A 939,142-nucleotide genomic window follows, 5' to 3' on the forward strand; every position below is an offset into this window, starting at 1 on the left:
CAACTTCGGGGGTGGGTATTATACATGGGTGCGCATTGTACACGAGAAATTACGGTAGTTGATTTTCAAAGGGAAATTCAGTGGTCCATGGCTTTACCGTTACTGATCAAATTATATGAAAATGACCCTCATACATTTAATCAATTAATTTGAACACTACATATTTACAAGGATTTAAAAAAATGACAGAGCATGTCCTCATCAGCAGCCATCTTTCAGTTCATTTGAGGCCTTCCCCCCCCCCCCCCCCCTCCCCTCCAGTTTCTCTCTCTTCAGGTCCGCCGAGTTCGGCCTCGCCGCACTGCTCACCGACGCCAGTACTGTACACACAAGGAAAAAAGCACATTGTTCTTGACAGGGGAATGAACAGACAAGCTTGATTTGGTCTAAGTTGTCACGCTGGACATTTGGAGAAAATCTTTGTACTGTTAAAAACCATCTTCGGATGCATGACACATATACTTATTTTGGATTGTACGTGAAGTATTTAAACCACCCCCAAGCCCCTGACCTCAACCCTATTGAGAACCCATGGAGCATCACTTACTTGAGCAAACTTGTGTATCTGTTCGACCACGGCGGCGAACAGGGCACCAACGCTCTCGTCGATCAGACTCTGCATGTAATGGACGGCCTCCTCGTCCGACAGGTCCAGCCGGAACTTGTCTTGCACCTTCTTGACCGTCTTGTCCGGCTCCAAGGCGATGTCGGGAATATTGGCGTCCACCATGAGGGAGAAGAGATTGAGGATCAGGTTGGAGTACCTGCGCAGGTGCAGGAAGGCTGTGTAGCACTGCTTTCGGAATTCCTGGTACTGCTCGCTCTGCATGCCTCCCATGCCCTCCACCATCTCCTTGCTCAGCTTCATAGGCGGCGGAAGCGGCTTGGGATCGCGGCCCAGGATGTAGCCGAAGTCGATATGGAAGAGTTTCCCTGGAGGAGAAGGAAGTTGGATACAGTATTATTGGAAGGGGGGGGGGAAACACACTTTTTAAACAATTTGAACACACACATAAAAAATGTAAGCACAAAATGTAAAGAAAATACTGTATGTATTGTACTACCCATGTGTGGGACATATGCCTTTAAGAGGCGGGGCCTGGTGGGGCGGCTGTAAGCAGCTAATATATGAAACATTTAGACATTCAACATAACAGTACTCACAGTCGTATATTTGTTATCCTCTGAGAGGTGCTGAGAGGAGGCGAGAGTTCTACATAATACCGACATCCATGTACGTTATATTGGTCTGTCTGTCTTATACTGGCCAAGGTGGGCAAAAGCACAATGGCCATTCAGTTGATACAAAGTGTGACAAAAAAAAATGTTGAATTACTTTTAATTCTATTTAATTATGTAATTCTCCAATATGCCAAAAGTGGGTGGAGGGCACCGTCTTTACCGTACCCGTCTTGGTCAGGAGCAGATTGTCCAGATGTCGGTCTCCTACACCCAGGATGTACGTGATGACGCAGTAACCGGCTGGAATGCATCAGAACAAGCAATGAGACCCGCCGTGTCGCCGCTCCCTAGAGACTCGAAAAGACTCACCGCAGCTCTTCACGTAGGTGTCCATCACTTCGGAGCTGATGCCGTACGGCCCCTTTTCGCTCGGCGCGTGCTTCCTGAAGAAGCTCTAAGCCACACGACACAAAGTGGGATTCGCAGTTTGTGACCAATCCCAGCCGCCTGGCTACACAGCGGCTGGGAAACACTGATTTCGACGGTTACCGAACGCGAGTGGCCCAGACCTGAATGTTGCCTTCGGTCGCCAGAACTTCGGCAACAGGAACCGACTGGACAAACTGCATGAAACCTGAAAAACAAAAACAAAAACTCAAACATGAAATAATCCACCTATGAGCCTCCCCTTTGACCTACGTTGCCGTAGTTACCATGCTTGGTGCTGGTGGCTAACACTTTGTAAGGTGTCAGCTTCAGGTCCAGGTTCTCTTTCCTTAACAACTGAAAAATATTTAGAGTGCTTAAACAAACGTAAATATTAACACTTCATTCAACAGTTTGTAGAAACTCAAATATAATATTATAAATATACACATATATATATATATATATATTTATAATTTAATAAATTACTTGAAAAAATGATTATTTATGATTATCCATGCTTTGATACAGATATATATATATATATATTTTTTTTTTGTAAACAAATAGCTAGCTAAAACTTGGACAAAAATCACCCTGTTGGGTATACTTAATTCATTAATTATTCATTACTAAGACTGATCATCTTTTTTAGGTGCTTGAGCTCTACCAATAAAGATCCTGAGGGTTAAAGCTGAAGTTAAAAACCTCAAAGTTATCACATGACGCAAATATGACACGTACTTTGTCCATGAGCGAGATGATCTGGAGGATGAGCTGATCCTGTCTCAGGTCGTCGCCGTGTTTGAAGATGACCGGATAGGTGGCGCCGTCCTCCGTTTTGAAGATCAGCTTGGCGGGCATCAGCGCGCTCTGACGAGAGAGTCGAACACACACGGACGTCGTCGTCGTCGTGGGGGAGGAGGAGTCGGTAAGCGAGCGCTTTCTCGAACCTTGAAGAGCGTCGCCGTCTCGGGGACGATGCCTCGGATCCGGATCTGAGGCTCCAGCGGCAGCGGGATGGGCTCGATCTCCGAGAGGTACACCTTCTCGTTGTCGGCCAGGAGCGCCTGCAGCCGCTCGGTCTGAACACACACGCAAACGCACAAACACGCACACGTCAATTTACAAATCTTATGAAGATGTGAAACAGTTGAGATGCGTCACTTCATCGTCGGGCTTACATGATTCCTTAAATGATGAAAATGACGATCAATATACAAACTTTCCCATTTACAAACCCCATTCAAGAACCACTTAAGTTTGTAAATCGAGGTTCCACTGTATACGATTTTTGAGATGTGTCCCCAATATTCCCACACCTTCTTCTTGCGATTGCCGCTCTCCCTCTGCACAGCCTTCATCAACTGCACGAGGCGGTCCACGAACGTCTGCTGGGTGGCGAGGAGCGAGCGCATCACCCTCACACTCTTATCGCCCTGGAGACGAAAGACAGTCAGCAAAAGGAAGGGCAGCGGCGATTCGGGGAGTGGAGGGTGGTTACTTGGGGCGCACCTTAAGCAGAGCCTGGCTGAACCTCCTCATGACGTTCAGGTACATCGCGTGGGTCTTGGGGTCCCTCTGCTGTGTGTCCTGGTCCTCGCACTCCACGATGACGTACCTAAGGAGGCACGGAGGGGGAATGCCGAGAGTCTCGGCCGAATTGAGGCGGCGGGCACGTGCACAATCACACACACGTACCAGTACAAGTAGTTGGCCAGTGTCGAGTTCTTGCAAGCGCGTGAGATGAGAAATGTGCAAAGGTCTTGCTGCAGATAAAAATGTTGTTTTGGATGAAGGCCGTGTGAAAACAATTGACAGATTAATCACTTATTAAAATAATTGTTAGTTGCAGCTCTAGTTATTATTATTACGCTATGTTTTCGTAATGTACACTATTATACAGTTGCTATTTTCTTTATTTCAAAGCATTTTACCTCGAGACTCTCGCCGTCTGCCGCTTCTTTGCCTTTCTGCGCGGCGGCGAGGGCTCCAGATCCGGCCGCCAGGATCTGCGAGCTGCACGGACAACAAACGCAGCGTCAAAAGGCGGGGCAACGGCCAGGCCGTACGATTCTGGCCGCTGATCTCGCCAAATCCAAACACGCAAGCGGCTCGTATTTGTGTGCGAAAGAAAAATAATCATAGCCACCGCCCGGGCAGCGCTTCGGAGTTAAATTTAGACGAAGAGATGATTCCCAGCCACAAATGCAGCGAAAAGCATCGCGGCATCCAACATCCAACAGCGCTGACCTGTCCAGTGTGGAGTCATCTGAAAGTCCCTGGCTGTCTCTCTTGCTGCCTGGCTCCAGGCCTCCTTGGATATCGCCAAAGTTCTCATACTTGAGCGCCTGGACCAGCTGGAGAAGATACATGAGCAGGTCCTATAGAGGGGAAACAAAGTGTGTAAGACAGATTCCATTTTAAAAGATTAAAGCAGTGTTCTCCAAACTTGAATGAGTCAAGGACTGTTCTTCTTGAGTAGCTACCTCGTCGTCCGCCTGCTGCAGCCGCGCCACAGCGTAGCGTCGCACCGTGGGGTTGGCGAACTGCGAGGACAGGAGCTCCAGGGAGTCCTCCACATCCATGGGCCTCCACTTACCCAGAAGCTCCAGGGCTTGCTTGGCCTCCTGGGGCAGATCCCAGTTGACGCACTTGAGGAACTTCGTCAGCGCCTGCGGCAGAAGAACACGGAGAGCTCTAACTGCGAAGAACGCACGCCGGGACGGAAGAGTCGGCGCCCACTTTTTCCTGAGTGGTGAGGTAGTATCGGAACTTCCACACCAGGTCCTGCTCTTCCGAGCTCAGCAGCTTGGTCGGAGGGTAGCTCACGATGATCTGTTGACACACGCAGACGCACAATCATTTCGCTCCTGAGCACAAACACGACAATCCGCGTCAAACAACTAAAAAGTGACTGAATATTTCATTTTCAGTTTTTACACCAGATACCACCTAAAAAAATGCTTCTCTCCAAGTACCACCATTGTGACCCACATTAAAATATAGTAGTCTAGTAACACTGCGCTTAAATAAAAAGAAGTAAAAAAAAAAATAAAAAAATAAACTGTACTTAAATAATGATTAAATTCTAATTCATTTCACATAGAGGTAAGTAAAAACAATTGTACCGAAATAAATACAAAACGTACAAATGTATTGTACTTAAAAGTTAAATACAACTGAACTGAACTGTAATTAAAAATAAATCAATAAATGAAATTAAAAAATGTTGATTTTGAAAATATTTGTAACCTAACTTACATTGAGCTGGTCCCGTGTCGCCGCGTTGGGCTTCAGGTCGTGGTCGGACGGCCCGCTGCGGAGGCTACGGGCCAGTTTGTGATGCTTACTCTCCACCAGGTTCTCCTGCGGACGGTAAATGGTGAACACAATTACGATGGACCACGTTTTTCTTACGCCAAAGAAAGTGTGTGTGTGTATGCGCTGCTCACCATGCCCATCTGTGGGTCAGGAACTTTGACGATTTCACAGCTGGTGAGCACGGGCGCCGCATCATCTCCATCCTGAAACAAACAATTCTTCAGTCCGCCACCCGCGCAATGAATGTTTCTCATACTCCAGACGTATTATGGAAAATATCATTTTTATTTGCTTGTCCAGACTCCAGCAATTCCCCCCAGAATTGAAAAAACCCCCACCAGTAATTGATGCCATCCAAATGTTTACAATGGCCTATATTAATAGTTCAAACTATAAATATACCACAAACTATGATCCCAAAACAGTTTGATATTGTTTCATTTTTCAAATTCCCTAACCCCCGAAGCCCAGGTTAAATTTAGCTCCTTCCTGACATCCAAAGCTTGTCCCTCAGTCGAGATGTATCACTTCAAGCGAGTTCCTTGACGCCAGTGTAGCTCACCTTTTCATAGTAGACGATGCTGTATTCCTTGTCATTCATTTTCACTCGGGGAAACTCCACCATTAGGTACATGAAATTTGAGCTGCGCTTCTCGCTCTGGTAAAACGAAAAACACCCCCCCCGCCCCCCCCCCGAAAAAAAAATAAACAGAAGCGCTTATCACACACACAAGACGTGCCGATTAAATGTCATGTTCCCCAGCGGAACTGTGGTCAAAACTTGATCGACAATTCACCTCGTTGATCATCTCGATCTCCCTGAAGGTCAAGCGGTCCAGCCAGTCCACCTTCACCATGTGGCCCTGCCGATGGGCCTTGGTCAGCTGTGTGGGGAAGAGAGTGAGCTGAGGGCAGAGGTCAAGGCCAAGCGACAACAACTACACGGTGCACAATATTTGTTAGCAAGCGTACACACTGCAAAAATCGGGGTAAAGAAAAAACAAAAACAAAACCCGAAAACAAGGAAAAAAGTCATCTTAAAACTAGTTTATTTAGACGAGCTGCACCTATAGAATTATGGTATTTTTTAAACTTACTAATAAGTAGTGCTGCAGTTATCAAATAATTTTAGAATCAAATCGACTAATTTTCCCATCAATTATTTGGACACAAAATTACCAGACATTATCAGACAAATAATATGTGCATGTGAGGTTCGAATATTCTTTTTGTCCACTTGGGGTTGCCATCCTCACATTCTCGTGTGGTATCTGTGACTTTGAGTGTGTATGGCTTTAAAAGGCGGGGCCGGACCTGGTGGGTGGCGTGGGCGTCAACGAATGACAGTGTCAAAAAATGAGTGTGGAAAAATGATCAGTGCGAAACTTTGCGGTAGAAATTTTTGCTTCCACCTTTTTTTGTAATTTAATTATTCTAGTTATTCGATTAATTGTTGCAACTCGAAGTCTCATAACCGGTAATTAAATCTCAATAACAACTATCCATCCATCCATCCATCCATTTTCTGAGCCGCTTCTCCTCACTAGGGTCATCGGGCAGGAGGCGGGGTACACCCTGAAGTGGTTGCCAGCCAATCGCAGGGCACATACAAACAAATAACCATTCGCACTCACAGTCGTGCCTACGGGCAATTTAGAGTCTCCAATTAATGCATGTTTTTGGGATGGAAACCGGAGTGCCCGGAGAAAACCCACGCAGGCACGGGGAGAACATGCAAACCCCACACAGGCGGGGCCGGGGATTGAACCCGGGTCCTCAGAACTGTGAGGCTGACGCTCTAACCAGTCGTCCACCGTGCCGCCCAATAACAACTATATGATATCTAATAATTAAAAAAAAATGTGTGACGCAAGTGAAACGCTTTTAACAAAAAAACTGTCTCGAAGAAGAAATATCTTGGCAGACAAAAACAGGAGTATTTTGCCTTTGGTTTGAATCACAATTTTTAATTGTGATTAGATTTTAGTTTTTGCAGTGTTATGAGGTTTTTCCACTCCCGTAGGGTTGGGCAATGCAGCCTTTAAAATAAAATCCCCATCCATTTCTCCTTCTTTGCTTAAAGAAAAAGCAAACGACAATAACAATATTTAGAAGAGTCTGCTTTTTTTTATGTCCCTGATGTTGTTAGTGCAAGCGGCGCACTAAGCGGGAATGCACGGGAAGCTGCTTTCCAAAAAATAATTTCTGAGCAATAAACTCTTCTTAGATTAATAGCCCAGCCTTACACTCCCGAAACCCTTTATTCCTAACAAAACTGTATTTTGTCATGCGCGCATCCACATGGTAACGAAGTCCATTTCAGTCAGAATTCACTGTGCACATCCATGAACCCCGACTCCATGGTCACACACACACGCACGACTAACTGCCCCACTCGTACTCACATCACCAAGTACCTCCAGGTCGGGGCCCTAGAACAATATGGTGCTTTAGAGCGAAGGCCTCGTGTCAGATACGTACGGTTCTTCGTCTGGCTAAAGAAAATACCTTGGCGAGTCTGCCCATCTGGTCCTCGGTCAGACTGTTGCTGGTGCGTCCCGGCGTGGCGGTGGCCTCTGCGCCGTCGCCCTCCACACCGGGCCAAACCTTCAGGTCGTGCATCCCTTGTCTGAACATTCTGCGGCGAGACGGGTCATTTTTTCACGCGTCCGTCCAACCATTTACTCGAAAACTTATTCTCATCAGGGTCGTGTATTTATTTCAAGTTTTACGTCTCATCGTGCCTTTGCAACTTTGAAGGTAAGCTGGCAGATATATTTTCTCCCACTATATTTAGGTTCCCTATTAAGAGCCAACATTCAATTGAGTAAATTCCTGGTTTCTTCCCGTGGAAAGTTTTGCTCCCCTGTTTTTACAGTGCACAGCATCCACAACTCACCCGTATTTGCCAAACAGGGTGACCGTGGTGCCCCCGACGGGGACGGCCCGACCGGGCCCGTAGATGTCCCACACAGTGAGGGCCACCTGGGCGCTTTGGGGCAGGTCTGGGTACTTGACCGGCAGTCGCAGCCACTCATTCCAACTGTAAGAGAGTACGTGGTCATTTTTGGAACGATTGCGGTCGCCGACCGACACGTCTCGGGACTCACTTCCAGCGGGTGCTGAAGGCCTTGTAGGAGGTGCGAACCGGCAGGGCCAGAGGCTTCCCTTCGGCAAACACTTGGCAGGTGACGTAGAGGTCTGAACAGTGCTCCTGGTAGAGGCCCGAAAAGCGCAGCATGGGGTCCTCCAGCAGGGCTTTGTAGCTCTTCTGCTCTCGCTTGCCTTCCAAACTGCCTCTGATGGCGCGCGCGCACACAGTGTTGAAAGTGTTTTTCTTACAAAATTCAAACTTAAACTTAATTATGAATTTACTACTGTGTTAGCGTAGGTTAGTGCTTCAGACCCCATAAAAACTTCGTCAAGCCCCCCCCAAAAAAATATGTGGTAGTATGTGTTCATGGCGAAGTTTTATTGTCCCAGCCCCCCTAAACAAAAATTGTTGTCCACAAATTCTAAAACATAAATTAAAATAATTTGCCATCACCTCCTACTACCACCCCCACCCCCAACGTCACAACCTAGCGACGCCCCTGGGTCATATGTTTTCAAAATGACACATATTTGGCATCGATGGAAAGAAACTTTAATCCTCGTCATGCGACACAAGAACACTTTACTTCCTGGTTTCAAAAAACAATGTATGACCTAGAAGTGTTTTTACCGCAGTTATGACTTTCTTACGGCACTAGCGTTGGATAAAGACAGACAACGGCGAGCCCCGACTTACGCACACCATCGTTACGTCGTTCGCCGACATAGGAACGAAACTCCGAAGTAAATCGAGAACCACTTCACATTGGCGCTTATATAAATAATGCCCTTGTTTTTTGTTTTTTTTACTAACAAGAAATAACTCTTAATATGACAAATCAGATGAATGACGAGCAGGTCACAAGATACCAATTATCCTCCGCCCTGTGACAATTATGTAAATTTGGAAGACACGACTTACATTTTAAGATGAACATTGATGTCCAAGTCGCAGCTGTAAACGTAATTAAACTTATCCGTGTCCATTTTCCGGCGGAGAAAAGCCAGAATTGGATCAAAAAGCTGTTCATAAATCACACTCACTGGCTGAGTAAGACTTTGACAGCGGTGGTTTGTTTTGCTACAAGGCCTCGGATCGGCACAAAAGCACTTGTACGCGGACTCGAGATGCTCTTAGTCTACACAAATTCAACTATTACATCCGAATAGTGTATTAAAAGCAAATATGTTATTTTGGGAGCCTTTTCCGGGGCTTATTTATGTTTTTTTACGGCTACACGGCGCCCCGGCAGAGAGCGATAGCTGCTGTCAGACAAAAGCAGGAGATTACCGATGCGACTCGGTACAGAACATCTAACAGAGGGACGATCGATGGGGTTGTGGCTTGATTAGAATCCCTGGCGGGGAGAACTGCTGGAAGTCGGGAAAGGGGCGGGGTTTGAGGCTTAAACTAAACGGTGCTTGAATTTAAAGGGCAATACGGACCAATAAATGAAAATGTTTTGAAAACCTTTCGTATTTTGTTTCTTTGTTTGCGTCAAATGCCTTCAAAATACAGGGTGAACCAAACCCAGGGACATACTTTTTAAAGTGACTTATTTTGTCAAGGATGGGCCGAAAGGATGCAAGGAATGGAGGGAGGAAGAAAGACTGAAGGAAACGAGAGAGGAAGGTAACAAGGACGGTATTGAAGGAGGGAAGGTGGGATGGAAGGGAGGATAGAAGGAAGAAAACAACAGGTAGCAAGGATGGAAAGGGAAGAAGATGGATGGAAAGTATTATGAAATGAAGGAAAGAAGAAAGGATGGAAGCATTGATGAGGGAAGAAAGGAAAAGGGTGAATGAAAGAAGGAAGGAAGAAAGAATGGAAGGAAACAAGGATGTATGAAAGGAAGGAAGAAGGGAGGGAGGAGAAAGCATAGATGGTAGGAAGGTAGATAACAGGGATGTGAATGGAGGGAAGGAAGGATGATAGGAGGAAGAAAGGAAGAAAAGAAGGAAGGTATGAAAGGAAGGAAGGAAGCATGGAAGGAAGGAGGGAAAGACTCAAGGAGGGTATGAAAGGAAGGACAGAAGGAAGGTAGGATAATGGGAAAACAAGGATGGTAGAAAATAAAGTAGGGAGCATTGCGGAAGGATGGAAGGAAGAAAGGAAAAATCCAATGTTGCCTTAAAAGGATGGATGGAAGGAAAGATGCAAATAATGCTATGCAGGAAGGATAGAGGGAAGGAGGCAAGGAAACTAGTATGAAATGAAAGGAAGGACAGAAGGATGGGAGGAAGGAATTTGGTCAACATACACGAACCCACACACGGACTTGAAACCCTAACACCGGCCTTGAAATGAACTACAAACCCTAACGCAGCCTGGAAACCTTAATATGATTGTAACTTTTTGGGACAAATATTGACTGTAATTCTAACTTCACTCCTGTGTGTCATGTTGTTTTTCCTTTGATTGTATAAGGTGAAAGTTCAGAGAGAAGACTCCTCACCCATGTGACACGTGAAGAAAGGCGGGTGAGTCCCCCCTTTTCTATCAACAATGACTCAACTCGCTCTTTTTAAGAGGGTGATGTCATCCTCGTGGGGGGGAGGGAGGGGGGGGGGGGGGTCAGACCAGCTCTGGCGGAACTTATGGAGAAACATCTGCCATCCAAACATCGATCGCTGTCGTCATCAGCGGAGGGTGAAAAAGGTTCCGAGCCTATTTGGACAAAGTAGAAAGTGCCAGAGGTGGGGGACTCGGGTCATGTGATTTGACCCGAGTCCGACTTAATTTTAGGACTTGGGACTTCTTATCAGCAAACTGATTTTTTTTCCCCCCAGTTTGTAAATACTTGTTTGTAGCTTAAATACTTGTTTGGTTTGAAGGTATAGTGTTAAATCGTTTTTTCCCCCCTAAAGTACAATATTATAGATTGCTATTTTCATTATTAAAGACATTTTCAAATTGTTTTCTTGTTTTGTTTGTGTGTGGGGCTGGGGGTGGGGGGTGCCTACCAATATACATCACTGGCACAGCTAGATGAACAAAGATTTATATTTTGAAGTAAATCAATAATAACTGGCCTCTGTGCTGACCAAGCTCCAGAGTCAGGGAGCTATAGGAAGACATGCACTGCGCTCCAAGTTACTGAAATGGAGACTGAAGTTATGGTAAATAATACGACAATACAGAATCCACTTTCAATCACACTTTTAATTAGGATGTATTAACATATAATGTTCATTGTGAGGTAAGCAATCAGCATTTAGACCAGAAAAAGTTGCTTTAGAATGGCTCATCTTGGTTCACAGTCAAATGTTTATGCTGTTGGTGCCCGTGAACTGCGACTCGTAGGAGGCCAAGGCCGGGTTGGTGGGCAGGATCTTGATGGGCAGGTCCCAGCTGAAGGTGTCGACCTCGACGTGCTCGGCGCCGGCCCACACCGTCGCCTTGGACTCGTTCTGGAGCACGACGGGCGGCTCGGCGGGCTCTCGAGCGGTGACGAATTCAAAGTGCAGGCGCCACCTCAGGGTCACTGGAACGTTACGTAAGGCAGGATTTTCCGTAAGTTAATTTTAGGCTCAGATCCAAAATACGATTCGATTACCAGTTGGAAATGGTTCGCTTCGGTCGTCGACTCACCGATGTCCGTGCCGAAGCCCGGCGTGACGTTGAGGGGCACGGGGAGGGAGAAGTGGCTCGACGCCGTGTGCAGGCACGATTCCAGATGACGTCCGTGTCCGGTCACGCTGAAAGGCTGGCCGGGACGCCGCTGGTACTCCTGCCGTATCTCCTCTTCGCTCTGGAGGCTCACGGAATACTGGCAAAAGAGAGAAACGGACAACAGCTGTTTTCATGGTTGTTTATTCATTAAGGTAATAGACAGAATACCCATCAGCCAAAATTATTGTTCTGTGAAAGTACCTGTAAGCAGGGAATGTCACCCTCGGAGAAGTTGAACGAGCCGATGATGTCCTCCCCGAGTCTGTACAGAGTCTTGAAGATGCAGAACTTTGCCACTTTCCCTCGCACGTTGGTGATGTTGAACATGTCTGGAGAGGGTCAAATTGAGACATGACTATTTGTTTACTTGTAGCGCTGCACAGCAGCCAGGACAACTCACGCGGGCAGCGTCTCGACGTGGAGACCATGAGCATGTCGAGCGCTCTCTCCAAAGGCCGCGCATCCCTCCGACTCGCTTCCTCTTCCTCCAGGAACGGGTTCGAGGGGGAAACTTCCTCATCCTGGGTAAATGGGGGTTCTGGCATGCCTGGAGATCAGAACAGAGTGTATAGCGGTTACACATTGTGGGATAGAGCACATCACCAAACAAAACGTCACAAAAAGTGTCATATTTAAGTAATTAAGTGCAAGAGGAGGCAGTGAAGGTCCCCTACTAAGTTTCAGTAATATTCGATCCCACAGAGCAGAGAGAATATATGTGAGTATTTCTGTATGCTCTGTTTGTATGTGTTGCTAGTACGTGTGTTTTCAATTAGCAGTTGTTTGAGGTTTATAATTACGCTAATTTATGTGAGCCGTCTATGCCGGTTTTGCATTAGACTTAGCTGAAATCTTATGGTTTGGTTGAACATTTTGGTGTTTAACTACACAATGTTTTGCTCTTTCGTTTTACAGCAAACTTCAACTGGGGAGTGACAAATAAACAGCTTGAAGCAAGCACGCTTCGCCTCTTATTTGGAGAAACCTTGTGAGTGAGTCTTCTTTTTGCTTGCATAAAGTGATGTTATACGACTGTCTCCCATTTCTGCCCAAAAATACTTAATGAGTTCAAATGTGTGTTTTTTTTAAATTTTTTATATATTCTCTCTATAGCACGGATTGTCACCTATCACGGGGTGGGTCTGGAACATGTTCCCCTGCGAAAAATGGGTTCTTTGTATAATAAATTAATGAGGATGATCTTTCAATTTACTCACAAATTAACTTGTGAAATCTGTGCCTGTTGAGTTGAACACAACTAACTCAACTCAAAAAACGGTCTCACCCTGCAGAACTAAAACTCGGAAGGGAACTCTGAGAAGTTTGATGGGAGAGTTGACCCTCTGACAGCCGATGGTCAGTTTGTAGACGTACTTCACGGCCTGGCCGCGGAAACTGGGAGGGCCGTCGGCAGGTACGACCTCGCTGTACGAATCTGCGGCAAAAAAACAAGATCGGATCATAAAAAATGAAAAAAAACAGTTAGTCTTGTTTTAATTGCACGTTGACTGACAGGTTTTGCTCTCTCCTGGATCCAGACACAGGTCACAGAACAGGATCTTGGGTGGCGTGTCCAGAACACATTGGCCTCGCTCTCCTGGTGAAAGACGGACGGGAAGATCCGGAGTTAGATTTCAGCGTGATACAGAAAGACACCTTTGTGTCTTCACTCACTGACCTCTGCTCGGAATGAGGACTGTGTCGCTGTCGGCCTGGACGTCCTGCTTGCTGCCCCGGCTTGGCAAACTCACTCTGCTCTCGCTGGCGTGAAACTGGCAGTGGATCTGGGCACTGGCCCACGCCAACATCTCACTGGGACACAATACAAGAAAACAAATTGGAAAATGACAAAAAAATCCAACATCCTAATACACGCACTGGAAGCAATGCAGCCGAGATAAACACTGCAAAATGAAAATAATAGACTGTTGTGAATACATTAATACAAGTTCATGGAACAAATATTATAAACATTTGTGACGGGATTCCAATTTACCTGCTCGCAGAGGTGGAGAAGTGGGTCATGGGGTTCCTGAAAGTGATGAGACACTCCATTAGCTCCCCGGCCAGAAACACAGGGCCCCGAGCCATGGAGGCCACCACCTCGATCATCTGGATGGAGGAACACGACAGATAAATCCCAATGAAACCACAGAGGACAAGCTAACAGAATCCTACACTGCAGCCTGTACACACAAGTATGCTAAGCTAAGCTAAGATAAGCTAATATAACAGCTGTGGAAATGAAACGCACACCTTGTCCCACGGAGAGTCTTCGTTAGGTTCCCTTTGTCCGAGTTACAAAGTTAAAACGGGATGTCCTCTTAATATATCCGCGTAGTTTCTACGCAAAAACGATTTCCATCCGGACCTAGCATCGTTTACCTCCGTTGCTAGCAGTGGGTAAACAAAACAAGTGTGTCCGTGTGGACGACAAAAACCGAACCGTGGGATGAAAAAAAACCAAAACAAACAAAAAAAAACTTGACGGTGAAAGGAAAGAATACAATATAGTTTATGAATTTAAAAAAATATTTTTTTAACTTCGCAATAGTAACTCTATCCCACTTCAACTAATTTAGAGAAACAGAACACGGATGGAATTACAGCAACTGTTTCTGGTTGGGCATAAAAAAAAAAAAACATGGCGTGGCAGAGGCCACGCACACTACAGGCGGTATGTTGCTATGGTAACTTTATGGGGTGTCAGCTTATGCCTCATTTGTTCCCGTTAACCTCGGGGCTTTAAACGTTTTCAAACTTCATTGGTGGGACACAGTCGCTGATAGAAAACGATAACTAGTATGAATAGAAGCTCCTACACCCCCCCTTATTGACTACAAATGGTTTCGCCACGAGTGGTGGTCTCGGTTTCTCGCTTGTTGTCAGACACCGTCGTGACTTCCTGCCTTTTGGCCGAGCTCACCCCGTCGAGTTCCACTCGGAATTGAACGCTTCCGCTGCTATTTCAAGATAGTTCGTACAAATTCGCCGGCTGCTGAGAGGCACGGAGCTTCGAGGCCAGTGTTGGTCAATGGAGACGTGACAGAAGCGTGTTTGTATTGGATTTTAGGTGTCCCCCATCCATCCGGCATCGAGGCTGCCCCAAGAAGGACGGTCGCTAATGCGCGTTTGAAAAACTCTAGAATGGCACTGGGGCCTCCAACTTAAAGGCGCTTTCATCAGCTTTTCGCCCCTGACCCAGAAACGAGTGGAAACCGGTTGGTGTATCAGAGGAATCACGCTGATTCCGTGATAAACAAACTTCAGTGACAGCTTCAATTCGTAGCTACACGCTGATTCCTGCTCGAAGCAAGAAAAAAAAAAACAGCAGCAGCAGCAACAACAAAATACTTGAAAATGACTGAAGATTGGGGGGAGAGATCCACAGCGGAGCTCATGAGCAGGTACCTGCCCAAGGAAATGGGGCATGGGGTACCCACGGCCGGGTGGCGTATCTGTTTGGCCCATGAGTTCAAGGAGAAGAGGAGGCCTTTTCAAGCAAAGGACGTGTCCCTGGCTAACATTGTGGAGCACACTGGCCTTGGAATCAGGTGATTTCATGTCTTTAAAGTATGGCTGGGCGAATGAAATCTCGGAATTATATATTTTTTTCTAATTCAAACTGCATGGCTCACTGGTCTGTAATGCTACTCCGTCTCGCTCACGGTCTTTTCTCAAGTGACCTCCAAATATTTGCAGCTTACACATCAGCACATACCTCTGGTCAAAAGTTTCCAACGCCTCAGTAAATCACCGTTGCCGTCTACCAGGCCCTTTTTTTGGGGGGGTTTTATGTCCCGTGGAAAACAACAACAACAACAACAAGAAATGTTCCCCCTCGGGTAAAAATCGCCAGTCGCTTTTATTGAAAAATAGTCGCAAGAGGGGTCTGAAAAGTCCTAGCTCCTCTTTGTTTACAGCCATGATGTTAGTGGATGTCACCGAGGATGCGCTTTGAACTACGAAAGCCGCTAAAAAATTGTTAAAAGAGAAAAATCATTCTGACCAGTAAGTTAAAAATAATCAACAGCCAATTATTCACCTAGCCCGACTAAAGTATTGACTAGGACTGACATTAACGATTATTTTGATAATTGATTCATCGATGAATCTAACAGACGTGTGCTAGCCTAATGCTAATGTTGTCGTTTCAGTATCGGTATCGAGTTGCTTTATGCAGGTATAGTATCGAACAACAACAACAAAAACACTGGGCAATGATCACGCAGATATATTTCCATGCGTCCTGCAAAATACACAGGGAGCTGCCCCCAAGCTGGTTCAACGGCAGGCGTGTGTATACTGTGTGTATGTTGCAATCTCGAGGACAAACTTAAAAGACTCCCTTGTCCACAGGGCGTGGCGGCTTTAGTTGCCAAGGCAACATTTGTTAATTATTGCTCCAGCGGCCGGTTGTGTGAAGAGGCAGACTTTATGCACTGCGCCCATGGGAGATCACGGCAGACAGTCCTGTTAATATCGTGAATAGACATCAACGATGTGGGAATAATAACTTCTGTAATCCCACTATTTCAGAACCCCCCTGTGATAGGCGAAAAATCTTGATATAAAGAGACCATGTCACAATAACAATTTTTAAAGTAGTTTTTCCCCACTCGTGCCAAGTTTTGCCACTCCACCACTGTTTAAACAGATCCATTTTCTACATATTGAAACAGGCTTTTAAAGTCTTCCTGAGTAGGAGCTTCAAGCTGTTTATTTGTCATTCTCTGTTGAAGGTTACTGTATACTGACATAAAACAAAAGAGAATTAAATGGACATTTAAAGACCAAAATGTTCAGCCATGCTATGCTAATGCTAACATACCATGAGAAACACCGTAGACGGCGGCTAATGGAAATTAGCAGAGATGTTACAGTAATTTCACCCTTAACACATGAAAGAGAATGGAACAAAAATTCAAACCCCAAAATGTTCCATCAAAAGCATTACGCGTGCTCTGCTCAGTGGTGGACCGTCTCTACCAATTCTTCTTTTCTCTCAAAATTTAGACCTGCCGGTATACTGTATAAATCCATAAAAGACATCGCTTAAACATCTGCTCTTTAACTCGGGCGTGGTTAGTATATATAAGTTTGTATTCCTCAGTTTCCCTGTATGTTCGCGCTGAGGTTTGCTTTTCAGATGCTCTGCTCGAGGAGAGAGCATAGGAGGGTGGATTCAGGTCAGCGTTTGTGGCTTGCCGTCCTAGATCCAGATCGGGATGACAATCGTTGTCCCTGTCCGTGGCCCCGGCCGACCGACCCTGCGGAATAACAGGCGGCCTCGCGTGAAACGTCCCGACTGATCCCTTGGCACGTGGGTGGGCTGTTATTGCATCTCTGGCCATCACTCGCAGGATAATTGATTCAAATTCACAATCCCGTGTCTAATTGACTCCAACCTGTCGCCCCCCCCCCCCCCCCCCCCCCTACCCCCTCGGCCTTTGGAGTCATCTACATCAGTGATTCCCAAACATTGTGAGAGGTCATCAGGCGTGTCGCGGAAATCATTCCATTTCACTTAATTGGTCCGAAAATAATTTATCTGCGATTGGCCGGCGACCAGCCCAGGCTGTACCCCGCCTGTCGCCCCAATTCAGCAGCGATACGCTTCAGCTTCTACTAGATAAGCAACAGATAAGTAGATACAGCAGAAGTGGACTTTTATTGTACGATTATTTCTCATGCATTTGTGCTCATCCAGGTATCTAAAATGGTGGTACAAGAAGACACAGGTGGAAAGGAAGGCGCCGTTCATCGACATGTTTCGTGCACAGCCTTTGCGGCAGATATATGGTGGGTTCGTGCCGTCTCTATCGTCGAACCGGTTTAAATGATTTTCTCGTATTTTTTTGCATGCATTTTTCTCCGCTCAACTCGAGTTCCTCGCCGATTCGGCAGGTGCCCCGCTCGGCGGTATCGGAGGAGGGACTATCACCAGAGGTTGGAGGGGCGAGTTCTGTCGGTGGCAGCTCACCCCCGGCATGTATCACTACAAGACTGTCGCGGCTGATCAGGTACACTGGAAAAGAACATTTAACATAAATCCACCCTGCACATTTCAATGAGAGATCTAGTGATGAGAATAAACTGCACCGCATCTCAGCAAAATTGGGAATCACTCATCTACATTGCAAGTAATAACCAAATGCCGTTATTTTTGTCTCTCTCAGTTTACTGTGTGCTTGCGTCGCGGGGGACAAACGGTTTACCAACAGGTGCTCTCCGTAGAGCGCCCCCCGACGCTGCAAGGCTGGAACTGGGGCTACTGCGGCGAGTACGCCTTCTACCACGCCCTGTACCCCCGCGCCTGGACCGTCTACCACCTGCCGGGGCAAAACGTCACGCTCACCTGCAGACAGGTTTCCCCCGTCATTCCTCACGACTACCAGGTCAGTGTTCCTAATCTATTTAATTAATAAAAAAATAGAGTGGAATTATTCATAATTCATCCATCCATTTTCAATACTGCTTGTCCAGGTAAGGGTGCAACTAACGATTATTTTAATTTTAATGTCAATTATTCTTTTGATTAATTCATGAATCGGATATTTTTGAATTCCCATCCCTTTGTTCGAAAACAGGACATTATTTACAATTAACTGAATAATCCTGTTTTAGTCAATTTAGTGCAAGATGCTGCAGGGGTTCGGTCACAGGGCACATATAGAAAAACAACTCACATTAACATCCATTCACAGTCTTCATTTTAATGTAATCATAACTAACCCAATTATTTACAAAATGTATTTAAAAATGTTACATGTACACATTTCAGTTTTATTGATAATAAATCCATTAACAAATTATTTAATGACAGAAATGAATATAAAACAAATAAGTACATTTTAATGAAACAATTTGACGGGGGGGGGGGGGGGGGAAATGGCAAACGATAATGTAACAAATATGACAGCATTCTTGACAATGTAAACGTGAAGTAAGATCTGCTTTCTGGCAGGACTCCTGTTTGCCAGTGGTGGTGTTCGTTTGGGATGTGGAGAACAAGAATGACTTCGCGCTGGATGTCACCATCATGTTCACGATGGTCAATGGGTCCGGGCACAAGGACGACAAAGGTGGGGGCCACTGGAATGAACCATTTCATCTTGAAAAGGAGGGGGAGGCTGTGTCTGGAGTGTTGCTGCATCATTCCACAACAGTGAACCCTTACACTTTATGCATCGGAGCTCCAGAGCAGGTTTGATATTTATCTGAAGTGGATTTTTGCACTTGCAAAATCCAAGTTAAGTTTTATTTTTTTTAATTTATTTTTTTATTTTTTTTAAGCCAAACAGGGAAGTCAGCCATCAGACTGCGTTCAGTCCAAAGGGAACTTGCTGTGGCCTGTGGAGTGACCTAATCGCTGATGGACGCCTGGACTCTCCCACGGGTCAGCGTCACAAATCGAGCGCAAGAGTAACACTCTTTTGGTGGAGAATCACCAACCCAAAGATGCGTCTTTTCCGTCCGCCCCTGCAGGCTCCAGCCCGCCGACGCCCAAAGGAGAGAAGGTGGCAGCGGCGCTGGCAGTTGGCTGCTCTGTGTCGCCTCAGAGCCGAAACACCCTGGAGTTCTGTCTGGCGTGGGACATGCCCAAAATCACCTTTGGGTCTCGAGAGAGGCAGCACCACAGGTATAGGAGACACTACTAACATACAATATGTCTCCTTGCTGCCGTTGTCAAATACAAGACATCTGATTTCACTTCCAGGCGGTACACTCGTTACTTCGGGAGCGAAGGGGACGCGTCGCCCTCGCTCAGTCACTACGCCCTGACGCGCTACAAAGTGTGGGAGAAGAAGATTGAGGAGTGGCAAGCCACCATTCTGCAGGACAGGTACGTCACATGACGTTGCCCCTCCACATCATTTGGCTGATTCACCTGTTTTGTAATCGAGAAAAATAGCAAATACATGTTTTTAGCCATGACAGTACTTGTGGATTAATGCAAAATGAATGAAAGTCTTCTTGCTTAAAGCTAACGCACAATGCAAAACGCCATAGACGAGCAAATGAAACTAGCAAATGAAATGTCGCAATATTTTATATATTTTTTTCATTTCTATTTAATTGTCTTTTCTACTGTAGTGTTATTTTTCTTAATAAGATCATGTTACATTTTTCCCCCCCCTTGTGTTTTATGGGGGTTGGAACAGCTTCATGGCATTTCAATACGGAAAGAAGGTTTTAGATACCAGTTAAGGCCCCGTTGTACTCAAGTAAAGTACGGATAGCTGAAAAATCTGTTTAATTACAGCAACAATGTCTTGCTGTATATAGCCCACCACTGCCAGTTTAAATGTCTGTAATATGGCGGCGCATTTGGCAAATTAAGCCAATAAACATTTGTAATATATTGTACCTGTAGTTCCCTCCCCTCCTGGTACAAGTCGGCTTTGTTCAACGAGCTGTACTTTGTGGCCGACGGGGGGACGGTATGGACGGAGCTGCAGGAGGACGCCGACGTCAGCGGCGGCGTGCGCAGCGAAGACGGCGGCCTGCCCGCTCAGCCGGCCATCATCAAAGAGTACGGCCGCTTCGCCTACCTCGAAGGTAAACGTAACGTAATGAATGCACTTTCATTCACTAAAGCCACTTCCGTGTGCGCTAAATGTGTCATGCGCTCGTTTTGTCTCTCAGGTCAAGAGTACAGAATGTACAACACGTACGACGTGCACTTCTATGCTTCTTTTGCACTTATCATGCTTTGGCCCAAACTTGCCTTGAGTGTGCAATATGACATTGGTATGATTTTTCTTTTTTCTTTTGTGTGTGGGAGGTGGTGGGGGTAAAATTTGACTCAATTTCCCTAATTTGAATCTCCCCTCAGCTGGCAGTGTAGTTCAGCAGGATTTAACTGAGAGGTCGCATCTGATGAGCGGCAAGTGCGCTGCGGTCAAGACCAAAAATGTGGTGCCTCACGACATCGGAGATCCAGGTACACTGAAGGAGGGCTGTGCGATCACTTAAAGTAGTGTTTCGCAAACGTTCTGTACAGAGTACCAACATTAAAATACACTAGCGTAGTAGGCCACCGTGAACACTGTGCTGAACTATAAAAACTGTGCTTAAATAATTAGGCAATTAAAATGCATTGCACATAAGGTGAATAAAAAATGTACACAAATAAATGTTTGAAAACAAACAGGTCTAAAAGATTAAAACTTAAGACAACTGAACTGTATTCTACTGGATAAAAAAAAAAAAAAATCATTTTGGTCAATTCACAAAAAATTTTGATTTCTGCTTTTGCATTTGAACCCTTCACTTTTTGTGTATTTTTTTGTTGTGTGCCGTGGGATTTTTCTAATGTAAAAGAAAGGTTGGCCGTCACTTGCATTGCTGTCTTTTTTTTTTGTAGAAGAAGAGCCGTGGCAAAGAGTGAACGCCTATCTCATTCACGACACCGCCTACTGGAAGGACTTGAACCTGAAGTTTGTCCTGCAGGTCTACAGGGACTATCACCTGACGCAGGACGGGCAGTATCTGCGGGACATGTGGCCCATCTGCCAGGTACAACTGACCTTATTTTATTTTATTTTTATTTTTTTAAACCACTGTGAAGACTGCTGGCTGAGGGGCTGGTTAGTATTCCCTGTGCTTGGTCTGCTAGGCAGTGATGGAGTCGGAGCTGAAGTTTGACCTGGATGGAGACGGCCTGATCGAGAACTCTGGCTTCGCTGACCAGACTTATGACGGCTGGACAGTAACTGGACCAAGGTCAGAGGAGACTTCTTAAATGGTTAACTTGAAGTTTTAAGTGAATTTTAATAGTGTATTCCAGACCCTTTCGCTATAGGGTGAAAGAGAGACCATATATATATATTTTAAACCGAACTTATGTGGAAACAATATTTTGGCAAGCATAAAATGTTTGGAAAATGGTGTACATATTGTAGTGTCTGTGTGTTAGATATGTACCTTTTAAGAGCCCGCCCCTGGTGTTTTCACTTGCTCGCACAGTTCTCCAAATAAGATACACAGCGTGCTTGCTTCAAGCTATTGTCACTCCCAGGACAATTTATTGTCTAACTGACATAAAACAAAAGAGAATGAAAAGTTGTATATTTAAACACTATTGAAGCTACGCTACGCATCTAAATCCCTCTGAAGAAACCCTGTTAGTTTAATGCTAACACATAATGCAAAATGCCATAGCCGTGCTATAGGAAATTAGCATAGCTGTTATGGTAATAAGAAACCTCAAACAACTGCTACTTTCACACACAAGGCATATATTATCTCTGGTCTGTGGGAACAATTAATAACTTAAAACAATCGCTGTAAACCGCAGATTTCGGCGACGTGGCAGGAATTTCCAAAACAGACGGATAGCGATGTTCCACAAGAAATCTGCGATACATAGTAGCGGGGGCACGGAGGATGAAGCGTGATTATAGGGGAACACTTTTATATTCTTTGGCTTGGTGTCCGCACTGGACAGCTGGGAGGAGGGATGAAGGGAAGGAAACCATGATAGGAAAAGCATGACTCCTGACAAAAACAGGAACTTGGGGATTTTCCAGCTTGGACTGAGACTCAAACTTAATTTGAGATTCGTTGTATGTCGCCTGCGTGGTTTGTTTGTACCCTCACTGTCCCATTCTACGTTGCAGTGCGTACTGTGGCGGGCTGTGGCTGGCGTCATTGTGCGTCATGTGCAAAATGGCCAGCCTGGTCGACAACGAGGAGGCGCAGCAGCACTACAGAGACATCTTAGACAGAGGCAGCGTCGCTTTTGATAAACTACTGTGGAACGGTAAAACCCAACATCCAGCGAACCCTCGCTATTCCCAGGGATTTAGGGAATAATCCCCGGTGGTCGCCTGCCCTAAAAGTATTTATAAGTGCCTGTAATAATACTTTAAACCCTAAATATACCCCAAACTGATCCCAACACACTGTTATAATGCCAAATTCATCTTACATTATCCTAAAATCTATTTATGTTTTGTATGGACATGTTTTTGTATTGGGCCAGCTGTTTACATCTCGATTAAGGCGACTTTTTTGTGACCAGCCCTTAAATGATGCGTGCACTTTGCCCATTACATTTAGGAAGGTATTACAACTACGACAGCAGTGGGAGAGACCTTTCGAACAGTGTCATGTCCGACCAGTGCGCCGGCCAATGGTTCCTGAGAGCGTCTGGCCTCGGAGAAGGAGACTTCCAGGTAACTAACTTTACGCGAGACATCAAATGAGACTTTTTTTTTTCTTTTTCCCATGATTAAAACAGTTCCCAGATGTAATAAACTTTGTCAGGCCTTGTTGTTGTTTGAAATGGTGGAAAACAGTTGATCACTATATCGCCACGTTTGAGGACTTAGATGGTACTCAGTGTTTGCACATTTTGAGCAGTTAAATTCAAAAGTACAGTTGTGCCTGAAGATACGAGTAACCCAATGTTTTTTTTTTTTTTTTTTGCTTTTACTCGAACAGACTTGAGATGCGAGCGCTGTGTGGTTACACGATGCAGCAGTTTGGCCAATAGTGAGCAATTCCTCAAAAAAAAACAAAAATGGCTTTGTGCTGTTTAATGGCACTCCATGTTGAAGTTTACTGTCTAATTTAACATAAAACAAAGAGAATTACACTTTGTGTATTTAAAACAAGCAGATAGCCTTTCAGCCTGCGAACTTCGTGCTAATGCTAATTGATGTCTGCTTAACCCTTTAATCAACACATTGAACACAAATGGTGCCGCAACATGTAGACAGACAATAAAACAGTACTCAGTCATATTCTTTATCCTCTTCGTAGAACGGCTAATATTTGTGCCGTACGGATGAGATGAGAGAGGAGTTTGAGATCTCAATGAAGTGGTAATATGAATCCCACATGACTTCTAGGCAGGACACACCCCGCTGCAATCAGACAGGACTGCCGAGGACTCAAGTGGGATTCTAATGACGCCTCACTGCTGCCCCTAGGTGGCCAAGGCAGGCACATCAGAAGGAACCACGTTATGTTCTCAATACCACTGAAAGCCATTGGACCCAAATGGTATAATGAATAGTTTTCATGGGTTTCAATTTGCCAAAAGTGACCATGATAGAGCCAAAAAGTCAAATTGGATATAAGCATTATATCATTATTTATAGATTTGAAGAGCCGAAGTTGAAAAATGACAACATCAAAATGTCCAATTTAATGATGTCATGCGAGATCTTGCCATCCAGGTTTTTCCCAAAGAAAACATCCGGGCCGCACTCCAAACGGTTTTCGACTTGAATGTGATGAGCTTCGGCGGCGGTCAGATGGGCGCCGTCAACGGCATGCGGCCCGAGGGCGTGGCCGACCGCTCCAGCGTCCAGTCCGACGAGGTTTGGATCGGCGTAGTTTACGGACTGGCCGCCACCATGATCCACGAGGTAAAAAGTACAAATACTGCACTTAGTTGCTGTACTTTAGTTGAATTTTAGTTGAGGTTCAAGACTCCCTTGTTTGGTTTAGCGTTGAACTGATTTCCTAATTGACTTGATCTGATGTGTGTAGGAGATTTTAGCCAGGCTTGAATGTTTTCCTTTGTAAGACATGTTTTCCATCTTGCCGCCCAGAAATATGAAGCAGATGGGAGATTATTGTCACATGTTCTAAACAGCCAGGACTTATCTTGCGGCCTCCCTAACCAGTTTTCTTCTCATCAACATGATCTCGGTTGTTTTTATTTACTTCCCCTGTTGAAAACCTTTCCGATATTTTTTGTTTTTCTCCCCCCGCCCCCCTTCAGGGTATGTTGTCTGAAGGCATGCGCACGGCAGAGGGCTGCTACCGCACGGTGTGGGAGAGGCTGGGCATGGCCTTCCAGACGCCCGAAGCTTACTGCGAGAAGGCCATCTACCGCTCTCTGGCGTACATGAGGCCGCTCAGCATCTGGGCCATGCAGCTGGCTCTTAACCGGTCGCGCGATGGTCGCCACACGGGGAGCGGAGAAGGTGCACGTCAATGAGCTCCGCCGAGGTCCCTTTGGAAATCCCAACTTTGATCCGTTAGGTTTGTCTGCAGCCTGCAGGTCATAGCGTTACTTGAATTCTGTTTTTCCTTCCATCTTTGCGATGCCGGGTGGTGTCAAATCGTAACCAGTGTGTTCCGACACCTTGTCAATTTTCACACGTCATTTATCTTTTTCTTATTACAGGTGCTTGTAAATTGAGCAGTTACCGAAACACGTTCTCCATTTTTTATTTTTTTTTGTAATACAGAATTTGCGGCCTTATTGCACGTTAGCTTATATCAACGTAGCTGCAGTCCTAAATGTTTTCGTACACGCACACTTATGACAATCATCCTGAATAAATGACTGTCAAGGAGTATATATGCCTGTTTTGTGTTTGACACGTCTTTCATCACAAGCCATTAGTTTTTTCACGATTGTAATACGAGCATGCGTGCAGCAGAGGGCGACAAGCGCTCATATTCTCCTTAGCATTTCTATAACGTGCTCAAAATTTTCACACCATGTACCATGGCCAGCATTAACATATTGTTGTCGTGTAGCAGTCATCAAAAATACAGCAGTGGTTTTCACTGAATTAAAAGTACAAATTTGCTACAAGATGGAGTCTATGTATCACACTTTGCGAATCACTGACGTAGTGTTTCCCAACCTTTATTGAGCCTAGGCTCATATTTTACGCAAAGAATGTCACAAAAGCGGAAACACAGGTTAATCGTGTACTTTCTGCCATCTAGTGGAAAACCTTTTAATTGTTTTGCCTGTCACTATATGTTGATTGCATAGATAGATGAACAAAGATATGTTATTTGTGGTAAATAAATCATTTTTGGACCAATTAAGTGAAATTGGATCTTTTTACTGCGGCACGTTTGATGAGCTTTCAGAGCACATTGGTGGTATTGGGATGATCCAACAAAAGCAAAATATGTTATCGGTGGGTTTGATCAAACATCAGCTCTCCTATTCATCCCAAACAAACCGCACACGAACATGCAGACACTTCATTTCCCCTCTTGTCTTTTTTTGAATGCCATTATGCCACATCCTGTCATTGTGAACATTTTGCATTGCATCCACCTTTTTTTTTCTTCCTTTCTTTCAATGAGTTTAGACATCTAAATGCAGAAAAATAGGTTTCAGCGAAGAAAAGAAGGCTGTAAGGACTCATGAATACAAAGTGGGTGTGAGGAAAGGAAGGAGGGTGGAATGGATGGAAGGGTAGAAAAGGAGGTTTAAGTCGAGCAAGTAAGGATGCATGAATCTAAAGTGGGTCTGCGGGAAGGAAGGCGGCCACAGGGAGGAAAAGATACCAAGAATAAATCTGCAGGTGTAACAAGCTTATTAATTCTTTTTTCAATGTATGCTTGCTTTTGGCCTACTCAGAATGGAGAGGGATGGGGACTGTGGCCGATGGGCTTCCCGGAAGGAGCCGAGGAAAGCCGAACTCGCTCGCTCTCTCTCTCCCTCCCTCCCTCCCTCCGGTTGTGTCTCGGTGGTGGTGCAAGCAGCCATGTTGCCGCGAGCTTGTTCCGGTATGAGGGCTGGCTGCTGCGTTTAGACCGCATTCGGTCGCAGCTCGTCGCCTGGCTACCCCCGACTCGTCCCTGGAATCGACAGTCCCATCGATGATGGATCGTACAACCTGATTTCAAAATCCAGGCAGTCGGCCAAGCTGCTGGTGGACCATCGTCATCATCGTCGGGGACTGGGGCTTGGTAGATATCGGCCACACCGCAGTGCAGTGCGGTACTGGTGAACGACTTTATTATTCCTATGAACGCGAGAGACGCCAGGGCGCCGCTGGCTTTGGTGGATTTTTGGACTTTGGTGGCTCGCTTGTGTGGCACCGGGGTCTTTTCCTCCTCCTCCTCCTCCTCCTCCGCCGCCGCCTGTGGCCGCTGGAGCGCTAGCGGCTAAGCGAACTAGCCTAGTTAGCTCCGCCTTGAAGGCAAGTCGGGCTAGCTCGATGGGCTAAAAAACCAACCCCAAAACAACAAAAAAACATCCGAACAAATAATTCTCAACTGGGCCATGTTATGGTTTTCCACAGTGGCGCTTTTATTCGTCGGATACCCCACCCTGGATATCTCGCCGGGGACGATTGTTTCGTGTGAGTTGGCAAGGTCGGGACAGGGACCTCGCTGGGAATAACTTCGGCCTGAAAGTTTGTTTTCCCCGACCTGCTTTTTTTTTCTCCCCCCACACCAAGGAAGGAACTGTCTGAAAAAAACCCACAGCAAATAAAAACACAAGCCCTGATGACAATCTTAGTTTTGAGGATTGTCGTCTATTCGCTCGGCGTTGTACTGGCTTTAGCATGCTAGTCACCTAGTTGAAACTTGTCTTGTTAATGCAGCCCCATTAGCCATTTTTGTTCTTCCTTCGTCGCCACCGACTTTTTGAAATGGTAAAAATCAACCCGAAGTCTCCATTGTGACATTCTTTATTTTTATTGTTGACAAACATGGGACGTGCGGTTGACAAGCTAGCGGGCTAAGTGTGCTAGCCGCCGATGTGGGATCCAACTTGTTGATTCACGGGCTATTTGACGTGCTGCTAGCACCGGGGCTCTTTTTCTAATTTTTATTTTGGGGCGAGATTTGTACCCACATCGAGCTTAAATGTACAAAAGCCACTGAATATAGTTTTTTTGGGGGGGAGGTGGGGGTCACTGCTCCTCTGAGCCTTTTTTGCAACAAACAACCCTCGTCAAGTCAATCCAAAATGTCAACAAGGACCCCACTGGTGCAAGTCATTGAAAATTCCTCTGGGCAGGTAAGATCACATCAACTTTTGTACAAAATATTGATATAGTCAAACATCCCAAGTGCACACAATTTCACTTAAATTGGTACTGATCTTTCATTTCTAGGAAAGTGACTCATCAATACTTTGTCATTTTTGGAATATGCAACATCAATTGGTTTGAATTCTTTTTAGGAATTGAAGGAGCCAGACTGTAACAGTTTGACCAGTCTGGTGGCATTTGTTATTTGAAAGTCACTTTAAATGCAGCTGGAGGTTTCATTTGCACAGTGCTAGTTTTCTTTCAAACTGCTTGGATATCCAATTGAGTTTTGACGTCGTGCCAAAAGTATATCGGAAGGGAAAGCGTCCGTAGCCAGAGGCTGAGCTGCACTGTTTGTGTTTATGGTGTAGCCATGTGTGAAGGTGTCAAAATTAAACCATTAGCCTAATCAACAACTAATCGATCATCAAATTAACGGACAGCTATTCTGACCAACGAATAATTTGGAGATTGTATCCAAATCATCTGATTTCAGCCTCTCAAATATAAATATTCTCTCTTTTCTATAGTCCTTCATGAAGAAGAATAGAAGAAGAATCATCTTTTATTGTCATGAACATGCATGCGTGCGCACGAAATTTGTTCTCTGCATTTAACCCATCACAGCGAACACATACACATGTTAGTGGAACACACTGGAGCAGGGGGCAGCTGAAGCACCCGGGGAGCATTTCGGGGTATCGGTGTCTTGCTCAAGGACACCACAGTCGTGAGTCCGGGGGATGTTGGCGGATGGTCCAGTCGGGGTTTTGAACCTATGTCCCCCACGGTGGCAGGCGATGATCTTAACCATTGGGCCACGGCTGCCCTTCATGAATCTTCATGAAAGCAGATTACTTTTATTTTGTGTTTAATCAGAATGAGACATTTGCAATTTACATCTGCTTTTTCTTTGGAAAACAATGATCAACATTTGTTACAGACCAAGCCAGCAACTGAATCATAATCACTTTTATGGAAAACGTAATAGTAGGTTTACAATAGTAGTGGTTTATATGATGAGCCCATTTGTTAGTATTTTTTATTTAAGCCCTGTTTCTGGTCATCTGCTTGCTCTAATTCTGTATTATTGCCACACAAACTAGTAAAAGTACGTGTAACAACCTCTTATAAAGGTCATGTATAGAGAGGCGTCAGCGCTGTTTATTTATTAATTTTTTTTGTGATGTAACTTGAACCCGGAAAGATGTCTCCATAAATGCGGATATTTTTAACTCGAGTGTTATGAGAGTCCAGGCTTTTTTCGTTTGCATTGGTCTTACATTAACTCTCTGTTATATTGTAACAAATGATCCCCTTTTCCATTGTAATTTCAAAATATCATCATCGGTTATCAATTATATATAGCGACCAAGCCCACCTTTTCAAAGCATACACACTTAGAAAGTCACAGATACTACAGTAGAGCATTAGAATGGCAACCACGAGTGGAGAAAAATAATACCTGGCTCTCACATGCAGATGTTATTGTGTTGAATAATGCAAAGTCAATTTTTAATCGATTCATTGATGGGATAATCAGTAGAGTACTTGATTCTAAAAATGTTCAACAGCTGTGGGCCTCGTGACCATAATACATTTCAAGCGAGGGGGAAGCATTTCGGTTCACCATTGTCCTGCTAGCTGCCAGCGCTAAAGACAAGCTACAGCATACGAAGCGAAATCTCTTTTTCCCACAAAAATCTCAATTTCATCTATTATTCCCCCTTTGCGTAGATAAATCATAGAGGGGGCACAAAATAAAACTTGGAAACACTGACTGTTTCCAACAACTCTGTTCGCAGCCAGGTTGTTAGTGCGAGCAGTGCACATCTGGGGGGATGTTCTTTGAACTACAGAATTGTCCTGACAGATAATTTAGAAGTTTTAAAGTTGCGCCAGATGCGATGAGCGTAGACAAGTTTTAAAGTTACGTGACTTACTCGCAGCTCTGGTAAACTGTTTGAGAATATGAGAGCAGAAGGCGTTGGTGCTTGAATTTTACAATGTTGCAAGGTCTGAAACACAAAATGCACAGCCTTGGATCCAAATGTCCTGTATGTAATATAAATGTGTTGAAAATGTATTCTGATACAGAACATGAGCCAAGGCCAAGGAGTCTGAAAAATATATTCTTTGTATTCATTTCTGAGACAAATGACTTCTGGTGTCAACTTGATCATTGAACGTTTCCTTGACAAATGTGTTTTAAGAGAATTCCAGGTTTTGGACCAATCAGAATGTAAACAAGGCAGAGTTTTGCTGTGGCTTTAACTGGTAGTGCTTCAAAAATTCTTTTGATTCATGGGCGACAAAGGTACGTACAGAGCTTGCAAATCCATCCAATGATGAGGAAGTCCCAGATACCAAATCAAAGAATGGCCAAACACAGGAAGGAGCAATTTGGGTGATCCTCGGAGATTACGGCGCAACTGGGATGGGATATTTTACCACACTTAGGTGTAGGTGTCAATAAAACATTTTCGGTACCGGTACCAATACCGATAGCTTCACTTCCTGAACAATACTTTTTCAGATACCAATTTTATTTTAATTCTAACAAAAAAAATGACATTACACATTCCAGTACTAATCTTGAGTTTTGTTGTCCACCTTTGATATTTTTCCAGTCCAAGCAGTTTTCTTGCATAAGAATAATGAACTACAAATAATTGCCAGTGCTGAAGTCAGTGTCTAATTCTCACTGCTGTACTGTGGACCTTCTCACTCAGCAAATTTTCCTTTAAAAAAAAAAAAAAAGTCTGCTTTTTCAGGACACAGACAAGCGCCCTACTGGGTAATGGTGTACGCAGTAGTAGGGGAAAAAAACACTGAAGGTGGGGAGGATGCTTGCATAGCGAGATACCTGGTTGCCAAGTTTGATAGCATTGGCAGAGTGTGCCTCACGTTCCACCCCCAGGTCACTGAATTCACTGCGCTTTGGGTAGTTGGCAGACCTCTGTACTGCTGTTTCACTACCTGAACCTTCTCTGTGGTGCTAAGCGTCTTCTTCTCTCGTCTTATTTCAACTGCCATATCCTCATCAGCAAGTAACTCAACTCAATGGCGGGGAGCTTTGGCTTTTGGTTGAATTATGACCACTGATGCCAATTTTGCCCATCCATCTAAAAGTTTGTCTTAGGCCTGGATAAGCAGGTCTTGGATTTTATTGGATAATGCGTTAGTCAATGGTTGTTCTGTTTTATTTTCCCTGTTTTTGTCCATTGTGATCATGCAACAAGTACCGGTTTGTACTAGCTAGTTTCTCAAACTCCATTCACCACAAATTCTTCGAGTTCCAGACATATATACTGTCCAAACAATATTTGTGGTCCTCGTGTTTAGAACAAAGCAAAATCAATTCTAAATTAGACACGTCTGTGTAAAACTCACAATAATGTTTTCATCGTTGACGTAACATATTCACACTATTTTACGATGACCAATGTTCAGGTTGACATTTTTCTTTAATTAACGATAATTACAATACAAAAGGGTAATACTGACCATTTGAAATATTTTCACGGTCTAACGATAGACCATTCACTGACTGGCTCCCTACAAAGAATCGGGTACCGAAAGGGGTGTGTATTTATTTTCTCAACAGCACATAGGGGTAGGTGTCTATTGGGCATTTTTGGAATAATATGTAACAATTTTAGTGGTATATTAAAATGTATTCTCGCCACATAAGGTAAGATCATATATAATACCGTGTAGAGACTGTTTGTATGGTTTGGTGCTGCTGTTTTGGTGAGCAATGCAGTTGGCAGCCAAGTTCAAATGAGCTCAGCAGTTCACTATTTAGTGTCCGTGTTTGAGGAAATACGGTATTTCCTGTTCGACAATGTTCTCCCGTGTCTTCTGAAAGAGACAAATGGAGCTCGAAATACAGGTCTGCACCTGACGTCATCGTTCATCTCAGCGTTTGGGGAAGTCGCACGCTAGCCTGGCACGCTGGCGGCATGGCTTGAACTAGTCGTTTCTTTATTTGAGAGGTCCTCGTCGGCAATGTTGTCCCAAAAGGAACAGCCGTGTAGAACTAAGCGCTAAATGGCCAATCTGAGCTGGAGTTTCTGACGCCACTCACATGGCCACGGCTCTTAAAGGTACACATCAACACTTGAATACTAGTGTTTGTGACTTTCGGCTTGATTACACTTGATAAAACCTTTCTTTTCTCTTTTATTATTATTTTTTTTAATTCTACAGTATAGTGGTATTATTCTAGTTTTAAAACATTTTGTTTTTTGGGGGTACTGGAGCGGATTAATGGCATTTGAAATAATTTCAATGGGGAAAATTGATTTGATAGTTCTGAGCCTGGTCACGGATCGAATAAAACTCGTAAAACAAGCTACTGAACAGATTACGGCAAAAGTTCAAACTGTTTAAGACACTGAGGCATTTGCCTCAGTTTTTTTTTCCTTTTTTTTTTGCGGCGCTCCTCATTCATGCTCCCGTCGAATGAGTCATCGCGCGAGCGTGACGATCCGTAGCGAACCCGTCGCCGATCCGCCCAGGAAACCGTAAATTCCGCCTCTCTCCTTTAGCAGCGCAGTCGCTAGGCAGAAGAGCAGAGAGGGAGACAGACAGCTAGCTGGGGTCCTAGCAACAGAGAACCTACCTCTCACACACATGCGCACATGTGAGAACATTCATACTTGTTCTCACCAGCGCACACAGTAGCCCTCCTTCAGATACACACTCAGTTTGTGTTTCACTTGACTGGAACGACATTTTAATTGAATGAGCTGCGTCAGCAGCCCTGTTAATCGCTGCATGAACAGGTGCTTCAGTGTGGCACTGTGCCTGTGGTGTGTTTGTGTATGTATTTGTGTGTGTGTATAGGATTGTCTAAAAGAGTGCAGAGTAAAACAAGCCTTTCCAGTTGAGTGGAGTGGTAGGTGTGGCAGCACACTGTTGACCTGCCTTTAGAGGAGCGGAGACTTCCCTCTCCGCCACGACGCCTTTGTGTCTCGTGGGTTGCCATGGAAAAGAACTTGAAGTGGATCAATGTTATTGTTGTTAGCATGATTGGCCAGCTAAATAGTTATGCCAGCTGGGGCTGGGCGATACGGCCTAAAGTTCATATCACTGTATAACTTGAATCCTGTCACAGTAACGGTATGTTTTGCAATACAAATGTAACTGTAAAAATGAAAAAGTGTCTCTGAATGGGTTATATAGTGCCTTAGCAAAGCTAAATTGATCAAAATCGGATAAAACATATAATTTAGATTTGAGAAATGTCTTGGAACCAGCTGCGTACCAAAGAAAGAGACCATGTCTTTCTTTGAATAAGTGTTTGGCTTTTGTAATGTCAGTCCAATCCTTACTCTTTTTTTTATCATGGGGAGTACTTTGCAAAAAAAGCTTGCGCAATTTAGTGGCCGTTTGAGTCAAGCGCATTTGACTGTTAAAATTCTGGACCGAGTCCAAATCACTGACGCTTTTTAACCGGGGCCTCCTGCTCCGTGGTCTTTGTGCGTGAAGTCATTGTCACTCTGCCTGAGGCAGATAAAATGACGTCATCAACACCTGTTATCGCGATTGGCCGGTAGAGTTCAAATCTATACCGTAGGTCGAATGTATCCTTTATACCGTCAGGATATAGAAGCAAGCGCTGCTCTGTGCTGAATGCTCCATATGCATTCTTGCATCTTGGGGTAATCCAGCCCATTCACACCAAACCGACACCCAGTGTGACACCACCATGCTAAAGTTAACTGCCTGTGTATACTGTATGAGTAATGGAGTGCCTGTGCAGCCTCGATTGGAATATTGTAAACAAGAAGGACCTGGAATTTCTATTAGGCTGAAGTTACACTACAGGTCCAACGGCCCAGTTCTGATTTAAACATTTAAAAAAAAATCAGATACAGGCATTAAAGTGTCTATTTCCATGTAAATTTCAAGTGACGCATTTCCAAAATGCCTTCGTTCAATTACATTGAGGGGATTTGTTATTTTAATTTTTTTTAAACTCCCAAATTTTTGAATAATTGGGTTTAAAATGTCAATAAGCGATTGCATCCCCCTCAAAAAACGGAATGAGAATGCTGAAAAAAACCATCTGCAAATAGGTGAATCCGCGGGTGCCGAAGCGCGCGTATGTGAGGGTCCTCTGTAATCCAAATATTAAATTTTGAGTTAGCCTGGGCTGACACCCAGGACGTCTAACTAAAACGTATAAAAGGTTCGACTTGATATTCACGGGACTCGACTTGACACGGACCTGATTCTGATCTGACGATAGCCGATTCCATACTTTTTTTTTTAGTTTGTTTTGTTTTGTTTTTTTGCGCTGCCATGACACGAGTGAAAAGTCGGAATTCTGTCACTTAAAACCATAAAATGTAAATCCAGCCCCCAGGTGACGGCACAAAATGCAGGTTTGTATTTTGTTTACGAGTGTGTGTGTGTGTGTGTGTGTGTGTGTGCGCGCGCGCTGCGGGTGGTGGTTGGGGGTTATGACTTGCTTGCAGCTGCCCAAAAATGAAGGAAGAATCAGTATACAAAAATAGTCCCGACTTGAAACATGGCTAAAGAGTTGTGGAATGTAGTACTTAGCGCTGTATCCTACCTACCCGTCCCACCCTTTACTGAAAAAAATGAATTCTTCTCTGGAAAAGTGCCACAATGTGTGCTGTCATTTTCTCACATGACGTTTAGTGAATGGATTCAGAAAGTGTGACACGGGGATATTGGGCAGGTTAGCACGCAGTTGACAGCCTGCAGATGCATTTCGACGCGGTCACAATACTCGCTGCGTGTGTGAAGTGAACGGCGCCTAAATGGATGACGAATTTCTTTCAGCGGCGAGAATATACTTGGTTCACGCATCACTATGGTATAGTCTCTCCTTTCATGCAGCTGTTGTCAGTCTGCTGTGGTAAATGTAGCACTGAGATTACTATAGTGGTATCTTGATTTACAAGTTTCCCAATTTATGTTTTTAAAATTACCAGTCATCGCTGGGTTGAGTTTTTTTTTTTGTTTTCTTTCAGCTGTTGTGACTTCCGGCTTGTCCCAATGTACACTATTGAGTTATAAAACCAGTTTATTTCGTTGTCTTCTGCTGTTTTCCTTTGTTAAAACACTTAAGCCCTCCCCCCCAAAAATATATTTATTTTATTTTTTTAGGGCTAGAACAGATGAATTTCAGAAGTGAATATTGCACGATTGATTTGAGCTTGGTCACCGAACGAATGAAACTTGTAATTCGAGGTACCGCCATATTTTCTTGAGAAAAGAAGACCTACTTCGTGTGACCCTGGTATTTACTGTGCAGTCCCGACAATTTTTGGAACGAGCATAAAAACAAACAAACAGGGAGTCCCCATTGTGTGTCTTTGTGTCCCAGTTGTGTCCATGATGACATTGTCTGTCTCCCACTCCTTTGCCCTCACGGTCCAAAAATAAAAATCCTTTGCTCCACCCTCACACAAGACCGCATAAGGATCTCCGCTCAGCTCCCGGATTGATGCAAGCGACCAAGATGAAGCACCCCCATTCCACTTTGTTGTGCGCAGTCAGCATGGGGATGGAGGCTTTTAGACGGGAGACCTTCCATTTGGAGCGGGGGAACACAATGGAGTAATCGTGCTTCTCCCAGGGCCCCGAAAGTGCGGTAACCCTGGGAGGAAGATGTCGCTTGCGGTCTGCGGCTTATCCGAAACACCGAGCGAGCCTCTAATTTGTCCCCGGATGATTGCAAATAAAATCACGAGTGGGTGTGGAAAGGGGCGGTCAGGAGAGTTCCAACAGTGCCATTGAAAACTCTCTGAGGGGATGCGTGTGGTTTGTGCCACTCTCCGTGCCCTCCCGTGTGCTTGTCGGTGCATGCGTGCCTTTGTGCGCATGGGATGTGTGTAGACTTGCGTCGCTGTGCGCTTGCGTCTGTGCGTGTCGTCACCCCGGAGCCAGTTTGACCCTGATCCCTCTTTACCTGTCCGCTCAGATCTCTCTCAGACACAAACACACAATTAACCTTTCCTGGATTTGGAACATTGTTGCCAGTCGTGCTAAAACCTGCCAGCACGACAGGATTTTGTTTCCCTCTTTTTTGTCACTTCTCACCTGGAGCGGTGCTAAGGAAACGCAAACAATATGATGTGTTCCGTCAAATCCCGGGATTAATGGCTCATCACAGGTTGTAAATTGTGTGTTAAACGTTAACCACGGGAAAACACGGCAACAGGAAACCCGAGACTTGGCCTGCGATATTTGCACCCGTTGAGCTGCATTTCCCTGTTACCTTTTGGCAACACTGACTTAGTGGAATACAGCTTTACATGAGTTTCTATAGACTTTCACTTACAGTAAAATAATGGAGTAATGAAAGAGATGCAATACAGCGGCACCTTGACTTACAAGTGCCCTTGTGTTGTGTGCATTGTGGCTGTTTTTGTTTTATTCTGTATGTCATGTTTGTTTGAATGTCGTTATCTTTGTCACAGTAAATGTGACATTTTCTATTATCGCCCAGTATGTATGACACTTCTTTTCCCATTTCTTCCGACTCGTTAGGACTCCAAGTCTTTGTCCAGCCGCTCCAGCATGCCGCGATGTCGGAACTCCATCACGACGACCACGTCGGACGACCAGCCGCACATCGGCAACTATCGGTTGCTGAAAACCATCGGCAAAGGCAACTTCGCCAAGGTCAAACTGGCTCGCCACATCCTCACTGGAAAGGAGGTAGTTGTCTGTGCTTCACGCACCCCACACTCAACGACTGATAATTGAGAGTGAAAGATTTAAAAAAAAAAAAAATCCTGAGTTGAAAGTAAAGTTACTGATTGTGAGAACGTTGAAGGAGACATAAATGTTTTTCCCCCTTGTCTTCATTAAGGTTTTCTGACATTTATCCTTCAAAAAACACAAATGATAAAGACTTACAGGACACTTTTAAACTCTGGTTGGGATACTCTGGTTGAAATCTCGCTCTTTGGGAGGGCGCTTGTGTCTCAATGCAGACTACTCAAAAAAGCAATGGGCAAGAAATCTCGCAACTTTTTGCAGTGTTATCGAAGAGATGATTAATCGTCTGTGTCCAGACTGCAAATGCGTGGCGTGTGTGTGAAACCACCTCCCGTCCCCATAAAGCGAGCATCCATGCAGATTCCATGTTGTTTTCAGCTTTTTTTCCCCCCATTTATTTCATTTAAAAAATTTTTTTTATGGCTTTTTGTGTTGTCAATTGTCCACTGTTTGTCACCTTTAAAGTGGCTTCCTCGTGGCAGACGGAAGGCGTTTATGTGTTGACGTTGCCATAGTTTTGTGAAGAGCCACAGCTCATATGGGGCTTGGAAGACCATACATCCCCTTGCAGATAAGCTCGCCATTGTTTACCCCATCGGAGAAGCCTTAACGTCTCCGGCTTACACCAGCGTTGTGTCGCTTTAAGGGGAGAGCGGTAAGGCCATGCCGGCGCTCCTCCTTTGGACCAAGTCAACACGTTGGTTCGGCGGGACGTGGGTGGGCTCTGTCAATGTGTGACAGCTCTCTGCCTGACACCCTGATAACGCTCCATGTGACTCGCTGGCGCAGACACACGTGCACGCACGCAAACAGTTGAAAAACAAGGGAGAGTCAGAGGGTACGAAAGAGTCAAATGAGCACCGCTAGAAAGATGAGAGGAAAAAAGCGGTTGCCTTCAGTCCTTTGTTCTCCTGCTCGTTCTCACCAAGCTCTCTTGGAACTCCCCCCATCTCTGTCGCACTTCACACTTCTTTGTATCCCTCCCATCTGCCTCTCTATTTTTGTTTCGGTTTCATTGCTGCCTCTCTCTTTTTGTACGGTGCCGTCGACCCTTGCGCGTGTCCGTATTCTGCCCCCATTATGCAACCGATGCCTGCTGCCTTCGTGTTGCCATCAAATTCGTGCACCTCAATAAAGGGGTGCTCGTCCTCTGAGGCGCACCCGTATATCTGATCTGCTTCTTGGGTGATAGATGAATACGATTCATGTTGTTGTTGTTTTTTTTGCCTCCTAGGTGGCTGTTAAAATCATTGATAAGACACAACTCAACTCCTCCAGTTTGCAGAAGGTGGGTGTCTCACTCCCGCTCACACTCTTTCTCCCACACATGTTCATATTGTTTAAGGAAAAAAACCAGTCCCCATTCACTCTCTTGTCACTCTCACCCTGCTTTTCTGAAGAGGCCCAGTTTTTCAGTGAGTTTTAATTACAGGAAATAAGCTGCAATTACTTCCTTTGATCGTGGCTGGGTGGGGTCTATCCACTTGCATGAACACACACACACGCGCGGTCTTGCCATGTGTGTTTGCGTCAAGGCAAATAGAAATGCAGAACCACTGCCTGGCTTGCCACATAACTGCCACTGCTTACATCCCCCATGTATATTAGCACAAAAGGGTAAGTATACCGGTTCTCCAAAAAGTCATCTTACCACTTGATTCTTGTAGAATTTTGCCCCAACAATGACAATAAAGACAATTCTTATTTCTATTTTACTCCACAACACAAATGTTCGGCGGGCATAGCCCTCCCCCGTCCTCCAGTCCACATGTGTAGCGTATCCATGGACACGCAGACTTTCTAATGGCAGGCACATGCAGACCCCCAAATGGTGTTTACTTAGTCAGGAGCGCCGCCTGTGTCCGATGAGTGTTTGACACAGCTGTGTGTGGCTTGTTTGGCAGCTCTTCCGGGAGGTGAGGATCATGAAGATGTTGAACCACCCCAACATCGGTGAGTCAAAAGGAGAGCCGCGTTTCAAATGGAATGGCTACAAATAACGGCCACTCACTGTTCTTTTTGTTTTGTTGTTTTGTTTCCCCGCCACCATTAGTTAAGCTCTTTGAGGTGATTGAGACCGAAAAGACTTTGTACTTGGTAATGGAGTACGCGAGTGGAGGTAAATGTGTGATATTTTGAGCTTTTTCTTGAAATGAAGGATTGAGCCGTAATTGTGTGCTTCTCTTGTAGGCGAGGTGTTTGATTACTTGGTGGCTCATGGCAGGATGAAGGAGAAAGAAGCCCGTGCCAAATTCCGACAGGTATGTTTGTGTGCATTACAAACTACATGATTCACTTTAGCTTAGTGTGGGCGATGTGGCTTTCAAACAAAAACTTAGATTTTTCTTCACAAAAATCTCATTTATCAAATTTTGCTTTTTTTTTTTTTTCCCCCCCCCCCTGAGATTTGCTTTATTTCTCCTGATACTAAACACGGTTTGAAAAAGTTTCCCAGCATTCACTTGTATCAAAAACGTTCTTCCTCTCGGAAGAAAGACCTGTTTCGTCGAAATGTATGAAAACATGGTCCTTAATACAATAGAAACAATCAACAATTTATCATTATGGTGCTTGTCTTTTGTCAAAGAGAAACGTCGCACCCTCGCTAGCTGTCTCGTTTTTTTTTTTTCCCCCCTCATGTAGAGTTGTACAGGTGAAGCAGAGTGACCTGTAAAAAATATTTGTGGCTTGGAAGCACATACCTCGGGTCAGAAGTTTCCCACATGGTGATAAATCACTGCTTTTTATAATGTGTAAATGGGCATCGTGTTTTTTTGGCAATGTTCAGAGCGTTTGACTGTAAAGTGACCATATAGCTACATTGGCACCGGTGAATTCTGTAAAGTAGCTTCTCTGTTCGTAGCCATGTTGTTAGTGAAAGCAGTGCGTGTGAGCGGAAGCGACAATAAAAAAAAACAAAAAACAAAAACAGTCATCCAGGTCTACGTTACCATTGCAGTTGCTTCCTAATTGTGTTTTTCTTGCATAATACAACCAGTCTTTCTCTGCTCTCTGTCCCATGCTCACTTTCTCACTCCCCAGATTGTGTCAGCAGTGCAGTATTGCCATCAGAAGTGTATAGTACACAGAGACCTCAAGGTGACAACACACGCGCGCACACACATGCACGATGATGAGCTGGTAGTGACCGAGCCTCTTTTGTCTATCACGTAATGCACAAACTGCATTACCACTGGCAGTATTTTCTTATCAAGTCCAGAAAGGTTTCTGGAGGGCAGACACAACTCATCGTAGTGATGTGTTCCATCCTGCACTAAACCCACTGATCGGCGGGTCGTAATGAAAAGGACGTCATATGCTTAACACCTGTGGAGATGTATTTTTTGGAATCAGCCTGAATTGCACAGTGAAGTGTCGCTGCTCGTGCCGTAATTAAAAATGCGATGTAGCTTTCCTAAGGGTTTTTACCACTTCATTGATCATTGTCTACACCGTCGCCATGTAAGCGCTCCCAAGCCTTGAGATCATACACGTAGAAGGTACAGAATATTTAGAGCATGTGAAAAGGAGAGTGCACCTGTTGCTAGGCAACCAGGGCCTACTTGCTCAATAGCTCACTTCAAGCTTCGGGAAGCGTCATCGCTGATTTTGCCCATTGCGTGCTACCTGCTATTTCAAGCAATGTTTCAGACACTCAAGTTGGAAGATTAAAGTATAAAATCAAATCCAAAATTGACTAAATCCTCCAACTCCATTTAAATCCCCTCCTTTTTGTCTGTCCGCAGGCCGAGAACCTCCTCCTGGACGCAGACATGAACATCAAGATAGCGGACTTTGGCTTTAGCAACGAGTTCACGCTGGGGAACAAGCTGGACACGTTCTGCGGTTCCCCGCCGTACGCCGCGCCTGAGCTGTTCCAGGGCAAGAAGTACGACGGGCCCGAGGTGGACGTGTGGAGCCTGGGAGTGATCCTCTACACGCTCGTCAGCGGCTCCCTGCCTTTCGATGGACAGAATCTCAAGGTTTGGACCGGCGGCCAAGGCCATACGTGTGTGGATCCAGGGCTTATATAAGCGGCTGCCGGTTTCGTGTGGGTGGTTGTAGTCTTTGCCTTTCTGACTTCCGTTCCTTCTACCCAGCAGATTGGACCGGTTTGAGCAAGAGCCACTGTGTAGTTATTGATTTGGATCGTATTTTGATGAGAAGTGGTCAAGCCTCGCTTCTTTGCACAAACTGCATTTCTTAACGCCACCTACCATGCTGTGCATTCAGGCAGCACCCGCATGACACATCCTGAAAGCGCAGACACATTTTGGGTGGGCGATCTGATACCAAATGTGATGCTGATATTAACATTCCTGTGAAGTATCTAGGTTTAGCAAGTTTGCCTTTTCACTGCGTCACGCTGTGTATGGTTTTGTTAAACACCGACATCACTTGTCTTCCTATTTATTTAACAAACGGGCTGTTAATGTAAAGTAGTACAATTAAGGAATGAATTAGTTCTGTGACCAAGCTCATAATTTATTATGCTGATTTATCATATCAATTTTGCCAATTGAAATGCCATTAATCCATTCCAGTCCTTCCAAAACACGCCACTATTTTTGTTACTTTTTAAATAAAGAAAAATAGCACTTGTGTTGTAAAATAGAAATTTAAAAAACGTACTACAACAAAGAATTTTTTTTTTTTTAAGTTTCCTAAAGTGTGCTGTAACTAAACGTGCGAATGTCACGCACTGCCTTACACTGTGTGTTCATGTGCTCGTTTTTGCTCATCGCTTGACTTGGCCTTTTCCCACGTGGTTTGTTCAGTATCAGCATCTGAGCCGTGCTCCTTGCGAGTGTTTTTTGTTTTGTATTTGTGCGTTTGACTGTCTTTTGCGACGTATCGGAAACTCGCTCGTAACACAAAGCAATTAAAAACGACGTCTCGTAGGTTGGCGCACTCGGAAGGTACCCCTGTAATTGCGCACTGAAATAAAATAACCCAAAAATGACTTTGCACTGCCCTGTCCATCTCCAGGAGCTTAGAGAGCGCGTTCTGCGTGGCAAATACAGGATTCCGTTCTACATGTCCACCGATTGTGAGAACTTGCTGAAGAAGTTCCTCATCCTCAACCCCTCCAAAAGAGGCAGCCTTGAGGTACACGCATGCACAAGCACGTCCCAGTTCACATCGCGACACGACAGCTCTCTCCAAACCCCTTAAAAAAGAGGGTCGCCCTCGCCAATGTGTCCGTTGCTAACGTGTGTTTTTGTGCTTTTCTCCCAGCAGCAGATAATGAGGGACCGATGGATGAATGTAGGACACGAGGAAGAGGAACTCAAACCCTACATTGAACCCCAACCAGATTATAAGGACCCCAGGAGGACAGGTACATACGTACAGACACGCATCATACACACAAATGGTGACTTATATCATTTGTTCAGAAGTCTAATGGGTATGCTGCTTGTGTGCAGACATTATGCTGCAGATGGGATTCTCTCAGGAGGAGATCCAGGACTCACTGGTGAATCAGAAGTACAATGACGTGATGGCTACCTACCTGCTACTGGACTATAGGAACTCTGAGGTGCGCACTCTTCCCCAAACGTGCCCACGATGCTCTCATGTCATCAGCGGTAAAAGAGTGTTCCCCTTGCTACATGGTGGTTCAACTACTGCAGTTTTTGCGTGAAACGTTTCTACGGTACTTGTATTGGGGACATTTTCACACTTTTAAATGTATTAAAATGCTGTCGAAACTATTTGAAAAAATTATATGGTGTCTGTATATTGGAGATTTTTAACCTATTAGGGGTATATCTGGAACGTAACCCTGGTGATGAACAGGGGTTCACTGTACTTCTCACCGACACATCAGCATTGTGGCTGTCGTTAAATATCTCGGTTAATTTTCTGTCTTTTGTTCATCAGCTGGATGAGGGTGGTATCAAGCCCCGGCCCGGAAGTGATGTAAGCAACATAAATGCCCCCTCCCCGCCACACAAGGTACAATGTGAACTATGACTAACTAATAGCCTCTGTATTGTGGCCAGTGGTTGCCAAAGATGACGACGGACTCATAATCACCATTTCCGCAAACGTTTTACCTGCACGCTCGAGTGCTAGGCTGAATCCTCTAACTGCCTCAATGGTCCTTCCCATCTTTCTCAGGTACAGCGCAGCGTGTCGTCCAATCAGAAGCCTCAAAACCGCAGAGCTACTGACCAGGGTGAGACTGGCGTGTGACATAGTGGAGGCCAGAGAACTTGGAAAAAGCTGGGATGCTGGGATTACATTCAAATAGGGCCATTGCCAGGATCTGAGGATTTTGGTCTGTAGAGATGTTGACTGCAATGCCTCGTCTCCTCTCCAGGCTCCTCCTACTCAAAGAGAGGGGGGCAAGCAGACAACCGGACCGCTGGAGAGGATTCTGGAAGGAAAGGCTTGTCAGGTAGCTCCACTACCAAGGTGGCCGCCAGCCCCTTGGCCTCCTCTGACCGCAAGAAGAGCGCCACGCCCTCCACCGTGAGCTCCAGTGCATTTCTTATTTCAAAATCCCACAACTTTGCAGTATTACCGATTCACTTGCTCCCTTTGCTTCACTGACAATAAAGGGACAATCTGGAAATGCAGGCGTTGTATTTGATCTGATGATCTGGTCCAAAGATCGAAACGGAAGCTAGTCACTAATTAACCTGATTAATGGCCATGTGACTATAACACGGCCGAACATTAACTTCTTGCTGAATGTTGAACATTTGTTTTAGTTGTTTTATTTTTTCTGATATAAGAACACCATTCTTTAGAGCACGGCCACTTCTGTCGTTTCCAGTTCAGTCCAGTGCGGTTGATTGACAAATCATTCCAGATTGTTTATTTATTCCTAATGGTTATTCGTCCTATTTATCCTTTCAGAATAGCATCCTGTCAACTGGCACTGGTCGCAGTCGGAATTCTCCTCTGACTGAGAGAGCCACGCTGGGTCAGGGCATCCAGAATGGCAAGGACAGGTAATATGGCAATAACACGCAAAATTGCCAAAGAGCCATCTTCGGGTACACAAGCGGAAACAACATGCAAACATGCACAGTTTTACGTAGCACAAGCTGCCTCACTCTGCTTTGTGAATGAAGCAATCTCACAGCTGTCTGTGGCTCAGTCCCAGACCTTGGCTGGTACTCTCCTGAGCTCAGCCAGCTGGCTCAGGGCGCCCTCCCGCCGAACCCCAGATTTGACCCCACCCCACCCTGCTGGACAAGGAAATCAGGCTTTCCGGAGAATTTAGGCCAAACCTCCAGTAGATTACAGATTACCCCAAGTGGGTTCGATGGATGCCGGCCAGTCGGAAGTAAGGCGGGATTTGGTGGACACGCATACACAGGCACCCCTTTTCCTTGGGATATGTATTTAATCACCACTCGAAATCATACAATAGCGCACAGATCTCAAATGCCCTTGATCATCAGGATTTGTACTTGTGCTAAACACACCTTGCACACGTCCACACATGCAGCATAAATACGTACACGCCGCTCACGCTTAACCCGACCGGTGCTTTGTGTTACTTCCCTTTCACGTTCAACATGAAACCCTCGGTCCCCACTGACTCAGCGCTCAATTGTCATTACCGCTTCATGACTTGTTTTGCTCATCATCAGTCTCAAATGACCCGCTACCAAAGCCTAAGTGATTCAGTTAAATCTGTTTTTATTTATTTATCCTCCAGTGGTCATTTGAGACAGCACGGCTTTTTCTGCTGTGGGTTGGAGTTTTGTCATTAATGCATTTATACAGTACATGTTACACCCCGACCCCCTTACCGACTCCTATTGGTGCTCTTTTCCTCTTAAAATGTTCCTCCTTTCCCTTTTCCCACCTTTATTTTCCCCTTTCTTGTCTTTGTGTTCCCCCACACCTCTCTCTTAAGGAGATTAAAATGACTTGTGATGGAATATTAACTCTTAGCGGCATGACGTGGTCCCGCTTAATAGGCTTACACAGAAAATGGCCACGCCTGCACAAACACACACACACAGGTAGTGTTGCGGCCATAGTATACAAATTCACTGTGCGGCTCACAAACACGGTTGACGCGTGTAGTCAAGTAATATACAGTAAATCCCTCCTATTTGCGGAATCTGTATATTTTTGGTGTCATTCTGTAATGCTCTTGGATGCCACAAGATGGCACCAAAGCTCTGACCTTTAGTAAAGTCGTAATTGATGTCAAGGAAGTATGTTGAAGTGATACGTCCTATGATCTTTGTATGTTGATGAGGAGCTAAGTTTAGCCTGCGTCTGAGAGTCTTTGCCACTTGTATTTTTTTCTTGGCTGAGTCCCTATTATAAAAGGGAAAAAATAATTAATTAAATTAAATCTGTAAACAATTGATTTTTAAGGGTAAAGTTGTAAGATTAATTTTGAAGCATAGTTGAACTTAATATATATTCCTAGTATATTTATGGTTTATACTAGGAATATAAGGGGCATCAATAACGCTTGTTTTTTGGGGGTTTAATGTAGTACAGTCTTTAAGGAAGCCAATAAAATATACTTTTATTACTGCACAATTATTGCCGCAAGGTGCAAGGCCACAACTCAATTATTTACTCTGCTAATCATGATTTTTTTTTAAATCATGACAATGCAGTTTTAGCAGTTAGCCTCTTGTTTATGTCTGTCTTTACGCACTACTGTGGCAAGCTGTTGGAGCATTGCTGTAATATTCGTCATTTTTATAATTCTCTTTGATGTTTACTTTAACAGTAAACTTCAACTGTGAATGCCTCAATTTTACGCTGGCAAGTCAAAGCAAAAAAAAAAATATCTCGAAAGTAAGTCGGGTCACTCTTATCTCAAGGCATCACTGTAGTTTTACGATTGAAGCGCTAGATGTAAACTAGCAGCATTTTATGTACGCAGTTGTCTACTAATGTTCAGTTTGGCCTCCCTAGTAAAAGTGCGCAGTGTTCTAGTGCGCAGTAATGTCATACAGTAGTGGACAAAATGTCACTATTCTGACATACAGGTACATCTCAATAAATTTGTGCCAAAGCATGAATTTAGTTAGGTAGGTCAATTCAAAAAGTGAAACTCATAGCGAAATGTTTTATGATTTTTTTATTTTTTATTTTTTTAAATTGGATAATTTTGATTCTAGTTTACTGTAACCCCCAAAAAAACCAACAATCACCATCTCTACAAACTAGAATATTACATAACTAACAATCAACAAACAATACAAATATTTTTTAATGGCGAAATTAGGCAGGAGTTTGCTCCCTGAAAAATATTTCCCAAGTGTTTAATGAGTCTGTATAATGTACGAATACTGAAATAAATGTTCTACCGTCGTCTCATTTATTTAGAAATACTTGTAGTCGATCTCTCAGTGTGCTGAATTGTTTTACAAGTGAAGCGTACTAGTACATGGATATTTCAGCACACTAGCAAGATATAGAATTCATGCTCAAGCGGCTTGCCATACATTTCCTCTGTCCCTCCTTCCTGTGTTCTTGAGTTTCTACCTCCACCCCTCCCCACCCCCCATTTAGTGTGTTTTAATATGCGCTGCCTCTAACCATGCTCCACCCCACCGCCCTGCCCACCCACACACAACCGTGTCTGTGTGTGTATTTGTGTGTGTGTGTGTGTGTCTTCAACTCGTCCCACCCAGCTTAAACACTCCGGGTTCCCGCGCCTCCACTGCCTCAGCCGCCGCCGTCCTCTCCTCCTCCTCCTCCTCCTCCTCGCGTCCCCGCCACCACAAGTCCTTGTCCTCCTCCAATCATCCATGCCCCTCTGACCTGCATGCATCACGACCCAGGCAAGTCTCTCACACGTTCGTAGCTGGCTCGTGTTTTCACTCACGAATGCAGTGTCCAGAGAAAAATGTTATTTGTCGACTTCAGTCCTGTAGTGCGCCTACTAAAATGGATTTTAGATTTACTAGTGGGTGTTGACTCAAGGAGAATGGTGAGAATCTTGAACCTGTGTGTGCCATAAATGTGTGTATTTTTTGTGAGACACAGTCCTTGGAACTGCCTGTGTAACCACCACATTTCCACTGCTCCCCGCAGAAACATGCACCTTGTTGGTTTTTGGAGAGGGTCCAAAATATAATATGCGAAGAATATTGGAACGGTAACAGAGGGGGACAGTGGGGATGTAAAAACAGCATAAGAACAGCATAAGAATGGTCATACATACTAAACATAAAGGACAGATGTCATACAAAGGTCAGTGTGTGCCTAGGTGTGAGATTGGCACCTACAAAAACAAGTCATATGTACGTGATGTTCTTATCCCAAAATGGGCGGTGTAAAACAAAAATACACTTTCCCTTTTCTCTGCAAAATTCAGGATTAATCATCCATTTATTAATGACGGACAAGATCTGTAGTTCAGGATTTGACGTAGACAATTATTATGAGGATCTTACTGGCCTGGGTCAAAATTGATCTCGACGCATGGAAAATGAGAGCGTGTAAAGTGACGCCAGTGTCGTGGAGCGAACAATCGGTGCGTCGAAGTAAGAGTTTTTCGCTGGCAGGGCTGGAGGTGTTTCTCCCTAGAATTGAAATACATGGTTATCTTTGAGCTGAGTCTGCAGCCAAAGGCTTACCTTCGATAGCTTGGGAATCACCTGTCTCCATCTCATGGCAGCAAACCGTACTGCAGAATGTCTCATTAACAAACCAATCCTGCGTTTGGTGTGCGAGCTTTGCTGTTGCATTTTTGTGGGCTTGCTTGCTTTAGTCTGATTGTCGGCCACTTTGATGTTTTCTGGGAAGTAGCTGGGCCTGTTCAGCAAAAAACAGCGACATGCTGAGCAAATGTCAAGGTGGCCCCGCAGCTCTTTGTGGCTTTTGTCTGCTTCATTTTGAAGTCTCTTTATGTTGCATGCGTCCTTCAGCAATGAGCTCGGGCTCTTCAGAACCTGGTTGGGAACGCTGGACAGAAGATATAGGCTCCCTTTCCCCCCCCTAACACGCTGTCCTCAAGCGCTTCGATCTTCTCAAAAAGTTACATTTTCCTCATGGTGTCGTCGCTACATGCATACAGAAACAGAAACATATCCACTAGATCGCCCACCTCTTATCACATTACATGTTAAACCCAATTAGACTCCTCTACAGTTTGTTTTGTTCCCCCCCCCCCCCCCCTTTTCTCTCAACTTTTTTTTTTTGACTCTGTGTCTGTACCTTTGGTTTGCGCTTGTGCACTTCTCTGTTGTTGACTGCTGAGAATGAGCTTATGCGCTAGGCTATGTCGATGTACGCCCGACGCGATGCGGCGTGCGAGTGAGAAGTTTTTGCGATGATGTCAATGTGAAGTCTGGCTGGATGAGTTTGTTTTACCTGAGCTCAAGTCAGCGTGCTGACTGACTTGTAGGGATGACACGTCAGAAAGACCCAACAGATGGATTTTTTTTTTTACTGTATTACCTCTCACGCAGGTAAGTGCTCCAAACAAGTTAAAGGAGACAAATTAGGCAAGTCAGAGCTAAGAGTGTTGATGAAAAAAACAAAAGTAAGTGTCTTTAAAGATAATAACAGGATTTTATCTCGCAGAGCACTACTTTGTCTATGTGGCGCAAGGACACATCACCAAACGTACATATACCTCCACCACACATTTGCAGAGCTTGGCAGATCAGATCATTACACACTTTCGAGGACGGACCCAGCCCTGACGCGAATAGCGGAAAACCTGAAGTAATTGACACCATAAATATACCAGAAACTCATATATGACCCAAAAATGGTTAAATATAATGGAAAACTCATCTTACGTTTATAGTTACAATTCAATAGCTTTACAGATGATTTGAATTTGAAATGCATATGGAGTAAAGATTCTCCGTAACTTCTACTAACAACCCAGACTAAATGTAGCTCCCCCCGACATACACAGCTTGTCTCTTGATCGAGATGTGTCACTTGAACATACTTCCGTGACACAATTTACTGTATCACTTAGGAATCTGTAAATAGAGACTTGCGATCGATCGGGTCACTCGTCTTTCGAAAATACAACTATGTCCCGTTTAATGATGGCGGTCTTTCTGTTCTTCGTGTTTCTCTTGCAGTCTTTTATTATTTTACCCATTCCTCTCTCCACTCTGTCCTTCAGCGCCCCACCTCAGCGGGCGCCCGGCGCCTCACCGTCGGCCCACAACATCAGCAGCGCCGCGGTGACGGACCGCACCAACTTTTCCCGAGGGGTGGGCATCCGCAGCACGTTCCACGCGGGCCAGCAACGGGGGGCCCGGGACCAGCAGGGCTCGGCCTACCCCGGGGGGCCCGCGTCCCCGTCGCTGTCGCACGGCAACAGCCAGGCCCGAAGGACGCACGGCGCCACCGGGATTTTCAGCAAGTTCACGTCAAAGTTTGTACGCAGGTGAGTGATGCAAAAGAGAAGCTTAGTAAAATGAAAAAGGGGAGGTTGAAATGGTAGGAAGTGAGGATTGTACAAGGGAGACAAGGCAGCAGAAGAGGAGTGGACGTGGCAAAAGACAGCAGGAGATCCAAATTCTCCTCGTGTGGATGAGCGTGACAGAAATAAACCTCGCTGCGAGTGGAAAGCCGTCGCGATAGCAGCCGCTTCCTTGAAGCTTGAGCCTTTTTTGGCCCTTTGAGGTTTCAGACTGAGCAGAAAATAACTAGGTTTATGTTACATGTCATTTAATGTGCTCATTTCCTCCGAGGAACCACCTACTGTACGTCTATGTCATCGCTTTCGAGTGCTTTTTGAAAGGGGCTGCTCTCCTCTCTCGCCCGTCACTGCGCTTCTGCTGATGTGTTGGAAGGGAGAGCGATCCCAGCAGCTGGGTCTCCTCTATAATTTGGCTGCACACAGCGGTGACCGAGGAGTCATTGTGGGTTTGCGTCTGAGCCTTGCGCAGTTCGACTCTTGACTTCTGGTGCAGGCCGGCGCTCTCGGAGTCCGATCGAGGTTAAGTCTGAGGCCCCACGTCGGCGCTAATTAAGGAATCAACCCGATAGGCTAGGTGGAATTTGACCGCCGTATCTAATGTCGATGTTCTTTTGGATCGCTCCACCACTGACGCAGAAAGATCGCATCGTGCAGGTGTTAGAGCACGGGTCGGCAAAGTTTTGTGTTCAACGGCCACTTCGTTGGTCATTTGTAGATGAGGTAAAATAGTTTGTTTGAATAATTGATTGATTATGATTGTGTGGTTATTGATAGTGATTATTTCTTCATGAACACGTGAATTTTTTTTCCGTTTGTGTACTATAAATCAATTAACAATTTAAGTGAATTTTAATTGGGCAACAAAAGCTCAAACGATGCAACCTTGCAGGGCTTAAATGTAAATGTCTACGTAAAACTGCTTACTTTGCTCATGTTTTTATTTTGTTTACAATAAATCAAATTATATAATGACATGGATCGAAAATAAATCACAATTAAATTCAACTCATTTTATTCAACCCATTTTAGAAACACATAATAAATATATATATGCATTAGAAGATGCAGCGAGGAAGAAGAGCAACAGCGAGCCCGGCGACCCTGTTGTCATTATCTAAGATGGAGGAGAGGACGGAACAGGAAGCGCAAGTTTAAATCAAAGGAAGTCCTTGAGCCATGAAATCACTGTGGCAATGGAACGGTCCAATGCCCCGTGTGCGGGGGTGCAAGGCACAGCCACGCAGGCGCTCTCGAGGCCTCCCACTCGAAGCTACAGTAGCGCCGTGGCGACAGTATCCATGGTTACAGCGGGGATCACTTTTCCCGCAACTATAAATACTGCAGGCGGGGACACCTTGACACACGTGATAACTTGTCACAATGGAAGGAAGTCGAAATGCACAATTTCATGTGACCGCGTCCTGTGCTTTTTATGCACATATATTACTCACAAAAAAAGTTAGCTATATTGATAATCAATTCATCGTTTCGAGAGCTTGTTTAACTTAAAACTGTCCAAATACTGAAATGTTATCAACCAAACCAATAGCGGAATGATAGTCAATTTATGTTTATGCATTTTCTGCGCTGTCAATTTGAAATAATGTCCTGTTTTTGATTAAAGGGATTGAAGTTAAAATGTTATTTTTTTATATATATATAAATCTGATTCATCGATTAATCAAATATATTTGACAAATAAATCGCTTATTAAAATAATAGTTGGTTGCAGCCGTAGATATTGGGCTTTGGGTGACATTTCGGGATGAACCTTATAACCAATAGTATGGATTTGTGAAAAAATATGAAATTGACCAAATTTGGACATTAAACGTTCCTGCCCGACAGCAAAGATGTTTTACATCACGGATTGGAGCTGATTCTTTAAACACACGCGGTCGTTTGTTTTCCATGTGTGTGTACTCAGCTTGTTGTTTTGTTCTCTGTGGTAAGTGCGCGTGTTTTTTTATTTTGTATTTTTTTTTTTTAATCAACATCCTTCCTGTATTCACGTGGCGTTTGCTTTCTCAGGATCACCTCGACCAGTGTGACCACTGTGTGACACGCAAGCCAATGAAAGCCAGCGCATGTGTCCTGTTGTGCGTCTGATAATGTCTGATTAGACGTGAACAGTATTACAGTAACGCAATCCGAAGGCCACGATTTAGTTCTTCTCCATGTCTTTCCGATCCTTTGAGTGCAAATTTGCTATTGAGAAGGCAGCGTGTCGTTAATACACACGTTTATACATACGTTTCTTTCTCTTTCTTTCTTATCCCTCTTTTGTTTTTGTAGAAATCTCTCGTTCAGGTTTCCAAGAAGGTAGGCAAACATCCCCAACGTTAACTATAAAGGCTTGATATATCGTATATTCTCCTCTTCATATTTATTTTACATATCAGTATTTCCTCCCTTTTTGGTGTTTTGTGCAGCTCTTTGTTGAAATCTTCCCCTGTGCCTTGAGCCTTATCCTTTCTCCTATTTATTAATTTCCTGTTTTACAAGCAATGGTTTTGAGTTGAGCTGTGTTTGGCCCATTTTTTTTTTTGGGGTGGGGGGCTGGGGGGTTATTCATGCCACTAATGTCCCTCCGCACCCGCCCACGCACCTAACTCACTCACGCGCCTGCTCGCTCTCATCACGACCACCATCACGCGACACAATAACACCTCAGCCCTCTTTCTCTTCGCCCCCACCAGCACCCAACGCATCCCCCCCACCCCACGAACATTTAATTGCCAGCTTCTGTAAGCGAGAACAGCCAAAACGGCTTCCTACCTTTTTCTCTTAGCAGCAGAAGCAACTTGTAGTGTTCTTCCCCTTGGATAGAGGCCTACACGAATGACTAATGTCACCAGTTTATTAATAATTGTACACAATTAGAATCGAATTTATCATGATCAGTCATAAGATCACATGCTGCTAACTGTTAACACTTGTGAATTTTGGTTTTGTTTGTACATCCCCACCCAAAAAGCGAGTTTAGTGATTTGTAGCTCAAATGTCCCACTAGTGCAGTTTTCCCCAACTTTCATTGAGCAAAGGCAACATATGTTACATCAGAAAACTCTCATGGCACGACTGGAAGAGCATTTGCCTGTCACCAAATGTGAGTAGCATAGATGAACAAAGCTATAGGAATTGTCATACGTAAATGATCATTTGGATCATTTGCCGCGGCACGGTTGGGAATCACTGCACTAGCGGGCCAGCGGCAATGGTGGATTTGGGGGACTGGATGGAGGTGGAAAGGAGGAGCGGATACCGGAGGGATGGGGCTTTATTTTCCCAAGGCTGCACTCTGTCACTGTGTTTCCTCTCACTGGCTCTCTTTTAACAGTGGCAGCAACAGAACTGGCTGGCTTGGAACTTTGACCTCTGGTTGGACATTAATGCTGTCAACACACACACTCTCGATGTTTATTTGCATGATGCAAGTCATTTTACATTTCCAGGGGGAAAAATGTCATCCGACTTGCTGCTTTGAAAAAACATTTTTGTCATTCATTTTTATACAAGTTGTGTCGCTGGACCATTGTGCCACCTGATGGTCAGAACATGTAATGAACACTGCCAATTGAATTGCCCACATTTCCATATGATGAGCTGAGGTACATTTAGACGTACAGTGGTGCTTTGACATACAACTTTGATTCATTCTGTGACCACGCTTGTGACTCAAATCAGCCGACCTCTAATCATCTTTTCCCATTGAAATGAATGGAAATCCCATTAATCTGTTACTGCCCCCTCCCAAAAAAAAACAGCGTAATAACATTTAAAGAATTAAACAATTTGTGCATCAGGATTTTATGCTGCAATGCAGCTCATTGTGTTGCTCCTTCTGGCATGCCCGCCTTGGCCACCAGGAGGCAGTACACAATTCTACAGTTATGCAGACACAAACGAAGAAGAATAGTACTACTTGTACTGCTACTGTAAGTGACTCAGAAAGATACTGTAATATTAGTCATTTTGCGTCGAGGATACAGAATAATATGCCTGTGAGTGTTGTTATATTATCTGTCAATGTGTTTGTGTTCAGACATCTGTTGCTTCTAAAACCACGCCTATTGACGCTAACTGTTCGCATGTCAATGGCGTTTGCCTTGTTTGTTGGCATTAGGCTTTTTTAAAATGCATTGTTTTAATGTTAAGCTTGACAGTAAGCTTCAACTGGGAGTGCCATTAAACAGCTTGAAGCCTCTTTTTTTGAAGAATTGTTCACCATTTGCCAAACTGCTGCTTATTGTTACCGCGCTCGGATCTCAAGTTTGCGCTTGCCAAGTCAAGGCAAAAAAAAAAAAAAAAAGAAGGTCCAAACGGCGGCTCTTACCTCGAACAACTTGCAAGTCGGGTCACTCGGCTCTCAAGGCACCACTGTATCTTGTATCGATGTTTTGTTCCCTCTGGATGCCACAAAGCCGTTTTGCATCCCATGATGTCGCAATGAGCATGCAAAATGGAGCACCAGATTTCCCATTGAGCCTGTTTTTCTTGAAGCCATCTTCCTTTTGGCAAGAAACAACAATAATTGTTTTTGTATGTTTTCTTGTCTTGTCTTGGTGTGTGTCATATGTATATTGTGATCCTAACATATTTATCCCAAGCATTTCAATCATGACCAACCAAACTATTCAAGCCCATCGCTCGCTCATTTCACATCAGCCGTCTTTGCGGAGTGTGCTGGCAAAGCATTGTGGGCCATGTATAGTCCTCAACTGGATCTTGGCATAATTGGAAGTCTTCCTTAAGGCCGGAGTGGAATTTGATATGTGGTTGGGTTCTGCCGGACCGTACGCGACCAGCTGGTTTACTGTTTACCCCCCCCAGCTGGCTATGGCCCAAAAAGACTAAACTTGTGTTGATTTTTCCCGAGGAGTCCGTATGAGGGAGAGGGTCGGGAAGAGGGCAGCAGGTGAGCTCCAGAACAGAACGACCCGCCTACCAGCTAATCAGTAGACTGAAGCCAAACGCAGTAGATGATCTCTGAGCTGGGATTTAATCGGGTGGTGACGGTGCTAACGGCTCGGCCAATCAGGATGGGAGATTAGTGGTGCGAGTGATGGTGTGGAGGTGATCCTGCATGGTTATGTGGGTGCGTGTGAGTGAGGGGGAAATTATAGCCTTCCTGTACCCAAATGCGTGTTTGTGTTTGCCACAGTCAACACACAACCGAGTCGTGAGAGGCCCACGCAAACACACACAGGGGTACTTAACTGTTTTTTGTCGTCGTCCATTCATTGTCCTCATCGTCTCACTCTTCCTCTTTATTCTCGCTCCGCTTTTCAAATAATTATTTCCCGCCTCTTCCAACCCTCCCCCCGCACCGCCCCCCTCCTTCAGGTCCATGCTGAGCAGCACCGTGGACAAGTCCGAGAAGACGTCCGGCGGCGTTCTCTCCTCCTCTTCCAACAATGACGAGAACAATTCCTCACCAGGATCCGGGAACACTGGTATGTATAGGTGCATCTCAACAAAATAGAATATCGTGGAAAAATTTAATTCATAGATTCACTACACACAATCGTCGATGCCAATAACATCCAGTCCCTACCCTCTGCTCATAGTTTCAAGTTTAAAATAGTTTGTTCAACTTGTTTTTAAAAGAAGGGTTTGGTAACAACAACAACAATATGCTGCAGTATCTCAGCATTATTAAAAGTAAATAAAATGTGTAATTATGAAACAAATTTGAGTAAGAAACATGACGTAGACAAACATGATTTGCTTTAGCGGGCCAAGTAAAGTAATCCGGATCTGACCCCCGGGGCCTTGATTTTGACACGTGTGGACTCGTGGATTCAACCACTGTTTTCCACGGTATTCTCGCGACCTGTTCGTCTGCCATCTTCTCTTATCGTTGCCCTCTTTGTTCATCGCCCCTCCAGGCGGCACGGGCACGCCTCCCGCCATCGCCGGCCAGAAGGACTCGGCCAAGCCGCGCTCGCTGCGCTTCACCTGGTCCATGAAGACCACGTCGTCCATGGAGCCCACGGAGATGATGCGCGAGATCCGCAAGGTGCTCGACTCCAACAGCTGCGAGTACGAGCTGCGCGAGCGCTACATGCTGCTGTGCGTGTCGGGCAACCCGGCGCGCGACGACTTCGTCCAGTGGGAGATGGAAGTGTGCAAGCTGCCGCGGCTCTCCCTCAACGGCGTGCGCTTCAAGCGGATCTCGGGCACGTCCATCGCCTTCAAGAACATTGCGTCGAAGATCGCCAACGAGCTCAAGCTGTGAGCGGCGAGGAGAGCGGAGATCGAAGGGCGGATGCAGGAGGAGGTTTTGAGCAGGCTGGGGTCCATTTTACATAACAGCAGTGGTTTGCAGCAGGGCTATCCGTTCTCACCTTACTGTCTCGAGGTTTTGGTTCCAAGGCAGTCGGTTCTTCTTTGTTTTTGTTGAGTTTTTTTTTTTTCGTCCCCCGTCATCACTCTTCTGCATGTCGGGTCTGCTCCTGAGCACTCCTCTCACTTCCTTACTATTTATTCTGCGCACAGCCCCTTTTTTAGTAGAACGGTTCTGGCCGGGGATCTCGGTGCGGCACATTCTCTATGAAGGATCAGCTGAAACTTTGTGACGGAATGCGGAGCCTTGGCGTTTCCCCCCCGAAGTGTTCATATTCTCCTGTTGGACTCCCAACTGAGCCAGGACTGTTGGCTCTCATGTCCACACATACGCACGCACGCACGCCCACACAAGATGGTTTTGGATGGCTTCTTCATGCCCCTGCCCGAACGAGACCTTCCTCCTCCCAAACCTTCCGCACCCTACATCCATTTCCCCCTTTCCTCCCCGCCTCTTTGATTTCTGTCAGGTCAGCCCAGGCCATTTAGACATGACGTTAATACCCAAAACAAAATGTGTATTCTCCTTCTTTTATGGCTTTTTTTTTTTTTTTCTCAACACAGTTGTGCACTGGAAAAGAGAGGTATATGTCTAACCCACCTTCCCCCCGCAATTGATTCCCCCACCACCACAAACACACTTTACCGCCTCATTTGACTGGTCCCAAAGAGTGAAATGCACAACCAGCGCATACGTGTCGGAAAGATCTCCAAAAACGACGGCAAATGGTGCATTACTCTCTCATACTTTTGATTTGATAATATATTTTGGTGTTGTTATACTAATTTGGGATTTGTAAAATGTGTGCAGTTTTTCTGTTTGTTTTTCTTTCGGTGGGGTCGTGTCCAGTTCATATCATTGCTGCCTTTTTTGTTTGTTTTGTTTTTCTGTTGGTGTCGTGCACCTTTTGGACACATTTATCATCCAGGTTCAGCACCAAACCCCCAAATTGAGGATTTCTCAAATGTATGGTATTAATGGTGGTGATGACCACACCTTTTTGTTTTTTGCTTTTTTTTTTTATTTTATTTTTTTTAATTATTATTTTTTAAATCCCCCCCCTTTTTTTATTCTAACAGCCACAACGCAGAGGGAAATGTTCCAATGCCCCAACCTGCATCAATTTCTTTGTCCATGCTCGCCTCCAGTTTGTTGAAGCAGCATAAGCACACACACACACACACACGCACGCGCACACACACACGGGATGGAAACGGGATGTGGTGGGACAAGGATTGGTCACATTCTAACATGATGACACTGTCCTTTATTTTATTTCCTTTAAAGTCAGTTTTTCTTTCAAACTTGATCATTTGTATTAAGGTGCTGGGTATCGTATTCTAATGATTATTCTGGCTGTTGCTGTTATATTATCTCTTTCAGGGTTTTTTGATTTTATCTCGCATTATTTTTTTGTTTTAACATTGCTGTAATTTACGTTGATTTTTAAATGTTTTTGAGCAAACTGTAACTGTAGTGGTGGGTTTGGGGGAGGGGGGTAAGGGAGGGGGGGTGGTCTTCAGCTCATGTAATGTATGTTTTTTTTGTGCAAAGATTCAACGATGAAAACTTAACAATGATAGTAATAAAACAATGATATAATGATAGTGTGGCCCTGAAATCCATCGTATTCCATTTATATATTTTTTTGTCACAGATTTCCCCCTCACGAGCGAATGCTATTCTTTTGAAAGTAACCGGAAGTGCGCTCTTATTTTTCACCGACACTTCCTGTCCCGCCCATGGAGGGTTGAATGCGGAAATATTGACGAAGCCACCTGCGCAGTGTGGGACATCATCCAAAAAGTATGTTTTCATATTTTAATTCCTAAATGACGTGGGTAATATTCGGAACTGAACGAGCACTTAACCCACCGCAGAAAACGAGCATTCATATTTTGCACGCCAAGCCCACGCGGTTATCACAGGGTAATAATTGCGTATGCTAGCTAATGATAGTGTTGTCACTTTTACAAAACTAATGTTAAGAAGAAAAATATGTATTGAGTCTTCTTGCTATTTTTAGCCAACGAAAATTGTATACATTTCCATTGATACTATTCCTGAATATCTTCATGAAATTCTAACTGATGTCATGGATCCAAATCACATCCTATCCACTTTTAGGGTCATTCCAGAATTGGAGGGTCACCATTTGAAGAAAAGGGAAAAAAAGACCTTTTAGGTTTTTTCATGTTAAAAAAACAACAACAACAACTAAAGAAAGCATGTTATAAATATTTGATTCATCTAGCTCAAGCATCAACTCGACTCTTATCATGTACTGTACTGTATTTTATTTGTCATATGTTTTGATATTGTTTTTTGGCGCTCACCTGCCACAGATACTCAGACACTAAAAAAAACATTTAGAAAATATTGTTGATCAAATCCTAACCAGTTACATTGTGAATCGTATCGAATTTAAATTTTGCTATTAACAGTAACAGGGTTCCAAGTCAATGCTAATATTCGAGTGTTAGCTGCTGGGCTAAACGGTTAAGAACAAACTTAGCTGTGTGATATGTTTTTAAAACGTGAAAAACTGTCTTTCTAATAAAGTCACAGTTTTGTGTCGGTTTGAGCGGCACGGACCCGCTGACACAAAATATAACGAAGGACTGCTGAGTCATGTTTGTCACTTTTTTTCCTCTTCCTCTCGATGGCTTAAAGAGTTGAGTAACCGGCTCGAGCCAGTTTCAGCGCATGATTAAAATATGGCCGCGATAAAACAAAACGTTTTAACAAGTACGAGGAAGACGTCAAGAAAATCACACAAAAAGAAGCTAATTGAGGCTTCTTGATAGTGTTAGCCAACAAAAATCCTCCATTTTCCATTTGTACTAGTCTTGAATATTCTTTCAAGTTGCTTGTGCCGTTTATCCCCTCTTGTTTTGGTAGAGCCATGAAACCCCGACTGCACTTGGTGGTGGACCCCGCGGGCTGGCTGTGCGTCAGCGTCGTCTTCGGGATCTGGCTCTACAATTCCGTCTTCGTTCCCAAGCTGGTTCTGCTGCCGCACTACAGAGAAGGCCACGTTCCCTGGGCTATCGTCATTTGTAAGGACTGCACAATCCCCCCCAAAAGGAATCAAACACACACAAAAAAAGTTTCACGTTTCAATTTTTAACTCCGATCCAAAATACAAAATGGCAGTGGTGGGAAGTACAAATACTTCAGTGGATTTTTCAGTTAGTGGCCAGATATAACTCATTGCAGCCAATTACTGTACAATAACGCCTCAAACATGATTCTACTTTGCGAAACTTTCCAAGGTACACTGTACTTGCATGAAATCTGGTGGTTTTAGTCCGGATTATGCGAAGATATATTTTCCCCACATATATTTAAGTTCCTTATTCACCAACCAAAAGTATTAAGATTAAATTCAGACCTGTGGCCCATTTTGACATTTTGTATTTTTGGATCTAAGTTTAAAATTGAAATGTGGAAAAACAAATGAAATAAAAGCATTGAGTGCCTCTCATCTTTTTTGCGAATTGAAAATGGCGGGGATGATTCCCTGCTGCCCCTCCACTGCACGGTGTTTTTCCCAGGTTATTACGCCACGTCAGCGCTCTGCTTTGTGGCCCTGCTCAGGGCATCCACGGCGGATCCCGGCCACCTTCCGACGAACCCGCATATACCTCATTCCGGTACGTAAACGGACACGACACGGGGGCGTTGGAGTCCGACACCTGGTTGCTGACTTTGTGTTTCAGAGCGAGAGCACTGGGAACTGTGCAACAAGTGCAACCTCATGCGACCCAAAAGGACCCATCACTGCAGTCGTTGTGGTCACTGTGTACGCAGGATGGACCACCACTGTCCCTGGTAACTGGTAACCGAAATGCGCAATATCATTTCAAACGCATCTTACATCTCTCCCTTAAAAAGAATAAATAGTGTTTAGATTGTTTGGATAAAAAAAAAAAAAAGAATAATAATGCAACAGAAATGTGCATGTATATGCACATACAGCGAATATGCTCTGTAATTTCCACTGACAACCCAGGCTAATCTTAGCTCCTCCCTGACGTCTTCGAGATGTATCACCGCAACAATTCTTCCTTGAGAACAATTCCTACTTCCTTGTTGGCCTGGGCTTTGGCGTCATCATGTGGCATCTTAGTGTGTTACAGAACGAGCACAAAGTTACATGATTCGGTGACTTTTTGAATTTTGAACCGCGATTGTGCGGGGGATTATTGTTTTTGTGAATAAGGTAAATATGGGCGACAAGACTTTTAGCTGACTAGAAATTCTGCTCTGCTCTGAGTTTGGAGGCCGGGCCAACTCTGATACAGTTAGTTATTCGAGTGTTTTGGGCTCCTAGTTTGTTGAATATTCTCAGTTTCAACTATTAACATTGGCCATTCTAAACGTGACTGCACTTTCCTTCCAGGATCAATAACTGCGTGGGGGAAGACAATCACTGGCTCTTCCTGCAGCTCTGCTTCTACACACAGGTCCTTAGTGGCTTCACGGTGGCGCTGGACTTCTGCCAGTACTATTACTTCCAGCCCCTCGCGCACCTGGACCAGGTACTGGGCTTTCTGCCGTCACACGCCAACGCTTTTCCCCGCCGCTTCTTTCCCCACTTGTTTTTTTTCCGCCGCCAGGAGAAGTTCACGACGCGGCACGAGCTGGCTCTGCTGCGGGCTTCGGCGATCACGGGCGTGGTCATGTTCGGCGGCATTTCGGCCTTGTTTTATTCCCAGCTGGTCGGCGTCCTCTCGGTGAGCGCTTCGGGTGCATTTTTTTCAATATCAAATCATCTGTAAAACATTTATTTTGAGGGGAAATTTGTAAGGTGAGTTTTGAATGATATTGGAGGTATTGGATATGGAATCCAGCTGTTGGCCACACGTTTTAAGGATCGCCATCATCGTTTAGAGAGATCCGATAATTGCCTATTTGCGGTCGTTGATCAGACAGAAGGAAATTGCTCAAATTTGAACGGAATTTAGAACAAATACCGAATGTATGTCTTGATACTTGACAGGATACCACCACTATCGAGAAGATGACTCAGTTCTCGAGTGAAATGTAAGCTCGCAGCTTCTTCTTCTGATTCGTCGTCGATTGCCGATTCTGATTCCGATTCCGATCCCCTCTCCTGACTTTTGTGGTTTTGCCCTCCGCAGACACGGCCTGAAGCAATCGTGGCAGCGGGCGCTGGCCGAGGTGTGCGGCACCCACCGGAAGGCGCTGTGGTTCGTGCCGCTCCGAAGCAGGCGGGCGCTCCAAGCCGGGAGCCGCTTCGGAGCCCACGTGTAGCCCCCCCCCCCCCCCCCCCCCCCTCAACGCTATTGTTGGCAGTCATGCCATGGAAACAGCCGGTAAAAGCAAAACCCTCTCAGGTTGGTTTGATTATTATGATGTCGTATGACACAAACACTCCAGTTTAAAAGTTTTACTGCAGTTGTATTTTTTTCCCACAATATTACGCACCGACCATCAATGGTACTCTTGAAGACACGCTTTCCAACTGTATTTCTCCAGATCGCATCTGTGGCGACAATTTTGAAGATGGATGTTTTTTTTAAATTCTATTTAAAATAATATGTTTATGCTGCTGTTTGGTTGGGTTTGAAGTATTTTATGTTTTCTCGTGTGTCTTTTTAAAAAAAAAAAATTTAAATGCTATTTTTTTGGAGAATTGGGTGACGTTTGTGGCTTTGTTATTGTTCACATAACACTGGATCTTTTTTGTAAAATGAATGTAAATATAATTTTTTATCAATTCTTAATATTTTTTAAAATCTTTTTGTTTTTCTTTCCTCCTTTTTTTTCTTTTATTCTTCTTTTCCCCCTTTTGTCTTCTATTGTTATCTTTTTCCGGTGTTGTATTTATTATTTTTTTCCAAAAATGTGTGGCCAATTACGAATTGTCTATTGATCACACTCGACAGCTTACGAATGTCGTTATGATATTATTATGATTGAATGTGATTCCACTATGCCACTGCTTATGTTGCTTACAGTGTGTTTCAAATTATGAAGCAAGTGCTCTTTTTGTTCATTTTTCTAAATAGTCAATGTGGTTTGCAGGCTTTCTCATAATGGGGATTTTATTGAACAAAACCACCACGGCAATAAGCTTATTTTCTCCGAAATTTGGAACACAGTGTATTTATTGTGGCGTTCATGGGGTTTCTTTGTTTACTACAAAAACAGCAACGTTGTTATTTAAAAGTGTTCTGTTAATTTGCACTTGTTTGAGTTTTTTGTCCAAATAGAAGGGGAATAAATCACTATGCATTAAGTACTTTGGACTCCACCGCCCATGATGTATGCATGCTCTGGAAATAATAAGAATTGGATCTGTTTAAGAGCCCGAGTGGCGGTTCCATTGTCCTGAAAAGTTCTCTCGTCTTAGTGAGGCGTGCGTAACGCGTGCACAGCCGTGAACATAATCGACGTGTGTTGTCTAAAAACGCACACACGGCGTTTTGTGCTCGCCAACCCGGGATAACTGGGCAAACAAATTGAACTGTCAACAATCCTGTGCGAGATCCAGGTCAAGATAACCTCCGCGGAAGCCAAAAAAAACCCAAACAAAGCAAAATAAACGAGACTTTATCGTCGCACATCCTGCTCAGTTTCAAAATTAAGGACACACACAAACGGCATCAGCAAATAAGGTCAACCTGAACGAGACCGGATCAACGTTTAATTTGCTAAAGGAGTCCCTTACTCGATAGCGGCCGTCGAGAGAAGCTCTTAATCTCTCGTAATGGTTGCTGGAGTGGACTAATTCAATAAGTGGCCACCTGCCACTTGGTCTGTCCGTGACATCTGGCTGAACAAAAGAAATAATAATCAACAAAATAATCACATCAACTTTGTGCTGCGGGACGTCCCGAGGCGGCGTGTACCTGCCTCGGCTTGGCGTTGGGAGACACGGATTAAGCGGAAAGATGCGTTTGCCCCAGGTCGCTAATATCGCGTCAAGGTTCGAGTTTCCACTTGCGGCGTTCGGACTTCTGAAGTCTCCCGGATCCGTTTGGCGCCAATTTGGCCACGTCCGCGCTTGCTGTCAAGATAAACTTGTTTTCTGTAACGCACAACTAAATTGTCATTCGTATTTTAAGGGACATTTCCCGTGTGTTTCGTTCGCCCAGCGGGGTCTGCCAGTGAATTTCCATTGACGACTTCCTTTACACGCAGGTTATTGATTGGCCTATTGATTTTCAAATAAGCTCTCATTGTAGAAAGTAGAAATCCAATTAAAAGTTGAACGAGAAACGCTTAATCCCATCAAGACGATGAAACGTATCGATTTTTTGGGGGGCCTGCGAAGATTTTTTTCGTATAATCGCATGACTTCTTCCAGACTGATGGCTACTTTTTGTCTTTGAATGCGACCTGTTGCCATTTAAATATTTACCACCCTGAGAGTCTTGTTGTCGCTGAATTGCGACCTCAACGACAAAAAACCCCTGCGGGTGTTCCTCTGTTTTTCGCTGAACAACTCACTTACGCAATTAAAGTAGTGCTTTGGCGCCATCTTATGGCATCTCATTGCCAAGGAACTATGTCGATGTGAGTCGAGGAGCTTTATTTAGTCATTGAGATGTGTTGAATATACAATGAATATTCACTTTTATTAATAAATGGCAATAAAACATTATTGCGGTCCAATCATGCATCAAAATACTTTTGTCTCAATGAAGTGCCTCAACGCACTTCAACTGAGTTATTTGGCACCAAGATGGCGGCAAAGTACTACGTTTGTCTAAATGAAGCTCCTCAACGCACTTTGACAGAATTCCTTTGCACCAAGGTGCTGCAAGATGGCGGTAAAGTACTACATTTGACCAAGTGGAACTCCTCAACACACTTCATTACTGTTTCTTGGCACCCAAATGCCACAGATGGCAGTAAAGCACGACTTTTTGTCTCAATCAGACTTTTGTCTAAAATTTTGCTACTTGTGGCGGGGGGATTCTTTCTTTTTTCTTTTTTTTTTTTTTACTTATTTTTCTTTTCACATTATCTGTAAAAAAACACAACAAAAAAAACAACAAAACAAAAGATAGATTTCTGAAAAAGTTAATGCTCGCAAAACTCATTTTGAATTTATTTATGTTTTCTGTAAGTAAAAAAAAGAAAAAGATTTGATGTTCGGCCATATTTCGAGTGTAAATGCTGTAGGAATAATGTTGCAATGTTGTCTGCGGTGGAGATTATTGCACAAAGTGACTTTAATCTCAAACGTAGCTCACAAAACATGAATTCACATATGATTGGCAGTTGTTGCCATGTTGTCATTAATCCACATTCAGGGGCGGGGGGTGTCTCTATGAGGAGGGGTGGCGGGGAGGGCACCCGCGGGGTCACGACCGGCGGAGTCTCCGCATTCGGGTCCGAGCCGGCGGTCGAGCCGCTGCCGACGCGCTTTCTCGGGCTCCGTGGTCCCGTCCCGTCCCGCGCGATGGCTGCCAACGTGTGCGAGAGGCCCGTCAGATGGCAGCTGTGTTACGATGTGGCAGCCAGGACTTGGTGGATGGTGAGTGGACACCTCTGACCAATTTGGACCTCTTTGTTCAAGCGGTGGTGGGACGTACAAATACTTCATCAGTGTACTTAAACGGATCAATCGGGTAGCTGGACTCGAGTCGTCATTTTTGACGACATTTTACTCTTTCAGCGTGAAAAACTGCAGGACTTTTTTTGGTCCTTTCTTTTCTGTACAGCGTGCGAGTATATTTGCCACCTCTGGATTCAGGAACTATTTTCTGCCTAAGATCTTCTGATGACATTTGTGGTTTGAGTAATGTCAACACATTCTTATATGAATAATGATTGATTTGGACAAAAGCTCCTTGTCCAGCCCGCGGCTTTCCCACGACGACGAGGCCTGCCGCGTTGAATATGTATTTACTTGACGCACAGCAGGGCTATTGTCTGCGTTTGGCGTCTTTTGTTTGCGACTTGCAATTAATAACTTTATTAATAACCGATTATTAATCGGAAAAACTCCCTTATTCAGTTTTTGCGTTCAGGCCAAAGTAATGCAAGCACAGTGGACCCCTGCTATTCGTGAGCCCAACTGCAAATTGCAAAAGTCTGAATAATTGATGCCCGTTATAATTGCATAGAATTTGTTTACAATATGCTTACCTTGGTGCCAATAAACTATGTTGAAGTGATTTGAGGAGCATCACTAAGACAACATTAGAGCTCTGCTGCTATCTGGTGGCGTATAAAAGCAATTCTGACCTTTTTCAGGCGTGCGTGAATCGCTTGGGAGAACTTGAAATCGGGTTTTCAAACTTTTTGGAATCCAGCAAACCCCTTCCAGTGGACACATTTTACCCATATAAAACTCAGACAGCATAAAGTCATTGCTAAATTAGAAACAAAAACTGAAATGACCATAATTAATCGGATGATATGAAAATGACCCCTATTGTTTTTGCGCATTTTGACTGATATTTAAATTGTCAAATGATTGCCCCCCCCCCCCTTCGTACAACACCAATTCCAATGAAGCTGGGACCTTGTGTTAAACATAAATACAAAGAGAATACAATGATTTGCAAATCATGTTCAACCTATATTTAATTGAATACACTACAAAGACAAGATATTTAATGTTCAAACTGATAAACTTGATTGTTTTTAGCAAATAATCATTAACTTAGAACTTTATGGCTGCAACATGCTCCAAAAAAGCTGGGACAGGGTCATGTTTACCCCTTTGTTACATCACCTTTTCTTTGAACAACATTCAATAAACTGAGGACACTAATTGTTGAAGCTTTGTAGGTGGAATTCTTTCCCATTCTTGCTCGATGTACAGCTTAAGCTGTTCAACAGTCCGGGGTCTCCCTTGTCGTATTTTACGCTTCATAATGCGCCACACATTTTCAATGAGAGTCTAGTACCCGCACTCTTTTACTACGAAGCCACGCTGTTGTAACACGTGCAGAATGTGGTTTGCTGTGGTTTGTCTTGCTGAAATAAGCAGTGAAAAAGACCTTGCTTGGATGGCAGCATATGTTTCTCCAAAACCTGTATGTACCTTTCAGCATTAATGGTGCCTTCACAGATGTGTAAGTTACCCATGCCGTTGGCACTAACACAGCCCAATACCATCATAGATGCTGGCTTTTGAACTTTGCGTCCATAACAGTCCAGATGGTTCTTTTCCTCTTTGGCCCGGAGGACACGACGTCCAGAATTTCCAAAAACAATTTGAAATGTGGACTCGTCAGACCACAGAACACTATTCCACTTTGCGTCAGTCCATCTTAGCTGACCTCGGGCCCAGAGAAGCCGGCGGCGTTTCTGGGTGTTGTTGATAAATGGCTTTTGATTTGCATTGTAGAGTTTCAAGTTGCACTTACGGATGTAGCGCCGAATTGTATTTACTGATATTAGTTTTCTGAAGTGATCCTGAGCCCACGTGGTGATATCCTTTACACACTGATGTCGGTTTTTGATGCAGTGCCGCCTGAGGGATCGAAGGTCACGGCCATACAATGTTGGTTTTCGGCCTTGCCGCTTACATGCAGTGATTTCTCCAGATTCTCTGAACCTTTTGATGATATTATGGACCGTAGGTGAAGAAATCCTAAATTCCTTGCAATTGTATGTTGAGGAACGTTGTCCTTAAAGTGTTTGACTATTTTCTCACACACTTGTTCACAAAGAGGTGAACCTCGCCCCCACTTAGCTTGTGAATGACTGAGCAATTCAGGGAAGCTCCTTTTCTACCCAATCATGGCACCCACCTGTTCCCAATGAGCTTGTACACCTGTGGGATGTTCCAAACAGGTGTTTGATGAGCATTCCTCAATTTTCTCACTCTTTCCTGCCACCTGTCCCACCTTTTTTGGAACGTGTTGCAGCCATAAAATTCTAAGTTAATGATTATTTGGTAAAAACAATCAAGTTTATCAGTTGGAACATGAAATATCTTGTCTCTGTAGTGTCTTCAATTAAATATAGGTTGAACATGATTTGCAAATCAATGTATTCTGTTTTTATTTATGTTTAACACAACATCCCAACTTCATTGGAATTGGGGTTGTACAAAAAAAAAAATACATTTGGTTTTAGGTGTTGAGAGCTGCTGGTTAATGCCGGGCGCTCTTGCGAAAGCTCCACAGGACGTGTGGGGCAATTGGTTGACAATCAGCACGAGTACAACGCACGAAGAATGACATCAAGGTCCGATTTTGCAAATGTGGCGCAACACAACAACAATCTGGAATAGAAAATGGATCCCCGTTTTACATGACAGATGTTATTATTAGTACTTCTTTAATCACTCCTTTATTTATTTAATTACACATTTATTTTGATTGGGGAAGCGGCTTCTAGCAGTTATGATTGTAGCCACCCGAGGGCGCCATCACCATATTTACTTGGGTTCACCATGCTGACGTCAGACGACCGGAAGTAAGATCCCAGGTGGGGCCGGTCGGGGTGTCCCGCTTCTGGCCAATCAGGGCCCGGAATGCCAACCCTTGAGGGGAAACGTATCCGCGTCAAGCTTACGTAGTACATCAGTACAGGAAGTTGTCTTTCAAAATAAGAGTCAAAAAAAGCTTTTGTTATTGTGCCATTTTATGATGAGTACAGCTTGAAATGCAATTCGAAGTGTATTAAATTGAACGCTCCATGTAAAGAATAGTTTTCGGTTCGTGCGTGGACGAGTTTGCGAAAGAGCCGAAATGTTACGTTGAAGGCGCTTCTGAAGCGGAAAGTCTGGACGACGTTTTTTTTTTTTCTTTTTCTTTTTTTTTTTTTTTTTTCCTCTCTTTTCCCAGCGAAGCGCTGCGAGGCTGGCGGTCAGGCTGGCCGCCAGTGAAAGTGAAGGCGGGGACGACAAGCCGAGCCGGCCTCCCCTTTTGGATCAACTTCACTGGACTTTGGAAAAAAGAAAAAAAAAACTTGGAAGAGGAAGGAAGACGAGCATAAAAAAAGTAGGGGAGGGATACGCGACGTGCTCCCGACTTTTTCCACTTTTTTCACCCCCCCACCCCTGAAAAAGTTGAGAAATGTGTGCCTCAACCGGGCAGTCAACCTTCAGTTAAATCCAATGCAGTACAGTGCAATGGTACGTGACATTCCCCATTATTATTATTGTTACTATTATTGGTATTAATAGAATTGCAAAGTGAAAGCACATTTTGGTGGGTGTAATCAATAGTTGCGTTGTTCATTAACCCACTTTTTCTGGTCCAAAGTGCAAGAAGCGCCCTTTTTATTTAAAAAATTTTTTTTTAAAGGAGTGATTCTGCAGACAAGGTGCTCTGTGGATGGCTGCAAGAGGAGGAGTGAGAGAGTGAGGGAGGGAGGGAGGGAGGGAGGAGGAGGAGGAGGAGGAGGGGTGTGAGCGTGTAATTACGTTGGTTAGGAAAAAAAAAAAAGTTGGTCTGATTTGCTGGAATCGCGCATGCAGGAGCGAAGGTGCGCCGCATATGAGGCAGTTGAGCTCAGGGCGCAACATCACACGCGCGCACACACACACGCAAACACACGCGCGCGTGCAGGAAAACACGCTGCAGCTTTTTTACTTTGACGCCCGCTGCAATTGTTTTTTTGTTTTGTTTTTTGTGTGTTTTTTTCCCCACCTTTTCCCCCACCGCCCGTTTCGACAATCTTTCGGACCGCGAAAGTTGATGGATTTTCTCGGAGGATTTCTTCTTCTTCTCGCTCGCCGCGGATGAGTTGGGCTCGCTGTGCAGGAATGGCACGATAAAAGTCAGCACCAACTCCTTTCCCCCTCTTCTTCTTCTTCTTCTTCTTCTTCTTCTCCTTCTCCTCCTCCTCCTCCGACTCGTCATGTATTCTCCAATTTGTCTCACTCAGGTATTTATGGACTTTTTTTTTCCCTACAATTGAATCAACGCAATCATTTAAAAAAAAAAAAAAAAAAAAAAAAAAAAAAAAGGTCTTCTGGCCCTTTAAGAGTTTAAAAAAATGCTGTCCTCTAATAACCTGGCCAGCTTCAAGTGTTTCAAAATGTATATTTTTATTGAAGGAACCCCCTCCCTCCTTGTGCGTGTGCGTGTGTGTGTGTGTGTGTGTGTGTGTGTGTGTGTGTGTGGAGATAAAGCCACTTTCACCGAGGAGATGAGGCTCACAATAAGGTCCAAGCAGACTGACTTTGACTGTTTATATTTTACTTGGCATTAAGTAAGTGATTGACTGAGATGTGGTTTAGTTTGCGCTTAAGAGGATTGTGCTTTTTATGGCCCCGGCTGAAGTACAGGGCAGCCCCGCCCCCCCGCCACCCTCCCACCGGCCAAGCTATTTATCTTAACAGGATTTGGATTTGTTTAAAAAAAATAAATAAAATAAAAACATCAAAAATAGAAGGTGTTTAAGAAATGGTGCAATTTAACAATTTTGCTTTGCTAAAAGAGCAAAACAGTCACTTTGCATTTTAGAACCAAGGAGTAAAAAAAAAAAATAATAAAAAAAAAAATGGCTTGTATGATTTTTCTAAATTGATCTGAGCAGTTTAATGCTTTTTTGGAATAGCAAAATGAATAAATAAAATAAAGTCATTTACATTTACCGCTTTTCAAGTGAGCTATTTTGCGATTTGTAATTTTTTTCCCAAAGTGATCCGAGCTTTGCAAGAAGTCAGCAGGCGCTGCGTGTGTCGGAGCCTACACACGAATTTTGTGCTCTTAAATCACCGTCCGCCACATCGCCGCACTTCAGGCATCATTTGGAGGATTATTATTATTATACAATAATAATAATTAAAAAAAAAAAAAAAAAACAGAGGGTCCCAAAACATTTTGAGTTGCTTTACATATTTGCATCACTTTTTTAACAATTTCAAATGTGCATGTAATTGTGGGTGTTGTAATGTGGTCTCAAATTTCGGATAATTGGCTAAAACAAAAAGGTGATATGATTCAAATGTCTTTTGTCGCTAGCGACCCCGTGAGCTACGCGCAGCGTCCGTTCTTTTTTCCTGATGCCTTTTTTCGCAACTATTTCTTTTTCCAAAAGAGCAACTCAGCGACTTGAATTCCCCCTGAAGCAAAAGACAACACGAGCGGAATCATTTGATCGTTGTTTGGCGCTTGTCAAGAAAGGCGATCACGGTGCCCGTTCATTTATATGACATGTTGGAAATTATGGACCCGAGGTATGTGCGTCCCAAAATGTGGGCGAGGTCGCCTCGCCTGACCTGTACAACTCCACGAGGAAAAAAACAAAAACCAACCCAAAAACATGAGAGCAACTGAGTTTTACAGTTTGACAACTTCCTTTTGCTTTACAGTGGAACTTTTGAAATGTTGAATTTATTTCAGAGCGTGTTTACAAACAGTTTTGGACAAAAGGGACACTTATTTCCAAAGAATATATATATTTTTGATTTTCTGTTTTTTGCTGTGGAAGTTTATACAAGTTAATGCTTGGATTGATGATTATTATTTTTTTAAAGCTCTAAAGGTATCAGGAAAAATAAAGCCACTTGCAGAAAGGAAATATTTTGACAAAAAGAGCGATTTTTCAAAGAGGAAGCGTGTATTTTGAAGTTATCTGCAAGGAAAAAACGTAATATTTCTGGGGAAGTTGATGGAAGTTTATGCAGTTCTTACCAAATCTTGTTTGGTGTCAGGTGCAATGACACAAATCCCCAAATGCATTTTTTTGGGGTATGTTTCTCTCATTTTTGCTGTCCAAGTAGTTGATTTCATGTCCCGTCCTCCCCAGGATGAGTTCCATCCCTTCATCGAGGCCCTCCTCCCGCACGTCCGCGCCATCGCCTACACGTGGTTCAACCTCCAGGCGCGGAAGCGCAAGTACTTCAAGAAGCACGAGAAGCGGATGTCCAAGGACGAGGAGCGCGCCGTCAAAGACGAGCTCCTGAGCGAGAAGGCCGAGGTCAAGCAGAAGTGGGCCTCGCGGCTCCTGGCCAAGCTGCGCAAGGACATCCGGCAGGAGTACCGGGAGGACTTTGTCCTGAGCGTGACGGGCAAGAAGCACCCGTGCTGCGTGCTGTCCAACCCGGACCAGAAGGGCAAGATCCGCCGCATCGACTGCTTGCGGCAGGCCGACAAAGTGTGGCGCCTGGACCTGGTCATGGTCATCCTCTTCAAAGGCATCCCTCTGGAAAGTACGGACGGCGAGCGCCTGGTCAAGTCGCCGCACTGCACCAACCCCGCACTTTGCGTCCAGCCGCACCACATCACCGTCTCGGTCAAGGAGCTGGACTTGTTCCTGGCCTACTACGTCCAGGACCAAGGTGAGCCCCGCCTACCTCAGAACGGCCTCGACTCGGCCCGTGACGTCTGCTTTTTCTTTTTTTTACAAAAAATCGGCCCCGATTTCCGAGAACGTGATCAAATCGGGACGACTCTAATCGGGGCCGATTTTGGGGAAATTGAAAAGCGTGACAACTATATATATATTTTAAAATTCCTTATTTACTAGAATCACACAATTATTATTATTATTATTATAATTTTTAAAGGATCATCACTGTCATGTAATATTCTTTGTTCCCGAAAGAGGTGTTCAATGTCTTACTGCACGCCAACGGAGCAAATGAATGATGCGATATGGATTTGAAGACGTGGAGAAAGTCTCGGCTTGCTGTCCGAAGACCAAAAACAAAAAAAACAAAAAAAAAAAGTCATCTCCAGAATTTAGAAACAAATCATTTCGGTCTTCAAACTGGAATTTGAAGGGTTTCAAAAAAAGACATCTGAATGGATATTTTCTGCTCCTCCATCCATTTTCTAAAAGACCAAAATGAAATAAGGGTTATATTTTGCTTGATGACTGAATACGCATTGAAAAAAATGGCACCAATGATTTATATTCTTCGACATTCTGATTTTGTTTTGAAGGAGTGTTCGTTCGAAGGTGTCAAGAGCCTTTGATCTTATTATTCACAACCCTGATGTGAACGTTTGATGTCTTTATTTGTTCTCTTTTTTTTTTTTTTTGAGCGATGGCTCGGGCAACAATACTTTCGGTTTTGGGGACGGGAAAAAAACAAAAAACAAAAAAAACGGTCACAGCGCTCGCACATTGTGACCGAAGCCCGGGCGCCATTTTGTGTTTTGATGCGTACCAGGGAAAGCAGAAGGCACAGTGCGCCCCCAAGAATGGTTGCCACTGGCACCGGGGTTGGCATCGGAGCCTCTTTTGTGTCTTTTGTGGGACGATGCCAGCGCTTTCTCTTTTGCGCTTTGCATCTGCTGTACGCCTAACCGGGCAACACCAAACTTGAATAGGCCTTCCTCTTTTTTTTTGGGGGGGAAACTCGAGAACGTCATTTCAACCAAAATGACGAAAGCTTGACACTGAACTGAATGAAATGCTGTAGAATTGATTGCATTGTTGAAATGCGAGAATGTGAGTGAACAATGTGGGGGGGGGGGGGGGGGATTTTTCTTCCAGTGCCAAATTTGTGTATTTGTGAATTCTTGAAATGTGGCAAATAGATTTGAAGATGAAAATGTTGAAGTTGGAATGGTTTGAAACGGTAAGGAAAATGTGTAAAATGTCTAATTTGGGGACTTTTATTTCTAAAATTTGGGAATGTGGGAACTCGCGGAATGTACAAAGATTGAATTTGGAGTGGGAACCTTTTTTGTTGAAAGTCTCATCGACTTGAATGTTTGTCCCATTCCCCAAATTCCCCAATTTTCCGAATCCAGTAAGACATTATTTGCCATATTTACCTCAGCCTTCCGCATTTCTTGGTGGGTGTAAAATGTGAAAATGTGGGAAAACTGGGACTTTTGGGAATGTGAAAAATAGTTGCCATGTGTCCCGAATCAGGGAAATGTGTTGAAATTGGAAAGTTTTGAATTGGTGGAGAAATGTTTTGGTGTGGCATAACGTGTGAATTCACACAATAAACAAGATTTGTCACATTACAGCAATTATTGATTAGCTCCGCTTGCTGGAAATGTATCTTTAGGGCCCGACTCCAGACAATGCGGCCATGTTGTGTGTGTTAGTGTGCGGCGAGGCGCCATTTTGTTTCGCGCCGTGCCAAGAAGGCAGGCGGGCAGCCCACCAAGCCGGCGGTGGGCCGTTGGAGGTTTTTGGAGGTTGGCATCGAACCCTCTTTGTCTCCCTGCAGCATGCCTTTGATTCGTCGCTTGGCATCCGCAATGCAGCCGGCGCGATTTTTTTTTTTTTTTTTTTTTTTTCTTCCTCTTTCCATAGCCATCGCCGCCGCCATTTGCGTCAACGCAAATGCGCCACCTCCATCCAGGGGCACAATGTGCGCGGTTTATTATTTTCAATAACAAAAATGGAGAGCGGTTGTGGGGCTGGCAGAGAGGGGGTACACGGGCGTGTTTGGCACCCCTGTGCATGGGCAGATGAATGCCTGCTGGGGAGTGAGTTTGGGTGGGGGGCTGTTGTGATTTGTTGTGTGCCATTCATTGTGCCAACTGGCAGGTTGAGTATAAGCTTCTCTCTCTCTCTCTCTCTCTCTCACACACGCAGACGGTTCTATCCGCATTCATTCATAACACAATTTTCATATACATAATAAATATCTTCCATTCCCACCCGTGCGAGTTGAAAATCTGCGACATAGTGACCCTAATGAAGCAGTTTTTTTTTTTTTGTTCTACCAGTCCCACAGGCTTTAAATGCACTTAAACTTCCTAAAACCCGCTTTAAAAAAAATACATATATGTTCCTGAACACCTGTTTTCACTCACATGAGCACAGTTATCCAATGAAGAGGCACAGTGTGCTTGCTTCAAGCTGTTTGTAACGCCATTGACGTTGACTGCAAAACAGACACAACGAAAGACAAACATTGGCTATTCGAACAACAAAATGTCCAACCGCGCTGTATATTAACAAAAGTCTGCTAGCTTACCAGTAATGCTAACGTATAAAGAAAAATGCCATAAACAGGCTAACGTAAGTTAGCTTAGATGTCATGGTAGTTATAAAGCTTGAAAGAACTGCTACTTTAACACATATGGAGCAGTAACACATACAAACAGGCCATACAACAACCGGCGTATATTACACAAAGCATTTTCAGCAGCTTAGTAGGGGACCTTCTCTGCCTCTTTTTCCTGCCCTTGTGTGTGAGAGCGCTCGAAAGAGACACTTGGACGAGCCATGCAGCTCATTATATGATGTTGAATATTACAAATTATTACAAATTGTTTGATTGTTTCCATACAGGCGGCGTGGTCGACCGGTTATCACATCTGCCTCACAGTTCTGAGGACCGGGGTTCAAATCCCGGCCTCGCCTGTGTGGAGTTTGCATGTCCTCCCCGTGCCTGGGTGGGTTTTCTCCTCCCACATCCCAAAAACACGCGCGCTAGGTTGATTGAAGACTCTAAATTGCCCGTAGGTGTGAATGTGAGTGCCAGTGGTTGTTGGTTTCTATGTGCCCTGCGATTGGCTGGCGACCGGTTCAGGGGATGTTTCTATCCATATTTTGACAAAAGGGACATGCAAGAAAAAAGTATTTATATTATTCCTGTGCAAATTGATGCAAGTTAATGCAATGTTTCTTAAAGCAAATCCCAAATGATTAAAGACATCATCATTAGCATTTTCCCATGCTAGCGTAACGTTAAATGAATTTGACCCCAAGTAGCAGTCGACCCACGGAGGGGGCGTTTGACTGCCTCTTGCGAATGTCAGCAGATTGCTGGGGGAAGTGACAGCAAACAAGTCCAGAGGACTCTGCTGCCAAACGTTAACACGGCCGTATAACATCATTACCATTTTTTTTTTTTTTTTCCTTTTTTCCCCAGGATAGTTTGTGGAAATGGATGGATTGCTGGCACGCACACGGCTGCCGTGTTAATGGAGAGCGTGTTTAACGAGCCCCAGGCTTAACCTTTGGCCCCCGGGGGCCGTGACCCTTGCGAAGAGATGTGGCGGGGTGTCCTGTGAAGTTTAATTGAGCACAACAGACCGGTTCAGAAAAAAGTAGTCCTCGTAAGCCTGCCTCGTTGACCTTTCAGATGATGGGGTCAAACTGCACGGTGAACCAGTGGTTTTGCACAAATGCCTTACAGTTTTAAGGCCTTCCTTTGGAGTTAGCGTATTCGCCCCGTGCTTACTTGGCTTTTCTTCCATTTTCCAGAAACATGCTAAGGTCACTGGGGACTGTCAATTGTCCATAGATTCTAATGGTTTGTCTATACTGTATATAACCTGTGACTGGCCGGCGGCCAGTCCAGGCTGGACCCGCCTCTCGTTCCAAGTTGCAGACGGTCGCAGGTCTAAACGCGTTGCAGAGGGTAGTGTCGCGGGCTTAGGCGTTTGTAGGACTCTTACTCAAACAGAGTATCCAAAAACAGTCAGTGGCGGTTTCTCGGATTTTCTGTAGGTTGTCCGCCTGAATGGGTTGCAGGTGCTAGCGTTAGGGGTCCTTAACCAGTTGGCGGCCTGAAAAGGTTGCAACGGGTCCAAACAGCAACAGAAAAACTCATAGCCAACATCATCCTCTGAACTCAACCCTACGGAGAACCTGTGGAGCATCCTTGAAAGGGAGATCCACAAATTTGGACGGCAGTATACACCCAAACGGCAACAGAAAAACTTCTGGTCTGGCCACCATCATCCCCTGACCTCTACTCTATTGAGAATCCGTGAAGTGTCCTTAACAGGAAGATCTGGGAGGTTTGGCGGCAGTAATACAAATTCGGACTTCATCCCGAAAGATAAACCGTACGCCGTCCTAAATCTTGCCGCTCGCCGAGCGAAGCAACCGACTCGTGGACTGTAGTGCCAATGTGTACTCAAACAGCGTAATGAAAAACCCCACGTAGGTGGAAAGATCTCATTGTTGTCCACTTCCTGTTTCTCTTCCATCACGGCGCGGCACCTCTCCCTGTCCGAGGCGCCGGGCCAGATTGAGGCCTCCCGGGCTACTGCCGGGAGTGTGAAACCAAACTGGCTGCATTAAGCGCACTTCCCAATTTTGGCTTTCGTGTTCTCTTTAGCGAAATGGATGTTTGGGAGTTGTGAGCATTCCGAACGCAACGAGCGAAACATGAAAGTAGGAAGCCCGCGGGGGGGGGGGGGTTGCGGAACTTGAGCTGTACAGAAAAGCTTTTCAGAGTGAACTGTGCAACCCTGCGCTTAGCTTCCACTGTGGCTTCCTTATTAGTATGCAATAGAGCCTGCGGTGTCTGGCCACCTCTATCTGAGAGCCATAACCTATCGAACACATTCCCTCAATCTAATCCACTTAGAACGCCTTCCCAGCTTCACCGCTTGCCTTATTGATTTCCGCTTCCCACTCAATGTCTTCCCAATCTCTTTTCCTCTTAACCCAGGAGCTATTTTGGTTTTGGTTTCCCTCGCTCATCTCGCCCGTCTTTCATTGCCGGATGCTTGTGATCTTCTGCTCTTTTGTCAAACGCCATCCCGGGTTGCAGGGCGGCTCAGTGTGGGGCTTTGTGTTATTAGCAGCGGGGTTTTGCTGGAGCAAATACCGCAAGGCTTAAATGGGCCCTGTTACCTCCTTAGCCCTTTCTTTTGGTGAGCCATGTGTACATAAACCTCCATGGAAACAAGGCAACTCTGAGCAGAGGCCGGCGAGAAATGTGGGTGCCTTTTTTTTTTTTCCTCCCTCGCCGGAAAATTTACAACTTCTTCTTTTCCTCGACAACTGTGTGTTTAATTTGCCTGTGTAACACACACACACACGAGCGTTCGTGGCTTTTCTTTGGAAAAAAAAGCGCGGACATTGTGCTGAAAAGGCTTTTCTTGTCTCGTTCAGCTGGAGACTTCACTCGTTTTGCTTTCGGCGGCTCCACTTGGTTAAGGACTGCAGATTGTGTCATTAGTCCACGGTTAAGATCTCAGCTTCCCCGCACTTTCCCAGGCTTTTGGGGAGGACCCCGAATGCATTTCAAATCCCCCCGAGGCCACTTGACTGGAGGGCCGGCACCTCCCACTCCTCCCGGATAGATTCCCCCCCAACCCCCAGCCTGTCTGCCGGTCCTCCCAAATGAAGACAAATGGCCACGTTCACCCCTAACCCGGGCATTACGCTGTACTTCACTGTCCTGCGCACAAAAGCTTTCCCTGCGTCCCCTCGCCATGATCTCGCCCAAGCACAAGTGCCGCAAGTACTCACACGCCGTACTTTAGTAGACGTAGCGATACGAAGGATTTTGCTACTTCTCACCACTGGACTTGACTTGCTTTACCCGAGTCATGACTTCCGACTCGAGTCGACTTGCTCGAACTTGAAACTTGAAGGTTTTCCACGAGCCGCAAGGTAACAAGAAAAGGAATAAAATGTTTTTTTTTTTTTTTTTTTTTTTTGGGGGGGGTGGGAGCTGGGACAAAACCAAAAAAACCTCCAGCAGCAGACGTCCTCGCAAAAGCCAGCCGCTTTTCGCCTTTCGGACAACCAATGAAGGGAAGAAAAATGGGAAGGGGTAGTGGAGTAGGTGGGGCGCGATGGGGAACTTTAGGCAGGGGCAGACAAGCAGAGTGGTTGCCCGGGAGACCCTGACTTCTCTGTGCGGCCCCCCCACTCTGCTTTGTCCCATCAAAGTCCTTTCAGTGCAGACAGGGTCGATCATTGGCCCAGAGTGATGGTTGTCTCGTCCTTTGTAAGGCCCTACAGTACGGCCCGTCACTGTGACGGCTCGACAACTCCCGAGTGGGACAGAATAAGAAAGTCCCACCGTCGCCGCCAAATGTACTTTTGGGTGGCCACGTTTCCGCCTATTCGAGGCCAGGTTTTTGCGCGCCAGGGTGAATGGGGGTGGGGGGGGGTACGCGAGTTCTCCGGCACATATGTCAGCGTCAGTCCTCGTAAAACAGGGGGAAAACAAATAAAAAAGCTCCCAAAATCGACTTGAAATCCTCCGCATGTGTTTTTTTTTTTGCTGGGCCGCAAATGTGAAAGTGTGAGCGCATTAAAAGCGTGTTCCGCATTTAACCAGTCAGCTTTGTAATTAGGCCTCCGACATGTGCTCAGCCCGGCAACCAACAATTACTGCTGCGGATTTGTAGAAAAAAACTAAGCAAAAAAACCCCCTGCTCCTTGCCAGTTTTAGCATACTTCCTTGACACCAATTCCTGTACTTCTTTGCTATTTAGACAGGGCTGTGGCAGGATTTTAGTTTTTCAGCAAATAATACCAATAGAGTGGACCCCAGCTACACTTTTTATTTTATTTTATTTTTTTAAACTCCACAAATCCTTCAATAAGTGAGGGGAAACTGCCAATTTTCAGGATTGCCCCCCCCCCCTCCCAAAAAAAAAGAAAAAATGGGAAAAGAAAAAGGTGCGAATAGGCGAATCTGCGGGTGCCGAACCGCGAGTATGCGAGGGTCCACTGTCATGACCGATTTCCAGCCCATAATAGTTGCTCCCCCCCTACTGTTGTCTTTTGGCATCCACCCGCTCGGCTCGTCGCGATTACGAGCGGAGTCCGCCTACTCGCGGTCCGACGAGGAGCGCCATTGTCCGTCGTCCGTTGGGCGTGCGTCGCAGCTCGACGTTTTCCCTCCAAAAACTCTGGCTGCAACTCGGCCTGACCATGTGTGTCTTGTTAAGGGCAGTTATGACAAATGGCAGCAGCTGTACAAACTAATCCCTCTGTAGCTTTCACACATGGCGCCCAATTAACAATGGACCACTGTGGGGCCCTAATCCACGGCGCAGCCATCCTCTGGTGCTCCTCTTGGGTCCGCGTGCAATTCAGATGCACGGCTTGGCGCGGGACCCCTTGGATGTCGGGAGCAGGGGTTGGCAAACTTTTTGGGGCCGGGGGAAACATTTTGCCAAGGGCCTCCTTCGCAATCCGAGCGCCACTTACACCACCACGTACTGTAGCAGTTAACACAAAAGTTGCTTGTTTTCGAAAATAAAAAGTCTCAAAGTGACTTTTGCAAATTCATTTTTTTTTTTTAGCACAGTGGTTCTCAAACTTTTTCTAAAATGTAGCATCGAATCGTGACCAACATTAAAATACAGCTGAACTGATTCTTACACGTGCAACTTTAGGACGGGAAACAAAAGCTGTCATGTTAAGAGACTGCGGCTCTGCTTTCCCACCTGCGAGGGCATTTCCTACACCTCCAATCCCCCCTCAATGATTGGACTGGAGTTTTGGCTTTTGCCAAAAATAAGAGTGTGAGACGCAAGCAGAGGGTGCCGAAGTGCGGACGGGCCATCGGGCAGAATGCTGGGTCGCCCCCCTTGCCAAATCTGCGGCGTGAATCAAACAAAATGCATAACGGGGAGGGGTGAAAATGGTCCGGTCGTGTGATCTCTGGCAGACGGCGTGAATGCATTGCCAACTATTATGAGTCGGAAGCTTTGGCTGAGTTCATTTACAAAGAAGGAAAGAAGGAAAAAAAAAAAGGTACAGTTAAGTGTTGATGGCTGAGGAAGCTTGGGGACACTTGATGAACATCACAGCCAAGATGCAAACATAGCCTGAAGAAAAAGGCAAATGCGTTATGCAAAGAAGATGAACCTCTTTTTGTTCTTATTCAGTATGTCCTCATACAGTACGCCGTGGACATTATAATGGATGAAGGGGGACAAGTCAATGGTGAAGCTATTGATCGGCTGCAGGCAGACGCACTTTTCTTAATGTATTCGGCGGGGCGGGCTGGCTGATTAGATGGAAGGCGGCGGCATAGGGGCCAGATGAATGCGTCCAGTGCCGTATGTACTGTATAGGACCCGACAAGGGCACCGAGCAGGACGGCGTGCAGAGGCGTCGGGTGTCACGCATACTGCCGGCTGTGTTTTGCGTTGATGCAGTACGTCCCCGCCAAAGGTCTGCACATATTTTTCCCCAACAGCGAATCCACGTTTTCTTTAAGCGGTTTGTTCGTCACTTGCAGTTTGTTTACTGTAAAACCGACACATAAAACAAAATAGAATTAAACGGCGGCACGGCGGACGACTGGTTAGCACATCTGCCTCGCAGTTCTGAGGACCGGGGTTGAAATCCCGGCCCCGCCTGTGTGGAGTTTGCATGTTCTCCCCTGTGGCTGCGTGGGTTTGCGCCGGGCGCTCCGGTTTCCTCCCACATCCCAAAAACATGCGTGCTAGGTTGATCGAAGACTCTAACTTGTGAATGTGCGCGCGAATGGTTGTTTGTTGCTATGTGCCCTGCGATTGGCTGGCGACCAGTTCGGGGGGTGTACCCCGCCTCTCCCCCGAAGATAGCTGGGATCGGCTCCAGCGCGCCCGCGACCCGCGACCCGCGTGAGGATAAAGCGGTACAGACGATGGATATTTCAACACCAAAAGCTTCGACCGAACCATATAATAAGAGAAGGCCGCTAGCTTAATGCTAACATCATAATGCGAAACGCCATTGACTGGCTAACACAAATTAGCATTGATGTTACTGTAATTATAAACAACTGCCACTTTAACACACGCGGAGCAGCAACGCATACAAATGGGTTCCTGGCATAGATAAATGAGCAGGCATATATTATTTGCAGTATTGTAATTTGTGTCGGCACACCTGATGATCTCTCGCAGCGCAGTTGTCGGGAATGACTTCGTTAATGAATAGCGCGCGTGTTTATTCTAATCGTGGAGAACGGGAACATTGTTTGCCTTCCACGGTTGAACTTTCCCCTTCGACGGCATCTTGCATGCCACGAACACAACCCGGGGGCGTACAAAGCTGGCGCTGTCCGGGAGGCGAGGTGGGGGGGGGGGACACAAAACAAAAACAGCGCTTTCCCCTTATTATGGCAATCAAAGCAATTTTATCAGCGATCAACAAATTCTCACCCTGAGACGGCGTGGAGAAGAATGCCCCATTGACTGATACTGCCGCCCCCTTTCTGCCCGTCTTATGTACGTCTCAATACTTTGAGGAACTGGGAGAGGGGGGCGGGGGGGTGCGTGTATTGTTGGAGTGCCGACTGTGCGCTCCCATGCCCGGCGCTGTAAGGGTGGCGGGGGTGAAAAGACAGAGCCGTCACCTGCCAGACTGCTGGAATGTTAATGCCGGGGCTCTGATAATTGGATTTTGTGCACACCGTCTATGAGGAACGTCCAGCCACTTTCCGCGGCCCCCCTCCCCCATATTGTTCACCTCGGCCCCCGGACTCTCAATAGGGCTCGTCTATGTTTATACAAGCACTCATGTCTCAATAAAGACTGTTTACTCTGTGTGTGTGTGTGTGTGTGTGTGTGTGTTGAACTCAACTGTCTCTTTATGCGTGTGTGTGTGTGTGGTGCATATATATGTGGAACCCAAGTGTGTGTGTGTGTGTGTGTGTGTGTAACCCAAGTATGTGTGTTTGAAGCACAAGTCTGTGTGTGATAGGATAAGGAGGATAGGTGTGTTTGTGTGTTTTGAACCACAGCGACTGATCGTGACGTTTGTCATCGTTGGAGCGTGTGCGAGGGGCACACGATGTGGGATCATTAGAGGACTTCTGGCTCTTGTTTGCGTGCGTGTGCGTGTGCGTGCGCGAGGAGGGGCGAAGGTCTGGAATCAGGCCGGGAGCCGTGACGCGGGAGCCGTTTCCCCCCCGACGCTGGCCTCCTGAGCTATTTCCACCCGGGCCGCAGCGAGCGGCTCCAGCGCAGTTCAACGTCTCCGTGACCTAAATTCTCGCGATTCACCTCAGAAGACCCTCGCCTTAGTTTAGTCAATCCAAATGTTGTTTTTGTTTTTCCCCTCTCGCCTATGCCGCAAGCATATGCTTTGTTTGCGTTGGAGTGTATAAACTCCGGAGCTCTGTAAAACACCAGCAAAGGAAAGCAGCTGTAATCCTGCTGAGCCTCCCAGCCAGGAACAATGACAGAGGTTTTTTTTTTTTTTTTTTTTTTTTGGCTTTTGGCACACCGACTTGCTGTGGTTAGATAAACGAGCTGTAATTGCATTTAATCTGCGTTCAAAGTTACACATTTGGAAGAATCACTTCAGTTGTTTACCGAACAGCTGTTGTGTGGCTCCAGACTCAAACGTGTACTGGACTCGCATTTTTCATGCACATTTGACTATTTGGTGTACACATTTCACTTTTTGATTGAACAAAACACTTTAGTTAGAACTAAATAATCATAAAATAAAATAAAAAAATTAAAAAAGGGAATGGTTTCATGATGCAAAATTGTTTCACGTACAATTTAAGTTTTGGTTTTTCTTCTTTCAACAATTCAATCACAGTATAATGAAATTAATTGTAAATGATGAAAAAAAAAAATTATTGAGTTATTATAAAAAGTACTGACTTTACATACATATTTAAAGTTATAAAAACATTTGACAATCACTTATGTTTTTATTTTATTAAAATGATAAAATAATTAGTAATAGTAACGTAAATAATAAGTGAAATATTTCCATATTAAAATGAACAATGTTACCTATCTCGCTTTGACATTTTAATTTTAAAAGTGTAATAAAACATTTTACATATTTACAATTTTAAGTTTGTATTTATAAATGATACAATAAAAAATCAAATGAATTATTTGAAGTAAAATAAAGAAGTCTACATATACTCATTTTTTTTCTTTAACTTTTTGTTTCATGAAGTCAAATGTTTGCCTGTTACTGGGAAGATGTATTTATTTTTCAAAATGTATCCCTTGGGCTCTTTTGACAGTTGCAATAGTTTACTAAATGCAAAGATGTCCTAAATGCAAAGATGTCCTGAAAAAAAAAAAAGTTTTCACTGTCAATGCAAACAACCCTCAACAGCAACACGTTGACGTGAAAACTGTGCCAGGGGAGGAAAGTGCCGCAAAAGAAGCGGAATATTCATGACAACGTGCGGCGAGACGCACGCTCCGTGCGCGGCGGACTCGACTCGCCCACCACCTGTACAAACAAGCGCGCTATTGCGAAACGAGAACACCCCCCACCCCCCCACACGCCCCCCTTCCTGGCCCCTGGCCTTGTTGTCAGAATGAGGTCAGCGAATTCTATTTAGTGGCTCGAGGCCTCTCCGAGCGTCGGTTTTGGTGGACGGGTATTGGCGGAAGGTGGACACAATGACGCAATCGCAACACCTTTCGGCTATCGGTCCATCCCGTTGCGTGTTGATTTTAGTTGATGACATCATTTCACCCTCTTGCTGTTTGTTTCGGGAAAAACTAAACTTGGGGCTTGTTCTCATTCTCTCACTGTCAAGAAATGTGAGAACATCATATAACATCACTTTGAAGGAACGAAAAGAAGACTCGCTCCAACAGTTCTCCAAATAAGAAGCACAGTGTGCTTTCTTCAAGCTGTGAAGTTGTCACTGCCAGTCAAAGCTCACTGTAAATGGAAGACATAAACATGGTGGTACCGGGACTTAAGAGTGCGATCCATTGCCATAATGATTTTGTATTTTTTGCTTTTTGTTGCATGTCCAAATTTGGACATTGGAAAAAAAAAAAAAAAAAAAAAAAAGTACAATTCACCTTGACGCTCACTATAGTTGTTGAAATCAGCAGGAGCCCTGCACTTGTTTCTCTGCATCGAGTCAGTCCCATTTAGGGGTCATGGGAGACAGTGACACCCAAACTTGAATGACTTAAGTTGACTCTACTTCCAGCTTCACAAATGTTGGGTCATGGAAGCAAGGTATTTCAGTACCTGAAGCTGTTTTCTAAATCTGAGCAATACAATATGGTTCGTGGTTTGGGAGACCACGACGGCCCCGGCAGAGCCCAAATCTCATGGTAGTCCTAATAAAGGCCCCTCTCCCCCCCCCCCCCCCCCCCCCCCCCCCGTCTAGCGAATCGCCGCACACACCGTATGTGTCGGCAGACCACAAAACGCTGAAGCCATTACTCGGGCCCGCTTTCGTTAAATTGAAAGCAGGAGCCAGGAACAGCAGCGGCGGTGGCGGTGGTGGCGGAGAGCTCATTTTGGCTGCGTGTATGTGGCTGGCGTTTGGGGGTGTGAGGCTTTTTTTTGGGGGGGGGGCTTCCCAGTCAGATGGTAGCGCACATGCTGGCTCGTAGACGGCGGTGTTCTGCGGACTGCTGATGTCTTGTTGTCTCGATGTTGACACTGTGCGGTCTTGTCTGCTTGGGAACCAACTGCAGTCGAGCCTCGTTATTCACGCGGGGGGTTAGGGACCAAGACCCGACCCGCTCCCGACCCCCAAATGTTTACAGCGGTCCCTTGATTAACGAGTGCCCCCACTTCCGAGTTTTCCAAAAGCCACGACCGCCGATGCACTTTTCAGCTGTCGCTACTAACGGTCACGCGCACAAAACCAAGATGAGAACACTCATAAGAAGCAAGAGTAGGCCGAAAGCCACGTCCAGACCCTCACGCCTCGAAGCAGCCCGAGTAAAGAAAGGCAGATTGATTAGGATCTTACATTTTAAAACCGATACAAGTGATTAAAATCAAAAGGGCTCGCATGACGACGTCCCTTCCTCGCGGTGTTTACATATTGCATACACCGCGCAGTGTCAGAGATAAACCTCGGCTGATGCTTATCCCCTGGCCGCAATGTGGAAAGCGCTCCGATGTAATGTAAACCGAACGCCGCGGCTGCCCTTTCATGTCTCAAGTGCCAGTCCCGCAGCTTGCTTCCAGGGCTTCCCATTAAGAATCAAACCGTCGGGGTCGGTTCTTCTTCTTTCTTTTCTTTCGCCCCGCTGGGACACGAACGAGGCACTGGAGCTCACGCGTTCGCAATGCGTCCGAAAGCACCGCTTTGCCTGAAGAACGCCCTCGCTAGCTTGAATGCTAACACATAATGGAAACCAGCAACAATATTATAAAGTGCCATTTGTCCTTAAAAAAACACAAGAAAATGTTTGGGCCGTTGTCAATCACTCGCTGTTTGAATGATTGCACCCTGCTAACTTTAGCGCTGGAATCCCATCTGCAGGTGTTCACACAGCATCTGTGCCACGCCCAAGCTTTTCTGAAGCCCGAGGTGCCGCTTGAACTGGCGATAAAGACGCACGCTTACACTTGGATCCCGTACAGTTGCCGGGGTTAACTTAGGCAAATGCGTCTGTCAGGTTATGCTGGTTTGCACCCAGCCCCAGATCCTTCTCGATAAATGCGCTTGATTCCTTGACATCTTCCCCCGCCCCCCCCCCCCCCCCTTTCTGGCACTCACGGGCTGCTATAAATCAGAAACTAATCCGCCAAGTGCACCCCTCTTCATTAATTTGCCAGCTTTACATCGGCGACAGTGCCTCGAGTGACAGCCAAGCCGCAACGTGACGTCGAAGGCTGTCTTTCATACCGTTTTGTTTACTGCAACATCTTAGCGGCCGCCAAGCAACTGGCATTAATTTGCTTTTAGGGAATATCAGTTGGCTTGCGCGTTGAAGCCCTTTATCCCTTTTGCCGGACTGTTTGTATGAAAGCAGCTCAAATCTGTTGTAAAGCAGAGAAGTGGCTCTTTTATGAGCTGTTAACGGTCTGCTAATTCTTGAGGAAAGGCAAAGTGACCGGTTCGTTCAGCCAGAGTGTTGACTACCCGTTGCCCTTTGACCTCTTTTCCGCCGGGGTGAAGCCGGTCGAATGCACTCCATCGTTTACTTTCCCTTCCGACATGCTGATTTGAACTCGCGCTGGGGACGCAATGTACGAAAAAGTCTCAGGACAGGACACGCCTCTTTATGAATTGATCAGTCAGGGCGCAGGTGGGCCGGATCCAGCAATCCCCCGTGAAAGCTTGCCACCATTTTTTCGATAGAAAAAAACAAATAAACAAACTATGTATGTCTGAAAAATGTTAAGAGTCAAATGAAGGGTAAATTCTGGAATCAAATCGGCGCTTTTTAGGGTTCCTACGCGTCAATGTATCAGGTTAAGGCACATGAAGTGTATCTGCCTTATGCCTACTCTGTAAACAAACACAGTGTTGCTCATCCTCTGGTTAGCAAGGCTAGCGGCAGGACATCAAACTCATTGACCCATTTAAAATGGCGTCACACGGACGTGACTATCAGCCTGGTGTGGAGGAAAAAACCCTCACGTGATACAGACGGAACTCGCGAAAGCTAATACACTTTCCTAAATACGACAAACGATTGACGTTGCCATTTCCTAAAAAGAAGGAACTATTTTGCAGCTTCCTAAATACGACAAACGATTGATGTTGCGCATTCCTAAAGAGAAAATATTTAAGCTGTTGACATTTGTGGCGTACTGTTCCACCCCTAAGGGATTATTCATCTATGTCGTTTCACCGTTCTAACTGCCCCCCTGAGGGTAACTATAACGACGCTGTGGCCTGTGATGAAAACAAGTTTGGCTCCGTCGGGCTCAGTTGAGGGGTTGGATGTTTTCGCGCCATTCTGCGCTCCCGTGGTTGGATGGGTTTGCTGCGGAATCATTTGAGAGTAACCTCTGACCCGTGCGTTTCTACATAGCCTGAAAAGCAGAAGCGTGCGTTCCATTAGCTCTTCACAAGGCGCTGTTGTGTCGACGCTAAAACGCGTGCAAACGGCGGAGGATAAAACGCGAGGTGATTTAGCGGCCTTCGTCACAATGCGCCCCGCTTCCTACCTTTGTGTGGGCCGAGGGGGCGGCGGGGGCTCGGGGGGAGGGGGCGGGGGGCGGCTAGCGGATACGCGTCTCGGATTCTGGCAGGCTCCGACGAGGGAAGGAAGCCGAGTGTCAAAGGCGATTGCTCGCCGCTTCTGTTATCTGAGCAACAGACACTCGCAGTCAGGCGCGGAGAGAGGCAGACAAATAAATGCCGTACGCCGCGGGGTGAACGCGAACGGCTTGGGTTTTTTTCCAGATTTTTATTTATTTTTATGGGGGGGGGGGGGATCGAAACAGAAGGAGAAGGAGGGGCGGGCTCCGGCGTAAAAGGTGTTGCGTGTGGAGCGCCGATGCATGGCTTCTTTCTCCTGCTCCTCTCTGCACAGGCCTCTCCTGTAACCTTCAGAGAAGCCCACGCAGGCCCCAAGTTCATCGAGTGCACGAGGCATATTTTCGCTGAGCATGCTTGGACCGCCCCCTGCTAAACCCCTCGACCCCCCCCCCCCCCCCCCCCCCACACACACACACACGCACACACACTCCCACCCCTCCCTCCTTTCCATACATACAGTTTTTTTTTTTTTTTTTAATCTTCCCCTCCGCCTAAAGAGGACTCCCTGTAGGCTTCACCTTTCACAGTGCCTGCAAAGGAAATACATTATGTGTAAAAAGAATTCCATATGGTGTCATATGATCTGTGTAATTCGCGCTCGATTGATGAAAAAAAAAAGAAAAAGTCACCTTGTGCGCACAAGTCTGCCCATTGTAAGAGGACTGTACTCTTTGCACTCATTTTCCCTTCCAAACATTTGCACAGGAAATGTAACAATGTCCATTTTCCGTTTAAAAATGACACCCAACTTCAGGACGCCGGTCAGTTAATAACTCTTTCAAGCCGGACATTAGGCAGAGGCTCGCCCTAACCCAAACTCATCTTACAACATTACCTCTAAAAATAAACAGCCTACAGATGGTTTTATTTTGGAAAAAAATTAAAAATAATAATAAATGCATCGGAAGTGCGCATGTACTTGCACATGCAGTGAAAACTCCCTCCTAACTTCTTCCGTGAACAACCCAAAATACAAAGCTAGTATTAAAAAAAAAAAAAAAAAAACACCAAAAAATTGTAGTGCTTAGCACACTATGTCAAACTTTATAAAAACATACAGTAATTAAATAAAGTGACAGATATAGTGGCCATTGAGACGTGTCAACTCCTCCAGCTCATCAGTACAGCACTAATTAATTGTGTCGTTCTTCGCAGAAGATAAAGAACATACGACTGTGAGCGCTCTTATCTCGTGTCTGCATTGTTTGTGTTCAATCCATTGCTTAAAGGGTTAGCATCACAACATAGATGCTAGTCAGTGTTAGCATTAAGCTGGTAGACTGAATGGCTATGCTATGTGCTTGTTTTAAATATGCATTGTTTTTGTTTAGTTCGACAGTTACCTTCAACTGGCGACGCCAATAAACTGCTTGTAGGATCTTTTTTTCGAAGTGTTTCAGAAAGCATGCCGCGTTGTTTTTCAGCAAATGGTGTCGTATAGTGTCCACAAAGAAAACAAACAAACAAAAACAACACGAAGAGGTGAATTTATGACTAGTTAGCTGAAAGTTGTATTTTTCGAGGTGCGGCTGACTCAGCTGCTAAGAAGCCAGAGAGGGAAGTCGATCGCCGTGCCTCGTCGCAGCCGTCTCCGTGCGGGGAGGCCCTGCCAAGCTCAAGCGGCTTGGATCGCGCCCCTCTACCGCGCCCGCAAACAGGAAGCCTGCGAGCGGCTCCGCCGACTCGTCGCGGTTTCGGCTCGGCTTTGAGAGGCGGGTAATTGTAGGGATTGCCAGTGTGGCTTACGTGGAAAGAGGTGTGCAGGTAAAACTGGCCGACATTGCTGCTGGTGTGTTAGGCAGAGCTTGAAGTGCATAACAGCGGACACTTTTGATGTTGTTCCACATCTGAAGACGACAGCCCGTGCTTGTGCTTGCTTCATTTGTTTTTTTTTTTGCCTTTCGGGTCAGAGTAACGCGGCGTGAAGGCCCCCGTGGTGCAGCAGGACGAATCCTGGAAGGAGTGCCGGGAGGCGGGCTGGTGGGAGGTGAGCGGGCCGCAGAAGGGAGCTGAAGGGGCGTGGGCAAGGCCGGGGGTAAAGGTGACGGGGGGGGGGGGGGGGGAAATTCCTGTTGTGGAGCTTAAAAGCGAAGGGAAAAACCGAGCGCTCCATCTCCCGCACGCCGCTCCGGCGCTGCCGTCATCCGTGCAAATATTTCCCCAGATTATTGCCGCGGAGCCTCGTGGGAACGTCGCGGCGTCTCGGTGCTCGTAAGCCTCGCTCCTCAACATTGTCGAAAAATGAGCGAAAATCACATCCGCAAACTCAAAGTCTTTTAGCGTTCCTGAAAGCACAACACAAACCTGCCAGGTGGAGCACGATGACATGTGTCTTTTGTTCTGTGTCATCCTGGCATTTTGGCAACTGCCCAGAAATAATATTGAAACAAAGGCCCTTTGCCGTCTCGGCCTAAAATAGCGGAGGAGGGCTGCCGAGCGCTCACCTTTGTGTCACAAGCGGCTTGTTGCAAAATCAGATCTGCGGCTCTTTAGATCTGGAAAAAGCCCCCCCCCCCCCCCCCCGGAAAAATAAATAAATAAAACTAAGACTGCAGTCAGTCAAGTTGCGTAAAGGCCAGATGAAATACTTTTTTAATAATACCAAGCTCACATGCCTGAAACACATTTCAACTTATTAAAACACACTTCTTAACAAATCGTGACCGTATTTCCAAGACACAAACAATTTTATGCATAGAAAAGGTATAGAAAAATATGTCAAAATAAAGAAGAAATTAATGCATTTGTTTTGTAGTGTAAGCCTGCAAATATTGCTTTCTACTGTAATCACATTGAACATTTTTTATTTCAGCACAAAAGGTGGATACCACAATGACAAAGACGTTCTCATATTCTTGTGCGTGAAACAGAGTGGACGTGTAAGTCAAGAGTGTGTGTGTGCGTCTCCGTGTGTGTGTGTGTGTGTGAGATGAACCCAACTGTGTGCACGTTTGCGTCCCCCAACCCAACTCGACTTCACTCTCGCCATCTCCGGCTTTTTGATTCGAGCGTGCGGCTCATTGACAGGGAATGGAAGTGTGAGGGAAGGGGAGGGGGAGGGGGCGGGGGCGCTTGCGCAGGAGTTGCGAGTTGAAACGCTCGGCACTTGGACTCATTACGGTGAGGCTGTTAAGACGAGCCCCTGTCGCCCGACTGGTCGTTTCGACAGGGGCTCGTGTAATATGGATTTTTTTTTTTTTTTAGCTTAATTCCAATATTTGGCTCGCGCGGGTTTTCTCCGGGTGCGCTAGCTCCCACCGCTGTTCAACACACACAGAGCAGCGTCGCATACAACAAAAGAGAATTCAACATTGCATTTTGAAACGGCTCTGAGAAGAGTGAGGGTTCACTCGAAATACATTTGAAGGCTTTTTATATAAATATATTTACTGCAGCCTGACCGCTTTTTTTCTTTACACATTACAACATAAAACAAAGACAAGGATATTCTAACAAAACAAAAGCAAAAATCGGCGGGAAAAAAAATGGTCCCTGTTGTAAAGTTAAACAAGTGCTAATGCACAAAGTATTGTAAAACAGCAAACGTTCACATCTTAATTGTTGTAAGGTTGAAGTGACCCAAAAAGACGTTCTCTATTCAATCTTTTTGAAATGGAATTGGCTATCGGAATAATATCGCAATGGGCAAAAATGCCCGTGGGTCGGGCCTCCATATTAACCCCGCCTCATCGCCGCCATGCGTGTGGGAAGAACAGCTTGCGAAACGCTGGAGCGGCAAGACGCGATCCTGAAGAGGAAACCTCCACGGGGTGTTTTGTTTGCACCTGCAGCTTCTTTCCCTTCCCTCAGAGTAATGGCAGAAATACATCTGTTGGCAATGTCGCTAGTCTGTTTTTATGCCCGTAATGACACATTAAACTCTGCGGTTGAGCTTTCCCCGCTTTCCAGCCGATGTCCCGTTTCCAGGGAAGCCGTGCCAGCAGAATCATCTGACTGAGTGCGCGCTTTGTTTTCTTTGTCTGTTTCGGGCCAAGTTGCGCTCTCGGATGCGGTGGCACGTACCGATCTCGTCGCTCTTTTCCCCTCCGAGGTGCGCGTTTGTGCGCGATCGCCACCCCCGAGCCCGAAGCCGGGGAGGGCGACGTGCGGGCGAAGGCGCGGCGGGCATCCGGTCGCGGTGGCCTCTCGCCCAGCTGGAGGACGGCCATTCTTCCGCCGCGCCCGGGATCCTCGGCTGCCGCTCTGCCAGCGGGAAACTCGTCTTGGCGCCGGCGATCGCTGACACATCACAGTGAGCCTTAAAATAAAATCTCCAATTAGTTTTGCCACAAAAATCCCATTTCCAATTTTTTCCTCCTCCCTTCATTGTATGATTTTATTTCTGAAACCAAACAAACAAAAAAAAATTCTATTATCTATTTTAATCGCAGTTTTAAAAAACAAACGAAAAAAAAACTAATTGCATTATTTAAAACAAGTTTTCCTGTTTTTTTCTTTCTCTCCTGGGATTCGCTTTGGTTTTCTTTATACAAAACAAGCATTCAAACCAGTTTTTTTTTCCTCAATAGAAGCTTGTATGTACTTCCACAGAAATGCTGTCATAGAAATAAATTTTTTAAGGACCATTACAACAGATAATAGATATTCTAACAGATATAAAGTCCATTTTTTCCCCAGAATATAATAAATAAAGTGTTCAAATATGACTTTCCTCCCTTGTTAAATCTTTCCTCCTTCACTACGATCATTTTACTAGTTCAAACGTACTTTATTCTCGTAAATACATCGTTGTTCTTGCAAAGATAACTATTTCTTGAAGGAAAATATGAATTTTGAATTGTTACATTGCTACTTTTTTTTTTTTTTTTTACACACGGTGTTAGGATTGAGTGCTTTAAAAAAAAAACTGTTAAAGTTTGAAATGATTCAAGAGGAAAACAGCAATGCTTCTTTGTTGATGAACTCGATATTAGAATTTTCTGCTCTTCTTATGCATATTTTCACTTTCCCATTTTGAGCGTGTCACGCGGAGGGCCTGTGAGAACGCGAGAACGTCACATCTGTGCTATAAACAATGAGCGCCTCAATGGCGGAGCTCCACAAACAATTAGCTTTGTCGCGGTGTAATTGACTGGCAGGGGCTGGCTGGCATTTACATTGGCCCGCTGTTGCCACCCTGCCATTCAGTCGGCGGGGCGGGAGGCGACAAAGAATGGGTCCATACAGGGTCGGGAGCTCGGCCACGTCTCGAAGACGCTCGCTTTCTTTCCGTGGTGGCAAACCTCCAAGAAGGAGGAAGGAGAGAAGTGAGCAGACTTTGGATTGAATTATGCATGCGTGTATTCTCATTCATTGTAGTGCTGGGAAGGGGATGGAGGAAGGTGGGGGTTAAAGGGGGTGTGCGATGGGAGGCCTGGGGCGAGACAGACCGGTGACCAATGGCATTCCGTGGTCGTATCCCTCCTCCTTCCACGCGAGGAGCAGTCTGGGAGCGAGCCGCCATAGGCTAATGAGGTGACACTCAGCGTCTGGAGACTAGCCAAAACAGTCCATTAACTCCTAGCCAGTAGTTAAGAGGAGAGGAAGGAGAGAGGTGGCCGCGAGGAGGAGAAAAGACGAGAGGCGGGTGACGAGGGGCCGAGGTGGGCAGAGCGTACGAGTGAAGTGAAGGGCTCTGAAGTCTTTCAGGGTGGACGGGTGAGGGCTGTTCTTGCACTTTTGTGCTTGCGAATGAAGCAGCGGGGCAGTCGTCGCAAAAAGTAGATACAGTAACCCCCCACCGTTATTTCATTTCCGAATGTATTTCTTCTTCTTCAGAGCCTGATCTCTCGCTGTCAAGAAATGCCAGACTGTAGCATAACATCACTTGAAGGGAATAAAAAGAAGACTCTTACAGTCGCTTCAAGGTGGTTATTTGCCCCCCCCCCCCCCCCCCCCAGTTGAAGTTTACTGTACAACTGACACGAAAAACACAGAATTAAAAGTATGTCTTAGCAACAAAATTTTCAACCGAACGGACTAATTTTGTCTAACGAAAAACTACAATCTTAATGCTAACACAATGTGAAACACCACACACACGGCGCAGCAACACATAGAAAGCGACATTCCACCCATATTTGCTGGCAAATATTTTTTCTCTGGAAACAACAGCAACTATCTCGGATTGGACGATATTTAAAACTTGATGCACATTTTGTGATCGGCTGTAATGTCTTAATTCGCCGATCCGGTCAAGGACATCACTGATTCGGCCAATTAAAACATTGCAGTCGACACAATCTCGTGTACTCCAGGGACGTAATAGCATAAATGTGTTTCTGTCCTCAACACACGTGCGCAGTAATGGTAGTGGTAAGCCGGTTCAACGTAAACAACAGCTCATGTGATTTCCCGATTTAAGCATTGGCACTGTTGCTCAATGTAGTCAGCTAAAAGCATTATGGGAGCCCAGAATTCATTACAGTGATGTTTTTAATGACAGTAGTGTAGTTGTAGAAAATCAAGTGTAACGTTGCTCTTTACTTGCATTTGTTCCTTTCGGTATCGTTATGAGTTTGTGCACTCGCTATTCATCAGGCTAAGGTTGGTATTTGTGAATTTATGTCATTGAATTCCGTGTGTGGCTTGTGTTTTTAACAGTGACTTTCCTTCCTGTCATGTTCTTTGTATCCTCGAGCAACTTGGTAACTTACCAAATGTATGAGTCGAGATGACTCAGTAAGGTTCCCTTTTCGGCTGACCTGATGTGAATCATTGCCGCCGCATTAAAATCATATCATCAATAAAGTTAACCGTATCAGAGGTGTGCAGGTGAGTAACTGCACTACACTGACCTATTTAAAAAAAAAAAAAAAAAAAAAAAAAAGCTGCTATGCACTGAATCCGCAATAGTTGAACCGCGATATAACGTGACATGACTGTATTTGTGATACGTTTATTGCGCTCGAGCCACATCCAGTATTTTACGTTGGAAATATCTCACCCAAAAATGCCACAATAAAAAGTATATAGAGTGGGGTGGGCAGAGCATGGGCGATGGAGGGCGGGGGGGAAGTCTTGGGGTCTGAAGTCTTTCAGGATGTAAGGGTGGGGGGTATTTCTGCAGTTTTGTAGTTGTGAATGAAGCAGCGGGGCGGCCGGTCGCGAGGGGGGCTTAGATGAGGGGGCGGCCTGTGCACGAGCGCTCGCTGTCGGCGATTATGCTCAGTGGAGGCATTCCTTTAGGGAGGCCGCCGCCATGAAGAGGGGCTGCGCCGGGCGGGCCGTGGATGAGCGCAAGGGAAGAGGACAAGGCAGATAGATGCAGAGAAAAGCCCCCCCAGTCGGGCAGACAGACCTTTGACAGAGGAGCTCTGTGAGTCGCCGCTTTCATCTCCACAACCCCCCCATACAGTCGGATAATTATGAGACAAATGCGGCGGACCCCCGCTGCTTGAGTGGCAATGGGCATGGGAGGGCGGCAACGCAGAGCGGGTTCAAAACCCGCACGTCTCGACGGGTCCGCGGGGAGGGCGGCGTTGGGAGCGGGGCCCTGTGCTGCGTTTAGGGGGTGTGGGGAAATTCCCCAACTCTGCTCAGAAAGAGAGCGATACGGTCAACGGCGCGAGCGAGGCTTAATAACTGGATTTCGACTCGAAATCGGTCACGGTTGTTTGTCCGTTCGGGCCCCGCAATGGCGGCGTGCCTCTCGCCCAAAGTCCGCCGGGGAAGGTGTCGGGGAAAAAAACTAAACAAGGAAAAATAGCGCTCCCGAATATTCTACGTTACAGAATCACATTTAAATGCAATGTAAAGCATTGAACAGTTTGTACGTGATGATTTAAGGCCGCAGTTCAATTCGTCGCGTCGCTGCTTTTGATGTGCCCGCTGTGGCCACCAGGAGGCAGTACAGTGGAACCCCCCCGCCCCTCCCGCCCCGCATACTCGCGGCTGTTTGTTTGGTGGCACTCGAATGTGCACGTTCATCCAAAAAGTATCATTTTCCTTTTCTACTTTTTTATTTTGGTGAAAAATATGAAGCGGCAAATGATGATTGCCTCCCCCACATCCATTTCGCTTCCCTTTCAAGCCTGCCGGTGAATGCCACACATGGGTTTACGTAGGGGAGGGGTTGGCACTCAGATGTCTGACGACTCAGAGGGGGGGCGGGCATCGCCAGTTGGCAGGCCTGGCACACAATGGCTGGCACGATACGTCGTGGTTCGAAGGTTCCTTCGCCGGATCCTTTTGTTCCCCTCGTCGGGGCTTGCGGCTCGTCCCGATAAAGGCCCCGCTTTGTTTAGACAACAAAGCGGCAGGGAAGGCCAGACGTCGACACAAAGCGATAAAGAGAGGGGAGAGGGCATTTTTTTTAAAAAAAGGAGTTTATTTTTTTTAATTGTTGACTCACAAGATAAAAGCAGCAGAACAAAAACATCCACAAACCCAAATGACTTCATTCCAAGCATACTGCGAACACAAAACAAAAACCTTCACCCAATTACGATTGGTGTCTTCGTTATTCGTCTTGACCTTATTTGCAACCATACAGAAGGCGTGAAAGTTATCATATAGTTGTTGTTTTTTTTTGTCAAGTTTGCTGTGTGAGCGGGGATGGCGAATACAACGTAAGTGCAAACGCTTACTTTCTTTTTTTTTTTTTTTTTAAATGAAGCGTTTGATCGGTAGATCGAGTGGTGGTTTCGGCTGGTGTCGTGAAGATCGAGAGGAACAGGAACAGGAAGTCTGGCGGGGGAAAAACGTGAGATGGTTGACAAAGCGGCGAGTGTTGGAGAGCAGGAGCACGGGAGGACACGTGCGCCCAACGTATGCGGAACGCACGAGCGTTTCCAGGTGAGGCCCCCGCTGCCCGACAAAGTGTGCCGGGGCCGCATCAAATATTTACCCGGGAGCAGCTGTATTGTCGAAACATTACACGTCCGAGCGGCGTAATTAGCCCGATCCTTTCTGGCCCTCTCACTGGTTCCCGGCTTCTGTTGGGAAGTCCAGCCCTCTCCTCCCCCTCCTCGCTGCTGAAATGCGTCTTGGCTCGGGACCCGGGCCTCTGGCAGCCGCAGCGCTATACATGTGCGCAGAACCCCGCTCAGCGTAAAATGGCCGCCAGGCAGCCTTCTCCTGAAATGTCGACAGCGGTATGCATCTGCGCGTCTGCGCCTTCCAAACGTGGACCGCTGCTGAAATAAAGTTCCCCAAGCCAGTCTTTCCTAACCTTTATTGAGCCAAGGCACATTTTACATTAAACATTTTGGGGAATAAAATAAAAAAGTCCTGAAAAAAGGAATCATTTTAAAAGTAAAAAAAAAAACTTTACGGTAATCCTGGTTGGTATATCATGGTTGATCTATTTCTTTCTACTTTTTGGGGGGGGATAAAATACTTTTACAATGTTTAAAAGACCTCAAAAAATGAATAACAAATAAAAAGTCTCGCCACGCAGCCCCTCTCCAAAAATGTAACAATCCCCCGCTATAAATTCTTCATGTTCAACATGTTTCTTTTTTGTGTGTTGAAACACATTTCGAATGCGTTCAAAAAGTGTTTCAGTGTGGGAAGAGTTTTTTATTTTTTTATTTTTAGTTTTGTTTGTTGGGAAGAGCAAATTTCGCAACCCTCAAAAGTGCCAATTCAGATTGATTGATATAAAGCGTTACATTGTATTGTTTTAATCATCTTCTACTTGTATGGATATGGTCCCTTGTAATTACAAAATAAAATTGTCAAATAATAAGCAGTCATAAAAATGATATTTACACACATTGGCATATCACTGCTAATCAACATTGACAAAAAAAATGTCTGCAGTGTGCGTGTGTTTAAAAATTTGTATTCCACTATTATTGCATATTTTCTACACATTTTATGCTTGCAAATTCTGCGTGTGTGTTCAAATGTTTACACTGTCTAGACAGTGTGTTTGAATAAGTTTATGTTTCTGCCCGTCACTTTATGTCACTTGCATATGTGAACAAAGACACTCCATTTGTCGTAAAGAAATGGATTTTTTTATTGTTTTGTTTTGTTTTTTTGTTTTTTTTGGGACCAATTGAGTGAAATTGGATCATTTCCCGACACAGTGGTTGGGAATCACAGCCCTAAACCATCCGTCTAATTTGATCCACATCGTGTGTGTGTGCGCACTTTAATGGAAACGGAATGGAGATGATGGCAAAAAAAACAACAACAAAACAAACAAACAAAAAAACGGCAGTCAGGGGGAGTGTGTCTGTAAGTGTGTGTGTGTGTGTTTTATAAGCGGTTATAAAATCCAGGCGAGTGACACACTTGGGCGTGGAGGAACCGCACAAGCGCACAGAAACTTTCTTGCCGAGCCAGATTTCTGTTGCCATTAGCCTTAATTGCCCTAATCATTACTGTGCTATGATAAGTATCCCACTGGACAAGAAGGTGTAAGAACTCCCATTCAAAATACCCACAAGCCTTTTTTTTTTTTTTCTTTTTTTCTTTTTTCTTGCAGCGCAACAGGAGATAATGGCATTGATACTGGATTTTCACTTCCTTCACGTTTGCTTATTTAAACAAGTGGCAAGAGCGACGGGTGCCAAGAAATGTTGTTTCTGGAACAGGGCCGTGTGTGTGTGTGTGTGTGTGTGTGTGTGTGTGTGTGTGTGTGTGTGTGTGTGCGTGCGTGCGCGCGTTGTGATCGAGCCCTGCCAAGCTCTCAGGGCAAAGCCCAACCCTCTCGACCGCAACTGTTTATTTACAGGTTAGCCTACTGTTTATTTGAAGACTATCGGATTGGAGGGGCTTGTGCACAGGACGTGTTTTCCGACACATTTCCCCCCACGCCTGCGTTATGGCGCGCTGCTGTTAAAAAGGAAAAAAAAAGGAAAAAAAAAAAAGACAAAACTCAAACCCCGTCGTCGAAGAGTGTCAAGTGTAGGCATGGGCCGATATCACATGATGACCTTGAGCAGAAATATTGCGCTATCGCAGAAGTGCGATTACAGCTCAGAAATCGATTCTTTTCCAATGTTTTTGTAGACAACGTTTTTCCACTCTATGCAATTACTTTATTTTCAAGCATACATCATATTTGGTACATGAGTCGACGCAATTTCTCATAAAATTCGTAGCTACTTTGCTGCGGTTTGTGAAGTGATGTCAGAGTGGAAACGAGCTGACGTTAGCCATGCTAGTTAGCCATGTATTCTGCCTTTGTGAGCGCAAAAACAACACAAACGATTGAATTTGTCGAAATCAAATAAAAATGTAGTGCAACTGCAAAAGTACCCATTTCTCAGAAAATCAATAGCTACATTACTCTTCTCTGCTTTGTGAAGTAACGACACAGCAAAAACGAGCTGATGTTAGCCACGCTCGTTTGCCGTGTTCCCTGCTTCAGTAGATGTGAAAACAAAATAAACAATGTAGTACAACTGGAAAAGTACTTATTTATCAGAAAATGAGTAGCTTCTTCTCTGCGCGTTTTTAAGTATCGGAAACGACGGAAACGAGCTGATGTTAGCCGTGCTGGTAAGCCACGTTATCTGCCTCGATAGCGAGTCTATCGTATCAATTCTGCCAATTTTAGACTTGCTAACTCTCGTAGCTGGATCATTTCAAGACAGCATTTTCATTAAAAAGTGAACGTTACTTTGAATTTGTTGAATAGCGATGGGTGGCGCTCTTGTAAATGTCTCGTAAATCCGTCCTCTACCCGGAAAATTCCCGAAAGAGACGACCTTTTTCGACAAAGGGCAAAGTCGTAATGCTCACTGACCACCAGCGGGAGGGAGAGGGCTTTGGAAAATGGATGGATGGATGGATGGTTGGACAAAAAAAAAAAAAATGTTCAAATATACGGCACCTGTGTAAGGGAGAAGAGGTGAAAGGTCGAAATGTAAGGCGATAGAGGCGGTGTTTCCGGGCCTGGCAGATGCGCCATATGTTTGCATCCCACCTTGAGTCATCCAGGTGGCGTCGCCCGGTGCCGCAGTGGGGCCTCCTGCTGGAAGACGCTGCCTGGGTTCTCTAATTGCCGCCGCCATCTGCTCTTTCTTTTTTTCTTTTTTTTTTTTTTTTTTCTTTTCACGCAGTGGCCCCACCCATCCTGCACCAAAAAGGCTCCACGGGCCAATCGGCTCGAACCTCCGCCAAATGACAAAAGCCGTTTGTAACAACAACAACAACAACAACAACAACAAGCCAGATCGTGTATGCTTGGTAGCCCCTCAATTTGCCGTAAACAGAAATAAAATGAGACACGCTCGGCTTTTGGTTTCATATTTTCAGCCAATAGATTTTATAGACCAGGGGTGGGCAAATCCAGTTTTGCACTCACTGGATTTTTCAATTGGACAAATCGGCCAGGCCAGGTCATTCGACGATGAAAATCAATGAACAATATATTATCTGAATATGCAGATATTTAGGTTGAAATATATGTTATGTAATAAAGTTATTAATTATTTGAATACATCGATTCATTCATTCATTTTAATGAATGTATAATTTAAGTAAAATCAATTATTCCATGAAATGCATTTAAAAAAACTAAAATGTATGTAAAATGTATTTTATTTTATTTTACTTATTTTTATACTTATTTTTATTTTAACATTATTTGAGGTACATTAATATAAAAATGAAAAAAATGAAGTTAACGTATCATACGAAGTAGAATATTTTAATTTTGAATAGTAATTCCTTGTCTTTATTTGATTTACAGTCCAATCCAATTCAAATTAATCAAATGCATATTTAATTTAAAAGAAATTGTTGGATATATTTTATTACGGATCATAGCAATTAAACAATGAGACGAATGAATTTGAAAATTACTAAATACAGTTTAATATAATACTAAATATAATATAATACTAAATACAGTTTAATATAATGTAAATGTAATATACAAATAGTAAAAATAATTGTTTCATTCACTCAATGAACCAGTAATGCCAAATGTGTATGTGAAATTGTTTATCTCGTTGAGTTCTTAACAATAAATCAATAAACCAATTGTTTAATGAGATGAATTAATACAAATAATGAATTTCAGGGGGGAAAAAACCCCCCAAAAACAATAAATATAACCGTACTCTTGAAAATGCTCTGTGTGCCAGATTAAAGAATTTTCCACATTTTCCATACATTCCGATTCCTCCCCCTCCCAAACATTGTCGTTGTTGAGCTCCAGCCAAGAACATTCTGTTTTCGTTTGTCTTAACGGTCACGTTTGAAGCGAGCGAGGACAGATGGAGAACATGAGAATGGTGAAATTGCCTCAAAGGCGGCCCGAAGAGTTTGATTTTGAGCTACGGGGCCTCACGGGGTCGCCTCACTTGGTTTTGGGGCGAGGAAGGGGGTTGCATTTATTTGGGGGGGGAATCCTGTACCCAAGGGCCACGTTTAAGTTTTTTACGACAGATGATATAAAGGGAAAAATGTTTCTGTTGAATAATCTTAAATACTGAATTCTATATATAAATAAATTATACTATATATATATATATATATATATCAAATGTCTCTCTCTCTAGCTAACCTTCTCGCGCTATTTCTCACTATCTCTGTATTTCTATCCCTCTCTGTCCCATAGCTCTCTATATCGCTCTATCCCTCTTTTTCTATCTCTACCTCTCTTTCTATTTCCCTTTATCGCTCTATTTCTCTGTTTATCTTTCTGTCTCTCTCTCTCGCTCGCTCTCTATCGCTCGCTCTCATATTGCGGGACTGTTGATAACGTAAAGGCGTACTTTGTCTAACGGAAAGCTGATAGGTGTTCGTGAAAAATGAAGAGAAATTCCCCTCTCATCGAGTCTTTGAGGTAAAAAACAAAAGCTCGCTGGAAAGAATTCCACCTATGTCGCATCGTATTTCCCCGGCCCCTCCTCCGGCTCGGACCTCGGCGCAATCCAGCAACCTCCAACGGCGGTTTTTGGGAACACTGTTCCCCAAATGTCAGCGAGCTGCTTTCACGATTGCACAAATCTATCTTGGTTCTTTTCTCTTCGTGACGTGTTACATCCTCGGGGGTGGGGGGTGGGGGGGACAACAATTCTATGATGCAAATTTCTGCTGCTTTAGATGAATACTAGAGATTTAAGGGAATGATAGCAGTCTTGCTTCATGTACAATCAAGCTTTTGTTTTTGCTCTCCTAAACCCTTGTTGTCCTCCTTTTCAATGTGCTTGCAGACTCCCAGCAGTCAGGAAGTCCAAGTAACAATGAGCCAGGCAAGAACCCTCTTCCAGGTATGTCGAGTACCAGTCATCCTTCCTCCACTCCATTGGGCCATTGTTCTTCCACCATTAATTCACTGCACACACACGACATGTGCCCCCCCCCCCCTCCCCCCAACCTTCCATTTACTGACTTCAAAAACATGCCTGACAAGCATGTAAAAACATTTTTGTAACGAACAAAAAGCGTCGCATCGATAGCAACTACATAGTCAAAGAGACACATCTGGTGTCAAGGTAATTGCAACTTAAAATCATTGCTGAGGGCGGCGTTTTTAAAATGGCGTGGCCTGTGCGGGGATAAAATTTGATTGGTAATAACAAATTAATTAAATTGGCAGCACGGTGAATGAGTGGAAAGCACGCTTGCCTCGCACTTATGAAGTCTGGGGTTCGAATGTCCGCTCTGGCCTTCCTGTGTGGAGTTAGCACGCTCTCCTCGCGCTTGCGTGGCTTTTCTGCGGGTACTCCGGCTTCCTCCCGCATTCCAAAAACACGTTAGGTCGGTTGAAGTCTCCAAATTGTCCATAGGTGTGAATATTAGCGTGAATCCTTGTTGCCCTGGGATTGGCTGGTGACCAGTCCAGGGTCATGCTACGATGCTACGAGAACAACAACCAGCAGAGCCACGGCTAGATTGTTGGATTGCTAACTTAAAACGCTAACATTTTTTGTTAAGGTGTTCAAGTAGCTTTATGTTAATGGGATTGAAAAGTTGGCGAAAGACGACCTCGGCCCAGGCGGAATTCTTTGTTTCACATTTTTTGTTTGGTAGCGCAAACTTGGAAGTAGCATGCTAACTTAGGATGTAGCACGCTAACAAACTGTATGACCTGATCGCGCATTTGTGACATCTGACGTTAGCCGGGAACCAGGAAGTAGTATGCTGACTGAAGTCGGCTCGGCGAGGCTCCAGCTCAGCCGCGCCCCAAATGAGCACAAGCGATATATGAAAATGGATGCAAAACATGAAATGTCGTCATTCAGGACATGAGAGAGCAAAACCCAAAATATTCCCCGATGGTACTGTTATGTTTAATTGAAGACTCTAAATTGCCCGTAGGTGCGAATGTGAGCGCGGATGGTAGTTTGTTTGTATGCGCCCTGCCATTGGCTGGCAACCAGTTGAGGGTGTACCCCGCCTCCTGCCCGATGATAGCTGGGATAGGCTCCAGCGCGCCCGCGACCCGCGTGAGGAGAAGCGGCTCAGAAAGTGGATGGGACTGTTATTTCCTGGTCATAGTGCTGGAATGCAGATAGTTTTGGCAAGTATACTTGGCTACCTCAAGAGCAGGTTCTGCCGAGATGAGCGCCAAGGCAAACATGCCACCCAGCCAGCACTCCTGGCTCGGGAGGCCGTGGGCTCACCCACCGCACCGGGAGCACCCGTAGGTGCCAACTGAGTCGCCGCCTATCTCCCTGGCACGTGCCAAAGTCGAGCCATGCTGGTTTTTGACTCACTTGAGTGTTAATAACCTTCCAGTCGTCTTCCGGGAGGCCTGACGACCGGGCCAGGACAAATTGACACCTTCGAAACAACTGAGCTTGTGATTTTTGTGATTCTTGTGAGCGAACACATTTGGATTCCTCAATAACGTCAACATTATGTCGTTAGTTCGACTTCACACAACAAGCAGTGGTTCTCAAACTGAAATCCGCGGGCTGGAGCTTGGGGCGCCGCAAAATAATATCATTTAAAAGAGTGCATACATATAAGGACCGGCGCGCCAATAAAACAAACATAATTAACCTATTACTCCTCCCTGCCTGAGCTTTGGGCCAATTAAAAGCTTTGATATGATTGTGACATCTGACTTAAAATTTGACAGTCCTACATGAATTAAGTATTTTTTTCAAGACTATAGTCTTTTTTTTTATTATTGTTGTTGTTTTTTTAGCGACAAAGGCGCCTTTTCCAGAACAAAATATGTAATCTTACAAGAACAAAGTAATATTTTTGAAATTTGCTTAATATATGAATTTCTCTCTTCGTTTAACTTTGACTTTCATATCATAATATTATGGATGGATGATTATCTTGGAATAATTTCTCGTAAAATTACGACTTTTCATCACAAACAAATATGTCTTGGTTATTGTAATGATTACAGATTTTCTTTTCTTGAAAAATACAACTTTATTCTCATAACATTAAGACTTCTCTCCAAAAAAAAAGAATCAGAATCTGTTACCTTTGGCTGTTCACGAGTCGGCGGTCACTCGGATTGGCATTTGAAAAAAATGAACGGCGCATATAAGAATTTTTGGATTCGAATCGCAACGACTCAAAGAACATACATACATGCTACTTAATTTCTTCTGACAAGAGCTGCAACTGCTGCCATGGCGCATTTGCTTAAAAAAAAACAAAAACAATAAAAATATTTCACCATTTGTAGCCTTCGCTGCGCCTGTGCGCATTTGGCCTCGGTGACCGCAGTGGGGATGGCGACGAAGCCCCCCACCGAGACGATGACCTCCGCGGGATTCGGCATGTGATGGCCAACCGAAGCCGCCAAGGAAACATTGCCGGAAGGGGACGGCTAGCTAGAAGGAAGCAGCGAGGATTTACAGCACCGGCAGTCACAAACCAAACCTGGGTTCGACCTTTGGCCACGATACAGCGAGGGATCCTGGTTAAAGAAAGCCATTAGAGTTAGAAGCGGCAGCCAAACTGCGCCAGCGTACTCTTTCCAGTTCAGATAGTTTTCAAATGAGATTTTTCATTTATTGGACTATGACGTCTTTATATGGGAATAGTGCAAGGAGTAACGATTACATCCAGATTCGGAAGTCATTCGCTACTGTCAACACGAATTAGGAATATTTTTTGGTGCCTAAAATTGGAGAACCACTGTCTTGATGGGCTTTAGGGGTACACAGGGTCTCTAAAAATTGAAAGATCATTCTGGATCCTCTTGTCACTTTTTCACCTTCACATTAAACCAATGAACATCATTTACTGACACTATTATTGAGAAAAATGATGAAAGGAATATCTCCTTGTGCTTCTATTGACAGTCTATTTGGAAGACAGCTTCATCAAATCGGGAGTGTTCAGCGTTGCGGAACTGGTGCGAGTATCCAGAAGTAAGTGTCGGGCGGGCGGGCCGGTTTGGCATTGAAATAAAACCAAATGACAATGATTTTATTTAAAACAAGTTTTGCCTTTTGACGCGTAACACTGGACTTCCTTCACTCTAACATTAGATGTAACGTTCGAAGCTAACTTTAGAGGGCATTCATTCATATACATCCTGAAGAAAGCAGGGTGGTAAACTTGTCAAGATGATGCGGAGAAAGGTCCGACTCGCAGTATGTGCCAAACTTTAGGTAGACACGTTTGCGATATGTTTTTAAAGAATGGGAGAATCTAAATGCGTGTAGCCTATCGCTGAGTCAAAAAATGTCATAAAATGGCGACTGAAGTCGTAACGATTTACCTGCCTTTACAGGTAGAACAATGCCAGAGATGTGTCAGTCAGTGTCGAGCTACACACGCACGCACACGGTGGTAACTGCAAATTAAATGCTCAGGAATGTCGGCCACCTGTGATTCTTGGATTTGTCAGACTACGAACGCGCGTTACCTGGAATTACGCTGAGGCTTCTGTCATTTGCGATCACGTATTTAGGGCATTGCAGTCCATCCAGTCGGGCCAGTCTGCTTCGCAAAAGCGGGAACACGTCCGTAAAGAAGCGCTGCGTATGTGTATCGACACGTCCGCCTTTGACGCTCGCTCCTCCAGGAATCCTGGGCCTCCTTCAGAGCAGGAGGCGTTTACCTGCTCTTCTTTTCTTTTTTTTTCTTCTTTTTTTTAAGCTCAGGCTTGTTACTATGCCAGTGGAACAAAGTGTACTGAAGAGGAAACGAACAAGCAAACAAGCAAAGTAGCCATGAAAATACAATCAGACAGAATGTGTTTTTTTGTGTGTGTGTAGCTTTTAATTTGCTGCTCCGTCCTGTAATATTAAGAAGGTCGACGGAAGCACGGGGATTTACCCCTAAACTCTCCGGTGAGACGTTTATGCAGCCGGTTGTCCATCATCGCTCTGCTGAGACATTCTTAGAGGTGCATGAGTGAGATTTCAAGGCTGACGCTCCCTTTTAAAATGTTGCTGTATAATAGAGCCAGGCAAGAGGGTCTTAAAAAGAAAACCAGATCGCTATTATTATTATTATTATTTTTTTTTTTACAAAAATATATTATTATATATTATAGAAGTAATTCTTTTGTTATTTTTTCCATTAAGCTCCTTGTTAATGAACAGCAAGTTGTGCAAAAATCAATATTATATAGTTTGACGTGGATTCAAATGTTAAGAGCTGAAATTCAGCTCGCCTTTTTCGGGTTCATCCTGAAATTTCATCTGGGAGCTGCAGAGCCTTAACTTTTTCCAAAAACAAATCTATTTAAAGTCCTTGTCCAGATTTGTTTTTTCTTTTAGTTTCATCTCTTCCATATACTTTAAACACATTTAAAATGATTAATCCAAAGTTTTCTTTTAAGCATTCCGCAGCGTCTCTTTCCACTCAGTCAATGCGAATCCATCGTATAACATCACTTTGAGGACTTGAAAGATTTGAAGACTCTCTCGAACACACACACTTCTCCTAATAAGAGGCAAAGCGTGCGTGCTTCAAGCTGTTTAGTTGTCACTCCTGGTTGAAGTGTAGTATAGAACTGACACACAAAACAAAAGAGTATTCAACATTATATATTTAAACATGTTCATTCCATCTAACAAAAGTATGCGAGCTTAATGCTAAAATATGATGTGAAATTCAATAGATGGGCTAATGGGAATTCGAATTGGCGTTTTGGTCATTTTAACCCATCAAACAACTGCTACTTTAACACACAGGGAGCAGCAACACATACAAACAAAGCATAGAACAACACGCACAGGCGTACAGTATAATCTTTCCGCTCTGCGGGAACAACAACAATGGCCGCGCATCCAGCGTCCGCAGGACCTCCGCAGACGTCTCGGCGTGGGTAGCGGTGGGTGGTGGGCCCCCGCCAGGCCCGCAGTGGGTTGCCAGAGCGGCGGACGGCGGTGGGACGGTGCCAGTGGCGAACCTCAGACCACAACAGAAGGCGCCACACGCTCCATCCTCTGGTCGGCCCCAAACCCGAGCGACCGCTCGAGCCGGAGGCCGCGCACCAACGAACGAGAGAGAGCGAGAGGAGGCGGGGGTGAGATGCGCTCCTTTTGTTCACTTCGTTCTGGCCCGTCCCTCACCTTCACCGCAGTGCTGGAAAAACCTCGTCCGCTGTAAATCATGTTGCGGGGGAACCGACGAAACCACCGCAACTAATAATAACAAGGAGCGTCTATTTGGCTTGCTATTGTGCAGAAACGATTGAGCTGCTTCTTGCCCGCAATGTGTGGGAAGCGGTGACTTTTTAATCACAGGGCTCAGCAGAAACGCTGCAATGGTCAAACAGGAGCGTTTAATTTGATGCGCAGGGCCTCTAAAGCGTCAATAATGACCACTCATGCAATTCTACAATTAATTGCGTGTCTCCTGTTGCAAGAAAAGACAATCTGCTGCTCGTTGGCTTTCCGGCTCACCACCTCGACTTTTTCATCCGCAGTGCCCATTACCCACGGTGCGCCGGTGAACTTCTCCATGGCGGACATGCCCGGCCAGCCCTACTATCACGACCTGAACTCTAGCGTGGGGATGCATCGCTCCCTGTCCTCCCCACCCGGCAGGTCAGCAACCACATGACTCAAGCGCTTGTTTTCTTGTGTGTACTAAGTGACAAGTCTATCCGGGAAGTTATTCCTGACTTTCATTTTACCACATTTTATGATTCCAAAATGGATGAAATTCATCATACACCTCAAAATTCCACACACAACACACCATCAGGACGACATGAAAAAGCATGCTTTTTTTTTTTTTTTTTCCTTCCACATTTCTCCCCCGGTTCCAACAATTCCAACTTCCCAAAAAAATAAAAAACCACACAATGCAGAACATCTGAGATATTACCTTCCACATTAAAAAAATTTTTTTTTTTTTTTTTTTTACACATTTTCCACCCAAATAAACTCAAGTGAATAAGACATTTTCCCATCTTTCCCATTCCAAATTCAAATTATTCAGCTGAGTACATCTTGAACTATTTTCCACATTCCAGCAATTCCCACATTCTCAAACTTCCACACTTTCACGGTAAAATTCCTAAATGTTCACAAATAAAATTCCCAAATTTGAGAGATTTTGACATTTTTACCACCACACCAAATTCACCAAAACATTTTTCATGCTGTCATTATTGTTATTATTGTTTAGAATTTTGAGGGGCGAAAAAAATGAATGTAAACATAAACTGTGTTGAAAGTGAAGGTACACGAATACTTTCCGGATACCCTGTATATATTTTACTGAAGTCACTCGGGCTAAATGAGTTTCAGTCTTTGGCCTTTTCTCTCATTTCAAAGTTCAACATGTATTGCTCAAGCCTGCCCCTTGTGACTCCATTCCGCAGCAAAAGGCCCAAAACCGTCAACATGGAGGAGAACATGGACACCAGCCCGACCGGTCCCGACTTCTACTCGTCGCCGAGCTCGCCGGCCAGCAGTCGGGCAAACTGGCATGACCGAGATGGAGGTGATTTGCGCAGCCGGAGGATCTCCAGCGTCCGCGGCGAATTCGCATGAATTCAAACATTTTTTTGAACTCGAGGGCCACCGCAGGGGTCGTAAATTACCGCATTTCAAAGCCGACACGTTTGTCTTTAAGCGCGCCTGCTCTTCCGGCAGCGTGAACCTGTTCAACCCTCTCAAAATACATACCGTGACAGAGATAGCAGCGGGGGCGCTCTCAGGGTCGCCTGTAGGCCCGTTTGAACTGCTGCCTGTCTGAATGCGAGTCCCAGCGCTCGCGCACCTGTTGCCCGCGTTACAGGAAACGGCCGATTCCGCGGGGCAGAGTATCCTCGACCAGAACAAAGTGTTCCAGCTGTAGTTCGTGACACAGTATTTACTGTGCATTTGGACTGAACAACTTTGAACTGACAGATCAAAATCGCTCGAGGGGAGCGTCTGCAAATTGTGTTCTACAGTTTACCTGATGTTGTGTACATTTGTATTTATCTTAGTTAAAAAAAAAGAGTGAATCTTAAAGAGCTAATCAAACCTTTTTGTTGGTTTTGCTCCTACCACACGCTTTGAAATGTAAAAATAGTTTTAAGTGGAAAGTGATTCTTAGCACCTTTTCTCACTGTGTCCCTCACACAATTCTTCAAATAAGAGACAAAGCGTGCTTGCTTCAAGCTGTTTATTGGCCACGGCCATTTGATTTTACTGTAAAACTGACAAAAAAGAACTCAAACACACCCAAATGTTCAACGAACATGTATGTAAATATGTCTAGCTAAAGTTAGCGAGCTTAATGCTAACATATAATGCAAAACGCCATAAACGGGCTAACAGCATAGCTGTCACAGTAATTATAAACCTTCAAACAACTGCTACTTGAACACATAGAGAGGAGAAATATGTGCACGGTACGACATTTAAAGGCAAACAACTCTGAACTCTGAAAAATCCGCGATACAGTGAGGGTGCAAACGATGAAGCACGATATATCGGGTGGGAGGCTATATAGTCATCACCTCAGCCGTCCTCGCACTTCTAGGGCTTTTTTTCTCGAAATCAAATGTACCGTATGTTTATTTTGTTCCCCAAAGCTTGTCTAGTCTGCTGTAATGCAGGAAACATCCGATACACAAGACAAACCGCAAGTGGGACTCAAACCACAAGCCCGGTGTGGCCGCATGAAATTTCAGACGCTCCCTTGGCGCCTGGCCTTCAGAGCGCCGCTCTCGACGCGGACTGAAGCAAACCCTCCCAAGACGGCCGTTATTACGCTGTCAGGAGGAGCTGGGATGAGCGGCGAGAGTCGCAAACGAGTGACGGAATGTCGAAGATGTCACATGGCGGAAGACGCCATGTGCGTGTACGTGCAGTTTGGCGTCTCGTCAATAATTACAACCAAAATGGCTGCCTTCCTCCTTTTATGACAGGCGTATCCACTCAATTTTGTGACAATCGGTGAAAGTGGTGATTGGGAACTGATTTGTCTTCTAACTTTCCAGGCCCCTTTTTTGTTTTTTTTTCATGGACTCTTGCCCAAAAATGGCTGCTTAAGACCAAAATGGACAACTTCCTGTTCAGTTTCGGGCAGTGACACGTCACCCCATCATTTAACTACGCATTGTAGAAGATATCAAATGGTGGAAGGAATGCGTGCACTTTTCTGGCCGGCGGTGTGTGTGCGTGTGCGTGTGTGCGTTTGGTTTCTCGTAATTAATTTTGCATTTCCCGAGGCACTCCCCTCACCTCTCTGAAGGATTCCATTAGGTGAAGAGAGGAAAAAGCTCGAAGCGCCACGGAAATATGAAGCCCTTATCCTCTCACAACCTCTTAGTGGGAATTCCCCCCTCCCCTCCCCCCCCCCCCCCCCCCCCCCCCCCCCACACACACACACACGCAAATTCCAACAACCTTTACCGCTCTCTTCTTTGGAAACAAGCAATTCTTCCTGTCACAGGGCCGATTCTTCCCTCTTGTGGGTAAAGGGAGTGTACTGACAACATATTTTATGGGGGGTGGGTGTAAAAGTTATACACTCACAGAGAATCAGTGACAAAGAACTTTAGGAATGTCCCGAGAAAACATAAGCCGTCCTGTCTCGGGTCTGTTCTGTTATCCGGTTCCCCTCAGAAGCCCCGAGTCCGAGCGTGGAAAATTGAAAGGCACACAGTTGTGACGGCGGCTCACGAGAGTGTGTGAGCGTCTTTGCTTATTCTTCCACTTTCTTAACAAATTTCATGTCTCCTAAAAAGCTCGGGGATTATCCACGGCGGATTATGGAAGCTTGTCAGACGGCGTGCGAGGGGCGAGCCGAGCAGATGTCAGCCGCCGATTTTTGTATTCATGATCCCTCGAACGGCCGGGATCTGATCTGACGTCCTCGGACATGACACAAAAAGAGTTTTCACAGGGCTCCTTTTTCTCCGGAATGTCTTTTTCCCCCCCTAAACCGCACGTGTACAATTTGCAAAGTCAACTTTTCCACCTGCCCCGCCGAGGATCCTAATCCACGTAAATCCCATTCTCACGACAACAGGGACGTGTTTCAATCAATTTTTGGCAGGACGAACCCGACTTTTTGTAATCTTTCCAAACATGTTCCGAACCAGCCTGTTTGCTTTGATTTGGATAATGAGAATGAAAATGTGCTGAGCGTGTGCACGTGTGTTTTGATATCCAGCAGACATGTCCTCGCCTAGCATGAAGAAGCCAGAAAAGCCGATGTTCAGCCCCACCTCCCCGCAGGAGTCCTCGCCACGAATCAGCACTTTTCCTCAGCCTCATCACCCGGGCTTGGCGGGCGTAGGACACAGCGGTGAGTTCCCTCGGCGGTTCCGTGGACCCGTCCCTGATCCTGAACGCCTTTTCTTGTCCGCCCCGCAGTTATATCGACGAGGAGTCCGCCGCCGCACTCGCCGCTGCAGTTCTCTGCCTCGGCCATCCTGCCCCCCGCGCCGTCGTCCTACTTCCCGCACACCACCATCCGCTACCCGCCCCACCTCAACCCGGCCGACCCCCTCAAGAGCTACGTGCCCTCGTACGACCCGTCCAGCCCGCAGAGCAGCCAGGTGGGTCCCCCTGTGTTAAATGAGTTTGCTTTGCGTTTTAGGTATAATATTTCACAATATGGATTTGTACATTTTCACGAAGAGGTGTATTCACTTTTGTTGCCATTGGTTTTCGGTATTTGAAGTGGGCCAGTGAATTTACACTGTTATACAAGCTGTACAGTGTAGCAAAGTGTTATTTCTTCAGTGTTGCCATCTCTCGGGAGAGTCCCGGCGGCGAGGAGAATGGCATCTCGTTCAGCTGATACCGCCGCGCCGATTGTTCTCAACGGCCGCTTTAATCGCTGCCATTTTGAAATGCGGAAAAAGCAAAGTTTGAAGGAAGCACGCTGTGGCCGGAGTGTTGTTTTTGGAGGAGAAGGGGGCCGGCGTCTCAATTGAAGAGTCCCGCGTGACATTTATGAGTTTTATATCCCGGTGCTTCACACTGTAAACAATGAGCTCCATCTCCAGAGTGCGGCGGAGGCGCCGGGTTTAAGAGAGTTGGTACAGGCGGCGCTGTGCCCCTTTTTTTTTTTTTTAAGGGTGTCTGTTACTCCAGAGAAAAACCATGGGGAATGATAAAGGTTGTAAATATTTGCCGTTGCCGGGCCCCGGCTCTTGTGCAGAATTAACTGGCCCTCTGCTAGTCGGGAGGGTAGCGAGCAGTGGGGGTGGGGCCCCAACAAATAACGCGGTGCTTATAAGCCCGTGGACGAGTGCCAAAATGTTTTTATGCTTGCTTTAACGCAGATTATATTACACTCTAATTAAACATTCTATTCACATCCAAGGGAACCCTCTGGACACAATTCTTTTCGAGAAAGGCCTGTTTGAGTTTTGAACTTAGGGCGGTCCTGAAATGAACGGCGCAGACAGTCTCCAGCCGTCCAAAAGAGTCGCCCCCTTTCTTTCTTTCTTTCTTTCTATATAGTCTCTCTGTGCTGGCGCATTCATGCCATTGTGACCGCTCGCTCGGCCCGTCTTTTCACGCCCCGGATCCCAGTGAATTCCATTTATGAGCGCTATTAAAATCATTGTGTAAAATCATGTAGGAAATCCATACTCATTGACTGAGCGTCCCCCTTCAGAGTCACAGTAATAATAGTGACCACTCAAATCTGTTCTTTTAATGTGGAACCGGGCTGGTTAAGAGACAATTGTGTGCTTTATTGAGATTAGCAGAAAATAATAATAATCAGAGCTGCAAGCGACGATGAATAGGCCCTCGCACCCCCTTTTTCGTGGCAAATCCTCAATTATAATCAAACTTCGGCGCCATGCTCCACCCACATCAGACGGCCTAGTCAGAAAAGCTTCTCGCGTACTTGCTTAAGTTCAGGTCCGATTGGGGCAAATTCCCGAGCAGGAGTTAATCGCAGGACGAGCCTCGGAATTCAACAAAAATGGCTGCTTCAAACCAAAATGGCTGCCTTCCTGTTTAACGTCGGGCCTGACGTCTTGAGACTTTTTCGTGTGTCGTTTTATGATAGACATGTCCACCCGAATTTGTGTCGATCGGTCAAACTGGACCAGTAGCAGAACTTTCAAATCTATTCTAAAACTGACTGCGAGCCAGTGTAAAGACTTTAGAAGTGGAGCTGTTTAATGCTCTTTTTAGGGAGTCCAGTCAGAAGACCATTACAATAGTCAAGTCTACTTGAGATAAAAGCATGGATGAGCTTCTCCTGCTTGACACATGCCACCCTTCAATCTGGATATGTTCTTCAGGTGGTAGAAGGCAGTTTTAGTAATTGATTTGATATGACTGTTGAAAGTCAGGTCGGACTCTATCAGAACACCAAGGTTTCGAACTTGGTCTTTGTTTTTTAAAGAGAGTGACTCCAGGTATTTACTAACAGCAATTCTCTTTTCTTTATTGCCAAAAACAATGACCTGTTTTGTTGTGGTTTAATTGAAGGAAAAATTGCCTCATCCAGATATTTATCTGTTTTAGAAAGTGACACAACACCTGCTAGATATAACTGTGTGCCATCTGCATAGCTATGATAGTCAAGATTAAAGTTGACACCTTTCCCGAGTCAGTATTCAACCTTACATCATTTCGCACTTTGATAAGAGCAGAGTTCGGAACCCTGATTGAAATTTGTCAAAAAGTCCATTTAAGTTGAAGAAATTGCTGAGTTGATTAAAAATAACTTTCTCAACAATCTTCTAAAATGGAAAATGTTCCGTTCAGTTTCAGGCATGGGTCCATTAAGACACATCTACCCAATTTTGTGGTTTCTATTTTCTTTGCAGGGGGCGCTACTGAGTGTGTTTTCCAATAAATACTACAACTACGACTACTGCACTGCAAAAAATGCTAAATCTTACATGGTGAATTTATCTTATAATTAAAAACATTTGAGTGTACTTATTTTTAGACAGTTTTGACTTGAATTTTCAGCAAGAGGTCCTTTTCTTCCAGTGTATTACACTTAATAATAATAACCTTTGTGACTAATGAGGATGAGCGGTACGGAAAATGGATGGATGGAATACAATAACTTTTGCTCCCCCTGCAGCCCAACAGCAGCGGCCAGGTAGTGGGCAAAGTCCCGGGCCACTTCACACCCGTCCTGGCTCCCTCCCCGCACCACGGCGCCGTGCGACCCGTCTCGCTGTCCATGCCCGACACCAAGCCCATCACCACGTCAACGGAAGGTGAGTCCTGCTCTCGGGGACACAAAATGCTTTGTAGGCATTTTCATGGTACGCTGGCTCGTAAAAACGCTTTAGTAATGCTGGAACAGGCTACACCCCCACCCCCCCCCGGTAACCTCTCTTTGCAGACGTTGGTTGCTCTCCTGTTTTACTGTTAAAACATTTAAGGGGGATTTACGTCATGCTTGCAGGTTTATTACCCGCTAATTAAAGTGGGCCCAAAATCTGACCTTGTGGTGCCCCACTTGTCACTATTGGACGCTTGCCATGCTGATAACTGAGCCGGAATTTATAGAGCACTTCCAATCAGTGGCTTTATAGACGAGAGCGACATGTTACACCATACCCGTTTTTGATGTCGGCCGCTGTGTGTCGCCCAGGCTACTCGGCTCCCGGCACCCCGACGGCGAACCGCTTCGTTGGCCTGAGCCCCAGAGATCCCGCCTTCCTCCACCAGCAACAGGTGAACCCCCTCCAGCACCTTACTCCATTTTCCTCTTCCCCATCGCCCCGCACATCACACAAGACATCCCTCCCCTCTCCTTTGGTTACAGTTACAGTGCATCCAGAACATACTCACGGTGCTTCACTTTTTCCACACACTGTTATGTTAGAGCCTGATTACGAAATGGAGTCAATTCATTTTTTTCCTCTCAAAATTCTACACACAACAATCCATAATAACAGCATAAAAAAGAAATTTGAAATATATTTTTAAAAATCTATTGAAACAAAATACATAAATTACATGTACTTTAGTATTGATAGCCTTTGTTGACAACTCTTGGCAGCAATTCCGGCCTCTAGTCCTTTTGACTGTGATGCCACAAGCTTGGCACGCCTACTGTGTCTTTGGCCAGTGTGGCTCATTCCTCTTTGCAGCACCTCTTGAAGCTCCATCAGAGGAATGCTGGAGCTCTGAGCTCTCTGAGGGTCCATGCTCTTGGTCACCTCCCGAAAGCTCACTGTAGCCAGGTGGCCAGCTTTGGAAGAGTCCCGATGATTCCGAACTTCTTCCATTTACGGATGATGAAGTCCACAAGCCCTTCAAAGCAGCAGAAATGTTCCTGAATTTAATCCGTTTTGGAATAAGGCTGTAACATAAAATCCCGACGCGCTGTGACTACTTTCGGGATGCACTGTCCAGCTCTTCCAACCCGCTCTTGCCGTCCTCGAATGCACTTTTGTCGCCATCTGAGTGAATCCCCGTGACAACAGTTCCATATCGAGTTGAAACGCGTTCTGTTTCGGAGTTGCAAAGGCTCGCATCGCACTGTGGCCGCTGTCGGGCGTCATTATCAGTATTACTGGCCGCCATTTCTCAGGATAGGTGAGGTGTGTCCGTGTGCGTGCGTGCGTGCGTGCGTGCGCAAGTTTAGAAGAGGACACACTGGAGAGTGTGTTCCCCCCCTCCTCAACCTTTTTAAGTGCTGGTTTGAGGCCAAGGCTTTTCCAACCACAACTAATTGAATGCATCTGTACGCCACCATATAACCATCACTCCACAACTACACCCCCAACCTCTTTTTTTTTTATTTATTTATTTTTTTTTTTTATAAATGTTCAGTAATAATGATAAAGCTCCATTTGGCTCCTCTCTCATTCTCTCTCTCTTTTCTCTGCCACCCTGTGCCAAGACAAGACAAAACGATTCATTCTCACTCAGCCACAATTTTAAAATACTATTTTGATCCAGATTTTCAGTGTTGTTCAAATAAATACCAGTCTCGGGATCAAGTAATCAATTTAAATGGCACTGATTGTGATTGCATGAAAACAGTATTTTTGAAAATGCATGGATGTCAAAAATACAATTTGGGTTAAAGAGCTTCTACATGCCGGTTTATGGAACAGAAACATTCAAAAAAAAAACAACAAAAACATTTCGGTAATTACCAATGCTGTGAATTTAAACCCACTGTGGCATAAAGCGGAGATTGGATGCAGTATACATTTTTTGAACACCGAATGTGGATGATGTAAAGATGGAGGGGAGGGGGGGAGGGGTTTCCCACAGCCACACTTTTATTCTGACTTAATTTTTCCAGAATTCCAAGAAATCTACTGTGCAATCCTTTATTGGCCCTGGTGAAATAGCACAGCGAGAAAGAGTCGGCTTCAAAACAGAAAACACACACACGCACGCACACACCTGCTCCACGATTCCCAGGCAGCGAATGTGTGAGAAGCCTCCATTCATCTCTCGCCTTGGTTAACCCCTCCAGGGAATCACCACCATCCAGCATTCCGCTGGGAGAGATCGGTGATCAGATGTCATTTGGCATTATCTAAGCAAGGATCCTAATCCGCAATCTGCCCGCATCTGTTAGTGCCCACTCCCCGCCCCTCCTCGCTCACTCCCGCCCGTGCCACTCTGATGTGGCGGTGTCAGCGGGCAGATGGCGATCCCCCTCAAGGAGAAGCCGCCACCGCGTTTGTGGTGGACGCGCGACGCCTCGTTTATCCCGCTCGGCCTCCGAATGCTCACGATGCATTTTCTTGACCGCTGCCGATGAATATTCAGCGCGATCTGATGAAATGGCTTTTAAGAGGCGGCGAGAACGGAGAGTGCCGACGGTGCGCTTTTCCGTCCCGCCGCTTTGCCAAATGAATGCGGGGCAAGGTTAGCCCGACGTCGGCCTCTCAGCTGGATTGCAGGCACGTGCGCTGGCATAATGCGCGCTCGCCCGTTTGCTCTGCGTATGCGAGGTTGCCTTTTAAGAGGTCCGTGTAAGTGTGCGCGCATTGGAAGTGTGAGCCCTCATCCATCCAGACCACGCGTGCCGACCTCGCCGAGTTGTAATCAAACTGAATTTCAACCACGAAAAAAATCTTGCAGCACAGATGTTCATATACCCGTAAGGATTTGCGATGGCAAATATTGGACAGGTTTCGCTATCGGAGCTGCAGTACTCTGGTGTGCTCTCCCCTTGTAAACAATGTTTCAATCTCGATTGAAGATTTATTTCAACAATCTTGAATTTGCAACTTGTCTCTTGTCCTGCCTCAACCCCAGACATTTGGATTTTGGCCTGTTTTATTGCCACTTCTCCATTTTTGTTTGGTGGTGTGCCATGAGATTTTTCTGGTGTAAAATATGTGCCTTGGCTTAATCAAGGTTGGGAAACACTGGTTTATACAATCCATAAATGTACTATGCTCCAGTAGGAGGTGCTTTAACTTGATTTGGACTTGACAAGCCGAGAGTCACCGCCTAATCTTTACCTTCAACTCAAAACCTGTGCTGATTTAAAAATCCAAAGCAAAGCGGCGGCGCCATCCGCAAGGATCTGTTTGTCTTAACAGTGCTTTACCAAACGGAATTTTCCTCTTCCACGGCGAGCCATTGAAAAGCGTACTTGACGAATGTTTGTGGCAGTAAACGGTCGGATTCCACTTGACGAATAAACGGGGAATTCGATGGGGTCCGATAGTCGCCATGTGTGTGTACCCCCCGCTTAAATGTGTCGATGTGTTCGTTAGAGGACTGCCCTCGCAGCATGAACAAAAACAAGTCACTCACCTTGTGCAACTAACTAACTCCATCTTTTGTTTTCTTACTTCCAGGTTAGCCGTGATTGCATGTTTTCCATTCCCTTTTAAGCACCCCCACCCTTTTTTTTTTTTTTTTTTTTGCCCATAACACTCTCTCCTGCATGATGCTTGTTCTCTGTCCACTGTTGACTTGTTGTCTGATGGCCCAAGTGATCTGACCGCGAGCATTTCAATTGACAGCTGAAGAAGTGTGACTGGAGCGTGACTCAAAACGGCAGGCATTATGGCCCCAGTGCCGTCGACGACACTTTGGGGATTGCTTGGCAAAGGTAACCCTTTTTTCACTCTTTCACGCTCACCTCTCGTTTTTTTTGTTTGTTTTTTTTGCGCACACACTCAATCACCGTCCATCGCTTCATTACTCACGCTCCTTCTTTTCATGTGTCCTTCATGTACGGTATGTTGCTCAGTTTGTTAGCTTGCCTTTTGACCATGGCATCATTTTGTCTTGGTATGCATGGTTGGAGATGGCCACAGTGTATCCTTCGCTCCCATGTGGATTAAAATAAAATTATAGTGTATAGCAGTTGCGGTATGGATTTAAAATAAAATCAGATTTTTACGTCAATCATTAAAAAAAAAAAAAAAATGGAAAAAGCAAGAAACAATAACATTCATGTTATTGTTTGTGAAATGTTGCTAAATGCAGCAAGTCGGCAACACCGATTACTTTTTGTAAACTAGCTGCTCTCTGTTCGCAGCCCTGTTGTTAGTGTAAGCACACCAAAAAAAACATCTATTTCAAGAAAAACTAAAATCGTCCTGGCATTATCTTTCAATGGGCAACATTTGGTAAGCAAAATGCTCTTTCCCTTGAGTGTTTCAAATTAAGAAGGGCCGACGAAGTCCGAGCAGAGGCGGCCTCACGCACATTGAACTTTCCTTATTCCAACAAGCCGGGTTTTGTTTGCCTCCACGCTGAAGTCATGCTTCTTCAACTAAAACCTACCAAAAGAAACGCCCCCCGCCCCTACCCCACCTCCCCCCTACACACACACACACACTCACACACACCACCACCCCAGCTTCCTCTCCAGGGGGAACAAAGCCTCCACCGTTATGCCAGCGAGCAAGCATGAACTCAGGCCTGTTTTCCCCGGTTCCGTCTCCCTTTTCCACTTTTCCCTGGTACTGGGCGTGCACGTGCGTGTGCGTGCGTGTGCGTGTGTGTGTGTGTGTGTGTGCGCGCGTGCATGTGTATATGTGATCGTGTTAATTAAGGTCTTTCCGAATACATGCACACACGAAGAACCCCCTTCAACGGGCCTCCTAAATCGGCCAGAGGAGGAGGAAATGTCCTCACGCGCCACTTTACGCACCGTCAAATCAAATAGGTCCCAAAAACATTTTTGGGGGGTTTTCAACCGTTGAGAATACGTCTTGTATCGTTGCCCTTCATGTCGAAGCTGAAATGGAATTTTTCATGCTCCAATAGCTGTGAATTTTCAAGTGTATTCTGAAAAAAATGGAGTAAAACTGCATTTTTAAACATTTGTATTAAAATGTCTAATTATAGTTTATATAGTCTAATTAGATTTTTATAATCAGATCTAAAAACATAAAATCAAATAAAGATGAGCTAAAGATTTTTGGTGTAAAATCATTTTCTTTCATAAATAAAATAATCATTTACTCTCATTTTTAAATTGTGTTATTCGTAATGTAATTATTATTAATTAAACAATTAAGAAAAAGAAGTGTTCAGCGTATATGTAACTGTTTTAGCAAGTTTCTATTTGATTTACAATAAATCAATTCGGCAGTTATTTAATGAAATAAGAAACATACAAAATACGTTTAAAAAATACATTTTCATTTGATAATTTTAGGGGAAAAACTGTGAAATGAATGCAAGAAATATTACAGTGTAATGTTCAATGTAGATGTAAGCTAGTTTATATGACTGATATATTTATATGACATATTGTATGTATGTATTGTATATATGTTATATTGACTATGTTGTTTTAGTGGTTGAATATGGAAGGTTTGATTTGTGGTGATCCAAATTGGGTCTAAAAAGATGAATTCAGTGGGAAATTCAATGTTCAAAAACGGTCAAACGCACGCCGGCAGCCGTACCAGTATTTTTCCACTTCTGTATGACATTTCTGTGCACTAGTAGAATGACTGGGGCTTACTAGTTGAACAACTACAAGTTACTAGTGAGGCAAACTGACATCTGTCTCTCCTTGTGAAGTGCTAGATGTTACTAGTAGAATTTTGTTACTGGTAGTACTATTTCCATGATGCCAACTAGTGCTCAGTTTGGCCTCACTATTGTTCTTCTTAGTGCGCCCTTGTCAGTCTACTAGTATGCAGTAATGTCATACAGTAGTGGGAGACAGCAGTGGAAAATACGTTACGAGTAAGACAGTCGTTCTAATACTGTAGTGCACTACTTGTCCTTCCACTAGTGCACCATAGTTGTCCTACAAGTGTGCAGTGATGTCATCCACGAGTGGTTAAACATTACTAGTGTGGCATAGTCACCTTACTAGTGCATGCTAGTCATTCTACTAGAGTGCAGTAATGTCATACGGTAGTGAAAGCCAGCGGTGTAAAAAAAACTCGCTCTGCTTGTTCAACTCGTGCGCTGAATTGTCCCACTAGTGAGCACAAAGAGCGTACTAGTACATAGACGTTAAGATGGATATCGGATAATGCTCAACAGCTTGCTATCAGGGGCGAATGTGCAAAATTGTGCCCGACTCGCATGTTGCCATCGTGCAGGCAATCCATTAAGATGCCAGTCGATAATCTCATTTGGCCAGCTAATCCTCAAACGTGTAGCGCCTTCGCGTAGCGGCCCGTGTGCGCGGAGGCCGCGGGCGGGGTTTCCCCTCCGTCCCGCAAGGCCCCGTTCTAGCCCTGAAACATTTAAGAACATCTTTGTTGCCGTCCTAAGCTCATTAGGCACTCTGAACTTTTGTTGTTGTCGTCCACACTCGCCGCCCACTTCCAAGCAAAGCGTCCATTAGCGGTGACGGGATGAGCCGAACCGCGGCTTCTTTTTAAGCCCGAGACGCAGATCGAATCTGACAGCCATCAATTTGAACTCGATTCAAAGGGATGTGGCGGCTCCCTACAAAGTGCGCTTTTGTAGCTGTGTGGTCCCCGCGATGTTTCATTACCTGAGATGGAAGACAGAGCGAGGGATAAAGAACGGGAGCAAACAGGAAAAGAGAGCCACTCTTGGCCGCTCTGTGCGCTCTTTGTTCAGCAAGGTAGGAAAAACTTAATCCCCACGCGGCACCGCCGCTGCCCCCGTTTCCTGCCCGGTGAATTTTGGCAGGAGGACGAGGAGGGAGGGGAGAAGGAAAAGAGAACTTGAGGACGAGTCGGACAGGAAAAGAAGTGCAGGAGAGGATTATCCTCTCTTTTTCGCCTGTTCGAAAGCCTTCGAGTGCGATCTGGTGACGTCTTTCTCGGACGAAGTACCGTTGACTGTTACTTCCTTTGGGACACTGTTCCAAATAAAGGATCATTTTCGGGGCTTTCCAATACTCAACCCCCCCCCCCCAAAACCTGGGATGATTCGAAAATGGACCAAAACAACCCTTAAAGGGAAACTTGTCGCAGGTTTGGGTTTGAACCCTCATGTCATCAACCCGGGGAGTCCGCCACCTGTTTTCCGGGTTTGGTCACATGACATTCACAGCACAACCGGGAGAGCACTTGTGACATTCATTTCGCTCGATAGCAGAGGGCCACGTTGTCAAACATGGCGGCCGCCGAGATGGGTGAAAATTGATGAATGAATCACTTTCATTCGTATTCTGCAGATGCGATATTAACCAGAATACCGTGTTTAGAATAGCGGGGGCACATACGATGTATTCTTGCAAAAAAAAAAAAAAAGAAACAAAATGGAGATTTTGCAGTTTTTAGGCTTCAGCTCGTACTTTTTTCAATGTAACAGTGAGGCGCAGGTATCCACCTAGCGCTGGGAGAGCTGAGATAAGTGCCCACTGCGGCTGAGGGGCTCTCGTGGGGGAAGGGGGTGGGCAGCAACGTGAGGGTAAGGGGGGCTAGCGGGTGGGGGGGCTAATTATCTGACATGTACGTAACGCGGTACCCCTCGGGAACAACGCGCCGCTTGTTCCTGCTCGCGTTTTCAGTTAGCACCGTTGCTCCCCAGGAACAATCCCAGTGTTGTTTTGCCATTAGCGTGATATGAATAGGGATGGGGCGGCTTTGTGGAAGGACCCCCGCCAACACACACACGCACGCACGCACACACAGACACGCACACACCCTTCATAGAGGAGGCACAAGCTCTCACACAACCTTTTAGACTGCATCAGAATAAAACAACACAACACAAAAAAAAGGACTTAGACGAATGTGCGCCTAGCCCCTAAATACAGTGTTCCCCACTATATATAATATTTCATGAATAGAATGTTCCTTTTTATTAAAAAACTCTCTCAAAACATAAAACCAGTCGGTGACATCGAATCACTCCTGCAGCGCCTCGGCTGTCTTGAGACCAAACTGACCAAACCACACAACTTTGCCTTCCGCTAGCTTCATGCTAACACCGAAAGCAAAACGCCATGCACGGGGTAATGAATCGCAAAGATTGTCGTGGTGTTATAACCCTAAAAGCAACAGATATTTCAACACAAACACATAGACACACAATGTAACTATGGCATATATTCTTTATCCTCTGCGAAGAACGACTCATATTCGTACACTTTACTGAGTCACTCACAGTAATGGTGAGTTATTTTCGTTTGTCTTCATGAATATATTATATATATATATATATAGGCTGGAACAGATCAACATGAATTTTGAATGGGGAAAGATGATTTGAGGGTTTTGAGGTAAATTCTTATCTCCAGACTCCACTATTAGTTTATGTTATTTAAAATCCTTTCTGCACGTGTCTCTTTTTGTCCACACAGTCCTGGTACCTGGGCGAGCTTAGTTCCATTCCAAGTGTCGAACGGGACGCCGATTCTGCCAACAAATGTCCACCAGAACTACAGCATAAGCATCATTGGTGAGCCGCTGGTCCCCGCTGAGACTGGGAACTGAGCCCAGAGGGTGGATGAGTGTTTCTGAGAAGGTGCGCTTGGGGGGTGGGGGGGGGGGCGCAGAAACCAGCAAATGCAGCAGCAGCTGTACAATCTCAACACTCTTCCCAAACTGTCCCAACCCCCTCGCCTGCTTTTCCCTGGGCTGTGATGGACGCTGGAGTAAGGAAGGAAGCTTCAGGTGTGCCCTCCCACCCCTCCTCCTCCCCCTTTACACACACATAACCACCCACCCAACACACACACACACACACACACATACACACACGTACACACATACAGTATACATACACCAGCCAGTTGTTGTTTGCAGGACTTTCCAATGCATTCAAATACTGTGATGTATAGATGCCTTAATGTTCTACTGCATGACACTCAAATCTGTGCTTCTAATGCTAAACGCGCGGGGGGGTGGGGGGTGGGGGGGGGGGTGGGGTCAAACAAAGTCACTGTGTACACCGTCGAAAAACATTCAGCGTTCTTCTTCGTCGACTGTGATGCCGGGAGAAACAAAATGTTTATTCTTTTTTGTTTTGTTTTTGGGATACTTCCAACAATTAAGAGAGTTAACTTGAGATTGGACCCCTCACTAAAAGATTTGTGACCCCCTTTAAAAAAGGTTTTGGTTAAAGAAGAGCAATTTCCATGGAGGCAAGTGCAATTGAATTATTTTGAAGGGAAGCTATCAGTCTGTCAGCCCTCAGACTCTAAAGGAAAGGGGGATAAACATGGAATGGTTTTATGGGTAAATGTTTTTTTTTTTTTTTAAATACAATTTGATTTCAGTCCCAATCCCAGCAGCAACACCAGCACTTGTTTTTCTTTAGTGCCCTTCCTCAATTGTACAGGGACATATTGTTTATTCTTTTCTTATTTATTTCTCGGAAAAAGGTGGGAAAATAACCCCTTAGAGAAAGAAATGAACACATGGTGTGTGCAAAAAAAAAAAATAAAAAAGGCATTTCTCTTTTTTTTTTTTTTTTCAAAAAATAAGATCAAGAGCATTTTGGCCGTTGGCTTTGAAAGCGTATGTTTACAAGAGGAAGAAACAAGTGTTAATTGATGGAAATGTACAGTGAAATTGTCAATCAGTCAGGCGGTGGCAAAAAAAAAAAAAAAAAAAAATTCAAACTGACAGCCATCAGTCCCTGCAGTCTCTCCACTTCATTTGCACGACGATACATGACGTCCACATGACGTGCCTTTCTGCATATCTTCGCACGCACGCACACATGCACACACACACACACACACACACACACACACCCCACATTCATTTTGATCTTTTTCATCATTGTAGAAACATGCAGAGTTAACATTTTTAAGGTTTTTGTACTCTGAAAATGAACTGTTTAACTTCACATACTATTTTCTGTGTCACTGTTCCATCGCGTATCCGGGCTGTGTATAGTCAAGTTTGTAATCGGTTTGTTTGTTTATTCTCCCTCCAGTATTTTTCCCTGCGGCTTTTCTAATAACCTATCATCTTTTCCCTCCCTTTCCGCACTCATCCTTGAATTCAGAATTATAAAAATTATGCAATACCGAGTTTTGCCTATATAGGTAGTGCTTATAGACGACGTCAAATATTAGAGGCTAGTTTGGAGATAGACACTATTGTAATGCATTTATTTTGTTGATGTTGTTGTTGATGTTGTTGTTGTGGGTGTTTTTTTTTTCCTCCTTTTTTTTATTTGACCAAAGTGGGGGCTGCTGTCTATTCAGTCTCAGACAAGGTCTTCTCTTCCCGCTTAGGTCTAGTCTAGTCTAACATTTGTAACGTTTTTTTTTTTTTTTTCTCTCCCTAAAAATACATCCATGTTGGTTGTACGGCTGCAAAGTCACCACTCGGTCTACTGTGACCTTTTTTTTTTTTCTTTCGCCTCCGGAGAGACGGCTCGACTTGAGGCCGGGACAATCACGCAAAGACATCGCACACGCACACACACACGCACGCACGCACGCACGCGAACACACGTCATTTGGATGCAATTCCCGAGTAGATGCCTTAACAGCAACCAGTGGCCTGTCATCTGTGCAACAATCACACACAGCGACCAATCCTGGCGAGGGCCCGTCCAAATCGGTGTGTCGACTCCCAACCGCTGCGAAATGACCCAATTTCACTGAATTGCTCTGAAAATGATTGATGACAAATATCTCATCTGGTCATCTATCCGTGCCAGCGACGTATAGTGACAGGCAGAAAAAATTAAATGTTCGTGCATTAGATGGCAGAAGGTACAACGCCTAATAAGTCATGGCACCCGTACACTGAGTAAATGTGTAAATACAGCAAACCCGTTCATCGCATACAAATGAAAAGCCGCAATATACAGAGACCATATAAAAACAATTTTTAAACTAGTTTTGCACTTTCCACACGCTTTAAACACATTTAAACGTATTCATTTGACATTAAAAACGATGACTGTAGCGGCTGTTTTCGTATTTGAACACAAAACAATTTGCGAGCATAAAAGGTACAGGAAAATACTGCACGTATTTGATAATGCATAACGTACATAATGGTGCGCAACGGCCGCATAATTCCGTCCTTCCCGAAAACATATCCGGGAGTTTTGTCTTCTCCCGAATTGTCGAAGCCTTCGGGGGCGGGGCATAAAAAAAAGCAAGGAAGTCTTTTATCTGAGAATGGTGATGTTACAAATAGCCAATTGGAGCCTACGAAAAAAATCTCAATCTCACAATACTGCTTAAATGTTCATTATTTGATATATGCATTTAGTGTTTACTTTTGGGGATATTTTGTGCCGTGAGATTAGTTTCTAATGTAAAATAGATGCCTTGGCTCAATCAAATTTCAATCAACACCACATATATATATTCCCATAGTCGATTTTGCAATTCTCTTCACCCCCCCCCCCCCCCCCCCCCCCCCCACCCGCCTTAGAAGGAATACATAGCACTTAAATCGCAGCTAGGCAATCCCTCCTCTGTTTTCAAGCAAAACCTCTCAGGCGCATCACAGGGGCATTATGCATGTCAATCAGTGCAACACGTGTTGACACCTTTTTGCACTCGTTCGCCCTCCCGTTTGGCCAAAGCAGGACGACAAATCCTCAAGTCCAGCGGCATCTCGCCGACCTTTTCAATTTATTTTGGTCCTTTTTTTTTCTGGAGTGCTTTGCAGCCTGCGACCAGAGACCCCATTGAAGTGCATTGTCCCCAAGACTGTGTGTGTGTGTGTGTTTATTGGATTGGGAGACATGATAGTGTCAATGACGGTTGTGTGTGTGTGCGTGCGAAGATAAAGGTCTTCTTATGGACGAAAAAAAAACAAGTTTGTACACTGTAATAAACCTTCCTGAGAGTTTAACGCCCTTATATGTAAATCTTCTGATTCGCGGGGGGGGGGAGTGTCAATTCCATTTTAGGAAAGAAAACAAGTGTTTTGGAGGCTGGTTTGGAGTCAGAACTCCTCATCCCCTGGATGAATAGAATCTGTCGTTGTTGTCTTCCTGTATGTAATCTAAGGGTTGATTTTCCGCGAGTGTATACAGTGAACCCCCGAGCCCTGCCCTGAATAGCAGAAATCTGCAAATAAATTGACACCCCCTTAAAAAAATGTTTTTAGAATTTCTTATAGATGCCACAAGATGGTGGCAAAGCACTATTTTTGTCAAAATGAAACTACTCAAATCACGTCAACATAGTTCTTTGCCACCAAGATGCCACAAAATGGCGGGAAAGCGCTTTTTATCAAATGGAACGCCTCAATTCACGTCACCATAGTTCCTCGGCCCCCGAGATGCCACAAGATGGCGGCAAAGCACGACCGTTGTCTAAATGAAGCTCCTCAATTCATCTCAACGTAGTTCGAAATCGTGAATAAGCGGGGGCTTCACTGTACGAGATGACAACAAAAAAATGAAGGCTTATTTGTTGAATTATTATGATTTCTCCGAACTTGCTTAGCGCTCGTAGATATTTCAATTTGGAAATTGTTAATTCCTTAGTGTGGCCATAGCACGTGTGTTTGTTTGTTTGGTTGGGTTTTTTTTCATGGAAAAAAAAAAGATGCGATTTCTTGTCCAACAAGACGGCGGTGTGAGTTTTTTTTTTTTTTTGTAGCAGCTGGGTCGAGACCCACTCCCCCCACCCCCACGCCCCACCTTACCCCTAAGATTATATGAGAAAAGCAGGGTTTAAAAAAAACAAAAACAAAAAATGTCCTACTATCAGATAGTTGTCGATGTTTTTTTTTTTGTGCTATTTCCCAATTGACGCTCGTAAAATATTCCTTTTCGGGGGGGAAAAAAACCCCAACAACAAAAAAAAAAAAACGCTCGCAAAGCCCCTCCCATTATGCACTTTTTGTGAAATGGAAAGCATTGATGGCGAGCGCTTGACCACGAGGTACCGTACCTTCCAGTCCATTCGAGTTGCCGGCCAGGGTTTGAATGTAGAATCAGTGTTCCACCCCTTCAAGTATTATTGCATTGATGACTTATTTTATGCAAAACACGTGCAATTTCCCACTGACGCCACCGTGAGGGCTCGTACCTGCAGGAAGTCTTTTTCTCTCTCTTTCTCTCTCATCAACCAGCAATCCCCCCCCCCCCCCCCCCCGCCCAACCCCCCACCAAAACAAGACGAGCAATGCAGTGCCTGTTCCAAGCTGTTCAACTTGTACATACATGTAAAATGTGACATAGACTTACTTTTTCGGTGGGGCTTATTCATGTCCGAGCATGTCGGCACACATGAAGCTTGCTTTTAGCAGAAAAAAAAAACAAAACAAAAAACACACACAAAAAAAAGAACCTCTTTGTTTGTTTATTTGTTTGTTTTTGGGGCAGCGCTACACATGGAGTGCAGTCTTTTTTTGAAATGCAGGGCAGGTCTTGTGGCACTTTTACTTCCCCGTGTGCGCACGCAACAACAACACCACCAACGAGACGTTATGTATACAGTACGTACTGTATGCAAAGCAGCAGTGATGATAGTTCCGCTGCGAGTGTGTGCAAGAGGTCTTTGTATCTGAATGTACGTTTTAGAGGACTTTGGTTTTTCTTCTTCTCACTTTTCAATCTTATTTTAGGAGCCACAAGGTGTCCATTGTGAACTGTACAGGCCTCCTTTTGCTTATTTTATCAGTGTTTTTTGTTGTTGTTGTTTTTTTTCTTTGTTTTTTGTTTTTAAGTGACGCCTTCCAGTCGGTTACATTTGGTGCAGGGGTTAAAATTGCCACAAGATTAAAATCAGTGTAAATAAAGGCTCAACTTTTTTTTCTTTTTTTTTTTTTTTTTTTTGTGATTGTTACTGTTATATCCAGCCTATACTGCTAGCAGCTGTTCTTACTGCAGTCAATTACTGGAAGTGGATATATTTCCTATGCAAAAACTGTTTAAACAATAAAATGAGCTATGCTACAACAAAAACAAAAATGTCTGTGTGGTATCTTCCTCGAGTGCATTTATTTCGAAACCTGTTCACTGACTGTTGAACCTTTTTTGTTTTGTTTTAAATAGTTTACATCAATAATAAAACAAGCATGCATTGCAATAATACTGAATTAAATTATAATTATTTAATAAAACGCGAATATAGGCAAAATGTATTTTTTTTCATATGCAAAATGTATTCTTTTTCAAAACATTTTTTTAATTATTTTCTTTTCATTCATATTCTTTATTCTACTAGTTATAAAATATAAATCAACCCATCATTCAATGATATTGAATGAGAAGTATGTTTTATTTAACCAGTTTGAGGGGGGAAAAAACTGAAATCGTGCAACAAATATTACATTACAGTAAACAAAAAAACATTGAAATGTGTATGTAAAAGTTTCTTTTCATAAAACAATGTATTCTCATTTTTTTATTATTCATACGTCATTTAATTAGGATTTAACAAAGTCATTTCCCAGGTTTTTTCATGTATCTGTAAGCGTTTATTTTACTGGTACTTTACATTTTAATTATTTACATTAATTTAATTCATTTATTAAGACAAATTAATTGAAAAAAAAATATTAATTATTAATGAATTACTAACATTTTAATTAACCAGTTTGAGGGGGAAATGTCATTTTTTGTAATCTGTTGCAACCAGAAAAAAAACAAAAAGAAGCACGAAAAAATGCCATTTTTCAAGATGCCTTCACTGATGACGTATCGCACTAATTGGATTTCATTCATTCTCCGAAGTGTTTTTATTTTTCTGTTTATTTATTTTGATCGTCCCCTGTTAATCCTTCAATCCCGGAGAGCTGGGAGACGTTTTTTTGGGAGCGCATCGTGTCCCTCGGGTCACTGGAGGTAAAGTCCATGTGTGTCTTAGTGTCAAGTCCAGCCAGTTCTGATCTAGTAAGCCTTTTCTAATGGGATGGAGGCAGCAAAAGTCTGTCTAAAGCTCCAATTACGCGTCATTGCCAGCTTACGCGATGGCCTCAGATGCACCAGCGGCGACCCCCCGTCCCGCCCGTCCCGCTCGCCGGCCAACGGGCACGCTGAAGTAAAACGAGCCGATCTTTAATGGCAATCATTGCGCCGTTTACCCAAATTGGCCATTGGGAGTCCGCATCTGGCTTCAATAGGAGTCGGTGAAGGTCTTGGCACTCGCTTGTCTCTTCCATAATTTCCACTGTGCTTTATCAGTGATTTGCGGGGGCCAAATAAATGATGATTTGGCCCTATTATGTTTCGCAAAAAGGATTTGTTGATTGCCCTTCTCTCCTCGGATGGATCCGCGAGAGGTTCCCATACTTCCCGAGCTGTGTGCGTACGGGTGCGCGCTACTCTCACACGCACTTGTGAGCGCAGAGGTTGGACTGGACCCGGGCCAGCGCCGGCACAAAGAACTCTGTCACATCCCTGAGCTGCTTCTTTGCGGCAAGAGTGCGGATCCTGGTGAAATTGTACGCAGCGGCGCCTGGAAAGTTTGGAGAAAAAAAACAACAACATTTGCCCTCTGTCACCAGTTTCGCAGATTGAAACTAAATTATCTCTCGGAACAGGATTCTGAAAAAGTCTCAAGGTTAAAGTTAGAGCAAATTTCACCAATTGACACGAAATTGGGTGGCACGAAAAAGTCTCAAGGACCTATGCCCGAAATTGCGCGTGAAGGCCGAAATCCTTGCAAAAGGGGCGTGGGAACTGAGAGAAAAATCACTTTTCCACCAATTGACATCAAATTGAGCGGATGTGTTGATAATAACAGGACGCAGAGAAAAGTCTCACAGACCCTTGCCCTGTGATTGAACCATTTTTTGGTTGAAAGCAGCCACGAGTTCCAAAGGCCGGACTTTGAACTCCTACACAAGACATTTGTTGGCATCCATTTTGCGTAGAACCTTGCTGCTCGGGCCGCGGTTTATGAAACCAAGATTTGAAAAGGGACACAACAACCTATTTTGCAACTGAAGAGGACTTGGGGGGGGGCTGGCGGGGGGGGGGAGATGAATGCCTTAAATAGTGTTCTCATCACCGCGTATTCCCACACACATTTGCATAAATTTCATAGTCTTAAATCGTGGATTGGGGATCGGAGCGTGTTATTAGCGCGTGTTTAGGTACTCGTACGAGCCCGTCGCACTGAGGCTCCTCGTTATCTCGCTGAAAGCACGAGCCGGGTCTTAAGATCGTGGGATTTGTTCCCATATTAAAGCGGCGGGACGGGCTCGGAAAAAGAAACAGGTGTTGGGTGTTTGTGCGTCCGTAGGTTGCAAAAAACACGCTGTTCATCTGTTGTGTTTGTGAGTGTGTGTGTGTGTGTGTCTGTGTGTATACATGTGACAGAGGGGCTTCAGTGGGGGAGGGAGGGGGGGCTTTATTGAAAAGTGCGCCTCTCCTCCCCTGTTCAACATGCTGGATTAGCACCAGCAGTTTCCCATGGAGCAGCCCAACACACACACACACACACACACACACACACACACACACACACCCTCTTCTCGCCCCCCTTCACATTTGCATAAGGCGCAGACAGGCGGAGATGTGACAAACAAACCACACACACACACACAGCGTGCCAACCGGCTGCCTCCTATACATGAACCCAAATAGGAGAACTCTCCCCAAACGGTCACCTTACAACATATTTGACTCCACGGCTCGGCTCTCTGCGCCGCTGTCCGGCCGCCAAGTTCCCATCAGGCGCCTGATTTATGGCGCTCCGCGCATTCCTCGGGCCGCCCGAGCTGAAATACGAGACGAGATGCAGAGAGGATACTCGCTCCGCGACGAGAACATTCGACAGAGGCCGCGCGGACGTAGCGTCGCAGAGCCCCCCGTGCGTTCATGTTCGGTTCCAAAATGGCTGCTTTGAACTTCCTGTTCAAATGTATCTATGTCGTATAGGGGCACGACACGTGACTGCCCAAAGCTCGCTCGCCACCACCCGCTGAAAGGTTTGAAAATTCCCCTGATCACAGTTTATACTCAGGACAGAACTTGGGTAAAGTTTCGAGCTAAACAGACGCGTAAATTACACACACACAAAAAACATTCTTTGTCATAATGAAAAATTTAATCAATTATCATCAAACCACCTAGTAGAATGAATGTGTTTTCAGAAAATACACAAAAAAAAATACATTTTGGCCCTTCCATGTAATTTTTTTTTTTTTTTGGGGGGGGGGCTTTGTAATAAAAAAAATGATTAAAAAATATATAAAACATACTAAAATAATTATAGTGTAAATAAAAAAAAATTGTATTTTGAAAAGCACTATATAAATAAAATGCATTTCTATTGTTGATAATAATAAATCACCCCAAAACAGAATTTGAATCATCATTGGCCAATATTTGATAAAGGAGGGAAAGTCAAAGTAATGATTGCATATTTTCATTTCCATGTTACTGTCATTTGTTTCATTTTCTGCTGTTTTGCTCATCTACCTGCACGTCAAAAACACTGCCCAGTGGATGCCCGTCTGATAGCATCAATCAACCAATCAGACGTTTGTGGGCGTGGCCACCCCGCTCACCATCACCCCCTCCGCACACACACCTGCTCCCAATCTGCTCAACTACTCTCAGGTAAACGCTGCTTGTCTTCGTTTCAAATGATTCATGTGCAAAATGCAGAAACGTTCACTTGATTGGTCAGTATTATTTTCAATGTCTGTTATTTCTTGAGGACCCCCTAAATTGTCTTTTTTATTGTTTTCTTGAAAACAGAAAACTGTAAAAGTAAATGGTCGGTTTTCAGAACTGTACCGCCTAAATTGTCTTCCGAACGAGCTGCTTGAAATAGCGTTTGAGGTCAAATGTGTGACGAAATCATTGTGGTGCAATTTGTTGGCTAAAATGTCGTCTCCGTGTGACATTTTTGGAGGAATACGACCGCGCGTGTTGTTTTACGGCATCCACACCGATGCGAACGCGTCGGGCGGCCGCTCGTTTTCCCGCCCGGGTTCTCCTACGCTCTCGGCTCCCGACCTGCACGAGCCCGAGTAGCGCTCGTGGTACAGCACCGCATTCTTTCCCGGGAAGGAGAGCAGGCAAGCCATGCAAGTGAGTCCTGTCTCTGTTAAATTAGCACTTGTTTGACAGTTTATAACCTCCATGCTAAGTTCCCTTAGCCTGCCTGTGGTGTTTTGCATTATATGTTAGCGTTAAGCTAGCGGCCGTGCAATAGATGAAATGATGCGGTCCGGTTTGGCGTTTGTTTAATGTGTCCGTTTAACAGTAAACTTCAATTGGGAGCGACGATTAGCACCGGCGGTTTCCCACGGGGCAAGCGCGCTGGGCCTCTGCGTGAGTGACCGTGTTCATTTCCTCAAAGTGATGTTATACTCAAATCTAGCGAGAGAGCGAGACCGGACGTGAGGGAATACTGCACAAGCAGTCCAACATTTCCCATAATATGTCCACGTTAAATGTAATCGGTCATGTCACTTCCTCGCGGGATGCCGCAGCAGCACGGTGAAATTCCCCAAAGAATTCCACCTGGTTTCCCGAAAGCACAACGCGGAGGCTTGGCGCACATCTGCGAGCGTGTGCGCCCATTTGAGGGCTTTTTTTTATTTTTTATTTATTTATTTTTTTTCGGCTGTGGCACTTTGGCACCTGCGTACCATTAAAAAGCTAAAGGCCTCGATAATAAGCTGCAGGTGCACCCCTGGCAAAGGGTGGGGGTGGTGGCACTTGAGTGTGTGTGTTGTCACTTTGCATTCTGTATTAATACTCGTCTGTATGGCACATTTGCTCTCGGGGGGGGGGGGAACAAAAGAGACACTTGTGTCCATCACGGCCGCCCATCTGTGGCAGCGTCGATACATATTGATGTCAATCACCATGGCGATTTTTTTTTTTTTTTTTTTTTTCCATTTTTGAATTTTTTTTTTGCACGGTCGCTGCGTTGGCATACGTGCAAAACCAACGCCCTCGCCATTGACGGCAACGAGTGGAAGTGACAGCCAATAAGGAGGCAATCAACTTCCTGAAAATGTAATTACGCGACGAATGCGGCGATGTAAAGACCCCGGCACCGTAATATCGCCACACGACAGCCTGCGAAAACGCATGCCGGAAAAAATTGTTTGTTTTGCATGTGCTGTTTTGACACCGCATTCGAGTAGCTTTCCACAAACAGAATCCTACAAAACCTCCTGACTGAGCATGTTTTTCTTATTTCATCCCAACCCCCCCCCACCCCCCCACCCTTGAGTTTCTGACTTCCAGCTGCTTTCTACAGAAGATTGATGATAGAAATTCGCGTCATTAAAGTGCTGGAATCCCTCACCTGCTTAGCATTTACAGTACTTTGGACGCAGGGCCCACATGTTCTTCTCGCTTTTAAGCGCTTCCAGATTTCACCAGTGACGGGTTGTGCCTCTCTCCTGTTTGAAACGGACTCAATTTTGGTCCGTGTGTTCATGTTGTGTAGCGCAGCGCTCTATATGCTACTTTAAAAGGCTGTTTTACTTCATTTAATATAGCTCAGGCCTTGCGCACGCGTAAGGATTTTTTGCTCGTGGTGCGCGCCGATAATCTCAACGCAATGTAGCACAGCGCACGCATGAAGATTATGTTCCACCACCGATCTGGAATCTAGTCCTCAAAGACACACAACGGTCTGAAGTGCGTTGAGTGAATTTGTATCTTAAATACTAAACGGGTTCAATATTTACGACCCAAAATCTCGTCTCGACGACTCCCGAGTCACGGAAGAAAAACTGTCGTCATTTGTACGCGTGTGTTCACCAGATGGCAAGAAGTATTTTCCAAAAGCTGATGACATCACCACGCGACCGCCCTCAAGTTGTTTGTTGCCATATAAGCCATTTGCAAGATGTAATTAAAAGACAAACTACGCGAGTTGGTTTAAGCAAATCGCGTGCAAGTAAAAAACGCATCCTCGTCTCGCAAAAGCCGGAGACGTCGCAAGGCAAATGCGCAGGGATGAACATATGGATCGCGTGCTCAAACCTGGCAAAGAGCGCAAGATTAATAATGATTTGTGCGAAATGAAAGGGACCACCCGCAACCTCTCCCTCTCCCCTCCTCCCAAAAAGAGTGTGCAAGTATAACCTTCACTTTCATGTGCCCATGGGAGTGAGGAAGACAAATGGGGGGGATTTTATTTTATTTTTTTAATTCCTTCCGCTGTGTTTGCAGGGCGCCGCAACTGCATCACACGCACGTTCCCCCATATGGCGGATGGATCGGGGATGCAAGGATGCGGCGGCTAAGAAGAAAAAGAAGTCCCATATGCGTGTCTGTTTCTCTTCATTAGCTGACGGCCGGAACAGAAGTAGCTCCTCATCTGCTTGACTGAAATGAAAGACGGTAAACTCGTTTCGACGAGGACTCGCCGCCGCCGACATCTGACATTCCCTTGAGGGCAGCGTTTGCTTTTCATACGTTTGAAACTGCAGGCTAGTAAAAGATGATGATTGCCGTTTTGGTTTCTTTTTATCCCAGAGACGGAGTTGCAACCGTTCACGCTTCAGCGGCTTCCATTGTGTGGAGACCAAGCCGTTTTTCAGCCACACCCCCTTTTAATCGCATCATGTTGCGAGTTATTTTTCACAATTTAGAAAGCGTTTCCAGGTGTTTTAATAACATTTCCTCGACAGGGTTGAGGTCAGGGTGCGTACGTGCCGCACGGACTCATCGCCGCCACCAGGTGGACAACTTCGGCCGATGCGAACCTGCTCATCCAACAGCGCTCAATGCAGCTCTGCTTACCTTTTGCCTGTTAGGCCAGAGAAGCAAATATTTGTATGAAGGCAATTAAAACATCAATTTTCCCTATCATGTCCCCTCTAAGCTTAAGAATTGCTAACATGCCAGCACACGCTTTTATTTTTTTCTCCCAAGCAGAAAGCGAAGGGCCCCTACCCCCCCCCCCCCCCCCCTCCTCAACTCCTCCTTGGGCCACGAGGCGAGGAATAAACTGATCCCGTGTCAGACATTCCCTGGATAGTACAGCGTGGCCCGCGGCGCTATTAAGGTTAAAGAGCATTCTGGAGCGCTTCGAGAGGCGGCGGTGTGGGGAGGGAGGTGGGGGACCTGGATGTTGTAGCTGTGAGGAAGCGATGCCGGCAGAAGGGTGCGTCGGGGTGGGGGGGTGGCGGTGCGAGCGGAGCGCCCCTGTTCGCCCCTAGCCACCCTCCTCCGACTGCCATCTGATGTGAGGTAACATGTGAGGGCGAGCATCCATCTGTCCGCGGTATACGCGAGCAGAAGGTGCAGCTAATGAGGCTTGATTTGCCGCTGCACCTGCCTCCAATCTGGGGGGTGATGGTTGCGCATGTGTGCATGTGTGCCAGGGATGCTCCATCTCGCCAGCCGCCCCTCAACCCACACAAACCTCCATCTACACCCCCACCCTCGTCCCTCCTCCCTCCAGGTGGAATCCTTGCTGAGCTTGAATGGGAGCGCCTGCAGGTGGAAGGATCCTGGGAATTCATTAGGAAGTAGGTGAGACCCTGGGTTGAAAGCGCCTTTTGACCCGCCTCCCAAACACCGTTGCGTTACAAAAGCAGGAGATTTCCGGAAAGGAAGAAGCAGCGCCGAAGCAAAGTTCTCCGTTGTAAGAATGTGTCCGGTCCAGCGGTGGCAAAAGTATTCACACTTACAGATGCTTGTTTAAAAAAAAAAAAAAAAAAAGTACTGATTCAAATGCATATGAGGAAAAAAGTACAGACTCTAAAATGTACAAAAGTTTGTTAGCTATTTTGATAAGTTGGCAGTTTTCCTCTTAACTTTCATATTAAGAAAATACTTGGCTCGATTTGAATGCAATGGAAAAACATTCCTATGACTTTGCTAACTAACAAACAAATTCTGAATTAGATGACACTGGGGGGGGGGGAAATGCTGTATGTTTTTACAGATTAAACGGAAACGTGGGTTTTCAGGCCAGCACAAGTCAAAACACGTTTGCCACAAATCATTCTTGAAGCCAACAACATGACAAAAAAAAAAAAGCCATGGATGAGAAATATCTAACTCCTTGGTTCACGTTCCTCCGTGGTGAAGTTATAAGATCTCATTCGCTCTTTTTTTACATCAAACGGCAGCTGAAAAACGGAGCGATTAAGGCAACCTTGAAAATACAGATCTGTTTTCAAATGTAAATTTCAAGTCATCCAAAAACAAAATAGTCAAGTACAGCACAGGCACCGCTCCAGTGACACAACATTTGTACTTGGTTACTTTGCACCGCTGGTCCTGCCCACATGTTAAATGCACGGTGAATTATGCTCACCGCCGCCCTTCTCTGCTCCCTGTCACAGATCCCGTCTGACACGAGAGCTCTTCGGGGGCCGGTTATTCCAGGCCATTGAATCCAGATCAAAACCAGCCCATTGGTGTTCCCTGCCTGCTTCTGTCTGGAAACCAAAACCCGGCGTGTGGCATCCACCGCAAGCCGCAAATATGAGCTAAGTTATTGGTGTTACAACGTCTGCGCCGAGAAGCACTTAGAGGAGGAGATGAAATGTAAATCAAGGCCGCAGACAGAAGAACGGATTGGCGGGAGATTTGACACCATGGCGACTGTTACTTATTTACAGTTGAGCAGCCTCGTGTGAGGAAAAACAGAATTCTGTCCAAATGTCGAAATTTCAATTGAGTGGCTCACTATATGGCATCCCTGCAGCCGTTTCCTGGGTTCTGTTTGTCGAGAGGGGAAAATGAATTGCAGCGTCATCTTCAAATAAATCCAGCAACGGCCAATAAATCCCAGCCTCGTGTTGAAACCACGAGGCGGTTCCATGGGAGACGGAAGGGGCGGCGGTGGGGAGGAGAATGCCGATTGTCTGACGGGAGTCAGACTCATCTGTTTACTTACAGATTCTCCCCACAAACTCCAGGTGTGGCCATCTTGATTGCCTGACCTGTGGCGTGTCCTCAATCTACGCAAGTGCAGAAAACCCCAGTTTGTCGTGGGAAGTTTGTTCCAGACAACCGTGATACGTGAAAATAGTTACACTTGAAACATATTTCAATGTATGAACACTTGGAGACTTGTATAACATCACTTTGAGGAAATGAAGACTGGCAGAACTGCATCCCATTGCGTATATGTGCAGGTGCATTATGAGTTGCAAAATACCCCAACAGAGACATCAGACTGTTGAGCAACTCAAGTTCTACATCAAGCATGAATGGGAAAGAGTTTAACTTACAAATCTACATGTCCTCAGTTCCCAAATGCTTATTGATGTTGGTTACTTATGTAACACATTGGTAAACATGCCCCTGTGCCAGCGGTTTTCTGTGTTGCACGCAAGTTTATCAGTTTGAACCTTAAATATCTCGTCTTTGCAGTGTATTTAATTGAGTATAGGTTGAAAATCCTTGTTGTTTTTGTTTTGCAGAATGTCCCAACTACATTGGTATTGGAGTTTGTATATCTGAGAACCTTTTGTGCCGCTTTCTCTTAATGAGGCTGCATCTCTTCCAGTGGAGCTCAGTGCTGCCTGGCATGTTCTGGCATGCACAACATGGTACAACACTGACGGTGAGAAAATCTAAACTTGGATTTATTTGTAAACTAAAACCCATACAAAAAAAAGAAATAAAAATGAAGCACTGTGAAGCGTGCTGACCAATGGTTGATATGTGAGGGTGGACTTTTAGCCTTCTGCAAATGGGATGCAGGCAGAAAGTAACCGTGGACTTGCATGTTAAATGAATGAGAGAGCTGTTCAGGGGGATATCAAAGAAGTTTACTTTCCAATTATTGTGGCTTTGGAATTGGAGCAGTATGTTGGTGCTTGTCACTTGAGACTGCACACTGCCCTCTTCTGGTGTCAGACTCTTACTGTGACTCACGCAGCGTGATGGCCACTTTTCCCTCTACCGTTGTAATGATGTGATATCTTCCCCCCCCCCCCCCCCCCCATAAATGGTGGAATAAATGCAACATTCGCAATTGTTTGCAAGCGCAATGTCCCCGTCAAGTCTCTTAACGACCGCTGTAAATCGTATATTGGAGCAATGTGTAAATGCCATATGCTCGGGACTACCTCTCTCTTGTGCTAACGGTGCTCCATCGTCGCTGCTGACGTGGGTCAGATCTCCGGGCAGGTGGCCGGGAAATGGAGGCAGATGGGCCCAGTGGGCCCGCCTGCCCGCTACCGCCGCCGAATCTGTGAACTTTTCTCGCTCTCTTCCCTTTCTCTCTCTCTCTCTTCAGTTTCAAGCGGCACTGATGGGCCCTTGAATTATTACCGGGCCCCCCATTCATAATTACTCCGGGCCTGGTGGGGACCAAAGCCCCACTAATGACGCCTTTGTTGCCGCTGATCAACGGAGCACAATCAACAAGAGAGGACGTATGACTGAGAGAAGCATTGAGCAATAACGTGCCTTTAGGGCAGCCTCTCGAAAACAATCACGCATGCTTTCTCTTGGCTCCCCTCGTTAAAGACGGCTGTTCACAGGGAGCGTGAGACTCGGTGCGTGCGCGTGCTCTGCTACGTCGCTTCCCACAGGCTTCACCGCATCTAACACATTGGATGTATTTTAGACGGCAAACTACAGCGCTGCTTTGAGATGCAACTAACCCCCGACTTAAAGCGCAAAATTGCGGACCAAGCCGCCATCTTGACTCCCCGGCCAGCTCGCCGTCACTTCTATTGAGGTCACTTTGTTTGGCTCCAATAAATTAATCATAACTCACTTAATTCTTTACTGTGGGTAATTTAGAACAATGGTACAAAGATGGCTTATGGTTGCACACTGCTTAAAGGTCTCTACTGTTAGTTGGGCTATCCATGAGGTAATTGGCACTCAGGGGGGGGGGGGGGGGGCATATCAAAAAGACACAATATGGTATTATTGATAACTACCATTTCATATTAGTTGTATCCGCATTTCTGAAAATCCGACTGTGCCACATTTCAAAACTAACGTCACTACGTTTACAAAGCGGCAGCACACGTCAAAAGACTGATCAAACGGTGCTATTTCTGGAATGTTGGTGCCATGTAATGGTGTCGTTTGAAAGTGGAATTTAAATCAAACTTTTCTCAAATTACCAAAAAAGTACACTACAGCACAGTGTAGCATATATTTTACTGTGCTATATTGTACTTTTTGTATTTTCATTTACTGCCATTGACGTCTTTTGAAGTCAAATGTTAACTGGGAGAGCTTTATACCACAGTACCTTCTTCTTTTATTTTTTATTTTTTAAGATACTGGAAATTAGGTATTTGCAGTTTTATCGACATTGGTGTTTCTCCTTTCTAGGTGTCTAGACGAGATGAAGCTTTACAATCGGATGGGAACTTTTCGGTCCCGACGGAGCTCAGATTGAAAAGGATTAAAGTTTTCAAGTTGGCAAAGCAGAGTTGAACTGAGGGTAATGTTTTTATTTTTCAATATTAGAAATAAACCGCAATGCCTCAATATACGACAAAACAAATCTCGATTTTCAAGTCCATTTGATTGCTCATTTTCTCACATGTGGGAATAAGTTGGCACTTGAAAGGGACAAGGAATGAAATGCACCTGCTGTCCTCTCTTTATATTTGATGCCAAAGGTGCCAGGGTGCCATCAGCGATAGCAATCATGTCCACGTTAATATCCCGCTCTTCGCTTTTGAGGAGACTCTCTTGAACGTCCTGCCAGCCTCTGAGGGATCCTTTTGGCAGATTATCCGTCATCTTGGCTGGCAACATGGCGCCGCAAAAGCATCTGTTTTTCGCTCGGCATGATCCAGAAAAGGAGGGAGAGGATTTATTGAGTCGTTTGGTGGAACCTACAGAATGTTCCTCGCGTATCAAGCGTCTGGCTCCAGAAAGACTTGACGGTTAGCTAGCTGCAGAATGTGTGGGCGGACATCGATCTGAGATGGGTGGCTCCTCGAGTTGAGAACTTGGCTGCTTTTCAAATGAAAAGTGAATGGGCGCATTTTGATTTGGTCGCTTTGATGGCTTCACTCCTCCGCCCGCCTGCTAAGTCATGTGTGCGGGGACCACTACCTACCGCTTTCCTGTCCCGTTTAAAGTCTCCAACTATTGGGGTTATGGCCCAATTGGGATTGTACCATCCCACACTACGGCGAGAAGGAAAAAAATAAATAAAAATAACTGCCATGATTGTAAAGATGAGCAAAAGTCTCATTGTGGCCATTTCATCCCCTGACCTCAACCCTATTGAGAACCTGCAGAATTTAATAGGAATTTTCTTTTTTAAGATCCTTGTGTATTGCCCCAAAATGTTTTTGGGCAAACTTTGTTTTGAGTAACAATACTATCATAGTGATTGTTTTCTTCAATAAAATGGCAACTATTATAGAAGTTATTGAAGTTGATCAAATTTTTATTTTCACTGCAATTATGATTTCAATTTGGAAATAAGTTTTTTTTTTTTTTTTCCAGAAATTTCATTCACCCCACATTATTTCTTGATTTATTCTCTGAATTGTGCAATTTTGGAGTAACCTTTTTCCTTTTCACTCATGTCCAATGAAAAGCATGTAGTTACGATTGGGTTTTATCCTGCAAAATCTGTAACATTGCTTGCATTGATTATTTGAATGAACGGCATATGCCTCATTTGGAAAGCTGTGTAAGTCTCAACTATTGTTCATATTTTGCATTGATATATAATTTGGTTGAACATTTTGGGGCTGTTTGTTCAATTGGCTTTTGTTTTACCTTTCAAAGTCGACTGAGTCACAATATCAGCTGGGATTTTCATTTTATTTTTTTAATAAATTACATTTCTGGCACTTGTGTTCCAGAGGCGGTCAAACGAATGCCGTCCCCTGAAACTAACCACAGTGAAGAGGCCAAAGTGAGTCAAGTGTGGTGAGAGAGTTTCATGCTCACTGGCACGCTGGAGGAGATCGTTGGCAGCCAATTGTTCATGAGGGGTTGGATGCAGTGAACCCGTTAAATGAGGACCAAGGAGGTAAGGGTTCAAACTCCTGAATGGGGTTTTAAGTTGTTTGCAGAGTACGGCTTTTGTTACCATGACTACCCTTGGGGGGGCGGGGCGGAGCTATGGGGTATAACCGTCCCATGAAGGCCAAAATAAAAGCAGCGTTTGTATTTTCGCTCACGGGGGCACCACTTCATCACCAAGGCGCCGTCAGTTTGTGGAGTTGTGCAAGGTCAAACCCAAATGCGCTGCTAAGTCACTTGCAAAATGCAGGATCTTAACCCAGCCTACCTTCCAGGTCATGGGTGGTTACGGTTGCACAGGGCTTAGAGTGGGGGCGGTTATTACGTAAATTAGCTGCACTGTTATGTCACATTGCAGCAAGATTTAGAACGACTCGCTTGCCGACACATTTTCCAAATTAGGCCGCGAACAAAAGATGTACTTGCTTAGTTCACACTGTTTTCGTATATGAAGAATTTTAAAATATTTTTGTCCCTTTTAATGCAGCTTGGGGGGGGGGGGGAATAAAATTCAAAGTGCAATTTCCTCTTCCCAACAGGACATTCAGGGTAGACCAGCGCTACTGAAATTATTCATCCTTTTCCCAGTTCTGGGAATGCTGCCATGTTGGTCCCCCGGTGCAGCAGTGGAACCCACCCAAAATTCGGGTGAGGAAAAAGGTTTCCGTCGTAGCCTAGCAACGGTGAGTAGAAATACACACACACACACGCGCGCGTGCGCACAGGAGATGGGTGGCCTTGTGGTGCCAGAGGCGGTGATGGGGGCGCCTGGCTGCAGCCCAGTGGCAGATGACACGGGGCGAAACCTGCCGTTGTGAGATTAGAGGATCAGATCCTCGCTGCTCTTCGTCACGCAAAATGTGAAGAACGGGTGCCAGGAGGATCGCACACAGACGCAAAACGTCGCAGTTTGCTTTGCGCCGAGATTCTTATCTGTGACGCCGACGTTGCAAATATGCCCTTTTGTCCGTGTATCCCACCAGGCGTCCTCCAGCATCGGTAGCATTCAGCTCCATCGTCGTTTTTTTAAGTGTTTGAGTTTCCTATTATGTGTCAGCTTTAGCATGAAGCTAGCGGAATAAAGGTAGCTATCTGGTTATGCGCAAAGTGTAATTCTCCAAGTTTTAGTTCCACAGTAAACTTCAACTTGTGGTGGCATTAAACAGCTTGAAGCTTCTTTTTCTTTTTTTTTTCAAGATTTGTTGAATGTTTGTCTGCAATTAGCTGAGGATAGGTTCCACAGAAGAAAAAAAAAAAAAAAAAAAAAAAACTCTAGGGTGAGCTCAAAACCGGTCCGTGGAGCAAAACGGGTTGGGGACCGCCGCTTTAGACCATTTAAAGGTTCCCCACGACGTGAGGTGGCGAGAAGCCCCAGGAAATGTCCTTCATCTTAAAAAGTATCGAACGCTTCCGCCCTCACGAGGCGTATTACAGTGGGAAAGGGCAGCTGGGATCACTTGGGGAGCAGAGCCCCTTCCACCCGAGCGGGGATGACGCACAGAGAGAAGGGAGGCGGCATAGTTCGGATTCCCAATATGTGTCCGGGGAATCCGTGGCGAGGCCAGATGGCACGGGCCTGCCGGTCTTTGGGAACGGCGGCATACGGCGGAGAGACTCGCGGCAGAAGGTAGCGGGAAACGGCGGCGGGGTCAGCGCTTGATGTCGGACGCTCCCCGGAGCGTTTCCTACCATCCCTTTGAACGAGAAGCAGCGTCTCCAACCCGCAACTGTGCCGATTCCCGGCTTAGCACGGCGGTTGACTTCAAACGTCGGCCCCCTATTCCCTGCTGCCCGAAGCCTCCCGAGTTCCGAACATATGTTAGCAGACTCGACCGTGCCAATAACATGCCAGCGAAGCGCGCACGTGGACATATTGTGTTCTCTTTTCGACTTTCATCTCGCACAATTCCGGTCGACTCGCGAAGCGCGACGCGACGGCGGCCAATTATATCGCCCGGCGCTCGGAGACAGATGTCCAATGTAACCTGGTTAGCGCTAATAGGCGGGTTTTTGAAACCGGAGTAATTATTCATCATTCCCGCAGAGCTAAGATATCTGATGCTGAGTGCGCGTGACAGGTGTTAGCGGCAATTGCCCGCCCAATAACGACGGGGATGGCGGCCATTTGTGTTGTTAGAGAAAGAACCTCGACAATCTTCCTCCATTTTGGTCCGAATCGCAGCTTTTTTTTAAAGGTGCCGTGTAGACAAAGACCCCTCGTTATTCTCATTAATCCTCCATCTGTCTTCTTGGCAGAAGCCCACCGTTACTGAGCTCGGCATGATCAACATTTCATCTATAATGTCCTGATGAAAGCACGAGTAATCACTGAGTTGGTCAATTGTCTTTCATAAAAAGGTTGCCGTAAAACAGTCGTTTTTGATTTGGATTATTTTTTTATTTTTTTTTTTAAAGTTGATGCTACTGACTTTTGATAGCGTATTCATTGAACGTGTCAAATTTGTGGTTATCTGTTGGAGAAGCTGAAACAATCGTGGCAACAGTAACCATTCGGTACCTTTTTAAAAATGAAAGCGCTTTACCCTTTTGATAACTTGTAAATTGAATCAACAACATCACGTATATATCAGTTCAAATGTATTATTTGAAATTTAGATTCAAAATTATTACTTTTGGGTGAGGGTTAAATATTTATTTAGCAGGTGCAGCAAGTCTACATGCACAATTTAATAATTTTAAATATTTAAAAGGTATGTAATGTAAAAATACATTTATAGTATTTACAATGAATACATTACTTTCAATGCTTAATCAGAAATTATACCTACTAGCTTTTGAAAAGTTAAAATGACTTAATTGCGTTCATGTCAATAAATTGTGGACGCAGATTTAGTTTTGGACAGCTATGCCACATTTGCCTATGAAAAGGTTGTTTATATATATTTTTTTAAATGACAAGGACATGTATTTTTTTTATTTTTTATAATCATCCAAAGCCACGTTATTTACGTTTTCCCATTCCCCCCCCCCCCCCCCCAAAAAAACAATTCAATAAAAAAAAAATCCATCCATTCAATTCCCTTTCCATACCAAATTTTTGCAAGCACACAAAAACGCTTAATATAGCACACTTGTCGCTATGTTTAAAAAAAATAAAATAAAATATGCAAGCAGGAGCCAGAGCAGAATACATCCATCTTACGCAAATCAATGAATGGACTTCCATTTGCATTTGATCACTCAGCTTGCTGGTGATCTTACAATTTGTCTTGACCACAGACTGGGCCCATTGATTTCCTTTGCGCAAATAAAGTGCAACGGAAATCAAAGATAATTAAGATGTGAATAAAGGCTGCGCTGCTCGCCAAGGAGCATGAGTCAGCCAAAGCACGGATATTATGCACCGGAAGGGAGATTGAGTTTTTATTTATTTATTTTTTTAATATAAACAACGCCCTGTGAATCAATCGAGAGAGCCATCTGATTAATAGCCAAATGTAAAATACCTTGAGTGCGGAAAAAAAGTCTCACAACTGCGGACAAAAAAAATATCTTCTGAAATCATGATGTTGCAATTTTACTCCCAAATGTACTTATTCCGTGTCAAATCTGGGCCTGTTGAGTTGTAAACCAAGTTCGGATGTGTGAATGGCAACTGGTGGATACGCAGGTTAATTCCCAAACTTTTTACACCACGTACTTAATTGGTCCCAAATTATTCACTTTATATAAATAAACTAAAATAAACTACAGTGCTGCCTTGATATACGAGCACGGTACGGTGGACGTGAACGCAGTGCAGCACTCTTCACAATAAGCAGCAGTTGGGCGGATTTTTGTCAAGTCGTCAAAAATGAGGCTTCAAGCTGTGCCAACATGAACGTGAGGGCATGTCAGATAGGCAGGATTATTTTTTTTATGGGGTGTTGGGATTGACCATTTCTATCAATCAAATCAGAAAAAAAAAAAAAAATATTCTTCGTTTGTCTGTTATATTGCCACCCGGTGGCCAAGGCGGGCACTTCAGAAGGAGCAGCACAATCAATTGGACAATGCACAAATTTAGTTCTTGACATTCTACTGAATGTTCTTATTACAAAATGTTTTTAATAACCTATGATATAAAGTGCAATTTTCCCCTCAGTAAATTTGAGATGCAAGCGTGGTCGTGGAATAAATTAAACTCAAGGCACCACTGTATGATTTATCATCATACGAATTTTATATTGCGACAAAAAAATAATTCTACATTAATGAAGTCCTTTAAGGAAAAAAAGCACATGTATTCTCGATTAGGTGTCTTTATCTGAATAAGTATATAAATATCGAATCTGTGGTAAAATTACAAGAATTAAGTTAATTTTTCAAATTCATGTTAAAATATAACTTTCTTCCCTATGACTATATTATAAAACCCCGATTCCAATGAAGTTGGGACGTTGTGTTAAACATAAATACAAAGAGAATACAACGATTTGCAAATCATGTTCGACCTATATTTAATTGAATACACTACAAAGACAAGATATTTAATGTTCAAACTGATAAACTTGATTTTTAGCAAATAATCATTAACTTAGAACTTTATGGCTGCAACATGCTCCAAAAAAGCTGGGACAGGGTCATGTTTACCACTGTGTTACATCACCTTTTCTTTGAACAACATTCAATAAATGTTTGGGAACTGAGGACACTAATTGTTGAAGCTTTGTAGGTGGAATTCTTTCCCATTCTTGCTCGATGTACAGCTTAAGCTGTTCAACAGTCCGGGGTCTCCCTTGTCGTATTTTACGCTTCATAATGCACCACACATTTTCAATGGGAGTCTAGTACCCGCACTCTTTTACTACGAAGCCATGCTGTTGTAACGTGCAGAATGTGGTTTGGCATCGCTGAAATAAGCAGGGGAGTCCATGAAAAAGACGTTGCTTGGATGGCAGCATATGTTTCTCCAAAACCTGTATGTACCTTTCAGCATTAATGGTGCCTTCACAGATGTGTAAGTTAACCATGCCATTGGCACCAACACAGCCCCATACCATCACAGATGCTGGCTTTTGAACTTTGTGTCCATAAAAGTCCGGCTGGTTCTTTTCCTCTTTCGCCCGGAGGACACGACGTCCAGAATTTCTAAAAACAATTTGAAATGTGGACTTGTCGGACCACAGAAGACTTTTCCACTTTGCGTCAGTCCATCTTGGAGGGTTTTCGGGCTCAGAGAAGCCGGCGGCGTTTCTGGGTGTTGTTGATAAATGGCTTTTGCTTTGCATAGTAGAGTTTCAAGTTGCACTTACGGATGTAGCGCCGAACTGTATTTACTGACATTGGTTTTCTGAAGTGATCCTGAGCCCATGCGGTGATATCCTTTACACATTATCGGTTTTTGATGCAGTGCCGCCTGAGGGATCGAAGGTTAAGGTCATTCAATGTTGGTTTTCGGCCTTGCCGCTTACATGCAGTGATTTCTCCAGATTCTCTGAACCTTTTGATGATGATATGGACCGTAGGTGAAGAAATCCTAAATTCCTTGCAATTGTACGTTGAGGAACATTGTCCTTAAACTGTTGGACTGTTTTCTCACGCACTTGTTCACAAAGAGGTGAACCTCGCCCCATCTTTGCTTGTGAATGACTGAGCAATTCATGGAAGCTCCTTTTCTACCCAATCATGGCACCCACCTGTTCCCAATGAGCCTGTTCACCCGTGAGATGTTCCAAACAGGTGTTTGATGAGCATTCCTCAATTTTCTCACTCTTCTTTGCCACCTGTCCCACCTTTTTTGGAACGTGTTGCAGCTATAAAATTCTACGTTCATGATTTGCTTAAAACAATCAATTATTAAACATGAAATATCTTGTCTTTGTAGTGTATTCAATTAAATACACGAACATTATTTCCAAATCATTGTAGTTTTTATTTAACACAACGTCCCAACTTCATTGGAATTGGGGTTGTATAAGAGTGGAATATTAGTCTACAGTAGGCTTGTAAAACTTTTTATTGTGGCAAAATACATCTTTCATTGTTTCGAAGTAAAGATTACAACTTTTATTTTGAAAAAATAGGACTTTATTCTAGCAACTCTATAGGAATTGGTTTATATTAACTTTTTTCTCGCAAAAAAAAAGAGGCAGCTTTTAAATTCCAACTTCATTTACGGATATATGCGGAACATCACGTCGACAACAGGTTTGCAGACTTCCTGTTAGACGTCTAACGTTCTACCGGTGCGGTGTCCCAGTCCCATTCCGCCTTTACGGAAGTAAATTGCGCATATACTCTTTAGGATTATAAAATTGTCCCTTGTCAGGGTTCCCTGGACTCAAAAAGTACTTTGAGAACTTAAAACGGAGTGCAGAAAAACTGGAGTATGACATACAATCTGGTACCTGGGAAGTGTTTATAATTGGGTACATATTGTAATATAGTTCCCTTTAATAATGCTCAACTGATCAGAAACCCTCCACAGTTGAACTTTGACTTGTGTGTTATGCAATCGGCCCCCCTCCCCCCCCCCCCAAACACTCGCGCGCCGCTCGACTCTTATCTGGCAACTCAGACCACACATAAAAGCAAACCATGCTACACAATATCAGCATGTGCGACGCAGCACAGCGCCTTAATTGATTTGTTCCAAATCTGCTCTATATGCCCTGAGATAAGTGTATTTTATTTCATTTTTTTTTTTTTTTTTTTTACTTTGAAGAGAATCCAGCGATTCTGTTCGGTATCTGCGGACGAACGCCATTGTTCACGGAATTTGGGGTCTGAGCCAGAGTCCCTCACGGATGATTTATGTGTTCAGCTGGGATGGGGGCGGTGGGCGCAAAGCGGGCGAATATCATCTGGCTGGAGAAAGCCGCAGCCCAGCAGGCCTCGAGGAGGCTTAAACAGAAGCAGGACGGGTGCCAGGTCCTCTCCTCGACCATTGTGCTTTAATTAACCTATATAGGAGCTGACTGGTTAAATGTGCAGTGATAGATAAGGCCCCCTCGCATGATTGATTAATTTACCGCGCACCCTCGAGGATTTCCATAACATTACGGCCATATGAGTCACGAAAGCCATGAAAAGTCAGTCTGTACGGCCTCGCAAGCGGAATAGCCTAGCCTTTCGCTCTGCTAGCTAAATGCTAAATACTATCCATGTTGCGGATTGAGCACAAACTGTACGGCAACGTGGATATAATATAATAGTACTCTGTCATGTATTCTTTATCCTCTGTGAAGAGCAACTCCTATTAGTGCCGTACTGATGAGCAGATAGGGAGTTGATGTCGCGTTAAACGGCAGCTCCATCCAGATGTCTGTCTTGTACTGCTTATTTATTGCTTGTGTTGTGACCGTCGCTTGCGGAGTACTTTTCAAGATGCATTGTGGGATACATTGAGGCCATTACCGGGAGTGATTGAGAGCACTCGCATCAAAATAGACAAAGATGTTTTATTTTTTTACTTCTTGCTTTATTTTTTTAAAGCAGGCCTTATTGTTTCACGCGCCCCATTTGCGCAGCCGGCGACATCATCATCATCATCCTTGCATATTGGCAGTTGCCATGGCGATGCTGGAAGCGCTCTCCAAAAATGGGCGGGGGGCTTTAGGCTGTAAATCTTTTTCTTCTTTTTAATTTAGGAAATTGGCACCAAGAAAAAGTGCGGCAAATGAATCCGTGTTAATAATAATTCACATATGGGACGAAACTCAATTAGGTGGCTGTTTTGGCTACAGGCAAAGAGCAGGTGACACAATATGATCTCATCTCATCAAAGTGTGTGGAAATGGCGTCACGACAAACGTGACGGATGGAGACGTCCACCACGTTGCGACGGCGCGGCCCTTTTGCCGCTCACGGCGTCCGATTCCGTCTCCTCAGACCACAAATGTTCACGTTTGCTATTCCGGGCTGAGGTTGAGCTCACCTCCGTTTTCTGTTATTTTTCCATAAAGTGTCGAACGGAGGCGAGCGGCCCAGCTCTCCCGTTGCTTTTAATAACCCGGTGGCCGGCATCCAGTTTCTGGCGAGCGCTGGGATTGGCTGATCCCTTCACACTCTGGCACCTGGAGCTATGTGTGTGTGTGTGTGTGTGTGTGTGTGTGTGTGTGTGTGTGTGTCTGTGTGTATACTGGTGAAGAGGGCCCGCTATTGGTTGCTGCACCACTGGAGGCGTGACGCGGCAAGAATCAAAGGCTCTCACCTGCAACCGAGCGAGAAGCAAAAATCCTTCCGTGGCTGCCGGCCAAGCAGCCCTTGCCATACGTTTATTAAAAAACTTATTTTATGTGATAAAACACTCAAAAGAGAGACCTAAAATCCCGCAAGATGGCGCCCCCCCCCCCCCCGCCCTCCCCCTTTTTACCCCCAAGCCTGTTTGCGTATGATTAGCACCCGCCGCTGGAAAACGGCTGCGCAAATACGATATGCGTGTTTGCACGCGCGTTGTCGTACATTTCGGCATTAATCCATAATCTAAACGAAGACGGACGCGCGTTTGATTGCTCAGCTGCGGTTGTAGGAGTCGGCGGGGTGTTAATAGTAAAGTGTTGGGTCAAAATATTAGCATCAATTAAAACGGGCCCAGGTCGTTGTGCCAAAGGAACGGTTTTGCCCAACAATGTTGCATTGTGGGGTCGGATGCCGAAGAGCAGAGGTGTCAAATTGTTCGCGTTGTAGTTAAGCGAATGGCCCCGGCCTTCAGTTATGCTGGTGGAACCAAATAAATGTATAATTGCTCGGGAAGGTTATGCCAAAAATCACCATTCGGTAACAACCTTGACTTGACCTTGACGGTTTGGTTCACACGGAACAAAAACGGCCTGTTTTGTGTGAAGAGGAACAGATTTGATGACATCTACAATGAAACCGCTTGAATCTTTTTAGGAAACTGGAACATCAATCGTTCATCTTCTTTTTCGGACAGTATAATGTCTTCTTTTCAACCAAGCATATCCATTTTTGGATATTTGTCCTTTTATCGGGTTTGTGCGATCATCTGGCTTGAGAGTGCCCTTTTTCAAGCTGTTCTCGTCTATCTTTTCCACCTGGCATTTGAAACCCGGACGGTAAATCAGTTTTGATCCGATCGGATCAAAGCTGATATTTCTCCTGTAAATATGGGGAAAACGCCGTCGCTCCGATCGGTCCTTCGCGACAACTCGGCGACGCCAAGCTTGCATAGCGACGTCGCGTGATGCCCTTGAACGGCGATCCTCTAAAGGCTCCATCACGTTTATTAAACCGTAAAGAGTTTTTGGCCTCTGATCAAAAGAGGGACGGGTGTACTTGTGCCCTTTAGCAGATGCCAGCCTGAGGTGTCTGACATCAGCTTAACGCAAATGGACCGCCATCAGCCGGTGCCTGTTCAGCACCTCAAATGACTTTATGGATTTTATTTTATTTATTTTTTTAACAGTACCACACGTCATAAAAGATGTGCTAAATGCAAAAATCTGCAATGTACTGTACAGAGACCGTACATAGAAAAATGACACGCACGCAGAGCACAAACTAAGTAAACGTTTGAAAGTGTTCCTTCGGGCCAGCGTTTGGTAACGCCGTCGACGAGTGACAGCAGAGTGAGCTCGATGTGAGCTCGCCGGCCGGGGAGCGGCGCGATGACGGAAGGCCGCCGACTGTGAAATTGATTTGGAGCGGGATGTCGGTCGCGGCCAGGTTGAAGCGCGCTAATCCGGTCCACCCGGTTCGGGCTCGCTGCTTCACGTTTCAATGACGAGAGAAGCCCTTACTAGTTGTGAGCCGTGTCCTCATAATTTTGCTAAGGCGGTGACTGTATAATCTGACCTCACCACCGTTTGACTAGTTTAATCTCAGTTACCCTTAACCTGTTGACCTGTGTGTGTGCGTAGCCAGCCACATTATGGCAAAATGAGGCAAAAAAAACAAAAAACAACTTTGTTTGCTTTAGAAAAGTGTTTGTGAGCATCTGCCATGCAAATAATGAAAAACATCCATTGAGTGACTGGATTTGCAACAACTGCCGTGTATTCTGCACTTGTGAAAACTCATCAGTTGCTGTGATTTACAGAACCATCAACAGCCACTGGGCCTCTCGCGCGCACAGAGAGCAGCTTGTTGGTGCGCTTCAGCCCACTGCCCGAGCGCGTGAATGGGAAGTACGCGGCTGAAGCCGAGCCGGGTCTCCAAAGGCGGTCAGGGACCGACGCCGTGTGCCAATAAAGCAGCTGGGTAACATTTTTGTGTTTCATCGTGCTCTTTGTGAATATGCATTAACGACGTCCCTGCTTAGACCTGCCAGTTAGCCTTTGGAGATGATCCGGCTTCAGGACCCCATGGCATTTGGAGGCATATGCTTGCCTGTCACCTGCTGAGTAGATTCCGCCGACTGAAGCGAGGCCCTCTGTCCGTGGTCTATGCAAATACGCCAACTACGCAGGGCATCAAAGATTCGCCGCTTTTCAAAGCGCAACACAATACTCGTACGCTATTGTGATCCGGTGACCGATATGTAAATGAAGCAACAAATTAAACACTGGAGATTGGTCGGACAACTATCGTGTGAATGCCAAAACCGCAGCTTCAGTTTTCTCACATTTTGGACCAAATGGTTTGATAGCATCGCTTCACCTTTTAATACCCTCGGCATGAAACTAGAATACTCTCTCGTCACCTGTCACTCGCATATTGGAGTTGTACAGTGAACCTACTATACTGTATCGCCGACAGTGGTGCCTTGAGATACAAGTGGCCCGACCGAGTTTTTCGAGATGCAAACCCGGGATACGAGCGCTGTGTGGCGACAGGCATCTCCACTCACTTGGCAACAAGCAGCCTGTTAGCAGATATAATTTGCAAATATTCTTAAAAAAAAAAAAAAAAGAGAGGCTTCAAGATGTTTGACACACTCAACTCAAGGTTGCTGTCAAACTAAACAAAAGGATGAGAATCTCACGCATTTATTTCAAGGAAGTACATAGCCTACGCTAGCTTAACGCTGACACACGTTTGGAAACAACACGGCCGAACACTTAGCATCTATGTAGCATTGTTGTCCTTTAAACAACAGATATCTGAACACACAGACTGCAGCAACACATTTTAGACCAAAAACAACAATCACGCGCATATAATTCTTTAACCTCTGTAAAGAACGACTAATATTACTGCCGTACTGAGAAGTTACGACGGGAGGCGAGTCGCCACCCGTACAGAAGACAGTGGACCTCTACATACTTCAGCACCTGTGAATTCACATTCAGATTTTACATTTTTTAAATTGTTTTTAGGGAACCAACCATAAAAAACTTGGTGCTTTATCCCAACTTAAAGAGTTTTTCTTTTCTTCAATACAATTATAATTGGTATCATTATGCCCAATCCCCCACGAGTAGCAGGGATCTCTTGTCTCTTATGAGTCAAAGTTGGCTGTAACAAGTTTTGCTCTTCCCAACCAATCAGGACAGAAAAATGCGGACTCGATGGCCTTATCGACATCCAGCTGATCCTGATGGTTTTCAGGCTACCACTGGCCTTAAATCCTACAAAATGTTTAGTGAGAAAAGTAGTTATTTTTGTCTCTATTCATTATTTTACATAGTTATTTATTCTGAAAATCAATTTTAAATACTACGTACGCCAATTTTTTTTTTTTAAGAGTACATTTCTCTATAATATACAAGGTGGGTATTCACACAAAAATATATTTTTAGTTTAGCTTTATTTTTCTGCCACTTTCCTATCCGACTTGCTGTTATTTTATTCAGGCTTTGTAAACCGCTGTTGTTGTCATACAGTACGATGGCGCCGCCCGCTGGATGCAAGGAGCAGCACAGCGAAACTGACTTCCGGGTTGAGCACCGTGGCGGGAAAGTTGGCCGTAACCCGCTGCAAATACGTCATCATAGGTTGCCGGAAATAAGTCTTTGGGTCTAATAATAATAAAATGTTCTTTTAACTTGATTATTCAAAGTCTAGCATTACAATTTGAAAAAATATTTGTCAGGTAAACCTTTAAATAAAATTTAAAAAAGAACAGTACATAATTAAAAAAATGGTCTCGGGTTGGCTTTCCTTTGCGGCCATTGCGTTGTAAGGTGTGGCACTAATTGGAGACAGGTGTGCACCAGGGCGCTACGACGCGCAGGCAGGCGCACTAATGGCCACCAGCAGCAAAATGGCGAGCGACAAAGCTGCGTTTTCTCACGCCAGCAAGCAAATGTTTGATGTTTGTAACAGTGGCAATGTGCTTTTTGCAGGCTTTTGACAGGCAGAGGCGCAGCAGCGTGGAAGGAAAGGTTTGTGCATGGGTTTGCTTGAGCACATTCACACTTCACTTCAGGCTTAGCACGTTTTAGTTTTGTTTGTTTTGACATTTTTTTTTATTTATTTTTTTTTTTATGCTGGCCAGCTCATTTGTGTATTTTTTTTTTTTTTAAATTGTTCTAAATGACGTGTGATGGTTTTGTCACTGTGACTAAATGTTTGGTTTTAATTAAGTGTTCATGTGCTGTGATTATTTTGTTCTATTTTCTTTACGGTGGTAAATTGTACAACTTAATTTTTTTTTTTTTTTTTTTTTTTGTAGTTCTAGGGGGTCTTTTGAAGTTTGCTGTCCGGGTTATAAAAATAAAAAATCTCTCTCCCCCCCCCCCCCCCAAAAAAAAAACCAACTGGTATTGTAATACGTTGTACTTTGTTTTTTATTCTCCATCTTACTCATGTGGGAGTGTTAAATATTGTAATTTATTTTCAATGCATTCATGTACATGTTTAAATTTTTGGTTTGTCTTAAGTTTGGGGTCAGGGTCATGTCTGGTGTATGTGTGTGTATGCATGTATATATTTGTATGTATGTATGTATATATAATCCATAGTATTGGTCAACACACACACACACACACACGTTTGTCCTCTGTTTTCAGGGTGGAGGAGATGGCGGATCGGGCGACGCACCAGGATAATCGGTTTTTGCAGACAAATTAGAATCGTCTCTTTGCCAAGTATGTCAACAACACAAGGAATTTGTCTCTGGTAGTTGGAGCCGCTCTGGTACGACAACGCAGTCAATTGACATACGTTTGAGACATTAAAAAAGTGACAGCAATAAAAGGTTACCAGTCATGTGGTAATGCCGGTACATTATTTTTTTTGACAATTGTGCAAAAAGATAGTGTCCTCTAAGCAATTAGAGCAGTTTGACATGATGAATAGAGTGCAGCGTGATGAGATGACTACAGTGAGTGCACGAGTGAAGTATAATTGGTCTGTTGGCTTGTTGTACTTTGCATTGTTCAGTAGCGCCTACCTGAGGGAAGGAGCTGGAAGAGAAGGTGTTCAGGATGTGGAGGCTCCAAGAGGATTTTGCATGCTCTGAGTTCTGGCAGCGTGCAAGTCGTCAAGGGTGGGTAGAGGCGTACCGACAATCTTTTCAGCGGTTTTGGTTGTCTGTTGGAGTCGGATTTCTTTTTCTTCCAGCAGAACACAGGACTGATTCGATGCAGTGTAGAACTGCCTCAGCAGCTCCTGTGGCAGGCCGTGCTTCCTCAGAAGCCGCAGGAAGTACATCCTCTGCTGGGCCTTTTTGAGGCTGGAGATGTTGATCTCCCCCTTCAGGTCCTGAGAGACTAATTCCCAGGAAGTTGAAGGTCTCCCCCTTCAGGTCCTGAGAGACTAATTCCCAGGAAGTTGAAGGTCTCGACAGTTGGGCAGCTGTGGGGAAGGATGCCTCCTGAAGTCCACGATCATCTCTCCAGTCTTGAGCTTGTTCAGCTCCAGGTTGTAGGCTGCAGCACCGCTCTGGCCGCTCCACGTCGTCGATCCGCAGACTCGTCAACGTCTTTGAGGCCGATGGATCGACGGGAACGCCAATCTGCATCCTCTTGCGGAGCGTCACTTGGATGCCGGTGCGCTTCCCCCTTCTTTGCCTCCATGCACCACAGATCGCAGCTGCCCTCCCAGTGAGTCACTGAGGAGAAAAATGAGCGGATTTGCGAAAGTTGGATGAACTCTCGGGAAGACTCCGTTTAGCAAGTCTTCCCTTGTGTAAGTGAGTCTTGTCATCTCTCCAAAGACAAATGAAATATGCTATTGATTTTGGTTGGTGATGCATGAAATAGCCCAGTTTTGGGGAGATAAGTATATGAAGTTAATTTTGTTTTAAGTCTTTGTACTTTCTTCCAGCCTGGTCTGTGTTGAAGAACGGGTTGTGGTGCACTATGGGAAACGAGGAACCAAGATCCACGAGGACGAGGGTAATAAGTACACACAAAATAAAGTGAGCAGCGCACACTGAAATTGTATCGAATGCGTTTTGCAGGTTTGGAGATGAGCCGGATGAAGGCCGGGCAAGGGAAGATAACAAAGTTGACACACCAATGGAACAGGCAAGTGGCTCCAGTTTGTATTACAGGTTGGTGGAGGAGACATTTGTGAATAAAGGCAACGAGACCAGGGTAGTAAGTGCTACTGCTATTTTGTATTTTTTTTTCAGGGTGAAGAACAACAAATGGCTGACCACAAGATGAACAGGTTCTTTTCCCTTGAGGCGACTGTACAATTATACACATTAACATCATGACATGTTCAGGTGTCTTTTTCTCCTTTCTACAGCAATCCAGAAAAAGTAGAAATGCTGCCCCGCTTCAAGAGCTAAGCACCGATACAGGGAGAGTATGTCTTTGTTCCACTTAATTTGTGATCACTAACTGTACAACTGCGCAAAATCTATCAAATTGACCTTCTCCAGAGTAACTGTGTGCATTAAAGTGCTTGTTTTGTAGAGCGGAAGAAAAAAGGAACAAGTGGTCTTGTCTGTAATCTGTCTGCGAGGCGCATGTTAAATGGTGAGCAGGAGGGGGCAGAGTACTGAGCTTTGTGGTTTTCCTCGGTTGACTGTAGTTGTTTGGTGGTAGGTCTGATTGTAGTGAGGGCAGGGACGGAAAGTGTTGATAGAGCTGGTTGTTGGACCTGTAGGGTTGGTTCGGTGGTCTTTGTGAAGGAAAGTTAGGGATGGGCCGCTGGTTGTTTGGCTTGTCTGGGTTGGGAGCAGCGCTGTTTTGAGTTGACGTGTAATTTCCAGGTCTGAGGAAGCCATCATATTAATCAGGAGCAAACTGAATATTTATTATTGTTTCAGGGTGTAGCAAATGGGAGACCACAAGATGAACAGCTTCTTCTCCCTTGAGGTGAGTGTACAATTATTGCACATTAACATCATGACATGTTCAGGTGTCTTTTTCTCCTTTCTACAGCAATCCAGAAAAAGTAGAAATGCTGCCCCGCTTCAAGAGCTAAGCACTGATACAGGGAGAGTATGTCTTTGTTCCACTTAATTTGTGATCACTAACTGTACAACTGCGCAAAATCTATCAAATTGACCTTCTCCAGAGTAACTGTGTGCATTAAAGTGCTTGTTTTGTAGAGTGGAAGAAAAAAGGAACAAGTGGTCTTGTCTGTAATCTGTCTGCGAGGCGCATGTTAAATGGTGAGCAGGAGGGGGCAGAGTACTGAGCTTTGTGGTTTTCCTCGGTTGACTGTAGTTGTTTGGTGGTAGGTCTGATTGTAGTGAGGGCAGGGACGGAAAGTGTTGATAGAGCTGGTTGTTGGACCTGTAGGGTTGGTTCGGTGGTCTTTGTGAAGGAAAGTTAGGGATGGGCCGCTGGTTGTTTGGCTTGTCTGGGTTGGGAGCAGCGCTGTTTTGAGTTGACGTGTAAGTTCCAGGTCTGAGGAAGCCATCATATTAATCAGCAGCAAACTGAATATTTAATATTGTTTCAGGGTGAAGACCAGCAAATGGGAGACCACAAGATGAACAGCTCTTCTCCCTTGAGGTGAGTGTACCATTATTGCACATTAACATCTATACAACATATGTTCAGGTGTCTTCCCCCACCTTTTTATTAAAACTTTTTTTGCTTGCAGCAATCCAGAACAAAGGTAGCCCTACTTCAAGAGCCAAGCAGCGATGATCTAGAGAGGGTATGTTGTGGTTCCACTTAAGTTTATGTCCACTAACTCACTGGGTGTGCACCAACTAACACTGACAATTATTTTTTTTTTGGGGGGAGGGGGGTTCAGAGATGTGCATTGATTCAAGGCAACAATGCTGAAACTTGTTGATCAGTAAAATATACTCTGAAATGTGCTTTCAATGTTTGTATTTTTGGGAGGGAAGGGTCAAAGTTGAGTGTCTTGACAATGTGCTTTTACTACTTGAATTCAAATTGTAAAAATGTAAGTGGGATGTTATCCACATATACAATGTCGTGCTCTTTTTCAGAACAATGTATTCCCCCATCTGTTCCCCCCCCCCCCCCCCCCCCCCAAGTGATTGTATTTCAGACAAGCAGGCTAGTGTTTCAGTGTAATTTAATTTGTGTTGACAAAATAAAAAAATTTGTGGGGTGTTGTCTGACTTATCTTTTATCATCCAGTAGTTATGTCCATGAGTCAACTACTTTGGTGTAGCATCCTTGAGATGTCCATAGAGTTGTGCATCATAAAGTTGGTCTTATACACTCAAGTACATGGTCTGTTTTATCGTAAGCACAAGCAGACAGTCTCGTAGGCAGTGTGTCAGCAATTTGTGTATGAACAGCACCCCTGGGTTGCTGGCAGGAAAACCGTGATGGTGCAGGGACAGACGAGCATGAAAGATGCGCAGATAAGCAAAAGTCTTCTGCGACCTCGTTGGGCTCAGCTGCGTACAAAAGGTTCAACCTGGAGTTGTCGGAGACCAGACGACGCCAAGGGTTCCCGGTTCTCTTCTGGCGCGATGGCTGCGAGCGCAGCAACTCAACGTGTGGACTTTGCTTCGATTCCAGCCTCAACCCCAGACTGAGCAAAATAAAGCAACAGTTTTGAAATGTGCAGCCTGTGTCATGTGATTGTTGCTGCATGATCTTGGTTGTTTTTAAACAAATTTGTGTTAAAAAAAAATGAAATAATGCTTCAAAGATTGAATTAGTTTAGTACATAAGTGTGATGTAATGAAGACTAGTACATTCGATTGGGATTTGCATTTTTTCATTTGGTTACGATTAGTACATAGCACAGTGACATAGAGCATTTCAAACATTCATTTTCATTGCATTTTAGAGATGGACAGGGCATTGGTTTATGAACCTCACAACCCTGGTTCAAAACTGGCTGTGTTATGTGATTGTTGCTGCATGATCTTGTTTTTTTTTTTTTTAAATTGGTGTTAAATAAAATTAAATAATGCTTCAAAGATTGAATTAGTACAGCTACATTAATCTGATGTAATGAAGACTAGTACATTCCATTGGTAATTGCATTTTGGTTAGGGTTAGTACATCACATTGGTTAGGATTAGTACAGCACATTGGTTAGGATTAGTACATCACATTGGTTAGGGTTAGTACATAGCACAGTTATATACAGCATTTCAAACATTCATTTACATTGCATTTTAGAGACCATTGCTATCCACCGCTGGGCTTGAACCTACAATCTCAGGTTCACAAACCCACATCACAATTCCCTCAGCCAGCGGTGAGCTGACGGTGACGGCTTCTCCTCGTCCGTATATCTTTAACTTTTCTACAACCCTGGCAAGGAACCTGGCACTGATGTTATACATGTTATGTAGATGACACTTCCAAGCTCTGTGGTGGCCTGATGGATGAAGCATTGGTTTTTGAACCAAAAAACCCCAGGTTCAAAACTGACTGCAGCATGTTGCTGTTGCTTCGAAGTAAACTTATTTTATAGCTTGTTTGGTTGGTTGTTTTATTGAAACATATAAGAGCTAGCTGCAAAAAAATAAATGCCCCCCCTCCCAGCCCCCCTAGTATCATTCTAGGATACCTCTCTAGAATGATGGTAGGTCGCCCCCCCCTTCCTCGCTTCGCCCCCCCCCCCCTCCTCTCTAGAATGATCCTGGGGGGGGGGGGGGGCTTCCTAGTATCATCCTCCCTACCATCATTCTAGAGAGGGGGGGCTTCGCCCCCCCTCTCTAGAATGATCCTGGGGGGGGGGGGGGCTTCGCCCCCCCCCCCTAGAATCATACTAGGAAGGCTGGGAGGGGGGGCTTCGCCCCCCCTCCCAGCCCTCCTAGTATCATCCCCCCCCCCCCAGGATCATTCTAGAGAGGGGGGGCTTCGCCCCCCCTCTCTAGAATGATCCTGGGGGGGGGGGGCGAAGCCCCCCCTCTCTAGAATGATCCTGGGGGGGGGGGCGAAGCCCCCCCCCCCCTAGAATGATACTAGGAAGGCTGGGAGGGGGGGCTTCGCCCCCCCCTCCCAGCCCTCCTAGTATCATCCTCCCTACCATCATTCTAGAGAGGGGGGGCTTCGCCCCCCCTCTCTAGAATGATCCTGGGGGGGGGGGGGCTTCGCCCCCCCCCCTAGAATGATACTAGGAAGGCTGGGAGGGGGGGCTTCGCCCCCCCTCCCAGCCCTCCTAGTATCATCCTCCCTACCATCATTCTAGAGAGGGGGGGCTTCGCCCCCCCCCTCTCTAGAATGATCCTGGGGGGGGGGGGGGGGCTTCGCCCCCCCCCCCCCCTAGAATGATACTAGGAAGGCTGGGAGGGGGGGCTTCGCCCCCCCTCCCAGCCCTCCTAGTATCATCCTCCCTACCATCATTCTAGAGAGGGGGGGCTTCGCCCCCCCTCTCTAGAATGATCCTGGGGGGGGGGGGCGAAGCCCCCCCTCTCTAGAATGATCCTGGGGGGGGGGGCGAAGCCCCCCCCCCCCTAGAATGATACTAGGAAGGCTGGGAGGGGGGGCTTCGCCCCCCCTCCCAGCCCTCCTAGTATCATCCTCCCTACCATCATTCTAGAGAGGGGGGGCTTCGCCCCCCCTCTCTAGAATGATCCTGGGGGGGGGGGGGGGGCTTCGCCCCCCCCCCTAGAATGATACTAGGAAGGCTGGGAGGGGGGGCTTCGCCCCCCCTCCCAGCCCTCCTAGTATCATCCTCCCTACCATCATTCTAGAGAGGGGGGGCTTCGCCCCCCCTCTCTAGAATGATCCTGGGGGGGGGGGGGGGGGCTTCGCCCCCCCCCTAGAATGATACTAGGAAGGCTGGGAGGGGGGGCTTCGCCCCCCCTCCCAGCCCTCCTAGTATCATCCTCCCTACCATCATTCTAGAGAGGGGGGGCTTCGCCCCCCCTCTCTAGAATGATCCTGGGGGGGGGGGGGGAAGCCCCCCCCCCCCCTAGAATGATACTAGGAAGGCTGGGAGGGGGGGCTTCGCCCCCCCCCCCCCCCTAGAATGATACTAGGAAGGCTGGGAGGGGGGGCTTCGCCCCCCCTCCCAGCCCTCCTAGTATCATCCTCCCTACCATCATTCTAGAGAGGGGCTTCGCCCCCCCTCCCAGCCCTCCTAGTATCATCCTCCCTACCATCCCTACCATCATTCTAGAGAGGGGGGGCTTCGCCCCCCCTCTCTAGAATGATCCTGGGGGGGGGGGGGGGCTTCGCCCCCCCCCCCCCTAGAATGATACTAGGAAGGCTGGGAGGGGGGGCTTCGCCCCCCCTCCCAGCCCTCCTAGTATCATCCTCCCTACCATCATTCTAGAGAGGGGGGGCTTCGCCCCCCCTCTCTAGAATGATCCTGGGGGGATGATACTAGGAAGGCTGGGAGGGGGGGCTTCGCCCCCCCTCCCAGCCCTCCTAGTATCATCCTCCCTACCATCATTCTAGAGAGGGGGGGCTTCGCCCCCCCTCTCTAGAATGATCCTGGGGGGATGATACTAGGAAGGCTGGGAGGGGGGGCTTCGCCCCCCCTCCCAGCCCTCCTAGTATCATCCTCCCTACCATCATTCTAGAGAGGGGGGGCTTCGCCCCCCCTCTCTAGAATGATCCTGGGGGGGGGGGGGGGGGCTTCGCCCCCCCCCCCCCTAGAATGATACTAGGAAGGCTGGGAGGGGGGGCTTCGCCCCCCCTCCCAGCCCTCCTAGTATCATCCTCCCTACCATCATTCTAGAGAGGGGGGGCTTCGCCCCCCCTCTCTAGAATGATCCTGGGGGGGGGGGGGGGGCTTCGCCCCCCCCCCCCCCTAGAATGATACTAGGAAGGCTGGGAGGGGGGGCTTCGCCCCCCCTCCCAGCCCTCCTAGTATCATCCTCCCTACCATCATTCTAGAGAGGGGGGGCTTCGCCCCCCCTCTCTAGAATGATCCTGGGGGGGGGGGGGGGCTTCGCCCCCCCCCCCCCTAGAATGATACTAGGAAGGCTGGGAGGGGGGGCTTCGCCCCCCCTCCCAGCCCTCCTAGTATCATCCTCCCTACCATCATTCTTCGCTTCGCCCCCCCCCCTAGAATGATACTAGGAGGGCTGGGAGGGGGGGGCTTCGCGAAGCCCCCCCCAGGATCATTCTAGAGAGGGAGGATGATACTAGGAGGGCTGGGAGGGGGGGCATTTATTTTTTTGCAGCTAGCTCATATATGTTTCAATAAAACAACCAACCAAACAAGCTATAAAATAAGTTTACTTCGAAGCAACAGCATTCTAGAGAGGAGGGGGGGGGGGGCGAAGCGAGGAAGGGGGGGGCGACCTACCATCATTCTAGAGAGGTATCCTAGAATGATACTAGGGGGGCTGGGAGGCGGGGCATTTATTTTTTTGCAGCTAGCTCATATATGTTTCAATAAAACAACCAACCAAACAAGCTATAAAATAAGTTTACTTCGAAGCAACAGCAACATGCTGCAGGCAGTTTTGAACCTGGGGTTTTTTGGTTCAAAAACCAACGCTTCATCCATCAGGCCACCACAGAGCTTGGAAGTGTCATCTACATAACATGTATAACATCAGTGCCAGGTTCCTTGCCAGGGTTGTAGAAAAGTTAAAGATATACGGACGAGGAGAAGCCGTCACCGTCAGCTCACCGCTGGCTGAGGGAATTGTGATGTGGGTTTGTGAACCTGAGATTGTAGGTTCAAGCCCAGCGGTGGATAGCAATGGTCTCTAAAATGCAATGTAAATGAATGTTTGAAATGCTGTATATAACTGTGCTATGTACTAACCCTAACCAATGTGATGTACTAATCCTAACCAATGTGCTGTACTAATCCTAACCAATGTGATGTACTAACCCTAACCAAAATGCAATTACCAATGGAATGTACTAGTCTTCATTACATCAGACTAATGTAATGAACGAATTCAATCTTTGAAGCACTATTTCATTTTTTTTAACACCAATTTGTTTAAAAACAACCAAGATCATGCAGCAACAATCAGATGACACACTCAGTTTTGAACCAGGGTTGTGACTAATGCCCTGTCCATCAGCCCCCTGCAGACTGCAGAAGTTGGGTCTACGCATCATGTATAAAAACAGTACTAGGGTCTTTGCCCGGATTGTAGAAAGGTTAAAGATATACGGACGAGGAGAACCTGTCACCGTCAGCTCATTGCTGGCTGAGGGGATTGTGACATGGGTCTGTGAACGCGAGGTTGCCAGTTCAAGCCCAGCGGTGGGCAGCTTGAGAAAAGGCAATGTTTATAACACTGTTCAATGTATATGATGCTTTGCAATGTACAGTACCTGATTCAATTGAATGTGCTTGTAACACTAGTGTACATAAATCAATCCAAACGCAAGAACTCACAGCCCAGCTGAGGGATGCAAAAACAGTGAGGTTGCTTTACAATGCATGTTTCCATGAAGTGCTTAATAAATATGCCACATCTACAAGTGCATACTGTTAATGTAAAGTTGCAAAATGTAACATTGGCAGACTATTTACAACTTAAGTGACAAATAGTGCTAAGCTTGAAGCATACACGTCAAGGAGTCAGTTTTTAAATGCAGTCACAGGTACCCTCACCAAGATGATTTTTACCTGCCAGGCTGCACATTTCAAAACTGTTGCTTTATTTCGCTCAGTCTGGGGTTGAGGCTGGAATCGAAGCAAAGTCCACACGTTGAGTTGCTGCGCTCGCAGCCATCGCGCCAGAAGAGAACCGGGAACCCTTGGCGTCGTCTGGTCTCCGACAACTCCAGGTTGAACCTTTTGTACGCAGCTGAGCCCAACGAGGTCGCAGAAGACTTTTGCTTATCTGCGCATCTTTCATGCTCGTCTGTCCCTGCACCATCACGGTTTTCCTGCCAGCAACCCAGGGGTGCTGTTCATACACAAATTGCTGACACACTGCCTACGAGACTGTCTGCTTGTGCTTACGATAAAACAGACCATGTACTTGAGTGTATAAGACCAACTTTATGATGCACAACTCTATGGACATCTCAAGGATGCTACACCAAAGTAGTTGACTCATGGACATAACTACTGGATGATAAAAGATAAGTCAGACAACACCCCACAAATTTTTTTATTTTGTCAACACAAATTAAATTACACTGAAACACTAGCCTGCTTGTCTGAAATACAATCACTTAAAAAAAACATCAAACTTACATGGGGGGAATACATTGTTTTGAAAAAGAGCACAACAGTGTGTATGTGGATAACATCCCACTTACATTGTTACAATTTGAATTCGAGTAGTAAAAGCACATTGTCAAGACACTCAACTTTGACCCTTCCCTCCCAAAAATACAAACATTGAAAGCACATTTCAGAGTATATTTTACTGATCAACAAGTTTCAGCATTGTTGCCTTGAATCAATGCACATCTCTGAACCCCCCCCCCCCCCCCCCAAAAAAAAAAAAAATTGTCAGTGTTAGTTGGTGCACACCCAGTGAGTTAGTGGACATAAACTTAAATGGAACCACAACATACCCTCTCTAGATCATCGCTGCTTGGCTCTTGAAGTAGGGCTACCTTTGTTCTGGATTGCTGCAAGCAAAAAAAGTTTTAATAAAAAGGTGGGGGAAGACACCTGAACATATGTTGTATAGATGTTAATGTGCAATAATGGTACACTCACCTCAAGGGAGAAGAGCTGTTCATCTTGTGGTCTCCCATTTGCTGGTCTTCACCCTGAAACAATATTAAATATTCAGTTTGCTGCTGATTAATATGATGGCTTCCTCAGACCTGGAACTTACACGTCAACTCAAAACAGCGCTGCTCCCAACCCAGACAAGCCAAACAACCAGCAGCCCATCCCTAACTTTCCTTCACAAAGACCACTGAACCAACCCTACATGTCCAACAACCAGCTCTATCAACACTTTCCGTCCCTGCCCTCACTACAATCAGACCTACCACCAAACAACTCCCTTCCATTGCTACAGTCAACCGAGGAAAACCACAAAGCTCAGTACTCTGCCCCCTCCTGCTCACCATTTAACATACGCCTCGCAGACAGATTACAGACAAAACCACTTGTTCCTTTTTTCTTCCGCTCTACAAAACAAGCACTGTAATGCACACAGTTACTCTGGAGAAGGTCAATTTGATAGATTTTGCGCAGTTGTACAGTTAGTGATCACAAATTAAGTGGAACAAAGACATACTCTCCCTGTATCGGTGCTTAGCTCTTGAAGCGGGGCAGCATTTCTACTTTTTCTGGATTGCTGTAGAAAGGAGAAAAAGACACCTGAACATGTCATGATGTTAATGTGCAATAATTGTACACTCACCTCAAGGGAGAAGAAGCTGTTCATCTTGTGGTCTCCCATTTGCTTCACCCTGAAACAATAATAAATATTCAGTTTGCTCCTGATTAATATGATGGCTTCCTCAGACCTGGAACTTACACGTCAACTCAAAACAGCGCTGCTCCCAACCCAGACAAGCCAAACAACCAGCAGCCCATCCCTAACTTTCCTTCACAAAGACCACTGAACCAACCCTACATGTCCAACAACCAGCTCTATCAACACTTTCCGTCCCTGCCCTCACTACAATCAGACCTACCACCAAACAACTCCCTTCCATTGCTACAGTCAACCGAGGAAAACCACAAAGCTCAGTACTCTGCCCCCTCCTGCTCACCATTTAACATACGCCTCGCAGACAGATTACAGACAAAACCACTTGTTCCTTTTTTCTTCCGCTCTACAAAACAAGCACTGTAATGCACACAGTTACTCTGGAGAAGGTCAATTTGATAGATTTTGCGCAGTTGTACAGTTAGTGATCACAAATTAAGTGGAACAAAGACATACTCTCCCTGTATCGGTGCTTAGCTCTTGAAGCGGGGCAGCATTTCTACTTTTTCTGGATTGCTGTAGAAAGGAGAAAAAGACACCTGAACATGTCATGATGTTTATGTGTATAATTGTACAGTCGCCTCAAGGGAAAAGAACCTGTTCATCTTGTGGTCTGGCATTTGTTGTTCTTCACCCTGAAAAAAAAAATTACAAAATAGCAGTAGCACTTACTACCCTGGTCTCGTTGCCTTTTTTCGCAAATGTCTCCTCCACCAACCTGTAATACAAACTGGAGCCACTTGCCTGTTCCATTGGTGTGTCAACTTTATCTTCCCTTGCCCGGCCTTCATCCGGCTCATCTCCAAACCTGCAAAACGCATATGATACAATTCAGTGTGCGCTGCTCACTTTATTTTGTGTGTACTTATTACCCTCGTCCTCGTGGATCTTGGTTCCTCGTTTCCCATAGTGCACCACAACCCGTTCTTCAACACGGACCAGGCTGGAAGAAAGTACAACAAAGACTTAAAAACAAAATTAACTTCATGTACTTGTAATGTCCCCAAAACTGGGCTATTTCATGCATCACCAACCAAAAGCAATAGCATATTTCGTTTGTCTTTGGAGAGAGGACAAGACTCACTTACACAAGGGAAGACTTGCTAAACGGAGTCTTCCCGAGAGTTCATCCAACTTTCGCAAATCCGCTCATTTTTCTCCTCAGTGACTCACTGGGAGGGCAGCTGCGATCTGTGGTGCATGGAGGCAAAGAAGGGGGAAGCGCACCGGCATCCAAGTGACGCTCCGCAAGAGGATGCAGATTGGCGTTCCCGTCGATCCATCGGCCTCAAAGACGTTGACGAGTCTGCGGATCGACGACGTGGAGCGGCCAGAGCGGTGCTGCAGCCTACAACCTGGAGCTGAACAAGCTCAAGACTGGAGAGATGATCGTGGACTTCAGGAGGCATCCTTCCCCACAGCTGCCCAACTGTCGAGACCTTCAACTTCCTGGGAATTAGTCTCTCAGGACCTGAAGGGGGAGACCTTCAACTTCCTGGGAATTAGTCTCTCGGGACCTGAAGGGGGAGATCAACATCTCCAGCCTCAAAAAGGCCCAGCAGAGGATGTACTTCCTGCGGTTTCTGAGGAAGCACGGCCTGCCACGGGAGCTGCTGAGGCAGTTCTACACTGCATCGAAATCAGTCCTGAGTTCTGCTAGAAGAAAAAGAAACTCCGACTGCAACAGACAACCAAAACCGTTGAAAAGATTGTCGGTACCCCTCTACCCACCCTTGAGGACTTGCACGCTGCCAGAACTAAGAGCATGCAAAATCCTCTTGGAGCCTCCACATCCTGGCCACCACCTGGTTCTGCTTGTTGCCTTTTTTCGCCAATGTCTCCTCCACCAACCTGCAATAACAAAGAAGATGGAGCCTCGTGGAATTGTCAGTCTGTTGCCTGTTCCATTGGTGTGTCAACTTTGTTACCAACCCTTTATCCGGCTCATCTCCAAACCTGCAAAACGGATATGATACACGCTGATCACTTTATTTTGTGTGTGCTTATTACCCTCATCCAGTGGATGTTGGTGCCTCGTTTCCCATGCTGCACCCCAACCCGCTCATCAACACAGGGACCAGGTTGGAAGAAAGAAGTCCATCAAGACTCGAATTAACTTCATAGATTTGTAATGTCCCAAAAATCAACCAGCTTTGGACTTTTGGGCATATTTCATAGCACGACACATGCAGACTTTAGTTACCTGGGTTTTTGTGCCATCCGACTCATCCGTGGCAGAAAACATACAAACAAACAAAAAAAAAAACACAAGGGCTATTATTTATGTGTTGATCATTTCTTTGATTTGTCTGTGCATGTACCGATTACCCTGGTGCAGTTCCTCTTGGTGCGTCGCCCGATCCGCCATCTCCACCACCCTGAAAACACGGGCCAAATTTTTTTTGTGTCTTGACCAATACTATGGACTCCAGGTAAGCTCTGTCACAAAGTACTCTGCCCCCTCCTGCTCACTATTATAACGCATGCCTCGGACAAATTATACACCGACAAAATCGTTTGTGCACCGCTTGATTGCGGAATTATCCCTTTCCCTCATCCCACCTGGCAGGCTCCTCCTTTTGCAACCTGCAAAAGCACAAAGGGAGAGTTGGAAACTTTTCATTCATTTGTGCGTTTGTACATATTAGCCCCGTCTGATCCAGTGCGACTTCTGCCCTGCAATAAAAAAGATTGCAAGTTAAAAATAATAATAATTACATTACCCTGACAGCAAACTTCATAAGACAATTTAAACAAGTCCAAATGGACATTAAGAGTGCCTTCCTAAGGAAACCAAAAATTTAACACTCTCGCATAAGATTGAGAATAAAAAAAATAAAAAATAAAGTACAACGTATTAGTACACACCTTTTGAGGGGAAATCTTTTTTGACCCACCCAGACAAACTTCATAAGAACCCATAAAGCTACAAAAAAATAAAAAATAAAAAAGTGCCACATTCAAATAAAACATCTCAAACAGGTAGTAAAATAAAAACAAATTACAATATAAAACACTCCACATTTACATTGGGAAAAAAAAGTCCAATGTATTACAACACCAGATTTCGAAATAAAATACATGAACCTTTTTAAGTTTACAGACATGCAACTCGATAAGACCATCCATTTAGTCATAGTGACAAGAACATCCCGAGTCATTTACAACAATTTAAAAATACAATATAAAAAAAAAAGAAATACACAAATGAGCTGGCCAGCATTAAAAAAAAAATGTAAAAAGAAACAAAAGAAAAGAAGTGTGAACGTGCTGTGCTCAAGCAAACCTTTCCTTCGACGTTGCTGCGCCTCCGTCAGTGCAAAGCCTGCAACAAGCACATTGCCACCGTTACAAACATCAAACATTTGCTTGCTGGCGTGAGAAAACGCAGAAAACGCAGCTTCGTCGCTCGCCCTGGTGCACACCTGTCTCCAATTAGCGCCACGCGTAACCCGGAAGTTATTGAAGTCGGCTGGCGCCGCCTTGTGGCCACAGATAGATCTGTGACAATACGTGTTTAAAAAGGCCTTGGAAAATGTTTATTTTTTTTTTAAAGCCTTGATACGGTCCCTTATAAAAATACTTAAAAAAAAAAAAAAAGTCTGACTATACGTGGTCTTTTTGAAGTCTTTCAGTTCATGGATTATTTTTTATTTTTTAAAAAGTCTTACTAAACAGGATCTTTTTTTAAGCCTTAAATGTACATAAGTCTCTATTTTAAAAATCCTTACAACACATAGTCTTTTTTCTTGGAAAAACATGTTGATCATTTCCTTCTGCATGATTTTTTTTTTTTTTTGATGGGGACAATAAAAATCATCGAAATCCGTGAAAAAACAACACGTTTTAAATTGGAAAAGGCCTTGCACTTTCAAGGAAACCCTGTTTTATTTTATTTTTAATTCTTTATGTAATAAATGCAATTACAGTCATTTAACCAGAACACTGTGGCTGAATGTAGGAGGACACTTGATGTAAAAAGGATTGATGTGCACGAACGTCTTCCACAATCGTGTTTGCTTGTTTTTTTTTTTTTTTTTTCCAAAAGTTTTGTTTTGCTTTGAAAATTTGACATAATATATCGGTATATTTCCAAGTCGCGGTTATTTCTGGAGATGGCTGCAAAAAGGAAAAAGAACAGCACCATCTGCTGGATGTGGCTTAAAGTGCTTTCACGGCACAACATATATATGCACGTCCACAGATGTACTGTATGATATATTCACTCCGTCCCCAGATATGTGACCTCTTATTCACCGCAGTTGTTTTCATGCCGGTTACATTTGATTGTGTGTTTTGCGCACTGTGGTCGCGCAGGAACCCAAGCTCCGCCCCCCCCCTCCCACCGGCAGCCAATCGCGTCGTGCCATGTTGGGACGACGCAGCCAATCGGGAGATAAGACGACGACGAATGACGGACCTCCGTAGCAGCTGAGCCGCGTGCGAGTGGGCCAGTGACGCAGCTTCCAAACACACACACACAGACGAACACACACACACACTCACACAGAGTACTGTTCCCCCCCCCCGCTCATTTCTCGAGACTTCCGCCCCTGCTCGACGCGCGCGCCCTCCCGCGAGCGTGCGCGCGTCCGGCGTCAACGATGGCATGCGCATCCCCTCGCCGCACCGGACCTCTCGAAGCGGACCCGCGGAGCAAATAGGAAGGAGGGAGGGGGGCAGAAGCAGTAGCCATGTGGTTCCTTCAGAACCGGAGGAGGAAGTGTTTTTTTCCCTTTGCATTTTTTTAAGCAGGCGGCTTTCTGGTGACGAGGACGCTGATCCGGATCTGTGTTTACACTACACGTACTGTACGTGGAAGTCGGGCGCTACTTGGCAACAACTCGCGCAGCCTGGCGTGGGAATTTGACACTCGATTCCACGGATCGGACGTTATTTTTTTTTTACATTTTTTTTTTAGGGGCTTTGGGATCCCTGCACCCAAGCTACCCCCACCAATCCTCCCTCTCCCCCCTCCCAGATGCGTGATTTAGTTGACAGTTCAGTATCATGGGGGAGCCTGCAGCGCGCAGCCCCTCTCAAAGTACCTGTGGAGGGTCTTAGTTTCACACGTGGGACGTTTTAGAACCCCCGCTTGCACATAAATAGCTTCAGAATAGACTGGTTTGGCCCATGACCCCGACGTCCGAACCCGCCGTCTGATCTTCTGCCACCCACACGTCCACGATGTGCCCCATCCCCGCGGTGCTGATCGTGTTGCTGCGTGGACTCGTCGTCTCTGCGCTGCTGGGCTCCCACTCGGCGGATACTGGAGATGGGGCCACCCCAGGTAAGCATGTGGAATACAAGACCCCCACTCGTCTCGCACCTCATTTACCCCCTGGTAACCCAGTTGGTCGTCACAGGGTATGCCTCCGGGTTTTCAAGGGTTCAGGATCCCCCTGCCACCCCCATCTACAATCGCTATGTACCCCAAAACCACCCTTGACACCTGCGCAGCCGTGGTACATACAAATACCGGTTTGGGCCTAAGACACAATCAAAGAAAGATACAAATTGCATGCATACAAACTCATCTCCTGGTACGAAGACACAAAGGTGAAAGAATGTGGCTGTTTTTGTGACCAGAAGGTATCGAGTCAAGAGGCAGACGACGGGAACTCAAGCTAGACTTCTCATGTAAGCGATCAGAATGGAACTTTCTGGCGTGGGAGTTGGGTTAAAACATGCTCGATGGGTAATAACAGACATGTTAACGCGCCTTCAAGCGTTGGCCTGAGAGTACGTGAAGGAATCCGGGGACACGGCGACGGACGGTCGAAGTCAGCCCAAGTCTGCGGGACCACACGTCAAACTGACATTCATTGACGACACCTCATGGCAAAGCTCCAGAAAATCTCCCCAGGGGTGAAGGACACCCATCGGGCTTCCTCAAGGAAAGTCAAACTGGGCGTGACGCAAATATTGGAAGTCGAAGGTACAGCTTCCCGTCACCTGTACCTGACATTTAAAACGCTAATTTTGAAGTGTTAGATTAAGTAACGGCTCGCACCTCAGGCTGTTGGACGTGTTGAACATCCAACATTGACACCTGAAAACCGGAGAAACCGGACACCCAACCCTTTGAGTTGCGGCTTTTTTTGCGCGCGGATGAAGCACTTTAGAAAAATTGCAGTTGAAGGAGCGGTTAGTAGGTAACATATGAAGTTGTCTAGTAGCCTACATCTACAGCTCAGACACCAAATAATGATTTAGTAAATCATTATTGATAACAGAATGAATGGCACATTGGAATTTACTGTGGCACCTCGACTCTCGACTGACGAGTTTTTCAAGATACGAGCTGTCGTTCAGCCTATATTTGGTCCCGATGTTGCAGGAAACGTCACAAAAAGAAGCAGTCGGATTGTGAACAATTTGAAAATAGAGGCTCTTTATTGGCACTCCCGATTAAACGTTTGCTATAAAACAAAGAGGTACACTTATTTAATCCAACCACATAACTTTTTATTCGCGAAGTCTGCTAGCGCAATGCTAACACACAATGCAAAACACCATAGATGGCATAATGAAACTAACGTCTTTGTTGCAGTAACTATAAACCTTTAAACAACTTGGATTTGAACAACAATGCTCATGTGCGTATCTTCTTGATCCTCTGCACACAAAAAAAATGACTCGTGATTGCAGCTTGGTTGCAACAGTCTTCTGTGTTTCATCATCAACTCAAACAAGTTTTGGTGGCCATGGCGCACGCACTAGGTGCGGCACAATGGCCAATGAATTATGACGCACAGGCAGTTTAATTGGTTATCAGTCTCACTCATTCCGTGTCCACACTCGTGAGACGTTCCAGCGGTGCCAGCCTGTACAGTACTTTCACACCAAAAACTGCTTGGATTGGTGGAACTTGCGGAAAGCGTCAATGATTGGTGCAAGTCGCTGAAAAGTTGCGGCGATTGGATGAATCGTAAATTTGTGCCTAATCTTGGATGAATTGACGTGAATTGTTGCAAATAGGAATTCCTGGAGGAACTGACAAGGATTGGTTCAGCAGGCAACCGAGCGCTTGCCCTTCTCTCAGTGTGAGACGGGCAAAGTGCTGATCTCTGCCCAGTGGGCCCATGGACAATGATGCGTCAGTAACGGCCCGCCCGCCAGCACTCTCGTTGCGTCACCTCCCCTTGCGCAGCCGGAGAGGAGAAAGTGAGTCCTTGTGTGCCCCCGGCGGACGTCATATGGGTTTTCCAAATGGAAGAAGGAAGATTAAAATGTCATATTCCAGTGGCGCTTAAGAACGATACGTTTTTGGCCGTAAGATTGGTCCGAGGTCTTCGGGTAAAAAAAGCAACAGTGCCCCCTTGTGCCCCCTGTTCGGTGGAAACATGAACTGGTCTCAAATGTTTTCTAATTGCTTGTTGCGAAGGTCAATGTTGTGCTCAGTACAACTGAGGCCGCCGACTTGCCTGTTCCGCGTCCCCCGAAGGTGGACAGCTGCTGCCCCAGTCTCAGTCCTCAGGCTCCAGAGTTAATTCAACCTAATGAGACCCGAGAGCAGACCCCTCCGAGAGTATTTATAAAGTTACCGCTGAAGTTTTCCCTGCTCATTTTCTACCGGGCAGCTGACTAATGCCGATTTCCTACACGGTAATTCTGTTGTTCTCAGGTTCCGGGTAGTGATAGATAGTAAGTCAGCGCGAGCAGACAACGCCGGCTGACATCAGCGTAGAGGCATCGGACGGCTTGGCGTCTCGACACAGTAGCTCACCACCCTGTTGTCGGCCACACATAAAAGGTGTTTATCCCCCAGTTGGCAGTGGAAGTGACCTCCACCGTCAGGCCGTGGCCAAAACTGTCGAGTACATTCCAAGACAAGAAAGTTTGATTCTTGTTGGGACCGGACAAAATATACCTGTGATGCCTCTTTGGGCTGCAAAATTTCAGGACATTTCAAAGTTGGGTTAAACTCCAGCTGCCTCTGAACAGCATAAGACTTAGAGAAAATGGATGAATGGTTGTATCTCACAATGCCAAATGGAGAAGCGCTCTAGTGCATTTGTCATTGGTTTTATGAAATCCGACATTGTAATAGCACCTGTTCGTTGGGTCCCGGAATCAGCTCTTGCAATGCCGTGTGTGGCATTGCTAAGTCCTGTCACCCTAACACAGGAAGAATCCTAAGCTGCGCCCTTCACAGACACCTGAGACTGTCCTCGTGGCTGCTCTCTTTTAGCGTGGAACTTCCGCTCCCGTGTGCAACGTCAGTTGCAACCTAGTCTTAGATACTTTGTGCGAGGGTTCAGTCGGCTCCCGTGTGTCAGGGACTTTCCCGCTGTGTCGGCCGTGTGACGCGGAAGCTGTTGGATTTCTTCTGCATGCCGTAAGCTGCCGTTAATGGTCTGACCCGTGCTCGTAGCAAAGCGGGTCAACAAGCACAGAAGTGAAAGCCGGGCCTGCTCCTGGCAGCCTATATTTGAATATTAAACACTAGCTAGAGCCATGACGCGCTAACTACGCTTGATTACCATCTCAATATTTGTAAGGGCACTCTTAAGTTCAACGGCCCAACTCCCATCTGTGTTCTGGCTCTAACTTGCTGTGGTGAGACGAGTCCTGATCTTCACTTCTTCGGATCGCCATCTTCATTACGGGCCCTCCCTTGAACTGTTCCAAAATGGACCAGGCATATACTGCACTACACACTGTACCGAAATGACTGCACTCTTTTGCAGCAACTGGGCCAATAGAATGGACAAGGTTTTCTTCTTGGCATGACGGAAGTTTCCCAGAGCGCCTCGTTCCCAGAAAGACGAGACTTGACTTGACCGATCTGCTGCGTGTTTGATAACTTCATCACTGGTGTGCGGAGATCGCCGTCCTTTCTAAGCCGTCATCAGTTGCGGTCACGCATTCATTCGCCGGTCGTCCAATTGCGAAAAGCATCACAACAAAGAAGCAAACTGTTCTCTGTATTCCTGGTGACTTCACGCCTCGGCTCACTGCGGCATTCCAACAATGTAATCCAACTGGATTTGTACACGGACATGTCAAATCTAATGAAGAATGATGCCTCTCCCTTCACTTGCCACCATTTTAGCGCTTCATTCAGTTCTTCAGTCTTAACCCTAAGCCGTCTACATGGAGTCTCGCTCACTCCGTCCTGTAACGCTTATAGCCAAAAGAGCGTGTCAGAGACTATGTGAAGGAATTAGAGAGGTTTTTAACCTCGCCTCGACTTCCCATTCATCCCGCAGGCTTGCCCGGGCCGATGCGGATATGGTAAAGCTCGTGTTCGTGGGGCCGTTATTCAAATGTTCCGCAGAATCCTGGCCGCAAAAGAGTGTCTCCTTTTCTGGAAGTTTTTGGCCAAGACCTGACCCTCGAGTTAAACCCCCTCTGCCTTTTCATTTTTTCCCTTTTAAAAGGCCAAGAAAGGATTAGTGATTATTTAACAGAGGTTCTAAGCACTCATAGCTCCCAGGGGGAAAGCAGGTGTTTATGCCGATCAATGGGACACGAAGCACTCACCAAATTGCTTTCCTGGTCAAAGCCACCTGTAAATTACAGATCATGTCGCATCGGGTTTGGGTTCAGACAAGCTTAGGTTTCCACTTGAGTTTGCGCGGACCACGCCTTTCGCAACCAGTCAGGGCAACAAAAACGTAAACACGCGATGCCTTCTTCCGGTCTGCTTCTCTTAGTTGAGTATCTGCCATACTCCCCCTCCCTCCTGCCGGAATGCTTCCCCATCATACAAACACCACCAGTAACGTGACTCTAAGAAGGAACATTATAACCTGGGCGTAGAAAACTCATTTTATGTCCCCTTGTGCTGTGGTACTGTAGCATACGCTGAACTGAAAGTGTCCGGCTAAGGACAGATCACTTGAAGGTTTGATAGAACACGATGTAATGTGGAAGTTACCTAAAACTTCCCAGAGAGACTTTAAAAATAATAATATTTTTTTTTAAACAAAACAAAAAAACCAACAGAAACAACGTTATTATTGACACGTGTCTTACAAGGAGGCTGACAGCACTTTTGTTACCGGATTCTTTTGAAGCACTTTTGTGACAGCTTGCTAAGTGAATTACTGCCTACCGCATTGTGCGCCTAACATCTGCTTGTGTGTAAGCAAGGGAGACCTCTGCCATTGTTGAGTTCCTACATCCTGACAAAAGGGAGGCCGGCGCGTTAAAAATAACCCAGTGCTTTCCAATTTTGCAGTCTTTTGGGACTGGCTGTTTTGATTTTTGCGCATGCCGCCTCCCCCTCCCACCTCTCCCGAAATGCTAAGGGTCACTCGCAGTGACTTCCTGTCATATACTTCCTCATAACCATCCCACAGCACACAAAAGAGAGAGGACACCTGTGAAGGGAAGGCTCGCGCTGTCACTGTAAATGACGTTTTTTTTTTTTTTTAAATATATCTCGGGATTATCTTTATTCTTCAGCTTCAGAAGATATTTTCCCAAGAGTTTAGCGCAGAACAGAACTAGGCCAACAATAAAAAGTAACAGTCGTGAAATATACTAAACCGAATATGAAAAAAAGTCTAAAAGACTTCTTTTTTTTTTTTTTTTTTTTTATATATATATAAATTTAAAAACAGTTCCCAGGTGTCTATTAAAACGTCTCTGACATTCTTTGGACAAAATACAGAAAGGATAAAGAATTACAGCACACACTTGTCTAGGGCACATGAGCCTTTGTTACCACGACGACCAGGGGCGGAGCGGCATGGCGCTGAGGCGTTTGCTGATTCGCAAACAGCCAAGAGTCTGAAGAGAAGACAGGCATTTTCAGTCATGGATGCAGCACTTCATGTGGCGCATGCAGTGGACAAATCACAACGCACAAATACCCGCACCCCGACATTGACACCGTCACCAAACATTCGCGAGTGTGGCATCGATAACGCTGTTGGCTAATTGTAGCTATTGCACTGACTCTGCAGCTCTGCTTATCTTGAAACCTTTGACATGTTTGTGCCTTGGTGTCGCCAGCTGCACTCGTTCGGCAGATCAGTTGTCAGGTCACGGGCGGAGAAACTCGGTGTTGGGGCGGTATTATCTACCAGAACAGATTTTCTGACTTTCGATGTGTAGGCTCTTTAGATGCCCAACTGTTTGTATATCATTCAAACTCGACAGAGTTCATGTCCTGACAAACAGTAACTAGGATGAGGCTGCGTGTAACCAACCCCTAAAGTTGCGTGCCTGTCTGGCTAGCAAAGCAAATACAGCATTACATATTATGTAACGCTAATGTTCAGTGCAGGCGGCCTGATATCATGTGAAGGAGCCTCATTGTGTAACAGCTCCCGCTGCTGTCGGGCTAACTATTTGGTCGTGCCGCCGCGGTTTCGGTATCAGCCGTTTTAGCTCGACCGCGGACATTCCGCTGATGCCACCCTCGTTCAAACTGAGCCGGGGCACGCGTCCCGGCACACATCTCCTCTTGCTTCTCAAGCCGATTCCCGACGTGCACAAAATGCCACGGTCTGGTGTACGCTAAAGCCAGAAGACTTTAGCCTAGCTTTGACGCGACGAATGACACCAACTATATGAGTGCAGGCTCGCCGGATGCAAGTCAGCGTGTGTTGCTTTACACAGTTTGGAAGCTCGTCTTGGAAGATATTTTGTGTCTCAGATTTTTTGGGCACAGCGATACGATTTTAAGCGATTTTTTTCCCCCTCTGCAACCACTAATCTAAAAATAATATTCTGATTAATATTATAATATTCTCAGGGGGCTGTTGGAAACACCAACCTGAGCTTCTTGTGTTTCTCCCCGTCTAGACCCCTGCCTCACGGTCATCCCACCGTGTGTGAGCGATGCCGACCGCTTCAGCCTGGTGGCCTTGCGCCACATCCATAAAGAGCTGGACGACGACAACGACGGCGGCATCGAGGTCAACGAGAGCGTGGAGGCGAGTCTCGCAAGTATACGTTTCGGATTTGGCGAGTGCGGTCAACGCCCGAGGAGACCAAGCTGATTTGAATCTTTCCGCAGGTCAAAGCCAGCGACTGCATGGGCTACGATAGTGCTTCTCAAAATTTTTACACACAGTACTAATTAAAAAAAACTACCTCTCCAAATGCCACTATAAAGACCGATATGAAAATACGCTAGCGTACGAGGCCCAAGCGTTTATCAGGCAAAGCTTTTATTCCTAAAAGGTATATTTTCTAATATTATATGCTTGTGCCGGTATCCACTTCCATCAATCAAAAAGTTGGTCTTCAGTGTTGACAAGAATATTTAGTTAGCAATGCTCACAGCGAGCGTGTGTCGCCTCAAATGTTGTGCGTTGCATGTGCGTTTCTTTGGGCTAGCGGAATGGCCGACATCCGAGAGCTCGCTGACCCCACGTGGGCCTCTGGTATTTTAGTATTCGACGTGCTCTTAAGGACCGCGGTCGCATCGCATGTTTGCGTTGGCGCCGCTCTTTCTTCTACTGGCTGACAAGATCTTACTCGTGACTCGAGTGATGCAGGAATGAAATGCCGAATGGGCTCAAGACTTGACACGAATGGCCAACCCCCCCCCCCCACCCCCCTAAAAAAAAAAAAAGTTTAAACCCTAACTATATCCCAAATTATAATCCCAAAACATTTCAAACTCATTTCCGTTAAAAACGGCTTTCAGAAGACTACTCATTTTTTTTTCTCCCCAATCTCTAGTTGGCCACTTACGTTGAGCAACTAGCTTTTGCTAGCTGCTGACCGCTACCAATCGTGATCAGAACCTCTCTCTTTGTATCATCTTGTGAAGTTTACCACCTTGTTTTCCCAGACGTCAACCTCAGAAGGACTCTCGCTTCCCTGTCGGACCTCGACTGGAATTTTCCCATCATCAAGCCAATGTTAGCTGCTCCTTCGCTAACAGAAGGAGCAGGAGGTGTTTGGGTGACGTTACGTGACATTGTGTTATTGTCAATGTTTGGGAGAACTATTTGGTTCAGGTATCAGAGCATTACTGTGCGCTGTAAGCCATTTCTTTTTTAAGGATAATGTTGTAAAATGATATTAAACCGTTTTGGGATCACAGTTTGTGGTATATATATACCGTAAGGTTTCAACTTATGAACAAAGGCAATTGTTTTTTGGTTTTTTTGCGCAAGTCGTCGTTTTTGCAATCATTGACTGATCCTGGTACTCAGGAATTCAGCATTTTGGGTCATTTAGCAACATTTCACCGAATAACGTGGTCCTCCGCAGTGCCGCATGCATTTCAAGTTGAGTTTATTCGCGGACTTGCAAAGCAAACTCCCCAAAGACCCGTTTCGCCAACCTGAAGCTTTGATCAAACTCTTACCGCCTGTCTCATCAGCCTGAAGCAACACCAACTGCAACCTCTTGATGATTATTTATAGTCTCGGAATTGTGCCACTTATTTAGTGCAATGTGGCTACTAGTTCCATCCAGTAGGTCTTCTTCGAGATGCGACTTTTTGTTTGCTGTTCACCTCTCCTGGCATTTAGTCATCCCAGTGACGTCGCCTGAAACCACTAGCGAATTTAGATTTGCACCAGCTAGTTGCTGTTGTTTTTTTTTATGTTTGTTCCGAGACACTAAATACGGTATTAACGAGAATTACAATATAAAACGGTATGTTTAGCCGTTTGAAAATAGATCATGTTTGATTGTTAAAGCGTTTCATTCCTGCAATGGTACAATTAAGGGCAAAAAAGATATCCTGGCATTTCTTTTGTTGTGGCTCAGTCTTCTCTTGATGGCCGTGAAGTGCCGAGCGGAGACTTAACGCGTACGCAGGTGGAAGTGGAGCTCTTGCTCGCTTTTCAAAGTCCCTAAAAGGAAAAAAAAGCCGAGAAATGAAAAAGTGTGTGCGTGCGCGAGAGGGAGCGATCGGCCAGACAGCTCTGTAGAATTGCCTCTCTTAAACGCACACACACACACACACGATAGTTGAGAATAAACGTGTACTGTCAGGAAACAACCCTCCCCGAAAAAAAACAGATGCTGAATGTATCATCTCTTTTTCTCAGTTTATTATAGAAGACATGAAGCAGCATCAGACCAACAAGCACAGCAACTTGCACCGCGAGGACCAACACATCACAGTGGAGGAGCTTTGGAAGGGCTGGAAGACTTCAGAAGGCAAATACACAGCAAAATGTGTCTCACAATGTACAGAAGCAACTGTAGAAGACACTAAACATAAAATCTCCTTGTAGTTTTCTCAAGCTTCTGTCATACAAGCGAAATAATGACATGGCTTTTTTGTGCCCGTCAGTCCACAACTGGACGGTGGAAGACACGGTTCAGTGGTTGAAGGAGTCGGTGGAGCTGCCCCAGTATGAAAAAAACTTCCGGGACTTCCGCGTCACCGGCAACACACTGCCACGGTTGGTAGTCCCTTTTGCTTTTGCCACTAATCCTCTTGCGTTTGCTTTGCTGTGCACGAACGCATCTTCGTCTTACGAGACGATGCTGCCCTCTGATGTTTGCAAAAGGGCTACACAGAGGGAAGACATGGGCCTCGCAGATTTCTTTGAGGCCACCTCAGATCACGTTTCAGCCTGAAAATGCTGGTCCGAAAATAGGGCAAGGTCTTGAACCGAGAAATGTGAACTACGAACACGTCGCTCTGCTCGTCCCAGTGTGTGTGCGTGGTCCCGGGCGGGGATGTTGAAGGCTTTGGTGTCCCGTCACCGGGCCGACCAGCTTCTCTGCCGGGGCTGTACGCACCGGTGACCGTCTCGCTCTTGTGTCGCAGCATCGCCGCAAACGAGCCGTCGTTCCTGTCCGTGCAGCTCAAGGTGTCAGACCAGCGACACAAACAAAAACTCAACCTGAAGGCGCTCGACGCGGTCCTTTTCGGCCCCCCGCTGCGTAAGCCCGCGCCTTCTGTCGACTTTGCCGCACGTGGCCCGCGAATGCTTCATTTTGCACCACTCCCGTCGTCCCTCCTTTCCCTTAGGGCCGCAACACAACTGGACGAAAGACTTCGTCCTCACGATCTCCATAGTGATCGGCGTGGGCGGCTGCTGGTTTGCTTACGTGCAGAACAAGTCCAGCAAGGTGCACATCTCCCAGATGATGAAGGATCTGGAGAGCCTGCAAAACGCTGAGCAAAGCCTCCTCGACCTGCAGAGTCGGTTAGCGAGAGAAATGCAAAAGAATACCCAAAACAACACGGAGGTTTCAAACAGTAGCAGATATTCAAATGGGTTTCCTCCTCCTCAGTTTGGAAAAGGCTCAGGAAGAAAACCGGACGGTCATTGTGGAGAAGCAGAATCTCGAGCAGAAGATGAGGGACGAGATCACCGGCGCCAAGAAGGAAGCCCACAGACTTCGGGACCTGCGAGAGGGCGCCGAATGCGAGCTCAGCCGGCTCAAATACGCGGAAGAGGAGCTTGTGCAGGTGAAGCCTTACGTGCGGCAAATAGACGATCGAGGCACCTTTCTGAACCAAAATCCATACCCGCCGCGTAGGTCCGAAAGGCCCTGAAGCGAGCCGAGAAGGAGATTCAGTCCGAGTGGTCGCTGCCCGAAGCTCTGCAGAAGTGGCTCCAGCTCACGCACGAGGTGGAGGTTCAGTACTACAACATCAAGAAGCAGAGTGCCGAGCTACAGCTCTGCATCGCCAAGGACGAGGTAACCGAGACCGAGCGACCGCTGGGCTTTTCTTTCTTAGCGACAATTTCCAAACCTTTCCCTTTTGGACTGCAGGCGGAGAAAATCAAAAAGAAGAGAAGTTCTGTGTTTGGAACGCTTCACGTCGCGCACAGTTCATCACTGGATGAGGTGGACCACAAGATACTCGAAGCCAAGTAAGTCCGCAAAAATCTTCCAAAATCAATAGCGCGTTTTATAGTAAAAGCTAATTATTTCACAGTGAAATAAGGTATATGTTTTAGAACAGCCATAAATTAGTTTTTATGGTGCAGTGTACTAAGGTGTGTCACAATATTAAATACATTATTAAAGAACAAGTAAACCTCAGTGTTAATCATATTACTGATCAGAATTGATTAGAAAAACCAATTTAAAGATAGAAAGATAGAAAGTCATGGGTGTGCATTATACATGAAGAAGAAGAAGAAGGGTTTTCCAATTTTGGGGGTGCGGATTATACACGAGAAATTACGTGAATTTGCAATGCATTATTAGTTAGGTCATACAGTTTAAAAAAGTGCGTACGTACACATGGGATTGTAAAGTATCAAATAAAAGTAATTTTTAACTCCCTCACACATTTTTTCTCGTGTCGAGTTGTCATGAGGTAAAGAAAATACGGCAAAATATTTGCAGCTTGGAGGCACAAACATCTCATAAATCTGCAAGTAATTGACGCGAAAAGCATTTGTATTCACCTATGTATGCCACAAGAAGGCAGCAAATGATTACTTTTGTCGAAATGAAACTCCTCAAATCACTTCAACGGTTCCGTGGCAAAAAAGATGCCACCACATGCCAGCAAAGCATGTAATGGCTTTGAGAACCCCTGCCTCTGCAAGAAGTTAGCTAGCATATGGATGGAGCTGTTTTTTTCCGTTGTTTTTTTCTTGAGGAAATCCTTGTCTGAGGTGACGGCGTGCCTGAGGGAGCGCTTGCACCGCTGGCAGCAGATCGAGAGGCTCTGCGGCTTCCCCGTCGTCAACAACTCCGGGCTGCCGAGTCTGACGGCCAGCCTCTACTCTGACCACAGCTGGGTGGTGATGCCGCGCGTCTCCGTCTCGCCGTACCCCATCGCCGGCGGCGTGGACGACCTGGACGAGGACACGCCTCCCATCGTTCCGCAATTCACAGGTGGGGCGTTGTGAATAGGGCTTGGGAACGTTTTGCATTGTGGGATGTGGCGGCCACATTAGGAGCTAGCGGTATCCATTCCAAACGTAAACAAGGCTATGTAGTCACCGTTTAAAATGCAAAGGAAGGGGAATTACAGAGGAAAATGAAAACAAAAAGCCAGAGGCCGATAAATGGCAAAAATTATTTTGAATGGATCGCACAGTTGACATTTTTTTTGGGGGAAAATGTCATTTTTCTAACCATCTAAGAAAGTGAGTGCCGAGAAGTGGATTATGTAAATTCTGCCCTCCCTAAGTGTGTCGTGTACGCCGTATGTTTGGCAGGTTGCGAACACTTCTTTTTCTTCATAAAAAAAAAAAAAAAAAAAAATCTCTCGTGTGCTTGCTCCAAGCGGTTTAATGCCCCCCCCCCAAAAAAAGTGAATCACACATTGTGTATTTCATCAGACCACAAGACTTTGCCTTCCAAAAGTGTGGTAGCCTAATGCTAACACAATGCGAAAAGCCATAGATGGGCTAACGAAGCTAGCATCAATATCCCAGTAGTTTTAAGTCTAAAAAAAGGGATATTTGAACACAAACAGACCATTCTTTACGCTATGCGAAAAAACGACTCATATTACTGCAGCTTAGGAGTGATGGTCTTCGTGTTTCATCAACAACTCCACGTGTATTATATTAATGTGCGCACACCAGAGGGAGCAGCACAATTAGAAACATTACGTTCACAATAAATACCGGGATACCTCAAAGTGGCCAATACGCGATCCCGAGTCCTTTTTAATCTTTCTTTTTTTTTTAAGCAACGTTGATGCGGCCCCCGCTGACGCGCAACAGCAGCGCGTGCCGCTCCCGCCGGAGCCTCATGGGCTCGTCCGCCATGATGTCCCCGGACCCCGACCTGCTGTCCATGGCCGGCTCGCCCCTCTCCTTTCACCTCGAGGCGGACGACGAATACGTCATGTTCAGCTCGGAGCGGAGGGGGTATGTCGCGGATGTGTTTCATCCAGACATTCGCGATGGCGCTTGGCAATGGTGATGCATGGATGAAGAGCCAAGGCCAAACGATCCTAATTTTGATCAGCACCAATTTGTACACCCTTGTAGATAACCAGCTTCTGTCTTGCCTGAATTTTCTCACATTTACAGCAGATGATGTCAAACCTCTTGGGTCCAAGGACCTCTTAAAGGGGAGACATTTTTTTCCAAGGACCCCCTCACAATCCAAACGCCAATTAAATCGAACTACCATGTGCACGCAGATTATTTAAACCGAATCCAATTGAATTCAATTCAATATTTAATCATCGTCGTTAGCAGATCTGCACTGCTACCATTAATTGATTCATATAGTGTGGTCTGTAACAGCACAAAGAATAACCAGCAACGCATCAACACCATGCATACAGCATGCACGCAATCATGAACCCATGTTACATAAACAAGTGGAACAGCAAAAGGAGAACACACGGGCTATTAGCTCCATCTGGAGACAAGCAGAAACATACTGTCCGTTGAATTGCCCAAAAAAACACGACATAGCAAGTTCAACCCAACAACAACGTCAATATTCCACCAGATGGCGACAAAGTAATACTTTTATTACCTTGGCCTGAGCATAAAGTCAGTGACGTTTGTCAGTAAATAACTGATACGTTCGAAAAACTACTTTTCTTGAATGCCGGACCGCGATCCCACAAGAGCTTCTAATTGGCCCACAACAAGTAAGGAAGGAGTAATTGCTTGATTATGTTTGTTTCGTTTGTTCACCGGTCCCCGTTTGTAGGTGTGCACATTTTCTAATGATACAACCTAGCTGATAATTTACTGCAAATTATTTTGCGGACCCCAGAGCAAGGGCTTGCAGAGACCCCAATTTGAGAGCCACTGATTGACAGTAAAGACGGGCGTACTTTGTGACATTTTTCTGTCCGCCTCCTTGTCTCTCAGGGAGGTCGCCCAGGAGGGCAGCCCCGACACGGACACTCTGAACTTCTCGATGGGCCGCAAGCCGCCGCACAACCCCTGCTTCGTGACCCCGGACGCCCCGTACCGCAAGATTTCCCGCGAGGAAATGCTGCTGTTCAATCAGAGCCCGGAGTTCCCCACGTGCAGCAGCATCGCGAGCAACAGCAGGGACTCCACCCCGCCGCCTTTGCCCCCTACGCCGGCCACCACCCCCTCGGGCCCGCCGTCCACCTCGCCGTCGCCGGACCTCACCCGAATCGCGCCGGAGACCCAGGCCGTCACATCTCCGTCGGGGAAGGCCGCGTACAACGGCATCCTGGAGAAATCGTACAGCTTCGGCACGCCGCCCGCCGGCATTCCGCCCTCCGTGGGCCGCTACCCGTCCCTCACCTCCCTGGACTCGGAGGGCCGGAGCGTGGGCCGGGAGCACAAGCTCCAGAGCACCTCCTCCCAGGACTCCAGTGACAACGGAGAGAAAGTCAAGCGCTCCTCCTCCAAAATCAAAAGCCTATTTAAGAAAAAAAAATAAAACTCGCAGAGTGCAGTCATCTGCGCGAAACAAATCAAACGAGGACATCACTGTAAGCTCGAACAGCTCTTTATTTACCATAACCCGCAGAATGTAGCTCAGTCCGGTCGCCCCAGATTGGCGGCATTATTCTTTTCACTAATGCCTTCCCGGAGGCCAAACGTCACGCCGCGACTGAAGCAAGTCTTTGATTTCCAAGCACACAAGGACTTTTTGCGACAACGGCGCACTCCCTGACAAAAAAGGTTGGAATATTTCCCCGCCGCCACATGATTTATGGATTGGGAAGCTCTTGGTTTGTTTTTACTTAACGGGGGTGGAAAAAAATAATCCCGCGAAAAGGTTTGTTGCACTACTTCCTGATATTTTGGGAATAAAGTTATTTATGAAACTCCGGGGTGGGGGGAACACGAAAAGGGTCACATGATGCCACTTTAATGTTGACGCTCACCTTAACAAATATACATTGTTTTCTCCTGTTTTATTCGATTGTTGATGTGTTGTTGCCGGCTACCTTGCACGACTTGATCGATCGACCCGCCCGCCGTCCCTGCGCTCCGTCCGTTGCCAACCCGACTTTCCGTTTCCTCCAGATTTGATTTCTTGATTTCGAGGACGCACAGGTGCCAGGAAGTGTGTCGGTGCTGTGATGGCGGTGCGTCTGTACCAGACACCTTCATTTGCTCTCCCCCCCCAAAAAAAGGCAATACGGACCTCCTTGCGTGATGTCAAATAGCTCCTGCCTCACACGTACCTTCTCGCTATTGACGGGCCAAGTGGTGGCGCGGTGGTCGATGCTGTTTACGAGGTGTGTGCACAGGACGACGAATCAATGCAATTATTATTATTATGATTATTGTTATGGACTAAATAGCACACAAAGGAATAAAAAGTCAGAACTGTACGGCGGGTAGAAATGTTGACGACACTAGTGTTTTTGAGAGCATTTTGTGTGTGAATATTTGTATACTGTTGACGAATTAATAAAAAAAATAAAGCAAAGTGGCATCGTCAATGCTCACGAGTCGTGTTTGCGGCAGCTTCTGGAGATTAAAGCCGCGGAAACGGCAGGAAAGCATCGAATTCATGACATTTTCCTGCTGCTGCCCGTTCCAGGGGGTACGTCGCCTCGCGCCCCAAAAAGTCGGCTGGGATAGGCCGCGGCCCACCCGTGACCCCCTGAGTAGGACGATATAACGGCTATAGAATTGATCTTAATTCCAGAGAAAACATCCCACTGTGCTTATTTTCCAACGGACAGACAAAAAAAAAGAAGAGTATGAGGGCGCAGTTTTTTTGTTTTTTGTTTTGGTCCCTAGAAGTGAGTAAGTATCAAAGCATAGCCGAGGTGGTTGTGAACACAGTGTGCACTCTGGCTGCCTCATCATCCAATCTATCCAAATGCAAAGCGCGGCATCTTCTCTGCATGCGGGTGCACCTTGTTCGACGCGCAGGAAATATCACCATGACAACCCCCCCAACACACACTATTTGTCTCAGGGCAGCTGCATGATCGCTTTAACAATATCAAGTCACGGTGATGAAACAGGCGTTGACGGCTCATCAATTCGCCGCAGCGGGAGAGTGGCGGCGACATCTGCCGGTGATGAAGGAATGCGTCATTTGGGGACCCGCCGCGCACGGCATCCAAATCGCCAGAGAATTTCCCAGATGCGCCTGCGCTTGCGTGTTACAGCCACACGGCGGCAGCAGAGTATCAGGGTAGACCGGCCACACTTGTCACTCTCACAACTTCCAATTTGTGGTTGGTGTTCTCCTGCAGGCAGGGAACATGAAAGCTCTCTGATCCTGTCAACGAATAGTTCATTTTTAGTCACATTAGATACAACCATTTTGGTTTTGTTGAAATTTTCGTGACACACTTTTTAACCAAATAAAAAAAATAAAATAAAAAAAATCCAGTTTGCTGTACCAAAAACGAGACAGAACGTTGGGATCAGACACCAGCCAAAATCCCATGTTACTTCCTTAGTGGAGTTTAATAAAACAAAAGCCAACCTGAAATGAAAATGTGCAAAAATAAACTAGGATGTGGAGCCAGGAGAAAAACAAAACAAAACAGAAACCACGAGTCCTGACACATTCCCAGCCAGCTGTAATAAAGAGCGGTGAGACGCGACGTTCCCAAACAGCCCAAGCTTGTCCGCGTCGATAGCTGCCACGTTTAACCTCTCCGGGACGGACAAAGTCGGCACTGGCAGCGGCCGTGCTCTATACACACACAAAAAAAATCCAAATAAAAAGAAAAAAGAAAACTACAATGAGTGTATGCGCTCCAAAATTCTGCCGGGGAGACCTGCAGTGATTTAGCAGTTATAATGAAACCATTTCAGTCAGCCTAATATGTGCTGCTGTGATTACGAAAGCGGGGGATTCACCTGAGACTCTGCTTTGGCTCCAACAACGAGAACAAACTTTATGTGATTTTAACGAGAACAGCACTAAAAGTACAAGCTAGCGCAACATGCCCTGAAAATGTGCAAAAACAAAACTACCCTGCGTCAATATGACGTAAGCAATGCATGTTATGCCCCTTATATGTAATTTTACAATATTTTTACAATGTTTTGAAGGCCATGCGTCATTTGTGTCGACATTTGCAGTGCGCCACCAACCGGGCCAGTGCGGAAAATGAATAGGGCATTCACTAAATACACAAAAATAAGATACTGACAAATAGAGCAAGATTTTAGAGAAGCTGAATGGCTTAATCACCATTGTGTCATCTCCTCTAGTAGTGGCTTGGGTGAAAAATACTTGAACATAAAAAGTTGTGGATTATAGCTTTAAGTGGATTTTTCAAGTATCGGTACTTCAATTGAGTGTTTTTTTTTGTTTGTTTTTTTTTTACTTTTATTTTATTTTTTGAGCAAAACTATTTTACGTGCATTTGTTTTGTTAGTTCAAAAGTAATTTCTGCTGTCATTTTTGTACATAAGTACATTGCAGTGTCTGCACTTTCTGGCGCATCGTTACCATGGCTACACAGCTTCACCTGTGCTCGTAATTTACAACGGGGACAGGGACGCTTCCTGTAAAGCCGACCGTAGCACTTTTGACTCTCGCTAATTCTCATGCATTCCTTCGCATGGAGGTCACGCCTGCGCTGACATATGGTACCTCGTGTTTTAGTGTTTGGCTAATGAGGGGCCACGGGGTTACCTCCTTGCAACATTGTCCAACTATGTACGCCGTTTTCCAAATTATACAGCATGGAGGATTGAAGTTGAACAACAGGGCTGCAAGGAAGAGGTGGCAGAGTGATGATGTCGGTCCCTTAAGGATGCCTGAAGGCGTCAAAATGACATCTACAAAATACGTGACGTTTCGAACAGACCATTTCCTGCCACGGTATACAAAGTAGAACCGTGCCTCTGGCATGAAAACTCATTCTCATGCAAGACCACGCGCCAACCTTTACGGCAAAAGAAACCATTGGTGCTTTCGCTGCTATGGGCGCAAAGAGAGAAAAACTCAGGGTGTGGTCACCACCGTCCCCTGACTTCAACCCTATTAAGAACCTGTGGAGCATTGTTAAAAGGAAAATTCTCTTGTGATCACGGTGGTTTTGTTCAATGAACTCTCCATTATAAAAGCGAATATAATTGGTGATGAGCAAAACATTTGAATACTGTAAATTACGCGCACAATAAATTGCGATGACAATGCTCAAATAATATATTGTGCGGCCCTAATGTAAATTGCATTGACTAGTCGGGAAAATGAATAAAAATAAAAATGCGCATAAAAACAGCCCCAGGAGCTCTGACTCCAAAATCCAAACATGTCTTGAGGTCAAAGATCAAACTTTAGCTCAGGAACGAAAGGTGGGAGAGTTTGGAATTCCGTGAGCTTTGCGGTGATGAATAATACATGGATTCTCCTTGATGTGCCTCAGACTCACGGAGTCAGGCGCTACCCGTCTACGAGACAGCCCGGTGACACCGCGGCAAGATGAAACCGAGGCCGTGGGGTCTCCGGCGAATATGCTCGGCTCTGACTTGGAGGCGGGATCGTTACGCCGGAAGAAAGGAATGAAGGAACTTCCGATGCGGCACACAAAGCAAAGGCAGATAATGTTGGCATTTATGTAATATGATGGACCAATTATTAGGGTTCCCACACAGAATAGACGAGGTAAGGGACAAGAAGACAATCAGAATGAGTGAAAAATATCATTTGCGTAATAATTTGGAACGCAGTGCCTTATGGACAAACGTTGAGTTCATGTGCAAATCATGCAAGGTCAATACACAGGGGTTAAACTGACAATTTCGAGTCTGTGGTATGTCTTAAAAATGAATGAATGAATGAAAAAAGACAATAAGTGAAGAAAGAAGAATGAGGAGCTGCCCAGGGTGACAAAGAGGGATGGCCACAGCACTGGAAGAACAACGTTTGTGGGCCACAGTGAGAAAAGGGGAGGACTCGACAATGAGGACGCTGGAGGAGATGGATGGAGAACCATCTGTCCCGGTGGTTCTATTGCGGGGCCACTGACATTTACAAAGCACCGCATTGTGGAGAGCGCTAAGGACATTAGCGGACGGTTACTGAGCAAAGGGTGCTTTGACGCCATTCATCACACAGCAACCCTGCGTTCCGTAGCTTTAAAGCAGTGGGTCTGAAACATTTCACACCAAGTATAACAACAAACCTCTGTTTGAAAACAAACGGCTCTAAAAGATTAAATGCAACTGTAATGTACTTCAAATACAAATGAACTGGATTTAACGTGTACTGTACTGGATTAAGAAAAAAAGTTAACATTTAATGTTATTTTGTAACCATTGGAAGTGTTGAATCTCATCAAATGGCAATGACCTATGGGGTCCCTCAAGGGTAAGTTCTTGGACCCCTCCTGTTCAGCCCGTATATGCTACCCTTGGGTCAAATTCTTCAGAACTTTAATTTGGACGATCATAGCTATGCAGATGACACAGTTATATCTAGCAGTGTCTCCAGATGACGACAGTTCAATTGAGGTGTTGTGTCACGGTCTAAAACAGATAAATATCTGGATGAGCCAAAATTTTCTTCGACAAACAAAAAAAAATACAGTATTTTGGAATCAACCACATCCATGTTCTATACACAAAGATAAAGCATGATGAAATGTAAATACAGAAAAAAATGTATGGGGCCCCAACCCCTTTTTGGTCGGCGGTCTGATCGGGATTAATTGCGGCGCGGAAAAACAATCATAAGAAAACTCACAATCTCATATTCCGTGGAGGGTGTTTCGATATCGAAATTCAGTCGAATGAGCGGGCGGACGGAGGTACGGGAGGATGTTAAGGGTGTGCTGAGCGGGCCCATTAAGGCCAGCGCGTGGTTGTTATTTCCTCACCTGGCGGAAAGCGACACACTGCGCTCGTTATCACCGAACACAATGCAACAGTTGTGCTTTAATAGCCTGTGCACAGTCACGTCAAAAAAAAAAACAAAAAAAAAAATCAATAATTCATATGTGCATACATTTCCCCGACAACCAACATTGACCACTGAGGACCTTGCAGCCTCGGTGGAAAAGAGCGAATGGGGATGAGCCGAAAGACGGGGGATCCATTTTCAAGATAAAGTTGCATCTCCTTGGCTATGATGGAGTCCCTTGCGTGACCTTATCACACTGTCGCGCATTCAGCGTAACAAGGAAGCTGATGTTTTTGTAAACAACTAATATTGTTAGTCCCCTCAGCTTCCTGTCCTCGGCCGCCGCGGCCTAATTAAGGCTGGATTTCGATGGTGGCATTTGGGTTGGCGTGGGTCCGCGTCGCGCTTCCCGCTAAATGACCGCCGCCGCTGCGCTATTATTCCTCTCGTCCTCGCCGCCTCCTCTATTTACGGCTCAGATGCGACGGGGGCCTCCCTAATTGCGATGGCGTATTAGCCGCGTGTTATTTCAGCTCCCAGTTGAGGACGCGCATAAAAACCCGCTGACGTTTATCGAATGCCAAAGGTCTCCGACGGGCTGATTGATTGTGACCCCTTTGCGCCGAATGGTCTCGATTAGGATTGGTTGCCACGTCGCGGCCATCTTGACGAGCTATTCGCCCTGTCACCGCAAATGCTAACCGTCGCTCCGAGAAGGGAGATTTGAATCTGGAATCGAGATGAATTAAAGGAGACGTTTTAGAGAATACCGACTTAGTGCTTTTATAGAAATACACCGAACCCCCGTTAAATGCGTGGTGTAGACCAGGGATTCTCAACTGGTGGGTCGGGACCCACAAGTGGGTTGCGAATCCCTTTTGGGTGAGTCACAGACGTCTGGTGAAAAGAAAAAACAACAACATTTATTCTTCCCAAGTTCCCACATTGAACATTAGCTAAGCGACAGCGAAGGCCAAAGGCCAAAGTCAACCAAAGGAGAAAAAGTATTTTCACATGCCCTCTTAAATCTGGGTACCTTAAGCATTTTGTTTTGTTTTGTTTCACGTTCATTTGTGTATTGTTACTCGAGCGGTCGAGTTCATGTGATTTTTGGCATGGGTGCTTTGTCAAGTACTGTCAAGTGAGTCGCGACACACAAGTACACGTATACTGTAAGTGCCCTCTTATTCACCATGACCAGTACCTCGGCGTTATTTGTGTTTTACGCAACGTTTAGTGAAAGACGCCATGTAGGAATCGCTAAGTTAGTGGTCTAATCACGTCACATTTGAGCCCCCTCATGTTTGCATTCCTAGAACCGGCCCTGGGCACCACTGCACGAACCCCTTTAAAACGATAAAGTTGTCGCCTGATCCACAGCCTCCTCAGTGTGGCTTCCTTTAAAGCTCGAGAAAAGAAGAGATGCAGAGCACCCAAAAAAAAAAAAACCAAACAAACACAAAAAGGAGGCAAGACCCAAGACAGTCCAGTTGTGCTTAGGACTCGGCTCCCTCTTCTGACGGAAAAGAAAGGCGACGTTTACACTCGGCAGAGCGGGATGAAAATAGACTCATGCTAGACGGGAAGACTTTAATCCACACACCCCTCCCCCCCCCCTCTTTTTGCTGTCACACAGCTGAGCGCCGTCTTGGGGTGTAGAGTTTGTGGGGATTTGAAAACCTCGGCGAGACACGACCCCCACCTCCGTTGCGTTCGTGCATGTCGTGGAAGAAAAGGCCCACCGTGTGCACAATGCCGCCAAAGCCTCGTTGGGTATTCAAAGCAGCAGGCACTCGCGTATTGATCCATGAAGGGACAGAACCGCATATGACTCGAGAGAGCTGTTAGGTGGATATAACACTGACCGAAGGGCTGAATACTTTTCCATACAAAGAGCTCCATCCGGCGTTCCAGCGTGCATGCAAAGCCGGCATCACCCGGCTGCGAGGAAAACTTCCTCGCACGCTCCGGTTCGCCTTTCAGAGGCCCCCAAAAAGAAGGATGACCGGGCGGGTGGCGACGAAGAGGAGGAGGTCATAATTTTCCGCGTGATCCTTCCCTGGCCCTCACTCCCCGCAGGGATCACGGGAAATAAATGACGGCCCAACAATTTCGCAATACAATACACATGATGGAAGGCGATGTCGAGCGGTGAAGTCGGGCCGGGGCGAGGAGGGAAATTTCGCCACTCGGTGGATTAGCGCGCCAGAATGGGCGTCTTATTTCACGAGTGGATGGGGAAAGGTATATCAAAAAAAAAAAAGAGGGCCCATTTGTTTCCCCTCCACCACAAATTACCCTCACGGCACGCCCACGTCGCGCGTCTGGCTGGATTTATGGCGCCCGCCGAGGTAGCTTCGTTCTGACACCGCGGAATTTATCCAACTTCTCTCTGCGGCTCAGATGAACCGAAGACATCGGTGGTTCCCACCTAAAATAATTGGGCCCAAGTGTTCATTAAGAGGTTTTAATATTACTGTTAGCCACTATACCATTATGCACAGTTTGAACAATAACACTGCACTTTAATCTAGGAAAATAAAAACTGTACTTACATACTTTAAAACACACTTAAATATCAAACACACAACTATATAATGAGCGAACCAGAACCTTCCTTTTGGCTGTTGATTCAAACTTTTCTTTCACTCCAACGATGCAGCGGGAGTTGCCCCTGAAACTATGCTACCTTCAAGCAGCGGCACAAAAGCTGTTAAAAAAAATAAAAAAATTAAATATAAATATATATATATATCAAATAAGAGATGGAAATCCTTTCACGACGCGCAGCCTGTAGGGGAGGCGCTTGACTTCAGTTCAAGGATTTCTCCGCAGACTCCGTGCAAAGGAGCTGCTCCACTTTCCCAACCCTATCCTCAGCCGTAATCCTCGTCTTTCCATTACGGCTTCAACTGTTTTTTAAGATGAAACTTTAATGATCTCTGTCGGGGAAAATGGGTCATTGTGCTGACACAAAGCCGAGTATTTTAAAAGGGGGAGTAAGGAGAATTGAAAAAAGAAAAAGAGCAATCTGACAAATTGAGAGCAGACGTAAGGATTCGGGAGCAGCGCTGCCACTTGTTGCCCGCAAAAATTCAACAACGTGCAGTGAACAAGTATAACTTGAAAACAGTTCTCCAGTGACTTACTTTTTTTTTTCTTTTTTCTTCGTTTCATTAATGTTTGTAATGTTTTGTTTTTTTAAAAGGGGAAAACAAGCTCTCTATTAAAACGTACAAAAATGACAAATAGAATGAAAAAAAGAATAACAGATTTGGTCGCAGTTTCTGATTCAATGCACATTGTGCTGCTGACACTGGTGTGCGCGTCTTGGCCACCTGGGGGCAGTATAGGGCAGATATACAAATATACAGTGCTGCACTAGAGACAGTAGATCCTCTCTCAGCTTCTCAGTATAGGAGTAATAGCAGTTCTTCTCAGAGAAGAAAGAACACATGCCGGCAAGTATTGTTATATTGTTGGTCTGCATGTGTTGCAGCACCGTTTGTGCTCAGATATCCAGCGGTGAAAGGGTAAAAACGCCGCCATATTGATGCTAATTTGTAGCCCGTGTGCCTTTTGTGGAATTTTCCATTGAATGCTAACATTCAGGTACGTTATAAATGCACGTGTAATTCTCTTTGTTTTATGTTTAGTTTGACAGTAAATGTTCAGTTCAGTTTATTTTTGAAAGGGGACAATGCAATTTCATAAAACACATGAAGTACACATGGTTAAAAAAGCCAGAATTAGCCAGAAGGCTAGTTTTCATCTGTAGTCCCCTGGCCATGATGTAAAAAAGCAGTAAAATACATCTACAAGACATTATAATACAGGATACATAATCAAACTATACTATTAAGAGAGAATAAAACCATAATTTTTTTGATCATAACAAAAAGACAACATAACATACTTGTCTTTTAGTGTTGGCAGCTATAGGTGTTAACTAGCCACATTTTCAGTTTTTTTGTGAAGGCCTTGTATGATGTAAGCAGTTTAACCTCCTTAGGTACTGAGTTCCACTCACCAGCGCTCCTCACTGACCAGGCTGACTTACTGAAAGTGCTCCTGCGCAGAGGAATGAGACAGTCACCTCTGACAGAGCCTCGAGTGACACGCTCAGAGCTGTTTCTTTGGCTGATGAACTCAGCCAGAGGAGCTGGGGCCAGATCATGCAGTACTTTATAAATCAAATTTAAATCTGCAAATATGTGAAGACGGTCCCAGTTTAAAAGACTGTATTTTTTTAAAATTGCACAGTGATGATAGTGCCTTGGTTTTTTATCCATCACTTTAATTACTTGTTTGTACAAAACTTCCAATGGTTTTTTTGCATTCTGACCAGCCTGGGACCAACTGGTTATGCAATAGTTAAAGTGACTAAGAATCATCGAATGCAGGTAAATTTTTGCAGCTTCAGTTGACATTTCATTCCGAATTGCACGAAAATTTGCGAGGTTTAATTTGATATTTTTACACAATTTGTCAATATGGGCTTTAAAGGAAAGCTGTGAATCAATTATTAACCCAAGATATTTGTATTGGCTGACAATTTGCATTTTTTCTCCATTAACAAGTATGTCGGGGTCAGGTGATACTCTATTTGTTTTAGTGAGATACATGCCTACAGTTTTAGAAACGTTTAGCTGTAGACAGCACTCCTGCAACCAAGTTGTGACACAGGACATTGTATTAGTGAGTTTAGCAGCAACAGTATCTTTGGAGCGACCATGAACAAAGAAAACTGTGTCGTCTGCATACATTACGCACTCTGCTTCAGAGCAAACAGTGGGCAAATCGTTGATATAAAGACTAAATAAAAGGGGGCCCAATATTGATCCCTGAGGGACTCCAGAGGTTAGCCTAAGAGACTCTGATCTGCAGTTGTTAACTGATACAGATTGTGTTCGGTCATGCAGATATGATTCAATCCAGCTCACAGCTTTGCGAGAGAAGTTAAATTTTGAGAGCTTGGTAAGAAGAACAGAGTGATTTACTGTATCAAAAGCTTTCCTGAGGTCCAAGAACACCACCCCTACAACTCCACCCTTGTCGAGAGAAGATTTTATTTTCTCAATGAAGAGGCATGTAGCCATTTCAGTGGAATGCTTGGATCTGAAACCAAACTGCATGGCGTGGAGAGAGGGGGAGCTGCTGATTAAATAATGGACAATCTGCTCTGACACCCATTTTTCTGCAACTTTGGAAATGGCCGGAAGAATGCTTATAGGTCGGTAGTTATTCAGAGAAGTTGAGTCACCGGATTTAAAGACAGGGGTAACAATAGCAGATTTCCAGGCCTTTGGAAAGTGACCAGATGAAATTGAAAGATTAATGATTGAGGCAATAGGAGGAGCAAGAGTTGAACCTAGATCTTTGAGCATGCTCGTGTCCATTCCAAAAACATCCTTTGCCTTAGATGGTTTGAGTGAATGAATTAAATCGATAACTTTGGTCTCAGTAATATTTGTAATAGTAAAGAACTGCGTTGTAGACAATGCAGGGTATTCCTTCATTTGTTTTACTGCAAACTTAGAAGAGATTTCTGACACAGATTCAATGAAGTAGTTGTTAAAAGCATCAGCCATCACTTGAGATTCCATCAGGATGTTTCCATTTAATTGAATTTGCATTAGTTTTGTTTTGTTATTTTGTGTGACACCCAATAGTTTTTTAATATAATTCCAGGTTATTTTTGAATTTCCCTTCGCACTATTCAGAGCAGTAATGAAAAAGTCAGTTTTAGATTTTCTTATTTCTTTCACTACCCTATTTCTCAGTGAGATAAAGTGCTGTCTATTGTATCCTGATTTGACCGACAACTTCAAGGAATGATCGCGTTCTTTCATCAGTTTCAGAATAAATGTGTTTAACCAAGGCAGGCCATTCTTTCTAGCTTTTAGTTTAATTATCCGTGTAAATTGTATAATAATTTCTTGTATTTTGTTGGCAAATTTAGAACAATCCTCATCTAAATTTTTACCAGCGAGTAATACATCCCAGTTTACTTCTTGGATGGAATCTTGGAAATTTTGTTGTTCATGTTTTGGTATCCTATTGGATTCAGTGGTGGCCAAGGGTTTGAAGCGCTTTTTATTTAATTTTCTTGAAACCATTATAAGATTGTGATCAGACAATCCTGTGAGCATATTGTATGGCTTCAAGATCCTTTCTGGCCTATTAGTAAAGGCTAGATCAATCTGAGTTCGGGTGGAGTTTGTAATTCTCGTAGGGCCATTAATAACCTGAGTCATATCCATATCATCCATAACCCTTTTCAATTTTTTCCTAACTTTGTTAACTTCCCAATTAACATTTAGGTCACCCATTATTATCACCTCTTTTGCAAGATTGAGTTGTTTCAGTAACATTTCCAGCTTTTCATAGAAAGCGGCATTTGATGAGGGAGGCCTATAAATAACTACAAGAATAAAAGACATTTGCTGTGACAAAGAAACAGTTAGTCCAAGAAATTCTAATCCATTCTCATCTGTAACATGTATTTCATTACAATTAAAAGTGACCTTGGCATAAATCATAACACCTCCTCCCTTAGAACCCTGTCTGTCGTTTCTAAACATTTTATAACCAGGTACAGATAGTATTGCTGAGGGCGAAGATTCATGGAGCCATGTCTCAGATAGGCAGAGGAAGTCAATATTTGAGTCAGTGAGAAGGTGATTGACCTGATCACTTTTCGTTAAAATGCTTCGTATATTTAAATGTGCACAAAGAATGCCTTTTGGTTTACGTGTTGAGTCCCATATTAATTTAGAGTTATTAACGGTTTGGAACGCCCTCCATTTCCGGTGCTTTAGTATTGCGGGGTTTGGCAGCCCCCTGTTTCTTTTATTGGCAATGTTTGCATATAGCTTTACGCTGCCAGCTTCCGCATCAGCCGTCGGTGGTGGTGGTGGTGGAGGCCCAGCCGTCGGTGGTGGTGGTGGTGGAGGCCCAGCCGTCGGTGGTGGTGGTGGTGGAGGCCCAGCCGTCGGTGGTGGTGGTGGAGGCCCAGCCGTCGGTGGTGGTGGTGGAGGCCCAGCCGTCGGTGGTGGTGGTGGAGGCTCAGCCGTCGGTGGTGGTGGTGGTGGAGGCCCAGCCGTCGTTGGTGGTGGTGGAGGCCCAGCTTGAAGCTGTTGTTTTTTTTAACATTTATCAATTATGTCTGTCAAACTGCTGCTTGTGAAATGAGTTGAGTTACCTGCTACGACTATGTATTAAAAACAAGTCACACAAAAAAAAAAACTGGGGGGCTAGCAAGAACACCTAAAGTAAAGTAAGCTCTGTACTTCAATCGGTCACGCCAAATTTGAGCATTTAGCGCCCTCTATTTAGGAGGCGTGACGTGTCGGCTTCCTGACAAGCGAGGACTGCTCGGTAGGTAGCTATTTCTCCGTCCGGCGACTGATACATACAATTAAGACGGAGCAGGCGGGAGGCGGAACGGCGGGGGCGATGACACGCCGCCGTTTACAGCCGTTTGTCAGCGGAAGAACGAGGGAACGGGGTTGTGACGCACACGCCATTCGGGTGACAAACAGCAAATGGACGAGACGGGCGGGCACTGAAGCCAAAGGCCAACGGACCTGGAAAGAAAAGGCGCTGTTTAACCGATGCCATGGTGATAATACAAAAGGGGCCCTTTTCTGTGACTTGTTGCCATGGTTACCTGCAGTTTAACACACCTTTGCTGGAGACACTTTAATAAGCAGGCGACACATTTGCAATCATCAGGCGAAGTGACGCTTCGAGTCGCTGCAAACATTACTACATCGTACTTGTTACACTTTTACTGAAGAACAGATTGCAGTAGTCTACCTTTGCCACTTCTGACATGAAAAACAAATTTGTGGGTTTAAACTCATTCCCGGGAACAACTTGGACATCTAGGCAAGCAAATGGAGCGCAGCTTTTGCCACAATTTGGTCATTTGTGGCCACAAATTAGCATTTGGTCCCACTTGTGTACAAGACCTGAGATGGAATACTATGCTGTAAATAACAACAAAAAGCTACAAAGACCAACATCAATGGAGCAGAAAGACACTGGTCCTAAAGTTGTTTTTTTTTTTTTTTTTTTTTTTTTCCCATTCAGAGCGTTTATTTGACCGAAAAATGAAAAGCAGCATGCAGTAGATAGAAGCCATTAAGTGAAAAGGATTTCTGCGGTCTTGCCTTTCATCTCTCCCGTCCCTCGTGCGCAAAAAGTATTAAAGATAAGTGGCCCACCCTAATTGCCGCTTAATAACTTGCAAGGTGTCATAATTAAATTTCCATCAATCAACAGCACCGTGCCTCGAACAGATTTCAAAATCATCATATCGCTATGCAAACGGTTACGTAATATTCTCCAAGTAAATTAGGCTATTAAGTGGAACTTTATGCTTTCATTTCGTGTTTCTTAGCCTTTGATGAGCACCACAACAAACAAAAATATCACAAAAAGTTAATATAGCAGTAAACACCTGTATATTTGCATTTTTTCTCCTTGAACCTATCCTCGATTATTTGCTGAAAAACTCCCCCATTCACTGTTTTGGTCCTGTATAGTAACTGAGCGACTCACAACGCACATATAAACGACCGTTTTCACACATATCTATGGACAATTTGGAGCCGAGATTCAAACCCAGAATTTCAGACTGTGAGGCAAACGTGTTAACCAGTGTAATGCCGAATTAGACTTCACTAAATAAATGGAGAGCGAGAGAGAGCAAAAAGTACTGTACTGGATTAAAACAGTTCAGTTTGAACATTTAAATAAATTCAGTGATTCTTTCACGTACCACTAGAGGGAGCCATTGTGCCACATTTTAAGAATCATTGAACGAGAGACACCGTCTCATAGGAACATGTTTACGTGCATGATCATTGAGTTGCTCGTTTTCCCTATTGCCGTGAATGATTTCTTTTGTCTCCAAGGAAATATATTTAGGCCGTCGGAGCCGTTTGCTTTTCTTTTGATTCGCCGTCTTCCTCGCATGCGGGTTGGAAATTCGAGTAAACTCGCAGTCAGCCTGACCTCGATTACTTCCAATCTCCGGCTAATGAAAAGTGTACTGAAGGCAAATGAGAAAAGTAGACGTTTCTTGATTTTATTTTATTTTTTTTCCCCTTTTTCCCCCAGCGGCTGGAGGTAGCGGGAAGCCTTTGCTGCTCCTTCACCATCATTATCCGGATTTTTCTGTTCCTTGTCAAGGGCCTCTTTTGATATAAAGTGTTCAAAACACTTCCGCCGCTGGTACGTACACAGCAATGAGATGTTCCGACCAGAGGGGAAGGCGAAAAGGAGCCCAGCAGGAAGTGTCCACACGACACTTCTGTGCTTCTTTCATTATCTCCGGGTGTTGGCACTCAATGCGCGGCCACAAGCGACAGCTGCCCGTCTCACGCTGTGTCACAAATGCTAACATACTCTAACTATAATCCGGTTAACAGGTCAAATTCATCGCTGCTTTAGCCATTCTAATAGGTCTTACGCAGGGGTTGTCAAACTTTTTACACCCACAGCATGACCTCCAAAAATACTTCACTCTCCCAAGCACCGCCGGAATGGCCAACATTAAAAGAAGTCGTTATTGAGTCAATTCAAACGTGTTGCACATAAAAGTAAGAAATTGTGCCTGAATACATTTTGAAGAACAAACTAAAACAAAGTATGATTAAAAGTTACATTCAATGTAGTGTACTACAAAAAAAAGCCATAGTAACAATAGGCACTCCCAGATGAAGTTTACCATCAAGCTAAATAGAAAACAAAGAGAAAGGCATTTTGTGTATTTACTGTATAAAAACCACAAAACATTACCTTAAGAACATCCGTCTTAATGCTAACATAGAATGGAAAATGACATCGACATGCTAACGGTTAGCATTGATACTTGTGGTTTTAAAAGCGACGGATATGTGAGCATAAACGGGGGAGCAACACATGTAGACAGATAATATGTAAAATACTCACATGCACATATTCTTTATCCTCTAAATGACGAATATTTCAGCATCTTACCGAGTCACTTACAGTAGTAGTACTACTCTTCTTCGTTTGTGTCTGCATGATCGTAATATACTGCCCCCAGGTGGCCAAGGCATGGGCACCAGAAGGAACAGCACAATGAAATGAGTTGCAGCATTAAGTCATGATGCACAAACTGCTTCATTGTTTACATTCTTTTGAGTAAAAAAAGAAAATAAAGGTTTCATTTCAGAAACTGATCAGTGCAATACGCATTTTACTGGCGATATCATCTCCATCGAATCCAATCACGAGCCCATAAGTATTTACGACATCATGAACTGCAAATGGACTTACAGTAAGTTAAATACAACTGGGGGGGGGGGGGGGGGTTAATCCTGTCCTACAGTGCCATGTACATGGATTTCTAAGAACTTTGCCGCATACCACACACTGAGCATCACTAGAGGGAGCCGGCAAACCACAAGAGGTGGCTTTGCTTTTCAAAACCAAAGACAGACAGGTTTCACATGAAAGCGGAAACATTCGCACCTTCTTCCACCTGCTCGCGTCGCTCAGCGCTATCCCTCCCGTTGCCATCTGCGAGACGAACTGATCAAAAGGCGCCGGAATGCGCGATTGAAATGGGGGAACGGTCGGCGGCGGCGGATTTTTTTTCCCAGCCGTTGGCTTCCCTCGCCTGTCACTGTAGCTGTCGCCTTTGAATCCATCTGAACGGCAACGTGGCTGATGCTATCCCAGAAAGTAGATCGCACAAGAGCAAATACGTTTATCCATCGAATCAGCCATTTAAAGAAGACCTGTGGTAAAACTTCAAGGCGTATTAAGGACATTTTCTGTCAATATTAACTCTTCGTTGTTGACATGGCGTTTTTGTCAATCTCGACCATGTTCTTGACATGGGGAGTTGACTAAAACGTCAACAAAAGACATGGAATCAAGTCAAATGTGGGAAAGCGGCCTCCTTTTTAACTTGTAGTCAATCATTTCCATTATATTTTCAGGGTTGTTTGGAGAAAGGCTTATTAAGGAGAGTTTCTGTCAAGCAAATGCATCATATCAAGAGAGCAAATGCCGTTTTCAGAGTAGCCTGCTTTTTAAACCACTGTGATCAATTCAAAGATTTCCCACGTGGCTAATTTTAGAATAAATCTGAAAAGGCATATTGAGGAAGGTTTCTGTCACGCAAATGCATCGTATTAAGGGGGCACTGGATTTTTCCGAGTAGCCTACTTTTCAAGATAATGTGGTCAATTCAAACATTTTCCATGTGTCCTATTTTTACAATAAATTAAAAAAGGTGTATTAAGGAAAGCTTATGTCTCGCAAATACATTGCATTAATTGAGCATTTAACAGTGTAGTTTTCCTATTGTACTTTTTATTCCACTGTGGTTAATTCAAATACATATTCACAGTTTTGGAATAAATTAAAAAAGGCGCATCAGAGGGAGTTTCTGTCAAGAAAATTATTAAATTAGTGGAAAACTTCCTTGTGCCTTCCTGTTAAACATCATGGGACTAACACAGGCACATTGAGATTTGGCTTGTTGCTTCTTGTCAAGCCTTGCCAGTAAAAGTGCCACTTTGCTGACAGAACAAAAAACAGATACGGGGCCTATCAAAGAAAGTGAAGCTACATCTCGCGTTAATTTGCGGCTGACATTCGGCGCGCGGTCTTCAAAACTCATTCGTAGACAGGAATGCGGCGGCATTTCTTTATCGGGCGGCTTTGAAGAGAAAACGCCGAGAAGTATCGCCTTATCTCCACATGCCCGCCATCAAGCGAAACAAGGAAGATTGACGACGACGCGGAGGAAAGTAAAGGCATATTCAGGAACATTTCTGTCGAGCAAATGCACCATATTAAGAGAGCAGCTAACACATTTATCATTATTATGATCCATTGCAGCCTTTTTAAACCACTGCGGTCCATTCAAATACATGTTCCCACAAATTAAAAAAGGCATATTAAGGAAAGATTTTGTCTGGTAAATTCATCAAATTAAGAGGGCGCTAACAGTCTATTAGCTTTTCAGGCAACTGCGGTCAATTCAAATGTTGCCAGTTTTTGAATAAATTTAAAAAAGGCGTATTAGGGAAATTGTGTGTCTAGCGTTTGCATAGTAAAAAGAACACAGCTAACATTTCTATTGTAGCTGACTGTGGTGAATTCAAATGCATCTTCACAATTTTTTATTTTTTTTATAAAAAAGGTATATTAAGGAAGATTTCCGTCCAATATTTGCATCACCCTAAGAGAGCAGCATAACATGGTTATCATTGTGTCCAAAATAAGCCTGCGGGTTTTGCAACTGGTTTTAATACAGCACACACAAAAATGGCTGCGAAACGATATGAGAAGTTTGCAAAGAAGTGGGTCTGTGCAAACAAACAACGCCATCAGCGCAATGTCGACGTGGCTCAAGAATCGGCGGCGCCCGACTTCATCTACCGATGGGGACTCCCGCAGGCGGAAAGTGAGCGCGAAGGCAGAGGAAAGCGATAAATCGGCGATGGCGGGAGGGGGGAGAAGACTGAGCCGAGGTGATGAAGCAATCGCTAGGAGACAAGACGGGGAAGCGAGGAGGGAGATTCATCGCACGAGACGGCAGGAAGAAAAACAGCACAAACATCCACGGTATCATATCGGTATTACATCATATCGCGTGACATTTTATTATTATTTTTTTTTAAACAGGACACGTGACGCACTAGTGGTTCGTGCCTACGCCTCACAGTTCTGATGGTCAGGGTTCGAACACTGAAACCCGCAACCTAAGCGCTAGAGAAAAATCAATGGATAGATTCAAATATCTTGAGGCTCTTCACCCTCGCACATGTGCCGGGATTCAAACCCGTCTTCTCGAAACTGCGAGCCAGATCTGCTAACCACTAGGGCGCCGTGCTGCCCCCAATTGATTATATCATATTTAATAAGTAAGAAATCCAATATTTACTTCTACCTGACCAATTGTTTTGAGTGGTCGATGGACTGCAATTATTACTTCAATGCAAATGTCAAGACGCTAGAAGAGCTTTACAGCGGCACATTGACAAAAGTAATTGATACAATGACATTTACAGACCTTTATCAACAACAGCCGCGATAGGACACAGTACACCTTTCTCCTTCCTCACAACCTTTTATTGGCTTGTGTCTTCCAAAATGTCAAGCCGACATCGGCGTTTAGCAGAGATACGGGCCGGAGCGTGAAATAAAAAAAAAAAAAAAGTCATAAATTGCCCTTGATGGAAACGGAATGAGCGTGAACTCTCGGCGGACGCGATTACTTCACACCAGGCCACAAACGCTCTTTCATCTGGCCCACCAAGCACTAACATGATGCACTATACATATTCATATTTGTTGCATTATTTTGGACGATTCACCCCCCTGCCCCCGTTCCCCCAATAAAATAGGCAAATTCAAATGTATTTCTTCATTTTGTATTCATCATTTCACAAAGTCATTGGTTAATTTATTTATTTAAAAAAAATTACATGGACATTGAACATTTCCAATTAAATATTTTACATTAACTAGAATTTAATGAATTCTAAATACACTTTAAAACATTTCATTTTGTCATTGAAATAAATCAGTTATTATAAATGTACATTTAAACTAATTTATTATATTAAATAATTGGTTAATTAATCAAAATCAATAATTGGGTAACATGTTAAATCTAAATAATACAACAAATGATCTATGTTTTTATTAAAATAAACCATTTTAAATATTTTACAAACTTACAATTTCTTGATTTTCTTAAATAATCTGTTGATATTAATCAAATTAATTGTAAGAATTAAAAATCATAATTATTTTGCTATTAAAAGAAAACAAATTAGATGTTACATGAACATTTGAATTTGTATTTTTTTAATTTAATCACAACTATAAATGGCAAAAACATTTGAAAATGAATTATTATTAAAATATATTTAACATTTTGCATAGATATTTTAACTAGTTATTAAATAATTGGTTAATTATCATAATACAATTATGAATAAAGTTAGACCATGAAAATAATGTATTATTTATTAAAACAAACTTTTACATCACATTTACATTTAGCCTTTTTTTACTTTCGTAAATAATTGGTAAATGTATCCTAATGAAATGAATTCTAATTTAACAAGATTTTAATAAAATTTAAACATGAGAATAATTTTATGTATATCAGTACTCATTCTTTTTTTATTTAATCAAACCATTGCTCGAATAATTGTAATGAAATTGAAAAGTGAAATTAAAAAAATATATTTGAATAAAACATGGATTTATTTTTATTTTTTTCCTGTTTTAAACTGACCTGAGGTGTAAAACAGGAGGAGCACCAGATAAATCAACAGAGGTGACATGCTTATTGGCTCTAGTGCCTTTTTAAAAACACTTCCACCGCTGTCGTCCTCCCTTTTTCTTCAGTTCCGTCCGTGGCGCACTAGATGGCAGTCACGCATTTTCGCAGGCGGTGACCCCCCCCATCAACGCCCCCCCACATCCCATGCCGCCCTCCCCGGGCTGAGCCTAATGGCATGTGGCGGCTGGTGCCTGTGAGTAATGCCGCAGGAAAAAGCATTCCATAACCTATTGTGCTGATTGGCGAAGAGGGTTGGGATGCCGGCGAAAACAAACAAGAGAAAGAGAAGTGGGGAACAGGAAGAGAAGCTTGTGCGGTCCGCTCTTCTAAAAACGCGGGTGGGGAAGGGATGCAGAGGCACAATAGCGTGTACTGACATAGTGCAGTTAATAAAGCCGTTCGGCCAAAAATCCTCCTCAGATATGGTTTTGTGGAGCCGAATGACATCATCCGCCTCCTGCTCGGGTCTGGTCTTTCTAATTAAAGCTCCGACGCGAGGCTCAATACACAAATCAATGGCGGGAATTAAGACTTTCCACTGATGCCTGCTGAGAGAAACGGGCCCAGCACTCTATTCTGGCCATTTACATTCAGCCGTTGACTTGACTGTTGCATTTTGCAGACCATCTCCTTGATATGGCGAATCTTGGTTCATTAAACGGGCAAGCCACCGGTACCCGAATGACGGAGGGAGCTACGGTTAAATTTGAATTCAAGGATTACTGTTTTTGATCAAATCGGGGGCAAAAGGGAACAGTAACGTGCAACTCAAAGATAAGAGACAACAGGTAAGCTATGTTAAATTTAAAATTGAGCTAACTGATAGCCAGTGTTGGGGAGCAATGAATTAATGTAATTAATCCATTACATTACTTGGAAAAATGTGCAATTAAATTGTAATTGCTTTTGGAATTTTCCATGATTACAATTATAGTTATATTTGAAAAATAGCCGCAAAATCTCAGATCCCCCCTGGCTCTCTCTGGTCATGTGCCATTCTGCTGTACTCTCAAACATGACATATTTTTGCAAAAATATGACCTCGAAGCATCACCTTGTGGTGCAATCTATTTGTTTGATTTTGAAAAGGTTAGACTCATAGTTACACCGTTGTACAAAAGCTAGCAGACGCCTCACAGCTATCGCAACTCCAGTAGGGTCTGTACATTTATTTCTGCGTACTGCCTTTGTCTCCGCCCTCTGGTTGTCGGCTACGCGGCAGAAGCGTGACAAGTTTTGTCGCAAACACAAAACAGAGGACGAGTCGAGGAGATCATTTCATTCCGCTTATGTTCGGAGGGACAAAAACAAAAGAAACAGGCTAAGCTTAGCGATTCGAAATGTCCAGTCCTGATGAAATTCTTTTTCAATTGGGGCTGCTCACGTTTATTCTACAAATGGTAGACTTCTTCACGTGTTTAATAAATTAGGCATTCGCTCTACTTGGTATGCGTACACACACACGCACATACAAAAGCGCATATTATAGTACGAGGCGACATTGATTTTAATAGCCACTTTAAATGTCTTTATTATTTTAAAAGCACTTTATGAGTCGCCCCCGGCGTTGCAGACCACCATATGAGATGATGCTTAAATCATCTCAAAAAGACGCCGCCGGTGCTGGTGACGACCTCACGCGCATCAACTACTAGCGCCTCCTTTTGGATTCAAACCGGTTTGAACTCAATTTATCGAGGTTTTCCCAGATGAACGGGGAGGGGGACTGCGCCGCCGCAGGTTGTCATGGTAACAAAAGTTGTGCCACCTCCACGAGTGAAAACACAAATGACACTTTTGCTTCGTCCGCGTGGAGGCTCGTGTTTCAGTTTGAGAACAAGTAGCCGCTTGCAGAGTCGCAACTCCCTCCCTAGCTCTGCCCCTGGTTGTCGTGGTAACAAAAGCCATTCTCAGCTACAGGTGAGCAGTTGCTCATTTGCTTGAGAAAGAAACGCCCCCCCCCCCCCACCCCCCCAAAGAAAAAAAACCTGACTGATTTGTTCCAAGTATGTGCTATAATTCTTTCTCCTATTTTTGTTTTGACCAAATGTCAGCGACTCCTGGGAACTGTTTTAACTGTCAACAATGGAAAAAGAATGTGTGCATTTCTCATTTGCAATCATCAACTTTTTTTTTTTTTTTTTTTTCTACATTCCTACAGAAATACCATAAAGGCTACAATAGGCATCTCAGGGTGTCGAAAGCGGGGACACAGGGAGATTACTTCCATCAGGCCACCGGTATGTGAATGTACACTCTCCCAGACACTTATCAGCTTGGAAGTGACACAACGCGGTGAAACCGCGGGGACTTAAATATTAATTCCAAGCCTGGTGAGTCGAAGAATAAATCCGTTTGCTAATCATGCCGGGAGATGCTCGCCGCCAGTGAAAAGGGTTTGTGTAAATGACTAAAAGATTAGCTCCTTTGCTGCTTTATCTGCAGGTCCAAACTGCAGAGGTGCATCCCTCAAACACCCCAAATTCCTCTCCAGAGTTCCAGTCGGAAATTTAAGGAGGATTTAGCGGCACGCATTTGAAATCCTCCGATTGTCTCTGCAGGAACAAGATAGCGGCGCGGCTTTGAAGATGTAAAGCCGCGCCAGGTACTTCCGCCACGCCGGCAAGTTCGGTCCAGTCGGACGCTTGTCAAACGTGACGGAGAACCCTCGGATTAGAGCCCATTAGCTCAGGTGGGTGCCAATCAAAAGGCGACGGGGCTGCATTGACTCCTCATCTTTGGAAGTAAACATTTGAAGGAAAACGATATAAGCTCCGCGCTGGCGATTAAGGGCCTATTTTAGTTTCGCTTTGAACGCAGCGAGAAAAAGCTGAATTTTTCGTCCGCAGACATTCAGCAGAAATCTGAAAGCACCTCCGTGGATTAGCTAGCGCTGAAGGGCTCCCTCAGATGCGATAATATAGCGAGGAGCCGGTGGACAATGTACTTGATAATGAAACAGCCTATTTGCTCAGATAAGACAGTTATAATATCCTAATGAAAGTCGGACTCCTGTCGCCCTCCAAAACGGCCTGCGTCAGCAACATTCTGGGTAGAAAAAGATGTCAGATTTTTATGGCCGCCGTTCCCGTGGCATATAAAGGTTTATGAAGGGCTTTTATGCCCGCGACGTGCCCGCGGAGTACAGTCACCCGCCACCGCGCCTCAACTCGGCACCTGGCAGAAGTAAAGACAACAGGCCTCGCCGCTGGCATGGCTTAACGGTGTTTCTCAAAGTGTGGAACGCGTACCACTTGTTTCACGAGACTAGAGGGAGCGGTACCCTGTCTAGCAGCTGGTCTCCCTCTAGTGGTACACGAAAGAATCACTGCTTGAGCTCTCACAAGTGGGTCCTACACGGAGTCAACCTATCAGAGGAAAGCGGGCGGTCTTTGCCAAATATGCACAAAGCGGATACAAAACAAGGTCAAACAGAAGTAGCTGACAGAGGGGCCTTTTCTGGACACTCCTATGACAAAAACAAGGTCTTTTTTTTAAATTTTTTTAAAAAAAATGAAATTGACACTTTTATACTAAGTCCAAAACAGCCAAAATGTGGGACTTTTAAATATACTTTTTAAGGAATAAAACCTGTCTTGTTTTCCCCTTACACTAAGGACTACTGCTCTGCCTTATTTTAATGTTCGTACATGGTTACCCAAGTATTTTTTTTAGGTGTTACTCGGTGTAAATGTTTAGGAGCCACTGGTTTGATCAGTGAGAAGCCTTCCTTAATGTTTTCTATGGGCTTAGAATGAATAGAAGATGAAATTAAGGTCAATGTGAAGCAACCTGCTTCTAGTGGAAGAGAGGAGAGATGAAAAGACTTCAACAATTAGGCACTTGTTTTATGAAATCAGGCCGTTCCCTGCTGAGGTTTTACAATAATGTGATATCGCTCAATATCATATTGGTTTAGGACTTCTAGATGAGAACAACCTAGCTTTTCTTTTAAAACCCTCCTTAGTCATGTTCCCCGGCACAGATGTGAACACACACACACACACACACACACACACACACCCCTGGAGCTTAATTTGCATCAGAAGACTACTTCATTTGAATGTCTTTGATGCAGCGTGGCTTTGCTCAAACGAAGTATCTGATCCCAATCCCCTGGACGGAAGCACGTGGGCGTACCGGCGTAACCAGCCGGTCCTACGACCAGCTACTTCTTTGTGTTCCTCTGCATACTCCCGGCTAGCCTTCCTCGATTCAATTTACACTTTTAACATGCACGCTTAGGAAGCCAATCATGCGGTCCATTTATGGAGATGAGGTCTTGGGGCTGGGTCTCTTGCTTAGCCGATGTGGGCTTTACAGCTAAGGCCAAACATGGAAGCGAATATAAGGACTGAGAGTGGAACGCCGTCGGCTTGCAAAATTATGAAATGTTGGAAACGGTCAACGGGAATTAACGCAACTTTCTTTGAATAAAGCAGGAATTTTGACAAAATTGAAGGTTGGCTCATAATAGGGAACTTATAGAGCACGGCGTCCACGAGAACTGAACACAGAAACACTAACGCAAGGGCAGCATTTTCAGATACATTCACTCTGGGACCTGGTTCAAAGAAATGATCCCAAAACACAGGTATGTAGAAACGATAAAAAAAACAACTTTGCCAATGCTTGTTTCAGTGTGGACATGGCCTTCGGATATGCCGCGCCTCCAGTGAAGTGAAGAAAGAAAGAAGAAGAAAAAAAAGGAGCAATTCCCAGTTAATCACCATGAATTCCTTTGTTCCCATGGATTTATTATTATTATTTTTTTAAATATGGAATATTTCCAACATTCCCCTCATGTTAAATTCCAACGGAAATCTACCAAAAATTTACTGGAACTTTTCCATGCATTGCAACCCGAGTAACGTCACACACAAAGATTCAGTTCAGCAACAAGGCATAAAACAGCACAATTTATCACCACTCTTGGTAAATCTCCAAACACTAGACACGCACGAAAAGGAGGGACGCTGGCGTTAAACCTTCTGGTTCCTCGCTTCCAGGTGGGATTTCTATCTCAGTCGTTTTCAATCAATGAGAAAATTCACACCTCCACGAGGCAACTTTCCTCCGCAACCTTCTTGACCTTGACACAATCTCTCAAGTGGGATTGTATTCGATGCGGCGAGCTCGACATTCGGGTTGGCATCGTAAAGCACCAAAGGATGAAGTGCCTTTAAGTGTCTTATCATAAACACACCTTCTGTTCTTTGGGTGTTTTTTATTTTTGTATTTTTCTTTTTTTTACCCCCCCAAGGCCATTGATAGTGAATCTGTTCATTGGCCAGAAAATACACTTGATGATGGATATACAGCATTTTGATGCTTTTAGCTGCTATTTAGTCATCGTGGCTGCAATCAAAGGCCACTGGCTCGTTTGGAACTATTCACGCTCACAATGTTCTGACAGGAACGCTAGGTGGTGTCCTCACTGCACTTATGTCTGAGGACAAAGACAACGTGGCTCTGCGAAGAATTACCTCTGGTCAGTGGTGAGAAATAACCAAGTACGAATACTTGGTTACAGTACTTGAGTAGATTTTTCAGGAATCGGGAGTAAACTGTAAACTCTAAACTCTGGAAACTTGCGCATTTATTTTACTTAAACAGTGGCGCCTCAGTTTTCGTGATTAATCCGTTCCAGAAAGTCTGACTAAAACTGAATTGTACGAAATCCAAAGCAATATTTCCCATAGGAAATAACGTATATCCAATTAATCTGTTCCAGATAACCATAAATATTAAGAAAAATACATTTTAGAGAGAAACTACAGCTTTACATACAAAAACAGTGCCTTCTTCATCAATGGGCTGCCACGCGGAACTTTCTGTTGGCAGGGCATATTCAACATTGCAAGGTTTTATTAAGAAAACCTAGGCAATAAGCCTCCCAGTCTGCTCAGCAAAATTCTGGCAAGTTGGGGCAACATTGACGGAACATCCTGTCGAAAGTCAGGCCTTCAAAAAAAAGAACCCCAGTTTAATAGTTTAACCTCAGTTTATTTGGCTTTATGGTGGCTCAAAGCAATCAGACGAAAATTATTTTTGAGCTTGTTTATTAAGTGCGACTTTTAAATAAGTCACCAAGTGGACATAGAAAATGTGGTGTAACTGCATTATTATACTGCATGCTTTTATTTCAAAGGTCTGACTTTTGACAGGATGTGGAACTGGGAAAGAAAATGTAGACGAAACCCCCCCAGAATCATCCGAAAATTAGGGCATACGAAAACTGAGGTTACACTGTACAGATTTATGTACTTTGTACTCCTGACTTTGTTAAAATAAGCTTGTTACTTTTTTCAAGCTCCATGGATGACAACATGAAGTAAAAAGACGTAAACATAAACTCAACTGTGGCTGAGATTTTGATTGAAATTTTGGGGCCTTATAACGCAGAAAAAAATAGGGACAGCAAAGGGAATCTTTTCTGTTCAGAGAAGTTAAGTAAAGGGGTTGTATATGTGACAGTTTAAAAGAAATGGTTTTTGAACTTTTGTACTTAAGTACATATCAGGCACTGTACATGGTGTTGCGTTTCGTGCAGATGGTGCCGGTTTGATTTCCAGTCAGTGCCCCCAATACCCAGTCACCGAAGCTCATGAGCTGAATCAGTATTTCTACTTTTACCAGAATACTTTTACTTTTACAGAGTACATTTTCCACCTCAGCTCCTGGTAATCACATTTTCCAGTCCTACATTTCTACACCATCACATCTTCACCCCGGTTATTTTTCTGCTCCCCTGCTGAGCCGTGACACCTGATATTTGCGTTTGAATTAGCACACCCAATCACTTTGTATTGATCGCCAATTATGTTTCTTTATCGGCTAGGTTGGAGATTTTTTTTTTTTTTTTTTTTTTACCTAAAAGAAAGAAAAAAGCCCAGCTAAAGGTTGCCCACAGCTGAGTGAGTAATGGTTGAACTATTGTTTGACATCAATCGATAATGTGAAATGAGCATCACAGAAAACATACATGCAGGGTCATTGATCGGTTGATGGAGGGGAGGGCGAGGACAAATTAAGGCCGATTATGTGTTTATGTGGCACTCGAGGTGAACGTTAGCGTTCAAATGTTCCAGAAGACAAGATCACCCTTCCCTGTCCCTCAAAATGAAACCGACTCCCGCTATTCTCCTGGCGCTGGCGCGCCATCCTGACCATAGCGCGTCCATTTCCAGGACTAGCGTTCCATCAAGCTGCCTGATGAAGAACCGTGTCTGGGCCACCTGCGTTTTTGATTGGAAGGTAGCCGGCACTCCTGTCCAGGCAACCCGATGGGGTTAAATGGCACTTTAATCGTATGGGCCGTGATGCACGAGAGATTGGGTTGTTGAAGGACACCGCCGGGTAAACAAACCCAAACAGAACCAGGCGATAAACAGGAAACGACTGTGGATGTTTTTCATGTTAATAAAATCGGATTTCATTCCAAAGCCACAGAGCTTCAGGGACTGCTTTGTCTTTGGATGATTGTTGTTGTATGTCTGGGCAGATGGTGTCTGTGCTGGGTTGCGGGTGATAAAGCGCGTATCAAGCCAGTAATGATAGCATTAGCCGGGGGAGCTGCAGGTGGCTCATCACGATGTTTGCCTGCTAAACTGCTGACTTATGTCCCAGGGTTAAAAAGACCACAGACACCTAATAGGAAGTGGGAGGTGTAGGATGCTTTTTCTCCTTTTTATTTATCTCGGTGTGTCACTTTCTCTAAAGCTTGAGAGAGCGAAAAGGAGGAGAAAAAAAAAGTCAAATGAATATCATTATGGACTGTTTGGTAGCATTGGGATGTTCCACTTATAGAAGTGGAAATTGAAGAAAACATGACGTCTGTAGCAATAACTGCCTCCTCTTTCGACAAGATTTCACAGCACAATTTTTCAAAACATCTTGGTATATCGTGGTAGATAAAGGAACGATTGAGGGGAAAGAAGAATTAAGACTCAAGGGCTCACTAAGGCGTAAGATTATAAAGGGAAAATTACAGAGGGAGGCTGTTCACGTTGGTAGTGTAGTGCTACATGCTGTGATATATAAAAAAAAGAATGGTGCCCTATGCAGACAAGGAATTAAAATGCAAGACAACAAACCACCTCATGCTGCAGAAAGAAACCATTCAAGCTTGAGCTGTTATAGGTATAAAAAGAGAACAACTCTGTCAACACCATCACCCCCAGACCTCAACCCTATCAAGAAAGTGCAAAGCATTCTGAACGCTACATTTACACCACGTTTACCACGACAGCCCCGTGTCAGGCCACCGTGGCCAAACACGATTGTGTTGAGACAACGTGGAGGGGGGGGGGGGGGGGGGCGGACGTTGGTGGTGGTGGGGGGGGGGGGGCAAAAGTGACAGGCTATGAGTGCTGTGGATGCCCGGAGCAACGTTTAAACTGTCAAAACATTTGCAGTCACGGTCAAACTCTACTCTGAGAGTATAAAAACAACTTGGATGGAAACCGGAGTGGGACAGCAAGCACATTTATTCCACAGGATCTCACACTCGCCACCTACAACGAAGCCATTTGTTTAATTGACCTACAATCAGAATCAGAATCATCTTTATTTGCCAAGTATGTCCAAAACACACAAGGAATTTGTCTCCGGTAGTTGGAGCCGCTCTAGTACAACAGACAGTCAATTTACAGAACACTTTGGAGACATAAAGACATTGACAAAAAACAACAACAAACAACAATTGTGCAAAAAGATGCAGAGTCCTCAGTTCGAATGGCTAATATCGCAATAGTCCGGTGCAATGACCATTGTGCAAAGGGCACTGAGACTTCAAGGAGTGTATGCGGTTTAAAGTGACGAGTACAGCGATAATCTGGGACAATGGTTGTGCAAATGTTACAGATACTCCTCAATCAGTGTGCAAATGGAGCAGATGCTACTCTGGCATGAGTGGCCACTATATGCAAATAGTGCAGCACGGCGAGACAAATGCCCGCTGTGGGATATCTGTTCATCACGCTTAATGTGGAATGGATGTTTTTTTTAATTTTTGTAACACACTGTAAAGAATAAGTTATGGAAAGCACTACACTGCATATATAAAGTCCTAATCTACATCGAGCTGCTATATTTATTTTTTTATATTTTGTCCGTGCATTTCTTGCAACCTTTGCAGCTTTTACGGCCCAGACGAAGCCAAAAGTGGTGAACCCTGACAAAGAAAAAGAAACATTTCCTGAGTGTTCAAAACCCAGCCGTCAAACTCGCGGGCAGCGGGCGCATTTGGCATCAGCGCCGAGATCAAAAGCCCCGCGAATGTGATGTAACGCGGCCGTATCTGACATGTTCGTGTCAGGCGCGGCGCGAGCTCTGTTTAAAATTCCACAAATGAAATTGTGCCGAAATGCCGCTGCCGTGTCCCTCAAAGAGAGATAATCACTGTGACGGGTCTATCCATCATGTTCACGCCTGAATGGAAATGAGGTTGCCCTCCGTGTCGTCAAACCGCCGCTGATGGCTGCAGGTATATTTGAGGCAAATTATCTGGCTTGTGTAGGCAATTTGCCGTCGAGTACACGAGTGGGAGTGAATTAAAGAAACGTCCAAGCGATCTTGCGCGGGAGGGAGAGATTGCCTCGGCCTCGGCGTGAAAACAGATGCCTGAGAAAGGAGATATTGGAAGATATGTTTATATAACCTGCGTTCGGGTGGTGCTGCGGGGCGGGGGGGGGGGGGGGGCATAGGCAAGGTAAAAAGTGATGAGGGCAGTAGTAGGGGAGAGGAGCAGATGAGCTAATTATCCTTTCAAGCCTAATTTGAGGTGGTGTTTGAAATTAACCTATGCAAATGAGGTGGTTTAACTCACAGCCGCCCAAACTGGATTGGTTCCGTCACAGTGGCGTCACTGAGAAAGATCGACATCTACTAGTTTGCATTTCGATTCCCAAGCGAGAGCGTAAACAATGTTTTCGAAAGCAAAGGAAGCTCGCTCACCTCACGGAAACCCGAGCAGATGGAAGGTTCCGGTTAAACTGAGGTGGTGAAAGGCTGTGCAGCGCTTAAACAAAGGTGTGCAGGAGGGAGTGGGTGGCACTTTGCTGCAAGCCTGCATTTTGAATTTTTTTTATTCGCTATTGCGCGCTACGTTGTTTGCACGGACAAAAAAAACCTATGTACTTTTCCTTCCCAATCGAATACTTTTAATGCTCTGGGCTCTCTGCTGGCCATTTACATTTGTTGATGCAAATACAATGACACTACGAAAGGGCGGGGTCTTTTGCCTGATTGTCTAATTTCTAACTTCAACTCTTTAATAAATACATAATATTGTTAGCCTATTAGCCATTTTTAACTTCGCAATAGCAATAAATAATACCCTTCTGCTTGCAATTTTTTTTTTTTCGGTTTTGTAGATTTCTGCTTCATCGTACTACGCAAAAGTTGAAGCGAGGCCACTCTTTTTGTTTGCTGAATTTGTTGTTGTTAGAATTTGATGGGTTAAAATAAAAACTAAATAACACTTGCGAAAAATAGACACGCACCCTAAAGATTTTTAGAATTATATTAATAGTTTAAACCCCAGATATGGCCCGAAATATCACCCCAAAACACTAATATTTCAAAACTTATCTTACAACATGACCCTTGAAAATAAATGGCTGCCAAATGATTTGATTTGGAAAAAAATACACCATAAATCCAAGTGTGACTGAGAAGCTCCATAACTCTCATTAACAACCCAGGCTAAACTGGCATACAAAGCTTGCATCTCAGTCGAGATGTATCGCTTGCTGCTTTGTTTCAGAAAGAGCACAAAAAAGAAAATACAAAATTCAAATCTGCCCACAAATGACTTAAACTATTGTTACTCGAGTTGAAAAAAACAACTGCCAAAAACTGCGAGTTGCGGAGAAAAAAATAGTCTGAACTAATGTTTCGTACGTCATGATTTATTTGATATTTTTCCCCACCATTTGCCCTCGCGCACTCACTCGTATTCCTTCTCAGCTTTCCTCTTCCTGTGACCAAATGTATCATGTTTATGTATGAGGAATAATAAAGCGCATGTATGCCACTTTTACGCTGCACATTAAAGATTCACTGCCGGACTTCTCATCCTCTATCAGGTGGATTGCCCGGATAGACATTTATGTATTTGTATCTGTCGCATTAGAATGGGGATGGATGGACATTATGAGGGAGTTTGCTCAGGATCATCTTGCGATCTAAATGCAAATTTTGGGAAGTGGTGTGAAAGCGCCGGGGAGGTTATTACCTACATGGCTGCCTTTAATGAACAGCGTGCGGCGTTGGAGGCAAAGTGAAGGATTGCGTCCGTATGATTACACTGAATAATTACTCCTTTTTATATATATTTTTTAAATATACTCATTTTATTCGCACCTCCGCCAGCCTGGAGCAATCGCAGGAAGTTGCTCGCGACTTGTTCCAAGGTGTGTTGTGATCTCAAGCGTGGCACCAGCACATGTTCAAAGAATTCCTACCCTGTGGCGCCAGCTTCAATAGGAACAGTCAATAGGGTTGGAATGATCAAACCAACTTTGGCCTTTAAAAAAAAAAGAAAAAAAGAAAAGGCAACTGTGTGTAATCATCCAGCCACTTATATATCTTCCAAATATTCAAATAAAAAAAGAAAAGTAAGCCAATTTGTATTGCAGCTCAACTTTTCTCAGATTCCCAAGGACATCACCAATCTCGTTATAGACAGTGCAAAAAAACAAAAACAAAAAAACCAAGCAAAAATCTGCATGACACTTTAGCTGTGGTGGTTATAAAGGGATAAAAACTCATTTTCCCTTGACCTCAACCCTATTGAGAATCCCATTGGGGGCATCGGTAAGGAAGATTCATGAGGGTGGATGGCAATTTTCTCTCTGAAGCAATTATTGCAAATAAGATAAAAGCAGAAACTATTAACGGATTGACAAATTTATAGCAATGTTTAGGTTGTAAAGATATTTTTTCAGCCAAAACAGCTTTTAAAAAAATTATATCTATTTAATGACAGAAATGACAATTTCCCCCCCCCCCCCCGTCATTTCTTTCAGTCCAAAAACATCGTACACGGTGATCACTTAAACACCTAAAAGCGCACTCCAAATGAAAGTCACCTTTTTAAGGGAGAAAAATACTGACAGTGAAATGAAAGCAATTACCACACCCCCCACCCTTTTGAAATGCTAATGTCTCGTGATTTTCTGAATACCTATTTAAAGAAAGCCCGTTATTAAGAATCAGGTGTCTCGCCGCCACCATTGATCCACAGCTCATAATCTTCAATGAAATGTATTGCTTCCTCATGAAATTTCTTTACCCCTTTCACTCCTTCCTAAGTGGAGAGCAGGCTTTGTGGGGGAAAAGGTCACCAGGTTTGCAGGGGGAGCGCACGCTCGGCTGCTGACTGGCAAATGTCATCACTTTCCTTTCAACTTCACACATTTTTTTGGGTACAAATCTCTGTGAAATAACACTTGTTTTTGCAAGAAATATTGGATTTCTTTACGTTGTTTCGTGCAATTCCTGAAATTAAAATCACCTCCGCTGTACCGATACCAAATTGCTCATGCTTGTTTGCGGATCGATCCACAACCATTGTAAAGTCATTTGCTTATGCACTGAGTGAGCAATTAAGCTTGGCCGCCGTATCTGTACCTGATTCCAGTCGTGGCTCATTTGGGCGATGGCTTTGGTGGGGGCGCTGGATTACGCCCATATTGTCTGCTTCAAACCAAAATGGCCGACTTTCTGTTCAATTTCGAGCACGAGTCCTCGAGACTTTTTCCTGCGTCCTGTTATGATAGACATTTCCACCCAATTTCATGTCAATCGGTGAAACTGGTGACGGGGGTATAATTTTTTTCCAAATTTCCAGGCCCCTTTTTCATCGAATTAGCTCTCACAATGGCTGCTTGAACCGAAAATGGCCGACTTTCTCTTCAATTTAGAGCGTGGGTCCTTCCTTTGTGTCGACCGGTGAAACTGGTGATGGAGGGCGGTTCTTTTCTTGAACTTTCCGACCCCCTTTTCATGGAATTTTCCCCCAAATTTGCTGCTTCAGGCCAAAATGGCAGCCTTCCTGTTCAATTTCGGTCATGGATCCTTCAGACTTTCTCACGCATCCTCTTATGATACACATCTCCACCAAGTTTCACGTTGATTGGATCTTTCCAGGATGCGCTACTGAGCGCGATTTAGGCAGTGGTGTTGGGGATACATGCATTTTCATCAGGAGAGATTGCTAAAATGTGTGAGTTTTCAGGTACGTTGAAGCCCACAAAATGTTGGAGAATAGCAAGTTGATTTTAAGCCGATCTTGTTCATTTTTGTATACTTTCAATGCGTCTCCAGCTAAGGCTAATTACATTTCTATTGACCTCCGTCGCAGCTTTTCTGCTTCCGTGCTACCTCATGCGATCCATTTGTCACTCCTGCTCCTGTGTGGTTTTCTTTCAGCCTTTTGGAATTCAGCTACTTGGTGACGACGTGACTGAGGGAAAATACATTGGCGCCTTGAGATGCGAGTTAATTTATTCTGTGACCACGCTTGTATTGCAAAACACTTGTATCGCAAATCATCTTTACCCACTGGTCCGCTAGCTTAATGCTAACACATAATGGGAAACGCTTATATAACCATTGAAGCAACTGATATTTGAACACAAATGGTCAGCAACACATTTAAACATTCAACATAATTCATATTTTTTTATCCTCTGCGGGGAGCCATGACATCTCTTTTGTACAGATGTCAATGTACATTATATTTGTCTGTCTTATACTGCCCCAGGTGGCCAAGGTGTGTAACAGCACAAGCGTGACAACTGTTTAATTCTTTATAATTCTATTTAATTATGTCATTAGTGTATGTTTTATAAAGTGCAATATAACAGTGCTATTTTTCTCATAAATTAATTTTTTTTTGGGTGGCCCCTGGAATTGATTAATGGCATTTCCATTCGTTTAAATGGGGAAAGATGATTTGAGCTTGGAGGTGAGCGGTGGGGGTCAGGGACTTGTTTGGGGGGAAAAAAAAAAAGCATGTCTCTTTTAAAAGAAACGTCATTCCTAAAAAGTTTGTTTCTACAGTTTACCCGGTTCAAAGTCTTGAAATGAAAACATTTCACCTTGAAACCAAACACGCTGGCTTTCCACCTGCGACTAAACATCAAGCTAAAAAGGAGTCCAATAAGGGAGTGTCTGCTCGCCTTTAGCACTAATGGGGCCCAAACTGCAGCGCTTAGGCTGCATATGAATGTAACTCTGGTTGAATTATTAATGCCGGGGGGTGCGCTTCGCATTCTGCCTGGCACTTCCTGAGTTGATCTGCCTCCCACGTGGATTGGAAGCTGTCACCCATAATTGGAGAAATCATGACAGCGCCGAGTTAAGTGCTCCACAGTCCCTGGATGAAGAATGGGAATCGGCAGCACCAAGGAGACGGAAACATTTGCCGACGTGGGTATTTGACTTGAGAACTTTATGTCACTATTTTTAATCCTTTTCACTCTACAGGTGACGTTACCGAAATCACCTCGTGGACCGCAATGTACCCGCGACACAAACGTTTTGACAATTGGAGATACCTGTACCAGGTTTGGCCGAGTGTGAGATCAAGTACAAATGATCGCGTACAATTACGACTTACGGGAAATGTAGACTTGAACAATTCCCAGTGAGGACTAACAGATGAAGAAGACAGACCAGGGTGGGCAAATGGTTAAATTAATGCTACAAATATGACAGGATTCCTGAGAATGCAAATGTTTGGCGGGCCGGATTAAAGAACAGAGTGGGCCGAATACTTTGACCTTTGACCATAACCGCTACGCTTGGCTGGACACACCGCAAACTGCATGAGATGAATCGCATCTGAAACCCCCCCACCAGAAGGTGGCGTCCTTGAAGCCTCCCCAACGGTCCATTTTTCTGACAGTTACATCCCGGTGCGAAGATCTTGTGCCCCCACACAACGCTCGGGGGCGCCATCAAACCGACAGCTCGTGGTGCGCGTGCACTCCCATCGAGGGGGCGTCTCATTTCTTGACGGGAGCAAGATTGTGACATCTCGTCCGGGAACAACTGTACAACCGTCCGTCATCCCTACTACTTACACTCTATACTTAGGCAGAAGTACAGAAAAGTAGGGATGTTCAATACCACTTTGTTTTTCAGACCGATACCAGTACAAGTATTCACTCTTGAGCCCTCACCGTTTTCAACACAGAGTACCAATACTAGTGCACTAATCGCACGGTTCACTTATTGCGGATTCAGTGCGGTCCAGTTACACACCTGCACATCTCTGATACAGTTAGCTTCATTGGCTATTTGATTTCAATATGACAGCAATGACTCACGTAAGACCAAATGGGATCTTTTTCTAAGCAGAATAAGAAACCTTACCGACTAACCTCAACACACACATTTGGTAAGTTACCAAATTGCTTGAGGATACAAATAACATGACTGGAATGCTGTGGTTTCAAACACAAGTCAAGTTTCATGAAACAAATTCATAAATACCAGCCCGACGTATAGCTAACGCACACACTCATAACAATAGGGACAGGAACAAATGCAAGTAAAGAGGAATCTTTAGCTTGATTTTTTTTTTTTTTACTACTAGAGTACTGTCGTCAAAAACATCCCAAAGAATCTGCCAGCCCTACTTACTATAATGTTTTGCGCCGAGTACATTGCCAGGATCGTGAGGCACAATGTCTCAAGCTTGAGGCAGGAAATAGCATGTATACATCACGTTGTCATGGATTGACCTTTTGTGTACACGTGGTCGTGTAGATGGCACCTCAAGTGGATAAATAGAATATGTGCACTTTAAACTTCTTGACTAGTAAAATAAAATCAACTTTATAATACATGTAACAATTCATTAAATAAATGGTTAATCAATACAATCCAAATCAAAAAAGACGAGAATAAAGAAAAGAGCTCCCCGCGAGATTAGTCTGTTTTTTCCTCTCTTATTTGTCGCCCCAAAAAGCAGCGGAGAAAGCCGCCTCAAATTGCTGACGCGACACAAAAGGCTAATAAAGAAGCATGAAATTGCTTCAGGAACGTCGCCGTGGAAACGCATGGCTTTTAATTTCACGTGGAAGCAGATGTTTTATCACAGGATAGTGTGTGCAACAACGACAAGTGTGCCATTTTCACAGAGAAACAATACATGTGTTATAAATGTGATGGCTACAGCCATTCGAAGGTAGATAAGAATGACTGACACGTTCCACAAACGTACAAACAAGGCGGGCCAAAAATATGCTCAACTAGGAAAGGAAGGGTAGAAGACTGGAATTAAGGAAGGGAGGCAGTAAGGCTGGAAGGAAACAAGTATGCGTGAAAAGAAGGATGGAGGAAGCACTAATGAAGGAAGGGTGAAAGGTGGGACGAAAGGAAGTAAGGCTGTATGAACTGAAGGAAGGAAGAGAAGAAGAAAGTAAACAAGGATATATGAAACGTAAGAAGGAAGGATGGAAAGGAGTTTGTCACATCCGTTGTGAGGGACAGAAATGTCAACACAGAGGTCAGACAAGTTTAGGCACCTCACACAAACATTTATATGGTATAAACAGTGTACGTGTCGCGGTATAGTAGAAAGGGTCCGTTGCGGTCGTGACAAAAGATGGAGTGAATGAGGAGCGCCATGTTAAAAAAAGCCACTGACATTCAACTTGAGCCATGCGGAGTGTCAGCGTCGCACATGGTGCGTTTCATAGTTTCATATCTGTATCTAGATTTGATTCTTCTGTTCAGAGCATGGCATCCATGAATTTGGCCTGGACAGAGACATTCGCCAGTCATTTACAAACAAACTCCAGTTTGAAAAGTCGTTTTTCTGTCACAAGAAACCGTGTGAACGCGGAGGCGTTTGGCAAGAGCTTTTTTACAGTCGTTTCCCCCAAGCAAAAACAGATCAAGCATTGTTTGCATTTCCCACACACCTTGGGTTAAGGCTATTCATGCTTTGCGACTATAGCTTTGGCGCAGTAGGAGGGCTTTTTTGACATGCCATTGTCTTGACGAACACAAGCCTTTTAAGACAAATATAATATCTACACACGGTGAAATATGTGTTTAAGCCAAAGCCAAGGGTCTACATGATCATTAGCTATCACCTGTTCTTTATGGCGAAGAAAAGTATAAAGGGCTGCAAGAGTTCAGACTATTTTCTTTTGCCTTTTCTTAGAACAAGTGCAAATAGAGACGCTGGAAATCGCCCAGACAACCGTTTGTCAGCACTTTTCAATCTCGCTGGCAGCTTCAGATGAAGAAAGACTCGACGGAAGAGGAAGAAGAAGAAAAAAGGGAGATGGGGAATACATAAAAGAGTGACAGAGAGGAGTGAAATATTAGCACAGCTTCATATTCACCTATTGATCCTGGCAGACTGACACTCCCTCTCATCCTTGACAGTCTCTCGCTCACCCCGAGGAAAGCTAGTTTGTGCCCGCGTCAGCAGAATAGCCGAAAACGCCGTGCTGGATTGCGTAATGAGTCACAGCATTGCTTGAGCTCCATTGGACAGAATTGCGACACCAAGGTCATATTATACTAACGCAGACATTCAACGTACATATCTGTCCATTTTCTGTGGCGCTTGTTCTGATTAGGGTCAAGGGTGGGCTGGAACCTATCCCAGTTGACTTTAAGCGAGAGACAGGGTATACCCTGAACTGCTCCAACAAATAGTCACTCTCACATTCACACCTATGGACATTTGAGAGTTTTCAGAGTCGTTCGTACTAATGTGAAAGAAATGGAGAAAACAGAATGGTTGCAGCCGAGATGCGAACACGTGATAAGTCAGACGGGTTAACCACCAGCTCACCACGCCGTCTTGAGATCACAATTTTTTCAGTCAGCTCGAAAGCCCGTGAATGCCACTGGTACAGACTGAGAATGATGAGACAATGCGGGGAGAAAACAAGAACTTTTTTTTTTTTTTTTTACTGCTTTCATAGCACCAGACCACCTGAAGGGGCCTACCCGCAGTCTCACACCAACTTTGTACAGAGTAAACCCTATTTTCAACCACAGTACCTTTGCCTTGAGCAAAAATTCACCCGCTTACTGTCGCAGCCAAGAGAGCGAGTAAACCCTTATTTAGTTGCTATCTCGAAAGCGTATTAGCATTTTTACAAGTTTTCTTTCCACAAACAGATGAAATTGTTGAAGTGAAGTGATTTTGTATTAATGCGAGGGAGGCAGGCCCCAGCTGAGATTTAGTTCCGGCGCAGGATGTTGCATGTCATCCTTTCCATCCCCAGTTAATCTCCATGTACTGTTAGTAGCATCCTTGCTAAGAAGCTTGGCTCGCTTTCTAAAGGGTGCTTTTTTTCCCCAATGTTGGGGGGGGGGGAGGCATTTTTGAAACAGTGAGAGGAGCATTGGTGACCAACTGTTGCTGGACACAGCAAGCTCTTCGCTGTAAGCATCAAACACGTCGAGGTAGCGAGCCCCCCCCCCCCCCGCGCATGAACAAAATGCCTCACGTAATTTAATCCCCTGGATCAATAAATCATTGAATATATTCCAAAGCAGATATTTCCCCCCGGAGGTACACATTAAGGCTGCAAGCTCTGATTTAGTGTTGGAGTCTGCTCGTTACCACCCCACCACGTGAGGTTTTTCCCCAAGTAACCATGTCGGCCATCAAGAGACCTGGAGACCATGTTGTTTCCCCCGGCATTGAGGGAATTTATGCTCGCAAATAAAGGGATAGTATAGCACACAGCCCGTAATACCTCCATCAAACCAAACACTGAAGGGGCAACAGTACTCAAACACGGTACTTCGGTAAGAATAGACTACTGGAATTATTGTTTTTGTCTCATGACACAGCCAAATCTAGCACAATCCGTTTGCAAAATGGCTGCCGTTATCTGGGTTAAAGGAGTGATTTGCTGGCATGAAAACAATAGGTGTTGGTGGCTACGCTCATCATAACACTCTTTCTGAAAGTACCCAAAACAAAACACTTGGCAATTGTTACTCCGAACTTAAGAAAAAGTCAGGATATTTGTGTAAAAAAAAAAAAAAAGGCGTAGAATTAGAATTACTGATATGACGTATAAAATGAAATGTACTCACGCACATAAATACAAGGTGCATTTTTTTTTACTGTCAATGAATATAATACGTTTTGATTACATTGCACAATGAATTGGGAGCTAACTTTAGCTCAGGCTTTTATGCTATTAATTCCCAATTGTTTTTGATAACATTGTGAACTGACTAACAAAAATGTTAGATTAGGTCATGAGAACTGGGAAAAAAAATACACTTGACCTATTTGTGTTTTTTCAGGCCATGGATCTAGCTTCTCTGAAACAGTTGCGTGTCCGTCTTTTATTTCTTTATTTTTTTAACATTGTGTCATCATCGCCAGAGGTTGGAAAATGTATCAGTACAGACACTGAAATTAGTCGACAGAAGAATAAATCAAGTAACGATATCTGAAAAACGTATTACATATATATATACAGTGCAGTAACAAAATATTTGGTGACTTCCAACCACGACCAAACAAACCACTTGCGTCTTTGCCAGCATCTCTGAGTGGTGGCCGAGTTGACGGTGTTCACCATCTCAGCCCTCGAGAAAGACCTGCTCTATCTAGATTTGACGCTACATTGCGCTGGTAACAAATTCAAAGAGGGTCATCCACAGGCAGGCTAATTTCCACAAGCATCAGGCTTATTAACTCATAATCAAGATTGAATCGGCCTTCATCTGCTCATTTTGTTCCCGACTTGCATCACTCTTTGCCGGATGTGACTGGCATCTTAAGGAGGAGCATACTTCATCACTAACTGATGGAAGCAAAAAAAAAAAAGAAATAAAATAAATAAATATCAAAGGGCTTCAAAGTACTGAAGGGATCAGCAGAATTTATAAAGAAGATGCTGTTGCCAGAACAATGGCAACCCACTTATTTAAGACTGAAACAGCAAAACTGCAGCATGAAAAGTATGACGTTGAAGACACTGTGTTCCCAAGTATTCTGCATGTAGGATTGAAGTTGCGTAAACATTTGAATCTTAGATTTTCTGAGGAATTTTTGGCACGTTTCTCCAGTCTTTTTAGATCAATGATATCAATCTGAGAACAAAGCTGGGGCTGCTATGGGTATTGAAGTAAGAAAAACTCAGTGTGGCCACCATCACTCCCTGACCTAAGCCCTATTGAGAGATCGGCACATCCTGACAAGGAAGATATTTGAGGGTGGACAGTAGTATACAGTAGACAGTTTTGACAATCGTAAGGTAAACAAGGTTTCGAAACAAGCAATTATCAAAATAGTCAATGAATTTGACAGTCGATTAGTGGTTGATTACTCGATTGATTGTTGCACCGCTAGACAGATCGTTTCTAATCTTTAAAAGCTCATTTGTTATTTTTGTTCTGCATAATGATTTGGAACTTGACTATTTAGGAAGATGAACTGAAAAAGTATAGGCCTACGCCTAATCATTTGGGACACTGTCAGAAATTATCAAAAGTTCTCAATGTAAGTCACCAGATGACATCGATCTCTTCCCGCCTGACATGCAATAAGAGCCTCGCTCCCGTTCCTTCACAACCTCGACGGAAACGTCTCCACTTATCAGCCTGGCCTCTTTTTATGAACCACAATGCCGACAGTCGAAAGGCTTCGCCATTCACGCTGGCCTTTAACTGGCCTTTTGCACACCCCCCCCCCCTTTCTTCCTTCAAAGTGCCGTCATAAATAAACTTGAGCATGAGTGGCATGACGTGCGCTGAGATACCTCCATCCGGTAGAAATGCTTGACTAAGCACACCCGTGCTCGGATATCTCACCAATAACAATTAGCCTGGAAACTGTTTGGCTAATTATGATTAAGTAGCTGGAGGGTGCCAACAAATCACTTGGTTGAACATCTTCACTGCTGGTTTGACAAATTGCATATAGTGTATATTCTCCCCTTTGCTCTGTGACCTCAAATTAATTGGCTGTTTGGAAATTCATTCAAACCGATCCTAAACTGCGGACATTGTCTTTTAGGCACTCTTTCCTCACGGCTCATTTTTATTGCTACTTGAGTCTGCAGTAACATTAGTCCGTGTAGAAAAATTGTCACTGCCAAATCTTGTGACATAGCAAAAAAAATTAGATATGCATCACATAAAAATCTGCGATACAGCGAAGTTACCAAAGGGGAAGCGCGATATGACGAGGGACGACTATATTCGCCTGTTGCTGTTCATTCAACAGAATAATAGTAAACTCGTAAAAACATTTCGTTAATTCGCGACTAAACTGAGATGACGAGATCATCATTGTTTCAGTATTGTGTTGTGCCACTATAATGCGGTCCATCCTTTGCGCGGACATTTTTAATACAACTGGTGAACATTCACCTTACGAACATTTCGGACATACATATTTCTTGTCAACAGTGCTGATAAACCGATTCCTATTTTTCTTATCGCCTCCCGCCGCCTCTCGCGTGGTTGTACGTGCCAGCGTGTCACTGCCGCTTGGCTAACCTGTGGCTCCGGCTGTGACCGCATTCCCACTGTTCCATTCTTAGGCATTAGCTCGTCCCCCAGCGCTTGCCTCCCCTATGTTTTTCCGCTGCGCTCCTGTGGCGGAACCGCCAGGTCTTTGTTGCTAGGCAACTGCTCTCTTTAAGATTTTCCCAGTAGAGTTTTGGAGGTAATAAAACAATGCCCCGAGACAAACAGCAACTGGAACCGGAAAGGCCTTAGGGGAGGAAGAAAGATAGAAGCAAGTTCATCCCCAAACTCTCTTGGTTTTAATTAAAAGCACACGTTCTAAATGCTTCAGCTGGAAAGTTAGCTCAGGAGTCCAAGAATACACCAAAGCACAGAATGTAGTTACACTCCTCTTACCTAAATTAAAAATCTTCGGGCACGGATAACTGTGGAGGAATAGCTCTCTTTCAAGGTTACACTACTCGCAAAACAGTGATATTGGGCCTTGGGATATACTGTAACCTTTACAGGTTAATCTCATATGACCGTCTCAAAACTTTTGACTACTCCTGTCGACGAAAGGTGTTTTTTTTTTTTTTTTTAGATTCCAGTGACATCCACGTCTATGCCTTTCTGTAACTCTTCCAATCTATGTTGCAATGACGAGATACTGTGGATCAATTGTTGTCGTCTTTATAATGTCGATTAATGGATCAAACACGTTATAGATTTTGCTCATTTAAAGTTTAGAGGGAAGAAGAAGCATTTTCACCCCAAAGCCCAATATCCCTAAAATTTTGTGAGTAGTCTATATTGATGTATGACGTCCGTCTGCATCCATTGAGGATGGATGACTTTTGGCACCACTGTGTTTGTCTTTTTTTTTTTTTTTTTTTTTTAAAACATCGGTTTGTCATCCGCAGATGTTGGAAAAAAGTGAAAACAAACTTGACAAAGGAAGGAATAGAAAGTACAGATGGAAGAAAATAAACTTCACCCAAGTACAGGTACCTTAAGAATCTACTTAACTACAAAAACAATATTTATACTCACTAACTCAATGAGCTGAAGCCTGCCAAAAGTGTGCACAAACCAAACCACTTTGTACTGCAGATGTTTTTTTGTTGTTTTCTTTGCGACTCCCTGTGAAATTAATGCAACACAAACAAACAGTTTTGTGCACAGATCCCCCCGGCATGCCGAATTCTGACAAAGCATCGAGGGGAAGATGGAAAGTTTTGTTTCATGGCTTTCAGTTCGACTCATCCAAACCCATGTCGGAGATTGCACATCAAAGACGAGCTCTTACCGAGACAAGCCGCGGACGACTCCCACAAGGTTCGAATTTAGCCCGACGCCGAGCTCTCACATGAGTGACAGCTGAAATAACTGCTAACTCTCCCCCCCCCCCCCCCCCCCCCCACACACATTTCAACAATAGGGGTGCTTCTCTTGACACTATGCAAATACAACTCCGAGCTATTCAAGAGATATTCATAGAACGTCCGCACCCCTCCCCTTTTCGTTCATTATTTAATTGTATCGTTTCAATCTGTGCAGCCGGCCTTAGAATGTTGCCGGGGCGGAATCGGAAGGGAGTCGCGTGTTAGTGCACGCTAATCAAAATGCAAATCTCGGCCTCCCAATTGGCGAACGTGTGCGTCTCCGAGGGCGAACCTCGCGGCTCGGGATTGAAAGATGATGAATGCGCGGGGGCTATTTTTTGACGCGTCGCAAGCCATCTTGGAAAGATGAATTAAAAAGTAACACTTATAAATAAGTTAAAGCAAAACAGCGAAGGAACACGGCGGATGTGTGAAAAGGACTCCGTCATAGCCTGTGGCAGGTAAAACCGGATGATATGGTGCAGACGAGCCTTTTTGTACGTGCTTGTCAATCTTCCAGGACATGACAGCTACATCCTTTGAGCGGCCATTGTTTCAACCAATCCATAACGAGTCCAATCAGTGTGGTGTACTAAAGCAGATTTATGTGAACAGGGACTGGGATGGATCAATATTTGGCTTCAGTTTTATGTAATGTAGGTATATTAATGGCAGGAGGTAAAATGGTTCGACATCATTCATGTTCCCTTTATCTTCTTCAAGCTCGAGCTGTTTTCATTCCGAGAAGAGAATTGTCTAATGCAAGTATCTTTAAGAGGAACATGACATATTATGCAAAATTGACTTTTTTAATTGCTTGTACACAAACAGTTGGGTCTCTGGAGTTTATTCCCACTCAACAAGTGTGAAATTAACATTCAGGCCTTGTTTGATTCTACTACCCTTTCAGCTCGTCTGTGGCCAAGATGATTTTTGTGTCTTTTACTGTGAAGTGAATTTAGATTTGTTTTTAAATACATTATGCTTGTTTGAAGAGAATCGCTGAAAGCATGTGAAAGGACAGAACTATGTAGCACTCAATTGTGAAGCCATAGTTTTACTTTTTTTTTTTTTTTTTTTTACATTTCAGTTTTCTTGATTTTTTGTGTGTGCGCGCTTTAGAGCGCCTCGTTTTCAGCCATGAGTACACTCATGTCAAGGAGGAAAAAGAAACGATGCACACAATACAGTCTAACGGTACAATTGGGTACAAAAGGTACAATTGATGTCAACAGTATAATATTCAGATTTTTTTGTCGAGTTGTAATTTACAAAACTGGAGCAATCCCCTCACTGTTTGGAAATGTCATCACATTTACATGTACACATGTACATTGTTCTCTTTCTCGGTCTCACTCTTCCAAACCATTTGCTGCGGGCGCTCTCTTGACCTTCGCTAATGTCACCACGCTTTGCATTTATATCACAGCGGGGGGCGCCGCGTATATCTTAATTATAGCGAAATTCCAGAGATCTCGATTCATTCCCCCGATGCCCCTTCAAGAACCATTGATTACGCCCTGAACCGGCGTGGCGAGAGGTTTCGATGCAAAGACTTAAGACGTTCCATCTGATCTATCAATTATGCACATGTAGCGGCACGACAAAATGATGGATCAAAAGGCGCTGCGAAGAGGACGGGTTCTGGCACATCGATGGGTCAGATGGTGCGTCCTGTAATGCCAAAGAGCAAATATGGAAGGATGCGGGGGTGAGGGCGGGGCCAAGGGGGTCATTAGAGGCAGGAACATATGCCGTTCAGCATGCGAGGTCTGCTGTCCAATTAGTAACCTCGAGTGTCTTGTGAAGCCAAGCAAACATACGGACTCAGCCTCTGCTCCACGCTGGACCGGCATGTCTGCAACCATAAACTCCACAGGTGAGTATAGCATGGCATAAAAAAATATATACATTTTTTTTTATAATGTATGAACTAAACTGCCAACATCTCGGCAATGCATTAAAAAGGGTATATAACCATGACAATGTACCAACTAAACAACTCAAGATATGATCGCTACTCTGTATTACATATAAAAGAACCAATTGCAAAAAGGAGTGTGGGCCAACTTAACAAGTTTACAGTGCTTCAAGGGCTCCCAAGCAAATCCCCTTTGGATGCACTGTTTTCCCCCTTTTGTGAATATATGAAGCGCATCTTTCGTCTGCCTAAACGGACGCGCCTGCGAAGTGTGTCGCCACGCTGACACGCTCCGTACCGCCGAAGAAAATATTTCTTTCTTGCACTTATTTGCTTCTCACACCCTCGCCCCCATACAGTCCCTGCCATCTGCTTTATAAGCACTGATAGCCGTGATGCTGGGGAGGATGACTCCCTTTTATTTGAGTTTTGTTTGCCCTCTGTCCAGGAGGCAAAGATGAGGCTTAGCTGAGCCAGACAATCCCGGACTTGACTGTGTGCCGTTCACAAACAAACCTTTGTATGAGGCTGACATGCAATCATGGTGGGCAACAGGTCTGATACGCAGGAGGATCTGGAAATAAAAGTGTGGCCTCGTGCGCTGCGTATGTCAAAGCGTGAGCTCAAGCTTGGGTTGGAAATGAGACGGTTTGGTTCTTTCTTTAGTCCTCAAATATGAACAATCTGGAAATTATTTGACAACAAAATCATCCATGGTCGGAGAATTATTTACCGCAAATGTATGCTTTGTCATCTAACTATCCCAACTATGTATAGTGACAGGCAGAACAATGAAATGCTCTTCCACTAGATGGCAAAAGGTACATAATGAGCCAACGTATTCACTTGCTGCCAGTCATATGATAAAACAAGTCATGGCACGCGCACAGTAAGTACATTTCTCGCCCCCTGAATGTTTTCGCAATATGAATAGTTTCAACTGGTGGCTAATGGCAATGCTATTCAATTTTCCCGGAATATCTGTACTGTTGCGACACCATTCACATGCGATTTGAAATTTCAAATCTGGATCTGTTCATCTGATTGAGAAGACCTGTTGTATTTGGACTCTTGAACACAAAGGCACTCCTATCCAAAACAAGGAGGAGTTTGTTCGGGAGCGCTTCGGTTCTGAGCTCAAACGACCTCCGGGCGAGCCAAGGACTAGTGGTCCGACCCCCCCCCCCCCCAGCTAAGATGAATTGGTCTCCCCGGAATAGGCCTGGATTATCTCTCTGGCACAGAACCAAGTGAGCATATCTGCATGGTGAAAAATGAAGGCGCAAGATACTATTTCGCCTTTAATTCACAATGGTGCTGCAGTGGAGGGAGGGGAAGTGCGGCGCGAGCAGAGATAAGACACAAGTGATCAACATCCTTTAAGTTGCTGGTGACTTGGCCTCTTCTCACTGGCTGATATGTAGGATGTACTTTGTTTCATCCAACAGGTAGAGTAGAGGTTAAAAAAAAAAATAAAGCAGTAGGAGCGAGACAGTGAAGAATCATACGGGAGTTAGCGGCACAGAAGTACCATACAGAGCAAAACTCATATCTGGATTTATTATCATGGGCTGCAAACAGAGCTCCAAGGGGTCTGCTGTGATACTTTTAGTCCCTTTTAATTCATTTCTCGCATTGAACATTGGTTTTTTGTCCAAGGACAAAGTCCCACTCAGAACATAACTCTTCCTCAAAGCCTTAACTCCCTACTGCAGCCTTCTTAAATGCAGTGTCAGTTAAGAACTCTACACATCAAGACGCCAATAATTTAGTCATTGGTATTGACCATACTTTTCAAATACCGCTAGACAAGAATCATAATTCTAATCACCAGAATGAGGCTCGTTTAAGCGATTTCCTCGCATATTCCAAATTTGGAGAAGAATCTGAACTTCGAGAATGGAGTCAGTAAATTTTGCTCTTCTGTTGCAAAGTTCGATATTCACCGCCACACATTCGTCGATTACATTTCGAGATGAATCTATTCACCGATGATAAACGTGGATCACTGCAGGGCGAGACTAAATGGGTTTGGCCAAGATCTGACCTTGTAGAGCTGCATTATTAAGAGTTTTGTCTTTTTTGGCTAGTTGTCAATATTTGCCAGCATGGGATACGTTCCAGATTTCTGTCTTGAAGGACTGGATTCTAGACCGGTGGTGGAACACAATCTTTGTGTGTGTGGAGTGCTGTGTTGAGATTATTGGCCTTCTGGACCGCAGTTTTTGGGTTTTGCAATTGTTAATGACACACACAGTACGACCAAAACTTCTAAATGCCAGACTCGAGCGTTTAGTCATTGGTGTTGCCAAAAGTTTTCCAACACGTGTAGCTAGGTAGGACCATGCCCTTTACCAGGATCCCGCTCATGAACAATGTAGGTCCAACTCATCCACTTTCTCCGTAATAAACCTCACTGTTTGCTTGCACCCGTCTCGTGTTTAGGGACTTGGAGTGCTTCAGCACGTCAATGTAATGACATCCCATCATCTCCTGTAACTGTTCTGACATTTGGGTTGCCGCGTACGCTGCATATTTTTGTTTAGTATTTTTTTTTGTTACACTTTGAAGGTCAAGTCCAAATGACATTAAAGCATGCAAAATCGGCATGTCTTAAATGCTGAAGCGCCGAGGAAAAGGGCAGAAATGATCGCTCTCACAGGTAAATACACGAGAGTGCGGCAAGCCAATGCTTTTCATAACGCCACGCGTGCTGCAAAGTTTCCACGAACACCCTTTGTACGCCTCCTCGATCCAGCGTAGATTTTGAATATTTCATTCAAGACAGATGGAATCCTAATCTTAGCTTGGAGCGATGGCGTTTTGTCACCCGTCCATTTTCTAAAGCAGGCAGCCTCCTCCTCTTCCCATGTCTCGCCCCTCCGGCCCTGCCACCCAGCTCTTGCAACTTTCTCACTTTCTTACTTTGCGGAGGTGTGTCAGAATATTGCATCCTTTTTGTTAGGAGTTGCTGCATTCATTATTACAGTGATTCTCAAAGTGTGGATCGCAGGCTCCAACTAGTGGTACGCGTAAGAATCACTGAATTAAATGTTCAAACTGGGCGTCATGTGATAATGGCTTAAACTGAAGTACAGTTCAGTTGTATTTAACTTTTATGAACATTTGCGTTGAATCTTTGAGAATTGTTTTCAAACATTGTGGTACAATTTTCAATTTCAATTGAATCATATCATCAGTTTGACTTGAGTGCAGTGTTAACTTTCAAACCTCTGACCACATATACAAAATAGCCGCTTTTCTAGTCACACATTTCCTCTCGCAACCATTAAGTCATTAACCACAACAATAACAATGTTCGAAGATGTAATTAATCCTCGATTACACCGGCTGGCTCCGCTTTTGACCTCTGGCCAGGCGCTCGCTTCTTATTCCTAATTGAGAAGTTTTACTTCATTTTTGTTTGTGCATTTTTGTTTTGTTTTTTTTTAATTAAAAAAAACAACAACAAAAAAAACTTCATCAATCCCCATCAAGCGCCTGCCCACCCACAATGCATAAGGCTTTTGTTTACTCTCCAATAGCTTAACTCGCTGCAATTAATTAACGCCGCTTAATTTAGCGTCATTCGAACAATCAGAGCGTTTGTTTATGCTAAATGAACAATGCCTCCATCTATCTTTCTGATGGAGCGGATTTGATGGAGTCTCAAGTTCAGCTTGACTTTAAATGATAACTTTTCCCGAGGGGTGGGGGGGGGGCTGCAGGTGTCATTTACTATACACAGTCTGGTCTCTTTATTTCGTTCATTGCTTCTCAAAGTCAGGTACCCGCACAACAAGTGGTAAGAATCATTGCCAAAGTACAGTTCAGGTGTATTTCACTTTAATACATTTGCATTTCATCTTTAAGAACTGTTTGCTTTTACACTTTGCAGGTACAATTTCTTCTTTGTTTGTGTGTAATACATTTTAATTGAATTATTTAAGTTATTTTTACATGTTTTTTTATAAACAAATTTAGCAAAGAAAACCTACAGACAAAAAAGTTCAATGCTTTGTTGATGCACCTTTGGCAGTAATTAAAGCCTCGGGTCTTTTTGTAGACGATGCCACAGGCTTGGCACACCTATCTGAGGGCAATTTTGCCCATTCCTCTTTGCAGCACTTCAAGTTCCATCAGGTTGGAAGTGGATCCTGGGTGCAAAGCATCACCCGCCTTAAATGGCATCTCTTTAAAGAAATGTACATTGAACTAAACAATTTCTGATCGCTGAAAGGTTGCAGGGAAAGCAATTCTGACTATTGAGCGGCTGGTAAATTGCCAATTACAGAGTAACATCATACTGCGAGGCATATATACATTGAATGAGGGGGGGGGGGGGGGGGGGGGGGTTTCCTCTGTCCGAGGGTTAGCTGTCAATCAAACAGCACCTGGGGCAATTTGGCATCTCATTAACTCATAATTAATGAAGGCAGGTATTAGGCCCTCCCTTGGGCGCGAGGAGCCCGGGACTATTTTCTCATTATGATACCATATTTCCAAAGCGCCTTTTGAGGTTTTCACACTCTACCCACGTCACATTTCATGAGCTGGACGGCGAGCGTACATATCAGATAAAGAAAGAAAATAGTCCTTTTTCCTTCTCATTAGTTTTGCCAGCAAAACAAACTCGATTGTACGTGCTGTGTTACCTGAGTAACAATGTCAACAAACGGCGCAAGTGGGAAGAGGAGGCGCGACATAAGTTCATCAAGGTTTGCATGTTTGCCCTCTGGCTCTGCATTGTCTGATTCCTCTCGCACAAAGCGTGGTATTTACGCTGGGGCAAAATGTTTCGAGCTCGTGTGGAGGCTGCGAGCGCTCGTGACACCCGAGGTGATGCTTTCCGACAACAGCCGGCGAACGGCAAAGTGAGCGCGTGGGAGGGTTTGTTCTTGTTTTTAAAAGAAGGAGAAAAAAGCCGGAGTCGTAATGTCGCCGTGTGGTTTTACACAAGGATTCAGTTATTGTGTACGTACCTGACAAGCTTCTCTGAATTCGAAGAAACCTTTAAAAATGACAATGTCAAATATTTTGTTCCACATGGAATCCCTCCAAAACAGGTCCCACAATTGGGATGTCAGAGCACAAACCAAGCACACAGTCAAAGGAAATGTCTGTAGACATCCGAGACAGGATTGTATCAAGGCACAGATCTGGGAAAGGGTAGAGGAAAATCTCAGCTGTTTATGAAGGTTCCATTGAGCACAGTCACACACGCTAACATCCCCAAATGGAAGACGTTCCTAACCACTTACGAGAACTGGCCGCCCTATTAAACTCAGCGACGGGGAGACATACTCAGGAGGTGACTAAGAACTCGATGTTAACTCTCAGAACTTTAGAATTCCTCTGTAGAAAAAAAAAAAAAAAAAGAGTCGTAAAGTTGCCGCACAGTTTTAGACAAGGATTCTGCTGCATGTCAAGGTTCTTGAATAGCACATTAGAAGAAGCCTTGAAAATGACCATGTCAAAGGAAAGGGAAATGATGTCAAAGGCAAAGTCAAAGGAATTGTCTGTAGACCTTCGAGACAGCATTGTATTGAGGCACAGCTCTGGGAAAGGCCACAGAAAAATCTTTGCTGTTTTGAAGGTCCCCCTGAGCACAGAGGCCTCCATCATATGGAAGAAGAAGAACTTCAAAGCCACCAGGACTCTTCCAAGAGCTGGCCCCCCATCTCAACTGCCCGATCGGGGGAGAAGGGCCGTAATCGGGGAGGTAACCAAGAAGTCGATGGTCACGCTCTCAAAGCTCCAGAGTTACTCTCCTCACTCATCGTGTGGTTTAACACAAGGACATATTTAGTGCGTACGTGCCTGTCAATGAACCGATCATTAGAAGAAGGCTCCCAGAAAGCAGTCATTTGGCTGTCCCCCGCCTCTCTCTACTATAGGGCAGTCACTTGATCTCGTGCTTTTTACCTAATGTCCTTAATCAACTGTGAATGTCCACCTTTGTTCTGTAAATCCAGCAATTACTCGCCAAGTCAGTGTTCGAGTTCATTTGTTAGTTTCTTCGTTGGTTTGTTTGTTTGTTTGTTTGTTTGAAACCAAGCAGCCATTTGCCTTCACTCTGGTAGGGCGGAGGCGGTCAGAAAATCCTGGGAGTTCTCGTGTTAAAAACGACCATGTCAAATGTTTTGTCGATGTGGTATTCATCTTCACTTGTGAATCCTAAAGTGAGCCCAGATGTCTTCACGAAGTGGACTCTGCGAGGAATATGCGTGACGACCAATTCAAATTGGAGGACAGAAGTGAGGGCTCGCCGGTGTCGTAAATCCCAACTTTTTCTCATTTCCTTTCGTCGCCAATCGATTTCGACGCCACTCTCCTCGATATGCAACAAATAAAAAGTGACTGACAGCAAATTATTTCCCAGCTGATAGATGCTCTGCTAGCTTTGTCTGTGTTGTCACCTCTTCGGAGCGATGGAGCCCATTTCAAATAATTGAAAGGATAACCGAGTCTTCATTCAAGGTATGGCTCGCTGGGAAGGTTGGCACGTGTAGAATTATCGCACGTTTTATCAGTATTCTACGTTCCTCACTTTTCGTGGGGGAATGGCGAGCATATCGCTATAACATGATCATGCGGGAAAGATAAATAAATGGATACAAAAAAAGAGGAATGAGGACGGTAAGATATGACTTCAAAGGCGTGACACTGACAGTTCGAGCGGCAGCACACCGTCGCATCGCGTGTTCCCCATTAAGGACAGAAATAAAAATAAACACTCGGAGCTTGGAGATGCAGCCCGTTTCCTGTTTTTATTGCCACCGAGTCCCACGGGCGATGAAGAATATGAGCGATAACCTTTCTACGTCAGCAGTCTACCGTTTCCTAAATTCATACATGCAAGTACCGAATAGATATTAAAGCTGCAAGCAGCGATGAAGGAAACCTCGCACCCGCATGCCCCGCGGGGCCGACAAAGATCTGACGTCGCAGCAAACGGAGGATTTCTTGCAAATCGACAGCTTCTGAAAGAAATTGGATCCTCCAATGAAGAGTCAGTAGGGGGCACCACTAAAACAGCTGAACACGGGTGGGGTTTGATACATTTTGTAAGGGGCGCTAAATATGTGCCAAAACACAATAAAACAGATCCGTGGCACTGTGCTGGTATGTCACTTTATTAATGTGGATCCAATGAGTCTCACACACACACAACAGGTCCCTACTCCCAGGAATGGAACCCGGCTGCCAGTCAAAACTACTGGAGTTCGTGAGAGCCGCTGACAACTCCTTGAGGAGCTGACCCACGTAATCAAATGCAGGTGATGCGACCCTTCAGGAGGATGTCGCCTTGTCCTGCTCGTCTTAGTGGAGGTGGTGGGTAAGGAGGGTGGGTGGGGGCTATGAAATGCTACGTGACAGCCATGATAGCTGCGGGGAAGCCCAAGAGAACACTGAATTTTCAGTTCAAACGCAAACCAAGCATTTTTCTTACAAAACATGTCTGTGGAAACTGAATGATGGAACATTTTATTCCACTCCAGTCCTGCGGGTGTCAGTAATGCACATTCTCCTCCTTTGTGCTATGCAGGCTGCCTCTAGTGGTATGTGAAAGAATCACCGAATTAAATGTTCAAACACTTGCTTTTAATCTTTTAGAACCGTTTGTTTTCAAACATTTATTTTGGTGCAATTTTTGATTGAACTTGCGTAATACATTTGAATGGAATCATTATTGAAGTCAGTTTAAATTAAGTACACTTGTCAAGATTGATGTGAATTTCAGGTTCTTCCTGAAATTTCCCCCCAAAAGTCAAAGATCCACAACTTTTCGTCAGGAAGTGTATATTCCATCACTTATTAAACGTAGGTTTTCCTTCCATCTTTCCATCCCTATGCTAATATTGACTTCTTTAAGCTGATGTAGCATGAGTTTCTTTCCTTGTCTGTGATTTTTCCGGTTTACCTCACTAATGGCTGGCTTTATCCCATACACAAACACAAGTTCAATTAAATCTGTTGTGTGGCAAAGAAGTCCATGCTGCTAATAAGATTAGAATGTGAAATATTCATAAGAAAATGGTGAATAATAAATACGGTATTAAAAATTGAATTAATTCAGATTCTCCTCATTCCATGAATGTTTAAAGAGACGACATAATAAGTACACCGACGAGCCGTTTCATTGTTGTCATGTTTTAAGGCTTCCTCAAGTCTGCTGGCGCCGTACTTGTTCTGGAGAATTTCTTCAGCGAGACTAATGGGTCGAGGTGAACCAGCGCGTCCTCATTCTGTGCACCGTTAGCCAGCAGACGAGAGTCAAAAGGAGGGCCGGCGGTGGAGGGGTGGGGTGGGGAGGGGGGGGGGGGTCAATAATTTAAGGGACCTGTGCCTAAATTCAATCCATCACGTCGTGGTGTGCATACAGTGTCAAAGGTAAGGCCCGTGGGTGGGATCCATCATGTGATTCATACTCTTGGGAGGGAATTAGTTCCGTGGCACGTCATAATTTAATGCGTTTTTAGGAACTCGCCGTGACTTTGCCAAGCTGGGGAAAATGGAGGGAGGGCAGTGAACGAAAAAAGATGAAGAATGAGATGTATATTAAATTATGGAGCACCTTAACGGAGCAATCTGTCTTCGGGAGACGCGATTGCCTCGCCGCTTTGGATTGATGATAACGCGTTTAGAATCTGGCCTTAAGGAGGTCGACAACAAGAACCTGGAATGCACCGCCGGCATTGAAGTTGACATAGTTTTGGGGTTTGCACTGCCACGTAGGCTTCAGCTCACCCATGTTTATACCTCCTTTCCAGTTTTGCAGTCCAGGTCAACACAAGGGAAGGCGCTCATCAAATCAACTTTCCTCATTGAAATGAACAGAAATTCCATTGATTCATTGCAGCGCCCCCAAAATACCAACTTTTTTTTATTTATTTATTTTTTTAAATCAGAAAAATAGCACTTCACAGTATTGTGGAAATAAATCGATTAAAGAAAAAACCTTTTTCCTTAATTGCTGCATTTTTTTTTTGTCACATCACTGAAAATCTTTTGGGTCTTTTCCCCTGCTTCCCTCACTTTCACGCACAGCGGTCTGCATCTTAGACACAACTTAACATACTTGGTCTGGATTCTATCCGTTATCAACTCCCTCTGTATCACTAGAGTACGGATCGTACAAGTCGACTACATGCACACCTCGTTCATGTTTTTCTGTGGGTTCAGGCTTTAATTCAATGGACATCATTCGCAAAGGCAAAATACCTACAGAAAAATTGCGAGCACAAAACATAACACACACCTGTGTTACACACCTGTGCTTTCACTGCGAGGCACCCGTGAGAACTGATCGTGGCCGGATGTTGTGAAGTTCGCTTCCGCCATCTAGTGGTGGAGTATTTGAAGCTCACAACTCAAGGGAAAACACTTCGACCAAGCTACTACGGTTTATAAGTCAAAGAACTTTGAAAAAAACCAAACAGCAGCTTTCCACGATATGACCGAATCTGAAACAATCTCCGTCGGGGCCCCAAGAGCAGCAAGCAGCCTTTGCGGTTTCGGGTTGTCAGGATTCGAGGCGAGAGCCGGGGGACGCTTAATTTTTTGGGTGCCGGGGAGGGGCGAGAACGGTCGAGTGGAGAAAATCGCTTTTCCAATCGAGCGACGGTTCACTCGGTCGTGTTTTATGCAGTATCCTGAGGCCTTCTCAGCTTTGCCTGCCCGATCCCGGAGAGAATCAACATTTTAAGCGGGAGAAGCGCGGCGGATGTGTTTATCTGCCAACGCATCAGCAATTCATGAGGTGTGGGGGATCGCAAAAGTGATTTCACAACCCGCAAATGTATGGGAATTGATCCGGCGCGTCATTATAAAACAGAAGAGATTGCTAAGCCGTTTTACACTTTCAGCTTGAGCTGACAAAGTTTGTCACTTCAGAGCTGCAGGAGCCAAAGGACCCTTCAGGACACCGATCTGGATCTGGAAGGGGGAGCCGAGAGGCAACGAGTGCAGCGCTCGGAGGATGAAGAGGAGATCAGAGGGGCGAAGGAAGAGAGAGGAGAAAGGCCAGGGGAGGGGCAGCAAGGGAAATCTTATCAGCGGGAAGGACATCGGTGTTTTGAGGGATAAGACGTAGCGGCGTGCTGAGCCGCACAGCGGCAGGGGGATGGCGGTCATCTGACAAAGCGCACACAGCTGCCACCTCGAGGCGGTTTGATGCCGCCACCTGTCAAATGCCATCTGCCGATTAAACGTATCTCGATCTGACCGAGAGATGCGTCGCGCTGCCCCGCCGACGCAGACTTATTTTTGAAGCGCTTGCATTCAAGTTGCCCGACCGTCTGCTTGTGCTCCTGACAACACAAGAAATAGAATATCTGAAATGCTCAACTGAAGTGACGGCGGAGCTTAATTGACTTTTTTATAATTGTTTTTACAGTAAACCCTCGCTATCCTGACGATAGGGAACCAGGCTTCTCTTGAACAGGAAAAAAAAAAAACACAAAGTGTATGCAGTTGTCAAAATTAAGTTTAAATCTTAATATAGCACAAACTATAATCCGAACTACACTTTCAGCTTCCTCATTGCCATTTATTAGCCAAGTCGACGTTTAGTCTGTCATTTTAAAGATTTGACAGTTCTACTAACACTAGCAGTTCTTGTCATTCGTGAATACTATCCTTTCATTTTTATTTCATAATTCTTAAAATTAAATATTTTTTTTGCACAATGCTGCAGGGGTTATAAGTCAACCGCAAAAGTGAAATTTGTAAATACAGCGGTAATAATTTATTCTGCGACCACTCATATTAAAAATCTAATCTCAAATCACTTTTCATTGTTAAAATGAAACCCAATCCAGCCGCCCCAAAAAGGGTTTTTAATAAGAAAAAAATAGATAGCACTCTATAACTTTAATTTATATGAAAATACAGTAATGACAATTTAATAGAATGTAAAAAAAAAAAATAGTTTTAACCACTTTTTTTTTTTTTATGCTTCTATTCAATGGATGTGTTGCTCAGGTTAAAGGGTTATAACACCACGACATTGACCCTACTCGTTAGCTCGTCTATGGCATTTACCATTGTTTGTTAGCATTAAGCTAAACTGACTTATCCAAAGCAAATCTATGTGTTTGTTTTAAATACACATTGAAACGTTTATGATTGGTGGGAAGCCTCTTTCGTGAAGAACTGTTTACTATCTGCCAAACTGCTGCTTGTTGTGATCTGGACTGTTTACTAATGTACTTAAGTGCATTTTAGAGTGTATACTTTTTTTGATTTTTATTTTGTACTTTTTAAGCAGTTTGAATAAGAGCTACTTTTACCGCAGTCTTTATTTTACACAAGTATCTCTTTTTGATTTGTAAGTACAAAGGGTGAGTACTTTTGCCACATGTGTCAATTTACAATTGCTGAGTGTTTTGTTTTGGGTACTTTCAGAAAGTGTGTTCTGGCGAGCGTAGCCAGCGACACCTATTATTTTCTTGCCAACACAGATGACGGCAGCCATTTCACAAACGGACTGCTGGATCGTGCTGTGCCAGGAGACAAAAAAAAAAAAGAACAAATTCCACTTTGAAAATGGCTCGCTTGAGTCCACACCTCACATTCAAAACAAATGAACTCGCTGTTAAAAACTGCCAAACGCAAGACGATTTGACATGTTCGCCCGTATTTGCTGGAAAGCGCCAATAACATCCAGCCCTGGCAGGAACTTTTTAACGCCCCACTCTCGCCCCCAAACGCATTCAGAATGAGAAATTGGCGCGTACGCGAGCCAGGCCCCTGAGCGAAAAGCGTGTGCATCAGCTCGCAGCATTTGTTCCGTCGCTTATCGCCGCTCTCGCCGTGTAGCGCGCCGTGTCCGGCGACATGTGGAACAAGCCGGCGCTGACTGAATGACAGATTGCCTCTTTGGCCCGTTTCACTATTGCGCTGTTGAAAAGGAAGAATGGCGCAAGGGAACGTTGCATTTAAATGCCAGTACGACTTCAGTGCTGGATTTCAGCGCACCCTCCTGCGCTCGTGTCGACAAGCCTTTATCCGACAAGACGTAATTATCTTCGCCACTCTCTGGCTGCGTCAGCTCTAGTCGACCAGCTGATATGAAGCAACGGAAACATCTGCAGTGCCATTCAGTCGTGCCAACCGATCAGCCGATTACGCTGCTCGGCTGTGTGTCCTGAGGAGGACGGTGTTTGTCCGACCCAATCTCATTGACCATTAAGAGTGAGGAAGCTTATCTATCTTTCTATCTATCTAAGATGTCATACAATCGCAGCGCCAGCAGTTATTCCGGTATTCGATCAATCGCTTCGTGACTTCTTTGTCCAGAAGTGAAACTCGAGCATGTTGCTCATCTTTTGCCCCCCCCTCCGGGCCACGTCAAACTGCTGCTTTTTAATCTTAAGGAGACGAACACTCCTCACAAAAAGTTAGGGATGTTTGGCTTTTAGCTGAAATTTCAGGATGAACCTGGATTGCAATATAACCTTTACATGTGAACTTAATTTGGCATCCCTAGGAGGATATGTTTAAAAAGAAATCAAATCCAAAAAATATTTGGGGAACACTGTTTCTATGCATCACTAAGTCAGGAAAAAACCAACATGGCTAATAGGAAAGTGGTAATTGGTATTTCTACGGGTTGCGAATCGTCAACACACGCCAGCGCATTTCTGGAATCGTCATCAGCATTTTCACTTGTGGAAACAGCAGTTCATACACTTCACTGTGGACACATTGAAAATCGATATCGGCTGATCAAGTCGGCTTGCCGATTAATCGGTCGCGTCCGTCTTTAAAAACATTCAGAGGCCTAGGCAAATGATGTGATGGCAAAGAAGTAGAAGGCGGTATGAGTTTGCAACCGACATCCACAAGGTTAGAAACAACAACTCATTGCCAGTAGAGGCATGCAATTGGCATTTGACGCCATTGATAGCAGCATGTGTTGGTATTTAGCCGGCAGGCCACAGAAGAGCCCGATGGAGTCCAAAATCGTCAAGGGGACGCCGAGGCAAATCATCCGTCGCCGAGTGATTAGACAGGATTCTCATCTTAGTGCCAAGCGCAAAAGTCACTGCGGTCAAACGTGACGGAGTGTACCAGGGAACCGTGCGCCAAATGTGATAAGTTAGCTTTGCCACATCCGAGAAATCTGGAGGAAGGAGAGAGACACAGACTTGAAGAACTGGAATGTCTCCACCATAACTGAATAATCGCGCGATTGAAAATGAAACGGGTGAAAAACTCCACAGTTGTTGTGGAGTAGCGACTCTAAAAGTGCGGTACTAGTGGTACGTGGGCTCCCTCTAGTGGAACGCAAAACAATTGCTCAAACAAATGTTCAAACTGTGCATAATGTTACAGCGGCTAAAACCTTTTCATCTGTGTACAGCACATTTGTTAAGTGCAATTCAGTTGTATTTAACAAGTACCATACATTTGCATTTTTAATCTTTTGGAACGCTTTTCAAACATTTCGTTACATTTTCTTTTCAACTTCATTGAATTGAATCATTGTTAATTTTCCTATATTCAAGCACTATGTCCAAGGCTCACAACTGTGGTTTTAATATATTTAACTTTTTGGAGTAAAACCGATTAGGGAACACTTAACACTATTTTCTCGCTTTTTGTTTTTTACACCACTGTATTTGAATGTTTGTCGTGATGGTGGTACTACGTATTGTTCGAGGTGGTGCTTGGTGTAAAATGATTGACAGCCACTCGTGTAGAAAAAGGCGCGCACACCAGAATGAGCAGCACAATGTGCATTGAACTGTTGAACAATTTTTATTCATTCTATTTAATTATGGGATTACTGTATGCGTTTTTTTTTTTTATTGTGGAGTTATTTTGTTCCCTTTTCTCACACTTGAAATAATGGTTTAAAAAGCAACCGAAACAAATGGCATCCGCTGAGATCAGCCACTTTTGGCTCACCCCGAGACAACACTGTCATATATTCCAGCAGGGCTCGGGATTGTCAAGTTCTCATCAGGCCTTCCAAAAATCTCAAATCAAAGCAGAAATAAAGCCGGAAAGATGAAAGCGGTGGAAGTGATGCGTGTGTGCCTGCTGTCTTTCCCTACCTCTCACTTTCTTTGACTAGCAGAGAAGAGAAGAGAAAAAAAACATCATGTGATCGCCCCTCCGCCCCCCGCATCCCCTTCGCCACCTTTTCCACATCTCGCGGGCTAATGCGGCGAGTAAAGCGAGGGATCGTGCAGAGACGTGATCAATGACACGAGGGAGATGGCAGGCGTCTAATTGAAATCAGGCACAAAAAAGAAGGCCGGCGGTTTCTCTCGCCGTGACCGCCGTCATTCAGAGCCAGGTCAAGGAAAACAAACAAAAACAGCTCTGGCATAACTTTGAAAGGGGCGTATTTTGGAAAAATTGTGTGTTTTGGTTAAGATTTTCAGAAGACCGCGGGGATAGGCTCCAGCACACCTGCGACCCGCGTGAGGAGAAGCGGTACAGACGATGCATGGATGCAAATATACGATATTAATCTCTAAAATATTTTCTTTTTCTAGCAAATACTTGGTTTATGTGATATTTTGGGGGGAAAAACAATGAATATATACAACTTTATTCTTAAACTAGCAAGACTGATCTCAACTTCAAAAGATTTTTTTTTATCTTGAATTGAATTGTATTTTATCAAAAAAATATACATTCTTCTCATAATATGAGCACTTTAATCTCCAAAATATACAACTTGAAAATGAAGATTGGCTGGCATCAATTGCTTTTTAGCTCCCTCACGGGCTCACTGGAAGAAAATGAGTCCACGGGCGACGTCATTGGAATCTGCACAGCTTGCGGTTTTCGCCCACCCACCTCGGTTTCACTTTCCTCGTCTTTCACGAGCAGTGACAGCTCCTCCGCTCAAGTGGAGGCATCCTGCTGGCTTCGATTCCCCCCGCCCCGCCCCCTCCTCTCTGATCTCAGTAGTCCGGGAACTGTAGAACCGCTAACTTCATTTCATAACAAGAACCCTGAGGAAACTCGGAAGTACGTCCGCGGGCCGCCACCTGCGGAGTCCAGCGGACGGGTCGGGGATAAGCGAATGCTAACAATGCACGTCAATCGTGTGCACACAACACAGCCTCGAGGCAAGAAAAATGTTGGAGATTTTTTATTATTATTATTTTTTTTAAATCAGAATATTACGGGAACAAAGTTGGATCTCTGCGAGATTAAAAATGTGTGCACTTTCTTGATTAAATGTAAACAGTTAAAAGGTTGTATTTTTGAGAACAAATATTTTGGGGGATTAAAATTGTATATTTTTTAGTTGTATCTACCATCTTAAAATTCATGTATTGTCAAAAAAGTCCTACATTTCCAAGAAAAAACTTTCAAGATCAGCTTTTCACGTTTTCAAGATAAAAAGTCGGATACTTTATAGATTAAAGTTGCTTATTTTTCTTACATAAAGAGTCAGATATTTTCGATATTGAGGCTGTACATTTTTTAAGTCATTTTACGAGAATAAAGTCGTATATTTTCTCGAACAACTGATTTTGTCTTTTCGGTGCGGCCCTAATATTCCTTTGTACGCCAGTGGACAATAAAAGAAAATGTTCAGGCATCGAGTTCTTATTGGAAAGCTCCGAAGCACTATTACTCGCATAATATCCGGGGATTGCTGTGATCAGCTTGCGTTTCTAATGAATGTTTACATGCATCTCTTGGCTTTATTGTTCACGTTCGGCATCCACGTGTGAAAACGATGCCCTCGCCTCTCCCTTCCTCGGTCCATCACGCCGTTTTCGTTTTTTTTTTTTTGCCACAGAAATGGCCTGTCAGGGCTTCCCGCAAATGTCGATGAGCACATAATGACGCGTTGAAAGCGCTGAACCGCCAGCTTGTCACCTGCTGGTAATTGGTTCTTCCACCAGGTTTATTGTCTCCAGCTGCACTGTTCATCACCGATATTCCCATTTTAGAAGGAGCGAGAGAGACAGAGGGACAAAGATAAATATGAATATTTTCACGCGACAAGCGGAAGAAGGCGCTTATTAGCCAGGTGCTGCTTGGAGGGGAGCCTTTTTCGTCTCGAATTAAAAAGAAAAAAATAATTTCAGTGTTAACCCGAAAAATATTCAAAATGTCATTCTTTCACCTTGAAATTTAATGACTTGCTTCTAAAGTGACCCAATGAGAAATCTGATTAAAACAGCATAAGAATGACCATGTATACCAAACGCTAAAAATGAATCATCCGATTATTAATGTCAGGCAGGCTTTTAGTACGCATACTAATACATACTATGTATTCGTTGTAAGTGAACAGTACGTAAGCGTTAAAAGTTACGCAAGCCTAAAAAAAAAACAAAAACAAAGGCTCGCTGGGCGCATAACACAATGACATCTCTTTTGCATTCATAATGTTACAACATCATGATGAAGCTGTACCCTTGGGTGTTGAAGTCCCGCCCAAAAATTCATGTTCATTTAAATGGTTGAAGAAAAACACACGGGTACTTAATCTTATCTGGCCAGTGACGTTCCCAACTGTGCGGGTGCCGAGGAAGATAGCCTGTGCAATCCTCAAGCTGTTTCAATATTTCTAACCATAACGACTTTTGGCATTGAGAAGATTGCATTCAGAGACGGAGCTGCTAAATTTAATCTGCTGTGAAGACACACAGAAACGCGCGCGTGCGCACACACACACACACACACAGTCTGTCTGTCTTGCTGCTTCTTCCCCGCAGGAGATATGAGCATGCATGTTACTTCGCTGATGGCGAGAATTTGCATCTGGATGCTGTTTGTGCGGAACATACTGTAACTTGGTATTTGGTTTGTGATGCCGGTTAAGCGTGGCGCGCGCACAATTTTGAATACATGACCGATTTTGACAATGTGAGAGACCCTGCACATGACGTCGCAATAAAAAAAATAACATTAAGAATACACAATCCATTTCTATTCGTAATGGTTTCATAGCATGTGGTGTACAGGAGATGATCAACAGCGCACCACACACAACGGAATCTCCAGCCACAACCGGGAGTCTCTTCGGTATTGACAGCATACACGAGGATTTGCGGTTGGAAATATTGAACAGGTTTGGCATTTACGATTGTCGGCCCCGACCATGTTCCCGACACATTGGGGAAGAAACATTTTTGGAAACACACCCCACACCGCAAGATAACCGGTCAAGATGATCTTTGAGATACATCTGATCATCGAGACTCTCCGCTTAATGTGATTGGAAGAGGGAATCGGGCTTAAAATCATTCTGATTATCATTATGTGTGGCCCATGTGTTAATCTGACGTCTGAGTTGGGAAAAAAAAATACAAACAAAACACCATTCAGATTTTTTTTTGAGACATCTGACAAACAACCATCACCGACTTTCTGAGGAGTTTGGGTAGGAAAAATCACTCTGAACAAGCCCCACGCCTGAGGATATTCGATCAAGATAATCTTTTAGATCCATCAGATAATCGGCTCTGACCATTTCCTGAGCAGAAAGGGGAGGAAAAAAATCACTCTGAACACACTAAACAGCGGAGTGATGGGTCAAGATAATCTTTGTGATACTGATATTGATAATCGGGCCTATGCTGGAAGGGTGAATCAGGCTTGAAATAGTTCAGATTATTGGTACATGGTGACCAAATGCTGAGGTGGAAAAAAAAAAACAACGTCATGCAGATAATTTATAGAGACAACTGACATACCACCCCAACCATTTTCTAGGGGGATTGTGGAGGGAGAAAAAAATAAAAATAAAATAAAAAATTAAAAAAATCACACTGAACATATCCCACACAATGTCATAATCAGTCAAGATAATCTTATACATACATCTGATAGTTAGGCTTTTGCTGACTTTGATTTGAAGGGCAGAATCGGGCTCGAATCCGGTACCTGAGATTTGTAGGTGGGGGTGGGGTGAAAGACCATCCAGATAACTTTTCTGACAATCCACTCCGACAATTTTCCTTGGAGATTGGGGAGCAAAAATTACTTTACACGCACCCCACACCACGAGATAATCGGTCAAGATAATCTTTTGGAAAAATTGCTCGCATTCGGCCTTCTTGCTCTTATTTGTTTACTTGTGAATTCAAAGGACATTCAGCACAGTGGGATGATGCTCTATCAGAGTCCACCCAAGTCTTTTCCATAGACAAATGGTTGCCATGAATCATGCAAAGTGCCGGCATCCCCCTTTCTGACCGAGCCTGACCTTTTTGCCAAAGCGCCGAATGACTAATTTGCGAGGCTTGCGAAGCTACGCCTCAATAGGGTGGCGCCTTTCACGATTGCTTACCAGCGTTGTTGTCGGCGCCGGAAAACAGCACCAAGAAACAAGTTAACACAGAGCCTGAATCGTCGATTTTTTTTGTGTCTTTTTCACGACGCCGATGATTGGATAGCGCAACGCTCCTTGACCTTTTACCGAGCAAGCCCGAACGGCCATCTTTTATAAAGCGTGGAATGAGATGAAAACATCTTGAAAACTTTACAGGGGTCAACGGCCTCTCCGAACGCTTGTTTGCGGCACACCGGGCCACGACAGAACGTGCGAGCAAGGCTGTGATGCCCGTCGCAAATCATCCGTCATGTGACGATATCAAACGTTTAAGGGCCTCTGCTCCCAGCTGACAGACTATAACAAGCCTCTGTTATTACCCGAACTGTTTCACTCTGATTTATCTCTTCATTCTGACCATTGTAGTTTTTTTTTTGGTTTTTTTTGTGCTTCACCCATTTCCTTGTTCTACGGCGGAGGGTTGGGGGAGTGATGAATCTGGAGTCGTGATCTTGTCGGGTGTTGTGAAAATCCACTTGGCCTCGCAATTCATCAGTAAGGTCTGTCCATGCCCTCATCTATCCCGGTGGTACCATAAAAATCAATTGATTTGGCCTGCAGCGTGCAAGGCTTCTGTTATAACTTGGCTTCCTCGGATTTCAATGGAGCTGGTTTCTGGCACAGGCTAAACGCTGTGACAATACTCGTCTCCGTTTATCAATCCAAATCAAAGGACACATGAAGCATTTTTCCTCACAATTTCAAAGTGCTCCGAGGTGTTTGAATAACGTATCTGTGACATGCTTTTGTGGTGCAAAAGCAGTGATTTATTCACAGGTTGGAAATAATAATAATAATAATAATAATAATAAAACAAAGAATAATCCAACAATTTACCGCTAATTATTTTGTGGACTTCCAATTGAAGACTGTTGGGAAAAAAATGAAAAATTCTTGGCCCCAATTCTGGATATTTCTGCGATTGTTTTCACGTCAGGATTGTATTTCTTCAGTGTACATTTCTGGCTGGCGAGAAAGGCAGTGAAGAGATCTTCTGCTCTCAGCACAGCTCGAGGGGGGAGGACGGGGGCTGCGGCGGTGGTTAGGGGGGCTTCGGAAGGTGCAGTGTCCCCGAGACTCTAAACCTTAGCGAGCAAGACGGATTTCCGAGCAGCCGGCCTGCCACCTGATAAGACTCGGCAAAATCCCGGAGGGCAGGATTCGATTAAAATAATCAACAAGGAGGCGCGAATATCTCGGTGTGTCTTCTAACGGCACAGACTTTGCGATAGCGGAAGATAGTATGAGTTTGTGCGCGACTGAACATTACATTTGGCTTCCGAATAACTGCGGCTTGCCACATTGCAGGATTTGACTTGTTTAGGCATTTAGTACCTGGCAATTAATACGTCAATAATCCTTCATAAATCCAAAGTACCTCGATTTATGATTGCCCCAATTTACGAGTACCAATTTTATTTGGAGCAAATCTAAAATGCAAAGAAGGGAGACTAATTCCCACTGAATTAAGTGTTGCTTTGAGGACTTTGCTATTTTTAAAAAAAGTAAACAATGACGAATGTTATTCCTAAAAGCCTTTTGAACACTCGCAAGTCACATATCTCAACGCTCGGCCGGCTAGACATCAACCAAATAAAAGGAAAAAAGGTAAACAAAATCAAAGCCAATGTGTTTATTACGAGTGAGGAAAAGTGCCAATTAAGTCCCCCCCAATGGTTTCAGCCATTTACGGTGACATTTTTGTCGCACCTCAGCTCCCCCCACAGATGCAACGCTTCGTGCGCTTTGTGTTTCCAACCGCCACACGGGGAATTCAGCAAAAGGTCACATTAAGATGGCAAGCCAAACAGAACAGAAGAGTATAATCCCTCTCCAGGAATTCAAACTTCCACGCTTGATGCATAAATCCATGCAAAAGTTCTCTCATGGTGCAACACGGCTTTTCGATGGATCTCTCCTGTCGTGACTGGAATGCTATAGAAAGCATTAAATGGGACATTTTTGGGCTAATTTCCTTTGTTAAAAACATTTTTCTATGCAAGTAGTCAGTTCTCCGACGTGCATGCCCATCAATCAAGTGTGAAATTAAAGAAGCGAGTCAATCTTTAGTCGGCCTATTTCTGAAAATGTGTTTGTGAGCGAGCCGTTCTGCACTTCTGCCCGACTGTTCTGAAACCGAGAGGTTAATTAACATAATTACCATCCCCACACCGAGTTTCTCCGCCAATGACACGATGAGCGAGGCGATATGAAGTTCCAGAGAGAAAGAAGCGCTTTTTGACATCATGTCAAAGCCAAAAAGTCATAAATAAATGAAGCGAGATAATGTAATTTCGTTCTCTAATATTACTGCAGTTTATTGAATCGCTTCCAGTAGTCGTCTTCATTAGTCGAGCATTTTCACTCGTGGAGGCAGCACTTCATATACATATACGGTATATCTATGCGCATATGATACCAATCATTCATATTTACATTTTGTTCAATATAAAAACTTTTCAATTGACTAACCCCGTTCAAGAACCAAGTATGTTTGCAAATTGAGGTTTTCCTTACAAAACCAGCACCTGACTTTAACTATAAATGTAAAATATGCAGAGTATAAATGGGCCATTCGACACAAAGAGCTTCCGAAAAAGACAGCATATTTGAGCGAGGAGTGACTTATTCCCAAGAATCTGTGCCTCGAGAGCCACGCTTGAAGACACTTGTTGGCTTCTGTGAACAGCTTTAAAGTAAAGCACGTCACTTCCGACTCATATTCATCTCGCTGCTGCGAATGAGATGACTCGGGAGTCAGGGAGGACGTCACCCTTCGGTGAGGCGTCGTTCGAGGTTAATCCGTGGTTCCGTCACAAAACACGGGCAATTGAGGAGCTATTGTTCGACACTGTAGATGTCGGCGATATCCTCCGTCGGCCGACCGGTAGTTGCAAGTCCAAGTGTGGCGAGTTTACAGACATGGCCCTCGTAACTGTTGGCAAGAGTGGCCCGATGATTTCATTTACAGCTAAAACCTCCGCTGAGCTTCACAGATCGGGCCACGGGACCAGCGCCAAGATAGTTGGAGGTCACCTTGCCGAAAGAGCTGGCAGGAAGTGCAAAGCTCCCGTACAGCTGCTCATCCGACATGCCTTTTCCTCACTAATGTTCAGCTCGAACGGAAGCCCGCGCCGGTGGTGGGGGTCCGCTGGCGATCATCTGCCACATGACGAGACACTAAAGCAGTTTTAACTTCTCACCTTCGCGCGGTGCGGCTGCGGCCGCCCTCGCTCTGACCCTTCGCTGAACCTCGCGAGCCATTTCCTGTCGCTGTCGTGTCAGGCTGACAACTCCACCTAACAAGGTCCCGCTGACCTCGGGCGCGCGTCCTCTTCGGTTCTGGCCTTCGCCAACCGTACCCGCCGCAGGGGCTTGCAACTTTAATTAACCCCGAACCCGGCACCGGGCCACTTTTGACAGCTTTCCAGCATCTGGACAACTTGCAAGTGGCAGAGCATTAATGCGGTACACCTGCCGGTCTTGAAATTAAGCTCTTTATAAAACGATTTTACTAAAACTCAGCTAATAGAGCTCAACCTATCCTTATGATCCTGATGTAAACAGATTAGAACAGCAAACTAAATCCTCAGTCTGCACTGAAATGTACAGTTTTGTTTTTCCCTTTGGCTCTCTGGAAGATGAAAACAAATATTTTCAAATATTAAGTCTAGAATGAAACCCATTTTACCCAATTTGTATGGTTGAAGCCATTAAATAACAATGAATTAACAAATGATAATCATTTTCACATTTGCAAAGCAGCCAACGCAACCTCTGCGCATTAGCGGGTGTACATTTCTCAGATTTTGAACACTTCGCATCAAACGATGAGGTAGTCGTATTGCTTGTATCGCCCGTCTGCAGCATCTCACAGCTGCGGATGAAGCTAATCACCGGCAGATCTTGCTAATTCAAAGCTGGCTCTCGAATCCTTTGTTTAAAGAACAAAAGTCATTACTACAGAAGTAGCATTTTTGGAGAACAAAAGGCATATTTTGGGGAGAATGTGCTCATTTTTTGGGCAATAAAGATGTCTTTTCCAAAATAAGAGTTTTGGAAATTGACTTGGAATAAACTAAACTTTATTACAATAATGTAATATCTCTAGAACTATTCAATTACAACTTTTTATCCTAACAACAAATGTTTGTTCTTGTAAAAATCCAAACTATTTTCCTTGAAAAAACATGACTATCCTAATAAAAACTTGTTTTTTTTCCCTCTAAAAGTTTTCATTTGTTATAGCAACATTACACTTTTTCCTCGAAAATAGGCAGCTTTGGAATTCCTATGGTAGTGATATGTGTACAGTACAGTTCAGTTGTATTTAACTTTTCGGTACGACACATTTGCATTTAATAACTGTTAACCGTTTGTTTTAAAAACATTTAGGGACAATATTTAACTTTCACGGGCAATACAATTGAATGACGTCAAGTACTTCCTGTCCCTACACTTGGGTGCAAAATGTTAGTGGCTTACAATAATATTAAATATACCTTTTAGAAATAAAACCTCTGCTTCGTTTTTGATGAACGCTATGTTCCTGTATTTTGTCATTATGATGGTACTATATATATATATATATATATATATATATATATATATATATATATATATATATATATATGTATATATATATATATACACACACACACACACACACTTTCCTACGGTGTATATATGGGTTTCTCATTTTTGTTTTACTCCCCCAGTAAGGGGTCGGCCAAAGAAAGTTTTAGAAGCCCCTCACTTTATTGGTGGGGGTCTCACTTTGTGGGGGCCTATGAAAAAATTCCGGAACACTGTTAGCAATGTTCTGAGAATTTGCGAATCCCCGGCCAGGAGTTTTTTTTTGTCAGTGCTGTCACGCATCAGCGTCTCGAGAAATTGGAAACGGGTTCAAATACAAACCTTGACATTGCTGGCTATCTGGATGACATTGACCACTTGAAAACGGCGTGGCCTGCGAACGCAAGCAATTACGGATGCCTAACAATGGGTTTTTTGCTTGCAGCACGCTGGGATATTTGGGTCTGCGCTGTACAATATTATCTAATCGCCCCAATCTGTGACTGCTCTCTCATGTGGGAGCAGACTGGGCTCATGCATTAATTAGACTCTCTTTGCCAGGTCACCAACAGGGCCAGAGGACATTGGGAATTATTCATTGTATCAGCATAGCCGTTGTACCCCAGCCGAACAGGATAAGTGTTGATGAGGGCGTGGGGTGCACGAATCTCCTCCTACGCGACCCCTGGCTTCCCTTTTCTTTCTGCGTCCCTCTTCAGCCCGACTCGCTCTCCTCCTGGATGTCAAGAGGTGTGAAGAAGTGGGAGTAGCTCTTTCATTTGCCGCTCTCTCAGCGGGAAGCCCTCTTTCGACTCAGCAGCATGTCACAATTATTATTCTCTACCTCCGCCTCCCAGAGGCCTCCTTAGCGGACAACTTCTATCCTTCCTTCTTCCACACGTCAGTGCAGGAACTGGTCCAGGTATCAGGTCCTGGAAGTCCAAACTTGTTTAACTTTTGCCCCTCAGAGACTGATGTGCTTCTATGCGAATGGAAAGCCTGGTGCTCGACAGCACAAACATATGAAATTTCTGGTCCTCTGAGACAAAGCAAAATCACATTTTATAACGAGAGACCTGCTCTGTATGGGAGTTTACATCATAACAGTAAATCATCATAAGGAGGCAGACAATTTTGGAAAATTGTGATGGTAAAGTGAAAACCTCTCTACTTATCCCCTCGGTGCAACAGTTTCTCAGCAGCACAATTGAGAAGTGAAGGACGAAACAAGAGCAAGAGGCTGCCAATAATGGCCACAAGCCAAATTAATTGCTTGTATACAAATATAATTGGGTCCCGAGAGTGTGTGGCCACCCGTCAAGTGTCAAATAGAACAACCACGTAAATCTTTTATTAGCTGCCTAGTTTGAAAATGTGTCTTGTGAGCGAGACGTTCGGAATTTTACAATTTGCGATGCCACAATTTGGACTCATATAACATAACTGCCCTCGTACCAAATAAACTCACAGGGGGCAGGAGACACAGTTTGCCCCCTCATAACAGGCTAATTAGACAATGAGGGTGTGCAAGTGTGGTGTTTTGACTAAAATATTTAAAATGTTATAAAGACCCTTCAGTGCGCCAGTCATTCTTGACCTTAGGGGTACTCTGACTAAATTATGTCACACATTTGTCGTTAAGAAACCTGGCAACTGACTTAAATTGTCAGGAAAAAAAAAATCACGTCGAAGTGCGCCAGGACAAAATGCAACTTCAAATTTTGCCGTCTTGTGAAGAACGCGGTCATTGCCGATCCTTGGGGTATTTGGACTAAATTACAGTATGTCACAAGCTTGTTATAAACACACCTGGGAAATGTTTTCAATTGTGAATAAAAGCATAATATGTCTCCCTTAAGTGGTACATGACGCGCTCGGTCCAAGTCACATCTCTGCAAGGCGGAAGAAATCCTGCCTTTTGTGAAAGCCTCAGACAAGGGGAAGCTGGCAGCTTGGCGCAATCACAAAATTCCACTCATGACAAGACTGCCAGGTGTATCGCCAGGTGTGGTTGATTAGAGGGAATGCGACGCACGCCGGCGAAGGTGACAACCGGCGCCGCGTTCCAGCTGAGAGTCGACGGAAGTTCTCTGATCAAAGCGACGTCGAGGACGCCAATGTCACTGCGGCACAAAGTGACAATGACAAAGAAAGTTTTCAAGAGTTTCAAGGATTCTGACTCCTGCTGAGACGGATTAAAGGTTGCATGTCTCGCTCAAAGATGCAGTGGGGTTCCAATAATATTTGATTGCAGCCAGTAAGACACACAATGCCCATCATGGCAGGATTTTGTTCCCACAAACTGGATTTTCAGAAGGGCAGCGCTGATCAACTGGTAACCACTTGCTACTCAAAGTACAAAAAGTGCCCAAATAGTCGTTTGCGATTCACGTATGTATTTAAAGAATGAGTATTATCACCGAATAAATTGATAATTATTTCGATGATTAATATTCTCCATTATTCCTGAATTGTTGCGATTGACTGGGCTTGGTCCCTAACCCATACGGATAGTGAGGGTTCACAGTATTTGCATCCGTTTCATGCCAACTCGGGGGAGAAACATTGAAAGTTTTTTCATTACAGATTAAAGTTGTCTGAATTACATGCAGACAAACTCCCCCGCCCGCCCCTTACGTGACACGACTCCAACTCGCTCGTTTCAGTTTCAAGGCGTTTTAATCAGCGTCGTTTCAACGCGCCGCGTGGAACGAGAACACTGGATGAAGAGCGCTATCTCCTTAGCGGGGCTCGAATATTCTAATTTGTTTGAAACCCAAAAATGTTAGCAAAGCAATCACCAGATAACGCAAAGGCGCCAACACGAGGCAATCACGGCGCCGGGGAATTCCATTTACATTCTGACAGACCGTCGCGGGGACAATAACAGGGGAATAATATGGGATAATTACTGGAAAAGCTTGTGGAATTTCAGTGGGTGTGATGGGACGCGGCACGCGTTTGCATTTCTTAAAACGCTTGGTAAACAGACTCCATTTACCAAGTGAAAAACGCTCTTCCAAAATAGAATGATGTCTCCTTTTTCTCACATGGCTTTCCTCAAACTACTCGAGACAATTCAAAAGATACTTTCCGTGTTTGCCAACCTTTAATTAAGGCAAGGCGCATATTTTATTTGAGAAAAATCTTGCGGCACAGCACCAAACAAAAATGTTACAGAAGGTGTGCATGGGTCATTCTGGAATTGGAGGACATTAAAAAGCATTAAAAAGTGGACACATTTGAGGGAAGATAGAGGGGCGTAACGAAAAAGAGCCATTTCGCTTAATCGTCATCATAAAACTGAAAATAGATTTCTGAGGAAAGTCATAAGAGCCCAAATAGCCCGAGAAAGAACATTTCATTCTTCTGAAAATATTTGCACCTTGTTCCAACTGTTGAAGCAACCTTCACATTTGATAAGATCTGATTGGTCGTATCTGATAATGTCATCATTCAACTTTCAGCTATTAAATCGCAACCGGTCCTGGTTATAGAGTTCCATTATTATTGTTGTTTATTTTTTGCAAAGGGCAAACTTTCTAATTAGGATTCATCATTTTGTGAAGTCTTTCTCATGAGCTAGTGTTTGAAATAAGCAGGCACGGACACTGGACTGAGGCTTTGAAGCACATCGAACAACACATTTCGGTTTACTGTCTTAGTCTCGCTTAACTCCCTGGACTGACACGGTTGAGTTATTATATATTGTATTTCTAATAAACACCAGTCTCGCGGGTTGAATACCTCCGCACAGTTACACATTCAACAGTTGCCACCCACTTTTAATATATGTCAAGCACAATAGAGAAAATGCATTGTTAAAAAAATTCAATCAAAACTGCATTCAAAAACATGTACAACATTTAAAACATAATTCATGCTTAGACGTTCAAGTGCCTCTCAGAGTAAAAACATGATGACAAACATGACAAGTACATAATGAATTGAATTTCACAAAACTTCACATATCTTGGCACAGAGCTCTTCTTTTTAGGAAAGTGAAACGTCAATAGATGGTCTTCTCGCTAGGAAAGTGCAGTCAATAGTTTCTTCTCATTAGGAAAGCACAACGACAACAGTTTTTCATCCTTTCAGGAAAGCGCACCATCAATGGTTTGCCATCTCTTTCGGAAACCCCAACATCAATAGTGTGTCTTTTTTTTTTTATGAAGGTGCAACGGCAAGTGCAATAGTTTGTTTTCTTTTCAGGTAATGAAGCATGCAGACAAGTGTAATAGTTTGAACAGCCTGAATTATTCTGCTATAGAAAAGCCAATGGCATTGGTCATGTAGAAGGCTGCTCGGAGTTATTTTTCACACCGTGCTGGTTTTCGTTGGTTCTGCAATGATATTCACTTGAGGTTGACGTAGCGCCGAAACCATATCGCGAGCCAGAGGCTGAGTAACATCCAAACGTCAAATGCGAGTAACCCTTGTGAACTCAGGACCCTATGTAAAATTTCTCGATCTAGAGCCAGTGAGGCACATACCCTGACGGTCAAAAATCACCTCCTTCCAAGGGGAACATTCAACTTAATTTAAAGTGTAATGGTTCCCATCAGTCAGTGAACCTAAAGTATTATTCCTTGGACACGCATGAGCACGCCGTCATTAATTCCCTCGTCATGATACTTTGTCAAACCGACCACCAATTACAGGAGGTGCTATAGATTTTCATTAAAGTTGTCCCCATTTCAGTTTAAATCGCATTTGAGGCGATATTGTCTTTTGAGTGGAATAGCACAGCTGCACCCAACTGATTTTGCAGAGACAGTTTCCTCTTTATGAATGATTTTACAGATGATTCAGGGTGTAATAAGATATACTTTGATTTGCTATGTGTACTTTTTGTCTTGGCTGTGCTCTGTTGGTCACACACCGCGGCACGCTTTCTGAAACCCCTCAGCGTGAATCAAGCAAAGCAAGTGGATTGGCAAAAAGAGGGAGACATCTCTCGAGTCTTCCTGATGTAGCCACCTCACAGCTTGCTTCCTGGAGACCACAAAGGCTAACAATCCCAGCCCAGCCCTTCCCTCCCTCGTTCCAGGAAGCGGGACGGATACCACGAGCTGTTCTGTCAAGGTTCACTTTGACGCAAATGCTAAGACAGTAAGCTTCCCCCGTGCAACACCGCTAATCTCTCAGAGAGTCCCTTACAGATTGATCGGCATTGGCAGCTGTTATTGATTTACGTGAGAACAGCGGGCTCATTCAACTAAAAGCTCACAACCACACTTGGCATGCGGATTTGGGTAGATGGGCCTTGCAGGAGGTACGATGCTAACAGACACAGTGTTAAGTGAATTCACAGATTTGTTTCTTAATACAATGCACATGCTCGAAGATAAATGCTGAAAACGTGCCAAAGCTGAGATCTACGGAGTACTCAGTTGTGGAGCGATCGCGTTCAACTGGTTTTCACCATTTCAGTTTTCCTGATTTTTTGGGGAGTGACTAAAACGGGTCTATATCGCCCCTCTCCGACAAAATAAGAACCTGAGCAGCTTCAAGCGATCCAGAAGGACCAGCACGACCAAAATATGCAAATTGGGACTGGCAGACAACAGTGCTATTTTCTTGCAAGTGCACTTGATCTTAACCCAATACTGAATTGAAGTCATTCTATCACTCTTCAGCTCGATCACATTGGTATTATCCCAGAAACGTTCAACGGCTCGGGAGTGTTGTGGATTGGAAACTATGTACGCAACCTCAAAAGGGGGGTATTTATCTTAGCTATTTGACATCATTCAAGTGGATGAAATGGCCGTCTACGAGCTCCCGCCGTCCTTTAATTTGACAAACGCTGCAAAATAAGACCTCGGAAATTGTCTCCACCAGCGACCCGCGCTTCGGATTTCATTTTAGAACCAAAAATGACCTCTATCGCCTCGTTGCTGCATTGGGACTGTGACAGCTGCCGAACTTGGCAAGTGATGTCATCAGTGTGATCGTGATCTGCGAGCAAATTGCTGTTCTAAAAGACAAAACGGCTCACTGATCGGGCCCCCGATCCATGCAGAAATCTATGAATGCATCGGGCGTGTGTTGAATCCATCGGAATGAGCTCTTGGCACGTGTCGCGCTCCCTGGCAGCGGCTGCTCTTTGATTATCCCTCAAAAGGTTTAGCACATAAATGGGAGAGCATGCTTTGATTGCTTGAGAGGCTGAGCATTCCCTTAAATACCAGTCCAATTTTTTTTAATAGACCAATCAACAGCATTGGACCACCAAATTAATCATCTTGAAGTTTTTGTGATTAATCCCCTTCATCCCCTTATTTGATGCCTTCAGTGTTCAATAATATGTAGATTTGGTCTTTTACTTTTGCAAACAGACGGCAGGGAGAGACAAGCTGGATGCTAACAAATGGATTCTCCTAATCCAACATGCAAGGGGTCAGTTATTTGGACTTTAACTAAACTTTCCAAAATGTACGCAGGTATCCTTCTTCTAACCATGTACACATTAGAGACCAATAGTCCAGATACTGTATGTATACGCTTGGAAGAAAGATGAAATCCATTTTCTATGGTGAGCTGGACCCTTTCCAAGATGACTTTGGTTGAAGCTCGCCTGTCAATTACATACACGCGTTCACACTCACGTTAATACACATGGACAATTTAGAGTCTAGTGAACCTAACGCGCATGTTATGGGACTGTGCGAGGAAGCTGAAGTAACCCGCAGAAAAGCCACGCAAGCACAGGGAGAACGTGCGAGCTCCATCAAGGAAGGCCAGAGCTGAGATTCGAAACCCTGAACTGTGAGGCAGCTGTGCGAACACCATGTCACAAAAGATAGATGTATTCAACGCTTTTTAATTGGAAGCAATTTTTTAAATAATTCAGCCGGCTTGAAAAACATTCCAATTTTAATCATTAGGGACATAGTGCATGTCAACAATTTTAATTTGTTGCATTCTTCATGAACTGACTGACCTTTTGGCAAGTTGCAAAGGAGAAAGGGGCAAATATTAAATTAACAGTTGAGCAGTGATTTCAAATCACTGTGCCGTGGGAAATTATCCAATTTCCCTTGATTAGTCTGAAAATTATGACTTATTTACTGCAAACATTGTGTCTTTGTTCATCTATCGATGCCAGTGACGTATAGTGACAGGCAGAACAATGAAATGCTCTTCCACTATATGGCACAAGGTACAATTGACCTGTGCATCACTGTTGTCATTCATCCAACAACCTAATAGCTTTGTCTTCAACTAAACAACAACAACAACAAATTTGCCAGATGGCTTCAAAGTAAAAGTAGATTTGCAAACGCTGAACTGCGAAATGGCGCGGGTTCCCTGAATATATTTTTTCTCACGTTTTCGTTTGGTGTGGTGATTTGTCTAATTTACGCGCCTTGGCTGAATAAAGGTCGGGAAACAAAAGCTGCAAACACTAAAGAAATACGACCCAAATGCAATGAGCTCCAACCCAAGCTCTATGACAAAATAAGTCTGCCTTTGAGTCCAAGGCAATACACTCCACACAATATCAAAAACAAACAAAGGAAAACAATACAGTACATGGTATACCTGAACAGCCTCAAATCGAAGGACAAAGAAACGGAGAACACAACACCAAACAAACTCACTTCAAGTGGGATAAACACGGGCACACAACTGGGATGGCAACTAGACTCGAAACAAGAGCAATACAATAATCATACAAGTACCATCAAAGACAAGTCGAGTGTTGAACCCAGCAACAGTTGCGAACAAAGTGATCTTGGTACATTCAAACAATAGATTGACTGCTCGCATCATATAACAGCCAGTTGTAATGAAAGGCAAAAGGGTCCTTTCTAAAAACCCGTGGCACAGAACGGGTGCAGCCGCTTTGTGGAATGGGCTCCTGGCCGTAACTAAGAAACAAATACTTTGTTACCAGGCCGGTACAGTGGAATCTCAGTTGGGGTAAATCCATTCCAAAAAGTCTGACTCAAACCGAATCGTACAAAATATAAAGCAATATTTCCCATAGGAAATAAGGTAAATCCAATGAATCTGTTCTACACACACACAAATATGAACAAAAAATGTATTCTATACACAAGTACATTTCAGAGTCCATATTATTTTACTTTTATTTTAAATGAGGTGAATCCACCCTTCAACTTTTACACTTTTGCTCTCTGCGCTGCATCCAGTCATCATCCACCAGGCTGTCCTGCTTCGTACCGATCGGCGTGTGGAATTGGAGAACAAGCCACCAATGACGGAGGAGCGGTTGGAGGTGGCAGCCAATTGCAGGCGAGCGACAGCATGCAGATTTGCATACTATCGCGAGCGATACGGATTGGAAAAAAATATCGTGAGCTGTAACGTAGTGGTCAACATGAAGCGCTCAACATTTCTCCCCATCACCTTGGACAATGTGTCACATGACTTTTAAACTCCGCCTGGCCATGAATGAACACGAACACGAGGGGCTAAATCTGGATGGAAACATTTGGTCTTTCACTGCATTAATTGCACAGGCAGAATTTAACACGCTAATGGCTTTTACCACAAATGAGTTCTGACAGCAAGTCATCATTTTGCCCACTTCCACTCGCAGCATCTTTTGACAATGATCCTGATGGCAGCGAATGTTGAAAAAAGGCTGAGTTCAATGGCGATGCGGCGGCAGCCTCTCCCCCCAAATGACGCCTCAAAGTGAGAGCCCCATCAGTCCCCCTAATTATTGCTGATTGCATGCATTAAGTCATGTCCTGATATCTTGGCGGCGCAGTTGGTGGTCCAGTAGGGGTGGTGGTGATGGTGGGGGGACGACGCTGTTTTTCCCAGCGCTAATTGGACCTCGGTTTGGGGAGGCAAACGAGGAAAGTGCCATCAGCAAACTGTCGCGAAATGTATTTTTTATAAAGACGTCGCGGCAGATTTGTGGTGATGTGACGCTACGCCTTGTCCTCAATTAGCAACCCCATTGGAAGAGCTTCTTGTTAAAATAAGTGCCGTTTGGTCTACATAATTTCAATTTCAAATCTAAACAGACCGGTACATCATAAAAGTTTACGCACTTGAGGACATCAGAGGAAAACAGTTTGTTTTTGACTTATTTCCACTAAGGGAAAGAGAGAGAGAGAGAGCGAGAGAGACAGAGAGAGAGAGAGAGAGAGAGAGAGAGATTAGACAAGCACTCTGGGAGCAATTCTAAATCTTTCAGATCAGCAGTGAAGGGACGGCCGAGCCGGCAACAGAGATACGGAGGCACAATGGCGAATCCCTCCCACACATCCCTGGACAATGCAAGCCAGAAACACTGATGCACCTACTCTATATGCATGCATAGTGGAACACTCACACCTGCACATCCTGTCTAAAGAATAATGAAAAGACAATTTAGTCCTGAGTAACGGATCCCTTTTTCCTCCAAACGTGTCTTGTTTAAAAAATATCCATCGCAGCTCAAACGAAGGTCAGGCTCCACAAATACTGACTTTTTAGGTGCACTTAGATTTCCAGTCCAACCTTCGCCGATTCCTCAGTGTTAGTTTTGCTTGCACGTCAAAGAGCTCAAGGCTTTGGCGTGCATTGCGAGGCGCAAAGAAAAAACACCAGAAGTGACCTCTTTTCTATCCACAAATCCTCGTAAAACACTCCTCCTGTGTACGTACGCCAGCGTTTACAGAGTGTGCCGCTATAAAAGTGCATGGTAAATGCCTCGCAATGCATTCTCAAAGCCCATCTTCTGCATCCTCCTCTCGATCACCAACTGCCCTCACGACATCTATAAACCTTCTCTTTGGTCTTCCTCGAGCTCTCCTGCCTGGCAGCGCCATCCTCATCATCCCACTACCAATATACTCACTATTCCTCCTCTGGATGCGTCCAAACCATTGAAGTCTGCTCTCTCTAACGTTGTTGCCAAAACATCTAACCTTGGCTGTCCCTCTGATGACCTCATTTCTATCTGAGACTCTTCGATCACTGCTGACACTTTCGTTCCGACCCGTTTGGTATTTCGAGTCGTCGACCCTCGCCATCTCGTCTCATTCTTCCCCCTCCATCCCTTTCATTCCTACTAATCTTCATTCGCTCAGTTCAAAAGCATGCCTCCACCTTTGAAAATGCTCCTCCACCTGTTCCCTGCGTTGACTGCAGGGAGTTGAGGTCATCTGGAAACATCATAGTCCACGGGGATTCAAACTATTTACCGGACATGTAAGGGACGCAATGGTCAACGGCTCATTTGCTCATTTATGCGATACAAAGTTGGTATATGCGGACCAGTCATCCTTTTTATATTTCTCTCTCTCATTTGTTCTTTTCTACATTCCAGCTTAATTCACTGCACTTCAACCTTCATAAAACTCCAATTCAATGCTCCGACTTGAGTTTGGATCAAGTGGCTTCAGCACAATCCAATTCACGACGTAATACCAATTACCGACACTAAAGGCAAGCCCCTTAAAGCGAAAGCTGCGTAATTAGAACAGCGTCTTGGGGAGAATGAAACAACAAGCGAGCCAGTGGAGTTGAAGGACATCGCTGAGGCCCCGTGTGGAGGCGACGCATGAGTGGGCTCAAATTACAGGTCATAATTGCCCCCTTTGCCATCGCAGGCCTGGAATCTCACAAGTGAGAGAGTGGGGAAAAGGAAAGTGGAGGTGATCCAAGGCCCCACTCAAATGCCACATGCATGAAATTGTAGTCAATTAAGGATGATCCACAGCCTCGACCAAGGGTGAAATAAATGAAAAGAAACTTAAAGGTTAGCTGTGTGATTGGGGAAGGTACGATCATCAAGACGTGAACTTGTTAGGCCTTAATGAGAGGAAGCCGACAAGGAGACGCTAAGCCAGGAAGGACTTCAAGAGGAGGGGATTGCGTTTGCGGCAGAGGGCGGGTCACCCGATGATGACAGCGATGACGCCCTTTGCCTTGACGGCAGATTTACGGCGTCATCAAAAGAGATGCCCGGGGGCGTGTTTTACGAGCCTCGCAGATGATGAGTGCCCCGGCGGAGAGTCGAGTGGAACGGCTGCACGAGTGGACGGTGTCGCTTTCTCTTTGACTTGTTAACTTGTGACTCGAGAGCCTTTTTGGCCTGTCAGCAGAAAGCTGCTGGAAAAGCAAACAGCCATTATTCGCACACCCGCGCAACTTTAAGCAGCTTGTCGCTTGGCATGAGGCCATCTGGTGGTGAGGGAAGACTCCAAAAGCGTCTGCTAACACCCAGGTCTTAGTTCTTCACGTCTCGGTCGTCCCCATGCTACGGATTTCCTAAGACGCCGAGGCTTTCTTCTATTTGTGACCGACGCTACTTCCGACTTTCTGGCAGTGTTTTTCACGCCGCGACCGAATTCCACTCGTTAAGTCCGGCCATGAAAGGGCCTATGAAAGCCCAGGACTGCATTGTGCAGAGTGAGAGGCTGAGTGACTTCAAAAAATGCATTTGAAGTAAAGGTCACTGATAAACTGCCCCCCCAGTGATTGGGTCCATTTGTGATGGATTTCAGCCTCTTGTCTAAGGGGGTGCCATATATCTCATGTCTGCATGTGACATTAAAGGCCTGAAAGGGACAAATATTTACAAGTCTTATTTAAGGCTCCATCATGCACTCCGTGGTGGGGAAACAATGAAAAAAATGGAACTTTGCTTGGATGGACGTTGGGCGTATGACAAGGTATGATTACAAATAGATTTTTTCCCCCCTTTCACCTCAGGTTCAATGATCCCGTTTGTGGCTTGATGGGACCATAATGGCGTTTCTGTGCACATACAGTGCGTGTCGCTTAATGCCATTTGATTTTATTTTCCATCAGCTTTGATCGTGCTGTAATTGATTTGCTAATTGCTTTTAATTATAAAGGAAATTACTTCTTTCTACCGCACAAGTTGGGTTATCTGTTTTAGTGGCTATCAGCACGGAGTTAATAAACTGAATGATAGGGTTAATAATTCCAATCAGTGATTAGACCCGACTAAGCCCAAAGAAATTGAATTTCTTCAAGAGCATATGATGGCTTTCTACAACGTACTTGATGCCAATTATACCAAACTGGTTTGTGAATAAAAGAGATCATCCGCACCCGTGGTGTTGCAACACCTACACTTTTGCCTCTTCTCAAAGTAAATCTACTGTTTTACAGCTTGCTTCGCCTCTGAATACCCGTTCCCGTATACCAGGAAACAATTTGCAGCATTAAAAAAATAAATAAATAATGCGTCAGCAATACTTTCAGCATATTTTTTTTTCCAACAATGCGGTAACATTGCCTGCTCTTCATCCCAATATATATTTGCGCTCTGCCTATTGTCCTTAATGAATAACAGAGGCAATCAAACCTCTCCGAGGAGGGACCAAAACACATTCCAAAGCAACAAGCTCAAGCGTGACCATTCCTAAGTGCCTCAAATCCTGCTGCATCAACTCCAAAACTGCCCATGTGCTTTCTGCACCCTCCCCCGCAAAAAACAAAAAAACAGTGACAGAAGAGAAGAAGCCCATGCATAATTAAATCTGCACAGCGAATGCAGAAGAGGACAAAAATAACTTTCCATCAGCGTGGTTCTGTACGAGCACCTCCCTTTACTGCCACAAAAATAAACAAGGAAATGAGCGAATCGGGGGCCCGGGAAAGCCCTATAAAAATGTAATGGATAGATATTATTAAGCTGCGTCCGCATGGAAGGCTGTTGTAAGGATGTCTTCTTGACTCGGAGTGCCGTGAATGACAGGGAGGGGATTAAGGCCTCGTGCGGGGATTTGTTCAAGACTCTTAACGTGTGATAGCGATGAACTGCAGGTGGAAGACCAAGGGCACAAAATCAACAGTAAAATAGCTGGCAGGTCATTCGGACGAGTGGCCATTCACCAAGACTGCGACTCTTCCCAAGATGACCGTTTACGGCGCAATCAAGTATGATGCGCCACTTATCGGAAGCTGACGCTAATCAATACTCAAAGCAGCTCTGCTTGCTTTGCGATCAACAACCGGTCAAAGATGTCTTAACACCCTCTCGACAAGGTACCTTCAAGGACCTTTCTGGAAAGGTGACCGAGACCTCGGTGAAAGTCGACACACAACTTATAGAAGAAGAAGAAATTGCAGTTGTTGTATCAGATGGGTAAAGTAGCATAACCCATCTACGTAGGACGAAAATGATGTGAAAGGATGATGGTAATAAGAGAAAAAGAAGCGAAACCAATTTCCCAGAGAACCACTGCCACCTTAAAATGCTCAGCGTCCTCACAATAAGGATATCCTTACTGTGAAGAAGAATGGCTAACACACCGGGATGTGGTCTTGTGCTGTTGTACGGGTGGGCTGCTTCAGCAAATAAAAATACAGGCGCAATGACAAGGCGACCCCCCTTTTCACGCTTTACATACAAATAGCTGTCAAAATAAAATTGCTTATTTTGAATAAGAATATGCCCGGGACAAAAACGCAAATATATGAGAGGACAACGTAGCTCACTGGAACGGAAAGAGTGAAAGCATGAAATAAAAATGTAATGTGTTCTAAATTGAAAGACACGGCAGTCGGGCTTTGCAAATACAATGGACCCATTTCACTTTTTTCAATACCCTACTCGCTTTGAGTTTTACATCGGAATACGACACGGAAGCGATCGCTCCACAACCGGCTCGCACACCAATAATTCAATACATATCCTTTTCCGTCCACTACATCCGATCTACATATCTTAACAGCCAATATTTTGGATATTCATACGTCAAAGATCGTAGGCCTGAGCGCTCACTCGAGTTAAGGTCTCTCATAATCTATGAAATAAGACGCATTATGTTTTCCATATTCAAATACAATCAAGCACTCCAGACTCATTTAGAAAAATGAGGCAATTATCGATCAAGGTCAGGAAATTCATCACAGACAAGGCGGCTCTGAATGGGATATCATTTGGCTTCACAGCAAAACTCTAGCGCAAGCATAATTCAAACCATTAAGGGCTAAAGTTAGCTCTCCCTTCCCAGCCCCGTCCTCCCCCTCGCCGCCAATCTATCAAAGTGTGTGCCATTTTTAGTGCCAACTCAACAGCGGCTCGCCAGCGAGCTGCCCTTAAAGCCCTTCAGGGCCTGGACAAGCATCCTCAACATCGCGGGCATCGAGACCGAAAGGATGCGCGGGACGGAAAAATGGTTTGCCCAGTGATGTTTGCTGAGAGGGTAAAAGTACTCAGACTGAGTACTTAAGTAGAAATACCGATATTTGTTTAAAAAAAAAAAAAAAAAAAAAAAAAAAAAAAGGTCAAGTAAAAAAGTAAAAATCAGTAATACAGAAACCATTTAAAAAGCATTCTCTAATTGGGTTAGCCTTCCCACATGCTTCAAACACATTTCAACTTTTTTTAAAGTATTCCTTCACCATTTTTACGCTTGCTCACAGAGATCTCCAAATAAAGATGCAATGCGTGCTTGCTTCAAGCTTTTCATTTGTCACTCCTAGTTTAACTTTACTGTAAAAATGACACAAAACAAGAGATTCAAGCATTGTCTATGCTAGTATTGGTGGACCTTTCGATGGCGCCCAATCAAGCTTGTAGCTTGTAGAAGGCAGCGATCGTGCTCCTGGGGAACAGGTGAAGCAGAAATGGAGGGTGTCGGCGAGACAAATTTACAAATTCAAATCGAGTGACAGCTCTCCAGTCATTCCCTACTTGCCTCATTTGCCGCCGTGGCACACGAAAATGACAAACACACACTCGATGAATGGACTTGCCACATTGGCGGGTTTTTGATGTTTATAGATTACCTGTAATTGGACTGTCAAAGGGCCGATGTGGGTATAGGAAACAGATAATGCAAACCCCCAAAGAAACTGGTTTTACACAAAAGGGGACACTTATTAATGCACATACCTTGAAAATGAATGAACAATTGGTTTAACATGGAAAATGAAATTGGATAAATTCAAGCAAGAAAGTGACTTTCAAGCGGATATTTTTTATCATCGTTTATATAATTTGCAAATGAATCCTTCCTTGTCTCTTGTGGTTAGGATGCGCTGGCTCTGAGATTCGAGTTTATTGATGAACAACGGGGCTATGCAGATGGGAAAAATGGATTCCAAATCTTGAACAATGGGAGTATGATTAAAATGTCCGCAGAAAGAAATCAATCCTAAAGCACAGACTGAAGAAATAATGTAGTCATTCTAAAAGCGGCGCACTCACGGCATGACAATACCGAGGCCGTCATGTGTGTGCCGAATGGTTCTACTCTCCTTAAAGGGAGGCAAAAAGAACAGCTGTCAGTGAGAGCGGCCGAGATGATCGATAGCCTACTCCGCCGGGACACCGAGGCCATTCTGAGATGGGGAACCATTACGCGGAAACGCCAACGGTCCCCACCGCAGAATTTACACCATCCATCGTTGCGTGTATCAAAAGCGCTCCGTGTCAGTGTCCCAATCTCCGCAAAGTCATTGTACGACCCCTGTGGGAGGCAAGATCTTCCACAAAAACAAACAGGAAGCACAACGCAGCCTCGGCCCCCGACGGGGACACCTTGAAATGGATTACCTGTCTTTAAACACCCATGCTCTTTCATCGACGACTCTCTCTCCTTTTCAACATCTCCAGTCTCCTAATCCAAATTATAAATCCCAACAGGAGAGTGAAAGACAGTTCCCAGAGGGGACAGCTTTCATGTAAAGAAGAAGGAACCGCATGTGGCTGACTTGACTAAAAATACACCAAGGCCTTTTGTATTTTTATTTTTTTTTCTTCTTTCTGTCATACTTTCAACCTTGACTGAGGACAATGACTTATGTGGCACGGCAGGGAGGGAGGAAGCTTCTGCAGACCTCCGGCTACCTTGGCGATCATTCAAAATCAATACATAAAAAGCCCAACTTTTAAGATCAATTCAAAACTGCAGAATTGTCCAATGCCCTGCAGAAAAAAATCCTGGACATCCTCCTCCTGTTAAATAAGAGAAATCAGGTTCATTCCAATTAAGGCATATTAGGGAAAGTTTCCTCAAAAACCAATTTGAAAACAGTTTTAGTAATCCATTAATGCTGTGCTACTTTAAATAGTCCAGATGGATGGTGTTCCTGATGCCAAAAACAAGGCTGCGATATTTCAAGAAAGTCATCGTACTGTTAAATCATGTTTTCGTTTCTTTCCTTTTAAGTCATATTAGCGAAGGTTTACATAAAGAATCATCTTCAAGCTGTTTATTTATTGATTAATGCCCTGCTACTTTGAAAGGTCCAATTGGATGGAGTTCTGTAAGGCTGCCATTTTCCAACAAGGCTGACACATTTCAAGAAAATCAGCGTTCTGTCTCAGACAGCGAACGCAGTCCTTCCAATTAAGGCGAATTGGGTAGTTTACAAGTTTAGAATAGATGAATGCCATGCTACTTTGACTGGTCCAGAGGGATGGAGTTCTGCTATGGTTGGTGGATGGCCACCATGTTGCCAACTCTTCCAAATCAGTTGGAGCCCAGTGTAGTTCTTATTTGTGGAGGTCATCGTTTTTCAGCGGATCTCCCTTTCAATCCCGCCAATGGCGTGACGTCGCAAGAGGTCTGGTATTCTGGCAACGACTTGCCCTCACTGGAATCAAGACTGCATAATAGAAGAGACATCGAAAAGACATTAGTCGACACGCTTTACAGAGCAGCTGCTGCCACGGATGCCTGGATGCGGGCTCGCCAGCGTCCCATTATGTTTGCCAACGTAAACGTCTCCTCCCTGTGCCATCATAAATCCACGAGAGTTGATTAATGAAGTCGATTCGCAGCTATCGAGCTGGGTGCAAACTGTTCAATTATGCATCTTTGACTCTCCTTATATCACGTTCGGGTCTCATGCTGCCACGTGCGTAGGAGGCCTCGCAGGGAGAGACGAGCGCGCTATATTTGTCGGAGAGGTGACCTTTCGCCAAGGCGACAAATTGAAGCCGAGTGATTGGTGAGTACTGTCAATTTGGCCTTTGGTTAAGGCTTTGCCGGGGTTCCGGCACAGGTCCCGGCAGAACGGCGTTCATATTCTGAGTTAATCAAAGCGCACGACTGGGGCGGTGTCCCCTGTAATACAGCGATAATATCAAAACAAAGAATGCGATTCGGAGTCTGCCTTCTCAGTGGGTCCTTGCGTTTGCAAACCGCTCATTTTTGGTTGGAGTGTGCACCTTTTGGAGCAGTAGTCTCTTTTTTTTTTTTTTACCGTTATTCCTTAAATCGTATTGGGGTAAAAAGGCTCCCACCCACAGGCACTGGCAAGTTTTGAGAATAGAAACTAATACCTTGGTGGTGCACAGTTAAGACTTGTAAAGAGAAGGAATCATTACAGTTTTTCTTTCGGGTCTGCTCAAAAACTACATCCTGCTGATTCCATCCTCCCGTTATCTCTAAAAATGTAATCGTCACGTCTTTTCCCATGAACAATATAATGAGGATCAAATTCCTTGGGGTCTCATGCATCAGCCAAACACAAACAGGAATACTGGGTGGCTTGATTGCCATGAAATATTGATGCAGACACGAAGGATTCGAATGAGTTTGGTTATCCCCAGACTTCCCTTCGCACATCACCCACGTTTTCAATTACTAGTCTCGTTATGATGATGAAAATGCTTGTAAATATATAGATTTTACGCGTGATCAGTGGCTCACTCGCCATTAAATAGTGCAGCATCTCCACTAGCTGATATCAGTACAATTGCGATGAAAACCCATGGGCAGTCAGAAATATATATTTTTGGAAAGAACAGTGCACATGCTGGCTGCAGTATTTTCTTCCCTTTGCAGAGAGCACTCCAGAAGATGAAAAGGGAAGCCCAGACTGGAAACACAATCAATGCTCATTCATTCAATTACAAAGGCAACACATGTGCGAGTCCTACTTTTTTTTTTTTTAAAGCCTGAAGGGGGACGTCCTGAATTGACGCTGTGAATGAAACGGTTAATCCCTGTATAAAAAAACACGGCAATCCATCGATGGCACATCATCTTGTCGTATAGGGACCGTCCGACGCAGTGACATCCAAGTTTAAACACGCATCTGATATCAGATCATATTTAATGTGTGAACTTTAGAGAATTTGTTGCTGCATTGTCTTTGTTCACTCTGCGAGGCAGCGATTGTGGTCGCAGATGATTCCCTGGTGTGCAATGTGGCAGGTGGGCGGATGGACCAAACAAAAAGATCAAATCAATAGTTTCAGCCAGAACTTAATTGCACAGTGGGAGCCAGAGTTTTTTTTATTTTCGTTTATTACGGGACTCGGTCAAACTTTTAATATAGTGCCAGCCTCTGGGGTACAGCGTTCCAACACACCTGGCTTAGACTGGGAAACAAAGGCTGCGCACAGCCTGATCTTTGACCAGGCTGAGCAACTTGTGCTGTTTTCAGGAGCATACAGTTGTCTGCAAACAGCACGGGATGTAATGAAGTCACAGTAGCTGAATTAAGCAGCTTAAGGGATCAGAGTTTTGCCTTCTGTGGCGCGTGGAAACAAAAGCGAGGAGATTTAAAACTAAATTGGAGATTTTCCTCCTCACTTCAAACGTAATGCCGCTCAAATGCGCGCTGCTAATTAGCAATGCATTTTTTGGGCTGCGTATACCTGAAAAGGCTTGGGTAATATCAGGGGGGGAAATGAGCGCGAAACTATCACGGTAAGGTGTTTCGGGTGTCCCAATTTCCAGATTAATGTCATCCAAATATAATACAAAAGATCCAAGATCAAAAAGATTAGAACATCAAAATCCTGAAAGACTGAAAAGTCCAGGATTAACCTGGCAAATGTCAAATAATTTGACTCTCTAATCATCTTGACGAATTGATCTGAAGCGGGTTACACATCCTGACAGTTGGGCCAAATTTAGGCATTTCCTCAACCTGCTGAGCAAAGTCAGCAAAGGCCCAATTATCTGCAGTCTCTGAAAGACTGTACTGAGTGATTATCCTGTGGTGTGCATATTTTTTTTTTTTTGTGAAAAGAGTGATTTGTCCTCGGACAACGCTCACAAATGTTAAGCCTGTTCAACCACCGAGTTCGGCCAAACCTCGGACTCCACGATTGTGATGTGAAGCCAATCAGGAAGCTCACAACACGAAAATACAAGAGCAACCGCTTGTGTTGAGTGTTTGTTCAACAAGTCAGTTCTCCCAAGTCATTCACCTCAACCAAAATGAAGTGTTCGAAACTGCAATGTAGTTCAGGTCACTCTCGGCACTACGATTGGCATGTGGTTTGGGGTAGTAGACTCGCAATTGTGGGTGGAAGTATTGATGTGTGTGCGGTACGCTGTGTTGTCAATCTCAAGTGCACCACACTATAAGAGAAGTAAAAAGACCGCACACTTTTTTTTTTTTTTTTTTTCAAATTTTCCGAAACGCAAGTCCTTGTGTGTTGTCAACAGGGAGGAGACCTCACGATTGTGGGTGACGATATCGTTGCGTGTGTGGTGTGCTGCGTTGGCCATCTCGAGTGCACCACACTATAGGAGCAATAAGAACAGACCTCTCGCAAAATCAGTATTTCTGCATCTTGCCAAAACATTTGTGGAACTAGCTTGTTGCCTCAACGCCAACTGATGTGCAAAAACAAATATGCACCAGAATAGCGATGTTAAAAACATTTGGGGTATTGTTTTATTTATTTCTTTATTTTTTTAAGTCAAAGTGAAAGAATGCTATCCCCTTTAGCTTTTCAAGATGAAATTTCTCTCCTGCCCACACACATGCCTGTGCACGAAAAAAAGAAAGCTATTGTTTCACATCAACTTGCCTTACATGAGTCCCGCTTGGCGTTTGATTTAGATTCGTTTCATGCCAGCCACTCACTGGCTAGAACCAGAGGTCTTCGCTGTCGAACCTTTTTCCTTTCGGCAAACGATGTGTGGGCAAGCCGGCGAAGCTTTTTCGCTGGCTTCATAAATAACCTTTTTGTCTTAATCCATCAAGTTTGTGGATGCAGAAAAGGCAACATTTGCCGCACGCGGGGGCTGAGTGTTAGTCAGGTGTCTGCAGTATCTTGATGTATAAGCTTGTTCTTTAAGCAGGATCTGGATCGCTACAGAACTGTTCTGCCAGCCCGATGCCGCAATCCATCATACCATGAACTGACTATTTCACTTCTGCGGATGCGACTGATTCATAGACCGCAACCGCCCTCAGATCAGTCAAGGATATCTGGAAATGTTCAGTTCCCTTTGGACAAAAAAAATAAACCAAACAACTCAATTAAATGTGATTAAATTAAATATTCATCCATCAACGCTAGCTGGCACGCATGGCTGCCACTAACAAGATGGCTGTGAAAAGAGAGCAGTTACGTTATGTATTTTACAAAAGCAGTCTCGTTGCCAACTTAGGTCGCTATATTTATTGACTTTTCCTTCAACTCTAGCAACAATGTTGTTTTTCAAAACAGCGACGAGCGACTTGGAAAAAGACATGAGCGGAATCACTTTCACATAATTTGGTTTATGACAAGAAAGGAGCTCGGCGGAAAGCAATCACGCTGAACATTGCCAAAGACATGATGCCCATTTATCAACATACTGTAAAGTTTTGCTTCCAAGCGGCAAATGTTTTACCAAGGTCGCGTTCTCTCACCTGTACAACTCTAACTGAGAAAGAGTGTGAGAAAGAGCTAGAAATGCTGTGAGGGATGTCATATTTATGTGAAATCACAATCATATCAGTGCCTTTAACTGACCCAAAGCTAAGGTAGGGGGGAGGAATTGGTTTGGTCAGGATGTTTGTTTTATTGGCGCTACGGACATAATTCATTGCCCATTATGTCGCGGAGCACCATGCTACCGTTTGTGGAGCCTTGGGTGTCTCGGGAGCCCGGTTTGAGAACCGCTGTATGAAATGGAGGAAATGGATTGGTTCAAAAGCCCAAATGGCAGATGGGATAAACTCCAGCTCACCTGCGAGCGAAACGAGGGCAAACGCTATCGAAAAATGGATCGATGGATTGGTTTTAAAAAAACTAAACGCAGCCAATGAATGAACATGCTAAACAGGAAATAAAATCATTTCTTGAAGTAAACGTTTCATTTCTCCATGCAGATGGCTCATCTGAGAACTGAAAAAAACCAGACTCTTATTTTCTCTGTTGTTGTTTTGTTTCCACTGCTCTGGAATAGTTGCTAAAGTTGTTTTCAGCGCCAAAGCGCCTCGCCAGAATGCTGATGGATGCCAAATGGAAATTGTTGAGGGATAAAGCAAAGACAAACATCTGACGCCGTATCTTGCCGCAGACTCGTGTGCACGTAAGCAACCTTGAAACTCCGCTGTTCCATGTATGTCTCCCATGATGCAGAATACATGCACAGTTAACAGAATACCTCCAGGCTATAAAAGCACCATCGAACACAAATGCATAGGAAAGGCAAACAACAGGTTATTGTGACCCTGCTATCTGCCGAAGCAAATGTTGTAAAAACCGGGTTTCTATTTCCCACGCGATCATCCTGGGAGCTCGTTTACGCAAGCAAATGTGAAGCAGCATCTGAGGAGCGGCTAATGGCTCACGCTTGTGTGGCCCACACGGGTCAAATCAATGGAACGCTTTAGCTCTCAACAGTCTTCTCATGTATTGCCAAGGGTTCTCCCCTGTCGCCCAATTTGCAAGTTGGGAGATTTGCACACACTTTTGAGTTTCTTGCGCATCCTAAAATGTCTCTGTGATAGATTAATGAGAGGGGGGGGGGGGGGGGGGGGGATGGGGGGAGGAACTTCAGCACTGGGTGAATTTCAGCTCGATGCGTTTAATAGCTACCGAAATAGGAACGTGGAATCTTGACGGTGCACTTCTCTAAAAGTGAGCTCTTGAGAAGCGTTAACCCTTACAACATACTGTTCATTCTCCATGCACATACAGTATGGCCAAGAATAGCCTCGTAATTCTCTATATCCAATTATGAACAATACATATTTTCAAAAGGTATTAATAGCCTGTCTGACTTAAAAAAAAAAACAAAAAAAAAAGTAACAATCCCTTGACACCTACGTATCTTTTGATGTAATTTAGAGCAGGGTAAATATTTACAATTGTTGGCCTCAGCTACTTTCAGAGCACACCAAATTAACGCACCCCATACCAAAGGCTATTTGGTCAGGAAAATCATTTCGAGATATCCGATTAACGGCCCAATTATGGGATAGGATAAATCACGGTCCAAATTGGCCTGATTATCGGCATGGCTACTACGAGTGTTAATCTGCTGCAATCCAGTCTTTGCCAAGGAATAGCTGGGGTTGAGACCAAAAGGTCAAGTAACAATCACTCGACAACTGTCTTTAGACGTCATTTAGGGCAGAGTAAATATTTCCTCCGACATCAGGAGGCTGAAGAAGCCTCGAGGGGGGGGAAAAAAAAAAAAACGGCATTGTATTTTCAGCGTGGTCTGTACAGCTCAATCCCACTCTCTTAATCCCCTTGCTGGCGGAAGGCATTTGTTTGAGGCTAGCCCTCGCCACCGGCGCCCGCCTCTCCGTCCTTGTCATGCCCTTCCCAATGCACGTTGCCAGATGTTCACTCAGGATCTCTCTTCCAAAAAAAAAAAAAAAAAAGCCTTCCAAAGCCAGCGATTCCTTCACACAGCCTTCATGTTGATACCGTTGTTGACAGTCTCTTAATTGAATCGGGCCATGTTTGCCTTGATGATATTTGGGCCTTCACAGCAAACTGCAAACTATTATAGGCCAATTTATTGTGTATGCCACAGGAATGCTTTAATCTTTAGCCACAAGGCATCTTAACATCGCTTGAGGGCCGTCGCAGACATCATTACGAGCGCTCGGACAAGTGCAAGCAGCCATGAATCTCAGTGTTGCCGTCTGCCAATCCCAACTGGCGAACATGATGGTTTTTCTTTTGAGAACGTTTCCGAATGCCTAACGAGGCATTTTAAGACGTGCCGGCGGGATCAAAGTTGGGCTGAGGAAAAGGAATAATGTCCTCATTCAGATTTGACACACCTGAAGGCAAATGCTGATCAGCGGGAGAGGACGACACGGTTTGACATGTTTTTCAGTCCAATTCTGCAATTTCGGACAAAACAGGAATGCTCTTCTTCATTAGATGTAGCCAAAATGCACGCCATCCAGGCCTCTAATCCAATTCTCCCCATACAGTTACCACTTTCTCGCTCTGGTGGTTGTGTTTGTCTTGCAGCAACATGAGAGCCAGGGGCAGCTCAGCATCAGCCAGGTATCAGAAACCAACTACGTGACCCGCAGTAAACCTCTTCCTCACGCGACAACAGCTTTCGTTATGCTTGGCTCGAGTCTTGACACAACGCCGTATGAGAGGATTACGCAATGCAGGTGAGGAGGAGGAGGGTTTGTGCCCTCTGATGACCTCGAGTGTGCCGTCAATCTCTCATAATCTGTAATTCTTTTAGGAATATTCGTGTCATTAATATTAACTTTAATGGTACGGTCTACATACATACATACCGATTGTTTATATTTGTTTTCAAACGTGAATGACCCCACACGAAAAGGAAAAAACAAACCGCAAACAGTGAAACATCTATGAATAATTAATGCCCACCCAAAAAGCACTCTTATCTATTCGGCAAGGCTGTAGCCTGACGAAATGAAGCTCCTCATCTCACTGCAACATAGCTGCTTGGCACCAAAATACCACCAAAAATCACCGTTTTGATATAAGACAAGACTTTGACTAATAGATGAATTTGAGAATGCCGAAGCACAACTACGCAAGGGTTACCCGTATCGCATGGTGCCACAGGTCATCCAGACACCCGTAGAAGTGCAGTGGCGTGTCACGGCTTCAGGAATAGACGAACCTCACTGGGCTGACCGACTAATTTCTGCATTACTTCAAACTATGCACTTTATCCAAGCAACCGTACACTTTGGAAACTGGGACTTGAGTTCTGCCAATGTGCTGATTAATGACCTTTTTTTCACAGCATATCGAGGAGGTTCTAAAAACAACAACAACTTCGTTCTTAACACACCCCGCACCACAGAATAATTGCTCAGGGTAATTGTCAGAGACAACGCACAATTGAGTCTTTGCTGACTTTGATCGCAAGAGAGGTAAAATGCTAAGTTTTGTCAAAATCTTCGGTATTTCTGCACTCCGTACGTGTAAGTCGTGGATGGTTGTTACATCAAATGTTCTCAAGTAACTCATGGATCCCGTTTGACAAATTCAATCACAGCAAACACAGCGGAAATAGATGCTATCAAAGTGCCTGCATATTGCTTTTGACTTAAAAGGAAACATTTCTGTTTGGCAGCTGCAAAGAGGCGGCGAACATCTGTATTTTTTTTAATCAGACTGTAATTTCCTTTTAAAAGGGATCCTTTCCTTTTTTTTTTATTTCCTTCCCCCCCTCCGGAGGGGGATCAAAACGTGCCCAATGTGATTTGTTGATGTGTTCGTCTCAGCCTTTACAGCTCATTGGAGTTGATTGCAAAACACAGATAAGACCGTTCAGAGTCAAGGTTTGCGTGGCGGTGAGCAGAATTACGCCAAAAGAATGCCGCTTCCGTGAAACCGTGGAGCGGTGGCAGCAAATGATTAACCCCATTAACATTTCTCATGTTTCATCGCAACAGGGGCTGCATACTAGTGAAGTAGATAATTCCATCTCCGCTGCCTTGATGACAGACAGAAAACACAACGGACGCCGGCGTACTGTATACATTTGCTCACAAGATTGCCATTTTTTGATGTCATCTTTGGTTCAATAGGCTGCATGTCGCTTACGATGGGGTGATAGAAATGTATTCGCTGAGCAAACCCAGGTCCCAGATCGAGTCAATTTGATTCGCTCGCAGTTTGGCCGCGGCGGCTTTGTTAGCGCGTCGCCCACGCAATGCTGCTGCATTATTCCGACAGTCGCTTGAGCCAGACTTAATATAAACAGGAGTGCTTCATGTCCACGAGCGGGCGGGAGAATGTACATCAACCCGGCGACATGTGATTTGCATAGACAGCATGGGGGGGATTACAGAAAAGGCAATGCAATATAAAAACAAACACACACAAAAAAAATAAATAAATAAATAAAATACTGTGGAAATTCACAAGCATCCATCAGATTTGTTTTCATGTGATTCCAAACAGCAAATCCTGCTCAGACAGTTATCCTGATAGGTGCAAATTTGAATCGCCAACTTTTATCAATGACAGACAGACAACAGCATGTCAGACAAGCATCATCTGGTATTACGTTTGCTCTTCTCTCCATATCTGCGAGGGTAAAAAACAAAAACAAACAAAACATAAAAAACACTTGCTCTGCTCTTGAGCCCGTGTTGCTAAATTCCATGTTGTTGCCCTCTGATGGGCCCAAGCGTTGAAGGGAGGGGCCTGCAACTCCACTCGCCAAGTGTGAAACCCCGTTGGCACCTCGCAGGGCGACCGTTCTCAATTATTTGTTTGCATGTTCAAATGCCTCGGGCACTGTGTCGCTTGGACTCTGCCAAAAATAATAAATAAATAAATACATTCTAATTATTATTTCTTTTTTTTTTAAATGAGCTTGTCACTGCCTCAGAGTCCACCAGTGACTCTGGATGCTACTTTATCTGGCTGTCGAAACCCATAATTGTCTTTGAAAAGTATCTGCGAGACGATGGAAAATGCTGAAATGAGGGCAATTTTTATTTTGCAAATCCCATTTTGATAATGGAGGTCAATAACAAAGCTATTGTGAAAAGACGGGCAAGACCTTGAATCCGTGCGACCCTGGCATCCAAAGGGTAAGTAGGGTTGTGTGGGGTTGTACCATATCTGGAGGTGACAACGGCAACGGACTTTTTGGCGGTAAAAAGTACTCTCATTCTGTACTGTGAGTAAAAGTACAGATACTTATATAACGTAACTTATATAAAACCAAGTTGTTTTGATAACTTGCCACAATGGGAAAAAAAACGTTTGTTATAGTACCTTACGTAGAGCTTGTGCTAACAACAAAAGTCATGTTACGTGTCGCATGTTGACGTTTGAGAGCTAGCTAGTGTTGGCTTGATATACGATCAAAGCGACCTGTTGCAATCGTTTTTTTGCTAACATTGTAAATTCAGTAAAAAAATAAAAATAATAATAATTAAACCTTACGAAACCCCAAAGACGCCAAGATCTCAACCAGGGTGGATTTGATCTCTATTTATGTTGTCATCTGTGGAGGTTGAAAAAGTCAAACTACTTTGATAAAGGAGGAGGAAGTACAGATCAGTTTGCAAATGCAGTGGATAAAAATAAAGTACACATACTTGAGAAAACAACTTTAGCATAGTCGCTACGTTTTAGCACTCCGTTCCTTCCCACCACTGGTTCAAGGTTCGATCCTACTTAGTTTATGCAAACCCTGAAGCTATATTTAGACATAGAAACTTTGAGTGACACGATCGTCCTGTCCTCACACTCTTGTTACCGGAGAGGAACAAACTATCACAAAGGGATGAAGTGTCGGCCAACAGTACAGTGGGGGGGGGGTTGGGGAGTTCCAGCTCGGCTTAGCTAGCAATATTACCGGCCTTGATCTCACCCGAAAAAGGTTGTTCACAGGATGAAAAGCAACTTGTCATCCAGCTTCGACTTTATTGTTGCGGCTGATAAGGTCAAAAAGATGGCAAAAAAAAAAGCTCCACTTGAAAGTCATTTCTGCCCTTTCATATGCTAATTGACATGTTTCAATTAGTGTTTACCCCCAAGCTTCGACGCTTAAACTTTCTCAAAGAGTTCATAACCTGCAGTGACTGAATAATTATGTTGTTAGAGTATCAAATAAATATAAGTCTAAATAACTTTTGATGACATCTTTTGGATGTCTTCACACTCAAATTTTAATTGTCACGGACTAACTAAATCTAGATTTCTATTTTTTTTTTTTTTACTCAGTAGTGAATAGAAAAATACAGTTCTGTATTTTTGTATAACATGGCAATATGCAAAAAGACCGATAAGAATGTAGATTGAACGGTGTACAACACGCCTTATCTTTGTGTTTGTCGGCATGTATGTTGTGAGTTAATCACTTTACATCCCGCGTGTCGCTCGCTCGAAGGCCCCTCGGGAATTTGCGGCTCTGGTCGATCCGCGGGGCCGCCAGCTGCCTTTGTCTCTGGGGACGAATCCAAACCCTCCTCGTCGCAAACGCTACCGGGACAAGCCCGTTGAGAGACGAGCCTCCGAGGGGCCCCTTCATGCTGGAGGAAACCACCGCTTGCCTTTTTCTTTTCTTTTCTTTTCTTTTCGCTCAGTTTCATTTGAGAAGTTTTGTGTTGACTCGGGCACACCATTTTGGAGTTTAAGCCATACGTCGGAGTCATAATCCTTCAAACAAAAACAGAAGCTGCGGTTTACCAAACAGAGCTAGGAAGTCGGCCATTTTGGGCGAATTCCAGAGCTCATACTTTAAGAACCCCCTACCAGAGAATTCACCCGAAAAAGCTCCAATTGGAAACGGGCAATCTACAAAGATGGACGAGTAAATACATTGCGATGCTTTTTTTTTTTTTGTCGACACCATCTGTTTGTCAAAGTTTGATGATCATTTCAAGGATCCGTTGCTGCTTGCACCTTGAATTTTAATTGTATCTCAAGGTACTACGTTTAGGAAGCAGTTTCCGAAACAACGCGAATCATAAGTGGATGTGCAATTATTTCTTAGCCACTGATGCTCAGTCGCTCGATAGCTCCCAAGATAATTTGCAGGCAAATATATTTCATTTACACATCATCCAACACAGTAATTAATTGTTCCGCTGTTTGCTACACAATAGTTCAGTGACTCCTTTGTGCCACCGCAGTTGTCGTACTGTTCCGTGATACGTGTTGCCATCTGGAATCTCCTTCTTTTTTTTTTTAACTCCCTCTGATGGGAGTGTTGAAAAGGAATGACAGCATCACCCTTTCACCATTTAAGGTGAATCGATTATGTTTTTGACCCTGTGAATGTTTGCTGCGGTCACTGTTCGATAAAGGCGGCGCAAGTGGATTGTGGTTTCAGTTCCCGTAAAAATAATCGAGACGACTGAAGTGCTACAAATGATTTGGAGAGCCGCGTCATCCGCGTGTTGGCACCGAGGCAAAGTTCACCATTCACGCATTTTGGTCCCTCGCCATTACGGCCTGTCAGCGGGAGAACTGATGACGAGAGAGGACGTCCCTAATTAGCCCTTGTCAGCCCAATGACATTCTAATCATGTGTTCTGGTAATTACTTCACTTACATGATCTTCCCGCACATCTTAGGGGTGACACGATGATGACACTCGTCACCAAAATGAACCTGAGTGCATTCAGGGCTCGCTGGCTGACAAGGAGACGTGTAAAAAAAAAAAAAAAAAAAATGGAGGGGGAGAAACAGCCTCCATCCTTTACTTCCAAGCCCTGAGGCGCTCTCATGTGAGGGAGGAGGGAGGAGGGGGAATCATTTTATCATCTACAGTGCATAAAATTGAGAGCTGTGTGGAGTACTTTCAGAGTCTTAACAATGGTAGTATGCTAACCTCTTTGTTGGGTTTCCTGTCTTTATATTACGATGCTAAGATTAGGGATGCCCTGATAGCACCTAAAAGGATTTTCTTTTTAGATCAAGTACCACTATTCCAATTGGAGCACTCTCCGATACCAATTATTCCTGTTGTGCCATTGTGTTGATGATGTTTATTTTCATCAAATATTGCTCAGTGAACTCAAATATATCACTGTTTAGAGTCTTGCTACACATTTCACTTAAATGTAGCCTGTAAGACAAGGCACCTCAGTTATGTAGCGTCTCGGTGTAAACACTAGGGGCACCATGTAAAAGGATTACACAGATGAGAGACAAAGAAGAGCGGAGTCTGGCGGCGAGACGAGTTGTACTTCCGATGTCATGTTACCTCTGTGTGTTAAATACAAAATAAAGATTAAAAAGACGAGACACGACTGTATATGTCAGGCTGGGGAAGTGGTATCAGTGTTGTAGTATTTCGATAATCGCTCATTATCATCTGTCAGAGACATCCGCTAATCAGGCCGTTTGCTGACTTTGCTGATCGCAAGAGAAAAAAAATGCTTCAATTTTTGCCTGATTGTAAAATAACCACAAACTGAGCTACCCGTCTGTGGAATTAATAATTCCCATCACTCAACACCATCTTTCCCTTTTTATTACGCATAAGTTGACTCCCACATCCAGAACAACATTTGCATGTCCAACGGGACGGCGTGTTCGGCAGACACATCCCTGGCATATTCATCGCTCTTTGACTGCATGCGATCCAAACAGCGGGGGAAGCAGAGGAGCATTATGCTAAAATATGGACTATTTCCATAGCGGCCGACCGGTCCTCTGTGGGCTTTTGTTTGGGGCTGCCTCGACCCGCTCCTTCACCGACTCGGGCTTCATTATGTGTGACAGTGTTCCGAGGAGGCAGGTGCACACGATGGAATAAAAGGGAGGTAGAGAAGCAGAGCGGCTCGACATAGACATGCCTTCTTTTCCTGATATCATGGATGAATCAATTGCTGCTGCTTGGTACATTTTTTTTTCTCCCGCTGACCCCGTGAGAAAGCGAGTCAAAAAAAACAAAACCAAAAAAACAAAAAATCTTGGGGGGCCGTTGCCTTTGGCGTGTCAGCTATACTCCTCCATCTCCTTGCACGCACACTGCATCCACTTCCCTCTACAATGCATTTGTGGAGTTATGGCATTGGACTACATGAAAGATATTAGGGGCGCAGGGGTAAATCGAGATGATGGATGAGTTCTGTTGTGTTCTCAAGCGAAAAATAAAAGAACAGCGCAAAGGTTGGCGGTGGGGACGTGGAGGGTGGGGGGACTCAGACCTCAATTGCTCGTGATTTGTATCGGGTTCAAAAATTCCAGGAATTTTTTAAAATTGAAAACTTTCCAAGGCAATTCACGGGATTAAACCAGAAATTTACAAAATACTTAAGGTTGGATCTTAATGGGGAACGTAAAAAAGTTTCCAATTGAAAATATATCCAAACATTTCTGATCTGAACTTTCCATGGAAATTTACAGGAAACTTTCCACCCATATTTTACAGACATTACGGTAGCGCAGTTTGTTTATCTGATGCTACAGAAGCAATGTATACACACACACAAAACAAACAAAAATAAACATTTGCGCGCCCTTGCTAAACATTATCACGACTCCCCGATCAAACGTTTTCCCGTGTCAGCTCGACGGAGTGAACCGAAGCTGCAGTCTTGTCTGGGAGAGAAATAAACATTGATATGCTCCAACGGCCTGCTATGTTAATTAAATAGGTGCTTATTGAAATTCAATGACAGCTGGAGTTTCACGGTGAGACCCCCCCCCCCCCAAGAGAGAGTGTAAAATATAATTGGTTGACAGCGAAATGTAACACACAATTAGTTTGGGAGCTTTAATTAATATCATTCAGGCGAGGTCCCGTGTTCGGATGAGTACTAAAAGGTTCGATGTGGCGCTCAGGAATTGTGACAACAAGTCCGCAAATGTTGTACGAGATTAATTTTCCTGTGTGACTTTGACTCGACTAAAGGTCCATAAAACGGGTGGCTAATCCGTGTTTCATTCATTTTCCTTCTATTTTTGAATTGGCAATCGAAAATCAAAACGCGACACGAGTGGCTGATGGCGTGACAGTACAAGAAAGACCGATGGAAATACTGTCCACTGAGACGTCTCGACTCCTCTTAGCTCATCAGTACGACAATAATCACGACAAGCTCGAGATGGTGACTCCAACGTATGTACAGTGGATATAAAAAGTCGACACACCAATGTTCAAACAGCAGGTTTTGGTGATATAAAAAGATGAGACTAATACGATAACAATCAACCAAGAACATTCAAACATGTTCAATGGGAGTCAACACACAAGCGATTAGGTTTAGGTCCAAATAAAGCTCAGCTTTTCGAGTAGACTTTTCCTGACCATTTTTTTTTTATGATTTTGCTTTCTACCATAAAAGCGCGATGGTTTTATGCTAATACTGACTGGAATCGTTCATGATTGCCTTCACTTTGACTGAGACCGGGCCTTTCCCCTTTCCCCTTTCCCCTTTCCTCCAGCCGCTGCAGTAATGGCAGCGCTAGCAACGCACCCCATTGTGAAAACAAGACAAATCAGATCAACTCAAACAGAATGTGTCAAAGGATGTTAAGATAAGCAGGACCACCGTTAACAAATGTTCTCTGCCGCACACGCTGACAAACAACAATCGAACTGAAGGCTGGGTGACTTCTCGATGCATTTACATTTGCGGGTGAAGAAGTGCCTGGCGGCGTTTGGGTTTAAGCTCGCTCTTCATTAGTCAGGCCTTGTTGCAGATGAACGCTCTGCCCGCCCTCAGGCAAAGGCACGGCCATCATTCAGCGATACCGCTCTTTTCCTCTTTTCACGTTTACTGACGGATGATTGTCTACGACACGGATTAGTCGAGGCGCACTCTCTGTAAAAATGTTCAAGCGGTGACAGGTGACCGTTTGCTAAACCCAAACCCACAGCAATAATGTCAGACACGAGTTTGAGGAACGCAACTGTGCAAAGCAGGTCTGTTAATCTCAATTTGAAGTTGAAGGGGTGTTCCACTCCCCACGAAGCTAAATAGACTAAAAAAATGGAGGCACGCATCCAGCAACTGCCTTTGGAACATCATGTGAGGACCATACGTTCCTTTTCCAGCAAAATACATGCAGGAGGGACCATGAAAAAGGATTTCATGTCTTCATATTAAGATTAATTTAACATCAAGCAACAGTAGTTATTATATTATTGATTTAGTCGCTGTCAAATTGCCGGGGATTTTAAGGGAAGAGATTTAATTAGAGCCGCAGAGAGAACAATGAGTGCGGGAGCTGACAGATTGTTTATGAGTTATTTATCACACATCACTCACGAGATACTCGCATTGTGCGGTATTATATTTAGTGAATGCATAGGATATGTAGATGATAGTCTGGAGAACTATTCAAAATGCGTTTGCTTCGGTGGTCTCAGAAATGAAAGCCATGAGCTATGGTCCACACATTAAATAAATGCAATTTAAAGGAATCATTTGAACTACCTCGAAGACTGGGAAAATAGCATTTCGAGACCTAATTACATAAAATAATTGTAATCTTTTAGAAACATTTGTCACGCCTTAGTCCAACCACACTTTATTTTCATTAAAAATACAAGTTTGAATTCACACTTTAGTCACATTACCCCCTCTGAAAAATGAAGAATTTTCCAGAAGTCAAATGGTCCACCGGTAGTGGCATCATTCAGACCACGGGTAGGACAAACCTCAGTTCCCTCATTTATTTTTAGTATATTTGAGGATATTTCAACGATGACTGGGGACTTAAAACCTTGGCACAGTTATTTTCAAAATATATTTTTTGTTGAATCAGTGTAATGTGCTCATGTCAACATGCTACTAACATAAATGCCATGTGGCTATATTTCATGCATTTGCTAATTCTCGTCTAAAATCTCACCCCCGTTATTTTCAGTCAAAGAAGGAGTTTCAGTACAATAAAACAATAAAGTTGCCCGAGATGGGCTGATACATATTTAGTAGTTCAATATGTGTTTTCTCAGATTTTGAGAAATGGAAGTTTATTTTGAGAGAATTACAAGAAGCACGGATTCGGTGGAATGACTCTTATAACAGGTAGTTTGAAGTATGCCCAGAAAAATGTGTCTCCATTTTTTTTCCTATTAAACAAAACACTCATTCTAAGCTTTAAGAACAAGCTATTCAAAACTTGCTGAAATTGAAGGGCTGAAAGGCGGAGGTGAAGTCGGGGTGAAATTCACGCCTTTTGTCGAATTCCCCCGTTCGACATTATGGAAGGTTATCGGGAGTTCAGAAGCGCATTTTCAAAACCGAAAACAGGAACCCGCGTCGAACCTTCCCGGTGTGTTACGCTCACGTCTCAATGAGACACCAAGGACGCACCGAAGCAGATACGAGGCACAAGATGCGCTTTATAGACATAGCTGGGTTAAGCATAACATTTTTTTTTATAAACAAACATGAAATAATTCTTTTTCCAGAGGGAGCGCTCATATAGAACAGTTTCCTACAGTGCAGTTTTTTTCCCCTGATGAGATAAAGCTTAGATTGCCTTAGCTTCCTTAAGCTGTGTATTCATAAACCAACACGTCTCACTTGTCTTTATGTTTAATAATTTAGCCGTGCAAAATATTGGGCGTGGGTGCCTTTTTTTTGGGAATGAGGTTGTTAAAGAATACCACATGGGGTGTTTCTCAAGATCATATTTGAACTGGGTTGGCTCTCTGGTTAGTTAGCACTGTGTTGCCAACTTTGCGACTTTTTTTTCCCTCGAAGGCGACTCGCGACAAATCTCAATCTTACTGAGGGGTTGGCAACACTGAGTTAGCAAAACAAGTTACAAAAAGTGACATGGCTCCCTTCCAGTTGGTGTTCAACGGCAGCACGTCCCTTCTTTTGCTGTGTGTCGACATTCTTACCCCTCCGTGCAAACTAGTTCATTACGCGCCAAGAGCGTGCTTAATGGTACTCTTAGACGTCTGGCCTACCGTGGGGTACAACTGTGGTAAAACCACTCTATTAAACCCCTCATCTGTAATTAAACAAGGGTCTGTCCTCGACCAATCATCCCCCCCCCCAAATGAGCAATCGAATCCTCTTTAAGGGTTGCGTAATGGGCAGAGGCCATCAATCGTACATTACCGACTGTGCTGGGTTCCAATCAAGGATGCGCGCTTGGTAGTCAAACCGTCAGAATAGGATCTGTATCAATTAGCTCACCAACAAAGTTATATACTTAAGTGTTGCTGGTAAACGGGGGATAGGGACCGACCCCTAAAGCTGTGAGTAATCGGCTATATGCGGAACATCATGTGTCCTGTGTCCCGGAAAACTGGTTAGCGGACTTCCTGTGTATGCTGCGATAACTAGCATAACTACGGGTTGATGACATGATGGTTTGAAGTCCAACTTGCTAAAATGTTTTCTTTATGGCTGGTATCTTCGAACAAAAGTTCGACATGTATAGCCTTTACAAAGGCACAAAGATTTTAGCCTCTTCGTTGTGATCTGCAAAGGTTGACTCAGGGCAACTGGACTGTTCAAAGTCAACCTTTGCAGATTACCATGACCTGGATGACTGAGAATCTACACAAACACTTTGTCGTGCTGTATAACTATATATTTCTTTAAGAACTTCTACTATTTTCCTACTTGCCATCTTGTGGCATCGAGGGCGTTAGAGAAAGAGCACAAAAATACACAGAGCACTGAATAGGTGAGTTTTCCACCAAATAGCCAATATCAATTTGTGAATAGTGGACTGCGGAGTAGGCAGGGGGTTCACTGTACTGTCAATTTTTGATTGGACAACTGCGGTCCTTTCAAGCTTACAGAGTCCCTTTCAACTGGATCCGGCATGCAGGAGACATTTGTGGTGATTGGGATCGTTGTCGGTCGTTTCAGTGAACTTCAGCGGATAGGAAGATGAACATGACTGATAATCCAGCCGAATAGGGAAAGCGATGTGATTTGGGCTTCCACGAGTTCCATTACTCAGCAGCCTCACATCCTCATGGAGGAACTGCATTATAGTAATTGCTATTTGTATCCTGAGACAGTTAAGTAAAACAACCTTTCTGGCTTGTGTTTGTGTGTGTGGAAATTTCCCCGAAATGTAAATGGAGCTGGAGTGAGTGATTTAAGACCCCGTGACATCCTCGCTCTTGTACTCAGTCAGTGAAAGTGCTGAGCGTGGGGCACCAGGTCTGTTTCCCCTCTTTCTCGCACTCCATCAGTCTCCCATCCGTGACTCCGCCCTCTCCATTTGCCTCTTGAATTTTCTGAGAACTTACACAACTCAGTGCCGCAGGCCGACAAGTATGTACATTACAACCTCACTTTTCATGATCAATCTTTTCAGAAAGTCTGACGAAAACCAAATCATACCAAATCTAAAGCAATATTTCCCATTGGATATAATATAAATCCAATTAATCCTTCCAAAACAACCAAAAATATTAACAAAAATAAATTTTATAGGGAGTAACTACATAGAAAAACAGTGTGAAATAAATAAATGACTAATGAAGTACAGAAATGAACATCACTTATCTATTAAAGAGTCTTGGTGGGGAGCCATTTCCTGAGTTCATTATTGGGTTCTAGAGTGTTTCTCACATTTTCCCAAAGGATGGCACTCGGAATTTTCCATTGTATCGTGTAAAAATGGTTCCATAAACGGCAAGGCATAATATTCCACAATGCAAGCTTTTAACAACAACTCAAGGCAATAACAAGCCTCCCGGTCTGCTCGGCAACACTCGGCTGAACATCCTGTCAAAAGTCGGGCCTTCAAATAAAAGCACACCAGTATAATTAAAGTTTGAAAAAGAAAAAAAAAAAAAAAAGTTTGACCACACTTTATTTGGCCCTATAGTGGCTCATTTGGCAGCTGTATACACAAAACGATTTTGTACTTGTTTGAGCGCGACATAAGCCAGCATGTGGCCCAAGAAAGTGTTTCGGCTGGAGCCTGTCCCAGCTGACAGACAAACAACCATTCACACTCACAACAGTCCACAATCTTCAGTTCCTGTAACACGTTTACAGATTGTCCAAATGTAATTTACAACATTTTCAAATTCACACTGCTTTTAACACTGTGATATTGAATTCATGCTCTTTTTTGCATTGAGCTTTTTGTTTTTGTTTTTGTTTTTTGTTTTTTGCATTGGAACATGAGAGGGACCGCGTTGGCGTATTGAAAGGGCAGAACAAGTCAACAGTACATGCGGGATTTTGCGACATTCCTGCAAAACAACTTAAATAGGAATAATGCCAGTCACCGTGTTACACCGCGCGTGGAAGGCGACCAAGCCATATGCTGCGCAGGAACGGCAAACAAATTCCCTGTTGATGCCACAAGTGTGATTTAAGCATTTATAGAACCATAACTCTTGTAACCGTTGGAAATTATTCCTGGTTTTCTGGCATCAATGCAGATAAAAGATAAATGAGGTAATTCAATATTGCACATCAAGACCATGACAACAACAGTTATGTAGATTTGGGCTTTCATCCATGTATGGTGAGATGCGTATACAGCAATAAAAAAGAAAAATAACTCCAGAAAGCAATTTCTGGAGACGCGTATAAACGCTGACGAGCTGATGCTGAACTGACATTTTTATGGAATTTATTGTTTAAATGTGTATGTGTTTAAATCAGTCAAGAAATGTGGACGAAAGAAGTACATACGCCATATAAAATCTTTTATTTATCTTTTGGGTGAAAATATGGCACTATAAAAATGTGATGCTTCAATTTGTGTCCTGAAGGTAAAATATTTCATGATTTTGTTTTTGTTTTGGGGGGGAAAATGTGGAATTGTGTGAAAACTGGGAATTTTGTGAATATTTGGAAGTTGAATGGTTTGAATCGATTGAGAAATGTGTAAGGAACAGAATGTCAAAAGAGTGGGGAGAATAATTTTTTTTTTTCTTTTCACACATGCAGAATAATGTGTGTGAATATAGCATTCACACACACAAGAAAAAGAGATGACGTTCCGTATTTGATGAGGAGAGGGAGGACGCGAAAGAAAAACTCAGGCCTTGTTAACTTAAAATATGCTGAATGCTTCATTCTTCAAACAAACTCGTTGCTTTGATCACTGCAAGGTCCTTGGAAGCGCTGAGCAACAATCGCAAACATGCTAATTTATTCCAAAGAAAATGGTTGGAGCACATATTTACAATTAAATGTGAGTTACCGCTGGGAAAACCCAAGCAACACACATTTGTATTCCTCTCGCAGATGAAATTATCAAGTCCTCAGCCGCACACAAACCAGCCCAATCGGAGGAAATCTGGCGTTCGTCGTAATAGAACAAACAAGGAGGCACATTTGTTTTGGCCTTATCTGGCCTCGCCCGGCCCACATGGCATCGTAGGGGGACCGCGTTCGCGACGGATCCCCTGTATCACACCTTGGTGACAGCGGGGAGTCAATATCGCACAAGGTCTCCGGGTCATTTCCAGGCATGCCCGCTTTTCATTGGTCTTCTTTCGCAGCAATACTCGCCGATTGCCATCTTGTTTACCGGCGATTTATAATTCGTGCCACACGGGCCGTACAGAAATACCGAAAGCAACTGCTCACGTAAGATAAGAGCTTTTTATGTATGGTGTTGTCCGGGATGGAGATCCGAAAGGGACGGGAGTCTCGGGGGTGACGCAACGCTTTATTTCTGTTCGTATTTATGCACAGAAAATAAGAGGCTGTTTTTTGGGTGGGGGAACGTGAACGAGACAGTTGTGACTTGATTCGGTGAAAAACATGACGTGCTGATATCGTTGCACGGCTCCCACTCAATGCCTGGGGGTGAGAGCCGGCCTACCGCATCATTTTTATTGTGACTCACTGAAGCAAATAAAGTGTGACTATGTCATGATTCTTGCTAAATTGATTTGGTCCTTTTATTTTGTAGAAAATGCGTACCACAAATTGTGATTTTTCACATTTTGCAGCATTGATCAACAATTCCCCGTTTTACATACATTTATATTGTTTGTCACTTTTTTGTGCCATGACTTCTGATTTCAAATTGTTATTAAAAACTCGATTTTAGAGTCGATTCAATATGTATTGGCTTGGGCACGGCATTGCGGTTACCTGGTATCGCTTGCAAATAAATGTGACGCAGTTCTGAGAGCGCAAAGAGCCTCGCGACTGCCCTTGGAAGTTCCCCAGACCCCCGGAATCCCATCGCGATTTTTTGCTGCCAGATCTCTCAAATGAGATTAGCAAAACACACACACACACGCCTTAAATTGACATTGCTTTCTTGATTAGTGTGGCCCACGTGTCTCGCCACGTTAGGCTGGCGACCACGTGAACGTCTCAGCTCATTACGATTATTTAGGCCAGCGGCTCTCTCAGGCCCGCTCGTTTCCCACTTTAGAGGGTACAGGGCAGGAATTAGCTGTGTGCGGCGAGGGTCTTGGGTAAGGAGTTTAACCTGGGGCAGCTCTTCGGAGAGAGCTCCATGTCTGTTCGGGCCTGGAAGAACTAAACTCAAACTAATTGGTGTTTTTTCCATATCAAGCCGCACTGACACGTAACGGGAATTATTGACCTAGCGATGGTGCCGAGATGTATAATTAGGAGTCAACGATAAAATTAAGTATGATTCTTTGCATAAAGCGGGCTGGGCATAACATTAATCGGTCATACTTTTAACTTTTTTCCACTCTTCAAATCAAAGTCAGCAAAGGTCAGATTTCCTGATGTCGCTGATTTAAAAAAAAAAAAAACAATTTTTTTTTTTTATCCTGAGCATTTATTCTGTGATTCCCTCCCTGTTCTGCTCAGAAAACTGTCTGGGCCAACAATTATAAATGCTAACGTTGTGCATGACACGTTGTGCTTTTAACCTTTGTCGCTCACTCATTCCGCTGTGAGAGCTCACACAGCATTTCACCATTTCGTTATTACAGAACACCGCCACCAGCCCTCCAGATCGGATTTTCAGCTTAACGCCTCCTTTTTTGTTCAATCTACTAAAGCCTGCAATGGAACCTGGGGTGTGGGGGGAGCAAATAGTTGCCCCCATTTCTTTGTACATGAAATCAATTAGGGGAGGGTATGCGAGCGGGCATCGTGTAGAGAAAGCTTTAGCTAGATGCTGGACATTGGCACATTTGAGTCTAGTTCAGTTTTGTTTTTGAAAGAGAGAAATATAAAAAAAGAGAAGAATGTTACATGTGATACTACAAGCTGCCCACTGTTGGGCACCGGCGAGATTCATTGAGAGAACATAAACAAAACTGATGATGCTCATGAATAATGCTTCGAAAGCATTTCCGTGCCAGGTTGAAGCTCGTCTCACCAAAGCTACAAGATTTATGATGGGGGCGAAGAAAGTGGGTGAGAGAGACAAATCCGGCTTGGCGGGAAAACACTCAGGCGTGTGTTGATGCGGCTGCGTGTGAACGTTGTGGGCCTCCCTGACAGCTTGTCCTGGGGGGGAATCAAAGAATACCATGTGTTCGAGCAACCATTGGCGCGTTGACAACAAACGCTGAACTGACACCGAAGGGGGAGTGATGGGCGACTAAAAATGCTCGGCGAGATTTGGCAAGGTAAAGGACGACCACCGCCGTGGGGCTTGATGGACACGCTGGAGAGGCACCCAGCGGTGGCAACGTGTGGAAAGGGCATCTCCGCAAAGCATTCCGGAGGCCAAACAAATCAAAACCAAGCACAGATAACAGGCAAACAAGAAGGACGGGGGGAAGGAAGATGCCGGGAAAAAAAAAGTGTACTCGGTTCTATTCCACAAGGAGATAGTGAAGGTTACGCCACCTTTGCTGAATCACTTAGGGAGGGTCTGTTGCAGGAGAATGGGTTATTAACCCCAGCGGCCACGCTGGCACGAATCATATCAGTGCGACTACAAAAGCAATGCAAATACAAGCAGCATTTTGTGTTTGGTTGAATACAAATTTGCAGTGCAATTTTCGCTTGACCCTGACCGAGGTAACCATTTTCAACCATGGCGAGTATATTCCCTATCTGAGTTGTGAAGATGAATTCCTGCGTTTGAGCTTTATCCGTCTTGGCGAGTGCAGAAAGTCTAAACATACACTCCCCTAACTCACGCGCCCCATATTTCACAGAGCCTGTAAAGAAAAGGGAATTCAGATGACATCGGGGATCGTATTTCTTATTCCTATGTTTTCTTCCAGTCTGTCTGCGGCTCTCACAATTCTGTGGGTGTGAATTATTAATTCGCTCTCCGCCTTGGGTTTGTACGGCTTGTCACTTTTATCAAATTATGTGCAGAGTCAACTTTAACTCGTCGAATGCAGAACTACTACAGTTAACATCAAACAGCGTGACTCAAAAAGGAAAGTTACCATCTGGAAATAAGTAAAACATTTTTTTCCGGAAGATGGGACGGATTGCTGCCAAAATACCACCACAGAAACAACTACTACAATGAAAGCTGAAAGCAGGCATGAACGGGCCCACGCACCCTGTTTTACATGGAGAATCCTTGACATCAAAAATTGGACACCACGTGTTCGATGGCGATAGGTGGGAAAAAAAACTGCAATGTTGCATTGCCTTTCTGTCTAAGTTGGATAACTGACGTCTGATTTGGGCGAATTCCCAAATGGGAGGTTGTATAAGGATGAGCTCTGGAATTTGCCCAAAATGGCGGCTTCAAACCAAAATGTCAGACTTCCTTATTTATTTCAGGCATGGGTCCTTATGACTTTTTCATGACAGACCCAATTTTGTGACAATTACCGAGAGTGGTGTCACAGGGCTTTTTTATTTTGCTTGCAAAGTTTCCAGGAAACGCAACTGAGTAACTTTTGTGTGCGTTGTGTTCTGACACACTAAAATACATACATTTTCACCAGTACACACGGGCTTGAAAAAAATCAATTAAAAAAATCATAATCAGGAAGTTTTCACGCATGGTGAGGCCGCCAAAAAAGGTGATATAAAAGCGATTCCAATGCTCGTTGTCAGCGTTTGGCGTTGACAAGCGTTTTGGTGAGTAAACATTTGCCACCATGCTCTGCCCACACACGCACAAAGACGAAAACCCCATAGTTATCATTATTTAGCAGCGTCCACAAGGTTACAATTTGAAGTAATCTGACAAAATGTCGACGAGGATTTTGTACTTGTACTTGGAAAGTAAGACTAAAATTACTGCTTCAAACCAAAATGTTACACTTCCCGTGTCTTTCCGGGCATGGCTTTTTGAGACTTTTTGGTGAGTCTACTCATGACGAACATGCCAACCATATTTTAAAATTCAAAGTCAAACAGGCTTCAGTGGCTGAATTTTTAAACCAATATGGGGGCACTCCTGATCCTATTTTGGGGGGCCTGCAACCTCAACCTAAACATACATTTCCAACAGGACGAACATGCCTGAAAAATATGGTGAGATTTGGAGTGCAGAAAAGACCCTAAATTGAAACTAAATTTCAAGTGGGCCGCCGCACTGCTTAGTACTCAAGCCCTGAATATTCATTCGCCTCCCACCTGTCTATTTCATCCAAAAATCAAAACGTAGACATTCTCCTCCTCTGTAACTTTGGGCATTTTACCCTCCAAAAACATACTTGCGGTGTTGTGTGTACACGCATTACTGGTCACGTTTTCAATCAAAAGCCTCCTATTCAGCTAACTTGAGAGAACCAATTCAGCATCCAAGTTAATGCATCTCGAGCTTTTAGACTTGACAGCACTGACTGAGACGTTTCCTGCCCGTGCTCCCTGACATGAATATTGAAAGACATTTCCGAATTGCTCCGGTGGCGCACCCTCCTCTGGTTTAGGAGAAAGGCATACCTCGAGACCTGAAATACTTTGAGCACTAATGTGCTGCTGCCAAGATTGACACCGTTTTTCTATGTGGACCATCATTTGTGTCACTCAGTCTCTAATTGTGCCACATTAAAATAAACTGAGAAACATAGAGAGATCTCCACTGACTCAGCGTACGTCTTCATGCTGCCGAGGGTTGTTTTACTGAGGCAAGAGATGGGGAAACAATTTCAGCGATGGGCATGGGGCTTCGTTCCATGCCTAAGGCTCTCGTGGCCCTCTTGCACAGACCACCGCTACGGGCCTTTTCCTGGAACAGCTGGGGGTCAATTGAAATGTGTTACATCTAAACAAGGCCGGACCGACACCTGTGACTGGGCCGCACTCACCGTTTATCATTCAAAGCGCCGCAAGTTGAAGCAAAACAGATAGGTAAAACTCGCTATAGCAAAACGGTGCATTTCTCTGCTGTTTTAATGACAACAACAAGCTAAGGCTAGTGTACTTGCCAGGGCCTTGTGTGTTATGAATTGCTCAGATGCCTATACATTACAGCGAGAAATTCAACATGTCTGCCAGGGGTACTTGGGGAAATCACATTCCTTGGTGTGTGGGAGTGTTGCTTTTTATTACCTGCCTCAGAGCTTCAAATCCAATTCCATCTCCTCGCCCCTCCCTGGGCCCGTGTCGGAGCTGAGAGAACATTGGCCAGGCAGTATGGATGGCGCGGCGATAGCCCGCAGGTGACTTAAATTAACACTCTTCATTAAGAGCATCCATCACTCAGGATCCATTGGGAATCACCATGGAGCACCCATGACGCGCAAGAAAAGAGCTCATGAACAAAGGGTGCCAATGGTGACGACTGGGAGAAGGAATCCAAATGTTATTGACCTATTATTCTTGGTAGAATGATGTTTGAAGTTTGTTCCTCTGCTGGTAGTCAAGGCGAGTTTCCAAGCACATGGTTTGGAGACGAAACCATGAACATAGGCAGGAAACACACTTTTAGGAAGTACAAAATGAGTAAGCAACCATCGAAGGCAGGAGAGACACGTGGCATCTGGGGTGAAAGTGAAGCAGTCTTTTTTTGCATTCGGGGAGACGTTATCCTGCTGAAACAGCGACCGAGCTTGGCTGACATAGGTCGGATTGCCACAGAAGCTCCAGGGCGAACAGAAGATTTAGCAAAGCCAAGTTGAAGAACTCTGGATCCGAGAAGGTGGTATTGGCTTAGGAACCCAACGTTGAATTGTGAAAGGTTCATTATTCCAAAGTGGCAGGGTCAAGTGTCCACCGGAACTGCTGAACATTTAGACACACCACTATCGGGACAAATGGAATATGGAATTGCTGTATAGATGGCACGGAGATAAAATGCAGTCCATGTGAACTTGCTGTCTTTTACTATCAACATTCTATAGCATGAGTGATCAAATCAGAACATGAAAACTGATAAATCACCTGTGACATGAACACTGTTAAATTATTAAAAAGAACACACTTGATCCCCTTTAATTGAACAGAGTCCAGTCTGAGTCGGAAAGAATACATTTGCATGCAATTTTTCCCATGCTTATAACTGACATCTCGCCAATCTACATTCAAAGGGGAATAAAATTATGAGGAAATTACAGGGAGAGTGAGTTCTGGTCCCACAAGGGGAATTAAAACTTATTATCTATGACAACCTCCTGTCAGCCAGAGAGACCTCAAACATGGCCATTAAGCTCTGAAAGCTGCAAAGGGAAATAATAAAAAAAAAATGATGAAAGAAGAGGGGAAGGAAACGTGAAAGGGGCAGCCAGGGTCTTAAATTCTGCAAGGAAAAAGCACCTCCTGGTTGCCCGAAACATTTCTTTTATCCTAGTCAGATGCCTTAATGCATGGTCACAGATGTAAGAAAACTCGAGAGAAAGCGATACATTTACGCGGTCTAATGATGGCGAGTGGGGAAAAATCTCACTGGCAATTAACCAAGTTAGAGTCTCGCTCATCGGAGTCTCTTCACCCGAGTCCGAGAAATTGTTAAACTCCCTGGAGTCGAGAGCCAGACACAATGAGTGGAACTGATGGCAAATTATACTAAATAATCATGCTGTCTGATGAATGGGCTGGATTGGCATACCCTCTCATTATCATCGTTATGATGTCATCAACATGAATCCATCCATTTTCTGTACTGCTTACAGTTGCTCTCAGCAGGTCCACCTACCCTCATCTTACAGCTGGGAATGCCTGGGAGAGTATTTGGAGGACTACACCTCAGTACAGTTGGACCATAGATTGACTTGTTACAGAATTTGCGCAACAAGCTACAGGAGCCAGCGTGTTAATACTCATGGAGGGCGGAGGAGGTGAAAGGGTGACGAGAATTTTGGTAGCTGCTTCCTCAGCTTTGTGTCAGGCTGCTACAGTCACATGCCATTTGGAGATCCTTGGATTAAGTGCTGACAAGAATATTGCCGTCTCTCAATTACCCACACGCTCATCTTATGGGGATCGCGGATGTTTTATCCTTCATGCTTTACAAAACTTCTTCGTGGCTTTAAGTTTACTCTCAAGCCACCTCTCCTATACTGTGACATGTTTGTCATCCGCTATTATATAGCTCAGTAGATGCCCGGAAACGCTGTCAGTTTTCTCTTTTTTTTTTTTGTCACTCCAAGGCTAGCGGTTCCTCAGAAAGCTCCATCAAACATTTCGCCAAGGTCTCAGGACCAGCAGACAATGAATGAGCGTGTCAAAAATAAAAACGCCAAGGCCGCCTACAACCCGCCCATGGGATGCCCAAACAGACGGACGGGAACACACACTTCCAGTTAATTTCCAACTTCGGAGTGATTACATTCTAATGTGTTTGCTCCCATCTGACAATTGTTTAATTTTAACCCATGGTTATTTTGGCCTGAACGATTCTATTGGCTCTGTATACCGTTAGGTTAAATTGCATCAGGTGTGCCGACCTGAACAATTGTTTCTCTGACAGCCTCGAACGCCCCAGCAGTGCATCTGAAGACACATTCCACCAACGAGACTCCAAGGATGAACTGCATTGGGTCTTTACAAGTGCAATCGCCGCGGTCCTGAAACTTTCATCAAGCTAATCGCTTTGCTCTTATGGAGGTCCAGAGACTGAAACAATACGGTACAGAGAAAGTATACGCCAACTGTGGGAACAGAGTATGTTGATATTTCTTCCTACGTTCCTCCAGGAACGCGACAGAACCACCTGAATTTGGCAGAGTCTAAATCCTCGCCGAGTAGAATTACTTGCCGACATGTTATTTTCTTCCCGTCTCTCTCATATTTCGCTTCTTCCCAGTAAATCACGAGACAACGACTTGTCACTGCTGGTACCGCGTTCACTTAAAGGGAGACCTGAAAATGGGGAAGTGGGAAATTGCGACAGAAACTGCACTCTAGTTCACATAACCCATTACTAATTAGTGAAACGGGCGCATCATATATATTTGAATATCGTTGTCGTGGCGACAGTGCGTGTTCAAGTGCACCTTGATGATTGTCGCGTTCCCTAATTGCGTTGATGGATTCCGTGGCACGCTCGCAGGCATCGAGAAGAGTGTAGCCGTGATCAGCTAATAAGTAAACTCATTACTCAGCCTCGAGATTTCCCACTAAATGAGAACTCATTTTGATGATTAGCTGTTTTTTTTCTTTTCCTGAGCTTTTTTTGCCCGCCCACTGAAAACCCAGCATCATCCTCTTCTGTCATGTCAGATCTCGCTAGGGATGGCACGTAGCCTGAGGCCGATGATTTCCACGAGCGAGCAGCCTGCAATTGCACACCTGCCTCATAAGCCCTTAAATATATAGTACAGCGCTACCCTACTATATTGCGTTTCGTTAGCGTCCCCGCTATATTGAAGATTTTCAAGCCATTGCTTGAATGATTTGGTTTGATATGTTGCTGCTCCATGTGTGTTAAAGTGGTAGTTGTTTGAAGGTTTATAATTACTGTCATATCTATGTTCATTTATATTAGCCCACCTATGGAATTTGACATTATATGTTAGCATTAAGCCAGCGGCCTTTTTGTTGGTACATGTTTTGGTTCAACATATTAGTGTTTAAATATACAATGTTTGTCAGTTTCCGGGTAAACTTCAACTGGGTGTGATGAATAAAGAGCCTGAAGCAAGCGCGCTTTTGCTCTGATTTGGTGAATTGCGTGAGTGTGAGAGTGAGAACAGGTGCGAAGGACTGCTTTCAAACGTGGGTTTTCATTTAAATGTGTTTCAAGCATGTGGGGGCGGGAAAACTTTTTTTTTTTTTTTAAAGTTAGTTCATGGTTTCTCTATGAATACTGAATTTCTCCCAATTTGGGTGGGTGTGAAATGTGTGAACTGGGGGTTCGCTGTAAATTTCAATTCCCCCCCCCCCATCAAACGAGTCTTATTCCTTCTATGCTAAAATGTGGATGCACCTTAGGTATTCCTACATTGCTATTTTCTTAACAATTACAATGTGTACAGGGATATTTGTGGTTCCACTTAAGTCATGTATTAACTTACAGCCCTGCAAAGATAAAGACTTGAATCCTTAAGCTGTTTGCTTAATTAATTTCCCATCATTATTAACACATTTTATTTTTTATTTTTAACACACGGCGAGCAGCTGATTGACAAATAAAGCCGGTGAAATAATAACACGCCGGCAGCTATCGCCAGCTTTGTTTTTCCATCTTTTTTACGCAAACAGCCTGTTTCATTACCTCTGACTGCGGATGCTCCGCAAAGCAACAGTTGGGGAGGACATATGGCAGGCGAAACGTGGGAAACCGTGGCGCCGCAGTGCTTCTTTGTGCACAGATGTTTGACTAGGACCAGGAAAGCGCTATGTTAAAAAAAACAAAAGAAACGGCAGTATTAATCAGAATGTATCATTCCCAAGATTAGCACGAAAAAGGACCGTTTTCCCTTATTATTTCATGACGCAAATCTTTAACAGACGGAAGCAGCGCAAAAGCAAATGGCCGTCTGCCTTACGCAAGCCTTCAATAACGCCTTGACATTCAATCAAAAGGGAACAAATAGTCACCTTTCCTAATTTAAGTTCTCCAATGCAATCTTGTATAGTCTTGCACATGTATGTTGTCGATTTTGCGCCTAGGAATTTCCTGAATTTTGCCACGACTTGGAAAAATCCGTAACGAGAAGCAATGGGTTCATTTTCTGTGCCTTCGTTGCAGGCTATGTCTTTTTGTTCTTTTTCTTTTTTTATTTCCTATAGCCACTATTGCTGCTGAAACGATGCAAATTTGGCCATTGTGGGACGAACAGGTAATCGCCAACTTTCGATCTTTTCATAGGTTCTCCAATGCAATTTGCATGGTCTAAATATCTTGTTGCTATTGAATCATGGGGTTTCCTCACTTTTGCCAGGAATGTTGGAGGACATTTTTGTGACAAGGATCACATCGTTACATCGTTAATTATATGGAATCCACCTCACTGACCAACAGACCAACATCAGATATCTCTCTCGCAGTCCAAGAAAAGGCGTTTTTGTTGAAAATAATAATCATCATAATAAACAACAACAACAACAACAAGGAAGCGTTCAAGTAGTGTGTCAATCACATAGATCAACCAGGCCTCATCATGGCACATAAAATCCCTCGTATAATGATGTTGTCAGCGGGCACAGGCGCGACGTGTCTTCACACCGCCCGTGTCAGTTCGTTCGGATGCGCCCTCGGAGCCCAGGCAGCCGTCATTGCTCATAACCGCGGTGTCAGTCAAAGACAACGCGGCTTGGGGGCGGGGGTGGCAGAAAGAGCCTCCTGCCCTTCGGAGGTGCTCGCACCATGGCGACACCACAGCTCTGTGTCTGTGTGCGCGTGTGTCTTAGTCATATTGTTAGCAACAATATCACAAGTGTGACACGGGCTGTTACAGAAGCAAACTACTTTCGACACTCTTGACTGCCAGTTGGTTTTGCTAAAGCGCAGTCGCGAGGGACACTCCATCTCTCACTTGTCAAACATGTCAGCGTGCACGCGGGGCGCCTGTTTTGATAGCGGCGCTCCAAACGCTACCTCGCCTCCGGTTTTGAAACGCAACGGCGAGAAATCGGGTAAACGCCAGGTGAGATGTCGCCATCGCACCAGGAAGCTGGACGAGGTCCTTGAGGAATCTCTCCATCGCGGCGTGTGAGACAGTCAGAAAATAATGTGTGCAGCCGCAACCAGGATTGCAACGATACTTCTTTCTCAGAGTATGAGTACAAATACTCACTCAATGTAACGCCATTATCGTTATCATTTGTGTAAAAAGTATACCCTGTGAGTATTGTTATATAATCTTTACGTATATGTGGCCGTTATTTAAAGGTTTATACTGCAACATTGATGCTAATTACGTTAGCCCGTCCATTCCATGGTGTTTCATAATGTGTGTTCGCTTTAAGCGAGTAGACGTTTGTAAGGCGAAGCTATGTGATGTTGGATAATGCATAATTCTCTTTATTTTGTGCTACTTTTACAGTCAACTTCCACTGGGAGTAAACGACAACAACAATAAACAACTTGAAACAAGCACAGACTATTTTAGTAGAACTATTCGCTGTTTGCCACGAGAGACCTTTTATCGAAGACACATGGTCTCTTTAAAAAAAAATGCTTATGTCTTCTTTCACAGTTTGAATAATAATGACAAAACGCCATAAATGGATGTCAATTTAGATCTGATGCAAATTAGGATTACGTTGGCAGAGCCGTTCCAGCGTGTTAAAGTGACGACGACGATCAGGTTAGCCCTCATTAAGCATTCTGTTCCTCTCCGTTCCAAATTCAAATAGGCAAACAATGCACCGTGGCTCACATCAAATCGTAAAAGGCTTCAATTTTCACTTTATGTGATGATCCAATGCATTGTGTCCTCCGAGCAGGGCCCCCGGTGGAAACGTTGTCATTGGCAAGAATGCCACCGTCCTCCTCATCTCGGCAAACATAAAAAGTTAAGTAATTTTCCCTCTCTTTCATCCCTAACCAATCCCAATTAGAGAGATGCGCTATATTGCTGAAACCACAAATCCACCCCTCGAGCTGCATGCCTGTGCTCAATGCCCAAGGTGTGTTATTATCTTGTATTAGCGCACCACCTGCCTTGCCATAATGGCTGGCTAATTGGCTCGACGCGTGTCTCGAAATAATAAAGAACGGAGACGTTTCACACCGATTAAGGAGGCACGTCGGGAGGGAGGGAGCGAGGCAGCCACGTACGCGTCCCGGGTGCATACGAGCTGCACGGATAACGTTCGGACCTGACGGGAATTTTAAAACCATCGCAATTAACGTGCCAATCGCTATGCAAGTCTTAGCGTGCGATTTTACACTGTGTTTAACAATAAGACCAGGAAGTGTTGGAAAAGGTATATATGATATACATCTAATATTTGTTCCATGAAAATTGTATCAATGTATTCGCAGCAGATGCTCTTTATTTTGTAGCTGCATGGCTTCCAGGAGTGTATTTGGATTCCAGATTTTTTTGGTCCAATCAGATTTCAACCTCTGTGCTGCCATGGCAATCTAATCTGCCTTCAGAATCAGTCGTAACTTTGAAACTACAACAGCAATGCGAGCGTTTCTTGAAACAATCTGATTTGAAATTCGCCTCACAATTACGTCAACATTTTTCCGTCCAATCGGTCGGTCCGAGCAAAACTGCTCAACTCGCTAATCACGCGAGCAGCGATCTGCGCACGTTAATACAGTTAATATTCAACATCATCTCGTGTTTTGTGTGCTGTTTTATGATTTTGTCTCGTTATTGATTGTGAACTGAAGAGTTCAAATACAAAAGTAGACAATCTCCATTTTGTTTTGGTGAACTGACTAAAATGAGGTTTTTATTTCTGGTTCCGGGTTAAAGCTAATTATTTGTATTTGGGGTATTCTTAGTTAATATGTATTCAGAACTTTAACTTATTGAAGAGCTCTTTGATGTTATTTAAACGCAAAAACCAGACAACTCAAAGGTCCAACATTTTCATGAAAGTATGTATTTTCTTTTTTTTTTTTTTTTTTTTTAAATATCTTTTGGACTATTCCAAGCAATTGTCATATTTTATGCTCACTTTCAAGCACAATCAAAGCTATATTACTTGCGAGTTAACGAGAAACAACGTGAAATTTTAGAATATTTACAATCCGAAGCATTACTATGGGCAATTATAAACAATTTGGGAAGGGCGCGTCAATTACTTCCGCTTTTTTCGCCATTCACGGATTGGATCCGAGTAATCTAAAGCCTAAAACAATTTTTTTCCCCCTCCCCGTAACCCAGTTTTCAAGTGTGTATCACCTTGGCGCGAGCACAGAGGCGCTATTCAAATGGGAATAAAGTCGGGCTGACAGTCACTTCACCCCTCAGAGATGTCCTCCTTCAAAACCTAAACATCTCTCCCCCTGCACAATAAATAAAGAAATAAGATGGCTGACAAGCCCGAGAAGAAGAAATACTCGCGCTGCCGCATCCTCCCGAGGATAACAAGAATAATGCCTTCATTTGCTGCAGGCCCTCCGCTCCACGCCAAGTATAGACATGGCTTTTATGGGTGTAGTATTTCTGATTGGCATCCTAGGACAGCCATTTGAATTATTTAATAGCACTCCAGTTCCCTTTGTGTGTGTGTGTGTGTGTGTATGGGGGGCAATTATGCTATTTTGTGTTTCGTGATATTCTCTTAGATTAAGTAGGGCAGGTAAAAAAAAAAAAAAAAAGTCAGTGATCACACCTCTAAAAAGTTTTTTTTTGGATGCCGCCGTGCGATTCCCAGCGCGGATGGCCCAACCTGAGATCACAAATCCGAACGCGGCGGATAGAGGGCCCGAGGCTGATCCATTTCCTGCTGCTCGGGAGACAGAAAGAAATAGAGCTGACCGTTCGCTCCCATTCACAGCCATCCTCTGGGTGGTTGGGTATGAAGTCATTTGCAGAGGTTAGGGACCAAGACCAGCCGTGAACGCCAAAAAAATGCGTGCATAATGCACACGCCAACCGTTAAGATGTTTCTAATGGCCTGCATTAATTGTTTCAACCATAAAAATACTACAAAAAATGACCCCATAACACTTTCAGTATCATTTCAAACTCATCTTACAATCTTCTTCTTCTTCTTTTCCTTTCGGCTTGTCCCGTTAGGGGTCGCCACAGTGCGTCATCTTACAATATTACCCTTTAAAAAAAAGAAAAAAAAAGGCTTACAAATGGATTAAAAAAAAATTGCAGTGGTAGTGTGAAAATTACTACTGACCCAGTGATACACGAATACTCTCGTTTGTTAAATACAGTCCAGTTCGGGGCTCACAAATTTACTGATTCATATTTTTTGGGCTCTTTCTGTACTGCCCTAGGATGCCACAACATGGTGCCAAAGCACACGATAAAAGGAAAGTAGGCATTGGTGTCAAGGAAGTATGTTGAAATGCGAAATCTCAACTGTATCAGCATCTGTATAGCTTCAATAACGCCGTATTGGGAATTTTTGCCATACAGTACATGAATGAAAAAATATTTGTAACAAAATGAAACAAATCCTCAGCTTTCCAAATCTGGGTTCTCCAATGCAATCGTGTCTGTATAGTTCAGGGTGCTCAGTGCACCAAAATATGACATCTTCAGATTTTGCGTCATCAGCTGGACATGACCTGTCGGACCCGGACTCCACATCCCATCTTTATCTGGATAGATAGCCTCAAGCCCGCCTGACCTTGGCACAGAGATAACACAACAGACTGATAAGAGAGGGAAAGGGGGTGCAGTGAGGGTGTCAAAGAAAAAAGATCCAGAAAGAACTCAAAGAGACCAGGAGCATCTTGCCTTTCCTGAAGTCTTGCTTTTTACATCGCCAAGGAGATCCACTGGGAAGCTTCATGATAGATGAATAAGACGCCTCCACCAGAGGGAGGAGATGAATTCTAGGATGACCTGCTTTTGCAAATTCGGCCCCAGGGAGGGCGGCGAGGAAACTTTACCGAGCGGATAAACCGCACGGAGGCTCCGAGGTGGCGTGAGGTGCTGAATTAATCATTGTGTCATATTTGGGGAGAATGAATGACTTAGGTTTTATGAAGTACATCAGCAGGTTAACCACTTTCGAAACCACTGCTTCCTAATGCACAAAGTCAAGGGTGAAAAAACAGTCGTGGCTTTTCCCTTTGAAAACAAACTAAGTGGAGACCAAGGCCTACATGTAGACACCTCGAAGTATAAACACTGATGCAATGCATGGACCAATCTTCTACCCTGAGGAATATGCTTTTTACCAGGTTATTACTGCAACGGTCCTATGACAAAGTAGGGTATTCAATTCAGGTTCCATACTTTGCGCTTCATGAGCCACGTTAGTTTTTGCTTTGACTTGGAAATGTATCACCTTGCAAAGTGAGAGGTTTTAATAAGCTATTGTTCTCCCAGAGTGAGCACATAACGTTTTATGAAAGCCGCAAATTAAGAGTTCTGGATTAATTTCAGGCAGCTTTTGTTGGGATGCAGCAATGCACGCGCTGAAATAAATATAACAGAAACAAAACCGTTCCTTTTTTTCAGTGAACGCACAGGAGCAGTCAGTGTAAGGCAGACGCTAATAACCAAGCTGTGTGTGCCTTCATGCCCCTTATTGGACACAGACTAATGAGAAATGACCCTTAATCGTGTTGTTCCCTTAAGGCGGCACGATGTCAGGCGAAGAGCCTTCAAGGGTCTCATGCGTTTATTCACAAGTACACAGAAATCCAAAAAAGGAAATTGCACGTGCAACGAACACAATGCTAGACACACAACAGCAGGGTTGTGCTGCGTTACCACAAATCAGAGCCATTCTGTATTGTATTCCCTAAAACATGAGAGCTGGATCGGAGGTGCGACTTGGCCGGCGCTTTCAACAATTCTTGACCTTCCGACTTACTCGCCTCGGTTGGCCGGTTTGCACCCTGTCAAACAAGAGACACTAAAAACGACACCTCTTCCGACGCAATGTCGAACAGTAGTGTTGATACGCTGAAGGATATGGCAGAGGTGAACTTATCTTCTTGTTAGAGCAGAGCCAACTCTTCAATGATAGAATGCAGGGTGCATGCAGATACTCGGGAGGAATTTGAGCATTTTCTCACCCTCCCGATGAAGTATTTTCAAGCCCTTCTGCTCAAAGTTAGCAAACGTCTTAATTACTGGATGTCTCTAGAGGATTATCCTGACTAATTATCCTGTGGTGTGGGGTGTGTTAAGTCAACAAATACCTGAATAGATCAGAGTGGGAGAAAAAAACTCATCACTCCTAAAATACCCCAAATACCAGGATCATCGGTTAGGGTAATCTTTGAGAGACATCTGACAATCAGGCCTTTGTTGACTCTGATCATTAGAGGGGGAAAATGACATGACAAGACAATTACATGTTAGAAATGTTGAACAGGTTTAACATTAACGATTATTGTTCCCAACCGCTTTCCGTGCAGCTCTAGAAGGGAAAAAAACAACAACACACTTTTAACACACGCCACACCACAGAATAATCTGTCAGGATCATCTTTCAGAGACATTAGACAATCGGGACTTTGCTGATTTTGGTCAGAAGAGGTGGACGTTGGTCGGACGTGCGTCGATATGTCTGACTCTAGTTCGTGTTGAGCATCAGTTTCTTGACGTGGATGCAAAACATTGCCAGACATTGTATAATACAAGCGATAGTCTTTGGCCCACCACAACAAGAGCTGTTCTCCCTGCACCAGAGGAAGCCCGAAGACCATAGTGTCTGCTCAAGCATTGATGTGCCCACCTGTTCTGGTATCACAGCCCATAACACACACTTGCACACCCTGGTACTTTGTACAGCAGATTAAAGCACTGGGGGATGACATTCAAAAACCCTGCATGAGGAGCCTTGCTACATCTGCTCTTGGCCGGCTTCCCAAAAAAAAAAAAAAATTCCAAGGCACTGACAAACATTGTTTTGGAGGCATAATTAGCGTACTTGTTGTCAAGAGCGACATCCCCTCTCTCTACCTGTGGTGCAGTCGTCTGGGCTTTATCTTCCATGAGGGGTGCCATGTTGATGGCCTTTGCTACTGTCAGCGTGAATAACTCAACACAGTGTCATCTCTTTAGCTAATGTCCAGCGGGAGGTGTTTGGCACTGTGCGCGCCTGTTGTTATGACAATTAATCTGCCTCCAATCGCGCTCTGAGGCAGCGGCCAGTGTTAAAAAACCAGGGCCCCCGCATGACGAAAGACGGGGCGATAATTGCCTTTGTGTTGCAGAGGAGGAAACGGCGAGGCAGTCAAGGGCAACTAAGGCACATCTTCACAGCGTGACCTGTGAAGTAAAGTCGCTGTGCACACAAAACGCGTTTGCCGTGCGGTTAATGGGGTGAGCTATGTGTTTTTAATCTCCGCCTGTCAATACGTCCCTGTGTCTGCATGCAAGGACAGCCCGGCTGGTCCATGTTATCTCGTTTGCGGCATAAACTGGATGTGTTTTCCTCGTAAACACCATTTAGGCTTTTCTTATTTCAGATGCGCATCAGTTGTCTGGCGGCCACAACAAGTGATAAGTGGCTTTGTATAACCCTAAACATTAGAATTGGGTCACATCTATATGCCGGGGTATCGTTATTTAAAATATTGCAGCTTAATGCGATGTTTTCTGTTCCCCTCCTGGTGATATGTTTGTCCGTTATTGCATACAACATTGGATTTCATTTAATCGGTGATGCACGAGTATTGTCACGTATATAATCAATCTGTCCTGTCAGCGTGCACAACTACATCAGGGCAGGATTTAATGGGGTCTCGTCATCACTGTTTTTGTTTGTGTCTTGATTAATTAAACCACTATACGCTGACCCCTCAACGTTACCTGTTGTAAGCCTTTCGGAATCGTTATGAATTTTAATGAGCATTTGCGTCGCTAGGGCAAACACTGTAGCATCCAGCTCGTACTCCAAGGCATTTGAGAAGTTTTATTGGGTAAACCAACACAGGATGCGGATCTGAATATGCATGCACGATGCTTTCAAGAGACTTCGCTGACAGAAAGTCTTGTTAATCCGTCGCACAAAGACAAGCATGTCAATGCTGACAGTTGCTTTTGGTCAATTATTTGCATCAGCCACAAGATCCAAGAACAGATCATTTTCTCTGTTATTGTTCCCAAGGATCATGACAGCATTTTTGCTGGGTGGGAACTATTCATCCAATCATAATGGATTTCAGGCATTTATTATTTTTTTTCCTGATAGAGGTATTGTTGCTTCTGATGCGTCAATAGGGATGTGTACTGGCATCAAAGACATGTATGTGCTTATTTGCATATGTTAGAGCAGTTTAGTGCGAGTACGTGCGTCTGAGAGAGAGATGAGAAGCCCGGTTAGTCAGGAATTGATCCGCAGCATGCATTAGCGGATTGCCTATTGATGAGAACGGGGTAGTGGGGGTTGAGGGGGAGGTGGATTTATAACACTCTGATTGATGGTCACAATCTCGAAGTATAAATGAATGAATATGCGGCCGCCCCGCTTGGCGATGGCACTAAGGCCCTGATTTGCAAGCTCATCAATGAGCGCAAATGCCACGTTTAGCGCGGCCTCATCACCGGGCACTCCTGATTGATAAGTGAGGTGAAGTTCTGCGCTGGGCTCGGTAAAAAAAAGCCAACAAGATTCTCTGTGACACAACAGTACGGGATGTGAAAAGATCGACGTAGGATTACATGTATGCACATCAAGTCCTACATCCGATTTAGATCGGATGCACATGGAATGTATAGACAAAGATATTGGCGTCGCCAGATCAGAAAAATGCATTTGGACAACAAATGCCAATGGCTACTCGAAGATTCAAGGTATGTCCTTTTTCTTGCAACATCTTCATACAAAGCAAGCTTTTTCAATGTCAATCGGCGATTTGACCCCAGTCCCAATCTGGAAATGCGACTCTCCTCCATTAGCTGCCCCAACAACCAACCTGGAAGGGGCGGAATCCTGTGATACAGGGCTCAAATGACCTCCAATCTCTCTGCACCCAAACAAAGCCCAAACAGCTCCACCGACCAACCCACCCCCGCCCACACCCATCCCTTCTCCCAGCCATGCTAATGGAATCTAATCACACCTATTAGACGCTGAACCTGATATGAACTTCCTCCAGCAACCATAATAAAATTGATACCATTTGATACAGCGGCGCGTGCCGTGAATTCCAACCGAGACCCGAGGAAATCATCTACTTGCGAAGACCCCCTTGCCCTTGTTTATTCGCACCCAGTTTAATGTTCCTTTTTGCTTTCGATGGGAAGATAGTTACCAGGGGTTAAGTGACGAAAGGTCTCCATCCTAGAGAGTGAACTGATTTTCTTCTTCTGAAATTGCACTGATATCCATCTCTAAAACAAAATGTCCATGAACACAAAACAGGAGTAGTCTCTGCTACTGACCGGGGCATTGAAAACCCAAGCAATGATATCTGTTTCTGCCCCTAATGCCCCCTTCTCTTTCATGAAGTCAGCTCACTTCAATCCAATTGATGAAATATTTTTGACCACTTGTCAGGAAGAGTCAGTGCCTGCCCACCATCCAGTAGGAAATTAAACCTAGTAAACCTTTTATTGATGAATATTTTTCTTTGGGCAACCTGTTGTGAATTTCACCCAACTGTGACATAATCTGTTGCTCATTTGCATAAAAGATCAAATCATTTCTACGCCTATGACTTGGCAGCTAGGCGAAGTACCGCCTTGTTGAGGCAGACTCCATGAAGCATGATCATGTCAAAGACAGAAGGTAAGCAGAGCTGCAGTTTTTGCATAGATTAGCATTGTAATCTAGCTGTTTGGTGACTGAAGTGCTGCCTCCACAAGTGAAAATGTCTGACATGCTCCACTCTTTTGCCGGATGCCTTCCTCTTCAGACTCGGTCGCCACAGGAACAAAAGCCCACTGACCAATTAGAACTGAGGGATTTTAAGTGGCCTTTAATTCTTAATACTTTGTATATTTTGGCCAAAAGAATGTCGAGGACCTTTTACTAAGACACTAGGAACAGTTTAAATTGGGACGAAAAAAAAAGCCCAATATTCCTCCTTCAAAGCACGACTATTTAAACAGAACAAAAGCCACACTGCACACATGCGGTACTAAACTTGCGGGCAGCATAAATACATGGTCTCCTCAGCCTGTGGTCTGCATGCTAAATTGTCGGTTAGCCAGGCACCCCCTTCCTGTCCCTGGGAGGCAAACAACTGCTTGTACCGATTCGCCGGACACACTTGCATATTCCCAGCGGACTGTAGGCTCTGTTAAGTATACAGGAGAAACATAAGGCCATGTAATCAAAACCATGTCTACTATGTGTGAACATGCACTGACCTGCAATGTATTTTTTTTTTTTTTTTTTTTTTTTTTCTACGCCCAACTACGCAGCCAGCCAGGGGTTTAGCAATCTCTCCTCTGGTGGAGCGTTCTCCATCGGGAGATTAAACGTGCGCTCATTAATTATTTGAACACCGAACCAGACAAGAAATATTGCCCCGCTACAAGACCTCTTGTTTGCATCCCTTTCATAATTGGGATGGTGATAATTATCCATCCACGCATATGAATCATGTATCATCTATTCTATTTTAGTGTTTTTTTTTTTTTTTTTTGCAGTGAACAGTGCATAACAAATGAGCCAATCAGGCACTTTTATTCGCAATCAAACTTCTTATTTTTGCCTACTCCATGTGACACGGGTCTGCTCTGTAGGAGAGATAAATCAAAGTGAGACTCGGTCATGCATGTTTATTGTCAAAGGCTTCAAGGTCTAATTAGTCCCATAGTTTAGTTAAGCACGTCAATAAACAATCCAGCGATCAATTGACATATTTTGCCGTGCCGCTGTGCTTTTATAATTGTATTTCACAAAGCAATCACAATCGCACTCATTGGGACAAATGTTAGAGTCAGTTTTGGAGATTGGCATCTCCGCCCTAGTCTCGGGTGACCCAGACCTTATGTGAGCGCCATTCTTCGGCAGGTAACGTTGACCTACGGATTCAGCCATGCAGAAGCAGTTGCACCTGGCACCAATCGCTTGTGCAGCAGCACTTGGAGGACCAGGGAAATCAAGTCAGCAAAAGGCAAAAAAATAAAAATAAAAAATGAAGTACGAAAACAACCAGATGAGTCAAAGACAAATGAATCATTAATGCATGTTTGCTCCTGCGATTCATCAAGTCCTGCCATTCCGGGAAGCTTTAAAATTGCTATCTGACCCCATTTGCCTCAGAGTGTATTTTTGGCACTGTAGGCATCGAAGCAATACCCAAAGCATTGATAGTATTACACTGAGCTATTGATCAGAAGATAAAGGAGGGGGACGTCGACTGATGAAGGCTGCCTGATTGTGTGCTCTTCTTTAGGGTAAATAAGATAACTGGTAGCTAACACGAACATCTGTTGAAAAATGTACAACACAACACGGCTAAGGTCCTTTGAGAAGGATTTGAAGTAGTAAATCAAAGCTGCATTGATGATGAATGAGCCTGAAGGAGCCAGCAAAGCCGGTTTCTCAGCGCTAATGAGCTATTGAGCGCATAAACGAAAAAATAAATAAATAAAATATATTATATATAAGCCACACAATAGACATACTGTACTGCTGCGCACGCCTGACGGGGGTGGGAGTATGACACGGTAGAGTTGATATCATGAAGTAGAATCAGCAAACTGAACTAAAGCTAAACTCCAGCAGTTCTAGTTGTTTCCGTGGAGCAAAAAGTAAGAATTGTTTGATAGTTTAATAAGACCACAATAGCAATGCTAATTTCTGTTAGCTGTCTATGGCGTTTCCCATGTTATGTTAGCATTAAGCTAGCAGACTTACAGTAGGCTAGGCTAATAACAATGGCAGTGAAGCTGTGTTGAAAGTACCTGAACATTAATGACAAATATAAAGCTGGACACACAAATGCTTTGCCTCTCCTTTGAAGAATGGTTTGCTTTCTGTTGCTAACTGCTGAACTAAACACTGCACATTTTGGGATGTCAGAATACATACAAATACGAGAGAAAACTAATTTGACAACATTGCCGTAGGAACTAAATATTGGAAAGAGGTCAAAGTAACATAGAAGCCAAAATACTGACAGTGCCATAACAGTCTAATGAAACAAAAATGACACTTCACATTTCAGCAGATTTGAATACTTATCCAAATTCTTCATTGTTTGCGGCTTTGATTTAAAAATATGAAAAGCCGCAGGGGTCAAAGCAGTGGGGAGAAAAAGGTTGCTGTGAGACCTTATTCCAAAGTGTGTGCAAACCTTTGCCCTTGAGCCACAGGTGTCACTTTCGACGTTACTTGGCACACGATGTCAGATTTCCTGGAGTAGCCTGAGAATGCGGTGATTTATGGAAAGCAGTATACATGTATACATTGCACCAATTCAGATTCAGCTCAGAGAGTCAGGCGAAAATTAGTCTCCATTCAGAACCACTTCCTGCATATTTCAATTCAATTGCCGTACGAGAATTTTGATTCCATTAATGAACGTCGGAACATATTTGATAATTGGACACTATAACAGTCTTACGTAGAACATTGACTGTTGGTATCCCGAGGAGCTTCGTGATGTAATGTGCTGGGTTGACGTGGAACTTGGATTTTCATTTATTTCTTTCTTTTACCTGTGATTCACCACCTCCTCATGCTCTGTTAAAATACTGTATGTATTGTATGTGTGTGACATTGACGAGCGGCACAACCTCTGCAGTACCGTTCGGCATATCTGACCTTGTACAAGTCTGCAATGATGTTTAATTCAATTAAATCTTTCGGGGAGTTTTTCAGGCTCTGGAAAATTGAAGATAGCTACCCCAAAAAAATGGAAGACAAGATTCCTCCTTTGTGTCACCTTACAATTCTCTTTTATCCTTCACAAATGAACAAGCACTTACATATAAGGACTCTCCACGAATAATCACTCACATTCTTTCCAGGAAATTGCGCTTTTCTTGGCTCTTAAGTGCATATGAGATACACATTACAAAAGGTTTCAAGATCCTTCCTGGCATGCCATTGCAGAGTGGTCCCATCGAATCAACAACTCCCCAAAGGTGACAACGCGGCAAGTAAAAAGCGGCCCGTGAATCTCACGGCAACACTCAATTTAAGTGCATTTTACCAAGTGCTCCAGAGATGTTCCTACTTGCGAGGACGACTGCAGCGCGACAAGACTCCTGGTACAATGATGAGTTTATCACTGTTTATTTATTGCTGTTTACAGCCGATAGTCATTCCCGCGGCTTTGGATTTATGCCTCCGGTTAAGTCGGCAATGTCAATCAAAGCCGGCAGTCAGTAGGCATTAATGTCTGAGCAGCTAGTGCTTGCAGTTGAGGAAAACCTCGGGGTATACACTGTAGAAAAACAACAACAACAACAACAACAACAAAAAACCCACTAAGGAATGGCTCTCTTCATCGTTAGACCATCGCGAATAGATCCTCATATTATCTCACTACTCTACGTCCATCCCTGAGTTGATTTGGCCTCCTCATATCTGGCTGCAAGACCTCAAGTAGGATTAGATGTGTCAATAACTTCATCTACTCAGTGTCTCTCTGGTAGTTAAGGAGACACAGGCCCGACTACAATGACTGGACGTGGGTCGGTCTAACTCTAGAGTAAGTGCATGATTGTTTTATATGCAGCAGGGGAGCCTGGGGTTGGAGATCTTTGGGGGGTGGGGATGACTCAACAATTAGACACCAGAGGGGTCACAGATTGCATTTAAATAGAACGATCAAGAGTCCTGCTTGTGGTACGAATTAGTTGGAAAGAAAATTAAATAAACAGGAAGGATGGAAACAATTAGTGAGGGCATGCACCACAACAAATGTGTTGTCATTCCGAATGTCCGACCACATTTCTAAAGCTAAGTTCCTCTATTAACAAGAAAAGAGCAGAGGACATTGTTAGAGAGGATTAATCCCCTCTGATACTGCATTCTGGTGAAATAACTATTAAAGGTGCCTAATATAAAGTCTAATTTTGCGACATTCCCTTTGGATCCTATGTAGGCTACTGAGTAATGTATACTGTATATTGGAAAGCTCTACACCCAGGCCGGATATCTGCCTGAATGTAGCTCCTTGCATAGAGGGCCTTGAAATTTCATTCTTTCAATCACAAGACTCAAGCCAAATCAGTAAGATGCAGAACAATAAATGGAATATACAGTACGAGGACAGACTATCCTGCCGTTGATCTCTTCTACCCGGTGCGGAAACAGCATTCCGCCACAGAAAAGCAATAAACTAATAGATAGATTTATTGAAAGATCAATCAGTCAAATTCTGACAATGGCAGAAGGGGTAAAGTGTATATCCAGGTAATATTGTAGAGGAAATGAAAGGCAGAAGGGGAATAAATACAATCAAAAAGCAATAACCCAACCCACTAATGGAGCCTGAGAGGGCGGCGAAATAAATACAGCCATGAGTGTGTTTCGACTGACAGCTAGACAAATTAATAACATGATACACACGGCTCTGATTGACACCCCCCTCCCCACACACACACAGGCGATTCCTCCATATCACTCTATTTGAAGTATATCGGATATAAAAAGCTACCATGGGGTATGACGTGTGGTTTGAGTGAAACAACAAAGCGGCAAGAAAAAAAACAAAACAGAGCAAGACCTTACCGTGTGGAGACGTTGCCAAAGAGTGAGGCAGAGAGAATCCCCGTTGGGGGCCATCCAAGCGTCGCCTCTGCCCCCGGCCCGCCGTGCACCTGCTCAGTCACGGCGCTCGGCCTCCACAGGGACAGGATGGAAATGAGGCGGCTGTGGGTCGCCAAGTTAGGGAGCTTGCCGGAAAGGTTCTGCAAGGAAATTGTTGCAAAATTGTAACGTGACAAGGCAAGCTAAGTTGGAGCTTCTTCAGAGCAATTCAATTCATTGTGCTGATCCTTAATGTGTGGCTGCCTTGGCCACTGGAAAAAATACACTCATAGAGACACGAAAGACTATATATTTTGTATTGTACCAGGACCGATTGCGCATGTCACACACGTAACGAGAATCAGCTGACTTCAGGCGAAAGGAGGAGCACACCACGGATTGTTTGCCACAAGACACAAATCCAGACAGGCAACCATTCACACTCACGTGCACACCATGAGCTGCACCAAAGTCAGGTGAGTGTACCATGACATCAGTGACCCGCATTCATATTCCCATCACACCAAATGAAATAAGATTTCTTTCAGTCAAAGTGATGGCCGTCTTGTGTCCTGATCTCAAGATGGCAAATCTCCCGAGGGTTTGTGGGGCGAGTTCGCCCGGAGTCATGTTTTCTCCACCTTGACGACAGCCGTGAGAAACGCGCTCTGACGTCGCCACGCCTGTCAGTCAGATAGTCAGAAAGGTGCGGGCTTGAGCTCAGAAGCGTGACTGATTAAATAGTCACGGTTAGCCCATTTTTGCATCTACGACGGCGCGCGGCTGGCAAACGCGTACCCGCGTGCATCGGGCGGCGGTACGGGAGGGCGGGGGAACCCGCAACGTCCGTGACAGATGAAGTCGAAGGGGCGGAAAGGAGGGAGCGCGTTCGCCTGTGGAGCTGCCGCAGTTCCTCGGGTGTGTGGGACCGGGGGGAGCGCGTAGGCAGTGGTGACAGATGATATGAATTCATGCAGGTGCCGGTGCACTGCGGCGGTGTCACGCACGCTGGCAAGTTTTGACATTTTTCAAGCAAACACAGACGAGTGAGTAGGCGCCATAGCTTCAGCGGCTCTGCATCGTTCTTTGATGTCGGCGCTATTGACAACTCAATGGCAATTGTTTGAAAGTGGCCACTTTGCCAAACTTTACTGACAAATGACAATTGATACTATCGGAAGAAGTAAAATGAATAGAAATGCATGATGACCACGATAAATTCCAATCTTTTTTTTTTATTTCCCGATGCATTTTAATACTACGTCTTAAGCCGCGTTCGCCTCCAAAAACAGTCGATGCCATCAATTGTAAATGTTAACAGGGTATACACAGACTAATAAAAAAAACTTTTCATCACTTCCAATCAAAAGCAGCAAATGCCAAATTGTCGGATGTTTTTGAATGATTATCGTAAGCGATTATCCTGTGGTGTGGGGTGACTCTGAGCCTGATTCCCCACTTCTGACCAGTCAGCAAAGGAGATGTTGTTGTATGCGGTGTGCTTTCATGTCGAGTACGACACCCACTATAACAGGGTTTTTCCTGGTCCAAATTGAGGCAGCGCGAGTACCAGTACGAAAGAAACAATGTTCATCTGTTTGTAAACAGGAAAGAAAATGCAGTCGGAAAGAAAATCTGTAATTGATGGCTCTTCTCTTCTTCTTGGACGCTTTTCAGGTGGACTTGTTTGTGATAGAGTGCTTCCACGTTGCTGTAATAATGCAATTGCAGTTAAAAAAAATGACAGCCAACTAGTGCAACGCTGGTCAGAAAACAGTTTTGGAGCTGGAGGCATTCTGAATTTAGGCAGCGGTGGCTAAGCACACATAAGAAGAAGAAGAAATAAGCATGGAGTCTCTCACATTTTAAAGGTTTTAAGATGTAAAAATTGTTTGTCTACCAAGCTGAAGTTGACTCCAAACTTCTTGAAAGGATTCCGATCAGGCTTGCTGTATCATTTGTCTCTCGGCAAAACATCTCACTGTCAAATGCAGATTAATTGACGGGAAGTGACAAATCCTTAGTTTGAGAACATGTTCTGTCCTGCTTTCCCAGATGACAGCATGTGGGTAATTCACTTTCAGAAAAAAAATAAGACAGCCGCAACATCTCGAAGTGCTCATTAGGAACAAGGTGGATGTTGAGCCTTGACAATGCAGACGTAGAACAAAACAAACAAAAAATACATGGACTTTCTTGTGATTAAAGGCATTTGCTTTCACCAAAACTATGCGTTTCTAATTTAACATGTAACCTCGCGTTTCTCTATTGCACACCATCTTGCGGGTATGGCGCAACTAGACAGTGGGCGTCACCTGCTCCGGTGTCGACGCCCACCGTCTCAGCGGCGCTTCGATCTCGGTCGCTAACGAGAGGCCTCTTGCGCGCGATGTCTTCATCTCAATGGAGGGTACAGGCACGCTCGCCGGAAAATGAGGCAACAAAACACTCAGACGTCATCTCGTCCTCTCCCTGCCCGGTTGTCGAGCAGACAAAGATAACACGTTTCTGTTTATGAACGGTTATCAACTAAAGCTGACACTGCAGTAAAAGATGCCCACCTACAAACTGAGTTGAATGCCCAATGACAGGATAACCAAGCTGTCTACAACTGCTCTATATCCCAAGCTAATGTTATACAGGCTAAACTCATCAGAAACAATTTCTCTTACCTGTGAAAGGCAGTTACACACGATCTATTATCAACTGTTTGACAATTTTGGCAAACGCGAAAAAACTGAATCGGCAAGTTCCAAAGTTTGGTAATCGTTCTGAGCATTTTTCATGAAAAAAGGGCTTTTCGAGGGCCCCTTCCTTGCTGCTTGCAGCTTAAATTATCATTGCTTTTTCTCTCTGTCCTTTCCCCTTGGCCGGCAAAAACTGATACTATGATGGTATTCAGAATTGCCCCATATTTCCTGGGTAGATGAAGGGCATAGGGGGATGGTAGTGGCGGAGGGCTCTCGGAGTGAAGGGTTTCAGGCGGGTGCGCGCGCAATGACAGTACCCGGGAGTCATCTTGTGAGTGGCGCATAAAAGAAACGGAGAGCGCGGGGACGAGATTGGAGTGTGACGGATAGCGTGAAGCGCATCAGGCGCAATATCTTGAAATCATCATCTTCAAGGCTCTTTCGCCGCCTTCGCAGAGAAGTTGCTTGTTTATTTGCGCAGCGTTGTGTTCAATCAAGTAAATTCCTCCTGACAATGTTGCCCCGGGCGTCATATTTCAGCCACTTATTTCCATGTGTTGAAGAGCCACAAAGGAGACATCCTACAGCTCTCCAAGTCTATTTCTTGGTTGTGTGGCCTTTTTTTTTTTTTTTTTTTTTGCAAAGGAGGGGAAGGAACGAAGTACAAATACTTGACTAATGTACTTCAATCGATTTTTCAGATAGCTGTGGAATTGGTCAGTGTTGTTGGCTGAAACAGCTATTCCACTCAAAATATCTCAGACCTAAGAATATAATCTTCTAATCATTTGACATCCTTGGTCGAGGCCGACTAATTTTGCCACCTCTGGCTTGGCTTTCTTTCAGGTCATGGGCATTGGGGCGGCGACCACAATGAATGGCGCTGACCGGCTGACCGCCGTTGAGCGCGTGAACTCCGAGTGAGCGACTGCTAATGGACATTGGATGAGGTGGAGCGCATGACTAACGGTTCAATTACGGACAGTAACATGGTGTCGACAGATCATTGGATAACAATATATTTCACTATAATGTTGCAGGAATGATATATGGGAACATAATTTCTGCACTCCAATCCCCTCGCGTGGTTAAATACTTTAAAGGAAATATGGATTTCTCTTCACCATTTAAAAGCAGGTGTCTTATTAACATGTTAAAACATCCCAAGGCATAGCCCCAACCCGACCCCACTGAAAACCTAAACTTGCACAAGGACAGAAGATGCAAACTCCACATTCAAAGACCAAAGCAACGATTCAACATCGAACCTCAGAGGTGTGAGGCAGACGAGCTAACCATTATACACTGTGCTGCCCGAATGAAAAACCCTTACAGTACAAAGTTTGAAAAGAAGGAAAGGCATCGAACTCCCGCATCAGTATTCATTGACTGCACGGTTGAGCACAACTTTCAAAGTTTTCCACCTTTCCTTCCCATCCTATTCCTCTTTCAGCGGCCTGCCGTCGCGCACTCATTTCCATTCGTCTTCTCTTGAAAAGTTGCGCTGACACTTCATTTGCAACACCATCCGCAGGCCAGAGGCCCGGGCGCGGCGCGGAATGCGAAGTGATCCCGTGCGCTTGATTCTATCAATCCTCTTTTTCACGCCGGGTTTTGAACACCTCAATCAAACCCTCCGCTCAAGGTCGCCTTTGGAGCGTGCTCGGCAGATGAAGTCCGACCCCCCCCCCCGACACTCGTCTACAACACCCCCACCCCCTCGCTGTCCGTGTGCTTTGAACCGGAGACATCACCCAGAGGAAGACGTGGAAGTGAGTCGGTCAGAGTTTTCATGAGGATGTCGCGCTTTAAGTCAGGCACAAGGCGGCTGGGCTCAGCTCAATGCCTTAACCAACAAGGTCACCGTCATTAGCTTGGCTGTTTCTCCAAAATGTGCCCAGCTAAAGCAGGTGCCAGTGGTGTGCAGGGTCCCTCTGGTGGTAGGCAAAAGAATCACTGAATTACAGAATGTTACAGTGGCTTCAACCTTTTCATCCAGTACAGTTGTATTGAACTTTTTAGTATATTTGCATTTAATCGTTCAGAATGATTTGTTTCCCAAATTTTATTAGGTGCAGTTTTTAACTTTTATATGTAATACACTAACTGAATAATTTAAGTACAGCTTTTGATTTTCTTATATTTAAGGCAAGTGTTAATGTTCAAACTATGCAAAGTGCCATCCATCCATTTTCCGAGCCGGTTCTCCTCACAAGGGTCGCGGGCGGACTGGAGCCTGTCCCAGCTATCATCGGGCAGGAGGCGGGGTACACCCTGAACTGGTTGCCAGCCAATCGCAGGGCACACATAAAACAAACAACCATTCGCACTCACATTCACACCTACGGGCAATTTAGAGTCGTCAATTAACCTACCACGCATGTTTTGGGGAGGTGGGAGGAAACCGGAGTGCCCGGAGAAAACCCACGCAGGCACCGGGGAGAACACGCAAACTCCACACAAGTGGTTTCGGGGATTGAACGCCGGTCCTCGGAACTCGAGTTTTTTGGGTCTATGCTAGAATAACTTGCTCTTGGTAAAAAAACAAACATCAAGGGAGGTTACCTGACAGTGAGGTGGTCCTATGTCTCAGAAGAGGCGGCACTGTTAAGGTAGAGTTCCTTGATCCAACTGGCAAACCAAATATCGGCCAAACCGAAGCCCTTTCGAGAAAACGTGACGATGTTTGGCCAAGGTATAGGCGCGTTTTGCTTAGCTTGCCAGGAAACGTTTTTCTACAGGCTACTACCGTGTAAATTGATTTTTTGAAACGTACATCCAGCAAATGTAAGATGCAAAAGTTCGTCATTCGTTTGGACGACTGATTTTTGACTAACTGTAAATTATTTTCAGTATCAGCAGGTGGAAGAGGCGCCCCAAAGGTCGATCCAAAACAGTGGTTCTCCAACTTTTAAGACCAATCACCAGTTAAAAAAATAAAACACCAACTTTGCTCTCCAAAACTGTACTCCACATAAATTTAACAATTGTACCTAAATAAATGTTTCAAAAAACAAACAGTTCTCAAACATTCAAAGCAAATGTATTGAACCTAAAAGTTAAACATGACTGATGTGAACAGGGGCAGTGATTCCTTCACATACCCCCAAGCTACAGCTTGCGGATCCAGGGACCCCCGTTTGAGAACCACTGCATGAGAGCAATCCTGCCTGTCAGCAGCAGAAAGAGGGCGCATTTTCGAACGGTCAGCTTTGACGCGGCGTTCAATTTGCGGCCGTCTGAGTCGACTGGGCGTGAGACGGCAAACGGGCTCGGCGCTCCCTCGCCCCGTTCTGCTTCACGGGCTGAATATCAACTGGAGCGCGGAATGGATACAAGGAGCGTGTGCCGGCTTTCTTATCCGAGGCGTCTTGCGCATCTTGCTTCCTTTCATCACGGCGGCGGAGCCCCCTATATGTTTTTCTCTCCCCTCCGCCGCTCGTCAATCGAGAGCTCCCTCGGCTCATTTTCTTCCACGGCGGAACGCACCTCGCCAGGCGTACATCACTGGACATCGATGTTTTGCCCAAGGCTCTACAGCATCTGTTCTAATTTCCCCGCGCCACCTTTGGAACTCACCCTCCCTACTTAAATCAGCGATGCCGTTTCCATGGATATTAAAAAGCATACACTACATCAGCAAAGCATACATTTGGTAACAAGAATTCAGCAATCTTGTTAAGCGTTCTTGGGCCCCCGATAGAAATCCCCTTCTGTAGCCTGAAAGCTAGGAGAAAAATGTAAATGAAAGATATGTCCATTCTATATTTTCATTTTAAAGTCACGCCAATCTTGCACAGGATAAGCAGAAGAGAAAATAGATGGACGGGTCCCATGGCAACCGCTGCATGCATCCTTTCAACTTGATACCATTGGTCCTCTCCATTTAATGTTCCGTTCCAATGTAGCCCTTCTCCAGACATCTCGGACGGCTATTTTTGACGAGATGAAAAATCTGCCCCCACTGTACCATTGCGGCCCAGTCTAATTACATGCACTGAAGATCATTTGCAAAGAAAAGAGAATGCCTTAAAGCCACAATCCCCATGAGGTCGTTGCTCACCGCTCATCTCCTCTTCCATGCGGGTTTTTGGCCAATTTTTTTATGTATTTTTTTTTCTCAAGCCCGTCTCCGCGAGGCTCGCCTTCTCCACCCCTACACGACTAACATCCCGTTAATTAGTATGAGGCTCGTCCTGAGATTTCCGCTGACGCCCGTTTCAATTTCTGATATTAGTCCGATCCCCGCGGACTTTGCAGGTAACCTCGTGTTTCTCCCCAAAGGGGGGCGGTGTTGTTAGAGAGCGCCCAGGTGGGTGAAGGGGGAATAAAGCGATACGGAGTACGCGCCGGTCCGGCGGGACGGAATGTAGGAATCAATGAAAGCAATCACAATGTACAATCGAATTTTGTTGGGAACTGCATACAAGACGGGCGAGGGACGGGAATCGGCGGATTACAAAGAGATGAAGTCACTGCGCGCTTTTTGGAAATGAAGAGAAGCGGTACAGTAGACACTGTGTAGGAGTTTATAAACAACATTTTCGGACTTTAACCCCAGTTTGCCTCTTCTGGTCATTTATGTGCTGTTCAAATTACTTGGGGAAATATCATTTTGAGGCCTTTTTTCCCCCGTTATCAGATCCTTGGGGGTCATTGATCATGATCGCATTATCAGCGCGGCCATTCTCAGACTAAGTAGCTGACTTGCCGGGGGAGGGGGGGGGGGGGGGGGGTGGGGGGGGGGGGGGGGGTCAACCATCAGTCAACGGGAAGAAATGATTTGTCATAAAAAATTTAAAGAGTGACTTAATGAGTCTCGTCGTCATCTCCAAAAGTGAGCAAACATATTCAAACTTATTAACACCCACTTTTCAAAATGCATTTCAAAATCACACTAAAAATTACAAGCATAACGCATAGAAAATCCTGTACTACCGTGTTGAGGTGTCTGTGCGTTAGCTATTCGACTTTAAAAAAAGAGGCGGGGCCCAGTGGGGTGGTGTGTGACGTCAACGCGTCTGCGTGTGTGAATGTCTGGCCGTGAGCCGTGAGTGACAGCAGCTCCTGCGCGCGTGTACTCATTGTTTTTGCACTTTCATGCATTACGGAAGGCAAGTATGTATGTAAATAAACAAACAATCACAAAAAAAAATCCCAGGAATTTTCGCGACAGTTTACAGTCCACAAAAGAACAGCAAAATAGAGGGGACGTGAATGATGAGGCACGATTTATATATATATATATATAAATAAAAGCACCCCATGCCATGGTGACGCTTTCTGTCAATGTGGGAAACAATTGCTTTTTCCCTACATTCATTTACACACTCGTCCTTCACGTGGCAAACTGTCGCCGAGAACAGCGAGCGGAAAGACGCCGGCTTCGCGGAAGCTAATTTTCCACTCCAGGAACCAGTCTGCAGAATAATAAGCTGCACTTTTTTAGTGTGTTGTTACGTGGAAATGATCTCCCTCGCGGCACGGCGTCGTTTCAAGGTGCCCACACGCTCGGCGCTTGTTAGCGCTCGGACCTGTCACATCGCGAGGGAGCCGACGGGCAGGGAGAGGCCGCGCCGTCGGCCCAGCGCCTGGCCAGCGGGTTATCATCTGCGTGTCATCATTAGTACTTCGGTTCCCTCGCCATTGTCGACACATTTGCAGTCATGTGCAACACGGCCGGCTTCGCCCTCGTCCTTTTGGTTGGACATGATCAACTCGGACGAATGTCAAAATGGCAACGAGCTCCAGGCCCACATACCGAAGATGTCCGTAACTTGATGAACCGCGAGGGGGGGGGAATAAATAAATACAAAATAAACGGGGCCCTCGTATGCAGGATTGGTACACCAAAAACCTCAGCTTCTCAAGACATGAATTTTAAAAACTTTGTCAGACATTTTGTAGAACGAGACTTTTTTGTCTTCATAAGATTCATTCTGAAAAATAAAGCTGATTCTGAACAGTTTGAGGTTTCGTTTGACAGTAAACTTCTACGGCAAGTGGCATTAAACAACTTGAAGCATCTTTTTTTGACCAACTGTTCACTATTTCCGGAAGCCGAACGGCGGCTCGTCTCTCAAGGCACCATTGTAATTGTGTGCAAACGATTCAAATTTCAAGGAATATGTCCCCTCCAAACTCAAAAGTGGACTTGTAACGTGCCGGTGGCAAACTGCTAAATAAACGCACTCTCATCAAGCTTTGTTTAATATGCAACATTTCCATCTTCCATTTACGCAGCTTCGGTTATTAACCGGGGCACTTAGCGTTCCACATGCTATGCGGCATATAGCTTTTTCCTCGTTGTCAATTGAGTGTGAGTGGCTCTCTGATGGAAATTAATTAGCAAGCGTTGACTTAATGCGCCGCTCTTGAACGAGACAATAAGCGGAGGTTTTCCACTCACTCCATTTTTGGACTCGATGAATAAAAGTGCAAAGACGAAAACAACATGAGATGTGATTATCCCGCTTGAGATTTAAATGCCAGTCTAATTTTGGGCTTCTCATTACTGATGATCTATTTAAAAATTGCTTTTTTTTTTTTTTTTTCACGTTTTTCTTGCTTGGGTTAAAGGGCTGCTGCTTTTAAACCTCAAGCTATTAACTTTGAAAGTGGGGAAACTATGCAAAAAAAACAACAACAAAAATACTTTTCACAGCACTGTACAGACACACACACACACACCTACCCAAATCCACCCACACATGCTCACAAAGTGCCCTGGCAGTTAATTATTATTATTATTTTTTTTTTAATGGGGGCAACTTTATCATGTCCGTGTTCCATAATCCATCAACATTTACATTCCATGAATCATTCTGCTGTCCGAGTCAGAGCAGCGCTCCAGGACGGGCCCCGCGGGCTTCTCGCCCTGCCCGCCCTCATTAACCGCACCCACATACACGCTCATGTGACTTACTGCTCAGGAAAATATTGACTGCACCACTCAACGAATGCGCTGAAGTGCATCAAATTATGTGCATTTGTCAGCAACTAGAGTGTCAATGGAGTTTTTTTTTTTTTGTCACACGGCCAAAGAAAAGCAAGAGGTAATGCTTAAAAGGCTTGAACTGAAATTTTATGTTGAATGGGAGTTGGGGGCGGGCATCAAAACGCGGCTCCGGTGGGGGGTGCTGGTGAGCCAACGCCGCCACTCCCATCCTGCGCACGCACAAACGCCATGGCTAATCTCTTCTGAATTTAGCGCGGCTAATTCCCTGCAGCTAAGTACGAAACTCCGAGCGCTACTTTGCAGTCGCTGGAAGCGCACGTGACGGATCAGAAGTGCGACGCGATGTCTTCTGCTCCACGGAGACGCCGGCGAGTCACTTTGCGCCGAAATGTTCAGGCGCTTGTTATCTTCACGAGAAGCCTGTTTCACTCATACACTCACACAAGCATCCTTCTTTTGCACACATTCTCACACATACACGCACACCCTCATCCACACATTACACCCCCCCCCCCCCCCCTCCTCACACACAAATCCAGTCTATATTTGATTTTTTTTTTGGGGTCCCTGAGCCATAATCTTTTCTTCCTCACAGGCAGAGGAAAAAAATAAAAAATAAAAAACAGTTCTTTTCGGACTACTGGAAATGATGCTTTCAACGTCAGATCTGGGAGAGCCATTATAGGAAAATATCACATCACGGAGATTAAATTAAAAGTGGTTCCACGGTGTCGGACAGAGAATTGGGGATGCAATTGTGAAATGGCTTGGTGACGGCAATTACACTGCGTTCCAAGTTATTATAGAGTTGACAAGAAAAACAACCCTCAGAGTTGCTTTTTAAGGGCGCACAGGTTCTCAATAGGGTTGAGGTCAGGGGGTGGGAGTTTTTCTCCCATAGCAGCAACAAATTCAAATGTACATTTTTCGACAGCATGGGATAGTTAGTTTTAGCGATTGATGATTTTTCTGCACTAAGAAAAGCCATCAAATGTCAGGCTGAAGGAAGGACAGTTTTTTGTTTGTTTGTTTTTAAATTGCAGTCAAAAGTCAAAATAGGTCAAATTTGACTGAAATTTTCCATTAATTGGATTCTTCTGAGGAAAAAAAATGATCAAACCTGATTCAGAACAATGATTTAAACAGACGGGAAAAACAAAAAATGTAAAAAAAACTTGTATCTAAATAAATTATTTAAAATAAATGCATATGTATTGAACTTATGTTAAATACAACTGAACAGTACTTGGGCAGTGATTATTTTGCATACCACTAGAGGGAGCCAGTGTACCACTCAACAATGTCATTTTGAGTTAATGAAGTTCTGTATTCGTCACAAATATGAATGCAGATGATTCGGTACATCATCGTTCGTTAACTGTGTCAGAAATGCGTTTTACTATTACGCCGCAGGAAGCTGCCAAATCCAACTTTCCACCGATCGAGGTTGACAGTTGCAGCTCCCATTCGACGGCAACAATAGAACAGTAAGATGCAACGTAGCCTGACGACGGGACGTCAGAGGGACACAGTTATCACTCCTCGTTGTTATCAAGATGTTTCACACCACCCTCGCCCTCTGTAATTAAACACCACCTGCTTAAAAAACCGTTAAAAAAAAAAACGACGTAAAATAAAAATTTGATCTTGCAGCTGACAGCTCTGCATGGTTCATGAAGATAAATTGCCTCCCCCCCCCCCCCCCCCCCCCCCCACATTCAGACTTCATAACACCTTTTGTGGTACTTCATCCGAAATAACGTCATTGGAGGTGCTAATAATTGATGCGTTCAAGAACACCCGGCAGTGAACCCTCGCTATTCACAAGGGAAGGGACCAAGCCTCATGAAGTTTTCTGTCAAACTACACACAAAACAAAGAATTACACATTATGCATTGACAAAAACTATACAACGTAGCCTTCAGTCTGCTAACATAAGGCTAATGCTAACATAAGCAATGATCTATCTGGCTGTATTATAACCCTTTAAGCAACCGATATTTGAACATAGATGGTGCCGCAGCCCATGAAGGCAGAAAAAATAACACTACTCAGTCGTATGCTGAATTCTTTATCCTCTGCGAAGAACGACTATATGATTGGCTGCTGCATTGAGGCAGGAAAGTAAGCGTGAAGTATGAAATGGCATTTCTACCGCCTCCGGGTGGCCGAGGCGCGCAAACCAGGATGAGCAGCGTAATGTGCATTGGAGCTCTCTCTGCAGCAACTCCAGAAGTTTCGCACCCTGCTTTATATCAAGGAGCCGCTACTGAACTCTCCCAACACGCTGCTTGACAATACGGGTCAGCAGCGTCCTTTAAATTACAACCAATATATCACCGTTAATTGAACCGCCGTCCGAGTTAGTTGACAGCCATCAGCCGTCACAGGTGATTCCAGGGAAAGGATGCGTCTCGCCAGTGCTTTTTATCCTCCACACCTCCCATTTCAGGAAAGGCCTGAGTGCGCTCACTGACTGTGTGCAGTAATCTGCTGCATGTAATGAAAAGCCATAGCTCGCCCCGCCCGGCTTTTTGCAAGGCGCCGCCATTAGAAGACTCATTGATTGAATTGCTTTCGCCTGGTAATGCAGGAGGGGGAGGCAAGTGAAGACCCTGGGTGTTTTGTAAAATCACTCCCGAACGAGAAAACTTCCGGCTTCGAATGATCTCTCAGACACTTTAAGTAGCGTGGGGGGTGGGGGGCTTTATTAGTATATTCATTTAACGAGCAAACCTAGCCGCTCGTGCGCCTTGAAAATGTATTCGTTAAATCTGGATCATCAGCATGCGCGCATTCAATTGAATTCCCGAGGGCAAGTCCCGGTTGATCCGCAATCACAGCGGACCGTAGAACCTTCATGTGACATCGGCGGCTTCCATGGGAGGAGACACGCACGTGGCCATGCCTAGTCTACGGCTCAGGTGGCTTTTGCTTTAATGGAGGAGCACGAATTGATCGGACATGCTTTGGCCGTGCAACGCCATTAAGCATCCAGCTGTCAAGTCAAGATCTCCACTTTTCCCCCTTCATTATGCATGCTCGGTTGTATCCAACATGGTCTTGCCTCGGCATGAATGCCAAGCAGACACACTAAATGGCCTCCGCCCCGGCCGAAGCGGCGAGATGTAATCTTTCCCATCGGAGACATGCTTATATTTTTCTCCCGGAGGTTATCACAAGCCGCCTAAGGGGGCTTTGATCATACACCTCAAATTCAATTAAAGCCCGATCTGATCCCCTCTCCGAAGCAGACTCACCAGTCAGCTGGAGCGCTCGTTTCTCATTTAGAGAAGCCGGGATCCAGTTTTGGAATTTGTCCAAATGAGTCCAAATCGGAAGAAGATAACCCAGGTGACACTAAATTACGATGCTTTTCTGCCTAGGCTGTCTAATGTCGGAAAAGTCCAACTTTGATCACCATTTTGAGGACTGGGCAAATTCCAGGGCTCGCAAAGTTCGATCCCATGTCTAGCTCCTTTCTTAGGGGGAGTTCTTCCATGTGCTTGTTCATGTGGGGTTCAGTTCTTGACCTGCTCCACATGTGCGGTGCCTTGAGCAGTGATTCTGTTGTGAATTGGTGCTTTAGAAATGAAACCGAAGAAAGTCACAACTACTATGACACATCCTGACCATTTAGTGAGGCAGTAAGATGCCCCTTCTTAGATTTATGATTCCATCACAGTCAATTTCCTTGAGTTAAAGACTGAATAAAGTGCTCTTACTCTTAAGTGCTTTTACTCCTATGTGATGTAGACATTGTTATTTCCTCTCGGCTAAAAAGGCTGCTAGCCTTAGTGTGAAACAATAAAGCCTGGCCTTCGGTTACTGCTCATTAACGTGCCTCTTTATGAGAGGTGGTATTGGAAATGTTGCCTTGGAAAGACACTAACGTTTGAACAGGTAATGTAGACTCTCCACTTGATTGGTGCCGGTCATTGAAGAAAAGAAAAAAACCTTGCAAATATCATGCAGCATAATTTCTGCAAATAGAGGCAAGAGATATTCATTGTTCTCATTTGACCCTTGACCTTTTCCTCGTTCCAGATTCAGCCCGGCTACATCAGCCGGCATGCACCAATAAAATACGATGAACATAACCTTGATCGAGCAGCGGCAGCAGAGAAGCATCTGGGAAAGGGACAACGGAGGTAAAACAGTCTCACAGCGGCAAGCACTTGACGAGTAAAAATAACTTGTAATAGCCTCAGGTAAGTTGACTGAAATTCCCCAAACTGATTTTAGGTAACGGCACCAAGTGTGGGCGTGAAAATGGCTGAGAAATGCTAAGCTGCTTTTAAAAAGGCAGCAGGGAGGACGTGGCGGAAACATAGCAAACGGCGAGATGGGTTCAGGCAATGCCCTCGCCAACAGCCACCGTTTGTACACCTTCGCAAGTCTTCCTCGTGGGATAACAAAGGAAATTGAACTGATTGCATTTAGTAAAACAAGAGAAGACGATCAATAAAGTCAGTGGCGGGCGCCGCATTTGAACTGTCAGAAATGTCACGGAATGAAGAGAATAGACTGCTGGGGATCATTCATTTGAATTTAGGTTGTAAATGTATGAATTATCAATGTCCACTGGCAGTAAATACATGTCTGAGTTTGTCGTACTTTTCTGTCCAACTTGTGCCAGCATCTGTCAATCAGTTTTACGGTGGGTCAGGATGCGTCAGAATGAGCGCAACAATCACAGCGGGAACCAGTCACCTTGCCCGGGCGCCGTAATCATTTCACACTGCGCCTCGACGGGTGAGTGACAAGAGGGAAGACCTGAAACTAAAAACGGTTTGAGGATCGAGGGCGGCGTCTAAATGCTTTGTTAAGATTTCACCGCGTCAACCAGGAACCGCAGACACTGGCATCGGCAGCCTTTACACAGACACACACTCTCGCCGCCTTGTATTTCAACACAAAAAAAATTTGAATCGCTTAACAGAAAAATCTGTGATATAGTTGTTGGGGGGTGGTACTCAATACTCTAAATACTTCTATTATTTCTGGGTTTTGTCCCTATAGCAAGGGTTCACTATACTGGAAACGGTGCCATGAGGGTTACAGCGCTTAACCTGCTGATTGGACTCTTCAGCCTCGGTCGGCAGCGCTGCGATCAACCTCGACCTACTGCGATAAACGTCGGCCTTGCGCTTCAGTCACGTCTTGCGGATTTGATCCCGCTGTCTCACGAGAGGCTGGAGATATTGTAAGTCGAAAGCGGTGCGTCTTTTTTGCCTCCCAATAAGACAAACCAGCGTCCCACCGCCAAGATGCTGCTTTATGCCTCTCAAAGGCCTGGGTGGGGAGGGGGCAGGGGGGGGGTGGGGGGAGCTTCATGCTGTAATGCTCTGGCAGACGTTTGACATTTACCATTTATCACCATCCAGGGTTAATTAAACCCAGCCATCCACCATCTCAATTAAAGAATGGCAAACTGAATATTTATCTGCTACTGGGATGGAGGGCCCTTCAAAGGCTGAATTACATACAGTAATAGCATAGTAAAATATAGCATGCCATTCTGGTCTCACTTTTAGCAGTTTCTGCATATTTTCATGACCAAACACCCGCAACGCAGATATTTGAATGCCCTTGGACGGTACGATAGCCTTCATTAACGCTTCCTGCTTCACATATTGTAAAAGTACTACTTTGCCAAGTCGACTCCACGCACACCTCGCTCATGTTTTTCTAAGGGCATCTTCGGAAAATGAACTGAAATGAACAACAACTAACTGTACCTGTACTTTCACTGATGCTAATTGTTAGCCCGTGTGCCTATGGAGTTTCCCATTGTATGTTAGCATTCAGGTAGCGGTGGTTATGTGGTGTGCTTCAAATAAAGTGTACTTCTCTGCTTTTTGTTTTTTTTTACTTCAGACGGGCTTACTTGAGGCGAAAAGCTTCAATCAATTCCTCCCGTGGCCAAACAATCACAAACCGACAGATGGTCGGCACATCGGGGAGAAACCCGAATAAACGAGTGGGCGACGCCATCGATGCAGATGCACCCGCGCAAAATATATTACTACTATTATTACTATAGTACTATAATACTTACGTTAGTCACACGTTCTCCCCCACTCACACACAGACTTACACTCTCAAAACTGACTCTCACCCACAAACTCTCTCTTATTCATTGTCTCTCACACGCTAAACTGTACGCTTACACCGACTAACACACGGTCTCACTCTAAATCGAACCCTCTCACCTCACTCACACATTCTCACTTTGACACAAAAAGTCCCAATGCTGAGAATTAAGGATCCTGGCTGGACCGCCCATCAAGTCTTGGGAATATTAACCCAATGTTGTTTGTGCAGCCCTCACACTTGCCTCAATGTCCCCCACACTCTCTTGCCCCACTTCCATAAGTAACAAGTGCACAACAATATCACTAGACCATCACTGACTCGGCTCAAATGACTTCTGGAATTGCTTTGCTTCTCCTACCTTACACACACATCACAGATGTTGTTTTCCCCCCCAGTGTGGCTGCATGCCAGAATCTGGTGTGGCACACCATTAGCAATAGAGCTGACTGTGTAGACGTTGGGCTTTGTTGTTGGGCACAGAATACTGCAGACGGACATTTTTTGTGTCGTTTTGACGGGTTCTACTTCAGAGATAAACCAGCTTGGATTTTATCCTGGCGGGGGGGGGGGGGGGGGGGGGGGGGGGGGGGGGTGGTTGGTTAAAGTGTTCATAAAAATGGACATTTTCACATTTTTTATTTTTTTTTTTACAGAAATCAATCAGCCTTGCAATGATTCTGAAGTAGTCAGATGGTATATTCTTTTCCATAATTAGAAGCAAGTGCGGCGGCTTTGTCGCAGTCTCTCGTGTCTGCTCTCCAAGTTGTTCTGCTCTGAGGTCAACTTCCGATTAACTAATGTGATGTATCCCTGCTGCCAGGATGCATTACCGCTCGCATTGTTCTCCCGCGACGCTCACGTGGGCAGGCTTTGCCTTCAATTACTCTCTCAACTTTTCTTTTTAATTGAACGCGTGGCCAGATTAGCGGCGGGACAGTTTAAATGATGAAGAAAAAAATAAATAAATAAATTCTGTGTCCTGAAACTGTCCTACATCTGGTGCACATCTGAACCCCCCCCCCCCCCCCGCTGCCACCCCCGTTGTTCGATAAGCAATCGCCAAGAGAGTGCGGGGGTCGTATAAACGAGCCGAGTCGCGCGACGCACTTTGTTTCTGTTTGCTAGACGGGTTCGATTCCCGGGAAGACATGGCCCACAAAACCAGACACCTGGAGGCTGGAGGCTGGATGAAAACTAATTACAGCGGTGTTAAAAGGCGAGGTCAGTGAGGCTCGGAGAAGACTGAGGAGGGTACCCTTTTGAGTTGAAGGCCCAAAAACAATCACTTGGACCAAACAACGCTGGGGACTGATCTTTTAAAGGAGTCATACACATTTTCATACAATTGAAAAGAATTCCCATCTGCCCATCTGTCTGCGTAAGATGTCCGCTGCAGCTCTGTAGACCTTGCGCAGAGTCACCTGTGCCTAATTTCATTTAACACCCCCCCCCCCCCCCACACACACAACACTGAAACTGAGCGCCCATAAAAGATTTTATTGTATTGTTACTCGCGGTTGCAGCATTTCATCACCGAATCAGCAAATTACAAAATCAAGTCCCACCTCGACATTATTATTACAGTATTGACAGAAGCTAATGCTAAGTTTCAAAGTGCTTCTTTAGCTCTTGAACTTCGTCCAAGTCACTGGCTGAGAAACTCTGCGTGAGGGTTGTTGTGATGTTAGTTAGCCCCACAATTTTACAGTACAGAACGACTCGCACACAGACGCATTTTAAGAAATAGATTAAAGATTTGATTGGTTGTGTAATAATGCTGTTGAACATCCAATATCTTCTATCCAAACTTGACAAAGTAAAGCTGGTTCAGGCGTGCATTGTATCGGACTATTGCAATAGTTTAAACAGAAAATCAATGCTGATGCTTGAGTTCTTGCTGGTACCAGGAAACTGGATCACGTCACAACGGACCTAAAATCTACAATATACTGACTTCCAGTGAGTTAAAAAATTCCTTTTAAAATCTTACATTTGGTTTTGGACATAAATCAATTGAGCTTTAAAGTTCCCTTCGTGACCCTCAAGAGGTTGCAAGAGGGTGCAAGCTTATTGAGTGTGTCCAGAACCAGAACTAAAGAAAGTCAAGCAGCATTTGGTTTTTATGCTCCTGAACTGAACACCTGAGATCTGCTCAAATGGTCAGAACATTTAAATCTGGCCTGAAAACTATTTTCGCTGCTGCTTTTTCATGAATCAAAAACATTCTCTCGTTTTCATCATCTTGCTTTTATGTGATTTTGTTTCGTTTTATCGTTTTGATTCATGTTGCTTTTAGGATTTTATCTTGACTTTCATCTTTTCATTTGATCTTATTTGTAATTTCTTCTTTCACGTCTGAAAAGCACTGCGGCTTTCCCTCGTGCATGAATGGTGCTATACAAATGTTTGCCTTGCCCTTACTAATATACCCCCTTTTAAGCAGAGCCTTGTAGTTCTTATACAGCAGTGTAGGGACCACAAGTCAACTCTTCTGCCTCATGCAACTCAATAAAGGATCTTCAAACTTTCTGTATCCCGACACAAAATGGATGTGGACGATAGCAATGCTATACGAAGTGTCTGCGTTAGCTGGTAGAACAACCTCGGACTACAACGCCTCATATACGCAACGGTTTGATCAATCACGAGCATGTCAAGGCCTTGGACGAGTTGTAGGTTGGCCCTTTAATGGTTCTGCAAATGCCAATGGCGGTTGCTGGTTTCATTCCAGCCTCTCAGCTGTCTGCACGGGACCAAAGTGGACAAATACCCATCACGACATCCGGGCGCTCATCGAGATCGAGCCGATAGACGATATCTGGAGGACGGCGAGGGCCTTAATAAAAGGGAGAACAACGGATATATGGCGATCAAATGAAGGCATTAGACTGAGCCTGTGTGACACAAACATGTTATGAGAGACGGGCAACATCTGGCGCAACGGATCTCATCCTCTGGCCGTCACTCATTCCTTAGACTTGCAACACAAACTGCTCCACTCGCTCTACTAATCTCAGCCCCAATTCCCATGTACCCTCCGGCTTAATGGACTCTTTGGAGTATAAAGATTCTTCTTTTTTTTTTTCTTTTAAACTTTCCACCACTTATTAATAGTACATGTTAATGTTTCTCCTGTAAGTGCGGAACATATGCTCTCCGGTCATTCGTTAAGTAGCTTTACGAGGGATTTTCAGGAACTGCATTGCTTGACAGTTGGAGACAAAACAATGACAGTTTTTTTCACAAGTACTCAAAATACAGTGTTTCAAATTACTATGCACAATAGTTAAAAACTAACTAATTAAAAGGTAAGAAATTTGATGACGCAAGAATTGCTTCTCGGAGTTGCTGTTTGAAGGTTTACGACCAGAAGTGGTGGACTCGAGTCACATATCTTGACTCGCGTCAGACTTAAGTCGTCAATTTGGGACTTGCTTAGCTAAAATGTATGAAAAACCCGACTTGATAAGACTTTGTATTATTGAGACTCAACTTAGATTTGAACTACATGACTTGACAAAGTTTACAGTACATTTGAAAAGAAGCCTTTTCAAAGCACAGTGCCATATTTGATTTTTTGTTTGTTTTTTTAATGCAAAGTTATTTGTGTCGCACGCACGAAAAAGGAAGCTCTGAAGATGATTAAATAAGGATTGATGGACTCTTACTTTTAATAAAATTGGGAAAAAGAGACTGGCAACTTGCAAAGTTTGCAACTAAAAGACACGACCACAACTAAATTCATCCGTCAAAATAAAACCCACAAAGACAGGTAAGCTACGTTAACGCCACAGTTTAGCTCACCGATAGCTTGTTAAATGACAAGTTTCATTTCAGTTATGTGTTTAATTGAGAAGACACTACAGTAATATACAATAGAGAATTATGTGATTGTGAACGTGTAAGTTCAGAAACTGAGTGTATAGTGGCTAATGTGCGAATTATATGTTGCGACTGAACAAGACAATAATGACTTGACAGCCTGAAATTTAGTGGGGACTCGACTTGCTTGATTTTTGTCACAGTGACTTGGGGCCTGCTTAAAACTTGAGACTTGCACATCTCCGTATACTACCGTTATAGATCCACCTTTAAAGAACGCACCACAAGTTCTCAATGGAGTTGTGGTCAGGGGATGATGACGACCACATCATGTTTTCTCCCTCAAAGCCCATAGCAACTAAAGCTTTAATAGAACTTAGCAGTGTAGCAGTGTGGAACAACATACATTCTATATGCATAATGATTTGAAACACAGTGGTTTTATTTGTGTGTGTGTTTTTTTGTGATATCTGAAAGTGTGATAGCGAGGGAGAAGCAACACAAAGGGTTGGGAGAGGTGCTACAAACTCTCTCTGACAAAAATGAGAGCTGCCCCTCAACTATACTGATGAGATTGAAAGTGGATCGAATGCATCTTCCCAAATGCAGACAGCTTGGCGGTACTGCCGATAGGTGCGGCGGGGGTCTGGTTTCAAGGAGAAAGAAGAAAAGGAGCACGGCGGCGGGAGAAAAAGAGCAGTGGCGCGTTACGGGTTGACCACTGGATCTTTCCAAGCGTCACCTCCCTCCACCGCTACTGACACCGAGGGTCCCATTTTCACCTCGCGAATAAAAGTGCTCTGGTGCAGGGGCCAAGCTTCACTGAGCACCCCCGCCATCTTGCGACACTGCCAACACTAGCACACAGACACAATAGGAGAAAGGCAGGCTAATTCCCGGACGATGGGAGCAAAAGTGCAACGGGTTCCCAGGGGTTAAAATGCCTTAATCTTTTTATCCTGTGCTGTAGAGGACTTTTCACAGATTTGATACACTCAGCCTAAATCCTTAAGTGGCATGCCTGGGCAGGACCATCTGAGGATGCAGCAACATCCAGTTTAAGGATTATAATCTGCATCACAGCATTTTCCTTCCGCTCCCTTTTCAAAATGTGGTTGACGAGTAAGAGCAGCAAGGTGGCAACGGGTCACACGGCAGCTTCACAATATGAAAAAACATCCGGTTGCATATTTACACAGGATACTGTCACGTCTTCTCTTTCTCTGTCTCTCCAGCATATTTATGTGCATCCTAAGCAGCCCCAGTTCCCTAATGAGGCGCGATCACTGTGTTAAACTGCTAATTAAAATCAGATATTAAAGCCTCCTACCCATAATCCCGCCTGGCTCGTGCTACAAAAACCAGACTGGCTGTCGCTTGTCGCAACGTGGCAACAAGTGGCTCCCCTGTAAAGCGAGTTCACCAAATCGCCATTCATTTTAAAGCAACAATACGATGTTCCCGGGCGGGCGAGCGAGCATCCGAGACATATGGTGCATGTCGGCGTTGTGTCATTCGAAGAGTGCACTTGTAATTTGGATGAAATGGGGATGGAGTGTCAGAGAATATGCCTGATCGCGCCATCAATTAGGGGTTGGGCGTTCACAGAACAGCTGGCGGGCCCTAATGAAGCATGCACTAATGATCAGCCATGCAAAATTGATGAGTAATTCATCTCAAGACGTGCAATGAATTGAGGATTATTAAATGTACCCTTACCAGGCCAGCGTATAACTTGGTGGGCTACTCTGTCCTGTCATATGCTACATATAATCATGATTTTGCATGATCCCATCATTTCGAGATGATATGCTTGCGCTACGAGTCTCAGAAGACATGGAAGCCTACTTATTAGAACATGATGATTTGTACGATTAATCATGATTGACTATCATGTGCAGCTCCAACTTTGCTCTGATGAAACTTCGCTACGTAAATAAAGGGGGAGGAGAGTTTGTCGCCAGGCTAGCTGTGGATCTTCCTCAGGACGGATCCACCGAAGGTCTCAAGCAAGGTAAGGAAGGTAAATTTGCACACTTCGTAAGCAATTAACAGTCTATAATTTTCAGATTTGTTGATTATGGTGATAGACAGCATATCGGTCACAACATAAAATGTATTTGATCCCCTAAAACTCCGTCTCTCACAGATTGGCTCGTTCCCATTTTGGCCCAATGACCAACATTCCAGAACCCAACTTGTTCCGTGTGTAAGTCTACGCCACCTTTGGCGAGCCTCGAGAGCCGTCAAAAGATGTCAGGGACAAGCTTGTAGACCAAAACAAATTAAACTCGGAAGTCAAGGTACCACTGTACATATGAACGGGACAGGACATATTGCTCCCTGAGGTCATACAAGGTTACAAGCCCCTGTGTAGAGGATACCATGAATGGGAGTAAGTCACATATCTGCAAATCATAAAGTTAAAAAAGTCAAAACCCACAAACAAGTCAAGTCATAACTTGGGTAAAGCGAGTCGTAAATCAAGTCTTTTGGATGTGACTGACATTATGTACTCCCACTCCCACCTCCAGAGTGTACCACTTCAACTGTAGACAGTTTTCTTTCAAATCAGAGGCAGCGTAAAACTTTCAAAGGCCTTGAGAGAAATACTTTCCCCCACCAATTTCCAATGAATATTCTTTGCCGCCGAGCCCTGCGCGACCTTCTGTCTCCTCTGATTTGGGCGAGGGCACAGCAGCAAACAAGTCGAAGTCTCCACAGCACAGAGCGGGCCACGAACTCTGAACCTTGCGCCGCTACTTCATTACCCTCCATACATATCGGCATCTGTTCCATCGTGAACCGTAACACCACAAACGCGGGAGTGGGAAACAACCACTCTCATTAGACGGCACGGGATTAGTCGGAGTTCACAGGCCGCGTTCAATTCCGCTCTCTCCTTCGGTCGGAAGAGAAGTGTCAAGGAATACCATAAAGGTACTAACACTCTCGACTCAAGTAAAGAGAACAGATACTAGAAAAGCACAGTCAAGTATTGATTCAGTGAAGTACTTTGTTATTCCCACCAATGATGAAGGATAGCGAGCGGGGCCCGCGCTCGGCCGGAGGGTGCAAGGCAAGGATGGCGCCACCTGTCTTACAGTGACAGGTGGCAAATGGGGGCTATTACTGTGCAGAATGTTATTTTCAAAGGGGTTTTAGCTACTGTATGTTCCCCAAACTAAAAACGCGGCCCTGGGAGGGTGCGTCCGTGCCAGCCGCTGTTAGCATGGCAATGCTACGAAGCTGCTGCTCGCCACATCAACTAATGCCTTCGGGATTGAATCGAATAAACAATCTTCGTACTGCCTACTGAACAACAGCTGTCATCATAGCGGAACTGTGCTGTTCGTTCCATGGAGTCCATATATGCACATTACAAGACCCCAAAAATGACTAATTAACAGTCTCTCTTCCCCTCAAAGGAGCCCTTTGATCGCATCCTTGCATGCAGGTTTCTCTTGATTTCAACTTCACACAAAATAAAAAATTGGACTCTCTCTTTTGTGATCAGGGGGGGAGGGAAAAAAAAAAGATGGAGAGAGGCGACTTGCGCAGAAAGGCAGACTTGTCTCTGTTCCCTCAGGCCATCGGCGTGGGCACGGACTATTTGACACGGGGAAGGACGGCAGAGGATAGAAGAGACGGCAGAGGCCCTCGATGCCCGCAGGGGGGTTCCGTTCAAGTGAGTCATGGCTGGGACGGGGCGGGCGGGCGGGGCCGCGTCACGTCGCCCTCGAAATGTTCATTTGCTTCGCTGTGTTGGAGCAGTTGTGACTTTCTGGCGCCCCGACCCCTTTGGGAGAAGCGGGCAAAGTCAGATAAAAATACAGAAAAGTGGCAAAGTCGGATTTGACACGAACGCGACCGTTTCAGAACATGAAGGACATGAACCAGAGGATCCCTGAAAAGTTCTCAGACACTGCTTTAAATCCAAAACATCACATCAAATGTGAATTTTAATAATACAGTGAACCCCCGCATTTATTATTGTGTGTAAATGCTAAAAGTTGTCTGTGGAAAATCTTCGTTCACATTTCCCGCCCAGTTTGTGCTAGTGTGTTATTTAGGCTCGTATGCTGGTTAGTAGCATTGATGAGGCCCATGTGAAGATGGTTTGTTTATGTAACATGGGTTCATGAGTGTGTACATGCTACATGCATGGTGCTGATGTTTTGCTGATCATTATTTGCCCGTGTTGTTACAGAGCACAGTAAATCAATCCAAACGGAAATTTTCTTCCATCTTGTTGCATTTTCACGCAATGAAAACCCCCTTTTTGACTGGACATGATTTGACACTACACCTTCTAGCATACACGTAGCACAATGGCGAACAACTGGCCCGATTTCCCAACCTTTAATGAGCAAGACACATTTGACATAATTTCACTGCACACCACAGAACAAAAATGCCACGATGATGATATTGTCTCAATTTACTCACACATTTACTGACTACTTACAAGATTTATATGTCAAGGACAAGCAAAGTTTAGTCAACCGCCTGTGCAGGTAAATGTGCACTTCGGGTGCATTTTTCTTTGTCGAAATCTAGCCATTTGTAGTTTCCAGTTATTCGTAGGGGCCAAATTCTAAAATGAGATTGAAAGGATTTGGAACTCTTTTGGTATTATGTTTTGTATATTTAGGGCTTGAAACTAATACAGGCAATGAAAAACATTTTGCATTTGAGCTTGGTCCCTATCCCCCTTGAAATTTTGATTGGATACCAACCAGACGTTAATGAAATTGCCAGAGGGAAAATAGCCAGGAGGATGTAGAATTAGCGGGCTGCAATAGGCCAACCGAGGCACATAATTAATAGTTAATGGCCAAAACATGCAAAAGCATCTGCTGGATTTTGTATAGAACTTTGATTTGTCCCCCCCCCTCCCCTCCAACGTTCAACATAAAGCCGAGCCGTAACACTAATTCTTTCCACTGGGCCAGTGGGGCCAGTATAAGCCTCGCCACAAGCCGCTAGGAAGGGATGGGTGGAAAGCCTCTGGGTTACGCGCTGCACACAATGGCCCTGTTTGCCGAGGCACCTGAATCTAAGAGCTCGCCGTGCAAAACAACGCAGTTTGGGCGTGGGAGGACTATGTGGGATTTCAGACCAATCATACGGTATCCTTCATACTGCTGGCAATAACAGTGCAGCAGGATAAGTGGATGATAGCAATTCTGGGGACGAGAAAAAAACTGCCCCCCCCCCCCCCCACCACACCTTTTGGATCAAATATTGCGGGAAAAACATCCTATGTAAGGGAAAGGCCTCGGCTGGATCTTGTGAATACCGAGCAGCCATACAAGGACACGGAATATTATGAACGTTCCATTTTGAGTTTTTGTCGCTTTCGCTCATACACTCCTGAAACATTTTCATACACACGACTGAAACACTCCTATACACTAATAGAAATTTCTCATATTCGCCACTGAAAAGCGCTCATTCAAAAATCTGACGCAGACTCTCGTGAGGACGCGATGGCTACAATATTTACGTCGCTCCGGCATTTCCCTTCCGGGCACGTCACGGAGAACATCGGAAGATGGCTTTCGTCACGTGAGAGTGTGCATCAAAACTCTCAAGCTACGTTCACCCCGGACGCGAGGTGAAAGTTCGCTTCATTTGCGCCGCATTGATAAGCTCCTCCCACCTCTTCAGCGCGATCACGGGTGGTGCTGCGAGCGGCTCCCCTTTCCACACGACATCCAGTCCCCCGGGCCGGCCCTTTGCTCACCATTCTCGAAGCTGATTGGCTGCTGCGACATGATTTGCTTGCGGCTTGCAGTTCAAATTTGCCAACCCGTGCGACTGGGCAGAAAAAGCGAATTTTGGTGTGCTCGGCCTACTCACGTCACGTCAAACTGCATTAACTTTACATGTAACCACGTCGCGGGAATCACAATCTTTTTCACACAATCTGAAATGCCTTCACACATACAGTACTACTTATATTTATTTTCAAAAGTATTTTCTTTTCAGACCGATAGAGAACTCCAATTCTTGCAGCGGCCCGGCTGGCCCCCACGCAGCAACGAACCATTTTCGCTGTCGCAAATCCCATTTGAATCCCTCGGCGAACGGATTGAGTGGCCGCCTTCTCAAAAAGCAGCGGGGGGGCTCTTTGATAGGCGCCTCAAGAACAAAACGCAGCTCCGTTTGCCTATAAGGTGGCATTTTCCTATCAAAGAGAAAGGCCGTAATCCATATTTATACACTAAATCCTGTGTACACTGACATAATGCCCCCTAAGCTGCCTAATTCCTTCCAGAGCCCTCCATGGTTTCACCACTCTCGCACTTAATCAGTACGTCTCCACTTCAAGCCTGTCACTTTATGTGTTGTTTTCCTTTCCTCCACTTCGGCCCCCTCTTTGCCTCGTGGCATTGCCCCCCACCTCCCCCATCCCCCCATATCTGGGGCTCCCATCACAACATCATCCTGTAGTATGCCCAAACAAGCATCCGCGAGCTGATGGTTGCTAGGATACCCCGCGGATATTGCAATTGGTTCTCATCGTGCTCGGGATTTGCAGTTTAATCCGGGCCATGTAATTGGCCTCTTGGAACCCCTTGTGACAAGGGTGCATTTTGTTAGGATGTGGTAACCGAAACATGGTATACGCAGGCGAATAAGGTGCGTGTTACTGAGAAGAAAGTCCTTGCATAAAAGACTAACATCTTTGTAAGGTGGGGAGGAGCTAGAGTTTAGCCTGGGTTGTTAGAGGAAGTTACGGAAAGTCTACGCTTCATGTACACATGCACTTCAAATGCATTTTTTCCCCCCCACCATAATCAAATCATGTCAGCCATTTTGTTTTTATGGTTGGCGTCATAAGAAAAGTTTAATAGGATATGAACTGTTTCGGGATCATACTTTGCGGTGTATTTATAGTTTCAAGTAGTTCTCAAACTTTTGACTTTTTAGTATCGCCACAAAAAAAAGTAAAGTGAATCCTGATAAACTCGCACAAGGTTTGCTTTGCATTTAGAACAAAGCAGGCCTCACGCTGTTAGCGTAGCCACTTCTGCATGCTAATGATGCGTGTGCGCCAGGCCCGCAACTGGTTTGAGTCGACTCTCGCGTGTGATTAATGCGTCCCGCGACACCTTAATTAATAGATCCGAACGAGCGTGCGACGACCGCGCCTAAATTGGAATGAGCAAATTGCGTGTCGCCGACAGGAGCTTCCATTATCTGCCAAACAAAAAAAAACAAACGGCTCGGCACGCGAGCGTCACGCGCGATCATTAAATCTTGATGGGCAGTTTGAGAGCGCGCTTAACGACCTTAAGAGGGCTCGATGATTAATTTATCAAACATCATGCGGTGAGCATGATGTTTGATACATTTGACAACAGCAGAAAAAAAAAACATTATCGAGCGTATGCAGTTTTCGTTTCGCTTTGCGATTGGCTGGCGAACAGTCCAGGGTGTACCTCACCTCTCGCCCAAAGTGTTTTTTTTTTTTTTTTTGTCGTTTCTTTTTTGTGTGCGTTTGAACGTTTATTTTGAACATGAATATGAAAAGCCAGCTGGATAGGTTGCAGCTTAACCGAGACCTTAATGTGGAAAAGAAACAGGATAGCGCGATGGTTTAGTTAATTTTCCGAAATAGTCAATCGTAGCTTCTTTACTAATCAGGATTTAATTTTTTTTTTTTTTTTTTTTAAATAAAACCAACAGTAATTTTTTTTTTGGGTGTCCACACCAAGCTAAGGCTTCAATGTTGCATGAGAGATTGTGCGTTGTTTTACCGTGGAAAGCACAGTTGCTCTTTCGATACGCTGGCAAGAATTAGTCTGTTCCAACTTCATTTTGACACCTTCGGTCACCATAAGCGGTGGATTTATATCAATAATCTGAATTGAAAAGTAAAAAAAAAACTGAACTCCAATATGTATGATACATTCGAACAGTGCAAAGCAACCAGCCCACCACCGCCTATCTCGCCATTTTGACGAATCGTACTGTGTGTTGTCGTTTTCTCCCGTGGGCCGTGGGTTTTACACGGCCTGTCAATCTCCTGAGCGTCACACATTAAAAGCACCAGCGGAGTGAGTGAGGCAGCAAAAGTGATACCCCTGGGGAATAATTCCTTTCCCGGCCCGATCCCTCTGTTTGTCTCCCCGCCTCTTTCCTCCCTCTTCCCCTCAGACTCACGGGCCAGTTTGGAGAGTTTTACGCTACATCTGCCGGAGAGGTCGTCCAAGTCTGGCCCGACAGCCCCCAGCATGCATCACAGCAAGCGTGCAACTAATGAACACAAGCAGTGGAATGTTCTTGAATTCCACGCCACCCGGTTTCATCTGACAAGTTTTGCGCTCAATGGGGGACTCTGTTTACAGTCTTTTCCCACCCGGAACGAGGAGGAACAGAGATGGTACCCAAAACTCAGAGAGAACAACTCGCTTCCCCATGTGAGGGAGAAAGTGAAACGGTGTTAAAGATAAGAAAAGAAATCCTTATTCGGCGGCTCTCAAAACTTTCTAGGAGGATCCCATTCAAATGTATCGCATTGAGCTAAAGTTCTAGAAGAACTGAACTGTCCTTAAAAAATGTACAGTACTGGATTAACAAAGACAAAGTTGAATATGACGTAGAGTTTGAACATTTAATTCAGTGATTCTTCCGTGGACCACTGGAGGGAGGCCGCACACCAGAACCACGCTGAGAATCACCAAGTCATCTTTTTCATTGCCATTAAGGGGTGACTGCGATTTAAGTGGGGTTCTTAAACAAATGGAAGAGCGGGGTCCTCGTGTGAATAACCAAAAGCATTCATCCGCCTTTCATAAAAAGCTCTCCAAGTGAGTGAAAGCCTGAAATTGCTTTGGCTGGCACACAATGGTCGCCTTAACTGTAGGTATTAATCCTTGACCGGCAAGACCTAATTGGCTGACCAGTGAATAGGCCAATGGGTGAGTGGCTTTTAGGCTGGAATGTCAGAAGGCCCGACGAGTCGTCCTTTCTGCTGCAAATGAGAAAACGTTTCCCTGTTGATTGAAGCGCCGTATCCACTTCCAATCTCTTTGTTCGCTCGGCTTTTCGAAAAAGTACCAGTGAAAATTTTCACTCAATACTTTGGGATGAACCCTTCACTTGCACACGCATTTTGACTTTATTTAAGTCACTCCCCTATGTTACAAAACCAATGGAAAAACACTCAGTCAAGTGAGAACGCATTGTCGGATCTTTTAACGCAGAGGGTGGATGGGTGGTCTGCGGTGTATCCAATCGCCGACTCCAATGAAGTGAACTAGTCCCCAGCCAATAGAGGAGAAAGACAGTGGAATGGAGGAGCACAATCTTATCCAGCCAAGTGTGCTAATCAAAACCTTATGTGTCTGATCAATACTTGCGGACAACAGATTGAACTCCCGGGGAGAGCGGGCCGAGGTTAGAGGTGTGCATCGGCGACCGGGGGGAGAGCGGCGACCGATGAGAGAGAGCGAGTGTGGTAAACCGGGGACCGATAAAGTGATTTCAACGGAAGAGGGCAGACACGTCGTGGGGGGAGGTTGAAGATCAAATGCTGGCGAACTAGGCTGCGATTATATGAGAGAAATTTTATTAGCAAAGGCTTGTCAAGCTTTTTTGCTCACATGACACCTGATTACTATCGGCCTAATCCGTCTGAATTTTCATTATCGAATGAACGGATAGCGCTCAAAGTATTCATGCGAAATGGCTTTCGGTAATCGATGCGTTGATTTGAATCCTTTCGTGGCAGAATTGGAAAGCGTCATCCTGTTATTCTAATCCCATCAGCCAAACGGCAGATTCTTATCCTCAAAAATCACGGTGGGCAGTTTCGCACCAGGATCAACAGGTGCAGAGGATATTACGGGTCCCGTATGAAAATGATTATCTCATTCAATCTCAGATTAAATGTCCATCAATCCTGATCACGCTATTCTGTCCAAAACACTTAACAAGGCCAACGTGATGGATTACTTCCTGCACGTACCGAGGTAGACAACTATGAAAAACGTAGCTAATTACATCGGATGGATTGCATACAGTGGGAGGCAAATGACTTGTCGACTGAGATTAAACTAACGTATGTTTTTAAACACTGAAGCAGTGACAGTATGAAGCTTTTTAGTTCGGTAGATGACGTTCACACATTTGTTTTCAACCAACACTGCCTTCCAGAGAGGACATAGGCTTTTTAAAAAAAACAAAATTTATTATTATTATTTTTAACTTTCCCGACAAATTTGGGTCGAGGCGTATGCTGGTTTGGGGGTGTTGTTCATTGAAAAGGGACAAAAAAAAAAAAAAAAAAAAAAAAAAGAAATCAATATTTTCCATTTCTGCGGCTACCGAATGAATTATTACCGAGATGAGCATTGTGAAGAGATTGAAAGCTTAGTCTGAGGCATCACTCATCTTTAGACTTTCACAAGGACATTGACTTCTCCCTCCCATGTTAACGTGGCAAACATACGCCTGCGGTTTCTTACTGCTGCTGGCGGACACATCTCACCGTGTGTGGAGTTTTCAATAATACCTGACTATATTATGAAAACTGGCTTTTTAATTGCATCCAAATAGTTGGGTCTCTTTGGAGCGACTCCCTATCCACCAAGCGTGAAATTAAACAGACAAGTCAATCTTTTGTTTGTTGACTGTTTCCGAAAGCGCGCGGGGTGGATATGGTTAAATTAGCCAGTGTAGGCTCGGCACAGGCGCCATTGTCTGGACGCGGAAGGGTGAACGGCATCTTTTCTCAAGGGTCTCAAGATGTCTTCGATCCCGACACCAACAAGTCACTACATTCGTTGCTTGTCGGAAAAATAGTCGTTCGAGGGGTTGGAAAAGTTCGCGACGATGATTCACCATCAGCCCGAGCGGTCAGGAAAATGATAAAAACAGATAAAAACATTGAACCAGAGTGCGCTGTAATCCGGAAACCTTAAGACATTTTGGGAATTCGTTTCAAATTGTGAAAAGAAAAAAGAAAAGGCACAATACTGTGTTATTTTCCAACAACAACAGCAGTTTTGCAGTCAAGCATACAATTCTGCAGCGGCCTCCCAGCCGACGCAAATATGATGAGCTCAGCAAAGCAAAGCTAATTAAGCAGCCTCCCTTTTACAACGGAAATGAACAAATTAGGGAGGCGATTCGAAATGTCAAGATAAGCAATTATCAGACAAAAGTGGCCATTAGGTAGCGTTCCCTCTGGCTACAGGTGATGGAGCCACCGGGAAGAATGGGAGTCAAGACATTGTCATGAAAGGAGGAGTATGATATTAACCTGAAATCCAAATGACCCTTGGAAGAACATTTTCGCGAGATTGATCTTCCAAGTGCCCCTCTCAAGAGACAAATGATCATTGGCCAACTTTATGCAGCTGGCGGGCCTTGAGACAACCTTAAAGAAATGGTTTTGATGGTGCGTTGACTTGTAAAATGGGGCGGGGGGAGTCTCACTGCACGCCTCAAACACCTGCTCCATGACAACGACATCAGAAAACCCCATTTTTATTTTTCTGTGCCCCAGCACGTCACCAGGAAGTGTGAGCCGTCATAGAAATGACATTGTGATGCTTTGGGCCAAGACCTGAAATGTTATGAAATATTATAAAATATGACAGGGCGATAGAGCTACCACAAGGAACATATATGATGAGAAAGAAGGGTAGCTGCCTCGTGTTCTAGGAAAGAACAAATGCCGTTATTAGCGGTTTTATAGCATAATAATCGTTAACTTCTGCATCCTTCATTTCCTAAAAAGAAGACAAAATGATGAGCTTTCCTCAAAAGAAGAACATCGATGTTCCACTTTCCGAAAGATGCTAATATATATAATATAATTTTGGGGACATTCATACACAGAAGAATCTATTGATATTGTGCATTCCTAAAAAGAAAAACTGCGTAAGAGAAGGCAAATTCTTAATGTTGCACTTTCTAAAAGAGAAGAAATGATTGGGTCGCACTGTCCTAAACAGAAAAACTATCGATTGTTCAAATGCAAGATCGAGGGGGAAGCACCATGGATCTTCATTATAGAACGAATGTCTGCGTGACTGGCAGATAACTCGGTGAAGACAGAGAGCCCAAGCGCAAGCGGGGGGGGGGGGGGGCAGAGGGCGTATTTGTCAAAGCAGCATTCCGTGAGACGTCCACTGCCCTTTTCGGTGCGTGATGAAGGATGGACGGCGAGAGGGTGGCAGAGAACGAGAGGCAAAGGGTGAGAGAGGAAGAAACTTCCCGTCTGTATTTTCCACTCAACAGACATTTTGACAGGCCAGAGCCCACTCTGTGGCAGGGAGTGGGGCCATTTTGAAGTCTCCTACCGGCAGCTTGAGGGAAGCGGGGAGCCAGAATAGATATATCTCCAGGCTGCCTGACTGCGCCCCCCTCCCCCCCGTTCCCCTCCCAACACTTTCTTTCCTGTTTTTGACAGCCCGCTCCGAATAGCCAAGCAGGTGTCTTTTTTTTTTGTTTTTGTTTTTTTCTCCCCCTGCAGAAACAGCGGCACCACGCACACAAACACTCCATAAACAGATAAACATAGTGGCGAGGAAGTCGGATCCAGACACCCGGCGCATGCACACTCCAGAGCGGAAGCGGCGGAAAAAGCCACTGAATTGGAAATGCGCCACTTTTCACGCACATCATGTCGCTCAAGTTCAAAGACGACGTCACAAAACGCAAGCTCTATTTTCACCGTAACGGATGGCAAAGACCCGAGGGGGGGCCTGGTCAAAACGGCGATTCGTCCTAGTTGGTCCCTCGGAAGATCTTCATAATGTGGCCAGTGTTGTACTGGCTTTTCTTCTCCCGTCTGGATGGTGCGGAATTAGCAGGGCATTGTGCGGAGCTTCTCTTTTCTCCGTGCCAAGTGGCCGGCTCATCGAAGATCAACGGGTTGAGGGTGGAGCGTGCGGCGTTGACGCTGAAAATCGTCACAATACGAGTGGCCTCTGAGCACGTTCGCTGTGTATCAATCCATTGAGAGGAGCCCCCGCGGGCTTCGTCCCATTGAAAAAGAGCCTCTGAATGGCTTCTTTGAGTGGTTCCCTTTTGATGTTGGAGGAGCTTTTGAAAGGCCGGGGTGCCACTCGTGTCACCGGCGCGATTAAAATGGGAGGGGACGACTAAAGCCGAGAGTGTGTACTGTGGCCCTTGTACTGATGGCGGAGATACGACGGAGCTGCTCGTCGGAATTCCAAAGCCATCGACGGACGGAATAAGACGTTACAAGATGCAAATGCCGACTGTGAACACTGATGAGTGTAAGGATGGCCCGTCACTGGCGTGTTCTTCCCGAAAACGCTTTTCGACTTTGACTTTCTGATATCTTAGGAAGGCATCTTTTCGGCCCAGAAAAGTACGGGAGAGTCCAGTAATTCGCCTGAGGGGTTCATTAGTAGATTGTATCTGAAGGGACAGATATGACGCTGCTCCACTCCATGACCTTAATATGCTGCTTCTTGAGCCACTCCTGCAATGCCCTGGCACTATGTTTTAGGTCATCGTCATCAGGGGCGGAGCCAGAGAACATTCGGTGGAGTGGCCGGGGTGGCGCGGTTGCCCTGTTCCCATTTTGATTATCATCATCAACAGATAACCTACGAAAGGAATCATTTTTCCCTTCTGTCGCTGGAAAACCAGCACAGAATTCCAATGCGGGAGTTCAGTTTTACCGGCCAGAAACTCCAGTGTCCAGAAATATGTCGCCTGCATGAAGAAACTTTATTGGAATTGGAACCAATGTGACAGCGAAACCTTAACAATTGGGTGCTAAAAACATCCAACCTGATCAGAATTCTCCTGAAAATTCCTCTGAAAGCATCGTGCTCTATTAACATCTTTTATACGACGCTGGTGTGAAATCACTAACATATCGCCGCGTTCGCTTTCCGAGTGGCAGTTTTCACACGCTGGTCGCCAGGGACACCTTAGAGATCCAGCGTACATCCGAGACGTGGTGATTATTCATCACCAAGCGCCACATTCATGTCATAATGAAGAACAAAGCCTGCTGATACATTTTCACGCTCCGTTTTGGACTACGCTCTCTGTCAAAGCCCAAAAGTAAGCAAAGCGACAAGGAATTTTGTTGGCTGGACGGATTTGCATTAGCTAACAGCGTTAGCTTCTGATAAGCGCCACATGCAGTGTAAACGCTATTTGCGAGGGATAAGAAACGAGTAGTCGATGCGATGCCACCTCCCCAAAAAATGTTTAGAATTGCCTATATTAATTGTCCAAACGTCAAAAAATATGATCCGAGAACAAATGGACATGACCGTTCTTGACTGCTTGGTGAAGTTGTCGATGCAGTAGGTGGGGGGTGGGTTCCATTTTGCCCCCTTTTAGGAATAGCTTTATTCATGCAACACTAAACCAGTTCTCAGGCCGCTTGTCCGCCCCCCTCCCTCCAAACAGCTCCCGCGTGGGCAAGAAGGAGACGGGCACGGCCGCGGCATCCGAAGTATCAAAACAGCAAAATCGCCGGAGGTAGTTGGAATGGAAGCAGCTCGCGCTCAACGCTGCTTCTCTGGGGCTGTTGAGTCACGCCGTGTTGTGATGATTCCTCACTGCCGTTCAAAAAGGGAGGAGATGCCGTGACATATTACCTCCTGGGCAGCGCAACAAAGACTCGCCTAAGAGCGGTCTGGCCGGCTGCCCGTCTATCCCGCAATGCCGTCGGGCAACTTTTCCCACTTTCTGGACGGACGGCTCACTTCCCCTGCGGCTGCAGGGAAGGTGACTGACATCCGCGCAGTGGCGTATGAATGGGAAACAGATCTATACATAGAAGTCCATTGCCAGGACCATGTAACAGAATAGAATGTCATCTTCCATTGGGTACCTTGCATATAATACAAGTGAAATCAATTAATGACTGCTTGAATATATTTATGCATTGGGGGAAAAAAAAGAAGGATTGGTCATCCTCAAGTGGGTCAAACAGCACTTGGTGCTGGGAATGGTACAACCAGTCGCTCTTTCAGTCCGGTAACCGCTCCCGCGAACCTCAGGGGACAAAAACCATGGACAGCGACGAAAATAAGCACATAATTGCGCCTTCAAGTTTGCAAAGCCTTGTCGCGAGGGTTTACCTTTAAAGGTGTCGCTTTTGGATGCTTTTGCACTTGGGTACGCAACACACACGCGTTGTCATTTTCTATTGTCAAGAAAAAGAAAAAAGATGTCAACACGTAGCCGAATCGTGAACAGGAATGGACGAACGGTATTCCTGTTTGTAATGGAAAAGATTCCGCTCGACATCTTTTCTTGTGCCCGAGCAAAAACGAAGGCCATTGGTAGCGTTTTTAACGGCGTAATAATTCACAGAGTTCAAACTGTGACTGTTGAATTTTGCATCCTTCGTTTCCTAAAAAGAAGAAACCGTTGAAAAGCAAAACGAACGCAAGCTACGATGTTGCGCTTTCCTAAAGCGATGGCAAATGATTAGCGCTTTCCCAAAGGGAAGACAAACTATTTCATTTGTATTCAGAAAGAGAAGACAAGACTGAGATTGAACTTCCCAAAAGATAAAACAAACAATTGTTGAGTCTAATATAATATTCTTACAGTGTACTTCCCAAGCTTGGACTCAGTGGTACTCTTACAAATAATAATTGTTTTCTTAGCCGGTTATATTCCACTTCTACAATCCAAATTACAGTCACGTAATTTAAGAAGAAAAAAAAAAAGAAAAGACTTTTTTTTTTTTTTTTTTTTTTTTTTTTTTAAAAGGCTTCATTTGGACAGTTTTAATTTGGAGCTTTCAGTCATTGTATCGGACAATGACTCATCTTGCTTGAGGAACTGCAGCGGCGAGACGTTTGCGAGTGCAAACGCCGAGACTTTCTACGCCGTCATCCGCCGCAGGGGAAAGCTAACAATGATTTTCCCGCAGCGATCGGGAGTCTCGATTGCGGCGGTCCGGGTTCGAAACGCCGTCTCGAAATCGGCCTACGCGCTCGCGATCTGCTTATTCAAAGGCCATGGGACACCGCGGTTGTTTTCTACTTTGATCCAGCCTCTGGGTATTGCATCGCTTGGTGAGACTGCCTAGAAGGCAACATGAGTGGAATCTTTTTTTTCTTCGTCCCCTTTTTCTTTTTAGGATTGATTAGACTGATTGATTTCCTGCAGGAGTCGACTGGCGGCGCGACGGCGTTCCGTTTTTTTATTTTTTATTTTCCTTTCCCCCCCCGCGCCACACTAACTGCTCATAAATCATCCTGGATGTTTCGGAACCAAACGCAATCGCATTGATCATTGCCGAACGCTCGGCGGGCGCTTCATTAGGCACACCTGCATCATCGAATAAGAAAGGCCGAATGTCTGCCTGTGCAAAGATGCTGCAAGTTACTCGATGTCATTCACGATGTTTACTATATGAACTAAATCCCGTCTTCCCATTTCGGAATCCAAAGGTAAGCAGAGCTGCATCGATTTTGGTTGGATGCACGGCTCTGTGTTGGCTTCTGACAAATTTGATTGCTCGGCGATGTCGACGCGGAGGGGATCGGAAGTAGAATTCGGCCGTTAGATGATGAAGTGCTGCTTCCACGAGGGAAAATACAACCCATGGTGTGTTTGTGGGGGCTCACTTGTGTTCTCAGTCAGTGCAAGTCCTGATCTTTTGTTGCCACGAACATGTTACCAAGACCCCCTTGTAAAAACACCGATTCAACTCAAGTAAAAACTCAACTATAACTCAAACGTTTTGACAAATTGTCACAAGGAAAAAGAACTTGTTTCCAACTCAGGATTGGATATCTCAAAATGGATTGATATCATTGGAAATGACTGCCAGGATGATTTTCTTAAGCAAAAAATACATCAGCAACTTGTTAGTGATATATGGACCAGTAAGACCCAATGGCTCCATTTCTTTTTGGCTTCCTACCATTCCTAACCCCGTCTTCTCCTTTAAGAGCGCTCTGCTTATCATTTTGTCTCTTTCATGGAACCGAAACACAGTGACATCATATAGGAACGGAAATAGTAGCCAAAAACAACAACGGAGTAAGGCAGAGACGGATGTAAGAGGTGTACAAATAACACACCCGTCGGTCCCTGCTGATGCTGTTCTCCCTTCAAGGCCCCCCGCCCCCCGTGTCTGTTTGCAATCGGACGATAGAGGGCGCTAGTAAGCAAGGAACAAGCACTGCTGGAATCCAAATCATAATAGAATCCCTTTTCTCTGCACCTCCTGTCTTCTCCCTCTTTGCCCATCACTCTCATGCACAACGTGACTTCTAACTCACTTGAAGTCGGTACAGTGGCGCAAGTGGAGCGTTACGCACGCCGCGTGCGTTCACGACAGCGTTCCTTTTTGTGTGGTCTTGTATGGGTTGTGGAGAGTTGTGGTGGCGTCGCATGCAGCCTGTCATCATATTGAATGACCCCCCCCAAAAAAAACAAAAAAAAACATTTCAATGTCATGCTTTCCGGTCTGACAGCACCACCCCCACCCCCCCAGTCCCCACCCCGGATGCCTAGCCCAAGCGCGCGCCTGTTTACACGCGGCACTGGAGAGGTGCGGGTGAGCGAGGAAGAGAGAGAAAGAGAGAGAGGAATATCATTTGCGCGTCCCTCTCCGGCTGCTGCAGAAAGAGGCTGCCGACGCACGTCTGCGGGCGAGTGGACAGGTTGCCGCATCCACTAAGGAATCCAATCACCTCGCCACTCACCCCACCCTCCCCCCCCCCCCGCCTCCAAAAAAGAAAAATCACAACGGATGTACTTCTCTTTTGCTGCTTTTTCTACTAATCTTGGCGATTTGTGTGTCTGTGTGTGCGTGGAGCTGCGCCGCACCGGGGAAGACAACTAAGTGACTTGCAGGATGTGAACAGCCTGAGCAAGGTGGCTCAATCCCCAACCCCCCTCCCACACACACACACTTTTTCCTTGACTCGCGTGGACATATCGCAGCGCAGAGGAATACTGCACAAAAAAAGAGGAGAAATCCCGCGCAGAAAAATGTGAGTAACAATGCGAACTGCTCGCACTTACTGCTTCCCCGACTGGCGCCTTTTACGCGCGTGAAAATTCAGTGGAGCACCAAGACTCTGTCTTTTTTGTGTGTTTTTGATATTTACATTTTTTATTTTTTTGTTACCAGCACCGCTGAGGCGTCATTTAAATTCACAAAGGAGGCGAGAGGGGGGAAACTTGCTGCCTTTCACTGCAGCAGGAGTGATGTAGAAGAAGTCTCACACCCTCATAAAAGCAGCGTTTTATTCCGACCTCCTGACGACCACTGATTTTTTGTTGTTTTTGTTTTTGGTTTTTTTGGGGTGATTTTGGTGGGAAACCGACGAGAGAGCAATGAGGACTACTGGTGCAGTGGACTATTTATACTACTGCATGCTCATCCTGCAGTTGGTGCATCAGCCCGCCGCCAAGCAGGTGCTCCGGTACCGCCTGGCCGAGGAGGGACCGCCGGACGTGCGGGTGGGCAACGTGGCCGCCGACCTGGGCATCGTCGCGGGCTCCGGCGAGGTGACGTTCACGCTGGAGTCCGGCTCAGATTTTTTCAAGATCGACAACATCACGGGCGAGCTCACCACCAACGAGAGACGGATCGACCGCGAGAAATTACAACAGTGCCAAATGATATTCGACGAGAACGAGTGCTTCATCGATTTCGAGGTGTCCGTCATCGGACCGGCCCAGAGCTGGGTTGACCTCTTTGAGGGAAAGGTCATCATCTTAGATATTAACGATAACACTCCTTCCTTCCCCTCACCTGTGCTGACCCTGTCTGTGGAGGAAAACAGACCGATCGGAACTCTTTATCTGCTGCCCACGGCCACAGACAGAGATTTTGGCAGGAATGGGATCGAGAGGTACGAGCTCATTCAGGACAGCGTGGAGAACTCCAGGCGCTCCTCGGGAGACCCGTACTCAGGGAAGAGAAGATTTGACGACGCCGCGAGCAGGAGCAGCGTTTTTGAGCTGCAAGTCGCAGACACCACCGATGGCGAGAAGCAGCCACAGCTCATCATTAAAGGGGCGCTCGATAGGGAGCAGAGAGACTCTTACGAGCTCACGCTGCGTGTGAGGGACGGGGGCGATCCCCCTCGTTCCTCCCAGGCCATCCTGAGGGTAATGATCACCGACGTGAACGACAACAACCCTCGTTTCGAGAAGAGCGTGTATGAGGCCGACCTGCTGGAGAACAGCTCCCCCGGAGCCCCCATACTGCAGCTCAAAGCGGCCGACGCAGACGTGGGGGTGAACGGTCAAATCGAGTACGTGTTCGGGGCGGCCACGGAGTCCGTGCGGCGGATGCTGAGGTTGGACGAGAGCACAGGGTGGCTAAGTGTGCTGCACCGCATCGACCGTGAAGAGGTGAGCCAGCTGAGGTTTACGGTGATGGCCCGTGACCGAGGCCAGCCACCAAAAATGGACAAGGCCACCGTGGTGTTGAACATCAAGGACGAGAACGACAACGTCCCCGCCATAGAGATACGGAAAATCGGACGCATTTTCCTGAAAGACGGCGTCGGCAACGTGGCCGAGGATGTGGTGGTGGACACGCCCATCGCCCTTGTGCAGGTGTCGGATCGCGACCAGGGAGAGAACGGCATCGTGACCTGCACGGTGGTCGGCGACGTGCCCTTCCAGCTCAAACCGGCCAGCGAGATGGAGGGCGAGCAGAACAAAAAGAAATACTTCCTCCATACGTCGGCGCCACTGGACTACGAGGCCATGCAGGAGTACAACGTCGTCATAGTAGCGGTGGATTCCGGAAGCCCCAGCCTGGCAAGTAATAACTCTCTTATTGTCAAAGTGGGCGACACCAATGACAACGCCCCTGTCTTTAACCTGAACGTAGTGGAGGTGTCGTTCCCAGAGAACAATGCTCCAGGCGAGAGGGTGACAACGGTGGCCGCCAATGACGCAGACAGCGGGAAGAACGCGGAAATAATGTATTCCCTCGACCCGTCAGTAAATGGGATTTTCTCCGTTGACGCAGACAGCGGCGACATCCGAGTGAACACCATCCTGGACCGAGAGCAGACAGAGCGCTATGAATTTAAAGTGATAGCTAAAGATAAGGGCGTAAACACCCTACAGGGCTCTGCGACGGTGGTTGTCCTCGTGGCAGACAAAAATGACAATGAGCCAAAGTTCATGCAAGATGTATTTACATTCTATGTCAAAGAGAACCTTGAGCCAAACAGCCCCGTTGGCATGGTCACAGTCATCGATGCAGATAAAGGTCAAAATGCAGAAATGAGTCTTTTTATTGAGGAGGAGGAAGATATCTTTTCAATCGAAAACGATACCGGGACCATTTTCTCCACCCTGTCCTTTGACCGAGAGCAGAAAACCACGTACACGTTCCGTGTGAAGGCCATGGACAGGGGCGACCCGCCCCGGTCGGCCACTGCCACCGTCTCGTTGTTTGTCATGGATGACAATGACAACGCACCAACCGTCACGTTCCCTATAAACAGTTCCTACACCCTCCTCCCGCCCTCCAGCAACATCAGAACCGTAGTGAGAACGGTCATTGCCACAGACACCGACACAGGCATCAACGCAGACCTCAACTATAGCATCGTCGGCGGGAACCCCTTCAGGCTGTTTGAGATCGACGGGGGAACCGGTGTGATTTCACTGGTTGGAAAACTCGAGCAGAAGCACTACGGTCTGCACCGGCTCGTGGTCCGGGTGAACGACAGTGGGCAGCCCTCCCAGAGCACCACTACACTCGTCCACGTCTATGTTAATGAGACTCTTTCCAATTCCACTGTTGTGGAGGCACAGGTGGCAAAGAGCCTGAGCACGTCTCTCAACACCAACATCGCCGGTGACCCCAATTATGACCTGAGCAAACAACGTCTGAGCATAGTCATCGGTGTTGTTTCGGGAATCATGACGGTCATCCTCATCATCCTGGTGGTCGTCATGGCCCGCTACTGCCGCCCCAAGAATAAGAACGGCTACGAGGCTGGCAAGAAGGACCACGAGGACTTCTTCACGCCGCAGCAACACGACAAGTCCAAGAAGCCCAAAAAAGACAAGCGCAAGCAGAAATCCAAGCAGCCGCTCTACAGCAGTATCGTCACGGTGGAAGCCTCCAAACCCAACGGTCAGCGCTACGACGGCGTCAACGAGAAGCTGTCAGACAGTCCTGGTATGGGCCGGTACCGTTCGGTCAACGGAGGCCCCGGCAGTCCCGATCTGGCCCGGCACTACAAGTCCAGCTCACCACTACCCACCGTCCAGCTTCACCCGCAGTCGCCCACGGCTGGCAAAAAGCACCAGGCGGTTCAGGACCTGCCCCCAGCCAATACCTTTGTTGGCACCGGAGATAACATTTCACTGGGATCAGACCACTGCTCTGACTACAGCAGTCAGACCATCAACAAGTACAACAAACAGGTAAGAAGACGCATCTCCATGTTCTTTTTCTTTTCCCTCCACCACTCTTAAATGTATTCTGTTTCCTTCTCTTAGTGTTTTGTCTGGCGTAATGCGTTCTGACAGGGCTAGTCTCAGTAGTCGTGTTGCCTTTATGGTGCTAATGTGTGTCAAGTTAGCAGTATTGATCTGTTTTGGTTTGGAGTGCCATTCACATGCAATATTGAAAGGGACTGTAATGGTTTAGATTAGCTCACCGGGTATTGTGACCACTCGGGCCAAGGCCGAACTTTTTTCAGTCGCTGCTAATGTGCCTAGAGGGTTGAAGACAGCTCGCATAAGGGTTTGGTTTGTGGCTAATTTATCCCAGAGGCGGGGGATCGTGGGGGGGGAGGCCCTGCTCTCTGCCTCTGACAAGGCAGCCTTTTCATCTGTTAGAAAAGGGGAGGCAGGTAGATAAGAGTTCACCGCAGAGCAAATACGTTTCTTTCCTGTCCAGTAAGAGGCACAATCTGGTCACGGGCTCATGTTAACCTTGCAGTCCGTGTTTCAATTCAACGAGATCCGATTTGTACATTTTCTTTTCCATCACCTTCCATATTGTGTCTTACTTTATCTCTTCCCCGAACCACTTTTCCTTTATTCGTCTGTCCTCCAGCAAGTCTTAGCGCCCTTCTGTGTTTGCTCCCTCGTAAAAGAAAAAAAGCTTTTGGCCCAGCATGAAAACATGGCTGTATGATGGACAACAACAACAACAAAAAAAAAGTCAGGCAGGTGATTTGTTGAGGTGCTTTCTCTGGCTTGATTAGACATATATATATATATATATGTATATATATATATATATACACACGCACATATACATATGATATTATATATACATACACACGCAACCAGATCACAAATCCCCCTCCCCGCTGCTGCTTCTCATCCCAACACTCACAGCTTCTAATACGGTCTATTTGTCCAGCTACTCCCCGGAGGTTGTGGAGCGCTGTTGCTTTTGGATGTCTCCTGCATAATTAAAAGGCCACTCTATCCTCCGCATTGTATTGTGTGTCACTGTGCTCCACTTATATAATTCTTTCCCGCCGCATGTTCAGCGCCCTCACCGCGTTTGTTGTGACACCGGGCCTAATCGCCACTGGCTGTATTATTATGCGCAAAGTGTTTTCCGCTTATCTATGCAATGACATTTGAAGGGATTCTTATCAGATGCTAGGTCATCACTATTTGGAGTATTGATGTCTACCAGGTACGGGTATATATTGCATTTTATAGCCTTTAAGATGATCCATTTCCTAGCTGTCTGTGGGAAGAGATAGAGACAGGCACAAGAAAGACGGCCCTGTTAGAAGGTACAGAGAAAGGCCACTACTGTTTCGACAAGGGCCCTCGGGGAGGGGGGTAATAATACTGACCATTCACTGTAACCTCTCGGTATCGAATTGCCTTTTTCTGTCCCCTCGTATTCCTGATCGTACAATATTTGCAGAGGCAACCTGGCTAAGAAGGTTTATCGGCGGCCTTTCTATTTTAGCAGAATCATTAAAAAGCAAATGATGGGGATATTTCCCGAAACGCCAGCTGATAAAATAGTCACACACTGTCTTAACACATAGCTGCCTCCTCATCTTCATCGTGCGTACCCTGCCAGACACTTAACTTTATTACTCTCGGCCCTGCTTTCCATTCTGTGGCGAGGATTTAAATAACTTAGCCATCAAATTAGCAAAGGTCATCTGCATTTTGTGTTACCATATCACCTCAAAAGGATCACTTTTAATCTACGGTGATCCTTAGCATTTTTTAAGTCTCTGCTCACGTAGCCAAGCCCCCCCGGAGGGCAAGCGAAGCCTTGGTCCACACGCTGATACCAGAATTTGTCACCTCGGGGCCAGTGCGTCGAGCACTACCGGACTTTTAATCCTGTGGTCAACTTCCCAAAGTTTTGACTGTCTTTCCTGCTGCGACATGAGCTCATCCACCTGAAAAGTGTTAAATTGTAGCCATGCAAACATTCACAGGAAACCAATATGGAAATGTGGGACTTTGCCTGCGGTGGTCATTTGCACTGATGTACAAAACACTGCTGTCTAAATCAGTGTTTCCCCAACCTCTGCTTAGCCAAGGCACATATTTTACAATAGAAATATTTCAAAAACAAAAATGTCAAAAAGTGGATATAAAGGTTAATGAGGTGCCATCTCATGGAAGAACATTTAATTGTTCTGCCTGTCACTATACATCGCTGGGCTAGATGGATGGAAAAAAAGAAAAGAAGATAATTCTTCGTAAATAATTGGGACTAATTACATAAAATTGGATGATCTCTCGCGGCACAGTGGTGGCGAATCAGCCGAATATAATAATTTTCCATTCACACAGCAAATGGAAAGGCAAAGCTAACGACCACAAGCCACAACTTAACAAGACAGTGTGCTTCCGGTTGCCATCAATATTTTGCCAGTTCCAGTTTGCATCACGAAGGTCCTACATTCCTGTTCCGACTCCAAAATCGGCCAAAGACCAGACTTCATTTGCTCAATCTTAACTTGACACGCTTTCGTCAAAATAACCCAAGGATCAAGAATGCTAGTTTAATGTCTTGCTAAAATCTGCGGGTTATGATATACTAATGCTGACAGCACTAATCTGTGCATCGAACTAAACTCAATGCAAGGTGCTTACCTTTTAACTTTGGTATGGAAGTAGGGGAGTCGGACCCATGGGGGACTCTCACAAATAGGCAGATAAAACTTGTACCTCGGTGGATAATTTCACATTTGATGGGTTACCAGACACTCTAGAGACCCAGCTATTTGGGAAAAACAATTCAAAGTCAGTTTTACATAAGTCTCCTTTAGTTTCCCAGGCTGGCTGACTCTCAGACGGTTTTACCTGCGAGGCCGTCGAGGCAGTCAGTCACTCGTCAAGTTCAATAAGGAACTTAATAAGCAAGCGGTTCCACAGGAGCTCTCCAGTTTCACCCCCACCTGTGTTGAGGTCAGCTCAGTAAGGCCAGTCATTGCCCGGCAACCAGTTGTGCTCCAGAGGGAGCTGGGAAACCCGTATGCCACCAACAACACAGAAAAAAAAATGGTCTGTTTTAAAAGACGAGACAATAAGTTGTTTTTCGACTAGCACATTATTGTCATCCTTGGTGGTGCAGCGTACCACCAGGTGAGGCTAAGTTGATAAAAGTGCGTTTGGATCTATTATAGATAAATTCAATCAATGCTTTCCCTGTCTTTTGTTTATGCGCTGAGGGGAAAATGGAAGCAGTATCAGCCGAGCGGAGCTCGTGAAACTGCGGCACAAAGCCATTTTCCACAATAATTTGGTTTGGTGATTTGAATGGATTTGCTGTAAGGCAATTACTAAACTGAGAGGTGAGACTCATCGAATAAATTTGCAGAAATGTTAAGGGACTTAAAGGGAGGGACACTTGTGGCATAATGGGGCATTTTTTTGATGAAGAAAAACAAAGCTTTGTCTTTCCTTTCAGCCTTATGCTCTGCCTATCATAAATGTGCCAGCGAGCTTGAGATTCCTCTCAGAGCAAAAAAAATAACCCAAAAATAAAAACACTCGTGATTGAAGGAGCCGCTTCGGCTCTTGACATCTGTCATGATAAGAAAGATGCCGAGAGAAGCACGACGAGGAGTGGCTGGAAACAGAGCGATTTTGGAGCCCCGCGCCACCTTGATTGCCCTGCACGCCGCTGATTGCGAGTGTCAGCGTCGAGGATGCCACCTCTCCGTCGCCACTTCTTTCAATTTGCCGTCATCAAACGTGGAATTTGATTTCACGCAGCCGATTCATATCCGCGCCTATGCCGCTGTCAGTTTTTGCAGGGCCGCCATATTGCAACGCTTGTTTATCCGCGGAGATTGTTAGCGGGAGTTTGTACAGCAAATTGACTTTTACAAGGCTCCCAGGGTCTATGATGTGCTACGCTAGCCCGGCTGTTTCCTCGCACTGTCGTCCTGTATCGACTGCAGGAGCTCAGGCCGGCTAGATGGGAACATCACTTAAGCTGCGCCGCAGTCAGACTCGGGGGAATAGCTGCCTGTCGACCCGCCGCACTGCAACACAGATCAGACGTGAGACTTGTTTGTGTGAATCATGGGCACGGCGGCCGTGTTGCGTTTGCCGCGACGCTGTACCTCATCAAAATTGCAAAAATGTCTGGCAGAGTCAGGCGTTATTGTAGTGTGGCTATTTTGTTGTTTTGTACTAAAAGGCCTCGGGCAGTCTGCTGTCTCGACACAAACAGGTTGGGTCTCGGTGGTTTTTCTTGGATTCTGTTTACCGGAGGTGGGAGTAAGTCACATACGGTCAAGTCATGAGTACGTTTCAAGTGTTAACCTTCAAGTCCAAAGTTACTGTGGCAAAGATCAAGCCAATCAAGTTGAGTAAGCACTACATTTCAAGTCATTACTTGGTTTAAGCATAAGTCATACAATCTTGCTCAGTCAAAACATACAATAGATATTAAAAGTCTGCACACCTCTGTTTGAATGCCAGGTTTTATTTGTTTGCCCCTGTGTGTTGCTTTTACCAGCGCAGAATCCCCTTGCTCGATCCAATGAATCACCCGCTGCCACATGTGCTCACACAGGGCTCAGGATGCCAAGGTGACAGCCGGAAAGGTCCGCGGCCCCCTTGTCAATGGACATTGATTTAAAGCGCGTCCTGCTCGTCGCGTTGTCTAACTCGGCCTTCGCAAAACATGAAAATACAAGCTGTGAAAACTGGAAACGCTGATCCATAATTTACCGCAAGTGCCACCCTTTGCTCTGGCAGCCAACTGTAGAGCCTGTCAGCGCAAAGTGGACTTGTTTATGAAGAGGAGTGGACAGGTGAAGACGACGCTCTTATTCACTCGGCCAAGGGTTATAAAGAGATCTCTCTTTTAGCCCAACTTTTGGAGAGAGATGAAGAGTCCAGAGATATTCAGATGCATCAACCAAATATTACTGCTTTATTGGTAGATCCCAGTTTATATCCAAAACCTTAGGTTTTGGGTTTCAGGAACAAATTAAAGTCAAGGTGCCAAGGTATGTTGGGAAAGTGACTTTGAACAGGAGAAAAGGTAGTGCCAGGGGTATTTAAAAAGAAGAAAAAACCCTACAACCTTCACCCTGGGTTGAAGTTCACATTGATTCTCTTACGGCTGTGACAACACCTGTTCCCGCGCAATACTCCCACCCCCTCCTTTTTGACTTTGACCTTCCTCCTTTGTAATGCAACAGAGTTGAAATATTAACAAGTACGGAAATCTACAGACTTTATGAGACACATTAAAGTCTGTCTGTGGATAAATAATGCATTGGAAAGCCTTACATTTCTAGCACAGCCTTTCATTAAGTCTGCAGGCATACTATACATATTAGCTCAGCAGCAGAGTCGAATGGCAATGACGAGAGGACTGCTTGACTGCTTGTATTAGCCCCCCTTTTGGTTGTGTGACCCACCCCAGCCCTCAAATGAGATTATGTGTGTATGAAACAGGAGGTGCAGCGCTCGGTGGCCATCCATCAAAGCCTGGAGGGGGACCGGTGCAGAAAAATCAGCGCCTGTGCGCTCGGTTGCTGCGCGTTGTACAGTATCGGAGTGTATCGTGCGAGGGACCGCCACGGCGCGCATTCTCCATCATCCTGCACACCAGGCAGCGACATGCCTGAGAGGATTTCAATATCCTGCATGAATATAAGTCTGTGTGTGTGTGAGCCGTTTACCCAAGAAACGCTGTTCGTCATATTAGAATGTGTGTCTGGTCATTGCGTATACTCTGCACGCGTGCGCACAGGCAAGAGGCTAGAGGGATGACCGATAACTCTACGATGAGGAGAGGGAAGTTGTGGGGGCGGGTCAAAAGAACCATGTTGATGTTAATATCACTGCAGTGCTGAGAGTGGCGAGTTCAGCAGAGTGCTGTATATCCGTAGGTCTGTCTTATACTGTCCACAGGTGGCCAAGGCACGCACACCAGAAGGAGCACCACAATGTACATTGAAGGAAAAGTGGGGACAAAAACTGTTTGAATTCTTTTTAATTCGATTTAATTATGTTACTACTCGATGTAGTTATAAAGGTGACTATTATCAAGTGCTATTTTTCTTCAGAAACATTACACTTTTTTTTGGATTGAAAGAATTTCCCTTCATTTCAATTGGGGCAGAGTATTTTGTGTTACTTTAAAAACTATGCTGTAGGAGAAGCACACAAATTACAGACTTGCAGCTCGTTTTTGGCCAGAAACGAGATATAGACTTTTCAGAGGAATTAGACACTTGCAGTGGACATCCAGCCTTAAAGTACTACCAACAGAAATAGTTGTCGAAAGGCTATAAGGTCAGCCCGATACGGTGTACTCTCTGTTGGAAAGTGCACTGTAAAACAGAAATTCTCTAATTCTGTTTCTCATCAGACAAATGGATTGAAGAACTCCAGACATTTAATTTCGCTCCGGGCGATGGATTTGTAGCATCTTGCCCACTAGTTTGGGATTTAGCTTTGATATCGCTTTTTACTCTTTGCGCCATCTCAAGAGAGGGAGTTCTCTTCGCTCGCTCGCTCTCTCCCCAGCAACAAAGTCCTTAGCAACGAGCAGTAAATCAACCTGACCACCGGGGTAGAGCACAACAGCCATTTTGGATTGAAAATGAGTGGGTAAACCTTGGCACTGGAATAATACCACTTTGCTCTGTTTGCTGTAATCATGAAGGGAGAGAAAGGACAATTGTTGGTGGACGGGCGGCCTGCTATAATCGAGACTGAAATACTGGTCTTTGACAAGCTTCATTTCGCTTCGGTCGGTCCTGTGCAGCACTCGGAACACAATAGTCTGGACTCAGCAGTGGGAACTGCCTTGGGGGAGGTACGTGTGTACGTGTCAGTTTGTGGAAATAGAGCATGTTGTTACATTTGTTGACGACGGCAAGGAAACGACAATCAAATTGTTGTGAACTGGGGCGCTTAAATGATAAGAATGGTAAAGCGAGCTTCTCAAGCACATTTCCCCTTTACTTCAGTGGTTCGCAAACGTTTTACACCAAGTACCACCTAAAAAGAAATGACTCTCCAAGTACCACCTTAGTGACCAAAAATAAAACAATGTAGTTGTAGTCCTAAAAAGTACATTCAACATGACTGTAAGCCATTGTCACATCATGCACAGCTCCAACATTAACAGTTTGTTTAAATACAGGAAAATAAAATAATTGCACTTCATGATTTTTATGTCTCAAAAGTATTTTCTGAGAAATGGCCGTCTGTTGTCGTACTAGAGCGCCTCCAACTACCGGAGACAAATTCCTTGTGTGCTTTTGACATACTTGGAAAATTAAGATGATTGTGATTTTGATTCTGATCTGAAAAGTGAATAAAGCAAGTTTATCAGTTCTGCTCTCAGGCAGCTTTGACAAGCAGCTAAGTGCCTGGACGGGTGACATTTAAATGTGTGTCGTGGAGCTCCCCAGCCGGATGTTTGCCGTTTAGCCACCATCGTTATTCCGTGGCCGCTACGGCAAATGTTTGAGCAGCGCCGATTACTTTGCCCCTGCGAAGCCAATTGGGGGCGATTGTTTGATGTCAGCGCAAATCTGGTTAGCACGCAAACCTCGCCGCCTTCCTCGGCTTCTTCCGTGGCTCTTTTTTTGTTTTTTTGTTTTAGATTTATGTCAGGGCGTGCGCGCATGTGTGCGCAGACTCTTTTGAATCTCTTTGAATAAGCTTTTCTTTACCCAGGCAAGCCGCCTCTCGTCGAGAATTGAGGACATGACACGACAATCGGAGACCTTGTAATTTCTGTTTAAAATGTTAGCATTATCAGTGCCAACATGGTTTTGTTTGAACAAGCAGGGGGATTCTGGCAAGGGGCCTCAGTCGCCGTTTAAAGCGTATGCCTGTGTTTGCCCAGCAATCATTGGTGGGCAATCCATTGTTACTTTGGCAATATACCTCTACATCTCCCCCACCCACTGTTAACTTCTCCCATGGCAGTTTGCCTGGATTTTGGGGGGCTCGGGGGGGGGGGGGGGGGTGAAGCAATTTTACAGCTCTCCCATCAATGCCGAAAGCATCGCTCAGAGACAGCATCCCCTCCAAAATGTCACCACACTCTAACAAGTTGGCCCTCGGTTGGATGAGGCACAGGAACGCCGTGTTCCACTAAAATCTTGTGATAAAGCCACCTGGGGAAGCAGAGAACATTTCACACGCGAAGGTCCCTGAACACTGAATTGGCAGCGGTTGCTTCGCCACCACGGGCTCATCTCGTCGCTATGTCAAAGCCCCGTCGGGAGCCGTAATTCACTGCCCTCCCCTCTTTTGGAGTTGCGGCTCCCCGGGATCAAATTAGATAATGAGCTAACATCAGCGTCGACACAACACCAACTCTCTAGAAACGAGGCTACGGAATCGAGTCTGGCTCAGTCGCTAGTCGCCTTCAGATTTAATTTATGCAGTCTAAAATTTCGTGATGACACATGGAGTCAGCTCGTTACCTGCACCAAGGAGCTGATATTTTCATTAGGGCCCTCTTGGAATCTGTTTCTATTGTGATTATTCTGTCTGGCTTCAAACACAAAAACCCACCAGCGTAAAATGTACCTCACTGGTACACATAATTCAGCGGACATGTCAATCATAACAGGATGCAAGAAAAAGTCTCAAGGAACCCATGCTCGAAAGTGAAGAGGAAGGCAGCCATTTTGGGGCCAAAGCAAGAGCCATTGAAAAAGAGCCTGGAAAGATCAACAAGAATTTGCCCCCGGCACCTGTTTCACCGATCGACATGCAATTCGGGGCACAGGGCTATAAAAACAGGGTGCAAGAAAAAGGCTCAAGGACCTATGCCCAAAATGTAACTTTTGGTTCAAAGCTGCCATTTTGGGGGCAAATACCGTGAAAAGTAAGCTGCAAACCCCCCAAACTCTCTAACTCAAGGCTACCAATCCAGTTTGGTTCAGCCACTAGTATCCTCCTGAAAATGTGTGAACACCATATTTTAGTGGGGTATAATGAGCTAGCTATGATTAAACACAAGGCTTCAGTCGCGCATTAAGATGCCAGGTGAAGGCTTATTGTTGATGCGATGCACTTCAAGTAGCCATTAATCTTTAAAACCAAAAAATAACAGATGAGACTATTCCCAGATTTGACTCTGTGAAGTTAAATTGCATTGATTCAGATGAAAAACAAGCTGGAGTCGAGGATGGAGAACAAAGAATGAATGAGAACAGTAATACCAGTGCCTGAAAGCACAAAATGCACAGAGAAATGCAGGGAACCCTTGGCTCGGAATCTAAAGCCACATCGGCGGCCGAAGAGCGCCTGAAGCCTTTTCCTAGTTTACTTGACATATTTACACACCACAATGTATGTCTTGGGCAATTAGCTTGGATAAATTTCCAGCACTTGCAGGTTGGACCTTCCAGGCAATATTTCTGTAAAACCTGAACACTGGGTTCGGTCCAGGTCTGAAAGCTGCCTGCAGGAATTCACTCGAGCTGCAGTCCTTTTGTCATATCTTGAATACCTTGGCCGCCCATTCAACTACAGAAAGAGAGGGATAGCGAGGGGAGACCAAGATGATGAGGATGCGAGTGAGCTAGCGGGGTTGTGTGTATGAAGAACACACCTTTGACACGAGCGACACGGTAGAATCGCGCGGCAATTTTTCATTCACTTTCCCGCATGATTCCAAAGGTTGCCGAGCCCCAAGGAAGCCTCGCGGCTAGCGCCTGCCTGCCAATTTTTCAAAGCTGTCACTCCCTTTCCGTGTATTTGTGTGTGTCGCTTGCACAAAGGCCCTCCTCCTGCCGCTGTCGCCATTGTTGTTGTCATTGTGCTGATGCAAGGTAAACACCGTGTCGCCCGCCCCCTACCCTTTCTGTCGCCACAATGCATCACTTAGACCTTTATGTAGCAGACACACCGAGGCAGAGACGCCGCGTATTGTTTCCGCCGGGGCCCGCGTTTTCGACAGCACATTTGAAGGATCGCAGGAATGCCTGGAAATATGACTTGTGTGAATAAGCGGCGACGGCTTACAAAATCCAAGGACACGTAGCCTCGACAGTTCATCAGATTCGGGATAAAGTGTCGTTGCCCTGCTTGGTAATCACATTTTCCTCTGCCGCTCTCAGTTCTCAACATCCCTGTACCTTCTGAGCGCTGAAAAAAAGAAAGAAAAAAAAAACGCCTCACAGACGCTGCCGCGCCTACGCCGAGACACTGAGAATAGAGGTAGGCCGCTGCATTCAACCCAGCCAGATGCAAGGATACCGTTCCGCTTTCTTGGAAATGACAGAATCAGACATTACATTTGCATGATCCAAAGTGGTTCAAAAAAGGAAGCGAGGCGGACACAAACGGCCAGCATAGAGCCCAGAGGGTTTTAAGCTTCGGGGTGGTCAAAACCCGCTTTAGGCGTGTTTGCTTTTGGTTCATTTCCCAAAACGGTAGTGACGAGCGCTCTCGTGCGGTTCGACTGAAAGCGGAGGTCGAGCTCGGAGCCCTCAATCAGCAGATTTTTAAGCAGCATGGCTGCCAATTAGCTTCAGAAGGTAGCAGATATTCCCCGGATGCCTTCCCCCCGCCCCCGAAGAAAAGTGTCAAGGACACACCCTGCAGGGGTATTGACTTAACTACTGGAAGGGCTACAATGCAGACTTACACAAATACTTTCACAGCCTTTGCAGTAAACTGACACCTTGGCAAACACCCTCTTTTATATTTTCCCAGACAATGAGAGCCAAGTCGGTTTTGTAATGACAGAGACAGCTTGTTACCTCCACCAAGGAGGTGAGGTTTTCATTAGGGCCATCTGGGAATCCTGTTTTTATTATCATTCTTCCTTCTGGCCCGGTCATGCCTGAAAACCCACCCGAAAACAAAAAAAACACGCACCTTTATCCTGGTCAAAATGTTTTTTTTTGTTTTTTTTAAAGTTGTCCGGAATCCACCGACCCCAAAACTCACCCGGTAGAGGCTCCTGGAAATTTAGAAAATATTTGCCCACAAGATTTGCTTTTTCTTGCCTAATCGAATGTGGGTGGCGCAAGTCCGACAATCGTTCCGAGGATTCGCCGCCAAAAGGCTCGGGAACAAAGCCCTTTCATTGCTGCGTGCTTGTTTGTTCATATAGAGGTCAGGATTATTTTTGCAGTATTTTTCTTTACTTTTTCAGTCCGTTATGCATTAATCCTAATTAGAAAGGCATCTGCGATGTTGTTTGTTTGGCTTCGGTAGAGGTCAGCGTTCGACTGATTGCCTGTGTTGTCTGTCCTACTGCTGCACAGTCACTGGGTGATCTTTACCACGCAGCACGTCACACGCAGTCCTGCCCTTCCTAATTAAACTCTGTTTACCGCAACACACTTAAAGCAGACTCTCGACTAATTATTAGGCACGGACGCCACCGAGGCATGTTTGAACTCTCCCACTCTGTTGACAGCAAGCTGAGGCCAGACAGAAGAGCGGAACCTGAGTCGTTCCCCCCGGAGCGTCCCCCTCGCCGCGGCCACGTCTGGCCTTGTTGATTGCGCGTACTGGTCGATCACGCTGCAGCGGCTCTAATTAACAGCTCCAAAACATTGTTTGTGCTGTCCCAAAAAAATGGGGCCACTTCCAGAATGGAAGGTGTAAAAAAAAAAAACAGACCATACAAGTTCATTGGGTGGTGTGCGGTAAACATTTATTTGCCAAGTTTAAATCAGGGATGGCATTTCCCACTTTTCCCACAATTTTTTTCATTACAAGAATGACTGACATAAGAGTCCTTTATATTTTGTATTTTCTCTAAATGGAAAGTAGATAAATGTTTTGCAACGCTCATTTTTTTCCTCCAGTTTTAAAGGAAATATTGTGACAAATGTTCATTAAACTAGAAACAAAAGTCGAAAGACAGAAAGATGTGCAGTTTTTGTGGACTTTTAAAAAAATCTCTTTCATCTTGTAGGTCTTACGATAGCAGTGTGATCACACATTCGCACGTGCACATTTTCTCTTATACACTTCAACACGGAATTTTCCCATGCAGCAGCCCGATTTAATTAGTCAGAGGTGAGGAGCGTCGAGATGAGGGTCACACTTGCCATTCCGGCCCAAATGGAGATGCGTCCCGGGAGACGTCGCTTGTTGCTAATTTAGGGCAGCTCCTGGGTCATTATTTCATCGTGGCCCAGAATGGCATCTGGACTTTTAGAACGTCTATCAGATCTATCGTGTGCACATTTTTTTGCGTGAGCAATATAATTATAGTGAGCTACTTGCCAGAGGGAGGCTTAACCAGAAGTACCAAATAATAGAAAGACTGGCACGAGTCCTGATTCAATTCCTGTGCTAAGCAAACTGAACGAGACTGAAATGTACTTAAATGCAAAAGTGAAAATGAACTTTTTCTGCCAATTATACATACAAAACCAAAAAATACCTTATCTTGGTAGAATGGGGAAAAAAACCTTTGCACAAAATCCCTTCTTAGTGCTCGTACTGAGAAGAAGAAAAAACTCGCGTCACGTTGCATGTTGTTAGCTATATTAGCGAATGAGCTTCCTCTGAAAACTGAAAAAAATACACCTGAGCTGTATGTTGATGCTGCCCATGTTCTTTCTCTCACTTTGTAAGATCAAGATCTCAACTTGGCTTTCAATCTTTCAGTTTGCCCTTTGCCCCCCCCCCCCGCCCCCCTTACATTTTGTCATCTGCTATGGTTGCAAAATGTAACTGACTAAAGTGAGGAGTATCTGTTTCAAAGTAGTGAGTAAAACTAAATAAGTCGTCTGAAACACAAATACTATACTATCAGTAGTAACCTACAGATACCTGAAAAAACGACTAGTGTAAGTATTTGTACTTTACAAAATGGCCACCCGTGCTCCTCCTCTATTGAAGTTACAAAATGAGCATTCATACAGAGACGGTATCAGGTATGGATTTCCAGTAATGGCAGTTACTGACAATGCTCGGCGCTCCCATCAAGCCGTAATGGATGTGGGGGGCTGGGAATCGATGTTGGATAAACAGCAGGCCTTCGCGTTTGAATGTTATTCAAACAAGCGCCGGGTCCAATCTCTGATGGGAGCGCTTATATAGAGCACCTGACTCTCCAGTGCCGCCTCGCTCGCCCAGCCTGTCTAGACGGCTGTTCCCAGCATTGCCGTATCCGACATATAGACGACCTCCTGTATACTTTCACCTAACTGCATTCAATATACAGCCTTTGAGCTCAAGAGCATGAGACTTAATTCACATAAAGCAGGCGCACCTTCGCCTGTGGATCTAATCGGTGTTGTAAGACGACACTTTATCGGCCTTTGAATCCGCGAGAACTCGTTCTGTTGTGTTGTTTTCTTTACGTTTACAAGAGGATTGACAATAACTCGCAGCAGAAGCACCTCGGGGAGCACCATCTGTCTGAGCCGAAGCAATCTAACTTTGTTTTTGTTTTTTGTCGGTTTTACGTGACAGGCAGCAGGAAGATGGCGAGGGGGAAGGAGTGTCTAGTGATAGAAAGTGTCCAAAATGTCACCGACTATGACCTTTGAGCACTTTTTGAAGCCACTCAGGTCTGTTTAAGATGAAAGAGGTGGTACTTGAACATCGACGACGCCCGCTGGAGACTCATCTTGTTCTTCCCACGGTCACATATATTTTTATTAGCAGGGAATCGAGCGAGTTACGCGCAGGTATGAGCGAATCTGAAACAAATTGCAAGTGGAGTAAGGCGACGTTCCCGAGGTCGGAGGGGACGCGAGGAGGCTCCACAAAAGGAAAAATAAAATAAAACATTTCTCTCTTTTTTATTCCTCTCACTGATCACTAATTACGCGCTGACAAAGCTTGATGTTAGAAAGAACCACAAAAGGGAACAAAACGTGGTGGTTTATTCACAATACATATCTTTTGTGATAAGATGGAACCGACACACACACACACACACACAATCGTTTCACTCAACAGAATGTGATCCAAAAGATTTGCAATGGATTGGTGTAACAATCAATTTCTAGCTGCCACAGATTGGCTGGTGTCCATCTGGCCCAATAACCAATACTCCTGATCTGAACTTGGTAATGACCCTAAGGCAACTGGGACCCCAGTCTCCAAGGAAACGGTTGGGAACACACTGCTCCGTATCAATCAAAATCATTCAGTGCCCGTAAGGTCCCACAGTTCAAGTTTGCCAGCTATCTCGAAGATAAACGACTGACTGAGTTTCACTGATATTCTGTCTTTTCCCATACAGTAATCAATAAACCATAAAAATTAGCGGCCAGGGTGACGCCCAAGCCTGATGCCACAATTGCAGTAAGATGGCAAGCATTCAAACCTTAAAAGTGGAAGGAAGTGTTTCCCCTGAGGCTTGAGGCACAAAACCTTCAAAACCACTGCAGAGCAATTTGGACTATTAGCGTGACGATCGGCTGCCGTCTGCGGCGAGACGGCCTGAAGGCGGGACGTGTTTGGTGTCAAGTTTTACATGCGACGTGATGACAAGATGCGTCTGAGAGGGCGTGTCCGTCCGCTTCGTCTGCAGCCGCCGTTTGCGCCTTTGTCTGCTGTTGACGCGGTATTAACTCGGATTGACGCAGATACGCCGGCCAACCTTTCGATGAGTCTCAGGTTGACGCTTGAGTGTGCCGTTTGGTGCGCTTTCTCAACGAGGTCAAAGCATTCAGCGAAGCGCCGCTGGAAGCTGAATGGCGAAGAGATGGACTGCACAAGGAGGTTGCTCATATCAGAACTTTTATGGTCTCAAAACATTTGATCGAGTACAGCAAAGATGATGATAAAAGGAAGTACTCTACACATTCGAGATCAGAAGGCACCGACCTTTTTTTGCACCACGGACCAGTTCCATGTAAAGCAATATGTTGACGGGTGAGCACAGAAACAGATTAAAAATACAACACACTTCGGTGCGTGAGTAAGACCGCTGATATTGTCGATTAAATGCAGTTTTCTTTTTATTGAAAGTTGTAGCCCACTCTTCTTTCATCATTTGGCCCTTTCCCCTTTTTTGAAGAAGCTCTTCAAAAACAAGTCATCAGGGCAGGCGAAATGATATGACCAATGCCTCTCGCGTTGTCGGTGTCAGCGACTTTTCCCCTCGTTGTAAAAGTCGGCTCTTTTGGCAATTTTTCAGCCAAACCGCGGCTTGGTACAGGAAAGACATACACAACTTACTTGCGAAGAGTTGCTGCTATAGCTGGCAATACTTCCAGTAGAATATCATTATTAGATTTTTATTAGAACAATCCAAATATGTATTTTATTTGAAGTTTACTAATGTACCTACGGAGCACATTCAATGGGGAAAAAGGTTCTTATGATTTATCCAAACACTTGAAATTAATACAGCGCTTCAGAAGTGTAACTGCAATACCGTGATACACTTGCCAAGAGTCAAAATCCGCTCTGTGGAAAGTAATGTGACCAAACCAGGAAAAGGGGATAGCTGACTTCCTGTGTATGCTATGCTAACGAGCATGACTACAGTTTGATTACATGACCGTTTAAAGCCGAACTTGCTAAAATGTGGCTCTCTTTATGGCAGGTGTCTTCGGACAAAAATTAAATACATACAATATGAGATGATAGATATCAACGAACCCTAAAACATCGACTATTGTAATCTGTGGTGGCTCTGTGGTGACATTTTGTTTAAAAAAAAAAAAAAGATGTGAACGTTTAAAGTCCCTACGGTTGCTATTCACCCAAGCGAGGAGGAAGTGCTTTGACCCGTTTTGCAGAATGCCAAAGTCGGTTGCACAAATACCCCGATTGTTCGCCGAATGGCATAATTGCCGAAGTCATATTTACGTTTTCAAAAAACACTTTTTGGCAAGCACATTGGTATTTTTGTATTGATTTGGTAACAAAGAATGACTTGGGCAATTGTGGCATCAGGCTAACGAAACTGCAAATGGATGGTTGTTTTTGTTTTTTATATGTGCCCTGCGATTGGCTAGCGACCAGTTCAGGGCGTAACCTGCCTCTCGCTCAAAATCAGCTGGGATAGGCTCAAGCTCACCCGTGACCCTAATGAGGATAACCTGTCTAGAAAATGGGTGGATTGTTAATATAGCAGTATGGCGAAGCTCTTTAACAAATTTTTTTTTTTATTTTATCTACTTGGTTGAATCTTATTCTTGATTAATTTATAACTTCTCAGGTAAAGCCCAGCGAGCCAGCTCCATTTTGGCATGACAAAGTGAATTCAGTTCCAAATGTCCCCATTCCAGAGCTCACTAAAATTCAAAACAAAAATAGCACTTAATGATGCCGGATGGTCTTTTACTGTTGCAGTACGTTTTTTCGTAACAAACAAATGTGGGCTACTCCAAACCAGCCACAATTCTAACTTTGCTACAGGTTTCATTAAAATATATAGAGGACGAAGCTATCCCAGCTCGCTTCCACACACACAGCAGTACGTCAGCTCATGTCTTTTTTTTTTTTTTTTTTTTTTTTAAATCCCGACATCATTAAAATGCTTCTGGCAAAGCTCACCTAAGCCATATCTTGTCTTACACATAGCCCCCTCCCAACACATCACTTCGGTAACGCAATGTTGCATCACCTTAGAAAAGTCCAAATAAGGTTGCACTCGTCCAAGTGCTTCGACTCGTCCTCGTTTCCTCTCGTTTAAAAAAAAAAAAAAAAAGCAGGAGCTTGAAAACAACGGCAAACAAAGCTGCGAGAGGGGAAGAAAATTCATTTTGGTTTCATAAATTAAACATTTCGCTCGCTATCTCGTAGCGTTTTTGTTGTGCTTTCATTAGCCTGGGATAATGAGAAAACTCGCGTCCGCACCAGAATGAGGCGTGCTCATTTGAAAGCACACCGCAGGGTTTGCAGACAGCAACAAAAAAAAAAAAAAACATGTTAGCTTGTTAGCCTCGATTTGACAAAGTTTAGGTATATGTCACTTTTTTAATGAGCCGGCCACATTGCTTTCCTTGCCTTACGTCATGCGTTTATTTTGAATTCAACTTTAAAAACATTTTTTTTAAAAACCTAGCATTTTTAAGTGAGATTGAAGAATGGTTACCTTTTTTTTTTTTTTTTAAATCTTCATGGCTTCTCTGTTTTACTTTCAAAGAAGTGAACAGTTTGTCAGCGAACCAGCAGCATAATGGAAGATCTCAGAAGTGGTCCAAAAGCCAGGCGAGGCTCCTTTAAGCCAGCAGGGTGGCAAATTTTGCCGTTTGCTTTTTATGTATTTAAAAATGAGAGTATCTCCTGTATGTATCACTTAGTCAAAAACATAAATGGCCAATAGGAAAGTAGTAATTTGTATTTTCATAGGTGACACACTTTCTGTGCATTTTTTTTTCCAAAATCAAATCATCTGTATGCCATTTATAGTGTTTTGGGATTATTGTTTTGGGTATATTTAGGGTTTATTAATTATTACAGATTTATAAACACTTATAAGGATGTACCCATTTTCTCAGAATTGTATTAAATTTTGGTACTTTAGTCGGCTCATGGTTTGAAACTTCGACAGATCAAATTAAAATCAGTCATTTTATATATATTTTAGAACAAAATTTGTATTATTAGAGTAATAGTTATTTTTTGGGGAGAACAAACGGCTTTTTCAAGTATATAGCCCCATTTTTTTGGGAGGGAGAATTGGTGTCTTTTCCAGAATAAAAGGCAAATTCACTTCGTAAAATGTGACTCTCTTCCCTCGTTAAACTTTAATATCATAATACAGTATTATGACTTGATCTTAAAATCCAACTTTATTCTTGCTAGATTGCGGCTTTTTTATCCTGACAAAATACGTGTTTCTTCTGGGAACTTTTTCTTAAAAATTTTTATTTTTTATTTTTTTTAAAGTCCATTCTCTGAACATTGCAGGGTTTTTGTCCGCCTCTGAAAAATATTAATTTGTTCTATAACATCTTGAAAATAGGCATCTTTTTAATTCCTACAGCATTTCGAGGTACACATGGTAGTTGGGTAGGATTATGAGGGGGTCCTTGGAAAAAGAAATGCTGTGCAGGGGGCCTGGAGACTAAACAGTGTTACAGAGTCAGTATAGTTCCACATGTACGACACTAATTGCTGCCCTAAAAACCTGCTCATGTACCCATGACAAGAGCTGGCAAATACATGAATCAGAGCCCAATGGTGAAATCACACTTTCAACTTCATTACTGAGGAGGTAGACAGATACATGAAGTCACGCCTGCATGTGGAAAATGTGTCCGCATCAGCATTTTCATCCATAGTGGGCCCTTTTAATGAAGGGGAATTTTATACTTCGCTGCATTATTCAATTAGGCGGCAGAGTAAAAAGTCGAGTCTGCTCCAACAGTGGCTGCTGAAAACACGAGGATGGAAAAGCCATCCAAGACGAGGAATCGAGATTGACACACACACACGGTGAGGATGAGGGAGTGGAGGAAAAGGGGCTCTTATCGAAAAAAGGACAATGTAACGGAACGACGTGTACATTCTGCAGCGGGCGGCTTAATAATTTGGTGCCGCCTACGCACGGAGGCATCAACCTGCATATGAAAGCAGAATGATAATATAGCATTTCTGCTGGACTGGCACCGCACGCATTAGCGCTGATGACAGTTGTTGAATTGCAAATGTCCTCGACGGCATGTTCTTGCTTCAGTGGATTATTAGAACGGCTATTTAGCATTTGCTTCATTTCCCAGAGTCAGAAAGGCTTGCTCTCAAAAGGGCAACGACGACTACTGTTTAAGTAGCACCGACAACACAGAGCTATGCTTTTGGAGACATGTCCGCACATACAGTGGTAACGTCCAACACCACTACGTTATGATACATGTTCAAAATTGAAAATGGTTCGGGGGGGGGGGGGAAAGAAAACAAAAATGGCAAAGATTACCCAACTGACCCTGAGCTCACAAAACTGGCCGAAAGAGCAATCGCCAGTTGGTGTTTGCGCCTCAAGCTTCAATGCAATTCCAAGCCCAAACAATAACCTGGAATCAAAAAGGCAAAAACGACGGGTTGTCGTGTGAGGCTCTCCAAGCAGGATGAGCATACAAATAGCCCGTTTTGCACGTGGGAGAGAGAAAGGCGGGCGGGCAGTCTGGCTGGGATTGCGCGCAAAGTCTTTCAAATCCTCCGAGGAGCCGTCACGTGCCGAGTGGCGAATTGATCATGACATCGCGGCGAGAAAAAAGAAAGAAACCGGAGCGTATGAGCATGTCGGAGGCACAAAAGAAGCAAGCTGTGGATGCGAGGTCCGGCGAGACGAGGGAACACAAGCGTTGATGCAAACGCACGTACAGCCGCTGTTGGTGCCTGTACATTCGGGGTGGGCAATTTGTTGCATGCAAGGGTCACATTTGATGGAAAATCGCAAACTCAACTCATTTCAAAACATGAAGCCGAGCACAAACCACAAGTAGCACAATGTGGTGCTGGAACGGATTAATGGCATTTCCATTCATTTCAATTGGGAAAGATGATTTGAGATTCGGTCAGTGTATTTATATTTAGGTGCAAATGTGTGTGTAAAATATGTCAAATAGTAGAAATTCCATCCGAGTTCAAGTTTTACAATAAAATCCCCAAATTAATAAATATTTTACAAATTTACCACCTCCTTCCACATTTCTCGACCAGTCAAGTCTCACAGTCCACATTTCAACAATTCAATCACGTCCACAGCATTTCAGTTTAGCTCCTCAGCATTCGATATAAATTGCCAAATCCATTTAATGCTTTATTTTTGAGTTTATTTTACAAATATTTTGCTTATGCACAGTAAATACATTAACCAACTAATGACATGAATGCATTTTTAAGAGAAATGGCTACATTAATGCAAGAAATATTGTCTTAGTAATGTAAATGCCAGCGTCATATCGCCGTTCACTTTGGGTCCAGAGCCTGTGAACGTTTAGTGACATTTTCAAACCCTGCATTTCCCAAAATTGCTATCCCTAGTTGAAACACACCCTTCTTTCCAAGTGTGCTTCAGGACCAATGTATTATGCCTGAAAACCTTGCAATATTAAAGGCTGCAAAGATAGCTGGGTGATTCCTCGCTTTGCCTTTTATTGCATTTCTTTTTTATTATTTTTTTCCAGTGAAGAGTGACCATCTGGATAAATCCTGCAGGATTTAGTCATATATCCAAAATGGCAAAAAGAAAGTAAATCTGCCACTGAAGTATTAGGTGGAAGGTCAGACGAGCGTCGGGCTTAAGCCAAACAATCTGCCGCTCCGAAGACACACAGCAAAATGGAGTTTTCAACCTGCTGGCGTTGGCCGCTAAAATATTCATCATAAAATGCTTTATATGACAGGCTGTTTTGTTTTGGTTGAGTGAGAGCTAAAACCTTGGCAAGATGACAGTGTGTTTTATGTCAACTGTTTTAATAGTTAATCAGAGGGCCTGTTGCAGGAGAGAGGCTTCGCTTTTGTTCGGCATTACCGGCGAACACGATTGAGCGGAACAGAACGGGCGCTGCCGTTACCTTAGCCGGAATACGCTGCTGGCAGTAGACTGGCCCCGTTGGTCCCACGCGCGCCCACCTGAGCGGGACTTCCAAGTGATGCCGTCCCGTCTCGCCGGCACCTCTCTTGAACCCTCCGCAATTCCTGCGTAGTGAGGGGAAAAAAATGTTTTTTAATTGCTTGTATACATATCTCTGGAGTGCCTGCCCACATTTCAAGTGTGAAATTAAACAATCACATTGTGAATGTACTAATAACTAATTTGCATAACTGCAGGCAACACGGTGGATAAGTAGTTAGCATGTCTGCCTCACAGTTCCTAGGTGCTGAGCAGTGCTAAGAAAAAAAACATGCTAACCGGAATTTGAGAAAATGTTTCCGCTCCCTAATGACAGTAAATTGGGAGAAACATATGCATTAATATCAAGGGGGGGCTACTAGACGGTGAGGTTTCCTTAGTCTCAGAGGTGCCGAGTCCAACTGGCAAACCAGTAACGGACTAAACCGAAGACTCGGGTCCAGGGTGCACGCCGCCTCTCGGCCACAAACGAGCTGAAAACAAAGTGAAATCCGGCAAGGGCTGAGAGTTCAAGATTTTCGAGGGATTCTTGTTACGTAGTTGTGCTGGGAGATTGTCTTGAATCCCCCCCCCCCCCAAATTGCTGACCTGGAAATTGCTAAAAACCACAGCTGGCTTTCAGACCCTCTTCCATCAGACTCCGGAATCACGCTGGAATTAATCCCCAGCAGTTGGCAGCTGGTGGTGACTGTTTAGCACTTCAGTCTGTAGTGTAGTTGCAGTTGGAAAAATGATGCTCGCTCACCTCTTCCCTTCTCCTCCTGACCAATTAGCAATTCCCTTCCGAGTCACAATGACATGTTTTGACAGCTAGAATTTTTTATTTTGTATTTTTAATTGACATCGAACCCTCGTCTCTCTTTTTGACGGCCTTTAATCTCACTCCTCAAACAGAGGCTGGCCTTTGGCGCAGAGTATTCGATAAAAAGCCTTATAGGCGGAATCGTCCTCGTCTCTGACCTTGAGTTCTCCTTCCTCGAGAGCGGGGCCTCGTTACTGGCGGTGCGATGTCACCAGTCAGATCAAACGGCATGCGCGGCGCACCCCCGAATCCCATTAGAACACCTGATAGCGTCAAAAAGGGACGGAGGGGAAAGCGATGCGGACACATTTCACTTTTCAGGGTTTAAACTTCCCTTTGTGATCTAAAGCTAGGCCCTCAGCTGTCACTCCTATTTCCAATCCCAATAACCGTTTACAGCCCAGAAGTCAAAAGAAGCTAATCCCTCCTCTGAGGGGAGCTGGTTTTTTTTTCTTCTTCTACTTTTGGAAGACACTTTTGTCAAGAATGTGGAGACATCGCAAGTTTAGAGCGCAAAGAATACTTTCGTTTTTTTCCTTAACCTTTATGTATCCTGGTCCATTTGCAGACAGCAAAGTGAAACAGAGCCAAATAAGATTTTATTTCAGACAACAAACAGTGTGATATAATGACGCAATTCATTACATCATAGCACAAGGTAAATAAAAGGTTCAAAACGGGCGAAACGACCGTGTACCTGTACACTAGTAGCCTAGTAGTATCTTAGCATCACTACCTTTTTAAACAATGATAGTGGGATGAATAAGGTGAGTTTTAACATTTCTTTCAGTGTGTTCCAGGTGAAATTGAAAGGAAGCTCGACCAAAAGTAGTAGTACTATAGTAGTACAGTAGATATATACTTAATACTTGCAGCCTGGCGTGTCGCTGGGACTGAGACCCTTCAATGTGGGTACACTTGCGATTCACGGGGCTGAGGGACCAAGACCCAGCAAATAGTTTGAATTGATTTTCTTATGAGTTTAAACGTTAAATACACCTCAAACTGTGATCTCAAAACACTTTCATATCATTTCATACTCTTTTGGCAAATGACTGATCTGGACGGCAATCTTAGGCCCCTACTGGAACATATTCATCCGCCGCTGAGTGCGCTATACACAGCGTGTTTTAGAAACACTTTCTTCTGTCAACACTTTGCGATACCAGGTAGATTCCACCTCTGGCACTTGACGCGCATTTCCAAAAAATAAATGAAACGTTTCAATGTCAACAAGAAGAAAGACGGAGCGAGCTTCTCGACACACTGCCTCCAGTCAGTCGCGGCAGCTAGATACGAGGTTCAAGGCGACGTACGCGCACGTGCCGAAGCGGAACGCCTCTGATTGTATTAGTCGCATTTCTGCACGCAACTGACGTGGCTTTTTGTTGATGTATGCTTTTTTTCCCGCCGACTTCGGAAGAGGTACAGAGCCGTCAAGAAGACTTGGGGGGGGGGGGAGCAAATTACGTGACGGATGAGGCAATCTTGTCGTCCAAAGACGTTTAACATACACGACTCACAAAAAGTGAGGAATATTGGGCTACGAGGTGAAATTTCAGGATGAACGTAAAATGCCTTTACAGTTGAATGAATTTGACCTATAAACTGTTCAGCGTTTCAGTACTTGCTGCACTGCTCGTTCACGCACACATTTTTAGATATAAGATACAGTAGGCAGCTAACCGAAGGTTTACTTGCTTATTTAAATTCTGGCAGAGCCGACTTTTTGTACCCAAACAATGAAAAAGTCAATTTTCCATAATGCAGAGTGTCCCCTTTAATTTGTCAGTTAATAATGCACGAATCTTCAGAACATAGCGCAGGCCAACGCAGTGCTGATTTGGATTTAATGCAATTCTCGTCTTATTGTAGATTAATTAAAAGATTGAGATCACGAAGGAAATAAAAGCGGCGGTCGTTTATACATCGGATCAAAGTGCTTCCACAGCCCGAGCAGCCCAAATGGCTAAAATGTGGAATGTGAGATCACTCACACTGGACACACACAGTCACTCGCTCGCACGCTCGCACGCTCCATAAGCTCTTTTGTGATCCCCTGCCATGTCGTTTTCTTCATCTTCCCCCACATCTTTTCCACATCTCATTCTTTTCATCGACTTTCATCTACTTTGGTGTACCATTTTTAAGCCAACCCCAGCCCCATCCCCCTTTCCCTGCCCTCCTCCCAACCCCACCGCCTTCTCGCTATGCCATCTAGTTCTCCGGATGGATTTTTATTCGGAGCAAAAAGACGACGCCTGCTTTGTCCCCGTGCCGGATGCTAAAAATCTGACCTATTTTGGCTCGAAGACTGGGAGGCATCAACACACCCCCAGCCCCTATTTTACCAAATCAGTCAAGCAACGCAAATCATGAGAAAATCCTCCCTCCTCATCTCCAACCAAGTTGGAGGGAACTTCGATGGCCTACAAATGGTTGTGATTGTAGACCAGGGGTGTCAAAGTTGAGGCCATGTTGTAGTTATGGGTGCCCCCCAGGCACTTAAAGGTGACACCACGTAAACTTAGAACCGCGCCTGATGTCACGCCACACCAAAAATCAAGGTTCGGTTTCCGTTCATACCTTGGTTTTACATTTACCGTTCGGTTCACATTCGGTGACATGCAAAAGTGGGAGTGGGAGCGAGAATGACTTAAAATGAAACATTAACAGCTTAAATCTTTTCATTTTAGGAAAGTCCAACATATTTTCTTTTTAAGAATGTGCAACATCAATTGTCTTCTTCAGGAAAGTGAACGTTTCTTTCAAGAAAGTGCAACACCAACTATTATGCTATCGCTCGACTTCTGCAATCGTCCAAAAGTCTTGCGAACCAAGGACCGCCGGGATTTGGGTCTCAGCCTCCTGACCCCGAAAGCGCAGCTGTCGCCGTTTATTGCTCATCTAGCCTCAAATGGATCAAAGGATAACTAGATATGAATTTGGAATATGAACCAAAGGAATGCTGACAGGTGGTCATGTACTGAGCTACATGCAAAATATGCACAAAATCTCTTTATAATAAGACGGTCTTTGCAATGAAATCCTATTTCGTGAAAATTTATCAGGAATACTTCCTGAGGGAAAAGGTACATTAGCCAAGACTGATCCTCCAGCCTTTAAATTGACTTTTGCATATTGTGTGTGTGTGTGTGTGTGACCCTTGTAATAATGATGCTATTAATTCCATCACTTAAGCTGAATTCGTCCCCTCCCCATTCACTGTCTTCCATCTCTCTCACTATGCCTCCCCTCCCTCATCTCGCCCAACACTCACTTTCTTCCCAGGCTGCATTATTAGCGCACATTGCGCTCTCCTGCCTCTGCAGAAGCCATTAGCCAAGATTAGCAGAGGAAGAGCCCGGCTTCTCTCTCTCTCTCTCTCTCTCTCTCTCGCTTTAGTTCTTCTTTCTCGGAGCTGGCTGTAGCCGCCATGCGCGCTGAATGGTTACCATCCATTATAGGGGCCTTATTGTGCTGACAGAGGCAGCTTCAGATCCTGGTTCTGGCCATTAAGAAGGGGAGAGAGGAGAGAGAGAAAAAAAAAAAAAGGGAGAGTCACTCCCTGGAAGATGAGGTGATATGCAGAAGGGATTTGGACGCAAAGAGGCATGACAAAGAAGAACTCGGAACATTGGTTATGCATGCAAATCATTTTTTGTCAAAGTCATTAGGCAATCAATAGGCAGTGGGTAACGCAGCGGTCGCGAAGAAGTTGACATTTTTCAAAAGTATCTCATTTGAAGAGGGTTGCTGTTTTCTTTTGAGGGAAACTACAATAGTTGCACTTCTTTTTAGGAAAGTACATTCATCGTTAATCCTTTTAGAAAAGGGGAAGGTCAATTGTTTCTCTTCTCTTTTGCAAAGCGCAATATCAATAGTTTAGTCTTCTGTATATGAAAGCGCAACATCCGTAGTTTTGTTTTCTTCTTAGGAATCCACATCTCTGGTTTGTCTGTGGAAAGTGGCTTCCTTTTTAAACGATGAAGCAAAACCGCCTACCCGCTTGTTAAATTAGCTTCTCGTCTGTATGTTAGTCCATGACATTTAAAACAACTAGAATTACATTGCTGCGCTTGTTGTTATCCTTATGAAGAGTAGCAATTATGAGAGTGATGACCATCCACTAAAACATATTTGAATGAAAAAAAACAAAACGGTTACACACAGTCGGTAGGAGGTTAAACGGCACAAATTGGTGCGATTTCCTTGGAACTGGGCGGAAGGGCTTCTTTCGAGGATGAACAAGTTTGGCTGGCCCGAACCCATCCCCCTCTCTCTATCTGTCTGCGTCTCGCTCGGCTTCAGCCTCCGCGCTTTGCTGGGCTGCATTTCAATGAGCCTGTCCCAAAATGCACTGTCAATATTCCTGACGAATCTCCAAAGCGTGATATTGTAGGACGGTGAAATGACGAGTGGCGGTAAAGTTCCGTTGCTTTCCTCTTTGCGTGCGTTTTGTTCATCATCCACCAATAAACCATCTTTTGGGGTCCTTGGGACGTTTTTCTGCGTCGTCTTCCGGCAGCCATGTCCACCGAATTTCACGTCGGTCTGTGAAGTTGGTGACGAGGAGGAGCTGGAATTCGGCACAAAAATGGCTGCTTGAAATCAAAATGGTCTCCTCTCGGTTACATTTCTGCCATGGGTGCTTGAGATTTGGTGTTTATTGGTGAATTTCCAGGCCTCTTTTGCAAGGAATTTGGACCCAAAATGACTGCCTCAAACCAAAATGGCCACCTTCCAGCATGGGCCCTTGAGACATACCCATCCAATTTCAATTTTGTCCGTCAGTCAAACGGGCAACTCTCGGTATTCCTGACAAATGGCCACACCGCGATACAGTCGAATGACAAGTGGCAGTAAGGTCCCATCGATTTGCACTTTGTGGCTGTTTTTGTCCATCATCCACCAATAGACCATCGTTAGTAACCAATATAAAGTCTGTAGCTGTACATGAGCACCTCCTGTGATTGACTGTCCAAATCTTCCTTGCCTTCCGACTCCAGACGCATCCCTCCTCTCCATCACCTCTGTCGTTCTGGATCCAGCCTCCTCCTCCTCCTCTCTTTATTTCCAATCTGTTTTCTCTCCTCTACTCAACCTTCCCGTCTTGCCCATAGCTCCCGCCGCTATCTCCTCCGCCACTATTTGCAATCTCTCTTCACTCAGCCATGCTACTCTCCTTTTGTTTTCCCATCCTGCGCTCTCCCTCTCTCTGCTTGTGTTTCTCACCAGTCAATAATGAAAATTGCTCGCTACCTTGAATGGATTATGGTGGCCCCGGGTAGTTTGTTTGAAGGCGCAGCGGTGTCAAATGAAAAGGCCCGGGCCATTTTCTACCTGCCACGGGCTCTCAGCCTTCCATCAAGCACACACTTGGACATATCACTGGCCCACGTGATGACAATACACTCGCTCGCACTTGTGATCAATGACAGCGTATCAAGCGTTTACCACCCCACCCGCCATCCCTTTTCCTCACCCTCTTCCCTCCGGTCATGTATTATGAATGGTGCCTAATTACACAGCCCCGAATGCTTCACACGGGCTGGCACGCGCATTTGTTTGCTTTGTATCTCTTTGCCGTCACTCTTGTATGCAAAATCCTTGCGCGGTTTCGTTGTTTGTTCTTTTGGCGCCGCCGTGCTGAGATCAAACAGCGAGCAGATTGAAGCGCCATCCACGGTCAAACCCCGAGTTGATACAAAACAGGAAGCGGGCGGGAGGAAGGACTAGCGCAGTGTGCGGGGATACGAAAGGAATCGAATCCAAAAAGCACCTTGGAGTTAAAAAAGAATAGTGGTACCTTGATTTACGAGTATCCCTACTCGCCAGTTTTTCAAGTTATGAGCCGTCGATTGGTTGATTTATTTGCTTTGTGTGGAAAATGTGACTTCCCAGAGAGCTTAGAAAGAAAGTGAACGCTGAAAGGAAGCAAACGTCTATTTTGCCCTCCCTGAGCATGCCATCTGCAGCTTGGTGGAAAGCGAAAAGTGTGCTTGCCACAAGTTGTTTATTGCTCCTCCCACTCAAAAAATGAAACAACACAAAGAATTTAACCAAACCACAAAACTTTGTCTAACGGAACTCCTTTGGTTTAATGCTAACACAACGTGAAAAGCCACAGACGAGCTTACAAAATTAGCATCGATCTCGTGGTGGTTATAAGATATTTGAATACAATACAATACTCACAGACATATCTTCTTTCTGCTCTGTGAAAATTGACTTGGTTGCCACGGTTGTGTTTTTGTTTGTCTTTTCATTTATGTACCTCTATTGTTACTTTTATGATAAAAATATTGCAAAATTATTATTTTTTTATGGGGAGCTGGAACAGATTAATGGCATTTCCATTCATTTCGATGGTGAAAGCTGATTTGTATTACGAGCGTGGTCACAGAACAAATGAAAGCCATAAGTCAAGTACCATTGTATGTCATAATGCAACAAAAACTATGATTCATAAGAGTTGGCATTTGTAGTCCAATTTGTTCCTCTTGGATCACTCCAGGAATTGCTTGGAGCCGGTGACTCACGAAAGGCATCAAGCGAAGCCACGAGTGGGAGGACATTTTGAAAATGCGGTCAAGCTCTGACTGACAGCTAGCGTCGCCCAAGTGGAATACAAAGAAGGGAGATAAAGAAAAACATTTAAAGAGGCGAGCAGTGATGAACGGTCCCCTTGCACCCCCTTTTCATGCCGAAGCCCCGAAATGATCATCAAATGTCATGCTCTGTCCACGTCGCATGGTGGAGTCAAAATAGCTTTGCAATTTAGTATCGCCCATCTGACTAGGATACGTGCTTCAATCTCCAGTTTAGGTCCTTGGGACTTTTTTTTTTTTTTTTTTTTTTTCCCATGCATACTGAATCTGTGAAGAGGGCTATTTTATTTTATAACTTTCTAGACCTCTTTTTCATGGAATTAGGAACGCCAAATCGCTGCTTCAGACCAAAATGGCAAACTTCTCGTCCATTGTCCGGCATGGATCCTTGAGACTTTTTCAGGCGTTCCATCATGTTACACAAGTCCCTGGGATTTTGTGTTGCGAGGTGAAACTGGTGACGCGGGGTCATTTTTTATTTTTTATTTTGCAGGCCCCTTTTTCATGGATTCAGCCCCCAAATAGCTACTTCAAACCAAAACGGCTAACCTCATGTCCAATTTCTGGCATGGTTCCTTGAGACTTTTTCGTGCGTCCCATCATGTTACACATTTTCACTAAATTTCATGTTGCTAGATGAAAATGGTGACGGGGGTTGGGGGGCTATGTTTTCTAACTTTCCCATGTGCTTTTTTCTTGGAATTTGGCCCCAAAATGGCTGCCCCCCCCCCCCGTCCAATTTCCAGAATGGGCCCTTGAGACTTATTCCGTGCGTCCTCATTACACGTCCACGGAATTTGGTGTTGATCAGTGAAACTGTCTGCCGGAGCACATTCTTTTTGTAACTTCCCAATCAGTTATGTTTGAGTGCAGGATACAAGCGCTTCCAAAAATTGCTTAGTTTTCGAGCACAATGAGGCAAAAAAAAAAAAAAAAAAAAAAAAAAAAGGTGATTTCGAACGAGAATAAACAACGATTCCAAGCACGCTAAAAATCTGCTTTTCAAATCTTCCACATCCACTTGACAAATGCGTTGCGACGTGCTCGTTTCAACGTTGACGCGGAAGGATTCGGAAACCGGCTGCAATCCAAAAGCGCGGCTGCCCGCTTTTCCGTGTCACATCCGTTTAGACGCCATGTCAATCTGCTGCAGAATGCACCGAAGTAAGCTTGCGTCATGTTTTTTGTGTGTGTGTGTGTGTGTGTGTGTGTGTGTGTGTGTGTCCTCGCGGCGTGGGCGCGTGTAATTGTGTGCCAAAATGAATGGGTGAGTTTGTAAAATTACCTTTTTAAAAAGAAAAAAAAAAAACAGATGAAGATGGAAGGCAGTTGCATATTTTGGAAGGAGTTGAACTATTTTACCACAGTGACTTGTTCCCTGGAAGAGCAAATATTCCTTTTTTTGTCGGAAAACAGAAAGGCTTGCAAAATGAAAAGCATCTCTGACTGAAAGCCCGTGAGAGGAGCTTTGGGGGATCTGATTTCACAGCCGCTAATGAGCATTCAACATCAGTCTCCTCCTCCTTCGCCTCGGCGGCTAATGCGTGACTGACAAGCCGCGGCTATTTTTCCTTTTATTGGGGGGGGGGGGGCGATCGGGCTCAATTTAAAGCGTTCCCAATGCACAGGTTCGTATCATCAGGTGTTCATCTTTTGGACTATTTTACAAAAAAAGGGACGCAACCTTGATGATCTTGAGGTTTCAATCCCAAGAGATGATTCTGGCCAAGACACGGTAGGGTGGGTGGCAGCATCGGGGAACATTGTGTTTTTCGTTGATTTTGCCAGATTGCTGGGCTCCCCGCGTCGGTTGCCTGCTTAAAGTAGCCCAGCAGGGACATGGCAGTGCCAAAGAGAATTGTTTTTCAGAGACAAATTCAAACATTATTTCTAGCCACTCCGCTTTTACCCTCCCACATTCTCCTTCGTCTTACAACCAACGGATCAATACGTATCGGCCGGAAGCACGCTCTCAGTCGGGGGTGGAGCCGTAGGTTCGTGTGTGGATGGTTATTGCTTATGATCACTGGTCCCAAACCAGTAATTCTGACTTATGACCTACGACGGTACCAGTTGAAAACATTTAACTCAGATGAGAGCACTGTGTATAGTTAGAGCTGGCGAAGTACAACTGGCCAAATTTCTGTTTGTGTATTAGCTCGCCTAAGCCGATAAAGGGACAGAGATCCTTTGAAACCGTTCCAAAGCAATCCCAAAGCTGCCGCATGCACATCCGGCAATAAATCACCCAGGTTGGCCAAAAACAAGGCCAATGTACTGGATGGCCCAAAGGCATGAACTAAGCCAACCGTACCAACATCTACAGATGGAACAAATGATGAAACCTGTCCGAATTTGCATCCCCTTAAACAGGGACTCCCCAACGTTTTGGGTCCAGGGAAGATTTTCAACCCCCCCCACCCCCCAAAGACTCAAACATAACTACTATGTAAAACCTACAAGGAACTTTCACACGACTTCAAGCCTCTGCTGTTGTGTTAACCCCTACTTGCCATAAGCACGCGCGAAAGGCTTGCGTCTCTGGAAGAATACCCTTAGTCAGCATATTTGGTGTAATGGATCTCTTGACCACAGTTTAAAATGAATTCAAACACTCTTGGCTGGTGTTATTTGTTGTGCGTGTTGGCTGTGTGTGTTTTGCTAATTGTTGCAATACACAATGTGCAATTCTCTTTGTTTTTCAGTTAGTATGACAGTAGACTCCAACTGGTAGTGGCTATCAACAGCTTGGAGCCTCTTTTTTTGGGGGGGAAAATATCATTACGACAAGACCATTTTTCCATTGTTTTTTTTTTTTTTTTTACTTTGCAGCTCACAGCTAAGCCACAAAGAACAGTCAGGGTCACTTGCAAAGATCTTGCATTGTTAATCCAGTTGGGATTCCGTATCTAGGGTAAACCCTCAGAATCCACGCGTGCACTTAAGACCCACGCAGCACACGTGATGAGCCTTGGCCAGATGTCCCTTTGAGAGTCCAAACAAAAGTGGGCAAAGAGTCAGAGCGCAAATATCCATTTCGTGGCGCTCACGCTCCTTTCTTTTTCTTTTTAAACTCAGCAGCAGTGTCAGTTTCCTAAATGAAGAATTTGTCCAAGACCAAAGAGAACCTCGAGCCAGCATATCTCCATTTTGCAGCGCAATACATTCAAACGGAAATCCTATTTTATTCATGCGGATTCCGGCGGTCTCTTGCTATCTCCATCGCTCCCCATCCCCGCCCTTCCTCTTGGACCTCCTCCGCCTGCTGCTCTCTGCAGCGCGCACGCAAATTAATTTTCAACTTGTTAATTCTCTTTGAGAGAGGGAGAAAATCCCCCAACCTGATCAAATTTTAACAAGATTGCGACACCGGTTGAGATCGGCCGTAATGGAACGGAGCGACGGCTGCGACCCAACACGCCTCGGGTCGAAAGGGTCATGTAAAGGAATGCGGGAATTAAATAGACCTCGTTAGCGGCGCGAGGAAAGAGCGACAGGGGCATTTACTCACGGGTGTGCACGCCAGATACCGGGCTCCTCCAAGGTCTTATGTGGCATAAAACCGTAATGTGAAACGTACCGCTAACCTTATCGCGTGGATTTACGACCCAACAAGCCATTCATCTCTTTCGCTACCTTGTTAGTATTACGCCTCGGCTCCAAAGTATTGAGATAAGCAGAGCGGGAGACGGGAGAATTAGGGAGTGGAAGCGAGCGTGATGGATGACTCGCGTGGGCTCATATTCCTGACAGACGGACATGAAATGGAAAAGCTGGGAAAAAAAAAAAGAAAAAAAGAAATGGGAATGTAGTCGCTCATGGCGACGATGATGTCTGGAGAGATTTGGAAGGACGGGTTCTGTTACAATTCCATATTCCCGTGGTATATTTACCATTATTGTAAGGCACTGTGACATTATGCACTTTGAATATTAACATTGCGTTTAAATAAACACAAATCTGCACTTGATTCAATTAAATGTACTTCACATAAGTTACAAATTGTACTAAATGTTAGAAAACAAACAGCGTACTTCATTTAAATATAACTGAACGATACTTAGCAAACGCACTGGAAATTGTAGCCGTCGCTTAATGCCACAAATTCTGAATAATGTGGTCGTTCCTTTAAGCGCTGAAACTAATCAGTGCTCTAAGCTACAGCTGCATCCGCCTCATATCAGCTACGGCGGGCATCCCCCGGCATGACCCCGGCGACCCCTCGATTTACACGCAGGGTTCATTTAGCCGGCCCGATGGGGAGCGGCCATTAGTGTGGAGGCATGCTGCGCCGTGTCGCTTGATTTCATCCAGTCAAGAGCGGCGAGGGAAGACCTCGCCGGCAGCAACAAGGACATGCTGGAGACGGCTCTGTCCGGATTTGCTCGGACTGAACAAAGAAAAGTGGCAAAAGTACCATGCCCTTTTCTATTTAAAAAAATAAGAAGAAGAATTAAAATAAGTTGTACATTGTCGTCGTCATCATCATCTGCGGAGGTAGAAAGTTGTCAGAAAAACAAGTACAACAACAAAGTATGCAAGTTCAGACTAAATGGACGTGTTGTTGCTTGTCTCTCGATTGTCTTTTTTTCGTCTGTTGTCAATGCAGAACCAAGAAGAGAAATGGAGTCTGTTGTCAGTGACGACATACGGGCAAACCTGACTCCATGCCTCCATATTGATTCCACATCATCGCAGATGTTTCAGTCCTCCGTACTCGTCACTATTATGTGCCAGTCCGATGTCACCTGAAATCAATAACCATCTCGCAGTCACACCCGCCGTATTCAGTGTCGCAACGAACACTCGCGCCGCCGCTTATTATGAAGGAACTACGACGTTCTCTGCTTGGCGAATGAAGTCGGGTTCGCACAAATCGATAATCACGCCTCGGTTGTCGGATATCTCTAAAATAGCGATTCTCAACTGGTGTAAATTACAAATTACAGGGGATCCTCAATTAATGTCCACGTTTGTTCAGTTACTGCTGTACTTTATTGATTTTCATTTGTTTGGTTTTTTTTAAGCCCCATTCGTGGCCCAAAAGGATTTTTCATACTAATATTTACATATGACTCTCAAAACTGTTACGGTTGGACTCGATTTCAAATACCGTAATTTGTCATGTATAATACAATGTGTTTTTTTTTTAAAAATAGAAATGTAATTTAAAACCGTACAAGGGTGCGTACAGCGGTAGCTCGGGGTGTTTGGCGTAACACGGCATCAGATTGAGCGTCTTAAATAAACGTTTAACCTTGAGACGCCTTGCGCCTCACTCTCAGAAAGAGCAAACAAATATGAGGATAGGTTCCAAAAGGGGGCAGGGGGGGGGGGACGCAAAAAGGCGAACCGTGGGCAGGAGATGGGTTCGCTGTAGCAGTGAACGGAGCGGCCCGCTGACAGTTGAGGTGCAGCCACCTGCGATGGCTCACAGGAGGGGGGCCTGTTCGACAGAGCTGGTGGGGGGGGGGGGGTTGGTTTGGGGAAGAGGGCGAGTTTGCGGAACCGGAGCTGTTCCATCTGGTGGCCCGCTCACCTTCGCTGATGAATCGAGCATTCCTCGGATAGCAGCTGTTGGTAAGGCGATGGCCGCGCATGCACATGAGGAAAAAGTGCTCCCGATGCGCAGACACAGGTGTACGCTCATTATGAGGGGTTGACTTCTTACAACCTCAGATTAGGTGAATCTACTACTCTTTATTCTGCGCTTAGCACGTAGACGAGCGGCTATCGGAAACGGACGGACATTATTTATTCCATCTCTCTCAGCGGGCTTCACGAGAGAGAGATTTGCCCCCTCGGCGCTATTCAGTGACAACTTGCAACAAAACCCCGTTCGTTTGTTTTTGCAATCCCACAGCGTTATTCCGCATTATTTTGACTTATTGTGCGGAACGACGGGCGGGAATAAACAAGTGTCACCGCTAATTGCGTTCCGTGGCCCCTGCAAAGCGGCGAGAGTGGCCACGCGGCGAGGGACCAAAACAACTCGACGCCGACGCCTCCGATCTCCCATTAAGCGGGCCCCAAAATGGCCGGCCAGTCAACAAGTGAGTAATCAGGTCTAATAAGGCCGAAGCCGAAAAATGAAAGCTTAAGAACGCCGTTTTCTTTTTTTTCCCCACAAGTCGGTGGGTAGGAGTGGAGCGGAACTGGTAGCTAAGTGCCTCTGAGGGGAGGACCGTTCTACATGCGGATTAGCGCGCATATCACCATCATCGCACGCTGATGTGACGGCTTGATAGACTCTGCGTCTTTGATGCCTTTTATCCATTTTTCGCCCGTCTTCTGGAGCATGCCCCCCCCCCAAAAAAACAACAATGATCGTCTGCATTATGCTCGTTGCCACTTGTATCAGAGCGTTGTCATGCCGCCGGATGTGCTAAAATAATTTTTTTTTTGTTTTTGGTTTTTTGAGCCAAACAAAAACATTTGCGTATTCATTTGGTCGGCACGTCAGCAGCTCCCCGCTGCGTCTTAATCTCCCGACGCATATCTTCATCATCGAACAGTGCGCTTTCATCTTAATTCCATTTTCATCCATCAAGCGGTGGGGAGGTTTGACCTTGCCTGATCTCGCCGAAGATAGCGAGGCTGGGGCGAGAGTGACAGGAAGCTGAGAGATAAGGCCAACCCCCCCCCCCACCCCCCGACTTGTGATGATGAATGCGGATGGAGGGATGGCGGGACACGACAGGGAGAAATGTGGCACCGGGGGAAGAAAAAAAAAAAAAAAATCAATGGAAAACTTTGGTGGCCCGTCAAACATGTAAGCAGGAGTTATTGTGTTTTACATAAGCCGGAAAAGTCACCTCACTAAGTATATGAGTGAGTAAATTGATTGGATTGACTTTCCGTGCCATTTTGTGTTTGGTGGTATGCTGTGAGATTTTTCTTATATAAAATATGTGCCTCATCTTAATAAAGGTTGGAGGAAACACTGATTTTAATCATTTGTTTTCATCATTGTGTGCATCATAAGAAGCTGTTACGCAAGTGTGTGTGTGTGTTATGATAAGGACACTTGGCAAAGGAAATGATGGCGCGAGGGAATAATGGGCGTTTTTTTTTTTTTTTTTTAAGATGAGTTGAATGCCCGCTCCATCCTACGCCAATCCATCTTTGTTTCCTATTGGATGGCAGCCCCGATTCTGAGATGACTGAGGAGTTGTTGTTCATCCACAGTGTGTGCGGGGGGGGGGGGGGGGGGGGGGGGGGGGCAAAGTATGGCAAACAAGGCCCGTCTCGTTTTTTTTAATCCGGTTAACTGAGCATTTACATCATCAAGAGTCCAGTAATATACGTTGCGTTAATTTAGCATATTTTCCTAAAATTGGTAAATTAAAATGGGTTTATTAAATTTTTTTGAAATGTCATTTTAGCATCAAAGTTCTTATCTCCGACAGTTCATATTTCTGTGCTAGTTTTCATTCAGCATCAAAATGTTCAATGTAGCAAAACAAGTTAGCGTCTCCTTCTCACATTTGTGACATCAAATATGGAAAATGTGGCATCGGGCCACTTTGCATCAAATCCAGGCCAATTGTCATGTTGACAACCAGAGCCGTGTCACAACAAGCTGACGTAGGCGGCCGCGGGCTTGTCGCGACCTGACAGTACACTGGTCAAACGCGGTGACGGATCCGCGAACATGACACCTTGTGCCAGTGTGTCGGCGCTGATGACTGGCCGACACGGTAAGATGACAACGGCAAGCGCGTGCAGCTATACGAGGTCCACTTCTTTCTTACTGTTTTCCATCTTGTTTTGATAAACTGCTCCCACAGAACAAGTGGAGTTACGAGAATTTCGAGACGAAAGAATCCAGTAGAGCCATTTTCAACACCACACGACCACATGGGAGTGACCAATAGTATCGATTTGGGAAAAAAATAGGAGCGATGGCGTGTGCAAGTCATACAGTGCTGGCTAAAAACAGTGTCACCTCAGAGGGGGCCAATGTTTTCAGCCACGACTGCAAGTCTCAAGTCTTCAAATTTTCGCAAAGCGAGTCCCAAGTTGTAAAATTGACGATTTAAGTCTGACTCGAGTCAAGTCGTGTGTATTGAGTCCCCCACCGCTGGAAGACAAAGACCACCACGCAATGAGTAGAAACGCAACAGAGGCTTTTTGCTTGGTGACTGCAGTCGGTGTAAAAACAACAGGACACCCCCCCCCAAGGGTCAGTTTGAGGACTCCAACAGCACCGGATCCCTCAACCAATCCAACCGACCCCCGCACCCGTTCCAAAGCAAACGAATAAACACCCTGGGCTAAGCTTGTGGTGTTGTTCAAATGCATCCCTTAAGAATCGTATCTCTGTTACACCAGTGACCTAATCCGCCTCTTGAAGAGCAATTAAAAGTTTAGCGCAGACTTTAAGAAAGTAACCGTGTGATCTTTTCTTTTTCTGTCCCTCCTCACCCCGCTCGCCTCCGCGGCGGTGTACGCCCTGTGCATGCTAATATGAAAAGCGTAACCATGGCACTCTTCCAAAGACATTCCAAACACAGTGGGGAAAGAAAAGACTTGAAGGGGGACACGGATGGAGGGGGAAAAAAAACATTTCCCTTTTATTCTAAACTTTGGAATCCGTCTTTCCCCTTCAATACCCACTCCCCCCTTTGCCATCCGAAGAGGGTCCTGGGAAGACTAAAAATGGATTCTAATCAAGACGCTTCGTGCCTCGAGACCCGAGTGTACGTCGTAGCCTTGACCGTAGAAAGCACGGAAGTTTCTCTGTCAAACTAAGGCAATAATGGTCGTGTGAAGATTTAATACAGCCGAGTGTTCAACTTGCAACAATAGCCACTTAACACAGACATGAAAAAGATCATTTATGCACTGCAATTGAGCAAGCACTACAAATTTCTTGGTGATAGCCTTTCCGCAGTTGCTACATCAATCTATTATTTGTCAGTGTGTTTTGGTGTGTGCAAAAGAACAGAAACTGTGGGTGTCCTTGTCTGCCCGGCTGAGTAAAAAGACACTCAATGATGTACTTTTTGTGACTCTGTAGAGCAAGGCACAATTTTTAATTTTTTTTTATTCTTGAATTAAAAGCTGAACTCGCAAAAGTTGTTTTTCCAGGAGTCTTGGGTGTTTTGGGGAATTTCATCTCATCCTGCCTTTCCTTCTGGGAGGAATGCGCGTGCAGAGGCGGAGTTGTCGGCGCACCGAGGAGACGGGGAAGGAAGCGAAGAAGAGCACCGGAGCTTGACGGAGGGCGGGCGGGGGGCTTCGGCGTTCGGGCGAAGCAATCAGTCAAACTACAATGTGAAACCTTTGACTCCGCGGGAGTTTGTTCTGAGGAAGCTGCAGTATTTATTGCCAACATTCCAGAGACTCACCCTTATTCAAATTCCCTCGGTCACCGAAGAGCCCACCCACAATAGACCATTTGTTTTTTTTCTTTTTGAAACAATAACACCACTGTCTTTTTAAGCCCGCCTGTAATAAACTGAGCTGTACCCGGATAGAACCTGAACGCACCCTGATCAGGTTGCAATTGATGATCCCCTTGGACATTCACCTTGAGGGCATCTGTCTCATCGATCGCCCGGCTGGATCTGATGATTGTTGGAATTCGCACATGTGGAATTGCAGCAGGGTTTACCAGTCACTATTGGCATTTCATGTTGACTGATGTCATGTGGATGGATATACTTGGCGCTCTTTTCGTGTCTCGGCCCTCCGTCTGCTCGTCCATTCGAAATGAAACGAGGCTTCTTAATTTCAGACTCGATTACCGATTTTTCACTCAACTAAAATTTGGAGTCATTTCTTCCGTCTCCGTTTCCCTACATCTGCTAAAGGTATTTACAGCTGGAGTTACACACCACCGCCGAGTGCTTGACTCGAAATAAGCTGCAAGTGTACCACTAATTCCAAACAATGTGCTAACCATTTGTGAAGGGTTTTGCTGACAGTGTTTAGTTCAGGGGTGAAGGAAATGAAAATCAAATCCGAGAGCTCGCACTTCATCGGCGCGAATGCTGCGTTGTGTTTTCCTTGGCTCGATCCGCACGAGTCAGAAAAGCCGCATGTTTTCTTTCCCCTCCCAGACGGGAAATATGCCGGGTTGAGCCTTCAAATCTACCTGTGGCTTTGTTTGCATTGTTCATCTGGAAAGATGGCATCTTTGCTCAGTCGCCCGTGGTCATCACAGCAGACTTTCAATCACAGGAACGCACCCCACCCCGCTTACCTCTTGCCCCCCCCCCCCCCCCCAGAGGCTGCCGAAAGCCGGCCCCCTCCGAGAGGTCCCGGCATCTGGTAACCATAAAGGAAACGAGTGTGAACTTGTAATGAAAGTCATACATTAAAAGCCACGCTACGCTCGGGCCGGCCGGGCACGGCGAGGGGTTAAGCCGTGCACTTCGTGCGTGATTATGTGCGCGTTTCAGCATACAAGCAGAGAAACTCGATGAGGTTTGGATCCTTTTCCTCATCTCTGCATTCAAAGACGACAAATCCAGTCAGGGGCAGGCAATATCCACAAAACCACAGTGCACCACTTCCAGAATGACTATTAGCATAAATAAACTTGTCTCTCAAAGTGATTTGTCACGAGGACTTTTATTAGCTTTCCCCTAGGTCGGCCGAGTAAAACAGCATCTAAAGTAATGGTTGGAAATAAAAGATTTTCCTTTTACAAGCTGGACGGGTTGTGTGTTTGCGCATTTGTGTGAGAGTGCTTCCCTCGCTGGACTTGATTGGCAGACGGGTGCACTTTAAGGCCGGGAGGTGGAAGGAGGGCATGTCGTTGGTCAGCCTTAACAAATGCACGGGGCCCGAAAGGGGCCCGCATCTACTCAGAGGGGGTCAAGTCCGTGTCGCCGCCGCCATTTCCACCGTAACACTGACAGACAGTATGTTATTAGCGACTTCACTGCAAAAAAAAAAAAAGGCAAAGGAAGAACACCATGTTTTGGCATAAAACTCCGAGTTCTTGCGTAATTCCATGCTATTTGCGGTTAATTACGGATATATGGCCCGAAGCCGGCCGCAACTAGCAAAATACCGTAAGCAATTGACACGCCCCCTAAAAATTATTAAAATTGCCTAGATTAATACAGTGGTACCTTGACCTGTTTTTCGAGATATTAATATGAAATTTTTTTACTTACAACTAAGCTTCAGACACTCGGCCACAAGATGGCGGTAGCTAACTTCACAACATCCGACCACCATAAGTTTCCGTATTTTGACTAATATATATATATATATATATATATATATTTTTGCAATGGCTCCTAAGAAAGTGAGTATTATTTTTTGTTTTGTTTATGGGATTGGAACAGATGAACGGGATTTTTATTCATTTCAATGGGGAAAGTTAATGAGTGATTGGAGTGCGTTCCGAACATGGTCACAGAACAAATTGAATTTGTCGGTCAAGGGAAATGCAGTGGACGCGCATGTGTATTTGCAAATGTGATGGAGAACCTAACTTCTACTAAAAGCCCAGACAAAACTAAGATCCTTCCTGGGAAAAAAAAAGTCTTTCATTCGTGATTGAACCACGTCAACATACTCCCTTGATACTTTTTACATTTACATCACAAGAACTATTTTCTTATTTAGACAGGGCTTTTGCAGCATGTTTTCAGAGGCGAAAATGCAGGTTACAGCAAATTGCCGACGTGCCACTAACCCCACTATCTTGACTTTTAACTTGGGGGGGGGGGACGAGATGTTTATTGGACCGAAACGTTTGAGAAATGAAAGCTACAAAGGTCACGGGTGCAGATGGTGCTTACAGCAGATTCCGATCCAGAGCCCCGTGGCAATCCTGGCGTGAACTCCGTAGCCGCTCTGGAAAGAAATTAGCTTTCACCCGCCATCTCACTGTGCGGCGAATAAAAGAAAAAGTTCAGGTGAATAACGTGTTTCCCCTAGCTTCATTTCCCCAAACTAATTTTCCCCTTTCCTTGCCCGAGTGTTTCCAATTCATTAGGCTACATTCATTGCATTGGTGTCACAGAGAAAACTGTTTTCCCAGAGTGCGGCACTCCGCTAGACAAATGCACAAACAACACCTCTCACAAAAAAAAAAAAAGTGTTTGGGTGCATAAACAAACCAACATTTAACATCTTAACATCGACTCAAGTGTAGTTCTACTCACGGAGCTGTTTTCCTTCTGGGTCCACAGTTTTAATTACACAGCAAATGTTTGGCTATCCGAGTGAGATCTGCATGAATATTTATAGCGATTCATTTGTCGAGTGTTGATTGTAATTCCACGGAAACACGATTTATTGCCAGCATTGCCGTGTGAGCCAGTCAGCCAGACAAAGCGAACTACATGGAAGTAACTAAATGAACCTTCACATTCAGACAGCAGCGCTTCATGGGGAAATTCGGGCAAAGATTCTGAATTGTTAAAGGCTGCACCGGTTTAAGTGACAATTCAGATTTTTCTTCGGCCAACTGGGATGCGTCATCAAGATACACCGATCGGTGACATACACACCTGCGTCTGCTCAAACAACAAGCACAGAATTAAATATGGTCAAAAAATCGGCAAACATACTGTTTGGGGTCACATTTGATCCATTCTGACATTGACCCATGTCGACTAAAACGAATTTTAGATTTAGCTAGTGCGAGTTAAGTCAAGCAAAATGGTGATAACGGTGGGAATCCTAAACCTGTACATGGTGTTTTTTTTTTTTTTTTATTATTATTATTGGACAATGGTGAAAGTGTTACATTGGGAGCTCGGCACTGACCTGAGAACTGTATGCGTCACAACCACATTCGCACAGGACGGTGCAACAGATTCGGAGGAGCCAGACATTCCCCATCCACGGTCTTATTGGAGAGAATTGTTTGAAGTTGTTAGCGCTAAGAATTGTGGTAAATGCGTTGTGTCTGGTGCAAGCCTAAAAACCACCAGCTTCTAACGTTAACATGTTTTCTTTTGAATCTGAACAAGCACATAAAAGTGAGGTTTATTTTTTTTCCTGTCGTTATGAGCTAATTAAGCGTTTTCTTGACAACATCAGCAAAGCTGGAACATGTTTTGATCGCATAAAAGCCTGAGCTCACGCTGGCTTTATTTTCTCTTCAGTACAAGAACTATAAAAGTTAATAAAAGAGGGAAACCATCATGTGTGCAGAGATGTTTTATTATTTATTCATCTTCATTTTAGAGTTCATACTTTTGTAGCTTTACTAAAGGCGTTGTAATTCAGTAATTCTGTTTTTACCAAAGATATTTTTATAAACCTGTATTTCTACTTAAGTACAACGTGCGAGTACTTTTGCCCGGAAATAAATGGCTAAACCGCCCATCTAATTAACAAACCGCATTGGCCATTTGTAGCTATTTATTTATGATCAGGCCAAAGCCTGCGCTGAATCTTGAGCTCTCTGCCGTTGCCACTTTGCGGCACTCCGACAGGGATTGAGAGCTAGAGAGGCGGTGAGGGAGAGCCACCGAGGCGGTGGGGGTGGAGTGAAAGAAAGAGGCTTCTACTTTAATGAAATGCTCTCACTGCTTAACTCACTGACACTGCTCAATAACGCCTTCGATCAAGCAACGCGTATCGACAGCGGCTCCTCTGGCAGAGGCTCCGCCGGATGGGAATGCTCTTATCTTTACCTCTGCACAAGCTGCAGACTGCTGCTAGACTCGTGCGGCCCTCGTTCCCTCGCAGTCCTCCTTCAATAAATAAGCGAAAACATTCTTTCCCCTGCGGGCTAGCACGAAGGCTGAGGGGCCGCCATGTTTACAGGTCTGGTCTGCAGAGTCCTATCGATGCATTTGTGGGTGTTAAAAGTAATGAATGTTGCTGGAAACCACTGTAGGAGAACATTTAGTCTTGTACATTGGTTGGCATGACAGCGAACTCCTGCTATTAACAGGGGATAGGGGAATCAGAGCAATTAAAGCCCCATCTTCTGTTTAAAAGGGTTTGTATTTGCCTAAAGAATCCATTTTGATTGATGGACTTACAATAATCTACAACAGTATAGACAAAGAATAATGAGCAAAGCATGCATCTAGCATGTACACAACCATGAAACCATGTCAAATAACTATTCAGTAGTTCGATAATTCAACAAACAAACGACGAAGATCATCAATAGTATTAGCTAGCATACTAGCTTAAAAACAAGCTAGCACAAACAGATGCGATACGGGCAAACAAATGTGCAGACGAGAAGTTTACTCAAATTGCCAATGTCAAAAACTTACCTTTAGCTATTTACAGACAATTAAAAAAAGGGAAGGGAATACAAGCAAATTGTTACGGCAACTTAAACGACAGGGGTTCTTAGTAGCTGCATCGGAAGTGAAAACAAACTTTTATTTTCACTTTGACTATTCCCTCACACACTGCGCATTTAAGGATAAAAGGAAAACAGGGCTTCTCAAACCAGATGGAAAAAAACCAACATCATGAGTAAATTAAATCTAACAACAACAGCAACACCAAGGTGGCAGCAAAGTAATACTTTCATCGCTTTGGCATGAGCCCAAAAACAATTAATCCGCAAGTTTTTCAGTGAATAACAGAAGATAGGTTCCGAACAATATTTATCAGCAAATAGGAGACGTTGCGAATGCTGAACTGCGAATATGTGAGGCGTCACTGTATAGTAGCTAGCTTTAGCCTCACTGTAATGCCTGGCAAACCCCTTTGAATTTCTTTGGAATCTTCCCAAAAAGCCTCCTTACGCCTGCGTGCTTTGTTTCTTCCCTAAACTCCCTTCTCTAAAAATCTGAGGACAGAACTCCCTCTAAGCGTCCCTTTTATAGTGACCCCCGGCCATTTGGTTTCTCTTGTAGCCGTTTCGCCGAGTGACCTTCTCGGTGGTGAGCCAGCCCCAGGACCCTCACCAGCAGGGATCGCTGCAGAGCTGCTACGACAGCGGCCTGGACGAGTCCGAGACGCCGAGCAGCAAGAGTTCGTCGGGGCCCCGACTGGGTGCCCTGCCCCTGCCCGAGGACAGCTACGAGAGGACCACGCCGGATGGCAGTGTCGGTGAGGCAGAGCACATGGAAAATGGTAGGGGCAAACACTGAAAGGAGAGAGAGCTAAGCTAGAAGGAACACATACACGCACATACCGCCCAGAGCGTTCAAGCAGGATGGCAGGTAGTCACAACCGTGTAAGGTTTTCTTGGGTTTTAAAAAACAAACTTTCTGCAACAGGATAGGGGATTTGTAGCAATGTGTTGACATGCATACAACAGAACTTCAACCATCCATTTATCCATCCATCCATTCATCTTCAATATAGCATTGGTCCTCAGTGTTGCGGTGACTTTGGGGCGAGAGGCGGGGGAAGACCCTGGACTGTCCGCCAGTCACACATTCGCAAACAACCATTCACACACCTATCGACAAGTCAGCCTTCATCTAACCTAACATGCATGTTTTCGGAGTGTGGGAGCAAGCCGCAGTACCCGGAGACAACCCAGGCAAGCACGGGGAGAATGTGCAACCTCACACACAGGAAGGCTGAAGTCAAGATTCGAGCCCTGAACCTCAGAACTGTGAGGCAGATGTGCTAACCACCACCGCAGAGATCTATGACCAAAAAAAACCAAAACTTTCAGACCAACCTTCCCCGTTTGTATTGGAGGCTGCTTTGGATGATTCCCAAAGAACTGCATCTCTGCACTCTATCTTGCCTTGTCTTCGATATAAAGTGAAGGGGGAGCAACCACAGGGGGCTAATACCCTACTTGAATTGGTAAGAAGCTGTGTTGGCAGTTGCTGTGTGCTTGCCTCGAGGCCCACATGAAAGAGCTAATATTTCTCTAAACGTGGGATAGACCTGCTGTGTCAAAACGACAGCCTATGCGTGAGACTGTGAGTGAGTGAGTTGGCATGAATCATTTGTGACACTCATACTTCTTAACAACTACTGGCATTTTGACAAGGTACACATCCTTTATCAAAGCCGGAATCAAGCTTCAGACCGAGTTAAGGTTTTAGGGGAATTACCTGATAGCGGACTTTATGAGGTTAATGGCAGTAATCATTTCCCAAAAAAGCATTTTAGGACAAATATGAGTAATCAAGAGAACTGGATTAGCGAGTCTTGGCGCACGGGGACTCGGACAACGCAAACAGAAGTCCGACATCATATGAGCAGCTGTCCTCAAAATAGACTGATAGCAGATTGTGGCATGGTCAGCTTGGGCTATTTTGTGGATGCTTAAAAAAATAAATAAATGAATACAAATCTTCTGACATTAAGCACTTTTCACTCCACGAATAAGGTGGGATATCATTTGTTCCCGGTGCTGCGATCCAAGCACTTAAAACGTAGCTAATGCGTCCTTGACGAAGACCTTTCCTCATTCACTTATGTGTGGCCGCTCCTTAAGAGGGCATCACTTAAACACCGAAGTGCAAAATAAATGCAGTTATCGAAGGTTAGGGCAAATATTGGCTAACTGCTCAAGCCTCTGCCTGGGGGCAGGGCTAACTATACTAATTAGGTCCTCGATCATTGTTTCTATGCCAAAGATAAGCCTCATATATCTTTCAGCTTGAACTTGGTCGTTCCCCAGTGATGAACTCGACTGTTGCCTCTCAGTGCGTACACGTTCCGCCTTCACTGAGGTTGGGCTCGGGAGTGTCGAAAAATTCCACAGTTGACAGCGCATCTTAAAAACGGGGTGCGATCAGAGTACGGCATCTGGAATGTTGCTGCCTTCTTCATCATGATGCACAGCTGGGCCCCTTCACTTATTCATGAGCTCACCCCCACATCCTATCAGATATTCATAAATGGCGAGAGTTCAGAGTCAAACAGCCAATTAAACTCTTCAGGCGACGTGCCTCGTGCCCTTCTATTGATCACCGCGGCGTTCGAAGGGGTGGCGATGGCTTTTTCCCAACCTCTTGGACTTCATCTCCAAATAAACAACATGCTCTCGCATCATCCCAAGCGAGGAGTGCAATGTCAAATCTCGGTGCTATATGTCAGAGGGGGACTCGACTCGGATCAGAAATTAAGTTTATAACTTGGGACTTGCTTGGCTAAAACTTAAAGACTCGACTTGAGACTCGATTTTTAGATAAAAGACAATGCCGTTTGTTTTTGTTTCTGAAAGAAAAGCTATTTCCTTGTGTCGTGCTCACCAATCTGCCAAGTATTTTGTGGCACGGAGGGCAGAGGCCATGTCATGAAACGCGTACTTTAGCGGCAACTCAAGGTTAGGCGACAACGTCATCTAACCTTATCTGTTACAAAGAAATCCACAAAGACAGGAAAGCTACAATAACTTCACAGTTTAGCTAACCGATAGCTGGTCAAACATTAAGTTTAATGCCGTTTATGCGTTAAATTAAGAAGACATAGTAATAGAAAATAGAGACTAGATTTGGAACCATTTAAGAATCAATGTAAATGTGAAACAGCTAACTAACGCAATATACGAATAATATTTTCTGACTGCGAAAGATTGTGACGCTACCGGGTACTTCACTCAAGGTCTGTGCTGTTTGAAGAGCAGTAAGACTCACACAGATGTGGCAATGCAATCCACGTTACCCTTTAGCTTAGCTTGTTTTAACAAAATCTACCACTCGGGGAAGGCGGTTGCCTATCTATGTTTTCTGACAAATTTGCAGGCAAAGCGAGTTGCCGGGAGCCAGAAAATCGTTAAAACCCTCCCGCGAGCTGAGGCGGAACCTTAAGGATGAACACTTGCAGATAGAACAACCTTTTACCGGCCCGGACATCACAGAGTTCATTCGACTGCCGAGACGGATGAAGAGTAAAAATATATGGCAGCCTCTAAAAAGAGTAATGACTCGTCCAAGCACGCCTCCCACACTCTTTTGCACTGGCTGCCAGACAAGGGAGCAAACGTTTCCCTAAGTGGGAGATTACAAACTTCGCAGTTGTTCATTAGACAATGGATAGAACAGACGTGGGGAATTTGTAGTGTTGTGACGTGAACACAAATGGCTAAGACTGCGTTGTCATGGCAGCGCCATCTGTGGGATGCGGCGAGGCACTGCAAAAACTGGGTTTAAAAACAAGGGAAAAAAAGTCATGAAATGAGGCGTGTAAAACCTCATTTAAGCAACATTGTCTGCCAATAGAACAGGAAGGTTTGACTTCTTAAAACAAGTCAACATAGTGAGAATGAGATCTTAAACTTTTGTATTCACTATACACGCCTTTTAAAGCTAAATGTATTCACAACCAGTAGCAAAATCTCAATAAGTTACAATACGCTATGAGCATTTTTGAGGAAAAATACTTCAAGCATTTGAAATGCTCTGACAACAAAAACTAGCAGGTGAGAAGAAATTCTTTTGGCAAAGAACAAGCATACCTTCCCTTGATTTGAGATATTTAATCTTGGTCGGAATTTTAGTTTTTTGCAGCGTGAGCTGTGTTGTGTCTCACAATTTCCAGAGCCCGGTTAGTAACGCGCACATCTTGAGTATGCGTGTGTTAACGAGGCAGGCCCTATCGTGGGGCCAGATGGCAACGTAAGGGTGTTTAATTAAAACCATTCATATTTCAAGAGCGGGAGCGGCAATAGGGCTGGTCTTAAGGTTGATTTCCCCATACGTGGTGGAGGGATGGTGTGCGCGTGCACGTGCGTCTGCAAAGGTCATGGCCCATGTGCGCACATAAATTAAAACGCCAGAATCCAAAAACGGCAATCAGGATGGAAACAGGACAAACAACAACACTCGTTGTGTAACATTCTCAGCTCCGGGAAATTTGTCCATTTTTTGCTTTGTATTTCGAGCGAGCTTCGGCTACACAATATTTAAAATTGTTATTATTATTTTATTTTTTTTTTTTTTAAAAAGGAGATATAACTCAATATCAACGCTAGTCTTGTTAGCCTGTCTATGGCATTTGACTTTCGAAGACAAGGTTATGTGGTTTGGTTAACTACGCAATGGGTCAGGGAGGCTCTATTCTCAGCACTTTTTTTCCCTTTTTTAGCGTCTGGAGATTCTTATACCACACGTAGCTCCCATCCATCACCTGCTCCTCGCCGCCCCTATTTCTTTCCGTGATATCCCCCTCAGGCGAGGAGACGGCGAGCGAGATAGGCAGAACAAGAGGACCCGGTGAGATAACGCGGAGCGAGGGAGCCGACGGCGACGAGACGGCCGCCGAGCGAATGACTAACGCGGCAGAACAGAAGCTCGGAAAGCAGATGGAACAGTGGGGAGGCGGGAGAGGCCCAGGTGCTCGAGAAGGAAGAACTTAATTAATGGTTTAAAAAAAAAAATCATTGGATAAAACGGCAGCGGGGAGTGGCGGCTGACAGAGAAGTGATTGATCACGGCTCGGTTGGAGCAGGCAGGTATTCAAATCATCCCCTTGTGTCGCATCCAAAGGTCCGACTTCCTCCTCACGCGAGCGCATGAGTGAGCCATAAAGCCCCCGTTGTGCACCCCCCCCCCCCCCCGAATTCCCTTCATGCAAGTTCAATCTGGAGGAAAAGATGCGACTCTTGGGAAGTGAGCCAGGATTTGGGAAAGCAGAGTAACGTCAAATCAAGGTTTATAACAGAGTAATATGCACACAGGACAATGCGATTTTGTCACCAATAATAATAATAGCAAATAAAAATGCAAAAAATTAAATGACTATTCATAATAATACCTAAAACTATTTTTGTATTATGAATTATTGTGGACATACACGATATGTACATAAGATGTATATAATATATAACAACATGTAACAATGTAATTATAATTGTTGCAAATTTTGTATCTTATTTTTGCTTTTAGTAACTATTATATTTTCATATATCTATATAACTGAATTTTTATTTTCATGATTCAGTTCATATATACTTATTAAATTTGTACTATTTATCTGCATTTCATTATTTCAAGTCAAAATATTGTATATTGTTTTTTACTATTTATAATGTTTGTATTTTACAAATAGAGACATATAATTCATTCAATTTTAACAGATTTTACTTGTTATATATAATTACATTTTACTAATGTATACTTATTTCATTAGATTTGTTTTTATGATTAAACTATGTTTTTATTCTAATTATCATTCCCCGCAACACATACAAGCAATTTTGGCGTAAATTTGAAATGAAATTTGAGGGAATTTTCCAAGAAAAAGCAATGATTACCTCCACCAAGTTGGAGCCAAGAAACCAAACGCAATAGTAAGCGAGAGAAGCATTTCTGAACTTTTATGGCCGTTTGGAGAGCGCCTTTGTTTTGAATATGAAATGTGTTCAATTGGCCAGTGATTTTTGAGTTGCGACAACTCACTCACACACACACACACACACACACACACACGCGCGCACAGGCACATACAAAACCGCTTGTCATGACGGCGCAGATACATGATTGTGTTTTTAATGAGGGCCAGCAGTCATGTTTACGTGCAGTGAAGCGAAAGTCTGGCTCGGATTCAAACAATTGCCGTCCGCTTTTTCTGCTGCTAGCATCGCCGCGGCTACAACACGCATAACAGGTGTAGCGTTCTTTTTCTGTTGTGAGGGGAATGTGAATAAGCTGTAAAACTGGCAACGTGGTGGTTGTCATTGCTTTGAATACCTAATTGTGTCCTGGCTGTGCATATGTTGCTGACTTCAGAGCCAAAAAATAAATAAATAAATAAAAGGGGGTGGGGGGCGGGCATTTGTGCTTCTTTTTTCACTAGGGCAGGGATGTGTTGGAATACAAAAAAAAAAAAAAAAAAAACACATTCAGGCATTCACACATTCTGTAGGCTTGACACCCCGACCGTGGCGCCTCATACATTCATTCATGCACCCACCAAACATATCTCACAGTGGAGGGAGGTGCATAATAACTCCCGGGAACAGTTTCTCCAACTACGCATTCGTTTCACGCGTCGCCACAACAACGAGGCCTTCGCAATTTAATTTGTGTCTGCTGTCGTGATGGTGAAACACACCGCGTTTGTCTGATTGGAGAACGTGTTTGTAGCTCGAAGCAGATGTCGGGCGCCCGCAGCAAACATGAATCCCTCGCTTTCCGGAATCACTGCCAAAGAATTGGACTGAGATATCTTCCGTGTAAACACACATCCTCGGTTTATAAACCATCGTAAACCCCCACCCATTTGCACATTTTTCTGTCGAACATGATTATATCTATTCACTGAAAAAGGCACCTATTTGCATATTTTTACAACACTATTTATTATACAGTGGCGCTTTGAGATGAGTTTTTCGAAATCCAGCCCATTCTTTGGGTTCACTTCAGAGTTGAAGTCAAGTCAAACCAAACACGAAACAGACAAATACACGTTTATTCAAAACAACCAAACAACTGCCTAAAGAAAGGCCCCGCTAGCTTATTGCTAACAAAAAAAAAAAGGGGGGGGGGGGGGGGGGAAGAAGCGTTGACAACTATGATTAGCTTCGATAGTCAGGATTTAAGAACTCTTTAAACCGGTGGTTCGCAAACTTTTTATGCCAAGTAGCATGTCAAAAAAGTACTTAGCATTTCAAGTACCACCATCGTAACCAACAATCAAACAAAGTAGCGTAGTAGTTTTTGTCCTAAAAAGTATATTTAATAATGTAAGCCACTGTGAGCACTGCGCTTGAAAATAGGAAAATAAAAATACAAAAATCTAATTGAAAAGTATTGCACATAAACGTTAAGTAAAATTTGTTCTTAAAGATGAAATGCCAATGCTATACATTGAACTTCAAAGTTAAATACAACTGAACTCTACTTCGGTAGCGAGTCTTTCGCGTACGAGCAGAGGGAACCCGCGTACCACTGATGGTACTCGTACCGCACTTTGAGAATCCCCGCTTGAAACAATGGCTATTTGACCACAAACGGTGGAGCAACACATGTAGACAGATAATATAACAGTACTCACAGGAATACATTCTTTATCCTCTATTAAAACAAAAACAACAACATTACAGCATCTGACTGAGTCGCAGTAAGTTTGTGAAACGCTGCTTCTTCGTTTGTGCCCGCATGACTTATTATTATTATTATTCTGCCCCCCGGTGGTCAAGGCGGAAGCAGCACAGTAGCAACTGAATTGCTGATTCAATTCAGCAATTGTGCTGACTCACACCTCCTTGCCGTTTTGACCTTTTGAGATATAAATCCCCCAAAATGTGTACACACTTTTCCTCCCCCCCTCTCGCCGATGTTTGTGCACGTTCCCGTCCTAGTCCTCTGTTTATATTCCGCATGCGCGGCGGCTGGGCCCGCCAGCTGCTTAACCTCTGACATTTGCGGAATAAATAAGAAGTTTTGGGCTGACCGAGAAAGTGGTGTGAGATTTTCCCCATTCTGGCCATGAATTGATAACGCTTTCATGTTATTAATTTAGAATTTTCCAGCAGTCACGCCATGGTATTTTCTGTAACTGTTTGAATGATTACTGCTGGCCACCATCAAAGGTCTTCCTTTACAGGATGAGTCCACAGATTCTCAATAGGGTTGATGTCGGGGGATGAAATCTTCAATCTTCCCCACACTCCTATTAACCTCTACCGCACTCATATAAACACTTTGTATACTCTTTAACACCTTTTAAACTCAAACATACAGAAATGCACAGTAGCACTCTCCACAAAATACAGTACATTTTATTGTTTGTATGTGTTTTAGTGAATTTTCTTTGTTTTTTTTTTTTTTTACAGTTTTGTTTTAGGCTTGGAAGTGTTAAGTTTACCACCTAAAAATTACAGCAAACACTTAAAATCCAGCAATATGGCGAATTATGCGCGATATGAGTATGAAAATAGAAAATCTGCAATGTACTGAATGGGCAATAGGTGAACCGCGATATAGCGAGGGAAGACTGTATACTGCCGTCCACCCTCATTTGAACGAGGCTACACAAGTTCTCAATCAGGTTGAGGTCAGGGGATGATGTGGCCACACCATTAATTTTTTCTTTTTTTGTGTGTGTGTTGCTGAGGATTATTTTATTACTCCCTTCTTTTTATTTCCTTTGCGGAGTTATTCAAGGAGCTCCCTGAGACAATTACTCTGGTGAAGAAATTCTCTGCAAGAGGATGGCTGATTACAGAAGTATCTAAATATTGCAGATTGCTCATTATCTCCTAACCCCGAGCAATCCCCAGCCCACCCCAAAAGGACCCCGACGAAGGAATGCGGCCGGCGTGGCGACTTTTGTGCCCGACAGACTTTGACACAAACAGGCTGCCGCGGCTGGGCCGGGCGACGCACGGAACGGCGCGCATTAGCGTCATGCATGTTTTATGAAAGCCGAGCACTACTTAACAGCCGCTCGCCTCCACTGCGCACCCGAGTGTGCGTCCATTAGGGGAAAGGAAATTGTACACATGCGCACCAATACTTGCCGCTTGCATTGTTGACCCATTTAAAAGGCTACAGTGTTGAGCTATGCAAGCCTCGCTTGTGTAGAACACAAGACGTGTTCCCACCGCGTTGCTCTCTTTTCTCGGATTTGAAGCTGCAACGAAACGTCGCCCGTCAGCAGTATGCAAAGACGCTCGCATAAAACAACCCGCTGACGTCTCGAGATTTATTACGGTGGGGTGGCGGGTTTGCTTGGCTGCCATTTCCATCTCGGTATGAATATGCATCCCGAGGCTGGAACTGGAGCAGCCGCACCTATTTCCATTATTTTGTTTCTACCCTGAGCAAAAATAATGACAACATTGCGGTGTGACTTCCTGTAGGGCAAATAGCACGACATAATATTGTACCTTTAAAATTGACAGAAATGATCAAAATGTTAGTTTTTGTCACAGGGTGTCAATTGAATGCTGCTCCTTCTGGTCTCCCTGACTTGGCCACTTGGGGACAGTATAAGACAGACCGACATATACTGTTCATTGAGACATCTCAAATCATCTCAGCTCATCAGTTCGGGACTAATAATGGTTGTGCTACTCAGGGGAGTGTGAGTACTGCTGTATACGTGTATATGTTCTGCTGCGCCATTTGTGTTCAATCTATTGCAACATAGACGCTAATTAACGTTAGCATTAAGGTAGCGGAAAACAAAGTTGCGTGCTTGTTTTGGCTGCGTTCGCTGTATTTCTTTACGAAGTGCAAAAAAATGTTGGGGAACGCCAGTCGCTGAACGTAAAAAAATATATATATATATAATAATATGGGCGGACGAAATGAGAGCCGACTAACGTGATTCTGGCTCAGAGTCGGGTGACTTTGGGGCTTTGGGGTGGGACTGACACGACGATTAACCCTTGGAACAAATGCACTGGGGGCACACCTGGCAAACTGTTTTGAGTGTCTGCTTCCGACTCTTTTGTTTGCGGCCCAGCCCGCAGACTAATGGCCTACCTCCGGGGCTAAACCAATAGCATTCGTCTTTGTCTGCAGCTTAATCCGACCCTCGGGCCATCACTTTGGGAAGGGTCGGCGGACAGGTGGCGAGAGCCTCTCAATGCGCCCAAAGGGATTGGATTGAAGCAGGCGACGGGCAAGCTTTGCATAGCCACGTTCAAACGCATTCCGTATTTGTCGTTTTGCTCGGGAGGCCAGCTGTGTTGGGAGTTGTTTAGTTTGCCGCCTCCGTCGAGTCTTCAGCTCGTGGTTTTGGGGGGGGGGGGGGGAAGAAATGAATAAAAATCACCCGAGTGACAGATTGGGTTCAGAGTGTGCAGGAGTTTGACTCATTATCCACTTACAGCTGCCTTGATGAACGTACACGCAGCACTCTCTCCAACATGTCGAAGTGTCATTCGCGGCCGGATAAAGTGCGAGAACTCCAGTCGATGATTTACGAGGACCTCGCCTCACATTTGAGTCAGAGGTCAGCGTAAATCATCTCAATCCGTCACTGATTGCTCAGATGCGCACACATATTGATTCAAAAATGTAAAAAAAAAAAAAAACGAGGCAGCTTTAACTGACTTGAGTTCGCAGGGGGTCCGCTTTAATCTTAATCGAAAGCAAACACAGATTAGGATGAGAGCAGATGGTTTTCGGAATAAAGATAGCATTTCTTGATTGTTTACGATCTCGGGTCCCCTCTTTTTATTATTATTTTTATGACTGCCCTTGCTTTGCGGCGACTTTACAACGGTCTTTGGGGCATTATCCGGGCTTAGACCTTGCTGACCAATTCCCCAAAATGCTCTCGTCCTGACCTTTTAACGGCATCAAAGTCCTAATCCATGTCAATACATACATGCAGACGGTAATCCTCCTCCCCCTCGCGTTCTTTGGTTGAACTCGGGGGAGGACAAAGCGCTATGTTTTCCGAGCGTCAGAGGCGGAGGCCGCGAGGTGTCACATGGAAGTGTCGGCTGCAGAGAAGTGACCATGCATAAACACAGTCTGCTCCTTCGTGCGGTTTTTGGCTTGACTTGACGCACGGGGCGCATCCCCGGGGCGAGGAAAGCTATTATATTTTGCAACCTGGGCTTTTTCTTCCCGAGATTAATTGTGCGCCATCAGACCGCCGGTTTAATCTGAGGAGCGGCTGATGCAAATATAAGAGGGGGAAAATAATGAGAAACAAATAAGGCGAGAGCACTTCGCCTAATGAAATGGAATGTCCGGCACATATTTTTTTGGGTGCGCATTTTCGTAATGAAATTCCTTGCCGTTGCTGATCGTGAAGAAATCTGCCGTGTACGCTCCATCCCATCTCGGTGGGGCTCTTCGGCTTCGAAAAATTACTCTGCCATGCCTAATATGCTGAAACTGGGCTCAAGTGCACGCGACCATTTCCAGCGGGAAGTGTTTGTGCTGTAAGTCGAAACGGGGCCACTGACTGGCTACCCACAGAAAAGCGAGAATAATCCAATGTTTACCGACAATCGGGTCAAATTTCAGCACTTTTCCCTCCCTTGTGAACAAAGTCAGCAAAGGCCTGGTTGTTGGATGTCTCTGAACGATTATTCTGACCGATTATCATGTGGTGCGGGGTGTGTTAAGTGCGATTTTTTTTGTTTTTTTTACTGTAACTGGTTGTGTGTTGCGTTGGCCATCTCGAGTCCACCACACCCTATAAGACGCACATCACGTCAATTTTTTCCTGGTGATGTATGGGGTCTCTCACGTTTTGAAAACCAGTTAATATCTTCAAAGTTGCTATGTGCGTACCCCGCTTTCGGCAAACGTCACAACGATTGTTGCTGATTTGTTTTCATTTGAAGGTGTAAGTTGTGTTTTTATATGGACTATAAATAAATGACATCTATTGTACTGTTGTATTGAGAAGCAGTGTTTCTATATCTGCCTCTCTTGCTCCCCACTCCTTGTGTGAGGGTGTGCAATTGCACATTTTTTTTTTTCCTCTCCTCTGTGAGCAGAAATGGGGGAAGAAAAAAAAACAAGGCGACGCCAACTATTTGAAGCCCAGAGAGACGGCGAAGCAAGGGCTCCTCTTTGTTCTACAAACTTCTCTCCTGTTTGTTGTTTCAGCTGCATCCAATATCGCCGCCCACCCACCACCCCCACGTAACCGGTCGCCGCGCGATCGTCAAGGCATTTTCAGAAGCGTCGATTGTCAACGCTCAATGTCCGCGAAACATGCGTGCGGCCAATTGGAACGCAGTCATTTGCGGTGACAGCAGCGAGAGAGAGAGAGAGAGAGAGGGAAGGTGCAGCCACTTGTGCGACTAATAATAGACTGATAACTCTGAAGACGTCTGCAGAGGGGGTTGTGTTGCCATGATGATGTACAAGAAACGTGGAAAGGTTTACTTCAAGTGGTTTGCAGGCACGCACAAGGCGACAATGTGCAGTGGACCCCTGTTCATCGTGGGGGTCTACTTTTTAGACCGACCTGTGATAGATGAAACTCCACAATACGGAGGCCATGTACATTTTGTCTTCAATGGTTTTGTGTAAACTGTGCTCTGCTGACATTCGCTAGACACGCAGCAGCATGAAAGAGGTTAGAGGTTAGAGGTTATTGACAAGGCTCAGGCAAATGTGCTCAACAGCCATATTGGATTTTTTTTTTTTTTTTTAAATGGAAAGATGAGCCAGGTGATGGGTAAATTAACTGTAAAAAGAAGTTAAAATGTGTGTGCAAAATAGTTTATCATAAAAAAAAATAAAGAAAAAAAAAAAAAGCTAAGTGTAAATTCTTCTGTTTACTTACTGAAATGAAAAAGTATTTGAGAAAAGTCCAAAAATTAAGGAAATAATCGTCAAAAATTAATTAGAATTAAATCACATTTTCTTTTACGAATGCAAATTCAATTCATCCATTTAAATTCATTCAAATAAATTTAACAAATTTGAATGAATCACTAGACGCTTGAGGGTTCCTCAATATTTGCAAAATTTTGGCGACTTGTGTCACTCTTGAAGGGGCCGCGCACAAAGCAGAACATTACGCTAAATCATTCAAATGATACGGTATCGCGAACCATTGGGAAACGTGATCGTGATTTTGTCTGTGAATCACAATCGTTTTCATCCCTCAGGCCCGACGCACACTGCGAGACGCGGTCAAATGTGACTGTTGCCAATTCCCCCCCCCCCCCCAAAAAAAAACCCAAAATAACCCCAAAAAAAAGCCATGTTTGATCACATGATCTTTCGCGACAAAAACACAATCTCGAAAGAAAGTCGTGTTGAGCTGAATAAACACATACTATAGTGTTTTACAATAATACGTTTATTTATAATGTTATGTATAAAAAGTGCAGCCAGCGCATTGCAAGAGTGCACTCATCAATATATATAGATAATAAAATATAAATATAACACTTTCTCCTTTAATTTTGTCAGTTTCCTCTTTGTATTATGATAATATAGCTACAGCTTCACAAAATATTAAATTTAAAAAATAATAATAATAATAATACAGTACAGTATTAGCCGAGCTTGAAAATTTGAGTCGTCGCAATTGGCTTGCGATTGTTCAGTTCAGTCGGTCTGGTCCTTACTTCTGTACTCGGCAGTAGCGTTCACACAGAGACGATCTCGTAGCCGAGGCGATAAATGTCTCCGACACCCCTCTGTGTTTCCAGTCCTAAACGGATTAGCGTCCACGGGCAGCTGTGCGTTAACCTGCACATGTCCGTTCCCAGGATCCCGCGCACCTCTATGATGGGAAAGAAGGCCTCTAACCAGCAGCCGCCTCGGCGTGTCACTAATCACGTTAGCATCGATCATGCGACTGTCCTGGCTTTGACCTCGCTGTACTGCGTTTAGCTTCAGAGGTAGGCCACCTTTTACCAGCTCGTTCGAGGCGATACATTAAAGCTCAGCTGACTGCCATCCGCATTTGATTCCCCCCACCCACATGTCAGTACGACGTGCGGGAGGGGCCACCGCCGCCATTAATACCCGCTTGTCGAAGCCTAAATATGCATTACGGTTGAGCTCGGCGCCTTCCGCCAGCGTTGAGCCATCAAATTGAGCCACGCTGGAGAGAAAGAGTTGTCAGTATTATGAACATAATGTTTCTTTTCATCACATCAAGGATGAGGTCGCCCACTGAACGATTCCCCTCGACGTAAGCCCAGGAAATGAGGTTTGCGCTTTTCAACAGGCATAATTAGTCCGCCTGACAGTCCATCCCCATTTGTGACACCATTTTTTTTTTCATTTCTCTGAGACTCCAGTTTGGAACTGTAATCCCCCCTTGGAGGATGTGTGAGCATTAGTTGTTGTTTTTTTTTTCCCCCCCTCTCTTTTTTGTTCTTGTAGAATATTCCCCGCAATTATATTCGGCACAATAACTTGCATAAGCTTCTTTTGGAATTTAACGTTGAGATGCCTGACCTGACTCCTTCTGTGTGTTTTTAACTGGCAGGATAAACTTCAGGTTGGGGTGAAAATCACTATGTTTTGGCGGCAAAAAAAATAAAAAATAATGGCAGCGCTGCTAAACCAGGATCAAGTCTTCGTGGGTCCAACCCTTCGCCCCCAGCGAATTGCACGACTCCCGGGGTCCAACATTAAACCTTTTTGTGGTGCAACCAAAAGCCCCGTCAGAACAGCTACTAGTCCCATACATTCATCATATACAGTAACTCGAGAAATTTCAATAATAATTTAAGAGTTCGCGGTTCTTTATGCCATAGTGGCCCAGAGCTATCGGGCCACCGTTAATGTCGGACCGTGGCTCTCAAAAAGTTGGGCATAGTTTGCTTTTGGGTGAAATTGCAGGATGCCTGTAAAATGTCCCACGTGAACTTAAATGTACTTTATTCTATTAAAACTTTGACTCTCCAACTGTTGTTTAATGTTTAAAGCTGGGGGTTTTTTTCAGCATCTTTCAGCACAACAAAGAACACCAAATGAACTGAAAGACCGAACAGTTGGAGAAAAAGTTTAAAGGAGGTCAAATTAACTTCCCCTGTAAAGGTTCAACTGCAGTTTAGGTTAACCTCGAAACGCCACACACAAGCCGAATAGCCCTAACGTTTTGCGAGTCGTGCATCACCCGTCCGTCAAAGCGAGACGAAGAAAAACGAGCGACAGAGGGCAGTTTGGGCTGAGCGCCTCCGAGGTGTTTGTTTGTCTTCGCTGATGACAGCCCCACCTGCTCGCCTGACACGCGTTTCCCAGCCAAGACGCGTCACACATTAAGAAATAACGCAACCTTATGGTGCGTTTTGAGCTCTTAGACATTAAGGGCGTCAGCATCCGCCGACTAGACATCTTTCTGGATTATTTCGTTTCCTCGAGCCCGAAATTCGAGCGCTGAAGGTTTCAATTAGAAAGCAGCGTCGGCTATGGCCGCCGACGCCCGTTCGGAAAGGTCACAGCTGTCTGTGGGCTTCGTCGGAGCTCGTCTGAAGACTAATTTAAGACTCACTTAACTTCGAATCGCCGACCTAGACGGGGCTGATCTGCTTGCGCCCCAGGTTGCGCGCTGCGATTTTCCCCTGCGCTCCGCAGCCGTCGTTTTGCATTAGTCGCTCTCGCGGCTTCATTTATTGAGACGACTCCCTCGAGCGACCCTTTTAAACGCTTTAGCAGGCTAAATAGTGTGTATAATATCCAAATATTCCTTAAATTGTGGCTGTTTACTTTGCTTCACGGACACACACGGACCATTAAAGGGGACATCTGAAAGAGAATTGCATGGATACAAATAGTCGGGTCTTTGGAGTAGTTTTCCCCAAGCTTTCCTGGGTCGAGCCACATATTTTATATTAGAAAAATCTAAATGGTCCACCACCAAAAGAAAAGTATATACGGTGAATCCGTGCATTTCGCAGTTCGGCATTCGCCTTTTCATGGAATAGTGGTACATGGGCTCCCTCTTGTGGTATTCAAAAGAGTCACTGAACTAAAGGTTCAAACTCCACCGAATAGCCACCCAGTGGCTTAAACCTTGTTTTATTTTTATTTTTTTAAATCCATGACAGAAACTCTCCGAAGCACATTTACATCATCATAGTTTAGAACATTTTGTTTTCAAACTTGTATTTATTATTTACAATGACTTACAATAATATCAAATATACTTTTGGGGAATAAAACCTTAATCCCATTTTTGGTCATTATGGCGGACAACCGAGTATTTAAAGAGGGAGTATTTCGTGTAGGGAAGTTTGAGAACCACTGAATCTCTTTATAAAATACAGCATGCACATTTTGTATTGGAAGAAACTGACTTTTTTTGTCTGAAACCAAAGTGGATGGTGAGGTGAGTGTGTTCTCAGATAGAAGCTATTATGCCAGAAAGAAAAGGACACCTCCCCCATGTTTTAAGCTCATAGCAAGGTATGACGCTAATCGCTTCAGAGTGGCGTGGCAGCACCGAGGGATGAAAAAGAGACGCGAGGGCGGCCGCGGCGTAATGGAAGGAGGCGAGTCGACGCGTGCGAGTCGTAAAATGGCCGGAGGGGATGCTGTTGGCAAAAAAACGGGCCATTTGTTTGCGCGGCTTCGGTAAATATGTGTCAAGCACTATCGTCTTTGCCGAGCTAACGAGCCGTGGCTTTCTCACTAGGTGAGGCCGTGAGGGCGCGCAGGTTAGGAACGGTGACAAACACTCGGCCTCCATGCAGAGACGCTCTTAATACCTAGACTGAAAATCAGAGTGCAAACAGCGCCAAGTTTGATGTTTGCTACTTGGAATAAATAGCCCACCGTGACCCCACAAACCAAGCCTGCAAAAAAAATAGGGATGTACTGCGGGCGGCTATCGTAGCTACAAAGGTTGTTATCGTCCATTTGGGGCTTCTAAAACCTCCCAGCAGTTGACAGGAATAAAATGGCTGGGGAAACATTGATGCCGGAATCAATCAATCAATCGTGACAAAATTCCAGGACAGTGGGTTCTCCATTTACGACGGTCCCGACATACGAAGTTTTGAGGTTAGGGTCAACTCGTTAGCGCAGCAGCGTAAGAATACGTCATACTTACTGTTGTTGTTTTTTTTCATGCAAATAGTTACTGTAATTATGACTTCACTCGTGTTTGTGACAGACTACGGCCGGCATCAGAATACGGCCCCCGTAGCTCATGTTTGACACCGGCATTGCCTGAACTTTGAAGAAGTCGAGACACAAACGTTCCTTGAAATATCGCACACCGTATGAATATGGCGATTTGCATGCAGGACAACGCAAACATCCTGCCCCACTTCCCTCGTCTCTCATCTTGATGAGGAGTCGTGATGTCCCGACCTCCCTTTAAATAGACTCCCTCCCATGGGGGGGGGGGGGGCGCGGCTGGACAAAGTCAACAGCGGTACCCCGCCGACGTTCACCTTGAAACATCGGGATCGTCATTGAAGGCTTCCCATAAACTTCTCGTCTTTTATCCTTTCCGGCCCACCCTCTCAAATGTTGCGCCTTTCCCAACCTCGATTGAACCAAGGCACGTCACAAAAACTATACAAACAAGCCGAAAGTGTCGTAAAGTCGAAGAAGGCTGCAGGGTTCGGTGCAACTGGAAAATTTCCCCATCGCGGCACACTAATGTGCCACGGCACAGTGGTCGGGAACCACCGCAATCTAATTTGCAGAGAGCGGGCGAGGAGAGGATATGAATCTTATCTCGCCGCAACTTTAATTATTCCATCTTTGAGGTGTGTTCCTTTTTGGGGAGAGGGCGGTTATTAAAAGAGCGTCCATTTTAATCAAGGAGAGCTGTAGCCCCAAAATGAACAAGTAATTAAAGTTGAAATAATGGAATAAAATTGGACAATTGGAGAAACCAATTTTAGTTCATTTTATGGTCACAATCGGTTCTCCCTGACAGCCGGGAGTTCGTGGACTAAGCGGATTGGGTCTACGCTTGCAGATGAATGTCAAAGTAACGACACCCCTTCATCGGCTACTTCAGTCTCGGTCTGTTCTCGTCTTTTGCATCCTCAGTTCGTGCCTTAATCTGTGCGCTATGAGGCATTACTGCCTCTTTTTCCCGGCTCGACGGCAATAATTACCGACCAAAGTGCGGCGGACTGCAATGCAGCTGCTGCAAATACCACAATGACACCTTTTACGGGATCAGAGTGGGCCTTTTATCGCACGAGCGGAGTGCGGAACAAGTGGGCATTTATGCATTTGTTTCCTTCGTACAAAGAAAAAGGGCATCGCGAGCACGTGGACGTAGTTTGGGGAAGGGGTCTTTCCTCTGAAGTCTCTCGTGCCCAGCAGAGGTTGGCTCCATTTACCTGCATTCCGCCTGCCTTGGCGCTATATGGTCAGTTCCCACCGTATCTCGCAACACATCTTTGGCTTCCCACAACTGCTCCCCGTCTTTTCAATGTCCCGAGGTAACCTTACACCCCCCCCTCACCCCCCCACCCCATCCCAACGGCAAAGCAAACAAACAGCCACTGGATGGGTAGCAAAGGGCTACGCCTCGAGGGAGCGAGACAAAATAAGGACGCAGTGACAAGAAGGGAGGAATTGCAAAATGTCAAATTGCAGCATTGGAGGAGGGGGGCAACAGAGTGGAGGGTGGCTCGGCGTGTGTGCGTGCGTGATACGCTTGAGGGATTGGGCTGCAGAGACAATGAGCTCATTAGTGCTTACTCCACTATATACGAAGGCACCTCATGAAGTAGGGTTGCGTGAGCTCGACTGCAGAGCCGCCTTCCATTTCGCGGCATCATTTGCATATTCAAATTTTACAGCCGCGTGCGTACAAAGGTGATCGGCGGCGGTGCCGTTTGTGTGCGCGCGCGCGCGCGCGCCTTCGAGTGTGCGCAAGGGAGGTACGACGCGAGCCCAAACGAGATGAGTGTGGTTAGGCCTTCGCTGCGAGCTGCAAAAAGCAGGTCACGATGAAGGGGAGGAAGGGGCTACTTTGAGGAAAGAGAGCCCCCCCCCAAAAAAAGGAAAGAGCGGCGTAGCCTCAACTTGACGGCGCGCATGTGAAATCAAAATGGCTGCTGTGGAAAAGGCGTTTATCCTCGGTGAATGTGCCGTTCGCTGAGTCACGGGCTTAGCTCTTTATCAACGCTTTATTGCTCATTTCACACGCTTGAGTTTTCCACCGTCAAAGGCGGCAAAGAAAAGAATGTGCTCCTCGGGGGGTTGAGGGGATTGACTGACGGGGGGCACCAGCGATGAGCAATCTACGACGGAGCCTACATGGCGGTTTTACTCTTAATGATGCAACCCTGCATCCAGTCCAACTTGGAACCGCGACCGCTCACTTGTGTCCATGCGTTGGCATCATTAGCCGGCTCGCGTCTGCTCCCCGAGTCAAGGGTCGTGGCGACAATTCGCCACTGTCGTGTTTAGAAACATTACCGCCATCACTCACAGCAGTAATGAGGGGAGCAGCAGATGGATGCCACTCTAGAAACCGCTTTTAATGACCAAACAGGGGATTGGGCTTCCAAACAGAGCCTGCAGACTCTCACTCTTAAAGGGCAACTGCCGGATAGCCACACCAAAATGAAGGCCGGGGTTGGTTTCATTGGACACATTTTCTCTCCACCTTTATTTGCGTCTAACTCAGCAAATGATAACGGTCTGGTGAGATGCGAGCCTGTCCCAGCTGACTTCGGGCGAGAGGCGAGGTACACCCAGGACTGGTCGCCAGCCAATCGCAGTATCGAGGAGAACTGCGCGAGTTTAAAGAGGAGTCAATATTCTTGCAAGATGTCTGAGTAGATTCCTCCAAGAAGGGACCACAACCATACAGCAAAAGAAGTTTACATGCTGGTTGTTCTAAGAATACTTCTCTGAGCTTCTTTTTTGTACATTTGTAAGTCATGCCCCGTTGTCTTCACTAAACGCGGACTGTGCTCTATCTGGCTGCCATTGTTTTGTTTTTGTTTTTGTTGTTTTGTCTTATCCCAGGACGATGGCTTTGTCTGATTTCCTCATCCGCTCATTGAGCCAAACAGGAAGTATGAACCCCAACCACAAAAGTACTCAACAGTCTAATTAGTGTATATTACGAAAGTCTCATATGGAGGCTCAGTCATGTAAGAATGTAAAGAAATCAATCTAGAGTGGCTTCGACTATACTGGAGACAAATTCCTAGTCGTTTACCATAATTGGCTAATAACGACCATTCTGATTCTCCTGTCGACGTCATCCAGCGTCATCAGTTTGGGAGCGCCTTGTCCCTTCACTTCAAATCCCCGATTCCTCCATTTCATAAAGCGATGCTTATGATGGCCAATCAATACTGGCAGATTAGTAATGGGATTGAACATGACAAAAGGTATAATCCCTTCACTCCCTCACACAGTTTGTTGAGACACCAAATCCAGTGTATAAATAGCCCTTCACAATAGAGACAAGCTTAAGCGCTCTTTTCTGTCTGTTTCTGCTGCCACTTTGCAGAGCAAAAAAAAACAAAACCTCTCGATCCCCTCTTTTGTCGTGCCACGGTTGGAGGCGCGGCTGTTTCGAAACCAAAATTTGTTGCATGACCCCATCCCTCCCTCGTCGCAAGGAGAAAACAGTCAGGATGCTTCACCGAGCCCCTTGAGGGACTCTCAGAGTTACCTCATTCCCCTTGCCTTTAATTAGCGATGTGTATTAGCAGTCTTCCAGTGCAGACGAGAGCCTAGGACATTCAGGGGACCACCTGGGGATCGCTACAACAGGATATCAGGGCCTCTTATCTGTGGTCCCGGGGGGTGAGCCAGAAAAACAGCTTAAGCAAACAGCCTCCCAGGTAGCCTCCTCATTAGCGCTATCGTCACTGTTAACCGCATTAGCGCCCATGTTTTGATTGCCGTCATTAGCGTTAGCAGCTTAAGCAGCACTGTTACCAACGAGCAAGGGGTCAGGAGTGTGACTGGTGGGAGTTTGAAAGAAATCAACAGGTGAAGAGTGTTTGCTATGGTTCTGGTGAAAAAAATCCATTTTTAAAGCATCCACATGTGTGCTCATCGAGGAAACCGCCCTTGAAATATGGCTATATTTGCCTACATTAAACAGTAAATATACCACAAACTCAAATGAAATTTCTAACACATCTTCAAACATCATCACCCCTCAAATAAAAGTGGCCCACAGATGATTCACTTCAACATACTTCCTTGACACCAGTCACTACTTTGACGCGATCTTGTGCCATATTAGGGCATTAAAGAAAGCAAATAAAAAAAATATAGTGGTTCAATGTACCTTCCTTGATCTGTTGAGGACATAGATCTGAGTTAAATGAATGCGCAGACTTGTGACATCTGGGCACAGTGAGGGAAATCTCCAGGCGGCATGCCCTGGTGTCTTAACAGCTCCAGTATTGTCCATATTGGCTTGATTCATGAGGCCATTGAGCCTCTCTGCACCAAATTGCTCCCTCTCCCATAATGCTCTGCTGGTAACTGCGTGGCTGCAGCTGTCGTCGGCTCGCTCTTGTCGTTGTCCGCTTGCTCATCTTTGAAATAAAACAGCAAGGGGCATTTGGAAACTATTATCTGTAAGGGACTAACAGAGGTGGGATTCAGTGACAAATGGGCAAGTGAGAAATAAGTCGAGAGCGTTAACCAAGTCCCAACCAAGCTAACCAAGTCCCGAGTCCTAAAATGGACCATTTAAGTCAAGTTATTTCACTCGAGTCCTCCACCTCTGGGGACAAACACGGACAGAGGCAAAAAGAAGACAAATAAACGCATAAAACCGATGGTGCTCCACACAGTGGAGGAGTGTTGACATCTGTTACCATTGTGAAGACCACACTTCCATCAGAGAGGGGGCTTTTGGACTCAAATGCAGGAGAGAAGAGAGATTACAGTCGAGACAAGGGGAACGCAAAAGAAATACATCACCGGTAACTCGGTGCAGCGAGTTGCTTCTCGCGTTATCTGATAGCGACACAGCAACGCCGAAGCAGAATGAGGGGTTTTGCATCACCGCATTCTGAATAATCATTTTTGTGGAAAATGCGGGCAGCGAGCGAGATAACAGAAGGCAGGCAAAGATAGCAGCCTCTCTTCTGCTCGTCGCTGTCTCCATTTCAAATGGTCCTTTTGTGCACAACGTGGCATCTCCCACTTTCTGGGCTTGTGATCAGGCAGGCAGCAATGACAACGCTACTGTCAGACGCTGCACGCGGTGCATTCAATTACAGCTGTTTAGATGTGACACAAAGCAACATGTCGGTTTTGGACAGGAAAGCAGCAGAGAAAGAGAGCGAGCCAACAATTGTGATTATTGTCGTCCTCAACCAACGGTGAGGCCATTGCCAAAGCTGTGCGGCTCGTATTTTAATCAAGACTGACCAAAAAAAAAAAAGATTGGGAATAACAAATCTATCGTTTCCCCAAAACTCATCGTCTACAGGATGAATCACTGGACCCCTTAAGGCCCAATATTCAGGGAATTGGGGAATTGGTAAAGTGTATTAAGTGGGGTACAGTCCGATGCCACACTTCTGATCAAAGTCAGTAAAGCCCACTTTGTCGGATGTCTCCAAAAGATTATCCTAACAGTTTATTCCAGAGTGTGGAGACCGACAATTGTAAACTTTAAGCACAGTACACACAGACGGATAATTGGGCGGAATTGGAGAAAAAACGTTCCCTGCAAAGACCCAATTCTTAAGAATTGTCTTGATACTGAGTGATTATCATCTGAAACGTGGCGTTCTAAGAGCAAGTTCACGTCCTGGATCTGTTCAGAAAACAGTCCGAAGCTGACAGTGGTGATCTCAAACTAAGTGAGATCTCAAACTGATAATCGGGTCATTTGAGCATTCTTCCCTTTTTTGTGACCAAAGCCAGCAAGGCCTGACTATTAGATGTTAAATGTGCTTTATAAATAAACTGGATAGGATTATGCTGTGTGGGTGTTGGGATAAATTGCAAAACTACCCGTCAGTTCTTTGACCAAAAGGTCTTCAATTTGCCTAAAATGAGATGGGGACTAACAAAAAAAAAAAAAAGACTAAATCTTGCGGATCGAGGTTGAACCGATGACGGTTTGGCGAGATAGTGGGGGATGTACATTCTAATCTGAAAAGGCAACATGGGCCGCCCAAAGACAGATGAAAGAGCAAAAACAAAAGAATGACAACTCCTGGGAGACTTAGTGGGATTGATCGTCTTTCCGCATCAGTCGCGTCCAAAGCTAACATGCCTCAGTTGTTTGGAGATTCACATCGCTCCGTTCCTGCCAAAGAGCGAGCTGTTATTTCCAACTTGTTTAAAGATCAGTTCGGGATAACTTTGTGGAAGGTCGGACCAAGTAAGGAAACTTGCTCTCAAACTTTTTTTTTTTTTTTTGGCTCCTTGTTAAAATGTAAGCAGAGAATGATGCAGTACACAAGGGTCCCGGGGGCAAGAAGCGGCTTCTTCCCAAATAAGGACAAATCCAAGTACAAGAGGAACACAGTTTATGTGCGTGAGATGGCGAAAAAGTCAGACCACAGTGCTGATATGTCAAAAGATCTACAGGGAGTACTCAGCTGCCATTTCAAGATTCTGGTCCTACCTTTCCAACTCGCGTGCAGCGTTCGAGACGCTCTTTCCAGCACGCCACTGTTCCAAATTTGCTGCACAATAGACGAGAACCCTTGAATTCACTCCCGTCTTGGGACGTACGAGTGCAGAAGAAAGAGAGCGAGATATTAATAAATGAAAGCGAGAACGAGGAGCTGATCTCGTGTGCGTGAACGCCTGCTGTCAAGTCCTTCTGTCAGTGTGAAATATTGCTGATCCGGCCACACTTCCAGTGAGGAGGGGCTCATCATGATGCAATCCTTGCGGGGATGGGCGGGGGGGGGGGGGTTCAAAATGTCATCCGTCTCACCTGCCTCCGAGTGTGCCGGTGTCCTCCAGGAAGACGCCTACAACATCAGGTTATCATATTTGGAGGTTTACAGGGGAAGGTGTTGGGAAAAGGTTGACCGATAAACACTGAACTACAAATTCTGTCCATTGGCAGCGTGACAGGTACAGTACATTGAACATTTCGTCGTATGTCACAGATTACGTTGTTAAGTAGTTTTTTTTCCCCATGAGAGAATTTAGTTCTATTGGTTCATTTCACTGCCATGTTTATCCTTAAGTAGCAGTTGTTTGATGGTTTCAAATGACCGCAGGGGATAAATCTCGGGAAACCGTCGCGGCTTATACCTCAAACTTTACGGTAGTTATTAGTGCCCATGGAAGTGATTTTTTTTTTTTTTCCTCCACTGCGACAAATTGTTTAATGTGCAACTTCACCATTACCTTTAACGAGAAAGGGGACCGCATTCCAGACATTAACGAGAGGTGTCAGGGATCACGGCTAATGGGCCGCATTCCAACTCTTTCCACTGGCACGCTTGACCCTCTTATGCACCCACGCTGCTCCCACACCCGGCAAATCAATAACCCGGCCGCATAAAGGGAGACTCCCTGTCACAAGCTCCTCAGCCAGTGAGAAAAATCAATAGGGGGTGGGGGGAGGGGGGGAAAAAAAAAAAAAAAAAAAAAGAAAATGGCCGCTTGCATCCAGGAGCTCGTAGCCCATTTGTTTTTGTTATTATTAGTATTATTACACTAGAATTGCTTGGCAAGTTTGCTGCTGGATTCTCACACGGGAGTTTCGTTTCCGTCAATTCGCGCACTATATTATATGTAAATGGTGTGGGTGACAACTGTGTACATCGCAATGCGTCGGTCCTTTCATTGTTTCTTTACGTTTGCTAAACAAGCCGGTTTCAACAAGCCCCCCCCCCCCCCCCCCCCACCAAGCATACCAGGGCATTTGCATTCAAGCAAAGCAGCACTCTCAAAATATAGGACACACACCAAGAATAGATGCTTCCTCGCCAAAGCTTATCCCTCTCATTCCGCTCACAACTTGAAACCCGCTGATTTATTTTCCTCCCTGTTTTTTCTCTCTCTCGCTCTTTTCTTTGCAATACGTGACACAAACCAGCAGAGCAGAGTTTGGACTCATCAAATGACAAAACGACGTCAGTACCCTGGCATCAGTTCAGAGTCGACTTTTCACTGCGTCCGGCCGCGTCGGATTCACGTCACGTCGCTCCTTGCATCCAGAGACGAATCTCATACTCGGGGGCGAGCAACAATTAAATGGTATTGATCGGACACCTGTTTCTTAAAAAAAAAAGAAAGAAATTCAGATGTCATCTCGTAATGAGGCTGAACAACAGATCCAATTATACATACACTGCAAAAATGCAAATTCTTACCGAGTGAATTTATAAAAAGACATGCCGACATGATCTTATTTTAAGACCTAAGTGAATTCCTACTAGTTCCACTGGCAGGTGGACTTTCGGGACAACATTTCTTGTTTTAAGTCTTTTATCTTGTTGAAAACTTGGAAAAACCTCTCGAAGCGGTCTTAAAAAAAATAAGATGCTTTCACCAGAAATCGAGATTCACTGGGAAAGAGTTGCACTTTTGCAGTGGCGTTGGTTGTAAGCGACTGGTTCAAAGGATCAGAGTATTGGCACACATCTAGAGAGCTTCAATGGCATACTGTACACAATGTAGTAGTATCTGTGTGTTAGCTATGTGCCTTTAGTCTCATTATGCTTGTGTTTTACTGCTCTCCCGCCGTTCAATAAACTGCTGAGAAGTGCGATTGTGGCTCGCCTTTCCCACACGTGGGGGCATTCCAGATGTGTGCGCTACAGATTTACGCAGTAAATGATAAATAATTCAAATTAGTGCTTTCCATGTCGACCCAAAGGCTCAACAGAAGAGAACCCCACCCCGGCGCCATCACGTTGTGTCCGCTGTCGATGAGAGGTGACACGCTGCCACAACAAGACTAATGAAAAGGTTCAAAGCAACCTTGACACATCGCGATATAGTTGTCATAGTTTCCTCGCTCAAACCCATCCTCAAGAGGTGGGTTAGTCGAAGCGAGAGCACTTGGCACACACGTGGTGCGAAAGAAGTCAAAAAGATGTCTGCTAAAGTACAGCAGAATCGGTTCTCTGCCTCCAATATTAATGAATGCTGGCAAAAATAGAAGCGTGTTCTTCCTGCAATGCAACATCAAACCGGCCAGATTTCTCACCCCCCCCCCCCCCCCCCCCCACCCTCCCCCCCTTTATGCTCACATCAGGTGGAAAAATGGACCGGAAAAAGACAATTACTCAGCCATTTGTGGCAAATAAAATTTTTAAAAGACAATGAAAGGTCCTGATGAAAAAATATATTCCATCATCATGATCACCCCAATTTAGGGGCTTTAGAAAGGTTTTTTTTTTTTTTTTTTTAAAGTGTCGCAGCAGTTGAAAGAATGCTGACCATTCTGCAGCCAACCAGCCCAAACAAACGTGTCCATTAATATTTGATGCACGCTCAAAAGGCACCTCTCGGAAACCACAAAGCAACAACAAAGAGCGATCGAGGAAATCTTGCAAAACCTGCAGGCTGAACGCCGTGAGGACAGGTCTGGCTTGAAAAGCCTCGTCGCCGGGGAGCGAGCGAGCGAGCGTCTTGATAAGCGTGGCCTAAATAACGTTGGGACCGTCGCGTGGCGGCCGTGAGACTGCCGCCATTTGGTTCTGACTTCTAATCACGCTAATGGAGCTCCTCTGTGCTGCTCCCTCTGCCTGAACACCAAACGCATTGAAAGGAATATTAATATTGACTTTTGTTTTTTTTTTAAATCAGGGGATTTAATTCAGCATTACCTCTTACACACGCTACTGTAACGCTCTCACACTACAGATTTTTTTTCTCACTCATACATACTACTGAAATGTTCTCACAACCCCTGGCATTTTTCCGCTCATATACACTACTGAGACTCTCACACGTTAGCAAAATGCTACATTCCACACAACTGAAATACTCTCATAAACACGACAGCAATGTTCTCACAGACTACTGAAACACTCTCATGCACGCTCCTGAAAAGCTCTCACGCATACGACTGACGTTTTCTCTCACTCCACAACTGAATTGCTATCATACACACTAATGAAAACACTCATGCCCACTGCTGAAACACTCTCACACACTACTGAAACACTCGGGGGCGGGGTCGAACCCGATGCCTGTTAAGAGATCGGCCTTCAGGCGTCTCGCCGCCTCGGGGTTTCCGGAGCCAAATAAGCGCACCGGTATCCGAGAAGAGCGGAGAGGGACCCTTTTAGTATACCCGCCCACCCGTGTATAAAATGATCAATCTCATGAATTTGCCAATAGGGAGTCGTTGGCCGATCAGCAGAGACACAAGCAGATAATGAGAGAAACGGGGGAGGGAGAACACCGCAGTGAAGAGTACATTTTCAAAAGGTATTGAAGTGATATTGAGCGAGCATGAGAGGATGGATTAGGGAAGACAAAAGAGCAGGTGAGCTTTGATAGACAGAACGAGGGAACGTGAACATCAATGTCAGCTTAGATAAGAAAGAGCGAAGTGAAGGAGGGGGAGAAGAGAAATGGACAATGTTTCGGTCTTTTGCCTTTCACGCTACGCATCCCGCATCTGAAAGCCAACGGCGCATTCTGGCTGCAGTGGAGCGAGGTACATGTTTGGTTTTTTTTTTGGGTGTGTTTTTTTTTTTTTGTTTGTCAAGGGTGAGCGAGTCCCGGTAAGGTAGCGACAAGGGAGATTGATTGCGGAGCCTGTCCTCAATTTGAGGTCTGGTACAGGCCGAGGGTGATTTCTACACTACCAGGCAGTGTGGTATGTAAATGTCATAGAAGTCAACGGAGCGAGAGGCTGTCTGTCTCAGTTGGTTTGACAGGACATTGCGGGTCAGGTGCATTTCTCAGCTGTGCCGCTGTCAGCGTGAACACACGCATACTTCTGATGTATGTCAATTGAAGGAGACTCGGCTGCACCTCAGCCAAACCCACATCTACTGAATCAGAGCTAAATGAAAAGGTTCAGTTTGAGACACTCCTCATAAAAAGTCCCCAGTCCCGGAGTAAGGAAAAGTCAGGGTTGAGTCGGAAGAAATAGATTGTTCCAAGGTACTGGTTACACCTTCAACAGGCCAGCGCATGCCTGCATGTTTTTGGAATGTGGAAGAAGGTCAGAGTACCCCACGCAAGCAACTCTACGAACCTCATGAATGTGAGGCTGGCGTGCTAACCACTTGGCCATCGTGCTGCCCACAAGAAAAAGTAGCATGTTGGAAATGTCTATTCTTGACTCAATTACTGTTTGGTCAAGGTTCTACGACTGCTGTTGTTACCCTTGTTAGTCAGAGGGGAATTGGAGAACAAGGTATCAAAGAGAGAGTGCAAATCTTGAGTTTGGCTAATAATAATAATAATAAATGAAAAAAAGCCCAATCAATCTTTAGATCAGCTTCAATCTTAACGCGTATGCCATGACGTGGAGGTTCTTGCAAAGCTGCATCCCTTGTAAATCGCCGTTGCACACAAAACATTTCATCTTGGCATGCATGTCATCCTACAAATATGATCTTGTTCAGAGAGTCTGAACAAGCAGTGGTTTTGCCTTAACGTGTGGCCTGAAGTGCATTAGCATGTGCGCTAGCTACGGCAATTGTGCTTTGAGCAAACCCAGTTTGTCAGAGGACGGCATCATCCCTGAGACATTGCATGTTCCCCAGAGGACTCTGTGAAGCGGGTGATATTGAGGAGGGCTGAGCATTATTAAATTCCCAAGCATATTACCAACTCTCTGTCGCATCGCTCAAACGCTGGTTGATTATGTTTCGTTCTCTCTCTTAATTTGGTTGCACATTTGACTGGAGCTCAAAGAGTAATTTTTCATATTCCCTTTTTGAGAAGACAAAGGATTTCTCAGATGTTGCGCTGCATTTTTTATATGGCACACTCACTCATCGTTTGGCTCTTGCAGTATTTTAGATTGACTTTCAAATGTGGATCATGTCTTGCAGAAATTACAAAAAAGGAGCAGTTGAGTCAGCAAGTGTTGTGGTGGTGATATTCATGAGGATTAGCGGTTTACTCGTTTGGGGGCTGACGCTTTGTCAATGGACTTTACAGTTGGCGTGGGCTTTTTGAATGTATGTTTGTGTCTCTAAAGCTGGATACACACACTGAGTTTTGACATCTTAATCCATTTTGAAAACATGACACAAATCGGCATTTGTGCTGACCTGTAAAAAAGATTTGAACAGAACCCAGGATTTGTGGTGCAACCGCCTGTCTCGGTTGGTTGAGCTGAGATGGAGAGTAGAAGGAAGATAGAGAAATTAGGGCAGAGGGGTTCAGTGACTAAGGGGAAGGATGAGAGAACAATGGGCACAACAGCCGTAACTACATAGCGGTTGCAAACTCGTCTTTCCTTTTTGATTATGGTGAATGCCACTCACTAACACTCAACACAACCAGAGCTCCCTGATTGGCTATCTTTCATTTCACGTCACAATCATGGAGTTGCGCACAAGTTAAGATTTGCCATCGTTGATATTGAACATGCTTAAAACGTAAGATTTTCGGGAAATAAATCACTTCAAACAAACCCCATACCACAGGAGAATCTTTTACACATCGGACAATCGGGCCTTTGCTGACTTTGATTGCAAGGAAGGGAAAATGTTCCAATCTGTCCTGACTGTCGGTATGTGTGTTCTTCGCTTAAGTAGAAACCCATGTGTTATAGAAAGTAAAGTTTAGTGTGGATGCACAAGACTGACTGACTGACTGATGCAATGCACACACTCAAACTTGAATTGTACCACCATCTACGAACTGTAACAACCTCACTCCTGTCCCTTATACTTGCCAGCAGAGAACTAAGAACTTCACTGCCAGACTACGTGTGAGTGTGTGTGTGTGTGTGTGTGTGTGTGTGTGTGTGCATATAGCATGCCAAGACCACTTGATGAAAATTTGATGCACCCCGTTTTTTAAACTGGAATCGCACGGATGCAATGTTTGGGGGGGGAACCTACAGTGCCACGCAATCTCGGGGATTCCAAATAACTAGCCCAGTTGGGCTTCACAATTTCGACTGAGGGTATAAAGCCTAGAGCTTTAACATGCTCATCTGCACCTCTTCATCTGGCAGATATTTGGAGAAAACAGTTGGACTTCTGGCACCCGGTCGTCGGTCTAAGGGTAATAAATATTTCCCACAACCCAGAAGCATTTGAATCAAAGATGGTGGGGGGAAAAAAAATAGGTAGACATGGGGAAAAAAGGAGAAATCAATTGGTCAAGAGCTATGCTAAAAAGGGGCCATGGTGGGGTGTGGGGGATAAATAATGGAGCAGGCTTTCTGCACTTCCTAGTCGGACGACGAAAGACACTGTGTAGCTATGTGACATGCTTAATTCATATCAGTTCTCATATTTCACATAAAATAAGGTATGAGTGGGAGCATCACCATGTCCACTTTTGAACAGTCGTGCTCTCAACAATGCCAAATCAAGGAATATTATTTACTTTCCACCTGAGCACAGCTTAAACACCCATGATAAGAATCTCTTTCTTCCAAACAATCTCCCAAGCCCCTTTTTGTTGTTTCAATAGGGGATCCGCTCAATTTGAATTGACTGGTTTTGTCAGTGGGAATCAGCTTGGGGAAAGAAAGGAAGGGAGGGGGGTGGGGGGACGACCGCAGGGCAGCTGCCGCTTTGATCTCACAGACAGACGGTGTGAAAAATACATTTCAGAAAGGATATTCGCCCGTGATGGGCCCACCAGAGTGACAAATTGGGCCCCCAGTGCTTTCAATAATACACCGTGTATGGCTCTGGCATCAGTTTGATATTGCCTGGATAACCTGCCTGGCGAGCGAGGGCCTGTGGTCTGAATGAGGAGTATATTCAGCATATGTAGCAAAAGTACTTACACTCTGGTTTTTAGGCTGGCACAAGACAACACATTTGCGAGGAACTGAAAACATCAAATAATTCTCGACTAAATCCATGGATGGGCTCTGTTACGTCATTGTCACTCACGTCAATCTGTGTCACTGCGGTCCCTATTTTTTTTTTGCCTTACAAGACCACAAGATCTCAATCTATCAAGGTCTCAACCGCTGTTGACTATTTTCATCCAACAGCCACAGATGTTAAAAAAGTAACAAGCCTGATTTGACAGAGCAAGGTGTTGAAAGCACAGATATCTGTTTTCAAATATAGTGAAGTACTCAAGTAAATACCGAAAACAAACGGAAAAATACACATTACTTTCCACCACTGATATTCAGGTATCACAAGAATTGAACTGAGAAATAAAGGTACAAACAGACGGAATGGTGAGGACTAACCAGAAACCCAGATTATAGCGGAGGACCCTCTACCTCCCATCTCCAGTGGATTAAAAAATGGAGTTGATTCATCGTTACGTCGCAGGTTTCAAAGACACCGAGTGAACAGGGAAGCTGACAGCTCTGCGGGAAATCTAATGCAGCATTCCTTGAGGGGACAAACTGCGGCCTATGTAGCCATAGTCCAGGACACCTTGGCGTTATCAGGCTGTATCACTCAGCGAGCTAGAAAGGCTGGATAATGTTTTAAGGCTCTTGAGAAATCAAAGATCCCGATTTCCACAGAGTGCAATTTTAGGATGGGCCCGGTGTAACGCTGATATTTGACATGTTTTCAACCACAAGACTGCAACTTAAACTGATGAGCAGATGACTTTGGAGGTACCCCAGGAAGCTTTCACGCTCTTTCCCGGAAGCCTTCGTTCGGCAGAATGTTTTAAACAACAAGGGCATCCTGGACAGACTCAAGGATACATTAAAGATGAACCTATTTGCTGACTGACACATCCTTTTAGCGCTTTCATCAGCGCAAAGCCGACTGATGCGGTTTATTTTCAACTTTCTCAGTTGGCGTCAGTCCTTGAGGGAGCCTGTGTGATCATTTTTTAGGTTACCCGGGGCAAGTGTCATCTCATTACAATATCAGAACCGACGAGCCTTTTGAGCACAAATAAACGGCGCGGAAAACAAAAGAACCGATCTTCACGAGCTGATTTTTCACGCCAAAAACAATTTGGGGTTTGACCGCAAAAGTTTATCAGCACCTATGCGCCATTTGCCCCGCCCGTGGTTGACAGCTTTGTCATAAAGAATTAATGTCTTTATGAATTTAACTCATCAACACAGCACTCATCATTGCTCCTTAGTTATAGAAGCATATTTCATACAATGCTTATGGGGCTAACTCATTTATGTTAACCATATCAGATGTCACACATCACATTCCCCCCCCCCCCACCCCCCCATGACCCATAGTCACAGTCATTGATTTAGATGGTTTCTACCACAACACTTGTTGAAAACACAATTGGTCTCGAGTTCATTTTCAAGGGACTATTTATAAAGAAATTATATTTTGAGAAATAACCATTTGGCGGTGTAAAAGTGGCTATTGTAGGAGAGAAGCTGGGCGAGGTTGATAAGAGAAGCAATGACGTTCTTTTCTGAAGAGAGCAGTTTCGGGTTGTAATCTGCACAAACCCGCACGTATACACACACACACACACACACACCAACTCAAGAGTAGCGCAGCAAGCCCTACCATTTTCTAAACACCCACCGCCCCTCCATGCGTATTGTGTTTGTCTTCTCAAATGAAATGGTGTCTTATTTTCTGTGGCTGGCGAAAAACAACGCACTCACATTGCAAGGTTCATTTGACATCTTGAACCAAGGACGAAGGTTCGCTAATGCTAATCTCTAAGAGGCTTCTGCATGGAAAAATTGTTTCAGGAAAAAACAAGAGGTATTTGATCATCCCTCTGGTTCTGGCACCTTCTCATTTCCATTTTTCCTTTGCCCCTGGTCCCGCACATCTCGAGGTACGACATGGGATCCAGATGATTTTCAAAGAGGGGTACATACATACTGAAAATCGGGCCAAATTTGAGTATTTTTTGTCCCTTGCGATCAAAGTCAACAAAGGCCCGATTATCAGCTGTCTGAAAGATTATCCTGACCGATTTATCCATTGATGTGAGGGGTGTGAAGCGAAGAGAAGATTTTTCCTCCACGATCTTCTCGGAAAATGTCCAGGGCTAACAATCGCAAACGTTAAACCCTGTTCAGTAGTTACGATCATAAATCCTCAGGAATTTGCAACCGCAATGGAGTTACCAGATTTCGATTTCTCCTTCGATTTCTCCTTAGCCTACCGCTCTTTCTTCTTTGTTGTATTTGCCAGCAGTCTGCAGGCCTTGTGGCACCTTGCTGCCTCTAACAGGTCAGTCTTGGTACTACGACAGCCATTGTCGCATGTGTGGTGTGTCATCTCTTGCACACCACACACTAAAAGAGCAGGAAGTATACGCGCTTGTTTCCCATCGTGTGTGAGGTCTTGGGACAAGCTGTTCAAATTCGGTACGCTTTAGTTGCCCCTGGCAGGGAGCAGGACAGCATTCCTGCAACAAGTCGGCAATAGACAACAATGTACCAAATTCACGTTAATGCAGTCAAATTAATGCCGTTGCTCGGGATGCGCTTTCAAAAAGGTCACCACTCTCCGGGACTCTTTTTTTGTTTTGTTTTTGTCCTCGTCTCCCCGCAGCGCCGTTGCGTTCCCGCCGCTCGTCTGCCGTCACACCATTAATTGTCTGGCAATCGTCTCTTTGTGGCGGGCAAGACAAATATCGCTCTTTTTACGTGGATTGTCTGAACTCGCCAAACACAGTTATTAATTTAGCAACCAATTTTTTCCCCTGTCTCCCTCAACTTATTGTCGCCCCTTGGCCATTCTTTTCACTGGCCCCGTTTCCCAGGCTTCCTTTGTACCCCGCGGGGGGGCTATCTTACGTACGCCTGTCTCATCTTTGATGATGTGGGCCCTGCGCCACCGGGAGCTTTGGAAAGGGAGAGCGCCACGCACAGTGGAGATCCGCGCCACGGCCATCATCAGTCGCCAAGATCCACCCAATTAACCCTCAAGGCTCTATGCTAGCCATTTGTGTCCACCTCGCCTCCTTTTTTGGAACAATATTAGCTGTTAAACTGAGGATTTTGTCTAATTTTGTCCTTTCTAACTCCTTAAATATGTCAAGGATATACTGGTTACATCAAATTTGACCTTTTGGCCAAGTCGTGGCCATGAAAGCTACTTTGTTTTATTATTATTTCCTGCATTGAATCGTACAATTTGGGTAAAATTCTACTTAACTACAGAGCGCGCGTTCTTTTTCCACCTGTGAAAGGGACAAAGGAGGAGGTTTATCTGAATCGCTTCTGTCGCCCGTCTCTTGCTATCACTCGTGAAGCGCTCCGATTTGTGGCAGTTGGTTTTTGCGGGGTAAATATTTCATTCCGCTCTCCTCGGCGGCTTGGAGTAATCGGTACGACACGAGGCAATGTACGCTGTCATCTCGGCACTGATTGCTCCGCTGCGGCAAATAGATCCATCTGAACACGAAGGCCTTTGATGAGGGGTTTGAGGCAATCGCGAGCCCATTTCTCAAGCTTTGTTCTCACCAAGGCCTCCTCTTGTAGGTTTTCCACTTAACTCAGCCCCTTTTTTTACTCTTTGCCCTCAAATCCGAATCATGTGGAGGCGTGTAAATTACATTTGTGGGTTAAAGTGTTTACGAGCTTTCTTGGGAATCGGGCGGAGTTGTAGTAAATCGAATTATGTGGCCCAAAAAGACAGGATTTCGTTGTAGTTCACTTTCTGTTTTTTTTCTATTTGTGGGTCGTTATTCACAAGTTTACCTATTTGCTCTTTAAATTTTTAAATGGGCCAAATTCCCAACAGGTGTGTGATCCATGAACGGGCCAATAATTTTGATTCAATTCCAATAGTGAAACCAAGTATTCTTCACAATGCAGTTCACATTATGACAACATTAGACCAAGACGACGCCTAACAATTGCAGAGATACACAGAGACTGTGTCACAGAAAGGCATAGACGTGGACCTCCTTGGAAATGTAATGGTCAATCCATGGCTCAAACACCTGTTGCGAATTTCCCCTTTCAGCTTCTCGTTGGAGAAGATCAAGAGATGTGCAAAATGTCCTGAAAGACTGAAGAGTCTTAGCCGCATGTGCATGTACAAACCTCAAACTGTCTACTATGAGCAAAGGGATTGATAAGATCATGTATGAGAACACGTTGAAGAACACGCCAGGATTTATTCGACGCACAGTGCGATCTCTTGTCAAAGTCAGACCTCCTCAAATCCCGTCTCCTCCAACTCTCCTTTTTCCGCTGCTCTCTTTTGGCAGCGTGTTTGGCCTATGACGGCCCAGAGGCAGCCATGCTGTCTTCTTCGCTCAATCTGCTGCTTTGCCTCTCCCAGGCCCTGACCCCCGCTGTACTCAGAGCATTGTCACTCTCCTTTAATTCTCCTTCCCTCTGTCCTTGCAATGTCGCCCTGTTTCTTGTGTACCCCTAACTGACGGCCGACGGACTGCAATTAAAGACGCTCACCACGGGCAAAGGTTTCTGCGGCTTGATTCAATCAGTTGCTGACAGTTTTTGCTTTCAGTGCAGCCAAAAGAATGCAAAACTGGGCACTCTCATGACTAACAATGGTTTACACCGATCGCTCCTCCACCCACCGTCGCAGCCCCTCACGGTTCCTCCTTTCTGAACTGAAGGACAAATGCTCTGTATTGTAGGCCATTATGAATTTACCGCCTCCTCTCGGCTGAAAGCACTTCGCCCCCGAGCGATGGAGATAGTCTCTGGCTAGCAAACAAGGCCTGCGCCCGAGGGGTAAAACCTGCAATCCTTTGCTCGGCTTTTTAGTGGTGCAGTGAGGTTTGTGACCTCACTCGCATTGCGTTGTACAGCAGTTGATTGTGCACGTGACAAAAGAGCACTTTGTGCGCTGTGAGCCCTCTCAGGGCTTTTCTTTGATATTGTTTGCCATGTCCTGATTATTAAATGCGTTCCTAATGGAAGAGACTTTGGAAACCCACTTCAAATTCTAAATAGGGACAGGGGGTCCTCGGTTTACCCAGTTCCCGACATATGATCCCGAGTTATGAATGGCGTGTGAAGAACTAGTGCAGTGGCGTAAGAATACATTGACAGGCGGCACAAAAAGGCATATTTTCTTTATGGCCTAGAAAGTGTTTTTCATCGAAATATTTACTGCAGGTATGACTAACACTTTGTTCGCGTAGGTTCGTGGCTAGGCTACTTCGGTGCGTTGCGACTTATTTACAAATTTGGGTTAGGTCTCCCTCCACCCGTCCTCCGTTATTTGCTGTAAAACTTACCATATGGGCCATAAAAGCATTGCTTGGTGCCAAGGAACTACATTGAGGATAGTTGAAGAGCCCCAGTTTGACAAAAGTAGTGCTTTGCTGCCATCCTGTGGCATCTCTAGGCAATTATAAACCTTTTAGTGGGGGGTCAATTACTGGTGGATTGTAATTTTTCGCAGCAATGCTCAGACCCGATCCCCTGTGAAGAGCAACACATTTTTGGAAGTTGTATTTATTTCATTTTTTTAAGGCTTACAAATTCTTGCGAAGTTAGTGGCATATATTCATCTCAAGCAAAAAGCATGTTCACCTTAGTTGGCCCGAGGAATCAATTGGACGAGCAATCAGTCGCAGGGGCACTGAGGTCTGGAGAGTACCCGCCGCCTTCCTTGCATTGTGGGTGGAAGGGTGGCTTGAAACGGTCGTGGGTTGAAATGAGCAGAACAATCAGTGTCCGCTTGTCTCCGGGATGGCTGCCTTTGTGATGCCACGCAACCGTCCACCATGTCATCACATTACATATATCGATTTTTTTTGCAACTTCTTTCGTCTTTACTTTCGCTCGCTCGGCTACTTAGAATCCTGCGCCGGATCTGCTAATGATAAAAGCGATTGGATTTTTGGGGTTTGACGAGCAATGTTTGGTCAATCCTTTGACGCGGGTCATTTGTGACTCGATTCCATCAGAAACGGATTCTGAGTAACGGAATGGCACTCTTTAACAGTAACATAAGACTACCTACCGCTCATTCTTTACCTCTCCCGTTTCAAGTCATGTGTCTTCTGCAGAGCTTGGATATCCATTCCTGCTATATAAATGCAGTACTTGTGTCGCTGTGTGAAAAACAGAACTAGTGATTTCTGTTCTGTATTCTTTCTTTCTTTTACAGGAGAAAAAGAGCATTAAAAGTAAGCCACCATACCAACTTTTGTTTTGGGCAAAGGCATGCTTTTGGCTTGGTTTGCACACCCCGTCGTTACTTGATTTTGATTTCCCATGCATCCTTCCATGAGCAAAATACATCAAACATTTCAAACAAACACTTGTTCGTGTATGACTTGGCCACTCGGCCAGCGATGTGTCGCAGACGAATACCTTCCCGCTTTATTTTTTGTTGTCAGTGACACCGGGAAGTCTTCAATTGTCTCATAATACAATAGTTAATCTTAAGGCCATCGCTAAGCCGGGTAATTGGTTAAAACCCTAATTAATGGATTAAAGAGAATACCGGGACGTTTGAGCCACACAAATCTGTAAAGCTACTTAGATCAAGACGGGATTGCCAGCTGTCAATCACCAGATAAGGAAAGAGGGTGCGCCGGTGTCTCAAAAACACACTCGCACACTGCAGCACAACTGGGCCAACATAACTCAAACTCAAATTGATGTCGTCAGTGGTTCATTGTTCCTCTTCGCCGCCTCAGCACAAACACGTTTTGAAGCATGACATGATTTCAAACCCTTATTCACGCCACCGTTCTTTAGTTGGAGGCTGCCGTCCAAGCCGGCGGAGTTGTCTCGTTTTTCATTGTTGTGTTCTGTTACAGTTGCTGTGATGGCATATGCATGCAAACAAAACATTGCTTTTATTTATGGGAGCTTAGTGGTACAATCACAAGCGGAATAAATAAAAGAAGCCAGTACCAAGCCTCACAGATTGCATTTACAGTAGGTTAGTCGGGGCTGCATAATTTCCATAATTTTTTTAGGCCAACACTAATGTGTTGAAAGTTGACTAGTCGCTAATCACGTCAGATATTTTTTCAGTCTTTACAAAAATCGACTGGTTCTGCCACACAACTGAAATGAAATAAGATGACAAATTTCATTCAGCGCACTTGGCACTGCAAGAGATCCACGTTAATGCAACAAATGTGATTAGCGACTAGTCGACAAATCGACTAGTCTAAAACTTTTTACACCAAGTAACAACTCACGAGGGAGTCGTTTCATTTGCAAACAAACTATGCACAGTTTGAACATTTAATTCAGTGATTCTTTCGTGTACTACACAGAGAATCACTGGACTAGTCCGTACAACCCCCTACCATAAACATCAAGCCATATTCTCGCATTTGCATTCACACTCCGTCAACACTTATCACAATCAAGTGTTAGATATTTACAGTAACCATTCCTCATTGAATAGCCAATGTTGTGGAAAATAAACAAAACGCCCTTACGCCCTTCTGTTCTCGCTTCTCCCCCAGATTCACGGCCATTGCCTGACGTAGCCATGACCGGCAAGTGCACCCGGGAATGCGACGAGTACGGCCACTCGGACTCCTGCTGGATGCCCGTCCGCACGTCGCCCGAACGGCGGCCATCCAAGTCCACCACCAACCCCCAACAACCAAAGCTTTCCACTTTCATGAGCGGCAACAGTAGCAGCAGCAGCAGCAGCAGCAGCAGCCAAGAGCAGCCCGGCAGCCAAGAGACCCTCGCCATGGCCGCCATGGCCAACGGAGACCCCGCCGCCGGCCACATGCTGGGCGACCGCAATCGCAACCTACTTAGTAAGAAGACGGCTTCCTCCTCCTCGTCCTACGAGGCCTTCGGCTCGCCGTCTTATGGCTCACCTCCGTACGGCTCGCCCGGAGGCGCAGAGGAGACGCTGGGCCATCCCACCGAAGAGATCCCGATGGCGCCCACCGGGGAGTACAAGCCCACCTCCTGTGGTACTCTGACCCGACGGGAGGTGTACCTGTGAGCTGACACGACTTCTGGGGTCACAAATTTGCGCGTAGTAGCACACTACTACAAGCTTACGGAACCTTGCTAGTTTAGCCACCGACTTGTACCGACTGAGGTCGGACTAAAACGACTCCAAAGACTTTTACAACAAAAACGTAAAGACAGTGGCCTTTTTTGTTTTTTAAGCGCTACTATTGGGATGCTCTAGCGACACGGTCTGCTGCCGGATAGTCCACCTGTACAATAGGACAACTTATTTTTCACATTAAACACGCACACACACACACACACACACACACACACACACTACATGCATGCATCCACATCCATCACCAAACAGACACCCCTGTTAAAAAAACAAAAAACAAAAAAAAGCATCTTTTTTCTAAAATAGAGGCAAACCTTGCTTCAAAGTATGTCTGGATATGACTGCTTTCTTCTTTTGGAACTGGCCGCAACAATAGACAGGATAATCGGTCGCAATCATTCGGAAGGAGATGTCGGCAAAGACTCAAAGTCAGAAATATGCTGCGCTTACGTCCCTTGCGCCAAGACTCTCGGGCGCGAGCGACACGCACTCCGTAGTGATGAAAAATTGTACAGAAACACTTGGGACTACATTTCTTCTTTTCCCTCCTCCTCGCTTTAAGTCTCGATTATGATTGGTGAGGCCGAGCCCCCCCCCCCCCCCCAGCCTCCCTGCGAAGCGGAACATCTGGGCTGCAGACTTTGCACCGTTGCGGTTGTCACGCCGAGTACCTGATTCATGAATTTAACGAGGCCGATATATTCCTGGTAAGCAAGTGAACGGATATGTACGGGCCAGATGTGCACATGTGTATAGGCTTATACTGTAAGTAGTACAACAGTAGGTTCATGATTGAGTGCTAGTCTAAAAACATTTTTTTTTTTTTTTTTTTAGCTTTTACTTCATCGTGGGACAGACTGAGCAATAAATATCATAATGTAAACATTTACCATCAATCAATCATAATTTTGGGATGTTTTCTTTCATTATTCCCCTCAAGCGTTCAACGGTAACTAACAGTAATGTCGCTCTCCGCAGCCCACGGCATCTTTTTGAGCAGGAATGTAAGAATCAGCTCACGCAAACTGAAAACAATCAAAAAGATACAGATAATTGACTTTACTTTTTATTTCCTGTGTGTTTTATGCCAGACACTGAACTTCAAACATTCCACGTTTTTGGAGTGTTATTGCCAATTGACGGGATTATTGTCCCACTCACACACACACACACAGTGGCTTCTTTCTGTCAGTATAATGAATCAGAAATGCAATGGATTTTTATTTTGTATTTTGATTTTTTTTTGGTGTATGTTAGCAAAGCCCTTTGGGATTGAATGGAGTGGCAATTTCTGCATTCTGGCTCTCTATAGTCTGTAAGTACGACTCGTCAGAAAGACTATACTCAATTGTATACATGAATATTTACTTTTTTACTGCACGCTTTATGGAACTTACTTCGCTTCATGAGAAGGAGCAAGAAAATATCAAACAAAATGTCGAAAAAAAATACCCTGTAACATTGGAATCCACCTTGTCGCTTGCTTACTTTATAACGAATGAAACATTAGCCATGTAGTACAACTTAGTACATTGATTTCTCGTTTGGGTATTTCATATCACACAAACCACTAAATTCTCCCTGCGTTTTGCCAGTGGATTAAATTTACATCACTGTTAACGACAGCTGAAATTGTAGAGATGATCATGAAATTGTACTGTGTATTTTAACTCCCCCCCCCCCCCCCCGCTTTATCTGCTGTCACTTTGTATATCTTCAGTGCTTCTGAACAAAGACAAAAAGAGTGAATGCAAAAATTGCAATTGTGCCTTTTTATACCAATTGGTATGATTCTACGTTGGGACACATTTCCATACGTGCCGTGGAAGACTTCCTGGGGGGGCGGGGGGGGGGATTCGCCAGTCAGATGTCAGTGAGCCAAACTTTTAACTGGGCCTAAATCTCCTGTTAAAATATACGTTCCCAGTGTAGTGCATTACTGAATGATTCCGGGTACGTTCGAAAAGTTGCTTGTTGGTCGTGAGCATAACGATGTCACGGGTTATTTGTCGCGCTCCCCTGATGTAAGTGCGCTCGCTCGGCAATTTATCGGCCGCCGTTCATCTAAAAATACAGCGGCAACGCAATCAATTGAGGTGATTATTATTATGATTCCGGAATTATATGAATCGCCAATCCCATTGATTGGCAACGAGATCATTGAAATGATGATCTCATCGCTTGTATTTGTTCATGCTTGCGTAGGATAAATTGACGAGCGTGCGAGACATCAGACGTCCTTTGCATGAAACAAGCTCTAGGAATGCATAGAAAGGTAGCGTGCTAGTTGGGAGAGGGGGGATGTGCCCCCCCCCCCCCAAAAAAAAAGAACTTGGGAGACATTCAACTTCTCACAGTTGGGGGGAGGGAAGGGGGGCTATAGATGAAAACTGTAAATGCGATGGTTCCACTCCTCTGCTGCCTGAGGTGCGTGCTCAGCCCGAGCCCTCGCGTATCCACAACGTGTAACCAGATTTGTCATATTAACCATTACTATTTGTCCGTGCGACTTGGATGTTGATATAGCAATCGAGGAAACCCGACTTATCATTGTTAAATATGAGTCACTATGCACGCAGCTTAGCTGAACATGGCAACGTGTATTGAACGCAAGTCCACTTCTATTTATGAGATATTTTATGTAAGTTAATTTGCTTTTGTACAGGTTCGTGTAAATAAAGCGCTTGTCATGTTTGTCCCTGCAAAAATTAAAATATAACATGGTAAATCTTCCCCGTGTCCACGCTTCTGTCCATTTCACTTCAGGTACATCCGGCATCAACATTCTGGTGAAAAATGTATTTTAGGTCCCGTCCTGCACGAAAAAGCCTCAAGGAACAATGCCCGAAATGGAACAGGAAGTCGGCCATTTTGGGCGAGTTCCAAAGCTCGTACGTTGACGAACTCCTCCTAGGGAATTCGTCCGAATCCGCGCTAATCGGAAGCATGTTTCCTCAACAGATGGACGATGCCGAATTTTTTTTCCGCCTAAATCATCTAAAACGGGGGGAGCACAGCCTCAAACATTAACATTAACAACAATCCACAATCCAATATGTTATCCACACAGTTTCAAATGGACTGCTTTATAAAAACAGCAACAATATTGAGGAAATATTTATTGTTTACTTGCACTCCTGAACCGAAATTCCTTCAAATAGGTAAAACGCTGAAATTGGAAAACGTCCACCTTAAAGCACGTCATGATGTTGCACGCTCTCAATTTTATGGCGGGCTGTCTTAATAAATTTCCTACACGCAGACCTAATCAAGCGTTCCGCAACTAAGAGACAATTTTGTTATTGGCCAATTTTAATTGTGCGCTTGTAAAGACACAACATCTGAAGAAATCTGCTGTCAGTATGCAAATGTCGCTCATTTCTTCTCTGGAGCGTGAATCACAAGAATAAGCAGCGGGTAGCCTTTTTTTTTATTATTAAAGCAGAGGAGTGGGGGGGGTCAGGGGGGGGCACGATTAAGAAATTAGAATGAATTTGAATGTTATTCATGTTCAGGCAATGAATACATTTTTTTTTAATGACAAACAAGTGACTGAATCAGATAAATACAATTAAAGTGCAGAAATAGCTGGTGGCAGGCATCAGTAATAACAATTGTATCATAAATGGTAATTCAACAAATGTTTCTCTTTCGTGGAAACATTATCATTCCCGCCCCGTCTGGAGAAAGGCCGCATTCTTGACTACAGGTGCTAAGAGTTGAATTTACTTTAATAAGTCAAGGTAACACTATGTGCTTTTGATTTCTGCGTTTTTATACCCACACAGTTTTGCTGAGAAATTATTTATGAGGCCTTTGAGCTTCTCACCGCGCCTTTGTGAACAAATGCAGAGCGCTTATCTTTAATGAGACTTTCCAACTGAAGGGGGCGCCCCATCCGAGAAAAATCCACCCGCATGCGTCTTATTTCCATGGAGACGTTTGATAAATAAAGAGGTACAAATGCGGCATAAAAACAACCATGCTGAGGACCAAACGTGATCCGATCTTCGACGCGGGTCACCTTTTGCAAACCAACAGTAATTCTTCCGTATTGACAGTTTTACTCCCTCCTGGTGGGCGGATTTTTTTTTTAACTTGATCTATGTTTTGGACGGGTAAAGCCACACCGGAGGCAAACCAAAGGACCCGTGAGAGTATCATTTTGTCATTTAATTCCGCTAGTATAGACTTCATATAGCGTTGTATTTGTGCTGATTTCCTTTAGTAGACTGCACATCACCCTATCTGACACAAACATGTGTTCATACATAAACAAATAGACCGCCTCCACAGCGTTCAACTATTGATCCCTCGGAACCACACGGGGCCACCGAATTTGCAAGCCAACATTACACTGCAGGTGACACTTTGCAGATGAATAATTCATCAAAAGGTATTTACATGAGGCGCACAGAGACGGGCCTTAACCTGAAACCTCGGCATGAGGGACGTGGGCGTTTGCTCCGCGGATCAAACCCTTTAGCGAGTGCAATCTGTGGGCTGACTCAACAGGGAGGGGAGCCGCCGCAGTGCCGGCGTCCGCCAATAACGGAATGGAATTGGAAGACACTGGAGCATTTTGATACTTTGATGAAATTCAAAAGTATTGCACACAATGTGAATTTAAAAAAGGTACCTAAATGTATGAAACCCAACGATTAAATGGAAATGTATTGGACTTCAAAGTTAAATACAACTGAACTGTAGTTATCGACCGCTGTCAAAAACATAATAAAATGGGTAACAGGAAAGCAGTAACTGGTATATTTTAGATGCTAGCCGCCTTGTACTTGCGGTGCATTTGTTTTCCGAAATCAAATCATCTGGAGGCCATTCATTTATTCTTTAATTCATCTGACTTTCAAATGATAGTAACGTGTTTTGAGATCAGTGTTGGGAAGGTATAGCTTGGGGTGCCAGCTGCAGGAGGTAAAAGTACAAATAAAAACAATTAACTATTGAGCCTGTATTGTACAGTCACAGGACTGTAATTCTAGCGCATATATGTGTCAAATCTCTTCAATCTGTCGTTTCACCTTCTTTCATCCCGTCATACACTCGAGGGGGGAGGCATATGGTCTCCACGGCCGAGTTGTTGACTTGCTGCTTGGGCGACGTTTCCTGACCCTGCGCGAAAACCTCTGCAGGCTCTCTTAATTCCTCCGCGAGTGAGGAAATGTGTTGCACTCATGAGCCCCTCGCGCGCAAACGCGGGCACACGCTCCGGTTGCATTGTCGCATTGTTTTTTTTTTTGTTTTTACACACATCTGTCATCGGTGTTGGGACGACGACTTTGGAAATGTAGTTGGGTATAATTACAACTTACCCCACTGAAAATGTAATAGTGTGACTATTTCAAATACTTTCTCAAAGTAATACAACTATTTATATTTGATTACATTTTGATGACGTGAAATTTGAATGAATGCATCAACAGGTTGCTTGGATCTTTCCTCGAAAAAGTGGATTGAAACCATAGATCATTTTAGAATTAACCACCTTTATTCTTTACACAAATAATAAACTGATAAAAAAAACGAAATGCAAATATCAAAAATCTTTGTTGCATTATGTGTCCAACATGTGAAAAACCACCATATCATACCATGTTGACCTAATGACAAACGTGCACAATTTACCAGATAAGTAAAGGTTCTGTAAAAAAAAATTCCAAAATTATAAAGATGAAACTGTTCAAAATTATAACTATGTCTAACCTTTTGAAAATCTCAGACAAACTAACAGATTGCGCTTCGAGGTCATATTTGGGGGGGGGGGGGATAGACTACCGCAGATTGGAAAATTGTGCATCCTAAATTGATACTGATCCCCGTAGGATTTTGTGGCCGAATACTGGCGAGCAGCAGTATTTTACGACAACTCTTTCACGGATGCCGGCTTGCTTCACTTCCAGAGAAACGAGTTTATCTGCGGAAGCGACGGCAGTCCGTGCGAGGCCTCCAGCCTGGCATAAGAGATTAGCGTCTGCTCCCGCCGCCGCTGTGCCAATCAGCTCAACGCAGGCGGAGGCCGTGGCAGCCCACCCACGAATTTGCGTGCAAACGCGGGCCAATCGCGACAGTTGCCCACCAACCCCTCGCAAAGGACCGCCACTGATGGCCCGAAACAAGAACGCTGGTGACAGCTCCTCGCGAGTCGACACGGGGGTGAAAACAGACAGACGTGGCCTGGAGGGGGAGAAGGTTCTGGATGCGCTGGACACAAAGTACATGCAACAAATGTCTCTTCCAGTCAACTGCTCGTGGAAGCAGTTACTTCGCAGATTTGTTGTGGGACATTTAAAGGTGCATAACTTAACTATAACTAAATGACGTGTCCTGCGTGTCAAGGAAGTCCATGGAAGAAACTAGCTCTCTGAGACTTTGGAAAGAAGAACTTCAGGACACAATGAACACAAGTCCTGCATCCCAGAAAAATCCAACCAAAGCTCCAGAAAGAAGAAACAGAGCTGTACGCTTCACTGTATTTTGTCCTGATCTTGGAACTGTTATCACAGTGTCTGTCACACAGATTCCAATCCAAACACTATTTCCTCTCCATAAAAAGTGTTTTTTAACAAGTTTGAATGTGTTTAAAGTGAGTGGGAGGAGTGAAACTATCATTTTTAAAATGATATGGTCTCTAATACCACGAATGTTCACTGATTGTGGGTGGCGTTGGAACTTATTACCCGTGATGAATGAGAGTTTACTGCAATAGCTGGAATGGGGGTGAGAGTGATTACTATCAACTCTGGAACATGCATACAAAAGACTATTAGTGCTTGTTGGTATTTGAAATGGCATCAGTAATCATCTCCACAATTACTGACATTCTTACAAAGTAAAGCTAGAGCGGCAGTTTCCGGTTGAATTTTCCCTTTGGACGCATCAGCGTTCTTTTTGGTATTCGGTTCGCACAACATGACGTAGCGTGCAGCAGGCGGAGTCTAAATGTCTGTCTTGGGGCGTAACGCTGGTCAATCTTCTTCCTAGGATGGGAAATATTTCCTCAGGAGCTCTGTAATCTACTCCCGAGTCTCGCTGCGGATGAGACGGACTCCCCCAATGCCACATTCACTCGCTTATCGAGCCTGTATGTGCTCTTTTCCCCCCAGCGTTACACGTTTACGGTACACCAAAGGCATAGCGATGATGGCGGAAATGAAATAGAAGGCGGAGAGGAGCCTCGGCTGACTGTTTGGCTTTCCGGTCTTGTCCCTCTTGTCTTCAGGCATGCCAGGTTGAGCCCGCAATTAAGATTCTGCTCAGCCAGCCTCCTCCTCCAGTGGGGCGAGAATGAGTAAGCCCAGTGGTGATAAATGACCCACATTGCTGTCAATGTCCTTCCTGTATAACCTGGGCATTAATTACACCCTGCTGGGATTGCACTGTCATCAATATCTATCAGTCTCATTTTGTGGCTCACAGGAATTAGAATAGTACTTTTATGTGCAGAAAGCCATTGAAACGAGTCTGCTCCTCTCAACCAGATTTCTGGCAAAGTACCAAGACTGACCTGTGAGAGGCAGCATGGTGCAACAGGGCACCCAGAATACAAAGAAGAAAAAAAAGACTCGGAGTCAAAGAAATGAAAAAAGCCGGGCTAATTGTTACTGTATATTATCTGGTCACGCCACTATGGTTGCAAGCGCTTCCTGATTCCTGACAATTCAGAGTCGACCACACACATCCAAATTTGCGATTGTAAATATGAAACCGGTTTAGCATCCACGATTGTCGGCCCCGGTCATTTTCAGAGCAGATCGGAGAGAGGTCAAATCCCTCAACACACCTCACACCACAAGATAATCACCTCGGATAATCTTTTGGTAACGTCTAAGAATATGGCCGAGCTAGCTTTAATTGCAAGGGTGGGAGATTGCTTAAATATTGCCTGAATGTTTGTATTTGTGTACCAAGCTTTTGCCACTAAAACACAACAAAGACCACGCACAATAAAGCCATGCTGGTGTACTGTTTCTCAACTTTCCAAGTCATTATCTCTCAAACTTCCAGAAATCTTATCAAATTGAGCCGAGACAGTCTGTCACTGCCAAGCTTAAAAAAAATAAAAATAAAAAGTCCAAAAACAGACTCCCAATCTGTCAATCAAAACATACAGGAGAGAAATGTCAGGGTGGAGAAAATCTGCAATCTGTATATTTCCGGAAAGATGAGCCGATATGATGCTTCAAGCTAATACGAGTGGCTCAGCCTACAGGGGGCTTTTTACTTTAATGGTTTTGACTCGAATGGAACAAATCAAACATGACTGGGGACCACTTCATTGCGAATACGACCTTTTCTTCTTCGTGTTTACTGGCATTTCAAAATCTAAATGTAAAACGCTCCCAACAACAACAAACTTGCTGCTCGCACCAAATCCAGTGCAAGCTGACCTTCAGACAAGAGTGCCTATTCACCACTGGACGTACAGTAGCAGCGAGAAGGTGACAAGAGTCCAACTAAGGAAAGTGACTTTGGCTTCAGACCATCTGGCCTGCCACTGAACCTGCTCCTTTACGTCCATCCAAACGTCCCGGGCGCAACTCTCGCTTCCCGCCATTGATCCGCCGACATACACTCGGAGATGGACTTATTGTTGATGTCATCAGGTCGACAGGTTCCAGTGAGTGGGAGCATATGGCGAGCGTGGCATTCCAAAGTGACGCTGGACTTTTGGAGGGCAAGGCGATCCGACGCCTTGTGTTACGATGATTTAGAACCACACTTAAAGAATAGCCTTTGGCTAGGTTTGTTCATCCCTGAGGTTTTATATTTTGTTTGTATCAAACTACATTTAATTAAATTGAAGTCCCGCAATCAAAGTGAACTCAAAATATCATTAGTAGGTTTTGACATGTGTCCTGGCAGAAGTATTACAGCTGGGTTCTAATTTTGTTGGGGCTCATCAAAGTTCGAGCCTTGGACTTTGCCCAAAATGGACATGGACATCCTTTCAAATTTTTGTTCAGTTCATATTAAAAACAGAACATACTCACCAGTGATGTTGATTATTAAACGTGTTTTGCTTGTCAAACTTGGCTGGAAGAGTTTTTGCTCTCACCAACCAATCAGGGGACAGAAATTGCTGACATTGTGGACGAGCTAGCTCGCCCTCCGACGAGACTTGCAAATCTAGTTCCCAAAAAAAATAGTCCCATTGCTAACATAGCTTAAGTTACATCAGCCGGCGGTACTGATTATGAGCGCAACGGGCAGATTAGGTTGACATTGCAACACAGAGGCTAAAATCTGATTGGAACAAAGTTCTAACATCCACATACACGTACTGCAGCCAAGAAAAATGCTACGAAATGAAGAGAAGAGACTGTTGGGAATAAATTATTGCAAGTTCATGGAACAAATATGAGAATTTAGGTTGTAAATGTAGGTCAGTGCTTCTGATAGTGTTTCGGCCACCACTGGATATAAATTATTCGTCCATTCCTTTCCTTCATATGGTGAAAATGAAATTACAAAGCGTTGTCTTCCACCATTGCACCATGTAGAAACGCGGCCAGCTAATTCATGCATGAAAGTATTGTTGATGCCGTTGAAAAATTTCACTGATTCCAGATGCCAGAATCCACCACGGAATTATTCATTAAGACAAGTGAAACGTTGGGAGGCTACAAGTATATCTCCAAACGGGGCCGACCATATGTTTAGTGTCAATATGACTTCACGGTTGCCCATGTGGAAAATAGCTGCGGGCCACAGAGCGCACACACTCACGCGGTGCGGTCTTTAGATAAATCATCTTGAACTGTGAAATGCAAAAACAGGAACGAAGAGCCGCATCTAAAAATAATTCCCACCTCGTTCATTTTAATTGTGAAAGAAAGATAAACATTTGATTGTAAATATTAAACGGGTGTTGGGGAAAACTGTCTTGGGAGCCAAAATCATTTTTAAAAAGCCTAAGCTGGATCAAGAATGACCAGTAGCGTTTATCAAGACTAAAAGCTTGTCTTGAGTGGTTTGGGTTTTGCACCAAACAATCAATACGGAGATAAATGACACTTTGGATCCCCGAGGTGTAATTCTCAGCTCATCTTGAACCGTTCAAGGAGTCTTCGTCTTTCTCTCCAAGAACCCAACCGATTGATGATTGGGGTTTTCGTCAAAGCAGAATTTTGTGTCGTCGCTAGACTTTTGCTCGTGTTCCACACGTGTTCCTGGCCCTGTTGGCTTCCTGCAGTGCTAATAGATCTCTTTTACGAGCCACCTAGCTTGATCGGTCCCACAGGAGGGCTGAACCCTCTCTGAAATGCGCCTTTTAGTGTGCATCATTCCTTTGCAGAAAATGCAAAAGCCTCAATTTGGAACGAGGGGCACGCAACGAGAATGTGCTAATTGGCTTGGCATTTCACAAAAGCCAGATATGACTTCACGCTAATGTAAATCATGCTCTTCCTCTTGCTGCGCTTGCTCGCCACAGAATGACGTGGGCGAGCTTTGAAGGAAAGCAGACAAGTGCTTTGTTTCACATAGAGTTAAAAGCCATTGTTTTGGTTTCCCCCCCCCCCCTGCATCAGACGGTCTACGGTGGTAGAGCTGTCTTCAAAAGTGTTCCGAATGTTCTCTCTCGGGGGTTGAATGGGTGGTGTTTATCAAACTTGGTTTGCAGACTTGTCTCGAAAAAGATTAGAGGAATTTAGTGTCTTGAAACATTATTTTGCCACCTGCTCAATTGGATTTGATGTCTACAACAGTGTTTCTCAAACTTTTTACACCAAGCACACGTCCAAGATTCAATAATTGTCCCTAAAAGTTTGAAAACAAATCATTCTAAAGGCTTCAAAGTTAAATATAACAACTGAACTGTTCTTATCAAATGTGCTGCACCAGATTTTGGAAGCCACTGTAACATGATACACAACAAAGCCTGCCGGGGACTAATCAACCGCCTATAGCTTTGTTTATCCGGCTGAAGCGCTTCCCAATTACGACCTCTGCGGATATCAAGATGCTGAAGAGTGTGGCGGCATTACTGTCCAATCAAATACCCACGCCACCGAGACGCCTCATCGCACTCGTCAACCTCGGGCATGTCAAACTGCTCCGAGAAAAATTCTGAGGTGCAGACGGCGTTGATTCCGAGGGCTTGATTTTCTGCTGCGGCTGATGAAGACCATCAAATGATAGTTCAATAAATTGGATAAATCAAGGGTTCTCAAAGCTTTAATCAATCGTTTATCGTATCGTCATCATTTTTCAATATATAGTTGTAATATTACAACATTACAGTCAAACTTCAACGAAAGAAGTCAGATTTAAACAAATGTATTCAAATACACAACTGTTCTCTAGATATGTCTTTGAATCAATTTCGATGCTAATTAGAAAGTGAGGGGAAAGCAGATCGGATGAGATGTGAAATGGACTTCCACTTGACTGGATCCTCTCAAATCAGGCTCGAAGGTCCGTCTTTCGAGTGGAGAAGTCAAACTACACCGACTGCGTTCAATCAATTGTTTAAAGGATTATAGCACCGCAATATGGATGCTACTTAGCGTTAGCATTAAGCTAGCAGACTGAAATGCTAAGCAGTTTTAAATACGCCAGGCGTAATTCTCTGTTTCACGTTGAGTTACAAAGGTTCAAATGATCATTTATACTCATAAGAAGAACTGATAGTTAAAAACTATGCAGCAAAAAATAAGACGAGATCACCAAAGTCAACACACGTTTCATTTGCAGGCGATCAAACATTGCGGCAGTCTTGCAGTGTTCCTAAAATGAATCCTTTTCAAACAACTTGGTGATGATGTGTGGGATTTTGAGGGCTCGTAACCCAGGCTGCTCTTATTCACACTCAGCAAATTGGCCCATAATCCCGCTGAGCATGAGCGCGTCGGCTGCTTGTACATGCAGCCGGCGTCTTTTCTCTGCTTTTAAGGGAATCTCCTTCAGATGAAATTGCCTAATGATCCTCACAGGAAGTTGTTATTAGAAGGCCGCAGGGAAAAACAATTGTCCGAATGGGCAGTTTTCTTGGGTCCATCCATCCATTTTCTGAACCGCTTATCCTCACTGAAATCTTTTAATCAAATATGTTTATTTAGTTGTAATTAAATTCATTATAAACAGTTTTAAATGGGGTGAATTATTTTTTCATGATTAGATGAAATTATTTGTATACATTTTATTCTGTTTATTTTTTTCCTTTTTTTTTTTTTTTTTTTTTTTTTAAACCTCGTCTACGAAAGACCTGGGCTATGCCTCCATTTTAAAAATCAAATGTGGCCCTTGAGTACCAAAGTTTGCCCACCCGTGATCTGAATAGAAGCCATCCACCCGAGAGAGAATACCAATGATGCACTTTTTTGCACGCCTTTGGTTAATTCACTTCTAACTCATGTTGTTGTCATAAGAAGATCATTTGTAATTTTTTAATTAATCTGAAAGGTCAAACACTCCTAACCAGTAACATGCTGCGCTTCCATGTTCTTAATTTGCGTCGTCTTCTATCGCTCCCCCGACAACACGGATCCTCTTTCCTTTCGAGAGTTGCAAACACACGCTAATCACTATTTGTCCTTTGCAGTGTTTGCGCGAGCTTCTAATCACTGTGTTCTGCTTTTCGCAGGGGGTGGGGGGCACGCTGGGATTCATTAGGGAACACCCACCCCCCGCAACCTCCAACCTCGAAATCAAATGGGCCTTCGGATGCTCCTGGGAGTTTTCGGGAAAGCTCTGTTGTTTGCGCCTTACCAAGATGGTGTTAGTTGCGGGTCTTTGAGATCATTTTTGTGGGATTCTCAGAATTCTTTCACATTATAAAGCCATTCGAAACCCATGGTAAATATTTTGTTACTGGACACAAGTAGATTTTTCAAGGCTCTGTACTTTGAGTATTTATTTTTCATTTTATTTTACATATTGGCCGGATTACTGCAGTGCACTTTTCTTCTTTTTTTTTTGGAGTCAGCCAGCCTCCCTTAAACATCTCCTGTTAGCTCAAAATGCTGCTGTTCACCTCTGAAATGGAGCACGCACAAGGGAGCGCATAACTATAATTTTGGCTTTAACTTGTTTCATTGATTTAATTCTTTTTAGTTCAATTGTTTGATGTGTGGAAAGCACTTTGTTCCAGCTGTGGTCGTTTTTAATCGAGCGAGTTGAGTTCTCAGTACAAGCGCTATGTACTACAAGTACCTGTACTTTTACTTCAGTAGAGAGTGTGAGTTCTTTTCCACCTCTTGCTCGCTTGCATACAAACAATAAGCCAAATGAAATTAGCAGTGCAAGGATTTTGAATGAAAAGGTCTCGGGTGAGCAATGTAATTTATTTTTTTATTATTCTAATTATAATAAGGAGATAAAAAAAATTGCACTTAACCAAATGGCCTGTGCCTAAAAGAAAGCATTTAAACAGACGCGATTATACTGCAAAGTGGAAGTCATTCTAGAGGCTGGTTATGTAAATTTGGCAGTTTTTGGGCGATACTTTGAGGAGAGCTTGCAGGGAAACTATCATTACATAAGCCAATCAAGCCGAACAAAACAGAGCTCCGAGCCGGTCAGGCTTAATGCAGAGAGAGCCTTTTTGTCACTTTCATCATTTAACGTCCGAGCGAAATAGTCAGGAGTGATTCGGTGCTAATCGCGGCATATAATAATGACGAGGGAAGTGCAACAGGAGGACAAAAGCGTGCCCGAGATGAATGATTCGGGTGGATGGCCACCCGTTGAGCTCGGATTGAATTAGCAACAACAACTCCATTCCTTCCCTTGCAATTAGGCAAGAGTCTAACCATCGAGCATGTTCAAATCATTATAACTGAAATACCTTGAGGACCGAGGAGTCATCTCTCAGTGCGGATTGGTAGAATGGGGCCCATACACAGGCTGGATATGGGACCATTTCCATCAATGTTGAACCTTTGGAGATTGGCACCTGCAGAGGTGACATTCAACCTAAATAGCTCCCGGCGCTAATCATTCATTTAATCCACCGTGTGTGATTGTGATTGGCAAAGGTAATATTAAGAAGAATGCAATTTAGATCTCTATTACCCGTAATATCAAAAATTTCAAGATTACTGCGAGTTAACAGCTCCATATGGAATAAACCTTCCATCTGGATGAAATAAAAGGGTGTTTTGCATCCATGAACACACACAGTAATTCATGTTCCAGCAACTTGAGTGTGTCCCTCGGGAGACCCGTCAATGTGACTTTGGAAACACTGCATTTAGAGCCTCGAAACATGCTTGAAAAGAAAGTTACAGTTCATGCAACATTTAGAACGTTTGTTCCGTACTTTACGAACCCGCCGAGATGGCAGGTTTTGTTGCAAAGGGCAGGAATCAAACGATGGAACCAAATTAGCGTTGTTTGGCCATGGGGAAGGTCTGTGCTCACTACATTACAAACTGTGGAATCAGCATTTTTCTGTGCAGTCTATAAACCTTAATGTAACCACTGACAAAATTGTTGGTATGCTTCCTTTAAAGTCAAGGAAACCCCCAATGGTTACTGAAACACCTTGAACACCCGACCAACTATGAAACATGGAGGCGGCTCAGTTATGTGCCTGGCGCTAGTTTGCTACACCCGGCACACGGAGTCTTGAACCCGTGTAGAGTACATTGAAACTATCAAGGTATTCTTAGAGGAAGATGTGCTGCCTAATGTCAGAAAACTAGATCTCTGTTATGTTCTGGGGCTGCTTTGCTAAATCAGCCGTTGGGCATCTTGAACGAACGAGCGCTCTTTTTCCAAGGTGAGCCAACCGGCGTTTCACACTTTGGGAATTCAATGTTATATGGCGCATTTCTGACTTTTATGCAGTTTACTCATATGTACACACAACGATTTAGGGTCATGATGAAAAATGTCAATCTGTTGTTGATTTGGAGAAAATCCTTTTTCCCCCCCCCTGATCCTAGTCTCTCCAATGAAATCTCAAGACCATCAAGGCATTCTGGAGCAAAATGTGCTGTCCTCCAACAAGATAACCTAAACACACATGAAAAAAAACATTGGACTAGTCTGAAGAGCTCTGATATAATTCCTATTCCTATTCATATTGTACTTCTTTTGGACCACAAAAATGAAGCAACATTTTCATCATTACATTTGTCCAAGGTTACAAACACGTGTCCATGTGTATTTCAGGATGGATTCTACTTACAAATAAACCATGACAGCACAACTAAATGTGTTTTAATGGTCGGAATCACTGTTATTTAACATGCCATATGGTGACCTTATTAGGCAACGAACAAGCACACTGCCACTTCCTTAGGCTTTGTCAGAAACCTGATAATATATAATAGCATTTGGCAGGCTAGTTAATTATAAGCTGGCCCCTGACACTTTGCGTCAGAAGCCCCCTGCCATCTGAAGGCAAGGCGAACAGGTTATAACTGTAATCCAAACTGCCACAGTCACTTTGAGAGAAGAAAAAAAAACAAAAAAGAGTTGGCAAGGCACGAGTTGTACACACACACACTCACACGGACACAGACACACACACACACGGTAGGCAATGCTACAGATGTTATGATTATACAGTGTCACCCAAGCTGTAAAACAGTTGTTTTCAAAGTGGGGTCTGCAAAATACTTGTGATACATGTGCCCTCATACCTACTGGCCATCACGCTGTACATTTTGAGAATATACTAGCACTCCGATTTTTAAGAGCCCCCGAACTGCCGATATGTGGACCTCGAACTGTTAAGGTCATTTTAGGAGCAGTGTGCACATTGGTGACACTTTGCCAGCTGTTAGGATCCGACAGTATATTATACGAAAACAGCATGTTCCACGTTTGTTGCTAAAATTGGACAGTTGAAAATTCCCAATTCAAAGAATAAACTTGAATTTTATTCAGGTATTTATTTGAACATGTAAAAACTTAAATTTAGATTTAGTAGCTACGACACTATTAGATTCACTTCTGAGGCATTTTAACTCAAACATTTGCAATCCAGTTTAGCTTTTCCGTCAATCTCCTTGTCGCCATTGCTTCGATAAACTTGGCCTTGCTTAGCCTCACTCTTGCAAATTTAACTCAAACAGCTGTTCATTGCACACGCCTTGAGCGCTTTTTGCAGAGAAGAGGGGGGACGGATTCCACAGGTGTGGTCGAAAGTTGGAGACTCGCTTTGCCAACCATCGACATTTGTTTCCGAAGGACCAAACTCAAAATGTGAGGGATTGATGCGAAAGCGGCATACACACGTACCCCGCCCCCTCCCAGAAAGACCGGATCTCACCCCTAAAGAGGCGTCGAGGTCTGTGGCGCTCCCCGCCCCGGCGCCCCCCACTCACCCGAGCCCCCGCAGATGCTCAAGTGCGGTAAGCGGTCGCGAGCCCCCGCCGGTGGACCGGACGCTTGGAAAGAAGAGTAACAAGCACGGCCCCACGCTGGTCTCCAAGCTGTGTCGTCGATCTGCTCACTATTTCCGTTCATCCCCTCTCTCTGTCTCGTCACTCTCAAAATGGCTTCCACAGGACCACAAGAAGGAATAATGTGTAGGACGAGGGCCAGAGGTTTAATTAATTTCTTGACCATGCCTATAACTCAAAACACTCTTATATGGCATTAATCTGTTCCAGCCACGCCCCCCCCCCCCCAAAAAAAAATAGATGCCAATTGAGTTTCCTATTGTATGTTAGCATTCAGGTAGCGGAGGCTATGTGGCTGCTCTCATTGTGTTATGAAAGTACTAAAATAAATTTTTTGTTTACTGTTTTTCTGTCCCTCGGATCTCAATCAGTCAATCAAAATCTCAACCGCAGTTGACTTCTCTCTATTTACATTTTTTTCATGTCACGTTGTCTTCCGTGGGAGTTGAAAAAAGTAATAGGATTTTTCTTTTCTTTTTTGACAAAGTAAGGCATAGGAAGTACAGATATCTGTTTCAATGTCACGAGTAAAAATAAAAAGTTGTCAGAAAAACGGTCAGGGAAAGTGCCGACACCTGAAAAAAATAATCTACATAAGTACAATGAACAATCAAGACGCAGGAGAAACAGAGAATGAACTTCCTTAAGTTGAAACATCTGCCCCATTTTCCTTGTATCCTTTTTCATTTTTATTCCTTTTGTTGCAACATTTCTCATTTCACACATTTATCATCGTTGTGAGAAATCACAATATATTTTCATGCATTGACTGATGCAGATAGCCGCACAGTGCCGCCTTGCCTAATGCAATTGCGATTTGAGAGGAAAAAAAACACGGCGTTCAGTTCATCATCCAAAACAGTGCTGCGAGGCCACATTATCCGAGAAGAGTGTTTAGCACCGGAGAGAGAGAGAAAAAAAAAAAAAAAAAAGAAGGGAGCCGTGCTAAATGGGAATTAATTCAGTGCGAGACTGGCAGAAGGACAAACAGAAGGAGCAGAAGGAGGAAGGTGAAAGTGGCACAAAGCACATGTGATGACAAAACAGCTCATACGGACTGGTACACAATATTGTTGACATTTGCAAAGAAAAGATTGACTGGGTGAAAAGGTAAAGACAGGACAAGTCAACTCCTCAGATTAATATTTGTGGTTCTTTGCAGAGGATAAAGAATATAGGCATGTGAGTATTGTTATATTATCTGTAGTCATCTGTTGCTCAACCTTTTGCGTTTAATTTTGTTGGATGTACAGACTAGTGTGAGCTAACAGTGTTGGCAGAAGCTGTCGGTTTTGGGGGTTTTGGGGCATTTGTTTTTGGCAACGTGTCCATACGCTGAAGATTAGCGGTATATATAAAAAAAAAAATGTTCAAAAAAAATCATCTCATTCAAACTAGTTGAAGTTTTCCTCATTTTTTAGCTCATACTTTTACATTAGCGGGGTTGGTGTTTACATGTTGCTTTTTAGATTAAAAAAAAAAAAAAAAGGTCAGTGACGGTCATGTGATGACTGTCCACTTTACATCCATTTGGCTAGGCAAAGTGTGTGCGCAGAGTGGCGAGTGAAAATAGGAATGGCGCTCTTCATAATCTCAATGGCATAATTGAGACGCCACCTGAAAAGTGTTATCCAGACCGACCTTCCGGCGGTCAAGAGCGAGGCCCAGACACACTGCGGCGTGCGCTGCACATACTTAAAGGTACGTGCGGCCTTCCATGTCTAATGACCGGGAGAAAATGGACAGATAATCGCAGCCGGGCAGGTTAGATTTTCGCAACCCTGCGGCCAACCAGTCCTGTGACACTCCCACAGACTTTGCATCCAATCCCCTCAGTTTCCTCTCCATCCTTTGGACCAATCACATTGATTGGATAGCTTTGTTGTCAACCCTCTTGCTCACACCACGGGCATAACATGAAAGAATCTCGAGCTGATGAGCGGGAAGAGACGCTTAGCGCCAACGGTACCGAGGCCGATCGCATGCTGGCCTTGAATCGGGGAGGGAAAACGTCATTCAAGGGAACTTTATGAATTTTCTTCTTCAGTTTTAAACCGTGAAGCTTCACATTCTATTCAAATGTGCTGCAGAAGATGATTTGTACATTTACATTTGATTATTTTGTCTACGTTCCTTCAGGTTTCAACGTGCATAAGAACTAAAGGTACAATAAGCATCTCATAATTTCTCATTATACGGTGGTGTCTTGAGATACTACTCCATAGACTTCACGCCAGAGACCAAACTAGTTCTCTACAAGCCATCAAAAAGTCCATTTTCCATATAATGTCTGCTTTGAAATGTGTTGAACTACCTTAAGAGACGCATTTTGTTGGATCAAGAATAGTACGAGATCGAGTTGAAGCCTGAAATGTTAGAAGAAGGGTTTTCAATCATGACGGATCCGGCGTACCGCCGCATTCATTAAATAGCAGCTGCCATTTAGCCGAACGATACAGTCACTTGATAGCATGAAAATTGTTTTCATGGAGTGTAACGTGGGGCAATTTGAAGAGCCCGTTTTGTGACTGAAAGAAGATGCATTTTTGTTTGGCATGAACTCTCCCTTTACAGAGGCGATATGCAAATGGGACGCTAATGAACTCAAAGTATTCTCTTTGTGGAGAACTGATTAACCAAGGGGCTGCTTTGCCTCACATTTGCATTTTTCTCAAGTCAAGTCCGGGTTCTCCAGTCACAAATTACAGTGCTATTGCAGGCCAATTACATGGAACAAGTGCACCATTAACCAGTTCTGAACATCACACGCGTTTGCGCCCTTCATTTTTCCGGTGAATGCTTCCGGCCAAGGGCTTCTTCAGACAGAAGAGGACGAGGAGGACGCGGGATCAATGGTCAAAGGACAACCAGGACGAAAGAGTTATGTGGAGGAACATAACAAGAAGAGAATCATTGAGGTTTGAAGACATTAAAGCAAGCACTCACTACTCACGGGGATTAGGGAACAGTACTCGACAAAAAAAAAAAAACATAATTACCTCAAATAAATCAATGGTTGTTGTTAGAATATGGGACAAAGGCAGATTACTCCCAGAAAAGCCACACAAGAGCCACAAACTGGGGGTTGTAAACACTAGTGGACTAGTCGACTTCACTACGCCGCAATGACGTCGACTAGTCGCACGTTATTGACTTGAGGGAAGGGTGTGCAGAATTTAATTAGTTTGTCACCTAAATTGTCTTCGATTTCTGAACGTGCAGCTTTAGTAAGTGAGGGAGAACCTGTAAAAAGGGGGGGGGGGGGGGGGGGGGGAAGACGAATAAGATCCTAAAGCATTTTTCTGCCCACGCTGTAGTGCTGTATTGTTATATTGCCGCGCTTTTAATTTGAAGGTCTGACTTTAAAACCGCTTTGCATGGCTTGCCATGCAATGTGTTTTGTTTGTTTGGGTTTTCTCTCAGGCTACAACCATCTCATCATGTTGGGATAATATCATACTGGTTTAACATTTTATTTTTTTTTAAATATACATAAATGTTATGGATAGGTGCGTTTTTCAGTGGGTAGTTTGAGTTATGTTCTACAGAAGAAAAAAAAAAAAGGTTTACTGTATTCAAAACACGCTTTCGGGTGTGTACCTGACTCCACTGCGTGGGCAAGCGCATCGGATTCTCCACTCATGCAAGAAGCAAGCAAAAAGCAGGAGTTCCATATTTTCGTCGGAGGTGAAAACGTGGTTACTTTTCACATCAAAAAGCACTGCAACCGAGCCACTTACAAGGGAAGCTCTGCAGGTGCACGGGAACACAGCGACGCCCCCTTTTCTTTTTGCAAAACAACAATAAAATAAAAAGCAGCAGCAAAATCCAATCTCGCAACAGAGACGACGCCTGTTGAGGTGACAAATGTTCGGGGGCCGTCTCCAGCCAGCTTCCAACTGTTCTATTCATTAACTTTCTGCCTCGCTCAGGCGCCGCCGCCGCCGCCTTCCCTCTCTTTCTCGCCGTGGTGCAGAATCTCCGGGAGATGCATTTTGTGCATAGTCTCCCCCCGCTGCTACACCTGATTTCACAAATGATAGGGAAAAAAACGAGCCAGCGGAGGCTGAAAGGAAAACAAAAAGGATGGCAGTGGCACACTGGCGTCATGTTCCTGCCTGTTCTGTTCTTTTTTTTTGGTTGTTTTTTTCAAAGATAATGGGGCATGATTAGTAAACAGCAATTGGCAGCAGGGTGCACTAGTAACAATGACTAGAAGCTGGGTAATTTCAGTTTGCAGACTCCCTGGCATTTATTCACAAATGGAGGTCTAACACACAAAGTGATATTCTAGATATATAAGCTTACGTGCGCGCCCGGGCAATAAACTGACTTTAGATTGTGGATTCTGTATTTGTGGCAGGACATTTGTCACATGCTGATAAAATCTAGGCTCCGGGGCGTTTATGTGAGCCGCCGACAATAAAGTCTACTTGTAAAAAGTTTAGAAGTTCGAGCCAATGACTTTATTGATGTTAACGCGTTATTTATTCGCCGTTAAGGCAGGGAGGCATCCATGCTAAACGCCACCAATGCCGCCCCGTAAAAATACCCGGCGGCAATAAACAGCAACACGGTAATAATGGACTGAACACACGGCAAGGTAAAGGACAGTCCTACTAAAACGGGGGACGACGATAAAGACAAACATGACAAGACCGTCAACATTTATTTGAGTGTTTTTATTTGTTTTTGTTTTAAATCGAACAATGTTCAACTGTTACAGTACAATAATATTAAATATACCATTCAGGGAAATCTTGGTCTTGTTTTTTTGATGAACACTACGGCCTACTACGCTAATTTGGTATTTGAATGTTGGTTATAATGGTTGTATTTGGAAAAGTAGGAATTTAGCATTTTTTTTTCTACTTGGCTCGGTCTGCAAACACAATCCTGACACAAAGGTAAAATATTGTTCTCAGCTGTGCAGAATGATTGTTTTGTTCCCCCCCGTAGCTGTAAAAATGCACCTTGGAATAATCTCTCTTTCTTTTCGCATATGCATACAACAGGAGGAAATTATGAGTCCGAGTGAATGTCATCTCATTTAGCGCAGCCGTAATCCTGCATGCTGATACCATCTTCCGTGACTGGTCGGCGCGCGTGCCCACATATATTGTTCGGCGGCAGCTCCCCTTTTTAAGATCTCAATCTGCAGAAAGCGCCTCTTTTTTTTTTTTTTGGCCCCCGCTCCTTTCCGTGTGCTGCATTTTATTACAACGAGGGCATCAGACTAATGCAATATACTGTTGGCCTGCCGCCACATGCCAATTTATGACACGATAGCTCTGGCAACCCTCTGCATACCAAGTAAGTCTGATTTGTTGTATCAGCTGTACTGCATTTCGGTGTTTTTCCTCCACTTCCCTCGCACCCAAATATGCTAATCGTCGGGTAAAAAACGCAACACTTGGAAAATGCGGCGCTGGTGAAGTAGATGATTGCAAGGAAATACTGTAAACAGCACTTGAGCCCAAAAGTGAGAGCTGAGAGACGACGCTGAACCAATGAAGCTCAAGAAGAATCAAATGGAAGCGCAGCACCCGTGCGTACGGTATGGAACGTGCAAACAAAGATATACGCCGAAGATTTGGCGTTTGTTGACTCAGCCATCATAGTATACAATGCAGGAGCCAAAACCTATTGGTTCCCAAAGTGCTCAGTGCAGATCCTAACATCGGGGGTTTCATGTCGGTTCGTGCCACGGGAAGGCGTTCACAAGTCATACAGGGCATTCTTGCAAAATACGCAGCCAAAAGTGAAGCCCTGCAGAAGTGCTTGTGCTACAAGATCAGCACGAAACAGACTTTCAAATGTCACTCGCTCTCAATTTGAATCCTGCTAGTGCAAAGAGCGTCAAACGCCTATTTCTAGATTGTCGGCTTTCCCGTCCGGGGAAAATGTCAGCGGCTCTCGATGAGCCTGTTCGAAAACAACGGTTCCCCCCAGCCCCCCCACCCACCCACCCACCACCGAACAGCTGCATTGAGATACCGGCCTATTAGGTATATGGATCATCAGCAGATGCAGCTGTCGGCGGAGAAAAGGCATCTGGGAAGGGAGCGAATAAGGGGCGGAAACTGCTGCACGACCAGGATTTTAGAGCCGTAATGGCAAAACACCAAATGACAACATAGAGATTCTGCTTCTTTACCTAAAAGCACACTGGGGAGCTTTTTGGCTCGATTCTGGTCCTCGAATCACGTTCCAAATAATGGTCATTCACAAGAAAGGGATTGACTGGCATATTCCCCGACGTGGTGTTCGGTGGTGTTAACAACCAGTTAAAAATCCTAACTGGAAGGGATGTGTCATCTTGAGGCCAGTCAGCGGCAGAGCCTACCAGGGAGAGAGTGCTTTGGATGGGGGCCCGGTAACAAAAGGTTAGCTCGCTATAAATAGCTCGCCGGATGACGACCACGCCGGTTTGCAGCGGTGTTCAGTCAGGCAATCGGGTCCGTTTAAACGCGCGATTGCTTGTCAAGCTTTGCTTTCAAACGCATGTGTCAGCGTCTTCACTATTGACGCTGCCAGCTTTGGTTTAACTGGACATTTTCATTGAGGAAACTTCTGCAAAGAGAGGACCGAACGATACAACAACAGATGCCGCAGCCTTGACATGTCGGATTTATTTAACAATATCTCGCAGAGACGCTTCCCAAAGTCACGGCAGAAAATGAAACGCGGATAAAAACAGCGTTTCTTCACCGCGGCTTTTTTTTTTGGTGCGCTGACAACTGTTTTCAAGTGTCGTTTTGAAGCAGCAAAGAGAGATGACGGCAAATCAGCATTGCGGTTTTGCCTGCTTCATATCGCAATTAACTCAAAAGCCTTGCAACAAAATGTCGCCGTGGATCTGTTTTGTTTGTGATGCCCATTTCATCAAATATGCAAATGCGGGTGAATGATGTTCACGGGCCTCTTCACTCTATGTGATTTTGAGCTGAACTAACGTGTCTTTGGATTAGTAGGACTTTGGGCATTCCACCCCTGATTACACCTATGGGCATCAGTTCGCTAATGTGAACGGCGCCGCTAAACGCACAAAAATGGAATTAATCAGGAGAACTTGGCTACGCTGACTGTATTGAAGCTCCGGAAGGGAACTAAAACTCCATTTCATCCGGATGACGTCAAGGCCCGTCTACATGTCAAATGTCTGAACATTTTTAAATATTAAAAAAAAATAATAATAACTGCTTTATTTTTGGTTTTCGCATTATGGCTCCACAGCACCACTCAGTGCATTTCAAGAGATTCCGAGTCCCTTTGCTCAGTGGCATGAATATTCCACCTCAGTGTTCTCAGCAAGCTGTCTCCAGAGAGCCGGTGCTCATCAGGCCCTGATGTGCTCAGAAGCTGTGGCTGATGCCAATCACGCTTGAACGTGCCCATGCCAGGGTTAAAGGTACGGGGTGGAATGTCCTCGCTTTATGACAGCGTTCTGTTTGACGTAACCTGAATTTGTGTCACTAGCTTACTATAAACGCTGTAGCAAAGTCTTTATAGTACAGTAGTTTGCATGAAAAAAACAAAAACACTTCTAGACCATAAAAAAAAAACAAATATTTCTCAAAAAAACTGAACCGGTCTTCTTGTGATGAGGTGTTCATTCACCAGGCTTTAGTCTAGCACTAATCTATGCTAATTTATAAAGACATAGGGCATAAATAATGTATTCTAATGGCGGCTTGCACTGTCATATGCTCACGCGATAGTCAGGTCTTTATTACGGCAAATATTTGCAGGAAAAAGACTCCTCGGCCATAAATATTACACAGTAAGTATTGCACACCGTTCGCAACCTCCAAACATCTTATTTTAGGATGGCCGTAAACTAAGGACCCCCGTGTATGTATTGACTCTTTTTTTTTGCATCTTGAAATATGTACAAACTCGAGATACATGACCGCTAGTGACCGAGCCATCCATTTACTGATGCGAGGGGATGGGGGGGGGGGGGGGGGCAGAAGATCTCGATTTTCACCCCGTTCGCTTTACTTGCATCAAAAACTGTCTTCGCTCTTTACTCTGTGAATAACAGCACCCCAGTGGAATTGTGGGTGATAAATAAATCCTGCAGGGAAACAGGAACGGGATCATGGAAGAGGACAGGTGTGGTGGGGGCTGGGTAACGCAGTGGGAGATCAATGCGTCTTTTAATTATAAGTGTGGCTGCAGCAGCTAACGGCGAGTTTCAGCCACACTTTCACTACCTACATGTTACAATGTATCAAACGGGTGTCCGTAAAACTTGAGTTGACGAAAAGTCCTTAAAAAGCTGAAAACTAGCCAACTTCGTTCGGAAACAGAGTACAGTTCGAATAGCATTGTGTTATTGCCGATGGCTGGGACATCTGGACACAAACCTTGTACTTCTTCCCCACTAAACCAAAAAAAACTTGAAAAGTTGTATTTGTGAATAGTTGACGCGTTTGGTGAAAAGGGCGGGGGGGTTGCCTGTACCCCCGAGCTCTTTTTCCTCATCATCTGCGGGCCTAAAAAGAAGAACAAAGCCCAGCTCACGATGCATCCAGATTGCAACTAGGGCAGGTTGATCACCTGAGAGATCACGGCTCACGTGTTTGACTAATACGGCATTAGTCGATTATTTGTTTGGCTTTCTGTGATTCTGCGTGCAAGCTAATTAGAGGGGGTGTTAAATATTTAACAGCCAATTAGCATGTACACGTCGCGTATTGGCTTGCATTTTTGGCCGCAAATGAGGCAACGGATATAAAACTGAAAAATAAGCGTTTCTGGCAATATTTTGGATAAGCAACAACGGAATATCAGAAGGAGACGCAAACTTTTCTTTTGCCCTTTGCTCGACGAGAATTTTAGTTGCCCGGGTGGACGGACGCCTCGTCAAGCCTCCGCCTCCGCCCCTCTCCGCACTTTTGGTCAGGTGACGGAGCACAAGGGGACGGGTCATTGGGCAGCACCCAGGGAGAGTGGCGGCTCACAGAGGAGAGGACAGAACGCCATCAGCTCTCTCTACCGTGCTCTGATGCCATTAGGCACGGCTGGGCACGTCTCGCAGTGCCAAACGCACTCGGGGGACCCCGCTTTTCACCTGCACGAGTGTCTGCGAGTGCACAAGTGGGCACGGTGTGCAGCGTAAACGCAGCTGGGGATGAGTGGATTCGACTGGATTCTCTCTCGGGCATCGCATCGCTCCAGGATATTACGGCAACTCGGTTTCTCCCCACACCAATGGAAAGTACTATAGGTCGTTTGGGGATAAAATAGAGGTTACAGTTACTGTTACAGTCAGGCCATATTGAACAATAGTTTTGACTTGAAAGCAAACCGCGCGATATGCAAGATTCCGGCCGAGTCTCCTCGCGGGCTTGACGCCAGAGGCGGCAGGGTGGTGACCCTGTCACGGTGTCGCAGAGAAAGGTCCGGATCGCTTTTGAAAGGTGCAAGATACCAGCTGATGGGAAGCTGGTAAGGGCGATATCGGCAATAAAAATAAAAACGAGTATCTACCAAACATAATGAAAGCAGTAATTACTATTCTTATACATTGCGGAGGGGTGACCCTGCACCTCGGGTTCATTTTTCCAAATCTAATAAGTAAGATTTATTTAAAGGGTTGTGTTGTAAAATGAGCTTGAGTCGCAGATGAAACCAGAGGGTCGAGGCGATATGTTGAGAAATAATCAAGTTATACTGTTTTACTCTCATTTCAAAGTGAGTTTCTCGAGGCGATATCACACAAAAACATTCCCCCAAAACGAATATTGTATGAACAGCTTGTGCATATGTCTCCCCTCCAATAACCATCCAAGAAGCACCCTTTGTTCACGGCAAAAAGATAAAAACAAATTAATATTGAATACGCATAGAACTCAGAAGAAACTCTGCGAAATAAAGAAAATCATGTCCAAGTTTGAGGTTAGCGCTGATTAAAATGTGCGCAGCTCCCAGTGGGAGGCTTTGCAATTATTTGCGCGGATAAGCCATAAACTTCGAAAATGAAATATGACCTAATGAAGAACAACGACGACAACAGGGGACAGGGCAGACGAGAGACAATTTGTCTTCTACATTTATGCAATTCATCCAAAAAAAACAAAGCAATGATTCCAGGCACGTTTGAAATTTTCTCTTGAGAAATCATATTTTAAATAACTGATCATCTCGACGAGAGGCATTCGCCGCTGATTAGTTCAACAATGTGGCAAAGCATATCTACGCCTTTCTCAAACTGTGACAAGTTTTGCCTTTCGGGGGGCATTTCTGCAGACCAAAATCCACGACTCTGCGATACGCAATCTACCCGCTCGTGTCAAGACACATCTACCTCGGAAAAACGCGGGTGCAGAGCGCTGATTATTTCTTCACCCCCACTTCCCCGGTGCACAGATGTGCCTTCCTGGCAGGTGCGCTGCATCTGCCTGTACCTCCATGTTCAGGGATTAACTAGGACAACTGAGAATAATTAACCATGCAAAAGCCCACCTCGACTCCTCGTCCACCTGCCTAAACAGGACTGATAAATAATGGATGACCCGGGCTTATATTCAAATGCGAGACTTTCCGCAGAGGGACGAAAACGTTTCGTCTTTGACGCAAACATGAGGGCCTCTGTTTTGTCGGGGGACATCAAAATCCCCGCTTCCACCGATCAGCGTTGAAAGAACTTCGAAACCTGGACCGCTGCGTCCAAGCAATTACGACAGCGAAGGTATCGGAACTGAAGCTGCTTTTTGAACTTCAACTGGGATTTGTAAGCAATGGGTCAATTTATGCATTTCATAGCCATAACAGCGCTCTGAAGGAAACCATAACTACGATATGGCCCGCAAAAAAAAAATGAGTTTGACACTCCTGCTCAACATGGACGTCAGTACAGAACAGACATCTCAGGTCCTGAGTACTGTGAAAGTCGGCTCACTGTGAAATTTGAATGTGAAAAGTGAAATTTCATATGGTTTTTGAGTCTTATAAACTGCTTGCGCGGAACAATATATGTGGGCCACTCCAATGCTGTTGGCGCCTTAATGTGTGCAGCCAGTACATCATCCAGATGAAGAACCATCAACCCCGGTAGTATTATGGGGATTATTTCTAAAGATTTCTCAATTTCACAGACAATTCAGCAGATTGGCATTTTATGTTGAAGTAATGGGATCGCGTGTTCGCGGTATTAAGTGTCACATTAGTTCATCTGCTCAGCCATTTCTGGACAAGTTGGGGGCGGGGAACACAAGGCAGTTGTCAGGAGGCAGCTGGGGACCATGCTTTTCCCCCTTAAAGCAGAAGGTCGGGAGATTGATCGGCGCAAAGTGAGTGCCCGTCTGTGACAAAGTGTCCTCGAGGGAGGAACCAAGCAGCTATGTGGCTAAGATGACTTCATTACCTCGGCCAAGCATGAGGGGTTATAAAAAGTGACCTGCGGTTCGCTCGTTAGCAGTTAAGTTTGTCGCGTATGCAAAACGGACGTCACCGATTTGACAAAAAACGTTTCGGCATTTGGTTATGCAGTGGTGCCTTCTGACGTCGTACCAAGACTGACCTGTGAGAGGCAGCGTGGTGCCACAGGGCATCCAGACTGCCGGGAAATACGACAAAGGGGAAAGAGTAATGGTACAATCAATAAAAGATGCTAGGCTAACAGTTAGCTTGTACGGTACCTAAATTGCAGTCGCAAACTAGTCATTTCTATTGTGGTGAAAGACTCGCGTCACAATCACGGAATACGCGGCTCTGCTGAACTCATTTCGCGAGTGTAAATATGAAAACAGAAGTAACATTTACGATTGTCATCGGTTTAAAACATGATAATCACTCAGGATTTTCTTTTCGAGCAGTGATTCTCAGTTTGTGGTACTCAGTGAGCGCTATGTGGCAAAGTTCTTTTTTTTTTTTTTTTTTTAGGTACTACTCGGTGATATAATGTTAGCGAACCACTGTTTTCGAAACATTGATCACCCGTGAGGGGGAAAGGCTTGTTGGTAGGTGTATACCCCGCTTAAAAAGAAAGAGGACGGCGGGTTAATAGCACACTAACATCCTTGGTTTTACGGGCACGGAATGCGGTACCTGAGGTCCTCAAGAAAGACAGAGCGAGCCCTGCCGCCCTAAAACGCTATCTTCAAATGACATATTAATATGTTATGGATCATTTGATCTTCCTCACATCCGTTTCCTCCCCCTCGCAATCCCTCGGAGACAAAAGCGAGTCTTGCAGGCAGGGGCGAACAGCGGCGGCTCGCCTAATGCGGCATCCGGCGAACGGCGAAATATCACAGTGTCATCTAGAGAGGACGTCTGGAGAGCGGGGAGATTGGAGCTCACAGCCGATAAAAGTGTCCGTCCGTGGGGTATAGAACATTCAGGCCGCTCTCTCGCCTGATGCTGGAGGGTCTTTAAAGTCCTCAGCGCCCCCCACCCCTCCCCGTTTCTGCAGCTGGGTGCTAAAGAAGTGGCATTACTGGAGCTCAAGAGGCTTGGCCACATGATTCAGTGGGCCATTGTGGGGAGAGGTGCTCAGGGAGTGGAACAAACTGTCACAAGAGAAAATTGGGTAGAGCGACGATGAAGACGTGTGTGTGTGTGTGTGTTGTGTGTGTTGTGTTGTGTTGTGTACGGCCACAGAAACGTGGGGAGGGAGGTCGTTTGTGAGAATGGGAACAAGTTAGCAGGCAAAAATCATTGTTCGCGCATGTGTGCGCTGTTCACGCTGGCATTTGCCTGAGGTATTGCTTCCGTGACCTTTTCAGCTAGGTTTTTCTTGTTGTTTTTTTCCCCCCCTCTCTTCTTCAAATTTTAATTAGGACTTCTCGCTAAGATGAAAATACTAGCAGATTTACAGTCCATTGAGAAGCAAACTGAAAGGAACCATGTGAGGAAGTGACGCGCTAAAACATTCAAGAAAACAAATTAGTGATCGTAGAGACAGAGGAATTTGCATTACCAGAAGGCACAATATGAAATATCGGCGAAGGCATTTCGACATTTAGAGTGGAATTTGGCTCTGGATCGCTTTGTGAGCCAGTAAACACTAAAGGGAGCGAAGTTTCAAAATATTCAGGTGGGGAAAAAAAAAAAAAAAAAAAAAAAAAAAAAAAAAGTACTAATCGTAGAGAATGAGGAAAATTTGCATTACCAATTTTCAAAATAAAAGCATTTACGACGGAATCTTGGTGTTACATTTGCCTCTGATCGCTGTGCGTGTCTGTCAACACAAAACGGAGTGAAGCATAAAACATTTTGAATGAGGAAAATTTGCGTTACCAAGTCGCACAATAATAAATCTCACAAGAAAACCTGTCATTATATTTTGGCTCTGATTGCTTTGTGAGTGTCTCAACAGAAATGGGAGTGAAGCATAAAACATTTCATGACAAAAAAAATAAAATTATTGTTGAGATTTGCTTTATCGAGTCACACAAAATACTAAATATGACAAGAAAGGAACATTTACAGTGGAATCCTGGCACTTGTCTGGTAGCTACTGCACTCTATAAGCCAAGGGCCAGAGTTCCCTCTCAGTCTCCTGCAAATGTTAGCGCCACTAAATTATTTACATGCTTGGCATCTTTGAGCAAGGCGCCCTCCTTCCCTCCCTCTGCGTTCTTATTTGCTGGCTGGCGTTCCCTCAAAAATCACAGAAAATGTTTAACACTCCAGCTAATTATGATCACAGAGAGCCGTGTGCTAATAATAAGTGTATGGTTACATTTTCAGATGAGGAATTAATTAGAGGTAGGATAGTCAGCGCCCCAAAATATATATATATATATATATATACACATACACTGAATGACAACAGAGACAGCGCATATTACAGATGCCCCATTACCTGCACTTTTTCCTGCTATTCTGAGGCTTATCTGTACCGGATGTGTAGCACTTAAGATTCGCCAAGGGTAGGGTTACTCTGAGAGACTTTGTGAAATTTGCCTGCACTTTAAGGCGAGTGCTGACAGCACTTTCTCCTGAGAGGAGCGAAAGTGACACCGCTCCAACAGCGGGAGGGTGGCGACGGAGGAGGGAACAACCGCACAGCAGATTTGCCCGGAAAAAGTTTTGGCATTTCATCTCTTCGGAGTGATGACTTCAGCACGGATTAGGCTGGGTCTGTTTTTCCCCATGCCAAAAACGGAAGTGTTATTCATGCATTGTCAGTGTCTGGGGGGAGAGGAAAAAAAAAAAAAAAAAAAAAAAAAGCCATCAGGTAATGACATGCCATGGGAAATTCACCTGTGAGCTGTCAGGCAAAATAGAAAATAATCTAACGCGCAGCGTGGAAGCAGCTGGAACAAACAGGCTGACTGCAAATTGTTGCTGCATGTTTGATGCATAATCTGTCGATAAAGGCGCAGACAGCCTCTTTCTGTGTGTACTACATGTCAATTGGAAGGGAATATACGGAACATTGACTTGCTTGTATACAAATAGTTGGGTCGCCCATCAAGTGTGAAATTAAACAGCAAAGTAAATTCTTTGCTATCTGCCTATCTCTAAGTGCGTCTGTGAGCGAGCTGTTCTGAATTTCGCGAGATTGTGATGTCATAATTCCACATAATAAGGACTGAGAGTTGCTCAATGTGTGAAGCATTACGTCAACGGCAAAATATAAACTGAGCTGCGCTGAACTCTGCAAGATGAGCAAAGTTGTGCTGGTGGTGTTTTGTGTTCGGCTGCATGCTCCACATGTACAAATCTGCACACTAATAAGTGCATTGAGTTTGAACTGTATGACTGTAAATATAATAAAACTTCCCGAGGCGGAGATTTTTGTGTGATGTCATTTCCAGCTTCACCTCTTTAGCGATATCAATAATTTACTGTTTACATGAATTTGTACTTTTTGCTCAATGGTGGTCACGGAAACCGTTTTTTTTTCACCCCTTTTCTTTTTACAGCTTGCTTGCACTCCAATTCTACCCTGTGCCATTTTTGGCCACAGACAAGCTCACAGGGTAGTAAAATCAAACAAGGCATGAGGATTAAAGCAGTGTGTTACGCCTCCCTTAAAGCTAATGACAAAGTGCCCGGAGCATGTTGGTTAAACGAGCCCCAGAAAGGCAAGAAAATCGCTTTTGAGTGAAAGATACATGAGGCTGAATAATCGCCATGCTGACTTTGCTCTGGTTCACAACGCGCTGGCTACCGAAACCCGTGTCTGTATAATGAACCTCCTGGGCTTTGCCGAAGACGCCGAGCCGCCCGAGCCGTTGTGCGGTAGCCCTTTTCCCATAGCCTCCTGCGAGCTAGCACGCTAATGATGCCGTACTAATTCTAAGGGGAGTACCGTCACACTTTTTTTTGCACTTGTAAAAAATAAAAAAATTAAAAAAAGTGTGACGGCACCACGGGCTAACTTAACCGTAGGACGGCTTGCATTTTCAGAAAGAGGCAGACAGAAGATTTACCTGCACGGTTTGACTTCCCACTTGATGGGTGGGCAGGCCCTTCAGAGATGGCCATTTTTCAACAAACATTAAAAAGTCAATTTTTCATATGTCCACTTTAAGTGATGGTCAGCAGACAATAACATCGCCTGACCCCCCAACCCCCACCCGCCCGACTCCAAACGCCAGCTTTTTCCTTAATGTCAAGCCACTTTTTGTGCATTCAGCAGCCGTCTGTTCCTCAGAGGAAAAGGTTAAGATGCTGCGTCGGAGGGCTTTTGGCCAGGACGCCGCCCATACTTCCGACACAATAAAACTCCCGGGAGGGCGGAGCCGCAGCTGAAAGTCGCTGACGAGGCCAATTCGCCGGGAGGTCACTCCGGAAATTTGAAACGATTAGCGCGGCGGATTTAAGCCAGCGCCGCTGCTGATCTGGAGTTTAAGAATCCTGATGGGTTTGTTGTGCACGTCTCTCAAAGGCAAATAATTTGCAAAAAAATATATATATGTTGGACTGTTTGAAAAAGTGGACAGTTACATATAGGACCTAGCATGCCAATTTCCCCAAAAAAATTTAAAATAAAAAATTAAAAAAAAAATAAATAAAAAAAAAATCATAAAACCAAATTGGTCCTCCTTACTTTAACTTTGGGCCAACTAAAAGTCCTGCTATGATCGTGAAGTACCATCACAAAAACCTGACATCTATTTGCGGACCACGAGAGAGAGCACAGGAACCACTAACGGGTACTCGTACCACACTTTGAGAATCACTGCCAAAGGATCAGGTGAGACTTCAGAGCTTGTGCTTTACTCTACACACCGAAGAGTGAAGTTCATGTTGAAAAAGCTCTTACATTTTCTTTTCTTCCACACACACGCTTCTCATATTGTCATATTGATTTACTCACAGGTGCCAGGCATTAAAATACCAGGTGTAAATTGAAGATGAAATCTGCTACAGAATTCCTCACAGTGTGGTGCTACTAATGTTTGACACTGTGTTTTACAGAAACCCACGACAGTAAATCCTTCGAGTTTCTCGGCTGCCTCTCGAAAACCCGACGCTTCAGCTCCCTCTTCAGGTTTTCTTCCCCCCCCCCCCCCCCCCCCCCGCCCCACCTGGTTTGAGGTCTAAGATCACAATTGCCTTCAGATCAGCAGCCAGTTCGTGCCACACACTTTAAGGCTTCTCCCTTACCTTTGTCACGATCCTTCTCCGAGAAGCAAGCTCTTACGAGGAGCTCCAGAATGAGGGGCTTCCACTTTGGAATAATTGTGCCAATCGGTTACCACCTTCTCACCGAGCCTTTTGCTGATGGTTTTGTAACCCATTCCACCCTTGTGCAGGTCTACAATCTGGTCTCTGAGAGCTCTTTCAATCATGGTGGTATTGAAATAAATGAGCCAAACAGCTTTGTTGGCTAATAAATCAGAAGCCTGCACTGTTCAGCAGTGGTCAAAACTAAAGCTGTCCATGGTGCTGAATTCCGGATGTCTGTGCTCAGATTTTGAGCACCGCCATTTATTTATTTATTCATTCAGAATCTCTGACAAGAGCAAATATAAAGTACTTGCTGGCTGGGTGGGAGGTCCATCTGGAGCCTTGGGATACTCTTGTCATTGAAGGGCACGCAGCGTGGACATGCACAAGGAGAGAGGCGACAGATGCTAAGGGGTGGGGGAAAAAATAAATAAAAAAATACAAGTAAAAACGCAATTAAAAGAAAAAAAGGCGGTAGAGGCTGGCAGCAAAGGGTGACGTCTCCTTGACACACGCCCTCTCCTCTTTTCACCTTAAGGAAGTGAAAGCAGTATTTTTTGTCACTTATTTTTGAAGTACCTGTATTGACTATTTTTGAAAACAGATCTGTACTTTATTAGTTTTTACTGTCAAAACAGGTACTGTATGTACAGTAAGTGACGTTTACAATTCATTTTCACCAAGTGCACTTTTGCATCTTTTTTTAACAAAAAATTATTTTAAGAATTTTGAATCAGTATGTCTACTTTCACCAGTCTTTTTTTCCTAAACGTCTACTTAAGTACGGAGTGTGAGTACTTTTGCTACGTCTGAGGGAACACACACACACAAACGTGAAAACAAAGGCGAGTGGATGTGAAAGTGTATTAAGCGTGCGGCGCACTTTACTGCTGCCTCAGCGCCTTGACATGCGCGGCTGTCGCCGGGGGGGGGGGGGGGGCCCCGGCCGTGGCCCCGGATGAGACGGCGCGCCGTGTCCACTCAGCATTCCCCCCCCCCCCCCCCCCCCCCCTCGCTGCCGGTAAATTAGTCGCAGCAATACGCTACCGCGCCTGTCGCCAATCTCCCGCTCTCCTGTGTGCTATTGTTCATGCCCTTGAGGAATGTAAGTGTGCACCTACGTGCACGTGCGTGTGTGTGTGTTCAGTCTGCTGAGTGCGAATTCAGTGTTAAAAGCATGACAAATCGGCAGAAACAAATTACTACTAATCACATTTAATCTAACCTCAATGCGGAATCTTTCTTGAGTGCTGTGATTTGAATAACAGCATGTAAATAAGGGGGGGGGGGGGGGGGGGGGGGGGGGGGGGGGGGGGGGGGGGGGGGGGGGGGGGGGGGGGGGGGGGGGGGGGGGGGGGGGGGGGGGGGGGGGGGGGGGGGGGGGGGGGGGGGGGGGGGTATTTACATTCTCATTTTTAGTAAGTGTTCTGTTACTGAAATTCATTTAAAAAAAAAAAAAAAAAAAGAAAAACATTCAAATAATACACGGGAGCAGTTGCTGAGGCAATGTTTCTGTTTTGACTTTTAGCATTTTATAGCAACAGAATCTCAAATGAGGCAATGAAGCCTTTTAAATGGCCCAAAAAAGCAATGTAAACCTTGCGTAATTTCCAACATCATATCGTAGTGAAGTGTCATTTTCTGATTTTTAGTCATCTTTTTATTTGTTTCAACGCTCGTCTGCCAAAATATTGCTTTACGTGCCGATTGAGGATCAAAATGTTAGTCTTTAAAAGCCAGTGGTGCGTGTGCGCAAGCACCTTTTATTTGCAGTCTTGGCACAAATGGCTAATAAGGCTTTTCACTTTTATTCACTTTTCGCATTATTTTAAGATTCGGCGCAGCAAAGTGTGTGGCTTGAATGTCTGATCTGCTGAACTAACGAGCCCCCTGCCTCCCGAAAGCGCACCGGAGGTACGACTTTGCTCGCCGGTGGCGTCCGAGGCTATTGGAAGCTAGACAGAGGACCCGTTTGCGACCGTTCATCACGCCCTGGTTGAAACCTCAGGACACGTCTTGGAATCAAACTATAAACGTACTGTAGGTGAGCAACAGATGACAAACGCGCAGATATTTGTATGCACTCCTACGCGCCTACGGTGCGCTTCAAGTCCTGGAAAGACAAAATTACACACGCCAGCAAGTCACTGCTTTCCCCACGGCGAAAATGGATCTCCGGGTGGAAATTTCCAACTAGTGCACAGGCAGCAAAGTGCTCCACTCAACGTATGCAAGTCAAATGACTCCCCTTGTGGCATTGCGCGCATCTGAATGCACATCTCGTCCCTCTTGAAAACGGAAATGCAGCCCCCCCCCCATAAAGTGCTGAGTATCTCGCCGTTGCACTCTTGATATGTGGCTTGGGTCGATTGCCTCGGTTGCCGCGTGTTGGATGGTAGGTATGCACTTGTTCTATTGACCTGTGGCATGGCAATAGGTGGCGCGTCAATAAACGGTTGGGCACATCTAATTTTTCACCAAACTGTCTGTCGAGGTAATCAAACAGATACATTTGGAACAGAAGTGGACTACTGGATATGTCAGTTTAGGTTACGTTTGCAACATGTTGCCGGTGGCCAAAGCAGCCCTGTTTGCCCAAAGCATAGGGCCAAGTTTGATTTTGGCCGTTTTATTGTGTGTGTGTGTGTGTGTCCATTCAAGTCTTGCAGCGTTTTCCTCACGCTCCATCACGAGGCTCATCACATTCTTGATGAGGTCTGTCACATTTCTCACATTGCTCGCACAACGGTTTCTACGAATGAAACGTGGATCCCGGGCAGCTTTGGAGCACATTTGTGGCCCTGGCAAAGTCGAATGACGTTCCCTTGCCGGGCCTGGCCCCGGAATCGGCGTCAGCGGGGGGGGAACAGTGACACTCAAATATATATTAGATTTCTGTAAACAACTAATTCACTATGCACACTGCTAGGTCCACTCGCGCACACTTTCCATCTCTCATTATTTTATACACACAAACAGAAATGCCACATTAAACAAACGGCTTCACTTTAGACGAGTCGCGCGCGACGAGTGTGAGACGTCAGGGGAAAGCGTACACATGCATCTCATCCACGATAGAGCGCCTCCAAGTTTTGATAATGCCATTTTACATACTGTCAGGTCTAGTTGCGTTCAACTCCTTTTCATACAACCGACTGGGTTTCTCATCTGCACCGTGACTGCTGTGGCAAATTATTTGACACATTTCTCAAATGTTATTGTTGCGTGTACTCCGCGCCTAAACCGTTCTCTTTAAATGTCAGAGAAGTGTGCTTACTGCTATTATCGAGATGACAGACCGCACGCATAAGGATATCGCCACAGAATATCGTGAGTATCCTTGGTGAGCTTAATGTTGACCGCAGACAAAAGGACTTGGGATCATGAATATTGAACAGGTTTAGCATTTACGATGAACGGCACAGATGGTTTTCCAAGTAGATCGCGCTCCACAAAACAGGACAATCGCTTGGGATAATGTTTCAGAGAATCGGGGCATTTGCCGACTGCGCTCGCATGATAGGGGAAAACGCTCAAAGTCAAGGCTACAGTAGCTCAAGGCTGGATGGACCAAACCAACAACTCAACTTGGACACGACAGGCGTCTATCAGCCTCTACTCTCTTTTGGGTATTAGAATCATTGCATAATCCCTTTGATATATATTTACAGGGTTTGACGAGCACGGTAACAACGGCAGCGGAACCGCTGCTTCGGCAAGCACGACAGATGCCGCAGCCTGCACCGCGCCATATATTTGGTTTTTAATCACGCGAAGCCCCCCCCCCCCCCCCCCCCCAGTCTAACGACCAAAAACAAAATGTGACAACGATAATGATAAGCGCTCGCGATTAAGAAGGCAAAGCGCAAGCAAAAGGGTTTTTGCAGTGACACAGACCGCATTTACCATATGGTTGTCTGTTGAACTCCATAACTCAGCACAAAAGGATGTCGGCTGGGGAGGGGAGACACTGAAATAAGACTGACAATTAGGCTCATCTAAACCAAAGCGCAAAACATTATTTTTCCAAGTCAGGCGTGAATCAGAGAAGAAACATGTCGCGCTCAGAGCTTGAAGCAATCAGTGAGTAATAAGCAGCCTGACAATTTGCACTTACAACCAACACTAAAATAGTACGTCGGAAATTAGAGGCGATAATACTCTAAGTCGAGATGTGCCGAAGAGTTGGAGAGCGAGGCAGATGGCGGGGCTTCATCATTGGCCTGTGCGGCAACACAACCCCCCCCCCCCCCCCCCCCCCCCCCATCCCATATGACCAATTATCAGGGTTTCACCTCAGACTGGTGGAGGCGACGGCGGATGGAAGTGTGAGCAAACGCAGGCGCGTGTATGTGTGTGGAGGGACCACAATATTTCTCTTAAGCGAGTGCAGTGACTGCAGCAAAGGAGTATTCAGAAAGCACGTAACTTTGGAGTTGGTTTTGGGGCTCGGCTTGACTCATTCTCTGAATTTACCCAGCACATGTCTATTGCTTGAACCGAATGTTAAGTTAATTGAGTATTGACTTTTGCTAGCTTCTGATCAGCAGCACTTACATGATTGCTTTCAGCAATATGTGCGGCATTATGAGGGCCGGGTCACTTGCCTGAGGCATGACTTCTTGATCCTTGGGGGCGGTTTGACAAAAAAAAAAAAAAAAAAAAAAAGAAGACACCTAGGAGCTGTTACTGCTGAGAAATGGCTTAATAGGCTGTTTCCTTGAATTTTAAAAAAAATGTGGGCACCAACAAGAGAATAAATTCCTTCCCTTTCTAATTTCCCAGGCAGGATGTCTGACACCGGTTTCGTCGCTCCAGCACTTTCAGTGTCTGCTGTCACCTTTGGGGAGTGACTTGAGTGTCGATCAGGCGAGAGAATTCCTCCGCACTGCCAACTTTATAGCCCCGCTGATAGTTTTGGATACCAAAATGCCTCCCCTCTCACGCCGCCGCCGCCCACCCACCCTCACCGTTTTCTTCTCACCTCCGCCTTGGCACTCGACACCGCCGAGATGTGAATTTCCTCACTTTTGTCACAAAGACACGGGCTCGTCGGCGGGTGAGATCTTTCAGGGCCATCGCATCGGACTCGCGGGGGCTCTGTGGGCCAGATGGACCTTCACCTCGGCAGAGAAGTCCATCTGTGCCAGAGCAACTGCCTCTCTAACCCGCATATCCAGTAATAATAATAATAGACCTGAGGACGCTTAACAATAACTGATGGAGCTAATTAAAATGTGTACGTTATGCGCACCATATCAGTTACGGAGTAGCTCGCGTTGGCCATAATGGATTATAGTGACTTGGTCTCTGCATTTGTAGCAGTCAGAGTTTGTGTTGAGGATTTTGCACAGCTTACGTTCTGGTAAATCAACAAAGAGGGGAAACACTACATTCATTCAACAGCGGCACGCATGGAAATTAAATTCCCTCGCTTAAAAGGACTGAGCTGTTCTATAAATAATGGCAAAATGTCTTGATAAGGTGGGAACTGGAAACATGCTCACTGCGGTCAATTGGGGTCAGCTCGACTCTGAGAAAACTGAAAAAGAGAGAGAAAAAAAAAAAAAAAAAAAAAGAGACCCCCACCGGCAAAACACGACAATTACATTTCGCTCCACAATCAAAAAGGAGGCAGTTTAGCTTCCCCGCCGCCGCTCTTTGTTCCTGTCGACTCAAGCGAACAGAAACGGAGATGAAGTGAACACATTTTATCAAATGGCGGCCAAATTCACGACGGTCTCCAGGAAGAAAGATGTTAGCGTCTCAGTTAAATGCTGTTCACCGTCTCTTCAATCTATTGGGTGCAGAGGTTAATGTATATTTAACTTGACGCCATCAGAAAAATGGAGGTAAGTGATGAGATGAAGATTGAAATGCACGCCTCGCAGAGCACAAACTGCAAATCTTTGAATAACTTTACAGGAGTGCAGACAAAGAGGAGACGACGTATATATCAGGGGGCTCGTACCTTTTCCAACATGGAGACCGCTTGTGAGCTCGGATTTAGCTCTTCCCAAGGTTTTGCTCTGTGCTGCGAGCAAATATTTGACTTGGATGCGAAGAAAGTCGTGCCTTGTGGAGTTTAGCTGAGAGTGAGGCACGTAGCCTCACGGCGCTTGCTTCGAGCCGTTTATCGGCACCGCCAGTTGAGCTTTCCAGTCAGATTAAACTTAAAACAAAGAGAATTACACATGCATTTAACCGAACCACATTAACTTTGTCTCACAAAAAGTCTGCTAGTTTAAGGCCACAAAATTCCATAGATGGGCTAACAAAATTTGCCTCAATAGAGGTAGCTGGGGGATTTTTGAATTAAATTCAATTCTTTATTTCAAATGGGAAAAACTGACAGACAAATAAACAACAAAATAATTAAGAAAAAGTAAAATCGTTTATATTTGATCCAATAGAGACCTATAAACCTCTGGGACCAGCAGTGGCTGAGTATTGGGGTCCTGACCGGGCATCGAAACTGCTGCAGCAGCAACAACACTGCCGGTGTGAACAACCAAGACAACTTTGCGAGCCTCGAATCGCCAGTGTGTGCGCGTAGCAGTATTGTTGCGTGGTTCCTTTCAATTAGATTTCGCTGAACGAGAGCCCCTGGGGAAGCCCTGATTGTCACAATAAAGTGTGGCATTACCTAAAACCGGATTTAGTGGCAACACGATCCTCCAGTGCTCGGGGTGAGGCATTTCATTAAGTCTCACTGCTCTTGTGGAAAACGCCATATAACTGCTTTATCGATATTTATAACAGTGCAGAGACCTGTTGTGCATAGGCGCACTCTGCGTCATCGAATGGCAGCCCAAGTACAGCCCGCCAGCATCGGTTCACCAAAACGAAAGGATATCTTCACCACGTCCATTTTATGTTCCACCGCCAAAAGCAGGAATCAAGTTTCGTGTGGCACCAGACGACATCTGTCACACGAGGCCCGAGGCTTACTTGGAGAGTCGGTCGGGTCAATAGATGTAAACTGACCCATATCTCACTGGGCAGCTCTGACACACAGTCAGACAGGGGAGGTAGGCAAACCGTGAATGAAATTGCTTCACTCCACCATCGTACCAGGATTGACAGATGAGGCTGGATCGGGCAGTCAGCGGCCAGGGGTTTACGTGGACACACCACGCATCCTCTCCGTCATTAAGCCTCCAAAGATACCCATCGGAAAAGCTATTCTCCATTAAGACACTTTCACTGGCACAGTAATCTCCAGTTGCAAAAAACAGCAGGAGACGGGCTTTGAGTCTCCTTTCCAATCCCCTCTTAGGGAATCCCAAAGCTCCACAGAGCCCCTAACCAGCGGGCAAATCTGGCCAGTCCCATCTAAACACGACCTTTTATGACCCACAGCAGATAACCTGCTGGGTTCCATAAGCACCAAATGTTTCCTCTATTAACTTTTAGCATTTGTCAAGTGCCAACATGTGCTTGTTGAACTTTGTTGTGATTCGGCGGACGGAAATAAACCCTGGTCAACTCAAGTCGGGCTGGCTAATCTGGATCTCGACGCAGTTCAGGATTAATGCTCTTTCGCACTGCGATAGAATTGACCTCTCTGAAGTTTGCCAGGAGAGGCCGATTTGTTTTTAAGACCCCGACAACCATACGGACTGTACACGGTCCGCAGCAATTGTCCAATCACAATGAAATTTAACACTGGGCATACTTCCGGGCCCACCTGTAATTGGTGAAAATCCACAATAGAGAGACCATCAAATATTGTGTATATACAGTTTTACCCCTGCCACACCCTTGAAACATTTAAATTGATGAAGACACTTTTAAACAAAAATCACTAACATAAAATGTCGTTTTAGGTTAACCGTTACCCGTTAAAGGAACACTGTACTTTGGAAGAAGAAAATGTACACATTATTAACAAACATGAACGCTATTTTCCAAGAGTGATTTTCCATTTCATACCAGATTGCCGCATTTGGTGTGGGTAATATATTGACCGCATCACGTTTGCGTGTAAGCGTGAGGTACCTTGATTGTTATGTCGGATGCCATTTTAATTTCCCCAGATGGAGGAGCCAATTTTTCTTTGTGCTTGTCACGCAAACACTTCGCCCGGAGGTTAAAAATCGCATAATTGACAAAAGGAGTGAACGCATGCTAGAGACCTGTAATTAATTAGGAATATTGTTATTCGATTTTTTTGTGGGACTCGGTCGGATTGGCGCCCGTGCTGAAATGTCATCACACCAACACGGACTATTAAATTAGGCCTGGGCCCTTGCAGGGAAATAAACTCATTTGCATGCACTGAATGGTAATTAATGTCTAAAAAGCAAAATGTTAGTACTGCAAATATACTCAACTATATCAGCCAGTGGTTCTCAAACTCAAAAAAAATACTTAACTCTTAAAGTAATTGTCCCACCATAATGGAAATATTAAAATACTGAAATATTGCCAACATAGTAGGCCTGAGTGTTCATCAAAAACGAGGCGGCGGTTTTATTCCTTGTAAGTCTCTTTGGTTTTGCAAACCCCTAACATTATATCCAGTTTGAACATCAACACTGTGCTTTAATATATGAAAAGAAAAAAGTATGGAAGGTAAATGTATTTTAATTAAAGTTAAATACAACTGAACTAATTAAGAAAATGTACTGTTCATGAAAAGAAAAAAGTACTGTACTGGATTTAAAAAAAGACTAATTTAAACAGGATGCATGCATAGCTAAAAGCTTCATATGTTCGTATTGCATGGAAATTTTAACTTCTTTTGCGGTCAAGAGCCACATTAGTTTTTGTTTGGTTTTTTTTCTTTTTATAATTCCAGAATAATGGGGCAGGATATTTGTAAATGAAGTTAAAAAATAAATGAAGCTATATTTTAAATCACAAAATAATTCATTATGTATAATTAATTACAATTAATCAAGTGATTTAATAAATATAATTAAAAAAAATGTTTTTGGTCCAAAATTATGTTTTTTTGGTGCATTAGTTATAATAACAACCACTTATAAAAACAAATATAAAACTATGTAAACTTTAGTATTTTTATATTAGTTTCAATAAATACATTAACCAAAAATCTAATGAGATAATTAAATATACACACACACACACACACACACACGTTTTAGGAAAACAAATAGCAGATATTACAGGACACCTGATGATGTAAAAGCTCGGTGGGCCGGATTAAAGAATGGTGACCCTCACCATACTTATGGCTTGAATGGACCAGTTGGGTAAATATTGACAAACACAAATCTGCGGTGTGTTTTAAACTACAGGCCGATGTCAATCATTCACTTAAACTTTATCGATTAACTGTTCATGACACTCGTCCTACTCTATATGCATCAAAATGAGAGAGCTCATCGAATGCCTTTTGGCCTTCTGTTCCTTTTCCATCCCTTAGAAGAAAGAGAACGCGTTACCCACATTGAATGTACGTACTTGACGTGAACAGGCAACAAGTTTGCACTCACGCCCGCACGATCAATTCTTAGCGTCCAATGGTACCGTGACCTTGTGCATAGCTAAACGGGTCAGGATTGTATTGGACACTATAAATCCTCCAGACCTGATTTGCTGTTATTGTGCAAAAATATATTTCGGGAATGTGTTTAATTGTAATGCTACATCCAGTTATACTGTACTTTAACTCACACCAATGGACATTTGGTTATTGTCAGTGTCTCAGTCATCAGTTGTATGCCCCAGTTCACTCACTCACCCACTCAGTCACACCCACACGCACTCACACACACGTACACACTGTGCCAGGGAAAAAGATACGAGTCATCCTGTCCGTCATCCCCGCAGGGCCTTTGGAAGAGTGGCCACCAATTGCAGCCAACCGGGGCGAGCCAAATGCTGCTTCTGTACACCAGCTGCCCCTGACACCCTCTTTACTCTCCGCCTGGCTCAGTTGCCACCCCCCTTTGGTTGTCACTAGTCACTGGTCTGCGACGCAGAGGTGGGACGGAGTCACGTGTGCGAGTCATACAGTGAATGAGTCTCAAGTCTTATTCTTCAAGTCCCAAGTTACTGTGGCAAAAATCAAACAAACTTCACGTTTGACTAGCTATCAGTTAACATAGCTTGCCCGTCTGTATCGGTTTTATATTGAAATGTAAATGTAAACGTGCAAGACTTGTCAAGTAGGGTACAGTGTGAACTTGGTTTACAAAAGGGATTGATAAACTGGATAAATATAACTTCTGGGGCTAAAACAGATTCATTTCAATTAATTTTAAGTCCAGTCTTATGAATACCAAGTAAAACTCGAGATCCGGTTTTTCATAAACTTTGGCCAAGCAAGTCTCAAGTCCCAAAATTGGTGACTTGAGTCCGCCGCCGCGTTTTCCCGAAACAGCCCAAACTGCAGGAGCTGGGTGACATAATTAAAAGCCATAAGAAAATGAAAGGGGCTTCCGATCTTTAGAAAATCCGCATTATTCATCAGCCCTCCCAGAGGTTTCATTTATTCCCCATGCACTTGGCAGGTGGACAGGGTGAAAATGACTTATGCTCCGCAACGTTGCCAGTTCCTGCCTTGGAAGCACATGGCAGATTGGCGGGAGCACTGGGCCACCATATTGACCTGGCACTGACTGACAAATGTTGGGGAGAGGGAGGTGTTGGGGGGGGAGGGGGGTAGAGGTCACCAAACCGCTAGTTGTGTCATCAAATACTCTCCTTCGCCACAAGATAGTCAACATCTGCTACAGTGCCAACTCCCAAGACAAATACGCCCTTGGGCATACAGCTAGCTTGAGTGACTGCTGTACTGCAAATCAAGGGGGGAAAAAAATAAAAAAAATCTTTTAAAAAAAAAAAAAAAAAAAAAAACATTAAAAACAGGCTGCCTTTGAACAAATAAATACCTTCTACCACAACTGACAGTTCAAATGATCAATGTGCAAATAACTCCATTTCTGGGGGCTAAAAATTCCAAACGGTGCCACTCATGCAAAGAAGCCGCATGATGAGATTTTAAAACGAGTCCATTTGGAGCCATCATCATTTTGTCATGATTAACCTTTGGGAATCATTGGTTATACTAATCAGCATTTGACGAACAGGTCAAATACACACCGTTTCAGACAAATCAATAACTCAAAAGGCCTCACACAAAATGCATGTTTACCGGAGGGAATGTGCATGGCCAGCGTGCCACCGCTCGCCGTCTGGCATCTCACCCTTGATCCCACCGATTTTTTTTGTTCGTTTTTTTTTTTTTTTTTTTTTACACCCACTTTCAGATGACTGGCAACACATACAAGTCAAATCCCAAAGGTTTTAAAATTCAAATCAACAGAAGCAGCATGAAGCGCAACAAAAAGCCAGTACTTTTCCCTCTTGACTGTACATATGTGGACCTTGTTGCATACGTTTGAATACATACAATAGGAAATAGGTGAGTGTTTTTTTGTTTAGTTTATTTATTTTTTTCTCACCGAGTGGATGTCTTCATTTTTCATTGTACCTTCTTGCACATTTAATACCTCCGGAGCCGCAAAACCTCTGCTCAGTGTGGGCTAGTTCCATTTCCCGCTCGAGAACTAAAAGGATTTCCAACCATAGATAATGTTCTTTTCAAACTCCACCAACCATCCCAAACCTTTTCGATGTTTCTGGGAAGTAGCTATTGTCTCAAATACTTAGCAGCCATATTGGGCCAAAAGCAGCGGCCAGCAACTGCATCCGTGGGAGAGCTGGGATAAGAAGATCAAATTTGGCTTGCGGAAATATTCCATACTATATATAAGGTTCCTTGAATTGAATTATGAGCAAAAATCGAAAAAAAACAAAATAAATCAGTGAATATTATATACACACCATTTGCTTGGGGCAGTAATCGGCTTTATGGTTTACCGATTGAGTGATAACACCTCAAACTGTTAATAACAGTTTAAAATCAGAATGATCGCTAACACCGTATTTGGTGTCATTTTGTTCTGCTGTGTCCCTTTAAGAGCGTGACACCATCATGGCAACTTTGTGACTTTGACACGATAATCTGGCGCCAAATCTTGACTTTGGAAAACCACAACCACAGTCATTCCGCAATGTAGGGAAAACGGTTAATTATCCCTGAAGTCCAGGTAAGCGGGAACGAGTCGAAGGACACGACTGGATAACGTGCGCCAGTTGACAAAGTCAAAAAGCCGCGCGGATATTACGAGCGCAAAATCAAATCAGCGTGAAATCATATTCCTTTAGCTGCACTTTGTTGTAGATGGAACTAATCTGTTTGTGAATGTAGCAGACTGAAACATTTAAAATTTATGAAATGAGATGAATAAATTACAAAGCCTCAAACTAATTACACCATTTTTCTTTTTTTTTTTTTTTAAAGAGTCCTACTGTTAAATAAATCATTGTTATTTTAAGTACATTTTGTGGCGTTTTGCATACTTAAAAGTTCACTTTGGTGATGTTACATTTTTTTGTATTCAAAATAAAATGTTGCAATGCTTTTGGCTTTCAATGTGTATTGATGTTATGTTTTCCATTTAGTAACATTGCGGTAATAACGATAATCGTGATAATGCGACACCGTGTTCTTCTCTAGTTTAAGAAAAAGTTTGCATATAAATTTTGCAATAAAAAAAAAAATGGAATAGTTTACAACAGATTGTGCTGTGTTGCTACGACTATATTTATCATCAAACATCGAAGATATAGAAAATGTGAACGTCCCCCAGTTGGCGAGAAGAAGAGAAAGCGCAACATTTGCACATTGTCAAATTAGTCGCTCATTGAAGTCGCCCGTGTTTCTTGAGTTTCCTTTTTGTAAATATGTTGCATGGGAATAATGATTAGGGCAAATGGAACTGCTGTTATAGGAGGAACCAATTGTATTTGAATTGGCAGCGCAGGAGAGATTTCCCCAGATACCGGAACACAGAAAAACAGTCGCGGAAACGCTTGGCTTGCTTACAGCGTCGGCGAGCTGAGGCCGCCGCGATGCAGAGAAGTCATTTCGAAGCCAATTTGTAAAGTGTCTCGCGCTCGTGCAGGTGCGTTCATCAGTGGCCTACCAACAAGTCTGACCTTGCAATGCCCTACAGTCAGCACGTTTCATGTACGCCATAAATAAGTACGCCGGAAAGTATTCACTGCGCTTCATTTCCACATTTTATCTCAAGTAGAGATTTTTTATTTTTTTTTTTCCCCCCCCCTCCATTTTCGTGTTTAAAATTGAGCTCAGTTGCATCCTGTTTCCATTGATCATCCGAGATGTTCCCACAGCTTAATTGGACTTAACGTGTTGCATTTAGTTGACTAGACATGATTTGGAAAGGCCTGCCTGCCTGCCTGCCTGTAAAGGTCCCAAAGGTTGACAGTTCCCAGCCAGAGCCCAAACTTGAATGCAATTGATCCTCTCTGGGGAGATCTGAAATGTTTTTTTTTGTTTTTTTTTTATAAAAAGAAAATCCAAAAATTCAGTCGCTTAGGGGAGGGTCACAGCACCGCAACATTGATGCTGTTTAGCATTAGCATTGAGCTAATGTGGCTGTTTTAAATACACGTGTAAGTCTTTGTTTTAGTTTAACAGTATTGAGCAAAGTCAATGACGACTTACAAAGTTGGTTTCTTAAGTCTGTTTTACTTTTCATAAATTTGCAGGTTTCACCATAACGTTTCGTCATCACGGGGTGTTGAGTGGAGAAAATGGAGAAAATTTGTTCAGCATGAACTGTAACGTACATAACTGCATTGGATAAATAACCTATTATTCTGCCATCCGTGGGTAAAAGAACCGAAATGATTGAATTAAAAATAAGACGAGGCTTGTGTAATATTGGAATGGGATGGCGGCTGAAGGTGGGGCTGGATATGAATATGTATATGCGTATTTATCCGGAAGATGATTACTTGCTGGAGCATTCATTAATCATTTTTCATAATTCATTCCGTGCATATTCTTCTTTTTATTGAATTTAAACAAACCCATTAACGGGGATTAACTTCCCTGAATGAGACTTTGGTTCCGTTCCCAATTGCTTCCAAAAGGAGCCTCTTGTTCCGTCAAGTGGAATTACTTGCGAGCGTCTGCAATCTCCACGGAGACGAATTATTGAACACAAGGGTGTGCTGCGCCGTCCCCTCCATCCTTCGTCTTTGCCACTTTCCCCAAGTTAATTTATAATCACTTTTCAAAGAAGACAGGCTCTCATTGTTTGCCCCCCCCCCCCCCCCCCCCTTCCCGTTTAGATAGGCATGTGGAAATGCCCAGTCATAATAGTATTCCTGCATGTTGTTTTTTATAACAGCTAATTTGTGTTGGGACATCATCACTCTCTCTCTCGGGAATGGTGTCGAGTTATTTTCTCGGTCCTCGTTGCCGCTTAGCACGCGGCATTAATTATAGCCCGAGGAGAAATGCTTTTCGAGACCCTGACCTCTTCCTTTTACTTAAGCCCACGGAGAGAATGAAAAAGGGGCAAAAAAAAAAACAAAAAAGAGAAATAGCTAAGTGAAAATCAAGGATGCTTTTCAGCAGATTAACCATAAGGCATACATTAATAAAAGTTGGATGATGGGATGCGAGCGGAGCCTTGAGCAACAAATGCACTTTTTTTTCCCCCTTCCTGCTGAGTGCTCGATATTATATTCATCACTGATGTTTTTCTTTTTTATTCCTCCAAAGAATTAAGGATAGCTGTAACTACCTTGGGGGCAATACCAAAAGCCCACTGTGCAAAGCTGACCCAAATCTGTAATTATAGTGCTCATCGCTTATTACTCGGGATCTGGCAATCCACTTCACTCGTGTTGAATTTGCATTACCTCGATTGTGTATTCAATTTTCAAATTAAAGAGTTTTTGTTTTGTTTTGTTTTTTGTTTTATGTAAATGTTATTGGCTGTCGCGGTCTTACAATTATTTAATTTTGGGTTGCACAGCCCAAGGATTTTAGCTAACCTCAAAAGGAATTGTGAGAAAAGCTTGAGGCCATTTAGCTAAGGGCAGATACATCAGCAGACTGTGAAATCGGGGTAAAACAATAAAAAAGGACAACATGAGCCATGATAGGGTAAACGCGCAAACCATTTTTTATTTTATTTTTTTAAACACAATCACAGAGTCTGCGGATCGGCCGAATTTGAGATCGTAAATGTTGCACAGGTTTAACATTTGTGACCATTTTCCGAATAGTTTGGGATCACTCAACACACACACACACACACACACACCATATGACGTGATCCCTCTTGGAGCATCGGGCCTTTGCAGACTTTGACTCAAGGTTGGGAAAATAACAAAATTTGGCCCGATTACCAGCATGTGCACCACGGCTTAAGGTTAGCGATCACCTCGGGAAATCAGTCTTATATTTAAATACATTTCCTTTTTTTTTTTTAACCCATTTCTTCCTCACTTGCCCTGGAGACATTTTGGTGAGAAAAAAAATAAATATATATTATATATACACCAAATGCTCACGGGAGTGTGAGCACCATCTGGCATCATGTGTACTTATAGCACCAATCGCATCTCTCCTGTCAAGCTCGCATCGCTACTGTATAACACTTAACCTCTTAGCCCACAAAGACGAAGTCAATGGGGGCCAATCACAAAAGCACCAGAAACCTCAGGTCAGCACTCAGACTTAAACGGTAGGCGTTCTGCCTGGATTGCTTGTTGTGCCAAATTACAATTTTACATTGCTCAGAACAACTTGAAATGTGGAAACTCAAACCCAGAAGTTTCTTCATGTGCACTTTCTCAGCGCGCAGTATTTTTGCAGAGTATTTTCAAATTTGGGGACGCAAAGAACTAAATAATAGCATCGACGACACACTCTCATTACATGAATTTAAAGTGGCTAGCAATGCATTAGGAATTGTATTGTATTTATTTATTTTTAAAGGGTGTCCCTTTTCCTTATTGATTGTGATCATGCACTGGGCATTACAGATGAATGTCACCGTTTCTCCTGGAGAAAATACAGTCAATTTGTGGCGTAGAAATTATCAGTCCTCTCACAGGCACCCTTTTTCCTGCACAATCTCGAGTCGGTGTAATTGATGGGCGCAGAGCTATCGAGTATTTTATAGCCGCCGTCTTCCCTGTAATTTCAATCAAGACTTAATGGGACAAATCAATAGGACAGGCTCTAAATGAAAGACTGGAACGCTGACTCTGTTTGATATCTGTCACAAGCACTCTGTAGAATTCTAATCGGCTGGGCGGTAACGTTTGAAAAGCATATATAGTGCGTTGCCATTCAATTAATTACTGCACATATTGAGTCAGAAAACTTGAAACTCACACACGCACTTCCATTTAAGCCAATGATGCTTTATTGTGTAAAAGCACAGTGGCTAATGCTAGTCTGCTATCTTTATAGAATGAATTGTCTTCTACCGTATGAAATTCTATGTGAAGCTCAGAACCTGGAATTGGAATCATAGAAGTAATAAAATGATTGTTCCTGGAGGACCAAAGATGACCGGGCACGATTGGACCAAGAGCAGAAGTTCATGACTTGGTCACAGCGGAACTTTTTTCGGCCATCTCACGTAGCGTTTGAGCGTGGACAGTGTTCCAAACAAGCCAGCCTGAGCCAGACCCAAGATTTCATGTCGGTCGACGCCAAGCGGAACATTGTTTGTCCGGGCTTGCTTCCAAGTCTTCCATTAGGCCTTTGGCCCAGGTGAAGAGTAATTAAAGGCGGTGCTGACTCAGTCTGCCACATCTCTCTACTGCCTCGGCGTTCACATTTCGTTTTATTTATGTTGCTCTCCATCACGTTTCTCTCAATGAAAAAGCTGTTTGTGTTTATTGGTCTCAATGAAAAGGCTTAGCGTAATTGTTAATAATGAAGAGGAATGGCAACGGTGACCCATCAAGGCTCCCAGTATTTCCATTAAGTGTGCAGAGAGCAGGAGGAAGCTCAGGCGAGGGCGGATGGAGGGATTGGGGGCCAAGTGCTAGCTTTTTTGTTGACGTCTAAGTCCGCCTCGCTCCCCTTTCTGTAAATCTGCAATCAGTGGTGGGAGGTGGTGCGTGTGTGTGTGTTGGGGAGGGTGGGGGCTCAGCTATGAATTGATAGGTGAGGTGGAGGGGAGTATTTCAAAAGTGGAGGCAGCAATAAACACCAGGCAAGCACATAAACAAACAATAACAGAGACGGCAGCCGGCGGAGCGGAAGGAGGCGGCGGAGACAGCTTTACCCACACCCACCTCTCCCGCACGTCACCCTTCTTTACCGCTGATCCCGCTTCTCCTCCAGCTCTCAGCTGCATGACTATTGCTTTGCGGGGAGCCCGGGCGAGGAGAGAAAAGCCCAGACTTAGAGAGGCGCAGTGCTGAGGCGGCATTCAGACGGGATTACAGAGCAGGCTCTCTGATCTGCCTCGCCGCCATTTTCCACATCTCGCTTTGATTGCGCTCACGACCGATGCGATTACACAGGCGGGGGAAATAATGTTGACAGGGCAAACTCCTGGAAGATTTTGGGCAGCAATATTAATTTCTCATCTTGCACATGAACAAATGGAGACTTGAGAAGAATTCAAATGTGCCAAGTCTCCTTTGCAGGGATGATCATCGATAGCTTTTGACGTTCTTTAGTCATCGGCGGTAGAAAATGGGTTGGTTTCACCAAAAACGCCACAGCAGATATAACTAGCTGTTAGTGAAACGGAAACATGTCAAACGGAACAGTGACTTTGTGAGACCCTCTTCCACGCCGTTGAAAAAAAGTACTTGAAAAATCTATGACCATGGCAGTAATTCCAGTTGACGAATTTAAACAGCCACTGCAGTGAATGAGTTAATATCGAACGGGCTTCCTCTATTTGTTTTGTATTTTAGTTGAATATGAAAGAATAACATAAAATGCATTTAAATAATTCACAGAAAAAATGTTTGTTAGCCTTTCGTTATCATATCACATTTGACGGTTTGAGAGAAAACATGGCCGTCGAAAAACTTCAGCTTTAAGTTGTAGGAGACGGCGGCGGAAAGCCACATTTTTAGTCGAGAGCAACAGCCTCTTAATTCTAGAGTGGGGAAAACAAACATGCAGACAGCTGGCTCGTGTTTCTTGTGAGACAAGATTCAGTGTTACTATCTGGGCCAGATGTGAACATTTCCGCAGCTCAAATGAAAATACATTTCTCCAGTAAAACCAGTCGGTCCTGCCGCCAACTGCTATCAGCGAACTGTTGCAGAGAGATTGTGCAGATACGGAGTGATGGAGGGTTTCTACTCGGCCGGTAGGATTACTGGTTTAAAGATAAACGCGAGATCTAATAGATGTCTGTAACAAAACGTCCATACACCCACAATCCTTTGCCCCCTTCCTTTGACCTCTTACACAGCTCTTTGGCCCTCATCTTCAACGGACGGTCTCTCGGGCTCGTCGAGCTAAAAGCCCAATGGCCGTTTTGAGTTTTCTACCTTGTCCTAGAACTGCCGCCTCATCCAGCACTGAAGGCCCTCTCCACCCAAGCGACCCCACCGGGGGAAACCTTGGCCTCTCCAAAGAGAGCACCACGAAACCCTTCCAAATGTGGGAAACGAGGATGAGTCTCTTTCACAGCGGCGGTCGATGGAACTTAAGATATAAGAATTTGAACGTGTTGGTGACACAAAAATGTCATGTTAACCTTCCAACAACAGGTCTTGTGAAATGACATTGAGCATCTTTACTCCATTTTCATTCAAATATCTTCAACCAAAAGTGTGCTGTTGTTTTTTTCCCCTGCTCAACGCCTTTGATGGTTAAAACCTAGTGGTAACCTCGGAAAATCCATGCGCCGGAGAAATGCATATTAGCACTAGAGAATAACAACAATATTCACAAGTACATCTACACATAGGAATAAAAGGTTCCAGCCAAATGAACTTTATTTACATTTCCTCCCTAGAGCGGCAAAGGAGGAAATATACTGTATATGGAATAAATAAACAAATCACAGTGTAAGCACCCTTGTGGAAGAACTTCTCCAAAACACACTGAAGCAGCTGGTTCTGTTAACAAGACTGGCTGACGGTTTAGTAGAACTGCAGTCACATTAATCAGCGCGGCTTTATAACAGCCGGTAGGTAGGGGTGATAAAACCTCTAATAGTTCACAGTGATGAGTTTAATATGCGTCGGGAAATCATTTGGGTGATTATTTGAGGGTTTTATAGAGACTTAACAGACCTGCCTGGTTGTTATCCGCATGGTGTCCACAAGGAAAACACAAGCAAAAGGGGTTTCTTTCATATATTGAGCCAATTCACTCAAAAAGTTTGGAATATCAGGACTGTGAGATTTCAGGAAGAACCTAAAAGGCACTGTAACCTTTCAAGCGAAACATAATTTAACTTCTCAAAACTTTTGTATGCACATGGACTAAGATTCCAAACGCCGGCTCCCAAATTGCGTGTTTGTTTTAACAGCTTGTATGTTGCGCGCGATTAACTAAGATGAATCTTTTACTAAGAACCCAAAGTGCTAAATTCAATGTTCACTCATTCCAATTGTAAAACGTGGTGGTGACTGTTGTATTTCAATAGGGTTTTGTGCTTTAAGTAGCTCCGATGGTCTCACCATTGCACATTTGGGAAAGCACCACAAGTGCAAAATGGAGTTCGAAGTGATGGAATTGGAAGTGTTAGTGGAGGCGGCAAAAAAGACCCCCAGCCTCAAAAATGAAGGTTAAGAAGATATATTTACAGACAGACACACACGCACTTATATATGATATATTGGTATTTAAATCTGTCGTTCTTATTTTCACTTTTATAATTTGCTCATTTAACACTGACTGGTTTTTGTTTGTGATTTTATTGATTTCTAAGATTAGCTCAAAGACATTATAAACTTAAAACTAAGTACACTTAAGTGAATAAGTGATAGCATTCAAAATTGTCAAGGTCCAAGACCAAATATCGAAAAATCTTTGGTCTATTTTTTTTTTTTTTTTAAACAAAAATAAATTTAAAAAATAAAATCCTCATTCTGAGGGCTTCCCCTTACTCCGAAACTCACCATTTTTTTTTTTTTAAAGTTAATCCTGATGATGTTAACGTTTGGTAGTGGTTATGGTCCAAAATTAGGTTCATCTATCATGTAAAGTCTCAAAGACCCATGTTGTCAAATGAACGGGAAGTAGGCCATTTTAGTTCAAAGTGGCCATTTCGCGGTTACCAAACTTTGTAGGAGTGTTCATCTTATATGATAGAATTTTTAAAGCTCCATGGATAATGGTAGGCATGCTTATCATGAATAGAACCCCCCAAAAAGTCTCCAAGACCAATGCTGCAAAATGAACAGGAAGTTTCATTTGACCATTTGCCCTTCCAGTCATTTTAGCCATTGCCAGTGGTCATTGAACAAAATTTCAAAGTAAATCTTATGTCATAGATTTAGTCCCATTGCTACCAAATTTTCACCACGTACACTAGACCGATGGCTAACGCTAAATTGAGAAAAATTGGCATTTTCCTCATTGCGTTTAATGACTGGGCCATAGCACACGCGGCTCGAAGAACGCAGTGCCACGACCAAATCTCGGCCTTGCCTCAGACAGGAATGATAATTACATGAATCGTGTTGCAACACGGATGCAGTGTCTCCCCATAAGGTGGAGTACAGATAATAGATTTAGGCAACCGTAAGCAGATTTGGCCTCGGGCCCGACTTATAGGCAGATCATTCGGCAGTTGTAAACAGGCTTTGGGAAAAATGAAACCGTTAAATGGAAAATACATTTATTAGTTCAATCCGCTTAGTTCAGGTTCAGCTCTTCTCCCTCAAATTAAGTTTGCTGGATTTCACAGGATATTAGCGGGCAAGAAGAAAAGCGAGGCATCAGGGGTGGCTCGTGCATTACCGCAGTCATGTCGGTGCCTTGATGTCGCTTAGAAACCAAATCCCCGCTTGCTTGTGAAGAGAGAGAAAAAAAAAAAAAAAAAAAGCGATGACAAAGAAAATAAACCAAGCTTCAGTGGGAAAATTGATATTCTAACATGCAACATGATGCCATGAGTAATCAGGTATGTTTTGCTGCAGCTTTCAAAAGTACTGGTGAAGCAAATAACGATGACTGGATCCATCATCTAAAAGGTCCCAGTGTGACTCTAGCTTCAGAACGGTGATTCTCAAAATGTGCTCTGCACACGACTCGTGGAAAAGTTCTTTGCAATGATTACATCGCATCTCTCGCGCCATCTTACAACCAAACAAGGAAAAATAGCACTTTTATTATGTTGCCTGCTTGAATCCGTTCATTTTGTCCGTTTCTCTTCGTGGGAATTTAAGTCGGTAGTCACTTTTTTTTTTTTTTTTTTTTTTTTAAGTCGCCAGAGAGGTTCGAAAAGTCACTAATTCAGCAAAACTCACTGTGCATCTGAAAGCTAGCACATCGCTGTTCTCAGCCATTGAATTCTTTTGGACAAATAAAATGTATTTCAACAAAAAAATCTATTTATCTCCCCGCCCGAATAAAAAAAATAATACGGCACCCTTATTTTCATCCCGAGATGCACAATGTAGCTTTGCAGAATACTGTTCTGTCTGAATTTTCAAATTTAGAAAAGCATCAGACAATGCACAGAGTCACATAAGAGAAACTGATATTGTTTGTAATCCATTTGATCTATTTCAGAAAATGGCAAAAAAGAAGCTGCGTTCCTCACAGATGCCAGCCAAAGGGCCCTCTTCATAGAAATGAAATGGTTTCATCTGCAGCTCATTAATTGGAACAGAGGCTAGAATTGGAGATTATTAATAACTGTATTTCACGCCTGTATGCACTCTTCTTAAAATACATCCTGTTGTTCCAATTAATCTATCAAATAGAAGCAGACAAATGAAATTTAAGGGGCAAAACCTTGCTGCCGCTCGTCTTGAGTGTGGCTGGGAAAACTGAGTGTGCAACAGTAACAAAAACCGATCACCCTGGTGGCAGACTATCCTGAGTTCACCGTCATTGCGAGGTCTTTATCATTTAAAAGTGGTCTTCAAAACCAGTACCTGTTGCGATAACAACAGACGCGGGCCGGGTCAACCTGTTCAACACCCTGTCGAAGCCCATTAAAGCCTCTCGATAAACAAAACATTGCCAGAGGTACTGAAGTCCTCCATCTGCAACCTTTCACTTATTGGGCTGTCCTGGGTTGCATTTTATAGCTCCATTTGCATGGCTTTAGGTGACTCCGATACATGTGCTACGTCTTGTATATTTCGATCCGACCAAGCTCCAGATAGGGACACTCGCAAATAGAATTACCCACTTTATAATTGCGCATTTCTCGGGGCTGATCGATACGATAAATCAATTTTATTGATGAATTTTGGTGATCAGAGAATCCTGCGTTCCGACGTGTGATTGTCTGGACAACTCGTTTTATTCTATGACGCGTTTTCTTCCAAAACTTGTGCCCAAAATAAAAATAAAAAAATAAAAAAAGATTTTGCAGTCGGGAGGACTTGTGTCATCAACTTAATCGCTCTGTTTAAATAACCTTGAAAGTTGCTGTCAAAGAATGTCCCGTGAGGCAGCGGAGAATCCATTTACAGATACAACTTTTCCAGAGTCGCTGCCATCTGCCCTGTTGGAGGTAAGCGATTTTCACCCCAACAATGTCAGAGCGCAGCTGCATGCGTGGGGCCCGCTCTGACCCCAACGTGCCAGTCTTTTTTTTTTTGTTTTTTTTGGCAGATGTGCAATGTGCCTTAGCTCCCTCTTCAAGCCGGCCCATCGACCATTTAACATGATCAAAGAGTGCAAATACTGTAATACGGGTTGTCTTAATTGACATTTCCTACAATGGGGTTAGCAAAATGTTTTTATTCCTTTTTATTCATTTCATTATATAGTGTGCCAGTTGTTTTATTGTAAATAATACAGTAAAACATTCGAATAAAAACAATTTTACATGTCAAGATTTTTATTTTTAGTTAAAAAATGAACAAGAATCATTTCATTTGTTGCATTACTTTTGCATTCCCCCCCCCCCCTCCTAAAATGGGTTAAAGGAATAAATCAAAATAAAATATTCATTTTGTATTGCTTTTTCAATAAAAATTTGCTAAATAAGAATATTTTCATTAAAACAAGTTGTACATATTCAATGTTTTTATTTTATTTCATAATTGCTATAATTATACTTAAATTATTTAGAAATTTGGAAAAATTAGCATGAATTTTCATTTTACTGGGAAAATCAACATTTGTTGCCCTGGTTTGACAATTTTCACAAATTGCTTCATTAGAATTTATTCATCAAATTTTGCCAATTAATTTATCGTATATAATACAATAAAAAATTTTGAAGACATTTAAAAATTGTACTTGATTAGATCGTTGGTTCATAAATCTTAAATTACAAATACATTTGGAAAAATTTGCATAATTATTGTACAAGGTGTTAAAATTGGAGAGTTATTCGCTGCTCAAATACGGGCCGACCGAGGATTGAAATCCCTTCAAACACATTCATTGGATCGCTTAAAGAAAACTGAAATTTTTTTGTCATAATTTGAGACTTTAAGCATTTTAAACAGAGACTGGTATTTCATTTGGATTGATTTACTGTTCTTTATAACACAGACAACGAACAATCAGCAAAGCATCAACACCATGCATCTAGCATGTACACAATCGTGAACCAATGTTACATACATAACTTTTGATACTAGTTTAATTATTCAACACAAATCACCTTCACCTGAAGCTCAATTATATTAGCTAGCATTAAAAAAAAAAAAAAAGCTAAACAACACTAGTACTAGCTGATGTGACTTCGCATATGGGCAAACATATGCACACTTGCACTTTACACAAATATTCTAAGTCATTAAACTCAACTTTTGGTATTTGCACACAATAATAATGTAAATGTCGGCAAAGTAAACGACACCGGGTATTTGTAGCTGCATCGCGAGAGAAGCAAAAATCATACTTTCAGCTTCACTTGGACTATGCACAAGGTTTTCCATAACGCTCCCTTTCAGACCCTGCGGGAAGCGATTTAATGTGTTCCAAACCCTGAGGCGGAGTCACCGACCTCATATTGCATCTGTCGTCTATGGGGTCATTATTTTGGATTTAGTAAGTTCACCTTGCAACTATAGTGTGTCGAAGAGTGTGCCAAAATCTGTCAGTCCTATAAATTCTATCAAACTTTGATCCCAACTTAAAATGCATTGGGTAAGCCCTTTTCCTAATGATCGCAGTATCCTTTTCTGTCAGATATATACCGTGAGTTTGGTTTCTTTCAAGCGCTCTGCTTTCAAATGAGTTTCATATTTATTCATATTCCCAGCCATCATAGACAACGCCAGCCCCCAAAAGTCCACACGGAGATTACAATCAGACACTTGTCATGTTCAATTTTCGAAGCGATTTGTCCCAATTGCCATCTCTCCATTTCCTCCTCATTTCATTCCCTTATGTCATTGTGATCAAAGGCATCGGCGCCTTAGTTTCATTCAAGTGGCGGCAGAGGAGAGGACTGAGATTCACGACGACGCATTGCCTGACAGACACCGCCACCATTAATTGATATTATTTGTTGTCCAAAACACTGATCGGACGGCGAACTATTGTTTTATGCTGTCTGAACAGGTCCCACGTAAATTGCAACTCATCTGAAATTGGCGGCGCGTCAAAGAGCAGCAAGTAGCATCTGGAGTCGTCGGTTGAATATCCGCAATAAAGAATTTTGAATTTAAATGAAAATCCATTTCAAAAATAGAGGGATTACAGTGACTCCTCACTGGTTTGGGCCACCAAGACCTGACACGCATGGCAAACATTTTTCAAACGTTGCGCATTTGAACAAACCACATAACTTTGTATTATAGATGTCCACTAGCTTAATGCTTTCATATAATACGAAACGCCATAGATGCGCTAACCAAACTGGTATTGCTATCGTGGTACTTCTAAACCTTTAAACAACTAAAATTTTAATGCAAACAGTGCAGCAAGGCATAGAGCAATACTCATGGGTATATATTCTTTCTGCTCTGTAAATAACGATGAATCAAGTGTGCTTTTACCTTTTTCTATATTGTATTTCTTTCTAACAACACAATTCAAACAAGGTAAACATAACTTTGTTCTGGGGCTGGAACGGATTAAGTCGATTTCTTCTCATTTCGAAGGAAATTGAAGTTTTGGAATGAATTAAGTTTGTGAACCGAAGTCCCACTGCAGTTTAAACTTAAACGTACGCCAAACTATGACCCCAAAACATTAATACCATTTCAAAATGATCTTACAACTTTACCCCTAAAAATCAATTATTCTGTAGCTTTTGAATAAATGCAGCGGGAGTATAATACCAATTGTCAAGCAAAAACGAGACCTCTCATTTGTTAACCATTCAACAGAGCAAAAACAAAATATGTGAAGACTTCGCAGGCTAAGCTTAACTCCTCCCCGATATCAAAGACCTTGGTCCCACAGCCTCGAGGGATCACTTCAAAAATACTTCCTTGACACCGATGACGACTTTCCTATGATGCAGGGCTTTGGCGCCATCTTGTCGCATCATCAATCTGACCTGCTAACAATAAATAAGCGTAAAGAGGTGAGGGTTTTTTTCCGCAAATACTTTTAGTCATGTAATACTGAGAAATGCATAAATCAGCAAAGCTTCAACATATGTTTCATGAAGACTGATGCTTTCCTCCACAGCCAAGAGGCTTGACGTTTTCTGGAAGAAAAAAAAAAACTAAACGAGGGAACAAGGTCCAGAGCCATTTCAATTGCTAAGCAACCCAATTCTTGACACAGTATGTCCTTACGCGCCAAGACACGCTCACCTTTTGTTCTTCCAAACATGAGGCACCTGGGTGTCACTTCAGAGTTTGTACGTCACGCCAACATGTATTTACCATCATTTGTGTTGTCACCGCACGGCCCGCAAATATCTGTCACTCGTCTATAATACACCCGCCCGTCATACAACTCTATTCATTCACAGCGTAATATAAGATTTGACAGCTATGAATCCGGTCTGCTTGCCTTGCATCGGTTTCATCTCGGCGGAAACACCGAAAATAGAAGCAGAGGTCCAGTGTGATAGTCCGGGGAGGGTCATATACAGTACATAAAAACACTGAAAATTCGGGTTGTCCCTAAAGTTATTAGACACTTCCTTATTTCTCATTTTATATATATATATATATATATACACACACACAAAATTTCCTGCAGTCCAAGTGTATTTAATCTTATTTCTCAAAGATATAACTCCAATTTAATAATTTTGTACATTTTGCCTACTGGTTAAACCTGTCCGGTTGAATAATCCTGCGGTTTTATTTAAAAAAAAATAAATTAAAAATTCTTTAAAAAGGCTCCGCTTTATGACAGTTCTCATTAGAAACACTTGGAATGCAATTAGAGGCTTATCGGGGAAAAACAGGACAAGCTGGCTGCGGTGATAAGCAGAAAAATCAGGTAACAATTTCCAATATCCACTGAATGCTGAACGCTACGCTTGCAAACTATTAATTAGCCTAATTTGGGTTCAAATTATCTACTGTAGGCAGCTTAATGTGAATAAAATTGTACAAAGAGGCAATTTATCACGAGACCGTTCTAGTCGTGTTGCAGTTTGCTGTTTGACCGAGGTCATACAAATAAACTGCTTTCTTAAAAACAAAACAAAAGGTCGTCGGGTGCTATTCAAAGGCCCAATTTATTCTGATGACTGAAAGACTGGCAAAAGCCAGATTGTCACCGTTCCCGGGACCCCATCACCGTGTCGCAATCATCTCTGAAGCAAACGGCAAAATCAAAACACTACTGGTTGTAGACTACTTTCCTAAAGTCAGCCATTTTGTGGTACTTGTGAACCCCAACGCAGCAGAACGGCAACCACGTCCCGTCAGTCGGCAACTGCGGCCATCCATCATTCAGTTATCGGCAATCGAAATGACTTTCTCCTCGTCACGTGTCGGGGGCGCTCACATTTCAAAAATTGAAGATTAAAAAAAAAAAAATTAAAAAAATCTGTATCCTTGTACTGAAGACTGCAGGCAGAGATGATCAAGTATTTAACAAACCTAACATATTTCTCCCCACTTGTATTTTGCTGCACGGCAAACCCGACCCCGAAAAATCAAACTTCCCTCCGCATAATCAACCGGTGTTGAACACTCGCATGTATGAAAAGTAACTAAAACGCAGTGTGGGCAAGTTTGAGTGTGTCGTGATAGATGCACAGCAGTGTTTTAATTCCTTTTGTTACATCATTCATGGCAAGTTTATATAATATATATATATATTTCTGAGCAAGCGCTTGATAATTTCAACAACAAGGTGTCTTTCTTTTCCCCAACTCTGTTTTTGGAAAAGGGTTTCTGAACTTTGCATGAATGCTTCATGCTGCCAATTAGTGTATTTTCCCCTCTCCCGGGAACTTTAAAGACAGATTAATGTACAATAAAACACGGCAGAAGTTACCAGACTTGCAAATATGTTGCCTATTAGGCTGCTACCACTGGGTCTACTTCTTTATTTTTCCTTCTCATTTGCACTATCTTCCAAAGTTTGGGAAAGACACTAAACAAATCTGCATTAATTATTCATAAACGGCTTCCTCTTAAGTTACAAGCAATACTAAAACGCAAAAATGTGGAATGTGCTCAAATGTAAATGATTCACTAGCTAGGTATGTTGCTTCCTTGAGAAGGCGCACCCAGAAAAGAAAGGACAGGTAGAGTGAGAAGCAACATGTTCAGACATCAAAACTGGAACTGAACTGTGTCAAATATGAATGTGTCCGAGGCAAACATGGAATTAAAGGAAATATTTAATCAAATGGCCGATGAAGTGCTGCCTTTAGAAAAGAACTGCTTTTACTTTGTCCATATGCCGCCTGTCTGTTCTCTTAACGACTGCTTGAGAACAAACACTTTTTTTTTTTTTTTTTTTTTTAAAGAAATAACTAAGTATATACAGAATGCAAGGTATGACATAATATACAATGTCAATTGCTACAGGGATGTATTTACAGGCTGTTTACCAACTGTGAACTAGCTCAGACAAAAAGAGGGTTAGTTAGGATGGCATTACACCCAAAAAGAAAAAAATGTGTTTTCATGTGTGTAGAAAATAAGTCACGAATAGGACGTATATAGCTACAAAGGGACAGTTGATCCAGTGAGATCGATGGGTTATTGGGGGGGGGGGGGAGCAAGCACCAAGCGACAACCTCTGGTGCTCGTTTGAGAACCAGACCCAAATTGTTACGCGCACGCCTGATTGTAAACATTTTTTGGAGGGATGTCTACTGTTTTCACGTCTATTTTTGGCAATAGGTCTTGATCCCCAACACTCATGAATAGCGAGGTTTGTGCAGATAAAAGCCGACGATCTAATGGGGACCGCCGAGCGCTCGGAAGTTTGTCGGGAAGCCCGCCAACTCGTTCAATCTCTGACTTCTCTTCTGCATCTCGCGGGCTCTGTTCGCCGTCCGTTCCCGCCGCTCTATTATTTCCTCATCAGATCTCCATTGATGCCCGCCACGGCTCAAGCGCTTTTCCGTTCATCCCGCCTTTCATCTGCCGCCGGGAGGCCTGTTAGCCCGTGGTTCAACTTACGATATTTATCATGCGACAGTGCATCCCATGAGCTTTCCGCCACACCTTTAGAGTCGAACGCTATCAGCCTTGACTTTTAAAGGATCGGGATCTGGATGTTTACTTGTGCGCGCGCCAACATTCCTATGTCACTCTTGCTTTATCTGATTGAGATAAGAGCCAATGGGAAGTCTCCAGCGATGATTTCTTCAAGCTTTGCTTTTGTAGTCGCATGTCTCACGCTCCCCCGTGAGTTGTTGTTAAGCGTCTTTGGGAAGGGGCTATATAATTTTGAGCTATTATTATCATCATCGTTATTGTGGGGCAATATAAATGGGGCATGCGCTATCATTCAGTCTAACAGCAGCATTTACGCATGGGTATTTAAAAACTTCTCGTTCCCTTCACGAGCTACAAAGCGGCAAACGTTGCTGGCATTCTAACGCGTTTGCAACGGCATGAAAGCGATGAAAGCTTGTCCTGTCATGTTTCGTCAGGGCACTGTCTAACTGGTAAAGGCTAACAAGGGTGAACGCCGGGAGCGTACAGCGCAGTAACGCAACCTCCCCTCCCCGCAGCACGCACGCTCGGAGCCCCAATGCAGCCAAAGCCTTCACATGGCATGAGTGTCACACACACAGCGACGGGAATTGAAAGGTTTGCGCCGTTGACGGCGGGAAGAGAGGCGGTAGAGAATTTGACAAGTCGTACAGTGGCGGCGCTGCAATGCAGATGGGGGCATTTTGAAACTCTTTAGGCGGGTTTGCGGTGCTACAGAACTGCCCGCGTCGTCGTTACGCTAAGCCGATCTGGCACAAAGCTTTTGACGACCGCAAAACAAAGAGGGGGGAATAAAACGGAGCCGCAGTCAGCTTAGCGCTGATGGAACAGACACGCCGGAGCATCAAGCAGGCCCGCTCTATACAAAAGGATACCGATTCGTTTGGACCGCACACAAATGCATCATATCCCCTCGTGCGTGGCACGGCTGGCATCGACAATAAGCAAGCCCGGACCCCAAGGCCGGAACAATACTGCTGGGCACAGCTCGGACTTGTTTGTTGCCTGGATTCAAGAGGACCTCAATGACTAAAGTGTTTTAGTCCAAACTGAAAACGCATCCAAATAACTTCTGACAATGCACAATTTCACAAAAGAAATTCAAGTAGAAACTCTCGAGAAAAGTTTCATGGATTTAAGAATTGTGAAGCCGCTTTCAAATATGTCAAAATGTCATTGACCCGTTAAGACGTTTTTTTTTTTTTTTGTAATCGAAAGTGGCTTTTGATTTGGGTAAATATGACCTCATGCTGCAAATTCAACAGTCAACTTTTCATTTTATTTTCAGTTCTTTAAAACTTGTGCATCATCATTTGGAACAGTGCATTTTAACTTTTAGTTTCCAAGAAGAAAATTCAGCTGCTTGCCCAGTAGGTGGGAAACTGAGATTTTTTAAAAACAAAACATCAGGTCGAGATTTACTTTCAATATTTTTCCTTTGTATGCCATGCGGTTTTTAGTGGTATGGGTTCAAAAATGATAATTCAAACTGTATTGTTGGTTACAACTGTTGTCTAAGCCGCATATGAGATAGACCGCTTTCATTTCTGTCACGAACGCAACAGCTTTGGCTTCCGTGGCGTCTTTCTTCTCGGGGAAGAAATGGTTTCTCGCCATTTTTATTTCACAGCAGCTGTCTCCGTGTGTGAAAAGAAGACAATGTCACACATTAGTACGCTCCTTCTGCCAGGAACTACGCCTGCAAAAAATAAAAATACAAAAAAAATAAAAAGTATTTTCAGCCACCTTTGCGTTGCCATAATGATAATGAACGGAGGGAACAAAAGCTTGTGCGTGACGTGAAATCGGTCCTCGTGCAGCGGTTTCAGTCAGTCAAGTCGCCCATTTTAGCGCTTAGGAATTGCTCGGTTAAAACTGATGAACTAACTACGGTATAACCCTAAAACAAAAATATCATTTCCAAGTCATCTGACAACATTACCCTTAAAAATAAATGGCTTAGGCTACAGCTGATCGAATTTTGCGAAAGTGCACCGGAACTGTGCACGTTTCACTTCACTGTGCAAGCTTCGAAAGTGTCTGTGGAAAGATCGCCATTGAAGCGATGCAAAACATTTATTCAGAGTACAAGACTTTCTTCGCTGGCAATAATTTGTATTTCAACTGACAGACTCAAGGAGGACTTTTAAAGGAAGGTGAGATTTTTAGAGAGAGGCGCATAGACTTCATCTACAAGTGAAGGTAAGACAATACAACTTTTTATATATATATATATATATATATATATATATATATATATATATACCTAAAATGAGATCGGACAGGAAAATCATGCAAAATTCAAATGATTAAGTGGATTTTTGTTATTCTTTTGTTGAACGGTCATTATAATGACATCGCGTCAAAAGTTAGAGTATTTCGGTACAGGCCTAAAATTATTTTTTTTTTGCACAATGGGTAGCATTTTAAATAATACATTAAAGCACTTTTTTATGTCTGCCTGGTAATTTAATGGTAAATACGCGATTCTGTTCAACCCAGAAATGTGTAAATCTGACACTAAGCCACGAAGCTCGCAACACGGCACTGTATAAATTTGTACGACCCGACTTACGACGTTGCTCGACTTGCTCGAAATGTAGCGGGACCCGACCGGTAACTGGGACTTGCTTGAAGCTGAAGACTCGAGGCTTACAGATGAGCTTCTGTTTCGTTGGTGGTATAATCCACATTTCTAACAAAATGAAACCAAGCAGAAAAAGTATTTAAAAAAAAATATATATATATAATTTGAATCCAAACTTTGGGCAATTTGGCAAATTTCCAGCCTGACTGAGAGTGTGCACAGAGCGAACTTTCCTGACATTCATCTGACACCAGCCTACTTTACATGACAATCTGCACGCCTTGGCACCTTTGCTCAGAAAGGGGACAGAGCGTCAAACACATTCGCGCTCACAACACACTGTGTTCTTTTTGATGTGACAAAAACCCAGAGGCGGCTGTTAATTAAAAATTGTGAAAGGATAAAGTTAGTCTGAATATATGTCTGTTAGGTGTACAAAAGGAGTCTAATTAAACATTGAAATGGATCCTAGTAGCCGTTTTTTGACGCCTCCTCGTCCCGCCAAGAAACGAAGGTGGCTGAAATGAAAGGGGCGAGGCGCCGAGGTGGCGCTATCGCGGCATAATGGTGTCACTCGCCCCGAGTGCAAGAGTTCAGCTCACGTCGAACGAAGCAGAGGGGGGCGCTCGCATGGAACCCCGCAGGCCAGCAAAACGGGTGACTTCACATTTCCAAAGCAACTTGCATAACCGGAAACGCCGTCAGACTCGTTTCACCCGAGACGTTCTGCTGCCTGGTGCCTTTTTCGAGCCTCGGCTTTCTAATTGCCAAACAGATGCCTGGCGGAGGGCTTTGACGAGTGTTATTCGGGAGAAGCTTATCAAGTTAACATTTACAATTCACCACTGGGTGCTTATTAAGTTGAAAGCAAAGATGTGCTCGCTAAAGCGCAATAATATTCGAGTTCACGACTCTGTGCAGCTCTGAAACTTTGAAATTAAATGTGGCCGTTTTATTTGAAGATATGAAAAAAAAAAAGTCTATCCATTCACACTAAATGCCACTCATCTATTGTGCTCTGGAACTCTTTCACAAAGTAATATGAAATTGTGTCATAATAGCTCTCCTATAATGCAGCCGCAATGAAAATTTGGAAGCCGTTTATTGCCTGCTATTGTGAATTTTCCATTTTAGTTTCATTGCCTTGTTAAAAACCAAACCTTCAGATATCAAGGCAAACTCAAGTCTGAACACAAAACGCATAGCACTACAGAATTTTTCGGATGAATACGAGGACTACAAAGAAATCAAATCTCTCCAGCCTGACTTGTGACCTCAAAGTGATGGCTGAATTTCTTTATTCACTCTTCCCTCCAGCTGCTGCTTTATGTGGCGGTAGATGTTTGGCAGAGTGGAAAGCCTACACTTCTCCTCAAATGTACAAAATCCCATTCTGTGAATCAATACTGAACACTGCAGGTGTCGGCAAAAGGCCATTTAACGTAAACATCTCATTTCAGCCAGATTCTAGCAGTCGGAATCGGTGTTTGGTGCTCGCGAGCTTGTCACGGGTGACATCTTTGGGCTGCTATGACTAAAAAGCCGATAAATCACCTCATCATATTATTACATATACACAGTTGTCCCTGCATTTAATTGGTATTATATATACACTTTATTTTCAACACATTCACTGCCATTGACGGCTTTAGAAGTCAAATATCAATGTTAACTGGGAAGGCTAGCAGTGAATGAGTTTTAAAAACAAAGTGAATTTTGAAATCAGTCAGTGAAAAGAGATGCACGCAAACATTTTAGTGTACAACTAACATTCAATTCATGTTAAGAAGGGATTTGGGGAAATTAAATGCTTTTACAGCTGGTTAAAGTGCAGAAGTTGAGTTTGACAATGTGGGTTGACAAAGACCTCTGCCATTGATATTAGATTGTTAATGGATACAAAAAGTCTACACCCATAATTTGTCAGTGACCTATAACCTCTACAACTCACTCCAAAAAATATATTTTATCGAAGGCAACTGAAATCTAGTGGCATAAGTGTGCACATCCTATTACAGCTGCGGATGGTGTTCAGGATTAGCCAATCAAATTCAAACACACATATTTGTTTTGTTGGTCATTAGTCATCTTAATCCTCAACCCACAGTGGCCAGCCACAGCGCACTCTCAAATGAACTTTGTGCCACATTTTATGGGGCAATAGCACAGAGAGATGCCAATTTCACCATTTTCCCATCTCCAGTCCAGGTTCACCCTGTATTTGTTCAGTTTGGTGTCCAGTACAACGGTATGTCTAAAGTGAATAATCAGCTGACACACCCAGAAACGAATGGGGACCACAAGTCAATAACGCAAGTCAGACTACGGGGGCGCATGGTGTGGGGCTGCGTAGGAATGTCACATTACAGAAACATTGATTTCTCAGAGGACACAGAGGGCCATCGACACGGGCTGTGGGGTTGGTGTTGCCATAGCGACAGTAGCGCTCGTAAAAGATGTCTTTAGTTGCTTGATTAGCCTTTGAAAGTGCAGCGGTAGCAGCACGATGTGTGGCATTATGAACACATGACTTGCCCGCCAAGAACACCAGCCGCATTCAGAGTCGAGCCAAATCAGCGCTAATCTCCAACTTGAGGCCGCTGGCAGGCAACCAATTTACTTGTCATGTATGTTTGTCACATCATGCGTGTACGGATGTTCACTGAAGCCGTTTTCCGCAAGAATGTACGTACAGATTAGTTGGTTCGGTGTGGGAGCAAAAAGAAAATGGGGAGAAAAAAAAAGACTTTGGAGTTGCAAGGAGGTGAATGCACCACTCGGATCGTCGTCGTTCCCCCAGATTCCCCCCCCCCCAGGAATCAAGAAATCGTAATCTTCTTGACTCAGTTGCTTTCAGAGCGCAATTTTATTTGTCTTGCTGTGACCTAAGTTTTAATACTCATCATCCTGTGAGGGATAAATGGAGAGAAAAAAAGAGCTGCTTTAACCCAGAGATAATTAAAGGCATGCAGCTGGATGGATGTTTGTACACAACGCAGCAAGAAAGTACAATGGCACCATTTGTTCCAGGAGCTAATCCGTTCCAGCCAACCCCAAACACACACTTTTTATTTATTTTTTTCAAGTGTACTTGCTTTCTTTCTCTCTCAATCGGAGTTTCAATGTGTATTGTTTTAAGTGTCTTTCAAGTGCCCTAAATGCTTCCAAAACACGGGTTTCTCTATATGTTGGATTTCTCAACCGTGATTGTACGGGGATGGCTATTTTAACAGCATCCATTTTCTAGTGGTGAGGACTCACATCAACAGGGGCACGTGTTCCAAGCAGAACACTTCAATCTGCGACTGCAGGTGAGCTGCCCGTGAACTCGTGAAGGCTCTGACGCAGGACTTGCCTGGAAGTTTTTTTTTTTTTTTTTTTTTTTTTTGCGATTAGAATAAAGAACAACGTCAACGGCCTAGACAGATGGTGAGAGGCGAGATGGGTGTCAAGAGGGCTCCATTCAGCTCAGTGAACGCATTCCCCCTGCAGAGCCTGCGGCTGCTAACCTGCATTGGCGGTAGCTCCCTACTGTACGTCGTGATGCCTCGCAGCGCCCGCCGCCTCCCGCCGTTGTGTCGGCCCTGTTCGCTCCGCTACCCGTGTGTCAGAACGCTTCACGTCCGCGGTTCGCGGCGTCTCTCCCCTGGCTGCTGCCTCTTCCGCTGAGCTTCACGAGGCTGTCCGTTCCGCTTCCTGCAGACTCCCACATCGCCTTCTCTCCCCTCGCACTTTGTCTTTCGCGATCAACTTCTTCCTCCCTCCCGCATCTCCTCGCGTCCCCTGGTCACCGCTTCCTCCGAGCCATTTTACCCTGCGCTTAATACGCAGGGCGGATGACACGCCGGCAAACCGGCAAACGCAGACTGGCTAGAAAGGCTGAAATTGTGTTGTTCAATGGTAAGGGCTGATGTGACGACCGCAATGAGGAAAAACGGATAAAGTGTAAACACTTATTTTAGAGTCGCACACCAAGGGCATTGCACAGCTGAAAGTTTCTATTCTCTCCCCGGAGATGACATGTTCCACACTGTCCTCTTTTGGCTGATGAAAAAACTGCAGGCGCCAGCATGAGTGCTTATGCAGCACTGAGAGGATGGAAATGCAGTGAGAGAGAGCACCGAGTGTACATATGTCTCGCTCTCTTTGGCTGTCACACGGAGAATGTATACGAGGCGCAAAACCTGAAGCACATCGTCAACGTCTTTATTTGATTGTGTACAATCATGCACTTTTCTCCACAGAATTGTGTGCAGTCAGGGCAAGGCAAATGGCTGTGTGTGTGTGTGTGTGTGTGTGTGTGGCAGTTTTTGATACGCCATGCCTTGGCTGAGTTGATGTTCTGTCGTGCTGGCGGAGCCGCTGAAATAGTCCGACGGTGGGTTCGGTGCACCTGTCAAGAAGTGCAAGCTCCCAGGAAATCATCATTCGGCTTACGACGGTTCGACTTTTTTTTTGTCCTGTTCGGTCAAGCAGAATGGAAAATCTGTATCCCTTTCATGCCGGAACAGTTTTACTGTGTCACAGTGGAGTTTTTAAGCTTCCGCTGTGGTATTATAATTGAGGTTTATTGAGAATCAGACTGGATCATTCGAACAGAACAAAGTTTCCAGAGGGGAGAGCGAAACAAAGACAAAAGACAAAGCACTAATTGTAAACAGGGTGAGAGAAGTAAATCATTATATTCTCTGCAACAATGAAACATTAAATATGAGTGTTGCATGGGGCGGTTGTGCTACACCCTGTGAGGGAAGGACAGGACAAGATAGAGCAGGACGGGGGCAGGAGAAGAAGCATGCAGGACAAAGGTCGTGAACCCGACTGTATAACTGAAGTGCATTAATTATGTGAATTATAAAAGTCGACAGGACGAGAGTATAAGTGAGGGGATACACAAGCGATTTGCATATTCATGAGTTATTCGTCGCAGTAAGTGCGTGACCACACACCCGGGAAAGGAGTCCTAGGGGTGTGTGCCTGCGGATACATGCAAGTAAATTGACACCGTTTTACATGCACAAAGACGGACAGAAGTGTCCTGTAATTGCTGCGGCCGCACCCGATCAATCGAGGGGCGGGATCAGGCCCCACCGAGGCGCCCCGACAACTGGCCACCCGGTGGAGGCTGCAGGGACCCAATGCCATGAATAGACTAATCATAAAAACAACAACAACAACAACCTCGACAACAAAGAATATAGAATTCCATTGATTTTTTTATTTTTATTTTTTTTTTGCCTTGCGGTAATGATTTCAATTACGACCACTTGATGGTGGCAGCGAACTTCACAACGAGCAGCAGTTTGGCAGCTCCAAAAAAAAAAGAGGCCAGGTGTGCTTGTTTCAAGCTGTTTATTGCCCCTCACAGTTGAAATACACTAACAATAAACAAAATAGAATTACTGTACTTATTGTGTAACCATGCTGCAGTCATGAAACAACAATGGATAATGGAAAACAATGGATATTTGAACCCAAACGAAACAACACCACATTCAGGGGAAAACGACATTACCGCAGCTTAGTTGTGACGGTCATGTTTATCATGATGAGTGAGTGAATGTGTGACTGAGTCAGTTTCATTCTTTACATTCCATAAAAATACACTGTGTTATTATTTTTTTTAAAAGCACGTTACAAAAATGTGTTGGTGTTTTGGGGGCTGGCACATCTTCAAAGGGCACAAGGTACACTGACCACAGTACCTATTTTTTTTTAATTTACCATTTATTTAATAGCTATCGTCACCATAGGAACGGAGCCCTGCCCTAATCCGAGGCCCCCTGTAATAATAAAAGTCCATTACGCCCTGTGTCTATGCTGTCGAACGTTTGCCCACCCAAGCAGAATTCCACCTGCCTGGTTTCGTACGTTCGAATGGGACTCTCGTTGGCTGCCTGCAGATCCGGTCTGTGTTCCGTTTGTGAATCTGACAAAACACTCCTTTACGTCATGACCCTGGGGAGGGGGTCGGGAGTCAAAGTGATAATCATTGGCAGTCTCCACTGTGTATCAGAACCGCGAGCGCGCTACCTTGGCAGTGTGATAAATGACTCCACTGGGAGAAAAAAAAAGTCTGACAGAAGTTGCTGCTTTGTATTTATTTGTCTTTTTTTTTTTAAATGCACACCGGCTTTTGTTTGCTTTGGTGGCGCATGAGCACTGCATAATTTGACACTCAAAAGCTAATTAATATGTTAAAAAAAAAGCTGCAGCCTAAACATTTGCCGTGTAAAACGTGGCGCTAAGTAAACAAAGTGAACAAACCACATGCAATCATTACATGGCCCAGTATGCTCCTTGCCCATGTGTCCCTGGCCCGTAATAACCGCTCTCTAATTACAGTTTCTCGCGCATCTTATAACAGTTTATAAAGCAATGCAAGACTAATTAGGGGAAAAGAGATGATATCCAATTCAGGACCTGTGTTTCGTCTCAAAATGAAGGGATCCGACTCGATTCATCTTCACCTTGCGTGCCTCAAAGCTACATGGACGGAGGCCAAGTTCCTTTGAGAAGATGGCCCCCCCCCCTCGGGGCGCACCACAAAGAGGAAAAATCTTCAAAGCAAAAATGACAGAAACCTTGCAGACTCATTGGGAGCTCGTTCAGCAGACAAATGACCTTCGTAAATCTCTCACACAGGTGAGAAACAAATATACCCACAAATTCCAACAAATATAAAGCACACGATACAGATTAATAATAATAATAATTCGATGCACATTGTGATGCTGCCACCTGAGGGCAGTATAAGAAGGGAAGACTGATATGCAGTACTGTAAAGTCTATACTGTACAGAGTGGATGTCTGTAAAGTAGAGACCTCACTCGGCCTAGCTCCTTGCAGAGGATAAAGAATGCATGACTGTGAGTACTGTTATACGGAATGTCTAAATGTGTTGCTGCACTGTTTTTGTACAAATAGTTGTTTAAAGGGTTACATGTTTTTCCATTATTGTTAGCATGAAGCTAGCAGACGAAAGGCAAAGCTGCACGTTTGTTTTAAATGCAAAACTTGTAATTCTCATAGTTTTATGTTCAGTTTGACAGTAAACTTCAACTGGGGGTGGCATCAAACAACTTTTTTGGAGGAATTGTTCACAAGTGTTTGCAAACATGCTGCTTACCGTGACGCGACTTGAATGGCATGCGGCGCTCGCAAGAATGTGCCAAATGACGGCTCTGATCTGGAAAAACTGTTCTCAATTTGCCTTCGCTGGTTTCGGAAATGAATTCATTCATTCGTATCCGACGCCACCACTGCAGTTGATAGATTTGGAAAAAGCCTCAGATTTCACCTCGATTGATTCAAATTGGAGGTAGATATTGTTGGCTTTGGTGAGCCCGGGGAGCAAAGAGGTAAAATATACATGAGTTTCCTCTGCAATACCTGCAAGTCAGGCAAGAATGCTGCCCTGCTGGTCATTTCCTCTTTTGGTGGAGAAAAAAAACCAGGCCCCATAGACTAGAATCAGATTAGTGTCATTCGGCCAGCTGCTGTGAATGGGAGTCATGTCAGTGGGTGTCAGAGAGAACTCGGTCTGTCACCGCCCGGTGTCAAATCAGCCCTGATGGCCTCATCCCCGTAGACATCACAGAGTGCCCGATGAAACCTGGAGTCATTCAGTGGCGACCCGCACAAATGGAAACGGCCGCTGGCGGCGAGCGCAGAGGACAAAGACGGCAAAAGCGTCCCATTTGGTCAACCCGTGTATTTATCCGCCTGACGCTTTAGCCCTGCAACGCTTGCAGAAAACGATTACTCCTCCGCTATTTTCACATTGAACGCAACAAAGCAGCGAGCAGGGAAAAGACTTGAAATCCAGGCGCAATTAGCTAATTGGCAAAGATTACGCATAAAGACATATGCTCACCAAATTGCGGGAATCACTGCTGCGTTCTCGTGGACTGCGGCATAAACACTCGAGCGTCTGATAAATAGTCAAGCAGACGTGCTCAGTCGGGGGCTCGCGCAATTTGAATGTATTCCTACCCCAGCAATTACAGTCCAATTGTAATTGATGGATCGTTTGGGCCCAACTTGCACGAAACATTCCTTATTATTACCCCCAGCACGTGGTCAACGCATTGTCCATATCCGGCAAAAACGAAGACGTCTTAGCATCCATCGAGAGCTGGGAATTGCCAAGTGCATTAAGCACAGGAGCAGAATTTCACAAAAACATGAAAGAGCATCAAGGCCCTAAGGGACAATCCAGTTTCCCTTTCCAAACAACACGGAGAATGAAAACATGTCACATTCGTGTATTCAACTACATTATTATATGAACATTATCATTCTTCACTTGGCAGTTGTCCAGATATCTCCAATATCCAGACCGATGGCAACTCAGCTTCTTCCTCTCATTGGTCTCCCAGGGTGGGAGGGATGAGCCATGCAAGCACTTCCTCCGTTTGAGATTTTGCACTTTCGACAATGGTAATTGCCTGAGCCCACGCGGGTTCACAAAGTGCCACCTCCGCATCGGGTTGCCTCTCTCCGCTTCATCTGGACATTAGATTACCTCTGGACATGATTTGTGTCAGCAGTCTTGAGTTTAATTTCCCTTAATCACATTCAGGCAAGCCGGTAGAATCAATGCAGACCGAACGGACAAGGCCATCTTTTGCCCAGAGCTGCGTGGAGGAAATAGACCCCGGGCTGGAAACCTCCATCAGCTTCATATATTAAAAAAAATAAAAACAACAATAAATAATGTATAGAGGGAACGGTGGCCCTCATTAATGTCACATCTTGAGGGGAAAAAAGTTGAATACAAGTAAAGAAACCTGGCCAAACAACATTGGATTCCTCGATTGCATTATGTTTCATTCTGACGTTAGCGAGGGAACAAATACAGGACGACGTGTGCCCAGGTTTGCCACGGCTGATTGTAATATTGAGACTAGGTTATTTTCTCCATATCCACATCCTTCTCTGCAGCGTCACTAAACTCGTATCATACCCAGACCGAGAATAGATTCGTATTTTCACATACACTACTCCCATAACCATGAACACAATGTGCAGCTGACAAGGGATGAATCTGTGATAACATTTCAGACAGCAAGTAATTACAGCTCAAACTATAGCTATTGTTACTACGATATTTAGCATCTCAGATATATAATTTTTATTTTAAGCTTCTCGGTTTCAGTGTGTGACAAACCAACTAAGAAAGAAGACAAAATCAAAGACTAATATTTATGTATTTTGTATTTCCATCTAATATTTTTGTATTTTTAGATGAATGTGTTTGTATTATTATTATTATTTTTTTTTTTATGTATTATGTCTTAAGTGTGTATTTTATGTAGCATGTTTTCATTATTTCATCCACCAGATTTTGTTCTAATATACTGTATTTATCATCTAAAAATGTCGAAATTTTTTTGCTATTTTTCCATTGTTCTTCGGGGTATTTTTCTAAATGTATTTCATCTAAAATTGCCAGGTTATCATTACAAAGGATAATCGGTTCTCAACCTGGATAAATAAAGGTTCAATTTAAAAACCTACATATTTGCACATGCACATTTTCCTAATATTTGTGTATATCCCCCCCGACGTATTTTATTGAGCAATAAAACCAATAACCATGATCATTTCGGACTTAGCGACTGTGATACATCGTACTAAGAGCGCGCGTATGTGGCTCTGTCTCCTCCGCAGACGGTATTGATTAACTGGCGTGGGCACGGTTCACTGGTTTGGTCAGCCAAGGACGAGAGTGCGCGGGGTTTTCAATCCGTCATGTCAACTGTTCTGGACACAGGGGAACGAGGAAGTGTGGACGGAGAAGAAGAGATGACACCAAGCAGTCGATGTCAGCACGCTCAATTGCTCACATTCACACCTGCGCTGAAAGTACAGTATAATCCATCATTTCATGAGATAATGCGCATTTGAAGGACAACTGCCTGTCTCTAGTGGACCCTGCCAATAGCGACAGTGTGGAACTTAGTTGATCGGCTCGCTACTTAATATAAGGTACATTAAATGTTGAAATAAAGACAGTGGTTTGCGGTATATGTATTTAAAAAAATAAAATGCGTCCATCTGTGCATCACTGGGTCAAAAATGTTATAAAATGGCCAAAACGAGAGAAGTATTTCGTATTTTTCTGCGTTGTGAAGCAGCAACACACACGCGACAGCGTGCTTGCAGGTCATTTTTTTTCCAAAATCAAACAATCTGTAAACCATTTATTTTTAAGTACATGTCATTTCAAATAAGTGACATTGCAGTAATGGTTTCACTCAGAGGGGCATTACGATTGTGAAAGCCATATATCTCATGTGGTTTTACCTTTCGACAACATCCTCATCATTTGATTATTTGCATTTTTACCAACAAATTGAATTTCTAAATCGGAATCTTGGAAAATAGTGGCAAGCAAATATTTGAGTGCACAACTATTGTCAGAGTTATGTTCAGGAGGGATTTGGTTAAACAAATAAATTAAAAAAAATAAAAAAAGAAATTTCAAATCTGATGGAAGTTTTGGTGCAGATTTTCTTCCAAAATGAAAAGAGCAAGTGTATTTAGGGATAAAAGCACACACACATTTTGCCTTTGAGACCCATATAAAACAATGTTGCGGGCCAGATCTGGCCCGTGGGCCTTGTATTTGATAGCCCTGGTTTAAAGCGTTACTATAGGAAGCTGTGTCAGAAACTTTTTTAGATATTTTCCAAACCCAAACTATGATTATCTTTTTCTCCATTCAATGTGGGCCAGACGATCAAGCAACGCATCTAAAAAGAGATCCTGCGGCATTTGCTTTGTTCAGCACATTCAGTCTTGACAACACGCCCTGAGCATCTGACACTTCCTGGCAGAGATGAACATCGCAAATTTTTGCTAAGCAAGGGAAGCCCTTGCCCTCAGAGTATAACATGAATTAATCACGAACAACAGTAGGTCCGTGTCTTGTCGAATATTAAGCAAAAGTATCAATTTGAAAGTCAGGAAATGGTTTGTATGCATTGTTAGGGAGGTGGCTTTCCGTGAAAAGAGGACACCCGAGCAACGGACGGGAAGGGCGTGCGCGTCTGGCCTGGTTGGAGGCTCATCTATAATGGACAAAGACGATTAAGTTTAAGCAGTGGCTGGGCCAGATAGAGAGTCGGTTCGAGTGGTGGGCCGCAGATAAGGATGGATGCAAATACGCAGCAAGAGTGACAGATTAACCTTGGACAAGGTTGAGCATTAGCGCTGTGAAGACACGCATGCTGTTTAAAGAGCAGGTGTTGTTACACTCCACACTGGGCAATGCACTAGTGACTCGGGCCGAACGATTAATCGTTTCCTGATTGAAATTGTGATTTCGGACAACGCCATCCTGTGATCGCCAAACCAGCAGGGATTTTTGGTTTTTTTTTTGCAGCCCTCCCGACTGACCCAAAACCTGTATGTGCTCGCTGGCACGGCTAAACAGTAACCTGTGAGATGAAATTTGATCGTCAACAGGGGCAACAGTTCTCAAACTGATGCATTAGTTATTGCTCATCAATTTAAAAACTGTGAAAAATGACTGCCTCATACAGCCTTTTTTAGTGTGGTTGCATTATTAGAGTCATAGCTTTTAATGTTTTGATGCTATGTAATTTTTCCGTCATGTTTGTGAATGTTACTGTACATAGTGAATATTGCACTGAAGCTTGCTTTGAAGAATATCGCGAATAGAATCGAAATGGCAATATCTCCTAGAAAACTCGCAATTAGGATTATTTTATTTTTTTTCCTAAAATTGTTCATCCCTACTTGTGACGACAAAAAAACCACATGCAATCATTACATTACACACAAAAAAAAATGTTATTTATCTTTTTACTAAGCACTCACTAAACACACAGAAGTCAGTGGCTTGTTTATGGATTTCATGATTATTTATCATTTTCCTTCCTGCCTTTAGGTAACGACAGCAAAGGTTTCAAGCCAACAAACACTGCAGATGAACATCGATACTGCGTCTCTTCCTCTCCCTTCCTTGACGTCACATGCACGGAGACGGTAACTAAGTGCAGGTAAAAATAGTGCGGCAAGGGTAGGGGGATGTGCCGAGCGCTTGGAGAAACGAAACGGCGTATAGAACAAAGTGCGTGTACTTTGACCAGGCTGCCTTGGACTGCTGTCCTGAGCTTTTGGGTGCCGTTATTTCGAAAACACTTTTAGATGGAACAAAATCTCAAAAGGCAATTGATTGTAAAACCGCATATGGAGCAGGAGGTCGAAAACACCGGGCAGCAGTCTGTCGTGGTTATGTAGCCGACAACTTTTTATTAACTTCAAGTGTCTCTGATCTCTGGTTGTTAATTAAAGGTTGAGCTGTCAAAAGAGATCACCTTGATTTTCCTGGACGCTGATGAGGGCTGACTGTTCGCCTACCGTGGACTTTGGTGTTGCAGCAGTTCCTATTTCTTGCAGCAAGTCAGGAAATTGCAGGAAATGTGATGAGACGGTAGTTTGGGACTTGAAAAGAGTCGGGGAAAGGATACAGGAGCCAGTGGGCCCACCACATAGACCCTTAGAGCCAATTAGAGAATATTTCTCAGATGGCTCCATTCCAATTTACTTTGGAAAGCCCCCACGCTAATACAGGGTAATGAAGGAAAATATACTTTAGTACTGATATGCGGTCTTGCTTACAAATTATCCACTCTACTGATAAGAGTGGTGGAGGTACATTCGATTTAGACGGAATTTGGAGTCTCTAGACGCTTCTCATCTTGCCAACAGTTCAATTTATATTAAGATATTCGGATCATTTAGAAAAGGCCTGAACGGTCACCTGATTAATGCAGTTTTGCATTCTCCATAAAGTGAGAAGACCAAAAAAGGTCAAATAGAGATATTATTACATTTCATAACACAACTTCAATAATTGCAGAATATCTCAAAAAGTCGTTTCCTTTTTTAAAAGGTGCGGCATTTGCAAAATCTGAGAGTCGAAAGGCTCCTCGCTGCGAGCCAAGCAAGATGTGGGTTTGATGATGACATTATGACTGTTTTACACTTAACTTTGCCTCATTTTAAAACCTAATTTATTCCATGTATTCTTAAATGAAATGTACGCCACTCAAACAAAGCCACGTCCTGTACTGTTTTGAACTGAAACAATGTACCCCAATTGAATGGTTAACTGACCATTTTAAAGCATATTTACACATAAACTGAGAGTCAATGCCTGAAATTTTGATGATATCTTGCTAACGTTAGCGAACTACTGACTGAGTTTAAGGACGGGCCAAAGAATTCACGCTTGGCAGAATGGGTCTTCGAATGACCGAGAAAGTTTGTCATCTGCCTGTCCGTTTTATATCGCACTTGTCGTTTTTATAGCCGAAGGTCCGCACCCCTCCCACGAGGCGGCCGTGACAGCGATGATCGAAAGGTACAGCGCATTGGTTGTGTGAGAAGGTGCTGACAATTTGTTGTTTGTGTAAACCCTGACACTTTTTTTTTTTTTTTTTTTAATGCATGTATTTATTTTAAATAATCACAGGATCCCCAAGCACGTCTTGGCCTCTAAACCCGACGAGCAGTGCGCATGTATCCGCGTTTGGGTAAAGCGTGTAGGTGTGTATAATTAGATGACTCAGAGAGAAGTGCTCGAGACACCGCCGCCGACAATATTATTCTCTCTGACGCTCCTGTACCTCGTCGGCCGCTCCAGTGAGATGGCGAAGAGAGGGAAAGGTTACACCAGCGAGGGTGGGTATTGAAATTCAAGAGCACTTCACCTAGCCCAGGAGTGGCTGTCTGATGATTAATGAGCTATTTGGGGATAGTTCAGCTATTTCAAAATGCACGGGGTCTACATAAGTGGTATAATTAATTTTACAACACCGAGGTGTTGTTAGCCCTCAGTAGCGTGCCGCACGCCAATGATAAGCATTTGCTAATTAAATAATGGCCCAAATAAATAAATGTGTGACATTCAGAATGTCAGGGAAGAGAACAATGTCAAGGCAAAGTTGATCTTTGCTTTCCCCACTGGGCATCTTTGCATGAGTTTTACATACTCCAGAATCAGGTAATTGGATGACTATTGATTCTCGTGTCCGCATGTCTTGGAGAAATTCCAAGAGCTGAGAAGCCGAGCCAAGTGCCGGCGTGCGCAGCGACAGACCCGCTCAGGTGTTCCAACAGCCCTTAGCCTTTCACGACGCGCTCTTCATCAGAAATGAGTGGATTTTATGCTAATCGTCTCCCACATGTAAGTCCCGGGCTGCTTGACTGCTGAGCGCATTAATATATTTCCGTTCTTGTGAATAATGTGAGAGGATAGCTTGCAAAAATGCTGCTTGCGCTCAGTGATTTCCTAAGTTGAGCAGAGTTTAATCAAAACCACAACTCCTTTACAGCTCCAGCAAGGCACATAAAATACTATTGAAAAAACATTCTGGATGGATTTCACCCCAATGGAACTGTGTGGCGACCGCTTCGAGAGGAAAGATGGACACGGACATTTAATACAATTGTGATCCTCAATATAAACATGTTGTACCACGATTTCCCTGGTCTTGCACAGCCATGTATTCTAATGCAAACACCAATACTGTAGCAAGCAGCAACGGACGGGCATTTGCACCCTCAAAATGATTGCAAAACCTTGAAGCATTGCGCTGCCAACACGTTTGATGCGTCACCCATCTTTCTAGGATGCCATCTTCCGATTGGGGCTCATTTTCACAAATTCCCGCGTACAAGTTTGTCACGCAAGCCCAAACTGTACAAAATGGCTGCTTCAAAGCAAAATGGCTGACTTCCTGTTCAATTAAAGCCACGTGTCCTTGTGGCGTTTTGGTGCTGTTATGATAGACCTGATTTGTTTGTCAATTGGTTGTCTGGGGCTGACTTTCTAACTAACTTTCGAGGGAGCGTTATGATGTTGTACGCAAAAAGGAAGCTTCGCAATTTTGCCTCGTCCATCTGTCTAGGATACCTTCATCCATTTTAAAGCTTCATACATATAATTCTAAAATATAAGCATGCTATCCTTTCGTTCGACACTTGCCTCTGTGATGGTGAATGAGTGTGGAAGTCGGCTGGCTGTTAACTGGCTAAACCATTAGCCACTCTGCGTGTTGAGTGATGGCGTCAGCTGAGGCTATCGGCAGGTCATGTAAGAATGTGCTTGCGTTTACTGAATTTTGTTACCCTTAGTTCAAATAAAACAATTGAAAGTGCACCAGCTGCTGTGTCTATCCTCCCTCTATCCTAACCACCCGCAGAGAGATTACAATTCATTCTAACTAGCGGTGGAAAGCTATATTAAACAGCATTTACTTAAAACGGTGGTACTTTGCAATAGGCGCATTGAACTTTAGCTTCTTTTAATAATTGTTAGTTTTTCCAAAGTGTGTTCCCAAACTTTGGACATTATCTTTTACACACTTTCCTCCTGGCTCATGCACATTCCTAAAAGCACTTCACAAAAAGTGAACCGCGATATAGGGAGGGATCCCGCTCAATTTCAGGCATGAGTGATTGAGACCTTTTTGTGCGTTATGATGACATTCACTGAATCGTGTGTCAATTAACGAAACTAGTGTCTGTTTCTAATGTTTTGGGGGGGGGGGGTATGTTGGGGGCCCATAGAATACATTCACTTTCATCAAGATACCTGCACTTGACCTGCAAAACTGCTAAGTTGACAGAAGGGAAACAAAAAATTTCAAGTTAACAAAGTACCCATTGCTCCAGAATTTTTGGGAGCTTGCAAATGCCATCTTTTTTCAAGAAAGCTATTTTAAACGTTAAAAGTTGTTAAAATATTTATGAAAGAGAAGAGACAGCATATAAGTCTGAGCTAATTGTGGATTCTGGCCTTTCAACTGGCTTTGCGTCAACCCTTTGACACAATTTTCGGTTAATTTTTAACAGCCTCCAAACATTTTGCTTTTTTATTTTATTTATTATTTATTTATTTTTTAATATTTTGTTTCATGATTATGATCGGTTTCTCGCGCCGCATCGAACATTTACACGTACGACGAAGTTTCATACCAACGACATCAAGGCTATGACACGCATGTGCAGGGTTATTCACATCAGCCTGTGGTGTAATATTGATGGAGAATGCATATCTGACAGCACATTACCAATAAAACGGGTGACATGTATGATGATGAAGTTAATCATCAATTCAAATCAACTTGTACGTTGACATAGTATTGATTCCACATCAGGCAAACGCGTCTGAGTCAATAGCCCTTTTTAATCACTGACCCCGCCGGCTAAACAAGCCTCCAACTTAGTCTCTCCCTCAGCAGTTTCCCTGAAAGGTAACGGAGTCAAAATGGGCAGAAGTAATGGGAGACAACACAGGCAGGGACAGTGCCAACAGCTCGTGGGTCCTGTGCCCATGCGACAGATGGATGTAGTCTCGGCACTGATTAATGCGCTCACTGGCTTGCACATCGGTGGTCGCGGCAATTAGGAGTTCACAAAAGTGGGTTGAATGTTTGTTCTGTCTCCAAAACAGGTGTTAAACTTGTTTGTTCCCCTAATTCCACTATATTCGGTTGAAAGGGGGATGATCCAGGACCGTGATGAACTAAAATCATAGAGGAGGATGCAGGAGATAGGCTTACATGGAAAAGGGTGACGCGCTGTGGCAACCCCTAAAGGGACAAGCCGAAAGGAAAAGAACAAGAAGATAGCCGCCGTGGCTCGGAGTCATCCCAGGCCTGTGAAACAGGTTAGAAAAGAAAACTTTTTCAAAGTCATGGTCCAATTCTACATAGTAGAGAAATTGAAATTGTATGGCGTCATCACATGCCAAACGCGGTAAAACTGGTGTTTGTATCGTTCCACAGAAGAAGAGTCTCAAGAGGGCCTCGATTACGGCAACATATACAATAAAAAATAAAAATAAAAATAAAAAAATCAATCAATCGGCGCTGCTGGACGAGTACAGCATGGGGACATAGGGAGCTTACCGCAAAGCAAACCAGGACACCGGGACGAATAGCCGTCGAAGCCAAGTGACATTGAGGCTTATCAGCGGTGAGCCATATTTCTTCGGCCTCCCCAAAGAACCGGCTGGACAGTGCATGCTAACCCCTGTCACCCCGCCAACACGCACACAGAATCCATACTGTGAATCACATCCAGGCTATAGGAGACAAACATACCGTAATGCCGCCCCCTTTTAGCAACCAGGACAGCCAAGCTCCCGACTGGGAAAATAACCGTAGTTTTTGTTCCTTGGTCTACCAAAGACTCTGCTGACACACTACCCAACACACTTTATATTCGGTATTTAAAAATCCCCCCCTCACCCTTTGAGACTGATGTTGGGTAAAGATGAAAAATTGCATTTTCAGCAGAGTGACATCTAATCTGTTTGGCATGCATTAATTTCCCCCGACGATGTAAGTGCTGGTGGGCTGAAATCTCTGGACAGACATATACTTTATTTGTAAAAAGGGACAAGGACATCACACGCAGCACATCAGCAAATCCCTTTCCTAACTTCAGGAAATTGTGTTTTGAGCATTAATTTGCATTCCATACGATGTGGCTAAATGCTTCTCCTCATCAATGCCACAGTTGATTAAATATGAGGTGGTAGCGGTTCTTTTTTTGAGAACAATTATTCATTTTGGTTTACTGACTGATGAGCGCCCCAGTGGAACAATGAAGAATGATCGTGATGATGGAGAAAACGGGTCATTTTTCATTGTGACAGGTATTATGTGGCCAATTCGGTACCATAATGTGCAAGTAAGATGAGCAACACAAGAGTTACTTTTTTTGGTCTTCTAACTTCTCGCTGATGTACCTGATGGGACTTTGACACGTCTAGTGTTAGCAGATGTGTGGGAATCAGTGCGGTGTCCTCTGGAATTCATTCTTTAGTAAAGTCAAATACAGTTGCACCTATGCCAAGGACTTGTGTGAGTTTATTGCCACTCCCAGTTAGCATTTGTTAGAAAACTAAACACAATTTAAGAGGATTACATATTACATATGTATCTAACCAAATCCAATAAGTTAAACATTTAAATGCTCTTAATAGGTTCCAGTCTTCCCAAAAAGAGCTGACAAATTTGTAGTGTATTTTAATGAGGGAAAAATAGCACTCTATAATTTACTTTGTGAAAACATACAGTCATTACAAAATTAAATAAAATGTAAAAAAATAAAGAAATAAATAAAAACACCATTTCTGTCACACTTCTTGCTTCATTTCAATGGACATTATGCTGCCCCTTCTGGTGTGCACGCCTGCTTTTACGGTTTCAACACCGCCACTTGGACGCTATTGGTTATCTCCTCGATGGCTGGATTAGATGGGACCGTTTCGTCAGCGAGGCGGAGATTTATGGTCACGCCAAGCATTTGCGCATAACGGTTCTCCCCCAAGCGTTTAGCCCAGCCGATGGGGAGAGTCGCACCCTTGACGTCTTCGACTATCCAGGTGATGCGCGGCGGCCCATTCCTCATCCCACACGGGAAGGGTGATGGATTCAGTCGAGCCTCGGGCTGAAAACGGGCCTCCCGGCATAGAGCATGGGAAGAGAGTAAGAGGTGATGGTGTAGTTGTACATGTGCGATGAGTTAAGAGGTTACGCCATGGATAAAGGATGCTGGGGTACTCCCCGTCGACTGCCGGCTTCATCAGTTCAACTTCTTGCTAAATGATGTACAAGATTTCATTAATAAAAGTGGATAAAATGTTGCACTGGAGGCCCTCTTTTCATTACATTTCACCAAATTTGTCGATTTACACGAATATAAATTTGTTTGAAATTGAAAACCGTGACATGAGCCCTCTGGTGAACAGATAACGATTTATTGGACTTAAAATTCCGCTGAAGTAAGCATATTGTGTTGCCGCTTCATAATCAGCGAGATGAAGATAAAAGGGAAAGAAAAAAAAATAATAATCCAGACTACTAAACACGTTTCAAGCCAAACATGCCGTTTTCAGCACAATTTCTATCTGATAATGAAATCAAAAATTCTGCTTACTGTACACAAGGTAGCAAATATATTGTACACTCGCACACCAAATACAGCATAATGAATAATCACGCAGTCGTAATTATCTCCCAACAACCTTTTTCTCACGACGGTGCATCTTTGTGATTGAAGTCCACCCACATCGAGTTAATTGCATCCATTCCCTGATGCCAAAAATATGCAATTAAAGTTCCGGCAGAAGCCCTGCATAATCATCGATACAGTAACAGATTTAAATTGGGAACCAAAAATATTTTATTTTCCACGAGAATCGGAGGCGGTCAAAGAGGTAGCTGGGTATTAAATGTATTTTATAAGCCTTACAGGACCAAGAGATAAGCCAATAAATAGGAAGTTGCAAACTAGAGACAGCTGTTAACGATATAGTTGACCTCCGCTATTCGCGGGGGGGATAGGGAGCGGGCCGGACCACAAATAGCCAAAATCTACGGATAATTGACAACCATTGTAATTGGCCTGAAAAAAATAGATATAATTAATAAAAGATAATTACAAACATTTTTAGGGGGGTTGCCATTTTCGTGTCAGGGCTTGGTTCCGAAAGCCCATGAATAGCGAGCGTTCACTTTAATTCCAGCCAGCAATGAGCAACCAGCACCAGAAAGCCTTATTTCACTTGCATTCCACTGAAAGTGGCCGAGCGTCGACGCAACACGCCGCACTGTTTTGTAGGAGGGCCGAGTGCTGTCGACTAGTTGACTGCAGACGCGCAAACTAATGCACCTCCTCGAGCGGCTTGGCCCCTTCTCCATTTTTGCTCAGGCAGCTTGGGAGAAATGCTGATGATGCAACGTGCTGACCCAAATACATTACCTGCTCCCAGCAGACTGCGCCAGCTGGGGTAATCGCTGTTACCCCCACCCCACCCCCTCTCCCGTTACTTTCATAAACCCTTATACCCCTCCTTTTACTTTCTCAGATTGCTAAAAAAAAAACATTTTTTAAATGGGCTACATTGTAGCTATCCCGGCATTATACTTGGTTTCCCCACTTTTCAATCCACGCAAAGTCAAGTCTATTTTCTACATTTTTTGCATGAAAAATCATTAATGCGTCACAATCCCCAAACTGGCGGGATGATTCTGCGCTGCTTCTGAAAACGTTCAAGTGAGGGAACGGATAATTACACTGGCACTTATTTTCTGCATGGTGAGAATGGCTTGTTCTTTTTTTATTGTTTTTTATTTTTTTTTTAAGAATTGCAATTCTCTTATGATGCTCACTTTTCAAAAAGTGGTGGCTGCATATTGAAAATGTTAAATGTAGCATGTAAAAATGAAGGCGTGCTTGTTTGAATTCACCAAGATGCCTGACAGTGTCACGGATGATCACCGGGGTTAACAAAGAAATATGCCAGCGTGATACCCTTATTAGCTTCATTTGCATATTTAATAACGCTGCCTATCTCTGGGTCCTTCAACTATTGACTCAGTCTTCATTACCGCGCTTGTTCCGCTTTCAGGGGGGATATTGTGATAACCCCGCACTCCCTTTAACAACTGTCTTTTTGAGGTGTCGAGAAATGACAGTGAAAGCTCTTTGGCAGCGAAAACTCACTGCGCTTGTGCATCCTTAAAGCAGACAGGCAGAGGACAACGTTAACGCACTCATTAAGCACGGGGGACACTTATTATTCCATTTATCGAGCGTCATTTTACATTTACATGATTCTCCGGTCCTTATTCAGTGGTAATCGATGTGTCCCAGCGCTTCAGGTTTCAAAGTTGTGACTGACACTGACAAATAGAGATAGGAGAACAGCACAACATAGTATGCAGGGGTGTGTGAGCAGGGAGGGGGGGGGGGGGGGGGGGGGGGGGGGGGGAATGGAATTACAAGCCAAGACTGAGACAAGTGAGAGAAATAATGAGTGTTGAAGGGCCTCGGGTTAATCTTCTAAAACAGTGGTTCTGAAACTTTTTACTCCATCATGAACAAACAAAAGTGTTCATCATAAAGGAGAAAGAGGTTTTTGTACATCTTCAGCCACTGCAACATTATGCACAGTTTGAACGTCAACGCTGCACTTAAACAGAGGAGAATAAAGCGGTTTAAACGATTGCTCAGGTTTTTTTTTTTATTTCCCAAATATTTATTTATTTTTTTTAAATAAACTGAACTACTTGAATAGATTGTACAAAAAAAAGTGAAATACAACTGAACTGTGTTTGGGCAGTGATTCTTTTGCGTACCACTAGAGGGAGCAATTTTAAAATCAGTCACACAAAGAAGCCTAAAGGTTTCCAACTTAATCTCAAAGCTCTGCCATAAAACAATTCTTAACCAGTGATGTGTCCACCAAATTATTACCAGTGGTCAAGGAATGACTATAAAGCCGATATAATAGGAGAATAATATGAAGGATGTGTGCAATGTTGTAACTGCTCACTCCATCTCTGAAAGGCAATGAGTCTTTTCGTGCCATTTCTTATAATTACTGCAAGTCTCCTGTCAAAGCAGCCGGCGCTGAAGTCGTGGCACCGTGCCCCCCGACCCCGCCCCCCCACCCCCACCCTCCAAAAATCATGCACCAGCTTTTGCTCTTCCACCTGACTGCCTGCACCACCTTCTTGTTTATTAAAAATAAAACCCGAAGCAGCCTCGTGCATATGTTCGCTTGCCACGAAAAGGTGCTGCATTAATATGCAAGTGCGGGCCATGAATTAGTAAAACGCCAGTACCCACCACCCCTTTTGCTAAAGTGGCGCGTGTCAAGTTCACAAAGAACATAGCCGAAGGGGAGGGACGCATGGCGGGTTGTACCAGAGTACCTGCCCGTTACCTGCAAGACAAACAGAACACTTCTTCCTATTGGGGGCAACGCGTCCTCTCATCCTCCTTGGAATTTTCCTCCCAAAAGGATGCAGTTACCTAAATAGTACTTTGCTGGGAGAAGAGAAAATGAGGCACTTTAACAGAATGGCCATTTTCTTTGTTAGATTGTTAATGCTGCTCACTACAACAACAAAATAGAAGTATATACAAAATTCCTTAGAGACCTTGTTAGTGATTCATCCTCTGTCGACACAAGCCGGCAGCTCTATTTTTCTCACCCTAAAGTGAATTTTCCTCCCAGTTGCTGCGTTCACGGGGGAACTGTAGTATTTGGGGTCAAGGTTGATAATGGCCAACAATTCAATTTCACAGCGGCTGCCTTGAGCAGACACTGTTTGATCTTGCGCGGCATCCTTTCTAACACCCCCCCCCCCCCCCCCCCCCCCCCCCTCTGCATATCCGCAACGACGTGAACTTAATCAAACTTTAATTAGCCCTCTGCTTGGGCGATAATTGGCAGTCAAGGCAAAGCGACTACCCTGCTTGTGCGGAAGATGTGGCCTCAAAGTGTCTTCACCGTTCGCTGTGGAGGAGGGAACACAATTGGGCAGAATCGGTATGGGGAACCTTACAAGGCCCTAAACGTCTGTCCTGGTATCCTAAACAATCAGAATTTATGTTTAAAAGGCAATGTTTTATTTAAAAAAAACGTGGCATTTATGTGAATTGGCACAACTAATTAATTCAGTCATTAAAAATAAATGGCAGTCACAAGACAATGGGCATATGGGCCTAACTGGTGGTGAATAAAAGCTAGCAATAGCAGAATGGTTCAAGAGGTAAACAGTAATAGGTGTAACAGTAATACAAAAACGTTTACGACCCATGGAAAAATCCATGCCAACCCAATCTTGTTGTAGGCGCTATGATCTCCTGAATCAAATGGCCTGGGAAATTAAATCAATGGCCTTACTCACTCCCCAGCCAAATCAATCTGCTGAGATTGTGGGGAGCGTACCCCCTCTGCCTCGTCAGGTCAATAGAGTTAATGTGAAAAGTGTGCAGAGAAAGAGAACCCCATCACCAAACACGACCATTTCAGAAGAATTGTTCTAGTAATTTCACCGATTCTTTCGAAATTATCTTGATTTTTTTTTTTTTTTGAAGGCTCACAATGGCTGACAGACATACTTAAAACTTATTTTATTTTAGAAAAGCTTTCCCAGGCAAGCTAGACATCCAGAGGTATCATTTTTGCATCGTATTGATGGTCTCTGTAATTGCAACATAAGTGTGCTGATATTAAGTGATAACGCCGAAGGTACCAAATGCAGGGTAAAATGATCAAATAGGAGTTCGCTGCAAAAAAAAAAATAAAAAAAAACTCTCTCTGAGGAAGTGTTCTTTTAAGTTACCTCGTCCCCGTCGTGCCACATTTGACTTTTCCTGCAGGATTATGGTTGAATTTGATCTGAGTTTATTCAGCTCCAGCGCTGTCTGATACCGCCTCGCCGGTGTTAAGAAGGCTCAAGTGCTCCCTGCGCTTTTTGGCTTATCCCCCTCACTTACATTCATCCATTCTTCAGTTGTCATATCGGGACGTTGAACGCGAGAAGGGAAATCGCACGCAAATCCATTACGTCCGCTGCAAGTAAGCCATTTTACGTTACTTGTTACATATGCTTAGGAAATGATTAATTCAAATACGTGCCATTTCATTGATCGCAAGTTCATTTTACCATTCAACTGATGCTAAAGCTAAGGGAGTGTAAAATGAGGGCAAAGCAGAAGCTATTTAGCCGAAGACTTTGAAAGGCGGTCATTGATTGCGATTCTCGTCTTCTTGCCAGGCCAGCCCCGAGCTGCCCGACGCGTATTGCTCCGGTAAGCGTTTGTGAACGATAGTACGTGCCGAAGCGAACCCGTCTGGAATCCCCTTGTCGAGCACAACAAAGCTACTTTTCAAGGGCACAGCATTAGGATTCAAGGATACCAGTCGGACAGACTTGGACAGACCCGTCTCCCTGCCGGGCCGCTAAAAGCAAATCATAAAAAACGGGCACCGTTTTTGAAGACTATGCTTCATGGACTCGTCGATAGCCAGTATTGAGCCTTCCCGCTTTTATTTTACAAGGTTCCCATTCCGGGTTTAAATTACTGAGAGCTCATTGCTATGCTAGCTGTGCTGCGGCGGGCTGTCATACTGCTGATGCCAAGTATTTCCGCATTGATTCCACCGTCGGGATTAACTGGAATGCAAATGTATGCGTTTGTATACCTATCTGTGCTTCAGCGATAGAGAAGAATAGAAAAGCCTCATTGCCTTGAAAAATATTTGCGCTCGCTTGCCCACACGCTGGTCGTTTATTGCTGAACACACATACCCGCACAAGCGTCGCTTTTGGAGGAGGAGCCGCACGTAAACGAGCAAACCTATTTATGTTTCGACAAAGTCTATCAATTACAGCATCTCGGCGGATCCCACTCCCACGCTCTTAAAAACGAGGCAAAGTCTCGCCAACATGTGCTACACGCGATTACATGTGTGAGAATCTTCTTTCCTTGAAAACCTAACATGATGAGAAACAAGTTGGGGCAGAGAGAGCGATTAGCATGCAGCCGAGGATAATTCCCCAGTTTTGTAATTACGATGCAGATTACACTGCGATCGGTCATTCCACATTGATCTCCATGGCTGAGGCGTCCTTGTTTATTTATGAGGCGCGAGTACTGTACTGTTGTGGAGTTTACTTTTAAAATAAATCTAATGTTGATTGCGTATGCTGCACGTGAGCGACAATGTGTCCGACGCAGCCGCCCGATCCATTCTTCACCTTCAAATATGCCGCAAAAGATCAGGGATGAGATCAACAGTTTGTCATGAGGGAGGAATTGCGCAACGATTCAAGCCGCAGAGTCAAATTGGATTTCACAAGCAAAAGTGTGCTTCCTGTGGAAGTCTGCTCAAAGTTACTGTGTTTATGGTCAAGCCCGCATTATTCCAAAAGTGGCGACAATATTTTGCCAAGTATTGAACATCTGTCTGCAGAATTTCAAACTAGTGGAAGAAATACATTATCGTACAGTGAGTCTCGGCACAGTCCCCTGGGCATCAGCAGGAGGGGGAGTGTGTTATACAACAATTCAAACTTTCCAACACAAACCACTGCAGGTGTTCTTTGCATTTTTATACATGGCACAATAGGGTGCAGGCAGTGCGCGTGGGCATACTCGGCGTGTCTATATCGCCATGCGCATGTGCTGAGTGAGCCTGATAACCACAACGGGAGGTCACCTTGCCATATGATTAAAGACTGCTTAAAAAGAGGCAGTTTGTCGTACAAAAGGAACAAAGCTAAATGCTTTATCAGACGCAGCCAGAATGCAGTATTTCTGATTAGTCTTATTTATGGAGGTCCTCGAGGTGAAATGCCTTCAAAAGATAAGATTACGATCACACACAGAAATCCCTACCACGGTTGGGGGGGGGGTGACGCTTTTGAAATAAAGCAGTTGAAGCTTTGCAGCTTACATATAGAACGTGTCACACCTTTTCTTGAGAAAAGTGCCTCACATTTTTGCACAGCAAACACCAAAACCATAACTGAACGATAGAACAAATACTGCACGTTTTACGTCTTCTCAAACAAAAGGTGAACTGCTCGAATTTGCCACCAGCGGTGTGACCAAAACTGTTTCTGTAGTTGTTCCGATGTACAGTAAACGGCCAAAAAATAACAACCCAGCGGACCTGGCTCCAAAATGGTGAGGCTGTCTAAAAGTAAGAGTAGACCGCAGGACTGCCGAAGCCTGGGCTCCTGCTATTATTAATAAAGGTATGCGTTTTCATACTGCATGTTAACAACTTGACTACAGCATGGCGCTGCCCACCCACAAGGACTCCCGACACACTATTAATTGTCCTTGGCCCGATCGCAGGTGAAATACATTTCTTAAGGCGTATGGCGCATCAGTGATGTTTAAGAAACACACCATCTGTCTTTTTTATCTATCCCACTGGAGTTGAAGATTGAGCTTGATCTTCCGTGTAGCGCGTGCTAATATGGTATTCCATGTATTATGCACAATTAAGCAAGACATTTACACAACGACACACAAAAAAAAATGACTGTTTATGACGGCATAGGAACAGAATGCTATAATTAAAAAACAAATTTTTTTTCATGCTATTTGTGACCGTGACAAAAGGAACATGAAATGCTGGCGTTATGGAAATGAACAAATTCATTGCATCAAAGTCATCATGACAATAGACCAAGCATATGCAATAGATGTAAAACTTAACTTTCATTATTCTGTATGGATGTTGTGAGACTATTTTTTAAAATTGTGACAGCCAATAATATGACCTTCACCGGCCCCGGCCTTCCAACATGAAGGACCCCTTTTAAGTGCACCCTGAAAAGAAAGCACTTGCTGAGAGGGATTCAGAGTTTTTGACAAAAAAAAAAATCAATTAACCCATCATTAGGTCATCTCCGCAGGACATTTTACAGCAACAACTAATAAAAAACTGCATTTACACGATCGAAACCCAATAAAAATTTTATTTTCTAAATCCAACGGGTAATACAATTGACGTGGCCATTATTTCAACCCAACCCAAGGGTTGAAATAATGCAATAAAAAAGACATTTTAATTGGCACAGCCTGTAAACCCTGATGGAGCTTTGGCGATTCATGTTAGTCATAATGGTGAATTTACACTGCTGCGCATCACTAGCCAATTCCCTCGGGGGAATAAATCTCTGCAGGCGGAACAGTGACCACTGTATAAATATTGACAGTACGCGAGAGAACTATATAACTAGCTCACACGCCAAATCACATTTGCAAATAGGCTCCCATTCACAACACACTTAATCTGGTATTAATAAAATACATATTTGAGTCCGCTGACCACTCCTCTGCACATTCTGTATAAAAACTCATTAGCAGTTCAGCCTCGAGCTGCAAGACCTGTTGCAGTTTCAAAATTGGAAACACATTCGCATGTAACCAGAGACTGTAGTTTGTGGGGGGCAGGGGGGTGGCGCGTGAGAATGCTGACTGGAAATGATGTGGAGTTCGCTAGGACGTGCAACAATAAAGCCATTAAATCGACAACTAACAGATTATCAAATTAACGGACAACTATGTTAATACATTTTTGAAAAATGCCTCATTGCCTGACTCATCTTTGTGTTTAATCAAAATCTCAAATCATCTTTCTCCACTAAAATTAATGGAAATGCCATTAATCCGTTCCAAACCCCCCCCCCCCCCCCAAAAAAAAAAAAAAAAAAAAATACTTAAAAATCTTTCATAAGCTAAAATAGCACGTTATAATACTGTATTAGATGAAGAGGATAACTAAATGTAATGTAAAAGTTTTTGCATCAACAACTTCTGGTGTGCCCGCCTTGGCAACCGTGAGGGAGTATAACAGTCACGCAGACAAATGAAGAATAGACAATATATACTACTACTGTGTCTCAGTCAGACACTGTAATAGTTGTATTTTTGTTGGTTGATAAAGAACACATGTTCAAATAGCCGTTCTTTAAAGGGTTGTAAAACCATGACTGTAGGCTATGCTGACCGTTACCATGTCGATGATATTTTCCATTATATACTTGCTTGAAGCTAGCAGGACCTGCTAAAGGCAACATTGTTTGGTTTTAAATACATAACGTGTCATTCTCCTTGTTTTGTTTAGTTTAACAGTAAACGTCAACTGGGATTGAAATTAAACCGCTTGAAGTCTCTTTTTTTTTCCCCCCCAGAATTGTTCGCTATAGAATACAGAATAACGTGAATGCAATTTATAATTCTACAAAGTAATACATGGGAAACACTTGTCATTTTCACTTTGTGCAGTGCCTGCCACATTGTATTGTGCGTCGACACGGACCATCCGAGCTCCCATCTGGCAGCTGTCAACGCTATAACTGTCCGCTAACACGGAGGTTAATGAAGCCCCCCGTGTTGGCCAATGCACCCCCAGCGTTCAGACCTCAAGCTGCTTGGAGACTCACGCGCAGCCCTGAAGGATTGGCTCCATTACAGTTACCAGCACGGGGCTACATACACGTCCTGGATAAAATGATGCTGGCACCTGCTACCTGGGCTCAGCTGTTGCTATGCAGCAGTGGTGCGAGTTAACCAAGGGGAAATACAGTGGTGCCTTGAGATATGAGTATCTCAAATACTCTTTCCCCATTGAAATGTATGGAAATGCAATTACAGTAATTTGTCCAAGCCCCGACCTCCCCATAAAAGGAATTCAATTGAATGGCCATTGTGCTGCTCCTTCTGACGTGCCCGCCTTGGCCACCTGGGGGCAGTACAAGACAAACGGAAATACCATACAAGGAGACGTCACAGCTTTTTAAGCTCCTCAGTACGACACTAATACTAGTCATTCTTCACAGAGGATAAAGAATAAATGACCAAGTACGGTTACATTTTCTGTTTGTTTTCAAATATCTGTTGCTTAAAACATTATACCACCCCAACAATAATGCTAGTTAGCCCATTCCTATGGCGTTTCCCATTATGTATTAGCATTAGCATAAAGCTAGCAGAATAAAGGCTAAGCTCTGTGGTTGTTTTAAATCCACAACTCTTTCAGCAAACTTTACCCAAGGGTGGAAATAAAAAGCTTGAATCCTACTTTGGTAGCTTCAATCAAAGTGTACTGTGAATAATTGATGGTAAAAATAATGTTTTACTTTTGTACTTCAGTACATTTCAGTCTGTACTTTTACCTTTTAGTCTTCTACACAAGTACAGATCGCGAGTAATTTTGCCACCTCTGCTACGCAGGGCAACTAGGAAGGATGGATTCCCACGTCCTTTTCTCGGTCTTTGGTCTACAGACTATTTTGCATGATCCGGCGCCCTTAGATAGGGATTCAATCTGGAAGGATGCATGTTAAATGAATGGTCAAAACTTACAATGCCGATGGTTCTCTATTGAGGTGGTATGACTAGTAACTATGTCTATATTTCAGTCCACGTGACCGCATAATTTACAAGGCCTATTTGGGCAAAGAGACACGGGGGCATGACTTCTCTATCGCTACGGATCAACCAGTTTGCGGTATCTCTCACAGTATGCCGTCTCTATAGACTGGTTGAATAGTAAATTAAAGATCCAGATCTTTTGTCTCTGGCTTTGATACGCTTGGAGGTAAGCTAACATTTTAGTAGGGGGTCATTGAAAGAGCATAAGATAAAAGTTGGTATATAGAGACCTTACCAGACATTGCTTCCAATTCTCATTTTTTTCCAGAAGTTGTTAAAGTTGCAACTGACAAACAACTCCAGGTATAATTCACTTGTCTGCTGCTACCTATGTACTTAACAACTTGGGCTTCAAATGGGCGAGGTTTTCATATTGTGTCAAAGACATTACGAGTGTCGCCGGCTCACCACGAGAGCGCAAATTCATAATCACACAAGTGCACTTACGTAAATAGGTGTCCTTTTGTGCTTCCTGCCATTATTCTGGGAACACGCTAATCAATCTCACTTTCCCAAAAGTGAGCTTTCAGGATATAACTTTATCCAAGGTGAGTCAAGGTAATGGCCGAACCACAGCATGTAGAAGTGGCTTTAAAAAAGCGTATTATCGCACCCAAAAAAAAATGAGAGCATTTTATGAGTGAGGGGAAAAGTCCCTCGGAAAGCAGTGAAGTACCCGCAGACAAATGGTCCAATACTTACTGGGAGGTGCAGTTGGAGGCTACTTAAAGCAAGGCATTTGGGGTTTAAAACCACTTTTGCTTTGTGGACAGTTAAGTTAAACTAACAATGACAATGTCAGTTTCAAAACAACAACAACAACAACAAAAGCTATGACCATAGTGAAAATGTCCTTTGTTCATCTTTGTCAATTAATTTCATACGTAATCTTTTTGGGTACATTTGTAACAGTTGTTCAGGTAATTCAATTAAAATCAAATTTAAACCCTTATGAAAAGGAAAAATCCAAAACTATTATAACCTTGTTCTGATAGAGACCGAAGACTATCTTAGAAAAGTTATTTTGAAAATGATTGCACTATATTTTCACTGTGCAGGGCCACAGGTGCGTGAAATCGCCCATGACAGCAGTCTGGTATGAATGTCTAAAGTTTGTGTCCGCGACTAGTTTCAAGCTGTCAGCCGGGTCCCTCTGGGACACTTTCCGCTTGTCTTCCTCTCGTCTTTGTCGTATTCGCCCGTTTGCCGCACTCCACACCTGACCCTGGTGCGAGTCTCACGGAGGATGTGCACTCGGGTGTGTGTTTTCATGTCTTTTTCATGTCACGTCGCTACACATCACATGTACAGCTCCCTGGCATAAACATAATCAGGTCAAGGTCTTTGAATGCGTCTCTGCTGTCTGGCGCACGTCTATACGCCCTTTGAAGCGGACGCTCAGATGCTGCGAGACGCTGTGTGCTCCTTCGGCGGAGGAGCAGGGAGCGCAGAGAAACATCAATGGGCTGAGACATGACATGGTCTTAGAAGTGCACACATACTGTAAATACAGGCTTGCTGCCTTGCTGGGTTAGAAGAGTACAGGATAAAATAAAACCTTCGAATGAAGGGAGCGTAAGCAAAAGGAAAAAAAAAAAATTCTTATACGGCTTAGCAAAATGTATGGGTGAAATTTATGTACTTTGCAAAGACATCCAAGTAGAAACTTTTTACTACAAAGGGCAGGTTTTCATCCGATTACCCACATCCTCCTCAACAGACTCTCCTCCACCGGTATTGTACGCACCTCCCTAAATTGGTTTCAGTTGTACCTCAAAAATCACATTTCACTCAGCTAATGTCCTTCTCATTGGGCCCCCTCCCCAGTCACTACAGGTGTGCCACAGGGCTCTGTCGTGGAGCCACTGCTGTTCATCACCTTCCTTCTCCCCCTTGCAATCATTTTTTGTAAATGTAATATTGACTTCCATTGCTTAGCAGATTACACCGTCAACATAACATCTCACTTTCACCCTCCTCCCTCACCTTCTGCTTGTCAAAATAAAACTCCAGACTCACCTCAAACTTCTGAAGTTCACCTATTTGGTACCAAATCTACATTATCCAAAGTCAGTTGGTCTTTAGTTTCTTTTTTAGTTTTTAGTTTGGTCTGGGTGTCATCCTCGACAGCAAACTATCAGTCATATTAATAACATAACCTGGTCAGCATATTTTCATTTACACAACATTGACCAACTACAACCCTCCTCACTCCCCGTACTTCCTCCATCCTCGTCCGCAGTCTAGTCACCTCCCGTTTTCCTCTCGGCATCCCTCACAAGTACCTACAGAAGCTTCACCTGGTGCAAAACCCCGCTGCACACCATCACCAAAACCCCCTCATTCCACCACATCAGACCCAGTCTACAGTAACTCCACTGGCTACTGGTCGACCAAAGAACTGAATTCAAACTCCCTGTATAACTTCAAGGGCATCCACAAACTCGCCACTTGGTCCCCAACCCCCACGAATAGCAGGGGTTCCACTGTAATTATAAAAATATTCAGCATTCTCCAAGTTACCGTACCGTAAGAAGTTAGTTAGTTCAACAGCAAATGTGAAATAAGACATTTCAACGTGGTAAAAAACAAGCGTCAGATTCTTCAAATAATGGAGAGATCTCTCTCTGTACACATTGTAACGATGAGAAATGAATAATTTATGAGACCCTTCACATTTTACCGAATCTTGAAATAAAATGACTATCGTGGTCTTGAGGGTTGTCACGAGTGTACGTAAACCTCGGAGAATGGTGGTTACGACTATCCGCCTATTGTAATTCCTTCCGGCTCTCTCACCGTTGTCTCTATTTGGCACCTTTGTGGATTATTTCCCATAAACACTCGGGTGGAGAGCTGTGAAAGGTGACTTTATAGGGCGTGACGCAGATCTCGATTCTCCCACAAACAACGTGGTAGTCGCCCGTGTGACGTTCATATCAACGAACAAAACAGCTTTGGCTCCCTCCAGTCTAGCACATCATCGCTTCTCATCCTCTTCCTTTCATTTCCTCCATCTCCCGACTCTCTAATTTCCTCTCTACGACTCCCTTTTGGGCGCCCTCCTCTTATTCCCCATTAAACACGCCATTGTATTAACTGCAATCTACATATGAAATGTAATTTACAAGAAATTCATTTCTAGCTTCCATTTGCTCCCGTGTTTAATATGTTGCCGAGGAACAATGCCATTGGTCACCATCTGGGCGAGTGGGAAAGGCAACAGAGATGTATTAATTTCACGTTAATGGCATATGAGCTCTGCTGCATGGGAAAAAAATTAAAAATAAATGGAACACACCACGGCAAACAGACTGGAGGAACACAGATGTAATTCTAAACATTTAAAGAGGCACCACTTCAAAACTGAGGGACGGGGGGAAAAAAAGACAGATGCACAACGGCGAAACTGGCAGGAGAAAGTCATTTAGGGGGACTAAATGTCATAAAACATACCCACCACTTTAAAAAATAACTGCAGCTGATCCATGATTGCGCCACCAAGTCAGGCCCCGACAAATTCTAAACTCCCTTGAGTATAAAGTACATGTTTCACGACATGCAAATGCGACGGGGCTCATTATTTGCAGTTAAATCACAGCAGCATCGGAGGTATTTGCATTTTTTGATTGTATCCTCAGGAGGGACAACACTAATATGGTTTTTATTGTAATTTGCAGCGTACACACTCAACAGTCAAATTTAGTACGCTCTTCAGTCACTGGTGCTGGCCATTTGTTTGTTTGATAAACATTTGTAACCTCCATCAGATGACTTATTTTATAACAGAGCAATTAAGGAGACTCTGCCATTGGAACATGTTTAAACCAGGGAGCAGCTGTAATCATCATATCGAATAACATGACTGCAAAGGACAAGATTTGAATTCTCGCAAACTGCAGCTGGATCCATGCGGCACTTACCTGTGATTTGAAGCGGTTCGAAAGAAAGAATTTACCACCGCGTAGGCTTCCTTTTAGCGCCAAAGTGCTACAGGAACTCCACTACCAAAATTAATAAAAGCATAGAATTGAACGAAGATGGCATTTGTACGGCGGTCCACCGAATATGCTCCCTATGACACAAGTACCTTTGGTCAATCAAGCAATTATGTTCTGAGCTTTCAGAAGAGACTTCTTGATCTCAATTTGTCCAGAAGCCATATATTCCTAAATTAAATCCTGTATCACTGCAGTGGGATGTCATCTTTACTTTTACGAGCACTCTCATCAGCCTGGATTTACTTAAAGCTGCGGGCAAAGTTTTGGAGGGAGCTATTATGGCAAATGGAAAGGGGATTTACTAGCATTTGTGCCTTTTTGCTCTATTTTAATACCTGGATGTAATTAAAGCCTGACATACAGCAAGTGTACACACACACACACACACACACACACACACTTGCTGTATGTCAGCCAATCATTCGTGCAAATGCGATGCCGCGTATGTTTTGCTTACAATTCTAATTACATTTGAACTTGAACCATTGGAATGGAATAAAAGGCGAAGTGGCACTGTCATCAGTGGCCGACAGCAGCGACCCCGCTGATGGACATAGTTCATTACCGAGCCTCGACACTGGGAGGCTTTCCCACTATTTGATTCATTCTGATGCCGGTGGCGTCCCGATTCTGCCAAAGGCCTGTTTGATATTAGTCTCTTTGCCGTGAGCGTGACTGGGCAAAAAGTGCAATTTGTGTTCAATGTGGATGAGGATTTTTTGGGGGGGGGTTTTATTTTTGCAATGGAAAGTGGGAGCAGAAAGTATACATTTTAAGGTCGCCGATTTTTACTTGTGTTAAACCTCACCCAAACGCTAACCCTAATGACATCCATGTGACGCCACAAATTAGGAAAGGCTCAGGTTTGCCCAAAAAAAAAAAAAATGCTAAGAAGCCAATCGTTGACTTACCCGGACTCCTTTGGGACGTTGCGACGGATCTGGATGAAACAGCCTCCCCTTTCTTGTTCACGGCGTTCCGCCGTGCTCGGCGTCTGTTTCGCAAATGAAAAAGCGCTCATCAATCATCGATTTTCATCAGTGTTCCAACACAGCCTCGTAGGTTATACATGCTAGTTTTCTGGATTTCATGGAAAACATTGGGGGAAATGTTGACCGCATCCACGTTATATCTCATGCACATTTTGTTTTACCGGCAGAAACCAATCCAGTCCTCAACTCTGCTCCCAACTGGACAACTCGACTGACAAAAGGATATAAAGCATTTTCAAATTGTCATCTCTTTTATTCCTGAACTTTCATGTCCCCTTAGTGTATTCCCCTCACACCTGCAGAACATGGCACAGGCACCTTTTGTGCTTGATGAAACAAATGCCGTGATATTGTCGTTGGCAAATTTGATCGTGACAACTTTCATCAATTACTGAGACAGATTCTCAGCTTTAAAATTTTAAACAATGGACAGAAGCGGGTATTACATCGACCAAATGGCCAACCAATAAAGCTGACCAACAGTTAATGTCGGTCAGTTTTTAGCACCAGTACTGAATACTGGCCTGACAATAATCACATATCCCTCTACAGTCCAATCAAGTCTAAGAGTTAACCACCATTTTTATGTCCTCAAATGCAGAATGAAAGCTTTGGAATGTATTCTTTCTTCCATCCAACTCTATGAAACCTGAAATAACAGCTTTCCAGAAGTCTGACATGGTTCATAGCTTGATATTTCTATAGAAAGTACACTGTAACAAAGAAAAGCCCCAGAGTCGCATTTCAGATAAATGTTCATCGGGTCAAGCCAAGAGAATTTACTGTACAGTACACTATTAAAATTATACATGCTTGTGTGTTGAGAAAGATTTTAGCGTTATGGTCACATTCCGACTGCAAGTTACTATGAGTCTAATACAAAAATGCAAAAAAAAGTTGATTGATTAACTTTATAGTCAACATTTTTATGTAGATTTAATGAGTTTCTTGCTTAGTCATGAAATTGGCGAAGTTGCGTTCTCGTCTTCGCAACGCTGTGTCCGATAGAAACAGACATCCATCGTTTCACATAGTGGCACCGTGACACGAGAAATTGCCGAGACCGATTGGAACGTCGCAGACCGATGTACGTCCTGATGCATGACGGATGAGATGGACACACACGCGTGACATAACTTTGTTGGATAAAGAAAATTAATCATTGGCATCAATTCCGTCGAGAGATGTGCGTCCTGTGTTTCCAAGTAGACGATTATTGCATTTCACTGCGTTGCATCTTCCAAGAAACATCGTCTACGCCATTGTAACAGTCTGTCAACTTGTCAGTGGGTCTGTCTGAGGGTTTGGGGATGGTTTTTCGAAGTCGTCGCAAGCAGCAAGACCACACATTGCACACATTTTAAGATGTGTACATACACTCCGCATAAGTGTTACAGGTGTCTCCACATGGAAACACGAACAAGGGACTGGAGCATGCGATTTCAGCCTCTCACCAAACAATTGAGGGCGGACCCATTCGGCATCTGGTTTTGGACGTTTTGAATGCAAAATCAACAGCAATTCTGGCGGCTGGTGTGGAATAGAATGTGACGATAAAAAGCTCGTTGTCAGGAAAGCCAGATGTTAGATGAGCCAAAGATTTGGAGGATGAGGAGTTGAATATGGACATGGAGGACGCAGAGACGGCCATCTGCTCTTATCCCGTTCTCCTTTAGCACGCTTTCAATGGGCCAGACTACCAATAACCAGCAACGCTGGCAATTTGTTTGGCACATGCACTTCAATCATCTTCCAAATTGCACATGCAGGGGACGGGGATACATGCACTGAATGACTGGCCGCCGCCCGAGAATATCTCCCTGATGAAAGCTCCTCACTGGGGGTTGAAAGGGAGGTCAAGTCCCTTGAAGCGATCCGCCCCTTCACACCTGCCCTCCCATCCGCCCCTCCTCCCAATTCTCCACCCGCACCCCTCGTTTATTCCGTGCCGTCGCCATAATACCGGTCATTTGTGCGACGGAGCTCGACACCTGTAATTTCCTGCTACTTGCTTTGAATGTTTTCCACAGTCACAGTCTGAATATTGTTGCACATTGTTGGATTGGAGCAAAAATAGCTCAATCGCCATTTCTATTGGTTATTTCTAACTGACAGCCAATTTAGGATTCATTCTAGTCGTGACAAGGTCAGGAATCCCCAGAAAAGTGAGCCTAAAAGAGATTCATGGGATTGCCAGTTTGTGATGTACAGCTCTCTTCCACGATGCACCCTCTTGTAAGAATTTATTCCAGACTCTCTGTTTTCATTTTCCTCCTCCCCAGAGCAATTAAACGAGGTTGGTGCCACGACTCCTACGCATCTCCATGTGCGTGCCTCATTATATACTGTATACATGTAAATTCTGATTGAATCCATTTGTTTTCCGCGACTACACGAGGAATAGGATGTCCGAAAATCTAAAAGTAGGAAGACCTCCCCATAAGATTATGCGGGACTTGATTTAGTTCCTGTTTCTATAACGCTTGCTTTTAACACTTTTGGTGGGTTTGAGCAAACCTGTTGCACTTTTGACAACGTGCATCTGGTTCGCCATACTGCCCAGAAACAAACAAAACAGAGCTGGCTGATGCAGCTCAAGATTCCAGACCAAGGCCAACTGGATAAGACGGCTCTTTGTTCCGAATGTCTGCATGTTAAATGGTAACAGCCGTTACGCCCTGTCGCATGAAGCAGACGGTATACACAAATACACCTACGCATACATCACCTCTTCCTTTTCTTTCACACACACACACACACACACTCATCCATTATTCACTTGCACATTTTTATTGACTACTTTTTTTTCCCCCCAAGCAGCATACTGCCGCCCTATGCAGATATTGTTTCAACGGGGAGCGACGCAGCCGCATTAAAATATGTCAATATCAAAATGCTCAGGATTGTGCACACTCTGGAACAATTTGAAACTTTTTCCACCCTAGCCCTCCCTGCCTCCCTCTGACAGTCTTGTAGGTTTGGTAGAAAAGATAAATACATTCTGGTTGCCTCGAGGGAATATTTTCCGTTTCGTTCGCACCTTTTTGCACTCATTTCCAGGCTGGGCAAGGTCACCTGTAACATTTGCATTTTTCACAAAATTGCCCCGATTTGTATTAAACCGCTTGTAAACAGCTGCATATTCATCACCATTCAAATCAATAAATTCCTTCAACATTACACTTGCAGTGATACACAACAGCGTCTAACTTTATGTCTGGGGTTGAGCGTGGAAAATGTATATCCTAGCGATGTGTCGGTCGCAAACGAAACGGCTCGAAGATCCGGATCTTTGATGTGAACGATGACAACCGGCTTCTGATTGGTCGTACGCTTAAGAGAGATCCCAACACCCCAAAAACTTTATCCTTCATCTGGACACAAATATTCTCAAATGTCAACATCCTTGAGAAAAGTTTTGAAGGACTTGTGAAAGTGTAACATCATAATTACAGCATTTATTATAGCTTTTTTTTTTTCGATACAGAATATGTTGTTGTTGTTCAATTAATTGAAGTCTTAGGACGCGGGAATTAATGTGCTTTGTGATATGGCCCGGCAGCAGAAAGCATTATTCACGCCAAACTGCAATCCACAACGCAGACGCGAGTACGAATGCATCTTAAAACAACATGGCTAAGATCATTATCTTTTTGAGTGTCAATGGGAATTCTAAATTGTTTAGATGAGCAGGTTCCCGCCTGGGCAATGTGATTTTTGACGCGGATGTGCCACGGATAGTGCGGTCTGCTTATCAGCTTGAAATATATATATATATATATATATATATATATATAGAGAGACTCAACTTCATGCTCCCTATTTCGCATCTGACGTCTAATGCCAATCTGCTCCTCTGCCAGACTCCCTAAAACGAAAACAAAATCTACTTTGAGCCACGCCATGTAAGATTTCACTCCAGTGAAAATAATTGCACTGGAAGAAAACAATGGAAGAGAAGGGCCTGTGCGTCTTCAAGGTGGTAGCTTTCTCCTTTTGCCTCAAGTTGGCTTATTGGAATAGCGAAGCGTAACAGCGCATTGGTAAGACACCTGACTTGTATGACAGCGACGAGACTCATTTAAGTATTGATCGGTGAACTGCGCTGTCTGAGGTCACACTTGCAATTCAAGTTTTCACAACTCGCACCTCACTCCGAGTGATGCAGTAAATGCGTTCTCATCACAAAGACATCACTTAGGACACCAGTGGCTGCCCTTGGAGATTTACTTCAAAACGAGAAATTAAAGGTTCTTCTTAGAAATTCACTTCCAGAACAGTTTGCCTGAATTTCCTTTTTTTTTTTTTAAATGTCAAGAACATTACCGCAGGATAGTTATTGTTATGTGATAGTATAAAAAGAATGGTGCATATTGTTCAATTGCAAAATATAATCATTACTCTATAAACACTATTAATTATTCAATTATGGCTTAAATGTTTTTTTATTTTAGAAACTGAAAAATGGATAAAGTGGAGAGTGACATGTGACACCTTTTTCCACCAAGATGCAAGTATTAAAGCAGTCTTTGAAAGGGGCTATCGGGCTCAGGAAATATGAGAATTTTCTCAAATTGACACTTTTGAGTTGATTTTATTCTAAACAATATTCAAAATCTTTGGTGGCTAACTTGGGCTGTCAGGTAATTGTAACAGATTTCAAAAGCAGGACAACGTGGCATAAGTTACATCACTCATCTTTTGTCAAAATTGAAGTACGGGGGGGGGGGGGGGTGACTGTGTTTGCCTTGGGCCCCCAAACGACTAGCTACGGCCCTGGGCTGAGCCAGCGACACAAGCAAAGAACCGCGATACAGCAAGGGGGAAAACTGCTTTGCACAGAGTATTGAAAATAAAAACAGCATCTGCCTAATAATTTGAAACGGCATATATTCCATAGAGATCAATTGTTATTGGTTTAAGATTTGTCTGAGATGTAAAAGCATCCACAGCACTTCTAATAATAAACAGCTTGGCCTAAAAATACACAGGTAAACCTCTCCTCGCTAACCACAGGGACCCGGCTCCTCCGTCCGCCGAGACTGCTCGCTGACTAATGAAGTCGGGAAACTTAGAGCAATTAGACACATCAAAGCTCAAATCTGAAAATTAATTAGGCCTCTCCTCTCATTCGCGAGGCTCATCCGCTCGTGCGGCGCTTCATTAGCATACCGCCATCAAAAACACGCAGGTGCTCGTTGTTGATGCCGCGACCGCGTTCACAAATGTTTGCTCTTCATATATTTGGACAATTAAGGGAGGTAAATAAACAGAAGCATTCGAATTGGGGTGAACGCTGCAAAAACTTGCGGGAACACTGGTAAAAGACCAATCGGGGTAAGCCTGTTGTAGTATGCGCGGGTTCGATTAACAACACCACGCAGTTCCATATGCACTCCATTAATCATTAGCGGGCATCAAACGCTTCCTTAAGCTCAGCTGCGATACATCAAAAAGAGGCCCTTGTTACCGCTCAGATGAAACGAATACATTCACTGAACTCTATGGTCCTTCTCCGAGCGCCATTATCAGCCCGATTTGTTGTTGTCTGTTGTGCCGAGCCGCATCAAAGCGTCGGCAATCGCGTGCTCGTTCGAGACGCTAATGAAGAACTACTTCAAACATGCGTGCTCATTATCAATGACACCCCCATTTTAAAATGTAAATGATCACCCCCTCCCCCCCATTATTTTTGACATTCATTCAAGGAAGGAAAATGTAAACTATTAACAGTATATCACACAGGGTCCTCATGGGGCTTTTCCACGCCGCAAAAACGAGGCGCTCTCACGCCAGCCTGAATCCCGGTCAACACGCTTGGCTGTCAAATCAGACTATTTTTATTTATTTTTTTTTAAATTCCCTCCTCCTGGCTCTTCCGCCAGTGGTTAGGTAATGTGCGCACACTCACGGCTGACAATGAGGCGCTCTAGAGCAGCCAGGGCAGCAAAGGGAAGATGCATTTTCGGGGTGTAGGTTCAGCTCGGTACCTAACTGCACGTCACAAGTGCGCCACATATCTGCTGATGCGAATGAAGGCACTTAAGTTCTTATATAGTAGGGGATCAAAAAAATTTTTATAATAAATCAGAAAACTGAAATAGTGAAAAGCAGTTTAATGCTATAACTCCACAAATGAGTACTACATAGCTCTCAGTCTCATAGCGCAGGGTCGGCCGGGCTGGGCTCGGCTCGTGACCCGAATGAGGATGAGCGCTATAATTTTATTTTTATTTAATAATGGATGGATGAAAGGAAAATGAGTCAACAATCCATAACCTCTGATTGATTTGTTGTCCGATAGAAACGGACACTTCTCAAGCTGTTTCTTCATGGAAATATATGAATCATTTCCGTCAGCCTTCCGTGCTGTGAAAACCGATGTGGCGCAATATGTTTCCCTCAAGGCTGCACTTTGATTAATGAACCTTAGAGTACACAAGTCACGTCTATCTCATGCAGTCCCAAATTCAATTTTTCAGGTATATGTACTTTGAGTATTTATATTTTTGCTTTTACTCTCCGCATTTGAAGAGATATTTGTACTTTGTACTCCTTATTTTGTCAAAATAGACCGGTTACCATTTTCAACCTCTGCCGATGGTGACAAAAAGATTCAAAAAGGTTGCACTCTTGATGGAATGGATTGATTGAGATCTTGGTGACTTGCGTATAAAGGAGGAGAGAAAAAACGCAGTGGCATGAAGGAGCGTGAACCAGCATTAACAATGACGGCGACAGAGTCGAAGAAGCAAGAACTTCCCCATCCATGGTCTCATTTGGGAGAATTGTTTGATCTTGTTGGTGATTAATCCGTGGCAAATACTTCTTCCAGCCTGAAAATTACCTGTTTCTGGCCTCCATAAATTGTAGTTTAACCTGCAAAAACCAATACACATATTCGTATTACAAACCCTAACCTATTAGCAAAGCTAATGCAAAGCTAACACGTTTTGACAGAATAAACTTCGAGCCAACACTCGCTAGCTCTTAAAATGGAACTTAACTTAATACTATGTCGCACGTTCGCAACCGGTTGTGATCACGAGGGCCCTGCATGCTATCCAGGCGCTGTATGGAATGGACTGCTGGTATAAGAGTGGTGAAATCGGAGATTTTAGATCCAGTCCAATTTAATCTGATCCTTGTTTTTGTTATGTTTTTCCCGACATCGGACTGATTTCCGATCTCAAAGGTCGTCTCGGGACACCCCTAACAAGTATCTGTACTTCCACCTCTGATCTCGTCAAGCATGCGCCAGAAATTGTACAAAATGGGTGCTAAACAGATGCAGATGTTGCTTGGAGGTGAATCGAAAATCAATGTAGGGGCGACGGGAACTGGAGCACAACTCGAGTTTTGCACCTCAACACAGTGGAGCCCCCCCCAGGAAAACAAAGTTCAGACCTGGAGTGGGAGATAAATCGAGCCTGAAGACAAAGCCTATATTTCGTTGCGCTCTAATCTGTCTCTCCCAGCCCTGTAAACCATTAAAGGCCAGACAAAGGCAGTCCAGAGCCAAGCACCCTGTTGGGAGATCTTATTTACAATGGAACCGACACTTTCGCCGCCCGCCACCTCCATCTTGCACCCGCGCTTCCTCGTCAACCATTTTATTCCCCCATCCCCCAACCCCCCCTCCTTCTCATTCGTTTTCATTTCCACCGGCCCTGGCTGCTGTGGGCTTTTAATCTCGGGCAGCTGAAATTCCATCTTTCGACAAGGCGTTCAACTTCCTGCTCCTGACCTGCCGTTTAATGGAACTATTGTGCAGTCTGAGGCAGCACATCCCATTAGGGTGAGAAACATGAGGACATTTTCGATGGCAGTTTCTTTTCGACTCGCCACCATTAAGGAGCCAGTTTTACCCGACGACGCATCCCAAAAGAAAGCCTCTGACAAAACAGACTGCTCCCACACGTACTTTTTTCCCCCAGATAAAATTATTTCATCATAACAATACAACACATTTCTGGTATCATAACATGAGTGAGAATGCCTCTTAGCCATATATCTATAAAAAAAATACCCACACTTTTCCAGGGAAAGAGGTCCAACACCCACACGTTTCCAGCTATTGTTGTACCAACAGTACTTTTTCCACACACCTACAAAAAAAATGCAGTAAATTAAACCCAAACGATCACAACAACATGACAAAAAAAAAAGAACAAAAATACACATTGAAGCTTGTGTACAAAAAAAATTTAATAATTAAAATAGTTTCAAAACCCCCACTTTTTTTGCGAACCACTACTCACCGTGCTGCCCTCGACATTTTTGTCCATCCATTTTTGTATCCTCATTACAGCCGTGGGTGAGCTGGAGACTGTCCCAGCTGACTTTGGGCGTGCTGCAGTGGATATAAAAAGTCTGCACACCCCTGTTCAAACAGTAGGATTTTGTGAAATACACAAGAATAAGACCAATAAATCATAAATCATCTTAAAACCTTTTCCACTATTAGTTGACCTGTATAAATCAATTAAGACTATCGCTTTAGAGAGGGGAAGTAAAAAATAAACAGATAACATAGTTGCACAAGTGCACACACCCTTGTGTTCAGAAATAAGCGATCACATTCCAACATGTTAAATGGGATCACCATGTAAAGTGCCTCTGATTAACCCAAAATATATTAAGGTGGGAGCATATGTACAATTATCCCAATGACGTTTTTTAGACATATATATTGATGAATGAAGGGGGGGGGCGGGAAATGCGCTGCTGCAAAAAGGGCACTTTTTTTCATCCAGGGAAAAATGGCAAGTGCTTGAACACCACTTGCGGTCAATGTGAGCACGTGCCTGCCTATAAATGTACTTTTGCATCCGTCTGCCGCTGCCAAATGTGATTTATTGCGCAATATGCATTTCAACAACTAATGGAGTAGTTTCTAAGTTAACTTTTGAATTAATTTTAAAACAATTCATGTCAGTATTGCATCCCGTCTGTGTTTGTATTTAACAAGCTTCCAAGTGAAACCAATCTTTTTTTTTTAATTGTATAAAGAGGAAGAAAGTTATGACAGATGAAACAAAAAGGTCACATCTCAAATGTCGACAGCTGTGGATATATTAATAAGATGTTGGCCAGAAAATGGTGCATTTTCCCCGACTTTCTTTATTATCCTAGCAAAACGACACTGAATCGTCTTTAAAAGGCGTAAGTCTGGTTTAATGTTAATTAATTCCGGGCTAATTTGCACATAATGACGAGAAGTGTTGAAGGTCGCTTACCACGTAAGGAATCACTGTGAGGCTGCTTGGTCGTCTGCTGTCATTTTCGTCCCACTCGACATCTTGTCATCCACGTTCGAGACGCCATTGCTCTTTCATATCGTCTTCTTCGAACGTTACGGTCTTTAACTTACTTCACCGAACATCTTTTGCATCACATTAAAGTGTCACGCGTATTCTTCGTGGTTTTATTTTTTTCCAGACTTCCTTCAACAGGTGGCTACCAATTAAGAATTGATGCGTTCACGGAATGGGAATTTCAAAGTTCACGGTCGGCGCCGAACCTGAACGCAAAGCAACGCGAACCTGAAAGCAGGGAACCACTAAAATGAAATCTCGATCGGTGCTCTGTGTATTTGTACAAACCTAAATCAAAATATAAGTTGTTGTTGTCGTTGTGGGTGCTGTTGTTGTTTTCGAAGTTTTCCCTTTAGGAGTTAAGGGTTTTCATTTATGTCTTTTCCCACAATATACATTTTTCATGAACGCAACCATACAGAATAGTATCTAAAAAAAACAAAATGTGACTTCAACACCCACACCTTTCCTTGAGAAAGGCATTAAAATTCCCACACTTTTCCCAATGTTTTCTGTCTTTTTTGCACATATCTAAAAAAAAAAAACTTTTTATTAATTTAACTCAAACGATCATGTCAACAAGATATAATGGGAAAATACAGGGAAAAGAAATGTTACCATTCTGCTGTATCGTATTTCCCACTGTTAATTGTACCCACATTATATTTTTTATACATTTAAAAAAACAAAATTAATTAAACCCAAATGATCATGTGATCAAGATATGTGAAAATACAGCAAAAATAAATGTGGCGATTATCCTGTTAAAGAGGTTAAGCCCCCACACTTTTCTCACTTTTATAGTACCTACAGTACTTTTTCCAGAGTTAATATAATTAGACATTAAAATGACAAAGCACATTTTCAGTGTCATAATGGGATGGAGGGGAGAATGCCTCCAATTGATACTTCTAAAAAACAAAAACTGCAGTAATTAAACCCAAACGATCATGTCAAAAAGATATAATGAGAAAATACGGCAAAAATAAATGCAGCAATTTAAAGTGAGGCTCGCGGCATGACTTTTTATCACCTCCCATATATTCAACCCATTACCTATTTTTAATCTCTGTTCATTTGCCTGGCTTGGCGTGCAATTTTACTGCCACTCTATGGCACTTTGCATTACCTCATGTCAGAACAGCACGATAAAAATAAGCCTTGTCTTTCTTGTCTTTTCTTGCCTCTAACTACCACCTCTAGTGTGCCTTTGAAAAATCATCCCAGATTTTTTATTTTATTTTTTTTTAATGGGCCCTCTTTTTTTGCAGAAAAAGAAAACTTACTGAGTAATTTCCAATTTACACATTTGGCAAGTCACCAAGTTGCTTTGACATTTTGCAGACTGGATTGACCGGGATGCCACTGTTTAACACACAAGCTGCAGTCCGAGTTTCATGTATTAAATTCACAAATACCAACCTAGCCCGATGTTTAGCTAATGCACACACTTGTAACAATATGGACAAGAACAAATGCAAGTAAAGAGCAACGTTTAGCTTGAATTTCTACTCTCGGGGAAAACAGCAGCGCAAAGACATCTGGGAAGCAGCAGCATCTGCTGGCCCTACTTCCCATGATGCTTTGAGCTGACAGGACCATCACTGTGAAGGAGTCAACACCACATTCCCATGGGTTGTAGGCATGTACTTGTGTAGACTGTGTGGATGGCAACCACACATTGGGTTGCATATATGAAACTTTTACATTTATGAAAATAACACAACAAATAATTGGTCGCTACTTTGCAGATTTCAGTTTTCTGGAGCGCAACCCCCCGCGCTAAACGAGGGATTACTGTGTTCGAAAAATCTTCCGACTGATAAACAACCATCGCGGGTGGGAGGAGTTTGGCAAACTTCAAGCGCAGACTTTTTATTTTTGTGTGTGTGGCTAAATCGCTTTGCGTTAAGCTCGCCAAGTGTTGGGCTGTGTGATAAGCAGCCCCGCTGGGACTGCTAAGGGTCTGAAGAAGCTCCTGTAATGAATGGCTGGAGCAATGCTGATGCACGGCAATCATTAACAGCCTGATAATTACTCCGGATACCTCGGTGGATTACGTGCATGTGTGTGTGAGAGTGAGAGACTCAGATATAACATGTTTGGGGCCTTGGAGAGAAACAGATTAGCACCATGTGTGCAGTTCCCTGTGCATGTGTGGCCTAGAAATGTCCCGCTCAAGATTTTTACTCATATTCATGCTTACAATTGCAAATATGAACGCATTCCCTGCTGCTTAGATGTGAAACCGTTTCTGCTCAAACAAAACACAACTGGCCTGATCAAGGAAACAAATACAAACCAGACAGGACAAGTAAGTTACAAACAGATTTTATTGTAAACACTGTGAGGATTTTTTGGGGCGGGCGAATGTGTACAATTGTTAACAAAGTTAAGTCCGTGTTGTATCTACCTCTTCCCCAAGGATCTGTTCTGGGCCCCAAATTATTCATAGTATATATTAATGATATCCGCAATATCTCCAAAGTCTTCAAATGTGTCTTATTTGCTGATGAAACAACTCTCTAAAGGTCAGGGGGAAAAAGAAAACAAAACTATAACAAGCTTCTGACTACTGTGGAAAATGAATCAAATACACTGAAAAATGGATTTGATATTAAAGAACTATCCCTTATTTTAAATCATTCATTTAAATCTCTCTTCTTTTTTTTGCACTATTAGACTGTGTTATTGTGTCAACCTTTAAATTGTGTCCGCTAACATGTACTGCATGTATCCTAGTTAATGTAACTAATAAAGTAACATGTAATCAAACTTAGTTACTTTAAAAATCAATTAATAAAGGAGCTAAGTTACTTCTTAAAGGAGTCATCGGTAATCAGATCACACATTCAAGGTAACAGTTTCACATATAAGCTCTTTTAAGATGACAAATACAGTGGTGCCTTTGCGATATGAGTGACCCAAAGTTTTTCGCTTTTTACGAGCTGTCATGTGGCCAATTTTTTTTTTGGCGCTTAAACTTGCAAGCGCCAACTTGAGATACGAACGCTGCATGCTGGCAGTGAACTCTGCTTACTTCACAATGAGCAGCACTTTGGCAAATAATGAACAATCCTTTAAAAAAAAAAATCAGACATCAAGCTGTTTAATGCCAAACCTAGTTGAAGTTTACTGTGAAGCTAAACATAAAACTAGGAGAATTACACTTTGTGTATTTAAAACAGCTACATAGTTTAGCGTTTAGTCCGCTAGCTAAATGCTAATCCTAACACATAATGGGGAACACACATATAACGCTCTAAGCAACTGATGTTTGAACACAAGCAAGCAGCAACACATTTCGACATGCAATGTAACCAAACTCAGTCATATATTCTTTATCCTCTGTATGGAGCGGGAACGAGCTGAGAGAATCCGAGACGTTTAATTTGGACAGACGCCTATGATTTTATTTTATTTTTTTGTGGAATAGTGGAACTGATTAATGGCATTTCCATCTATTACTCCAAGTTACGAGCATGGTCGAGGAAATAATTAAACTTGTATCTCAAGACACTGCTGTAATAATAATAGCTTAGATTTATAGATTATTATTTATTCAAGTTCAGACTGTACATATGGCAAAAATAAACAGGCTTTGTCAATAGTCGAACAGTCCCTCATCTGGTTGTCGCACAACAAACTGACAATGTTTTATTTCAGTCCAGAAGTCCAAACAATAGACGTTCATATTTCTCACTCCGCCAAGTTAAAATCAACAATGCTGCCCTGTTTTGTTTTATCATCCCAGGCGCCGATGTTTGGCGAGCGTCCAGCGGCGGCGTCGTGACGGAGTGCCCAAACAGTCGCTCCAGCCTGCCCCACCAAAATCGAGCGATGGTGGGGGGTGCTGGGATTGAACGTCGGGTGGAGGAGTTTCCACTGATTGCGAGAATGTTGAGCGGCGGCGTGGGGGACATGGACAAGCCTTCAGCCAGCTGCAATTAAACAGAGGAATGATGCATGAAATGGCACAAAGGAGGAGGCGGGTTTGTGTTAGTCAAGTGAACATAAATACAAAGTGACGTTAACACGTTCACTGCCATTGACGGCTTTAGAAGTCAAAAATCCATGTTAGCCAACAAAATATGGAAAAGAAAGACTTCCACTAATCGTAACAGATTTCTCCATCAGTCCTGTTATGATAGATATGTACACCCAATTTCATGACAGTCGATAAAACTGGCATTGGCTCCAAATTTTGTTTTTGTACCACTCCACACTGTGTATTTGGGATGCTTTAAACACATTTTTATCATTATTTCTTTTATTATTGTTTATTATAACTCAAGGATTCAAGGACCGGTATCGCCCGTCCCTATTAGAAATAAACAGTTTTTCCTTCATTGTTGATTTCAAGCATTAATACAAAGGCCAAAATCCCGCTTCTTCTCCTCAACACTTACTCAAACAAAATAGAACGAAAAATGGAAAATGCGAGTACCAAACACACGTTTTCAGTTCCACTGCGCAGCAGCTGACGTGAACTGATGGTGGCCCGGATGTTGTGAAGTTCGCCTGCCTGAAGCCAGCCCGTTAGTCAAGTTTGAAAAATGGACCAAGTGACGGCTCGTAACTTGGAAAACTCAGAAGTCTTGTTCAGCACAAAACCCTACGACTTGTAGACGGGGCCGCGGGAGGTGAATGTGGATATAGCGGCGGGAATGAATGTTTTACTGATTTCAACTTCAACAAACAACAGAATGGAATCTCTATTTTCAAACATCCCGTCTTAGAACAGGATATGACATTTAACAGCAATTATTCAACCATTATCCCCGCATTATGAGCATTTCCGAATGTGTAATCCCTTGAGATTACTTGAGAAACACATTAACGCCAGGCCTCTTTTCAATATTCATACTCAGGACTGAGAACACGGCGCACGCGTTGAAATCAGATGCGTCGCCATGTTCCTCTGCGTCGCTGTTGAGCATGGCTCGTGGATAAGCAATTTGTTTTTCTTTTCCAGGGTCGAAGAAGGTGAGTGGAGGAAAAGCAGTGTGTCTTTTTTGCAAGCTTGTTAAAAGTTCATCCCAGCTCCTATCAGCAGCCACAGCTGGGTATCTACTGAAGGCTTTCCACACAGTCACAGAGCTGAGTTGGGGATTTAGGGCTTGATCGACGAGTACAGCTTTTTTTTTTTTTTTTTTTTTGGGGAGTGTGGAAACTCTTGAGGTGCAGTCAAATGTCAGTGACCGACGCGATGCTCAGGTCCCAGATGACTCCCGCGTGGACTGAGCCCAGCTGAGATTCCGCCGTACATTTGTGGCCTAATGAGAGGAGGTCTGAGTGAACGGAAAACCGTTGGAGCATTTATTCGATATCCTTGATATCTCAAGGTCTGTGTACTAGTACGTGCTTTGTCCACACTTGTAGGACAAAGTTAGCATGCTAGGGGACACCTACGTTACCAGTAAGGCAATACTGCGCACCAATAAAACCAGTAAAAAAATAATTATTATTATAATGTCAACTAGCTTGCTGTAGCAGTGTGCAGCGCTCTTGAAATTGCTCTTCGACTTCACTAAAAATGTTACGGGGGGGGGGGGGGGGGGGGACTTTGAACTTTCTTTCACAAAAAGCCAAAGCTAATGGTTTGGTCATGAGGTGTGAAAAAAGTTCTCTGTCCCTGCGTGATATTAAAAAAAAAAGAAAGAAAGGAAAAAAAAAAAGAAAGGAAAAACTCAATATGCTGACGCGCTTCGTTGCAACCTTTGCATCACATCACCCTTTTGACAATTGTTTCATTAAAAATAAAAAAGTCAGGCAATAAAAGCTCAAACGTCGAGGTGTCGAATTACAGCATATCCGTGACCCACACACCCATGTGCCACATTCTCATTCGCATGCCCGCGTTCCATCTAATCCTGCCAGAGGAGTTTCATTTACTGCCAAGAGTTGCTCGCACCATTTCTTTAAAAGTACATTTTTATGAGACCGCAATTCCATTTCCCTGGAAGCCCTGTACGCTAAATCCTATTTGCCCAGCGTCACATGCGGTCACATTAACATGACAAAAAGTGGGCGCTTTTGCTCTGGCCGTGTATTACGGCCCGCCACGCCATTCCGATGGGATGCCACGCCGCTGACTTTTGTCCATCTGTGTGTGTGTGTGTGTGTGTGTGTGTGTGGTGGGGGGGGGAGGGGGGCAACGACTAATATGAAATCTAACCAATATCATCTCGCGCCGCTCAAAACCATCGGCCACTTCAATAGCTTCAAAGTCGGAGGCGTCAAGAATCAACATCAACAACCCAGATAGTTGGATTTTTATTCTTTGGGTAGAAATACAGAGGTACCTTGACCAACTATTTTAATTCACTCCGTGACCCTGTCGTACCTCAAAACACTCATATCCAAAATAACTTTCCCCATTTAAATGAATGTAAATGCCATCAACTCATTTCTGCGCCCCCAAATTTGTTTGAATCCAAAAAATAGCACTCTACAGTATTGTGATGTATTAAAACATACAGTGATAACGTAGAATGTAGAATGAGGTTTGCTCACATGTGGTGACCTCGTCAGTTTTTAATTTGCATTATAAGCGCCTCCACACAGTTCCCAAGTAATAACATGGATGTGGAATATGCAACAATTTTTTCAAAAATTGTCTAATTTCCTTCTTTTTTTTTGACAAATCGATACAATTAGTCACTTTTATAAAGTATTGACCAATGTAAAGTGTTGAAAATGGCTTGCTCTCTTTGGCTCAACAATCATGCTGAATTTTTGCTTTCCTGAAAAGTGATGGTTTCGGAGGTGCAAAGGTGCTAACGTGCTGCCCCCTGTTGGTCCGGAGTGCGAAACCACAACTGGCCGCCTTCCACCGCTCAACCTTTGGAATGCGCACGACCCCACAAAGGCATCTAAGAAAGGCTTACCAACTCCATTTTATATTCACGGCGCTCTTGTGTGACATTCCCTAACACTTTTTGGGCAGATTATTAAAAAACAAAAGACGACAACGGGCGCACAAACACGGCGCCCCGCGGCCGGCAATCATAAAAGTTACAAAATTCCTGTCGAAGCAAGTTTACAATGGTAACCTTCCGTAGTGTGTGACAGTATTTACATAAAGGATTCAGGCTTGGTTGGAATATTAATTATTGATGTGAAGCGTAATGAATGATTTATAACCAAAGCCAATCAGAGGCTGACTTCTCCCAGCACCACCTGAGGGATATTATACATTTATAACTCAAGGACATGCTGTCATTGTTTTTTGGCCGCGCAACTTAGTGCAGCGTGACGCGTTGGTCTCCTTCATTGTACTTTGTTTTCAAAGACGCTCGCTATTGGCTGTTCAGCAGAAAAGCGCACTCAAGGGGATAACTTGTAGCTTCTTTGGTAAATGTGCTTTTATGAGGGGTGGAGGCGCTTATCCCCACTAAAACAATTCAGTTTCACCAGAAGCGCTAAAGGAGACGTATTATGTATTTTTTTTTCAGAATTCAGAACAGTTCCCAGGTGTCTTTGTATCTTATTGTGCCAAATACCCTCTTTATTGAGCCAAGGCATATATTTTAGTATACTTGAGAAAAAAATTCACGGCACACCAGCGAACAAAAATTACGAATTATTAATTACGAATAAAAATTATTGAAATAACGATGACCTTTTTGAATGTTTTTTCTTCTGTCACTATACGTCGCCGGCATGGATAACAGCAGAATTGTGATTGGCAAAATTCCGCACAATCAAGTAAATGCTGCTTATCAGACGCTAACTGACAACCTTAAATATTCAACTGAGCAAGCATGATTCTCCATCATTCCATCCAAGCAATACAAAAAACCAAACAAAACTCACTGACGCAGCGCCAGCATGGGGCAGGGGGTTTGATAATGTTGGCAAAATAAACAAAACAACAACAACAAAAACAGAACTCGGCGCCACCATTTTGCCAGATTGCATGTCTCCTTCCAAGCATGTGGGTCTTGCCAGCGCCTTGGAGCGCCCATGTTGGTGGCAGGTTAACCCCCTCTGCCGAGTCCGTCAGGTGGGCTTTGGAGAACGAGCGGGCAAATAAAGGCGCCCGTGACAGATCGGCAGAGGGGGAATGGCCGACGTTTGGTGCCATGCAGCTGCGACCGCAGATAACACATTCCAGTGAGGGGGGGCGGGCGGGGGGAAACGGGAGGGGGGGGGGGGGGGGGTTCTGTAAAGCACTATAATCCCAGCCATGCTTTATAAAAGAAGGCCCTTGCTAAGCCTAATGGTGCTTCCCTTGTCAAAGGGATTGGACACGTTACAATGCAAATGTGTTCATTTGATAAGACACCATTTCAAATGTGTAAAGTTACGTTTGCATGAGGATGTTTCTTTTTTTTATTTTATGTACAGTAGATACATTGCATAGGTGTATATATATATATATATATATATATATATATATATATATATATATGCATTTCCATTTATACAGTAAATCCTTTTTTCTATGTATCATTTGGAACTTCTTAATAGCATAACCCTTAAGAAATATATGGCCCAAAAAAAATTAAAAAATGCACCGTAAGTGCGCATATACATGCTCTTCATAACTTCCGCTAACAACCCAGGCTAAATCAGCTCTTCATTAAGATAAGAAGCTCATTTCTCAGTCGAGATGTATCACTTCAGCATGCTTCCTTGGCACCGTACTACTTTCCCATTTCAGGGTGCCAAAAAAAAAAAAAGTAGATTTTTACTTTCTTTCCGAAATTTTTTTTTTTCAGCTGAGTTGTACAGGTTGTCGGCCACATTAATGGTGGAATTATTTATCTTGGTCTCATTTTTTCTATCAGAAAAACTTGGCATTTGAACACGGGTGTGTAGACTTTTGATATCAACCGTATTTTGCCTGCACGTACATACTGTGATACATACTGTATGTCCACATCGCAAAGCCTCTCTGTCATGCGGACTTTAACGGTTTGTCGTGTTGCCAAGGGCGCAGAAGCCGCGAGCCAGCGTCTGAAACGACAAGCTGAGCTCGGGCCGTGTCGGCGGCGTGTCCAAACAAAACGCGGCGCCAACCGCCGGCCAGACCCGCAACAATGGCTCGGTCCGTCTGCCGCCGCGTCTGCCAAAACCACTTCAAATAGCGCTCGCTGCTCTTCACACGGGGTCCTCTTGAACAGGTTTGGGCGCTAGCGCGAGGCAGACGAGCTTGCATGATTCCAAGCGGAAGCCAGCGCCACTTCACTTGAGGGTCATTCATTTGTGGACGACACCGAAGACTCCAGAGGACAAAGCGCTACAGAAAATGGATGGATGGACAAAAGACTGATGAGCTTTTCTTTCCACCGACTGAAAATTGTCCACAAACAAACAAACATAAAAGCATCTGAATGGAAGGCATCTTAATGATAGGCAACTTGTGTGGGTGGAGGAAAATACAAAAGAAGCCAGAGCTTGAGTGGGCTTGTGGACGAGTGAAGTGGGTATATTTTCTACATACGTTGCACGGTAAATGGCAAACGAAGTGCTACACGCCTGGAGCTACAATCAAATTTCTTTCAAGACTGTCGGAAAATGCAGCAAAAGGCTGCATTGAAGCAACAAAGGATGTTTTCATTTGATCTTTGCTTGTTTGGACAGTTAGACTAATCCCACAGCAAAGCTAACTTTGGTCACAAGAGAAAACATTTTTCAACTTTTACGTCAGTAAATGTATGGCTTGACAAATTATTATGCGTGTGGGATTGGAAATATCTGCCATTTGAGTTTTAGTTCATCTGGCGAAATGTTTCTCATTTTTTCATAAAAAGGCGAAATTAAGTTTCCATTAGGGTAAGGCATCAAATTAAGAGAACAGCTGTTAAGAACGATATTCAATGGAATGCCCTAGTAGCAACTGATACTAATGATTTCACCCAACATGGCCCCCTCCTTTACGTTGATTAATTGTTTTGTTGAATTGTTATTCCACGGAAAAACAATTATCGGAGTACCATATTTTGACTAGTGCCATACAATGTACTCTTTGCTTTAAAAATGTTCAGGTTTATTTCCCCTTTAAAAAAAATCTATGAGGGATGGATGGGAGAGTACACCTCCAAAGCAGCGACAGAAAAAATATAATTCCCTGACCTCAACCCTATCGAGAACCCGTCGAGCAACGTTACAAGGAAGACATATGATATATTGACAGCTGATTTGCATGCAATTACCGCACCTTGGGCGTTGTGCGAAAGTGGACTTCAGTTATGTGCCTCCCGCAGGAAGGAAGAGGCAATTGTGACTGAACAACCTCTGAACTTGCACATTGTGGGAAGGGAAACGCGTTGACAGGACTCAATTTGCCTGGCATATTGAAAGGCTCCTAATTATCAATTGTTGGTTATGTATTACAGTAACCTGCCTGGCCCTTCTTCGGGGCTGCAGCAATCAGAGCGGGGTTAATTCCAAGTGAGGATCAATTGGGCCTAATCATTTTCCTTCCACTCCCACAGGTGATTGAATCATGAAGGATTTTCCGCAAACTATTAGCTCGTTTGACACTTTTTGTTCATTTTCTTATTGGCGTGCTTCTAAATATAGAATTAAAAAAGGGACATATTATGAAAACGTAATTGTCTATTTCTTGTGTAGGAATAGTTGGTTCTCTGGTAAAGTAAAAAAATAAATAAATACAAATGTTGCTACCTATTTCTGAAAATGTGCCCACGATCAAGCCGTTCTGAATTTTTCGAATACAAACAAATTAGCGTTCAGTTCTGCTAAGCGTCATGTACTTAGCTTTCGCTAACGTACTGTACATGTTCACTTCTGATAAGCGGCACTTACATATTGCAGAACAGACCGCTTATCGGAAGCTCGCTAAGCACCCAACATAAAACGCAATGCAGGTCTGCTTAGGTTTTGGCTTTGACATGATCGCGTTTTTCAGAGTGTCGTCCGACCGTGGCTCGAAAGTGGACGATTTTAGCCCAGCCTAGCTACCGAGTCACGGGCAGAGAAACTCAAAAAGATTTACTTTGTTATTAAATGTTTTTTTTTAATTATTATTTTTATTCAAATAATTGCAAAGTCAATTGTACATGTGACCCCTTGAATGTCCACTTAGGAATAAAAAAATAAAAAATAAAAAAATAAAATAGAATCACCGATTGGTGGGCATACATCATCACTGTTCAATTGACCACAATTGACTACAGTAGCTGCACAACTAAACCGCAGAGGAAATCACCCGCATTTATTAGCCGCTGCAAACGTTTAAAAATAGAGCACAGTTTTGGCTCCATTTCAGCGCTGACTCCTTTTAAAAAATGAAGCGAGTGGCAAAATGCTACAAGTTAAGATGAAAGAGCTCCGATTCCTGTTTGATTTACTAACTTTGTTCCTGCGAAATAAATGCTCAGCACACAAACTTAAGGGACCACATGGGACCTACACGGTGACAAAGAAGTCATTGTGCTGATTAATCAGGCCCACGTTCCGACTCGGGGAGTGTTGGAAAGGGAACTCAAAACACTTGGGCGGGGGTCAGGATAGGGAGAGAAACTTCAGGTCGTCGTGTCTGTGAAGAAAACAGAAAGCTGCTATTTTCCATCCCCAAAAATATATATAAAAGAAAAATAAATACCTGCATTTTAATTTGGGGAAAAAGACTAAATTAAAACAACAAATTAAATTGTTTATTTTGACATAAAATAATGTTAATTTTGTATTGAATTTAATAATTTATTTAACCAATTATTAAATAATATTTTTAAATGCATAAGATTAGTTTTTTTCACTTTTTCCGTTTGTTATTTATAACAAATCAATCAATTCACCAATGATTTAATTGGGTAAATTGATATAAAATAATTTAGCATGTTCATTTTTAATTATATTTATAACAATTTAATCATAGAAAATAGTTTTGAATGTATTTTTTTTTATTCTTTTAATTATTTATAATCAATTCGCTCATTCACTGCCATTGACGGCTTTTGAAGTCAAATACCCATGTTACTGGGATATAATATATTGAAGTAACCTGCCAATTGATTTACTACTTTTAATGACAAAGATGAGCAAAAGAAACAATTTCACATATTTTACATACACTTTTTTGTTTTGTTTTCCTCATTTACGAATGACTTGGCGCATCGGTCCAATTTAACGATCAAATGTGGCCCTTGAGGACTAAAGTTTGCCCGCCCCTCGTAACGCGTCTAAACGACGCTTTGAAGGCAGCACGCATTTACGTCCCTGAAGTGGACCGAGTCTATCCGCAGCAAATGGCAGGGATTTCCAATCCGCAGTCAAAGTCAGGGGGGGGGGGGGGGGGGGGGGGGATCAATGACACTATAATAGTGTCGCGATTAGCCTCGCACAGGCGAAGCAAGGGCCATGAGCGTGCGCAAATGAAGGCACTTTTTCAGTAGATGACTTCTTACAGCATACTCCAATAAGTGAGGGTTCCGCATTGGAATGGAAAGCAATTAACAAGAGCGTCCAGACGTTGATTAAAACACGAAAGTGTCACATGAAACGCAGAGAAGACCAGCAGAGGGGCTTGTATGTGACTGACAGGCAAAATCCAATGATTTTCATTTTCTCTTTCCCTTCACAACCTTGCAATAATTTCCAAGGTGGGAAACTCGCTTCTATTAAATTTCCAACCTCAAATTCAATCTTCATCCGGGTGATAATAACAATGAAAAAAGGCGATTCAACATGCTTGAAAGTGTAATTAAGCCAGAAGAGTCACGACTTGCAGCCAAATGAAAGGATGGCACGATGAGTTTCCTTAAAGCTGCCCTGCTCCTTGCTTCTCAATCAGGGAGTGCCGCTTCTCTCAAGTTATTAGACTCCTTTAAGCACAATGCGACTAAAAAAAAAAAATTATAGTGATGAAACTGTTCAAAAGTTAATGTTCTCTTTTGTGTTCAAAAGTGTAACTATAAGTCTAACCGGTTTCAAAATCTCAGACAAACTAATAGATTGCACCGCAAGGTGGTGCTTCAAGGTCATACTTGGAAAAATATGTCATTTTTGACACTACCCCAGGGAGGCACATGACCGTAGAGAGCCAGTCACAAGCTTCGGCTTTAGATGTCCCAGTGTGCCATTTCTTTCGTCACATCAGCCAATCAGATTCTACGGCACAGCCAATCTGTCAACTAATCACATTCTAAGACGAAGATACAAGGCCTTCGAGCTTTTGACGTTTGCCTTATCCTGTTCCCGTCCGTGGCAGTTGGGGATTCTGCCATGATGGCGACTTCCTCATTCTGTTCTCTGTTCTCTGTTCTCATGTTTTAAGACAACAGTGAAATCGGAACATTTCCTGACCTGCTATTTGTGGATTACAAGGTCTTGCATCACTTTGGCCGCTCTTCAAAGCCGACCCTCTCAACTGTGAAGTGTGAATTTGACTGCCCTTAATTGAAATGCATGCTGCCGTTGATTTGACCTGCCTCATCCACAAAAACGTTTCACCGCAATTCTTCCAGGACAAAGGATTGATGCTCGACTCCATCCGCGTGCAAAATAACGCCGGTGTCATTGTGTTTTAATGTTGATTATCATTATCACCGTACCTCTCGAGAGGTTTCGGTGTGATGAATGATGAACACCGAAGCCGAGACTCGGGAGCGCCGCATGGTTGCGCCGCATCCACAATTAGACATTTCATTAGCATCCATTAACATTTCATTGTATTGTGTACATGGGAGCAACAGGAGGAGAGGTGAAGCCAGATGGTGCTTTTTACTATTGACCCGTGAATAGGCAGGCACGACTGCATCGTCAGAGTGTATAAAACGATTAAGGTCGAGAACAGACGCATTATCAGTCTTGGTTTTTATTGTTAGTTTTGCAACCATTACCGTCCCATAATTTCCCCCCACCGCCACCCCCACTCCCACCCCCTCCCCCCCTCTTGTTCCTGCTCCGATATACTCATTACGATCTCAATTTTTATTGCATTTGAGATACAACCAGAGCAAAATTACATTTTACGCCGAGAGAAATGCTCTGATAATGAATGATAATGTCTTATCATAAAACTAAATAATCATAAGCAGTTAGATGAGGTCGTAGCTCTGATCCCTATCCAAGCTGATGAAGCTTGACGGGGCCAAACTGCCCAAAGAAAGGTGTGGCAAGTTTGTGGCAATCAAATCCAAAAAGACTTGCTTCCAAAAGTGCGTCAACACAATCTTAAGCAAGACGTGTGAATACCTAACCATGTGATTTCATGGAATGACTAATATTACAGCGGCTAACTGAGTCACAGTAGTTGTGAAACTATTCTTTGTTTGTTTCGATGTGACTATGTTTTACTGCCCCTCGGCTGCAAAGGCGGCCTCACCAGGAGGAGCAGCACAATGAATTGAATTAAAGCATTAAATCATAATGCGCTAAATGTAAAATTGTATAAATTCTATTTGATTGTTATGACTCTATGGTTTCATAAAGTACAATATTATAGAGTGCTATTTTTCCTTATCTAAAAATAAATTTTTAGATAAAATTTTTGTTTTTTGGGGGGGAGGCTGGAACGGATTAATGGTATTTCCATTCTTTTCAATGGGGAAAGATGATTTAAGATAGGGATTGTCCTTATGGGGTGTTGAGTGTAGACTTTTGAGGAGAAAATGAATTCAATCCATTTTGAAAGAAGCCTATAACGTAATTAAATGTGGTAAAAGTGAAGCCCTTGAATACTTCTCCGGATGCACTGTATTTTACAAAACCGCAACATCCTAAATCCACGCTTTTGGCCATCAACTGAATACGAGAATTCTAAATCTAAATCCCCGGAAGCAGTTTTGTATCAGAGGAATGTAGAACGCAGCTCCGCCTCCATACATCAACAGATAACGAGCATTTAATGGGCCGCCAACATCGCCACATGGTATATCTTCCGATGAAGAATTTGGCATTGGTCTTCCCTCTGCTGTTGTGCTTCACCCGCATCTCGATGTCCAGCGGGCATTTTAGGGTGTATCGCTAACACTTTGAAGGCTCTCAGCTGGAGACGCCAGCCAGAGAATCTATTAAAACCTGTGATCATTGCAAAAGTAAACGCTGACATTTCAGGCAGCCTGTTATTTTGACTGACTGCCTATTAGAGAGTGTAATGCGCCGCGCAAATGTATACTTCAAGCCTCAGCGCCTCGGCAATGGACAGGGGAGAGCGGGAAGATCAATCTGCTGGTCTTTATTTAGCAAGGTCACTCGGGGACGTGTTGCAGGTTTGGACATAGTGTAACGTTGGTGTCTGCAGAACTCTACATCTGAGAAGCCAGCTCTATTAGGAGCCAGCTTATGCAATATCGGTGTTGTTTATGGAACAGACTCCTTGTAAATCCATTCTTATTGCGTTATCCGACCTCCGGGTTCCGCTGTTACAATTTACGATCCTCCCTCGCTCGCCGACAGCTTCGGCCGTCCCGAAAGTAACCGCTAATGCTGAACTTCAAATTGGCACCGCCAGACTTAACAGGACTGAGTGACCTTCAATGAAATCGACGTGCCACGTGCAGAGAGGGATTATTAACAAATAACAGGCTTTCTATCTCCCGACTGTTGTGCAATCCACACATCAAACGTGAAATTAAACAAACAAGTAAGTCTTTTGTTAGCTTGTTATTTCTGAAAACGTGTCTCGTTTCAATGCTCTCGCTGCAAAAACTCTAATCTAACTGAGTTCAAAGTCCTTCAAGCAATTTTGGATACCAGTTTAAATTGTTTAAATGAAAGGAAATGGCATTCATTCCTCCCAGCCCCCCACAGATACAAAATAAAAGCCATTTGTTAGCCTGTCTATGGCATTTGGGATAGTTGGTTAGCATTACGCTAAGCGGGCTTTGGTTATTTGAAAATCAGTGTAATTCTGTTTGTTTAATGTTTAGTTTGACCGTAAACTTTAACTGGGAGTGTCAATAAATGTTTTGAATATTATTTCCAAGTCAAAGTAAACAAAAATAATAATAATAATCATCCAGCCTCAGTCGTATCTCAAGGCTGTATACTAGTTGGAAGAAATCAGCAGTTGCATCATCATTTCAGAAAAATGAAAAAGTAAAATGTTCCTGTTCTGTTGGAATAAAATAATCGCGCTTGAATTACAAAAGAAAAGCTGTACTCGCCATTGGCAAAGTTTGCAAAACAATCCTTGATCCTTGGGAAATTTTTGACCAAAAAGTTATAAGGAAGCTGGGGACCGTTTCAAATTGTGGGGAAAATTCATAACGTCTCCTTTGAGTTTCATGGCAGCGCACTTATATCGATATCTTATAATCCTGCCGTGCTCCACTGCACGGTCTGGTGTTTTATGGCTGCATTGTTACGGCGACTCTTCAGGGGTCACGTAGAGCTAGGCAGGCCCCTCATAAAGGCCACCATTCAGGAAGAACGGTGGACTTTTTTGATGGTCCTAATTGGACGTTGGCATTGCACCCACGCTGGTAGGGATTAGACCAGCGGCCCAGTTGGCTGACTCCTGATGGAATACTTTATACTCAAGGCTTCCCTTGTTAACCCGGAGGGTGCAGAATTGTGTGTGCGTGAGAAAGAGAATATACGCCGTTGTGGAGGGCAAGTTCAGCCCTGCTCCAAAGCGATTTAAGTAAAAAAAAAATTTTAAAAAAAACATTTTAAAGTGTGTAAGTGTGTGTGTGCCTAAACCCAGCAGGGGGACTATTTGGGGCGGTCTAATGAGAGTTCACAATGCGCCTGGGGAGGCTGTGGGCGACTTGGCTGACCTCGTCATCACCCACCTGCATTGATATCAAAAGGTACCTCTGTAGACCCAGTTATCCCTTTATTAGTGTGAAAATGTATTTGGGCCATCGGAGCGGCGCTGAGGGTGCAAAAGGAATCCGATGAACAAGCACAAACGGGCTTCAGATGTTCTCCTAAACAGAAAAATGAATCACTCATGTAAAGAGTTGGATTTTGAACTGAAAAGTTTTGGACTGAATTCACAAGACAAGAAGATTTGTGATCAGGTTTTCTTATCATCTTTGGTAAAACGGGATTTCTAATGCGAAGTGGGTCGAACCCAAAGTTTTGGACGGAATTCAAAGGCAGGAAGGTCTGTTCCCAGATCCATTTTTTTTTTTGTATTATTATTATTTTTTTACCCTCTCCGGTCAAACGGGATTTCCAACGAGAACTAACCTGAAGCCCAAACCCAACAAGACAATCTTTCCCTGCAATCTCGAATGCACATCAACAAACAAGGTGTCCACTTTGATGCAACCGCCCCTCTGGATTCAGAACGGGAAGATTTTCCGCAATTTTAAAGATGACAAATGATGGTTTTTACTTCACGACGCCACGATTTAGCCCTTGAGTGCCACGCGAGTGGCTTTTGATTGGCTGGTGATTCTCGCCGTGCCGAGTAGTAGCATAATAGGCGGGGGGCGAAAAAAGGTGGGAGGACAGCATAATCGTCCTCACATTGACCGCGGTGATTTGGACTGATTACGCTTTCGCAGACGCACGCCAAAGCTCCTTTGTAAGAATCATCAGCCGTGAGAGGAAGGAGAAGATATGGAAGCGGCGACAACGCATGCTCGCCTAGGAATCCAAGGTTTGCTAGACGCAATACTGGTCCTTGCCTGCCCTATCGTGTTCTATCCTTTCTCGGCACGCCACTCCAAACTGTTGTCCTGTCCAGTTGCGCAGCAACACCATTCCGACATGAGAAGGCATAGAGATCCGGCAAACGGCAGGACTAAAAAGGATCAACAGGACCGTTTCGGACTTGCAATTTAGAGACGCAGGCAGTAATGGTCCCTAAGTAGATGATAATCACGATCTCCTCAGAGGGGCTTTTAAAAACCATCAGCAGCCAAGCAGAGACCAACGACGGACAATGGAATATCATCATGCACACCTCTTAAAGGCATAGGTCAATAGCGGCTAATGGCCTTGCCAGTGAGGGCTGCGACCACAAACAACCTGTGTTTGTTCACCGTCTATCATTGGAAACACTTCAGCCAAGTCACGGCGGGGTGGCGGTTTTTTGTTTTGTTTTTTTTTTAAGAATGGAGTGAGGCCATGCTGCTATTTGCCGGTCAAGTCAAACCCAATTAATTGTGTTCAGAGCTGAGTGCTGTGACAGAAATGGCACAAAGAAACAGAGTGTTGTCTAAAGAGAAGGCATGAAAAGGGAGGGGTTTTTTTTTTTTTTTTTTTAATGGCAAAAGGACAAATGAATGTAGCTTTTGAAAGGCACTCGGCAAACCATTAAGCTTCTGTGTGAGGAGAAAAGAGGGCTGAGGAAAAACTTGAAATTGTGACAATGGAGCTAAATGTCATGACGATTCCCAATCGAAGGCAGCAACTTTCAAGTTTTCAAAAGCACAACAGCGTCCAAACCAGGGGCGGGGCGCCCCAAATTAGTCGGGGGGGCAGCATTCATATGACAAATGGTCAGAATCTTTGCCATTTTCTCATGACAGTGATGTCAACCAAAACTTTCCAGGCCGGCCACAGACGTTTGGTCCATGAACACGCCGTGCCGTGCGACAGAGATGCCTTCTGTTGCTTGAGCAAAGCAATAGAACATTATCACTAATTGTCGTTCATTAATTCCATTCATAGCTTTCCCTGCTTACATGTATATTAGCTTGATCTACAATGCTCGCAATTATATTTGGACGTGCACCTCATTAATTCGATGTTACAGAGAAATGCGATCAGAATTCCCTCCATTGAACATTACGGGCAAATTTAATCATAAATTAATACCGAGGCTCAATGGAGTGGCTCCGGTTCAATTAGGTGAGAATTATTTGACGTGTTTATTTGTGCCAAGGACACCGACGCGCTCGTCTTGTAAAGCCCCCTACACCGCCGAGATGATCAGATGCGAGGGTGAAGAAGTTTACAGCGGCGTAAAGCTAATGATCAATTCGCTCGCAAGTGTATTCGTTAATTTGTTTATTTTCAAACTCTCCGTGGAGAGACAAGCCAGCATTTCATCACCGAGTCGAGCGAACCCCTCAAGTATGTGCCGCTAACCTGTGCATCCAACAAAGAAAAAAAAAAAAAAGAATAATCATCAATGCGGCTCTGCTTACCTTTTGGCTTGGACATGTCCGACAAAAGATTTACGAGCTTGTTTAATTTCACCCTTGATGGGTGGGCAGGCACTCCAGAGACTATTTGTATACAAGCAATTAAAAAGTCTAATTTCCATATTATGCACTCAACATATTAGGTTGCACTAAAATATTTTATCCCCTTTAATGCGGGTGCCTATTATTATTTTTTTTTTTTTTTCAACTTTTCGGGAGTCGTTTTCAATCATTTTTCTTCTGAGAAAGAAAACTGCATATTTATATGCATGGCGCAAATCCAAGCTGGCTTCCTCAGCGCTTTTTCCTCCAATTTATTGCAGATTGGCAGATTGTTTTTGTGTTAAATCAGCTCGGGAACACTGTCACACCTGGCCCTTTTTTTTTTTTTTTTTTTAAAGTATTTATTTATTTTTAATCCAGGCAGGCAAACATCACATTGCGAAATTCCTAAGATTCACACAATTTCTTGGCTGCACATACAAACACGGCAAATAAACCCATTTATGCCCGAAAATAAACACACCAAAGCATTTGCAATCACAGAGCGTGGCTGCATTGGCCTCACTGTGCCATGTTTCGTGCACTTTACCGCGGGAATCCGGATTATTCTGCTTGACAGGCCTCCGGCCGGCTCGGCGTGTCTCGAAAACCTGAACACGACCGGAAGGATGTCAAATAATTCTTAGTCAGATGGAAATCCTGCTCACATCGCAAAGCACCACGGGCGTCCGTCCTCTTCCTACGCGGCCTTTCTGCGACACGAGCCGAGCTGCCGAACGCTGCGCGTATCGAAAAGGCTGACGGGAGATGACAGGCGGGCACAGGTAAGCGCATTTTGTGCTGCGCGGCGGCTGCCATTAACCCCGCCTTCGCATTGGGAATGGACAAGACCGCTTACCTCGCGGACGATGCGGCCACACAGCAGGAGATTTCTTGTCTGAGCTTTAGGTTTGAACTAGTTCCCTTCTTTTTCAAGGGAATAATTAAAGCTGCAAGCAGCGATGAACGGGCCCTCGCGCCTACGTTATCAAGGCTAATCCTCGATATGCTTAAACTTTGGACTTTCACCTAAAATGGATGTAGCACACCAAAACGTTCCTTGACACTTTTTTCTGTGTCAGATTTCGTGGCTATCAGGGAAACTGGCCCCTTTTTCAAGGAATTTGGCATCCCAAAAAGGCTGCATCACACCAAAATGGTTGCCGATCTGTTAATTTTTGGGGATGGACCCCTGAGACTTTTTGTTTTCATCCGAATTCTACCAAATTTTGCGTCAATCGAGGCAACGGCTGTCGAGGTGGTATCTTTTTCACGGAAATAATGGCCCGAATTACTGCTCTTACCCAAAATGGCTGCTTTCCTGTTGAATTTCAGGCATGGGTCCTTGAGACTTTTTAATGCGTCTTGCTATAATAGACATGTCCACCAAATTTCGTGTTGACCGGGGAAACCGGGTGTCAAGGGTATCCATTTTTTTTCTCACTTCCCAGGTCTGTTTTCTTCCTGGAATTTAGCCTCCAAAATGGCTGCTTCAAACCAAAATCGACTGATTTACTGATCCGAAAAGTAAAGGCGGCTAAACACAGAGCACGGTTGCGCCTTGCCGCAGGCGTACGAGCGCACGGGCTCCAGCAGCACTGCGCGGCAAGTGGCCACTGTTCCGAGCGAGTGCAGAGAACAAGCCCGACACCGACTTGGCTACGCTAACACATCCATCACAGCTCCCCGAGACCAGCCCGCCTCCTTCCTTCCCCATGGACCGGGTTCACAGTTTCCATGTGAATTTGATGCAGAACTACAGCAAGGTCTAGCGCGCATATTCACTTTTTCTGCTGAGCATTCGAGTTGCTTGTATTGTCCCCCATTTACAGCTGTATTCCTTCAAACTGGTTCCACTTGCCTGGATGAGGCGTAAAAGGAATCCGTTTCCCCGTGAACGTCTCTGCTTGGATAAATTAATAACCTCGTATCCCACGGCAACAACGCAACACACCCTTCATCCCCGTCAACCTTGATGAAGGGAAAACAACGCCGCCGTGTGATCAAGATGGACTCCTGCTAATTAGCACGTGGCTATTATCTCAAGGGTGCACCTGGTTGACGCCTGATGTACGATTCACTCCGACGACATGCCTCAAAGGTCAGATTTATTGGACACTCGATTAGGTACACTTGAGCCTATTCGTCCATTTTCTCTCGTCCTGGTTTAAGTGGTGGGCTGCGTATCCCAGAACCTCCGGACTCGGAAGCAGATGCGCTCACCGCTGCCGCACCGGTGCCGCCACACCTAATCAGTCAGCACGGAAACAGTTGATGGTGCCGGTTGCCACAGCAACAAGGAAGCGGTCTGAGTCACAGTGTTTCTTTGTTCGAAAAGAAAAAAAAAAAAGAACATCCCAGCCAAGTCCTCGACGTGGACAACGGCGGGATTTTTTCAGGCGCTGAATTCTGCGGCGAATGATTCCCTTTTCCTATTTGTTGAGAGGCATTACGACCGGGAGGGGATCGGCCAGTCAGAGCCCCCTCCATTTGATTTGCTTGTGGACGCAGCGTGAGCCGGAGCGCCACATAATCCTGCATGTCAGCACCGCTTTGCGTCAAGCCGCCTCAGACGGCGTCAGTACTGGGGCCGCGCAGTCAGCACATCGACAGACATTTTTGTTTTTTTCACAAAAATGTGGCACACTCAGGAGGGGGGGGGGGGGGGGGTGGAAAGCAAGCCCCCCCTCCCCACTCTGCGTGAGCCATGTTCTGCGCCAGATTATCCCGCCTCAACCTCACCTCTGACAAGCTTCAGGTTGGCTAACACGCCTTCTCCCACTTTTATATCTGGTTGCTTTATGATTAATTCAACAACAAAAAGAACAGCGGGGGCAAAAAAAAAAATAATAATAATAATACATTTTTTTAAAAAAAAAAATCACTAAATGCCACCTTAAAAGTTAAAAGAGTGAAAAAAATAGAGGACAAAGAGTGGGGGGGATTATGCAGCAATGTAATATATCATCAGCTCTCTCTGCTGGTGTAAAGTAGTAGTACCATAGCCCATGCTGTGTATCAGGAAACTAGTACCAACGCTAGACTTTTCCCACATTTTCAGCCATTGCAAATTTGAAGGAATTATTATTATTTATATGATGTTCCGCAGACAGCGGTGCGAGCCAACGCGCTTGATTTCAATCCGTAAACTGCATCGCCCTCTACCATTCCATCAAAGTGACACACGCTGCGTTTATCTCCATCTCCTTGTCAGTTTGCCACCTGCGCCGCCGACGGAGGTAAAGTCCCGCGCTGTCCTTTCCGCCGGATAATGGCATGCAAACCGGGAATGGAAACGCACGAGCCGCACGGACTGTACGTGCATACGTCCGAGAGGACACGTTACGCTTTCTTTTATTTTCATTTCCAAATCTCTCGTCATCGCGCCGACAAGTGTACTGTGAGTCGTGACTCTCCGCGTCTCGCTTTCTGGCGCTTTTGTCGCCCGGCTCCCTTTCAGCTGCAGCCATTTCCCCGAGGCTCTGAGTGTCTACTCTTCCCGCACTCCCCCAAGTCTCGGGAATCGTACGTCAGGTTTCGCCTGCGCTGAGGAAGCAACCGCGGTAAATCCTCGGGCTCAACTTCAAAAAAGAAAGCTCTTCAGCTACGACTACTACCACAGCTGGGAGACCTTCGCTCTCAGCTGCATGAACATCTAATCCCACCCTCCTTGCATAAAGGAAAAGGGGGGGGGATTAGAAAAATTGCAGAGAATTCCAATTTTGTGCATAACGGCAGAACATTCATTCTTGATAGTTGGCAGGATTATAATTGCCTACTGAAGCCAGAAGATGGCGGCAAAGTACCACTTCTCGAGTAGACGGGGCTATGGCCTGACTAAATGAAACTCTTCCCCAAACTTCAACATAGTTCCTTGGCACCAAGATGGCGCCCAGCATGACTTGGAAATTAAACAGCTCTTTGGCCTGAGTACAAAATCAGCAAGCGGCCTAAAATCGGCACGCTCGCCGTCTTTGTGGGGGCTTGTGTGCGCTTCGCAGTCCGCATTTCGACTCGCCGCTCAACATGCAATCATCAATATTTCACAACATAGGCGAGCGCACCGCCTGATCCACTTCATCACTTTTCCGCTTTCACTGCCGCTCCAAGTGCTCACTGCGTTGGCTCAACGTTGAGTTTGCTCGGACTACGAAGTATTGAACACTTGAACTCTGAACGTGGAACGTGCGCCAGAGCGCAAAATTGTGGGTCAAAACAGAACCCTTCGCCTTAGCTGGACATGGTTGTTGATGGCTAACTGTTTGTCTATATCTGCTCTGCGAGCGGTCCAGGCTGTTTATTTTGCTCTAAATGTGGCATACAAGGCACAAGATCCAACATACAAGATATATCAGTGGAAGGCAGCGCAAAGGTCCCTTGAGAAAAATGAGCAGATCTGGGCTAAATCCAGCCAACACATACAAACTCCATCAATCCAAGAGGCATCCTTTGGCATCAAAGGCTTGCTCCTGTGCAAACAAAGCAGCCATTAGAGCCCCGGCGCATCTGCAGACGGCTGCGAAACGCTCTTCGTGTTGCATAAAAGAGAAAAAATTCCCACTGGTGAGTAAGCGTCGCCCCCACGCCCGCTTCCTGATAAATGACCCCCTTCAGAGTGCGGGCTGAAGGTCAGCAGTGTTTGCCGGCGTGCGATCGTTTTGCGCGCAACAGATGATGAATCAACTTCTGATGGCATCGCCGTCATTCCTCCGCGGACGTCTCTCCCGCTTGGAAAGAATATGAATATGTCTCGCAGAGCACATTTTTCATTTTGGGCCTCGACACTCGGCAGCAAACAGAGCTCGGCTCTCAAACAAGACGCTCCCTCGACCTCCTCGGCCCCCTCCGGGATCATCTCTTGAGCTCCAGAGTGTGGGGCCGACCCCGCCCTCCCCCTCCCCCTCCCCAGGATCAACTTTGGAGCACCAAAGTGTGGTGTCAGCAACGCTCGAGGAGCTTTGCTTTCTTACTTCTCCATAACAGGGATTCTCAAACTTTTTCTGTCTCGGGAGCCCTTACAAGACTTTTTGTTTTTCATAATCCTAACACCAATTTCATTAATATTACGATGAGTTTAATTTCAATTTAAATATTCATGACGTGTTTAATAGAAAGGAATTTTACCAAATTCAATTCAATTAAATTCCAGATTCATCCGTTGTCGCTAGCTGAGCTGACGTGCACCGCTTCGCGCACAGATGGTGTTGCCAGCTTTTACATTGAGCCACTTTTCCAAACGAGCGACGTTTAGTCCCGCACGAAACAGACATGAGCGGAATTTGAATTGTTTTCAGTAGGACGAGAAAGGCGCCCGGTGGAAGGCAATCACGCCGAACGGTGCCAAAGACATGGTGCGCATTCATACGTTGCATTTAACCATTTTGGAATCTTGGGACTCGAGGTATGCGCTTCCAAGTCGCCGATATTTCGTCAAGGTTGCCTCTCCATCATCATATCCGCAATTGACTGTCGCTACTTGCTTTTTAAAAACGTTGCCGGACGAGTCGGAAGAGTCACTAAATCCTGTGCAATCACCAAACTGCTAAGCTGGGTAACACAAGCTCCTCCATGTTGTTAATGGAAGCAGTGCACGTCATCTCGCGACGACGGATAAATATTTCACGCGATTCCATTTCAATTTAGTTCCATTCCTTTCAATTCAACAGGTCGGGAATATTTAGTTTGAAATGTTTGGCGTGAGGGTTAGGATTTGAAAGAACAAAAGAAGACAAATTTGAAGAAGCCCTTGCGCTGTAGCCGCCGCCATCCTGCGCCGATTCGGAGACAGTGACAAACTACCGATAAGAAAGCCAGCAATCTTGATACTTCCCGACGTCTCAGGATCAACTCGCCGCGATGCGAGCGTAGTGTTATCGCGGCTGCCTTGGTTGTTTCTCATCTGTCAATAGGGATGAGGTGGTTAGTGAGGGTGGGTGGGTGGCAGTATTGCGGGGGTGAGTACATCAATGGGATTAATGGCTGTGTAGGCTTTAAATTAGGTCTCGATCAGTTATCGTGGACACATCAGTCTTTTAAAGCAAGGTGCACACATACACCGACAGTCAGGCCGAGTTTACCGAGGAGAGAACCATTTCTCCTCCCGTTCTGCTCGGAAAGCGGTCTGGGCAGAAAATTCCTAAACCGAGATTGTCCAGACAAAACCCTGACCCGGGGACTTTTCATTACATGTGGGTCAGGTATCTAAAGTACACCAGTAAAGCGAGGTACATACGTACGACAAATAGGGCCTCCATTGTGATCCAAATCAGCAAAGACCTGACTCTCACATTTTAAAAAATGTAAAATGTGTGTGACGTGTGTAACCCACAGCGGAGTTCCAAACAGTACATTGAATGCAACATCTTTCTGGCATCCTGGTTGTCATTCATTTCAAATCATCCTGCAGACCTTCCAGCAAATTCCGAATGTATGCCGTTGAGGAAGAGGATTCAGCATGGTAATAAAGGCCAAAATGGAGACTCGGCTCTCACATCCCGGCGCTCCGCGGTGGGTCCGTGTCGATCGGCTCGGGTCCTTCTTTTGCGGCTTCCCCTTCCCTTCGTCTCACATCCTCTCCTTCCCAAAAGTCCCCCGTGGGTCTGTTGTCCCGCGCCAATGCGACCGCTTCCAGAGCGCCCGTTGCTGCATCTCAAAGGTTCATTTTGTCCAAATAATGGCGGGCGGGTTGCGCATTCAGGCATCTGTGCGGGGTGATGAACATCTGCTGCCGCCGCTGAAAAAGACAGCCAAACTTTTGCCGGATGACGGAGCACAAGTTGCCAATTTCACCAATTTCTGCAGATCCAAAGCTGATCCAGGAGTTTCTTCCGCTTCGGTTGTTTTCAACTCTTCTCTAATGCGCATTACCACCACCTACAAGGTGAGAGTGAACTTCGTTCAACCGCAACGTCTGTCCGTGCTCCACTTGTCAACCATAACAGGATGAATGAAAAATCCAAAATTGAACAGGAAGACAGAGATTTGGGGGGGGGGGGGGGGGGGGGGAAACCTCCTGAAAAAGCAGACTGGAAAGTTGGAAAAAAAAATTGTACTTGACATCAGTTGCAATGATGGACAGGAAACGTCGTGGACTTGTGTATCATAACACAACAATGGAAAAGTCCCAAGGACCCAAGCCAGGAAGTGAACAGGAAGGCAGCCATTTTGGTTTGAAGTCAATTCAATGAAAAAGCAGCCTCGAAAGTTTGAAAAAATGAAATTAAAAAAATAGCTCCTGACACCAGCTTCCTTGATCGATACGAAATTTGGCACAACGGTGAATGAAAAAGTCTCAAGGGCCCGTGGCAGGAATTGCGACGGGAATTTGGAGCAAATTCCGACAGGGTTGGAATGGAATACATTCAACCACAATTACTGCCTGCTCATGGAGGAAAAGTTTTGAGCCACAACTCGAACTATTTCCATGGAGTTTTGGGACGCGGGTAAAAGAAGAGCCCGTTCAATTTTGCCGCAAGAATATTGTAGCTCGTTTATTCGGATGATCTTCATGTTTAACGTGACATCCCTCCACGGCTTTCTTCTCGAGTCAATATAGAATCAGAGATGCAAAAGCTGCCGCGTGACATCAGTGAATTACTCGAAACAATATGCAGAAGTGTTTGTGCTTACAGGTCGGGTGCCGTCGTCGTCTTGGCGCCGCGGCAGCTTTCCCGCAGCAAAGGTGAAATGAAGGCGAGGCCTCGGGGCAAACGCAAAAGAAGACAGGATGCGGAAGAGGCAAGTCGCACTCAAGTAAAACACACATGCGTTCATGAAGGCGGTTAGCTCAACAATTTTGGAAACGTTGAAACTTGTAAGTCAAGGTACCATCGTATACGCTATCCGAGGTCTCGGCCCGCTTTTCGAAACGCGGCTGTTTCTGCACAGGTGCCTCTTTGGAGTAAGCACATTAGCATTAGGAGTGTAAGCTCGGCAAACTATGCAAACATTCCCCTGACATAAAACAGCATCGAAGTGTACTTTATCGCCTCTCCGACGCCCTTGCAGCTCCTCTTCTTGCTAATTTGTTGCAATCGAAAAGACAAAAACATGGAAATGCCACTGACGGGGATTTAGCACTTCTCCACTCAGCATGCAGAATGAGATGTCCCATTAAACCCCCCCCAACCCCAACCCCAACTCCACTCTCCACTCCTTCCCTTGTTTATTTAGAGAGGCTGATATTGTCTAATGCACCACAAGACGCAGCGCATGTACTCTACAGAGCAAAACCTTTTATAGCCGCCCCTACCCCAAGAATATCAATTAGCTGCGGCAGGCCGAGTGGCAAGTCTTGCCGCGATGCTAATGGACTTTTAAATCGCTCGCCGAATTCCCCTCATTAATGCCTTCCCCGGCCACCGCCGCCATTTGATTTCAAAGGTCAACTCCCACATGTCAACATAGGAGCAGAAAGTAGCGGACACTTTTATGACCGCGGCGGCGGAAAAAGAATGCGAGCTGAAGGGCCGGCCCATTGGAGAGGAACGGGACTTTTGTGATATTTGCCACAAACTCTTTATTCTGTTTGGTGAACATGGGGGAAAAAAAAAAAGGGGCATAAGATTTCAGGCTGTGACTGGATGCCACTCAAAAAATGTAATTACCCGCTTTTTGTAGCAATTACTGCGGTAGTTATCGCGCACTTCCAACCCAGGTGTCATCTACGGAAACCCATGAATAATCACTGTTATGAATGATCGAGCCACCGCTGCATTTGATTCTTTTGCGGGAAAACTACGACCCCAATTCCAATGAAGTTGGGACGTTGTGGTAAACATAAATAAAAACAGAATACAATGATTTGCAAATCATGTTCAACCTATATTTAATTGAATACACTACAAGGACAAGATATTTTATGTTCAAACTGATCAACTTTATTGTTTTTAGCAAATAATTATGAACTTGGAATTTTATAGCTGCAACACGTTCCAAAAAAGCTGGGACAGGTGGCCAGAAAGAGTGAGAACATTGAGGAATGGTCATCAAACACCTGTTTGGAACATCCCACAGGTGAACAGGCTCATTGGGAACATTCACAAGCAAAGATGGGGCGAGGTTCACCTCTTTGTGAACAAGTGCGTGCGAAAATAGTCAAACAGTTTAAGGACAATGTTCCTCAACGTGCAATTGCAAGGGATTTAGGATTTCATCATCTACGGTCCATAATATCATCAAAAGGTTCAGAGAATCTGGAGAAATCACCGCTTGTAAGCGGCAAGGCCGAAAACCAACATTGAATGGCCGTGACCTTCGATCCCTCAGGCGGCACTGCATCAAAAACCGACAGCAATGGGTAAAGGATATCACCGCATGGGCTCAGGATCACTTCAGAAAACCAATGTCAGTAAATACAGTTCGGCGCTACATCCGTAAGTGCAACTTGAAACTCTACTATGCAAAGCAAAAGCCATTTATCAACAACACCCAGAACCGCCACCGGCTTCTCTGGGCCTAAGGTCATCTAAGATGCAAAGTGGAAAAGTGTTCTGACGAGTCCACATTTCAAATTGTTTTTGGAAATTGTGGACATCGTGTCCTCCGGGCCAAAGAGGAAAAGAACCATCCGGACTGTTATGGATGCAAAGTTCAAAAGCCAGCATCAGTGTTGGTATGGGGCTGTGTTAGTGCCAATGGCATGGGTAATTTACACATCTGTGAACATAGGCTGCCATCCAAGCAACGTCTTTTTCATGGACGCCCTGCTTATTTCAGCAAGACAACGCCAAACCACATTCTGCAAGTGTTACAACGGCGTGGCTTCGTCGTAAAAGAGTGCGGGTACGAGACTGGCCTGCCTGCAGTCCAGACAAAAACAATCAAGTTTATCAGTTTGAACATTAAATATCTTGTCTTTGTAGTGTATTCAATTAAATATAGGTCGAACATGATTTGCAAATCATTGTATTCAGTTTTTATTTGTGTTTAACACAATGTCCCAACTTCATTGGAATTGGGGTTGTAGATAATATAGGGACAAATAAAAAGAAACTTGTTCCAAATTATTAGGCATATACGGATTGTTGTTTTTTTTCAAATCATCAACACTTATTATTAGCTTCTATGATAAAGGGGATTTTATTGAACAAAACCACCACAATAATTTGGCTCAATTATTCAAAATAGTGTTTCAAATTATTACATAAACTATGTAAAAAAAATAATAGAACACTCAAAAAAAATAATCGTTACATTGAGAATAGAGAGAAACTAATGTTATTACGCACATTCTCCATTGGGTTTAGGTCAGGAAATGACATGGCCACACCATGACTTTTATCAGATTACACACATTGCAGCTAAAGCTTCAACTGTATATTTTTGCAGCGTGAGATGGTGCGTTGACTTGCAAATTATTTTGCGACGCAAAGCATGTTTTTTTCTTTTGATGCCACGGCCATCAATGGTCAGCTGGAAACCCGTTTCGATTCCTTCAAAAGGGGCCGACCGTATAACTCGACATTATTTCAGGCGTCCAACATCACAAGGATTTTGCCTCATTAATTACCGTTTGCGCCGATGTGTCACAAATGCCATGTTCAGTGGCCGTAATAGCAGATTCGCAGCGCGCCCGCCGATGCTGCGGGGATGTTTAACATGCAGAGAGGTAAATGGGGGTGGGGAGCAGAGATGGGGGGGGGGGGCGGAAATGGAGTTAAATTAAGAATACACCCTGCTGTTATCAGAGCAAATGCTTGTCAAATGAAATTTGGGGCAACATGTCAGCATCTCCCTGACACCTCTGCGGGTCATTCATTAATAAAAGAACACTACATTTTTGTCACCGTTACATAATCAAAGAATGTCATCTTTTTTTTTCCCCTCTGGCTTTAGGGATTTCAAACGTCCCCGTACGTTGCGTTATTTTGCTCTGTGCGGAAAACGCCGCAGTTGTTGTTGTTGTTGATCCCCATTTTCTTTTTGCTTTGACAAACTCCTATTGGCTCATTTGCCCAAATGAGCCCCCTATCACAACTAGCTCTTCGAGAGGGTGGGGTTGGGGGGTTGCCAGGGCGCGTTCACCGCTGCTTTCAAGAAAAAGAAAAAAATAATAATAATCAATGAATTCAATTATTTATCTTCAACATCCCGATCGATTTAGCGCTGAAAAACTGCTGACTGCTCAAAAATCAGTATTTTACAGGAAAGTTTGCTGCAGTGAAGAGACCTGAATGATTACCTGTGTGTCCCATTCCTCAAAATGTTTTCGCTTTTATTGATTCCCTCTTCCTCCGCTTTGATTGATAAGATGCGCTGATCCATTCGTTTTTCTCCCCTCGAGGCGAAAGGCCGTCCGCACGCCGTTGTCCAGACCGAAGCATGTGACCGCGTACTGAGAGCCTTCAAAGTTGCGGCCCACACTGGCTATACTTTCTATGAATATGAAGCATACGCTGCAAATAAATCTCATACAAAGACAATGCCCGAAATAGTATTGTACTTTTAGCTGCTATGGGTATATTGAGAGCAAAACTCATCATCCCCTGACCTCAACCCTATGGAGAAACTGAGAACTATGAGGGTGGATGGCGGTGTACTTCCAAACAGCAGCTCATTGGAGACAATTCTTGGATCCAACTGTGAACTTGGGGTGCCTTTTTCTTTTGAAAGGATGGCGCAAATACATTAGTGATATGCAAGTGACACACGTCATTAAATAGAGCAGGATCTTTTCATAAAAATTGTGTGAGAAAATTGGTGTGATTCACAGATTCAAGCTTTTTTTTTTTTTTTTTTTTCTTGAAAGCTAATTCTGCTCAAGGTGCCAGATCGCTTTGAAAAAAAAAAAAAAACACTTCCTAAGAATGTTCTGTCATGTTCTGGAAGGTGTGGATTCTTCCTCAAACCAACACCCAAACTACGCGAGAAGTTATTCTCAGCACATCAAATCAATGTTTTATTTTGTATTTTTTATTTGAATCTGTGTGTCCAGCATGTACATGTCTGCATTTCTTATCCGTGTACAATTTAAAACGGGAGACATTTCCCAAGCCCTGCGTTTAGCTTATTATCAGCAGAGGAAGAAGTTGAGCTGATTCAATTTAAGGAGATGTAGTGGATCGTGAAGGCGTTTCAGCATTCCGGAACAAATTTGATATGTGTCTGGAAGTCAGACAGCCCGGAACGGTGTTGTCAGGGGGTGGGGTGGGGGGGATAGGTAATAGTTTTCTTTGCGATTCCAATTCCCCATCATTGCGCAGATATTTTTTTTCCTTATCGCTCGTGCAATTCTCTCTTCCAGCAAAGCAACCTGGACCCGAAATTACAAGGCTGCCGTAAGAAATAAAAAAAACAATTTTTAAAGTTAGTGACGATAATTGAAGACGATGCCCAACCTCCCGACAAATTTGTGTAAGTGGATTTGTCCTTTTCTTTTCTTCTTCTCATCTTTCGTTCGTTTCCCGCGGCACTGATTGCAAATTTGACCTTACCCCTCTTTTCTCTGACACAGCTTTGTACAGAAGAAGGATTTACAGTCACAATTATTCCGCACGTAGCATTTAAGTGAAACATTTGAGCCGAATTAAAGGAGGTTGGTCCATATTACCAAGCAAGTCCGGAAAATGGGACAAATTCAAGAAAATGACTTTGCAACAGTTTTATACAATGCTGCGTTACTCTGGATGGTCTGAATGGAAGCCGATACAGTGTTGCCTTGAGATACGAGTCCCCCGACACGAAACAAAACTAGGAGAATAATATGTTGTGTATTTAAAACCTTTTTTTTTGTAGCCTCTAGGAGCTTTATTCCGCTAGCTTAACGATAATGCTAACGCATCATGGGAAACGCATATCTAAACCCTTTAAGCAACTGATCTTTGAACACACACAGTGCAGTAAGACATTTAGATAAGACATATCACAGTCATATATTCTTTATCCTCTGCGAGGAACTGAGACGAGCGAAGAGGAGTGGAGACGTCGATACTGAACGCGTTTTTTTTAATTTTTTTTTATTCTAAGGTAAAATATTATAGACTGCTGTTTCCTCAATAAGAAAACATGACAAAATGTTTTGTTGTATTTTGGGGCAAAGGAAAGGGTTAATGGCATTCCCATTCATTTCAATTCAATTCCTTCATTGCGTAATTGTTGATCCCGCGTTGCATTCACTCGACATTGCGTTGCACTATTCAGGCAAATGAACAAAAACAGCACATGCTTAATGATTTTGAACACTTTGTAGTAAAACAGAGCGAGCGGGTGAAATGAACACACAACACCGGGAGATGAAATAAGCAAATGAACAAGCGAGATTCGCGACAGGAGTTTGTGTCGGAGTGACGAGGGGACCCCGAGGAGGCCTGGGGGTTTATCCGCGGGTGGTGTTTGTTTTCCCCGCATTGAAATCGCGGGAACACAAGCACACATGCGTTAACTCTGTAAAAAAGACCACAAACCTACGGACAGCTCCTCAGGGTTGTCGTCCTTCAATTTTACCGACGGCAATAAAGCAGGAGCGTTTTTTTATTTCGATTTCATTTTTGCTCTTCAGCCCCTTTGCTCCTCACATCATTTTTGTCTTAAGCTGCAATATTAATGAAATAGCTATCAGCCGGCCGAGACCTGCAAACACCATCTCTCATTCCAATGACGCTGCGCAGGCACTAAAAAGTCGGCGGCTGTTTTATTTGTCGTGCAGGTTGGACTATATCATCGCATGCTTCCGTGGAATAAACCGTTTGTTACCTCTGGAATGCCTCCCTGTATTTATTGCCTGCCTTTCTATTGTTGTGGGAAAACAGTTGCGTTTAATCATCACATTGTCCTTTTTGGGTGGAATATCATCAATATCAGAAGGCGCAGCACAATGTCCACTGAATTCAAGCAAAACATGCTGCAATAAATATTTGATTCTTTACATTCTAGTTCATTGTCTCATTACTGTAAAGTTGATTTTTGAGGATTGTTGTGGTCACGGAACGAATTCATCCCGTAAATTAAGGTACCACTGCTTCCTTGACAACAATGACTACTTTCCTAAGAGACTTTGACAGCCTTTTGTGTCTTCTTATGAAATGACAGAGGAGCAAGAGTAAAAGTCCATTTTAAGTGTAATAGCGGAGGTTTTACTCTATATGTCAAATATAGACAATGTGTCTGTTAAACCAAGAGGACAACAAGAACTTGACGACTCTCCCAAACCCGTTCCAGTCACTCTTTCATTCATGACCCAAATAGCACGCATGCACAAACAAGGCCCGATTAGCGGTAATTAAACAGAGAGAGAGAGTAGAAAACCGCTTTGAGAGAGACTCGATGAATTCAAGGACGTCCGCAAGGAACGGTTTGATTCCAGTCAAACACTCGGAGCGAAAACAAAAGGTGGCTTTTTGATGGAGTTTTTTTTTTTGTTTTTTTTTTCAGGAGAACAAAAGATAGGAATTAGCGACAGAGAGCAAAGCTTAGATCCTCTCTTTAATCACCGCCAACGACTGCAAGTGGAAGTGACTGGAAAACAATCAAGCGCTTCCATCCAAAGCAACCGTCGGCACGCTCGCTGTTCGCTTCATAATGCAAAATTATGAAATCAGAAGTAGCGCTGGTCATCCGTTGCAGAAACACTGAAATACCGTTTTTACAGTATCATAGAGGAGCAGCATAGTTACTTAGCTAGTAACTTTGATTTACAGTATACAGTCATGCTCCAAAAAATGTTTAGCCATGACTGTATACAAATCAACGTTGTTTTTTTTCCCTGACTGTGTGACATAAAATCGGACTAAACCTTTCCTGTTTTAGGTCATTTAGGATGACCAAAATTATTTCTATTTTCTAAATGCCAGAATAACAAAAGAGGGATGTTTTTTATTAGCCAAATATATAGTATACATAATAGACAATATAGTTATGGCTAAAAAACCCTGGGATTGCCAATGTTTTTAGCCATTTTTATATTTTATATTATTCAAGATATATTTCAAATGCGGACCAGCTTCTTCGTTTTTCACCTTCTTTTACGTGCAGTGGCCAGGGGTCTCGACACTTTTACTCATCTTGTTAACTTGAATTAAAAGCTAAGAGCAGCCTGAGGGTCCCACAGGAGGAAAAAGATTTAAAAAAATAAAAAAGGTAAACTAAAAGCACATTAACTGGGAGTTCATTGTGTTTTCGGAGAAGGAATGCGCAAGGGTGAGCTCTCAAGCTGTGTTTTTGAAAGCGGCCTCATTGCCCTTCATTATGCATGCCATATTGAACCAAACCAATAGGTAATCAAGGCCAATCAAATATTCATCGGGATGCGTTTCCCTCGAGAAACGAGGCGGAGGGGGCGGGGGGGTGGGGGGGGGTGGGGGGCAACAACAGCCTCAAGTGTCTGTGAAAGTCCACACAGAAAATACACGTGAAGATTACAAATTGTCATTTTGCGAGATTACCAATTTAATCTGAAAAAGATGCAACTCTCAAAAAAAAAAAAAAAAAGGAACTCTCAAAAGTATACAACCAATCTTGTCATATTACAATTGTAATCTCGAAAATACACGAGATTGATGTGAAAATACACAATTTAGTTGAAAAATTTGACTTTTGTAACGTTACAATTTAGTCTTATTGTAACGAGTTATCTTGAAGATACTAGACTCGAAAATATGATTTACGTCTTGTAATATTACAACTTTGATCAAAAACAAACAACTTTTTTCTATGTACTGTATGGAATCCGCCTTGTTCTCGTCATAAAATGACTTTAGCTTAATCTTAAAAATAAGGTATGTCAAAAAATACACCTTTTTTTCTTGAAAATATTAAAATATTACTCTCGTAATATGATAACTTCACTTTCATAATTTAAAGACTTATCTCAAAAATAGACGACTATTTTCAAAAATATGACGCTCTCAAAAATACCCTTTTCCCGTGAATCCCCAAGTTTATTTTAATTAAATATTTGAAATAAGACTCATCTTTTAATTTAACGTATAGGCTAATCTAAAAATATACCATAAACTTTTCTCTGAAGTCAATTTCTAATCTCGAAAAAAAAAATACAATTTCACCTCCGAAATACACAACGTTTATCTTGAAAAATACAATATTCACATACATTACTATTCTCGTAAAATCAAAACCTAAATATACATATACAATTTTTTTTTTTTGCTTAAAAATATACGACTATTCGTAACATTCACAAATCAAAGCTTAAAAATATACAAGGTATCTAAAAATAGGAACTTTTCTCTCAAAAATATACAGATTGACCCTCGTAATAATGTAGCTTGAGAATACAAAACTTTCCATTTAAAATAAATATATGACTATTTTCTAGATATTACGACTCGAAAACACACGACAATGTTCCCAAAAATATCCCTTTGTTGTCTTAATATGACAACTTTCTTCTTGTGATAATATATGACTTATTGCATTAATATGCGACTTTCTTCCACAACAAGGCAAAACGGCAACACACACCTGCTTTGCCTTTCAGGTGGTAATTAGCGGCCGTTGTTGTGCTAATCCCAAATCTCACTCGCCAACGCGGGTCATTATCTCGACATCGGCGAGCGGAGGAACAGGCCGGCTGGGGAAAAAGATTTCATCGGTATTACGCCATAGTTCAAAGCCTTGTCACGTCCAATGGCGGCAGATTGGATCTTTTTCAATCAGTTTGCATTTAAAGACAATTTTTAATCTCAATTATGAGATGGGATCGCGCGATTTGGTTCATCCCGGCTAATTGCGCCTCGCAAAATAGCAGCTCGGAGGCCAGAGACCCCCGCGTCCGCAAAACATCACCGAGGCCACCAAGCTGGAAACGGCCAAGTTGGAAATCAAGCGAATTCAACACGCTTGTTGTCTACGATGGAATATGGTTTCATTCGCTGCGGTTTTAATAAGGGGGGCCTGTTGAACTGGCAAGATTTAAAGGCCGTTAAGTGCGACTGGCGGCCTGAAGATACTCGCAGAGGTCGCCGCAGTTTTTCTCATTTTTCTCGAAACACGTGCCAGACAATTCATTTGAAAGATAGCCGTTTGCATTCGAAATAGGGAGTCGTTGCCACTCGTTGTAATTGCTATTCTTATCGAAAATTGGAAGCGGGTCACATTATGAAAGCAACGGGGAATTATCAACAACAGTCGAGAGGCTCTGGAGAACGCGAGAACATTTTTTGTTCAAGTCGAGGTTTTGGGCTCAGTCAACTCATTGGCGTTCGGTTCCGTTGTGCCAAAGTGCGAAGGAGGCCACACTGAAAACAATAGAAAAACATTTTAAAATGAAGAAACTTTTTGAAAATAAAGCCTTATATTTTTGAGACTTAAAAGTCATATATTTGAGATAAGAAGCTGTATATGTTCAAGATTGAAGTTGTAAAAAAAAAAAAACTCCGAGATTGTATTTCTTATCTTACGAAAATAAAGTTGTGTCGTATACTTCCAAGATGGAAAAAAAAAAAAGTGGCATATTTTGGATAATTAAGTTATAAGTTTACAAGAATAAAGTGGTCAGGTTTAGAGGAGTTCGCTATGTTGCGCATTAACGTTTGTGCTGCCACTATACAGCAGATTTTTGAGCGATTGTTTTTTTTCGTAGGATTTGCGGACATTCATTGCGTAGGAACCCTGAGCCAGTGTAATTCAGTAATTTCGGTATTAAATATTGCCCAAAATAACGATAATAATACGACTGATATTGATCTCAAAAATATTTTTTGTCTTTTTTCACGCTAATATACGACTTTATTCTCGTCGTGAAACTGTCCTTTGCTTTTCGGGGTGGCGCTGAAAATGTATTCACGGTATTGTCACGAAAGAAAAACAAAGTTCAGCATTTTCATGCGGGGGGGGGGGGCGCCGGAGTTCACGTTGACGCATTGCAACTTGAAAAATGACTTTTATGAAATCATAATAAAACTCTTTGATCGGCAGCTCGTGCGCTTCGTGACTTTGCCAAACACGACAAGGGCACAAAACTCAACTCGGGCAGCACCATGAATCTTTAACGAGCAAATGTTTATTTTTCCCTTGCAATGTGACAATTCTCTGCCCGGCCTTGTTGATAACCTCATTTAGGCCAAACAATCCGAAGATGAAGGTTACTGTGGAGGTACCGACGGCATAGATTAAAGCGGATAAATAAACAATGGACTCCGACAAAGTATTCGAGCTCGCCAAATTCAAAACTGCGTCCTTGATGGTACGCAACACATTCCCGGCTGTCTCGTGTTTAGCGGTGCTCGGGTCCCAATATACGAGCCAACAACAGTGGTGGGAGGGAACCAAGTACAAATACTTTGTTACTGTACAAAAGTAGATCTGTCACTTACTGGAGTATTTTTTATTTTTTTATTATTAGTCTTTTTTTTCAGTCATGGCTAAAAACATTGGTACTCCAGGGGTGCCAGTGTTTTTAGCCATAACTGTATAAAAACAATGTTGTTTTTTTCCCGCCCCCTGGCTGTTTAACATGAAATCAGACGAAGCTTTTCCAGTTTTACATCAATTAGGATTACCAAAATAATTTCTCTGTGCAGTGGAATCCATTCCAAGGACAGGCTAAAATATTTTTCCTGGGGGGGGGAAATAGGGAAATATAGTCTAACGTGGGGTGTAAACATAACGACAATCCAGACGAAGTTGAGAATTTGACCCCTTGCGATCAAATTCAGCAAGGCCCAATTATTGGGACCAACAATTTCTAATTTAGTGGCGATATCGTTCTGTGTGTGGTGTCAAAATTCAGTACGATCCAATCGTGGAAAAATATGAAAATGATCTACAGCACACTTAATTGGAAGGTCTGCGATTTTCCCCTTTCTTTATGCGCTCTACGGTGGCTCGCTCCCTCCTCCGAGCGGCCGCCGACGGGGAGGGGGGGACGGACGCCGCCTGATTGAGATTTTACAGACTCAATCCCAGCGGAATTCCCGTTAGGCGGAGCTTTTAATTAGATAAAGCTTGGACGGTTTGAACATATACTTTACAGCCGTGTTAGGCTAAAACGCTCCGCGTGTCGTAAATATCAGCCGAGGCATTAATAGAATCTCGATTAGAGGGCGGAATGTGTGGATGGGTGGAGGATGGGGCAGCCAGCAGAGGGACGACTTCACGTCGGGAGCTATTTATAGCGACTAAAATGGACGGCTCCATTAATATAAGGCGTGCCCTTTGTGGAAATGTAAATCACGAGGGCCGCAGCTCACCGTGCGTGTTATACAGCGGCAGTACGTCAGCGCTAACAGTGCCGCGTGGCTCGGATTTACAGCCATCTGGCTTCAAGCAAAGGAGATTGTTTCTTATTTTTTGGTTTGTTTGTTTCCCATTCTTGACTTTCTCCACTCATTACTTTTTTTTTTTTTTTTTTTTGCTTTAATGCACATCACCGGGCCGAACCATTTGGAAGAGGCTCAATTGTCTGAAAACAATATATTTATGTTAAAGCTACCCAAAGGAAGTTGTTGGAAACATATATGCCTATATCCATATTTATATGTAAGGCGCCAGTTGCATAAGGCAGATGATAACTGCATGTTCATGTGTGCGAAAGGAGAACTCGACGGACACTTCTTAGAACTGTCAACATTTATGCATTTTCCTGACTGATATTCTATGACCATAATCAATTTACAACCATGAAAAAAAATGGAGACTTCATTTCGTTGTGAGTGACCAAACGCACGCAAATAATGATTTGGAGGTATTACAATCAAGATCGAGCGCCGTGGAAATGGTGAACGTTAACGCGGTGACTGCCTGGTTCTAATTTAAGGGACGTGAAAGAGCGAGCCGCTCGCTCTATGAGGCGTCACGTGGGGGGGGGGGGGGGGGGGATGTTAAAATAAATCATTCACGGCCATGTGACAGTTGCCCACATGTGCATTTTCACCAAGCTGTGTGCATTATTGAAGACGGACGCACCCCCTTCGTTCAGCCATTTCGGGAATTTATTCTTAAACTTCACCTCATTAGTACAACAGTAAAATAAAAATGCAGCTTGCTCGAAATGATGCCGTTCAATAATTGCTGAATAAATTGTGACGATTTCCTCTGATTGGATGGTCAGAGCAAAAACCTTTACAGCAAAGTTTGAGGTGATGATGAATTGGATTCAATTAAATGATTATTTTCTGTCATTATATGAGATGAATATTGATTCCTACCGACTCCAGACGTTGTACAGTTGTCTGCTGTTACATTCCATTTTTTTATATTGCGACGCGATTGATGAATTTTGGGTGGGGAGTGCTCACGACATGTACTTAAACGGAACCAAAAGTTTTATTCGCAAACCTCTTTTAAGACGACATCGCACACGGAGGAATCGAGTTCGCTCCCAAACTTTGGAATGAGGCGCTTCAAACAGAAGTGAAGCCGTAATCTTACAGGAATAAAGACATGTATTTGAGATTTTTTTTTTTTAAACATGATATTTTAAGAATAAAGTTATATATTTGGACAGGACGCAAATCAGAAAGAATAAACAGAGCCGAAGTCTTGAACGAGGTCATGTTCTTTGTGCTTATAAAAAGTCTCGGTATTTTGTCCTGATCTCGGAAGTCATCTTGCATCCATTTGTACTTTCACGCCATCTGATGGTACCGAGCTGCAAGGAAAGCGAAGACCCCGTCTGAAAAGGTCTCTCGCCTTTCCTCCGCCGTCACTCGGCGCCGCGGCCCGTCTTATTCAGCACTGAATTCAACTCGCTCAGCAGATTCGGGGGCATCTTTCCCTCCCCGCCCCCCGGGCCGGGCCTCTTGCCGGCGGTCCCGACGCTACTTTGCCGGGAAGCGGGCGGGGCCCGCGGGCGCGACTGGCAAGGGTCCATGACGGAACGGCGCCGCGGGCCCGTGGGCTTTGGACTGTCGCCGGCGGTGCTCTTGAGGGCGAGGGAAATCCTCCTGTCTGACATCTGAGGGCAAAAGTTACCATTGATGCTCTCAGGTTACTTCCTGTTACTTCCAGTTTGTCATTGGATTGTTTCATATTCATAGCAAGTGTTTTCCATACAAATCTTTACTGTAATTATGAAATTACGTGGTTACCGAAGTATGACGGACTGAAAAAAAGAGAGAAAAAGTTTTCAAGATTAAAGTCGTCATATTACGAGAATAAAGTTGGACATTTTAGGGGGGGAAAGTCATAATTCCGAGATAAAAAGTTGTATATTTTCAAGAATAAAGTTATATCATTTTTAGGGGGGAAAAAAAAAAATACTGATAGAAATGGCATATTTTCCAAATTAAAGGAGTTTAAATTTAAAATTGTAATCTTACAGGAATAAAGTTGTAAATTGGAGAAAAAAAAAAAAAAAACTTGTACATTTTCAAAATTAAAGTTGTAGGCTAATTGTAATAAAGTTACGGAATAAAGTTGTATATTTGATGCAAAACAAATAATAATTTGCATATTTGAGATTCTTATTTTGGAGATTAAAGTTGTAATGTTACCATCATAATGGTAACAAACAAACAAAACAAAACAAAAAAGTTGTTGTCCAGATTCTTCCATTGTAGCAACACGTGCTGAGCTACCAAGTCGACAGCAAGACGGACGTGCGCCTCGGCTCACCTGTCTGCCTGAAGTGGAGTTTTGCTGCGGGCGCTTTCTGCCGTCAACCACGGCTCCCCTTTTGGAGGACGCGTGAACCGCGCCGTCCCCCGGGTCCGAGCGGAGGTCAGAGCCGAACTGCGCATCGAGAAAATGAGCGGCGAGGTGACGAAAAAGACCATTTCCTCTTTTTTCCGCCGCACATCGCTCTGACCCTTTTGACCTGTAAAAGCGACTTTTTCTTGTCCTTTTTTTTTTTCCCCCCCCCAAGCGCTGCCGGGACCTGTCCTTGGACGTACGCGCCAACCCACACGGCGCCATCAATTGCACCTTGCTACAAAATGATGGGCCGTCGTCGGCCAGTTGCTATGGAAACTGTCTCAGCGTAACACTCGCGAACAGGTAAAAGGGAGGAAACGGGAGAAGTGCTCTTGATTTCCTCCCTGCGCTTCCCGCCGCTCGTAAGTTCTTCCACACTATTTGGGTTATTCCGGAATTGGAGGACAATTTTGAGTGTCTAGAAAAAGCACTATATAAGTGTAGTGCCTTGTTATTATTATTATTATTATTTTGTATATGTAAGTTAGTCATGAAGGGGGAGGCTCAAGAGAAAAACATAGTCTAGGGGTTGCTCAAGAGCAATTTGGCATTCTAAATCTTGAGGAATTATTTTTACTACAGTCACATTTATTTCTTAAGACAACTGCAATTTACACAACAAATTGCGTGTCAGCATTTTGGATTATTAGAAGTATCATGGTAGGGACACAAAATGGCTTCCAACGTTTCGGCACGGCTCCGGATTGACTCGTCGCCAAGGTAGATACTGGATGCTTTGACGATGTTTTATCGAGTACAATCCGGGTGAGAGTAAGTTTTTTTATTTTTTTTGGGGGGGGGGGGGGGGGGTGCTTTTATCATTGGAACGTTTGCTCAAAAACATTCAAATTATACTCTCACTGTAGATGACTCCATGACTGTCATTTCCATCTACTATTTAGGAAAATCTGAAAAAATATTTGCATAATAATTTAGAATGCAGTGTAATATCTGTGACTGAGTGTGTATGGCTTTCAAAAGGCGGGGCCTGGCCTGGTGATTGACATGGGCGTCGGCAAATGAGTTGAGTGACTCGGCCATCGGCAGCTCGCGTAGAAATTCCCTATTATTACTGTACCGATTACCATACTATATGACATGTTCACCGATTCCGCATTCTTGATGTGTCAGCGCAAAAACGACACGAAGTGGCCTTGACCTTGTTCTCACGAGCGGGTTTCAAGATATTGCCGCGTGTCCGCGGAACATTTTACATCTCCCCGTTTCTGAATTTCATCAGACTAACAGCACAACGGAAATCGGCGGCGAGGCGACGTGATTTGTACGCTCGTAACTTTGGCTTTACGATCGTAAAAGCTGATTTATTTGGACAGAGCCCCTCCCCCAGTCGAAATTAGGCGTGACGGGAACGTGACAACTTCTGAATTGAAGGGGGATTTTCACCGCGTACCTTCATGCTGATGATGTCCGTCACCCAGCCGACCTGCGTCTCTCTCTCGTCGCAGCAGAAATGCCTGCAAGGGAGGGAGATCTCTTGGGCCCGCATCGGGATCGGTTGTACGGTTCTACATTTTGGAGCGGCTTCGCTTACTCACCACTGCTGTTTCTCCGTGTAGACGGTGAAGCCCCAGCTGGTGGAAAATGGGGGGGGGGGGGGGGGGGGGGGGGAATTCACATTTAGCGCACAAAGGCTTTTTTATGTACGGAAATTCTTCATAACTGTTTTTTTGTAACACCTTTTTTTGTCCATGATTTCAATTTCCATTTGCAGAAATTGGAATTAATGAACATTCTTATTTCCCCAAAAAATAATAATAATCTCCCCCAAAAATATAAGGTTGCAAGATAGGAAGTTGTATCCAAATAAATGTAATTAAAATGAGACAATTTTCCTTTGGTAAAGAAAGATAAGAAGTTGCACCCAAATCAATGAATTATCAAAACACGATGCTGTTTTTTGTGACCCATGATTACAATTTCCGCTTCCAAAAATTGCGTACCTCACCGTCGACGCGTTCATGTCTGCTTTGGGTGAGAGAGGAACTAATGAGGTGGACGAGGTAAGACTTTCCCCGGCTTAAGAGGTGCGGAGGACGAGCAAAGCCTGGAGCAGCGCCGCACTGAGTTGAGGCGGCTGCAGTGGCGGGCGCACACACACACACACACACACACACACACATGCAGGGAGACGTCGGCCTAATGAGGCACCGGCGTGCCGCTCCTCCTCGCTCGCCCCCTCACCGCCGCGCTCTCGCTTTTCTCGTCTTCATTTCAGCGCATCCCGCAGCCCACTCGACAGTCTTCTCGATGACAGCGCGGTGCATCACTCTTTTCCCGCTCCGAAACCCGGCCGCTCCACCCCCGTACGCGTGATTCACGCAAAACTCGCCGGGGCTCCGGGAGCAAATAGTCACCGATGATTCAAACGCGGCCCTTTTATGTTGTTGTTGTTTTTTTAAAGCGCGACGTACCTGCTCGGAGGCTTCAGCTTCTTCTTCAGGCCCAGGTAACATTTGGCAGCCTTGAGATGGAGCACCTTCTCGGCTTTTGTGGTCTAAAAAAAATGAAAAATACGATCAGTGATCGGTGTGGTTTGGTCGGCGAAAGAATCACTGAATCGTTCAGTTGTATTTCACTTTTAGTTTCAATAAATTGGCATGAATTTTAAGTACTCCCCCCCCCCCCCCCCCCCCTCCCCTCCATCCCAATCCAAAAACCAACCTGGCGCTTATCACGGAGGCCAAAGAATATCAATGATTACCTCGGCATTTTGCGGCGTAATTAGCCGCATTCTCGTACGGTGAGGAACCTATGGTGGGAAGCGGCGCCTTCTCCACGCAGCCCGCCACCACTACCGCCCTCGCTCCTGCACCTTCATCAATTATTAAAACTTCCTCACTCGCCTTTACAAATCCCATGTTTCAACTGCAGATAGGCGCCAGGAAGAAAAACCCTCCAGGGAACGCGAGCCCGCCGCTCTGCTCCAATCTCCAAAGCACTGTTTTTTTTTTTTGCGTGTGTGTGTATTTTTTTATTTTTTATTTTTATGGCAAGTCAGCAGGAATTCTTTCACTGCGTTTCCTTACTTCATCGAAAAAACTGAAAACTGGCGGGAATGACACTTGCCTGTCACCGTGGAAATGAAGCCATAAGAAATTAGACAGGTTTGTTTCGTGGCCTTTTTTTTTTTAAAGTTGACAAAAAAAAAAAACTCAAGAGGTACTGCAAGTGGAAGTCTCCACGCTGTGTTTGAATGTGAAAAGCTGCGACGGGATGTTTACCGGAGTCGCGGCGTGAGATTAGGCGGAAAATGTTTTTTTTTAAATTAAAGTTGACAAAAAAAAGAAAAAAAAGGAAACAAAACTCAAGAGATACTGCAAGTGGAAGTCTCCACGCTGTGTTTGAATGTGAAAAGCTGCGACGGGATGTTTACCGGAGTCGCGGCGTGAGATTAGGCGGGAAATGAAAAAGTGTGCTCACTTTGATATCTCTGTAGAGCAGCAGCTTGTGGGCACGCAGCGCCACGTATTTGTCCTGGAACTTGTGCCCGGAGAGCAGTTTGGAGCAGCCGTCGTTGAACTTGAGATGCTCGCCTTTCACCAACTGCTTCGGGTCCACTTTGGGGAGAAACGGGAATTGGGAGTCAGCCGCGACGGACCACCGAAACCGCCCTGCCCGATCGGCTGGGGTGAAGACCAGTTTCGGGTCTATCTCGCCTATCACCAAAATAATGTTTTGTGTCTGGGTCATTTTCATAGAACTGGATCACTACCAGTAAAGACATGGCCCACTGAATTTCTCTACTGATGACTATTTGACTTCGTGGCAGTTGTTATCCATTAAAAGATCATAATTGTTTCTAAGAAGAAGAAAAAACCCTTTTCACACATTTCATGCCAGAACGTCTGCAGCGTAAGATGTCCCAAATGAAGTTTCATGATTTGCAACATGTTTTCTGAAGATGCTCGTTCCATTTTTGCATATATGGTATTTTTCTCCGAGAAATTTCTACGAATTTCCTTCGGGTCGACCTTGAGTTGTACCTTTGTCTTCTGCGTCTCTTTCGGCCACCGCGAACTTCTTCAAAACCAGAAAAGCCGAACTGGGGTAGTCCAGCGCGCTCCATTCCAACACCTGCTCTAGAATCTTCTCGCTGTGGTGCAACGGCCGCTCTGTTCGAAGCACAAGAAACAATAAGGAGGACAAGAAATTCTTTCCAATGGCAAAAAACAACCCCAACCTCAAGGCGCTAAAACCCTGCACTAATTCCAATTAACTGCAAAACAAAACGATGCTGCTGTTCTCCTTATTTTAGCGGCAGGAAAGTTATCTTGAGCGCATCAAGATATGATTATGAAAGCACACTCATGTGCAAAATAGACCTATTATCTCCTCCTAATTGGTGAACAGGGCGCAACACTATCGGCACACTCCTGCTCCTACACTCCCCAGTTATTCATAACCCCCGAGGTAAAACGAGCCACAATGGCGTAACATATTCATAGCGCCGGCTTTATCGTCTTTGGGATCGCGGCAGACAAATATTAGCTGGGTGTTTCATCTCGAGCCGTCCTGCGAAAATGGCCTTTATATGGCTTGGAAAATTCCAGGAATTTTCAAAGTTGGAAACTTTGAATCGGAAGTCATGAAAAAAACTTATTTTCTCTTTTCATTTTTAATTGGACGTTGTTGCTATTCTTGATGGGGGTGTATTTTTGTTAGTTTTTCTTTGAATGGGTGAGGTATTGAGTAATATTTAACCCAACATTCATGTTTTTGTACTTCAATGAACTTGATCCTTCAACAAGACATTTAAAATGCTAAACATCCTTTTTAATAGTATTATTTTGCATGCATGTCCGCTTATGACAAAAGAACATTTTTATTTTGAATATGACACCGTTCCATTAAATAATCCTTGATTCCTGGTTAACTCCCTAAAATCCCATCGAAAATTTAAAATGTTTTTTTTAATTCCCCTACTTAGCTTTCCATTGAAATTTATTGAAGACTTTCCTGAAATTCACCGAAACATTTCCACATCGGTGCACCCACGTTTTGCGCTGAGGAAAACGCACTTTTGGTGACCCGAGGGAGGTGGAGGTGGAGGTGGAGGTGGAGGTGGGTGGCCCGCCAGCTCAGCAACTCAACACCACCGCCATAATAATGTGAGAGGAAGTGGGTCGACTCCCCTCGCTCGAGCGTGCGAGGACGATAAAGGAAAACGACGGGCCATGACGAGGGAATTAATTAACCCGCGCGTGTGCTATCATCTTCCATTACGCCAGAAGATTAATGTTCTCATCGTGAGACAAAGACTGAACCTTGGACAGGAAGTCCAGTAATCTAAGGCCAGAGCCTGACCGCGAATAGCGAAAAACAGAGGAATTGAGGTGGTACGAGGGCTCCCTCTAGTGGTACCCCAAAGAATTACTGAATTAAATGTTCACATTTTGCGTCATGTTAAACAAGCACACATTCAACAATAGCTTTTCTTCAGGATACAACGACAGAAATATCTTACCCAACTCTCCATTTTCGATGACTTCAAATGTGGTCCACGCGTCGTCGGCGTTATAGGGGACGTTGCGCATGCTCAGCGCCGTCTCCGCGAGCTCCGCCGAGCGCATGCTGGGCCAAACCTGGCGACGTCGACAACACAAACACCGGCAGCGCAAAGAAGAAGGGAAAAAAATTGTTATCCGCTCTACTTGTGCTAGCTCATCCCTTAGGGCAGCGGTGTCAAACTAGTTGTCATCACGGGCCACATCGTAGTCAACGTTACCCTCAGGGGACCGGTTAGAACGGTGAAAGCACATAATTATAATCGCAGCGGGTGTAACGGTACGGCCAGATTTTTTTTAAAAAAGGACACAAACAGCGGTGAAAAGACAATTTTGCACGTGTGTGTTCGCACCTTGATTAAACAGCAATTCTCCGGCCCTCGCTTTTCCAGGTACACCTCGAAGATCAAGTCCCCAGCTGGCGAGAACTGGGCGGGAGATGAAAATTCGAAATCGGCTCAGTTACAAAAACAGTGCAAAGGGGTTACGATTAGATCAGCAAGCGCTTTTCATTTGCTGTCTGGGAACATCTGCTCTGGAGGGAGTCTCAGAGTCTCCAATAACGCCATCAAAATTGGCTGGATTTGTTGCTCGTGGCTTTTTATTTCACTTTCAAATATTCACTGCAAAGTTTTTTTTACGTTTCAGAGAAAATTTCGCGAGTAAGTGAGGGGTTTATTCATTTTTCCTCTCCCAAATGTTTTCACCAGCTGCGGCCTGTGGGCATGAATTCCCTGCCAAAAAAGGTTAACAGGAACAAAACTCTCATTCCGCATGCCTCCTCCCCTATCATGCCCCCCCCCCCCCCCAGGCCTCTCTTCATCCTCCAACCCACTGCCTCATTTCCAGGAAAAGTGCTCGAATGAAAGCCTGATTTGCGAGATCCCGATGCAAGCAGGCAAATCAATACATGCACACAAACAAAACAGAACCGTGGGTGATTTCCATTTGCGGGGATTGACTTACTGTGGTGTCCTTTTTGTCATTCCAGCGCGTGATGAAACTATTCTCCCTCTCCATCTGTCGCACCTGCTCTTCATTGACCTGTTGGAAGCACACGGGTCCGGAATCAATTGAGAGTCGCTTCAGGAGAAAACATTGAGGAAATTGAAGAAAACACCCTGCTGAAAAAACTATTTCCATGATTCAAGTTTGTGGAAGATTTAAAAAAAAAAAACAACAACAAGGTAATTGGTGTTTATTAATGAGAATTATTTTTTTTTTCCACCTGATGAAACAGTCAGTTGGCAACACTGAAAACCCCTTGGTTTGTCATTATAGGAACAAAAGATGAACAGCATGAGACAGAACCGCTACAGCCAAAACCAGGCACCAAACAAGTGCCTGTTACGTGCTATCATTCTGTGTCTATTTTTTGTAGAAGAATGTCCGAGAGCGTTTACTAAAGACAACCAGGAAGTCTTTGAAAAGCCACTCAAACAACTTTTCACTTTGATGAGTCGTTTTGGACTCACATTGAAGAGCGTAACGTAGTTGTCGATGAGGTCGTGGACCACGCGGATCTCCTGCGGCGTTTGTCCCTGCGTCTGGAACAAGCAGGAGGAGAAGACCGAGGCCAGTTTGTCACCCGGCATGCGGTTGAGGTGGCGACACAACTGAATCCTGCACAACAAGGAGGAACACCACGCACAGACGACACAAGGGGCTCTATTCCAAGTCCACTTCAATTTTAAATAGACAGTTGTACAGTGGTCATTATACACTGCATCAGTAAAGTATTCACAGTGCTTCACGTTTTCCACATTTTGTTATGACACAGCAAACAACAACAAAAAAAGACTGTCTTCACACATTTCATGCTTGATTGGTGTGAAAAATAACAAATCCTAACACAAAGCACTTTGACAATCAGTCAACTCCCCCACAATTTTCTAAACATGCACAAAAGGTTGTAACAGAATAACCGGAGTAGATACCTGTAAAGGTGTTGGAGCAAAGCATCAAGGGTTGCCCTGTTGGCTTTGGGCAAACTTTCAATAAAGGTGGAGTACTTTTTTACTCTCAGGCTCTCATCCTCCTCATCTACAAAAAAAAAGATGCCGTTTGCCGTAGGTGGGAGTAAATCACATATGTGCAAGTCATAAGTAAGTCAACTCTTAACCTTCAAGTTTCAAGCAAGTCGCAAGTCACTGTGGCAAAATCAAGTGCGCACTAAATTTTTGTCGAGTCATTACTTGCGTTAAGCAAGTCATGAGTCAAGTCAGTCTTGCTCGGTCACAACATACTGTCGTGAGCCTGCAGTTATGTTTTGTGCTCTATAAGTTCCGACTGTCTGTGAGGCTGTGAATATGTGCAGGCTGAGTCCTGAATTGTGATTGGACAAGGAAGGCCGGGGCGAGCGTGTTCGCACATTAGCTACCTTGCCTCCAGTATCTGACCTTGTGTTAGTTAGCTGCGCTACCACATTCACAAAACCACCCTGCCACCTGCACGCCGACGTACCCAAAGCCGAAACCCAGTAAGGATAGAGCTCCTTGGTCAACAGGGCGTCCTCCGCTTGCGATAAGAAGCTCTTCAGAGTGTCCGTCACATCCCCCAGTTGGCGCTCCTTGTACCGCAGTTTGACATTACGGGCGTCCAGGGTGAACTCCTCCAGGAGCTGCGCCACCCCGTTGGGATCGCCCGGCCGCTGGTAGACCCCGTCCTGGCACAAACCTGTCACAAGAGGACGGGGATACTTCATTCAAAACCAGAAGTCTGGCTTTTGAATACTCATGGATTTTCAAGCATTCACGGCCGGGCTTGGAACCTAAACCCTGCGAATAGCAAGGCTTCAATTTACAACGAAGCTTTTCGGGCGTGCTGCAACTCACCGTACTGAGTGACAAACGCGATGCAGCTCTCCACGACGATGGGGACGCCGTTTTTCGTGAGCTGCTGGTCGCCGAGCGCTTTGCCGTCGGTGCCGGCGGCCTGCGTGATGGCTGAGTGCCAAAGCGCAAAGTCCATCGTGTTGAAACCGTGGATGTAAATGGTTCTGTGAAAAAATAATGAAAATGGAGTCTTGGGAGGAGCTTGAGGGGGCCCTAAAAGAATCATTGCCCAAGTACACAACGTTTAAGTTCAATATGTTTGCATTTAGTCTTTTAAGAACTGTTTGTTTTGAAATATTTATTTTAACACAAGAAAGGAGCCAAAAGAAAGGATTTATCGACGGTGGAAGATTTTGACACGGGGTATGCGCTTCCAAAATGCTAATATTTTGACGAGGTTGCTTATTTATTATTTCTACGGAAGTTGAGGCAAGTTAAAAACCGTTTCAAAACTTTGGTGAGCAGAAGAAATAAAAAGCCAGCAAAAACAAAATAACACCGACAATTAACCAACCAAATCTGGCGTAATGCATTGTGTGGCTCCAGCAATTAGCTCACCTTTGCTACAACACTGACATACCTTCCGCTCTCCACCATCAGCAGCACTTGGATCTTCTCCTCGCCCTCAGTGTGGGTGGTGACGGCTGAGGACGAGAAAGCAAACAAGTGATCCACAATTTCCAGAACGGAGCACGTGAACATTCGGGAAACTCTTTGGGAATTCATTGGAAGCGAATTATGCAGAGGTGGGAATGAGTCGCTCTAATAAATCTGAGCAAGTCCCAAGTCCTGAAGGTGGTGATGTAAATCTGACTCGAGTCAGGAGCATGTGTACGGTGTAGACACCTAAACACACAAGTGTCGGATGAGGATCCTCTGGATTGGTTACTTTCAGTGTTTGTAGATAACACAACGTATAAAAATGTCAAAGTCATCAGAGAGTTAGCACAGTTAATCACAGACTCTCTTAAATCGTAAGCGGATTAGGCCATTTTGTGCTGCGGGGGGTTATACAGATCTAATTTGTGGCCTATTAAAAGCTCCACTTAAGCTGTCTAGCAGGGGACTGTTTGCTTGTGGCAATTTTCGGGGAAAGGCACAACAGCCAGATGATGTCACTGCGACACTTAGCTTCGAGCACTGGTTCTCAAACGGCAAGAAATTATGTCGTGTCATTCAAAAAAAAAAAAAAAAAAAAAGTGTATACCTAGAGTGGGAGGAAAAAGTATGTGAACCCTTTGGAATTTCTTAAATTTCTGCATAAATGTGGTCTGATCATCTAAATCACAAGAATAAGCAGAGTCTGCTTAAACTAATACTACGCAATCAGTTTGTGGCGAACGGCGAACGCTTACTGAGCTCCTGCAGCTGTTTGAGATGAAGCGCGTCCTGGTCTCCCTCCTCGTCGCCGGAGCCAAAGTGCAGGACGGAGCCGGCCAGGACGAACCAGCCCGTCCTCCAGTGGTACAGGTCGTGGCCCTCCTTGTAGAGGAGTCGGCCAATGAGCTCGCTGTCCTTCTGCACCAGACCTTCTGCTTGGGGTGGCACCAAGCACTGCCGGGAACAACTTTGTCATCTGCCTATTTCTAAAAATGTATCTGTGAGTGAGCCCCTTGCGAATTTCTGGCCCACTGTGAATTTCAATTAAGAACCACGCCCACACCTGGCTTCTCCGTCTAGCTTGTGGAGTATGAAGTGCTGCGTCAACAAATGAAAATACTTTTATCGTTTTTACGATAATCAAGCCACGCCCAGCTCCACGCCTTGTCTTCATGGTAACAAAATCCAGACTCGCCACTGCCCTACCAGAAAATGATTTACACATTGATTGGAGATTGGACATATGAAATTGTGGGGGGGTGGGGGGTGCATCATATGTCTCTGGCCTTGTGTGTATTAGAAAAGGGAAAAAACTTGTTCAACACCTTGCTACTACAGCGCTTCCTCTGATACAGACGGAGAGGCATATGGACAGCTTTACCTCCTACTGTATAACTGAGACTAAAGTAGAGAGGTGGCACATTTGTGTGGGAGGTGATTACGGCAAAGTGCGACGAAGACCGCGATGAAAATAAGCAAGAGCTCGCAGGGGGGGAAAAAAAAAAAAGGGGCAGGGGGTCTCACCTTGGTCAGCGCCTGGATCCAATCGCGGCGCGTTTCCTGCGTCTCCGCACCAATGACGAGGGACCGCGCTGACCGCAAGTACACCTCCACGGTGAACACGGCCCTGCCGGAGAAATCGATGGTAAACATCTCGCAAATGCTAATGTGAGGATATTTGTAATTGAAATACAGCCGACGGCCAAGGTCCACCTCCGTGAGGGGTAAAAAGGCTAATGTTTGGAAACATTCACAGACGCCACAAACATACAGTACATGCGCCATAAATGCACAAATTAGCATTCTGTGGCCACAAAACACGGAAGGAGCAAAAAGCTTCTTTGCTGGTGTTTCTGTCTGTATGCACCTGTGTTTCATGCCCACTCTCGCTTCCTATGTGAAGGAGCAAAGGCCGCACTATAGTTATCCTGGCGTTCAACTGCCGAGCGGGAGCTTGTGGGAGTACTGCGAGTCAGCCCGTTCTGTGCAGAGTGTCAGGGGAACGGGTGTTTACGTGGCCCCGGTCTGACCCGGCTCCGCCTCCTCACAGCAGGTGCGCCGACGCTTGTTAAGGGGGGTCCCAAAGGGTGAGTGAGGGGCAGCAGAGACCGGAGTGATGGTCAAACGATTGACTATTTTGAGGCCATGAAATACTCATTTGTGGCCATGAATTTGGAATAATGTGAGCACAAAATGCACGGGAATGGCTAAGAAGTTTGAGTTAGCAAATGGAGCACTTGGAAGGAAGGAATACATTTGTATTCTGTGGCCACAATTTACTATTTCATGGTCACAAATTAGATATTATCCAACTCCTTGATTTGCTTAGCCAACTATTTACCAATTCACTTGTATTTTGTGATCACATTGTACCTCATTTGTGGCCACAAATTAGTATTTTGTCAGTGCAAAGCGGAAGGGGCTCAGAGATGATCCCTGATGCACTCCCACTTCCACCGTAAACTCCTCTGTCACACCTACAGCACACCTCATACATGTCCTGTCCTATTCCAACATACTTCTCTGCCACTCCAGACTTCCTCATGCAGTACCACAGTTTCTCTCTGGGTACCCTGTCATAGGCTTTCTCTAGAACTACAAAGACACTGATGACTGACTTTCAGTTCCTGGAGTCATACCAATACTTTTACCCATCCTCTTGGTACAAAACGAAACGCCGCACATTTGCTTACGACACGCATTTGTCCCAGGCCGCTGGCGCCGTGAAAATCGGAGTTGACCGAATGCGAGAAACAGCTGGGAGAAAGAAGAAAAAAAAGTGCAGTACAAAGCGAGTGGAAAAGGTCACTTTGCAAGGTTTTTAAAGAGTCTGAAGGTCACAATCAGCCGCTTTAAAAAGGCGGCTGCTGTGAGGCAAAAGGGACTAAAAACCTTATCAGCGGCCGACATGCTTCCTATGCATCCGTCCCTCTGAAGTGGATTTGTAATATTCATAGAAGGTTTGCATCAGGGTTTGAGCTGGAATTCACTGTGTCCTCTGTGCTGTGCAAAAAAAACGACCCAAACGTGGTTTTAACTGAGGCCACCTGCGGTGCGCCGATAGACTGCCGGCGGGAGCGTGTCATCTGCAAAAGTTAATATTCATGATCCACAAATATTTATGTAAAAAAAAAAAAAACAGACTGATTCAACTCATTTACTTGAGTAAACAGGACTCTGAAATGTACTCATGTGCAAAAGTCAAAAGTTTATTTTTTCCCACTGTCAAATACAGTGAGCCCCCATTGATGACAGGGGATGGATTTCAAAAGTACAATCGATTGCGTCAAGCTGTTTATTGCCAACGCCTGTTGAAGATTACTGTAAAACAGGAAAATTACATGTTGTGTGTTTTAAAGTCCGCTAGCTTAATGCTAACACACGGTGCAAAACGTCATAGACCGGCCAACGAAACTAGAATCAATGTTGTGGTAGTTGTAACCCTTTAAGAAAAAGACATTTAACCACAAACAGTGAAGAAACACATCGAGACAGACAATATAGCAATACTCACGGGCATATATTCTTTCTCCTCTGCAACAAGAAAAAGAAACTATTACCGCAGCTTAATCAGTCATTTAGTTGTGAAATTCTTCTTCTTGTACAGTATATTATAAGTTTCTGTGTTATACTGTCGCAGCGACTGTTTAATTCTTTAAATATTGTTAAAATATGTTATTTCTGTCTGTTTTTTATAAGTACATTACTGTCAAGTGCTATTGTTATTATTAAAAAAAAAAAAAACATTACAAAAAATTGCGTTGGTGTTTTTGCAGGGCTGGAAAAGAATAATGACATTTCCATTCATTTCAATGGGGAAAGTTGAGTTGAGATCCACTGAAATTGACAGTATAAACTCCTTTTTACTTTTGCATTTAAGTACATTTCAGAATCTGTCCTTTTTTTTTTTTTTTTTTTTTTACTTAAGTCAAAAGGAGTTGATGCAGTACTTTTACTGCAGCACCTGTACTTCTCCATAAGTGCAAAAGCGTTGGTACTTGAGGCACCTCTGAGGGCGTTCCCCGCCTCTTCTTTGTGTGTCTGTTCCACTTCCAGGTAGAAAGAATGCAAAAGTTTGCTGCTGGAGCAACTTTTTAACTGAATGCCAGGTGGGAGGGGGAGGCCAGAGTAAACAGGAAATACGGCACTCGTAAAGCCCTGATAGGTCAGTGTTAAAGTGAATAATGCGCAAGCGAGAGATGTTGGAGTGCGATGCTCTATAATGCGTGATTTACATCGGCAGTCAAATCTGCCGCAGTCCAATAAATGAGAAGAAATGCTTCCAAGTGCCCGAGCTGAGTGTGCGCTCTAGAAATTAGGCATTGGAATTGGCGTTAATGGACATTATGGCGAGAACAGGGGTAGTGGGTCAAGTGTGGCTCGCGGGCCACAAACGATCCATTCCGTTCCTGAATCGGGCCTGCTGAGAATTTAAATGATCAGTCCTGTTGCATTCATTTCGCATTTTTTGATTAAAATGTTTCGATTCTCTTTTTAAATATTTATCTCTATTTCTTTCATTGAATGTTACAGGTAGATTTTACATTTTTTAAATTGTGTTAAATAATTATAGTTAAATGATGCCATCGAAAATGAGCATGACAATTTTTCTAGTACTAAAATAAACTATTTTATATATGGTGCAATATAATTTCCTGTTTTTGAATAAAGGGGTGGAAATACAAAATAAAATAAAAATGTGTCTGATTCATCGAAAAAAAGAATCAACAGATAATCATTTGTTGCAGGCCTAATCTCAAATCATTAGTTGATTGGTTTACTGAAAATAATAAATCAAAGATTTGTAACATTAAAAAATATTACATTGAAATATTTCATATGATTAAATAATTGGTTGATTCGCTCATACCCTGCTCCAGTCATCGTCTCGGCGTTGCTGATGACCAGGCTGACCACGTCGGAAACGGCCACCCGGCCCACCGGCGTCGGACTCTGCGTGCTCTCGTAGTACGTCAAGAAGCCGCCCTCCAGCGTGCACCAGCGACGTGCCATGTCTGCAAAAACAGAATCGCAAGAATACATTTGAGAGAGCGTTTTCGTTTCGATAGATCGCTGGGTTTATTCGATTAGCATTCAGTCAATCAATTACGTACTTCAATTTAGCTCACTGATAGCTGCTCAAACATGAACTAAGCTTCATGTCGGTTATGCGCTAAATTGAGCGTATGCTCGCTAATACTATGAATGAGCCTAATATGAAGTGGTTTGTTTGTGTTGAACAATTTAAATAGTGAAAATAGTTATTTATGTGACATGGGTTTATGATTGTGCACATGCTAGATGCATGGTGTTGGTGTAAATAAATCAAGCCAAGAACCAGTCTTCGTTTTAAATGCTTTGCCACCATCTTGTGGCATCTACAGAAGATCGGAGATCATGACTCTAATCTCATACTCCTTCGTAAATTTAGGATTCTTGTGCTCTACTTTTCAAATGAAAATGTAAATTTTCAAACCCACCACCACAAAAAAAAAAAAAAAAAAAAAAAGCACTTTTGAATCGATGGCGCTTGATTCCACCACTCCTCTATATCAAAACCACATTGTCTTTCACGACCCTCTGACTGGGCGAATTACACATCCAATGAGAATGAAGTTCATGCAAACATACCTAATTTTGGATTTTCAAAGTCACTGTGCCATCTGTTTCTTTCTTTCTTTGTTGTGCTGCAAACAAACACGCTCACACAGAGAAAAACAAACCCGGCGCGCCACCCGTCGCCCCAAAGTTTCCACTGTATTCATCTCATGAATATGCTAATTCTTCCGCCAACTGTGCGCGACGCTTGTGAAGAAGCGGATGGCGTCCCAATAAAAGTGCCTGCAACGGGCTTTTTCAAGGAAAAGGATGTGAGAAACACAAGGACGCCATTCACCCTTGCACTGCCTCTCAGTGTGGCTTTTTTCCCCCGGTTTTGTGTCGAAATAGGACAGATTTTAAAAACGGGAACATGGCTACTGGCTCCGGGCTTTCAAAAGAAAAGGAAAAAAAATAAATAATAAAAAACAAACAAACAAACAAAATCAGTTCTTCTCTGAGAATAAAACGCTAACAGCAGCCGCTTAAGATTCATCATCTCGAGGAGCAAACAGCCGTGCAGCACGGAGAACATGCAACTTTTGATTTTGAAAATATACGTTTTTCTCAAAACTAGACAACTTTATCTTGAAAACACATTCTAGTAACATTAGTCTAAAAAATATAAAACTAAGTTTTTTTTAATTAAAAGAAAAACTAATTTCACAAATATATGACTATTCGCATAATATTAAGACTACATTTGAGAATATCTGACTCTTGTTCTCGAAAAAATGGGACTTTTTACATCCTAAATATAGTACTTTTTAAAAAAAAATATATCAATCTTTTTCCTCTTGACCTACCATATTTAATCTGAAAAATGCATGACTGTTTTTGTCAATTTACAACTGTGACATGGCTACTTGGTGGGGGGGGGGGGGAAGAGACCGTTCCTCTTTGAGAATAAAACGCTAATAGCAGCCGCTAAAGATTCATCATCTCGAGGCGCAACCGGCCGTGCAGCCCGGAGAGCAGGAGTGCGATATTTAAAGCCGTCGCCGTTGACGACGCGCTTCTGTGCAAATGTGTCCCCGGATTGTTGCGCTTTAACAAAAAATGTCACGTCCGTCTTCTTGCTCGGGAGGACGTCTCGAAGTGCTCGTTCCGCACGCATTTTCACTTGGCTCCCTCTGTCCCCGTTCTAATAACCAAATTTGTAATAATCACAAGTCTCACGCCGTGGTCGTCTTAAGAGGCGCGCTTGATTTCCCAACAGCTCTGCCTCGTCTTATTAAGGACTTTAAATTATGTATGAATTCATGTGTTGGCAAGAGGGTCGGTGAAGCGAGGACAAAAATGGCAGCCTTAATCCATGTTCACACATTCCGACATCAGGCCGAAAATGAGAATTTTCAGGCCGGATTATCGGATGTCTCTGAAAGATTATCGGGAGGTGTGGGGCATGGGGTGTGTTAAGAGTGATTTTTCCTCCACAGATCTGCTCGGGAAACGGTTGTGGCCGACAATCGCAAATGTTTAAGAGGGGGTGCACACGCGATGGTAATCGGACTGAATTTGAGCATTTTTGCTCTTTTTTGATCAAAGTCAGCAAATATGCGATTATTGGATGCCTCTTAAAGATTACCCGGTGGCGTTGGGTGCGTAAAGAGTGATTTTTCATGCCCGTTCGGCTCCGAAAATGGTCGTGACCAACAATCCCAAATATTAAGGGGGTGGACACGTAATGATAATCAGGCCTAATCTGAGCGTTTTTCCTCTCGCTCCTTTTTAAGAGTGATTTTCCCTCTCAGGACTTCTCGGAAAAGGGTCGCTCTTGACAATCGTTAATGTGAAGCAGGGTACACATAACGATAATCGGGCCGAGTTTGAGCATTTTTTTTTTAATTATTTATTCATTATTATTTAGACTACCGTGTAAAAGCGATTTTTCTGATAGGAAAGTGATCGGGCCGACAATTGTATATGTTAAACCTGTTCAATATTGACGATCACAAATGGATGAGCTACTAGTTGAGAGATTGTACATGTCTACCAAATCATTGTGCACAATACAAATGGCAAAGAGAAGAGTTTGCAAGCTAACATTTAGCCTAGCTTCTTCTATTTCTTCTTCTCTCTTAGTATTTCTTCAGTCCAGAATCCCTGTGGCACCACATTGCCTCTCACAGGTCAATCTTGGTACTACGACAGACAACGTTATTTGTGCGGTCTGCTGTGTTGGTCACCCGGAGCAGTGAGCGCACACGGCAATTTCATTCTCAGCCTGTGTGGGGTTGCTCACATTTAAAAAATCGGCTAAGATGTTAAAAAAATCCGTATGCGTGTACAAGTGTTATACTGGCATCAATAAAAAAAAAATGGCTTTATTCCCGATTTCTATCATGGGATGCCAGCGGCTTTGTACAACAGCACAAGAGTGGGAATAATACACTTGATTTGGAATCAAGCAGCTGTTCCCCTTCCACACAGCAAAGACCCCCGTGGCCGATCCGCTCTCCACGGGGGTCCGCCTGACTCGCCCACCACAGATGAAATCTGTGTGTTGCTCGCCTCCGAAATGGGCCAATTAGCTCGCGCGAGAAGATGGGAGGCTCCCGTTGGAATTTTTACAACATGAACATCTATTCGGGTTAATCTCTCACTTTGTGACTTTCGATAAATGCTTAAGTGTGCAAACTGAGTCTGCTGATGAGACTAATCAGCGCAATCAATACGGCCATTAAACCCACCCGTTGTTCATCAACATTTAAGAATAAAGCTTTTTACTGCCAAGTTTGCCGTCCAATTGGGTCCAGACCAAACTGGAATTGACCGGCACCAACTTCGCGTCAGTGCTCATTAGAAAAACAGACGACACCAAATCCTACTCCTTACCCACCCGCCACCCCCCTGCCAATCATCTGCCAATCTCGTTATCAGCATCGGCAGGACAGCTTGTCAGCGAGCTTGAAATGAAATTGGAGACGATGAAGGGATTGCAAGGCCGAGCCAAAATTACAGCCCAAACTCCCAGTGAACCCTCGCTATACATCTGTTCGACAACGACAACGGTTTTCAAAAATGTTCGTACAAAAACAACACGTGACTCTGCCATCCATTTCCCAGAATCAACGGGTCATGCCAGTCGGCCTTTGTTTCTCATCGAGTACAGGATGTGTTGTGCCCATGTTGCCCCAACTTGCCCAAATTTTGCCGAGGAGACCGGGACAGTTGTTGTTGAGAAACGCTCGCATTGTGGAATACCCCTTGCCGTCTTTTCGACCACCTTTTATCCTGTACAACAGAATATTCTGAGTGCCAGCCATTTGATATAGAATAAGAGAAACAACTCATAGCAAAGTATAAAAATGGCTCCTCTCTCTCCCACCTTGTCATCTTCGTACGCCATCAAGAGTTTTAATAAGTGTAAAAGTGATGTTAAGTGTTCTTTTATTCAATTCACTAGTTATTTATATTTATTTTAAACCGTTTTCTGTTTGTAAAACTATAGTTATTCTCTGTGAGTTGTCAGTTTCTGGAACGGGATTTAATTGGATTCATATTTTTCCGACACATTGCTTTGGTTTTCATACAATTCCATTTCAATCAGATGTTCTGGAACGGCTTCAACATGAAAACCGAAGTTCAATGTATCCCACAATGCATCTTGAAAAGTAGTGAACAACTGATGGCGACTAGAAAAACAATAAATCCCATTTACAGTCAAATGCTTTCCCATTCCCGGGGTTTATTATTTGATTTTCAGGCACGAGATAAATTCATGAGACGAGGCTAAAAAATTATCTTGAATCACAGCACGGAGGTACATAAAGCATTTTGTTCCCATCCGTGGAAAATACACTCATCTTAAAAGATTACCATTTCATAAGAAAGTGTTTATTTGTACAATACGCATTACAGACGGTAAATCTGGTGGTTAATCTGGTACGTTGGAACTGTGCGACAGCAATGTCGTAATTAACGACGTGCGCAATTAGTCTTGGAACGCAATTTATCATTTGACTGATCAGTGAAATATAGAGTCCACTATGTCGTGATTAAGGAGTAGGCGATGAGTGAATGATTGTCTCCCCCCACAGCCTATGGTCAGACACACCGCACGTATAAGATGTTATTATCCCTGTTCTTCTTCCCACACGTCTCCCCCTTAACCACCAAACCCACCCACACACTCCGTCCCCGAGGGCAGCATCCAAGACGTCTCCCTCTCCCAATTACCCGTGGGCCCCAGGGACACTCCAGCTGTTTGGAAAGGTGGGACCACCGCGGAGTAGGAAGTGCAGCGGCTGAGGGAGCTGCGAGTCAAGTGCAGTCTGATTCGGAATTTTTAACTACCTTCAGAAGGGAAAAGTTTGGGAAGTACTGTAGGTCGAGGTTATCGTCAGTCAACTCCTGCTATATAGCAGATTTTTAATCAATCATTGTTAATGGGCTTGTAAAGTTTACAGGTAAGTCCGAATTTACAGTTGCGCGCCTTCAAGAGTAGTACAACGTTGTGCCGCAACAGCGCTGAGGTCTTTGTCGGTGTTGCTGCTCCGTGTGTGTTAAAGAAGTTGTTTGAAAACTCTCTTTCTACTGGTGTGAGAGAGTCTTCTTTTCCTCAAAGTGAGGTTATCCGATAATCTCTCATTTCTTGACAGCGAGAGTGTTAGAACAGGCGCTAAGGATGACTTTAAAACATCTTTTAACACATTCAAATGTGTTTAAAGTGTGTGGTGGGAGGGGCAAAACTGTGCCAATTTTCCGGATTGTGATAAATTGAGGTTCCCTTTATTACCTTGGTATCGCCAAAAATGGCCGCCCTCTATAAGCATTGCCAGCTTCTGTTTGAGTTCCACAGCACATGCATTGATTGTCGTGACCCGAGTGTTTGGTGTCAGGATTAAACGATTGCCAGTTTGACAGCTGACGTGCTGACGCAGATTGATCGATGAGTGCTTAACTGCAGCGGACCCCTGACTAACGCGCACTTCATCGGTGCCCGGCCGACGGATTGATGGGACTTGCCGGCCCGCCGCGGCGCGCGGGCACTCACCGTCTCCTTTGCGCCGATCCGGAGGCGTCCTGCCGTGGCCCGGGGAGATGTAGAGGAAGCCGTCCATGAAGGGGGACGCTTCGGACGGGGATGTCTTCTGCGACCGCGGGTCAAGTCTTGGGAAAACTGTTCGAGGAGTAGATCACAATGAGAAATCCAGTATTGATCCTCGAATATAATGGGGCATTCACATTCTTTTATACATGCATACACACAAAAATATACAGGGGACGGGGTGAGCAGTGACTCGTTTGCATGAGAGAATTGTACATTATATTACTGGTTCGAAAATGTGTAATTAATTTCGCTACTTTTGGAAATGTCCATGATTACAATTGTAGTTCTACATTTGAATGATCGCCTTCATTTCCTCCTTCAATTGGCGCGCTCTGGTCATGTCTCATTCTGCCGTAGTCTCAAACATGACCTATTTTTCCAAATAGGACCTCGAAACTATGATCTATTAGTTTGTGAGAGATTTGGAAAAGGTTAGACTCATAGTTACACTTTTGGACACAAACAACAACACTGACTTTAGAACAGTTTCATCTTCATAATTTTGGACTTTTATAGGGAATGTTCACTTATCTGGGTTGCCATATAAAGTAATGTCTAAATTTGTCATTAGGTCAACATGGTATGATTGTTTTCCACACGCACATGCAAGAAACTTCTTTTATGATGCATTTACATTTCATCATGTTTTTTTATCAGTTCATTATTTGTGTAAAGAGCAAATGTGTGATTAGTTCCAAAATAATTAGCGCTGGTTTTAACCCCCATTTTTAGAGGAAACATCAAAGTGTCCTGTTGCTGCATTCATTTAAAATTAAGAAAAGCCATCAAAACTTCATCAAATGCAACTAGATAGTGTATATTACTTTGAGAAAGTAATTGAACTAATTACATTTTCACCAAAGTCGTCTCTCCAACACTGTGTATAATAACTAGCTCCCAAATCTATGGCGATTGTAGCATAAGTTATCTGGTGAAAATAGCGTACATGTCATAAATCCATGCACTTCTTCCCAAACATTCATGTTAAGGGAATGTAAACAAGCCAGCGTATGTGCTGTAACAAGCGTCGGGCGCGAGTCTTCCAAAAGAGCCCCCGCAGGCCACTAAAGCTGGCCTCGCTTAAGATGGGACTGCAATGTCTGCGGGGGCGTCGGTGGAAGAGTCTGGCCTGCGCTGATTGGCTGCGTCCCCAGTGAAGGGAAGGTGACATGATCGAGTGCTCAATTAGCCATCTGGTCGCCCGTGGCAACCGCCGCAAAGCGCTACCCCGGAAGCGGCGGAGAGCGGGGCAATGAAGACGCCGCGCAAGAATCGGGCCGCACAGAATAAATGCGGCTATAATTGGCTACATGCGTCCTAATGATAACATACAAGGCAAACCTTCAGGGAAAAAAAAGACCCCGATGCTCAAACAGTTGCGGACGATGACTTCAAAATAAAAAACCAGAAGCACTAAAAGAAAGGTTTGTGCACACTACGACTATAAACTTAGTCATGGTGTAAATATTATTATTTATGTGTCCGAAGATTCATACATCGGCGTGTGGCGCCTTTCAAGAAGTGTGAGGCAAACGTGCTAACCACACCACCAACGTCCCGCCAATGAAAAAAAATAAACATTTTCAAATAACTACTGTAAAAAAAAAAATTTTTTTAAAAGTCCGTATTCCCGTTTATATTCGACTCACTAGTAATGTCACTACTTTAGAGCCACGCTGTGACAACTCCAAAGACGGACGTTTACGCCACATTTGTTTTTTGTTTTTTTTTCAAATTATTTTTGTCTCACCCTCTGAGCGCCACACAGTCTGTCAACAGCTATCACTGTGTTCGCGCTGTCGATATTAACAAACGTGGTCGCGCATTCGCCGTGCCAAAATAGATCCGCCGCATGAGCTCTTGAGATGTGTATAAAACAACATCTTCATTTTGCACCTTGCGCGGGAATTTTATTTCTTTTTTTTTATTCTAGCCTGAACCTTTTGTGTTTGTTTGTTTGTAAAATATACAAGCAAGCACCCCAGTGGAAGCCTTTTTGACTATAAGGGATGGAGCCATCATTGAAGCCGCCCCAGAGGTTTCCCAAACACGACATCAGGCGGCCCCTTTTTGCCGTTAAGCGGGACACGGATATGCAAATGAACACGCTCCTGACTATATCCCAAGGTGCTCCGGGGCGAGCAGGTGTAGACGTGAGAACGAGGCCCGTGGGGTGGGCTACAAATGAGCAACAGCACTGGGGCAGGAAAGTGCAGAGGCTCAACATGGAGGTTTGTTTGGGCACAATATGGGATTTTGAGGTATCTTGAGGAATGCGACTTTCGTTACATTCTATACTAACCCTAATACAGAACTACTGGCAGAAGTTCTCAAACTGTTGACGCAACACATCACTGCAAGGGCGGCGACAATGTCACAACTGAGCTGAATTGCGACTCGCTGAACCCAAGTGATGACTATCAGGTGCGAATAGGGAGAAGATTTGGTGTTATTGCTCTTTGAACTTTGGTGAAAGTTCAATATTGCACCTCATGGCAATGAAGCAGTGCTGTAAAGTAACTGCGGCCTCACAAACTATGGGCACTGGCCCCAGGTTGGACATTTTCCCTTAGGGGTGTGCTCATTTTAGTTGCCAGAAGTTTGGCCATTAACTCATTCACAGCCAGCCTTCCCAGTTAACATGGATATTTGACTTCTAAAGCCGTCAATGGCAGTGAATGTGTTTTAACGTGATGACTGCCTGACAGCATCGTATTTACCCAATAGCCTGTTCTGATGCAGGAACTCCATCTGCAGCCTTTGGCCGGCGCGTTGGGCCAGGAGGTACGGCGTGGTGCAGGTCGGGTCCCCGGTGGCGCACATAACATCTGCCCCGCTGAACACCAGCTCCACGGTCCGCAGCACGTCGGGCGACACCACGGCGGCGCACAGCGCCTGGACGCACATCAAACGAGACACACGAGTGGACTTCTTGCATCCTGCCACCTCCTCCCCTTGGGACGCCAGTTTTAAACTTCTTTAATAATGCACGTTGAAGATAATACTCGATCATTTTTCTGACACAAATCAAATTCATGCTGCTCTGTGGATTTGCGGTTGCAAAAGTCATTCACGCACGTCCACTTGTCACTTTGGGATCAACTGATAAAAATGTGACGACACCAAGTCCTGGCTCTTGTTTTTGTGATATAAAAATGAGACCAAGCTAAATCATGAAAAAAAAAATTCCCACCATGAATGTAACCTATAACTTGCCCAAACCAGTCTTTGAGAGAGTTAGTAAAAACCATTTTCAGCCATTTTCACTTTAGATTAAGGTTGTCAAATATGTATGCGCTGCGAACACTTTCGTTTTTTCTGCCATTTTCCACCTGCAAACGAACTATACTGTGCCTGATGGGCTAAGACAAAGTAAAAAAAAAAAAAAAACATTCTTTTGTCTCATGTAATTGTTTTTTTCCGGATAGACAAACTTTTATAAACACAAAGCGTTGGCGAGCGCTTTGTTAAAGGGGTTCATCTGTCACAGAGACGAGAATAAAGTCGAGATAAAAGCGAGATGGGAATACGCTGTGACCGAGGAAAACATTCGCCCCTCCGCATGCGTCCCTTCCCATCAATCCGCTCCATTGATGTGACATCGTGGACGATGACCCGCGACAAAGCGGATCCACCGGCAGACGCGCCGAATCTCAACGAGCAACCTTTTCCCTTTCATCCGAGCTGGCCCCGAGTAAGGAAGCGGCATCGATCGGCGCCGGAGTGAGGCTGCGTACAAAGGGCTTATTGATAAAACACCTGAAATAACGACAAAGCACTTGCAAAAGGCCACCTCAAAGTACAGTGGGACCTTAACTTGGGAGTTTAATTTGTGCCGTGACCAGCCTCTTAATTCTAATTAGTCATACCTCAAATCATTTTTCCCCTTTGAAATGAATGGAAATGCCATTTAGCTGTTCAGTTTTTTGCAGAGCATAAAGAATGTATCCACATAAGTATTGTTAAATGCTCTGTATATGTGTTGCTGCACCGTTTGTGTTCAAAAGAAATGTTGTTGAAAGGTTGATTTATCGTGTTGTTTGATTTCTTTTCACTGTTTGTACCGTGACCTTGAGTGGCTTGAAAGGCACCAATAAATAAAATATATTATTATTATTATTTTATGACAACCACAATGTCGATGCTAGTTTCGTTAGCCCATCGATGGGGTTTTGCATTGTGTGTCAGCATTACGCTAGCAGACCTTTGTAAAGCAAAGTTATGTGGTTTGGTTAAATACACACCGTGTAATTGTCTTTGTTTGATGTTTAATTTAGCGCACTCTTACTAAATCATAAGGCAAAAAAATGTAGCGAGTGACGGCTCGTAGATCGAAAAATCGTAACTTAGGTTATCACTCGTGAATCGGGGTATCGCTGTACGTTAAAGTGCGTGTTTTGCACAGGAGTCGGCGTAAAACGCCACAAGGGTCAGCTTGTGCGTCCGACGCTGCCCGGCCTGATTCTGTATCATCCTTGCAAAAAATGACCTTCTGTGTCATAGCAATTACTGCAGTCACTGGAGGGATTTGTGTGTGTGTGTGTGTGTGTGCGCGTAATGATACAAGGAGGTCCTTCGACACCTTCTTCTCTAGGTCACGCGGCCTGCCGAGACTTGGAAGAGGTCACCGGGATATGAGCTTCTAATGGGGACTGTGGGAATAGGAGAGGAAGCGGGCGAAAAAAGCAGTCCGACGAGGAAATTGGGAAACAAAAGACTCGACAATCCTCAGCTTCCTCACAGATGACCACTTCCTGAACAGGCCTGAATTTTATCAGTAGTATTAATGCATTGCAGCGCTGGGCAAAGAATCGGTAGTATCGATATCAGCTGCATCGAGGCTCAGATTTTTATTTTGGAGTTTTTATTGTACAGGCAAGTCCCAATTAAATCGCACGCCTTTAGTGTAATACCACGTTGTGCCACAAGATTCTGGGCAGCACTGAGGTCCATTAGAAGACTTGCAGTGCAGAAGAAGTTATAACCGTGTTAAAGTAGCAATTACTTCAAGGTTTAGAATCACCATTATGTCGGTGCTAAATTCCATTAGCCTGTCAATAGTGTTTCGCGTTACATGTTAGCATGAAGCTAACAGCCTTTTGTCATTTTTCTATGTGATATGCGGTGCCACGAGAGTTCCCTCTAGTGGTACGTGAAAGGATCACTAAATTAAATGTTGAAACTGGGCAACAGTGGCTTCAACCTTTTTTTTTTTTTTTTTTTTTAATATAATGTTATCTTTTCAGTACAATAGATTTGCATTTAATCTTTGGGGAACTTTAATTGATGCGCAATTTCTATTTAACCTATGTGCATGACATTTTAATTGAATCGTTATTTCATTTCAGTTCATTTTCATATATTTAAGCGCAGCCTTAATGGTCAGACTGCATCATGCGACAGAGGCTTACACTAATGTGAACAAATTCTTATTACTCGACTGTATTTTACGTGTTGGTCATGATGGTGGGACTTGACACTTGGTGTAAAAAAAAACTTGAAGGACTACTGGCGTATGTTACGGAGGCACGCGGATGCAATCAGACATAAATGACTTCCATTTCTTTTGATTCGAAAGTGACACTTGAAACAGTCACCTGCTATCCAAGCTGACCCCGTGGATGCAAAACAGTCTTTGGTGTAGTCTTTGTACTCTCCAAGATTCCCCGAGGAGAAGGCTTTTGTGGAGCGCTAAATAGATATGACGGCCAACTAAGAAGAGATGTCCCGTTAAATTAGCTTGGCTGGCAACGCTTACGCTGAGATTTAGCTTTTACATACATTGGTTGTGATTTATTAACGTACACGTTGATCTTTTAGGGCTATTTTCAAGCGCTTGCGCTAGGTTGATCCCCTCCAAATCTGTCGAGACCAGTTACACACAGTTACGGTCTGTTTTCCCGAACGCTTTACAGTAAAGTCAGCTAGTAGGTGAGTCACCTGCACACGAATGTTTTCAGTATAACACAGCTAAAATGAATGGTGGAAAAAAAAAAAAAAAACCTTGTTGAGCCGCTCCGAGTCGTGAAGTCCCTCGAGGACGCGTCGGTACTTCCTCTCCCGGTACTTCCTGCGGGTGAAGGTGGCGCGCGGTTCGGCCGAAGCGCCGCCGTGCAGTTCTTCTTCCGGGGGGAGATTGGCGGCCCAGAAACCGTTGGCCTTCTGGTTCCCCACTTCCAAGAAGAGCTGAGCGGGTGAAGAACGTCACGATGAACGCGACGTTATTGCGCTTATTCCTCAAAATGCTTTGGATTTGGTTCCAAATTAGCAACAGACGAATCCATTTATGTTTATGAACCAAACTGTCTTCTCAATCAGTGAGTGGTCCTCAAGACTTTTTACATCAAGTACCACCTCAAAGAAAATACTGACAGTAGCTCTCCAAGTACCGCCATGGCCAACAATAAAATAAAAGTATATTTAATATAGCTGTATAACATTGTGCAGTTTGAACATGAACAGTGCGCTTGAAGAAATGGAAAGTTCTTCGAGTTCGTACCTCCACGAGCTCATTGCTCCAGATGCTGCTGTCCAGTTTCAGGCTCCGCACTTTGGAGATGTTGGGGCCGAGCGAGCGGTGCTGCCCTGGCGGCGCCGAGAAGAAACGAGACACGTTCAGTCCCCTGAGCGCTCCGTAATTGGAAATGAAGGGGCACAACGAGGCGCCATTAATTGCTAATGAAGCATGAGTAATTCATTGCGTTTGCTCGTCGGCCTGTTTATTTGGGCGAGGCTTCTGGCCGAAGAGAGCGCGACGCCCCGTGAATAATACACGAGACGGGAAAACGCGTGAAATTTGTGTCAAGTAGAGCAAGCTGCCTAGAAAAAAAACGCGAGAAAAAAAAAAAAAAAGCAGATGCGAAATACGGTATTCGCCATATAGTGACAATAATGAGGACCGCGAAAAAGCCAGAATTGACGAGTCGATCTCAAACTTCAAAAACAAATAAATACCTAAATAAATAAAAATCTGCGCTCCAATTAACATTATCATGACCTACATTAACATACGCCGGCATACGAGGCCTAAGGGTTCATTCAAAACAAAACAGGTTTATTCCACAAAAGTATACTGGATATTATTGTAAGCCACTTGACATTATGCAAAGTTTGAACATTAACACTCACACTTTCAATACAGATTAAATGGAAATGTATTGTTTCTCAAACGTCAAATACAACTGAGCTGCACTCGGGCTTGCTTGCTGCACTTTAACACTGCACTTAATTATAAGAAAACACCAATCATGATTTGATTCAAATGCATTGCGCACAAACGTTCAAAAACAAAGGTTAAATGCAAATGGGCTGCGCGAAAAAAGTGAAATACAACTGAGCTGTCCTGGTCGAGATTCTTTTGCAGGACCAGAATCAAACAACCAAAACAGTTTAATAGCACTTCGAGCTCATTTTATAACATTACCCTTGAAATAAATAGCTTACTTTTTGAGATTATTTGAGTTTGAAAAATGCACGGGAAGTGCGCATCAACAGACACATAACTTCCACTAATAACCCAGGCTAAACTTATCCTGCCAAATGTTCCAACAGAATATAAAATATGCCCTCGTAAACAAATTTGATTGGTTGGGGATTTGTCATAGGGCTGTTCAACTGCACAAAATGCAGCTAGCGAAAATGTGATTTTTAACCAACCGCTCTACGATACGCTTTCCTTTTGCCGCGCGGCAACCATCCAAACGGGGACATTAACTCTCGCTGTAACGAAGACGGCGCCTGTGCGCCATCCTGGCATCCGAACGTCTTCATCTTTCCCCGGTGAACCACAACCAAACCCAAAAAGGGCATTCCCATCACAGCGGCTCGCCCACAAAAAAGGCCAAGCTGCCACACATTTCACCCCCAATTAAAACTTTGCCAGCGACTACGGTTACAGCGTGCGAGGCTCTCCTTCTTCCCGCGGAATTGTCCACTTCTGCCGAGTGGACAAAAATGAGTTTTAATTGGTACGATTTTGTTCAAATGTCTCCTTTGCATTGTCAAAACATTTAGTTCAATCACAGAGGTATTTGAAAATCGTAGTAATTACGCTCTAAAGTTGACTCGCAACATACACGCGAGCCATCTGGAGGAAGAGGACAAAAAAGTGAGCTAAAGGACTCAGCAGAAATGACATCAAGCTAATTTCGCTGAACATCGGTATCAATAAAGTATGTACTGTATTGTTTTTTTTCCAAGGTTCTCAGCATAATGGAGTGTCACTCAAACAAAGTCAACCCCGTTGCGCATTTTACTTCTTTTTAATTGGCATTAAGATTGTGAGGGTGGGTCCTGAGAAAAAAAAAATGTTATCCCCAAAATGTTTGAGAATCACTGGTAAAACAAACACGCAATCGTTCAAAATGCTTGCCTGCAAAAAAACACATCTGTATGCTATGTGAAATCTATTTTCGATCCATCTATTTTCAAGGAGTTGGCCAGTAAGCAAAAGTTACCTTGCTGCACAAAATGGACCATCGCTGACTCTAAAAATCCCTTTTTCCGGCAACCCAACGAATGAAAATGTGACGGTTACGAAGGTTTCTGCACATCAGACGATTCAAATTAATTCCGTCTTGCAGCGAGAAGACGACAAAAAGTCAGCCTGGGATCATTTCTACCATTAGCTTACTCATTACTTCTTCCCTCTTCCTCTTGTTCAGCATTTCTCTTTATTGTCCGTGACATCAGAGCGCTAATTAGAAGTGCAGCAAGTCATTGGTATTCCAGATGGACCGCCGCCTCATTTAAAGGGGAGCGCCACGCGAGGAGCGCTTCCTCTCTCGCCGAGCGTGTCGACCAAATGTAATATTAAACACCCCGGCAAATGAAATCATTTAAGGGTGTTTGAGAAGGGATGTTGGATATCTGGTGGCTACCAATTACACAGGCTTTGCAGAGGTGAGGTGAGGAATCGCATTAAAAGGCATGGCTCTCGGGCTCGGAGCGATAAGGAGGGAGGGGACGAGTGGAGACGTGTATCGGGTAGGAAGAGCCGGCACTTACATACAGAAGACATTTAATTAGGTACACGTGCGCTGGACCCAGTTCAAAAAAAAAAAAAAAAAAAACATACGAACGCTCGGTTTGACGTGTTGGAATGAATGAAAATAGAGAAAAAGGAAAATGAAGTTGAGACTGAGACTGCATAAAGTACAGTTCAGTTCAGTTGTATTTAACTTTGACGTACTACCTATGTGCATTTAGCCTTTAAGAACAGTTTGTTTATACACATTTATTTTGGGGAAAATTTCATTTCATATTTAATTGCAACATTCAAGTAGAGTTTTTTTTTTGTTTGGTCCAACTGTGCATACTTTTTCGGTGGCTGACAATAATTTGAAATGTACCTTATCGGAATAAAACAAAACACCTTGGCCTACAACGCTACTGCATATTAATGTCGGTTATTCAATCTGACTCAAGTCACATGGCTCGAGTCCCCCACCTGCGCTTCCGTCCCGCTTACCCGCACACTTCTTACAGATGACCACGCCCAGGTTGACCGACGCCCACTCCGGCTGCGCGGCGCGACAGTCGGCGCAGCTGCGGTTGGCCTCGTTGAACCAGATCTTGTCGGCCACCTCGTAGTCGCACAGCGTCTCGGCGATGGATTCCTGAATCGCTTCGATCCACTCCAACTTCTCCTGCTCCGACTCGGCCACGAAGCTGCGGACGATCGACGGCGACGTCGTGAGCAGAGCGTGCCTTTTTCCGCATGTGCAAACGGGAGTGAGCATCTACATCATCAAAGACTCTGCGATATTTGTTGCATTGATGTAGACATTTTTTGACATCAAATTGTTTCATGGAAATGTTTTTATTCGTTTGTAAAATGATTTATCAAATGAAATTGTTTATTAATTTACTGTGACAAATAAATATTGGTAAAATAACCAATTGAATATATTTTATTCAATAATTGGTTCATTATTAGAATTAAAAGTTATTATTATAAAAAAATACAGTTTCAAACATGGAAAAGAATGATTTTATCATTAAAATTAACTATTCTACTTTTTATTTTAGTCCTAAAATTGGTTCAGAAAATGTTCATTAAATAATTGGTTCATACAGTTTACAAATAAGCATGAATGAAAAATAAATAGACAAGAATTAGTAAAATAAAACAATTTCCTAATTACCATATAGGGAAAATCCGCTTAATTAATGTAACAAATTCTTTATTTAAATATTTTATTTAAAGTATATGTTGTTATTATTTATTCGTGTCACGAAATAATGTCATAATTGATTTCATAGAAATTTTAAAAAAAATTTAAAATCAACAATTTTACATACACGTTAAAAGATAATTAAATAATTGGTAAATTACATTTAAAAAGTATCTATAGATTCAAAATGTATCCATCATATTATTTTATTATTATAAAATAAAATGAATTGTACATAATAAAATTTGCGTTTCCTACAGCATTGTCAGTGCCAGATAAGCTCACAGTTAGCCTAGCTTCTTCGATTTGTTTTTTTTTTCTACTACTACTCTTTCTTCTTCTTGTATTTCCGCACAGTCTGGATACTCTGTGGTACCATGCTGCCTCTCACAGGCCAGTTCTTGGTACTACAACAGATTTCTGGTTTGCGGGAGGAAGCTTGCGTTTGTTGGCGGCGATCTCGTTGTGCTGTGGTGCTCATCTCTAGCACACCAAACACGAAAAAAAGTATTATATATTATTGATAAAGATACTTGCACAATTAAATGTAGGAACAGGCTGTACGGGGCTGAAAATGGAATATTACAGAGATATTATAATAGCTATTAATATTGCCGCAAAGCGTCGCTCACGTCAATCACGCCGCCCTTGTGCTACATGACGCCACTCTGACCATGCTCCGCTACATAAAACACGTGTGAGGGGAATCCATTCGGTCGGCATGAATATTAAGTGAAATTGTGGCTCTCAATCAATTCCGAATGTCCAACGGACGCAAAGTGAAAGTAATCGTCGGGACTGTTCCCCTGGACTGTCGTCGCTCTTTTGCATGGGAAAAAAATAAAACAAATAAAAAGTGATCCAACGTGATCAATTTCAGATTATAACGAGATAAGGTCGGTATGATGTTATAACGTGACAAAGTTCACGTTTTAACGTGATAAGTTATCAAGTTCTAACGTGATCGGTTTCACGTCCGCATTCGGCGATACAAAACGAAACAACTCCCTCCGGTTCAGGTCACGCCCTATGTGCGTCTTCTTTTTGTGTCTTATAAATCAAAGTTACTCTTTTACTCTTAACGGTGGTCAATTTTTTACTCTTGTCACAAAGTCAAGAACGTCCGTTCCAACATTGCCTAAAACGGTGTCGAAATGATGGCAAGCGTTATCGCTCCCAATTTGAAGATAAATCCACGGCTGAAACAACAGGCCTCGGTAGAAATGGACTCGAAGGTATTTGGGAACTGAAAAGCTCACGCATGCCTTCCACCAAGCGATGTGTCCTCCACTGGGGGATAATCCGAAGACCTCCAATGTCAGGAGTTTTCATTAGGGAATCATTGCCATTGCTAATATCCAAGGTACAAATATTGTCAACAGTCTCTGTTATGCCCTTGAGCTAAAAGCCTTTATCTGCAGATTTATTTAAGTCCGAGTGCTTAGCGATAAGTTTTCTTTTGCGCCAAACTTGAATGTCTTTGTCCCATAACGTGCCCTCCCCAAGCCCCCGCGCTTCCTAATTGTCATTCTCACAACTAATAAACGTCAGCGATGGTATCTCTGGCGCCAGCAAAACAATGGAAAAGCCAAAGTGAATCTCCCCAGCCTAAAGTGATTAGATGAGTTTCTGGCTAATCCCCACCTTGAGCAGGTAGCACAAGACTCCTAGGGTGACCAATCGATTTCATACACACACACGCACACACACACACACACACAAGCACACACGACACTATCCTTTCAGCATTCACCTCATCAAAACAATTCGGGAGCTCATTTTAATTCCACTTTCTTTTTTGGGGGCGGGGGGGAGGGTTTTGCACACAAAATGCCAATTACGCCCAGGTTATTAACGAAAGCGCCAAACGACAGGACCATTACGGAGGCCTACACAAACAGATCGATTGGACGTAGGGGAGACCAGTAGAGGAACGAGGTCTTACATAAATCAAGACAATCTACAAAAGGCGACGAAAAGAAAGAGGGTGGGGGAAGAGAGAACGTCGTCGTCCACAAACAAATAAGTTGTGCTTTGTGATGGTTGTCTTCTAAATGGGCCATTACAGCTCAAACACGCTGCGCGCTTATTGATTGTCGGGCCCGAGGGAGTGCGGAGTCACCTCAAAGGTTCGACAGTTACAGGCGGAGGGTTCATTAAAAAAAAAAAAAAACAACAACTTTGTATGTAGTGGGTTGTAATAAAGCGCTTTGACAGAATACATGATTTTATTTTTTTTTTTTTGCACAGCCAAAAACTCTGAAGTAAGCCTTTAGTCAAGATACAAGTCGACTTGTTTATTCTGTCCGAATTTAAACAGGTTACCATTTGTTAATTAATTAGATGTACATTAATTGATACGTGTAATTGTACAGCAATGGCTCAATTCAAATGTAACTCAATAGATGTTTAACACATTCACTGCCATTGACGGCTTTAGAAGTCAAATATCCATGTTAACTGGGAAGGCTGGCAGTGAATGAGTTAAAGATCAACTATTTTACAACTGTATTCAACTCAAATGCTAAATACAACGCTAAACATTTAAGCTGGACTACAAGCCAATAAAGGTGTGCAGATGTACCAAAAGTTCTTGAAAGGCGTGTTGATTTCAAAGACCCTTCGGTCCGCGTCTCGAATGTTGGCGGCCGTCAGCTCCACTTCACAGATAGCCAGGCCCGCTTCGTAGTCCTTCGGGAGCACAAAGAGACTGAGATCACAACAGGCATTTGGGGAAAATGGCCTCTTTTCCACAGAAGCGAAGTTCAATAGCCTTTCTAATATGGACATTTAATTGCATTTAAGTTCTGCTTGTGCAACATCTTCGTACAACTTCAACCTGATATCATATACGGCATTGCAAGATCCATTAGTCTTCAGCAGACAGCCTCTCCGGCTCCTATTTTCAAGGCAAATTTAGAAGCCCTCCCCAATAAGGCACGATCACCTGCTTGCCTCATTAAAGTCACAGCTTGTTTTTCCCGACACCGGCTTTCAAAGTAATTCACTCTCATCCCAGCTAACAAACACAGAAGGAGAGCTACATTTACCACAACCACATTGTCAGTCTTGCTGGCTTTTTGTTTGTTTTGTTTTTTGTTGTTGTATTTTTTTAAGGAAAGCACGTCCTGCAAGAAATAGTTCGTGAGAGGCAATCACGCGGACGTCACTGGCCCAAACCAGGTCTGTGTGTGCGTGCGTTAGTAGCTGAATGTGTGTGTCATTGTCCCTAAAACTCAGCGAAAAGCCAAATAGGCGCACCTGAGGATTCCAGACTAACTCGAGTTTTCAGTCTTGAGTCTTCAGTTTTGAGTTATAGGCAGCTAAAAGATTCACGGTGATTTAATTTCACACTTGATAGGCGGGCCAGGCACTCCAGAGACCCAATTATTTGTATACAAGCAATTAAAAAGTCGATTCCCCCTCATATGTCTGCTGAAATCCTCAGGCCTTGTTCGATTTTGCAACCTTTTCAGCCTGTTTGTGGCTATTTTTAGCTAAAGCACACAACGCGGTCCGTCATTTTAAATAAGTTTTGTCAGTTTGCTTCTTTTACTGCATTAGGTTTGTAGCAAACATTACTTTTTTGGTCATCATTATAGGATTTAAATATCCATTTCATTTTATTTGTAAGCCTTGAAATTCAAGGTTGTTTGCACAAAGCGCAGGTTGGAAAACATCCTCAAGAATGAATTTTCTCAGCAGCACTTTTTTATCTCATACTGCTAATCGTATAGAAAGAGCTTCCACTTCTTAAATAAAAAGCAATTCTTCTTCATGGTCAGCTAAGGGTGTCCCAACTTTTTCAACTCAAAATGACTTCATTCAATTGCTCCGTTAGAGTGCAATAAGTTATTAAATGCGTCTTTCGGAGATTAAGAATATTACATGAAATTGCTCCCCTTGTCCAAAAATTGATTCATGATGTAATCTGGCATCCAACATTTAAAAAGTCCATTTTACCCAAATTGAATGCAGTATAACAAGGATATAATATCAAGGAATTAAAACATTTGAACAGCACTTGTACAAAGACGGTATGAGGTGGGCGCCTAATTAGAGTTCAAACATTTATATAAGCGTTGGGACACCAGGCCATTACCGCTACAAGAAACAGTACGATATAAAACATCTATTGTTCCTCCGCCAAGTAATACGCTTGTGCCGACTGGGATTTCTTTTTCATTCACTTCATTTACAGCTCAGTACACAGAGCCAACATGGCATCCATCTGTCTACTTGTAAACAGTATCCATCCACACGACGATATTCATCTTCGTCTCTTGTCTACATCTTTTATCTACGTACATGTCACGGGGCAAGTGCCGCTTACGATCCAAATGCAGCACACTAGGAAAGTCGGAAAAGGTTTTCATAATTAATCTGACATCAACTGTGACGGGTCAAATCAAAGGCAGCATTCCGCGCAGTTAAAGGCAGTCACTGCACAGTCGAGCGGGTCAGGCCTCGACGATAGCTTGGACGATGCAATGGGGTGTAATCTACAGACTGCAGGTCAGGATATGATCGGAGTTCACTGTTGCCTTCATCCACGATTCGCAGAGAGCAGAAGAGGCAAAATGCACAATATGTAGCAGAATCACAGAGACCGGGAAAGAGACTTAGCAAGGCTCGAGGTCGTAAGGCTGGTCCACATAGAGCAATAATGATTTACACCAATTAACCCCAAATCTTGAAGGAAACCAATGAAAACCCAGCACAAACACAGGGAAAACATGCAAACCCCACAACAGGAAGGCCAGAGCTCGGATTCTAACCCTAAACTGACGAACTGCGAGGCAGACGTGCTAACCGGTCGCCCACCCTGCCGTCGAAACGAGAGTAATATCCTGCTTTTCATTCCGAGCTCTACCTTTACCTCTCACTTTGTCAGGCGACACACTTTGTAAGCCTTCAGACTGTCTTTACCTTGGTGCTTAAATGACCTCAAACACAGCTCCATCACAGAGCTTACGACCCGTGAGAAATGAGTCCAGGGGCGGCGGCGGAGGAGGAGCCAGGGGGCCGATGTTTCCAATAGCTCGTTCATCACGTTAGATTAAATACTCCACTCCGCTGAGCTCGAACGGGGCGACGCTCTACTTCCCTTCTTTCTCCTTTCTCTCCTCCTCTCCCATCTCGCATAACAATCCCTCCCCACAAACAACCGCCCCCGCCCCGCACCACCGACACGCAAACACCCCCCACTGCCGGATTGATCACCAGCTGAAATAATCAAATTAATTGGGATTTTCTCCTGCCCGCCTCCGCTCTGATTTGGAAATGTGCTGACGTGGCGGGAAACCCGAAAGAGAAATCTAACAAAGATGTTTGTTCACGCTAATGAAGAAAATAATGAAAGGCAAACAGCACAACAGCGGCTGAAGGGAACGCCTGTAGCATTCTCCAATGTGTACACAAATAGAGGCTAGGAACTTTAGGAAATAGCATCAATGGAACGTGCTATTTTTCCCACCTCTGCCCCAGCAGGATGAAAGTAGGCAGGAATATCAGGTGTTAATTAGAATGACTAAAGAGCGTGTGAGAGTGTGGGGAAGAAGAAAAAAAAAAAAACTACGATAAAAAGCTCAAAAAGAACATTGTCAAACTGGGCTACGCAAGCTGTCGCTTGTGGGCTCGCAAAATAATTTTTCGTTGTAAAAAAAGGAAACAAAAAAGCGATGCCTTGAGGTATGAGTTTCATTCGTGTAACTCAAATCATCCACATCTCAAATCATCTTCCCCCCCCCCCCCCATTTAAATGAATAGAAATGCCATTAATCCGTTCCAACCTTCCATAAAAACACAACAAAAATGTATTTTTAATACGAAAGCTAGCCCTCTATAATATAACAACGTTTTGTCACATTTTTTGCTTCAATCAAATGGATATTGTGCTGCTCCTTCGGGTGTGTAATGCCTCGCTCTTAACTCTCAAGAACGCATTGCCTGTTTTGTTTTTTGTTTTTTCCCGTCGCAACAGGTTTGCACGTCCTCGCGTGTACGGTCACGTGGCGTCATTTTCATTCACGCGCACGTTACTTTCCATATTCATGACTTCCCGCGTCTCGTGGCTTTCAAACAGCCGCTCATTGTTCTGTTTCCTTTTGTCAAACGGGGAGCCCTCATCCTGCCGAGAGGAAGTCCCGAAGGTGTGGAAAAGTACCTGTTCTGTTTTGCACAGCCTGACTTTGCTCCCCGCCAGGGACACCAGAACTCTGCCTTTGTAGGCGCGCACCTCCAGCACGCCGCGCTTGTTGGTGGAGGAGCGGCGGCGCAGGCTGCGGCGCGTCTGGGAGCCGCGGGCGGAGGGCCGCGCGACCGTCTGAAGGGTTTCCATCCACTCGCGGCGCTCCCCTGCGGACGCAAACACCAGACGGAGCCAAGAATCAAGAAAACACATTTAGACAAAGAAAGATTAAACGCGATTCATCTTTTTGATTTATTTATTTAGTTTTTTTTTTTTTTTTTTTGCATCGCTTTCGATGTCTGCACCATACAAAGGCTTCAAGTATGAAAGAGAAGTAATTGGACAGGATAAACCACAACTGGTTGGAAAAATAATATCCTTGAAAGCTGCTTAACTGAGATTTGAAAGCCTCGAGCTAAATTTTGCAAATTAAAGCAAGCACAACAGCTAATTAAAATAAAGTGAAAAATCGTTGCCATGCATACGGCAAGGTTTTTTGGTTTTTTTTTCTTACCTTGCGATAGATCCACTCCAATATTTCGCGCAGAAGGTACTTTTTTTTGGTGACATTACACAAAGGGGCAAGCCACTCATGTGAAATGGCAATTGGGCTGAAATGGACTCTTAAAAGGGGCGCACGCTTGACAAACTTCACCGCAGCTTGCCCAAACTCAAAGCCACAGATCTGGAGACGAATTGACAGGTGTACAGTATGACGCGTAGCGTACGATGCACGAAAAAGCCGAATCGAGGCAACCGCACTCCTCAATCCCATTTTCTATTGGCAACTGAAACCCCCCCCCCCCCCCCCCCAAAAAAAAGATGAAAAACGTGACTCGCTATTTTTGTTTCCTTTTTATTACGCTTATTTTCCATCGATTTGCCAATTGAAAATGGGAAGAAGGAATGATAGACAGGTTGATGCTTAACGTGGAGGTCCCAAAAACACGAAACCCGATAAAAGACGTTCCGACACGGCCGACCCCGCCAGATTTACAAAAGCACCTCGTCGTATCAAAGCGACAAACACGTTTCATCGGTGACCTGCCGGCGCGCCCTCGGCTGAGTGACAGGCAGCGCTCTCAATGAGCTGTCAGTCATCGGACGGAGCTGACATTGTCTCCCGGTGACCTTAATTAGCTTCCCGACATCGCGGGAGTAGACGTGAGCCCCCCCCCCCGTTTGACCTCAAACGCTGCCTGCCCCTGAATTCCGTCCTGGTCTGGCTCCCTCCCAAATTTGCGATGAATTCACAATTCGCCCGCATTCATAATGAATGGCTTCCTCCATTATTGACTGCTCTTTACATCACTCGGCTTTACTGTTCCTTTCCCGGCCAGCTTTCTGACTTCCATTACCTGTCCCGCTCTCGCTTATTTGCTTCGTATTTTATTCAGTGCTCTCCTCTCTCTCTCCTCTCCTCGCCGTCAATCCGAGACAGGAAGTAGCGAGGGGAAGGAAGCCGCGGACGCAGGCGAGCGCCGTGTTAGCGTTAGCGCGCCTGAGTACATTTGCTTGTTTGGCGCGTACGCCAAATAGTCCCGTGAAGGCCTGGCTAAATTCACCCGTCCCTGCACGCCAAAATCGCGTACGGTCAACCCCCTTGCAGTATCGTGGCCATTTTTAGGAGGTTAACAGTATACAGGCAAGTCTGAATTTACAGGTGCACGCCTTCGGTGTTGTATCACATTATCGTGTTCTGAAATATATGTTACAATTCAGCTAGCGGATTTGATGTAAGGTTTGGATGCACATTTTTCTGTTTAAATACACAATGCTTAACTCTCTTTTGTTTTAGGTTTCAGTTTTACAGTCAACTTTAACTGGGAGTGACAAACAGCTTGAAGCAAGCACGCTTTACCTCTATTTGGGGAAATGCGCTCGAGACAGTCTTTTTTCGTTTCCTCAAAGTGATGTTATATGATAGTCTCCCATTTCTTCACAGCAGGAGAGCAAGAACAGGCACAAAAGAATATTTGTAAACATGAAGACGCACTTTTCAATATGTTTAAAGCGCGTGGAAGAGGTTAAACTATTTTTTAAATGTTTTTTATTCGGTGTCTCAAAAGCACAGATTTTCACCTAACGCGGGTGGGTCTGGAATGTATCCACCATGATAAACAGGGGTTCAATGTACATAATTTATGTACAAGATTCAAGATGACTTTCATTAATATGGCTTGGATGAGCATTTTTGGATTAAAATCTACTTTATTATCTTTTGTTTTTTGTGTTAGTTGTCCACTAAACTTAAACTGGGATGATGACATAAACAGCTTGAAGCAAGCACACTGTGCCTCTTTTTTTTGGAAAACAATACAAATGACAACTATAAAATACTTCAAAAGGCACCACTTGTTGTATTATTATTAAAGAAATACTTAAAAAATGTAAAAGTTTAAGTGTGTTGCGTAAGTTTAAATGCGCTTGAAGTCTGTGGAAGGGGTAAAACTATCAAAAATCTGTTTTTTATATGTTCTCTCTATATCACATTTTTGTTACCTGTAGCAGGTGGGTTGGAACATATCCGCTGCAATAAATGGTGGTTCGATGTGGCTTAAAAAAAATTACAAAAAATAAATAAATAAATAAATCTTCGACGCTTGTTAAGAGGCAATACTGCACATTTAGGGCTGGAGAGATGAGTTCACTTTCCACAGAGAGCGAAGAAGCGAGTAAAGCACTGAAAGTGGATGAAAGGAGAGCCAGGTCCACTCTGCACCCGGCAAGCAGATCTTAAAGGCCGCCCACACAGCCGCCATCAAAAGGAATAGATTTAAAATACAAAGAAGAGCAGGGACCAAGCATTTGTTGTTTTTGCTTTGCTTCAACTCATCGCATCGGCATCTGTAAGAACTAACAAGCGCATTTTTATTCACCTTGTTTGAAAGGGGGACAAAGTCGACTTTGCACTCTTTGCACTTCGCGGCGGCTGACCGATTGTCCCCACGTTGCCTGTTATTTTTACGGCTTCTTAAACAGTTTAAAGTGTTGAAAATAGCTCCAAAAAATATATATTTATGCTTTTGAATGCTCCACTGTCTGAGAAGTGAAGTGAAGAAGGGAAAACTTTGTCTCATCCCTCACTCTGCGGAGCCGTACGGCATAATTGTCGCCTCAAGATTGAGAGTCTGTTTTTTTTGACAATGACAGTGTTGTACGAAATTGGTGATTTTTTTTTTTTTAAGCATATTCAATTAGCGATTGAACGCGATTTTGGGGTGGTGTTGTGTTGATGTGAGTGTGCAACGAGACAAATGCTACAACCTCAAATTCTTCAGAAGAGCTCTTTAGGACACCACACTCTCGACTTGTTAGTCGTGGTTTGCACATCTGCCTCACTGTTCTGAGGTCCCGGGTTCAAATCTCGGCCTCTGGCTTCCTCGCCAGGTACTCCGGCTCCCGTGTCAGGTTAACAGAAGACTCCCGTCCAAGTTTTGCCTTCACTCCCCCCCGAAAGCCGACAATCTCTGAGGAACGAGGCCGCAGTCTGCGGTCCCGGTGTGGAATCGGCGGACAAGCGCACGCCCTCATTCTCGTAGGTGGCCGTCAATTATTTACCCCTTTCTCCATTCCCTCCGTCCTCACTTTGCCCTTCCCCTGCCGGCGCCGCCTTTACCTCTTCGTTCCCTATTTTGCGCATCCCCACCCCGCCCCCCTTCTATTATTCCTTCACTTCCTCTCGCCGCTCTGCTCTTCATGTTCAGCAGCTCCTTAACTCCGCTCCACTAACTCCCTCCTTTCCCATCAGCCTCCTCGGGTCCTCCTGGTTCCCGCGGGCTCCCCAGAGATTGATGAGTCTTCGCTCCAAGGCGAGCCGGCTCGTTTAAAGATGCATGAGGGGGACGAGGCCAGGTTTCTCGCTCTTTTGCTCTCTTTTTTCAGCCCAACAGAAGAGCCACCAGGCTGGAGAGGCTCGCAACGTTATAGTTAACAACTACAATTGAAAAACCTTTTCGTTGAGTGTAATCAAAAAAAAAGAAAAGGCGAAACTGTCAATATAAGCGAAACAAAAATGTTTTCGTCTATCAATTTCTTTCATACAAAAGCTTTCGATTTAAAATCTATTTATTTTGGATTTTGGATTGTTTGGATTTGGAATGATGGACATGATATCCACACCATCGTTGCAGGGAGCGCACGTCATGTGGCCACGGTGATGGAAACCATCAGGTTCTAAGGAGATAAGAAGAGAAAGCACTCGTCCATACCTTCTTTCTCCGCTCGGAATATGAAGGTCCGAAGTGAGGTGACGACCTCAAACTTGTTGTCACCTAAACTTCGGACCTGTCGGACGGCGGTGGCCAGAATCATCCCTTTGGAGTACATTTCCTGCACAGAGAAGCACACAGGACGCACTACATAACTTTTTCGATCGGATTCAATTCTGAAGCGCGGCTGACGGATATCTTCATCCGACTCAAGCCAGAAGCCATCAATACGACATCCCATTGACGTACAGAAATGCCTTCCCTGTTCGCCTCTCCGGCAATAACGTTGATAAAAGGCGCGCACATCCTGGGGTGAGAAGCGCTTGAATCAAAACGTGCTGCCAGAGAACGAGGAGTTTATTCGCCGTGCTGATTGATTTTATTTGATGATTTTTAAGGGTTGCAGTTGCAGACATTTCCAGACACAAACCCAACTTAGCTACAACCACAAGTTACATGCTTTGCATGTGTGTCCAATGTAGCTTCTCCAAACTGGGGCTCATTTGAACTCCTTAGAAGCCCTGAAATTCGCCCCAAATTTTTACCAGCATACTCAAAAATTGGTGAATTTTCAGGTATGTTTGGAGCCCAAATTCATCCAAGAATAATAACAAAGAGCTGTCTCACTGCGATTCATTTTCTTTTCAGGCTGCTTTGCAAAATTGGAAAAAAAAAAAAAAAAAAAAAAAACAGAGGACACAGCATGGGTAAAGTGCGATTTGTCGTAATGTTCCGTGTTTTTCCCCCCTGTGGAGGCACCCAAACAACCGAGGATGCGGCAACTTTTGACAACGGCAAAGAAAGTGGCGGGTCATCGGCGGCGCGAACGAGAAACCTTAATACCGGGGCATCGTTTCGAATCAGGATTCAAGCCCTGATGTAACAAAGAAATGCCCTTAGGAGTTGCCGGGGGGAAAAAAAAGTCAGTGTTCTCGTAAGAGAGACAAACATTATGTTGCTCTAGCGGTGTGAAAATCATTGGCTCGTAAGAAGCAAAATAAGACAGACACTGCATTATTCATGCTCATAGTGTCATTATCATTGCAAAGTACCAAAAAGAAAAAAGAAGACGAAGGCGTCATTTTGTTTGCTGCACACCGCCATACATGGCAGGAATGACGAAAGGAGGCGGTGAACTTGTGACTCCCTCTTGCCGTTCCTTAATTAAGCCGCTGACCTTGCCGCCCACAAAAGGAAAAAAATTAATTCAAGCAGCCAAAAATATTACCCGGCACAGCCAAGGGGGGGAGAACGAGAGAAATTGGGTCCGCGTGAGAGGCCAAGGAGGACTTGAGGGGGAAAAAAATGGGAGCTCCGAGGAGATGACGCAAAAATGGGGAAAGGGGGGAGGGAAGACCTCATCAAATGAAGTTGGATGCGGGGGTCTCACACTAAAAGCAGGATGATAACAATGAGCGGAGAGGTTGTTTTTTTGTTTTTTTTTATAGTATGCATCCATCCATTTTTTATAGTCTCGTCTCGTCCTCATCGGTCGCGGATGAGCTGGAGCCTTCCGAGCCACGCTCCCCGCCAACAACTTCGCGCAGCAATTAAGTAAGTGTCTTTCAGAAGTCCGGCGCCCATAAACATTCCTTTGCATGATCATTGGAGGATGCAGTATTTCATCGCCAAGCCACCGAATTACACTCGATTAATGCGGCGGTCTGGCCAAACGCAAATACCCCCCGCCCCCCCCACGTCTCGAGAAACTCATTGCGGGAGTGGTTATTATGTAAATTCACCCCAGATAGGCAAAAGTGCTGGACGGTGAGCGCACGGACACAATTTCAGAAGTAAGCAGATAACTAAAGAAATTCAGCGGAACCTCGGTTTCAATCACATTTTCCAAGAAAAATGACCTTGGTTCACGCGCGATGCAGTCTTGGCATGGACGCAGAAGGCTCAGTTGCTTTTTCTCGCGCGGCGTAAACACGCGTCACAATGCAGGCGTCTGTGTTTTTTGCTCTACTGTCAATGAGCCCACAGCCAAAGGGACTAAAAAAGGGGCTAACGATATTGCTATTAGGAAGTTAAAAAATATTACTGTTGAAAATAGAAGGCCAAAAATAGCATGTGGTCTCGTTGCAGAGTTCTGTTTGGCAAAGTCAACCACCCGTACTAATTTGTTTTCACTTATCTCGATATTGTACTGGATTCATTTTCAACTAAACACTGATTTTAAAAAAATAAAATAAAAATAGGTAAATAACTTCAGTTTGGGGCTGGAACTGATTAATTATTTTTCCATTCATTTCAATGAGAAACATTGCTTCAGTTCGTGAACCGATTCTCGGGGGGAAAAAAAGTAAGTTTTTCTGAATAAAGGTTCTATACTGTACTTGGTTGCCTAATTTCAGATTTGATGGGGGCATAGGCCCTCGAGAGACCCACCTCTTTGGATCGAGACATTAAAAAGTACATTTGCCATAACATGTCCGCCTTTGAAGGAAGGCAAAGAAGGGAGAAAGCCAGCGTGCGCGCATGCGACTGGATAAATTAGCTCTGTGGCTGATAATTACGCCACCAGTATGGTTTAACGGTAATTAATTGTCTTCAATCCAGTTTGGGGGTCAGGCAGGAGAGAGTTGTTTAATTGCGACTTTGCGCATCTATAAATACTCGCGAGGAAGAGTCTGATGAAAAGACGAGGTCAGCCGAAAGACACACACGAGCACACTATCCTCAAGAGGACAAAGAAAGCAATGAGGCCTAACTATCTCTTTCTGAGATAATGCACTTACCTGATGCGCCTCCCTCCCCTCGCAAAGACCCACCCCCCACCACCCTCCATCCTTATTTCCCCTCACGCTGACCTCCTCCCTCCCATTATGGCCCTCTCGCCGCTGCAGAGTCGGCGTGAGGGTGGGGAGGGGCGGAGCAGATTTTTCCTCCACATTTCGCTCTTATTTTTTTGCCCCCACAAAGAAAGTAAAAACAAGCCAGTAAACTTCACGAAACAATTAAGGCAGAGCGCTAGAGCTAAAGCACACAACAATGGAGGCACCATGTGGAGAGAGAATCAGGGAGGAGGGATGGGGGGGGGAAGGGCGCAGGGGGCTTTAAAAAATTGTTTAAAAAAATAAAAAGTTTCAGCACGTTTGCAATGGAGGCATGAGGACACCAACTGGTGGCATTGAAAACCTCGCTCACAATCCCTGAGTGAGCTTTTAAATCGAGATTTTTTTTCAAAAATTTTGAAAAAACATCTATTTGTTACTTCTTTATTTATTTATTTTGGGGGGGGGGGAACAAAGCTGCTCTCTGCATTGGCCCCTGCTATGTTATTAGTCTGAATAAATAATCACAATGGCATATTGGATCCACTCCCAGGCTAATGAGTTTAGCATTAAAAAAAAATAAAGAAAATGAAGATAATAATGCTCATTTTGTTTGCCACCCTCATTTTAAAAATATATCTATTCCATTTTTGGAATTGTTTGTTTATTATTCTTCCAAATGACCCAAAATTGAACGGGAAGTCCGCCATTTTGGGTCGGAGAAGCCATTTTGGTGACGCATTCTGTGAAAAGTTGGGGGGGGGGGGGGAATAAAAAATAGCACCCTGTCAACGTTTACACCAATGGTTCCTAGATTTAGTGGTGGTTGGAATAGATGAGATCTCGGTCCATTTTGAGAAAGGATTTGTTATTTTTTGTCACGAGGTTGAAAGGAAAGGATGGCCGACAGTCGCCTATTCGTCCATATAGAGGTCGTCGGCGAGGATCACTGACATTTTTGGTTTAGTGCAGGTGTGGCAGAGAAAAAATAAACAAATACATATTTGGCATGTAAGCTAACACGTCAACTGCTGTTCCAGTAACTGTCAACGGAGGGATTTGCGGCATCAGGCTGACACAGTGCGAAGACTGATCCCCGATCCTAAGACCCTGCCCATCCTCCTCACTTCATCCCCGGATTCCCTTGAAGCCAGGCTTTGGACACACACACACTCATATGGAGACCCAGAGGACTAAATCGAAAGGCCCCGAGCGTTCTCCAGAGCCAATCCCCTCGTCTTGACGAAATCGGGCGAAAAGGGGCCGATTGATGAGATGGATTGGATGCAACGCGGCGAGCCGCCAGGAACAAGTGAGACCGATGATCTCGCTCCTCTCCCACGCCACCTCGGCTCCCCCCTCCCCCCCCCTCGATGATGACATCACCGGAGACCTTTCAAGCTGCGACTGTGATTAAGTGCGATTAGTTCAGTCTGGGGCTGACAGATCCCGCAGGATTTCACACTACAAAAGAGAGTTTGCGGGTGTTAAAAGTTTCTGAGCGAGGACAAGCATGGCAATGTTTTCGCGCCGAGCCGTGTAACGACGAGCGCACCATGACGCTCCCATCTCTTCGTTACCAGCGGGCAGGTTGGCCTTTACTAAATGGCGCTGTGGGACGTACCCTCCTACCATTAACAGAAAGATTCAGAAACCGGGGGCACGATAAAGGTCTGCTTCTGACATTGATAGTGAGCGCCAAAGGGTAAGAATTTTATCTTTCCAGTACAAATCCCGAAAAGGACATCATGTCTGGACGCTCCCCCTTGCGTTGACTTTACCTTCCTGGACTGTCGTCCCCCATGCTGCATATTCTTGATGCTCCGCGAACATTGCTGCAGCTTACGTGCGACGGTCTACCTCGACTTTCATCATCAAATCCGGAAAAGTATGGAATTATTATATTGCCCCCTCACATAAATGCAAAAAACTGTTGAATTCTTTAGTTTCTATTAAATTACGTTTTTACTGTATTTTTTTTTATACACTACAATAACGTCGAGTGCTATATTTCTTACTTGAGTTAGCTACTATGAACGTTATGTACTCCAAAAAGTGGGACAGGCACATACACAAAGGCAACTTCTGCCCACATCCCTCCATGAAAGAAAACGCCACGTAATCGTCGATAAAGTGCTGACTCGCTGGCCCTCCCTGATGATTCCCGTTCTGCCTGTGGCGAAGCGTGTCCTGATAAATAAAGCGAGCGATGCAATGGAAAGAAGTCAGGGGGAGTCGGGGCGACGCTGCGTGAGCGGGCGCAGAGGGCCGTAATTAGCAAGTGATTAACGAGGCGCCGTCAGACAGGTCGCACATCATCGATTGTGATGTGCTGTGGCAAAATGGGGGCACTGCGGTTGCACCAAAAGCCGTTTCAAGGGATCGCATTTCACTTTTCTTATGTGAATGCAACATGGGTGTATTTTACCGGACGGCTGGCTGGGCATCGGGAGCTCCGGCCTGCCACGCGTGGCTTAAAGTCACTCTGTCCTTGCCCTCGTACATTCATTAGCTCGCAACGCTAACGCTGATGAGGCAGAGAACGGGGCTCGGGGTATCAATTTCTTCTTCGTGTTCAAAGTTACCTTGTCGCTGTTGTAGTAGGCCAGGCTCTCGCCGTCGAACCGCACCCACCGCCGTTGAAAGACGCACTTCCTGCAAAAAACAAAGAAAGGGTTATTTCGGTCAGAGAAGCCGTTGCATCTGATGCGCTTCACTTTTTCCACGTTTTGTTAGGTTACAGCCGTATTGCAGAATGGAATCAATTTCTTTTTTTTGCTGCAAAATGGTTTAAAAAAAAAAAAAAAAAAGAGGAGGAAAATCCCCAGATCTCAACCCTATTGAGAACCAGCTGATCATCCTTGATGGTGGACAAGATCATACCTCCAAACTCTGGAGGTTAAGTTCTTGCATCCTCAAATGAGTTACAGTAGATAGGGAAAGTATACACACCCCTGTTGAAATTGCAGGTTTTTGTGGTGTTAAAAAATAATAATAATAAATGAGACCCAGATTAATCATTTAAAAACTTGATTTCATCAGACCATAAGACATATTCCCACATGCGTTTACTTCTTAATGTTGTTATGGTACCATGACACTAAGGATGAACTTTTGGGCCGTAATTCCAAAATGTTTGGCACAAGCATAACACTGCTCATCACCAAAAGTCTCAACTGGGTGGGGCCTTGGAAGCGGTGCGGCGAATTATGAACAGTTCCAAATAAAAGTCAATGTTAGCACAAACCTTTCAGGTGTTAATCAGAGAATCATGTTACAAGTAGAATTTTGAGTAAAAACATTTGATTGAATCCATGTTCTTTTTTTCTAACGGCACTATTTAATTAGAACTGCCTCACTCATTTGCGTAACTCTCTACAACACTTTCCGGATGCCTTACATTCATTCGACGTTTCATCAACTTACCCTTGAGGTGAAAGCTTATCCAGCCAGCCCATTTTTAGCACTTGAGGTCCTGCAGCGCCGTAAAAGCACGCGTATGGGGAAATATCGGGCAGACAGTCTCCAAAAGTCTCGAGGGATTTGGAGTAGACGTCGCAGTCCACCGTGACCACGGAAGAACAGCGAGAGACGGGAGCGGAGGCCGCTGCGCCGACGGAGGCGTACTCTGCCGCACTTTGCACCAAACTTGGCAAAAGGCTGGCGCACTCTTCCACCGTGGAGTATTCGTCTTTGTAAGGGTCTGGGCTCGTCGGACCAGGAGGAGAGTCATTGTCCTTGGATCTGCGGCTTTGAAAAGATTACCGACGCAACGGTCAAAATAGAGGCATCGTGTGGAAGTTTTAAGAAGACGTTTTTAAGTTACATGACTTCTTGTCGTCACTATAAAATATCCATTCATTTATGGTTCTTACGTTGCTAATAGAAAAGTCTTTCTGCACCAAGCAGAGGGAGCGTCCACTTCTTAAAATCAAAATTGGAAGCGGGGTGGACACAATTGGGTGAAAAGATGTGTGATGTGTGAGTCGATCCCTCCTGAAACTTTGAATGCGGCGCAATTTAAATCTATTTTTATGACTCCTAATCTATTTCTAATTTGTCTCTCAACTAAAATTATCTTCCATTTCAGCTTTGGGTACGCATGTTCACGACATCGACGACATAAAACAATCCTATTATCTAATCTGCCGCTCGGAGACATGTTTACCACAAAAACACAAACATGGTCAGAAGTTATTTTTTCTTCTGAAGACTTCTATTTATAGAGCCAGAGCGTGTTAGAACCGCGGACCGTACCTCTGCTTCTTCTTTTCCAACTTGTCCTTCGGCGCCACTTCTTTGCCACCTTGGTCCTGTTAGGGGCACCGAGGAGATGAATATCAGGTGAAAAGAAAAGCGTCCATCGTTCTGCTCGGACACCGTTATCGCGCGGTCGCATTAGGCGGCGCTAACTTTAGCGGCCAGCCGACATTTCCATTAACCTCTCGGGCAACGGAGAAGCAAGTGCCAACATTAACGCTTTGAGAGGGCCCGTTGGCCTGTGATGATGTTAGAGATCTGAGAGGGGGTATTAAAAAAAAATAATAATAATAAAAAAAGAAAGAAAGAAATGTTCCTCTTTGGTAAGCTGCGACGAACGGCGCACCAGTGGGAGTGGACGCCGTCTTACCGGAACGCTTTGAGCGCTGTTGTACAGGAAGGTCTCTCCGTAGGGAGCGATGGGCGTCAAGGTTCTGTGAAGTGGAGCTAAAAAGGAGACAGCAGACAACAAAAAGAGAGGTTTTGTCCCCATGCTGAACGCAAGACAAGACAATTCCTTGTATGCTTTTGTCTATTTTGATGACACCATGGTGGGAGGTAGATTTTTCAGGTATCTGTGATCCAGTATTGCGTTTTGATTTTACTGGCGACTTTTTACTTCTGCTCCCTGCATTTCAAAATAAATACAGTGGTGCCTTCAGTTTAATTTCTTCCGTGAGCACATTCATCATCTTCCTCATTTGAAACGATTAGAGATGCCGTGAATACATTCCCCTAAAAAAAAAAAAACGCATTTTTTTTTTTTTTTAATGGAAAGGAAAAACAGCAACATCTATAATATTGTATTTAATAAATACATAGAGTAATAATGTAAAGTATAAACAGTTTGTGCATCGTGATTTAATGTTGCAATTCAATTCATTGTGCTGCTCCTTCTGGTTTGCCAGCCTTGGCCACCGGGATGCGCTATAATCCAATCATGCAGAAGTTTTTTGAGGCCCTGATTTAAAAACTGAATCAGAACTTACCAGTTACTCAGTCGTGAGTATTTAGTCACCTCAAGTATTGATTTGAAGGACTACTTTTTCATTTTACTTGAGCCATTATTATTCTAAATTCACAGTACTTTCACTTTCAGAACATTTTCAGCATGCAACATGTAACGTTTTTTTTTCCCCCTTGTTCTTCTCAGTAAGTATTATGCAAGTTAATAAATGAGGGGAGCCATTTTGAGTGTTTTTTTTTGGTGGGGGGGGGGATCAAGTTACCAAAACTAGTATTCAAAATAAAAGACAACAAAAAGTATTTTTCAACTTTTGTGTTTAAGTTCAATTCATAGTTGTTGTTTTTTTCTTTGACTACGGTATAGTGCAAGAGATGAAGCAAATACATTTGGTAACCCTTGATCCATTAACGCATCCGGCCCATTCTCTGTGCACTGCGTTTCCTTCTGCTGAGACTTTCGTCTATGTTTGGGGGAGGCAAAGAAGAAGAAGAAGAAGAAGAGACTGCGGCCAGACATTATTAGTCTGGAGACCCGGGGGCCACCATGCGTGGGCCACAGCCTGTCACAGTGAAAGATGACACCGGCTTCTCCTGAGGATTGCGCGGGACAAAATATGCCACCGCAGGCTGTACACACAAGCACACACGTACACACAACATAGACTAAAAAGACGTTCAAAAAGATCGAAACACCTTCAGACACATAAATGCGCCTGCGGATAAAAGGATGGACGGTCAAACAAGTGCACGCAAGATATAGCGACGCCGTCACGTCCTTACGGATTGGTGGTTTGCAAAGGGATTATGTAGCGCCGCAGAGGCCATGTTCCGGGCTTAGTCAGCTTTATGAAGGGGGTCAGTTGTGCTGATCATAGTGTACGCTCAGCATCTATCACCATTCATCAGTTGACCTCTCTGAGCGGCGCCGCACGCTACAGGACGAAAGTGCCGCCCAGCGCCTTCCATTGTTCGCACCAGGCTCACGTTGGTCCTCTCGATGGGCTCCGCAACACACCCCCTTAAGTGGCACTCTGGGAGGAGACACAGCTATCAGCGCCGAGTTAGTGTCGCCATTGATTTTCCTCCCGACGACACCTCCCCCCTCCTATTTTAAGGAAGGCACTCGCAGGTCAGTTTGCTGTCATTACTGATGTACGTCAGGCCTGCGCTGATCACTCGGGACAACCGAGCCGACGGCGGGCGAATGGCAATGAAAGCCGAGGGGATAATTAACCTCTGACTAACCTTTAGTCCGTGCACCTTGGCGAACATCTGTCATGTATTTCCGACATGCAATCCACTTGTTTCTAATACTGTCCAGTCAAGTCACGCGTATCCGCGGTTCGGCATTCGCAACTTTGCACATTCACAGACGCCATTGTTTGCTGAAAAACTCAAATATTCACTGTTTTGACTGTTTTTGTTACTGTGCGAAAATTCCAAAAGGTTACTTTAATGGGTTGTACCATTTGTTTGTGTTGTTGTTGATTGTGTTACTTGCGCATTTATGCCAGCTTTGAAGGTGGTTTGTTTGTGTTGAAGGATTTCAATACTGAATAGTCATTTAGGTAACATTGGTTCGATGCTTGATGCTTAGTGTTGATGCTTTGCTGATTATTTTCTGTCTGTGTTGTTACAGACTGCAGTAAATAAATCAATCCGAAAAGAAAACCAGTGAAAATTTTAAGTGATTTTCCACAATTTGGCGGCTTCTAATTAGCAATTACAAACCCTTTTTAGGAAGGCGTCAATTCGTCTCGGATTTTCGCCATTCGTGGCAAGGTTCAGTCCATCCCTCCCACGGATAGTATGGATTCCCCGTATAAGTACAGTGGCTTGCAAACTACTGCGTAAGCGGGAATTTGAATTTTTACAGGTCGCCAACCTACAATGCCGTGAAAATGTATTTCCCCCTTTTCAAATTCTTATTTTTTTTTTACAGTTTCCCCACTTTAACACATTCACTGCCATTGACGGCTTTAGAAGTCGAATATTCATGTTAACTGGGAAAGCTGGCAGTGAATGAGTTAATAAGATCATCAAACAAAAGTAAATACTCTATCATAGAACGCTAACCCAAGTACACATAAAATGCAGTTTTTAAATGATTTTCTTTATTAAGGGGAAAAAAAAACATTCAACGCAACCTGGCCCTGCGTGAAAAATAAATTGCCCCCTAAACGTAAGAATTGGTTCAGCCAGTCCACTCCTGGAAAGGCTCACCACTGTTCCATATTTTCTCCATTTGAGCATAACTGCTCTCACCGTGGTTTGCTGGAATCCTAAAGCTTTAAAAATGGCTTTTTAACCCTTTCCGGACTGATAGATGTCAATTACTTTCTTTCTCGTCTGTCATTAATTAACCTAACATTGTGAAGGTGGGAGGAAGTCAGAATAAGCCGGAGAAAACCAACGCAAGCACAGGAAGAACTCCACACAGTAGATTTAAATCCCGAACCTTAGAAAAGTGACGCGAACGTGCTAACCATTCGTCACCGGGCTGCCAGAAAAAAACAGTACCGTATTGCAAAAATTATTTACATAAAGAGGGTAAACTATATTTATAGCAGCTGCTTGTGGGAATAGAGCAAACTTGCACACACACACAGTACATCGCTGTACGTGATCAGAAACATGTGAGTGGATGCATCCAACTTTGGGGAGGTGAGCTCCCGGTTCTCAGCACTGGGAACGTGTCGGCTCCCTCTTTACCATCATCTGAGCCTGTTTTGCATCCATCGCCTCTCCTCTCCCTCTCTCGCAAACCTTCCTCGCATGTCTCCAGTGTCTCTCGTGCACTTGTCAGAGAGGCAAAACAAGGCCTACCGACAGAAATGCTACAGTACAAGTGCTCGGGGAAAAGATGGACGAGGGACTTTTGACTTTTACACCAACACACTACCTGGAACTGTTAGTTTCTGAAAACGATTCACCTCCAGTCCAATAATTCCACCATTAGTATAAATCCTACTTTTACTGCAGCACTGACTAAGAGGACAGTGGGAAAAAAAAGGGTTCTTCAAAGCTGCCTGACAGGAATACAGACTCAGGTCTCACTAGTTGGAAGGGGACAAGATAAGAGAGACGATATTCCCCGAGATGTGCGCCACCGCTTCCCACGACACAGCCGCCGAACGGCAGACTCCGCGCCACCCTCCCCCTTACCTTCTTTCATCCGGGCAAACAACCGCGCCACCGATTCCGCCGCCGAATGAAATATTCATGGCACGTGCAATGTGAACGCAGCGGCAAGACGGCGTGTACCTTTCTGTGCGCAGTTTTCACCGGAGGGACCCCCGCAGACGGCTGGGTGTTCGGGCCCGCTTGTTTGCAATGGCGGTGCGTGCCTGAGAGAGGAAGAGCACCAACAACCACAATGAAAACAACTCCGCTAACCCTGGGAGTTAGTTTCAAAAAGTGCAGCGCTTGCTAGTCAAGACACACCACCTGTCTCGTATAAAGTATCTGAAATCGAAACTTGAGTCAAAGTACGAGTAGCTTCACAGAAAAAAACTTGAGACCGTGAAGGTGTCTGTGTGGTTTGTGATTGGATAGGTAAGTCGAGGGGTGGAGTCTTGGGCCAGCGGTAAGACGAGCGAAACACGAGTTGAAGGACTCACTGTTACAGGACAGCGTTCGGTGACTGCTGACGGGAGAATTTAGACTGTCCGTCAGCTAGCGTTGGCGGATGCGTTTTCACATTTTGCATGCGTCTGTGCTACTGGTTTCATCTTTTGTCAGATATGTTCACACGCTTGAGGCACTGCGCCGACCGACCGCCTGTTGATTTGAGTGTGGCGTCCATGTTGTTCATGCCAAAACACGTGATTGGCCAATCATCAACTTAGTTATTGTTGCGCAGTGGTAAAGTCGACGCATCAACTCGTCCATTTGACCCCCAATTTGTACTCTGTTACATTTCAAGACTGCACAACAGCAACGTGATTCTTTGAGCTCAAACACGTTGTGGAAACGTTACCTGTCTTGTTGTGGGATGTCGGGTACAGGTCGATGCCTCAGCCGGTAAGAGCGAGTCAGGCGCGGGCCTTTGGGGGCGGCGAAAGTGGGCTGTGCGACGTAGATGGCGTTGTCCACCATGTTGCACTGGGAAGACTCTTGCTCCTCGCTCGGGGCGTCACGAGGAGACGGTACGAAATTGGCGTTTTCTGGGGAAATCTCCCAGCCCGGGGGTATTTCAGGAGTCGGCAGTGACTCTGTGCTGCTGGAGGAGGAGGAGGCAAGGGGGCCGAGATCTTCCAACACGGACACTCGGACGTTCTCGGGGTTGCGCCGGGCTGGTTGCGGGGGGCCACCTTCTTCCGTCTGGGCTCCGAGGCCAGCTCCCGGAGGCAACGTCTGACTCCCTTGTAATTCCGAGTGCTGACAGGAACCCCCTCTTTTTTTATCCTCCAGGAAGACATTTCTCGGGTACAGCGGCGGTTTCTGGGCTTCCTCTCCCTGGCTTTGCTTCTTGACACCCAGCACCTCTAAACCACGAAGGATGCGCCTGCGGTGCCCAGTCGGGAGCACTTTGAGCTCTCGGAGGCGCTCATCTGTGAGGTCCGCGCAGTCCTGCGGAGATCGGTAGCCGCCCAGCTGGAAACAGGTCGCGTACTGGGAGAGGTGGAGGGTAAAGAGCCAGCGCTCGATCTCCTGGCTTGGCTCCGGAGCTTCCAACATGGTGTTCTAGTGCAACATCTGGCCGGACTTCAGACAGTCTTTGCACTGAAGACAAAACAATACAGTCGAGTCACGGTAGGAGCCGCATTCGGTCAGGCAAAAAGACTGCTCGCTGCTGCGAGCATGATGAGACACATTTGCGACACGGCTCGATGAAACCGCAGGAAACGGCTCTGGGGCAATACGTCCCACCATCCACATCACACGGAGGCTTTCAGGTCTCCCACTCCGATTCGCCGCAGCTCAAATTTACGGAGAAGACACAACAACGAGGCCTTGTGCTTTCGCGAAGCTTTCACAGCATCAGTTCAAAAGTAAACAGCGTTTTCTTTTGCAATTGCACACAAGTTGCAGGAAGATATCACATTAACTACTTGCCGTGCCCACTTCTTCTCTTTTGATTTGCACACAGACGACACCAGAAACGCTACTTCTGCTTTCCTGCGAGCACATTTGGAGTGCAACGCCACACATGCACATTGTGCACAGGCTGAAGGCGAGAAGATAGTCGAATCTTTTTGAAGAGAGGAAGAAAGGACAGAGGCCTGCTGCCAATAGAGGGAAAAAAACAAAGCATACCCTACAAATGTTTAGAATTGCCTCGATTAAAAGGTCTAAACCGTAAATATAAACCTTGATCTCAAAACAGTTCAATCTAATTTCAAAAATATCTGACATTACACTTAAAAATAAATGGCTTCCAGATGATTTTGAACATGCACAGGCCGTGAAGACCCTCTGTGATTTCCACTACCAACCCAGGTTAAACATGGCTCCAGGTGCTTGATTGCACCGCTTTCCTATTGACAGCGATTTTTGCAGCACCTTGTGGCATAGGGTGTAAGTACAGATACTTAAGTACAGATATTTTGCTACTAGATTTTTAAGCTCTCTCTACTTATTTTTCTGACAATTTATTATTTTTATTTTTTTTACTTTTACTCCGTCCATTTGAAAACAGATATCAGTGTAACTTTTTTCAACCAGTTTAGATTTTGATTGCTCCACATTTTAGGGACGTATAAGGCGCAAGTGGGGGGGCGGGGGGGGGGGGTGTTTTTCTGTTTAGCACTTTTTCCTGACTAGTTCACCTCATTAGGATATTTGTTTTGTACTCAAGCACATTTCAGAGTCTGTACTTTGACTTAAATACAGAAGTTGAATCAGTACTTCTATTTCTTAAGTACTTAGTGTGAGTACTTTTTACCACCGCTGCATGCTCACAACGGGGGACGTGAATTATTATCAAGACTAGTAGCGCAAGGAAACATAGAAGCAAGGCCCGAAGGGGCGTGCCTAGCAACCGCGTCCTTTTGCGCACCTCAAGCCGAGCAAAGTCTTCCCGGTTGACCACATGGAGGCGCACGGAAAACACCTGAGCGCAGACTCACCTGAAACATGCAACAGGAGGACTTGACCACGCCAAGTTAGTTAGTTAGTCACTTAGTGAGTTAAACCTGGAGGGGTTTCCTGTGCGTAATTTGGCGCGGCACGCCTCCTTTACGCACGGTTAAGACGTCCACTATTTCCGCATTTGAGTGCACCCCCGCTCAGCTAACAAACTGACTTAAGATCAGCCCGAATGGACGCGCGAGCTTCCTGGTTGTGAGCAAAAGGTGAGGCCGAGCGTGACGTGTTGCCTCGGCGTGTCCCGGCTTGAATTCCCCGGCCCGCCCACGGCCACATTCGATGCAGCACAGTCTGGAATGCAAGGTCGCAAAAAAAAAAAAAGAAAACAAGGCTTGCTCGGGTGGAACAAAAACTTTAAGTCCTTACATCATATTCAATCTGCACGAGGGTCATTCCAAACCAAATTGAGCACTGCCGAAAACAGTTCTAAGATATGTTAACACCCCCCAAAAAAAAAAAAAAAAATCATATCATATCATATAGTGTTTCTTGATTTATTTTGGAACCGGGTTCGTTGCCAGTTAGCATAAAAGCTAACACAGATAGCATGCACTACAATTAGTAAACATTCTAACATTAGCCTTGATTTGCAACACTTACTGCAATTCAACTCATACTAAAATTAAAGTAGTATTCAAACAAAATGTTCCTATTTAATTGAAAAGGATTTTTTTCAAGAATATATTTTCTTTTTCTTCAGGTGCCAAACACAGCTAAATATATGATATGAAGCTCATTAAAAAAAATGTGTAACCGTTGTTGAGCTGGATAAATCAAATTATATGTATTACTATTACTGTTTGTTTATTGAAAGCATGAAAAATTACCAAATAAATCGTATATTTTTCAAAAATATTGGGTTCTCCAATTCTTGACTGACCCATAATTTGGTTTATTTTGAATGGAATTTGGTTATAAATGCCATCAATACAGTTTATATAATGCAATTCCTTCCTACAATGTAACCGGGTTCTTTTGGCCTCACTCTGCTGCCCTCTGGTGTGAGTATTTGGTACTTTAGGCTCTGGTAAATGTTACATTTCCCAGCAGGCAGTGGGAGGGAGCGCCCCCAACGGGAAGTTGGAGGCGTTGCAACGTGATGTAGAATGAGGACATATTGTGGCTTTGAAGCTGCACTACACTGGTATGAAATAAAGCAGACTTTATTGGGTTGTAAACAGCACTGACAACAAATAAACATGGTTGGAAAAGATGATTCATAATCAGAGAAAGGTACGATGCAACGGCATTTGTGTGGTGCAAATGGCGAGCAGGGAGACCATTTCTTTCATGTCTGCGGTTCCTTTGGCCAGTAATTCTGTGGAAGACAAAAAGTTGACTTTAAGAGAACTTTGCCAGATTTTTTATTTTTTTTTTTTGGGGGGGGGGGGCTGGGGGACTTATTTTTGAGTATTTGCTGAATAATTGGCCCTTGGGTGCCATCACGTTGAATGTAGATGTTACGTTTAATTTACTGATGATCACTGCGTGAGTTTTTCAAGATATGAACCATCGTTTGTTTTGGTTTCACTAATATATATCTTTTTTTTCTTTTTAAACACTTACGCTCTACAGTGTTGCGACGCGAGGAACAGGAAGCTGGGGTCACTCACGCGGGATGCAGACGATGTCGGTTCCTCCAAGTCGCTCGCGCAGCCTTGCTTCCGGCGGATGAGGCTCCCCCACAGCACGGAGCGAAAGCAGACCGGACACCGGCCCTCCACGGGCAGGAGGTGCGACGACTCGGGCCGCAGGAACCGCTCGGCGAGGCAGATCACGTGGCTGCGCATTCCGCACGATGCGTGGACGCAGCAGAGCTGTTCTGAAGTCTGAGGAGCGAGCACAGGACCGGACCATTAACGGAATTTCTCGTGTTTCGTGCCCAAAAAAAATTAAATAAATATTCAAAAGTCAATAGTGCATATTATACACAAGTACAGCAAAGGTTAGTTAGAATAGAAGGTCATGGGTGTGCATTATACAAAGGAAGAAGCGTTTTCCTGATTTTTAGAGTCAATTTTGGGGATGCGCATTCTTCTCGAGTACGTATTATAGCTGCGGTGCGCTAAAGAATCACAACAAGTCATCAAAACGTAATCAAATGTAATTACAGTAGTTAGTTTGATAGAGTAACTGAACTAGTTACACTACTGTGACATTTTCAACAGGGTAACTTGTAGTTGTAACCAACTACGTTTCATCTTCCCAACGCTGCTGGGGATTGCCTGGGCGTCAGCTGCATTTATCACCCTAACCCGAGCAGAACGAGAGGCCGGAGTCTGGATGAGGTTGAACAACTTACCTTGACCAGGCCCTTGCAGAGAAAACACCTAGAAGTCTCCTCCCAGTCTTCGCACTTGTCTACCGGCCGCAGTTTCTTGGCTCTGACGCCTCCGAAGGCGACGGAGACGTGAAGCGGGGGCCGCAGACCGGGCTCAAAGGCCACCCCGTACTCCGGCTTGAGCCAGCGGGCCGTCAGCGGGAGCCTGCTCCACGGGGCCACGCGCAGCATGTTGGAGACGACGCGCCAGTGGAACTGCAGGCTGGACTCCTTCCTGGCGCGCCGGGTGACGTGGGCGAGACGCCGGGACGAGTGGGGGTTTTGCCACGCCCACTCAAACTGATAACAGACACCGTGACAGTTAAGCAGAAATCCACTTCATCGTATGTAAAGCGCACTGTCACATCTGTGGCTAAACCAATCATTTGTTAACTCGTAACTTTTTTTTTTCTCCACATGAAATACAAACACATTATTAAAATGAAAATTTTTGGTTTCGAATATATCATTATTATGATAATTTTATTTTTTTCTCTATATGAATAAAATTGTCACAAATGATTATTTTATCAAATATTTTTATAAAATGCAAAACAAAATGGGCAAATAAATAAATTATAGATCAACATTAAATTTGATAATTGCTTTTCAATTAGCATGTGTTCTTTTAATATTAAAATGAGCAATTTTACATAAAATATAAACATAAGAAAACAATTTCCCTATACATGTTGTATTAAATAAATGGTTACTTTTAAAAAGAGAATGAGCTATTTATTATTAAAAGATTTTTACAAAAATACAAAAGTAGTCAATTTTTTTTAATACTAGAACACAATTTATTACATCCAATTTTGTTTCCTTCCTTTTATTTATTTTTTCTTGACTTACTGTCAAGGCAGCAATGTCAGAAGGAAAGCCATGTATGATGAGGACCATCTCCCTAGAACACAAACATTGTGTTAACCTACAGAACCCGGATCATTACATTCCCGAGGAAAACAAATGACTGCCGAGTACAGTACCATGGTCCTCTCCCGCTGGTCCTCTTCGCACCTCCTTTGTGCCGTCCGGCATTGTGTTGTCTAATCCTGCGTTCAGGATTCACGGTGAAGCCGATGTATATTCGCCCTTTAAACTTGGGGTTCAGGCAGTATAGCATGTACACGCCAAAGAAGTTTTCGACCTCTTGTACCATTGAACAGGCCTTTTTAAAAAAAAAAAAAAAATACGAACGACAGCTAGATTGACTCAATGTCACTAAGAAACCTGTTTTTAAATCATTTAATTCAAAACGAATCGTCCTATTGACAAGCTGTACTTGTGAAGAGTCCATAAGATTGCCTGTACTTAATTAAGTAAAAACATGCCTTAAAATGGAACTTAAAAAGAAAACGTAAAAATATTTGGGTTATATGATGTGTCTGACATATTTTTACGTCTCTCGAGTTAAAATGTGTTTTTTTTTGCTTGCATCGCAAGGAAGACTTTAAGTCAGGCATTCAATCATTTGCTACTTTAGACGCCGTCTGGCTCAAGATTTGACAGAGGATTTGATTGGCCCTGGTTGTGATAGCTGCTCTGTGATTGGATATTTTACAGGACCGTGTTTCGAAAGTGAAATCATCAGGAATTGAATCAAAACGTTTCAATATGTAACATATACATTTTTTTTTATTACAAAAATATTACGATATATATGTGTGTATTTAGTCATCGAAAATATAGTTGATATCGCAGGCGTTCAACAGTCCTTGTTAGTAGTCTATGAGATTGCCTGTTGTTAATAAAGTAAGAGCTTGCTGTGGTACGAAAAAAAAAAATAACTTATATTTAATTTGATATTAAGTTTTTATGTATTGTATTATATCTATTTAAAAGAAAAGTATATTTTGTCGACTATCGGAATAAACACTTTTAAATCGGGCATTCAACGATTTGCTATTTCAAAACTATATCCCCCCCCCCACAGATGTGACAAGGTAGATGAGACATGCCCCGTTTGAGCTGCATGCCTTCGGCGAGGCTAACCAAGGAGTGTCAAAGTCGTAAGCGCATTCCATGTGGACGGCGAGGGGAAGAAAACAAAAGACAAAATATACCGGCACATTGTGTTGCATACAGTTGCGCACAACGATGTGCAATCACAAATTACAACTGAAATGGGAATAACCTATCATATGTAGAAATATGTTGGGGGCTTTAAAAATATCTGTATTTATATGACACGCTTTTGAGCCGACAGAAAAGTAAACCTCGTAAAAATCGGTTGATAAATGAACAAGTTACGAGGTAATTTCAATGTCGATTCATTGCCTTAAATATAAAGTCGACCTATCAAACATGGCCGCCACTGGGCATGTAGCTTGGCCGGGCTGCTACAGCGTGCTGGTGTCTCTAGTATTCATTTCTATGTTAGGCCCGATCGCCAGATTTTCCAGAGGATCTGATTGGCCGTGGTTGTGACCACTTACCCTGTGATTGGATTGTTCACAGGACCACACATAACGAAACAGAAATTATCAGGAAGCAAATCCACAACGTTTCAGTATGTACTTTGTCTTTCACGCGAAATATAGTTGTTGTTCATTATTAATGCTGTGTCTTGGTTTTCAATTAAATATGAGCATTTATTAGTATTAGCGTTAAATTTCGATGAATGAAACGCTACTTTCGGTCAGAGTCTTAATTTACGAGGCACGTCTTCGATTATCTTACTCATTAAAAACGGCAATATTGCTCAAAACAAAAACATAATTTGTTGCTGCTGTTGTTGCAGACATGGCCATAACAACCGATCACATCCGGGCTAAACTCAGAACGGAGCTTGCGGCGGAGCACGTCGTACGTTTCTGTTTGCAATGATCATTGACTTTGGAAAACTTGCAGCCTAAACCAGTATGATGCATCATCCACATGTGCGTGTCTGTGACTGTGTTCTGCAGGACGTGGAGGATATGTCGCCCAGCAGATGTGCGGCGAGCTTTAAAGTGCTCGTGGTGTCGTCCCAGTTTGAGGGCAAGCCCCTCTTACAGAGACACAGGTAGGCCTACACAGTGGACACGAAAAAAATCACATAATGCAATTTTACAATCCGTGATAAACTTTACTCTAAATTGTCCATTGAACTGCGATTGGCTGGCAACAATCGCCCAAAGTAGCTGGCTGCGTCACCTGTCAAAATGGTGAAAAATGCTCAACATGCATGACACGATGTGAGTCATTGGTTTATGTCATTGTCAGGATGGTGAACACCTGCTTAGCGGAGGAGCTGAAAGACATCCACGCCTTGGAACAGAAGACTCTCACACCGGAACAGTGGGAGAAACAAAAGTCTAAATGACATTGCCGCCATCGTATTGTGTGGTAAAACATAACAAGAAGCAAGCAAGTGTCGTTACAGTTCCCATCCCATGCAGATTGTATAAATGCATTTGAAAATGCTGCTGGCAATAAAACTGACAGCTGCCTGTGTTGCCGTTTTGAAACAACATGTATAGTTTGTCTTTTATTTGAGAGCGTACACACTAGCAGGCTGTGTTTTGAAATATGTCTCTTGTGCATATTATGTAGCCAATAATATGGGATACTAGCCCCATTTGAGTGCATAGCAAAAGAGTGACGTACAACTATGTCCCCTTTAAACTCCCAACTCTAATACACTTGTGGAAAGGGTCACAAAGGTATCTCTAAAAGCCTTGATGGTCATCACACGGTAAACCGGATTGTCTGTTAATGGAGAAAGTTCAGCACTGTTGCTACTCTCCCAAGAAGTGGCCGCCCTGAAAAAGAAGGCTGCTGGAGCACGATCCAGAATGCTCACTGAGGTGAAAATTAATCCTAGAGTGTTGACAAAAAGACACTTTTCTGGCAGAAGAAGCTGACAAATCTGTGTGGTAAAACATTAAATAAGAATTGATGTCATTTGAGGACAAACAGGAAGCCACTGTTTAAAAAAAATAATGTTGTATGGACAGATGAAACGAAAGTTTTGAATTGTTTTCTAAGGCATACAAATGCTGTGTGGATGAGGGGCGGGGAAAGCACAACATACTTTGGGAATGCTTCTCTACCAAAGGGCCTGGATGCAAAAACACATTCCCAAGTTTATGAAGACATTTTGCAGAAGAACTTAAGATTGTCTGACAAACAATTGTCAGAATCCTGACCTCAACCGGAGTGCAAGTCCAATCTCCAACTACAGGAAATATTAATAAAGGGTTTACATACTTTTTCTTGCAAATATGTATTTCCTTTACCCAATGTGTGTAAACATGAGTAAAGCAAAACATTTTTGAATTGTAAATATGATGTGACAATGTTAATAAACCACGCGTGCATGTGAGAGAGAGTGAGCACCAGCAAGTGTGCGACTGAGCACGTTAGCATATGAATGCTAATTTCATTTGGATTTTGTATGACAAATCCCCGTTAGTAAACATTCATTCTCAAATCAATAGACAATGCAATGTACGCAAGAGCGATTTATTTACGGACTTTTCGGTGGACACCTGAACCGTGAGTGCACCGTTCAGTGAACAGTGAGACACTGTTATCTTCGATTTATGTGATTTCTTTTCACCCCGGGGGCGTTCGTGCACAGGATTGGTCAGCTTCTGTTGACACCGATGCCAAATATTGGACTTTTTTTTTAATTTTTATATATAGACACACACTTCACACTTGGTTATGAGGACAAAGACCCCCCGCCACCTCTCCCCTTCCATTAGGGAAAGTGGCGGAAGTAATCCAGACACACTCACTGGCTGTGTAACACCTTGTTCACTGACTTGTAAAATTAAATCAGCTTCTGATTTCATGCTAGAAATCTGGCATTCTATACGTATAATGTCACTTAAAGCACAGGTGTCAAACCCGCGGTCCTGCTTCAAAAGCATTTAAACATCCTCTCCCAGGTTCCTCACATTGAGCCAAACGAATAACAAATGTTACTATTAGTGTTTTTGTAGCATAATAATGTCTACCGCACAATGACACACTAAAACGAATACAAACTGTTGCTGTTGCTCTTTCCTAAAGAGAGAACAAACTACTGTTGTTGCACTTTGCTGAATCTAAGACAAACTGTTGATGTTTCACGTTCCCAAAAGAGGACAAACTACTGATCTTGCTGTTTCCTAAAAAGAAAAGATTTAACCGTTGATGTATTTTAAACGTCATTAAATTTATTCCTGTTTACAAAAAAAAAAAAGCAGTGTCTTTTGCGTTTTGTGCCCTTACTGTACCCAACGTGAACTGACGTACGAACCTAAAACCAAGGTACGTACCAAACCGTGAGTTTTGGCGTACCTTCACACCGCTGGATATTATACAATGATGTGGCTTCACCGTTACAACCTTGAGTGCGATGTGGCCAAAGGTGATCATAAGTTTGACACCCCTGACTTGAAGTCGAGCTGTCTGAAGGAGGCCCTTTAACGCAAAAAAATATCACCTCCAAAAAAATAATAATAATCACACGGCGAATGGTGCGCTTGCTTGCATTAAAACACATTCACTGCCATTAACGGCTTTAGAAGTCAAATATCCATGTTAACTGGGAAGGCTGGCAGTGAATGAGTTTTAAATGCCACAAAAAGCACCATTTTGGAAAAGATCATTAGGAAATCCACAGGAGGAGAATACCCGCTGCTGGATTACATGAGAGGCTGCGCAAACACACACAAACACACATATACTCGAACCACAGATGCTACATTAGATGGCTTGACCTGTCTGTTTCACACACTTGAAGGCTTTGGAGCAGTTAATGGAAGAAAGTGTGAATATATGTTCAATTAGTCCAGCTAGCAGCTGAGCTCTGCAGAACACTTCATCCGCTTAATTTTACACCAGAAGGATTTCGTCGGATGGATTCCCCTCGGTATCGTGCCCCCCATATTCACAGTGATTGTCATGCTGTGCCCAGTTAAATATCGGCACCGACGCACTTCTTTGTGTTGTCTTTTTTTTCCCCCTCACTTCTCAGTTGGCGGCCCCGATGTCCAACATGGCGTGCCGCTCGCCGGGCTCGTATCCCAGTAGCCCTTGCAGGTTGCAGACAAAGCGGTAGACGTAGCGCTTCCCCACCGTCTTGCGGATGATGTTCTTGTCGTAGTAGTAGCGCAGACCGCGGCTCAGCTTCTCGTAGTTCATCTTGGGCTTGTGCTTCCGGCGACCCCACAGCAGCGCCACCTGGACACGGGCGTGAAACTTGAGGTGAACGTCTCCGGTTCTGTCCCAGCCCTCAAAAGTCTCCAGTAAAACCAGAAAAGGTTTTGTCGCCAGAGTTGGCAACACTGTGTCACTAACTACACAAACACTAAATACGACATTAGCAGCAATTCAAGGTTCTCAACGGTAACGCTAACTGTTTGAAATGTTGTAACGGTTTAAGGGTAAACCCTGGCCGTTCATCCCTAATTCTACCTCATCTGGGTCGGTCAGTTTGAACTCCCAGCCGTCTCCGGTCCAGCTGATGCACGACCGGCAGCTGGGGTCGGTCAGCAGTTCCAGTAAAAACTGCCACAGCTGGATGGGACCAGTTCCTATTGGCACAAAGCAAGCTAAAAATCCGTTGTCATCCTTGTGTGCGCACACACAAACGCGCTATGACTCACCAGTGTAACCAGCGAGGATGGCTGCCGGGATTACAGCCGAGCCCGCATCTGCCTTGCTGCCCACGTACTCCTTGAAGCTTTTGTAGGGTTGCGCTGAAGTGAAGCCGTCCCCGCAACGGCTCACGTCCACGATGCCTTCCAAGTGGTGGACGCCCCCCACCCACATCAGAGAGCCACCGCCAGATAGCTCAGCTTGGGAGTCGGTCTCTGGAAGCACGACGCGACGACGGCGTGTTGCAGTTATTTTGTTCTTGAGTTTGGAGCTATGCTGCCAATAACGCTCATAGAGCTTCCTTGTATGCATGCTCCACAGATTCTCAATAGGGTTGAGGTCAGAACATTTTCTGTGTACCCATAGCAGTGGCTATTTTACGGATGCTCTCATATTACGATCCTTCCACATTTCTCGAAATTCCATCTTCAAAATGTTCAGCTCATTCGGTACACCGAGGGAACGATTTTACACATTCTGAAATTCCCATATTCCTCAGAATGCCATTATTTCCATTTCCAAATACCCATCTTTGCAAATTTCTCAACCGATTCCAAACATTCCAACACCAAAATGTTCAGTTCATTCAGGCTACAACAGTATTTGTAAACTTGGGGGGGAAAAAAGAGAAAAAAATAAATCCCAATTTTCACTTAATTCCATATTTTCCATGCGAATATTCCCATATTTATGAAAACATTGGACCAATTCATTGCGATATCTCAACAATTCAGTTAATTCAGCAGCATTTCAGTCTGGCATCGTACTCGTACTCGTAGTCTCGGGAGCGTACCTTGGTTACTTGATGGCTGGCAGGGAGATGACACGGTGCACACTGGTAGTGCACCATCGCAGTCACCATCATTTTCTGTGCATACGACATTTAGCAGCGATGGATAGAATGTCCGGGTGCAACTTATTCTAGATTTCACATTTTTTACCCCGTCTCATGATCTCCAGGTGTTCCCACAGGATCTCTCCGGCGGTGCGGTCGGACATGAGGCCCAGAAAAGCCACGCGGTCCAGTCGGCACAGCTCTCGACCCAGCAGGCCCCTCAGGTCCGAACCCAACGAGTGCAACCCGAACTCGGCCCGGCACCAGTCCAGCCAGTGGTTCACCTCCCACTCGGACCACAAAGTGGGATCTGGGGTGCGGGGTTACGGGAAAAGGGGGTCCCACAAATCTCAGTGAATCTCCACAGCGATTCCGCACGGTGATGTTGAAATGTTTCACCTTGCGGGAAGCAATGGCTGAGCCTCTCCTGGGTGAAACCGGAGAAACTGGCTCTCAGAGCCTCGCAGAGAACCTCTTTGCTGGTCGGGGTGAGCGGGGGGACCTCCAGGGGGTCCATTTCTGTTATACAAATACATTGGATCAAAAAAAAAAAAAAAAAAACATCTAGAAACCTATTACCACCGTACAAACATACATTAAATGAACCTCTTTAATTATAGAACAGGAGACCTGATCACAATTATTTGTCCACTTTTGCATCCAGGAAAAAGACCCAACAAATTACGACCAAAAAAAAAAAAAAAAAAAAAAGAAAGAAAAACTTACCGTAAGCAGCGCAGTCCATATCAGTGTGTGAGGAGGCGACACAACAGGTGAGACCTGAAATGGAAGAAGACAGGGAGGGGGCACTCGCTTCAGTATGATGGGCAACGGGGGTGGGAGGGGTCTCGGACTGATTGACAAGTGTCAATCACAGAGGGAGCGGGAGGGGCAAATGGCGACTCCCCAATTTGATTGGACGTACAATGGAAAGGAACGATTTGCAAGCTTGCTCATTTACTGTGTCATTTTAATGGTTGTTTATGCCCGCAGATTGGCCGGTGCCCACGTGGCACACACACAGCTGGGCAGTGATAAAATGACGTGCTGCCTACTAATAGTTCGTTTCTAAATTCAGCAAGGGATCAAAATCATGATTTCCCACACTGTATACCGGCCCAATTATCAAAACAGAACACACACACATAGCTGTGGACTACTTTGGCCATTTATTGACAAAGACAAACACGGACATACATTGAAAATGGCCGCTTCAGTCACCTAATTGGAAGTGCGAGCCGTTACAGTGCATGGAGCTCAATTGTTTTCCACAGTTTGTTTACATACACGTGAGTACAAAGAAAAGGTACACATCTGGAATGGAGTCACTTCGGCATTTCTTTTTGTGGTTATCTAACGGAGCAGAGTAGGACGGACAGCAACGTGCAGGAGAACGAGACAACGAATGGAAGCATGCCTCCATGGAAGACTTAGAGGAGACTTGCCATCACAGTGGAGAAGGTTCCGGCGTTTGGGAGTGTTTTTTTTTTTTTTTTTTTAAAGGCTTTCGGGCTGGGCGGGCGTGTGTGTGTGTGTGGTCCCAGTTGAGATTTAAGTAGGAGTTAGTGAAAATTAATACTGATTAACTTCTCTTTCAATGTAGGATGAAGATATTGAAGGAGCTGCAACAGTGAGAGGTTACATGGTAGGGGGGGGGGGGGCGCTATGTGCACTTTAGCGGGGGTCGTCGGGCGCTGCGATCTTCTCCAAACTGGGCTCCATGCCCCAGATCTCCCTGGCGTACTGGGAGATGGTGCGGTCGCTGGAGAATTTGCCCGACGCGGCGATGTTCCGGATCACCATCTTTGTCCACTCTTTAGGGTTCTGGTCATACACACATCCGGGTCAATTTACAATAATTCATTCATGAATATGTAAATAAAGGCTTTGCTGTTCACTGGAAACGCACATTCGCGTAAGGATGTTAAATTAGTCCCACTCACCTGCAGCCGGAATGTGGACAAGCGCTATAGAAAATAGACGACATTGTCTAGCTTTATCTTATGTTTGCTACAAAGTTTGGTGCTCACTTTAGCTTTGTAAACCACAAAGATCGAGCCAGGTCATTCATAGTCGAGATTAAAAAAAAAAATGTACGCAGAATCTGCAAAAGTTTAATCATGAAGTCACGCTATATTTAAGATTGCATAATTTATAATTATTTTTTGATTAAATAACCAATTATTTATTTTTAAAAATCTTAAATGCATCTGTAAAAAAAAATAGTTTTAAGTTTCCATTTACAATCATCAAATTAACATTATGTCATTGGATAAATGTAAACATTTTACTGAAACAAATTTATTTTCTCTTTGTTGATGCATAATTAACACTAATTGTTAATGCAAATGTTTTGGTTTTTTTTTAGGATGAAAAAATGTATTGTCTTTGTTATATTTATCATGAATGTAGTGATAATTTATTTACCAATTGGAATCGGAACGGGTGGCCTGACGGGCGGGTTTCGCAACTGACCTTGTAGAGGGCGCTCACTCTCTCCTGGGATTTGATGTAATCCTCATAGTCAGCGAACACCTTGAACCTGCGGTACACACACACACACACATACATACACAAAAAAAAAAAAAAAACACACCTCAGGTGAGATGATCTGCCCTATATCAAAAATCTGAAAAAAATTTTTTTTTCCGGTTTGGCCCGGACCTGTCGTGATGCATCAACATGTTGACGAGATCCTTGAAGAGGTCCACCTGGTTTGGGCTGAACAGGCCTGCCGCGATCTGAGATACGGCCTGTTTCAACTCGGGGATGCGGTTGTAGTACGCCATCGCGTCGTACCTGGCAAAAGATCGAGTGACGTTCACGTAGGAGGCTCTTCTTTGAGACCAATTTAAGTCAAGTCCAGGGATAGCTTGTAACTAATTTGAGCGAATTGCCAGCCAGAGTTGCCATTAGATGGAATACTGTACTACCGAACACCATTATTCTTGCTTCCAATTTAGGACACTCGATAGGTTCTCAATTGGGTTCAAGTCAGGGGATGACTATCATCACAGCACAAATTTCAAGGCTCTGTGATGAGGCCACTCATAATCCGAAGTCAGAATATTATACTATTGTGTCATATTTCTTGAGAAAAAAAATTGAATCTTCACAAGAATAAAGATGGATTTTGTCGGAAATAAAAAAAAAATAAAAAATCTTAATCTTATGACAATAAAGTCCTCTTTTTCCAAGTCATAATTTTTTCAAGAAAATAATTTGTGATAAGGATAAAGTCGCATTGTGATATTAATGTCAAACTTAAATGAAGGAAGTCAGTCAGTAACCCCTCACCCCGTTTTGTCCAGAGCCTCCACATCCTTCACCCTCATGCCGAAGATGAAGAGGTTCTCCTCTCCGGCCTCCTCCGCCATCTCCACGTTGGCGCCGTCCATGGTGCCGATGGTTAGGGCACCGTTCAGCATGAACTTCATGTTGCCCGTGCCCGACGCCTCCGTGCCGGCGGTGGAGATCTGCTCGGACAGATCCGCCGCCGGGATGACTGCGGACACGAGAAGGATCACAACGTCAACGCTTCGGCGCGAAAGCCGGGTGGAGGAAAAACAAAATGACCTTTCTCGGCCAGAGTGACTCGATAGTTCTCCAGGAAGATGACCTTCAGACGATCGCCCACCACCGGGTCGTTATTGACGACGTTGCCGATGGATGTGATTAGCTGGATGATCAGCTTGGCTGTGTGGTAACCCGGGGCCGCCTGGACAGTTTTAGGGGAATACCATGATCAGCACTGGTTGGAATTCACAATTGTTTAATTATGAATGTTTGAATTGCTTCTGCTGTCAAAAAACCCCCCACAAAATTAGGGTGTATTTTTTCAGTGACACACGAGTATCTGTGTGTCTACTCAAGTACAAAGTTGACGCGCTCTTGCCACCTGTGGTGATTAATATCGACGCATCTTCACATGCGTCGTGTTTGAAAGCGCCGCTAGTCACCTTTCCTCCGATCATGACGGTCCTCGGGGTCCAAGCCTTGTTGGGCTCCTTCCTGATGCCTACATTTTAAAAACAAACAGAGAGCTTCATGTTGTTGTTTTTTCGCCGCTTTAGGTTCTCGTTGAAGGAAACACCCACGGTTGTAGAGCGTGATGATGTGCAGGCAGTTGAGCAGCTGCCTCTTGTACTCGTGGATCCTCTTCACCTGCACGTCGAACATGGAGCCGGGGTTGATCTTCACGGCGTAGTGCTCCTCCAGATGGGCGGCGAACTTCATCTTGTTCTCCTGCGGTCGAGAGGTTCAATACAAAGAAGGACGTCAATAAGCGTTGCGCCGTTTGCGATCTTACCTGTTTGACTTTGGCAACGTCTCGGATGAAGGCGTCGTCGTCCACGAACTCCAGGAGCCCCTTCAGCTGGTCCAAGTTGCGGATGTAGTCGTCGCCAATTCTCTGCAGATGAGAAGCTGCTGAAAAGATCTCGAAATGCCGGGGGTTTTCCTGCATATGAAATTCCGAGGCACGCACCTTCTTCTCGTTTCAGGTCGCCTCCGCTTCTAAAACCTCCAACATCCTTTTTTTTTTCTTATTTTACCATTTTATTTAAATATGGTTACAATGTGTTGAAAAGGTGTGTCTTACAAAGTTTGCGGTGTATTTTCAAACTACTGAAAGAAAAAAAAAAAAAGTTGTATTTTTTATTTTTATATACACCGTAATTTCTCGTGTATAATGCGCATTCCCCCCCCTCAAAAAAAATTGTCAAACGTCAATAGTGCGCATTATACATGTGGGGGGGGTGGGGGGGGCGAATTCACATTTTATAAATGTATGCCACCATCTTGTGGTTATGAAGAAGCTGTACACGTTCATTCCAAAATGCCACCGCCACCTAGTGGTTACAAAAAAAAAAAAAAAGTGTTTGCCTACACTTTCATTCCAATATGACAGGGAAACGTATGACAGAATTGGCAGAATTTGTGAAATATTGTTTTGTTTTGTTAAATATGACTGATGACTGAACAGCAACCATCATTCATTTCTTTTGTTTTATTTAATGATAATGCTTTTCTGAAATGCTTGACCGTTTAATTTGGATCCCACTAAAATAAAATGAAATGTGTTTCGCCTGGTCCTTCGTGTTTTCTTGAAAGAATTGTACCCATCTTACAAATTCTGCCTGGGTAATCAAACATATGAGCACAACTGTGTGTTTTCTAATTTACTAAATAAAAGTAGGGCTGTGAATTTCAAAATAAGAGCAAGTAAATTAAAAAAAGGATTACATGTTCAAATAAAGTGCCTAACTTCAGAATAATTCTTTGGAAGAAAAAAAACTAACAAAATACAGATAATACTACGTTTTGATCATATGGGTGGATGCAAAATCATGCACTGTAAAAATGCATTATACATAGGTAGAAGGGTTTTGCAGAATTTTGAGGTCAACTTTGGGGGTGCGTATTATACATGGGTGCGCATTATACACGAGAAATTACGGTAGTCTCGTTATAGCGCAGAAGAGCACATTTGTTTTGGTATCATAACTTGATATTTCATGACTGGTTATGATAATGAGTAAGCTAAGCTTGCCCAGTCAAATTTTCCTGTTCGATTGGAAGATGATTTGTCTTAAATTAAGTAGCGTGTTCCTCATTTGAACCAGTTTTTTGCAGTGTATTTGTGTCTGTTCCTTTGAGGCACAACAAACCTCGGCGATGACGTCAGCCAGTCCCGGGTTGCACATGAGAAGCCAGCGCCTCGGTGTGATGCCGTTGGTCTTGTTCTGAAACTTGTGAGGATCCGTGTCGTAAAAGTCTTTGAAACTAGAAGAGAGTCACGGCAGCGGTGAGCGATCATGCACGCAAGCCGGAGAGGGCGGAGCGTCGGGCTTACACAGTGTCTTTGATGATTTCGGAGTGGATGCGAGCCACGCCGTTAACGGCGTGCGAGCCCACGATGCACAGGTGAGCCATGTTGATCTTCTTGACGTCGCCCTCCTCGATGAGGGACATGCGGCGTACGCGGTCGGCGTCGTCGGGGTACAGCTTTCCGACGCGCTGGAAAGTCCCACCGCGATCGCGACTTAAAAGCGGCGGGACGACGCGGGAGCAAGGCGGCCAGAACATCAGACGATTACCTCCAGATGCCTCCTGTTGATCTCGTAGATGATCTCCAGGTGACGAGGCAGCAGGTTTTGGAAGAGATCCACGGGCCAGCGCTCCAGGGCCTCGGGTAGCACGGTGTGGTTGGTGTAGGCACAAGTACGCACCACGATGTCCCAGGCCTGGGGGGAAACATCACATATAAGCTTGCTGGCTCACAAGATGAAGTACAATCAAACAGCCCGGCTTTACAAACCTTCTCCCACGGGAGCTTTTCAATGTCCACAAGGATCCTCATCAGCTCGGGGATGGCTAAAGCGGGATGGGTGTCGTTCAGCTGGATGGCTACCTGTCCGACGATCATTAAAAAAAAAAAAGAAAAAAAAAAAAAAAAAGAAAAGAATTTTTTTTGGGAAAAAGACCACGGCAGTTGCCGAACAGTCATCGCGTACGACTCGGGTCCGCTTTGACTGTACGGACCTTGCCGGGCAGCGCGGACAGATCCGAGCGCACAAACTCGGTGGAGCCGAACTTGGACGCTTTGAATCGACGGACGATGTCCTGGAGTGTGGCGGCCACCACGAAGTACTCCTGCTTCAGACGCAGCTCCTTCCCCTCAAAGAACTAAACGGGCCAAAAGAGTGGGCACATTGAGAGGAACAGAGATGAAACGGTACCAACATTTCATTTTCAGATTGTATTTTACAGAGAAATGGACTCACGTTGTCGTTAGGGTAAAGAACCCTGGAGATGTTCTCCGCCAGGTTCCTATCGAGCACCGCTTCGATGTAGCCGCCGACATTAACTGGGTGGGGGGGGTTGGGGGGAAGCACGGCGATGACAAAACTTCACTCGATTCACTGATTTCAACCCACGTGATGGCTGAGCGACAGCGTGGTACTCACAGTCTTGGAGGCTGAAGTCACACGGCGCTTTGGCGGACCACAGCCTCATGGTGTTGACGATGTTGTTTCGGTAGCCGGGCACTGGAGTGTCATAGGGAAGGGCCAGCACCACCTTGATGAAAAAAGAAAGAAATAAAATAATAAAGCACGCGCGTTCCGATCGGTCAGTTGACGCGGAATTATCGTTGGCGCTCGAGGCTGGCTTGCGGCACTCGCCTGCGTGTCGACCCATTTCACTCCGTCGGCCGCGTGTTCCACCCGTCCGTAGAAGTGGACCGGGCGCATGTACTCGGGCCGGGCCTTCTCCCACGGATTCCCGTAACGGAGCCAGTCGTCCGCTTCCTCCACCTGTCCAAAACACAATTTTGTTGATTTCTTTCAAATGGCCACGATGACGTGATTTACATTTATGACGACTGTATTTACTAATTCCCCAATATTCTGCGGAACCTGTGGAAAACGTCTTCCTACCTGCCGGCCGTCGACGATTTTCTGATTGAATATGCCAAACTCGTAGCGGATGCCGTATCCGTAAGCGGCCAGGCCCAGCGAGGCCATGGAGTCCAGGAAACAAGCTGAGGACAAACGGCGGAAGTTCAACAAGAAGTTCTCCGAACACGGGCGGGTAGAGGACCCGGGCGGGAGCTCACCGGCCAGGCGACCCAGACCGCCGTTGCCCAGGCCCGCGTCTTCCTCCATGTCCTGCAGCTCCTCCATGTCGAGGCCCAGCTGCAAAACGGCACGGCGGGGAAAAGCGAGAACGTGGTTAGCCAGCCGGCGTATCCCTCCCCCCCCCGCGGGCCTCACCTGGTACGTGGCCTCGTCGCAAGCGTTCTCCAAGGCCAGGTTGACCATGGCGTTCTGCAGGGTCCGCCCCATGTAGAACTCCAGGGAGAGGTAGTAGACCCGCTGCATGAGGAGAGAAAATGGCCAAGAGGCTTGAATGTATGATACTCCACCTCGCTTATTGTGCGCGTATTGCTCCATTTCCTCCGGCGCTTTGCTCGGGTCAAGGGTGAGCAGACGGAAACGAGGCGGCGCAGAGGCCGCGCGACAGCGACTGTTACGTAACCCGTTGCCTTCTTCCCCCCTCTCTGCGGGGTCATCACGATTTATTGACCCCATGTGAAAACAGTTCTATAAAAGGATGCGAGGAACGTTTTCGCTCTCTCACTACCCAACACCCGCCTCCCCCTCCCCCCCTCCCCTCCGCCCCTCCATCACTCCTGCCTCTCCCCCTCCCTCTCCACCGAGTGGACGTGCCGGACTGCGACACCCGAGCCCCCGGGCCCGCTTTACCTTCGGGTCCGTCTCGTAGTAGTGCTGCTGCGTCCGGATCCAGCGGCCCACCAGGTGGTCGCGGACGGTGTTGGCCAGCGCGAAGTAGTAGTCCCGCTTGGTGGCTACATTGCGGTCCTTCGCCAGCGTGAAATGCAGATGTCGGTTGAAATTGAGCTTGAGGTCGGCTACATTCTCCACGCCGGCCAGACCCCGAACCGAAATCTGTTTTCTCTTTTCCTGGTCTGTCAAAGGTTTGGACATGGCGACTGACGGCTCCGGAATCGAATGTGCGAGTGTGAATGTCACCTGTGACTCGACTCCCAAGTCGGAAGTTCGGCTCCCCGCAGTATTTATACTGCAGGTCAAGCTAACGGAAGCCAACGAGACTTAGTTCCGGGTTGTGCTGTCAAAACAAAAGCTTGAGCGAATGTCAAAAGAAATCTCTTTCCGGTGAAAGCGACCCAAAGTGTATCTTGAACATGTGTCCTCGTCTTACGACGAGCAAACGATTACGATATTTCGAGGTTACGAACGCCACAATTGTTTTTCATATATTTAGGCCTGCAAGTGTTTTTCACAAATATTTATGACTTAGCTCTAATACGTAACATAAACCATAGGAATGTCATGGTCACGCCATATTTAACCTTTTTTTAAAATATTTATAGTCTAGAAGTGCTTTTCTAACAAATATTTATTGTAATAACGACTACTACTGCATCAGTGATCGACTACGATCCGGCATGATATGTAGTCACGTGGCCCAAACAAGGGACCCTGACTTTCCGCCGTAATTATTTTTTATACTTACAGCCTACGATGACGACTTGTGTTAGCATAAGTTAGCAATAACACTACATTGTTATATCCAAAATCAGGTTACATCATAGCAATTGAATTCCAAGGACCCCCTGTAGTTGCATTCTGAATAACAGGTTACATAATGTGAGGAAAAAGGAACCCTACATGACTACAAACAAGCTCAAAAGAAGATGTCACTCAACCCATTGAATCAGTTTATTTCTAATCAAGCAAGTTATTCATTCAAACGAGCGATGTAACAACGGGAATATAATGAAACAAACATTTCAACTGCAAATATTCCATTTGTTTTGCCTTGCAAAAGCAAGACAAAAGCGCACAGCTCCACGTCAGAGCGTAAAGGCGACGCAGAAACACAGACAAAAAAAATAAAATAATTGGTCTGACTCTCGGCATTCAAGCAGTCCAGGGGGGTTTGAGAGGAGACATTATCCCAGCGCCAATTCCCCCCGTTCAAACTCAAATTTCACAACATGGAAACATGCAAACAAAACCAAAACTAAAACACATCACTTCTTATTACAAAAATATTACTCTTCGTTAACTCAAACCCATCATCATCTGGCTTTTTCCACTCCAAATGCAATCAGCTCTTGAAATGGCTCATGCAAATGATCAAATTTAACCTTTGAGGTTTTTTTTTTCAGTTGGCAAAAAAAAAATAAAAAAATTATAACAACTGCATAGCGCTGCAGAACTGAGGCCTGAGAGCAAGTGTTTGTTTACAACACACGCACACAAATGGAGCCTTTGCATTGATACAAACGTTAAAAAGAGAAGAACGCTTCCATTTACACATGGTGAACTAACATCCTAACTGTTGTGGACGTGTCTTTACATTATTGAAGAACCATAAAAAACTAGAAATGCGTGCTCGAAGATGACCGCATTGTACCCCACCGGGCATCTGCCGATCATACATAACAGCCAGTTTTGATTGATAATGGCAGGGAGGTATTTATTTGACAGACTTTATACTTAAACTGACATGTTCTCCCACCCCCAAAAAATCCAAAGCATCTCCCCGATTCCGCCCGGTGGCATACAAAAACGCACTGGTTATATTTTTGAGCAGACAGACAATCTGTAGATGACCTCAGTCTCTTGGATGCGATGTGGGCGCTCGTCTTCACATTAGGTTGTTAATTCTGAGGCGGAGGCGGCGGCGGTGCCGGGGGCATGCCGAACGGCGGCATGCCCGGTACCCCCATCCCCATCATGACAAAGTTGGAAGGGTCCATCGGCGGCGGGGGCGGCGGCGGGGCGTACATCATGCTGGCCGAGCCGGGGGGCGGCGGCGGGGGAGGAGGTGGGGCGCCGGGGGGCAGGGGCGGCTGGACTCCCGGCGGAGGCGGTACCATGGAGGGGGCACCCATCGGAGGTGGGGGTTGGGGCGCCGAGACCGCGGGCGGCTGCGGCTGTTGCCATGGAGGGAGAGCCCCTGTGCCAGGGCTGGATGTGGTGGGGGTATCTGCACAAAAACGGGGGAGGAGGCTCAGCATTGAATGAATGAGGGGATTGATTTTATGCTGTTCTTACTTTGTTGCCAGGGCAGCGGTGTGCTTGTTGCCATGCTGCTTGTCGGAGGAGGAGGCGGAGCCTGCTGTTGCCACGGCGGCAGGGGACCAGAAGGGGGCGGCGGCTGACTGTTGGGGGGAGGTGGCGGTGGGGGCATCATGCCCATCGGCGGTGGCATCATGCCTAGAAAGGACAGAACAATAGCAATGGTTGCACTTAGGAGGATGTGAACGCACATTTGAAAGCAGTGTTTCCCAAGCTTTATTGAGCCACGGCACACATTCTACACTTGAAATATCTCACTTCACACCACTAACTAAAACGTCACAAAATGTAGAGAACTGAAATCATGATTTAGTGCGTGTGTCGCCATAACTTATTCTGTTGCAGACATGGCAAAAGTCGGATGTTATGTTCCTTTCGCCATCAAGTGGAAGTGCCTTTAATTGTTCCGAGTATCACTATTTGTCGCTGACATGCACAAATAAACATTATTTGTGGAACCTCACCGAATATTTGCAGTTCACTACTTAAAAGGTCACCCATTTGCGAGTGCTCACCCATTGGGTGCCCGTGAGGTCCCGGGCCCTGGCCCATTGGAGGAGGGGGAGGCTGCATCCACGGGGGAGGCATGCCGTTGGGGTTGGGGGGCATCGGCGGGCCTCCCATGCTGGGCATGGGGGGAGGGAAGTTGTGAGGGCCTCCTCCGTGCATGCCGTGGAAGTTCCTGTTGTCGTTCGAAGCGGAACCCATCCAGGGAGGTCGGTTCTGTCGGGGGACAAACGCAATGGGTCACAAACCACAACAGGAGCATCTCCGTCTACTTAGTTCATCTATTTAAATCGAAGAACCTGACCGGCGGTGCCTGGCTGTTGCTGGGCAGAGGGGCGCGGGGGGGTCCTCCCTGGGGGCCGGCATGCCCCCCGCCGGACGCCGGCAACGGGGCCTCCCCCAGCTCAGCCATGAGCGACAGGTACTCCTTGTCCATACGAGCCTTGTCCTGCGCCGACTGAGGGGGCTCGCCTCCCGTCGCTCTTTGGGCGGCAAAGGTACTATGCAATGCAAACAGACAATTAGTTTGGACGTCAGGCAGAGGTTGACTAAAAACGGAAGGGCTTGAGTAATACCTGGTGTACTTGCAGTCAGAGGAGATGTGGCCCGCTCCACCACACTTTGTACACAGGGTGGTGTTGGTGATGCTGCGGGGCTCGGTGTTCTGCCAAGGACGCAGAATCCTACGGGGACGAGGGGTTTAAATCATTTCAACTAACCACAGTACAGCCAACATCTGGAAATTGCACCCAAGGATGAAACAGACATGTGCAAGTCCAGAACTCCCTTCCTGATATCTTTTTCTTGTGACTTTCCCATGATGTTACGCAAAGAAACAGTGTGTTATAGGTGTGCCTACGTCAATTGCGGCCACCGGCATCCGCAGCTTTTTTTTTTGTTCAAACTAAATCTGCAATCTATTTATATATAATGGTAAGGTTGTAAAATGGTTTTGGAATCAAAGTGTCCTGGGATCATTATGTTGCATTTATGGTTTAAACTATTAATATAGGCAATCATGAACTTTTTGGGGGCGAGGGGGGGTGTCCATTATTTACGAAGCTTTCCTTTTCGCGTCGGTGCTTAGCAAGGGTTTACTGCAAACATTGCTTTGAACAAAAACCCACAACCGACCTGTTGTCATCTTCCCTCAGCGTTCCGTTGAGCCGGGCGAGCTCTCTCAGCTGCATCTTGCGCAGGTCGTTCTGGTCCTCAGGCGTCTCGATGCCTTGCTTCAGGATATTGCGGATCTGAGGGCACATCATTTATTAATATGCACTCGAAGCCAAAAAGGAAAATGCGGGCGGGCATGCCGAAGCAAACACCTGCTCCACGGCTTTCTTGACGTTCTCCATCGTGTTCGCCGTGACCAGAGCGTGCAGAGGCTCGTCTTCGCCGGGTAGCATCTGTCCGTCCTTCCTGCCCACCTTGCCCTCCTTCACCGAGCCTTTGCCGCGGATCATGATTTTGGCGCAGCATTCTTTCTCGATGTTCTTCAATGTGTTACCGCTGGGGGGGAAAAGGAAAAAAAAAAAAAACGCTCACGAATGAGAACGTACAAAGGGGACGAAGGCTTAACTCTTGAATTTGCGACTCACCGCGGTCCAATAAGCAGACCGACAAAGTTGATCTCGGGGTATTCGTCTTGAGGAATCATCACTTTGTCGTTAACTCTGGTGGCTGGAGGTCTGCACAGCGACAAATGGAAGACAACACACTTACTGCTGACTCAGTGAGACAAAAATGTGTCTTCAATTGCACTGAGGTGACCAGAAACTAGGGGTGGGCAACATATGACCCACAAACGACCCACTCTATTTGTTAAAAGTTTGCCCCCCCGAACAACTGAATCTACATTGCATTTGGACACATACTTATAATCGGCTGGTGGTTTGAAGTCGGGGTTGAGTCCGACCATTTCGGTGATGAGAGAGTGGCGCTCCTCCTCGATCTTCTTGCGCGTGCGATACTCGCGGGTGTTCAGCCTCTTGCCCTCGCTGTTGTAGATGGGCTCCGGCGAGGGAGACCTGGAGGCAGACGGGAGACAACAAGGAAATAGTCAGCAGCTTTTTTTTTTACCACCCCTAAGCGGGCCGATTTGCAATATGTAGTGACAAAATCTCCCTACGGCTAACCTCAGCAAACATCCATTGTTGTTGTTTTTTTGTTGTTTTTTTTTTTTATTCTAACTGTCAAGGTGAGATACTGCCATGGCACAAAAAGTCGATCGACTGAATAACAATTGCTTATTCTTTGTGACTTGTTGCCAGTGCGACAGAAAGTGATTCAGGAATGCGGCACTGACACGTCACACACTGTTCAATAGAACTCTGTGAGTAACCAGAGCTAAGTGTTGTTCCAATACTCTGAAGGGGTGCCAAAAGCAAACAAATGCATGGCCAGTTACACCTGCATACAGGATTATTGGCCTAAAAGAGAGAAAAGCTGGGAGGAAAAAAGAAATCCTAAGCAGAGGCGCTGCGAGGTGCTCGGTGTTGACGTGGCGGAAGAGGTCCGTACCTCCCCTTGGATGCTGAAAACCTGCGTTGCTGCGTTAGGGAGGCTCTGTGCTTGAAAAAGGGTTAGGTGGACGTGGGGTAATTTGGGTTAGAGGAAAGGAATTAGGATTAGATATCCACCTTTTCCTACGCTCTCCCAGCGGAGAGACACATTTGTTAAGCATGTGCCGTGAAGCACATGGGAGGGAGACAAATAAAAAAAATTAAAATAACTCCAGCGGCGACAATGTGAAGCACCTCCGCTTGGTTGTCCCAAATGATTAGGGAACGATGCATAAGAGAGTTTCAGCTGCAAAAATCAACCTTTGGGTTGCTGTGAAAACGTCTGTTTATATGTTTACAAACTCTACAGCATGTACAGTCGACAGGGATGCTAAAGCGGGGTACACACATACTGACAACCGCACTTAATTTGACAATTTCCAATTCCCCGCAATCGACGTCAGCAAAGCCCGATTGTCGCATGTCCCTGAAAGATTATCCTGTGGTGTGGGATTTGTTAAGAGTTGATTTTTTCTTTCCCAATCCATTTGGAAAATGGCAGCATTACAAAAAAAAAAAAAAAAAAACTCAAACTCTTACATTGTGAATTTGGCTTATTTCTAGTGAAAACTTTTTAAATTTTAAATTTAAAAAAAAAAAGGTCCTTATAAATGATTAATCTATCAAAACAGTTGCCAATTAACTTGATAATCTATTAGTTGTCGCTAAATCATTGCACCGCTCTTCAAGTGTTCAACTTGTTCAATGTTTTCCTTTTCACTAATCCTTGTGTGTGTGGCCAACACAGAGGAAAACCACGATTGTTGATTGTGTTGGTCATACGCCGCACACAACAAGAGCCGTAAAAATCAGGCACATGCATACTAACGATCAGGCCCAATTTCAGCACCCCCAACGCCAACCCATTGCGATCAGTCAGCAAAGGCCCGATTGTCTGATGTCTCAAAAATATTATCTTGTGGTGTGCGGGGAATCGCGATGTGGCGATTCCCCAATCGGGGCCGACAATCATACAGGGCAATCGTGTTCGATATTTACGGTAACAAATGCGTGCGGCCAACACAGAGGTCGGCCGAGCCACGGATTCCGTGATCGCGGTGTGAAACAAAATGACAGCAAGTCAGGGAGCGCCTTGAAGCTCGAGCTGTTGCAGTACTTGAATTTTTTATTATTTTTTTTTTAAATAAAACGAAAAAAATTAAAATCTGTATGTGTGCACCCGGCCAAACTTTAACTTGACACACTTATGAGAGCAAGCCACTTCTTGAGGAACATTTATTGCGAAAACTGAACTTTCCTGCTAAACTCGGCAAAGATGCCGAGTGATGTTCTTGAGCATTGCTGTCCACTAAGAGCGGCTCAAAGAGCCGGACATGTGTATCTCTCTGGTTACTTTATTGTGATTATTATTATTTTTTTTTTTAAGAACAAGTTCCTCTGAAGTATTAAGGCTGTAAAAGTGTTCAAACCTGTTTGAAAAAAACAAAACAAACAAAAAAAAAACAAAAAAAAACATTATTCAGAATGTAAGAATTTGCTATAAAATGTCACAAAAACACTACGGCCCACAAACAAGAAACCTTGAGGCATATAATCCTAAATGAATTCTGTCACTAATTTGACAAAACAGGATTCAAGAAGAGAGCAAATATTTAAGACTTTCTTGCAGACCTTGTTTGATACAAACTATTGTTTTGTTGTTACGCGAGACCAATGTCACACAGGCGACTACTGGAAAACAAGATTTGCCTTCAAGTGACTGGTACTTCAATTTAGCGCCTCCAATTGTCTAAACATAAAAATATCGGGACTCTCTGTGAGCCATGATGAATTACTGTCAATTCTCTAAGACTAGGATTTTAAAAACTACAACGCTCCTCTAGCACATCTGAGACTTGTTCTAACCATAATACAACATGTACTGAAAACAAGCATTTTTCTTCCAATAACAAAACAAAACAAAAAAGTCAATAAGGTAGAGAAAGTGTTACTGTTCATGGGTTTAATCTTTTTCCGACCTGTCCTCAGGGTTAACAGGGATTCCCAGGTCTCCTGTACGCAGTTTACGTGTCAGGTCTTCGATCTGCAGTTGGACTGGAAGAATTCAGGTTAGGAAAGAAAAACAAGGATGGGGAGAAATGTGGTTATCACAACACCATCAAAAAGAGACAACGCTCCGGCAGAGTGGAGCACAGTCTCGCTCATTTATGAGGCAAAAAACAAACAAAACAAAAAAAACAGAAGCAACAGGAATTTCAAATGCATGTCACACAACACTTAAATCAGCATTTAAGCCATTACTTTCTACCCATTATTAACATTAGCAGGCTATTAAGCTCATCTTGCACGATGACACGACAGGTAAAACATTTCACAATTGATCACCACAAGAATGACTCATTTGAAACCTTTTATCATATTTCAACATTCACATTTCTGTCGGAATGGGACCGAATAATAATGAAACAGCAGCAAACGGTTAAACCAACTGTGCGGCTGCGTTCGGAATCCTTCACTCACTTCTGGAACGTTCGCACATCCGTCAAGTGAAAAATACGTTTTCGACGGCGACTAAGGTCATTGCCGTCGCATAATGACGACGCACCGAATCAATGTCAGCTGGAGGACCTTTCGTAAAAAAATGCTCAACAGATAAATCCATGATAATAAGCTTGTTTGACCACAGGAGTAGTTTAATTAATTAATACAAAGCACTTTGTGCATCCGTCTTGTGATACGTTGGTTATGTGATATGCTTTTCCGCTGATTATTATTATTATTTTTTTCAATATTGCATTGTGGGATACGATGAACGGGGGAGAACTTCTAGATACGATGCACTACATTCGAACAGCAAGACAACATGGCGAACTCACCATATAAGGCACTATATGGTGGATCCCGAACACAGCCTGTGTGACGTTCACAGGGGAACTTTTTGGACAATTCTGTAGCTTTTTGTTTTTTTTAGCCAAGACTACATTCAATTTGACGATATAAAGAATACAAATAGCATTTGCACTCAACTGTTGCTGCCTGGTGCTCATGATTACTGTACATTTTATTTCTTCCATTTTTTGGGGTCATAACTCCGTCTTGACTAACATTTCCATGAGTAGAGGTGCACCGATTGCGATTGGCTCGAGCGCATTGCTTGGCATTCATCCCCATATTTCCTTCAGTGGGGTTTTTAATTATGTTATTGTATGATAGCGGCAGCAAATTTAGATGACAGAGCAGGGCAAAGCTGCCCAATTTCAGTCACAGGCTCATTAAATCGGTGCATCCCTATTAAAAAAAATAAAAATAAATGAATAAAATAATGATAATTTGCAGATTCACTTGTCACATTGATTCTATGAAGGCATCCCCCATATACAGGGTAGCCCAAAAGTCACCCTACGCTTCCTTTTCGATTTGCTTTCAGTAAATTCAGACAGACGTGAGGCCATCTGCATTTGGCAGCGTCGGCTTTAAGGGAATGCTTACAAAAGCAGCAGAGCTTAAACTGTCGAACGCTGGCGGCTTTCACGTCTGTCCAAATGATACCTGAAACAAAATGAAAATTAGGAACTTGGAAGCATATGCACAGCGACCTCTGAGGCGCCCTTGTATTGTATTAGTGAATGGGCAAAAGAAGAGTGACAACGCAAGAGTGGGCAAAAGGAAAAAAAAACGATGTTCACATACCAGCTGCTAACAACCATTACCAATGACTGAACATCGATGTCAATGTCAGTTATTGAGAAAAATGTGTGTGCTTCAGAACACCCTGTTGAGGGCCCGTGAAGGCAATCTGTGGGTGCTACACTGCTGCTGAAAGGCTCTTGTGACCAAAACGATTGGTGAAGATTAGTTTTGCCCCAGAGTTTCGGCGCTCATGATTAAGTCGTTTGCTTTACGATTTCAAAAATCGCTCGATTGGTTTGCCATTGAAGCAGCATTGCTCACACTCAAACAAAAAAATACACAAAGCAGAACTTTAGCATGTTAAGAAGGACATTATGAGCTTCCATGCACAGGAAAAATTTTGATGTGTTGTTGGGGGGGGGGTGAGGCAAGACAGTGAACTGTGACCTGCAGTTTATGGACAGATATCAGCAAGCGGTGATGTTTAATCATTCGGCAGACACTGCGGCTTGCTGATGGGTGCCCAATGGTATGCAAACCCGTACAGCGTCAGAACAACTTCCATAGCACTTTTAACACCACTCAGAAAATGAGTTAACAATTAACTTCAATTGATTTAGTAAGAACTGAAGCAAAAAAAATAAAAATAATAATAATAAATAATAAAACTCATCTTTATGCATCTGGTAGATTAGAAAAAATAATGTAAACGTAACCTTTATTAAAACAAGTGTTAGGGAATCAAGACCGTACATTACGCTGACATGTGACATGAGATAATAGTGAAATATTGGTTTAAAATTACCTATATAGGCTCTCTCTTGGTCACGGGTCAGACCAGGGGGGATGACAGTGGGCATACCCGGTATGACAGTCTTCTGGTCGGGCGTCTCACTACTCCAACGACTCTTCTTCCTTTGTTTCTTTTGGCTGAAATCTACAAAGAGAAACACAGCGATGTCTGCTGTTGCATTTATACATTTCTATTATTTTTTTTAAGTGTTTTATTGTTCAACTGTGCAGATGTAAATAACATTCTGTGCAGTGGTCAAAAAGAAATTTACCTCACAAAGAAGGCAGTAATATATTTGAAAGTCGGGGGGAATTCTACGAAAATAGGAATGTCAATAAATTTGAGGATTTGTTATTCATTATTCTCTTTCTGTCCGGCTTTTCCCCTCACAAAGTCTGACTTTGAGCGAGAGGCAGGTCGCCATCCAAATCAAAAGAATCACATTGCAATGAACCTGACGTGCCATGTTTTTGGAAAGTGGGAGGAAGTGGGAGTACCTGGAGAGAGAGAAAAAAAAAACGCAAAGTGGGGAGAACAGACAACAGACGTCAACCACGAGGCAATTTCACTTTAAAAATAAAAAAATATTTTTTTTTTAAGGTTATTTTCCTTACACTCTCTTTTGTTGTTTAAATACAACACGGTGATATTTCTCCCTTTAAAAAATATATATATATAAAGGTGGTGGGCTGAAACGGCTTTGTGGAATTTCAATTCATTTCAACGGGGAATCGTGTGAATACTTCCATTTCTGCTCTCAAATATTTGCTTTTCAGGAATACAAAAGTGGCGCACTTTCACTCATTCGGATTACGTTTGTGTCCATCAAAACGTTAGCTTTAATGCTCCCAGTAACAAATATTTCTGCTTTTATTTTTATTTTATTATTAGGATTGTTTGTGGTCGTTTAATCGGCACCATCGTGCAAGCCACGCTAGCCTGGCTAGCTGGCGTTCGTTAGCTTTTAGCAAGAAGCGACGCTTACCTTGTCCGGCCGGCTGTTGGTGTTGCTGGGGAGGCTGTGGCGAAAACCCGCTCGGCGCGTTGAACTGGTGCGTCTGTGCGAAAGCCGGGGAGGGCATCGGGGGTTGGAACGCTTGTAACGGCGGAAAGGGCGCAGGAGGCCCCGGGTTGGGCATCATGCCGTTACCGTTGCCGGCGCCGGGCCCTGCTTCGAAACCTCGTTTAGCGCCGATGCTGGGGTGCAACTTTCCTAAAGGAGTCGCGTTTGCGCCCGTAGCCATTTTGGCCTGCCCCCCGTCGACTCGATGTGATAAAAAAACGGTCGTTAATCGAAGCCCGGAATGTGTTGAAAACGAGCTGAACGGCTCGAGCTTTTCAGTCGAGCAATCAAAATGGCGACTGTCACAAAACCCACAAAAGACTGTCGCTCGCGTGAGGGAGGCCACGCGGCAGTCAGTCGCTCTCCTATTGGTCCAAAAAAGCATTGCCCTCATAGATATAAAGAGGCCTCATGGACGTGCCTGCTTGGCGGCCATGTTTGCAGGGGCGTCGTTTTCTTCAAAGGCAATGGCATTTAAATGAAGACGTAACTTGCTTATTTCACATCCAATTTTCACGATGCTTACTTTTTTTTGTCAATTCCACAGCGTGTGTTAGCGAGACAGCACATTTTCACTCCCCTTGTGATTGTACAGCGTTGTGCGCAACCGTATGCGGTACAATGTGCCGGTGGGAATGCGATGACAATTTTGCCCTTACTAGCCCAACTTTGCCCTTACTAGCTTAGCCAACTAGAAAGAAACATATTAGCGCTGATATTGATACTAATTGTTCATTTTGCTTTAACATTTCTTGACCAATTCAGATCAATCCCATTCCCAAATGTTTCAAATTTTCAAAATAATAGCCCAAAATTCAGACAAGTAGACTAATGTTTTACCTCACCAGTAATGTACTTATGTCAAACTCTTCCTCGCGCCAAAGAGCATATTACTGGATATCGACTAAATCCTCAAACGGCCCTGGTAGAACGACAGTCTTACTAGTACAAGAAGATTTTTAAGTTACCGTGATGTTAATTCATTCATCTTATTAAATACTGAGTTAAAGGGTTAATTGAATCATTTAAATTTTAGTAAAATAATATTACATATACATTTAACCATGTCTTACTAATTAAATCATTTTTAAAAATGGATGGATTGATAGAAAAACAAAACAAAATATATCTACTTAAGTTTCACTTCCTGAAGAGATGATTGATTGTCACCAAGTTCAAAAACAGGAAATGAAAAGGGGAGTGAAGCACATGGTCGCGAAACAAAAAGGACGAGTCAACCTCTGGGCCGCTGACACTACAGCTGGCCTCCACCATGATGCGCCGAGTGGTCGTTGTTGGAGGTAGGAACGATGGGAGGCGAGGTGATGCCGTGTGGTCCCATGTGACGGTCGGCGTTGGGGAGTAACTACTGTGATTACGTCATTGGTGTCGTCGTAATCCGTGACATTACTGGCAGAAAACGTGTAATTAAAGTGCAGCTGTTTTCGGAAATTTCCGTGATTACAATTTGAGCTACATTTGAAAATTTGGCGTAAAAGCTCCGATTTTTGTTCATATCACTCCCTCCATGTAAAGCTGACGCTTGTGATTGTGTAGTCTCAAACGTGACATATTTTTCCAAATATGAAGCAGTCTCATAGTTACACTTCTTAACACATAATATATAATTGACTTTTAAACCGTTCTATTTGTATAATTTTGGACCTTTTATGGGGGCTAGCATATGATGTCATCATTCCAACAGCGCTCGCCTGGGGTGCCATGTCGGTTTCGCTTGGAGCCTTCGTTGAAGCTGCAGCTGGCGGTGAGTGGACCATCTTTTACGCTATGCGGCGCTATGTCGTGCCATGTGACCAAATGCGCTGCGTGACCAAATATGGCCGTAGTGGTTCATCTCGAGCAGGTGGCCTACCAGGGCGAGGCGGTCACTTTGCCGTCCGGTGGCGACCCGACCCGGAAGCTGGCGTCCATCAAGTGGTCGGTGTTCTTCAACGAGACTTGGATCGCCACGTTTCACGGCGGGAAGATAAACACGGAGCGCTTCTTCCTGTTCAGGGGACGACTCGCTCTCCTTCGTCGGGTGAGCGCCGGCGCCAACGAAAGGGCCGCTAACGCGACGTCTTTGACCGCGTCCGTGATTGTCACAAGGCGATAAACTTGATGCAATTTGATGAGCATGTTATTCAAATAATAAATATGACAATGAAAAAAGTCCATGTGATTATCCTTGTAATTATATTCGCAAAGTTTTACATCCATAAATGTAAATTTGTGAATCACAAACCGCTTTTTCATTATTTTACAAGGACTCTGAGCTGCTGCCACAAGCACACACACTCGTACACACACACACACACACACACAATGTACGTTTTTGAACAAAACTTTTTTTAACCACAAATGAGGTATTAAAATATTTTGTTGTTTATATTCCCTGTTTCCTTGGCAAGCCCCCCCCCAAAAAAAAAATTTCACAAGCTCCCATTGAGAATGAATGGGCCACTGACGATTCCCACATTGAACAGATTTGCCATCATTTCCTCCTCCTTTAACATTTCTTGACCAATTCAGATCACTTTTCAGCTCAATCCCATTCCCAAATGTTTCAAATTTTCAAAATAATAGCCCAAAATTCAGACAAGTAGACTAATGTTTTACCTCACCAGTAATGTACTTATGTCAAACTCTTCCTCGCGCCAAAGAGCATATTACTGGATATCGACTAAATCCTCAAACGGCCCTGGTAGAACGACAGTCTTACTAGTACAAGAAGATTTTTAAGTTACCGTGATGTTAATTCATTCATCTTATTAAATACTGAGTTAAAGGGTTAATTGAATCATTTAAATTTTAGTAAAATAATATTACATATACATTTAACCATGTCTTACTAATTAAATCATTTTTAAAAATGGATGGATTGATAGAAAAACAAAACAAAATATATCTACTTAAGCTTCACTTCCTGAAGAGATGATTGATTGTCACGAAGTTCAAAAACAGGAAATGAAAAGGGGAGTGAAGCACATGGTCGCGAAACAAAAAGGACGAGTCAACCTCTGGGCCGCTGACACCACAGCTGGCCTCCACCATGATGCGCCGAGTGGTCGTTGTTGGAGGTAGGAACGATGGGAGGCGAGGTGATGCCGTGTGGTCCCATGTGACGGTCGGCGTTGGGGAGTAACTACTGTGATTACGTCATTGGTGTCGTCGTAATCCGTGACATTACTGGCAGAAAACGTGTAATTAAAGTGCAGCTGTTTTCGGAAATTTCCGTGATTACAATTTGAGCTACATTTGAAAATTTGGCGTAAAAGCTCCGATTTTTGTTCATATCACTCCCTCCATGTAAAGCTGACGCTTGTGATTGTGTAGTCTCAAACGTGACATATTTTTCCAAATATGAAGCAGTCTCATAGTTACACTTCTTAACACATAATATATAATTGACTTTTAAACCGTTCTATTTGTATAATTTTGGACCTTTTATGGGGGCTAGCATATGATGTCATCATTCCAACAGCGCTCGCCTGGGGTGCCATGTCGGTTTTGCTTGGAGCCTTCGTTGAAGCTGCAGCTGGCGGTGAGTGGACCATCTTTTACGCTATGCGGCGCTATGTCGTGCCATGTGACCAAATGCGCTGCGTGACCAAATATGGCCGTAGTGGTTCATCTCGAGCAGGTGGCCTACCAGGGCGAGGCGGTCACTTTGCCGTCCGGTGGCGACCCGACCCGGAAGCTGGCGTCCATCAAGTGGTCGGTGTTCTTCAACGAGACTTGGATCGCCACGTTTCACGGCGGGAAGATAAACACGGAGCGCTTCTTCCTGTTCAGGGGACGACTCGCTCTCAACGCTTCGTCGGGTGTTAAATATATTCTAGAAGTTATCATTTATTTGCTTAGCTTGCATTAGTATTATGGACGATTTTAGATGTCTCGCCTTCGAAAAGATGACTCAGCATCATCCGATGGAAGGGTGCCTGGACCAAGGACGTGATCGGATGTGGTCGGGTCGGGACAAGTGTTGGTCCAATATTTTGTGTTGTGTCTTATTGCTTAGAATACTATGTCTGGGAAAAACCCTCTTATTATCAAATATTATGTGTCGTGTCTTATTGTTTAGAATACTATGTCTGGGAAAAACCCTCTTATTATCAAATATTTTGTGTTGTGTCTTATTGCTTAGAACATTATGATTTGTAAATCCCTCCTATTTCAAATAAATGCAGGAGCGAGGGGGGGGATTGTTTAGAGCGTGTTGAGAGGCTGTGATCTGAACAATCTCCCATACGCCCTCCTCATGAGAAAAAGAAACCAGCGTCTTCATTCCTTTTGTGTCTATTTTTTATAATGTTGGGTAAGATAAATCCAACATTAAATTGGTCCTTCGAGCCGGATGTCAACACACCCGAGGATTCCAGTTGTGGAAGCCGACTTCCAGTTAAGAGACCGTGGCCACGGCAAGTAAGACCCTTTACGGGACTGGTCTTCGTTCTCCTCAACTGGGATCTGAAGGTTGACGACAATCCACAGGATTGAAGACGACTGGTGAGTTAAATTTAAAAAAAATTTTTAGGAAAAAGGACGCCGGAGTCCAGAAATTCCGCGAGGACGGCGGAGTCCTGTACGTACTTAAATTCCGTGTTTAATAAACCCTGTGGATACTAGTCAATGGCGGGTAGAATAAAGAAACTAGGAAAGTTTCGTGGCGTCGTAGTTAAATTCCGTATAGGATGGCGGAGTCCTCTAATGAGCTGTTGACAGACGTAGTTAAATTCCGTATGGGACGGCGGAGTCCTCTGACGAGCCAGTGTGAATGAAAACTGTTTGAATGAGAGTGTAAATGGGAAATGGGAAACCACTAGGTTTTTCATTCCATACCAAAACAGTGGGAAAGTAAACGGTGGACTTTTGTGGATGCAAAGGCAAGAATTCTCCACTCGAAAGAGTTGAAGTGAGAATTACCACAGAAAGTAAATTTGAATCACCGTCCTACTGAAAAGAAACAGTGTTCTAGACTACCCTAGGTAGTATTACACTGAACCAAATTCTTTCAAATGGGGAAAGGAAGTAGTAAAATAAAAAACAGGAATACACTGCAGTGTAAAGGTTGGAGGTTCATTAAATTAAATTTAAAAGAAAAAAAGAAACAGGATCCTGATAAAATTTTATATTTAGAGACAGGGATAACCGAACACGGCTTTAATGGTTGGTTAAATACACAAAAAATAGCCGCGTTGCAGGAATCAAATTATATAAAAAATAAAAGACAAGCCACCGTTAAACGTGGGAAAGGCTGTTGTCTGCAGCCTTGGAGCTTATCACAAAAATAGAAGATAAAAAAGAATGTGATGAGCTGCAGTAATACAGAGCATGCGTACCAAACCCACGCACATTGTTAAATTCATTAAGACCAGACGCTACTGTGTTTACAGTAGTGGACATTAATGCATTAATGCATTAATGCATTCTTTTCAGTACCAATAGAAAATAACAGTCAATTTTGGTTTGCATTCACATTTGAGAAAAAAAATATATATATATATACATTTACTAGATTACCGCAAGGTTACTGTGAAAGTCTAACTAATTATTCACAAGTTATGACAACACGCATGTCTTCTGGCATCTACAGATGAAGACACATGCAAAGATTCATTGACCTTACTGCATCATCTAACAGAAGAGGGACATAAAGTTAACAAAAATAAATTGCAATGATGTAAAAGACAAGTTAAATATCTAGGCCATAATTTAAGTATAGGAGGAAAGACTATATTAGAAGACAGGAGAGCTATAGTCTTAAAAAATCCTAAACCACAGACGAAGAAACATAATAATCATTTTTAGGTCTGACAAATTATTGTACAGCATGGATTCCAAACTATGCAGAAATTGTTGCACCATTGTCAAAATTAATATATGAAAACAACCTTAAAATTACATCACCTGTTTAATGGAGTACAGAGGCAGAAAAGGCCTTCTGTGACATTAAACAACATTTGGTCTCCAGTGCTGCGCTAGGCCTTCCAAATTTAATGATAAAACATTCATTCAAATGGTAGATTGTAAAAGCTATTGCATGACCTCCGTACTTACACAACAATACGGTGATAAGCTAAGACCAATAGCTTATTTTTCAACTAGAGAGCAGTTCACCCTAAAGGTCCCACATACAGTGTCTGCTCTCCTATTGCAAATCACCTGCAAGACATTTATCTTGCATTGCCATCTTGCTATCAGAACCACATTTGACTGTTGAGCGATGCACAACCTTAAATCCAGCCACACTAATACCCTTAATGATGAAGGCACGCAGCATGATTGACAGGAATTGGCTGAACAAGCTGCTGAATTAGTAGCATTAATCGAGGCATGGAAACTAATGATAAATAAAGATGGTACAATCTATACTGATAGCCAATATGAGTATTCCACAACAAGAACGCAATTATTGGGAAAAACAAAGTGCAAAACTACAAAAAGAAATTTACATTAGCACAGGAAAAAAAAAAAAAAAAAACTATTCAAATGGGCTGCTATATTGAGACATGCTGTGTCACGTCTCAACCGGAGGGATGGTGGCACAGATAGATTGACACTTTACAGCCCTAAAAAATAGCAGAAACACGTGGGTTCATTTAACACACTGTAAGAGTCATTTCAGCTGAGTACTCAAACAGGGAAGGTGAGCAAAAGTCTGATAACGAAGCGGGAGCAGATGTGTAGATTCTGAAAACGCTTGCTGGTCAGTGAAGAAAAAAGACACCAACCCTTTTAGTGAGAACTCAGCAGAAAGGCACACCCACGTTGGTTATGAGATTCGATAAGTTGTTACGTAGCAACTTTGGCTACTATGATGTTGGTTTTGTTTTTGTGGTACATGGGACGTCCCACCCTCAATGATAAAACCCATTTTTTAGATAGAAAATCACCTACCAACTGGACCAATATGACAAACCCAATAATAATAATAAAAAAAATTTTTTTGAATCATTAACTCGTATCAAAAGGAGTACAGCTGATGATCAAAATTGTGGGCATGGCCTCCAAATGCGGCAAAACGGTTTAATATTTTGTGCCCCCAAAATCAAGCTGCTTTAATCATAATTCCATATGCGGCTCTCACCAATGATGCTCAAGAGAATGGGCAGAATTGGGGATTTAGATATGACTGGTATGCAATAAAGGAACCTGCGTTTTAAAATCACCTTAACTTCCGTGGTTCCAAGCGTGTTCGTTTTCGTGAAAGAACGTCGTTCACAACAATGTATCAAAACCAACCAATTTATTCCTGACAGAGGAGTCTATACATTTGCAGAGCTCTGGGTTCGTAACTACCCCATCTTATCCTTAGCAGATAAAGTAGTCGAACTGAAACTATCTGATTCTACCCCAGACTTGTTTTCCTGCAATAAAACCCCTACCCCCTTATCTGATTATACTGTAATACACATCCTCTTCCAAGCTAGTTAGACCCTGAAACTCTATACTATATTCTATTACATATAGAATTACATATTAGAATATAAAGTATTCTATATTCCCTTCAATCCCCCAAGTTGATCTTCTGATAATCAGAAGATCAACAACCCCTATACCTGCAGCCTATTTCACGACAAAACTCAACAAAACCTAATGTAAACACAGCAAATTGAAAAAATGTGTGAATACAAAGGCGTCGATCAAGGCAGCGAGCGCGCTCATCGTCTCCCCGTCCTCTTTCAACGGCAGCTGCAGATCTTGGCAGTGGGGGTTCTTGTCTTCAAAGGCCTTGAGAGCAAACCTGAGAACAAGTCTCCTGAGAAAATGAATTAACACCCCCCACACCAGTCACTCTCCCAGGTGAAATCCGCCATATGGTTGATCTCCTGCTGAGAGAGAGGCTTGATCACAGTGGGGGTTATCATAGAAACCAATGCACAAGTGCCTGTCCATTCCCCAGGCAGTAAGTCCCACAACAGAACAACACCACACATCCACCACAAATCAGACCTCATCTTACTTAATCGGGCCGCATCCTAACAATCAATAAAAAGTGTGAATTTACAAAACTGTGGATCCAGGTGGCCAATTGATCAGGAAAGTTTTTTATTTGGGCCCAAAGTTACCTTACTCTTATTTTGTGTGATGCAGGGTTGGGAAGGGAAGGGACCCCTCCCCTATATTGACATTATAGAGGGGTGCACCTTTCACCTTAGTCAGAGGATAAACCTGATCCCAGTGCTGGCACTCACCCTCCAGGTTGTCATTAGTCATCAGCTGGTAGGCACAGGTCAATTTGAACTTAGTAGCAGGAGTATAATTTTCCTGGACCACAGGGTTTACAATCCAATTGAGGTTATTCATCGTAGCACAAACAAGACAGTGTTTTTGATAGATTTTGCCTGCGTCCCTACCTTCCGTAGTAATCTCTTTAAGACAATAATTACCTAGATTAATTCCTGCCACTCGTCCCTTTGCCTTTTGTACTAAATGACTATTTACCGATCCTTTGACCGAGTCATTATTCAGGTCATATCCCGTCACTTTAGAGGTTCGAAAAACCACTGGATCCTCATTTTTTGAAGCTGGTATCTTAGCAAATTTTCTCATTATCGGACTAGATGAACTTTTTGTCGGTCGTATCCAATTAATAATAATCTGTCCTAGTGGATCAGTCCCTGAGACATCTATACCCAAGGTCAAGACTGTAAAGGTCGCTACTGGTTTGCCCCACTCTCTTCACGGGGTGCTAGTTATATCATACAAGGTCAATAATACGGGATGTCAGTCCCTCGGGGTTACTGAGTGCATACTAACTCTTTCCAATTTGATCTTGTCCTTCCACCGCCAATTCCTAATCTTCGGCTCCCAGTATCCCGGTTTCGAGTGGATAATCACTTGCCTCCAACGTCTTTTCCCCCAATGTGTAGTTCAATTCTAGGGCCCCTGCTGGCTTCACGGCCCTCTTTGTTACTCTTTCTCCTTGTATTGCATTCCAAAATAGATTCCTGTAACTGTAATCAGGGAGATCACCAGAGTCATGATTATAACCTTCTTTGACCAGACATACAGGATGTACATATTTCCCCCTTTGTTAAATGACTAATTTAACACCAAAACACAGTACCCACACACAACACCATACACAAACAAGCAGGTCGTCTCCTTCGTCGGAGAGGCCCCTGACCAGACCTGCAAACAAACCCTTATATAAATTAATCACAACTCTGCAAAAGATACCCGTGCCAAAGCGATGGACTACATAATTCCTGTATACATACTCCAGAGAAGGGACAAGTTGGCAATTGTCACCCAACATTGATATTATTCCCCAACCAATTGTTAATTTGTCTCACAAAAGTGTTAATGTCAATAAACCAAGAATCACATAAAATCAGCGTTAAGTCAGCACACCAACATCATGCAATACACTATCAAGCTCCATCCTCCTGGGCGTCCTGTAAAATAATGTTATTTCAACAAATCAGTCTTTCAACAGTCTGTAGACAGTTATTCATTGGTAACTAAAGGTCTATAGTCTCTTTCACGTGATCACATCGTTCACTACTCCTGTCAGCCAGCTCAGTAGTGCTCCATTTCTGCTTTTAATTAAGACGACACAAACATTAAACACAAAACATAAACAATTAACATGACATGACAATCGAGACTTCACAGACAATAACATTAACCTGGACCCAGGAGTGAATGTCCTCTCACATACACCACACAGACAAAACTGAACACAGCACACTTATTGGTTGAACCATAACACCTAAACCACTACAGACCAGGCTTCTATACATTGCATTAATTAAACGATCCTATTGTAAATCTCCCTGGCCCTTGCAATACCATAAACTCGGAAAACTCACACACGCCCGTCGTAAAGCTGCCCCCCCCCCAGCTGAGGACCCCTGTGTCCTTTCATAAACCATTTGGTGCACCTTCACTTCAAGTGCTCTTTTAAGCACTCATCCATTTTCTGAGCCGCTTCTCCTCACTAGGGTCGCGGGCGTGCTGGAGCCTATCCCAGCTGTCATCGGGCAGGAGGCGGGGTACACCCTGAACTGGTTGCCAGCCAATCGCAGGGCACATAGGAACAAACAACCATTCGCACTCACAGTCATGCCTACGGGCAATTTAGAGTCTCCAATTCATGCATGTTTTTGGGATGTGGGAGGAAACCGGAGTGCCCGGAGAAAACCCACGCAGGCACGGGGAGAACATGCAAACTCCACACAGGCGGGGCCGGGGATTGAACCCCGCTCCTCAGAACTGTGAGGCTGACGCTCTAACCAGTTGGTCACCGTGCCACCCCCTCTCTAAGCAATATATATCAAATCCCATTCACCAGCTCAGATAGCAACTTGCACGTCATTTATTCAAACTCCGAAGCGTTTTCTTAGACCACAAACCTCCCGTACTGTTGTCAGGCTTTTATCCCAGGCACGCAGAGCCGCTCTGGTCCGCTCTGCTGACCCGGAAATAGAAAGTCACGATACCACTCTTGCTTGATCACATCCGTCCGGCACACGTCTTAATTTATCTATTATTTAATTTATCTTCCAGAATATCATATGCATACCTATTTATACATACAATATGTATGCCTTATTTATTTAGTTAATAAATATAATGGGTACCCTTTGAAGCGCTTTATACCTTTTTACATATATAGTCATATAATTTTATTCATCAAAGTTCTAAGGTTTGCTTTATATTGTGTACACAATTTATAAAACGTATCGCACCGAATATTTATACCATTCACACTTAGTCCACGTTTTTTTTTTTTTCACAATAGAGGCCTGCGCAGGACATGTTTGGGACAAGTAGAATCACTTGTCCGATCTGATTACTCGTGGAAGCTCATACGTCGGAATATAATGGTTAACCAGCGCTTTGTCGACAGACGGCACGTTTTCTTTTGCACAAGGATAGCCTTTGGGCCATCCAGAAAAAGTGCCGACAATTATTAATAAGTACCTTACGCTTTGGACTGGGACTACCATTGCCGGTTCAGTCCATTACCACCACATAAATTCAGGCCTCGGCCCATCTCAGTGTGTTGCAATTCCCTCTTCGTTGTAGGGCAAACACTGATATCTTGACATATATCACAAAAAACACAAAAATATTTTACCTTACGCAGAAGATAAGGGTGCCACCAAAAGCGCAGCTTCTTCAGCATTGACACATAACTTTCCTGTAGGTAACATCAGTCTCCTAGGTTCTCCTTGTCATCATACTCAGCACCTGTCTCTTGCCACTTACACTTGTCTTCCTTCGGCGCCGCCTCCTGGAGGTCGCGCACCACATCAACTGTTACTGCAGGGAGAAAGTCAATTAACTGATCCCGTTTAACAACATATTTTCCTTCAGCATCCATTTATTAGCCTGCTACTTTTTTCAGCACCATTGATAAATAGTAACACTCTGACCTTCAGATAACTCTAGTGCCCCGCACCTGGCCAGCAGTTCTGCAGCTTGAGCGGAGGGTTTCATAACATCATTTATGGACCAAAGCATTGGGATTTCAGAATTTGGGTTTCCGCGATATCTTCTATGGCCTCTTGTTTACAAGTATACTACGGCACGTTAACAAAAGCAGTCGGGTTTACCTCGAATGTTACCGGAGTCACGGATGTACATAGACCCCCGTCTGCAGGACCCTCGGACCACAATGAGTCCGGCAGCGAGCTCAACAGCTGTGCGGCGTCCTCATGGTCCGAGAGTTCTCTGCCATGGAATCGCGCTAAAGTCACATGCTCCAACACCCCTCCGTCCACCATGGTACCTTGAATACAAAAACATTCAGTACTGGAAGAGTACAACACATTGGGTATTTGATCTTGTTGCCAATCATTTGCCAATTGGCATTTTCTCACCATGGGTCCCAGTTCTCAAGCTTTATGACCTAGTGCAAGTGAAAAAGTGTGGAAAAGATGTCAAACTCATCATAAACCACTCACTCTGCTCTGGCGTCAAGGTGGAGGCTGCTGCCACACCTTGCTTCCCTATGTAAATACTTTTACTTATTGAGCATCCCATTTTCCCCCTGTATTGGCTCAAAAGCTTCTCTGTAAACCAAATCGTCATTTTTATCATAAAACAGTGTGAGATGGAGAGGATCAATTGAAGGACGATAGGGGGCAAGAGAGTCGATCCAGGCCTTCCACCGCAGGAAGGCCGAGTAAACGCCGCCTCCCTCCTTTGTTTCAGGTTTTAGTCGGGCCCAATATATGTCAGCAGTTGCTTCCGGAAGTTCATGTTGTATCATGTTCCATCTGGAGGATAACTTCTTCCACAGTTCATCATGGTCCCATCGGGGACCCGTATCGTCAGTCCATCTGGGCTACAAAGGATGGTAGCCTTGGTCTTGATAAGCAGATCTCTGCCCATCAGGTTCACTGGAGCCCCTCTTTTCATGAGGACAAACTGATGTTCATGCATCTGTCCAGCAATTTCAGTCTTTAATGGTATCGTAATCGGCACACTCATGGGCACCCCTGCACAGCTCATTCAGGTGGTTGTCTTCCCTTAGCGGGGTTCAGAGGCTCTGTCTTTCCTCCGTCCCCTGGCTCCGGGTTCATTGGGCATTCGGACCAGGCCTCATTGCAGTAGTACTGGCGAGATGGCTCTTGTTGCTGTGGAGCCTGCTGCGGATGCTGTTGCCGGGACGCGCCTACCTCTCCCTCGTGAAGCTTTGTAGCCTCCTCTTTGAGGTGTGGCCTCTCCGGGTTCCACTGGAGGTCATTGTTGAATCATTGGGTAAACAGTACATTGGCAATCCCAGTGTCCATACTGACCACAATTGAAGCACGCTTGGTCCGTTGGAGGTCGGCAAGGGCTTCCCCTGCCTCCGTCGGTGTCCTCTGTCACGACTCCCGCCTCGTCTCCTCGTTGATCCCTGCGCCATCCACATCTGTTTTTCTGCTTCCATTTTTATTTTTTTTATTTATTTTATTTTTTTTTAATGGCCACTTTACAGGCCTGGGCCAATTGTAGCTTCAAAAGTTGTTCCTGCATGTCCTTTACCTCATCTGATGATTTGTGTTTTCTGTCGACAAAAAGTTTAAAATGGTGTGACACATGACAATTAAAGAAGCTATCTCCCCCTTTCATGAGGTCAGGGTCTTTAATAAGTTCAGTCCTAACTTCAACCGGCAAGGTCTCAAGTAAAGCTATTCTATAAATAACATTTGCCTCTCTTAAACGGGAGGGATGTGATCCTGTCTTATCTGTCCAAATACTTATGCAATTTTCGAAGTGAGAACTGGGATCCATGAGAGGTTTGAAGTCCGGAAGCTTCGGCACCGTTGGGGAAGAGGACGGGAACATGTCACACAGCAAATACTATAGGAGCAAAAGGGGCAAATAAAATTTCAGGTTCGACATTATTCAGACCCGACCGTGTCAAAATATCATCCGATTGGTGAACCGAAATGCAACAGGCGCGTATCAATCTCACTATGTCACCACACGCCAGGCTCATGTTGTCCGTCAACTTTTTCAGCCCCTGGATCCAAATTACACCAACAGCAGCCAGTCCGGGCAGCCGTTTCTGTAAAAACTCAAAAAATTTTAAAGACAATTTTTGTACATTTACCCACCTTTTTGAATGCGGGCTCGTGCGGAATTGATAGGAGTTTTATTTCCCCTCTACAAATGGTCTGCCATTTGAGCCGCCCCTTGACCGGCAATGCCGGTTATAGTGACGTCACTGGGGCCGTTTTCGGAAAGGTCCGTAAATTGTATTTAGCGGGGGAATTTGTCGCTCTTTTTTTTTTTTTTTTTCTTCGCTGAACAGCTGCCATGGCAGGGCACACCAGACAAATCTCATACATTTTTCTACTCAATTTTTCATTCTCTTCTATTTTCTCATTCAAGTCTCTTTTCTCTCTCCACCCTGCAGCATCCAACTTTTCCTTCCTCTTTGTTTCCCTTTCAGAATAACCTCTCTGTTACGTGAAACAACTTACATTCCTTTTTTCCACTTTGCCCACACACTTCTTAATCCTGTTTGTTTCTTTTTCTGCCTTTCTCTTTCAATCCACAAATCCGACCCATATAACATTCATTACCTCGACACTCGACTGTCCAATTCACAACCCCGAGTTTTGGTGGCACACTCATCTTGTTCTAAATCGGTTTTTGGGGGTCCCAAAATCCCCAACGTCTACCGAAACGTTACAATTTGAAACCGCGTCCGATTTCAAGTCAGTCTACGACGGGACAAGTAGGTACCTTGTTACCCTACTTCCAGGATTTTCTCTGATCCTGGTCTGTCAGGTACCTTGTTACCCTGACGTCAGGTCCTCCGTTACCCTGACTTTTAATTATGCAATTTTAACAACACGTCTTATTAACTATTGACAACAAAACAACTGTACCACAAGTCTCCCAAATTTCGCCATTTCCAATGTGCAGAATTCGTGATATAATCAAACAGGCTTCCGCTCACCTTTTTTATTTCGGTGCACCGGGGAGATTTGCAGTCCAACTGAATTCCTGCCCGCTCCTCTGTCTCTTTAACTAATGTCCTTTCAGGATCACGTCGGGCTCACCATTTAAAGGAACCTGCGTTTTAAAATCACCTTAACTTCCGTGGTTCCAAGCGTGTTCGTTTTCGTGAAAGAACGTCGTTCACAACAATGTATCAAAACCAACCAATTTATTCCTGACAGAGGAGTCTATACATTTGCAGAGCTCTGGGTTCGTAACTACCCCATCTTATCCTTAGCAGATAAAGTAGTCGAACTGAAACTATCTGATTCTACCCCAGACTTATACAATGTTTCAAACAGGCCAGTATGTAATCGCTGTCGTCTGATTGGTCCGTAATCTGACGTCATCGTTGTCCTGCAGAATGATGACCATTTGATCTGGCTCCAGACTTCTGCTCCAGGTGTCGCCTGCATTCAATGTTTATAGTGGCTCCCCGCAGTTCCTTTCTTCCTTGAGATGTGTCTCCAAATACCACCTGATGGGGGGGTTTTCCTGCAATAAAACCCCTACCCCCTTATCTGATTATACTGTAATACACATCCTCTTCCAAGCTAGTTAGACCCTGAAACTCTATATTATATTCTATTACATATAGAATTACATATTAGAATATAAAGTATTCTATATTCCCTTCAGCAACTATAGGTTTTGAATGGAAACACCTTATTGGTGAAACAGGTTATGATTGGTCCAGTTGGTCAAAAAGAACAGCAAAAGAACAAAGAAAGAAGTTTAACATAAGCAAAACGGCCCATAGTTTAATATTGAAATACAAGTCACCCAATGTGTTTGATAGTGAGCTTGTGGGCCTATTCTGGTGGAAAAGATCCCCACTTCCAAGTAGTATTGTGTTATAGGAACCGTGTTAAACCAAAAATGCCATTGAAAACTTCAAAGAAAGGTAGACAAATTTTAATGGTTAACAACATAACTACTGATGATTGGTTCCTTGTTGTCACAGGAGTTTCAGGACAAAATAACAATTGGTTACTATTGATGGAACAAGCAGCAAATGTAGCGAGAAAAGATTGTGTTGTTTGCATGGGTCCCAGGCCTTTGTTGCGCATAGTTCCGGCATAATTATCACAAGATTGTATTATTCCATTTGCACACTGATTGAGGAGCATCTGCAACATTTGCACAACCATTGTCCCAGATTATCGCACTACTCGTCACTTTAAACCGCATACACTCCTTGAAGTCTCAGCGCCCTTTGCACAATGATCTTTGCACCGGACTATTGCGATATTAGTCATTCAAACTGCTGCTAGAGGACTGCATCTTTTTGCACAATTATTTTTTGTCAATGTCTTTATGTCTCCAAAGTGTTCTGTAAATTGACTGTCTGTTGTACTAGAGCGGCTCCAACTACCGGAGACAAATTCCTTGTGTGTTTTGGACATACTTGACAAAAAAGAGATTTATCCTGGCAGAGGCAAAATTATCCAACATAAAACATACATGGTGTTCCTCGTGGGGTTCCTAATCAATACAAATTAGCTGACCAAGTTGCAGGAGGATTTGAATACTTCATATGCTGTTGGTGTACGATTAATAAAAATGTTGATGGGATAAACTATATCCACTTCAATGTACAGAGATTAGGAAATTGGACTCAGAGTGGGTTGGAAGCTGTGCACGAGCAGCTCAAGGACGTTCCAAAGACCGCATAGCTGTCGACATGCTCCTCGCAAGAGAGGGAGGTGTTTGCGGTATGTTTGGAGAACAAACAATACTGCTTCAGATGGCAGCTTGACCAGAGCCATCGATGGTCTACGGACCCTCAATCAACACTCCTTGTGAAACAGCTGAATGGACGTTTTTGGTAAATATAAAACCCTAATTTCACCAATATTGATATCAATTGCTGTTTTTGCAGCCATTCTGACATTGTGTGGATGTTGTTGTATCCCATGCATTCGGGCATTAATCAGTAAATTAATCACCACAGCCATAACCCACATGGAACCGTATGGAGCAGATTTATCCTTTATTGGAGGTTGATAATAATGACGATGATGATGATGATGTTGTTTTACCTGATTTGTTTCCTGATCCAGGTGATTACGATGTTTAAACTACAACATTCATGTATGACAAGTTTACTCTGAGTGTAAATGTATTTGTTTCATAAAAATGATTCTACAATTAAAAATCGAAATGAAGTGACTGTAAGATGATATGAGAATTTGTGCAAATACATGATAAACAGGAGGGAAATGTTAAATATATTCTAGAAGTTATCATTTATTTGCTTAGCTTGCATTAGTATTATGGACGATTTTAGATGTCTCGCCTTCGAAAAGATGACTCAGCATCATCCGATGGAAGGGTGCCTGGACCAAGGACGTGATCGGATGTGGTCGGGTCGGGACAAGTGTTGGTCCAATATTTTGTGTTGTGTCTTATTGCTTAGAATACTATGTCTGGGAAAAACCCTCTTATTATCAAATATTATGTGTCGTGTCTTATTGCTTAGAACATTATGATTTGTAAATCCCTCCTATTTCAAATAAATGCAGGAGCGAGGGGGGGGATTGTTTAGAGCGTGTTGAGAGGCTGTGATCTGAACAATCTCCCATACGCCCTCCTCATGAGAAAAAGAAACCAGCGTCTTCATTCCTTTTGTGTCTATTTTTTATAATGTTGGGTAAGATAAATCCAACAGTGACCAAATATGGCCGTAGTGGTTCATCTCGAGCAGGTGGCCTACCAGGGCGAGGCGGTCACTTTGCCGTCCGGTGGCGACCCGACCCGGAAGCTGGCGTCCATCAAGTGGTCGGTGTTCTTCAACGAGACTTGGATCGCCACGTTTCACGGCGGGAAGATAAACACGGAGCGCTTCTTCCTGTTCAGGGGACGACTCGCTCTCAACGCTTCGTCGGGTGAGCGCCGGCGCCAACGAAAGGGCCGCTAACGCGACGTCTTTGACCGCGTCCGTGATTGTCACAAGGCGATAAACTTGATGCAATTTGATGAGCATGTTATTCAAATAATAAATATGACAATGAAAAAAGTCCATGTGATAATCCTTGTAATTATATTCGAAAAGTTTTACATCCATAAATGTAAATTTGTGAATCACAAACCGCTGAATCACAAAGGACTCTGAGCTGCTGCCACAAGCACACACACACATACACACACACACACAATGTACGTTTTTGAACAAAACTTTTTTTAACCACAAATGAGGTATTAAAATATTTTGTTGTTTATATTCCCTGTTTCCTTGGCAAGCCCCCCCCCAAAAAAAAAATTTCACAAGCTCCCATTGAGAATGAATGGGCCACTGACGATTCCCACATTGAACAGATTTGCCATCATTTCCTCCTCCTTTAACATTTCTTGACCAATTCAGATCAATCCCATTCCCAAATGTTTCAAATTTTCAAAATAATAGCCCAAAATTCAGACAAGTAGACTAATGTTTTACCTCACCAGTAATGTACTTATGTCAAACTCTTCCTCGCGCCAAAGAGCATATTACTGGATATCGACTAAATCCTCAAACGGCCCTGGTAGAACGACAGTCTTACTAGTACAAGAAGATTTTTAAGTTACCGTGATGTTAATTCATTCATCTTATTAAATACTGAGTTAAAGGGTTAATTGAATCATTTAAATTTTAGTAAAATAATATTACATATACATTTAACCATGTCTTACTAATTAAATCATTTTTAAAAATGGATGGATTGATAGAAAAACAAAACAAAATATATCTAAAGTTTCACTTCCTGAAGAGATGATTGATTGTCACGAGGTTCAAAAACAGGAAATGAAAAGGCGAGTGAAGCACATGGTCGCGAAACAAAAAGGACGAGTCAACCTCTGGGCCGCTGACACCACAGCTGGCCTCCACCATGATGCGCCGAGTGGTCGTTGTTGGAGGTAGGAACGATGGGAGGCGAGGTGATGCCGTGTGGTCCCATGTGACGGTCGGCGTTGGGGAGTAACTACTGTGATTACGTCATTGGTGTCGTCGTAATCCGTGACATTACTGGCAGAAAACGTGTAATTAAAGTGCAGCTGTTTTCGGAAATTTCCGTGATTACAATTTGAGCTACATTTGAAAATTTGGCATAAAAGCTCCGATTTTTGTTCATATCACTCCCTCCATGTAAAGCTGACGCTTGTGATTGTGTAGTCTCAAACGTGACATATTTTTCCAAATATGAAGCAGTCTCATAGTTACACTTCTTAAGACATAATATATAATTGACTTTTAAACCGTTCTATTTGTATAATTTTGGACCTTTTATGGGGGCTAGCATATGATGTCATCATTCCAACAGCGCTCGCCTGGGGTGCCATGTTGGTTTTGCTTGGAGCCTTCGTTGAAGCTGCAGCTGGCGGTGAGTGGACCATCTTTTACGCTATGCGGCGCTATGTCGTGCCATGTGACCAAATGCGCTGCGTGACCAAATATGGCCGTAGTGGTTCATCTCGAGCAGGTGGCCTACCAGGGCGAGGCGGTCACTTTGCCGTCCGGTGGCGACCCGACCCGGAAGCTGGCGTCCATCAAGTGGTCGGTGTTCTTCAACGAGACTTGGATCGCCACGTTTCACGGCGGGAAGATAAACACGGAGCGCTTCTTCCTGTTCAGGGGACGACTCGCTCTCAACGCTTCGTCGGGTGAGCGCCGGCGCCAACGAAAGGGCCGCTAACGCGACGTCTTTGACCGCGTCCGTGATTGTCACAAGGCGACTTGACGATCCGCAACGTGAGCCGAGAGGACGCCGGGGACTACAGCGTGGAGCTGGTGGACACGGAGAAGCGCCGCGTGGAGAGAGTGCTGACGCTGGTGGTTAAAAGTACGTCACCAGGTGCTTTGTGATGCAAAGTGGAGCTATGCGACCAAACGTTGCGTTCTGTGGCTCTATTAATCCATCAAAACCTTGATTTAACCAGCTAAAACCCATTGAGACCAAGGCCTCTTTTTCAAGGGTGATCCGGCCAAGAAGGCAATTTTCTATTTTAAAAGCAACTGACCAAAGTCTGTGTGGTGGTTCAGACTCAAAAGTCTGATATCGTGTTTGTTCTTGTCGTGTTAAACATTATTGTCGACTTCTTTTGGGGGTTCACAGGGGTCAAATTCATTTCAAAGGATTGTAAATCAAGTTCTTTACTCTAGCTTTAATCATATGAAACATAATTATCCAACATCAAAATTGTAGTGAGCGAAAGTGCTGAGTGGCTAGTAACTCTGGGAAACCAGTAGCCGCAGTGTCTGGTGAGCAAAAAAGTTCACGTCTGTATGATGTGCCCCCTCAGGACCCCTCCAGAAACCAAGCGTACAGACGCTCTTCTCTGTGCAGTCGGACGGCGGCTGCTGGGTGGGACTCCGCTGTTCGTCCCCGGATTTGGCCGTCAACCTCTCCTGGAAGCTCGAACCCCCGCTTCGGACCGCCTACGACATGCCCGACCCCGACGGCGGGGCCGTGGTTCTTCTCACACTCGTGGCGCTGCGCAACGGCACACGCTTCACCTGTACCTCCAGCCGCGATCCGGAGAACGTCTCCGACAGCATCCGCGTCGAGTGTAAGGCTCCCCGTCGGCCATATTGGCCGACGACTTCCTGTTTTGAGCGAACTTGCGCCTCTCGTGTGGCAGGTGTGACGGCGTCAGGGTGGCGGAGTCGCGGTCGGATCAGCCTTTTTGTCTTGGCGGGAATTGTCAGCGGCAGCGTTCTGATGACCGTTATGCTCAAGCACTTGCAAGGTGAGCGCCAATGAGTTAGCATGTAGCTAGCTGTTAGCATCAGCGCATGGAAGTACAGTGAACCTTTGTTTCTGGGCAATTTACAACATTTTGTTCTAGTTGTACCACTCCTACACACTTTAAACATAAAATATGATCGCTTTAAAATCTGTGAACGATGAAGTGCGATATAACGCGGTTGACAGTACCTCCAGTTTGCTTGTTGTTTTCTGCACAGGGAAAGAAGGAGAAGAAGGAAGAGGAGCAAAAGAAGAAAATGGATAGATGGGGTTGCTCCCTTGTTGTTGTTGTGGGAGTACATTACATCTCACAGCGCTTCACATTCCCCCCATTTTGCTATATTACAACCTTATTCCAAAATGGATTCAATTCAAATCAAAATGCGACAAAGAACAACCTACAATGACAATGTGCAAAAATGACAAGTCTGTCTTGGAGGTTAGTGGTGGAAAACTACTGAGTACGACTTTCAGGTATCTGTATTTTACTTGTGTATTTATTTTTCTGACAACTTTTTACTTTTACTCCCTACATTTGAAATATGTTTTTTCATTTTCATTTTTTTTAAAAATATTTTCCGATGTAGGGGCCATCAGTTTTTTCCTTTTGACCTGCGAGCACAAACGTCAGATACGAGCGCTGTATGGTGACGTGATGCAACTCAGTTTGGCTGTTTACATGAGTAAATATTCTTAAAAAACGCACTATTCAAGCTAATTATTGCCACCCAGCTGAAGGTTATTGTCAAAATAAAAGAATTACACATCGTGTAGTCGAAGCAACGTGTAGCCGCCACGACATGAATGCTAACATACAATGGGAAACTACATAGACACACGCGCTAACAATTAGCATCTATTCAGCATTGTTGTTACCCTTAAAACAACGGCTATCTGAACACCAAAACGCATTATATTCTTTATCCTCTGTGAAGAACGACTAACAATGCTGTACTGAGAAGCTCAGAGAGGAGCTCAGTGTCCAGTACAGATACTGCCCTCAGGTGGCCAAGGACCACACGGAATGTGCATCACAATTGAATGAGAAAATGGGACAAAAAAAAAAAAAAAAAACTATTTTGCATTCTATTGAATTATGTCATTACTGTATGTTTTTATGAAGTATAATTTTTCTCATTAAAGAACACATTACAATTTTTTTGGGTGGCTGGAACAGGTTAATGGCATTTCCATTCATATCAATGGGGAAAGAATAAAAAAAATACACAATATGTAAATATATATATATATATTTTTTGTATGTATTATGGGCGCTCAGTGATGCTACGTGTCTTAACGTGATCAGATCCCTTTGTGATGCTTGGTGGTGTGATTTGCCCAAATGTGAAGAAAGCTTCACTGTAGAATATTTTATTTTATTTTTTTAAAAACAGTGTTTTTTTTTTTCAAATTGTATATTGGAGGTACCGCTCTGCCAGCCTCCATAAAATGTCGCTCTAGGGGGCGTGGTCTTGCACGGCCATGCGGTCCAGCCGGATCTTGTCGTATAGCATCGGCGAGGACGGGTCCGCAGCGTGCGCACTCGCGCGCTCTTGCGCCGCCTCGGAAATGTATGCGTAGACCGTCGTGTCCTCCGATTTCCAGCCTATGCGATTGCAAACAGGAAGTGGGTAAAACGAGACAAGGAAAGAAAAAAAATCTCACAGAAATATCACGTACGCAATAAATCACCACAGTTACATTTTACAACTCAACCCTCCCACACACCAAAAAAAGAAACAAAAAACACTCACCAATCCACTCAAACCAGAACAATTCTCACAGAATAAGAAAGTACTCCAACACCAAAACAATCCCCAAACAACTCTAACACACCCAAAAACCTCTGACACACACACAAAAAAAAAAAACTCACACGGGCAATCTTGGGAGACATTTTGTGGCTTGACTCTCACGCACAATTTTTTGGGGTGAGCATGAAAGTTTTTCCGTGTGAGATTTTTTCATCTGAGAGGTGAAATGTTATGTTTGGCCTGAGGTGACTCACGTGTTTGCCGGCACCTGCGGCGACAGGCGGCTGCGGCGACGGCGGCCGCCGTGATGAGCAGACAAAGAGCTGCCGCCGCCACGCCAACCATGACTCCAAAGCTCGGTGCCTCTAAAACGATGACGTAATCACTATGAATGGCAGTTCAATTGTGGTGGTGGTGGTGGGGGGGGGAATGATGAGCGGCTCGGTCACCTGTCGCCGACGCGCTGAAGGAAGTGTTGTTGGTGCACGTCACGGAGGCGGAGGCGGACTTGTTGCTCACGGCGTTGAAGACGGTGCACATGATCTCAGCGGCGGCATCCTGTGGTGGCACGCTGATCCAGAACAACGCGCCGCTCAGGCTTCTGTTCCCCACGCGCCACTTGTACTCCACCGGCCCCCCGCCAGCGGGGGCACTGCAGCGCAGCATAACGCTGCACGAGTGGTTGGCGGCGCACCACGTGGAGTTGACGGTCACCGTGGGTGTCGCCATTATGGGCTCTACAGGGAAAGAGCGAGCGTTAGCAAGCGTTGCACGTATCTTGCGAGTGTAACGTAACGACTCGTGCGTAATTTAGTAAGTCAAGTTTGTTTGTAAAGCCCTTATTCATAAGAGATGCTGAAAGGGCTTCCCAATATTCTTTTTATAAGACATAAAACTGTCTACCGTTTGAATTCCTTGTTCCGGAAGAGGCCAAATCGGGACAAAAACAGCCCGATTGTCTTTATGTGTGAACCGGCCCCTAATTAGTCATCCTTACTTATTTCCTTGTGACCACCCGGGTTGCACCCCCTCTTCCGTTGGGCATTACCGTGAACTCGCAGGGTGATACACACGGTCTCTCGCTGGCTGTCGTTGACCGCCGACACGAAGCTGAAGACGCCCGAGTCCTCTCGAGTCACGGCCCTCAGCGTCAGACTGAAGTTACGGCGGTTGAGCTGCAGTCTTCCGGTGAAGCGGCCCGCCTCCGTGGCGCCATCCTCGTCGTCCGCGGACGCCACTTTCCTGCCTTGGTAGTTCCAGTGGGCGAAGGTGATGTCGTCGCCGGGTAAACGCGATGGGAGCTCCACCGTGTCACCGGCTCGTCGATGGACGACACGTTGGCATCCGGGCGCTTCTGTAAAGAGAAACAACAAGAACGCTCTCAAAGTAAACCGACCGTCAGTCACTGGTTTTGCTGCAATTCACAATTTGAAACGTAAGAGCTTCTTAAAATATCCACACTCTCCTTATTCTTGCTCCTTTTCTCTTCATTGTGGCCACTCGGTTCGTCCGTGACAACCGCACCATGTTTTTGTGGTTCAATAAAACAATAACACGTATCAGTATAGAGTATGTGGAGCATCAAAACCCAATACAGGGTCAGAGTTTTTCCGTTGCAGCGCGTCTGTAGCTTTGCGGTGCGCTTGTTTTGCAGCGAAGTAGCCAACTGTCATTTTTTTCCGTGATGGTCCGTCCACTTGAGTCGCATTCGGCCTTGTCGCTCGGGGTGCGGCGGGTCTGAGTTGCGCTTGTGAGATACGTACAGTGTGTGTGCGACTGAGGCGACTAAGTTTTGAAAGTTGCCTGTGCAATGTACTAGCTTCCATGCGTAACCGACTAAGTTGCACTCAGAAGAGTCCTAAATCACGACCGTGTTTCTGATGACTCCTGCAAAGAGGAACAACAACAACGCTCTGGAAGCAAAGAGGAAGTGCGACCGCATGGACGAGCTGACTTAAGCGAACAAGGATGAGGACGCCGCACCATTTGTATTTTTTTTAATGCACCGTGACTGTAAACCTGCGCAAACAATCAACTGCCAAAATGGTGTCATCCAAAACGTACCGTGGAGGCTCGCCAGCAGGAGCCACGCGCTGCCGTAGCACAGGAAGTACCGCAGGCCACCGGCAACCATCCCAGCTTTTCCTCTTCAGTTGGCTCTGTAGCCTCGGGGGGACGATGCGACAGTGAAGACCCAAAGGGGCGGAGACTCACTATTTTGCCACATCAGGGGGCCGGACACTTATGGCACCGAGTGAAACCTCGGCGAAGACCGTCACTTTCACACGGACGCAGACTGCTCAACAGCCACATAGACAACTTGACTGCTCGCTATTCAAACAGATACACAACATAAGACAAGCGAAGTTGAACTCCAAAATGGATATTTTGACTTTAATCTGTTGAGGACATGAACACAATATGAAATGTTAATGTTCAAAACTCAAAAAAAATGAAATTAAAATGATAAAACACAGTTCCGAAAGTGACTTTAGTGGCGTGTTAGTGTGTTATTAAAATGTCACGTCATGTGAGAGTCTGCCATAGACAAGAAACCATGAAGCCGCTCCCTGTCAAACGTTACTAATGCGCACGTTCAGCGCACCGCTGTCTCGGCCCCGCCCCCCTCGACCACGAACGTGCTCTTTCGCTCGCGTCTTCTCTGTGTCCGTCCCTTCCTTGGCGGACCGCGGCGGCTGCGTTTTGGCTTTAGCGACCTTGTCGAAGAAGGCGAAGTCGGCCACGTAGCCCCCCGAGGTGGACAGCGACATGACGGGGGGGAATTCGTAGCCCCAGAGGATCTCGTCAGGGAGATACGACGTGCGCACCTGGCAGGTGGCCGACGTCGGCTCCACCGTGGCGCTCAGGATGACCAACAACTCGAAGTCCGCTGCCCAGCCGCCACCTAGTAGACGCAGGAGGTGTGGCTTTAGGGCATCGGTTTTCCAACTGGGGTCCCGGGACCCCCAGTGGCCACGCCATCCTTACATATCTTCTTCGTCATACGGACAACAAAAGATGTGAAAACGATTCCGTTCGTGTCTGTTTCTTGGCGGCCATTTTAGGAAGGGCTCACCTTTGGCGGCCCAGGCTCGCAGGGGGCTGCTGTCGTCGATGACGTGGTAGAAGGTCAACGGGATGATGAGGAAGGGGCTGTCGCTGGACGTGTCCACCTGGAAGGAAACGTTCCGCTGGTCCAGACGCACCGCCTCGCCCTCCTCGCCGAGTGACGTCTGCAGCAGCTTCCCCGTGACCTGACCGCCAACACGGCCAAACGTTACACACGCTCAACTCACACTATTCGCGGGCGTTACGTGGACATTTACCGTCACGCTCCAAAGAAACTCCACACACCGCCATTCGTGTCTAAATTGCTGGCAACAAAAGTGAGTACACACCTCTGTGAAACAACAAATTGGGCCTAATCAGCCATTTTCCCTCCCTGGGAAAATGTGATTTGTTCGGGCTGCCGCACGCCGAATGAGCGGCAAAAAAATGCGAAGAGAATATAAAATGATACATGTATATTTCACACTTTGTTAAGTATTTTTTTCATTCATTTTTTTTTGGTACCTAATAAAAGATTAGATTAAATGAGATTCAAATCAAATTAAAGAGTGGAATAAACAATCCTACATATAAGGTATCATACATATTTTACATTTTTTAAACTACGCTGTTTTAAAAAATTGGTTAACTACAATTAGATGAATCACAAAAATGATGCTGAGGTATTTTATTATGAAATTTAAAAATGCTACATCCATTTTTTTTTAAATTTTTTTTTTTACACCTAATTTCTGAACGACCTGCCCCATCTGTCCAGTCAAATGTGGCCTTTGATATAGACAATTCTAAAAAAAAGAATTTAGTTTCTACGTGAGGGGGCTCGGTCCCGAACCCCCGCTACCGATTTTCAGTTCGCCGTACCTGACAGCCCAGCAGCAGGCTCTTGCGCATGTTGGCGACGCGGACCATGAGACACGGCCGGCCGTCGTGCGCGGCCACAACGGCGTGCCGGCTGAACTTGACCGTCTCGCCTCGCTTCTTGGGCCGTGCCACCTGCGGGCACGGAAAGCGGGTGACGTCGGAGCATCAGCTGCGGGGCACGTACGGCGCGCTCGCTGCGGGTCACCTTGGCGAGGAAGGTGCCAGTGATGAAGATCTCCATCACCATGGTGACGACCAGCTGGAAGATGAGGAGCACGATGGCGGCGGGACACTCCTCCGTGATGACGCGGAAGCCGTAGCCGATGGTGGTCTGCGACTCCAGCGAGAAGAGGAAGGCTCCCGTCAGCGTCCGGACCTCGGTGACGCACGGCGTGTGGTTGGCGGGCGAGGCCAGGTCTGGAAGGAACAAAACGCCGTTCACACGTTAAAAAAAACAAAAACTAAACCTCACACATAAGGGCTCCAGACTAACTAAAAATTTTAGCGGCGCAAGTAGAAGAATGAGGGCGCAAACTGTAAACGTATTAGGGTCACCAAGTGAAAGGAGAAAAAAAAAAAAAAAAAACGTCATCGTGATTTCAAGTCATCGGGATCAGATATAATGTCAACAATTGACGTAAATAATATATATGTAAATATCAACAAATGACGAGAGCGAATCCTGGCACAGCGCTTGAGTCCCACATGAGCGCCAGTCGTCAATAACGCTAAACCAAACTTTAAATTTCATCCTGACGACTTTATAGCTCGTCATGATGACTTCATCATGATGTTATGACACAACATCAAAACAATAAACAAGTTATATATGTAAACATAAAACATTTCTGAACCTCGATTTCTTGGGCCACGGTTTGGTACTTTTTCTGTTTTGTGCATTAAGAGAACAATTTCTCTCTCTTTAATTTTGCTTGTCAGCAAAAATGGCATTTTTTTTTTAAGTGAACAGTGGACTCCCGCTATTTTGGGGGGGAAGAGGGAAAATCCGCACATAGGTGAATTTGCGGGTGCCGTACCGTGAAAATGCGGGGCTGGACTGCACTGCAGTTTTTCATGCTCAATACAACACCTCATCCGTTTTCCACTCACCTGCCAAGTCGCCGTGCATGGCGGCCACCAGGTACCACAACACGCCGAACAGGAACCAGGTGCCGGCGAAGGTGGCGCAGAACAAGAAGAACTTGTAGCGCCACTGCATGTCCAGAAAGGTCGTCCAGAGGTCACGCAGGTAGAGCGCCCGGCGCCCGCTCACGTGCTCGATGAGCACGTTGCTGCGCCCGTCTTTGGAGAGGACACGCCGCCTGCGCTGGCCTTCGCCCGCGACCTTCGCCGCCGGGCTCAGCAGCGGCATGGTGTGGGAGTGGCTTACCATCTGAGGGGAGGAGTCTTGTGAAGAGGGGGGCGTGGCCAACGTCATGGCTACTGGTGCCTGACGGAAAACTTTGCAAATCATGAAACTTCATTTGGGACATCTAACAGTGAAGACATTTTGGCATTCAAAGTTTTAAAAAATATTACTTTAGAAGAATGTTTTTTTTTAGAAACAACTGCCAAAAATTTTAATATTAATATCAGTCAAATTAATTGATTTTCAAAAAGAAGTTCAGCGGGGCCATGTCATCCACAAGCATACTTTGTCTTGTTAGCGACAGGACAAAAGACGTGTTGAAAAAGACGAGAGGGGAGCGTGACGGCGGGTGCGCGTCAGGTGGGCGGGGACAAGAATGCGGCGGGACAGAAGCGACAGTCAAGACGGACGGCGGCTCGCGCTCAAAGTCGGGGTGAGCCGTCGCCATGGCGATTAGGCCCCCGGACGCCGAGCCGCAGGAGTCCGTGTTGTTAATGCCAAAACGCGTGAGTTACAATTTATCGACTTCAATTAATAATCGGAATTGCACAGTGGTGAAATCAGCTCGTCGACTATCGTGAGGAGCATGTGCGGCTTACTAAGCTGGTCATGTGAGACATCTAAGGGGCATGTGCCATTTGGTGAAGTTGCGCTCGTGAGATACAGTACATATAAAAAGTCTACACACCCCTATTCAAAATTCAAGTTTTTGTGGTATGAAAAAAATTAAAGCACAATACATCATATCAAAACGTTTTCCACCATTAATGTGAGCTATAACCACAATTGGAAAAAAAATAAAAAATCTTCAAAAGGGGAAGTAAAAATAAACAACTTGTGGTTGCACAAGTGTGCACACCCTCTTATAAGTGGGTATTAAGAATTAACCAATCACATTCACGTTAAGTGGGAGTGAGCCCACCATTTTAAGGGCCTCTGATTAACCCCAACTAAAATAGTGGTCGGCGTAAGCACAAAAAAAACAAAACAAAAAGTCAGGAAAAGCCTACTAGAACAGCTGGAATTTATTCGGGGTTAATCCGAGGCAACGTAACGCAAAATAAACGCACCTTGTTGTGACGAGCGTCCGCGTTTCACTCTTTCATCGCGTGGCCGCGGAGCTGGCGTCCGGCGTGCTGGCGGCGCTGGCGGTGCTGGTGGTGCTGGTCCCGGCAGCTCCTTGTGCAGCTGTAACGCCCCCCCCCCCCAACCCCCCTTTCCCATAGAAACCCACCACAAGTCACATTTTTCATTCAGTCATTCAACCCCCACCCCGTGCTGACTGAGGCCGCCTTTGTGTGTGTCATGTTGCCGTTTGATGTAATATATAATATATTCTATACACTGTTGTTCTTGTGTTTATGAGGCACGTGCTGTGTTTGTTCATTTTCCGAAATAGACAAAGTCATTTACAGTGAAGATATCTTTTAAGAATCATCAACAATTATGCTAGGTTTTATAATGATAGCCAATTTATCGGACAAAAACACCACCATGGTAACGTTGCAGTGGTACATTGGCATTTTTCCTAAAGAAAAATAGTATTGTATTGGAAAATATAAATATCAGAGTCATTTTCATATAATTTGATTCATAGCGGTAAAGACATGGCTCATAGCCTTTCCATTTAAAAATCAATTAATTAACTGTACTAATGAGTATTTGAATTATCGGCAGTTGTTATCCAACAAAATTTTGAATTGTTTCTAAGAAAAAACTTATTCTCAAGTAACATGGCAGAATAAATGGTGTTATTTCTCAATTATGATTGAGGTCCTTCTTTCCCCCCATTATGCAAAAAAACTGTGACTTGCTTAATAATGTCAAACAACGCCATAAAAAGCTATAGAATGTCAGAGCCCCCCTTAACAAAAGTGTGAAGTGAAAAGGCCATCCCATAATTCATAGCGCCTTGCTGAGTCCCGAAATGAAGACTTTTTTTCACACACATCAATCTCCGAAAGCTTCGTCCCATCAACCCACCATCACGGAGAACATCATATAAAGTAAATATATATATATATATATATATATATATATAAGGTTTATACCACAGCTGCCCTAAATTAACAGCATTATTTTTTTAAAGGATTTTCACTTATCAGAATACATAAAAAGTGTATTTACACCTACAAAAGCGAAATGAACAACAACTAATGACAATTAGATAAGTTATACACACTTGTTCCCCCCCCCAACACTTGTATGAGTGTTTACAGCTGCCAAATAAGTAACTTACAGTGATGATACATTTGGAAAAATGTTGTTGCTATGTGGGAATAAACATATGTAATCACCAGTTGTTTTTGTTGCCGATCTGTTTTTTCCAAATATATACATTGTGTGTGGCTAAATGAGAGACATTAACTTTGTACACTTTGTACGTTGCTTGTTTATGAAGTTTAGTGCATTGCCTTGCTTTAGTTTCAGGACGGATATGCCACAACAAATATGGCGGACGTTCTGACGTCCTAAAGCAAAAAAAAAGAATCCCAAGCAAAGGCGGCGTTTATATAGACATGTCTATGCTAAAACGTTCACAATAGTACTTTTTTAATGGCTTACTTTCCAGTTTCAGTCTTCACGTTGTCTATGGTTTAAGTGTCTTATCATTTCGGCTCGTAACCAGCAAGTTTCGTTCACTTTTGACTAGCTATTGGTGAGCTAATTGCGAAGTTAGCGTCGCTTACCTGCATGCGCCGAAAATGAATCGTCCCAAACTCTTGAAAACCCTGTCTTCTGCGGTTACGATTTTTTTTGTTAAATATGCTTTGTGCAGCGAACTTGCTTTGGGCCTGTAAAGTTCCTAAATTAGTCGAGTGTTCGGGTCAAATGAAGAAAGGTTTGAGGCAAGCCCAGTTATGTCAAGGAATGCCTGTCAGTTCACTCGAGGATTTTTGTCGACATCTGGTGGACAAAGTAAGGTGTTACATTTGACACAATGGTACAATGCCCCCTTGTGGATTTAGCAGGAGCATTACTCTCAAATTTCACACAATAAAGGACAATATAGCAACACTTCATCACTTTCTAAATCATTTTTCTTTGACAACAGCCAGTATAAAAATGGCATGATGTATAGAAGACAAAAACATTTAGTTAAAAAAAAGACGATGTAAAGTAAGGCATTTTTTTATATTACATTTTGTATGGCCAGGCTTTTTATAAGAAACAAACTATCCAAAAAAATCATGTATAGTCAGACTAAACACAGTACGACTATAAAACCAAGATATACAGTAGAGTACGAAATCTTTAAGATATAATGTATTGTCAGACTAAAAAATTACATGCATAGGAAGGAAATTTAAAAAACATGATGCAAGAGAAAATATGATCCGTGTACAAGCGACGCATTGAAGTAACTTTTTTGTTTTAAAGATGTTAAGTATAGTTAGAGCAACAAACGAGATCCATAGTCAGGTATCTTTGACTAAAAATGATATGCTGGAGAAGGCTTTAAAAAACATGATGTATAGTCAGTGGTTAAAAGAAAAAGTGACATGGATGGTGAGACATGTACAGCATTCAAAGATAAAACAAAAAAATGAAGGACTCTCTGACCTTGAGACAAAATTCTCTGTTCTGATAAAGTGATCCAGAAGTTCTGCTTTTGAATGTACTGCAATGCACTTTATTTTGGAGTCAGCAACCAGGTGTCAAAATCCAAAGTTCACATGTTTTTTTCCCACCTTGCACTGTACTTAAAGTATGGCACGTATATCACTGGTGGGATGCAGACTCCCTCTAGCGGTACTTAAAAGAATCACTGCCACTGTACAGTTCAATTTGATTTCAATTAGGTCAAATACGTTTGCATTTAATCTTTAAAACCTGATGTTCAAACTGCACATCATGTTACAGTGACTTATAATATGAAATAGTACTTTTTATGAATAAAGTTCATTCATGGTACATGGAATGACAAGTGTGAGAACCACTGGCTCAGATCACATTTTACAATTTATGCAGAAATCCAGGTAATTCCAAAAGGTTCACATACTGACAGACAACACAAAGGTAGTGTTAATTATTATTATTTTTTTAAACATGTACACAAAAAAAAGGTAGAGCGACAAAATCAAGTTTTATTCTTTTGACACAAAAGGTGACAATATGAAATCAATGAGACATGCAATCTCACACCTCCAACGATGACTTTTCATTTCGCACCTTGATATTTGGGTTATACAAAATCTATATAGTCACTCGTACAAAAAAAAAAAAAAAAATGAAATGTGGGAATAATGTGAGTCAGTAACACAAAACAAGAACAGAATTGTGGATCACAGTAACTTAAAATCTACAATGTATTACTCCCCCAGTACCGCTATCTGCATGGTTTTGTTTTTACCAACTTGTACCACAAAGCAGCCAACGTACAGTACACTTCACAATTCGATACGTGACAACAGAACACAAAAGTTGACGAGCTATTTTTTTGATTTTTTTTGGACCTTTTTGTCTTTCGCGCTAGAGCTCGGTTGTCGCGTGTTGAAACGGAGGAAGATGCGTACGCGTTTCATTGTCAAACAATGCCGTAAAAAAACCAAATCTTTCGAAGAATGACGCCACGTACCCGCCTGGAGCGTTAATACCAATGCACCAAGTACGGCACTCAAAAACGGCGTCCCGAAAGGATCTAATCCTTCGTGCGGGACTTTGTAACCTTTCGTGTTCAAGAGATTTGCGCACGTTCTGGATTGCCTTGGTGTTTGAAAAACGACGGGACAAAGAGGCATTGAGCAGCGTCCCGAAAAGGCGCGCTAAGGTTGATACGTTCCAGAACTGGAGTCGGACTGAATCAGATGAGACTACTATCTTAACTTGCACATTCACTGGTTGAACATCTTATTTTGTCAATACGTAACCCTGTTCTCACCAAATTCATTACAAGTGCCCTCGATCCAATCGGCCCTCGCGAGGGGCACAACGAACGAGCGCCAAAACCAGCGGGAGCGTCGCGCGGGCGGTCAGCCGTCGCCGTGACGACTACATGACGTCCACGAAGAACTCGCTGGGGTTGCCCATGGCCAGGTGGAAGGACTGGCGGGACGCGGTCAGCTCGGGGGGCACGGAGCCCAAGTCGCGGGTGGGCGGCGCGCCGGGGGGTCCGGCGGAAGCCGAAGAGAGGGCCGGCGGCAGAGTCGGGTGGGCGGGGGCCGCGGGGAGCTGCTGGGCGTGCGGAAGGGCGTGAGCGCCCGCCATGGCCGGGTGCGGGTGCTGGGGTACCATCATCACCATCATGGGGTTGTAAGGCAGTATGCCCGGGGGGTAGGGCGACATGTGGGGGGGCTGCGGCATGCGGTGATGATGCGACCGCTGGGACGAGGCGTGGCTGTGCTCGCTGGGAGCGGCCGAGCCGTGGCCCCGCCTCAAGCTGCTGCGGGTGGAGTATTCCGATTCGCTGCCGCTGCCGGAGCGCGAGTCGCCCCCGCCGCCGTCTCCCCCGCACGGAGACTTCTCCCCGCCGCCCACCGTGCTGCCGGACCCTTTGCCGCCGCGGCGCCGCTCGCCTTCGCTCCGCGTCGAGCCGCTGCTTCGGCTCCCTGGGGACAGACGGACAACGGTGTCAGACCGAAATGTTGCTGCCTACAAGTTGAAAATATGTCAACGAAGTGGCTCAAGACAACGTTCATGATCATTTAAACTGGCCCATCATCATTTAACCTTCGCTGTGCTGGCTGCCGGTGCTTCCGGGGGTGTAGCTGTAGCTGGTGAGCTCGTGGTACGGGGGCGGCTGGCTGGAGTAAGGGTGGGCGGCGTAGGGCTGATAGGGGAACGTGTGCATCATGGGCCACGGCGACGCCCCGGGCAGGGGCAGCGGCGCCAAGGTGTCCTGGTCTGACGCCCCGCTGGAGCCGTCGTTGTCGTTCAGGGACAGGTTGGCCATATCTGTGTGGAAGACGACCAAATGTCATTTTAAAGGAGACACGTCGTATTAAGGACATTATAACACATTATATTATGTTTTGTGTTTGCGCATTGTGATAGAATGTGAGAGCTTTTAAAAACACTTGGGAACAGTTTGAAATAGCGACATCATTGAATACAGAGTATCCTTTCTTTACAACAATTTGTTTTTTGCCCTCAATCTAATCCATCTTTAAAACACTGCATCAAGCACGTGGGATTTCGAGAGCACCCCACTCCGAGGCAGTCTGAGGTTTGCACGAGTTACTTACAATTCTCACAGTCACTTAAGTCCCCGAAGACATAATAGCATTGTTCCGAGAAGGTGATCTTGTTGACCGTGTGACGAATGAAGCCGGCCTTCAGCAGATTGCTGGCATACTTCCTGGCTTCACGGCGGTCCTGGAATCCCTCGATGTGGTGGAACAGCCACTCCACCACGTCCGAGCCTGCTCACACATTACGCAGCACTCAAAAACAATGTCGAGACTGAATCTTCAGTAGTGACACAATTACAAAAAAACTAAACAGGAGAACATACCCCAAAAAAAAAAAAAACAGTTAAGCTTGAAAATACCCTAAAAGGAAACATGTCACTTTAGAAAAAAAAAAAAAAAAAACGTATAAAAATTAATTTTATTGCTCCACATGATGCAACTGCAGGTGATTTCAATTTAACAGATGTTTTCAGTCAAGACAAGTGCTCACACATTCGTACATTGCCCCGCCCCCCCCCCCCCCCCTCCTCCCTTCTACAAATCACACGCTTTTAATTCCCAGAACATAATGCCTGCCCTGTGAAGTCATGTGAAGTGCAGAGGTTAGCGCACTAACGCGCTCTCTCACCGAGGAACGCGTTGGGGATGGTGATTTTGAGCCACATGCGGTCCCGTACTTCCAGCCCCGACTCCGGCGAGGCCATGGCCTTGGCGACGGACGCCATGTCAGAGTGCAGCGACAAATTGAAGTCGTCGAATCCTGTGGAGAGATTGAAGACATTTTCAAGCCACAGCCAGATGACGCTCGTGTGAAACTGAACCACGTCAACGCCAAAAGGTATTATCGCCGGACGCTCACGCTCGGTCTCTATGACGGAGGAGGAGGAGGTGATGGTGCTGAGGGACGAGCTGCCCGGGAAGGCCGGGTAGGCGCCAGTCATGGCTACCGAGTGGCTGACCCATGCTGCTGGGTCAATTGGCCGGATGGGTTCGTCTGCACAGGGAGAAGATGGCAACGGTTAGACACCCGTCCAAAAACGCAGCAAGGCAAAAACTCAAGGTTTGTTCGTTCAACAGTTGGGTTCTTCTGCGACTTACTACGCGGCAGAGTGAAGTAACCTTGCGGGGAGGGGTCCCAGCACTTGGCCACAGTGAGGATGATGGGCCTGGTAAACACCAGAGATACATCGTCATCATTGATGATCTGTTCAGTGACGCCCCGACTCGCAGAGTCGTCCACTCACCCCGGCTTGTGCACAATCTCCCTCAGCACTCGCACGGCGTCGTCGTTGCTCATATTCTCAAAGTTGATGTCGTTGACCTCGTGGAGAAAAGAATCCAATTCGACGTCAGACGAAACAAACCGCAGTGGAATGCAACTCGTCTCGTTACCTGCAACAGCATGTCACCAGGTTCGATGCGTCCGTCCGCGGCCACGGCGCCGCCCTTCATGATGGAGCCGATGTAGATGCCGCCGTCGCCCCTTTCGTTGCTTTGGCCCACGATGCTGATGCCCAGGAAGTTGTACTTCTCTACATAATGCAAAACCCAAGTCAATATGAAATGTAGTTTTACTTTTATGATAACATTTCATGTGTAATGTATGTGAAAAGTAATCAGGAAGGGGGCAAATACTTTTTCACGACATTGTACTGCATATACACGTCGAGTTAGAAGATACACACCCATGTTCAGGGTGACAGTGATGATGTTCAAGGACATTGTGGAATCTGTCACACTGCTGAAGGAAGAAGCCTAGAACAGGAAATAACTCTTCATCTTGGCTGACAACTCCACAGCAGATATTAAGAATTAGCAAAAAAATCAAAGATTTGGTCGTACCCTCTCCAAGCGAGGCGGGCGCTGTTTCCTGCGTCGTCGATGCCGTTTCAAGAGTCTCGAGGCCGTGCTCTGTTCTGTTGCGCTGCTGAACCTACCGAATTACAAGTCGAATACATAGGGGAGGGGTCGGAAAAGCCAAACAAATGCATGTGTTGCTTTTCAAAATTTGTGCCTCACCTGCTCATGGTGTCGTCGTCCTCGGAGTCGCAGAAGCTAGTGGTTTCCAGCTCGCTGCTCATCATCGTGCTGGAGCTCTCGTAGCCTGCCAAGTGCCGCTCCAGGCGACTCTGGCCGTTCATGCGAGGCCCTGAAAAGAGACGGCCCAGACGTCGGGGTTTGGACTTTTTACAGACTTCCCGCCATTCCTTGATTAGATCACGAGAAGCATGGCGGTGCGCCACATCTTGATAGCTCACCGTGCTGCTCCACGCTCTCCCTGTGCCGAGGTCTCTCTCTCCTGAAGGAAACAACTGACTCTGTTTCGGTCTGCTCGTCCAAAGTCTCCACGCTGCCCGTCGCGTTGGGACTGTGAGAGATGTGGGATCAAAGTTGGAGAGCCATAACAACTTGGCTCACTCAAAAATTCCTTAATGTCAGACCCTGGTGGATTCCAACTGGCTAATGAGTAAAAATTGAAAAAGTGCAAGTTACATTTGTAGCCCTCTCGTCTTTAAAGGGTTTTCCATCAACATGCTCAGATGAGCTTTATTTAATCCAGCGAATTAAAGTCTCAGCTCGACGATTTTCCAAAGCTGGTTGTGGTAATAAGGCCGGCACCAGTTTGTATTGAATTCATTTAAATGCGCCCTCCTGCTCTTCTTGCACTAACCTGATTGTGGGGCTGCATGACCAACAGGTAAAAAGATAAAAGTTATTGTGGTTACAGTATTAAGTGTCAGTTAAACAGGGGTCGGGTGCTTACTGGAAGGAGGGCGGTCTGGAGTCTCCAATGCCGCCGGTCCTCTCTGCAGGCGGGGGCGGCAGGGGCGGCGGAGGGGGCGAAGGCTGGGCGGACGTCTCCGCGGGGGGGAGCGCCGCTGGGGCGGCAGGCTCGGGCGCTGGAGCATCAGAAGACACCAGCTGACATGACAAACCCAAAAAAATAAAGAAGTTAGCGAGAGGAGTGAGAAAATTGAGAGGGATGAATGGAATTTGAGAAAAAAAGGGAGGAGGATCATAAGGTAAGAAGTCAATTATTTTGACACACTTTTCAGGCGGGCGTCTCATGGGGATCACTGAAACACAACCCTCCATTTCAGCCCTCGTCAAACAAACGCACGTCAACATTGAGGTTAAATGTACAACATCAGTCTCCCTGCATTGCGTCTGCAGGAAATGTATGCACAAACAAAAGCTTTGCTGCGTACCTACTGTACACACGGCGTTCTTGCCTCATGGTGTAATATTCAAGTTTGACGCATTTTCTAACAAAATAATTCAACTAAATACAGTTTAACAGCCACTGCCCAATTACACACACCATCCAACGCACACACACACACACTAATGGCTGTGTGACCATGAAGCGCACGTCTTTCGGGATCCCTCCACCCTGCTTAGCGTGCGACTCACATATCGCTCCCCCCGGGTCCCTTCGCTTTAAAGCGCTCCCTTCATTCTTATGCACTTAACAGATGCTTGAGCCTCAAACCTGCTCAACCGGGCCAAGTCAGCTCGCCGTGTTTTGTTTCTTCTTTAAATGTTACCTTACGGGCTGGGGAACCAGTGAGTGAACATTTAAGAAACATTCCCAAGCCGTCCTCTGCGATCGATTCGGACCCCATCAGGGCAGTTTTAACAAATTTCAGTCATTAAAAGGTAACCGCCTCACCTGGGATGGAACTGCGCTCTGAACTTGTCATCAAGTTCTGCAGCAAGTAAATGACAGTAAAAACAATTTATTGCCGGTTGCCACGCAAGAAAAATCTATGGAGGTCTCGGAGGAAACAAAAGGAAAAGTGGTTGTCGAAAGCAGCATGTGATTCTGATGTCAAGCACTTACCCAGGACACCACACGACCGTTAAAGCACGGCAACTTGGCGCCGTCATCCGAAATCTCTTCCTTCACGACCCTGAAATCAAAAGAAATAATTCACACTTCACTAAACGTCAAAGAAAAACACTGCTCAGACTCAGCATTTACTACATGTGAGCAAGCTTTGGGGGTTTTCCGCCATGTTTGGCAGACATTTGTGTGTGTGTGTGTGTCTGCATGTCAATTCCCACCCACACCGCAGTGTTGTTATTAAAATAGTTAACAGGAAGACAAGGCTGGACGCACAGGATCCAAATGTGTGTGAGAGTCCGTCAGGCTTCACTGGGTTTGAGCAGCTGTTAAGATCTGGGTTTTGGCGGAACGTCATTTCCGCGACGTCATTTTCGCCAAGTGGGCCAGCGGGGGAATCGCCGTTGTGTCATCTCCTCCAGTGGTGGCTTAGGTGAAAAGGAGCGGGCTATACTTCGGTCACTTCTGGAGTAAACCATCCAAAGCCATAAAAAGACAGGCAACATCTACATTCTTCGAAACAGAAATGTGCTATTAGTCCTGTCGGATAACGTAAAACCCAGAAGTTGTCCGCCCCCAGACCCCATTTTTCCACTCCCTTGTAATGTTAAATTCCTCAAGCAGCATCGCATCTCATCTGAAGCAATGAATCTTAACGAGAACACTCCACGGTGCCAGCCCGAGGCTCAGCAGAACATCCACTGACAACCCCCCCCCACCCCCCCAAAAAAATAAATACAAAAAATCCTCCTCTCCCTACAGATGACACAGGCACATAGCAAATGGTCCATGTCTGGCCCCAGTTTCCCAGCACTGGTCCAGATTTACCCATTCTCCACAATACCCCCCCATAAAAACGCAGCTCACACTGCTGTGGCCGACAGCTGGCCTCATACCAGGGCGGATGAAAAAACACACACTATTGCGCACTTTTCTTGCTGGGTCGGATGGAAGGAGGTGTCCGTTCCTTTGATTGGCCAGCAAACTTGAAAGCTGCGTTTGAAAATCTCCGTTGCAAATACGCAAAACGAAGGCCCCGTGATGATGCCAGGTTGTTCTATTGGAGATTTTAAGAAAGGGGATTCAATATTGGGTTGCAGATGTGACAGCAGATCAAACAAAAAAGAAAAAAAGAAAAACAATCAGCTTTTATTGAAAAAAAAAAAATACAAAATTAAATAAAAAAATTAAAAAAAATAGGGCTTCAAAATAGTTATTGCCATGCCCAGTTCAGGTTTACTGTCAAACTGGACAACAACAAAAAAGAATTACACTTTGTGGATTTAAAACAACCACATAGCTTAGCCTTCAAATCTGCGAGCTTAATGCTAATGCTAGCATCTCTGTGGTAGTGTAGAACTAGTGATGCAGCGAAATGGAAATTCTTGCCCGAAACAGACAACCATAAAAAATTATTATGCCAATTATTATTTTTAAAATGGCATTCATGGCTATGACATTACATTAGAAGCATAACGGCCACCGAACTGAAGAAAGTGAGACAAAATGTCTCAAAAAGAAGGGGGGGGGGGGGGGGGGGGGGGGGGGGGGGCTGGAATGCATTAATAGAAAACGATTCCATAATAATTTATGTCCTTTTGACATGCTCAAACCTAAATGTATTCTCAGTGATTTTGGTTATTATCAAGAAGACCATGGAAAATGGAGCGATATCAGCGCTTCAATTTAACTCTTATGAGCCATAAGTTGTCAACAAATGTATCTTTTCTTGTACCAGGCATTAAAAATGAACAAGAAACTGAAGAAACAAGGGTGGGTCCGAGGTTTCCCGATCACACTCAAATATATATTTAGATTTTCAAATGTACCTGCAATTGATCACTGCCAACAGCTTCCCAAAATATCCACAGTATCCTTATTCTTGCACGCTTCCTCTTCGTGACAATCGCGCCATGTTTTTGTGGTTGTAAATAAAAATAAAATTAAAAAAACACCAGTACGGTATCATGTATTATACAGTGTATTGCATGTTGAGCATCACAATCCGATACACTGATGGTAGTGTTTTACATATTTTTTTATTTTATTTTTTTAAACTCCAAATGTGAGCGTAACCTGCTTACACTGCATAAAGCCCACAAACGCCGCATTCCTCTGCAGACGGTTGAGCAGCTGGCACAAATAGATGAATTGATAGGAGAGGACAAAAATATCCCGATGCTAGCATTCTGGACTTAATCAGATGAGGGGGGGGGAGGGTTTAGTGCAAAGAGGGGGCAGGTAATGCAGCCGCCCCCTCCAAAAAAGATTGTAATGATGATGTTCGCTGAGATCCACGGTCACGATGCCCACGCAGTTCCTAATTAGGCATGTTGATTGCGAGGAGACGTGGCTGGTTGCAGCCCCCCCACCACACACACACACACACACACACACACACACACACACACACACACACACACACACTTGAACGTAAAAGTCCATGAGTTACAAACTTTTTTTTTTTTTTAAACAGCGAACACAAACGCACTCCAACTCACCCAAAGTCTTGGTCCATAGATTTGAAGAAGAACTTGTAGTTGGGCTTGTTCAAGACTTGCTTGAAATCCAGCAGAGTGATACTTTCGGCGCCGATGGGTATCTTCACCAAATACGGCGTCTCCTCTTCATCAATGTGATAGATTATTTTGGTTTCCGCCATGTCCGCGGCTGTTTTTCTTCTTGTTGCTGTTGTTGGTCCTCGCCGAAGCCGACAAAAGTTGAGCCAGCTAGCAGGCTAGGCGGCTAACGAGACGGCAGAGGTGAAACGATGGTCGGTGGCCTCTGAGATTTCGTTTTTTTTTTTTTTTCCTTTCCCCTCCCCTGCCTTAGCTCGAAGCCCACCTCGTCAAAAAAAAACAACAACAAAAAACCGGCCCGTCGCTCTTTCGGCTAAGATAAAGAGCCACACTCACATTTTAACTACAATAGCGAAGGAAAGGCCACATTTACGCGAACCAAACTCGGACCAACTTCCCCCCGCCCCCCCTCCCCAACAAAAACACACCGGGGGGAGGAAGGACGGAGGGGGGGCGGCCCGAAAAAGTTTTTTTTTTTTTTGCGAGCCAACGCAGCGTGTGACGCCATCACGTACAGTCCATTTTCCCAGGCACGCTCGAACTTTTTTTTTTTTTTTTTTTTTAAATCAAAGAAATTCATTTCTTCTTCTCAAGTCGTGATTTCATTCATTGTAATAGTACAGTGGCTCTCATACAGTAGCCTAGTAGGCATAAGTGTTCATCACCAACATTCTCCTAGGTTTAACGTGCACAACATCCGTATTATTGGGGTTGTCCTTTTGATATGTTCAGAGGTTGAGGTGGGCCTGAGTCGAGTGTACAATTGTACTGCTTGTGTTTCCGGTAGCTGAAGGGCATACTCAGCGCCCAGAGGTTCCCCTGGGGTGGTGCTCGGGTCCACGCGTCCTTTCTCAATGCGCCTGATGATACAACAGATGAAATAATGTTGTATCAAAAAAAAAAAAAAAAGATGATCATTATGTGCAGATAGATCACCATCGATATTTTAACAAGATTACACACTTTTTTTTTTTTTTTTACAAACTTTTTAACCCCCTTTTTCATGCTATTCAACATTATTGAACTTCATCCAATGAGCATGATTCATTTCTTATTTTTTTCCACCCCTCATACCACAGGCCTTTCTCTGTTGTTTGAATTTATATATGTGATATTCATAATCAACTCTTGCCATATATATATATATATATATATAGTTTTTTTTCAAAGCACTGTTATATATAAAATCAAAACGTGAACTATGATTCCCCGTGATTGTTTTCTCTTGTGTTTTGTAAGTTTTGTCCTACTGATGGCGTGCCATTCAGGAAGTAGAGCAGGTGAACGGCGTTGCCTCCAATCAGACTCCCAACCGGTTTGTTTGACATGCAAAACACACAACTAACCTTTTTGACCATCGCACAAGTCAAGGAGGAATTTGCTCATAATGCCCCTTGTCACTAGGTAAATATCTGTTGTTTGCAATTTGTACTGTCATCCCATTTTACAGCACTGTTTTTTTGTTTGTTTGTTTTAAAACAATTTTTATTATGCATTACCGTCTGCAGACTCTTCTTTGTCTTTGTGCTGGTCTGTGCAGCTGTCACGTCATTGATCACACGCTCGCATTCTGCACGAGGTGAGCCCCAAAACCGGACTCTGCCGGCTCCACGTCGTCGGCCTCAAACGTTTTAAAATACGACGAGGCTTGTGTCGTCTCATGAGTTGCACGCCGAACTCTTGTTTAACCCTTCCCGTTTTTGTTGTTGTCATTTGGACTTGTTTTAAAGTTTCCAAAACTCAAAGAAAATACAGTTTCAAAACGTGAACAATATTAATACTACAAAGCATCTTTTACAGGCCTTAGTTCTTCCACTTGTCAGAATATTTGAGAAGCTACTTTTTCCGCCCTGTTTTATGTTCCTTCATTCAATTGTATGTATATATATATATATATATATATATATATATTAATTCTCCTCTTTTGTTGCCAGTCAACTTGCCCTGTTTTCAAGTAAAAGTTTTATTTAAAACAATTTTGACCTGACCTTATTTTGGTTCTTTTCACTTTTTATTTTTTTTTAATTTTTATTTAAAAAAAAAAAGTATTTTCTTTTTGAATAAGAGTTCTTCTACATAATGTAGCATTTATGTTGTGCTGACAGTCAAACTGACCCATTTTAAACTTTAAAAACCAAGGATATATTTTGTCCATTTAAAAAAAAAATAAAAATAAAAAAATAAAAGTTGGTAAAAAGTCTACATACCCCCGTTCAATTGAGACCAAATTTAAGATACATTTCCAAATCTTTTCCACCATGAATGCGATCGATAACCTGCATACTCAAATGAAAAAATATTCAAGAGGGGGAAGTAAAAATAAACAACTGCAAAATGCTGCTCCACGTGTCCACACGCTCTTACAAACAGGGGATGTGTTCAGAATTAATTAAACACAATTTCAAGTGCCTCTGATGAACCTCAAATCCATTTCGGCTGTTCTAGTAGGCTTTTACTGAAATTTTCAACTGTCTCGTAGGGATGTTCGATACCACTTTTGTTTTTTCCAGACCGATACCAGTACGAGTATTCACTTTTGAGTGCTCATTGATACCGAGCACCGATACCACTAGTACCGTTGATATGTAAAATTTCAATTAACAAAGAGCTTTCTTTCTTTAAGATTCGCCGATGTGTCAAACCGCCGCAGTTTAGCGTCAAATACTGGCGAGAAGGACTGAGTTGATGTCAGACATTTCTTTTGCCTTAAGTATCGGTAGCTTGTAGCTTGTAGCAGCAGCCTTCACGAGTACCTAATACCTTGAAATAAGGTATCGGCATGATTTATTTAGAAAAATTATTATTCAGTTGTACAGGTGAATCACATTTAATGGAGGAAAAATCAATGAAATGTTTATCTTGGTGTAATTTATGTTAACAAAAACCCGGCATTTGAACAGGGGTTCTTATAGCTATTGTATTTTTGTTCCTGACATAACTGCAGGATGCATGCGTTGTTGTATTATGGTTTAAAATAATAAACCGTTACTCTCACTCTCCCATCCCTTCTCACGTGTAGCCAGTCCAGTAAGAGTCCTTGGCGCTGACGTCATGAAGACGTCTTCGTACTCTCTGTACCGCCAGTACGTTCCCTCCTCTTCTGGACGTCAATCGAGCCAGCGACAGAACCCAAACAATGTTTTTCATTCCCGTCAAAAGAGCCAAGATTCTAAACCGTTCCAACCGGAGGAGAGAAGACAAGGTGAAAACCTCGACAAGTACCAAGTGGTCATTCTTAAATCAGCTCCCAGTCATCCCTTTCGTCAGAGCTCCACGAACGCTGAAGAAGGTTCCAGATTTGAAGACCTTTCCAGAGTGGACGCTCCTAAAATGCCGGCGAGCACAAGAGATCAATCGGGAGTTAAGACAGTGCGGCAGTCGTCGTCTGTCCTTTCAGCGCAGCCAGGCCGATATTTGTCTGGACGCCGCGTGGACACAGACACGCACAACGAGATTCGACCCGGCAGATTTCCATTGAGACGTCCGACCGCCTTGAAGGAGAAAAACCTGGACGCCTCTGTTATCAAACACACTCCTCAGCTGGAAAAACTGACATCACCACTCGCTAACGGTAAAAAGGTACAGTCCTTTCTCTTCAAGCCTTCTTTCGTCAAACCGGAACATTTTGGGAAATCTATGAATTCTCCGGCAATTCTCCGGGACGAAAGGAAAGTGTCAACCGAAGAGGATGACAACGCGGTCGATGTGGCTCAGAATGCCGCTCGGTACCGAGCCACCTCGAGACTATACTGGCCACGACACTTCGCCGCGCAAAGTCACAAAGATGCATTCTCAGCGCATGTCCTGCCGCCAGTTGCTGCATCCAGATTGGTGGCCAGGACAACCAGGAAGCCCGTGCCGCTGACGTCCTCAAAAGCTTTCGGCAAGTCTCTGGGAATTCAAAATTCCCGCCGGCCAGCCTCCATTGCCTTCGCCAACAACTCTCCGCCCAATAAAGGAAAAGACTATGCATTCAAAATGGCAAATGTTTACCCCTTTTTGTCATCCAAATACAGTTTCAGCCGCAGACAAGTCGGACCTCGGACTACAGCTGCTCTGTCCACGTCTGGATTTCGACCTCCCAAAAAACTGGATCGCAGGCTGCTAAAACAGCCGTCGAATCATCGAGTCGAGGGCGCCAACGCTGCAACTCGACCGTCGAACAAGTCTGCCGTCCAACAGATTTTTGAAAGTCTGGAACGGAATATTTCTCAGGTGGCTAATACGAGCGCAATTCCCAAAACGTCTCTGCTGCACCGAAACGCGTCCGGCGGAAAAGAGGCCCCGACGTTTGCGGTCGGGCAAAACGAACCGCAGACCGAAACACCGAGGGGAGCGACAGCAGGTCACGTCGGCTCAGAGGGCCTCGCCGAGGGGAGGTCGAGGCTCTTCAGCACGTCCACCAGCAGCACGGTGCGAGGCAGACGCGTGCACGCCGCCCACCACGCCGGCCCCAAGCGCGTCGCCGGGAACTCGCCCATCATCAGGCTGCCCAAGCGGCCCAAAGGGGAGCCGAGGGCAAACGCGTCGACCACTCGGACGCCCACCACCGCAGCAGCTGTTTCGGACGTAACGGAGTTAGGAGTCAGGTTCTCCAGTACTGAGGTACCGGTGGCTACCAGAGAAACCTCAAGTCGTGGGGCAACTCTTGGCATGGAGAACGAAAATGAGAAGTCAAGCGGAAGTGAAGTGTCAGACAGTGGGCTGAATGAGGCTCCGCAGGAAGATTTGCTGGACCTACATTACCTCCGAATTTCGATGGGCAACGTCTCCTTCAAGTCCATCTGATCTGGATAAACATCAGGTAGGAGGGTTTATTATTGAATAAAACGAATTGAAAAAAAAAAAAAAAGTGTAAAACTACAACTGGCATTGTGGTTATGTCACTGAAAATTTCTTGGAATGTCTGGGTAATCACGACCGATCGGGCCAAATTAGAGCAGTCTTTTTTCTTCTGATTAGTCAGCAAAGGCCCGATTATCAGATGATCCTGAGCGATTATCCTGTGGTGTGTGTTGAGATTGTCCAGGCTGACAATTGTACATATTAAACCTGTTCAATATTTATGACAGCAAAATCTTAAAAGCAGTCCATTTTTCCTTGGCCATGGGTTCCCTCACAATAATAATAATTTAAAACAAAGTTAAGATGTTAATGATGATGCCGCTTCCTGAGAGAGATCCAAACTAATTCTTCACACAATTTGAGATGAACACAAAGACTTCAATCCGACTGTTCCTCGTGTCCTCATTCCTCCCATGCAGGCGGCAGCTCCTGAGTGTGCTGACAGGGATTTTCCATCTCCTCTTCTGCGTGCTGCTGAAATAACGACAAGATGGAAAAAATTATCTGCTTGCTTGTACAATTCTGTTGTCGTTGTGGTGCCAGAATGCATCAAGACAAAGGAACCGGTAATTATCACACATGAAACAAACTATTTCGGGCTTTCATTCACAACAACGTCAGAATTGATTCGCCAATGACGTCACTGGGAGGTCTACTCAAATGTTCTGGAACGTGGAACTATTAAAAGGATTGTCCAGGCTTCTGTGTCCACTAGAGGGCGGTGCTGGCCCACCATTAATACAGCGAGTACGCGCCATAGTGCCACAATGCTGCATCTTTTCAAAACGCACAGAATGTGCTTTCATTTATTCATCAATTTCAAAACAATGAACTGTTGTCTAAAAATGTCTGTGACAACAAAATCCCTCAAAGGTTCAATAATTATAGCAGACGTCAGAGCTTGGGGGTCTGAAAAAATAAAAAGAGATGATATATTTGTGACTTTTAATTTGGTGGTGTGTTGTGCGGTTTTTCAAAAATACTATCTGCTTTGGCTCAATAAGGTTGGGAATCACAAAATCAATGGTTTTGTCTTTTGAGGAGAACAGCTCTCTTAAAAGACACATTTTCAGATAAAATATTTCCTTGGTTGTTTAATTTCATACTTGACGGTTGTGCAGGCGCTCCGGAGCCCATTGTTTGTGCCGTCAATCAAAAGTACAATTTCCGTAATATGTCCCCTTTAAGTCAAGCCTTACAAATAAGTCTGTGGTTTAGTGCAGCCAACGAGGCGACCGAGGGCATCGGGTCCACGCTAAGCCGAGATCGGAGCCCCTAACGGGGGCCGTTCACATCACCTGACCCCTTTTTCCCAGCGAGCCAGCTCCACCTAAAATACCAACACTTTCCCCGAGTCGCCAGCTCCTTGAGAGAGGGGCCTCACCGTGGTGGAGAGTGTGAGGGGATCTGCCAGTCAAACACATTGTACATTGGATTAACACCCCCCCCCCCCTCTATGGAAAGTGGAGGGCTCCACTTTCCCAGCGTGTTGAACAGTATTAACGTTTGAGATGGGACCTCTTCAGTCCCAGCGTTTAGTTTACACGCTCTTTTCATGTGTGCAAACGACTTCCTCCACATATTTGGCCGCATGGTGTCCTCTTGCAGGGAGCCCCCGCCCCCCCCCCCCCCCCCATTCCAGTGAGGGGGAATTCTGTAGCATGTGTCCATGCTTTTCAGGGTGCTTTCAGTCAAAATAAAGTCTGGGAATCCCCTCACCTCATTCCTTTCTCAATGTGGCATTTTTCTGTCTGACTGCTAATTTTGCACAGAGCCGATGATAAAGATGAATCGATACCGATAGCGAACTCAAATATGTGTGTAAGGAAGACAGAGAAAGGCCTTTTGTTTTGCTAAGTATGTAAGTGGAAGAGGAGGATGACGGGGGGTTAGCTTAATACATGAGCAAATGGCCGCTTCTGCATTTGCGCTGAGGGAGGAAGGCAACACAATTACCCTACAACAAGCCAATCGTAGCAGTTTTGGCCGTGACTGTCTGAGTAAACTCTCTTTATTGAGTGTAAAAGTTAAATAGGAAGATGTGGGCTAGGGGGGAAAAAAAGCTTGGGGGGGATTAGCACAAGTGTCTTGCAGTCTACCAAGTGTAATCCAGGGGGTTTTAGTGGCTAAGGCAGACTGTTTGTTTATCTTGGTAAAACACACGCAGCAGACAGTTTAAAGATACTGGAAGAGAGAGTGAACTTTCAAAAAGTGTTTGCAGTGCAAATGTATAGGTGAACGATAGGAAGGAAGCAATTTGAATTGAGAGCTTCAAAGCAAAATGGCCGCCATCCTATTCAATTTCAGCCATCGGTTATGTATATGTAAAATTCACCCCCCAAAATAGCGGCTTCAAACCAAAATGGCCAACTTCATGTTCAATTCCGGGCGCACATCCTGGCAACTCTTATGATAGACACGGCCATGAAATTCCCTCATCCGCGACGGAGACAAAAAAGCAATTTCCTAAAGCTTACATTCTGTCAGCTTCCCGTCCTCTGCACCTTGCAGGAAGTCATAAAGACAAAGACTTCCTGTAACGTTGCCACCACGGAGCGAGCAGGGAATACTGTACGGGAGAGAGCGCTGATTTCTCCCTTTTTGGAAAGCACGGGCACTATCATTTGGTTTCTCTTTAGGAAAGTGCAAAAATCACTTTCTTTCTTTGGGAAATTGCAAAGATAAGTTTTTTTTTTTTTTTTTTTTTGCAAAGCACGACAAATATTTTGTCTTCTTTTTAGGAAAGTGCAACAACTCTCCACTGCGTTCCAAATTATTATGCAAATTCTATTTTTAGATTTTCACTTAAAAAAAAAAAAAAATTCAACTGGAAACCCATCAAAAAGTCCCAAGTTTAATGCATGTAAAAATTGTGAAGCTGTTATCAAATATGTCAAAATGTAACTTGTTTCAGATTGAAATAGCTTTTGATTTCAGTAAATATGACCTCCTAATGCTATAAATTCAACATACGACTATTTTCACTTCTTTAAAACCTGGCAAATGTCTTGTGCGTAATAATTTGGTGCAGTGCATTTTTTTTTTCATTTTTCCAAAAAATACTCCCAATATGTCATTAGGTGGTTTGAATTATATTCTGACCGTTGATGATTTGACAATTATGCCGACTGTCATTTGTATCAACTATTTAGGAAAATCTGGGGGGAAAAAAATCATCATTTGCATAATCAGTTTGGTGTGGAAGAACCCTTTTAATATGCAAGCAAACGTTTGAAATGGAGCGTGTGCAACATTTGCATATTATAAAGCGGAACTGTTGAATTATGTAACCTGAAGATGAAGCAATGTGCCATTTACCCCGAAAAAAAAAAAAAAACATTCAAAATATTTTAGCAGCTATTTACACTTGGTTTAAACAGTACTTCAGTAATACCAATATCCACCTTATCACAGAGTATTGGCATTAATGTGCTGATTAATGATTACGGAGTACGTACATAAATCCAGAGATGATCCACCTGCTGGCCTCCATCCTGCGTCCCTCGGTCATTTGAACTCGGTGACCTCCCATCCGACAGCTCGACCTCATCTTCCCGTTCCTCGGAGGCATGACGACCGCGTCGCCACGATGGCTGGGTGGCAGCTGCGCTCTCTTTCCACCCCGACATCACTGCGAATGTGGAATGTGGCTAACATTTGCCTTTACAACAATGAGGTGTAACATTCAAATGTATCAAGTCTGCTTTTTCTTTTTTTTTTTCTTTTGTTTTACATCTTTCATTTCTACAGTCTGTGCACCATCACTACCTGTTCAGGTCAGGTGACCTTGGCCATCTGTGGATGAGCCAAAAACAAACAAAGATAACAGTTGTCATTACCTTAAGAAGTATGTTTCTGGAATGCGGGATGAAACGACCCGGAGAAAAGCGAAGCGAGCACTGTTCGGACTTGATTTTCACACCTCCGCTCTTCTTTGCCTCAAGATCAGAAGCGTGCGTCACACATCCACGCCAGCTAATTGTGGCTTTTTTTTTTTTTTTTTTTTCATTCTGCCAAAAAGCAGCAGCTCAGTTTCACAAAAACAAAAGACACCATGAGTCCATCTGTTGTTTGACTGTAATTATTTTACTGGAGTTTTGTTGTGTTGCTTGATTTGTTTGTCAAGCAACAAATCAATGGCAACACGAACACATTCTTGCCATTCGGTACCGTCGCACATATGAAAGACAATTGAGCAGACTTTTCACTACGAAGCACAAATGAAGTGTATTTCAAAGGAACATGCGCTGGGAAGGATTGTCGAGGGCAGTTTGAACAAATACTGGTGCGTTGTTAATTGAAGCAAAGTAGTGCTTGGGCGTTTACTTTGGGCTGTTTACAGCAGGGATGGGCAAATTTTCGTCATCAAGGGTCACGAGAGAATTATCGGGTTAAAACATCAGCTCTTTGCAACAAAAGCCTTTATCTTAGTTAACCGGGGGAGAGTTCCATTTAAAACAAAGGATGAGCGCCGTAGGGCGCCTCTTGAGGAGAAGTTTCTCCTGGCGAGCTTTGGCACTGAAGTCTCCTCATCAGAGCCACGGCCGACCGAAAAGTCCCCTGATAGATCCGTTTCGCACCAGAGTTATATACATCCAAAGGGAGAAAATGTACAGAAAAACAGACGTGGTATATAGCACGACCCATGTGATGGGTTAAATAAGACAAAACAGACAGGCACTTAAGTGCTGATGCAGATATGAACAGATGAGGTTGGAGAAGAGCTCAAATGCAACGTTCCTAAAAGCTAACAGGCTAGCATTAGCGTGAGCGGCAAACACGATTTCGCAGAACCACGAGTAACACATTATTGTTCCTGAGAGGAAAAAGGATTAAGTGAGACACAGTCGACTAACTAGGAGGTGCCACGTTGGTCAAAAGTCAGATTTACGGGGGGGACCGCCGCATACTATGCGTGGATTTTGTTTCAATTTTTCACATTTTCTTCTCCAATGTATATTGTTTTCCTTTTTTAAAGGGGAGCCAATCCCGAAAACACTGATTCGAGTTTTATCCTCGCTTATTCAAGAATATTTTGGGTTTAATGTCATTCTAATGGGCGCCAATTATCTGTGGATTTTTGGGGAATAGCGGGGGGTCCACTGCACCTCTCGCATGCACACACAAAACTTTCACAGACACCCAAAAACTCACACTCAACAAAAATGTTTTACCCCAAAACTCTCACGCATAAAAAAAAAACCAAAACAAACAAGAACCGAAAGGACTCACTCACCAAAAAAAAAACTCTTCCACACTGACACACATCTCACACATACACTCACAAAACTAACAACAAACAAGTCTTTCACACACACGCATCATAAAATCTCTCTCTCACCCTAACCTCCCGAACGAGAGATTTTTTGTGTGAGTGAGGTTTTTTTGGGTGAGTTTTTTTGTGAGCGTGAGAGTTGTTTTTGAGACATAAAGGTTACTTTCGGTCTACGCGGCACCTCCTAAGCGACTGTATGGCTCGTCCTGAATTGTACGGTATGCTGAGGCATTTTTTTTTTTTTTTTTTTTGCTACTAGTTTTCAAAATACTCGTGGCGTATGGCTGTAGTTCATGGCAAACTGAGTGAAAACATTTGAGGAGAAAACATAAACGTGTCGTGGAATAAAAGTGGCAACAATAATAGCGGAAAGCTAATAAGCGGCCATGCCAATAGTCGACCAGACTGATGAAATCTGATTCATGAAAAATAAAAGCTAAACTATCATGCTTGACCTTTGACATGATTGTTTGAGGTGCTATCCACTGTTAGTGGGGGATTTAAAAAAAAAAAAAAAAAAAGCTCAAACGTTTCACACACACACACACACAAGAAAAAAAATGTCTAGTCTGAAACAGGCACTTTTCACACCTCCATAAATTTTCTTTTCCATAAACTTAATATTAAGATGAGAGTTGCCGTTTCGTGGGAGAACTTAAATTCCTTTTTTTTTATTTTTTATCCTTTTACACTTCTGTTTGGCTTCCACTCATGGAATGAAAGCTAGTTTTTTTTTTTTTTGAGAACATCACTCCGCACACATTCCCCATTGCTTTGCGCAACCGATGGAAAAAAAAAAAAAAAAAAAAATCATAATAAAGTTTCTCTCCGGGGGCGTGTCTCCCCCCCCAGCCCCCCCCCCAAAAAAGGGAGCGAGCAGAGATTTGAGCGCTACCAGATTGTTCCTCCAAGGACGACATCGCTGGCATCAGCACTCTGAAAGCAGATACAGAAAAGTGTATGGTTAGAACAATTATTCTCAAAAGCAATAGAAGCACTGAATTAACTGAATATACAAAAACAAAACCTACAAATAAAATGAAATGCTTTTATAGTAAACAGTACCAAGTAACAATAAACAAGTAGAAACAAGTATGTATTTTTTTAATTTCCTCATTGAAGCACAGTTTTAATATAAAAAGAAAGCTAAGTATTTTTGGACATGTTACTTGGTTTAAAAAGTTTGAGAAGCACTGGGTTAGAAGCATAACACAGATATGAAAGAATAAATAAATACCCTCAAATGCATATACAGTGCTGCTTGCCGATCAGGTAAATCGTATCGAATGAATAAAAGAATATCTTGGCCAGGAGAACACATTGAACCGAAACTCCATAAAGAGCGTCGGTAAACACTGCGAACAAACAAACCGAGGAGGGAGGGGGGAAAAAAAAAAAAAAAAAAAGTGATAAAGGAAAGCGCGAAGGCACTTGACGCTTGTTTGTTTTAACAATCAGGTCATCGCTGCTGCTCCGAGGGCCTCGCGCTCAAAGTCGAAAATTCACGTTAATGCTGCTGTGCACAAAAAACAATTCTGTCCAAACAAACCCCCGAAAGAGGTTTTTTAATGGCTTCATGGACTCTAATGGAGCAAATTTGATTTGAAGAAGTGGAGATACCCTCCGCTGACTGCACTATTAGCGATCACGACTTCAAAGTTTTTAGGAGATAGCAGCCGTCTTGAGTACAAGTAATAGGTTATGAGTGATAGATGGCGGAAGCAGTTTAACAGATAGTGAACAATTCTTTAAAAAAAAAAAAAAGACTTCTAGCTGCTTACTGTTACTCCAACTTGAGGTTTACTGTCAAACTCAAAGAATTACATACGTATTTATCTAGACTACATAACTTTGTCTGATGAAAGCGTTCTAGCTTAATGCTGACACACAATGTCAAACGACATAGACGGGCTAACGAAACTAACAATGTCGTAGGATTACAACCTTTTAAGGAACGAATATTTGAACAATTCACAAGTAGAAAGATAATATAACGCACATGCATTTTTTGTCTTTATCCTCTGCAAAACTGAATTTCAATCACCACACTGTCAAATGCTAGTGAGCCTTGCGCTTGCACGAAAATCAAGATATGGCACCGTTTGCGCTGTATGTGGCTCAAGACGGCCACAAACAAGCTGAAAGAGGTTGTAAAAAAAAAAAAAAAAACAAAAAAAAAAACAAATGAGGCCTGAGGGTTAAACTGTGAACAATATGCCCAATATGTCAACAAAGCGGAGCGTGAAAAGTTGCAGAAGGCCACGAGTGGATGAATGACTCATGCTAAAAGTAGCCCAAACAACAAACGAGAAAGCCTCCAATTTTTCTCCAATTTCCCAGCACTGCTCGCGTCCTCTAATTGCTGCTCTATATTTCCGTCCCTCCCTCTCTCCTGGTTTGTCGTCCTCCTGATGCGGCGAGCTATATTTAGCGGCCACCCCGGCAGCCATGACGGCCTAAAACAAGGCTCAGCTCCCACATTTCACCCACCCTAACTCCGCACGGCAAAACGGCAACCGACGGGGACTCCGGCGACAGGTCGAAAGAACGCGCTCTGCTGCGCTGCAAAGACACGCTCATGCACATGAGACATAGACACTATATTTAGTCTCATAATGATGACCCTTCTTCAATGGCAGACATGTTAAATTATACAGGCAAAGACTGCGCACATCGGTCCGTTGCCTGAGGTTAATGCACTGACTCACACTCTCTAAAAAAAAAAACAAAAAAAAAAACACGAATCTTCTTCACTGCCTTTTCCAAAAAAGAACTTTCTTCAGGCGCTCGGTTGGCTAAATCAGCCGTACAGTTAGGAGTAGCATTCGAATTTTAAAATGAAACATGCACATGTTGAAATAAAGAGGTTACAGACAACATTGACAGCCTCAAGAGTCTGACTTTTGTCAGAAACTGCTCCCTGGCTTGTTCCTGTATGTGTGTGTGTGTGTGTGTGTCTGTAATTAAGGGAGTCTGGGTCTATTTCGCAATCCTGTCAAAAATGTTAAGTCTCCCTGTTTTTGTTTTTTGGGAAGAGGGGTCGTCTGTCACTGTCCCGCTGCCATAGATGGGCTACCATAGATGCCACGGTAACTATACGCCTCGAAACAACTGCTACTTTAAAACACACGGAGTGAACCGCGATATAGCGGGGGAACACAGTAATTCCATCCACGGTACCCGAAAAGCTGGTGACAAATGCTGACATCACGTGGGGGCTGTGAACGCAGCGTGTGTGCTCTTCAAAGTTATTTTCCAAACATTGCGCTGAGCGCAGCTGGCGGGGCAAAGGGCTCGGAAAAACGAGTCCTGCGTGCACTTTCACCTCGCCGCCGTCAATCACTTTTTAAGCAACGCTGAGAGTTACGTAACAAAGCTATATGGCAAGTACTGTGCAAACAGGTCTGGGTGTGTGTATGGCGCATCAGACCAACACGGGCGGGCATATGGCAATGAACCTGGGCAAATAAGGTGACAAATTGCACTTCATTTCAATCTTGCAGTTTTCAAAGACGGAGAATTTAAAGTGCTGGCTTCATTGTGCATTTCACTGAGTGGGCATTCCAGGAGCCGGAATGCGAGGGGACAGGAAGTCAGTGCGCCAGCGCTGAGTTCGGGGGGGGTCATGGAGGGAGAAAAGCATTTTCAGGGGGCAGTGGGGGGGGGGGGGGGTCAAAAACGTCAGGTTATCCCAGGTTGGGTTCACCAAAATCGGATTCTTTTTCAGAAAGATTTTTTTCCTTCGGTACTGGCACACTAAACAAAGACACGTTAGTTTAATGCTAACATCCAATGGGAAACACCATAGGCACGCAGGCTAACAATTAGCATCTGATGAATGTAGTAGTGTTGTTACCCTTTAAGCAATGGATATCTGAACACAACGATGCAGTAACACAATGTCGACCAATAATATCACAAAACTCACAGTATATATTCTTTATCCTTTGCAAAGATCTTTTTTTTGTTTTTTGTTTTTTAAAATGCTGCCTTATTAAATCATATATATCCAAAAATGTAATTATCATCTTCAGAAAACGTTGCAAATCACAAAACGTCAATTGAAACATGAGCCATACGCTCATTTTGTCTGTTTCTTGGCAGGAATTAACATAATTTTTTTGCCGCTAAATTGGCAACCCTAACTTTTTATAAACTCGCTTTTTGATCTCAGCCATGTTGTCGATGCTTTTAACTACAGTAGTCACAAAAAGAAACAGATTATCCTGATGACCTCCCGGTGATATTGAAAATATGTCACGTTGTGAAAACACGTCACGTGCCCTCCATTCCTGCACCGAATCTCTACATCGCGAGGGCAACCTGAAAATTTGCACAAAAATGCTGCCCTGGACGCTTGGGCAAAGTCGGCCTACTTGCTCGTAAAAATGTTGTTCTTGTGTAACGCAGGTTGAAATGTGACATGGAACAGCCAGTCCTTGGCCGCCACACATTGAGAACGAGCCAACACGACTAAAGGGTTTTGGGCATGTCATTTAATTGCTCTCTCTTTCTGTCACTACCACACACACACACACACACACACACACACATACACACACACATATGTGTTGGCAGTGTGAGGCATAAATGATAACACAAACCGGTTGGGTCCTCAATTCAGAGAAACGACTCTCCCAGAATCTCTTTACGATCCGAGCGTATGAAATCCAAACTGTGCGTGGAATATCATTTGAGAAAGGAGTTGTTGTTTTTGTTTTAAGGGGGACATACACTCCTCGCAAACATTTAGGGATATTGGGCTTTGGGATGACATTTCAGCATGAACCTAAAATGCATTTGAACTTAATTTGAGCTTCTGTTCAATGTTTCAGGGTTAGTCCAGTTCAGTAGGTTGGAGAACAACCCCAAAACAGTTATTGGTCGTTTTTTCCCCGCTTATTCAATAATTCTTTGGGTTTAAAAATAATAATAATCATAATAATAATAATAATTCCCTGAAAATGTTGGGAAATGAGAGTGTGCGCGTTTATGTCATAGCCATACACGACTATACATGAAACAGACACAAAAACGAACTCATGCAAGTCCACTTCTAATACATCACATACGCAGCATTGGGTGGCCGACTTCAGTGCGATGACGCGTGCGCTTACCAAGCTAGCGCGCGTGTGCGCCCTGAACAAAAGGTGATTACTCCTGTGCACAATCTGCCAGCCCCCCCCCCCCCCCCCCCCCAACAAAGAACAAAATGTCACCAGCTGGCACGCACGCTCGCGTGTCCCTTTTAAAGCTGATGACAATTGCTTCGGAATACAAACCATGTTATTACTGAAGAAGCATGGGCAAGGTTAGCTTCCCGCTTCTTGACCGCGGATCGCTAATGAGTAAACATTAACTACTTATGCACGCCTGTCTCGTCTTCTTTCCCGAATCGGAGGCTTGCTGTGGTGAGTACATTGGGTTCATCGCTGGGATGATGCAATCGTGGGGTTTTTGGTCGAGAAACAATTGCCCCCCATGCAGTCTGCCAGCCATAGCTTGGACCGTTGCAAAATGGCCATGCAGCATATGTAACCGCGCTTCATTGAGACAAAAGTAGTGTTTTGGCGCCCTGTTGTGACACCTTAGTGCCAAGGAACTATGTTGAAGTTGGTTGAGGATCTACATTTAGACAATAAGCAGTGCTTTGCCGCAATTTTGTGGCAATTGTGGAACTACGATGGATTGAGTCGAGGAGCTTCATTTGGACAGAATAAGAGCTCTGCCGCCATCTCGTTGGCATCTTGGTGCCAGGGAACTATGTTTAAGTGAGTTGAGGAGTGTCATTTCGACAAAAGTAGAATAAAATGTGTAATATTACGAAAATAAATTTTGAATTTGAAATGACGACTTTACTCCCGGAAGATTTTTATCCCGATAAAATACGTCTTTGTTATTACGTCAGGATTATTTTATTACACGCACGCACGCACGCACGCACGCACGCAGTGCCCCCGGCAAAGTGGGCGATTGAATAAAGCGAAGGCCGCAGGCAACAGGAAGCAGTTAGTGGCATTACGTGGCCGCCGCTGACGCCAGGTTGACGTGGAGATGAGCCGGCGCACGAAAAGGTTAACAACCGCTCTCCGGACATTAGCGGCAGCGCTGAGCAAACAGCTGCCCTCCTTTCGCTTCGATCCGCACTCACCACTTACGTAAGATCTGCCTTCCTCTCGTCCTTGGAGGAGGAGGAGGAGGAGGTGGGTTTGCACGCACGTTTGCGACTGACACACGTGGTTGCGGCAACAGTGTAGGTCAGTGTTGCACCTCTGTGCCAACTGGAAAATGTTTTATTTCCCTCAATCGAAAGCAGACTCTCAGCTGCAGCCTGGTACGGCATTTAATTTTGCACGACACGACACTATGACGCAAGAAGAAGGCCCCCGCTGGTCCCGTGCTCTTTACGTTTCTAATTTCAAACACACCATGTCCAAATGTCACTTCCTCTTCTTTGCACGATGCTCTTTCACCTAGAACATTGTTGAAATGTGCAGGAACAACATTTCAGGTGTTTTTTGTTTTCAACAATGAAAATAATCTACATAACGGAGCACCATCAGAGATGTTAACTCAAAAGGGACATTGTGGAAATTAAAGTCCGCTTAGCTTGGCGCTAACAAACAATGCAAAGCGGCATCGACATGCTCACGGTTAGCACTGATGGTTGCGGTTTTAGAAGGAACGGATATTTGTACACAGCGGAGCAACACATAACAAAACCCAGACATATAATTCTTTATCCTCTACGAAAAATGGCTAATATCATACGATCTTACTATTCGTAACGATTCTTCTTCGTTTGTGTCTGCCCGACTGTATTATACTGCCTCCCGGTGGACAAACCAGGCACACCAGAAGGAGCAGCACAATGAAACGAGTTGCAGCATTCAATCGTGATGCACCAATGTATATCAGACTTTTGATTTGATTTCCTTTGTTTAACCAGAGCAGGCAATTGACAACAGTTTCTCCATTTCCAATGCCGACCTGGAGGCAATTTAGCGGTCAGCATCTTGCCCAAGGACACTTCGACAGCAGGCGGTCGGAGCTGGCATTTGAACCACCAACCCTTCGGTCAGTGGATGACACCCGCTCTACCGACTGAGCCACGGCCAATAAAACACCCGGTAATTTTTGTCATCGTCATTCCACGTTTTTTTGTACGACAATACCTTGAATCATGTTCAAACCGGCGCTATTTTCACCATGTTAGCCGCACCTGAGCTCACTCCGAAATCAACTCTGACCTCATCGCGTCCGCTCAGTCGGCTCCACCCGCTTAGCTCACGCGCGCCGAAATACGTTCTACGATTCGCACGCAGACACGTGAACAAACACGATTAAAGCCAGACATGTCCCTTGTATGAGAGCTGCCTTGTTAGTAACACTTAATCATCTTAGCGCTCACCATCACCCACCCGGGGAATAAGCGCTTTACGGAGAAGCGCGGTCAGCGGCGCGGCTCGGTGATGCCCAGAACACACGCAGATCAGCCCGGAGACACGGGGAACTCGGGCACAGAGGTGTCGAGTAACTAAGTCCAAATTCTTCGTTGCCTGACTGAAGTAGACATTTTCGGTATTTACGTCACTGGGGTGTTTATTTTTCATCCTACTTGTTACTTCTGCTCTGCACATTTGCACACAAATAATCTGTACTTTCTACTCCTCACACTTACGGGTGCAACAATATTTTGTGATCTTTTTAAACACACACGTCAAATTTTGATTAGAGCAAACGAAAACCCCAAATTCACCATCTGTCGAAACTACAATATTACGTAACAAACAATCGAGAAACAATGTAAATGATTTTTAAAGTAGAAATGAGGTGGAAAATTGCCCCCTGAACAGTATTTTCCCGTGTTTAATGAATCTCTATAATGAAGTACTGAAATAAACGGACCTTTCTAGAAAGTTCAGTCAACCCTTGAATTTATTCCCCCTTGCATTACTGTACGTAGTTTTGCAACCATGACTTTTACACTTTCACTTGACTAAAAAGGTCACGTTGATACTTCAACTTCTACAGAAGTTATCTTAAACCCAAACAGCTTCCCCGTGAGTAATGAAGTAATGAATGTGTGTCGGGTTGGACGGAAGGGCTGGGCAAATAAGGAGGCGAGTGTGAAAAGAGGGAGAACCGTCTTCCTCCTCCTCCTCCTCCTCCTCCTCCTCCTCTTATGCACTCAGTCACCTCGGCGGGTTGGTGGGTGGCTGCGTCGTTCTTTCAGGCTGCGCCCGAAGCGTTTCCAGAGCCGGCAGGCGGCCAACGCCACCGCGCACAATCGACGCTCTGTGGCCGACATCGCGATTGTACGAGGCGCTGGGGACCACGCCGCACGTGCACGCGCAGTTACACTCTCACACACCGAGTCACACACGTGCGCACTTAAAAGTCACACTCTCGCCCTTGCTCTCAAAGCTAGCGAAAATAAGTGCAATCAACACCCCCCCCCCCCAATCGATCAAATCAAGCGAAGGCCCTGCTCTCAAAGCTAGCGGAAATAAGTTGGGGGGGGGGGGGGGGGGGGGGGGGGACAACAACAAGAGGACTGCTTCTTCAGAAAGAGGAAAAAGGTCAAATGATGAGACAGAAGAAGAGCCTCCAACTTCCATGAAAAACGAGCCTGCGTTTTAGGGACAATATTTGCAGTGCTACTTTCAAAAACGGGTTTATCGCTACTGGTGATTCTTCCGCACCGAGGCCACTCTGCACAATACGGCCTCGCAAATGAAGCGATGAGGGCTTCAGAACTGTCCCACCCCCCCCCCAAAAAAAACAACAACACTGAATACTGTGCTTCCATTTTCTGACTGGACATTAGTAACACACTTGTCTCACATTACCCCCAAGATGGGACCGGCTTGTTGGAGAAGACAAGTGCAGGCCTCCACTTTACTTACCGCCACTGCAATTGAATTTTTAAAATAGTCAATTGCATTTTTAATCATTTGTTTTCATTTCTTCCTGTATATTACAAAACAAATAATACACAGAATTCTGGGAATTGTGTTGCGTTATTTATTTCTGCCTTTTTCCTCCATAACTCAGCAGTTTTTCCCTCTCCACGTGCCCAGAAACTGCTTTCTTGTCCAATCCTTTTGTTGTGAAAAAGGCATATCAAGCACCTTAAGTGTTTGCACATCACTGAGGCATAACGGGGAAAAAAAAAAAACAACTCTTTGATGCAAGCCATACAAATGGCCGGAAAATAAACATTTCAGACATCTATGCAGAGTTTCAAGGCTGACGAAAGGCAAGGCAAGATTTATAGAGGAGCAAAGTTTAACCTTAGTGCATTATTAATGAGAATTCATATGATGAACACACAATCCGTGACTGTAACCCTGCTTGCGTTGTCCTTTTTTCCCCCCCCCACATGCAGCAATCGAAATCTGGAGGACACATTCATGTTAAATATTTTAAGAGCTTGAGGTTCGACAGGACCCGTTTCCCAGGGGTTGCGTGTGTCGAAAAAAAATTAAACATTTTTTTTTTTTACCTCAGCCACAAACGTGTACAGGCTCGTTCTGACCACCTGCAGTATTTGTACTGTGGCTTTTTCTTTTGTGTGCATATTCAACTCAGATTACGCCGACCAGCATTTGGATTCGCCTAATTGGACAGAGGCGCTGAACTGTGATGGGATGATGTTCCTGTCGCGGCGGACGCGGATGACCTCATCAAAAACACCTTCGCCTTTTTATACAGGGGATTACTACACACACGCACGAAGCCGTCAACATTCCCCCAAAACCCAAACAGAGGCCAGATTGCCGATTTCCCACCCAAACAAAGCGAGGCTGAGACTTGAGCAAACTGAATCTCCTTGAGTTGAACAAGACAACTTATCTGACCTCAAAGAATCTTATCTTAAAGGGGACATATTATGGAGAAATTGACTTTTTAATGGCTTAGATAGAAATTGTTGAGTCTCTGGAGTGCCTGCCCATCCATCAAGTGTGAAATTAAACAACCAAGTAAACTGTTCCAACATTGCACGTTTCAACAAGTCAATCATCTTCACGGCATTTTCAGGTTAGGCTTCAGCAGTGAAGTGCTGCCTCCACGAATGAAAATCTGATCAAATCGCCATTGTTGATGTCGCTATATTGGCCGCTAATTCTTCAAGAGTCAAGGAGGTTTAAAGACACACGCACACATGGGCATGGGGGAGGGGTCGAGTAGGGGGATCATGTACCGTCCACGTGGTTGCTGTTTACATAACGCGCTGTTAGACTGACCTGGATTTCAAAGCCTGTCATCATAAACAATCAATACTGTTCGAGTGCGTGTTTGAAAGCCTTAAGAAAAATGCACGCGCTTGCATGAATGCAGCCACCAATGATGCAGATGCCGCTTTTCTAGTGTACACAGACTATTTCTAAACTACCAGCGCTTGATGGTGGCAGAGAACCTCACAACAAGCAGCAGAGAGCGAACAAGTGCTTTCGCTAAATTGTTTTATTGCCACTCCCAGTTGAAGTTTCAAACTAAACATAAAACAAAAATAATTACATCTTGTGTATTCAACCAAACCACATAACGTTGCCTTACAAAAGTCCACTAGCTTAATGCTAACACGTAACGTGAAACGCCATAGAGGGGCTGAAAACACGAGCATCGATATTGCGGTATTACACCTTTAAACAACTTCTATTTGAACAAAAACAGTAGCAACACATGGACACAATGAATGCGCAAATTCAAGTGTCTTAATACCACTTTAAAGGAGAAAGTGGAATAAAATTCACTTGACATGATGCAAAGTGTCTAGACGGGAGGAGACAGAAAACACACATGCAGTCGATAGTGATCCAATTGGCCAGTTATGCATGCGTTTTGTCCAATTAGCAGAGCGAACAGACCTGCCTCTGTGCACTGGAAACACTGACATTGAGAATTTAAAGAAGGCCTGAGGGGACTGGGGGAGGACTATTTAGTCAGGTAAAGGTTTATACAATTATGTGCACATGGTTGCATTCAAAACCTTGATCCCAAAGTGATGAAAGAGAATAAAAAAAAAAAAAATGATGCGGACGGTTAAGAAAGATGATAGATGGTTAAGACGTAAAATATTTGTATTTTGTGACAGTGGCCTCTTGGAAAAGTCATTTCGACCCTTTGCATGCGTGTTCCGTACCGAGTGAGGACTGACAGTAGCAGCCACACCATATTTGTTCTTTCCAAGGGATAAAGACTATATGCCTGTGAATATTTGTATATTATCTGTCAATATGTGCCATTCCACCATTTGTGTTCAAATATCCGTTGCTTCAAGGGTTATAACACCGGCATGTGGATGCTATTTTTAGCACGTCTACGGTATTTCCCATCATGTGTTAGCATTAGCATTAAGCTAGCAGAGATAAAGGCTAAGCTTTGGGGTTGTTTTGTGTTTCGTTTGACAGTAAACGAACTGGGAGTGCCAATAAATAGCTTGAATGTTTTTTTTTTTTTTTTTTAACTATTGGTATCTGATTCTATCTGCCAATCTGCTGCTTTTTGTGGAGTTGAGTTCACTGCCACCAGGAAATGTGATATGATTGTAATACCATTCTTATCATATCAAACTTTTATATCCTGATAACGACTTGCTGGTGGCATGTTTTGCAGATTACTGTTATCTGGTAGGTGTTTGATTTTTTATTTTGATTTTTTTTTAAACCAAAACACGAGAATACGGTTTCCTCTTTTCGGCACCAACTCTTCGCGCTGTTTGCGCTTTGTTCTCTGCGCAACGCTCCGCGTCTAACATGTTGTTTACATCTATGCTCCCCTCTAGCATTGGCGGAAATGAGTATTTGCGGGTGACGCAACCATCGTTCATTGTTCGAAGTTAGTGTAGCGTCCGATGTTTAGGGCATTTAAAGTCAGTATTTGTCACACAAATACTCACAAACTCATATTCACTTGGAGCGCAGGCACACTGCATACTGACAAGTGATTTGAGTTAAGAGCACAACAAACTTTTAAGTCAAGGTGACACTGTATGTACTTTTCAAGAGAGATTTTTCTCCAAAATATGTGCCTTGGCTCAACTCGGCTGTGTTATCAGGGTACGAAATGATGCCAATTTTTTTTATGTGGTGGGGGGCAGCGTATATAAAATCCTGTTTTGTTTCTAGATAAGATCCCTGTCATTAAAGCAGACATAACATTTAAAACGCGTGACGAACAAGATAAGTCACAGATTCTAAACATGTACCCTTTGTTTATGATCATTCCTGGCTCATTGACGTCAGCCCGCCCGATATACGAGACGAGTTACAAAAAATGCCTTTAAAGGATGAACTGAAGTAAGAGAAGAGAGGGGTTGGTGAACCATATTGGAGGGAGGGAATTTCAAAAATCCATCAGCTGAGGACAAAGTCACATAGAGAATGATACAAGGTGGTAAACATCAAGACACCATTCTGGGAGTGAAAGGGAATTCGGGAGATCGCGAAGGCCTGGATGGATCAGACTGCAAGACAAACTAGCTAATGTTAGCAGTAAAGTTTGCACGTAAACATGCCGGGGTTTTGTCAAATCATGCTCTAAAGCGTCGGTAAACATTGGTTTCTGCGCATGACTAAATGTTGACAACGGCGACCAAGTATGTTGACATCGTCGAGCAAGGGGGACAATGCACCAGACGCATTACGCAATCCTATCGGTCGACGTCAAGGTGCGCTGTCTGAGAGTTGACGTATGTAGTATCTCACACTACACGGAAGACTCCCCCCCCCCTCAAAAAAAAAAAAAAAAACCCCAAAAAAACAAACATGCTAGACTTTTCATTTTGGCGTCTTAGAGCTATCGTAGGGCCAAATCGTTGGCTGTGGATTATGTCGCACTACAAGAGGTTTTGTCGTTCCCGACAAAATATTTCGTTCCCTATCCGGGAAATCGGGCTAATAACGGGGCTAAAGTCCTGCTGTCTGATCTTGACACAAGACTCTTAAGAAAAGGATCATTTATTGGCAGAGGAAAAGGGGGGTGAGTGGGATGCGGGAGATGAAAGTGGGCGAGCGTAGTCCAAAGGCATTTGCGAGACTGTGTGAGTGAAACCCTGGCCCCATCTCAACATTCACAGTCAATGTGTAACATTCTCGCCAGCCGCAGTGGTGGCCTGCAAGTATTTCTATATAAAAATGCTCAATCCGTGCGGTCTTCAAGGGCGACGTATGGCAAGCTTGCAACCAGCTTGGTCGGCACTCCCGCGCACTCCCCCCACCCCCTCCGTCGAATCGAGTCAAGGTACGAAATGCTTGCGGTGAATGCAAGCGAGGATGCTATTCGAAGCGGGAGCTCGCAAAGCCACTACGCAAACAGCGAGGCTTGGCAGGGCGCAGCCATCACAAGAGCCCCACTGTGGAATGGTTCCATAAGACGGCCCGAGTGTTTTACTGATGCACGTAAATCCACACGGTCGTTTAAATGCTCCTTTATCTGCTGAGGCTGCAGGCGCCGACCTCCTAACAGGGCAACTCAGTGCAGACTGTGGCTCAAAAAGAATGTTTTGCTATTTGGGGCTGGGGGGGGGGGGACGTCTCACGGGGTTTGAGGCCTTGTTTAGCTGTGGTGGTCCTCCCCCTAAAGGAACATTCTTGGAATGCAAAGAGCATAAATTGGAGTACATGTGCAAATTCTTCTTTTGGAATACGGGAAACTACGGTAACCCAAACGTAAAGTGGCGAAAAGCCAATAAAATGCTCATGTCACACTACAAGATCATCGGTTCAACTCTGAGTGGGATGCTTCGATGACAAGTCTGAATGCTTCCTTTGTCTGGAAACGGTGCTGCAGTGAGATGTTTGGTACGAGAAAACAATGGCTCAAGCCGAGCGGAAGCATTGGCGCTTGTATTATGTATAGAACGATAATAAGGCTGCACAACTTCAGCATCAAATAGAGAAAAGCCGGTCTTCAACATGTCACATCACATCAGATGACGTCAGAAAAAAAAAAATCGGTGGATATGGGTTGGACCTATAAGAAGGGGTCATTTGGTCAGGCTCATGTATCAAAACAAATTGAAAAAAAAAATGTTACCTGTTCCCTCATTGTTTCCGTTCTGATGTGTCCGCAGCTCCTCGGACTTGTAGAAGTCTATGCTGGCGTACGTGTTGACGCTGCCAACCGCTGCAGCCCCTCCTCCGACCCCAGAACTTGCACCCAGCACCGAAAAGAGCCGCGCTGATGCCTGGCTCCCCGGGGGCCCATCCAGGCCTAAATGGGGGCTCTCCTTGTTGGCCAGGTCCAAGTCTATGTAGTTAAGGCCTTGCTCTGTGGTGGGTGTTTGAGTGGCGATGGCCTGTTGCTGTCCAGGAAGGGGTGACTGAGTGGGGGTATCCGGGACAGCACAATTACGCCACGCCGTGGCTTCAAAGCCCTGCCGCCGGGTGCCGGCTTGTTCTGGGAAGAGTGAGGCAGTGGACGAAGAGGAGGTCGAACCCGGAGCGGAGAGGGAAGATGAGGTGAGGAAGCTTTCGGAGCAATGTCGTCTACGTCCTTGGGGGTCGGCACGGATAACTTTAGCTCCGTGATCTGGGTTGGGGCCCGATTTGGCTAAAGGAAAGTCTAGACCCCGTGATGCAACGGAGGGTTCAGTCCTGGGAGGGGAAGGAGCTTTTAGTGAGACACTGGAGGACAACCTGGAAGCGGTGTTGTTGTTCAGGGTGAAGGCCATCTCTGTGTAGTCCCCGCATGATGTGGGGGACTCCGACTCTGGGACATTCTCTCCGATTTTCCTTAGCGGTGCCTCTGCAATCACTGCCACCTCTTCACAAGGGTCAGTTGATCCGGCATCAGGGACTTTGGAAACAGGAGCAAGAGTTGGCGGTGTGGGAGGGGTGTGGAAAGGAGGGAAAACAAGCGGGGTATGGGGTGAGGGCGAAGGAGAAGGGCCCAGGTCCATGTTGACATACTCAGAAACAGCTGTGGGAGTAATGGGGGCAGATGGGCTGCAGGATACGGGGATAAAATTCCCGAGGCAAGACACAGGCCTGTGTTGAGGATGCTGGTTGTTTGTACTATGAGGGTTCGAAGACCTATGCCTGAGGCCCCGGCCACGCCCTCCTCCGACCCCAGGCTGGTTTCTGCTCTCCCCTTTAAACTCAATACTGACATACTCGCCAGGGCTCTTAGGTTCCGGGGGTAAAGGGTTTTCACGGACCCTGGGAAGCGTGTTGGCCTTGGATACGTCAACAAACAAGCTCACAGGTCGACTTCGAGAGTGGATACCGTGTTTTGGCAACCCACCGGAGCCTCGTCGCTGCTGGAGCTTAGTTCCATCTTTAGAACCCCCACCGATGGCGCTTACTGCTCTTTCTTCACTTTCTCCAAGGCTCTCACTGCTGGCTGAGCTGGACGAGTATGAGGAAGAGGAAAGCGACAGGTGCCGCCCCGCCATTGAACTGCTCGCAGCCGTTTGCTCCTGACGCCCACTTATTGTCCTACCTCCACCCAGTCCCCTACTGCCGCTCTCGTTCGGCCTTCTGCCACGTCCTGGTCCGTCGTCGAAATGTCTGGAAGAGGGATTGTGTTTGTATGACCGGGGGAGGGAATAGTAAGAGTACACCATCTTGGGGACTTGCTGTTGAGAACTGGTCTCTGAATGACTGGCGTGTTCTGAAGGCGGGGGGCTACCATTTACAGAGCGTGCACTGATGGGTGACATGTTCATGTAGTCACTGCCTGCTCTGCTGTCCGCACTGCCACTGCCCACCCACACCCCTGAAGAGAGACCGCCACGTTGATCAGGTGAGCAGCTGCTATTGGGAGACATGATCATATAGCCATCAGAGGTCGGCGGAGGTCTGATCTGCTGTGGGGGGGACACACTGCTGTTCGGGGTCATGGCCATATAATCATCGGCAGGTCTAGGATCCAAGTCCGGGACAGAAACCGCCAGTGATTGGGACAGGCACACGGGAGGCTGAGTGACTCCTGGCAACATGGACATGTAGCCATTATCCACTCCTAAATCCACAACACTACCTGCTCCCGCACCGGGTTCACCTTTGAACTCTCCTGCTACATCCAAGTAACCCCCACCCCCCCCTGATGACCCAGCACCCATGAGGAATTCCCTCTGCGTTGTGGAGGACGTGGACGAAAATGATTCACGGCTGGTGCTCCTCGACATAACAGCATAGTCAGCGGAGTCTTCCTCTGCCGGCTCCTCACCTCTGTGCTGACACGGGACCAGTCTCTCCAAGGCCATAGGAGGTAAGGAGGCACGCTTGCTCAGCAACCTACGTTCCGTTTCGCACTCCCGGCTAGAGGAACGGCGAAGCACTCTCCTTGTCTGGGCTTGGGAGCCACAGACTAGTCCTCCAGGTGCTGGCAAGGAGCTGGATGTCCCACTGCTTTGATTGCTGCTGCTATTGCCACCGCTATGCTGGCCCATTAAAATATAATTAGCTCCCTCCTCGCCAAAGGACTGGCTGCCAACGCTACCAACCGAACTTCCAGGCAGGCTCGGGGAGACTAGGAGCGTCTGTTCCCCGGGACTGGAGCCATATTCATCTGAGGAGCCGTAGTCACTGGGTGAACCTGAGACAGAGGCGCAATGCATCGGGACACGACTGTAGGGGCCGGTCCCTGCCCCGGGACCAGCACATGGTGCTATGCCCCCAAATTCCGATCCGTGCCCAGAGCTGGAGGACAAGCTTGGGGCTGGGGAGGGTGCTGGCGTGGAGACTGAGCGCATCAGACCAAGAGGCGTTTTAGCGTTTGAGGTGGGGACTGAGCGCGTCGACTTTGACCTGAGGATCGGTGTGGTGGAACAAGGACTATTGGCCGAGGGACTGGAGCTGGGGACTCCTGTCAGGCCCTCCTCAATTTTGCTCCCATCGCTGGCAGTGCGAGACCTTGGAAAGCTGTGTCGAGGGGTGGGAGAAGCGCTGGCACTGCTAACCCCTGTTGCGCCGTTAGCTCCTCCGGGAGGCTCCGTTCTGGGTCGGCGGGTGAAGCCCACCTGGCTGGGCGGAGGGTTCGAGTGGTGGCGCCGTGTGGGAACACTGATAGGGTTTGAGGCGGTTGCACCTCCTCCTGGACCGGAGTTTGACTGAGATTTACTTCGCTGCCGAAACTCCTCGCTGAGTGCCTTCATAGCCTCGAGCAATGTCTCATGCATGTTCTGGGCAACCACTGAATCATCCACCTAGATAATAGGCCAAAACACAAACAGGACACACGTCACAATTTTGTAGGTCTCAAAGCAAATACAGTGGTTGAACAGTAATACAGTGAACTCACGCTATACCACGGGTCTTCGTTCGCGCGCCCGCCATGCAACACATTTTGAAGCTTGACAAAGTTGATTGTCTTTTCAGTCATTTTGGTGTTTGAATGCACAATGTTTCATTCTCCTGTTTGATGTGTCAGCTTTACAATAAACTTCAACTGTGAGTGATAAACAGTTTGAAGAAAGCAGACTTTTTTTTTTTTTTTTTTAATGATCATAGGGATGCTGGGTGGTTTCAACATGAAGGGGACTGGGGATAAGAGACTTACTTGCATCCAGAACTCGCCCGGGCCTGTCACAGCAGAGCGGCCAACCTCGACAAAGAAGAAATTTTCAGAATGCCCGCAGCGCCGGACGTTCATGAGCTGCAGTACCACCGCAGCGGCATCGGAGTTGAGCTTAACAAAGTTGATTGTCTTTTCAGTCAGGCAAAGGCGGTAGATCCCCACCAGGTTCTTGGCCTGACCCAGGCCTTTGGGCCATACTTTCACCTGCCACACCTCCTTGAAGGCCGGCCCAGGATTAGGGATGCCATAGTCCCCAGCAGGTCCTTTGTCAGAGGGGTTCTTACCTAAAGAGTAGAGGACAGAGGACATGCAGGCTTGGTTAGATTGAACCGTGGGAAGCAACATCGCGCTGATATGAACACCGCCACTATTTACCACGCTTTACCTTAAACGCTGTGCTGCAGCTTTTCAGATTTTCAACCAGATATTAGTGCAAACTGAGCATGCATCAGCTTGCACGACTGGCTCGTTACCTGCGGGCTCCATACCTGGGGGTCTCATTTGTCAACCGCACACACAAGCGCACATACCAGTGTGGAAAGAGTTGACTGTTGACAAGTGAAGCCAACAATGATGAATGATGAGTTGAGAAAACCTAAGTAAACCAAGACTTAATGATGGAATGCCGCCACCCCCGTCCCCTCCAAAAAAGTCCCAAAAGGTCTGGGAAGGTCTTAAAACCATTGAACGGAAGTTTGAAAAGGCTCTGCTCACTTTGTCAACTCGTAAAATCTGTCTTTTCATTAGCACTGGCAGCCCATTCACCTTTTTGTGTGCCTCCGCAAAGTGGCAATTACTGAAGAGAAAGCTTCTGATGAATGACTGACAACATTTGGCTGCTTAGTTGGCGCTCGCTGATCGGAAGCAGGAAATATATCTTCCGGTTTTCTTTTACTTGTAACCAAAAGGGACCACACATTCGTTGACTGAAATGCTGAGATGAAAGAAATACCGTGACTCACGCATGCGTGTGCTCCAGTGTTGCCCGACACATCTCAACAGGTCTCCTCAAAACAAAGAATTTTACACTAAAGCTTGTGCTGTAGAACAATAAAAGAGCTTTTTAAAATGATACCCAAATTAGGTTTCTAAGTGGTGTAGTTTCAAAGATTTTCAAGTTTGAAGTCAAGCGATAGCTCGAATTAGCCAACGGTTTGGGAGCCTAGAGCTCGCTAATTAAGAGGTTGAGAACAAAAACGTTTTGTATTCTGTTCTGGTCTTTTCCATTCCAATTCCAACCCAAATTTGAAGAAAATCTGAGCGGTGGAATGAAAATTCTTGACGCATTTCATATGGAATGCCCTGCATGAAGGTCTCGTTTCAACCCTCAGATCTTGTTCGATTTTACTTTGCTTTCAGTTTCTTTGTGGCCATTTTTGGCCACATAGAGACACAGTCTGTAATTTTAAAGACTTTGCTTCGAAAATGTCTTTTTGCTTCTTTTTTTCCTGCATAGTTTTTAACTAGCAATATCTATTCATTTGTATTTTTTGTTTGCACAATGAGCAGGTTATAAAATAATCACCAAAATGAATTTTATTATTATTATTATTTTTTTAATATTCTCAGTGCTCGTCATTCGTTACCGGTGATGCCAATATCCAACGGGGATTGAGAGTCCGAGCTCTACCATTAACACAGCTCCAAATATATTGACAAAATGAAAAAATGTCTCGTTGCGTCCAAAAAAGTGGAGGAGCATTTAAAAGCAAAAAAGCGAAGCTGGAATTGATGCTGTGCTGAGAGTCAGTGGAGTCTTGCGGCTTCTTCGCCGTGCGCGTTGATAGTCACGCACGCACCCTACACACTGCATTGGATGACTCACTCAAGGCCATGCGTGGCTGTTTCGTGCTTCTCTCAGTGGGCCTCCATTAAGATTTACAACAGGAAGGAGTTGATAGTTGGGGATTATTTTTTTTTTTTTTAAAGAAGGGACCAAGGGAATGGGGGCTTTACAGGAGATTGCAAAAAAAGATATCAGCGAGTGTAAAAACAAACGATTTCAAATGCCGATTCGGAATGCAAAATTAGGGTTGAAGCGTCTTTTTCACTTTGAGAGGCTACACACCAAGAGTGTTGTTTGTTTGGAGAACGGCACAGCCTTAACCTTTACACACACAAACACACGTTTTCATCAGGCTCGCCAAAAAAAAAAAAAACAACAACTCCAAAACCCTGAAGTACAGTCTTTCTACTCCATCCTCACTTGGTTACGTAAAGCAAGAATTGATCCTTGGCAGAGTAATATGAATTATGGAACACCTCTGTCTTTCCTCTCTCTGGGGGGTGTCTTCCCGGCAGTCTACAAAGATGGCAGAAAACCACTAGTTTTATGCAGCAAAAAGGCTGCATAAAAACTAGAAGGGGGGACTCATGCTGGATAAAGCAAAAAAAAAAAACACCTGGATAGTATGAAGCATTTGCTTTGAGCCTGCTGACTCAACAACAACATTGGGTTCTATCTGATTTGTGTTCCTCCAAAGGGGACGGAAATCATAACACTCAAAGTGTGTTACAGAATCACTGGCCGATGTGCAGATCAGTTGTACTTCACTTTGCATTTAGTCATTAAAAACCGTTTACTTTTAAACTTTTATTTTTGGTACAATTTTGTTTTACTTTTAAGTGCAATACCGCCGTTGCCTTGAGAGTTGAATTCGTTCCGTGACCAAATTTGTAACGCAACTCACTTGTATCTCAAATCATCTTTCCCCATTGAAGTGAATGGAAATGTCATTAATCCGTGACACCCTCCCAAAAAATAAACAAAAGACATTGTTAAATGAGAAAAATAGGACTCTATAATATTGTATTTTATAAAAACATTAATGACATCATTAAATATCTTCGTATTTCAAGGCATCACTGTACAATTTAATTGAATCTTGAGTTCAGTAGTGGTGGGGGGGGGGGGCTATTTCCAAATGGATGCCTGTCATTGAAGCACTGTGCCACCGAGTGGGAGTAGAACAAATTGAAGTGCCCCCTTTCAAACCACAAAAGCAACCCAAAAAAATAAGTCTACATTGCCACAATTAGGTTACGAGTCAATAAGCCGGTCGCAATTCATTTTTAAGTGTTTGCTCAGGCGCGTCCAAGTCTATTCAAATTTACAGCATTATAGAATTTCCTTTCATAGCCAGCATCCTGTAAATCAGTGCAAACGACTGCAGTCGGCTCCCTCGCCTTTCCAACGCGTGACCTCATTGCCGTAGCACGCCGCCATGCTTTTCGACACCGCAAAGAAGATTCTTTTTTTTTTTTTTCCCCCCTTCTGCTGTTCTCAGCTACTACCCCCTCTTACCCCGCCCACCCTCAATTCACGCTTTGTACTTTTCCCAGGGCTGCCATGTGTGCCCCTTTTCCTCGTTTCAACCTCGGCACTTCCTAAAGCTTCACCAAGGCGTACCGTGCGTAATCCCTCTATCCGGGCCCACACTGGAGAACACAACGTTTCCCTCTCCGACGCCGTCATCTGCCTAAGGTTAAACTTGCATGTGTTCTGAGTTATCCAGACAGCCAGAAGAGGAGGCATCTAAGGATGGGACACAGGAAAAAAAAATAATAATAAACACGAAAAGAACCTCAAACTACTGGCAGGTCTCGGACTTGCTGGTTAGCCTGGTGTTGAGGTAGTAAACACAGCGACTGGGAACAGAACGTTCCCACATTCTTTGACAGACCATCTCAAGTCTGTAAAAATACTGTACCAACAAAATAAAACCATTAGGTAATTGAGGATGTAGCAATTGAGGAATTAAGTTAGCTTTGCACAGCTTCAGGAAAAGAGCCAATTCCTCAGGGGCGACGACACACTGAGCGAGTGAATATTTCATCCCACCTAAATTTGAAAACTCCTGAATTTTTAAGTTGTGCTTTGGTGCGGAAGACATGAGGAGGGGAAATGGAGCACCCGCATGAAATATACAAAGCACCGCATTCACCAACTATATGACTTATATGGACTGCGTGTGGACATCAGTGCATTCCAGAAAGGGAGCGTATTCAATTGCATCCCAGAGGACGTGAGCAAATATTGGGGGCGGGGCCTGTAATGTAAAGCTGATAAATTTGGGGCTACTTCCTGACCGCCACAACCACAGAGCTATTGTGCTCCATCGGCAATAATCAATACATGCCACTATAAAAGCAGTGGATGCGTTTAAAGGAGACGTACGAAAGAAAATGGGGGCCCAGAGGAAGAGCGGTTAGCAGGTCTGCCTCACAGTTCCGAGGTTCGGGGTTTGAATCTCAGCTTGAGCAGAGTTTTACTCCACCTGAAAGTGTTTTCAGTCATGTTGTATAGCACTGTATTGTATTAAAAACATAATAATAGTAAATAGTATGGTCATCCACGTAACAATGAAAGTGTCAATTAAATTTAAGGAAGATATTACCAAGAGGTAAGATTTAAGTGATGAAGAGGAGGAGGCCCAAGACAGACCTCTGAGGCACACCGGAAGAAATGTGCCTCTATGGAGGCGTTGCCTAGTTAGTGATGTCAATAACTTTAGACTAACTGTCAACGGTTAGTCTTTGTGTGAGCTTCTGGACGTGAATTTTGGCTAACTGTAGCTCTTTCCTCGTGTTTACATTTTGCATTTGTGTGTTTGACGGGTTGACTAAACGACGGAAAGTGCATCGGTGAATGTCCAGCCGCTGATTTTCTTTTTCCGCTCCAGTGGAAGAGTATCTGAAGCTTGCGTGTACCTTATATTTTGGCTCACAACACAAAGTAAAAAAAAAAACAACAAAAAAACCACAACAACAAAAAAACAGCCCAAGACGCCAATAATAACTCTCAAGACTTCCTGTGGTGGCTTTTTCAGGACAAAGCCCACACTGTGCCACCAGCAGAGGACACTCGAGACAGCAATTAGTGCCTAATTAGGGGGATGAGCACCGCTTAGTGTGGTTTAACGCTTAATCTGGGTTTGCAGAGCTCATTGGCCCATGCAGGCGAGCCCATCCTCCAGCATCTAAACACTCGCACAGAGAACCATTTGATTACTATCCTTAAAAATAACATTTTAGCCAGTTTACAGCTTTTATAAGCCTTTACAGCATTCTTAGCCTTGGTGAGGCTCTTTGGTATAGCGGTACGGAAATTTAAAAACAGGAGAAATGTTTCCAAGGATCCTCTCATAATCCGAACGCCAATTAAACATTACCTCGTGTACCCCTGAACGTCATACATCGCTACATTATTTTAGTAGATGTGTTGTTGCGGTACGTTGCACTTTATCTTCCACGTTCAGATGTAAACGATGCCAAACTTTGGACATCTTTTACGGACTGGTTTCTACTGGCTTGCCACCATCTCGCCAACTTATTTCGACACCGCGTTGGCGCGTGCGACTGTAGTAACATTAGTCCGTGTGGAAAAATGATCCCTGTGAAGCTTCAAAGCGGTGATTTTGCATCGAATTATTCAAGTTATTCGCCCCGGCGGTGACGTCAGGCAAGCTTCGAAGGAAAAGAATTGTGGACTCTGGAGAGCAACCAATTCGCTGCTGAGCCAAGTAGCGTGACACACTTTTATGCACGCTAAAGGACTTGTAACAACACTTTCGTGTTGCCAACGCAGCGACATACACGAGCCTCCGTCTGTGCGGCGATACAATTTCCGTCTTGTTTATCGCCGGCGCTGCAGCTCCCAATTTGGAATCTGTTATTTGGTTTTATGGAGGTCAACAATTCCTGGGGTGTTGGCAGAGCCGTGGGGGCAATTTTCCTGGCAAGCGGCGAGCGCGGGGCCGCACCTCTGTCCTGTTCTGTCGCGGTTAAGCCTTTACACACTCCACTGACTCCTAATAGCTGAACAAATAGCTGCCCTCAATGCTGATACTGTACTAGTTGCCCGAAAGGGTCTTACTGGGCTCAGGTGAATAAATAACTGCGATCCGCGTATCGTGTCGGTTTAATTAGCGTCCGGTCGAGGAGAGCCTGTGTGGTACTTAACGCTTTCTGGGCCGCTTTCCCAGGATCCAGTGAGGGCGGGCACGATACGGGTCGCTAGCTTACTGCTCAGACTAAAAATGCTGCGGTGCTTTCAGCAACAGATTGAACACAAATCAAATTCTTTATCTGTGATTTCACCTGCAGCGCACCACGAGCCCAGTCCAAGGCTTTGCCAGCTACGCTTTATAAAAAAAAAAAAAAAAAAAAAAAAAAAAGCTCTCACAGCAGCTACGGCGCTGAGGGTGTGGCTCCAAGCAGAACAGCGCAGCATCTCTTGGCGGCGGGCCCCGCCGCGCTAGCAGTTTGCAAGATGTGAATTTTTTCAAGTAGGGGACAAGTTCTTCACTGCGCTGACGGCTGTGCGGCGCATACCAGAAGGCCGGTTATTAGCGGCAGGAATCCTGACAGTGTTCAGTGTGTGTGAACGTAAGACCGCTCGGCCACTGAAGGTTTTGGCAGCAGTCGGCCACGACCTTTTTTGGAAAGGTGAAAAAATTTGCCTCCCTGTAACCAGTTTCAACTGTCTACATGTCGACATCTGGTGTACACGTGGATCATAACAGGACGCACGAAAAAGTCTTAAGGACCCATGCCCGAAATTGGAAACGAAGTCAGCCATGTTTGTTTGAAACAGACCCATGCCTGAAATTAAACAGGTCGTCGGACATTTTGGGGTGGATTCGATGAACACAAGACCTGGACGTGAGAAAGAAATTGCCCCACATCACCAGTTTCGTTGGTGGACACGATAATTTGGTGGACATGTCTATCATAACAAGACGCACCAAAACGTCTCAAGGACCCATGCCCCAAGGTTGAAAAGGAAATCAGCGAATTTCATAGCTTGGACTTGTTAGTGATTTTAACAGGCCAGCAGGATGTGTGTACACACACATTCCCTACAGGCTCGCAGAAACGTGCTAACCGCTAGGCAAAGGTGACTTGCACACAAACACCGTCGTGTTAAAACAAAGTGTCCTAGCCGCCGCCGCTAATCAGCTGCTTTATGTAACAGAGCCGCAGGTCATGTGTGAGAAGCTCCTTGAACTCTTCGGCTCTCGTCTGCCCGGATTGCGTCACGCGGCCCCGAGAGGAGAGGCGAGGGGAAGGTCGAACAGGTGACTCCGGGGTGGCTGCGCTCTGCGCCGCCGCTTCGACAGCTGCGTTTACGCAGCGGAACACGCGCGTTCGGCCCGCTCGTGACCACGTCACCGGCGGGAAAGTCGTCTGAGTGCGTTCTGCTCCTTTGTGGGCATCGGTGCGTGCGGAGATACTGTAACGAAACGACACACTCACTCGTGTGTGTTTGTGTGTGAGACAGAGTGTATAGGATAGACACAGAGAAAGAGAGAGAGAGAGACCAAAAACAACAAAATAAAGAGCCCGACTGAGGCCAAAAACAAAAAAATAAAGACCCCGACAGAGGCCAAAAACAATGCGCCAGCTTGATCATGTTGGCATCCTCTGACGTAAACAAGTTGAAAAATATCACCCGAGCGATGCCAAACTCTCCCAAATGAGAGAGAGAGAGAAAAAAAACACATTCAGAATAACATGCACCCCTCTTCCTACTGAAATCTTTGACGCTGTTTCCCTGGATATTTAAAAAAAAAAAAAAAACTCCTTTAAGCAGCAATTGCTGAGTAGAGCGCACGCGCACGCGCGCGCGCAGGCTTGTAATGCTCCCTGCCTAAATTTGCTGGGTGCCACGTTTGCCTGTCGGTGCGCCCGCTTACTTTTGCACTGCAGGTCCACCATGGCCTGGTACCAGTCGTCCTGGTCGGCCTCGTTGTCCGCGGCCACGGCGAAGCTCTCGGCCCGGGTGTAGAGCACGATCATGTGCTTGTTCTTGGAGTCGGCCCGCTTGTTGATGTTGAAGCAGGTCTCCAGGAGCACGGCCTTCTTCGGGACGGGGGCCTTGCTCCGGAATTTCTTCTCGCTCTCGTAGTACTCCAGGCGGGCCGCGCCGCCGCGCTCCGAGCCCGAGCGCAGCACGAAGTAGCGCCGGTGCATGGACTTGTGCTTGCGGAGGTAGCCGCTCTTGCGCACGTCCTCGCCGGCGTTGTCCGCCGGCGCCTGCTGGCCCTCCATGGTGCCCCCCGCCGCCGGCGCCCGCCAGCCGGGCGACGCGTCGTGTCCTCTCGGCGAGTTGGCGGAGCTCATTCAAACATCTCCCGGCCCCCCCCACTCGGCCATGTGTGGCGCCCCGCTGCCCCCCTCCGCCAACACTCTTGTTTACGTCTCTCCTCCTCCTTCTCCTTCTTTTTCAAGTTTTGCACGCCCCTTGCCACGAGCGGTTCCGAACGTGGACGAATCCGCCTGTTTACCCCCACCGGCTCGGTTCCGCCTCCGCGGTGGTCCGCCACAGTGGGACTGTCACTCAACTCGACAAGACACGATGCGCGAGTAGTAGTACTCGGCGCGCGGTGCGTTCACGGACCTCGGCGCGAGCTCGGAGAGTTGAGTAACTTCTGTGGAACAATTCAGTGAAACCACACAAACACACACACACACACACACGCACACAAAAGGCTGGAAACACTGATTTCATTCCTGTACTTAAGTCAAAGTTAAAAAAAAAGTTACAGACTCCGATTTGTAATAATACCCATTTTGATAACTTTGCACAATGAAAAATAAAAAATAAACGCTCATAAAATAGTTTTCCTTTTTAGTAAAAATAAATAAAAATGAACTACAACTTATACTACTGTAACAAATTATTTGTACTTTGTTATTTTCCACCGCTGTCAGTCGTCACGACAAGATGTACTTCGTAGTAATCTGCAGCGTGGTGCGTTTAGGGACTTGAGATAACACATTCCTCTCATTTCGTAGTTGCTGCCAAACCATTAATTAAAATGAAAAAAAACTGTTAAAACTGTTAAAAAAAACACACACACAACTTCACAAACTTAAGAACAGATACCTGAGAATTTTACGTAAGTCCAGGAACAAAGTACAAATACTCCAGAAATCAAATCCAGGAATACTCAAACCGTTTGGTTCCAGGAGAGAAATTTTCACAATCCCAACACCGATTAAAATTGCCGCTAAATTCATTAGCGCAGCGATTCTCAAGGTGTGGCTACATTGGCTCCCTCTAGTGATACACGAAAGAATTACTGAATTAAAAGTTCAAATGGTCCATGTAAGTTGCTTAAACTTGTTTTGGGTTTTTTTTTGCAGTACGTTTGTTTTGTAGAGTTTAATCTTTTTGAAAATGTATTGCGGTACGATAAGTAACTTTTGTGTGTGATATATTTTAATTGAATCATTAAGTATTCTTTTTATTTTCCTTTAAGCGCAGTGTTAATATTCAAACTCTGCACACTGTTACAGTGGCTTACAATTGACTTTAAATGTATTTTTAGGAATAAAACCGGCTGTTTTTTAATGTCGGTCCTGGCGGTGTTACTTCATAATTCACGGAATATAACGCCAAGCCATGCATCACATAATTCCGGTGGCCTTCTTAAAATAGGAGTACTATTCCGAATACAGGCTGCATGTTATGCAACGTGCATCCCAAAGTAACCTCGAGCATGAGGCTGTGAGAAAAATAAAATAATTAAAAATAAACAGGGCAACGTGCGCCCCCTGGTGGAAAAATATAGTACCACGATCTAGCGTGTCCTGTTGGTGGAAAACTGCTTTTATTTTCTGGGGGGGGGGGGGGGGGGGGGGGGGGAGAAAAATGCTTCTTACACGTCGCAGTAAAGCATCAAACTGATTTTATGAATACTTGCCATCACAAAGATGTGGTTACACAAATCTTTAACTCCACTCAACAAACTTCACACTCCCGTGTAAGAAAGAAGAAAAAACAAAAACAATTTTGGTCCAGTATAAGAAGCACTGTCGTCTGATACATTATTATAAGTTATTCTGTAATTGCTTTTTTTTTTTTTTTTTTTTTTTACATTCAGTAGCTTTTTTTTTTTTTTTAGCCCTCAAAGCTCATGCAGCCCGGTAGTGGTTAACAAGGAAGGAGAACAAACAGCAAACAAACATTTCCCGCTCGTTTCCATACATCGGCACATGCACCGGGAGGCTTGAATAAGGCGGCGATCCGTCTTTGAAAACAAACACTGGGGGGGGGGGGGGTCAACTTTCCATTTTGGCAAACCGATTGAAAAAGCAGAACTACTGATGTATAGCTCTCTTTATGTTTCTTTTTCTTTTAAAGCGGGAGGATGAAAGCAAAGTAGCAGCACTTTGAGTGTATATTTCTGCAAACTAAACAAAAACAAAACAAAATGCTTGAGGCTTTAAAATAGATCTCACAAGAGGAGGTCATAATTGCATTCAGGCTTTTTTTTTATTTTTTTTTTTTTTTTTTTTTTTTTTTTTTTTTTACACGCACACACAAGTAAACACAGACATAAATAAGAGGACATTGGGAGGAGGAGGAACGGAGGGTCTAACCCTCCCTGAGAGGTTGAAAATACTCCAGAGGCGTTGAAATGGTGACGACAACTCCTACAGTTCACTCCCCCAACACCCCACCCCCTCCCCCCGAGATTGACGGGCGAGGAGGGAAGTAATGGCGGGGGGGGCTTAGTCAAATGAAAGGGTTTCGTGACGTGCCCCGACTGGGGTAAACGTTCCCCTGAAAGAGAGCAAGAAATAAAGCAAGTTGCTGGACGACACCCTCTTACATTTCCCGCTGGGGTACTCACTGTAAAAGGGTTGACCGACATGGGCCGAGGGACTTTGGGCAGGGAGTCGCACACAGGGAAGGCGGCGAAGCCTGAAAAAAAATAATTTAATTAAAAAAACACCAAATATCCAACTTGTTACTCCTTTTCCTTAAAATGTTGAATCATATACGTGTGCGGACAGATAATATAACAATACTCTGAGGTATATATTCTTTATCCTCTGCCAAGAATAACTACTACCATCTTACTGAGGACCAGCACAATGTTCATTGAATTGAAGCAAAAAACATGGCAAAAAAAAATGCTTACTTTCTTTACATTCTTGAGGTACACTAAACAACACAAACGCAACAATTTAGTTTTTCGTGGGCTGAACTCAAAGATCTCGAACTTTTTCCTATGTACAAAAACGGACTGCAGTATTTGATATTTGACAATATTGTTCACAAATCTGTGTGCAAACGAGCACTTCTCCTTTGCCGAGATAATCCCGCCATGATGATTGCACAGGTGGGGCTTAGGCTGCCCACAATAAAAAGCACATTTATTTTCTCTCTTGTCTAATACGACAACTGAAAATTGCGCTCGATATGAAGAAAACGTGCGTTACCGTTGGCTTCCTGGTTGCCGGCGGCCTCTTGGGGAAGCGAGCCGGGCGGCGGGAACACCGAAGCGGGGGAGGTGACGAACGCGCCGTCGCCTGGGAAAAGGTGGGACCGTTTCCAACAGTTTTTTTTTCTTTTTTTAATTGGTCAGTTAAATAGCAGGATTATGGCCAAACCCGCCCCCTCCCCAAAAAAAACTCACCTCCTGGGGAGCTGCTGAAAGGATTACTCGGGGAGAGCGCAGCGGGCTGCTGGGAAGCGGAGCTGAATGGGTTGGGGAAATCTAACACACACACACACACACACACACACGTCGGTGAGACGAAACGACAGTGTGTGGGGTGAACAGGCTACATTCCACCCTATTCAGCACGACACCGCCCTGAGACACACAATCACTCACAATCTCACAAACACACTCCATCTTTCACTCTCACACCATCTCGCGCTCTCTCGCGAGCACGGTACCTTTAGCCTCTGTTACTATTGGTCCGCAACAACGCAGACAAAGCACCGTGTATCTAGCATGTACGCAATCAAAAACCCATGTTACATAAAATCGGCTGCAGTCAGTGGTTCGATTATTCAACAAGAAGGCACCACCTTCGCGTGAGGCGCTCATCGGGAGTTTTGGCGAGCGCAAACTGGCGTGACATCACACGCATTTGGGACGACTCTGGCTATTCGTAGCTGCGTCACGAAAGAAGCGAAAACGTACTCTAAATTGGACTTTGACTGTGCATGAGATGCATTCAGGGACCCTCCGCTCACCCATCACCAAAAAAAAAAAAAAAAAACACTATCAATGAATTCAACCTCACAACAATATTCCACGAGATGGCGCCAAAACGATACTTTTACTGCTTTCGCAGCAGCAGAAAAACAGCCGACAGGCAAGTTTTGATGCAAATTATAGATGCTAGTTTAACCCCCTGATAAAAAAAAAAAAATCCATAAATAAGCAAATTCGCAAATGGTGAACCGCGAATATGCATTGGAGACACTGTGACATAACAGGTCACCTTTAAAGAAGAAGGGTCAACTTACTTGCAAATGTTTGCGAGGTGGACAATGTCTCGGCACCTGGAGAGCTGGCGGGAGAAGAGGTCAACAACTTGAAATCTTCCGGGGGAAAAAAAAGGCAGAGAATTGATGATTTGACGAGATTGAGTTGAATTACCGGGCGGGAGTGGCGCCGGAAGAGAGCCGGCTGCCAAACAGGGCGCCGTACTGCGGAGGCCCGGCAGGTGGCGCTGCGGGACAAACATTTCACGCGCTTTGTTCAAGAGAGAGATGCATGGTTCAAATCTAATAATCGAATCTAATCTTGTCATGAAAACAACAAATAAATACATAAATTAATTAAAAAGCACTTCGAGCTTGTCAGGACACAAGTTCTCCAAATAAAACCCTCCGCCTTGGCGGGTCAAATGCGGCCGATTTTAAACCGATTAAAACGAGTCAAGGGGATCCTTTGACGGCAACTGTGCGTGATGCGGAGCAAACACAATGAGCGCAATTCAGCGGCTAACAGCTTTGGCATTTGGGGGAAGGACGTTACGCAACTCAGCTGAGCGCGCCGTGACAATCTGGATCGCACGCAGACTCCCAACTGCAAACCTTTTCTTCAAAACAACTAACTAAGTGACTTGCAATCACTCGCTGATTACCGCTGTTCAGTGTTAAAAACAGTGAGAGAAATAATGATTGGATTTTGTAAGTTTGCTCACTAAATTTGAAGGAATCGGCGGTAGAAGCTGATCGGCGTACCTGTTTCAGAGAAGACGCTGTCCAGGTGGGACACCGCAGCGTACCTGTCCTGGGCGTTGGCAGTGGTCTGCTGCTGGGACAGAGACTGAGGAAGAGGAGGCTGCGGCGTCTTCAGCGCCCCGAAGTCCAAACTGAGAGATTTGGGGAAGGCTCTGAAGGGCCCCGCGGAGCCCGAGGTTGACGCCGCGCGACCTGAGAACGAAGCAAGAAGAGGCAGAAGCTCCAGACGAACGCGGACATCCCAACACGGGGTTGCAAATAAACTGGCAAGGGGCTGAATAATGTCAAGTTTTCACATTGAAAGAGATACATAGGGCTACTTTGAATTATTAATTATTTTTTATTTTTTTATTTTTTTTTAAAGTGGAATGGCAAGCTTGCTGCTGGGTAGTTTCAACACAAAGTGAGCAACAACCATTAGCCACAGAGCATGCTAGCAGCAAATAAAGCCCGCGATCGGCATGTCGAAGACGCAAGCTTTGCCGCGACCCCCTGGCTCCGCCGCCGGTCGTCATGGTAACAACCGTCAAACTCAGCTGTCGCTCATCATCACGAGACAGGATGAAGTTTTGGGAAGATCGCGGGGGTCCAAACTTGAAACGCCACAGACGACCTCGCAGTTATGAAGCGACGCCAGTGCCGAACTGTCGATATGTCGAATACGTTCGACAAGATTCGACTACGCGTGCACCGCGGGATTACATACTTATTTTAAAGCGCTTCGACGACGCCGAGCGAAATGCCAGCAGGCCGCCCAGCCGACCACGGGCGGCAGCCGCGGCCTCCGAAATGTAGCCGAGCGAGTACGCGTCTGATCCGAGGGGCGAAGGGACTCGACGCATGAGAGACGGACGGAGCTTACGGACATTCGGCATACAGCAAACGCGGCAGTGGGGCGAGGGCGGTCTTACCTAACGTGAAGTGTTTTTTGAAAGAGCTACTAGCTACAAGGTGAGGAGACACACAAACATACGCAGCATAAGAGACTGTTACTCTGGAAGGGCGAATGAAAAGCCAGCAGAAAGCAGTTGGGACGCGCACCTGAAGGTCTGGGGAGGGCGGGGAAGGAAGGAGGGCGAGCAGAAGACAGCGAGCCCGGCCGCTGTCTCTCAATCCCGCAGGCGTTCTGGTCTGCAAGAGAGAGAGAGATCAAAAACAAACAAAAAAAGGCTGGATTGGATCACAGCGCAAGAAAAGGTCAAGCTCGTGGTGGCACCTTTGGGCGGGGCATCCCGGAAGCTTTGGGAGCGCGAGGGCCGCGCGGCCAACGCGTCGGCGGCCGCGGCTCGATCCCACTGCGCCGTCTGGGACTGCGGCGACGGAAATGTATGAAAAGCGCGGCGGGTCGGTATTACGCGGCGTGACAGTCGACGGGCAGAAGCGCTCACCGTCGTCCTGGCGGACCGGGCGCCGGCGGGCACGTTATGAAGGGGCTGGCCGGCCAGCGGTCCGTGAACGAGGACGCTCTGGACACCCGGGCTCCAAGGTCCCTCCGCATCTCTTCGGTTCTTGCTTTTGGAAAAATGCCTGCAAGGGAAAACGTGCGACCAAACAGGAATGAAAGTTGCAGGTGGCATTTTCAACCGTCAAGTGGAAATATTTGCGACTAACCATTGAGAATTTCTGGGGCCGATTTACGTAATAACCTCACCTGGCCACAACCGAGAAGAGTCCGATTTTACTCAATTCAACTTTCGCGGAAGTCGCAGAGACGTGAATCGACACGCCGCGGAACGGTTTGAAACGGCGATCGGCTCACCACTTCTTCTTCTCGTATTTGTCCTGCAGGAACTCTTTGAACTTCTGCGAGTCCTTCATGTCGCCGCAGCCGTCCGTCTTGGGGTCAAAGGCGCACAGCCACGTCCTCCTGCCGACCTGACGACAGGGCAAACCGGTCGAAAATTGAGAACACACTAGAAGAGTTCATTGCATACGCACGCACATCCTGGCCTGCAAACAACGACAACAAAAAAGCACTCCACCTAAAAGCTTCAGGATGTAATCGGCCATTAGACTTCCGACTGGATTCTTGAGAGCCAGGGAGGAAGTGGACCGACGTTTGGTTTTTTTTCCGCTCGTTTGTTCACGGCGCCACTCACCTCGTTGCCGTGGTTTTGGAGGAATTCCACTTCCTGTTGGGAGAAGGTCGTCATGGAGATGGACTTGACCCTGTGCGGAGGGTTGAGGCCTCTCCTGGGGCACGATGGCCGGCGGTTGAAAAACAAACAAACAAACATGGACAAATATCGGTTCGATCGATCAAGGAAAGTTCACATTAGTTTGCAAAAAAAAAAATACAAATCCATATCGTAGTGAAATGCAGTAGTGGAAAACAACTTTACGAGTAAGACAGTCATTCAACTAGTGGGCTGAATTGTCTTACTACTTACAAACAAACCTTGACTCGAATGACTAGTTTCAAAACGCTGTGAGGAGACACAAGAGTGTGTAAATATGCGTGGAAACCACATTTCTCTCTCTCTCTCTTTTTTTTTTTTTACACCAGGGTGTGCAACGGTGGTGGTGCAATCCGCGGGCCCACTATGTCCACTCCGCTGCAACCACAACACGTCAAAAATAAACGCAGCACAGCACAGGCTACTCACAGCATTCCGGAGCACGACGTGCACACGAAGGTGCCCACGGCCACGTCCGTGTACGTCACCCCGGGCTGGTTGCACTCGAAGCAGTGTTTGTTTACTCCGGACCGGGCCAGCTCCCGGACCTTGCGTGCGCAGATCTCCTGGTTGTCCCGGTGCTTACGGTTCGACATCGCGGATCCGGAGAAGGGGGCGGAGGTCGGGTGTGGGCGGGGTGGGGGGGAGCCTCCGTCCGAGCTCCCTGGCTCGCCACCTCCGCCACTTCACCGCCGCATTGTGGTGGGGGGGACGAGGGGGGGGGGGCGTGGTGGTGGTTGGAGACAACGCCGCTCCGTCCGCTCCTGCTTCGCCCCCGAATGCGGGCGAGTAGACCGAACGGGATGCGTGACATACCGGAAACACGCTTACTTTCTTCAGAAGAAAAGCACACAACCGGAAGTGTGCAATAGCAGACATTTTGAAAAAGGTGTGGTTTTGAAACACCGACAATTATTCTAATTTTTGGGTGATGTTGTTGTTGTAAAAAATATACCATTTGATTTGTCCAGTTCAACCACTCTTTATGAGTTATCAGTTACGTTGCATTACGTTACATTTTGTCTCAGGACAACTGTAATTAAAAAAAAAAGTGATTTCTATATTTTGTGCATGTATTATTTGATACTCAATAATGGGGTGAAATGTCCTCCAATTCTGGAATGGACCTTATATTTTTAAGAGCTTTAAAAGTCACATTTTTTGACAAAGTCGAGCCTTCTTTTAGGTCAGCAGGGGGAGCTCGAGGCGTTCGTTTCATGAGTCACGTGACTCTTCACGGTTCCGGGTTTGCGACGTCATTCGTGTGGCATTCAGGGCTCACCGCGAAAATATGTTTTTATGTGTGCGTGCTGTTTGTTTGCTCGGTGTTGTGTGTTGCGTGGGAAGTAAAGGAAAACCGGTTGCCAGACGAGAAAAACACGCCCCAATGTGTGCGCGTGTGTGAATGACGCGTCAAACGTGTGCGGAGCTCCAATAGCCGCACATTAAAAAACAACATAAAGAATCCGAGGGGACACAAAATGACCAAGTAAAACCTGCCACGACGAAGTAGTTTTTTTTACTTTTATCTTATTTGTTTGTTGCTTTTTGTATCCAAACGAAGGGGATTATGACCATTAAAGTAGCCTTTGAGGAGTGTTTGAAAGACTCCCCGCGCTTCAGGTAACACTTTTGACTTTTTAAAGTCCTTTGAATTGACCTAATTCGAGCATTGCCATCGCGATTACAAGGTGTTCAACTAACATTTACTATTTGTGCTACTGATGTACATGATCAAATTTAGGACTTTTTATTTAAAACGATTTTTTTTAAAAAACGTGATGGAAAAGAAATGGCATTGGGTGGATTGTATTTACTGACAGACAGTATATACAGTATTGTTACATTATTATTTTTTCGTCATTTATTGTAATTTCAAAATATTAACGATTATTATGATTATTGTTTTGTTACATTATCTGTTTTTATTATATATATATATATATATATATATGTATATGTATGTATATGTATGTATATGTATGTATATATATATGTATATGTATATATATATGTATATATATATGTATATGTATATATATATGTATATATATATGTATATGTATATATATATGTATATATGAATATGTATATATATATGTATGTATATATATATATATATATGTATGTATATATATATATATATATATATATGTATGTATATGTATATATATATATATATATATATATGTATATATATACATATATATATATATATATGTATATATATGTGTATATATATATATATATATATGGTGGAGGGTGAAGTCAGCAAGGATAGGATCAGCGGTATAGAAAATCAGTTTTTTTTATATTTTTATTTATTTTTTTCAAGTCAATAATATTTACGAATATTACTCCTTTAAAATGTGAATAAACCCATTTTTCCCCCTTATTGAATACACTCGAGAAGCGCATATTCTTCTCCCCCCCCCAAAAAAGGATACATTGAGTCACATGATATTTTTTGCCCCCAAAAGAGCAATCATAATAATACTGTCCAATACACAAAGTGCCACACAGTGTGGCAATTGTTTGTTGCAAGCCTGTAAGCTAGCGGAGAGGAGTTTTTGGGTGTGCCCCGGGTCTGAGTCACAGTGTTTTGCCTTGCAGTTGATCTGGCATCTTTCAAACATGACACCCCCCCCCCTCAATACACACACACACACACACGCACGCACGCACGCACACACACACCATGTTTCCAGAGACGTTTGACAGGTTAAAGGGACCGAAGGGAACTCTGAACACAGTAAAAAAGTGACACAAAAGCAGAAGAAAGGTGTATAAACAAGGTGAAAAGTGATTACAGGCTGGCCATTTTGTTCCTCCAAAAAGTGCAGGTGACAGTTGAGTTGAACAGGAAGTGAGTCGAGCGGTGCAGGAAGTGTGTGGAGAAGCGGAAACCTCACTTTCGGGCCACGCTTTGCATCACAACAGATTCAAATGCAACGAGTCTAATTTCCCCCCCCCCCCCCCCCCCCATTTTGTACTGTTTGTTTCAGATCTGAAATTGAGGCCGTCCAAGCCGACGTGGGAGAACTCGAGACGCGGTTGGAAAAGGTGAGATTTGTGTGCATCAAATAAAAAGTCACATATATCGCAATTGCCCACGAATAGCGGGGTTGCAGTCTTTCAAAATGAAAAGATTAAGTCATATATTTTTAATTCAGTTAGACATTTTCAAGAAAAAAAAATCAAGATTAACGAAAAAAAAATTTTTTTTCAAGATTTCAAAAAAATCGTATCTATATATTCAAGATTAATATAATAATATTCCAAGATTAAATTAGTTTATTTTTGTGATATTTTTTAGATTAAAGTTTTAATATTAGGAGAATAAAGTCATATATTTTCAAGATTAAATTCAATATATCACGAGAATTGAGTTGTATGTTTTCAAGTTGTAAAATTAATGCAATAAACGCGTATATGTTTTCAGCTAAAACATTTTATTTTATTTTTATTATTAGTTTTTTTTTACCTATTAATGAGCACACGTCCACCCACGTTGTTTTGTAGCTGCTGAAACAATGCCAGGCCATGCTGGAGGCCGGCCGAGTCTACTACCAGACCGGCAAGAACTTCGTAAGCGGACTCCAGAGTCTGGGACAACACTGCTCCGGGGACACAGTCATGGAGGTGGTTATTATAATCACTATAATCACTTCATCATCATCAAAATAATGTTGCTTTTCTTACAGGAGTGTTTGCGGACATTCTCTGAAAAGCTGTCCCTCATTTTGGATGCGCAGGGGGTGAGTTAGTTTGTCTATTTTGTGTATCTATGTCATTTTTCGGGAAGAGCGATTTGACCCAGGTCATTGGCATATGAAGAATTATTTGGCCAACACGACAAAGAACAATTTTGTATTTTTTATTTTTTAAATTATTGGCGTAATATTCCAATTTTAATCTCAACATTTTTTGTGATAAATCATGAGTTCAACCTTTAACTTTGACAGCCCTCATAATATTACGACTTTAATCTAAAAAAAATATCTGCCTTTTCATCTCGAAAATATGCAAATTTATTCCCATATTACAATTTTAATGTAAAAATTACATGATTTCAATCGCAAAAATATACAAGGATGTTGCCGTACTATTATGACTTTTTATCTAAAAAATAAACAACTTTATTTCCATATTTTCCGACTTTAATCTTGAAAATATATGACATTATTCTCATATTTTGATTTTAATCTCGAACATACAAAAATGTAATCTAAAAATACACAACTCTCAGATTATTGTTATTACTCCCAAAAATTGTTGACATTTTATTTGAAAAATAGCCGATTTTAATCTCAGGGGAGGTTCATGACATATCCGTGTAGGAAACATCTAACCCCCCGGCGCCTTCTTTAGGAGGTGATTGAAACCACACAGAAGTCAGTCAAGACCAAGCTCCAGACTTTCGTGAAAGAGTGAGTCATCCCAAAAGTCCTGAAGTCCAGCACGGACTTCCGCCAAGGTCACTCACCTTCTGGATTTTGTGTTTTTTCTTTCTTTGATGATTATTATTATTATTTTTTTTAACGCCACTCCAGAGATGTGCGCCGCTTCAAGGACGCGCGCAAGGAGTTTGAGCGCAGCAGCGAATCCCTGGAGGGGGCGCTGGCGAGGAACGCTCAGGCGCCTCGTGGGAAGTCCCACGAGGTGGAGGAGGCTAGCGGCGCGCTCCTCAACGCCCGCCGGGCCTTCAGGTCCGGCGCGCTGGACTACGTCCTGGAGGTGAGCGAAAGCTCATCTTCAAAACCTCCAAACTGGAGTTGTTGTTGTTTTTGTTTTTATTTGTTTGTTTTGTCATTTTTCTTGCAGATTAACATCATCGAGGCCAAGAAGAAGACTGAACTGTTGATGGCCGTGAGTTAAACCTCATCACATTCCCAAAGGGAACTGGGACACTGGAACGCTTGAGTTTTAAGCTAGAAAATATACAATTTGCACTTTCCTCCTGCCAGATGTTGTCGCTGATGGACTCGCAGGTGCAGCTGTTCCAGAACGGTCACCGGTCCTTGTCCGAACTGGACCGTTATCGGCAAAAGCTGAGCGAAGAGGTGAGACCGCTCTTCTATCTGCTGAGAATGAATAAAGGACAAAAGTCATTTTCTACCATTTTCTATCTCACACTTGGACTCAAATAAATATAGCTTTATTATCGTATTATTACGATTAAAATATTGAAAATACGCAACTTTTTTTGAATCTCAAACTTTATAAAAAAAAAAAAAAAAAAAAACATCCAACATCATTATCCTGATATTACGATTTGGATCTTTAAAAAAATAAATAAAACTCCAACTTTTTACCTTGAAAATATAAGATTTCATCTTGAATATAAAAAGACTTGATTCTCGTAATATTACGACTTTAATTGCGGAAATTATCGGCATTAAATCGGCATTCTATCTTGAAAGTATACAACTTTTTTCCCCCTCAAATATACGACTTGACTCTATTTTACATTTTAATCTCCAAAATACATGACTTTAATCTTGTAAACACAGTTGTGTATTTTCAAGAATAGTCATGTCTTATTGATATAATGTTACGATTTTTAATGTCGAAAACGTTTCACGTAGTATTACAACAATGTATATAGGACTCCATTCCCATAAATTATGGCTTATATTTAATATTACAATTGTTTTTCTCAAAATTGCACTTTTATTTCTTGAGCAGTACGACTATTCACACATTATTTTGACAAAAAAAAATATACATGACATTACTCTCGTAAATGCATTCAATTCATTTGAATCTAAAAGAAATATACCCCTTTAATCTTCAAAATATACAACTTTATTGTCGTCATAAATGACCGTTTAGGTCTCGCTTCTGGATTCAACCAAAACTGATTTCAACTGCTGCGCTCACGCAAGAGCATTGGCAATGCCGCGGGTGGCTGCGCCGTGACAGGAAATAGCGGGCAACAACAGGAAATAGTTCACGTGGCCCGGTCTGACACTTTGTGTGTGCGCGTGGGAAAAGACAGGAAATGAATTTGCCGCTATTGAGTCAAATATCATATGATCCCTTTTCAAGCACGTGCCCTTACGACTGGAAGGAGAATGAGAAGACAAGAGGGAGTTAAGGATGAAGGCTAATAAAAAAATAAAAAAAAATTATAGTTTGAAACATAATAGTTGGAAAACACACTTCTGATATGGTAATGGGTGAAGAGAGTGGAATATTATTATTTTGTTACGATTCAACAGCATACGCAGTTTGTCTTGAACTCTGCGCGGGAGAAGAGGGACATGGAGCAAAGACACGCCGCCATTAAACAAAAGGTTTGCAACATCCGCTGATGTTCTTGATAAAGCGGTGCCTTACGTCAGCCGCCACTGTCCACTTTCCCCATTTAAAGCGTTCCGACGTCCAATTTTCACAAAATTCAGACTCCGCATTTGCTCGGATTTCCTCCAGGATGTTTCTTACGACGACTCCATGATGGACTTCAATCCGGACGCGGCAGACGGCGTCGCCATGGAGGGTTACCTCAACAAGAGGGCCAGCAACGCCTTCAAGACTTGGAGCAGGTGCGGCCCGAGGAAAGAAACATTTGGCCTGCTGCGTTTCTCATCGTTTTCTCCCTCAGGCGCTGGTTCTCCATTCAGAAAAATCAGCTGGTGTATCAGAAGAAGTTTAAGGTAAACCAGCAAAGCCGTGGCGTTGAAAAGGGGAAATAACGACGACGTAGCCAAAAGGAGTCTTGTGGGCGGCGTGTGGTCTGCATGTTTGAATGTGCAGTGTCCCCCAGGACCAGCCCACGGTGGTGGTGGAGGACTTGCGTCTATGCACGGTCAAGCCCAACGGCGAGAACGAGAGGCGTTTCTGCTTCGAGGTGGTCTCCCCGTCCAAGTGAGTCCCCCCGCGCTCGCGTGCGACGGTGTCACGCCGACCGACTATAATAACGCGGGCGCAGAAGCTGTCTGTTACAGGCCGACTCCGAGAGGCAGCAGCGGGCGTGGATCAGCGCCGTGCAGAGCAGCATCGCCTCGGCCTTCCAGGAGCGCAGGGATGTCCAACACAGTCCGGTGAGAACGCACGCACGGGCCGCACGCGCCTTTCCGCCGTTCCTCGTCAACCGCGGCGTTGTTTCTCGCAGCGGCAGCGGTGCAACTCGGCGTCGGCGGGCGGCCCCGTCGCCGCTCAGGAGAACGAGTGCCTAAAGGCCCTGGAGGAGGTCCAGGCGGTCGCCGGGAACCGGGAGTGCTGCGACTGCGGGGCGCCGAGTCCCGACTGGGCGTCCATCAACCTCGGCATCACGCTGTGCATCGTGTGCTCGGGAATACACAGGTAGGCTCTCGCGCACTCACGCGGGCGCATTCGTCGGGCCCACGGCAACGTCGTGTCTTTCAGGAGCCTGGGGGTCCACTTCTCCAAAGTTCGCTCCCTCACGCTGGACTCCTGGGAGCCGGAACTCGTGAAGGTAACTCCCTTCTTCCTCTGTGCGAACAAAATGGAGGATTGAAGCTGCTGACATTCGATGGTGTCTCGCAGTTGATGTGCGAATTGGGCAACGGCGTCATCAACGGCATCTACGAGGCCCGCATGGACGAGATCACCTTGAAGAAGCCCCTCGCCTCCAGTCCGAGGTACGCGCGCTGCGAATTAGAAATCTCTCTTTACCGTTGTTTTCAATTGTGGTAATACTGTAGACAGATTTGTAGTTGGCCACCAGGTCAGGTCATTTGGTGTCTCTTCCAAATTGGAATAACGGTCTCCAGTCTTGTCCCACAGATCAGATACAGAAAACTTTGTTGTCGTCTTTTGACATCTCTTTAGTCTCGCTACGGTACGATAGAGATTAGAATGTCAGAAATGGAATCCGAGCACAGGTGTGCCTGCTACACGTAACCAGATGACACCGGGAGTGTTGCGCATTGGTTGAATCCCAGCTGACTTTTGCTGCAAGAACTCTACCTCGGCACATGATTACATTACTTCCTCATCGCTCCCCTACCGCAGCAAACAGGAAGTGCAGAAAGTGCCGGAACTGGATGTTTTGTATCGTGACCGCATGCGCTCTGCAGTACCGCCTCTCTGAGTTCTATTTCATAGCGACGTCAACGGCATCTCCTCATGTGCGGCTCAAGGGGGGATAAGGAGGCCTGGATCCGGTCCAAATACGTGGAGAAGAAGTTCATCCAAAAGCTGCCGGAGACGGCTCGGAAACCCTCGGAGAATCGTCCGGGCGCCAAGAGGAACAGGGCGGCCACGCAGGAGCGCGGCGCACAGAGACCGCCGCTCAAGCCCAAACCGAGCCGAAGCACTCTGCCTCGATCGGGTAATGCGGAACCAAAAGGTAACAGAGGAAGCTGCTGTCAGATGGCCGCCTTGTCACCAGTGCTCTCTCTCCTCAGCGACAGGCCCGAGCGAGGTCCAAAAGGACAACGCGGGCTCCCACACAGGTCAGCAAGCAAGTGCACGCGAAAAAAAGAAGCCATCGTTCATGTTCCGTACTGACAGAATACTACTTTGCTTAATGGGAAAGGTTTGCGAAGCGCTCGCGTCAGCTGTTTTCATCATTCTTGTTGTACCTTAGACGTGAACGGCGAGGAGGAGGATCTGAGCGGCCTTCATCCCGGGGCGCTGCTGTACCGCTCGGCGGCCCTGCAGAACTTCCCCGTCATGGCCGACGCGTTGGCCCACGGCGCCGACGTCAACTGGGTCAACGCGGCAGAGGAGGCCTGCACGCCGCTGATCCGGGCCGTCTCAGCGGTGGGCGTCTCGCCGCGGAGCGCCGTGACACTGGTCTTTGGGTTTCAAACGGTTTTGTTTTTCTCTCAACCAGAATGCCCTGGCGGCGTGCGAATTCCTGCTGCAGAACGGCGCCGACGTCAACCAGGCAGACAGAAACGGAAGAGGGCCGCTTCATCACGCCACCATACTGGGTCACACGGGGTACACGCGCACACACACAAATACTTTGTTACTGTACTTAATATTCCTTGGAAATATGACTCAGCCGGACACATAATAAACACGCTGCCCTTATTTCGGTGCTGGGAAGTAATGAAGTACAAATACTTTGTCACCATATCACAGTAGCCAGTTCATTTTCAGATGTTCAACGAACAGGACAGTCAAAACAGTTATGTTACCATAGCAACTGTAAGCATTTTAGCAGGTTACAAAAGTTAGCTTCATCGTAGTGTGAGTACTCTCGCCACTTGTGGTGTGTGTGTGAACTCAGGCTGGTGTGCCTCTTCCTGAAACGGGGCGCGGACTACAACGCCAGGGACAAAAACCACAAGGACCCCATAACAATCGCCGTGGACAACGCCAACGCCGACATCGTCACTTTGTGAGCGGCGTGAGCAATGTACCCCCCCCCCCCACCCAAAGCCCCAAACTAAAATCTTGACTAATTCTATTGTCTGTTTTCTGTTTAATCCCCACAGACTGCGGATCGCCAAGATGAACAGAGAAATGCAGGAGATGGACGGATGCCTGGGAAAATCAGGTCTCTCGAAGGGGCTGGCGGCCGGGAGCGGTGGGACAGGAAGTGGGCGGGGTCAAACCAGGAAGAGCCTCCAGGCTTTAAAGAGCCAAATAAGTGGCTGGGCTCTGGGAGGACAGAATGCTTCGTTAGACTCCGTCTGATAGGACTGGGCTCGTTTTGTTTTGGGGGGGGGGGGGGTTCTGAAATCTGAAAACACAGGTTTTACAGTGTTGCTGGTTTTTTTTTTTTCTACCATGTGGAATAATCTCATTTGAGATGGTTAAAAAAAAATAATAACTACACCTTCACTGGGAAAGCGTGAAAATCCAGTTTTCTCTTCAGAATCCATGAATGAAGAAGACTGGGCACAACAGCAGAACAAAGAATCTTCCACAACCACAAGCCATTCTCCCACTTTGCACATACGCCACTTTGGCACCCCTCCCCAAATAAAATGTCAAAATACTGTGAAAAATAAGTGGGCGTTGAGCTAACTGCACATAAACGCACGCTCACGTCGCGTTTCGTGTTCCGGCCTTCGTGGGCTTTTGCTAGTCAGGCTTGCTTCTTGTAGCTTGTTGCGTTTGTGTGCTTGTTTCAAAACCAAACATGACCCTGCCGGTCAGCATTTTGACTTTGTCTTTGTGTGTCTTTGCACTCGTGAGACACGGGGCTGGTCTCCCCAGCTTCAGCAGTGTGACGCCTGCCAGCAGCCATGAGGTAAAGTGCATTGCGCATGCATCCTGCTTCCTACACTTCCTGCTTCGAGGCAACCCGGAAATACACTTTCAAAAGATCCAAGTATCCTCTTTGTACTCATACAGCTTTTGGCGAACGTTGCTACATCCTGAACTCCTGTTTTTACTCATAACAAATGTTTTATTGACATGTTTTACCTGACTGGTGGCCTCGACTTTTCTCCTGGCAACACGCTCTTTTTCTCTGCGCACTTGTAGATCCAACATCGCCACCTGGTGGGGGACTAATGACTTGCGCCACGCGTTTCTAGCTGTTCTTTGACTGTTTTTTTATTTTTTATTTTTTTTTAAACTTATTAATTTTTCCCTCTCTTGTGTCGCGCAGGTGACGAAACCTACCAGCACATCTTCAGAGACTTCTCGCAAATGGCTTCCAACAACCCGGAGAAGCTCAACCGTCGTAGCGCAGACGGCAAATTCTAATAATAATAATCATAAAAGCTTTATGAAATGTAAAACATGCTACCCTCTGCCAAATTCTGTCACCACATGGATATATCTAAGAATAAATCAGTTGAAAATATGTGGAAAATCCCATGGCTTTGATCGAAACGTTGAGAGCTATGTCAAATAAAGTTTATTTTTATTATTTTAAATCGGAGTTCTTGCAGTGTGCTTCTGTTTGATAATCCTATGCCCAGTTATTAGCAAATGAGGTATGGTCTTTTTTGTTGTTTTCCAGAGGTGTATAAATAGTTTCAGCGAAGCTCCTGAAGCCAAAGCCGAGCATGTGAGCACAAGACTGCAGTGGGTGGGCGGGTGACCGGGTGACCGGGAGGGTGCGGCTCATGATTGACACCTCGTCAGTCACGCCATCTGTCTCTGATAGGATGCAGTTTGGTGATTACTTCAAAAAAAAATCAACAATTTTCAACAGCTGCCAGAGCAAAATGACCACAACAAGTCATCAAGTCACCACCAAGTCCCATTTTTATTACGGTCTCCGAAAGTATTGACATAATTATGAAATGGCACTTGAGTAACAGCAGTCCTGTATTCCTGAGTGTGAGCGATGTGGCTAAAGTGCATTATTATTATTATTACATCCTTTGGCCTCGTAAAATCATCTCTGCATCAATAATTTCACGCCGACAAGAGATTCTCATTTTACATTTCACAACAATTACAAAATAAACACTCCTGTTCAGCTGTAATGTGCAAACGTGATGATTAATTAAGACTAAATGAAATGTGGAGCGGCCCTACACATATACACTACTCACAAAAAAAAAAGCAATATTCAGCTTTCGCGATCAACCTGAAACGCACTATAAGCTGAATACACACTCACAGGCTCCTCAGTGAGTGGCGTTCATCCGCTCCGTCTCCGAGCTGAGGCGTCGGGCCTCCGCGTTCGGCGGTAACGGCGGATCCGTGCGGGAGAAATAGTGCGGCAGCGTGGCCATGGTTAGCGTGCTGAGGATGAGGAAGGAGCCCGACACCACGAAGGAGGCCAAGTAGTCGCCCGTGACGTCCCGGAGCAACCCTGGAAGCGCCAGACAAGTCACAACGGGGTCACGAGGTGGCAAACCAACACAGAACGGTTAAATAGCTCTGATCAATGTTTGACAACCTCGCGGGGGTTTTGTGCGATTTAGGTCATGGCATGTCAAAGTGACATTTCGGCGTACAGTGGGGTCAAAATAATAATTGATCCCCAGATGAATTTGTAAGTTTGCTCACTTAAAAATGCCAGGTTTCTGTGATACGCAAACATGAAACCAACTTAAATCATTTGGAACCTTTTTTCATCATCAAGGAGAGAATATGGCACAACAGTGATAATGCGAAGCTTTGGACGTCCCACCAAAATTGATGAAAAGATATGAAGAAAACCGGTCGGAGAGGCTGCCGAGAGGCCGACCCCTGCGCGAAGTGGCGGTTCACTGCATTTTCATGCACGTTATTGCGTCTACCTGACAGAGGCGTTCCCAGCAGTCCCGCACAGCTCTCGATAAGCTGCACCAGCCCGAGCGCGCCCATCACGCGCTCTGCGCCGGCCACGGTCGGCACCACCGTGAAGGCCAGCGAGGTCAGCGCCCCCGCGCAGAAGCCGTACAGGAGGCTGACGGCCACCAGGCCGGCGTAGGAGCCCCACAGGGTGCTCACGGGCAGCAGCGCGATGAACAGCCCGGCCAGCGCCGTCCAAACGCTCAGCAGGTGGATGAGCCGAAAGCGGCCAAGGTCCGAGAACCAGCCCGAGGCCAAGCGGCCCAAGATGTCGGTGACGCCGGCGGCGGACACGACGAAGGCGGCCTGGTACTCGGAGAAGCCGGCGTGTCGGCTGTGCGCCACCAGGTGGACGTAGGGCACGAAGTAGCCGACGTTGAGGAACGTGATGGCCAAGGTGTAGGTGAGGTAAGGCCTCTCGCACAGCAGCGACAGCTCCAAGTAGGAGGCCACCCGCCGCAGCACGCCGCCGCACGGCGACCCGCCCTCTGCGTCCGCCTGAAAAAAACAGCAAATGCAAAAAGAAAAAAACAAAAAATGCAATTTTTTGTCACAATAAGTGCATACACAGGCTAATTATGTTGTTAATTATTATCTTGTGGAAGAAAATGACTACCGGTAATATTACACTAAGCCCTGACGCAAAAAGCTGCGAGAAAATAATTCCCCCCGAAAAAGATTTATGATTGCTTGTCGATGCCACATCATGGTGGCAAAGCGCTACTTAGTTCAACATAGTTCCTTGTCACCAACATGCCACGAGATGCCAACTAAGCACTAACTTTGTCGAAATGAAGTTGCTCATTTTACTTCAACATAGTTCCTTGGCACCAAAACAGCGCCAAACCGCGAGTATGCGTGGGTTAGCTGTACGTAAAGCACATTTAGGCCACACCTTCGCTGGACGCTTAGGCCGCCGCCGTGACCGAATGAGCGCCCCGCACGGCACGATGTTGAGGCTGAGCCCGCCCAGGATGAGCAGGGCCCCGCGCCAGGCGTACGTCTCCACCAGGAACTGAAAGAGCGGGTTGAACGTGAACGAAGCCAGGCCGATGCTGGAGAACGCCAGCCCCAGGGCGAAAGTGCGCCGGCGGGTGAAGCTCGCCATGACCGTGGCCACCATGGGCGTGAAGACCAGGCCCCAGCCCAAGCCTGGAGGACACAGACGGAAGACACTTTGTTTTGGGTTTTTTTTGCTCATAGACTACTGAAACGCACTCACACACACTACTGAGATGAGCGTATTTTATAGTGTGTGACTGCATTTCAGTAGTGTGTGTGGCAGTATAATCCTGAATCATATCGCTGGCGTCGCCTCATGACGCAACCGCAATCTTCTACCTGAAATGAGGCCCATGGTGAGGTAGAGGTGAAGCAGACACGTGGCCTGCGAGGCCAGGATGAAGCCGAACCCCGCCAGGCAACCTCCCGCCATCACCACCAGGCGCGTGTCGTACGCGTTGGACAACGCGGCGCCCAGCGGGCCTGCGGCACAACACAGTGACTACTTCAGGCGTTCCTAATGGGCAGCGGGGGTAGCTGAGCCGGGGGGGGGGACTCACTGAAGAACTGCTGCGCCGCCAGGCCGGTGGAGGAGATCCACGAGATGGCTTGAGCGCTCTCCTCAAAGTACTGCACGAACTCCACGAAAAAGACGCCCAAGCCGCGCATGAGGCCGAACACCAGGCTGGTGCTGACGAAAAGGGCCGCGACCAGCACCCAGCCCCAGCCACCGTCGGGGCCCTCGGCTTCGCCGCCACGCCGCCTCTCCGCTCCGGGTCGGACGCTGGCCATCGCTGAGGAAGCGGGGTGGGGGGGGGGCGGGGGGGAGTAAGTCAAGAAGAGGTAACAGTTTGCATCACGCTGCGTAATAATTAACTTCCTCGGGGGCAGGGTGATGAGGTTCCTTAACGCATCGATGGGTTAATAATGAACAACTCGTAAACCCTTCGCTGGAGAACGCAACCATTATCGCTGACACAATGTGGGGCAAATATGAAATTGGGTGAAACAAATGAAATTGTAGAGACAGTTGTACCTTAACTTACAAGTGCCTGAACTTTCAAGTTAGGTCATCTATTTAAATTTGTTATTTTCTTGTGTGCCTCCGAGCGACAGTCTCCAATGTACTTTCAGCCGTTTATTCAACGGGAGAACGAGTCAAACACACAAAATGAAAACACTCGCAAGGAGCATTTCAACTAACGTGGTAAATGGTAACTGGCCACAAAATAAGTACAATGCATGAAATACTGTTGTGCATATGATATTAAACCCACAAATGAGGATTTTGTGCACTTGTTGTGTCTAGTTCGTGCCGCAACTATGTTTCCCCACCCCTGTCAATACGTCATATCTGGGGCACTGTTGGGGGAAAAAAAATCTAATTCCTATGATTATTAATTCCCCAAGCAAATTGACTGTTTTAGGTGGGCTTTGAAAGAAGAGGAGACCCACCTGCTGAAGGACACGTGCACTGCAAAACGCCTGGTTTCAATGGAGCTCAAGCTGAAGGACACAAACAGTTTGTTTAAAAAAAAAAAAAAAAAAGATTCCCAAGTTGTTGTTTTTTTCCCAACCGTTAATTTTAATATTAACAGCAAAAAAACCGGTTGATGTCAATACAGAATTTCATTAATTACAATCAAATTTGAAAAAGGAAAAACTGCGTGAATTCACGCCAACGGGTCACGTCAACCTTTGCGTCACCACCACTCTACGTAAACAACGTAAAACTGACGTAACGCATGCGCAATAGCGACAAACTAAATTGCCGATAGGCGAACTAAAACAACAACCAAAAACAAACTATACACGACTTAACAACAACACCCCCTCGGTTGGATACAGTGAATTAAAAGCAGTTATTTCCGCAACGGAGCGGTGGCGGCGGTCACACATTGTAAGCTTAAGTGCGATTCGCTTTCAAAGAACCTGTTGACTGGTCAGTATTGGAGAACGGTCATCCTGTGAGCCAACCCTTACCCCGTCTACTTCTTCGAACCTTCTCTGTATCATTTGGTGTCATCATGTTCGCGTTGGATCGGTCCCAACTCGAAGTGGAAACCACGTTACAAGACCCGGCTGGTGCGTAAGTACTCGTATGTGTGTGTGTGTTAAGAAAGGCACGTGAACGCACCACCGGGTGAGTCAAGCGAAAGCTACTTTTAGATTTTATATGATTCATTCAATGAAAATTCAATTCATTGATATAAAGTTCTCTATCAAAAAAAAATAATTTTAATTACTGGGCAGTTTGCAATTTAACATTGACAATTTGTGTACCCAAGGATTGACTGGCGAGTATTGCAGGGTGTCACTCCTCTTCACCAAAGTCAACTGAGATGGACTCCAGCTCACCTTTGACCCTAATGAGGAAACGCATTGTGGAGAATGCATGGATGGATGGATGGAATCCTGAGTGGTGAATACACACACGCACATGAAAGATCGCTTTGGAAAGCCCCCTCAAACCTCCAATGTTTATCTCCGTTGCACAGACAATGCTCATAGGCATAATTCATCTGGCGGCGGAAATCGGGGATGGCAGAGAAACACCAGCGATGGCACCAGCGTGAGTGCGGAGCAGTGCCACATGCAGGAAACAGGTGCCAGCGACAATTTCATTGTTTCCAAGGGGCAGGAGAGATTGGATGCGACAGTCATAAGTGGAAAAAGAGTTTTTCTTGTTTCTTAAAAATACAAATAAAAAATGTTTTTTTTTTTTTTTTTTTATGTGCCCCCTTTTTTTCTTGAAAATAAATAAAATTCCTCTCTGAAATTTTGTTCAACACTACAAAAAGAATTCTCAGCTTTTTCCCTAAAAGAACACAACTTTGTTATAAAACACACACACACACACACACACACACAAAGAAAACATGATTTTCCTCTCAAAAAATTCTGGGGCTCGTGCCAACATTTTTACATAGATTTTTTTGCATCCATCGATTTTCCTTACCGCTTCTCCTCACAGGGGTCACGGGAGCGCCGGAGCCTATCGCAGCTAACTTCAGGCAGGAGGCGGGGCACACCCTGAACCGTTGCCAGCCAATCGCAGGGCACATATAAACAAACAACCAGTCGCACTCACATTCACAACTTGGGGCAATTTAGTCTTCAATTAACCTACCACGCATGTTTTGGGGATGTGGGAGGAAACCGGAGTGCCCCGGTAAAACCCACCCTGGCACGGGGAGAACATGCAAACGCCACGCAGGCGGGGCAGGGATTTGAATCCCGGTCCTCAGAACTGTGAGGCGGATATGCTAGCCAGTCGCCCACCGTGCCGCATAGATTTGTTTTCCTTTTTTTTCTGAAAAAAAATAAAATAATTTGTTTCTGGAAAAAGTAGATTCTTCATATCTTTTTTTTCAAAAGAAAATATTTCTTACTCAAAAAAAAAAATGGCTAAAAAGATGAATTTTTTTTCTCAAAATACATAACCACAATACAAAATAAATATGATTTTCTCTAATTGGAAAAAAAGGACATTTTTCCCCCCCAAAAAAAATTATCCACCCCCTCCAAAATCGCTTTCTTTTTAATTTCTAAAAAATACAACTTTGTTAAAAAAAAAAAAAAAATGCAGTCTGTCTTTCATATCGGTTCATAATTAAGAAGTTCTCTTCGAGTGCTTGGTTGCGCATAAGAAATAAAGAGACATGTCAAGGCTCCAATTTAATTCAAATGACACAAATCATCTTTGTCCAGCAAATGAACCATCCATTTCCTGATTGTTTCGAAACAACAGTTTAACATTTCGACAGTTATATGTCCATTAAAGTCCTTTGCCCGCTTGGACTTAACCGGAGTCGGTATCGCTGCATAAATTATTTCAAAGAATACACGCAAGGGCGCCAGGCCTCAGACGCGTGGAGTTAAATACAAATGTGCAAGCAACAGACGACGCAATCCCGATTCCAAGTGCTTTTTAACTTCCTTCAAACTTCCTTCAAACCATTTGCAGAGAACCCTCGCTATTCGTGAAGAACCGATGCGAACAGCGAAAGAGTCGCAAACACCGGACCACCCCCTTATAACTGCCTATATTCATAGTTTCAACTCTATCCTCCAGACCACGGAATCGTTTTAGCTACAGCATGTTCTACAGAACATGTTGCAAGTAGTTGAGTTGGCGAATGGCGAGGGTCCACTGTACGTACTCACGCTCACACAAAACCTCCCTTTGCTCCTTTCCCGGTCTCGGCACTTGCTCCCAAACTCTTCACAAACCCACAAAAACACTTCCTGTAACATTATAAGCCAACTTTTTCCCGACCTCGTCTCCTCAAATGCGATGCTCGGTGTGTGCTACTGCTTTTTACATGCGGCTAAACCTCCTTTCAGGACCAACAACGGCTTATGCTAAACGCGCTACTCTTAAAAAGCGAATTTGGGTGAAATGTCAGGATTGTCAGCTTTTCTTTCAGCAGGCCTGCAGAACGGGCGGGTAGGGCTCGCTCAGGACCCTGTAGCGGACCTTGGTGTTGGTAACGGCGCCGTGCTTCTGCCGCAGGTGAAGGCGCAGTTGGCTCTTGTGGCGGAAACGCAGGTCACACTTTTCGCACTGCCAAAAAAAGACGAATAAGAACCAAATGGAGACTTGAGCTTGTTTTGTTTTTTTCGCGCCTGTTTTCAGCTCGCGCCACCCCTGGACTCACCGAGTAAGGTTTTTCGCCGGTGTGGATGCGCAGGTGGCTCTTGAGGGTCTGCAGGTGGCGGAAGCGGGTGCCGCACGTGTGACAGGGGTACGGCTTCTCCCCCGTGTGGATCAGGACGTGCGCTCGGAGGTGAGCGACCTAGGAGTGGGACTCAATGTTGGGTCAAGCATTCTCGGATTTGCGGGGTTAATCCTTGAACCCCCCCCCCGCTCCGCCCATCAGCAGAGCACATAGAGAAAAGAAATACTGTGTGTGTTTTTTGTCACACTTTCACACTTCAGTTGTGCTGCTAATTCTGGTGTGCGCGCCTTGGCGATCTGGGGTCAGTATAAGACAGACCTACGGCTATACTGTCCTGTAGACTCAGCTCCTCTCTCAGCTTCTCAGTACGGCTGTAATATTAGTCGTTCTTCGCTGAGGATAAAGAATATATGCCTATCAGTATTGTTGTATGATCTGCTTTGTGTTCCGATATCCCTGGCTTAAAGGGTAACGAGACTGCCACATAGATGCTAATTGTTAGCCCATGTTCCTATGGTGTTTCCCATTGTGTGTTAGCATTAAGCTAGTGGAGGCTAAAATTTATTGAGATGTACCTGCTCAATAAATTTTAAAGCTGTTAAACGTCCCCATATGCCGATTAACCTGTACCATGCTCTAATAAACATTTTCCATATTCTTAAAACACCTTTTAAACTCTTAAACTTACAGTGATGCAGTTACAGTTAACAGTTTTAATGTTTTAGGCTGGGGCGCGTTTATTTTACGACCCCAGAAAATTACAGCATACGCTCAAAATCCCACAAATTATGCGAGGTATGAATATGGTAAACAAAAAAAAAACCTGTAACGCACTGAATCTGCCATTGGTGAACCGCGATATAGCGAGAGAAAAAAAAATCTTCGTTTTTTTTTTTCCATTATTGTGTTCTCTTATTTTGACATGTGAACCATTTTGGGCTCTTATTTGAAAAACGATTGTCCAAAGGATGTATAAAATACAAAGTTTTCGGTATTGGTCATGGAAGGGTTAAAAGCCGTGCGCGTGAACCCTCACCTGTACGAATCGCGCGCCGCAGGTGTCGCAGCGGTACGGCTTCTCGCCCGAGTGGATGCGAGCGTGCGTCTTGAGGTTGGCGGGCCGGTTGAACTGGGCGCCGCACACGTTGCAGCGGTACGGCTTGTCGCCTGCCGGGTTTCAGATTTGTTGTGGGAAATGGACTTTGGATTGGCAGCGCTGTTTCGGGAACTGTTTTGAATCGAGGGCATGCATTCTAAATCTCCGTCAGGTGACGTGCGAGCCTGACCTGAAGGGACGGTTTTGCCTCCAGCGTTGCCCGGGGAACCGCAAGGCATAGAGTAGCTCTCTTTCTTGACGGCCTGACGGCGGTAGTGAGTGGGAGCTGTGAAGTGTGAGGAAAAACAAGTATACACTTTTTGAATGAAGCCATTTAAGGACGGGAAGAGAGGGAGGGTCTGCAGGTGCAAGGGTGGAAGGAAGAATGGTAGGAAAGATGGATGAGAGCAAGGAAGTGAAAACATCTGGCAGGTTACCTGTTCCCTCCTCCACGGAGGCGGGTGGCCCGAGGGGAGGGGCTCGGCCAGAACCCTCGTAGCAGGAGGCCCGCCCCTGTCTGGCGGGGAGTTAACGATGTGAGATGACGGGCGTCCTCCGCACCAATCCGCCCCCCCCCCCCCTCCCCTCCGATCCCCCCCGGCCGCTTACCTATCAATCTGACCGGGCACTTCTCCAGGCCACGCCTTTGTCACGGCCGTCGCGTGGCGTCGCGGCTCCTCTTTCGCTGAGGTCCCAGCGCAGAGAGGGTTGAGGACGATGAACTTGTATTTTTTCCAGTTGCACAATTTTGGGTCCAGTGTGGCTCTGGTGTCGCACTGGGGAAATAACACACAACACAATAAAACAGTGCCAGTTGTTCAATCCCTGGAAAGTGGCGACGTTACCCGCCGCTGCTGAACTTAACGTCGAGCCCTGACTATCACATCGGCGTTCTCGGCTTTTTAACACATTTTTTGTGCTTGAAGAATGTCATTGTCTATTGTGCCCGAACTCACCGCAAGATTTTTGCTGCAGGTTTCGGACTCCGCGGGGGAGCTGGGCTGGCAGCTGGAGCGCGCGGGACTGTCGGGAGACGGAGGGGGCGAGTCGGGCTCCTTTTTCAGCTCTTCCGAACCGGGCTTCCCCTCGGCCTCCCCTGGGAGCCTTGAAAAAAAAAAACCAAAAAAACAGGTTGAACACATTGACCATTCACACACACACACACACACCAAAACACGCTACCGGTATAGTTCTTACCTGACTGTCCCTGCTGCTTGTGGTCCAGGATGAGGCAGATCTCCACCTTTAGGGGCCACAGAGGCTACAGACACCCTGGGGTCCAGCTCCAATTGGGGGTGTCTCATGCTCATGTTTTCCCGGCTATAAAATCAAGCAAATGGCAAGCAGTTGATTTTTAAAATACTAAATTAGGTTAAAAAAAATAAATAATAAAAGAATGTGTATGTTCAATAGTTTTTTAATAATAAAATAATAATTAATTCCATATACTTATACCTAATTAACCAGTTATTTAATAAAATACATGAACCATTTATTTAATATAAATGAAAAGGAATGGTTAAATTAATGCAACAAATAAAGCAGTTGTTTTAATATCAAAAACCAATATTTCTATTTTGATTTGTATTTATGATTAATGTAATTATAATTAACAACTATTTAATCAAATAAAAAATTTTGGATCATTTTACTATATATTTTTTTATTTTATTACAGGAAATCAATTACACATTTATTTGATGATAAATGAATAAACTTGAAAACAATATTACAAGTAAAGAAACGCCTACATTATATCATTGATGAAACAAATAAATGAGTTCATTTCAATCATAGAACGATTGGAAATGTTTATTTTTTATGAATGTAATTATAATTAATCAACCAATAACTTAATGTCATACATTTAGAGTTTTATTATTTAACTTTTTTCCCCACTTTCTTCCCCTGCCAGGACCTCACCAGTGCAGCCGCATGAATTCCCGGCAGGTATCCGCCACGTGGTCCATCTGCAGGTGGGCCGCCGCGGCGAGCACGCCGGGGGCGGTGGCGGGCGTCAGGGGCAGGTGGGACGTGTACATGAAGTCGAGCAGGAGGGAGACGCTGGTGGGCTCCAGGTGGCTGGGGAGGGACACGGTCATGTGCTGCGTGTGCCGCGTGTAAAGCGAATAGAAGAACCCGCTGAAGAAACAAACAAAAAAACCAGAAAATATATATATTTTTTCTGGTAAAACTGACTCAGCAATTGTGGCGTCTCGGTATGTTGAGGTGAGTTGAGGCGCTTTATAAAGGAAAACAAAACAACCACATGCCACTTACGAGAGTCCGTTTAGCTTCATGCTAACATCATGGAAAAACGCCAGTCACATTCTAACAGTTAGCATTGATGGTTGCGGTTTTTGAACACAAACGCTGGCGCAAAACTTGTAGGCAGATCATATAACAACGACGACAACACAATTAAAAAAAGAAAACAATCAAGTCATCACAACACAGCTGACGAGTGGCTGTTAATGGCATGCCAGAGTGGCGCACTTACCTGCAGGCCACCAGCACGGCCGAGTGAGCCCGTAGGCGCGCGTCGCCCACCGCCAGGGTGGCGTCCGTCAAGATGGCGCGGTGCCGCAGCTCGTTGAGGTTGAGCAGCACGTCGCTGCAGTGGCGGGTGAATTCCTTCACGTAGCCGGCGGACATCCCGGGTCCTTCCGCTCCCGCCGCCATTGTGTGCCTCTGTGAAGAAAAACAAAACAAAAAAACAACAAGAGCGTCAAAAACGAGCAGCACACGACATCTGCACAAATGAGATTTAAAGCAGCGGTTCACTGCCTAAGTACAGTTCAGTTGTGTTTAACGTTTAAGATCGATATATTTGTATTTAAACTATTTGTTTTGAAACATTGATTTAGTTACTTGTATGTGCAACACATGTCAGTGGAATTATGCAAGTACAGGTTTTTAAAAACATAACGGTGGTACGTAGAGGTCCAAATATTTTTGGAGATGGTACCCCATTTCAAGGACCGCTAATTTCCAGTGCCTACCAATGTAATCAAAATCTAATGAAGAAATAAATGAAGTACCTACCAAGGTGTACAGTAAGCGAGCGAATAAATAGACACAAGTGTGCCAGACACATGTGTTAGGCGAGACCAGCTCCCTACTCGTACCTGGAAAAAGAAAAGCTTGATTTTACGTCTATTTTCATTTTTGGCATGTTTTTTTTTTCCCTTCTTCTTCTTTTTCTTTTGCCCCCAACTCACCCCGACCAGCAGGGACGAGAACCGGCGTGCCCCCCCTCCTCCCCGCGCGCGGACCTCAAGCCCTTCGCCTCAGGCTCCTCCAGTCAAACAAGAAAGTGGGCGTGAGCTCACCTCCGCTTCCACTGGCGGCAGCAACGTGTGGGGAGGGCACAGGGAGGCACTAACCCTTTTATAACGCCCCCCACCCGCCTTCTCGTACTTCCTTTTTCCTCAATGGCCCACGCGCAGGAAAAAGCCTGGCCCAGCACTGTGGGCTCCAAGTATTTTTAGTGGGCTATTAGTTTGTCTAAACCCCCGTCGCGTTGACCAAAGGAAAGGCAGGAAAAAGCTTGGGGGGTCCCGTTGAAAATCTTTTTGAAAATGAGGATTCTCGGTCAGAGGCGCTACGTGCCTGATTGTGACGAGCCCCAAAAACTGTACAACCAACCAAGGTTCCTCCAACCGACGCTTTCCCGTGAGAAAACTCAAAAACACTCAAATCATCTTTTCCTATTGAAATAAACAGAAATGCCATGAATCGGTTCCCGCCGCACGCCGCGCTCCTTTTGGTGTGCTCGCCTTGGCCACCCGTGGGCACTGTAATACAGTCATACAGACACAAATAAAGAAGAGTTTCACAACTAAGTGACTCGCGAAGATGCTGTAATATCAGTCGTTTTTAGCTTAGGATAAAGACGATATCGTCACTATCAGGCGTTTCATATCTATACTATTGTCATTTTGACAAATTATTGACAGAAAATGATGCCTGTGAGTATTGTTATATTGTCCGTCTACATGTGTTCCTTCACTGTTTGCGTTCAAATATCTGTTACTTCAAGGGGGACTTAAGCCCCCATTTGCTTATTTATTTATTAGCTATTCATTTATTTTTGCGGCAATGTTTTACGTGCCACCACGAGTCTCAACACACGATTCTGATCGATATCGCGTTCGCGAAATAAGAAATAAACAGAGGAGTTCATCAGTTGTCATGCATCTCAAAGGGGCCGCCATATTTGACGACGTCCTAACTCGCCCTTGCGTTGCCAACGTCACGTGTCCAAACCCCAAAAACAGTTTGGCGGACTTCCCGTGTATGTTGCGATAACTAGGACAACCGCGGTTTGATACCATGATGGTTTGAATTATTATTATTTATTTGTTTCGCAAGTTAGCCTGTAGTTACGCTCACTTGCAAAGTGATGTGGTCATTGAAACGATCCAAACGTGTCATTATCTTGTTGCTATGTTTAGTCTGACAGTTTGACTTCAACTGCTTGAAAGCCTCTTTTTGGAAAAAAAATCAAATAAAAATTCTTGTATCTTTTATCTGGCGTGTTTTGCTCGCACGTCAAAGGAAAATATTGACCCAACGACGGCTTTATGCATAATCGTTGAGAAAACTGTTCAACGAGGCGGACGTGTTGTGAGGACAAAGAGGAAGGAAGCGAGGCAGCACCGTCGCTAAGAGATGGGGGACACCTCCTCCTTGATGGTGAAAAACAACCTTTTTCTCCGCTTTGAGCGAAATGAAGCCGACAGATGTGAAGGAAACCCCCCCCCCCCCCCCGCCCCCCATCACAACACACACACACACACACACACACACTTAAATGCATCCTGCAAAGCCGCTAAGAGACATGGATGAAAACGCCTGCGCAGGACATCCGTCAATAATAAAGCAAGCAGGAGACGAGGGAGGAGAAAAGGTGACGAGGGGGATTCCAGGGGAGGGGGCACACGGGTTCACATATCAGTAAAATAAAAAGGGCAGAAAGTTACCTCAAACTGGGTGGAAGATGGGTTCAAAGATACACTTATTAACTGGCACAAGATGAAGAAGCGCTGCCTCGTGCATAAAAAAAGGGCATCTTAATCTAAAAAGTATATATATATATATATTTTTTTTGGGAAATCTTGAAAATATGACTTTTTTTCCAAATTAAACAATTTTATTCTTGTAATATTACCAAATTCATCTCGGAAATATACAGCATTTGATTTAAAAAAAAAAAAAAAAACGTCTTTTTTTAATCTGGAAAATATGACTTTAATCTCATAATATTACAACATTAAAAATATAGGATTTTTATCTTTAATGTACTTTATTGTCAAATTTGGATTGTAAATCTCAAAAATATGCAACTTTGTCTCGAAAAAACTTTCTACCTCAGAAATGTACTACTATTTACTAGAGATGTATGACTTTATTCTCATAAAAAGCTATTTTAATCGAAAAAGATATTGTTAAAAAAAATCCTCCCAAAAACAACTTTTTATTAGTAGTATTATTTTTTCTGTAAATTGCAACTTTAGTCGTAATATTACAATTTTAATCTTGAAAATATAAAACTTGAATTGAAAATGTAGTTTTTAATCGAAAAAATACATGATTTTATTCTATTTGCATTGAGACATTCTCAAAGGTATAAGACTTATCTTGAAAATATGTATTTTTTACTCAACAATATACTGCTTTTTACTCAAAAATTAGACTTTAGTGTCATAAAAAATGAAACATTGAAAATGACTTTTTAGCTTGAAAAAATATAATAATTTAATGTCATAATATTATGCCTTTGAACCTGCAAATATACAACTTTAACATGCCTTTTCTTGAAAATTACAATGGTATTCCCTTATATTTCGACGTGACTCTCGAAAGTACGACTTTGACCTATGCTTGTGTGCTTTATCCTTCGACTTCCGGAGTCACGACCAGTCATTTGCAATTTCGATTTCTGCCGCAGCACATCGTGTATACGGCAACGAAGTGCAGGACAACATTTGCATTTTTTGCGACACAGCAAATAAGCAGAGAGAGATAGAGTGTCCATGGGAGTTGTCAACTGAGCGTTGGATCGGTGGCGGGCTTTGTAGTCAAAGGAAAACGGGGTGAAAGAAAACAGAGCGGGTCTCGGCTGCTTCCAGGCATTGTGAGAACAACGGATGAGTAGAAGGGGGGCGGTTAAGGAAAAGTGAGAACATTAACTAAACGGGTTCTCCAATGGGCGGAAGCCATCCCGTCTGTGCCAGTTGGCAAAGCGAGGGGTGACTTCCTGCATCTTCACATGGGCGTCAGTGTTCACGAGGCCCGAATCCGTCAAGGCCCGAATCCAACGTGTTGACAAAAAACAAAGACTTCCTGCAGCTTTGCGCCCGCGTGGACATATAAGGGCAAGCGTCTACCGGAGGAGGAAGAGTGGGATATCCCGGGGAGCCCCGGCCTTGTTTGTTCCGAGTTTTGGCAATATGCAATACATGCACGCGCCTATTTCAATGGGATCGCTGCCAGCGTGCGTTGGTTGCGGTCGATCAGATTGAAACTAGAGGGGAATAAAATGAATCGAATTGCAGTTGCGCCGGTGATCCTGCATTCGGTTGCATAAACAAGGATAAGAAAAATAAAACAACATGAGATTAATGTTGTGTATTTTTGCAATTAAGTGGTAATATTTCAAGAATAAAGTGGGACACTTTTTTGGAAAAAAAAAAAATATATAGTTTGTTTTAATATTAGATTTAACACTGAAAAAAAGTCATATTTTCCAGTTGCATGTTTTCGAGATTGAAGTCCACCTATTATGATGTTTTTCTCCAAATATTACAACTTTAATCTTTCATATTTTTCTTTGAATATATTGGCTACCACGTTTTACCTTGAACATATTCAACTGCATTATTAGATTACAACTTGCATCTTGAAAATATACAATTTTCTACCTAAAAAATATGCTACTTTTTACTCAAGATATGACTTTATTGTCATAAAAAAAAATATTTTGTAAATATGTGACTTTTATATTTCAAATATACAGTTTTGTAATACAAATTAAAATCTCAAAAATCAACATCTATATACTCGTAATATGACCTCAATATTTAGAATATGCAACTTTTTATTTCAAAATATACTGCTTTTTATGTGCTTCTTCAATCTTGAAACTTTTTATTCAAGTATACAGATTTTTTGTTCAAACTTTTTATTTGAAAGAGTAACTTTTTATCTCGTATATATCGTTTTTGTTTTGCAATAACAACTTTAATCTGGGAAAAAAGACTTCCTTTTTTTTCTATTTTCGTAAAATTACAAATATAATCTCGAAAATATCCGATTTAGTCGGTTTGTTTGTTGTTTTTCTCGAAACTTTCCCCGGTCACGCGCCCCTGCCACGCCTTCTCGCGTTCCGTGCGTGCGTGCGCGCACGTCGGCTGACGTCACACGTCGGGAATGCGTCGCGAGGAGGTCCTGTCCAAGAAGGCCTCCGGTCGCGATCCGAGGCAAAAGTAGGTTAACGACGCTACCCGAGCAAAAAGAGAAAGTTTTATTCGCCGGCTACATCGTTTCGCTTGTAAGGTTTCATGGGAGCCGTGCGTCGGACTGCTGTGCGACATTTCTGGTGGTAAGCGTCCATTCTTTCGTTGTTGATTTCTTTTAATTTGCTCGTGTTGTGAAAATTAGCCTGCAGGCAACATCGGTGTCATCTTGTTTTTTTTAATTTTTCCTCAACACTTATGAATCGATTCACATTTCTTATTTATTCACGCTTATTCTATTGTGATGTGTTATTGTGACGTTTCGGTTATTTATGCGATCTTCGGAGGGGGAAAAAAAAACAAAACGCTTCATCCAACGAGCTACACGCTGTTAGCCAAAGCCTTCAAAATAAAGGCGTGAGATGCATTTACTTCAGAATTGTGCGTCACTTTGCGAGAATTTCGTACACGACGTACACTACTAAATATTTGAAATGCGCCGCCTTACATCTAAGTTGTTTTTTTTATTTGTGTATAGTCCCTTTTCTGTGTCACCAAATTTTACTGTGAAAGAAACGGAAGAAATAGCGGATTCTCCTTGTTTGACACCCTGCCATCTGCTTTTAATAAGTCAAATTTCACACATTCATAAACTCGTACAAAACAGTTGTCCCGTCCACACAGTGTGATCAAAAAAACATTTAAGTGCGATATTATATGGGTTAGTATGTCTGCTTTAAACTAATGAGGACAAACGCAAAAAAAAAAAAAATTAATAAAAGTGGGTACTTGTATGTGCCCTGCAGTGGGCTGGCAACCAATCCAGGGTGTACCCCGCTTCCCGCCCAAAGTGATGCTTTTGTCACCTTTTTACAAGTCCTTTATCATATCCCTTAAGCGTATTAAATAACATAAAAAGTGGCAAAGCTTACATTTTTCTGGCAATATATATATATTTTATTTTATTTTTTTTGTCTTTGTTATTGTCACAACGTCATCATTATAATCCTCTTAGCGATGAGGATTTATGACGGCTACACGACCCAAATTCTCTCAATCGGTCTGAGTGCGTTATGAATTCCCCCACTCTTAATCTAAAATGGACTAAATTGTCAAGGATTGTATTGTTTTGAGCCAGGTGCTATCATTACACAACAGTTCCTATTTTGGAAATCCTTGCGATACTGGTGTAAACACACAAAGACAATAAGCATTGTGGGTGGCAGGCGGCGAGGGTACGGGAGTCCCAGCTGTGACTGTGCGTCCAGCGTGTTTTCGGGGGGCCCGCTGCTGGAAATCCCCAAACCTTTTCAACTGGCTGCTGCCTTCCTGCTCCGAAAATCCATTGTTTGCGCTGTCGTTGCCACGGGAAATGAAAAAAAGTGCAACGCGTCCCTTCCGCTGGGTTCACCGGCCCCCCTGTGTCAATCCACCGCAGAATACCGCCATGTCCGGTCCCACCTGGCTGCCACCGAGGACTCTGGATAGTCCCGAACGAGCCGTCCCCCAGATGTCCCACCCTGCCGCCTCGGCTATCTACCGAGCCCCCAACAAGAAGGGCGCGCCTGACTTCCGGCCCAAGTATAGCCCTTATGACCAGAACGGAGGGATGGCGACTCGGTACATGGCTACCGGACCAACAGGTAAGACACTGGAATGAGGATCGCTTCATCCTCAGGCCTTGTTCGATGTCACTGGCCTCTCGGCTGTTTGTGCAGACAATCGTCTGTCGTTTTAGGGCAATTCTGCGAGGAGGCATGACAGTGATCGATTTGAACAAGATTCGATCTAACCTCGCTAGTTTCACTCGTTATTCTGACCCCCAAAAAAAAATCAATCTGTACACAGTTGGTCTGTTCAAAGTTGGGACGTTTGTAAGTCCGAGGCACCACTACACAAGCAACGACAAAGTCAATATTCCTTAAAACGTACTCTTTAATCATTCCCTATACTGGCTGTGTTCTGGCAAAGGCGGGCCCGTTCATCATTCGCCTGGCGATCACTATTACGCCCCTCCGCACGGGCCCAAAGAAGAGCGCAACTGGACCCCCCACGGGGACGGCTACGAGTTGATCGTAGGTGTCTCGTCGCCATCGCCCGCCGAACCTTCAGTCTGTCTGTTTTTGAAACGGGGGAACGTGCTCTCGTTCAGCACCGTGGCCCCGACAAGACCGCGGGCCATCACTCCAAGATCGACGCCGAGATCGACTCGCTCACCGCCATGCTGGCCGACCTCGACGGACACCCGCAGGACTCCGGCACGCAAGTACGACACGCGGTGCTACATTACACTTTTGCTATTCAGAGTCGAGTTGCAACATTCCAGGAATTCTCAAAGTTGGAAACTTTCCACGGGACTTAACGGGAATACACAAAGAACATAAAATTCAACATAAATACAATAGGGAACTTAAATATAATTTGAACACATATTTGAGCATAATTACTAATAAAACAACCACATTTCATGCAAGTACAAGGGTACTTTGACTTTCTGGCGTACCTGCGACTATCACGTTTTTGATAGTGATTTTAATTATTTGGGCTCTTTTGCATGGATGTGATGGATATCTGCTTATGGCAAAGCCGAATGCTTATATTTATACTTAAAAATAACATCCACCCATTAATTTGCCCTCAATTCACAGTTAATTACCATCATTCGGATAGACCTGTTCCAATCTGGAATAGTTTCCCAAATTGAATTTACCATGGGAAATTAGCGTAAACCTTACGGAAAATTACTGGAAGTTTTCCACCCCTTTGCAACCCTCATTAATCAATGTAGCAAATTCCTGGTTTATTCCCAATAGTTCCCACCACTTCCCTTGAAAAGCTACCAAATTTGAAAATTGACAAAATGTTGCAACTCTATTTGTACACAGGGAAAGGACGAAACATTTTTTGTTTGATCTCCGCAGCTGTACGACAACGTGCCTTACAACAAATACCTCTCAGGGGATCACTACAACGCCGTCCCGCCTCAGAGCCGACCCAATTCGGGGTACCCTCCTCACCCCCAGACCCAGTACCACCCGCCGTCATCGTACTCCGGCGAGCACCGCGCATCTCCCTACGCCGCTTCCCACCATCAGGACTACTACGCATCGGCCGCCTCCAAGCCGTACCCGCAGCCCGTGCCGGCGTCCTACACCACGGCCTCCACCCCCACCGGGCCCAGGTTCAGCGTGCAGGTCAAGACCGCCCAGCCCGTCACCTACTCGCAGACGGGGAGGCAGGCCGAGCAGGCCTACACTCCGCCGCCGCCGCCGCGCCAACACACGCCGCGCCCGCCGCCTCAGACCGGCCCGCAGGACTGGTACCCAGCGCACCCCGGCTCGCAAGCTCAGGAGATGCAGAGGGGAAGAGGCGGCAAGGTGGCCTTGTCCAAAAGAGGGATGGAAAATAATCAAATGGGTGCGGCGCAGAGTCCTGCTTACCAGTCCGGCAAGGTGGGGGCAATACATCGGGGTGGGCGAGCCTCTTGGATCGAGAGCCACAAATCGGCCAGATGTATCATAGACAAAAAAAAAAAAGTTCAAATTAATATGAATTCACCAATTAGTCAAGATTAAGAAATACATGTCGAACCGTTACTCAACTGTTTTATTATTTATGATTGGTTTATTTGCAATAAATTGTGTACATTGAAAATGAATGGGATTGTAAATTAAAAAAAAATACAACAAACCTTATAAATAATAAAATACAAATATTTGATGTGTTGATTACAATAGCTCTAGTGCAAATAGTTACAATAAATCTATTATAAATAATTAAATGAAGATTGATTAGTAGTTATTTACAGTAAATCTATTGTATATAGAATTAAATTTTTTTACAATAAATGAACTAAATTGCTTTATTGTTCAAATAAAATGACATTTTTTTATTCACAATTGATTCAATGTAAATAACCATATTTGTAAACCAATTACAGATAAATGAATAATAATAAAAAAAAGAAGTCGATTATGTACCTTCTGCCATTCGGTTGAAGAAATTCACTTGTTCTGTCTGTCACTATAGGTCGCTGGCATAGATAGATGAACAAAGATACAAATAAATAATAATCGTCTGAATACTTGAGTGAAATGGAATAATTCTTTTTTGCTTTTTTTGTTCAGCATGTGGCAGCGCCAACCCGTCCAGAAGAGGAGTTGGATCGCCTCACCAAGAAGCTCGTATACGATATGAACCACCCGCCCGCGGACGATTATTTTGGTAGGACCCGGCAGCACGTCAGGAACCCCGGCGAGAAAACAAACGTCCCAACCGTTTCCGCTCTCCCCCGCTTCCAGGCCGCTGCGCTCGCTGCGGCGACAACGTAGTGGGCGACGGCAGCGGCTGCATCGCCATGGAGCAGGTGTTCCACGTGGAGTGCTTCACGTGCATCACCTGCCACGCCCGCCTGCGAGGGCAGCCCTTCTACGCCCTGGACAAGAAGAGCTACTGCGAGAGCTGTTACATTGTGAGTGACGGCACCGCGCTCGCAATTACGGAAAGCAGCACAGTTTACTAGTCAGGTTTGATCGCTTACGAGAAGGCCAAAAGTGTCAGTAGTGGTGGGGGGGGGGGGAAAAAGACACGACCAGATAAATGCAAAAACGGCTTTCTGTACGCAATGCCGCGAGGACATCTAACTGAAACTGTTTTCCCTCTCTCGTCAGAGTACATTAGAGCAATGTTCGAAGTGCTCCAAGCCCATTTTAGACCGCATCCTGCGTGCCATGGGGAAGGCGTACCATCCTCGCTGCTTTACATGCGTGGTGTGTAACTGCTGCTTGGACGGCGTGCCCTTCACGGTGGACGCCACCTCGCAGATACACTGCATCGAGGACTTTCACAGGTACGCGCACACACACTCGCACGTTTACTGGGCGGCCGCTAAACCAAGCTGTGACCCCCCCCCCCCCCATCCCTGATAGGAAGTACGCGCCTCGCTGTTCTGTGTGCGGTGAGCCCATCATGCCCGAGGCGGGTCAGGAGGAGACGGTCAGGATCGTCGCGCTGGACCGCAGCTTTCATGTCAACTGTTACGTCTGTGAGGTGAGTCGCGACTTTTTGCCCCTTGGTCGTGCCTGAACTTTGTTTGTGTTCAGGAGTTCAATTATCTATTTTTTTTTTTTTTACAATTGTGCAAAAAGATGCGGAGTCCTCTATCACTTAGAGCACTTCGAATGACTAATATTGCAATAGTCCGGTGCAATGACCGTTGTGCAAAGGGCGCCGATACTTCCGGGAGCGTATGCGGTTTAAAGTGACGAGTCGCGCGATAATCTGGGACAATGTTGATTGTGCAAATGTTGCAGATACTCCTCAATCAGTGTGCAAATGGAGCAGATGCTACGCTGGCATGAGTGGCCGGTATCGGTCAACAACAGATATGCAAATAGTGCAGCGTGGCGAGACTACGACAGCGAGTGCACGAGTAATATAGAATTGGCCCCACAGAAATGTGACAACGAACTCAAGTCAAAAAATTGTCAGCATGTTGCAATGGAATTGGAGGTTAGGAAGTTGATCGCAAGAGGGGACAAGCTGTTGGAATGTCTGCTAGTTCTCGTTTGCATTGATCGGTAGCGCCTACCTGAGGGAAGGAGCCGGAAGAGCCGGTGACCGGGATGAAGAGTGCAAGTCCGACCATCCTCCTGAAATCCACGATCATCTCTGCAGTCTCGAGCGTGTTTAGCTCCAGGTTGCGTCGGCCGCTCCGCTTCCTGTCGCTATGCAGACTCGTCACCGTCCTTGATGAGGCCGATGACAGCGGCGTCATCCGCAAACTTCAGGAGTTTGACAGCCGGGTGCGCTGAGGTGCACTCGTTCGTGTCGAGAGAGAAGAGCAGCGGAGAGAGGACAGTCACTGATAAAGGATGCGACAGTGTCCGCATATTCATCCAGGCTTGCCAGCTGAACTTTGAAGTTCCATCTTCGCTTCATTGGTCCACTTTTTTCACTGTTTTCACTATCGGCTTCGCGCATTTAAGTTCTTGCCTGTACGACGGTATTAAATGAATTAAGCAGTGTTCAGACGAGGCCAGGGCTGCACGAAGTTTGGCGCGGGATGTGTTTTTTTTTTTTTTTGCATAGTAGACCAGTGGTCCAAAATGTTATTTTCCCTGGTAGGACAGTCGATGTGCTGCTTGTATTTAGGGAGTTCGTGGTCGAGTTTAGCTTTGTTAAAGTCCCCCGAGAATAATGAGGGGTGAGTCAGGGTGTTTTTTTTTTTTTTTTCCCCCCAATTTCATTGACTTGTTCAGCGAGCGTTAGCGGTGCGGCGTTCGTGTTAGCTCGGGGCGGAATGAACGCGCCAGCCAGAATGGATGACGCGAACTCACGTGGCGAGTAGAATGGCCTCCAGTTCAAAAACAGCGACTCTAAATGCGGGCTGCAGTGCGTGCTGAGCTCCGTGACGTCCGCACGCCATTTTTTCGTTGATATAAAAGCAAATAGTTTTCCCCGATAACTCCACCCGGTGAAGATGGAAACCCGGAAGCATGGCGGCGCCTCGCATGACGTCAAGTCTCCGTAACGCACATGGCGGCGGAACAAAAGCAATTTCACAGGTGTTGGCGGCATTCCAAACGCGACACTTCTTACACTTTGTCAATTACTGCACAAGGCGCCGGAAGTGCACACGCGGCCAGACAAATAAAACGGAAGAACATGCTGACAACACACCCGAAGCGTCGGTTTGGCGTGGGGCTGACCGTAATCTCGTCTTGACCAGGAATGCAGCCTCCTGCTGTCCTCCGAGGGCGAAGGTCGTGGCTGCTACCCGCTGGATGGCCACATCCTGTGCAAGGGCTGCAGCGCCCGGCGGATCCAGGACCTCTCGGCCAAAATCTCGACGGACTGTTGAGCGACGCGCTGTGGGACATGTTTCAGCTTTTTTTTTTTTTTTCTCTCTCTCTCTCTCTCTTTTTTTGTACATCACACAGCTTTAACAGTCCCAATCCCCCTTTTCTGTTCTATTATTTGCTCGTCTGTGTGTTGTGTTACTGATCCAAATGCGTTGCAGTGAGGTAGTAGTCGTCGTCATATTTTGGTACATATTTCGTCCTGCAGCGCACAAGTACTTGCACACTAATTTCAAACTGCAGGATGACAGGAAAAAAAAAAAAAAAACAATCCAGATTGCCTCAGAACACGCTGACTGTGACTTCTACATTTGAACAGGCCGTGTCGTAGCCTCGTAGAATTGTAGGTCAAAGGAATGTAGTATTTAACAGTGAATTGGTTTGAGAAGTTTTAGCCGTGACGAATGTGAAAAAGAAAAAACAAAAAATCTTTCGGGGTTGTTACTCAGAACGGTGCGATGAAGTCGGCGGTTAGAAAGGAAAACAGGGTGAAAACAGCCACGGAAAATGACACATCTGGATTTCTTCCTCCCACGTGGATGTTTGCACTTACGTCGGATGGAGGCGCACACATGAGATGCGGGGGCACATTTTGGAATTGTGGCTGCAATAGAAATAGAATGTACATAACATTTTTTTTCATGAAATATGTGTGACTGCAAAAATCATTTGTGGCCATAAAATACCAAATTATGGCTACGGAATATGTAATGTGCCACGAATTGGGTACGTACGCGCCAAATATTCAATTTTGTCTCTGGAACACCTCGACATCTGCGTGAGCAAATGCCAAATTTCGGGATTTCATGGCCACAACTGAGCATTTTGGGCACACTTTTTATCGATGTTGTTGCAACAATTAATTTCTCCCCCCCCCCCCCCCCCCCCCCCCCCCCCTCATCTCATGTCTTGCGCTCCAAAATTTTGTGAGCCTTTGCAGTTACAGTATTTGCTACCGTCCCCTTCCTGTTGCATTTGTGTCCTAAAGGGCTAAAAACCTTTTTTCAGTCAGATTGTTGATCCCGCTCTTGTGAAATGATCGCAATAACTTTTGTTTGTTTGTTTGTTTACGCGTCTTTTCAGTCAGAATGTTCTGTCCAGTTGCACAATCAGCCATGTAGCTTTGGCATTTTTTTTTTTTTTTTTTTTGGGTGTGAGGGTGTCTCCGATTTGAAATGCTGTGAAGTGGAGCTCACGGTACTGCAGCGTGTCCTTTTTTGGCAACCGAATAAATTTATTATTATTGTTGTTATTGTTATTATTTTTTAAAAAGCAGAAGTGTCTTGTGACTGACTCAACGAAGCGCAACATTTATTCAATTTAGATCATTTTGCGACAATGTAGTCACTCTACACCTTGTATGTGTGTGTTAATCTAGTTCCCGCAAAATAACTTAACACACACCCATTCACATTTAAACCCCTCGCAACAAAGGTGAGCGCACCCCAAAGTGAAACTGTCTAAATTGGGCTCACTTGGCCATTTTCTCTCGTGGTATTGTTTGACTCCCTCAATGCATGGTGTACATCTAGCTTTTTAAGAAGAAGAAAAATACCACACTGATGATGTATGAAGCAGTTTTCCCCAACTCTTAATGAGCCAAGGCGCATATTTTATCATAAAATCTCACAGCACACCACCTATGCCACAAAACGTATATGCACTGAAATGATTTTTTTTCTCAATTTACTCACAAATTAACTTAACGTGAACTATACTATATATGTCGCTAGCATCGATAGCCGAACAAAGGTACAGTAAATTAACTGCGTTCTTTCCCACTTGGGAAAAACTCAAAAAGTATCACATATGTTTGCCGTTGTAGGTTTTGAACACAAAATAATGTAATGAAAATGACACGGTGTCAACAGGAGGTGAAAGTCTTCCAGAAGAAGTTGCGGCAACCCGCCTTGCGCTCTCTTTGGGAGAGCGGGAGGTGTCGCCGCATCAACGCCACGCCGACGCCCAGCTCGGGGAGCGCCTCGTCCCTCGCCGCCGCGTCGTAGAGGAGCCTGAGCAGGAGCGAGCGAGTCAAGGCCTAAAAAACAAAACAAACAAACAAAAAAAAAAACATCCAGAAAGAAGTTCAGCTTCAGGTCCTTGCTTTTTAAAAAAAAATTTTTTTGCTTCATTTCTGTGTCCCTTCAAAATAACAAAAGCTGTCAAGAAGTTAAAAGTTATATAAAAAAAAAAAAAAAAAGGTTTGTACTTGCAAATTAAAGAAAAAGGACATGAGGAAAAGAAAGTACAGATATCTTCAAATGTGGATTAAATGTAAAAAGTAGTCAGAAAAACAAGATGCCTGGAAAATATACTATCATGATTTGTCATTTTAAGACTTGACTGACTTGGTGTTCGTCATCTGCACTTCAGTAGAAGTACAAATGCGAGAATGTGGAAGGAAACAAGAAAAAAGGTGGGAGAGGTGCGTTGAAAAGTGCCCCTGAAGTCGTGGCGCCCAGCCCACGTTCTGAAAGTTGTTCCGTCGGCCGACCCACCTTGTCGAGTGCCGCGTCGGCGCCGAGGCCCTCCGCGAGCCGGTCTGCCGCGTCGGGGTCGCCGGCGCTGACCCGCACCAGTGGCCCGGCGGACAACAGAAGCACAAGCAGCACGCGCGCCTGCCGCTGAAGCATCCCTGCGAGATGGTGTGACGCTCGCTCGGCCACGGCGGGGCTGATAAATAGTCCTCCTCCTCCTCCTCCTCGTCCTCATCCTCGCCACGCCATTGGCTGAGGCCGAGTTGCTTGCGGGGGAGCGAGGAGATGATGAAAGTGTCACCCGAGTTTTGCTTCGTTAGCTGTTGTGAAAAGTGACTGTTAAATGTGACAGCGTGTCGGGTAGCACGTCCGCATCGCAGTCAAAGGTTCCGGGTTCGAATCTCAGCTCGGCTTCCTCCCGCAATCCAAAAAAACACGCATGTTCGCTTCATCGGAGACGCTAAATTGCCCGTAATGTGAGAGCGAGGGGCTGTCTATTTGAATCTGCAATGCAGCTCGGGTCGTGTCGGTCAGGATTAGCGCCACGTCGGTGTCCGAGCGCGACGCGAGGCCCCCGCACGCTGAGGCGCTTTGTTAATAATGACACACAGTGTGACTCAAATGTTAACGAACAACAGCGAAGGCCAACACTCCGCCAACCTTCCCGCCGTCAGCGGGCTACGCGCCGGGGGGGCCGTTATGCAAATGTCAAGGCATCCTCGACAAACTCTCGCAACGGAGTGCGAGCTGGCCACTTCATGATCTTCACCATGGATCAATTCGAGGATGACTTGACTTCTTACGTGCGACCGCCGACGCGGCGCAAAAATGTGTCTGCGCCTTGTCAGGGTTAATTGAACGTCTTCGCCGAAACGGGGAGTCCCCTCGCCCCCGCAAGGCCGTGACTCAATTCCTGCCGTAGCGACTTACTGTTTGTCATTTGCTCAGCCAAATCGCATATTTGCCGAGAAGCCATTTTTAAATGTATTGGAAAACGAGAAAAAATACAGGAGAAATTCAACACGTCGATTTGACCTTTGCGGATTGCGTGACCTGGATGACTGAGAATCTACACAGGCAAAAAGAGAACGCGCCATTTTTAGGGAGCATAGTGCTATTTTTATTAATATTGTGAGAATTCAAAATCACTTACTTACTACTGCGCTAGCATAGTTTAGGCCCGGGGTACTCACTGATTTTTATTTGTTTTTATATATTCATGGCCTCAAAGTGCTTCGATACAAATATTTACTGTATTTGTCCTTACTGTTTTTCATTTACATATTTTTATAATTTTGGCCCAGAATTGTTTGAATAGTTACTGGAATTATCAGACTTCTAAGTTCAAAAGAGCATTAGCACATTTGTGGCGCTGCGGATGGTGGTGAGTTGATAAAAGAATTTATATTAAAAAAAAAAGAAGTTACATTTCATTTGAACACAGCGCTAATTTAATTTTAGTTTTACTCGAATTACAGTAACAGGATTGCAAATCAATTCTAATGTTAGCTGTTTTAGCTGCTATGCTAACTTGTCAAGAACAGCTAGCTATTAATTTTTAAAAAAATACAAAAAAGAAAAACTGATTTGAATGTTTCTTTTCCAGATCATGTGAGCAACAAAGTTGTGCTGCGTTGAGCGGCACACGCATTACTGAGTCACGGAACTCACTTTTTTTTCTCTTCCTCTGTCTAAAAAGGTTTGTTCCAGAGTTTTGCACGTGTTGAGAGACATAACCTCAGGGCATAATTAGTAAAATAAAATTAAATATGTCTGTGGCCAAAAGAAATGTTTTAGCAATTACAAGGAAGCAATGTCAACCAAATTATACGCAAAAAGCTGATTTAAAACGGGCTTTATTTGTTATATTTGATATGTAAGTTGGTCATCAAGAGGGAGGGACAAGAGAAAAAAATTACAAAATCTGAATCACTTTTACTATAGATGCATTAATATTTGGTCTCAAGACAACAACACGTGCATGTTTCTGGATTTTGTGCATGGATTATTTGAGATTTCGTTGAGAGGGACGGAAAATGTCGTCCAATTCTGGAGTGGCCCACAAACAAGTTGCTGCCGACTGATTGTTAATGAGCGTCACCCTCGGGTGTCGCGACGAGGGCCCTCCGATTGGCCGGTCGGTTCCATGAAAAGCCGGTCTCAGGCGGGCCGCATGCAGCGATGGCTTGGATCTTTGACTTGTGGTAAGCCGGTGCTGTGACAAGCCCACACAAAGATCTAAATGTTCCTATATTTTTGTGCGGCTCTGTCTTGCAGGGTGGTGTCGCTGCTCTCCGCGTTGGCGGATCCCGTTCCCGATGGTACGGAGCGAGGCCCAAGGAAAGCCCCGCGCTTCGGAAGCGCCAATTGAACAATTGAGCCTTTTTGCCCGCAGGTGTCCTGGACATGGAGTGTCACGATAGGTCCTTCGTGATAGCTGTGGACCTCTCGTTCGCCGGGGACGACGCTCGCTTCGAGGCCGTCGGTAAGTCCAGCTGTGGTTTTCCAATCAGCCTAGTTTTTCTCAATAGATTTTATTTTTTGGGGGGGGCTGAAATTACAGAATTGGTTTGAAACTGAACACAGTTTATTTTGGTTTTGGTGTTGTCTGCTTTGGGATTTTCCATCCCATTGGTTCATTGAGTCCCAAGCATTATGAGTCATTAGTTTACCGGTGACAATTGGTTTGCTTCTCGCAGACGGGACGGGCGCGTACGCCATCACTGAGCCGTACGCGGCCAAGTGCGGCTACACGGTCACAGTCTCCCAGCCGAGCGGCCTCGTGGAGCTGCGCTCGTCCTACTTCAGCTGTCACACGGACAAGCAGGTATCTGGCAAACGTTCGGTGAAATCAGACAAACCTAGTGACGGCTTTACCGGTTTTCTTAGGATGATCGAGTGTTCACGTTCAGCTTCAAGCTGTTGGTGAAACGCGAGGGGGATGCGGTCTACACGTTGAACAAGACCTGTTCTCCAGCCCTGGCGTGGTCTCCTCGAGAGGTCTCCTGCGAGCTCAACTACATGGAGGTAGGCCTGCCGCTTCAGTTGAGCACACTTCAGTTCCAGATGTTTGCCGGTTTGTTCGCAGGTGTTGGTCAAGAGCCAAGTCTCGTGTGCTGCCGGGAAAAAGGACGACAACTGGAACATTCTCAGACATGTGAGCTTGTGTAACTTTACTGTCACCTCCATAATAACGTGACATGTCTTCACTACTGGCAACAAAAGTGAGTACACTGTCCAGTTTCCAGGTGGGGTCAAGATGCTTGACACCATCTGACCACCGGACACGGTTCCAGTCAGTGATCCATGTCCTTATTGTGATTTTCTACACTTGCATGTGTCCCATTTGGCAATCTTTGAGATGTTCTTGTTCCCGGCAGGCGCACAACTCGTCCACTTCAGACTGGCAGGTGATGTTCCAAAGGGACGAGGAGGAGATTGCACCGATGAGCCTCTCGGACGCCCGCAAGCAAGGCTACGCGTTTGAGGTGACCGACGGCAGGTTCATGTTCCGCGCCCCCTACGGACAGCCAGATTCGTTCATTGCCATGGTCAGAACTCTGGAAACATTTTCAAGTCCATCCCTTTGCAAACTCTAACCGCCATCACGGCGTCTCAGGTGAACAACATCCCGGTCGAGGTGGTCCACGCCACGCTGTTCTCCAGACAACGCTGGTTGGTCATCATGGTGGACCTGGTGGCTGCATGCTCCACACGTCTGTATTATTTCACTTGCCTGCAATGTCATCCTACCTCTGCGCCTCGTCACGCCTCACCTCCTGAACAGACCAGGGCGCTTACGAGGACGGCGGCCACGTGGTTTTCAAGACTCCCGAGGCGCCCTATCCCGGTCCCGATGTCACACGGATCCGTGTCGGGTTCGACGGCGCCGACGTGGTGACTGAGAACGAGACGGTCCAAATTAGAATTCCCTTGGACATCAAGGGTGGACTCAGGAAGGTCGGTATTCAAAGGTGACTGGTGAAAGTACTCGCACTCTGTTCTTAACTAGCAGTAGGACCCTCTCGCAAACGAGATGTTGCATCTCAAGGGGTTTATCTCTTGTAAATAAAGAATGAAAGGTTGTTTGAAAGTGCGGATACCTGCAGAATCTGCTTAAGTAGGCCTACTTCCAGACACAATTTCAGAAAAAGATGAACTTGTTTAGTTGACGGTCCTTTTGTAGAGCTTTGCGAGCGGCGGTCTCTACGAGTTCTACACTTTCCATCTCGACCTGGAGCAAATGTTTGAGGACGACGGGGCAGAGACCAGGCTGCGCCTTCGCCGGATTCTGACCACGCCCCTACTGCCGCGCCCTCTTTTTACCCAAAACCGAAGCGTCGTCGAGGAGCGGCTCTTCCAGGTCTACCTGGGCGACGTGCCAGAGGACGTCCGCTTGGTTTCGCTCCGGCTCAACGGGCGCGAGGCGCCGTTCACCAACTCGTGTTCGGTCGCCGACGTCGCGCAACCCGCCCACGGCCACGGGTACTTGCTGAACGTATCATTTGACGATCCCGCCGTCACCCAGCAGGTAGACCCCTCGTTTGACTTAGTCGGCTGACGCGGTCCCACTCATGAGCGTTCTCCCTTAGTACTACGAAGTGTACCGAACTCTGCAGTACAGTGTGGACATCAACTACACGCTGAGTGTTCTGCCAGAAAACGAGCTCTACTACCACTCTGTGAGAGTCACGGCACTGGCTGGCCCCTGTGAGTCAAAGATTTGGATGAGTACAACGAACCCCCGTTTGAGTGGTTGGGGGAAAACAATTTTGAGCACTGATTGGATAATTGTGAATTCTGCGTCCGATTTTAGCTCCTCCAGTGCTGGATGCGGTCTGCTCGGAGTCGGGCATCCGCTTCAACGCGGACCGCTGGGCTTTCGACTTCCTGTGGTCCATCGGCGTGGGCTCTGTCACCCTGACGCCAGAGCTGGCAACGCAGCGGGGCTACAAGATGAGAAACGATAGTCAGAGACTGCAGCTGGACGTGCCGGTCTACTCTCAAGGCTTTCGCTACGAGGTTGGGGTGGCTTGGATCTGATACGATTCGGTCCCGGCTTGGAGAACTCCGGACTGATTATTTTTCTTGTTGTTGTAGGAAATCACCCTGAAGCGGTTCTTGGGCACTTTTGAGATCCTTATAAAAGAGCGTCTAACATCGGCTGTTCAGAGATCCATTACAAAGACTTGTCCTTTTGTGACCTCTGAACTTATTGGTAAGTAGGGCTGCAGTTAGAGTATTCTCCTGATTATCCCAGCGAAGTCATTGATTTAAAAACTAGCTTTTTATTTCATTAACACTATGGTCATGTGAGGTGGAGGTATTTGTCCACTTGGCATTTTACTGTAGTATCTGTGACTGAGTGACGGGGGGGGGGGTCTTTTTAGTGTGTTCAACTGACGGGAGGATGACCGTGGTGGCCGACTTGTCTCTGATGACCCCGAGCGGCGCGACCCCGTCCACAAGCAACCTACTGGATGTTTTCTGCGGCCCCGCAGAGGCAGATGACGCCAGGGCGCTTTTCTCTTTCCCGCTCAATAGCTGTGGCTCCAAAGTCAAGGTATTCGCACGACTAACTTGTGTGTGAATTCTGAAATGTTTCCTCCCCTTCTCCCTTTAGCTCAGCAAGGGTAACGTGATTTATCGCAACGAGATTTTCTACAGCAAGAATTCGGATGACTCAGAGGAGGCCAATGAGAGGTTTGTGTCAGCTGCCCTCACTCAAGTCCATTTAAGAGTCCAGTAAGCTCACACATTCTCGGGTCACTATCCACGAATTCACCTATTTGCTTAAAAAAAAAAATATATATATATATTTAATGCCGCCAAAGCCCCCGCATACACTAAGCACATTTAAACTCATTAAAACTATTTTTAATTGTAAGCCTAAATTGTATAGAAGAGTAATGTTTGAATTTCTTTTTTTTTAAGTGTGCAAAAAGGAGGCAGTGGTTTTATAGAGTATTGATTGTAAGCTACTAACATGCATTTTGAACATGAATGCTGTTTAAATATAGGAAAACGAAAAGCTGCCTAAATTTTTCAAATTCTTTATCCTTTGCGCAGAATGATTATTTCTGCTGAGATGTTGTCTCCGTATTGGTATTATACTGCCCCCAGATGACCAAAGCACACACCAGGAGCAGCAGCATAACCATTGAATTGAAGCAAAAAGTTAAATTTTTTTTAATTCTTACATTTTGTCTTTACAAAACTACAAGTGTTATTTCCCCCTCATTCAAATTGTAAATGTTGGCACCGAGATGCCACCAGTTTGTATTGCTTTGGCCTGAGCACAAAAAAGGTGACTTACAGGATGGGTTCCCCAAAACTCTGTGAATGCTGAACTCTGAGTGTGTGGGCGTACTGTACACTGTTGATCTGCTTCCAGGTTGGTGGTGCAGTGCTCGTATCCTCTGGAAGGCCTCCACCGGCTCTTCTCCACGTACAGGTTCGAGTCGGACGACCCGGGCACGGGTAGCATCTCCAGCGGGCGGCTCACGGCAGGATTCCGTGCCGCGGCTCTACGCGGTCCCGTCGCCACCGCGAGAGCGCTCCCCACGCCGCCGAAGACGACTGCCGCGAGGACCGCCGCGGCTCCGGTCCGGAAGCGTCTGGGCTCCAATCCCGGTGTGCACTACATCCGGGTGTCCAAACATGGCAAACCTCACCCTGATGTTCGAAAAGGTTAAGCAACCTTAAGTTGGTCAAATTGTCCTCCTGCAATAAAACGCCAAACTGTTAAATTTCTTCACACGAGCGAAAGGATGGAAGCGATTACTGCATTATTATTTTTTTTAACCATTCAATAAAAGTGTATGAAATCTTAAGTGTTGTGAGTCTTATTTATTTTAAAAGACCACATAATTGCTTAAACTCAACTGTCAATGGTACACTTAAGATTTTGTCACATCCTTTATTTTGTTTTAGGTACTCAAGCAGCTAAACAACACTTTAAAAAAATAAAATAATGTATGTGTCACCTTAGTTGTCACGTTCCCCTTCGCCCTTGCAGGTGCAACTGAAGCCACGCGAGGGCGCTACCGACGTGCAGTTTTGAACACGTTTCCTGCGCCGCAACTCTTTCGTGGAGTTTCTTCAGAACGTACACAACAACAGAAGTGTCGGGACCATGAGCGAGAAAGTTCGCGTCGGTGGCGTCCACGTCCGCCCGAAACCGAGACCCCGCCGTGCGGTGCAGCCGCCCTCCTGCAGCAGGCCTCGAGCCTGGCCCTGTACGTGGCTGCAGGTCTCGCCACCTCTCAAAATGGTCAATCCCCCTCTCGGATCCAAACTCGGGACAGGGACTCCTCGGAGGTCTTCTCCACTGAGTCCGCCCCGTGGGGAAGTATGATCCCCAACACTGTGAAACATTTGGGGGTAAGTGTCCACTGTCCAGATCCAGATGGAAGACTGCCAATAGATGTTGCATTGTTTTTCTCTCCCGAGAATTTATTAGTTAAAACGTATTTTTTTTTCATCTCAAATACATTGTACGGTATCACAAAGTTTAAAAAAATAAATACATTGAAGACAATGTATTAATTGATTTTGTGTAAGCAAAACTGTTTACATCTTTACGTACACATTCAAAAAAGATTGTATAATAGTTTAAGTTGTGCTTTTACTACAGTCGATACATTAAATTGGTGGTTGATATATTCAGTGTTTAAGAAATGTTACATTTATATACACAAAATATTTTATTGTATTCAGTGTAAAAAACAAATATTAAATGTTAGTGCAGATGTAAATCCATTTTGCTTAATATCTTTTTTTACATATACAGTACATGTTAGAACTGAATGAATTATTGTATTAACTGTATTAAAAAAAAAAACCTGGCCTATGAATTTTGAAACTCAAATGTGGCCGTTGAGCACAACAACCGAATGTACAAATTTGCCGTCGTAATTTCCGACACATTCTCGATTTCGCTCTAGCCGGCATCGAGTCGCTTCCGGCTCAACACTCCCCCGCCGCTCATGTGCACAAGCCCCGCTCCTCCCAATCAAGCGGACCCCTTCCGGCGTGGGCCGCACGCGTTCAGGGACCTGGGCGGCCCCACGCAGATGTCCCGCGACGGTGTGCGGACGGTCCTCCAGCTGAGCCCGGAGGAGGACCAGGCGATCACTTGTCTCCTCAAACTGCGCTACCAAGGGCCGAAAGACTCTCAGGTAAAGTTGCGAAATATCGTTTTGGAAACTTTCCACGGGAATGAACGAGAATTGACTAAATCGAAGGTGGCCCGGGGTGGCTTCGGTCCGACGGACGAGGGGACGCCCGGCGCGCCAGCTGCGCCTCCGAGTGGTGCGGGATGGAAGGAGTTCAGGCAAATAGACGCCGTGGAGCATTATGAGGAATACCTGCTACCGATCCCGCCGCCATCCACGCATGAGCGACGTCCCTGACGCCGAGCACGTACGTCTTCCTGTCTCTTGGGGAACTAACAGAAACAACCTTGAGTACCCAAACAACCGTTCTGCTTGTTATTGTTGTTTGACACTTTTATAATTACTGCGCGCACACATTAAAAATATCCACTTTACAGCATTGTGTTGGATTGTGTACATTCCATTTCAGTTTTAAAAGACTCAAGTAGTATAAATAATCGTCCATTTTATCACGAGTTTACGTGCATGATGAAACGTGGCCGGGAAAATGTCAATGTGGGCATCCTGATTAAAGTTTCTTGACGGTCGTGACCTGGCTGGCGGCCTGGGCGACTCGATAGCGCTCCTTCAGGTTGCGCCGCCTCAAGTGCTCGTTGGTGATCTCGATGATGTTGCTGACGGGGAACCAGCCCTTCTGGCCGTCCGACAGGCGGATGCCCTCGTACCAGCCTGTAGGGGGGGGGGGCCGCAGAGGGCGGCGAGCACACAAAAGGGGCAGGAAGGGGAAAAGCATTGTTCATGCAGGAAAAGAAAAATCAATAAACTGCTAATGTGTTGGGGTGACGATTGCGGCGGTAATGAGGTTCAAAAGAGAAGCAAGAAGAGGGAGGGGGGTCCGGGTTAATGATAGCAGATGCAAAATCTCCCAAATACGTCCAGTCTATAATTCCAGTTTTCATTGGCAATCGAAAAAAATAAAGTTATTCAATATTTTGTAGTTTGCTTTGAATGTAACAGTGATTCTCAGTGTGGTAAGCGAAAGAATCGGTGCCGAAGAGCAGTTCAGTTGTATTTAACTTTGAAGTTGAATACATTTGCAACTTTTTGTATTAAAACCTTTATTCAGATGCAGTTTTTATTAAACTTGTATTCCTTGTTTATATAAAGGATGAACTGATTGTGGCGGCTAACGCGCTAATGTAGCTTTACTCATAATCTGTCTCCCCCCCCCCCCCCCGTTTTTGTGTGCGTTAGTCTTAAAAACAAAGAACAGGATGAGTCCATTTTTCGTTTTGCGATTGCCAATTGAAAATGGAAAGAACGAACGAGACACGGATTCTCCATCCTCCTTACCCTCGTTTGTTTTTCGTATGACGTTGACGATCTCAGTGGGCTCCAGGTTGAGCTCGTCGGCCTGTTGGGCCACGTACTGCTCCACGCATTGGACTTGAGGACAGTCTGACACACACACACACAATGAATGCGTCAAGTAAAAAAACTAACTGCGTCACTGTTTGGTCCTAGACGTGCTCACCCCAGGCGTCGTAGACCACATCATCTTCCTCTTTGCTGGGGAAGGCTCCCATCCACCTGTGCATGTCTGGCCTGTCAGAAAACGTTTGTTGTGAAGACATTGAATCAAACGTGACACTCGGGGCTTGGAGATTCATCTATTTTTATCGATTAATTCCAGTTTACGACAAGTCAGGATATTTTTGGGGAAGAGGCGTCGATAGTTCAAAGTGTGTCCCCACTCACGGACTCATGGCTGTGTAAAGAATAGTTTACAAAATGACTCCGTTTTGCCAAATTTGCAACTTTTGCGACCCCTCTCGCTTGAAAAAAAAAAAAAAAAAAAAAGCAGAATAATTTGAACTGTTTTGTGTTTGGGAAGAAAGGAGTCAATCACGCTGAACATTTGGCAATCGTTTGGATTTGATCTATAAATAGCAAAATCAGCAGGTAAGTGACGTACTATTCGGGAATGATCTTGATGTCACTAAGCTTTATTAGCAAAACTCTTTCAAGGTGATGTCACATAGAATCGAGCTCGAGGGGTCTCGAGGCAAGGAGAGACTAGTTCTCTCTGAGATTTTGGAAAGCGGCGCTTCAGTCCGGTCAGCAAACGTACGCCGGTGACAAAAAGATGTTGCTGGGAGAGCGTTTGCTCATTGCCAGTATGTTGCTGAGACGTCGGCCATTTATCTAAAATTACCACCACCAAGACACGCTGCTGGCGAACTGCGTTCCGGTGCTGTAGACCGGTAAGTTCCCGGCCACACGAGAGCAGGGCGAGCCCGCGCAAAACCGACCTTGCCGAGACGTTTCACGAAGCTGGGAAATGCATGCTTTTCGGTCGGTGCGACGTGTGTCTGCTGACTGCAAAGTCTTGAATCTCAAGACGGCGTTCCCTGACAGACCGTAGCTACAGAAAGACGAAACTAGAGCTGAAGTGTTGAACGTTAGCTGACGGAATGATGTCGTTTTCTTTGTGCTTCTCGAAAGACAGTTGGACGCGTCACTATATTTGGCCCTGATCTTGGAACTGATGTTGTGTTGCTTTTCACAATGTTTGGCGACAGCACGCAGCGTCTGCGAATGAGTGGCGTAAAAGATTTTGCTTGTACTGTACTGACTTGGAGGGGGCTTTGATGAGGCGCTCCATCATGCGCCCGTTGTGGTTCTCCAGCAGGATGAGTGTGAAGCAGTTCTCGTACGGCCCGCTGTTCCTCTCGTCCTCCAGGGGCTGAACCTGCACCAGGGAGCGGTGGGCGTAGTCCAGCACCACGAAGCGCTCCGAGCTGTTGGAACGAGGGCAGGTGACGCAGCGGAATAGCGGCGGGCACGCTTGCTAGCACGCTTGTCAAAAGTGTCTCACCCCTTCTTGACGGTGCTCGTGGTAATGATGAGCAGGTCGTTAAAGAGAAAAACGTAGATGGGATTGAACTTGACTCTCATTTGGAAGACAGTTGCTCCTTTGGACATTTCCTGGAGCTCTCCCTTCTTCTCCAGGAATCGAGTCTGGCAAATGATGGGGATGGCCTGCAAAGGCAGCAATGTGGACTCTTGGAAATCACTTGCGTACAGTGAACACCCGTTTGTTGTGTAGTCGTGTTCCGCAATCGGTGGAAATCTCCAATATAGAGACACTTCCACACGCTTTAAAGACTGGGTTGAGCGTGGAAACGCCCAGAGCTGAGATTCGAACCCCAGACGTGCTCACCACCCCTACGACGTTAAACCCAAATACACAGTACGGAATCCCAACGACATGCTGCGTCTGCTTACCTTGAGCTTGTCAAACTCGAGAGTTTGGGAGATGTGGATCAACTCCTCCATCTGTCTCATCTTCCCCACCTCCGTGTTACACTCGTCGATGATCTGTAAGATAACGTCAGATTCGCTCCTTTTTCTACCCAGCGCACCCGAAACTACGAGTCAGATGTCGACATCACCTTAGGATCGAGACGCAAGAAGTGTTTACCTTCGACACGGAGGCTAACGCCTTGGAGGCAATCTGCTCCTCTTTGGTCCCCTCTTTTGTTCTCTTCAGGATGTTCTGGAACAACAAACAACCGCATTCTACTTCGCACATTTCTTTCCAGCAAAATGCAAACAAGGGCATAAGTTTGAGGTTAGTTGCGTTCGCGTATAAAAACGTTTGGTTTGTGATATGGTCAGAATTATTGTTTTTTTTTGGGCGACTTCGGCAGTTCAAAACGTGACCTCGTGAAGTTCCGGAATCAATCTCGTATTATTTCCCTCGTTGAACAAATGTTCATTAAGGATTTCTATTATGATTCAGGAACATGGATGTTCAGACAAAAGGGATTTTTCTCCAACAGGTAGAACTTATTTTCACAGTCTGTAAAGAAAAAATGTATTTCTATTATTTCTGTGGAAATGGATGCAAAAACTGTTTCCAAGCTTGTTTGGTGTCAGCAGAAATCGAGAAAATCCGCCTCCAAATTTACAAATAATGGCTAAAGAATCCTGTAAGTGAATTTGTTTCGAAATAGACTCATGTTAAAAGATAATTGCTGAAAGCATGTTTAAAGACGGATCCCTTTGTAGAGCGCCTCGTTGTCATGGAGATATAAGATTTCTTTCAAGGCCCTATCGCATCGTAGTTCAGTGTTCATGTGGCTCCTGCTTCATGACTTCGTTGTTCACCTCAATGAGCATTTTGATGCGCGTTATCCGCTGGAAAGGCAGCAGCAGGAAGGACATGAACGGCAACCGTTGGCACTGAGGTGACTCTTGAAGGCGATTGATGACGGCGGCAAACTGCGTGTTCTCCTTCCTGTAGCACATGCACATCTAGGTATTCCGTGCATGCTGTCCGTGTCATGGTTATGAAAACAGAAAGCGAAGCCTCTCCGTACATGAGCAAGGTGTAGGTCTTCTCCTGGAAGATCTGGTTGCGGACGTAGTCGATGTAGGCTGGGAAGTTGTGCTGGGAGTGATAGTGGATTATGTCGCAGATGTCGGCGAACACAATGTTTTCAAACACACGGTCCTCCAGGTCCTTCAGGAACCTACGGACAAATGATGCTCTTATCGCCAACGCTTCCTGCAATTTTGACTGACGCGATCATATATTTTTAGAATTGAATCTCCTCACCTCTCGCTGACCTCGAGGATCCTCAGAATGTTGGAAAAGAGGGGTCTCTTGTCCCTGATGACCAGCGTCCTTTCCAGCTCCCGATTGTCCAGGAAGTGTTCCGTCAGAACATGTAGCGAACGGAGGTAGGAGGTCTCTGACGTCAGAACCTCGAACATAGTCTGCACGGAACAGCACATGATAAGCATCACATTTTCTGGATCGTCTCGAAGAACCGACTTCATTGCTTTTCCCGCTCACCTCCTGATATTTGCACTGTTCGGGTGTGAGCCGCTCCAGGACGCCACTGTTCCGCACCGCGGGGAGGTTCTGCCACAAGGTGCACTCGTTCCGGGTCGGCAAGTCTACGGCGTAGTCCGTGGCCGTCATGCTGATGTTCCGGCAAACCGTCTGCCGGCAGATCTCTTTGGTTATGACAGTGGCCCGGTAGGTCTGGTACAAAGGCTCTGATGGGGTGACAAATGAACAACTCTTGCTGAAGTTGGAAATCCACACATTCGGGAAGCTTCTTTACATTTGCTGTATTCCAAAGTCGAGGCACCCTGATGGAGAGTGCTTGATCACCTTTAGTTTTTACCCTCGACTTCTGGAGGGAACAACCAGAAGGCCCTCACCTGCAAATCTGCGTCCGTCATACGTTTTCATGAGTCAAATCTTCAAATCAATCTTGAAGCCAAGGTAGTGATGCTAAAATTGCGGTTGGACTCTGTGAGAAAGCGACAGTAGCGGCTGCGAGACGACAGAGTGATTTACGATCGATACCGCAATCTAATACGGAGAAAATAAAGAGCACGGATAAAGTCTGCTTTGGAAACGACTGATTTTATTTCGTGTATGTGGAAGAAGCATGACTGGACGACTTCAGTCACGTGGGTTTTGAAGGTGAAGTCCAAAGAAGACATGACTTTAACATCAGAGAATGTTGTAGGTCGGGACGGATCTAAATTTAGAAGTTACGATTGAGTCTTTGCCTCGTGTGTATAATTTTGCTCAGTTGAGTCGTAATAAAAATCTTGAGCATCTGTCAGCTGTTTATTACTAAAGGCAATGTTGTAAGATGAGTTTGTGTTTGTGGTGTATTTTGGTTCCAACCATTAAAATAGGCAAATTTGTTTTTCGCTATTCGCGGCAGGGCTCGGTCCCTAACCCCCACGAACAGCGGAGGTTCTATTGTACTTTCCGACTCACCGTTTTGCAGCCGGGACTTCCAACTGTTGTAAAGTTCTGTCGGCTTGGTCAGAGACCTGCAACGGGAAGAACAAGAGCACGATACGGTACATGATTTGTTCGCAGTATGCAAATGGCGACGGTGCGAAAACTCACGGTTCTTCCGTTGAATCCTCTTTCCCTGCTTCATTGTTCTCTCCTTCTAAAAGATGAAGCGCATACTCGTCACCGTTTCCACCATGGATGATTCAAGTAAAAGTGCTTGTTGGTTACAAACCCTTTTTCTGCGCAAAGGTGTGATTGTTGTCCCTGTTCAAATCCGTCTTTGCCATCGGGGATCTGCTAGGCAAAAGGGGGCTGGCCGGCGGCCGAGAGACGGCCTCCGCCGTGGCCTGGGGCGCGAGGCTGCGAGTGTCCTGAGTCATGGGCATGCGGGGCGGGATGGCGGGCGGCACCTCATCAACCTCGGACTCTGAACTGGCATCCCACTGGATCTCTGGAGGCTTAACCCGGCGAGCCGGCGTGGGCACCCTGACCTGAGGAATGTCCGCCTCCTGAGCAGCTTTCTTATTGTGATTGGGATCAACCGTGGGGATTATGGACTCATAAATATCTTCTTCTTCCTCGGTGGATTTGTGGATAACCGGCACAAATGTATTCTCTTTGGGGGGAAGAGGGGAGACCTGAGGGCGAGACACAAGAACATGAGGTCCGGGATCCGAGAGTCTTCTGGGACTCTCGCCAAAAAGAATATCCGAATGGAACTTTGCCTTTTCTAGCTTCGCCTCCTCATTAGCATAGTAGCGCGTGACCTCTTCGTCATCCACCTTGCTGCTCCCCTCGTGTACCTCTTCTTCTACCTCCACACGCCTGTCGGCCGTCTCGCCGTCCGCCGAACAGGCCAAGTCGGAGCCTTCTTCCTCAAAGACCTCGGCGCCGTCCTCCCCTTGCAGCGGCACCCACACCAGCTTCATGCCGGGTCGCCGGAGGTGGCACACGCAGCAGCAGCTCGGGTCGCAGCAGGTGCCGGGACCCCTATCCGGATGATCCTCGTCCTCTGGTTCTCCGCTGACGGACTGGGTCTCCACCTCTTTCCCGTCGGGGTCTGCGAGAGGCAACATGAAACCCTTCCGCTTAGGGTCACTCACAGGTACCCCGCGCTCCACTTTCGACTGTCGAGTCAGCCGTTCTCTTTGCAAACACAGCACAGAGCCTAAGTGGCGTCTTCAAATATTGATGCAGCGTTTGCAGAGCCGCTGTGCTAAAATCCAATACGGCCAAATAAATGGAAACTGGTGAGAGTGGGGTTTTAGATTCCATTTGTTTACTTAAGTGAACCCCCACTATAACACACCTAAATTATTAACCAATTGATTTTTGTGGGGTCAAGAAAATGGGAATTTAGAGTTGCGTGGCTTCTGTGTAATACATTATCGCGTTTGCAGTTTTATACCAATATATAGAAACATTTATTGATTTAGCTAATGCAGTGCAGTCAGCCAAGGATGTCGGTGGTTTTTCTACTCGGGGCCACATCTCAGCTTGGTGTTATCGCTGACAAGGCAAAATACAAGGTTAGTACTTGTGCATGGGCGATATCTTGCAACGTTGAATGTTTTTTTTTTTGTCTCATCACTTGGACATTTTATCTCATAAACTCTTGATGAGGGCAGTGTTTAATTTTATTATCAGAATATGCGGCGAGCAAATAAAAACTATGCAGCCCCGACTTTTGGACACCTCTGCTGTAAGCCACTTAAGCAATATGCAAACCATAGTGTATAGTCCGTGGCAGTTTCTGGCATGGGCAATATGTTTGGCCACAACATGGCCCAAAAAAATAAAATAAAAAAGGGCTACATGAAATGTTTGTTTTTTCTTTTGACATGACACAGTAAGTCTGTAAAATGTGTATTTGTAATTGGCAAAGGGGATCTTGCACTGGGTTACATCTTCCAGCTTCGGGGAATTAAAAAAAAAAAAAAAAAAAAAGGGAACTGATATTGTTTCATACGTCGGGAAACAAAGAGAACCGTTTACGTTGAAATCAAACAACAGCGCACAAAAATATGACCGACGGTGTCATGTTGCTATTTTGATGACGATACTAGATGGCTAAATTCCTTGTTAAAAACGATGGGACTTGACACAATGCAAGTTTGGGATGGTACATTTATTGTCAGTCCTCAATATGTGTGGAACATATTGAGGGCTGAAACACACACACACGCATCAAATATTAAAGTAGTCATGTGACCAACAGATCCTGTTTATGGTTCTCGGAACACATCTGCCACACCTGCAGAATGTGTGACATCACAGCAGATTATTATTATTATTTTTTTTATATAAAATTATTCGAATTAGCACACATGTACCTGATCGACCTCCTTCGGCACAGATGCTTTCCCCGTCCTCTGAGTCCGTGTTCTTGGCCTGCGGGAGGCGGGTCCTCTTCATGGGCAGCGGAGGCGGCTGGAGCTTGGGTTTTAACACCGGCTGTCTTCTCATTTCCTTTGTCTTATTTGCGTTGGCCAGCGCAATCCTGTGTTGGCTGAAATTGTTCACAATCCTTTTGACGTTTACGCTGGAGGGGCTCGTGGCCCTGTCGTCGCCCTCCGAAGGGAGGGAGGACATTCGCTCCGTCGGTTTCGGCGGGAGCTCCGGTTTGCGTTTGACTTCGGCTAACTGGGCTACTGCGGACGGTTGAGGTGCTTCCTGGGCAGACATGCTGGCTGGATGGCGTCTTCTCCGGTAATGTGCTTCTAATCAGAGGCCAGGCTCTGAGAGAAAATGTCCACCTGAACACCTCATCCACACCTGTTGAGGGAAACAGAGATCAAATTGGTCTTGGTTGTCACGCTGAGTCCAATTGTCCAGTTCCTTTGGAGGCTACCAAAAGAATGTGCCCACTCATTCACTGCCATTGACGGCTTTTAAATTCAAATATCCATGTTAACTGGGAGGGCTGGCAGTGAATGAGTTTTAAATCAATAATGCATACGGGAATACAGAACTCAAACGTCCCAACCTTTAATGTGCCAAGGCACATATTATATATTGGAAGTTCACCATCAAACAAAAATGTCACAAGAGTCTTGGTGTTTTGAGATATCATTTCCTGAGGCACATCTGCTCATCCTTTTTGCATATATTTACAGCATAATCATATCCTGATCTCTTACAAACAAGCTGAACTACCACAGGGCTTGCAGAGGAAAATGAAATTTGCACAAGGAGTCGTCCACTCCTTGTGCTTCCTTCCATTCCATTGCGGGCCCAGATATCTGGCAAAAAGTGCCTCTCGGAGAAATCCATACAGCAAAGGCTGTTATTAAAATTGAGCACTTTTGAGTGGCTAAATGTGTCGAGGACATTAGCGCGGACAAACAAAACATCAACATGCCTGAAAAATCCAACCCTTGGAGGCAAAAAAAATAATATTATGACAGACGATCCAACACAAACATGCCGAGCGTACCCGGTGGTCACGCACGCAAATCCTTCTTACGCTACGTCAAAGAGAAACACTGCGGAGGAATCATTTGATTTTGATTTGGCGATAATTCATCAAGCGTACTGTGCCAATCCGAGACGGTCGTCCGAGACAACCGACCGTCAATTAGCCATTAAAATAAATTAATCGTCTTAGATTGGGCATAAAAATTGAATTTTACGCAGCGTGTGAGCGTCTGCGGGTTATAATGAAAGGTTCAGGCAAGACAAGTCGGTTTGTTAATGAGAACGTAAACCAGCTCGTCGGACCGGTTTGGAAAAGGACGCGTGCGCGCCACTGAGTCAATGAACTTGTTCTTTAGGAAATGAGCAGGTTTCAGCTTTCATTCTGGATTTTTTCTTTTTTTCAAGGGAGGAAACTAAACTTGACATCGACGACAATACATTTAATTGATCAATCTGCTATTTTTCGATGGGCTTAAACACAAAAATGGGGCGAACTTGTAATGGGAAAATCTTGGAAACTGAAAAAAAATAGAATAAATAAATAAATAAATAAATAAAATAATAATAATAATTTTATTATTTGAAAGCTCAACTGTAATATTTTCGAGATACAACCTTCTGACATCCCCTCTTTTGTCTCCCTTTGACCTGGTTTGCTCAATACCTCCAACCTCCAGTCCAGCGGACACTTAACACACACACTCGGGCCGGGTCAGTAGGTCACTCATTCATTCCTGAAAGTCTTTTTGTCACGCAAATCCAATGCATATCGAATATGGCGTGATGCCTGAAATCAGGCCGGTTTGTGCACAATCCTTAAGTGCCTAAAAAAAAGGGGCTTGCATTAACACAATGTAGTGTGTTCAGTATGTGTGTGCGTGTACCATCTGTTGTGGAAACCAATGCATCAGTGTGCATCAAAAGGTAGGGGTGCATCTAAAAGCTGAAGGCCTTAACCAGTGTGTAAAAAAAAAAAAAAAAACAAAAACAAAAAAACGCATGCACACAAAAGGGTTGGGCGCGCACTTCGCATTCATATGCTAATGAAATGTTATTTAGCAATCTGTGGCTTCCAATCTCATGAGAAGTTATTACATAGTCATTATTAGCTGTCATTTCAACTTTAACTCTTTCCGTTTGTTTGTATTAATTATTATATATATATATATATTTAAAGAAATGACAAACACACCCGGTTGTTGCCCCAGCAGGTCTAAGCAGGAAATTGCTCGTCTTTTAATGAGTTTACATCGGACAATACTGGATTAAGTGTGAGTGTATTCTATCGCTTGGTAGTGGTTTACAATATTTACTAGTGTCCCCACGAGGGTGCAGGTGCTTTCGGTTCGGACTTTTCACCGAACCGCCCCGGCATAGTTGTCAATTCTGAGTAAACAGTCTAGTTAAAATAATAATAATAATAAATACAAATACATTTTCACACAGAAAACTAAACTCACCAGGATTGTTCGGACACAAGCAAACATTACTCGTCAGTAGATCGGCTGCTGTGTCGGCACTCCAACATTGTTTTGGCCACGAAACTGCGACACTATATGTAGACTATTTATTAAAAATAATAATAATAAAGTCCAAGGTCTGTCTATGTAACTACCGACGGAAATGAATAATAAAAATATAAAAAGGTGAAATAAGTGGCAGTCTCCATAGCCCCCCCAGTGGTTGGCTTTCTCTTCTTTGTTGCCGGCTGAGTGAGTCAGTGAAGCGGACTGGAGGCGGGGCAACACCCCCACTCCAATCAATACTTCCGGCATGGATTTCAAAGTAAAACCACAACCGTTACGGACTCCTTGAGCACACTGTGGATGAGTGTCTTTTATCGTGAAGGCGACGACACCGCACCCCGGGTCATTTTAACGGTTTTAATAAACTGCACCTTGCTCGTACTCAGAAACTTGGTGAAAACTGGTCGTAGTTTCAGCATTTGGAATGCAGTAATGCGTTATTGTTGGTTTTTTAAAAATCTATTAATTGATGCGTTTAAATGTTATCTTGAATGTGGAATAATAGACGCTTTGTTATGAATAATGAAGTCGCGCACCACCTGTTTTACGCGGAATTCGACTTCCACCTAGCGTCCAAAACGGAAAATACGCGACACAGTGGAGAATAATATGTCACGTTTACTTTGCGTGCACGCCAATAATCAACTTTTTTCTTCGTCAATGCTAGCTTTGAGCTAAAGGACCAAATATATTTATATATATAACTACCAAATATATTTAAAACGGTAGTTGTTGCGCACTGGTTAAAATATGATAAACGGTGACATTAAAATCCCCGTGGTCTATTTTATTTGGATGCTCCCGTGGCGTAAACATACTGCGGCAATTAGCTCGACTGTCTTGACTGCAGCGCATCTTCGGGGTATCACTCCGCGGCCGTCAGCGGAAGCGCTCCTCGACCAATCACGTCTGTGTTTACACCATCACCTGTCAAACGCACACCCTCGGCTACATTTTTTTTGTTTCTCTGCAAGGTAGGACAAAACATTTGTTTGCCATTCTTAGCATTCTTGTCGAAGCGACAACATCGTTATGGGAGCGTTAGATAGGAAGCCGGTTCGCCCGCATAAAGAGACGCAGCCGAGCGCCCCCGGAGCGGGCGATCTGGGCTACTAGCTTGTTTTGTTGTTGTTTTTGCCGGTGAGCAGAAGCATTTGCTCCTCCTCATCTCTGTAGTGACGTTAATTCAAAGGAAAAATATGATGAGCGGAGGCAAATTCAACCGGCTTAGACGGGAGCATGCAGACACGGTGAAAGCCCGAGCTCGGAACGCTGTCGACCGGCAAGAGATTGGATCAAAACCCCCCCACCCGAGTAACTGAGTAAACACTCAGTTTAAAAAAAAAAAAAATAAAGCTACTCAACTACTGCAACTAGTGAGAAAACTTCTGATTTATTCTCTTATTAAATAGCGCATGATTCTCAAATAAACCAAAATAAAAATACCATTGACATTTAATTTTGCCAACAATATCACTTTAAAAAGAAAAAAAGAATATATATTTTTTAAGATAATATTAAACGACAAATTGAGCCACAATAAGTGTCTTAAATTACCGCTGTAGGCTGCATGGGTAATTATGCGTATACTGTAATTACACATAACGTGATAATGAACTTTTTGACAGGTGGATTCACTCACAGCTCAGCTTCGTTACTCAAAATCAACTTTTGAGTTTCGCCAACTTACATCTTTATCTTCAGTGCTGTCCACACAGTAGGGAACAAAGAGCTCACAATTTCTGTTGATTCCAATTGTAGTTAGTTAAAAAAAACAAAAAAAACAATGACAATTTCAAAGTCGTCTTCCCAACGCTCCCTACTATTCATATAAACATTATAAAATGGTGGAAAAGGGTTTGCAGTATGTACCCATCTTTCATGACGTGAAAGCTTTTATGCATCCAGCCTGTTTTATGTTTTGATCTGCAGCACTTTCAGGAGCTGAAAAACAGAGACTGGCACTGAAGCGCCGACGGTAGCCGCTACCTGGACGGACTTTCTGGCAATTGACCTTTATCAGGTAGAACGTCGCACCCGTGTTGTAACAGTTGCAAAATTTCATAGGCCTACTGAAACAATACCATGGGGAAAAACCTCAAGCGGAACAGTGGAATCATAGATAATAACACATGAGGATATTATTGAAAATTATTATTAAATTACATTACTAAATAAGTCACTCTTGATAAATAATAATATATAATAGTGTTAAAACTGCAAGATGTAGCCAAATTGCTAACTACCTTGTTTAGTATGTTGCTTTTAATTGGCGCGCCGATCCCTATATGTACATATACACTTTATTTTTAATTTTTTTTTTAAATGTTACAAAAAATGTTATTTTGCGGACCCAGTTTTGTGAAGGGTTGCTTGCAGAGACGCCGGTGCGGCTTCCAGCAACAGCACCAGCGTTGGGCAGCTCTAATAAACAAAGCGAAAAGTCTGTGGAGTTGCTTTCCCTCGCCAGACAGTCGGCGCTGATGCGATTTTTTTGTTATTCTTTTGCCGTTGCCTTGTCTCAATGGAATAGCGGAAGAAGTCTTGAACTATGAGCTCAGTGGCAGTGTTGACCCCCGAGAGCTTTGCGGAGCATCGCAGCGGCCTGAAGGACCAGGAGATTATAGGTAATATTTTTGGATTTATGTCACTGAATATCCTTCCATCCCTTCATCTATTTTCTATACATGAACGTGTTTTAGAGGAAGCAAGGTGAGCCTCCCAAAATGAATATGTGGCTGGATTCGTTTTTTTCCTCACCTCTGTGGTGCAGGCTGTGTCCCGGAGGATGAGGCCTACATCCCCACCTACCTGGAGGCCTTCCCTCCGCTGCCAGAAAAGGGTGCGCCGGGGGAGAAGGCGGCCCCCGCGTGGGGGAGCAAGATCAGGCCCATCAAAGCTTCCGTCATCACCCAGGTGGGTTTGCCGACGAGGACATTGGACACTCTTCGTGACTTAACCCGCAGTCCTTGTTCGATTTCGCTGGCCTGTCAGCAAACCTTCCGCTTCTTAAAATCAAAATTCGCTCGATTCTGTCAGAGGGCGAACGCGACGGTAAGCTCGAATCTGACCTGCGTCGTCGTCTCAGGTGTTCCACGTGCCCCTCGAGGAGCGCCGCTACAAGGACAACAGCCAGTTCGGGGAGGGCGAAGAAGCCAAAGTGTGCTTGGACATCATGCAGCGAACAGAAGCCCACATTGAGCTGTCCCTGGCTAAAGACCAGGGCTTGTCCGTCATGGTCACAGGCAAAGTGGACTCTGTCATGAAGGCCCGCAAGGAGATCGTAGCACGACTGCAGACTCAGGTGCAGTCAGTTGAAAAATACATTTGAATATTGAAAATACATCTCACGCCCGCCGTCCCCAGGCCTCAACCGCGGTCGTCATCCCCAAGGAGCACCACCGCTTCGTCATCGGCAAGAACGGCGAAAAGCTGCAGGAACTGGAGCTGAAGACGGCCACCAAGGTCGTCGTGCCGCGCCCGGACGACCCCAGCGCCAACATCCGCATCGCCGGTACCAAGGAGGGCATCGAGAAGGCGCGGCATGAGATACTGCTGATCTCTGCGGAGCAGGTCAGACGTGGCGAAGGGCCGGTGGTTGCGTTCGACACATTTTTGTGTTACTTGCGGTTGGTGTGGGCGTAAGGCTCGGGATGGAACGTAATGTACCACTAAGTCAGCGAGATAGAAACGCGCGAAGTCATGTCATATTTTCCCAGTAACAGAACCTTCAAATCGCATCTCGTGTGGACCAGTGCAAGTTGGCCAGTATAGATAGCATTATGACCACATTTTCTAGTGCCAGTCAAGAGTCTGTACTCACTGCAGGCTTTTAATACCAGACATGGGAAAACCAGAAAGCAGCACGTTCTCAAGTCTCCGCGTCACTCACGGACACAGTGGGCCGTATCTTAGCGACATTGAGAAGATGAACCAACGCAAGTTGGTGACGATTCAAGTGTAACTCCAGATTCTTTTGCCGAGTCACTTTGAGCAAAACGTAGACCGGTGTCCTTGAACAGTTGTCCGTGTCTGGCGGGGCCAATAATAATCATTTCAGTATTCTCGCGCTGAAGGAAAAAACGGTCGGCTCGGCTAGACATAACAGTTTAAACATTTTGTTGACATCTCATGAATGAATTAGCCACTCCCGCAATGTCTGAATTTCCACCGAGTCTATTTTTGAATCAACATAGCTGTTAAAATATAAATTACGGCCAGCAGGCTTTGCTTCCCACCCCACGAGAAGAAAATCATTCATGAAGCCATTTGCCTTTTTTTCCTCAAATCGCCCTGCCTTGATCAAATAACACGGGAGGGTTTGTTTTACTCGCGGTGCAATCGGAGAACGTGTGATGTCACGGCGCATTCTCCTATTTACCTCTCTCGTTCCCCGTCAGGACAAGCGCGCGGTGGAGCGGCTCCCCCTGGAGAAGGCCTTCCACCCCTTCATTTCCGGCCCACACAATCGGCTGGTGCAGGAGCTGAGTCAGGAAACGGGCGCTCGCATCAGCGTGCCCCCTACCAGCCTGCCCAAGGACGAGATCGTCGTCACCGGGGAGAAGGAGGCCGTCGCCCTGGCGCTCGGCCGCATACGTGCCATCTACGACGACAAGGTTTGGCGAAGTTACTTTTTACGAAACCAATCATAAATGCAGAGGTTGAAATGTTGAAAAAACATTTAGGGGCCCACATGGGGGACCCCGAAAGGTTGAGAACTCCTGAACTGCAAAATGCAATTTCTGTGTAGACATTGACATGTGAATATTTAAAACGTAAAGAACTTTGATTCAAAAATATCTACTTTCGTTTGGGTATTTTCTCGTGGAAAATATGGAATTGTTGCAAAAATTGGGAATTCTTGGACTGTCACAAATAGCGGCCTGAATTCAGTATTCTTCAACATTTGAAGTTGTAAATGTTTGAATTGGTCGAGAAATGTGGTAAAACAAACTCCAAACTCTTATCACTTTGGGAATTTTGAAAATGGAAAATGTGAAATACTAAGTGTTGGAATTTCAGGAGCGTGGAAAGTAGTTTCTAATATACTGAATGAACTGAACAGTTTGAAGTTGCAAAACTTCAAACTGGTTACGTGTATATGTGGAAGGACCTTGGAAAATGTATCCATTCATTTCAATGGGATTTTATTTTTTTTTTTCCACGGGAAATGTGGGAAAAAAAATAGTATGGCCATAATGTTCGTTATGACCTAAATCCCTTTTCTCACCCAACAGAAGAGGAAGACCACCACCATCTCCGTGGAGGTGAAGAAGTCGCAGCACAAGTACATCGTCGGCCCAAAGGGCAACACCCTGCAGGAGATCCTGGAGGCCACGGGGGTGTCGGTGGAGATGCCCCCGCTGGATTCCGGCTCGGAGACCATCATCCTCAGGGGGGAGCCCGACGAGCTGGGCCCGGCCCTCACGCAGGTCTACTCCAAGGTGAGGAGATGCAACCTGAAATTGTTTTGTCGGCCAAAACGACATCATTTGGTAGTTCAAAAGATTTCACATTTTCAAGAGACGTGTCAAAACTCACTTCCCCCCCGTCCTTAATTGTCGCTATGCAGGCCAAAAGTGTGATGGTGATGGATGTGACGGCTCCGGCCTGGCTGCATCGCTTCATTATTGGCAAAAAGGGACAAAACATCGGGCGGATAACACAGCAGCTGCCTCGAGTATGTGAGAATGAAAATGAACACGAACTGAACTAAGTTGAACTAGGGCCCTTGTCAAGGTTGAGGGAAATATCTGCAGTTCCAAATAGCAGTCAGTGTTAGCGCAAAACCTATGAACCGATCGCTAGGAATCTGCGGCACAGCGGGGCTAAACTCGAGCGGACACTTGTTCGGTTTGATACCGACTAGTTTTGTGTGTGTAGGTTCACATTGAGTTCACCGATGGCGAGGAGCGCATCAACCTGGAGGGGCCGACGGAGGAGGTGCAGCAGGCTCAGGCCCAGATACAAGAAATCATCAAGGACCTGGTCAGTAGGGAATCTTGACTGTCTGCTTCCCTTTTTGCCTGATTTAAATTCTCTCACGACGTCTTTTTCTTGTCCCCAGCTGGTGAGGATGGACTACACCGAGGTCATCGTAGACCAGCGTTTCCACAGACATCTTATCGGAAAGAACGGCACCAATAGTGAGTATTGTCTTTAAAAAAGAAAATAAAAAATTGTCACATGCTTCACCACCTTCCAGTCAACCGGATTAAGGAGCAGTACAAGGTCTCCGTGAGAATCCCGCAGGACTCTGAGCGAAGCAGCCTGGTCCGCATCGAGGGCGACCCCAAGGGCGTCCAGCTGGCTCGCAGGGAACTCATCGAGATGGTTCAAAGAATGGTGAGTCAACGTTTACTGTGAGGGATAGCGAGAAGAAGTTTAAAAAAAAAAAAAAAAAAAAAAAAAAAACCTTTCAGGAGAATGAGCGAACCAAAGATCTGGTAGTGGAGCACAAGTTCCATCGGACGATCATCGGTCAGAAGGGAGAGAAGATAAAAGAAGTCCGAGACAAGTTCCCCGAGGTGAGAATGCCGTCTCCTCAAGTGTGTCGCTCCTTCGCCGCTGCAGAATGAACTTCTAATCCAGTCGACCTCCAGGTTATCATCAACTTCCCTGACCCGGCGCAGAAGAGTAACGTTGTTCAGCTGAGGGGGCCCAAGAGCGAGGTGGAGAAGTGCGCAAAGTTCCTCCAGAAGATGATTGCCGACCTGGTACGACCCCCAAAAGGAAGTATTTGGCCTGATTCGCACTGATACTGCCTTTGCCTGAATGCAGATAGAGAGTAGCTTCTCGCTCTCGGTTCCCATCTTCAAGCAGTTCCACAAAAACATCATCGGCAAAGGTGGTGCCAACATCAAAAAGGTAAGGTGCAAGAGATATTTTTGGGGGCAGGATTAGGGTCCTGTGTCCTCAGACCAGTGAGACGTGACGTCTTTGGCGGCAGATCCGCGAGGAGACCAACACCAAGATCGACTTGCCCACTGAGAACAGCAACTCCGAGATGATCGCCATCACGGGTAAGAAGGGCAACTGTGAGGCGGCCAGAGATCGAATCCTCGCCATCCAGAGAGAACTGGTGAGTCTGAGCAGAGGCTAAGAACAGGGACATGTAAGCTGTAGTTTACTCGTGGTGCCTTCAGAAAACATTTCGTCTTTTGTGTGCGAGATGTCCGATTTGTGGAGCAACACGCGTCGTCAGTGCCGCCTCCCCTTCCTGTGTGTGTCTCTCTTTCCAGGCCAACATTAAAGAGACAGAGGTCACCATCCCGGCCAAGCTGCACAACTCCCTGATCGGCTCCAAGGGCTGCCTGGTCCGCGCCGTCATGGAGGAATGCGGCGGCGTCCACATCCACTTCCCCTCCGAGGGCTCGACGTCGGACAAGGTCACCATCAGGGGGCCCGCCGGCGAGGTGGAGAAGGCCAAGAAGCAACTGCTGCAGCTGGCTGAGGAGAAGGTGAGCGAAGGGCGACGATGGAGAAAGCCAGACAAAGGGCTCAAAATCAAAACCAGTCAAGGCCAGTTTGAGGCCGAGTCTCGCTCTGCCCGAAAGACCCGAGTTTTCGTGCAGGAAGAACCGATTCTTATCAGGCAATCCATCTTTTATACTCCTTAATGCAGTCGCGGCAGCGCCGAGTGAGGGCGTTTGTGTTTCTTCTTCAGCTGCCGTGATAGGTCCGCTTTTTAACGCTGTCATGTTTATTTCATGACCCACGTTTGGTCTCGTCCGTTCAGCAAGTCAACAACTTCACAGCCGAACTGCAGGCCAAGCCAGAGTACCACAAGTTCCTGATCGGGCGCGGCGGGGCCAACGTTCGCCGCGTACGGGACAGGACGGGCGCACGCATCATCTTCCCGTCAACTGACGACCCCGAGCAGGAACTGATCACCATTGTGGGGAAAGAGGAAGCCGTCCGTCAGGCACAGAATGAACTAGAATGCCTGATCAAAAACCTGGTAATCCACGTGAAATTATTTTTATTATTACTTATTTTATGATCTTTGGTGGGAAGGAACAAACTTGAAAGAACAGCGGGAGTGCTTTTGTCATTTTACATAAGTACAGTACTTTTAAAGCTCCCTTTTTTTTGTATTTGTACTTCTACCGATGTACTGAGTGTGAATACTTTTACTACATTCGTGTGTTATTTAAATATCCTCCCCAGGATGACGTGGTGGAGGATAGCATGGATGTGGACGTACGCCACCACCGCCATTTTGTGTGCCGCAGAGGCCAGGTGCTGCGGGAGCTGGCCGAAGAATATGGCAGCGTTGCCGTCAGCTTTCCTCGCACGGGGGCCAACAGCCAGCGGGTCTCCCTGAAGGGAGCCAAGGACTGCGTGGAGGCCGCCAAAAAACGCATACGGGAGATCATCAAGGACCTGGTAGGCAGTGCTGACTAATGAGTCAAATTTCTTTTTCATTATAGCAATCCCTCACTTATTGTGGATTTGTGATGTTTTTTTATAATTGAGCACGTCTCCAGTACAGTTTTTTTTTTTTTTTTTTTTTTTTTTTTTTTACTCCAATATGAAAGCAATGTTTCACATAAGGACAAAATGGCCACTTTGACTTTGCAGGAAAAAGAAACCTTTACTCACACATTTGGCAAGTCACCAAGTGAACATGACCGGAATGCTACTGTTTGACACACAAGCCACAGTCGAGAGTTTTGTGAAATAGATTAACAAATACCAACCTAGCCTGACGTATAGCTAATGAACACAGAACAGTATGGAGAGGAACAAAAGTAAAGAGCAATGTTTAGCTTGATTTCCTACAACTACAGTACTGTAGTTAAAAAGAGCACCGCAAAGAATTCTGGGAAGCAGCGGGATCCGCTTTTGCGCTTCCTCCATGGGACCATCGATGTGGAGCACAGCGCCTAATGCTTTAGGCAGAAGTTCGCCCGTTTACTCCATGACCGCGTGGGCTGTTGTTCACGTCACTCAAACAGAGCACACCCGCCTTTTGTAGGCATGTGCTCGTGTAGAGCGTGTGGATGAATAAATGAGGGATTAGCGTATTTGATCTGAGCAGCACGGCGGAGTCATGGATGGCGTGTCCACTTCACAGTTCTGAGGTGTACAACCAGCCGAAGGTGTACCCCATCTCTCGCCAAATGTCATCTGAGATTTTCTCCAGCTCACCCTCGACCCTAATGAGGACAAGCGCTGGTTCTAAGCGGTCCCATGGGGCTCGTGACGCAAACAAGTTTGACACCGCTGATGATCTACAATGTTGTCGTTACCTGTGGTTGTCTTCTGTTCTCCCCACCCCGAGCAGGAGTCCCAGGTGAGCGTGGAGGTGACGATCCCTCAGCGCTACCACCGCGCCATCATGGGGCCCAAAGGCAGCCGCATTCAGCACATCACCCGCGAGCACGAGGTCCAGATCAAGTTCCCGGAGAGAGACGACGCCAACGCAGGTGCCGAACCGGCTCACGTCAGTCCGGCGCTTCACGGTATTTTTACATTTGACTCTTTTGAATCATCGTCCATCAAGGTCAAGAGGCTTCGCCGCAGGAGAGCGGCCACGTCTGTCCAGATGCGGAGCTCGTCCCCCGTAAGTGCGACGTCGTCGCCATCTTGGGGCGAGCCGAGAAGTGTGAGGTGGCCAAAGCTGCCCTGCTGGTAGGCGCTCGCGTTCATTTGAATGTAAAAAAAAAAAAGCTGCGTGTCCCTGGCTACGTACGCTAACTAACTACTTTTCCTCCTCCATCCTCTTCCTTCAGGCCTTGGTGCCCATCACGGAGGACGTGGAGGTGTCCAATGAGCTTCATCGCTACGTCATCGGCCAGAAAGGCAGCGGAATCCGAAAGATGATGGAGGAATACGAGGTTATACAATTGAGGTCTCTTTTTAGTCGGCAGCAAAGAGAGGTTTTCATTTACTCGACAAGTTTGGGAAAACGACTGTTGCCTTCATCAGAGAAGAGTTCAGCATTAATTCCGTATCCTACTAGTGCGCTAAATTATGAATGAAAACGAGTAATATTAGCTACATGTTGTAGGATAGAAAATAAATGCTGAAACATCTTTATGGCAAGCATTTGGCTTATTTGATGTCCAACTTTAGGGCCATGTGCTAGTACACTCTTTTTCTTCACTAGTGGGACAACCTTGGCACACTGGTGTTATAAAAATTCTACTAGTTATCATCTAGTGCTTCACTTGTAGTACTAGTTCCACAGATTGAAACAGTGTACTAGTACATGGACCAAGGATTGGGAAGGTACCACAGTATGAGCATGAAATCAGATTATTTTAGTCAGGATTAAGCTAACATGTATTTTCCACAACTACGTAACGGTTCCCTAGTTCAGAGCCACTGTTGAGTTTTGTAAATGCCTGGTTTATTTCTGCTAATTGATGTAAATTCCCGTGGCCAGTTTGCAACTTTGAAACTTCCAGGAATTTTGCAAGCCGAGGTCGTTTGTGTGCGTGTGTTCGCGTACGCAGGTCAACATGTGGGTGCCGCAGCCCGAGCTGCGGCAGGACGCGATCCGGGTGACGGGCCTGCTGGCCAACGTGCAGCGAGCCAAGCGGGGCTTGCTGAGCCGGGCCAAAGAGCTTCAGGCTGAGCAGGAGGACAGGGTGGGCGCACACATTTCCACAAAACCTCCCCGCGATGTTCTCACGTGTTCTCCTCGCAGGCGCTGCGGAGCTTCAAGGCCACCGTATCGGTCGAGCCAAAGTTTCATCCCAAGATCATCGGTCGCAAGGGGGCGGTCGTTTCTCAGATCCGAAAAGACCACGACGTCAACATCCAGTTCCCCGACAAAGGCGACGAGCAGCAGGTGCGTGGCCTACTGATGTGGATCAAAATCAGACAGGCTGAACCCAGTGGCCGCTGGCGGAGGTTTCTCCAGTGGGGGGCGCTATATGTGTGGCAAAGTTAAACACAGGAGGATCACGCCACACTCTGCGCTAAGTAGCATTAACCGCGAGGCTAAACGCTGGCATCCTGTCGGATGTAGGCTGACCTGACGAGCTGTCCGCCGTCCATTACAATAACATCTTAATAAAACGTGTCTGTTTCACAGTAAAAAAATTTTAAAACAAATCCCCCAATATAAAATGGAATGGCCAAAATAGTTTTTTGTTAACTACTGAACTTATTTTTTCAGCACCAGAAGAAACTACCGGTTTTGTAACAAAGTGCCATACATAAGTTGTTTAAAGGTTTATAAGTACTGCTACATCAATGCTAGTTTCGTTAGCTCTTCTATGGTGTTTTGTATTGTGTGTTAGCATTACGCTAGCAGACGTTCATTGGGCAAAGTTATCTGCTTTGGTTAAATGCACGTTTAATGTTAAATTTTATATTAAACTAAAACTGAAGTTCGATGTCACCATCTAGCACCGGTAATTAAAATTTTTGCTCCCGACATTTGACTAAAAATCATCCACATCTCGTGGATGGTTACTCGTGAGTTGAGGCACCTCTGTACATATTTACAGAAAGCAGAGGAAAAAGACGTCACACCGCTAAAACCTTCATCTCTCTTGAGTCGTCTGCTTGTTTGCCATCCTCCCTCTCTCAGGACCTGATCGTGGTGTCGGGGTACGAGGGGAACGTGGAGGAGGCGTGCGAGGCCATCCGGCAACTTGTGGCCGAGTTGCAGGAGATGGTGAGCCAAGACGTGCCCCTGGACCCCAGAACGCACGCCCGCATCATCGGCGCCCGCGGCAAAGCCATCCGCAAGCTGATGGAGGAGTTCAAGGTCTGGCCGCAACACTTGGACAGATGGGAAATAATTCCTAATAAAAATCTGCAGATAATTGACACCTATTATTAACTGCATTGAAGAGAAAAAAATTATAATTTTTTTAAAACCATAAAAATTCTTATAAGTAGGGATAAACCACCAATAAGCGGTTTTGGGGTTGGTTTCCCTAAAAAAAAAAACTAATGGAACAAAATTTTGGAAAGAAAAAATGAAATGAATCAATCAAACCTAAAACTGTGAATTTCTTTGGAAGAGAGAAAACTTACAAATTCGGCAGGGAATGAAATGATTATTTCCCACGTTGTATGTTTGCCACGGACAGCATCTTTTAACACGCTTGTGGGGTTTTTCAGGTGGATATCCGGTTTCCTCCACCTGGCTCCGACGAACCTGACAAAGTGACGGTGACGGGTCTTCCCGAGACGGTCGACAACGCCGTCGAGCACCTGCTCAACCTGGAGGATGAATACGTGAGAGACGAACGTCTCCGCTGACAGGAAGTGAGGGGGAAAAGAAAAAAACGGCTTGCACGCTTCCCAATTTCTCCTCCGCGACTCTTTCAGTTGCTCAGCATGACAGAGACCGAGAGGTTGGCGGCGTACATGAAACCTCCGTCGCGGTGCGGGGGAGGCGGCGGCGGCACGGGGGGGCCGGAAGATGGTACCGGGACTCCGGCGAAAGGCTTCGTGGTGCGCGACGCCCCCTGGAACGCCGCAGAGTACAAGGTGAGACCTGACGGCACCTGACACAGTTTATAATTGCCTATATTAATAGCTGAGAGTGGAAATATATATCACAAAACACTTTCATCATTTCATCAACATTAGCCTAAAAATAAATCCTTTGCAGTTGAGCTTTTTAATAGGCACTCAGCAGAGCAGAAACATACTCCTGCAGCGTCATTTCCGCTAACAACCCAGGCTAAACTTAGCTCCTCCCCATCATACAAAGGTCATAAATAGTCGAGATGTATCACTCCAACTTAGAGTGCCGTGAAACATTTAAGTGTGAGAAATATACCCAAAAAACCCCCCAAAATTATACGAATGAATTAATACTTTTTCACCGCACTTTACTTCCTTGATGCCAATGACTATTTTCCTAGTAGCCAGGGCTTTGGTGGCATCTTTGGGTACAAAAATATCCCCGAAAGCAACAAATTGTTGAATCTTTTTTTTTTTTTTTTATGAAGTCAAGGTAAGATTCCACAGAGAAAAAAAAAATAATAAAATGAGTGAATTCCGGTTTATCACGAGAAGAACGTTCCAGAAGCCCTATCCCAGGGTCGCTGAAAATCCGCTATATAGACTACCGTATATAATTTTATGAAAAACTAGATCAATGATCAAACACCAAAATGTGTAACCAAACCATATAATTTTGTGTCAAGTCCACTAGCTCAATGCTAACATATAATGCAAAACGCTATTGACATGCTGACAGAAATTAGCACAGATGTTACGGTATTTGTAAACTTTCAAACAACTGCTACTTTAACACACACGGAGCAGCAACGCAGACAAGCAGAGCGACGAAATGAGAGCGCGGCGGGTGATTTTTGTGTTCCTGGCTTGTTCCCAGGCGCTGGACATGAGCAGCGCAGACGACTTCCTCACGTTCGGGAAGGCCGTGGCGCCCAAGCAGAGATCCGCCTGGGGCCCCAAGAAGTTCTGAGACACAACGGACGTTCCTGCCTTCCTTCTCTTTTCTATCGTCAAACCAGCCACTGCACATTCTGAGGAGATGAGTTTCTTTCTCCTCCTTTCGGGAAAACCCGAATGTCGCGTTAACATTTAAAACCTTTCCCAAAAACTATTTGGGTTCAGGCACCTGCACAGACTGCTAAAGTCTCTTCAACTCACGGCTATCTGTTAAAAAGTCTTTGCGTTCCTTGAAATGTATCAGGTGAGGCTGCGTATGGAAAGTCATTGAGAATTTCCTCGATATCCCTGAAAATCAAGGACATTGAAGAAACGCTCCAAACGGCTCGCCGTAGCTGTAAATTATTACAAGGCAAACCGGCTGCTGTAGTAAAAAAAAGGTGGGGGGGGGGGGGAACCCCTGAGGAGGTGATATCCTGCACTGATTCCCTGTTGTGAAGTTTTATTTATTGTCAAGTGTAAAAAGGAGCCATTTTGTTTCAACTACTGTGATTTTATGTTTTTATAAAGGCGGCCACTTGTAGCTCATGACCGATGTTCATCAGGGTTTGCGAACATGTTACTAGTAGTTACTGTACGTCAACAGAGGATTTTTTTTGCTATATTTTTTAAAGGGAATTTTTTCGGTTGGTGGCGGCATATGTTGAGGTCTGTGTGTGTGTGTGTGTGTGTGTGTGTGTGTGCGTGCGCTTAAGATGTATATTTGAATGAAACTGAACCAAACTTTGACATGGTCTTAATCTCTGTTTTTCTCAGAGCTCCTCATTAATGCTTGATATTCTTGTCAACATGGACACAAATGCTGCTTGCCTCTCTCCCAAAAAACAAAACAGGTCCTCTCTTATAAGAAGTGCTTCATGTGTTGTCGTAATTTGTCGCATTTTTATTTTATTTTTTTTTATGACACTGAAGGGATAAGTTAATACGACTCGTCAGTGAAAATGTACACTTTTTACATACCGTTACAGATTGCATTTCCTGGTAGCTTACCGAGTGACACCGAGTCGGCGGTTATGGTTGGTTGGCTCCATTTTGAGTAAAGGGAGACGTATCCGAAGTGACCAAAACGGTGGATTTTAGGGGTCCAGTTTTAAAATGGGTGTTTTAATATCAATTTTTTCTTTTTTTTTTAGCAGATGGCAGACTATGCAACCCAGGGATGTACTGTATCCCAGCAGTTATTGTACTCAAATACAACAAATACAGTACAACCAGTGGCGGTTCTAGCCTGCTCTTAGCGGGGTGGCCGGATTCCATCCACCCCCCCCCCCCCCAAGAACCACCACTGCGTACAGCATCATAAGTTTGATTTATTTATTTAAGTTTTAAAAGTTTCTTCATGTTTGTCTGATCGCCAATGTTAGGACGGCGACAGTTCCTGTGAAAAGCTAAGACAAATGCACTATTGGCCTTAAGTAAGAACTTTGACAAAAAGTGTGATTGTGTAACTGCAATAAAAATGTCAGTTTCCTACTCGAAATAAAATTTGACAAAAAGGTACGTCCCCTGTATGTACTCATTAGAAAAAATATTGTGGTCCGGCCAGCTTGCGATCTAATTGGAGTGTACGGGGCCGGCTAACTAAAATGAGTTTGACACACCTGGTCTAATATTTATCCAGCAGGGGGTACATTTGGGTCCCGCTTGATTCTTGGTGGCATTGTTCCTTTTCCTTCCAGCTCCTTCTGAGCCCTGCGGGGAAGAAGGGGGGCGGGGGGGGAATATGCACACAGTTCCACGCTTTTGACTTTTTTTTTTTGCAGAATTGCATTACCGTGCTCTGGCTCCACTGGTTGCCTCGCACCCCAACCAGCTTTCGTGCCTGGCAAAAAAAATAATAATAAATTGAAAAACAAACTAGATACAAAGTTGACATTATATATTAAATTCCCAAAACTGGGATATGGAGCATCAACATTCAGCCCCCCCAAAAAGATGACTTTTGGGCCATATTTCCTTGCACTACACTTATTTTATTGCCGTGTGTACCTTTTTGTTTTTTGGAACCTGGCTTTTGGTCCCATTTGACACGTTGTCCACCTTGGGGGAGGAAAGAAAAAAAAAAAAAAAACACTATTAGTGGCATGCAAGTCACTTCTTGATGCGTGTATGTACTTATTACCCCGGTCCAGTTCCCTCTTGGGGCCTCTCGTCCAGTCTGCAGTCACCTCCACCCTAAAACATAGTTTTGTGTTGTGGTGTGTAAATATAGACTCTTCCTGCACTGTACACTCTACCTCATAGGTGTCAAACTCAAGGCCTTTTTTTGTGTTTGTTCTAGGTTCTAAAAGTTTTCTTGTTGCTTGTCTGATCTTGAGACAAACACACTATTGGCCTTTATAAATAAGAAATCACCAGAATTTTGACGCTGCAATAAAAACATCATTTTCCTCCTCAAAATCAAATTTGCCAGAAAAAGAACATCTCATGTTCTGTTTTGTTGAGGGTAGGGGTAAAAACAAACCAACTGTGCATACTGTCAGTTTATTTTTTTAATATATATATTTATATAAACCAGGAAGATATTTATGTACAATGCAACATACAGGAAAACAAAATTTACAAAGCAGCACTGGGCCATAAATTACCCATAAAACATTTTTCACATTTTTGATTGGAAGTTGTTTTTGTTTTTCGTTTCTTTTCGTCAAACAAATCCCACTGGATCTTGCTCGGATCCCAGCTGCTCGTAGAAGGTTATTGATCTTGAATCCATTCGGAGTTTGACGGTGCCTCGAGAAACGGAGCGGGTTCGCCACAACCGGGATTGAGAACGTAAACCGGGAGAGAACTCCAAACGTGAACGGTGGAAGCGAAAACCTCAGAGCCCTCGTTGAGAGCATTCTCAAGGAAACATGGGCCATCTTATTGAGACGACAACTCTTTTTTTTTTTTTTTTTAACGTTCCATGAATTTGAACATAAACATTTTTGAAGATGATAAACAAATGGCATTTTTTAGGAAACAGGGTTGCCAGCTTTTTGAGTAACTTTGATTAAAAATTATCCTCTTAGGAGGTTCTAACAGACAATTCATTGTTAAGTCTTCCCCCTCCTAATCGTGATTATTTTTTTTTTTCACCGCTTCCGCAGTTATTCACTGAAAAACTCACCTAGTTGCTGTTTCTGTGCTCTTTTGTACAGTTTAAACTACAGTGCTACCTTGACTTACAAGTGCCCCAACAAAGTTGTAAGTCAAGGTACCCATGTATTAATATAGGAAATTTTAATCCATCAATTCGTTGCAATTTGGGCTCATCCCTATTCCCATACTTATTGTATTCCCATTTCAAATACTTTTCTCAACAAAAGCAGTTGCTGAAGAGAAAACAGACGGTCGGTCAGGCTCGTGATAACAAACGGGACCATAACAAAATGTGTAAACAATCCAGTCGTAAAATCTCACTCTTAAAATTCAAGTTTTTTTGTTTTTTTTTGCGTGTGAAAACAATTACGTCAGGCTTGGCGGGGCAGGGGGGACGTCCCCGAAATAAAAGCGCAGGGTGTTAAACAAACGAAAACGTGTCATGTTGCTATTTAGTCCGCTTAAAAAAAAACACAAAAAAAGAATAAATATCGTCGAAACTTAAAGTGCAGGCAGTGTCTGTTGTTCTTTGAAACCGCCAAAATGAAATATGTTAACAATCATTTGGATCAAGTGGATCCCAGAGGAGTCTGTTTCTCAAAGGCAGGGCTTGGATTTGGTAGTCAGTTAATCAACAGTCGCTCACTCGACCCGCACGAGCAGACCGTAGAGGAGCGTGCCGCCCTGCTCTTTCGTGATCCACTCGATCTCCGAGTTGCTGAAGCGAGGGTCCAGAGGCTCGCCGTGGCCGAGCGTCTGCTGCGGGCCCGCCTTGTAGGAGCCGGGCCGCACGCAAACCTGGAAGCCCACCTGGGCCTGGTGGCAGCGGTGAGAGCGGGGGTCCCGAAATCTGGACGGGGAGACAACACCGACTGGATGAATCTGGGCTTCAAAAGGCACATGTTAGGGAAATGGACCTTTTGTATTCTCTCTGCTCGGTGCGAACCATAACAATTACTGGAGATCAGCTCTTGTATGTATTAGGGCCTGACCGATGAATCGATAACGACATTCAAACAAACATTGAAGCGTTCTCCGAAGGATTAGGCGATGCAATTTGGTCCCAGCCTACGAAGTGCTTTCAATATGTATGTATGTTTGTATGCGTTGCTGCTCTGCGTGTTAAATTAGCAGTTGTTTTAAGGTTGAACATTCAAGTGTGATAAATATCTCTTTGAAGTCAGAAGAATGAAGGACAGTAAACGGAAACTTACTGCACTTTAGGAGCAAACGTCTCCAAACCAGAGTAGCGCATGGTGGGCGACAGCCTGACCCTGGGCACCTCCCTCCCGGGGGCGCTGTTCTCCTCCGGATCGCCGTAGCTATCCGGCCCCTCCGCCTTCACCGGAGCCACTGAGAAGATGGACGACGTCCCTGCGGCGAGAATTCATCGGTACGCTCGATTGCGCGGCGGCAGAAAGGAATTTGGACAAAGATGTGGTGACGGCGTACCAGGCAGCAGCTGGCTGTGGTCCAGCGCGCGCCGCAGGGCCCCGACGCTGGTGCCGTGGTACGCGATGTGCCACTTCTTCAGTGCGTTAGAAACCTCACAGTGGGGCTTGATCCTGGAAAGATGTCGACGGGAAGACGAGTCACAAGTACGCCTCAAGTCGTAACCTTCGAGTCTCCAGCGAGTCCCGAGTTACTGCGGCAAAAGTCGAGCTAACCCTAACCCCAAAAGGGTTAACATCGGCCGATGAATCGGTCGGGCCGGGTTGCGTTTGTCAAGTTCCAGCCAAAGTCAAGTTGAGTCTTTTGGCCAAGTTTTAGCCAAGTCCCAAATCCTAAAATTGGCGAGTCCAGTCTGACTCGAGTCAAGTCACGTGACTCGTGTCCCCCACCTGTGCGACCACTCACCTGAGGGCGAAGCAGCACCATCCGAAAGGCAGAGCGTAGTCCCGGGGGGGCTCGCCTCTCTTGTAATAAGCCTCGTCCCCCCGCAGCTTGCGGCAGGACTCACAGTAGCACAGGTTGTACTTTGCATCTTCACTGAAGTAGCCGTCTTGAGGCCACACACAAAATGACAATAATCATCATCATCATCACAGTTTTTGGGGAATTTTCATTTTAAGTATCAAAACACGCACTGGTGGGAAGTTAATGTACATAAGTTGATTTTTTTCAGGTATCTATACTAGAAAATGTATTTTTCTGACGACTTTTCAACTTTTACTTTAACTTTAACAGATAACATCTACTTTACACTTCAGGCTGTGCAGATGACGACACGATGCGAGGCGCAAGAGGGAAGTCACCTGGTAGGGTGAGCAGGTCCTTGAAGCGGGAGCACAGCGCCTGGTACTCGCAGGACTTGTTGGGGCTGACGTCGGGAGGGGGTGTCCAGCACACGCTCTCCTTGATGCCTGCGCCGGGCCCAAAGTTCGGACAATCATAACAGAACAATACAAGTGGAAAAAGTTATTTTTGAATTGAATTGAGTGCGGCTTATATAGTATACGGTGAAACTTCGCCAATTCACAGTAAAATTGACCATTTGTTTTCTGTGGAACCAATCCTCACTGAAAATTTCAGCCATTCATGTATTTTTGTACTTTTTCTGTAAGATGGTGCCAAAGCCCTGGCTAATAAGAAAGTAGTACCTAAGATAAGTTGAGCCTGGGTTGTTACAGAGAGTTGTTTGAATTTGATATTAAAGTGCCTTGGGATCGCAGTTTGTGGTTTATTTCCAGTTTCAACTATGAACAAAGGCAATTATAAACATTTCCAGTTATCTTACCGTCAACCATGTCCGCCTTCTCCATGTCGCCTTGACAGCGGGCGTCGCCACCCTCTCCACCCACAGTTGGCACGTTATTTGTTACTATGGTAACCTGACAGCATGACACAAACCGTCAAGGCGTTAATTCTTGCCAATTGGTAAGTTGCCGCAGCGTCATGTGACGGCTACCTGTTCGCACTGGCCATACAGGTCGATGAAGGGGTAGCAGGGGGCGGGAATGTCCTGCGCTGCCACCCCCTGGTCCATGCCGTTGACATAAAGATGGAGACAACTGTTGGCGTCCACCAGCAGACCCAACACTGTCCCCTCAGGGCACGTGTCCAAGTTAGGACCGTAGTTCTCGCATATCTGAGGAGGGAGAAAGGAGTTAACAGTCGCGAGCGTTGCAAAGGGTTGGAAAAAGTACGCAAGGTTTGAAGGAAATTTCAGCTGCCGTCGTTTTGTGCGCCTACTTTGAGCGAGTTGTGGAAGATGGAGTCTCTCTGCAGCAGCCAGGCGGAGCGTTTCAGGCAGCACGCCGTGGAGGGGAAGTTGAGCCGGTCCGGGGAGTGACCGATCACCCCCAGCGACAGCGACGACGTCCACGACGGATTGAGGCGGTCGATCTGAAACTGGACGGCAAAGAGAGGCGATTGATCAACGGAAACATCGGGACGGTCATACGAGGCGGAATGTGGCCTGTTGCGCGATACCTGGAAGAGCTGCTGCTGGGTCAGCGGCCGAGCGGTGACCAGCAGGCCCTGGTTGTAGCTCGACACTCTGGCTGCCGTCAGCTTTTGGTTGGACAGCTGGATGTTCTTCCCGTGGTTTTCCAGGAAAGCCATGGCGGTGGGCACCGTTGCGCACGGCTCACCCGCAGCCTGTCACAAATCAAAGGAACTAATCCGCAGGCGCCTTGGCATTGATTCTTATTGAACGTTGAATGTGGATATTGTTGGCAGAACAGGCTCAAACGACCATTCGCACTCCTATCAACGCCCAATAAAATAACTTATAGGACATTACACTGTAAATGGTATTTTCACAGGTTGCGAAGCGGCGATGACGATGATAAGATGACTAAAGATCAGTCAAAATGCTCTAAAACGGTTGGCAAAACGGAGATCTTCCAACACAACTAACTCAAGGTGCCCCCGTATTCGCAAATGTTTGCTATTCCAAGCGAGGGCTCACTGCTCTTGGAAAGGCAACGTCATGTCGCGTACTTCTCTGACCGGCGTGCTGTCATCCTCTCCTTCACTGCAGCTTCCCGAGGAGAGCGACGGCGCCTTGACGCCTTCGACGTCCTCCATCAGAGTGGAACTGACGATGGAGACCGCCGTGATCCGCCCGTACAGGTCCAAGACCGCATAAACCTTCTTTAAAAAATAAAAAAAAAAACAGACGCGTCCACTGCAGTGCATGCGTAACACAGTTACGCGCGCTAGCTCGCACGTGTTCAAGTGTACCTTGGCTACTGCGGTGGCCGCAGGTCCCATGTCCTCGCCGTCAATGAAAATGTGCATGGTGTCATCGCTGCACCGCTTCACGCCCACACGGTTCCCAACCTAAGACACAAATACATCAATGCACGTCCACTAAAAATGCAAAATCTTCCACTTCATTATGCATAAAGGATTTAAGTTAAACGGATTTCACTTAATTGTTAAGCGAGTCACCGTTTTTTATGCTTAAGTGGGAAAAAGAATGATCCTTCTGCTGATGGAAGGCGGGCAAGAGTCCAATGACTTGCGAAACTCATCAGACTTACAAAAATATGCGTATGATGCAGAGGGCAAATGGGTCAGTTTTGATAAAGGTGCATGAAGGACATTTTCTGTCAGGCAACTGCATCATAATTAAGTGAGCAGCTATTAAAACGGCTACGCACAAAGGACCTCGCACAAAGTCAGGACAAAGAAACAAACAAAGGAAACAACGGCCTGCGACTCGCAGTCTGATGTGCAACACCTCATGATTAAAAAAAAAATACATCAGAAGTTACTCACCACTTACTAAGTACTTTTATTTTTTTTCACTGATTATTGAAGAGTTGGAGGACTCATTTAAAAAATTAAATAAAAATCAGCGGTGTGGCTACCATCATGATGAGCAGTCGGTAGGACATTTCATTTGAGGGCGGCGGCGAGTCTTGGCTCACCGTCAGCCGCTCCAGCGAGCGGCCGTAGTTCTGGCGCTGCAGCACGCCATTACGACGGACCTCCGAGCCGCAGAGTAGCCAGGTGACCTTGGCGCGAAGCTGCGGGAGGGAGGGGGAGAAGCCGGAGAGCGGGCACGACGGGAGCTCGGCCGGCGGCAACGTGGTCAGGCCGACGTGCAGCGAACCGCACCACTGCTCGTCCACCTCGTCGATCCTCACCTGCGGGCCCACGCGCACAAAAAATATCAAGCGAGGGGAGCCTTTTCGGAATGTTCGTAAACAAGAGGCGCCAGGGTACTTCCGGGTTTTATATGGGTACCTCGAACAGCTCATCCACTTTGAGTTCCTTAGCGCTGAAAACGATCCCGTGAGCATAACCCCCCGCTCGGACGGCCTGGCACCCCTCGCCCAGCAGCACCACATTCTTACCATGTTTACCATGGAGCCGGTGGGCAACTCCTGCTACTAAGCAAACACACACACACACACACATACGGCAAAATAGTTCAAATCATTTGGCTCCGAGATCCTGCATCTTTCTCACCTGGAGAGTGGATTGGGAAGCTCTTCTCGGTGATGTTGCTGGTGCACAAGCTGTTGTCTAGTGGGCCCGAGGAGCTGGTGATGGACACCTGAACACACTGACCGTACAGGTCAATCACTGCAAACACGTCTGGGGGAAGAAAAAAAAAAAAAAAACAGACAGGTTGGTTAGTCCAAGACTTTTGTAGGTAAGGCTCTTACACTGCTCACAAAAGAATTGGGATATTTGTCTGAGAAAGGCTTGGACTTCAAAGGTCAAATTCAGTTCACCTCTGATGTTTCCCCCAGGGAAAATGAGTTTTACCTGGTAAAGGCTTGAAAAAAGCGCAAAGACAAATTTCCCCCTTCTCTCACCCGGTGGGAGACCGGAGCAGGCCACACCCTGGTCCACGCCGTTGATGTAATAATGAAGGTCACCGATGGCCGAGCGCATCATGCCGATGCGCGAGCCCGACGTCAACGAGTCCAGGTCGCAGCCGTAGTTGTTGCGCATCGTGTTACCGTCCTGCATGATCGCCGTCCCGCTGACGGAAAGGAAAGAGGGCAGTCGGGTTATAGGACGAAAGCGCATGGCTTCAACTACACTTGTCTACCTGAGCATCCACGTGTCATAGTCGATGTCAGTCATCGTGTTGGGGAAGTCAAGCTCTTCTGGCCTGATGGCTGTCACCCCTTCACACGGACACACACGCAGTGAGAGATCAGTAGCAACGACAGAGCTCATATCACAATGATCGCAAGAAACAAATTTCCAACTGACCTGCTTCTATTGAACCTGACCAGCGGTCCACCATCTTCTGAATGATGATTTCAAAGAGCTCTCCATCTCGAAGGCACCTACAACGAGCCGAGAAATCTGCCTCGGCACATCGACAAAACAAAACATGTTCACGTTTTCACCGGCCAGGCACATCTCTCACCTGTTGGAAATGACAATGGCGTCGTTGAACTCGCTGCGGCAGTTCTGGCGCAGAGCGGTGCGCCCCCCGTTGGTGATGACGGCGTTGGTGCCGTGCAGGTGGTGGAAACGCAGGTCGGTGGCGGTGCTGGCCCCCAGTACTGAGCAGGGGCTCCCTGGGGACATGGCTGTGGGTCCCTCGGAGCTGTCCTCGGGGAGAGGGGGAAGGTCCACTGAGTGGCGGAGGAACAGCAACAACAACGCTTTACTCAAGTGTTTTTTTTGGGAAGAAGAATATGTTGCCGTTGCGTCGTGGGCCTCCTGCTCTCACCCATGTCGTCCATGATGGTAGCCTGAGCTGCCTGGCCGTAGAGGTCCACCACGGCGTAGACGTTGGGGGGCACGTTCCAGGCCGCTGGGCCCTGAGCGACACCGTTCACAAAGAAGTGAAGGCTGCTGTCTTCTTTGCGCACGACGCCGACGGTGTCACCCGCCTGTGTGAGCCAATAACGAAGCAATTAGAAGGAAAAAATATATATATAATGCAGGGTTCGTACACTTTGTTAGCAATAATTTCCCATAACCCTCAACCTAACCCACAAAAACCTCTCTCTTAATTTCCAAGACTGAAAAAGCCAAACACTAAAACAAAGTTGGCAATGGATTGAATGTACAAAAAAGGTTGTACACACTTTGAGGCGGTCTAGGTTGTGTCCGTATTCATCTAGAATTGTTGTCCCATTGTGCATCACACCATTCCCTGTCATCATCCATGTCCCTGGAGATTAAAAAAAAGAAAATGAAAAAAAAAAACGATTGGAAAACAAAACCCACATTCACTGCCATTGACGGCTTTAGAAGTCAAATATCCATGTTTATTGAGAAGGCTGGCAGTGAATGAGTTAATTGACATTTAGGTTTACCTGAGCGCAGGTTCGTCATGGTGGAGGGCAGCTGCAGGTAGGCGGGGTTGTGCGTCGTGACACCGATTTCGATGGAGCCCGCCCACTTGTCCACCATCTTGTCAATACGAACCTGGAACACTTCGTTGGAGCGCAGCGGCCTGCTGCTGAGGACCACGCCGTGATTGAAGTCGTCCGTGGCACTGGAAGGTGGGGGTGGTTAATCACTCGTGTGATGTTTCGGCGTAAAAAGCGAAAAGCAGATCCAGATAGCTTACTGTGGCCTCAGCGCCGTCCTGCCGTCGCTGATGATGGCGGCTTTCTGGCCACAGTTGGTGTGGAAGAGGAGCCGCTCGGGCGCGTCTGAATCCGGAGTGAGGGTGGGCCGGGGCCGCCCGACGTCGGGCGACATCGCCCTCATGATAGCGTTGTTGCGGCGGAGGCGCTCGCTGTGGTTGTGATTGTGGACAATGGTGACCTTGACGGCCATGCCGTAGAGGTCGACCACGCCGTACACCACGCCGGGGGTCTGCGCTGCCGCAACACCTTAAGAGGATGTGACATTATTAACCCTAACATCCAGTTTAGGTCAAACTGGAACAAGAATGATCACACGGACTAAATACGAAAAAACTAAACCTAATGATAGACAATATTTTTGTTTAAAAAAAAAAAGTGATCTCAACAAATAAATGTACTTTTTGTCTGATACTGATTAAGGATAAATCATCCATTAACATCAGACAGGCTATTAATACATTTACATTACATGAAATGATCCGTTGTTCATAATTTGATATAGCCAATTATTATGAGGATTGACCAGGAACAAACTATGCGTGCATGAAAGACGAACAGCGTGTAAGGGTTCGGTACAGTCGGACAGCTGAGCCAGACTCGGGCTGGGCGCGTTTGTTTTGCAACTGTGAGGGTGTCCATAGTGTCTCACCCTGGTCGATGCCATTGATGTAGAAATGAAGCGCACCGCTGGCTTTGCGCATCAGCCCGATGTGATCTCCTTCCTGAGAACCATGACGAGAAACAACAAGGACACCTTAATCTTTGTATTTATAAGGGGACCGATTATGGATAATTGACTTTTTAATGGCTTATATACAAATGAGTGGGACACTAGAGAGCCCGCAGATTGAACACACATCTTAATCAACCAACTTTAGTTAAACGCCAACCCCTGCGCCATATAAATACAAGTGTGCGTTTGCGTGTGTATGCTACCAAACCTGTAGTTCATCCAGACTAAACTCGCAGTATTCCCGTCTGGTGCCTTTCCCGTTGGTCAGTATACCACAGCCGCTCATCATGATTGTACCTACCGTAAAGCAGGGAACATGAGTTACTTGGTTGGTGACACTTGTTTGGTGTGGTTTCATGCCCGTTACCTGAACGCAGATTGGTCATGGTTGCAGGATAGTCCAGATTGTTTGGGATGTGTGTGGTCACGCCAATCTCAATTGAACCCGACCACTTGTCCACCAGCTTATCAATGCGGATCTGAAAACGCATTTTTTTTTATTGACGCTGATGACCTCTTCGATATCACCTGAGCAACTGTCTCATTCGCTAAAATTCTAAGCCTGTGATAGTTTCTGCCTGGAACTCTTTTGAGGATGGAAGAATTGTTTCCCAGAGCTGCTGGCTGGAGGTATACTGCCTTCCAGCCTCATAGATATTCCCTTCAAGGATGCGCCAAAGGTTCTCAATAGGGTTGAAATCAGGGGGATGATGGTTTACATGGATAACTTAACCAACCATTTCATGAGATAAATGAACCAAAAAATTAGTATTTTTAAGTAACCAATTTTAGTCAGAAAAACTGCTAAATGAGCACAACGAAGATGCCAGACCTCTTGATCGTGTGGATGCTCCGTGTTGCGGGTTAAAGAAAGGAGCGCGCCGTACTTTGCCCACCCCTGAGCTCAAGTGTCAACGGTGGTGCGTCATTTTGAAACAACTCACTGCGTACGATCATCGTTTTCACCTCGAACATCTCGTTGTGTCGCAGCGGCCGGTTGGTCATGACCACGCCGTTGTTGAACTCGTCCAGCGGTCGCCTCCTCTCCGCCGTCTTGTTGTTATTGCTCAGTTTGATCAAAGTGCCGCACTTCTCGTGGAAGAGCAGCGCGTCATTGGTGGTCAAGCCGCCTGTCGCCGCCCCCGACCCTCCTCCTCCTCCGGCGGGGGCGCTGCTCGTGTTCCCAGTGTTCCCAGCGTCCCCCGCTCCCATCCCACTGTCGTTGCTCGGCGCCCCACCTCTGCTGCCGCTCCTCGTGTCGTTTCTCGACGAGGAGGAGTCACTTCCGGTGGCTCCGCTTCCTCCTGTGCCGCCGCCGCCGCCTTCTTCCCCTCCGCCCTCATCCTCGGCTTGGTAAAAAGAGACTATCGCGTTGTTGAACACGTCAAAGAGCTGGTGCTCTGTTAGAACTGGCAAGAGACAGGAAGAACACGAAACAGTCCGTGTTACAAAGCAGCCTTCGCCTGAATGGCGAGTTTTCGTACCTGCGTCTGGCTGCAGGTTGTTGGGGAACTTGTCTGGTCTGCTGTGACCGCAACTAAGCTCAGGCACTGACACAGAGTTGAGGAAAAAAATAACAACTTAATAATGATATACCAAATACATTGCACATAATTTTTTTTGTTATTTTCCTAAAGAATCAAAGTGATTTACAGTGAATGGAGTGGAGTTTTAATGCTGTCCAACCTGCCTTGCAGGACGTGTCGCAGGTGCTCAATAGGGTTGAGCTCAGGGAATGATACGCTAAGCTCACCTATTCGTGGTTCACTAGTCACACTTTTTGTGCTGAGTCTGAAAAACCCTAAGATGCCACAAGATGGCGACAAATCCCCATCTAAGAGGAAAGTAGTACATCGTTGCCAAGGTGTTGAAGTGACACATCTCGCCTGAGAGACAAGCTTTGTACAATCGGGGAGGAATGTGAAGAAGTCACCACAGTCTTCGCCGCATGTAATACAGAAAGATGATAAGTGAACTGATATTCAACTGTTTTGGGCTCACTGATTGTGGTACATTTATGGTTTCAACCAGTGACGCTCAGTGTGGTCTGCAGGCTCCCACTAGTGGTACGTGATAGAATCACTGCCTAAGTACAGTTCAGTTGTATTTAACTTTGATTCAACACATTTGCATTAAATCTTGAAGGACTTTTTGTTTTCAAAACTTCATTTCGGTACAATATTTATTTAACATGCAATACAATTGAATTGAATAATTATATAAGTACAGTTTTGTTTAGGGTTTTTTTCCTATATTTGAACGCCGTGTTGATGCTCAAGCTGCGCTTAGGGCAGTTTACAATATCGTTAAGCGTACTTTTTAGGGATAAAAATGTCAATGGCATTGGATGCCTGAATCCTACATGCATAATCATTTGGAACACAGCGTGACACGAGGCGTTCCCTACCTTCGTCTCCTATCATGACTCCATTCATCGCTGCCACATTCATCAGTGCCGTGATGCCCGCATCCTCTCGCACCCCGCAGACCACCGCATCTTCCTCCTCGTCCTCCTCCTCGACCCGAACTACAGTCTCTCGCTCGGCCGAGGGAAGCGGCGGCTCGCAGCTCACCACCGTCACCTGCGTGCACTTGCCGTACAGGTCCACCACGGCCCACAGCTTGGGGGGCAAGCCGCTGGCGGCGGCGCCGCAGTCCTGGCCGTTGACCCATAGGTGGAGCTCACCGCGGGAGCTGCGCTGGATACCCACGCGGTCGCCTTCGGCCAGCTGATCCAGGTCGCGCCCGTACTCCTCCAGCACCGAGCGGCCGTCCCGGAGCACGGAGCAGCCCGACACGATCCAGGAGCCACCCTTCAGGCCCGTGGCGCTGCTTGGGAAGTCCAACAGCGCGGGGTCCAGCGTCGTCACGCCGATCTCAATGGAACCGCTCCACGAGTTCACCTGGGAAGCGTTGAAGAAAGGTAAAGATGAGAGACACGGAAAACCGATACAGGATAGGAGAAACATTTCCTCCTGGATCGCGCTGGAGCCTGGGAGTTAGTGCTAAATAACTGGCGTGCTGGACTAAAAATTGCAGTTGGATACCAAAGTGATTTGTTTTATGCTCCGCTGGGATATTTTTAGTCATTCTGTCAGTGAGGAACATAGCTCGCGTAGAATAAAGCGTCTTGGCACCGCAGTATAAAAGACGCAGCATTTCAACACATTCAGGATGACATCAGAAAGTCAAACAATGCCACATCACATACATCACGCGCAGAACATGTAACGGAAATCCACCCATCCAAACTAATTTTGTGGTGCTATTATGGGATATTGACCTTTTATAAAATAAAACAAATAGTTGGGTCCCAATAGTGCCTGCCCACACATCATGTCTGACATTAAACAACCAGCCTAATGTTTTGTTATCCGCCCATTGCCGAACGTATCCCCCGCGATAAACGGGAGTTCACTGTAGTACACGTCTGGCTTTTCAAGAAAAAACAAAACATCCCACCGATGATGTAGAGGCCTCAAGAGGTCAACTATCACAGATGATACGTTTGCCGTCATAGGGTTAAGATGTCATGGATCGGTTTTCATCTGTAAAGAAAATGCACGTCTCTTCCTAAGATTTAAGAAGAACATCAATCCTTTGCTAATTTAACAAGTTAACTAAATGCATCCAAAGCACGTATCACATGACAAGCTGCCTCCAAAATTCATCCCGATAACGTGACACAATTATCGATTCAATTCGGTTTTGTTTTTGGTTCACGTTACCTACCAACGTGGTGGCGGACAGCTCGCGCTATCGCAGCTGGCAAGGATCCTGCTACGGAATACCGGCGCGCAGGCACACACGCGACCTTGAGCATCACTTGGAGGCCAACGCAGATGTTAGACAAACACATATGCACACTACCACGAGGATAGGTCACTAAAGAAAATCTGCTAACTTGCGAATGCTGACTCAAGAATATGGGAGTGTTCTAATATGAAAACTTCCTGTGGTGCTTAGCGGGATGCAAACAGGATGGACAATAGTGCCAATTTGGGCATACTGTGATGGAAGGGCATATTGATTTTCTGACGGGCGATGTGCGTTACGTCCGATGAGAAGCTGAGAGCATCACACGGGCAGGACGGATCGTCACCGAATTCGTGAAGTTGAATTCGAGCAAGATCGTAACTCAATTTAAAAATCTATTTCAAATCAGTTTTGAAATGAATTGGAATTAATCCGTTGCACTTCACACATTACAGCAGCAGGCTAAAATGATCATTAAAGCCATTTAACCTGTTTCCTCAATCACTGTGCCTTGGTCAAACGATAGAAGGGTTTGTTTACTATTTGTGCAATTATAGCACTTGCCACCCGGAAGTTCGTTGTGTGACGTCATGGCGAAACGGTCCATTGACAAGACATTAGCTGAGAAGCTAACAAGCCAAAGGGAAGACGACAAGGGGGAGAAGGAAGAAAAAAAAAAAGAAAAAAAAAGCCGAGTTTCATTGAGTTCCTCGACTGAAAAGACGAGTCGTTTTGCCTGCTGTCAGCGCATTAGCATGGCTAAGTAACACACTGTATCATTAGCAAAGTGCCCAATTAAAACATTGATATCCTATATGTGTGGATGCTGTGTATATCTATCTATCTATCTATATATATATAGAGAGAGAGAGATAAATATATATATATACCTAAGACGCTATGTCAATCACCACCACCAACAACAACAACAAAAATCCCTCAGAGACGGAGTGAAGAGCCGCTGTCAAGCAGCGTTAAAAGGTGGAAGAAGGCCCCCGACTGCAGGGAGGGAGAGGCGGACCCTCCGCCCCGTCCCATCGAGCGTTGTCCTCGCCTTCCCCGTCTCATCACCCCCGCCCAGTTCGGAGCAAGCAGCAGCAGCAGCAACGGCGGGCCCTGTGGCGATAGTTTTTACCTTCTTGTCGATACGGACAGTGAAGACGTCCCGGTCCCTCAGCGGCTCCTTGCTGAGCACCAGGCCGTGGTTGAACTCCTGGACGGGCTGATTGCGCCGGGCGGTGCGGTTGGAGTTGGACAGGCCGACCAGCTTTCCGCTCCGGGGATGCAGCTCCGCCGCCATCTTTAGGGGGCGGCCAGTTTTCACGACAGAGTGTTGGTTTGCGACAGTTACGTCATAGCAGTGAATCATTTACGGCACCCGCCCGACTGTTGTTTACTTCTTGTTCAGCCGATATTTAAAATTACTGAATATTGAGTAATTTTAAATACTTGTTGCTTCTTTTACTGCACGAATGTTTTAACTAACATAAGTTCGTGCCATTAGTATAAAATATACATTCATTTTATCTTACAACCCTTCAAATTATATATTTTTTGCCGATATTTCATTACATTTGCATTAATACTATTAAAACTCGTTCACCGAGTCCAAATATCCATGTTAACATGGAGGACTGGCAGTGTTAAAATGGTAAAAAAAAAAAAAGAATTAAAAAAAAAAAAAAAAGAAAACGAAGTGGACACAAATACCCAGAGGGCTGCAACGATTATTAAATATTTTTCACATTATATAATATTAATATTATATGATGAAACAACATGTTTTTCTCACAGCTATATCAGTTGGTGAGCAATGTAATGCAGATTCTTGAAACTGCCCCCCACTTAAAATGGGTTTATCAAAATGTATTTATTCACCTCATTAAATAATTGGTTTATTGATTTAAAATTATAAAATACACCCTTTATTAAACAACAATATACTACGTAGAGTACAGTGCATTGTTTTATTGTAGTTTATTAGATATTATTGGGTTAATTATAATGATATTATTTATAAATAGTTAAATTAAAATTACAATGATTTTTTGATTAAAATAGGGTTGTGGTCATTTGATCCTCTGAAGTTAATAAATTATTGTAATTTAAATGTATAATATAATGCAACATAACGATAACAATTAAATTCCAAACATAATGGCAATTGTAAAATCAAATTAAAAAAATTATTTGTATGAGTCAAATTAATTATAAATAATACAATTGTGCTGTTGATCACAAATGTTTCCCCACCCCATAATCATGAATATCCATGATTTTTCTTGAGGATGCAAGTTTGATTTGAAATGCATCAAGAATTAAAAAAAAATAAAAATTCATCGTATATTACCCTACAAGGAATTATTAAAGATGTACGCTATCATTGCTGCAGAAGGCCTGACGTCACCTGAACATCATTTTCAGAAATCCACTAGAGGGAGCAGAAACGCTGTGTTCCACAGCATTTCTTGAGCCAAGGGTACTTCAACTCACCAAAAGTATTTGTGTTGATATAATGATGATTTCATCTGTTTACCAACAGGTTAATTTTACATTCACAGTAATTGTCCCGTCCGTCACTATACGTCATTACCGTAGATGGATAATTACTCCTCATAATATATATATATATATATATATAGGAATTACTTTTGTAATTGGTCAGTTTCAATTTTATTCATCTAAAAGAGACAATGCGTAGTAATGAACATCAGTACAATACTTGTGCAAATGTGCAGAAATTTGCATGCAGCTAAATTACATTCGTAGTCCATTGGCAGGACAAATGAACAAATACAGAAAATTGTTCAATAATTCACTTTTTTCATATTAAAACAGGGTCTAAAGTGCCAAACTGACATTTTTTAGCCCAGCTAGCACAATTATCCGGAATATGTCACTTTCGAAAGCCTTGATTACAAAATAGCGTTTCTACAATTAAGTCCCGATGCTCGTGGTTCACACGGGGCAGCTGTGAGAGGAGATGGACCAGTGTTTTGCAGCCTGATCCAGGTCCACATCCTTTCCTTGGATCTGGACCTTCTCTAGGCAGCCTCTCAAGAAGCGGGAGCCGACGTCGTCTTCGCCTGACGAGCGAAGGGAGAATTAGCGACCGGTCCCGCCGCCGCGACACCTACAGTTGCACCTTGTCTTACGGGTTTCATTTGTTCCGTGACCATTGCTCGTAGCTCAAATCAAATGAAATGAATGGAAATGAAAATCATCTGTTTCAGGCCCGAAAAAGATGATTTGACGCTTTATTAATTCAACGGACATTAGGCAGTCTATGGCGTTTTGCATTGTGAGATAGCATTAAGCTAGCAGACTTCCGTAAGGCAACGTTATGCGGCGTGGTTAAACACGCGACATGTCGTTCTTCCCGTTTCATGTTTGGTTTCACAGTGAATTTCAAATGTATTTCCGAATCCGAAACTCACCGAGGAGGCCGCCGATGGCCACGTGGCTTTCTCTCAATGTGCTCAAAAGCCCGGATTTCTTAAGCGGGCTGAGGAAATCCCACGGGACCTTTGACTCATGTCCGCCGTGTCGCACTTCCAGTGAATCGGTCCCGAAGGTCATCTCCAGCCTCTTGAAGTTCTCTTTCAGACTCAGTTTATGACGGCCAAAAGAGAGTGTTACTTCCTGCTAATTGCCCCCAACCCCCCCCCCAAAAAAACAACAAATAAGTGAATCTTGTTCCATCCAGAGAAGATTGAAAACCACTTTCCTCACCAAATTAAAATGCTTTTGTTGGACAAACAGAGTAGCGTTAGCGTCTGATAAGCGCCCCTTAAATAAATGTTCCAACATGATTCGCCAGTTGACTTTTGTCATGTCTGATCATGTGCATACCTTTGTGTTGTTATCGGTGACTAAAGCGAATGTGAGCGCCTGCCCGGGCGTCCTGATGCTTAAAATGGTCCCGTCCATCTTAGCGAAATCTCCCCACAATTCGATCGTCACGCCGCGCTCATGCTCTGTCTGCAAAACTGCTCAAGGGACAGAAAATAATGTTAATTTCATCAAATCACATTATTATCATGTATGTGGGTGTTTGATTATTATTATTTTGTTTTTGTCCAATCAGATTTCAGTCTCCATGTGTTGCCATGTCAATGTAATCTGCTCAGGGCCGTCAGACTCATTCGTGCTGGTTGACATCATCCAAACTATATTAACAATGATTTCATTAACCAATCATATTTCACATTTTTCCTCCTCGAAGATGCTGTCAGGATTTTTCTGTCCTCTGATTGGTCGGTCAGAGCAAAACTTGTTACAGCCAAGTTCGACTTGCAAAACGCGTCTATAGCAAACATTGAATAATCAGTATTTTTCAGTATCAGTAGTTTTATGAAGCTGTATGTATTTGTATCGTGTTTTCTATATAGTATTGATGGTTTCTGTTATGTGATAAAGGCGGTATTTAGATGTTGATTCAGTCAAGTAAGTCGTCCAGGTCACGATTTGACATCATCACACCCCGTCACATCCCGCTTGTGGTCCCCCACCTGAAGCGTTGACAATGGCCAAGCCGTTCCCGGCAAAGAAGCTGCCGGGTCGGATGTTTTGATAGCACGGCCGGAGCTCGTCGGCGTCAGTCTCCCAGGGGATGCTGAGGTTCAGCCAGCTGCCTTCCCGCACGCAGGCGTCCATCTGCGGCTCAAGCTGCAGGGCAGAAATGAGCTTTAAAACCCCTCAAAAAAAATAAAAAGCCTGAACCGTTCAAAAAATTGAAACAAAATGCACTGGAAAGCCGTCCGGTGGATGGTAAAAAAAAAACAAACAAACAGAGAATTAACACTGTAGGATTTCAGTCTGCTTTCGTAATGCTAACGCTATGTAGCATCTTTCATCCTTTAAGCAATGGATTGATCACAAACGGCACAGCAACACGTTCAGTTCTCATAATGTTACACCTTTTACTCTGGAAAAGACGCCTTCCTTCTCAGAAAAATATGACTATAATCTCCCCCAAAAAAGACGGCAACAAAAATTCACTTTATTTACGCAGGGATGTCAGATTGATGTGATGATAGTGTAACAGAACTTAGCTCAAAAAATGAGTTGTAATTGGTTTATTATGTTTGTTTTATTGGAACCCTGCACTTTTTAAAATGATACAAAAAAATAATTCATTGCAATTTATTTTTATTTTTTTTCTGACCCCAAAGTTTGCAATCCGCTGTTGCAGAGGCCTCAAAAAGTCAACGATCACATATGATATCGTTTGGGATTACATTAACGGAGAGTTGTCTTGCAGTACCTGAACAAACAGCCTCTCCCTCGGAATCAGGATCCCGCCAAGTGCCAGTCTGAGGGACCCTGAAAGGACCTCCTCTATGGTATCAGACTGCAGGCCCACGACCAGCCCTCGGGAGCCGTCCACCTCAAGGATCACAAAATGGCCACGGTTGCTCAGCTCCAGCTGAAACACAGATGAGAAAAAAAGTGCAGCCGGAAAATATTCAGAGCCCTTCACTTTTTCCACATTTTGTTATTTAACCACCTTCTTCCATTTTTTTTTTGTTTGCAAATTAAAAATCGTAGAAATCGTATATAAGACCAGTAATATTTGGCATATATCCTCTGAGAAAATGTTTATATAACATTTCTCCATACATACATACATACAAAAATACCTAATAAGTCACTGAGTTGTGACTGTCGTCTTTGTGTATATATGTGATACTGCCACCTGGTGGCCATGGTGCATAAACCAGACGGAGCAGCACAATGTCCATTGAATTAAAGCATAAAATCATGATGAAAATACAATTTAATTCTTCACATTTTGTTAGATATGTTATTACTATATGCTTTTATGAAGTACATTACTGTAGAATGTTATTTTTTGTTGTTAAAAAACACGTTACAAAGATTTTTGTTGGACGAGAACGGATTAATGGAATGGAGAGATGATTTCTCCGAAGTAAGGCACCAGCGTATTCTATTTTGCAATATAACAAACTGCGGACGCACTGAACGTTCACCCGACTTGGCGGGACTCACCGTGTGCCACCGCCCGTCGTTGAGCTTGGGCCCGCCCGCTACGTTGACGAGGACCCCGCTGCGGCTGATCTGCATGAGCGGGATGCCGTCCTTCAGCGAAAAAATGAACCAGTCCCTGCCGTTTTTGGTATCCCCGTAGAAGATGGTCCCCTCCGGGTCGTACGTCCTGAGCTGAAAGGACGACTTGATGCTGCGCAAGAACGACACGACAAGTCTGAAATAGTAATAATGTTCCATGGTGGTTCTTAATCTTACGATTAACCAATTATTGATTAAAACTTCAATATTTTATTGGATTAAAACTAAACAAATCAAGAAATTAACAAATAATTGTCATCTAATACATTGTTTTATTTTAGAGAAACCAAATTAAACAGTTATTTTTTTTAAACAATGGTACAGTAAAAGTATATATACAACTATTAGTTTTAATGGAATCAACTTATTAAATTAACCAATTATTTAAAATACTTAATGAACATCAAAAATTGTTTTCTTTTTATAATTTTAAAGATTTTACATGAAATACATCAACCAATTATTTAATGAAATAAAAATCATTGTTTTGAATTTTTATTTTGTTCACAATAAATAAACCAATTAATAAGGTAGTTAGTTAAATGCATTTGTAAAGTTTTACTTTTATTTTTTTAATTTTACACTGAATAACTTTTCAATAAAACCCACAAATTTTAAATGGATATTTAAAATATTTTTTTTCAAATATTATTTTTGTTTTTACATTTTACACCACATTAACCCATTATTTAAGAAAATAAAGTTAAATGTCCAGTATATGTAAAAATGTTGAGTTAGATTTGTTTTATTTTATACTAAACACAATCAATTACAGTATTTAATAAAATACAACTTATGTTAAATGTATATGTAAAATTGTTGATTTGAATATTACGCCAATGGCATTCGGGTGCGCACATGGTAGGTTTAATTAGCAATCGGATTATGAGGGGTCCTTGAAAAAATGTCTCCCCCTGGACCCAAAAGGTTTGCGAACCCTTGACCTCCGGTACACGCCCTCACACACTCTCTTATCTTGGTGAGGTTGACTGCGATGTGGATCACCGGCCTCCACACGTCTCGATGCTGACCCAGGTAAACAGTGGTGCTGCCTGATATTTGTTTCTGGATACCAAAAGTAGAAAACAATCGGGGTGGGGGGGGGGCATTCAATGACATCAGAAGAAAACAGTCAACCGCTGCTCCAAGTGCGTTAAAGTTGCAGTTGTTTGCAGATTTATATAATTTTTACTCTTTTTTTCATTGAGTTGTTCTAGAAATTTTTGACATTATTCATCTTGGTCTCATTTTTCATATGGTCAAAAATCTGCCATTTGAACAGGGGTGTGTAGACTTTTTAAAAATCTGATTCATCTATGTTTCTGTTGAATTTTTAAAAATATATTCACCTACGGCAATAAACAGGATTGACCGTAAATGCAAGCTGTAGCGTTCATTGGAGCGGCGGCACTGTACCTTCCCCTGGACTCCCCACGCCAGCGCCGTGATGCTCAAAGTTAGCAGCAGCGGTCCACCCGCCATCCTTCCGACAGTCTCGCCGAGCCGCTTTCCGACGGGTTCCGAAGGAGTGTGTAGACCTGGACTGTGGTCCAGAGGGCAAGCCTGCGCCGTATCGATTTGGACGCTGTGACTAACAGGATAAACAACACACAGTTCAGCATTCAAAAGGGTGAAATGGCGGCGAACCCGTGAAGGACAGTTATTATACTTTTGCACCTTACAAACATCTATGTGTGTGATTTTAAGAGTTTTTTACACTGCATACTGTATGCACACTTTTAATTTGAATAATATTCCATTTTACACTGGACAAATTCACAGATTATTTAATAAATTAAAGTCAAATGCATATGTAGAATTATTTTAGTATTATTTTTTAACACTTATGAACATAAAATATAGTTATACAAATATACACAAAATAGATTTTCATCAGTTTTAAATATATGTAACTTTTATTTTGTATTATTTAATAAAATATTTTTAATATATGTAACATTTATTTTAATATTATTTATCTTAGAAGAATAAATTAACCTATGATTTTGTTTAATACAATTTTAAAATGTATTTATAAAAACATTTTATTTTAATATTTTACACGAAATAAGTTAAGCACTTATCGAATAAACTGAATTTTAAAATGTACACGTGATATTGTTTATTATATTTTTTCATTTCACACTTAATAAATTCACTATTTAATAAAATAAAAATGCAAAATGTTTACTGTAATATCTTTTGAATTTTATACTATACTATATAAATTAAATTATTAAGTAAAAAAAAATGTAAACAGTTATATAAAATGTTTTTTAATTTGCCTAATACATTTGTATAATATCATTTTAGTGGAAAAAGTACTAAATAAATGCAAGAAATATAACAGGACCGAAGCCCCCCGGGCCATACAATACTCACCCCTCCCCAAAAAAACAACCAAAAAAATAAATAAAACTTTGTTTCATTGGGTCATCAGGTTAATACTTTATTTTGTTTGATTGCAGCAAAGAGACAGAAGGGGGGGATGGGGGTGGGTGGATTGGGGGGAGGGGGGGAGTCAAGAAGAGTTATTGGAAAAGGAGACTACAGACTTTGGGAGAGCTGAGGCTACCAGCCTTTGTATCAAATCTAAAGACAAAGTCCTCAGGCAACATAAAAACATCTTTTTTTTTTTCTTTTCAAAAAAATAACGAACATATTTCGAGGGCTCTCTATGGCACAGTATTATCCTAGACATGACACACGATACAAAAAAAAAAAAAAAAAAAAAAAAAAAAAGGTTTAGCCACACCCCTACGTCTATGAAAGCCGTGAGATCTATCTCCAAATGATATCTGAAGGAACAAAAAAAACAAAACAAACAAAAAAAAAAAACTTTCATTTACAAATCTAACTTCTTATGCCGTATCAAGGCACCTGGAAATCTGGCAGATCCACATCTTAATAACTATAGATAATTATTTAAATATCAAAGCAGAGGCACATTCATTTCAACGAAAACGTACAGTAGACAAGTTGTATAACACCACCAGATTCCAGTCCAGTCACTACAACACGAGTCAATTTGCATGCTTTTGGTCTGTATGACATAAGAAACGATGGTCCAAAAACACATCTACAGGAATGGATTGGAATATTGCGTCGGACACAGCGAGGCTTTTGCTTTTTTTTTTTTTTTTTTTCTTATTTCTTTTTAACACGGAAATTAAAAAAAATAATAACAGGTGGCCCGTTTTGTGAGTGCCGAGAGATATGCTGACTTTGTGGCTTTTGGTTTTTCCTCACGCGTGCTTAACCGCTCACCCCTGAAGAGACGGGAGGAAAAACAAAAAAAACAAAAAAGAAGACACCCGGCGGTGCGAGTTCGGCCAACTTCGGCCGAAAGGTGAGAATCCAAAAACACAGATATGGAAGATTGAGACGGGAACGGAAAGGGGGGGGGAAAAAAAAGCTGTGTGCACAGTGTCAAGATTTGCCGAGCGTAGAAACGGTTAGGAAGCAAGTGGCGCTCATGCTTTCGTGGATACGGAACCCAAGTTTACTGACGTGTTGCTAGGACTACTGTATATATGCATACCAGACTATTATATTGTTCTGTAATAGGTTATTTGTGTGAAACAAAAAGAAAAAAAACAACAACAAAGAACTGAAACCGAGTCTTATGGAAGGCCCTTTCTGCATTGACTCCATGTACTTGATATTCAGTTTAAGGTCCATGTACTAGTACGCTCTTTGTCCTCACTAGCAGGCCAACTTCGGCAGACTAGTAGAGTGCCAGAAAACTGTGTGTGCTACTAGTTCTACTTGTGACATTATAAGCACTTCACTAGTACAGTGGTGCCAGAGACGTCGCAGCTTCTCAGTAAGCCGCAGTAAGTCGTTCTTCGCAGAGGATAAAGAATATATGCATAAGAGTATTGTGATATTGTCTGTCCACGTGTTGCCCCACCGTTGGTGCTCAGATATCCGTTACCCCACAGTGGTATTAGTAGCGCACAGATGTCAACTAGCACACAGTTTTGGTTCACGAGTAACATGTAGTTGTGCAGTAGTGGAAAAAACATGACTAGAAAACAGTCGTTCTACTAGTGCACTCTAGTCGTTCTACTAGTGTGCGGAATTGTCTTACTGGTGAGGACAAAGAGAATTGTAGTACACGGACTTTTAAAGTGGATATCAAGCACATGGAAGAAATCCTCAAAAGGCTTGCCATAGTCTACCGTTAATGCAGCTGTACTTCATTGACCGCATGACTAAAATTTACATTCATATCTTTAGGTTGAGGTGCCCCCTGTCCCTCGAAGCCACGGCCGCAAGAGGGGAGGGGCCTAACCAGCAACATCGTTGAACAGACAAGCGATAACAAAATGACATGGAGGGGGGGGGGGGGGGGGGTGTCCAGGCATCACTTTGGCTGTTGAGCTCAACCTCATCGGAAGTCAAATCTTTGCTTCCTTTTTCCTCACCTAGAAAAACCTCAATACCCTGAATCCTTTAGATATTTTTTTGTCCTTCTACTCCAAGAGTGTGTGGGGAGGTGGGTGGGGGGAGAGGGGGGGGGGGGTGGTAACTCTTTATTTCCTCTGTTGTGTAAAGGAAACGAGATGAAGAAGGGAAGTGCAATAGTTACCAGCCTGCATTTCTTAACCCAGTGACCAGCTACATATCCAAAGCAGCTACAAGTGCCCCCCTTTAAGTGACCACTACTTGACTATATTTGTGCACATAAGGTATAAACTATGCTATACACATCCTACAGTGTCGTCTGGCCACAAAGTCACATGGTGTGTCGAGACGAGTTGTCGTACACTCTTCCGGACGACGTATCCCTTCTACACGGGCGGCCCTTCGACGCACTACTGCTGCTGCCGAGCCGTCTCGGGGAGGAATGCTGCCTGTGGGCCCGAGCCACACGTGCGCATATCCCATTAGTCACAGCGCGCGCGTTACGTACAAACTGTCCTCAATACGAGCGCGCGCCACCGCGGTACGTCTGTGGAGATTCGTGCCCGCGCTACTCAAATACACTACTCACAAAACCTTAATATGGCTTTGGGGTGAAATTTCAGCATGAACCTAAAATGTATTTTGACCTTGTCATGGAAAATCTGACATCTGTTGTAGTATGACTTATTGAGGACTGTTTAAACAGCAAATGTAATTGAACCACAATATTTATTCGTTCGATTTTTGGATTCACAGCAGGTATTTCCTGCTGTGAATTTTGCCATTGAGCTCCTTGTTAGAGAACAGCAAGTTGTGCAAAAAGTACTGAAACAGAGAACAATTGGACATTCAAAAGTTTAGAGGTCAACGTCCACCTGTAAAGGTTATCGTAGTTTCAATCCCAAAATTTCACGCCAAAGCCCAACATCCACAAGTGTTTTGAAGTAGTGTCGATAACTGGCTTCGACTCGCTTGGCGCTCAGGCTGCAACGGGCTACGGCTCTGACGGGGCGCCAGAGAAACACACCCTGTACGCAGTTCTTATTCGTATATTCAAGATAAGAGAATCGAGTTCTAGATCTACGACACACTACGGCAAAACAGCAGAGAACAAAGATGGGAGGGAGGGTGTGATGATACGTCACTCCAACATTGGCCACCCCTTCCCTCCCCGGTCCTATCCTCGTTGTGATAGAATCCTTTTGGCATCCTATGGTTTGCTGCTGCCGCCGTCTCGTTGCTTCTTTCCACCGCCGTAGAAGCTGGGCTTGGCCACCAGCGGGTGCGGCGGGGCGCCCATATAGGGACCCGCGCCAGCGGTGTAGTTGAAGATGGCCGGCAGGAAGGGCAGAGGCTCCACCTTGTCCGCCCCGGGCGCCATCATGTTGAGGGCCACGGGAAGAGCCGCCACATTGTATGGGTAGGCCAGAAACTGGGAGCCGTAGAGGAGCTGGTACGGGTCCGGATAGAACGGCAGCTTGGCCAAGTCAGCGCCGTTAGGGACCATCATCTTTCCCAGAGGCCCGAAGGGAAGCGCTCCGGCAGGGTAGGAGGACACAAGGAGGTTGTCTTCCTGCTTCTTAGCTGGCTGATAGGCGTCCGGTACAAGGAGGGGAAGGGGGTAATCCTGGACAGGGTAGCACACCGGCGCAGGTTCCACGTGCTGGCCATCCCTGGAAGTGTTGTGACGCTCAGGTTCAGGTGGTTTTGGTGCCCGCGGGAGAAGGAGAGCATGGGCGGAGGGGCGGTCCCCACCGCTGGGTACCGTCAGCCGGTCCAGTTCTTGGATCTGATGGTTGGCCGCGGCTAAGAGTCCAGGACGGCAGGGTGACTTTGGAGTGTGTCTGTGCGACAGAGGCCCATTTGTAGTGGTTAAAGTGGGGATGTGTTGGGGGGACGGCACGGGACTCAAAGGCTCCTCTTTGGGAACTAATATAGTTCTTTGGTCCATTGGGGTCTGTTCATGTCGACTCAAGTGTTGGACCCTCTCCATGTCTTTTCCTCGGTCTTTGTCCCGCCCCCTCTCTCGCTGTTTCTCGAGCTCCCTCTTTCGTAGTCGTTGCCTCTCCGTCTCCCTCTCTCGAGCTAGTATGGAGGACATGGTCAGGTCTTGTGCTTCATTGGGAGACGGACTGCGGGACAGGGACTGGACTCGGAGAGCTTGGACCAGGGGGGGTTCCTTGTAGCTGCCGTGCACAAACATAGCACTCCGAGCCTGCCTCTCTCTGTCCATAATGACCCCATCTCGTGCCACAACTCCCCGATCAGAGCTGTTAACGGTTGCTATGGCAATGGGTGGAGCAGCAGTGGTTATTCTGGTCTGTGGCGTCATGGGCACATTAGCGGAGGTGCTAGGGGTTACCATGCTGTGCACAGGGCTTGCAATTTTGTCTAGGTTCCGTTTGCCGGGGGTGCAGAAGTCCAAACATTCGGGCCTGTTCATGACCAGCACACTCTGGAGATTGGGGGCCGCGGATAGGACGGGCTGAGCTTTAGCGGGCGCAAGGTCAACGGGGCTCTCGCTAATCTTTGGGCTGGGCTTCCTCTCAGGTTCCAGGTATGTGCGCTCAGCCACTTCAGGCTTGTCACCGGACTCCGCTTGCCGATGTTGGGATGTCGGTTCACCGTGATGGTCTGGTGATGATGAAGAGTCGCAACTTTTAGGGGGCTCTGCTGTCAAATAGCTTATGACTGACACAACTTGGCCTTTTTCACGGACCTCGTCTTTGCTCTCGGCTGTCGTTTCGGGCTCTGGAAGGTCGTCTTCCTTTTCCCTCTCTGGAGAACTGCTGAACTCGTGACGTCGGATGTGGCGGTTGAGCGCAGAGGACGTCTTGCACACTTTGTGACACTGTGGGCAGGTATGGCGTGACAATGCTCTTCTGCTCAGGCGGGCCGGACTTGAATTACTCAAGTTGAGTTGAGCTTCCTTTTCGTCGCCACATTCAGGTTTGAGCACATTGGGATGTTCGCCGAGTGCCACTTTTTGCATGCCTGCGGATGTGTCGGCGGGCTTGGGATGCTGGATCCTCTGGTGGTCTTCTAATTTGTCCCTTGAGGGGAAAGTGGCTCGGCAGAAGAGGCACACAAACTCCAGAAGATGACTCAGCTCGTGCTGGTCCCGCTTGCTGGTGCTCGAGAACCAGCAGCCACATGTAGCGCACTCTGCCGCGTTGCCATTGGTCCAAGGCCGCCTTTTCAGTCCTGTAGGAGCAACGGAGGTCCCGAGAAGCGGCTTTGGGGATGGCGGAGAAGGGGTGGAGAGCTCATGACAGGCCTCCTTTGCTTGCTTCTCTTCTCTTTCACATCCAGCCTTGTCAGCCTCTGACGGCTTTCCACCCTCCTCCTCCTCATCTTGTGATTTTCCCATCTCTTTATTCCCACACTTTTTCAGCTTCTCCGCTCTCCTCTTCAGCCGCAGAGCGCGCTTAAACTTGAGCTTGCGCTGCCAGCTTTTGAACCTCTGCAGATGTGCCTGCGCCTTTTTCTTGGGCTTGTAGGAGTAGTAAGGTCGCCACAGGTTGTCCTCCATGTCGTGGTCGCTCTCCTGCTCGCGCACTTTTTGGCGAAAGTTGTACTCCCTCAACTCGTCGCAGGAGTTGCCCGTGTTTTCTCCCACCTCTTCCTTGCTATCTTGCCCCGTATCGTCCTCCTGTCCCTGGCTGGCCCGGCGGTGGTCGTGGTGTTTGTGATGATGGGCGGCCTTCACCGAAGATGCTTCGCCTCTTTTGTTTTTGGGGGGAGAGCGGCTTTTGTCTCTCCTAAGGTCTGTCTCTGAGATACTGCGCTTCACTATGGCCTCCTCCCCAATACGCACAGTGATCTGGCAGAGCGGGCCTGTCTCTTTGACCAGTGAGCCCGCCGATGGCGACGGCTGCTTTGACCTAGATAGGTCATTCTTGCTGTGGGACTTTCTGGACTTAAAACATGACCCGTCTGCCTCCGCACCCCGTCTTATCGGATCCGAGCTGTCTCGGGACCTTTTTCTGTGGCCATCAGCGCCGTCCCTCTGTCTCTTTAATGGCCTCGCGCTGACCTTGTGGGAGGTCTGACTGACGTTGATTTCAGGGGGCTTGTTTTGCTCACCTCCGGGGGAGAGCTGGTTGCTGTGCACAATGACAGAGGATGACACAGCGGTTCCGTGAACTATGACCGAGGGTTTTGTGTGTCCATATGTGATCACAGAGGGCATGCTTGTTGAGTCTGCGCCTCTCGCCGCTTTGTGACTTTTGGTTTTGCTGCTACTGGACATTTTGGAGCTGCCTCGATGCGGCTCTAACTCGTGGGCCTCGTCGTGTTTATTAAGCTGGGCAGAGTCTTGCTGGGGGAAGGGCGGCGACGCAGAGCGGTTGTGTTCAGCGGCGAGGACGTCATCGCAAAAGCCGTCAGGGTCAGGCTTGACGCTCTGAGGATGGGTCCCACTGATGAAACTTGGTAAGTCTCCAGGTCCAAGATCGCAGCCCAGGCCAGGCAGAGAGAGGGAAGGGGCTTCAGCCGGTGACATCAGCAGGCCATTTTGCAATGTGTCACTGTAAGTCTTGTACGGTCTTTTCTGTGAGCGCATGGGAAGGAGGCGGTAGAGCTTGAGGGCGTTTGCCTTCTGCTTATAGCCGCCATTGGCCGTCTTTTCACTGGAGATCAGACTGGGATTGATGCCGTGAATGGTCTTCTGATGAGTTTTGAGATTGTAGTAGGTAGCAAAGGCATCCCAGCAGAAAATGCACTGGTATCGCCGCTCCCCAGTGTGCCACACCTCATGTTTTGTGCGGTACTCGGCCAGTGCGAAGACCTTGTCGCAGTAATGGCACGGGTACCTGCGTCGCCACGAGTGTACGTTGGAGTGACGCTTAAGGCTGGACAACGTCATGTAAGAGCGCTCGCACACAGAGCAGAAGTAAATGACATTGCCGTCCACCACCTTCACAAAATGGCTCTCATCACTTGCCAGGAGCTCCGCGGCTGCTGCATCGTCCTCGCCTTGCACACGTGCCGACAGGCTACCTGCTTTTTTCTCCGGCCTCGCCTTGCTCATGTCTGTTTCCCCTTCCTCCACTCTCACTTCGCCTTCCTCCAGCGGCTCCTCCTTTGGCTGCACGGCGAGAGACGGGCCCAGTCGGGACGGCAGGCCCGGCACCCTGCAGGAGGCCTCGTGAGATTGCAGCCTCTTGCTGTGGATGAAGACTTTGCCGCAAAAGCGGCAGCTGAGGGCGCGGCTTCCACGATGCAGCCGCATGTGGACAGTGAGTGAGGAGGCCGAGCTGAAGAGCCGGTGGCACACTCCGCAAATCAGTTCGGGCTTGAGGTTGTCTGTGGGGGAGTAGGAGGAGGAGTGGGGGGGTGCAGTGAGCCCCTCGGACGGGGGAGGAGGGGGTGGGGGCAGAGGGGGCGGGAGGTGGAGTGCGGGTGGGTGTAGACTCGGTCCACGAGGGCTTCCCAGCTTCCCAGCGGGTCGTCCTGTTATTTTCTCCTTCCTCTCTGCGTCCCCGCCTCCTCTCGGATAGGCCGAGGTGCCCAGGCTGAAGAGGATCTGGGCTGTTTGTGAGGGTGAAGCTGCGCCGTTGGCCGCCTTGTGTCTCTCGTCCCATCCGTCTCCGCCGTACGAGCCCGCTAGAGCGGAGCTGGAAGATGCTGGCGCCGACTTGTGAAACTGTGTCTCTGGAGGGAGTTTGGAGCACTTGAGAGGAGGCGGGGATTTTATATCCTTCCTGATAAGCGCGTGAACAGTCATTGGGGATGAGGAGGAGGAGGGAGACGAGGACGGAGAACTGTCGTGCCTCGGGGGCTTAAAAGGTCTGTGCTTTACGTCCATGGTGGAGTCCAGTTTCCATAGAGACCCCTCGTCTGAGCTCTTAGAAGAAGGCCGGCGTCTGTGTGGGGAAGAGGATGACGCGGCGTTACGACAATAGCCGGATGACGTCAGCGAGGCCGGGAGGGGCCCGGCGCTAACTGGGAAGCTTAGGGTGATTTTTGCATTTTTAGGTCCATCGGCCATGCTGTCCAGCCTGTCCTCCATCATCGCATCTCCTCGACTACAATGCCTTTTCCCCTTCATCTCCAGCCGACGGGCTGGAGGGAAGTGGCGTCCTTGGCGACACGGTGTATGAGGGCGCAGGGGGGCGCTAACACGGAAGCCAGGTGTCGCTCACTCAGACGAGAGTGAATTAGGCCCGCGTGGAGGGGGTCCCACAGCTTCACCCCGGACACCATGACCAGCACCCGAAATCTGAAAGGAAAACAACAAAAAAAAGTACATTAAGCATCAGGTAAAGGGCGTCACTAAATATGTATTTTTTGGTTCAGGTGCAAATAACCCAGAATAATGGCAAACATATGATTAAACTTTTGAAGAAAGAAAATTTGTCATAAAGTGTAATGTACCAAAACATCATAGACGTGCAAAGAGGGAGTGAAGCAAGGGTCGACTTAGATCAAGGTGCTGTTTATTGAATATTTTTTAAGATTTACCCCCGCCAAACCAATTTCGATGAGTCGCAAGAAAAAAATGGAAGAGAATGTCTCGCAATTCTAAATGAAATGTTACACAATGTCGTGGAATCCATAGCCTTTGCATTTGAATTAGCAGCTGCGGTTGGAAAATTGCAGAAACCAATTTGAACATCGGCGAACATGCAGGAATGAGGAGACGAGACCAATGTTTCCTAACCTTCATTAAGCCAAGGCACATATTTTACTTACTAAAATCTCACAGCACAGCACCAAACAAAAATGGCATAAAAAGTACTGTACGATATTGAAATGATCCCATTTCAATGTATTTTCTCAGTGTGAAATCTGGGCCCGTTTAGTTAATCACCAAACTATTAATCTGTTGTGTGAATGGCAACAGGTGCATCCGAAGGTTACTTGTGCCTTCGGCCATCTAGTGGAAGAGCGCACAATTGGACTTATTGCCTGTCACCATACATAGGTGAACAAACATACACTACTTGTACTCAAGAATCAATGATTAATAGATCATTTTCCATACAATGAAGTGAAATTGGATAATTTTCATTTCAATGTTATTTCCTTTCATTTAACTCATTGGACTTCTTATCTATGTTAATAAGCACCTAATTAAAAAGAGAGTAGAGTCGTACCTCGACTTCCAAGTCGACCATGACTCGGCCAATTGTTAGCTTCGTGTTGTACAGTACTGTATTTTGTGCACACAACTTTGTCGTACGAAAGTTCGCTACCTTAACGCTAACACATAATGCAAAATGCCTTAGATGGGCTAACGAAACTAGCATTAAATATTGCAGTATTTATAAAACTTTAAATTGCTATTTGAATACAATCAGTGCACAACAAATACAAACAGAGCACATAATACTCACAGGCATGTATTCTTTCTGCTTTGCAAAAAAAGAAATAATATTACTACGACCAAGAGACTGTCTTCTTTGTGTTTAATCATCAAAGCTACATGTGTTACATATATGCAATATACTGCCCCCTAGTGGCCAAAGCTTGTACACCAGACGGAGGACCACAATGTCCTCTGAATTAAATAAAAAAACTGTTGCAAAAACTGCTTAATTCTTTGAATTCTATTTAATCATGTCATGCCTGCATGTTTGTATACAGTAAAATACTGTAGAGTGTGTTCTTACGAAGAAATGTTAAACATTTTTGGGGGTATTTATGAGAGGGCTGGAAAAGATTAATGGCATTTACATTCTTTTAATGGGGAACGTTGATTTGAGAGTGACCACGGTGACGGAACAAATTATTTTTTTAAGTCCATGTACCAATCTATCTGAGTCATGGGCAGTTAAAGAGAGAGTGCATTTTTTGGCAAACTCTGAACATGATTTTTTTATGGTAGTAGTCATGGTACGGCAGCAATGCTGGACTGGGCCAGGAATGGCAACTGGGAGGTGGGAGCGGGAAGTTCGGGTGGGGTAGCGGGTGTTAGTTCAACGTGCGACAGTACAGGTTCAGATTTCAGCATGCCACAATCAAGCTTCAGGAAGGTATTCCACAGAGCCACTGCCTATCTTACAAAACTCCCCGCAGTCCCCGCCCATTTTAATCAAGAATCCTCGATCGATTCAGATGAATGGCCCGATGGCTAATAAAAGCAGTCACGTTCTCATTCCACTTCTGCCTTGTTGGGCATTCCTGGAATAGAATAGGAATTTAACTATGTAATTATGAGGGCGAGGAATGATGGGAAGGGAGGGAAGGCGATTGCATGCAAGTTGCACAGCGGCAAAAGAACCCTTTTATTAATGTAGAAATGCTGATACTTTTGTGTTTTAAAATTAAAAAAAAAAAAAACGTTTTTTTTTTTTTTTTTTAAATCACGCTACGTTGTTGTTTAAGAGCTAGCTAGCATTGGCTTGACCTTTATGCTATTAATACAAGTTTCCATAGCTTTCCCAACGTGGTGAACTGAGTGACCCCCTTCCCCCCAAAAATGCCAAATTAGCCAATGATAGCAACTGAAAAAAATACATCATCAAAATCATTGTATGTGTTTTTTTCACATTAGACGAACAATTTATTTTAGGCGCCAAAAGCTGGTGGCTGATGGGCTGGCACAAGATACAACGCATTCGCCACAAATGACTCTTGTACCAAACATTTCTCTTAAATCAGGCCATGGATGGGGAATATATTTGCTTCTCCAAATCTGTTGCCGTCATGGTCGTGTCGCCGTGTTCATGCTTCCTGTCGCCGCTGTCTGTTTTTTCAGCCTCAAACGGCCCGGCGCACACCGAGAGATGCGGCCGAACGCTAATGAAGTAGCATCCCACAGCTACCAACAAGCTACGATGGAAAAAGTGCAATACTGCATCAGGTTTTGAGCTTCCACATACAATATAGTGTACGGTATTATTATTATTATTTTTTTTTTTACTGAACTACAAAAACATGGCGCAATTGTCAAAAAAGCAGCAAATAGCCACAAAGAGGAAACAATACTCCAACACCATCGCTTTTCAGGAAAGCCCCCAATAAAAAGAACCTTTGACATTGCCTCAGCAAAGATGGGACGCCATTTTAAAAATAACAGATTTACGTGAAGATTGACCAAAAGTATCATTTGTGAAAAATATGAAATTGACCAAATTTGGACATAGGCTGTCTCCGACGACCTAACAATATGAAACTATAAATACAAATGAGTATTATTGTAAAAGTATCTTGTTTGTACTGTATTAGGTGGCTGGCTGGGTTTCACATAAGCTGACAACAAATTTTTTATTTTTGGGTGAGTTTTTATTTTTCAGTTACATCTGCAAATTTGCGACGGCATTAAAATTTTCAACCTCAGCAAAACCCGTAGCCAAAGGTCAGACCCCAGGATCTCATTCAATCAAGATCTCAACCGCATTTCACGTCGCCTCGCTCTCGTCACGTCTTTTTGAAGACGCCTCATCATCTGCACAGGTTGATAAAAGAAACAAAGCCTATTTTGACAAAGTAAGGAGTACCAAGTTGAGACATCTGGTTTTCAAATGTAGGGAGTAAAAGTCAAAAAAGGCGTCACAAAACTAAACAAGATACCTGAAAAATCGACTTAAGTACAGTCACAAAGTATTTGTACGGCGTTACTTCCTGCCACTGCACAGCAGACGTTTGTCTTGCCGCCCTCTGCGACCGGATAGAACACGAGACAACAAGCTATTTTGCATTTTTCTTTCTAACCGCAGGCCCGGCTGATGCATGTGACCATGCCACAGATGAGACCAATGGGCACACAACTTGCAACGAGTGTGACGCTATTACTTATTCAAGAGAGGCAATTTGTAAGACTGCTGATTGGCGAGGGGGTGGAGGTTGGTGGGGGTAGAAGCCTGCGTAAGAGCGCAAATGACGCGAGGAGACAAAAATCCTCAGTCATGCTTTGCTGCCTGCGTTTTCAAGCGGCAAGGCAGCCAGGAAGGCAGGCCGCTGTAAAATTCCACAGGCAGCACTGAACAAGCAGAAACTAGGTCAGCACTGTTATTGCAGAGGGAAGAGGAAGAGGAGAGAGAGAGAGAGAGAGAGAGAGAGAGAGAGAGAGAGAGAGAGAGAGAGAGAGAGAGAAAGGGTGATAGAAAAAGTGAACGAGAGAAAGGCTGTGTTCAGAATTATTCACTCATTCCTTACTTCCTAATCACTATACAGGGATTTGTATATCCTGGACCATATAGTTCACTCATCAGTCAAACTCAAAATCGTTTTCAAACACACCTCGGGCGCGCAATTAATGACATAATCGCTGACGCATAATTATAACGCGTAATTACCATCAGTAATAAATATTGCACAAATATATCAATTATAATGACAGTGTTTTAAGATGTGTGCGCAAAATGAATACAAACAAAGCACTTTTTGTCCAACCGTGTTGTGATGTGTTGCTCTACTTTTGACACGCACACCAGAAGGAGCACCATAATGTACATTGAACTGAAGCAAAAAAAATGTGGCAAAAACAGTTGAATTTCTTTACGTTCTATTTAATCATGTCATTACTGTATGTTTTTATAAAATACAATCGTTCGTATCAGACAGTCAGGGAAAAAAAAGCTTATGTTGTTTTACACACTCTGACTGTAACATATACATACATTGTGTTTTTCAAAAATGTTGAACTCGATTTATAAATGAATACATAAATAAAATAATAGCAAAGCTTGCAGTCTCTGTCGCCGAAATGTACGCCAGTGATTGTCGTACCGCGCCGGCTACATTGAAGTGAACAGGAGCGATTTGAGCCTCTTAATATCTCCGCAGTCTTCCCTTTCATTTTGGCCCACGTCCTCACTCTGGAGCACCAGTTTCTTCCTTGACTGTTACGCCACCTTTTTATCATTAAATAAAAGTGTTAAAAGTACAGCGTCAAAAGCCTACACAGGCTCGCCGTTTGACGTCGCAGGGTGTCCATAGATCAAATGTGCGGGTGTGAGTCACCAACTTTTTTTTTTTTTTTTTTTTTTGGGCGATGGTTCAGTCCAGGTCGGGTTTACATGAAGCGTGGCAGAAGCAACGGTGTGCGACTCGCAGTCAATTGCCTGCCTGCCTAAAAATGTCTACATTTCAGCCTACAATAACTCCACTTTGAAGGTGTGTGGTTTCATGATTGTAAACAAAGAAAGTTCATATTGTTGGGCAATATTTGAATTTGCACATTCCTATTTTATATTTCTGTCTATTTGACATTCATGCTGATTAAAAAAATAATAAATCAGATTTATGTCACAGGTTACTCGGTACTTGATGAGTTGTTTTCACAGAATAGGTACTCTAACGCTAGTAATTATTTCAAACAATAACGATACTCTTGCTTGAGTTATATTCTTGGCTACTCTACCCACCTCCTCACTACACATTCAAGCAGCACTACAAAATGGCAAACTCGCTATATAGGGCTTGGCGCTATATAGTAGATCGGGAATGAATCCGAACACAGCCGTAGAAAGCGAGCATGAGACAGAGAGGAAGAGGAGGATGAGGAGGGGTGGATGTGAAACAGGAACAGTCAGACATGAGCCCGGGCAAACACGCACAACAACAGCCACACAAACAGGCCCAGCGTGTGTGCGCAGCACCGCGTGCGCATGCCCCGCAGGCCTGAAGAACAGACGTCAACAAAGTAGGCCCCGCATGGGCGCACTTGTCACCTGCGCCCATGCGGGAAGTGACGCGCGCGTTGTTAATAAACAGAACAGCAGGCTCATCTCATATTCCAACGCTTTCGCCGCAGCTGGCCGACAACGACCGATGAAAAGCCGTTTGCATTTCGGCAAAATCCTTGCTAGCTATAGCCAGCTTGAGGGTCCATGTACGAGTACACTCTTTGTCCTCACAAGTAAAGCAATTCGGCGCACTAGTAGAAAGACTTTGTCCTACCAGTAGGGCTCGACCGATTAATTGGTCGCCCGATTTTATATTATAATCCAATATTCGCCCTTTTGAAAATAATCGTAATCACCCGTAGTTTTGCCGATTAAACGCCGATATAGTATGTTGAATTTACTTTCTTATGAAACGGCAAATGCTGTTCAGTCGGGATGGAGAGCAAGTAAATGACATGCATGGCTGACAGAATGTTTTTCAGTGTGGATTGTATCCTCTTACTGTATATACCCATTAAGACGCAATGTCAGTCAGTATTTACATGTTTACAAGGTCTATTTCAATGCACAGAGTGTATCATTAGTGTCTTGCTACCAAAATTGAAACTTTTTCATACTGGAAAATTCCTCTCCGTTGAAAAGTTAAACAAGGGACCATTAAAAAAGTTATTTTATGTTAAATAAATGCTCCAATGGCTTACGGGAACTCCGTTTCAGCATTTATTTGATCCCTTGCGCTTTGTCCTCACGAGTAGGACAACTACATGTTACTAGTGAGGCAAAACTGTGCACTATTTGACAACTGTGTGCTACTAGTTCTACTAGTGAGTGGCATTATAAAATTCTACTAGTTAACATCTAGTGTCTCACGAGTCACAGTGCAATGTCAAACAGTAGATGAAAATACAGTGGACACCCCCCCCCCCCCCCCCATACACACACCACCACCACCACCTCCTGCTATTTGCAGGGGTAGGGACCGGGCCAGACCGCGAATGGCAAAAATCTGCACATAGTTGACCGCCATTATAATTACATTGGAAAAAAAATTTAAAAAAATAAAAATGGAAGAATTTTCTCTTTTTTTTTACCCAAATCATTATAGAATAAGCCGGGATAAACCGCCAATCAGTGTTTTCGGGTTTAGTTCCCCACCAAAAGAAAGAAAGAAAGAAAGAAAGTCACCGAATAGGTGAATTGGCACGTGCGGAACCGCGAGTATGCAGAGGTCCACTGTAACGTACTAGTAAGAACTAAGTAAGTTAGTTCTACTAGCACGCCCTAGTCCTTCTACTATGTGCTGAATTGTCTTAACTAGTGAGGACAAAGAGCGTACTAGTAAATGGACCTTAGGCTAGATATCGAGGATATTGAATAAAAGCTGCAGTGGCTTCCCATGCAGGCCTCCATTGTGGCGCCCAGGCTACATGCCGGTCGGGAAATCCCTGACGGCGAGCGCCCCGTTCGGCTCCGAGTGGGCGGACTCGGCAGAGAGACGGCACTCGGGCTAAAAATGTCACCATCTCATCTGACGCCTGCGCCGGGAAAGTGCGTGCAACGCTCACTCCCCCCAGCCTCCCTCCCCAACACCCGCCCCCCTTCGCTATTTTTTCATCTCCCTGTGACGCACACGAGCGCTGTGCGAAGGCAGAGGCTGCACGATACCGCGTCTGCCGGCGAGAGACAGCCAGGGCCTCCATTCGGGGAAAAGGCACAATCACTAGAAAATGTCTCCCTGTGCCTCACTTTTGTTTTTTTTCTCCCCTAAACAAGTCCTGTCCGGCTGCTTGGTCCTGATGGTATTTGTATATTAAATCAGTTTCCCCCATTGAAATGAATTAAAATGCCATTATTCGGTTCCAGCCCCGAAAAGGACAACTGAGTTGTTTTTTTGTGTGTTCTTAATAAAGAGAAAGAAAAAAAAAACACTTTATTGTGAAAAAAAACATAATAACAACGAATGTAAGGAAATAATCAAGTTTTATAAATTGTAATTATTGTACGTAGTGTAGTAGTCAATAGTGTTCTCATTTTGCATTTGTGTGTTTGACTGTTTGTCCTGTTCGATAAAGGGTTAAATGTGCATCGGCGACTGGGGCTCTCCTATCCCACATGGGGGCATTGTAGATTTCGATAATTTGCGGGGGCAAATTGGTGGCATCTTATAGCATCTTGGGGTGTTATAGAAAGAACGCAAAAATATGCCAAAATCTATGAATAGATGACTATATATTTGGATTTTTTAAATGGACATATCAGCCATGTCATTCGGTTAAAAAAATAAAAATAAAAGTTCAAATGTGTATAGAAAATACAAATAATAAAAATACACTAAAAAATACAAATAAAATGTAATTGATCTGAATGTTTATTAGTATTATTTATAATTAATTTAGTTATCATTAGTTGTTTACGAGTATTTTTATTTTACCTATATTTTTTATGTTATTTAAAACAAATCTATTAGACCATTATTTAATAATGAGATAAATGAATAAAATATAAAATCAGACAGGTGAACAAGGTTATTTGTAGTTAAAACTGTGAAGGTAACATGTAAAATAGTTTATACTAAAAATAAAATAATAATGCATTAAATATTTAACATGTAAATAGTCTTTTTCAATAATAGTATAATAGTGCATCCTCATTTTTTAATCATGATAATCATAATTAATTTGGTTGTAATTAACAAACCAATTATTAATCAACATGTTAAATTGTATATTTCACTCATATTTTTAAATGTATATAAGTCAAAGTAAATTCATCATTATTCTTTATAGTATTATTCATAATTCATTTATATAATATAATATAATTGATTTTATTATTTACAATAAATGAATTAAGAAATTGTTGGATGAGATAAATGAATTTTAAAACAAAGAAAAATAAAGAAATATAGTTCAACCGATTTTGGGTAAGAAAAAGCGACTGAATGAATGTAACAAAAAATACAGGACCCTTGATAATGTAAATGCTCGGTGGGCTTGAAAAGAACGGAGCGGGCTGTAAGTTGCCATGCTTGGCCCACCCCCGGTTTTACTGCTATTCTGTGTAACAGTGAGGTTTTCCACAGCAGACACTTCCAAGGAATTACCACTATCCCGAAAATTGGGATTACTGGAAGCGTGGACATTGCAATGCCTTGGCACTCCCACATCTCTCAGGTCCCCCGCGAGCCATGAACAGCTATTATCCTGGAAATAAAAGTTGTGATCAAGCAGCAGAATGCGTTAACTATGTCTGTCGTTTTTTTTTGTGTATGTGAGGGGTCGAGGGGAGTGCCTGCGGGGAGGAATGCGGGGGCCTCGGCGTTCCAGCTGGCGAGCCAGCGGCTCGGCGCATGCGGGACGGGGAAAGTGTCGGTTGGGCTTTCTCTCCCGTGAAGGGCGGCCGGAGGGGCCTGTATCAAAACAGCGGTTGGCCGTCCGCAACCCACCCACCCGCACACCGCCAAAGGCCCAGTGGTATGGGACGGACGGGACGAGATGGCAGCCCTCGTGCTAGCATTGAGCCTTTTAGCATGTTGCTCTGGCACACACCAAAGCGAGCCATTCCTCCACCTCCTCTCCGCCGTGCCATATCTTTGAAAAGGGGACGACACAACCACGGGAGGCTTAGAGAGAGAGGGCACCGAGAGAGCTAAAACGCGACACCAACAGCCTTTTCGAAGTCATTTCCACCCAAAAATTACAATCACAGCCCATATGACTCCTTTAACTGCGCACTCCACCAATCAGTAGGGCATATTATAAAAGCAAGTACGGTGCACCCTCACATATTTGCCATTTCTGGAAAAAAATATGTATGAAAACAATCTTTAAATTTCCGTGGCAAAATACTGTCAACGGTGTGTATGATACTAATCGAATTGGAGCGTCTCTTAACTTGAGACAACGAACGGTTAGCGTGAGCCATGACATCAGAACCAGCCGCCAACGCGTTGTCCGCTCAACCAGACTTCCGCTGCGAAAGGCAGAAGACTGTTTGTGTGTTCGGCCTACATACACGCGCTCACCCAATCACAAATCTAACAGCAGCCGCATTAGATTTGTGACTGACCGTCAGCGGGAGAGGGATACTGTAATGGTGACGCCCATGTCTGCCTTGGCTCACGATAGCTTTGACTAAATAGTTGGATAGATAGTTGGACGAAACACGGCATCAAAACTAGTGGATGGGCGTGCATGGATCGCACTTGTGCTTTTGTTACCGAGCTCATTCTCATCTCGTCAACTAGTTGGTTCGATGCCTTTTACTGTATGTACAGGCACTGTACATTGTGTATCTGTGCAGATAAAACTACTGTAAATATTCATCTGCGTGCTTAGCTGTAAGCTGTTTACTGTCGTGAATGTTTGAGGGTACAGCAATGTTTGAAGATGTTTCAAAGGGTTTGAAATGCTATTTAAGTCTTGTGGGATCATAGTTGTGGGATAGTTATGGTTTTTAAACAATTAATATAGGCAATTATAATCACTTTTAGGGGAACATTTTCTATTAGACAGGGCTATGTGGCTTGATGAAATGAAGCGCCTCCCCTTACTTCAATATAGTTCTTGGCACACAAGATGGTGCCAAAGCAATATTTTTATATTAGACATGGCTTTGTCTTGAGCACCAAAAGGGCGAAGAGATGATTTTTCTCAGCAAAATCTGAGAAAAGGCGAATTCGCCGATATGCAGGGGCCTCAATGGAGAAAAATAATACAAAAATTAAATCGATTCAATGTCCCCAAAACTTTGAGGTGTGTATTTCTTTTAATTTTTAACGATCAAATGTGGAGGTTCATACTTTAAACACTATAGATTTTTTTTTTCCAACTGCCCAAATGTCAAAAAATATAAACTTTTTCTCAACTATAGAAACTATGTCAAAACTTTTTATTTTTTTTAATTGAGCTGCAGTAGAAAAACTACTAGTACTGCTAGGAATCTTCAATTTCTTGTTCATTTCAATGCCTGGTACCACTAAGGGTATATTTGCCCGAGGGATTCAAAATGAATAAGAAACTAAAGAAACAAGGGTGGCCTAATATTTTTTCCACGATTGCATAAGAAAGAAAGGTGGTATTGAGAATGTTTTTTTTTTGTTTTTTTTTGTTGTTTTTTTTAAATCATTTTTCTAGGTTTTTAGTTTTACAACCTGCACATTAAGCAAACAAACTAGAATTTGAAGGGCGGAAAAAATAAAGTCGAATGGCAAGAACGGCTGTTAGTTAAAAACTTTACGCGGTAAAAGCAGTAAAACAAAAAAACAAATCCTAAAAATTCACAGCGGACAAGCTGAAAATCGAACATGGCCTGAGGTTTAACTGGCTTTAGGATTATGAGGGGGTCCTTGGAAAAATGTCCCTGGACCCCAAAAGTTTGAGAACCCCTGGGCTAAACCACCAAAACATCTACCCATGACCTCTATCCCTTTGGCAGTGCGTGTCATACTTTCCATACGTTAATGAGGGGGGTGCTTGGAAACCATGGAAACCGTGGAATGCCAAGTCGCTGGCAGCTGATGGCTGGCTGTTTTGAAAACAAACAACAACAAAAAAAACAGTGTGGTTCCAACAACCTCCAGCACAACAACAGTCTGCTAAAATGGACGACGCACGCACACGGGGCGGCCTTACAACCAAAACAAGCCACAGGAACACTGAGAGGAATGAGATGTGGTAGTGTGAGGGGGTCCCACCGAGTCCGTTTCGCGCACGTTCTGACCTGTCAGTCCCCAGGGCCGAGACGCGACACACTCGGACGAATCCAAAAGTTTCACCGCCCGCCCTCGGAAAGAAAAAAGAAGTGCGACAGAGGCCGAGGATGAGGGCGACGAAGGCCTCGCCGCTGGCGCACACACGCGCGCATGCAGAATGAGGGAGCCAGCTTGTGTGTGCGCGCGCACGCGCTCGAATCGCCATCCGCAAACATGCGTGAATACACGCACGCACGCACACCCACCAGCGCTCACCCCCCGGACGCACGCATGGCAACAACAACAACAACAAAAAACAAATCAACAGCTTCCCCCCCCCCCTCACAGAAAAGCAGGAACTGGCTGACAACACAAGTCGGCCTCTCTTCCGCTTATTCTCCCTCTCCGGGTGCCGGGAAGGCGAGCATAGACGAGAACGTACCTCGGAAAGCCTCCTGCTGCATCTCTGCTGCGATGTGTCCTCTCTCTCTCTCTCTCCCCTTCCGTCTGTGGCCGAGAGAGAGAGAGAGAGAGAGAGAGAGGAAGGGAGGGGGGAAGAAAAGAGAGATCGAGAGAGCAAGAGAGAGAGAGAGAGAGAGAGAGAGAGAGAGAGAGAGAGAGTGCACACTGGCGGTGTATGAAGACAAGAGGGCAGGAGCGATTCTCACACTCCAACTTGCCCTCTCTGTCTCCTTCCCTCCTTCTCTCTCTCTCTCTCTCGCTCTCTCTCGCTCGCTCTCTCACTCCAGGTTTTACCTCGCACACACCACTGCGAGTGTTTTTCCCATTTTTTTTTCCCCTTGCAAGTGAATCCCCCCGCCACCCACCTCCCCTCACACCCCACCCAACTGAATCCAATCTTCTTTTTATTTGGAAGTGTTGTTCCCTTTATCCCTCTACACATACGCACGCGCGCGCACACACACGCGCACACACACACAACTTTATATACACAAAGCTCGATGATAGGGCGAGGGAGGGAGAGGCAGAGAGAGCCGAGAGGACGCCATTTAAGCGGTTTGTCACGAGCGCGGCGAGTCCCCAAAATGGCTGAAAACAAACAGGAACCGAGCCAAGTCGCAAAGACCCCGGGGACGGACGGACGCACGGCAAGAGAGGACAAAGTGGCGGAAGGCAAATGGCGGACGGGAATGCGCTTGTGAAAGTTGGAGAAGGGGCGGAGGGGCAGTCCAAAGTAAAAGCGTTAAAAGGGAAGGTTGAGGTTGAGTAGCGGGCGTCCGTTAAGTTCAGGTACTTGAGGAAGACGCACGTTGACCGAGGAAGGAAAGTCCGGGAAGGTAAAGCCTCACTTGTAGGCCCCAGAAGAGAGCGATCAAAATCAGCAAAGGCCCGATTGTCGGATGTCTCTGAAAGAGTATTTTTGAGTGATTATCCCGATGTGTTGCAGGTCATTTTTCACATCCTCACCCGATCTGCTCGAAAACGGTCGACCGACAATCGGAAATGTTAAACCGATTCAATATTTACGATGGCAAAACCTGAAGGCCTGAAAATTTGATGTCTCTGAAAGATTATTTTCAGAGATTACCCTGTGGTGTGGAGTGTGTTAAGAGAGATTTTTCCTTCCCCATCTGCTCAGAAAAGTCGGGCCGACAATCAAAAATGCTTAATAGGGTAGAAACATCCCAATAATCTGGCCTAATTTGAAAAATGTTACTCTCTTCCAATCAAAGTCAGCATAGGCCTGATTGTCGTATGTCTCTCAAAGATTAACCTGAGCGATTTCCGTCAGAAAACAGTCAGGGCCGATGCTCGCAAATGTTTAAGCTGTTCAAAATTTACGATCGCAAATCCTGATGCGCGCAGTCGACACGGAGGAGACTCACGATTGTCCGCGGCGGTATCGTGATGCGTGTGGTGTGCTTCGTTGGTCGTCTCAAGTACAGCGCACACGATAAAGAGTGGCGATCACACCCGCGGTCCGTTCCAACATCAACGACACAACAAAGCCCACGTGGCGATAATCCGTTTTGTGTGACACCGAGTGGACCTTGGGCAACAGGAATGCGTTGTTGTTTTTTTGGGTATTCTCGGACATGTAACGAGACGAACTACGAGAGGAGGGTTGGAAGAACGTTCTGGTGCCGTAATGCTACTTCCCACTGTCCTTTTGACCACCCCCCCCCCTCCCCACCCCGAATCCACCGACTGAATCCTGACGCCAGCCGCCTGCCCGCCCGCCTCCTGCCCTTTCCCTCTCGCTCCCTTTCATCACTCTCTCTCTCCCTCTCACCCTCATTGTGAGCCGCCACGCTGGTCGCCATGGGAACCACTCCGGGATTGGGTGTTGTTCCTGTGACCTCTCTGACAGCTCTCGGGAGTTGGAGGACAAACTTTTTTTTAACCCCGCCACCACCACCACCACCCACTCATTCACTTCGGCGCTGTTACACGTGACGAAGAATTACATCTCGGTAGAAAGAGCAAGCGAAAGAAAGCAAGACGTTTGTAAGAAGCGGCGTGCCTGGTGGCAAAGACAATAGCTTTAGTGTGTGTGTGTGTGTGCGTGCGTGCGTGCGTGCGTGCGTGCATGCGTGCGTGCGTGTGTGTGCGCACGCGCGTCGAAAACACACGCGTGCTCGCCAGCAGCTCGGCATTCAGAATCGCCCCCGTCGTCCGGCTGGGCCCATTCGTGGCTCTTTGGCCCGAACGTGATCACAGCTTTTCATACTGTGCTACCAAGCGACATGCGCATCGGAACGCCGAAAGAAAAAACAAAAACAAACAAAAAAACAAAAACAAACAAAAAAACAAAAACTCAGGTGTGTGGGTTACGCCAAGGTCACGCTGTAAATATAAACTTTAGCGAGAATCAAACTGACGTAGAGACCATGTCGTAGAAATACATTTCACAAGAGATTCTGTATGAGGAAATCCTCACTGGGTAAATATATAAAAAATAGTCACTTAAGATAGCATAGTTTTTTGTTGTTGTTTTTTTTGTTTAGTTTTTTTTAAAGGATTTTTACAAGGTGGCACAGTGTTCAAGTGGTTAGCACATCTGCCTCGCAGCCCTGCGATCGGGGGTGGAATCTCACCTCCAGCTACTACGACATAATACTTCCCTCGCAGCAAGTTTCTCCGCCCATGACTTAGCAGCAACCGCCACTTTTAAGCGACTGAGCGGTCCGAAAAACAATATCAATTCATAGCCAAACGGTCAGCTGTGCTGCATGGAGTTAGCTTCTGATAAGCGGCACATACGCGATACCGCGGCGGAATTTGTTCGCCATGCACACGCCTAGAATATTGATCAGCACACTAATTGACAAGTGGAATTTGGCGGCCTGTTGACGAAGTGCTGCCTCCACGAGGGAAAAAAAAATTAGCTGTGCTGTCTTCGTGGGGGTTGCCGGTCGCAGTTGCTTTTTTTCGGTTGTCACAGAAATGTTAGTACGACATTTGGGAACTCCAGGCATTTTCAATTGTGAGGAAACGTCATCCATTTATGGTGCCCGCTGCACTTGATGGTATATAAAGTGGCATATGAATAATCTCATGACGCCATGTACGTATAACGACAAGGGCACTCTGGAGGGCAAAGCTTTTTCCCTTCCTGAAGGCCAGTGTAGAGAGAGAGAAAGAGAGAGAGAGAGAGCGAGAGAGAGAGAAAATCAAGGCTGAAGAGAGATAACATAAAAATAGCACAGCGTGTAAACACATCTGGCCCAATTTTAGCAGTCTGACGGCATTGGCTTCCAATAAGAGGCGGTCATTATATTTTGTGTCTCCCATTCAAATGAATAAGGAACAGGAATGTGCTTTTTGATATAGTTATTTGCTGCTTACACTATGCAGTTACGAGAGATAAACCCGACTACTGTGTGTCATTTGTTTTTCAGGCCTAGAATGATTATCCAGCCTTTTTTTTTTCCCCCCCCCCGAGTGCTTGTTGGGCGACAGGTGGGGTACTCCCTGGACCGGTTGCCGGCCAATCACAGAACCCTGGGGGAAAACAAACTGAGTCCGGATTTGAACCCAGGACCGCTGGAATGCAAGGCAGATGTGCTCAAAGTACCATCGTGCTGCTACGGAGATGATAATTGAGTGAGTCACGTTTTCCAGTCACTTTTTATCTGATAGAGGCTTCATCATCGCAATCGCTTTCCAAAATGCGCAGGGTCGCCAGTTCTGAGCTCTCCGAGCCGCTTTCAACAAAACGGCAATTCCAAATGACGCAACTGGAGCGTCAGCACCAGTGTTGACGGGCAACTAATTACATGCAACGAGATTATGAAATGTATTTACAAACTGCAATTGCAATCTGTTACATTACTGGCAGAAATTTCCATGATTAGAATTTTGGTTAATTAAAAATGACGACAACAACAACAGCAACAGAAAATCGCCACAAAGGCTCAGTTTTTGTTTTTCATATCACTTCCTCCATCTAAAGTTGACACTTATGATTGGCTCTCTCTGGTCATGTGCCATTCGACCACAATCTCAAACATGACCTATTTTTTCTAAATAGTTGTGGCGCTGTCTATTAGTTTGTCTGAGATTTTGAAAAGGTTTGACTCACAGTTAAACCTTTGAACACATAAAAGAAGATTGACTTTTGAAGTTTCATTTTGATCATTTTGGACGTTTTTATGAACATTCACTTATCTGGTTTGTCATATGAAGCGATATTGTCTAAATTGTGCACATTTGTCAATTACGTCAACTTTGGTTTGGCTTTCCACGTTGTACACATAAAATGCGATAAACACATTTTGATTATGTATTTACATTTCATCATGTTTTGTGAACTGTTTATTATGTGTGTAAAAAAATACAAATATGCGGTTTATTTCAAAATCATGATCTCTGGTTTTAATCCACTTTTTAGAGGACACATCCAAGGGTCCTGTTGATGCATGAATTTAAAAAAAAAGTCATTTTCCCAACACTGGTCGGCACACATCCTCAGTGACCTCGAGAGGGGATGACTAACCTGCTCTCCAGCTGACTTGGACGCACTTCAAAAGTGGGAGGGGCAAAATCTTTGAAAGGCCTCGAGTGTCAGCGCTTTCTTCCAGAGGAAGCGGCGGCTTTTCGAGGTCGAGGCAGCAGTTTGGCCGCCGTTGTTTTGCCACAAAAATGCAAGGATGCAGCGGCGGATATGTTCCCAGCGTGACAAATGTTTACACTCGCACACACGCAGACGGACGATTGTGCTTTAACCCCCGTGGGTTGTTTGATTTTAAAACCTGATCGGCTTGCCCGTGGCCATTTTGGTCCCCATACAGACAGTCTGTAATTTATAAGTTTTTTCATGTTTTTGCTTTTTTTCTTAGCATTGAATTTCCTTCTGAAAAATCTATTAGTTTTACTGATATGCGTATGTGGATTATTGGCAGTTGCGATCCATCAAATGTCATCAGAGTTTCTAAGAAAAATAACAATTCTGAAATAATACTTTTCAATACTTTTAATGCCAAAATGTCTTTACCGTTGGTGTCCGAAATGAAATTTCATGATTTGCAACATGTTTTCTAAAGAGACTTATGATATTTTGGGATATAGGATTTTTCTCCTAATCCTTTATATGCATTTTCCATGACAACTAACAGAAATGTATCTTTGTGTTTTCAAGAGTTCTTTTTTTGTTGCTTCTTTTACAAATGGTCCTTCTTTGTCACTCAATGTTGTCTTCAGCGTTAAAGCCACCGGGGAGATCCTCACTATTGTGCTCCTCTCTAGCCCTAGAGAGGAACTGATTAACACCTCACCCCTAATAAGGTTTATAATTGCCTATAGAGTCCACAAGATGGCAGCAGAGCACAACATGAAGCTCCTCAATTCACTTCAACAAAGTTCCTTGGAATCAAGATAACACAAGATGGGGCTAAAACAATACAGTACTTTTATACTCCACAAGGCTTTGCCCTGAACCCCAAAACAGCAAATAGGTGTTTGTTTTTTTCAGCGAATAACGGTTTGAGATTTGATACTGGTTTCCCCCAAAAAATCTGCAAATAGGCGAATCGGTGAGCAGCGAATGGCAAATTCGCGGGGAAAATAAACCCACTGGACTGACCACCTTGCACCGAAATTTAACTGTGATAGGCTCGAGCAGTACAAAAATGCAAATTCTCACCTTTTTCGCCATCACTCGAGAGATCGCATGCCGGATGTTGCAGACAGCGGGCCTGACCTGCAAATACAACACAGGAAGCCTGTAATTAGATGTCAAGAACCCGCGCGGGTTTTTAACGAGGCCGGCCTGCAGTTGTCGTGGACTTCTAACAAACCTCGAGCGGCGTGCCAAACGACAGACGCGGCGGTTCCTGCGTTTTACCCCGAAGACCGACGCAATCGCTGCACAAAACCCAATCAGTCTGCGTTGTGTAAGCACGGGGAATCGAACGCGTGCGGGAGACCAAGAAGGGCCGAGCGTGCGCACGTTGCCAAAGGAGACTGGGAAGGATAGGTGGAAAATAATGTGTGCGTGTGTGGGGGGGGGGGGGGCCTGATTCAGTGTGGAAGACGGCTGCTTTTTCCACTGCCTAAATCAAATTAATTAGCTCCTTCATCTCCAGGCTGCTACTCGGGCATGCTGGCGAAGAGAGCGAGGGGGGCGGGAGGAGGAGATGGGACATGGCGGCGGCTTTAGCGAGGAAGGGGGTGTCAAGCGTGCAGTGTATGTGCGCCATTGACGAGGACAGGCCGCGAAAAGGAAGGGGGCGGGGTGCGTCAATTCTCCGATAAGCACGGGGGTTGTTTTGCTTCGGGAGGAAGTGGCTGCGTGTACTTCCTGTTTCGAGACAGCCTGTACTTTTGAGGCCGCTGTCTTTTTTTGTTTTGCATCCATGTCAGAGCCCTCTGGGGGGGGACACACAAAAAAAGACAAAGTACTTAACTAGTGGTTCTTATTCTCAACATTTTACACCAAGTGCCACTTACAAAATAGGCGATTCAACTCTCTGAGTACCACCATAATAGCAACATTGAAATAAAATCTAGGCCCAAATGTTCAACAAAAACATGGCAGAGGTTTTAGTCCTAAAAATTATTTTATTGCTATTGTAACACTGTACACAGTTTAAACATTAAGGATAAAAAAAAATAAAAAATAAAATAAAAACAATATGAAGCGTCCTGTGTTTTGGGTGTATCATAGAGGACTGAATAGTGGACTTGATTTTGATGACTTCATTTCATCAAGTTGCTACTCGCTATTTCTAAATTGCTCCAAAAAAAGAAAAAGAAAAAAACAACTCAAGTGTTGCGTTTTTATTTGTAGATGGAATCTGAGCAGATATTTATTGTAATGTTTGATTGTATTTCATTTTTTCCAATGTATTTTGGCTGGGTTTTTTTTTACGTTTCACAAATTCAGTGATTCTTTTGCATACCGCCAGAGGGAGCCACTTGTACACATTGAGAATCACTGAATTAAGCCATAAGCCGAACTCACTCACTGACAGCCATTTTCAAAGCAGAGTTCAACTTATTGCCAGCTGTTTTCGAGCATTTGGACTGAAATGTCAAGACAAACAAAATAGTGTCCTGTCACAATATAAGCAATGAGCCTACTAAGAGAAAGAGTGGACTTTTTCCAGAAAAAAAAGCTTGTTTTGAGGTTTTTCCATCATAGCCTGCTGCTGCACTCCATTCTTTTCACATGAAAAAACAGTGGAAAAATGATTACAAAAATTATTATTTTTAAAATTTATTTATTTAAATAGTCGACGAAGGGGCCAGAAAAGTTGCTAAATACAGCGACCAAATCACTGAGTTGCCAACACTGACTGATGCTGCTGAAGCATCTCCTCTCTAATCGCAGCCATGTTGTTAGTCCAAGCGATTCACCAAATCGTCCTGACAAACTGGAATTAATCGCCCAATGTCAATGTCAAATGTGTGTCAAAACTGAAGATGACATTTATACACAAAACTTGTCTCAGATTGGCGCTGACAAGAAAAGACAAGACTTTCCATCCAGCGAATGAGGCCATCGGGAAAGAATGCCTTAAATCGATGAACCGCTGGAATACAGCGTAAAGAGGCACGAAGGTGATAAAAAGGAAGACGGGACGAAAGATGACGGTCGGCGACCCTTGGCTGACGTCAGCCAAAACCAACACTTGCAGAACAGGACAGTCTCTGTAAAGGGTACAAATGGGCTCAGAGGCCGCGTGCCTCCAATGGTACGTCACTCCATTTTATTATGAAACACATCCCGATGTGCAAGCTGAGAGAAAACAAGCAGGAAAAACACTCATCCATTTTCCACAGTGCTTGTCCTCATGAGGGTGGCGAATGAGCCGCGCGCAGCCAAATTGCAGCTGCAACACCCTGGACTGGTCGCCAATCAGTCACGAGGCACCAAGAAAAACATGTCTATTGAACTCTATTCACTGGGATGCTTTCATTTTCATCGTCCCCTTACGGAATACATTTCTCCATGTCCCAATTTGACGTTTCAAAGGGCATCCTTTAAGACGCTCACTGATGTTGCCCAAGAGCGCCCCCTATTTTCCGCGCATGCGCACTTCTCGCAGGAGTGACGACGGTTATGGCTCGTTGGATTGGAAAACAAAAATAACATCACTTCAGTTACACAATTACTTCGTCACCGCGAATAAACAACGCTGCTACTCGGGACATTAATGCAATACAGGAATCCGTTTTATGGACGTTATCACGTACACGCGACGTGCGTGCGTCGAGTTTGCGTACCCTTTATCACGGGGGGGCGGTGTTCCGGCGTTTTCGTCACGTCAGCGGCAAGCTGGAAGTACTTGAGGGTACGTTTTCGTTACGAAATGACTTTAAAAGCGCAATTTTTTCCTTCCAATGTCCGCCTTCGTGCAGCAATCTTATTGGAACAGCAGAGGGCGCAAGTTTTGGGCACGAAGCACCACCCATTTCCGTCCTCGTCATTCGTGTTGCGCAATAGTTGGCATTGCGCTGTCACTTGGAAATCAGACGCGCGGGGGCGCTGGTGGACCAATGAATGCTTTGACGTGTCACATTTCACTCATATTAAAATAAGTATTACAGTACCAACCGTGACGATTTTATCCTAACATTCCTAACATATTTGAGGGAGGTAGTTCGGTAATAAGTTATGCACGAAATAAAGAACGAGAGAAGGCTTGCTAGAAACCACAATCTGAATTTTCGACACTGTTTAATAATGTCAAACTTAATAAGTGCAAATGTAATAAAAGAAAAAGCTTTGGCGCTCACCCTGTACAAACTTGAAGATGCCTTCCAAGTCAGTTTTGAACACCATGAGTTTCCTGTGGCTGTGAGGTTTGCCCTGCCGCACCTGCTACAAATGAAAGCAAAAAAAGCAGCCTATCTGTGCACTGCCAGAAAAATTCCCAAACAATTGTAGCACAATTGCCAGTTCACAGAAGAATACAACAAAGTGACGCTGGTTCAAGTGTTTTTATTCAAACATAAACGGAGTCAAAACTGACAGCTTTCGTTGGTTACAGTTCAACATTAACAATGCTTACAGACAAATGTTTACCGTACTTCATTTGCCGTACTTCATCCTTCCTGTAACAGAATCAAAACATTCACAATCTACTTTTCTCCAATAGCTGACAGCAAGATCTATTGGATGTACACATTTTATTTTTTGATGAAGGGAGGGAGGGAATTTAAGGGCTCACCGCCACATTTAGGGTCTCCACCAAAGAATCACGACTCAAGACTTGAAACCCTAGCCCCAAATTGAAACCCTAACACTTACTTTGAAGCCCTATTCTGTAGTACTAACCCTTGCTTGAAACCATAATTCGAAATCCCAACCCCTGGCTAGAAACCTGAATCCAGGCTTTTAACTCGAGTCCAGTCCTGAATTCAGACCATAATTCTGAAAAACCCTACCTCAGGCTTGACACCATAACCCTGTCTTGAAAGTTTCAAGTTAAAACCTTATATTTTAAAATCCTAGCCCTTGCGTGATACTGGGATAAATTAAGAGTTGGCCTCAGAAGCTTTTGCGGATTTGTATGGTGCCTTTGGTAATCACATTGTTCTCGAGAGGTTTGAGGAATGTTGGCGGACACATCGAGCATTTACAAGCATGACTAACAAATAACTACAATTTGGGACGTTTTGACTTCCTTTCTGAAACGGCTTCCAGACCTACTTGCCTGTCTCTTTATATTTAGTATTTTTTCCCCCTTTTGTTTTTTTAAAAAATGGGGTGGAAAATGTGTTAGAATGTACGAGTGACTTCACTTCAGTGCACATTTAATCAAATGCAAACATTTTAAGTTTATACCTACTTTGGGCCCACCCGGTATTTATTAGCGTCAGTGAAGTGGTAACGAGCACGTCTTGCCACAGCAGGCAAATATGCAATAACAATAGTTAGCTAGCAAAATGGCTTCTGTCTTCAACAACAAGTCTAGACTCCTCTAAAATAAAGGCCCAAGAGAGTTGTCGTTATACCTACTATGACATATTCTCAAAATATACTTGAAATAGACCATTCGAATTAAGTCTTGTTCAAGTGCGCAGCTTTTTAACCGGGACACAAACGACGACGTTATCCGCGGGCTCCATTTTCCCTTTAGTCCGTTGGCTAACTCCGCCATGTTGTACCCACAGCTAAGCTAAGATAAACTCTCGTCGATGTCCCCCAACTCCCTCGGTCTAAAAAAAAGGGGGACAACAAAATATAACGTCGTCCTATAAACATTTTATGACGATTTTAGCCACGAGAACGCGTGGAGAAGACGAATGCGAATCCAGCTGAATCTGGACAATTAATAAGGGAAGAGGTGCGAAGCTAATCGTCAGGTGGAATTCTCAACGCAGAGCGTAACGACAAAAACACATTTTTCCCCAATAAAAGCGGTTATCGAGTAAAGGCCTATGTGGCCAAAAACAACATATTTGAGGCCCAAGCTTCGGTGTACACTCACATTCTTAACAGTGTTTAAACTGATAAGTTAAAATACTTAAGTGTTATGCAATACTTGCGTGTTACAGAGTTATTCCAGTAAAGCAAATACAAGTTTGTAATGAAAAATACGACATTTTGCTGGCCTGCAGTCAGCTTCATCATCATCATCATCGAGAACAGTTTTCAAAACGTGGGCCTGCGACCAAGTCAAGTCGTTTTAGAATACAGTTTTTTTTTTTAAAGCATACAGATAACAATTTAGTGCGATGTAATAAACAAAATAAACTACATTTCAACATTAGCAGTCAAAAGACAGTGACGTGACAACATTTTAGCAAAGACCGAAGGCTTCCCCGGATTTTCCTACTCGGCATGCCGGCTTCCCAATGCGGCGTCGGGCCTTCGCATTCAGGCGAGTCCGAGGCTTTCAACCGAGTCCCACGGATCCCAAAGTGTCGATGATGGAAATCCGAGCCGTCGACGATGATGGGGGGGGAAAAATCTAAAATAAATAGTCCAATACACGGTGTTTTGTAACAACACACTGTGATTCGACAATAAGTGTCTGTTTAATCACACAATTGAATGGGCCGCAACTCTAAGGCTCCTTTCTTAGCGCCCAGGCTCACCCACAGCGAGACCAAACCGAGAACAGACTTTTTTTTATTTTTGCTTTGAGGGATGAAATCCACCTCGGCTATCATCGGCAAACATCGGAAACGGGGCGGGTTTTGCTAAAATAATTATAAGGAGACAAAAATCTTGACCGTGATTGGACAACTATTTCTTCCTACTTAATATTAACAAGCGAACGCACCAATCTGGAGAAGTGTATTTACCATTCGTACGTTCCAACGCTTGCCACACGTAAGCCTGCGTAATCGGTTGCGAGTTGGCCAATAAGAATGGATTTTGAGCAAACCAACGCCCGCCTTTGTTTGCGATTGGCTGGGAAACTAAACGTATATTTTCATTGGCTGTACGTAAGGCAAAATAATTTATTCATAAGACTCCCTAGCTCGACCAATGAACGTTCGACTCCAGCGAGCCATGTCCCACCCACTGGAGAGTCAGACCCTGCCTTCCTGCCTGAGCAACCCCGTAGCAGCCACTCAGTCTATATAACCGCTCGTCGGGCGTTCAGTAGCTCAGAAGTGCTTAGAGAGCACCACGGTGTAGATCACAAAAGGGAAAGGGGGTTGTTAGTCGTCTCTTAGCTCGACTAAAAGCACGATTAACTCGATTTTAACAGGCGACTGACAACAGAGGTCCCTGGGATACCGCCACCGGAGACTTTCCGGTCACCGTTGGTGGCCTGCTCAGGACCGCGGTGAATACTTACAGGCTGATCCTGCTCACAAAGCGACGTGTTGACGAAGAACGCGTCTTTTGAATAGACAGGATGCACGGACCGCCCTCCGGCGACAGCGCATGCCCCTTGCGCACGATCAAGAGAGTTCAGTTCGGCATCATCAGCCCTGATGAGCTTGTAGGTCTTCTGCCGGGGGGAATGGGGGAGATTGTATTTATTCATTTGCAAATCATACACACACGCCTTCCCTGATTTCGCGACTAATGTTGTAGTTTGACATTTGTGGCAAAGACACGGATCTAGTTTGCAGTGAGCAATGCTAGCCGTTAGCCTAGCCTAGCTCGCTGTTTCCAGGCTTGGGCTCGAGCTAACGAGCATGTTCGAAGAAGTTTACAAACTTTAAGCACACCACTTTCAGTCAAAACGATTCACGTGATCTCGTACAATTGTTTTATTTGCCACAAACGAGCACAATACGCGATATGTTTACTGCTCTTTTTTGTTTGTTTGTGTTTTTTTGTTTTTTTTTTGCTTGTGATCGCATTGTAATGAATGGAATAATACCATTAATCATAAATAAAAAATACATTGGAAAAAACAAGGTCACTTATACATTTTTTTTCTTACCCTCAAATAAGTTGTACTACAAGGAAAATTACATGAATACAATCAATGCCAATCTATTTGATGGAAAATAATTGCATGTGATGGATGGCGGTTAAAGCCGTGCTTCCAAATGTCTTCCAAGCTTTTACTGATGACTTATGAAGCTGTGATACTGATTGTACGTCTCTTTTAGAAACGAATGTCGGTGACAGAAGGGGGTATCAAATACCCCGAAACTACAGAAGGTGGTCGTCCGAAACTCGGTGGCCTTATGGACCCGAGACAAGGGGTCATAGAACGAAGTGGAAGATGTCAGACGTGTGCAGGTACAGTATCGTAATGGCGTCGTAACCTATTTTGTGTGTGGGTCACTTGCTGTCTGACATTGAGTTTACTTGTTTTTTTTCCAGGCAACATGACTGAATGCCCAGGGCACTTTGGGCACATTGAACTGGCAAAGCCCGTTTTCCACGTGGGCTATATTTCCAAGATAATGAAGGTTATGCGTTGCGTATGCTTCTTTTGTTCTAAGCTACTAGTGGATGCGGTAAGTATGCTTGCGCATTTTAATTTCCGTTTGAGTGGAACGTTTAAAAAAAGAAATCAAGCAACTATATTCCTAATCTGCAGAACAATCCAAAGATCAAAGACATCCTTACCAAATCCAAAGGGCAACCCAGAAAGCGCTTGACGCACGTGTATGAGCTGTGCAAAGGTAAAAATATCTGTGAAGGAGGTGAGGAGATGGACAACAAATTTGGGATGGAGCAGCAGGAGACAGAGGAGGACATCACAAAGGAGAAGGTATTTGGCATAAGTTTAGAGGTCATATTTTGATTAAACACAATATTCATCAGTCTGCATTCATGGGGGACTACAGAAATATAAGAATATTGACTGGTGAGAGGCTGAAATTCTGAGGATTTGGACAATTTTATTTTCAACAGTGTCTTAAACGATTATTCAAATAGTTATCGATTAATTGTTGCACCTCTAATTTGAAATAATGCCATGTTTTTTTATTTATTACTAAAGTAATGGATATTAAGAGCTTTTTTTTTTCTATCTGATTGATGGATTAATCAGGATTTTTTTTAATTTTTTTTTTACCGATTAATCGCTTTTAAAAATAATGATTAGTTGCAGCCCTACTTCTTACTGACTTGTTCTACCTGGGTGATCTACGCAGGGACACGGAGGCTGCGGGCGCTACCAACCTCGCATCAGACGCTCTGGACTGGAGCTGTACGCTGAGTGGAAGCATGTGAATGAGGACTCTCAGGAAAAGAAGATCCTGCTGAGCCCCGAGCGCGTGCACGAGATCTTCAAACGCATCTCGGACGAGGAGGACATCATCTTGGGCATGGATCCCAAGTTTGCACGACCGGAATGGATGATTGTCACTGTGCTGCCCGTGCCTCCTCTGGCTGTCAGGCCTGCTGTAGTCATGCAGGGCTCCGCTCGCAACCAGGTAAGGCTGCTGGAATATATGCAGTGAACCCTCGAAAAAAAAAATGTTGAATTGTTTATATACATACCATCTAAAGTTCACCTCACAGGAAAAATAACTCTGATGCTCTGATGCTATATACCACCGTAAACATCGTCTGTTCTACAGGACGACCTGACCCACAAGTTGGCCGACATTGTCAAAATCAACAACCAGCTAAGGAGAAACGAGCAAAGTGGCGCCGCAGCTCACGTCATCGCGGAGGACGTCAAGTTGCTCCAGTTCCACGTTGCCACCATGGTGGACAATGAACTGCCAGGCCTGCCCAGAGTATGTTTGGGCCTTCGTTTGTCCACCATTCCTCAATCATGATTGGAGCATGTCAATTTTAATCCTTGTCACATTCTTGTCCACCCCCCGTCTCTCTCAGGCAATGCAAAAGTCTGGCCGACCCCTCAAATCTATCAAACAGCGTCTAAAGGGGAAAGAGGGCCGAGTCCGAGGCAATCTGATGGGCAAACGTGTCGACTTCTCAGCGCGAACCGTCATCACCCCGGATCCGAATCTCCAAATCGACCAAGTGGGCGTACCGCGATCCATTGCGGCCAATATGACTTTCCCGGAAATTGTAACACCCTTTAACAACGACAGGTAAGAGACTTTAACCAGCTAGTAAACGTACGTGCGGTCCAAACAGCCAATTGTGGAAAAATAACTGAGCTTCATTTTGCCATTTTTGTTAGACTGCAAGAGCTTGTGCGACGAGGCAACAGTCAGTACCCCGGAGCCAAATACATCATCCGTGATAATGGAGACAGAATTGACCTGCGATTTCACCCCAAACCAAGTGACCTTCATTTGCAGATTGGCTACAAGGTAAAATCCAAGTAATCCCGATTACCTTGAAAACAACGATTGAACGAAATATCACAGAGGCTGACGGTTGTTCTCTCAGGTGGAAAGACACATGTGTGACGGAGACATCATCATCTTTAACAGACAGCCCACACTGCATAAAATGTCCATGATGGGGCACAGGGTCCGAATTCTGCCCTGGTCCACATTTCGACTCAACCTAAGGTATCAGTGATATTTGCAAATGTGTGTTTTTTGCCCATTACAGGGCATCTTCGCGATTTGCAGGGGTTGGGGACCAAGCCCTGCCGCAAATATATAAAATAGTTTAAACTGTAAGTACACGACAAACTACAATCACAAAACATTATCTCAAACTCATCTTAGAACATTGCCCTTAACAATAAATGGTTTAAAGAGTTGATTTAGGAAAAAATAATGCACCACAAATGCATGTGTATTTGCACAAGCGGCAAAGACTCTCCTGAATTAAAAGTAACAATCCAGGCTTAATTTAGCTCCTCCCTGACACAAAAAGATGTTAGTCTCTCAAGTGAGATGAATCACTTCAACATACTTCGTTGACAGCAATTACTGCTTTCCTACTAGCCAGCTTTGGTGCCTTCTTGTAGCATCTTAGGGGATAGGTGCCAACTTGTGCATTTTTTAGCTAATAGTTATGTTCCACAGAAGAATTTGCCAATCGATAAGGGTTCACTCTATTTTCACAATTGATGTTAAAATGGCTGCAGTGAAAGTTGGCTTAACTTGCGCCGCCGCTCACCTCCCTCCAGTGTCACCACCCCATACAATGCCGATTTTGACGGGGACGAGATGAACCTCCACCTGCCGCAGTCCCTCGAGACAAGAGCGGAAATTCAAGAGCTAGCCATGGTGCCGCGTATGATCGTCACGCCCCAGTCCAACAGGCCCGTCATGGGAATCGTGCAGGACACTCTCACGGCCGTGCGCAAATTCACCAAGAGGGACGTCTTCTTAGAGCGGGTGCGGCGACGGCGCGCCAGACTCTTCTTTCGTTGGGTTTTAACGTATTGAGATAATCACACTTCTCCTCACCGCAGGGCGAAGTCATGAACCTCCTCATGTTCCTCTCCACCTGGGACGGGAAGGTGCCCCAGCCGGCCATCCTCAAGCCCCGTCCGCTTTGGACCGGAAAGCAGATCTTCAGTTTGATCATTCCCGGACACATCAATGTCATCCGCACGCACAGCACCCACCCGGACGACGAAGACAGCGGTCCTTACAAACACATCTCACCCGGTGACACGAAGGTATTGAAGTCACCATTTGCAAGTCAAAGTGAGAGTTTGGGTAAAAGCAGCCTTATGTTTGAGTATTTGCCTTTTAGGTTATAGTGGAAAATGGCGAGTTGATCATGGGCATCCTGTGTAAGAAGTCTCTGGGAACGTCAGCCGGTTCCCTCGTCCACATTTCTTACCTGGAGATGGGACATGACATCACCAGACTCTTCTACTCCAACATCCAGACTGTGGTCAACAACTGGCTGCTCATTGAAGGCAAGGCTGAAAACTGCACAGTTGCAACTTCCAATACATGATAGAGTGGTTTAGTCATCAAATAAAGTTGTTGTTTCCCCCCCCTCAGGTCATTCCATCGGAATTGGTGACTCCATTGCTGATGCAAAGACTTATCTTGACATCCAGAACACGATCAAGAAAGCCAAACAGGATGTGATAGAAGTACGCGTGGAGCATTTCGTTGCCGTTATTACATCGGACAACGTCGAACAAATGTTTAATCTTTGCCCGCCGCCTGACAGGTCATCGAGAAGGCCCACAACAACGAGCTGGAGCCGACCCCTGGCAACACGCTGAGGCAGACCTTTGAGAACCAGGTCAATCGTATCCTCAACGACGCCCGTGACAAAACGGGCTCCTCGGCTCAAAAGTCTCTGTCTGAGTACAATAACTTCAAGTCCATGGTGGTGGCCGGATCTAAGGGCTCAAAGATTAACATCTCACAGGTAGACGGGGCCATTCCTCGAGAGGTGAAAATCTTGAATCCCGTCATGGAAACTCAATATGACCTGCTCTATTAGGTTATTGCTGTGGTGGGGCAGCAGAACGTGGAGGGTAAACGAATCCCGTTTGGCTTCAAACACCGCACACTGCCTCACTTCATTAAGGATGATTACGGCCCCGAGAGCAGAGGCTTTGTGGAGAACTCCTACCTGGCTGGCTTGACGCCAACTGAGTTCTTCTTCCACGCTATGGGAGGCAGAGAGGGTCTGATCGACACAGCCGTCAAAACAGCTGAGACTGGTAAGCTGACCTGAAAGGGGGGGGGGGGGAAGTGCAGTACAGTACAGTATTCTCCAGTTACTTGCAGTTTTTCGTTAGTCACAGCATAGCTCGTTCCCAATCCCCCGCAATTTGTAAGGAAGCTTAAAATATCTTTTACACTCATCCAGGTTACATCCAGCGGCGTCTGATCAAGTCCATGGAGTCTGTGATGGTCAAGTACGACGGCACGGTGCGCAACTCCATCAACCAGGTGGTGCAGCTGCGTTACGGCGAGGACGGCCTGGCGGGAGAGAATGTCGAGTTCCAAAATATGGCGACGCTCAAACCATCAAACAAAGCCTTTGAGAAGAAGTATGGCTCGTACCTGTGCATCCTCCGGGGCTTTGTTTTATGAGGGAAACGGTCAATGAAATGTCATTCCGTCAATCCAGGTTCAAGTTTGACTGCACCAACGAGAGAGCGCTGAGGCGAACGCTGCAGGAGGACGTGGTAAAAGACGTGATGACCAACGCCCACGTGCAAGGCACACTGGAGAGGGAGTTTGAGAAGATGAAGGAGGACAGGGAGAACCTCCGAACCATTTTCCCGACTGGCGACAGCAAGGTGTGCCACCGTGTCTTTGTCCGCCCTTTTCTCCTTTTAGCGACTCACATGCTGCAATTCTCCTCCCCCCCCACAGGTGGTGCTGCCTTGCAACATAGCGAGAATGATTTGGAACGCTCAAAAGATCTTCCGCATCAACACTCGGACTCCGACGGACCTCAATCCAATTAGGGTCGTCGAAGGTGCGTTGGAAAATTGTGTTTTATATTTACTAAACATGCACAGAAAAGACTGACTTGGGACTCTCTTGACATTTGAAGGTTAAGACTCGAGACTTGCACATGTATGACTTGATCCCATCTCTGGCCTGTTCGGCTCATCAGGTGTTCAAGAGCTGAGTAAGAAGCTGGTGATTGTGAACGGCGAAGACCGGCTCAGCAGGCAGGCCCAGGAGAATGCAACGCTTCTCTTCAACATCCACCTGCGCTCCACACTCTGCTCCAAGCGCATGACGGAGGAGTTCCGTCTGACCACCGAGGCTTTCGACTGGCTGTTGGGAGAGATCGAGACCAAGTTCAACCATTCTATTGTGAGTTCAGCATTTTGCAGGTCTCTCCTCTGGGTCAAGTTGATCATCACGCATGCCCTCCCTTTTCTCCCAGGCTCATCCAGGTGAAATGGTCGGGGCGCTGGCTGCTCAGTCTCTCGGAGAACCAGCCACCCAGATGACACTGAACACCTTCCACTACGCCGGTGTGTCGGCCAAGAACGTGACACTCGGCGTGCCCCGTCTGAAGGAGTTGATCAACATCTCCAAGAAGCCCAAAACGCCCTCGCTGACCGTGTTCCTGCTGGGCCAGGCTGCCCGGGATGCCGAGCGAGCCAAAGACATCCTCTGTCGCCTGGAGCACACCACACTAAGAAAGGTGAACAGAGCATATAGTTTTCTCTAGAGCTTTCCAGCCACTCTGAGTATTAATATAGGCAATATTAAACATTTTAGGGGGGGGGGGGGCAATTACTTGGTGTTTTTCACTATTCGTGGCAGGGATTAGTCACTGCTGGCCATGAATTATGCGAAACTGACCCCCAAAAATAACCCATTTTGTTTTAGGTGACAGCCAACACTGCCATCTACTACGACCCCAACCCCCAGAACACGGTGGTGGCCGAGGACCAGGAGTGGGTGAACGTCTACTACGAGATGCCGGATTTCGACGTGACACGCATTTCCCCGTGGCTGCTGCGCATCGAGCTCGACCGCAAGCACATGACCGATCGCAAGTTGACCATGGAGCAAATCGCGGAGAAGATCAATGCAGGTGCGTTTGCGCATTCAGTCGGGAGTTGTTTTGACAACGGCGACCTTTTAACACCCGCGTGCGCATTCCCGAAGGTTTCGGAGACGACCTGAACTGCATCTTCAATGACGACAACGCAGAGAAGCTCGTTTTGCGAATCCGAATCATGAAGAGCGACGAGAACAAGTTCCAAGAGGTATGCAGGTATAACACTAACACTCTAAAGTCGCAATATTAACCTCATATGACTTTCTTGGCTAGGACGAGGAGGTCGTGGACAAAATGGACGACGACGTTTTCCTGAGGTGCATCGAGTCTAACATGCTCACCGACATGACGCTTCAAGGAATCGAGCAGATCAGCAAGGTGTACATGCACTTGCCCCAGACGGACAACAAGAAGAAGATTATCATCACCGAAGATGGCGAGTTCAAGGCTCTGCAGGAGTGGATCCTCGAGACGGACGGCGTGAGCCTCATGAGGGTCCTGAGCGAAAAGGACGTCGATCCCGTCAGGACCACCTCCAATGACATTGTGGAAATCTTCACGGTAAGAAAATGTTCCAGTGCCACAACTGGCAAATTAGCTTTTTTTATTCACTAGGTACGCACTTTTAATAATGATACCACATAATTCCCCCAAACTTTGCTGACGCACAAGTTATGGCATGTAGACTCCAATTTGAGAAGCACTTGTATTGCAGGTGCTTGGAATTGAGGCTGTACGAAAGGCCCTGGAGAGGGAGTTGTACCACGTCATCTCCTTCGACGGCTCCTACGTCAACTACCGTCACTTGGCCCTGCTCTGTGACACCATGACGTGCCGCGGTCACCTGATGGCCATCACGCGTCACGGCATCAACCGGCAGGACACGGGACCGCTCATGAAGTGTTCCTTTGAGGAGACGGTGAGAGGGTCACTTTACTGTAAACCCAGCTTGCTCAACGAATTAAAAGCAGTAAGTTGAAGTCTCTTCTTCTCCTTCATCCAGGTGGATGTGTTGATGGAGGCTTCATCTCACGGAGAGAGCGATCCGATGAAGGGCGTGTCTGAGAACATCATGCTCGGCCAGCTCGCCCCTGCCGGAACAGGCTGCTTTGACCTGCTCTTGGATGCCGAAAAGTGCAAGTACGGCATGGAGATCCCAACAAACATACCTGGCATCAGCGTCGCCGGGCGTAAGTGGAGACATTTTGAAGATGATTTATTTTGGTTTTTGTTTGACAATATTCCTGATTGGTCTGTTCTGTTTTTAGCCACCGGAATGTTCTTTGGCTCTGTGCCGAGTCCCATGAGTGGCCGGTCCCCTGCTATGACCCCTTGGAACACCGGAGCAACACCGGCCCATGGCGCCTGGTCTCCCAGTATTGGTGAGTGGACACGCAGCATTCTCTGTTCGCTACTCATGAATACAACTTTTTGCTGATTTTATTTATTTTAGTTTTTAATTAGGATTTTAAAAAATGTTAGCTATCCTCCATTATTGGCTGAACCACTTCGCCCAGTTGCTGTTTTTGGGCTCTTTCTGAAACACTATTCGTACTACTTTTTTTATTAGACTGGTGGCTTTGGTGCCATCTTGTGGAACTATGTCGAAGTGACACATCTCAATTGAGCAACTGGAGCTAAGCTAAACCGAGGAGGCAGAAGTAGTTACGAGAGAGTTGTAGTCGCATTTACACAATCAAATCCTTTACAAAGGATAATGTCGTAAAGTGACTTTGAAATTATAAACTGTTTTGGAATCATAGATTGTGGTATATTTACAGTTTAAACTATTAATATAGGCAATTATAAAAATGTTTAGGGGGCCATCAATTGCTGCAGTTTTTCAGGGATTATTATATATTTTGTGACCTCCCATTTCACTTCCAGGAAGCGGCATGACCCCTGGGGCGGCCGGCTTTTCCCCGAGTGCGGCATCAGACGCAAGCGGCTTCTCTCCAGGTTATTCCCCGGCTTGGTCGCCCACTCCTGGTTCCCCTGGATCTCCCGGACCTGCCAGCCCCTATATCCCGTCTCCAGGTTGGTACCACTTAAAAGTTATCGTGGAGATGAGCTAAGGAAGAACGATGAAATAAACGTATACGTTTCCTTTCCAGGTGGCGCCATGTCCCCCAACTACTCGCCCACGTCACCCGCCTACGAGCCCCGCTCCCCCGGCGGCTACACCCCCCAGAGCCCAGGCTACTCTCCAACGTCACCTTCCTATTCTCCGACGTCTCCCTCATACTCTCCCACCAGCCCCAATTACAGCCCAACATCTCCTTCCTACTCTCCCACCTCGCCCAGTTATTCCCCCACGTCTCCTTCTTACTCTCCCACGTCGCCCTCTTACTCCCCAACCTCCCCCTCCTATTCCCCTACCTCCCCATCTTACTCTCCGACGTCCCCCTCCTACTCGCCGACGTCACCCAGCTACAGTCCCACTTCGCCCAGCTACAGCCCGACGTCGCCAAGCTACTCCCCCACTTCTCCTTCTTACTCGCCCACCTCCCCCTCCTACTCCCCCACATCCCCGTCATACTCCCCCACCTCGCCGTCTTACTCTCCCACCTCTCCCTCCTACTCTCCAACAAGCCCCAGCTACAGCCCCACATCGCCAAACTACACACCCACCTCGCCCAGCTACTCCCCGACGTCGCCCTCCTACTCTCCCACATCACCCTCCTACTCCCCAACCTCCCCCAACTACACGCCGACCAGCCCCAACTACTCCCCCACCTCCCCCTCGTACTCTCCGACCTCACCGTCCTACTCGCCCTCTAGTCCTCGTTACACCCCGCAGTCGCCCACCTACACACCGAGTTCCCCCTCGTACAGCCCCAGCTCCCCCTCCTACTCGCCCACCTCACCCAAATACACCCCGACCTCCCCCTCATACAGTCCCAGCTCGCCAGAGTACACCCCCACCTCACCCAAATACTCCCCAACGTCACCGAAGTACTCCCCCACCTCGCCCAAGTACTCCCCAACATCTCCTACTTATTCTCCGACGACGCCCAAATACAGCCCCACCTCGCCCACCTACTCCCCCACCTCTCCGACTTACACGCCCACCAGCCCCAAATACTCCCCCACCTCCCCGACGTACTCGCCGACGTCGCCCAAGTACTCGCCGACGTCGCCCACGTACTCGCCAACGAGCCCGAAAGGCTCCACGTACAGCCCCACCTCGCCTGGATACAGCCCCACCTCGCCCACCTACAGCCCCGCCATTAGCCCCGATGACAGCGACGAGGAGAACAACTGAGGGGCGGAGGAGGAGGAGGAGGAGGGCGGACCATGCCTATAAGCCCCTCACATTTTTGACCATCCGACCAGTTTGTCCTGCGTTCGCTTCCCCAAATAGTGAAAACCATTATTTGAAAGACAAACTGCTTTGCCTGAAGGGGGAAAGAAAGGGTGCCTTTTCCTGCCTTTTTTTTTTGTTTTTGTTTGTTTTTTTGTTTCCCAACCCAACCAGGCAGAATCCAAAAGGCGAAGAGGAAAGGAAGAGCTGTCCCCCCCCCCCCCCCCCCTTTTACTTTTATAGTTCACTGCCTTCAGCCTCTAAAATGTTGGACGTAAAGGTGTTCAGGAAAGGCCAACATTTTGCCAAGTCTTTTTAGAATGTGGATTGTAATTTGCTCCGGCGATTAATGGAGGAATGGTTCCCCCTCCCCTCGCCACCTTTTTATTTTATTTTTGTTTTGTTTACGGCATATTTGGCACTGAGGTGTTGCTGCTTCCGGGCGTGCGTTAAAAAGCACGAACGCCGCGGATCAGGGAAATGTCATCAAACAGCATGATAAGAAAGTGATGCCGTCATGCGTCCTCCCTGCTTCCTCCCTCCACACCCCAAAAACTGAATGATGTCTTAAACACCCACCAGCACCCAACCAGCCTCTGGCATCTTGGAGGCTTTTGCATCAGAGGCAAAAAACAAAAACTGACAATGCTATTCCCTTAATACTGGGAATTATTTTCTGTCCTTAATTTTGACATGTGAAGAAATGGGCGCTGCTTTGGGCATCATTTGCATGTGGGGTAGTACATAGTAATCCAACTGTTAGGTTGAAATATTTCCAGTCCCTCCCGGGTCTTGCTAATGTTTGCCCCGTTTCTGTTCAAATCATTTTGCCTATTCCATTTATTTAAGAAAGAAGGTTAAACTACTATTCTGTGTGAATATGAATTTATTTTTTGTTGTAGTTGCTTTTTTTTTTTGCTTGTTTGCTCTTTGATGACTTTGCAAAGTTGTTGCAAAAATTCTCAAGTTCTTACGGAGGAAGACACAAGGGCGGGCGGGGGACTGGGGGTGTCCCTTCCCACGCCCCATTCACCTTATGTCTCCAAAGTCGTGAACCCTTCGTGGTCAGCATTCTCCATCGGTCCTCTCGTCATGTTCATTTTGATTAACCAGCCACAAGATAAGTGGCTTAAGTATGACTGTTTTTCCAGATACTGTCCCTTTCATTTAACAAGCTCTGTCTCTTTCGCTTTCCCGCTCCGCATCCAATGTTGTTGTTCTTACCAGTGTCTGGAGGATTCGTTGTGGATCCGGATGCTCTGTTCTGACTGGGAGTCCTGAGGGGGGAAAAAAAAGGAAAATCTAAGCCGTGATCGTTGTTGCTTAGCCCCGCCTAAAAAATTGGAGAGGATGGCACCTCCTGGCCTTTTATAATGAAGCAGGGTGTTATGTTTTGTTTTTTTGCACTTGTTAAACTGTTGTGTCCACTTCACTTGCCTGGTCAGGACGCTGTCCGGTCTATTCAGGAACATCAGGATTCCCAGCTTGTACGAATGAGTGTTGGCAAGTGTAAATCAGAGGGCGAGACAGGGTTTCATGCAGAGGAAAGAAGGAAGTAAATTTGCCGCTGTATAGAGATAATTTCACAATCTCATTGTGTTGTATGTTCTGTTTTTGATTTGGGGAATAAAATAAAAGTTTTACAACAAGTTTGTAATTTATTTTTGGTCTCAGCTCTGGGATGTGCACTTTTTAAAGTATTTGTACTGTACTATAACAAGCATGTACCATATTTCCAATATGTTGCCCATACTGATGTTTTTTGCTACTGGCTACATGTTGTAATTTCTAACCACTATTCACATTTAGAGTTCAGTTAAACGTATATAGTTTTAATTCGCTCTTAAAAACTCTAATATTTCCAGGGTAATGGGGGAAACAAATATTATACCATGCTTGTTCAATTTCTTTTCCATTTTAATGCTTGGTACAATAAAAGGCACTGTATATTTACCTGAAGAACACAATGAACATGACAAAATAATACTTTGACCTATTTGACATGCTTAAGCTCAACTCATTTGTATTCCCACTGATTTTGGTTACTATCACAAAAACCATGGAAAATGGCTAACAGCAAGCAAGCTATTTTTGTTATCATTAAATTTGTCCAAACAAATGCAACTTGTAACTCATTGTACCAGGCATTAAAAATGAACAAAACACAAAGGTGGTCTGATTTTTTTTTTTCCGTGACTGTATATATTTTGGGATGGTTAGCTCCCACCAAAGTACAACTGCGTGTGTTGCACCTGCACGTCACACAAGAGGACGCTGTTGCCTTGCGTACAAAGAAAATGTTACCGCGAGTGAATTGCCTTTCCCCCCCCTTTTCCTTTACTTCTTCTTCTTAAGCCAACAAAATGTGATATTAGGGGTTTAAGTTACACATCATAAATGAATTAACTCAGAAATGATTTAACGTACACGTTTGTCGCATAGATGGCGAGCTAGCAATCCCAGGATGCAATGCGTCCCGCGTCGATCACAAAAGTACAGTTGTACTAATAAAATACTGAAACACTAAATATTATTATAATGTTCAAATCAAAAAATAAAACAATTGTCTGTCCTACATTAAAATAAAACAAAAAATATTGGTTTACGTCTGTCACGTTTGCGCGCAGACTTGCTATCCCAGGATGCATTGCGTCATATAAACGTAATAAACATAATCCTACTACTATGACTACTAATAATAATACTAATAATAATAATCATCATCATCATCATTATTTTGAAAATAAAGGAAGATATATTTTTGTGTGTAGCTACATTAAAATTGTACAAATAAAAATTAATGGTCTTTACAGTACATCTGTCACGTTTGTTGCAAACTGTCTATCCCAGTATGTATTGCTCTCTTATAATCATGCACCTACAAAAAAAACCTAAAAACAAATATATATATATATATATATATATATATATATATATATATATATAAACAGACAGACACCCCTGTTGAAATTCCAGGTATTTGTGATGTAACAAAATGAGACTTACTGCTAAAACTCAGACAAAACTTTTCAGGGTTGGGTATTCATTTCCCACAGGCGTTTGGGAGATTCCAGGTGTGTCCTTGCAAAATGTAGATAAGACCTTTTGGCATCATTCCTGGCCAGTTTTCTTATCTCTTCATAAAATTTAGAGTGACGTCCTCTTCTGGATAATTTCTCTGTTGTGCCATTGTTTCTCCATGTCAGACAATTTCTTCATTTCCGTCGAGCTGTGCATGTGAAAGGTCACATTAATAACGGAAAATGATTTGGAAATGATTTATCTTGGTCTCATTTTTCTTTGTATCACAAAAAAAAAGCTGTTTTTTTAAACATGGGGTGTGTAAACTTTTTTTTATATCCACTGTACATTAAAATGAAAAAAAAATTAAAAAAAGAATGATGGTCTCTTGAGAATACAAACTGAAACAGTACAAACACGCTCAATATGTAAGCATCAGCTCTCGTGTCTGAACACGTTTAAGGAATGAGTCACTTGAAGGCTAATTCCACTTTACCTGGCGTGATCAAGTGTTTCTGCAGCTCTGTCACTGTCTCAGCGACAGTGACATGACTGATTATCAGGGTTCCAAGGTCAAATGCCGCATTGTGTTTTGATGAATAGTTGGGAAAAAAAAACAACATGTAGTCATTCACTTAACGGTCACCTTTTGTGTAAATGGAAACCGAGTCCATCTCTTGTGATTGCATCAAACAAACTGTACAGTGGTTTCGCATTCGGACGCCCAATCACCCCCCACCCAAGTCTCGATTGAATCACATTTGTGTTGCTTTTGTGTTCGAGACAGGGGGGGGCTGGGCTGACACAGGCAGGAAATATGTGGCCGATGTGTGCGTCAGTGTGTGTGTGTGAGAGAGAAGGAATTTGTGTGTTTAGGACGTGACCACTTTTCTCCACTCCTTGCCTTTTTGATCCTGAAGCCACCTTCGATTCCAAGGTAAGTCTTCAACCTTACTCCTCAAACTACTCCTTGTTGGAAACTTTCCCTCCTTGGCCTCCATTTCCTTGTTTGCTCATCACATACCTCAGTCCCATTAAGTGTTCCAGCAAGACAGTGACAATAGTCTGACTTTTTTTTTTTTTTTTTTTTTCCCCTTTGGTGTCGTTGTCATTGGTGAAAAGGTCGTTTTACTCCACTTATCGTCAACGTCGAGTGGCCTTTTATTTATTTTTTTGTTTCCCGGCTGCAGCTTCACACTTCCTGAAAGTGAGGGCGGGGGGAAACAACTGCAGTAGTCATAGTATCACTGTAGTAGTGTACAGTGATTTTTGACTACAAATAACTATCTACGCCAGTGACATATAGGGTTCAGGGAGAACAATGAAATTGTATTATTTCATTCCCTCACCCAATAAGAATCGATAAGAGAATCGAAAAATAAATAGATCGATAACGGTAGCAATAATGAAATCGGAATTACTGCATTTTTATCAATACCCAATCCCTCCAGACGGCATTCACTCTCACATTCGCACCTTCATGTTGTTTCTATGGGACATTGTGTGTTCATTTGTGAAAACAATGAGTTTATTCTATTTCAAAATTAAAGCTCTAACATAACAAAATGTGGAAAAAATGAAACACTCTGAAATACCTTCTGGGAAACACCAGGGAACTAAACTAGTGAGGGTCATAGTAGACAGGGAAGTTGTCCTCATCCTACATTTGCTCCGGGTCGTATCTTGGAACCCGACTCTACCGCAGCCCCATCCTCCCTCGCTTCCACCCCAGGTAGGCTTTCATCACACCGGCTTCAGTTACCTCCCACTCACAGTAGAAGCCAAACCAGGACAGGCGAGCACAATCTCCTTGCCTGGATCCGACTCTCCACATCCCGTTTAGGATGGAGCCCGACAGCACGGAACCAGGTCACGTCATCCAGTTGAGTCCATCTTGATCTTCTGCAAGGCTTCTAACGCATACGTTCAATCTTTTTGGGGGGGCGTTTTGTGTTCAAATATTGCCTGTCATCGTGGATCCGTGCACTTTGGTCTCTGCAATTCCCCTAATGAAGGTAATTGTCACTCCCAGCTCTTGTTTATGTCTTACGGTAGCAACTTGGCGCCTCCGTTGGAGCGAAACACAAACTGATAACTTCCATTCTCGCCCCTTCCACCCTTGTTGTGTTAATATTTATTTAACGCTGCGCGGCAACACGATAAGCGGCCTTATCACCCGGCGAGAGCGTCTTCATTATCTGCTTAGCAGAGGTTACGATTCATCGTGTTTCCCAACCTTTATTGGGCCAAGACACATATTTTACACCCCAGGTCACAACCACCAAACCAAAATATTACAAAAGGTATATACATACTGCAATTATGACGCTACGCGGTGGCAGCGGAACAGCATTTTTATTGTTCTGCCTGAGCAAACGATACATTATCCATCCATTTTCTGAGCCGCTTCTCCTCACTAGGGTCGCGGGCGTGCTGGAGCCTCTCCCAGCTGTCATCGGGCAGGAGGCGGGGTACAGCCTGAACTGGTTGCCAGCCAATCGCAGGGCACATAGAAACAAACAACCATTCGCACTCACAGTCATGCCTACGGGCAATTTAGAGTCTCCAATGAATGCATGTTTTTGGGATGTGGGAGGAAACCGGAGTGCCCGGAGAAAACCCACGCAGGCACGGGGAGAACATGCAAACTCCACACAGGCGGGGCCGGGGATTGAACCCGGGTCCTCAGAACTGTGAGGCTGACGCTCTAACAACCGATACATTATTTGTAGTAAATAAATAATTTTGGGACCAATGAAGTGTAGCGGTTCTCAAACTGGGGTCCACGAGCCGCAGTTTCGGGGTCCACAAAATCATTTGCAATATATTATGTCATGTCATTGAAGTGCATTGATGTGCATATGTTGACAGGTGCGTCAATAAAGACAAAGATAACAAACCAATTACTACCGCCTGCCTTGGGTTTGGGCCAATTAAAAGCGCTGATATGATAGTGATGTAACATCGCAGAAATCTGACTTCCCTAATTGAATAAACTCTTTCATTTGTGTTTGTTTTTAGCATACATTTATTTGTTGAATATGAAAAAGGTTCAACATCATCCAAAGCGGGAGTGGGCTGCAGAAAGGAAGTCACGATTTGAGTGTGACCATGTGGAAACTTTGGAAAGCCTGCTTTCACTTCTCCTGCCACCAGCCGAGGAGATCGTCCTTGACATATTCACACATCCGTTTTCATCCAGAGCCTTGATGACTCGTTGTCTTACGCTTAGGACAGCAGGGCGTAATAGTGGTTTTGCAAATCTGCTTCGTACAGTAGTGCCGAGTTCGGATCTCGACTCTGGCCTCAATGAGGACAATATAGGAAACAAATGGATGGATGTCTTAGTTTGGTCGACAAAAGTGTCACCGAACTCTTCATTTCTTTGTGCAGCATGCTGCCCTTCCAAGCTGTGGCAGGTCAGTTCGGTCCAGAGGTCCGAGTGCCGGGCCTGCGCGTGTGGAGGGTGGAGAAGATGAAGGCGGTCCCGCTGCCTCAATCCGAGGTGGGGGTGTTCTACAACGGCGACTCCTACCTGGTGCTGGAGAACCGCGGCGAACTGGGAGCCGACCTGCACATGTGGATAGGTGAGACTCGACACTCCTGGATCACAATACAGAAGTCGGTTCTTATTTTGAGTGGGTTCGGCCTCGCAAATAAAATTCAGGTGCGAAGTCGTCACACGACGAGCAGGTGGCGTGCGCCATGCTGGCCATCCAGCTCGACAACTTCCTGGGCGGAGACCCCGTTCAGCACAGGCAGGTCCAGGGTTACGAGTCCCACGAGTTCATGGCGCTCTTCCCCAGAGGTGTCACCTATAAGGTCTGGCCTTCAGCACCGCAACAGTCACTTATACGGATCATTCCGGAATTGGCGGACAATTGGGGCACCGGCATTCTTGGAAAAACTGCCCATTTATTCTACACTCAGGCACCTGAAAACTTTGCAATTCAGTCAAGTTAAATTCTAGTGTTACTCCAATTCCAGTAGCAGGGTTGCAAGTAACAGGGTTCCAAATCAATGCTAATGTTTTCGCTCAAGAGTACATGCTAGCTGTGTTAGCTGCTATGCTAACTGGGCAAAAACAAACTTAACCATTAATGAAAAAGAAAAACTTTGATAGTATGATGTATGTTTCTGAGGATGCGAGGAGTTTTGTTGGTTTGAGTGACACTCCATTAGAATGTTCAGGAAAACTATAATTTACACAACAAGTCCACGCTTCTGAATCCAGCGCATGGATTATTTGATATTTCAATGTCCTCCGATTCTGGGATGACCCATAGACCACAAAAGCATTTTTGAAAGCGGCGTTTCAAAATCACAGGACGGAGGTGTGGAGTCGGGGTTCCGAAGGCCTCGGGGCTCAGGAACGGCGGTGCAGCGCTTGTACCAGATTAAAGGGAAACGCAACATCCGCGCCAAGGAGGTGGAGCTGTCCTGGAAGAGCTTCAACAAGGGCGACTGCTTCATCCTGGACCTCGGAGAGGTGACGATCAGAACAGAAACACGCTGCGGTAAAGGTCAAAGTACTGATTCAAAAGTGCAAACAAACATACGCCTGCAGGTCATCGTGCCCTGGATCGGCTCGCAGGCCAACGTCTTTGAGAAACAGAAAACGCGGGAGATCGCCTCGCTGATCCGAGACGCGGACAGACACGGTAAAGCTCGCATCGTGGACTCGAGCGAGGGGGAGGAGCCCGCCGAAATGCTTCAGGTAAATCCAGCCAAACTGAGCGTTGTAATCTCGAATGAGGCAAGGCACGCGGTGCCGATCGCCCCTTCGCGGCACAACAGCGGCACGTGATATCATTTGCGTGCAAACGGGAGGACAGTCCGGCAAGCTGGATGTTTTGTGAGCAGATTTTGGGTCCCAAGCCCGAGTTGCCCGAAAGCACGGCGGAGGAGGACAGCAAGGCCGACGCCTCCAACGCGGCCTCCCTCTACAAGGTCGCCGGCAAGGTTTTTGGCTCACGTTTTCAAACACCACCAACAACCGCCACTAACTCTCGACACAGGTGTCCGATGCGACCGGCGCCATGTCACTGAGCAAAGTTGAGGCGAAGAGTCCGTTTGCCAAGGAGCTGCTGCTTCGGGACGACTGTTTCATTCTGGATAACGGCGCCAACGGCAAGATTTTCGTCTGGAAAGGTGACCACTTGGAAGTGGAGCAGAACGTTCATGGCTCAGTGTGACCCATTGTACAATATGTTCAATCGTAATAAAAAAAAAAAATAATAATCATGCAAAAGTTGTTTGTATTTTTAAATAATTGTCCAAGCAATATGAGAAAAATGATTTGTGTCTCCCAACCCCACTTCCTTTTTGGCCCCATTGTGTCATTCTATTTAATACAGCATGACAATTACCAAAATATATAATGAAACAATATCTGACAGGTGTCGGGGCCAACGCCAAGGAGAAGCAGGCGGCGCTGCAGATGGCGGACAAGTTCATCGAGCAAATGAGCTACCCCAAGATGAAAACGCAGGTGCGGCACACCGCCATCGTTTTTGCTCAAGCTCTTCTGGTGTTCATGCAACTCCTGAACTTAAAGAAAGCTTAAAATGTACGAAAGTACAAAAGTGTAAAGTTACAACAACAAAAAATCGATTCAATACAAAAAACGTTTTAATAACTTGGAATAATAATAATAATAATAATAATGAATGTTTTAGAAAAGTCGGAATGGTACAAAAAATGGTCATATTGTTTCAAGAAAAGAATTGCAATCTTACGGAAAAAGTTGTCATGTTGTAAGAAAACATTTTAATGCGACGAAAAAAGTGCTTGTGAAGTAACAAAAAAATGCTAAATTCATTAAAAAAAAAACAAACAAAAAAACGCATGACTCTGTTGTTTTGCTTCAGGTGGAGATCCTGCCACAGGGGAAGGAAACCGTCATGTTCAAGCAGTTTTTCAAGAGCTGGAACTAACAGAAGTGGGGGGGGGTGGGGGGGGACATTTTGATTAAAATGTACATAACACACAACATGTAAGGAACAGACCATGTTTCGTGATGCCACTTTTATAAATGAAAAAATAAAAACAAACAATCTGAAAGTGAGTTGTTATTTCACGTTTTTTACAAAATGATCTAAAAAAATAATAAATAAAATGGACGCATGGTTGCGTTTTCCCACGTAAACAGACTTATTAATACTATAAAGTTCTGTGACATAGGCCACTGTAAACCCGCGATGTGCGTCACACTCGGGGGATAGGCAAAGCTTTATTATCGCTGCTGTAAAAAAATATAAAAAATCTCTCCTCACTGTGTGTGTAAGGGTGGGTGTGTGCGTGTGTGCATGCGTGCGAAAACTTGACGTGCTGGTCCAAAGGTCAGAGGGCAGAGCCGACAAAACGAGTGGACGGGAGGCGGCGCTCCAGCAGTCATCTTCTCCACCTGCCGAGCTGCACCTCGATCCACTCCCTCCGATTACAGGTACGCCTCAAAACTACCGATTTATTCACCTTTTATTACGCTTCGGGCTTTTGTCCATTTTAGAACTTTTTTTTTGCCACACATAAATGTAGTTTTAATGTTTTTTCTTCTAAACCAACATCCGTTCTTGTCATGGGTACAACATATCCATTTATTTTCATTTTTTTAACCTTTAATTTCCAGTTTGTTTCTCAATTTTTCAACCAGGGTGAAGTCTACCTATCAAATTAGCTAGCTAGCAAATCAGCGGCGCGACGAGTCAACTACCGGGATTGACTTTTTTTTGTGTGTCTGCAGGAGCGAGGAGACGTTCATGGAGATGAAGAGCATTTTGAAATCGGACAGAAGTAAGTTTTGATGGCGCGCTCGGGAGATGACGTGCTGCTGACCAAGTTGCGGCCATTTCTTTTTCAGAGAACAGCTTGCTCCTCAAGGTGCAGGATTACAGCACCACCCAGAGCAGCTCCATCGGGGCCCTGCGCTGGAACCTGCCCGAGGAGGACATCCAGGTCCACAGCTCGGCTCCTAGCAGGCCCATCACCAGCGGCAAACTTACCGGACACTCGCAGGTGAGCAATTGTTTTTTTTTGTAAATGAGTTTTTGAAGTCCTGAATTTAGAGTTGCGCACCTTTAGTGTACCTGCTGTTGGCCACAGCACACACAGGGACTCTCACACACAGATTCTCCGACGTCACATGCCGCCCCTCACAGATACTTCAACACAAACTGTATTTTCTCTCCATAAAAAAAAAATTGATATGTTTGCAGCACCAGCAGCAGTCTCGCCAGAACAGCCTGAAGGACCTGCGCAGCCTGCAAGAGTGTGTGCAGTTCCTCCAAGACTGGAAGGAGCAAGTGGACCAGGTTTGCAAGGTACTGCCGATCAGTGAGTGCGTCTCCATCCTCCGGGAGTACGCGAGCCCCGATAAAACAATCCTCACGAACCTACTACATTTGTTTGTTGAAAAAAAAAAAATAACATGGCTTTATTCTTGTAAAATTGCAACTTTTTATCCTGACGAAGTATTCACTCTTGTATAAATTACCATCGTAAAAGAAAATCCGACTTTATTCATGGCACATGTAAGAGGTCCCCGGACCTGGAAAGTTTGAGAACCCCTGCTGAAGATCCCTGAAGCAGATTTAGGCAATTTTGTGTCATTTTTGTGGTTTTCCAGTGCAACGGAGCCAATCCAGAGGCGTCGGACCGCAAGGCCGAGAAGTCCAACTCGCGCACTGAGCGCAGTCTGGAGGAGAGCCGGAAACTCATCTTGGAGTGGGCCAATGAACTCAGCCATGTGGACAAGGTCGGTCCTCGTGCCAACCTGACGGCCGACGTCTCGAAAAAAAAGTCTCACACCCTGACTCGCGCGTCCTCAGGTTCTGGAGGGGAAGCCCTGGTCACCTGAGAGTCAAGAACACAAGAAGGACTTTGACTCCAATGAGTTTGCGCAACTGAGGGTCATGGAGTGGGCCAAGGAGGTGCAGAAGGTCTCTGAGGTGAGGAACCGCTCCCAAAAAACAAAACAAAAACACATTCAAGTGAGTTGAGGAGCTTCATGTCGTGTTTTTTTTCTCCATCTTGTGAAGTGATTTGAGGAGCTTTTTGTAGTGCTTTGACGCTATTCAATTTTAAGCCTTTTTTGGTGAGCGGTGTCAATTTTGCTCTGTAACACTGTACAGCGGACCACCGCTATTTCGAAAAACAACTGACGCCCATTATAATTGCATTGAGAAAAAAAAAAAAAAATTATAAAAAATCTTGAATAAGTGGGGATAAACGCCATAATGTTGGTTCCACCTCCCAAAAAAAAAGAAAAAAAAAAGAATGGAAAAAAAGAGGAAAAGGTGAAGGTGTATACAAAGTAATTACTATAACAGCTACACTGATTTCATTTAGCCACTCTATGTCGTTTGGCATTATATGTTAGCATTAAGCTAGCGGACTTTCGTTAGATGACATGATATGGTTTGGTGGAACATTTTGGTGTTTATATATATATATATATGTACTGTACAACGTTGAATTGTCTTGGCAGAGCTGCGGGGTGCAGAGCGACGAGCTGGGCAAAGTGCTGCGTCTGCTGGGCCTCAAGAAGAAGCGACTGGTCAGCCTGCTGCCTCTGCTCGAGTTTATCACCTGGTCACTCCTCAAGGAAGAGAGCATGGTGAGTCGAAGAAAGAACGGCAGTTGGAGAAGCAATAAGATGGCGAAGCAGCCAAAGGCCGTTTTGGGTTCAGAGTCACGAAGCGAGCCGATAAGGCGCGACTTATATAATGCCGAACTGCGTGTGCGTGCGAGAGCGCGATAAATGACTCAGGTCACTTCGTTTGTATAAGCGCAGATCTGCTGATAACCTACGACACGGTTGTCTTTTATTGTCAATAGCTCAATACGCGGACGAAAAATGTACAACTGGGAAATTCACGCAAAGGCAAACGTTTGTAAATTAAAAAATAACTTTAAAAATGTGTTTTCAAAATAAAAGAATTCATTTTTTACGATATGGAGACTTTTTTTTTTTTAACTAATATTTTGTTGAACTAATGATGACAAATTAACTATGGAAAGTTGAAAAATATCTATAAATTAACTGACCCATTTTAAGAGGAAAATCACTGAATTAATTTGGGAATACGTCAATTGACCTCATTGAAATGTTTATAACTGACAGATCACCAAACCCCCCCACCCCCTCCACCATTGCCTGCGTTAAAAGAATGTCAAGGACAACTCGGTTTGATTTCCTTATTACATTTTGGGCAAACATTTAATGTGCACAGGGGCACTTCGAACTTTGCCATTATTGGCCTCGTTAAGTTCTTTTGTTGCCGTGGGTCAAAGATTTACAGTTTTGTCGGGAAACAGGACGGATAACGTGCTCGTATTCGTTTCTTTTAGGGGATGATCCCACAGTTGTGGTTAGCGGTAAAGCAACGCACGTGGAAAGCGGGGACTTCAAGATACATCCCCAACTCAGGTAGACTCTTATGTGACACACACACACACACGCACACACACACACGGGGTGGCCGGATTAATTTATGATACGGGAATTTGGACTCACGCGACTCTATGTGCGATGTGTCTGTTTGCAGTTTGGAGTTGGATCCGCAGTGCGGAAGGTGAGGACAACACACACATACTACGTGCTCGCCGAGGGGTGAATGCATTTGACAAAAGCAGGGTACACCCTTACCGATATTTCACATCGGACCCCATTTTCGATATGTTTCCGTGTGTTCGATTGACAGCACACATGACAAGGGACAAAAAAATGGCCTGTGTCTGCTTACTGGTCTTTGAGTGTGTGGTGTACCCGAAAGTTTTTTCCAAGTAGATCGGGGTGGAGAAATCACTCTGAACACACCCCACACCACAGGATTATCAATCAAAATAATCTTCGGAGACATCCGGTAATTGGGCCTTTGCTGACTTTGATCAGAAGTTGGGAAAAATTGTCAATAAGGCCACAGATCGGGGAGGGGGGAAAAAATAAAATGACTCTCAACATGCCCCACACCATAGGATAATTGCTCAGGATAATCTGTTAAATATGTTAAAGAGTCGCTGAAGGGGGAATCCGGGTCGAAATAAAAACAGATTATCGGTATGTCTGTACCCCTCAATTTTTGTCACGGTGCACTCGAGGTAAACAAGAATGCACACCACGCACATAATGATATCTTGGCCCGATTATCGTACGTACAGTACTGCATATACCCGGCTTCACCAAGGGTTTGTCCTCCATAACAGCTGACGTGACTCTGGACCCAAAGACCAACCACTCGTGGCTGAGCCTGTCCGAGGACCAGCGTCAAGTCCAGGAGGGCCTGTCACAAGCCGAGCTGCCGTACACTTCGCAGCGCTTCGACAGTTGGCCCTGCGTGCTGGCCTGGGAGGGCTACAGCCGAGGCCGCCACTACTGGGAGGTGGACATCGCCAACAACGGCTACTGGCGCGTGGGGGTCGCCGCCGTCAACTCCAAACGCCACGGCCGCTTCCCCATGAGCCCCAAGACGGGCTTCTGGTGCCTGTGGCGCGGCACGCAACAGTTCTACGCCTGCACCAATCCCGAGACGCCGCTGCCTGCCGGCCTTGCGCCGCGGCGGGTGGGGATCTACTTAGACTACGAGGAGGGTCAGGTGTCCTTCTACAACGCTGAAAGCAAGACCCACATCTACACCTTCACGGGGAACTTCAAGGTGAAGGTGTACCCGCTGTTCGCGCCGCTAGACGGCCGCACGCTCATGACCATCATTCCGCCGCAAACCGTCTGAACCGGGGGTTCGACAGTTTTGGGAGTCCAGGGGATTGCAGTCCGAACACATGCCCCTAAATGCCACAGGAATAGGAAACGTTGCGTATTTTGAGGGGGGAAAGTTATAATGTTACGATAACAATTAAAAAAAAGAATAAAAATAAATAAATCTTTACGAGAACAAAGACGTATTTTGTTGGGAAAAAAAGTTATGAAGGTAAAGTCTTGAACTTTACAGCAACAAAGACAAATTTTGTCGAGATAAAAAAATGGAAGTAAGTCGACTTTTGTTTGGATAAAAAGTCGAATAAAGTTGAATTTTGTCCGGTAAAATGTTTTAGTAAATTTGAATTTTGTTGGGACTTGGTAAAATACACCTTTTTGTTGACAAAAACTAGTACTTATTCCTTTAATGACACTCAATTTGTAGCGAGGAATAATTGCTTGACTGTGTTTGTTTTATTAGCGTTACGGTCCCCATAAGTTGGTATGCACTTTTACAAACAGAATAGCACACGATATTTTAATCGCAAAATTATTTTGCAAAACGCCCACTATTGGACTTTGTCAAATAAGCGAAAGCATGATCAGCTCTTTCTCAGTCTGTGCATCCACAACCGCAGGAAAGTTGCGATGTCGTCAGTAAATGTGTCCGATCACTGCATTCTATACTGTATACATTTATATATATATATGAAACAATCTTTCACCTGCAAATGATTTGCATCCCAAGCGTCGACATACATGCATGCACTTTAGAATGGAAAAATAATTGACAGTGTGGGTTTTTTGTCTCCTTTTCCCATTATTTTCTGAAAGAAAAATGATGATTATTTGCCCATTCGTCACGAGAGTGCAATATCTGTAAATGTATTTATGTATTTACCTTGTGTGTGTGCTCAGTTGTCATTTTGCTGTTTTGTTGACAAAAGGATTGTTGTTTGAATAACAATAAAGTCACATGCGTGAGATTTGCTGCTGTTAATTTGATTAATAAGTAATAATTTATTATAACTATTTTTGCTGTCTTATTTACATGTGGTGGCTCCATTTTTATTTCATTAAAGACTTAAAAAAAATTTGAATGCTTATTTGCACTTTGTGAATTGCTTTAATTAAAGAAAGATACTAATATGAAAACAAAATAAAGGATTAGCATATTTGCACTTCATGGCTGAATGGTGACAATATATTCATTCACCAAAAGATTTAAAACTAAAAATTGAAGGTCAAAATTATATATATATATATTTTTTTCATTTAAATTCAATAATAAGTATAAGAATATTGCCCAATCATTAGAAACACAGTCAACGATGTATCTGAATTTGTCCCACTCAGGGTTTCCAGTGGTTGATTGCAAGTCAAATGCTTGAAGAGCAACAACCAGCCGGAGGAAGTGCAGCTGAGCAAACGTTGCAGCGTTTTTCCTGCTTCCGCTGTTGAGGCGGCTGAAAAAACCCAAGACAAAAACGGTTAGGGGGGGCGGAGGGGGAGAGATCAAATGAACTCTAAAATACAGCTTTTTCCCCTATTTGCAAACAAGAGGAAGACTTTGAAGAGAGAATGTAAGTGAGCGACATTCGTTTCATGAGCTTTTTGTGGCCTTTTGAGTTCAGACCGTTTAGTTATTGAGAAAGAATAGCATATATATCAACTGTAAGTATACCATGGCTTGAATTTAACTCATTCCGCGACCACGCTCGTCATCGTCTTTCCCCATTGAAAAGACTGGAAATGCCATTCATCTGTTCCAGCCTGCCATAAAACACCAACACGATATCTTTTCATATAAAAGTAGCAGTCGTATTGTGGTGTATGAAATCATACTGTAACAACATCAATTAAATGTAAAGACTTAGTGCATCATGATTTCTTGCTTTAATTCAATGGACATTGTGCTGCTCCTTCTGGTGTATACTACATATATCCAGTGCATACGAAATACACGTAGATTAGACAGTGGACCGTGACGGCGACAGTTGCATTGATATTTTTCAATACGCCTCGTACGGTATTTCAAATTCGGAAGTTGAGGAGCGAGTGTATTTTGTTGCCTTTTGTCATTTTAATTTTTACATGCAGGTTCAGTGTCAGGCTGGCCTACATTTTCTCCTACAACCTGTTCCAGTTCTGCGGACACACGTGGATACTGACGAACACGGTCGTCAGGTTTCTCACCTTCGGACAAGGTCAGCTCGACGGCGTTGAGGTTACACTAGTGGCAAACTTGGGTCGCCTCAGTTATGACGGTGAAGGCACATATATGTAGACTCAATAGTTTCTTCTTTTTAGTGGAGGTCAAGATCGATAGTTTCTTCTTTTTAGCAACACCAATTGTTGAATATGATGCCTGTGTTAGAACTATCACAAATCATTAAAAAAAAATTTTTTTTTTTGCCTGTACAGATGCTCTAGCAGACACGTTTCACTCAGTCGGTTTCGTCATGAGTCTCTGCCAGCTGCTCTCTGTCTTGGAGCTTTTCCACATCGCCGACAGGATTGAGAAGGCCAGACTGCTTCCACGCCTCATCCAAGTACAAGAAATCACATCAGTCACCCAAACGTGGTTTGACAAGGCCTTGAAAGTCACCATTTCTTCGTCCAGGTTTTAGAGAAAAACCTCCTCCTGATCATGCTCATCCTGGTGGACGAGGTTCAGAGCAAACCGGTCGTGTGCGCGCAGCTCTTCTTCTGGAACATCTTGGACTTGCTGAGGTGCACGCTGGCACACTACGAAAACATCCAGCCGTCAAACACATCTAAAAAAAATAAAAATAAAAAAAGCAAATGATGAACATGTAGTCATCTGGTTTTGGGCCCAGGTACCCCCATGAAGTGATGTGCTTGATGGACGCCCCCTCCGCTGCCATGCTGTGGGCCCGTTACACTCTGTGGATCCCCATATACATCCTGTCAGTTGTCACAGAAGGTGACTGCCTCGCAATCGCTATGAGCAGCCCCATCACCAGTTTCACTGATCGACACGAAATTTGGTAGACGTGTCTATCGTAAGCGTCCGCGCGAAAAAGTCTCGGGGACCCATGCCTGAAACTGAACAGGAAGGCAGCCGTTTTGGTTCGGAGCAGCCACTTTGCGATGAATTCCAGGCCTTATACTTGATTAGAATGTTGGAAAAAAATTCACCCAGCAGGTTTGACCCGTAGCCGTTTTGTTTTAAAGCAGCCATTTTGGGTGATTTCTGGGCTTTGCACTTCCACTCTGGAATTCGCCCAAATGAAGCCCTGATCAAGCAGACTGCCAACCTTCTTTGCCTGTGCCATTTAATGTGGGTGGAGCTTAGCGTCATCGTTTTGAAGATGAATTCTGAAAAAGGGCGTCCTTTGCGATTACAGCTTTAATTTCACTTGGACTACACACAGGGATTAGACAAAGGATTGTGTAACAGGAATACAAACACACTAACTGCCATGATGCTCATTTTTATTACAATTCTGGAGTTCTGTATAAATGAGTCCAATCTTAAAAGAGGCCCAATTCATTGTTTTACAGGGTTCGCTATAGTCCACGCGACGCATTTCATGGAGCAAGAAGCGCCTAGCGTGGGGAATGCCACAGCTTCTGCGCCCATTTGCCGCCCGCTCGTTCTCACGGTCTCGCTGCCTCTCCTCGCTTCGGGTAAAACGTAGCTTTAATTGCTGTGAAAGTTGGGCGGGGGCGTGGGGGGAAACAACAACAACAACATTTTCTCTTTTCTCAGGAGCGTCGCTCACAGTGTGGCAGTCGCTGAAGGAGAGACGACATCAGCTGGAGAGGTGGGCCAAGAAGATGAAGAGGGAATGACCAAATCATAAAAAAATCCAAAACAAACCTCTGGTTCTGGGTTTTGAATTTTTTTAAAAAATAGTTTCGTAATATTTTTACTCATTACTTCATGAGATCGTTGCACTAGTGTGCTGAATTGTCTTAATAGTGAGGACAAAGCGCATACTAGTACATGGACCTTAAGCTGGACACCAAGGATGTGGAATAAATGCTCAAATCGCTTACCGTAGACTACCAGCCATACGCTCTGGTCCACACTGATTTCTTCTTGAACTCGGGGGAGCGCCGCAGGGCCAACAGAGCCGCTGAAAGGACAAGGATGATCAGCTTAGAATCACAATTTCAATCAAATCAAATTCTGTGCGTTTTCCTCACCCCGGGCCGTGTCGATTGTTGTCGCCGACAGACTTTGTTCGGGTCCTTCCACGATGCTGAGAAGCCAGTCTATGAACTAAACCAGGCATACACACTTAACGTCACTGCTAAATGACAAGCCTCCAGGATAGGATGGTTTGCTAGCGGCACTGACCTTGGGCGACTGGCAGCTCCAGGGTTCTTTGTCGAGGAGGGGGGGCAAGCTGCGTGGCAATCCCAGCAGGCATCGCGGCAGAGCGTGCTCCGTCAGCGACTCCGCGCCGTACAGGGCGTGCGGGAGCGCTGCGGGCTTCGAGGCCGGTCGCCACGGGAACCAGCGGGCCCTGATCCCGAGCAGGAGGGGCACGGAGTGGTCGGCCCAGGAAACGACGGTGGCGGCGAAGACTTGGAACAGGAAGTCTGTGGCCTGCACAAAATAAGATAGGGACTCTTTTAAAAATTATGAAACATAAATGGTGGACAGCCGAAGCAGACTCGTATGTCAAATTTTGGCATGCAAGACAAGTAAATCAATAAATAGATAAATAGGCCCAATGACGCCTCGTAAGTTAAGGCACTCATGCTGTACATCGAAAACACGGTCAGACGTCCAACATACCAGTTTGGTGTTCCCACACGTGACAGCGGCGGCACCGTAGGCTACATTCCGGATGAGCCCCATCAACTCTAGCAGCCACTCCATTCGTTTTGAAACGCCTGCAACAAAAATTTAAATTTAAAGCTTGCGCTTGGTCCTTTTCCTGAAAAAAACAAAACAAAAACAAAAAACATCTTTTTTGAGTGACCTGTATTGACACTGGCAGCCAGGCGACACTGGTAGAATGTCTGCAGGAGGATCCAGCCTACCCGGTGGCTCGGCCAACCGCGGAGCACGCTGGCGATGATGTCATTCAGACCCAGCAGGGGAATCCTGCCCCGGGATGCCAGGTAGGCCAAGACGAAGCAGGTTTTCTCCATCTGTGTCTAGAAAGCCATAACATTAAGTACAGTGCTCACTGCGCTTCACTCCCCCCCCCCGCCCCCCATTTTATGTTGCAGCCTTATTCCAAAGTGAAATAAATCATACAATCATTCATACGAGGATACCTCTGTGGCACTCGCGATGCGGTCAATCTCCGTATCAGACATCTCGGACAAACATTCGGCGACTCCCGCATAGAATTCCACTTCACTATCCTAAAGCAGAGGAGCATTAATTCAGTATTTTTTGAAGGTGGCGAATGACACTTGGTACCTCTATCTGGTCGGGAAGGAGGGTGAAGATCTTCTCGGTGGCGGAACACAGGACGGTCCAGCATGCGCTGGGGGGGTTGGGCGCGGCCATGGCTTGGGCAAGGCCCCGCAGCAGAGAGCGTCGCAGGGAGAGACGCTGAGGTCCGAGGTCCTCCCGGAAGGTCCGCAGGCCCAGAGTGTCCACGAAGAACTGGAGCTTGTCTTCGGCGACATGTTTCATCCACGAGGACAGGCTCTCGTGCAAGAGGTCCCGCGTCTGATACTACATAATAAATACACCGTCAACAATGCAACAGCTCAGTATTTAACTTTTATGTACAAAACAGTAATCCAGTTATATTGCGGATTCAGTGCATTGCAGATTTTTTTATAAGGCAGCGTAGTCCAGTTATTCACCTGCACCTCTCTGATACAGTTAACTTTATTGGCTGTATGATTTCAATGTGGCAGCAATGACTCACATAAGGTCAATTGGGCTATTACTTTTAGGAGATTGCTCGAGGATACAAACAACACAACTGGAAAGCCACTGTTTCAAACACAGCTACAGTCAGAGTTTTCAGAAATAAAGTCCCAAATACTAACTGTAGCCCAACGAATGGCTAATTGACACATTCATAACAATACGGAGTCAAGAGCAATGTTTAGCTTGATTTTCTACAACTACAGTACCGTAGTTAAAAACATCACCGCAATGAATCCTGGGTTCCCATAATGCTTTTCGTTGACTACACTGCCCAGACTGTCGGTGTGAGGAATGGTGCTAAGGAACTCGCCTGTTCACACTATGTCCGGATAGGCTGTTGTTAACGCCACACAAGCAGGGCATGACAAATAGGCATGTGCTTGAGTTGTGTGTGTTGATGACGACCTCAAGTGGACAAACAAAATACCTGCACCTCTTTAAAGTATCGCATATTGGCATTGAATTGCATATATCAAACACATACATTTGTATGATAAATTATAGGTCGCCTTCATCTATTGCAGGGAACATAAACCCTGTGATAAACAAGGGTTTACTGTACATTTGCGTTTAATCTTTACAAACATGTATTGAGGTACACATTTTATTTGCTTGCTGTGAAAAGTTCGAGAACCACTCCAATACAATTTTAGGTTTGAAACGTAGGTGTGCAGGTGTGCCTAATGGAAGTGTCCGTACTTACACTGAGACTGTACACAAGAGGAGAGGACAGCCAGGAACCCAGAAAGAGTGATGCACTCTGGGAATACTGAGCTTGAGCTGCAGCCAGCGCCACACATTGATGCTGAACCTCCTCACCTGTCAACACGGGTACAAAATATATTGGAACACGCAAGCGACCGATTTCAAATGTGCGGGACTTCAAGTCAGCGGTTACCAAAGCTGAGTCTCATCAGAGGGGACAAGATGGCGCTCCAGTTGACGGGCGGGTACTGGACGGCGGCTCCGACCGCGGCCAGAGGCTTCAGTGCGGTTTCCACCACACTCGGATGCGCAAACTCAGGACCTGCGTGTACATTATACATTTCAAACATTTGCATTCATCTGATTAAAGAATTGTTGAACTTTATTTCTTGCAAATACTCATACAATGCTAACATAACTGAACGAGCAAACCTTTCTTTCCCGCCTCTGTGAGCAAATCCACGACGGCCCTGATGACGCTTTTCTCAGCGAGGTAACTAAAATCCTGAGGCACTGAAAGGACAACGTCAAAGGCATCATCACGTGTGCATTACGGTCCTCTCGACAACACGTTTGAGCTGCACCCACCTGCTGTGTGACTGTGACTGCTGAACATGTGCGACAAATGCAAGTGGCCCAGCAGGCAGGCACAGTTGGACTGCAACCCAATCGCTCCTGAGAAGGTCACAATCTGACACGCACAGTTATACACGCAGGGTGGGCAGGAAGTAGCGATACACTGTTTAAGTTAAGTTGCTAGGTGTGAATGTGAGTGCTTGTTTGTTCACATGTGCCCTGCGACTGCCTCTCGCCCAAAGTCAGCTGGGACAGACGACCCGAGTGAGGTTAAGCGGTACGGAAAATGGATGGATGGATGGATGGATGGACGTGTTCAAGATTGTGTACATGCTTGAGGCGTGCTGTTGATGCTTTGCCAATTATCTTCTTTTAAGGTCCTCTCTGTTTTAAGTGCTTTGCCGCCATTTTGAGGCAATTACAAACCTTTTCGAGGCAGGCGTCGATTATTTGTGCAAATTGATTCTATACCTAATTTTGGTCACCCTGTATATTAGTGCAATATGCATGAGTGGCATCAATTGGATTATTCATGTGTTGTTACCTGCGAGACGGCCCGGATGACCTCGTTAAGTCGGCTCTGCTGATTGGAGGAAAGTTCCAGTTCGCTCTTGAGCTGGAATACGGAACCAAACGCACGCTCGCCCGATGAATACGAAGAAAAGCATACGGATACGATGTCAAAATAAAGGCGCTTCACCTGAATGAGGTAACTCTCGGATCCCACTAAAGCCACCAGTCCGTTAAGAGCGGCCAGGCGCTGCATGGTGGGACAACCCTGAAAACAGCAACATCAGTTTGACACACACACAAAAAAAAAAAAAAAAAGGGATTAAAAAACCCAAAATGCTGCACCTCCTTCAGTAAAATCTTAACCCAGGCAGCCAGCAGACGAGGTTGTAGGTCCTCCGCTTTGCCGTGGCCGCACAGTGACAGGCCGTGGACCACGAGGCCCAGTGCCATAGAGAAGCCTGGAGTCTAAACAAAAGAAAAATGAGAACACCATCCCAGTTCATTTTCTATGCCAACGAGTTAAAAGTTCACGTCGCGCATTTTACAATACAATACAATTTGCAACGCGACCTGCTGGCTGTCCTCCGTCAAGGTGCGCAGAGTATCCACGACCTCGTCCGCCTTGCCGGGATCGATGGCGCCGCAGCTAAAGGCCGAGACGCTGACGCACGCCACCGAGTACGCCAAAACCTGCATATAAGGATATTAATGGTGGAATTAAGCTGCATGGTTTAGTGCAGTTAATACATTAAAAATATATATTATTTTCATGTAGTTAAATAATTGGTTCATTTATTTGGAGTAAGAAATACAACACAAAACACAGAAATGAAAGATTTTACCTCTGCATTTATCATTTTCTTATATTATCTAATAATTGGTGCATTTATGAAGTGTAAAGTAATACAATTAAAAAAAACACATTTTCACATATACATTTATGATTTTCATTAGGTTCAATAATTGCTTAGTTTGTTTAGTGTAATAAAAAATACACGTAACTATTTTTATTTTATTACATAATTATTTAATTGAATGTAATATAATACAATAACAAATATTACAATGACAATTTTTAAGAATAGGTGTGTTTCATGCAAAAAAAATTTGGGGCGAAATGTTAAAATGAAAGCCTTCACATATTTCACTTTTTTATTTGATTAATTGGTTAGTTTATTTGCTACCACTAATACAATAAATATATTAAGCTGAAATATATATCCTATTTCTTACACATTTGACATTGTATTACCTCATTGGTTGGTTAATTGTAATCAAATTAGTAAATAATGACATAAAATTAGCATTTACGCACAGATGTGACACTTGAGTTTGCCCACTCCTGGAATATTAAATTGCATTAAATTGAGAATTGTACACTTGGACCTGCAGTACAAATCCTAAGAGTCCCTCATTTGGATTTCTACGAGAAGTATGCTTCAAGCATTGTATGCTGTATGTTTTTTTTTTTACCTCCTGCAGCATGCGCCCCTGTCCGCCGCTATCCTGCAGGGCGCTTAGGAGTTTGTCCAGTGTTTGAGTGACACGGGCGTGTTGGTGTGTCTGCCCGCCACTGCAAAGAGCTGCAAGCAGCAGACCCAGACCCAACATGCAGCCGGTACTGAGGAAGGGGGAGAAAACCATTAGTATAGTGGCGTCCCTTGTTGCGATCCCCAGATGGTGCACTAACTTGTACTCCGCGTCGGTGTCGAAAGAGCAAGCTTCCAGAGACAACAGAGCATCGAGGAGGAGGTCTGTGTCCTTCTGCGGGGTGACGTCACTGGGGGCGAAAAAAAACTCCAATTATTGTTGACGACATACAATTATGTATGTACGATAATGAGAACGTGCGATACGGTGAAGCTGCAAAGAATAAAGCGCGACATGGCGAGGGACGACGATAATTGGGAACATCGTGTACATTTGTTACCTGAGGCGCTGATGATGCAGGCCGGACAGAACCATGCCAAGAGCGAGGCCGGAGTGGAACTGAATCGCCTGAGAGCTGTCGGCGGTGGGCGACCCGGGCAGGCCGGACTGCAGCGCGGACACGACCTGGTTCAGACTGTCTTGATGCCACAGTACCAGCACCGGCACCAGCAGGGACAGCGCCAGGCTGGCGCAGGAACGGGCGATGGCGCTCGCAGTGTTCTCACCCGAATAGGACCGCTGAGGAGGAGGACCACAAATATACAGTGGATAGAAAAGGTCTACACACCCCTGTTCAAAGGCCAGTTTGCGATATGTATGGATTAAGAAAAAAAAAATAATAATAATACCAATACAAATCATTTCAAAACTTTTTCCGAGCCTACAACCTGTACAATTCAATTAGTGGTGCAACGGTTAATCAACAACTAATCCATTATCAAATTTGAAACACTGTCCTGCTTTTGAATAAAGAGATGGACAATTTTTTGCAATGGAAAAAGTGTTTCTTTTCATCCGATTGATCGATTAACTAAAAAAAAAATAATAATAATATATTTTGTTTTAAAGCCACGGATTAATTGATTATTTAAATAATCGTTCGTTGCAATCCTAAAGTCAATTGCGTTAAGTAAGAATAAACACCTAAAATAACGTGGTTGCACAAATGTGCACACCCTCGTATAACTGAGATGTTGATGTGTTCAGAATTAATCAATCACATTCAAACTCATGTTAAATGGGAGTCAGCACACACCTGACCCCATTTAAAGTACCTCTGATTAATCCCAGCTAAAGTTCAGCTGTTCGAGTAGTCTTTTCTTGACAGATTTTTCTTTCTAGCAGCCGCTTGAAGGTTTTGTGCTAACATTTGTTTTCATCAGACTATAACACGACTAATTTCGCAAATGTCTTTCGGAGATTTTGTCATTTTGTAGTTTGCTGCTCCCATCTAGCGAAGGAGTGGCTGCAGCTGACTTTTTTGCACACAACACAAAGCGATAAAAGTTGGGAAAAGACCGGCAAAACTTACATGCAGGTACCATGGAAACACTTGTCTTTTGGCCTTGTAGCTGCTGCTGATGATGCTGAGCAGAGTGTCAAGCACCATCGCCAACCAGCTGCTTGTGGGCACAAACTCTGGTCCAACCTGAAAGCAAGAAAGTCATTCTGTAAAGCATTTTACACACAATCCTGCCTTAAAAACAGATTCACAATGTCTTACTCGGAGGCCGGCGTCGTCGTCGGCAGGCAGGTTGCGTTCATATTTAGCCAGGACGGCAGCCAGGGCACTCAGAGCCAGTACGGAGTTTCCTTGAATAACAGGACTGTCCCTGAACGGCACATAGCACGTACGCACGTTAGCCTCTAAAGAGTTGCAATGACACCTCGAGAATTGTGCTTCCACTCACTTTGTTGCACTTTTGATGGTATTTGTTAAGTGATCTCTGGCCCTGAGAACAAATGAGGGAAAACAGCGAGAGGCGAGACGCAACGATTTTTAACGGCAGAAATTTAAATCGCTCGTACACGCGAGAGAATCGGGGGTGTGATGCTCACCACAGCCAAGCACAGTGTTGTTTGTACTGCAGCTCTTCTGGGTCTTCTTGGTCTTTTTTGCGCTGCATTTCCAGATCAGCGCGTCGACCCTTAATGCAAAAAGGGAAAAAAAAAAAAAAAAAGGGGGACTTGTACCTTTAAAAGGGGACATTTTATGGTACATTGCATACCTTTCCGAAAAATGTGCCCGGAAGCGAGATAAGATATCAGAAGAACCCACCTCGAGGACTGCATGGAAAGTGCGATTCATAAAACCGCGCCACGCCTGAGGCAGGAGCAGCGCGCGGTGCCATTCGGATGGCTGAATGTTCACCTGCAGAACATATAACAACGTGAGGCTTTTTAGTTTTTCCCCCTCGACAAAGCGACAAAAAAAAGAAACAAGGGGCGCATGCGAGTACTTCGTGAATGAGGGCGGTCATGGTTTGCTGATAGCTACGGCTGCGGCAGAGCAGGTGGCGCAGGATGGGGCGGCCCTCGCGATCCGTCTGCTGCGGTAGCTCATAGCAAAGCAACAGGCCAGCTGCAACACACAAGAAAGACAAGTGCCCATATATAAATAATAAGAACCGGGACAAGACCTTGTTGGCAGCAGCACTGTTCAGAGTCCGCATCTGGGATCTGGCTTTAAGTTCCGCAAACAAATGACAGTTCCCAATTTCATCACCTGCTAGTCCTTGTTTGAGCCCCGGCTGCTTGTTCTTCTCGTAGGACTTCAGCATGAACGCTGGGATTCCCGCCATAGTTTTACCCTGGTCCGAACGCAGGCCGGCCCCCCGCAGGGCGGAAAAGTACACCCCCCTCGGCATCTGGCTCATCTCCTGCTTGACCAGTGAAGTCAGGAAGAGCTCCAAGCCTGCGCAGTGCCACAAATGTCATAGATGAAGCATATTTAGACCAAAAGGCAAGACTGCGTGTATTCATTTACCTGGTAGAGCAGGCGAGGGGGTGAGAGTCAGCAACTTTACATACGATGAACCCATGACTGACAGGTCTTTCTCTTCCTCCTCCCCAGACTGCTCATCGTCCTCGAGCTCAGGCGGCTCCACAACAGGCCTGGCCTACAACAGCAAACACAGTGAGAAACCAAGGAGATGAAAAAGCGTGCCGACGGTTGTTGTGCCCATTGTTCTCCCGGCCTTCAACCCCTCTATCCCTCTGCTCTATCTCTGCGTCGCAACCCAACCAGCCGCGACAGACGGTCGCCCCACAGAGTCTGGGTTCTGTTCTGGGATTCTTCCTCAGAGGTCGTTTTTTTCTGGCCTCCGTTGCCAATGCTTCCTTATTTGGGGTTCAATTGCTTTTCTGTAATGTATGAGGAGTGGGGTTTTTGACTTGCTCAATGTGTTAAGTGCCTTGAGATAACATCTGTTGTGAATTGCCACCATAAAAATTAAATAGACTTAACTTACTGCCTCGGGGAGATGATTTATCGTGTGAACCGCTTCTGGGAAGTCTGCCAAGGCCTGAAAGCAACAGCTGGCCACCTCTGGATCCTGTTGCCGAACATTAAAAAAAAATAAACAATCAACCAATAAATAGGGTCATTGGCATAGCAGTCACAATATCAGACTGTGCCAGTATGTTTTCTACCTTGTTCACAGCATAACTCCAGAGAAGGCTGACCGCTTCCTCCTTTAGTTTCTATGAAAAAAAGAAGAACGTGTTAAGCATACAGTGGTCCCCTAATTAATCGTTTATGCCCCCACCATAGATACACACACACACACACACACACACACACACATTAACACACACGTATAAATATACGATGGCTTAAACCCAAACTTCCTGCGCGAGAAACGCAGCTGTGACCTTAATTTCGGTAGACAGCAGAGGGCGCTATTGCCCAACATGGCGGCCCCTCTTTAATTCTTATTCCGTGAATGTTTTTTTTTTTTTTAATTTGCATGCATGCATCTCTTCAGCAGGCACCTCATACTCCTCAGACATGACGGCGAGTTGCGGAACCAGAGCCAGAAGCTGAGAGACGGTCTTGACCATCAGTGGACGGGAGTCGCACCTCAGTTCCGGTCCGAGACTTCTCCATGTCGACACGATGTCCACTACCTGCAAAAACACATTGAACATCAAAGACACATGACTATTTAAGTTTTGGTTTACCTTTAATGGGGATATATTCTGGAAAATTGACTTAATTTAGTGCTTGTGGGTCTCTGGAGTGTGTACGTTTTAACAATACTGTATAATACAATATGTGCTTCTGATTTGCTGTGAATATGCATATAATGCATTTTTATTTTTTGCTTTGTCTTGTATGCAAATAATTAACATACAAGTGAGCTTCCGGCTCTCTACCACCAGATGGTAGCAGCAAACTTCATAAAGTACAGGAAACTGTTGTTTTGTATTTTTGTGCTAGCATTTTCAATTTTTTTGTGCAGGTGTTTTGTCAATTTTTTTCAGACAGAAAATAGAGCTACAGAAAAAGAAAGATGCCCATTGTGCGTGCTTCAAGCTGTTTGTTGCCACTTCCAGTTCAAGTTCACTATAAAACTACACACAAAACAAAGAAAATTCCATGTTGTGTATTGAAGTAAACCAGGTAAGTCTTACAAAAGTCAGCTAGCTTAGGGCTAATAGATAATTTGAAATGCCATAGACATGCTAACAAAATGAGCATCAATACCATGGTAGTTCTCAAGCTTTTAACTGATATTTAAACAAATGGTGCAGCAAAAAGTATATGCAACGCATATAACAATACACAAAGGCATATAGTATTCGCGTTTCAACGCCAACCTCCGCACGGCACAGCTCCTGTAGTCCTTGCAGGGCGAGCACTGCAGGGGTCACCTGGTCGGGTCTGACGCATTGCTTCAGAGTCAACGCGATGGCGGCCAACATGTCACTTCCGTGCTGGTAAGGCCTGGCACGTACACAGACGTCAACACGCGCGCACAGTCAGGTTACAACGAGGCGTACCAAACTATGAGATTGAGCCAGACACGACGCGAGTGGTCAGACCTCTCTCGGCAGATGTCTCGAAGACAGGCCGCTCGGGCCAGCACCTGCTCCCACTGGGTTTCCCTCCCCATCACCACCCTGTTGTCCTGCTGAGCCAGCAGACGCTGCAGCTCGGGGTAAACGCGGTCCTGGTGCAAAAGGGAAAAAAAAAAAAAACAGGTCAATAACACTGATGGAGGAATTAGTCAAAGGGTCTGTATTTGTTGAAGTAGCCCACCTGTTTTTTCCAAAGAGCGGTAGTGAGCCGCATGGCCGCTGCTTTGAGCTTAAGGTTGCTGGCCAGCATGCTGAGAGTCTGTAGCACCGTGGGTACACACAGCTGCAACGCAAAAACTGGTTGAGGGATGGAACTGTATTTAGGTAGATTTTTTTGTAGCTATCGATACAGTGAGTTTACGACTTTTACCAGTCTTTTTTTTTTTCATTATTATTATTTTTTTTATTTATTACAAGTATCTGTACATCTACTTAAGATACCTTGTGGGTCCCAAGGTTTGGCAGGCAGTCGAGCACCGCGTTACACAGGAGTGGATTCTTTTCTTTCCCCAGCTTGAACAGCAGCACTGGAAGAAGGGATGGCACCTACAATGCAGACGTTTTCGTTTAAATAACAAAATCAGATTGGTTGGCGAGCTAGATGATACATTAAAAACTGACAAGCAAATTTTAACAGTAAATCGCCAGGTGGTCCAGTGAAAAGTGCTGCCCAGTGGAAGAAAACCCAGGTCTCAGTCGGGTCATGGGTCCCCCATCAGGATAATGACACAAAACATAGATGCAGTCTGGAAAAGGAACCCCTTCTTTCTGTCATTATAACAGAAGGGCACCGACAATTTTCTTTGTATGCAGACATGAGGTGGTGGGCTCGGCTGAGGAGAACAATCCAATTTGTCAACAGGCATCTTCCACCACATAAATGCCCGGTGCAAGTGGCACTGTGGGAGCAATTAGAACAGCGGGGGAATCCTCTTAACGAGCAGCCTTGGCACCGCATGTTATTTCACATCATTGTCTGGAGCTGGAGGACTCACATTGCAGTCCCACAGGCTCAGAAGGAAGTCTGTCTGCAGCAGAAAGCCCATAGAATTCAGGGGTGTCAAACTCAAATTGACGGTGGTCCAAAATTCAAATTTGGGACAACGTCGTGGGCCAAACTCAATATTTAATGAATAATCACTGCAATGTGCATTGTTTCCCTTCTCTGCAGAAATGTAGTGTGAAAGTTTATCATATGAAAACAAACTTACATTTTGCTTAAACACTGAATCTGGAATAAACAAACTTTAATGTCATAAACACGAGAAATCAAATTTCACAATCCCATCCATTCTTTGATCATCCAAAACAAATGAAAATACAGATTTTGAAATGTAAACAGGCAAGACTTGTCAAATCTGGCGACTTAAGTCTGCCTCGAGTCAAGTCTTGAGGCTCGGGTCCCAGGTCTCCAAGCTGGTCACTAACCTGGTGGGCGTCGGCGGCCGCAATGGCCCGTACGGCGTCCAAAGCCAACCGGCAGACGTCGTCCGCACCCGTGAGGAGGAGGTGGGTGACGATGAGGGCGAGAGAGCTCGGCAGGCGCTGCTTTGACGACAGAGCCGAGGTGAGGGAGAGGAGCCAGTCGACGGCCGCCGATGGATGATCGACCGCTTGACGCAGTGTGGACACGGCCGCTCTCAGTTCGCTGAACCAGGGAGTGAGAAGAAGTTCCTCTGGTAGACGGGACTGACAACATGGAGAAGGACATTTTCATCTCAGTATGGGAGAGCTTTTCCAACTAACGAATTTTTGTGTTACAACAATGATTTGAGTTACGACCACGAGATGGCAGCAGCGAACTACGCAACATTAAAAAAGAAGCCACATGTGCTTGCTTCAAGCTGTTGACAGTCCCAGATCACGTTCAATGTAAAACTAAACATAAAGCAAAGACAATCACATCTTGTGTATTTAACCAAACCAGATAAGTGTCTAAAAAAAAAAAAAAAAAAAAAAAGTCAGCTAGCTTAATGTTAACACACACTGCAAAATACTCGAGACGGGCTAACAAAATTAGCATCGATGTTGTGGTAGTTATTAACCATAAAACAACAGATATTTGAACACAAACAGTGTAGCAACAAAGGCAGACAGATAATACAAAAATATATTATTTACGCTGTGAAGAAAAAAAAAAAAAACATTGATACTACTGCGGCGCAATGGTGGACGACTAGTTAGCCCATCTGCCTCACAGTTCTGAGGACAGGGGTTCAAATCCCGGCCCCGCCTGTGTGGAGTTTGCATGTTCTCCCCGTGCCTGTGTGGGTTTTTTTCGGGCACTCCGGTTTCCTCCTACATCCCAAAAGCATGGGTGCTAGGTTGATTGAAGACTCTTAATTGCCCTTAGGTGTGAATCTGTGCGCGAATGGTTGCTTGTTTCCATGTGCCCTGCGATTGGCTGGCGAACAGTTCAGGGTGTACCCCGCGTCTCGCCCGAAGATTTCTGGGATAGGCTCCAGCGGGCCTGCGACCCCAGTGATGATAAGCGGAACGGAAGATGAATGAATGAATGAATGATACTACCGCTATTCACCATCAAATCTACGTGTAAATGTACAATATGTATTATAGTGCCCTCCTGTGGCCAAAACATGCACACCACAATTGACTGAATTAAAACATGGAATCATATGAAAATATGAGCGAGTGTGGCATAACGGCAAAAAGATGACTGAAGAAGATTAAGTTCAGTGAAGGTGAAATAAAAAACAAAAAATGGTTTAATTCTTTACATTCTATTTATGTCATTATTTTGTATTTGCATACAGTACAGTAGCTGTAGATTGTTATTTTTCTTGTTACTTGTTTCTGATAAAAACATGTTGCAACATTTTTTGCTGGTGTTTTTTTCGGGGCGCCGGAAGGAATTAACGGCATTCCCGTTGTAAGTCAAGCTACCACCACTGTACCTGCTGGAGTCTCGCGGTCTGCCGACTGACGCTGCTGAGCACGCTCTCAGCCAACTTCCGGTTGAGGTTGTGTGTGCGGCGCTCCGCAAGTGGCTCAGTGAGATCTGAACAGGACAGGAGCTGCAGCACGGGAAGAACCAGGACGGGACTCAACCACTGCGACAGCTCAGTGTGCTCGGGCACTAAAGTTAGCACTTGAAAGTGGACAGAAGGTTGGGGAAATGTGCAAAAATACAATGTTAGGATTCAAATTGACTCAAACATTTTGCTGTGACTAATCTTACATTCATATACTGGAAAGCATAGGAATGCAAAATTAGGAAAGTATAAAAAATTGTGACCATGCACCATTTCAGAAATATGATCAAGAACAATTATTTTCCTTTTGAATGTTCAGTGTTTCCCTGCTGTATCACAGATTTTCAAGTGATCATTTTTTATGGGTTTTTACAGTATACAGACAAGTCCAAATTTAGAGTTGCGCGCCAGTGTACTACCATGTTATCTCACAATGTGCCGGGCGGCACTGAGCACTACTAGAAGAGATGCAACGTAGTTGAGAGCGAGAAGATGCAGATAAGTTTTTTTTCTTTCTTTTTTTTTTAAATATACAATGTTTAATTCCCTTTATGTGTCAGTTTTACAGTCAACAACTTGGAGTCTGAAGGTTGTGGCTAAAAAAGCATAATGTCTTCTTTAACACATTCACTGCCATTGACGGATTTAAAAGTCAAATACCCATGTTAACTGGGAAGGCTGGCAAACTGGGAAGGCTGGCAGTGAATGACGTAATCACATATATTTTAATACAATTATTTAATTTTTTACATTCATGTAGGGTTTTTCTTTAGTTTTTTTACCTAGACTGAGGAGGCTACTCTGCTGTGCTGCGGGGGCCTCGAAAAGTAGCAAGGCTAGACCCATTAACAGCTCATCCAAAGACAGCTCCTACAAACAAATGTGTTACTATTAGAAGACACAAAAAGGCACACGAATAACAATTAAACGTACAAATTGTACTGGCTGACCTGCGGGCAAATCGGGATGAACTGCGTCATCAACCCGACGAGAGGCCGACAGTCTCCGTTGAAGCTGAGGCAACGCTGGGAGGCGCAGAGCAGCTGGAGCAGGAGACGCCCTCTCTCGCTCGTCCACGGCTCTTCGCGCTTCTTGGACAGACTGGGAAGCAGAGCGCGGATGAACCAGTGCAGCTCCAGCACCGCCTCCACACAGTCCACCTGCCATTACAAATATTCCAATAACCAGGGTTCGTCCTACATCTAATACTTGGACATTATCAAAACTGTTATAACCTAGTTGGGTGTCATTTTTAACTGCTACAGCGGTATTACGGTATTAACCGTTTGAGATTCCTCCTAAAACCGTCAAAGAAGCGAAGGACAGATTTTCTTAACTGCCTTAAAGTACGACCTCAGCCAAAATTTGAGCCAGGAAAAAGCCTGATAACCCAAAGTACTCATTTGTTTGTCAGCTCTTATTTACCGGCATGCGCGGCACCAGCTGGCAGAGGCACCGGAGCAGGCTGTCGGACACCGGCGAGTTCTCATCCTGCTCCTTGTTCTGAGGGACGGGCGCGCCGACCGGATCTGTGGGAAGCAACGTCCGGAGGAGACCCTGTTGAAGGAGGCTGTGCTCAGGCCGCCTCTCTGGTTGGCAGTAGAGGTAGCGTAGGAAGGGGACCAGCATGGCGACGTAGGCGGGTTCGTTTCTGCTTCATCACAGACAACATCAGCGCCAGTACTGCCTGCTATAACAGACTTGGGGCAGGATGTTCAAGGTGCTTGCCTATCAACAGCCAGCTGAACAAAGTCATCGATCACCGAGAGAATGGCAGTCCAGCAATCCGGACGGTTCTCCAGTGCTGTTATGTATGGGTGGGGACTACTCCTATGTAAATGTAAAAGAAACCTTTTTAAATTGTGGGGAAAAAAATGCATCATGTCTCCTTTAAGTTGTTGAGAAAATGGATGATTTTTTTTTTCTCCATACAATGTTGTTACATCCTTGCTTTAAATTGAGTAAGGAAACTGTCGTGTTTTTACCTCTTGTTAACCATCATGAATGTGCAAGCCCATCAAGTCCAGACTAAACACTTGCGGTCAAATCCAAGGTGATGTCTTCGGGGTCAGGCCCACTTAACTAACCTTTGGTCCCATCAATCCACATGGAAAGAAGTCCAGTGACCGAGACCGACTTGCCTCCCTCCACTTTGCACTCCTTCTCTGCCATTTTAGCACGCTAATGACCTGGGCGACCATCTCAAACCCTTCCCTGTCTCTCATCACTCATCAACCTGGCAGCTATCATCCATCAGCCTCTCACACCATTCCCAAACATTACAATTAACCCCCGTTCACTGCAAATCTGCGCTATGGAGACCACACCAAATACATTTGTCAATAGTTTTACCCCTTCCACACAGTTACATCATTTATGTAACATGGGCTCATGTTTGTGTACATTCTAGATGCATGGTGTTGATGCTTTGCTGATTATTCTTTGTCTGTGTTGTTATGGACCAGAGTACAAAAAAAGGGGGGGTTTTATTTATTTACAGATTGTCGCTATTCACGTCACTGTTCGGTCCCACTGTATACTGTAAAAACCTATAAAAAACAATCGCCATAAACCGCAGATTTCCATGATATAGCGGGAATGCGAACTATGAACCCTGCGATGTAGCAGGGGAACACAGTGCTTTGCTTCCTTGAAGAGACTCCATGTCAAATCCTTTTACATTCTGATAAAGATTTCACTGCAGTGTCCCTGGGCAGGGTAAACCAGATGGATTAGGAGTATTTTGGGAACGCCAGATTGGGCCAGACTAACTCCTGCCAAGGGGCCCAGGTTACTATATGCAGATTGGGCAGGACACCGACGAGTAGACGCTCTTGGGAAGCTTCATTAAATTACAATTGCATTAACAAAGCTAAAATCGTGAAATTGGCATGGCACAAATGATATTTCACAGCACGTTAACGTGTCACGGCACAGTGGTCGGGAATCGCTGCTGTAAACGACTGACCTGATGCCGTAAGGACAAGTGAAGTGTGTTTCCCGGTCTCGGCGGTCCGCCTGCATCTGTAGCAGCAGCCCCACGACTTTAACCAGCCCCTGGACATTCCTGAGGACGGTTTGAGTCTAAACCAGCGCACACGGAGGAAATGGCGAGACATGAATACGTTTTTGTACCTCGCAGACGGCAGTAGGTTGAGGACGCCGTTAAGGACTTGGTGCAGGTCGGCGTGGCCTTGATCCACCAGCAGCACGACGGCGTCGCAGCAGGCCGAGCGCACCGGAGCGCAGTCGCTGCAGCACTGCTCCCACAGAGTCTCCAGCGCAGAGCCCTGACACAATAACCACTTCAGCTCCCGTCCACCCATCCATCCATTTTCTACACCGCTGAGCCTGTTCAGGGTCATGGGGAACTGCAACCTACCCTCAGGTGACTTGAGGCAAAAGGCGGACTACATACACCCTTAACTGGCCGCTAATCACAGGGGACACACCGAGACAGATAACCATTTACACTCACTTTCACACCATCACAGAGTAGGTACGAAACCCAGGCTGCCTGCACCGAAGGCAGGCAAGTGTATCACTGACGACACTGTCGGTGACTTGACGACAACAACAGCAAACGTATTTTGGAGGAATTCACCTGTGTGGATGAATGGCTGATCTGTCCACTCTGGCCTTTCTCTTTAAGCACCGCAGCAACAAGCCTTCTCACCGCCTGCAAAACCAGAAATTAACGTTCGAGGACGAGGACACGTCAATTTGAGCCCCCGTCCGAAATTTGTGAGTGTGCTCACTTACAAAGAAATGAACAGTTTGAAAGTTACAATTTCAACAGGGGATCAAATCATTATACAGTAGAGCCCCGCATATTTGCGGCTTGGCACTTGTTGTTTTTTTGGGGCAATATATCCCCACTTATTCAATATTTTTGGGGGATTAAAAAGGATTTATTTCTCCCAATGTACGTCAATTATTTGTGGATTTTAGTTATTCGTGGTTGGGCCTGATCCCTATTCCCTGCGAAAGGTGAGGTTCTACTGTTCCCCCGCTGTCCACGCATTTGCAGCTCACCTGGGCTTGTATGATGGTGCTCGGGAAGTCAAGTTGCACCTTTAAGGCCTCCATCATGCCTATGAAAGCAGTAGAATTCAGTCAGCAACTTAATATGTTTCAGCAGAGTCGAGGGGTTGGGGGGGGGGGGGGGGTCTTGGCCCCACCCTCCCATTTAAAACACGAGTATCAGGTGTCAGCCTGTGAAAGACAAGTGATGCGGCCACCTGTCGCCGCACACAAGGATTCTGAGGACGGCAGCGCTCGGAGGTATCCAACGTCGAGGCCTTCGAAAGACGATCCCCGTCTCGTGTAGTCACGTTATCAGCCTGCGGCCGTGACATAATTCATCATTCCATTATTCACGTCAACAGGATGACGGGCCCACCTCAGCTCGTCTCACCAGGCTTGACATGGCCTGACTCTTAGACCAATCTACAGGGATCTAAATGTACAGCAATTAGAAGTTAACAATGCTGTATCTGTTTTCGCGACAACAACAAAAAAGGTTTGCTTGCAGCAGCCAGCAGGCGTAAGCTGATATAATGGTTTAACATTACTAGAAACAAGGCTGAGCCCAGCACCCACCCAAAACCCAGCGAACCACCCCCCCCCCCGCAACTGTTATCTATGTGATAAGCCAGTGTGCTCTACTGTCCAGCAGCAGTGCGCCGGCCCCCTGGCTCTCACCGCCGAGCTGTTTGACAAGCGACATGAGCAGGTAAGTTGGCTGCACCTGCTGCAAAATAAAACACCGTAGAGAACGGGACGGATTTCAAAAGCTCCTTTTTATACTGTCATGTCAAAATCAACATCTGCTAAGCTGGGCAAGGTGTTCAAGGTTCATTCTGCCATCAGAACATGTGTCCCCGGGTGTTTTCGATTTGCAATATAATTCAGTAAAGCCTCTAAACTTTTGCGCCTCAACGTGTTCGAGCGGTTTCTGCTGCATATTTTCCATACTGCCGAACAATATGGACCTGCAACTGCAAAGGTCTGCAGTAATGACAGAAGGGAGGACAATACTGCAACACTTGTTGAGCCAACAGAGCTTTAGAAAGACCAGCGAGGCTTTTGCTGTGCACACGTCCAACACACAACACGGGAGTCCCAGCGGCCTTTCAGGTGCCACAACAGGCCTCTCCACAGAAATATTATTGGACCTGTTGTCGTTAAATAAGGGACAAATCCATCTCCAATCATACTATTCATTTGTCCATGGATGAAAGCTTAGACCAATTAAATCCATTGACAGAAAACCGCTCTAGATAAATTATGTTTTCCAAACTCAACTACGCACAAATATTCTATGAGTCATGTTCCATGAACACAGGTTTCTTCATTTTTGTGTGTTTATCATTAATTAGCACAATGGGGCACATACAGTACACATTTAAAAGTTTGAAATGATGAGCACAGAGGGTGAATGAAAGAGGTTTGCAGAACAATCAAATAAAAACAGACGCTTAAACCAGTGACGAAGTAAAGTGTATTGTATGTTCTAACAAATATTGTTTCCAGTGGCCGTTCGTGTAGAATAAAAGAAAGCTGGCAAGCAAATGTTTCAACAATGGCCTCATTTCTTAATGGAGTTCTGCCATATAATTTCACTATAATATTAACTCAATCGGGGCACTGGTCCAATGAGGACTCAACTTAATTGGATCTATTCGAACATTTGTATTGTTTATTTAAATGTATTTTTATATTTATCTGGTGATGACAGTTGTGCCTAATACTGTAGCCATGGAAGGCTAACCTGCTAATAGCTACACATCACTATCGACGGGATTCTAATCGGCCAATCAAGTCGTGCAAAATATTAGCTATGTTCATTAGACACATAAGGTAGCACATTAAGTAATGTTATTGAGAGCATCGTTTAGTGAAATAAAACTTTCTACTTTGAGCATTTTATAAACTTTACCTCGTTCACAGATTCGCTACAGCATGGAAGTACGGCGAGCACCACGAGCCAAACGTTACGCAAATTCAGACGCGCGCAGTCCACCTGTGTGTTCAATTCTTACTTGTGTGTAAATTATATTATGTTATGTTACAACCATTGTCTTAAATATCCCATTTCAGATAATTCAAATAATGTTCATCACTCATAAATGACTGCTTCAATTTAATTTTAGGTGACTAAAACGTTCAGTCCATTTAACCAGGGGGCCATGAAGGTAGCGTCAAATACTTCTTTCCTTCTTGTTCTCCCATTGGTTATCCCTTCGCGTGAGCGCTTCCAACATTGGGCTGCGCATGCGCTCTGCCGATCAGTCAGCAAGGTAGCGGAATTGAACAATAGAAAAGGGGGAGACGAACGTGTCTTGAATTCAGAATAAAAGTCAGGCATTGTTTTTTCAACGTTGTAAAAGCGGGAACTAAAGAATCGATTAATTTTATCAAAAAAAAAGGTTACTTGTATTTTTAGTTATACTTTTCCCGAATACCAAAATAAAGCAATGGAGGGAAGTGAGTGGTAGGTCGTGTGGCTTGTTTTATTTTGAAAGTGTAACCAGGACGTTCCCTTTTATACTTACTTTGATTGACCGCCGGCGAGTCTTGGAAAGTCTTGAATGTGACTTGGAGCGCAGTGAGTGGAGACCATGTCCGCCGTCACAGGCAAACTGGACTTACCTCCACTGTCGTTCCCAATTCCGTCTCCATGAAATAACACGAACGCGGGGCCTCAGGAATGGCCAACTCGGTGAGTAGCCACTCGGGGGGTCTCGTTGCTGGCTCGCCCGCCTTCATCAAGGCAATGTTCGGATATGTCAAACCCGAGGAGTCGCTGCTTTTCACTCCTTAACAGGGATTTGACCAGCACGCTAGCTTTAGCCTGGACGTGCTGCTACCTTTTTTTAAATTTATTTATTTATTTTAAAAAAAACACTCCTTTAAAGTGTATTCAAACGTTTTAAGGGATTTGGTGAGTTCCATAGATATTCCCGAATAGTAATACTGTAAATGTAATAATACTGTAAATGTAATAATATAGTTCTTATTACTCAGCTTTATTATGTTGTAATGTTATGCCCCATAGTGGTTTGTTCTGCACTTTCCCTGATGTTTAGTACTAGGTAAACAAAATATTAATAATCTCAATATGATGTACAGTACCGTGAAGGTAAGTGTGTTTCTATAGTGGTGTGCATGGGTAAAGCAAAAAACAAAAAAGGGGTTTTAATCCCCTCACGCAAATGTTTAAGCACTAGCGACAAATTTGTTGGGATTTACGCAAAGATGTAAAATTAACATCCGCCTTCCCAGGGTGCCGTTCAGGTGAAACTCGAACTCGGCCACCGCGCCCAGTTCCGAAAGAAACCCACGGTGGAAGGCTTCACCCACGACTGGATGGTGTTCGTCCGAGGACCAGAGCACAGCAACATTCAGCACTTTGTGGAGAAGGTCGTCTTTCACTTGCACGAGAGCTTCCCGAAACCAAAAAGAGGTGAGGTGTGGTGCTATTCGCACTTTTGATGAGGATGTGTGCCGCTCACTGTAAATCTCTCTGAACTTTAAACCCCACTTCAGTAAGGCTAACAAATTGTGCGGTCGGTCCTGGCCGATATTGGGCTGAAAAATTGTAATCTGGGCAAATGGTGGTGGTGTGTGGGGGGGGAGGGGGGGGGGGGGGGGGGGGGGGGCTGACCGACCTAAAACTAAGATTTAATTTTTTTTCTAGAGAAAATTGATAATCTGACCTTTGCTGACTTTGATTGTAAGAGGGGGAATCGGGCTCAAAATTGGCCCGATTATCGATATGTCTGTACCTGGCTTAACGCCTCATGCTGCAGGATAATCATTTAGACACAGCTAAAAATTGGGCTTTTGCTGACTTTTAATGGAGGGGGGTCAAAATCAGACCAGTTATCGGTATGCGTGTGACAGTTTAAATCAGGGTTTGGTTTATTATTGTTTGTCATCTCATCACGATGCACTTTACTTGAACACAAAAGCTGTGTAGAAGGCCAATTTCACGAGTAATATGCAATTGGAGATTTCTCCCGACTCTAATGCCAATTATTCCCAGCTAATCTTATTTCAAACTCATTTAATAGGAATTAAATACGGAATTCCACTAATACCAATATTACACTGTATTGGGTTCAACTGTCGCGCTAATCTCATTCTGAAGAGATTTGGAGGTGCAATGGAATCTCATTGCCGCCTGCCACACTTGCAGGTGCCGATTCAAAGTCTTTAATTAGGATCGGTGTCACGGTTTACGACCAGCAAGCGCCAAACAGATGCTTCCTCCTTGACAGCACTTTTTATGTGATGCGATCGAAGCATTGAGATGATTGCACCAAAAAAACAAAACAAAAAAATCCAAGAAAACATGCTGCCGTTTCATTATTACTTCAAACTGTTCACGGGTGTTGCCATGGGAACAGCCATTGGCAATGCCTACTCGACACATGGAGCCAAGGAAGACCCAGTGCGTTTTTGTCCCCAAACCCCCCCCCCCCCCCCCCCCCCCAACAAGGAGCTCAGCGCCACTGATTGGACCTAATGGCCGCTGCTCAAAGGGGAAAGACAGCAGGACAACTCGTATGTTGAAAGCTGTGATCCGAGTCTTGAAAATGACTCCATGGCCAGCGCTAACGGCGAGGTATCCCCATTCCTGGAAGAAAGAGCTTACTGTTGGCCAACTTGGCGACAGTACACATACACACACACAAGCTACAGTCTAATGGCGTAATGATTGGTCCAACATGTTAGCCCCCTGGCTGTCTTTTGGCCTCTGCCGAGCACTGGCACAAACCCGTTTCACTTCCCTCGATCCCTGCGCTGGCGGTTTCATTTGTGGCTTGCTTGTGTGACCACGCGTATAAGATGCATATCCTCCAGGTCCAAATAAGCAGTGGCTTTACCAATATGAGCTCTGATGATGCTTTTTTTGTGTGTTATATTTGAGAGAGTTTGATAGATATAATTACCAATTATAACAGCCAAACTACTGCTTGTTATTTTTACTAATTATTAATTCGCCGATATTCTTCCAAAAAGAGGCTTTAAGTTGTCAATTGTCACTGTAAGCCAAAGGTTCTTGTCAAACTAAATGTAAAACAAACAGATTTATTTGTTGTGTATTCAAAGCAACCACATAGCCTCTGCTACCTGATTGCTAACATACAATGGGAAACTCAATCGACACACGTGCTAACAATTAGCATCTATGTGGCGGTGTTGTTACCCTTGAAGCAACGGATATCGGAACACAAACGTTGCTAGAACACATGTAGACAGACCTTATAAGAATACTCACAGGCATATATTCTTAATCCTTTGCAAAGAAAAAAGCATATTAGTGCTGTACTGATGAGCCGAGAGGCATCACAATGAACAGTATATCCCTCTTTGTCTTATACTGCCCCCTGTTGGCCAAGGTGAGCGCACCAGAATGAGCAGCACAACTGAAGGAGAAAGTGTGACAAAAACTATTACATTCTTTTTAACTCTATTTATGTCATCACTTATCATAGTATAGGGTGCGTTTCTTTTCTCATTAAAAACACATTACAAAAATGTTTTTGGGTCAAATCCCTGCAGTAGAATGTCCAACCACCCCCAGCCCCCGCCCTCCCCAAAAAATACTCCCCGGCAAGAGGTGCAATTCAGAGAGAGCCAAACCCACTGAAAGGACTGCAGAGGTGGGGGGTTGAACTGGGGGGGTGTCGATATTTGGGGGCAGCCACTGCTACCACCTAAGAACAGGAACTGAGCCGTAAATCCTGGCTCTCCCTGGGGTCACTCAATGAGAGGAGCACACTTTCGTGGGGTGTCTCTTGGCATGTCTTTCACTCCTTTCTGCCATCAAACGTAGAGGCTGCACGACTTTTCTCAACAGTTGAAATGGATGGGCACCAAAAAGATGATTGACCATGCCGCGTTAGTATTCATCAAAACAACGTTACTGTACGTTTCTTATTGTTTGTGACAACTTGCTTCCATTCTATTCAAGTCGTTGTTTTAGTCGAGTTAGCAGGTTCAAGTTCAAAGTCCAGCAGAGTCAAACACTGGATATTGACGTTACCTACCATTAGCTTAGTCAAAGGTCACCTGATTGTCAAATGCATTGAGCCGCGCACAAATGATTTCAGGTGGTTCAATCTTCAGCCAATTTATCAAGGTTGGGTCACACGATGCGATTGACCAGCCTCTTCTTGTGGACTGCGTGCAATTCTAAAGATTGCTGCCTTGCTAAAATACATTTAGTTTTTTTTAGTACCCAGATCCTACCAAAGCTGAAACCATTTTTCCCTTGACCCCCTGGCCGTGGCATAACTTCTTCAGACTGGCCACCTGCGGCGTGTCTTACGAGTGACTTGCCTGACCACACAAACTTGGAGGTTTCTCGGAGAGATGGCCTTTTAATCTTGCCAGATTAATCTCGACCCCGTTTGCGTTGTCCAGCCTCACCGTTAGCTGATTAGCGCGAGGTTGTTTGGGCCAGCCGGGGCTGTTAAGAAAACATAGTGCGAGGTTGTTTTTAAAAGACTGGGCCTGTTCAACCGTGCTGTGCGGCTAATCACCACCCACCATTGTCAGGGCACCTCCTGTCATGGACCGCTATGTAACAATATATATACTGTGTTGCAAATTTCCTTAATATTTATTTCCTCAATAAATATGTTGTTGCACATATTTCCCGTCCATTTAGATCACTAAAATCATGTAACCCATACTAAAGGAAATGTACTCAAAGGTTCACATACCGATACTACAATTGTAATCGGCTCCGGTACTGTTCATCTGTACTGTACTCATACTTGATAAAAACGCTCCAATACTAAAACACCGATACCACTTTACCAGTCTGGCATATACCTTTTAGCCAACTGCAAATGATGCTCTGCAAAATGGCTGATGAACTCCGACCGGGCGACGAGTTGCGCCACGCTCCCGTTACGAAGCCGAGTTGGTGGAGTCTTTATTTTTATTCACTTTGTTTTGTAGGTAACGCACAGAGGTAATCTGTATTCTTAGTTGCATGTTGACCCGGAACAACTTTAATGTACAATTTTAAATGTTGTTATTTTTGTGTATTTTGGGTCGCCTTAGGAAACGTCATCAAATTTCAAAGTGAATAAAAAGACATGATTTAGGGTATACTATAAAAAAATGTTTATAGCCGTCCCTGAATGTCAAAACGGATTAAAGTCAACACAGTATGTAAGGATAAAGGGGGTGGTTAAAAAAAAAAAGATGCATTGATTAGTTAGGAAAAGGATGGGGGGGTTGGCGGGGGGGGGGGGGGGGGGGGGGCATTCACAGAATACCTCGGAACACATTGTACACTTTTAGAAGTGTTTAGGAAGTGATTAGTAAGTCAAGTCATGACTGACCTGATAACTATCGTTCATGAGTCGAAATGCCCTGTGGGTGAGCATCCACTTCAAAAGCTAAAGGACACTTACCATACAAAGGCTGACATTTATTGGACGTCCAGCGTTGAAATGAAAGGCTCTGTCAGGATTAGGCTGCATTAAGAGTCGGCGAGCAAAGGGATTTTCCTTTTTCTTTTTCTTTTTTTTTTTTTTGTCTTTTTAGTCCCGGTCTTTTTGTTTTCCCCCTTAAGCTCAGTGTCCGACCTGGCCTCATTACAAGGCAGTCTGTGGAGAAAGGCCAAATACAGAGTGACTGGCATTGTTCTGTGATTGGCATCTCATCTAAAACTAAGAGTTGAGTGCAAAGAAAGAGAGTGAAGAAATAGCATGAGCGCTAATTTTCTCTTCCAGGTCAGTGGTTACTTTGTGACTGCTCAACTCCACTCCCCTGACATGTTTATTGGCTTTATCTCCACACAATAATAATATCTGCTATATTTCTGACCATTTTTACAGTTGTCACGTGTAACAAGAAGCCACTTTCAGTTACTGCTGTACTTGTTTTTCAAATTAAATGTATGGCCTACAAGTGTTTTAATACAACTATTTACTGTAATTATGACATTACTAGGTTGGCGAAAGCCTACAGCCCGGCGCAAGAATATGTCGTCACACATCACAAGCAGGCAAGGAGTTTCTACCGTACTATTTTTCATTTATTTTATATTTATAGCCTATGACTTTACTACTGCGTTAGTGGAGGTAAGCATGTAGCGATCGACTACGGCACGTACCGACTTGCGTCGTAATTCAGGTTTACGTAGCTGCTGTAGGAACAGAACTCTGCCGTAGACAGAGGACTCCCTGTATTTTTCTTCCTGGGTGTATTCAGAGCAGTGTTGATTATAAAGTCATCCAGTGTGTACGTGAACCCGTCGCTTCCTCAACACATTGAATCGGGCTCTTTTAGCTGTATGTCATGGAACGTGACCCCGTCACACAATTAACTCCAACCCATAATATTTGCTCAGCGATGTTGGGCTTTGGTGGTGAGGGCGACCTCGGTAGAGTTTGTTGAGCAATGAATCTCGGAAAACGGGAGGGGACTCCAAAATGAAGCCGGCAGAGATTGACCGCAACAAGAATGGAGGGAAATAATTGCCCTATTTGAACAGTTTTTTTGTTTGTTTTTTTCCTTGCAAAGCATTTAAGGCCTCCAGATACTGCGTTCAAGTCCATTGGGAAGGCAGACTGACAAACATGCACCTCTGAGCCAGGAACACCTGAGCTCAAGTAGAGTTTGTTTGTCCAAAAAGTCCATGGGGGAAATGGGGAGGAGGGTTTGTTACACCGCCTGGCATTACTGACGAGGGGATGATTTTAAGCTTTTTGAGCTGATTCTCATTGATAGTTTAGCACAGGAATGGAAATTGAAGTTGATTAGCCCTCATGAGAAAATATCCTTGTCGAGTGTTTAGTTGCATTAAACTCTTACTTTTTTTTAGTTTGCAAGGATCCACCATACAAAGTGGAGGAGTCTGGATACGCCGGCTTCATCTTGCCTATTGAAGTTTACTTCAGGAATAAGGTACATTTAACACAATGAACATCGTTGAACACTTCATTCATTTCGCACCTGAAATGGATTTCTCTGGTAAAACATAATCTCTGCGCGGATGGCCGCTTTACTGCAGGAAGAGCCGAAGAAAGTCCGCTTCGACTACGACCTTTTCCTCCACCTGGAGGGCCACCCGCCTGTCAATCATCTCCGTTGCGAGAAACTCACGTTCAACAATCCTACAGAAGAGTTTCGGCGCAAACTACTGCGTGCCGGAGGGGTAGGTGTGCGGGGAATTTGTCTATTGCTTTTTGCGTTAAACACCATCAATACTGGGCAGGGGTTTGAAGTGCACTCTGTACACCGATCCTCATAGCTCTGTGTAGTCATTACTGCTCTGATGAACCAGTAGAAGCTTCCATTTTATCTGCTGGCCCACAGACCCCTGCAGTCTGCAGCTTTTACGACCTGAGTTAAGTGCTCTGTGTTTACTTTGACTGCACGCCTTTCGTCGCCTTCAAAGACAAACCTACATTCCCGCTCGGTGTCACTACTGCCCGGGGAAAGCAATTTAAAGCCTCACCTCACACACACGCAGCACAACAGAATATCGACATAAATTGAGGCCGTCATTGGAAACATGCTAACAACATCTCCTGTCCTTTCTTTGAACAGCAACGGGATCCGCACAAACCCACCTCGGAGGACTCAAAAGTAAGATTTGAAACAGTAATTCACCTTCCAAGTCTTCATTTTTCGTCGTGACATACAGAGATTGAAAGAATTGTTTTATGTCTCAAAGAAAAATATACGACGACGTTTTCTGAAGGGGACTTCAAAATGGTGAAACAAGGGGTCCTTGGTTTGCAGTGGTGCGCAATGCCAGAAGAATATGTCATCACATAGCACAAGAAGGCACGCGCGGTTACCATCATGCTGTTTTTTATTTATTTTCATTAAGCTATCGGAGGCTATAATGGGGCTTTCAATTACATGATGTATAATTCTTTTTTTTCTTTTCTTTTTTTTTTGGGGCATTACCCTCGGATCTTAAAAAACTCTCAAGTTGGGTCACTTGTATGTATTTACTATAATTATGACTTGAAACCTGTGCTAGCGTATGTTAGCGATAGCCTGTGGCCAGGTGTAAGTATATAGTACATGGTCACGCAGGAGAAGATGGCACGCTCAGTTACCGTGATACTTCGTTTTCAATATTAAGTGATATTAATCAAGAGATGGAAATTTTTAAGTTTTAAAATATGATGAAAAAAATAACAGGTTAATCGATTATTCAAATAATTGTTCATTGCAGCCCTAATTATGACTTTAATCCTGCTGTAGCATAGTTTAGTGATGGACTAAATGTGATGGCATAAGAATGCAATACAAATAGCACAACCACCACTGCGTTAGCATTGATTAATGATAAAGAGTGTCCCGTTCAGACTTGCATACAAATTTGTCTGTAGGATTGGCATTCTTTTTTCTTTTATTTAATTTTTTAGGTAAATTGTCAACGCTAATCCTGGATATATGAATGACGGGCCTAGATAATTGTAGATTGCCACTGTTCTTCTGGCAGGTGATGGTAATGCAGGAGGGCTCAACATCCTTGTTTGGGCCGCACATGAAGCTCCCTACGCTTCCCAATAGTTCCTTGGCGTCCACTTTCTCCGACCCCAGGAAGAGCAAAAACTCCCACGTGCCCAAGGTCAGTTCTGCGTCCATGTACAGTCGACCTGTGAGGTGCTTAATCCATGGCTTCTGCTTAGAAGTTGTGTCCGTCTGCGTTTCTAAGAATAGTCTTGTTAGACAGACAGTAGTTTTCTTTTCTAGTATTCCTTTTAGTGGCACCCCAAAGATCACCCATTTAACTAGCCAGTGTCGCGCCGACAGCCTTGACAAAATGCCCTCCACTCAGGAGTGCTCATAGCTGCGTGGTCACTTCGGGTCTCTCGCAAAGCAGTAAAGCGGTTATTTTACGTTGGGCCGAGGGAGGGGAATGCTTGAGTTTAGAATGAGCTGGCAGCTTTATATCCTCAAGGTCCCCGGGTCACAAGCCGATAGACAAAATAAAAAGGGCTTTGGAAGTGTTTGGGAGTTGTAACACACCGCATCGTCTAGACTGTTTTAATGGCTTTACTGCATTGATGAAATATTGCTGAGAGGGCCCGAGGTGAGACTTGGGGCCAAATGACTCCCGTCGCTACAATCAATCCATTTCCTCTTTTTCCTCAAAGTTGCCGTCCACTCCACTTTTAAGGACGGCACACGTGGGTGGTTTTTTTGAAAACCACCTCACTAAAACAATCCTGTTCAAAGAAGTGGCCCTGAGGTTTGCCATTTAAAGGGACACACAATATGTGTCCCCTTTGTGGGATCTGCTTCATTTCTCCTTGGTTTTTATTTATCTCCTGAAAATAGGTTTGTAAAGCTAGCTGGTCTGAATTTTACGAATCCCAGTCGTCATGGTAACGAATGCCAGACTCTCCATTTGGCCAGCAGCATATAGAGCTGAATTTGCAGTCAGTCATTTGAACGAGACGCGGCCGCTCTCTCAAAACAGACTAACTCAAGTGTGCTGTAATTTTCGTATCCAATAGGACGGCTCCAAAGGAAGCGGTACGACCCTTCTCACGACGGCCACAACCACCAGCACCAACACCACCAGCTTCTCCAAACTCCACAAGCCTTCCAAGGACCACAAAGACAAGCCGCCAAAAGACTTGAAAGAGACCAAAAGTGCCTTCAGAGACTCGTGCTGGGAGTCCAGCAAAGCCCTGAAAGAACCTTCCAGAAAACCCAAAGAGAACCAGCCACTTCGAAATAGCAATCCTAAAATGGGATTCAAGGAACCCAAGTCTTTATCTCATCGGAGCGAGGTGTCCAACCACGAGTCGAACAAGCGCCTGTCTGCGCCCGACGGGGATCATCACGTAACCAAAAAACGCAAAAGGGGATTGGTGGATTTGTCTGGGAAGCAGACATCCGGGTCAGATGCTCAACATTCCCATAAGAAAATACTGAAGGACAGGCCGCAGATGCAAAGCAGTAAATTGCATCCAGAGAGTGATGAAGCGGCGCACCGGAAGGCATCGGCGCTTCCGCCATTCCACGAATTGGTGCACCCCAACGATTCCGACATGGAGTCCACCAAGTCAGACGTAAGTAGGATGGAACAGAGAAAAATATCATTGTTAGAATACTCGCATTCCAGTCCATTCTTGTTGCAGAGTTGAGCTTTGAAGAAATTTCACTTTAAAGGGAAGCGGGTGCAGAAATGTATCCGATTCTCCTTCGAGACGGGAGGAGGATTCGTTGGTGGTCAGTTGTTGGTGTAGCGGGACTATCAAATCAAATGCCAAACAGGGAGAAAATCTACTTTAATGCAGGGCCGCTTGTCTCCAGGGGTCTGCACAGAGGATTCAGTGGAAAGGGTGGGCACCAATAAAACAAGAATTTGTGCATTTGTCTGGATGGCCAATCAGGAAATAAAAAACTATTTGGGCACAAGATTGGGTCTTTTAACAAATGTTGGCCTAGAAACAATGATATTCCCCACAAAGGGCTGACGTTTGCCTACTTTACACACATTCGGATGGACGACGTCCCCATAAAAAGGGTGTGTGTTAAAGCCAAATAGTAGGCTGATTGGAGGATTTATGGTTTTACAACACCTGAGGAAACTGGGAATCACAGCAGTGATTAGCAATCGAATAGCAGCGAGTTCCTCTATTACCGCATCAAGCAGTGTACTCACTGGTGGTTCCATTTGTCTACTTCCAGTGCTCACATCAAGCTCTTTGTTTTTAATGTGAGATGCAATCCTTTTTTTTTTTTCTTTTTTTGTCTTGGCTATGTGGAAGCGCCTTCCTCGGGGGCTGCTTATAAAAAGGGATGTGGTTCATGAGGGGGTCTGGGGAGGGTGACAAATGCCAGGTGTTTGATTCTTTTCAGACTCGCAACCCCGGTGGCCGCAAAGCGCTACCCCTCGTTCGTCATGTGACCGCTCGTTTGATCTTGGCGCTCGCGCTGCTCACTGGGCCAGAAACGGCAGAGACCAAGTGGAAATGTGGATTAGGGAGTTACCGCCGCCATTCTTGGGCACTCGTGAGTCAAGTTGAGCGAGCGAACAAGCAATTCAAAACAGGAATGGGAGCGCATTTCCGGCACGATTCCCTCCTCGTGCAACTTTTTTTTTTTTTTTTTTTGCGTACCAAATGACCGACCGGCTCGGTGGTTGGGGACCACTGTTTTTAAAGTGTCGTGAAACTGCTACTAAAAGTCAATTTATTGTCTTTTTAGAGGGCTCCTTTGTAGCTTTGATTAACACAGGACAAAGGCCTTGAAAAGGAGTAGTAGTAAGATTTGTGGCATTCTGTCCACGCCGTCCCATAAACCAACAGCCCAGCTGTGTGTTGTTGGTTGGCGGGCGGTGACAGCTATTCAAGTCCCCCTCAGACCTTTTGTGCTCACCGCTCTTTTCTTGCCATGTTTATCACTCCCTTTTTTTTTTTTTTTTTTTCCCCCCCTCTCTTCTCTCGGTGCAATTCGCATACTAAGATCTATATTGACATATTTCACCTGCACTTTGCGGGACACTAAGCACTTTCTAAGTGTTGTTTGACATTTCTTAGCTTTTAATGAACAATGGTTTCAATGTCAGATGATAAACAAACATAAAAAGTTACTCTGCATTTTAATCCTTTTTTAAAATGTATTGATTTATTTTTTCCCCCTCTCCTGCAAGTTGGAACAGCCCAGTCCGGCAAGTTCCAGCTCCAGCTCAGGCTTTGCTCCCACACACCACAAACGCCAAGGTAATAAATGTGTTTAATATTGTTTGGAGCACTGTAGCCGTCCGTCTGTGATTATTATCTTAACAGGCAATGACGTTCTTTTTTGGTGCACTGCATCCAACTGCAATCTTAAATTATAATGCTATGTATTGAACTCTTTGGAGCAAATGGCGTGTTGGTATTTTTTCTCTGGATTCAGTGGTGGACTTGATCATCAGAAAAAGGGTGGCTATTCCGGACGCCACCCACACAGGTAACAGTCGCCCCCTGATAGACCTGCGAAACACTCATCTGTGCTTTTCAGATCCACATTTAGCATGAAAACTCATCACTTCGTCTTTCTCGCAGTCCTTTCACCTGCAACTCATGTCCTGTCATTTCGTGTTCCCTGTTCAGGAAATTTCATGACAATTTGGCTCAAATTTCTTGAAATGGGTGACACGCGTGGTTAGCACATCCCACCTCACAGTTCTGTGGTTTGAATAAGGGCCCGAACGGTTAATCGGCCAATATTTGCCCTTTTCAAATTGGCATAAATCTGATTTTAGTTTTTTTTTTTTTTTTTTTTTGAATTTACACATTACAACATGAGACAACGATAACGACATTCAAATAAACATAAAAGGAATCTCTCGAATGTGTGGTTGTCTTGTTTGTGTTCTGGTCTAGTACTTGGCCCGCTGCAGTCGGTGATGCAGGATCTGCACTCAGACGACCACGGCGACGATTCCGATGACGACGATGACCTCGACTTGGATTCCGACGCCGAACGGCCGGCGCACACCCACCTCGCACACCACCAACGCAGGTTAGCTCACAAAAGGCCCTTTTAACTGCGCAGCACAAGCCTCCAAGTCTTAAATTGTAAATACAAAATACGCATATTGTATCATCCTGTGACTGTACCAAGGGTCAGTTTGAGTGACGGCAGTGAGAGTGACAGCTCTGCCCCTTCGCCGCCTTCACGCAATGATGTCCCGGGCTTGTTAAAGACTACAAATAACCAGGTAAGATGTTTTCCTCTGTCAAAACAGTGAACCCTTGCAATTTGCAGGTATGAGGGACAGCCAATAAAAAATGGCTTGATTACGCTTCATAAAACCAGTTATCTTTACATTCTGTTCTGTTTTTTTATTTTACAATATACTGCTACTTTATTAAAACGATTTTAAAAAAGGAAAAAAAAAGGTGTTTTCGGGGGGACCGGAACGGATTAACTCATTCACTGCCAGCCTTTCCAGTTAACATGTATATTTGACTTCTAAAGCCGTCAATGACAGTGAATGTCTTAATCACATTTTAATTTAGTTAATCACATTTTAATTTAATTTATCACGCTTTCCTTCCATCAGATACTGGAGGTGAAGAGTCCCAACAAGCAGAGCAAGCAGGACAAAAACAAAAATCTAGATTGTGACAAGGTACCCCTTTTTGTTGTTGTTGTTGGTTTGGTCATTGTATTATCCAGCAGCGCTTGACTTATTCGATGTTGCCTTACACTTTGCAGGCTTACCTCGACGAGCTGGTGGAACTGCACAAAAGACTGATGACCTTAAGAGAAGGTCACATACTGCAACAGGTAAACGGTTGCTGGTTTACAGGAGACATAGTTTGCATCATTTTTTCCACATAATTTAAAACTGATTCCAGTCCACCGTCGTGCTTTTTCCTTTTGCCTCATCCGCCTTTTGTTTCCGTCGTATGCACTGAGTGGTGTGGGCCACATTTTGGAAAACAGAGATTTTGTAAGCGCGTCACTTCTGCGCCGCAATTAAAGCGCGCCGACGGTTCAATCAAAAGAAATGGTGCCGGAAATTGTCTACTTTTGTCTGGAATGTGTTACACCCCCTCCACCTGTTTCTGAATGGCCGTACCAAACGATAGCAAGCGAAAGTGGCCTCTTTCCTCAGTCTCCGTTGCCTCTGTTTTCCAGATTGTGAACCTCATCGAAGAGACGGGCCACTTCCACATCACAAACACTACTTTTGACTTTGACCTGTGCTCCTTGGACAGAAGTACAGTAAGGAAACTCCAGAGTTACCTGGAAACTTCCGGACTGTCCTGAAGTTCTGAGCAGCCGCCGGCTTAATTTGTCAACATATGATTGGGGGGGGGGGGGGGGGGGGGGGTAATATTGGATGAAATGCAAAAAGTGAAAAAGGGGGGTTGGGGTTGTCAACCAATCGGAACACCTGCAAAGCCTTGAAAACTTCGCTTCCCCTCCAAAAAATGTGGTGGAGTTATGACCTTTTTGCTCTTAATGAATGTGTGCGCGCTGATAGTTGCCATGTACGTGTGTCTCGATTTATTGTTCTATTTGACAAATGTGTGTTCAACATTGCCTTACAACGCTGTAGAGTCTTATTTATTGAATTTGAATTTGCCTGTGTGTGAGCGTGCGTGTGTGCGTGTGTGTATGTTTTGCAAATAGTGAAACAAAGAAAAGGACTATTTAAGCACTTCACGGCAGGCATTTCACAATAGTTTGTGTGGCAGTGAAATCATGTAAATGGAATCAAGACTACAAAATACAATCCCCGGCACATGCTAACAGTACTGCGGCTCAACAAGCAATCCTAAAGTTTCAATAAATATATGCAAACGGGCGGCCCTCGGACACCCTGCGAAGTCCAGCTGTTTGTTCGACGACTGAAGTCAAAGTTCCGGGTCCATTTCAGGTGAAGAAAACGCAATATCATTAGTTTCAACTGTTATTTTCCTGAGCCCGGTTGAGAAAAGGCACATATTCTTACATTACAAAAGAAATCTCGCAGCACACCACCAAAAACCCCCCCAAAAAAGAAAAAGTCCCAAAAAGTGATTGGAAGGAAGAACATTTAATTTTGTCTGTCCACTACGCGTCGCTGGCATTGATAGATGAACAAAGAAAAACATTATATGGAATGAATAAAAAAAAATATTGGATAATTGTCTGTGCCGCTCAGGTTGTGAATCACTGGTTTAAACTTTGTCTATAATACAATCCGATTTAATGGAGACTTTTCACAATTTAGAAAAGTGGGCAGGTGTCTTACCAGCATGTCTGTGACATGCTTTCAGCAAAATACACCAAGAATCAAGAATTATTGCACAATTTATACAGCCTATTTCTTGTCTCGCTGAAATCAGCCCGATCCTGCGCCATCCCCTGCTGGGCCAGCGGCAAGTTCGGCTTTCATTACCATGGTGACCAGTGGGCTGGATCTCGCCGGTGAGCGTCCCTAAAGAAAATGAAAGCATTTTCAATCATATGTCCCCCTTTGAGGCAAACATGAAAAATGTGTAAGTGTCGAACAAAAACAAAAAAAGAACTCCACTGGAATGCATTGGATAAAAACTACTGTTCCGGTGTGTGTGATTAAAATGTTATTTATTTTTGTTGGTGGACTCAAAGCTCAGCGTAAAAGGACAAATGTTTTTTTGGTGTTTTGAATTTGTAAGCGGATGTGTGAAATGTACGTCTCGGACGGCGGTAACACTCACGAGGCCTTCTTCTGGTTTCTTGTGCATTTTGAGGACGTATAATAAATGCTCTGTATAGTGTACAGATGAGATGAACAACTTGTTGATTGATTTTTGTTTGTTCTTACCTTGAATCTGTTACAAACTAAAATTGTTTCATTTTGCCTGTGCCCCGCAGTTCTTGGGGAAATGGAATAATGGTTCTAAATCGTCTACCTCCTGACAGTGTTGGGATTACGGTGGGGCGGAGAGTTGTCTTTGCAATAGTAAACCTGTCAAGTTACCACCATGGCTGACACAAAGTCCCAGCTGTGAAAACTTTGTGAAACATAATACTGAAGCTGTTTCTTTACCGAGAACCACCGCTGGAAGTGGTCCAATTTTTTTGTTTTTGTTTTTGTTTTATTATTTATTCTTGGAATCACACTAGCTTTTATCAGATGCCACTTCACTCATCTTTGTGCATGCCTACACTTTATTGAATGTTAAGAATGTCTTTTGTGTAGGAGTCCCGAGGTAGTCCTGTTGATTGACAGTAATCCCCCCTAATTTGCTGTTGTTTGAAAAAAAACTCACCTGCAGTGGTTAGAAAAAGTCTCCACACCCCTGTTCTAATGGTAGAATTTTGTCATCTCAAAATATTTACACCAAGATAAATCATTTCAAAACTTTGCGCAATTAATCTGATTTCTAACCTGTACATGTCAATTGAAAAAATATATTTTTGAGAGGGGAGTTAATGTGGTTGGAAAAGTGTGCACACCCTCTAATGAATTGAATGTGTTCAGAATCACAATCACATTCAAACTCATATATATGTCACAAAATCCTGGCATTTGTACAGGGGTCTGTAGACTTTTTGTATTCACTGCACACCTGTACAGTACCTCAGACCTAATGACCACTTGACAAAAGCTGGTTTCATCCCAATGTTTTGTTTAAGTAGATTCTGTCACAATTCTGTCTTGTGCTCTTTCTTCTTCAGGCCAGTTTGCGTCGTTTCGACTGCCGCAGCTCATCGATTAATTTACTTTCCACCGAGGAGGTGGCGGGGTCATTAGGTGAAAGAATGGAGCGTCTCGCGTGGGGGCCGGCTGGTCCGGACTCGGAGTCCCGTCTGGCCAGCAGGACATCCTGTTTTCCTTTTAATAAAAAAAAAAAAAGAAGAAAAAAGAGGGGCGGGCGGGGGGGGGGGGGGGGGGGCTTCGAACTAATCTCCCACAGAAGAGACTTTGATTGTCATTCTGGCACGAGGCCAAGGCGAAGGAGAAAGCCTTCCTTCCCGCCGAGTCCGAAAAGCACCTCAAGGAAGTCATTAAGGCTAAATTGAGGATGAGGAGAGGTCTGCCCTTCCTCCTTAAAGTCAGATTTATTCACACTAAAGCAGGTGGAAGTCTGCTTCAAAATCATTTGGAATGACCTTAAAACAATTGATGTTGAGTTGATTAAACAAAATAAATGCCTTCAAAATGTATTTTCGTATTGTTCTATTAGTTTTGTTTAATTTGAGAGTAAACAAAAAAAAAAACGCTACATTTACACATTGTGTACTTAAAGCAACCCCATAGCCTCCAGTCCGCTAGCTTAATGCTAATTAAGAAACACATTAAGGGAAACAGATATTTGAATACAAAAGGTGCAGCAATAGATGTAGACAGACTATGTAACAGGACTCACTCATATGGGTTATTGTCGTATAATTGGATCAATAATAGTAAAGACAGTTAATTTGACTGATGAATTATTGAGCTGAGTTACCACCAACAGTACATCCTTCTTTCTGTCTTATACTTCCCCCGAGTGGCCAAGACAGGCACACCAGGAGGAGCAGCACAATGGCCATTTAATTGATGCAAAGTGTGACAAAAATAGTTTTGTTCTTTTTAATTCTCTTTAATTATGTAATTGCTGCATGGTTTTCTAAAGTATAATATAACAGAGTGCTGTTTTTGTAATTTCAAAAAAGAAGGTTGTTGGTAAAAGTTAAAGATCGCTGTTCTCACTTTAACTCATTCACTGCCAGCCTTCCCAGTTAACATGGATATTTGACTTCTAAAGCCGTCGATGGCAGTGAATTTGTTTTTAACCAATGTTTTGACAAGTCTAGTTTTGGGAAGCCTGCGCTTTAGAATTGTTTATATTCGGGGTCACCATAGCGATGCAGCACCGAAGGAAGACCACCAAAGCTCCCTCTTTTAACCACGCCGTCATTGTCCTCAAACTTGCACAGAGCTACAAAGGAAAAAAATCAAACGACACATATATGCTTTTGGTGCGCATTGTACCCTGTCGGCTCCCCTCGTGCAATTCCGGGTGGCGCACAAATTAGCCTCGCCAAAATCAAAATCGAGTTACGTAATGGACGAAAGCCAGCAGACTTGATGAGGCTCAGATGCTCAGATTGCTGGATGTGATCATTGTTTTTAACCCTTTTTTCCTCCTCCCTCCTAAATAGAGTCCAGCTTTCTGGAGGGGATCCCAATCTTGAACATGGTCTTTGATTTCAGGGGGTTTGGCACTGTTCCGCACCCCCCCACCCCTCAGCTTTGTTCCTCTTGATGGATCCAAGCGGCCCGGCGAACCATGACCCTGGCAGCCCACCCGACTATGTGAGAACACACACACGCACACACACACACACACACACACAAAGACAATGCCAAAGTGTGACAGGAAAGGAGATGGGAATGGTGGACCAACATGTTGAAAGAGGATCTCTGAATCTCGTCCCGTGACAGAGATTGCAGGCGCGCCCAGTGTGGTCGCCGCGTTCATTGTGCCCGTTCTGATAAGTCGGCCATGTGTGATGGGCGGCGAGGAGAGTCTAGACGGCAGGCCCCCATTCAGCTGCTCCCAAACACCTGTTGCCGCATGGGCCTGAACTACAACACGGAAGGGGGCAGACTAAAAACAATCAAATTACCAAGCCTTCTGCCCAAAAAAAAAAAAAGTGAAACCTACTTTGTATCAACTTAAGGTAGGCCTCAGTCATCCATTACAGACAGAAAATGCGCATGTGCCAACATCTATGACATCATCTGGAGAGAGCAAAAAAGCATAGTACAGCCTAAGTCTGTCATGAACATAATCACTCAATATTTGTCTAAAAAAAACGCATTAAACAATCTAATGAAAAACAGTAAGTACGGTAATAACTGAGCGCGTCTTCTGCTTGCTGCGTGACAACATATTTTTATGCTAGGCTATATAGGCAATCATGCCTTTTTTTGCACCACATGAAAACATATTCTTACGCTGGACCACAGTTGATCACTGACTTACGCTGACCCAAAAGAAAAATTTTAATCATAGCAAATATTTGTATGGAAAGCACTTTCAGGCTATAGTTATACAACAGTCCAATGAAAAACGGTAAGCATGGCGGTAACCGAGCGTGTTTTCATGTGCCGCGCGACGGTGTATTCTTACACTGGGCCATTGTCGTTCCCTAGCCTATGCTATCCCAGTCGTGAAGTCCGAATTACAGTAAATAGTTGTATGAAAAGCACTTGTAGGCCAGAAATTAATATATATAAACAGTAAGTACATACATTTTCTTACATTGTTTTATTGGTCCACAACAAGTTACGACAATTCACTTTGATCATGAGTATTCTAGTTCCATAATCCCTGAAATTGCTGTCCACCCTGTCATAATGGGGTAACTGCCCCTTTAAGAAACCCTGCTGATGTTCCCATTACGACCGCATTTTGTCTTTCTTCAGTGGACGTCGAAACAGCGGATGGTTTCAGAATCAATATTTACGCTTTATGTTTTGTCTTTTTCATTGTATTATGTGTATAGCTGGATGTTTGCAAGCTTTACATGTCCAGCCTGTCACTGTAAAATATCAATTGCTATCAAAACCTTTTCACAAATTCCATAATAGACTTTTAATGTATTGTTTAATACATACTTTTTTGCATATTATGATGTAGATTTTAGATCCTGGCATTCAGTTTAGTGCACGAAGTGGACTTGTCATGAGCGCTATCTATGTGTGTGTGTGTGTGCGTGTGTGTCATCTCCCCAGTGGTGAGGAGGCCACATGCTGCTTAATGGCTTCCAGAGCGCACCGAGAAACTCCGGCCTGGAGGTAAGCGCTTCACTTCCTTTGCTTGAATGAGAACCAAATGAAAAAGACCCCCCCAACCAACCAAACACACACATACCAGATTCCCTCCTAATTGACCATAATGGCGGAAAGACTGGCGCAGGAATCTCAGACTCGGACTATATAATGCACCAAATGTAGAAATGTATGCTCCACTGGTGCCTTGACTTACAAGTATCAATTGTAAATCCAAACACTTGTATCTTATATGATTTTTTCCCTCATTGAAATTAATAGAAAGGCAATTAATCCATTCAGGAACCTAAAACGCTGCACTATTGTACTTTATGAAAACATACAATTAAGCACTTTGTGCTTCACAGTTTCATGCATTAATTCAATGGGGGCTGTGCTGCTCATTCTGGTGTGCGCACCTTGACCACAAGGGGGCAGTATGATACATACAGGCATGTACATATCATGCTAGTGATGAAACAAAGACCGTCGCAAATAAAATTGTTGAAGTCATGTGGACAAAGTGAGTATTTGGGCCGCACTGTACAATGTACACCTTTGTGATAGGACTTTAATCTGTAAAATATACAATTTGGTATTTTGAAATTATATCACTTTATTCTCAACATCTTTTTCTTTTGCAAAAATGTCCAACTTTACTCGCCTAATATTGACTAAGATATAAAACTTTAGTCTTGAAATGACCAACTTTCCATCGAAAATATATTTTCCTCTAAAATACTCAACTTTATTTAGCTTGAAAATATGCAACTTGAAAGTCATAGTATTACAAGAATCTCAGAAATTCTTTGCCGCTTCATTTAATTGTTGAATACATGGTGCTGGTGCACTAGTGCCACACAGTGGAGAGTTTTCACACTGCAACTAGTCCACACGTTATATATGTCTAAACTCAAAAGTACATAAATTAAAAAATAAATAAAAAGTTTAAAAAAACTTAGTAGCTTTGGTTCCAAATATACATTCTACATTTTTGATGACAACTTTCCACTCATACAGTGGAATCATAAACTCAGTCACAAAATTTTTTAGGAAGTGGAAACAGACATGTACCCCATAAGAGCTTTATTAAAAACACCACCTTAACAAGGGAATGCCACAAAAAGCAAAATTAATACAACTGCAACACCAGGAAACAACCTAAAACAAAACAAAGAGCTTCTTTGAAGCCACTTTAAAAAAAAAAAAAAAAAAGATTTTTTTTAAAATACCCCCAGGTGAGTAGCTGCAAGCTCAAACCATACAGACTCCGACAGATGTTCTATGCTACAGACATGGGGGGGGTGACAACACACGATGCAGACATCGTCCTGAGATGGCGCAATTTCCAGAGGACTTTCCCCTCCTGCAACCCTGTTATACAGTCTTCTGCTGGCCCTTCTTTCCAATCAGAGATTTGTGAATGTGCGGGATCACGCCTGTGGGGGGTGGGTGGGGAATAAAATTAAAAAAAAAATTAGGTTTCGATTCTGATGCTAAAACAAATAACAGGGTTATGTGCACCAAGCTTACCTCCGCCAGCGATGGTGGCCTTTATGAGGGAATCCAGCTCCTCGTCCCCTCGGATGGCCAGCTGCAAGTGACGCGGGGTGATACGCTTCACTTTCAGATCTTTGGACGCGTTCCCGGCCAGTTCCAGAACCTACAAGGCCGCAAAACGAGACGTTGATAACCACGTCGATTGGAATAAAAACTTCTTTATAGGATCGAGTCATTGGTTAAGGCTTCCAAACTAGAGTTTCCAGTAGGGGCCGATATGTTACCCCTCTTTTTCCTCAAAAGTAAATGTTAAGCTTAACACATTTCCCCATGTGTAACCGATGTACATGTTCCAATGAAATCAAAATGTTACATACATCTCACACTAGATCCTGGTCTCCTCCCTTCCAACCTCCAACTTTCTTTTTAAAACACCCTTGTTTCCTTCCATTGCAACTTACTATTTCTTTCCACCCATACAATTCTTCCAACCTCCCTGCTCCCTATTCAAAAAGCAAGCCCCTACTTCTGGCCCAGCCGCCTTTTATCCATAAACAAACAAATGGGGGATTTGCAGTACCTCGGCGGTGAGGTACTCGAGGATAGCCGCGCTGTACACGGCTGCGGTGGCTCCAACCCTGCCGTGACTGGTGGTCCTGGACTTGAGGTGTCTGTGGATACGTCCCACCGGGAACTGATAGACCAAAGAGGCTTGAAATGAGTTTTTTTTTTTTTTTTTTTTTTTTTGAAACTCAATGGATGCGTTGCCGAGCAATGAATGGGGAGGGAACCAACCTGCAATCCGGCTCGCTGAGAGCGCGAAATCGCCTTCGTCTTAGTCTTTCCGGAGTCTTTGCCCGCCTTGCCACCAGCCTGGACGGGGGAAAAAAAAAAAAAAAAAAACAAGCACACATTCACCAGTTGAAGTCACTCCAAACCCACGCGGTGTAATAAAATGGAGTCAAAACAATAGTGTTGCGTTTTTGAACGCCGTGTTTTAGGCGCTCACTCGCACTAACAAAGCTAAGCTAAGATAAGCTAAGCTAAGGGTAACAACCGTCAATGCGTGCTCGCGGAGTATAAAGCGACGGCGTTTTAATGAAGCATTAAAAAAAAAAAAGTGTGCTCACTCAACAAAGAAGATGAACTTACCATGCTCAATTCTTAGAATAGTTTCGGGGCGCTTTAACACAAAAGATAACTTTTTAAACAAAAATTAAAAAAAATAAAATTAAAAAATTGCTAGCCGCGGTGCATCGACGGACGGTTTGAACTACAATCCCCGCCTACAAGGCGCCATATTTATGTAGCCGAGTACATCCGGGGTCGCGGCTGGGAGAAGGATAAACCGATGACATTTCACGATGCGGGATTTTCAGCCAATCAAAAAGAGAAGATTGGGTTTGCGGGAAAAGAGACTCGTTTCCGGTCCCGAGTTATCATGGGTAATGCAGTTTTGTAGCATATCAACACTTTTAACAATAATAAAGGGAACTGTTGGTTTTGTTTGTTTTTGGAGCCGTAATCTTAAACGTACAACTGGATTCCATATGCAGTCATTTCTAACATATTTGAAGGAAATTGAACAGAATTGAAGCGACACTCTAGCCAGTTTCTAATTCAAGAGGGGTTTCGTTTTTTTCAACATTTTATTTAACACACAAAACTCGTCTTTACCCACACAAATTACAAAAAATAAATAAAAATACTGTATGTAATGTAATATTTTACGCATTGATTTCGCCGTTTTTATCCGAAAAAATCCATTAATTTAGCTGTTTTTATCCTAGAAAAGAGTGTGTGCATTATTTAAATAAATTTTATGTCTCTCATTAATTTTGTCATTTTTTTCTTGAAATTGTTGAATGAACGTATTTATTCATTTTTATTTATTTTTTTATTTATATACTTCAATATTTTGTTACTTAATTTACTGTAAACAACATTGACATTTTCCAATAATTGTATAACATTAATACAAATTACAATAATACAATTTAAAAAATTGAATTTGACATACGAGTTTTATTTTGTTTTTTTATTTTGTATTTTTTTGTTTTACCTCATCTACCAATGACTTTACCGAA

General features: G+C 44.6%; 40 protein-coding genes and 7 long non-coding RNA genes across 173 annotated transcripts in view; 24 read left to right on the forward strand and 23 right to left on the reverse strand.

Annotated features, from left to right (window-relative positions):
* Positions 1–9,332, reverse strand: part of pik3c3 (phosphatidylinositol 3-kinase, catalytic subunit type 3) — a 10,834-nt gene extending 1,502 nt beyond the window's left edge. The window contains exons 1-23 of the mRNA XM_061763323.1: positions 8,948–9,332; positions 8,043–8,231; positions 7,832–7,975; positions 7,441–7,570; positions 5,730–5,816; positions 5,495–5,590; positions 5,064–5,135; positions 4,873–4,977; positions 4,354–4,446; positions 4,098–4,283; positions 3,862–3,992; positions 3,546–3,627; positions 3,310–3,377; positions 3,124–3,229; positions 2,931–3,047; positions 2,562–2,693; positions 2,353–2,481; positions 1,896–1,965; positions 1,752–1,816; positions 1,552–1,636; positions 1,408–1,482; positions 548–933; positions 1–320 (exon numbers count right to left, since the gene is read on the reverse strand). The exon at positions 1–320 is cut by the window's left edge and continues 1,502 nt beyond it. Coding sequence (XP_061619307.1) covers positions 306–320; positions 548–933; positions 1,408–1,482; positions 1,552–1,636; positions 1,752–1,816; positions 1,896–1,965; positions 2,353–2,481; positions 2,562–2,693; positions 2,931–3,047; positions 3,124–3,229; positions 3,310–3,377; positions 3,546–3,627; positions 3,862–3,992; positions 4,098–4,283; positions 4,354–4,446; positions 4,873–4,977; positions 5,064–5,135; positions 5,495–5,590; positions 5,730–5,816; positions 7,441–7,570; positions 7,832–7,975; positions 8,043–8,231; positions 8,948–9,012 — 2,628 coding nt within the window. The 5' untranslated portion in view covers positions 9,013–9,332 and the 3' untranslated portion in view covers positions 1–305. The remainder of the gene's footprint in view (positions 321–547; positions 934–1,407; positions 1,483–1,551; positions 1,637–1,751; positions 1,817–1,895; positions 1,966–2,352; positions 2,482–2,561; positions 2,694–2,930; positions 3,048–3,123; positions 3,230–3,309; positions 3,378–3,545; positions 3,628–3,861; positions 3,993–4,097; positions 4,284–4,353; positions 4,447–4,872; positions 4,978–5,063; positions 5,136–5,494; positions 5,591–5,729; positions 5,817–7,440; positions 7,571–7,831; positions 7,976–8,042; positions 8,232–8,947) is intronic.
* A 1,836-nt stretch (positions 9,333–11,168) lies between these two features.
* Positions 11,169–14,343, reverse strand: rgp1 (GP1 homolog, RAB6A GEF complex partner 1). Its single transcript, XM_061764428.1, has 9 exons — positions 13,955–14,343; positions 13,695–13,810; positions 13,377–13,510; positions 13,212–13,295; positions 12,984–13,133; positions 12,099–12,245; positions 11,900–12,027; positions 11,618–11,795; positions 11,169–11,510 (listed from the first exon to the last, which is right to left on the reverse strand). Exons 2-9 carry the CDS (start codon positions 13,808–13,810, stop codon positions 11,287–11,289), a joined length of 1,161 nt encoding a protein of 386 aa, XP_061620412.1. The 5' UTR covers positions 13,955–14,343; the 3' UTR covers positions 11,169–11,286.
* Positions 14,344–14,410: 67 nt separating this feature from the next.
* gba2 (glucosidase, beta (bile acid) 2) lies at positions 14,411–25,023 on the forward strand. 4 transcript variants are annotated; one of them, XR_009786919.1, is made up of 17 exons: positions 14,411–15,252; positions 17,409–17,500; positions 17,606–17,721; positions 17,878–18,096; positions 18,666–18,905; positions 18,995–19,097; positions 19,187–19,340; positions 19,419–19,544; positions 20,076–20,260; positions 20,348–20,452; positions 20,538–20,645; positions 21,069–21,220; positions 21,321–21,427; positions 22,324–22,466; positions 22,766–22,881; positions 23,560–23,713; positions 23,890–24,025. XR_009786919.1 is itself a non-coding variant. In XM_061764413.1 (17 exons), the coding sequence occupies exons 1-17, from the start codon at positions 15,059–15,061 to the stop codon at positions 24,657–24,659; spliced, it is 2,571 nt and encodes an 856-aa protein (XP_061620397.1). In that variant the 5' UTR covers positions 14,429–15,058; the 3' UTR covers positions 24,660–25,023. The 4 variants fall into 4 exon arrangements, 3 of the variants coding, with proteins under 3 accessions (XP_061620399.1, XP_061620398.1, XP_061620397.1); XM_061764413.1 differs by lacking the exon at positions 23,560–23,713 and adding an exon at positions 24,441–25,023 and having other exon boundaries at positions 14,429–15,252; positions 23,890–24,081; XM_061764415.1 differs by lacking the exon at positions 23,890–24,025 and having other exon boundaries at positions 22,770–22,881; positions 23,560–23,698.
* Positions 25,024–26,141: 1,118 nt separating this feature from the next.
* On the forward strand, positions 26,142–56,420 carry mark2b (MAP/microtubule affinity-regulating kinase 2b). Of its 11 annotated transcripts, none has more exons than XM_061764417.1 (21): positions 26,143–27,443; positions 35,989–36,159; positions 37,457–37,510; positions 38,127–38,175; positions 38,276–38,341; positions 38,413–38,483; positions 39,265–39,321; positions 39,969–40,205; positions 41,212–41,331; positions 41,461–41,563; positions 41,652–41,764; positions 42,109–42,183; positions 42,349–42,406; positions 42,551–42,702; positions 43,093–43,187; positions 45,855–46,004; positions 48,314–48,580; positions 50,912–50,938; positions 53,496–53,534; positions 53,963–54,072; positions 54,508–56,420. In XM_061764417.1, the coding sequence occupies exons 1-21, from the start codon at positions 27,393–27,395 to the stop codon at positions 54,855–54,857; spliced, it is 2,415 nt and encodes an 804-aa protein (XP_061620401.1). In that variant the 5' UTR covers positions 26,143–27,392; the 3' UTR covers positions 54,858–56,420. The 11 variants fall into 11 exon arrangements, with proteins under 11 accessions (XP_061620409.1, XP_061620401.1, XP_061620402.1 ...); XM_061764418.1 differs by having other exon boundaries at positions 53,499–53,534; XM_061764422.1 differs by having other exon boundaries at positions 42,109–42,147.
* A 193-nt stretch (positions 56,421–56,613) lies between these two features.
* zdhhc21 (zinc finger DHHC-type palmitoyltransferase 21) lies at positions 56,614–61,236 on the forward strand. Of its 3 annotated transcripts, none has more exons than XM_061764431.1 (8): positions 56,614–56,771; positions 57,867–58,024; positions 58,523–58,621; positions 58,688–58,799; positions 59,371–59,509; positions 59,588–59,704; positions 59,971–60,014; positions 60,113–61,236. In XM_061764431.1, the coding sequence occupies exons 2-8, from the start codon at positions 57,871–57,873 to the stop codon at positions 60,243–60,245; spliced, it is 798 nt and encodes a 265-aa protein (XP_061620415.1). In that variant the 5' UTR covers positions 56,614–56,771; positions 57,867–57,870; the 3' UTR covers positions 60,246–61,236. The 3 variants fall into 3 exon arrangements, with proteins under 3 accessions (XP_061620415.1, XP_061620416.1, XP_061620413.1); XM_061764432.1 differs by having other exon boundaries at positions 58,566–58,621; positions 58,688–58,806; XM_061764429.1 differs by having other exon boundaries at positions 58,566–58,806.
* Positions 61,237–66,750: 5,514 nt separating this feature from the next.
* Positions 66,751–125,796, forward strand: LOC133472438 (nuclear factor 1 B-type). 8 transcript variants are annotated; one of them, XM_061763198.1, is made up of 12 exons: positions 66,751–67,041; positions 69,666–70,197; positions 99,612–99,668; positions 102,678–102,746; positions 105,260–105,380; positions 106,163–106,284; positions 108,952–109,086; positions 109,155–109,339; positions 111,847–111,985; positions 112,366–112,448; positions 115,721–115,809; positions 120,457–125,796. In XM_061763198.1, exons 1-12 carry the CDS (start codon positions 67,024–67,026, stop codon positions 120,587–120,589), a joined length of 1,683 nt encoding a protein of 560 aa, XP_061619182.1. In that variant the 5' UTR covers positions 66,751–67,023; the 3' UTR covers positions 120,590–125,796. The 8 variants fall into 8 exon arrangements, with proteins under 8 accessions (XP_061619182.1, XP_061619188.1, XP_061619180.1 ...); XM_061763196.1 differs by lacking the exon at positions 66,751–67,041 and adding an exon at positions 67,291–67,796; XM_061763201.1 differs by lacking the exon at positions 66,751–67,041 and adding an exon at positions 67,830–68,123.
* Positions 125,797–129,522: 3,726 nt separating this feature from the next.
* Positions 129,523–153,254, forward strand: LOC133472825 (uncharacterized). 8 transcript variants are annotated; one of them, XR_009786861.1, is made up of 14 exons: positions 129,523–130,076; positions 132,183–133,602; positions 134,309–135,537; positions 137,274–137,385; positions 138,773–138,942; positions 139,475–139,583; positions 148,939–149,099; positions 150,665–150,775; positions 151,127–151,165; positions 151,793–151,870; positions 152,166–152,271; positions 152,349–152,912; positions 153,051–153,121; positions 153,187–153,254. It is a non-coding gene; the product is annotated as an uncharacterized LOC133472825 (long non-coding RNA). The 8 variants fall into 8 exon arrangements; XR_009786857.1 differs by lacking the exon at positions 150,665–150,775 and adding an exon at positions 146,843–146,963 and having other exon boundaries at positions 129,524–130,076; XR_009786858.1 differs by lacking the exon at positions 150,665–150,775 and having other exon boundaries at positions 129,524–130,076; positions 134,309–134,586; positions 134,674–135,537.
* A 103-nt stretch (positions 153,255–153,357) lies between these two features.
* LOC133472824 (uncharacterized) lies at positions 153,358–154,938 on the forward strand. 6 transcript variants are annotated; one of them, XR_009786851.1, is made up of 6 exons: positions 153,358–153,398; positions 153,457–153,539; positions 154,006–154,054; positions 154,121–154,180; positions 154,647–154,699; positions 154,791–154,938. It is a non-coding gene; the product is annotated as an uncharacterized LOC133472824 (long non-coding RNA). The 6 variants fall into 6 exon arrangements; XR_009786850.1 differs by having other exon boundaries at positions 153,480–153,539; positions 154,098–154,180; XR_009786849.1 differs by having other exon boundaries at positions 153,480–153,539.
* A 6,216-nt stretch (positions 154,939–161,154) lies between these two features.
* On the reverse strand, positions 161,155–163,103 carry LOC133472899 (uncharacterized). Of its 5 annotated transcripts, none has more exons than XR_009786907.1 (7): positions 163,060–163,103; positions 162,919–162,978; positions 162,391–162,439; positions 162,265–162,347; positions 161,733–161,785; positions 161,585–161,641; positions 161,155–161,479 (listed from the first exon to the last, which is right to left on the reverse strand). It is a non-coding gene; the product is annotated as an uncharacterized LOC133472899 (long non-coding RNA). The 5 variants fall into 5 exon arrangements; XR_009786908.1 differs by having other exon boundaries at positions 162,265–162,324; positions 163,060–163,102; XR_009786910.1 differs by having other exon boundaries at positions 162,919–163,001; positions 163,060–163,100.
* Positions 163,104–163,205: 102 nt separating this feature from the next.
* LOC133472897 (sex-determining region Y protein-like) lies at positions 163,206–539,692 on the reverse strand. Of its 8 annotated transcripts, XM_061764409.1 has the most exons (15): positions 539,493–539,688; positions 538,515–538,636; positions 538,287–538,361; positions 530,173–530,255; positions 371,589–371,712; positions 310,134–310,312; positions 165,749–165,787; positions 165,331–165,388; positions 165,025–165,048; positions 164,666–164,840; positions 164,473–164,523; positions 164,194–164,313; positions 163,551–164,115; positions 163,335–163,405; positions 163,206–163,270 (listed from the first exon to the last, which is right to left on the reverse strand). In XM_061764409.1, the coding sequence occupies exons 2-10, from the start codon at positions 538,557–538,559 to the stop codon at positions 164,787–164,789; spliced, it is 681 nt and encodes a 226-aa protein (XP_061620393.1). In that variant the 5' UTR covers positions 538,560–538,636; positions 539,493–539,688; the 3' UTR covers positions 163,206–163,270; positions 163,335–163,405; positions 163,551–164,115; positions 164,194–164,313; positions 164,473–164,523; positions 164,666–164,786. The 8 variants fall into 8 exon arrangements, 5 of the variants coding, with proteins under 5 accessions (XP_061620393.1, XP_061620391.1, XP_061620392.1 ...); XR_009786905.1 differs by lacking the exons at positions 165,331–165,388; positions 310,134–310,312; positions 371,589–371,712; ... (2 more) ...; positions 538,515–538,636; positions 539,493–539,688 and adding an exon at positions 165,888–165,918 and having other exon boundaries at positions 164,666–165,048; XR_009786903.1 differs by lacking the exons at positions 165,331–165,388; positions 310,134–310,312; positions 371,589–371,712; ... (2 more) ...; positions 538,515–538,636; positions 539,493–539,688 and adding an exon at positions 165,888–165,908 and having other exon boundaries at positions 164,666–165,138.
* stim2b (stromal interaction molecule 2b) lies at positions 166,960–182,716 on the forward strand. Of its 6 annotated transcripts, none has more exons than XM_061763730.1 (12): positions 166,967–167,752; positions 174,226–174,356; positions 176,436–176,547; positions 176,684–176,795; positions 177,167–177,282; positions 177,371–177,548; positions 177,637–177,814; positions 177,886–178,047; positions 178,123–178,223; positions 178,964–179,202; positions 180,008–180,239; positions 181,155–182,716. In XM_061763730.1, the coding sequence occupies exons 1-12, from the start codon at positions 167,650–167,652 to the stop codon at positions 181,699–181,701; spliced, it is 2,211 nt and encodes a 736-aa protein (XP_061619714.1). In that variant the 5' UTR covers positions 166,967–167,649; the 3' UTR covers positions 181,702–182,716. The 6 variants fall into 6 exon arrangements, 5 of the variants coding, with proteins under 5 accessions (XP_061619710.1, XP_061619713.1, XP_061619714.1 ...); XM_061763731.1 differs by having other exon boundaries at positions 166,970–167,752; positions 180,008–180,188; XR_009786780.1 differs by having other exon boundaries at positions 166,960–167,752; positions 177,886–178,223; positions 180,008–180,928; positions 181,155–181,294.
* Positions 347,293–434,996, forward strand: pcdh7b (protocadherin 7b). Of its 6 annotated transcripts, none has more exons than XM_061764404.1 (4): positions 347,295–351,114; positions 393,865–394,084; positions 430,371–430,389; positions 431,692–431,831. In XM_061764404.1, the coding sequence occupies exons 1-3, from the start codon at positions 348,046–348,048 to the stop codon at positions 430,385–430,387; spliced, it is 3,306 nt and encodes a 1,101-aa protein (XP_061620388.1). In that variant the 5' UTR covers positions 347,295–348,045; the 3' UTR covers positions 430,388–430,389; positions 431,692–431,831. The 6 variants fall into 6 exon arrangements, with proteins under 6 accessions (XP_061620390.1, XP_061620388.1, XP_061620389.1 ...); XM_061764405.1 differs by having other exon boundaries at positions 393,865–394,060; XM_061764400.1 differs by lacking the exon at positions 430,371–430,389 and having other exon boundaries at positions 347,302–347,699; positions 347,840–351,114; positions 431,692–434,996.
* On the reverse strand, positions 494,801–500,905 carry LOC133472901 (uncharacterized). Its single transcript, XR_009786915.1, has 3 exons — positions 499,964–500,905; positions 496,443–496,562; positions 494,801–495,566 (listed from the first exon to the last, which is right to left on the reverse strand). It is a non-coding gene; the product is annotated as an uncharacterized LOC133472901 (long non-coding RNA).
* On the forward strand, positions 499,625–543,469 carry LOC133472900 (uncharacterized). Of its 3 annotated transcripts, none has more exons than XR_009786913.1 (3): positions 499,625–499,765; positions 508,375–508,486; positions 543,325–543,469. It is a non-coding gene; the product is annotated as an uncharacterized LOC133472900 (long non-coding RNA). The 3 variants fall into 3 exon arrangements; XR_009786914.1 differs by lacking the exon at positions 543,325–543,469 and adding an exon at positions 524,112–524,778; XR_009786912.1 differs by lacking the exon at positions 543,325–543,469 and adding an exon at positions 510,827–511,188.
* On the reverse strand, positions 541,923–638,314 carry arap2 (ArfGAP with RhoGAP domain, ankyrin repeat and PH domain 2). 14 transcript variants are annotated; one of them, XM_061764388.1, is made up of 33 exons: positions 636,121–636,250; positions 632,397–633,142; positions 631,682–631,764; positions 627,822–627,898; positions 627,449–627,504; positions 626,618–626,941; positions 625,777–625,846; positions 620,415–620,535; positions 616,180–616,370; positions 612,598–612,704; positions 609,308–609,507; positions 606,338–606,423; positions 605,842–606,024; positions 602,559–602,733; positions 599,782–599,907; positions 594,055–594,199; positions 590,709–590,811; positions 589,940–590,138; positions 589,165–589,228; positions 588,585–588,748; positions 588,214–588,426; positions 587,688–587,793; positions 587,226–587,373; positions 586,717–586,794; positions 586,104–586,178; positions 585,711–585,828; positions 584,230–584,358; positions 583,667–583,803; positions 582,658–582,740; positions 581,782–581,817; positions 581,637–581,700; positions 580,148–580,264; positions 541,923–543,511 (listed from the first exon to the last, which is right to left on the reverse strand). In XM_061764388.1, the coding sequence occupies exons 2-33, from the start codon at positions 633,095–633,097 to the stop codon at positions 543,233–543,235; spliced, it is 4,758 nt and encodes a 1,585-aa protein (XP_061620372.1). In that variant the 5' UTR covers positions 633,098–633,142; positions 636,121–636,250; the 3' UTR covers positions 541,923–543,232. The 14 variants fall into 14 exon arrangements, 12 of the variants coding, with proteins under 12 accessions (XP_061620372.1, XP_061620371.1, XP_061620375.1 ...); XM_061764387.1 differs by lacking the exon at positions 636,121–636,250 and adding an exon at positions 634,489–634,706; XM_061764389.1 differs by lacking the exons at positions 541,923–543,511; positions 636,121–636,250 and adding exons at positions 578,502–579,488; positions 634,489–634,705.
* A 935-nt stretch (positions 638,315–639,249) lies between these two features.
* zgc:112271 (uncharacterized protein LOC553698 homolog) lies at positions 639,250–640,279 on the forward strand. Of its 3 annotated transcripts, none has more exons than XM_061763869.1 (4): positions 639,250–639,336; positions 639,568–639,632; positions 639,734–639,831; positions 640,032–640,279. In XM_061763869.1, the coding sequence occupies exons 2-4, from the start codon at positions 639,570–639,572 to the stop codon at positions 640,129–640,131; spliced, it is 261 nt and encodes an 86-aa protein (XP_061619853.1). In that variant the 5' UTR covers positions 639,250–639,336; positions 639,568–639,569; the 3' UTR covers positions 640,132–640,279. The 3 variants fall into 3 exon arrangements, with proteins under 3 accessions (XP_061619853.1, XP_061619855.1, XP_061619854.1); XM_061763871.1 differs by lacking the exon at positions 639,250–639,336 and adding an exon at positions 639,337–639,464; XM_061763870.1 differs by lacking the exon at positions 639,250–639,336 and adding an exon at positions 639,343–639,485.
* A 533-nt stretch (positions 640,280–640,812) lies between these two features.
* Positions 640,813–645,252, reverse strand: LOC133472687 (protein C-ets-2-like). The gene is made up of 7 exons (XM_061763868.1): positions 644,962–645,252; positions 644,635–644,754; positions 644,342–644,545; positions 644,194–644,268; positions 643,409–643,615; positions 643,218–643,336; positions 640,813–642,983 (listed from the first exon to the last, which is right to left on the reverse strand). Exons 1-7 carry the CDS (start codon positions 644,978–644,980, stop codon positions 642,774–642,776), a joined length of 954 nt encoding a protein of 317 aa, XP_061619852.1. The 5' UTR covers positions 644,981–645,252; the 3' UTR covers positions 640,813–642,773.
* Positions 645,253–645,385: 133 nt separating this feature from the next.
* LOC133472686 (glycogen phosphorylase, muscle form-like) lies at positions 645,386–652,841 on the reverse strand. The gene is made up of 20 exons (XM_061763867.1): positions 652,503–652,841; positions 652,011–652,112; positions 651,854–651,932; positions 651,675–651,778; positions 651,420–651,551; positions 651,204–651,315; positions 651,021–651,103; positions 650,779–650,922; positions 650,555–650,647; positions 650,334–650,480; positions 650,090–650,253; positions 649,905–650,019; positions 648,545–648,646; positions 648,333–648,480; positions 648,195–648,253; positions 647,812–647,953; positions 647,533–647,740; positions 646,900–647,034; positions 646,711–646,777; positions 645,386–646,059 (listed from the first exon to the last, which is right to left on the reverse strand). The coding sequence occupies exons 1-20, from the start codon at positions 652,743–652,745 to the stop codon at positions 645,910–645,912; spliced, it is 2,529 nt and encodes an 842-aa protein (XP_061619851.1). The 5' UTR covers positions 652,746–652,841; the 3' UTR covers positions 645,386–645,909.
* Positions 652,842–653,486: 645 nt separating this feature from the next.
* On the reverse strand, positions 653,487–664,581 carry sf1 (splicing factor 1). Of its 2 annotated transcripts, none has more exons than XM_061763750.1 (12): positions 663,307–664,581; positions 662,334–662,465; positions 659,917–659,992; positions 657,251–657,403; positions 656,975–657,064; positions 656,702–656,885; positions 656,511–656,626; positions 655,952–656,059; positions 655,681–655,876; positions 655,385–655,592; positions 654,846–655,007; positions 653,487–654,777 (listed from the first exon to the last, which is right to left on the reverse strand). In XM_061763750.1, the coding sequence occupies exons 1-12, from the start codon at positions 663,776–663,778 to the stop codon at positions 654,449–654,451; spliced, it is 2,226 nt and encodes a 741-aa protein (XP_061619734.1). In that variant the 5' UTR covers positions 663,779–664,581; the 3' UTR covers positions 653,487–654,448. The 2 variants fall into 2 exon arrangements, with proteins under 2 accessions (XP_061619734.1, XP_061619733.1); XM_061763749.1 differs by having other exon boundaries at positions 655,334–655,592.
* A 16,951-nt stretch (positions 664,582–681,532) lies between these two features.
* Positions 681,533–684,722, forward strand: LOC133472828 (CD48 antigen-like). 3 transcript variants are annotated; one of them, XM_061764236.1, is made up of 7 exons: positions 681,533–681,735; positions 682,140–682,199; positions 682,282–682,372; positions 682,451–682,479; positions 682,548–682,658; positions 683,119–683,565; positions 683,783–684,722. In XM_061764236.1, exons 1-7 carry the CDS (start codon positions 681,708–681,710, stop codon positions 683,827–683,829), a joined length of 813 nt encoding a protein of 270 aa, XP_061620220.1. In that variant the 5' UTR covers positions 681,533–681,707; the 3' UTR covers positions 683,830–684,722. The 3 variants fall into 3 exon arrangements, with proteins under 3 accessions (XP_061620220.1, XP_061620218.1, XP_061620219.1); XM_061764235.1 differs by having other exon boundaries at positions 681,540–681,735; positions 682,282–682,479; positions 683,119–683,385; positions 683,458–683,565; XM_061764234.1 differs by having other exon boundaries at positions 681,538–681,735; positions 682,282–682,479.
* Positions 684,723–684,924: 202 nt separating this feature from the next.
* Positions 684,925–687,815, reverse strand: LOC133472827 (uncharacterized). The gene is made up of 5 exons (XM_061764233.1): positions 687,383–687,815; positions 686,367–686,672; positions 685,768–686,055; positions 685,573–685,683; positions 684,925–685,170 (listed from the first exon to the last, which is right to left on the reverse strand). Exons 1-5 carry the CDS (start codon positions 687,450–687,452, stop codon positions 685,022–685,024), a joined length of 924 nt encoding a protein of 307 aa, XP_061620217.1. The 5' UTR covers positions 687,453–687,815; the 3' UTR covers positions 684,925–685,021.
* LOC133472826 (ATP-sensitive inward rectifier potassium channel 10-like) lies at positions 687,686–693,508 on the reverse strand. 4 transcript variants are annotated; one of them, XM_061764229.1, is made up of 7 exons: positions 693,308–693,508; positions 691,688–691,832; positions 690,359–690,709; positions 689,454–689,665; positions 689,249–689,380; positions 688,395–688,572; positions 687,686–688,223 (listed from the first exon to the last, which is right to left on the reverse strand). In XM_061764229.1, exons 1-7 carry the CDS (start codon positions 693,311–693,313, stop codon positions 687,892–687,894), a joined length of 1,356 nt encoding a protein of 451 aa, XP_061620213.1. In that variant the 5' UTR covers positions 693,314–693,508; the 3' UTR covers positions 687,686–687,891. The 4 variants fall into 4 exon arrangements, with proteins under 4 accessions (XP_061620213.1, XP_061620214.1, XP_061620216.1 ...); XM_061764230.1 differs by lacking the exon at positions 691,688–691,832 and having other exon boundaries at positions 690,359–690,698; XM_061764232.1 differs by lacking the exon at positions 693,308–693,508 and having other exon boundaries at positions 690,359–690,641; positions 691,688–691,806.
* A 1,177-nt stretch (positions 693,509–694,685) lies between these two features.
* Positions 694,686–703,613, reverse strand: dvl2 (dishevelled segment polarity protein 2). 3 transcript variants are annotated; one of them, XM_061764093.1, is made up of 15 exons: positions 703,097–703,610; positions 700,593–700,662; positions 699,513–699,670; positions 699,007–699,116; positions 698,768–698,897; positions 698,591–698,681; positions 698,434–698,503; positions 698,141–698,280; positions 697,993–698,069; positions 697,847–697,914; positions 697,608–697,742; positions 697,377–697,508; positions 696,803–696,979; positions 696,288–696,512; positions 694,686–696,166 (listed from the first exon to the last, which is right to left on the reverse strand). In XM_061764093.1, exons 1-15 carry the CDS (start codon positions 703,255–703,257, stop codon positions 695,610–695,612), a joined length of 2,301 nt encoding a protein of 766 aa, XP_061620077.1. In that variant the 5' UTR covers positions 703,258–703,610; the 3' UTR covers positions 694,686–695,609. The 3 variants fall into 3 exon arrangements, with proteins under 3 accessions (XP_061620077.1, XP_061620075.1, XP_061620076.1); XM_061764091.1 differs by having other exon boundaries at positions 697,377–697,742; positions 703,097–703,613; XM_061764092.1 differs by lacking the exon at positions 703,097–703,610 and adding an exon at positions 700,817–701,215 and having other exon boundaries at positions 697,377–697,742.
* A 799-nt stretch (positions 703,614–704,412) lies between these two features.
* LOC133472775 (uncharacterized) lies at positions 704,413–708,968 on the forward strand. The gene is made up of 4 exons (XM_061764100.1): positions 704,413–704,578; positions 704,683–704,753; positions 706,194–707,978; positions 708,439–708,968. The coding sequence occupies exons 1-3, from the start codon at positions 704,562–704,564 to the stop codon at positions 707,960–707,962; spliced, it is 1,857 nt and encodes a 618-aa protein (XP_061620084.1). The 5' UTR covers positions 704,413–704,561; the 3' UTR covers positions 707,963–707,978; positions 708,439–708,968.
* si:ch73-335l21.1 (insulin receptor substrate 1-B) lies at positions 707,969–739,639 on the reverse strand. 3 transcript variants are annotated; one of them, XM_061764076.1, is made up of 4 exons: positions 738,521–739,639; positions 730,806–731,107; positions 727,338–730,452; positions 712,085–714,230 (listed from the first exon to the last, which is right to left on the reverse strand). In XM_061764076.1, exons 1-4 carry the CDS (start codon positions 738,945–738,947, stop codon positions 714,223–714,225), a joined length of 3,852 nt encoding a protein of 1,283 aa, XP_061620060.1. In that variant the 5' UTR covers positions 738,948–739,639; the 3' UTR covers positions 712,085–714,222. The 3 variants fall into 3 exon arrangements, 2 of the variants coding, with proteins under 2 accessions (XP_061620060.1, XP_061620061.1); XM_061764077.1 differs by lacking the exon at positions 738,521–739,639 and adding an exon at positions 731,209–733,682; XR_009786821.1 differs by lacking the exons at positions 727,338–730,452; positions 730,806–731,107; positions 738,521–739,639 and adding exons at positions 707,969–708,493; positions 715,785–715,799 and having other exon boundaries at positions 711,478–714,230.
* An 862-nt stretch (positions 739,640–740,501) lies between these two features.
* agfg2 (ArfGAP with FG repeats 2) lies at positions 740,502–746,876 on the reverse strand. Of its 7 annotated transcripts, XM_061764112.1 has the most exons (14): positions 746,430–746,854; positions 745,923–746,016; positions 745,583–745,698; positions 745,212–745,350; positions 745,040–745,133; positions 744,865–744,954; positions 744,735–744,767; positions 743,824–744,015; positions 743,234–743,306; positions 743,101–743,144; positions 742,256–742,336; positions 742,059–742,186; positions 741,467–741,537; positions 740,502–741,396 (listed from the first exon to the last, which is right to left on the reverse strand). In XM_061764112.1, exons 1-14 carry the CDS (start codon positions 746,594–746,596, stop codon positions 741,345–741,347), a joined length of 1,374 nt encoding a protein of 457 aa, XP_061620096.1. In that variant the 5' UTR covers positions 746,597–746,854; the 3' UTR covers positions 740,502–741,344. The 7 variants fall into 7 exon arrangements, with proteins under 7 accessions (XP_061620096.1, XP_061620092.1, XP_061620094.1 ...); XM_061764108.1 differs by having other exon boundaries at positions 745,040–745,350; positions 746,430–746,867; XM_061764110.1 differs by having other exon boundaries at positions 742,059–742,148; positions 745,040–745,350; positions 746,430–746,808.
* Positions 746,877–747,330: 454 nt separating this feature from the next.
* Positions 747,331–756,811, forward strand: acap1 (ArfGAP with coiled-coil, ankyrin repeat and PH domains 1). 4 transcript variants are annotated; one of them, XM_061764097.1, is made up of 23 exons: positions 747,335–747,623; positions 749,006–749,063; positions 749,523–749,642; positions 749,705–749,758; positions 750,372–750,430; positions 750,554–750,737; positions 750,825–750,869; positions 750,968–751,063; positions 752,225–752,299; positions 752,436–752,548; positions 752,608–752,659; positions 752,770–752,870; positions 752,935–753,046; positions 753,118–753,308; positions 753,372–753,441; positions 753,513–753,607; positions 754,109–754,317; positions 754,376–754,423; positions 754,558–754,733; positions 754,807–754,916; positions 755,209–755,319; positions 755,417–755,478; positions 756,541–756,811. In XM_061764097.1, exons 1-23 carry the CDS (start codon positions 747,571–747,573, stop codon positions 756,636–756,638), a joined length of 2,292 nt encoding a protein of 763 aa, XP_061620081.1. In that variant the 5' UTR covers positions 747,335–747,570; the 3' UTR covers positions 756,639–756,811. The 4 variants fall into 4 exon arrangements, with proteins under 4 accessions (XP_061620079.1, XP_061620080.1, XP_061620081.1 ...); XM_061764098.1 differs by having other exon boundaries at positions 747,336–747,623; positions 754,109–754,299; XM_061764095.1 differs by having other exon boundaries at positions 747,331–747,623; positions 752,760–752,870; positions 752,935–753,308.
* Positions 756,812–757,122: 311 nt separating this feature from the next.
* slc16a13 (solute carrier family 16 member 13) lies at positions 757,123–761,625 on the reverse strand. Of its 4 annotated transcripts, none has more exons than XM_061764119.1 (7): positions 761,526–761,625; positions 760,623–760,673; positions 759,728–759,961; positions 759,507–759,650; positions 759,061–759,317; positions 758,132–758,663; positions 757,123–757,701 (listed from the first exon to the last, which is right to left on the reverse strand). In XM_061764119.1, the coding sequence occupies exons 3-7, from the start codon at positions 759,957–759,959 to the stop codon at positions 757,514–757,516; spliced, it is 1,353 nt and encodes a 450-aa protein (XP_061620103.1). In that variant the 5' UTR covers positions 759,960–759,961; positions 760,623–760,673; positions 761,526–761,625; the 3' UTR covers positions 757,123–757,513. The 4 variants fall into 4 exon arrangements, with proteins under 4 accessions (XP_061620103.1, XP_061620101.1, XP_061620100.1 ...); XM_061764117.1 differs by lacking the exon at positions 761,526–761,625 and adding an exon at positions 761,451–761,521; XM_061764116.1 differs by lacking the exon at positions 761,526–761,625 and adding an exon at positions 761,151–761,290.
* On the forward strand, positions 761,114–761,894 carry LOC133472783 (uncharacterized). Of its 2 annotated transcripts, none has more exons than XR_009786823.1 (3): positions 761,114–761,252; positions 761,456–761,589; positions 761,666–761,894. It is a non-coding gene; the product is annotated as an uncharacterized LOC133472783 (long non-coding RNA). The 2 variants fall into 2 exon arrangements; XR_009786822.1 differs by having other exon boundaries at positions 761,118–761,256.
* Positions 761,895–762,832: 938 nt separating this feature from the next.
* Positions 762,833–778,088, reverse strand: bcl6b (BCL6B transcription repressor). 4 transcript variants are annotated; one of them, XM_061764104.1, is made up of 13 exons: positions 777,996–778,088; positions 775,846–775,888; positions 767,991–768,073; positions 767,446–767,636; positions 766,869–767,087; positions 766,143–766,265; positions 765,902–766,049; positions 765,555–765,721; positions 765,383–765,462; positions 765,136–765,231; positions 764,886–765,016; positions 763,829–763,966; positions 762,833–763,734 (listed from the first exon to the last, which is right to left on the reverse strand). In XM_061764104.1, exons 1-13 carry the CDS (start codon positions 778,071–778,073, stop codon positions 763,594–763,596), a joined length of 1,638 nt encoding a protein of 545 aa, XP_061620088.1. In that variant the 5' UTR covers positions 778,074–778,088; the 3' UTR covers positions 762,833–763,593. The 4 variants fall into 4 exon arrangements, with proteins under 4 accessions (XP_061620088.1, XP_061620089.1, XP_061620091.1 ...); XM_061764105.1 differs by lacking the exon at positions 767,991–768,073 and adding an exon at positions 776,386–776,438; XM_061764107.1 differs by lacking the exons at positions 775,846–775,888; positions 777,996–778,088 and adding an exon at positions 768,167–768,318.
* On the forward strand, positions 772,347–780,513 carry trip6 (thyroid hormone receptor interactor 6). 2 transcript variants are annotated; one of them, XM_061764102.1, is made up of 10 exons: positions 772,347–772,551; positions 773,844–774,048; positions 774,377–774,480; positions 774,558–774,671; positions 775,327–775,857; positions 776,533–776,629; positions 776,707–776,876; positions 777,076–777,254; positions 777,334–777,454; positions 777,989–779,114. In XM_061764102.1, exons 2-10 carry the CDS (start codon positions 773,853–773,855, stop codon positions 778,022–778,024), a joined length of 1,548 nt encoding a protein of 515 aa, XP_061620086.1. In that variant the 5' UTR covers positions 772,347–772,551; positions 773,844–773,852; the 3' UTR covers positions 778,025–779,114. The 2 variants fall into 2 exon arrangements, with proteins under 2 accessions (XP_061620086.1, XP_061620085.1); XM_061764101.1 differs by lacking the exon at positions 777,989–779,114 and adding an exon at positions 779,136–780,513 and having other exon boundaries at positions 772,349–772,551.
* A 323-nt stretch (positions 780,514–780,836) lies between these two features.
* sst5 (somatostatin 5) lies at positions 780,837–788,253 on the reverse strand. Of its 5 annotated transcripts, none has more exons than XM_061764123.1 (3): positions 788,113–788,253; positions 781,764–782,062; positions 780,837–781,303 (listed from the first exon to the last, which is right to left on the reverse strand). In XM_061764123.1, exons 2-3 carry the CDS (start codon positions 781,896–781,898, stop codon positions 781,130–781,132), a joined length of 309 nt encoding a protein of 102 aa, XP_061620107.1. In that variant the 5' UTR covers positions 781,899–782,062; positions 788,113–788,253; the 3' UTR covers positions 780,837–781,129. The 5 variants fall into 5 exon arrangements, with proteins under 5 accessions (XP_061620107.1, XP_061620109.1, XP_061620110.1 ...); XM_061764125.1 differs by having other exon boundaries at positions 781,764–782,008; positions 788,113–788,252; XM_061764126.1 differs by having other exon boundaries at positions 788,118–788,248.
* Positions 783,852–788,515, forward strand: zpax4 (zona pellucida protein AX 4). The gene is made up of 16 exons (XM_061764099.1): positions 783,852–783,946; positions 784,020–784,063; positions 784,138–784,227; positions 784,442–784,569; positions 784,632–784,769; positions 784,831–784,899; positions 785,123–785,293; positions 785,362–785,458; positions 785,530–785,702; positions 785,929–786,273; positions 786,335–786,452; positions 786,559–786,764; positions 786,843–786,960; positions 787,133–787,305; positions 787,366–787,445; positions 788,137–788,515. The coding sequence occupies exons 1-16, from the start codon at positions 783,924–783,926 to the stop codon at positions 788,435–788,437; spliced, it is 2,274 nt and encodes a 757-aa protein (XP_061620083.1). The 5' UTR covers positions 783,852–783,923; the 3' UTR covers positions 788,438–788,515.
* Positions 788,516–788,877: 362 nt separating this feature from the next.
* Positions 788,878–790,156, forward strand: LOC133473009 (uncharacterized). Its single transcript, XM_061764716.1, has 3 exons — positions 788,878–788,899; positions 788,947–789,125; positions 789,689–790,156. Exons 1-3 carry the CDS (start codon positions 788,878–788,880, stop codon positions 790,154–790,156), a joined length of 669 nt encoding a protein of 222 aa, XP_061620700.1.
* arhgef15b (Rho guanine nucleotide exchange factor 15b) lies at positions 789,176–805,043 on the reverse strand. Of its 10 annotated transcripts, none has more exons than XM_061764087.1 (17): positions 800,573–800,936; positions 798,029–798,470; positions 796,421–796,755; positions 795,928–796,333; positions 795,807–795,849; positions 795,672–795,727; positions 794,724–794,929; positions 794,484–794,644; positions 794,245–794,397; positions 794,033–794,162; positions 793,344–793,418; positions 793,148–793,240; positions 792,738–792,901; positions 792,496–792,660; positions 791,394–791,464; positions 791,213–791,317; positions 789,176–790,588 (listed from the first exon to the last, which is right to left on the reverse strand). In XM_061764087.1, the coding sequence occupies exons 2-17, from the start codon at positions 798,378–798,380 to the stop codon at positions 790,428–790,430; spliced, it is 2,676 nt and encodes an 891-aa protein (XP_061620071.1). In that variant the 5' UTR covers positions 798,381–798,470; positions 800,573–800,936; the 3' UTR covers positions 789,176–790,427. The 10 variants fall into 10 exon arrangements, with proteins under 10 accessions (XP_061620071.1, XP_061620070.1, XP_061620066.1 ...); XM_061764086.1 differs by having other exon boundaries at positions 795,807–795,852; positions 800,573–800,930; XM_061764089.1 differs by having other exon boundaries at positions 790,540–790,682; positions 795,807–795,852; positions 800,573–800,944.
* On the forward strand, positions 801,026–815,533 carry hdlbpb (high density lipoprotein binding protein b). 2 transcript variants are annotated; one of them, XM_061764078.1, is made up of 28 exons: positions 801,026–801,612; positions 802,571–802,661; positions 803,172–803,265; positions 803,412–803,554; positions 803,727–803,942; positions 804,005–804,211; positions 805,039–805,254; positions 805,876–806,082; positions 806,211–806,318; positions 806,522–806,626; positions 806,706–806,784; positions 806,844–806,983; positions 807,061–807,165; positions 807,241–807,354; positions 807,419–807,505; positions 807,588–807,719; positions 807,880–808,098; positions 808,377–808,598; positions 808,808–809,026; positions 809,928–810,069; positions 810,147–810,274; positions 810,376–810,480; positions 811,102–811,236; positions 811,296–811,439; positions 812,187–812,366; positions 812,726–812,842; positions 812,936–813,097; positions 813,954–815,533. In XM_061764078.1, exons 3-28 carry the CDS (start codon positions 803,190–803,192, stop codon positions 814,044–814,046), a joined length of 3,801 nt encoding a protein of 1,266 aa, XP_061620062.1. In that variant the 5' UTR covers positions 801,026–801,612; positions 802,571–802,661; positions 803,172–803,189; the 3' UTR covers positions 814,047–815,533. The 2 variants fall into 2 exon arrangements, with proteins under 2 accessions (XP_061620062.1, XP_061620064.1); XM_061764080.1 differs by lacking the exon at positions 811,102–811,236.
* Positions 815,534–816,510: 977 nt separating this feature from the next.
* neurl4 (neuralized E3 ubiquitin protein ligase 4) lies at positions 816,511–830,461 on the reverse strand. 3 transcript variants are annotated; one of them, XM_061764075.1, is made up of 29 exons: positions 830,265–830,461; positions 827,781–828,276; positions 826,858–826,923; positions 826,340–826,782; positions 825,741–825,852; positions 825,582–825,670; positions 825,290–825,362; positions 824,619–824,886; positions 824,362–824,543; positions 824,131–824,216; positions 823,770–823,932; positions 823,461–823,671; positions 823,301–823,377; positions 823,134–823,212; positions 822,895–823,064; positions 822,542–822,670; positions 822,317–822,456; positions 821,998–822,216; positions 821,306–821,404; positions 821,063–821,215; positions 820,550–820,717; positions 820,310–820,468; positions 820,026–820,205; positions 819,855–819,948; positions 819,373–819,480; positions 818,975–819,119; positions 818,570–818,682; positions 818,332–818,491; positions 816,511–817,967 (listed from the first exon to the last, which is right to left on the reverse strand). In XM_061764075.1, exons 1-29 carry the CDS (start codon positions 830,427–830,429, stop codon positions 817,760–817,762), a joined length of 4,755 nt encoding a protein of 1,584 aa, XP_061620059.1. In that variant the 5' UTR covers positions 830,430–830,461; the 3' UTR covers positions 816,511–817,759. The 3 variants fall into 3 exon arrangements, with proteins under 3 accessions (XP_061620059.1, XP_061620058.1, XP_061620057.1); XM_061764074.1 differs by having other exon boundaries at positions 822,317–822,459; XM_061764073.1 differs by having other exon boundaries at positions 822,317–822,462.
* Positions 830,462–831,778: 1,317 nt separating this feature from the next.
* Positions 831,779–836,807, reverse strand: shbg (sex hormone-binding globulin). 2 transcript variants are annotated; one of them, XM_061764120.1, is made up of 8 exons: positions 836,636–836,807; positions 836,187–836,284; positions 835,142–835,331; positions 834,396–834,557; positions 833,641–833,797; positions 832,982–833,118; positions 832,567–832,774; positions 831,779–832,215 (listed from the first exon to the last, which is right to left on the reverse strand). In XM_061764120.1, the coding sequence occupies exons 1-8, from the start codon at positions 836,699–836,701 to the stop codon at positions 832,088–832,090; spliced, it is 1,146 nt and encodes a 381-aa protein (XP_061620104.1). In that variant the 5' UTR covers positions 836,702–836,807; the 3' UTR covers positions 831,779–832,087. The 2 variants fall into 2 exon arrangements, with proteins under 2 accessions (XP_061620104.1, XP_061620105.1); XM_061764121.1 differs by having other exon boundaries at positions 832,567–832,771; positions 836,636–836,791.
* A 1,217-nt stretch (positions 836,808–838,024) lies between these two features.
* Positions 838,025–869,138, reverse strand: zbtb4 (zinc finger and BTB domain containing 4). Of its 6 annotated transcripts, XM_061764069.1 has the most exons (4): positions 869,122–869,138; positions 866,102–866,186; positions 863,004–863,060; positions 838,025–845,852 (listed from the first exon to the last, which is right to left on the reverse strand). In XM_061764069.1, the coding sequence occupies exon 4, from the start codon at positions 845,679–845,681 to the stop codon at positions 840,840–840,842; it is 4,842 nt and encodes a 1,613-aa protein (XP_061620053.1). In that variant the 5' UTR covers positions 845,682–845,852; positions 863,004–863,060; positions 866,102–866,186; positions 869,122–869,138; the 3' UTR covers positions 838,025–840,839. The 6 variants fall into 6 exon arrangements, with proteins under 6 accessions (XP_061620053.1, XP_061620052.1, XP_061620055.1 ...); XM_061764068.1 differs by lacking the exons at positions 866,102–866,186; positions 869,122–869,138 and adding an exon at positions 865,589–865,738; XM_061764071.1 differs by lacking the exons at positions 866,102–866,186; positions 869,122–869,138 and adding an exon at positions 863,158–863,363.
* LOC133472784 (uncharacterized) lies at positions 859,010–863,989 on the forward strand. 2 transcript variants are annotated; one of them, XR_009786824.1, is made up of 2 exons: positions 859,010–860,965; positions 861,039–863,989. It is a non-coding gene; the product is annotated as an uncharacterized LOC133472784 (long non-coding RNA). The 2 variants fall into 2 exon arrangements; XR_009786825.1 differs by having other exon boundaries at positions 861,753–863,989.
* Positions 868,917–881,072, forward strand: polr2a (RNA polymerase II subunit A). The gene is made up of 28 exons (XM_061764066.1): positions 868,917–869,268; positions 869,891–870,023; positions 870,108–870,244; positions 870,328–870,501; positions 870,887–871,168; positions 871,316–871,477; positions 871,578–871,798; positions 871,891–872,023; positions 872,103–872,227; positions 872,797–873,007; positions 873,085–873,294; positions 873,372–873,540; positions 873,629–873,723; positions 873,804–874,007; positions 874,083–874,305; positions 874,455–874,638; positions 874,719–874,890; positions 874,967–875,072; positions 875,214–875,419; positions 875,493–875,756; positions 875,945–876,152; positions 876,227–876,327; positions 876,393–876,680; positions 876,835–877,038; positions 877,123–877,309; positions 877,388–877,501; positions 878,007–878,156; positions 878,234–881,072. Exons 1-28 carry the CDS (start codon positions 869,182–869,184, stop codon positions 879,382–879,384), a joined length of 5,901 nt encoding a protein of 1,966 aa, XP_061620050.1. The 5' UTR covers positions 868,917–869,181; the 3' UTR covers positions 879,385–881,072.
* Positions 881,073–883,219: 2,147 nt separating this feature from the next.
* Positions 883,220–888,507, forward strand: capgb (capping protein (actin filament), gelsolin-like b). The gene is made up of 9 exons (XM_061764064.1): positions 883,220–883,381; positions 885,838–886,031; positions 886,112–886,266; positions 886,772–886,933; positions 887,012–887,161; positions 887,308–887,394; positions 887,463–887,595; positions 887,844–887,935; positions 888,315–888,507. The coding sequence occupies exons 2-9, from the start codon at positions 885,839–885,841 to the stop codon at positions 888,378–888,380; spliced, it is 1,038 nt and encodes a 345-aa protein (XP_061620048.1). The 5' UTR covers positions 883,220–883,381; position 885,838; the 3' UTR covers positions 888,381–888,507.
* Positions 888,508–888,657: 150 nt separating this feature from the next.
* si:dkey-219e21.2 (E3 ubiquitin-protein ligase TRIM21) lies at positions 888,658–894,123 on the forward strand. Its single transcript, XM_061764063.1, has 10 exons — positions 888,658–888,889; positions 889,187–889,236; positions 889,304–889,458; positions 889,659–889,763; positions 890,069–890,197; positions 890,271–890,390; positions 890,930–891,058; positions 891,793–891,871; positions 891,990–892,016; positions 892,648–894,123. The coding sequence occupies exons 2-10, from the start codon at positions 889,203–889,205 to the stop codon at positions 893,169–893,171; spliced, it is 1,302 nt and encodes a 433-aa protein (XP_061620047.1). The 5' UTR covers positions 888,658–888,889; positions 889,187–889,202; the 3' UTR covers positions 893,172–894,123.
* A 477-nt stretch (positions 894,124–894,600) lies between these two features.
* Positions 894,601–897,002, forward strand: hacd4 (3-hydroxyacyl-CoA dehydratase 4). Its single transcript, XM_061763725.1, has 7 exons — positions 894,601–894,720; positions 895,238–895,344; positions 895,562–895,689; positions 895,761–895,870; positions 895,978–896,084; positions 896,666–896,791; positions 896,874–897,002. Coding segments are annotated over exons 1-7 (663 nt in total). The 5' UTR covers positions 894,601–894,718; the 3' UTR covers positions 896,957–897,002.
* Positions 895,011–916,510, reverse strand: focad (focadhesin). 4 transcript variants are annotated; one of them, XM_061763720.1, is made up of 46 exons: positions 916,254–916,510; positions 914,554–914,771; positions 914,348–914,406; positions 913,917–913,991; positions 913,448–913,602; positions 913,281–913,379; positions 912,041–912,142; positions 911,738–911,963; positions 911,263–911,472; positions 911,095–911,182; positions 910,235–910,428; positions 908,748–909,008; positions 907,761–907,865; positions 907,501–907,602; positions 907,284–907,411; positions 907,059–907,185; positions 906,231–906,365; positions 905,889–905,939; positions 905,708–905,791; positions 905,224–905,356; positions 904,963–905,151; positions 904,697–904,818; positions 904,516–904,608; positions 904,296–904,384; positions 904,148–904,189; positions 903,961–904,069; positions 903,769–903,885; positions 902,737–902,975; positions 902,497–902,586; positions 902,280–902,427; positions 901,377–901,496; positions 901,149–901,271; positions 900,994–901,071; positions 900,838–900,909; positions 900,306–900,408; positions 900,150–900,230; positions 899,911–900,039; positions 899,716–899,831; positions 898,548–898,808; positions 898,400–898,489; positions 898,099–898,276; positions 897,912–898,009; positions 897,468–897,719; positions 897,314–897,389; positions 897,164–897,243; positions 895,011–895,914 (listed from the first exon to the last, which is right to left on the reverse strand). In XM_061763720.1, exons 3-45 carry the CDS (start codon positions 914,402–914,404, stop codon positions 897,170–897,172), a joined length of 5,421 nt encoding a protein of 1,806 aa, XP_061619704.1. In that variant the 5' UTR covers positions 914,405–914,406; positions 914,554–914,771; positions 916,254–916,510; the 3' UTR covers positions 895,011–895,914; positions 897,164–897,169. The 4 variants fall into 4 exon arrangements, with proteins under 4 accessions (XP_061619704.1, XP_061619703.1, XP_061619705.1 ...); XM_061763719.1 differs by lacking the exon at positions 914,554–914,771; XM_061763721.1 differs by lacking the exon at positions 916,254–916,510 and having other exon boundaries at positions 914,554–914,887.
* Positions 916,511–916,894: 384 nt separating this feature from the next.
* Positions 916,895–932,464, forward strand: mllt3 (MLLT3 super elongation complex subunit). 2 transcript variants are annotated; one of them, XM_061763723.1, is made up of 13 exons: positions 916,895–917,036; positions 917,600–917,780; positions 923,169–923,251; positions 923,358–923,501; positions 923,897–923,935; positions 924,807–924,935; positions 925,828–926,388; positions 927,975–928,044; positions 928,693–928,831; positions 928,934–929,030; positions 929,376–929,444; positions 929,531–929,602; positions 929,957–932,464. In XM_061763723.1, the coding sequence occupies exons 1-13, from the start codon at positions 917,025–917,027 to the stop codon at positions 930,086–930,088; spliced, it is 1,728 nt and encodes a 575-aa protein (XP_061619707.1). In that variant the 5' UTR covers positions 916,895–917,024; the 3' UTR covers positions 930,089–932,464. The 2 variants fall into 2 exon arrangements, with proteins under 2 accessions (XP_061619707.1, XP_061619708.1); XM_061763724.1 differs by having other exon boundaries at positions 931,153–932,464.
* A 4,160-nt stretch (positions 932,465–936,624) lies between these two features.
* LOC133472819 (histone H2A.Z) lies at positions 936,625–938,365 on the reverse strand. The gene is made up of 5 exons (XM_061764213.1): positions 938,208–938,365; positions 937,851–937,928; positions 937,636–937,749; positions 937,089–937,218; positions 936,625–936,994 (listed from the first exon to the last, which is right to left on the reverse strand). The coding sequence occupies exons 1-5, from the start codon at positions 938,208–938,210 to the stop codon at positions 936,933–936,935; spliced, it is 387 nt and encodes a 128-aa protein (XP_061620197.1). The 5' UTR covers positions 938,211–938,365; the 3' UTR covers positions 936,625–936,932.
* Between the last annotated feature and the right edge of the window lie 777 nt (positions 938,366–939,142).

The sequence above is a fragment of the Phyllopteryx taeniolatus genome, chromosome 23, assembly GCF_024500385.1.
Source record: "Phyllopteryx taeniolatus isolate TA_2022b chromosome 23, UOR_Ptae_1.2, whole genome shotgun sequence".
Taxonomy (NCBI): domain Eukaryota; kingdom Metazoa; phylum Chordata; class Actinopteri; order Syngnathiformes; family Syngnathidae; genus Phyllopteryx; species Phyllopteryx taeniolatus.

Excerpts from the sequence above, each read along its gene's own strand:
- rgp1 (XM_061764428.1), bottom strand. The coding sequence starts at position 13,810 with ATGATCGAGGTGGTGGCCTCCATGGCTCGGGGCCCTGTGTTTCTGGCC. Across the intron at positions 13,296-13,376 it reads AGTCCTCATTCCGAGCAGAG|GAGAGCGAGGCCAATGTGTT; the intron begins GTCAGTGAGTGA and ends GTCTTTCACCAG. Across the intron at positions 12,028-12,098 it reads CACGTCGAGACGCTGCCCGC|ACATGTTCAACATCACCAAC; the intron begins GTGAGTTGTCCT and ends GACCCTCTCCAG.
- gba2 (XM_061764413.1), top strand. The coding sequence starts at position 15,059 with ATGACTGAAGATTGGGGGGAGAGATCCACAGCGGAGCTCATGAGCAGG. Across the intron at positions 19,098-19,186 it reads ACGCCTGGACTCTCCCACGG|GCTCCAGCCCGCCGACGCCC; the intron begins GTCAGCGTCACA and ends CCGCCCCTGCAG. Across the intron at positions 19,545-20,075 it reads GCCACCATTCTGCAGGACAG|TTCCCTCCCCTCCTGGTACA; the intron begins GTACGTCACATG and ends TTGTACCTGTAG.
- mark2b (XM_061764417.1), top strand. The coding sequence starts at position 27,393 with ATGTCAACAAGGACCCCACTGGTGCAAGTCATTGAAAATTCCTCTGGG. Across the intron at positions 42,184-42,348 it reads CCCCCTCCCCGCCACACAAG|GTACAGCGCAGCGTGTCGTC; the intron begins GTACAATGTGAA and ends CATCTTTCTCAG. Across the intron at positions 43,188-45,854 it reads ATCCAGAATGGCAAGGACAG|CTTAAACACTCCGGGTTCCC; the intron begins GTAATATGGCAA and ends CGTCCCACCCAG.
- zdhhc21 (XM_061764429.1), top strand. The coding sequence starts at position 57,871 with ATGAAACCCCGACTGCACTTGGTGGTGGACCCCGCGGGCTGGCTGTGC. Across the intron at positions 59,705-59,970 it reads AGCTGGTCGGCGTCCTCTCG|GATACCACCACTATCGAGAA; the intron begins GTGAGCGCTTCG and ends GATACTTGACAG. Across the intron at positions 60,015-60,112 it reads ACTCAGTTCTCGAGTGAAAT|ACACGGCCTGAAGCAATCGT; the intron begins GTAAGCTCGCAG and ends TGCCCTCCGCAG.
- LOC133472438 (XM_061763196.1), top strand. The coding sequence starts at position 67,770 with ATGTATTCTCCAATTTGTCTCACTCAG. Across the intron at positions 70,198-99,611 it reads CTACTACGTCCAGGACCAAG|ACTCCCAGCAGTCAGGAAGT; the intron begins GTGAGCCCCGCC and ends ATGTGCTTGCAG. Across the intron at positions 102,747-105,259 it reads ACTGGTGCGAGTATCCAGAA|TGCCCATTACCCACGGTGCG; the intron begins GTAAGTGTCGGG and ends TTTCATCCGCAG.
- stim2b (XM_061763726.1), top strand. The coding sequence starts at position 167,650 with ATGTGCCCCATCCCCGCGGTGCTGATCGTGTTGCTGCGTGGACTCGTC. Across the intron at positions 176,548-176,683 it reads GGGCTGGAAGACTTCAGAAG|TCCACAACTGGACGGTGGAA; the intron begins GCAAATACACAG and ends TGTGCCCGTCAG. Across the intron at positions 176,796-177,166 it reads ACCGGCAACACACTGCCACG|CATCGCCGCAAACGAGCCGT; the intron begins GTTGGTAGTCCC and ends CTTGTGTCGCAG.
- pcdh7b (XM_061764400.1), top strand. The coding sequence starts at position 348,046 with ATGAGGACTACTGGTGCAGTGGACTATTTATACTACTGCATGCTCATC. Across the intron at positions 351,115-393,864 it reads TCAACAAGTACAACAAACAG|CCGTTTCGCCGAGTGACCTT; the intron begins GTAAGAAGACGC and ends TTTCTCTTGTAG. Across the intron at positions 394,085-431,691 it reads GGCAGAGCACATGGAAAATG|ATTCACGGCCATTGCCTGAC; the intron begins GTAGGGGCAAAC and ends CTTCTCCCCCAG.
- LOC133472897 (XM_061764407.1), bottom strand. The coding sequence starts at position 538,559 with ATGAGGATACAAAAATGGATGGACAAAAATGTCGAGGGCAGCACG. Across the intron at positions 371,713-530,172 it reads AACGTCCCAAAGGAGTCCGG|GAATTGCGGAGGGTTCAAGA; the intron begins GTAAGTCAACGA and ends CTCACTACGCAG. Across the intron at positions 310,313-371,588 it reads AGCAGCGTATTCCGGCTAAG|AACCTTTCCGGCAAGCTCCC; the intron begins GTAACGGCAGCG and ends ATTTCCTTGCAG.
- arap2 (XM_061764388.1), bottom strand. The coding sequence starts at position 633,097 with ATGTTGGAAGCTCCGGAGCCAAGCCAGGAGATCGAGCGCTGGCTCTTT. Across the intron at positions 609,508-612,597 it reads ACGCCTTTCAAGAACTTTTG|CTTCGTGGCCGAGTCGGAGC; the intron begins GTACATCTGCAC and ends GATCGTCCGCAG. Across the intron at positions 580,265-581,636 it reads CGGACATCATCAGCATGAAG|TTCGGCTCTGACCTCCGCTC; the intron begins GTACGCGGTGAA and ends CTCGATGCGCAG.
- zgc:112271 (XM_061763869.1), top strand. The coding sequence starts at position 639,570 with ATGGCCATAACAACCGATCACATCCGGGCTAAACTCAGAACGGAGCTT. Across the intron at positions 639,633-639,733 it reads AGCTTGCGGCGGAGCACGTC|GACGTGGAGGATATGTCGCC; the intron begins GTACGTTTCTGT and ends TGTGTTCTGCAG. Across the intron at positions 639,832-640,031 it reads CCCCTCTTACAGAGACACAG|GATGGTGAACACCTGCTTAG; the intron begins GTAGGCCTACAC and ends TGTCATTGTCAG.
- LOC133472687 (XM_061763868.1), bottom strand. Across the intron at positions 643,616-644,193 it reads CCAGCCATCAAGTAACCAAG|AGACCGACTCCCAAGCTGAG; the intron begins GTACGCTCCCGA and ends TCGTGCTTCCAG. Across the intron at positions 642,984-643,217 it reads AACTGACCGACCCAGATGAG|GTGGCGCTGCTGTGGGGTCG; the intron begins GTAGAATTAGGG and ends GCCCGTGTCCAG.
- LOC133472686 (XM_061763867.1), bottom strand. The coding sequence starts at position 652,745 with ATGTCCAAACCTTTGACAGACCAGGAAAAGAGAAAACAGATTTCGGTT. Across the intron at positions 651,779-651,853 it reads CGGTCTGGGTCGCCTGGCCG|CTTGTTTCCTGGACTCCATG; the intron begins GTGAGCTCCCGC and ends GTTTGTCCTCAG. Across the intron at positions 651,316-651,419 it reads TGAAATGGGTCGACACGCAG|GTGGTGCTGGCCCTTCCCTA; the intron begins GCGAGTGCCGCA and ends TTTTTCATCAAG.
- sf1 (XM_061763749.1), bottom strand. The coding sequence starts at position 663,778 with ATGAGGGCAATGCTTTTTTGGACCAATAGGAGAGCGACTGACTGCCGC. Across the intron at positions 655,593-655,680 it reads GCAACAGCCAGGCACCGCCG|AACCGACCTCCCTGGATGGG; the intron begins GTCAGGTTCTTC and ends GTCCCCCGACAG. Across the intron at positions 654,778-654,845 it reads ACCGCTGCCCTGGCAACAAA|ATACCCCCACCACATCCAGC; the intron begins GTAAGAACAGCA and ends GTTTTTGTGCAG.
- LOC133472828 (XM_061764234.1), top strand. The coding sequence starts at position 681,708 with ATGATGCGCCGAGTGGTCGTTGTTGGAG. Across the intron at positions 682,200-682,281 it reads CGTTGAAGCTGCAGCTGGCG|TGGTTCATCTCGAGCAGGTG; the intron begins GTGAGTGGACCA and ends ATATGGCCGTAG. Across the intron at positions 682,659-683,118 it reads GCTGACGCTGGTGGTTAAAA|GACCCCTCCAGAAACCAAGC; the intron begins GTACGTCACCAG and ends GTGCCCCCTCAG.
- LOC133472827 (XM_061764233.1), bottom strand. The coding sequence starts at position 687,452 with ATGGTTGCCGGTGGCCTGCGGTACTTCCTGTGCTACGGCAGCGCGTGG. Across the intron at positions 686,673-687,382 it reads CCTGCTGGCGAGCCTCCACG|AAGCGCCCGGATGCCAACGT; the intron begins GTACGTTTTGGA and ends TTCTCTTTACAG. Across the intron at positions 685,684-685,767 it reads CTTCAGCGCGTCGGCGACAG|AGGCACCGAGCTTTGGAGTC; the intron begins GTGACCGAGCCG and ends TCATCGTTTTAG.
- LOC133472826 (XM_061764229.1), bottom strand. Across the intron at positions 690,710-691,687 it reads CGGACGCTCGTCACAACAAG|TTTTCCGTCAGGCACCAGTA; the intron begins GTGCGTTTATTT and ends TGATTTGCAAAG. Across the intron at positions 688,573-689,248 it reads GCCTGCTGCTGGGCTGTCAG|GTCACGGGGAAGCTGCTGCA; the intron begins GTACGGCGAACT and ends GTTGGCGGTCAG.
- dvl2 (XM_061764091.1), bottom strand. The coding sequence starts at position 703,257 with ATGGCGGAAACCAAAATAATCTATCACATTGATGAAGAGGAGACGCCG. Across the intron at positions 697,915-697,992 it reads GAGATTGTGCACAAGCCGGG|GCCCATCATCCTCACTGTGG; the intron begins GTGAGTGGACGA and ends GGTGTTTACCAG. Across the intron at positions 696,980-697,376 it reads CATCCCCAACGCGTTCCTCG|GCTCGGACGTGGTGGAGTGG; the intron begins GTGAGAGAGCGC and ends ATGTGTGAGCAG.
- LOC133472775 (XM_061764100.1), top strand. Across the intron at positions 704,754-706,193 it reads ACGCTCGCATTCTGCACGAG|CCAGTCCAGTAAGAGTCCTT; the intron begins GTGAGCCCCAAA and ends TCTCACGTGTAG.
- si:ch73-335l21.1 (XM_061764076.1), bottom strand. The coding sequence starts at position 738,947 with ATGAGCTCCGCCAACTCGCCGAGAGGACACGACGCGTCGCCCGGCTGG. Across the intron at positions 731,108-738,520 it reads GGTGGACCTGCAGTGCAAAA|GTAAGAACCCCTCTGACAAA; the intron begins GTAAGCGGGCGC and ends TCTACTCTTTAG. Across the intron at positions 730,453-730,805 it reads CGGGCGAGTTCTGGATGCAA|GTGGATGATTCAGTGGTTGC; the intron begins GTAAGTCTCTTA and ends CCTATTATCTAG.
- agfg2 (XM_061764108.1), bottom strand. The coding sequence starts at position 746,596 with ATGTCGAACCGTAAGCACCGGGACAACCAGGAGATCTGCGCACGCAAG. Across the intron at positions 742,187-742,255 it reads TTTCAGCAGCTCCCCAGGAG|AAAAAAAAACTGTTGGAAAC; the intron begins GTGAGTTTTTTT and ends AATTAAAAAAAG. Across the intron at positions 741,397-741,466 it reads TGTCGGTCAACCCTTTTACA|GGGAACGTTTACCCCAGTCG; the intron begins GTGAGTACCCCA and ends GCTCTCTTTCAG.
- acap1 (XM_061764095.1), top strand. The coding sequence starts at position 747,571 with ATGACCATTAAAGTAGCCTTTGAGGAGTGTTTGAAAGACTCCCCGCGC. Across the intron at positions 753,442-753,512 it reads GGGAGCCGGAACTCGTGAAG|TTGATGTGCGAATTGGGCAA; the intron begins GTAACTCCCTTC and ends GGTGTCTCGCAG. Across the intron at positions 753,608-754,108 it reads CCCCTCGCCTCCAGTCCGAG|GGGGGATAAGGAGGCCTGGA; the intron begins GTACGCGCGCTG and ends GTGCGGCTCAAG.
- slc16a13 (XM_061764119.1), bottom strand. The coding sequence starts at position 759,959 with ATGGCCAGCGTCCGACCCGGAGCGGAGAGGCGGCGTGGCGGCGAAGCC. Across the intron at positions 759,651-759,727 it reads GGCGGCGCAGCAGTTCTTCA|GCCCGCTGGGCGCCGCGTTG; the intron begins GTGAGTCCCCCC and ends GTTGTGCCGCAG. Across the intron at positions 757,702-758,131 it reads GCTGGGAACGCCTCTGTCAG|GGTTGCTCCGGGACGTCACG; the intron begins GTAGACGCAATA and ends TGGCGCTTCCAG.
- trip6 (XM_061764101.1), top strand. The coding sequence starts at position 773,853 with ATGTCCGGTCCCACCTGGCTGCCACCGAGGACTCTGGATAGTCCCGAA. Across the intron at positions 774,672-775,326 it reads CGCAGGACTCCGGCACGCAA|CTGTACGACAACGTGCCTTA; the intron begins GTACGACACGCG and ends TGATCTCCGCAG. Across the intron at positions 777,255-777,333 it reads TGCATCGAGGACTTTCACAG|GAAGTACGCGCCTCGCTGTT; the intron begins GTACGCGCACAC and ends CATCCCTGATAG.
- bcl6b (XM_061764104.1), bottom strand. The coding sequence starts at position 778,073 with ATGATCGTGGATTTCAGGAGGATGGTCGGACTTGCACTCTTCATCCCG. Across the intron at positions 775,889-777,995 it reads CTTCCGGCTCCTTCCCTCAG|AGGCTCGCCCACCCCGATGT; the intron begins GTAGGCGCTACC and ends TCTCGATCCAAG. Across the intron at positions 765,463-765,554 it reads GTGCCCGGTCAGATTGATAG|ACAGGGGCGGGCCTCCTGCT; the intron begins GTAAGCGGCCGG and ends ACTCCCCGCCAG.
- sst5 (XM_061764123.1), bottom strand. The coding sequence starts at position 781,898 with ATGCTTCAGCGGCAGGCGCGCGTGCTGCTTGTGCTTCTGTTGTCCGCC. Across the intron at positions 781,304-781,763 it reads CCGACGCGGCACTCGACAAG|GCCTTGACTCGCTCGCTCCT; the intron begins GTGGGTCGGCCG and ends TTTGTTTTTTAG.
- zpax4 (XM_061764099.1), top strand. The coding sequence starts at position 783,924 with ATGGCTTGGATCTTTGACTTGTG. Across the intron at positions 786,274-786,334 it reads ATCCCGCCGTCACCCAGCAG|TACTACGAAGTGTACCGAAC; the intron begins GTAGACCCCTCG and ends GTTCTCCCTTAG. Across the intron at positions 787,306-787,365 it reads GCTGTGGCTCCAAAGTCAAG|CTCAGCAAGGGTAACGTGAT; the intron begins GTATTCGCACGA and ends TTCTCCCTTTAG.
- LOC133473009 (XM_061764716.1), top strand. The coding sequence starts at position 788,878 with ATGAGCGAGAAAGTTCGCGTCG. Across the intron at positions 788,900-788,946 it reads GAGCGAGAAAGTTCGCGTCG|CCGCCCTCCTGCAGCAGGCC; the intron begins GTGGCGTCCACG and ends CGTGCGGTGCAG. Across the intron at positions 789,126-789,688 it reads ACACTGTGAAACATTTGGGG|CCGGCATCGAGTCGCTTCCG; the intron begins GTAAGTGTCCAC and ends ATTTCGCTCTAG.
- arhgef15b (XM_061764082.1), bottom strand. The coding sequence starts at position 798,380 with ATGTCTGCCCAGGAAGCACCTCAACCGTCCGCAGTAGCCCAGTTAGCC. Across the intron at positions 791,318-791,393 it reads TGTGGTCTACGACGCCTGGG|ACTGTCCTCAAGTCCAATGC; the intron begins GTGAGCACGTCT and ends TGTGTGTGTCAG. Across the intron at positions 790,589-791,212 it reads CATACGAAAAACAAACGAGG|GCTGGTACGAGGGCATCCGC; the intron begins GTAAGGAGGATG and ends CCCCCCCTACAG.
- hdlbpb (XM_061764078.1), top strand. The coding sequence starts at position 803,190 with ATGAGCTCAGTGGCAGTGTTGACCCCCGAGAGCTTTGCGGAGCATCGC. Across the intron at positions 804,212-805,038 it reads TGCTGATCTCTGCGGAGCAG|GACAAGCGCGCGGTGGAGCG; the intron begins GTCAGACGTGGC and ends GTTCCCCGTCAG. Across the intron at positions 810,070-810,146 it reads GAGAGACGACGCCAACGCAG|GTCAAGAGGCTTCGCCGCAG; the intron begins GTGCCGAACCGG and ends TCGTCCATCAAG.
- neurl4 (XM_061764073.1), bottom strand. The coding sequence starts at position 830,429 with ATGGCGGCGGAGCTGCATCCCCGGAGCGGAAAGCTGGTCGGCCTGTCC. Across the intron at positions 826,783-826,857 it reads CAACCTGCAGCCAGACGCAG|TTCTAACAGAGCACCAGCTC; the intron begins GTACGAAAACTC and ends GTCTCTTGCCAG. Across the intron at positions 823,933-824,130 it reads ACAACCTAGACCGCCTCAAA|GCGGGTGACACCGTCGGCGT; the intron begins GTGTGTACAACC and ends TGGCTCACACAG.
- shbg (XM_061764120.1), bottom strand. The coding sequence starts at position 836,701 with ATGGCGGGTGGACCGCTGCTGCTAACTTTGAGCATCACGGCGCTGGCG. Across the intron at positions 836,285-836,635 it reads CGTGGGGAGTCCAGGGGAAG|AAACAAATATCAGGCAGCAC; the intron begins GTACAGTGCCGC and ends TTTGGTATCCAG. Across the intron at positions 832,775-832,981 it reads TCACCGATAACAACACAAAG|CAGGAAGTAACACTCTCTTT; the intron begins GTATGCACATGA and ends GGGGGCAATTAG.
- zbtb4 (XM_061764069.1), bottom strand. The coding sequence starts at position 845,681 with ATGAAGGGGAAAAGGCATTGTAGTCGAGGAGATGCGATGATGGAGGAC.
- polr2a (XM_061764066.1), top strand. The coding sequence starts at position 869,182 with ATGCACGGACCGCCCTCCGGCGACAGCGCATGCCCCTTGCGCACGATC. Across the intron at positions 871,799-871,890 it reads ACACCCTTTAACAACGACAG|ACTGCAAGAGCTTGTGCGAC; the intron begins GTAAGAGACTTT and ends CATTTTTGTTAG. Across the intron at positions 876,153-876,226 it reads CGCGGAGAAGATCAATGCAG|GTTTCGGAGACGACCTGAAC; the intron begins GTGCGTTTGCGC and ends GCATTCCCGAAG.
- capgb (XM_061764064.1), top strand. The coding sequence starts at position 885,839 with ATGCTGCCCTTCCAAGCTGTGGCAGGTCAGTTCGGTCCAGAGGTCCGA. Across the intron at positions 886,267-886,771 it reads CCAGAGGTGTCACCTATAAG|GACGGAGGTGTGGAGTCGGG; the intron begins GTCTGGCCTTCA and ends TCAAAATCACAG. Across the intron at positions 887,395-887,462 it reads ACGCGGCCTCCCTCTACAAG|GTGTCCGATGCGACCGGCGC; the intron begins GTCGCCGGCAAG and ends CTCTCGACACAG.
- si:dkey-219e21.2 (XM_061764063.1), top strand. The coding sequence starts at position 889,203 with ATGGAGATGAAGAGCATTTTGAAATCGGACAGAA. Across the intron at positions 889,237-889,303 it reads CATTTTGAAATCGGACAGAA|AGAACAGCTTGCTCCTCAAG; the intron begins GTAAGTTTTGAT and ends TTTCTTTTTCAG. Across the intron at positions 889,459-889,658 it reads AACTTACCGGACACTCGCAG|CACCAGCAGCAGTCTCGCCA; the intron begins GTGAGCAATTGT and ends ATATGTTTGCAG.
- hacd4 (XM_061763725.1), top strand. Across the intron at positions 895,690-895,760 it reads TGCTTCCACGCCTCATCCAA|GTTTTAGAGAAAAACCTCCT; the intron begins GTACAAGAAATC and ends TTCTTCGTCCAG. Across the intron at positions 895,871-895,977 it reads AACATCTTGGACTTGCTGAG|GTACCCCCATGAAGTGATGT; the intron begins GTGCACGCTGGC and ends TTTTGGGCCCAG.
- focad (XM_061763719.1), bottom strand. The coding sequence starts at position 914,404 with ATGATGGAGGCCTTAAAGGTGCAACTTGACTTCCCGAGCACCATCATA. Across the intron at positions 901,072-901,148 it reads TTAAGATTTTACTGAAGGAG|GGTTGTCCCACCATGCAGCG; the intron begins GTGCAGCATTTT and ends TGCTGTTTTCAG. Across the intron at positions 898,277-898,399 it reads GCATCGCGAGTGCCACAGAG|ACACAGATGGAGAAAACCTG; the intron begins GTATCCTCGTAT and ends ATGGCTTTCTAG.
- mllt3 (XM_061763723.1), top strand. Across the intron at positions 928,045-928,692 it reads CACACACCACAAACGCCAAG|TACTTGGCCCGCTGCAGTCG; the intron begins GTAATAAATGTG and ends GTTCTGGTCTAG. Across the intron at positions 928,832-928,933 it reads CTCGCACACCACCAACGCAG|GGTCAGTTTGAGTGACGGCA; the intron begins GTTAGCTCACAA and ends GACTGTACCAAG.
- LOC133472819 (XM_061764213.1), bottom strand. Across the intron at positions 937,219-937,635 it reads TCGAGTACCTCACCGCCGAG|GTTCTGGAACTGGCCGGGAA; the intron begins GTACTGCAAATC and ends GCGGCCTTGTAG. Across the intron at positions 936,995-937,088 it reads GGCCACCATCGCTGGCGGAG|GCGTGATCCCGCACATTCAC; the intron begins GTAAGCTTGGTG and ends CACCCCCCACAG.